Source organism: Bos grunniens, chromosome 12 (genome assembly GCF_055505025.1).
Source record: "Bos grunniens cultivar Pamir isolate PY7600 chromosome 12, Bosgru_T2T1.0, whole genome shotgun sequence".
NCBI classification, from domain to species: Eukaryota; Metazoa; Chordata; class Mammalia; order Artiodactyla; family Bovidae; genus Bos; species Bos grunniens.
This window is the reverse complement of record NC_141176.1, coordinates 2,469,077-3,622,509: the sequence shown is the minus strand read 5'-3', so window position 1 is coordinate 3,622,509 and position 1,153,433 is coordinate 2,469,077. Positions and strand designations below refer to the sequence as shown.

The following is a 1,153,433-nucleotide window of genomic DNA, read 5'->3' as shown; positions in this document are numbered from 1 at the left end:
TCTTGAGGAAAGTGAAAAAGGAGAGTTAAAAAGTTGGCTTAAAGCTCAACATTCAGAAAATGAAGATCATGGCATCTGGTCCCATCACTTCATGGCAAATAGATGGGGAAACAGTGGAAACAGTGGCAGACTTTATTTTTGGGGGCTCCAAAATCACTGCAGATGGTGATTGCAGCCATGAAATTAAAGGACACTTACTCCTTGGAAGGAAAGTTATGACCAACCTAGACAGCATATTGAAAAGCAGAGACATTACTTTGCCAAGAAACGTCTGTCTAGTCAAGGCTATGGTTTTTCCAGTAGTCATGTATGGATGTGAGAGTATGGATGTGAAGAAAGCTGAGCGCCGAAGAATTGATGCTTTTGAACTGTGGTGTTGGAGAAGACTCTCGAGAGTCCCTTGGACTGCAAGGAGATCCAACAAGTCCATTCTGAAGGAGATCAGGCCTGGGTGTTTATTGGAAGGACTGATACTGAAGCTGAAACTCCAGTACTTTGGGCACCTCATGCGAAGAGTTGACTCACTGGAAAAGACTCTGATGCTGGAAGGGATTGGGAGCAGGAGGAGAAGGGGACAACAGAAGATGAGACATCTGGATGGCATCACCAACTCAATGGAAATGAGTTTTAGTAAATTCCGGAAGTTGGTGATGGACAGGAAGGCCTGGTGTGCTGTGATTCATGGGGTCGCAATGAGTCGGACACGACTGAGCAACTGAACTGAACTGAACTGATGCTACTACTCAGAGGCTCCACCCTCAACCTAACTCTACATTCTCAAAATGCCTAGAAGGTGATGTGAAGGTGAGTAGTACATGAATGACTCTTGATCCACTGTGAAAATGTAGGGTCAGTTTTATAAGGTAAGTTTCACTATCTTTATCCTGACCAAAAAGCATAGATTTTATTAGACGTAACAACACAATTTTACAGTTTACAGATTTGCATTCTGGAAGCAAACTTTTGTAATACGATGTGAATTTTATTATGCATGGAGGCAACTCTCCTCCATGTCTAGTAGAAAGAGATGATGGTCCTCAACAGGACTAGTCAAGGTGCTGGGGAGTGTATTCCAACAGGTGAGAGTCTTCGAGGTCCAGGGCCTGACTCATGCACACTGTGAACTGGTGACCGACTCTCACCTAGGAAATGTAGAGGGTTGGAGAAGGGCCCTTTAACTCACTGGGTGGCAGAGTGCTGGAAGTGGACTATCTCCCTGAGGTCTTCAGAACAGGAGAAATGAGCTTTGTCTCAGAATCAGATGTGGGCCATGTGGGAGAAAAGTCTGGCATATGTTCAGTCACCTTCAGTCTTTATTTTTATTTTTAATTTATTTATTTTCAATTGAAGGATAATTGCCCTAAGGTATTGCGTTGGTTTTCACCAAACATCAGCATGAATCAGCCATCGGTTTACCCATGTCCCCTCCCACTTGAATAGTGCTCCCTGAGGATCCATGGAAACTACAGCTGAAAGGTGTAGCAAGAGCAAAAGTCAGAGATCAGGTGAGCTAAAACTGAATCATTAGGCACCACAGGAGTGAGATGCACCCTCCAGATGACTGCAGGAGAGGACACAGCAGTCAGCCTCTTAGCTGAGTACCCATTAAACACACCACAGGAAAAGAAAGACGACATGGACAACCTGCCATGGCCAACGACCTAAATTCACTAAACCAAGCAAGGCTGTCCTATCCTCTGAATCTCTTCCCCACTTAACTGAAGACACTGAAATCGCAGCAAGTGGGCTTAGATGGAGGATCACCTTCCTGTTACAGGCCTCTAGCCCTAAGCAGGCCTAAGCCAGGGGAAAACCAAGCTACAGAAGTGAGGAATTCTGATTATTGTACAGGACTACCCATTTCAATTACTTAAATGAGACAATATTTGTAACTGAAAATCTCTGCAGTTGTGCATTATCCAAGACTCTGACTATTATCATGGCCTGCAGGAGTCTTCTTCCAGGGAAGGAGAAGATAACTGTGGCTGAATGGGCAAGACAGGAAAATAAAATTGCATCTTAATGCAGTTCAATACAGTGGCCACACAAACATGATTTCATTTACTCCTCACAGCCTCTTCAAAAGTCAAGCATGTGAACTTGTACAGCTGGGCAGGGCCGCATGCTCAGAAGGGCTCTGTGCTTGGTTTAGTGCGCTGTTGTTGTCTTGAAATTTTTACTAATTTTGAAACAAGGAGCACCACATTTTGACTTTTTACTGAACCCTACAAATTATGTAGTTTGTTCTGCGAAGAGCTTATGGGAATCTGACCATACTGAATTTTTTGACCTAGATTCGAATTATATGGTGTTAACTTCTCACAACATTTTATGCTGTGCATATTTATGCAATTTTCTCTGTCTGTTTTATATTAAAATAAAATTTTAAAAAATAAATCCTTCCCCAGGAATAGATTTACTCCAGGAAATAAGAAAAAAAATTAACTTCTGGCTTATGTTCTCAATGAAATATAAAGGCATGATTCTATCAAATGGACTTCCCTGGTGGCTCAGACAGTAAAGCGTCTGCCTATAATGTGTGCGACCTGGATTCAATTCCTGTGTTGGGAAGATCCACTGGAGAAGGAAATGGCAACCCACTCCAGTATTCTTGCCTGGAAAATCTCATGGACGGAGGAGCCTGGTAGGCTACAGTCCACGGGGTCACAAACAGTGGGACACGACTGACTGACTTCACTTTCACTTTTTTCTATCAAATAGACAAACGTAAGAGAGTTAATCTAAATTTAAGAACTGAAATAAAATCTCTACTGGAAGTACTAAATAGCAGATTTGACTTACTAGAAAAATAAATTTTGAAGAAGACAAGATAAGCTTGAGATAGAATCATAAAATTCAGAATAAAGACCTAGGAAAGTAAAAGAAGACAACAGAAATGGAAGTAAGATGACAGAGACTCAAATTACAAACTATGATCATCTTTAAAGGAAAAAAGTGGATCAAAATCAACTGTAATAAAAAAAAATAATCTCTCTGTATTATAAAAGGACCTGACACCAATATAAATAAAGAAGTGTCACTGTGTTCATGGCAGATTTAATAGGCAATGTGTTTCCTGTTAACTTTATTCTTTGAATTCCAAGAAAATAAAAGTCATCTTGAAATCTTCTAAACTTAAAAAAGGTAATTTTCCAAGATTTAATGTATAATCAATAGAGTTTCTATTTTTGTTTCTCTGCAGAAAACAGTAGAGAAATGCCTTTGGGTTTTAGTAGTAAAGTTATAGAGAGGTGATGGCACAAAAAATATGGTAACCAGTCAGTTTGCTAGTCATGGTTGAGAGCAAAATGACAAACTCAGATATGTCTATGAAGAAGGTTGCTTAAGATGTTAATTCGTCCACTGGAAAATGAAAATGAATCCAATTTAAAACTCTATCATTGGGAAGTCATAGTAGAATGGTAAAGAACTAGCAATAAGCCCTGAAAATAGCAAGAGAAAAAACTTCAGAAATCACTAAACACTAAAGGAGAAAGACTGATGTCTAAAATAATTTGCATAACTATGGTAACTAACATAGGACACAAATGACACAATATACTTTAATAAAAGCATTTATTTACCCCAGATTAAACTAACAAAAAGTATATAAAGAGGGAAAGGAGCAAAAGAGCATATATTCTTCTTACTTTTCCATAAAATGGAGTTAATTGTAATATTTAGTTTTCATAATAACATCACAAACACAACTTCAATAAATCTATAAAAATTGCTAACCTTACCACTAATAAAATTAAAATCAAGTTCTCCATTTTCAAAATTATTATAAAACATAAGAGCATACAGAATATCTTCTATTCCACCAGAGAAGCCCTATCCAATAGAACACACGCAAAGGAAGAAACAAACAACTTGGCTAAAAGAGGCCTAAAATTAACAAAAGTCAAAACCATAAAACAATTAGAATCAATTACAATAAAGGTAAATTCAGATGAATCATGTGGTTCAAACAAGATTATCCCCCTGGTCTTGGAATAGCTCTAAGTGGCTATTACTTCACAGGAAACACAGTATAAAATACATTGCTATCTACAAAAAATTTTTAAATCAAAAAAATAATACTACAGCCCAGTCTTCTTGATGAACACAGATACTAAAATTGTAAATGAAGTAACAGGGAACAGGAAACACTCCATGGTCCTAGCTTGTTTCCTCTCCGTTTTGATAGTTCAGCGGAGAGCTGGCACAGGAGACCTGAATCCCCTCAAAGAAAGGAAAGGCAGCCTCAACTTTCCAGGGGTCCTCTTTTCTAGAAAGACCCCTTCTAGGCCTGGGAGCATCCATTCTTGCATACTCACATAGATGATCCCTGGCCATCTTCATGAATACATAGGGCAAGACTAAGGCTCCCTCTACAGACAGAGGAGCCTTCATATACCAAGAGCCTGATGTGTGTGTGTGTGTGTATGCTCAGTCATGTTCAACTCTTTGTGACCCCATGGACTAGTCCACCAGGTTCCTCTCTCTGTCCAGGGAATTTTCCAAGCAAGAAAACTGGAGCAGGTGGCCTTTTCCTTGTGCAGGGGATCTTCCCAGCTCAGCGATCAAACCCACATCACTTGCATCTCTTGCACTGGCAGGTAGACTCTTTACTACTGTGCCACCTGGGAAGCACATTTTTGTTCATTTGCTCAGTCGTGTCTGACTCTGCGACCCCATGAACTGCAGCACACCAGGCCTCCCTGTCCTTCACTACCTCCCTTCCCTAAACTGTGGGACAGTGAGATTCTGGGTTATCTGTCTGTGTGACACTGTTCTCTGCTAGGCAATTTCCTCCATATTAAATCTACTCTACATTGTTAATGATATTGTCCAGGTGTTTTTGTACAACAGGAATAGAAGTCAACAATTTATTATGCCAAAGGACATTCACTTGACTAATGAAAAGCAGATTGTTTATAAAATTGATTAACATCCTGTGCTGTGCTTAGTTGCTCAGTCGTGTCTTACTCTTTGCGATCTCGTGGACTGTAGCCTGCCAGGCTCCTCTGTCCACTGGGATTCTCCAGGCAGGAATACTGGAGTGGGTTGCCATGCCCTCCTCCAGGGGATCTTCCCAACCCAGGGATCAAACCCAGGTCTCCTACATTGCAGGTGGGTTCTTTACCATCTGAGCCATCCTATGTAACATAAAAAAGATAAATAACAAAAACTTGTATTACCTCCTTAATGGGATGGCAACAAAGCAAATGGTAAAATATGCTCATTTCTAATTATAACCCTTTAAAAAAGACAAAAAGGTTGGATTTAGAGAGTTTATTTCAAAACAACACAGCATCATGCTCAATGAGGAAAGAACTAACGTCTTTTCCTTTCAAATCACTAGCAAAGGAAAGATTTCTATTAATTCAAAAATAGTGATAATTCAGAAATTCTTATCAATTTCACAATTTATAAACCAAAAAAACCCAAAATCATAATAAAAAAGCAGAAAAAAATTTATGATGATTTGTAGAAATTAACATGCAGAAGCTCTAGAAAACTAATTGAAAAACAGAATTCATAGATGAATTCAGCAAAGTGGAAGAGTAAGAATTAGATATGAAAAACATCAATTCCAATTCTATATACCAAATTCAAGAATTCCCATCAGAGATAGCAAAAATTAAGTAAGAATTATCCAAATGAGAAAAATGAGTGGTCTAGAGACAAAACTTAAAAATATATATATATATATTTATATCTAAGACAAAAAACTATATCAATTTTTTATACCACTCAATAGTGTCAAGATTTTAAATATTCTAAAATTAATCTATAGGTTTAATGTGACTAGAGTAAAATTATAACAGGATCCATTTTCAATACTGAGGAAATAATTTAAGCCCCATCTGTTAGAATATCTGGTAACATCTTTGAAATCTTTCAAAAAAAAAAATAGCAAACCATATATTTAAAACAAATTGTACAATTATGGTAATTAAAACATTGGCTTACTTTAATATATTGATGAGCATACAGATTTTGCAAAAGATAAGGTGACTGAAAAGAAATTATATTTGCATGTATGATAAAAGAAGCATCACAAGCCAAGGAATAATGAAAGGATCATTCAATAAATGGGCCTTGGGGGAGTGGGATTCATGCATTTCTTCAGTTTTTACCATGCAACATAATTCACTTCTGATGAATGAAAAAATTGACTTAGTAAAGAAGATCAGAGAAAACTGATATGAATACTTATCCATTTTTGAAGAGAGACTGATTTTCTAGTTAAACAAACATAAAAAGAGGAAATAATCCTATATTTAACTCAATAAAATAAAAACTCTTTCATGTGAAAAAGTTAATAAGATCTAGAAGGTAAATAAAAGATTGGGCTCAAATTTACAAAGAGGTAATAAACAGAGAGGTGATATCTTTATAAACCTCACTACTGTTTTAATTTCCTTTTATTTAATAACTACTGAGATCAGCACTTTCTTACATGTTTACTTAATAGCTGTAATTCTACCCTCTGTCTCACCTGTTTGTATCACTTTACCATGTGTCTGTTAGAGAGTCTTACTATTTTTCTCATCATTTCACATTTGGGAAAAAGATTTTTAATAAATAAAGCAAAACAGATAATGCTTTTAACACACAGAATCAGACAAACACCAAGCCCCCTAGTTATCAAAGAAATGTAAGCCAAAGCTATAGTGAAATATGTTTACTTGCTAAATTAGCAAACTGTTTTGAAAAGATGACCCCAAAACTGGCTTAGATAAACTGGAATTTTTTCTTATTTGAATTTGGTAACAGTGGAAGTTTGAAATTATGATTTGGAGAGCAACTTATAATTATAGGCACTATTTATAAATTATTATAAAAAATGTTAATGATAGTAAGCTTATGTTCTAAAACAAGTAAACAAACAATTCTAAAACATGGGGAAAGCTATTTAAAATTTTTCTAAATAGCCTGTAGATCCAGCAGCCCAGGAATGAGAAAGCAAATTGCAGCACTCATACAGGGAACTCAGTATTGTCATTAAAATGATGATTATGAAGATTGCATAACAGCATGGAAATACTTATGATGATTTTATCATAGGAAAACACAAAAGCAAAATACAAAATTATGAGAAAAGTAGCAAAAGAGGGGGGGGAAAGGAAAGAAATGCACTAAATCAAAAACTTAGTCATTTTTTTAAATGATCTCTGTTCGTTTCCAAGGCAAACCATTCAATATCACAGTAATCCAAGTCTATGCCCCAACCACTAACACTAAAGAAGCTGAAGTTGAACGGTTCTATGAAGACCTACAAGACCTTTTAGAACTAACATCCAAAAAAGATGTCCTTTTCATTATAGGGGACTGGAATGCAAAAGTAGAAAGTCAAGAAACACCTGGAGTAACAGGCAAATTTGGCCTTGGAATACGGAATGAAGCAGGGCAAAGACTAATAGAGTTTTGCCAAGAAAATGCACTGGTCATAGCAAACACCCTCTTCCAACAACACAAGAAAAGACTCTATACATGGACAATACCAGATGGTCAACACTGAAATCAGATTGATTATATTCTTTGCAGCCAAAGATGGAGAAGTTCTATACAGTCAGCAAAAACAAGACCAGGAGCTAACTGTGGCTCAGACCATGAACCCCTTATTGCCAAAATCAGACTGAAATTGAAGAAAATAGGGAAAACCACTAGACCATTCAGGTATGACCTAAATCAAATCCCTTATGATTATACAGTGGAAGTGAGAAATAGATTTAAGGGCCTAGATCTGATAGAGTGCCTGATGAACTATGGAATGAGGTTTGTGACATTGTACAGGAGACAGGGATCAAGACCATCCCCATGGAAAAGAAATGCAAAAAAGCAAAATAACTGTCTGGGGAGGCCTTACAAATAGCTGTGAAAAGAAGAGAAGCAAAAAGCAAAGGAGAAAAGGAAAGATATAAACATCTGAATGCAGAGTTCCAAAGAATAGCAAGAGATAAGAAAGCCTTCTTCAGCGATCAATGCAAAGAGATAGAGGAAAACAACAGAATGAGAAAGACTAGGGATCTCTTCAAGAAAATCAGAGATACCAAAGGAACATTTCATGCAAAGATGAGCTCGATAAAGGACAGAAATGGTATGGACCTAACAGAAGCAGAAGATATTAAGAAGAGATGGCAAGAATACACAGAAGAACTGTATAAAAAAGATCTTCACGACCCAGATAATCACGATGGTGTGATCACTGACCTAGAGCCAGACATCCTGGAATGTGAAGTCAAGTGGGCCTTAGAAAGCATCACTACGAACAAAGCTAGTGGAGGTGATGGAATTCCAGTTGAGCTATTCCAAATCCTGAAAGATGATGCTGTGAACGTGCTGCACTCAATATGCCAGCAAATTTGGAAAACTCAGCAGTGGCCACAGGACTGGAAAAGGTCAATTTTCATTCCAATCCCAAAGAAAGGCAATGCCAAAGAATGCTCAAACTACCACACAATTGCACTCATCTCACATGCTAGTAAAGTAATGCTCAAAATTCTCCAAGCCAGGCTTCAGCAATATGTGAACTATGAACTTCCTGATGTTCAAGCTGGTTTAAGAAAAGGCAGAGGAACCAGAGATCAAATTGCCAACATCTGCTGGATCATAGATAAAGCAAGAGAGTTTCAGAAAAAATGTATTTCTGCTTTATTGACTATGCCAAAGCCTTTGACTGTGTGGATCACTATAAACTGTGGAAAATTCTGAAAGAGATGGGAATACCAGACCACCTGATCTGCCTCTTGAGAAATTTGTATGTAGGCCAGGAAGCAACAGTTAGAACTGGACATGGAACAACAGACTGGTTCCAAATAGGAAAAGGAGTTCGTCAAGGCTGTATATTGTCACCCTGTTTATTTAACTTCTATGCAGAGTACATCATGAGAAACGCTGGACTGAAAGAAACACAAGCTGGAATCAAGATTGCCAGGAGAAATATCAATAACCTCAGATATGCAGATGACACCACCCTTATGGCAGAAAATGAAGAGGAACTCAAAAGCCTCTTGGTGAAAGTGAAAGTAGAGAGTGAAAAAGTTGGCTTAAAGCTGAACATTCAGAAAACGAAAATCATGGCATCTGGTCTCATCACTTCACGGGAAATAGATGGGGAAACAGTGGAAACAGACTTTATTTTTGTGGGCTCCAAAATCACTACAGATGGTGACTGCCGCCATGAAATTAAAAGACACTCCTTGAAAGGAAAGTTATGACCAACCTAGATAGCATATTCAAAAGCAGAGACATTACTTTGCCAACAAAGGTTCGTCTAGTCAAGGCTATGGTTTTTCCTGTGGTCATGTATGGATGTGAGAGTTGGACTGTGAAGAAGGCTGAGCGCCAAAGAATTGATGTTTTTGAACTGTGGTGTTGGAGAAGACTCTTGAGAGTCCCTTGGACTGCAAGGAGATCCAACCAGTCCATTCTGAAGGAGATTAGCCCTGGGATTTCTTTGGAGGGAATGATGCTAAAGCTGAAAGTCCAATACTTTGGCTACCTCATGCGAAGAGTTGACTCATTGGAAAAGACTCTGATGCTGGGAGGGATTGGGGGCAGGAGGAGAAGGGCACGACAGAGGATGAGATGGCTGGATGGCATCACTGACTCAATGGATGTGAGTCTGGGTGAACTCTGGGAGTTGGTGATGGACAGGGAGGCCTGGCGTGCTGCGATTCATGGGGTCGCAAAGAGTCAGACACGACTGAGCAACTGATCTGATCTGAAAATGAAGTCCAATTCTTTTAAGTTAAAAATTTACAATCACTACTCAGTAATTAAAACTATTCAGTTATAGTGAACTGATTCCACCCCATTCCTCATTCAACAATAAGACACCCCTTACTCCCACCCCAGGTGGGGCTGGAACTTGAGGCCTGGGTAGGAAGGGCTTCTCATCTGTTTCCTTCTCCCCCTCCCTAGATTGGAACCCTAGAATGAGACTCTTTGGCTGTTGGCTTCTCCTCACCCTCTGAAGCAGTCCTCTTAGGCAGAATTTCTTTTTAATAGATTTGATTTCTTAGAGAAGTTTTAGACACATAACACAACTGAACGGAAGACACAGAGATTTCCCACTTACTTCCTGATCCCACATTTGCATAACATCCCCTAGGTCAGCATCCCTCACCAGATGGTGCATTTGTTACAACTGATGGTCTTGCATTGACACGCCATCATCACCCAGAGCCCACAGCTTACTTTTGGTGGTACCCATTCTAAGGGTCTGGGCAAACATATAACCATAAATGTCCATCATTATAGTATCACAGAGTAGTTTCACTGCCCTGAAACTCTTTTGTGCTCCACCTATTCACCCCTGAGTCCTAATTAGATTTTTTTTTCTTCTTCTTCTTCTTTGGCCATGCTGTGCACAAGGCTTGCAGGAACTTAGTTCCCCTACCCGGGATTGAACCTGGACCACAGATGTGAAAGCACAGAGTTGTAATCGTTGGACCCCTGGGGAACTGCCAAATTCGGCAGGATTTCTTCTTTGTGGTCCACAGGAAATGCATCCTCATCAGTCGTCCGTGGAGATTGTAGTAACCAAGAGTGGCCCTCCACTCCCTCTGCCTTGCTCTTGGACTTGAAGCATGAATGGAAGGAACCCACCAAGAGCACCCTGCGCTGCTGGAAGCCCACCCTTCCTGCCTGGAGAAGAGGCAGCAGCATCCCACTCCTTCTGAGGAGGCTGGAGCTACGCACGCAGTGTAGCTCCTCTCTCCAGAGAGACTGTGTTACTTTTCTAACTGGAGTGTTTAATTTGCAGTGTTGTGTTGGTTTCTGCCATACAACACCATGAAGCAGGCATGGATGTGCATATGTTCCTTCCCCCATGAGCTTCCCTCCCTCGCACCCCCATCACATCCCTCTAGGTCATCACAGAGCACCAGGCTGAGCTCCCTGTGTGATACAGCAACTTCCCACTAGCTGTCTGTTTCACACCTGATAGTGTTTATATGTCAATGCTATGCTCTCAATTCGTCCCTTCTTCAAAGACTCTCCATTCTTTTGAATTGAATGAATGGTCAGGGGGTTTGAGAACTGTGGATAGGATTCTAGGACCACCACTCTGAGTATTCCTCTGTAATCGGGTCCTTTAATTTTAACTCAGTCGTGTACAACTCTTTACTACCCCATGGACTGCAGACCTCCAGGCTCCTCTGTCCCTGGGGATTCTCCAGGCAAGAACACTGGAGTGGGTTGCCATGCCCTCCTCCAGGGGATCTTCCCAACCCAGGGTTCAAACCCTGGTCTCCCGCATCGCAGGTGGATTCTTTACCGACTGAGCCACCATGGAAACCCCTTTAATTTATGATTTTAACAAGCTGTCTCAAGTATAAAGAGCACAGAGAAGTTTGATAGGTCCTAAATGTCACTTCAGTTTATTTAGGTGATTAAAAAATAAATATATAAATAATACAATAAAAAGGAAAGATAACTCAACCAGAAATTGAAACTTGGATATCTTCTGGAACCCCTATTTTAATATTTTTATGCCTTGGTCAGTCCTCCCTGAGCTTCTATTCCTTCCTCTGAAATTGGAATAATAAATAATAGCTCTTTTCCTTCTTCAACAGTGTTATCATAAAGAGTTAATTGTTTATACAAACATTATATCAACATAAGCTAGTCTTATTATAACAATTGGATATTTCATAAAGAGAAATATTCTGGTGTATTCTGTTTTCTTAATACGTGTGAATTGCTATGCTCTTCTAAGTGGTGGAATGATCAGTAGGGAAATAATCAGAAGTGAACACCTAAGTCAAAATTTGCCATTACATCTGATGCATTGAGGCTTATCAGAATATCCACCAAACATTAACAAAAATACAAAACCAAACAAATTACCTGTTAGAATCTGAAGGAAAAAAAAAAAGACAATTTGTGAGAGATAGTTTTTTTTTTTCCTTTTTTAAACCAAAATTAGCAAAACTAAGATGTAACGTATCTGGAAACAAAAGCACATCAAAGCTTTTCTTTTAATGAGCACAAAAGACATATTGCTGAGGTTAGATACTTTAAAACGAGTGAAATGAGTTTAGTATTGAAAGAAGCTTTTTGTTGAAGATTACTGCTTTTATTCAGATTCAGATGAAATTGTTTATTTTTGTTAGACAATGAATTTCTTCCTTAAGAGTAATTTCGCTGTAAAGTAATTTTTATCTGTGGCAATTTATATCTAATGTTAGGAGAGAATGATAATCGAGGTAATTCATTCTAGGTTTTTCTGGGGTGGTCACCTCAAATGGGAATCCTTGAAAGCCGGATACAGCACTGGGGTAGCTGAAGGCAGACAGACTAAAAGCTTGGGCCTTCTGCGCGCACCTCCACCCTTCTGTCTCCCTACCTCCTTCTCTCTCCATCTGCTCCCTAATAGAGCTCCTCTATCTAGGTATGGACATAAGCATTGCAGTAAGGTGTGTAACTCTTCCCCAAGGAAGAACTTCCCTTCTAAGGAGTCTTCAATTCATTGGAGAGCAAAGATTTAAGGGGCAAAGTGGCCCCTGGAGCGCCTTTCCTGCCAAAATCTTACTGTCCCCGACCCCCACCTCCCCTTAACACACAGGCCCTCCAGTTCAGCAAACAGACTTGTCTGTCTACAGCATTCACTCACACAGAATTAAGCATTCATGCATACCATTATCAGTTTTAAAATGTGCTTTGCTTGCATTCATGTGAGATCACTTCAGCTGTGTCCTGACTCTGTGGGACTCCATGGACTATAGCCCACCAGAGTCCTCTGTCCGTGGGAGTCTCCAGGCAAGAATACATGGGTTTCCATGCACTCTCCAGGGAATCTTCCCAAACCTGGGATTACCCAAATGTCCTATGGCAGGCAGATTCTTTACCTCTGAGCTGCCAGGGAAGCCCTGATAATGGCATATGCCCCAATACTTCTTAATATTTCCTAATAATGGTAAAATTATATTACATATGTGTAAATATACATAAATACACACATATACATGTATATCTTTGACAGATAAATATATCTTCAGATAAATATTAATATAGTAATTTTGAAGTGAAGTGAAAGTCGCTCACTCGTGTCCGACTCTTGGCGACCCCATGGACTATACAGTCCATGAAATTCTCTGGGCCAGAATACTGGAGTGGGTAACCTTGCCCTTCTGCAGGGGATCTTCCCAACCCAGGGATCGAACCCAGGTCTCCTGCATTACAGGCGGATTCTTTACCAACTGAGCTATCAGGGAAACCCAGTAATTTTGAAATGGGAGTTAAATAACAATAGGGTAATGAAGCATGATAGTTCAACGGAACACGGAAATGTTTACATTGGTGGTTTTGACAGAATTATACAATTTTAATGTAAGAAGCCTTTCAAAACTGTCCTCGTGTCTTGCACATGAGGAAACTGAATGATGAATATCAGAACAAGAGGTAAGGTCTCTTCATTCCTGGCCCTTCACCTGTGTGTGTATGTTTTACACAAGATCCTTCAACTCTTAGGTTTTGTTATGAATCATATTGAGAAATACTTGTTGGAACTGTCAACCTGAGACCTGACTGGGCCGTTGTAACTCCCTTAAGAATCAAGAGAGAGGAAAAAGGGGAGTGAAGCTGCCGGCCCCTTCCCCCTGCTGACTCACTCCCCAGAGCGACACCGCTCACAAGGCCTCCACCTTTCACCGCTGTGGGAGTCAGGGCTCAAACTTCCGCCGTGAATGAGGGGACTCCGTATTCCCGGCAAGGCGTAGCAGTAACTGCTCCTACCGTCGCAGCCACCTCATTGCTGGGAGGGCGTCACTGCCTGCTCCCCGCCCCTCACCCACTGTATGCCACCCGCCTTTTCTACATGTAAGCATGTAGGCCTCGGCCCCGCGCTTGGGAATTGCCCAAACACGGGTATTCAGCTTCTCCACAGAAAAAACAACCTCAGTTTCTCAGTAGTGCTCCCACCGCCATTTCCCACCCCAACGTCGCGATTTCCACCTCACAGAGGATCATGGTGATTGCTATCCTACCCAGGGACTGCGACACTCCTGGTACTTCTGGCCTGAGATACCCGCTAAGCGGCAAACTCTGGGCCCTGAGGGAGATTCTCCTTGGAGAAGGCCACATCTCCAGGGCAATTTGATCTTCCCTCTGGGTGTGGGAAACATGGCCCAGTACAGCACAGAGATCCTATGAAGGATCATTGCACTGAGGTGACTGGAATTCAACTCAGAATTCTATACTTTCTCTTCCCCCCGACACACTCTCCTCCCCTCCCTTTCCCTACCCACCTTCCACTCAGCCCTGGAGCCCAGAGAAGACTCTAATGGATGAATATTTACAAATCTCTTTGCTCAAATAAGTTCTTTAAGAATAAGACCACGGAGGGGATTATCTCAATTACAAAAGAAAAAAAAAAAAACACTATTTCTAAGTAAACAATCCAAATGTCCTTCAATGGGTGAATGATTTAAAAACGTGGCCCACAATACCATGAAATACTACTACTCAGCAATAAAAAAGAATGAACATAGGCACAATAACCTGGTTGATCTCAAAGGAATAATGCTAATTTTAAAAGTCAACCACATAGTCTTATGTACTGTATGATTCCACTTACATAACGTACTTGAAATGACAAAAAATAAAGATGGAGAAAAGCCTAGAGTTTTCCAAGAGTTCAAGGAGGATGGGGAAGTCTAGTGATTTTGGCTATAAAAAGGTAGCCTTGTGATGTGAATATTCTGTATCCTGACAGCGGTGGTGGTTGCCCAAATCTACAAATGTGATAAAAATTGCAGAGAACTAAATACACAGATAGGTACGCACATGAGTGCATGTAAAACTGATGAAATCTGAATTAGTTCTGTAAATTATGTCAATGTCAGTTTCCTGACTGTGATATTGTACTATTATTATACAACAGTTATGTTATGCTTTGGGGGAAACTGAGTGAAAAAGCCATGGAATCCTGTATTTTGCACAACTGCATGTGAATCTACAGTTGTCTCAAAAAGGTTTAAAAAATGAAAAATGCTAAGAGAATTCCCTGAGGCTCCTATAATTAAATTATTCTGCCTTTGGACTTTTCTTATTAAAAAGGACACCTATGAAAAATCTTCAAATTAAAAAAGTGGACTGGTAAAAATACATCTTAAAGTTATTGAAAATTTCTAACGAGGTGGATGAAACTGGAGCCTATTATACAGAGCGAAGTAAGCCAGAAAGAAAAACACCAATATAGTATACTAATGCATATATATGGAAATCAGAAAGATGATAACAATAACCCTGTATACAAGACAGCAAAAGAGACACTGATGCATAGAACAGTCTTTTGGACTCTGTGGGAGAGGGAGGGGGGATGATTTGGGAGAATGGCATTAAAACATGTATAATATTGTATAAGAAATGAATCGCCAGTCCAGGTTCGATGCAGGATACAGGAAGCTTGGGGCTGGTGCACTGGGATGACCCAGAGGGATGATATGGGGAGGGAGGTGGGAGGGGGGTTCAGGATGGGGAACACGTGTACACCCATGGCAGATGCATGTTGATGTATGGCAAAATCAATACAATATTGTAAAGTAAAAATAATAATAGTAATAAAATTAAAAAAACAAATAAAGCTGCTATGAATATTAAAATATATATATATAAGTGTAGAAGTGATAGACAAATAGATGACTTTGTCAACTATATTTTTCTTTTAAAAAGAATGGAGTAAAATCAGGCATTCATTGACAGTACTTGCAATACACAGACTGAGTTTTGTTAGCTATTGTTGACTTTTCTGATTTCCGGTCACCAAATCCAAAAATAGCTTGTCCTAGACTTCTGACATATATCACCCAGGTGTTATCTAAGATCATTTCTGCTTGGGAAGTTCACACACACACACACACACACTAAATAAATAAAGTCAGCCAGAAATTAGGAGGAAATGGGAGCAGGAAACAGATTTTGTTTGTAGATATCTTTCTTGCTCTTCCCACCTGATTTACTTTTAATGCCAGATATTTCTTCTTTGGTCTTCACTTCCCCAAGTTATTTACCAGATTCTAAGCCAGAGTTGTGTAAGTCATCAGGGGAGAAAATGCTGACTACTAAAGTTTACCTGAGCAGCATCAACCAGGCTGAAGCAATGTATACCGTGGTCCTGTGAATATTCTAGAGAGTCTGGCATTTGTCTTAGTGCTGTTTGCTGGATAACTTCTATTCCCTTGCTGCTGTGATGGTCTACATTATTAAACATTCACCCTTTTGTTTACAAGTTTTTCATCGCATCTATGACAGTGGCAAAAAAATCTCTGTATGTCCCTGTCTCCTGCAAGTCCCTCATTCAAGCAGTCATAGACAGGCTGGTGCCGTGAAATCCTCAAAGCCCCTGCTGCCAACATCACATTGACAATAATAAAATGTTTACATCACTGTTGAAAAAGAGGAGGAACTGTGATGTTAGTTTCAAAAAAAAAAAAAAAATCACTGAGCTAATTGATCAACTTTCAATTGGTAGAATTTAAAACGTCTACTCTGGTAAAAACAGGGTTTTCCAAACTGCTGGAGCTGAAGAATCAATTGCAGGCTGATACCGCTTTAAAATTCAATAAAATAAATGATTAGAAAAGCAAAGAGAAAAAAGTTAAAGATGTAAAAATACAGCCTCAGAATATTATTACTAATATTTTTTAATGTGAACCATTCTTAAGTCTTTATTGAATTTGTTACAATATTGCTTCTGTTTTATGTTTTGGTTTTTAGACTGCAAGGCATGTGGGTCTTACCTCCCCAAACAGGTAACCCCTTCATTGTAACTCCCCAACTTGTAACCCCTACATTGAGAGGTGAAGTCTCAACCACAGACCGTCAGTCCCCAGTTATTACTAAATTAGCATAGAATTACTCTATCAAACTGCCATAAAAATTCTAAACACTTAGCTCTCAATTTCTGTACTAATTTCAGTATAAATATTTCATAAGCCAGCATTTTGAGTAACACTGAACTAAAGGACATTCTGTCATCTGGTCACCCTTCATCACCTCTTTAAACCTTTTTGATACTCACATTTAGACCACTCCTCTCCACTTTCTTTCCTCTACTGCTGCTGTTGGCAAAGAAAGACAATTAGAAAAAAGCCCCAAAGTCTACATAATCCTCTACATATGTGTATTGTCTCACTTAATTAAAAAAAAAAATGGCAGGTCTAGCTTAATGTCTGACTTTTATTCTCTCAGTGGCTAAAAGGACCATGCAAAGGAGAAATTATTTCAGGGAACCCAAGTAAGTCCACTTATAAGTTGCAGGAGCAGACATCAAATCTGGAATTTTTTTCAAAAACCTGAATGTTTTCTGCACCGTTTCCATTTTCTTTTATAATGTTCTAAAAAACATTATTGTGCTGCATAAGTCAATGTGATATGCAGTTATCTGCATAGTCTAGCATAAAGAGTTCAGTATTTTATTTTAGAGTTCCTTCCATTACTATTTAACTGTTCATTTATGCATTTCTTTACTCCCCCAAAGAGAACATACTCCTTCGAAGGCAGAGATTTCACCTATTAACTTTTAGTATCTTCCACAGCATCTAACACAAGACATAAATCAACATTCTGCAAATATAAAATAAGGAAACAAGTATTAGTCTCTTATTGTTAATTGAAAACTTATATATGCAAATTTTCAGAGAAAACTGAAATACTTCAAAACAAAAGCAATATTTTAAATATAGAAAGAAAAATAAGACAACATAATTTTAATTCTCTTTGATAATTAAAAAGGCCTTCTAACATCTTAGAAACCAGTTTTTGTTGGCTTGGCAAAGTATATGTACCAGAGTAATTATAGTTATTTGCTTTGTCCTTAATTTGGGCCCTTGTAGTTATTTTACAAAGCATTTTGGAGGACCCTGAAGACAGGGCTGAATTGCCCCTGGTTAATAAGGACACTTAGTTAATAACAAGAATACTCCAGCTGTTAGACTAACCTCAAGAAGCAACTGATGACCCAAGTTGGATCGTTTTCCAATATACACTGTCATCTTGGCCTTGCTTCTAAGTTGACAGAATCTCTACATCTGCTTTAAAAGCTTTCTACTTTTTATTTTACCAAAGCCTCTTTAAACATTGTCTATGCATACTGAGGCTTTTTCAAACAAATCAGAGACTTTTATGTCTCTAAAGCAGCTATGAGGACTTTACGTTTTCACAAAGGGAATAAAAGATGGAGGTGATAAAGAGTGGTATATGGGAGCCTTTGTACTTATAACTAAAATGTCTTAATGAGCTTATTGATGCATACAAAATAAAGGGAAATGGTTAAAAAAAACTACAAAAAATTATTTACCATCTTAACCAGTGAAGTTATGTCAATGAATTTTTCTACTTCTATGGAGAAGAAAATTAAAAATAATTAACATAATTAAAATGATAATAATCCTCTAAAATCTCACACATTATAAAACTATGTATTAGTTTCCTAATTTAGATTCTAGACAAAATGTTAATGGAACAGGTTGATATATATTTAATTATATAATTTTAATTTTTTTTCTAATATTCTAAGCAAGCTTGAAAGTGACAAATAATATCTAAAAGATAATAAATTAGATTGCAAAATTTATAATGAAGCTATTACATCTTATAATAGCTTCTTCATTTATAGTACTGAATAATCACATGGAACATACATTTCTAAGAAAAACATGCTATTTTACTAGGTATTTATTTGCATAGTAGGTATTTAATTACTATTTCCAACATACCAATATTATTATGTATCAGCAATAAATTACCGTTACATTTTATGTTCTCGATAAGCATGAAAAACTCCTCATGATATGACATGCATGTTCAAGAAAAGTAAACATTTAAATTGATAACAAAATATAAGACATTCAAGAAAAGTAAACATTTAAATTGATGTAAGTTCAAGAAAGGGAGAAGGCAATGGCAACCCACTCCAGTACTCTTGCCTGGAAAATCCCATGGACAGAGGAGCCTGGTAGGCTGCAGTCCATGGCATCGTTGCATCGGACACAACTGAGCGACTTCACTTTCACTTTTCACTTTCACGCATGGGGGAAGGAAACGGCAACCCACTCCAGTGTTCTTGCCTGGAGAATCCCAGGGACGGGGGAGCCTGTTGGGCTGACGTCTATGGGGTCACACAGAGTCGGACAAGACTGAAGCGACTTAGCAGCAGCAGCATGTTCAAGAAAAGTAAACATTTAAATTGATAACAAAATATAAGAAATTCTTTAAATGGCCCAAACTGTTCACCGACCATAACATGGTTTGATAGTCCTTTATAGTTCCACATGTACCGTAGCTCTTTCCAGAGATAAATGAAACATTATCCTACTCTATTTCTTATTATATGAAAGGTATATACCCTGTGGCTAAATGATATCAATGAATTCTCATGAGCATTTATCAAATGAATGAATGAGTGAATATGTGAATGAAGGACTGACTAAAAATACAAATACCACTGTGCTTAACTAAGACTGAATAGAGTGTTATGTTGCTTTTTTATGTCTTGAGATGTCATTCTGTATCCAGCATGATGATATCCAAATATTTCCAGCATTAAATAAGAATTTATTATTTTTATTAAGACAACATGATTAACATTCCATCCAAAAAATGTCATAAAGATTTGCCTTTGTTCATTTTGAATTAGTAATGCTTACCAGAAGTCTCCATTTTTCACCTCAAGTGCCTGCTCAATTGAAAGGATTTTCAATTTTTTCCATTGTTGTTCAGTCACTAAGTTGTGTCCAACTCTTTGTGACTCCATGAACTGCAGCATACCAGGCTTCCCTGCCCTTCACTACCTCCCAGAGTCTGCATAAGCTCATGTCTATTGAGTCAGTGATGTTGTCCAACCATCTCATCCTCTGTCACCCCCTTCCCCTCCTGCCTTCAGTCTTTCCCTGCATCAGGGTCTTTTCCAATGAGTCGGGTCTTTGCATTAGGTGGCCAAAATATTGGAGCTTCAGCTTCAGCATCAGTCCTTCCAATGAATGTTCAGAGTTGATTTCTTTTAGGATTGACTGGTTTGATCTCCTTGCTGTCCAAGGGACTCTTACAAGTCTTCTCCAATACCACAGTTGAAAAGCATCAATCCTTTGGTGCTCAGCTTTCTTTATGGTCCAACTCTCACATCTGTACATGACTACTGGAAAAACTGTAACTTTGACTGTACAGACTTTTGTCAGCAAAGTGATGTCTCTGCTTTTTAATATGCTGTCTAAGTTTGTCATACCTTTTCTTTCAAGGAGCATCTTTTAATTTAGTGGCTGCAATCTCCATCTGCAGTGATTTTGAAGCCTTTCTTTCAAGGAGCATCTTTTAATTTAGTGGCTGCAATCACCATCTGCAGTGATTTTGAAGCCCTCAAAATAAAATCTGTCACTGTTTCCATTTTCCCCCATCTATTTGCCATGAAGTGATGGGACAGAATGCCGTGATCTTGATTTTTTGAATGTTGAGTTTTAAGCCAGGTTTTTCACTCTCTCCTTTCATCCTCATCAATAGGCTCTTTAGTTTCTCTTCACTTTCTGCCATTGAAATGATATCATATGCATATCTGAGTTGCTGATATTTCTCCTGGCGATTCTTATTCCAGCTTGTGAGTCATCCAGCCCAGCATTTTGCATGATTTACTCTTCATTATGTGCCATTTCATTGGACATGAGCTTGAGCAAATTCTGGGAGATGGTGAAGGACATGGAAGCCTGGCATGCTGCAGTCCATGGGGTCACAAAGAGTCAGACACAGCTGAGTGACTGAACAACAAATCTGCATATAAGTTAAATAAGCAGGATAATAATATACAGCCTTGACGTACTCATTTCCCAATTTAGAACCAGTCCATTGTTCCAAGTTCAGTTCTTACTGTTGCTTCTTGACCAACATACAGGTTTCTCAGGAGACAGGCTAGGTAGTCTGGTATTCCTAGATCTTTAAGAATTTTCTACAGTTTGTTGTGATCCACACAGTCAACAGCCTTAGCATAGTCAACAAAGCAGAAGTAGATGTTTTTCTGGAATTCCTCAGCTTTTTCTATGATTTCTTCCATAGGCTTTCATAAATATCACCTCTGTTATGCAATGAGTCTATTTTTCCCTCTTCATTTTACACATTATAGTTTGAAAGTCTGTGTTTAATAAACAACAACAAACAGGCAAAACAAAATAGCACAAGCAAATGGATGTACAAGATGGAAGCCTGAATTCCTCCAGGGTCGTAACAGAAAATAAAAACCAGGAAGAGAAGATGGACCTTGTCATCCTTGGTGTGCGCCAGAGGGTAGCATTGAACAGCGTGGCTTCTTCTCTGGGGCTGCCTGAGTCTGGATCCCAGCTTTGTTTCAAAGGACCAATAACCTCTCTGTGCTTCAGTATTTTCCTAAGTGCAAGGTGGACGTTATAGCATCTACCCCGTAAGCTTACCAAGACAAACAAGAACATGCCTACAGTAAGTATTCAGTCAACATTTGCTGTTACTATTATTACAGGAAAACCATATTCTTTCTGGGAAATAGACAACATTTTAAAATTATATGTATTTCTCCAGTATCATTTGCCCTAAAATTGATCCATGAATTAAGTACTTTTTTTCTTTCCTAAATGTAATGTAGATTATAATTTTGAATTTAATCTTTCCCTAGCATTAGTTTCAGCCTGTTTATGCAGGGTGAGGGGGAAGGACTGTCCCTATTGAAGATCTGTTCCTTGACAAACAGGAGTCATTTATTCCAGATGGCAAGAAGCCGGCGAGACCCCCTTTTGTTTGCCCTTGGTTCCCTGCTGCCAGCCTCCCTCCTCTGTCTCCCCTTCATGCAGGCTTTTCCTGTCCTCAAGATGTTACTTCAATATAAAATGTGGTGAAAACTAATTGTCACTAAAGGATTCAAGGTAAGTGACACGTTCCATGACGCTTGCATTTTAAAAGAGGCCTTTCTGTAATAGTCATGCTTAGTATACTGTGTAAGCCTCAACTAGTGAAATTTCAGTCACTGTGCTATCAGCTCTAATACAAAGGTAATCTGAGAGTATATAGGAGCAAGTACACATTTGATGAAAAGCAAGAGAAGTGAACCTAAAAATGATGGCCTGGTAAGTCTAATATCAACAGTAAAATAATAAAACAGCCCCAAAGAGAGAAAATTTATCAAAATCTGGAGGATGATGGAATCATGAGCAATAAGCAGGGTTTTATAAAGAGCAAATCATGCCTGACACAGTCAATAGCTCTTTTCAGCAGAGTGACAAAATTAGAGGATGAAGGGAATCAGGTAAATGTTGCCTATTTGCACTATCACAATGCATTTTAAATGGTCCCTGTGAATTTTAAATTTAACTGTAGATAAAACTGATTCAGTTCTGAATGCCTTCTAAAAAGGCCTGAAAAAAACCCCATAAAATGTCGTAGATAATGACAATGGGGGCCGTTGTGGGATGCTGGAGTTAATAAAGCTCATTCACTGCATTTCCCACACTGATGAAAGGGAAAAGGGTATCAAAATTGTGCATAACATTCTTGATGAATAGCAGATTTCATGGAACACAATTAGACAGATTTTAAAATACAATGGGTAATCTAAAAGGATCCTACGTGACATCCAAGAAACAGCTATGTCTGTTCTGAAATAAAACAGACTAAGCTAATTGGGAAGCCCCCAGGATGAAGAATCAAGAAATCCTGGGTTGTGTCTTTCTACCTTCTCCAAGTGCAGCTTCACTGACTTATTTACTGTCTGGGCTTCCTTCCCCAACCCTGATTTCAGGATTAAATAGAATACAGCAGGAACCCGATGGTGCCCACTGGGCACACTGACTCTTTGTCCAGAACTTGACGAGACAAATTTATAGAGACTTCCTCGAGTCTGACGCCCTTGTTCGCAGTTAAGAACAAACACAGCCTTGGCCCAGAGGTGCTCTCCTGGCCCACAGTCTGAATAGAGAGGAAGAGAGGAGTCATAAATAGCTACAGGGCCATGAAATAATGAGTAATAATGCAGTGTGTACAAAGTTTTAGAGTAACTCAAATAAAATAAAGAGACTAACAGAGGAAACTGGGTGAGCTTTCAAAGAAACAACGTTTGAACTGGGCCTGGAAGGTCAGGCAGAGCAGGGGTGGGACTAAAGTAAATGCCATAAAGGCATAAAGCAAGTGCAGGAATTCTCCTCGTGGATATCAAAAGAAGGATGATTACTCCATCTAGCACAGAACTCTGCTTTGAAGAGCAGACAGAAGGACCCATATGACAGAATTTTGTAAAAAGATTACAAAATACAAAAAAAAGTTTAATTATATTATGAGCAGTTGAAAATTGCTTTGAAATATTACCCAGTAAGAAAAAGTTAGGTGAGGCTTAAGCCCAACACTACCCTAAACATGGCAGCATTAGGGTCTCCCAGCTCTAGCCACCTCTCCAACTGTTTCAAAATCCTGAGTAGGGCAGGGAGAGGCCTCCTGCAGAGGAGAGCTGAGTTTTGTTCCTGGTACGTGTCCTCCAAAACGGAGCATGACTCACATGTGTGGAGTAGGAAACCACCCACAGATCAGCATGGATTCACAGGCGGCAGCTGCCACCATCCTCCTCTGCAGTTATGTTCCCTGTGAAAAAGGGGAATCGGTGCTCCCATCATCTAAGCTTAAAGGCTCCGACCGCTTCTCCATGTGCTGTGAACCCACAGTAACTCATATTGCTTGTACTCATCTTTTCATTTCCTTTCACGCTGACACCAGTAAATCTACCATCTCAGCTGAACCATTGCAAGGTCCCTGACCTGGGGTCTGCAAGCCTCTCTCCCTCCCCAAATGCATCTTCCACATCAACTTGGCATATAAAAAGTGCTTCAATCCTGATACATTCAGATTCAAAATTCAAGCAATTCCCAATAGCTTACATCAGTGATCTTCAAAGTTTATGTGCATAAATACCATGTGTGATATTTGCTTAAAATGAAGATTCCAGTATGTTCCTTCTTTTTCTTATCCAATAGTGATCGGGCCCTAGAACCTTCATTTTTAGTGAACAAAAACTTAATATATGAGGTTTTAATTGCTTATTTTTTAAATTAAATTACAGTTATTGTGTTAGTTTCAGATATGCAGCCAAATGATTCAAGCATATATACAGTCATATGTATATATTCTTTTTTCAATCATTTTTCATTATAGGTTATTGCAAGATATTGAACATAGTTCCCCATGCTATACAATAAGTCCTTGTGGTTCGTCTATTTTGTATATGGTAGTTTGCATCTGCTAATCCCAGACTCCTAATTTATCCCTCCCTCCTCCTTCCTCTTTGGTAACCATAAATGTGCTTTCTACATCTGTGGGTCTGTTGCTGTTTCACAAATAAGTTCACTCACATCTTTTTTTTTTTTTAGATTCCACATAGAAATGATATCATATATTTGTCTTCCTCTGTCTGACTTATAAGTCTCTCACTTAGTATGGTAATATCTAGTCCCACCATGGTGTCAATTTTATTGTTATGTGCTTTAAAGACATACCTACAAGAAATATCAGCTCTTCTTGGTCTCTGGACCTGAACTTTAAATACCTGTTACCAACTGTTATTTACAGTCTTTTAAACATAATCACTTCATTTAGGCATGATTACAAAACTGGGAATATAATATACAATTTATATGTGTTTATAATGCATATCTATCTATCCCTTTATCTATCTAAACACACAGTATGATATGAATAAAGTACAAGCTGAAATGCCTTTCTGCTCCCCAAGGGGCTACTAACCGGTCCAAAGATATCTATTGAAATGGCTCACAGTTAAAAATAAAAGATGCTAAACTCCATATAGTCATGTTCAAAGGAAGCTTGATTCATGGGCTTAAAATCTCACAGTGTAATAAGTCTCCAAAATTAACTCTTCCTGCCAGGAAGGGAGGGCTGTCTTCCTGAGAAGAGTTAAGTCATAAGATAGCTATTTCTTCCCCTTTTTCCACATACTGAGGTTGGCAGTGGCGGAACACTGAACTTATTTCTCCCACAATGATGCCCATGCAGCAATCCCCAAACTGGAGACTTAGCCCTGCCTTCTGTTTGAACGTGACCAGTGGCAAATGTACTCCATTTGGCCGAGTAATATTCAGAAGAAAGAGTGAACTGAGAGACACGTTATATGGAAATAGCTTACATGCCCAGAAATTAGCACTTAGGGGTCATACATGTGACATGGTCAAAAGAATGACATGTTAGGTCATTGGGACCTATCTCAACTTTCCAGGCACAGCTGGAGTGAAAAGAGCCTAAAAGAAAGGTTTTTCAGGGACCATGCCATTCGTGGAAAAAAGGGAGAAGGAGGCTGTATATCACTGGGGTCATCAGACCAAGAAATGAACCAACAAGGTCCCCAAGGAACCACCAATGAACCTCATGAAAGGTCTTGCCTTTGGGGGCGCACAGTCCAGAAAGAACCAAAGGCCACACTGGTTAGACAGTTGTAAGACAATTACAGAAAAGGACTCTCTCCTCCTGAGGTCACTCACAGAGCCTGGGCTGAAAGAGACTTGATACTCTCGTAGACCATAAGCTTTAACAATTTAAAATCAGCTTCTCCACAGTTTATAGAGCCTCTACTTTGTCTCCTGGAGAGAAGTTATTGAACTGAGGAGTTCACAATACTAAATTGACTGACCCAAACTGGAAGTCTCAGAGTGTTATAGGATAAAAGTATCATTTATCAGAAGGGATCAATGTATATGTAAAACTGATTTTTTTTTTACAGCAAAGGTTCACTTTGCTGTAAACCTGAAACTAACACAACATTGTAAATCAATTACACTCCAATAAGAATTAAAAAAAAAAAGAATGCATGGAAATAAAGCCAACTGGCTACTTTAAGTCTGAACATAAATATCAGTTTTTGGTATTCTACTTTGAAAAAAAATGACCACAAACATAATATGAAATTAAAATAAAACAAATATAATTCCAACATATGTATTACTAAGTCTTTTCACTTTTGAATTTCTCTAAGTGCAGCATGGTGCAAAGAAAAAAGCTCTGGATTGCAACCAAAGACTTGAAGTCGAGGACCGACCAAAACATTTTTCAAAACTAGGTGAGTACTATAAGCATCATGAGCTATAGCTATTTATCTGTGAATTAGGCACAGTAATTATTGTAGTACCTACCCAAAACAGGTTTGAAACAAATGAGATATGTAATATTATTATCCATAGTACTTTTCAAATTCACTATTTAAATCTTAATATTTGGTAGATATATTTAAAATGAAAACTCCATCTAACATCAAATCTCATTTTACTCCTTGAAAGTTTTTGCCAAGTTGATCTCTTTCACAATATTTTAGGGTATTTATCTAACGTTTACTTCTAAAATCTCTTATCCAAATGAGAGAATTGAACTATAAGTTTTCTAAGTTTCCATTCAGCTCTTAAGAATTTTGTGATTCTATCTTTTCCTTTTGCTCTTAGAACACATTTTATTAGAACTATTAATAAGTATGAACATAGTCTAATTTCAGTTTTCCATTAGGGTAATGAGGAGCAAAAAAATAAAATGAAAACAGGAATCTAGAAAGGGAAAAAATAAGAGGGCAAAAATTTGAAGAGAAGCCATCTGAAAAATCAGCTAAAGAAGTAACCAAGAGCTACCTTTTTGTTCATCTTAATACAGTGTTCTATAAGACATATCTTACATACTTACTGGTTACTGGGTTTAAAAAAAATTATTATAGTTGAAGGTTAAATGTTCATGAATAATTAGACAGGAGGTAATTGTCATTTCCTGTGTTGCTGCTGCTGCTAAGTCACTTCAGTCAAGTCTGACTCTGTGTGACCCCACAGACGGCAGCCCACCAGGCTCCCCCGTCCCTGGGATTCTCCAGGCAAGAACACTGGAGTGGGTTGCCATTTCCTTCTCCAATGCATTAAAGTGAAAAGGGAAAGTGAAGTCGCTCAGTCGTGACTCTTAGCGACCCCAGGGACTGCAGCCCACCAGGCTCCTCCGTCCATGGGATTTTCCAGGCAAGAGTACTGGAGCAGCAGCAGCAGCATAGGAAGTGACAGTTGCCTCCGGTCTAATTATTCATGAACATTTAAGCTTCAACTATAACCATTGTTTAGATATTATATGAAGGAATTACCAGCCGGAGATAAGAGAGTTAAAGAACTTCACAGTATCTTTGTGAATTTGAACTGTCTAGAGAGAAATGGTTTCTAGGAGTCAGTGCTTTTGCAATGTGGAGTCACGGCATGAGGAATTCTCCATGTTTCCCTTTTCCAGCAGAGTGAGCTGAAGCATCGCTGGAACAAATCCTGACAGCAGTCTGATCCCGCGTTTGCGGTGCTCCATTCCCAAGCTCATGTCCCTTGGTTCAAGGACAGATAATGGGTTATAAGCACCTAGTATTGCAAGGGTCTTGATTCTGCCCACAACTACTAAATTACCTATGTATACAACCCAAATATTGATGGTAAATAACTTGTAAAGTAAACATGGTAATGCAGAGAATTCTAAAGTAATCAGGCAGGAAGCAAGAGAAGCCAAAGAGAGACTTTCATATCAGAAACCTGTTCACTTTTCCTGCTGAGGCTAAAGTAACCACGAATCATTTTAATTAATCTGCCATAAAATGTCACAGCCTAAATGAGTTCAAAGGATTTCAATTCAATCCATAGTGCATCACAAATACCACCATGAACCAGAGTCAATGCTGCAGCCTTAAATCTGAGAGACACGCAGATAAGAAGACAGGTGTATGCATAAAAGAATAAAGTATAGTAGAAACCAATTACAGCAAAGTCGTTTTTCTTCCATAAGAAAAAATTTTTATTATAAAAAGAAAAATTACTACAATGAAGGGAACTGATTTCTCTAATGATTGAAGTATCTACATACTTTCTTGATGAAATGAATTTCACTCAGGGTGAATTATAAATAAATTGTCCAGCTTGCCATGAATATTATAGTTCTAAAAAAATGTACCACCTGCACTGAAAGATATATTCACCACCTCATGTCCTAAACAATGTGATGTAATTAATGGGGCAGTTATAATTAATATGATGCTTTCATACCTAAGATTAAATATACAGATGGTGACAAAAGTCTAGGGTACATCTGGTTCCAAATAAGAGCCTGACAAAGGCTCTCTTGCTTGATTTATTACTTAAATATTTGACAGGGTACAGAGACCTAATATGTAATTTTGCAGGTGAACATCACCACCCAGTTAATCCTACTGTGGATATCTTTATATTTCAGATCTGTGGTATTCTTTCTACTCGAAGCAGATTGCTTTTTGTGGCAGCTGAATACTTAAGAAGAGCAAAGATGTATTATTAGCAAAAATCTGGCTTATTATTCAATTATCAATGGCTGGTTGAACTCTCAAAGTAGACTAAGTATGGCTTTGATAAATATGCAGAAGTTTTCAAAATGTTCTAAAATAGTAATATCACAAAACAAAGCTTTTCAGGACTTTTTTATTATTATTATTTCTAAGGTATCTTTCTGTCTCATTCAAAATAACTAAGACCATATTGTACCAAAGTGAACTTCAGGAGTTTGTTGATATTTTAGGAGTGCTCATGTGTTTAAAAAAAAAAAAAAGATGAGGGGAGGATGAATTTATTCCTTTTAATTAAAGAATTGTGCTAGACAATACACTGGTAGCTACTACTTAACACAACGATGAGGTTTATTATTATTACTATGAACTCAACATTAGCTGCATAACTGGAAAAATTCTAACTTTTCTAACTTCAGATGTGGTCACAATGATAATAATATTTCATAATATTGTAAAATTATTAAATAAATATGCCAAAAACCTAGTATAGTTGTGGAGACTAGGCACGTATTTATTATATTGGGTTTTTTTTTCTGCTTTGAGTAACATTTGCTTCCTTTCTTTCTTCATCCCCTAATCTTTATTTTCTCTCTTCCTTCCTGACAACAATTTTTAGATTTCAGAAGGGCAAGAAAATTTATAGAAATTCAAGTACCTTCCATTTGCCTCATTATATCATTGTCTTTCATCCCTCTGTAATAAGTGTTTTCATAAGCACTAATATTTGTGTTGTATTTGCCCTTACTTGCCTAATTTTTCAACTTGACAATAAACTCTTGAAGAGAAAGAGCATATATTTACATATTCCCATGCTTTGACCCTAGTTCATTTAGAAGACAATAAACTAACAATAAGATTTCTTGAAAAAAAAATCAATATTGGGAATATTCAATGAGATCCCTGTCCATAAATACAGAACACAAAAAATATTACATAATTCTGTACAGATTAAAAAATGCATCCATGTACATACTCCATTCTTTTAATCCATACAACAATGTTGAGGTATATGTTAGCATGGCAAAAAAGTAAAATGTCCTGTGTTCAAAACTCTGTCATTACCAGTCACCTCACCTAAGGCAGTAACTCTGAGCCTGTCTTATCTTCAAACAAGATTAATATCCACCCTGCCTCCCTGGTAGGGTCATAGTTAGAATCAAATGAGAGATTGTACACCTGGATATATATGAACTGTAAACATATACATGTCAGTGAAAGTGTTAGATGCTCAGTCATGTCCTGTCTTTGTGACCTCATGGATTGCAACCCACCAGGCTCCTCTGGCCACGGAATTCTCCAGGCAAGAATACTGGAGTGGGTTGCCATTTCCTTCTCCAGGGGATCTTCCCAACCCAGGGATCGAACCCAGGTAGCCTGCATTGTAGGCAGATTCTGAGCCACCAGGGAAGCCCCAATACATGTACGAAGTATCTACAAATTCTAACCTGAAAGGTAGGTTATAAATTACTAGTTATGAGTTGTCTTCTTCACATAACAATTAAAAAAAGGACCCTGAAGACCAAAAAGCCATATTTTGTACAGAGAAATTTGTAAGTAAGATTGAAATAATGGGAGCAGTTAAATAAGAATGCCTGTCAGAAATCACGAAGCCTCTGAACCTTGAAATCTGGTAGAACCTGGATGGGAAACGAGTGAAAGGGAGGATGTGGCTGGCAAGAACGTTTGACAACAGGCTTGACGTAGAGCACAAGCGGATTACTTGGGGAATTGTAAGCTTGTCCCTGTTGGAACTGAGTACTGGTATAGGGAAATAATAGATGAACCTGGAGAGCTAAGGAGTCAGGGTGTGGATGGTTATTAACATGCATAAACAATGGAAGGAAGGAAGGAAGGAAGGGAAGTTACTGTAGTCTATTCTGTAGTCTATTCAGAAATGAATATCAAAAAAAAAAAAAGCTTAAGGAGTAAGCTCCTAAGGGTGGGAAGGGGGAGAAGTGATGAATTCAATGCCATAAGTAAGGACTATGGAATTAGTAGAAGTTTCAGATTTATACAACATGGTCTTAGAACACACAAGTGAAACATGCTTAATTGACCAGATGCATGGTGGTAAGTCTATGAGTCCCTGGGGTGTTTAGGTCTCAGGAGGAAGCCCATCCTGTCAAACCCTTGTCTGTCATGAATAAGTAAATGTGAGCATAGCATTATAGAAAGGGAATTCAAACAGTATTTGAGAATACAGCTATGGAAAATCAAAGTCTTATTTATAAATAGTATGAACGTCATAAATTTAAATCTGAATATGAGACCCAATATATAATATTTAATCCCTATAAAGTAATTTGCTATAAAGAGTGTGAAGCGGTCCACATAAGAATAATGACCAATAGTAGGATAGCAACATTTTGCATTCTAAAATCATTACTAGAGAATTACTAGATCCTTAATTAAGGGGAGAGGATGCCAAAGAATTCCCCAAAAGCTTTTGAAGGAAGCTGATTAACTGGGATTCTAATACCTAGATGAGAAATAAACACACATAAAGAGAATGTAGTGGTTAACTTTATATGCCAAATTGTCTGGGCCTTGGTGCACAGATATTTGGTAGAACATTATTTTGGGTGTTTATGTGAGAGTGCTTTGGGATGAGATTAACATTTAAATTAGTGGACTTTGACTAAAGCAGACTGCCCTCCGTGATACGGCTAGGCCTCATCTGGTCAGCTGAAGGAGTGAACAGAACAAAAGACTGACCTACACCAAGCAAGAGGAACTTTGAAGTTGAACTGCAGCATTAGCTTTTTCCTGGATCTCCAGGCTGGCAAGCTAATCTCCAGACTTGTAACTTGCTAATCTCCATAACTGCATAAGCCAGTTCCTTAAAATATATCTCTTTCATAGATAGATATAGATATATCCAGCCAATTGATTATGTTTCTCTGGAGAACCCTGACTAACAGAGAGAGCGATGCACACATAAGAGCAACATGACACCTGTATTGAATATGCGGTGAGATATGTGAGCACTCCATAAGGTGGATATATGCAAATACTCAATAATGTTGTCTGTAAATAAAACTGAAATTTTGAGTCGAGATTAATTCTAAGTTCTGAAATGTTTTGTATCAGATCAGATCAGATCAGATCAGTCGTTCAGTCGTGTCCGACTCTTTGCGACTCCATGAATCTCAGCACCCCAGGCCTCCCTGTCCATAACCAACTCCCAGAGTTCACTCAGACTCATGTCCATCGAGTCAGTGATGCCATCCAGCCATCTCATCCTCTGTCGACCCCTTCTCCTCTTGCCCCAAATCCTTCCCAGCATCAGAGTCTTTTCCAATGAGTCAACTCTTCACATGAGGTGGCCAAAGTACTGGAGTTTCAGCTTTAGCATCATTCCTTCCAAAGAAATCCCAGGGCTGATCTCCTTCAGAATGGACTGGTTGGATCTCCTTGCAGTCCAAGGGACTCTCAAGAGTCTTCTCCAGCACCACAGTTCAAAAGCATCAATTCTTCGGTGCTCAGCCTTCTTCACAGTCCAACTCTCACATGCATACATAACCACAGGAAAAACCATAGCCTTGACTAGACAGACCTTTGTTGGCGAAGTAATGTCTCTGTTTTTGAATATGCTATTTAGGTTGGTCATAACTTTCCTTCCAAGGAGTAAGCGTCTTTTAATTTCATGGCTGCAGTCACCATCTGTAGTGATTTTGGAGCCCCTAAAAATAAAGTCTGACACTGTTTCCACTGTTTCCCCATCTATTTCCCATGAAGTGGTGGGACCGGATGCCATGATCTTCATTTTCTGAATGTTGAGCTTTAAGCCAACTTTTTCATTCTCCACTTTCACTTTCACCAAGAGGCTTTTGAGTTCCTCTTCACTTTCTGCCATAAGGGTGGTGTCATCTGCAATCTGAGGTTATTGATATTTCTCCCGGCAATCTTGATTCCGGCTTGTGCTTCTTCCAGTCCAGTATTTCTCATGATGTACTCTGCATATAAGTTAAATAAACAGGGTGACAATATACAGCCTTGACGTACTCCTTTTCCTATTTGGAACCAGTCTGTTGTTCCATGTCCAGTTCTAACTATTGCTTCCTGACCTGCATACAGATTTCTCAAGAGGCAGATCAGGTGGTCTGGTATTCCCATCTCTTTCAGAATTTTCCACAGTTTATTGGAAGTCTGTCAAAGGCTTTGGCATAGTCAATAAAGCAGAAATAGATGCTTTTCTGGAACTCTCTTGCTTTTTCCATGATCCAGCAGATGTTGGCAATTTGATCTCTGGTTCCTCTCCCTTTTCTAAAGCCAGCTTGAACACCAGGAAGTTCACGGTTCACATATTGCTGAAGACTGGCTTGGAAAATTTTGAGCATTACTTTACTAGCATGTGAGATGAGTGCAATTGTGCCGTAGTTTGAGCATTCTTTGGTATTGCCTTTCTTTGGGATGGGAATGAATACTGACCCTTTCCAGTCTTGTGGCCACTGCTGAGTTTTCCAAATTTGCTGGCATATTGAGTGCAGCACTTTCACAGCATCATCTTTCAGGATTTGGAATAGCTCAACTGGAATTCTATCACCTCCACTAGCTTTGTTCATAGTGATGCTTTCTAAGGCCCACTGGACTTCACATTCCAGGATGTCTGGCTCTAGGTCAGTGATCACATCATCGTGATTATATGGGTCGTGAAGATCTTTTTTGTACAGTTCTTCTGTGTATTCTTGCCACCTCTTCTTAATATCTTCTGCTTCTGTTAGGTCCATACCATTTCTGTCCTTTATCAAGCTCATCTTTGCATGAAATGTTCCTTTGGTATCTGTGATTTTCTTGAAGAGATCCCTAGTCTTTCCCATTCTGTTGTTTTCCTCTATTTCTTTGCATTGATCGCTGAAGAAGGCTTTCTTATCTCTTTTTGCTATTCTTTGGAACTCTGCATTCAGATGTTTATATCTTTCCTTTTCTCCTTTGCTTTTCACTTCTCTTCTTTTCACAGCTATTTGTAAGGCCTCCCCAGACAGCCATTTTGCAAGCATTTCTTTTCCATGGGGATGGTCTTCATCCCTGTCTCCTGTACAATGTCACGAACCTCATTCCATAGCTCATCAGGCACTCTATCTATCAGATCTAGGCCCTTAAATCTATTTCTCACTTCCACTGTATAATCATAAGGGATTTGATTTAGATCATACCTGAGAATGGTCTAGTGGTTTTCCCTACTTTCTTCAATTTCAGTCTGAATTTGGCAATAAGGAGTTCATGGTCTGAGCCACAGTCAGCTCCCGGTCTTGTTTTTGCTGACTGTATAGAGCTTCTCCATCTTTGGCTGCAAAGAATATAATCAGTCTGATTTCGGTGTTGACCATCTGGTGATGCCCATGTATGGAGTCTTCTCTTGTGTTGTTGGAAGAGGGTGTTTGTTACGACCAGTGCATTTTCTTGGCAAAACTCTATTAGTCTTTGCCCTGCTTCATTCCGTATTCCAAGGCCAAATTTGCCTGTTACTCCAGGTGTTTCTTGACTTCCTACTTTTACATTCCAGTCCCCTATAATGAAAAGGACATCTTTTTTGGGTGTTAGTTCTAAAAGGTCTTGTAGTTCTTCACAGAACCGTTCAACTTCAGCTTCTTTAGTGTTACTGGTTGGGGCATAGACTTGGATTACTGTGATATTGAATGGTTTGCCTTGGAAACGAACACAGATTATTCTGTCGTTTTTGAGATTGCATCCAAGTACTGCATTTCAGACTCTTTTGTTGACCATGATGGCTACTCCATTTCTTCTGAGGGATTCCTGCCCACAGTAGTAGATATAATGGTCATCGGAGTTAAATTCACCCATTCCAGTCCATTTCAGTTCGCTGATTCCTAGAATGTCGACATTCACTCTTGCCATCTCTTGTTTGACCACTTCCAATTTGCCTTGATTCATGGACCTGACATTCCAGGTTCCTATGCAATATTGTTCTTTACAGCATCAGACCTTGCTTCTATCACCAGTCACATCCACAGCAGGGTATTCTTTTTGCTTTGGCTCCATCCCTTCATTCTTTCTGGAGTTATTTCTCCACTGATCTCCAGTAGCATATTGGGCACCTACTGACCTGGGGAGTTCCTCTTTCAGTATCCTATCATTTTGCCTTTTCATACTGTTCATGGGGTTCTCAAGGCAAGAATACGGAAGTGGTTTGCCATTCCCTTCTCTAGTAGACCACATTCTGTCAGATCTCTCCACCATGACCTGCCCATCTTGGGTTGCCCCATGGGCATGGCTTAGTTTCATTGAGTTAGACAAGGCTGTGGTCCTAGTGTGATTAGATTGACTAGTTTTCTGTGAGTATGGTTTCAGTGTGTCTGCCTTCTGATGCCCTCTTGCAACACCTACCGTCTTACTTGGGTTTCTCTTACCTTGGGCGTGGGGTATCTCTTCACGGCTGCTCCAGCAAAGCGCAGCCATTGCTCCTTACCTTGGACAAGGGGTATCTCCTCACCACCGCCCTTCCTGACCTCCAACGTGGGATAGCTCCTCTAGGCCCTCCTGTGCCCACGCAGCCACAGCTCCTTGGACGTGGGATAGCTCCTCTCACCAGCCGCCCCTGGCCTCGGGACACAGGGTAACTCCTCTCTTCGCGGCCTCTGACCTCGGACGCAGGGTAGCTCCTCTCCGCCGTTCCTGCGCCTTCGCAGTCTGGTACTCTTGGCCACTGCCCCTGACCTCGGACGTGGGGTAACTCCTCTTGGCTGCTGCCCTTCCGGCATGGGGTCCTCCTGGTTTCTGCCCCTGACCCCAGACGTGGGGTGGCTCCTCTCGGCCGCGAGCCGCCTGTGCTTAGCGCGCGGGTCAAACAGTATAAACTCTACAGTATAAAGTCTAGCAAAAATCAGATATTCTCTTATTTTTGTATGTTATAACCTGTCGTAGAACATATTAGGAAGTAAGAAAGGTATTCCAATTCTGGAGTAAATCAAGGTAATTTTTAGATATTTAGGAGCTCTCTCTTACTACTTTTAAGTTAATAGCTCAGGATGGGGAACACATGTATACCTGTGGCGGATTCATTTTGATATTTGGCAAAACTAATACAATTATGTAAAGTTTAAAAATAAAAATTAAAAAAAAAAGAAAACAAATATTTGAAATTTTAAGTAATAGAAGTCTTCATTTTCATAGAGCTTTACAGTTTACAAAACACAAATGATTATTATGTATATTTATTGATATATACTAACAGATGTTTGTGAGACTTTTTCATAAACTGTAAAGCACAGATGCAAATGTAAAATATTGATAGCTATGTTATAGTCATTTTGTTAAACAATTTTAACTTGTTCATGTATGTCCTTTAAATAGCTTTATTTTTCTCCTGTCATTGTGAAATTTAAGGATATCTTATGCTTAAATCTAAGATCCCAAAGATTTGGTGTCACATTCAGCCATAAAAGCATAACCTAGAGTAGTTTAAAACTCCAATCTCATATGTCCCTCTTCCCTCCAAACCAGCCATCAGCCTCTGAGTTGGGGTGAGAATGATCTGCTTTTTGTGCCCTCTGCTGCTCTTTCTTGTCTTAGCTTCTCTCAGGAAGAAGATATATTATAGAAGGATGGAAGGAAAAAGGACTAGAGTTTCTTCATGGGGCTGTAATCCTACTTAGCTGTCACTGTACTGCAGCTAACACTGATCCCAAGGCCCTCACTGCAGAAGTATTCACTGCTAACTCTCCCAGCACCACTTACCTACTGAATACTTTCTTGAAATACATGAGCAAGTTATAGCATGGAGTTTTCTAAACTCCCTCAACTTCTACCAGGGGATCAAACCATAAGCAGTCATCATGGGGACCCCTAGCCTCATGACCAATCAACTCTCTTGATTAGGATAACAGCTCAAATAGGCATGTAGGCAAATTTGGAAGTCCACTCCCTAATTAGAATCCCTGTGATGGAATACATGGTAATTAACAGCAGATGTAGCATTTGTTTCTTGGATGTGACTCTAAAAGCATAGGGTAGCAAAAGAAAATGTAGACAAACTGATTTTATGAAAGTTTAAAATTTTTGTACATCAAAAGACACTATCCACAAGTAAAAAGTCAACACACAGAATGAAAAAAAAACACTTCCAAATCATATATTGATAAAAGATTAATATCCAGAATATATAAAGAACTCCAAAAACTAAATACAACCCAATTCAAAAATGGGTAAAGGACTTCAGTAGACATTTCCCCAAAGAAAATATACAGATAGTCAAAAAGCACATGAAGAGATGCTTTACATCACTAAACATTAGAGTAATGCTAATTAAAACTACGATATATACTATCTCATAACTGTCAGGATAGCTATTATCAAAAAAAAAAAAAAAAGATAAAACAACATGTGTGATGGGAAGAAATTGGAAGCCTTGTGCACTATTGATGGGAATGCAAAATGGCGCAAGCTGTTGTGGAAACAGGTTGGAGTTTCCTCAAAAAGTTAAAAATAGAACTATCATACGACCCAGAAATTTCCATTCTGGGTATATATCTAAGGAACTGAAAGTAGGATCTTAAAGAGATATTTGTGCGTCCATGTTCATAGCAACACTATTCACTGGAGGTAGAACACAGAGGCAATCCAAATATCCATCAACATATTAATGTATACAAAAAAATGTTGTATACACATACAAAGGAATAGTATTCTGCCTTAACAAGGAAGGAAATTCTGCAATTTGCTACAACATGCATAAAACTTGAGGACTTTATGTTAAGTGAAATCAGCCAGTCACACAAAGACACAGATTGTCTGACTTCACTCATATAAGGTAGTTTAGAGTAACCGGAATCAGAAAAGTACCATGATGACTTCCAGGAACTGAAGGGAAGAAAGAATACGAGCAATAATTGTTTAACAGGTGAGTTTGCTTCATAAGATGAAAAGAGTTCTAGGGATGAAGAGCAGTGATCATTGCCCACCAAAGTGAATGTATGTAATACCACTGAACTGTACCTTAAAATGGTTAAGATGGCAAATATTACATTATGTATTTTAACACAATAAAAAAGTAAATAAAAGAGATGGGGGGAGGATTCCACCTGCTATTAGAGAAAACTGAAGTCACACTGAGAGGGATATGGATACAAGAGGTGGGAGGGCCTGAGGGACTCAGTCTATTTTGCAAGCTTTTGGTTAGATGGGGATCACCTCAGGCCAGAAAGGAGAGAAAAGTCCTGGCTGAGGAACAGGGCACACAGACTTTGTTCCCCAGGCCTCTGCTTAAAGAGGTAAAAGTTCAGGAGACACTGTATTGCCAATCCTTGGGACATTCAGAGCTTGTGGAAAGTGGCTTCTATTTTGATGTCTGGTTTTGAAAAATATATTTAATTCATATTTCTTGAGCTCCAACTGTGGAATATAGTTGCTAGTTCTGAGGTCACTTCACATTCTATTATTATAGCATCATTATAACATTTAATCTGATTGGGTAGATAAAGCTATAATTTAACTTTATTTATCAGATTGACCTTTGGAAAGATTAAGGACCAGAACTCCAAGGCACACAGCTGGGAAGGGGCTGAGGTCCCAACCTTACCTAAGTGTTCTGATTCCAAGGCTTCTTATTTTCCATTTTGAGGGGTTTGATATTGCCAATCAGGTTGAGAGGACGAACTAGAAAAATCTTTTTTGAAAGTTACCTGTACGTAGCCCTTAACATAGATTGAAAAATACTCAATTTTCCACTTAAAAAATAGGTGAAGGAGTTGAAGAGAATTATGAAGAGAGCTAATGATGGTCCTCTCTCACAAGCCAGTACTTGGTGATGCCTTTGCTCTGAATCCGATGCTCTTCCCATGACACAGCCCTGCCCTTTGTTGTGGGTAGTACTGTGTCCTCTAAAAAGATGCACTGATTCCTAACCTGCAGTACCTGTGAATGTGACCTTATTTGGAAATAAGATCTTTACAGATGTAATCAAGTTAAGGATAATCTGAATTAATCTGAATATGTGTCTTTAAAAGATGGGGGAATTTTTGGACACAGACACACAGGGAAGAATATCGTTTGACAACCAAGGCAGAGATTGGTGTGGTCTATCTATAAGCCTAGGAAAGCAGAAGATTGACAGCAACCACCAGAAGCTAAAAAGAGGTTTAAATAAAAAAAACAAAAGATCACCTTCTAGAATCTTCAGAGAAAGCATAGCCCACATGATACCTTGACTTCATACTTCTAGCTTCCAGAACTATGAGACAATAAATTCCTGTTGTTTGAAGTTACCCAGCTTGCTGTAATTTGTTATAGCAGCCCCATACACTTTTCAACTTCTTCCAAATTTTTACGAATTTCTTTCATGATAAATATCCTAGTACACACCTTGTATAAGTTAATGAAGAGAAGAAGAATCACAGGCAAGTCAGTATTTAATATTTCTTAGAATGAAGAAGGGAGGAGTGAGAAAGAATGGAGAACTTTTGCTTTAAAATATGTATTTTTCTCTCTAGTTCTCGCAAGGTCAGCCCACTAACCAAAAGAGCCACTTGAAGCTAATCTCAGAGTTCCCAGAATAATTTTATTTGAGCTTTACCTTACCAGGCAATGGACTATTTCATCTCCTTGGACTGTTATGAAAGGCAAGTCTCAAAGTGTTCCTTTCACTGCTCTGCTTGGAAATCTAAAACCTGTTCATCCTAAAAGAAACCAAACTGAGAGTGCCAAGGGATGCGATAGCAAAACATATTTCATACACTGTTGAGAAAAAAATATCCAGAGAAGAAAAATGAATAAAATAAAATAGCTTGTTTATCTGAAAAGCATGTTTTTTCATGCTAAGTACCATGTTTATGGAGCCAATACATCATGTCCACCAGTAAGTGGAAGTGAAGCATGTTTCTTCCACACATTGTTTGACACGGCAAGTGAGTATTTTATTGGCATTGGGTAATTTAAACTCACACAGTGGTGTCTGGAGTCTATTAGCAGTATACCATGCAAAGACTAGATTGTTCAGCAATTTGGGTACTAGAGAGAAACAATCCAATATAATTCAGGAGAGAGGCAAGGGCAAAAATGTGGGAACGCTTCAGTCATGTCCAATTCTGTGAGACCCCATGGACTCTAGCCCCCCAGGATCCTCTGTCCATGGGATTCTCCAGGTAAGAAGACTGGAGTGGGTTGCCATGCCCTCCTCCAGAGGATCTTCCCAACCCAGGGTTAGAACCTCATCTCTTAAATCTCCTGCATTGGCAAGCAGGGTCTTCCCCACTAGCACCACCTGGAAAGCCCCTGGGGAAGTTGTTTTCTATCAGACAAACACAGGTGGATAAAACATAAACAGCCTAGCATCCAGTTTGCTAACTACTAGTTTATATGGCAGAGTTGCAGCCAATGATCTGGAAATGCTGATTGAACCACACATGCAGAGCTGATACCTCCTCACCTCATCTTTTGCATTCATTTTTCTTACTTTTTCCCTCTCTCTCCTATCACAGATAGCATGTAAAGGTACACACACACATACATACATGCCCCCCAGACAAACATCCACATACATATTTATTGCTATGAGAAACAAGCTGAATTGTGGTTTAAAATTGTTGTATCTGTAGTTAGACAACCTAAATTTGTATCCTAGGTTTGCTATTTACTGTTACTGCTGAAGAGATTATATAGTTCAAATCTCATTGTGAACTCTTGTGACAAGCATCAAAAGAGATACTGCACACAAAATGCAGACTGAGGCACAGAGTAGGTGGTCAATAAATGTCAGATATCATCAGCAGCAGCAGCATTATCATCATCACTATTATAAACATGCATACTCTTGGTTATCAGTGTATACCTGTACAATCAAAAGCATGTATAGGTTTGTTTATAAATTTAGAAGCCTGTGAGCTTAGGAAGGTTTCAAGTTTGAGAAAATTACATTAATTTCTCCTTTTAAAATATTGTGAAGATAACATCAAACGCTGGCAAGAACATAGAACAATAGGACTTTCATTCATTGCTCGTGAGAATGAAAAGTGGTACAGCCATTTTGGAAGACACTTTGGCAGTTTCTTATAAAACTAAACATACTCTTACCATACGATCCAGCAATTGCTCTGCTTGGTATTTATTGAAAGAATTGAAAACTTCTGCTCACACAAAACCGTGTACCTGAATGTTTATAGCACCTTTATTCACAAATAAAGGTGAAACTTGGAAGCAGCCAAGTTGCCCTTCAATAGGCAAATGGATAAATAAATTGTGGTCCATCCAGACCATGGACTATTACTCAGCGTTAAAAAGAAATTAGCTATAAGCATAAAAAGACATGAAGGAAACATATGCATATCACCAAGTGAAAGAAGCCAGTCTGAAAAGGCTACATACAACTATGTATGTTGTATGGAGACAGTAAAAAGATATTCATTGTGGGAGGGTGGGGGAAAAGGGGATGGATAAATAGGCAGAGTGCAGAGAATTTTTAGAGCAATGAACTATTCTGTATGGTACTACAATGGTGGATACATGTCATTGTATATTTGTCAAACCCATAGTATGTCCAGCTCCAAAATGAACCCTAAGGTAAGCTATAAACTCCGGGTGATCATAAAGTATCAATGCAGGTTAATCAATTATATATTGAAAATAACCCATTCTGGTGAGGGATGTCAGTAATGATGGAACCTGCGTGTGTGGGTCAGGGAGTATATGGGAAATTTCTATACTTTCCATTCAATTTTCCTCCAAACCTAAAACTTCTCTAAAAAAATAAAATCCTAAAAAATATATTAAGAAATAGAACTGAAAACTCAAAACAACCTGAAACTCAAGCTCAAAACTGTTTAGTTTTTACTCACGGCTTCCCTCAGAAGCCTCTTTTACTGTGGCTCAGACAGTAAAGAATCCACCTGCAATGCAGGAGACCCAGGTTCAACCCCTGGGTCAGGAAGATCCCCTGGAGAAGGAAATGACTACACACTCTTGCATTTTTCCCTGGAGAAGTGCACGGACAGAGGATCCTGGCAGAGTACAATCCATGGGGTCGCAAAGAGCCAGACATGACTGAGTGACTAACACTTTTACTTTTCATGATTTATTAGTGAATGAATAAGAACCAGGATCAGTAAAGAAAATGGGCACATGGGGCCAAGTCTGGGGAAAGCAGGTGTGAACTTCCAGAAATTCTATCCCAATGCTATTGTGTCATACAAGACATGCCTATTCCTTCAGCTACAAACTACAGCAACACATATGAAGTGCTGTATGTCCAGGAAGGTTTATTGGAGTCTAGGACTCAAACAATAAAATGCCCAATTAATTTAATAAATAAAGTCTACTCAATATTGATAGATTTTGTCAGCTAGTCAACCTAGAACAGCTTTGTCTCATCTGTGCATTTACGGACTATCTGAATCACTCTATTAAGGAAGAGATAACATGATCAAAGGCAAAAAGTAACTAAAGCCAAAGATGTTGAGGAAGGGTAACAAATATGTCAATTTTTCTGACTCACCAAGTCATAGCATAAAGCACAATTAGCGAAAGTGAAAGTCGCTCAGTCGTGTCTGACTCTTTGTGACCGGAATTCTCCAGGCTAGGATACTGGAGTGGGTAGCCACTCCCTTCTCCAGGGGATCTTCCCAACCCAAGAATTGAACCCAGGTCTCCCACAATGCAGGCAGATTCTTTACCAGCTGAGCCACAAGGGAAGCCCAAAGCATGAGAGACCTGAGACAAATCTCAACTTCCACTCTCTGACCTGCAGTACAGACATCGGACTCCTCAGAGCCTCAGTGTTGGGTTGAATATTCATTTCTCCTATAAACAAATGTTTAAGTGAGCAACTGTATGTCAAATTGCTTTCTAAGATTCTTCAAATTAGTAAATAATAATAGACTTTTTAATTAAATCCACTATAAGAAATCATCTTAATATGTAGTTTAAAAGTAAATAAATAGCTCCTACTTGTTTATTTTTGTTTCCATATCTCTTACTCTACAAGGTGGGTCATAAATGATCTTTCTGTGATTTATGTCCACAGCGTTCTGCCTGTTTTCCTCTAAGAGTTTTATAGTTTGTGGTCTTAAATTTAGGTCTTTAATCCATTTTATAATGGATTATATAGTGAATAGTGTTAGGAAGTTTTCTAGTTTCTTTTTTTTTTACATGTAGCTTTTCAGTTTTCCCAGCACTACTTATTGAAGAGACTATCTTTGCCCCATTGTATATTTTTGCCTTCTTTGTCAAAGATAAGGCTGCCCATAACTCCGGGTTTATCTCTGGCTTTCTATCTTGTTCCATTGGTCTATATTTCTGTTTTTGTGCCAGTACCATACAGTCTTAATAATTGTGGCTTTGTAGTATACTCTGAGGTCAGGAAGGCTGATTCCTCCAGCTCCATTCTTCTTTCTCAAGATTGCTTCAGTTATTCAGGGTCTTTTGTGTTTCCATATGAATTGTGAAATTTTTTTTGTTAGAGTTCTGTGAAAAATGACGTTGGTAATTTGACAAGGATTGCATTGAATCTGTAGATTACTTTTGGTATTATAGTCATTTTCACAGTATTGATTCTTCCAACCCAAGAACATGGAATATCTCTCCATTTGCTTATATTGTCTTTGATTTCTTCCATCACTATCTTATAATTTTCTGTATACAGTTCCTTTATCTCCTTAGGTAGGCTTATTCCTAGATATTTTTATTCTTTTTGTTGCAATGGTAAATAGGATTAATTTCTCTTTCTGATTTTTCATTGTTAGTCTATAAGAATGCAAGTAATTTCTGTGAAATGATTTTGTGTCCTGCAACTATACTAAATTCACTGACTAGTGCTAATTATTTTCTGGTAGTATCTGTAGGGTTTTCTATGTATAGTATCATGTCATTTGCAAACAGAGTTTTACCTTTTCTTTTTCAATCTGGATTCCACTTATTTCTCTTTCTTCTCTGATTGCCGTAGATAGGACTTTCAAAACTATTTTGCACAGCAGTGTCAAAAGTGGGCAACCTTGCCTTATTCCTGATCTTAAAGGGAATGCTTTCAGTTTTTCACCATTTGAGAATAATATCTGTTGTGGATTTATCACATATAGCCTTTATCATGTTGAGGTAGGTTCCTTCTATGCATCTATGACCATGTTTTAAAGAGTTTTTATCATAAATTGGTGCTGAATTTTTTTTGCTAAGTCGCTTCAGTAGTGTCCAACTCTGTGCGACCCCATAGACGGCAGCCCACTAGGCTCCTCTGTCCCTGGGACTCTCCAGACAAGAATACTGAAGTGGGTTGCCATTTCTTTCTCCAATGCATTAAAGTGAAAAGTGAAAGTGAAGTCGCTCAGTCGTTCCCGACTCTTAGCGACCCCATGGACTGCAGCCTACCAGGCTCCTCCGTCCATGGGATTTTCCAGGCAAGAGTACTGGAGTGGGGTGCCATTGCCTTCTCCAAAAAATTTTACTATGTCTATTGAAATTACCATACAGTTTTCTATCTTTTGATTTGTTAATATGATGAACAACATGGATTGATTTATGTATATTGAAGAATCCTTGCATCACAATAAACTGTGGAAAATTCTGAAAGAGATGGGAATACCAGACCACCTGATCTGCCTCTTGAGAAATTTGTATGCAGGTCAGGAAGCAACAGTTAGAACTGGACATGGAACAACAGACTGGTTCCAAATAGGAAAAGGAGTACATCAAGGCTGTATATTGTCACCCTGTTTATTTAACTTATATGCAGAGTACATCATGAGAAACGCTGGACTGGAAGAAACACAAGCTGGAATCAAGATTGCCGGGATAAATATCAATAACCTCAGATATGCAGATGACACTACTCTTATGGCAGAAAGTGAAGAGGAACTAAAAAGCCTCTTGATGAAAGTGTAAGTAGAGAGTGAAAAAGTTGGCTTAAAGCTCAACATTCAGAAAACGAAGATCATGGCATCCGGTCCCACCACTTCATGGGAAATAGATGGGGAAACAGTGTCAGACTTTATATTTCTGGGCTCCAAAATCACTGCAGATGGTGACTGCAGCCATGAAATTAAAAGACGCTTACTCCTTGGAAGGAAAGTTATGACCAACCTAGACGGCATATTCAAAAGCAGAGACATTACTTTGCCAACAAAGGTTCGTCTAGTCAAGGCTATGGTTTTTCCTGTGGTCATGTATGGATGTGAGAGTTGGACTGTGAAGAAGGCTGAGCACCGAAGAATTGATGCTTTTGAACTGTGGTGTTGGAGAAGACGCTTGAGAGTCCCTTGGACTGCAAGGAGATCCAACCAGTCCATTCTGAAGGAGATCAGCCCTGGGATTTCTTTGGAAGGAATGATGCTAAAGCTGAAACTCCAGTACTTTGGGCACCTCATGCGAAGAGTTGACTCATTGGAAAAGACTCTGATGCTGGGAGGGATTGGGGGCAAGAGGAGAAGAGGATGACAGAGGATGAGATGGCTGGATGGCATCACTGACTCGATGGACATGAGTCTGTGTGAACTCTGGGAGTTGGTGATGGGCAGGGAGGCCTGGCGTGCTGCGATTCATGGTGTCACAAAGAGTCGGACACAACCGAGCAACTGATCTGATCTGATCTGATCTGCATCCCTGGGATAAACCCAACTTGATCATGGTATATGATCTTTTTATGTGTTGTTGTATTCTGTTTGCTAGAATTTTGTTGAGAATTTTTACATTCATGTTAGCCTGTAATTTTCTTTTTTTGTGATGTATTTGTCTGTTTTTGGCATCAAGATGACGGTTGCCTCACAGAATGAGTTTGGAAGTGAACAGAGAAGTTAGGACATGGAAGCAACCTAGATGTCTATTGACAGGTGAGTGGATAAAGGAGCTATGGTTCATATATACAATGGAATTTACTCAGCCATAAAAAAGAAAACACTCGAGTCAGTGCTAATGAAATGGATGAAACTAGAGCCTATTATGCAGAATGAAGTAAGTCAGAAAGAGAAAAACAAGCATTGTATATTAATGCATCTATATGGAATCTAGAAAGATGGTGCTGATGAACTTGTTTGCAGGGCAGCAATGGAGACACACACATGGAGAACAGACTGATGGACACGGGTAGGGTGAATGGAGAGAGTAGGATGCAAATGTACACGACCATAGATGGAACAGACAGCCAACGGGAGTGTGCTGTATGACTCAGGGAACTCAAACAGGGCTCCGTGACAGCTTAGAGGAGTAGGAGGGGTGGGAGGTGGGGGAGAGGCTCAAGGGGAAGGGTACCATATACACACCTACGGTTGATTCATGTTAATGGATGGCAGAGAACAACACCGAACTGTAAAGCAATTATACTTAAATTAAAAATAAATAAACTTTAAAAAATAAATATATACAAGTAGAAATGCCAGTCTAGAGAAGTTGGATTCTCCACTCCAGCCCGTGGAAAACCAGCAAAGAAATTTTAAGAAATGAGATCATCAGAATGTTTCAATGGTTGCTCTTGCAGCTATGTATGCCTTATTTTTATTAGGTCATGTTTTTATTCTTGCAACATAGATGAAATCACAATATATTCTATAGAATATATTTTTGCTCCTTAGAACTTACTATAACAAATATGCATTAAAAAGCAACTTGTGACATTTGTAAACATGATTCCCTGACTATCACCTGGCTTTATATTGCCACAAATGAAAACACTTAAAAGAAGAAGATTCTAAAAACCTATCAGAAATGGATTTTTGTTTCATGTAATCATGTTTGGTTCTGCTTTTAAAGAAACATGACAGGTTTTCTTCTGATATAATTGCACTGGATTTGCTTTCTACCATACTCTGTCAATATGCTGCTGCTGCTAAGTCACTACAGTCATGTCCGACTCGTGCGACCCCATAGATGGCAGCCCACCAGGCTCCTCTGTCCCTGGGATTCTCCAGGCAAGAATACTGGAGTGGATTGCCATTTCTTTCTCCAATGCATGCAAGTGAAAAGTGAAAGTGAAGTCGCTATAGTAGGCCATGTTATTGTTCAAAATACTTGCTGCCTCTCCCAACTCTGTGACTTGATTGAAGATTTGTTGCTCAGTTTATCTCTGTGATTTTCTTTGACCAATAAAATGTGGGTGGAAGTGACACATCACTTCCAAATGGAAACTATAAAACCTTTCACATGGTTTCATACCATTTTCTTATTTCTGAATACCAAGGGAGAATGAAATAATAAAAGTTTTTATACTCTTAAGAAAAAGACTGTCCTGAACCCATGGAATGAGGTAAATACCAAAATTCTTTAAAATTGTTTAATTGATCAATGGCAGTTCTACAGTCATAGTAGCAATCACAACTGCTTAGGAACACCATCAAACAGTGGCAGAATTTTGCTTCTAAAAAAGTCATCCAGTGGGGAATGGACTTACAAAAGAAATATTCTCTGAATGTCAGTTAGTCAACAACAGTTTCACTGTAGTATCCATGCTCCTACAGCTGATGCAGGCAGAATCGCATCCCCAAATTCCATTCTTGCAAAAGTTCTGAAAAAAATCAGTTCTCCACTTTGCTTGAAGAGTACATGCCTGATTGCTCACTCACTTAAGGAACAAATTTAATGTTAAGATTTTTGTTTTAGATGATGGTCTTATCCTTTGATGGCTTCCCTGGTGGCTCAGATGGTGAAGAACCAGCCTGCAATGTGAGAGCTGCTGCTGCTAAGTCACTTCAGTCGTGTCCGACTCTGCAACCCCATAGACAGCAGCCCACCAGGCTCCCCCATCCCTGGGATTCTCCAGGCAAGAACACTGGAGTGGGTTGCCATTTCCTTCTCCAATGCATGAAAGTAAAAAGTGAAAGTGAAGTCATTCAGTCATGTCTGACTCTTAGCGACTGCAGCCTACCAGGCTCCTCTGTCCATGAGATTTTCCAGGCAAGAGTACTGGAGTGGGGTGCCATTGCCTTCTCTGGCAATGTGGGAGACCTGGGTTCAATCCCTGGGTTGGGAAGATCCCCTGGAGGAGAGCATGGCAACCCACTCCAGTATTCTTGCCTGTAGAATTCCCATGGACAGATAAGCCTGGTGGGCTGCAGAGTCAGACGCGGCTGAGCAACTAAACACTTACCCTTTGACACATGAAAAAAAAAAAAAGACTAGATATGGGCTAATCTGTCAGTTTGCATCCTCCAATGAAGAGCAGAGCCATGGTCAACCCATAAAGCACATAAAACATTAGTGAGAACTCTTATCTGTGTAAGCCCCTGAGATTTTCAGGTAGTTTGTAAATATAGAATAACTTAGATTACACTGAATTATATGGTCTGTAAATTTAAGTTATGACCATAAGACATTACACAAAGAAAACAAAGTCATAATTTACATCTCCCCCTCCAGTGAAAGATGAGTTTTCCTCTTTGGAACTAGGTTTCTCTCTTGTAATGTAACCATGATAGTTATGTTAAAAGCTTCATTATGTTATTTCACTTGAAAATTATTTCTTCTGTCAAATATATGATTTTAAAAGATTTCTATTGTGCAGAAAGACTTGGCCAAAACAATAACAACATGAGTAAAAATTATAAAACAATAAAAAATTTAACAAAAGAAATATTATATTTCATTGCACTTTATCCAGCCATAAATATTCAATTATTAGGTAATTCCTCCTACAAGATTCTTTACTCAATTTTAAAATGAAAACAAATACAAAAATTAAAGTTGTCTTTAAAACATGCTTAACTTTACTAGAATATATATTACAAAGGGAATTAGTATGTCTATATTTGTATCTTATTTGATACATAATTTTTAAAAATTTTTATTATTTGGTTGTACCTCATCCCACTCCAGTACTCTTGCCTGGAAAATCCCATGGACAGAGGAGCCTGGTAGGCTGCAGTCGCTAAGAGTCAGACATGACTGAATGACTTCACTTTCACTTTTTACTTTCATGCACTGGAGAAGGAAATGGCAACCCACTCCAGTGTTCTTGCCTGGAGAATCCCAGGGATGGGGGAGCCTGGTGGGCTACCGTCTATGGGGTCGCACAGAGTCGGACACGACTGAAGTGACTTAGCAGCAGCAGCAGCATGTAATTTACTTTGAAAGACAGTTAATCATAAGAATGCGGTTATCATGGAAACCCAGTGAATCATTTAACAAGTATGTGATGAGAACATATTAAATGTAAAGTATAGATTTAAATGCTGTTGGTGTTCAAAATCTAAAAGTAAACAGAATTTACCTTCAGGTCTAGAAATAGAAAAGAGAAAATATAATGTATGATCATAATATAATGTCAGATTGATAAATGGTATCAGAAAGATATAAATGAAATGATATGCAAGGTCTAAAGGATGAGAAACCAGTTGAAGAAAATCAGGGAAGGGTTATGAAACTGGTGCATTTAAACTGGGCCTGAAAATATAGGTGGGAAAGACACAAATGAGCCTGGATCTAACCCATATAAGCAAGAAAGAATCACTTCTCTCTTCAGTGTTGCCCTGATCTAGCAGGACAGAGCTCTTCTTCCAGGATCAGGATTCATCCCCTTCCTGACATGTATGTACCATCAACACCCTCTGAGATCTGGCAGGAGGGAGAGAGGTTATGTTTTAGGCTCTACTCTTGAATTTTCCCCACTCACTTAAGCAGCATAATTTAACCCAACACTTCTTTTAACAAATCTTAGTGAAGCAGAGATTTCAAACCATACAGGTCATTGGAAATTAATTCAGGGTCTGTGCATCTTTCTGAATTGTTGGCCTATGAAGGCCCAGCCTTGTCAATACCTTGAGTCAGAATCTTTCTCAGAGTTGACTACCTTTCTAGATTTTATTTCTTCTATATAGGTCAGAGCTTTAATCTGAAGCACTGAACCTCAGCCCAAGATTAATAGTGGTAAAAATTGTTAGCTAATGAGATTTGATGGAGCAGAGGACTGATAAGGCTTGATTATAGGCCTCATAATTTACAGGGAAAACTTCATTAGTCAACATTTTTTCTGACACTCCCTTTCTACTAATAGTCAAAATATAGTTCTGTAGCCTTTTCCTACAACTGCTTTTCTCACCTGAGAAATTCTGGGACAAAGGGGTTTAAAAAATGTAAATCTTTCACCCCAAATCTTACCTATGAAAGTGGGCAGCAACATGATTTGGGGAAGTTTCCTGAAGTCATGATAAAATTTATAGCAGAACAAAAGCCACCTGGACCTGTTATTTATTTTGCAAAGCAAAGTAAAATGTTTTTTAAAACCTCATATTCAATTTTATTAAGCAATATTAAAAAGCAATAGCACTTCCAGGACACACAAGAATATAGTGCACATATCATTTATATGCAGTTGTGCATAAATCATTCCTCTTTATTTCAGATGAATAGAATCGGAACTTCACGGCACTTGCAGAAAACACCCACTTAACTCTCAAGAATAACCCTATAAAAGAATGCTTATCAAATTCCCCAGAATAAAAATCAGGACTAAATATGAAGACTTTGCCATTTTACAGTCATTCTTCAACCCATGACTTAGTGAAGTTAATATCATTGCTGTCATTATGATTTAAAATAAATGGAATAATGGCCACTTTCTGGGGGTAGGGAGGGACAGTATATTCACTGACAAGCCCATGAAACTTAAGTTTCAATGTTTAAAAAAAAAAAAACGTTCCCTGGCTAAAAACATAGTCATCAGCAGCCACTTTCTAAAAAGAAAATAAAAACAAAACAGCCTTTAAACTCCCCATCTGAATTTCACTAGTGGGCCAAACTAGAGGAAAAAGTACTGGGTAATGATTCAGAGGCCCTTAGCTCCAGACTGAGTTTACTAGCTGACATGAGGTGACTTTCTGTTCCTCGGTTTCTTCACCTGAAAATGAGAATCAAATCTAGGATTTTTCCAACATCAGGTTTAAAAACAGCAAGTAGAATCCTAGAATTTTCCAAACATCAATTTCCAAAAACTCACGCAGAAGTAATCTGTAAACTATAAAAGGTAAGAGATCACTCTTTCCCCACTTACCAAGTCCCTGTGACCTTGAGTTCCTGTACACAGGGCTCATCGGTTGATCCCTTGGGTATTTATGTCCAGACCCTCTTGGCCTTGACTTTCTTGGTACTGCTAGATGGGTCCCTACCCTCTCTTTTCTCATTCTTCCTGCCTGTAAATCTGAGTTGATCTCCACTAGTCACAAATATCTGTGAAACACATAAATGTTTCAAAAGTTCTCTGAGAGACTCAGAGAAAAAACAAAACAGACTGAAAATTCAAAGTTCTAGTAAGATTTTCATGACACTAAAGTATTATCGCATCTCTCTGGAATTTGTAGGTCTTTTCTATCTTTAGGACAAAGTAGAATAAATTGGATGAGGGTTACTGGGTCTTTGAGAGCAGCTCCAGGCAGCCAGGTACGCACACAGACTGTGGCCAAAGCTGAATATAGAGCCTCAGAATTTCATAATGAAACTGTTGGATGAGGCTATTTTTCCTACATACATAATGAATAAATTATCTCAGGCTTCCAGACTCTTTTGAAACTAGACATATGTCACTTCAAATTGAGGTAAGCAATTTCTGGAAAAACTGACAATCTGCACCACCAACAAAAAAAAAAGTTCCGAATGTTTTCTTCTGCAGCCAGGTACATTTAACCATGTGGAGAGAAGGGGAACTAATCTAGGTTTCAATTAGTTCCCAGTGACTCCAGTGAGCTTTGATGGATTAATCAAATTCTGGCTTTTGCGGGGAAAGATTTACTTAAAATCAAATTGATCTGTTGTTCTCATATTATCACTGCTAAATCTATATTTACTCTGCTTTAGGGCTTCTGAAGAGTAATAAATTGTCACCTCTCCTGCAGTCTGCCCAAGTCTCAAGTCACATGTGAAATGAGTTTAATATTTAGAGCCCCTTTCAAAAGTACTGTTGCTTGGAGACACTCCGTCGTAAACTTTCCAACAACAGACAACACCATGGTAGAGGCAAGATTTCACAAAGGCAAAGTCAGGTTGTAATTTTTAATTTTTCTTGACGTTTGAGGACAAGGAAGATGCTTTCACCAAACAAAAGCAAAATTCAAATAAAAGAGCATGAGAGGTGAGTGGGCTGTGCGTGTACAGTGTGTGTGTGTGTGTGTGTGGTGGCTGACAGGGGTGGAAAGAAGAAAAAAGAAAGTTGCTCAGTCATGTCCGACTCTTTGTGACCCCATGGACTATAGCCTACCAGGCTCTTCCGTCCATGGGATTTTCCAGGCAAGAGTACTGGAATGGGTTGCTATTTCCTTCTTCAGGGGATCTTCCCGACCCAGGGATTGAACCCGGGTCTCCCACATTGTAGGCAAATGCTTTACCATCTAAGCCACCAGGGAGGTCCGGTGGGGGTGGGGAGGGCAGCTAATTGCTAGTCCACTATGGCTTCCACTTGGTGAACCATTCTTCCTAGGCTCTGGCATTCTGTTCATTAGATGAACACTGACAACAGGCAAACCATTCAACCTCACAGTAATCCAAGTCTAGCCCCAACCACTAATGCTGAAGAAGCTGAAGTTGAACGGTTCTATCAAGACCTTCTAGAACTAACAAAAGATGCCATTTTCATCATAAGGGACTAGAATGCAAAAGTAGGAACTCAAGAGATAATTGGAGTAACAGGAATGTTTGGCCTTGGAGTACACAATGAAGCAACGCAAAAGCTAATAGAGTTTTGTCAAGAGAACACACTGGTCATAGCAAACACCCTCCTCCAACAACACAGAAGAAGACTCTGCACATGGACATCACCAGATGGTCAATATCAGACTCAGATTGATTATATTCTTTGCAGCCAAAGAAGGAGAAGTTCTACACAGTCAGCAAAAACAAGACTGGAAGCTGACTGTAGCTCAGATCATGAATTCCTTATTGCCAAACTCAGACTTAAATTGAAGAAAGTAGGGAAAACCACAAGAGCATTTAGGTCTGACCTAAATCAAATCCCTTACGATATACAGTGGAAGTGACACATAGATTCACAGGATTAGATCTGAATTACAGAGTGCCTGAAGAACTTTGGACAGAGGTTCATTACATTGTACAGGAGGCAATGATCAAACCCATGCCAAAGAAAAAGAAGGGCAAATGACTGAGAAAAGAAGAGAAATGAAAGGCAAAGAAGAAAAGGAAAGATATAGCCATGTGAATGCAGAGTTCCAAAGAATAGCAAGGAGAGATAAGAAAGGTTTCCAACGTGAACAATGCAAAGAAATAGAGGAAAACAATAGAATGGCAAAGACTGGAGATCTCTTCAGGAAACTGAGAGATACAAAGGGAACATTTCATGCAAAGATGGGCTCAATAAAGGACAGAAATGGTATGGACCTGACAGAAGCAGAAGATATTAAGAAGAGGTGGCAAGAATACACAGGAGAACTATACTAAAAAGATCTTAATGACCCAGATAACCATGATGGTGTGATCACTCACCGAGAGCCAGACATCCTGGAGTATGAAGTCAAGTGGGCCTTACAAAGTATCACTATGAACAAAGCTAGTGGAAGTGATGGAAGTCTAGCTAAGCTATTTTAAATCCTAAGAGATGATGCTGTTAAAGTGTTGCACTCAACATGCCAACAAATTCGGAAAACTTAGCAGTGGCCACAGGACTGGAAAAGATCAGTTTTCATTCCAGTCTCAAAGAAAGGCAATGCCAAAGAATGTTCAAACTGCTGCTGCTGCTAAGTCGCTTCAGTCGTGTCCGACTCTGTGCGACCCCACAGGCAGCAGCCCACCAGGCTCTGCCATCCCTGGGATTCTCCAGGCAAGAACACTGGAGTGGGTTGCCATTTCCTTCTCCAGGGCATGAAAGTCAAAAGTGAAAGTGAAGTCGCTCAGTCGTGTCCGACTCTTCGTGACCCCATGGACTGCAGCCTACCAGGCTCCTCCGTCCATGGGATTCTCCAGGCAAGAGTACTGGAGTGGGGTGCCATTGCCTTCTCCAAATGTTCAAACTACATGCTAGAAAAGTAATGTTCAAACTTCTCCAAGCTAGGCTTCAACAATATGTGAACCTAGAACTTCCAGATGTTCAAGGTGGATTTAAAAAAGGCAGAGGAACCAGAGATGAAATTGCCAATTTCCATTGGATCATAGAAAAAGCAAGAGAGTTCCAGAAAAACATCTGCTTCATTGACTTCACTAAAGCCTTTGATCATGTGGGTCACAACAAACCGTGGAAAATTCTTCAAGAGATGGGAATACCAGACCATATTACCTGCCTTCTATGCAGATCAAGGAGCAACAGTTAGAACCAGACATGAAACAATGGACTGGTTCCAAATTGGGAAAAGAGTGCATTGAGGCTGTATATCATCACCCTGCATATTTCACTTATATGGAAAGTGGTACATCATGTGAAATTCAGGGCTGGATGAATCACAAGCTGGAATCAAGATTGCTGGGAGAAATACCAATAACCTCAGATAAGCAGATGACACCAACCTAAGGCAGAAAGCGAAGAGGAACTAAAGAGCCACTTGAAAGTGAAATAGGAGAGTAAAAAGCTGGCTTAAATCTCAACATTCCAAAAACTAAAATCATGGCATCTGGTCCCAACACATCATCACAAATAGTTGGGAAAAAATGGACAATAGTGACAGACTTTCTTTTCTTGGGCTCCAAAATCACTGGAGACAGTGACTGCAGCCATGAAATGAAAAGACACTTGCTCCTTGGAAGAAAAGCTATGACCAAATTAGACAGCACATTAAAAAGCAATGACAAAAAATAAATAAATAAAAATAAAAAGCAATGACATTACTTTGCCAACAATGGTCTGTCTAGTCAAAGCTATGGTTTTTCCAGTAGTCATGTATGGATGTGAGAGTTGGATTATAAAGAAAGCTGAGCGCCAAAGAACTGATGCTTTGAACTGTGGTATTGGAGAAGACTCTTGACAGTCCCTTGGACAGCAAGGAGATCCAACTAGTTCATCCTAAAGGAAATCAGTCCAAATATTCATTGGAAGGGCTGATGCTGAAACTCCAATATTTTGGCCATCTAATGGGAAAAACTGACTCACTGGAAAAGACCCTGATGATGGGCAAGATTGGAGGCAGGAGGAGAAGGGGATGACAGAGGATGAGATGGTTGGATGGCATCACTGTCTCAATGGACGTGAGCTTGAGCAAGCTCTGGGAGTCGGTGATGGACAAGGAAGCCGGGCATGTTGCAGTCCACAGGGTTGCAAAGAATTGGACTTGAATGAGTGAACTGAACTGAAGTTGACAACAGCCTCCATTTTGGGCATACAGTCTGTGGGTATTAATTAGAAAAGCCTGCACATCACTATTTCCTTATCATCTTCAGGAACTGTTGTTCTTTGTCCTTCATGGGACAGAGATGATAAAAACTTCAAGGCTCTGAAGTTTAAATACATATTCATGCATTCAAAAAGCATCCAGGTGTCACTTCTTGCCAAGAGAGCTAGACTGCTAATTTGACACATCAAATGAGCCTTTTGAACTGCAAAGGGTTAACCCAGCCTGCCAGCCAAGCTGGGAGAGAGGAGCTGACTCCCAGACGCCAGTGCTAGCAAAATTCATCCTGGAGCTTAGCATCTGAATGCTCCACCTGCCAGGCAGGCCCCAGCAGGTCTTTTTTGTCACTGGACTAGATTAAAAGAGAATGATGAGCAGAAGAGGTTCTGCACCACCAGGGACAAAAAGGAAAATGGCAAAAAGCCATCCTCTGCCAACAGCAAGGCTCCCCACCGCCTCCAGGTACTAATGTCCTGGAAACACTGGACAGGAGCGTGTGTTACCTTGTCCAGACACCACCTCAGCTGTCTGGCTGCTGGAGGAAGGCTCGGAAACATCAGAAACCACAGGGTAGGCCAGGCTGAACCAGTCCCAGAACCTTCAGGGTGCCACCTGTCAAGTTTTCACCTGAGCAGACAGGATTTTTAAGTATGTTCTTTGGTTTCAGGCTCCTGGCAACATTTGTCAGGACACCCAGCCCCCATCTCCACCTGGCATTTTTTTTCCTGCTTTGTTTGCTTTGCACTCAACAGAAAATTAAACTTTCTCAAACCCGTATGCCTTCTTGATCTTCTCAATCTTAAGAAATTTTTTTTTTAAACTCCATACTTTTCTTGTCTTCATAGGTATTTGTTTTTTACATTTTCCAAGTCTAGCATTTTTAATGTTGTTTTAAACATTAGAAACACAATTACAGTGTTGGGGAAATGGTCAGTGCCAGAAAAACACTCCTTTCCATGTATCTAGATGAATCTGATGGGACAGCAAAGGGCTCAGAAACACAGGAGGGAGGGCCAGGAGGACAGAGCTGATTTGCAGGGCAAGAACCTCAAAGAAATAATGAGGCCCCAGGAGAGGGCAGCTCTGATGTAGGGGATTGAATCCTTCTCCAAGACTTTTCATAAGATGTGTTTTTCTTTCCGCTGCCAGATAAAGGTCTGTGTGGGGTAGAGGGGAAGAAAGGAGGCGAAGCATTTGATGAAAAATAGAGGATGGTTCAGCGCTTGGCTTACCGGTCAGGTAAAGTCTCCTTCAAAGGTACCACGAGCAACTTAAATAGGAGAAGTGTCTGGGAATTAAAGAATAAAGCAAGATGGAGACGTGCATTTCCAAAGATCATTACGAGGGACAATATTGTTTCTGTTGAGCAGACGCACCTCAAAGTGGATGGAAAGATATCGCTTAAGATGAGTACAGTAGACCTCTGAACATGAAGACTTAGTTCTAAGTTTTTGAGCTACTACTTTTACAAACGAACTATGTCATCTCCCAAGTAAATAGCTTGAATTAGTGTGTGTCCTCTGAAAAAGAATAGTCGGTAAGCCAAATCTCTAATGTTCAATTTGTTCTCATAGCAAGATAAAATAATTATTTCCAAATGTGAACATTAAAATGCTAATGGTTAATTGAATCTAATGGTAATTTGACTTTTCTATAGAGGTGATTTTTTTTTTTTAAATCAACCTGTTTTATAAGGAAATAACACCCTGTGCAACTTCTTCACTCAGCTTCATGAATGTATGTGATTCTCTTACTGTTTTCAAAACTATATCTCTCAGTTTGCCCAGTACAGTCCTGGCTTTTTCTTGTTATCTAGGTGAAATCTTTAACAGCACCCCTTTAATTATGTTTTGGTTTGGATGATAAATTATATTGTCTCCTTAGGACGACAATGTTCTCAGGTAACAGGTTGAGGCCATTGGGTGTGGAGACTGAAGGGTGGCCCGCACAGCGATCCTAGGGTGGGGCGTGGACCTCAGCCCGCAGTGGAGAGCTGACATTGAGCTCAGCTGTAGCTAGGATGCCAGTGCCCACTAGGAACAGCGCATCCCTTCACATGAAGTCAAGTCTGGTCAAAAGCTCAGAGAACTCTGAGCTGAATTAGGCAGAATTAAACAAATGATCAGTGTCCACTTTGGGGCCTGACTGTAAAGAGATGCAAACACCCCAAATCCAGAACTGTGACAACAGAGATCTGTGAGAAGTCATCCATGAGGAAAGGATCCATCCATAAGGGTCGGTAGCTCTTCAGCCAGGAGCACGCTTCCCAAGATGCTGGCCTTAGAACACCTGGCCTTTGTTTCATTAAAGCAATCAGTAAATTTTGTCTTGTGATGTGTTCAGTCACTCAGCACGGTCCAATTCTTTGAGACCCTATGGACTGTAGCCTCCAGGCTCCTCTGTCCATGGGATTTCCCAGGAAAGAATATAGTAGTGGGTAACCAATTCCTTCTCCAGGGGATCTTCCAGACCCAGGGATCTAAACTGCGTCTCCTGCATTGCAGGTGGATTATTTACCACTGAGCCACCCTGGAAGCTCCCCCATTATATTGAAGAATGCCTAGATGTTTAAAACTGCAGTAAAGGAAGGAAAAACAAAACATTCACAATAAATGCCATTTACACTAGTGAGATGAGCAATGTGTAATAAGTGTAAAATAATGCAATAAGTATACACTAATTTAAATAATGCAGATGAGAGAAAGTGATAAATAATCAAAAGCAATTTCAGGGCATTAACACTACTCTATATACAGTTGTAAAAGCCTCAATTTATTTACTTCATGATTCTAAAGAACTTATCTGAAAATCAAGAAGAAAAAATTCTGATTACAGTTGTATGAAAGTAGATATTCACTCAATGTACAAATATGTATTAACATAATACCATCCACAATTCTTTAATCGGGGCTCAAACAAATAACATTGGGGATATTTAAGCCTTGCAGAAAATATAAAACATACATGCATTTGTAAGCAACTAACATTTCAAGGTTGTATAAGGCTTTTCCACACCCTTTATTTCATTTGATCTGCCGGACAGTATATTTTACAGGTAAACCAAACCAAATTCATAGATGTTAAGTGAGTGATTCAAGAAAGTAAGTAAGAAAGTAAAAAACAACAACAAAAAACATAGTTCCTAGCTAAATTTTCTTTGACAATAGTTCTATTTCTTACAGCATCAGCTGCACTCAGGAAAAGAATATGACACAAGATTTCAGTACAGCAGGAGGTAGACAAATAAATGAATAAGGATTCTAGTCACATACCATGATAATTTAGAAGAAGTTCTTGACTTTCTATTTCTTCCTTTGTGAAATAGATTATTGTTGCTTTTTAGTCACTAAGTTATGTTCTATTCTTTTGCAACTCCATGAAGAATATAGCCCGCCAGGCTCCTCTGTCCATGGGATTTCCCAGGCAAGAATAGTGGAGTGGGTTGCCATTTCCTTCTCCAGGGGATCTTCCCAACCCAGAGATCAAGCCATGTCTCCTGCATGATTCTTTACCACTGAGCCACCTGGGAAGTCCATGAAATAGATCAAATAGTTAAAATACTTCATGACTTACACCCTTCATAGTATCTCATAATGAAATACTCTTGAAAGCTCCATAAGGGATGCAAAATTTTATTCCCATTAGAAACTAGAAATAATTAATGACTCCATCAGTTATTTTAACTAAGCAAGGCATTTTTCCAAGGAAGAATTTTAGATTGGGGGCAGGAGTATGTAGGAGATGCCTGTACTGGTATAGTCACATGAGTTGGTAAATTTTGAAATACTTCTCAACTGACTGATTAATTGACATTTTCTCTAGTCCCTTGAGTGCCTTGCCCCTCCCCTGGCAACCTCAAGATCTCCCCATGAATCAGAAAGTAAAGGATTAATTAACAGCAGGAGATTCATATTTCAGTACTAAGGCCAGTACCAGCCTTACGATCCTTGACCTCTGTCCTAACCTCATTGGAGACACTCCTGACCAATAAAGGCAAAACTCCAGCTATGTGTCTGCAGCTTGCTTTCTCATGTGACCAGAGTCATGTTACCAACCTGTGTTCCTGTGATTAATGCTCATGTGAAAATAATATCACTGTTTCTACTCACTACAAGATAATAATTCCCAGAAATATATATTTAAAAATGTGGTTGGGATAGGATGTTTATCAAAATGTGATGCTTGACCTCAAGGTATATTAGTACAGCTATAGAGAAAGTCAAAGCTTGAGAGATCTGGGAGCAGTGTGGGAAGGTTCTTGATTATTTATTCAGCATCTTGGACAAAGGAATAACTAAAGAGTGCTTCAATTATCCAAGACTTTATTCCGCAACACACAGCAATATAATGTGGTTGGACCAGGAAATGATCTCTCCCAAGTCAGGTGATCCATATTACAGAAAGACCATCTAAACACCAGGAATTTCAGAAACTCTTAACATCAAAAACCCTCCCTTCCAGTTTAAAGCCTGAGACAGCTCCAACAGCTGTCAAATGGCTAGTGAGGTTAACCCAGAGAAACCACCAAAACTGTTTGCTGGCAAATATCATGGTAGGATATACTCTGCTGATCTGGGGGGGGAAAAACAATAAAACCAAAGAAAAAATAGGCATAATTCTTATGGAAATAGTCTACACTTTAAAAGTGAAAACATAAGTACTAAAAATACAAAAGAAAAACATAACTTTTGAGAAAAATCTATTATAGGAAATGGTCAAAGAAAAATGGCTTAATGTTTTGCAGAAATCTTATTTTCATTCCAAATGATATTGAAGAAAACATGAACTATGAAATAATATAATGTTAACATTTAGATAGAGAGGGAACTGACTATATCAAGGAGTTAGATTTTTAAAAAAGAAGGACACACTGCAATGATTAAAAAAATGCAATAAAATTAAATCATCCATTTAAAATGTCTTTATGAAGAGCAAGGCAATCTCAGGAAAAAAGATGAGCAAGATATTAGAAGCAATATTATTGAAAACTAAAGCCATTGAACAAGCAACAAACTTAAGAAGCACTTCAAGAATGCAGAAGGTGTTGGTTCATAGACTGGCTCCCATACAGGAAAGGCAAGCAGAGACCAAAGTAAGATGCAGCCACTGCAGATTGGTAGGTGGAAGGTTTAATGAGCAAAGGCACTCACATATGAGGTTCAGACAGCCACGGGGCAAGCAGACCTCCACGCCCCCCACCAAATCTTAAAAGTTTATATAAAGGCTTTAACTGGGTTCAGTGAGGCACACTGTTCAGATGATCTCAACACCACACTGCTCTCTCAAGGCTGGGTCCTTGAAACAGCTCCCAGTGTGGATATGGGGGGTAGAATGTGCATGCCAAGCACCAGGAAGCAGGGAGGAATCTCTGATTGGCCAGGGCCAGCTCAAGGGTCAAAAGGCAAGTCACATGCTTGTCTCAGAAGGACAAGAAAAGAAATTATATGATTAAAGGTGATTAAGGCAGAAGACAGAAAGTAAAGATATAAGAAATGAATAACGGATTTCCTGAAAAGAAACCAACAAATATGACATAATAAATAAATGATACAAAACAATAGGGTTCCCTAATAAAGTAAAACATTCTTATCTTCCTCCCAATAGATTAAAGTGTTCCTATTGTTTTCCTAATTTATATGGTATGTGTGAGTTGCTCAGTCAGGTCTGACTCTTTGTGACCCCATGGACTGTAGCCCAGCAGGCTCCTCTGTCCATGGGATTTTCCCTGGCAAGAATACTGGAATGGGTAGCCACTTCCTTCTCCAGGGGATCTTCCCAACCCAGGGATTGAACCTGAATCTCCCACATTACAAGCGGATTCTTTACCCTCTTAGCCACCAGGGAAGCCCTGAGGGCTTGGATTAAAACTTCTTACCTTTTTCTCACCATACTCTGGTGAAGCTGTGAATTTCAAGGGAAAATAAGAGCAAATCATGCAACTTTGAAGCTGGGGCAGGACACACAGGGGAAAACTCTCTCAGAAGAAAACCTCTCTCGGAAGGAAATATCTGAAGCTGTCCCTAGGCTTCTCTGTAGCATCAAAAGCCAATTTTAAAAAGGCACAAAACAACTTAAGATGTTTTGAGAAAGAAAAGAGTTGCCAGAAAACCTGTACTCAACCAAGTTATCATTCCAGTATGAAAGGAGAAAAATATTCTTAGTAACACACAGGCTCACAAAGGCTGTCTGCCAGAGTGCTCCCACAAAATGTTAATAGTTCAAAAGATCAATCAAAAAGAATGCTGAGCATCTGTTGATGGGCACTTAGATTGCTTCTATATCTTGGCAATTGTAAATAATGCTGCTATGAACATTGTGGTGCATATGTCTTTTTGAATTAATGCTTTCATTTTCTTTGAATATATGCCCAGGAGTGAAATTGCTATATCATATGGTAGTTCTATTTTTAATTTTTGAGGAAACTCCATATTATTGGCTATACCAATTTACATTCCCACCAAACAGCATATTAGGGTTCCCTTTTCTCTACATTGTTATCAACATTTATTATTTGTTGCCTTTTTGGTGATAGCCAGTTTGACAGATATGAGGAGAAATCTCATTGTGTACATGTATACAGTAGAATATTAGCCATAAAAAAGAATGATATTTTGCCATTTGCAACAACATGAATGGAATCAAAGTGTGTTATGCTTTAGTGAGATAAGTCAAAGAGAGAAAGACGAATGCTATATGTTTTCACTTCTTTGTGGAATATAAAAAATAACACAAAATAGAAACAGACTCATAGATACAGAGAACTAACTAGTGGGAGAGGAGTGAGCAGATGGGACAAGATAAAAGTAGGGCAGTAAGAGGTACAAACTACTATACAAGATACAATGCACAGCACAGAAAATATAGTTATATATATATATTACAATAACTTTAAATAGAATATAATCTATAAAAACATCTAATCACTATGCTGCAAACCTGAAACTAATTTAACATTCTAAAACAATTATGTACTGTGCTTAGTTTCTCAGTCATGTCTGACTCTTTGTGACCCTATGGACTGACAGCCCGCCAGGCTCCTCTGCCCATGGGGATTCTCCAGGCAAGAATACTGGAGTGAGTTGCCATGCCCTCCTCCAGAGGATCTAGCAACCTAGTGATTGAACCCAGATCTCCTGCATTGCAGGTGAATTCTTTACTGTCTGAGCCACCAGGGAGCCCAAAATCAATTATATTTCAATTTAAAAGAAGAAAAAAAATGCTAAGAATTCAGCATGTGGCATAGGAAGGCACTAAACTCACTTAAATGTAATAACAATTGTGAAACAAACAAAAAAGAAAATTATTTAGAAAGAATAACTAGGTAATGTCAATATATAGTAAATTAATAATTTATTATAAATGATATTTATATCATCGTCATGGTGGAGAGGTCTGACAAAACATGGTCTGTTGGAGGAGGGAATGGTAAACCACTTCAGTATTCTTGCCTTGAGAACCCCAAAAGCAGTATGAAAAGGCAAAAAGATATAACACTGAAAGATGAAATCCCAGGTCAGTAAGTGACCAATATGCTACTGGAAAAGAGTGGAGAAATATTCCAGACAGAATGAAGAGATGGAACCAAAGGGAAAACAATGCCCAGTTGTGGATGTGACTGGTGATAGAAAAAAAGTCTGATGCTTACAGACAGTAACCTGGAATGTTAGGTCCATGAATCAAGGCAAATTGGAAGTGGTCAAACAGGAGATGGCAAGAGTGAACATCGACATTTTAGGAATCAGTGAACTGAAATGGACTGGAATGGGTGAATTTAATTCAGATGACCATTATATCTACTACTGCAGGCAAGAATCCCTTAGAAGAAATAGAGGAGCCCTCATAGTCAACAAGAGTCCAAAATGCAGTACTTGGGTGCAATTTCAAAAATGACAGAACAATCTCTGTTCGTTTCCAAGTCAAACCGTACAATATCACAGTAATCCAAGTCTATGCCCTGACCAGTAATGCTAAAGACGCTGAAGTTGAACGGTTCTATGAAGAGCTACAAGACCTTCTAGAACTAAAAAACAAAAAAAGATGTCCTTTTCATCATAAGGGGCTGGAATGCAAAAGAACTCAAGAGATACCTGGAGTAACAGGCAAATTTTGCCTTGGAGCACAAAATGAAGCAGGGCAAAGGCTAGCAGAATTTTGCCAAGAGAATGCCCTGGTCATAGCAAACACCTTCTTGCAGCAACACAAGAGATGACTCTACACACAGACATCACCAGATGGTCAACACCAAACTCAAACTGATTATATTCTTTGCAGCCAAAAATGGAGAAGCTCTATACAGTCAGCAAAAACAAGACCCAGAGTTGACTGTGGCTCAGACCATGAACTCCTTATTGCCAAATTCAGGCTTAAATTGAAGAAAGTAGGGGAAACCACTAGACCATTCAGGTATGACCTAAATCAAATCCCTTATGATTATACAGTGGGAGTGAGAAATAGATTCAAGGGATTAGGTCTGACAGAGTGCTTGAAGAACTATGGATGGAAGCTCGTAACATTGTATAGGAGGCAGTGATCAAGACCATCCCCCCAAAAAAGAAAGAAATGCAAAAAGATTGTCTGAGAAGTTCTTACAAATAGCTGAGCAAAGGAGTAAAAGGCAAAGGAGAAAAGGAAAGATATATCCATTAGAATGCAGAGTTCCAAAGAATAGCAAAAAGAGATAAGAAAACCTTCCTTAGTGAACACTGCAAAGAAATAGAGGAAAACAATAGAATGGGAAAACTTTTCAAGAAAATTAGAGATACCAAGGGAACATTTCATGCAAAGATGGGCTCAATAAAAGACAGAGATGGTAGGGGCCTATCAGAAGCAGAAGATATTAATAAGAGATGGCAAGAATACATGGAAGAACTATACAAAAAAGTCTTCATGATCCAGATAACCAGGATGGTGTGATCACTCACCTAGAGCCAGACATCCTGGGGTGCAAAGTCAAGTGGGCCTTAGGAAGCATCACTACGAGCAAAGCTAGTGGAAGTGATGAAATTCTAGCTGAGCTATTTCAAATTGTAAAAGATGATGCTATTAAAGTGCTGCACTCAATGTACTAGCAAATTGGAAAACTCAGCAGTGGCCATAGGACTGGTCAGTTTTCATTCCAATCCCAAAGAAAGGCAATGCCAAAGAATGTTCCAACTACCACACAATTGCACTCATCTCACATGCTAGCAAAGTAACGCTCAAAATTCTTCAAGTGATGCTCCAACAGTATGTGAACCTAGAACTTCCAGATGTTCAAGCTGGATTTAGAAAAGGCAGAGACCAGAGATCTAATTGCCAGCATTCATCAGATCATAGAAAAAGCAAGATAATTCCAGAAAAATATTTACTTCTGCCATATTGACTACACCAAAACCTTTGACTGTGTGGATCACAACAAACTGGAAAATTCTTCAAGAGATGGGAATCGCTGACCACATTACCTGCCTCCTGAGAAGTCTGTATGCAGGTCAAGAAACAACAGTTATAATCAGACATGGAACAACAGACTGGTTCCAAAATGAAAAGGAGTACATCAAGGCTGTATATTGTCACCCTGCTTATTCAACTTATATGCATTGTACATCATGTGAAATCCTGGGCTGGGGAAATCACAAGCTGGAATCAAGATTGCTGGGAGAAATAGCAATAACCTCAGACACATAGATGACACGACCCTTATGGCAGAAAGTGAAAAGGAACAAAAGAGCCTCTTGATGAAACTGAAAGAGAAGAGCAAAAATGCTGGCTCAAAGCTCAACATTAAAAAAACTAAGATCATGGCATCTGATCCCATCCCTTTATGGCATATAGATGGGGAAAAAAATGGAAACAGTGACAGACTTTACTTTTGAGGGCTCCAAAATCACTGCAGATGGTGGCTGCAGCCTCAAAATTAAAATACATTTGCTCCTTGGAAGAAATGCTATGACAAACCTAGACAGCATATTAAAAAGCAGAGACATTACTTTGCCAGCAAAGGTCCATCTAGTCAAAGCTATGGTTTTTCCAGTAGTCACGTATGGACATGAGAGTTGGACCATAAAGAAAGCTGAGCACTGAAAAATTGATGCTTTTGAACTGTGGTGTTGGAAAGGACCCTTGAGAGTCCCTTGGACTGCAAGGAGATCAATCCAGTCAATCCTAAAGGAAATCAGTCTTGAGTATTCTTCGGAAGGACTGATGTTGAAGCTGAAACTCCAATACTTTGACCACCTGATGCAAAGAACTGACTCATTCGAGAAGACCCTGATGCTGGGAAAGATTGAAGGCAGAAGGAGAAGGGGACGACAGAGGATGAGATGGTTGGATGGCACCACCGACTCCATGGATATGAGTTCGAGCAAGCTCTGGGAGTGGATGATGGACAGAGAAGCCTAGCATGCTGCAGTCCATGGGGTCACAAGGAGACATACACAACTGAGTGGCTGAACTGACTGACTGAATGATATCGTTTAGAAATTTCATATCATATGAAAAAAAATATGAAATGGAGTGAATAAAAGGGGGTACTTGGTGGAACATGTGGGTGGCAACAGTTTCTGGTGCATTCATGATATTGATAATCAGCCATTTTTTAATTTTACAGCTACCCTCTAAAATGTTGTTTTCAAAGATATTTTCTTCCCAATTGTCAAGCAACAAAATTTAAAATGAACACATTTCACAAGACAAAAAGAGCAAATGGAAAAATTCTGAGAGGCAAAATATACAAAACAATATAATACAAAATACAGAAATCTCCAAACAAAATGACAAAGTAAAATCAAACAATATTTATAGTAACAAACACTTCTGCTAAAAGATAACTGCTAGATTTATCTTTAAAACAAAAGCTAGGAATAATAGTCCTCTCTAAAGCAAAATAACAGAAATCCTAAAAGTAATTATGTGGCAAAATGCAGCAGTTAAATACAAGGAAATAGAAATAACCAAAGTATATTAATAACAGAAAAAGAGCCTTCAACAAAAATTGAAATATGTATAATCTTATTTTTTATAAAGATACAGTTTATAAGTATTTATAGTTATGATACTGGAGTCATGGAAAAATTATACTTTATAGTATTAAGATCAGCCACTCACTCATGTCTGACACTTTGCGACTCCATGGACTATAGTTCTCCAGACTCCTCTGTCCCTGGGATTCTCCAGCCAAGAATACTGGAATGGGCAACTATTCCCTTCTCCAGGGGCTGTTCCTGATCTAGGAATTGAAACCGGGTCTCCCAATTGCAGGTGAATTTTTTACCATTTGAGCCACCAGGGAATTATACTTTATAATTTAATTTAAAATACATGAAAAAACTGTTAAAATATAAGAAATAAAAAAAAAAAAACACAATATAAGGTAGAGATTTGAGTGCAATATTCATAGTCTTTGGTAAAAAAAAATAAGATGAAAAATAATATGAAAAATCTAAATACTTTTATTTATATTGAACTCCATTTGAAAAATATAAAAACCTAAACTTTTTTCCCAAGTCTAAATAGAACTTTTGCAAAAATTTTTCTCCTATAAGGCCATTTCAAAAAATCTAAATAAATTTAAAACCCCAGAAATTCCATGATACAGTCTTTGATACAAAATTGCTGCTAAGTCACTTCAGTCGTGTCCGACTCTGTGCGACCCCATAGACGGCAGCCCACCAGGCTCCCCCGTCCCTGGGATTCTCCAGGCAAGAACACTGGAGTGGGTTGTCATTTCCTTCTCCAATGCATGAAAGTGATAAGTGAAAGGGAAGTCGCTCAGTCGTGTCCAACCCTTAGCATGGACTGCAGCCTACCAGGCTCCTCTGTCCATGGGATTTTCCAGGCAAGAGTACTGGAGTGGGGTGCCATTGCCTTCTCCTGATACAAAATTTAAAAACCTATAAAATAATATCAAAATATTAAACAAAAAATTCGAGTGTTTGAAAAAATTATTAACTTCATAGATTACTGGTGTTAAAAATAAAAATAACAGAAAATTTTAAAGTAACATTATGATAAAACTGCATACAAATATCTGGGAAGTAGCCAAAGTTATGCAAAAGACGATTCTTCTCATTCCTAAATACTTTTATTATAAAAAAAAAAAAAAAGAAGAAAGGAGAAAAATGCTAACTAAATTGTTAATTCTATAAGCTGGAAAGAAAGCACAACAAAACAACTTTAGGAAAAGCAGAAGAAACAAATTATAAGTGCAGAGAAATTAACATTTTAATGTGAAAGTTAAAAAGTAGGATTATTCTAAGTCTCCCTTTGAAAATAAAAGGATGCAGTCAAAGTAACCATTCTCCAAAAAATAATGATTCTCAAAAAAGAAATCCTAATACATAGGTACAGTATAGAGGTGGTTAAAACTAATGCTGTGTATTTCATGATGTTAAATATAATAACAATAATATATAATTTTATACAATATAACATATTATATAATAATGCTATGTGTTAGCTTATGCTAAAATTTTGTTAACATCAATGAAATATACGTTTTTCTCTAGGAAATTTAATTAGCAAAATTGACCCAGAAGAGGTAGTAATCCTGGAAGGAATTTAAAAGTTACTCAATCACTCAACAAAAATGTGCCAAATTAAAACAAGGTATCATACCATATAAATCCCTCTGGAAAGCAAAAGCAATTAGGTTTCTTTTATAATTTTTTGCATAACCTTAATGCCTAAGTATGAAAATAGGCAAAGAAAGAATTCAGGCCTACTTCACATATACACGCACATTTGAACATTTTAGATAAATCTTGGTATTACATGTTCCATTTTAAAAATTATTCCCCACAAGTGCATGCAAGTCATGCATGCAAGATGTGACAGGCACAGAGAACATAGAACAGCCAGTTCTGCAGATGGGGCCCCAGGAGGGTTTACACAGGAGGGACCATCGAGAGAGGCTTTACAAACGAGCTGATTTTACCAAGATGAGACGATGCAGCTTATCCAGGGTAGGAAAAGCCCTGGATAAAGGCAGCGAGGCTTACAGGCAGGTCAGAGAGGGCTCAGTTTGGAGAGGGGGCCAAGAACAGAGCGCAAGGCTGGAAAAGGAAAGGCGCGAGCACTCTTCCTGGTCAGGGACCGCAGGCCGTGTTGCCTTGGCTGAGGGAAGCCGGGCCTGAGGAGGTCCCACACGAGGCTGCTGCTCCCTCGCCTTCGCAGACACAGCCTCCCCGACCCTGCTCCGTCTTCTCTAGCTTTCTTTCCTTGTGGGGAGGGGCAGAGAGGGAGTCAACAAATCTGCTCCTACAGGTGTGTGTGTGCTCAGTCATTCCTACAGGAAAAGTAAGTAAAAGACACCCTATCTGTGTGAGCCACTGATATCGTTCGTCTTCAGAAAGAAATGACTAAACATTTTGTTATTGTCTTTACTCTGCACACTTGAAACCCGAAAGGTTGGAGGTTAACTTGGATCATTATCCTGCTTGACCAGAAGATATTTGTGCCATCTCGTAATGCCTTTTAATACCGCTTCAGGATTTGTGTTCTTCTCTTCCTCCTCTTCAAAGTCTCCCACGTATTTTTTAAGACAAGACTTGGCCCCTAAAGACTCCCTTCCAACCATTGTTTGGAGTCAAAATAATCGCAATAAATGATATTTCTGTTTGCTGGTAAACTTTCAAAAACAAAAAAATTGCTCACCATGACAGCAAGATTGATTGACTAGCCAGATAGACTTCTTGCAAGAATGCAACAAAAGTTTACTTCACGTTAAGAAATCTCTTAAATATCAAATAATTGCAAAGAAGAAAAATAGTTATCAAGAAATTATCTTAATATATACTAAAAGCAACAAAAGTTTACTTCACGTTAAGAAATCTCTTAAATATCAAATAATTGCAAGGAAGGAAAATAGTTATCAAGAAATTATCTTAATATATACTAAAAGAAATTAAGAAATTATCTTAATATATACTAACTTAATATTACTAAAATTTTGCATGTATACCAATGTACTAACAAAAATTCTCCCCTCCTCCCCAAAAAAGTCCCCAGATCCAGGAAATCTTCAAAAGACCACAGCAAGAAGTTCAGAAGTCTTGAGTATAAATTTGCTATACTGTGTCACTACATATATGGCTGCATTTTGAACTCAGACCCAGTTGACAACTACAGAACCACTCTATGGTGTCTGTGAGGTGAGGCTGCTGTTCACTGTTCAGTCGCTAAGTCGTGTCTGACTCTTTGTGACCCTGTGGACTGCAGCACGCCTGTCTCCTCTTCCTTCACTGTCTCCCGGAACTTGCTCAAACTCATGTCCATTGAGTCGGTGATGCCATCCAATCATCTCATCCTCTGTTGCCCTCTTCTGCCCCTGCCCTCAATCTTTCCCAGCATCAGGGTCTTTTCCAATAAGTCAGCTCTTCGCATTAGGCGGCCAAATTATTGGAGCTTCAACATCAGTCCTTTCAATGAAATTCAGGGTTGATTTCTTTTAGGATTGAGGTTTCTTGACAAACCACAGTCTTCATCCGTGTCCCCAGAGAAACCTATTCTTATGAAAATTTATTGTGATAGTACTGTGGTTTGCTACCTAGATTCTACTTCAGGGAAGAATTCATTACCCAGACAGACGCTAGGAGTCCTAGCAGCAGACAGCCTTCAGCTCTCAGCCTGTTCGGAATTAACTCAAACACAGAGAACTGCCTAACTCCAGGTCACACCTTCTCTAGGTTGGCCCATGTTCACTGCAGGAGTATAAAATGCTGGCCATCTTGACCCAAGTCAGGACAACTCTGAAAGATCACTCTTGCTCTGGAGCTCCTTGGAAGTGTGTTGCAGCTCATCCTCGTCCTCTGCCCAACACTGCTTTCCTCCCTTCCATTTCACAGGTGTTCATCCCAAAGGCACTCCTTCATAAACATCCTGCAAGCTAAACTCCATTTCCGAGCCCACTTCCTAGGAAATGCAACCTACGACTTTATGACTTATAATCACATCATTTTACTTAGTGCCTGGCCCTAGTACTGCATTTCAGACTCTTTTGTTCATTATGAGGGCTATTCTATTTCTTCTAAGGGATTTCCTGCCTACAGTAGTAGATATAATGGTCATTTGAATCAAATTCATCCATTTCATCCATTTTAGTTGAGTTCAGTTCAGTCGTTCAGTCGTGTCCGACTCTGTGATCCCATGGACTGCATTACGCCAGGCTTCTCTGTCCATCACGAACTCCCAGAGCTTACTCAAACTCAAGTCCACTGAGTTGGTGATGCCATCCAACTATCTCATCTTCTGTTGACCCCTTCTCCTGCCTTCAATCTTTCCCAGCATCAGGGTCTTTTTCAATGAGTCAGTTCTTCATATAATTTTAGTTCACTGATTCCTAAAATGTCAATGTTTACTCCTGCCTAACACCTGGGCCAGACATTAAATCTTGAGCCAGGGACTTAGAAATGTGTCTAGAACATCACCCTGGGTTGCTATCTCAGGTTCTATTTCTGAGGCTGTGAGCCTCAGTTTATCATCTGTAAAATACAGAAATCTAAGAGATTTCTAGGCTTTTTTTCAATTCAAATGCCATAAGATGGGATTTTCAAATATGATTTAGGGCTTTCAAATATATGTACCATTATGTCATTCAAATAATTTTCTAAACAACATAATACTATAATCACTTGGTAAAACTAAATTGTCAGACAGTTTGAGGTTGGACCTAGAATAGCTATTTGGAGGCCAAACAAATTAGGAGAGATAATGAACATCATCTTCATTCACTCATTTGCCAACTTATTTCTTCATCAGCCACCTACTATGCTCTAGGCATTGTTCTATGTTGCTGTTCTTGAGAGCTCACAATTTAATGAAGAAAAGGGATACTTAAATAATATAACAATAATCTACTATATTCAGTAATAAAATGCAATGAGTTCTGTAGGACCATAGAGGAACGAATACAACTCAATCCGAAGGGCATAGGAATGGCTCGCCAGAGGGGTTGACAGTCCCTGGCATTAAAAGTCATCCAGAAAAAGGAAGCAGTATCCGTAAAGATGTGTTCTCAACAATCAGCATGGTGTTTGGAGAATGCTGTCAGTAACTAAGTGTCTCAAGGAATGATCAGGGCAAAGTGAGAAAGACTTAGTGAATCAGTTTAAGGATTCTGTAGAACAGGGACCGCTGTGTTTCCTAGCATTACCTTCCCCGCCCCCACGTGCTCAAGATTCAGCTTCTCCAGGTGACCTGAACCAACAAGCCAAGTTGATTGCGTTGATTTGGAGATGGAACCTACAAATTACAAGACAAACAGAGGGTGCCAACGTATAATGGTATCCCTGGGACAGCCTCACTTACACCTGTCATCGCTCACTCGTGTCCGACTCTTTGCAACCCCATGGACTGTAGCCTATCAGGCTCCTCCGTCCATGGGATTTTCCAGGCAAGAGTGCTGGAGTGGATTGCCATTTCCTTCTCCAGGGGATCTTCCCGACCCAGGAATCGAACCCGGGTCTCCCACATTGCAGGCAGATGCTTTACCGTCTGAGCCAGCAGGTAAGCCCGTTATCTCAGCATAGTTCAGTGATAATTTCACCATTCACTCTCAGAAGTGTTCCTGTCTGAGGGATAGATTATTACAGTCACTCTCATTCCACATGGGTATGCTGCAGGTAACCCAGGGACCGCAGAGGACTGTAAGGAGTAAAGAGTGGTCTAAAGGCTGAGGCTCTGGCCCTCCCCCTGACTCAGTTGGATCAAAGTCACACATTGGAGATTTCTTCTACAGAAAAGTTCAGATGCTTGAAAATGAAAAGGGGAAATAATTGAATGGTTTTTAATATGTTTTTAACTTGGTCAGATGGATACATGACCTTGAGAGGAATAGATAGATCATTTGGTAGCTGTGTAAACCATAAAGAAATGGGCAATCCAAATAGGAATCCATTCAGCTGCCCAACAGAGTGAAGGCCCTAAACGAGATAAGGAAACAATGGGAAATAGTCAAGAAATCTTAACTTGTGGCAAGTAACTTTACAAGAATGGAGTGAAAGATGTGGGTAAGTTATGAAGGATTTCCCATGTGTACATAAACCACTAAAGAAGAAACCCTGTGAATGTTCATTATTTAACCTCTTAGGAAAATCTCCAAAGGGCAAAAAGATTGTTCAATGAAAAAGAACAAATCTCTTGCCAACATACACAATAACAACAGCACTTTATTTCACTTATAAAAATGTTATATTTCATTAAACTTTGCCAAGCATTTTTAGATTGTCAAATTAAACCCCCCAAATAAAATTATAACACTGAGATAGAGAATCGTTTAAGTGGCATAGTAGTAAAGAATTCACCTGCCAATGCAGGAGACACAAGAGATGTGGGTTTGATCCCTTGATCAGGAAGATCCCCTGGAGTAGGAAATGGCAATCCATTGCAGTATTCTTGCATGGAGAATCCCATGGACAGAGGAGCCTGGTGGGCTACAGTCCAGGGTCTCAAAGAGTTAGAACGACTGAGCACTCACATACAGTGATGTCAAATTTTACTGGTATATAGAAGTGTTTAATCATAATTCTAAACCATGATTAACTCAGGATTTGGGGAAGTAAAGATAAAATTTTGAGTGGTACCTTAAAAAAAAGAATAGAAAATTGGGTACAAATTTACATTTTTATTAGGAAAAATACAAATTACAAGTTTTAAAAATATGAAAACATCACAAAGCCCAGAAAATATAAAGTATTTATTAATTACTTGTTCAACATCTTTCTCTATATTTTTCCCATATAGTTGGCTATATCCTCTTTGATCATCTCTTCATCATAAGATTTTATATCATTTTCTGTAACAGGGTTTCTCAGATTCGACCATCTTGTCACTGTTGACATTTTGAGCTGGGTAATTCTTGGTTGCGAGCAGGTGGAGGAAAGAGGGGAGACGATATCCTATGCATTGTAGGAATTTTTGCAGCATCTCTGGCCTCTACCCACTAGATGCCAGTAGCATCCCCCAGTTGTGACCATCAAAAATGTTTTCCAGGCATTGTCAAATATTCCCTGGGGGGGACAATCACACCCAGTTAAGAATCACAGTTTTGCAGAAAGAAGAGAAGGATAGTGTCATAGTCCACTCAGGCTGCCATAACAAAATATTATAGACCGAGTGGCTTAAACAACAGGAATTTATTTTCTCCCAATCCCGGAGGTTAGAAAGGCCAAGATTAAGGTTCTGGCAGGTTCAGTGTCTGGTGAGGGCCCTCTATAGTTAGCCATGTTCTCACTGAGTCATCGCATGGCAGAAAGTGAGAGAGAGAGAGAGAGAGGGCAGGAGAAAGAGAGTGATCTCTTCTCATGATGTTACTAACCCATCAACTCATTGTTTTTGCCTTGAAAGTGAAAGTGAAGTCGCTCAGTCATGCCTGACTCTTTGCGACCCCATGGACTGTAGCCTGCCAGGCTCCTCTGTCCATGGGGTTCTGCAGGCAAGAACACTGGAGTGGGCTGCCATTTCCTTCTCCTCTTGCCAACCCAGGGATCAAACCCAGGTCTCCTGGGTTGCAGACAGATGCTTTACCATCTGAGCCGCCTTACTTTATCTTAATTATTTTCTTGTAGACCCCTTCTCCAAATACAGTTACCTTGAAGGTTGGGGCCTTAACACATGGAATTGGGGGAAAACACAATTCAATCCATAGCAGATAAATAATTAAGCCTTTAGTATGGTTAGTCAAAACTGTTTCAGTATTTTGGATAAGTTTCTATACGTTTTATAACTTTATTGGTAATATGTACATTTTTATAATTGCTGTCAAATTTGAGAACATACCAAGTTTCTTTCATAAACGGCCTGTGAGATTCTGGACATTTCAAGTTTTCTGACACTCGTTTGCCAGTTTTTCACAGATGTCCTCATTGCAGTGGTAGTGGTATATTATGGATTTTATTATAATGTTGTCAGTGTTAGAGTTTCATGTCACATTAGCAGGAAATTAATAAGAAATATGCATAGGTTTAGTTGGGCCAAGGTATTTCAGAGAAAGGAAGGAGCATAAACAAAGGTCTCTCCCAGCAATGACAGAGTCTGCACAGCAGAAAGGCAGCAGCCTAGGATGAGAACATGAAAGAAAATACTCCAGAGTCAGGAGGAGAGGCAGAAATATTGTTAGACACTGGCCAGATGACAACAGATGACCATGGCTTGAAGTTTGGGTTAATGAATCAAACATCGGTTGATGTACCACTAAGGACATAAAAACAGTATCATGTGAAAATCATTAGCATCAGAGTCTGCCAGACCTCTATTTAAGCAAAGATCTGACCCAAGCTAGCCTGGGAAATCTTTCATTGCATCAGTTCATGTCTTCTGATGAGATGGAGTTAGGCATGCGAGAGACTGAGGGGAATGTCCTCAGAAGATAAAGAAGAGTGTGACCACAACAAGGCCGTGCTGTAGAGCACAGGGAGCTCTGCTCAGTCTTATGTAGCAGTCCGGATGGGAGGGGAGTTTGGGGGAGAATGGATACATGTATATGTAGGGCTAAATCCCTTTGCTGTTCATCAGAAACTATCACAACATTGTGAATTGGTTATACTCCAATATAAAATAAAAAGTTTTTAAAAGAGAGAGAGAGTGACTGGAAGATAAAGAGAAACTTGCAAACGTGATGAAGATTTGACACCTGTGAGAGGAAAGAGAAAAGGAAGGAGAACTGGGTGGGAGAACCCTAAGACTGCTGTGCTGTCTTAAGAAAATCCATATTCCAGGGCAAACACCACCCATTTTGTGCCAGGCAGGAATGGTCTGCCTCTGGAACTCTGGCCATGCTCAGTCACTGGCTGCATTGGCTGAGAGCAGCCTAGGGTGAGTACGGCCTCGGTGTGAGGTCATGATGGATCTGAGGGTGTGGGGGCTGCAGGAAGCATGCTGAGATACTCTCTCGCTATGGAGGTCTGAGCTGCACACCTACAACCCTGCCCCCCTAACCATGGCTTACTTCTAGAAGTAATTCCTAAACACATAAATCCATTCCAACATACTCAAACTAAGTATATCTTGCATTCTATTTGGCCAAATACAAAAAAAAAAAAAAAAACCCGTCCAGGCCCACCTCAGTGCCACCAGTGATAAGTGGAATTACGACAGAGTAGAAATCGGAGTGAAAAGACACAGTGATCTTCACTGGTTGAAGTCAAACTAACTACTTTTGCAAATCATTTGTCTAGGCAAACTCATTGCAGGAGCCCCAGTCTGGGCGTCAGAAGGAGCCCATGCAAATGAAGACCCAAGAATTTAGGATTCTTTAGCCTCACATAAATTCACTCTGCTTCTAGAGGTGGTGATGATTCTTTGTACTGGACTCGCACAAGCATCAAGGCCCAGTCCCACTCCTAATTCCCCAGAGCTCTCAACTGAGCTAAACTAGCATTGAGTGAGTATGTCTGGACGAGCAGAAGAGCTGCTCCCTCCTGGAATACAAACTCACCAAGTCCAGTGGGGTCAGGCAACTCTCATTTTTCAACTCAGGCCAGAGTCAATATTTACTGGAGTCAATATTCAAGGGAGAAGGGCAGGTACACTTGGGGTGAGGACGTTCAAGGTGGGGGCAGCTCTCATTACAACGTACAGCAAAGGTAAGAGAAGACATATAGGACAATGTAAAACAAAAGCAGACCAAAAGTGGGATCCAAGCCAGGTCAAGGAGCTGGCAGCATCTAAAGAGAGACCCGGAGCCCTCATCAGCAGTCAGGGCTGGCCTCTCGAGTTAGGGGACCAGTACCAGACCTCCTGGTCGGTGGACGGACTAACCAGGTGTGCAGTGAGGGTGGGCGGCTAGACCATCGATCCACTAGCCCCACATATCACTGGCGAGGAGGCAGCTGCTGGAACCTTGCCACAGCTTCCCAATCACCTAAGGGACTGAGCAAGGGGAGACAGGCCCTTATTACCCGCATGTAGCAGAATAGAGCGAGGAGACAGGCAATGAATGGGGAATTACATCCGTGCTGCGCGAGACTCTTTAGAAGGCATCCAAGCCTCAGAGCTCTAAATGTGCTTCTCACCATCGCCAGGCTGTCAGGATACAAAGCTAATAAAAGGAAACCCTGGCCAAGATAAGACCCTCAGAGGCACACAAAAATACTTTCCAAAGGAGAATAGAAGCAGCAATCGTGTGTGCAGGGACACGTGCACTTTATCGGTACAAAATGAGATGCAAGCAAGTCAGAAAACAGTCCTGGTGGGGAAATCAAGGGAAACGGCAAAATAACAAGAAAGACGTGGCAAAGAGTTCCTCAGGAGTGTCACAGACAAGTGGCCCTTTGCAATTCGGCATTTGTATAAAATCCAGGTGTAAACAGCAAAGTTGGCACATCCTTAGGTTTAAAAAATCTCTTTCTTAAACAGAGCTAATTTGTGTCCCAAGTTCCTGGTTATTGGTCTCATGTTTCCCCTAAAAAATAATTTAGAATCTCTGAGTGGGCAGTAGGAACTGGGGATTCTCTCCAGTTATAAATTATTTATCACCTTACTCTGCTCTCTTTAACTTCATTGGGATGCTTCCAGATTGACAAAGAAACCTATTTACTGTTAATTGATCACCACTCTAAATTCATTGAGATTGAAGCAGAAACAGGCATCTCAGGTATTTCAGCTGAGATTAGCTGTATCACATCACAGAAGAGGAGGCAGGATGTGGCTACAGCGGGTTCTCCTAAATGACAGTAGACTTCCAATTTTAAGTGCACATGCTTCAAAATTCAATACGACAGTCTGAGTTTGTCTGAAAGTCAAGCTAAAGTGCAGAGCTTCATCTTTGCAGCACAAATGATGGTCAGTGGGAATTAAGTCGGGAGAAGAAAAAAGAATCCTTACATCTTCCACTACATGTTAAAACCTACTAAAAATAGGTAAAAACTCTTGATACCATATCTGTTGATAGCATAAAAAAAGGTTTTCCTTTTTCACTCAGTTCTAGTTTCCCAAATATAATAAGCATTACATTTTAAAGCAAATAAAATAAATGCAGCAGAATCTAGTGTTATATGGGCACAGAGAAAATTTCTACACAAAGAAATGAGCTCTAAGGAGATGCATTTTATTTCACAATATTTTTGCCAGAAATGATTTGTTTATAATATTATTCATTCAGTTTTAAGGTTCTAATGTATAAATTGCATTCCCCAAAGTTGAGAATATTTCTTATCAAAGCCAGAGTTAATTATACTAAAGCCAGAGGTTAGTGGTACAAAAACAATCAAAGAAAAAGTAGTTAAAATTCTTATACTTAAGAACTTTGAACCCATCTACAAGAATGAAACATTATATCACAAATATTAACATCAATTTATTTGTTCAACAAATGCAAATTGATTTACTAGTTCAAATCAAACATTATTCTAAGCAAATCTGAGAAGTCTCTGGCCTCATAGACAATATATATGGAACATAGGATAGAGAGTATTGTGAAAAGAAAAATGAGCAAAAATATACAATGTTATGGATGATGAATATTGTAGAGAGAACTGAAGAATGGAAAGAGTGTTGCCATTTTATAATGAGTGGTCAAGATAGACTTTCTGACAAGGTGATATTTTAGCAGAAATGTCAAAAAAAGTATGGAATAACAAGATAACCTATGTGCCTATCTAGCAGAAGAGAGTTTCATCCAGAAAGAATGCAAGTGCTTGCAGGTTTGAGGAAATAAAATGTGACCAGGGAGGCTAGAACAAAGGAGGCCTGGGAGATCATGGCCCATCATGCTGACCATCACATCAGAGCTCGGATCAAGCCGGGTGATGGAGGCTGCTATACAGACTTTGGATCCTACATTGTCGATGGACAAACGCGGCTCATCAGCAGATGGTAAGCACAGGCAGATAGAGAAGTGTGGGCAGAAGGACCACATAGGACATGGTTGAAGCACTTCAGGCAAAAGATGTGGAGGGAGGTCACAGTGGAGGGTGTCATTGCTGTTGTTGGTCAGTCATCAGTCGTGTCTGACTCTTTGTGACCCCATGGACTGCCACATGCCAGGCCTCCCTGTCCATCACCACCTCCCAGAGTTTACTCAGACTCATGTCCATTGAGTCGGTGATGCCATCCAACCATCTCATCCTCTGTCATCCCCTTCTCCTCCTGCCTCCAATCTTTCCCAGCATCAGGGACCTTACCACTGAGTCAGCTCTTCACATCAGGTGGCCAAAGTACTGGAGCTTCAACTACAGCATCAGTCCTTCCAATGAATATTCAGGACTGATTTCCTTGAAGATGGACTGGTTTGATCTCCTCACAGTCCAAGGGACTCTCAAGAGTCTTCTCCAACACCACAATTCAAGAGCATCAATTCTTTGGTTCTAAGCTTTCTTTATGGTCCAACTCTCACAACCATACATGACTACTGGAAAAACCATAGCTTTGACTAGATGGGCTTTTGTTACAGAGTAATCTCCTCCCTTTTTAATATGCTGTCGAAGTTTGTCATAGCATTTCTTCCAATGAGCAGTTGTCTTTTAATTTCATGGCTGCAGTCACCATCCTCAGTGACTTGGAGCCCACAGTCACAGAAAACTAACCAAACTGATCACATGGATCACAGCTTTGTCTAACTCAATGAAATTATAAGCCATGCCATATAGGGCCACCCAAGATGGATGAGTCACGGTGGAGAGTTCTGACAAAACGTGGTCCACTGGAGAAGGGCATGGCAAACCACTTCAGCATTCTTGCCTTGAGAACCCCCAAAACAGTATGAAAAGGCAAAAAGATAAGACACTGAAAGATGAACTCCCCAGGTTGGTAGGTGTCCAATACGTTACTGGCGATCAGTGGAGAAGTAGCTCCAGAAAGAATGAAGAGATGGAGCCAAAGCAGAAACAATGCCCAACTGGGGATGAATCTGGTGGTGAAAGTAAAATCTGCTGCATAGGAATCTGGATTCATAGGCCCATGGATCAAGGCAAATTGGAAGTGGTCAAACAGGAGATGCAAGAGTGACCATCAACATTTTAGGAATCAGCAAACTAAAATGGACCGGAATGGGTGAATTTGATTCAGATGGCCATTATATCTATTACTGTGGGCAAGAATCCCTTAGAAGAAGTGGAGCCCTCATAATCAACAGAAGAGTCCTAAATGCAGTACTTGGATGACTTGTGTGCAGTCTCAAAAATGGCATAATGATCTCTGCTTGTTTCCAAGGCAAACCATTCAACATCACAGTAATCCAAGTCTATGCCTCAACAACTAATGCTGAAGAATATGAAGACAAACAGTTCCATGATGACCTACAAGACTTTCTAGAACTAACACCAAAAAAAAAAAAAAAAAAAAGATGTCCTTTTCATCATAAGGGACTGGAATGCAAAAGTAGGAAGTCGAGAAATACCTGGAGTAACAGGTAAATTTCACCTTGGAGTACAAAATGAAGCAGGGCAAAAGCTAAGAGAGTTTTGCCAAGAGAACGCACTGGTTATAGCAAACACCTTCTTCCAGCAACACAAGAGATGACTCTACACACAGATATCACCAGATGGTCAATACTGAAATCAGATTGATTATATTTTTGCAGCCAAAGATGGAGAAGCTCTATACAGTCAGCAAAAACAAGACCAGGAGCTGACTGTGGCTCAGATCATGAACTCCTTATTGCCAAATTCAGACTTAAATTGAAGAAAGTAGTGAAAACCACTAGACCATTCAGGTCTGACCTAATCATATCCTTTATGATTATACAGTGGAAGCGACAAATAGATTCAAGGGATTAGATATGATAGACAGAGTGCCTGAAGAACAATGGACAGAGACTCATAACACTGTATTATGTTATGGCAGTGATCAAAACCATCCCCAAGAAAAAGAAATGCAAAAAGATTGTCAAGGAGCCCTTAAATAGCTGAGAAAAGAGAAGCAGAAGGCAAAGGAGAAAAGGAAAGATATAACCATTTAAATGCAGAGTTCCAGAGAATAGCAAGGAGAGATAAGAAAGCCTTCCTCAGTGAAGAGTGTGAAGAAATAGAGGAAAACAATAGAATGGGAAAGACTAGAGATCGTTTCACAAAAACTGAAAATACCAAGGGAGCATTTCATGCAAAATGGGCACGATAAAGGACAGAAATCATATGGACCAAAGAGAAGCAAAAGATACTAAGAAGAGGTGGCACGAATACACAAAAGAACTATGCAAAAAAGATCGTAATGACCTGGATAACTCAATGGTGTGATCACTCACCTAGAGCCAGACATCCTGAGTGCAAAATCAAGAAAGCCTTAGGAAGCATCACTATGAACAAAACTCATGGAGGTGATGGAATTCCAGTTGAGCTATTTCAAATCCTAAAAGATGATGCTGTTCCAGTGCTGCACTCAGTATGCCAGTGGACGGTGTGACAGTTTATGGAGGGATCAGTTGATGTGCTAATACATCCTGCTGCTGGTTTCCATAGGGAAGGAGGAGTTGAGCATGGCTGAGGTTTATGTATGTTGAAAGGCAGAGGAACCAGAGATCAAATTGCCAACATCTGCTGGATCATAGAAAAATCAAGAGAGTTCCAGAAAAACATCTATGTCTGCTTTATTGACTATGCCAAAGCCTTTGACTGTGTGCATCAGAATAAACTGTGGAAAATTCTGAAAGAGTTGGGAATACCAGACCACCTGACCTGCCTCTTGAGAAATTTGTATGCAGGTCAGGAAGCAACAGTTAGAACTGGACATGGAACAACAGACTGGTTCCAAATAGGAAAAGGAGTACGTCAAGGCTGTATGTTGTCACCCTGTTTATTTAACTTATATGCAGAGTACATCATGAGAAACACTGGACTGGAAGAAACACAAGCTGGAATCAAGATTGCTGGGAGAAATATCAATAACCTCAGATATGCAGATGACACCACCCTTATGGCAGAAAGTGAAGAGGAAATAAAAAGCCTCTTGATGAAAATGAAAGTGGAGAATGAAAAAGTTGGCTTAAAGCTCAGCATTCAGAAAACGAAGATCATGCCATCTGGTCCCATCGCTTCATAGGAAATAGATGGGGAAACAGTGGAAACAGTGTCAGACTTTATATTTCTGGGCTCCAAAATCACTGCAGATGGTGACTGCAGCCATGAAATTAAAAGACACTTACTCCTTGGAAGGAAAGTTATGACCAACCTAGATAGCTTATTCAAAAGCAGAGACATCACTTTGCCAACAAAGGTCTGTCTAGTCAAGACTATGGTTTTTCCAATGGTCGTGTATGGATGTGAGAGTTGGACTGTGAAGAAAGCTAAGTGCCAAAGAATTGATGCTTTTGAACTGTGATGTTGGAGAAGACTCTTGAGAGTCCCTTGGACTGCAAGGAGATCCAACCAGTCCATTCTGAAGGAGATCAGCCCTGGGATTTCTTTGGAAGGAATAATGCTAAAGCTGAAACTCCAATACTTTGGCCACCTCATGCAAAGAGTTGACTCATTGGAAAAGACTCTGATGCTGGGAGGGATTGGGGGCAGGAGGAGAAGAGGATGACAGAGGATGAGATGGCTGGATGGCATCACTGACTTGATGGACGTGAGTCTGGGTGCACTCCGGGAGTTGGTGATGGACAGGGAGGCCTGGCATGCTGCGATCCATGGGGTCACAAAGAGTCGGACACGAATGAGCGACTGAACTGAACTGAACTGAGGTTTATGTCCTGGAGTTTCCACTTATTGAGAAAAAGAAGAACATGGACTGATTTGAGACACTGAAACTGAGTTCTCTTCTGATCATATCAAAACTGAGATGACAGACATCTGAGAGGAGATGTGTGTCTTTCCATAGTCATTCTACTGAGAATAATCAATATTGCCACTAGTAAGGATTGAATCATGGATTTAAAAAGAAAATTCTCAAGAAGAGATACCAGAGACACCAAAAGACTCTTGAACAGAAAAAGCTAAAATGCCATTAGCTGAATGAGCTCAAGGTATCAGACAATCTTTCAGAGACTGGGAGGTCTCTCATCTTTAAGAAAAAGAAATATGACTAAATTCCACAAGTGAATGACTCAGCATTTCCAAATTCAAAGAGGAAACAAATCCTTCCAAACCACTGCTCACAAACAGAGCCCTCATGTCCACACCTGGGGCGGTGGCAGATCATTTTTTTAGATGAGGACAATTTCCTGTTTTGGGACTCAGGACTTGTTTGAAGACTTAGGAGCTAAAACTCAGACTGGCTTGCCTTTTGAAGAGGCTGCAAAATGAAGACAGAGAAATGTACAAGGAACTCCAGCACGTTCCATCTGACTGTTCTGGCCAGAAACTGGTAATGCTGCACAGATCTCCAGAATGCCACACAAACGTCCTCATCTAGAAAAGAAACCAAGTAACACCACTCTCACACAGTGGCTATGAAGACGTAAGAAATAAAGGATTGAACACCACATAATATGGTATAGATTTGCACTACACCATCTGATTCAGAGCCTCCTGGGTGGCTCAGTGGTAAAGAACCTACCTACCAATGTAGGAGACAAAGGAGACCTGAGTTCGACGATCCCTGAGTCAGGAAGATCCCCTGGAGTAAGAAATGGCAACTCACCACAGCTTTCTGGCTTGGAAAATCCCACAGACAGAAAAGTATGGTGGGCTACAATCTATAGGGTCACAAAGAGTCAGACACAACTGAGCACACACATATATGATTTAGAACGTACTGCAATTCCTACGTATTACAATATCTCCACCACTCACTCCACAGCTTGAGGGGAGCCGGACAAGAACCAAGCCCGTTGGTGTCAGGATCTGATTAGTCCTGTAGGCGAATGAGTGAGAGCTCGCAACAACATGAATTAATTTACACAGTGGGGAGGCTGAGAGAACTACACTTTTAGCATCTACTATATGCAAGGCATTTTGTAAACATTGCTCAAATTAATCTCCCTAACAAACATACCAGGTAAATATTTTCATCCTATTTTGTAAATAAGGAATCTGAGGCTCTGAAAGGTTAAGTGATTCAAGCAACACCCACAAGATCATGCAACCAGTAATTGCTTCTCAGACACACTTGGTTCTGCAGCCTCTTTCCCTGCATGACTTCTCTCCCTTGAGGCTGCTTCCCACCCTGCCTCAGTGGCCTGGAGAGGTTTTGAAATATGATGATGGGAACAGGTCTTCAGACTAAGAATAGACTGTGAACGTGACCTGTCTAGACGTATGCCTGCCCATGCCGCTCTCCTCTCTGAATCCCACCTACCACTGTGCTCTGTCTGCACTTCAGTTTTTATGATCAAAGGCCCTCTTTAAATCAATGTTATTTCTGATCAGTCATCTGGCCATGCTTCCAGACAGCACCTTGGTCTGCAAATCTACCTGTAATCCTCTTTGACTACTGTTATTCAACTTTGAAGAAATCTACAAGTTTTCTTCAAGTTTCCCCTCTCAGCCAGTCCTTGGATTTAATCTAGCACCAAGATCTTTTGCTTCTATATCCAAATTATCTCTTGAACCTTCCCACTTTTGGTTATTCCCATAACCATCCTTCTCCTCCAGCTCACCTATCACCTCTCATCTGAATGTCTACAATAGCCCCCAACGATCTTCCCAGCTTCTCTCTTTTCCAAGACCTATCTCTTCTCATAGAAAAGTAAGATTTTTAAAGTAGCCACAGATTCTGTGCTTCCCCTCAACCAAACAGATAACATCTGTAGCTTCTCACTGCACTCTGGGAAGCTGCAGATGTTATTTGGTGGGTTTCCTGGTGGTCCAGTGGTTAAGAATTCACCTGCCAATGCAGGGGACACGGGTTCGATCCCTGGTGGGGAAAGATCCCACATGCCATAGGACAACTAAGCCAGTGTACCTAACTACTGAGCCTGTACTCCAGAGCCCTAGACCACAATGTCTGAGCCCACAAAGTTACAGCCTCGTGCTACACAAGAGAAGTCACTGCATTGAGAAGGCCACGCACCACAGCAGAATATGCCCTAGAAGAAAGTGAAAGTGAAGTCGCTCAGTCATGTCCAATTCTTTGCAACCCCATGGACTGTAGCCTACCAGGCTCCTCCGTCCATGGAATTTTCCAGGCAAGAGTACTGGAGTGGGTTGCCATTTCCTTCTCCAGGGGATCTTCCTGACCCAAGGATCAAACTGGGGTCTTCCACATCGCAGGCAGACGCTTTACCGTCTGAGCCACTTGGGGAGCCCCAAATATCCCCTGCTTACAAAGATCCAACAGGGCCAAAAATTTAAAAAAAAAGTCAACTTTAGGTGGTGCATACTACCCCCAAGTCTGCATACCCCGCCTCTCGCTCTCACCTCTGCTCCCTGCCCAGCACGGCGTCTCCTCTCATTTCCAAGAGAAACAGCTCTTACTCTCTGAGGTGTGGGCAACTTCCTCTCTTCCTCAAGTGCCCACCCCCTGCTCCTCCCTCCGGTTTCAGGATGACTGTGGACTGTCTGTCTCCACACTCCCTTCCGTGGCTTTATAACAATTCACAGTTGGTAACTGCAGGCAAGTGCCTGCCAAGAGAAAAGAAAAGAGCTCTCCAGGCAGAGGTAAGAGCAAAGGCCAGCGTGTGCAAGGGTTCTGATCAGACATGAGAAAGGGTTGCGTGTGTTTAAGGAACTGAAATTAGGGTTTCCCTGGTGGTTCAGAGGTTGAAGTGTCTGCCCGCAATGTGGGAGACCTGGGTTCAATCCCTGGGTCAGGAAGATCCCCTGGAGAAGGAAATGTCAACCCACTCCAGTATTCTTGCCTGGAAAATCCCATGGACAGAGGAGCCTGTCAGGCTATTTAGTAGCCGACTTAGCAACTACATAAATAATAATAAGAAATAACAATGGACTATGTGAAGTACTTTTGAACTGTGGTGTTGGAGAAGACTCGTGAGAGTCCCTTGGACAGCAAGGAGATCAAACCAGTCAATCCTAAAGGAAATCAGCCCTGAATATTCATTGGAAGGACTGATGCTGAAGCTGAAGCTCAAGTACTCTGGCCACCTAATGTGAAGAACTGACTCATTGGAAAAGACCCTGATGCTGGGAAAGATTGAAGGCAGGAGGAGAAGGGACAGCAAAGGATGAAATGGTTGGATGGCATCACCAACTCAATGGACATGAGTTTTAGTAAACTCCGGGAGTTGGTGATGGACAGGGAAACCTGGCGTGCTGCAGTCCATGGAGGCACGAAGAGTCAGACTTGACTGAGCAACTGAACTGAACCGAACTGAATGTGGAGTACTATAAAGTTACATATTAATAGTAAAAGGTTTGAATGTATAAACCCATAATACAGAGTGAAGGATTGAAACCATGATACAGTCTACTACAGAATTCATAAAATTAGTCTCTGAGTTCAAGGAGCAATCTTGGATCTGGTTACTTAAAGACAAAATAAAGAAATTCTTTTAAAATTAATTTAGTGACAAAAACGTTTATTTTGAGATGTAAGTTTACATATAAACTTAAAGATAAATATGAACAACTGTTTTAAGAATATTATTAAATAGAATGTGTCAAAAGTAGAAGCTGGCAGTTCCAAAATTCCTGTATCCAAAGAAAAAATGATTAACAGTGAGTCATTTTTAAACCTGTCAAATCAGTAGTCATTAGCTACTAAAATTTATCGTAAGGTGTTAGTTTACAGATCTCACCAATATAAAGATATAAAAGTCAATGCAAAAATAAGATTCTAGTTAATATATGGGCTCAAAGAATATGTTCAAATTCATGAGGGTAGAAACAAGAAATGTCTTGATAAAGTTGCTCATATTGTAGTGTTGCTGAGAAAATAAGAAAACCACAATTTATAAAACATGGCCAAATACCTTGGGTAAAAATGTTAAATGTTAGAAATAAAGTAGGAAAAAAAAACACATATACAAAATCATTTAAACATTTTCTTTACCTCGGAGATATTATTGCTTTAAATATTAAAAAATTACTTCTAAATAAGAAGTTGGGATCATTATGTCACTTAACAACACTGATTCACTTTATTTTTTTTTATTTTATTTTATTTTTAAACTTTACATAATTGTATTAGTTTTGCCAAATATCAAAATGAATCCACCACAGGTATACATGTGTTCCCCATCCTGAACCCTCCTCCCTCCTCCCTCCCCATACCATCCCTCTGGGTCGTCCCAGTGCACTAGCCCCGAGCATCCAGTATCATGCATCGAACCTGGACTGGCATCTCGTTTCATACATGATATTTTACATGTTTCAATGCCATTCTCCCAAATCTTCCCATCCTCTCCCTCTCCCACAGAGTCCATAAGACTGTTCTATACATCAGTGTCTCTTTTGCTGTCTCGTACACAGGGTTATTGTTACCATCTTTCTAAATTCCATATATATGCATTAGTATACTGTATTGGTGTTTTTCCTTCTGGCTTACTTCACTCTGTATAATAGGCTCCAGTTTCATCCACCTCGTTAGAACTGATTCAAATGTATTCTTTTTAATGGCTGAGTAATACTCCATTGTGTTTTAGAAGTACACAGACCAATGCCAAGATGAAGAAATCAGTCCACTTCCAATTCTTTCCACCTCCTGATTTTTTTTTTGACTATTTCATTGTGGTTTATAACATTTACATTTTCCTACCATCCCACCCACTGGCTCAAACAGCCACGATGACCCTCTTATTATTCCTTGTCCCTGCTCTGATCATCCCTGCCTTGGGTTCCTTCTATTATTACTTATCTCTTCCTCTTCCTGCCACACTCTTTCTCCAAACATTTGCCAGGCTGGCATCTTCTCAGCAGTCAGGTCACACACAGTTCAAATGCCACCCTCTCAGAGAGGCTTCTCTGACCACTGACCCTCCAAATATTCAACATATCACTGTGTTTAATTTTCTTCAGAGCATTTATCACTATCAGAAACTCCCTTGTTCAGCACTTTATTTTCTGTCTTCCCCCACAATTGTGTAAACTCCATGATGACAGGAATGCTGTGTTTACCACTGCTGTTCAGAACTGTGACACTTTTGAGGAAACCTGTTCTCTCTAGATTGGAGAAGACTTGTGTCATATCCCAGCAGATTCTCTTATCTCAAGCTAGGCATGAAGCATCTTAGAGCTTTGTTTAATGTTTTGCAGTTGGAAGTTGTTTCTTTTACTTTTTTTTTATTTTTTAGCAAAATTTGACCTGAAATGCCATGAGACTCTGTATAAACTTCATTTACTCCACTTGCTCTAAATAAATCTTAACACATTTTACTGGGAATTATTAATGTGTTTGAATAGTGGATAATATCCCAGACCCTGCTTAGTTAGCTTCAGTTATTGTTTGGAAGTTGCTTGGAACTTGCTTCTTTAGAAGTTGCTGGATTGGAATTGAATTGGATTGATTTGGAAGTTGCTTCTTTATCCTCATTGAACTGAGGACAGTTTTTAAAGAATTAAACACTATTTTTCTTTTTATTGCTATTCCAGGTATTGATCATTCCAAGAGAGGAAACTTAACTAAAATCCTCCCACACCAATATTACCAGTTTGCATTCTTCAAACACCTTGCTGCAGTCCACAGGGTAAAAAAGAGTCAAACATGACTTAGTGACTGAACAACAACAAAACACTGTAAATATTTTAATTTTCCTCTTAAATCTGTTTGTATGAGACCACATTTAAAAGGAAGAGATGATGATGGAAGCTAAGTAATGGGAACCACTACTGCCATCATGAGCTGCAGGTGCCTTTGGGAGTCTGATAAAAACATATAAAAGATGAACAGGCAGACCTTTATAGTCAGGCTATTAAATGCAGTCCCCAGAAAACCTCTTCATGGACTCCTTTGAGAACCACAGACTACGCATACTGCATGTTAATTTCATGTCAGATTGCTCCACATTAACATTTGAACTTCTCAATATACACATAGTTTTTCAGTAATCTGAAGTACTCAAGCCAAAATAAATCCTGCCACACCCCATCAGGTATCATCCATTTAATTAATAATATGTTAATGTTGACAAGTGTTAAGATTACTGCCTGGAACATACAGGGCACTATATTGTTTGATAAATATATAAGACAAGAAAAATTGTTTTGAAATAACTCCCATTTCCCTCAGTTGTTCAAAATATATTACTGTTGCATGGCATTATTACAGTGAAACAAAATACATGTCTTGGAAATTATATTTCAAATGCGTAACTACCTGTGGTCATGTATGGATGTGAGAGTTGGACTGTGAAGAAGGCTGAGTGCCGAAGAATTGATGCTTTTGAACTGTGGTGTTGGAGAAGACTCTTGAGAGTCCCTTGGACTGCAAGGAGATCCAACCGGTCCATTCTGAAGGAGATCAGCCCTGGGATTTCTTTGGAAGGAATGATGCTACAGCTGAAACTCCAGTACTTTGGCCACCTCATGCAAAGAGCTGACTCATTGGAAAAGACTCTGATGCTGGGAGGGACTGGGGGCAGAAGGAGAAGGGGACGACAGAGGGTGAGATGGCTGGATGGCATCACTGACTCGATGGACGTGAGTCTCAGTGAACTCCGGGAGTTTGCGATGGACAGGGAGGCCTGTCGTGCTGCGATTCATGGGGTCGCAAAGAGTCAGACACGACTGAGTGACTGATCTGATCTGATCTGATGATAAAAAGAGCATGAATATTTTTTATCATAAGCTGACCAAAGCTTTGCTCTTGGAATACAAATGAGGCAGGGCAAAGGCTAACAGAGTTTTGCCAAGAGAACACACTGATCATAGCAAACACCTTCTTCCAACAACACAAGAAACAACCCTACACGTGGACATCACCAGATGGTCAACACCAAAATCAGGTTGATTACATTCTTTGCACCTGAAAATGGAGAAGCTCTATACAGTCAGCAAAACAAGACTGGGAGCTGACTGTGGCCCAGATCATGAACTCTTTATTGCAAAATTCAGGCTTAGATTGAAGAACGTAAGGAAGACTACTAGACCATTCAGGTATGACCTAAATCAAATCCCTTATGATTATACAGTGGAAGGGATTAGATCTGATAGACAGAGTGCCTGATGAACTATGGACGGAGGTTTGTGACATTGTATAGGAGGCAGTGATCAAGCCCATTCCCAAGAAAAAGAAATGCAAAAGGGCAAAATGGTTGTTGGAAGAAGTCTTACAAAGAGCTGAGAAAAGAAGAGAAGCTAAAGGCAAAGGAAAAAGGGAAAGCTATACCAATCTGAATGCAGAGTTCCAAAGAAGAACAAGGAAAGAGAAGAAAGCCTTCCTCAGTGAGCAATGCAAAGAAATAGAGGAAAACGATAGAATGGGAAAGACTAGAGGTCGCTTCAACAAAATTAGAGATACCAAGGGAACATTTCATGCAAAGGTGGACACAATAAAGGACAGAAATGGTATGGATCTAACAGAAGCAGAAGATATTAGAAGCAGAAGAGGTGACAAGAATACAGAGTTCAGTTCAGTTCAGTCGCTCAGTCCTGTCCAACTCTGCAACCCCAAGGACTGCAGCATGCCAGGCTTTCTGGACCATCACCACCTCCCAGAGCCTGCTCAATCTCGTGTCAGTGATGCCATCCAACCATCTCATCCTCTGTTGTCCCCTTCTCCTCCTGCCTTCAATCTTTCCCACCATCAGGGTCTTTTCCAGTGAGTCAGTTCTTCACATCAGGTGGCCAAAGTATTGGAGTTTCAGCTTCAGCATCAGTCCTTCCAATGAATACTCAGGACTGATTTCCTTTAGGATCAACTGGTTTGATCTCCTTGCTGTCCAAGGGACTCTCATGAGTCTTCTCCAACACCACAGTTTAAAAGCATCAATTCTTTGGCTCTCAGCTTTCTTTAGAGTCCAATCTCACACCTATACATGACTACTGGAAAAGAATACACAGAACTATACAAAAAAGATCTTCATGACTCAGATAACCACAATGGTGTGATCACTCACCTAGAGCCAGACATCCTGAACTGTGAAGTCAAGTGGCCTTAGGAAGCATCACTACAAACAGAGTTAGTGGAGGTGTTGGAATTCCAGTTGAGCTATTTCGAATACTAAAAGATGATGCTGTTAAAGTGCTGTACCCAATATGCCAGCAAATTTGGAAAACTCAACAGTGGCCACAGGACTGGAGAAGGTCAGTTTTCATTCCAATCCCAAAGAAAGGCAATGCCAAAGAATGTGCAAACTACTGCACAATTGCACTCATCTCACACGCTAGCAAAGTAATGCTCAAAATTCTCCAAGTGAGGCTTCAACAGTAAGTGAACTGAGAACTTCTAGATGTTCAAGCTGGATTTTGAAAAGGCAGAGGAACCAGAGACCAAATTGCCAACATCCGTTGGATCATAGAAAAAGCAAGAGTTCTACAAAAACATCTACTTCTGCCTTATTGACTACACCAAAGCCTTTGACTGTGTGGGTCACAACAAACTGTGGAAAATTCTTAAAGAGACGGGAATGCCAGGCCACCAGGAAGCAACAGTTAGAAATGGACATGGAACAGCAGACTGGTTCCAAATAAGAAAAGGAGTATGTCAAGTCTGCATGTTGTCACCCTGCTTATTTAACTTGTATGCAGAATACATCATGAGAAACGCTGGACTAAATGAAGCACAAGGTGGAAACAAGTTTGCTGGGACTAATATCAATAACCTCAGAAATGTAGATGAGACCATCCTTATGGCAGAAAGTGAAGAACTAAAGAGCCTGTTGATTAAAATGAAAGAGGAGAGTGAAAAAGCTGGCTTAAAGCTCAACATTCAGAAAACTAAGATCCTGGCACCTGGTCCCATCACTTCATGGCAAATAAATGGGGAAACTATTGAAATAGTGACAAACTTTTATTTTCTTGGGCTCCAAAATCACTGCATATGGTGACTGCAGCCATGAAATTAAAATACACTTGCTCCTTGAAAGAAAAGCTATGACAAGCCTAGACAGCATATTAAAAATCAGAGACATTACTTTGCTGACAAAGGTCCATCTAGTCAAAGCTATGGTTTTTCCAGTGGTCATGTATGGATGTGAGAGTTGGACTATAAAGAAAGCTGAGCACCAAAGAATTGATGCTTTTGAACTGTGGTGTTGGAGAAGACTCTTGAGAGTCCCTTGGACTGCAAGGAGTTCCAACCAGTCCATCCTAAAGGAAATCAGTCCTGAATATTCACTGGAAGGACTGATGCTGAAGCTGAAATTCCAATACTTCGGCCACCTGATGCAAAGAACTGACTCATTGGAAAAGATCCTAATGCTGGGAAAGATTGAAGGCAGGAAGAGAAGGGTATGACAGAGGATGAGATGGTTGGATGGCATCACCAACTTGATGGACATGAGTTTGAGTAAACTCCGGGAGTTGGTGTTGGACAGGAAAACCTGGCGTGCAGCAGTCCATTAGGTGCAAAGATTCGGACACGATTGAGCGATCGAAGTGTCCAAAAGCTGTGGGAGATTTTGTAGCTGTAACAGGAAGAAAGGACACAGGAGAAACTCAAGCAGCAAGTGCCTAAATGTTTCCAAATTGCTTCCAGGACCTCAGGAGTGGGAATTTCTTATTTCTCCTAGTCCAGGATTTTTTATTTCTCAGCTTTTCTCCCAGGCAGTCATGGTGATAGTGAGTTCCAGAAAGGTGAGTTGGATGTAGAATATTGACGTGATAAGAGTTGACAGCCCGGAACCAGCAGTCCCTGGAGGCCCTCTTGTGCACGCAATACCATTCATCTATTTCTCTAAAAGTCATATTCTGTGTATCAATTACATGTTTTGTAGGACCAAACCTCCCAATTACTGCCATACTTGACCCATAGTAAACGTAATGAGGTATCTGCCTCTTTAAAAATGTGTACATCTTGATCCTAATTATAATGTCAGTATCATAAGGTGAATGTCCTATTGCCAAGGCAACCAGGAATGGGATATCTTGCATTAATGGGGCAACTTTGATTAAGAAATTGAACTCCATTTGGTCTGAGTACTTCTTGGTATCGAGGCCCTCACACTTAGTTTAAAGAACTGCAAATCCTTCTGCAGTGGAGCCATTCCCTCCTACTCTTATCTCTCACTCCTCAAGCTTGGATGACCTCCACAGATTTATTCCTCTGACCCACACTGCTTCAACATCTCTCCACTTTTAAGAGAAATTTCTAAAATTTTATCTCCTTACTAAAAAAAAAAAATGAAGCCTATTGTTGAGTTTTATTGTTAAAAAATTGCTTGGTTCACCTTTTTTCACTTTATATAATTGCTATTAGAATATAGTAGTCTTGAAGAATAATAACACTCTTCTTTATTATAATTCTTACACAAAACCATATACAATGCCAAAACTTAAAATTTCTTGTTAATCTAAACAGTGACATTCCCCTAACCTAAAACAATCCCTGAATACAGAAGCACATCTTTTGACCACTGTGGATGTCTTTGTTCTTTTTCTTCATTCAGTTTTTTCCCACAGGCAAAATAAATCCTGAAGTTTCTCCTGAGATGGGCCAGTGTATTCTCAGGTGGCAGCTCAAATGTTGACCATAGCACCAAGCCAAAGGGGCCTTGTCTCTACACATCCCTAGGTCATGGAGCTTCTATGTCTCTATGTGCTTATATTATCCCTTTGACTGTCAGCCACTTGGGGTTACTTTATTAACATGCAGTAGGGATATAAAAGGGATTTTTAACTGCCAGATGCACTAGAACTAGATTGTATCCCAGTCCAATTAACTCCCCCGTGAGCCCAGCTTCATACATAATATTTGACCTGTGTAATCCACGTGGCATTCTGAAATACTGAAAACATCTCTACCAGAGGTGTCCCCACTACTAGCAGAGCACAGAAATAATGCAAAAGAAGCCATTTTTAGCTATACAAAACAGCAGTGACCACACACCTCACCTACCACCTGCAAATGCACTGTCTATATTCAAAAATATCCTATCAGTTCAGTTCAGTTCAGTTCAGTCACTCAGTCGTGTCCAACTCTTTGCGACCCCATGAATCGCAGCATGCCAGACCTCCCTGTCCATCACCGCCTCTATCTATACAATCTGGCAAAACAATAGAGCTAAGGTACTGTCTAAATTTTTAAATGATCCATCCTACTCTTTTTTTTTCCTTCAAATAAATTGTTTGCTATCATATTTATTCAATCATCACAGAAAACTAAGGCAAGTATAAATGCAGCCAGCCCTGACAAATAGGGCTTCCCAGGTGGCTCAGTGGTAAAGAAACTGCCTGCCAATCCAGGAGACGCAGGAGACACAGATTTGATCCCAGGGCCGGGAAGATCCCCTGAGAAGGAAATGGCAGCCCACTCCAGTATTCTTGCCTGGGAAATCTCATGCACACGGGAGTGTGGTGGGCTACAGTCCGTGGGGTCGTAAAGAACTGGACACCACTGAACAACTGAGCACACGGTAAAGAAATACCAACAGCTAATGTAGCTGATGTATTAAGATGTGGGTTATATCAAGGCAGGTTATTTCCGTAGGGACTTCATTCCCACAAATCCTCAAGCACGTAGGGTGGTACATACCAGATTGCTCAGTCAGACATTCTGCCTCTGAATTCCAGGTGTGCTCAGTTTGGCATCTGTTACTTCACAAACGCATCAGACTTGAACAGCAAACCATATGGCTTACCTTACTGGACTGACTTTTTATCACAAATATTCACCGATTACCAATACAGAGGCTCTGCCCTCTGAAAATGCCCTGAGTGAATGGTGCTGGGTTGGGTGTGCAGACATAACTCAATATGAGTTTACAGCAGCCCTGAGTGTACTGTCTGGGGCTTCCCAGCTGACCTTGATCTATGGTATCTGGATAACAAATGTGCACATTTAGAATATTTTGTTCGGTTACAGCTCTGTGCTGGGAATCAAACAAGTTACAAATAGCCCCAAGTCCAAATACTGTAGCGCCATGCAGTAATGGTGTCATTATCAGACAATAATTCTATGCCTATCACTGACTCCCACTAGCAATAAAAATGGTAGCCGGCAGCAAAGCAGCGGCTCACAGACACTAGCAAGGGGGCAGCAAATGACACTTGGGTCCATGATTCTATCCTCAGTTAGCTCTGTGTGTGAATGTGCGTCTGTATCCACGTGTGCCTCCATGTCCGTGTGTGTGCCTGCATGTGTGTGTCTCTGCATGAGTGTGTGTCTTTATGAAAGTCTTAATGACACAACTTGAATGCACGTGTCCAGTCATTAATTCACTGTCAAAGAAAACTTAAGTAAAACAAAAAGGGAATGTTCATTTTTCAGAATTATTTGTGGGCGCTGCTACATGACAAGTTATCATCAAGGGTGCTTTCACTGAACAGCACTTCCTTTTATGACATAGCCATGGACCGCCAAACATTCCCTCAGGAAGAGATGCTTTTGGAGAAGGGAACTCTCTGAAACCTAAAAATATGGAAATGCTTCTGTATAGTTCTTCAACCAAGAGAAAGGTGTCCAGAGTAGAAGATCTACCTGAAATTCCCAAACAAGGAAAAAAACTAAAAATTTTTTGACCCTCACATATTCACAGCACCTTAAGAAAGACCTAACAGTTACGATTGTTATTACATCTCTTTCATCAAGGACTTCTCATAATCACTGCTTGAGGCAGTCTCGGATTATCAGGGCTTTATTATGCAAGGGAAACAAAAGTTCATGCTGCCCTATTGGCATTTTTATCATTCCTTATTTACTTTATGAATCATAGAACGGTGACAGAGCAAACATGTAAAAGATGGCCACAAATCAACACTTTTAACAGCATTCAAAATCAGTCTAATTTTAAAATAATTTTAAAAGGTTACAAACATTAATACAAAGATAAACAACAGATTGAGACTGGCAAATTCAAAACTGGAACAAAAGCTAACACTGCTAAAAAATGTTGAGTCAGTTCAGTTCAGTCGCTCAGTCATGTCCGACTCTGCGACCCCATGTATCACAGCACGCCAGGCCTCCCTGTCCATCACCAACTCCCGGAGTTCATCCAAACTCATGTCCATCGAGTCGGTGATGCCATCCAGCCATCTCATCCTTTGTCGTCCCCTTCTCCTCCTGCCCCTAATCCCTCCCAGCATCAGGGTCTTTTCCAATGAGTCAACTCTTCCCACTAGGTGGCCAAAGTATTGGAGTTTCAGCTTTAACATCAGTCCTTCCAATGAACATCCATGACTGATCTCCTTCAGAATGGACTGGTGGGATCTCCTTGCAGTCCAAGGGACTCTCAAGAGTCTTCTCCAACACCACAATTCAAAAGCATCAATTCTTCAGTGCTCAGCTTTCTTTACAGTCCAACTCACATCCATACATGACCACAGGAAAAACCATAGCCTTGACTAGATGAACCTTTGTTGGCAAAGTAATGTCTCTGCTTTTGAATATGCTATCTAGGTTGGTCATAACTTTCCTTCCAAGGAGTAAGCATCTTTTAATTTCATGGCTGCAGTCACCATCTGCAGTGATTTTGGAGCCCCCAAAATACTCTGACACTGTTTCCACTGTTTCCCCATCTATTTCTCATGAAGTGATGGGACCAGATGCCATGATCTTCGTTTTCTGAATGTTGAGCTTTAAGCCAACTTTTTCACTCTCCTCTTTCACTTTCATCAAGAGGCTTTTTATTTCCTCTTCACTTTCCGCCATAAGGGTGGTGTCATCTGCATATCTGAGGTTATTAGTGTGCTGTTAATCTAAGATTCCAAGGGCTTTGATTGGCATTGCAAGCTTAGTGCTAATCGAAGCAACAGATAACATAGGACCAAAGTTTGCTCAGATTACTTGGCTCTCGCTGCTTCTCTTTACTTCCTAGTGTGAGGCTGGCTGTATTTCAGTGTTATTTACTTACTCGTTACCAACTTAGGCAATGAATTATACAGTCAGGAGCATCACATGCTTTCTTTCTTTTGGCCAATTGTATTGATTTAGTTCTTTCTCATTGGCAGATAAATTCAGCTTACGTAGCAGCAATTATCCAGAGGGAACAGTAATAAGATCCAGAAGATATAAGGAGCTTGCTTAAGCCTCCTGAACCACCCTTAAAACCTGACTTCGAGACTATCTTTTATTTGTGCAAGACAAAAGTCTCACCAGCTTCACCTCATTAATCTTGAATGTAATGTCACAATTTACAGTCTAGAGGTATAACCTTAATAAGCACAGATCCTACCTTTACCCGAGCTTGACTTGAATCTTTTTTTAAAAAATAATAGCCACTTATGTTTGAGGATCAAAGCCTTGACAGAGATTCATGACTCTCACCCAGGTAAAGTTATAAGGAGCAGCAGTGTCTGGACTCCTGAAACTGGAACTCCACCACAGGGAGAACATACAAGATCGCTTTGTGACAAGCTGAGAAGGTCTCAGTTTTAATTGGTTCCATTTCCCTGTACTACCTCCTGCCAAGTTACTAATCATCATAAATTATGCAGGAATAGACTGAAGAGAACAGAACAGACCAGACTTCGGCCATGTAGTAACCAAAATAATGATTAACCAAGTAAAAAAGGGAGGAATGTGTTACTATGTCCTTAATAATATTATTAGCTAGCAGGTCATTAGAATTTAATAAATAAAAATTTATACCATCTTACTATTGCCCCATTCCAAAAGTTCTAAATTTACCATTTATTTACCTGAGCAGACCAATTTTCTATTCACCTGGCATGGTTAAGAATTCTTTCTAGCAAAGAATTGGAGAATCAGCATTCTACTGCTTCCAACACAGTTGACTCTCCTGTTTCCAAATTAGGAGATATTCTCTCACATAGGCATTTGAACTCCATGAAATTGATATAATACCGTACATCTCTGGCATTCTCAATGGATATATACTCAGCACTCCATGATCCTCAAAATTACAAACTGCATTAATTAATTGAGGTACAGCTAAGAAATTGGTTAGGTTTCCTAACTAGTAAATTGAATTTATCCAATTTCAACACTAGCAGCCATGGCCATGTGACTCAAATTCACCTTGCTGTTTTCAAGGGGTATGTTATTTAATGTCTCTAGGAAGTAGGTATGTTTTTCCTTATTTCAACTGTAGACATTTAGATCCTTCAAAGAATGTCAAAAGGATAAATGCTAAATTTACTAATGCCAACAATTGCAAAAGTCCTAAACTAAGTGTTTTTTGCTTTTGATAAGAGTAAATAAATTTTTAATATTAAAGCAATAATAAAGCTGACTTATGCTTAATTAAGTGTTGAGTAAAGTTTTACAGATTTCCATTGAATACTAAAGTGCAACCCTTACTTTTTAACATATTCATGCATGTAAATCCATGTTGTATTTCTCTACAATGCTTTGGGAGCTTTTAAAATAATCTGCAAAGTAAGAAGTAGATAAGTTTCAACTCTAAGTTACAGTGAAGTAGAATGCAATGGCTTATCGGGTAACACTTAATTTTACCTACAGATATGAAGTTAAAGAATACAAAGAGAAAATAAAGTGATGATCTTAAAATACATATATAAAGGAAGCAAGAATTTCCGTACAATATGTGGTAACAAAGTGATCAGAAAATAAAAATGGATTTATCAAAGATAAAAGATAAAGAGTAGGACCCAAAAATTAATGCCCTTAAAATTTCAACCTTTCAAATGATTGAATAACTGGGCTGCTGTTGTTGGGAATCCAGCTCTTCAAATAAGGTGATTCAGTCTTCAACAAGAAATGAGAGCTGAAGCCTTTAGAAACTGCTTAATATTCGCAAAATTCTGAGGTCAACAGTAGATCCCATGTAAGACTGTTAGCTGTACTGTAGTAGCTTTTCTCTTCTTCTTGTTAACATTTCCTTCTTCCAGATTTTTTTCTGGATACCTGCCTGCCCAGAACACTTCCGCCCTCTGGCCTCCCTTACAGGTCGATGTGACCACAGGCCAAAGTTTACACAATGGTAGACAAACAGAAGTCAAATGGCAGTTTCCAAACGCTCTTGTAAAGAGCCATGTAGTCACACTTCTGCCCTGTTTTTCTTTCTCTCTTTTTGATGTTTTCTGGAATGCTATTTTGATCATAAAACCTGGACTACCCCTTCGGGACCATAAGTCACCTTGAGAATGAAAGACACCAATAATAGAACAAGTCAGAAAAATATCTGTATCCTGGTAAAATGCCAGCCTTGAGCCTGTTCCAGTGACTCATTCTGGTTAGAACCTGACTTGCTCTGGCCACATTTATCTGTTGCGTGAAGTTAACAAGGGGAGGCTCTCTGTTCACTCAGGGCCCGGTCTCTTGGCTCTGTTCATCCACAAACAATGGACATTTATTCTCAACCTTCAGGCTCCAAAGAAATAATGAGGCAGGTCAGGCTCCCTCATCCTGCTCCTGCTAGTGGAGAGACTAATGCAAGACAGGGCGGGTGGAACAGAAAGAACCATTTCAGGCTCAGGGCCAAGCCCATTTCTAAAATTTAGCTGAACTGTGCATGAAGAGGGCAATCAGTTTAATCCCTATCCTACCCTGTTGTGACATCAACAGATCAGTTTAGGCCTTGAGGAGAAAAGGGATATTAATGGGGCCACCCCACCAATGACATTCTGTGCTTCTTCTCAGTGTTTAAAGTCAAATCAGGAATGTAAGTGGCCCTTAATTCTCCAGTTCTGTATGTGCGTCCATTTTAAGTAACTGTGGTTATAAAATTTTCATAGAAATCATGTTATTTTTATTTTTAAAAATATATCCAATAAAACAACACACAAAAAGCATCACCACTCTGTATTTTAGTGATCTGAGCTTGAAACATAGCATCACAATATTGTACCAGTTTCACTCCACTGAGCATGTCTTCAGCAATGGCAATAGGGAGGCAGTGCCCAGAGAAACAAGAGTAAACTCCAGGTGTAGCGAAGTTTATTTATGGAATAAATTTGTGGAATCTTAGATATTCCTAAGAAACATGTCAGGAAATAAGTCTTACACAGTTGAGAGCAGTTAGATGTCATCTTATCCCAGTAGATGGCAGATAAGGAGGTTTGTACTTTGCAGCAGTATCATGCCAAGCTATATAGGAGCCTGAGGCAAAAGCAAAAAATCAGTTGTCCTGGGGCTACCTTTATTTTAAATTTTGATATTTTATTCATCATGGATTTTTTGGTACTACTTTTGGTTTAAATATTTTCTTGAAACATTATCTCTATTGTTCCTCCTTACATTTGGCACCCAAAACAAAAGGGTGTGAGGATACATAAAAGGGTCTTGGGGTCTCGCCCTAGTCCTGGCCATGCATTTCAGAGTCCAGCCCTGGCTATCTGCATGAATTCTGCCAAGTTCATCTGCATTTCTGGATCTTAGAGCACCTGAGATGTGTCACCAGATGATGTTTCCTCGCTTCACATTATTATCTGACAGTTGAGAAAGCCAGTGCCATGTACGATGCCTGAAGAGCTGGCATTAAACAACACCAGAGCAGCCTTGCTGTTGTCCTCAAAAATGCAAGCCCCAACCTGCATGGGGCAGGCTCATAACAGAGCTGGTGCCATCATCCTTGAGGTGGGAGCCACTTCGACACGTCAAAGAGCTCCAAATGGGGTAAATAATCAGCTGTGAACCCTTTAGGAGGAGTTTTCTTCTTTTTTAAAAGGACCGTGCACAAAACTATGAAAACCTGCAGATATTTAATAAGAACCAGCATCTGTGCTTTGCCTGCTTCCAATTACACAGCATTATCCTAGTGCCAGACTGGGGCTGCTTACACGCACTGATGCTTAAAGCACAGCCATAGCAAAAGCTGGACTGACATTCTTCTTTGCCTCTAGCAATTGCTCAATGTTCTGTTTTATTTTATTTGGCTTTTGGTTGGCTGCACTACAAGCCCAGCCTGCAGCGACAGCAAATACAGTTCCTTCCAGCCGACTCGCAAGACTTCTCCAGCGGTCCTCACACCCTCTGCCTGGTTGGGGACAAAGATGGGGCAAACTCCTTCCAAGGGGCCACACACAGACACATCCTGAAAGGCACGTTCCTTCTCCCAGGATGAGTGCCATCTGCAATGTTGAGATTGTCAGCAAAGAACAACGGGAATCTTTAGGGATAAAAGCAATACCTAAATGCAAGATTTTGTCAGGTAACGACCTCACGATTTTCAAAGTATCTCACAATTGCTGTCTGGTGGTGATTTTAGGGTAGGGAGCTGTGTGATTCTTGGAAAGGTCCAGATTAGGCTTGGGAGGGAGGTAAGGTGTCTGGCTGGACTGACATGTAATGAAAGATTATAAAAACCCAGTTTCTCCGGTCTGACAATGAGCATGGTTAGAAAGGAACTTAATTGCACCATTTAAGATTAGGAAAGGTACAGGGGGGAACAAAGTTATCAATTCCAAGCTTAAAATGCCATCGCACAATATGAGAATAAGTACTCATATGAATGGCGCAGCAAGAAAATTTAAAAACCAATAAAATGAAATACTTCTGCACACAGTAGAATTCAGTGCTGCAGGAGATCAGAGAGTCAAATGCAGTAGCTGTATTTTAAAAGGAAACTGAATAATTTTATGACCACTATAAAAGAGGAGACAGGCTTAAATTGCTGCAGGAGGTTAGAAATGAGGAAAAACTTCATAACTATAAAAGTAGTAAGACCCAGGTGTGGGCTTAGTCAAAGTATTTTGATTTGCCACATTTTCTTTAGCTTTACCAGAATTTGTCACTCCTGTTAGACCCACAGGAACCTGTTCAGCCTCTAAACCCATGCTCTTCTGTTTTCTTCTGGGTGGCCCACCATCCTCTGTCTTCCCCACTTATAGCATCACCAAGGCATTTATCACAGACTCCCTGGTGATTCTTCCTCAGAAACGCATCCACCAAAGTGGCCGGCCAGATGCTGTTTACTTTGCACACAGATTCCTGAAACCCACTTTATGCCCTCAGTCTCTCCTCCACTTCAAATCACATTATAGCCCCCAGGAGATATTGGGAGCAGACTCCAGACTACACCCAGAAATTCCATTAGATTTCAGATCAGTTGCCTTAACCTCTTACACACCACAGACCACAATAATCTATCAGACCATGCTAGTTTAACCACCTCCTACCTCTCCCCAGGAGCCAAACAATGGGCTTCTAGATGAATTAGGATTTTCATTCTGTTGATTGTCTTTTGCATCATTTCTTGGAGGTTGGCATCCTGACATGATCTTTGTATTGGTGTAGCACTTCATATTTTTGTATCTGTATCACTTAATAATCATAGGAACTCACTGTAAAAGTCAGGGTAGGGCAGATATTAACATAGACCATTGACAAATGAGGAACCAAGTTTCATTTATGCTCAAGAGCTTTTATTTTCTGATTCCTGGTCCTTTTCAGTACAAAAGATAATTTACTGTAGCTAAGCAATTGGTCATTTTACTCACAAATTTCCCTCCTTCCTCTGCCAACTTACTTAAATGTTCTACCACACCTAGAATCATCTAGTGTTTCTTTCTAATAGTTTTAGTTCCTAGAATGCTATTTATTCCATAAAAACAACCTTCACTCACTTAGAATGATCTCATAGCCCAAGCAGTTATTCCTAATACACACATTTCTCAGGATTCTTTCCCTAGTCTGCTGAAAACTCATGTTTGCATCCATAAAATACCAAGATACAGATAAGGTGAATAAAATCTATGATGTTTGTCATTTTATATGCCTCACAAATTCAGACCATCTTCCATTTGAGTGTTCATATTTTCTTTCATTTATTCAATAAATATTTGAGCATCTTCTTTATGCAAAACACTGTGGATATGTAGCAGAGAATAAAACAGAACAGCATTCCTGCCTTTACTGAGTGTAGAGTTTAGTGAGAGAGACAGAAAACAAAGTAACTAAGAAATTTATGGAAGTGTTAGAGTTTAAAAACATGCAAATTTAGTAAAGGAGGAGAAAAGTGTCAGGATGGAGGCAAAGAGATAAAGAGAGTATGTAAGTCCTCGCTGAAAAGATGACTTTTGAGTGAAAATGAGTGAAGCAAAAGAGATACCTATGTGACTGTATGCTGTTGTTCAGTTGCTCAGTCATGTCCACCTCTTTGTGACCCAATGAACTGCAGCATACCAGGCTTCCCTGTCTTTCACCATCTCCAGGATGCTTGCTCAAACTCATGTCCATCGAGTCCATGATGCCATTCAATCATCTTGTTCTCTGTCGTCCCCTTCTCCTCCTGCCTTCAATCTTCCCCAGCATCAGGGTCTTTTCCAATGAATCAGTTCTTCGCATCAGGTGGCCAAAGTATTGGAGTTTCAGCTTCAACATCAGTCTTTCCAGCGAATATTCAGGACTGATTTCCTTTAGGACTGACTGGTTTGATCTTGCAGTCCAAGGGACTCTCAAGAGTCTTCTCCAACACCACAGTTCAAAAGATTCAATCCTTTGGTGCTTAGCCTTATTATGGTCCAACTACCACATCCATGAGTACTGGAAAAACCATAGCTTTGACTAGATGGACTTTTGTCAGCAAAGTAATGTCTCTGCTTTTTAATATGCTGTCTAGGTTGGTCATAGCTTTTCTTCCAAGAAGCAACCATTTTTTAATTTTGTGACTGCAGTCACCATCTGCAGTGATTTTGGAGCCCAAGAAAAGAAAGTCTGTCACTGCTTCCACTGTCTCTGTTTATTTGCCATGAAGTGATGGGACCAGATGCCATGATCTTACTGTTTTGAATGTTGAGTTGAGTTTTAAGCCAGCTTTTCGACTCTCCTCTTTCTCCATCAAGAGGCTCTAGTTCTTCTTCACTTTCTGCCATAAGGGTGGTGTCATCTGCATATCTAAGGTTATTGATATTTCTCCCAGCCATCTTGATTCCAGCTTGTGCTTCATCCAGCCCAATATTTCTCTTGATGTACTCTGTATATAAGTTAAATAAGCAGGGAGACAATATACAGCCTTGATGTACTCCTTTCCCAATTTGAAACCAGTCTGTTGTTCTATGTCCAGTTCTGACTGTTGCTTCTTGACCTGCATACGAGTTTCTCAGGAGGCAGGTAAGGTGGTCTGGTATTCCTGTCTCTTCAAGAATTTTTCATAGTGACTATATGAAGGAAGGGCATTTCATATAAAAGGACAGCAAATGCAACGGCTCTGAGGGACAGCTCTGGCTATGTGCTTCAAGGACCGGCAAAGCAGCTTGTGTGGTCAGAGTGGAGTTAAGGAGGACAACAGTGGTAGAACCTAAGGCCAGAGAGACACCAGGGCTGATAGTGATTCAGGGCCTGGTAGGAGGTGGAGACCATGTCAGAAGAGAATGACACGAACTAAGTTATACTTTACACTGTGTCTATCTGATTCATTGAAAAGAGGCAAGAACAGAAGCAGGAAGATTAGTTAGGAATCTTTTGCATTAATCCAGACACTTGACTCAAGAGTTACAGTGAGAATGATAAGAATGAGACATATTCAGGATATATTTTGAAGGGTAGAATCAGTTTGACTTATGACAAATTATATGTAGAGTGCCAGAGAATGAAGAGGCAAGGATAACATGCAGATTTGGGGCTAGAACAATAGATAGATGAATTTTGTATTATGAAAATATGGACGACAACCGTTAAGACAGATTTGGAGGTAGGGAATATGAGCAGATCTACTTGGAAAATGTTAAGTTGTGGTGCCCACCAGACATTCCTGTGGAACCTCAAGTAAGCCCTGTGTGTGTGAAATATTTGGATGCATTTGGATTTTTAAGTTCAGAGGTGGGGTACATGGGGAGACTTAAACATAGGCATTGATAAGCGTGTAGATAGATGGTGAGGATATACCTAGAAATGAAACAGTATGAGGTCCCCTGGGGAGTGGGAGAGAAGGAATCAAAAAGAGAAAAATCTAAGGAGTGGGACCTGCACATTTCGACATGTAGTAATTGGACAGATGGAGATGGTAAAGACGTAGCTAGAAAAGTAAAAGTAAAGATAGGTAAACGTGCATCTCAGGAGGCAAGTGAGGAAAGTGTTTCAAGGACGGAGTGATAATCTGTGTCAAATGCTTATGAGAGGTTAAGTGAGATGTAAGAAATAATCTTTAGATTCAGCAAGAAGGAAATCATTGGTGACCTTGATGAGAACGGTTTCACTGGTGTAGTGAGGAGTAAAGGGTGATTTAAGTGGGTTCAAAGGAGAGAGGAGAAGAGTAATCGGAAGCAGAAAGCCAGCAAACACAGATAATTCTTTCAAGGAATAATGGGATCATAGTTAAAGATGGAATTAGGGACATGAGAGGTTATTATTTTCTTTAATATTAGAAAAATAAAATTAGAAAAATATTAGAAAAAAAATCCAATTTAACGGAGTTTGGTGAGCTACAGAAGAAGTGTCGTCTCTAAGGAAGGAAGGCAGGTTGGGGTGGAGTCCCTCATGGAGTATTTGCCTTAGCCAGGGATATCAACTTCCCTTACAGGAAAGAAGACAAAGTAGATTTGAGAAAAGGGTGGTGATTGGAGCATGTGGAAATTTCTTCTGATTGCTCTAAAGCAGTATTATTCGGCAAGAGTTAGAATGAGGCAGGAGGATTGAAACCGAGGAAGTACATAGCACAAACCTTGGAGACTGAGAGAATGGATGGATTGGCAGGATAAGCTGTGCCGTGAAAGTAATGATCATGGGTTACAAGTGAAACCAGTCATTGCAAGGGTGCATTTTGTCTCACTTATACTGGCTGCCTGGACTCAATCACAGAAGCACTCAGAAAGCTTTTCTCACCAAGGTTGTTATTTAGCCAAGTATAACAAAGGGAGTGGGGACCAGGGAGTCGAGAGTACAGTAGGTCCTCCACAGGCACGAGCACCACATCCAGGGGGATTCAATCAACTGGAGATTGAATTTTTTTCTTTTTTTAAATTTCAGAAAGTTCCAAAAAGAAAAATTTGAATTTACTACACACTAACAACTATTTACATAGCATTTACATTGTATTAGATATTATAAGCAAACTATACATTATTTAAAGTATCTGGGAGGATGTGTGCAGATTGTATGGAAATACCCTCTTATATATGGGACTTGAGCATCTCCAGATTTTGCTATCTCTGGGGGGAGAGGAAAGAAGGAAGCGTTCCTGTAACCCATCCCCTGTGGATACTGGATTCTTAGGGAAGACTGTATTTGAAAATGACAAGTGAATGAGTATAATTATTGGCCATAGATTTCAAACTAAATAAGAGGTTAGGATAGGAGGTCAGGGATCTAGAGAAAGTGAGAAGGTGGCAGGATCCTGAGGGGTGGGGGCAGTGAAAATACTCGCACTTGAGGTAACTGAAGAAGCAAACTTGGAAGAAGGGATGGGGAAATAATCAGTAATGGGATGTTTGAAATTGTGGTAACATGCATTTGATAAGGAAAAGATCCAGGTTATAGCCACAGGACTCATTGGCTGATGTCCAGTGGAGGCTAAGAAACTGTGAGTGCAGAGGACTAACTGGAAAGATGGTATGTATGCGTGGACTTTGAGTCACTAAGCGTGTGACAAGTGGTACTGGAGTGAGGAGCAGTAAGATAAATCCTCAAAGGATACAGCATACTAGCCAAAGGGATGGATGGATGGGGCAGTGAATGGTGGCAACAAAAGATATAACAGATGGCACTCTAGTCTGATGACAGGAGAGTAACAGTTCATTCTCTTCAAGGAAGAGGAGAATTGAAACAATTATTTGGAAGTGGTCAAAAGTAAATGGTCTAATCCATCTCATTCTTTTCCACAAGGAATGTAAGAGATAAATGTTATATTTGATGGGTCTTCCAGGAAAGTAAGGCAGGTTTTAGTTAAATGATAAAAGTGAAAAGAACTGACAGAACAGGTTAAAAACAGATGTTTTTTCCAGTTGACCCTTTGTTTCAGAAAAGTGAGCATGGCTCAGGAGTGAGGAAATGAGAATGAGTCTGGGATGAGTTCCTGGGCTTCTGCTGGTAACTACCTGAGCAGGACTGAAATGCATGGTAAGGTCAGTCCTCATGGCCCCAAGGCTGTGAGCTATCTTCTCATGTGTTCAGTCACTCAGCCATGTCCAATTCTTTGCAACAATCCCATGGACTGTCATGCACCAGGCTCCGCTGTCCATGGAAATTTCCAGGCAAGAACACTGGAGTGTGTTGCCATTTCTTCCTCCAGGGGATCCTCCTGACCCACCTGTGTGTGTGAGCAAAGTCGTTTCAGTTGTGTCCAACTTGGTGTGACCCTATGGACTGTAGTCTCCAAGGCTGACGAGACTGGAAAGGCCGCAGTCAGCCCTCCTCTCGGCACCTCCCTCCCAGCGCAGCGGTAGCCTAAGTCATCTACAGAGAGTGAAACGGCTCAGTTGGCTTGTGAAGAGTTTTAAAGAAAACCCTAACCATACTTCCATATATATTCATTTTATTAGAGTACATACATATATTTCATTCATTAGAGTATATGAAATATTCACACACAAAAAAAAAGTCTGGAAGGAGGAAATATTGGAAGCCTACAGCTTCAAAAGAAAACTACCTGGTCTCCTTTGGTTATTAATTCCTTTTTCTGAGTGTTAACACATCAAGTTTAGCCTGAAGAAATGCAGAGTTGGTACTAAATTCTATATGTTTTCCAGATAGCATTACTAAAGAAAATACAGGATAGCCAATTAAATAATAGTTCTTCCCAGGTGGCACTAGTGGTTAAAAACCCCTGCCAGGGCAGAAGACATAAGAGACTCTGATTCAGTCCCTGGGTTGGGAAGATCCCCTGGAGGAGGGCATGGCGACCCACTCCAGTATTCTTGCCTGGAGAATCCCATGGACAGAGCCTCGTGGGCTACAGTCCATAGGGTCACACCAAGTTGGACACAACTGAAGCGACTTTGCTCACACACACAATTAAATAGTAACTTTTTAAAGTATAAGTGTGCCCCATGTCGTTTTTCTCTTTATTGTATTTATACTTGCTATATTTGACAACCTTTTCCCTAAGGGAATTTTAGGAAATTAATAGGTATGTTCAGATGGCTAACAGTGGTCTGTCTTAGAGTAACAAGCCCTGAATGCATATGCTTCAGAAATAGTGAAAGGTTTTAAAGCCTCCTTCTCCCAAGTTATCCATTCTAGCTTTTCTGTGTTTGAAAGGATACAGCTGAAGCTGAAATAAGCCAATAGTCACCTAAGGTGTTTTCGCTCTGTTTTCCCAATTCATTACTATTGTTGCTCTTCAGTCAATGAGTCGTGTCTGACTCTCTCTGACCCCATGGACTGCAGTACTCTAGGTGCCTCTGTTTGCCCAATACACCCCATTATTTTCAATGGCCTCACAATTTCAAGGGATGGCTTAGAGAATGAAGACAAAAACAGTACAAGAGATTGGATCTAGTAACCATTAAAAGGTGGTTTCAACGAGATTCCACAGTAATGGGACAAAAAGAAGACACTCTCAGGGATGGTGCCCAAAACAACACCCCCATCCTATCGTAGGCCTTTCACAGCACTAGCCTTCCCTGTGGGGTTTCTGCATAAACCTGGATAAATAAATATTCTACATATTTTCACCCTAACAAATTTTAAAGAAAAAAATAGAAGATGGAAAAAAATCTTTTCCATTGAAATATTTCAAAATTCCCAATTTAAATGTAAAGAATTTAGAATACTACATTGTTTGCCAATTGTGTTCTACTTACTTAGAGCAAAGATGATGTTCCTTAATTACTGAAGGTCAGCAGTCACCAGAGCATACCCTGTGTTATACAACCAAAAGTGAAGCCACATGGATGACTGAAACAAAAGAAATACATTATATTAAAATCTACTATCAATCCAGGAGGCAGGAGCCAGATGGATAAATCAGACAGACTTCAGATAATCACTCTATATGAACCTGCACATTTATCCACATCCCTGTCTCAAAAGCTAACACATTTCATGATCTTTCTCATATTTAAATCTAGATAAGTGAATTTCCAATATCCTTTGAGGATGCAGCTGTTGTTTAACACTGTGATTTCATATTTATACAGCTCCTCTCATCATAGGATCTTAGACCATTTTACCAGCATAATTCAGTATTAATAACCATAAAAAAACAATAATTTCAGCTACAGTATTCTACTGGGCAACTAGTCAGGAACACATTTATTTTCCTGGGCATTTGGAAGTCCCTGTTTTAACCTCAAGGAGAAAATACCACCAAATCTTCTGATCCCCCAGAGGAAAATAAAAAATAATCAAGGCCAGCCAACAGGACAAAAGAGTGATGTTTCAAAACAAACTCCATTTTCAGGAACATCTAGAAAACCCTTTATGTGTTTCAGGAAAGAGGAGATCAGTTTGGTAATGTGGTGAAAATTTTTGACAACATTTATATAGGAAAAGAAACCAAGATTTTTGCACAGATTAGACTAGTTGGATAAATTTATATTTTTTAATTAATGTGACAACTCCCCCAAATAGAAAGAACTACAAGCAAGAGAATAAGCAAGAGTACTTATTCTGTCTTATAACCAAGAATACCATCTTGTGTGTGTGAAAATTAACTGTAAAACTTGGCAGATTCTCACCAGATGCAGAGAATGATTTTTAAGCAGTTCAAATAACTAGGATAACTAGGCCTCATTAAACAACACTGTGCCTGTCACCCCCTTACAGCACAGTTTGTTTTGGTTGATTGGCATATCGAAGTTCTTGGTGCTGAATCTTTTGTCCCATTTTAAAATGAAATCTCCTCTTGAAAGTTTCTTTTTCTTTTCTTTGTTTTGAATCATCCACATCAAACTTGCTCCCCACAAGTGGATGTCATTCACTCAAATTGGGTCATGAACTGAAGAAGTAGCATGCTGGGAAGACAGACTGAACCCTGGACATCATTAGACACTGTGGGATTACTAAGTAGCTCCAGAAAGAAATTGTATTTCCCTGTCACAGTGATCCGAGATGGATTTAGGACAAGACAAGGAAAGCAATAAGGATGTCTGTTGAATGTCATGAATCCTACTAAATCAATTAGTTGCTAAGATATAGAAGATTGTCCCTACCCTCTTCCTCACCCCAGTGCTACAAAGGCCGTGAAGTTAACAAGCGCAAGGGACTGGAGTGCTCTGCCAGTGCTCAGCTGCTGCAGGGGGCTCCCAAATGGAAAATTACTCTGATTGTGGCAGAACAATTTGAGAAGGCAAGTGTCGTCCACAATACTGAACCTCTCCGCTAAAGCTCAGAAAAAGGCCTAAGTGTTTATCCCATTCTAAAGACACAATTAGCTCAAGTTTTTATCTCCACATCTGAAGAGCTTACGTCAGCCTAGTGCTGCAGGAGCATTTCTGGTGGAGAAAGGAAGGATGGAGTCCCACACCGGGTTGGTTCCTTTTTTCTTCCACTAACTGGCTTTTTGAATAAGAAGCAATTAATCACCCTCCTCTGCCTATAAAGACAAAATTAGAGCTTTGTATTCTAACTCTATTTGATGAGTATTTAGGGTGAAGAAATAGCAACGAGGTCAGCACCTTCAGCATCAAAATAATAGCTTATGCAGAGTGTCATGAATAAGCAATTTTTTTATCTCCACAAGAATTTTTTCAGCACAAATTATTTTTAAAAAATGGAAAGCTGTTGAATCATCTTTGGAGGGGTGTAAAGCACAAATTAATACATTGCTAGTGATCTCATCAAACAGGTGCAAAGAACATTCAACCAAAAGGGTGTTGCCCGTTAATGTTACTATAAGAGGCTACACTTGATCTTTCACTACTCTGTATTCTTTCACTGAACTCTCTAAATATTTGTCCTTTGAAGCAAAATCTGATTTTTTCAAATTTGCAAAATTTGTATGGAAACTCATCTCATCTGATGAATAAGAGCCCCTAAACTGACCACATTGAAAAACAATATTCCTTGGTGAGCGTCATGTTTATCACATTCACTCAGACTGAGAAACTGCCCTGTGTAAGACTCCAAGATGGAAAGGTACGAATAAGAATACTTGTGTAACCTAACCACCCTACCCATTAAGGAGCTTAAAGTCTACTGGGGAGAGAAAAGCAGATACCTGGGCAATTGCAGAATACCTCAAAGAATTTACAGAGTGATCTAAGAGCACCTAAAAAGGAATCATTAATGAGAAGATTGGCTGAGAATGTTGAATTTAATCTGGGCCTTGGGAGATGAGTAAATCTGTAACAGAAGAAATCGGTGATGGATGGAAAGGAAGTTCTAGTGAAAAAAAATATGAGAGCAAAGTAACAACAGACAAGAAAGTTTAGAGTGTGTTTATGATGCCACAATTATCCTGTTGTAAGTCAAGGCTTATGTGCAAAATAAGAGGCTCGAAAAGTAGAAAAGTGGTCATCAAAAAATGGACCACTGGATAGGACCTGAGAGAACATATGATTCTGCTCTGTTCTTTCATAGATGAAGAAACAAAAACTATCTAGTCTAAACTGTAAGTTCCCAAGGATCACTAGACCCAGACAAAAGTCAACCCAAATCTGCCAGTTTCCTTTGCACCACTCCACATGTAGGTTGGCATCACCTTGTGGAAGGCTGTGCTTGAAAGCAACAGTGAGTATGAAGTATTTGAGCAGGAGAATGATGTGATCAGATATGTATACAGTATAGGAAACTCTGAAAGCAGGTAGAAGAGACTGGAGAGAGAAATACTGATGAAAAATCTTCTATAGCCATCAAAGTTGGAGAATAATCTGCACCAGATCTGTGATGACCGAAATAGAAAGGAAGCAGGGGATTCAAGTGTCATTTCAAGAATAAAATTGCTGCAACTTGGTGATGAGAGAGAGAAAAGAATTACAGATGATGAGAAAGCTTTAGGACTTGAGTAAAGCATAATATCCTATCACCTGAGAAAGGAAAAGGAGAAAAAAGAAAAGACTTGGAGGGATAAAACATTTAACTCTGTGTTCTCCAATCATGGTGAAACATTCAATTGCTCATTAGAAACTAAGATCTAAGTCTCTGCCCAAGTTTCTGGCCCCTAGAGAATGCATGCAAAGATCAAAGACAGAAGAGGTTAAAACAGCAGCTTTATGAATAACTGGTGAAGAACAACAGCAAAATGTTAAGTTTGGGGACACTGTACACTGGATATGTACAAAAAGAACTTTTATTTTTTACCCAAGTCAATTGTTTGGGATGAAGAGTAATTTGTCTACAGGGCAAACCCTGAGTCAAATTCCCAGACAGCATTAGGAATTCAGTTTAGTTCAGTTGCTCAGTTGTATCCAACTCTTTGCTGCCCCATGGACTGCAGCACACCAGGCTTTCCTGCCCATCACCAACTCCTAGACTTTCCTCAAACTCACGTCCATTGAGTCAGTGATGCCATCCAACCATCTCATCCTCTGTCATCCCCTTTTCCTCCTGCCTTCAATCTTTCCCAGCATCAGTGTTTTTTCAAATGAGTCAGTTCTTCACATCAGGTGGCCAAAGTATTGGAGTTTCAGCTTCAGCATCAGTCCTTCCAATGAATATTCAGGACTGATTTCCTTTAGGGTGGACTGGTTGGATCTCCTTGCAGTCCAAGGGACTCTCAAGAGTCTTCTCCAACACCACAGTTCAAAAGCACCAATTCTTCAGTGGTCAGCTTTCTTTACAGTCCAACTCTCACATCCATACATGACTACTGGAAAAACCATAGCTTTGACTAGACTGTGTAGCACTGGAGCAACTTTGAGGAGATACCCCCTGTCCAAAGGCAAAAGAAAAGCCCCAGAAAGACAGTTTTGAAATTGCTTTTATAATCAAACCCCACATCTGCCTGAGATGCTCAGAAGGCTAAAATAAACCTTGTGCACACCAGGACCCAGAGAGCCCACAGAGACTGAGACAGAACTGTGTTTGAGTGTTTCCTGTGAAGGTACCTGTCAGCAGTGGCCTGCTGCAGGGGCAGGGGCTCTGGGTGTGGCAGACCTGAGTGTGGCATAAGCCTCTTGCAGGAGGTCACCATTAACCCCATCATAGAGCCAGCAGAACTTACACAGGACTGGGGAAACAGACTCTTGGAGGGCACAGACCAAACCTTGTGCGCAACAAGACCCAGGAGAAAGGAGCAGTGACCCCACAAGAGACGACCCAGACTTGCCCATGAGTGTCCAGGAGTCTCTATCAGAGGCATGGGGTGGAGGTGGCCTGCTGCTGGGTTGGGGGCACCGAATGCCTCCTTTTGAAGGAGGTAGCCATTGTCTTCATTACCTCCATCATAGTTTGGTCTCAGGTCAAAGAAGAGGTCAGGTCAAACCCTGCCCATCAACAGAAAATTGGATTAAAGATTTACTGAGCATGGCCCCGCCCATCAGAACAAGACCCAGTTTTCCCCACAGTCAGTCTCTTCCATCAGGAAGTTTCCATAAGCCTTTAATCATTATCCATCAGAGGGCAGTTCAGTTCAGTTCAGGTCAGTCGCGCAGTCATGTCCAAATCTTTGCGAGCCCTTGAATTGCAGCACGCCAGGCCTCCCTGTCCATCACCAACTCCCAGAGTTCATCCAAACTCATGTTCATCGAGTAGGTGATGCCATCCAGCCATCTCATCCTCTGTCATCCCCTTCTCCTCCTGCCTCCAATACCTCCCAGCATCAGAGTCTTTTCCAATGAGTCAACTCTTCGCATCAGGTTGCCAAAGTACTGGAGTTTTAGCTTTAGCATCAGTCCTTCCAATGAACATCCATGACTGATCTCCTTTAGAATGGACTGGTTGGATCTCCTTGCAGTCCAAGGGACTCTCAAGAGTCTTCTCCAACATCACAGTTCAAAAGCATCAATTCTTCGGCGCTCAGCTTTCTTCACAGTCCAACTCTCACATCCATACATGACCACTGGAAAAACCATAGCCTTGACTAGACAGACCTTTGTTGGCAAAGTAATGTCTCTGCTTTTGAATATGCTATCTAGGTTGGTCATAACTTTCCTTCCAAGGAGTAAGCATCTTTTAATTTCATGGCTGCAGTCACCATCTGCAGTGATTTTGGAGCCCCAAAAAATAAAGTCTGACACTTTCCACTGTTTCCCCATCTACTTGCCACAAAGTGATGGGACCAGATGCCATGATCTTCGTTTTCTGAATGTTGAGCTTTAAGCCAACTTTTTCACTCTCCTCTTTCACTTTAATCAAGAGGCTTTTTATTTCCTCTTCACTTTCTGCCATAAGAGTGGTGTCATCTGCATATCTGAAGTTATTCATATTTCTCCTGGAAATCTTGATTCCAGCTTGTGCTTTGTCAGGAGCGTTAGGCATTACTGACAAAATGGAGGCACAGCCCCAGCCCCCTCTCCTCATTCCACAGGCATGGACCTGGGACGAAAGACTTAGCTCTTGTGAGTCTGACTTGTTTCTTCCTTTCTTCGGTTGAGTTGCCTGGAAAGAATGTTAAGGTGCTTATTGTTCTGGAGAGAAGCCTGAGAAAGCACAAAGCCTTCTGCAGTTGTGCCTAGAAAATAATCTATAAAGTAACCATTGACATTTGTTCAAGGATTTTTACAAAGAATGTCCCAGGATGAGCGCGTAGGCCGCAGCTTGAGGCCATGGGAAGGATTTTTATCTGAGACCTGTTTGTGAGGGAAATGTTTAAGACAAAGGAAGTTTGCTGAGTTTAGGGTTTAGGAATAATTAAGAATAGTTAGAAGGCTTTTTAGGAGATAGTGAGCTTAAGATACTAGGGGAAAGCAGGATTTAGAAAGATAAGAAATAAACTGAAGAATGTGGTATGAAGCCCAGACATAAGCATGAGTTACAATGTAATCACAAGTAAACACGATTCTGAGAGAATCGCTCAAGCAGGAACTCTGTTTGAAGAGCAACAATGAGACAATAACCTGGGTGAGGGGGAACTGAAAATGTCAAACCTCTGACCTAATGCTTTTGAAAAAGTATAAAAGAGAACATGATGCTTGAAATAAACATGTAGTCCCGAACCTCGAGTCAGAGGCTACATCATTTCCCCGCCAACACCGCTCATCCCTTCAAGCTGATCCCCTGGCTGCTGGAGCTGGACTCCGGCAGTGCTTCTTCCAGCCCAGAGTTTCTCATGATGTACTCTGCATGTAAGTTAAAAAGGCAGGGTGACAACAGCCTTGACATACTCCTTTTCCTATTTGGAACCAGTCTGTTGTTCCATGTCCAGTTCTAACTGTTGCTTCCTGACCTGAATAGAGGTTTCTCAAGAGGCAGGTCAGGTGGTCTGGTATTCCCAACTCTTTCAGAATTTTCCACAGTTTATTGTGATCCACACAGTCAAAGGCTTTGGCATAGTCAATAAAGAAGAAATAGATGTTTTTCTGGAACTCTCTTGCTTTTTTGATGATCCAGCGGATGTTGGCAATTTGATCTCTGGTTACTCTGCCTTTTCGAAAACCAGCTTGAACATCTGGAAGTTCAGGGTTCATGTATTGCTGAAGCCTGGCTTGGAGAATTTTGAGCATTACTTTACTAGCATGTGAGATGAGTGCAATTGTGCGGTAGTCTGAGCATTCTTTGGCATTGCCTTTTTTTGAGATTGGAATGAAAACTGACCTTTTCCAGTCCTGTGGCCACTGCTGAGTTTTCCAAATTTGCTGGCAGATGGAGTGCAGCACTTTCACAGCATCGTCTTTCAGGATTTGGAATAACTCAACTGGAATTCCATCACCTCCACTAACTTTGTTCATAGTGATGCTTCCTAAGGCCCACTTTGCTTCACATTCCAGAATGTCTGGCTCTAGGTCAGTGATCACACCATCGATATTATCTGGGTTGTGAAGATCTCTTTTATACTGTTCTTCTGTGTATTCTTGCCATCCCTTCTTAATATCTTCTGCTTCTGTTAGGTCCATACCATTTCTGTCCTTTATCAAGACCATCTTTGCATTAAATGTTCCCTTGGTATCTCTAATTTTCTTGAAGAGATCTCTAGTTTTTCCCATTCTGTTGTTTTCTTCTCTTTCTTTGCATTGATCGCTGAGGAAGGCTTTCTTATCTCTTCTTGCTATTCTTTGGAACTCTGCATTCAGATGCTTATATCTTTCCTTTTCTCCTTTGCTTTTCGCTTCTCTTCTTTTCACAGCTATTTGTAAGGCCTCCCCAGACAGCCATTTTGCTTTTTTGCATTTCTTTTCCATGGTGGTGGTCTTGATCCCTGTCTCCTGTACAATGTCACAAACCTCCTTCCATAGTTCCTCAGACACTGTTTATCAGATCTAGTCTCTTAAATCTATTTCTCACTTCCACTGTATAATCATAAGGGATTTGATTTAGGTCATACCTGAATGGTCTAGTGGTTTTCCCTACTTTCTTCAATTTAAGTCTGAATTTGGCAATAAGGAGTTCATGATCTGAGCCACAGTCAGCTCCCAGTCTTGTTTTTGCTGACTGTATAGAGCTTCTCCATCTTTGGCTGCAAAGAATATAATCAGTCTGATTTTAGTGTTGACCATCTGGTGATATCCACGTGTAGAGTTCTCTCTTGTGTTGTTGGAAGAGGGTGTTTGCTATGACCAGTGCGTTCTCTTGGCAAAGCTCTATTAGCCTTTGCCCCGCTTCGTTCCGTACTCCAAGGCCAAATTTGCCTGTTACTCCAGGTGTTTCTTGATTTCCTACTTTTGCATTCCAGTCCCCTATAATGAAGAGAACATCTTTTTTGAGTGTTAGTTCTAAAAGGTCTTGTAGGTCTTCACAGAACCATTCAACTTCAGCTTCTTCAGTGTTACTGGTTGGGGCATGGGCTTGGATTACAGTGATATTGAATGATTTGCCTTGGAAACAAACAGAGATCATTCTGTCATTTTTGAGAATGCATCCAAGTATTGCTTTTTGGACTCTTTTGTTGACCATGATGGTTACTCCATTTCTTCTGAGGGATTCCTGCCCACAGTAGTAGATATAATGGTCATCTGAGTTAAATTCACCCATTCCAGTCCATTTTAGTTTGCTGATTCCTAGAATGTCGACATTCACTCTTGCCATCTCCTGTTTGACCACTTCCAATTTGCCTTGATTCATGGACCTGACATTCCAGGTTCCTATGCAATACTGCTCTTTACAGCATCGGACGTTGTTTCTATCACCAGTCACATCCACAACTAGGTATTGTTTTTGCTTTGGCTCCATCCCTTCATTCTTTCTGGAGTTATTTCTCCACTGATGTCCTGTAGCATATGGGCACCTACTGACCTGGGGAGTTCCTCTTTCAGTATGCTATCATTTTGCCTTTTCATACTGTTCATGGGGTTCTCAAGGCAAGAATACTGAAGTGGTTTGCTATTCCCTTCTCCAGTGGACCACATTCTGTCAGACCTCTCCACCATGACCCACCCATCCTAGGTGGCCCCACAGGGCATGGCTTAGTTTCACTGAGTTAGACAAGGCTGTGGTCCATGTGATCAGATTATGTGATTCTGTGATTATGGTTTCAGTATGTCTGCCCTCTGATGCCCTCTGGCAACACCTACTGTCTTACTTGGGTTTCTCTTACCTTGGATAAGGGGTATCTCCTCATGGCCACCCCTCCTGACCTTGGACGTGCAGTATTTCCTTTCAGCCCTCCTGTGCCTGTGCAGCCACCACTCTTTGGACATGGGGTTGCTCCTCTGGGCAGCCTCCCCTGACCAGAGGAGAGCAGACCGAATGAAAACCACAATCACAGAAACAGTCAAACTCATCACATGGACCACAGCCTTGTCTAACTCAGTGAAACTATGAGCCATGTAGGGCCACCCAAGATGGACTGGTCATGGTGGAGAGTTCTGACAAAACAGGGTCCACTGGAGAAGGAAATGGCAAACCACTTCAGCATTCTTGCCTTGAGAACCCCGTGAACAGTATGGAAAAGTGAAAAGATAGAACACTGAAAGATGAACTCCCATGTCAGTAGGTGCCCAATATGCTACTGGAGAAGAATGGAAAAATAATTCCAGAAAGAATGAAAGGCTGAGCCAAAGTGAAAACAATGTCCAGTTGTGGATGTGACTGGTGACGGAAATAAAGTCCAATGCTGTAAAGAACAGTATTGCATAGAAACCTGGAATGTTAAGTCCATGAATCAAGGTAAATTGGAAGTGGTCAAACAGAGGATGGCAAGAGTGAATGTCGACATTAAGGGATACTTCAGCACTTACATGAAGATAGGCTGCAGACAAGAGTCCCTCCCCTAAGAGTCGACAAAGGAAAAGGAGATCTGCCTGGTTCCTTATTTTGAGGACAGTAGCTTCATCCTCTAAGAAATGATTGTCCAATGAGCACCAAGCTGAATAACTCATCTTCTTCCTCAAAGCAAACTGAGAGAAGCAGAAGCTTCCTGCCAGCATGCCTCTGCAAATGCCAGATTTCGGACAGAGTAGAAAGAACAGAGAACTTCCTTGTTCTATGTCCTAAGGCAGAAACCTCAGAGTCACCTTCAACAATATTCCCTTCTCACAAAACAGTTGGCTGATCCTTAAATCCAATCAGTTGTGTCTCCTGAACACAGCCCAACTCTGCCCTCACCTGCCCATCTACACTGGCACTGCTTTCATATCCCCCTTAGGTCAGCACAGGAGCATCTCCCTAACAATCTCCCCGTCTGTGGCTTCACAACTTTCCATTTCATTCTTTACGATACTGAGAGATACTAAAATGCAATATAGGGACTTCCCTGGTCATCCAATGGTTACGACTCCTCGTTTCAAATGCAGGAGGCCTGTGTTTGATCCCTGGTTGGGGAACTAAGATCCCACAGCACAGCCACAAAAAATAAATAAATAAATAAATGCAATGTAATTCTCTCTCCTCTCACTTAAAGCTCTCCACGTGCTCCAAGTCATTTGGATAATATCCAAATACTTGACAGTATTAAATTTGTTACAGTTATTTGTTGTCAAATTCTTCTATCTTACTAAATTCTGGGTTCTTTTATTGCAGGAACCTTTTCTAATTTATCGCTTCAAAGCCTAGCAATGAGTTGAAGTGTTCAAAAATGTATTTTGACCTGTACAAAATCCTCCAATATTTGAGCCTGCCTATTTCTCTAACCATGTATTCTACCTGTGACAGCTTCATCAGTTCCTGCCTACCTTTCATACAAGTTTTAATCCCAAGTATATCAAACTATTTGCTAGTAACTGAGCACTTTTTTGTGACAGAGGATGAGATGGTTGGATGGCATCTCTGACTGAATGGACATGGGTTTGGGTGGACTCTGGGAGTTGGTGATGGACAGAGAGGCCTGGCATGCGGCGGTTCACAGGGTCACAAAGAGTCAGACACGACTGAGCGACTGAACTGAGCACTTTTTTGCTCTTTCTCCTCACATTTGCATATAGCCTTTGCCTCTTTCCATCTGTTTCTCTTTTTCTCCTAGATATATTCCTGCATATTATCTATATTTAAAAATATCAGCTTATGCCCCTTTCCTCTAAATAGATTTTCCTTTTAATCCTTTCTTCTCATTGCGCCACTGGGCCCAGAGTGAATAGAAAACTCTTCCCATAGCTATCTATGCATGTCTCTCTCTCTTCATTTATCAAACTGTTTTTTAATGGTTATTTATCTTCTTCTTTTCCTATATAGATGAGAAAACAAAAAATACTGCAGGCCATATCAGTAAACAAAGAATGTTGCAGCCATCAAGCCATCACATTACAGCTGCCCAGATGGTGTGCCCTGAGGGGACTCAGGATGAGAAAACACTGGATACAGGCCACAGATAGCTGAGGTGCATATCAAAGGAATGATTTCAATGAGCCCAGACTTCCATCTTCCAGTATACCTAGAAAAGCATTAAATTACTTATCTTGAGCTATTACTTTGCTGTAATTAACATTACTCTTATACTTTGGATGTTCCAACTCCCTGGTCTTTGTTGCAAAAATTCCTACATATCCTGGATGTCCCAACCTTGTCTTTTTGGAGCAGTCTCAAGAGTTATCTGAGATGCTGTGTTCCAGGCTTAAAAGCTGAAAGTGTTAGTCACTCAGTTGTGTCTGATTCTTTGTGACCCCATGGCTTATAGCCCATCAGGCTCCTTTGTCCATGGAATTATCCAGGCAACAATACTGGAATGGATAACCATTCTCCATGGGATCTTCCCAACCCAGGGATCAAACATTCTCCAGGGGATCTTCCCAACCCAGGTCTCCTGCATTGCAGGCAGATTCTTTACCATCTGAGCCACCAGGAGTGTCCCAGGCTTAAGACCTCAGATTTGTCCACTGAATAAAACATAATTCTCAACTTTTTAACTGTGAAATTGTTTTAGTTGACAGACACTGTTTCCTGTAGAGAAGCTGAGTTACAGGCACAGGTCTTCATGTGGATGATACATACAGAGATTTGGTAACTGTAGAATGAAAGGAGGGAGGGATGGAAAGAAGACATGAAAGGATAAAGCAAGGAAAGGAAAAAGAAGTTCAGGATTTTACATATTCAGTTTTTTAATAGAACATTCATCGGGAAGTGTCCAACAGATCGACAGGGTGGAGTGGAGAGAAGGCTGAACATCTATTCCTCTGTCTTCCTGACAAATACTTTGTTTTACCAAACCTTCAGAAACAATTCGGTTACTAAAGAGTTCATTCTAAATTGCATTTCAAGTTGTTAGGAGACAGTAAAAAAAAAATCTTTTAGGAAAAGCCAAGTTTTATTAAATATTTAGCTTTCTCCTAAGGCTTATGCAAGTCAGAAAAGATCTGCTATTCAATTAAATAGTGCAACTATAAAAAGTAAATAAGGTCAAATTTGCCTATATTTATGAATTATTTGACAATTCCTCTGCTGGAAGAGTATCACATCCCTCCAAATACTGTTTGATTGCTGCCTTCTCTCTGGGCTGTTGCATTTCATGGCCATGGTCAGAATCACGGAAAACAACATTCCAAAAATTAAACTATACTCCATTATTTTCCTCTGATGAAAGACAAGTGTCCTTCAAAAAATTCTTACAGGAATAAACAAGAACACATAAAATACTTTAAAAATAAAACCATTACAGCTTAATAAGTTAAACCTGGAGGAAGAGCTTAGGACAATAAAAGATATCTAGATCCATTTAAAGTACTATGCAAGTAAGTTGTAAGGAAACAAGAAACTTTATTCTGCAAAGTTCTGCTTTCAGCACTTCTGCTTCTTTGGAGAAGAAAATAAAACAAAGAAAATTAAGATTCCTCTCGATTGTAAATATATAATGGGGCTGAAACTTCCATTCAACTTGTTTTGTCTTTTCCTTGTCTATTCTCATTTTCTTGACAAACCTATCTGACTAGGGTTCTACATTCAGCCCATAAATGTTTGCTGGTGGTTTAGTCGCTAAGCCATGTCCGATTCTTTCAACCCCATGGACTGTAGCCAGCCAGGCTCCTCTGTCCATGGAATTCTCCAGGCAAGAATACTGAAGTGGGTTGCCATTTCCTTCTCCAGGGCATCTTCCCAACCCAGGGATCAAACCTGGGTTTCCTGCACTGCAGGCAGATTCTTTACCAACTGAGTTATGAAGGAAGCCCCATGGTTCATAAATGTTTATATATGCCTATTATATAAACACAGTTTAATTGCCCTGAAGGTAATTTAAAAGAACCAAAGACAAAATCAAGGTGTGATAAGGGCTAAACTGGGGAAGCAAGTAAAAAGAAAACAATCTTGTCTGGGAGGGGCTAGAGTGAGGACTTCCAGGTGGAGGTAACTGCTAAACTGGCATAATCAAGCAAAGAATAGTGGCTTGGCAATAGGGCAAAGGAATCAGAGGACAGAGTGGAAGTTTCCATTTGAGGGAGCAACATCTGCAAAAGAGAAAAAAAAAACAATACTTGTAAGGGATTTACCAATGTTTTAGAATCTTATAATTTATACTGTAAATGTGTATACTGTAAATTTATATGTAATGGAAGAAAAAACAGGAGATGAGATAAAAAAGACCAAAACAGCAAACTCATGAGAAGTCTGAAAGGATAAGTAAAGGATTGGGATCTTATCCTGAGGACTGTGAGTTATACTGCTGCTGCTGCTAAGTCACTTCAGTCGTGTCCGACTCTGCGCGACCCCATAGACGGCAGCCCACCAGGCTCCCCCGTCCCTGGGAGTCTCCAGGCAAGAACACTGGAGTGGGTTGCCATTTCCTGCTCCAATGCATGAAAGTGAAAAGTGAAAGAGAAGTCACTCAGTTGTGTCTGACTCTTCGAGACCCCACGGACTGCAGCCCACCAGGCTCCTCCATCCATGGGATTTTCCAGGCAAGAGTACTGGAGTGGGGTGCCATTGCCTTCTCTGAGTTATACTAGAGAATTTTAATCACATCATCCGGGTTTTAGAGAGACCATAAGCTGTTAGTGTAGAGAAACACAAGCTTGGAGATAGTTTAAAGATAGTTTAAAGACTGATAACCTAGGTAAGAGGTGATGATGGCCCAACTCATGAGAGCAGTGATGTGTGATAGATGTGGAGACACTGGGATGGTCTTAGGGGCAAGGAGCTATAGCAGAATTTGATATGTAGGCTTGGGAAGTTAAAAAGGAAGAAATTGCTCTTTGGGTTTTTTATATCATGTCTTTTTTTTTTTTTTTTTTTCTTTTTTAACATGATCCATGAAAGTTTTGCCTGGGTCAAAGACCCCTGGAGAAGGGTTAGGCTACTCACTCCAGTATTCTTGGGCTTCCTTGGTGGCTCAGATGGTAAAGAATCCACCTGCTATACAGGAGACCTGGGTTCAGTTCCTGGGTTGGGAAGATCCCCTGGAGGAGGGCATGGCAACCTGCTTCAGTATTCTTGCCTAGAGAATCCCCAAGGACAGAGGATCCTGGCGGGCTACAACCTATGGGGTCACAAAGAATTGGACACAACTGAGCAACTAAACACAGCACATGAAATCTGTGCACTGCACTACTGGTTGTTGAATACCTATGAAATCATGGAAGGCAGCTGTGGGGAATGCATTCAGTTGTTTACACTGATGAGTTAAGGATAGTGATAAAAAGAGATGAAACATCCTGCTCAATTAACAGAAATTTTGTCACTGCCCTAGGAAAATGGGATATTCAACATTATACTTAGGAAGATGAATGAAAATTATTTGAAAAGGTAAGGAGAACAAAGACTGAGGTTTGTGATCATGATTCTCCATAAAATTACTAAACCAGTCATAAATGTTTCCATGAATCTGATGTGTTTCAGAATTTAGTTCTGTTTCAAAACAAAAGAAGTTTCTGTTCATATGATGATTATTTCATATGAGTTCACATCTCATGTTTCTTTTTTTTTGAAGCTACAATTCAAACAAACCTCAAATCTAATCATGAAACTTCAGGGTTTTTTTCCCCTCCAAAATCTGAGAATAGACTGAAATTCTTTTCACATTTGCATGAAATCTATATAGGAAATATAGTTCCATATTAAGAGATTTCTCAACCAAAGATAAACACAAGCAAATTTCAAAATGTTCCAAGGAACTGTCCAGTCTTTTTTTTTTTTTTTTTTTTTTTTACTACTTTAGCCATGAGACAAATAGGAGAAAAGAAAAAGTACTGTGTGCCTTGACCAAACAGAGAGGAATAACAGTGAAAATCTAAACATACCTCCTGATAGTCTCCTTTAAGGAAATAAAAGTAGACTTCTGAAAAGTTAGAAGTGCCATGAGGCACTAAAATGATCAGTTATATTACAAGGAGGGAGAGGAGGGAAGGAAACTATTCATAAGCAAAAATCTTCCCCAAGCTCCACATAACAAACTAACCAACATAATACTCAAGAGAACTTTATTCTTTTACTGCTCCACTCTGAATGGTCAGAAGTACAAATCTAGTAAATGTATGTTGATAGGTTTGAGTCTGTGGAAAACAGTATCTTAGCATTACAACCCTTGGCAATAACCCAGTGAATATAGAACCAAACCAGAAATTTCTCCAACCATTACAACAGAACCACACAGCAGAGATTAGAAATATTTTAAGTTCCTATTTTGGAGAAGGCAATGGCAACCCACTCCAGTACTCTTGCCTGGAAAATCCCATGGACAGAGGAGCCTGGTGGGCTGCCGTCTATGGGGTCACACAGAGTCGGACACAACAGAAGCAACTTAGCAGCAGCAGTGGTAGCTGAGTAGTATTTATTGCCACCACATCCCTAATGAAAGAAAGTCCCTTAAATTTTTGAGATGAAACTTTTTTTTAAAAAAAGTGTTTTTAGAGATTTAAGAAATTAGACAAATTCCTACCTTGATCTAGCACCCCCCCTTGGAAGGATAAAGGCCCCTGTGATGATTACTTTATGTGGAAAAAGTATCTTGGCAAATGTGATTAAATGAAAGGTTTCAGATGGAAAGATGATCCTGGGTTATGGGGTTATCTGGGTAAGTCATAAATGCCATCACAGTGTCTCTGCAGACAGAGGCAGAAGGAGATTGGACTCAGAAGAGAAGGTGATGTAATCACAGAGGCGGAGAATGCAGTAATGCAGCCAGAAGCCAAGGAATCACCGAGTCACCAGGAGCTAGAAGAGGTCAGGAACAAGGCTACCCCAGAGCCTCCAGACCAAACTCCGCCTACATGCTGTTGTTCAGTCACTCAGTTATATCCAACTCTTTGCAACCCCATGGACCACAGCATGCCAGGCTCCCCTGTTCTTCAGCATATCCCAGAGTTTGCTCAAACTCATGTTCATTCAGTCGGTAATGTCATCCAACCATCTGGTCCTCTGTCATCCCCTTCTCCTGCCTTCAATCTTTCCCAGCATCAGGGTCTTTTCCAATGAATCAGCTCTTTGCATCAGGTGGCCTAAGTATTGGAGCTTCAGCATCAGTGTTTCCAATGAGTATTTAGGGTTGATTACCTTTCGGATTGACTGGTTTGATCTCCTTGCAGTCCAAGGGACTCTCAAGAGTCCTCTCCAGCACCACAGTTAGAAAGCATCAATTCTTTGGTGCTCAGCCTTCCTTATGGTCCAGCTCTCACACCCATAGATGACTACTGGAAAAATCATACCTTTGACTATATAGATTGCTATTGGCAGATTGATGTCTCTGTGTTTTAATATGCTGTCTAGGTTTGTCACAGCTTTTCTTCTGAGGAGCAAGCATCTTTTAATTTCAAGGGTGCCGACATGGGTGATCCTGATTTCAGACTTCTGGCTTACAGAATTGTAAGAGAATAAATGTATCTTGTTTTAAGCCACCAGGTTTAATGTGACTTGCTACAGCAGCCATAGGAAGCTGAAACAGACACCTCGACTATAGTGAGGGAGTGAGATGCGTCTCATCTCTCACTTTTCCATTCATCAGTTCTCCTACACACTTCACTTGCAGCCTTGGGCGTGTTACCTCGTAAAAGAGGCAGAGCTTTGACTCGTATAACTGAAGATGGTCCCCAGGGTGTCCTTACACCAGAGGAAGTAGAAACTTCTGTGCCATCAGAACATCCAAGCCCCCCTCAGGAGCAGCGTCAGGCGGTGCATACTCCATCCTTCTCAATGCACTTCCCGCTGCCAGTTATGCCTGGAACCATTCTGGTAACAAGTCAATTTGTATGACTCACTAATAAGGAGAAATCAGAGGCCAAGTGTGGGCTGGTGGGAACACTCCTGGAGAAGGAGGCGCCCATCTCTGGCACAGCATTCACAAGCAGTGTGACTCTGGGCAAGTTGCTAACCTATTTCACAACGGTGTCATAGAGCAGCTTCACAGTGAATTTGGAAATGCCCTTTGGCCCACAGAAAATCCATTCTGCCTGTGAGATTTGTTATCTCCCAGAGCTACTCATTTGCATACCATGCAGCTGTGACAAGGCAACAAGCAACTACCTGCAGTAAGGACCCATGCAGAGTTCTCTTGCAAACTCAGATTCTCTGCAAGATCCACATAAAAGCATAAGAAAGCAGAGGGAGTCTCTTCTATTTGTTTCGGTCCTACTGATGAAATCCTATTTGACAGATTCTGATTCTGTTTAACAAACTGGTATATTGGCAAGCATTTATTTCCTTGAGCCCTGTGAGGCTGTTGGCAAATTATGTTCAGATGCTTTCAGATCCTCAGGAAAAGGGCACTATATAAATCCAGGGAACCATTATGTGAGAGAGACAGAGACTTTATCTTCTAGTCTTAATAAAGAACTAAGCGCAGGGCCTATCAGACTTGTGGTTCCAACACCAAATTGACCCCTCTGGGATCTGGGAAAGTCTCAATCTCTCTCCTGCCTTATATAGCGGCGGTAATAAAAGAGCGTGCACTGAGGATTAACTAAAGTTCACATCCTGCCTTGAAGAGAAAAGTCTTTATTTAAGTGCTGAAAATTTATATTACTGGGAGGGGAAAGACTGGAGAATGACAAAAAGAATGGAAAGCTAAAGAAAGTTATAATGAAAAATATAAATTGAAGCAGGTCTAAGGGGAAAATGAGAGATCAGATGCATCAAGATAGGGTATAGCAAAGATTGTCACCCAAAATAGACTTTTCCTCCATCTGTGTTGGCTTGGGCAGGCTCCTCGAGTCCTAAGGCGAAGTGTATCCTTTAGATAACAAAAGAATAGCAATGCCAAGTGGAGAAAAGAGAGAAAGCAGCAGTGGAGTACCAGGGAATGGGAAAAGGAAGCAGAAGACAAAGGACAGAAAGGTTAAGAGACGGTAAGGGACGTGATAAAACAAAGGGAACGGAATTCATGGGCTCTGTAACAGGATCTAGGAGAGGAGGCCTTCACTCTCCAATCCATTCTAAGCACAAAAGTTGCTCTGATCTTATGAAAGCAGAGTTGGCCCACACTGTCAGCTTCCGGCTTCAGAAACAGTGTGACCAAATCAACCAGAGATATAGTCCAGCCTCTTGGCATATGGCAAAAGGAAATGTTTTACTCACATTTAGAATTCCTAACATAAATACTCTGACCACCGAAGCTGTAAAGCTGTTATTTGCACAGGAAAAAGCAATTTGGCAGAATTTTTTAAGAAGTTGAATACAATGAACTTGGTTTCCAGGCTCCTATAATCGAGAAAATGGTTAGTTTTTTTGTTTATGTTTGTTTTTAACAAAAGTTGCCTAAGCTTTACATACACATAGCCGACAATAGTGCTTACAAAAAGTAACATTTTCAGATTTACCTAAATTGTTAGAGGCAAAGGTATGACACTGCATTTTGATTTTGTAGTGGATAATTCCAAAACCATTTCATGGTTTTATAAAAATCTTGGCCAAATTCCATCAGAAAATAGTCACATCTCTCTTTGTGATATGAAGGGGAGTAGGGAGGGCAGGTGGCAAAATTGGCCTGCGCTGCAGCCCACAGCAAAGTCAGCATTTCCCCAGCTCAGGAATGAGCAGATCTCAGATTATGTGACTGTTCCTCAGGCTCTGTTTTCTTCAACAGTACTCAGGTCTTTTACTCTATTTCAAATGATTAAACCATATCATCTATGTAGCTTTTTAAGGTATAATGATCTTAGTTCCTCAACAGCATCATTCATTTATTGGACAAAAGTATTGAATAGAATTCAGTTAAGGAATAACTAGCAGACTAGTTATTTCAATAAGGGATAATTTGTACAAGGAATGATTTGTACAGGGAATGATTAGGTAGGTGTTAAACACGGTTTTATCACAAGTAGTAACAGCAGAAGGACCTCCCCTGGGCCTGGAAAATGAGGGAAGATGTTGCAAATATTAAACTTTGAGTAGTATTATCCAACATGGCAGCCACTAGCCACATTTGGCTTTTGAGAGCTTGAAATACTGTTAATCTGAATTGAGATGAACTGAAACTAGATTTCAAAGACAAAGTATGAAAAAAAGGGAGGTAAAATATTTCATTAATTATTCTTGCATTGATTATAGACAGAAATGATAATATTTTTCAATATCTTGGTTAAATAGCATACTTGTGTCACCTATTTATATTTACTTTTATGCCATGACTATAAGGAAACAAAATATTACAAATGACTTGCCTTTCCTTTCTACTGGGCAGTGCTGGCTTCCAGGCTGAGAAGTCTCCCTGGAGCTGGAGTCTTTTGAGAAGGGCTCTGCAGGTTGTTGTCAGTGTGTTTGAGGGACAGAGAGGGGCCTGGTTCTGGCAGCATAGAAATCTGCAAATTGGCACCGACTGTAGGCGCCCACAGGAGCAGTAGGAACATGAACAGAGAAGGTCTTTCCCTTCCCAACCTTGTAATTTTCTTCTGTTGCCCCCAGTCGACAGAGCCTAAAAGAAACCCAACTCTAGGAGAGTAATGTGATTTGCAGGTTCCCAGCCTCAGAGACATAAAGCACAGCATAGAAATAGGAGTTTGGTGTGGAGAAGTAAATGGCTTAACAACCAGCATGACAGATATTCCTTGCTGTCAGGCATGGTATTAGGGATGCAGCCATGAACTGAAGCCCCTGACTTCATACAGCTTCCATTCCAGTGAGATTAGCAGACATAATAAAAACATTAAACAGGATGGTTTCAGAGTGATACGTGTTACAGAAAGAAGAAAACAGGGTCATAGGTTGGGCTTCCCTGATGATTCAGACAGTAAAGAATCTGCCTGCAGTTAGAGAGACCCAGGTTCAATCCCTGGGTTGGGAAGATCCCCCTGGAGAAGGAAATGGCAACCCACTCCAGTATTCTTGCCTGGAGAATCCTGTGGACAGGGGAGCCTGGCAGGCTATAGTCCACGGGGTCACAAAGAGTCATAGGTTAGAAGGTGTCAAAATGAAGGAATGAGTTGAGCACTGCTCCAGATAATGAGATCAGTAAAGGCCTCTCTAAGAAGATGACACTGGAACTAATGGAGGGATGGAGATGAAAGAGGAAGCATTCCAAGGCTGAAGGAATAAATTATGCATAATCTCTGAAAAAAGAATGATCTGGGATGGTAGCTGAAGCAAAGCTGCCAGGAGGAAAGATGGTAAGGGATGGTTGTGACTGGATTAGGTAGGGTCCCTGTAAATCGTGGTAAGTAATACAGGTTTTAACTTAATTGCTGTGGGAACCAGTGCAGGATTTTAAGCAGGAAAGTGGTATGATTTGATTTACATTTGTAAAAGGTCATTCTGGCTGCTGTGAAGAGCAATGGACTCTAGAGGAGTCAGCATATGAGGGAGACCAGGAAGCTATGGCAATACCCAGGGAAAAGATGAGAATGAATCCCAAGGCTGCAGGGCAAGCAGTGGAGACTGTGAAAAAGTGCCTGTCTTCAAAATATGGGTTAGAGGTTGAGCCTACAGTGCCCGTTAAGATTGGGGTGATTCATGCAATTCATTTGAGTAAAATTTCCAAAGTGCTAAAACACACTTTAACCACTGAAATTTTTTACAAAAATTCTTGGTTTTCTTTCATGGAAACAATTTAAAATTGTACAAAACACTCCTTGGGCTTGTTCTATAGAAATCCCAACTGAATTTACAAACTGTTATTTTGACTCCAGGTCCTGGCCTCCATTTTTGTCTGCCATCTGACACAATCTCTGTCAATTTCTTGAGTTCCTCAACTCCAATTACTTAGACTCCATATGTTAAAACTCTGCTTGTTTTGAGGCAAGTCTTAATTAGGATGAAAAGATGATTTTCTAGATAATCTAATCCACACATTGACTATGCCATTTAGGTAGAAACTGCACCGCCTGGCTGAGGTCAGCACCTGCCACCCCAGTCTGTCCACAAAGCCTCTGTTCACAGAAGCCCTCATCTAACCAAAATTACCCTAGCTTCTGAGACATCAGTCATAGTTAGCTGTTGTGACCCACCAAGGTCAAAATCAACCTGATCTCTATTTACAAAAGCCGAATAACCAGTCATTCAGAAAACCTTATCTCCATACTATTTTAACTCTCAATTTCCAGTTCTTGTCTATTTTTCAATGTTCCTAGCCAATTCATAAAGTTGCTAGGCTTTTTAAGGGGCCAATAAATGACCTTTTTTCATCTGTCAAGATGTGAGTGGAAGTTTCAACTAAAATTCACATTATCATTTACTGATCAATCTAAACTAGAGACAGTGGCTTGGATTTAAGGCTAAATGTCTTTCTGAATTCAACTTAATTTGCCATACAACAAACTCACCCCCTTCAATGAAATGGTGAAGGTGAAAATCAGATTAGAATTGGATGAAAAGTGAATAGAAGGTAAAGAGGTAGAGATAGAAAATAAAGCTTGATCATTCACAAAGTTGGGCTCCTGAGAGCAATGGAGAAATGGAGCATAGTTGATGGGAATGTCAGGTCCCTGAAAGACTGCATTTTAAGAAGGAAAGTAGTGAGGCATATTTACACGTACGTGGAAATAAGCAAGAGGGAAAGACCAAGGATGTAGGAAAGTGTCCGCGTAGCAGGAAAGGTGACTGAGAGTCCCTCAGAGTGTGTGGGCGAGGCTCAGAGCCATGGTGGAGAGACCGCCCTCCATAGTAACAGGCGGGAGGTAAAGGAGCTTAGGTTTCCAGATTTAGCTGTGGGCAGATTGAGTTTTCATTCTATGTTTTCTATTTTCTGAATGAAAAATAAAGTGATGTATTCAGCAAAGAATGAGAGGGTGGGAAGTGTGAAAGACAGAAGTTTGAAATTAAAATCTTGCTGGGGAGCACAGTTACTTTAGAAACATTTCTGAGTGGTGGTGAAGGTCCATCCATGGCATCAGATCAGATCAGATCAGATCAGTCGCTCAGTTGTGTCCGACTCTTTGCGACCCCGTGAATCCCAGCACGCCAGGCCTCCCTGTCCATCACCAACTCCCGGAGTTCACTCAGACTCACGTCCATCGAGTCAGTGATGCCATCCAGCCATCTCATTCTCTGTCGTCCCCTTCTCCTCTTGCTCCCAATCCCTCCCAGCATCAGAGTCTTTTCCAATGAGTCAACTCTTTTCATGAGGTGGCCAAAGTACTGGAGTTACAGCTTCAGCATCATTCCTTCCAAAGAAATCCCAGGGCTCCTTCAGAATGGACTGGTTGGATCTCCTTGCAGTCCAAGGGACTCTCAAGAGTCTTCTCCAACACCACAGTTCAAAAGCATCAATTCTTCGGCACTCAGCCTTCTCCACAATCCAACTCTCACATCCATACACGACTACAGGAAAAACCATAGCCTTGACTAGACGGACCTTTGTTGGCAAAGTAATGTCTCTGCTTTTGAAAATGCTATCCAGGTTGGTCATAACTTTCCTTCCAAGGAGTAAGTATCTTTTAATTTCATGGCTGCAGTCACCATCTGCAGTGATTTTGGAGCCCCCCAAAATAAAGTCTGACACTGTTTCCACTGTTTCCCTATCTATTTCCCATGAAGTGATGGGACCAGATGCCATGATCTTTGTTTTCTGAATGTTGAGTTTTAAGACAACTTTTTCACTCTCCACTTTCACTTTAATCAAGAGGCTTTTTAGTTCCTCTTCACTTTCTGCCATAAGGGTGGTGTCATCTGCATATCTGAGGTTATTGATATTTCTCCCAGCAATCTTGATTCCAGCTTGTGTTTCTTCCAGTCCAGCGTTTCTCATGATGTACTCTGCATATGAGTTAAATAAGCAGGGTGACAATATACAGCCTTGACGTACTCCTTTTCCTATTTGGAACCAGTCTGTTGTTTCGTGTCCAGTTCTAACTGTTGCTTCCTGACCTGCATACAAATTTCTCAAGAAGCAGATCAGGTGGTCTGGTATTCCCATCTCTTTCAGAATTTTCCACAGTTTATTGTGATCCACACAGTCAAAGGTTTTGGCATAAACAATAAAGCAGAAATAGATGTTTTTCTGTAACTCTCTTGCTTTTTCCATGATCCAGCAGATGTTGGCAATTTGATCTCTGGTTCCTCTTCCTTTTCTAAAACCAGTTTGAACATCAGGAAGATCATGGTTCACATATTGCTGAAGCCTGACTTGGAGAATTTTGAGCATTATGTGATGGTCCAAAGGGAAGCAGTCAGCTCAGACAGGTAACCTTCTCCAGCAATATTCCCCAGCTCGGGGACCCCCAAGGAGAAGATGGGCATGTGAATTCAAGTAAACAGAGTTACCACAAGTCAAGGACAAAGAGAAATGGAGAGTCAGGAAGCTAAGGACATTTGCAAGAGTGTGACTATATTAATTTATTTAGCAATAATCCTTCAACTCCTAATACATGTCAAGGACTAGTCAATACCTGTGGTGGATTCATGTTGATATATGGCAAAACCAATACAATATTGTAAAGTTAAAAAATAAAATTAAATTTAAAAAAATAAACTATTTACCATAAAAAAAAAAAATATCCAACTGACTGACTGGTAAGTGTAGGTACAGGCCACTGCCTGGCTCTCCCAGAAGTGGGTGTGGTCTTCTTCTTTACCCTTTTATTTCTCTTAATGCTTCTTAGGAAAAAAAAGAAGGAAAAGAAAACAACAACAATGAAAAAGATAACATATAATTTAGTACATACTATGCTTCAGGTACTCTGCTGAAGATAATTCAAAACTGATCTTACAGCTCCTTATATCAATATTATCAGAAAATCACTATTACTAGCCCCATTTACAGATGAGGGAAAAGCGTATGAAGATATTAAGCAACCTTTCCAGATAACCACCCTGCATTCTGAAATACTGGCTTTAGGGCCCTTTTCTTGCACAGGTTAAGTTCTCATAACATGGAGGGTAAAAATGAACACTTTTCATTAAATATTTTAAGTTTTCCACTTTTACTTTGATACATAAGAATGGATCATTTACTTGGAGCTCCTTTTAGAAGAAGTAAGAACTTTAAACTCTGTTATGAAATGGAGTAAAATTATTATTCCAAATCTTCTGATTTTAAAAATTGAGTGGTTTTTCCACACTAGTAATTGTTTAAAAACTCTACATAGAGGTAAATAACTACTCTATCTCCTTCCTTCCTAAAGTCCCTTGTGGGTGATATACGCTGAAGAAAATATTTATGCTTTACCTAATATTTTCTGCTTAACAGAAACAATCCGAATTTCTAAATTTGGTCTGGAAAATAAACAGAACAATCCCTCCTTAATTCCTCTTCCTTCCTTCCTTGCTAATCAAACCAAAATAATTGTTCTGTTGTAGATAATGTTCAGTGAGTAAAAGATACTATTTTTTTTTCCTATGCAAAGTCATACTTAAAGAGACTCCCCATCATATTCATCAAGAATCACAAAATTAGAGAGAAATTAAAGGAGTCAGGCTTTAAAACAAATGCTGTGTAGGGGTGAAAGTCACTCACATTTTAATGTGAAACGTTTGACAGGGAAATAGGAAGTGTTCTCATATTATCTAGGAAAAACATAATTTCTACAGCTGAATAATACAAAGTTCTTTTTGACGACTTCTATTTTTTAAGACTATGTCATATTTGAATATATTCTATCATCAGTGTCTGGAAAGACAAATCCAGGTCAGACAAACATATAAAATGAATCATGCTTGCGAACTGCAGAACTGATTGGTCATGCATGACTTTTAACAAAGTTTGCTAATAGCTATCATTTGTTGAGGATGTACTGCATTCTAATCCAGAGATTCTCAATCTTGATTACACGTTAGAATCACAGGAGACTTTTTAAACTTTTGATTTTGAGCTAATTTTAGACTTATGGAAAGTTGCAAAAATAGTACAGTGGGTTCTCATATAGTCCTCACCTGCTCCCTCTGACATTAACCCCTTACTCAGGACAATGATTAGAGCCAAATTAGCATTGGCACAATACTAGTAACTAAATTACAGATATTATTAGAATCTTAGGAGTTATTCCACTCATGTCTTTTTTTATTATTATTCAGGACTGCATTTCCCTGTATTTCTTCTTAGTTCTATCCAACTTGTGATTTTCTGTCCTCCCTTCTCTTTCACAACCTTGATCCTTTTGAAGAGTACTAATCAGTTATTTTGTAGACTTTCTTTCAACTTGGATTTTGCCTGGATCTGTTTTTTCATGATCAGAATAAAGTGATGATTTTTATAAGAATACCCAGAAGTGATGGATCCTTTCAACATGTTGTATTAAAGAGCTCATGATATCCATTGTCTTTTCCTGGTGATGCTAACTTGGATAACTTGGTTAAAGTCATATCTATTGTATTTCCCCACCATAAGGTTGCTGTGTCTCCCTTAGTAGTTAACAAATATATTGACGCTTTGAAACTTCACAAATCCTGTTTCTCCTCAGACATTTATCCATGAATTTTAGCATCCATCAGTAGATCTTTTCTACAACAATTATTACTATAATCTTTATCTAAAACTAAGTTTCTATTTCCCTAGTTCCTTCTGTATTTATTAACTGGAATTCCACCTCATACTGAACCCCCACCCCAAGTCAGTTAAATGAAAATATACAAAGCATATTATTCCTGGTCCTCACAATGTGGCTATAATCAAAAGCTAGTATCTGCATTGGATATGAAGAAATGGATACTCATAAAGACAACATTTATATTTTTCCAGCCGGTAAGTAACTCTGATCTGCTGTCACCAAAATTCGTGCTCTTTCCACTTTCCCATCTTCTTCCCTTTCAAGTTCACCTCAGTGTTTCTAATGTCCACATTTGTGCCATTTAAAGCCTGCTCTCTCTACTAACTCTAATCATCTGTAATTTTTCCTAGATCAGCCCAAGTTTAGACTCTTCTATTTTTTACAAGAACCTTTTGACATTGACCTTCCTAAAGAGTAAGGAAGAGATGCCAACTACATCTTTTGCTTTCATCTAGACAATAGATCATTGCAGAACAATATGTGGGTAAAAAAAGAATATGTCATATACGTATCAAATCCTTTCTGTTTTTAGGCTGATAGGCAACTTTTAAATAAGTATAATCCAAATATTCTCTGAAGGAATTCAACTCAGCAAGTACTTAAATTTGTGTGTGTAATGGTTAAGAGTGAGGTTTTCTCCTACACTGTTGGTGGAAATGTAAATTTGTGCAAGCACTATGGAAAACAGTATGGAAGTGCCACAAAAAACTAAAAATACAGTTGCCATATAATCCAACAATCCTATTCTTTGGCATAACTCCAGACAAAGCTAAAATTCAAAAAGCTACACACACCTCTATGTTCACAGCAGTACTATTTACAATAACCAAGACATATGTTGTTGTTGTTGTTGTTGTTGAGTCACTCAGTCGTGTCCAACTCTTTGGAGCCCCATGGACTGCAACACACCAAGCTTCCCTATCCTTCACCATCTCCCAAAACAACTAATGTCCATTGAGTCAGTGATGCCATCCAACCATCTTGTCCTCTGTCATCCTCTTCTCCTCCTACCTTCAATCTTTCCCAGCTTCAGGGTCTTTTCCAGTGAGTTAGTTCTTCACATCAGTTAGCCAAAGTATCAGAGCTTCAGCTTCAGCAGCAGTCCTTCTAATGAATTTCAGGACCGATTTCCTTTCAGATTGACTGGGTTTATCTCCTTGCAGTCCAAGAGACTCTCAGGAGTTCTCTCCAATACCACAGTTCAGAAGTGTCAATCCTTTGGCCCTCAGCTTTCTTTATAGCCCAACTCTCACATCCATGCATGACTACTGGAAAAACCATAGCCTTGACTAGACAGACCTTTGTTGACAAAGTAATGTCTATGCTTTTTAATATGCTCTCTAGATTGGTTGTAGCTTTTCTTTCAAGCAGCAATTGTCTTTTAATTTTATGACTGCAGTCACCATCTGCAGTGATTTTGGAGCCCAAGCAAAGAAAGTCTGTCACAGTTTCCATTGTTTCCCCATCTATTTGACATGAAGTGATGGGATCAGATAACATGATCTCCTTTTGAATGTTGAGTTTTAAGCCAGCTTTTTCACTCTCTTCTTTCACCTTTATCAAGAAGCCCTTTAGTTCCTCTTCACTTTGTGCCATAAGGGTGGTGTCATCTGCATATCTGAGGTTGATGATATTTCTCCCATCCAACTTTGATTCATCCAGTCCAGCATTTCATATGATGTACTCTGCATAAAAGATAAATAAATAAGGTGACAATATACAGCCTTGTTGTACTCCTTTCCCAGTTTGGAAGCGGTCAGTGGTTTCATGTCCAGTTCTGTTTCTTCTTGACCTACATACAAGTTCCTCAGAAAGCAAGTATGGTGGTGTGGTACCCCCATCTCTTTAAGAATTTTCCACAGTTTGTTGTGTGATCCACAGAGTCAAGAGCTTTGGTGTAGTAAATGAAGCAGAAATAGATGTTCTTCTGGAATCCCCTTGCTTTCTCTATGATTCAACAAACATTGGCAATTTGATCTCTGGCTCCTCTGCCTCTTCAAAATCCAGCTTTTACATCAAGAAGTTCTATGTTCACATACTGCTGGAACCTAGCTTGAAGGATTTGAGTATAACCTTGCTAGTGTGTGTATAACCTTGTACAAGCATACAGTAGTTTGAACATTCTTTGGCAATTTCCTTCCTTTAGATTGAAACAAAAACTAACCTTTTCCAGTCCTGTGGCCACTGCTGAGTTTTCCATATTTGCTGACATATTGAGTGCAGCACTTTAACAGCATTATCTTTTAGGTTTTGAAATCACTCAGCTGGAATTCCATCACCTCCACTAGCTTTGTTTGTAGTAATGCTTTTTAAGGCCCACTTCACTTCACATTCCATGATGTCCAGCTCTAGGTGAGTGCCCACATCATCGTGTTTATTCAAGTCATTAAAATTTTTCTTATATAGTTCTTCTGTGTGTTCTTACCATCTCTTATTAATCTCTTTTGCTTCTGTTGGGTCTTTACTGTTTCTGTCCTTTATTGTGCCCATCCTTGCATGAAATGCTCCCTTGATATATCCAGTTTTCTTGAAGAGATCTCTAGTCTTTCCCATTCTATTGTTTTCCTCTATTTCTTTGCATTGTTCATTTAAGAAGTCTTTCTTATGTCTCCTTGCTATTCTCTGGGACTCTGCATTCAGTTGAGTATATCTTTTCTTTACCCTGTTGTTTCACTTCTCTTCTCTCCTCAGCTATTTGTAAAGCCTCCTCAGACAACTTCTCAGTCTTCTTGCATTTCTTTTTCTTTGGGATGGTTTTGGTCACTGCCTCCTGTACAGTGTTTTGAACTTCCGTCCATAGTTCTCCAGGCACTCTGTTTATCAGATCTAATTCCTTGAATGTATTTGCCATCTCCACTGTATAATCATAAGGGATTTGATTTTGTTCATGCCTGAGTGGCCTAGTGGTTTTCCCTCCTTGCTTCAGTTTAAGCTTGAATTTTGCATAAGGAACTCATAATCTAACCACAGGCAGCTCCAGGTGTTGTTTTGCTGGCTGTTTAGAGCTTCTCCATCTTTGGCTGAAAATAACATCATCAATCTGATTTTTGTATTGATCATATGGTGATGTCTATGTGTAGAGTCATCTCTTGGGTTGTTGGAAAATATGTCTGCTATGATCAGCATGTCCTCTTGACAAAACTCTGTTAGCCTTGGCTCTGCTTCATTCTGTACTCCAGGGCCAACCTTGCCTGTTACTCAACAGTATCTCTCAACATTCTACTTTTCAACCCAATCCCCTGTAATGAAAAGGAAATTCGCTCTAGCCAGTCTTGTAGGTCTTCATAGAACTGGTCAGCTTCAGCATCTTTGGCATCAGTGGTTGGGGCATTGACTTGGATTACTCTGGTGTTGAATGGTCTGCCTTGGAAATGAATCGAGATCACTCGGTTGTTTTAGAGGTTGTACCCAAATACTGCATTTTGGACTCTTTAGTTGTCTATGAGGGCTAGTCCATTTCTTCTAAGGGATTGTTGCCCACACTAGTAGATACAATGGTCATCAGAATTAAATTCACCCTTTCCCAGCCACTTTAGTTCACTGATTCCTAAGGGGTCAATATTCAATCTTACCACATCCAATTTATTTGATTCATGGACCTAACATTCCAGATTCCTATGCAATATTGTTCCTTGAAGCGTCAGGTTTTATTTTCACTACCAAACACATCCACATCTGAGAGTCGTTCGGCCACATTGCAGGCAGATTCTTTACCATCTGAGTCACCAGGGAAGCCCCAGTTATTAGATTACTGGATAAATGAATGAATACCTTGATAAATTCTAAAGACTGATTAGGAAGCTTAGATACTAAAGAAGGGTATGTCACATTACTTACAGGTCTTTTCTGTTAATAAGAGAGTTAAAAAAAAAAATTACAGAGCAGGGCTGATTTTTCTGGTCTATAGAAGAAAACCTAGGTTCACCTACAAGCTGCACTTCTTGTCTCCTCTTCCTTTAGCACTTCCTCCTCCTTTAGCATCTTTTCTAAATACTTGTTGAACACATTAAAAAATAATAAGTTTTAAAAAGATGCCCAGTTATTAACCTGCTCAGGACATGTACAAATCTTTTAGACCTTGGCTACAAGTCACTGAAATCAGTCCTGGATAGTCACTGGAAGGCCTGATGCTGAGGCTGAAGCTCCAATACTTTGGCCACCTCATGCGAAGAACTGTCTCATTGGAAAAGACCCTGCTGCTGGGAAGGATTGAAAGCAGGAGGAGAAGGGGACGACAGAGGATGAGATGGCTGGATGTCATCACTGACTCAATGGACACGAGTTGAGCAAGCTCCAGGAGTTGGTGATGGATAGGGAAGCCTGGTGTGCTGTAGTCCACGGGGTCGCAAAGAGTTGGACACGACTGAGTGATGGAACTGAACTGAAGAAAGAAGAATGCAAGACTGCTACTGCCTTGGTCCTATCACACATACTGCCTGAGGATATAACCTCTCCCTGCACACTGGAGGCCGATGCATGTCTTCAGTGTCCTGCCGCTGAGGATTTGGGCCTCCTGATTTGCACAGGACTCTGGACTTCCCAGGTGCTGCTAGTGGTAACGAACCTGACTCCCAATCAACACAGGATACACAAGAGATCCTGGGTTTGATCCCTAGGTGGAGAAGATCCCCAGAGGAGGGCATGGCAACCCGCTCCAGTATTCTTGCCTGGAGAATCCCATGGACAGAGGCACCTGGTGGCCTATAGTCCGTGAGGGTCACAAAAAGTCAGACACGGTTGAAGCCACTTAGCACGTATGTCACTGAAAATTGTATTTGTACAAAGAAAAAATCATTGCTTGCCCAACTATGAAAATGTGAAATAAGATGCCATTGGCAATTATTTGAAGTTGCTTTTCTCCCTTTCATGTTTAATAAAGAGCCCTGGGAAATGTGCCTAGCTGAAAAATTCTATTTCCCAATCACAGCTGTAAATAGAAGTGGCCATTGAGATGTAAGGGATCTCCAGGGAAACTGCCTTGCCCCTTGCTCCTGTATTCACCCCTGCAATAAAAATATGATGATTGGAGCTCCAAGAGTTATCTTGTGATTTTGAGGATGATGAACAAAGATATAAGGAAACCGGGTCTCTGATAATTTTCTAGAGCTTTCGTAACAGTGTCTATCTCCAGACTTGATTTGTGTAGGAGAAAAACAAATGTCCATCCTGTTTAAGTGACTATAGGGCTTCCCTCATAGCTCAGTCAGTAAAGTAGCTACCTGCAATGCAGGAGACCCAGGTTTGATTATTGGGTCAGGAAGATCCCTTGGAGAAGCAAATGACAACCTGCTCCAGTATTCTTGCCGGGGAAATCCCATGGACAGAGGAGCCTGGTGGGCTACAGTTCATGGGGTTGCAAGAGTCGGACACAACTTAACGACTAAGCCACCGTAAGTGACTATAGTGAGATCAGTAGCCAATACAATTTCACTGTTGCACCCCATCAGATGAAGTGTGTATAGCTGAAATGGCAGAATCTAAATATGTGTACTGTGGAGAAAGAAAGCAGTTAGAAGTTTTAATTGACAGTTTGAGTAATCATTAAGAGAATGGGAAGAAACTATCGTGCGCAATTTAAACAGACGCTTATTACGAGAGCACTGGTATCCAGTGTAGAGATAAATAGCTGAGCTTTGGCATAGCAAGTGTTTTTGTCAGTAATTGGCACATGTAGTATTGAAAAGAATTATAAACCACCTACTCCAATTATTAATACCTATCTGATGCTCAACTCTTATCTAGACATTTAGGTAAGAAGTCATCCGGCTTATGCTCAGCTACATCAAGTGATGAATAACTGCTTCCCACGCTAGCCCATTTTTATCTTTGGACAGTTCTGAAAGTTAGAATGCTGTTTCTTACACTGAGCTGAAAATCTGTTTTCCTTTAGCTCTCGTCCACCCATTCCAGCATTCATCTTTAAAGCCATGTTCAGTATAACCAATCCCTATTCTAAATGATAAGCCTTCAATTATCACACTCTTCTTGAGACAGCTGTCCCTCTGAATTTTCATGCCACAAAATCGTGCTGACCGTGTTTCTGAACATATTGAAATCTACTTTCCCAGAATCCAGGGAATATGCAATGACTACTCTTTCCTTCCCTTGGAATCATATACCTTGAAAGGATATGGCCACGTCCTTGTAGTTATATAACAATTTCAATTTTGCCAAATACTGTCTCTTTGTTACTCAAATACAAAGTAATCATTATTCCCAGTTGCTTTCAATAACTCTGGGAGATACATTTAGAGACAAAAGCAAGTAAAGAAGTTTTACTATTTGCTGAATGAGACTCCCATTATACATCTCCCCAGTTTTGAAATTTTCCTTCTTACTGTGTATTGTATGCATGCAACTTATTTGACTTACATCAGAAATAAGTCACTTTTTTCTTACATGGGGCCATATGACATTTGGTACATCTTCATGGTAATATCACCCGTCATTTCACCCTTTCATACACACTCCAGTGGTCTCCAATACATTTCTGCTCTGTGGATTTTGGATTTCTCAGCAGGCATAAATGATATTGATGTGGAATACTGTTGTGAGTTTCTCCACTAAACAAAGTCTATTTCCACTCAATTGGATCAAACAGACCCCACATGCCAAACTTTGGTAATACCAAGAGGTTTTTACCATCTGTGTGGTAATATTTAATTCAGTTGGTTACCTGTTAAATTCAATTGATTACCTGTTAAAATCAAATATATTGAGCTCACAAAATGTAATAATAGGCAAATTAAGTGTAACCTAAAATTTATTTCTGTTCATTTTAAAAAATGAAACTGAAATTTGACCAACTAGCAATGGCATTGTAAATTTAATCTGGAATTAATCTATGGAACACCTAAGGGCAGACGTCCCATAAGTAATGTCTGCTGCTTTTCTCTGTTTCTACTACTGGTGTTATGTCAAAGAGGCAACATGAAAATAATCAGGAACTGCAGTTACCCTGTACCAGGGGAGCAGAACTCATTTTTCAGGCTAGATTTTTAAGAGTAAAACAGCCAGGTTCACAGTTTAGGAGAAACAGTTTCTCATTCACAATCTGTCTTCTAGTCAACCTATCCTATTACCAATATCAGGAAGGCCCAGAGATAAAATATAGTTAAAACTTTCAAGCCCTCAAACCAGGCTGGCTGTCAGAGAGGGGCAAGGTCAGAGGCTGACCTGCTGGAAGAAGGGAGAACTGCTGACGACCACAGTGGTGATATCAGTTTTTCACCAGATAAGTGTGAGCTGGGATGGGATCAGCAGAAGGTGAGAGTTGGGTTGGTTGAAGTTTATGCTGTGGACTTGAGAGACAGATGTGCCTAGAGAGAGTTAGGTTAAGTAACAGGTGAAGCAATGCATGTTCAATGTGGAGATAAAGCCTCTGCAATCCCTGGGAATCATCCCATTCTCTACGAAATGTAGAAAAGATTTGTTTTTGAATCATATGCATCCAAAAAAATTATTTTCTTCTGGCCCCCGAAATTTCCTGCCCATAGCACAGGAGGGAAAGATGAGCTCTGTCTACAAGCTTATTCATGTCCTTAATTGGCTTCCATTTCAACATGTATCTATTTTTCCTTCTCTTAAAAAATAAAGACATTAAGATATGTTAGTGGGATACCCCTTGGGATTTTCATTCTTATGGCATATTAGAAATAATTATTTAAATTATGCAATTATTATGTGGATGGCAACTTATTATTAGCTTTCTGAGTTGGTATTGACATTTTACAGACAAAAGAGAAAGGATAGGTTTCTTCTGTCTTCACAGATGCCGCAGCCTAGGAGAGAAGGTAAGACACACATAAATACCTAATACATAATCTGTACTGCAGTGTGTACCTTAAGAGAAAGCTAAAGAGTCCTAGAGTTCTAGGGAAAAGAAGGTTAAATCTGAGCTCAAGAACACCACAAGTAAAAAGGCTACTGAGGTTTGAATGTTCATGCTCCACTAAATTTGTATGTTGAAATCCTAATGCCTAGTGGGATGGCTTTAGAAGAAGGGGTCTCTGAGTGCAGAGGGGGTCCTTAGGTCATGGGGGTGGAGCCCTCACTTAAGGGGATTGTTGTTGTTCAGACACTCAGTTGTGTCTGACTCTTCGCAAACCCATGGACTGCAGCATGCCAGGCTTCCCCGTCCTTCATCTCCTGGAGCTTGCTCAAAACATGTCCATTGAGCCAGTGATGCCATCCAACCATCTCGTCCTCTGCCGTCCGCTTCTCCTCCTGCCTTCAATCCTTCCCAGCATCAGGGTCTTTCATAATGAGTAGGCTCCCTAGTGCTTTACAAAAGAGGCTCCAGTAAGATCCTTAGCCCCCTTTCCTATGTGAGAACAGAGCGAGAAGGTAGTCTATGAACCAGGGTGAGAATTCCACCAGAAGGCAACCATGCGGGCAACTTGATTTTGGACTTTCCAGCTCCCAAAACTGTGAAAGATCAATTTTTGTCATTTATAAGCCATTCAGTCTGTGGTAGAGCAGCCCAAGCAGACTGAGACAGTAGCTAACGGCAGAAGGACAGGACTCAAAGGTGAATACGGTGTATGCTGATCTCGGTTTACTGCCCCGAAGTGGCCACTTCATTTCACTGTGCATGAGTTTCTTCAGCCATTACATGAGAAAGGAAAGCGGCTTTCTTGCCCAAAGTACTCATGCCCTCTGGAGACAGCTCAGAGATGAACACATCAATAGACAGATCCCAAACCAAGCAAAAACATCACATTGTTCATGGAAAGCTTCACAGAGCTCAGAATAGAACAAAAATGTCATCGCTGCCCACCACTGCCATCTTCCAAACGTTACAGTCTTTAGGGGAGTCCCACAAACTGAGACTTTATTGTCAGGCTGGAGTAAAACCAGATGTTCGCATCCAGCCAGTCTTAAAAGAAGGTTAATTTGCCTTAGCAAACTGTCAAATAACTTGTCATATCTAATTATTTTTCTTTACAAACATCTTTCCCCACCCTCAGCATAAAATAAATAAACAGAAAAATAAGGTCTTCAGGACTGTGTGATAGCTGATCTTTCAAGGTGAATTTGTGGCTAGATAAATAAAAAGAAAAATAGAAACATTGATATTCCAGGATTTTTTTCTCTCTTTGAAGATCCTGCAGAGCAATAATGATGATGTAAATTCAAGGACAACTGTTTTATTCTGTATAAACTTGAATTAGTAAGTTGATCCTCTTCATCCAGCATGTTATTAATGCACAGAGAGACAACATTTGCTAAGTTCATAAAGAAAAAAATTACATCAGTACAAGTAAGAGGTGTTAACAGAGTATAGGCAGTGAAAATGAATGAAACAAACCAAAATACAAAGAAAGTGATGGAGTCCCTATTGTAGTATGTAAATACACTGTTAAAATGATGATTGATATTATACTTCCTATTTCAAAGACTCCCTTTATATAACAAGTCTATTGTCAAGACTGATAACAAGAAAATACTTTCTCAAGAGCATACCTGCCCATAAATTATTCCTATAAAATTGTAGGCATGAGAGAGTTATCTGAAATAATGGCACATCTGAAAATGAGAGGTAAGGAGATGAATTTAAAGGAAGAAAATGACACTAAAATATATCACTTTAGAATGCTTTTTTACAAAGTATATTGCATAAAGGTGCTGCAAAATATTCAAAAAAGGGCATGCAAGATTATATTATTTAAATCTATATAGCACTCCATGTTTTCCGGTTACATGTTTTCCAGAATTCTGCTTGAATTCCTAGCAGTGTTCTTCTATAGTTATCAGATTATATATTAGATAACTCTCTCCCTTTCTTTTTGTCTCTCTCAGTATTCTTCAATAGTGATCTGATTTAGTTCAGTTCACTTCAGTCACTTAGTCGTGTCTGACTCTTTGCGACCCTATGAACCACAGCACGCCAGGCCTCCCTGTCCATCACCAACTCGCAGAGCTTGCTCAAACTCATGTCCATTGAGTCAGTGATGCCATCCAACCATCTCATCCTCTGTCGTCCCCTTCTCCTCCTGCCCCCAATCCCTCACAGCATCAGAGTCTTCTCCAATGAGTCAGTTTTTCACATCAAGTGGCCAAAGTATTAGAGCTTCAGCTTCATCATCAGTGCTTCCAATGAATATTCAGGACTGATTTCCTTTAGGATTGACTGACTGGATCTCCTTGCAGTCCAAGGAACTCTCAAGAGTCTTCTCAAATGCCACAGTTCGAAGGCATCAATTCTTGGGCACTTAGTTTTCTTTCTGGTCCAACTCTCACAGCCACACATGACTACTGGAAAAACCACAGCTTTGACTAGATGGACCTTTGTCAGCAAAGTAATGTCTCTGCTTTTTAATATGCTGTCTAGATTGGCCATAGCATTTCTTCCAAGGAGCAAGCGTCTTTTAATTTCATAGCTCTAGTCACCATATGCAGTGATTTTGAAGCCCAAGAAAATAAAGTCTCTCACTGTTTTCATTGGTTCTCCATCTTTCCATGTTTCCATGGAGTGATGGGACTGGATGCCATGATCTTAGTTTCCTGAATCTTGAGTTTTAAGCTAGGTTTTTCACTCTCTTCTTTCACTTTCATCAAGAGGCTTTTTAGTTCTTCTTCACTTTCTGTCATAAGGGTAGAGTCATCTGCATATCTGAGGTTATTAATATTTCTCCTGGCAATCTTGATTCCAGCTTGTGCTTCATCCAGCCCAGCATTTTTCATGATGTACTTTGCATATAAATTAAATAAGCAGGGTGACATATATAGCCTTAACATATTACTTTCCCAATTTGAACCAGTCTGTTGTTCCATGTCCAGTTCTAACTGTTGCTTCCTGACCTGCATACAGGTTTCTCAACAGGCAGGTAAGGTGGTCTGGTATTCCCATCTCTTTAAGAATTTTCTGCAGTTTGTTGTGATCCACACAGTCAAAGGCTCTGGTGTAGTCAATACGGCAGAAGTAGATGTTTTTCTGGAACTCTCTTGCTTTTCCTATGATCCAATGGATGTTGATCTCTTGTTCCTCTGCCTTTTCTAAATCTGGCTTAAACAGCTGGAAGTTCACAATTCACGCAATGTTGAAGCCTGACTTGGAGAATTTTGAGCATTGCTTTGCTGGCATGTGAGATGAGTGCAATCGTGCAGTAGGTTGAACATTCTTTGGCATTTCCCTCCTTTGGGATTGGAATGAAAACTGACCTTTTCCAGTCCTGTGGCCACTGCTGAGTTTTCCAGATTTGCTGGCATATTAAGTGCAGCACTTTAATAACATCATCTTTTAAGATTTGAAATATCTCAACTGGAATTCCATCACCTCCACTAGCTTTGTTCATAGTTACGCTTCCTAAAGCCCACTTGACTTCTCACTCCAGGATGTCTGGCTCTAGATGAGTAATCACACCATCATGGTTTTCGGGGTCATGAAGATCTTTTTGTATAGTTCTTTTGTGTATCCTTGTCACCTCTTCTTAATATCTTCTGCTTCTGTTAGGTCCATATCATTTCTGTCCTTTATTCTCCTGATCTTTGCATGAAATATTCCCTTGGTATCTCTAATTTTCTTGAAGAGATCTCTAGTCTTTCCCATTCTATTGTTTTTCTCTTTTTCTTTGCACTGGCCACTGAGGAAGGCTTTCTTATATCTCCTTGCTATTCTTCGGCCTCTGCATTCAAATGGGAGTATGTTTCCTTTGCCTTTCACTTCTCTTCACAGCTATTTGTAAGGTCTCCTCAGACAACTGTTTTGCCTTTTTCCACTTCTTTTCCTTGGGGATGGTGTTAATCACTGGTTCCTATACAATGTCACAAACCTCTGTCCATAGTTCTTCAGGCACTCTATTAGATCTAATCCCTTGAATCTGTTTCTCACTTCCACTGTATAATCATATGGGATTTGATTTAGGTCAGACCTGAATGGTCTAGTGGTTTCCCCTACTTTCTTCAATTTAAGTCTGGATTTTGCACTAAAGAGTTCATGATCTGAGCCACAGTCAGCTCCCAGTCTTGTTTTTTCTGACTGTATAGAGCTTCTCCATCTTCACATGCAAAGTATATAATCAATCTGGTGATGTCCATGTGTAGAGTCTTCTCTTGTGTTGTTGGAAGAGAGTGTTTGCTATGACCAGTGTGTTCTCTTGGCAAAACTCTGTTAGCCTTTGCCCTGCTTCATTCTGTACTCCAAGGCCAAAGTTGCCTGTTACTGCAGGTATCTCTTGACTTCCTACTTCTGCGTTCCAGTCCCCTATAATGAAAAGGACATCTTTTTTTGGTGTTAGTTCTAGAAGGTCTTGTAGGTCTTCATAGAACCATTCAGTTTTAGTTTCTTCAGCATTACTGGTTGGGGCACAGACTTGGATTACTGTGATATTGAATGGTTTGCCTGGGAAACGAACAGAGACCATTCTGTCGTTTTTGAGATTTCACCCAAGTACTGCATTTCAGACTCTTTTCTATGAGGGCTACTCCATTTCTTCTAAGGGATTCTTGCCCACAGTAGCAGATGTAATGGTCATCTGACTTAAATTCACCCATTCCAGTCCATTTTAGTTGACTGATGCCTAAAATGTTGATGTTCACGCTTGCCATCTCCTGTTTGACCACTTCCAATTTACCTTGATTCATGGACCTAACATTCCAGGTTGCTGTGCAATATTGTTCTTTATAGCATTGGACTTTACTTCCATCACCAGTGACATCCACAACTGGGTGTTGTTTTTGCTTTGGCTCCATCTCTTCATTGTTTCTGGAGTAATTTCTCTATTGAATCTCCAGTAGCATATTGGGCACCTACTGAGCTTTTGAGTTCCTCTTTCAGTTCATATCTTTTTGCCTTTTTGTACTGTTCATGGGGTTCTCAAGGCAAGAATACTGAAGTGGTTTGCCATTGCCTTGTCCAGTTTTATCAGAACCCTCCACAATGACCTGTTTGTCTTGGGTGTCCCTACACAGCATGGCTCATAGTTTCACTGAGTTAGACAAGGCTGTGGTCCATGTAATCAGTTTGGTTAGTTTTCTGTGATTTTGGTTTTCATTCTGTCTGCCCTTGGATGGATCAGGATAAGAGGCTTATGGAAGCTTCCTGATGGGAGAGACTGACTGTGGGAGAAACTGGGTCTTGTTCTGATGGGCAGGGCTGTGCTCAGTAAATCTTTAATCTAATTTTCTCCTGATGGGCAGGGCTGTGTTCCCTCCCTGTTGTTTGACCTGGGACCAAACTGTGGTGGAGGTAATGAAGATAATGGCGACCTCCTTCAAAAGGTCCCATGCACAAACTGCCCCACTCAGTGCCCCGGACCCTGCAGCAGGCCACTGCTGACCCACATCTCCACCTGAGACTCCTGGACACTCATGGGCAAGTCTGGGGCAGTCTCTTGTGGGGTCACTGCTCCTTTCTCCTCGGTCCTGGTGCTCACAAGGCTTTGTTTGAGCCCTCTGAACGTCTCTGGCAGGTATGGGGTTTGATTCTAAACACGATTTTGCCCATCCTACTATCTTGCTGAAGCTTCTCCTTTGCCCATGGACATGGGGTATCTTTTTTTGGTGGGATCCAACATTTTCTGGTCAATAATTGTTCGGCAGCAATTTGTAATTTTGGAGTTCTCGCAGGAGAATATGAGCGTATGTCCTTCTACCCCACCATCTTGCCAGAATTACCTGATTATATACTAGGTTACTGTCTCTCTTTCTCTTTCTGTCTCTCCCTCTATCCTTCTAATGAAGAAATTGAGAAAGAAATGAGTCAAGTAAACTGAGTCAAGTCATTTGCCTCAGCTCATTCTGACTAAAGACAAGCTTTTGGACATCAAATAAGAGAATTTTCAAATATGGTAAGAGGAATCATGTCTGATCAACTTATTAAAAATAGAGAAAAAAATAAGGCCCTTAATCAGACCTAACATGATGTTTGTTGATACGTTATAGGTTGCAAAGAAGAGACAGGGAATTTCAAGTTATTTCAAGTAATAGGGATAGCTTCCAGCTTCCAGTTCAACATGTAAAAAACTTGGAAGTTGTCACTCCCCTCTTCACAGCAAGGAAAGAGCTGAACAATCTGAAAACCAGCAACTCTTCTTAGATCCTGCAGAGAAATGAGATGATGGAGTAAACCACAATACCTGAGCCTGGTGAAACAGGCAGATACAGAGAACTACAGCTTACTAGGAGAAGGAACTGCAGCTAGAGCCAGCATCCTTTAGAGATGCTTAAAGGGTAATTAACTGATTTCTGGAGAGTGGGTATGGACAAGGTTGAGAAGTAAAACCTGCTGGAGATCCAACCTTGGTGGTGTCTCCCCAAATTTTCTTGAGCAGCCTCCAGCAGCCCTACCAGGTTCTTACTGAGAAATCAGAGAAAAATCAGGAGTTTCTAGAAGAGGACAAGGAGAGTAGCCATTCTGAAATATTCCTAGAGCATATCTTTTTCTCCTTAACAAAGATTTCCCTTAAGGGAAACTGTTCTACCAGAGCCTAACTGACTTGGGTTTTGACAGAGTTCAACAGATCTGGAGGAAGGGAAACATCTCAATCCAATCCCTCCTAGGCAGGTAAACAAAATAAAACAGATATGCATATAGTCATAGGACCATGGAATGATGCTCTAATTCCCACTTGCACCTCATCAATAGCAGTCCTGAATAATAATGGGGAATTATAGTAAAAGATTACTGCATAGCTCAGACCTTACTTACAAAGGAGACTTTAGGGAAACCTGATTACAACAGAGAAGACAAAAGCTAGGAACTACAAGAAATGGCAACCCACTCCAGTATTCTTGCCTGGAGAATCCCATGGGCAGCGTAGCCTGATAGGCTACAGTTTTTCCAGTAGTCATGTATGGATGTGAAAGTTGGACTATAAAGAAAGCTGAGTGCCAAAGAATTGATGCTTTTGAACTGTGGTGTTGGAGAAGACTCTTGAGAGTCCCTTGGACTGCAAGGAGATCCAACCAGTCCATCCTAAAGGAAATCAGTCCTGAATATTCATTGGAAGAACTGATGCAGAAGCTGAAACTCCAAAACTTTTGCCACCTGTTGGGAAGAACTGATTCATTTGAAAGACCCTGATGCTGGGAAAGATTGAAGGCAGGAGGAGAAGGGGACGACAGAGGATGAGATCGCTAGATGGCATCACCAACTCAATGGACATGAGTTTGAATAAACTCCGGGAGTTGGCGATGGACAGGGAGGCCTGGCGTGCTGCAGTAATGGGGTCGCAAAGAGTCAGACATGACTGTGCGACTGAATTGAACTGAACTGAATAGTTAAAGATTACTGCATAGCTCAGACCTTATGTACAAAGGAGACTTTAGGGAAACCTGAATACAACAGAGAAAATAAAAGCTAGGAACTACAAGAAATGGCAACTCTCTCCAGTATTCTTGCCTGGAGAATCCCATGGACAGCGAAGCCTGGCAGGCTACAGTCCACGGAGTCACAAAAGAGTTGGACATGACTTTGCAACTAAACAACAAACAACAACAAAAAATAATTTTAGCCTCTGACATCTACAGCTACAATAGTGCACAGCTTAAAGTCTAACCAGATAAATATAAAACCTCATACTAGAGAGCTCATTACCTCAGCTCCTAATACCCAATATATCATGTCTGGCTTTCAGTTCAAAATTACGAAAAGACTGCATTATAAAAGACAGAAAAAGCACAGTCTGAACAGACAGCAAACCTTAGAAGAGGACTAAGATCTGGCAGATATTTTGGAATGGTCACACCTAGAACTACCTATATCCTTAGGCTGCTAATGGAAAGGGAACCACGTGCAAGAACAGATGGGCAAAATAAGTAGAGACAAGGAAACTCCAAGAGAGAAGTAAAAGGAAATGCTAGAAATAAAAAATACAGCAACAGAAATTAATGTCTTTGATCTGCTCATCAGTAGACTGCAGCCAAGAAAGAATCAGTGAGCATGAAAATATGCCAATAGAAATGTCTCATATTGAAAAGCAAAGAATTTTTTTAAAACTGTGGGGATGTGGGAGTGAGGAATGGAAAATGCAAGATCTGTGGGACAAATGAAAAGGCATAACATTTACCTAAAAGTGATTCTATAATGAGAAGAAAGAGACAAAAGAATGTAAGGCATGTTTAACATGTTAATGAAATGATGAGGATTGGGAAAATTAGGAAGTGCAGGCAACCATCTTCAGCTGTTTGTTGTTCTAGGAAACAAGTTTCATAGAAAACTTGAATGCCTTCTTTCTCATCATGCCCACTCTCCCAGTCACTACTCACAGATGACTTTTCTGCTGTGAGTGGGTCTGGTCTGTTTTCTAACTGCTTTCCTGCTTCTCTTCCTGTTTTTTTCACATAGCTTCTACCACGGCATGCCTGCTGTGCATCTCTTAGTTTTGTGACTAATTTATTGTCTGTGTTCCTCTCTGGATGTCTCTATTCCACTCACTAAGAGAGAATCTGACTGGGTTAATCACCCTCCAGTGTTAGAATCTCTATGAGACAGGATTCCTTTATCAGATCACCTGGTAGGCTGCTGTGTGTGTGCTCAGTCACGTCCAAGTCCTTGTGACCTCATGGCCTGTAACCCACCAGACTCCTCTGTCCATGGGATTTTCCAGGCAAGAACACTAGAGATGGTTGCCATTTTCTTACTCTAGGGGATCTTTCTGACTCAGGGATTGAACTTCTGTCTCCTTCATCTCCTGCATTAGCAGGTGGATTCTTTACCACTGAGCCACCAGGGAAGCCACAGTCAGGTTTCTGGCCAACCTATAAAATGACTATATGCAGTTCAGGGGCTGATTACTAATCCAATCATCTCTGAGCTAAGCAAATGGATCACGTGATAAGAGGAATTAAGAACCAGAAGCTGCTTCTTAGTTTGTGTTTGGAAAGGACTATTGGCATGTTAGTCTCTGAGTAGAATATGAATTTATTTGAATTACCTGGCACTTTGGCAGCATGTTTCAAAATGCAAACTTAAGCACCCCCTCCCCAAAAAAATGGTAGCTTTGATTCAATATATCCTTTTCTCCTTGAGTTCTGGTTTATACCATGTTACATAGTCCCTACCACCACCAATGGGGGGACAGGGAGTGGGAAAAGTAACACTGCTGCTGACAGGTCCAAGGTAAATGCTGAGATTCAGAACCTGGACCAGGCTGCTTCTATGACCCAAAGCACTCTGGTGACAGACCGAGGCAGACAGCTCCACAGACAGTACCCAGACTAATCCGATGTCCCCAGGAACAGCAGTGCACATCCGTGATGGTCTAATTCTTTGAGTTATTCCACTGTGTCACCTGTTGCTTATATTTTCATCCATCCTCTACTAAACAGGGCTGAAAGACACAGAGGAAATGTATGTGCTGAAACAGAGGGGTGTGTGCATGAAAGTTTCCCCTCAAGAGTGCAGTATGCTTGAAAATTATTTTTCACTTACCTGATTTCAGTTTAGGCTATTAATTTTCTGAAGCAGATGAAATCAATGTAGGAAGAGAGCAGTATTCTATTAGTGTTCACTTTTCACTGAAATTCAAGTTAAATATGAATGTGCTTTCTCTTCACTAGTTTCCACAGGATTGTATTTAGCTGACTTCCCTGAATACATGTGATGCACAGCAGTGAGGGAGAGGCGTCAGCATCATTCTCTTTAGTTCTTGACTGTGTTTGACTTTGAACGGCACTTTTCTTAGGGAGGGAAAGAGTGTTTTGCTCTACCTTCATGGAAGGGATTGTGAGTGAGTAAAGCCTACAAAGAAGAAGATAAGAACCCTATTCCTGTTTAACTCTGGCCTCAGAATCAAAAGAATTGTCCTCCTGCATGACATCCTGTTTATTATCTTTGTCTGCTGTGCATGCTGCTTCTTGGAAAGAACTAGAGTGGCGTCTTATGCTTTCCTAGTACAGACCAGTATTTAAGAAATTGACATAAAATGTGCACAAGTACACTCTTCCCATTTTACCAGTTTTCTTTGATTCAACATACCTTAAAACCTGACTGTTGCATGACTGTAAACAGCATATTTCATCCTAATCTGTTTCTTATGATAGATTTTTAGGGGAGAAAAGATAACTTTTAAACATTATTTCTTCATAAATCCTTTGTCTTTATCAAGAAAAAAATGTTCACCATTGTCCCTATTCAATTTGCAAAAGAAAATATCAAGGTGGTTTATTCAGTCATCAAAGTGTATTAAGTGCCCCCAAGACTCAAACAGCCTTTATTATATCTGTGGGAACTTAAGTTGGTCAGATACTATTCCTATTTTAAAGATGAAGAAACTAACTCACAGGGAGGTTAGATGATTTATCTAAACTAAAAAATGGAGTATAACTGCAAAAATAAGGTTATTTTTAAAGTCTGGATTTATGACTTTCAGCCAAATCATTTCACTTACACTTTCACACAGCTGTTATAAATGTTACCATACATCAGGACCCATATAAGTATCAGATCTGTATTTTCTGTAACATGCATGACATGTATGTTACAGGAATTCTATCTCATGTAGCATTATGCCAATTTTTTGTTTTTACCTGTCACATAAAATTCATGGTGAATTTATACTTAATGTTAATTGAAAAAAAAATGGCCATCGTCAAAAAATCTACAAACAATAAATGCTGGATAGGATTTGAAAAAAAAGGGGAACCATCTTGCACTTGTTGGTAGGAATGTAAATTGAAGCAGCCACTATGGAGAACAGTATGGAGATTTCTTAAAAACCTGGAAATAAAACTACCATATGGCCTAGCAATCCATAACTGAAAAGAACACATGTACCCCAATGTTCACTGAAACACTATTTACCATAGCTAGGACATGGAAGCAACTTGGCTGTGCATCGACAGATGATTGGATATAGAAGTTGTGGTACATATATAAAATAAATATACTCAGGCATAAAAAAGAATGCATCTATGCTTTTGAGTCAGTTGGACTGAGGTGGATGAACCTAGCGCGTTACACAGTGAAGTAAGTCAGAGAAAAACAAATACCATGTATACGAAAAATGGTACTGATGAGCCTATTTTCCGGTGAGAATAGAGACCTAGACATAAAGAAAGGACTTGTGGACACAGAGGGGAGAGTAGAAAGTGAAAGTGAAGTCGCTCGGTCGTGTCCGACTCTTTGCGACCCCATGCACTGCAGCCTACCAGGCTCCTCCATCCGTGGGATTTTCCAGGCCACAGTGCTGGAGGGGGTTGCCATTGCCTTCTCCAGGAGATCTTCCCCACCCAGGGATTGAACCCAGGTCTCCAGCATTGAAGGCTTTACCGTCTGAGCCACCAGGGAAATCTGGGGAAGGCAGAGTATGGGACAAATTGAGAGAGTAGCATTGACATATATACACTGCCACGGGCAAATAGATAGCTAGGAGGAAGTCACCATATCACATGGGGAGCTCAGCCCAGTGCTCTGTGACCGTCTAGAGGGGTGGGGCGGGGATGGGGAGGAAGGTTCAGGAAGGAGGAGATAATATGTATACCTAGGGCTGATTCATGTTGTTGTACAGCAGAAACTAATACAACCTTGTAAAGCATTACCCTCCAATTAAAAATTTTTAATAAAAAGAGAGGAAAAAACATTCATAGTCAACTTTATTTTTCATTAGCAAAAAACAAAAAACAAAAGATGACAATTGGACAGGTTTACTTTGTTCCCTCTCCTAAGGGCCTCTTGTGCATGATTTAGCATTAATGAAGGGAGTGAGAAAAGTGAACTCCCTGTACCTGGACAGCAAGCAAAGCCAGATGTGTACAGAGAGCTTAGTGTCCACAACACATAATAGTATATCTGAAGAGTAGTGAACTCCACATTCAAACAGAGGTCGGCAAATAAATCCAGAGTTCCTGAGAGCTTGATTTTTCCTTTTGAAAGACAAGCTAGTCTGACGGTTGGAAGCTGTCGTTGCCCACCCCAACACAGAACAGTCACATATGCAAATATGGACATGATGCCTGCGGTCTCAGTGCAGATTAATTACTGCTGGCCGCCAGGAGCCACGGGTGAGCTATGTTGTTTCTGTGGTAAACCCAACCCTCCCTCCCTCAGAGACAAAAGAAACACAGGCGTGAAAAGGCCAGAGCCTCAAACCATAGTTATTTCACCTTGAATAGACTTTCAAAATGAAGCCCTTTCATTTCGTTTTCTATATTAAACATTGAAAATGAAAAAGGAATTTCAAATCGTGTTTCTTCATTGGTGTATCACAAACTGCTAATTAGAAAAGATTTCTTTTACTAAATGATTATCTCTTATGTCTTTTTTAACACTTGAAAAGTTACAACTTCAGGAGAAGAGGAAAAAGCTTTAATTAAAGAATGAATTATTGAATATTCAGTTTTAATTGATGTTGCCCTGTGCTATTATTTTGCATGTTTATGGATGTTTTATGTGATTCTGTTATCAGAATGACTAAAGAGAGACACATTGACTATTGAGCCTAAAAAAGGGGGAGGGTTTCTGCCTGATCTCATTCAGTCATTTAAGTTCAAGAATCATCTGAAGCATGGTTTCCATGACAACAAGTCACTAATTGTGAACATAAAATAAAAACTCAACCTTCCCTGAATTTGGCAGTTACATGGATGATGTCTAATTTTTTTTAAGTAGTAAAATGGCACTTTTCTTTAGGGAATTCTTCGAGTCAGTTTCCTGAAATGAAGAAGCCACTTCATTGTGGAGTTAACTCTACTGTGGCAAAGGTGTGGGCTTAAAGCTGTCCAGATCATCAGACAGTGACTCTCAGCACATAGCTCTTGCTAGAGACATGGGAGAAGGTTGTAATGAGTGAGGAATTTTTGCATCTTTGAGCTAAGAGAGTTGCTGAGGTGGATGAATGAACCCAGAAAATGCTATCAAGCACTGGATTTGAACCTTCTTTAGACCGGGGACAGAAAAAAAACAATTGAGGGGAAAAGAGTTAAAACCTAAAATCAGCTGCTTTTCATGGGGTTAGTCATCTACGCTCAATCACTAGCAAAAGCTTCTGGTTTCTCTGTCTGGCATATTAAAAAAAAAAAAGTGAACCCTTCGGGGCTTGAAAACCTATTCATCTGACACAATGGCACCACTGAAAATTCATCGGTTGATGACCTGCGCATATCATTTGTAAAAATTGCTTCAGTCTGAGTTACCTTTCACCAGCTCTGTAAGTCTACTCACTAGGTCACTAGAAGTGAGTAGAACTTTGTGACAAATTCTGTTTCCATGACAATGAATAAACCAGCGAAAATGGGGAGGAGAAGAAAGATCTGTATTCTGTAGAATACTCTCAAATGTTTGCCTGTTTTCTTTTTTAGCCGTTTAGTTCTCGCGGCTCTGTTCCAGGACTCTTTAATTTGCCAGTAGCTGTTTTTCCTACACAGATTACAGGAGTAATTCATCAGTGAATGTTTCACTCCGTGGTCCCATCTAATGCAAGGAAACATAAAAATGATTTTTTTCCAGTTATGTGTTTTTGTTTGTTTAGAAAGAATGTAATAAGCTTTTTTCCTTTCTTTTTTCACAATCTAGCTTTAATGTTCTTATTCGCTCTTATTTATTGACTATTACTTTACACAGACTACAGCTGCAATTTGTAAGTTGTGGGATCTGCTTTTAAATGCCAATAAATCCCAAAAAGGCAATGATTTTTGAATTTATTGGACTAAAACCCAGAGGGGGATGTAAAGAGAAAAGGAACATTAAAATATGTAGACCCAATACACGCTACAATGAAACAAAGTGTTTAGGAAAAATTAAGAGAGCAACAGAGCCTTTCCTTTACTAAATTACCTTAAATTGGCTTACATATTTACATACAGTAGGATGTGTTTATGTTATTTCAGCTCTTATCCACTTCCTGAACTTAGTGATAGCGCTACTATTTCCTGGGGGAGAGAGGGAAAATTGATTCCAATGGTTTTAGTTTTTAAATGATGAAAACAGCAAAAAGAACTCATGTTTGCACCAGGAAAAAAAATAGATATGCAACTATTTCTTTCTGAGGTATGAAATAAGAAAAATATCCCCTGAAACCATGTATTTTCAATTTAGCTTTAGTTTGTATCTCAACAAGTAACTAAGCTCATTTTTAAAGCTAAGTTCAAATAATAGGATTTTCCCCTTGCCTTCCTTTTCAACTAAAACAAAGAAAATTAACCAGTCTTCACTTTTCAAGTGTTTATTCTGCCATTTTGTAGCCACAGACTTAAAGGACAATTATTTCTTTTCCAACTTCATTCGTTTGCTCAGAGCAGGAAGAAATGTTACTCCTAAATGTTGTAGACTGCCAGCAATGAACAAACTAATCAGATTTCATCTTCATCTGAGACTAAATGGGCAAAGGTCCTTGAGATTCACAGAAAGTAAAGCATAAAACTATTTAACATTTATTATGCAAAGCTCTGCCAATCAGAACTATTTTTTTCAAAATTTCAATAAATATTAATGCAATAATATATTTTTCCATGAAGAACTGTTCTTCAGGGTCATATTTGCTCTGAGAGCTTAATTTCTCTACCAAGAACAGAAAGAGCTCTCACGTTGAAAAGAATATGGTAATTTTCTTTTCCTCCCTTTTTAACACATATACACAAAAATATTAATATTAGTGGATCTCAGAGAATGTGCATGATTGAAAATCAAAGTAATTGTCTTAATGAATAAACTCTAGTTGTTTTGCAGCCGATATCTATAAACTATTTAGAAAGAAAGCCATGCCATTCTGAAATCCATGTTGGCAGCCCTGAATTTGTTCTTCTTGATTTGAAGTAGTGAGGGCAACGGTGTCAGTTGACTAGATATGAACAAGGTGAAGTCTAATGACTACTTTTGTTCACCTGCCATATGTAACTCCTTCCACTCTTTACGGGCAATGTGCATGGTTCTGCTGGCAGTGTCATGCGTCCCTTGCTAGACCTAAGATCATAAAGCAGGTAGCTGGCATTCAGTTCACATTGATGTTAATAGTGTGAGACCCCTCAGCCAGCTGCTGTCTGGGAAATAAAGATGGCATGACCCACCCAAGAGACACCTGCCTCCACACCAGCATGACCCAGAGCTGGTACAAACAGTGCAGGAGCCGGCTTGTTAACGCTAATATCTCCAGCAACATAGGAATAAACAGCCACTCTCTCAGTCCTATAGATTGAAAGTGTCACAAAAATACTGTTGGGCTCAGTTGCTGATCATTAAAAATGAATACAAATGAGAGGAATAATGACTTGTTGATCCACCAAGTCAAGTTGACATCCTTATGATACTATTCACAACTGTATAGATATCTTTCAGGTATTAGGAGGAGAGAGGTTGACAAAGAAAATAATCATGAGATTTCCTGACTTTGGGGTTAAAACTGGTTGATAACAAAGATGTAAATAAAGTGTGTGTGTGTGTATATATATATATATATGAATCACTTTGCTATATACCTGAAACTAACACAACATTGCACATCGGCTAAATTTCTACAAAAATAAAACTGGTCAATAACAAAACACACTATATACTCCGATGACTTCTTTTCACAATGCACATTAAATGTTGTGCTCAACAACTATTTCATATGTCACCTATGCTACAGAATATCTATTATTTAAAATTGTTCTTAACAGTGACAGGACACTACATAAATATTCAGGACAATGACATTTTCAAAGGCTTATTACTCTGTGTACGAACATAATACATATATAAATATATAGTGTTTATCATAAATGTGGTCACATTTAAAAAACAATGAAAAAAGATATTGAATGTATATTCATATAGCACTATAAGCATTCATAAGGAAATATATATTTATAAATCTAACAGGTGTTTTCTAATACTTTCAATCCATTCCTGAAAAATTATGTGAAATAGTTTTTTACTCATATAGTTTTTAATCCACTGAGATGTCACTACTTAAATACATTTTGTGGGCAACATGTTAGTAGAGCCAGAAATACATTTGCAGTATGAAGACTATTCTTTTTATCTGTTTTTCAGCTTAATTTTTAATACCTATGATTTTAAAATATGCTTAATAGTAAACATTTAAAGCACATGTACACTTTTATTGTTGGCATTTTTTCCATTCTTTCCCCAGAGGTGATGCTGAGAGGTATTGCTTCAAGGTTATCATGTTGAAGCAAATTAGATCTGACCAAGACTGCTGGCCCAAGATCCAACATCCCGCATGCCCAGAATCCAACCCCAGTGGCCAGCCAAATCTCCCTTTGGTGTTTTGGGAGTGTAAGAGATTTATTCTATACATGTAGTTGACAGCTCAGGATCTCTGACCCAAGCCAAGAAAACATCTATTGAAGGATCTTTAGATAAATGAATGTCATAGTCTTCTGTTTACTGTATAAGCAAGGCTATCTCCCATCAGTAAATCATGCAAAATTTTCAACTGCATTGAAAGATCATTACTTTTAAAAGACCTTCAGTAAAGTAGATTGCTACCAATTTAGTGTGCTGACAGTCATTCACTCAGTAATATTCTTTATTTCTTCTTCCCATAGTAGACAAGGTGTGCACCAAAAATAAATAGAGGTAGAGTTAAAGAATCTAAAGATTATAAAACAGTATGGAAGACTAACCACAGAAAAGCAACCAGAATAATTGCACTGGAGGATTATAGAAGTGGGTTATCGGGGAGAGCACAGTAAGGTTTAACAATGTAATAATTAGGGAAAGGATGTTGCATGCAAAGAAACAGTTGAACAAAGACAGAGAAGTGAAAATCAACCTATTATAGATAGACAACCACAAACAGCTCACTGTTAACTGAAAGAGTGACCGAGCTGCACGGGGCCACATCAAGGAGGTCCCACGGTCGTTAACTCCTTGCATGCTATTTTATCCCAATGACCTTTTGGGAGATGAAGATGGCAGTTCTGATGAAAAATAATGACAATGACAGAAAATATGCAACAAGATGAATTGGGGAATTGTTTTGAAAGTAGAATTGTCAAACCTTGGGGATTATTTGGGAATCTCATGAAGAGATGAGAGACTGCAAAATTCTATATGATGCACAAATTCTACCTGGAGCAACTGGGTGGATGTCGGTGCCACCAAGCAAGGGAAAAGAGCCAGCTTCGGGGGAAAGGGTTGAAACAAATGTGTCTGTGGGACATTCCTGTAAAGATGCCCACCTAGGAACCAGGTAGATGAGTCTGGAGTCCAGAACACAGACCTAGAATTGGGATCCACTGGTAAATAATGTATGCTGAAACGAGGAGACTGAAGGAGACTGCTCAAAGAAAATAAAAAGTGAAATACGTTATGAATTCAGGATCCAAACCTGGGGAAGAATAATTATTTAAGAAATTTCCAAAAGAAAATGAGCCAAGAAAGGAAACAGAAAGGAGTTGACCAAAGGAGGAGGAGAATCCATAACATATTAATATTATGGAAGCCACAAAAGTGAAAAATGCAGCAGAGGGTTCCAGGAAGATAAGATGAAAAATTACAAATTAATCTCCTGTTCTGCCTCTCCCTATCTGAATACAAATCTGCTGCTGCTGCGTCGCTTCAGTCGTGTCCGACTCTGTGCGACCCCATAGACAGAAGCCCACCAGGCTCCCCCATCCCTGGGATTCTTCAGGCAAGAACACTGGAGTGGGTTGCCATTTCCTTTTCCAATGCATGAAAGAGAAAAGTGAAAGTGAAGTCGCTCAGTCACGTCCGACTCTAGCGACCCCATGAACTGCAGCCCACCAGGCTTCTCCGTCTATGGGATTTTCCAGGCAAAAGTACTGGAGTGGGGTGCCATTGCCTTCTCCCGAATACAAATCTACATCATTAGAAATAGAACTCAGATTAAGAAACATCTAGGAAAGGCCATGGTGAGCATACTCACATATTATTTAGAAGTTTGGTAAGTTTGTTTTTTTTTTAATTCCTTTTATACCTTATCCTCAAAGCACCACAAATTCTTTAGATAATATTCCTGAATTCATTCTTCACAACTAAACTTTTAATAAATATTATGCAAAAGTCAGTTCAATGTTATTGTCATTGACAAGGACCAGGAGTGAAGATTCTGTTACCAATTATGGGTGGAAACTTTGGCTTTAATGTCAAGCTGAGAGTACAATGGATATTTTGTGAAAGATGAAGGGCCTCTGCATTAACTGAGTCCTAACAGAAAAGCATAACATTCTTCAATGCGGGCAAGAAGAGCAAGTTTCACAAGGGAAGGAAACTGGGTTGTAAAGCCACACGGAATGAACACAGAATGCCAAAGCCTTTGACTGTGTGGATCACAATAAACTGTGGAAAATTCTGAAAGAGATGAAAATACCAGACCACCTGACCTGCCTCTTGAGAAACCTGTATTCAGGTCAGGAAGCAACAGTTAGAACTGGACATGGAACAACAGACTGGTTCAAATTGGGAAACGAGTACGTCAAGGCTGTGTACTGTCACTCTGCTTATTTAACTCATATGAAGAGTACATCATGAGAAATGCTGGGCTGGAGGAATCACAAGCTGAAATCGAGATTGCCGGGAGAAATATCAATAACCTCAGATATGGAGATGACACCATCCTTGTGGCACAAAGTGAAGAAGAACTAAAGAGCCTTTTGATGACAGTGAAAGAGGAGAGTGAAAAAATTGGCTTAAAGCTCAACATTCAAGAAAACTAAGATCATGGCATCTAGTCCCATTCAGTTCAGTTCAGTTCAGTAACTCAGTTGTGTCCAACTCTTTGCAACCCCATGAATCACAGCACGCCAGGCCTCCCTGTCCATCACCAACTCCCGGAGTTCACCCAGACTCACGTCCATTGAGTCAGTGATGCCATCCAGCCATCTCATACTCTGTCGTCCCCTTCTCCTCCTGCCCCCAATCCCTCCCAGCATCAGAGTCTTTTCCAGTGAGTCAACTCTTTGCATGAGGTGGCCAAAGTACTGGAGTTTCAGCTTTAGCATCATTCCTTCCAAAGAAATCCCAGGGCTGATCTCCGTCAGAATGGACTGGTTGGATCTCCTTACAGTCACACCACAGTTCAAAACCATCAATTCTTCTGCACTAAGCTTTCTTCACAGTCCAACTCTCACATCCATACATGACCACTGGAAAAACCATAGCCTTGACTAGACGAACCTTTGTTGGCAAAGTAATGTCTCTGCTTTTCAATACACTATCTAGGTTGGTCATAACTTTCCTTCCAAGGAGTAAGCGTCTTTTAATTTCATGGCTGCAGTCACCATCTGCAGTGATTCTGGAGCCCAGAAAAATAAAATCTGACACTGTTTCCACTGTTTCCCCATCTATTTCCCATGAAGTAATGGGACCGGATGCCATGATCTTTGTTTTCTGAATGTTGAGTTTTAAGACAACTTTTTCACTCTTCTCTTTCACCTTCAAGAGGCTTTTTAGTTCCTCTTCACTTTCTGCCATAAGGGTGGTGTCATCTGCATATCTGAGGTTATTGATATTTCTCCCAGCAATCTTAATTCCAGCTTGTGTTTCTCCCAGCCCAGCCTTTCTCATGATGTACTCTGCATATAAGTTAAATAAGCAGGGTGACAATATATAGCCTTGACATACTCCTTTTCCTATTTGGAACCAGTCTGTTGTTCCATGTCCAGTTCTAACTGTTGCTTCCTGACCTGCATACAGACTTCTCAAGAGACAGGTCAGGTGGTCTGGTATTCCCATCTCTTTCAGAATTTTCCACAGTTTATTGTGATCCACACAGTCAAAGGCTTTGGCATAGTCAATAAAGCAGAAATAGATGTTTTTCTGGAACTCTCTTGCTTTTTCCATGATCCAGCAGACGTTGACAATTTGGTCTCTGGTTCCTCTGCCTTTTCTAAAACCAGCTTGAACATCAGGAAGTTCATGGTTCACGTATTGCTGAAGCCTGGCTTGGAGAATTTTGAGCATTACTTCACTAGCGTGTGAGATGAGTGCAATTGTGTGGTAGTTTGAGCATTCTTTGGCATTGCCTTTCTTTGGGATTAGAACGAAAACTGACCTTTTCCAGTCCTGTGGCCACTGCTGAGTTTTCCAAATTTGCTGGCATGTTGAGTGCAGCACTTTCACAGCATCATCTTTCAGGATTTGGAATAGCTCAACTGGAATTCTATCACCTCCACTAGCTTTGTTCATAGTGATGCTTTCTAAGACCCACTTGACTTCACATTCCAGTCCCATTACTTCATGGCAAATAGATAGTGAAACAGTGGAAACCGTGACAGATTTTATTTTGGGGGACTCCAAAATCACTGCAGATGGTGATTGCAGCCATGAAATTAAAAGACGCTTACTCCTTGGAAGGAAAGTTATAACCAACATAGACAGCATATTAAAAAGCAGAGACATTACTTTGCCAACAAAGGTCTGTCTAGTCAAGGCTACGGTTTTCCAGTAGTCATGTATGGATGTGAGAGTTGGACTGTAAAGAAAGCTGAGCACCAAAGAATTGATGCTTTTGAACTGTGGTGTTGGAGAAGACTCTTGAGAGTCCCTTAGACTGTAAGGAGATCCAACCAGTCCATCCTAAAGGAAATCAGTCCTGGGTTTTCATTGGAAAGACTGCTGTTGAAGCTAAAACTCCAATACTTGGCCACCTGATGTGAAGAGCTGACTCATTTGAAAAGACCCTGATGCTGGGAAAGATTGAAGGTAGGAGGAGAAGGGGACAACAGAGGATGAGATAGCTAGATGGCATCACCAACTCAATGGACATGAGTTTGGGTAGGCTCCAGGAGTTGGTGATGGACAGGGAGGCCTGGCATGTACAGTTCATGGGGCAAAAAGTCAGACATGACTAAGCAACTGAACTGAATTGAGTGAACATACTGAAGATTCCTGGGTATGGGACAGCAGAAACACAGTGGACTGTTGACATCTCGGCATTGTGCACAGGAACAACTCATCAATTAAAGACAATAACTAACATGCCATCAAAGCTTTGTTGTCAGGCACTGTCAGATGCTAGTAACAGCCCAGCCCTTCCCAGCTATGTGTCTTTGGTAAATACTTACGATCCTAAAGTCTACTTTCCTCATTTGTTCCTACCCTAGAATCTTGTTGTGAAAATACACATGCAAAGCATTAGTCTAGTACAGTAGTTCACAACACAGAGTGATTTTGCCCCACAGGGGACATCTGCAAATGTCTGGAGACATTTTTGGTTATCATGACTCAGGAGGGGTTGGGCGTTCACTGTCATCTAGAAGGTAAAAGTTTGTGGATGCTGTGAACATTCTATAACACACAGGACAGCATCCAAGAACGAAGAATTATCTGATCCAAAAGGCCAACGTGCCAAGAATAGGAAACCCTGATCTAGCCATCATGCGTACATTATAATAGTCCTTACCCCATGCTAGAAACTACTTAAGTGCTTGACATCATCTCAGCTCACCTCATCCAAACACCAGGAGATTAGTCCTAGTATCATCCCCTCTTTACAGATTAGGAAACTGACAGACAAAAAAGAAGCTCAGTAATGTAAACAGGGTCACGTAACTAGTAGTGATAGAACTAGGGTTTCATAGGTGTTAACTCTGACTGTATTTCATAGAAAAGTGACATTCTTTCAGGTATTTTCAAATACTCAACTTTTGGCATCAGATAGCAAAGAGACTGGTATTTCAGCTTCCATGCAAACATTGACATAAACCCAGGCAAAACTGACATGTTGTATGCTTTGGCTTCCTTACTCAAGTTTTTCTTTAAATGAGGACAAAATGAAAATGGAGTAATGTTAAAAAGGAGGAAATTTAGCATTTCTTAAGAGCATCTTAAAAAGACAATTGCCAGACTTCCTTTTAGAGAAATCTTCTTAGTGTTAAAAATCAGTAAAACCTGACTTCAGTAGCTGGCATTAGGGCTCCTCTAATGTCGAAGTCAATAGCTCCTCTTGTAGCGGTGTTATGGTTTAAGCACTGCTTCAGGCCTATGCGGAACTTGAATGTGGGATCAAAGAGATAAAAGTCACCTGACTCTATCACTTCACTTTATAGCCTGAAATTCCTAGGATGGTACATTTATGCAATTTTCAGTGATGTATCATTGATTGTTTTTAACAATTCTTTGCATCAGTGTGTTTTGGAAGGTATTTCTCTCCTTTTTAAACCTCCCTTTAGGGATGCTGAAATGTAAGCTGTTGAGTGTAGATGTGTGTGGACCTAAAACCCTGAAAGGCAACAAATACTGAAATGTTAGCACACATATAAATATTTTGACAATGGTAACAAAATAGTTACAGGATTTTGGCATCCTGAATTTTCAAGATAATTGCAAATGGAGTGAAAACAATACAATATAACAGTACACTATAGTACAGCATAGTGGCTAAAAGTATGAGGTTTATTCTCAGATCAGTATTCAAATCTAATCCTTTAATAATAACATGATCTTAAAAAATGACTTGACTACTCTGAATCTCAGTTACCTTTCCTACTGGAGAAGGAAACAGAAGGTTTGATCATAGAATGTTCTCCAAAAATAAAAACTATCATATGCCAAGGACTGTTTTAGACAGTAAGGGTACTATGATGAACTACCCTCAAGCAGCTTATAATTAAAAAATTAAAATGGAATATCATCTCCGCGATAATTGGTCCAAAGGAAACAATTCTGAATAAGCTGATTGTGATCAGACAAGCATAGAGGCCAATAAGGCCTCTGAGGGGGTGCCATTTGAGCAGAGATCTGGACACTATGAATCAGTGATTCACGTGAATACCTGGGAAGGAGCGTCCTAAGCAAAGGCAAGAGCAAATGGAAGCATCCCCAGTCTGGAATACTCCAGTGAATTTGAGAAAAATCAAGGGGATCTGTGAGGCTGATGCTCATTGACTCATGAGTTGAATTTGAAAAGTAGCCAGGGATTATCTCTTGCAGGAACTGATAAGCTATAGTAGGATTTTGGATTTTATTCTATGATGGGAAATCATTGGACATTTTTTGTAGGGGAGTATCACAATGCAATTTATGTTTTGAGAGGATTGCTATGGGTCCTATGTGAAGAATAGACTCTAGGAACCAGGGGTAGATGCTGGAAACCAAGAAAAAGCAATTGCAACAGTGAAGGCGAGACGTGGTGGTGACTTCAAATAGGAAGATGACACTTGGAAGCAGCCAAAGGGATTAGAATCATCATGTATTTGGAAATAGATGTAACATAACTTCTGATAGATCGAATGTGAATTGTGAGAAAGAAACTAAAAGTGATTTCAAAATTTGGGGTCTAAGTAGCTAGATGAAAAGAGACTGGATAATGAACTGGTAAAAAGAAAGAGGAATTACACAGAGTTTAGTTAGAGATACTAATTCAGCATCCATGTTGGAATATTCAGTTAACCATTGGATGTACAAGTATTCAGGAAAGAGGTCAAGAATGGATCATAAAATTTGCTCATTATTAGAGTATAAGTATATTTGAGCCAGGAGAACTGAGTAAAATCACTATAGGAGTATGCTGAAATTGTAAAGAAAAGAGATTCCAGGTCTAATCTCTATGGGTCTCCAATATTTAGAGGTCAAGAAAATGAGACAAATGAAGGAAAATTATAGAAGGAGAATTTCTTAGATCCAAGCAAATGAAATGCTTCAAGAAAAAGAAAATGACCTACTGTCATATGCTACAAATATAGTGAGTAAGATGAGGGAAGAATTGACCATTGTCAAGATAGAGGCCATCAGTGATCCCAGGAATAAACCATTCAGTGGAGTGATGGGTATAACACCTTATTTCATGGACTGAGATCAAGAAAGAATGTGTGTTGGGGGCGGGGGGAGTGGGGGTTGGTGCCGGGAGGGGTACAAATAGAGAAAGGAAAAATAATTAACGCATGTTTGTGAAAATTAAATAAGAAAATATATGTGAAGCATTTAGGTCCAGGCTTGGTACATTACAAAGTGCCAGTTAATAGTCACCATCACTCTTCGTATAATTTTTATATAGTCATTCCCTATTACTTAAATATTAACAGTATACACAGTCAGAAATATATGTGTGCATTAATACATTAATATTTTCATTAAGGTGTTATATATATATGAATAATTATATTTTTTCTCACAACATTCTGTAGAAAAAATCTATATTGTCATGTGAGTTTTTCCATTTCACAGCTGACAAAGCTTAGGTTCTAATTTATGACTTACCCAAAGTCACATATAAAACTAGAAGTAAAACCAAGAACTAACAATGCTTGACTCTTTTTAACAATAAAGAATAAAAGTTCAGTTTTATCACTGAAGAGGAAAACAAAAATATCAATGAGAATTAGACAACATAAATACAAACATATATCACTTTAGTGAGCTTTACTTTATTGTCCTTATCAAATATTGTTGTTTAAAAATTGAATATTTATAGCAAACTTGTATTAAACAAGTCTATTGACATCATTTTCAAACAGATTTTACTCATGTCATGTATCTGTGCCACATTTTGGTAATTCTTGCAATATTTCAAACTACATTATTATTATATTTGTTATGGTTATTCATGGTCAGTCATCTTTGATGTTACTATTATAAAAAGATTACAGCTGACTGAAGGCTCAGAAGATGGTTAACATTTTCTAGCAATAAAGCATTTTTAAGGTATATACATTAGTTTTTTTTTAACATAATGGTATTACACATTAATTTGCTACAGTATAGCATAAACATAACTTTTACATGCACTGGAAAACCAAAAACTTCATATGACTTTCTTCACTTTGATCTTCACTTCATTGCAGTGGTCTGGAACCAAACTCATAATATCTCAAAGGTAAGTCTGCATCTGTCTTGAATAATGAACATCCAAAAGATATTTGTAATTCATAAATCATTTACACGTGTTCTGTTAACCATCTTATACAATTTGTTCTTTGCAGATATGGTCAGATAATTCCATCAAGTGAGAAAATGTTCTGCCATAATGACAGATTAAAATGTTTTCTTCATAAAAATTACATAAGGGGAGGGTAGATAAAAGGCAAAGCATTTCTTCAAGTATGCATTTAATCAATCAAAAAATACAGTGCAATTACCCATGCTGAGTAGTTGTCTAGGTACTGGGCATACATAGAGAGATATAGCAAGCATGATTCCTGCTCCCTTGATATCTATAGTCTAGTGAAATAAATAATAATCAAAATTAAGAGCCAGAGGAATATGTTCCAAATGAAAGAAATGATGACACCCAGAAAAAGAAATAAACAATGTGGAGAAAAGCAGTCTATCTGATAAGGAGTTCAAAGGAATGATCATAAAGATGCTCAGTAAACTTAGGAGAAGAGTAGATAAATAAAGTACAATTTTAAAAAAAGAATTACAAACAAAGCTGAAGAATATAATTACTAAAATAAAAAAGACACCAGAAGGAATAAACACTAGATTAGATGATGCAGGGTTAGAGATTGACAAACCAGCATACAAAGTGATGGAAAGCATCCAAATTGAACATAATAAGTAAAAGCAAGTTTTAAAAATGAGGATAGTTAAAGAGAACTCTTGGACAATACCAAGCATACTAAACATTTTCATTAAAGACACCCTAGAAAGAGAAGAGAGAGAAGGAGTGGACGGAGAACTTATTTGAAGAAATAATAGCTAAAAATTTCCCTAACATAAGGAAAGAAACAGATGTTCAGGTTCAAGAATCACAAAGAGTCCCAAACAAGATCAATTCAAAGAGATATACAAGACACATAATAATTAAAATGGCAAAACTTAAAAATGGGACAAAGTCTTAAAAGCAGAAAGAGAAAAGCAACTAGTCATGTACAAGGGAATTCCCATAAGACTATGAGCTGACTTTTCAATAGAAATTTATGCCAGAGAGGGTGGCATGATATTTTCAAGGTGATGAAAGAAAAAAGAACCCTATAACTAAGAATATTATATTATCAAGGCTATGATTCAGAGTTGAAGGCTAGATAATGAGTTGTACATACAAACAAAAGCTAAAAGAGTTCAGTATCACAAGGCAGCTTACAAGTAATGTTAAAAAGATACCTCTAAGAAGAAGAGATCACAGCTATAAATATTAAAATTATGAAAAGAAAAATCTCATTCAGTTCAATTCAGTTGCTCAATTGTGTCCGACTCTTTGCGATCCCATGAATCACAGCACGCCAGGCCTCCCTGTCCATCACCAACTCCCGGAGTTCACCCAAACTCATGTCCATCGAGTCAGTGATGCCATCCAGCCATCTCATCCTCTGTCGTCCCCTTCTCCTCCTGCTCCAATCCCTCCCAGCATCAGGGTCTTTTCCAATGAGTCAACTCTTCGCATAAGGTGGCCAAAGTACTGGAGTTTCAGCTTTAGCATCATTCTTCCAAAGAAATCCCAGGGCTGATCTCCTTTAGAATGCACTGGTTGGATCTCCTTGCAGTCCAAGGGACTCTCAAGAGTCTTCTCCAACACCACAGTTCAAAAGCATCAATTCTTTGGCATTAGCAAAGGTAAATATACAGAAAGGTAGTAGATGAATTACTTGTAATACTAGTAGTAATGTTAAAAGACAAAAGTAGCAAAATTAATGATATCTATAACAAGCAATTAAGAGATACATGAAACAAAAAGATGTGAAACATGATTTCAAAAACACTAAACATGAATGGGGATTAAAAATTTCAAGAATATGGGATTTTTATAATGTGTTTCAAACTCTATATTATCAACTTAATATATCAATAATATATGATGTTATATATAAACCACATGATAACATAAACCAACAACCTGTAATATATGCACACAGAAAAAAGGAAGAATCCAAATAGAGCACTAAAAATAGTTATCAAATTACAAAGGAAGAGAAAAAAAAGCAATTACAAAACAACCAGGATATAATCAACAAAATGCATTAAGTACATATCTATCAATAATAGAATTATTTCAAATGTAAATGAACTATATGGTCCAGTCAAAAGGCATAGAATAGCTAAATGGATTCAAAAAAACAAAAGACCATTAATATGTTTAGCTCACAAGAAACTAACTTCAGATGGAAAAACACAAAAATTGAAATTGAGGGGATGAAAAATGGTATTCCATACAAATGGAAAGAAAGAGAAAGCCTAAGTAGGGACTTCCCGGAGGTCCCACAGTTAAGACTTTGCACTTCCACTGCAGGGAGCACAGGATTGAACCCTGGTCTGGAAACTAAGATTACAGATGCCAAGTGACCAAAAACAGACAGACAGACAGAAAGAAAAAGAAAGCCAAGGAAGCAATAATTAAATCAGGCAAAATAGACTTCAAACCAAAGACTGTTGCAAGGACAAAGAAGGACATTACAAACTGATCAAGGAATCAATCAAAGAAGAAAATATAAAGATTGTGACTATGTATGAACCTAACAAAGATCACCTAAATATATAAGGAAAATATTATCACATGTAAAGGGAGAAATTGACAGTAACACAGTAATTGCAGGGGATTTAACACCTGACTTACATGAACAACAGATAATCCAGACAGAAATCAATAAGGAAACACTTAACACATTAAGCCAGATGTACTTGATAGATAGATGTTCCATTCAAAAGCAGCAAAACGCACATTCTTTTCAAGTGTACCTGGAACATTCCAAGGATAAATCACATGAGTGAAAGTCATTCAGTTATCTCCGACTGTTTGCCACCCCAGGGACTATACAGTCTATGGACTTCCCCAGGCCAGAATACTGGAGTGGGTAGCCTTTCCTTTCTCCAGGGTATCATCCCTACCCAGGAATTGAACCAGGGTCTCCTTCATTGCAGGCAGATTCTTTACCAACTGAGCTATTAGAGAAGCATATAAATCACATACTAGGCCACAAAACAAGCCTTGGTAAATTTAAGAAGATTGGAATAATATTAAGCATCTTTTTCCAATGTAATGACACTAGAATTAACTACAAGTAAAAAAAAAATGCAAAAATCATATACACTTTGGAGGATAAACAATATGCTACTAAACAACCAATTGTTAACTGAAAAACTCAAAAAGGATTTTTTTTTTTTAATATATGGAAACAGAAGTAGATGTAGATGGTTTTTCCAGTCGTCATGTAATGGATGTGAGAGTTGGACTATAAAGAAAGCTGAGCACCAAAGAATTGATGTTTTTAAACTGTGAGCATGGAGAAGACACTTGAAAACCCCTTGGACTGCAAGGAGACCCAACCAGTCCATCCTAAAGGAAATCAGTCCTGAGTTCTCATTGGAAGGACTGATACTGAAGCTGAAACTCCAATACTTTGGCCACCTGATGTGAAGAACTGACTCATTGGAAAAGACCCTGATGCTGGGAAAGATCGAAGGCAGGAGGAGAAAGGGATGACAGAGGATGAGATGGTTGGATGGCATCACTGATTCGATGGACATGAGTTTGAGCAGACTCCAGAAGCTGGTGATGGACAGGGAGGCCTGGCACACTGCAGTCCATGGGGTCACAAAGAGTCGGACACGACTGAGCCACCGAACTGAACTGAACTGATATGGAGACAAATGAAAATGATAGCACAGCAATCCCAAATCAATGGGACACAGTGAAAACAATTCTAAGAGGGAAGTTTATAGTAACACAAGTTTACCTTACTTCAGGAAACAGAAAAATCTCGAATAAACAACCTAACCTTACATCTAAAGGAACTAGAAAAATAAGAACAAACAAAACCCAAAGTTAGTAGAATGAAAGAAGTTGGAGAAGAAATAAGTGAAGTAGTCTTAAAAAATAGAAAAAAAGTCAATGAAACTAAAAGTTTGTTCTTTGAAAATAAACAAAATTGATAAAACTTTAGCCAGACTCATCAATAAAAAGAGTGCCCAAAGAAATAAAATCAGATGCAAAAGAGGAACAGTTTCAACCAACATCACAGAAATATAAAGGATTTTAAAAGATTGCTATGAGCAATTTTACATCAATAAAATAAACAACATAAACAAATTGAATAAATTTCTAGAAATGTGCAATCTCCCAAGATTGAATCAGGAAGTAAGAGAAAATATAAACATATTAGAAGTAATGAAATTTAATCAGTATTAATAATAAAAAATAAATGAATTTATTTCCTAACAAATTAAAGTCCAGAACCAGAAGGCATCACAGGTGAATTCTATCAAATATTCAAAGACAAATTAGCAACTTTCTCCAAATGATTCAAAAAAACTGATGAAGAAATATATTCTGTGGCTTTCTGAACTCAGTCTATAAGATCAGCACCACCCTGATACCAAAACCAGATACTGACAACACACACGAAAAAAAGAGTAGTCAATATCATGGATACCAAAAAAAAAGCAAAAATCCTCAACAAAATAGCAAACCAAATTTAATAATATAGATCAGGAATAAAAAAAAGTATACCCACTGTCGCCACTTTCCCCCAGTATAGCTCTGGGAGTGCCAGCCACAGCAATCACACAAGAAGAAGAATTAGAGAAATACACATGGGAAAGGAAGACTGAAACTGTCACTATTTGCAGATTACATGACACTATGTATAGAAAGTCCTAAAGATGCCATCAAAAAGCTATTAGAACTAATGAATGAATTCAGCAAAGTTGAATTCATTCATACATACAAAACGAATATGTTAGAAATCTTTTGCATTTGCATACACTGAAAACAATCTATACATAAAAGAAATTAATAAAATAGTATTATTTACAATTGCCTCAAAAGCATAATATACCTAGGAATAAATATAATCAAAGAAGTAAAAAGTCTGTACTCAAAAAATTATAAGATATTGATAAAAGAAATTGATTGCAGCAAAAATGATTGAAAAGATACATGGTGCTCATGAATTTGGAAGAATTAATATTGTTGAAATGACTATCTTACCAATGTAACCTACATATTCAATGCAATCCCTATCAAAATACCAATGGTAATTCTCACAGAACTAGAACATATAATCCTAAAATGTGTATGAAAATACAAGAGATCCAAAATAGCCAAAACAATCTTGAGAAAGAACAAGCTGGCAATATCATGCTCCCTGATTTCAAACTATATTACAAAGCCAAAGTAATCAAAATAGTATGGTACTGGAACAAAAACAGACAAATAGATCAATGGGACAGACAGAGTCCAGATATGAACCCACACGTACATGGACAATTGTCCTACAACAAAGGAGGCAAGAATATAAAATGAGGAAAAGACAGCCTCTTCGTTACACGGTGCTGGAAAAACCAAACAACTGCATGAAAAAGAATGAAACTCAGCTATTTTCTCACAATATACACAAAAAGAAACTCAAAATGCATTAAAGGCTTAAATGTAAGGCCCAAATCCATAAAAATCCTAGAAGAAAACATAGGCAGTATGCTGTTTGACATCAGTCTTGGAAATATTTTGGAGGATCTGCCTCTTTAGGTAAGGGAACTAAGGCAAAATTAAACAACAGGACTACATCGAACTAAAAAGCTTCTAAAAGCACAGTGAAAGAAACTATCAACAAAATGCAAAGGCAGTCCGCTGAATGGAAAAAGATATCGGCAAACAGTATGTCTGTTAAGAGTGGTCCCCTGTCATTTTGGCAGCAGGAATTGGTTTTGTGGAAGACAATTTTTCCAGGGACTGGGCGGGGCAGGGGGAAGATGGTTTCAGGATGATTCAAGAGCATTACATTTACTAGCACTTCATTTTTATTATTATTACACCAACTCTACCTCAGATCATCAGGCAGATACCACAGGCTGGGGACCCCTCTGTTAAGGGGTTAATGTCCAAAATAAACGAAGAACACATTCAATTCAAAATTAAAAAAAAAAAAATAGGTGATTAAAAAATTGGCAGAAAAACTAAATAGACATTTTTCCAAAGAAGATATAGAGATTGTCAACAGGGACATCTAAAAAGATGCTCAAAATCACTAATCACCAGAGATATGCAGATCAAAAGCACAGTGAGATACAACCTCACACGGCCAGAATGGCTAAGATCAAAAGATAACAAATAAAAAGTGTTGGTGAGGTGGTGTAGAAAAGGGAATCCTTGTGCACCTCTTTAAATCGATGCATCCACTGTGGAAAAAAGTAGGTAGGTTTCTAAAATACTTAAATAGAACTACTATATGATCGAGAAATTTTGCTTTTAGGTATTTGCTGAAGAAAACAAAAACACTAAATCAAAAAGAAATATGCATCTAATGTTCACTCCAGTGTTATGATACCCAATACAAGAGTTCCTTTCATGGATCACAACCTTGCTGTGATGAAGGGACATGCATAACTCAGTGAAGCTATGAGCCATGCCATGTAGGACCACCCAAGACGATTGAGGCATATTGCAGAGTTCTGACAAAATGGATCCACTGGAGGAGGGAATCACAAAACACTCCAGTATTCTTGCCTTGAGAACCCCATGGAAGTATGAAGAGGCAAAAAAAGGTATGACACCAGAAGATGAGTTCCCAGGTCAGAAGGTGTCCAGTATGCTATGGGGGAAGAGCAGAGGGCAATTAATAATAGCTCCAGGAAGAATGAAGTGGCTGGGCCAAAGAAGAAACCACACTCTATTGGGGATGTGTCTGGTGGTGAAAGTAGAGTACAATGCTGTAAGAACAATACTGCATAGGATCCTGGAATGTTAGGTCCATGAATCAGGGTAAATTGTACATAGTCAAGGAGAAGACAGCAAGAGTGAGCTTCGAGGTTTTAGGAATTAGTGAACTAAAATGGACAGGAATGGATGAGTTTAATTCAGATGACCATTATATCTCCTACTGTGGGCAAGAATCCCTTAGAAGAAATGGAGTCCAAAATGCAGTACTTGGGTGCAATTTCAAGCAACAGAACATTTTCAGTTTATTTCCAAGGCAAACCATTCAACATCACAGTAATTCAAGTCTATGCCCCAACCACTAATGCTGAAAAAGTTGAAGCTTAATGGTTCTATGAAGACCTACAAGACATTCTAAAACTGACACCAAAAAAGATATCCTATTCATCATAGGGGATTGAAATGCAAAAGTAGGATGTAAAGAGATACCCAGAATAACAGGCAAATTTGGCCTTGAGTACAAAATGAAGCAGGGCAAAGGTTAACAGAGTTTTGTCAAGAGAACACACTAGTCATAAACAAATACCCTTTTCCAACAACACAAGTGATGACTCTACACATGGACATCACCAGATGGTCAATATCCAAATTAGCTTGATTACATTTTTTGCAACTGAAGATGGAGACGCTCTAACAGTCAGCAAAAGCAAGCTCTGAAGCTGATTGTGGCTCTAATCATGAGTTCCTTATTGCAAATTTCAGTCTTAAATTGAAGAAAGTAGGGGAAACCACTAGGTCATTCAGAGGTGACCTAAATCAAATCCCTTATGATTATACACTGGAGGTGATGAATAGACATGAAGAATTAGATCTGGTATGCAGAGTACCCTAAGAACTATGGACAAAGGTAATCTCACTATATAGGAGGCAGAGACCAAAATCATCCCAAAGGAAAAGAAAGGCAAGAAGACAAAGTGGTTGTCTGAGGAGGCTTTACAAATAGCTGAGGAAAGAAGAGAAGCAAAAGGTAAGGGAGAAAGGGAAAGACATGTTCAATTGAATGCAGAGTTTCAGAGACCAACAAAGAGAGACAAGAATGCCTCCTTAAATGAACAATAAAAGAAATAGAGAAAAGAAAATAAAAATAAAAAAATAAAAAAAAATAAAAAAAATTAAAAAATAAAAAATAAAATAATAAATAAAATAAATAATAATAATAAAAATAATAATAAAAAAATAAAAAAATAAAAAGAAATAGAATGGGAAAGACTAAAGATCTCTTCAAGAAAATCAGAGATATCAAGGTTCACATTTCATGCAAGGATGGCACAATGAAGGACAGAAATGGCAAGGACATAACAGAAGCAGAAGAAATTAAGAAGTGGTGGCAAGAATACACAGAAGAACTATATTAAAAAGGTCTTAATGACCTAGATAATCATGATGATGTGGTCACTGAACTACAGCCAAACATCCCGGAATGTGAAGTCAAGTGCACCTTAGGAAACATTACTATGAACAAATCTAGTGGAGGTGATGGAACTCCAACTGAGCTATTTAAAATCCTAAAAGAAAATGCTGTTCAAGTGCTGCACTCAGTATGTCAGCAAATTTGGAAAATTCAGCAGTGGCCACAGGACTGGAATATGACAGTTTTCATTTACATCCCAAATAAGGGCAATGCCAAAGAATGTTCAAACTTCCGTACAATTGAGTCCACTTCACATACTAGTAAGGTTATGCTTAAAATTCTTCAATCTAAGCTATGGAAGTATGTGAACTGAGAACTTCCAGATATACAACCTAGATTTAGAAAAGGCAGAGGAACCAGAGATCAAATTGCCAATATCCGTTGGATCACAGAAAAAGCAAGGGAATTCCAGAAAAACTGCTTCATTGACTATGCTAAAGCCTTTGACTGTGTGGATCAAACTTGAAAATTCTTAAAGAGATGGAATATCAGACCACCTTACCACTTCCTGAGAAACCTGTATGCAGGTCAATAAGCAACACTTAGAACCGCATATGGAACAATGAACTGGTTCAAAATTGGGAAAGGAATACATCAAAGCTGTATATTGTCACTCTGTTTATTTTACTTCTATGCAGAGTACATCATATGAAATACTAGGCTGGATTATTCCACAAGCTGGAATCAGGAGAAATATCAATAACCTCAGATATGCAGATGATACCACTCTAAAGGCAAAATGTGAAGGGGAACTAAAGAGCCTCTTGATTAAGGTGAAAAAGGAGAGTGAAAAAGTTGGCTTGAAGCTCAGCTTTCAAAATACTAAGACCATGGCATCCAGTCCCATCACTTCCTGGCAAATAGAATGGAGAAAATTGGAAACAGTAACAGATTTTATTTTCTTGGGCTCCAAAATCACTGCAGATGGTGAATGCAGCCATGAAATAAAGACACATGCTCCTTGGAAGGAAGCTATGATAAACCTGGGCAGTGCATTAAAAAGCAGAGACATCACTTTGCTGACAAAGATTCATACAGTCAATGCTATGGTTTTCCAGGAGTCATGTATGAATGCAAGAGCTGGACCATAGAGAATGCTGAGTGCTAAAAAACTGATGCTTTCAAACTATAGTGCTGGAGAAGACTCTTGAGAGTCACTTGGACTGCAAAGAGATCAAACCTATGAATGCTAGAAGAAATCCGCTCTGAGTATTCATTGGAAGGACTGATGCTGAAGCTGAAACTCCAATACTTTGGCACCTGGTGTGAAGATATGACTCACTGGAAAAGACCCTAATACTGGGAAAGATTGAAGGCAAAAGAAGAAGGGTTAGCAGAGGATGTGATGGTTAGATCAGATCAGATCAGATCACTCAGTCGTGTCAGACTCTTTGCGACCCTATGAATCGCAGCACGCCAGGCCTCCCTGTCCAACACCAACTTCTGGAGTTCACTGAGACTCACGTCCATCGAGTCAGTGATGCCATCCAGCCATCTCATCCTTGCAGCCCCAAATCAATGGACATGAATCTGAGCAAACTCCAGGAGACAGTAAAGGACAGGGAAGCCTGACATGCTGCAGTCCATGGGGTGTCAGAGAGTCAGACATGACTTAATGACTGAACAACCACAGCAACAATGTTACAAGTGTCTATTGATGGTGTACTAGATAAAGGTATATATGTAGGTATGTATAATGGAGTTAAATATTTATATATATAATGGAAAAAAGTCATAAAATGAATTAAATCTTGCCATTTGTGACAACATGGATGGATCTACAGGGTATTTATTATTCTAAGAGAAATATTATATACAAAGACAAATGATCTCATTTATATGTGGGATCTAATAAACAATATAAAATGAAAACAGATTTGTAGATACAAAGAACAAATAGTGGTTGCTAGAAGGAGGGAAAATAGAAAGTTGGGTGAATTAGTTGAAGGGGATTAAGAGTGGCAAAGCTCTAGTTATATAATAAATAACAGGTATATAATCTATAGCAGAAGGAATATTGTGAATAATATTGTAATAACTTTGTATGGGCATAGATGGTTACCAGACTTATGGTTATCATGTTATAATGTATGCAAATGCTAAATCATTACTGAGTACACTAACATATCTACCATATATGTTAACATATATATATATGAAAATAACATGTATGTATATATCAGCTGTATTTCAAATTTAAAAAAGAAACACTTATTAAACCAACAGAAAACTTTTTACTAGTAAACAAGTTCCAGAAAACAATAAATAATATGTTCAAAGTTATAAAGGAACATCTCTGTTGATCTATAATTCTATACCCAATTAAACCATTGTACAAAAGGAAAGAAAACAAAGATATTTTGTATGAATGAAAACACAAAGCTAGAAAAAGTTTTCTCTTAAATTTGTAGGCCTTATATTGCATATAAGAATACTGGATTGGAAACACTGGAACACTGCCAAAGCCTTGTCAAGCTGGGAATCAAGATCCATCCTGAACTCCTCAATATCTTTCACTCTTCACCCCATATATATTCTCTTTTCAATACCTATGTATTGAAATCCTTAAAAATCTCTCATACCCATCCACTGCTTTCCATATTCACAGCCATCACTCCAGTCCAAGTAAGGTTATCTATTTCTACAATTACTGCAATCTTGTCTGTGCCTTTGATATTATTTCTCACTGCATTCAATTCTGCACTAAGCCAAGGTGCTTCTTGTATTGGAAGACAAAACAGAAAACAGATACATAACTGTGGCTGTTTTTGATACAGAGACTTTTTGCAAATTCCAGGGGAAATGGATGATGAAGGGAAAACTGTATTGAGGTAGAAAATTTTTAATCATTTTGTTTATGGAATACTAAAGTCCTTGAGGTTAATTTGTACTGTGAGTGTGTGTGTGTGTGTGTGTGTGTGTAAGTCACTTCAGTTGTGTCCAGCTCTTTGCAACGCTATGGACTATAGCCCACCAGGCTCCTCTGTCCATGGGATTCTCCAGGCAAGAATACTGGAGTGGGTTTCCATGCCCTCCTCCAAGGGATCTTTCCCACCCAGGGATAGAATGCATGTCTCTTAAGTCTCCTGCATTGTCAGGCAGTTTCTTTCCCACTCGTGCTACCTGGAAAGGCCCAAGTTGTACCATAATTACAAGTAAATAATATAATGAAATTAGGAAGTGCTTTTTGGGCAATAAGAATTTGTTGACTTGGTTGTTTCATTTTTAGTACAGTTAAGATTTATTTCTATCTCAAAGCTTTCAGCCAAAATTGATTCCTGGGGAAGGAGGGCTCTGCTCTCTAGCTGTGGAGGGCAAGTCTGATAGGAACTCAACCATAATGGTGATATATGACCTGAAGTTCACACCTGTTTCAACTCCCAGTGAAGGAGATGCCATAGCACAAGGAATCCTTACACATTTTTTGTCTGGCTTTGGTCTGGGAGTGATTCATTGATCAGGACTACTTGGGTCTCCCTCCCTAAAAGCAATGGGACTGGGAAACATAGCTTTCTGTGTGCCCAGAATAGAGAACTGGATCATCTCTACAGAGTCAGTCTATTCACTCTACACCCCAGTCACTTTCTTTCCTGTGTAGAGACTTTTCCCACCCACCCACTAAAGAAGACAACCCCGTTGCACACTAAACACAGAGCCAGGCTATTTCTTTTCTTATCCAGGTCACATGTGATCCTTTGATCTCATTCTGAGCAATAAAGGCCAGTTTCTGTCACTTTATCAGATGACTAGCAACGACAGCTCCCTGGCCCCTGGAGTGATCTGGTTAGAGCTGCATTGGGGCTGAACCTGAGTGGGCCGCTTTGTATCTGATGATATGAAAGAGGAACAGCTCCTGTGGGATCTGAAAGCAGAGGTGGTAAAGAATGATGTCTGTGTGGCCTTTACAAAAAAGCTTCCTGCCATTAAGAGAACATATGAAAAAACGGATGTGACTCCCACATCCAGAATCAGTTTCATCCACAAATGTGCACATAATGTGTGGTGATGTATACTGCTTCATGATCCTGGCGTGCTGTGAGAATTGGGTTCAACCTCAAGGAGAGTGTGGATCATGGCAGTGACTTGTTTCTTTTAAGGTGAGGGTATGTTAGATTGCCACCTGCCCAGCCAGACAAAGGAGTTACTCCTCTGTTTACCTTGGGTGGGATTCTTGGGGTAGTTGAGACTCAGAAAAGGGAGGAAGTGGGGAAAGAGGCTGTGGAGTGAGAACAGAGGGCAGATTGCCTCAGTCTGTAAGGGTGGCAACAGCCAAGGGAAGAAGTCAGCAAGCCCCCTCCCCCACGACAGCTAATGACAAATTAGCTGACTTCCAGGTTTTCTTTTTCTCTTCCGTAATCCTCTTATGAAAGCCTCACATATTTAGCAAAGCATGCTAGTATAGCCTCGGGGAAGGAAATAAATAGATTGTATTTATTTCTGTGGTGAGGCAGCATGGGAGAGGCCCACGCTCACAGGGCAGCGATGGAGAGGCCAGTAATGTGTGTGAGGAGCCTCAAGCCGTGCCGAGGAGTGAGCAGCAGTAACGGGAAAAACAGAGCCCTCCTTTCTGGAGGTCCTCAGACAAAATTTTGTACTTGGAGCAGACGGAGGATTTTTCCCACAAATTTACGTTGTCAGTCACTAACACTCTCGTAGGTGCTGGGGGAGAGAGAACAGAACCACCACAGCCTACACCTCGTGGGGCAAGAGTACTCAAGCAAGACAATCGAAAAACACCCTCGTGCTTCCAGGTGGCAAGTAGCAAAGGATCCGCTGCTCACACAGGAGACGCAGCCTGGATCCCTGAGACGGGAAGGATTCCTGGAGGAGGAAATGGCAGCCCACTCAGTATTCTTGCATGGAAAATTCCATGGAGAGAGGAGCCTGGTGGGCTACAGTCCGTGGGGTCCCCAAGAGTCAGACACGACTAAGTCACTGAACACACACACACAAGTTGTGTCCTATGGTGGTAAGAGCTGTGCAGAAAATAGTGTGGTGATGGGATGGCAGGTGCTGGGGGAGGGTTCCGTGCCATTTAAGAGGAGACCGGAGGCCCTCTCCAAGAAGATGACATTTGAGCAGAGAGCTGAAGGAGGTTGTGATTGATCCATACAGATGTCTGCAAAAGAATGTTCTAGGCAAAGGGAACAAGTGAAAAAGACAAGCCTGCAGTGTGCTTGATATTTTTGATAGCTTAGTAAAGAAAGAAGCTCCATATGTCCATGTGACTCACTGCTATCCCTACTGGTATATATTGGCATCAAATCTTATTTTCCACTGAGAAAGTCATTAAATTCATCAGAAACTGAGCATGATTGACTGGTTTTTCTTGAGGATTTAGTCAAGAAATGGAAGAAAAACATGAACATTTTAACTTTTATACCAGAGTTTTCTGATCTTCCATAGGGCAAATCTGGAAGCATTTGATTAACCTCCGGCAAGATATGTCCCTATTCGTTTTGGGGGTTTTGTTTTGTCCTCTTTTGTTTGGGGGATCACTTTGGAGAGTCAGGGGTTTGAGAGGTTTTTTGTTTTGTTCTTGAGAAAGAGCAAAAAGACTAGACAACTCTAATAGTTTTTCAGAACAGAGTCAATTCGTGATTTGCCTTACTTGGAAGCCATGTTTGGCCACATTAATGTGATACATCTTTTTACTCAAGGTCTTCCATCACTGTCAGTGAGGCTACTGCAAGAATATGTGCATTTGGGTCAAGTTGCTCATTTCTGCAGGGAAGATTGAAGGTAAAGAACTATATAAATGTAATGTTAATAAAGTGTTTCCACAGTCTAGAATTAAGAGTGACCAAGCTTTAATGTCTCTGCAAGCAGAAAGCTGCAGATACCTGGAAATAAAAGAAAGAAAGAAAAGGAGAAATGAAAGGAAGAAAGAAAGGGGGAAAATGTAGTGTGCTTTTGATGTAAAAAAAGCCAGTGATTACTTAAACATTTATTTTTATTTTGATGCCAAGAATTATGGAACACCCTGACTTCAAAGGCTGAGGTAGGAAGTGTAATCAACCGTCTCACAGTTCACCCTCAGATAAGAGGGGACTTGTATGGGGAATTTCAGAGATCAGGTTTCCAACCTGAGCAGCTGAATTCATGTAACATCATTTCCTTTGTCTTCAAATCAAAGAAACTCCCTTTAAGAAGAACAATGACACAGATGCTGTCCGTGGCAGGAAAATTACAATAAATTCATGCCTGATTTTTAAAGTCACCTAAATAAAAGTAACCCTTAAAAAACTTAGTTTCTTTCTTTCCCTTTCTTTCTCTTTCCTACTTTCTTTTCCTTTTCTTTCTTCTTTTTATGTTTACAGATATGTGCAGCTAGCTTGATTTCTCCTATCCTCTCTCTTCCTTTCTTTCTCTTTTGTGAATAAGTTTAAAAGCATATTAAAATTTACTTTTAAAATCTACACAAGTTACAATTATGTTAACTTTTTAGGAAATGACCATTTGTTGTTGGTATGAGAGAGCATGACTGAAAGATGCAGTTATTTGTAGAGATTGATTTTACATTCTGTCTCTGAAAAGAAATCAATTTTCCATTCAACAGACTACGTTGTATGCACTTCTTATGTATATGTGTGTTTACATGCAGTTTCCTAGGAACAAATATATAGCTTTCATCAAATTCTCAAATGGCTTTCAAAGGAATACAAATTTAATAAGCCAAGGCCCACTGCCTTAAACCAAACCCTAGCTCTACTCTGGGAACGGTTCTTCTATTCTCTCCAGTAGAGTCTATTAAATTCCTCACATTTCACAAATCTCAGCACCGGAATACGATCCCCACTACCATTTCCAAACCACTCCTCACCAACCATCTTGTATCCTGTTTATCCTCATATTATCACTGTCTTCCACCAACTTCCTTTTCTTTGTCCTTTATCTACTTATAAACCTCATAACCTAATTCTTGGTGTTCCTCTTCTCTACATGTTCTGCCAGCATTAACAGAAAGTTGAGCACATAGGTGAACAATATATCCAAAACTATCCTCAAACATCTGTTTATTTTTATAATTTCAATGACCTTCCCCATCATTCTAAATCTGTCGTCACTTGAAATGTTCATGTCTGATTTTCTATACTTAAACATCACAATCTAATAACCAAAACTCCTAACCTTTCAACTGTCAACTTAAAAGAATGCACAACACAAGAGTTGCAAGTTAAGTTTCATTTGGGGCAAAATGAGGACTGCAGCCCAGGAGACAGCACCTCAGATAGCTCTGAGAAACTGCTCCAAAAGAGGCAAGGGAGAAGGTCAGTACATACGTGATTTCAGTGAAGGGAGAATACAAGAAATCGGTTCAGTTCAGTTTAGCCGCTGTCATGTCCAACTCTGCAGCACGCCAGCCCTCCCTGTCCATCACCAATTCCCAGAGCTTGCTCAAATTCATGTCCATTGAGTCGGTGATGCCATTCAATATATATAACCATCTCATGGTTTTATATATAACCATCTCCTCCTCTGTCGTCCCCTTCTCCTCCTGCCTTCAATCTTTCCCAGCCTCAGGGACTTTTCCAATGAATCAGTTCTTCACATCAGGTGGCCAAAGGATTAGAGTTTCACCTTCAGCATCAGTCCTTCCAAAGAATATTCAGGACTAATTTCCTTTAGGATGGACTTGTTGGATCTCCTTGCAGTCCAAGGGACTCTCAACAGTCTTCTCCAACACCACAGTTCAAAAGCATCAATTCTTTGGCACTCAGCTTTCTTTATAGTACAACTCTCACATCCATACATGACTACTGGAAAAACCATAGCCTTGACTAGACAGACCTTTGTTGGCAAAGTAATGTCTCTGCTTTTTAATATGCTGTCTAGATTGGTCATAGCTTTTCTTCCAAAGAACAAACATCTTTTCATTTCATGGCTGCAGTCACCATCTGCAGTGATTTTGGAGCCCCAAAAAATAAAGCCTGACACTGTTTCCACTGTTTCCCCATCTATTTCCCATGAAGTGACTGAACCAGATGCCGTGATCTTCGTTTTCTGAATGTTGAGCTTTAAGCCAGCTTTTAAACTCTCCTCTTTCATTTTCGTCAAGAGGCTCTTTAGTCCTTTGCCTTCTGCCATAAAGGCGGTGTCATCTGCATTGCTGAGGTTATTGATATTTCTCCCGCCAATCTTGGTTGCCGCTTGTGCTTCACCCAGGCCGGCATTTTGTATGATTTACTCTGCATATAAGTTAAATAAGCAGGGTGACAATATACAGCCTTTTCCAATTTGGAACCAGTCTGTTGCTCCATGTCCAGTTCTAACTGTTGCTTCTTGACCTGCATACAGATTTCTCAGGAGGCATACAAGCAATAAAACACATATTTTTCCAGATTTCTACTAGTCTTGTGACATTTTTGCTAGTCATGAGTAACAGTTGTCACCATGAAGGATTTTAGAGCTTTTCTGGATCAGAGGAGATACAAGAATTGGGCTCATAAAATGGCTCCTGAAAATTTCTAACTATATGAAGAAATGCCCTGCCGGTTCTTCCCTGAGCACAGAGTGCATCATTTCTGCTCCTTGAGAGGTTGTTGAAAATCAGCAGCACATGATTTAATCCTTGTAGAAGTAGAGAGAAGTGCCCATGGCAAGTGCCAGTTTGTAGTTGACAGTGATTCTTTCACTCAGCTAGTTACCTAACACCTGTAGCTGCAAAGCAGCCCAATGGTTACAGCAAGAGCTCTGGAACAGACACTCTGGGCTTAAGAGCAGTTCTACTACTTATAAGATGTATGAACATGAGCAAGTTTTTTAAGTTCTCTAAGCCTTTGTTTTTTCTTTTGGAAATAACAGTTGTTGTTGAGAAGATAATATAACCCATAACATTTAGCATGATGCATGATGCTACTGAGGAAGCAGACAATAAATCACAGTCCTGTTTGTTATTATTTGACCTTAGCAAGGTCTCTAGTGACTTCCTTCCTGAAATCTCTTCTTTGTTAACTCATTTCTAAACTCACTTCCCTCCCTAAACAATGTAGTCTTTCACTTTAGACATTCTCCTGCCAATGTGTGTAATTCTTTTACCCCTCTCTGCCTCCGCTACCCTCACTGAACAAAACCCCAGCCCTAGATTGTTATCAAAAAATAAAAAAATCCTATGATTTGGTATGCTGTATTGGGCCCAGTATAAGTGTTCAATAAATTGTGAGTGAATTAATACTATCGTAAATTCAAAGCCTTCAAAGACCCTCAGAGCTGCTCAGTAGACTTATTTCTTAGTCATCTCTTTCCTTTTTTTCAAAACAGTTTTTTCAAACATTCTCTACCTTTTTCTATCACACTGCCTGATTTCTCAGGAATTGCAATCTATGTATTTTCTTCTCTCTCCTGTGTCCTACTCTTTTGGACTTTCTCCATAAGCCCTGAATTGCATATGAGTCTCTCTCCAGCCCAGATGCAAACAAAACCATACTTCAAAGTCAAATCCATTCTTCTTCTTCATATCCTCTCCAGTGTTCACCCATTTCTCTTTTTTTCCAGTCAAATTTCTTGAAAGTGTTGTCTAAGATTGTCTGTGCTTTCTCACCTCCCATGTACTCCTCAATATGACTTGTACCCTCACCAGACAATTGAAACTGCTCCTGAGAACGTTACTTGCTGCAATAGAAGCTTGACATTTTGGCATCAATTGACATTTTGACCTCTAGATATTTTCCTTTGAATGCTTTCTTCCCCTGAGGTTATATATATGTATACATATATATATATATAGTAGCTTTATTGAGATGTAATTCACATACCGTAAAGTTTACCCCTTTAAAGAAGACAAATCAATGGGTTTTAGTATATTCACAAAGTTGTGCGTTGATCACTATGATCTAATTTCAGAATATTTTATCACCTCCCAAAAGAGACCTTGTACCCAGTAATGGTCACTCCATATTTTCTCCTGCTCTGGCAAACATGAATCTACTTTCTGACTCCCAGATTTGCCTATTCTGTTCATTTCATATAATGAAATCATATAACCTATGGCTTTTTGTATTGGGCTTCTTTCACTTAGCACATTTTGAAGGTTCATCTATATTGTAGCATGTATCAGAGCTTCATTAATTTTTGCGGTTGAATAACATCACATGAAGTTGTGGCATATGTGTTGTCATTATTAATTAGTTAATGTGCATTTAGATTGATTCCATTTTTTGGCTACTATGAACTTTTATGTGCAAATTTTTTGAGTATATACCAAGAAGTGAAACTGTTGAGTTACACGGTCACTGGATATGTAACTCTTTGAGGAAATGTCAAGCAGTTTGTTAGGGTGTCTGCACCAGAAACGTAAGAGGGTTCTAATTTCCTCACATCATTGACAATGTTTGGTATTATCTATAATTTTTAATTATAGCCATTTTAGTTGGTGTGAAATGGTATCTCATTGTAGCTTGAGTTTGCATTTTCCTAATGAATAATGACATTGGACATCAATTTTATTTGCTTCTGAGCCATTTGTTTATCTTCTTTGGAGAAATATCTATTTTCTCTTGGTGTCTATGAAATCATACTTTGCTAGTTTTCCACCCTGTTATGTAGGTTCCTTTTCATTTTGAATATTGGTATCTCATTATTTTGTGCCAGATTTTATCCTGAGGTGACCTCATCCATCCCAAATATTCATTAAAATCTAAATATCAAATATGCTTACATCTCTACCTCTTGTTCAGCTTTTTCCTGAGGTCCCGATTTGGCTATCCAAGTATATTCTGGACATCTTCATCTGCATAATCTAAAAACATCTCAAACTGAGCATGATTAAACTTAATCCATTGCTCTCCACCAACCCAAATCTGTCCTTCCCATGACCCAGCCATTCAACCCAAACCAACATGCTAGCTATCTTCGTCTTCCCCTTTCACTAAACCATGCAAGTAAAATATCCAAATCCACTTTGTTCTATTTCTTCAGTTCTCTGAATAGGGTCTTCCATCATGTCCCTGTAATCAGTGCCTTAGGTCAGACCTCTTCATTAAATATCGAATCACAGATTAGAGTGGAAAATACTACAGGCTGGCTCCCTTAACACCACTCCCTCCTGTCCTGCCAACATGAACAGAGACTAGTATCCTTAAGGGCTCTATTTCCCAAGGTACCTTCAATTGGGGTTTTCCATACTGATTTACCAAGCAGAATTATCTTCCAGGGTAAAAGAGAGATGTAAGTATGATGAGATGGCAGTCACTCACTTCTGAAAGCACTGGCAAGGAAGCAAACTGGTTATCCCGTGGCGCTTTTCCTGGACATCCTGAGATCCTTATGCATGCTTCTTAACCTGTGCTCTGTGCCAACATCATCTGGAGAGGTTTTTTTGTTTAATTTTTAATATGACTGGCCCTGCTCCAGGGCAAGTAAATACAGTCTCTGGAGGTGCAAACCCAGCGTCAGTGGCTTTGTAAAGGTGATGCTAATGTGCAGCCAACTTAGGGAAAACTTACTCGGATGTCCAACTGGTCCCTAACTTCCTGGTTGCCAAGTCCAACCCACAGAGCAGCCATAGCTCCTGATTCAGCAGTTTTCCTGAGAGTGGACAAGGCAGTGTGATTCTTGAATAGGAGTGGTAGCAGCAAACAGCAATTCTTTGGCCACCCAGCATGGGAATGTGAATTGTGCAGTTGTTGTTTTAGGAAGCTCAGACTAGAATCAGCTTTGCCAGTCCTTCCAACACGTCTATAAGTTGCTTGCTAAGTCACTTCAGTTCAGTTCAGTCACTCAGTCGTGTCCGACTCTTTGCAACCCCATGGACTGCAGCACGCCAGGCCTCCCTGTCCATCACCAACTCCCAGATCTTACTCAAACTCATGTCCATTGAGTAGGTGATGCCATCCAACAATCTCACCCTCTGTTGTCCCCTTCTCCTCCCACCTTCAATCTTTCCCAGCATCAGGGTCTTTTCTAATGAGTCACTTCTTCATATCAGGTGGCCAAAGTATTGGAGTTTCAGCTTCAACATTAGTCCTTCCAATGAATGTTCAGGAATGGTTTGATCTTGCAGTCCAAGGGACTCTCAAGAGTTTTCCATTGAGAAAGAAGTTTGAACCACAGTTCCAAAGCACCAATTTTTTGGTGCTCAGCTCTCTTTATAGTCCAACTCAGAAAAGTTATGACCAACCTAGACACATATTAAAAAGCAGAGACATTACTTTGCCATCAAAGGTCCATCTAGTCAAGGCTATGGTTTTCCCAGTAGTCATGTATGGATGTGAGAGTTGGACTATAAAGTCACTTCAGTCTTGTCCAACTCTTTATAACCCCATGGACTAAAGCCTGCCAGGCTCATCTGTCCATGGAATTTTCCAGGCAAGGATACTGGAGTGGGTTGCCATTTCCTCCTCCAGGGGATTTTCCCAACCTAGGGATTGAACCCACATCTCTTATGTCTCCTGCACTGGCAGGAGGATTTTTTACCACCAGCACCATCTGGGAAGCCCAAGTTGCTTAGTACCCTGTAATAAATCCCTTTCTGGTGAAACTGGCAAGGAATTGTTCAGTTGTGTGCTACTGAACCATACCCAATACAGATACCTAAAATTCAAGTCAGACCACATCACATTCATGATTTAAATAATTTACTGTTCCATTCTGTTCTTACAATAAATTTAATAAATTACAAGGTTTTTTGTGACCTGGCATCTGCCTTTTTTAAAGGCTCATTAGAAGTATGTATTAAAAGTAATGTAGAAATGCATATCTTCATTGAGGAGCTTTTTTGTTGACTCAGACATAAAGAATCCACCTGCAATGCAAGAGACCAGGGCTTGATCCCTGGGTCTGGAAGACCCCTGGAGAATAAAATGCCAACCCACTCCACTTTTCTTGCCTGGAGCATCTCATGGACAGAAGAGCCTGGTGGGCTACAGACCATAATGTTTCAAAGAGTTGGACACAACTGAAGCAACTTAGCATGCATAGTTGATTAATAATATTGTGTTAGTTTTAGATATACAGCAAAATGATTCAGTTTTACATATACATATATCTATTCTTTTTTCAAATTCTTTTCCCATTTAAATTGTTACAAAATATTGAACAGAGTTCCCTATAGGTCCTGGTTGATTATCCATTTTAAATATAGCAGTGTGTATATGTCCGTCCCAAATTCCCAATCTATCCCTCCCTCTCACTCTTCCTGCCTGCTAACCATAAGTTCATTCTCTAAGTCTGTGAGTCTGCCTCCATTTTGTAATTAAGTTCATTTGTATCATTTTTTAAAGATTCTGCCTGTAAGTGATGTTATATGATATTTGTCTTTCTCTAACTTAATTCATTTAATATGATAATCACCAGATCCATCCATGTTGCTGCAAATAGTGTTATTTCATTTTTTTGATGGCTGAGTAACATTCCATTATATATTTGTATCAGGTCTTCTTTATCCATCCCCTGGTGAACATTTACTTTATCATGTTTTGGCTATTGTAAACAGTGTTGCAATGAATATTGGGGTGCATGTATACTTTCAAACTAAGTGCTTCTTTGGATATATGTCCAGCAGTGGGATGGCTGTATCATATGGTAGCTCTGCTTTCACTTTAAGGGATACTGTTCTCCATAGTGGCTATACCAATTTACATTTCCACCAACAGTATAAGAGCCTTTATGCCAAACCCTCTCCAGTATTTATTGTTTGTAGATTTTTGATGATGACCATTCTGACTGGCATGAAATGATATTTCACTGTAGTTTTATTTACATTTCTCTAATAATTAATGACACAAATAGTCAGACATGACTTAGCAACTAAATAACAACCGCAATTAGTGATGTTGAACATATTTTCATGTGCCTCTTGACTATCTGTATGTCTTCTTTGGACAAGTGTCTATTTAGATCATCTGACCAATTTTTGATTGTTCGTTTTGATGATATTGAGCTGCATTCATTGTTTGCATATTTTGGAGAATAATCCTTTATCGGTTGCATCATTTGCAAATATTGTCTCCCTTTCTGTGGGTTGTATTTTGTTTTCCTTATGGTTGTTTATACAAAAGCTTTTGAGTTTAATTAGGCTCTATTTGTTTATTTTTGCTTTTATTTCCATTACTCTGGGAGACAAATCAAAAAGGAAATTGCAATTGAAGTCAGAGAGTTTTCTGCCTATGTTTTCTTTTAAAAGTTTTGCAGTATCCAGTCTTACATTCAGTTCCTTAATATGTTTGGTGTTAAAGAGTGTTCTAATTTCATTTTTTACATGTATTATAGCTATCCAATTTTCTCCGCACCATTTATTGAAGAGATTGTCTTCCCTCCATTGTATATTCTTACCTACTTTGTCATAGATTAGTTGACCACAGATGCATAGATTTATCTTTGGGCTTTCTATTCTGTTCCATGGATATATTTTCTGTTTTTGTCCCAGTGCCATCCTGTTTTGACTACCATAGCTTTGTAGTAGAGTCTAAAGTCAGGAAGTCTGATTCCTCCAGCTCTGCTTTTCTTTCTCAAAATTACTTTGGCTATTTGAGGTCTTCCACACAAATAGCCAATTTTTTTCTAGTTCTTGAAAAATTCCATTGGTAATTTGGTAAGGATTGCAGTGAATCTGTAGATTGCCTTGGGTAGTATAGTCATTTTGACAATATTGATTCTTCCTATCAAATACATGGTACATCTTTCTACCGTTTGTGTTGTCTTCAATATCTCACATCACCTACTTATGGTTTTCTAATTAAAGGTCTTTTGTACCCTTTGCTGTTGTGATTCAGCTGCTCAGTCGTGTCTGAGTCTTTGAGACACTATGGACTGCAGCACATCAGGCTTCCCTGCCCTTCATCATCTCCCGGAGTTTGCTCAAACTCATGTCCATTGAGTCAGTGATGCCATCCAACCATCTCATCCTCTGTCATCCCCTTCTGCTCCTGCTTTCAATCTTTCCCAGCATCAGGGTCTTTTCCAATGAGTGAGTTCTTTGCATCAGGTGGCCAGATACTGGAGTTTCAGCTTCAGCATCAGTCCTTCCAATGAATATTCAGGACTGATTTCCTTTAGGATTGACTGGTTGGATCTCTTTGCAGTTCAAGGGACTCTCAAGAGTCTCCTTCAACACCACAGTTCAAAAGCATCAATTCTTCAGTGCTCAGCCTTCTTTATGGTCCAACTCTCACATCCATACATGACTAATGGAAAAACCATAGCACTGACTAGACAGAACTTTGTTGGCAAAGTAATGTCTCTCCTTAACAGACTGTCTAGGTTTGTCATAGCTTTTCTTCCAAGGACCAAGCATCTTTTAATTACATGGCTGCAGTCACCATCTGCAGTGATTTTGGTGCCCAAGAAAATGAAGTCTGTCTCTGTTTCCATTGTTTCCCCATGTATCTGCCATGAAGTGATGGGACCAGATGCCATGATCTTAGTTTTTTGAATATTGAGTTCTAAACCAGCTTTTTCACTCTCCTCTTTAACCTTCATCAAGAGGCTCTTTTGTTCCTCTTCACTTTCTTTCACAAGAATGGTGTCATCTGCATATCTGAGGTTACTGATAGTTTTCCATGCAGTCTTGATTCCAGCTTGTGCTTCATCCAGCCTGGCATTTCACATGATCTACTCTGCATTTAAGTTAAACAAGCAGTCAACAATATTCCTTTCCCAATTTGAAAACAGTCCATTGTTCCATGTCCAGTTCTAAGTGTTGCTTCTTGTCCAGCATACAGATTTTTCAGAAGGCAGGTAAGGTGGCTTGTATTCCCATCTCTTTAAGAATTTTCCACAGTTTACTGTGATCCACACAGTCAAAGGCTTTAGCATAGTCAATGGAGCAGAAGTAGATGTATTACTGGAATTCTATTGCTTTGCCTATGATTCAGCAATGTGGGCAATTTGATTTCTGGTTCTTCTGCCTTTTCTAAATCCAGCTTGAACATCTGAAAGTTCTCAGCTCATGTACTGTTGAAACCTGACTTGGAGAATTTTGAGCGTTACTTTGTTAGCATATGAAATGAGTGCAATTGTGCAATAATTTGAACAGTCTTTGACATCGCCTTTCTTTAGAATTGGAATGAAAACTGACCTTTTCCTGTCCTGTGGCCACTGCTGAGTTTTCCAAATTTTCTGGCATATTGAGTGCAGCACTTTCACAGCATCATCTTTTAGTTTTATAAATAGCTCAGCTGAAATTCTATCACCTCCACTAGTTTCATTGGTAGTGATATCTCCTGAGGCCCACTTGACTTCACATTCCAGAATGTCTGGTTCTAGGTGAGTGATCACACCATTGTGGTTATCTGGGTCATTAAAGTCTTTTTTATACAGTTCTTCTGTGTATTCTTGCCACCTCTTCTTAATGTCTTCTGCTTCTGTTAGGTCCATACCATTTCTGTCCTTTATTGAGCCCATCTTTGCATGGAATGTTCCTTTGGTATCTCTAATTTTCTTGAAGAGATCTCTAGTCTTTCCCATTCTATTGTTTTCTTCTATTTCTTTGCACTGATCACTGAGGAAGGCTTTCTTATCTCTCCTTGTTATTCTTTGGAACTTTGCATTCAGGTGGGTATATCTTTCCTTTTCTCCTTTGCCTTTTGCTTCCCTCCTTTTCTCAGTAGTATGTAAGGCCTCCTCAAACAACTATTTTGCTTTCCTGTATTTTTTTCCCTTGGGGATGGTACAATGTCCATCCTGTACAATGTCACTAACCTCCATCCATAGTTTTTCAAGCACTCTGTCTATCAGATCTAATCCCTTGAATCCGTTTGTCATTTCTACTGTATAATCATAAGCGATTTGATTAAAGTCTTACCCAAAAGGCATAATGGTTTTCCCTACTTTCTTCAATTTCAGTCTGAATTTGGCAATAAGGAGTTCATGATCTGAGCCACAGTCAGCTTCTGGTCTTGGTTTTGCTGACTGTATAGAGCTCTATTTTTCAGTGCAAAGAATATAACAAATCTGATTTCGGTATTGACCATCTGGTGATGTCCATGTGTAGAGTTGTCTCTTGTGTTGTTGGACAAGGGTGTTTGCTATGACCAGTGCATTCTCTTGGCAAAACTCTGTTAGCCTTTGCCCTGCTTCATTTTGTACCCAAGGCCAAACTTTCAGGTTTCTCTTGGAAACCTTCTGTTACTAACCTTCTGTTACTCAGGTTTCCTGCTTTTGCATTCCAGTCCCCTACAATGAAAAGAACATATTTTTTTCATGTTAGTTCTAGAAGATCTTATAGGTCTTCATGGAACCATTTAATATCAGCTCCTTCCACATTAGTAGTTGAGGCATTGACTTGGATTACTGTAATATTATGTTTGTCTTGGAAACAAACAGAGATCATTCTGTTATTTTTGAGACTGCACCCAAATACTGCATTTCAGACTCTTTTGTTGACTATGAGGGCTACTGCATTTCTTTAAGGGACTCTTCCCCACAGTAGTAGTAGTGGTTACAGTGGTCAACTGAACTAAATGTGCCCATTCCAGTCCATTTTAGTTCGCTAATTCCTAAAATGTCAGTGTTCATTCTTGCCATTTCCTGTGTGATCACATCCAGTTTACCTTTTTCATGGACCTGACATTCCAGGTTCCCGTGGAATATTGTTCTTTACAGCATTGGACTTTGCTTTCACAACCAGACACATCCACAGCTGGGCCTTGTTTCTGCTTTGGCTCAGCCTCTTTATTATTTCTGGAGCTATTTCTCTGCTCTTCTCCAGTAGCATATTGGGCCCCTACTGACCTGGAGAGTTCATCTTTCGGTGTCATTTTCTTTTGCCTTTTTATACTGTTCATTTGTATCCTTAGGTAGGTACATTCCACAGTAATTAATTCTTTTGATTTGATGGTAAATGAAATTGTTTCTTTAATTTCTCTTTGTGATATTTTGTTATGGTATATAGAAATGCAATAATTTCTGTGTATTAATCTTGTTTCCTGCAGATTCATTGAATTCTTGGACAATCTCTAGTAGTTTTCTGGTAACAACCTTAAGATTTTCTGTGTATAGTATCATGTTACCTTCAAACAGTGACCGTTTTGCTTCCTCCTTTCCAATTTGGATTCTTTTTCTTCTTCTTCTTCTCTGATTGCTATGGCAAGGGTTCCAAAAACTATGTTAAATAAAAGTGGTGAGAGTGGACACATTGTCTTGTTCCTGATTTTAGAGGAAACATTTTCAGCTTTTCATCGAGTACGATGTTAGCTGTATGTATGTGTGTGCTCAGTTGTGTCCAACTCTTTGCAGTCCCGTTAACTGCAGCTCATCAATCTCCTCTGCCTATAGAATTTCCCAGGCACAAATACTGGAGTGGGTTGCAATTTCCTCCTCCAGATGATGTTAGGTGTAGGTTTGTCATATACGGCCTTTCCTATGTTGAGGTATGCTTCCTCTATGCTCACTTTCTGGAGAGCTTTATTATAAATGGGTGTTGAATTTTGTCAAAAACTTTTTCTCCATCTATTGTGATGATCATGTGGCTTTTATTTTTCAGTTTGTTGATGTGGTGTGTTACATCAATAGATTTGTGGATATTGAAATATATTTGCATTCCTGGGATAAATCCCGCTTGATTATGGTGTATGATTCTTTTAATGTGTTATTGGATTGGATTGCTAGTATATTGTTGAGGATTTTTGAGTGTATGTTCGTCACTGACATTGGCTTGTAGTTTTTCTTTTGGGGGTATTTTTTTCTGGTTTTGGTACCAGAGTCATGGTGGCCTCGATGAACTTGGGAGTGTTGTTTCCTCTGAAATTTTTTGAAGTAACTTGAGAAGAATAGGAGTTAACTCTTCATTAAATGTCTGATAGAATTTGTTTGTGAAGTCATCTAGTTCAGAACTTCTGTCTGTGGGGAGTTTTTAAATCACATTTTCAATTTTAATATTTGTGATTGGCATGCTTGTGTTTTCTATTTCTTCCTTGTTCAGTCTGGGGAGATTGTGCCTTTCTGAGAATTTGTCTGTTTCTTTCAGGTTGCCCATTTTCTTGGCACATAGTTGCTTGTGGTAGTCTCTGTTGATAATTCCAATTTCTGGTTTTAATTTTATATTTGTGTGCAGACAATTTTCTACCTTTATTATATTTTGCCTTTGCTGGTGCACTTTTCCATTTACAATTTTCTTGTTTCTAGTTATAACCTTTTCTTTTCCACATAGAGAAGTTCCTTTAGCATTTGTTGCAAAGCTGGTCTGGTGATGCCGAATTCTATTAGTTTTTGTGTGTCTATAAAGCTTTTAATCTCTCTGCCAAATCTGAATGAGAGCCTTGCTTGGTAGGGTATTCTTTATTAGGTTCTTCCCTTTCATCATTTTAAATATATTATGCCATTCCCTCCTGGCCTGCAGAGTTTCTGCTGAGAAATCAGCTGATAGCCTTATGGCCATTCCCTTGTACGTTATTTGTTGTCTTTCTCTTGTTACCTTTAATATTTTTTCTTTGTCTTTAATTCTTTTCAGTTTGATTACTATGTGTCTTAGTATGTTCCTTCTTGGATTTATACTCCTTGGGACTCTCTGCGCTTCCTACACTTGGGTGACTGTTTCCTTTTCCATGTGAGGAAAGTTTTCAGCTATTAGCTCTTCAAATATTTGCTCAGATCCTTTTGCTCTCTCTTCTCCTTCTGAGACTCTTATAATGTGAATTTTGGTGCTGTAATGATGTTCTAAAAGTCTCATTTCTTTCCATTCTTTTTTCTTTTTTTTGTTCCATATCAATGATTTCCATCATTCTATCTTCCACCTCACTTATCTGTTCTTCTGCCTCAGTTACTCTGTAATTGATTCCGTCTAGTATATCTTTTCAGAGAAGGCAATGGCACCCCACTTCAGTACTCTTGCCTGGAAAATCCCATGGATGAAGGAGCCTGGTAGGCTGTAGCCCATGGGGTCGCTAGGAGTCAGACATGACTGAGCGACTTCACTTTCACTTTTCACTTTCACTCACTGGAGAAGGAAATGGCAACCCACTCCAGTGTTCTTGCCTGGAGAATCCCAGGGACAGGGGAGCCTGGTGGGCTTCCGTCTATGGGGTCGCACTGAGTCAGATACGACTGAAGCGACTTAGCAGCAGCAGCAGCAGTATATCTTTTATTTCAGTTATTGCATTGTTCACCTATGTTTGTTTGTTCTTTAGCACTTCTAGGTCTTTGTTAAGAAGACAATCCCTAGAAGGCAATGGCAACCCACTCCAGTAGTCTTGCCTGGAAAATCCCATGGATGGAGGAGCCTGGTAGGCTGCAGTCCATGGGGTCACTAGGAGTCGGACACGACTGAGCGACTTCACTTTCACTTTTCACTTTCATGCATTGGAGCAGGAAATGGCAACCCACTCCAGTGTTCTTGCCTGGAGAATCCCAGGGATGGACAGTCTGGTGGGCTGCTGTCTATGGGGTCGCACAGAGTCGGATACGACTGAAGCGACTTAGCAGCAGCAGTAGGTTTTTGTTAAAACATTTCTTGCAACTTCTAGGTCCTTTCCTCCATTCTTTTTCTGAGATACTGGATTATCTTCACTTATTTATACTAAATTATTTTTTTCTAGTAAGTTGCCTATCTCCACTTCACTCTGTTTTTCCTCTGGGGTTTTATCTTGTTCTTTCATCTGGAACACATTTTTCTGCCATCTCATTTTATCTAAATTTCTGTGATTGCTGTTTTTGTTCTGCAGGGCGCTAGACTATATTTCTTGTTTGCCCTCTAGTGGATAAAGCTATCTAAGAGCCTTATGCAAGCTTCCTTATGGGAAGGGATGGTTCCTCCCCAGTGGTTGTTGGGGTGGTTCCTGTCCCTCTAGTGGGCAGAGCTGTGCTCAGGGAAAGACTGGAAACCACTTGCTTGCTGATAGGTGGGGCAGCGTTCCCATCCTTTCTGTTGTCTGGCCTGAGGCATCCCAGCACTGGAGCCTACAGGCTGCTGAGTGGGCCTGATGGTGTGCTCCAGGTGGGCTCATGCCAATGAGTGCTATCCAGAACTGCTGCTGCCAGTGTCTTTGACCCCGTCGTGAGCCAGGGCACCCCCCTACCTCTGCAGGAGACCCTCCAATATTAGCAAGTAGGTCTGGCACATTCTCTTATGGGGTCACTTTTTCCCCTGGGTCTTTGTGTGCATGAAACCTTGTGTGTGCCCTCCAAGAGTATAGTTTCCATTTCCCCAAGTCTTGTGAAATTCCTGTGATCACACCTTGCTGGCTTTCAAAGGCAGATTCTCTGGTGTCTCCTCTCCTATTGCTGGATCCCCAGGCTGGAAAGCCTAATGTGGGGCTCATAAATCTCACTCCTTTGGGAGAACTTCTGTGGTATAATTGTTTTCTGGTTTGTGGTTTATTCACCTGGTAGATATGGACCGTGATTTTATCACAGTCTTGCCCCTCCTCTTGTTGTGACTTTGTCTTTGGATATAGTGTACCTTTTTTGGTAGATTTCAGCTTTTTTTTTTTTTTTTTTTTTGCCAATGGTTATTCAGTGGTTAGTCATGACTTTGGTGTTCTCATAAGAAAGGGTAGGCTCATATCCTTTTACTCCACCGTCTTGAGCTAATCTCCCCTCAGTGATTTCTTATACTTTATTCTTATTTCTCAATTTTTTTTTCAAAAAACATGTATTTGTCTATCAGAAAAAAATTAATAAAGAGAGCTTCACTGTAGGAGAAAGAATTTTATGTTTACAAGAGAAAATAGAATCAGATATACCACCCTCCTTAGAGAACAATGCCTTTAAAAGTCAGGATTCTTTCTGGGTGACTTAATGGCCATGTGCTATCCATTAACAATTTCCTTTTGTGTAAGCCACTTTGGTCATTGCTATGGACTTTATAATGGCTAGAAGGTGAAAGGATATATTCCAACGATGTGAAGAAATTCAAATATCTTATGAAGTGTTTATTTGCTTTGCCTGCTGAGTAAAAGTAAAAGAATCCTAAACAAAGAAGAGAGATAAAAGCAGACCTAAGGAAATTAGGAGAAATCATCAATAATTCTGCTACCTTCTTCGGCTTCCTTTGTCTCTTGCATGAATAAGATGTGTCATAGCAAAAGGAAAAGCAATTTGGTATTGACTAATGCACATACTGATAAAAAAAAAATAGTCAAAACATGTTTCCATTTTCTAGCATTCACCAGAAGCCATGGGAGGAGCTTTAGGTAATAGATAAATATCATTATAATCTCTTAGAGTATCTTATCTGGCTCTTTCAATAACCTTGTGTTATGGGAATTCCTGCCTCATCACTTTATAGGTAGGAAAACTGAGGTTCTGGGAAAATCAAGTTATCTTGCTCAGGTCAGCATAATTTATAAGTAGCAAACAAGGTTTCTTAGCCAGACTTTAGTATTCTCTTAAGTTCTTTTTATGAAACATTTAATTTCCTAAATCCTATTTTATTGTGGTATGAACACTTTAGATAACCTTTACCCTCAATGAATTTTAAGTGCACAGTGTGTATCGTTGACCATGGGTACAGTGTTGTACAGCAGAGCTCCAGAGCTTATTTCACTTTGCTTACCTGAAACTTCATGCTCAATGATTAGTAACTTCACATTTTCCCCTCCTCTAGCCCTTGGTACTCACTTTCCATTCTTCAAGTCTGTGAATTTTACTGTTTTGGATACCTCATATAAGTGGAATCATGTCATATTTGTCTTTCTGTGACTGACTGATTTCACTGAGCATAATATCCTTAAGATTCACACAAGTTGTCACATATTGAAAAATATCCTTCTTTTGTAAGACTGAAATATACCACATTTCCTTTATCCATCATATTTCCTTTATCCATTCATCAGTCAATGGACATTTAAATTGTTCCCACATCTTGGCTATTGTGAATAATGCTACAATGAACATGGGAGTGCTAATACCTCTTTAATACCTTTCTTTTGGATAAATACTCAGAAATAGGACTTCTGGATCAGATGGTAGTTCCATTTTTAACTTTTTCAGAAGCTTCAATACTTTTTCCAGAGTACTTACCAGAGGTGAAAGACTTGTGTATTGAAAATGACAAAATATTAACAAAATAATTTAAAGAAGACACAAATAGAAAGATATTTCACTTTCATGAATTGGGAGACTTAATATTGTTATCATGCCAATTCTACCCAAAGAAATCTACAGATTCAATGTAGTCTCTATCAAAATTCCAATGGGACTTTTTATAAAAATAGGGGAAAAAAAATTCTACTATGCATATGAAACCACAAAAGACCACAAGTTGACAAATATATGCTGAGAAAAAACAAAACTGGAAGCATCACACTTTCTGCTTTCTAAATATATTGAAAAGCAACAGTCACGTATGTTTTGAAAAGAAAATTCACAGAAATCATTCAGGTCTTAATGCCAGGTCTGCAAGTGTAAGGAAGAAGGAGAAGAAGGGTGAGGGAAGAAAACAACATTTTCAGGGAGATTTTCAAGGGAGTGAGTAGTAGGAGTGGTCCCCCTCAGAGCTTCTTTACAAAAGCAAATTTGAAGAAACTCTCCCTTTTGGGAAACAAATTTAGTGGTTAGCACAATGTGTGTGTGTGTGTGTGTGTGTGTGCGCGCTCATTCATTCTATGGAGACAGGAAAGAATGCCTTCCCTTCTGTTGGCTCCAGGAAGGACCATCCTAAACCAAGGGGTCCAAGTGTGTCTGTGCCGTCTTCTTCTGCCTTCCAGAGTTTGGGGAGCTCACTACACTGCTCATTTTTAGTTGAGAAACTCAACTTATAGTAAATGTCTACTTTTAAAACATGAAGCAATGCTAAAGTAAATAAGAAACATAAAGAAAAGGAAATTCTCACCTCTAACTTTTTCCCCACTCTACCACCTGCATTTTTTCTCTAAAGGTGACTCTGGGAAACAGTAGCATTTTTCCTACGTGGCTGAAATTCCTGCCCAGAATACAGCCTCCCTTCCTTACTTTCAGCAGTCAGTTTTAAAGACCACTCAGTTTTAAATACACACCATTACATCATACACATGGATGTTCATTGTAGCACTGTTGATGACCATAAAAAATTGAGGGAAAAGATGCCAATCAATAGGAGTGATAAATAAATCATGAAAGAGCCATACCCTGGAACAAAAAACAACAATTAAAATTAAAACTTGGACTTTGAACAGGAATGTTTAGAAACAGCCACCTAACAGCAGAAACCAAAGAGGAATTCAAGAGCCTCTTGATGAAGGTGAAAGAGAGTGAAAAAGCTGACTTAAAACTCAACATTCAAAAAACAAAGGTCATGGCATCCAGTCCCATCACTTCATGGCAAATAGATGGAGAAGCAATGGAAAGAGTGACAGACTTTTATTTCTGGGGCTCCAAAATCACTGCATATGGTGACTGAAATTAAATTTCAGCCAAGAAATTAAAAGGCACTTGTTTCTTGGAAGAAAAGCTATGACCAACCTAGACACCATATTAAAAAGCAGAGACATTACTATGTCAACAAAGGTCCATCTAGTCAAGGCTATGGTTTTTCCAGTAGTCATGTATGGATGTTAGAGTTGGACTATAAAGAAAGCTGAGCACTGAAGGATTGATGTTTTTGAACTGTGGTATTGGAGAAGACTCTTGAGAGTTCCTTGGGCTGCAAGGAGATCCAACCAGTCCATCCTAAAGGAAATCAGTCCTGAATATTCATTGGAAGGACGGATGCTGAAGCTGAAACTCTAATACTTTGGCTACCTAATGGGAAGAACTGACTCTTTAGAAAAGACCCTGATGCTGGGAAAGACTGAAGGCAGAGGAGAAGGGGACGACAGAGGACGAAATGGTTGGATGGCATCACTGACTCAACGGACATGAGTTTGAGCAAGCTCCAGGAGATGGTGAAGGACAGGGAAGCCTGGCGTGCTGCAGACAATGGGGTTTCAAAGAGTCGGACATGACTGAGCAACTGAACAAAGAGCAACAACAACACCCCTCCTCATTAGGGTCCTGATTCCTGTCTAAGAGGGAATTTAGGTTGGGGAGAAAGCTTTTTTAGCCTAAATAGCTAATTACATTGCTCTTCAACCCGAATCCTTACAGGGGACTGACAAAAGTGAGGTGGCAGTGCATCTGGTAATATAAGAAGCAAATGACTCGTGTGAACTGAAGGCGGTCAACACGATTAAACTCTCCTAGTGAGAGATTTAAACTATTGTTGCTACTGCCTTGACTATTTTGCTACTGCTCCATCCAGGCATCCCACATATTCATGTTCTCTCTCTCTTCCTGCTTTCAGCTCAAAGGCTGATCTGAAATCAGTCATTTACAGCTTAGTGGGAATGTGTTTCAGAGCCAATGCAGGCCTGGCTGAATCACTCAGGCACCTATTCCCAGAAGTTCCTGGGCTAGAGTATTTAAAATAATGGTGCACTGGAATTGTTTTTTGCTGTTTCCATCATTTTTTACATTTTCGTTACAAGTGCATTGTTTTATGCTACAGAGAGGCAGTTGTGTTTTTATGGACTGGGCTGACAAGATAAGGATAATTTTCTAATATTGTTCAGTGGGAAGGATGTGACCCAAATTTCAAAATTACTAACATTCATATTAGAAAGGGATCTGCTTCTAAATTTTGAACTACATGGATGCTCCCTCAGAAATTAAAGGTGGTTAACCACCACAGAGCATTCTTGAAGAGACGTTTTTGCCTTTGGAGCAGGGATCTGAGTGTCATTGCTGAAGGCAATGGGAAACCACTGAAGTCGTGAAGAAAAATGACAAAAATAAAAGTGACACTTACAGAAAATCAACTTGTTAGTGGAGAGTGGACTGGAAAGGATGGAGGTAGAGGCAACCAGATTAGAAAGCTCCTGTGTGTAGAGTCACTAAAATGCACACTGTCCATACCTAGCCTCACTCATCACGCCAACAATCTGCCATAGATATTTTGATATTTATTTTACAGATGAGAGAACTGAGGTTCAAGGAAATAAAGTAGCTCTTGCAGTTTCACATTGCTATTAAATATCAGTGCCAATCTGAGAAAAAAGAGAGTATAGAGTAAATGTATAACCTCCTAGGACCTAGGATCAGTTACTTTGATGATTCTCTCCCTAAAGCAATGCTTCTAACTCGACTGGGCACTGGAATCACTTGAACAAGGTTTTAGAATACCAGCCCAGCATTCCACACCAGAAAGATTCTGATTCTCAGTCAGGTTTGTGAAGCTCTGTTGTCATCTTTGTGATCTTCTGGTCATTTTACTAAAAGAGAAACTAGCTAAAGAGATGGTTAATTTAGCATTAGACTTGTTAAATTTGAGATACTGGCAAGGACCCAGTAGACTCTTTGCATAATTTAGCTGGAGACATGAAACCAGAGCTGGGAAGCAATGTCAGGAGGCAGGAGGCAGAGGCCCCACCCCTCCGCCCAGGGTAAAGCAATTGGAGATTTATTCCCTACTGACTGAAACTCCAAGAGGAGAACAGCAGGACAATTAAGAGAGGAGGCAGGCCCTGCCCAGACCACATTTTTCTAGTTCTCAAAGTCAGGAGAACTCCGTGACCACATATGAGCAGAAAAGCTCCTTGTAGGTCTAAGATGAGTGATGCCGACTAAAGCCAGGCTCCCCACAGGCCTCTTCGGTAGAGTCCATCTTGGCCGAGTTGCGTCTGCACACATGGGAGAATCCTGAGATACACCAAACTAGGGACTGTGAACCAGGCAAATCAAAATGATTGGCCAAATAAAACTTGTACGAAATACCCCATAAAGTAATTCAAACTGCAAAGAGGGCGCAACACAGGGACTTTCCTTCTGAGTCCGCCTGTATCTATCCACACATACTGTACTTTTTTCCTCTCACTAAATACTTTCCTTGGTTCACTGCTGTCTCTTTGCGGAAATTCCTTTCTGCAAAGCTGAAGGGCCAGGGCCATCGTCACTGACCTCTGGTTGAGTGGCTGGAGGCTGGGGCTTTCATCCCCATGATCCAGCCCAGGCTCTAGCTGGAAACCCAAGCCCCGCTCCAAGCCATGGCACGCTGAGGCTGCCCGAGAGCATCAGGACTCAGTTCAGTTCAGTTCAGTCGCTCAGTCGTGTCCGACTCTTTGCGACCCCATGAATTGCAGCCCATCAGGCCTCCCTGTCCATCACCAACTCCCAGAGTTCACCCAAACTCATGTCCATCGAGTCAGTGATACCATCCAGCCATCTCATCCTCTGTCGTCCCCTTCTCCTCCCGCCCTCAATCCCTCCCAGCATCAGGGTCTTTTCCAATGAGTCAGCCCTTCGCATGAGGTGGCCAAAGTATTGGAGTTTCAGCTCCAGTATCAGTTCTTCCAATGAACACCCAGGACTGATCTCCTTTAGGATGGACTGGTTGGATCTCCTTGCTGTCCAAGGGACTCTCAAGAGTCTTCTCCAACACCACAGTTCAAAAGCATCAATTCTTCGGTGCTCAGCCTTCTTCACAGTCCAACTCTCACATCCATACATGACCACTGGAAAAACCATAGCCTTGACTAGATGGACCTTTGTTGGCAAAGCTTTTTAATATGCTATCTAGGCTGGTCATCAGGACTAGAAGAATACACTTAGGATTAATTTGCATGGAGGTGGTAACTGGTGTCACAGAAGGTCTCTGGGGAAGAAATGAAGGGGGAGGGATAGATGCTGAGGGCAGATCTCCAATAAACACCCACAGAGATGGAAGAGGAGGAAGAAGGAACAGGGAGACACAACTGAAACATCCTTTTTAAACAGAAGGAGAACCAGGAAGATAAACTGCCTCAGGAGTCAAATAGGGGGAGTCCAATCCTAAATTCATTAAAGGCAATGGGCACTAAGGAAAATTCTGGATTTAATAATTGAAAAGTTACTGATAGACCCTGAGATTATTATTCGGGATAGAAAATAGATGATAGGGAGTTGATGCACTCAGTGAGAAATGGAAGGAAGCAGATATCAGGCTCAGGGAAGTCTGGTTATGAAAGAAGGGAAGAAAAAATTGTAGCATCTGGACCATGAAGCTTAGTGGAGGGTGTTCTAATTGCCATTGTCACTGGAGTATTTGGAGAATGTTGAGTAAGTGCAAATGCATAATATTAAATTTATAAAACAATTTACCCAAAGCCAGAAAAAGTATTCCCAGTACTAAACATGGCTTGGTTATGGTAACAACAAATGTTTATTGAATTTGATCTACTAAATTTGACAAAGAGGCTAAGAACAGGATTCAGTTTAAAGTTCAAAAATTAAGTTTGGGATCATGTTGGGATCAGACCAAAGGAGAGGTGTTCCTGGGGCTCTGGACATCAAGTTTAACGCTTCACAGATGTACACGTGTGACCATCTGCTTCAAAGGAGAGGAAGAAAGACAAGTCTATCATCTCACAAAACTGTTGCAAAAATTAAAGTATGTATGTGAAAAATTAAAGTATGTATGTATGTATGTCTAGGCTACGACAGTCATTATTCATAAATTTATTTTAATCCTATGCGATGTAACACAAGACTAATAAGGGCAGAGGAAGTCTTATATTTGCAGCTTTAACCCCTGTATGTAGAACAGTACCTATTATGTAGCAGATGCTTGCTCATTGCTTATCAATTGAAGAATGGTCATTCCTTATATATAAAATAAGTTAAATCAATAGAAAACTCTGTAGAGTGATTTAGTCCTACTCCTTAAAATGTCAGGCTCTCCTTAGAGGAATTTAATTTAAAGGTTCTGAAAATAATATACAGTCACACATATGAAAGGGTGTTTTAAAATTGAGATGGTAGAATACACAAATCATTCCTTTAAAGATAACTCCAAGACCTATGTCCCTAGTTAATTGCCATTAATACTTGAAAATCAAGTCAAGCATTATCTCCTCCAAAAAGTCTGCCTTGACTACCCAGTCTCGGCTAAATACTCACCACAACCCCACCACCGACCCACCACACCCAGACCTTCTGTAGGACAGTGGGAATATCCCTTTCACAGCACCCTTCCTGTTGCTTTGAAATGTACTGGTGTCATTCCACCAGTCTTTAAGTCCCTTCAGGTCAATTGGGTTGTCTTATTCTTCTAATGGCTGCTATTTACTAACATAGTATCTGGCATGTAGTAGATGCTAAATAAGTTTTCACTGGAGTGAACTGAATTCATGATGACTTTCACAGATGGTATCAATTTTATAACCTAATTCACTCATGCATTAGCTTTCAGCCAGTTTTTCAGCTAATCCCTGTTCATACCTGGAAGGAATGATAACATATCATTTCATAAAGACTTTCAGGACCACTTTCAAGTTACCAAACATCATTTTAAAGGAATTCTGATCAGTACTAGCTTAAATTAGATATCAGAAAATGCAATGCATACATAAGTGTTTGCAGTGTTTATATAAAGCTAAACTCAACAGTTTCGTCCGTCTCCTTTCCTTGAACTGCTGGGTAAAGCAAATGCATTTCTATTAGAGCCAGTTTGTTTTGTGAGATTTTGCCAACAGGTGCTCCAGCTTCTTCATTCTATGTACACTTTCCCTTTACTTGCTTGATTACTAAAACTAGAATTCTGTATTAAAGAATTTACTGTGATCTCTATAAAGACTGATCTTTACAAATAAGGCTTTGTGGGATTACATACAAAGTGAAAATTTAAGGACCAACTGTTCCCCAGCATTGTACAACATGTGGTCAGTTGACAGTGTCCTGACGTTTTCTTACCTACTCCTTTGCTCAGTACTGAAATTCTGGTGGTGGTAAGGGTGGGGAGGGGAACAGGGAGAGATATTCCAGGAACGCATCTTTATATTCACAACTCTCAGCATGCCAAACACATAAAAGTCCCACTCTAAGAAAATACAGTGTAATCTTTCCCTTCCACATATGACATGCCAGCCTATGTCCATATATTCCAGATAACTCTCTCTGATAAATATATACTTTGTGTTACCCATCTGTGCAACCACCATACGGTTTTAAAGCCCCACAGTTCACAGAAAACTGTCTTAGAGAAACAAACAATGGAAAAAAACATATAAATATCTGATTTATTTCTCTGAATAGGGACCTCCCCAGAAGAAAATATACTACAACATCTTCGAAGCATGTGGTTTATTTTTGAGAGAAGAGGGTGAGGGTGAAGGAGGCATCATTTTTCTGCAGTTTTAAGTGGTATCTCTAGTGATATTTGCAAAAATATTTATGATTCTCATGAGTTTTAAAAAGTTGGCTTTGCTCTGTACTAATTAATCTTAAACTCCCCCAATACTGCTTTACTCTTCTTTTCCCCAGAAATTCATAATATAGGCATGCGCACGCACACACACACACAACACACTTTATTTCCCTGGCTAATTACAATTGTATTCATTATCTTTTGTCCTTTTCCCTCCTCCATATCTCTTGCCCCAACAGAGCATTCTTGCACATTTTATTTTGTCTTATCCTGCTGAACATCCCCAACTGTTATTACTCTGCAGCAGCCCCTGCTGGTAAAACGCATCATTCAGTTTATCTGTCCTTAGCTGTCTGTGTCAGGCTGGTGCTAAATCCTCAACAGGCCATGCCATGGTCTAGCCGTGGGCGACCTGCAGGCCCGGTGGGGCCTCAACAGGGCTGCCAACCCTCTGCAGGGGAGCAACTGTGCCTTGTTTCCAGTGTGGAAAGAGCGCCAGAGAAACACATAATTTTCAGGAGGTTTTATTTCCCTTGTTTCTAGAGCACAGAAGGAAAAGGGGGTTTGAAACTGTTTGTGACTAAAATGATAAAAGAAAATCAATGCAGCAAAGCGTAGACTACCAGAAAATCTTTGGTTGAAGCACAAGTTGTGACATGATGTCAAAAAGGCATTCTTTTCACAGAGAAGGCGTATTAAATTATGCGAGTGCTGACTGCTTCTCCAAGGACTGTTGATAGATGCTTAGGAGGGGAAAAATCTTCCTTCCTGGTTGACCTTAAAAACTGTCTTACTCCAGGCCTTAAATGTTTAAATGTGAATATAAAACACTTTTTCATTGATCCTAGAAAAAAAATATTCTCAACCTGTTCTCTTTGGTTGTGGCTCATCATCTGCCCATGCATAAAGATCTATGTATGTGTAGATGGGTAGATAGATGTATAGATATATTAATTCTCAGCTAAAGAGTAAATACATTTATCATTCAGAATGACAGAACTAGAGTGGAAAACACCCAGGTGATTGCAATTTGCTTTGCCATGCACCCATGAAAAGTCCCTGTAGTGGAAAGAAAATAGAGCAAGCAGGTTATGATAACAGAATATATCTATTTTTCCTCACATTTGTCACTATATTTAAGCCAATATTCCCAAACAGGGTAAAATGTATACATTTGTAATATGGATACAATTCCCCCAGGACTTTGATTGTGGCAAAAGCTGTGGAACTAATCTACAAGCAGGTCAATCATGTCACAGAGCAAACAAGGCGTTGATTGGGAAAAACAGAAGAGAACAATGGGGGACAGGAAACAGGACACAGAAGACAAACCAATTTGAGAATCTGGAATATGTGGCTATTTTGGTATCAGGAAACCTATCTTTAAAAGGAAGGATGAATAAGCCTAGAACAGTGGGAGACGCATAATTTTAGTCTGCGATATCAACACGAACAACATCCCTTCAAAGGGTCATCTTGGGGCTACTCTTAATTCAATTATGATGAGTAGGGTAATTTTATTTCATAGCAAATAATACCACCAGGTGTGCCAGCTATCAAGATGCTGTTAACCCAGCCAGGCATCCCAAGCAGATCAGGTTGTGATACTTGCAGGCTTCTCCTGAACACTCTCACACAGGGTACCCAAGGCCAGCAAAGCGTGATGGGTGAGATTAGCATCTCCTTTAATGTAACAGTATCATCCCAGGGCTTTGTTTTTCTATCTGAAAACCAAAGTTGACCCCAAAGAGCCAGCCTTAAGCAACACAATCTAGGCTGATACAATAGGAATCTCTTAGGCAAAGCTGCTAAACAGTTTTACCTTTTAAAGTAAATAGACACTCCCCCCCCAAAAAAAAAAAATCAAAACAAAACACTGTATGTTCCCTCAATGCAAAGGATGAAGTTTCTTTTAAAAAAATTTATTTATTTATTTATTTGGCTCTGCCAATCTTCATTGGGGCATGTGGGATCTAGTCCCCTGACCAGGGATCAAACCCAGGTCCCCTACACTGGGAGTGTGGTGTCTTACCCACTGGGCCACCAGGGAAGTCCCAAAAGGTAAACTTTAAGTTGTGACAAAGGGCTTTTACTTAATATCAAACCTGACCTAAAGAATCAGTGTGTGGGGTCTTCTGTGTTGGCTCAGTGGTAAAGAATCCACCTACCAATACAGAAGACACAGGTTCGATGCCTGGTCTGAGAGGATCCCTCATGCCGTGGAGCGACTAAGCATGTGTGTCACAACTACTGAGCCCGTGCTCGGAGCCGGGAGCCGCACTGATGAGCCCAGCAAACACAGCTACTGAAGCCCGCGAGTTCTCAAGCCCATGCTCTGCAACAAGAGAAGCCCCCATGTGAGAAGCCTGTAAACAAATGGAGAGCAGCCTCTGCTCACTGCAACTCGAGAAAGCCTGCACACAGCAGCGGAGACCCAGCACAGCCAAAAATCAATAAATAAGATTATTAAGGAAAAAAGCAGTGTGTGGATGAGAAGCTGTTAAGTCATCTGACCTTTGTCTACTATTTGGCAGCACCCACAAAAATGTTCCCCAAGCAATATCTCTATGGTAAAGCAACGCAAAAAAGTCACTAACATAATACGATATCTGGTAAAAGGAATGGTCTAGAATTTACTCATTAATGAATCATCAATAGGAGGAGTATATGTATATATACTTTCTGCAAAAAAAAAAAAAAGTAAGGCTTCATTATGCCAATGGGTATATGCTCCTTTGACAACCTTCTTGGCAGTGACTCTAAAAGCAGAAACTTGGGGGGAAATGCCATGAGGACCCAGCTTATTAAATTTTGTAAATCATAAGGCTTGTCTGCAAATGCAAAACACTGTAGCTCATTTAGCCATGGGCCTAGAATCTCTGCTCTTAGGACCATTAAACTGGTCCAGAGTTTAAGTTGCACAGTAAATTACACTCAGAAGAGACAGTCAGAAATTTTGCCTCTTGTTTTCTGTCTGTGAAGAGCAAACCAGCTGCACCACAGTGGCCCTTGAGATGGTATCAGACTTTTACATGAATATGTCACGTACTGCTCCTTGGTTGAGCCTACCTGAGAGGATTGCAGCATTCTCCTGTGAATTTTAATATCAAAAATGGAGAGCCAAATTAAATTAGACTTTTCCTATTTGAAACATTTTCACAGCTGGAATAGATACAACCAATATTCTTTTTAGGCTATGCCAGCTTTTACAGTCACTTTCAACAAATAGCTATCATTAGAAATAGCAAGGATAATACAGTTGATCGTTTAAAAATAAAAGGTTGTCATTTTGATTTTTTTTTCTTACAAGAAATAATGAATTGCCTATAGCCACTCTGACTGAAACACCCCTTTAGCAGCTACAAATAAATGAGGCCATAAAGAAAGCATAGTCATATGTCAAAGAAACCTGATCCAATTAATCACTCTTTGTAGTAATTCTGTCACAAAACTTTCTAATGTTTTGTTTCTATTGAGATGTAAACCGTTAGCTGGTAATTTGCAGCCTACTCAGTTATTTAATATTATATTCATTTTTCAAAATGAAGGTTTCTTCTAAACAAGGCGAAAATTTTCAAAGTTCCTAATGGCCAAGTTATAAATAGCCGATTATTTCATAAGTAGTGGGAAATGATTATTTTCTGAAATAGAGAGACTGTAGAAAAATGCTTTGGAGTATGTAATATAACATGAGTGTGTTTATATTTTGAAAAAGGATTACATTCTTGGGGTAAACATTTAATTGGCTAAAATAAATACCATAATTGATGCCCATTACATGGATATAATCTGGGAGTATGTTTTTCGATCACTGTAGAAAGAAGACTGTGCTCTTCAGCATCACTTCCAGAATGGAGCCCGACACACAGTAGACACTTACAAACGCTGGTTGTTGATAAGCAAGATTCCGCCCACCCATCCTATAGACTTGGTAAGCATAAAATTCTGATTCAGTTTTCCATGTCAAATTAGCGGAAACCAATCGTCCTTGGTGATTTATAGCCACAAAACCATCTTCAGGGCAAAAGAAAATTAGTGTCAATCATTTATTGAGTTCTTCCTACTATCTCCCAAGATTCTGCATACCTTGTACTCCATGATGCAATGCAAAAGAACACTGCTTGCTTAAATCCATTAAAAAAATTTTCCCACTTGGACATTTTTTTATGTTAAGACACAAAAATCTAGTTTGGAAGATGTGATTAAAATGTGGTTTGATCTCAATAGAAGAAGGAAAGGGCAAAAATCAATACTGTGGGAGCTAATAAAGACAAATGTTCTGTGATCCACCAGGGAAGAAATAATGGATGAAAAATTGAATATGATTCAGCAGTGTAACACTGTCACCAAAAGGCAAATGCTATATTGGATTGCATTAATAGACATATCATGTAAAACAAGCTAGGTAATTTTTCAACAGCAGTAGCTCTCAACATTATTGGTTAGGCCAAAATTAGAAGAGTGTCTGTTCTTTGGGGCACAATCACCACATGAAATATTGTATAGAGTTCACAGGAGAACAAAAGACAAACACACACACACACACACAAAATAAATGAATGATACGGATTGATAGGTAGATAGACAGATGAGCTATCAAACACAAAGTTTAGAAAACCAGGCTTGCTTTCAAAGAACAAGAGAATTAAGTCAATGTTCAATTGAAAGCAAAGCTAAAATCAGCTAAGGGAGGACATAATTACCATGAAACCAAATGAATAAAGGGAACAAGATCCAAAAAAAGATAGGTAGTAGCTGCTTTGATTAGGCAGTGATACAACCACTAACAAAAAAATTCCAGTTGTTTCAGACAATGATTCAGATGAAACAGAAAGAAAAATCCCTAGCACATAGACAGGCGTGCAATGACTCAATGGTATGCCTGGGTCCCAGTCACCAGAAGTATTCGAAATAATCCGGATATTCAACCATTCAAAATGATCTGACTAGTAACTGAAGACACCTCTAAACATTTAGAGTTGTTCTGTGGTCTACATAAAGTGGCATCTAGTCAGATTACTTTACCAAAAGAGCAAAATGCAAAGTAACAGCTGAGGAAGTTCAACCTAAAGTACACACTCCAGGGATTACTGAATCCCCACTTTGTCAAAAGTAATCTCAGAATAAAAAGATAAGGAAAATATTTAGCTAATTTTATTGAAAACTTACTATATACCAAGCACTGTCCTTTATTTTACATACTTATAAAATCTCATATAGTCACAAACAGTCTAAGAGCTATTTACTATTATTATCTCCATTTACAAATGAGAAACTGGGGTATAAGGAAATTAGATGACTTTGTCCACAAAGTCCCACAGTCAGAATTTTGATCTTCAGCAGTGTAGCTGCAGGGCCTAGAGGGCTATCTGCCCCTCAGTTAACTCGGAATATACCACAGACTCAAAAGTAATAAGTGTTAATAGAATGGGCTGGGATGACACTATCAATAGGTAATAATGGTTAGAGACCAAAGAAATAACAAGAGGAATACATTTAAATCAGGAATAATAAAAAATTTACACTTAATGGATGACATTAAGATTAGAATGCACATTTTAAAAAGCTAAGGAATATTCTCTCTAGTCTTTCTAAAATTTTCAGTAGTTTAGATTTTCTTTTAGCGATGATTTAGCAAGATTTCTTTTGAATGTAGAATATTACATTAAGTCCTCCCAAACTCTTTTATAGCATACAATTTACATAAATCATAACATTGCTTAGAAACATCACGCTAGAGGACTTCTAAGGGAATATTTAATTTCTGTCTAATATAGATTAATTTAATATTTAATTTCAGTCTAATATAGATTAATCTCATTAATAGAGGCAGCTGGCTACATAATCATATTCCCAAATTTTGCATCTCTTGGGCCCCATTGAAAGAATAGGCAGTTAAAAATGGGAATAGAAAAGCTATCTAGAACATACTTATGATTAGGACAATTACCTAAATTGCATCACTTGTAGTATAAGCAAACCCAATTTAGAAGCATTCTTCAAAAATGTATTCATAACATAAGAAAGAAAATCTAGCTGTACAACAGACATTGTATTAATGTTGTTTTTTATAAAAATCCAATGATTATAACTAGCTTCCTCTTGCCTTGTGTTAATATCTTCCAGGTATTTCAATATACGTTGGTATTATGCTTCTTTTCTTTTTTCTCCCCTTCCCTGAACTGGTCTCATTGAAAGCACACTTCAATTTTGGTCAAAACAATGAGTCTGCAGTTGATGCAAGACTTCTTCCTCCAATGCACATCTCCGTTACCACCTTGAACATGTAGCACCGGTTCTTCTGAGGCTCTCCCCATTGTGCTATTACTTTGTTCTTCACAACTAAGGGTCTTTAAAAGGCATTTAGAACAACATTTTCTTCTTTTGTAATGGGTTCATTCATCTGTCCATTGTGGATAAAATTGCACAACTGAGCATTCTCTTTCTGCTTAAGGAATTTTCTCATTAAAATTCCTATGTTGGTGATTAAAACTTTTTGTCCAATATAAATTTTAATTCTCACATATAGTAGTGGTAAATTTATGAATTGAACACTACAGTCAAAAATAACATGCTTTCTCTCGATCCTAAATCCTGAGACTTGTTTAAAAAAATCAGCAGCGTTCTTCATATAAAATGCTGCTTCTCCACTGTTCTTCATTGAAAATTCACTAAGTGACAAAACATTGTTTATACCTATGTAGGTATAAGACAGATAGGATTGGTTCAAATATTGGTTCTATGACTTACTAGCTGTATAAATTAACAACTCTGCACCAATTTCTGTATGTTTAATAATGGTAATAACTTTGGGCTTCCCTAAAAGCTCAGTTGGTAAAGAATCCTCCTGCAATGCAGGAGACCCAGGTTCGATTCCTGGGTCAGGAAGATCCGCTGGAGCAGGGTAGGCTACCATTCCAGTGTTCTGGGCTTCCCTTGTGGCTCAGCTGGTAAAGAATCCACCTGCAATGTGGGAGATCTGGGTTCGATCCCTGGGTTGGGAAGATCCCCTAGAGAAGGGAAAGGCTACCCACTCCAGTATTCTGGCCTGGAGAATTCCATGGACTGTATAGTCCACGGGATTGCAAGGAGTCACAGACAACCGAACAACTTTCACTTTCATTTTCAATGGAAATAACTTTACTACTTTACTTAGAAATCCAAATCAAATTACCACAATATCTTGCACGTGGCAGATACATAATGAATGGTAGCTTTTAATATTATGTTTATAGCCTAATTACATATAAAAGTGCATTAGAAAGTCAAAGAGTTTTCCCAACGGCAGCAGATTTTTGTACAGAAAATCTGAAAAAGAATTAGAAGGGTGTCTCACAATCTTCCATTTCTGTGGACCTACTTTGTGCCTCCAAGACTTCGAAAATGATCAAGTGGTTTTAAGAAGACAGATCCCCAAATCCCACTCTTCTTTCATCAGATAATCTCAGAATTTGTTTTGTGGACTGGGCTTCCTAATTAAGGTTTTATTTTATTTAAAAAATTTATTTTAGTAGAATAACCTAGGAAGCTATGTGAGATGTTCAGAATTCAAACTTTTTTTTTTTAATTCTTGAGTTGACATACTAAACAATTTTTTAACTATACGAAAAAATCAACAATATTGCCAAATTTGGGGTCTCCAATGTTTGAAGGAAAAACATTTTATGTATTTTAAGAGCCAAAGATAAGCAAAATTCAATCAAGAGGTATAGCCATCTAAAAGAGGATTATAGAGTAATCTGACTTATGGTGTATGATTAGCTGTAGCTTTAAGTTATGAAGTCCCTGTCAAATGAAATATATAAGGATCAATCCACTTTATCCACATCACAGACAAAGAATCTGTTGCTTCCTGATCAGAACTTCTGATTGTTAATTACTGCAGCAAATTGAGAAGGCAACCAAAAACATCCCTCATGAACCACTCTAAACAATGAGGCAATAAAATTACATCCCCCAAAGGAAATGTTGTTCAAGCCATGTATATTTAGAATTAAATATAGAGTCTTCAAGATAATCATGTATGCTCTTTATTTATCCATTCATTCATTCTAAAGTATCTACTGCCTGTGTGCTAGAGCCAGGAACTCTTCTGAGAACTGTGGAAACATTAATGAGCAAAATAGAAAAAGCCTCCCTGTGTAAATCTTGCTTCTCATCAGGGAATAAATATAATAAATGAGCAGCACTGATGATGCCAGTGCCCTGCTTACTTTTTCTCCACACTCATGGGTTGAAGGCTATTAATTGTGAATAAATAACTGCAAGTCTGCCTGAGCAGCAGGCGCACAGTCTTCTGACACTCCAGGAACAGCAGAAATGAGCTTTGAAGTCCTGAAAAGAGCCCTCATCCAAAGACAGAAGTGGTGCTGGGGGATACACACCCCGGCTCCTAACGTCTTGGCGAGAAGCAGTTGAGCCTCAGTGGTCCACCACAATAATCTGCTCGATAACCTGCCTCTCCTTAACCAGCGTCCTTGCACCCCTATCTGTTTTTCTTGGGGGTCACATCCCAAACAAACTACTTACACTCAAATTTTGTCTCAGGATGTGTTCTAGGCAACAATTACCTTGAAAAGTGAAAGTGAAGTCATTCAGTCGTGTCCGACTCTTCGCGACCCTGTGGACTGTAGCCCACCAGGCTCCTCCGTCCATGGGATTCTCCAGGCAAGAATACTGGAGTGGCTTGCCGTTTCCTTCTCCAGGGGACCTTCCTGACCCAGGGATCGAACAGAGGTCTCCCGCATTGCAGGCAGATGCTTTTAACCTCTGAGCCACAAAAAAGGGATACATGCTATAGAAAAGACGGAACATAGTAAGAAGGATCTAGACTAAAAGGCAAGGGGCAAGATGGTGAAAGGTTTTTGGACAAAGACTTGGAGGTGAAAGGGTAAACCATGGGAATATAGGGAAGAAGGTCCGTGCAGAGGCCCTGGAGTAGGAGGACGCGTGCTGCCTTCAGGACTTTGGAGACCACTGTGACTGCCGTGCAGCACGTGGAGGGGGGAGTAGAGTGTGGGCTACGAGTGAGGGAACAGATGTGGGGAGGTATTTCAGATTCTACAAGGTCTTGTAAAGACTTTGGATGTTAGCCCAAGTGATACCATGATATGGAAGATTTGAGGAGGGGAGTGACATAAAGTGACACATTCTAAAAGCTTCTCTTTAGTTACTACGTTGAGAAAAGACTGTAGGAGGTCAAAGACAGAAGCAGAGAGAACAGTTGGACATCTATTACAAAATTACACACAAGATGAATGGATATATAAACTGTGGTATTTACATACAATGAAATATTATTCGGCCATAAAAAGGCATGATACATGCTACAAGGTAGCATGCACCTCAAAACAATTATGTTAAATTTAAAAATGCTAGACACAAAAGGTCACATATTGCATGATTCCATTTATAAGAAATACCTAGATTAGGGAAATTCATAAAGATTCATAGTAGTTTCCAGGGCTTGGGGGGAAGATGACTTAGGAAGTAACTTCTTAATGGATATGCCATTCTACTTTGAGATGATGAACCTATTCTGGAACTAGATAAAGGGGTTGGTGAACAACATTGTGAATATGCCAAATGCCACTAAATTATTCCCTTTAAATGGTTAATTTTATGTTATGTGAATTTTATCTCAATTTTTCAAAAGTAAAAGGGGGGAAATATATGCAAGAAATGATGATGGCTTGGACCAGAAGGCTAGTCTGGTCTAGTGAGGCTAGTGAGAATGGTATGATTCTGGACATATTTTGCAGGTCGAGTCTAGACAATTTCAGGACCAAATGTCAGTGTGAAGAATCAGAGATGACTCCAAATTTGTGGGCTTCAACAACAGTAAGGAGAAAGTTGGCACTTATAGGAAGATTGTCACTGGAGCATGGATTGGATAAAAGATCAAGAGTTCAGTTTTGAATATGTTAAGTTTAAGAGATTTATAGATAGTTTAAGATTTCTAGCATTATGGCAAAGCTCTAGAATCATATTCATTGTATTATTATGTTCACTGAGCAATGAGTCAGTGAACATTTGGTATTTTAAGTATGTGTTGCATTTAAGAGAACTTAGATTATTGAAATAATACATCAGGCTTGTAATTCTGAGTTAAAATGTATAACCAGAATTTAGATACATTGATGTTTCTAAGTGAAAATTTTGGGTTTTATGTATCAGATCATGAAAAAAAAAAACTTTTTTATATTTGTAGTTTTAATTTATTAGATGCATAAGAAATGATAAAATTCTTGAGGCTTGCCAGTCATATCATCAACACAGTTAAAAAGAAAATATTAAATCTACTAATGAAGTTTAAATGATTTAAAGGTGTAGGTGGCTCAGCGGTAAAGAACCCCCCTACAATGCAGGAGAAGAGTGTCCGATCCCTGGGTTGGGAAGATCCCCTGGAGAAGGAATGGCAACCCAGGCCAATATTCTTCCCTGGGAAATCCTATGGACAGAGGAGCCTGGCGGGCTACAGTCCATTGGGTCACAAAAGAGGCAGACACGACTTAGCCAGTAACCAACAGCAACAACACACTTGCAAATAGACCCAACTGTTAATCAAATGCCTTTAAGAGTTACTATAGACTTTTAGAGCAAATTTTGTAAAATAAACCTAAAAGCTTAAGGAACAACTCAATTTTTCAATCTCTAACTTTAATAGATTGACTATTATCCCTTAAAAGCAAGTGAACTACTGAACATTTTTTTCTGTACCTGAAGGCATCAACAAATATACTTGTAATAGCTTGCTCTGATGAAAAATGAAGAAGTTGAGTGTCTACTGTCTAGCCAAGCAAATTTCTGAGGACCAAAGAAATGAAATGTACTACTTAAAATTTCCAAGCCTAGATTTCTGGATATTCCTAATGTTATTCAGGCTTAAGGGAGTTGTGGTTTAATTGTGAGTTATTTTGGAAGCTTTGGCATTCTATGTTCCATGTCATGTTATTCAGGAAAATGTTTGGAAGCTCATCTTGTTAATGTACATGTTGTCTTCTATTACTGCTGTTGATTTAAACATTCAACACAGCATATCCAGAATTTCGATCCAGTGCACTTTGTGACACAATAGTCCTGCCCATAGGAGAGAATGAAGCTGCCCAAAATGTCCCAATATGTCACAGCCAAGGCAATAGCAAGTACTCAGCAAACAAAGGGGAGAAGTTACATACGGGCATGTGAAAGGTGCTGAATGCACTCTTTTCTAGCCCATTAACATATCCACATAGACATCACATCAGAAGCTAAAAATATTAAGAATAATTTGAGGATACATATGAAACTGTGCTGATCAATTTTTTAATTATTATGTATAACTAATACAGAGCTCTATTGGATTACAGCTATTTCTAAGTTTATAACAAGAGTTTCACTGTGTTTATTCTTTATGGACTTAATGACTGAAGGCAGCTGATATTTTGAGTTGCTCTGATAGTAGAATTAATTTAGTTGGCTTTGATAACTGATTATTTATGAGGCTGACTAGAGGTGGAGTAGTAATATGAAAGGAGAAAATTAGTTTAAGCAGCTGAAATTTCTGGCCAAGCTTTCTGTATTAGTTTAACTCATTAGGTAATTCTTCATTCCGCTCCGAGATTTTATCTTTGGGGAACAGACTAGCAGAGAAAATTTAAAGAAAACAATTAAGAGTTAACCACGGAAGAGTGGAACATGGGATTTTGTAGAACTTAACTTTCACTTTCACTTTTCACTTTCATGCATTGGAGAAGGCAATGGCACCCCACTCCAGTACTCTTGCCTGGAAAATCCCATGGACAGAAGAGCCTGGTAGGCTGCAGTCCGTGGGGTTGCTAAGAGTCTGGCATGACTGAGTGACTTCCCTTTCACTTTTCACTTTCATGCATTGGAGAAAGAAATGGCAACCTACTCCAGTATTCCTGCCTGGAGAATCCCAGGACAGAGGAGCATAGTGGGCTGCCATCTATGGGGTCGCACAGAGTCGGACACGACTGAAGCGACTTAGCAGCAGCAGCAGCAAGAGAAAAGCAAAGATAACCTATTGAAGAATAGCAGTCCTGTCATTTTTGTCCAATTCACCTGGCCTTATATTTAAATATTTTATTAGCTTATTTCCAAATCTTCAACTTTAATGTAAAAGTTTAATTTTTTTTTAAAATTCTTGCACATTTTGCAAATTCCTTTTTTGCAAAATTGGGAAAAAAATAAGTATTTCAAAAAGAAAATAAAAACTTCCCATAAATTTACTACTCAGAGTCAATATTTTGTTGTATTTATTTCCAGGGTTTTTTTTTTTTTTGCCTGTATATAATAAGGCTGGATGGCATCACCGACTCGATGGACGTGAGTCTGAGTGAACTCCCAGAGTTGGTGATGGACAGGGAGGCCTGGCATGCTGTGATTCATGTGGTCGAAAAGAGTCAGACACGATTGAGCGACTGAACTGAACTGAACTGAAAAAGTTTACTATTTTAATTTTGGATTATGTTTTTCATGTAGTTTAGTATTCTTTTCTTTCATAGGTAACTTCATTTTGTGGACATTTTTTCAAACCTATAAAGATTCATGAAAAAAAGTTTTTAAATGTTTATATAATATTTCACTGTATAAATATTTCTAACATTTAACCATTATACTGTGCTTGAGTATTTAAGTTTTCTGAGTGTTTATTACTACATAACAACCTAATTAATATTTGAAAACCTTTGTGTACCAATAGAATAAAAGCTGACTAAAATATGTATTATAGGGAAGTTCCTAAAGAGTTAAAATATCATTTCTTATTTTTAAAAATCTGTTCTATCATCCTTCTCCTTAAAGATTTGATTGTATAATTTTAGTACTTAATACCTATTTTGATTTTCCTCTTTTTGCTCATAATTGACTATGCAATTATCTTGATCCTGTGGCTCTAATGTTCCTGAATTGTTGACATGCTAAATTTTCGTTTTTATCTCAGCTATATTCGTTTGAGAGATTTATTTCTGATCACTTGTATCAACACTTTCCTTTTTATGTTTTCTAATATATTTTTTGAAATAGTGAGGACAGTTCAGTGAGATATTCAAATAATTATACAAACATTGCTGTTAAACATGTCAGCACCAAACATGGAAGATAAAATGGTAGCTGACATTTCATCTGAATATACCAGCAGCGATCAACTTCAGCTCCCCCATGTAAGGGGGGGAAATGCTGGAGAAACATGAAGGCTTTCACAGGACCAGAAGGAAGTCAGCACAGGAACAGACAGAAGGCAGATGCACAGGTCCCTGTGACCGGAAAACGCTGGAAGTTTTGCCCTGGGATCGCTGTGACTAGAGTTTTAAAAATCTATTTCTTCTTCCATTCAAGGCACATTCAAGGCTCAATTCTCCTTGGAGAGTGTGTCTGACTGTGCAAGCTGCCCTTGACAGTGCTGGAGGTGAGGAGAAGGATATGGAGTGAGCTAGCGTGTGAACTAACCTTAGGAGAGGGAATTCCTCGACAGGAGTCCTGATACTACTCAAAGATCTTGTTATTGTCCGCTGATGCTACACATGGAGAAGGAAATGGCAGCCCACTCCAGTGTTCTTGCCTGGAGAATCCCACGGACAGAGGAGCATGGCGGGCTGTAGTCTGTGGGGTCACACAGAGTCAGACACGACTGAGCACAGATCCCTCAGGATGCTACACGTTTGTGTGTGTGCTCAGTCGTGTCTGACTCTCTGCGATCCCCTCTGTCCATGGAACTTTCCAGGCAAGAACACTGGAGGGTGTTGCCATTTCCTGTTTCAGAGGGTCTTCCCAACCCAGGGCTGGAACCCGTGTCTCCTGCATCTCCTGCATTGCAGGTGGATTCTTTACATCTGAGCCACCAGAGAAGCCAAATGCTACTTATACTAGGTGCTTAATAAATATTTGTTGAATCCAATAGAACTGAGTAGGCAAGAAAAAAAGAAGAGAGAAGGGAGGGAGGGAGGGAAAAGAAAAAAGAAAGGAAATGAGAACTAAACATAATGCATGGTAAATATTTTCTTAATAAAGTTAAGAGCCAAGCTAGATGACACTTTTTCTTTTTAATATGAATAAGGAGTGACTCTCAGCAATGTGATCAGTTTTCCTAGATGGCTTGCATATGGACTTTGAAGGCAATTTTCAAAGGGAAGTTCTGAAATGATCTTAAACAATGGCAGTAATGCCGATGTAATAGAGAGCTTCCCTATGGGGACGTTTTAAAGGACTCATTTAGATGTACAAGTCCTTCTAGGTAGGCTTTTAAAAAATTCATTTGTGATTACACATTGCATATTTTCCATAAACTAATTGGTTAAGGAAAGCAATATAAGGTAATAAGAAAACTGAGAGAGGCGCAGGAAGAGCACCACTCTAAACATGGTAGGGTTAATAAGATTTGCAAGTCAAATACAGTTTGGGGACCTAAATGATTTTTTAAAACACATTTGCAAGACCTGCTAAAAGCTATACTAATAGTGACTATATATCTAATATTGACTAGGTATAAGGCACTTTACATTAAATTATCTATAATACTCATAACATCCACCAAGCTAAACAGATATCTCTGTTCCAGTTTTACACGTAAGGAAATTGAGGGTCAGAAGAGTTGAGTTGTCCAAAGTCAGGCAATAAAGCAAAACAAAGCTGTGATTTGAACCAGTCTATTCAGTACCTCACCCTGAGTGTGACATAAAGCAACACTCTCCAAAAGCAACCAAGCAAATGAGACAATATCCCTTTGTCCTCCTCAAAGGTACAAACTTATGACCATTTTTACTCCCTACATGTATCTCCAAAACACTCATGCAAACTATTTAATATATTTCCTAAATGATGCTAGGGCTTTCCTCATAGCTCAGTTGGTAAAGAATCTGCCAGCAATCCAAGAGACCCCGGTTCAATTCCTGGGTCAGGAAGATCCCCTGGAGAAGGGACAGGCTACCCACTCCAGTATTCTTGGGGTCCCTTGTGCCTTAGTTGGTAAAGAATCCACCTGCAATGCAGGAGACCTGGGTTCGATCCCTGGGTTGGGAAGATGCCCTGGAGAAGGGAAAGGCTACCCACTCCAGTGTTTTGGCCTGGAGAATGCCATGGACTGTACAGTCCATGGGATCACAAAGAGTTGGACACAACTGAGTGACTTTCACACACAAATGATGCTGAAGTCAAGCAAACATTTAATGTTATCAAACCCATGTTTCCACTTTTGTTCTTTTCAACCCAATTTATGTTACTGGTTTAAAAGTCTAATCATGTATTTAATGCACTTCCCTGGTGGCTCGGACGGTAAAGCATCTGCCTGCAATGTGGGAGACCCGGGTTCGTTTCCTGGGTCGGGAAGATCCCCTGGAGAAGGAAATGGCAATCCACTCCAGCACTCTTGCCTGGAAAATCCAATGGACAGAGGAGCCTGATTGGCTACAGTCCATGAGGTCACAAAGAGTCGGACACGACTGAGCAACTTCACTTTTACTTCCACTAACTTTTAAAATCAAAATACCTGAAACCTTACCAAATAGATGGGTAGTGATGAATGTTCTACTAAATGAATGGAACTTTAGCGCATGATTTGCATTTGGACTAAATTCTTATTTTATGGGGGAAAAAAAAAGTCTTGTTTTTTGTATGACCAAGGAATAGGTCTAGAGATATCCCTTTGTTCAGGAATCTTTGATGCCAGAGCATATCAGCATGAAAAAGTAATAAAAGAGAGCTCACACAGATCTAAAAAGTTTAGGAAAGAACAGCTACTTCATAATGAGTTTCCAGATCACAAAGTAGAAAGAAGAAATCCAACTATAAATCTATATTCAGAGTATGACGGAGGAAATAGGATATGAGGTAATTTTTGCCTTACCTTTTTGAGCAGCACAGATCTTATGAACAGAGGTGGAAGCTATTCAATAACATTTATTGCGAGGCCTCATTCAGTGCCTTCCACGGGTGGGCAGTCAATAAATCTTATCTGGAGATGATATTTATGCAATGATAATCAGTCTAGCTCAGCACAGCAATTTTGACGGGGAATATTGTCTGTGGCGAGGTTAAGCCTTGTGAAGTAAAATGATAAAAGGAAGGGCAAAGACCAGATGTGGAAAGTATTCAAAAAAGAAATTAAGGTTTATGCAATATTTGCATAAGCATTAGCAATTACAATTTAGAAAAGTAAATGCATTTTTAGAAAAATTTGAAGCACATTTTGGTAAATGAAGGGAAAGCATTAAAATTAGACATGATTCTCCCCTCCTCTCCAACTTCACCAACCAACACATATTTATTTGCTCATTCAAACACCAAAGACACAGAAGAAATCTGACTTTGTTTCAAGGCAGGGTGGGATCAATCATATAACAAGCCCTTTTATCTTTGTTCCTTGACTCTGCATATTCTAAACTGACATGTTATAAACATGACCCCTATAGTTTTGCCACAAAATATCAAACTAAGTAATTTCATACGCTAACTAAATGGTTTGGTTTAACTGTAAAAAAATAATTTAAACATAGAAATTAGGTTGGTTTTAAGTTGAAAATATTTATTTTCTTTGAACGAAATAAAATGTATTACCTCATTGCAACACACACACACACACACACATATACACACCAGGGCACTCTCAGTGGACACTCAGGTGCTGACATGTGAGTTGGTCTTGTGTTTAGAAAAAAATATCCCAAGCAGAGCTGACAGTTAAAGTAGAAAAAAGAATCTATATTTTCCTTATGAACCATTTATTTTTACATAATTTTGGTATGGAATTTTAAAATAATATAAATTTCAATTATTTTTTTTTCTATTAGTAAAAAACCCTCAAATTTGAGGAATGAGTTATGGAAATGAATAAAATGGGGAGTAGACTAAGAAAAAGGTTCCATGACAACACTTCTCTAAAGGTAGCATGCAGAGTTACTTCACTCCATTCACCATAAAGTTATCCAACACATATGTTTTAGAAATTGCTAACAACTAAAAAATAATATGTAAAGTAAAAAATATAAATAACCAGAGCTAAATATGTCACCTTAACAGTCTAATTTCTCATTGAATATTTGTATGATCAGTAAGAAGCAGCTACATAGCAGACAGGACTCTCTGTAACGAACCCAAAAAAGAAACAGATAATTGATGGCCAACTTTGGATTACTTGACCACTGAAATCATTTCTGTGTTAGGGTCTAATGTTAATTTTCTTAGACTTGCCTACAGCCTTCTTCTTTTTCCCATTCATAAACCCAGTCTGAAGCTCTATGGCTGGCATAATTCCCTGAGATTTCAGCAGCCAGCTAGAACAGTAACTTTTACCCAATCCTCTCTTATTGAGAAAATGGAGAAGAAAACCCAGGCTGTTCAGTTAGCAGAGACTATCAAATATAAAAAACAAGAGGTTTCTTTTTCATAGTTGGAGGAGATATGTAAACAGGTCAGGAAAGGGAAGTGTAGGAGGCAAACTGGTCCCCAGGAACTGCCATCAGGCAAACAACCAGAAAGATAAACTGAGAATCAGAATGATTTCTTTTCTCCAGGGCTTCTCGTTTTCCACAAACTCCTCACTACATCTGTACTCCAACTTCATCTCTGACTTCTCTCTGTTATCACAATTCAAGTGAGCAAAGTTTACAATCAATCTTTACAAGACAGTTAAAGCCTTGGGAGCAAGTCACTCTGAAAACCTGGAGAAGACAAAACTCCAGAGTACACTGAAACCAAATCAAATAAATTATGGATTTGTGCCAGTACATTTTGGAAACATATTGGACATAACACAGAGACGCATACACTCACACACACAGACACACACACTCAGACGCACAAATTAACAACTTCTGACATAAACACGTGTGCATATCCATGCATGTGTATGTGTGTGTGAGAGACAGAGAGACAGACAGACAGTGAGACAGACAGAGGGAGAGAAACAGAGAGACAGAACTGTAACAAAACCCAAAAGAATGTAAAGATGAAAAAAAGGTTTTGCAATGTTCAAGTACTTAGAAATAATTAAATTAAAATATGCCCTCTTCAGGAGAAAAAGTTTCAGGTTAGAACTGGGGGAAAGTCTTTCGGCACAAGACTCTATATGAGCTTAGTTGAATTAGAGGTGGTCAAATAAATTAAGCACTAGTCAAATTTAGGAACATCAGCTAAGACAAGGTGCAGACAAATAAAGTGTTCAGCAAGAATTTATTAAATATCCACTCTTCATCCATTCAACACTCATAAATATTTATTAAGCACATACAACTTTCCAAATGTAGGCTTTGCTTTCAGTGACTTCACAGACAATCTTGTCCACGTGGCCAATGGTAACACTTCTGGCAATCAGGCAACAGGGATCAGAAATTCAGGCTAAACACAACGAAAAGAAGGATCAGATACCTGACCAGACAAATGAAACCAAGAGAACCTGGAACCCCAGCCTGGTGGATCCGCCTCGCTTAGCAGAGATGTGTGTGTGTGTGTGTGTGTGTTTAGTTGCTTCAGCAGTGTCCAACTCCTTGCAACCTCATGGACGGTAGCCCACCAGGCTCCTCCGTCCATGGGATTCTCCAGGCAAGAATACTGGAGTGGGTTGCCATTTCCTTCTCCAGGGGATCTTCCCAACACAGGGATCAAACCCAAGTCTCTTGTGTCTCCTGTAGTGCAAGCAGATTCTTTACCACTGAGCCTCCTGGGAAGCCCTAGCAGAGAGGTCCTGAGTCTCAATTCAGAAAGGTTCTCATACCACAGATGGGAAAACTAAAGCTGACCCAAATCCTATACAATCCTCTCTCTTTCCCCATCAGTCCCCACAGCACCTACTCTCACCCCTACCATTGCTTCTGTCTTTGTACATTTCTGCTCAAACCCTCTAATTGTTCTAAATTTATTTATTTATTTTCAGGCGTGCTGGGATTTTTGTGGTGCACATGCTCTTCACTGCAGCGAGCAGAAGCTACTCTTTAGTTGCGATATGCGGGCTTCTCCTTACAGTGGGTTCTCTCGTTGCGGAGCACGGGCTCTAGGGTGTGGGCTCAGTAGTTCTGGCCTGGGGGCTTAGTTACCCTGTAGGAAAGGGGATGTGGGTTTCTGGACCAGGGATCGAACCTGTGTCCCCTGCATTGGCAGGCAGATTCTTAACCACTGGACCACCAGGAAAGTCCCCAAACCCCTGCATTTTAATACAAAAAGACCTCTTTTTTCAAAAAGACACACCCTCTTCACACAGTTGAGGAAACCAATTTCAGATTTGCATGTGCAACACACTCTTTCACACTTACATGCTTCTACCAGAGCCTCCATGTGACAAGTGCTCACACATGCTAGGTATCATGCCAAGTGCTCAATGTGAATTGCTTGTATAATTCCCAGGAAGAAGCTACAGTGCTTATTACTGTCTCCCAGACAAGGAAACTGAGACCTGAAGAGTTAACTAACTTACATAATTCACAGCTATGCGTTGAATTGAGCTCCAAAGCCTTGAAACCTGCCTCCAAATCAATATTATCATGAATCAGATCACCTTTGCGTTAACAACTAATTCCTATCCCAGACAAACTCCTGCACTCCATTATTTGACTTGGATGTTGTTTCCTATTTTTTTAATTTATTTATTTTTTATTGAAGGATAATTGCTTTACAGAATTTTGCAGTTTTCTGTCAAACCTCAACATGAATCAGCCATAGGTATACATATATCCCCTCCCTTTTGAACCTCCCTCCCATCTCCCTCCCCATGCCACCCCTCTAGGCTGATACAGAGCCCCTGTTTGGGTTTCCTGAGTTATACAGCAAATTCCCATTGGCTATTTTACATATTGTGATGTAAGTGTCCATGTTACTCTCTCCACACAGCTCAGCCTCTCCTCCCCTCTCCCCATGTCCATAGGTCTGTTCTCTATATCTGTTTCTCCACTGCTGCCCTGCATATGAATTCTTCAGTACCATCTTTCTAGATTCTGTATATATACATTAGCATACAATATTTATCTTTGTCTTTCTGACTTATTTCACTCTGTATAATAGGCTCTAGGTTTATCCACCTCATTAGAACTGACTCAAATGTGTCCCCTCTTATGGCTGAGTAATATTCCATTGTGTATATGTACCACAACTTCTTTATCCATTCATTTGTCCATTGACATCTAGGTTGCTTCCATGTTCTAGCTATTGTAAATAGTGCTGTAATGAATAATGGGATACATGTGTCTTTTTCAATTTTGGTTCCTTCAGTGTATATGCCTAGAAGTGGGATTTCTGGATCACAAGGTAGCTTTATTCCTAATTTTTTAAGGAATATCCATACCGTCTTCCATAGTGGCTGTATCAATTTACATTCCCACCAACAGTGAAAAAGTGTTCCCTTTTGTCCGCACCCTTGCCAGCATTTATTGTTTGTAGACTTTTTGATAATGGCCATTCTGACTGGTGTGAGGTGATGTCTCATTGTAGTTTTGATTTGCATTTCTCTAATAATGAACGATGTTGAGCATCTTTTCATGTGTTTGGTAGCCATCTGTATGTCTTCTTTGGAGAAATGTTTGTTTAGGTCTTTTTCCCACTTTTTAATGGGTTGTTTCTTTTTCTGGTATTGAGTTGTACGAGCTGCTTGTATATTTTGAAAATTAATCCTTTGTCGGTTGTTTCATTATTATTTTCTCCCACTCTGGGGGTTGTCTTTTCACCTTGCTTATAGTTTCCTTTGCTGCGCAAAAGCTTTTAAGTTTAATCAGGTCCCACGTATTTACTTTTGTTTTTATTTCCCTTATTCTAGGAAGTGGATCATAGAGGATCTTGCTTTGATTTATATCATCAAGTGTTCTGCCTATGTTTTCCCCTAAGAGTTTTATAATTTCTGGTCTGACATTTAGGTCTTTAATCTATTTTGAGTTTATCTTTGTGTATGGTGTTAGGAAGTGTTCTAATTTCATTCTTTTACTTGTAGCTGTCCAGTTTCCCCAGCACCACTTATTGAAGAGGCTGTCTTTTCTGCATTGTATATTCTTGCCTCCTGTGTCAAAATAAGGTACCCATAGGTGCATGGGTTTATTTCTGGGCTATCTTGCTCCATTGGTCTATATTTCTGTTTTTGTGCCAGTACCATACTGTCTTGATGACTGTAGCTTTGTAGTATAATCTGAAATCAGGAAGGTTGATTCCTCCAGCTCCATTCTTCTTTCTCAAGACTACTTTGGCTATTTGGGGTCTTTTGTGTTTCCATATAAATTGTGAAATTTTTGTTCTAGTTCTGTGAAAAGTGTCATTGGTATTTTGATAGGGATCGCATTGAATCTGTAGATTGCAGTTGGTAGTATAGTCATTTTCACAATATTGATTCTTCCTACCCAGGAACATGGAATATCTCTCCATCTGTTTTGTCATCTTTGATTTCTTTCATCAGTGTCTGATAATTTTCTATACATTCTTTTCTGATATGGATTCCTTTTATTTCTTTTTCTTCTTTGATTGCTGTAGCTAGGACTTCCAAAACTATGTTGAACAATAGTGGTGAAAGTGGACACCCTTGTCTTGTTCCTGATCTTAGCGGGGATGCTTTCAGTTTTTCACCATTGAGAACAATGTTTGCTGTGTGCTTATCATATATGGCTTTTACTATGTTGAGGTCACTTCCTCTATGTCCATTTTTTGAAGAGTTTTAATTATAAATGGGTGCTAAATTTTGTCAAAGGCTTTTTCTGCATCTATTGAGATTATCATATGGTTTTTATCTTTCAATTTGTTAATGTGGTGTATCACATTGATTGATTTGCATATATGGATGTTTTCTATACCCTCGAAATAGTTCATCACTCCTCTGTCACAACACTTGTCACACTCACCTCATTGCTCCATTTACTTGACTGTCTTTTCTCCAGTGTATAGAATAAGCCCATGGATCCCTGACACTTGCAGAACTTAGCCCAAGGCCTGGTATCTGGAAGGTAAACAATAAAAATTGTTGACTCATTCAAGAATAAATAATTGTTACATGGTTAAGAAATCACCAGAACTGGAAAGATTGAAATACTGGTCCATCTAATTTCCAAATCACTCTTCTTTCAATGTACATACTGGCTCCCAGCTAATTGTGGATAAATTGAAAACAAAATTGTCCATTCTGTCATCCTTGAGTTAGAATAGTGGGAGTCAGTCAGTTCAGTTGCTCAGTCATGTCCAACTCTTTGCAACCCCATGGACTGCAGCACCCTAGGCTTCCCTGTCCATCGTCAACTCCCATACTCAAACTCATGTCCATCGAGTCAGTGACACCTTCCAATCATCTCACCCTCTGTCATCCCTTTTTCCTCCTGCCTTCAATCTTTCCCAGCATCAGGGTCTTTTCCAATGAGTCAGTTATTCACATAAGGCAACCAAAGTATTGGATTTTCAGCTTCAGCATCAGTCCTTCCAATGAATATTCAGTACTGATTTCCTTTAGCATTGACTGGTTTGATCACCTTGCTGTCCAAGTGACTCTCAAGAGTCTACTCCAACACCACAGTTCAAAAGCATCAATTCTTCAGTGCTCAGCTTTTTTTATACTCCAACTCTCACATCTATACATAACTACTGGAAAAACCTAGCTTTGACTAGATGGGCCTTTGTTGGCAAAGTAATGTCTCTGCTTTTTAATATGCTGTCTAGGTTGGTCATAGCATTTCTTCCAAGGAGGAAGCGCCTTTTAATTTCATAGCTGCAGTCACCATCTGCAGTGATTTTGAAGCCCATGAAATAAAGTCTGTCACTGTTTCTGTTGTTTCCCCATCTATTTGCCATGAAGTGGTGAGACCAGATGCCATGATCTTAGTTTCCTGAATGTTGAGTTTTAAGCCAGCTTTTTCACTCTCCTCTTTCACTTTCATCAAGAGGCCCTTTAGTTCTTCTTCGCTTTCTGCCATAAGGGTGGTGTCATCTGTATATCTGAGGTTATTGATATTTCTCCCTGCAATGTTGAGTCCAGCTGGCACTTATCCAGCCCAACATTTCTCATGATGTACTCTGCATATAAGTTAAATAAGCAGAATGACAATATACAGCTTTGACGTACTCCTTTCCCAATTTGGAAACAGTCTGTTGTTCCATGTTCATTTATGACTGCTGCTTCTTGACCTGCATACAGATTTTTCAGGACGCAGGTAAGGTGGCCTGCTATTCCCATCCCTTTAAGAATTTTCCACCATTGGTTGTGATCCACACAGTTAAAATTGTTGGCATAGTCAATAAATCAGATGTTTTTCTGGAACTCTCATGCTTTTTCGATGATCCAACAGATGTTGGCAACTTGATCTCTGATTCCTCTGCCTTTTCTAAATCCAGCTTGAACAACTGGAAGTTCACAATTCACTTACTGTTGAAGCCACACTTGGAGAACTTTGAGCATTACTTTGCTAGCGTGTAAGATGAGTGCAATTGTGCAGCAGTTTAAACATTCTTTGGCATTTCCTTTCCTTACCTTGACATTTTCCAATCCTGTGGCCACTGTTGAGTTTTCCATATTTGCTGGCATATTGAGTGCAGCACTTTCTCAGCATCATCTTTTAGGATTTGAAATACCTCAACTGGAATTCCATCACCTCCACTAGCTTTGTTCATTGTGATGCTTCCTAAGGCCCACTTGACTTTGCATTCCAGAATGTCTGGCTCTAGTCCATTGTTCACACCATCATGGTTATCTGAGTCATAAAGGTCTTTTTTCTTCTGTATGTTCTTGCCACCTCTTCTTAATGTCTTCTGCTTCTGTTAGGTCCATACCATTACTGTCCTTTATTGAGCCCATCTTTGCATGAAATGTTCCCTTGGTATCTCTACTTTGCTGGAAGAGGTCTCTAGTCTTTCCCATTCTATTGTTTTCCTCTATTCCTTTGCACTGATCACTGAGGAAGGCTTTCTTATCTCTCCTGTCCTTTGGAACTCTTCATTCAATGGATATATCTTTCTTTTTCTCCTTTGCCTTTAGCTTCTCTTCTTTTCTCAGCTATTTGTAAGGCTTCATCAGACAACCATTTTACCTTTTTGCATTTCTTTTTCTTGGGGATGGTGTTGATCACTGCCTTCTGTTCAATGTCACAATCCTCCATCCATAGTTCTTCAGGCACTCTATCAGATCTAATCCCTTGAATCTATTTCTCACTTCCACTGTATAACCATAACGGATTTGATTTAGGTCATACCTGAATTGTCTAGCGGTTTTCCCTACTTTCTTCAATTTAAGTCTAAATTTCAAATTCAAATTTTAAATAAGACTTCAAATTAAGTCTCATCCAGCATTAAAATCTACTGTTTCTTAAATCTAGCACACAATAGGAGCTCAGTAAAAGTTTATTGAATAAATAAACCTGGTCCTGGCATATGGGTAGCTGCTGGCTCCTCACATAGGTTGACAGTTAGCAACCTATAAAGTGTGTTTTACTCATATTGTGATTCATAGGCCAGTAGGATTGGTATCAGCAGGAAATGTGTCAGAAACACAGAATCCCAGGCCCCACCCCAGACCTACTAAACCATAATTTGCACTTTATCAAGATACCCAAGTGCCCAGTGTACATGGTAAAGTTTCAGAAACACTACTCTAGAATATACAATGTGTATGGAGAGGTGGATCCCACTCAAGGGATTTGCAATTTAAGTTACAGAGAAAAGTTCTCCCAGTCATAAAATACAGTAGAGTAGCACCATGAAAAAACATTAATGCAAAGGAAGAACAGCATTGTTATAAATCAAAAATCATAAGTGAAGTGAGGTCGCTCAGTCGTGTCCGACTCTTTGTGACCTCATGGACTGTAACCTACAAGGCTCCTCTGTCCATGGGATTTTCCAGGCAAGACTATTGGAGTGGGTTGCCATTTCCTTCTCCAGGGGATCTTCCCAACCCAGGGATCAAACCCTGGTCACCCGCATTGCAGGCAGACACTTTACCATCTTAGCCACTAGGGAAGCCCAAAAATCATAGAGAACATAATGCAGTATTTCAAGGAGGCCTTCTTAGGCAGAGGACACAGAGCCATCCATACAGGTGCTGTGTTTAAAAGACTGGTAGTGAGCTCCCTGCCCGGCATACCTGCCTTTAAATCATAATGAAGACAGGCCTCAGAAAATCCATGTTGCTGGCTTCGTATCACAACTCAAGATGAACATTTGTATAATGGATATGAGTCAGGATCTGGAAGTAAACAGCCTACGGTCAAATCCCACCTCAATCACCGACCAGCTCAGTGATCTTGACATTGGACACATTGTTTAAATCTCCGTTCCTTTTTGGAAAATGAGACAATACAGGTACCTAACTCAGAGAGTTGCAATGAGCATGGATGAAACAATCCCTGAAAAGCACTTAGCAGGACGTCTGGCACAAATAAGCACCCAATGAAAACAATTATGTAGTTACATAAATGTAATCATTATTGAAATATGTAGGCAGCTGGCTTAGTTTGGCATGGCTCCCCTGTCCCGACAGGCTGATAGGTGGCCTGGGCTGTCCCATCGCTGCTTCTATCTTCCCACCCCCAAGTGCGGCTATTCGTCTCCTGGTCAGGGATCAAGAACTAGGGCATAGCTGACCTTCTTAAGCTTATGTGAAAATACTATGTGTAGAAATATTTGTGCATGTTTCTTTGAAAATGTTCATAGCTTTTACGAGATTTTCAAAGGCATTGATGGCCTCAGAAATGAGTATTCTAAATGAGGTGGGATGGCACGTCAAAATTGGGTAGCAACCACAGACTTGAATTTGATCCTGACTTCACTAGCTGGGTGACTTTTTTAAAGGTATCTTCTCATCTTTAAAGTGCAGATAATAACCCCACCTTAATGACATCATTTCCTGTGAGAGACTGTGTCAGAGTCTATTGAGATGCTGTATGAAGTGGTACTCCAGTTGTAAAAGGTGTTAGTGACAGACATTATTATTAGTGATTTTTCCAACATCTTCCACTCCAAGGAAACATGCTCTCAGGGAACATCCCCCTTCAAGAGCCACCAGTCAGGTAAGCTTGGTAGGGAGTTTCAGTGCCCACAACCTGCACCCCTGGGATGTTTACAGGGATGCACATGGCTGAGTGGAGAGAGGTAGAAGCAGCAGCAGAGGAGTGGCTCAAAGAACTGTTGCTTGGGCAGGAAGAGGGGATGTGGGGCATCTGGCTCGGCCGTGGGGGGTTGCGATAGTCACGTCTCCGGACAGGTGTCAGGCAGACAGGCCCAGGCGGGGCTGGGTATTTTCTCTTCAGCAACCACATCTCCAGGCAGCCTTGCTATGACATTTCCATTTATCAACAGCAAAAGTGAGTGGAATAGAGAATCCAGGAGTCAAAAGACTACTTCTTTCATTAGAAGAGGTCCGAACAAAGCAGTATAGAGAAAGGAAGGGAAAACAAGCTCCATGAGTCGATCAGGACGTCAGCCTGGCTTTGAACCTAGACATTTCCACACTGTAATCAAGTGCGTTGTCAGGAAGCCATGAGTGTGTGGCTGAGGTGCAAATGAAAATGAGACTGCAAGGGGTGTGATAACAGCTCTACATCCCAACACTTTCATCTCAGAGGACTCTGGTGCAGCAAATGCATTTGCCAGCAGCTTCCCTGCCTTGCAGGCAGGAATCTAGCTGGAAGACCGCAAAACAGAAACTGTCCAGAAGTTAGATTCTGCATGCATGCCAGAGGGACAAGAGTGGGCCAGCCCTGCACCAAGCACAAAGATGACTGCAGAGTTTTTAAGGACGTGTTATAGTCTTAATCTTGTTCTTAAACAACTCATTCCAATCAACCAGGCTTTCCCAGCTACCATTCCTTCTGAATTTCAAAGAGGGAAATGTAGGCTTTCTGTGTCTTCCCCTGAATGCTCTCAAGTCAGAAATATGGATATTAAATCAGTTCCTGAAGAAATGACATCGGAGAGCTATTTAAAACTTCCGATTCTTGATAATATGGAAAAATAGATGATGTTGGGTGTTTTCTGTCTCTAGGATTGAATCATGTTTATGTCAGCCCATGTCCACGTAGAGCTGATGTCTATGTTCTGGCGTTTTGTTTGCACTTCTTCTCTCTGAGTTTTACTGCTTGAACAGTGGTAGTAATGAGAAAAAACATATTTGTCTCTCGTAACTGTCAGAGATGACACAGAGAAGCAAAAGGAATGTGGGCGGTGCTGTTTTGTTTCTAATTAATAAGGGTTTTCAAGCATTTATGTATAAAAAAGAAGTTGACTTTCAAAAGGTTGAAATCCATTGCCCTGTTCAATGTTTTTCTTTAAGGGGAAAAAAAGGTAAATTTTTATGTAAAAGAAATATTGTGTGTGCAATTCAATGGAATGATAGGGATGGCTAGAAATAAAATATGAAAAAAATTAAATCACCCAAGTACCATAAAGCAATGCACAGCTGAAGGTACCTTATTACTTTATATTATACCTTCTCATTCTGAATAACTACTGTTATATAATATGAATCATTGATGTTTAATAATAGAAATAACCACAGTCAGATACCAAATCAAGGAGAAAAGATCTGCACTTTGAAAAAAGAACTCTCTTAATGTACATGCCACATAAATGTTCAGGGCTTGAGCTCTGAAAGGGATCCTGTGGTGGGAAGCTATTGAGAAAAGCAGTTCTGAGCTACAGAAGTGGGGGTGGGGGCCGATCCAGTTCCAAGTCTGGCTGTTTCTCAGTTGAAGTAAGTGACACTATGAGAGCACATCTAGCCCAGCTGTGTGTGTGTGTGTGAATACCACCACACACTGACACCCTCTCTGGTTGCCTAGTAGCAGCTGGCAGAATTCAATATGCAATGTGTCCATCCATCAGAAATACCTGCTGAAGTGTCTAATGAGAAGAGAGCTCTGTATTACTCATCTTACGGGAATAAAAAATAACTAGACTTTATGACTCAAAGACACAAAGCAAAACATAGGAATATCGCTAAGAACATCTCTCTACAGGATAGCGTAGCAACAAATAGAAGGTATTCATATTGCAAAATATATCACATTAACAGTGCAAAGTCAGGAAGTAAAAGGGATGTCCAATACAGTGTTTAATAATCATCATAAAAAGAAGAGAATATACTCCTGATGCAGTTGTTGGTTCAAACATTTATTATGTTTTCCTGAAAGAGCAGAGGTTTTAGCAGATGAGAAATGGAAATGTATGAGAATTCACAGGTGAATGGAATATGTTGGTCAAAGTTACCATATCCAGAATTTAATCAGTCACCAGTAGTAACAACAACAAAAAAAAGTTATAGACAGCAATTCAAAGCAATGGGATTCTCTTGTTTCATGTAACAAAAAGCCTAGAGGTAGGCAGCTGCTGGTATTAGTCCTGCAATTTCAGAAGATAAAAGCTGGAATTTCTGTGATTTGGGGGATCTTGTCCAGCTATCACAACATGGCTGCTGCGGTTCCAGTCATCATAACTTCATTCAAGGCAACAACAACAACGCCAACAAGAATGAAAGGAAGACAGAGGATGGGAGGGGAGGAAAGAAGGACTGATTAGTACTTACGGTGTATGCAATATATGTCACTTATACTAGGAAGAAGTAAAAGTTTTCCCTGACTCCCTTCTGGACTTCTGTTTGTATTTTATTGGGTAGAATGGTTTCTCAGAACTACAAAGGGATTCTGACAAGGTGAGTCTTGAGTTTTTCCGGTCTCCAGAATGGCTGGCAGAGAGTTGAGGAATATCTTATGATAGTCTACCAAAAGTTGATGCCTGCCATAACTGGACAGACAAATAAGGGAACACACAGGTGATGGAGATTCACTTGAGGGACTGAAACCATCTAGATGGTATTTTGAGAGGTTTTACAAAGCCCTCCAAAAAAGCACAAAAGTAAATTGTGGGTAGAAATAACATCTAGCATATCTTGCTTACAAAAACATTCACACCCTCATAATACACTTTCACACTTTTATGCACTGGAAAATTTCTACCCATGACAGAAGAGTGGCCATCTCTGAAACAGGATATGGCAATAATTTGCCAGGCTGCACACAGGAATTCTACAACACAGGTTAAGCAAGCAAAGAGAAACCACTTTCCCCAGAGCAAAACTACAAAAAGAGTCATAATACTAGAATATATCTACTTAAAGAATCTCCCACAGAAGTTCCACATTTCACCTTCTCTCTCCTCCCATCTGTTATCAGATAGGTGACATCTGTCTTTTGTAATGCCCAAGCACTTTGTTTGGGGATGTTTTATTTGCTTTCAGGCACATCCTGCTGGGAACCTATGTCCTAAACCTGAAATGAGGGGGAATTGTAGGGGGTTTTGCTCTCTGTTTGCTCCATGTCAGTGAAATCTTTGCGTTGGGAATTTTGAGATTCCTCACAACCTGTGATTTAAAGTATTCCTATCCCAGTTTGAAAGGTGGGCAGCCTGAAGATTAGAGGAGTTAGCTGACTGAGAAGGAATATCATGGAGGAGCGGCCTGGGCACCAAACCAAGCCTGTCAGACCATAGACCCCGCTGCAGTTTCTCCTGAGCACCTGTGACTCCAGAAGTCTAAGAGACTAGCCCAGAAATGCAGCAACTAGTAAAACTGCTGGATTATGTTAGATGTTGAATAAGTGGAAGAGACCAGTTCTACTGTGGCCTCAAGATCAGATGAAAGCAGTCACTCAGTGGTGTCCGACTATTTGCAACCCCATGAATTGCAGCACGCCAAGCCTCCCTGTCCATCACCAACTCCCGGAGTTCACTCAGACTCACGTCCATCGAGTCAGTGATGCCATCCAGCCATCTCATCCTCTGTCGTCCCCTTCTCCTCCTGCCCCCAATCCCTCCCAGCATCAGAGTCTTTTCCAATGAGTCTACTCTTCGCATGAGGTGGCCAAACTGCTGGAGTTTCAGCTTTAGCATCATTCCTTCCAAAGAAATCCCAGGGCTGATCTCCTTCAGAATGGACTGGTTGGATTCCTTGCAGTCCAAGGGACTCTCAAGAGTCTTCTCCAACACCACAGTTCAAAAGCATCAATTCTTCGGCGCTCAGCCTTCTTCACAGTCCAACTCTCACATCCATACATGACCACAGGAAAAGCCATAGCCTTGACCAGACGGACCTTTGTTGGCAAACTAATGTCTCTGCTTTTGAATATGCTGTCTAGGTTGGTCATAACTTTCCCTCCAAGGAGTAAGCGTCTTTTAATTCATGGCTGCAGTCACCATCTGTAGTGATTTTGGAGCCCAAAAAAATAAAGTCTGACACTGTTTCCACTGTTTCCCCATCTATTTCCCATGAAGTGATGGGACCAGATGCCATGATCTTCGTTTTCTGAACGTTGAGCTTTAAGCCAACCTTTTCACTCTCCACTTTCACTTTCATCAAGAGGCTTTTGAGTTCCTCTTCACTTTCTGCCATAAGGGTGGTGTCATCTGCATATCTGAGGTTATTGATATTTCTCCCAGCTATCTTGATTCCAGTTTGTGTTTCTTCCAGTCCAGTGTTTCTCATGATGTACTCTGCATATAAGTTAAATAAGCAGGGTGACAATATACAGCCTTGATGTACTCCTTTTCCTGTTTGGAACCAGTCTGTTGTTCCATGTCCAGTTCTAACTGTTGCTTCCTGACCTGCATACAAATTTCTCAAGAGGCAGATCAGGTGGTCTGGTATTCCCATCTCTTTCAGAATTTTCCACAGTTTATTGTGATCCACACAGTCAAAGGCTTTGGCATAGTCAATAAAGCAGAAATAGATGTTTTTCTGAAACTCTCTTGCTTTTTCAGTGATCCAGCGGATGTTAGCAATTTGATCTCTGGTTCCTCTGCCTTTTCTAAAACCAGGTTGAACAACTGGAAGTTCGCGGTTCACATATTACTGAAGCCTGGTTTGGAGAATTTTGAGCATTACTTTACTAGCATGTGAGATGAGTGCAATTGTGTGGTAGCTTGAGCATTCTTTGGCATTGTCTTTCTTTGGGATTGGAATGATAACTGACCTTTTCCAGTCCTGTGGCCACTGCTGAGTTTTCCAAATTTGCTGGCATATTGAATGAAGCACTTTCACAGCATCATCTTTCAGGATTTGGAATAGCTCAACTGGAATTCCATCACCTCCACTAGCTTTGTTCGTAGTGATGCTTTCTAAGGCCCACTTGACTTCACATTCTAGGATGTCTGGCTCTAGGTCAGTGATCACACCATCGTGATTATCTGGGTCGTGGAGATCTTTTTTGTACAGTTCTTCTGTGTATTCTTGCCATCTCTTCTTCATATCTTCTGCTTCTGTTAGGTCCATGCCACTTATGTCCTTTATCGAGCCCATCTTTGCATGAAATGTTCCTTTGGTATCTCTGATTTTCTTGAAGAGATCTCTAGTCTTTCCCATTCTGTTGTTTTCCTCTATTTCTTTGCATTGATCGCTGAGGAAGGTTTCTTATCTCTTCTTGCTATTCTTTGGAACTCTGCATTCAGATGTTTATATCTTTCCTTTTCTCCTTTGCTTTTCACTTCTCTCCTTTTCACAGCTATTTGTAAGGCCTCCCCAGACAGCCATTTTGCCTTTTAGAATTTCTTTTCCATGGGGATGGTCTTGATCCTTGTCTCCTGTACAATGTCATGAACCTCATTCCATAGTTCATCAGGCATTCTACCTATAAGATCTAGGCCCTTAAATCTAGTTCTCACTTCCACTGTATAATCATAAGGGATTTGGTTTAGGTCATACCTGAATGGTATAGTGGTTTTCCCTACTTTCTTCAATTTCAGTCTGAATTTGGCAATAAGGAGTTCATGGTCTGAGCCACAGTCAGCTCCTGGTCTTGTTTTTGCTGACTGTATAGAGCTTCTCCATCTTTGACTGCAAAGAATATAATCAATCTGATTTCAGTGTTGACCATCTGGTGATGTCCATGTGTAGAGTCTTCTCTTGTGTTGTTGGAAGAGGGTGTTTGTTACGACCAGTGCATTTTCTTGGCAAAACTCTATTAGTCTTTGCCCTGCTTCCTTCCGTATTCCAAGGCCAAATTTGCCTGTTACTCCAGGTGTTTCTTGAGTATTCCAGTCCCCTATAATGAAAAGGACATCTTTTTGGGTGTTAGTTCTAAAAGTTCTTGTAGGTCTTCATAGAACCATTCAACTTCAGCTTCTTCAGTGTTACTGGTTGGGGCGTAGACTTGGATTACTGTGATATTGAATGGTTTCCCTTGGGAACGAACAGAGATCATTCTGTCATTTTTGAGATTGCATCCAAGTACTGCATTTCGGACTCTTTTGTTGACCATGATGGCTACTCCATTTCTTCTGAGGGATTCCTGCCCGCAGTAGTAGATATAATGGTCATCTGAGCTAAATTCACCCATTCCAGTCCATTTGAGCTCACTGATTCCTAGAATGTCGACATTCACTCTTGCCATCTCTTGTTTGACCACTTCCAATTTGCCTTGATTCATGGACCTGACATTCCAGGTTCCTATGCTATATTGCTCTTTACAGCATCAGACCTTGCTTCTATCACCAGTCACATCCACAGCAGGGTATTCTTTTTGCTTTGGCTCCATCCCTTCTTTCTTTCTGGAGTTATTTCTCCCCTGATCTCCAGTAGCATATTGGGCACCTACTGACCTGGGGAGTTTCTCTTTCAGTATCCTATCATTTTGCCTTTTCATACTATTCATGGGGTTCTCAAGGCAAGAATACTGAAGTGGTTTGCCATTCCCTTCTCCAGTTGACCACATTCTGTCAGATCTCTCCACCATGACCCACCCATCTTGGGTTGCCCCACGGGCATGGCTTAGTTTCATTGAGTTAGACAAGGCTGTGGTCCTAGTGTGATTAGATTGACTAGTTTTCCATGAGTATGGTTTCAGTGTGTCTGCCCTCTGATGCCCCCTTGCAACACCTACCACCTTACTTGGGTTTCTCTTACCTTGGCCGTGGAGTATCTCTTCACGGCTGCTCCAGCAAAGAGCAGCCATTGCTCTTTACCTTGGACGAGGGGTATCTCCTCACTGCCGCCCTTCCTGACCTTCAACGTGGGATAGCTCCTCTAGGCCCTCCTGCACCTGCGCAGCCACGGCTCCTTGGACGTGGGGTTGGTCCTCCCGGCCACCGCCCCTGGCCTCGGGCATGGGTAGCTCCTCCAGGCCGCCACCCCTGACCTCGGACGCGGGGTAACTCCTCTAGTCGCCGCCCCTGACTTCGATGCTGGGTAGCTCCTCTCGGCTGTTCCTGCGCCGTCGCAGTCTGGTACTCTTGGCCACTGCCCCTGACCTCGGACGTGGGGTAACTCCTCTTGGCTGCCACCCTTCAGGCATAGGGTCCTCCCGGCTTTTAAGGAAAAAGTAAAAATGAATGAAATCTTTTCCGACTTTGAAAACACCAAGCCAGTATGAATCAAGCCATTGTGGTCACCTGAAAACCATTGTGTGCTTCACAGAAAGTAACCAGGCTCTACTATGGACAAACCTAGCCACGCTAGGGAAGTCCCTGACTATTGGCAGGGCATGAGTTAACAGGATCCCATGGAAAGACTGGGGGCTTTAAATAATATGGCCCTGAATGCAGCGCCTCACTCTCTGCATCACCAGTCAACACCCGCAGTTAGTAGCTGAGTTCTCAGTCTTCATCTCCTCTTCTGTGCAGTAGGCTTCCCAGTGTCTACCCAGTTGAGATAATACGTGCAAAGCACCTTCACAGTGCTTGATGCAGACTGCTGATACTCTAGAAGGAGAGCAGGCTTGAATGCTTGAGTCTTCCGGTAGCACAATGGTCTCCACACGGTTTAGCCACAGGCTGAGGACCTTTCAAGGTGAGACCTCAAAGTGGGATGAGGGAAACTGAGTCAGCAAGACAGTTCTCTCCACCTGGCCAGCCCAGGACAGCGCAGTCCAGGGCTCAGTGCTACCTGAACAACACATTACCACGGTGTCAGGAGAGTCTGAGCCCAGAACATGGTAGAAAGAGCAAAAGATTAAGGCTGTTGAGAGGAGGAGAGGTGAAAGGGAGACTCAAGGGAACATGCTGCTGCTGCTACGTTGCTTCAGTCATGTCCGACTCTGTGCGACCCCATAGATGGCAGCCCACCAGGCTCCCCCATCCCTGGGATTCTCCAGGCAAGAACACTGGAGTGGGTTGCCATTTCCTTCTCCAATGCATGAAAGTGAAAAGTGAAAGGGAAGTCGCTCAGTCGTGCCCGACTCCTAGCGACCCCATGGACTGGAGCCTACCAGGCTCCTCTGTCCATGGGATTTTCCAGGCAAGAGTACTGCAGTGGGTTGCCATTGTCTTCTCCAGGAACATAAGTCTTGCTAACTGAATTGACCTTTTCCAAGTTACCTTGGTTTGGCTTCCTCGCCTGTAAAATGGGGTTAATGTTAATAATATCGTCCTCATAGAGATGTTTTGAGCATAAAGTGAGTTAGTAAATGTGAAGAAGCACTTAGAACAGTATGCTAAAAAAGAACAAAATAGATAAGCCAGGAAGATCAAATGGTCCCCAAAGAAGATGAGGTGTTAAGATATTTTTAAAGCCTTAGAATCATACAAAGTTATGTTACTCTCAATAGCGGAGTGGGGTGGAATGGAATTGTTAGTGTGAACTAGGAAATGGGTGAACAAGCCGTGGAAACCTGGCAGTTGAAAGCCAGAGATGCTTTAGGATGGATTTAGGGGTAAAGCCAGCTTTTGGAGGGGGTTATTTGGGGTTTTGTTTGTTTGTTTAATTAATTTATTTATTTTAATTGGAGGCTAATTACTTTACAATATTGTGGTGCTTCTTGCCGTACATTGACATGAGTCAGCTATGGGTGTACATGTGTTCCCCATCCTGAATCCCCCCTCCCCATATCCCATCCCTCAGGGTCATCCCAGTGCACCAACCCCAAGCACCCTGTCTCATGCATCAAACCTGAACTGGTGATTTGTTTCACATATGATAATATATACTTTTCAGTGCTATTCTCTCAAACCATCCCACTCTTGCCTGGAGGGGGTTATTTGGCTAAATAATTCTTTGTTGTTGGCTGTTCTGAGCGTTGCAGAATGTTTGGCAGTACCTCTGGCCTCTACTCACTGGATGCCTGTAGCCCTCCCACCTCCAAGTCTTGGCGATCAAAAATGTCTCCACACTTCACCTGCCCTTGGGGTGTGGGGAACAGAGAAAGGAAGGGGCTGCAAAAATCACTCAGTTGAAAAACACTGCTTTCCAATGCAGAGACCAGGGTATGTTTCAAACCACAAAGAAACAAAACATATAAATAGTTTCAATTTCTTGTCACGTCAAGCTTTTCTTTTTCATATCAATATAGAGGAAAAATGCCAAAATTGCAAATGGTAAACAGGAAAAGGAAACATAGCAATGACTGTCAACTTGAAAGGAGGGGAATCAGCAATTCTTTGTTGCTGTTTTTCTGTGCAGTAGTGCGAGTAAAGACAACTGGGGGGAAACCTTGAACTGTACTTTTATTTAATTTCAGAATATGACCAAACTAATAATAAATAGTAATAATCTCTATTTACAGAATAGAAAAATTCATATTAGCTTGAAAGCAAATTTCCAACCAAGAATTGTGAAAAAACTCAGTTGGCTTACAGTAGTGTGGGCAGCAAGAAGAAATGAATACGACAAGAAGTCCCTGATACCTTCAGCTTATCTTTTGTTTTTTCAGATGTGATGCATTTGAGTCTTTCAATTGTTCTTACCTCCTGGTTTGCTTTCAGTATGAAAACTTTAGAATTCAGTCATGAAATACTGCACCCCAGTTGCTCCTATTTTAAAACAGTTTCTGCAGAGTTGATATTAGTATAGTTTAATGTTTTACGCATAAGTTCAAAAAATAAATAATTCAACCCCATATCTTCACTTAGTCACATATTAAAGAAATATAATTTATAATAAACATCTGCTTTCCAGTAATAGTGTAACAGACGGCAAAGAAAATTGGGTGTGAGAAATGACATACACACATGCATATATGTAATTAAACCTTAAAAGAATAGCTAAGTGATTTTTTTTTAATATCAGTCTAGGGATTAATAACATTCAAGTCAGTGTCAGCTCTTATAAAAGCACCATCTTAACTCTATGGCCTAGCCCAGTGACAGCACCTGTTAAGGTCTCTTTCTAGACAGTGCTCTGAAGTACATGCTGAGGGTGCTACATGCAAACAAAACAACTGGTCAGCTCAGACGGAGGGAAATCAATACAATTGATTATTTGGCATTGTGAGCACACTCTCCAAAAACGGTGATCACGTTTAATTTTCACTTTCCAATTGTTCGCTTTAAATTGCTTTGATAAGAACTTACAGGAAATTACTACAGCAATTGCTGTGTTATCTTTATACCAAAATATATGATGCTTATATTTTCTTCTGTCTCTTATCAAATATGCCCCTGAAGAAATAATGGATATTTGAAAAACTAATTGCTGGACTTTCTGGAAAATTCCCCAAAGATAAGGACTTTAATTTTAAAAATATCCATAGGTTAAAACCAATAAACCCTGGTGTAGAGCATGTTGCAAATGAGGTCAGACTCTTGAGTTAATTCTGAAATAAGCTGTTTATTTTGGTTTTGTTCCATGACTATAGATTGCAGCTTCCACCCACGTCAGCCAAATCAAAACCACAGATGTTAGTCCAAGACTGCTCTCTTGGATTAATGAATTAATTCAAGCCCGTGACCATTACTGGAAAAACAACTCAAAATATACCTACCCTAAAACATGACCCAGTAATGGGGAAAAAACCACCCCACAGGCCTTGTTCTTATGATTAATCAATAATGCTGCTGTTGTTTGTTTGAGTAGGGTGGGGGGGAAGCAATATAGTTGCCATTTTAAATTACAATAAAGGAAGGAAAATTCTACATGTGGCTCTAACTCAGCCTCAGATTACTAGTTACAAAGTATCTTTTTTGGTTCAGTCCTGTGAACCCTGTTGTGATCTATGTCCACCAGTATCCACTGTCCCTGGAATTTTCCCAAGAATTGTCCCAAGAATACTGGAGTGGGTTGCCATGCCCTCCTGAAGGGATCTTTCCCACCCAGGCATCGAACCTGTGTCTCCTGAATCTCCTGCTTTGCAGGCAGATTCATCACCAAGCCACAAAATATCTCTGCCTCCCTATAAATCAGCAAGGCCAATCAGCACACACGGCTTATAGAGTCATAGTTAAGTTATAGCCAGCCTCAGTCAGTTGTTTAAAGCCTTTATTAAACAGGATTTGAAATGCCATTTGTTGAGAGATGACTCAGATTATAGAGTTCCAAATGGTAAAAAAGTTATAACAGTGTAGGGAGGTAGAGCATCCATATTCTATAGAATGAAGCTCCAAATGACCAACAAAACCTTTATTGAAAAACAGTGAAAATCAATATTTCATTCTATACCATAAACATACTATAACCATAGATATCTGGCACCCAAACACGTGAGTCTTAAAGCAAACTGACAATACATAATATTTTGAATGCTGCAAAGAGATGATGATAAAAACAGAAAAGAAGCTTTTAGTGTTGATTAGGAAGTATCTTGGAAATGACTTCATCTGTTGGTAATTTTGCAAAAAAAAAAAAAAAAAAAAAACCAGCCATATTATCTCACCTTAGAGGTCGTGCAAGTTGTTCATTCACCACATTACTTTTATGAAAATGAGACTAAATAACAAGAACATGTGCTGGTATTAGGGATTCCTTTTTAAAAACAATCTTATCATCCATACAGTTTCTACCCACTTTCCCAACTTACTGCATTCACATCTTTAATGTTCACCATAATTGATGTTTAAAATATTTAACTCAAGGCACTGTAAGAGTCTGAAAAGTCAATTTGTGTTTAATATGCCTTGTTTATTAAAGCATAAAATTAGAAAATACATTTTCAAAAACGTGTTCAGAAGGTATGATTGCAGCAAAGAAACAGAAGTTGGGATGATAGAGACATAATCAGATGGCTTATATTCAGCCATGCCAGAAAACTGAACAGTGACCAAATATTTATAGTTCTGTGCAGAGCTCTTTTCAGTCAAGCTGCTTAAATTTGCTCTCCATCAATGATTCTCCACCTCAGTGTGCAGGAGGAGACAGGATGTGGGGGCAGGGTAGGGACTAATGAACAGGACATGTCAAATGCCCAACTGCATGCTGCTGCTGCTGCTGCTAAGTCGCTTCAGTCGTGTCCGACTCTGTGTGACCCCATAGACGGCAGCCCACCAGGTTCCCCTTTCCCTGGATTCTCCAGGCAAGAACACTGGAGTGGGGTGCCATTTGCTTCTCCAGTGCATGAAAGTGAAAAGTGAAAGTGAAGTTGCTCAGTTGTATCTGACTCTTAGTGACCCCTTGGACTGCAGCCCACCAGGATCCTCCGTCCATGGGATTTTCCAGGCAAGAGTATTGGGGTGGGGTGCCATTGCCTTCTCCAGCCCATAGCTCCTCTCAAATATATCTGATTCTAAGGCAGAGGGGATCTTGTGTAGACCTGTGTAATGAGTAACCCAAGTGATTCTGCCCATGAATGAAGCTTACATTAAGAAATGCTGTTTGATTTGCATTTATCTGATAATGAGTGATGTTAAGCATCTTTTCATGTGTTAGCCATCTGTATGTCTTCTTTGGAGAAATGTCTGTTTAGTTCTTTGGCCCATTTTTTGATTGGGACGTTTATTTTTCTGGAATTGAGCTGCAGGAGTTGCTTGTATATTTTTGAGGTTAGTTGTTTGTTAGTTGCTTCATTTGCTATTATTTTCTCCCATTCTGAAGGCTGTCTTTTCACCTTGCTTATAGTTTCTTTTGTTGTGCAGAAGCCAGTCCAGGTTTGATGCAGGATACAGGAAGCTTGGGGCTGGTGCACTGGGATGACCCAGAGGGATGGTATGAGGAGGGAGGCGGGAGGGGGGTTCAGGATGGGGAACCTGTGTACACCCGTGGCGGATGCATGTTGATGTATGGCAAAACCAATACAATATTGTAAAGTAATAAATAAATAAACGAATGAATAAAAAAGAAATGCTGTTTAGACTTCCCTGGTAGTCTAGTGGTTAAGACTCCGAGCTTCCGCTGCAAGGGGGAGGGGTTTTATCAGTGTTTGGGGAATTAAGATGCTGCAGGCTGCACGGCCAAAAGAGACAAAGATACAAAAGAGAAGGAACTGCTGCAGCATTCTGCCTGACACTCAGGAAGCCTTGCTTACATCCTTAATAACTCTCTACCAAACACTCTCAGGAATGCACATTCCCCTTAAAAGATTCCTCCTTATTTCTTATCATTTCCTCAGGGTATCTTTCCAGTCTCTGCTTCTCGAATCTCCTTGAATCTCTCCCTGCCTCATTTCCTTCAGCTGGACTTGATAGTTTGGACTGTCCTTTACTTCCTGAAACTGAGCTTGCCTGATCTGAAGATTCTAGTTCCCCTGAAAATGCAATTTTCTGCAAGGTACAGACAGTTCTGTTCTTCTTCAGTATAGCTGCTAAGACAAATTTATGACATTATTATTCTGAAAAAGGCAGAGTGGTGTAAGACAAACAACCTGGGGCTGGAGTCAAGTGACTTAAGTTTGCATATTGATGCTTCTAATTCTGACTCAGGATATTGGGAAAGTCATTTTATGCTCTGACCTCGTCTCCTCATCTGTAAAATAAGTCAAATAATGCCTACCTCTTAGGACATTAGTTTGGGTTAAATGAAATACAGTCTGTAAAAACTCCTTTGGAGATTATAATTTCCTATATAGGGCTTCCATCATAGTGCAGTTGGTAAAGAATCCACCTGCAATGCAGGAGACCCCAGTTCGATTCCTGGGTTGGGAAGATCCGCTGGAGAAGGGATAGGCTACCCACTCCAGTATTCTGACTCCAGTATTCTGGCCTGGAGAATTCCAGGGACTATACAATCCATGGAGCCACAAAGAGTCGGACATAACTGAGCAACTTTCACTTTCACATATAGATATTGGAGTATTAGATAAAATTTGAGATATTTTTGCAAAGCAAGACAAAAACCAGCCTATGATAATTTTGAAATCTTCATCTCATATGAAACAAAATATAGAACGTCTAGCTTCTTTTTCATGAAGGGTAAAAAGCATAAGTGTTGAGTGTTAGTTGCTCAGTCGTGTCCAACTCTTTGTGACCTCTGGAGTCGCAGCTTGCCCAGCACGTATGTCCTTGGAATACTCCAGGCAAGAATACTGGAGTGGGTTGTATAATAATTTAGTTCTTTAGACATCAATAATGCTAATCCTTTAGCGACTCAGAGATCAACTGTTCTGGATATGCTTCCTTTTTCCCCCCGCCTTTCTTCCTCTGTGCCCAGAATGTGGTCCATGCCCACCACGCTCCTGGGCTCTCTTGCTGGCCGCCTTCTGAGCAAGGCTGGCTAACAGAGAGACACAGGAGATGGTTGGCGGGAGAAGAAGCTGGCATGTTTCTTCCACATGCATTCTGTTTTCTACGGTGGCAACTGTGTCCGTTCATTCTGACAGCAACCCTCTCCCTGCACAGTCTCAAGGCTCACTGGGGTCTGGTTTACATATTTGCTTTCCTCAGCCTCTGAGTCAGGGCGAGGTAATGACTTCCTGCTTCAGTCCTGAGTGGACCACCTGCTCATCCTTCATTTGTTCTCGTTTGATTCCAGCCTGCACATTCCTTTAAGTATTCCCTTTATTAAAGTTTTCTCATTTGAACCATCAGTAATGAATTCTGCAGGGACCCTGATTGATACACCAGTGTAGTCGTAAGCCAACTACATGCTGAAAGTTTTGAAGGACATGGATTTAAGTTCAGTTTTATGATCAGGGTTTTTTGTTATTGTGGATTATTTTCCATCTTATTCTTAGTCATAAACAGACATTACTGTTAATATTGAATTGTTTGCCTGGGGCAACATGATAAAAATGTTATTGCCCTAAAGCTAAATAGAAGCAAATTCTCTCTCCTGAAGAATCTCTCTGAAGTTTCTTGTTACCATGGGGTACTCTGGCTTTGGAGTGTTTTTATTTTCTTTGTTGTGTTTAAAGACACATGGAAGTTTTCCAGTGGAGGGGAGGTATTGTTTCCTATTACTAAGGTGGGGTGAGAGATGCTTTCTTCTTTTTAAATAAATGTTTGTAGGTTTTTTAAATGGATTAAGGTCCTTCAATATTTTTATGAGGAAAAAATTTAATGAAGAAGTTATTAACAGTGGAAAATAGGCTTTCTGAATTACAGAGTAACTTTTTCCCAATGGTTTTCTTAATATTTATATATTAACATTATAATGACTCAATAGAAATTATACAACTTGGAGCCATTATTGTGAAAAAAAAAAGAGCCACTAAAATAATATCTCCATCTTACAGACAGACTCAACACGTGGTAATGGCTCACAGGGAGCCAAATTCAAATTCAGGAGAGGCATGAAGTTGTGTCATGGTCTACCAGGCCGGGTAAGGAATATTCATTTCATAAAGAGCCAAGTAAACAGTTACAGAAACAGGAAAAGTCTCTCTAGACTCAGTGTGTGCACAGGCAATTATTAAAATATGGATTATGGAAGACTCTTTTGTTCCTTTTCTCCAGGTTTCCCCTTTTAATAAGAACAAAAGTAAATCAAACGCGTATGCACAAAGACACAGAATATATTCTAATAACTTTGAGGACTCTGTTTTAATCGACTAAAAGGATCTATTTCAGAGTAGAGAAATGACATCTGGAGACCCCTTCATTCTATCTGGGTGTTACAGCTGAGATGGGCCTGTGTCAAGCAAGCTAAGAACAATACGTGCTGTTCTGATGCCTGAATATTAGAGGTGCAGCAATAACAAGCTTGCAGAGCTTCAAGGAGCAGAAGCGATTTCAACCTTAATAACCCCCGTGGCATTTTTCAATTTTTCAGGCTGCCAGTCAAATGAATGCATGTCTGGGGCAGAGAGGAGACAAGAAAGGGGAAAGATTAACCTCTGAGATCCATGATATAAACTCCATTGGCTAAAACTGGTCATGTGTTCGAAAACAAACACAGATAGCAATAACTCTCTCTATACCCTGAGCTCAGATGTTAGAAGAAAGGTTCTAGGAGAGAAACTGGTATCTTCGGGATTGCCTGGCTGAAATAATCTTGGAATATTAATCATTCTTAGTTTCTTCTTCCTCTAGATTGAAAGCAGCTCAGCAGTCTCCTCCTAATCTTCAAGCTAATTAGTTCAAGAGATAATTCTTTAAAAACCATAAACTGTCTTTTCAAATGAGAAAAGTTTGCAGAAAAGGCAGATCTGCCCCTGCCCAAACTGCTGGATCTCACCAAAGTGAGAAAACAGAACTCTTGGTATGGCACCTTCCCCATACACAGCCCTTCCCCTGGCTTCCTTTCTCCGTAGGGAAATTAGAAACTCCCTCAGGAGGTGAAGATCTTGTAATTACAGGTGCTGTAAGAAAGCTAAGATTGCTTCTTTTGCCAAAAGAGCAAAATACAGATTATCTGCAGAATGAACTTGCTCCAAAGAAGGAGCCATTGTGCAGATGTCTCACCACATCTTGACTTACTTACATTTTCTGGTATCAAACACTTTCAAATCTTTCCAAGTGTATCTTGAAGCTCTGCCTTTACTTTCAGTGCTCCTCCCAGAACCTTTGGGCAAGCACTGAGCATTCCGAAAATAAGACAAGGAACCACCCATTTCTGGAGTAAGGTCCTGGCAAGTAAGAGGGAAAACCCTGAGGAACAGTCTGTTGATTCTGTCAGAAATCACAGGTCCCGGTCCTCAAGCCTGGGACAGTGTCCCACACTCCTGCAAGTCTGAGTTCCCCTTATCTGATCCTTTTTCATTAGTTCATCTATTTGTCTACTAATTTATTCATCTGTGAAATATGTCTGATGAATATGCACATCACCAAAGAGAGTCTGTCCCACCTTCATCTAATTCTTGTCAAGTGATTGTAACAGTGTCCCACCTGGCCTCTTTTGCCCACCCAATTACCCTTCTAATCCATCCACACTGCCCCCATACCAGTGATATTTTCAAACGCAGCTCTGCTGTGTCATCCACTGTCTAAAACCATCACAGCCTTACACTCACTGCAAGATAAAGACCAACACTCTTAAGATGGTGCACAAGGTCCCTGGGACTTTCCATCTTTCTTTCTTCCTTAAATAATCTTTTAATTTGGAATAATCTTAGATATGCAGAGAAGTTGAATAGGTAGTGGAGAGTTTCCATACACAGCCACCTCAGTTTCACTTCCCTCTAATGTCACCATCTTCTGTGACTGTGATGTGTTTCTCAAAACTTAGAAACTGACATTAGTATGTTACTATCAACTAAACTCCATACATTACTTAGATTTCACCAGTTTTTCTACTAACGTCCTTTTTCTGTTCCTGGCTCCAAGCTCCAATCACCCCGCCCTTCCTCTATGTGCTTGCCCCACATACGGCCTTTACTCATGTCACTGCATCACTTAAAACCTTCTCTTACCCTCACTCTCCCCCCAGCCCTCTTCACTATGTGCTTTCTGTCCACTATTCAGATCCCAGTTCAGAAGTCACCTCCTCAGAGGAACCTCTCTGAAGTCTGGGTCTCGGGCTGGTTTCTGTGTATGTATCTTTATACAACCACGTGTCCTCCCTTTATAACACTTTCTCTTTAATGTGATTATTTAATTTTGTCCCTATTTGTCACAAGACTCTAAAGACCATGAAAGCAGAAAGTGGGTCTGTTTTTCTTAATCTTTATATCCCCCTAGATTTAGCATGGTATGTGGCATATCATATGTATTCAAAGGATATGTTGAATTAATAAATGAATAAATGACTGAAAGAGAAAAGTTAAGTGATAATAGGAGGAAACACATTACAGAACATCAAAATGAGTAACCCAGGCAATACAGATGATCACAGAGCTTCAAAAGAGCGAAAGATCTAAGTGAGTTCATTTTAAGCAAGGAAATGGTATGATTGGTGTGACATGTTATAAAAATAATAGAGCAATAGGGGGTATGGGTTGGTTAAGAAGAAGCCAGAAAGTTAAAAAAAAAAAAAAGTTAATAATCTAGCTAAGAAACACTGAGATCTCAAACTAAGACAGAGGTATGCTGCTGCTGCTGCTGCTGCTAAGTCGCTTCAGTCGTGTCCGACTCTGTGTGACCCCATAGACAGCAGCCCACCAGGCTCCCCCGTCCCTGGGATTCTCCAGGCAAGAACACTGGAGTGGGTTGCCATTTCCTTCTCCAAGACAGAGGTATAGAGAAAGGAAATACTGAAGAGGTCAACTCAACAAGCACTTGGCGGTAACATATATTAGAATAAGAAATCCCCAGGGGATTAAACAGCTACAAAAATTAGTTGAGTGAAAAAAAGGCATGGATATCTGGAATACAGTGATAATACTTCCAGGTTGAAATAAAGGGCTCGTGATGGAAGCAATGGAATAAAAACTTGGATAGATAAATTCTGCTTTTGAAAAAGTCAAGGAGATTGGACTTTATTCTATTAGTAATGAGTCATTAAGCAACAGTGACATGATGAAAAGGAGATATAGGATGAAGAGAATTTAGACAAAAGCAGGTTCATTGAGAAACTGATGAAGAAACCTAAGCACGTGCTTTAGAGTGTCAGCATTAGAAATAAAGAGGAAGTGACATACCCACCACATTCTATGAAAGAAGATCGATTTACAGGTGCCTAAATCAGCGTCCAGGTACTATAGGCACAGAGTGTTTTATTCTGAATAGCTTCATTTGACTTACTCTTCTTTCTAGAGAAAGCACCCTGGAAGACTAGTAGGCTTTACATAGCCATAAATATTCATTGAAAACCCTTCATATGACAAGTACATGGAGCATACAAAAAACGTACGTATGTAATTCTCCCTTGGACTTTCAGTTTTAGTCCTGCTTTCAGGAGAAATGCATGCATGTGATATATGTCTGTGGTCATGAACCTCCACGACGACCCCCGCGATCTCCAGTTCACGCTCTCCAGCTCCGCCCAGTTCACACGCTGCGTAGGCCCCTCCCTGTCGCACTGGGGATGGACTGGGAAACCAGTGACCACGGCAGAACTGACGGCTTAGCATTTCCCAGAGGACACATAAAAAACAGCATCTTCCGTTTTGGCTTTCTCTCCTTCCTCAGATGACTCACTCTGGGAGAAACCAGCTGCTGCGTCATGAGTGCGTTCAGGCCACGTGTGAAGAAGTACCTGGGGTAGAAGGGAAGCCTCCGGACAACAGCCAGCGAGGAAATGAGGCCCGCCAACGACCACACCAGTGAGCTTAGAACTGGATTATCTGGTTCCAGACAAGCCCTGCTGCACAGCCGCTGCTGCCAACAGCCTGACTGCAGTTGGAGATTGTGAGCCTGAACCCCCTCCCCGCTTAAGCAGCTCCCTGCTTCCTGCCCCTGAGAAGCTGTGAGAGAGAATAAATGTTCGTTGTTTCAAGCTGCTAAATTTGGGGGTAATTTATTACACAGCAATAGATAACCAAAGCAACTTTATACTACTGAACATTGAAAACTAAGCAGGGGAATCATGTTTCCATTTTTGTCCTAGCTGCTGAGAGATATAAGCTAAATGTTATTTCTGATTGTGGTTGGTTTTCTCAGTCAATACTTGTTGATTTATCTTCTTTTCACCTCCTTTTATTTTTTGTTTCCCATCCACTGTCCACTGGTTTTTATTTTATCCTTCTTACTCATTTATTGTAAAGCTTCTAAAATCTTTTTGGATATAGATGCACAGTAAAACAGCAAAGTAAGAACAGTAGATATTAAGATAGGGTTCCAAGCACTATCAGAGGGATCACAATCTCATTGGAGTGAAAAGTGATCGAGCAATGTGGCACAGTATATTACTAATGTTCAAGCAAAGATTGCTGTTAGAATTCAAAGAAAGGGGATACCAGGAAAGTTATATTTTCAGTCAAGTTCCCCAGGAGCAGACTTTGAGATAGGATGTGCATTATGAAAAAGCTCTCAAAATAAACTGCTAAGGAAATGAGGAAAGTAAGACAGGGAAGAGGAAGAAGCTATTTCAAAGTCTCATGGAAGATAACTCCAACCAGGTCCTGCATGAGAAGGCTGGAACGTGAGAACACTTCAGAAAGAGGCCTGAGCTCCCATGCTTCTCTACTGGTCACCCACCGGCCCAGGGCCTCTAAAGGACAGGGATGCTCCCAGCACACCCCCTCTTAGGGCCCCTTGAACATGCAGGCAAAGGCGCTGCAGCAGCTTGAGGGAAGTCCTCTAGAGACCCAGAAGCTGTCAGTGGTCCGAAGAAAGAGCATGCTGAAACCAAATGAGGACACAGAAACGTTGAAGCGATCTGAGGGCAACTGCCTAGAGGATCGAGGTCTGCTCTGTTAGGGAAAATTCCATTCAAGGAGTGGCTCATGACCTGTAAGGAACCTCATGGAATACACTGAATTGGGATAGACATGAAGGAGAAAGTATTACAGAATCTAAGTGGTAAAATACTTGCTTGGCGACTCAGATGGTAAAGAATCCACTTGCAATGTGCGGCGGGGGGATCAAAGTTCCATCCCTGAGTCGAGATCTCCTGGAGAAGGGAATGGCTACGCACTCCAGTATTCTTGCCTGAGAATTCCATAGACAGAGGAGTTTGGTGGGCTACAGTTCAGTGGGTTGCAAAGAGTTGGATCTAAGTATAACAACTAATCCCAATGACAAAGGAGACAAAAGCTCTCAGGCATTCTAGAATGATTTGGTATTATAACTTAGACTCTTTATTTATTTTTCACCCTATTTTTAATTCCAAGGCGGGATCTTAGGCCTATCTCTTATTTAGGTTATTAAAATACAATCATTTTCTTTAGCAAAAAGGTAGGGAGAGGTTTAAAAAAAAAAATCTCATGCTTCTTCTAAACCTTAGCAATGCTGTATTTTCACCCATTCTGTTTCTAAAATACAAATACAGAACAAAGCTCTAAGCTAAATCTTAAACAAAAAGAAAGCCTGGTGGAAGAGGATGAGACTCCCTAAAGTGTTTTAAGACTCCCTCTTCTATTATTATCATTATCCCTGGGCTGCTGAAATTTGGAAACCATTTCAAATACAAGCTGTTTAATAATATGTCTCTCTCTCTCTCTTTTTTTTTTTCAGAATGTATTACATTTACCAACCAGTAAAGTGCTGCAATAGCTTTTCCTTCTATATACACTCTAGGATATAGTCTAACTTTATCTGGAGTTGGGCATGAAGGCATAAATCATTAAGCCCCTGCTTGCCTGATCAAGAGCTTATCTTTCAGAAAAATCAGGCATCCAGGGGCTGCTGTTCACAGAAGCTCTATTTTCTGGCTCTCCATCAGGATTGCAGACACTTCTCCCCAAGGATTCATCAACTGCCAAACAAAGAGGAAGGCAGGTCAATGATACCAAAATCTGCAGCTTCAGCAGCTTCTAAAGCTCCCAACCAGAAAAAAAAATAAAACAAAGAGAAAGACTGAAAAAAACACAGATGCAAAGGAACTATAACAAATGGTCTTAAAATTCATAGGTTGCATTGTGGAAAGGAGACTCTTAGAACCCTACAACAAGCATCTGGTGCTCTAATGATGGACTACCAACCAGCCTAAGGAGATACTGGCCATGATTGTTTTAGTAGCTAAAGTCCAGTTTTGTATGCCATTCTGTCATTTTGACAAAAGAAATTCTTCATGACACCTTTTGTCATGTTATCATGACTTAAATGTGGATGAGCCGTACTGAAAGCGTCACATCTACAGGATGTAGGCACTGCCTTCTGGTTGAATATTTCTCTTTCAATTTGTTCCCAGATACCCTTGCACTTTTGCAACCCCAATTTTTACCCACAAAATGTTAGGATCCTACCCAAAACAGGAACTACTGCATTGAGAGTTGCTACTTATTTTACAGGTGAGAGAGCTGTGACTGAGAGAGGTCAGACAAGCCTGCTCAAGGCCAGTCAAAGCCTGCAGTCACCTGTGTTTCCATCCAGAGCTCTTCCAGCTACACCACAGTTCAACTAAGAAGGTAATAGACAAATTTAAACTGCAAAGTGGTTCTGTGTAAGATGTAAAGAATCTTTTGAAGGTGAGACATAGGCAATGAAACTTGGATCAGTTCAGTTCAGTTCAGTCACTCAGTAGTATCTGACTCTTTGCAACCCCGTGGACTGCAGCACACCAGGCCTCCCTGTCCATCACCAACCCCCGAAGTTTACCCAAACTCATGTCCATTGAGTCGGTGATGCCATCCAACCATCACAGATGAGAGGAAAAGCAAACCCTATCACTTCAGCTCCAAATGACAGAATGCCATGGTCAAGGCCGGTCAGGGCTGGACTGAAGAACCACAACCAGCTGGGGCTGGAGGCAGAAAGTATGGGGTGTGGGGTGACTGAGTGAGTGGGGTGGCTGAGCTAGGTTTCTCAAGCCTCCTGTGGATCAGAGCGAGTGGGGTGGCTGAGCTAGGTTTCTCAAGCCTCCTGTGGATCAGTGAATTTGAATTAACAGGTTCCAGGACATAGGGGCTGCCCTCGTGCCATCTGGCTCTTGGGAAATTAAGGTGGGTGCCTAATAGCCAGGGAAAGCTACCATTTTTTCAGTGGTCATGTAAAGATGTGAGAGCTGAACCATAAAGGAGGCTGAGTGCCAAAGAACTGATACTTTCATATTGTGATGCTGGAAAAGACTCGTGAGAGTCCCTTGGACTCCAAGGAGATCAAACCAGTCAATCCTAATGGGAATAAATCCTGATTGTTCATTGGAAAGACTGAGGCTGAAACTGAAGCCCCAGTAATTTGGCCACCTGATACGAAGAGCTAACTCACTGGAAAAGATCCTAATGCAGGGAAAGATTGAGGGCAGGAGGAGAAGGGGACGACAGAGGATGAGATGGTTGGATGGCATCACTGACTCGATGGACATGAGTCTGAGCAAGCTCGGGAAAACAGTGAAGGACAGGGAAGGCTAGGTGCTGCAGTTTGTGCAGTTGCAAGGAATCGGACATGACTTAGGAACTGAACAACAGTAATAATCCTGGAGTGTGGGAGCTCCATAAGGGAAGTAGAATGCAGACGTTACCAATTGTTCTGAGAAGGGAAACTCACCAGCCTTTAACCATGGCCTTAAAGTTGGGTGAGCAAACCATCTCTGAAATATTTGCTACAAGTGGTAATGAAAAAAAGTATTATCCTGCGTCAAAACCACAGGTACCCACAGAAGCAGCTGTGAATAAATGAAAACAACAACACCATCAAGAATCAAAAAGCCTAGGGTTGAGTCTCTGTCACTCATTTGTTATGTGGTCTTAGACAATTCATTTAACTTCCTCTGGACCTCAGGCTCTTCATCTGTGCATTGAGAATTCACATAATTCACCTCATAGGACTGTGGTAGAGATTAAATATAATAATGTATATTTAACAAATACACATATTTCATGCTTACATAAAATATATACTTGTAAACAAATTAATTTTCACCCTATTCACAGATATTATGTAAATGGAATGGTATCAAAATATTTTTAAAGAACCATAGTCTTATCGCTACATATACGCACAATCCTTCTAGCTCTCAGGGAGTGTCTTTTTACTACCAAATAGACAGAGCTATAAATTGTAGATTCTTGATATGATAGATCAGGATAACTCCTTCCAATGTGTTGTGTTCTATTGCCTCAAAATAATAAACTGCCAAGACAATATCATGCATCATATTACTGGCAGATTATTCAGTGAAACTCCCAAGGAAAGGAACTTGCAGCTCACAGACAGATGCTAAGTTTCGTCCTTTGTTAACTCATCCTTCTTTGTAAAGTCCTGAGTTTCAGAGAGTAAGAAAAAACTTAAAATAATCAGAAAAAGACATGATTCATGAAAACACTCCAAGTTCTTGGAAACACAAAACTTTAAAGTTATCAGAAGTAAAAGCAAGATAAAAATAAATCAATTTGAACTTAGAAGGACTACGTTGGGGGCAAAGATTTATAAGGGGTATCAAGGAGTGGGAGTCTGACTATAAAACATTCGGAGTTCTTTTCCAGACTTCAGAAGTTCTCAATGATTCTCAGTTCCTTTTTTTCAGGAAGCACCCTGCTTTTGATATCAATAAAAGAGACTCAAATGGGCCCATAACTGAGTCTTTCTCATTAAAATCCCTTCCCTCATCAGAAAGGGCGGTAGAGCAGACCCCCAAGGAAGGAAAAGGTCTGTCAGTTAAAACCCTTGTTCACATTCTCTCAAATGCTGAAAAGGGTTTTCCAGGAAGACCTCAAACGTTTCCAAGAGACAGAGCTTTTCTTTTGTGTCTTTTCTCCACAGAAACAAGACTGGTGAATTCCTCTATTTTTTCAAAGCACCATAGTGTGTACACTTTTTAAATGCTTATAAAGCAGTAGTCTGCATAGCACAGTTCCCGAAGAACTGATACTAATGAAGTCCATCCCAAGCATAAATTTCCACTCCTTACTTACAAATCCCAAATATTTAAGAGTATCCACTTACAAATGCATAAAAGTTGTCATTGTGTGTTTACTTGCCTACTCTGTAACCTTGAAACTCCTGGAAACCTTCCAGTAGCCTAGTCCAAGTGCATATATTCTCTTACCACTCAGCTGGTTACTCCTCCTATATCAGTGGCCAGATAATAGGAAAGAACAAATCTGACTCCATATTACATCCATTTCTTTTACTTTAACCTTTGTACTATATTGCTTTTACTTTAAGAATATTGACTATATCCTAAAATATACAGGATAGCCCATTCTCAAGCTTCTGACCTTTAAGGGTATGACACTTTTGCATTCATACAGAGATAAAAAATTGCAAAATAGAGAATAACTTTTGTCTTAGTGCAGGTTTACAGGAACCTCATGACCTGACCTACTTGGACAGCTGCAAGAACAAAGAATTCTGACACTAAGAAGTTTGCAATAACAAACCAAACAAACAAACACCATCTCTCTTTAGCATAGAAGAAGCCTGAGTTCTGACTTGGGTAAGATGATTCTCTAGGACACTAGGTGGCCATCTTCTCAGACTTCCAGCTTCCCAAATAAAGTCGCTATTCCTTGCCCCAACACCTCATTTCCTGATTTACTGGCCTGTCGTGGGGCCAGCAGAATGAGCTTGAACTGAGTAATAGTCACACATTCACTTCTGGTGACACATCCAGTCACTGGTGAGGGGCATTAGACTAGCGCACTTGGCTTAGACAAGTCGGGACTTTGTGCTGAATCATGTGTGAAGGGGTTGGCAGGGCACACATTAAGTTCTAAAACGGCCATTGGGTAGGAACCCAGCAGGGTCTGTTAGCAGTGTCATGAGTACTGCACTTAGCATGTTAATACAGGTTTTATTTAATCATCAAATATCCATGAGGTATTTACTACTATTCTCATTTTATACATGAGATGACAGTTGTGGGAAGAATTAGTAATATTCCTAAAAGATCAGTGATATGCCCAATGTTACATCATTTTTCATAGTGGAGCCAGAAACTATACCTAAGTTGGTCTGATTCCAAAACCTTTGCAATTACCTGGTGTGCTGAACTTTGCAGTAAAACCTTCAGCAGATATGGTTTTTGTTGGATCATCATCATGAGTTGCTGTTGAATCATTGATTCGATTTCTTTGGAAGCTCTTAGCAAATAACAGGTGAAAGATACTGATCTTGGACAATTTTCAGTGAGTGTGTGTTAGTCACTCAGTTGTGTATGACTCTCTGCGACCCAATGGACTGTAGCTCGCCAGGCTCCTCTGTCCACAAAATTCTCAAGGCAAGAATACTGAAGATTCCCTTCCCCAGAGAATCCTCCTGAATCAGGATCAAACCTGGAGTCTCCTGCATTGCATGTGGTTTCTGTGCCATCTGAGCCACCAGGGGCGCCCCAGACTCTTTTAGTTACTCCCAAACCAATTCAGTCAGATTCACCTATACTGAGACTGTTCAATGAAATGCCTGTATGAAAAAACAAAGAGAACTACAGCCTTGCCATGAGACACTGAGAATAGTAGAGTTATTAGGAGGAAATACCAAAATATCATTGATTCGCGGGAGAAAATGTTCCTGTTCTGATCCTTGCATGCTAATACTACAGATGGACCCAGCTTAGCTGAGGCATGCTCTGTGCTTCAGCTGTTTACTTAAGCAGCACCAGGTTCTCAGAAATAGTTGCTATGCCAACCAGCCCCGGGACTATATATACATTCATGACCAGGGCTTATTCTTTGGGCTTTGTTACCTCTCTTTCAGAAGTTTGAATTGCTTATTGCTAAACTGCTTGCATTCATGCATTACTGCCTCTGATAGTCAGAGAGCTTCCTTTTCTCCAGCAGGAGAAAAGCCCAAGTGGAGGTTTGTAGCCTGTGTAGAGCAACCTTCTGACGTCACAATTTTATAGTCAGGGACCAGACTGCTCTTTTTCCCCAGGTCTCTGAAGATTTGGTATTTAGATGATAAAGGGCAGTGCCTTTGGTCATCTATTATTAACTGTCACATGTATGCATTGCCATGGAGGTTCTCAGAGGGGGAATAAAGTGTGCTTTGAGGTGCCATGATTATCATGCTTTTTTAATTTCTTTGCCACATTTTTAATGGGGCATATTTCAGAACAGCATTAGCCAACAAATTTGTCCAATCAATCCAGCTCAGGTCTCTTGCTACAGCTGTATTTAAATAAACCTGTAATGCTGAAAGCTGAAGAGAGAAAGCTCTTTAATTACCTTTTCTCCTGTTTATGTTACTTTGATGGCTTTTGTTCAAATGCCTCTGAATTTTCAATCTGTTTATTTTCTAATTATTGGATGACTACATGCAGCACTACCATTTCAATTAGATTCTGATGGCTGATAAAGCCATTGTTGACAGGGAGTGCACAAATGAATTTGCTTAAACCAGATTAGTGATGTTTGTGTTGCTGCATTTAAATAAAACCAAATATCCTGGTAGCAATGTGATCAAATGTAGAAAAATTTTTGTAAAGAAAGAAAAAGCAGTTCTGTGAGAAATCTGGTTTTCAACAGAGAAGCTGTTTCCTGTTAAGACATCATTTTAAATCCCCAAGTATGCTGCCAGTTCTTCAAACAGATTACAAACCCAAAAAACAATCATATAATCTCTTCTAACAAGACATTTGCAACTAGATAGATTGCTTTAAAGGAGAAAGAAGTAGAAAGAAAGTCAAGATCTAACTACTGATAATGCATGCTAAATCCATTTGAATTGATAAGGTAGAGAAAGCATGGTGATAAAGCTTAAGGGGTGAAGACTTTATGTTCTGCCCAAGAGATCAATACTTCTGGAAGAAGAAAACTTGGAAACATTTCCATCTCCAGTTTACATCTGAAATATACATGACAGATGAGGCAAAGAAGAAACAGACAGGCTATTTCCCTGGAACCCACCCTGCTCCAGCCCCGCTCAGGCTTGCTTTGTTACTGATGTAACAACTGTGCGAATGACAATCTTGAAGTGTTAAAATATTTGCAAAAAGGAATGAAAATCTGCTGTTTCTCTCAAGTCATTAAAGCAAAGCCAGAGGGCCTAAATAAAACAGAACCATGTGTCAAACTGAACAGAAACTAACATCCGTGCAGAGCGAGTCACCAGCCATCCCAGCGCTCAGCTCCATGTCGTGATACAGCCTCCCAGCTTGGAACTCATCGCCCACCCAGCTGGTCGAGGGCAGAGCTGTGGTAAGGACCCTGGAGTGAGTCCCATGACTGTGCTCTTGCCATCTGGTGATGGCCGGTGATCTAATTTGATTTCATCTTATATTCACTTGCTGAGCTGTGCTGTGCTGAGTCACTCAGTTGTGTCTGATTCCTTGCAACTTATCTGCTATTTTCTTTGCCCTCTTCATTGAGCAGATGCTGAGGTGTTCACCAAGAAAACTCAGCAGAATTGGAAGTGAGCGAGAAGCACTGCCCACCCTGTACATGTTCACAAACAAAGCCTGGTGTTAGATCTTGGGGACAACAAAGCCCAGAGCGGTTGGCTATGCTTCTCACCTTTCAATCATACATTTTGATATAACAGTAAAACCAGCTAACAGGGGCTTCCCTGGTGGCTCAATGGTAAAGAATTGGCTTGCAATCTAGGAAAGGCTGGTTCAGTCTTTCAGTTGGGAAGATCCCCTGGAGAAGGAAACGTCAACCCACTCCAGTATTCTTGGCTGGAAAAACCCATGGATAGAGGAGCCTGGTGGGCTACAGTCCATGGGTTGCAAGAGTTGGACACAACTTAGGGACTAAACCACCACCAGCTAACAACTAGATAGACTTTTCTCTATGTGAGGCACTTTCCTAAGCACTTTACAGACAGCTCATCTAATCATCATCACAAACGTTAGGGGCTCATTTCCACCACCCCCTTCTCACAGATAGGGAACAAGGGACAGAAAGAACTCTCATCTGCTTAGTAAAAGAGCTGGATTCTGACCTAGGCAGTCTTGCTCCAGAGTCCACACTGAGCCCGAGTGGGCAGCACGTGACCCTGCATCATGCACGTGTAAGCGGTACTTACATCTAATTGTGTATCTCTGGCCAGTGGAACACTGAAACAAAATTGCTTTTCTATTACTTGTTTTTCATGACTATTGCTGCTGATAGTTGGCCTGATAAAAATGTGTTTCTAATTGTTATAAAGTATAGAATTTACAACATTTCCCTATGCCAAATTTATAGATAATATATTTATACCCTGTTTCACAAGTAAATTGCCTATATACTTTCACACTAAAGGAAAGAACTCTCTGAAAGTAACATCCGCTTGTAATGTATCCTATACCTACTGTTCAAATGTGTAGAGCATTTCATTTGGTCCTCACAGCAAGTTCATGAAGTAACATAGGTGTTATTTTCTCAGAGTGAAAAGCAAAGAACCACGCATGGGAAAATCAAAGACAATAATCAGTCAGATTAGTTCCAAAAAATACAAGAAGGAAAATGACAGATGTAGTGATTGATGAAGTTGGTTTGCCCATAACAACTGTTGAATAAGTCAGACAAACTGCTTAAGATACTAGGGAGAGGTCTGTAAGCCCATTAAGACTATTGTGTTCTGAATACCATTCCATGGGCTGCGCGGGGGTTACATAAGGAGAAACCAAACTCTTTAACCTTCAAAGACTTATAATTTGAAGAGATACACACTTAAGTCCATGTAAAGAAGAAAAATATTTAACACAGCTCCATCTCTCTCTCTTTCTTTTTTCAATACTTCACAGCTTTTGGGATCTTAGTTCCTCAATCGTGTCCCCAGACCTGGAAGCACAGAGTCCTAACCACTGGACTGCCAGGGAATTTCCAACACAGCTCCATTTTATCTCCTGATAAAATACTTGAAAAAAGTGCCTGTCTGCTAATCAAATATCCAAATTATTTACAGGATTATTGTTAAAGTGTTAAAGCTATTATTGAGGGAAGAATAAATAGTGAAAGCACTGGGTAAGTTTCTCAAAAGGATGCAGAGGATTTAACATTGACGGGTAGAATGAAGCTGCAGCCAGAGGAGCTGTTGTAACTCGCTTGCTGCTAGAAGTCAGGAGTCACTTTAATAAAAGTTTCTATTGTGTGAACTCAGAACTGAGATCTGAAATGCAGGTAATGATGGATCTTGAGGGTAGGTAGCATGTAGGAAGAGTAAGCACTGAACTCTCTTGATTTCTTGTTCGGCAGTAAGGTTGTGTTGCAGAAAAGGAGTTTTATGATGATAAAAATTCTATACTGTATTTCTAGTTTGAAGGTTACTGCCTTTACCTGTTGTGATCTTAGTTGCACGTTTTTGACTGTTGTGCTGTGCTGAGTTGCTCGTTGCTCTGACTCTTTGCAACCCCACGGACTGTAGCCCACCAGGCTTCTCTGTCCATGGGGATTCTCCAGGCAAGAATACTGGAGTGTATTGCTGTGCCTTCCTTCAAGGTATCCTCCCAACCCAGGGATTGAATCCAGGCCTCCCACATTGCAGGTGGATTCTTTACCCTCTGAGACACCAAGGAAGCCCATGAATACTGGGATGGGTAACCTATCTCTTCTCTAGGGGATCTTTCCGACTCAGGAATCAAAGCAGGGTCTTCTGTATTGCAGGCTTGCAGAAGATTCTTTACCAACTGAGCTACCAGGGAAGCCCTTGATAGACATAGCTTATTCATCTCTCTTATTTGACCCCTCCCTCCTACCCTCTTACTCACAATACACTTCAAACATTTATGGTAATGAAGTAAAACAAATTCCAGTGGACTGGGTCAAGGTGTACATGTGAGAGCTGACTGAGGAAAAGAAAGAGCCGATTCTTATCAGCGTGTTATGACAGAACCGGGCAGACATACCACACGTACCCAGGAGCTAGACCCAGGGATTATTTCAGAGGTCACACCAAAACAGCTGCATTTCTGCTTTTAATTCCAATTACATATGACAGTTTACCTCAACATAACCTACAGATAAATTCAGAACCTGAGAAGGTGTAATAGTTACACATCTTGTCAGAATTTTGTTTACTACAAACCTTACAGTCTTACTGTTAAGCAGTGTATGGCCTTAAAACACTATGCCAATTTCTCTGAATTTTCTTTATCTGTAAGGGATGGGATTGAACTGGGAAGAGATGTAAACTCCCAAATCAGCTAAAACTGCGATTCTAGGCACTGTGACATGCAGAAATGATCTTTCAATACATTGTGTTACCTTAGCATGCTTCAGCCAGCTCTTCTCTCATTGTGTGATAAAGAGATGCCCTCCAGAAAGCAATACTATTGTTTAATACTTGAACTCACAAACATTTATTTTTGCTGTATCATTACTAGCATTTTATTTATATTTTAATGTTTTTTTTCCTTGTCATCAAATATAGTTGTTTCTTCACATTGAATTCTCAGAAGGAAGAAAGAAAGCTTATATTCTGTTTCAAGTCAGTTTCATCTTTTAAGGCTTGAAATACATGGCATGTTAAGTCTCACATGGATGTATTGATAATCAAAGTATCTAGGGAAAAATCAAGCCACCCCTCTCTTCTCATCTACCCTTCTGTTAGAGGAAATGTAACAAAGGGAGGGGAGGAGAAACAAGGAAAATAGAAAAAACGCTTTTCAAGATTTTGAACTAATCACAATCAAAATAAAGTGCTTACAAACGTCCTTCCCTGTAAACACAGGATGCTGAGAGTCTAGCCTGTCTTGAGAGCGTGTTTCTTGCCCCTCCTGCTCCATGCCGATTGCTCTGTGCAGCTTCACCCCTGCCCTCCTCACCGTGATTGCCTCCCTCAGCTCTGCCTTCCTGGTGCTCTGCCTGCCCTCCACACCTCTGCTCTGATTGCTCTGTCTCCCCGTGGCTCCCTCTAAGCTGCCCTGCTCCTCCGTTATCTTCTTCTACTTCAGTAACCCTTTCCGTGCGCTCCGTTTCTCCCCCTGCCCTCCAATCACTCTTGTGATCTTTCTGGCCCATGAAGCTTTTGCTGTGATCGCTTTCCTTGATTTTTCTCTGATTTCTTTGCCCTCTCTGGCTTTCTCTGCTTACTTTAGAACTCATAAAACCTTTAAAGGTTCAGAGATTAATTTCAGTTTGGATAAGCACCCAAACTTGTGAGTGCTTATGCCAATTCTTTACTAAAACTCTGGATCTAAAAATCTCACTGGGAAGGTGAGCATTATAAAAGTTCAAGTACTTGGAATTTTATCAAGAGAATAATTTCCCCTCAAATACTAGCCTTTCTGCTTCTAATTCTGGGTACAAAGAAAAGAAGATGGCCATTGTTTACTGTGCATAGTGTATCATCTTTCTTTGCATGTGGGCTCTATATAAGATTAGAAAACCTAGGAGGGTGCTGAGAAGAAGCCCAAGCAAGCACTTTTTAAAATTCATTCAGTATAGGTTTATTAAATGCCTACTACATGCTGCTGCTGCTGCTGCTGCTGCTAAGTCGCTTCAGTTGTGTCCGACTCTGTGCGACCCCATAGACGGCAGCCCACCAGGCTCCCCCATCCCTGGGACTCTCCAGGCAAGAATACTGGAGTGGGTTGCCATTTCCTTCTCCAATGCATGAAAGTGAAAAGTGAAAGTGAAGTCGCTTAGTCGTGTCTGACTCTTAGGGACCTCATGGACTGCAGCCTACCAGGCTCCTCTGTCCATGGGCTTTTCCAGGCAAGAGCACTGGAGTGGGGTGCCATTGCCTTCTCCCTACTACATACTAGAAGTGCACAAAGCTATACTTCAATCTCAATGAAATAATCATAGATTGACCTTCCATAAATACATTTTATAAACTGTGTATATTGTAACCATAAATTATATAGGAAATGTAAAAACTATTATACCATGTCTCCCTACCACTCTTATTTCACTGTCCAGAATTTAAAAATTAGATATTGGTATTTACGGGCTTCCCTGATGACTCAGCGGTAAAGAATCTGCCTGCAATGCAGGAGACCACTTAATGCAGGAGACCCAGTTCGATCCCTGGGTTGGGAAGAAGCCCTAGAGAAGGAAATGGCAACCCACCCCAGTATTCTTGCCAAGGAAATCCCGTGAACAGAGGAACCCTGCAGCGTACAGCCCATGGGGGGCTCAGGAGTCAGACACAACTTAGTGACCAAACCATCACCACCACTGTTATTTACTTTCTGTTGAGGTAGGAATTGCTAGGTAGTCAGAGTAGGACTCTGAGACCTCGGTCTTATTTTCAGTAAACATCCTGCTCCATTAACTTAAAACTATACCCTTTGTCCCAAATTCCTGGAATGTGTCCTTGGTCTGATAAATGATCAGCACTCAGATCCAGGGAAGGGCGGTAATTCACTTCTGTTCCATATGCCTGAGGGAAAAACAACTGGTGATCGTTAATCTTAAACCCATACATCTGGTTGATTGTGAAATGAAAAAGGGTGGTGACTTAATCTGAGGATCAAAAGAAGCCATAAAGATATAAAATTAAGCATCTTGACCTTTAAACTGATGGGTTAAAAATGACATATTTTAAGGATAGGAGCCAACCAAAAATGTACAGATTAATATTAGTAAAGATAAAAAACTGCTGCAATCCCTGACTTTTGGGGGACTCTTTACCCCCTCACAGTGTCTATGCTGAGACTTTTGTACCTTCCTTCTCTCTAGTAAATCCTATTCACTTGCTACCATGAGCCTTTGTGTGTCCATGAAGTTCATTCTTCGGCTCCACAAAGAGGAACTTGGATTCCCATGTCACGGTTACCTTAAAATATGTATTTCCATCATCCCTATCACAGAGCAGCTTAGGTACTTTTAAATCTAAAGTTTTCCCTCATTCTGTTACCAAACAAAGTTTGTGTGCCTGACATACTGCTGCTGCTGCTAAGTCACTTCAGTCGTGTCTGACTCTGTGTGACCCCATAGATGGCAGGCCACCAGGCTCCCCCGTCCCTGGGATTCTCTAGGCAAGAACACTGGAGTGGGTTGCCATTTCCTTCTCCAATGGATGAAAATGAAAATGAAAAGTGAAAGTGAAGTCGCTCAGTTGTGTCTTACTCTTTAGCGACCCCTTGGACTGCAGCCCACCAGACTCCTCCGTCCATGGGATTTTCCAGGCAAGAGTACTGGACATACAATAAGTCCAAATAATCTGAAACATGGGAATTTAGAGCACAGGAAGGCCTGCTGCTGCTGCTGCTGCTGCTAAGTCACTTCAGTCGTGTCCGACTCTGTGCGACCCCATAATCGGCAGCCTACCAGGCTGCCCCATCCCTGGGATTCTCCAGGCAAGAACACTGGAGTGGGTTGCCATTTCCTTCTCCAATGCATGAAAGTGAAAAGTGAAAGTGAAGTCGCTTAGTCGTGTCCGACTCTTAGCGGCCCCATGGACTGTGGCCCACCAGGCTCCTCCGTCCATGGGATTTTCCAGACAAGAGTACTGGAGTGAGGTGCCGTTGCCTTCTCTGCAGGAAGGCTTACTATGGGGCAAAGCACGGAGAACAAGTAGTTAATGCTCAAAAACACCTACCTCTCTGATGCTTTGTGAGGGAGAAGTTTTTACAGGCAAAATGTGGGGTATGGGGTGCAGAGTGTGTGACTTCCTTCTGATTGGCTGGTGGTGAGGTGATAGAGAAGTATCCCAGGAATCCTGTGCTCAGCCTGAGGTTATCATCCTCCACCTGGATGAGGGCCTTGGGTCTACAAAATAACTCAGAAGTGTTATTATATACTCCCCTGGGTATATATTGTATACTCCCCTGGGTATATATTGTATACTCCCCTGGGTATATATTGTATACTCACCTGGGTATATATTATATACTCGCCTGGGTATATATTATATACTCCCCTGGGTATATATTGTATACTCGCCTGGGTATATATTGTATACTCCCCTGGGTATATATTATATACTCCCCTGGGTATATATTGTATACTCCCCTGGGTATATATTGTATACTCGCCTGGGTATATATTATATACTCGCCTGGGTATATATTGTATACTCGCCTGGGTGGCCTCAGAACCCAGCCCAAAGCAGCACTCTTTCTTGACTGCTCCTGCCTTGTCTCTGCATCCCCTCCCTTCCACGATTAATAACTATTTGAACCTGCCCTTTGGAAGTCATGGAAGATCAAGGAAGCCTATTTCCTACAAACAAGAAATGGGACATAGAAAGGATTTGACCCACAAGTTCCACAGGGTCCTGCTTGGTTTCAATTTCTTCCTTTCCTGGTCAAGTCCCTACCACAAAGAATGAGAAATGAATAGGGTGAAATCATAATTCTTTTGCTTGATGCCTCCATCCATTATGTAGTACAATTCTTTGTTTAGCTTTTATTTTTACATTCTGTAGGAAAGTTGGAAAACTGATTTTTTATAGCCAACATTAAGTCAGATTGCATAGTCTGAAAATATCTGAAATGCTAAGCCAAAAAGTAAACTCTATCTTCTGTCCTACTAATATATGGGCATTTGCTCCTGTATCCCTTTGTTATAGGAGTCCCAAACTCATGAGTCACGTCTGTCAAAAGATCTGTTTCACTTGCCTGTAAAATATTTGCAAAATCTGAACGTGAATTCTACAGCAGACTGGTAACTGCCACTTTGCCATTCTCTCCAGTAATATCTAGTCATCTACTGCCCTATTTCACACATAACGCACCTAGTTCCATAGGCATTTGTATTTGTAATTCATAACTGAGTATTAAAAGGGAGGTGAGATGTGGAGGGACATGAACTTTTGATAATAAATAACTCAATACACCCTAACAACAGGTTTGCTTGAAATGTCGTGGGAAAATGTAAACTTTGATTAGGGCTCAGTCTCCCACAACTTCTTCATATGGGTTTCTTGATAAGTCCCAAAAGAGCCTTATGCAGTGTTTGGGATGAGTGGGTGTGCAAAGAATTCTCTTTTAGTTGAAGCTGGCAGGAATAAGAACTTTCTTCCAAACATGGGGATATTGCTTTCCATTGCTAACTTTGGTTTCAGGATCGGGAAAATAATGTTTATAGGAAATCCCTTAAGTAAAATTGCATAGGTTGTCAGGCTCTTTTATGATACGGTGAAGTAATGCCTGAGTATGTAGGGCAGTAAGATTACAATTTGTCCATATCCTTAATTCCAGCAGAATCTTACATAGAAAGTATCACTGACAACTGCAAGTTCCTTCAGAAAATCAAGGGGCCAGAAATAAGTTGAATTTACACTGGCTATGCTGCTTCTGAATTCGCCCTGTGGAGCCACCTTGTTTAATATCAGTATCAAATGGAGAAGGCAATGGCACCCCACTCCAGTACTCTTGCCTGGAAAATCCCATGGACAGAGGAGCCTGGTAGGCTGCAGTCCATGGGGTCACGAAGAGTCAGACACGACTGAGTGACTTCACTTTCACTTTTCACTTTCATGCATTGGAGCAGGAAATGGCAACCCACTCCAGTGTTCTTGCCTGGAGAATCCCAGGGATGGGGCAGCCTGGTGGGCTGCCGTCTACGGGGTCGCACAGAGTTGGACACCACTGAAGCGACTTAGCAGCAGCAGCAACATCAAAAGTATTGTTGCTACTATACTTCCTACTGTTTTGGAAGCAGTCAGAGTGTGGTATACAGGACAGGATTAACTTTGCCCAGATTTAGGTTTGGCCGTTGCCCTCAGCACTGGGAGGTAATTTCTAAACCTTAAGAATGTCCACTGATAAGAGTATCTTTGTTGGGGGTGAGGGCGGGGTGCAGGGCGGTGCTAGATAGTCTACACTAACAAAATGACTTGTGGTGGAGAACCTTGTCCACGTGGCCTCAGCTCAACCCCTGGATGGGCTGGAGACTAAGGTCAGCCACAGGGACGGTCATCTGTCACATAACTGAGCCCCAACAACACTCTGGACGTTAAAGACCGGGTAAGCGTCCCTGTTGGCGAAGCACATGTGTCGAGACACCGTGTTGAGAAAAATAGGCCCTGTCCACATAGCCCCTCTGGGAGAGGACCACTGGACGCCCCAGCTCTTGTGTCCTGGATCCCCCTCTCTGCAGCTCTTCCCTCTGCTGACTGCATCTGCATCCTTCCCTGTGACAAACGCAGACCATGAATATCACAGCTATTCTGACTTCTCCAAGTCTTTCCAGTGAATTGTTGAACCTAAGGACAGTCTTACAGACCCCTGAAATTGCAGGTGGAGAAGGTTGAATGAGAATCTGAGAATCTGAGAAGGTTGAATGAGAATCAGAATGAGAATCTGCAATACTTTAGAAATTCTACAGTGACTTTCTCAGTGGTCCAGCCCTACAACGCCAACTGTTGTCAGAAGACAGAGCCCCTCAGACTTTCAGCCTTTATCTAGCTCACAGAAAAGCATCTAGGCATCCAAGCAGAGTAGCCTAAGCTTTCAAGCAACAATACGTGGATTCTTCCTCTTTCCAACTTAAGGCCCACAAAGAGAAAGGAAAGGCAGCCAACTCATCTTTTCTTCATTTTCAACACCTTATTCAATAAGTTTTCCTAAAGCTGCTTCTCAGTATCATCTCATTAAGGAAAAAGATAATTATGATATTAATGCCTTGCTTCCAGTACTGAGTGAAGCCACAGGCATTTAACTTCACACTTCAAAGAAGTGGGTACCAATATAAACCTGACACCTATTATTCAAATGCAAATCTCAGAGTGAGACTGAAAACTCAGTTTCTTTTCATTTCTGACTACAAAGAGCAGATGGCATTTTCAGTGAACTGATCTCAAACTGCCTGTGGGACTGGAGGGAAAACACAAGGATGTGTATAGCTCCACCTTCGAAAGTAACGTATTATATTTGGAAAAATATACATCCAGACTAATTCCACCCCTGATACTAATAACATGCTGCCAAACACTGGGAAAGCTTTTACCCCTACCTATCACTTTCCTCCTTAGGATGAAGTTTCAAACCCTAGAACAGAAACACAGAAAGCCTGCTGGTACACACCCAGGCTTTCCTCTCTCCGAGTATATCTTCTACAAAATAATCACAGGGCACAGCCAATGTGGAACCTGGTACAGACACCAGGGCGGCTACGGACGCCTACTCCTGCTACTTATTGAAGTAGTTATCGAGTACCTGTCACTGTGCGGAGCACAGTCGTTACCTCCTTCCATCCTCCCTACAGCCCTGGAGGGAGGAGGTGCTATTCTTCTTATTTTATAGAGATGAGGAATCCAAAGTTTAGAGAGAGTCAAGGACCTCCGCAAGATCACAAATCTAGCAACTGGGAAAATCAGCCTTCCAGCCCCACTCTGTCCACCTCAAAACAGTTTTTTAATTGATGCACATTTGGTGCTTTGGTTAATTAAAGATTCTGATTCTAGCAATTTATCTTCTGGATCCTTAATGGATTGCCAGTTTTCAAAGAATTAAAGTACAGTAAAATATCCTCAAGATTAAAACTACTCAAATTATGCAGAATATAATCAAATTGTTCTTGGATGCTTCAGATGATCCTTTACGTACTGGTAACGTCTCAGGTGCATCAACCAGCAGAAGAGTGATTGTGCTAATGAAGTGTAGGTCAGAAGAATAACATATAGATCAGCTTCCACGTACATATAATCATTACCCTAATTCTCACAAATACTTTTGCAGAGTTCATGATGTAGCAATCTACTAACTTTTATTCAACACAAGTTAACAAATCTTCATCCAGTGCTTTCTGTGTGCCAAATCCCAAGGTAAGCTCTAGGCAGCCGTAAGAGTGATATAGTGTCGGTTCTTAAGGAGGACACATTCTGAATTTGGGACAGTGTATTATCCTCCTTGCAACAGAATTACCTTGGGGCTTGCCACAGAATTACCCTGACAATATTTAATTTAATTAACTATGAGGCTTCCCTGGTGGCTCAGACGTAAAGCTTCTGTCTGCAATGCAGGAGACCCGGGTTCTATCCCTGGGTTGGAAAGATCCCCTGGAGAAGGAAATGGCACCCCACTCCAATACTCTTGCCTGGGAAATCCCATGGACATGGAGGAGCCTGGTAGGCTGCAGTCCATGGGGTCGTGAAGAGTCGGACACAACTGAGCGACTTCTCTTTGAGTGGAATAGTAACAGCAGCAGATGTACATTTTTTAAAATGACAATTGGTATGTTCACTGATATTGTAAAGTGACTCCTGTTCTCTTTCTTCTCCTCTCCTTTATGTTATCTTTTTCAATGAGCTATAGTTTTTACCTCACACGTCACCCAAGCTCTTTTTGAAACTTTCTCTCTCTCTTACACACACATACATATCTTAGTAAATAAATCATTGTTGGTTGTGTTTATGGTATTATCTAGTATCTATCAGTGTTGCAAAAATCCCTCTTATGACACTTGGGAGGGAAGAGAAGCAGGGAAAAAAAGCAGAAGGAAGAAAGGAAAGAAGCATAACCTTCCCTTTGGCAGATGTCTGGGAAAAGGAGACCCTTTATGAGATCACTGCATCAAAAGGAAGTAAGAAGTTTCCAGGCTGCCAGTCACGAAGCCACCAAAACTCACTTCTAATGAAAAAAGAAACTGTTAACTCCTGCACTGTTGTGAAATACTTACCAAAGACACCTTCCCTGCTAAGTGTCATTCATTTCAGGAGTGAAATGCTGTAACAGAGAAAAACGCCCAGGGCAACTGGGAACCGGGAAGTGTGTGGTTCAATTGTCCCTGTAGGGGAGGGAAAGCGTCTTTCCTTGACAGCTACCCCTACTTAACTACTGTGCAGTCAGCCCTCCCCTGCATCAGAGAAAATTCAGCCTTCCAGCGGATTCCCTGCCATCTGCCTGATGACTATCAGCCTGCAGTCAACACACCTTGAATGCTTAACATCCTCAGCAATCCCAAGGGCTGCCTCTGGGGGGCAATTAGAAGATCCATGGGAAGAAAATCTTTACTTTGCCACTTGGCTTCTGTTTCCAAATTTAGTTGAAATTCTGGAAGACAACATTCAGCTAATTGTTCTTTCCTCATTTTTTTTTCTTCACCTTGATGCTTTTGGGGTATCCATAGCCAACAGCCACGGAAGCTGAGGGGGTGACAAATGGCCATCAGGAAGACTCGAGTCCCCAGAAAATCAGCAGAGGGTAGTAAATTGACAGTGGGGGGGGAGGAGGGTAGGAAGGAATGAAAACAGAACAGAAGAAGCTCAGGTTTTGGCCCCAGAGCTCCACCAGGTATGTGCCAATTTATTCACCCTGAAATCTAAGCGATTCCAGATGGAAACATTTTCGTTTGTTTTTATTATCTCTTTACTTTATTGGGATTTAAGTAGTTAGTATTTGAAAGTTTCCTTGTATAGGGCTAAGAAAGAAGTTAAGACAATTACTCAGAATGTATGGAGGGAAGTAGGGGAGCTTTAATCACTTAGATCACTAGAGTAATCACTTAGATCACTAGAGTATAAGACTCAGTAAAGTCAAGATCTGCTCTTCCAAAATGTATTCTCATGAGAAAGAAAAAAAAAAAAAGGACAATTTTTTTTTTTTTTTTTTAATACAAAACACATGACTGGTCTTGAGTACAATCGAAACATGTCTCCCTCATCCATTCGGGCCCTAGCAATACCCAAAGCTAAATGACAGTCCACCAGTTCAGTCCAGGGCCTGAAAACTTAGATAATTGCTTGGCACCTTCAAAGTTTGAAAAGTCTTGTGAAAAGTGGTATGGCTGGTAGAAAGAGTTTTTAATTCAGCCAGTATTGTCCTCCCTGCTACATTTTTGTCTCCGGGTAATTTCTGTCTAATTCCCGTTGTTGCATGATTTCTGTACATTTGAACTAATAAACCCTTAAAACTCTTCAATTCAGATCCACGTTAAGATTCATAGCCTACTCGCTTTCCTAAGGCACCCACTTAAGGAGGTCATCAGCTCAAACATATATAATGCCTATGAACAACGGCATTTTTCAATACCGTATTTAAAATTACACTAAAGTTGAAACAAAATCTTCCTAGTTAAAATAGGAAGTGGCCTGGTTTCAACAAAATACGTATTCAACCATTCAACCATACTGTACCTATGTTCCAAGGACAGTTTTTTACCTTCTTAAAGACATTTTAAAATGCAGTGGACATTTCCTGTAACATCTTAACATGGTTTTCAATCACTTTCATGCAGAATTAAACTTAGATTGACTTTACAATCAATACTCAGTATCCTTTTTTCCTAGATTTTTTGGAGACAAGAAGTAGTTCTCTACATTGAAAATAAGAGATTTTTTGCATTCAGTTCAGTTCAGTTCAATTCAGTCACTCAGTCGTGTCCGACTCTTTGTGACCCCATGAATCACAGCACGCCAGGCCTCCCTGTCCATCACCAACTCCCAGAGTTCACTCAGACTCACGTCCATCGAGTCAGTGATGCCATCCAGCCATCTCATCCTCTGTCATCCCCTTCTCCTCCTACCCCCAATCCCTCCCAGCATCAGAGTCTTTTCCAATGAGTCAACTCTTTGCATGAAGTGGCCAAAGTACTGGAGTTTCAGCTTCAGCATCAGTCCTTCCAATGAACACCCAGGGCTGATCTCCTTCAGAATGGACTGGTTGGATCTCCTTACAGTCCAAGGGACTCTCAAGAGTCTTCTCCAACACCACAGTTCAAAAGCATCAATTCTTTCGTCCTCAGCTTTCTTCACAGTCCAGCTCTCACATCCATACATGACCACAGGAAAAACCATAGCCTTGACTAGACGGACCTTTGTTGGCAAAGTAATGTCTCTGCTTTTCAATATGCTGTCTAGGTTGGTCATAACTTTTCTTCCAAGGAGTAAGCGTCTTTTAATTTCATGGCTGCAGTCACCATCTGCAGTGATTTTGGAGCCCCAAAAAATAAAGTCTGACACTGTTTCCACTGTTTCCCCATCTATTTCCCATGAAGTGATGGGACCAGATGCCATGATCTTCATTTTCTGAATGTTGAGTTTTAAGCCAACTTTTTCACTCTCCTCTTTCACCTTCATCAAGAGAAGAATTTCTATTTTGAAGATGCAAATACCTATATATGTGGAATCTAAAATCTGACATAAAAGAACCTATCAACAAAGCAGAAACAGACTCACAGACATAGATAACAGACTTGTAGTTGCCAACTGGCAGAAGGTTGGGAGAAAGATGGACTGGGAGGTTGAGGTTAGCAGATGTTAGCTCTTGTATATGGAATGGATAAACAAGATCCTACTGTATAGCTCAGGGATACGTTCAATATTCCATGATACTGGAAATAGCATAACAAAAAGATTATAAATAAGAATGAATGTATATGTGTGTGTTTATGTTTGTGTATCTCCATATACATGCATAACTGAATCTGTTTGCTGTGCAGCAGAAATTAACATTATAAAACAACTCTACTTCAATTTTTAAAAATTTAAAAACAAAAGAATTTCTACCTGTCAGAATCCGAATCAAAAGGAACAAGCATAGTAACTTTCTTTTAACTGAAAAGTGAGTGAAAGACCTCAAGAGTATGACTTACACATATCAACTCTCAGGTCAGAGTCCTGGAACAGCAAACAGCCTGTTTCCAGCCTCTAGATCCCAGTTGCATTATTTGAGATTCCCTCGTTAGTAGCTCCTAGAAGCTGGAAGTGAGTTCCAGAGATGTGACTGATGCTTTGAACTCAGTAGGTTTCTGCAGGATGAAATTTTACACCAGGGTTCCAATTAGAACCTAAGGCTGATTACTTACATTCATAGACCTCCTGTCTAAATCCCAGCTTTCCTCATCACTTGATCGATGTTTCTTCACTAGATGATTGACTGTGGGAGCATTTTAGTGATTCTTCCTCAGAGATCTTCTTTCTATTGCTTTTGGGGAAGCTCCAACGGCTTTGCTTTAGCAAACAGAGAAGCTGGTAGTTCTGGAGCCTCCCTGCCTCCATTTATAACCCGACAGAACCACTTTCAGCAGTACCATCTTGAGCAAGTTACTAACCTTCTCAAAGTCTCAGTTTCCTTATACATCAATGTAAATACTTAACACACTGATCTTAAGGAGTCCCTTTGAAAATTAACTGTATAAAATATCATAACTGTATAAAATATTCTAAGAGTAACTGTATAAAATATTATATAAAGTTATATATAATATATAACTGTATCAATATTATAACTGCATAAATGTTTATAAAATACTATAAAATATATAGTACATACTATAGTAAGAACTCAAAATATGAGATACTATAAGCTTTTATTATTGTATTATTACATACATTATATATGTGTTTTATATATTATTAGGTTTTTCTGGTTCACTGGAGTCTCACTGGGGTATAACACAAATTACAGCATAACCTAACACACCCTTGAAAATCTCCCTAAGGTAGTATGAGCACTTTTGAGTACAGAGCTTTGAAAAGACACAGCATTTATAGCAAATGTGGTCAGTGCCCTGTTGATATCCTCTTGTGTGTCTTAAATCACTTACTGCGTGCAAACACCTAGAACTCTCTGCCCAAGGAGTTTCCATCAGTCTGTGATCACACTGAAGAGTTGATGTCAGGTTAGCCACTCTGGAGAGTTAATGTCACTCAGAATTTTCAATCAATGACAATCAAGGAAGTAATAGGTTAATGTCACGTTTTCCTTGGCCGTCAGTTGGAATAAATGAAATATGTTCACACTGACCTCCAGATTCCCCTTAAGGAACTGAGCTCCAGACGTCCTCAGAGATGGATGAAACTGCTCAGAAGACAGATTTAATTGTGTTCATCTTCTTCTCTACTATCCCAGTATTTGCTGGGATGACCTCCTAAACACATCACTTACGCCCAAATCCTTGTCTCTAAGTCAGCTCCCAGGAAACCAAGAAGAGCTCTGGATAAAACCATTATAGTCATGTTTTCATTCAATGAGTGTGGAAATATTATGTTGTCTTTTGCTTGGTGGTTTAGTCACTTAGTCTTAGTCAGACTAAGTTGTGTCTGACTCTTGCAACCCCATGGACTGTAGCCCGCCAGGCTCCTCTGTCCATGGGATTCTCCAGGCAAGAATATTGGAGTGGGCTGCCATTTCCTTCTTCAGGGAATCTTCCTGACCCAGGAATCAAACCAGATAAGATCAGTCGCTCAGTCGTGTCCGACTCTTTGCGACCCCATGAATCACAGCACACCAGGCCTCCCTGTCCATCACCAACTCCCAGAGTTCACTCAGACTCACGTCCATCAAGTCAGTGATGTCATCCAGCCATCTCATCCTCTGTCGTCCCTTTCTCCTCCTGCCCCCAATCCCTCCCAGCATCAGAGTCTTTTCCAATGAGTCAACTCTTCTCATGAGGTGGCCAAAGTACTGGAGTTTCAGCTTTAGCATCATTCCTTCCAAAAAATTCCCAGGGCTGATCTCCTTCAGAATGGACTGGTTGGATCTCCATGCAGTCCAAGGTACTCTCAAGAGTCTTCTCCAACACCACAGTTCAAAAGCATCAATTCTTTGGTGCTCAGCTTTCTTCACAGTCCAGCTCTCACATCCATACATGACCACAGGAAAAACCATAGCCTTGACTAGACGAACCTTTGTTGGCAAGGTAATGTCTCTGCTTTTGAATATGCTATCTAGGTTGGTCATAACTTTCCTTCCAAGGAGTAAGCGTCTTTTAATTTCATGGCTGCAATCACCATCTGCAGTGATTTTGAAGCCCAGAAAAATAAAGTCTGACACTGTTTCCACTGTTTCCCCATCTATTGCCCATGAAGTGATGGGACCGGATGCCATGATCTTCGTTTTCTGAATGCTGAGCTTTAAGCCAACTTTTTCACTCTCCACTTTCACCTTAATTAAGAGGCTTTTTAGTTCCTCTTTACTTTCTGCCATAAGGGTGGTGTCATCTGCATCTCTGAGGTTATTAATATTTCTCCCAGCAATCTTGATTCCAGCCTGTGCTTCATCCAGCCCAGCCTTTCTCATGATGTACTCTGCATATAAGTTAAATAAGCAGGGTGACAATATACAGCCTTGATGTACTCCCTTTCCTATTTGGAACCAGTCTGTTGTTCCATGTCCAGTTCTAACTGTTGCTTCCTGACCTGCATACAAATTTCTCAAGAGACAGGTCAGGTGGTCTGGTATTCCCATCTCTTGAAGAATTTTCCACAGTTTATTGTCATCCACACAGTCAAAGGCTTTGGTGTAGACAATAAAGCAGAAATAGATGTTTTTCTGGAACTCTCTTGCTTTTTCCATGATCCAGCGGATGTTGGCAATTTGATCTCTGGTTCCTCTGCCTTTTCTAAAACCAGCTTGAACATCAGGATGTTCACGGTTCACATATTGCTGAAGCCTGGCTTGGAGAATTTTAAGCTTTACTTTACTAGCATGTGAGATGAGTGATATACCCCACACCCAAGGTAAGAGAAACCCAAATAAGACAGTAGGTATTGCAAGAGGGCATCAGAGAGCAGACACACTGAAACCATACTCACAGAAAACTAGTCAATCTAATCACACTAGGACCACAGCCTTGTCTAACTCAATGAAACTAAGCCATGCCCTTGGGGCAACCCAAGATGGGCAGGTCATGGTGGAGAGATCTGACAGAATGTGGTCAACTGGAGAAGAGAATGGCAAACGACTTCAGTATTCTTGCCTTGTGAACCCCATGAACAGTTCAAAAAGGCAAAATGATAGGATACTGAAGGAGAAACTCCCCAGGTCAGTAGGTGCCCAATATGCTACTGGAGATCAGGGGAGAAATAACTCCAGAAAGAATGAAGGGATGGAGCCAAAGCAAAAAGAATACCCAGCTGTGGATGTGACTGGTGATAGAAGCAAGGTCCGATGCTGTAAAGAGCAATATTGCATAGGAACCTGGAATGTCAGGTCCATGAATCAAGGCAAATTGGAAGTGGTCAAACAAGAGATGGCAAGAGTGAATGTCAACATTCTAGGAATCAGCAAACTGAAATGGACTGGAATGGGTGAATTTAACTCAGATGACCATTATATCTACTACTGCAGGCAGGAATCCCTCAGAAGAAATGGAGTAGCCATCATGGTCAACAAAAGAGTCCGAAATGCAGTACTTGGATGCAATCTCAAAAACGACAGAATAATCTGTGTTCATTTCCAAGGCAAACCATTCAATATCACAGTAATCCAAGTCTATGCCCCAACCAGTAATGCTGAGGAAGCTGAAGTTGAATGGTTCTATGAAGACCTACAAGACCTTTGAGAACTAACACCCAAAAAAGATGTCCTTTTCATTATAGGGGACTGGAATGCAAAAGTAGGAAGTCAAGAAACACCTGAAGAAACAGGCAAATTTGGCCTTGGAATACGGAATGAAGCAGGGCAAAGACTAATAGAGTTTTGCCAAGAAATTGCACTGGTCATAACAAACACCCTCTTCCAACAACACAAGAGAAGACTCTATACATGGACATCACCAGATGGTCAACACCGAAATCAGATTGATTATGTTCTTTGCAGCCAAAGATGTAGAAGCTCTATACAGTCAGCAAAAACAAGACCAGGAGCTGACTGTGGCTCAGACCATGAACTCCTTATTGCCAAATTCAGACTGAAATTGAAGAAAGTAGGGAAAACCACTAGACCATTCAGGTATGACCTAAATCAAATCCCTTATGATTATACAGTGGAAGTGAGAAATAGATTTAAGGGCCTAGATCTGATAGATAGAGTGCCTGATGAGCTATGGAATGAGGTTCGTGACATTGTACAGGAGACAGGGTTCAAGACCATCCCCATGGAAAAGAAATGCAAAAAAGCAAAATGGCTGTCTGGGGAGGCCTTACAAATAGCTGTGAAGAGAAGCAAAAAGCAAAGGAGAAAAGGAAAGATATAAACATCTGAATGCAGAGTTCCAAAGATTAGCAAGAAGAGATAAGAAAGCCTTCTTCAGTGATCAATCAAACCCAGGTCCCCTGCATTACAGGCTGACTCTTTACTGACTGAGCTACAAGGGAAGCCCTGCTTCTTGGTTGAGGACCTAGCAAAGTATTATAACTGACTTGGTTTAGAGGCTATACAGTACTTGCATGTACTTATATTACTCACGTGTATGTGTGCATTCTTGAGACTGTAGTGAGGCTCAACCATGTGGCTCTGCCTTCTCACTCCAACTTCTAGAAGTTGCTCCAGTTTTCTGAGAAAGTCATTTAGTATATGGATCTTAATTCTCCCTCTTCTCTTCCTTTCTTGAAAAACTGACCTCAAATAGTAGCTGGGGCCAAACCAGATACATAGCTTTACATTTCTGGGGAAAGAGGGAAGGCAGCCCAAGGGTATGAGAACTAGGCAGGACGAGGAGAGCTGGAAGTCAGGAAGATGGACTGGAGTGCATGTTTGAACCTAAGTGCTGCATATATACCATAGAGATCAGGGTTTCTAAATAGTATTTTCTACTAAAAGAGACTATTAAATCATATCCTGGCTTCTCAATGATCTTGTGGCTGGAGAAAAAGAAGTCCTCCAGGAATGATGGGGCTGCATCAGAACTATACAGTGGTCATCTTAGCTCTTACTGGTCAAGTCCAGGGCATTTTGAGCATCAATAGAAAATAATATCACAACTAATTATAACCATTGAAGAAAATACAAATCTGTGAGTTCATGCTGATCTCAACTAATGAATTAAATTTGATGAAAAACAGGATATTTACAAAAGCTTGAAGCATCTCCCACACAAAACACTTCTTAATTACAAAAGGAAAGAAGTAACATTACTGTGGAGAATCCTGGCAAACACCACCTAACTCAAGTGTTCAAATTTAATATCACTAATAACAGAACAAGTCAAAATTAGGCACCACCCTGTGATAGGTTGCATAAGAAATTTACTGCTGTGATATTCCTGCTGAAGACACATCACATAACACGAAAATAATCAGAAGGAAATATCAGTAAAACACAGAACAGAAGGACATTGCACAAAATATCTGACATTCACAAATGTTAAGGCCAATAAAAGTTGAGGAAGAACTGAAGAACTTTCCTAAACTGAAGGAGACTAAGAGATACAAAATCAACATAGTAGTCTAGCCTAGATTCTTTCCACAATGGACATTATGGGAAAACTTAAATGGGGTCTGAAAGTTAAGTGCTAGCAATGTTAATTTTCTGATTTTGGTGGCTATGATTTGATTTTATAAGGAAACATCCTTATATATAGGAAATACACGCAGAAGTATCATGTAGACCACTTACTCATAAATGATAGAGAAAAAATTATATATATTCACTATTCTTAAAATTTTTTTCTGTAAATTTGAAAATTTTTCTACTTTGGTAGACAGAGAAAATACCTATAGTTACCAATACTTGGAGAAAGTGAAACAAGTGAAAGCAAAAGTCTGTCAGTCGTGTCCAACTCTTTGCAACCCCATGGCCAGAATACTGGAGTGGGTAGCCTTTCCCTTCTCCAGAAGATCTTGCCAACCCAGGGATCAAACCCAGGTCTCCCACATTGCAGGCAGATTCTTCATTAGCTGGTTCCGCCCCAAAATATCAGTTAACCACTAGAAGACTCTAGTCTAGAAGCTCTACCAACAGTATGCAGGTTTTGTCAGTTTTCAGTGCCTCATACCAAAGCATGAATGATCAACCAAAGATCACTAAACTCTTTAGAAAAGCTTACAACATGCCCAAACAAACCAACAAGGGAAAAGTGATCCAGGCAAAAATATACATAGGAAAAGAGCATTGGTTCGTTTTTTTTGAATAATACCTGTGGAGCCCTCACAAAGTCCACACACTAGAGGAGATGTTTTTTGAATGAGTTCCCCCATTTCCAACACAAGTTTTCAATTTCCCCATGTTCTTTTACATACTCTCCCCAGATAGCTGAAATTTACTAAAGCTATCACTGATTGCTATTTTTAAGAGAGTTGATAAAGCTGCAGATTACTCAAGTAGTAATTACCACATAGGTAACTACTAGATAATTTAGAACACCTAGGTAATTCAGAATCAGACAGACTCGGGTTCCAATCATAATGTGCTAGATTTCCTTCCTGTCTCTTCTCTCCTCATCTGCAAAATGGGGATAATATGGTTGTGAAGAGTAAATGAGATTATATCCACAGCTTAGCCTAGCACATAAAAGGTACTCCTGCAATGATGCTATTGATGGGATTTTTATTATTCACCATTAGCTTTTCATAATCTCAAGATAAGTAGGTCTTTTTGGAAGAGGCCTCAAGCTCATCATGTGTCTCAATCATGTTCTGTCAAAGAACATCCGTGACCCGTGTCTACTGACCACTCTACTCGTGACACCCATTCCACCAATCAGTATCGATGACCCAATTTCCTAGTTATTACAGGAAATTGTTGTAATTTCCTGTTGTCTCTCAGCATCAAACCCGACCTTGTGTACTCTGTTTGGCATCACCAGGGCTGAGACTTGAAGACCTTTTCTCCTCCTTTGCCAGCAGCTCCACGTTATGCTCTCCCACAAGGGGATGCTAGAGGGAAGTTGTTCCTTCCTGTTTGCATCCTGCTTCCATTCTGATTTTCTGTTGTCACGTTACTTTTCTCTGCCATCTCACTCTAACAGCCCTTCTTCACCCTGACGGTTGGTTCCAGTAGAGCTGTTGATTCCACTGTGCAACCCTCAAAGGACCAGCCTCAACACATGACTCAGGGGCAGCTATACAGACCCCCTCTCCAAGCCATTCAATGTTAGTAATCCCAACCTCCTCCCTCCTCCTGCAGTCTGGAGTTGCACTTACTGCTCCCTCTGGGCCTTTTGATTTCAGTAGTACCTATTAACAATAGGTGTTGAACAATTCTTTAAATTCTTTTTATTAAAATAGTGGTTGCATTTTTTACCTCCTGTGTGGACTCAGAGTAGTAAACATGGGTTGTGCATCCTTCTTAGAGTTCCCTTTAGACTCCATCCTAAGGTCCCTTCTGGGAGTAATCTTGAGCCATAAGCTTAGTTCCACACCAACCTGTTCAGTGGAAGTGTTTCTCAAGTAACTTTGATCTCAGTGACTGTTCGGGCGAACCACACCTCCCTCAAGGTAACACTTACCACCCCTTCTAATCTTCCATTCAGGTCCACTGGTCCCTTAGACAAGGCGTGTGTGCTTTACCAGGCTGCCAGTCACTTATTTATAGTCTGCCATTCATAGTCTCCCACTGAGATCACCTGTAAAAGGTTCTTGACTCAGACTAATAACATAGCTGACTGCTAAAACCAAAATTAGTAGACAGAGATGGACAAATTCATATGTATCATGTTTTTATTCTGCCTCTCTTCCATTTCTCTATCTCCAGGTCACTCCAAAGATGTCACCAGTGTTTTCCCCAAACATCATTTTCATCTTGGCACTCCCTTCCTCAAGCAGGTATGTATGATGACTCCCTATTGCCTTGCAGATCAAGAGTAAACTCCTAAATTAGACCCTGGGTATCATTAGAATGCTCCAACAAATTAGACTGACTACAGTTTCTAGTCTTGAACTGACGTTTCCAGATTGTAGGTCTGATCATTTTTAAAAGAAAGAACTAGTCACAGTCTATAGATATTCCCACTGGGGGAATAGGGTGCCCAGGAAGTGGGCACAGATCCAGCCAGTCTCAAAGCCAACACTCTGGAATGTGGTGTACGGGGGAGAGGGCAGACAGGATGCCAAGTCTCCACAGTTCAGTTCAGTCACTCAGCCTTGTCCGACTCTTTGCGACCCCATGGACTGCAGCACGCCAGTCCTCCATGTCCATCACCAACTCCTGGATCCTACTCAAACTCATGTCCACTGAGTTGGTGATGCCTCCCAACCATCTCATCCTCTGTCATCCCCTTCTCCTCCTGCCTTCAATCTTTCCCAACATCAGGGTCTTTTCAAATGAGTCAGCTCTTTGCATTGTGGCCAAAGTATTGGAATTTCAGCTTCAACATCAGTCCTTCCACAGAATGTGATAAAGTCTCCACGCTGCTGCTATTGCTAAGTCGCTTCAGTCGTGCCTGACTCTGTGTGACCACATAGATGGCAGCCTACCAGGTTCCCCCATCTCTGGGATTTTCCAGGCAAGAACACTGGAGTGGGTTGCCATTTGCTTCTCCAATAGGTGAAAGTGAAAAGTGAAGTCGCTCAGTCATGTCCAACTGGTAGTGACCCCATGGACTGCAGCCTACGTCCATGGGATTTTCTAGGAAAGAGTACTGGAGTGGCTTGCCATTGCCTTCTCCGAAAGTCTCCATAGAATCTCCATAAAGTCCAAGAGGGAATCCCTCCAGAAATGGTGCAAGCCTCTTGGAAGAGCCTGAAGTTCTTCGGATCTCAGTCACATGCTCTTAGGGGCCAAAGCACATCTTCAGGAGTATTGGTGGCCCAGGAAATCTTTCCCTGACACTGGGAAGGCTGTTATGCCCCTTTATAGAAGGCCATTTGTGTACAGTAAATGAAGTTCTTTACCTACATTAAAAGAACTTGAATATTTTGCCTATCTCAGTGGGCATTTTCATTAGCTAAACATATCTATCAGATAAATTAGTATAAAATGACTTTTTAAAAAATACTTATTAAATATATATATGACGGTCATCTTACATAATAAGCTACAATCTTGAACTGATGAATGGTCACTTTTTAGGTTTTATTGCATTATATGTTACCTACAAGAAATATTATCTGTGCCTAATTCATAAGTCTAAAGATGTTGTTCAAGCTATATCTATATGATGCTAAGTAGCCAGCTAAAACTAGGAAATTCAGTCAAATGTCTGCATTTCTGTTCTACATGATATCAAACACCTAGATATTTAAAGATACCTGGACAATTGACATGTCTTAAAGATCAGCCTAAGGAAGGACATGTAAAATGTATTCACACATTTTTAGTGTTCCTACTGAATTTTTACTTAGCTAATTATAATTTTGCTTTAATGTTAAATATTATGTTTGGGTTTTTCCTTAGAAGTTGACTTTTACTAAATTATCCTTATTTTTGATGTGCCTGTCATGACTTTAAATACATTAGCCATCATTCATTTCAACATTTTTTCTCAGTTACAGTCTTGCCATTTACTCTATTTTAGCTGTTTCATGATTAGGATATGGCATATTTCAACTTTTTCACTCTCTTTATTTCTCAAGGATTTATGTTCTTAGCTTGATTTCTTACTTAATATTACAAACTCCTCTGATTTCGGGAATCTATATAAATACTGAGTGCAAAATGAGGGTTATAATCAAAGGAAAGCTTCTGTTAACCTGATTTCACCAAAAAATGAAGATCTGATGAGCAGGGTGGAGGTGGGCGGTACTGCCTATTTAAATCAGTGGCCCACATTGTAAGCTTCACATGTGCCACACACAAGATACTTTAAAATTTCTACTTCTTTCTGTGAAATAAAATATGTTTACTACACATGTATTACTGAAATGCAGTTTATTCATACTTGAACGTGAAGAATATACTGCTGTTGATGACTTATCTGGAGGTGGTACATGTAAGTAGCAATGTATTTATTTTTGTAAATGTCCTTTAGCCCACACTGCTGGCCAAACTTCAGGTTCAGCTTCATTTTACATGTTTCTTAAAGAAGAATTACTCTTACTTAAAAATAAATAAATTCTTAACAATCAGTAATAATTACTTCTATTTATATTTCCTTGGAACATATCATATATTGTATAACTGAATTTAAATACATTCTCAGATGACTAAAATGCCACTCATTTCAGAAGTCCTCTGGAACATGCCTCCCCCAAGAATATCAAGATGTAATTAAGATAAAATACAAACTCTTTTACCCTTATCGTCAAGGCCCTGCCTGATCTGTCAATTACTCATCAATTACTACTCCCTTGTTCATCAATAATATATCCCAGCCATACCAGTCTTCATTTTACATGCTATTCCCTCTACCGATAAGGGGAACTATAGCTTCCCTGATGGCTTCCCTTCCCTGATAGCTCAGTTGGTAAAGAATCCACCTGCCATGCAGGAGACCCTGGTTCAATTCCTGGGTCAGGAAGAGCTATTGGAGAAGGGATAGGCTACCCACCCAAGTATTCTTGGGCTTCCCTTGTGGCTCAGCTGGTTAAGAATCTGCCTGCAATGCAGAAGACCTGGGTTCGATCCATGAGTTGGGAAGATCCCCTGGAGAAGGGAAAAAGGCTACCCACTCCAGTGTTCTGGCCTGGAGAATTCCATGGACTATATAGTTCACAGAGTCATAAAAAGTCGGACACGACTGAGTGACTTTCACTTTCACTGACAATAAGGCTGTTCCTCCAAGTCTTTGCATGGCCAGTTCCTTCTCTTTTGTCACCTCTTACCTCAAGTGTTACGTCCTTGGAGAGGCTGTCTCTAAAATCCCAGCTGCTCTGGGCTCCATTGCCTTGGGTCCTGACGTTATCTGCATCTGACATCAGGGATATCCTTGCTGCTGCCTTCCGTAGGCTGAGTCCCCGGTTGACCTCACTATTATTATTAGCTTGTGCCTTTTCATCCTTTCTGACCATCCAAGTCTGGTCCTTGGATTCTTTCCAGATTCCTGATTTGTTCTCCCACTCTCTGCTGGGAGAACCTGCCTAAAATTTTGAAACGTTTATCTGTGGCCTTAATGCTTGTCTTCCTCCCACCAACACCTTCTGTCTCAGAACTACATGTGGTTCCCTGTACCCTCTTGCCTTGTTTCCACAAAAAGGCCTTTCTAAAGCTTCTTTTCTTTAAGCTTCACTCACTAGATCAGAATTTTTGGCTTCAACCTAGGAACTGATTGAACACTCACCTCCTTAAGAAACAGGCTGAGCATGAGGACTGTTCTCTTACTTCTCCAACATTCCTTGAGATGGTAAATTCCCTTGACTCTCTAGTTTTCCTTGATATTTTCGGGAACTTCATTTCTAGAAATAAATGGTTTCTTCTGAATTTTATCAGGACACCAAAACATGATTCATGCCACTTAATGCAGGCAAAGCATAGAGTGAAGTGGTCAGTTGCTTGAGTCTGGGTTCAAATCCTGGCTGTGCCACTTGCTAGCCATGTGAACCTGGAGGCATTTGTGATGATCTCTGAGCCTTACTCTCCTAAGCATAAAATGAGGGGAATAAAATAATCTTCCTGAAAATATTGTTGTTAGGATTCCGTAAGATAAAGCAAGTGTTAATATCTATGTCACACATGCTCACACACTACAGAGGTGCAGAATGATACAACCATATGGAGAGGAATTTGCAATATGTAACAAAACCTCATGTGTATTTTACCTTTTAGTACACTGTTACGCCTATAAGTACAGCTCTACAAGTAGAGTACAAGTAAGCACCAGGTTACTTGTCAAGGCTTTGATAGCAAAGTGTTGAAAAAATTTAAATGTGCCACCAGAGAAGGCTGACTAACACAACAGACACCATGCAGTTGTGAACAGAGTAAGAAGTACATCTACGAACTAATATGGAGAGATTTCTATGATATATTAAATGAAAAAGCAGAGGAAAAGGATATTATATATATAAAACCTTTACCATAAGACAGAAAACCAGAAATATATGTATCTACACACACACATGGGTTTCCCTGGTGGCTCAGATGGTAAAGAATCTGCCTGCAATATGGAAGACCTCAGTTTGATCCCTGGGTTGGGAAGATTACCTAGAGGAGGGCATGGCAACCCACTCAGTATTCTTGCCTGGAGAATCCCCGTGGTCAGAGGAGTCTGGCTGGCTACAGCCCATGGGGTCACAAAGAGTCGGACACGACTGAGCAACTAAACACAGCATAGTACAGCATACACACACATATAGAGACACTCGTATATACTCACACATATGTGCTACGTGCGCTGTGTGCTTAGTCACTCAGTCATGTCCAACGCTTTGCAACCCTACGGACAATAGCCCACGAGGTTTCTCTGTTAATGGGAATATCCAGGCGAGAATACTGGAGTGGATTGCCATTCCCTCCTCCAGGACATCTTCCCAACTCAGGGATCAAACCCAGGTCTCCTGAATTGCAGGCATATTTTTACCAGCTAAGCCACCAGGGAAGCCCACGAAAACTGGAGTGGGTAGCCTATCCTTTCTCCAGGGGATCTTCCCAGCCAAGAATGGAACCAGGGTTTCCTGCATTGCAGGCAGATTCTTTACCAGCTGAGCTACCAGGGAAGCCCATATCTGGCAATCCACTCTAGTATTCTTGCCTGGGAAATCCCATGGAGAAGCCTGGTGGGCTACAGTCCATGGGGTCACAAAAAGTCAGACATGCTTAATTACTGAGTATGCACACATATATACATACATATACATGTGTGTATATACATACACACATACACAGTACTGTTGGTGGGGCTTTATCAGGTACATCCAAATTGTGGGACTTTCTACTGGGCATCTGTCTTAGAATCTTCAAAAAATATTGATAGCACAATTAACAAATTAGGCAAGGGGAACTGTACTAAGTGAATGGAGACCAAAGAGACAAGATAATGAAATATAATATGGGATCCTTTTTTGGACTTTGAATTCAACAACAAAAAATAGCCATAAAGGACATTATTGGGACAATTGGCGGAAATTTGCCTATGGACTGTATGTTACAATATACCATCATACCAATGCTAAATTTCTTGGATATGACCATGATAGGGTGTTTTTGTTCTAAGAAAATATATGCTAAAGTAGTTAGAGATGAACTCTCATGATTCTACATGAACCTAACTTTTCAACTTTAGGCCAAAAAAAAGAGAGAGGGAAAGCAAATGTGCAAAATGTTCACATTATGCTTTCAGCTATTCTGCAGGTTTGAAATTTTTCAAAATAAAAATTTGGGAGGTAACCTCCCAAACAAACAAACTAAAAAAGATCTGTGCCTGCCAGCTATTACTATCTCTGATTCTCCCAATCTGGGAGGCTGTGAAAAGGAAACCTGGAATAAATACATATGGCTGATAAATAAAAAAGAAATCGTGTACTGGGATCTATTTTCAGCCTACTGAAGCATGTCATTTGATACTTATTCATTTCCCATAAGATTTGCCCAAACAAATAAAATTGCCTCCAACTTTAAAAAAGGAAGTAAGACTTTCTCCAAGCTTCCCTGGAAAGAAGCAGTTAAATCTTATCCTTATTTTACCTCCCTCTTATTTAGTGATGTGTCTTGGCGGAAACTCAAGGCAAGTATATCTCCAGCCAGCCTCTGGAAAAAACGCAGAAAACGCTGCCTCTCGCTCCCATGAGTTATGCTGGGGAACTTGCTGCTTTCCAGCCTGCCCATCTCAATTGGGCTGACAAAGCACCAGGCCAAGAAGCAGACCCCTAGGTAGCTGGGTCTATATTATTTCAGATTTTAAATACTGAAAGCAAGACAGAAAGCCTTTCTCCCAGGTCAAGGAGTGGGAAGTATAATTTGCAATAGATTAAGCTTGCCGTATCTGGGAAGCATTTAAAGGTCTATAGGCCGTTCCTTTTAAATTCCCGGTACACAGCTGACCTAACAAAACACCTTTGCTATGCTATGCTATGCTAAGTCACTTCAGTCGTGTCCGACTCTGTGCAACCCCATAGATGGAAGCCCACCAGGCTCCCCCGTCCCTGGGATTCTCCAGGCAAGAACACTGGAGTGGGTTGCCATTTCTTTCTCCAATGCATGAAAGTGAAAAGTGAAAGTGAAGTCACTCAGTCGTGTCCGACTCTTAGCGACCCCATGGATTGCAGCTTAACAGGCTCCTCCGTCCATGGGATTTTCCAAAACACCTTTAGACACTCCTAAATTACATACTTTTAAAAAATCTTTTTCCCAGATATATAATATTTGCCCCACAAGATGATGAAATGACAATTTGCAACTGGTCTTCTCTTTTCGTTTCTTTCAAGACTTAAAAGCCTGTGTTATTTCTATTGCAGGACTGTGTCCAGGCTTAGAGAGACACCCTTTGTAACTGGTTAAAAGCTCCAGAAGGTCTCTATTGAAACAAAATGTTGCTCATATCCCAATCTATCCCAGGAGGAATAAATCCCACAAAAGCACCTAAAGAAAACCATTTTAGAGTTACTACTGTGTTACATTAGCTGACAAGGGAGAGATGATTACATTTATAGATTTGTTTTTTCCTTTTACAGAGGCAGTCTCTATGCAGCTGAAGAATTGTGTACTTTCACCACTGGAATTTGAATTCAGCTAATGAGAACTAAGAGTAAAATGAAGATGCCTTGCAAGGCTCCTTGGTCTCGGCCCTGTACACTGGCCATAAAATTAGGCTGCCTCCCTTCCCTTTGGGGCTACAGCCCTGCTCTACAAATGCATTTCAAACCTATAAAAATATTAAACTTCCTTAAAGCATTCATCCTAAGCTAATTATGAAGCTGAAGCTATTAATACAGAGAAAATTATAAAATAATATCTTATATTTACATGGTGTTACATACCTCTGTGTTTGAGAGCACAGTCACAGACATTATCTCTTAATCCTGGAAACTCGTGAGGTAGATTGAGCAGTTCATTTTTCCATTAGGCAGTTAAAGCAATGCAGCAAGACATCATGCTCGATGCTGAAACTTTATGTCTACCATTTATCAGAACTGAACAACTCCGACTTGAGAGAGAAAGCAAGCGGAAGAGAGAAGCACCCGATTCTGTCACTGTCTAGCTGTGTGACCCAAAGGAAATGATCCAGCCTCTCTGAGCTTCAGTTTCCTCAGCTGCAAAGTAAGGGAAATAACTATCTCTTAAAAATGGGTAGGTAAATTTTTATGACAGTTAAATCCATTTTTTTACCCTACACTCACAAATGATAACTATTTGGGACTTCCCTGATGGTCCAGTGGTTAAGAATCTGCATTGCTATGCAAGGGACATGGGTTCAATCCCTTGTCAAGGAACTGAGATCCCACATGTCCTGGGGCAACTAAGCCTGTATGCCACAACTGAGAACCCACTCAACCAAATAAATAAATAAATATATTTTTTAAATGATACCTATTTATGTACTAACTCATTCAATGACTTTTAGTGTTTTCCTGAGGATCGTGTAGTACTGAGGATTGTACAGTAGTGTACTATTTATAACTGAGAAAAAAAAAAGCCACATATAAGTGAACTCACACATGTTCAAACCATGTTACTCAAGAAAGTGTTAGTTGCTGAGTTGGGTCCAACTCTTTGTGACCAAATGGACTGTAGCCCTCCAGGCTCCTCTGTCCATGGAGTTCTCCAGGCAAAAATACTGGACTGGATTGCCATGCCCTTCTCCAGAGGATCTTCCCAACCCAGGGATCAAACCCATGTCTCTTGCATGGCAGGCAGATTCTTTACCAGCTGAGCCACCAGGGGAGTCCTCAAGGGTCAACGGTAATCTGTACTTCAAAACAACAAAATACTTTAGTGTAAATGTGTGACTGCTTCGTTAGCATAGCTTCTTCATTTCCCATCAGCCCCTAGTCTCCATTTGGAGATAGTTCTAGAGATTTTCCAAACAGAATGAGGTCCAAAAGCATTATTGATAATGCTGAGGCATCTGTAAAGGGCACACTGTGGCCAGGAGGGAAGACAGGCTTGGAATAAAACTGACACATGGCACACAGATTGCAGTGAGAGAAAGAATCCAGACTCCTGATGACTGTACTGAACCTGCAGGTCGAGACTTATCTGAAGCCCCCCTACCTTGGGATCTTCAGTAATGAACCAATACATAGAACCAATACAATTCTATTTATTTCTTAAACCAGTTGGAGTTTTGCCATCTATTTCTTTCCATCAAAAGATTTTATCTAACACAAGTGCTAGTGAAAGACTCAAAACAAAGAAGTAACATTTCATTAAAATATTACTGACAGCAACTGGGAAAAGAATGTACAGGAAGAGGCCAGAAGTCAATGGAATAGCCTTTCATCAAATTCTAAGCAAAAAGGGAAGACAAAGAATGAGCTGTATATCTTGTTATACAAAAAAATTATTTGTACTTCCCTGGTGGTCTAGTGGTTAAGAATTCGTCTGCAATGCAGGGGGCATGGGTCTGATCCCCAGTCTGGGATGACTCCACGTGCCTTGGGGCACCTAAGCCCATGCACCTCAACTACCAAATCCAGAGTACCCTAGAGCCTCTGCTTTGCAACAAGAGAACCCACCATAGTGACAAGCCTGAGCATGGCCAAGAAGAGTAGCCGCCACTCACCACAACTAGAGAAGGCCTGCACTCAGCAATGAAGACCTAATGCAGCCAACAATAAAACTAATTAATTAAAAAATGGTCAAGTAATATTTTTCAAGGCAAAAACAAGTTGCAAAACAGTATAATATAATCTTGTTTTAATTATTAAAGCCTTCAGTATTTATATGCTTATGTGTCATTTCATATTTTGCTATTATATTCTGTCTGAATTTTTTAATGAGAATTCTTCTGTACAATTTAAAGAAAGAAAATTTAAGCAATAATGACCAGTGACTCAACAATGTGGTCTTGAATGGAAAGGATGAATTGGAAAGACATCTGGAAGTCAGTCTATTTAAAGCCATCCTTTTAAGAAAAGTTGTAGCCCCACCTCCTACATGATTCTTCTCTGGAATACCCCTGTCCAGGATTATTTTTCTCCTTTAACTCCTAATTCTTTCTTTGGATGTTTATTCAGTCTTTCCCACATTCTGCCTTGTGCTGAAGATTACATTTTCATGAATGTATATCTCCAAATGGATATCATCTACAAGAATCTTGGTTTCTGTCATATTAACAGCTCCACCGTGTCTAGCTCTGTGCTTTGTATATAGTAATTATTCACATATTTCCTGGTTTGCTGAGTGCTCTTTTCAGCGCACTACACCACCCACCTTGTTCCCTGTTCCCCAGTCAAACCCCAACTATTCCTCAACCCAACAGTGAAGCAGGCCTGGAAATCTCCTGAGAATGCTTTAGGAGATGCTGTCCTGCAGTGTTAGAACTCTCTCAGTTTCTATCAACAGTTTTCAAACTGCCTCTGTATCACTTTCACGAGTCTCTTTCTATCTGGAGAGGCCAAGATTAAGAATCAAGGTAACTAAGAACCTGTGAGGCACAGATGGAAAAAGTAGGTTGGTGCAGGAAGATGACATTGAAGAAAATACATGAGTCAACTACAAAGTGGAACTTGCCAAGAGCAGTTGCCAGTGACTGAAAAAGCAGTTGCCAGTGACTGCTGCAGCGGCTGACCTTCAGCACTGCCTGAGAAGAGTCAGGGTGGAGAGAGGCAGTCTGTGCTCCAGGGAAACTGGTGGGAAACGTCTTAAGATAATGAGATAGTTTCAGAAACTGACTTCATAATCCCTATCCTTGCATCTTTTCATATCTAGAAAATCGCTAAATCCCTTCATGTGACATCAGCTGTTCATGACTAGCAGAAAACATTTTGTAAAGGAGACACTGAACTTCCTCTTCCCCTTCAATTGATGGCATTGAACTTCCCTTCACCAAAATCTTACATATTGACCTTCCTCTACTCCTTCTTTGGAGAAGTCTCTCAGACCTATCTTAGGTGATGTCTCCTGGGCTGCAGCCTTCATTTTGCCCCCAAATAAAACTTAACTCACAACCCTCACATTGTGCATATTTTTAGTCAACACATGTCTGAAGGAAGATAGTTAAAGTTCATTCTCAAAAAAGTAGAATTGATAAAGACATCCATTTGAGAAAAGCAATAGGACAGAGGACATGACTAGAGGCTTTGTACCAGAAACCGGGATCCAAGTAAATAAACTGTCCTCAAATGACTAGAATAAACATTACAAACAGATCTGATCTGGTTGTGTTTTGTTGTCAAGGTCATTTACTCAATATATTCATTGAGTTTCTATATCTATGAAGCACTGTGATCAGTACTGAGACAGTAGTAAACAAGACAAGCATGATCTTGCCCTCATGAAGCTTTGGTTCTAGTGAAGGATAAAGACAAGTGAACTATTAATTGCAATACAGTATGAAGGTGCAATATTGGGAGGGCAACACTCACATTGTAGTGGGTGTCCTTGGACACTTAAATTTTGCCCTGAAGGGCATTTCATGAACTGCACCACTGGGAGGTGCTCTGGACAAGAAATATAATGGGCATTATGGACTGAATCTGTGGTGTTGGAGAAGACTCTTGAGAGTCCCTTGGCCTGCAAGGAGATTGAACCATCCATACTAAAGGAAATCAACACTGCATATTCATTGGAAGAACTGATGCTAAAGCTGAAGCTCCAATACTTTGGCCACCTGAGGAGAAGAGCTGACTCATTGAAAAAGACACTGGATGCTGAGAAAGATAGAAGGCAGGAGGAGAAGGGGACAACAGAGGACAAGAAAATTGTAAAACTGGAATCCAAGTTCTTGTTAGCTGAGCCAAAGAATGAACTTCATGAATACTCACTCACTCACATTAGCAACTGATAAGGATTTATTAAAGAGAAGGAAAGTACAAAGCCCTCAGCATAGACACTGAGAGGGGGAAAAGAGTCCCCGAAAAGGTAGGCATTACAGTAGTTTTATATCTTTACCAGTAGTAATCTGTACATTTTTGTTTGGCTCTTGTCCTTAAAGTACATTATTATTATTTTTGCTGGATTTTACTTGGTTTTCTTAATATAAATTTATTTATTTTAATTGGAGGCTAATTACTTAACAATATTGTAGCAGTTTTGCCATATATTGACATGGATCTGCCACGGGTGTACATGTATTCCCCATCCTGAACTTCTCTCCCACCTCCCTCCCCATCCCATCCTTCTGGGTCATTCCAGTGCACCAGCCCCGAGCACCCTGTCTCATGCATTGAACCTGGACTGGCAATTCATTTCACATATGATAACATACGTGTTCCAATGCCATTCTCCCAAATCATCCCACCCTAGCCCTCTCCCACAGAGTCCAAAAGACTGTTCTATACATCTGTGTCTCTTTTGCTGTCTCACATAAAGGGTTATTATTACCACCTTTCTAAATTCCATATATATGCTTTAGTATACTGTATTGGTGTTTTTCTTTCTGGCTTACTTCACTCTGTATAATAGGCTTCAGTTTCATCCACCTCATTAGAACTGATTCAAATGTATTCTTTTTAATGGCTGAGTATATGTGTATATGGCTCCATTGTGTATATGTACCAAAGCTTTGTTATCCATTAGTCTGCTGCTTTGGGGTACATGTGTCTCTTTCAATTCTGGTTTCCTCGGTGTGTATGCCCAGCAGTGGGATTGCTGGGTCATAAGGCAGTTCTATTTCCAGTTTTTAAGGAATCTCCACACTGTTTTCCATAGGGGCTGTACTAGTTTGCATTCCAGAGGGTTCCCTTTTCTCCACACCCTCTCCAGCATTTATTGCTTGTAGACTTTTGGATCGCAGCCATTCTGACTGGCGTGAAATGGTACCTCATTGTGGTTTTGATTTGCATTTCTCTAATAATGAGTGATGTTGAGCATCTTTTCATGTGTTTGTTAGCCATCTGTATGTCTTCTTTGGAGAAATGTCTGTTTAGTTCTTTGGCCCATTTTTTGATTGGGTCATTTATTTTTCTGGAATTGAGCTGCAGGAGTTGCTTGTATATTTTTTAGATTAATTCTTTGTCGGTTGTTTTGTTTGCTATTATTTTCTCCCATTCTGAAGGCTGTCTTTTCACCTTGCTTATAATTTCCTTCATTGTGCAAAAGCGTTTAAGTTTAATTAGGTCCCATTTGTTTATTTTTGTTTTTATTTCCAAATTTCTGGGAGGTGGGTCATAGAGGATCCTGCTGTGATTTATGTCGGAGAGTGTTTTGCCTATGTTTTCCTTTAGGAGTTTTATAGTTTCTGGTCTTACGTTTAGATCTTTAATCCATTTTGAGTTTATTTTTGTGTATGGTGTTAGAAAGTGTTCTAGTTTCATTCTTTTACAAGTGGTTGACCAGTTTTCCCAGCATCACTTGTTAAAAGAGATTGTCTTTTCTCCATTGTATATTCTTGCCTCTTTTGACTTAGATAAGGTGTCCTTAGGTGCATGGGTTTATCTCTGGGCTTTCTATTTTGTTCCATTGATCTATATTTCTGTCTTTGTGCCAGGACCATACTGTCTTGATAACTGTAGCTTTGTAGTAGAGCCTGAAGTCAGGCAGGTTGATTCCTCCAGTTCCATTCTTCTTTCTCAAGATTGCTTTGGCTATTCGAGGTTTTCTGTATTTCCATACAAATTGTGAAATTATTTGTTCTAGCTCTGTGAAAAATACTGTTGGTAGCTTGATAGGGATTGCATTCAATCTATAGATCGCATTGGATAGTATACTCATTTTCACTATATTGATTCTTCCAATCTGTGAACATGGTATATTTCTCCATCTATTTGTGTCATCTTTGATTTCTTTCACCAGTGTTTTATAGTTTTCTATATATAGGTCTTTTGTTTCTTTAGGTAGATATATTCCTAAGTATTTTATTCTTTTTGTTGCAATGGTGAATGGAATTGTTTTTTACTTTCTCTTTCTGTTTTCTCATTGTTAGTGTATAGGAATGCAAGGGACTTCTGTGTGTTAATTTTATATCCTGCAACTTTACTATATTCATTGATTAGCTCTAGTAATTTTCTGGTGGAGTCTTTAGGGTTTTCTATGTAGAGTATCATATTGTCTGCAAACAGTGAGAGTTTTACTTCTTATTTTCCAATCTGAATTCCTTTTATTTCTTTTTCTACTCTGATTGCTGTGGCCAAAACTTCCAAAACTATGTTGAATAGTAGTGGTGAAAGTGGGCACCCTTGTCTTGTTTCTGACTTTAGGAGAAATGCTTTCAATTTTTCACCATTGAGGATAATGTTTGCTGTGGGTTTGTCATATACAGCTTTTATTATGTTGAGGTTGTTCCTTCTATTCCTGCTTTCTGGAGGGTTTTTATCTTAAACGGATGTTGAATTTTGTCAAAGGCTTTCTCTGCATCTATTGAGATAATCATATGGTTTTTATCTTTCAATTTGCTAATGTGGTGTATTACGTTAATTGATTTGTAGATATTGAAGTATCCTTGCATCGCTGAGATAGAGCCCACTTGGTCATGATGTATGATCTTTTTAATATGTTGTTGGATTCTGTCTGCTAGAATTTTGTTAAGGATGTTTACATCTATGTTCATTAGTGATATTGGCCTATAGTTTTCTTTTTTGGTGGCATATCTGTCTTGTTTTGCTATTAGGGTGATGGTGGCCTCATAGAATGAGTTTGGAAGTTTACATTCCTCTGCAATTTTCTGGAAGAGTTTGAGTGGGATAGGTGTTAGCTCTTCTCTAAATTTTTGGTAGAATTCAGCTGTGAAGCCATCTGGTCCTGGGCATTTGTTTGCTGGAAGATTTCTGATTACAGTTTCAATTTCCATGCTTGGGATAGGTCTGTTAAGATTTTCTGTTTCTTCCTGGTTCAGTTTTGGAAAGTTATACTTTGTCCATTTCTTCCAAGTTTTCCATTTTATTGGCATATAGTTGCTGCTGGTAGTCTCTTATGATTCTTTGTATTTCTGTTTTGTCTGTTGTGATTTCTCCACTTTCATTTCTAATTTTGTTGATTTGATTTTTCTCCCTTTGTTTCTTGATGAGTCTGTCTAATGGTTTGTCAATTTTATTTATCTTCTCAAAGAACCACCTTTTAGCTTTGTTGATTTTTGCTATGGTCTCTTTTGTTTCTTTTGCATTTATTTCTGCCCTAATTTTTAAGATTTTTTTCCTTCTACTAACCCTGGGGTTCTTCATTTCTTCCTTTTCTAGTTGCTTTGGGTGTGCTGCTGCTGCTGCTAAGTTGCTTCAGTCGTGTCCGACTCTGTGCGACCCCATAGACGGCAGCCCACCAGGCCCCGCCGTCCCTGGGATTCTCCAGGCAAGAACACTGGAGTGGGTTAGGTTATTTGACTTTTTTCTTGTTTCTTGAGGTATGCCTGTACTGCTATGAACCTTCCCCTTAGCATGGCTTTTACAGTGTCCCATAGGTTTGGGGTTGTTGTGTTTTCATTTTCATTCGTTTCTATGCATTATTTAATTTCTTCTGTGATTTGTTCGTTATTCAGCAGCATGTTGTTCAGCCTCCAGATGTTGGAATTTTTAATAGATTTCCTCCTGTAATTGACATCTAATCTTACTGCATTGTGGTCAGAAAAGATGCTTGGAATGATTTCAATTTTTTTGAATTTACCAAAGCTAGATTTAGGGCCCAGGATGTGATCTATCCTGGAGAAGGTTCCATTTGCACTTGAGAAAAAGGTGAAATTCATTGTTTTGGGGTGAAATGTCTTGTAGATATCAATTAGTTCTAACTGGTCTATTGTATCATTTAAAGTTGTGTTTCCTTGTTAATTTTCTGTTTAGTTGATCTATCCATAGGCATGAGTGGGGTGTTAAAGTCTCCCACTATTATTGTGTTATCGTTAATTTCCCCTTTCATACTTGTTAGCATTTGTCTTACATATTGTGGTTTTCCTATGTTGGGTGCATATATATTTATAATTGTTATATCTTCTTCTTGGATTGATCCTTTGATCATTATGTAGTGTCCTTCTTTGTCTGTTTTCACAGCCTTTATTTTAAAGTCTATTTTATCTGATATGAGTATTGCTGCTTATGCTTTCTTTTGGTCTCTATTTGCATGGATATCTTTTTCCAGCCCTTCACTTTCAGTCTGTATGTGTCTCTTGTTTCCAGGTGGGTCTCTTGTAGACAACATATATAGGGGTCTTGTTTTTGTATCCATTCAGCCAGTCTTTGTCTTTTGGTTGGGGCATTCAAACCATTTACATTGAAGGTTATTATTGATAAGTATGATCCCTTTGCCATTTACTTTGTTGTTTTGGGTTCGAGTTCATACACCTTTCTGTGTTTCCTGTCTAGAGAAGATCCTTTAGCATTTATTGGAGCTTTAGCTTGTCTGTAAAGCTTTTGATTTTTCCTTTCATATTTGAATGAGATCCTTGCTGGGTACGGTAATCTGGGCTGTAGGTTTTTCTCTTTCATCATTTTAAGTATGTACTGCCATTCCCTTCTGGCCTGAAGAGTTTCTATTGAAAGATCAGCTGTCATCCTTATGGGAATCCCCTTGAGTGTTATTTGTTGTTTTTCCCTTGCTGCTTTTAATATTTGTTCTTTGTGTTTGATCTTTGTTAATTTGATTAGTATGGTCTTGGGGTGTTTTGCCTTGGGTTTATCCTATTTGGGACTCTCTGGGTTTCTTGGACTTGGGTGACTATTTCCTTCGCCATTTTAGGGAGGTTTTCAAGTATTATCTCCTCAAGTATTTTCTCATGGCCTTTCTTTTTGTCTTTTTCTTCTGCGACTCCTATGATTCAAATGTTGAGGCATCTAACATTGTCCCAGAGGTCTCTGAGGTTGTCCTCATTAAAATTAAAAGAATTCTTTTAATTAAAAGAATTAAAAGAATTCTTTTTTGTTTTTTCCTCTCTGCTTCATTTATTTCTACCATTCTATCTTCTACCTCATATATTCTACCTTCTGCCTCTGTTATTCTACTATTGGTTCCCTCCAGAGTGTTTTTGATCTCATTTATTGCTTGGTAGGCTGCAGTCCACGGGGTCGCTAGGAGTCAGACACAACTGAGTGACTTCACTTTCACTTTTCACTTTCATGCATTGGAGAAGGAAATGGCAACCCACTCCAGTGTTCTTGCCTGGAGAATCCCAGGGATGGGGGAGCCTGGTGGGCTGCCGTCTATGGGGTCACACAGAGTCGGACACGACTGAAGCGACTTAGCAGCATTGCATTATTCATTATATATTGACTCTTTTCTATTTCTTCTAGGTCCTTGTTAAACCTTTCTTGCATCTTGTCAATCCTTGTCTCCAGGCTATTTATCTGTAACTCCACTTTGATTTCAAGATTTTGGATCATTTTCACTATCATTACTTGGAATTCTTTATCATGTAGATTCCCTATCTCTTCCTCTTTTGTTTGGTTTGGTGGGCATTTATCATGTTCCTTTACCTGCTGAGTAAAGGATTTCTCTGCCTTTTCATCTTGTTTATATTGCTGTGTCTGGGGAGGCCTTTGCATATTCTGACAGTTTGTGGTTCCTCTTTATTGTGGAGGTTCTTCCCTGTGGATGGGGTTGTACTGGTGGCTTGTCAAGGTTTCCTGGTTAGGGAAGCTTGTGTCAGTATTCTGATGGGTGGAGCTGGATTTCTTCTCTCTGGGGTGCAATGAAGTGTCCAGTAGTGAGTTTTGCGATGTCAGTGGGTTTGGTGTGACTTTGAGCAGCCTGTATATTGCAGCTCAGGGCTAAGTTCCTGTGTTGCTGGAGAATTTGCATGGTATGTCTTGCTCTGGAACTTGCTGGCCCATGGGTAGTGCTTGGTTTCAGTGTAGGTATGGAGGCTTTTGATGAGCTCTTATCAATTAATGTTCCCTGGAGTCAGGAGTTCTCTGCTGTTCTCAGGTTTTGGACTTAAGCCTCCTGCCTCTGGTTTTCAGTCTTATTCTTACAGTAGCCTCACGACTTCTCCATCTCCTTTCAAAGACAATGGGCTGCCTTTCTGGGTCCCTAATGTCTTCTGCCAGCATTCAGTAGTTGTTTTGTCAAATTTGCTCACTGTTCAAATGTTCTTTCAATGAATTTGTGGGGGAGAAAGTGATCTCCCCATCCTATCCCTCCATCATCTTAGGACCACCCCCAAAGTACATTATTTTTAACCAATCAGTTTAAAGGTAAAAATGGTTTAACAACATCTTTATGGATCCTCTTGATCCTTGAAATAAGTTGCCACCATTTTTCCTGCCCCCTGGCTGTTTTACAATGGATCAGTTGGATGGGCTTAAGATTAGTGAAGTCACTCAGTCATGTCTGACGTTGTGACCCCATTGACTGTAGCCTACCAGACTCTTTGGTCCATGGGATTTTCCAGGCAAGAGTACAGGAGTGGGTTGCCATTTTCTTCTCCAGATTAATGATCACCAATTGTTTTTCCCTCAAGTATATGGAACAGAAGTTAATTACTGCCCTTTCTTGCTGACTGCTTAGCAATTTCTACCTCAATTGGATGGAATCACTGACTCAATGGACATGAGTTTGAGCAAGCTCCAGGAGATGGTGAGGGATAGGAGACCGGGTGTGCACAGTCCATGCAGTCACAAAGAGTCAACTGACTGACTGTTTGTGTCTATCTGAAATTTAGGTAAAGCCCCAGCCCCCAAGGTACCTACATTTAGAGGCAGAGTTTTTATGAATGTAATTAAGTTATTAAGGTAAAATGTTCAGTTCAGTTCAATTCAGTCACTCAGTCATGTCCAACTCTTGCAACCCCATGAATTGCAGCACTCCAGGCCTCCCTGTCCATCACAAACCCCCAGAGTTCACTCAGACTCACGACCATTGAGTCAGTGATGCCATCCAGCCATCTCATCCTCTGTCATCCCTCTCTCCTCCTGCCCCCAATCCCTCCCAGCATCAGAGTCTTTTCCAATGAGTCAACTCTTCTCATGAGGTGGCCAAAGTACTGGAGTTTCAGCTTTAGCATCATTCCTTCCAAAGAAATCCCAGGGCTGATCTTCTTCAGAATGGATGGATCTCCTTGCAGTCCAAGGGACTACTCAAGAGTCTTCTCCAACACCACAGTTCAAAAGCATCAATTCTTCGGCACTCAGCCTTCTTTACAGTCCAACTCTCACATCCATACATGACCACTGGAAAAACCATAGCCTTGACTAGATGGAACTTTGTTGGCAACGTAATGTCTCTGCTTTTGAAAATGCTATCTAGGTTGGTCATAACTTTCCTTCCAAGGAGTAAGCGTCTTTTAATTTCATGGCTGCAGTCACCATCTGCAGTGATTTTGGAGCCCCCCAAAATAAAGTCTGACACTCTTTCCACTGTTTCCCCATCTATTTCCCATGAAGTGATGGGACCAGATGCCATGATCTTCGTTTTCTGAATGTTGAGCTTTAAGGCAACTTTTTCACTCTCCTCTTTCACTTTCATCAAGAGGCTTTTTAGTTCCTCTTCGCTTTCTGCCATAAGGGTGGTGTCATCTGCTTATCTGAGGCTATTGATATTTCTCCCAGCAATCTTGATTCCAGCTTGTGCTTCTTCTAGCCCAGCCTTTCTCACGAGGTACTCTGCATATAAGTTAAATAAGCAGGGTGACAATATACAGCCTTGACATACTCCTTTTCCTATTTGGAACCAGTCTATTGTTCCATGTCCAGTTCTAACTGTTGCTTCCTGATCTGCATATAGGTTTCTCAAGAGGCAAGATCTGGTATTTTCATCTCTTTCAGAATTTTCCACAGTTTATTGTGATCCACACAGTCAAAGGCTTTGGCATAGTCAATAAAGCAGAAATAGATGTTTTTTTGGAACTCTCTTGCTTTTTTGATGATCCAGCAGATGTTGGCAATTTGATCTCTGGTTCCTCCTCCTTTCGAAAACCAGCTTGAACATCTGGAAGTTCACGGTTCATGTATTGCTGAAGCCTGGCTTGGAGAATTTTGAGCATTACTTTACTAGTGTGTGAGATGAGTGCAATTGTGCGGTAGTTTGAGCATTCTTTGGCATTGCCTTTCTTTGGGATTGGAATGATAACTGACCTTTTCCAGTCCTGTGGCCACTGCTGAGTTTTCCAAATTTGCCGGCATATTGAGTGCAGCACTTTCACAGCATCATAAGGTATAATGAAGTCATTATTATAACCCAGGTGGCACAGTAATAAAGAATCTGCCTGCCAATGCAGGAGACAAAGGAGACAAGGGTTCCATCCTTGGGTCAGGAAGATCCCCTGGAGAAAGAAATAGCAACCCACTCCAATATTCTTGCCTGGAGAATTCCACAGACAAAGGAGCCTTACAGGCTACAGCCTATGGGATCACAAAAGAGTCGGATATGACTGAGCACACACACACACACACACACACACACACACACACACACATGGGTGGAGCCTTCATCTGATGGGATTAGTGTCCTTAGGGAAAGACACTTGAGTGGAGAGAGCTCGTAATCTTGAAAGGGACTATCTACAAGCCAGGAAGAGAGATCCCACCCGAAACCAATCCTGCCAGACTTTTGTCTGGGACTTCCAGCCTCCAGAAAATTTCTGATTTTTAGCCACCTAGCTTGTGGTATTTTGTGATGTCAGCTCTAGCAGAGTAATTCAATGGGGAAATCACAGATCATTATAGGAGCACCAAAGGGTTCATAGAGTCCTCCTAAGAGAAAATGAAATTTAATATTAGATCCCCAGAATGAGTATGAGTTAGCAAGTCAAAAGGAGAGATGGTAGAGGAGCTGAGGGACAGTGTTGTGTGGAAATGCTTCCCAGGCAAACAGAGAAGCACCTGCAGAGAGCAAGACACATTCACAGTCCACCCTAAGTGGGAGAGGTGCAGTTGAGGAAGGACTAGCAGGACACAGTCACACAGGTCTTTTATAAACGTTTGTAAGAAGTTGGATTTTACCCACAGATCATAAAAATGCTATTGCATTCATAATATCATAAAAATTAACAATAACTGGAATCTTTTGTTCTATGTAAAACAATTTGCAATCTGGAAGGAAATTTCACTTTTGCAGTTTTTCAATCATTTGCTCAGTACCACATGGTTGGCCTTCAGTGACATTTGTTTAATAAATGATGGATTTAGGCCTTTTCTGAGGATATCATGATGCTCATCTTACAATTGAATATACCCATGGTTCCAAATCAAAAGGTTTTTTTAATGACCTCTTATCAACATGATAAGGGGGTCTTTCTCTAAAGAGATTCATGTTAAAACTCTGCCCTAAAATTCAGCCTTACAGTTAGTCAGGTTGCCACCTAAAATTCAGCCCTTGCATTATCAGACCAGCCAAACAGTATTGGATTTGTAAAAGTCAGGTTTTAACCATCCACTCTGGCCTCCAGAACAATTCTGTGTATTCTTGCTCCTTCTGTAAGCTGCCGATCCTTGGATAAGTGTGACCATTACAGTTTTACATTTCTCATCCTTCTGGAAAACAATAGCTAAAACATCAGAGTATAAAATAATGTTTTGTTCTGGGGTCTGCCAAGCGTGTCAGGTCAAATTCTCCTTTATTGGCCTTCAAATTGTTTTTTGAACTCCCCTAATAATATTGTACCACATTTGGTCTTCGGGAAAACAGGCTTTGAAGACAAGTGTTGATGGACCCTGACTGCCTGCTCTTTAGCACGGGAGACAGGTACACTCTCATCTTGGGGTCCCTGGTCCTACTCCAGTCCGTCCACAGCACTGTGAACTCACAAATGCTAGAAGTCCACTGCCTGCTAGATACACCTCAGTCTCAGCATTTGGGAAAGATGGCTAGCTCTCAGAAATCTTGAAAATATTTTCTTTCATATTGCCCATTTTTTTAATATGTGTCTGATCCACAGGAAGAAGCTCAATATGATAAAACTAAGAATAAGAGCTATGGGATGAGGAACATCACAACCCAAGCCTCAGGTCAAAAATGTGAGCAAACCCCTAGCCCCACCTGGCACCACTGCTGACCGGACTGGCAGTAAGAAGTTATTTGGAGGAAAGGTGTTTCCGTGATCAATAATCTTTGAACATTCTATTCACAAATACCAGGCTTACATCTCAACAAGAGTCTTCCTGAGAAAGCAAGATGTCCAAATTGCTTCAGAAACAGCTGTCATTCAACCCTGATGAAATGCTAGAGAAAGATTGGTGAGTGCAGCTCTCCTGAATTCTTCAGCATTCTGTGTGAAGATCGCTCTGGCCGAGTCACTGGATCCATTTCACATAGAAATGGTGTTACCTACCTTCCCTCCCTGAGTAAACGGCTCTCACCTCAGCGCAGGGTTCTCTCTGCTGGAATCCTGACGGTGCTCTTTCTTTTGGAGCAGCTACCAGCCTTGCCATGAAATTAAAAGACGCTTACTCCTTGGAAGGAAAGTTATGACCAACCTAGATGGTATATTAAAAAGCAGAGACATTACTGTGCCAACAAAGATCCATCTAGTCAAGGCTATGGTTTTTCCAGTGGTCATGTATGGATGTGAGAGTTGGACTGTGAAGAAAGCTGAGTGCCGAAGAATTGATGCTTTTGAACTGTGGTGTTGGAGAAAACTCTTGAGAGTCCCTTAGACTGCAAGGAGATCCAACCAGTCCATTCTAAAAGAGATCAGTCCTGGGTGTTCTTTGGAAGGAATGATGCTAAAGCTGAAACTCCAGTACTTTGGCCACCTCATGCAAAGAGTTGACTCATTGGAAAAGACTCTGATGCTGGGAGGGATTGGGGGCAGGAGGAGAGAGGGATGACAGAGGATGAGATGGCTGGATGGCATCACCGACTCAATGGACGTGAGTTTGAGTGAACTCCGGGAGTTGGTGATGGACAGGGAGGCCTGGCATGCTGCAATTCATGGGGTCACAAGAGTCGGACATGACTGAGCGACTGAACTGAACTGAACTGAACCAGCCTAGCCACCACCAGTCAAGGACAGAATCCCTACTGGCCACCTTTTCATTTTCACTCATCCTTGTCTGCTTGTCTGTCTTGGGTCAGGCTCTCTGGAAACACACCCTGAGATGAGATTTGCACTCAGGTTTATTTGAGGATGCGGTTAGGACTGACGCGTCCACAGGAGTGAAGGATGGAAGTGATGGGAAAGGATGTATGGTAGAGGAAGGCAATGCATTGGGAGATGGTCACACAGGGGTCCATCCTACAGAGACCACTGAAGCTAGCATGGTCCCTCAGAGTTGTCCCAGTTGAGGCAAGGGGGCCAGGGCTTTGGATTTCTAAATTGGCAGGTTCTTAGAGCAGGAGTGCTCCAGGAAGGGGTCATGGTCTCAGGCAAGGTAGTTCCAGCAGACAAAAGTGATTCCTGGGGAGGCACTCAGCTGTGAGCCTTCAGCAGCAGCACCCCCAGAATCTGGGGCCCTGGTGCTTGAAGGGGCACATGGGTGGGGACCCACAGCATTCACTACACTCTCTCACCTGACAATCTGAAGGGCAGCAAGGGGTGGAGGGGGTCTGGCTTAGGGTGATGAAGTCATGTTTTCTCCCCTCTGCATTTCGATGGGCATCCCCTGTTCATTCTTCCTCCCTCCTAAACTCCGGTGGTACATTAGGGAAATGCCCCAAGGGGGTCTTGTTTCGACTTCTTCAAAGTATCAGACTAAGGCAGGCAGCTTAGGCCAAGGGGCTTGTGGTTTTAAGTTCTGCAGTGCTTAGTGAAGTAAAGTCGCTCAGTCGTGTCTGACTCTTTGCAACCCCATGGACTGTAGCCTACAAGGCTCCTCTGTCCATGGAATTTTCCAGGCAAGAGTACTGGAGTAGGTTGCCATTTCCTTCTCCAGGGGATCTTCCCTACCCAGGGATTGAACCCAGCTATCCCACATTGAAGGCAGACGCTTTACCATCTGAGCTACCAGGGAAATCTCTAAGTACTTAGATAGGTTTAAATATATTATGTAATGTTTTTTACAAAATTCTAATGCTTCTAATTTCTCTTGCTAGCTTTTAACTGCAAAATGCATAGGACTTCAGCTACATTCTGGTCCAATCAATTTTTGTCCACCATCCAAGAAGCCTTACAGACATTGTTTCTATGGGAAAATGTATATTGAGTTCCAGCTACTCAGTTCAAAAGAAGTCTTGGAACATTGCCCAGGTGGAGAATGCCACCCAGGTAGTGGCTGAAATGAGCACGCCACAATTGTCAAACCCTTCAAACACACAGAGGGAGACCAACCAGCCCATTAAAAGCCAGAGCTGCTCAGACTGGGGCTGGAGGGCCCAAGTATTGTTCTCGTCAATTTCTCCCCAACAAATAAATGCAGTAACACGCATTCCAAGACAAGGGAGGCTGACTCAGGAGTTCGCTCACTGTCAAGGAATCGCACTTGATCACTGGGACAAGCACACCTTGTCCAAGCAGCTCAACTGTCATTACCAGTTCGGTCTAGTCCCTGCTCCCTCATCTCCAGCACTCTCCCGGTCCCCTGCGAAGGGGACCAGCTCTGAGACAGGATGCGGGCTGCAGAGGCAGCTGGGGAAGGCGGCAGCCTCCACCTGCAACTCGCTCCCTATGGTCTGGGCGCTTGAAATGTCCCTTAACTCTCCTTGGCTCTTTTACCTGTGAAAAAGACTGCAAACAGCCTTTTCCAGGAAGACTCAATGTTCAGTCACTAATCAGAGAAAAACCCGCCCTCAAAGGAGACACAGAACTCAGCACAGTCTCTGAGGAGTGCCTTTCTTTCTTCCTCAATGTGCGAGTGCCTGCTAAGTCACTTCAGTGGTGTCTGATTCTTTGCGAACCTAGGGACTGTAGCCCACCAGGCTCCCCTGTCCGGGGATTCTCTAGGTGAGAACAGTGAAGTGGGTCGCCATGCCCTCCTCCAGGGGATCTTTCTGGACTCAGGGGTTGAACCTGCATCTCTTATGTCTCCTGCATTGGCAGGTGGGTTCTTTACCACGAGTGCCACCTGGGAAGCCCTTCCTCCTCAAAGAGGGTCAAGATATCTGCGGTTGGAAGCCCTCTGATTCCTTTGAGCAGTGTTCACAATCGCAGGTGCTCAGCAGGCAGGGCAGCACCACGAAGGAAAGCAGAATTGGGAGATGCTCCCAGAGCAAAGATGCAGGCTAAATAAGTACCATTCATCACCTCCCAACAGTCAAGGAGTTTCAGATCCTGTCAATTCATCCCATGTGAGGGAGATGATGTGATTTACAAGTTCAAGTGCCCCAGTGGTTTGATTTGCATAAGCAAAGACTTTGGGGGCATGGAAACAAAGGATCAGTGTGCAGGACACGAGTATATTAGCATAGAGCATTCTGATTTCCAGACAGCCCAGGCCAGGCAGACAACCCCCACCCTCCCCACACGCGCTGAATTTACAGAATTTGACAATTTCTCATCTATGGTAAGGAGAGAGGGTAGGGAGTTGGGGTGTGGAATGAGGTTTGTGGAAAGCCTCTCTTCTTAAGCACAATAATTAGTCTTCCCTCCCTTCTCCCACTCTTTCTCTTCTGACGTTCATTCCAAGGCAGATATACTCCACCTGATAAAACTGGGAGAGGCGGTCATCACCATTTCAAACACTGGAAAGCACAGGTGGGAGCTCTACCCTCTTCAGTACACACAGACACACACCCACACCCACACCCACACCCACACACACGTATTTATTTGTATCCTGTTTTATCATTCATTCATGGAATGTTGATTCTGCTGTGCTGTGTTTAGTCACTCAGTTGTGTCCAACTCTTCAATTCAGTTCAGTTCAGTCACTCAGTCGTGTCCGACTCTTTGCACCCAACTCTTGGAGACCCCATGGAGAGTAGCCCACCAGGCTCCTCTGTCCATGGGGATTCTCCAGGCAAGAATACTGGAGAGAGTCAGTTAGGAAACTTGGAGTCTTGGGTTTAGTCCTGACTTTGCCACATTTGCTCTCTGGGCAGGTCACCTGTGTCCTCTGCATCCCAGTTTTCTCCTCTCTAAAATAGAGACGAAAAATAAATAAATAAATAAAATAGAGATGGACCAGAAAACCTCTAGGCTTCCTTCCATCCTTAACATGAAAGAAATGAGTAAGACAGCCCAGTGCATGGTCATAGCAGATAGGCTCAACCACTGGCCTGTGAGGGCTGAAGACCACGGGGAGTGTCCCAGAAACTCCACCTTAAGCTTGCTGTTACCTGTCACTGTAAGAGTGTGTCACCTACCCTCCCTGAGCGAGTCTCTACTCCTTTGAAAGAAGACTGTCGACAAATGTGTCTTAGGGCTGTTGGGTGAGTTAAATATAGTACTTCTATGTGAAAAGCACTTTGCAAATTATAAATGCAATACACTGTTACTAATGTGTTAACTCAGATGAAATTGAAATACCAAGTACTAACAGCAGGATGTTGTGAAGCAGCCCTTTAATCCATTGGTTTTCAGGGGAGTGGAGTTGGGAGTGATTTAACCCCCCAGGAGACATTTGGAGGGTCGTAGAGACGATTTTTTTTTTTTGGTCACACCCAGGGACAGAGGACAGAGTCTATTGGCATCTGCAGGATAGCGGCCAGAGATACTGTTAAATGAGCGTGGAGCACCAACACTTAGATCCCAAAAGCACCATGACAGTGCTCCAGCCAAAAGCAGTTTCCCTGAGAGATTTCATCACCAAGCTCTTAGCTGTAAGATTTTGGATGAAGCTTGTCTTATAACCAAAACACACCATACTTGGAAGGGCAGAAAAATCATGAGCATGAAAATAACTCTGTAAAGGATGTACTTTTTTACTGGGGTCAGGGGAAGAAAGTCAGATCTCTGAAACACATTTATTACATGTAATTTGGCAACAAGAGTTATAGAAAGAATGTATGCAGATTGTACAAGGCATCAGTTAGACTGTGGGCTGAACTCTTTGAGTCAGAATGTATTCCATCCTGTGCAAAAGAGTCACTCATTCTCTCTGGAAATCTGCCAATCTAAAGGTCTGCTGTGACAGACAATGTAAGAGTTTAAAATATCTGCTTTAATTGATATTTTTTTCAGTTACTGTTTAAAAAAATGTTTGGTCACTCGCCAGGTGTTAAGAATTTGAAGGGAAAGTAGTTCCACTGAATGTCTGTTGAGCATTTGTGCTGGAAACATTGCTTTCAACCCAGGCTGAACAGTGAACGTGATTCTGTTGGATCTTTAGTGGGCTGATAGTTTTAGTCTCCAACTGGTTCAACACCTCAGATGGAGAAAAATAAATTCTGAAACCAGAAACTTTTATTTCACATTTAAATAGCAATGTTTTTGTCCCAAAGGAAAAAAATATAACTTTAAACACATTTGAATTATTTCTCACCATAATGACTTAAGGAGGATGGTACCATAAATGCGGGGGAAAAAACTGTAAGGAATAAAAAAGCTTTGAAAATGAGATTAGAACTCACAACTTTTAAGTTATTGAAGCTAATACCAACAATTCTGAAAATACAATAGTTACCCTCCCTACACCTACTCCTTAAACTTGGCATTTTTGTGTTCCATGTTACTCCAATATGTTCTCTGAAAGGTTTTTTGGGTTTGTTTTTTTTTTTTGAATCACAGTGACTTGGTAGACGAGGGTGTTGCAGTGCTGACCCATTCCCTCTTGACTTGACATGATCAGACCAGATTTGAGGCCTTGGGCCTGGTGTTAAAGTCTCTGACTCCTGACACTCTTGACGGAGCTGAGAGTTCTTTCTTTTCCCTCTTGAAATTGTGTGGGCCCTGGCACGGACCCTGTCCACTGAGATGAAGGGCCTGGCAGTGAAATCGAGTAGTGGAGGTGAAGCCCTTGTGAAACACACTGCAGAAGCTTCATGGCTTTGAGGCGAACAGAGGTCACTGCTCCTGGGAGCTCGGTGAGGAGGCACTGGCCACACCTTAGGAAGCCCTGGTTCCGTAGCGCGCCGGCCACTGTGGGCTCTTCACGAGGAGGCGGCTGATTAACGTATATGCAGGTAACACTCCAGAGTTGTCCTGTGTCTGAATATAAACTTGGCCCTTTTGAAATGGCATGAAATTGTCAAGTCACTGGGGTGCCATTTTTTAAATTCCTTCTACAATGAACTAAGTGGCACCTCCCGAGATTTACCCCATGTTCAAAAAGTGTTCTTATAATTAAAGGATAGACTCTCCTGATAAAACTTTATAATTTAGGTCCCAGAAGAATCCAACTATTGGGGGCTTGCTTTTGTCCCTGTTCTTCCCCTAGGACCTAGGTGAACTCTGAAACTCTCTAATTAACAGTTGATGATAAAAACTTTGTGAAAAAGCATTATTCTACGATTTCCTAACATGCATGCACACATATACATTTTCTTTGTAGAACTCACTTTTGAGGTTTCTGGTTAAAGACAACCCCAGCTTCAAAAAGGCCTTTTGGTTTGAGGCAGCAAGAGAAGAGCTCAGGAGGTGCCTCTCAGAACAGTCAGATTGTTTTCATTCAAGACCGAGATATGGGAACAGCTGAAGGCGGAGGGAAGGAGGTTTATTCTCCACTGACATGCGGATGTTCAAAGTGAAGACCTTCTCAGTGCTGCCTAGGTTGGGAAATAAGTGAAGTGAATGTGTTAGTCACTCAGTTCAGTTCAGTTCAGTCGCTCAGTCGTGTCCAGCTCTTTGCGAACCCATGAATCGCAGCACGCCAGGCCTTCCTGTCCATCACCAACTCCCGGAGTTCACTCAGACTTACATCCATTGAGTCAGTGATGCCATCCAGCCATCTCATCCTCTGTCGTCCCCTTCTCCTCCTGCCCCCAATCCCTCCCAGCATCAGGGTCTTTTCCAATGAGTCAAGTCTTCACATGAGGTGGCCAAAGTACTGGAGTTTCAGCTTCAGCATCATTCCTTCCAAAGAAATCCCAGGGCTGATCTCCTTCAGAATGGACTGGTTGGATCTCCTTGCAGTCCAAGGGACTCTCAAGAGTCTTCTCCAACACCACAGTTCAAAAGCATCAATTCTTTGGTGCTCAGCCTTCTTCATAGTCCAACTCTCACATCCATACATGACCACAGGAAAAACCATAGCCTTGACTAGATGGACCTTTGTTGGCAAAGTAATGTCTCTGCTTTTGAATATGCTATCTAGGTTGGTCATAACTTTCCTTCCAAGGAGTAAGCGTCTTTTAATTTCATGGCTGCAGTCACCATCTGCAGTGATTTTGGAGCCCAAAAATATAAAGTCTGACACTGTTTCCACTGTTTCCCCATCTATTTCCCATGATGTGATGGGACCAGATGCCATGATCTTCGTTTTCTGAATGTTGAGCTTTAAGCCAACTTTTTCCCTCTCCATTTTCACTTTCATCAAGAGGCTTTTGAGTTCCTCTTCACTTTCTGCCATAAGGGTGGTGTCATCTGCATCTCTGAGGTTATTGATATTTCTCCCGGCAATCTTGATTCCAGCTTTTTTCTTGATTCTTCCAACCCAGCCTTTCTCATGATGTGCTCTGCATATAAGTTAAATAAGCAAGATGACAATATACAGCCTTGACATACTCCTTTTCCTATTTGGAACCAGTCTGTTGTTCCATGTCCAGTTCTAACTGTTGCTTCCTGACCTGCATACAGATTTCTCAAGAGGCAGATCAGGTGGTCTGGTATTCCCATCTCTTTCAGAATTTTCCACAGTTTATTGTGATCCACACAGTCAAAGGCTTTGGCATAGTCAATAAAACAGAAATAGATGTTTTTCTGGAACTCTCTTGCTTTTTCAATGATTCAGCAGATGTTGGCAATTTGATCTCTGGTTCCTCTGCCTTTTCTAAAACCAGCTTGAACATCAGGAAGTTCACGGTTCACATATTGCTGAAGCCTGGCTTGGAGAATTTTGAGCATTACTTTACTAGTGTGTGAGATGAGTGCAAGTGTGTGGTAGTTTGAGCATTCTTTGGCATTGCCTTTCTTAGGGATTGGAATGAAAACTGACCTTTTCCAGTCCTGTGGCCACTGCTGAGTTTTCCAAATTTGCTGGCATATTGAGTGCAGCACTTTCACAGCATCATCTTTCAGGATTTGGAATAGCTCAACTGGAATTCCATCACCTCCACTAGCTTTGTTCGTAGTGATGCTTTCTAAGTTAGGGGACCTTAAATAAGCAGGGAGGAACTTTCCCTGAGAAAGCAGTACCATCCCTGGTAGGGCCACCTACACAAGCTGGTTTTGTTAGCACAATTGGCACAGAAGCGCCTCAGAACCAAGCCTCTGGGAGAACAATCACCTAGAACAACAAAGAGATACAGGGAGGAAACTCATCTTAGTGAAAATGATGTTTATTCAAAAATACTTCCAGAGGCTATCACACTTCAAAGAGTAAAGATACTTTTTTCTCTCTGCAACAAGGAAATTGAGCCAGTCACACTGTTAGAGCAGTAGTGGCAAAGGAGGCTTGGCCAGACCTAAGAGGTAGGCAGGAGCGTGTAAGACCCTGAGGTGCCGTTCGCGGTCTCTGCTGAGAGTGAGGGATTCTGGGAAAAGAGGCGCAGCAAGCATCCCTACAGTGTCTGCCTCAGAACAGTAAGACAACGTCCTGAGACCAAAGCATACCGGCTCACCCTCGCCTAGGTTTTATATTGAAAATAATTACCAGTATACATCTGACACAGAAGTGCTTTAAAATAGAACGAAATGAGCTTGATAAATATGAAAGGGCAAGAAGGTATACCTAATTATTTCTATTCCCTTTGCTAATAACTTACCCTTTGTGGCTCCCTCTGTTTCTCAAATCTGAAGTTGTTATATGGATCAAAACAAAGTCAATTTTTAAAAAAGACTTTAAATAAATGACTTTACTTTTTAACTTTATTTAAATAAATAAAAAAGACTTTGAGTAAAGGAAGAAAAAGAGTCTGTTTAAAGAAATATATTCTGAGACACATTTGTTTAGTTTCTTCATTCCCTACCCTGATATTAAGCCAATGTTACACACACTCTCCTAGTGAAATGTTTAAGATAAAACAAGATTTAATAAATGTTTCCAGTTTATCTGAGAACAATCACCCTTCTCCCTCTGTCTCTTCATTCACTACATTTTTGCACATAAGGAACGCCATATCTGAACAATCCATTTTAGAAATAAACAAAGTTCTGTGGGTGGCTGATCTCAGATTGGGTCTGAGATTCATCTTCATATCAACACTAATCTGTGTTGTCTTCCAGTCCTGGTGCTTCCTCAGCCTCCAGTGGAAGGCATTCCCCTAGCAAACAGAAGATCCATCTTTCAGTTGTCCCAGAAGGTTCTTTCTCAACATGAATGTTTTCATGAGTACTTTGTATCCTGTTGACTATAACCCTATTACCTCAATTGGGACCAGATGTTGTATGTTGTGAAAAACTAATATTCATCTCAAAAATTTCATTTAGATCATTGTACGTGAAAACTGAGAGATAAATGCAGGGCTAAGGCAATAGAGTGCAAAAACATGGAAAAATTCTGAAATAGCTTATTCTTGCTATGCACTTTATCTTCTGGAAGTAAAAGCAGCAAACTTTGCCAAGAATTGATTAGGAATTAATTATAAAAGTCTCTGATCTAAATCAAATAATAAATAATATGAAAATAGAATTATTTTCATATAATGAAAACTATACTTTCCTGGGTATATCTGTTTTATTACATAGTATTATATACATTCTTAATAGCACTCTATGCTCATCAACATCATTTACTTTATACACATTTTTAGTTCAACTCTACGTCTAATGACACAGGATTCCAAACATGCACAGTTTTAAGGAAAAATCCATCTTTGGTAAACTGCCCAGTAGACACTAATAATGTCAAATATTTTTAAAAGCTTACCAAATAATGGTAGACTTTTTAGTTATGATTAAAGTTTTGAAACAGAATGCCTAATACATATTGACCAACCCAGAGAAATTGTTACAGGATTCCAGAACAGTGAGGTGCTATTAGGTGGTGCTCTTAGATGTTCACCAAAGGCTGTTCATTACTCAAGATCAGGAAGTAATTGTGAGGCTGCAAAAGAAACGGAGTGTGCCCATTATTCAAAAAGGATATTTGAATTCAGGTGTCAAAAATTTGATTGGCATTAGTTTTAGGATGTCCCACTTTTGCATTCCAATCCCCTATGATGAAAAGGACATCATTTTTTGGTGTTATTTCTTTTTTCAGTGTTAGTTCTTTTTTTAATGTTAGTTCAGATATGCAGATGATACCACTCTAATGGCAGAAAGTGAAGAGGAACTAAAGAGCCTCTTGATGAGGGTGAAAGAGGAGAGTGAAAAACTGGCTTAAAACTCAACATTCAAAAAAGAAAGATAATGGCATCTGGTCCCATCACTTCATGGCAAATAGATGGGGAAACAGTGACAGACTTTATTTTCTTGGGCTGCAAAATCACTGTGGATGATGACTGCAGCCATGAAACTAAAACATGCTTGCTCCTTAGAAGGAAAACTATGACAAACCTAGACAGCATATGAAGAAGGAAATGGCAGCCCACTCCAGTATTCTTGCCTGGAGAATCCTGTGGATGGAGGAGCCTGGTGGGCAGACACACTGAAACCATACTCACAGAAAACCTGTCAATCTAATCATACTAGGACCACAGCCTTGTTTAACTCAATGAAACTAAGCCATGCCCGTGGGGCAACCCAAGATGGGTGGGTCATGGTGGAGAGATCTGGCATAATGTGGTGAACTGGAGAATGGAATGGCAAACCACTTCAGTATTCTTGCCTTGAGAACCCCATGAACAGTATGAAAAGGCAAAATGATAGGATACTGAAAGAGGAACTCCCCAGGTCAATAGGTGCCCAATATGCTATTGAAGATCAGTGGAGAAATAACTCCAGAAAGAATGAAGGGATGGAGCCAAAGCAAAAAGAATACCCAGCTGTGGGTGTGACTGGTAATAGAAGCAGGGTCCGATGCTGTAAAGAGCAATATTACATAGGAATCTGGAATGTCAGGTCCATGAATCAAGGCAAATTGGAAGTGGTCAAACAGGAGATGGCAAGAGTGAATGTCAACATTCACTAGGAATCAGCGAACTGAAATGGACTGGAATGGGTGAATTTAACTCAAATGACCATTATATCTACTACTGCAGGCAGGAATCCCTCAGAAGAAATGGAGTAGCCATCATGGTCAACAAAAGAGTCCGAAATGCAGTACTTGGATGCAATCTCAAAAATGACAGAATGATCTCTGTTTCCAAGGCAAACCATTCAATATCACAGTAATCCAAGTCTATGCCCCAACCAGTAATGCTGAAGAAGCTGAAGTTGAACAGTTCTATGAAGACATACAAGACCTTTTAGAACTAACACCCCAAAAAGATGTCCTTTTCATTATAGGGGACTGGAATGCAAAAGTAGGAAGTCAAGAAACACCTGAAGAAACAGGCAAATTTGGCCTTGGAATACGGAATGAAGCAGGGCAAAGACTAATAGAGTTTTGCCAAGAAAATGCACTGGTCATAAAAAACACCCTCTTCCAACAACACAAGAGAAGACTCTATACATGGACATCACCAGATGGTCAACACCAAAATCAGATTGATTATATTCTTTGCAGCCAAAGATGGAGAAGCTCTATACAGTCAGCAAAAACAAGACCAGGAGCTGACTGTGGCTCAGACCATGAACTCCTTATTGCCAAATTCAGACTGAAATTGAAGAAAGTAGGGAAAACCACTAGACCATTCAGGTATGACCTAAATCAAATCCCTTATGATTATACAGAGGGAGTGAGAAATAGATTTAAGGGCCTAAATCTGATAGAGTGCCTGATGAGCTATGGAATGAGGTTTGTGACATTGTACAGGAGACAGGAATCAAGACCATTCCCATAGAAAAGAAATGCAAAAAAGCAAAATGGCTATCTGGGGAGGCCTTACAAATAGCTGTGAAAAGAAGAGAAGCGAAAAGCAAAGGAGAAAAGGAAAGATATAAACATCTGAATGCAGAGTTCCAAAGAATAGCAAGAAGAGATAAGAAAGCCTTCTTCAGCGATCAATGCGAAGAAATAGAGGAAAACAACAGAATGGGAAAGACTAGAGATCTCTTCAAGAAAATCAGATATAGCAAAGGAACATTTCATGCAAAGATGGGCTCGATAAAGGACAGAAATGGTATGGACCTAACAGAAGCAGAAGATATTAAGAAGAGATGGCAAGAATACACAGAAGAACTATACAAAAAAGAGCTTCACGACCCAGATAATCACGATGGTGTGATCACTGACCTAGAGCCAGACATCCTGGAATGTGAAGTCAAGTGGGCCTTAGAAAGCATCACTACGAACAAAGCTAGTGGGGGTGATGGAATTCCAGTTGAGCTATTCCAAATCTCACATGCTAGTAAAGTAATGCTCAAAATTCTCCAAGCCAGGCTTCAGCAATATGTGAACCATGAATTTCCTGATGTTCAAGCTGGGTTTAGAAAAGGCAGAGGAACCAGAGATCAAATTGCCAACATCCATTGGATCATTGAAAAAGCAAGAGAGTTCCGGAAAAACATCTATTTCTGCTTTATTGACTATGCCAAAGCTTTTGACTGTGTGGATCACAATAAACTGTGGAAAATTCTGGAAGAGATGGGAATACCAGACCACCTGATCTGCCTCTTGAGAAATTTGTATGCAGGTCAGGAAGCAACAGTTAGAACTGGACATGGAACAACAGACTGGTTCCAAACAGGAAAAGGAGTAAGTCAAGGCTGTATATTGTCACCCTGTTTATTTAACTTATATGCAGAGTACATCATGAGAAACGCTGGGCTGGAAGAAACACAAGCTGGAATCAAGATTGCCGGGAGAAATATCAATAACCTCAGATATGCAGATGACACCACCCTTTTGGCAGAAAGTGAAGAGGAACTCAAAAGCCTCTTGATGAAAGTGAAAATGGAGAGTGAAAAAGTTGCCTTAAAGCTCAACATTCAGAAAACAAAGATCATGGCATCTGGTCCCACCACATCATGGGAAATAGATGGGGAAACAGTGGAAACAGTGGCAGACTTTGTATTTTTGGGCTCCAAAATCACTGCAGATGGTGACTGCAGCCATGAAATTAAAAGACGCTTACTTCTTGGAAGGAAAGTTATGACCAACCTAGATAGCATATTCAAAAGCAGAGACATTACTTTGCCAACAAAGTTCCATCTAGTCAAGGCTATGGTTTTTCCAGTGGTCATGTATGGATGTGAGAGTTGGACTGTGAAGAAGGCTGAGTGCCAAAGAATTGATGCTTTTGAACTGTGGTGTTGGAGAAGACTCTTGAGAGTCCTTTGGACTGCAAGGAGATCCAACCAGTCCATTCTGAAGGAGATCAGCCCTGGGATTTCTTTGGAAGGAATGATGCTGAAGCTGAAATTCCAGTACTTTGGCCACCTCATGAGAAGAGTTGACTCATTGGAAAAGACTCTGATGCTGGGAGGGATTGGGGGCAGGAGGAGAAAGGACGACAGAGGATGAGATGGCTGGATGGCATCGCTGACTCAATGGACGTGAGTCTGAGTGAACACTGGGAGTTGGTGATGGACAGGGAGGCCTGGCATGCTGCAATCCATGGGATCTTAAAGAGTCGGACATGACTTAGTGACTGAACAACAGCAACAAAATTTTAGAATATTTGACAAGGGAAATGTCAACTATCTTGATATTTGAGCCCATATAAAAGGAATTTGAAATTTTGGACAGGCATAAAATCATCAAAGAAGACCTCAGCAACTCTTGGTTGGGCTGTCTCAGTTTAGCCACGCTGTTATCTCTATGTGTGCGTGTGTGCTAAGTCATGTTAGTCGTGTCTGACTCTTTGCGACCCTATGGGCCATACGGCCCACAGTCTCCGCTCTCCATGGGATTCTCCAGGCAAGAATACTGGAGTGGGTTGCTCTAGGGGATCTTCCCAACCCAGCAACCGAACCCTCATCTCTTACATCTACCTTCATTGACAGGCAGGTTCTTTACCACTATCACCACACGGGAAGCCCTATTACCACTATGGTATTGTAAAAATTCAAATAAATATTGAAAGTATTTTTCCTCACCTGTTTCTGTCTGGTAAAAGTATTCATGAAGAACTTAAGTATTGGAGCCATGCTTAAGTTGTAGAGAATTATGTGATAGAAGTTAATTATTAGAATTAATAGAACTAAGATATCTGATACAATCCCCTCTATTTAACAGATAAAATATTCAAATCTGGAGAAGCTAAATGCTTTTTCTAAGTACACATGAGGACTCAGTGGGAGACTGTTAAACTTGAGGGTGGGGGTCTTTGAAACTGCACTGCGGTGGGCATCCCACATCCACCACTTGGTGACTGTGGAATCATAGTTTTTCCCTTCATTACTCTTTCTTGGGTTTTATTTCAACTTCTTCCTTTGTAAAACAGACATAATAATAGTAGAGTGGAAGCCCTCTTATTTAGCATTACAAAGACAAATGTATCAAAACGTAAGCAGTGATGTGTTAAGAAATCCACACTAAATTGTTTATTTTTCATCTAAAGCATATTTACCCACCTTTCATATAGGGTCAAGGTCTTTTGAGTTCTCTTAACTGGTCTAATAATTAATTGACCAAGACAGATTAACAAGAGAAAAAGACTAATTTAATTCATAGACACAGAGCTCTCATTGAAATAGGACCCCTGAAGTGAACAAAGTAGGCTGTTTGTATATTATTTTTATACAAAGAAAAAAAGTATCTGTGAAAGAGGCTTGTGCTTGGGGAAGCAGACTAATGAAGAAGTAATAAAGCCTGTTTATAGCTTTCTTAGCCTTGAATTCCCTAACTTTGTTTATAAGAAATCTCTCTATCCCCCTGGTATAGGAAGGACACTTTCACATGGAAGATTTATTTCCTACTTTCAGGGGAAATGTGGAGGGTAAGAGTGTTTTCTGTATCTTTTTTTACCAACTGCTTCTCAAGTAATTTTAATTCTAAATAATCTCTATGGCATTGAGGTATATGTTGGGGCAGCCTGCCCTTGGCCCTAACACAGGAAATCGATAAATCCTTATATGTAGATATCATTCTTTCTTCTCTACATTTTTTTTTCCACATTGATATTCAAAATTGACTTTGGAAGAAAAAAACAAAATTAACTTTGATTCCCTGTTAAGTTATATTAATAAAAATTACTAGTGGATTACATTATATATCCAGTGTTAGTTACAAGAGTAAAGACTGGTGATTAATTCTAGAATCATGCTAAATACAGTCCCTGTAATATAATAAAACTGTTTTTATTTTTTGAGTTAGTCTATAATTTTCTCACAACTAAGATGCATATAGTGTGAGTCAGATACTGTATGCCACTGATTCTAATCTGCACACTTACCCACATTTTAATATCTTGAAGATCTGGATGCTCTCTTACTGCCCATGGCATGTCATAATTACTGTGGACCAGGTGGCAGTCATAACATACAAAGCTGGTGCACATTTACACTCCTTAAACATATCAACATCAAAATTCAGAAGTGACAGTAACTTGAAGAGAATCACAGAATCAATAGATCAGTCATTTGAGGAATCAGTAGCGATCTCAGTGGCCCAGAGCACCATACAACGGTATGGAAAATTACAAGCACCAACAAATCTGACTTGAAGTAATTCAAAAGAATTTGAAGTTTTAGGAAAAATACTCAATTCCTTTCACTTATATTTTTGTTTTTTGCGTATTCACAAGAAGGTCGTATGATCAAAACTACAGTGTAAAGTGTACAGTTCAGTTCAGTTCAGTTCAGCCGCTCAGTCGTGTCCGACTCTTTGCAACCCCATGAATCGCAGCACGCCAGGCCTCCCTGTCCATCACCAACTCAGGCACCAATCATATCCGACTCTGTGCGACCCCACAGACTGTGGCCTGCCAGACTCCTCTGTCTATGGGATTCTCCAGGCAAGGATACTGGAGTGGGTTGCCATTCCCCTCTCCAGAGATCTTCCCGATCCAGGGACTGAACTCGGGTCTCCTGCACTGCAGACAGATTCTTTACTGTCAGAGCCTATATGTTTAACAAATATAAAGAACTGTCATTAATATTATATAAAGATTAAAATGATGCTGACTATAATGCAATAACTAGTACCAGAGTAGCATTCCGATCATAAACAAGTGTAGTAATGGGTCAGATATAGGAGGCATCTGGGTTTCAGCAATGGATCACAAGCAGTTCAAGGCTGTGCTCCCTGAAAAAGGAACTCACAATGTGAGTCTCATTCATGATAACCCAGCTGTCTGACTGGGGACAAGTTAGGGTTTTTGTTGATTTTATTTTGCCCTCACCAGGAAGCATACAGGGGTCTTTGTTCCCCAACCAGGGATCAAACCTGTGCCCCCTGCACTGGGAGCATTGTGTATTAACCACCAGACCACCAGGGAAATCTTGGAACAACTTCTTGACTGCAGTGTGGTGAGCTGGAGTCCAGGTGGCAATCCATCTGTGCTAAGAAGGCAGAGATCAGAGTTGGAACAGCTGGAATCTATAGGACCAGGACCCCAGAAGCAGAAGATATACACAGTAGGGACTTTAAATGGTGGACAGAAGATTCCTCATATACCACATGACCAAAGGCTGTGCTGTGCACGGTCAAACTGATATCACAGAAGGCTTCCAGAAAGCAGCTGCTCCAGGGTTAAACCTAGAAAAGAGATAATAGTGGTCAATCAGTGCTTGTTAAAATTTCACTAGCACTTTGGATATCCTCCAGGACAACAAAACACTGCCTTTTAGAAGTAAGACCTATGCCTTTTTCCATATCTACCCAAATAAAATCTAAAACCAAACCCTGACAAGATCTCCTGGAAGACAAAGTGCAGAAATTGAGTCCCATCAAGTGAGAGGCTGGAAAACCCCTCCAAACATCTTTCCAAACATCTATCCTAACAAAGCAGATTACTAAGGCCAAGACTATAAAGTCAAAGATGACCAGCCAGTAATTGAACTGCCCACCAAAATAAAATCAACATTTTCCAGAATCTCTACAATGTGCTATCAAAGATGACTACTGAATAACCAAATCCATAAAGAAACAAGAAAACATGAGTCATATTCAGCAAAAAAAAAAAAAAACTGCCAAAATAATTCATCCCGCAGATTACTCATGTGTTGGATTTAACAAAGACTTTAAAGCAGCAACTGTAAATATGTTCAAAGAGCTAAAGAAAAGTTGTTTTAAAAGTAAAAGAAAGTATGGTTAGCCATAAGTAAATAAATAGGAAATCTCAGAAGAGAAATAAAAATTGTAAGTATAAATTGTACAACTTCAAGTAAAATGACTAAAATGAGAGAATGGAGGTTAACAGTATCTTAGAGCTGGCATGCGAAAGAATTAGTGATAGTGAAGATATACAAAAAGCAATAATTCAACCTGAAAAGCAGAGAGAAAATATTGAAGAAAAACGTACAGAGCCTCAAGAGGTCTTAATTATTGCAATTGGAAAATGATAGATAGACGATAGATACAGACAGAAGAAAGAAAGGATGCGGGGGAGGGAGTGAGGAAGAGCATGATTTGAAAAGAGAAATGGAGAAACAGACTTATCTCTATTTACAGACCATATAAGTTTCTCTACATAAAATTTCAAAGGAATCTACAAATTTTTTGAAATTGATTAATGAATTTATTAATAGCTAGCAAAAGTTTAACATATAAAAATCAATTACATGTCTATACCCCAGCAAAAAATTGGAAAATTGAATTAATTGAATAAATTTAATTTGAAAAGCACACGATCTCTATACTAAAAACTGCACAGCATTATGGAGAGCCATTGCAGCAGACTAATTGGAGAGAAATATACAGTATTACAAGTCCAAGTTCATAAACTAGAAGGCTTGATATGGTACACATTCTCCTCAAATTTGAATTACAGATGCAAGCAATTTTACTTGAAAGTCATAGTAATAGACATTAGTAAGCTCATTCTAAAATTGATATACAAATAAAAGGACCTAGAATAATGAAAACAATTTCAAAATCAAAGAACAAACTAGAATAATCACACCATCTCATTTTAAGACTTACTAAAAGTCACAATAGTCAAGACAAGATGGTAATGATATAATGGCAGACAAACATCTCATGAAAATAAAATAGAGTCCAAAAACCTATATACATATGTGTGGCCAACTGAATTTTCACAAAAGCCAAAATGTCATCAAATAGAGAAACATATTCACTTCATCAAGAGATGCTGAAACCAATAGATATCTGTATGGAAAAAAAAAAAAAAAACAACAACAAAGAATCTTGACCCCCTAACTCACAACATAAATAAAATTAATTTAATAAAATTCATACTTAAATTTAAAAGTAAAAACAACAAAATTCCTAGAGGAAAATATAGGAGAAAATCTTTGTAAATTTGCTATAGGCAAAGATTTAGTAAACCAAATACAAGTGATGATTGACACGTTGGACTTCACCAAAATTAAAAATTCTGACAGAGGTAGATCAGAGTAAGGCAAGGGCAGCCAAATCATGCATGTTCAGAGTCAGTTTCTGTCTTTTTTAAAAGTTTGATATTTTGCTCATCATGAGCTTTCTATATTGTTTAATTTTTAAAATATTGGATTTTTTTTTTTTTTTTTTTTTTATCTTGAGTACTTAGTTTCCAGCATCCCTTTAACTTCTGTGCCTGAGACAAATGGCTTGTTCTCCTCACCCTTGTCCAGGCCAGATCCCGTCCTTCCTACGTTCTGAACTCTGTATCCTCAAGTCACTGGGACCCACAGGCTGGCCTTTGGTTTTCTCTCCCAGTTATGTAGTCAGAACACCCTTTCCAGTTCATTACCTGGGGCAGTTATAGAAAGCACCTCAGCTCCTTTTCTTCTCCTGGAATCACTCTCCATTTCTCATCTTCCAGTGGGTAAGAATCATTTTTTACATGTTTTATCTAGTTTTCTACTAGCTTAAGAAGGGAAGGTAATTCTGGTCCTCAGCTCCATTATACCTGAAGCAGAAGTACTTACAAGAGTTTTGAAATGTATTTTTATACTTAGTGTTTGTACGTTTAAGTGAATATGGCAAGCTTCTCAATATACCTCAATTTATACTGGTTTAGAAGAGATAGTTATACAAAAAAAATGTTAAGTATTACTAATCTTTAATTTATATTAATATTTTGCAGGTGGCCTAGTGACCATTAATTTTTATAATGTTGCCTTTTATTAAGCCTAAAAATATGTGGTTATTACTTGCAAGAATGCTGTGGAAAGTACACCAAACTTAAGTTATAGACAACGTTGGAGTGTGTGACATATGACTGTTGGAAAGAACCAGAAGTTTCCGGGTTCCTTGAATGACAATGAAGTTATTTCTGTCTCACATGTGAAGATGTAGTCCATCTGTATGAAGCAGGCTAGAGACACAAAAAATTTGTATTCTTGCCTCTATTGCTATGAAACTTTGAAGATGTCTTATCTTTACTTCCCAATTCAGGGATAAAGAAATAAATTCCAGGAAGGTGGACTAGACTTAGAGGGAAAGGTCGGTTGCTCTCAAACTGCTGGTCTCTGGTCTAGAATCAGGAGATGAGGGTGGGAACTGCCAGGAGGACAAGGAAGCTTCAGGTTCCTGCCTATGAAATGAAGATCAGAGACAGCGGGAGGTTAGAGGCATCAGCTCATATAATCCTCAGACCTGAGAGTGGAAAGAATAGCTTGTGACCCAGCAGCTGCTGCCCACCTGCCCATTCAGTTCAGTTCAGTTCAGTCACTCAGTCATGTCCAACTTTTTGCGACCCCATGAATTGCAGCATGCCAGGCCTCCCTGTCCATCACCAACTCCCGGAATTCACTCAAACTCACGTCCATCAAGTCGGTGATGCCATCCAGCCATCTCATCCTCTGTCGTCCCCTTCTCCTCCTGCCCCAATCCCTCCCAGCATCAGAGTCTTTTCCAATGAGTCAACTCTTCGCATGAGATGGCCAAAGTACTGGACTTTCAGCTTTAGCATCATTCCTTCCAAAGAAATCCCAGGGCTGATCTCCTTCAGAATGGACTGGTTGGATCTCTTTGCAGTCCAAGGGACTCTCAAGAGTCTTCTCCAACACCACAGTTCAAAAGCATCAGTTCTTCGGCACTCAGCTTTCTTCACAGTCCAACTCACATCCATACATGACCACTGGAAAAACCATAGCCTTGACTAGACAGACCTTTATTGGCAAAGTAATGTCTCTGCTTTTGAATACACTGTCTAGGTTGGTCATAACTTTCCTTCCAAGGAGTAAGAGTCTTTTAATTTCATGACTGCAGTTACCATCTACAGTGATTTGGGAGCCAAAAAAAATAAAGTCTAACACTGTTTCCACTGTTTCCCCATCTATTTCCCATGAAGTGATGGGACCAGATGCCATGATCTTTGTTTTCTGAATGTTGAGCTTTAAGCCAACTTTTTCACTCTCCACTTTCACTTTCATCAAGAGGCTCTTTAGTTCTTCTTTACTTTCTGCCATAAGGGTGGTGTCATCTGCTTATCTGAGGTTATTGATATTTCTCCCAGCAATCTTGATTCCAGCTTGTGCTTCCTCCAGCCCAGCGTTTCTTGTGATATACTCTGCATATAAGTTAAAAAAGCAGGGTGACAATATACAGCCTTGACTTACTCCTTTTCCTGTTTGGAACCAGTCTGTTGTTCCATGTCCAGTTCTAACTGTTGCTTCCTGACCTGCATATAGGTTTCTCAAGAGGCAGGTCAGGTGGTCTGGTGTTCCCATCTCTTTCAGAATTTTCCACAGTTTATTGTGATCCACACAGTCAAAGGCTTTGGCATAGTCAATAAAGCAGAAATAGATGTTTTTCTGGAATTCTCTTGCTTTTTCAATGATCCAGCAGATGTTGGCAATTTGATCTCTGGTTCCTGTGCCTTTTCTAAAACCAGCTTGAACACTTTGCTGCTGCTGCTAAGTCGCTTCAGTCGTGTCCGACTCTTCACAACCCCATAGACGGCAGCCGGTCAGGCTCCACCGACCCTGGGATTCTCCAGGCAAGAACACTGGAGTGGGTTGCCATTTCCTTCTCCAATGCATGAAAGTAAAAAGTGAAAGTGAAGTCGTTTAGTTGTGTCCGACTCTTCACAACCCCATGGACTGCAGCCTACCAGGCTCCTCCATCCATGGGATTTTCCAGGCAAGAGTACTGGAGTGGGGTGCCATTCCCTTCTCCCAGCAGGCCTTAAATATTTCATCCAGAGGGAGAGGTCATTTCACTCTAGTGTGATCAACAGCATACACTTACTATAGAGAGCAGTAACCATATAACAACAATTAAGAAATTTGTACTCATGAATTTTCTCCCTAAGGAATAAGATATTTAAATTAGTTTAGATTAAGAAAGCTATTTTTTTACTTCCTCTTACTCACCAACCATAGAGCAGGCTTCAGCATCTTCAAGCATTGCAGCAATAGGCTTATCGTAACACAAATATGAAAGAAACTGCCACTCTGCAAGGTGTAAAAGACCCATTCTTTCTTTCTTTCTTTTTTTTTTTTTAGTAAATTTATTTCTTTAGATAATATTGGTTTGCATCAAGTCACATAGTATTTTTGCTTGGAAAAATAAAGTTGTTAATCTAATAGAAAGTTCCTAATTTCACACTGATAGATGAACATTACTCTAATTAGATCTAACTAAATATACTTGGAGCATAATCTCAACTGTAATTTTCTTTTTACTTATTGAAAAATGCAAAATCTAATTATTTTTTAAACAGAATTTACACATCTTATAAAGGCCTTGACATATGGTTTGAGTCTCTGGATTCTCTTTGCTATACAGGAAAAACTAAGACAACATTGTAAAACAACTATACGCCAATAAAAATCAATTTAAAAAATAAAAAAATTTGCCAAATCATGGGTGACTGTGCTAACTGATTAGAAAGTATTTCCAGTGAGGAAATTGGTGGCAGTAAATATGTTCCAATGGTCTTCTGAAAACATGTGATTGTTGAATTAAAGACGCCAATTCATTCCTAAAATGATTCCATGCTCTCCCTGCTGATGCTGCCAGCCTCCTGCCAGTTGTGATGTATTTTATGATATAGACCAAGGGAGCTGGACAAGGATCACAAATTAATTTCCTTCCCAACAAATGACAAAACATACCATGAAAGCAGTGACCACTGGGTCTTGTCTTCTACCCCAGAGAAAACAGTTTCTCCTCTTTGACAACTGCTTTAAACTTGGAACGAACTCAGCAGTTCTTGCCTCTGTGGCCACAACTGTCTAAGCCAGGTCTGTAAACAGAATGCTTGGAGAAGACCGCACAGCACCTCTGATCCAGACCTCCCAACTTAGACAAGCCAATCAATGCCCAGGAAACTGTATGACTTGCACAAAATCAGCATAAATCAAAGACATACAACTCACACACTTATCCAATTATGAGAGTCAGGGGTACCTTTCTTACTTGCCTTATCCTGTCTACACAGCTTAAAGGTAAGTTTGTTGTTGTTCAGTCGGTAAGTTGTGTCCAACTCTTTGCAACCCGTGGACTGTAGCCCACCAGGTTCCTCTGTCCATGGGTTTTCCCAGGGAAGAATGCTGGAGTGGGTCACTATTTCCTCCTCCAGTGCATCTTCCTGGACCAGGGATCAAACCTGTGTCTCCTGCGTTGCAGGCAGATTCTTTACCACTCAGCCACCTGGGAAGCCCCAAAGATAAGTATATTTTTATCCAAATTATGAAACTACCTTGCAAATATGTGATCAGGCTTCTAAGAGAGCCAACTAAAAACTCTAACTTGGTAAACATAAAATTAAATAAATTGAATTTGTAAAAAGATCAAGCCAAGGAAAAAGCAGGTATTAATTCCACCACAAAACACTTGAGTGTTTATAATGGACAAGGGTGGGCTAGGTTGTAAGGAGGCTAAGGGGGAATATGAAAGAAATTTAAGATAACCTTTAGCATCAGCTATATATTGCTGCCAAAACCAAACAAGACAGAAAATGAAGCTGAGCATGTTAAGAACAATTTATCGTTGTTTATTTATCAATTTATCATCAAATATTTCGGGATTTTGGGGGCTAACCACGCAGTTCTTCCAATCTCAACTGGACTCTGTGTCTGCAGCAAGCTGGTGGCTTGACTGGAACAGTGTACCCTGATAACCTGGGCCCTAAGTACGAAAGCCTGAAGTGACAGATGCCTGGGCCTCTCTCCACTTGCTCTTTCATCCTGGGCTTCTTCACTGCGGCCGAGTGCTGCAAAGGAGCAAAAGCTACAGTCTTCTTGAAACCCCCACAGCACTGATTCTATTATGCTCTGTGGGACAATAGGAGGAGAAAAAGTCCAGCTCAGATGTAAGTGAAGAGTATACGTTCTAGTTGGTTATCTATTTTATATACAATAGTGTGTAGGTGTTAGGAGAAGGCAATGGCAACCCACTCCAGTACTCTTGCCTGGAAAATCCCATGGATGGAGGAACCTGGTAGGCTGCAGTCCATGGGGTCACACAGAGTCGGACACGACTGAAGCAACTTAGCAGCAGCAGCAGTGTAAGTGTCAATCCCACACCCCTAATGCGTCTATCCTCCCTTCCCTTTTGGTAACCATAAGTTTGTTTTGTCTATGGGTTTATTTCTGTTTTGTATGTAAGTTCACTCATATTTTCTGAAGGTTCCACATATAAGTGATATCATATGATATTTGTCTTCCTCTGTTTGGCTTGTGTGTGTGTGTGTGTTAGTCGCTCCGTCGTGTCCGACTCTTTGCGACCCCATGGACTGTAGCCCACCAGGCTCTCTGTCCATGGGATTTTCCAGCAAGAATATTAAAGTGGGTTGCCGTTTCCTTCTCCAGGCTGTTCGGCTTACTTCACTTAATATATGATAAGCTCTGAGTCCATTCATGTTACTGCAAATTGCACTATTTCATTCATTTTTATGGCTGAGTAATATTCAGTTGGGTGCTTCCATGTCTTGGCTATTGTAAATAGCATTTCAGTGAACATTGGGATGCATGTATCTTTTCAAATTATGGTTTTCTCTAGATGTATACTTAGAGTGGGATAGCAGGATCATATGACAGCTGCAAGCCAGACTTCAGCAGTATGTGAACCGTGAACTTCCAGATGTTCAAACTGGATTTAGAAAAGGGAGAGGAACCAGAGATCAAATTGCTAACATCCACTGGATCAACGAAAAAGCAAAAGAGTTCCAGAAAAACATCTATTTCTGCTTTATTGACTATGCCAAAGCCTTTGACTGTGTGGATCACAACAAACTGTGGAAAATTCTGAAAGAGATGGGAACACCAGACCACCTGACCTGCCTCTTTGAGAAATCTGTATGCTGGTCAGGAAGCAACAGTTAGAACTGGACATGGAACAACAGACTGGTTCCAAATAGGGAAAGAAATATGTCAAGGCTGTATATTATCACCCTGCTTATTTAACCTATACGCAGAGTACATCATGGGAAATGCTGGGCAGGAGGAAGCACAAGCTGGAATCAAGATTGCTGGAAGAAATATCAATAACGTCAGATATGCAGATGACACCATCCTTATGGCAGAAAGCAAGGAAGAACTAAAGAGCCTCTTGATGAAAGTGAAAGAGAAGAGTGAAAAAGTTGGCTTAAAACTCAACATTCAGAAAACGAAGATCATGGCATCTAGTCCCCATCACTTCATGGCAAATAAATGGAGAAACAGTGGAAACACTGGCAGATTTTGCTTTTTTTGGCTCCAAAATTACAGCAGATGATGATTGCAGCCTTGAAGTTAAAAGACGCTTACTCCTTGGAAGAAAAGTTATGATCAACCTAGACAGCATATTAAAAAGCAGAGACATTACTTTGCTGACAAAGGTCCATGTAGTCAAAGCTATGGTTTTTCCAGTAGTCGTGTATGGATGTGAGAGTTGGACTATAAAGAAAGCTGAGCACCAAAGAATTGAAGCTTTTGAACTGTGGTGTTGGAGAAGACTCTTGAGAGTCCCTTGGACTGCAAGGAGATCCAACCAGTCTATCCTAAAGGAAATCAGTCCTGAATATTCCTTGGAAGGACTGATGCTGAAGCTGAAACTCCAATACTTCGGCCACCTGATGTGAAGAAGTGACTCATTTGAAAATGCCCTGATGCTCAGAAAGATTGAAGGCAGGAGGAGAAGGGGACGACAGAGGATGAGACGGTTGGATGTCATCACCGACTCAATGGACATGAATTTGAGCAAGTTCAGGGAGTTGGTGATGGACAGGGAGGCCTGGCATGCTGCAGTCCGTGGGGTCACAAAGAGTCAGACACGAATGAGCGACTGAACTGACTGATGTTTAGGTCATTAAGGAAGCTCCATACCACTCTCCGTAGGGGCTATACCAATTCACATTCCAAGTAACAGTCTAGGAGGGTTCCCTACTCTCCATACCCTCTCAGCATTTGCTGTTTGTAGTTTTGATTTACATTTCTCTAATAATTAGAGATGTTGTGCATCCTTTCATGTGCCTAATGGCCATCTATATGTCTTCTTTGGAGAAATATCTGTTTAATTCTTCTGCCCATTTTTTGATTGGGTTGATTTTTATTTTCTTGATACTGTACTGTATGAACTATTTGTGTATTCTGGAGATTAACTGCTTGTTGATGGCATCATTTGCAAATATTTTCTCCCATTCTATAGGTTGTCTACAGTCATATAACCCTAAATGTGTCCAATATCATCTCATCTCAGAAGTTAAGGTGGGTCAGGCCTGGTTAGTACTTGGAAATTCAGTTCAGTTGCTCAATCGTGTCCAAGTCTTTGCAACTTTATGGACTGCAGCACACCAGGCTTCCCTGTCCATCACTAACTCCCAGAGCGTGCTCAAACTCATATCCATTGAGTCAGTGATGCTACCCAACCATCTCATCCTCTGTCATCCCCTTCTCCTCCTGCCTTCAGCCTTTCCCAGCATCAGAGTCATTTCAAATAAGTCAGTTCTTCGCATCAGGCGGCCAAAGTATTGGAGTTTCAGCTTCAGCATCAGCCCTTCCAATGAATATTCAGGACTGATTTCCTTGAGGATGGACTGGTTGGATCTGCTTACTGTCCAAGGGACTCTGAGGCGTCTTCTCCAACACCACAGTTCAAAAGCATCAATTCTTTAGCACTCAGCTTTCTTTATGGTCCAATTCTCACTAATACATGACAACTGGAAAAACCATAGCTTTAACTAGATGGACCTTTGTTGGCAAAGTTATTTCACTGCTTTTTAATATTCTGTCTAGGTTGGTTATAACCTTCCTTCCAAGGAGCAAGTGTATTTTAATTTCATGGCTGCAGTCACTGTCCGCAGTGATTTTGGGCCCAAGAAAATAAAGTTTCTCACTGTTTCCATTGTTTCCCCATCTATTTGCCATGAAGTGATGGGACTGGACGCCATGATCTTAGTTTTTTGAATGTTGAGTTTTAAGTGAACTCTTTCACTCTCTTCTTTCACTTTCATCAAGAGGGTCTTTAGTTCTTCTTCACCTTCTGCTGTAAGGGTGGTGTCATCTGCATATCTGAGATTATTGATATTTCTCCCGGCAGTCTTGATTCCAGCTTGTGCTTCATCCATCCTGTCATTTCACATGATGTGCTCTGCATATACATTAAATAAGCAGGGTGACAGTAAACAACTTTGACATACTCCATTGCCAATTTGGAACCAGTCTGTTGGCCCATGTCTGGTTCTAACTGTTGCTTCTTGACCTGCATACAGATTTCTCAGAAGGCAAGTAAGGTGGTCTGATATTCCCATCTCTTGAAGAGTTTTCCACAGTTTATTGTGATCCACACAGTCAAAGGCTTAGGTGGAGTCATAAAGAAGAAATAAATGTTTTTCTGGAACTCTCTTGATTTTTCTATGGTCCAATGGATGTTGGCAATTTGATCTCTGTTTCCTCTGCCTTTTCTAAATCCAGCTTGAACATCTGGAAGTTCATGGTTCACATACTGTTGAAGCCTGGAATGGAGAATTTTGAGCATTACTTTGCTAATGTGTGAGATGAGTGCAATTTTGTGGTAGTTTGAACATTCTTTGGCATTGCCTTTCTTTGGGATTGGAATGAAAACTGGAAGTACTTGGAAGGCTGAACTCTTGTTAATATCTGGAAAGAATCTGCTTCCTATTTCACCTGGGTTTTTGAAGGAATTCAGTTTCTAGCACTTGAAGAATTGAACCTTCATTCTCTTGCTGGCTGTCAACTGAGGGCCACTCAACTCCTAGGAGCCTCTCTCTAGTCCTTCCTGGTGGGTCCCTGTATCTCAAAGTCAGAACAGTGCATGAAGTCTTCATCACACCTAGACCCTCTACCTTTTCCTTCTGCTGCATCTCACTGCCTCCTCTCCTGCCCCATCTCTTTGACTACAGCCAGAGAAGGGTCTAAGGGATCATGTGATAAGACTGAGACCACCTGAGTAATACAGGATTCCTCCCTTATTTTAAAGGTCTGTAACTTTAATTATGGCTTCCCTGGTGGTTCAATGGTAAAGAATTCATCTGTCAATGCAGGAGACACAAGTTCAGCCTCTGGGTCACGAAGATCCCCTGGCAAAGGAAATGGCAACCCACTCCAGTATCCTTGCCTGGAGACTTCGATGGAGAGAGGAGCCTGGCGGGCTACAGTCCATGGGGTTGCAGTAGAGTCAGACACAACTATGTGACTAAGCAACAACAACTTTAATTACACTTGCCAAATTTTTATTGCCCCATAGTTTAACACAACACAGATTCCAGGAATTAGAATATAGATATCTTTGTAGGCTATTCTGCCTACCACAGGTACAGAGGTCCGAGGAAAGTGAGACCATGAGGGTTAGGGCTAGCAAGTGTTCAGAGACAGGAAACAGGAGCTGGCTTTTAAGTGATGCAGGAGAGGTGCTCTTTTTGTTGGGGAGGAGGAAGTAAGTGCTCATGGGGGAGGCTATTCCAGTTAGTAACAAGAATTGCACAAGTAAAGACCCACGGAGAACTATAAGGCTTTTGTGGTAAACGACAATGAGGAGAAGGATGGGCTTGTGGAAGCAATTAGTGGGAAGACATTTTAGAATGCAGGTTAAATTTAGCTGGTGGGAAACCATTAATGCCACATAGAGGAATTTGTATTTTATGTTACAGGCAACAGGAAGTCATTACATTTTTTAGAGAGAAGTGAAAATTAAAATGATCTTCTGGAAAAAAAGAATGCCACCAATGTATAGCAAAGACAGGACTGAGGAGGGCAAGAAGAGGGCAGAGTACATTAGGGGACTATGAAAGTCACCCAACTGTGCTGCAATAAGGGGGGATGGGCTTCCCAGGAGGTGCTGGTGATAAAGACCCTGCCTGCCAATGCAGACGTGGGTTGGATCCCTGGGACGGGAAGATCCCCTGGAGGAGGGCATGGCAACCCACTCCGGTATTCTTGCTGGAGAATCCAGTGGACAAGGAGCCTGGCAGGCTACAGTCCATAGGGTCACAAAGAGTTCAACACCACTGAAGTGACTTGGTAACCACGCACTCAAGGGTAGCTAGAAAGGAAGGGAACTTGGCAAGAAATCTCCGGAAGAAGAAACAGCTGGACTCTCAGATTGATTGAAAGTTGCATGTAAGAGGAAACTATGATCTCAGAAAAATGGTGAGGGGTGGGGGGAACCTACTACAAAGAGGAAACTGAGTGCAGCTAAGCACTAAGCGGGGTCCAGGCTGGGGAGAACACTCTGCCCTCACAGGGAGGGCCTGGGCTCAGCGTCCTGCCCAGCCTTCCGGTCCTGCCATCTTCCTGCAGGTTAAGAAAGGCCCGCCTGAGTCCCCCTGACTTCAAAAGCCACATCTCCAGGTGCAGGAAATCAGAGAGACTTTTCCCCTCGAAAAGTTCCTTTTAATATTTGGAGTTATTTTCCAAACAGTGCTTTAATTAGTGTTTTTAATTTCTGCATGTAATGAAAAATTTACAGCTCCATGGTTGCTTCTGAGAATTCTATGTGTTTGTGGGAGAGCTTTTTTCTTTCTTCCTGTTTTTATAATGCAAGATTTTTATAGACTCAAAATCCTCTGAACTTTAATCTTTGGGGGCATCTCTGCATCTCAGAATTGATGTATATAATAATAATAAAAAATATCCCTGCTGTACTAGAGGATGGATTAAGAGATCACTCTTGAAGGCACTTCTTAATAAACATTCTTTGGCAGGCCTGAGATTTACAGGGGCCATCATCAAAGCAGCCATGTAAATGGGGACATATTGACAACTTTCCCCCATAAAGGCAAAGCAAAAAGGATTTACACGCTTCAACCACAGCTCTCTAGGGAACTCAACAAGGGACTTATTTTGTTTCTCTTTTAATAGCTCCTCTTGGGTACTTTATGGACCAGTTCTCTCATCTCAAGTGTCTGATCCCAAGACATAAATTAATTTTAGGTGCACCTTTTATCCACCTTGTCTGCTAAGGCAATATTCACTATTTGTTTTGGTTGCCATGGAGATAATTGACTTCCTGCTGTGGCAGAAGTCTTGTTTGGGGGTATTAAAGGGGTTCGGGTCCAAGGATTCTTTAATATCCACACAGTGAGGAAAGCCATTTCATCAATGGAGTATTTTTATACATCACCCACTTATAATTGGAATAATTTTTTTATCACCTTATGAAATTTCCTTTTTTATTTTCCATCACTTCCTTTTTTAAGGTTTAACCTCTACTCTCCAAGGTGCTGACTAAAACCACAGCAAAGGGCAAACAGTCCATTTATTACTGTTTTGTAAGATGGTTGGACATAGCCTCCCAGCAGAATATTATCTGAAAAAACAGCTGAAAAATCTGAGAAAATGGTGGATTATAGGACCCCATTCAGGCTACATTTTATTAAGGCAAGAAACACTTTGAATACCAATTCATAAAATCAATCTCCCAGTGACCCACTCAGGCTGCTGCAGATTGGGTCCCTCTAGAGTTTATGTACTAGCTCTGATATTTACAAAGGCAATTGTTGGATTCTCCTGTAAACCATTAGAACAGGCAGCCTGAAAGCCTTTTCAACTACTATGAGAAAAATTAAGAAAGTTTTAAAATACTCTCTTTAAGGTAAACAATAAAATGATAAAATATAACATTTTACACATATTCCCTCTCACCATCCACATTTTAACTGCTACTACAGTCATGAACATTTGCATAACAAATTATAAAAAGATCTTTAAAGGCATTTAAAAACATAAATACTAGAAACATACCATATTTGTTGCATTCCACAAAAATGATGTTTGAAAATCATATGAGTTATGGTATTTCTACACATATATTTACAACACCCAAAAAAGTACCTTAACAATTATCCACAGGACTAATATTTTTGCTAAAATAATTTTTTGTTGTAGATCAAAATGCTATTACTGTAAGAAAAAAATTAAATCAATGATCAGGATGAGAATGCTTAGGAGCAGTAATAGTGAACAAAACTCTAAGAACCCACTTCAGTTGTTTTAAGTGCACAGCACAAAATCAATTTGCTATGACCCTGAGAATCAGCCTTCTTCACCACATGACAACAAAAGAAATGGGGATGAAAATAAATTAAAGTAGGTTCTTAAAAGTCTTTTTTGCCTTCCAAAGGTTTCAGGGTCTCTTTGAGCTATGAAACTTTTAAAGGCAGCTCTCTGAATGTTTATCAATATCGTTATATATTCTTACAGTAATAGCTTTTAGGCTGACCCTAGAAATTCATGATTCACTTTCTGATTCCTCTTTCATTCTTATTATTGGCTTATTCCACAAATGTTTTCTGAGGGAGTATCATGAACATAGCACTGTGCTAGGCAAAGGAGGGGAAGAAAAATAATGGACACAGTCCAGACACGCACTCGGTAAGGATAACACAAGGAGGATAATTGAGTGTACACGCCCAGAAGAAAAATTGTCAACAGCACCCAAAGTGGAGGGGCTGCTCCCCTACAGTGTTCCCATATGTAGACTCGTATAAGGCTGCTGATTCTCGGAAAAGGGAGAACCTAGTAGTTCGTCTGATTTACTGATGACAAAGCTATCCTTTAAAAAGGACTTGATAAAGGACAGAGGCTGGATATGCTACTCCAGATCTTTCTGATCCCTAATGCAAGCACTAAACCATTGACCTATATGCTTCCTTAGTGAAAGTTTTATACTTGACTTTAGTGATGGCATTTGTGGGACCAGGAAGGTATTAGACACGTGTAGGAGAGGAAAAGTTATTTCAAAGGAAAAAGCATGTACGTAGGGAGGCCAGGATGCATTGAGGCAGATAATAACTAAGTCTTCCAAGGCACTCATTTGCTGGCGCAACTCTGTTCTGAGTCCATTCTATAGGTTAACTTGTTCCATCTTCACAGTGACACCCTCATTCTTCAAGGAGAGTAAGTACTATTCTCATTCCTTCTGTCTAAATGAGAAAGCTAGGCTGAGACCTAAGTCCTGTCCACAGTCAAAGCTCCTCCGTGGCGGAGAGGACCAGAGAGTCCCACCCAGAGCCGGGCCCACGCCCCAGGGCGTGCCCCACCACCCCGAGACCGCTGGGGGGACCCGGCGAGAGGGCCGGGAGCACGGGAAAGGGAGCGCCGGCCAGGCCAAGGGCGCCACCCCCGCCGCCCTCTCTAGGCCCCAGGAAGTGACATTTTCCTTCCCTTTTTTCTCTTGAGCAGGGATAAGCTAAACTCAGCTTTGTGCCTCAGAAAGATAACCCTTAAACAAAGAGGAGCTTGGATTGAAGGGCATAAAATTTGGAGGACTTTTCCTTCTACAAAAGCATATTTATAAATAATCCTCCTCACACATACACGCCACACACAAATCTCACATAATCTATTGCACATACACACGCATATTCCACATACACTAAACACATACACCAAACACACACATATACACACAAACACACATGACAGGCACACATACATGTACCACACAAACATTCACACACGTCCCACGTGTGCACATAAGAGCAAACACACACACACCTCATGGAACACATCCACTCGCCCACACGCACGGGCCGCATGTAAACCACACACATACACACACATTCACAACACAAGCACACTGATTGCACGCTCACATCCATCCCCTGGCTTCTATTATGAAGTAAATAAGTTCAAAAGGGCAATGCTAAGATTTCTTTATATCACTTATTTTCTCTTCTCTGAACACAGACTGGACATTGTCAGCAATCCTGAGCCCGCAGCAAAGAGATGTTGCAAACCTCCTTTTCCTTCTATTTCGAATGACCTGCCATTGGTGTTCTCCAGATTAACTTGGATACTTTCTGAGCTCAGTAAGCATGCCGGGGGGGGCTACCCTGAAGGACCCCAAAATGGACCTCGGGCAGCACTGTCCTCAGCTATTGCTTATGTCTTAAATTAAGAAAAAAATATAAAACAGAGGAAGGGGACATGGGTGTACCTATGGCTGATTCTTATTGATGTTTGACGGAAAACAACAAAATTCTGTAAAGCAATTATCCTTCAATTAAAAATATATGTAAATTTTAAAAAAGAAAAAAAAACAGTTCATTTGGTTTCCTGAATTTTATCTGGTTTTCTATTTAAAAATTGTCTTGTCTTAAGCCTGGACAAAATCAGTGTATAGAACAGGACAGTGACTCTAGCCTGCCAAGGGACCCTCCCCCACCCATGAAGATATGTGGACTAATTTTTGCAATTTTCTTAATGTCTAATTTTCTACATTTCTTGTATAATTAATCCACAAGTATAATATTCATCATTTAAAATAATAATATTTCCATATTTAAACAAAATAAAAGCATATTTTTACTCAAAATAACTGCCACCTAGATAGTAAACTATATTCCTATTGTGATTCATGCTTGTACACTTCTTTAAGCCTTCAGGAAATTCTGGAAAGCAAAATATTTTTCAGCGCACACAATTTTGGTTTCACTTAGGGACCCTGAAAAACACATCCTTTAGAACACACAGAAGGCACTTACAGTAAATGTGGTCCAGGAGATACAAAACCCCTGTTTAGTCTGAATGGAAGATCACATTTTCATAGGTTAAGGTCAAATTACATCAGTTTCTTTCCAGTAAAAAAAAACAAAGGATAAAAATACAATGTTAATGTATTTAAAACCTCTGAGACACAATATCATGATATCTCAGGATAATTTACTGAAGTGAGACTGATAAGGTGCAGCAGCTGTAAATACCCAGAGTTGTGCTTAGGAGAAAAGGATTTCCAGAATAAACCATTTGCAGGGAAAATTCAATCTAGCATCCTTTATTTTGAGAACCTACATTAAGGGGGAAGGAAAAAACCTCCAATATATATCAGTGCAGAGTCTTCACCCTCTATTATAAGTACGGATAATTTGAGTTGCTGCAGTAATTTAGGATTTATGACCAATATATAACCCTAGGAAATCATTTCATTGAAATAAACAACCAAAGTGATTTCTTTTTGTTTCTTCTCTCTCCTCCCTTTTTCCTCCTTGTCTGTCAACTGTCCAGTATCCAGTGTCTACAACACTGCAACAAAAATATGTTCAAGAAGCATTTCCTGAGCCCCCAATCTGCTAGGTATGAATGAGACATAAAACTGCAGGAAACTTCATATTTGCCCTCAGTGAGGCTGAAGTCCAGCAGGAGAGTTAAGACACCTATGGGAATACCTGAAAACAAAAGCCCACTTACAAGGATGAGCAGGGTGGTACAAACTGCTTTAGCAGAGCTGAAGTCGAGATTTGCCAGACTACAGGCTAAAGAAGATATACGCCCAATGCCAACGATGGCAGATGAAATTCCCATTTCAGGGACATAAAGTTTAAGTCTGTTGAGGGACGTTTTGGCAGCAGCAGCAGATGTTTGAGGCCCTGTGCTAGAAACAGGGACACTTAATGACTACAGGTGGTTATCATACCGAAATGACAAACAGCAATAACAAAAAAAAATCCAAAACAATCAGAGTGGCTTCTGCTAGATGGGCTGGCATATTTTCAAACACTGAAAAAGGTTGATCATCAATTATCTTTCAAGTTGATTTTCTTTTTTCTGTATGTTGGTGAAGTGCTTTAATGAACATCCACACCGTTTTAGTGGAGTTGGGAGTCTGTGCTTTTCAGAAAAGCAAGTGAGGTTGTTGCTAAAGGCCAGCTAAGTGTTTCTGCCTGAGGGGGCACAGCAGAGGACTCAGAAATCTCCTCTGGGTCTGGGATAATAGCAACAACTATCAAAGCAAGAGGGTTTTGGTTCTTGGGGAGTTTTCCAAGTGGGATTTTATGGAAGACTCTATCAGAGCCCTTGAGGCTCTTTCTGAGTTCACAAACATCCCTCCTGCTCCCCTTCGCATCCGCAACCCGATCTTCCTGCACAGAAGCACATCCAGAGCTATAACATAGAAGAGCCAAATTTGATCAGAGACATCCCTCTCTCCCTGACCAATGAGAAAAGCTCCACTATCAATATTTCTGCTGAAGTCTGAGCAGCCCAGAGCCTGTAGGTTAGGTAAACACATTCAGAATCGCCAGCCTCCAGGAGAAATAGCACCCTGACATTTACAAAACACCTATCACATACCAAAGCCTTACATACATTTTTTTTTCTCTAAACAATAATTCTGTTAGAGAAATTAACAGAATTTCCCTAACAATAATTCTGTAGGGTTAACTACTGTTACTCCTTTTTCATAGGCCTCAAAGGCAAAGTAATCTGCCCAAGACAACATGTAGAGCGAGCGGTGAGACTTTCTGACCCCAGACCATTGCTCCTCTCTGTTCTAGGACTGGAAGGAAAATCCACAGGTGAATTATAAATTTCAGTTTTCAGTTCAGTCCAGTTCAGTCACTCAGTCATGTCCAACTCTTTGTGACCCCATGGACTAATGCATGCCAGGCTTCCCTGTCCTGTCCATCACCAACTCCCGGATGCTCAAACTCACGTCCATCGAGTCGGTGATGCCATCCAACCATCTCATCCTCAGTTGTCCCCTTCTCCTGCCTTCAATCTTTCCCAGCATCAGGGTCTTTTCAAATGAATCAGTTCTTCACATCAGGTGGCAAAGTATTGGAGCTCCAGCTTCAACATCAATCCTTCCAATGAATATTCAGGACTGATTTCCTTTAGCATTGACTGGTTTGATCTCCTTGTAATCCAAGGGACTCTCAAGAATCTTCTCCACCCCACCATTCAAAAGCATCAATTCTTCGATGCTTAGCTTTCTTTATAGTCCAACTCTCACATCCATAAGTGACTATTGGAAAAACCATAGCTTTGACTAGATGGGACCTTTGTTGGCAAAGTAATGTTTTTGCTTTTTAAAATGCTGAACAAAAGGTTGGTCATAGCTTTTCTTCCAAGGAGCACGTGTCTTTTAATTTCATAGCTGCAGTCACCATGTGCAGTGATTTTGGAGCCCAAGAAAATAAAGTTTCTCACTGTTTCCATTGTTTCCCCATCTATTTCCCATGAAGTAGTGAGACTGGATGCCATGATCTTAGTTTTCTGAATGTTGAGTTTTAAGCCAACTTTTTCACTCTCCTCTTTCACTTTCATCAAAAGGCTCTTCTTCGCTTTCTGCATAAGCGTGGTGTCATCTGCATATCTAAGGTTATTGATATTTCTCCCGGCAATCTTGATTCCAGCTTGATTCCGGCTTGCTTCATCCATCCTGGCATTTCACATGATGTACTCTGCATATAAGTTAAATAAGCAGTATGACAATATACAGCCTTGACTTACTCCTTTCCCAATTTGAAACCAGTCTGTTCCATGTCCAGTTCTAACTGTTGCTTCCTGACCTGCAAACAGGTTTCTCAGGAGGCAGGTCAGGTGGTCTGGTATTCCCATCTCTTTCAGAATTTTCCACAGTTTGTTGTGATCCACACATTCAAAGGCTGTGGGGTAACTGACACAAATCCCAGTTTAAGCAATGTAAAACCATGGTGCTCCAGTAAGTACCACTGCATTGCGCCAACCCCGAGATAAATTGAACAAAACCCCTGGGGAGCCCAGACCACATTATTCTAGGTTAGAAGAAGCTGAGGAGACAGCTCAGCCTGGGACATCGTAACCTTAACCAGATTAATGATTCCCTGCCCACAGGGTCAGGGTAATGGAGTCTTGCTTCTCCTTTCACAGGCATGAAGTCCTCTCATAACCTCAAACAAGGGCTTGCTGACTGTCTCATTCACACACAGTGCCTACCAAAATGTACTGGGTGGAAACTTGAACCCAGGCAGGTTACAGCTTGTTGACTTTTCCTTATGAGCAGTTAGTCTAAAAACAGATTTCAAGCAAAATATGGACATTCAAAATTGCTGTGCCATCCTTTATGAAATAAATGCTATTTACCCCAGAATTACTGAAATCTCATTGACTTGAAATGGGCTGACCCCAAGACATAGGGATGAATAGAAATGAAAGATGAAAGAATCTGCCCTGAAGAACGATCATCTTATTCTCCTACCACCTGTGATCTGGAATGGACTAGATCCTGGATTAGGCAAATTTCCCAGTACCTCATAGGGAACGTACTCTCACTTTACCTCTTCTTCTGTGCAGCAGTCGTGTTCCGAGTAAGATGGGTGTTGAGGTGTATATGGAATGCAGGGAGATGACAAAGAAGAGGAGGCGATTAATCCTTTCAATCATTCATTTCACAAGTATCTGAGAACCGCACTTGTACAAGCTGGGGATATTAAGCAAAACAGTCGACACTCCCTGCGCTTACGAAGATCACATTCTAGTGAAGGGAAAGATGACAAAAAAGAACAAATAAATATGCAGCATGTTAGACAGTAAGTGCTAAGGAGGAAAAATAAATAGAGGGTCATAAAAAGTCTGGTGGTGCAATTTTACATGAAGTGACACGCTAACCTGGGATCCCATGTAACCCACATAAAGACTCCCAATTGGTGGAACTATCCTAACCTGGTATGGTAGACTTAACGTCAGTTAGTGCGTGAGTTTCCTAAGGCTGCTTTAACAAAGAATTACAAACTGAGTCAAACAACAGAAATGTACTGCTTCATGGGTCTGGAAGCTAGAAGTCTGGGATCCAAGTATCAGCAGGGTTGCATCCTTCTGAAGACTGTGAGAGAGAATTGTTCCGGACCTCTCTCCTGACCTCCTGGGCTCATCAATGGCGTCCTTCCTGTGGCTCCACACTGTCCTCCCTGTCAGCGTCTCTGTGTGTGTGTCTGTCTCTGTCCAAATTTACCCTTTTTCTGAGGACACCAGTTATACTGGATTCAAGCCCACCCTGATGATTTCACCTTACTTTGATGATCTGAAGATCCTGGGCTTCCCAGGGGTGTTAGTGGTAAAGAATCGCCTGCTGATGCAGGAGACCTGAGGGACATGGGTTGGATCCTGGGGTGCAGAGCTGGACATGACTGGCGTGACTGAGCACACATGCACAGGTCCTGGGGCTTAAAAATGTAACGTCTTCTTAGAGGGACGCAGCTCCACCCAGAAAACTGGGTGAGTATGAAATGTAATGTCTTCTTAGAGGGACACAGTTCCGCCCAGAAAACTGGGGGAGTGTGAAAGGTAACGCCTTCTTAGAGGGACACAGTTCCACCCAGAGAACTTGGTGAGTATGAAATGCTTTAAAAAGGAAATTGTAAAGTCCTGACAATAGCACTTGGAGAGAGGAAGCATATAAGGGGTTGACTATACTCATCAGGGAATGGTAATGATGCCTGCTTCTATATTTAATAAAGGCTAATTTCAGCCTACAAACATTTGTAATGAATTATTTAATGTAACTTGGCAAAAATATACCCATTGAACACAGATGTTGTCTTCTGTTGCTATTGGATTTGGCTATAGAATAAGAAACGAATTAGTGATCTCTTAGGGACTAGAGCAGCAGAAAATTGGACAGACATCGGTCTCCCTAGCCCAATCACAGCAACTGAGCACACACTGGGCTAGTACCTGTGCTAGCAGCAGCTCAGCATTGCCTCCTGGGTTCCCTAATAAGCATATTTTCTTTTCACAAAGTGTATAAAATGTTATCAAGCTAAATTTTTCCCTCTGCCAACAAGTTAGGGATAATGTGCACCATGTGAATCAAGCTGATCACATAAATTAAGCCTTTAAAGCACAATATCTGAGCATTTCCCAACTGAACATTACTTTTCTGTATAAATTAAAAATGTCTAAAAGGGGGTTTATTAGAAGGAAACTATCAAAGCTTTTCATGAACATGCTTTCTCTTTTGATCTATATAATTTTCAAAAAGTGTTAGACATATCATGATTTCTAGAACAACTGGAATTTTAAATATAAGAATCAGAAGGAAAAAATGCAAATAGAAAAGACATTATTTTCGAAGCCATGTGTATTTCGCTGCAATTAGTCATTAAGCAGAGGAAATGAATTTCGGTAAAATGCTTGCATTATCTAACACTTTATCAACCAGAAAGCTCCAGAAAAAAAGCATTTCTAATATCCCCCAACACAAATCTTCAATCTGTTAACCACAGGACTACAAGAAGGTTGTTATTTGCTTTCTTACTGGTTTAGGAGGAGAGAGAAAATTACATCTTTGCATCAGTGAGCTTTTTCAAACAATGGTGATTTACATGTCAGTCTCCTGATTATTAAATATTATCTATGTGATTTCCATCCACATCCAATAGAAAAAATTTTAATCACAGATGATATTTTAGAAATACTATGTACTTTGAATTTACATAGAGCCTTGGAGAAGATCAAAGTCCTTCCAAAGTATGCTTGTGGATCACTGAGCCAGAACAGCTCTGAAGTGGTCATTTATTTCCTAGCCGTCTCCTCAAGCACGTCAATATTAAAATATCAAATATTAGCAGACTTTTCAGATTCTAGTCTTAAAGAACTCAGCCCATGTGAGACAAGTTAACAGTGCCTCTTTGGGCTCAGGAAATTACCAAATAATACACACAGTGTTCTTAATATGTCCAGGTGGGTGACCATGAGCAGCAATGGAGAAACAGCTGCTGTCTGAGTGGAAACCAGGGAAAAATAAAGTTCATCTCCTTTGAAAGTTTAACCCATCAAGTTACTGGACCACAGAATATTCAAACGATACAAAGTCAAGTATGTTACTTTGCAAGGACTTCCATAACAAACCACAGAGTGGGTGGCTGAAACAACAGAAGTCTATTTTCTCATAGTTCTGGAGGCTGAAAGTTCAATGTCACGTTCTGGCAGGGTTGGCTTCCTCTGAAGACCATGAGAGAAGAGTGTGTTCTAAGCCTCTCCCCCGATTTGCAGATGGCCCCCTTCTCGTTGTGTCCTCACGTGTCCCTCCTTGCAGGCACACCCCTAGTGTCTCTCTTTCTCTGCATCCGAGTCTTCTAAGGACATGAGCCAGATTTCAAAGGCCCATCCTAACACCCTCATTTTAATTTAACTACCTCTTTAAAGGTCTTATCTTCAGATAAAGTCATCTTTTGAGATATTGGGTAGTAGGACCTCAATGAATGAATTATGAAGTGAAACGACGCTGCCCATAACAGCAAAAGATGGGCATCATCTATTGAGCTCAGCCATCATGACTCCACTGGGCATAAAGCTTTGCATACTCTTCCCACTTGAAGGACGGATGCAGGCACCATCTTATTCAACTGCACAAGCTACGGCTGTGTGATCTGCCTGGCAAGAGAAGACTGAGCACAATATGGACTGTTAACGTAGCATCCCGCCTGCAGCATGTGAGGCTGCCAGTCTCTCCCTTCTACTCTTGAAATGAAGAGGAAATGCAATGTGGACAATGAGAGTTAAGGCTTTAGAAACCTCAAACTAGAATACAGAGTCCATTGGGAGATTTCAAAACTTTGCCTAGCACAGTGTTTGGTACAATCAAGAGCTCCCTGAATTGTATATCTCTAATAGGTTGTCCTCTATCATTCCCCTTGCTTATATCTTTCAGCAGTGACCCCTATCAAAACAGAGATAAATCACATTCACTAGATTTCCCCAGTTTTAGGCATCCATCATACTATTGACCCTGGAGCAACACAGGCATTAGGGCCATTGACTTTCCACACACTAGAAAATCTGTACGTAACTTATAGTTGGCCCCTCTGTATACACCTTTCCCCATATCCACAGTTCCACACCCGTGTACTCAACCAGCTACAGATCATGTAGTTCTGCAATATTTGCTACTGAAAAAGTCCATGACTAAGCGGACTCGTGTACTTCAAACTGTGTTGTTCAAGTGTCAACTCTCATTAGAGCCTGCTGATGAGTGAATATACCTCCTCCTCTAGAGGCAGCTTCAGAGCTACCCCAGTCACAGGTCAAGCAAGTTGCATGCTTCCTAAATCACCACCTTTGGCTTTTCCGAGTGATCTGATTCAAATTGCCTGCCCATTCTTGCTAGGAGACAGGCAGTTTAAGCTTATCACTCACAGGTTTTCACTTTTCTCCCCACTACTCTGTGTTGTCTTATTAACTAGTTGAAGGAGACAACTCTAAACAGGATGGACTTTCCATTGATCAGCTTTGCTTCTGGTTTGATTCATCTGAATACCAATCAAGGAAGGGCCTTCACAGGAGTGCAGCCAGCTGGCAGTAAGGGCTTACGTGCTTTTTCACTTTCTACAGTACAGGGTAAATCTTGTTTCTTCTAACAAAATACCTGACATTTATTACATTTCTCACAAAATGTCCTAATTAGTAGGTGAACATGTGCTCACTTACAATGTAAGTTACACGATTATGACTGAAAGGCAACCGTGTCCACATGCATTTTTATTGCTACCATTGCCATGGTTCAGGGGCAAGTATCCACCTGCAATGCAGGAGACACAGGAGATGTGGGTTCAATCCCTGGGGGAAGATACCCTGGAAGGGGAAATGGCGACCAACTCCAGTAGTATTGTCTGAGAAATCCCATGGACAGAGGAGCCTGCAGGGCTACAGTCTGTAGTGTTGCAAAAGAGTTGGACGTGACTGAGCACAGCACAGGAACACATGCAGATGTAAAGTCTGTGTGCCTTCTAGGTCCTGTTTCCTGCTCTTAGGACTGCTGAACTCCCTTCATTTGCTGAGATTCCCAGGGAAGAATCATTAGAGACCTCTCCTAACAGTAAGAGGAATCTCAGTACCAGCTCGGCTCCCCTGGCCCTCCTCTCTCCAGCTTCCTGGAAATGAAGGTTATCCCACTTTGTTGAAAGATCTACTGTCCCTGCCTTGCCCTGTGGGTTACAAGGGAGAGAAGAGAGAATAATCAAAATCAAAGGTTGGATGCTGTTTCCAGAAAGGCATTCTCAGATTACAAATTATCTAAAGGGAAAATTTCACTCAACCAGTGATTCGTTCAGCTCTGTGAAGCTGCAGATGTTCTAAAAGGACTCTTTCCTAAAGATCACCAAACCTTGAATTTTTCCTGCCAGAGAGGAGCTGATCGTCATGGATACCCGTGTTATTACCAGACATTAAGAAGGAAGGTGAACTCTGTTCTTTCCTCATAAAACACATTTTGTACCTTCCCTTCTTCTTTTCCACTGAACCCACTATGGTTACAAGTACAAGCTATGACTCTGGAGATGGAAAAATCTGATACCGTCAGCACAAGTGGAACAAAATGAAAAAGGAAAAAAACATACACCCATCTGGACTTCCATATGCTCTGTAGCCAGGAGGCTAATATAATTCCTTGAATGTTGGTTATAAAGCAATGTGCTATGGATAACTGCTATGCACTGAGCTTATTTAGACAAGTGTTCTTTCTACTCAATAAACCTTTGAAAGGATTAAAGTACAATCAGTCCCAATTATCTACCCGTAAGTCCTTCCCTTCTACCCGAGCTTGGACCATACCCTACAACCGGTCCCTGTTTTCATCCTGGTCTGAGTCCCCATCCACTGAACCAGGTGACAGGGTGTAAGGAGAGACATGAATTCAGGGAAGGTTGAGAAGTTGATCATGACAAGGCTGCTGGGCACATGGCCAGGCAGAGAGCTGCTGACAAGATTTCCCTAACAAGATAGCAGCCAGGCTGCGTATGGATTTTAACTCTGAGCAGCAGGAACCCTTCGGAATATGTGATGATTTTTTTAAAGCAATAATCCTGGTGCCAGTGTGGACAGTGTGCACAAGAAGAGAAAAAGGATGAAGGGACAACTCATCTGATGGGATTGCCATGGTCCAGCAGAGAAATTAGGAGGCCTAAATGAAGGCAACTCCAGGAGGCATGGAAGGGAAAAACCAAATTCAGTGTTGTTCTCAGAGTAATACCTTGGGAAAACACACTCCCTTCTCCTCAAAGAAAGAGAGCAAAAGTTAAACCCCTAATCCTTCGGGAATCTTTGCAGCCCCTGTTATAGAAAGAACAATATTAGGGACTCTTTTAGTGCCTGTTGAAAAATCTGAGGAAAAAAGTAGGGAGAACCTTAAAAATATAAAACTTATCTCTTTATATTATATGAGCAACAGTCATTAATGTTCTAATTTCTCATATTAACCTAAAAATTACTTCATTATTATTTCAAAAAAATCATATTTTTTGTAAATTTTATCCTGTTATGCTGAATATAAAATTGCCCTTGGTTTTTCATTCCTTTTCATTTTGTACTGATGACACCTCAGATTTCCACCTACTTCCAAAAGCTCAGTAACAGCCTTCAATATACTTCATAATAAAATTAAAACTAAATGGATTTCAACAATCTAGCTTAAATGTTTTTATGTCCTCTTTTATATACATCCTTTTGCGACCCCATGGGCTGTAACCTACCAGGCTCTTGCGTCCATGGGATTTTCCAGGCAAGAATACTAGAGTGGGTTGCCATTTCCTTCTCCAGGTTTTATATACATCCTTTAAAGTTGGACTCTACACAGTGGGTTTTGTGTCAATCATTCTTTTAAAAAGGAGGGGATTTTTTAAAGATACTTTTCCCCCTTAAAATTTAACCTTCATGCAAAGAAAGTGGAGTCACTCAGTCATGTCCAACTCTTTGCAACGGCATGGACTGTAGCCTACCAGCATCTTCTGTCCATGGGATTTTCCAGGCAAGACTACTGGAGTGGGTTGCCATTTCCTTCTCCAGGGGATCTTCCCAACCCAGGGATTGAACCCAGGTCTCCTGCATTGCAGACAGGCACTTTACCATCTGAGCCACCTCATGCAAAAATCTAGTCAAAACTATTTTTACAGGAAAGAAATGTAAAGACCAACAATGCAGCATGGGTAAATGAATACTATCATAAAATTATTTACAAAGACAGCACTGTTCTAACCAAACTCTCTGTTGTTCTACACTTGGAATAATGGTGGGTTTCAACGATTTTACCTTTAGAAAGGATAGACCAGCTTAGAAAGGATAGGCTGGCTTAGCTGAACACTACTTTGTAGGTCAGCAGGTTCAAGGTCATCCCTTAGAATCAGCTTCCCAAGCACTCTAGAGTGTGATGTGATTTAGATAACCATACCAACCTCATGCCCAGATGCTCAGGGACCCATGTCCAGGATACAGGAGAGTCTAGTCTTAGACATTAGAGGTGGGTGGGAAGACAGAATTGAGGGACGTATTTTAAAACAAATAACAATTTCAAAAGGGGTGGGGGGAATCGCCTTATGTCCTCACTGAAGCTTCTTGGGAAGCCTGGACACAAACTCACTTCATCAGAGAAGCAGATGTTTCTGATTTCTAAGCTTTTTTCTTGTTATGAAAATAAGCACAGGTTTAAAGAGAGCCGTGTTTGTGAGGCCATGACGTGGAACATGCATCCCGCAGGTACAGCAGCAGAAGCCCTCACCTGTTTTCTGATGGGCTGAGCAGAGAGACAAGCTCTCGGGAAGTAAACAACCTTGTCAGTTCACTAAGAAAGCAGCAGACCAGCTGTCACTCTATTGCACAACACTTAGTTTTTAATTTTATCCCGAAGACACAAAAGCAAGCATCCAATATCACCTCTCCTTTCTCCTAAGTAACACAATGGAACTAAGATTCTCTGAATCTGAAGAGAAAAATGTAATCAGAGTAACTAGAATAGGGAGAAAATTTTTAAATATATATATATATATATACACACACACACATAAGGGAGAAGGAGGCAGCAGCCACTCACTCCGAATGGGATTTTCAGTGGATCTTCCCAATCATGCCTGGAGTCTTTCTAGGCAGCTTCCACTTTCACCAGTATAACCCACATTTCAAAAGCAAATTGGATACCTGCATGAACAAGCAGGCAGTTAGGCAGCTAATTACTGTTTGCAATTCAATTACCTAATTACTGTGGGCAAGTGCAGGGTGTCTGTGAAAGCAAACAGTCCCACCCACAAATACTGCTGATTTGATTAAGGAGGCTTAGGGGCAAAGAACTATGTTCACTGCTAGTGCCTAATAGGCTCAATCATTTTCCCCCTGGGCCCAGGAAGGTCCTGGTTAAACACTCCTGGGAATGGAGTGGGGAAAGACCACCCAAGCAGACCTCACGAGCGTCTCCCCATGTCAGGCTGACACTAAGCTGGAACTCTACCTCACCGCTCAAAGAGTGGTTCACGGAGCAGCACCATCAGCATCTTCTGGGAGCTTGTTCGGGAGACAGAACCTCGGGCTCCACCCCAGACCTGCTGAGTTAGAAGCTGCATTATTTTACGATGCCCAGGTGATTCATATGCCCTGTGCATTTAAGAAGCACCACTATAGAGGGCTGCTCAGGAAGCAACGCTGCCCTTGACTCTCATTTTGCAGAGTTAGGTTGGGGAGTGGGGAGCGGTTGAGTGTTGTCCTAAGAAGGCTTCCTTTCAAATGAGATCCAGGATGGTAGAAGGAGGTGACCAGTCATTATTCAGCCACCACGAGCAAGCTTGAAGCTTCAAGAAAAATCCAAAAGTGGCGACTTTTCAGGAACAAAACCTGCAAATGCTAATACTGAAAGTTCTCAGCCCATGCCCTGGGAGGGAGCAAAGGCCATGGAGCCCCTTCCCCCTCCCCAAAGGCTTTCACCCTTCACTCCATGAGCGTCCTCCCCTCGTCTAGGAGCCATTTGATTGGTGACATCTGTCTTCATCTGGGACTACATGTTCAGCTGTAGAATCCTTCTGTGAATGTCCTCAAGCAGGACTTGGAGCCCAGTTAATCAGTGCCATCGGCCTCCCCAGACGGGCACCTAAGAGTGCTCTACCTTGAGGTCTCTGCCATCTCCACAGAGGCGGCCACACTGACGTCTTGACCTGGGTGGTGCTGAGAGCATGGTCGCGCAGCCTCAGGAAGAGGCTTTTCCACTCCCAGATAGACTGCTGCAACCACCTCATCAATCTTGCTCACTCTGCATGGTCCTGGACCCTGAGAGCAAGCCGTTTCAGGTGAAATGGTGCAGTTTGTCTTCATGATCGAAAGGAAAAGCATTGCACAGGAACCAGACACCTGACCCGCCACTTACAGCTGGCAACCTTGGGTTCAGTCTCCTCATCTGGAAAATGAGAGGATGGGACTGGGTGGTCTCCTTAATTCCCTTCCAGCTCCTACAGTAATTTGTCTTCATCCTCCCATACTTGGGCTCACAGCTTCTAAGTCTCCCTCTGGACTCCCCATGGAACGCATGAGACCTTCCATTTCCCAGTGTGGTTTCTCAGCTCTCTCCCAGCTACACTTTCTTGCTATTAATTTCACCCCGTTCAGAGCTTCCTTCACTAACTGTTCCACTGGGCACCTTCCAGGAAGCAGTGCTCTGCAGTACTAGCAGCTAATTTAAACGCGTGAATTTTCCCATGGAGTATTTGGACTTGAAAGGAGACCTCCTGCCTTAGCACAAAGAACTCAGTTTCTAATGATGAAATTTTAAACTTGCTCCCTTGATAAAGAAACTGTGGCGTTTCTACACATAGCCAAGCATTAGGCACGAGGTCACAAAACACAGTCTGGCTCTTTTCATTCCAGCAGCTGAGGCTCTGAGAGATGAGTTCACTTGCCCAAGGAGATACTGCCAGGATTAGAATGAACATTTTCTGAATCCCAACACAGTGAGAAGGTTCATCTTTTTTACTGTTACTGTTATTAAAGCATCTGCAATTCGAGGTATCAGCACTTACCCTGAGATCACTAAATTTGTCTCCCCAAATGTCGATGGAACACCAGATCTCAGGAAGGAAAAGGATGTCATTTTAGGACTTCTTCTGTAAAGGAAACAAGAAAGTAACTTTCACAATAATGCTTTACAGTAGTGATCCAAATGAAAGCTGCGTTTGTGCATCCTCAGTCGCTTCGGTCGTGTCTGACTCTTTGCAACTCCATGGACTGTAACCCACCAGGCTCCTCTGTCCATGGGATTCTCCAGGCAAGAATACTGGAGTGGGTAGTCATTCCCTTCTCCAGGGGATCTTGTCGATCCAGGGATCGAACCCGCATCTCTTATGTGTCCTGCATTGGCAGTTAGGTTCTATACCACTAGCACCACCTGGGAAGCCCAAAGGAAAGCTGCTGCTGCTGCTGCTAAGTCGCTTCAGTCATGTCTGACTCTGTGTGACCCCATAGACGGCAGGCCACCAGGCTCCCCCGTCCCTGGGATTCTCCAGGCAAGAACACTGGAGTGGGTTGCAATTTCCTTCTCCAATGCATGAAAGTGAAAATGAAAAGTGAAGTCCCTCAGTCGTGTCCGACTCTTAGCGACCCCATGGACTGCAGCCCACTAGGCTCCTCCATCCATGGGATTTTCCAGGCAAGAGTACTGGAGTGGGGTGCCATTGCCTTCTCCTAGTGGGCTCTTAAAATCATTCAATAACCCAGTGGGAAAAGGCAATGTTGCTGGAAGTACAGAGATTATCACAAGAGACCAAGACAGAGAAGAGGAGACAGTGAAACCTCAGGGACTCCAACTGTCATCCATTGGAGTTAATGACTTTGCATCTTTGTTTGATGTTGGATTGGATGATCTCAACATTTCTGTCATACTCTGAAAGGTTTTTTGAAGAGTGTAATAGGTAGAAATAATGAAATAATGTAATAGGTAGAAATAATTAATCGACCCCAAAATGAATATTAAAGTAAAAGTAAAGTTAGTTGCTCAGTCGTGTCCAACTCTCTGCGACCCCATGGACTGTAGCCCACCAGGCTCCTCTGTCTATGGAATTTTCCAGGCAAGAATACCATAGTGGGTTGCCATTTCCTTCTCCAGGGGATCTTCCCAACCCAGGGATGGAACCCAGGTCTCCAGCATTGCAGGCAGACTCTTTACTGTCTGAGCCACCAGGGAAGCCCAAAATGAAGATTAGTAGGAATAAATAAATGGTCTGACATGCTGTTGTTGTTCAGTTGCTCAGTCATGTCCTACTCTTTTCAACCCCTTGAACTACAGCACACTGGGCTTCCCTGTCATTCACCATCCCCCAGAGTTTGCTCAAACTCAAGTCCATTGAGTCAATGATGCCATCCAACCATCTCATCCTCTGTCATCCCCTTCTCCTCTTGCTTTCAATCTTTCCCAGCATCAGGGTCTTTTCCAATGAGTCAGTTCTTCATATCAAGTGGCCAAAGTATTGGGGTTTCAGCTTCAGCATCAGTCCTTCCAATGAACATTAGGGTTGATTTCCTTTAAGATTGACTGGTTGGATCTCCTTGCAGTCCAAGGGACTCTCAAGAGTCTTCTCCAGCACCACAGTTTGAAAGCATCAATTCTTTGGTGCTCAGCCTTCCTTATGGTCCAGCTCTCACACCCATAGATGACTACTGGAAAAATCATACCTTTGACTATATAGATTGCTATTGGCAGATTGATGTCTCTGTGTTTTAATATGCTGTCTAGTTTTGTCATAGCTTTTCTTCCAAGGAACAAGCGTTCTTTTAATTTCCTGGCTGTAGTCACCATCTGACATGTGGATCCATATAAATGGCTGTACAAGGACAGGATGAAGTGCAGCCATTGCGTAGAAGCTCTGATTTTTTTTAAATCACTGATTTCAATCAATCTCATATGACTTAGAAAGGATTAATTTGAGTCCAAGCAGAATGAACATGTTTATTTTTACAAAAATTAAGAAAACTTGCAGTCTTATTCTGCATGGTTATGCCACTTCTAGAGTTGCATTTCATTTTGATGCCGTACCTATGTGGATGCAGCATCATCCACATATGGATGTGGACAGGAGAAAGTAGCCAGAATGGTGAAGAGAGTCTGGACTTTGTTTTGTGAGGAATGATAGAAAGATGCAGAATGTTTAGTCTGAGGAAAAAAAGGTTCTGCATGGCTTCATGACTACATGAAGGGCTGTCATTTCAAAGATGGTTGGCACTATTCCGTGCAGCCCCAGCAAGTGGAGTCGGGGCCGGTGCAAAGGAGATGCAGAGCAGGAGGGCTCTGAGCGGTCAGGGGCATCCGAGCACAGAGCGGGCGCTTCAGGGGGTCAATCACCAGAGCAGCCCAAGTGCTTCTGCTTGTTCTCCTTTGGAAAGCATCCAAGCATCAGGTGAGTGAATGAACAAGGTGACCCTTTCCAGCTAAGAGTCTGTGAAATGGAGGGAGGAGCTGGACAAAAAGGGAGCAGGGATGAGCACATACCAGGTGTGTATTACTGCTTTAAATGAAGGGAAGAACAGGAAATCATTCATTTTCACAGAGGAGTGTTTTTAGTCTATTTCGCTAACATACATGGAAGGCACTTCTACAGCATTACAATAATTAAGGCACTCTTGATGTCACTGATACAGCAAGGTTATCACCTATTAGTAAGTTTTATTTTTCACTAATGAGATACAAATGTATCTTGTGTTTATAACTAGAAAACTCATTTTTTTCCATACCTAATGTGTGAATTCACTCCACGTGCCATATTTAAAGTTGTCATATCTCATTAAGCAAACTTTATTTTTACTTGACTGGTTGAAAACTCATCATGTTAATGGCAACTCTCATTACTTTATGAAGAAGTGTCTATTTGCTCTGTATTCATTCTAAGTTTCTTTGTTGCTGCCAGTGTAACTATAATTTATTAAGATATGACTGTATTCAGTGGTGTCACCATCTGTGTTATTAATATGAAAGCAAAACAAAATCTGCTTCTTTTATCTTATAGCTACCGCTGCCCCCACCCCCAAATCTAATGATCCCCTTGTTTTGACTCACCCTAGAGGCATGAATTGTTTCTTGATTTTAAAAGCTTCCATTTGGAGAGTGTTTGAAGTTCACCACTTCTTTATAGACACAGGAGAAATCACTAAAACTCTAACAAAACACATCACAGTCAAATGTGCAGATGTCTACAACTATTAATTAGCACAGATATTGGAATTATCAGAAAATACCATTCCTCTGCAGTTTGTATCACTATAGTCTATTTTGAAATTGTGCTATATTACACCCCAATAAAATCCTGGAGACAGAGAAGAAAGAGATTCATTAAAAAGTGATTCATTAAAAAGAGATTCATTAAAAAGTGATAATTTTTAATAATTAAAAGAATAAACCACTAATTCTTTTTAAGAAAAGGAAAAAAGGAAGCAGTGATTTTTGGACAGCTAAGGGATAAAATAAGGCCCCTGAATGTTACCAAGAAAGAGAAAAGCACCTACCACAATGTTGGAGAAAGGTCAAAGGGGATGTGAAGACATCAGAGGCCATTTTTACCTGCTTTTTAGTTCATCCTGGGTTATAATGAGGCCAGTAGCATATTGGGCACCTACCGACCTGGGGAGTTCATCTTTCAGTGTCCTATCACTTTGCCTTGTTATACTGTTCATGGGGTTCTCAAGGCAAGAATACTGAAGTGGTTTGCCATTCCCTTCTCCAGTGGACCACATTCTGTCAGAACTCTCCACCATGACTGGTCCGTCTTGGGTAGCCCTACATGGCATGGCTCATAGTTTCATTGAGTTAGACAAGGCTGTGGTCCGTGTGATTAGATTGGTTAGTTTCTGTGATTGTGGTTTCAGTCTGTCTGCCCTCTGATGCCCTCTCTCAGTGCCTACCATCTTACTTGGATTTCTCTTACCTTGGACGTGGGGTAGCTCCTCTTGGCCACTTGCCACTCCAGCACCCTGCAGCCACAGCTACTGACCTTGGATGTAGGGTATCTCCAATATGCTACTGGAGATCAGCGGAGAAATAACTCCAGGAAGAATGAAGAGATGGAGCCAAAGCAAAAACAACACCCAGTTGTGGATGTGACTGGTGATGGAAGCAAAGTCTGATGCTGTAAAGAGCAATATTGCATAGGAACCTGGAATGTTAGGTTCATGAATCACGGCAAATTGAAAGTGGTCAAACAGGAGATGGCAAGAGTGAACGTCGACATTCTAGGAATCAGCGAACTAAAATGGACTGGAAAGGATGAATTTAACTCAGATGACCATTATATCTACTACTGTGGGCAGGAATCCCTTAGAAGAAATGGAGGAGCCATCATAGTCAACAAAAGAGTCCAAAATGCAATACTTAGATGCAATCTCAAAAATGACAGAATGATCTCTCTTTGTTTCCAAAGCAAATCATTCAATATCACGGTAATCCAAGTCTATGCCCTGACCAGTAATGCTGAAGAAGCTGAAGTTGAACAGTTCTGTGGAGACCTACAAGACCTTTTAGAGCTAATACCCAAAAAAGATGTCCTTTTCATTATAGGGGAGTGGAATGCAAAAGTAGGAAGTCAAGAAACACCTGGAGTAACAGGCAAATTTGGCCTTGGAGTACAGAATGAAGCAGGGCAAAGGCTAATAGAGTTTTGCCAAGAGAACACACTGGTCATAGCAAACACCCTCTTCCAACAACACAAGAGAAGACTCTACACGTGGACATCACCAGATGGTCAACACTGAAAGCAGATTGATTATATTCTTTGCAGCCAAAGATGTAGAAGCTCTATACAGTCAGCAAAAACAAGACTGGGAGCTGACTGTGGCTCAGATCATGAACTCCTTATTGCCAAATTCAGACTGAAATTGAAGAAAGTAGGGAAAACCACTAGACCATTCAGGTATGACCTAAATCAAGCCCTTATGATTGTACAGTGGAAGTTACAAATAGATTTAAGGGGCTAGATCTGATAGACAGAGTGTCTGATGATCTATGGACATTCATGACATTGTACAGGAGACAGGAATCAAGACCATCCCCAAGAAAAAGAAATGCAAAAAAGCAATATGGTTGTCTGAGGAGGCCTTACAAATAGCTGCGAAAAGAAGAGAAACAAAAAGTAAAGGAAAATAGGAAAGATATTCCCGTTTGAATGCAGAGTCCCAAAGAATAGCAAGGAGAGATAAGAAAGTCTTCCTCAGTGATCAGTGCAAAGAAATAGATGAAAATAATAGAATGGGAAACATTAGAGATCTCTTCAAGAAAATTAGAGACACCAAAGGAACATTTCATGCAAAGATGGGCACAATAAAGTGCAGAAATGGTATGGACCTAACAGAAGCAGACGATATTAAGAAGAGGTGGCAAGAATACACAGAAGAACTGTACAAAAAAGATCTTCATGACCCATTAACCACCATGGTGTGATCACTCACCTAAAGCCAGACATCCTGGAATGTGAAGTCAAGTGGGCCTTAGGAAGCATCACGATGAACAAACCTAGTGGAGGTGATGGAATTCCACTTGAGTGATTTCAAATCCTAAAAGATGATGCTGTGAAAGTGCTGCATTCAATATGCCAGCAAATTTGGAAAACTCAGCAGTGACCACAGGACTGGAAAAGGTCAGTTTTCATTCCAATCCCAAAGAAAGGCAATGCCAAAGAATGCTCAAACTACCGCACAATTGCATTCATCTCACACACTAGAAAAGTAATGCTCAAAATTCTCCAAGCCAGGCTTCAGCAATACGTGAACCCTAAACTTCCAGATGTTCCAGCTTGTTTTAGAAAATGCAGAGGAACCAGAAATCAAATTGCCAACATCCACTGGGTCATCGAAAAAGCAAGACAGTTTCATAAAAACATCTATTTCTGCTTTATTGATTATGTCAAAGCCTTTTGGAGAAGGCAATGGCACCCCACTCCAGTACTCTTGCCTGGAAAATCCCATGGATGGAGGAGCCTGGTAGGCTGCTGTCCATGGGGTCACTAAGAGTTGGACACGACTGAGGGACTTCACTTTTCATTTTCACTTTCATGCATTGGAGAAGGAAAAGGCAACCCACTCCAGTGTTCTTGCCTAGAGAACCCCAGGGACAGGGGAGCCTGGTGGGCTGCCGTCTATGGGGTCACACAGAGTTGGACATGACTGAAGTGACTTAGCAGCAGCATCCAAAGCCTTTGACTGTGTGGATCACAAAAAACTGTGGAAAATTCTGAAAGAGATGGGAATACCAGACCACCTGACCTGCCTCTTGAGAAACCTGTATGCAGGTCAGGAAGCAACAGTTAGAACTGGACATGGAACAACAGACTGGTTCCAAATAGGAAAAGGAGTACGTCAAGGCTGTATATTGTCACCCTGTTTATTTAACTTATATGCAGAGTAAGTACATCATGAGAAATCCTGGACTGGATGAAGCACAAGCTGGAATCAAGATTGCTGGGAGAAATATCAATAACCTCAGATATGCAGATGACACCACCCTTAAGGCAGAAAGTGAAAGAAGAACTAAAGAGCCTCTTGATGAAGGTGAAAGAGGAGAGTGAAAAAGTTGCCTTAAAGCTCAACATTAAAAAAACTAAGATCATGGCATCTGGTTCCATCACTTCATGGCAAATAGATGGGGAAACAATGGAAACAGTGGCTGACTTCATTTTGGGGGCCTCCAAAATCACTTCAGATGGTGACTGCAGCCATGAAATTAAAAGACATTTACTCCTTGGAAGGAAAGTTATGACCAACTTAGACAGCATATTAAACAGCAGAGACATTACTTTGCCAACAAAGGTCCATCTAATCAAGGCTATGGTTTTTCCATAGTCGTGTATGGATGTGAGAGTTGGACTATAAAGAAAGCTGAGCACTGAAGAATTGATGCTTTTGAATTGTGGTGTTGGAGAAGACTCTTGAGAGTCCCTTGGAGTGCAAGGAGATCCAACCAGTCCATCCTAAAGGAAATCAGTCCTGAATATTCATTGGAAGGACTATGCTGAAGCTGAAACTCCAATACTTTCACCACCTGATGTAAAGAGCTGACTCATTTGAAAAGACCCCGATGCTAGGAAAGGTTGAAGGCAGGAGGAGAAGGGGATGACAGAGAATGAGATGGCTGGATGACATCACCGACTCAATGGAGATGGGTTTGGGTAAACTCTGAAAGTTTGTGATGGACAGGGAGGCCTGGCGTGCTGTGGTCCATGGGGTCGTGAAGAGTCAGACACAACTGAACTGAACTGAACTGAATGAAGCCAATTGCCAAAGAAAATCGTCATGTCAGCTCATATCTGGGCAGACTGACAGAAGAGGGGCCCTGGGTCATCCCAGTGCAATCAGACCCTCTCCCTCATAAAGACCTTTATGCTGAAGAGCTACTCTGTCCCTCAGTAACCCTTCAGAGCCTCTCAAGAAACATTCTTCAAGAGATTATTCTCGGGGAGTTCAGTCCATTTAAATAACCTGAATTTTCAAGCTCATGTCTTTCTCTTGATCACTACCATTTTTACCAAGTTTCTGGCACAGGGGAAGGAGCAAGAAAGTCCAAAGTGAAAGTGGAAGTCACCTAGTCGTGTCTGACTCTTTCCTACCCCATGGACTATACAGCCCATGGAATTCTCCAGGCCAGAAGACTGGAGTGGGTAGCCTTTCCCTTCTTCAGGGGATCTTCCCAACCCAGGGATTGAACCCAGGTCTCCCACACTGCAGGCAGATTCTTTACCAGCTGAGCCACAAGGGAAGCCCAAGAATTTGGAGTGGGTAGCCTATCCCTTCTCCAGCAGATCCTTCCGACCCAGGAATCAAACCAGGGTCTCCTGCATTGCAGGTAGATTCTTTACCAACTGAGCTATCAGGGAAGCCCCAAGAAAGCCCAAAGCCCACAACAAATAGGACAGTCATGTTCCTAACCCTTGGAAGCCACTGACCCTCACTGGACCTCCTCCCCATCAATCACAGCTGCCAGAGAAACACAGCCCCAGTCCAGGTCAGCCTGCTTTGACAGCCCCGTGTCAGACAGTTAGTGACCTCTGAGGAAATGAGGAAAGTTACTTGAAACTTTGCTCAGTGCTGTCTAGAGATGGGTAGAGGTGAAGGGGATTATTTTTATATTTTTTATTTCATTTGACTTTCCAGACACAACTGAAAGTTATCAAAGTAAATATCACATTGGTCAATGCACAAAAGAAGAAATCAAGGCAAGAAGAAATTCAGGCTTTTCATAGTTATTGGTGTCACTCAACTCTGGCTAGTAATTCAAAGGTCAGATGGTGATAAACAAAATTAAGATTAGAACCCCGGTGCCCAAATCCCTTATTGAAAGCTCTTCAGCCAAGTCAACTGCTGTCTTTCCAATACTATTTAATTCTCTTCAAAAAAATCTATCAATTCCGCATTAATTCCAGAAACTTCTAAATTCTGATGAATCAGTCAAGTCCACAGAAACTCAATATTTTTAGGTTAGACAGGTCAGTAAATAATTACATGATTTTTTACTGTAGATAATAATAGAAGTTTAAAGAAGATGCTGGAAGAACACAGTAGAAAAAAAAAAAAAAACCTCTTTATTTTGTCTGAGGATGTCAAATGTAGTAATATTTGAACTAGTTCTTAAAATACAAGAGTTCCCAAAGTAGACAAGAGGCAAGAAATGTCCCCGAAGAAAGCACAGGGTAAATAAAGGCAGAAAAATATACAGACCTCAGGTGTTCCGAAGGAATGATCAAGGAATCAGAGCTGCTACGTGGGAGCTGGGCTGTTAAGGTGGCTGTTTGCTGGTTAGTCAGCCCCGAGCGCCGAGAAGGACCCTCTAGAGACAGTGAGTAATGACTGTTATCAGCAGCCTGTTCGGAGCAGAGTGCCAGGTTGCAAATCACACTCTATTGACACGCCAGCATGAACTGAGAACAGCAAGGCCCCTTTTGCTTATATTATTACTAACCCTCTTCTCCCAAGCTGACATCATCACTTCACCTCCCCTTCTACATGATCCTGGAGGTCTCCCATGTGCGTAACTGAACATCCACAGCAAGTTCTCTATTTGCAGTGAATGGAGTCATTCATCCCGTTCCAGGATCTTCATTATAATTGCATGACATTCTCACTGTGGGCTGCCTTAGGACAGCCAGCTCAGGGCTGGCATGAGGCAGCGGCTGGTAGAGCCAGCTGCTAATATGTCCAGCTTTGATGCACAAAGTGAATGGGAGTTTAAAAAAAATTTGATGTCCATTGTCATCGCGATTCATCTTCTTCCATCAGCACAAGGACTTCCCAATGATGCTGTCTGACTTTTGGGGAAAAGCCCTATGGTCAAGCTGGAGGGACAGGGCTGTCACTGACAGTCAGGGCTCCTCTGAGGTCCCTGCTTCGGACACTGTGTTCCAAGCTCAGCCGAGCCAAAGTTGGCCTGCACAGGGCTAAGAAAGCTTCCATAAAACAGAACCTGAGGCCTCCTCCTCCCACTAAGAGAAGAAGGAAGCAGTGTAAATGACTGTCATTTTCTTTTTCTGTGGTACCAGAGCATGGAGAAATATCACAAACATGAGGCAGGGGAAACGGGAGATCTTAATCCTGAGCTGCTGAATTCACAGAAGCTGAAAACCACAATAGGTAAGTTCACACCCAACACCGCTTGGCATTTCACCTGGTGTTTTCAAGAATCTTGGGAGCAAGGACTTTGAAAATACAGCCATTTCATCTGCAGACAGGCACAGACTGCCTGAAACCTTGGGATGGAGCTATGGAGCTCTGAGTGCCTGTATCTGTGAGGATCCAATCAGAAAAGCAATGTATTGCTGGGATTTGACTTACAAAATTGAGGGAGCTGGTAAATAGTCTCTGAAAAGCTATTGTCTCTGCATCTAATGCTGGAGCTTGATGTCCAGAGGGCAGGAGGCCCAGAAGGGAAGGTGGATGTAAAGTGGGCAGAGAAGACGAGCTGGCACCGGGTGGAGACACCGGGTGGCACCTCACTGTCCCCCGCAGGAGAAAAATGAATCCTTCTTACAAGGTCGGACACACTCTTGGCTAGGAGTCAGAGAAACTGCAAAAGGACCAGGGGAAGATGGAGCAATCATAGACCAAGGGGTGGACAAGCAGGCGTGAACCTCTGTGCAGAGTGACAGAAGACCCGGTGACCCTGCTCAGCCTTCTGAGCACAAAAACTATCCGGTCGTTGCAATTACAGTTGTGCCCCCTAAAGCTTGCACAAAAGTGTCTCTTGTGCCACCTTGATTAGATGCACACAAGGAGGAGGATTCTGCAACATGGTAGGCAGCCCGGTCAAGCCGAAATGCTGCACAGCAAGCACATACCTTTAGAACTGACTTTGGGACTCGAACTGAAGGTGGATGACGTATAGGTGTTGTGTTACTTTCTTGGTGCTTATAATAAAGTGTCACAACCTGGGCAGCTTGAAACGACAGAAATGTATTTTTTCGCAGTACTGGAGGCTAGAAATCCAGAATTGCAGTGTCAGCAGTGCCATGTCTCCTCCAGAGGCTTTTCCACAGCCCAGAGAAGAACCCTTTCTTGCTTCTAGTTTCTGTGGTTGTCAGCAGTCCTCTGTGTTCCTTGGCTCATGGCGCATAACTCCAGTTAAGCCTCTGTCTTCACTGAGGTCTTCACTGAGGTCCCAGGTTCTCTGTGTGGCTTCTCCTCTTCTCTCAGGGACACCAGCCATGCTGGGTTTAGGGTGCACCCTAATTCAGTCTGACCCGATCAATTGTAAGGTAGCTAATTACATCTGTAGTTGGGCTTCCCTGGTGGTTCATATGGTAAAGAATCTGCCTGCGGTGTTGAAAACCTCGGTTCAATCCCGGGTCAGGAAGATCCCCTGGAGAAAGGGATGGCTACCCACTCCAGTATTCTTCTTGGAGAATTCCATGAGCAGAGGGCCCACCATAATTCAGTCTGTGGTGCACGCATGCTCAGTCGTGTCTGACTCTCTACAACCCTGTGGACTGTTGCTCGCCAGGGTCCTCTGCCCATGGAATTTTCCAGGCAAGAATGCTGGAGTGGGTTGCCATGCTCTAGGGGCTGTTCCCGACCTAGGGAGTGAACCCACATCTCTTGGCGTCTCCTGCATTGGCAGACGGATTCTCTACTTGGAACCTGATTGTAATGTAACTAATTATATCTGTAGAGACCTTTCTAAACTTTCAAATAAGGTCATACTCTAAGTTTCTGCATCAACATGAATTCTGTGGGGGACACTATTTAACATAGTACAGGTATCATAAGGGAAAATCTAGACCAGGAAATAAATGGAAATTTTAAAACAGAGAATTCAACCCAAGAAGAGCAGCCTCATTCCAAAGGATCATGTGTTCAGAAATGCGTCAGGATCCCAGTGGGACCCTAAATCTGTGGACCTTGGAATTCAAACATATCTAGAAGACTGGGAGGCATGCATTTATTGTTATTTATTTCCTCATAGTATATACCTTAGTCTTATTCAAATAAAAAAATCTAGGCTCAGATAGGTTAAATAATATGACCAAGTCTATACAATCAGAAAGGAGTAGGGTAGAATTTGAACTTAGAACTGCTAGCTTCCATAGGATATCTTCTATTATGGACATCTTATAACAATAAATAATACTGAGTGAATATTAACAAACTTTTCCAGACCATCTCTTACTGATTCTTCAATGTTTATATTAAGTATTGCATCCTTTCTGCAGACTCCCCTGACTGCACTTCTTCCACTGACCTCCCACATTTTGATCACAGTTCCAAGAATGCACTGATTCCATTGTTCTGAAGTTAACTATTTTCATACCTGTTTCCTGTCTCCTGCATGAGTACAATTGTTATCATTGCAGTATTCCTGCACCCAGCCCAGTGCCTGGCATATAATACGAGTTCCAACCCTAATTGATTGAAGTTTTTCAGAGAAGAAGCATCACTTTCTAAAAATTTCTGGGAATGTTGTGTCTATATCCTCCCCCGATATACTATTTTCAGACTTTTAGAGACTCTGAACTTCTCTCATATGCCAAATAAAATACTTCTACTGCAATGCAAATTTTTATTTCTCTTCTTTTTTCTGAAAAGATATAACTAGTCTTGAAAACTTCAGAAAAAGTAGCAGGTAATTTTATGTGTCTATTTTTCTTTCTCTGGTTAATAATCTCACTTCCATAACCTAATTTTATGATTTTTTTGAAAACCTGTTACCTGTACTTATGAACACACATAAATGCTTTTCATTTCACTTTTGTTTTTAGATCGTTTCAGAACCTTTAGAAATCCACATTAATCCCAGCCATGCTTTGGTTCTATTTCTCTCATGTATCTTCTCTACTTCTTGCTACTTTGATCATATCTCTAGGAAAAAGCATCTGTGCAAGCTTTCTAGATCAAAGCAATCCTTCATCAGACTCACTCACTTCCCAGGGAAACACATCACCATGAAAACTGCCCCAAAGTAGAGGAAAAAGGCAAGGCGAGATTTACTCAGGACCACCACCTAATTTTAGACTCACTGATTCCCCTGGGCCTTTCAGCAACTCAATTTTATTTTTATTTATCTAGTAGCCTTCAATTTGCTCTTTGTTATCCACAGTAGAGGCTACAAGTCAGATCCATTTATTGTAGCTCATGACCAACTCTCATTTCATTAAATATTTCAGTCCATACCTGGCCATGTCCTAGATCCTGGCAATCAATGTGTATACCACAGGCCAGCATCTCCCAGGAACTTGTCAGAAATGCAGCATGTCTGGCCCCTCCTCAGATCTACTGTGTCAGAATCTGCACTTTGACAAGCTCTCCAGTTGATTCATACACAAAAATTTGTATTAATTTTTGAGACCTATATCCCTAGATAATTGGAGGTGACTGTGAGTTAGAGGTAATAAATGTAGATGGCATTGAAAAAAAAAAAAAAAAACTATTCTGGAATCTCTGAAACCCTGGTTCTTCTGTATTTCTACCTATGTGATCTTTGGAAAAACACACAGCATTTCTGACCCCCAATTTCCTCAACTGTATATAAACACTGTAAAGTAATCCAAGAGCCAGTTGCATCAGAGTCTTAAGTGCTACTCTATAACTACTAAAGCAGAATTTCTCAGAGATTTACACCTTTAACAAGTTTTGAGGTGACTCTAATTGCATGTTAATTTCAGAGGGTCACTGTTACCAATGCATGCAGAGAACTACCTTTTCAATCTTGACATCAATGCTAATGACATGCGGGCCAGTTCTAGTAATGCAGAGGACGGGGATTTAAATAATTCTGACTAAATTGGTGTCTAGACTGTGTTTCATCTTCCTTCTTTAGTCTCCATCATACAAGAAGTGGTAGTGTTTCCTCAAACTGACTCATCGCAGGAGGACTGCTTTACGGAAGAACTCAAAGACTGACAATCATTTGAAAACATTCTGGCAAGACAAAGGCATGTGGTGCCTAGAGAGTTATTATTATCAGTGGCTATTCACTGCTCTTCTGATTTGTCTAAGAATACCGAAAAGGTTTCCAGGGAGATGTAGCTCCCTACTTTCTCCTTCGCAAGATGTTTCTACACCTGGCGGTTAAATAAGATGCCGAAAACCAAGCACTCCCTTCTCACTGCTGTGCAAGCTTTCTGGATCAAAGCAATCCTTTCAGCAGTCCTATGCAATTAAGCAGTTAGAGAGCAAAAGGATGGAAATCAACAGTTGGTGAGCCTCTCCTACATGCCAGGCACTATCCAGTACTAGTTATCCTATGGTTGCAGATACAGAAAAGAAAAAAAAGTATAACCTTAGTAGCCAGGGGTTTATTTACTGCATTTTACAGATAATGATGAAAATTGGCATTGGACACATTATACTTTATTTTCAGGCATACGTTTGATTCTGAGCTTTATTAGCTCATTCACACATGCTCAGTCACTCCTATCCGGCTCTTTGTGACCACATGGAATGTAGTAGCCTGCCTAGGAATTTTCCTAGGTAAGAATGCTGAAGTGGGTTGCCATTTCCTACTCCAGGGGATCTTCCTGACCCAGGGATTGAACCTGCATCTCCTGCATTGGCAGGCAGATTCTCTACCACTGAGCCACCTGGGAAGCCCCAGTCAGGTCATTAGAAAAACCTAAGAACTAATAGTCCAGCAGTGTTCAACTGACAATTCATTCACCATCTAATCCCATTTATAGTTTTCAATCTCATAGCATCATGCAAATTAATTCATGAGATGCTGTTTAGTGCTGGGTCTGCTCTCTGGGCCTTGACAGGCAGGGTGAAGGAGGGTTAATACCAAATGATGATAACACCTAGGAAGACTGCCTCACATCCTGCTCTAAGATGGGGTTGGTACAAACAAATGAGTTGAGACCACACGAGTAAGGAACATGTACTCGGAGACGGACTCTGGAAACTTCCACTGATAACTGGCTGAGGGGGACAGACAAGCACAGGAAGGATCTTAGCCTCCTGAGGTGGAGAGCTGAGCATCACAGGAGAAAGATCAGATAAGCGCAGGACAGACAGCAGGGCAGGTCAAGGTCTAGTCAAGCGAACAGGAGGGCCCCCATTTGGTGGCAGCATAGCAGATATGCAGGGGAGACCTGGGAAGACGGGATATATTGTGGAAAGCCTTGAATGTCAAGCCAAAGAGTGTGTCATATATTCAGGAGGTTTTGGAGCAGCAGAGCATTTGACAAAAGCTACACTTTAAAAATCACTCTGCTAGCTCTGTGTAGGGTTCCTGGAGGAGAAAGAAAGATAGAGCTAAGAAAGGGGGCTGTGAAAGTGTTAGTAACTCAGTCATGTCCAACTGTTTGTGACCCCATGGACTGTAGCCCACCAGGCTCCTCTGTCCATGGGATTCTCCAGGCAAGAAATACTGGAGTGGGTAGTAATTCCCTTCTCCAGGGGATCTTCCCAACCCAGGGATTGAACCCAGGTCTCCTGCATTGCAGGCAGATTCTTTACAGTCTGAGCCACCAGGGAAGCCCCTAGGAAGGGGCCTGTAGCCAAACCAAAGCCCCTGAGTGGGTGAGAGTAGAAAGCGCAGCTGATGGGAGAAACAGAATGTGTGCACCTCGCCGGGGACTGAGTGTCACCAGGAAGGCAGACAGCACTGAGCAGAGGCCACCTGTGACCCTTGACATCAGCTGGATGGCATTTGTATCCCAACTCACTCAGCTACCACACCTCTTTGAATTTGAAAGCTTATTTGTAATGGGGAAAAATTAATTGTACAGAGCTGTGAGAGGAGGAACAGAGCAAACTTGTGAAATGTCTCGTTCCGAGTGCTCTTGATACCATGGCTTCCTCCTCTCCCCATCCTTTTTACTTAAAACACAGGGTGTGTTGGGTGGGGATGGAGTGGGAGGTTGGGGTTAGCAGATGTAAGCTATTTTATATGGGGTAGATAAACAAGGTCTTACTGTATAGCACAAGGAACTATATTCAATATCCTATGATAAACCATAATAGAAAAGAATATTTAAAAAGAACAACCCAATCAAAAAGTGGGAAAAAGACCTAAACAGACATTTGTCCAAAGAAGACATATAGATGGCTAATAAACACATGAAAAGATGCTCAAATTCACTCATTATTAGAGAAATGCAAACCAAAACCACAATGATGTATCATCTCACACTGGTTCGAATGACCATCATCAAAAAGTCTACAAACAATAAATGCTGGAAAGGGTGTAGAGAAAATGGAGCTTTCTTACACTATTGCATACTGGGAATGCAAACTAATACAGCCACTATGGATAACAGTGTGAAGATTCCCTAAAAAACTGGGAATAGAACTGCAATACGACCCAGTAATCCCACTGCTGGGCATACACACAGAGGAATTGAAACCAGAATTGAAAGAAACATGTACCCCAATGTTCATCACAGCACTGTTTACAATAGCCAGGATGTGGAAGCAACCTAGATGTCCAACAGCAGATGAATGGATAAGAAAGCTGTGGTACATATACACAATGGAGTATTCCTCAACTATAAAAGGGAACGAATTTGAATCAGTTCTAATGAGGTGGATGAACCTGGAACCCATTATACAGAGTGAAATCAGAAAGAGTAAGACAAATACTGTATATTAACACATATATATATGGAACTTAGAAAGGTGGTACCAATGATCCTACATGCAGGGCAGCAAAGGAGACACAGATGTAAAGAACAGACTTTGGGACTCAGCAAGAGAAGGTGAGGGTGGGATGATTTGAGAGAATAGCATTTAAACATGTCCATTACCATATGTAAAATAGATGACCAGTGCAATTTTGATGCATGAAGCAGGGCACCCAAAGCTGGTGCTCTAGGACAACCCAGAGGGATGGGTGGGGAAGGAGGTGGGAGCGGGGGTCATTATGGGGGGGGACACGTGTATACCAGTGGCCGATTCATGTTGATGTATGACAAAACCCATCACAATATTGTAAAGTAATTATTCTCCAATTAAAATAGGTTAATTAATTTTAAAAGAATGTATGTGTATGTATAGCTGTATCACTTTGCTGTACAGCATAAACTAAATCAACTATATTTGAATTACAAAATGTAGACCCTCATAAATCTGCCTTTTGACATGATCCACAAAGATTTCCATTCACAGTTAAGTCTGAGAAGAATTACCCTATGCTCCCAATCCAAGTTCCCCAGCTTTTCTCTGACTCTTTAGCTTTGACTCCCTGCTTCTTTCCTCTGCCTCCCATCCTCCAAGAAGAAATGGAGAAATGAAGGGAAAAAATACTGTAGAGCCTGGAAGAATGTCCTCTGACTCTAATGTTATAACACTAATTTTTCTCTTTTGTTAAAACTGTCACTAGAAGGCATTTTAAAACATTTCTGAGAAGTAAGTTTCAAAAATGTTTGAAGAAAAATGACTTTTAAAGACAGATTTAGTTGACAGTTTTTCTGCTGTGTTTGTAGGAAGTGGGAACTGTCTCGCTATTTTATTGGCACACCTGCAGCAAAATTTTTAGATTGGCTGATAAAAGGAAAAGACAGGGCTCCAGTGACAGCAGTAATCCAATTTTATAAGGTAACAAGCAGGACCTGTGGCTGAGAGAGGAGAACCTTTGATTTTGTGGATTAAGGATCAAGCTTAGTCCTGAACGCCTGTGCATTTGGCTACCATTCAAACCAAAGCTTTTAGGCTCTTGACGTTGTGAAACAACACAGTAAAGGATCAAAGGACAGAGATTTATTCACAAGTGAGGGTTAGTTCAGGCTCTGGCAATGTAGGTATTCCCTGCATAACATCTGCAAGCATGGGGAAACTGCTAAGCTGGTGAGCCAGAGGCTCAAGGCAGCAAAAACAGACATTCTGACACAAAGCGAGACGACAGCACCATGATCTCCAAGCCTCAGGCTTGTAAAACTGTGTTCATGATGAGAACACAAAAGCCACAAAACAAAGAGCCCTGGATCAACACCTCAGAAATTCACCAACATGGATCCAGGACTCTTCACCAGAACAGTCCTCCAAATACTTTTCAGTAGTAATGGGAAAAACTTCTGGAATCTTCTAACCCTGATGAGAATTTGCAACCAATAAAACATCCCCTGATTTTATTTCAGTCTTAATAAGTGAGGACTCCATGGAATACAAAGTATATGCAGTTGAGTGGGTAGTCTATCACATTTAACATAATTTCATATTAGTGACAGCACAATTACGATAGAGAATGAAGAACTAGGAATGTGATAGTCCAAGTAAATTGAAAGCTACGTTTAAGTAATTGTGTGGTTGTCAATATTGATAATGTTAATTTACATTTATTAAGCAATGGACTGTTCTTACAAAATGTTACTGTAAGAGTAGTAGATAATTTCCACTATACAGATATTAAAGGGACTCCCTTGGTGACTCGGACAGTAAAGAATCCACCTGCAATGCCAGAGAGCTAGGTTCAATCCCTGGGTCAGGAAGATTCCCTGGAGAAAGGAATGGCCACCCACTCCAGTATTCTTGCCTGGAGAATTCCATGGACAGGGGAGATTGGCGAGCTATAGTCCATGGGGTCACAAAGAGTCAGACACAACTGAGCAACGAACACTTCCCTTCAATTCAGATGTTAAAACTGAGACAGAGAGAGGTTAATATCTTGTCCAACAATACACACAGCTAACAAAAGATGAATCTGCACATTATATTTATATCTTTCTGGCTCCCAACTTCTATCCACTAATTTATATTGTCTCCACTAAGTCATTTCACCTGTGCCTCACTTTCCTTACCTATAAGGAAGTCTTCATACAAGTCTTCATTTTATATGAAGACTATGCAGTATCCCATGTCCTTTTCTACCCTGACATCTTTGGTTCTCTGTGAGGCTAGGTTAGTCAATTTACATAATGCAAGACATTGTGATGGTTAATTTTATGTGTCAATTTGGCTAGGCTATGATATCCAGCTGGTTGGTCAAAACTAGTCCAGATAATGTAAAGAAGGTATTTTTTAGATGTGATTAACATTTATAACCAGTTGCCTTTAAGTAAAAGAGATGATCCTCAATAAGGTAAATGGGACTTATTCAGTCATTTGAAGGCCTTAAGAGAAAAACTGAGACTTTTCACAGAGAGAAAGTATTATGCCCCAAGACTGTAGCATAGAAACTCTGCCTGAGTTTCTAGTCTTCTAACCTACCTTACAGAGAAGGCAATGGCACCCGACTCCAGTACTCTTGCCTGAAAAACCCCATGGATGGAGGAGCCTGATAGGCTGCAGTCCATGGGATCGCTGAGGGTTGGACATAACTGAGCGACTTCACTTTCACTTTTCACTTTCGTGCATTGGAGAAGGAAATGGCAATCCACTCCAGTGTTCTTGCCTGGAGAACCCCAGGGACAGGGGAGCCTGGTGGGCTGCCGTCTATGGGGTTGCACAGAGTCGGACACAACTGAAGTGACTTAGCAACCTACCTTACTGATTTTAGACTCAAGACTGCAGTTCCTACCTGAGTTTTTAGTACAATAACCTGCCAAACAGATTTAAAACTTCCCCCCACAATCCTGTAAGACAGTTTCTTAAAAGAAAAAAACTATATACATAATTTTTATTATAATTATTTTTTTCTGAAGGTTTTAATTCTCTGAAGAACCTTAACTAATATAAGTGATAGGAAATCATTTGTAAATATTAAATACAGTGTTTTTCAATCATTTGGCCTAAATGAGAGTTCTAAACACAATCAAAAGCAGGTATATAGAAGAGTGACATTATTAATATGGAAGAATTGACCTGCCAGGAGATTGATTTTGAACTTCTCAGGCTTCAGAATTGCAAATAAATTCCTGTTGTGTATAAGCTACCCAGTCTGTGATATATTTTAATAACAGCCTGAGAAGACTAAGAGAAAAGACTAAAGAACTACAAGACAGAAAAAAACTAACAAAATGGCAATAGTAAGTCTTTTTCTATTAATAATTGCTTTAACTGTAAATGGATTATACTCTCCAATCAAAAGACATAGAATGGTTTAATTAATTTAAAAGCAACCAAAAAAAAAAATCTAATTCTGTGCTGTTTACAAATTCTACATTTAAGGACACTCATGGGCTGAAAATGAAAGGATGGAAAACATATTATGTGCAAATGGTAACCAAAAGAAAGCAAGAGTGGGCATAATTATATCAGACAAAATAAACTTTAAGTTGAAAATTGTCTAAAGAGACAAAGATAAAACATCATACAATGATAAAAGATATATTATTATAACATTATACAATGATATATCTTCTTCACAAGACTATATAACAATATATTAACATAACATCAGAGATAACTCAACATCAGAGGTGGATATACATAAATACATAAAACAAACATTGACAGAACTGAAGAGAGACATAGACAGCAGCTCAATAATAGTAGGAGCTGTCCATACCCCACTTTCAATAAGGGATAAAATATCCAAACAGAAGATTAATGAGGAAACAGACTTGAGCAAGGCTAAAGGTCAAATGGGCCTAAAGGAATATACACAATGTTCCAACAAACAGCAACAAAATATATATTCTTCTCAACCACACATGGAGTGCTTCTAGAAGAGATCACATGTTAGGTCACAAAACAAGTCTTAACAAACTTAAGAAGATTGAAATCATAGCAAATATCTTTCCAACCACAATGAAAACCAGTAACAGACAGGAATCTAGAAAATTTATAGTATGTGGAAATTAAGCAACACACTCTTATACATTAGGATAAAGAAGAAATCAAAAGGGAAATTTTTAAATACCTCAAAAAAAATGCAGCATAACAAAATTTATGGGATATGGCAAAAGCAGTACTAAGAAGGAAGTTTATAGGGATAAAGGTATGCAGTAAAAAAGAAACAACAATTTCAAATATATAACCCAATTTTACAACTCAGATAATTATAAGAACAAACTAAGCCTAAAGTTGGCAGAAGGAAAGAAATACCAAAGATTAGAGCAGAAATGGAAAATAGAAAAACAACAGAAGTCAACACAGCTAAGAGTTGTTTAAAAAAAAAACAACAACAAAATTGACAAACTTTTAGCTAAACTGACCCAGAAAAAGAGAAGATTAGAATAAACAAAATCAGAAATGAAAGAAAAGATATAAACTGATGCCACAGAAATAAAAATGATGCTGAGACAACTATAAACAATTACATTCCAACAAATTGGATGACCTTGAAGAAATGGATAAATTTCTAGAAACATGCAATCTACCAAGATTGACTCATGAAGAAATAGAGAATCCAAACACACTCATAACTAGTAAGATTGAATCAGTAATCAAAGAGAAGTCCAAGACCAGATGACTTCACTGCTAAAGTCTACCAAATAAGTAAAGACAAATTAACACCAATTTTTTTCAAATTCTTCAAAATATTGAACAGAGCACACCTAAACTCATTTAACATGAGCAGCTAATGCTGATATTAAGCCAGAAAAGACCCTTTTTGTTGTTATTCAGTCACTAAGTCAAATCCGAATCTTCGCAACCCAATGACCAAATCTTTGCAACCCAATGACCAAATCTTTGCAACCCAATGACCAAATCTTTGCAACCCTATGACCAAATCTTTGCAACCCTATGGACTATAGCATCCCAGGCTTCCCTGTCCTTCACTGTGTCCCAGAGTTTACTCAAACTTATATCCATTGAGTTGGTGATGCTATCTGAGCATCTTATCCTCTGTCATCCCCTTCTCATCCTGCTTTTAATCTTTCCCAGCATCACGATCTTTTCCAGTAAGTCAGCTCTTCACATCAGGTGGCCAAAGTATTGGAGCTTCAGCTTCAGCATCAGTCCTACCAATGAACAGTCAAGGTTGATTTCCTTTAGAATTGACTGGTTTGATCTTCTTGCTGTCCAGAGGACTCTCAAGAGTCTTCTCTAGCACTACAAGTCGAAAGCATCTATTTCTCTATAGAAGAAGCAAGAACTACAATCCCACAGCCTCAAACATGAAAACAATAATCACAGAAAACTAACCAAAATGAACACATGGAATACAGCTGTGTAACTCAAGGACGCTATGAGCCATGTTGTGCAGGGCCACCCAAGATGGATGGGTCATTGTGGAGAGTTCTGACAAAACACAGTTCACTGTAGATGGGAATGGCAAACTACTTCAGTATTCTTGCCTCAAGAACCCCATGAACAACATGAAAAGTCAGAAAGATATGACACCAGAAGATGAGTCCTCCAGGTAGGAGGTGTACAAAATACTACTGGGAAAGAGGAGAGAAATAATTCCAGAAAGAATGAAGAGCCTGGGCCAAAGTGGAAACAATGCTCAGTTGTGGGTTTGACTGGTGGTGAAAGTAAAAATCTGATACTGTAAAGAACAATATTGCATAGGAACCTGGAATGATAGGTCCATGAGTCAAGGTAAATTGGATGTGGCCAAGCAGGAGATGGTAAGAATGAACATCAACATTTTAGGAATCAATGAACTAAAATGGATGAGAATGGGCAAATTTATCTCAGATGACCATTATATCTGCTAGTGTGGGCAACAACCCCTTAGGAGAAATGGAGTAGCTCTCATGGTCAGCAAGAGTCCAAAATGCAGTACTTGGTTACAATCTCAAAAATGACAGAACAATCTCGATTGGTTTCCGAGGAAAACCATTCAACTTCACAGTAATCCAAATCTATGCCCCAACTACTAATGCCAAAGAAAAGATACTTTGAGGCCAATATTCTAATGTATACATATATATTTTTTTAACCCTCAACAAAATACTACCATACCAAATTCAACACACCTTAAAAGGATCATACATTATGACCAAGTAGAATTTATCCCTGGGATGTAAGTATGTTTCAACATATGGAAATGAATCAATGTGAAGGATACATCATATTAACAGAATGAAGACTAAAAATCACATGATTATCTTAATAGATATGGAAAAAACATTTGACAAAATCTGACACTCTTTCATCCTAAAAAGCCTCAACAAACTAAGAATAGAAGGATTAGACCTCAACATTATAAAGGGCATCCATGAAAAATCCGTAACTAACATTATACATAACAGAGAAAACCTCAAAGCTTTTCTTCTAAGATCAGGAGCAAAACAAGGATGCCCACTCTCACTGTTTCTATTCAACATAGTACTAGAAGTCCTAGCCAGATGATTAGTGAAGAAAAACAAATAAAAGGCAGCCATATCGGAAAAGAAGATGTAAAATCATCTCTGTTCACAGATGTTGTTGTTCAGTCACTAAGTCTTGTCTGACTTTTTTTCACAGATGAAATAATGTTACACGTAGAAAATCCTAAAGATTACACACACACACACACAAATTAGGACAAATAAATTAATACAGCAAACTGGTAAGCTACAAAATCACTAATCAATTATGTTTCTATAAACTAGCAATAAATAATCCAAAAAGAAATTAGCAAAACTATTCTATTAACAATAACATCAAAATGAATAAAATACTTAGGATGAAACTTAACTAAGGACATGCAAAACCTGTACACTGAAAGCACAAAACATTGCTGAAAGAAATTAAAGAAGACACAAATAAATTGAAGGGCCTCCCGTATCCAATGATTGGAAGACTTAATATTATTAAAATGTCCATACTAACCTAAGTAGTAGTTGATCTACAGATTCAGTTCAATCTCTATCAAAACCCAAGGGTTTTTCCATGGAAATAGTGGGGGGCGGCAGGGTGGGGCGGGGGGAAGAATCCTAAAATGCATATGGAACCACAAAAGACTCTAAATAGCCAAAACAATATTAAGAAAGAGTAAAGCTGAAGGCCTCAAAATTTTTTATTTCAAAATATGTCACAAAACTACAGTGATTGAAACTGTATGGTACTAGCCTATAGACAGACATAGATGAATGGAACAGAATAGAGAATCTAGAAATAAACCCATACATATATGATCAACTGATCTTCAACACTGGTGCCAAGAATACACAATATACAATTATTGTAGATAATAATATACAATGCATTATTTTTTTCAAAGGGTGCTGAGAAAAATGGATATTTAAACACAAAAGGATGAAAATGGATCTTTATTTCATACCTTACACAAAAACCAACTCAAATGGATTAAAGACTTAAATGTAAGATCTAAAATTGTAAAATTCCTAGAAGAAAACATAAAGGCAAAGCTTCTTGATGTTGGTCTTGGCAATGGATATGACACCAAAAAGCACAGAAAACAAAATAAAATTAAATAAGTGGGACTATATCAAACACAAAACTCTTCAAAGTAAAGAAAATAATCAAAAAGAGTAAAAGGCAATCTGTATAATTGGAGAAAATTTTTGCAAACTCTATGTCTCCGAAAGGATTAATGACCAAAATATTTGAAGAACTCCTATAACTCATTAGAAAAGAGAAAACAAATAATTGGATTTAAAAATGGGCAAAAGGTTTAAATAGACATTTATCCATAAAAAGGCATACATATAACCAAGTGTATGAAAAGATATTCAATATCACTAATCAGAGAAATGCAAATCAAAACCACAATGAGATATCATTTCATACCTGTTAAGATGGCCATTATAAAAATAAATAAATAAGACATAAAATAACAAATGTGGGTCAGTATGTGGAGAATTTCTATTAGCAATTCCTGTTGCTAATAGGAATGTAAAATGGTACAGCCATGGTGGAGAACAGTATGGATATTCTTCAAAGAGTGAAAAAGAGAACTACTATATGATCCAGTAACCACTTCTGGATATTTTATCCCCCACACACAAAAAAACTGAAATCAGAATCTCCAAGAGATGCATTCACTCCCACGTTTATTACAGCATTGTTTATAATGACCAAGAAGTAGAAACAAGCTAGATGTCCACTGATGAATGAATGAAGATTATATGCATACAATGGAAAATTATTCAGCCTTAAAAAGCAAGGACATCCTGTCATGCACTACAACATGAATGAAATTTGAAGACATTATGCTGATGGAAATAAGCAAATTCCAGAAGGGTAAATACTGCATGATTCCATGCAGAAAGTAGAATGGTGGTTTCAGGGCTGGAGAAGAGGGAAACTGGAAGCTGCTGTTCAGTAAGTGTAACGTTTCAGTCAGGCAAGATAGAAAAACTCTAGTGATCTTCTGCACAACATCGTGCTTATAGTTACTGCAATACTGTAGTGTACAATCAAAAATTTAGGACATTAGATCTCGTGTAATTTTTATTACAATTTTTTTAAAGGTAGGTATATGTTAAAATTGAAAGTAAAATCAAATTAGTGACAGGAATTATAAGAAGTGTAATTTTTGCCTCCAACCTATGGTCAGCCAAAGTCAAACCATGTATAGTTTTTTAAAAATAAATTCCATAATTTTGCACAGAAACTCCCTCCACTGTCCTTAGAAATCCATCTTTAAAATCCTTAACTCTGTTCTGAGATATGCCATTTGATTCTTGTCCTAAGTCTAAAAGTTTTATTCCGTACTCGCCCATGCCCTTAGCGTTCTCTTTATACTTTTTCTTTCTTGTACAATAAAAACGTTTGAATGGCTCTGAGACTTTACCATGCTATAAACCACTAACATTCCTTGGTATTGACCAGCAGATTGATGATCCTTAAACTTCATTATGAAACAATCAATTCAGTCAGCAAGATGGATATGTCATCAGATTTTATTCTCTTGGCTGTGCTTTCATTTTGTTACATAGCTCTTGCCTTTCAAAATGCATAAAATTAGTGTGGGTTTACCTGTGCTAGCCACATGTGGCTAGTTATATTTAAATTTAAATTATGTAAAATTATATAAAATTGAAGATTCTGTTTTCTAGTCATACTAGCCACGTTTCAAGTGCTCAGTGGCCACGTGTGGCTAACCATTGCTGTGTTAAGCAATGCAGATATACACAGGACATTTTTATCACTGCAGAAAGTTCTGTTGGACAGTGCTGCTCTAGATCCTTTTTCCACCCTCCAAAACCCCACCCCTAGTTGGCATATTAGCAGAACACTGAGCCTTTAAATAAATTCCACTTGTTTCATCTGAAAAGTGAGAATAACATTTCTCTGACTCAAGAAAGAGAGCTGACCCAGATTACTTTGAGGTTCCTTACTAGTGTGATAGCCTCATTCCTGCAAATCCACTAAGACTTGACCCTTTGTCAAGAAAATAGCTCCATTATAATAATGCTTCTCTGGAAAAAATCAAAATTGAATTACATCATCTCAGCTCACAGTCTCTTTGCCAAGAATGTAACCTACTTAAGTGTCAAAACTGCATTCCAACTTCACAGATTCCTTAATGGGTCCAATGTGGCAGGTGGTACTTAAACTGTATCTTTTCACACCCCAAGAGGCCTTGAAAACACTGTGATAAGAGAACCAGCCTCTCCATGAAGGGTCACAGTATTCCTACAAGAAGGCATCTGGGAAGCAGAACATTCATTTCAAAATGCAAACTACACAGTCCTGTAAGTAATTAATTGGGGAACATAAGTTATACTTGAACTAAAATGGAACCTTTGATTACACTTAATGTCTGGTGGATGATTAATGTTTAAACTGCTTCTGTTTGCTAAACAAGGGATTTGTCTTTTCTTACCATCTGAAAAATCTTGTTTAAAACACTTAGATTCAGAGATGTGATCATTTCTTTGAAACTTAGTGGACTGTTAAATTGAATTCATGTGTCCTTCCATGTTTCCAACCTATGCAAGAAACATGAAAATGGAAACTGATGGGCAAGGCCTGGACATGTTTCCACAACCACGGTGCTGATGCTTATTAATTCAAGTCAGCCCTGTACAAAGATCTACCACCTGGGCCAAGATAAACAGGGAAAGCAGACTTTGCTGCTTGGGCAACTTCCCTTCCACATCCAAAACAGAAGTTTCCTAACTTGGAATATTATTCACTATAACTGCAAGCTTCACTGAGACCATTATTTTAATAAGTCCCAAGTCCCAGTGTCTACGGACTTGGAATGAAATCACGTCACCAACGAAGTTATTCCTTCTACCACTAGAAGAGGCCTGTGGCTGGCCTCAACACAATGACCAGAGCTCTATAAAAAGAAGCAGGACTTTGGATGCTAAAGTCAAGAACCCCTCTCTGGGAATTCCCTTTTTGTCCAGTGGTCAGGACTTGGTGCTCTCACTGCTCAGGACTCAGGTTCAATCCCTGGTCCAGGAAGCAAGGTTTCACAAGCTGGGCAGCACTCCCAAAACCAAACAGCAACAAACAAAGACCGTCTCTCACCCCCAACTTTTAATAGTTGAGATGTGATTAATAAACATGGATGGTGGACTCTAAGTGCTAAAAAAATGGCCAGTGATGTCTGAAATTGATTGCAATAAGACCCACCACTATTTGTTGTGGGGCCAATTTACACACATTCTTCCATTTAATATAAATAATCCTTCCTGTGGGTATGACTTACCCTATCTTGAGATGAGAAAAATGAGGCTCAAATTGGCTAAATATTGCTTGTGTTCAAGATAACAAAGTTAACATGTTACAGTATCAAAAGTAGAGCCCGGGTCACTCTGATTCAAAAAGCTTGTTCATTAATATTGCCCAGCTAGGAATGTCCTCCCATACTCTAGGCAAGGGCCACCAATTCTCCAATCAAGCCCCTGAAAGTGAAAAAGTGACACACCTCATCATTCTTTGGGAAGGACAAAATAAAGCTAATTTTAGAAGTCGATTGAAAAAGGATTAAGGTAATTCCTGTTAGACAGTCAACACAAGCAGCTCTCATTAGTACAAGGAAAAGCCAGTTTGTATGATAGGCAAAGGAAGCAGCCTCAGCTTTCTTTTGTGATTCTCAGCTGGGTTGCCCCTTTAAGAAGCTTAGCCCACGTAGTCACACTCATAGATCCTCCAAATCAAAACCTTTTTCAAAAACCACCCAGGAGAGATTCCTAATTACCGAGGAGTAAGACATATCTTCTCAGGAAAGAACATTGAAGAGGTTTCTCTGAAAGCCAGTGAGTTTCAACTTTTCAAGAGAAACCCATCTAGAGGGGTGATTTCACACAATTTGTGAGCTTTATTCAATTCCAGCAAACTTTTATTGGTACCTGCTCTATGTAGGAATTGTTCAAAATACTGCAGAAGAGGCAGAAATGTGTAGCGTGAGATAGCTGTCCACCAGAGGTTCACAGTTCATAGGGAAGGACAGATACACACCTAATATATATGGTCTGGCAGACAGTAGTAAGTTGCAAAATTGATCTCCGAACAAAATGCAAGAGGAGAGCAGGTCAGGGAAAGAATGATGCTAATGAGTGGGAAGGGTAGAGACAAGCTGAGAAGGGGTTGTAGAGAATGAGAGTTCTTTGGATAAAGAAAGGCAAGTAAGACATGGACGGGGGCTAACATCCCAAAAGCACCAAAGACAGCACATATGCATCCGAGAAATAGGGACAGCCTGGGAAGCTCGAACAGTAGCGTGACTGTGGGGAGCTGGAACGGGAAGGGCAATCAGCCAGGGAAGATACTGGAAGCCTAGTGCACTGCCGTCATCATCAGACTTCTCCTACAGACCCTTGCTGCTCAGGGTGCAGTTGAGGGGATTCCCTGGCGGTCCAGCGGTAGGACTTGGCACTCTCACTGCCCAGGGCCTGGGTTCAATCCATGGATGGGAAACTAAGATCCTGCAAGTCATGTGGTGTTGCCAAAAAAAAAAAAAGAGTGCATTTGAGAGACCAGCAGAAAATTGTTAGATGTTCAGAAGCCCAGGCCCCACCCTAGACAAATCACACCAGGATCTGCAATTTTTTAAGACCCCCCAGGTGAATTTTTGCACATTAAGATTTGAAAAACACTGCCAAGGATTGTGGGGATCCATTGAAAGTTTCTAAAAAAGGGGAGAAGTCTGACCTTAGCTGTGCTTGGTGAATACAACTTTGTGAAGCAACGTGGAGGGCACACAAAATGGCCATTTGATAAGCAGTTATTCAGTGACCACATTCTTCACAAAAATACAACCAGTTGTCTTCTGGAATAATAATTATTAAATGATACCCCAGTAGTCATAGCTCTATCACATTTCACTTTGATGTAACTCGGATATTAATTTTTTAAATGCCATTTATTCATCAAATGGGAAGATGAAGGGAAATCTGCTTGCTGCCAAAAGTAGACGTATTTTTCACTCTAATTAATAGATCTGGAATCTATGTAACCATGCTGTATGATTTTAGATGGTTCAAACCCTTCTAATGCTACCTGAAATCTGACAGCCAAGAACCCTGTAATATGAGATAAAAACTAATCAGGCAAGCCCAAAGCCCTAATTCCAGAATAGTCTGTAGCAACTCACACCCTCCCACATTCCCCAAACACTCATTTTGAGATAGCCAGGATAACCTTCCTCATTTCCTGCCCAGACAGTTGTGGAGTGTTGTAATTCATTGTTAGACAGTTGCAGCCTTCCTCCTTGGAAAAGAATACTTCTTGTCAAGGCTGCAGTCATTCTCAAAGTTTTAGTTTGTTTCTTAAACAGTGATGTACCCACCAGATGTTGAAATAGCCTAGCCCTAGAAACCTCAAAGACAGGCCACAGCTAACATGTGCATCCCTGCTTAGAGGTCAGTACTACAAACACCCTCCCTAGGTTACTTATAATCTCCTCTGCTTCAGCAAACAGTCTAAACCACTCCTGTTGGCAAATCCTGAAAATAACTCCTTACTAGCTGAGCAAACTTTAACCTTCCCCTACAAGCAGATAAGAAAATGCCACACAGCTAGAAGGCGAGGGGTAGCCAATTTTAATCCCCAACTATCTCCTGCCTCCACAAAACAGCCCTGCTATCTTCTGATCTTTACTATGAAACTGCGGAGACGAGAGGAGAGAAAAAGCTGAAAGAAGATAAAATCTCTCCACTCCGCATGTGTGCACGTGCATGCGTGCACACAGTCATGTGGGAGGGGGACAAGGCACAACCACATAAAGACAGAAAATCACCTCAGATGACGACGAGGAGGTGGGACTTGGGAGACTCTGGGGAGCAGAGATGATTAGAGTGAGTGGGCATGTTGGGAGAGGGCTAAGAGGTTAGATTCTGTACTTAGATTATTTGGGAAATGTTGGACTTTGGTCAAGGGAGGTTTGTTACTATGCCATGGTCTGTGATCTAGATATAACAGGTGACAAGTAGGAGGGAAGCATTTATTCTCTAAAACCACTTTTTCTGTGTTCATAATAACCTCTTGTTTGGCACTATTTTCATTTCTTAAGGCACCTTAGTGTTGGCAAAATGGGTCCAGAAGCAATTAGATCCCTCTAATTTCTTCTGTGAAATTGATGTTTAACAGCTATTTGGGGAGTTTCTCCCCAATAAAAATTCCATTTTCCCCCATTTCTATTTCAAGATCTCTGATAGTCATTAAATTTTGTTTGACAAGTAATGCCACAAGTAAAGCCACTTCTTAACTTCTTAAAATCAGTCACAAGCTCTATTCCTTGTGGTAAGAGGAGACAGTCTTTGTTCATTGGCACAGCCCGGAAATCCTCAGAAATCAGACTGCAAACGTCGGCTGGTCTGATGTAGTCAAAACCTCTCTGAATCCCTGTGAGCACCTCCTGCAGAGCAGGGGCTTTGCTAGGGAGAGGCTGCGAGAAGACAAATAAGGCATACAGCCTGTCTCACAAGCTTACATAATGTGAGGGAGACAATCGAAGAAAGGGTCATTTTAATCCAGGTTTATTCTACAAATCAATATAGGGGTGGCTACCCATGAAGGGTCAGAAAAAGCTTCTTGACCTGTTAGGGGGAAATCTGTCCAAAAGTCAGTTCTTAGGAGTTCATTCTGATGGAGAATTTCAGTAGAGCTGGAAATGACCAGGCAGGGTTAATCAGCTCTGAGACCAAAAGACAAATATCATACAATATTAGTTGCATGTGGAATTTTAAAAAAAGAATGATACAAAGGAACTTATTTACAAAACAGAAACAGACAAATAAAAAAAACATGGTTACCAAAACGGATAGCAGGGATGGAGGGGTGTGGGGGGGATAAATTAGGAGTTTGGGGTTAAAACATACACCCTACTATATATAAAATTGGCTTATCTGGTGATTCAGATGATAAAGAATCTACCTGCAATCCTGGAGACCCAGGTTCAATCCCTGGGTCAGGAAGATCCCCTGGAGAAGAGAACGGCAACCCACTCCAGTATTCTTGCCTGGAGAAGCCCATGGACAGAGGCGCCTGGTGGGCTACAGTCGGTGAGGTCGCAAATAGTCAGACACAGCTGAGCAACTAACACTTTCACTAGTTAGTCGGGACGCATCACTGTCTAGTGGTTTAGAATGAGCAAGGCCCACAGAGCTGGATGGACTGTCTGGATCTGAACCTGGCTCCCCATTTACCACATGCTAGACCTTTGACTCAACCTTTCTGTGCCACGGTTTCCTCATCCGGGAAATGGGGATAATCATAACATCTACCTGCCTCCTGAGAAACCTGTATGCAGGTCAGGAAGCAACAGTTAGAACTGGACATAGAACAACAGGCTGGTTCCAAATAGGAAAAGGAGTACATCAAGGCTGTATATTGTCACCCTGCTTATTTAACTTATATGAGGAGTACATCATGAGAAAGGGTGGGCTGGAAGAAGCACAAGCTGGAATCAAGACTGCCCAGAGAAATATCAATAACCTCAGATATGCAGATGACACCACCCTTATGGCAGAAAGTGAAGAGGAACTCAAAAGCCTCTTGATGAAAGTGAAAGAGGAGAGTGAAAAAGTTGGCTTAAAGCTCAACATTCAGAAAACGAAGATCGTGGCATCCGGTCCCGTCACTTCATGGGAAACAAATGGGGAAACAGTGTCAGACTTTATTTTTCTGGGCTCCAAAATCACTGCAGATGGTGATTGCAGCCATGAAATTAAAAGACGCTTACTTCTTGGAAGGAAAGTTATGACCAACCTAGATAGCATATTCAAAAGCAGAGACATTACTTTGCCAACAAAGTCTAGTCAAGGCTATGGCTTTTCCTTTGGTCATGTATGGATGTGAGAATTGGACTGTGAAGAAGGCTGAGCACTGAAGAATTGATGCTTTTGAACTGTGGTGTTGGAGAAGACTCTTGAGAGTCCCTTGGACTGCAAGGAGATCTAAAGGAGATTAGTCCTGGGAGTTCATTGGAAGGACTGATGTTGAAGCTGAAACTCCAGTACTTTGGCCACCTGATGTCAAGAGCTGACTCATTTGAAAAGACCCTGGTGCTGGGAAAGATTGAGAGCAGGAGGAGAAGGGGACGATAGAGGATGAGATGGTTGGATGGCATCACCGACTCAATGGACATGGTTTGGGTGGACTCTGGGAGTTGGTGATGGACAGGGAGGTCTGGCGTGCTATGGTTCATGGGGTCGCAGAGTCAGACACGACTGAGCAACTGAACTGAACTGATAGTTTCTACATCCTAGGATTGTCATGAGGAGTAAGTGAGTTAATATTTGTATGGTCTTTAGAATAGTGCTTAGCCCTTAGTAAATGTTTTAAAAGGTTATAGTAAATAAAAGTCAATATCATGAGCCCCTTCTCCATTCAATATGTATCAAGATAGGGGGTGAACCATAATTTATTCCAGATAATACCTGCTTTTCTATGGATGACATGACCTTTCTCTGGGGGAAAGAGACCATCTGTCTGAAGTAGCCTCGCTCTCTACTAAAAAAGGTCTGCTAGGATTATATTCCAATCAGACAGCTCCATGTTCCCTTCCCATCACTGAGTGAATGGCATTCATTTTCCTAAGATACTGGCCATGGCCATCATCTCCCTCTTGTAGGAAATATATAATCATCCAAAGGTAAGAGGTGGCCTCACTGTATGGGAATAGAGATTCCAGGATAACAAATCCTTAAACTACAGTCCTATATTTTTTTTATCACTCTTCTCTTAAATTCAACACTGAAATTAATGACATTAATTGGTTTTTTTGTCTAATCTCAGGCTATAAAATTGATCATTTTAAATCTTCTGTTTTTTCTATTGGTCTCTACAAAAGTTAGCAAATAACCTTCCTTCTCTAGATGGAAATTCTTGTAAAAAATCTTTCTTAAAAATTTCACTTAGGCATCCCCATTATCCCCAGACTGACAGACTTCTACAAAACTAATTTCCCCGTGGTCTTATCAGAGGTCTGTACTGAAGCAGCAACCACATGGAAACTATTTATAAGCTGTATGAGGCAAGTAAATGCCAGGAAGCAAAATTGGCTGCCTTTAAGATTTTACACAGATATTCCAAGTCCCAGAGCTATTTCTTTTCCAAAATTTTAATAATTAGTCATTCTCTTAAGCTTCGACCCCAGAAAAAAAGGAAAAGAAGAAAGAACAAAAGCTCTCTTCGGAGGACTTTAGGACTGTATTAGCCTCCTTTGTCAGGCGGCTTAATAAGCTTTCCACTGAGAGGGTCAGGAGCCACAGCCACACACCTCCCGGGCCCACTGCAGATAAAAACTCAACTGACACTCACTGGAGTCCCTGACCTGAAAGTTCACACTCCCTGTGTGTCCAGACGGCCATTCTCCTGAGTGCAGGCTGACAATCCTGTCAAACGAGGCTACCACCAGCCTCATTTTCAATTGTGAGTAAAATCAGGATTTGAAGCCAGGTTTCTGAAGATCAGGCACAATGACATGAACTTGGTCCCCTAATAAATCACCGTGGGCAAGAGACCAAGTGCTCTATGATGCTGCTGGCAAGATGAATTCTATTTCAGCCTCATTCATCCCGTTTCGCCTCAGCTTAAAACTTTCCAAGAAGTTTAATCAGAGTTTTCAAAACTCCATGTTTATCCTTTGTTTAATAGCATTTTTTTGTTGTTGTTCCTTTGGGAAATCATCTTACAGATGGCCTCAGGAGGAAAATTATATATTTGATATTTATTCTGAGGGCTGTGGGTTCTCACAGGAGCAGAGTTTAGAGCAAAAATCTTATGTGGATTTAGGAATTCTGAGTGAAGAAAGAACAAAAATTACATATCAAGCCATTTTTGAGAGAGCAAAAATTATATATCAAGTCGTTTTGAAGTATTTTTAACATTTTACATTTTCTGTCCAGAAATGCTGAAAGTAAATAATAATGCCTGAAAATTACAATTTACCTTCTGAATTTGGCTTCATTGGAGCAGGTAATACTTAAGAAAGCATTGCCAGTAAATATTGAAACATCACGGAAATATTGATGTCTTACTCTGTGCTCTTCTTAGCAATTTTTAAATGGACCTAATGGTATAAACTCACCATTAAACCTGTAGAGTACAAATATTTCTTTCTGATCCTTAAAGGAGAGATGTGTGCTCACAAAGAAAAATCAATTTGTCAACCTTGTGTGTACACGACATTTTTCATTTTCCCGCTCGCTGAGAAGAAATGCAGACAACGCACGCTACTGAATGAAGCGACATTCAGAGAATTGTGATTTTTTTCATCACTGCCTTAGTCACTCTTAAAATTTTTATTTTAAATATTACATGATAATCATTTCCTACCTATTTGAAATCCAACCAGCGAAATTCCTTGCAAGGAAGCAAAATTTTCACCTTCTCAAATCACCCTTTTATGCTTATTGTCAAAATGATACATGTAATGGCATCAAAAAGGCTGAACAAGTAGAAAACTCAGGCTCTTTGGGTGATATTTTACAAATTGTATCCAAGTTTTCACTTGCCCTAAAGTCACTTTTTTTAAACCTTGAACTTGTTCTTTCCAGATGTAGCCCATCCTTAATTTCATGACCATATGATTCAAACTGCTGAACTAGAAGAAGCTAATTTACAGTCTCACATGGCTCAGTGGGTAAAGAATCTGCCTGTATTGCAGGAGATGCAGGAGACACAGGTTCGATCCCTGGGTCAGGAAGATCCCTGGAGTGGGGCATAGCGACCCACTCCAGTATTCTTGGCTGGAAAATCCCATGGACAGAGGAGCCTGGCAGGCTACTGTCCATAGGGTCATAAAGAGTCAGACGCAACCGAAGCAACTGAGCACACATGCACACACATCATGAAAGCAACATGTTTACCTCTTGAAAGAGGTAGTTGATTATTGATGGTTATTGCCTTCTATATTTAGAATATTCTTAGTCACATCTTGCAATGTGAAAAATGATTTGGGGAGAACCCTGCTGTTTTGCCCACTGAGCACCTTTTCCTGAAGTACCTTCATTTTTCTGAGTTTCTCAGCTTCCCTGATGTGGGGCAACAACAGACACCCCAGCCATCCGGCTTCAAGCATGTCATACTCTGGGAAATGAAGGTCTTGTTCAAATCAGGCCAGACCCAGATAATTCTTTCCTTTGTTTCTTGAAACAGAGTGCTGCAGGATCTGGCATCTTATTGCATTTCTAGTTGGAAAAACAGACTCAGAAAGGTCAGAGGAGTTAGGTTCCCTTAGCTATCAAGAATTTGAGTCTAAGTTGTGAAATACATGTAAATCAGTGAAGTTAGAATACACTCTCTCTCACCATATACAAAAATAAACTCAAAATGGCTTAAAGACTTAAACATAAGACATGACACCATAAAACTTCTAGAAGAGAACATAGGCAAGACATTGTCTAACATAATCATATCAATGTTTTCTCAGGTCAGTCACCCAAGGCAATAGAAATAAAAACAAAAATAAACAAATGAAACCTGATCAAACTCACAAGTTTTTGCAGAGCAAAAGAAACCATAAATGAAGCAAATAAATAAATAAATAAAATAACCTAAGGAATAGGAGAAGATATTTGCAAACAATGTGATTGGCAACGTTTTAATTTCCAAAATATGCAAATAGCTCATACAACTCAACAACAACAACAACAAAACCAACCCAAAAATGGGAAGAAGACCTAAGTAGATATTCCTCCAAAGAAGAAATACAGATAACCAATTAAATTAAAAGACACTTGCTCCTGGAAGGAAAGCTTTGACAAACCTGGGCAGCGTATTAAAAAGCAAAGATATTACTTTGCTGACAAAGATCCTATTTGTATAGTCAAAGCTATAGTTTTTGCAGTAGTCATGTACAGACTTGAGAGTTGGACCATAAAGAAGGATAAGCACTGATGAACTGATGCTTTTGAACTGTGGTGTTGCAGAAGACTCTTGAAAGTCCCTTAAACTGCAAGGAGATCAAACCAGTCCATCCTAAAGGAAATCCGTCCTGAATATTCATTGGAAGGACGGATGCTGAAGCTGAAACTCCAATATTTTGTCCATCTGATGTGATGAGCTGATTCCTTAGAAAATACCTTGATGCTGGGAAAGGTTGAAGGCAAAAAGAGAAGGGCTGGCAGAGGATGATTTGGTTAAATAGCATCACCAACTCAATGGACATGAGTTTGAGCAAACTCCGGGAGACAGTGAAGGACAGGGAAGCCTGGTGTGCTGCAGTCCACAGGGTCACAAGGATTCGGACATGACTCAGTGACTGAACAAAAACAGCAAGTCACACTGATGACACTGAGAGAAGAATATCATATGATAAACCAAAATGGGAAAGAATATTTCAAAAAGAATGTGTATATATATATATTATACATATATGTGTGTATATTTTATATATACATATATATGTATATACATACATATACACATATATACATATATGTGTGTATATTATATATATACATATATGTGTGTAATATATATGTATATATGTATAATATATATATATATTATATGTATGCGGCTTCCCAGGTGGCACTAGTGGTAAAGAACCCACCTGCCAATGCAGGAGACATAAGAGACCCAGGTTCAATCCCTGGGTTGGCAAGATCCCCTGGAGGAGGGCATGACAACCCACTCCAGCATTCTTGCCTGGAAAATCCCATGGACAGAGGAACCTGGCAGGCTATAGTCCCTAGGGTCACAAAGAGTCAGACACGACTGAAGCAACTTAGCATGCACACGTGCATATATATGTATAACTGAATCACTTTACTATACAGCAGTAGTTAACACAACATTATAAATCAACTATACTTCAATTTGGAAAAAAATAATTTGCATCTAATTGGTCTGCCCTCAAGGCTTGGATTCCATAAGGAGTTACCTTGCTGCTGCTTCAGACAGCAAACAAAATATAACGGTGAGGGTTTGAAGCTTGTATTCAAATCCCACCTCCGCCCCTTCCCAGTTTGGAAAAGTGAAGTAAGGCTAGAGATGGACAAGGCCCAAAAGACCTTTGGTTGTAAATATTGGAGAGTATGTAAAAAGCACTTGGCACAGTGCTTCCTGTGTAGCAAAGTGTTCAATAAGAAAGGGGCTATCAGAGCACGGCAAGTCCCAACCTGATTTAAGATACTCCACATCATACTGCCTTCAAAACATCTGTAGAGTTAAGATGCAATAGTCGCAGCTAGTTTTTTAGTCAACCAGGGCTTTAATAATCTTAATTAATAAAAGCATCTTTCATTAAAAGCTTACTACAGCCAGGCACCTTGATAAGCACTTTCTACCCAACATCTTCATTGATTCTCACAATCATGCAATGAGCTAGAAATTAAACCTGTTTTATAGCTGACAAGCCAAGGACTTGGAGCGGTTCTGTATACAGCCAGCTAGTTATATGGAGGAGTGGAGCTATAAACACAGGCTTTTACTATAGTTCTGTGAACTACCCTTTGATTATCTCCATAGCAGGATACGTAGTCACCTGTCTAAATGTGCCTGATCTATTTTTTCTTTGCTACATTAAAAAGATGGAATGCAAGCATTTCTACTCACTTCCTAGAAAATGTGACAACTGAGACTTCCCTTCCTTCCAAGAAAGGGAAGAGGCACAGAAACAGCAGCCTCAAGCCCAAAAGTCAGCCTCACCAATGACAGGCTGAGGGCCTGGCTGAAAGGCAGAAGCAGAAGTGATGAAGAGCATCACTTGGAAGCCAGCCTGCCTCGGAGCAAACCCCACTTCCACTGCTGACAAGCTTTGTGACCTTTGACAGGGGCCTTAACCTCTATGCTACTCAAAGCTGCCTCAGTTTTCCCTTCTGTAAAATGGAGGTAATATTAGCATCTACCTTATAGGGTTCTGAGGATGAACTGTTAAGCCACTTAAGAGTGTCTGGCCCAGAGTATATGCTTAGTAAGTGTGGGTTATTATTTATAGAATATTTGCAAGCTTTGGAGTGGGCAGAGCTATGTCACCAGGAGACCAAAATAGGCGACACACATACCCTCTGCTTGCACCAGCAGGTTCTCCTGTCGGCGCTCAGAGAAGCTCATTCCTGAAGGAGGAGGACATCACCAGCCGGTTCTCCTGTTGGGGCTCAGAGAAGCTCATTCTTGAAGGAGGACATCACCAGCAGGTTCTCCTGTTGGGGCTCAGAGAAGCTCATTCCTGAAGGAGGACATCACCAGCAGGTTCTCCTGTTGGGGCTCAGAGAAGCTCATTCCTGAAGGAGGAGGACATTTTCCCTCTACTCTTCCAGGTTCTTGGCTGAGAACTCCCGTGACAGAAGATTAGCAGGAGAAATGCAAACACATATTTAATATCATGTATACTTCTTGTACCGGAGAAGGCAATGGCACCCCACCCCAGTACTCCTGCCTGGAAAATCCCATGGATGGAGGAGCCTGGTGGGCTGCAGTCCATGGGGTCACTACGAGTCGGACACGACTGAGCGACTTCACTTTCACTTTTCACTTTCATGCATTGGAGGAGGAAATGGCAACCCACTCCAATGTTCTTGCCTGGAGAATCCCAGGGATGGGGGAGCCTGGTGGGCTGCCGTCTATGGGCTCGCACAAAGTCGGGCACGACTGAAGTGACTTAGCAGCAGCAGCAGCATACTTCTTGTACACTTGGGAGATATTCAGAGAAACTGAGCAACTCTCCAAAATGACCAAAGACACCACCTTAAAGACCATCTCCAGCTAAAGACAAAAGATGCTGGGGAGTAGGGGGATGGCCAGGTATGGGTGTTTACCAGGTAAAGAGCAGTAAACAGTTTATGCCACTTTGATTCCATGCATTCCCCACTGATAAGATTTTCTGGAGATTTGACCATCCTTCTCCTGGTACAAAGAAAACATACTTAGAAATGCCCTTATGCATGTAAATATCTCTTACAAAAGGGTAACGGCTACTTAGTCTTCAGAGTTTCCCCATGGTCTGCTCTTTCTTTAAAATAATCAGCCTTAAATAATCTTTACACCAAAGAGGAGTATTTGGGGGTAAGAAATCCTGCCCCACCTCCAACCCAATAGTACACCTGCAATCTCCGAGCTGGAATAATTCTGCTCTGCCCCTTTCAAGTGCCATGTGGGCCCACTGGAATTCCGGGGTCAGAAAGTCTAGTAAAGTCAGAGCCCACATGACTCAGAACTGGAACTCCAGCTCCTGTCTTTCTCTCCCCTTCCCCCACTTCACTCTATTTTACTTAGTTCTTCATCTGTAAAATAAAACCACCACCCATCCCACAAGGCGTTATAAGATATAAGTATTAACTGAGATAATAAATAAAAAGCAACTAGCGTAGTGCCTAACACATAGTAGGTCATTTATGTGTTATGTGAAACGATTCATTTCCTCCCTTCTTTCCTTAAGCACAGGACAGCACTTACTAGACACGAAGGGGTTAATAAAAGGTAAAATCCTAATGGGAAGCAGCAAACCAGCTCTAGCACTAAAACACTACTGCCCATACCGTGCACACTCACTTATTCCTTCCCCAACTGTTTACTTCTCATGATGTTGAAAGGTCAGAGAGAAAAACTTCAATGTAGGAATAAAATGAGGATGTGATCGTAATGATCATTAATAATATCTAACTTCAGATACATTGGAAAAGTGCCTTCTGTTTCTTTAATAGAAACATCTATGCTTTTCTCTTTATGTCCCTAGAAAACTGAATAATAATTTATGCCTGTGTGTTGGGAGATTAGTCCTGCTGAAGTCATTTTGCATGCTCTCTTGCTAAGTCATGTCTGACTCTTCATGACCCCGAGGCTTATAGACCACCAGGCCACTGTCTATGGCTTTTGCAGGTAAGAATGCTGAAATAGATTGTCATTTCCTTCACCAAGGGATCTTCCTGACCCAGGGATTGAATCTGTGTCTCCTGCGTTGCAGCTGAAGTCACTAAACTCATTTAAGTCCACACAGCAGAAGGAGACTTTATGGAGGTCCTCTTTCATCGTGAAATGAGCATACATGTGGCATTGACAGAAGTGAAGGAGATGAAATCACTGAGGAATAAAAGAGAAAAAGCACCAGCATAAAAAATAATCAGATTTTACATATTAGTGGATAGAGACCAGCCATCTGTTTACCACACCCGCCGTGTGCCAACCCGAGGAAGGTCACGAGGAAAACCGCCAGAAGGGCCCCAGTGCATCAGAAACAGAGGCTCATGAAGGACCAGTTACATTGCAACACCTCACTCCTCAGCAGGACAGGTAATTTCTCACGCCAATCATCCCACTGCTAGAGTGCTGAGGAGGAAAGAATCCCTGCTGCACACTTTCCTGTCTTTCCCCAGATTCTAAATTTTCACACAGAAATCATTTGCAAGCACATTCATCTCTAAGATTCAATGAATTCTCCCTCCCACCTCCCTTTGTTCCTTCAGTCCTGGGGGGATGCTCCAGGTAGACAGGGCCCAGAAGCGTGGCAGCCTGAGTGTGTCCCGTTTCAGGAGGATGAGTGATCCTCAGTCTCCTCCCATTAAACTTACTCGTTCTATCGTAGGATAAAATTTAAAGAGTCCTGGCTTCTTTGGAGTTCACTGCTCTCAGCACAGCCCTCAGGACACAGAGCCTGTAAATGACTTGGTGGTATCCTCTGTGCTCTGAGTATATAATTTCAGCAATCAGGGCTAGCTATTGGTATTTTCATATCATGATTTTTTTAGGCAGGATTCCTTGTTCCCAACCAGTAATATCAATCCCAATCTTGGTTACATTTCAAGAATCTATCTCAACGGTCAAATGCTGGTTAAATAGAGTGGATACAATATATGCATATCACTTTCTAATTAGTTCCCTTTTTTCCTCTTGATTATAAAATGTCATTGAAAGTATCCTTAAAGAAAGAAATGAGAGATATGTGTGTGCTGCTAAGTCGCTTCAGTCATGTCCGACTCTGTGTGACCCCATAGACGGCAGCCCACCAGGCTCCCCCGTTCCTGGGATTCTCCAGGCAAGAACACTGGAGTGGGTTGCCATTTCCTTCTCCAATGCATGAAGGTGAAAAGTGAAAGTGAAGTCGCTCAGTCGTGTCTGACTCTTCGAGACCGCATGGACTGCAGCCTACCAGGTTCCTCCATCCATGGGATTTTCCAGGCAAGAGTACTGGAGTGGGGTGCCATTGCCTTCTCCGCAGATATGTGTGTAGTCCACACAAATATCTCTAGGTAGCTGGGTTTCACCCAAATGAACCCAGACACAGAAAATGTATCTGCATTAACTTATAAGAACAACTACTCTTTTCCTCTCTTATTGAAATGGGATTGCAGGCTAGGGAAGTCAGGGATGATTGATGTAGAGAATTTGGGGTTTAAACTGATACCAAGAGCACAAATGTGCCCAGAACTGCCTCTAACCAATACGATAAATGTGGACACATCCCACTCCCGCCTGACCCTGAGCAGAGGCAGTCCTATGAATTTCAGATCACACAGTGACGTCAGTTAGCGTTGTATGTTCCACAGACAGCACAGTCAGGAGAGCCTCCGTGTGCCCAGGGCACATCCTGCAGCAGAGTGAACCTGTGCTGGTAACAGGAACCATCCCAAAGGTAAGTCTTCAAAAAGGTGGCCTCTCCCCTGTCCTTCTGATTATGTGAGTGGAAGTGAAAGTTTCTCCCATGCATGGCAAAAAATCAAGGAAAAAATTACCACCATATGTCTTGCCAACATCGTCTCATGGATGGGGTGAGATTTTGAAGGCAGAGGGAATGATCACCTGGCTCTTTGTATCTGGGGCAAACCAGTTTCTTCTTCCCTGTTGGATTCATGCTTTGGGATACCCAGTGCTGCCATGAGAAGTACCAGTGCACCAAACAGCCCAACACACAAGCAGCTCATGTGGGAATGGCTTTAGCTTGTAATCAGATGTAAGAATTGAATGATCGTACTCTTTAAATACATGGGATACATTTTACCTTTCCAAATAAAAATTCTAACACATTACCTCTCACAAATGAAATAAACAAAAAAGTCATAATCAAGAAAGAAGTGAGAACCCACCCAAATAATTTCTTCTGAATCATCTATCTGCTCCTTTTCTCTTTTCCCCACCTTCCCAGAGTCTGTTGTTGCCCACGAGGAAATATGAATGCTGAAGCAAGAAGAAAAGGAAAACAGAAACATATATTTATGTAAACTTGTATTGATTCAACTAGGAAGAGACCCCACAGCTTTCAAGGTCTGAGTCACAAATCATTATGATCAGAAATGCTGATGTGCTAGGAATACACAAGGACTTTTGCTTGTTACCACGGCTCAGGCCTGTTGCAGAGCTAAAGTTGAGCTAACAAACACTAAATATAGTTTTGAGCCTCCATCTATCAGGTGATATTTTGGGAAGGGGAGAACACGGTGGCCGGCCATGAGCCCAGGCTTGTATATTCTGCTCCCTCTGTAGTCACAGACAGATCCTCATTCGGGAAAATCAGAGGGAGGTCACATCACCTTTCCAGACATGAGAAAACTTTGTTCTTTCCCAGATGACCCAAAATGTTCTAATTATTGGTTATTCCCTCTGGTTGGTGATGCAGCCAGCAGGCACATAGAGTGCAGTGAACCCGCACGCGCACAGCTGTTATCTTTGACTTGTGGCCAAAGCAAAAACTGGAACTGAATTTACCCAGACAAGTGTAAAGGCTTCTGTTTAAAGCAGCCATTTTCTAAGCTAGATAAACAGCTTTGAAATGGAGAAGAAATGAATTCTTTTCTAGAACGTCTGAATCAAAGTGAGGTCAACATCTTGAAGACGAGATGTTAACATAGATTACCCACACAGGCTGCACAAGTCTCCAGGAGAAGAATCAGGCTGCTTCCATGCCTCCAGGCTGCCTGTGCGTCTACCTGTTTCATCGACTCGCTTTTTGTGTTTGGAAACAACCTTCTGCATTCGGGAATGGGGGCTATGTTGAGTTAGCTAGCACATGACATAAAGCAGCAAAGGACAGCAAACCACTGTGCTGGAAGCTTCCATGAGCTGGCAGGGGCATAAACCAGTGGCCTCTTTTGCCAGTAGCCCAAGAGTCCTTGTCTGGCAGTCAGAGGGCAGGATGAAACACAGTAGTTTCACTCTGGGCTTGAGTCAGTGATTCTGCCCTGTGAATTTTCACCAAGAGATGACATTAACAAATACCTCGCTTTTTACAGTAAGCAAAGGGACTGGTAAGAAATAGCTGCTGGGAGAAGCAGGGAAAAATCACCTTCCCTGTTCCTTAGACAAACTCCTTGTGCCTGTGCTAATCTGGCAATCCATCTTGCAATCACCAAGCAGAGCCGAGCAAGGCAGCAATTCGCACGGCAACAGTGCTCCTCAGAGCTTTTCATAGCGTGATGCCTATCGCGTCTGCTTATATTGGAGCAGCAGGTGGGTATAAAATAGCAGATTCTGATCCTACAGAAGCAGCGTCCCAGGGTAGAAGAGGAGATGATTTTTTTTTTCCAGTAGAGCAAATATGCATATCAATGTACCTGAATGGAGAGCAGGGTCCTGGTGAGCTGTCATCAGCAGCAAATTCATCTGTACTTCCATCTCAAGTGGTCTATTTTGGCAATAACAAGGCTCATGTAGCAAGGGTTTGAAAAGCCTACTTCTCGATCCCAACGGGGTTGCGGACCACGTCTGCAGTGCAGACAGCCCTCCACCTACTCTCAGCTTTTATGCGTTCCCCAGTTCCCTCTCTAAAATGGCACCAGTTTTCAAGGCCTTTCAGCACGATGCGGCCCAATGTAGTAAGGCACAACCAGGCGTCGTGGCCTGTTCTCAAATGCTCTATCATGAAGGCAGTCAGCTACATAATTGGTGTTGACTTCATAGCCAGTGGGCAGGGACAGTTATCAGAAGTCCATTGAACAAATGGATGGGATGTTTCAAACTTATGAGCATCAAACTTCTCCAAAAATAACAAGAAGTGACAGCTGAAGTCATGCTTAACAGAATTGGTTTTAAAATGTGAAATGGGTTTTAGAAGCAGCCCTGCCTTCACATTGGGTGTGAATGAGGCTTAGTGTGAAATATCACAGGAGGGGAAATCCCTGTCAAGGCCAAGGCTCCTGCTTTGTTCCTGCGGTTGACAAGTAGACATCTCTAGATGACACTTGAAAGGACGACAGCATGTGGGCAGCAGATGGGTGGGTGGCCGAGGCTGTGTGAAACTGCTCCAAGAAAGCCTTCCTGCCAACCTCTCCTTGTAACAGTTCCAGACCTGTTGCTTCTCTGGTAATTCGTTCATCAGAAGTCAGCAACAGAAATTGTGCCTTCACCTTCCTTGGACTGCTGGTTGGTTATCTGGTTCTCTCACCCTTCCACTCAACTCATGGTTTTCTCAGAATTCTCCAACAATCAAGTCAGCAAGCATGCTCTGTGAAAGGGCAGGTGGCGAATATGTTAAAAGTTAGCAGGGCGTACAGTGTCTATCCTGGAGAAGGAAATGGCAACCCACTCCAGTATTCTTACCTGGAAAATTCCATGGGCAAAAAGAGCCTGGTGGGCTACAGTTCATGGGGTTGCAAAGAATAGGACACGACTTGGCAACTGAGCACCCACAGTCTCTATCACAGCTACTTACTCAGCCCTTGTAGCAGGAAGCCAGTTACAACACAGACTAGACACAAATGAGTGAGTGTGGTCGGTTTACAATAAAACTTTATTTACAAAAATAATTTGGAATGGGAAGTTTAAGGAGGAGGGGATATGTGTATACATGTAGCTGACTCACACTGCTCTAGAGCAGAGACTAGCACAGCATTGTAAGCAATTATATTCCAATAAAAAAAGATTGAGGGGGCCAGATTTAGCCCCCAGCCATAGTTTGCAGACCACCTTCTCTAAAACACTGTTATCATAAACAAAACTGACCCTGGGAAATACTGTGAGTTTTCTGTTTCTCACCCACATTTCGGTAACCTGTGATAGATTGTTAAGAGTTAATTCCTGTGCCCCCCATCTGTTCAAGCCTCCCACTAGCCTTGTTTCTGAGCAGTCTCCTGCCATATTGACTGTTACAAGTTGAATTGTGTCTTTTCCAAACCTCAATACCTAGAATGTAATCATATTGGGAGATCAGGCCTCTAGAGGTGACTGAGTTAAAATGATTATGTTAAGGTGGTGCCCTGATCCAAACTGATTGGTTTCCTTTTCTGAAGAAAGGACCCCAGGGGAGCACAGGCAGAGAAAAGACCAAGCGAAGAGGCCACCTGCAAGCCAAGGAGAGAGGCCTCAGAAGAGACCAAGCCTGCCAGCACCTTGACCTTGAAGGTGCAGGTTCCCAAACTGTGAGAACACACATTTCTGTCTTGAAAGCACCCAGTCTGTGGTGCTTTGTGGAGGCAGCCTGAGCAGACTAATATGCTGACTCTGGGCCAAGCATGTGACTCCCTCAGGCCAGTGAGACAGGAAAAATACGACATAAGCAGAGCCTGGAAAAGTGGCTCTTGCTGCTCTCAAGACCTCTGCCAGTGACCCTGTGAGCAAGTCTGTGTTAATCTGCTGGATGGTCAGAAACACATGGCCAGTCCCGTCATCACCCCAGCAAGCAAGTCAACCCCAGAGGCAGCCACCTCCCTGACCAGCAACTACCCAGCAGTGCAGGAGGATGCAGCTGACCTGAGCAGGAGGACCAAGGAGCTGACCATGCTAACCACTGACCCACAGGCAACGGCTGGTGTTTGCAGCCACTAGGTTTGGGGGTAGTTTGTTACACAGACTAGATACCTGCTCTGTCATTAGCACCTTCCATTCTTCTCTACCCCAGCACTCAGACTGACCCCCCTGCTTCTGGCTCACCTGGACTGCTGCAAAGTTGCACTTCCCTCTCCCTCCACAAGCCCCAGTGGTTCAGTCCATGCTCATCCAGCCAGGACCCAGCTCTCTACTCACTGGCTGTATTCATTTCCTATTGCTGTGATGACAAAAACAAATGACCACACACTTAGAAGCTCACAGCCACACACTTTTATTATCTCACAGTTCTGTGGGTCAGAAGCTTGACATGGGGCTCCAGATTCAATCGAGGTGTCAGCAGAGCTGTGCTCATTTATTGGCGCCTCCAGGGGAGACTGTTTTCCAGCTCATTCAGACTGTTGGCAGAATTCAGTTCCTCACTGCTATAGGAATGACATCCTTGTGGCCTTGCTGACTGTCAGCTAAGGGCCATTCCCAGCTTCTAGAGGCCACCCACATGTCTTAGCTCCTGGCTCCCTTCCTCCATCGTCAAAGCCAGCAAGATGGGTTGAATCCCTCTCAGAGTTAGACTCCACCCTGCATTTTCATCCATCACATTTCTCTGGAAAATTTCCCACTGGAAATTTTTTCCCAGCTGAAATTTCCCCAGCTGGAAAATTTCCACTCTTTAATGTCCATGGGATGAGATTGGATCCACCCTGATAATCCGAGAAGGACATGGCAACCCACTTCAGTATTCTTGCCTGGAGAATCCCATGGATGGAGGAGGATGGCAGGCTACAGTCCATAGAGTGGCAGTCGGACATGACTGAAGTGATTTAGCACATGTGCACCCAGATCATCCAGGATAATCTCCCATCTCCATAATTTTTATTGCATCTGCAATCACATTTTTATTACATCTGCAATCAATCACATCTGATTGTCCTAATCAAGATGGAGGAGTAGAAGGACATGTGCTCATCTTCTCCTGTGAGAACTCCAAAATTACAATTGGCTGCTGAACAACCATCGACAGGAGAATGTTGGATCCCACCAAAAAAAAAAAAAAAAAAGATACCCCACATACAAGGGCAAAGGAGAATCCCCAGCAAGATGGTAGGAGGGGTGAAATCGCATTTAGAATCAAACCCCATACCTGCCAGAGATGCTCAGAAGGCTCAAACAAAACCTTGTGCACACCAGGAGACCCCAAAGACTGAGCAAGGCCTGCCTTTGAGTGTTTGAGTGTCTCCTGTGGAGGTAAGGGTCAGCAGTGACCTGCGCAGGGACAGGGACACTGGGTGCAGCAGTCATGGGTATGGCATAAGCCTTCTTGGAGGAGGTCATCATTAACCCACCATAGAGCCGCCAGAACTTACACAAGCCAGTGGAAACAGACTCTTGGAGGGCACAAACAGCCTTGTATGCACCAGAACCCAGGAGTAAGGAGCAGTGACCCCACAAGAGACTGACCCAGACTTGCCCGTGTGTGTCCAGAAGTCTCCACTGGAGTTGTGGGTCAGCAGTGGCCTGATGCAGGGTTGGGGGCATTGAGTCAGCAGTGCATGCACAGGACTTTAGAAAGTGAAAGTGAAGTCACTCAGTCGTGTCCGACTCTTTGCAATCGTATGGACTGTAGCCTACCAGGCTCCTCAGTCCATGGAATTTTCCAGGCAAGAGTACTGGAGTGGGTTGCCATTTCCTTCTCCAGGGGATCTTCCCAACCCAGGGATCAAACCCAGGTCTCCTGCACTGCAGGCAGACGCTTTACCATCTGAGCCACCAGGGAAGCCCCAGGACTTTGGAAGAAGGACTTGATCATCTTCATTACCTCCACCATAGTTTGGTCTCAGGTCAAACAACGGGAGGGAACACAGCCCGGCCCATTAACAGAAAATTGGATTAAAGATTTACTGAGCATGACCCTGCCCATCAGAACAAGACCTAATTTCCCCCACAGTCAGTCTCTCCCATCAGGAAGCTTCCATAAGCCTCTTATACCTATCTCTCAGTGTGCAGACAGAATGAAAACCACAATCACAGAAAACTAGTCAAACTGATCCCATGGACCACAGCTTGTCTAACAATGAAACTATGAGCCGTGCCAGGTAGGGCCAACCAAGACGAATGGGTCATGGTGGAGAGTTCTGACAAAATGTGGTCCGCTGAAGAAGGGAATGGCAAACCACTTCAGGATTCTTGCCTTGAGAACCCCATGAACAGTATGAAAAGGCAAAAAGATATGACACTGAAAGATGAACTCCCCTGGTTGGTAGGTGCCCAGTTTGCTACTGGACATCAGTGGAGAAATAACTCCAGAAAGAATGTAGAGACAGAACCAAAGCAAAAACAACTCCTAGTTGTGGATATGACTGGTGATGGAAGTAAAGTCTGATGCTGTACAGAACAATATTGCACAGGAACCTGGAATGTTAGGTCCATGAATCAAGGTAAGCTGGAAGTAATCAAACAGGAGATGGCAAGAGTGAACATCAACATTTTATGAATCAGTGAACTAAAATGAATTGGAATGGATGAATTTAACTTAGATGACCCTTATATTTACTACCGCAGGCAAGAATACCTTTGAAGAAATGGAATAGCCCTTATAGTCAACAGAAGAGTCCAAAATGCAGTACTTGGGTACAGTCTCAAGAATGACAGAATGATCTCTGTTCCTTTCCAAGGCAAACCATTCAATATCACAGTAACCCAAGTCTATGCCCCAACTAGTAATGTTGAAGAAGCTGAAGTTGAATGGTTCTATGAAGACCTACAAGACCTTCTAGAACTAACACCAAAAAAAAAAAAAAAAAAAAAGAAGAAGAAGAAGAAGATGTCCTTTTCATTATAGGGGACTGGAATGCAAAAGTAGGAAGTCAAGAAATACCTGGTGTAATAGGCAAATTTGGCCTTGGAGTAGAAAATGAAGCAGGGAAGGTGTTAACAGAGTTTTGCCAAGAGGAAAACTGGTCATAGCAAATACCCTCTTCCAACAACACAAGAGAAGACTCTACACATGGACGTCACCAGATGGTCAACACTGAAATCAGATTGATTATATTCTTTGCAACTGAAGATGGAGAAGCTCTATACAGTTAACAAAAACAAGACCTAAAGCTGACTGTGGCTCAGATCATAGACTCCTTAGTGCAAAATTCAGACTTAAATTGAAGAAAGTAGGGAAGACCACTAGAGCATTCTGGTACGATCTAAATTAAATTCCTTATGATTATACAATGGAAATGACAAACAGATTCAAGGGATTAGATCTGATAGAGCACCAGAAGAACTATAGATGGAGGTCTGTGACATTGTAGAGGAGGCAGTTATCAAGACCAACCTCAGGGAAAGGAAATGAAAAAAGGCAATATGGTTGTCTGAGGAGGCCTTACAAATAGCTGAGAAAAGAAGAGAGGCTAAAGGCATAGGAGAAAAGGAAAGATATACCCATTTGAATGCAGAGTTCCAAAGAATAGCAAGGAGAGATAAGAAAGATTTCCTCAGTGATCAATGCAAAGAAATAGAGGAAAACAATAGACTGGGAAAGTCTAGAGACCTCTTCAAGAAAATTAGAGATAACAAGGGGACATTTCATGCAAAGATGGGCACAAAAAAGACGGAAATGGTATGGACCTAATAGAAGCAGAAGATATTAAGAAGAGGTGGTACAATTAATGACCCTGGTAGTTTCACTCACCTATAAGCCATGCTGGAATGAAACATGCTAGAATGCGAAGTCAAGTGGGTCTTAGGAAGCATTACTACAAACAAAGCTAATGGAGGTGATGGAATTCCAGTTGAGCCATTTCAAATCCTAAAAGTCTATGCTGTTAAAGTGCTGCACTCAATATGGCAGCAAATTTGGAAAACTCAGCAGTGACCACAGGACTGGAAAAAGATAGTTTTCATTCCAATCCCGAAGAAAGGCAATGCCAAAGAATGCTCAATTGCACTCATCTCACACAGCAACAAAGTAATGCTCAAACTTCTCCAAGCCAGGCTTCCACATGAACCGTGAACTTCTAGACGTTCAAGCTGGATTTAGAAGAGGCAGAGGAACCAGAGATCAAATTGTCGACTTCTGTTGGATCATCAAAAAAGCAAGAGAGTTCCAGAAAAACATCTGCTTCTGCTTTATTGACTATGCCAAAGCCTTTGACTGTGTGGATCACAACAGATTGTGGAAAATTCTGAAAGAGATGGAAATACCAGACCACCTGACCTGCCTCCTGATAAATCTGTATGCAGGTCAGGAAGTAACAGTTCAAACTGGATATGGAACAACAGACTGGTTCCAAGTAGAAAAAGGAGTACGTCAAGGCTGTATATTGTCACCCTGCTTATTTAACTTATATGCAGAGTACATCACGCAAAATGCCAGGCTGGATGAAGCACAAGCTGGAATCAAGATTGCCAGAAGAAATATCAATAACCTCAGATATGTAGATGACACCACTCTTATGGCAGAAAGTGAAGAAGAACTAAAGAGCCTCTTGATGAAGTGAAAGAGTAGAGTGAAAAAGTTGGCTTAAAGCTCAACATTCAGAAAACGAAGATCATGGCATCCGGTCTCATTACTTCATGGGAAATAGATGGGGAAACAATGGAAACAGTGAGAAACTTTATTTTCTTGGGCTCCAAAATCACTACAGATGGTGACTGCAGCCATGAAATTAAAACATGCTTGCTTCTTAGAAGAAAAGCTATGACCAACCTAGACAGCATATTAAAAAGCAGAGACATTACTTAGCCGACAAAGGTCTGTCTAGTCAAAGCTATGGTTTTTCCATAGTCATGTATGGATGTGAGAGTTGGACTATAAACAAAGCTGAGTGCCGAAGGATTGATGCTTTTGAATGTGGTGTTGGAGAAGACTCTTGAGAGTCTCTTGGACTGCAAGGAGATCCAACCTGTCAATCCTAAAGGAAATCAGTCCTGAATATTCATTGGAAGGACAGATGCTGAAGATGAAACTCCAATACTTTGGCCACCTGATGTAAAGAACGGACTCATTGGAAAAGACCCTGATGCTGGGAAAGATTGAAGGCAAGAGGAGAAGGTGACGACAGAGGATGAGATGGTTGGATGGCATCACTGACTTGATAGACATGAGTTTGAGCAAGTTCCATGAGTTGGTGATGGACAGGGAGGCCTGGTGTGCTGCAGTCCATGGGGTCAGAAAGAGTCAGACACGACTGAGCGACTGAACTGACAATCACATCAGCAGAAATTTTTTTTTTGTTCACATAGCATAGATTCTCACAGGTTCCAGGGGTTCAGATGTAGACATCTTGGACAAAAGTAGAGTCTGTTACTCTGCCCACCATGGGCAGCAACTTGTGGCAATGTAATCAGAGACAGTAGTTCTTACCAGCTCTCAGTTACAATGGGAATTTTTGAAAGGCTCACTCCAAACCCTGTGTGGTCACTTTCCCACTTAACCACCATCACTGCTACTCCATCATTCATTTATTCTGGACTAGTCTTCGCCCACATCTATGTACTCCTCCATGTCTGCAGCTCTTATCCGTACTTGGTTGGAAATTAGGGTAGGTGGACTATGATTCCCTGAATATGAGGTTTCCAAGAATGGTGTCTGGATTCCCTCATGCCATTGTCTTGGGCAAGAAAGCTCTAACAGGAAGTCTTTTTTCTAGCCAACTGTTTCAAACTCTACTAAACTTACATCGGAGATTGTGTGCAAGAAAAAATGCCCATGTTATAGGCAATGTCACAATTTCCTACCCCTCTCTACTTAAAATTTTGCAGACTGGTTTATTGCAGTTAATTAGAGCTAGCAGAATCCATTCTGTATCAGTTAGGATGACTTCAACTGCAAGTAAAAGAAACCCTGATTTAAACTGGCATACACAATATGAAAAATTACTACTTCACATTACAAAAAGCACAGACACAGATAAGACTTCAGGGTTAGTTAATTCTGTGGCTCAGAAGAATAATCAAGGTTCGAATTTTGTTCTCTCTCTCTTCACCCTGCCATTCCTGGTATTGTCAAACTGGAACAAGATTTCTGCTGCACTTCCTGGCATCACATCCAATTACAACATCCAGAGGAAGGAGAGAGTGCCTCTTCTTGCGTTTGTTGTGAGGAAACATTTTTCTACAGTTTCCCCAGTAGACTTCCCCTGGTTTTATTAGCAGAACTGACGTTATTTTAAAGCAAGACAAGGGAAGGAGAGTGTAAGACGTCATCAAGCCCTTCCCCAAACACCCTTTCAAATAACAACTACTCCCCAGCACTGTCTTCCTGCACTCCCCTTTGGCCCTGCCGAGGCCCCATTCTCCTTAGTTTTCATCACCAAGTGTTTTGTTCTGTTGTTTGTGCATTTCTTTCCACATATACTATGACATCAACTTCATTGTGTAAGGAATCTGGAACTTTCTTACTCAACTAAAATAAGGCTTGGCCCATAATCAAGGCTTGGCCTCTATATTTGTTAAATAAACATGATACCCCTGGTACCAATCAGGCCCTTGGAACTGGAGATACGATCTGCTACCTCCTTGGGCTGCAGTGGGGAGGACCGGCTTCTGAACAAAAGTGGGCTTATGTTAAGGGTAGATGGGGAGAGGGAATGTTAGATAGGCAATAGACAACCTCACTCCAAACCCCATTGGGTTTCTCACCATCATCGCCTCCTAGTGGCCTGAAGAACCGTGAAAAGAGACTTTGGTCACTGCAGCTCTCAGAGGGATTCTCTGGTTTCAGGCACTCTTCCAAGATGAATCCGACTCACAGAAGCTTCTCTTCACAGATCCATTCATCCTAGCATCACTCAGAGTAGAAGGGAAGGTTACTGAGGCTGTCAAGTCCACTGACCTTTATTTAACCCTTTGCTACTTTAATATTTGTAACACTTTATATAATTTACCCATGTAACTCTGAGGATACACTTGTATTTTGGTACCCATCTCTCTGCTTGTATATATCAAAGTCAAGGAATTTATACTGATGCTGATTTCAGGCCAACACCATGGATTTTGTTTTAGCCTTCCCTCTTCCTCCAATAATGAGAAACCTGGTTTATTGCCTACTTTTGTTGTTGTTCAGTCGCTAAGTTGTTTCTGACTCTCTGCAACCCCATGGACTGCAACACACAGGGCTCCCTTATCGTTCACTGTCTCCTGAAATTTGCTCAAACTCACGTCCATTGAGTCAGTGATGCCATCCAACCATCTCTTCCTCTGTTTCTGCCTTCTCCTCCTGACCTCAGTCTTTCCCAGCATCAGGGTCTTTTCCAGTGACCTGACCCCTCACACCAGGTGGCCAAAGTATTGGAGCTTCAGCCTCAGCATCAGTCCTTCCAATGAATATTCAGGCTTGCTTCCCTTTATGATTGAATGGTTTGATCTCCTTGCTGTCCTAGGGACTCTCAAGAGTCTTCTCCAGCATGATAATTCAAAAGCATCATCTTCAGTGTTCAGCTTTCTTTACAGACCAACTGTCACATCCCTACAAGCATACTGAAAAAAATCATAGCTTTGACTTTACAAACCTGTGGCAGCAAAGTGATGTCTCTGCTTTATAATATGTTGTCTAGGCTTGCCATAGCTTTCTTTCCAAGGAGCAATCATCCTTTGATTTTATGGTTGCAGTCACTGTCTGCAGTGATTCTGGAGCCCAAGAAAATAAAATCTGTCACTGCTTCCACTTTTCCGCATTATATTTGCCATGAAATAATGGAACCAGATGCCCTGACCTAAGTTTTTTGAATGTTGAGTTTTAAGCCAGCCTTTTCACTCTCTTTCATACTCATCAAGAAGTTCTTTAGTCCTCTTCACTTTTTGCCATTAGAGTAGTGTCATCTGCATATCTGAAGTTGTTGATACTTCTCCTAGCAATCTTGATTATAGCTTGGGATTCATCCAACCCAGCATTTAGTGTAGTCAATGAAGCAGATATTTTTCTGGAATTTCCTCACTTTCTCTATGATCCAGTGAATACTGGCAAATATGATCTCTGGTTTCTCTGCCTTTTCTAAATCCAGATTGTACATCTGGAAGTTCTCAGTTCATGTACTGCTGGAGCCTAGCTTGAAGGATTTTGAGGATAACCTTACTAGCATGTGAAATGAGAGCAATTGTACAGTAATTTGAACATCTTTTGGCATTTAGGATTGGAAAGAAAACTGACCTTTTCCAGTCCTTGGCCACTACTGAGTTTTCCACGTTTGCTGGCACACTGAGTACAGCACTTGAACAGCGTCAGTTTTTAGAATTTTAAATAGCTCAGCTGGAATTCCATCAACCTCCACTAGCTTTGTTCATAGTAATGCTTCCTAAGGCCCATTTGACTTCACACTCCAGGATGACTGGCTCTAGGGAAATGACCACACCATCTTGGTTATCTGGGTCATTAAGACGTTTTTAGTATAGCTCTGTGTATTTTTCTTCATCTTTTCTTAATCCCTTCTGTTTTTGTTAGATCCTTACCATTTCTGTCTTTTCTCATGCCCACTCTTGCATGAAATATTCCCTTGATAACTCCAATTTCCCTGAAGAGATCTTTGGTCTTTCCTATTCTGTTGTTTTCTTCTACTTCTTTGTATTGTTTATTTAAGAAGGCCTTTTTATCTCTCCTTGCTATTCTCTGGAACTCTGCATTCAGTTAAATATGTCTTTCCCTTTCTTGCTTGCTTTTCCATTCTTTTCTTTTCTCAGCTGTTTGTAAAGCCTCCTCAGACAACCACTTTGTCTTCTTGTCTTTCTTTTTCTTTGAGGTGATTTTGATCACTGTCTTCTGTACAATGTTATAAACCTCTGTCCGTATTTCTTCAGGCACTCTGTCTATCAGATCTAATCCCTTGAATCTATTCACCTTTACTGTATAATCATAATGGATTTTATTTAGGTTTATACCTGAATGGCCTAGTGATTTCCCTACTTTCTTCAATTTAAGTCTGAATTTTGCAATAAGGAGCTGATGATCTGAGCCACAGTTAGCTCTAGGTCTTGTTTTTGTTGACTGTATAAAGCTTTTCCATCTTCAGTTGCAAAGAATATAATCATCCTGATTTCAATATTGACCATTTGGTGATGTCCATGTGTAGAATGGTCTCTCATGTTGTTGCAAGAGGGTGTTTGCTATGACCAGTGTATTCTCTTGACAAAATTCTGTTAGCATTTGCCCTGCTTCATTCTGTACTCCAAGCCCAAAAATGCCTGTTACTCCAGTTATTGCTTGACTTCCTACTTTTGCATTCTAATCCCCTGTGATGAAACAGACATCTTTTTTTGGTGTTAGTTCTAGAAGGTCTTGTAGGTCTTCATAGAATCTTTCAACTTCAGCTTTTTTGGCATCAGTGTTTGGGGGACAGACTTGGATTACTGTGATGCTGAATGATTTTCCTTGGAAACAAATCAAGATCATTCTTTCATTTTTGAGATTACACCCAAGTACTGCATTTTGGACTCTTTTGTTGACTATGAGGACTACTCCATTTCTATTAAGGGATTCTTGCCCACAGTAGTAAATACAATGGTCATCTGAATTTAATTTGTCCATTCCCGTCCATTTTAGTTCACTGATTCCTAAGATGCCGATGTTCACTCTTGCATCTCCTGCTTGAGCAATTTACAATTTACCTTGATTCATGGACCTAACATTCCAGGTTCCCATGCAATATTGCTCTTTACAGCACTGGACTTTACTTTCATCACCAGATACATCCACAACTGAGTGTCATTTTGTTTTGGCTCAGCTGCTTCTTTCTTTCTGCAGCTATTCATAATTGTCCCCCACTCTTCCTCAGGAGCACAATGGACACCTTGAGACTTGGGGGGCTCATCTTCTGGTGTCATCTTTTTGCCTTTCATACTGCTTATGGGGTTCTCATGGCAAGAATACTGGAGTTGGTGCCATTCCCTCCTCCAGTGAGTCATGTTTTGTCAGAACTTTTTACTATGACTCATCAGCCTTGGGCATGGCTCTTGGCTTCATCAGTTCAGTTCAGTTCAGTTCAGTTCAGTCGCTCAGTCATGTCCAACTCTTTGCAACCCCATGAACTGCAGCACGCCAGGCCTCCCTGTCCATCACCAACTCCCGGAGTCCACTTAAACTCATGTCCATTGAGTCGGTGATGCCATCCAGCCATCTCATCCTCTGTCGTCCCCTTCTCCTCCTGCCCCCAACCCCTCCAAGCATCAGAGTCTTTTCCAGTGAGTCAACTCTTTGCATGAGGTGGCCAAAGTACTGGAGTTTCAGCTTTAGCATCAGTCCTTCCAATGAACCCCCAGGACTGATCTCCTTTAGAATGGACTGGTTGGATCTCCTTGCAGTCCAAGGGACTCTCAAGAGTCTTCTCCAACACCACAGTTCAAAAGCATCAATTCTTTGGTGCTCAGCTTTCTTCATAGTCCAACTCTCACATCCATACATGACCACAGGAAAAACCATAGCCTTGACTAGATGGACCTTTGTTGACAAAGTAATGTCTCTGCTTTTGAATATGCTATCTATGTTGGTCATAGCTTTCCTTCCAAGGAGTAAGTGTCTTTTAATTTCATGGCTGCAATCACCATCTGCAGTGATTTTGGAGCTCAAAAAAATAAAGTCTGACACTGTTTCCACTGTTTCCCCATCTATTTCCCATGATGTGATGGGACCAGATGCCATGATCTTAGTTTTCTGAATGTTGAGCTTTAAGCCAACTTTTTCACTCTCCTCTTTCACTTTCATCAAGAGGCTTTTTAGTTCCTCTTCACTTTCTGCCATAAGGGTGGTGTCATCTGCATATCTGAAGTTATTGATATTTCTCCCTGCAATCTTGATTCCAGCTTGTACTTCTTCCAGCCCAGCATTTCTCATGATGTACTCTGCATAGAAGTTAAATGAACAGGGTGACAATATACAGCCTTGACGTACTCCTTTTCTTATTTGGAACCAGTCTGTTGTTCCATGTCCAGTTCTAACTGTTGCTTCTTGGCCTGCATATAGGTTTCTCAAGAGGCAGGTCAGGTGGTCTGGTATTCCCATCTCTTTCAGAATTTTCCACAGTTTATTGTGATCCACACAGTCAAAAGCTTTGGCATAGTCAATAAAGCAGAAATAGATGTTTTTCTGGAACTCTCTTGCTTTTTCAATGATCCAGAAGATGTTGGCAATTTGATCTCTGGTTCCTCTGCCTTTTATAAAACCATCTTGAACAACTGGAAGTTCACGGTTCACGTATTGCTGAAGCCTGGCTTGGAGAATTTTGAGCATTACTTTACTAGCATGTGAGATGAGTGCAATTGTGCGGTAGTTTGAGCATTCTTTGGCATTGCCTTTCTTTGGATTGGAATGAAAACTGACCTTTTCCAGTCCTGTGGCCACTGCTGAGTCTTCCAAATTTGCTGGCATATTGAGTGCAGCACTTTCACAGCATCATCTTTCAGGATTTGAAATAGTTCATAGAGTTAAGTAAATACCTTCACTGCAGCAAGGCTGTGATCTGTGAAGAGGAGTGTCTACTTTATTATTTACCATGTAAGTGGATATGCAGTCTCATTTGTACAACTGTTGGACACGACTGAGCGACTTCACTTTCACTTTTCACTTTCATGCATTGGGGAAGGAAATGGCAACCCACTCCAGTGTTCGTGCCTGGAGAATCCCAGGGATGGGGGAGCCTGGTGCGCTGCTGTCTATGGGGTCGCACAGAGTCGGACACGACTGAAGCAACTTAGCAGCAGCAGCAGCAGTACATAATCAAATGTTTCAGGATTTCTAACACAAACCCTGTGAGAAGCATATTCACTAACTAGATTACAGCATTTATATAGTGTTACTTTGTCTTTGGTCTTACAATATTCAGTCAAAATACTGTTTTGCTAATTTACTGAGGTTCACTCTTTTCTAGCAGCAGGCCTCTTGACCGAAGGCTTATTCAAGCAATATGTGTCCCTTCTCATAGGCATGGGACTACTTTTTTCATATACAGATGACCTTAGAACAATGGGTTTTAACATCATGACCCCTTTCTTCTAATGGGGAGGCACATTTAAACACACTCTTAAGGTCCTACTTTTAGATCCTCAGCCTAAACAAGTGTCAGGTATATGTTGTTCTAGATCTTTAAATGTCTTCTTTATAAGATTAAACCTCTTAATTAAAGAAGGAGAATGGGCTCGAGTCCTGTGTATATTGCATTTATGCTTTATTATTTTTCTATACAATACTTTGGATGCCTGAGATGATCATTATAAATTTCTTTTTATTATTCTAAATTTGTATTATCCCCTTAAGTGGTATATTGGATTGCTACAGTTCACAACCTCCAGCCATAAAATACAAAGCAATAAAATCTTCTAATTAATGCACACATATGCAAAGTTTGTAATTAAATGCAAAGCTATAATTGGACCCAGTGCCCCATCTAACACGAAATAGCAATAGCAATGAACTAGAGTGGGGGAAAGAGCTGGAATATTCAGCATTGAAGTTGAATGATTATTTACAGTAACTTAAACAAAAAACATTATTCCATATTTTAGAAGAAATAGCCATAAAACCAAGAAGGAGAAAATTTGTCTCAACTTATCATTACATAGGAGGATAAGATCTACTATACTCATGACACACCAAGGTGGGGGAAGACTGTAGCAAATTTATAGATGTGGTAGCTAAGAAAATAAGCTCATCTATAGACTATAATCTGCCCACATATACTCCTACATAAGCACACACACACTTTCTCTCTCTTCCATTGGGAGCCTTAAATTCCCACTTCCTTTTGAGTTTTTGTCCTCCATATTTCTAAACATACATTATGCCTCTTGCTATTAGTGCAGTTGTTCGTCTTTGACTACATGTTAAGGATGTAGTCAATGATAATTTCAAATGACAATTTCAAAAGATCCACAAATACACTTTTCACAAATACCTTGTTTACAAATTTTAAAAAAACTAAAAATAATGATTTAGGAGTTCTGAACTTTATATGAAATGAAAAAAAAAACATTATTGTATTAATCTGGGGCCCTAACAGACCAAAATGGTTTCCCCTTTAGCCTTCTGATTGAACACTAACTGCCACCACCATCGCCACAGTTGCGAAGCAGTGTTCCGGAAATCATCTGTCGCTCCTCACTTTCCCTCTGCCTGAGGCACGTTAATCCATCAGTACGTCCTACTAGTCTGTCTCCAAAATGCAGTGTGAGTTCTCTACTGCCACAGTCCTACTCCAGCCTATTTTTATTGATTAGCTGGGCCACTGAAATTATCCCTTAACTGTTATTACCCAATAATCATTTTTCCCACCTTGGATCTATTCTCTATACTGCAGTGAGTGATCTTTCATAAATATTAACTTATAACTCCTCTCTAAAAGAATGGTAAAGGGTTTTTTTTTTCTTTTTTTTTTCCCTTCTGAGGGCTCATCTTGACCCACACTTCACCACATTCTCTGAATGCAAGCCCACAACCATCCTTTGGTTCCTTTCTGCTCAGGGCCTTAACCCATTCCTCCCACTCTACACCTAGTGAGTTCCTACCCATCAGTCGCATCTCAACTCAGATGTCACTTCCTCTAAGAATCCTCCCTAACCTCACCAAGTGAGAAAAGAACATCTCACCTGTTCTCAAAACATAATACACTTTTTCTCCTTAACACTAATTATAGCTGAAATGCTACATTTACTTCAAAAATTATTTAATTACTGTCTTTCTATCCCTCCCCAACTGTACTAGTCAGAATTGTGTCCATTTGCATTCCATACAGCATCCTTAGCACCAAGGAGAGGACGCGTCTGGCACGTAGTAGGTGGTCAATAAATATTTATTCAGTGAATCCTGGATAGAAAAGGAATAGCCTGAGTATATGGCACTTCCACTTTTGTCTCCTTTATCAACCATCAACAGCAGGTGAAATAAAAATCCTGTCAGTGCATGTGAATCTCCTATTGTGATACCTGAAGTTCCACTGAGCTTCAGACAGATGGAAGGCCTGCAGCCAGCTCACAGAAGGGCTCTCAGGTTTGACCTGCATACCAAGCAGAGAGCAGGAGAACACTCCAGGGCGGAGAGCCAGCAGCCTGTTGACATCCCTAAAATCCAAGACCAGCTCTGGCTTTGACCCTCTCACATCCAGTAAAAACATGGTCAAGATGGAGAGCAGGAACAGGCTGATTTCTTGGAATTATTCCAGAAAAGCTGAATATATGACCAATATTTGAATATATGACCATTTATCAGTCACTCTTCTATGACCTAATCATGTGCAATCATCTTTTCAGTCTCAAAAAGCAGGAAACTAACTGTTTCAATGGTAATTTTTCTTCTTTCTGCCATGTCCAGGTGACATATTTCAATAAGATAAAAATGAGGGTAGTGCTTTCCAAGTCTGTCTTTTCTAGCTCCCAGAAAACATCCTGACCTTGGAACATGGAGGCAGGAGAGTAACCAATCTGGAGAGGAGACACAGCACCTCCTAGAAGGAGCCAGGAGCCAAATACTGGGCCCAAGGTGTGCAATGAAGGCTCGCCTTCTATGGAATGGAGTGGCATGCAGGGATCTGGTCCCAGGGGCCTGGCTGGCAAAACAAGGCATCTCCAGGTGGCAGGATTTCTGGGCATCAGATGGTGCCTGAGGTGGACTGTGAAAGATGCAGTGCAAAGAAAAGGGACACTAGGAACCAGGCAAGTGGAATCAAGGTCCACAGCTGAGCAGATGGTCTGTGAATAGGGGAAGGGAGAGAACTGAAAAACAAAGAGGGTAAAGCTGACCGGGCTGACTCCCTCCCTCAGCACACTCACTTGTCCTTGAATCTTACTGAGACTCTATTTGCAGGCTCTTACTGAGTCATCTTGTGATCTTTGTCTCTTGAACGAACCTGCCAGGAAAACCTCCAACCCTGCATCAATTCGCCTATCTACCCTTCCACTCACATACCTGATCAGATATGATCATAGAACTCAGGAGAGAATTCTCGTGTGTAGAATGGCACAGTTCCTAATGAATGACCCCCTCCCTCATCTGAGCCCCCGCACGCCTAGTCACTTTTCACCAGATCCATCCAAAAATGTTAACACGTGAGCAGGCTCTTTTGCACACTCTCTTCTGCCCTCAAATTCTATTTCTAGCTTGACTCTCAGCCAACTGCACCTTCTATTCTACTGGGGAAACTGAAAGTCATAGAGTAAGAAATACCTCAACCTCCTGACCCTACTTGTTGACCTGAAAAGCTGTCTGGATCTTTGCTCTCTTCCTTTCCACCTCAGAAGAGATGGTTCTTCAGCTGCTGGAACCAAACCCCACCTGTGCACTCGGGATCACATTTTATCCAAGTCCTTATAGAACCTACTCCATCAAATGCATCCTCCTTTCATCTCCTGGGTCTTCAACTTCTGTGCGACTCACTGTTAACAGATAAGTCTCTCCCTGTTTAAAATAATTGTTGTCCTTTTAACCCTTTCCTTCCCTACTTTCACAGGTGGCTTAAAAGGTTTTTTTATACCTAACGATTTCCACTTTGTCACCTCCTATTCACCTGGCAGGTTTCTGAGCTGGCACTAGTGATAAAGAATCTGCCTGCCAATGCGGGAGACATGAGATGAGGGTTCGATCCCTGGATTGGGAAGATCCCCTGGAGGAGGGCACGGCAACCCACCTCATTACTCTTGCCTGGAGAATCCCATGGGCGGAGGAGTCTGGTGGGCTACAGTCCATAGCGTTACACACAACTGAAGCGACTTAGCATGCAGGCATTCACCTGGCACAACTGAAACAGCTCTCACCAAATCAACAACCCCATGAACATTTTTCTGCCTGTATTTCACTCCCTGCATCTGACACCATGGGCCAACTTCTCTTCTCTCGGTTCCTGTGACTCCAGCCCCCTATCTCTCCATTCCTTTGTGGTCTGTCCTGCTGACTTCTCTTCTGCTCCTTTTCTCTTCTCAGCATTGCGTATTACTTCTAAGATCTCATCCACCGGCCATCACCCAACATTTATACACAGACGAATTTCAAATAACAATCCCAACCTCCTTAGTTCCAGATTCCTCCGTCCAACCTGAAGAACACAATTACTACCCCTATTAATGTTATTTGGGTAAACCAGGCCTGCAAGCTGTTTTGTGACCAGTGCCCTCCACTATTTGTGAACAGTGAACTTCTCGAGTGCCAAACTTCTCTCTTTCCAACTGAACAAAGGTGATTCTGTGTATCTGGGTTTGCGGGAAAAAAATAAAGGGCTGGATAAAGGAAACTTCCTTTGTACAACTATTAGATATGATTAAAAACAAACAAAAAGTACTTAATGTTCCCAAACCTTTCATTGGAGCAGGATGCAGCCACAACTTCTGATATGAAGACCACAAACCACTGCCCAAAAATGGAGAAACATATTTCACTTCAGTAATTACAGCCAGAGAAGTTAAAAGAGAAACTAGCTATTATATTTTAGACATTTTTAGCCTTCTCACACTTTACAGTTCTAGAATTCAGAGAGGATCATGTCATACAATTAAAGTCTCTCCATAAATATATGAAGCAATTATAAGATGTTTAATATGGTGCTTCACACAGAGTACATATAATACATGGTCACTGATGTTGTTATTCGCATTAATTTGATCATTATCTACCATAGTCCACTAGGGATATGATCAGAAAACAGAGCCAATCAGAAGTCTATCTTCTATTTAGGTGATAAAAACATAGACAGATATAGATGAAGGGCTTTTGTAGTCATCACATCACATTCACTTAGGAGCCTTGTGAGGTGGAAAGGTAATGTAATTATCCTAACTTTACATATAAGGAAGGTGACCCCAAAAGCAGATCAGTACCCCCACAGCAATCAGTTGTGAGGCTTGAACATGCAGTTCTGCCTTCAGATTCCTCATTTATTTCTTCTCTTTGAGACTGAGAGAAGGGTGCAAAGGAAACTGGGGGACATGGATGCAAAAGACATCAGGGGATGAGAGAGAGTTATAAGGGTGTTGTTTTCCAGGTTTCCTCTGTCCCTCAAACTGTAGAAGGTATCAAGTTGTCAATTTATTAGTGAGTGTGACTCTTGAAATTTATCTCTTTACTTTATCATCCCTGTAAACTGTTTGAAAATAGACGTTAGCCTACATTCATGATTTGTTGCTTCTTGCACCAGCATGAAAAGTCAGGACACAGCACCATATCCTACAAAGGCTCAAACTTCTCTTTGAATTTATAATACTTGTTCTAAAAGGAAAAGTGAGATTCTGACAAGGATGGGTCAATTGCCCATCATGTTCTTGGCTTCCTGGCTGATCAGCTAGACCTTCCACAGTGCCAAGCATACGCTGACTGCCCTGGATCACCCAAGGTATGCTGGAGGCCTTAGGAGACCATATGTTAGGCATCTGACATATGCTTAAAAAGGAGCTGGTCATATTTCCAAAAAGGATTTCCATAATGTATCTTCGGCAATGCTAGAATCAGCCCTGCAGCTCATCATGTTTAATTCATGCTTAATTACATTTGAATTCGTGAACTTTCCCATGAAGCCTTCACAATCACACTCCCACTGTAGTAGTCTTACTTGCTGAATTCTTCTGTGCGTAAGCACAAATGTCAGTACCTTGTGAAGTCTCACAATTATGCTATTCACTGTCATTCCTCATCCAGCCAGGACTCAACATAATTTGATGCTGCTGCTACTGCTGCTAAGTCGCTTCAGTCGTGTCCAACTCTGTGCAACCCCAGAGATGGCAGCCCACCAGGCTCCCCCGTCCCTGGGATTCTCCAGGCAAGAACACTGGAGTGGGTTGCCATTTCCTTCTCCAATGCATGAAAGTGAAAAGAGAAAGTAAAGTCACTCAGATGTGTCCGACTCTTAGCGACCCCATGGACTGCAGCCTACCAGGCTCCTCCGTCCATGGGATTTTCCAGGCAAGCATACTGGAGTGGGGTGCCATTGCCTTCTCCTGATAGCTGCACAATTATGAAAATACTATCAAGTAGACATCACACATGTGAACCTAGTGCTAAGCATTATTGTAATGAAGTCAGGGAAAAGTCATGAAATTCCTAGCCAGCCTGAACTTAACAGAACATGAAGTCATTTAACTTAATTGAAGGTATTCACACTGAGTGTTTCTAGTTCAGCAATGGAAATTCCACACAAATTAGAGCTGCTTAGGGAAGGACTGCCTCCAGAGTTGCTTTTCACAGAGACAACAAAATGACCAAATTTACCCTGGCCTTTCCTAGTCACTCTGTCTCCCTCTCTAAGTAGCATTTAATAATCTCCTACCACCATGTTTAAAGCAAGTCCTACAAAGTTCCATATCAGAAAGTCACGGAATCACAGCTGAAAGGAACTTCGCAGATGACCTCATCCTTGACGTTCATTTCACAGATGAGAAACACAGACCCAGAGTCTCCTAATATCACAGCTGCCGAGCAGTAACCTGGACCTGGGACTCAGATTTCCTGACGTCCAAGCCAGGAAATGATTTTCAACATGTACTAGGGCACATCTCCAAAATGGTAGCTGAATGTTACAAGTGAAGTCTGAAGCTTTGTTCCAACCTGACCAATGGGACACCAAGGTTCAAGTTTTGTCTCCTTCCCCACGCAGATGGACCCACCCCCCTAGTCCATTTTTATGCCTGAAATCCTCACCACTAGAAGTTCTTCTTTGTATTTAAACCATTGGGTTCCTAGGGGAATCTTCCTAAATAGAAAGAATGCATTAGACTGCAGAGGCTGGACCCCGAAATGGCCCAAGAAAGCATGGACTTCAAGTCAAGAATCAGGACCTGAATGAATGGCACAGAAGACAGATGATATTCAGAGGTAACAACTAAGGCCAGGGAGGATAACCTGGGCCTGGTGCACAGCCCTGGCAGGGACCTGGAGTCTGAAGGTCTGGGTAGTAAACACGCCTCTGGAGGGGCAGAGTGGGTGCTTATGATAGATGGGGGATGAAGGGACAGAGACTCTAATGAAGAGCACTGAAGCAGGCGCATGACCCATATCCACATACTAGGGCCCATGAAAAGTGACCAGTGACCAGCAGCTCCTTCTCGAGAGAAGCACCACACCTCCTAGCAGCATTTTACTTTTTCATTCCTTTCTCAGAAAAGGGAAGAAAACTTTTGCCTCTCCCTTAGCTACTTTGGCCTGAGGTTTTCTCTAACCGTCTATTAAATACAGGTGCTCATCCCTTAGCTAGAAAGGCCATGGTTTGAGAAAGTCTTCTGAGTTAAGTTCCCAAGCAAATCATCCTCCTCTCATCCTTTTGGTCCAAAGCTTCCTCAAGACAGCTTTGGTCAGTTTTGAAGTCCATCAAATACAGGAAATAAGCTGTAACTGCCTAGCAGCGCCTCTGTCTCCCGCCCCTTTTCTCTGCCTTCGTACCTTATCCATGGGGGCCACACACAGCGCTTACAGTGACACTTAGGTGTTCTGGGACCAGCCCTGCCCTGCTTTAAAATGGTTGAAGATGGAGTGAGTCAGGCAATTCCCGTAGAGGGGTAACCTCCACTGGGGGTGAGATGCTGTATTATGGGTCACTTTCTGGTGTGTATAAGTGAATCCACTGGGGAGGCCCTGTGCCAATCAATGAGAGTGGAGAGAAAAACCCTGGAACACAGGTCCTATTCTCCAGAGCTTCTGATCCAACATAGGAGAGACAGTATATGTGCAGAGATAGCCCACAAAATACCAAGATAGTGAGAGGAAAGGAGAGGGAAAGGGGGTGCATGAGAGGCGTGAGGGAAAAGGAAAATGAAAATGGGTGAGGGAGAAGGGCTGGGGCATGTGTCTCTAGGTAGAGGGTGGCACCAGTTAGGTGAGCACTGTGTTCCTGGCACAGTGCTGTGATTATATTATCTTATCTGATGGTGTTTGTGATTTAAATATAAAATCTCCAGGAAGAAACTGGAATAGTTAGTCGTCTCCTCAGTCTTACCTCTGGGAAATTAGAGGTAAGTCTTACCTCAAGGGAAAGGAAGTGAGCAAAGGTGCACCAGTTACAGATGACAAAGCAAAGCTGGGGCCTGTGGGTTTTGTTTTTTTCTTTGAACTTTGGCTGTGCTGGGTCTTCATTGTGGCTTGAGGGCTCAGCTGTCCTGTGGCGTGTGGGATCTTAGTTCCCCAACCAGGGATCAAACTGTTAGGTAGTCAGAATAGGGAAAAGGAGTCCAGAAAGGCGGTGGTTAAAAAACAAGGAAGGGAAAAGCCCGCGAAAACAGAACAAAGGAAGGTCTGAGGACTGGAGTAAGGACCTCGGGTAGAACAAACAGCACTCCTTGCTGGCCCAATTTACACAGGGCAGGCCCAGGGGGAGAAAAAAAACATGTAAAAAGGGGAACCAAAAGGCCAGGGGGTCTCTCTCTCCCATGCGTGCGCTCTTTCTCTCTTTCTCTTCTCTCCACGTCGGCACGCCCTCACGCCTTGAGGATGTATTTTCCTTTATTTTCGTATTTTCCTTTATTTTCTAAATAAAACTAATTAATAAATTTTATTTATTTTCTAAATAAAACAATGCTATAACATTGTCTGAGAGCAGTGACACGCCAAGGGCTTTAAAGTCCATCATTTCAAATTTTTGTTGAGATGAGACAGAACCAAGGAGATTACGCTCCCTTGACAAAACCTACTTACCTCCCCTGCTTTGGAAGGCAGATTCTTAGCCAATGGACAGTCAGGGAGTCCCAGGCCTGCAGTTTGATAGCAGTGACTCAGTGGCAGAAACTCTGCCTTACAGCACCTTCCTCTGGGAATATTATCTGTCATTCTGTCAGCCTGGCTGTCAGAGTCCCCTCATATCTGGACGGCACAGTTGCCCAATATCTGTATGTGGGTTTGCCTTGAATTGTAACTTCTCCCCTCCTGAGTGACCCCGCATTGTTGTCATTAGTGAGTGACCAAATCCTTACCCTTCAGCTTGTCAGCAATTCAAGTTTCCAGCATGCCGATGGGACAGACCACTGTGGACCTTTGGCCCATCTCTCCCAATACGCTCAGCCATTACAAGTCTCCCTCCTTTTCCTCCACATGCCCACCTGTTCCTCTGAGCACAAAGTCACTCTCAAGTGCCAAGAGCACAGTGGAATTGAGAGATTAGTGATGCAGAGGTGGTGGGAAAGTGGCCGGGAACAAGGGAGCAGGAACACTTCACGCTGAAGACTTTCTCACCCAGAGTCGGCCAGGCCTTTGTGCGCCAGCTTTGAAAGTGCTGGCCACGACCCACCCTGGGCTTGCCAAGATCAGAGATTCTATTGTGGAATGCTCTCTAGGCTAGGGGGAATAATTATTAACTGTGCCTTCCACAGGCTAGGATTATGCCAGGTGGAGAAAACCCTGGACTTTAATCTGCTCCATCTGAAATGTCAAATTGGGCTTAAACACTTCCTAGGGCTCTAAGTGCTGCTGGGAGAGTCAAGCTCTTGATGGCTGAGACCTTCTGTTCTCAGCTCACCCTTTTCTTTTGCATTTCCCCATTAATTAGAATTCTCGGCAAGGGAGAGGATAATCGTTCTGGTTATTATGTACTATCAACAGGCCATTTTCAAGCTTTTACCCAAAATTTAGTGATTAGACCTCAGTCAGCACACTTTCTGGTTATTCTCAGTTGGCCCTTCACACTTGCTGAGTAGACAATTGTCAGTCCTGTGGTTCTGAGATTGAGAAAATGTTAGGCCTCCTTCCACCCTTTATCTCTTTGCCAACAGAGCTCTGAGAGGGGAGGACCAAAGTGCAGGATAACTCACTTCCCTAAAAGAGACAGAGAAAGGCCTCCGGAGGTAAACAGGAAACGAGCTCAAAACAACATCTGGCCACTGGAGACAGCCAAGCACAACCAGGCTGGGAACACGGACCTTCAGAGAGGTGGATTGGTCCTGGTGCAGTTGTTTAGTCCTGTTTGGCGTTAAAACAAGGCCCGGGCTGAGGGGCCCCTCCAGATGGAGACTCGAGGGGGCGCCCGGCGCTGTCAGGCCGGCCTGCCTCGTCATGGCCATCACCGCCATGGGCGCTGGCCCGGTGCCTGGCAGGTTACCAACCCAACAGGAAATGCAGTTACCGCTCAGTCTGTCTCTAAGCTCCATCCACTGCTGGGAAGTCAGATTATTTTCCCAGTGTGACGAAGGCCTGTGTACCCCAAGTTCTGAGGAACAGTCAACACTGTAAAGAGAAGGCGTGCTCCATGCCCCGTCGCCTGAGCCGGCCCCACCCTGGCAAGCCCCTCTGTCGGCGCTCAGTTCAAACCACGCGAGACACGAGCCGCGGTGGGAGGCCGCCCCACCCCTGCCCGCTGCGGCTCCGGCTCCGTAACCAGCCTGAAACATCCCTTCGCTGCTTTCTTAAACCTCCTCCAGACCAGCTTGGGAGCCTGCTTTATTCTTCTCAGAAAGCCTCATTATGTGAGTAATAAGCATTTTCACACCCTCTTGGTGCTGTGTAACGTCATCAAGACCACTGTTGAGGTAGAGGTCCACCCTGGCTTGGTGGATGGATCACAGTACATTGTTCAAAATGCATACAAGCAAATATTTAAAACCTTGACTTGGGGAAATTCTCAATTTGTATTCTTAAGCGTAGAAAGCAATTTGTAAAACAAGGGTTTTGTGACTCCTTTTATACAAAAATAAGTATTTGTATATATGTTTTATCTATAAACTAAAACCTGTTATGGTTGGATGCTCTTGAGCAGGGAAGTGGAGACCAGAAAGGGATTGAAAGGTTATCTTCTTCGTTTAATCTGTGCTTACATAGGTTTGGATCATTTATCATAGATGGTATAATGTGGTTCATATATAAGGCACTGCTGCTGCTGCTGCTGCTGCTAAGTCTCTTCAGTCATGTCCGTCTCTGTGCGACCCCATAGACAGCAGCCCAGCAGGCTCCCCCATAGACAGCAGCCCACCAGGCTCCCCCGTCCCTGGGATTCTCCAGGCAAGAACACTGGAGTGGGTTGCCATTTCCTTCTCCAATGCATGAAAGGGAAAAGTGCAAGTGAAGTCGCTCAGTCTGGTCGGACTCTTTAGGACCCCAAGGACTGCAGCCAACCAGGCTCCTCAGTCGGTGGGATTTTCCAGGCAAGAGTACTGAAGTGGGTGGCCATTGCCTTCTCCAATATAAGGCACTACTGAAAATTAAAATAAATTAAAATGTTGAACCTAAAATAATTTTTAAACAAATTTTAAAATATAAATATAAATAAAATATAAAAGATAAATATATCTTATCTAGATATATATCTTATCTAGATATATATCTTATCTAGATATATATCTTATCTAGATATATATCTTATCTAGATATATATATATATACAAATAATATATCTAGATATAAACATACAGATGTATAGATATAGATATGGCCTCAAATGATCAAATCCTTTGATCCAGTCATTTCATTTCTAGTGATTGGTCCTAAGGGAAAAATTAAAGCTGTGCATAGTAATTAAGAACCCCTATTGCATTATTTTGAAAGTTAATTTTTGGTTCCATCGATGGAACACATGCACAGTTTAAACATGAAGCAGGTTATAAGACTTAAGCTGAACGTAGCAGCTCCTGCCTTCGTATTTCCCATCTCAGAGTCCATTCCACAGATTCCATCTCTTTCCACGTTTTTGATAGTTTTCTTCTGTATGCGTAACTCCATATTTTAAAGTAATATGTTTATCCTGCTACCTTTTGATTTATTCATTGTAGACATAACATAATCTTATTATGGTGTCTGAGGGGCTTCCCTGGGGGCTCAGAAGGTAAAGAATCCACCTGCAATGCAGGAGACCCAGGAAGATCCCCTAGAGAAAGAAACGGCAACCCACTCCAGTATTCTTCCCTGGAGAATCCCATGGACCCAGGAGCCTGGTGGGCTACAGTCCATGGGGTCCCAAAGAGTTGGGCGTGACTGAGCAAGTAAGCACACGCACACGCACACACAGACACACACACATATACACGGTGGCTGAGACTTCAACATTGCTGCCTCATCCTCAGCCCCATTCATCCTTGCTTCCCATCCCTTCTTCCTGTCAATATTATCTCATAATTGTTATTTTCTGTTATTATAGCTACACAAATACTGTACTGAGTCAACAAGTGTGCTACAGTTACATTTCCTTTCTTGTACATTATCTTTTCCTAAAGTTAATTGTTTCTCCTTTTCTCTGTAATTGTCCCTAATATTCTTCCAGTTTTTAACTAGATGTCAATCTAGATCAAGTTGTCAGCTCCTCCTCCCAAGCACATCTAAGGCTTTGTTTTCTTCCTTCTTGTTTTAGATTGTTGATGTTGTTATTTTCAGTCACTTAGTCATGTCCGACTCTTTGGGACCCCATGGACTTCAGCACACCAGGCTTCCCTGTCCTTACCAATCTCCTGGAGCTTGCTCAAACTCATGTCCATAGAGTCAGTGATGCCATCCAACCATCTCATCCTCTGTTGTCCCCTTCTCCTCCTGCCTTCAGTCTTTCCCACAGGATCTTTTCCAGTGGGTCAGCTCTTCAAATCAGGTGGCCAAAGTATTGGAGCGTCAGCATCAGTCCTACCAATGAATATTCAAGGTTGATTTCCTTGAGGATGGACTGATTTGATCTCCTTGCTGTTTTCCATGGCTACCCACTTTTCGGGGTCTTTCTCTGTTTACTCTCTATTTGCCTGAGCTCATCTTCCAGCTGCCTCCCAAGAAGGAAAACAGGGAAGATCCTTTTTTTTTTTAAGTATTCTCATGACTGGAAAATCTTTTATTATTTTTCTTATAATTTCCTCATCTTTGTTTTTATGTCTCTCTTACTAGTTTGATATTAGACTTTCTGGATTGATTTTCTAATTTTCTTTTCTTTCTTCTATTTTCTGTCCCCTTTGGTTCTATTTTCTGAGATCCTCAATTTCATCCTCTAGTCCTTTTATTGAATTGTGTATTCTGCTACCATATTTCTAATTTTAAGGGCTCTTTCTAATCCACTGTTTTTTTTTTATAGCCTCTTGTGTTTGTTTTATAGATATAGTATCTTTTATTGCTTTAAAGATATTAAATATAGATTTTTGTTTGTTTTCTTCTGCATTGTCTGTGTTTTATGGGAACTTTTTTACTTGTTTGTTTGTTGTTCACTTTAATGGTGGATGCATTCCTCAAATAAATAGTGATCCTTGGCTGAACATTCACATTTAAGGCTGGCAATTCCAAAGTTGCTGGTTAGAAGTTCAGTGTTCCTGAGTATGACTTGTCTATCAGTGGAGCATGGTGCACACTGGCATGACTTCTCCACCCATGAGCTAAACTGGATGATGTTTAGTTCTGAAGAAAACAAGGCTTTTGGTAAAAGAGAAATGTCAGTAGCTGGAGATCTCTTTATCTGGAAGAGTTATTTCTCAAAAAATTCTCTAATCCCTCACTGAGGGCAAGGGAATTTTGTGAAAGGCACCATAAAACTGGCTATTAGTGTTACCCAACCAAATGAGGGTCCACTCACTGGCACACAGTATAGTCCATCTGTTGATCCTGGTTTATGGCAAAGGAAAGTGCAGTGTTTAAGGCTCCACACAAGGAGTCCAAGACAACTAGTACTCAAAAAGCCCAGACTCCAGGATGGGTTTCAGCAAAGCATTTTTAAAGGCAAGATGAGGGGAGGACATCCCAGGCTATGTGATCGGCTCATACACAATTCTCTGACTGTTTGATGATGATGTCACAGGGATTATCATTATCAGTCCTCAGGCACCAGAAGACCTGGGGCCATGTGCTCATGGTCATCAGTAGAGTAGTTAATTTCTTCCATTTGGTGGGGATTTTAGCATTTGTAAAACAGTTCATTGGAAGGACTGATGTTGAAGCTGAAAATCCAATACTTTGGCCACCTGATGCGAAGAGCTGACTCATTTGAAAAGACCCTGATTCTGGAAAAGATTGAGGGCAGGAGGAGAAGGGGACGACAGAGGATGAGATGGTTGAATGGCATCACCAACTCAATGGACGTGGGTTTGGGTGGACTCCGGGAGTTGGTGATGGACAAGGAGGCCTGGTGTGCTGCAGTTCATGGGGTCGCAAAGAGTTGGACACGACTGAGTGACTGAACTGAACTGAACTGAAAACAGTTCAGGATTTGCGCATCAGATACTATTATCTATGTACTTCAGAGAGGAGCTAAAGCAGAGGATATGGGGAAGGGAACTTGGGGGATGCTCCATAGGGTTCTGTTTAGCTGTATTTGCATTCAGAAAAGCAGTGGCAGGGAGGGGGAAGGTGCTGTGAACGTGGACGATTCCCAAAGATTATTGTGTTTTAATGGCCCTGCTTACAGCTCTGGGACCTGCCCCCTGCAAATGCTATGACTCTACTGTTACTAGGAGAGGGATGGACAAATTGACTGAAGAGGCAGGTCGAGTGTAGAGTCGGAAAGAACCAATATGTTACTGGGATGGTGTGCCTTCCTCCTCAGAATGTATGGGGCTGGAGCCTTCAGGAAGGCCAGTATAGTTTATTGACACTCAAGATTTCCTAAAGATGAATCCTACTCTTAGGACTAACTCTGACCAACATAAGGAGATAAAATGTTGTAAGCTGGATAAAAAGTACCAGGCAGCAGCCTCCACAGAGCTATATTGCTAAAATAAATCTTTCTGCTAGCTGGTCTGAAGCTCACTGTTTCTGTGTATTGAATTTCAGCCTATTTTTATAGTCATGCATTCCTATAAAGACGCTTATTACAGAATGCAACGACCTGATTAGGAAGAGTAGCTACAGAAAATGAATTATGCAAAGAAAAGAGCTTGCATTCTTAATAAACACACTTGTTAACAAATATGTAGCAAAGAAACAACAGGCTAAGAGCCACTACCCTAGAAATAAATGCTCGTTATTCTAAGAAGAGTATCATTTAGAAATAAACTGTATCATTTGGCAGACTTAGGTAAATGACATCTTAGGACTCAAGAAGATGAAAAGCAATAGCCCTTGTGCCATCACTGGAGAGAATGAAAAATGTCTTTGCTCTCTTCCTGAACTTTTAGTTCAAGCCATGCTCATGTTAGGATCAAGAAAAAAAATCACTTCCACAGCTTCCTTTCTACCTTGCTCAAAGAGATAAGGAGAAGCTTCCAAAAGAAATGCTCAGAGATGGCTCTGGCATGACCAATGCAAATTTGGGTTCCATAATACTGGTTTCTCCCACCTTGAGGGTAGTGATTTCTTGCTATGGAAAATTGAAATTTTGCTTCACTGAAATTCTCTGTATATGTAAAAAATCCTATATTACTCCAGGGAGGTAGGCTTAGTACAATCTCCAATAGACACTATATAGCAACTCAAATATTTAATAACCATAAAACCACATATCCACCCATGACTGCCAATGCCTATATATTATTAGTCACCATAAGTGATTAAATACCTATGAAATGTTCTCAATTCTCTAGACTATAAATAAGTACCCCTACTGTATGCTGACACGTATACTTGTTCAATCCTAGCACTGCTACAGTCGTCTATTGGTATATCTAGTTCCTTCTAGACCCTTAGTTATGAAGGCATGAGTAGAGGAGCTGCTGCTGCTGCTAAGTCGCTTCACTCGTGTCCAACTCTGTGTGACCCCATGGACAGCAGCCCACCAGGCTCCTCTGTCCACAGGATTCTCCAGGCAAGAATACTGGAGTGGGTTACCATTTCCTTCTCCAATGGATAGAGCATCATCCATCATTATATATCCTGCCCAATGCCTAGCACACTGCTGGGTACATAGCAGATGCTCAGAAAATACCTACTGCATGAAAGAGTAGCTTGCTGCTGCTGCTGCTAAGTCACTTCAGTCGTGTCCGACTCTGTGCGACCCCATGGACTGCAGCCTACCAGGCTTCTCTGTCCATGGGATTCTCCAGGCAAGAACACTGGAGTGGGTTGCCATTTCCTTCTCCAACAGTAAGACAATAGTAAGAGTAGCTTACTATGTCTTTATTTAAAGCTCTTCATAAAGGTTGCCTCACTTCTCATTTCAGCTTCTAAATAACTGAGGGATAAGTGTGGAGGTACAAGGGAAGAAAGCATGGATAAGGATCAAATCATCAAATGAATCCAGCTCTTCACATATCTATACTTACTTTTGGATCTCAAATATTGAAAAAAACTCCAAGTATTTAAATGTTTTGAAAGAATGTAAGTTGATGCAATCCCCTTAGCAAGCAATTCAGCACTAGCTTTTAAAGTTGAACTAGTGTAGCCTACAACCCAGCAATCCCATTCCTACCCTCTTTAAGATCTATTGAATAAGTGCACAAGGGGACATGCACCTGAATATTTACTGCAGCTTTGTTCACACCAGAGAAATGGAAACATTTAAGTGTCAGTTGATAAGAGAATGTGGAAGAATGGTGAGTGAGCTGAAATGAACTAAAACTACACAAAACAAGGGGGAATCTTAGAAACATGTGATGGTTGATTTTATATGTCAACTTGGTCAAGCTATGGTGCCTGGTGGTTTCCTCAAACACTAGCCTAGATTTGCTGTGGAGATACTTTTCAGATGTGAGTTAAGATGTATAATCAGTAGACTTTAAGTAAAGCAGATTATCCACCATGATGTGGGTTGTTGTTCAGCCGCTCAGTGGTGTCTGCCTCTTTGTGACCCCATGGACTGCAGCATGCCGGCCTTCCCTGTCCTTCACCATCTCCTGGAGTTTGCTCAAACTCGTGTCTGTTGAGTTGGTGATGCCATCGAATCATCTCTTCCTGTCATCCTCTTCTCCTCTTGCCCTCAATCTTTCCCAGCATCGGGGTCTTTTCCAATGAGTTGGCTCTTCGCATCAGGTGGCCAAAGTATTGGAGTTTCAGCTTCAGCATCAGTCCTTCCAATGAATATTCAGGACTGATTTCCTTTAGGATTGGCTGGCTTGATCTCCTTGCTATCCAGGGGACTCTCAAGAGTCTTCTACAACACCGTAGAAAGCATCAATCCTTCAGCACTCAACCTTATTTATGGTCCAACTCTTATATCCATACATGACTACTGGAAAAACCATAGCTTTGACTAGATGGACCTTTGTTGACAAAGTAATGGGCCCATGATGTGGGTCCATGAGTGGCCTGTGATGTGGGTGGGCCACATATAATCAGTTGAAGGTCTTAAGAGCAAAGATTGGCATTTTCCTGAAGAAGAATTCTGCCTCAAGTCTGTGATGTAGAAACTCTGCTGGAGTTTACATCTCCAGCCTGCCAGCTTGGTATACAAATTTCATATTTGCCAGTCCCTATTATCATATGAGTCAATGCCTCAAAATAAATAAAATTAAATATATATCTCCCACAGGATCTGCCTCTGTGGAGAACCTTGACTAATACAAGAAATAAACATCAGTGATAAAAGTATTTAAAACTACATCCAGTGGGACCATGTTACCATATTTATAAAGCTCAAAAAGAGAGAAGACTAACCAATGTAACGCTTTGGGATGTACACATATGTGGAAAAAATATTTTTACAAAGGAAAGGATAAGCCCCACATGTATGACTCCACACACGCTCTGTGCAGGGGGTCGGGGATGGGGCCCAGACTTCCATTCTGCGGGGTGTTGGTGATGTGCTAGTTCCAACATAGAGCAGCAGGCTTGTGAGTATTCATTCTATTATTTTTGTCTTATATTTTGTATGTATTTTAAAGGAAGAGTTTTATGAAGCAAATATTTTATGTTTAAAACTTTTAAAATAATGCGTTTTCTAGGCACCTATGTAAAAGAACATTGTGCTGAGTTCTTTTGGTTGGCTTAGCCACTGTTTTAACATAAAATATTTCTTCCTGGAAGCCTCTCTCTGTTCCTTTTTCTTTAGTAAAACTCTTTCCTCTTTTATCCTTGTCCCACTTATACTTTTCACAGCTTCTAATCCATTAACCACTCTGACATATGGATTTAAATGCCCTTCTTATTACACTCTGTTGGATTCCATTTCTCTGGGTCTGACTTCTCCAACTCTGCTTCATAATCAGTAGCTTTCCATTAACCTTGATTTCCAGCTCCTTCCTCTGGTGGCACTGCCAGCTCCCTCATGCTCACAGGGCCCAGGCTCTGAGCCACGTCCCAGGAGAGTGCAGTGTCTCCTGCTGACTCCTTGGGCTTTGGTTCTCTCTCCTTTGACCTTGTTCTTTTGCTTAAATAATTTCTCTTAGCCAAAAGTCCACACCTGTTCCTGTAAATTTCTTTCCTTCAATTCTCTCTTTGACCTTCTCTAATCCAGCTTTTACCCACTCCACTCCACTGAAGCACAGAACTACCAATTACCTCCTCCTGGGGGCTGAGCCTCTGGGCCAGCTGGGCCCCCTTGACCTCACAGCTGCCTTTGATCTTGTGAATCACTCTCCCTGAGTCCATTGATAACTCCCACAAGGACCAGGCAGAATGTGTTCTTTGCCCAGAAAGCAGAAGAGTAGCGAGCAGCTGGTTCAGGGCATTTTGCTTGCTCCACAGTAGTTCCCAGCTCAGGGAGGGGAGCCCGAACAGGAGAATCCTGTTTCATCTGAAAGGGTTGATTGTGCAGGCTGAAGAAACTTGAGGAAAGAAAAGAGCTGCTGATTATCAGAAATGCAAATCTTTCAAGTAATTTTTCATCAATTTATAAGTGGTTGAATAAACTGAAAATTCTGAGGGAATTTGAACTGGGGCCAGTGTTCACTGTAATAACTTGTCTTCTCTCTCACTTTTTTACCATTTTCTGAGCAGCATTATTTGGGATTTTATTTTATAACTAAATATGTGAGCAGCACATAGGGAATTATTTGTTTGCTTAGTGTTTGTTTAGATTTAGAAAGAGCTAGAAATAATCTTTTTTTCTCTGAAATCATACTTTGAAAAATCTTCCCAACATGGATGGACCTAGAGATTGTCATACTAAACGAAGTAAGTCAGACGGAGAAGGAAAAATATCCTGCGACACTCCTTATATGTGGACTCTAAAAAGAAAATATACAAATGAACTTACAAAACAGAAACAGTCTTCAGACTTAGAGAATGAATTGAGGGCTGTAGGGAAGGGAAAGATAAGGAGAAGGGAGAATTAGGGAGTTTGGGAGGGACATGCACACACTGCCATATTTAAAATGGATAACCAACAAGGACCCACTGTATAGCACAGGGAACTCTACTCAATGTTATGTGGCAGCCTGGATGGGAGGGAAATTTGGGGGAGAATGAATACACGTAGATGCATGGCTGAGTCTCTTCACTGTTCCCCTGAAACTATCACATTGTTAATCGGCTATACCCTTAAAACAAAATTAAAAAAAAATTTTAAATCTTCCTTTACGGTCCTTACAGTAATTTATCACATATGAAGACAGGATGTATTACTTATAATATAATTGTTTGGATTTGAGTTGATAATCTGTACTTGGACATTCAAGATAGACTCACAAATGTATATCCAAATTAGTATTACTAATTTACCTCTATAATTTCGTATACCTCAGGACTCTCTTCTCCCTTTGCCTTTACTATCCTCTTCCATATCTCTGCTCCTGTAAAGTTTTTTTGATTATTGTTTTTGTTTGTTTGTTTCCTGACTTAAAGACCTCCTCGCCCTCTCATTTCCTCTGGTCAAAATTCCTCCCGTTATTTGACCAGCAGTAGTGTTCGGCTTATACCCTCTCTGACCTTATTTTGTTTTGTGTATTTGCTATATTATATCTTTAACTTTTTATTTGGAAATAATTTCAAACTCATAGAAAAGATGCCAAAATAATACAAAGCATAATACCTTTTACACAGAGAAACAAATTTTAACATCTGCAATATTTGTTGCATCTTCTCCTTTCTATGCATGTGTTCTGTCTAATATTTCCTGTCTAAACTTGTTTCAAATAGATAGCATCTATCATGTCCCTTTATCCCTTAACATTTCAGTATAGATTTGGTAAGAATAAAGCTATCATTTTATGCATCATTGGTACAACTTCAGAAAATTTAACATAGATATGCTTTTTATCTAAAGCAGTCCATATTCCGATATTGTCAATTGTTCTAATAAAGTCTTTTATCATTTTTTGGAACCTCCAACACAGGATCCAGCTTAAGATCACATATTCCATTTAGATTGTATTTAATCAAAATCATGTCACTGCTTTGAATTTATCGTTACAACTAATAAGTAATCTGGAGGTAATCATATTAAGAATATATACAAATCCTGCTCTTCATCACACTCTTCCCTCTAGATTTAGTATCCAGTAATGATTCGTGCTCCAAACCAATCTTTTTATGGTAATTGAAAACTGGTGAATTTCTAACTCTACTCTTCCATCCACATTTATCTGTCTGAATTATTCTTTAAGGAAGAACTCTCTCTTTTCCCAATTTTTTACCATCTAATTATTATCAGCATAGGTTCATATATTCCTATTTTATTCAGTGGGTTACTACTCTTGATTACTGTGATGCTTAAAATTGTCTCAGATTTGGCCAGCAGAAGCCTCTTCAAGCTGGCTTGTGTGTGCTTTTGTTATGTCCACACATTTTTCTGGGTCTCTTCTTTACTTCTGCCATAACAAGATGGTCCAGGCTCATCTTGTATCTTCCTATCCTAGCCCTAGAATCAGCCATTTATTTATGCGTATCACAAATGTTACTTTAGTACCTGCATGTACCAAGCATTCTTCTGGGCTTCACAGATGAAGTTAATGAGATGAGACCAACATTAGTATTTCCCCCATATCTCACATGCTTCATCCTATCCCTGTGTGGGGAAGTACATGAATTTCTCACAGGTCAGATTGCTTATGATCTGACTGAGTAAAGTTACTTTCTTAAGTAATTTTCTGGTTATCTCAAAATTTCTCTCTTTGCTAAATCAGGAGCAGGGTGATTGTATGGGTCAGTAAGAAGTAACTGAGTCTAAGGCTGTTTTCAGCCAGCAAGGAGGGTTGCTGCAGGGGTTCCACCGTGGGAGGAGAGCACTCCCCAATGTCCCTGCTGTAGTGCCCACCTGCTGGGGACACTGTTGGATGGGAGAGCCACAATGTTGGCTTTCGCGAGCACAGGGTATGGGATCAATGTTTTAGGGAGGAAGTTATATGGCCAAGTCAGAGATCTGGATCAGTTTAAAGCAGCACGGTATAGTCCATATTTCATTTCCTGTGGAATTGGTTACCCATAGTCTACAGTTGTTTGAAAATATTAAATGGAAAATTCTGGAAATAAATACAATTTCCTGTCTTCTGACTAGCATGATGAAATCTCTGGCCAATCCCACCCAGTCCTTTCCGGACCTAAATCGTCCCTTTGCTGGGTGCGTCTGAGCTGTACACACCACCTGCCCATTAGCATAGGAAGAAACAGTATGCACGGGGCACTGTGATAACCTCGGTTTTAGGCATCGTGAAGGGGTTTTGGAACACACCCTTGCAGGTACAGTGGAGGGCTACCATACTGCTGAAGACCATGTGACTCTCCATCCTGCTCCCTGTGCTTCAGCCACAGAGCCTTTCTTGCCATTCATCAAAAAAGCCAAGCTCTGCAGGCTCTCTGTGTTCCCCACAGTTCCCATCTCTCACCTCCAAGACCCTCCCCTGTTCATTTCTTTAACATTACCTTTGCAAACTGATTAAAAGACATTTGCTCCTTAGAAGGAAAGCTATGACTAAGTTAGACAGTGTATTAAAAAGCAGAGACATCACTTTGCCAACAAAGGTCCGTATAGTCAAAGCTATGGTTTTTCCAGTAGTTATTTATGGATGTGAGAGTTGGACCATAAAGAAGGCTGAGTGCTGAAGAACTGATGGTTTTGAACTGTGATGTTGCAGAGTCTCTTCGACTCTCAAGAGCAAGGAGATCAGACCAGTCAATCCTAATGGAAATCCTGGATATTCATTGAAGGACTGAGGCTGAAGCTGAAGTTCCAATACTTTGGCCACCTGATTGGAAGAACTGACTCATTGGAAAAGGCCGTGGTGCTTGGCAAGACTGAAGGCAGGAGGAGAAGGGGACGACAGCGGATGAGATGGTTGAATGGAATCATCAACTCAGTGGGTTGATGAGTTTGAGCAAATTCTGGGAGCTAATGAAGGACAGGAAAACCTGGCATGCTGCAGTGAGTAAGGTCACAAAGAGCTGCACATGACTTAGCAACTGAACAATTATACACTGCACGAGATTCTTAAAGAACATGGCAAGGAGCTTGGGTTTTCATTCAAGGGCAAGAAACTCTTTACAAAAAAAAAGAACCATCATGATGTTTAAGGTAATTGACTATAGATGTACGTACCCTCTCACTCGAGCTAAGAATTTAACAACCTAGATGAAAATGTTAATACTCTCACCTCTGTAATCTAGAAGACTTCCTTGCAATCTGAAAACCTAGAAATGAACAAATCACTGCATAGAGATTCAGAATACATGAAATGTCCCATGGTGAGGCTTTAAGCAGAATCTCCTGCTTTATTTAGGGGTGCAGCTTCCTTCCTTGGTCATGCTGCTTGAAATTATTAGTGGACTGTTAGGTAGACTTAAGGGACTGTTGACAGTGTAATTTACAACATTTAGTATAGATGAAATGGGAATATTTTTCATACCCAGTTGTGCAAAGCTGAATGCAAAAGGCAAATGACTGAAAAGGTGTGTTTGTGTTAGTAATGTTTCATTTTGAACACCTTTCTCTCTAAAACCCCACTCACTTTTTTTATTTATCTGGAAAGTAGTAGAAAGCAGCAAAATATCCCTGAAGAAATGGAATCCTGGAAGCTTAAATATCTAGATTTTTAGAAATTTAGACTTTGAAAAAATATGTAATTAATCAATCTGATAATTGGATGGCAAAATAATCAGATTGTGATTGCTTTATTCACCAACAGGTAAAATTATTCATAGTCAAGATTGGAGAGATTAGCTAAAAAAAATAGATATGAAGAAACATTGTTATATGTTTTTTAAAATTATTTTTTCTGATTATAGAAGTAACATTCAAAAAGTAGGATGTCTTGAAATAAATGAAATAAGTTTGCTACACTCTCCTCATCCATATATACTATTATTACTTTGATATGTCAGTCAAAGAATTGAGGTCATACTGTAAAGAGAATTTTATATTCTGACTTTCATAATCATTTTCTATTATGAGTATTTCTTCTTATTAAATAATCTTCAATACATGATTTTGAGTGCATACATGTTATTTTGGCATGCATGTAACACCTAATATATTCAACAGCTTCCTTGTCTCAGGAAATTTAGATTGTTTCTGATTTCTAGTTAAAATGAATAATATTTTAAAGTTCTGATTTGAAAAGTGGCAGGTAGACTCCAAGCACTTTAGCCCTCTGCTTTCTCAAACCTGGCTAAAATATCAGTAAAAGGACATTAATCCACAAGGAAAAAAGAGCGTGCAAGAAGAGACCTCAGGAGATTAGAGATTTCAGGACAGTTTTTGGAAGCTAGAAAGTGTATAAACGAGAGTGACTGGCTTAGTGAAGAAGACAAAGAGGAGCCAAAAGGCTGCAGAAGAGGTAGCAGAAAGAAGCCAGCCAGTTGACCCAGCAAATGCTGAGAGGTTCTGCTCTTGGGAATATATTGCTATTAATAGTTCTTCCCTATGGGTACCCTTTTTTAAACATCTGTCTTTCTGCAATACCCGGTCAAGAATGACAGTCATTTTTAACCTTGACCAAGTTAAGGGTCAATGACCTCTCAAAGGGCAAGGTCAGAAGACAGAATTTTTGATCACTGGTTATTCAGGGAGAACCTTTACTTTTAATGTGAAGTAAGAAATAGGGAGTAGGCACACCCTATATTTTGATCTTCCCCTCTGCCCCCAGCTCCATCCCCCTATCCCTCTGTCCAGTTTCTCCTAAGTTCTCATTTGTAAGATAAATAAATATAATATACCTTTATAAGGTAACAACTTGCTTTTTCAGAATATTTAAGCAGTGTACAACTCTAACATTTCATTTCAGTAGACCCCACCTCTAAGCTTTTCCTTGCATGCAATGTAGATTTTATATCTATATATATAGATATACATATATATAATTTTATTCACTGTATATGTTGAAAATCTTTAAACATATACAATTTACTGAGTCATGGAAGAAACTATAAATCTATTTACGTGATTTTGAAAGTAGACCAGCTTGTACCAGGAAACTTAACATAAGCTACTGATGGTAAAATAAATGGGTTCTTATTATGTTCAAATCTGAGTGCTTGGTTTTTGACACTTGCCCTTGATGTTGGTAACACCACACTTGAAGATTTTCCACCTCCATGTGATCATAGCTCTTACATTACTGCATTTATTGCATAGCATTGTAACTATTTACTCAAAGACCTGTCTCACACACTAGCCTAGGAGATCACTGAGGCCAGAAACCATATTTCCACTCCTTCAACACATATTTTTTGAGCATCTGTTATGTATCACTGTGTGGCAGGGACAGGAAATACAAGGAGGAATAAGTAAACATGGTTTATTTCACCAAATGCAACATGGTCTGAACCCCAGACTGGTATGTTAATTAGCTATTTCCACTGTGATGCTCTATCACAAATCACCCAAAACATGGAGGCTTACAACCACAAGTTTGTGTTCTGCCCACAGGTCTCCTAGTTCTCTGTAGTTTGCTTAATCTGGGCCAGGCCTCAGCATACATTGTGCTTCAGGCCAAAGGTTGGCTGGAACTGGATCATTGTTGTGAGTTAGGTTCAGGTCTAAGTCATTTGTGTTCATTCTGCGCCTCAGACTTCTCAGAGCATGCTCTCCTCGAGGGGGATCACTGAAGCACAAAATGTCAAATGCATTAACATCCTCTGCTCCTTGACATCCATTAACTTTCCATTGACCAAAACAATGGAAAATGTCAGCGCAACCTCAATGCCAATGCAACGGAATGTGACCTCTGTGGAAGGGCACTGCCAAGTTCCATAGTCTGGTCATTATGGGGTGGATGTCAAGAATTGCAAGTGGTCTTTCAATCTACTCTACTAGATGACTATTTTGTTACACCAAACCATCCTACCTCCATTCATCACACTTTAAACAATTTGCTCAGTATTGTCTCCCTTTTCATCTGTAAGCGCCATAAAGATGGACATCTGGCCTGTTTTAGTATCTAGTCACTAACTTATCCTATACACAAAGAAAAGGCTCAGTAAATTAGTATTTGAATTGAACTGGTGGTGAGTGTCATGCTAGGGAAGTTCAGAGAATAAGAGATCATATGGAACATACGGTATACCGTATCATATGGTAGCATAGCGTTACCTGCTTAGTAGTATCACCTGAGGAACTTTAAAAACTGTGCCTCACTCAGCAAAGCAGAACATTCTAGTTTTAATCTGTGAAAGCAGAATGTTTCAGATGCATCCCAGGTGATTCTAACATGTAGCTAGGGATAAGAATCACTGATCTGGGAGCAGCTATCTTGGATTTGGGCTGTCAAGGACGAGTCTGTGAAGAAAGCATATTTAAACAGAGACTAAGACTGACGGGGCTTGCCGGGTGGAGCTAGTGGTAAAGAACCCACCTGGCCAACGCAGGAGACATGAGAAACCTGGGTTTGAGCTCTGGTTTGGGAAAATCTCCAGGAGGAGGGCACGGCCACCCACTCCAGTAGAACATTCCATGGACAGGATCCTGGCTGGCTACAGTCCGTAGGGTCACCAAGAATGGGACACGATGGGGGCAAATGCGCACGCACTTTCTGCGCATGCTCGTTGGCACCACAGGACTGCCAGAAGTTCGGTTTGACCCCGGTGGCGGAGGAGATGGCCGTGGAGGGAAGGCCTTTAGCAGAGGGGGTTGTATGCGAGAGGCACGGAGGGAAGAGGGCCTCCACTTGGTGTCTGGATCAGGGTGCAGTGAGGGATGTATGTGGAAACTAACAAATGTCACCCTGGGCAGAATTCTTACACAAAACGACCGGAAACGCTTAGGATTGGGGGTGGGGGGGCCTTCCCAGCCAGGAAGCAGGGGTTTCTCAGGAAGGGTTCTGCCCTGTCTGAGCAACTTCACTCAGCTACTTGCCAAGGTGAGGCTTTTGTTTAGTGCAGCTTTTGCCTGAGCGTATTTTTGTTGCTGCTGTTATGATGCTGAACTCTTTCCAACTTTTCTTTGTTTATGTAGCTCCAAGCGGCCATCTAATTTTGAGAATATGAGAATCTTTCCATGCAACGTTTTTGTCCAAGGTGACTGCTGAGCTACATTTTCATAGTAGGCAAGCAGATTTATTTTTGTTCATGTATCTGTATAAGAAATAATCATACCAAGAACATTTCTGCTTTTGAAAAATTCTCTTTAACATAGACTTCACGCAGCTCAGTAGTCTCCCTCTACAGATCCATATGATGAATCTATTTCAGACTATTTTTTAACCAATAAAAGCTTGTCGCTCTTGTCAAAATGATTTACCTTCTTTCATTCAATAATGAAAAATATTTATCCATCATGTTTTATTTCTTGTCTCAAGAAGCTTAGAGCTAAAATTGCAGAATTCAATATTAGCCCAGGCTTGGAGTATAATTCTCTTCCTGCCTATCACATTTGAATTCTTTCCCTTTATCTTTAGCAATTCTACTCTCCGTGTGTTTTTAGTGGTAATCTACCTTCAGTAGTCTTTTGAAGCAAGATTACAAATTACAGAACTCTTACTAGATGTTATGGCCAAAAAAAAAAAAAAAAGGCATGTAAGACTCATTCACTGTCCAGGAATCTTCAACCTACTAAATATTCAGAAAGGAATTTCTCTTCCAATAAGTTTATTAATGCTGCTGCTGATGCTAAGTCGCTTCAGTCGTGTCTGACTCTGTGTGACCCCATAGACGGCAGCCCAGCAGGCTCCCCCATCCCTGGGATTCTCCAGGCAAGAACACTGGAGTGGGGTGCCATTTCCTTCTCCAATGCATGAAACTGAAAAGTGAAAGTGAAGTCACTCAGTAGTGTCCAAATCTTAGTGACCCCATGGACTGCAGCCCACCAGGCTCCTCCATCCATGGGATTTTCCAGGCAAGAGTACTAGAGTGGGTTGCCATTGCCTTCTCTGGTTCATTAATGAAAGGCTTATAATTTTCTAGACCTCAAATTATGTTGACAATAGGCCAAAACTAAAATTGTATTTCCTTGCATTCTATCTGAAAAATCAAAGTTATAGCCACTTTTATTCAAAATTCTTCCAATAGCATATACAGAATATTCTTTTCTGCAAAGACATATATGTGTGGATTACACACACCTATGAAAAGGCAGTAGTAGTTGATAGTGACCAATGTATCATTGTGAAGGTTGGCAAATATGAAATGCTTATTTGCAGCAGTTAAGAGTTGGAAGGTATATGGGCACTAATAATGAAATAAATGCATAAATATTTGCTGCCTGCTGCCTTTTCTGCAGCTTTCCAGAGGAAAAAGGCATCAATTGAAATCAAATAATTTCAAGCCTTGTCATTTGCAACAGAGAATAAAATCTAAGAAAACTGAGTATTCTGTCCCAAGGAAGCAATGAAAATAGGATTCAATAAATCAGCAAATAGAGGCCTTCCAAAGAAAATAGGCCATTCCAGATCCCAACACTAGGGTTGTATTCTAATCTACCTCCTTTGAATAAGAAAAGTAATTTTTTTAAACCCTCTAAAAAATATTCCTTACCACAGTTCTACCTTCCAAATCTAATTAGCAATTTTATTACTTCATTTTATTAACATCTGTTAATCTTGAAAGACATATTAATGGCTTTGTAGTGATCCCTTTCTGTTCTGTATCTTTGAAGAAGAAAACTTATTTCTATTTACCAACGTGAAAGAAAAAGAGATATAAGGCAAGATACTTAGCATAGAAAATGTCATAAACTTCCACCTGAATAAGCAGAAGAGCAGACACGACAAGATTGCTTTGGTAAACAGCACCGTGTCATAGACCAGTCAATACATTTAATGCTAATTGTAATGTACTGTTGTCAAAAACTGTACTTATTCTCAAACTTAATTTCTGATTTATGTCATTTTACATAAAGTAATTCTGAAAAGCTAAAGCTTATTGCATTCAGTTCCTGCTAATGGGAGACTGACATGATGTAAGTATCTTCTATTTTGAGTATTTGAATATCAGGTTTGGTATTCTTTGTGGGTTCAGAGTGGACTGGTGTTTGCTCTGTCAACCTCTACCCACCCCAGACTTCCAGTAACACAGCTCAAAATACCAGTGAATCAAGACTGACAGGTCTTGACCTGAGCCGTATTTATAGAAAGCACTGGTTTGTCTCCAGAGGTAATATCCTTCACAAAGGCCTATAGAAATACTCATAATGCACTGTGGAGTGCCTCGGTCATTTTGTTCAGTAAGAGGTGCATTTCTAAAATAGGAGAATAGAAATTCAGTTTTTTTATTTGATTACAAGTCTCCAGTGAACTGTTGTGTGGTTGTTCCTTACACACCAGTTCCTATTCCTTGGGACAAAGATAGGAACTATAGGATACGGAGCCATAACATGCTGTTCTACAGAAGCTGGAAGGTATCACAGGGCCTTGCTGCTATGGATGTAGAAAAGTCCTGCCTGGTCAGAGAAACTGCATAATGCAAACTTGTGCTGAGCACTGGTTCTTGGTCCAGCCATCCCAATCTCTCTCTCTCTCTCCTCCCTGGCTCCGTTTCTTATTCTATTTAAAACTACCTGGTTCACATTTACCTTTATAGAAATTTCTGACTAGATAATTCACACCCTTTTAAGGGAAAAACATAGCAGAATGCCAGGTTCTATAAGACATTCACAGAAAAGAATCTAATAATTTCCTACAGTTATTCTTCTCAGCATGGTATGGAAATACATTCACTGCGTTAATTTTCTTTTCCTTCTCATTGCCAAAATTATTTGTTGCTGAAAACTGAGGTGTTGTATTATAGTTATTATTTATTTTGATTATTTTAAAAATTCAGTTTGATAGGAATCTTAAGAAGAAAAAAAAATCCCACAAAGTTTAAATGTGGTTACAAAAGGCAGCAGAGGAATTTGAAGAGAACAGATCTGATGAAAAAGAAAAATGGTTTAGCATTTTCAACCAACCTGAGTGGAATCAGTGAAAAGCAGGAAGTCTCAGAAGGAAACAGCAACAAAGTAAAAAGGGTTTATAAAAGAATAAATAGCCACTTCCAGAGTTGTGTTGAAAGGGATAAGGTGATATTTTTTTATCTGAGGCTATAATGAAAAGACCAGAATTACAGATTTGATGCCTCTATGGGAATCAAACTTTTCCAAGACAACAAACAGACTTTCTTCCCTGGCTAAGAATCTTGAAAAGACTTAGAAACATGGGCCTGATAATATAGAGTTGTTGATCACAATCTGTGATGGAAACAACACATAATAAAGGGTCAGGGTGATGATGATAATTGAGAACAGTCCCACAAACTAATCTGAATGGTTTTTAAAGCTGGAGCCTTCTTAGGCGATGACTACCTATAGATTATGAAATGAGTGGATTAGGATGTAGTCTTCACTGTTACTGCTGCTGCTGCTGCTGAGTCACTTCAGTCGTGTCCGACTCTGCTCGACCCCATAGATGGCAGCCCACCAGGCTCCTCTGTCCCTGGGATTCTCCAGGCAAGAACACTGGAGTGGGTTGCCATTTCCTTCTCCAATGCATGAAAGTGAAAAGTGAAAGTGAAGTCGCTCAGTCGTGTCCGACTCTTAGCAACCCCATGGACTTCAGCCTACCAGGCTCCTCCGTCCATGGGATTTTCCAGGCAAGAGTACTGGAGTGGGGTGCCATTGCCTTCTCTGTCACTGTTACTAACTGTGGAGATTGTTCTGCAATCAGTTCTGCCTTGATTATTGTCAGTAGCCCAGGTGGCATGAGCAAATGGTGTGCTGCAGTGGGGAACCCAAGGACTCAAGGTGAGGCCTGAGCCTCTTTTCTCTTCTACTACCCAACCATTTAATGCCCTGTGTGGGGAAGCCCTATACATCCCCTATGTCTTAGTTTCTTCAACTTTCAGATAATAATAATAATACTTGCTAGTATTCACTTATGTATACTCTGCTGGGTTGTTATGAGTATCAAATTATATGAAAGAAGGAAAAAAATCTTAGAAAAGATTTAAACCATTGATAGATTTATTGATCAATGCTACCAGAGGTCATTCGTGCATCTCCTCAAAGCTCAGATTTCATAGCGATTGATAGCATGGATATTAATTTTATCATTTTCTAAACTTTGTCTCTTAACATATTCCTACTTAAAAATAGTAGATGAGATGAATTTTGCAAAGGGGACTTGTCTTTTACTCTTGTTTTATTTTGCTGTAAGTCTGAAAGTCCTATTGTTAGAGACTCGATTTTTAGTACTTGGGAGACTTAGAAAAGAAGTTCAAATTCAGAGACAAGTTTTAAATCCCTTTCACAAGTATTTCTGTGGTGGTGATAACAGTATTAACTGCATTGACAAAGACCTTGACTTCCTCTATGGTTATGTCAAATGCATGCTGTAGTTTGAAAAAGATAGAGCAATACTTTCTGGGAAAAGCCAGCTAGCCTCCGACAGGTTTGCACAGAGCGGGAGATCCTCAGTACAGTCTCCAAGGGTCTGGATCATGGATGCAGGTTGGAAATTCAGTATGTTCCTGAATAACTGGACTCAGGGGCATACTCAAACCAACACAACTCCTGAGTCTGACATAAGACTCCAGACCACCAATCTATTCACTTACAGCAAAACTGTCTCTCTCCATGGGTAAATCTAGGCAGGGCGATGCTCACCAGAAGATTGTCTGATGGGCATGAAATCAAAAGTTTGTGCCTAACCTGAATATCTGCTCTGAGATGCCTGCATGCACAGGCCAGGGCCTTGGGCTCATGGTTCAGGGCACCAGTCTTCTGGACAGGACTGGAGATGGATAGTCCATGCCCTCTTTGACTACCCTATTATTGACCTTTTTGTTGACTTAAGCTTTCAGATTAAGACATTTATTTTTTCCCCTTTGCCATATGAGTACTTTCTATTCCATTTTACCCTAGGAGGCATTCTACCTCTGTGAGGTCATCATATATCTTTGCTCTAATATATTAAGTGTTTGTTTCGTAGAAATACTTGGAAGGTGATTTTTCCAAGTTCCTGGGCCGCGCCTCACTGTGGCCACAGGCAACACTCCAGGTAACTTCTCACATTTCTCCAAACTTGCTCTGGATCTTTGAGCTCAGTTCGATACGGAATATCCACTATATCCTCTGAAATTTCAGTACCACTTTACAAGTTCATTCCTTTGTGCCCACTGGGTAGGGCTAGTGTTCGCTAAGAGAGCTACACCACCCAACTCAGTTAGACTGTAGGGCTTAAGTCATTTTGCTTGCATAGCCCTTCCCTCCAGTGGACAAAAATAGAGAAAGTGAATTATCCTCATTTTGCAAGAGTGACAGTGTTGAAATCAGTCTTCAAGGACTCATTTTGTTTCATGTGCTCCTAGTAGCTATAAGCCTTCCTCTTGACTAGCAAGATTTTATCAAATTAAAAAAAAAAAGTTATCAAAGAAAAATATTGTGTCCTTAATCACTATAATCACTATAAGATTTAAGCAACTACGCCATAACTGAATCACTTTGTTGTGTACCTTAAAATACCACAAATGGTAAAAACCAACTGTACTTAAATTTAGAAAAAACAAGCAACTATTCCAGCCCTAGATTCAATGGATTACATGTGTAATTGCAGCTAATATTTCTTGAGTACTTACTCTGCGCTAGGCTGAGTATTAAGCATTTTCTGTGGATTACTTCATTCAGTTCTTACAATGACCTTATGATATAAACAGTTGTGTGTTTGCATATTAAGTCGATTCAGTCCTGTCCAACTCTTTGCTACCCTATGGACTGTAGCCCACCAGACTCGTCTGTCCATGGAATTCGCCAGGCAAGAATACCATAATGGTTTACCATGCCCTCCTCCTGATCTTCCTGACCCAGGGATCAAACCAACGTCTTCTGCATTGACAGGTGGGTTCTTTACAACTAGTGGCACCTGGGAAGCCCTATAGGTAGTTAAATTATCCCATTTTATGGATGGTGAAATGGAAAGTAAAAACAGACGTAGAAGATGAAGCCAGGACATAAACCTGCTGATGAAATCTGAAGCAGTGTGGTGACAAGAGTGTTCATTTCCAAAAGCCTTTGTTTTTCCCATGGTACTTGTCTCTGAGTTAGCCTGATCCCAATGGCAAAGATAGATCTAGATATTTGCAAGTGCTAATCATCTTGGCAAGACCTGGGTGAATGAAAAGTGAAGTGTAGAAACTTGGGTTTCTTTGTTACAGGAGTTGTGTCAGGCCCTGCTTGGATCAGCTATGGTTCCCAGCAGACAAATTTCTCAGCTGCCACAGAGCCATAAACACAGATCTGGGATCTACCAATCAGTATTCTGAGCTGTTCAGGAGAATGTCATACAACTGAGAAGTACTGAATTAAGATTTGAACTGAGAGGCTTCCCTAATGCTCCAGTGATTGAGACTTCGCCTCCCAAAGCAGGGGGGTACTGGTTTTATCCTTGGTCAGGGAACTAAGATTCCACAAGCCTGGTGGCCAAAAAATCAAAACATGAAACAGACACAATATTGTAACAAATAAAATTACTTTTAAAATGCCCCCCCACACACACACACACAAAAGACTTGAACCAAACAAAGGGGTTTGTGCACTACAAAACCATAACTCAAAAAAATTGTCCAGTGTTTTTGAAGGCTCATAGTTTTCACATAATTTCCAGAACATTAGATATTTGCTGGTTGTGTATATGCACATTTTCTACTTCCAGACCTACGTTACTTGGGGACACAGTTTTCTCCTGAGAGCCCCGTGGAGAGAAACTTATGCCTCACCCAATACTCATAGGATTCAGTTCAGTTCATTTGCTCAGTCGTGTCCAACTCTTTGCGACCCCATGGACTGCAGCACTCCAGGCCTTCCTGTCCATCACCAACTCCCAGAGTTTACTCAAACTCATGTCCATCAAGTCAGTGATGCCATCCAACTGTCTCATCCTCTGACGTCCCCTTCTACTCTAGCATTCAATGTCTCCCAGCATCAGGGTCTTTTCAAATGAGTCAGTTCTTTGCATCACGTGGCCAAAGTATTGGAGTTTCAGCTTCAGCATCAGTCCTTCCAATGAATATTCAGGACTGATCTCCTTTAGGATGGACTGGTTGGATCTCCTTGCAGTCCAAGGGACTCTCAAGAGTCTTCTCCAACACCACAGTTCAAAAACATTAATTCTTTGCTGCTCAGTTTTCTTTATAGTCCAACTCACATCTATATATGACTACTGGAAAAACCATAGCTTTGACTATATAGACCTTTGTTGGCAAAGTATTGTCTCTGCTTTTGAATATACTGTCTAGGTTGGTCATAACTTTTCTTCCAAGGAGTAAGCATCCTTTAATTTCATGGCTACAGTCACCATCTGCAGTGATTTTGGAGCCCAAAAAAATAAAGTTTCTCACTGTTTCCATTGCTTCCCCATCTATATGCCATGAAGTGATGGGACTGGATGCCATCATCTTAGTTTACTGAATGTTGAGTTTTAAGTCAATTTTTTCACTTTCCTCTTTCACTTTCATCAAGAGGCTCTTTAGTTCTTCTTCACTTTCTGCCATAAGGGTGGTGTCATCTGCATATCTGAGGTTATTGATATTTCTCCCAGAAATCTTGATTCCAGCTTGTGCTTCATCCAGCCCAGCATTTCTCATGAAATACTCTGCATATAAGTTAAATAAGCAGGGTGACAAAATACAGCCTTGACGTACTCCTTTTCCTATTTGGAACCAGTCTGTTGTTCCATGTCCAGTTCTAACTGTTGCTTCTTGACCTGCCCTCAGATTTCTCAGCAGCCAGGTCAGGTGGTCTGGTATTCCCACCTCTTGAAGAATTTTCCGCAGTTTATTGTGATCCACACAGTCTAAGGTTTGGCATAAGTCAATAAAGCAGAAGTAGATGTTTTTCTGGTATTTTCTTGCTTCTTCCATGATCCAGCAGATGTTGGCAATTTGATCTCTGGTTCCTCTGCCTTTTCTAAATCCAGCTTGAACATCTGGAAGTTCACAGTTCACTCATAGGGTTAGAGATAGCAATGTATTTTCCTCCTAGAAAACCAGTAAGGACTTCCATCATAAAGGGCCCACAATCCCTGGGTGTACTGCTGCATCTTCAGTCACACTATTTGCTCATCCAGAGGAAGCCATTGTGCAGGCCAATGCCAGCCCCTGTGGGGACTCGGCCAGCAGTGATATCCAAGCACAACTCACCGAGGACTTCTGACCACTCAAACCCGTGAATTTCGCACCCACCATGTGCAGACCACTTTGCTATCAACCTTCAGTGTTTTAAGTTTTATAAAAGTACCCAAATACTGAAAATCATTTAGCCAGTCTGAAAATGTTAGATCCATGCTTCATATGTATATGAAATGTCACTTAGTCAAATAAATTGCGCTCTTGTGTCATTTGGACCAGGAACCATGCCTTTTAGAATCAGAAGGCACTCAACCCTCGAAACCGGTTGTTACAACTCCCTCCCTCATTCATCTTTCCCCCACATCCACATCCATCTCCAAGTCACCTCCTCTCATCCTCTACATACGAACACACACTTCATCAAAACAAACCTGTGGAGCAGCTATTCGCACGGCTACTCCATCATTAAGATCTATCATTTTCCAGCACCTTATGGTTGTAGTAGGATTCCCCCTCCCTTTGATGGATACTTGTTCAACATCTCTCACACTTGCCGACCCAAGAAATTCTTTCCTGGGAGAGGAGACAAAATTATACCTTCTTTTACAGTGAGTCAGCAGAGAAAATGAGATCACCCAACACACTGCAGCTTTTATTCAGTGAAGCCACATGCTCTCTCTTGAGAAACGATGGAAAATGAGCTGCCAGCTAAAAACTCCTAAAGAGTGTCACGATTACAACTTTTCACTGGTGCTCCTAGTGATGGTACTTCTGACCTAAGACAACTGAGACACTCAGACATACTCCTGAGTCTGCTCATTAGCCTAATGAGGATGGAGTCAGGCAAAGAGTTAATTTGACTAATTTAATCAGCATGCCCTTTGGTGTGTCTACTGGGAGAGCACCAAAGTGATGGAGACAAACACAGAAACACAGAGAGGAGAGGGATTTGCTGAACTGTGCTTGTGATTAGGCAAAGCCCTAGTTTGAAAACATAATAGAATCAAAGCTGGAAAAAGTCATAATGATTGCTTAGCCCAGTCATGTCAATTTAATTTTAATGAGGTTAAGAAATCATTATAAAAATAAAACTTATTACAAAATGAGTAATACATGGGAAAGCATTTTCAAAACTGTAAACTGCTATGTGTATGCTTATACAAAATATCATTGAATTGTTTTCCCAAACATTAAAGAAGAACTTAAGCAATGATTACATTATTACATATTTTCATTAAAGAAATACTGTAAATAAATGTCTTCCCTTTACATCCCCAACCTCTAAAAACTTGTTTCTTTAGCTGTGTGAACGCACTTCAGACTCAGTCATCTGATAAGGATATAGTTTGAAATTATTATAAAAAATTTTCTCCAAACTTCCTATTCTTGAAGAGCGCTGATGAATGTTATTTGATGATGAATGTAAATTTTAGTTTTACAAGATTTAGGGATTTTCGGTTAATACCTGGTGTAGGTGATTTATGCTTTTGATTAATGGTTTTTGATTTCTTTAAAGTTCCACCTTAAAATGAGCACTGTAAAATGTCTATTTAATGTTGGCAGTACTCCTGACAATGTGCCTTGATCTTACAATTAGAGATTAAGCCACAATTACTCATCAGATTCAGTAATTCTAAGAGAGTTGATTGAGGGTTTTTTTTTCTGGACAATGGAATGTCATTTGCACTGATTATTTCATTATATTAATTTTCTCATCACTTTTCCTTTTTTGTTTTCATTTGAACACTATTAAGCAAGTTTCTTTTTTTTTTTTTTTTTCCAAGAGGCTCAAGCCTAAGGGGATGAAAAAAGAAAATGAAGGGATTTCTTCAGTTAAAAAAAAAAGAGGAAAAGAAGAAAGGCTTTATAGGGATATTAAGCCATATAGCCTGTAAACTGGTCCTGTTACCTTTTTTCCTTGATAATAGTTTGTAGAATTAAAACAGAATGGGGAAATTTATACTTTGAGGGTGAATCTTTTAAGAAATTAATCTTCTATAATGTCCTTTCATTACAATTGCACTCATCTCACACACTAGCAAAGTAATGCTCAAAATTCTCCAAGTCAGGCTTCAATAGTACATGAACCATGAACTTCCAAATATTCAAGCTGGATTCAGAAAAGGCAAAGGAATCAGAGATCAAATTGCCAATATCCATCAGATCATCAAAAAAGCAAGAGAGTTCCAGCAAAACATATACTTCTGCTTTATTGACTATGCCAAAGATTTTGACAGCATGGATCACAATAAACTGGAAAATTCTTCAAGAGGTGGGAATACCAGACCACCTGACCTACTTCCTGAGAAATCTGTATGTAGGTCAGGAAGCAATAGTTAGAACTGGACATAGAACAAAAGACTGGTTCTAAATTGGGAAAGGAGTACCTCAAGGCTATATATTGTCACCCTGCTTATTTAACTTATATGCAGAGTATATCATGAGAAATGCTGGGCTGGATGAAGCACAAGCTGGAATCAAGACTGCTGGGAGAAATATCAATCACCTCAGATATGCAGATGGCACCACCCTTATGGCAGAAATCGAAGAAGAACTAAAAGCTTGCTTAAAACTCAACATTCAGGAAACTAAGATATGGCATCCAGTCCCATCACTTCATGGCAAATAGATGGGGAAGCAATGGGAACAGTGAGAAACTTTATTTTCTTGGGCTCCAGAATCACTGCAGATGGTGACTGCAGCCACGAAATTAAAGGACACTTGCTCCCTGGAAAGTTATGACCAACCTAGACAGCGTATTAAAAACAGCAGAGACATTACTCCACCAACAAAGATGTGTCTAGTTAAAGCTATGGTTTTTCTAGTATGTATGGATGTGAGAGTTGGACTATGAAGAAAGCTGAACACCAAAGAATTGATGCTTTTGAACTGTGGTGTTGGAGAAGACTCTTGAGAGTCCCTTGGACTGCAAGGAGATCCAACCAGTCCATCCTAAAGGAGATCAGTCCTGAATATTCATTGGAAGGACTGATGCTGAAGCTGAAATACTCCAATATTTTGAAAAGCTCCAATACTTTGGCCACCTGATGTGAAGAACTGACTCATTTGAAAAGACCCTGATGCTGGGAAAGATTGGAAGCAGGAGGAGAAGGGGAAGACAGAGGATCAGATGGTTGGATGGCATCACCAACTTGATGCACATAAGTTTGAGCAAGCCCCAAGGGTTAGTGATGGACAGGGAAGCCTGGCGTGCTGCAGTCCATGGGGTCTCACGGAGTCAGACACGACTGACTGAACTGAACTGAATGTCCTTCTTATTTGAATGATATTTTCACCATCAGGCCAAGTAATATATAATGTTCCTTTTCTGTAATTCTTAAAAATAATTTTTCTTTACTCAAATTATTGAATTTCCCTGGTGGCTCAGATGGTAAAGAATCTGCCTGCAATGCTGGAGACCCAGGTTTGATCCCTGGGTTGGGAAGATCCCCTGAAGAAGGGAAAAGCTACCCACTCCAGTATTCTTGGCTGGAGAATCCCCATGGACAGAGGAGCCTGGTGTGCTACAGTCCATGGGAGTCACAAAGGGTCAAACACAACTGAGCGATTTTCACTTCACTTCATTCAGTTATTGATACAGGTCCTATTATGTATACTAGGTATAAAGTTTATATTCTTGTGAGGGAGATAGATTTTAAAAATAAGCAAATAAATATGACTGTAAAATAGAAATGCAATAAAGGAAAATAATTGTTTTCATGAGAGAAAAAAGGGGATAAACTTTTTATATGTGAGTGTGTCAAGGATGGCCTCTCTGAGAGAGATAAAAAACAGGTGCAAGGTTAGACTCATCAAGGATGAGAAGAGGGACCAAAGTAATAAAGTATGTAAAAGATCCTGAAGCAAGAAAGACTTTGGTGGGTTCAAGAAATATCACAAAGATCAGTGTAAATGGAATAAATGAGAAAATGGTACAAGATGAGGCTGGAGAGCAGGCCGGTGTCCAGATTGGAATGATTGAAGAGTCAATAGAGAAGCTGAGGTCGACTCAGGTAGAGAAGCTGAGATAGTGAATTGAATGCAGGATTGAATTTCTCCACTTCCTCCTGAAATCCATTGTAAAATGACAAACAGAGAATGACTCTTTTATCAAAGACATAAACCCCCAAGAACAAAGAAAGATGCAAAAATTTTAAAGTCTGAAAGCATGTGAGCAAGTTGTATTTGATTTATCAACTCTGAGAAAGTCTGCAGTGGGGGAAGCCGAGAAATTACCCAATTTACCAAGTCACCTCTAGGCATGGAGTAAAGGTGAGGCTAAAAACAGAAGGACTGGTTGCAAGTCCATCAAGAATCACTGAGATTCTGTACCAGTCAGGAAGTGATTCAATACAGAGAATTAGATGCCTCAAAACTGTTGAGAAAATTAGAACAGCGCAGTTCAGAGAAAGCCGCGGCTACTTTTCAGACTTGCAGTCAGTCCTTTAGAAAACCGAGAAGCTTCAGAAACTTCAGAAAACTGCCAAGGATGATCACAGCTGTCTGAATCACAAAGCAGGTGGTTTTCAAGAAAATACTCCGAGGCAACTATAAAATCTCATGTTTGCTGAAGTCCACAAAATTGCCTGCAACTGCTAGAGGTCAATGATGTGGTTTCTACCTTTCTTATACCTCCCAGTCTTGCAGGCATGTCTCTTATTGGAAGACATGAATCCAGAAGTTGGCCAGCAAATAATTCTAGGAATGTAGTTCCTGGGCTTCTAGTTCCTGCAATACAAGCAAGATTTCAAAAGGGTCATAATGGCAGGGGGAACAAAAGAGTACCAAAGCTGAGTTGCTCCATCTCTTCAACATGGAGCCCCTCCCAGACCCCATTCCCCATGTGTGCAACTGAGCAACCACCCTTCTCTCCTGTAGGCAGAAGATGAAGGCTAGGACAAATGGTCTTTTGCAGCTGATGCTCAGTCACATCCAACTCTTTGCAACGCCACAGACTGTAGTCCACCAGGCTCCTCCGACCATGGGATTTCCCAGGCAAGAATACTGAAGTGGGTTGCCATTTTCTCCATCAGAGGATATTCCTGACCCAGGAACTGAACCCATATCTCTTATGTTGCAGGGTATCCTTTATTGCTGTGCACCAAGGAAGCCTGGTGGTCTCTTGACTGGAGCACTAGACTCAGCTGATGGCTGGGAGATCATTCTTAAGCCTGGAAGGTTAGAAAAAATGAACACATTAAATGTTGAGAACCAATCCCCAGACCTTTTCTCCCATTTAACCCCACGTTTAAGCCCCCAGGCCAGATTTTATAAAAGCCTTCCCTAGAAAACCTGACTAGCCCAAAAGATAAGGCCACAGAAAGCTCATATTAAGAATTTCTCCAGAAAAAGTGCCCCACATAAGCAAACAAAACCATGTAAGACAGAAGTTACAAAGGGAAGAGAAAAGTGTCAGAGACAAAAAGTAGCATCAAGTAGCCTTGGAGAGTAAAGAGGATATAGTTTTTATTGAAAAATATGTTAGCAGATCCAAAAAAGTTCTGCTTTTAGAAGTTTCTTGGTAGAAATTTTAGAAGACAGTTTAAAAAATATCTCAGAAGTTACAGTAAAAAGGCAAAGAGGTTTAAAAAAATAAAAGGAGAGAAAATATAGAGGATGATTCAAATAACAGAGAACTGAAGAAATTTTTTTAAAAAGAGAAGAAATTAGAGTGGGGATAGTTGAAGATAACGTACCAGAAATGAAAGACGCTGTACTTAACACAATGACTGAATACGTGCCGGGATACATCAGAACACTGGGGACAAAATCTTACAAATCTTTAAAGAGGAAACCAACACAGGACTTGGATTGCTAAGCTTCTTCTATAAAGAGTCAGGTAAAAAAATGTTTTAAGACACTGCAGGCCATACAATCTCTGTCAAAACTATGCAACTTTGCAGCTACAGTGTAACAGCAGATATAGACGATATGCAAATAAATATGCATGGCTATGTTTCAATAAAACTGTTAAAAACAAGCAGTATGGGGACATTCCTGGGGGCCCAGCTATTAAAAATCCATGTTTCCACTGCAAGAGGCTCTGGTTCTATCCCTGGTCAGGGAAGCAGGATTCTGAATGCTGCCAAAAAAAAAAGAATCAATAATGAATCAAAAATCAAAATGGCATCAGACTTTGCAATCAATAGATGGAAGACTTTGTTCATTCACTTAGCTATGTCTGACTCTTTGCAATCCCGTGGACTGCAACACACTAGGCTTCCCTGTCCTTTGCCATCTCCTGGAACTTACTCAAACTCATGTCCATTGAGTCAGTGATGCCATCCAGCCATCTCATCCTCTGTCATCCCCTTCTCCTCCTGCCTTCAATCTTTCTCAGCCTCAGAGTCTTTTCCAATGAGTCAGCTCTTCACATCAAGTAGCCAAAGGATTGGAGTTTCAGCTTCAGCATCAGTCCTTCCAATGAATGTTCAGGACTGATTTCCTTTGGGATGGACTTGTTAGATCTCCTTGCAGTCCAACAGGTCCAACTTGTAGTCTCGAGTCTTCTTCAACACCACAGTTCAAAAGCAGCAATCCTTCGGCACTCAGCTTTCTTGAGTAAGTTTGACTAGATGGACCTTTTTTGGCAAAGAAATGTGTTTCTGCTTTATAATACACTGACTAGATTTTTCATAGCTTTTGTTCCAAGGAGCAAGCGTCTTTTAATTTCATGGCTGCAGTCACCGTCCACAGTGATTCTGGAGCCTAAGGAAACAAAGTCTTTCACTATTTCCATTGTTTCCCCATCTATATGCCATGAAGTGATGGGACTGGATGCCATGATCTTAGTTTTTTGAATGTTGAGTTTTAAGCCAGCTTTCTTACTCTCTTCTTTCAAGCTCATCAAGAGGCTCTTTAGTCCCTCTTGGCTTTTTGCCATAAGGATGGTGTCCTCTGCATCTGAAGACTGGATAACAATTTTTCAACGTTGGTAAAATTTTGAAGGAAAAGTATTTTTCATGTAGAATTCTATTTGTAGACAAATTATCAAATAAAGTGAGAGGAGAATAAGGTCTCAAAAATGTTATTTCCCACTGACCACTTATCCAGAAGCTAACCAACAGTGGACTTCATCAAAATGAGAAAGAAAGTCAATAAAGAAAAAGACGTAGGATCCTGAATCCAGGAATTAATTTCTTAGATCTCAAATTATGGTAAGGCAAAATACCAAGCCTGCAAGTCATACAGCACAAAGGGAACCCATTCCAGACTGGAGCAGGTCACAGGTTTTGATAGAAGAAGCTTCACAAAGATGTAATTGAGAGAATATCAATTATGGTTATAAGGACACACCTCACCATAAAACTATCCAAATAAACAAAATGACTTATTAACTCCAAAAGGAACAGAAAGCTGTGCAGGAAGAAATGTAATCATTGATCACTGTATGCTCAAATCTGATTCTCAGAATCTCAGACTCATAATAAGCATTGATCCTATCCAATTATGATAGAGGAAATAAAGGCAAAAATTAAAATACAGCCTAATTAAATTAAAAGCTTTAAACAGCAAAAGAAACCATAGACAAAACAAAAAGACAATCTACTGAATGGGAGAAAATATTTGTAAATTATGTGACTGATAAGAGATTAATATCAACATATATAAACAGTGGATGCAACTCAACATCAAAAAAATAAAATAAAATAAAAACCCAATTAAAAAATGCACAGAACTGAATAGGCATTTTTACAAAGAGAGAATGCAGATGGCCAGCATGCACATGAAAAGATGCTCCACATTGCTAATCATCAGGGAAATGCAAATCAAAAGCACAATGAGATATCACCTCACACCTGTGAGAATGGCCATCATCCAAGAACACAAATAACAAATGTCGAGGATCTGGAGAAAAAGGAACTGTTGTACATTGTTGCTGGGAAGGTAAATTGGTGTAGACACTGTGGAAAATGGCATGGTGGTGTCTCATGAAGCTAAAAATAGACCACCATTGTCCATTTGCTAAATCCTGTCCAACTCTTTGCAACCCCATGGACTACAGCATGCCAGTCTCCTCTGTCCTCATCTGTCTCCTGGAGTTTGTTCAAACTCATGTCCATTGAATCAGAGATGCTATCTAACCATCTCATCCTTTCCTATCCCCTTCTTTTTTTCTTCAGTCTTTGCCAGCATCTGGGTCTTTTCCAATGAGTCAGCTCTTTGCATCAGGTATTGGAGCTTCAGCTTTCATACCAATCCTGACAATGAATATTCAGAACTGATTTCCTTTAGGATTGATTGGTTTCATCTCCTTTCTGTCCTAGAGACTCTCAAGAGTCCTCTAGCACCATAATTCTAAAGCATCCGTTTTTTGACACTCAGCTTTCTTTATGGTTCAGTTCTCACATCCATACATAACTACCAGAAAAATCATAGCTTTGACTATTCAGACCTTCGTTGGCAAAGTGCTGTCTCTGCTTTTTAATATGTTATCTAAGTTAGTTATAGCTTTCCTTCCAAGTAGCAAGTGTCTTTTAATTTCATGGCTACAATCACTGTCTGCAGTGATTTTGGAGCCCAAGAAAAGAAAATCTGTCACTGCTTCCACTTTCCCCCTTTTTATTTGCCATGAAGTAATGAGACCAATGGAGAAGGAAATGGCAACCCACTCCAGTGTTCTTGCCTGGAGAATCCCAGGGATGGGGGAGCCTGGTGGGCTGCCGTCTATGGGGTCACACGGAGTCAGACACGACTGAAGTGACTTAGCAGTAGCAGTGGCAGCAATGAGACCAAATGCCATGATCTTAGTTTTTTGAATGTTGAGTTTCAAAACAGCTTTTTCACTCTCTTCTTTCGCCTTCATCAAGAGGCCCTTTGCTTTCTGCTATTAGGGTAGTATCATCTGCATATCTGAAGCTGTTGATATTTCTCCCGGCAATCTTGATTCCAGCTTGTGCTTCATCCAGCCTGGCATTTCCCATGATGTACTGTGCATGTAAGTTAAATAAGCAGAGTGACAATATACAATGATGTGCTCCTTTCCTAGTTTTGAATCAGTCAGTAGTCTGGTTCTGTTGCTTCTTGACTCACATACAGGTTTCCCAGGAGACAGATAAGGTTGTCTGGTATTCATGTCTTTAAGAATTTTGTTGTAATCCACACAGTCAAAGGTTTTAGCATAGTCAGTGAAACAGAAGTGGATATTTTTATGGAATTCCTTTGCTTTCTTCAAGATCCAATGAATGTTGGCAATTTGATCTCTGGTTCCTCTGCCATTTCTATATCTAGTTTGTACCTCTGAAAGTTCTTGGTTCACGTACTACTGAAGCCTAGCTTCAAGGAATTTGAGCATAACCTTGCTAGCATATGAAATGAGTGCAAGTGTACAGTAATTTCAACATTCCTTGGCATTGCCCTTCTTTGGGATTGGAATGAAAACTGATCTTTACGGTCGTGTGGCCACTGCAAATTTTCCAAATTTGCCGATATATCAAGTGCAGCACTTTAACAACATCATCTTTTAGGATTTGAAATAGCTCAACTTAAATTCCATCACCTCCACTAGCTTATATCATAGTAATGGTTCCTAAGGCCCACTTGAATTCACACTCCAGGATCTCTGGCCCTAGTGCATGACCACACCATTGTGTTTATCAAGATCATTAAGACTTTTTTGTCTAACTCTTCTATGTGTTCTTGCCATCTCTTCTTATTCTCTTCTGCTTCTGTAAGATCCTTACCATTTCTGTCCTTTATGTGCCCATCCTTGCATGAAATAGTCCCTTGATGTCTTCAATTTTCTTGGAAATATCTCTAGTCTTTCCTACTTTATTGTCTTCCTCTATTTCTTTGCATTGTTCATTTAAGAAGACCTTCTTATCTGTCCTTTCTATTCTCTAAAATTCTGTATACAGTGAGCTATATGTTTCCCTTTCTGTCTTGATTTTTGTTTCTCTTCTCTTCTCAGATGTTTGTAAAGCCTCCTAAGACAGTCACTTTGCCTTCTTACATTTCTTTTTCTTTGTGATGGTTTTGGTCACTAAATTCTGTACAATTTCACGAACCTCTGTCCATAATTACTCAGGCAGTTTGCCTACCAGATCTAATACCTTGAATCTATTCTTTACCTTCACTCTATAATCATAAGGGATTTTATTTAGGTCACATCTGACTGGCCTAGTGGTTTTACCTGCTTTCTTTAGTTTAAGCCTGAACCTTGCAATGTGGAGATCATGATCTGAGTCAGCCAGCTCTAGGTCTTGCTTTTGCTGACTATATAGAGTATCTCCATCTTTGGCTGCAAAGAGCATAATCAGATTTCAGTATTGACCATTTGGTGATGTCCATGTATAGAGTTGTCTCTCATGTTGTTTTGGAAGAGGGTATTTTCTATGACCAGTGTGTTCTCTTGACAGAATTCTGTTAGCCCTGCTTCATTTTGTACTCCAAGGCCAAACTTGCCTGTTACTCCAGGTATCACTTCTACTTTTGCATTCCAATAGAAGGTCTTATAGGTCTTCATAGAACCAGTCAACTTCAGCTTCTTTGGCATCAATAGTTGGGACATAGATTTGGATTACTGTGATGAGAATCGTTTGCCTTGGAAAAGAACTATTTTCTGTCATTTTTGAAGTTGCAACCAAGTACTACCTGTCAGACTCTTTTGATGACTATGAAGGCTATTCCGTTTCTTCTAAGAGATTCTTGCCCACAGTAGTAGATATAATGGTCATCCGAATTAAATTCACCCATTCCCATCCATTTTTAGCTCACTGATTCCTAAGACTTTGATGTTCAATCTTGCCATCTCCTGCTTGACCATGTCAAATTTGCCCTGATTCATGGACCTAACATTCCAGGTTCCTATGCATTATTGTTCTTTACAAAATTGGACTTTATTTTCACCCCAGGTGGCACAGTGATTAAGAATCCACCTGTCAAAGCATGAGATGCAAGAGACAGGGGTTCAATTCCCTGAGTCGGGAAGATCCTCTGGAGAAGGAAATGGCAAACTGCTCCAGTATTCTTGCCTGGAACGCTCCATGAACAGAGGAAACTCATAGGCTACAGTCCATGGGGTCTCAAAAAGTCGGAGAGGACTGACTGTGTGAGCACACACATGCACACACCCTGTGACCCAGCAATTCCACTCTTAAGTGTTTATCAGGAGGATATCAGAACTTTATCAGCATAAGTTCTGCAAAGACTTTACTCAAATATACCGAGCAGCCTTGCTCACAATAGCACCGAAGGGGAAACAACTCAATGTCAACAGATAAATGGACAAACCATGATTTGTTTGACCAGGGGTTCACTGGAGAAAGAGAACAAATCATCACTTCCTTGACATAAGAGAACTACCATATAATCCAGCAATTCCAGTTCTGGGTATATATCTGAAAAAAGACACTAATTTGAAAAAATAAATGTACCCTGATGTTCATAGCAGAATTATTCACAATTGCCAAGATGTGGAAGCAGCCTAAGTAGACACCATCATCAACAGATGAAGTAGACACCTTCATCAATAGATGAAGGGATAAAGAATATGGAGTATATTTGTACTATTTCAGTCATAAAAAGAATAAAATTTTGCCATTTACAGCATCACATGGATGGATTTATAGTTCATTACTCTAAGGGAAATAATGCAAAGCAAGAGAAATACTGTATGAAATCACATGTGGAGAATCTAAAAAAATACAACAAATGTGAATATAGCAAAAAAAAAAAAAAGCAGACTCATAGGTACAGAGGACAAAACAGTGGGAGACAGGGGCAATATAAGGATGGGGGAGTGGGAGGTACAAACTATTGGGTCTAAGATAGGTTCAAGGATGTATTGTACAACACAAGGGGTCTAGCCAATATTTTGCAATGGCTGTAAATGGAAAGTAACCTTTAAAAATAGTATATTTTTTTAATTTTTGATAAACACTTAAATTTTTTTTAAATTATAATAGAACTATGTGTATAGAAGAGATGGAGGAAAGAGACCACAGTGTGTGGGAGAGGTGGGTATTTGTGCAAAAGAGAACTAAAATTGTCTCTCACACTGTAAAATCAAACAATATGTAAAGCTGCAAAAGTTGTGTCACAGTATTCTGCATTAAGGGTGACAAGAGTCATTTAACAATTCTTTTGTAAGGAAATTTGGAAAACTCAGCAGTGGCCACAGGACTGGAAAATGTCAGTTTTCATTCCAATCCCAAAGAAAAGCAATGCCAAAGAACGTTCAAACTACTGCACAATTGCACTCATCTCACACGCTAGCAAAGTAATGTTCAAAATTCTCCAAGTGAGGTTTTAACAGTATGTGAACCGAGAACTCACAGATGTTCAAGTTGGATTTAGAAAAGGCAGAGGAACTAGAAATTAAATTGGCCAACATCCACTGGATCAGTGAAAAAGCAAGAGAGTGCCAGAAAAACATCTACTTCTGCTTTATTGACTATGCCAAAGCCTTTGACAGTGTGGATCAGAGCAAACTGTGGAAAATTCTTAAAGAGCTGGGAATACCAGACCACCTGATCTGCCTCCTGACAAATCTGTATGCAGGTCAAGAAGCAACAGTTAGAACCAGACATAGAACAATGAACTGGTTCATAATTGGGAAAGGAGTACATTAAGGTTGTATATTGTCACCCTGCTTATTTAACTTATATGCAGAGTATATCATACAAAATGCCAGGCTGGATGAAGCACAAGCTGCAATCAATAACCTCAGATATGCAGATGACACCACCCTTATGGCAGAAAGTGAAGAAGAACTAAAGAGCCTCTTGATGAAAGTGAAAGAGGAGAGTGAAAAAGCTCACTTAAAACTCGACATTCAGAAAACTAAGATCATGGCATTCAATCCCATCACTTCATGGTAAGTAGATGGTGAAACAATGGAAACAGTGAGAAACTGTATTTTCTTGGGCTCCAAAATCAGTGCAGATGGTGACTGCAGCCATGAAATTAAAACATGCTTGCTCCTTGGAAGAAAAGCTATGACCAACCTAGACAGCATATTAAAAAGTAGAGACATTACTTTACCAACAAAGGTTTGTCTAGTCAAAGCTATGGTTTTTCCAGTAGTCATGGATGTGAGAGTTGGACTATAAAGAAAGCTGAGTGTCAAATAATTGATGCTTTTGAGCTGTGGTGTTGGAGAAGACTCTTGAGAGTCTCTTGTACTACAAGGAGATTCAACCAGTCCATCCTAAAGGAAATCAGTCCTGAATATTGATTGGAAGGACAGATGCTGAAGCTGAAACTCCAATACTTTGGCCACCTGATGTGAAGAACTGACTCATTTGAAAAGACCCTGATGCTGGGAAAGATTGAAGGCAGGAGAAGAAGGGGAAGACAGAGGATGCGATGGTTGGATGGAATCACTGACTCAATGGACATGAGTTTGAGCAAGCTCCAGGAGTGGGTGGACCGGGAAGCCTGGCATGCTGCAGTCCATGGGGTTGCAAAGTTGGACACAACTCAGCAACTGAACTGAACTGATGGAACAGTGTGACCCTTTTAAACTCTGAGTGTGTATAAAAATTTGGTTTTCTAAGTTAATGTTGGGGTTTTGCCAGTGGCTCAGACGGTAAAGAATGCACCTGCAGTGCAGGAGACCCAGGTCCAATCCCTGGGTCAGGAAGATCTTCTGGAGATGAGAATGGGAACAGACTCCAGTATTTTTGCCTGGAGAATTGCATGGACAGAAGAGCCTGATGAGCTACAGTTCATGGGGTTGCGAATGATAGAACACAACTGAGCAACTAACACTTTCACTACTTCTTTCAATTTAATTTTTAAGAATAATGGCTGTATTTCATCCATCTTCAGCATTCGCTGGATCAGTCTGAGGAGTGGGTCAGCGCCTTGCAGTGGGGATGCCACAGCCCCAATATCTGCTCGAAGTAAAGAGTTGCTTTATCAAATGCATCTCTTTTATCACAGAGGAAATCTATCTTTACAACCAAAGTAGACATTTCCTTAGGTTGCATTCATCAAGGTGGGGTTACGTGCTCATGACATAAGTACAAATGGTGAAGGAAATGAGAATCTAATCTTTGATGTCTAGAGTGGGAGGCAAATTCTGACACTGGGCAAGTGGGAGTCTGCATAGGCAATCAGCAGCAAGTCTCACTCACTTTGAGTGGCTCAGTACATCCATCCACCACCATACCCCACAGAGGGCACAGCAGTGCCATTGGACATAGCCATACTAGCAGAAGTAGCAGCAATGCCTACCAAAGATTCAGTTCAGCCACTCAGTCACATCCGACTGTTTGTGACCCCATGGACCACAGCACGCCAGGCCTCCCTGTCCATCACCAGCTTCCAGGGTTTACTCAAACTCATGTCTATTGAGTCAGTGATGCCATCCAACCATCTCATCCTCTGTTGACCCCTTCTCCTCCCATCTTCAATCTTTCCCAGCATCAGGGTCTTTTCCAATGAGTCAGCTCTTCGCATCAGGTGGCCAAAGTATTGGAGTTTCAGCTTCAGCATCAGTCCTTCCAATCAATAATCAGGACCAATTTCCAACTTTCACATCCATGTATGACTATTGGAGAAACCATATCCTTGACTAGATGGACCATTTTTGGCAAAGTAATGGCTCTGCTTTTTAATAAGCTGTCTAGGTTGGTCATCAGAGAAAGCAATGGCAACCCACTCCAGTACTCTTGCCTGGAAAATCCCATGGACGGAGGGGTCTGGTGGGCTGCAGTCCATGGGGTCGCTAGGAGTCGGACACGACTGAGTGACTTCACTTTATTTTTTCACTTTCATGCATTGGAGAAGGAAATGGCAACCCACTCCAGTGTTCTTGCCTGGAGAATCCAGGGACGGGGGAGCCTGGTGGGCTGCTGGCTATGGGGTCGCACAGAGTCGGACACAACTGAAGCGACTTAGCAGTAGCAGCAGCAGGTTGGTCATTACTTTTCTTCCTAGGAGCAAGCGTCTTTTAATTTCATGACTACAGTGACCATCTGAAGTGATTTTGGAGCCCCCCCAAAATAAAGTCTGTCACTGTTTCCACTGTTTCCCCATCTATTTGCCATGAAGTAATGAGACCAGATGCTATGATCTTAGTTTTCTGAATGTTGAGTTTTAAGACAACTTTTTCACTCTCCTCCTTCACTTTCATCAAGAGGCTCTTCAGTTCTTCTTTGCTTTCTGCCATAAGCGTGGTGTCATCTGCCTATCTGAAGTTATTGATATTTCTCCTGGCAATCTTGATTCCAGATCATGCTTCATCCAGTCCAGCATTTCCGGTAACAGTACCCATATCAAAGGTGGTACCAAGTGGAAGCCTCAGTGCTGCCAGCAGACACAATAGTGTCTAACAGAGATTGCCGAGTCCAGCACAGAGACAGTCTACAGTTGCACTGTTTGATATGGTCACCAGGATCCACAAATGGATCTTAAACAAAAATTAATTAAAATTTAAAATTTATCCAGTGATTTGTCAATTACAGATAAAGTTTCCATACCCCAGCAGTTGTGCCTATGGAGGATTTCAGCTCCTGAGTTTCTACTCTTGCTATGGAAATATCTAAACCAAAAGTTCTGGGCCCTAAACTGTGACCTGGGGTGACTTACATCATAGATCTGGGAACACCAGTTAGGAAAGGCACAGCAGTGATAATGGGTCACAATACCCTTACTGAGATCAAGCCCAGAGTCTTTGGAGTGGGAGCACTGACTCCAAGACCCTAGACTGCCAGAGAACTAACCCTAGGAAGTATCAAATAGTGAGAACTCACACAAAGGAAACCACTTGAATACAAGACCTGACATCACCCGACCACCAATAGCACCCTGTGCTGGATGCCTCATCTAAGCAACAAACAAAACAAAAATACATACCCAGTCATCAACAGACAGGATTACCACCTCACTCAGCCTTGCCCATCAGAGGAAAAGCAAACAAACAAAAACTCAGCACAAATCTCACCCTATACGAAACTTACACAAACCACTGGACCAACCTCAGGAGGGCAGAAACCAAAAGGGAGAAAGAATCCAACCTTGAAGCCTGGGAAAGGAGAATGCAAACACAAGAAGTTAAAAAAAAATGAAAAGGCAGAAAAATATTACACAAATGAAGGAACAAACTAAAAACACAGACGTCCCAATAATTGAAGAGGAAATAGGCAACCTACCTGAAAAAGAATTCAGAATAATGATAGTAAAGATGATCAAAAACCTTGAAAACAAAATGGAGAAAATGCAAAAATCAATTAACAAAGACCTAGAAGAATTAAAGAATAAACATACAGAGACAAATGACACAATTACTGAAATTAAAAATACTCTAGAAGGAATCAATAGCAGAATATCTGAAGCAGAAGAACGAATCAGTGAGCTGGAAGAGAAAATGGTGGAAATAACTTCTGAAGAGAAGAATAAAGTAAAAAGATTGAAAAGAACTGAGGATAGTCTTAGAGACCTCTGGGACAATATCAAACACACCAACATTCAAATTATAGGGGTCCCAGAAGAAGAAGAGAAAAAGAAAAGGTATGAGAAAAATTTTGAAGAGATTAGAGTTGAAAATTTCCCCAACATGGAAAAGGAAATAGTCAAGTCCAAGAGGCACAAAGAGTCCCATACAGGATAAACACAAGGAGAACACCAAGACACATGCTAATCAAACTAACAAAGACTAAACACAAAGAAAGAATATTAAAAGCAGTAAGGGAGAAGCAACAAGCAACATACAAAGGAAATCCTATATACTTAAAAGCTGATCTTTCAGCAGAAACTTCACAGGCCAGAAGGGAATGGCAGATATATTTGAAATATTGAAAGGGAAAAATCTACAACCAAGATTACTGTACCTAGCAAGGATTTCATTCAAAATTGATGGAGAAATCAAAAGCTTTTCAGATAAGCAAAAGTTAAGAGAATTCAGTATGACCAAACCAGCTTTACAACAAATGTTAAAGGGACTTACATAGTCAAGAAATACAAGAGAAGAAAAAAGATCTACAAAGTCAACCCCAAACAATTAAAAAAATGGCAATAGGAACATATATATCAATAATTGCTTTAAGTGTAAATGGATTAAATGCTCCAACCAAAAGACACAGACTGGCTGAATGGATACAAAAGCAAGACCCATACCTATGCTGTCTACAAGAAACCCACTTCAGACCTAAAGACATCTATAGTCTGAAAGTGAAAAGATGGAAAAATGTATTCCATGTAAATGGGAAGAGAAAGAAAGCTGGAGTAGCAATCCTCATATCAGTCAAAATAGACCTTAAAATAAAGATTACAAGATATAAGGAAGGACACTACATAGGATCAAGCAATCAATCCAAGAGGAAGACATAACAATTGTAAACATCTAGGCACCCAACATAGGAGCACCTCAAATCTAAGAAAAATACTAACAGACATAAAAGGAGAAATTGACAGTAACACAATAATAGTAGTAGACTTTAACACCCACTCACACCAATGGACAGATTACCAAAACAGAAAATTAATAAAGAAACACAAGTCTTAAATGATGCATTTGATGAGATGGATCTCATTGATATCTTCAGGACATTCCATCCAAATGCAGAAGAATATACCTTCTCAAGTGCACATGGAATGTTCTCCAGGATAGACCACATCTTGGGTCACAAATCAAACCTCAGTAAATTTAAGAAAATTAAAATCGTATCAAGCATCTTCTCCAACCACAATACTATGAGACTAGATATCAATTACAAGAAGAAAAAAACCTGTAAGAAACACAAACACAAAATTAGTAGAAGGAAAGAAATTATAAAGATCCGAGCAGAAATACATGAAAAAGAAATGAAAGAAACAACAGTAAAGATTAATAAAAATAAAAGCCGATTCTTTGAGAAGATAAACAAAATTGACAAGTCTTTAGCCAGACTCATCAAGAAAAAAAGAAGAATCAAATCAACAAAAGTAGAGATGAAAAAGGAGAGGTTACAACAAACAATGCAGAAATACAAAGGATTATAAGAGACTATTATGAACAAGTCTATGGAAATAAAATGGGTAACCTGGAAGAAATGGACAGATTCTTAGAAAAGTTCAATCTCCCAAGACTGAACCAGGAAGAATTAGAAATTATGAACAACCCAATTATAAGCACTGAAATTGAAGCTGTGATTAAAAAAAAAAAAATCTCCCCAAAACAAAAGCCCAGGACCAGACGGCTTCACAGGAGAATTCTATCAAACATTTAGAAAAGAGCTAATGCCTATCCTGCTAAAACTCTTTCAAAAAATTAGAGGAAGGAATACTTCCAAACTCATTCTACAAGGCCACCATCACCCTGATACCAGAACCAGACAAAAACAACACACAAAAAAAGAAAACTACAAACCAGTATCACTGATGAACATAGATGCAAAAATCCTCAACAAAATTTAGCAGACAGAATTCAGCAACACATCAAAAATCTCATACACCATGATCAAGTTGGGTTTATTCTAGGAATGCAAGAATTCTTCAATATATACAAATCAATGTGATACACTATATTAACAAATTGAAAGATAAAAAACATATGATCATCTCAATAGATGCAGGAAAAGCCTTTGGAAAAACTCAGCACTCCTTTATGATTAAAGCTCTTCAAAAAAATGGGCCTAGAAGGAAACTAGCTTAACATAGTAAAGCCCATATATGATAAGCCTACAGCAAACATTATTCTCAATGGTGAAAAACTGAAAGCATCCCCCCTAAGATCAGGAACAAGACAAAGGTATCCACTTTCACCACTATTATTCATAGTTCTGGAAGTCCTAGTTAACAGCAATCAGAGAAGAAAAAGAAATAAAAGGAATCCAGATCAGAAAAGAAGAGGTAAAGCTCTCATTATTTGCAGATGACATGATACTCTACATAGAAAACCCTAAAGATAGTATCAGAAAATTACTAGAGCTAATCAGTGAATTTAGCAAAGTTGCAGGATTCAAAATCAATACACAGAAGTCACTTGCATTTCTCTATACTAACAATGAAAAATCAGAAAGAGAAATTAACGAATCAACCTCATTCACCATTGCAAGAAAGATAATTAAATATCTGGGAATAAACTTACCTAAGGAGACAAAAGAACTGTACACAGAAAATTATAAGACACTAATGAAAGAAAGATGACATAAACAGATGGAGAGAGATTCCATGTTCCTGGGTAGGAAGAATCAATATTGTGAAAATGACTATCCTACCAAATGCAATCTATAGATTCAATGCAATCCCTATCAAATTGCCAATGGTATTTTTCACAGAACTAGAACTAAAAATTTCATAGTTTATATGGAAATACAAAAGACCCCAAATAGCCAAAGCAGTCTTGAGAAAGAAAAATGGAACTGGACTCCATTCTTCCTGACTTCAGATTATACTACAAAGCTCCAGTCATCAAGACAGTATGGTACTGCACAAAAACAGAAATATAGACCAATGGAACAAGATACAAAGCCGAGAAATAAGCCCATGCACCTATGGGTAACTTATTTTTGACAAAGGAGGCAAGAATATACAATGTGGCAAAGACAGCCTCTTCAATAAATGGTGCTGGGAAAACTGAACAGTTACATATAAAAGAATGAAATTAGGACACTTCCTAACACCTACACCTACACAAGGATTGACTCAAAATGGATTAAAGACCTAAATGTAAGATCAGAAACTAGAAAACTCTTAGAGGAAAACATAGGCAGAACACTTGATGACATAAATCACAGCAAGATCCTCTATGACCCACCTCCTAGAGTAACAGAAATAAAAACAAAAGTAAACAAGTGGGACCTGATTAAACTTAAAAGCTTTTGCACAGCAAAGGAAACTATAAGCAAGATGAAAAGACAACCCTCGGAATGGGAAAAAATAATAGTAAATGAAACAACTGACAAAGAATTAATTTCCAAAATATACAAGCAGCTCATACAACTCAATACCAGAAATGCAAACAACCCAATCAAAAAGTGGGAAAAAGACCTAAACAGACATTTCTCCAAAGAAGACATACAGATGGCTAATAAACACATGAAAAGATGCTCAACATAACTCATGATTAGAGAAAGGCAAATCAAAACTACAGTGAGATATTACCTCACACCTATCAGAACGGCCGTCCTCAAAAAGTCTACAAACAATAAATGCTGAAGAGGGTGTGGAGAAAATGGAACCCTCTTGCACTGTTTGTGGGAATGTAAATTGATACAGCCACTATAGAAGACAATATGGAAATTCCTTTAAAAACTTGGAATAAAACCACCATATGACCCAGCAAACTAAAATTGAAAAAGACACATGTATCCCATTGTTCACTGCGTCACTATTTACAATAGCTAGAACACGGGAGCAACGTAGATGTCCATCGACAGATGAATGGATAAAGAAGTTGTGCTGTATTACTCAGCCAAAAAAAGGAATGCGTTTGAGTCAGTTCTGATGATGTGGGTGAACCTAGAACCTATTATACAGAGTGAAGAAAGTCAGAAAGAAAGATAAATATTGTATTCTAACACACATATATGGAATCTATAAAAATGGTTCTAAAGAATTTCCTTACAGGGCAACAATGGAGAAACAGACATAAGAGAACAGACCTATGGATATGGGGAGAGGGGAGGAGAGGCTGAGATGTGTGGAGAGAGTAACATGGAAACTTACATTACTGTGTGTGAAATAGATAGCCAACAGGAATTTGCTGTATGGCTCAGGAAACTCAAACAGGGGCTCTGTATCAACCTAGAGGGGTAGGGTGGGGAGGGACGTGGGAGGGAGCTTCAGAAGGGAGGGGATACATATACAGCTATGGCTGATTTGTGTTGAGGTTTGACAGAAAACAGCAAAATTCTTAAAGCAATTATCCTTCAATAAAAAATAAATTTAAAAAAATTAAAAATAAAATTCAGTTCCTTGGTCACACTAGTCATATTTTAAGTGTGGGGTCGTGAAGAGTCAGACATGACTGAGCGACTTCACTTTCACTTTTCACTTTCCTGCATTGGAGAAGGAAATGGCAACCCACTCCAGTGTTCTTGCCTGGAGAATCCCAGGGATGGGGGAGCCTGGTGGCTGCCATCTATGGGGTCACACATAGTTGGACACGACTGAAGTGACTTAGCAGCAGCAGCAGCAGCCACTAGTTGCTACTGTACTGGTCATCATAAATCAAGGAAATTTCCATCTTTATAGAAAGTTTATTGTTTGAGCACTGGGCTAGAGCAAGGGAGAACTTCTTAAGTGATAAATCCACATTTTGTTGCAATGAGATGTATTTGTAGCTCATCTGCAGGCATCTCCAGGGATTCCTGGAGCTATGGTACAGACCCTTGGCCGAGATAGCAAAGAAATGTTCTAGCTAATGATTTATGGTACGCTGTTTAAAGCCCAAAATTGTCCTGGAGATACCCAGTGCCAGCTCGTCTGCCTTGTTTAATGACAGTGTATAGATTGATGGTTCCTCACCTGGTTTACTTGGTCACTCAGACTGATTTTGGCTGTGTCATCAGTGAGGCATGAAAGACCTCCAAGAAGACTTGTGCCTTGTCTTCCTGGAACAGATTACCTCATGTGACATTGGTGGCCCATGATCCTGAGACAGAACATATTCTTCACAACTGAGAAAAGGACTCTGAAAGCTGTGCCTAGGTGTTCCAGGCTCCCATACTGTTGCTTTGTGTTTTCTGGATCTTGGTACCATGGAGCCTTTGCTTGTCATAAATCATTCATGAGCATACCTTATTAGAGTCCTTCGAGTCCTTTCAATTATCTGACCCCAAGTAATTGGTGCAACCCATGGGCGCCAGTCAAATTTGGTCATTAACACATATAAAACATCCTCTGGACACTGCTAGAAATAACTAGACTGAACTTTACAAGGCTCTGGAGCTCGCACTCTAGCAGGTGTGAATAAGAAACGCCATGATACATAAAGATTTTGCTGTTTTCTTCACTCTTACATGTCAAACGGGAGTCATCAATGAAGTAATGTATTTTGACATGAATAATCAAAGAGATTATTTATGTTCAAATTCTTGGAAAGATCATTTTACCCCCTATACCTCAATTTTCTTTTCTGTAAGATGGAAACTTACAGAATTCATATCATAGAACTGTTTGAGGGTTGATTTGTATGACATGTAGTAAGTAAAATGCTGAGCATAAAGTAAAAACTCCAGAAATGTGAGCTTTTGCTATTTCTCTCTCAAACAAAGAGATCTCTTAATAATTAACATTCATAATAAACAGAGTAATACATCTCCTTAAAGATCTTATTGTCTGTCTTGGATCCTTTTTTTTTTTTTTTTAATCCGGTAGCATTGTTTCAATTACCATACATCTGTTTTGTTTTCTTTTAAATATTTCACACAAACACATACTGTATCTGAGTAGAGTGCTACATCATCCAAACCCAAATATCATCATATTTGCGTGTGCTCTGTTGATGAGCTTAGTTTTTATTAAAAAGCTATATTTTTATTCCATGCATGACACTTGCTCAGTGGGAAAATTATGAATGTAATTGTTAGGCCCCTAACTCAAAATTTTTCCCCTGGTGGTTAATCATGGTTTCTAATTCCAGTGGTATAAATGGCTTTCTAGCAATCTGCTGGTGTAATCTTCTCACTTTATAGTGAGATCTCACAGCTAATAAATGATAGAACTGGGACTCAAATCCAATCAGAACCATATAAATGCTGAAGTTATAAGAATATATACATGAAAAGATACATTTTGGGAGAGGGTATCATTAATGACAGAAATAAGAGATTGTGAAGAGATAAAAAATATTTTAGGAAATTGCTTGAACCAACTTATAGGATAAAGTTGCAGGAGAGAAAACAAAGTATAGCGTATTGTTCCTACTATTAAGGAACTCAGACCCCTAATTGGACTTGTCCTCTTCAAGCTTCTTTAAATCACGTGAAAGGGAACTAAAATAAAATTGTGATTCATTGTAAGGCTATCTCAAAGAAGAAAAGGAAATACAGCTGAGCCTCATGTAAAATATGTTGGAAATCAGAACGGTGCTAGGAATTAAGGCAGGTGCTTAATTAAGAGGTGCTCCCTCTCTTGATGATGAGTTCTCTAAACTCTACCTTTCATAAATCCTTCGCTCTGAGTTATTTGCTGTCTTTCCTGGTTTCCACTGCTCACATATCTGAACATGGCCCAATGCAGCCTGACTCTGAGCTCTAGGGTCCATCACCTCATTGAACAGCACTATGGTTGTCATTTCTGCCGGGCAGCATTCTCCTCACCGTTATAGTCACTCTGCATTGCCTGCCCTTAGCTCAGAAGCTCATCTGTTTATCAGTTTGGCTGGAGATTTGTGAGCACCTAGAGCTTTATGGGCCTGTGGAAAGTAAGCACCTCCAAATATATCCTTTATACATATAAATACACACACAATTGTTCAAGAACCACTTGAGGGCAATCGTTTAGGGTTAACCTAGTAGTGCCATATAAGGTATACAACGAATATGTAATGAAAAGGGACGTGCTCCAACATTCGCATGGTAATAGATATCCATGTGGGTGGAAGCTCTGGAAAGCCTGTATAGAGGAGGCGAATAGTAAGGGGTATCTTGAAGAATGAACATATAATGACATGGAAAGATGGTAAAAGGGGTGTTCCATTCAAGTAAAAGGGCATGAATGCATAAAATATTAAGTCTCATTCAAGTAACAGAATATTTGAACTGGAGCAAAGTATTCATATACAAATTTAATCAAAAAATATATTTGTGGGTGGTCCTAAGATGGCAGAGGAATAAGACGGTGAGACCACTTTCTCCCCCACAAATTCATCAAAAGAACATTTGAACGCTGAGAAAATTCCACAAAACAACTTCTGAATGCTGGCAGAGGACATCAGGCACCCAGAAAAGCAGTCCATTGTATTCAAAAGGAGGCAGGAAAAAATATAAAAGATGAGAGACAAAAGAGGTAGGGACAGATATCCTTCCCGGTAAGGGAGTCTTAAAAAAGAGAGAAGTTGGGGGGAGGAGCCAAGATGGCAGAGGAGTAGGACGGGGAGAACACTTTCTCCCCCACAAATTCATCAAAAGAGCATTTAAACGTCGAGTAAATTCCACAAAACAACTTCTGAATGCCGGCAGAGGACATCAGGCACCCAGAAAAGCAATCCAACTCTTCGAAAGGAGGTAGGAAAAAATATAAAAGACAAAAAAAGAGACAAAAGAGGGAGGGACGGAGTTCCGTCCCGGGAAGGGAGTCTTAAAAAGAGAGAAGTTTCCAAACACCAGGAAACCTTCTCACTGCCGAATCTGTGCCGAGCTTTGGAAGCACAGAGGGCAACATAACGGGGAGAAAAAATAAATAAACAATTACAACTCGAAGATTGCGAGTCCTACGGTAACTCCCCCAGCGGAGAAGCAGCGCAGACGCCTGCACTCGCCATTAGAAAGCGGGGACTGGGCAGGGAGGTGCAGCACGGGCTGCATCACTTAGAGTAAGAATCTGGCCTGAATACCCTGAGCACTATCTGAGCGAAATAATTTGGGCTAGCAAACCAGACTGTGGGATATCTACCACGCGAAAAGCCAGCCCCAGCCTAAGACACCGCTAGGCCCGCGCACGGAACAAAGAACTGAACAGAGATAGCTGGCTGCAGACCTTCCCCCTCCGGTGACAGGCAGCCAGAGCCGGAAGGGGGCAATCGCAGCCCCAGAGAGACATTATCTATAAAACTGTGAGCAGGCTTCTTTGCTAACTAAAACTTCTTGGGGGTCTGGACAGTCAACATCTGCCTGAGAAGGTGCGCCAGTTTTACACCCAGATAACCGAGTGGCGGGGAGGCGATAAGTCGCAGCATTGGCGCTCGCCAAACACCTCATCACTTGAGCTGCTCGGACCTGGGAAGAACACAAAACTCAGGCCCAACTGAGTCTGCGCCTCTGAGGACTGCCCGAGTGCCTGAACCTGAGCGGCTTGGACCTGGGAGGTACTTGCAGCCCAGGGCCAGCCTCGGATTGTTCCCGGCGGAACAACCTAGAGCCCGAGCAGTGTGGGCAGGGAGGCTACACGCGCCGTGAGCGGGGGCAGACCCAGTGTGGCTGAGGCACTGTGAGCGCACGCCAGTGTTATTTGTTTGCAGCATCCCTCCCTCCCTCCCCATAGCGCGACTGAACAAAGAGAAGAAATACAGCTCCACCCATCAGAACACCGACACAAGCTTCCCTAACCAGGAAACCTTGACAAGCCACCTGTACAAACCCACACACAGCGAGGAAAAGCCACAATAAAGAGAACTCCACAAACTGCCAGAATACAGAAAGGACACCCCAAACTCAGCAGTTTAAACAAGATGAAGAGACAGAGGAATAGCCAGCAGATAAAGGAACAGGATAAATGCCCACCAAACCAAACAAAAGAGGAAGAGATAGGGAATCTACCTGATAAAGAATTCCGAATAATGATAGTGAAATTGATCCAAAATCTTGAAATTAAAATGGAATCACAGATAAATAGCATGGAGACAAGGATTGAGAAGATGCAAGAAAGGTTTAACAAGGACCTAGAAGAAATAAAAAAGAGTCAATATACAATGCATAATGCAATAAATGAAATTAAAAACACTCTGGAGGCAACAAATAGTAGAATAACAGAGGCAGAAGATAGGATTAGTGAATTAGAAGATAGAATGGTAGAAATAAATGAATCAGAGAGAATAAAAGAAAAACGAATTAAAAGAAATGAGGACAATCTCAGAGACCTCCAGGACAATATTAAACGCTACAACATTCGAATCATAGGGGTTCCAGAAGAAGAAGACAAAAAGAAAGACCATGAGAAAATACTTGAGGAGATAATAGTTGAAAACTTCCCTAAACTGGGGAAGGAAATAATCACCCAAGTCCAAGAAACCCGGAGAATCCCAAACAGGATAAACCCAAGGCGAAACACCCCAAGACACATATTAATCAAATTAACAAAGATCAAACACAAAGAACAAATATTAAAAGCAGCAAGGGAAAAACAACAAATAACACACAAGGGAATTCCCATAAGGATAACAGCTGATCTTTCAATAGAAACTCTTCAAGCCAGGAGGGAATGGCAAGACATACTTAAAATGATGAAAGAAAATAACCTACAGCCCAGATTATTGTACCCAGCAAGGATTTCATTCAAGTATGAAGGAGAAATCAAAAGCTTCTCAAACAAGCAAAAGCTGAGAGAATTATGCACCACCAAACCAGCTCTCCAACAAATACTAAAGGATATTCTCTAGACAGGAAACACAAAAATGGTGTATAAATTCGAACCCAAAACAATAAAGTAAATGGCAACAGGATCATACTTATCAATAATTACCTTAAACGTAAATGGGTTGAATGCCCCAACCAAAAGACAAAGACTGGCTGAATGGATACAAAAACAAGACCCCTACATATGTTGTCTACAGGAGACCCACCTCAAAACAGGGGACACATACAGACTGAAAGTGAAGGGCTGGAAAAAGATTTTCCATGCAAATAGGGACCAAAAGAAAGCAGGAGTAGCAATACTCATATCAGATAAAATAGACTTTAAAACAAAGGCTGTGAAAAGAGACAAAGAAGGTCACTACATAATGATCAAAGGATCAATCCAAGAAGAAGATATAACAATTATAAATATATATGCACCCAACACAGGAGCACCGCAGTATGTAAGACAAATGCTAACAAGTATGAAAGGAGAAATTAACAATAACACAATAATAGTGGGAGACTTTAATACCCCACTCACACCTATGGATAGGTCAACTAAACAGAAAATTAACAAGGAAACACAAACTTTAAACGATACAATAGACCAGTTAGACCTAATTGATATCTATAGGACATTTCATCCCAAAACAACGAATTTCACCTTTTTCTCAAGCGCACATGGAACCTTCTCCAGGATAGATCACATCCTGGGCCATAAAGCTAGCCTTGGTAAATTCAAAAAAATAGAAATCATTCCAAGCATCTTTTCTGACCATAATGCAGTAAGATTAGATCTCAATTACAGGAGAAAAACTATTAAAAATTCCAACATATGGAGGCTGAACAACACGCTGCTGAATAACCAACAAATCACAGAAGAAATCAAAAAAGAAATCAAAATTTGCATAGAAACGAATGAAAATGAAAACACAACAACCCAAAACCTGTGGGACACAGTAAAAGCAGTCCTAAGGGGAAAGTTCATAGCAATACAGGCACACCTCAAGAAACAAGAAAAAAGTCAAATAAATAACCTAACTCTACACCTAAAGCAACTAGAAAAGGAAGAAATGAAGAACCCCAGGGTTAGTAGAAGGAAAGAAATCTTAAAAATTAGAGCAGAAATAAATGCAAAAGAAACAAAAGAGACCATAGCAAAAATCAACAAAGCCAAAAGCTGGTTCTTTGAAAGGATAAATAAAATCGACAAACCATTAGCCAGACTCATCAAGAAACAAAGGGAGAAAAATCAAATCAATAAAATTAGAAACGAAAATGGAGAGATCACAACAGACAACACAGAAATACAAAGGATCATAAGAGACTATTATCAACAATTATATGCTAATAAAATGGACAACGAGGAAGAAATGGACAAATTCTTAGAAAAGTACAACTTTCCAAAACTCGACCAGGAAGAAATAGAAAACCTTAACAGACCCATCACAAGCACGGAAATTGAAACTGTAATCAAAAATCTTCCAGCAAACAAAAGCCCAGGTCCAGACGGCTTCACAGCTGAATTCTACCAAAAATTTAGAGAAGAGCTAACACCTATCCTGCTCAAACTCTTCCAGAAAATTGCAGAGGAAGGTAAACTTCCAAACTCATTCTATGAGGCCACCATCACCCTAATACCAAAACCTGACAAAGATCCCACAAAAAAAGAAAACTACAGGCCAATATCACTGATGAACATAGATGCAAAAATCCTAAACAAAATTCTAGCAATCAGAATCCAAAAACACATTAAAAAGATCATACACCATGACCAAGTGGGCTTTATCCCAGGGATGCAAGGATTCTTCAATATCCGCAAATCAATCAATGTAATACACCACATTAACAAATTGAAAAATAAAAACCATATGATTATCTCAATAGATGCAGAGAAAGCCTTTGACAAAATTCAACACCCATTTATGATAAAAACTCTCCAGAAAGCAGGAATAGAAGGAACATACCTCAACATAATAAAAGCTATATATGACAAACCCACAGCAAACATTATCCTCAATGGTGAAAAATTGAAAGCATTTCCTCTAAAGTCAGGAACAAGACAAGGGTGCCCACTTTCACCATTACTATTCAACATAGTTTTGGAAGTTTTGGCCACAGCAATCAGAGCAGAAAAAGAAATAAAAGGAATCCAAATTGGAAAAGAAGAAGTAAAACTCTCACTATTTGCAGATGACATGATCCTCTACATAGAAAACCCTAAAGACTCCACCAGAAAATTACTAGAACTAATCAATGATTATAGTAAAGTTGCAGGATATAAAATCAACACACAGAAATCCCTTGCATTCCTATACACTAATAATGAGAAAACAGAAAGAGAAATTAAGGAAACAATTCCATTCACCATTGCAACGAAAAGAATAAAATACTTAGGAATATATCTACCTAAAGAAACGAAAGACCTATATATAGAAAATTATAAAACACTGGTGAAAGAAATCAAAGAGGACACTAATAGATGGAGAAATATACCATGTTCATGGATTGGAAGAATCAATATAGTGAAAATGAGTATACTACCCAAAGCAATTTATAGATTCAATGCAATCCCTATCAAGCTACCGACAGTATTCTTTACAGAGCTAGAACAAATAATTTCACAATTTGTATGGAAATACAAAAAACCTCGAATAGCCAAAGCGATCTTGAGAAAGAAAAATGGAACTGGAGGAATCAACCTACCTGACTTCAGGCTCTACTACAAAGCCACAGTTATCAAGACAGTATGGTACTGGCACAAAGACAGAAATATAGATCAATGGAACAAAATAGAAAGCCCAGAGATAAATCCACGCACATATGGACACCTTATCTTTGACAAAGGAGGCAAGAATATACAGTGGATTAAAGACAATCTCTTTAACAAGTGGTGCTGGGAAATCTGGTCAACCACTTGTAAAAGAATGAAACTAGAACACTTTCTAACACCATATACAAAAATAAACTCAAAATGGATTAAAGATCTCAACGTAAGACCAGAAACTATAAAACTCCTAGAGGAGAACATAGGCAAAACACTCTCTGACATACATCACAGCAGGATCCTCTATGACCCACCTCCCAGAATATTGGAAATAAAAGCAAAAATAAACAAATGGGACCTAATTAAACTTAAAAGCTTCTGCACATCAAAGGAAACTATTAGCAAGGTGAAAAGACAGCCTTCAGAATGGGAGAAAATAATAGCAAATGAAGCAACCGACAAACAACTAATCTCAAAAATATACAAGCAACTCCTACAGCTCAACTCCAGAAAAATAAATGACCCAATCAAAAAATGGGCCAAAGATCTAAATAGACATTTCTCCAAAGAAGACATACAGATGGCTAACAAACACATGAAAAGATGCTCAACATCACTCATTATCAGAGAAATGCAAATCAAAACCACTATGAGGTACCATTTCACACCAGTCAGAACGGCTGCAATCCAAAAGTCTACAAATAATAAATGCTGGAGAGGGTGTGGAGAAAAGGGAACCCTCTTACACTGCTGGTGGGAATGCAAACTAGTACAGCCACTATGGAGAACAGTGTGGAGATTCCTTAAAAAACTGGAAATAGAACTGCCTTATGATCCAGCAATCCCACTGCTGGGCATACACACTGAGGAAACCAGAAGGGAAAGAGACACGTGTACCCCAATGTTCATCGCAGCACTGTTTATAATAGCCAGGACATGGAAGCAACCTAGATGTCCATCAGCAGATGAATGGATAAGAAAGCTGTGGTACATATACACAATGGAGTATTACTCAGCCATTAAAAAGAATACATTTGAATCAGTTCTAATGAGGTGGATGAAACTGGAGCCTATTATACAGAGTGAAGTAAGCCAGAAGGAAAAACACCAATACAGTATACTAACGCATATATATGGAATTTAGAAAGATGGTAACGATAACCCTGTATACGAGACAGCAAAAGAGACACTGATGTATAGAACAGTCTTATGGACTCTGTGGGAGAGGGAGAGGGTGGGAAGATTTGGGAGAATGGCATTGAAACATGTAAAATATCATGTATGAAACGAGATGCCAATCCAGGTTCAATGCACGATACTGGATGCTTGGGGCTGGTGCACTGGGACGACCCAGAGGGATGGTATGGGGAGGGAGGAGGGAGGAGGGTTCAGGATGGGGAACACATGTATACCTGTGGTGGATTCATTTTGATATTTGGCAAAACTAATACAATTATGTAAAGTTTAAAAATAAAATAAAATTAATTAAAAAAAAAGAACTTAAAAAAAAAAAAAGAAAACAAAATAAAATATAAAAGTTTAATTACAAAAAAAAAAAAGAGAGAAGTTTCCAAACACCAGGAAACACTCACTGCTGAGTCTGTGGTGAGCCTTGGAACCACAGAGGGCAACATAACCGGGAGGAAAAATAAATAAATAATTAAAACCCACAGATTATGTGCCCAACGGTAACTTCCAGCGGAGAAGCAGCACAGATGCCTGCATCCGCCACTAGCAAGCAGGGGCTGGGCAGGGAGGCACTGGGCTGCATTACTTAGAGTAAGGACCAGGCCTGAATGCCCCAAGGGCAATCTGAGGGAACTAAGGATAGCAAACCAGACTGTGGGATAGCTACCACGTGAAAAGCCCTAACCTAAGACACCGCCAGGCCTGCTCACAGAACAAAGGACTGACTAGAGCTACGCGGAAAGCCCTAACCTAAGACACCATCAGGCCCACACACAGAAAAAGGACTGAGCAGAGCTAGCTGGCTGCAGGCCGGCCTATCCCCCTCCAGTGCAGGCAAGGGCACCCAGAGCCAGAAGAGGGCAATCGTGGCCCCAGAGAGGCATTATCTACCAAACTGCAATCAGGCTTTGTTGCTAAACAGAACTTCTTGGGATTCTGGACAGTCAACATCTGCCTGAGAAGGTGCACTGGTTGTACACCCAGAAAACCAAACAGCAGGGACAGGGGAGGTAATAAGTTGCAGCGACTGCACTCACCAAACACCTGGTCACCTGAGCTGCTCGGACCTGGGAAGGGCACAAAACGCAGGCCCAACCAAGTCTGCATCTCTGAGGAGTACCTGAGTACCTGAACCTGAGCGGCTTAGACCTGGGAAGTGCATACAACCCAGGACTGGCCTCACACAGTTCCTGGCAGAGCAACCTAGAGCCTAAGCAGTGTAGACAGGGAAACCACACACACCATGAGCGGGGCAAACGCAGTGTGGCCGAGACACTGTGAGCACATGCCATTGTTACTTATTTGCACGACTGAGCAACTGAGCCTAAAAAAGTGTCCACCACCGCCCCCTTGTGTCAGGGCGGAAATTAGACACTGAAGAGACCAGCAAACAGAAGAAGCTAAAACAGAGGGAACCGCCTCAAAAGTGACAGGTGCAATAGATTAAAACCCTGTAGTTAGTACCAAATACATAGGAAGGGGCCTATAGATCTTGAGAAATATAAGCCGGATCAAGGAACTATCCAAAAATGAACTGACCCCACACTGCCCACAACAACACCAGAGAAAGTCCTGGATATATTTTTACTGTTTTTACTATCATTTTTTATTTTTTTTTATTTTTAAGTCCTCTATTACTTCTTTAATTTTCATTTTTGTAATCTACTGTTACTTTGCCAAAAAAAGAGACCCCATTTTTTAAACTTTTGTGAGTTTTTTTTTTTTTTTTCTTTAATATTGTATTTTTGAAAATCCAACTCTAGATTTTTAATCTTTGCTTTTCGGTATTTGTTATCAATTTTGTACCTTTAAGAACCCAATCTTCAGTACCTATTTTTACATGGGAATGAGATTACTGGCTTGACTGCTCTCTCCCGCTTTGGACTCTCCTTTTCCCCCACCAGGTCACCTCTATCTCCTCCCTCCCCCTTCTCTTCTCTACCCAACTCTGTGAATCTCTTTGTGTGTTCTGGACGGTGGAGAACACTTAGGGAACTGATTACTGGCTGGATCTGTCTCTCTCCTTTTGATTCCCCTCACCCCCTTATCCTGCTGGCCACCTCTGTCTCCTTCCTCCCTCTTCTCTTCTCTGTATAACTCCGTGAACATCTCTGAGCGGTCCAGACTGTGGAGGGCACATAAGGAAGTGATTACTGGCTAGCTTTCTCTCTCCTCTTTTGATTCCACCTCATCCCATCCTGGTCACCTCTATCTCCCTCCTCCCTCTTCTCTTCTCCATGTAACTCTGTGAACCTCTCCGAGTGTACCTCACTGTGGAGAAACTTTTCCTCTTTAACCTAGATGTTTTATCAATGGTGCTGTATAGATGGAGAAGTCTTGAGCCTACTGTAAAAATAAGACTGAAAACCAGAAGTAGGAGGCTTAAGTCCAAATCCTGAGAACACCAGAGAACTCCTGAATACAGGGAACATTAATCAACAGGAGCTCATCAAATGGCTCCATACCTACACTGAAACCAAGCACCACCCAAGGGCCAACAAGTTCCAGAGAAAGACATACTATGCAAGTTCTCCAGCAACACAGGAACACAGCCCTGAGCTTCAATATACAGGCTGCCCAAAGTCACTCCAAACCCACTGACATCTCATAACTCATTACTGGAAACTTCATTGCACTCCAGAGATAAGAAATCCAGGTCCACCCACCAGAACTCCGACACAAGCTTCCCTAACCAGGAAACCTTGACAAGCACCTGTACAACCCCACCCACAGTGAGGAAACTCCACAATAAAGTGAACTCCACAAACTCCCAGAGTACAGAAAGGCTACCCGAAACACAGCAATATAAACAAGATGAAGAGACAGAGGAATACTCAGCAGGTAAAGGAACAGGATAAATGCCCACCAAACCAAACAAAAGAGGAAGAGATAGGGAATCTACCTGATAAAGAATTCCGAATAATGACACTGAAAATGATCCAAAATATTGAAAAAAAAAAATGGAATTACAGATAAATAGCCTGGAGACAAGGATTGAGAAGATGCAAGAAAGGTTTTAACAAGGACCTAGAAGAAATAAAAATAGAGTCAATATATAATGAATAATGCAATAAATGATTTCAAAAACACTCTGGAGGGAACCAATAGTAGAATAATGGAGGCAGAATATAGGATATGTGAGGTAGAAGATAGAATGGTAGAAATAAATGAATGAGAGAGGAAAAAAGAAAAACTAATTAAAAGAAATGAGGACAATCTCAGAGACCTCTGGGACAATGTTAAATGCCCCCACATTCGAATCATAGGGGTCCCAGAAGAAGAAAACAAAAAGAAAGACCATGAGAAAACACTTAAGGAGATAATAGTTGAAAACTTCCCTAAAATGGGGAAGGAAATAATTACCCAAGTCCAAGAAAACAGAGAATCCCAAACAGGATAAACCCAAGGTGAAACACCCCAAGACACATATTAATCAAATTAACAAAGATCAAGCACAAAGAACAAATATTAAAAGCAGCAAGGGAAAAACAACAAATAACACACAAGGGGATTCCCATAAGGATAACAGCTGATATTTCAATAGAAACTCTTCAGGCCAGGAGGGAATGGCAGGACATACTTAAAGTAATGAAAGAAAATAACCTACAACCCAGATTACTGTACCCAGCAAGGATCTCATTCAAATATGAGGGAGAAATCAAAAGCTTTACAGACAAGCAAAAGCTGAGAGAATTCAGCACCAGCAAACCAGCTCTCCAACAAATGCTACAGGATCTTCTCTAGACGGGAAACACAAAAAGGGTGTATAAACTCGAACCCAAAACAATAAAGTAAATGGCAGTGGAATCATACTTATCAATAATTACCTTAAACGTAAATGGGTTGAATGCCCCAACCAAAAGACAAAGACTGGCTGAATGGATACAAAAACAAGACCCCTACATATGTTGTCTACAAGAGACCCACCTCAAAACAAGGGACACATACAGACTGAAAGTGAAGGGCTGGAAAAAGATATTTCATGCAAATAGAGACCAAAAGAAAGCATGAGTAGCAATACTCATATCAGATAAAATAGACTTTAAAACAAATGCTGTGAAAAGAGACAAAGAAGAACACTACATAATGATCAAAGGATCAATCCAAAAAGGTGATATAACAATTATAAATATATATGCACCCAACATAGGAGCACCGCAATATGTAAGACAAATGCTAACAAGTATGCAAAGGGAAATTAACGGTAACACAATAATAGTGGGGGACTTTAATACCCTACTCACGCCTATGGATAGATCAACTAAACAGAAAATTAACAAGGAAACACGAACTTTAAATGATACAATAGACCAGTTAGACCTAATTGATATCTATAGGACATTTCACCCCAAAACAATGAATTTCACCTTTTTCTCAAGCGCACATGGAACCTTCTCCAGGACAGATGACATTCTGGGCCATAAATCTAGCCTTGATAAATTCAAAAAAATTGAAATCATTCCAAGCATCTTTTCTGACCACAATGCAGTAAGATTAGATATCAATTACAGGAGAAAAACTATTAAAAATTCCAACATATGGAGGCTGAACAACATGCTGCTGAATAACCAACAAATCACAGAAGAAATCAAAAAAGAAATCAAAATATGCATAGAAAGGAATGAAAATGAAAACACAGCAACCCAAAACCTGTGGGACACTGTAAAAGCAGTACTGAGGGGAAGGTTCATAGCAATACAGGCATACCCCAAGAAACAAGAAAAAAGTCAAATAAATAACCTAACTCTACACCTAAAGCAACTAGAAAAGGAAGAAATGAAGAACCCCAGAATTAGTAGAAGGAAAGAAATCTTAAAAATTAGGGCAGAAATAAATGCAAAGGAAACAAAAGAGACCATAGCAAAAATCAACAAAGCCAAAAGCTGGTTCTTTGAGAGGATAAATAAAATTGACAAACCATTAGCCAGACTTATCAAGAAACAAAAGGAGAAAAATCAAATCAATAAAATTAGAAATGAAAATGGAGAGATCACAGCTTTCCAAAACTGAACATGGAAGAAATAGAAAATCTTAACAGACCCATCACAAGCACAGAAATTGAAACTGTAATCAAAAATCTTCCAGCAAACAAAAGCCCAGGTCCAGATGGCTTCACAGCTGAATTCTACCAAAAATTTAGAGAAGAGCTAACACCTATCCTACTCAAACTCTTCCAGAAAATTGCAGAGGAAGATAAACTTCCAAACTCATTCTACGAGGCCACCAGCACCCTAATACCAAAACCTGACAAAGATGCCACAAATAAAGAAAACTACAGGCCTATATCACTGATGAACATAGATGCAAAAATCCTTAACAAAATTCTAGCAATCAGAATCCAACAACACAGTAAAAAGATCATATACCGTGACCAAGTGGGCTTTATCCCAGGGATGCAAGGATTCTTCAATATCCGCAAATCAATCAATGTAATACACCACATTAACAAATTGAAAAATAAAAACCATATGATTATCTCAATAGATGCAAAGAAAGCCTTTGACAAAATTCAACATCCATTTATGATAAAAGCTCTCCAGAAAGCAGGAATAGAAGGAATATATTTCAACATAATAAAAGCTATATATGACAAACCCACAGCAAACATTATCCTCAATGGTGAAAAATTGAAAGCATTTCCCCTAAAGTCAGGAACAAGACAAGGGTGCCCACTCTCACCATTACTATTCAACATAGTTTTGGAAGTTTTGGCCACAGCAATCAGAGCAGAAAAGAAATGAAAGGAATCCACATTGGAAAAGAAGAAGTAAAACTCTCACTGTTTGCAGATGACATGATCCTCTAACATAGAAAACCCTAAAGACTCCACCAGAAAATTACTAGAACTAATCAATGAATATAGTAAAGTTGCAGGATATAAAATCAACACACAGAAATCCTTTGCATTCCTATACACTAATAATGAGAAAATAGAGAAATTAAGGAAACAATTCCATTCATCATTACAATGAAAAGAATAAAATACTTAGGAATATATTTACCTAAAGAAATTAAAGACCTATATATAGAAAACTATAAAAGACTGGTGAAAGAAATCAAAGAGGACACTAATGGAGATGGAAAAATATATCATGTTCATGGATCGGAAGAATCAATATAGTGAAAATGAGTATACTACCCAAAGCAATCTATAGATTCAATGCAATCCCTATGAAGCTACCAACGGTATTTTTCACAGAGCTAGAACAAATAATTTCACAATTTGTATGGAAATACAAAAAACCTTGAATAGCCAAAGCAATCTTGAGAAAGAAGAATGGAACTGGAGGAATCAACCTGCCTGACTTCAGTCTATACTACAAAGCCATAGTCATCAGGACAGTATGGTCCTGGCACAAAGACAGAAATATAGACCAATGGAACAAAAATTGAAAGCCCAGAGATAAACCCACACACCTATGGACACCTTATCTTTGACAAAAGAGGCAAGAATATACAATGGAGAAAAGACAATCTCTTTAACAAGTGGTGCTGGGAAAACTGGTCAACCACTTGTAAAAGAATGAACTAGAACACTTTCTAACACCATACACAAAAATAAACTCAAAATGGATTAAAGATCTAAATGTAAGACCAAAAACTATAAAACTCCTAGAGGAGAACATAGGCAAAACACTCTCTGACATAAATCAGAGCAGGATCCTCTATGACCTGTCTCCCAGAATACTGGATATAAAAGCAAAAATAAACAAATGGGACCTAATTAAAATCAAAAGCTTCTGCACAACAAAGGAAACTATAAGCAAGGTGAAAAGACAGCCTTCAGAATGGGAGAAAATAATAGCAAACAAAACAACTGACAAAGAATTAATCTCAAAAATATACAAGCAACTCCTGCAGCTCATTTCCAGAAAATAAACGACCCAATCAAAAAATGGGCCAAAGAACTAAACAGACATTTCTCCAAAGAAGATGTACAGATGGCTAACAAATACATGAAAAGATGCTCAACATCACTCATTATCAGAGAAATGCAAATCAAAACCACAATGAGGTACCATTTCACGCCAGTCAGAATGGCTGTGATCCAAAAGTCTACAAGCAATAAATGCTGGAGAGGGTGTGGAGAAAAGGGAACCCTCTTACACTGTTGGTGGGAATGCAAACTAGTACAGCCACCATGGAGAACAGTGTGGAGATTCCTTAAAAAACTGGAAATAGAACTGCCATACAACCCAGCAATCCCAGTGCTGTGCATACACACCGAGAAAACCAGAATTGAAAGAGACATGTGTACCCCAATGTTCATCATAGCACTGTTTATAATAGCCAGGATATGGAAGCAACCTAGACGTCCATCAGCAGATGAATGGATAAGAAAGCTGTGGTACATATACACAATGGAGTATTGCTCAGCCATTAAAAAGAACACATCTGAATCAGTTCTAATGAGATGGATGAAACTGGAGCCTATTATACAGAGTGAAGTAAGCCAGGAAGAAAAACACCAATACAGTATACTAACGCATATATATGGAATTTAGAAAGATGGTAACGATAACCCTGTATGCGAGACAGCAAAAGAGACACAGATGCATAGAACAGTCTTTTGGAGTCTGTGGGAGAGGGCGAGGGTGGGATGATTTGGGAGAATGGCACTGAAACATATATGTTACCATATGTGAAACGAATCACCAGTCCAGGTTCAATGCATGATACAGGATTCTAGGGTCTGGTGCACTGGGATGACCCAGAGGGATGGGATAGAGAGGGAGGTGGGAGGGAGGCTCAGGATGGGGAACACGTGTACACCCATGGTGGATTCATGTCAATGTATGGCAAAACCAATACAATATTGTAAAAATAAATAAATAAGAAACAAAATTAAAAAAAAAAGAACGAGAAAAACTAATACCGTGTATTGATGCATATATATGGAATCTAGAAGGATGGTACTGATAAACCTGTTCACAGAGCAGCAATGGAGACGCAGACATAGAGAACAGACTTATGCACAAGGGTGGGGGAGAAGAGGGAGAGGGTGAGATAAACGGAGAGAGTAGTATGGATGCATTTATACTAACATATGTAAATCGATAGCCAATGGGAATTTGCTGCATGACTCAGGGAACTCAAATGGGGGCTCTGTAATAACCTAGAGGGGTGGCAATGAGCAGGAAGTGGGAGAAATTCAAGAGGGCAGCGGCATATGTACACCTATACCTACAGTTAATTCAGGCTGATGTATGACAGAAATCAGACCAATACTGTAAATAATGATCAGTCAATGATAAATATTTTTTAAAAGCTAAAAAAAGGTTATTTAGAAATTATCTAAAACGTCACACTTGAGAGAAAAAATAAAAAACTTAATATGCGGTCAAAATAAATAAATAAATTTGTAAAAGGTAAATCATAATTAAGGAGATTCCAGAACTTTATATTATAGAAAATGAATTTCATTTTAGAAGCAAATTTGGATAAAACATCTTTCAAAATTTTTTTTTTTGGAGATACATAGGGCGAAGGTTTGGTATTAGGACTGTTTGAAGATTGTCTTGGATGGTCCAGGACTGGAAAAAAGAGGAAAATTGATATCTACATCACATATTCTACTTCTAAGACACCAACCTTAGGAAATTATAAAAGAGAAAGACCAAGATTTATGTGCCAAAATATTCATGGCAGCACTACAAATAACCTAAAAGCCTGGAAATGATTTAAATACCTAACAACATGAGGTTCATTAATAAATTATGCATATCCAGATGTCATGTCATTAAAAAGAATGTTTCTGAAGAATATTTGGTGATGTGGGGGGAGGGGAGGTAGAGCTCCTCATTATATATTAAACATAAAATTCAAGGACAAAAATAATGTTTATGCATATGGTATGTTTAAAACTTAAACATCCAATCTTCAGAATTTTTATAATTCACTCTCTACTTCTCAAACAGAGGATGTTAACATTATTGTTTACATGTTTGATAACAGATGCAGCAAGCAAATATTGGTATCTTCTATATATGTTGAAGTAAATGTTAAGTTCCTGTAACAAAAAGTCACTAAAAATAGAAAGGCTTTCATAAGACAGAGGTTTATTTCTCTCCTGTAATTGTGTGGATAGTGTAGCCTTGTTGAGTAGCTTCTTTTTGAAAAGTCACTCAGGAAACCAGATTTCTTCTGTCTTGGTTCTTCAACTTCTTCTGGATTATCTTTTTTCTTGCATGATCAAAGCTGGGTCAATGCCACGTCTCTGTTCTAGCCTAAAGGAAGGAGCAAAGGGAACAGGTCCAATCGACTTTATTTTTAAGGATGTGCAGCAAAGTGGCTTCTGCTCGTTTCTCAGCAGCCAAAATGTGGTCACATGATCACAGCTAACTGTAAGGGAGTCTGGGAAATACAGTGGGAGGTGGTGTACCCTGTCACTTGAAGGAAGGACAGACGCTTGGGGACAATAAACTCTTCCACACCTGCCACTTCCCCAGGGATCCTTGATGAACTGTTCCCTCCAAATCAAAGGATTTTATTTTCTTTATGTCAGTAGTGTGAACCCTCTGTGACTTTCTGTAAACCAGTTATCCACTTTAGTTTACTACTCACCAGGCAAGTAGATAATCAAATAGAGCAAAGAGAACTCTAAGACCACAACTTAGGTGGGAAAAAGCATTTTTACTGTTTTATTTAAATCTCTTTAACTCCAAGATCCATGCCATTTGGCTGACAAGAAATAGCACTCTTTGGTGTCACTGGTCTCTTCTCCCCAGGTTGTGTCAAGGTTCCCCTGAGTTCCTGTGGTCATCAGTTGTCAGTGCACACCAGATGTAGGTTTCCTCCAAGTGCCTCTTTCTCACTGCTCACAGAGCCCAGGAGTATTTCTGTGGCCACATGTGCCTAAGACTCTGGAATCTTTCAGCATCAGTTCCTACCCCCTCCCCCAGCCCTACAGGGATCAGATCCCAGGACTGCTGCAGGCAAGGCCTTCAGTTCTGCTTTGACCTTCCCAGTCTTGTGTAAACCTTTCTCCTCTCTTGCAGTAACATTTGCAGAAATATTGTGAAAGCCTGAAGTCCAGACTGACATCACAAATGACAGAGACAGCTCTAGCTCTTCAGCAGGCTCTGCTTCCCACCCTGCATAATTTCTACCTGCTTAGAAAGGAAGAGGAGGGAAACAGCAAACACACACAAAGAATCACCAATCTGGCCACCAGCTTGCTGGAATTGTGTATATAATCAGAACCAATGAATTGCAGTATGTGGACTATCTGTTTTGATTTGGCAATTTCTTTTCTGCTTGGGTCCTAAGTCAGATTTTGTCAGATTTTGGAGAGTTGGGGAGGTCAGTCAACCTGCACCTAAGTGATGATCCATGTCTGAGTTTCGGGAGGAGAAAAGGAGAGTGATGACAGGACATGTGAAAGAGGAAAGGTTTTTCAATGGCTGCACCTAAAGTTTGCCCCAGTCTAAGATGAAGAGGCTGTCATACAGCTTGGAGGGCATGTATTCATTATCCAAACATAGGCTGGCAGACAGATGTGGACAGTGTAAGGAGCCCTGAGCAGATCAGAGAAAAGGGAAAGATGGAAATACATAAATTTCACCCAAAACACACCTGGGGACAGGTAAATGAGTTCCTTTCTTTAGGCTTGTTTTTTATCTATATCCACCTCCTGAGATAATAGAATTCTTTGGCTTAAATGTTATTCCTCAGTTCTTTGCCTATCTGACTTCCCAAATATCAACATTTCAAATTTTTAGAAATACTTGACATTTTTTCCTGTTGATTTAACAAAAATCAGTGATTTTTTTTTAATTTAAGAAAACTCATTTTAACACAGTGAAAACATGACAAGAAGCAGCATGCAGCCAAGTCCCTGTTAGCGGAGGGGCCACCGTCTCAGCAGACACTTGGGAGGGCCTCAGACACCAATAAAACAAGGAGAGGAGCTCAATATTTTATGTCAGGAAACACTTCCTCTACATCCTCTGTGGGGAGCGAGCTCCGCCCGTGGCAAAGGTCATGAGGAAGGAGGCTTGACATACGCAAAGGCGGGATCAAGCCTCAGGAGTCTCCCTGGAAATTCTCGAGCAATCTACCCCCAAAACCAGAGTCTGCCTACTTTCTGCTTTGTGCTTTCACCTACACCTCTGACTTTATGGGGGGCTGTCCCCCACTACCTCTCTGAAAAAAGAGTTAGCTTACAGCTCCAGTTAATAATTCCTGGGTGTGACAGTGTTTAACCTACAAACTCCTTTGGAAATCCTCTAGCCTGCCTGAATAGGTTTTTCCGGCCACATGTGATTGTTCAGAGCCTCCCAACTGTGAGAGGCAGGAGATGTTCTAAACTGTCTAAATACAGATTCCTTTGAGCAGTTAAAAGATTGATTAGAAATTGTATTGGTGAAGGGATTTTCACTTGTTGGGCCAATGTTTGCTGCTAAGTTTCCATATCCCTTACCTGCTGTGTCCCTGGCAGTGTATTGATTAATATAGTTGGTGTAAATAGTAGCTTTAATGTTTGTAACCTGGGACCCTTGAGTTAATTCTTTTTCTTGTTATAGCCCACCACACCTTTGCTCTGTAGGAATGCAACTTTATCTAATGCTTTTTGGAGGCTGGCGCCTGACTTTAGAATAATCACCTTTAGAGAAAAAGGCCTCTGGGCCAGAAGATGATGCAAATCACCTAAACTTTTGCATATGATAAGTTTGCAGGAAGAAAGCCTGGCTTACTACATGACTCTACCCCTTCCCCCATTATCTTCTATGCATAACTTAAGGTATAAAAACTACTTTGGAAAATAAAGTGCGGGCCTTGTTCACCGAAACTTGGTCTCACCATGTCGTTCTTTCTCTTACCTTCAGGCTGAATTATTCAGCCTCTTTTCTCCACTGAATTTCCTCACTGAGCTATCCTTATTTCAGCCTCTTTTCTCCACTGAATTTCTTCACTGAGCTATCCTCATTCTATTACTCTTTATATCCTTAATTAACGTTTAATTAAGCAGTTGTTTCCTGATCCTCGCCGACGCCGTCCCCGCTTCGAATACCCTGGATCAGCTGGGGCTGGTCCCCGGCAATCCTCCCCTTTTCCTAAAAGTGAAGTTGTAGCAACTTTCCAAGATGCTTATGGCTGACATCTTTATTAATGATCTAGCAGAGACAGCAAATGGTACTTTAATGAAGTTTGCAGATGACACTACATTGAGAGCTGTTGCTAATAACAGTGAAGACAACACAGTAATAAATAAACCTGCAGTGGTTAAAAATACAAAGAAGGAAAAAAGGAAGAGATACAGAATATGTAATACATATATGACAGCAATCATAGAATATGCACATCTTATGATGTTACATGAAAGCTGCCATTTCCCAGCCCAAAAGGAGACCTATCTTGGGTTAAATACAAAACTATTGCCTTATGCAGAGAGGAAATCCCATGTCCCTTCATTCCAACTCTAATGGATCTGAACTTAGAATAGAATGTCTAATTTGGAGCCCTGTATTCAACTTGAGAAGGTTAAACAGCATCACTGGCTCAGTGGACATGAGCAAACTCCAGGTGAAGGACAGGGAAGCTTGGCATGCTGCCGGGCATGGGGTCACAAAGGGTCGAACATGATTTAGTGACTGTACAATAACAACATTCTATTTGAAAAAAAAATCAGAGAATAGAAAACAAAGCTGAACTGAGAATCACCAAGTATGGTGCAAATAAAAAGGTTAATGGGGATAAATATTTATAATTGCAAGACTAAAGAAATGTCTGCAATTATTTGGAAGGTACAAACACTACAAACAGCATTTATTTAGCCTGGAGAAAGTCTTAGAAATAATGAAGTTAAGTATCACATTATTTAAGAAATATCAGGAAACTTTTTTCTAATCCACAAAAGCTATTACATCTAAGCAATAGGTGCAAAGAACAGTTTTCCAGAACTTTCATTCTGTGGGGAAGAGGAGAAGTACTGGAAAGAATAGCAAGGTAGTTTAAGAGAAAAGAGCAAAGACAGGGAAATTAAGAGATCAAAGAGCAGGGAAATCAAGGCCTAAGAGCTCGGTAGCACCAACAAAGGCCCCTGAGGGCTTTGAGGTGGGGAGCTCTGAGCCAGATTACACAGCTAAGGGAATGCATTACAACACAATGAGGAAGATTCCTGATTTCCAGAACGCCTCCTTCCAGTCCTAGAAAGGAAGAGCAGAAAAGCTTCCATTCACATATTATGGGAAATGCTTAGAAGAGATTTCTGAACCATATTCCTGGTGTCCTCTACAATTTCTCCTGTGATGGCAAGTGACTTACTCATCAGAGCAGCAGGTGTACTGAAAACAGACAAAGCTTTCAAGACAATATTGATACTCTCTGACAACAATGAACTCAGAGTGCAGTCGTGACACTCTCAGGTCTGACAATTTCTCCTCCCATCCCGTCCAGATAGTTAAAAGAATCACAGGATAGAGCAACACACTACTGGCAGGCCTCAGACCTGCCACCTATTAAGTTACTTGACTCTTGTGAGCCTCAGTTTTCCCATCTATAAAAATGGATATTGTAATAATATCTAGAAACTGCCATTTGCCTACAAAATCCAAGAATCTTCCTAATCACCTAGATGAATGTTTCATAAACTATTGTGTGTGTGTTAGTCACTCAGTCATGCCCAATTCTTTATGATCCCATGGACTATAGCCTGCCAAGCTCCTCTTGGCCCATGGATTCTCCAGGCAAGAATACTGGAGTGGTTACCATATCCTTCTCAAGGGGATCTTCCCAACCCAGGGATCAAACCAGGGTCTCCTGCATTGCAGGCTGATTTTGTACCATCCAAGCCCCCAGGGAAGCCCCTCATAAACTATTAGTTTTATAAGTATTAGTTTTGTAAGTTAGGAAGTGGGCAATGGATAATATCAGACAGAGCTCTTGATCACATACAACAAAGCCAACTCTGTTGGTGATGAAACAGAGGAGTTTTCAAAAGGGATATTTAACAAGGACAAAGATGCTATGGGAAAATTGAATATTCACCTGCAAAAGAATAAGCCTAAATGCTTCTCTTATACTGCTCACAAAAAGATTAACTCAAAACAGATTTCAGACTTAAATGTAAGGCCTGACACCATAAAACTCTTAGAAGAAAACACAGGGAAAAGCTCCTCCGCATGAGTCCTGGCAATGATTCTTTTAAATAAATTTAATGAAAGAAATGAAAAAATGCAGAAACAAAGAAAGGCAGTCAAACAGGATGAAATAATAACAGTTAACTTATTAAACAAAGTCAAAGACATTTAGTTCCTCCTCAACAGCTATAGATAAATATTCTGTGTCATATCCTCTGAGCTATTCTGCAGACACTGAAACCCCTACCCAGGTGGAAGAAGTTACCAACATGATGACTAGACTATAGCTTTGACATTAGTTGCTCCATCTTATACAATTGCAAGAACTGGCCTCAAAGAAATGGGAACAAATTGATCCTGGAACTGAAGATTAGCTCTACTTATAACAATCAAGATGACACTGACCAGACCACTGCAGAACTAATTTCAAGGTAATCGTCAGAGCTGACTGTGCTGTTTTGCACATAGCTCCCTTGCTCTGCTTATACCCCCATAAAACTCCCCTTTAAAAGGTCTTGCCCCCAGTCGGCAGTGGGGAGTTGACTTTTGGACATTAGTCCACCTTCTCCTCAAGTTGCTGACCTCCTGAATAAAGCAATTCCACTCCTACCAACACTTGTCTCTCAAGTATTGTCTTTGGAGTGGCAAGCACCAGAACTTGAGTTCAGTAACACAAGGATAAATAAAAACTGTTAAGGATATTTGGTGATAATAATGAGATATGCCACACTTCTTTGGTGTCAGGACTCCTGTGTTCTGGCTGTGGAAAAAACAGCACCAGATATTGGTCACTGGCTCAGGTTGAATCCACGTCTTGTAGAATAACATACAGGCTGCAACCCAACCAGAGTGGTAACTGAGTCTTCATGGACCATCCCACTGAGCTACCAAGCCAGCTGTTTCTGGATGTCAGGGTACACAATAGGGCCGGTGAATCCCATGGCATGGGCACATTGGCTCAAGGCTTTTGATTTGAAATAAATTCTCTCTTCTGTAAATTCTGGTCCCAGCTAAGACCTTGTGAAAAGGCAATCTTCTTACACTGCACAAATGCATAACTACTGGGACCTTGCCTCCGAGAAGTTCTCTCCTGATCCTTTACCAGGCAGTGTAGAGGGCCAGGGAACACAATTCTCAAGATTCTTCAGAATCGCACACAGCAATCACAAGTAAGGCATTCCAGCCCAGCAGTCTTGTATCTCCTATCTCCCTATCTCCTCCTCCTTCCTCCTCCGCTCCTCTTTTTTTCCTTCCCGTTTTACTCCCTCCTCTTTCTTTTAGCCTCTTTGTTGTTATTCTTTTTCATTCTTCCTCTACCTTTTCTTATTCCTCCCCATTTTTCCTAATTCTTTCTTCTCCTTCTTCACTTTACACACTCTTTATCATTTTTGGAGTTTCAATCACTTACACTCTTTTCCAAACAGGGAGAAGCCCAATTCTTACCTAAATTTCCCAGGGCAATATTTATTCCATTCAATTCCCAAGCATACTGTAACTTAGAACATACAGGGGAGGAAAAAAAAAAAAACCTTTGAGACTATTACACTAAATTATTCTCTCTAGCATACAAACATTTCTCATTTGTCTTTATTTGAAAAGTTCAAGCTTTAATTCTTTCACTTAAAAAATTAGTTATTTAGATATGAGAGAAAGTGTTTTCAAATTCCTTAATACAATCTTCACAAATTTTCTCAATTTCTATCCAAGATAATCTTTCTTTCAAATAAAATCTTCTTTCACATCCATGGTCTCATTAGATAACTGTGTTTTAAATTGAGCATTTGATAGGCTTTTTTTTGGGGGGGGGGATTCAGTATTTATTTATTTTTTAGCTCTTTTTATTTATTTATTTTTTAATTAATTTCTTTATTTTAATTGGAGGCTAATTACTTTACAATATTGTGGTGGGTTTTGCCATACATTGACATGAATCAGCTATGGGTGTACATGTATTCCCCATCCTGAACCCCCCTCCCACCTCCCTCCCCATCCCATCTCTCAGGGTCATCCCAGTGCACTAGCCCTGAGCATCCTGTCTCATGCATCAAACCTGGACTGGCGATCCGCTTCACATATGATAATATACATGTTTCAATGCTATTCTCTCAAATCATCCCACCCTCACCTTCTCCCTCAGAGTCCAAAAGACTGTTCTTTACATCTGTGTCTCTTTTGCTGTCTTGCACATAGGGTCATCATTACCATTTGATAGGCTTTTAATCTGTCTACATATTTCTGTGTTTGTTTACTGTGTCTGACTTAAGTACATATTTTCAAGAACAATACTTTCCTCTTAAGATATTTTCTTATATCTGTGTTGCTATTGTTATTGTTGTTTTACCTTTTTCTAACTTGTGCCAACAAATTTTACTTTGTGACTTTGATCTTTAGTAATACATCTATGATAAAAGTAATCATTATTTCTGTAATCTGACATCTTTCAAAAGCTTTGAAGCCCAAGTTTAAACATTCTCTGTTGATTGTCAGACATCTGTTTGTACTAATAATATGGTTTTATGCAAAAAGATAAAGAATTGCTTAAAATTTCAGCAAAGATTTTTCAATTGAGGCATAAATGTGAATGTTTGAAAGAAAAGGCAATTTATTACAAATAGAATATGAGTAGAAATGGTCTAAAATGGAAGGAAATTTTCTAAGAATAAGAAAAGGTAGCTGGAATGTGCACACATGCACACACACACACACACAAAGATATACATACACTCTCCTCTTAATCCTTCTGGGTTTTGAATTCCTTTGAGGCTATAAATAAAGCTATAGACTTCATCCCCAGAAAGAAATACACTGATACATGATATCCATGGACCCTAACTTAAAAACCCATCAAACCATCTCTAAGGAGTAATATTAGATAATTAGTCTAAGTCATAATACTCTCTTGCTCTCCTTCTGCCCCAAAGCCCCACTTGGGGCTGGTGCACTGGGATGACCCAGAGGGATGGTGCGGGGAAGGTGGAGGGAGGGGGGTTGAGGATGGGGAACTCATGTATACCTGTGGCGGATTCATGTTGATGTATGGCAAAACCAATACAATATTGTAAAGTAATTAACCTTCAATTAAAATAAATAAATTTATATTTAAAAAAATTTAGCACAATAGTTCCTTGGTACCCATGGGGTTTGGTTCCAAGACCTTTGTGGATACAAAATTTGTGAATACTAAGTCATTTGTATAAACTTCTATAGTATTTGTATATAATCTAAGCACAGCCTCCCATACAGTTTATTTATTCATTTTGTTTGTGTTTGTAATCGACATACAGCACTGTATAATTTTAAGGGGTACAGTACAGTATAATGATTTGAATTACATAACACTATGAAATGATTACCATGATAAATTTAGTGAACATCCATAATCCCATATAGATACAAAACAAAAGAAGTAGAAAAAATTTCTCCCCTTTGATGAGAACTCTTAGGATTTACTCTCTTAACAACTTTCATATATAACATACAGCAGTGTTAATTATATTAATCATGTTAATTATATTAATCATTACATCTCTAGTACTTATTTATCTTATAACTGGAAGATTGTACTTTTTGACTAATTTCATCTAATCTCCCTTCCCCTAATCCCCTAATACAAATCTGACCTGTTTTTCAAGAGTTTTTTTAGTTTTGAAGTACAACAAACCTAGAATATTATTTCAGTTCTTGATGCACAATATAATAATTCAAAATTTCTATACATTTCAAAATAATCACGATAATACATCTAGTATCATTTGTCACTATACAAATACATGACATAATTATTGACTATATTCCTGACATTGTACATTTCATATTCATGACTCATTTATTTTGTAACTGGAAAATAGTACAGCTTAAATCCCCTCTCCTGTTTCTCTCATGTCCTACCCCCACCCCGACAATCACCAGTTTGTTCTCTGTACTTATGACTCTGTTTCTGTTTAGTTAGGTTTTTTGTTGTTTGTTTTTTTAGAATCCACATGGAAAAGAAATCATAGTGTTTGTCTTTCTCTCTCTGACTTATTTCACTTAGCATAAACCCTTTACATCCCTCTTGTTGCAAATGGTAAGATTCTGTTCTTTTTTATGACTCGTAATCTATATATCTATATATACATGATAGAATATATATATATATATGTGTGTGTGTGTATGTATGTATCACATATTCTTTACCCATTCCTCTATTGGTGAGGACTTGGGCTGCTTCCACATCTTGGCTGTTGTAAATAATACTGCAATGAGCATAGCAGTGTGTATATCCTTCCTCTATAGAGTTTAAATCATTTCTAAAATGCCTCATACAATGTAAATGCTATATACAGTTTTAGCTACAATGTAAATGCTATGTAAACAGTTGCTAGTGTGCAGAAAATTCAAGTTTTGCTTCTTAGAATTTTCTGGTGTTTTTTCCCAAATATTTCAATCCAAGGTTGGTTGAATCTAAGGATGCAGAATCTGTAGATACATAGGGCCAACTGTATTCATCCTGACATAAAAGTAAGGTCACTAAAACCTATGGCTTAACCTTCTATCCATGACAACTGAGCAGTAAAATAAAGAAAGAATGAGTAAATGAGTGAATGAAACAAGCACAACTCAATATGGGTGTGACCATGTGAAAATACTGTGGGCTCTGGTTTGGAGAAAGTCATTCCAAGCAGACAGAGGTCCATCTAGTCAAAGTTATGGTGTCTCCAGTAGTCATGTATGGATGTGAGAGTTGGACTATGAAGAAAGCTGAACACCAAAGAATTGATGCTTCTGAACTGTGGTGTTGGAGAAGACTCTTGAGAGTCCCTTGGACTGCAAGGAGGTCAAACCAGTCAATCTAAAGGAAATAAGTCCTAAATATTTATTGTAAAAAGTGATGTTGAAGCTGAAGCTCCAATACTTTGACCACCTGATGTGAAAAGCCAACTCATTGGAAAAGCCCCTGATGCTGGGAAAGATTGAGGGCAGGAGAAGAAGGGGATGACAGAGGATGAGATGGTTGGATGGCATCACAGACTTGATGGACATGAGTTTGAGTAAGCTCTGGGAGATGGTGAAAGACAGGAAAGCCTGTTGTGCTGCAGTCCATGGGGTCACAAAGAGTCGGACATGATTGAGCGACTGAAGAACAAAACTCTAAGCAGAAGAGATCCTTCTGGGCGGAGGAAGAGGTGGTGGCATGAAGTGCCATGCTCTGTGTGGCCGTCACCAGTGTGAGGGGCAGTGGAGGAGATGGGGTCACTCAAGGTGATGGGGACGGAAGCAAAGCATGTAATGATTGCCATCTAGAATTTGCTCTGTGGAGAAAGGGCTTTACACAGTAGATTTTAACTGCTCAGTTTTGAATGCCAGACTGTGGAGAGTGCATTTGAGGAGGATAAGACCAGATATTGGAGGGAAAGACACCATTGGGAGATGGTTGCTGAAGACCAAGACAAAGAAGATGAGAGACTGAACTAAGGCAGTGATGGTAGATATAGCAAGAAGAGGTGAAAACAAATTTTTTAAACATACAGTGAATAAAAAACACAGGACTTGGTAATGAAGTAGAGATTGGAAGTGATGGAAAAGTCAGTATACCTTCCTTCTTAGGGGCACTGGTGTTTCACAGAGGATTTAAATTGTAGAATAAACAGCTTTAGCATCCCAGAACCAGTCCATTGAGGACTTCAGGTGGTCTCATACTGAGTACACAGCCTCATCACATGACATTCTCCTTCTATGATGTGACAGTCAGACTGAAGTTAAGAAGCAGAAAAATTAAGGGGGATGAAATAAAGAAAGGAGGCTCACAAAGAGGTTGATACATCTATAAATGTCCTTGTAGTCTTTCATGTTACACTCACACACACAGACATACACACTGAGCCCCACAAATGCAGAGCGTCCCCATCAAAGTCATATGCCTACAGTTTGTTTGGCCAGGATTTCTGTGCTACATAAAATGCACTGTCATTGAGTGCCTAAAGTATGTTTTCTTTGATTTTCAAAATATGTTCTTTCATATTGACAAATTGCTCCCATAAGTGCTTACCCTAGTAAAATCACAGTTATGATTCATATGCCTGATTCTACTTCACTGAATTTTAACTCTATTTATAACTGATATATTTGGGGGATATTCTCTAATTTCTGGTAAATTCCCTCTTTTTCTCTTCTTTAAGTCACTGGCCAATTGAAAAATAGAGGAACCAGAAAGAAAAAGCAAAGAATGTGTGTATAAGAGTAATCTGAACCTGTATTAACTCTTGATGGTTATCACAGAGCCCTTCACCCAACTGCCTTCTCTCCATCAAGCACAGCACAGAAGGTGGCTACTGAGAGGATTTTGGCCCCCAGTAATATCCATTAGTGCTTCCCTTAAGCAATCCATATATAGAAATATATATAGTTAAAACAATGATTTTGTTTTTATTTGCTAATCCAATTACAAGCCTCCAAAGTTCCCACCTCCAACCAACTTGCTGTTCCTAAGCTCTTTCCATTAGGTTGAACCACACTAAATAACCTTTTTTAACATCAAGAATGATTGCATGTCAGCAATTTCATGTAGCTGAACTTAATGTTGTAGAAATTCTGGAGCCACTGATGTGTTCCTTCCTGAGATTGTAAGGAAGAAAAACATTCTGAGCCGCTCTCTCTATGAATGTACCTGTTGCAACACCTATGTGAATCCCTTGTTCCTCCTACACCACTTGAGGATCTTCCCTTTTGAAAAATTTGTCTGGAGTTGAAGGAGTAATGACAGATAGTCTGAAAAACTTAAGAGTTTGCTTGGAAAAGACCAAAGAAAAGCCCTCTGCAGCCTAACTTGTGACAGAGTCGGTGCAATAGTGCAGAATTCTCCTGCAGCTTCCCAGGACAACCCAGCAAGGCCTACAGCAGTCTTGTGCTGAGGACATGGTGCCCAGAATGCAGCAGTACGAGAATCCATTCCCTTTCACTAGACCCGAAGCACTGCCCTGGCCTCTAAGAAAGATTCTGCCCTCCTGCATGTAAAAAGAAAAAATATAGGTTTTTTAAAGATGTGGCTACCAAGAGAAAAATAAAGAATCCAAACTCTGAAGACCCTGATGGAAAAATTCACATCTGAGTTTAATAATCAATAGCGTAGGCTGCCATGCAGCTATCTTAACACACACTGTATGCTTGCAGGCTGTAATACAATCAACCTTTCATTTATATTTATGTGACCAGGAGGACTTTGTATTTGATGATTTTAAAAGATGCATGGACTCAGCTCTGTTTAATTCTGATGCATTGGTCTATTATCCACAAGAGGCCATTGGCTAAATTGTACTATTCACATGAGGGTCCATGATGGAAATTTATCAGAATGATAGAGAAATATTCAGATTTCAGTTTCCTTCAACAGCAAAATTTGAAAATATAAGCATATTGTGCTTCCAAATCGCTATCAGAACTAGATTTAAGAGAACTTCATTGTACAACAAATGCATTATTAAAACAGTTTGTTATGCTGCATTAAAAGAGAAGCAGCTTGACAACTGATGGAGCAGGAAAGGCCAGATCCACAGAATTGCAGCAGATGAAACCACAGAGTCAGAGAGTCAAATTCAGCAAGCCTGGAGGAGGCCGCTAACAATGAAGGAAGCTGGCATGTCAAAAAAAGAAAGCAGAGTTATTGAAGTTTTTATTTTGCTTCAATAATGCAAGATGTACTTAATTTTCTCAATGCTAATTCCATCTAGACAAGTCACTCCAGTTATCTAGGCCCTTTCATTCATTCAGCATCTACAGGTTGAGTATGTCAGTGAAGTGAAAGTCACTCAGTTGTGTCTGACTGTTTGCAACCCCATGGACTACACAGTCTATGGAATTCTCCAGGTCAGAATACTGGAGTGGGTAGCCTTTCCCTTCTCCAGGGGATCTTCCCAACCCAGGGATCAAACCCAGGTCTGCCGCATTGCAGGGCAGATTCTCTACCAGCTGAGCAACAAGGGAAGCCCAAGAATACTGGAGTGGGTAGCCTATCCCTTCTCCATTGAATCTTCCCAACCCAGGAATCGAACTGGGGTCTCCTTCATTGCAGGCAGATTCTTTACCAACTGAGCTATCAGCATGATAGTTATTATGATGGACAGAAATTTCAAGTGGACTACTCATAGTCACTGTCCTTAGGAATCTGCTAGCCCAGAGAGAAAATAGAACACCCTAGTTTAGTGTTCCTCTTGAAGGAGGTGAAAAGTAGCAGGAAATTCCTGGTTCCCAGTGGGAATTAGCATCAAAGAAAGGCATTTGGGGGCTGTGAGCCCCAGGGAGCATGTTCCCCTCTCAACATCCTTGTTTAGTGGGGCCTTTACGGGGCAAGATATGTATCTGCCATTGCTTTAAGCAGTGGTGATTGGTTTGCATTTAATCATTTTTGTGTGCAATCAATGACATGCATATTCAGGATGCTAGTCTTGATAAGTTAAAATAATCGACATTATACACAACACAGGGGATTAAAAATGCATTAGGCTTGGGGTCAGAAGGCCTGGCACTGAGTTCCATCTCTGCTACTCCGTGCCTATGCTACCTTGAAAAAAATCACTCCAGTTGCAAGGAAATCACAACTATGAAATGTTGATGGAATACTGAACGTCACTAGAGGCCTAAGTTTCTGTGGCTTAGTGGAACTGAGTCTTTGCCCACCAAGCCTAACCAAACAGCTTTAAACGAAGGCCACTTCGTTTAGAGCATTTTGACTTTGTCCCAGAGTCACATGTAGACTCTTTCCTGCCAAAGGCCACATGATCAAAATGGTGAAGCATATTTTGTTGTCTTGGGACAGTATATATTGAGAACTAAAGACTAAAGATCCGTCCATTCAATGGGGATAAAACATAATCCCTTCCCCTGCCTGCATCAGGCCAGATCAGGAGCCCCACAGAGAGCAGCTTTGAAGGGACAGGCGACTGCAGACACTTGAATCTGCAGGCTTCTTGTCAGGGGCGACTAACAGACTTTGCAAAGCAAACAAAAATTCAAGGTCTCTAAATACTTAAAAACTATCTTATGTTCTGCTCCCCTGCTTATCCATTCTCCATTAAAAATATTATAAACTTTCTTGGTGCTTTACATCAAGGCCATTAAAAGATATCTCCATAAACCCTCCATTTAAAGCCCATCACTACTATGGGCTTACTGAAAAAATCTCCAAAATTAAGTTCAAATGTGCAAACTTACTGATTAGAATCAATTTAATTAACCATAACATATGAAAACAAGCACAGTTTCTTCTTCTGGCATAAACTGTAGTTATCCAAAGGAATTTTTCATGAAGAACCAAACAAAATTGTAAATGGAAGACTGGGAATACTCTAAATAAAAGAAGCAAGTACTCCACCATCCACTTCCTGACTCAGAAGGGTTCCTCCAAGGTAGAGAGAAATAGGGCTCCCCAGGTGGTCCTCCTCGACTGGATACAGAGCCAAGCCGGTGAATGGGCGATGGGTAACTTCAGTGAGGACCACCCTAGCTCTTCACTGCGCAGACTTCACTCCGTATAACTTCCTTCTTGCTGCTGCTACTGCTGCTGCTAAGTCGATTCAGTCCTGTCCGACTCTCTGCGACCCCAGAGACGGCAGCCCACCAGGCTCCCCCGTCCCTGGGATTCTCCAGGCAAGAACACTGGAGTGGGTTGCCACCTCCTTCTCCAAAAGTGAAAGTGAACGTGAAGTCACTCAGTCGTGTCCGACTCTTTGCGACCCCGTGGACTGTAGCCCGCCAGGCTCCTCTGTCTATGGGAATCTCCTTCTTACATCTCCTTAAAATGTTTTGATTAGCTTCTCATCAGACTTTGCAAAGATGGGAAGTGACAAGTTACAAACTAACCACACTGGACCTGAATGAAAGGAGTCAAGGAGGACTGGGAAGCTGATAAAATATAAAATTTCTACCCTATCCTTTAGATGCAATGATAATATCAGTTCATTCTTTTCTACTCAGGGATGTTATGCATCATCAGCTCCCAGTCTCTGAGTTTTACAATTTTAATAATCCCTAACCAATAGATCTTCATTCTAAGTATAAAAATCCTAAGGATTTCTCTAACTGCTGGACAAGCAACTTGTGAGGGTTTTTTTTTTTGTCTCCTTTATGCACAAATGCTAATGTTATCAACAAAAATCAGGCTTGTCTCAGGAGAAAGGGAGCATAGGGCAGTATTTTAGCCCTGAGAGAGCTTCATTGTTTGAATACATTAATCCAATTAGTGACCCTTGTACCCTTCCAGCTAATTTTAAACCTCTATCAATAGGTGATTACCCCATATAATTTTAATGAAAAGAGTCAAAATTTGAGAAATAAGCAAGAGTGCACAAAAACGGAATGTGTGATTATTCTAACCAACATGAAAAAAAGCAATTTTAAGTTTTCAAACTCAGCATGTGTCCTCTCACAACTTTTGTGTCAGGGTTATCACTGAGCACACTGATAATTTAGCAGTTCTTTAAAGAGGCATCTTCCGAGGGCTCTGATACCACATCAGCTCTCTTTTTCCCTCTCACATCCCAAGGTCCATACACCAGACCATTGATCTGAGCAGATAGAGTCAAAGCAGACACTGGTAGCCCTGGGAGGGCTTTCCAAGGACTGTGGGAATTCCTATAGATGTTTGGGCATTCTTTTTTTTTTTTTTTAATGAGATAAAATTGACGTAACCTTACATTAGCTTCAGGTGTACAATGTAAATGATTCAATATGTGTATATACTGCGAGATGATCATCACAATCAGTTCACACCCATTGCCACATATAGGTACAAAATTTCTTTTTCTCTGATGAGATATTTCAAGATCCACTCTCCAAGTTCCTTTCAAACATGCGCTGCAGTGTTATTAACCATCACAGCGTGGCAGGGGCGAGGCGTTAGGACTGGACTGTGTCCCAGCCTCTCCTCCCTGCTTCCACTTGGGCTTTCTCTCCTTCGCCTAATGTGTCGCCAGCTTTTAGGTTTTGTCCAGGAGAATTTGTTCTACATGGAGCTGTAGATCTGGAGTTCCTCTATGTCACCATCCTGAACCAGAATCCCCCTGACAGTTTCTCTTTCTCCTTTTCTTTCTTTTTGGTTGCTCTGGGTCTTCGTGGCTCCCCACGGACTTTCTCTGGCTGTGGCGAGCCAGGGCCGCTCTTGGTTGCGGTGCACAGACTTCTCACTGTGCTGGCCTCTCATCTTGGGGAGCACGGGCTCTAGCAGTTGCAGCTCACGGGCCCTAGAGCCCAGGCTCAGTAGCTGTGGGGCCTGGGCTTAGATGCTCTGCATCATGTAGAATCTTCCTGGACCAGGGATCAAGCCTGTGTCCCCTGCATTGGCAGGCAGATTCTTATCCTCTGTACCATCAGGGAAGTACCCCACTATAGTTTCAAGAAAATAAGTTCCAGGTTCTCAGACTGCATTCATACCTTTTCCTGAGAAGGATTTGCCTGAGAATGTACCTGGATTCACCAATGGCCCCTTTCTCACTTTATGGAAAGTAAGCCAAGGCCTCACTCCCCAGCCCCTTTATAAAGATTATCAGGGGAGAGGACCTTCATTCATGACTCTGCAAGACACTCTAAGTTCTTATGACTTCCAGTCCTTTTTTCTTTTTATGTACTTCTGATAAGAATGAAGGTGGGCATTAAAAATGAAGAGCGCTTTGACCTAGCTCCACGGCCTGCAGAGCATTCAGTATTAGTTCCATTTTAAAAGGAAGACAGTGAGCTCTGAGAGGTAGTGTTCTGATGTCCTGCCTAAGAAAAATTTGCCTTTCCCCGTGTCATGAAGAATTCTGGGAAAAAACTAAAACCCTAAGAGATGTGGTGGTTGCCCCCATTCACAGCACAAGGGTGTCACTGAAAGTGGGCATTTCACAAGATGGCAGAGTAGAAGGACGTTTGCTCATCTTCTCCTGAGAGGAGCTAGATGCTGAGCAACCATCAAGAGGAGGACGCAGGAACGCACCGAAAGAAAGATACCCCATGCCCAAGGACAGGGAGACGCTGCAACAAGGTGGAAGCACGGGAGCAATCACATTTAAAGTCAAAGCTTATACCCTTCAGAGACACTTGGAGGGCACAAACAAATCTTGTGCGCCAGATTCTAATGCACATATACAGTAAGGTGGGGCTGATGATAATAAAAGTAAAATGCAATAACAGGGGAGTAAATTGATTATTTTTGCTTAATGACTTTACTTCTTCTATTTCCTGACTGTTATCAAAGGATTCATGAGGGAGGGGGGATTCATGAGGGAGAATCTGTTGACAGCAAGGTAAAAAGAATATCTGTAGGAAATACTGAAGACAAAAAAGCAGTCCCTTCTTTTTATACATTGAAATATAAGCACTTTTTTCAGCTATTCTCGAGGCTCATCCCTAAGACATGTTATAAGCTGGGAAAAACGCAGCTTGCATCAGACAATAAAATGCACTATCAGCCAAAACAGAATGGGTTTGTGACACAGATCTCTTAAACGTTAAGTAGAATGTTTCTTAGGATTCCAAATTTTGCAAGGTGGATTAGATAAAACCCTCACATAAACCCCTATAAGATTTCTTTCAGAAATTGGTGTATATTATTAAATAGTGAAAGGGAAAGTCACTCAGTTGTGTCCAACTCTTTGCGACCCCGTAGACTATACAGTGCATGGAATTCTTCAGGCCAGAATACTGGAGTGGGTAGCCTTTCCCTTCTCCAGGGGATATTTCCAAACCAAGGACCGAACCCAGGTCTCCCACATTGCAGGCAGATTCTTACCAGCTGAGCCACCAGGGAAGTTTAAAACTATTTTATCTAGTCATATTTTAAAATATTTATTCTATCTTCATCTTATGAAAAATTTAATATTGCTACCTGTTAGTAATAAAAAACTATGCTACTGCCGGACTGATTCATTCTCAGAAGTTTATATACCTTTCTCTTTTTTTCATATGTAGAAACTTTGATCATAGTGTTAAACTAAAATGATGGGGTTATTATTTACTTATGTGTGTACCTGAATATAATTTAATTATAGCTAAAACACAGACACCAAAATATGACACATACACACACATACAACATAATGCATGTGCCCACACATTTACCTAAGTAATGCCATGACTATTATAATAATCTCTAATTTTTGTGAAATAATTTTACCTATACATTATACTACAATGTTACAAATTAAGTAATGAGAAACTATATATTGAATTATTTTGTTTGTATATCTTAGTACAAAATAGATAAATTAGACATATTAAATCAAAAAATTTAAATATAGAACTAATATTTTAGTAATCATTTTTATAAGATGAATTTCATACTTTTTCTTCAGAATGTCTGTTATATACTTGAAAAATCTACTTATTGATACATTTATTTAATTTCAAAATAAAGTCAGAGAGATATACAATTCTAGGAAAAGATGGAGTAGACACACTTCTCTATATTCCTCCAACTAAGTACAACTAAAAATTCAAGACATTATATAAAAAGCAAATAAGTAGCCTCTGAAAGGAAGAGAGAAGGCAGACCAGTGAGGGACCTTGCAATCTGTGGAACTGCACAATGATAATTTCCCTAGTTTTTCTGTTTGCCTTCTATATATTCTAGACTGAGCACAAGAGAAACCAGAAACATACAGGTACAGGGTTACAAAACTCCCCCAAACCTGCTTTCTACTCCAGGCAGATACTATGAAAAATGTTGAGCTAGATCCTCACTCCCAAGATGTACCTCCCTGCTGTCAGGGTGGTGTCAGACAAAGCTAAGCAGGAACCCGTGGTGTTTACCATCACCCAGTGGTAAAAAGAGCTCCCACTGGAGGCAAGATGGGAATCTTAAACACCCACCCCGCCCAACAGCGATGAGGCGCCCTACCCCAGAGTGTTCACGGAACATAGACCTCTGCTGCATCTCACAGGGTATCCACCTTTGCCCACCAGCATGGTGTCAGAGGAGGTCTGCTAAAACAAAATATTTAAATGAAATCCAGCATCTCGAGACACAACACTCAAAATGTACAGAATACATAAAATTCAGTCATCATACCACAAACTAGGAAAGTCTTACCTCAGATGAGTTAATAAAAATCAATATACCCCAACACGAAGATGACACAGGTGGTGGAATTATCTGATAGAGATTCTAAAGCAGCCATGATAAAAGGATTTCAATTAGCAATTACAAACATGATTTAAACTAATTTTAAGAAATAGCAAGTTTCAGCAAAGAAATAGAAGATATAAAAAAGAACCAAATGGAAACTTTAGAACTGAAAAAACCAATAGCTGAGATTTTAAAAGCTCAATGTTGAAAACAGCAGCAAATGACTTGGAGAGGACAGGTGAAAAAATCAGTTGACTAAAACACAAAACAGTAGAAATTACCCAATCTAAATGAAAAATTAACTAATAACAGCACAGCCTTAAAGATTTGTGACTATAACAAACAATCTAACATTTCTGGTTTTGATATGTAAACGTAACCACTGGGAGAAACTGGATGAAGTGTGCCTGAGATCTCTCTCTACTGGTTTTGGAACTTTATGTGAGTCTATAATGACCTAAAAATATTTTAATTTTTTTTTAAAAAATGAAGTTAGACATCTTCTGAGATAAAGTAAGTCTGATTAAGTTCATCAGTTTAACAATGTGCATATGCTCTCTAAGTAAGCCCTATGTTGGTCATTAATGAGCTAAATTTTCTACTCCATGATTTATATGAAAAACTATTTAAGCCACAAGCTAAAACGAAAGTATTTTTGGTAACCTATAAGGGAAAAGAATTTGAAAAAATAAATATATAAGTATACCAAAAAAAGTATTTTATCAAATATATAATGTGGCAAAAGTGAAGTAAAATTAACAATATATTTATTTTCCCTATCCTTTCTGAATGTATATTTGATTTGGATAAATAGGATGCCTATACATTTTAAAGTAGTAAGTAAAATTAATTGTCATTTGATAGAATCTTTTTATACTGTACTTCCTAAAATTGAAAACTTAAGTTCAAGGAGACAAGGAAAATTACAACAAAAGTTTCCAAACTTAAGAGCATAATTATATATATTTAAACTAGTGGATATTCAATCATTATGATAATTAGATTCCACTGGATAATTTAAAAGAGTAATATAGTCATTTTATATTCAAATGTCAATGTGTAGAAAATACTAGAAATTGCACCTTTTTGCAATTAATAACATCTTCGAGGTCATTTTAAAAATGTGTAAAATGGAAAATATGCAAATAATATTTGAGGACTGTATATATAAGCCCAGTATCTCTCAGAACTGTCCTTCTTCCTCACTGGTCCTGCACGACTCTGGGTACTAACCATCTATCTCAACCACATGGCTACATAGCCACTCACAAATAGCCTCTCCTATTTACACTTTTTTCATAGTCACTACTGGACCCTTCCTAGAGTCAGTCTTAGAGTCAAGTGTTCTGAGTGTGGAGATAATATAGTAGACTTTCAATGCAATGCTAATCTAAACAAAAAGTGAAAGAGAGGATTAGCCAAGGAGAAATGCACACTTTTGACCTAGGACTGCTTCCAACCCATTTGATCTTTTTATGCTGGCTTTGTCAACTCTTGATCTCCTTTATAATTTAGTTTATTTTAAGAAAAATTTATAAAAATCTTCTATATACCAAATAGCCTACTTCATGCATACATAGAGGGGTAGGTAGATAATTGGATGGATAGCCTATATATCATCACATATATGTGTTTACATATATGATGGTATAGCCTATATATCATCACATATATGTATTTAAATATATGATGTATAATTTTATATATATATATATATAGCATCACTTGGCTTTTAAGAAGCTTACAGCTAACAGATTTCAGTAGATTTGAAACAATCTGGAGGACAGGTGCAATAACAGAATATACAAAAATAGTTTTTTATCTTATCAAATCTAAGATACTATGAAGTGTAAAAATGTACTATTATGTAAAGACTCATTAAGAAAAACTACTACCATTTAAATTATAATAATGCTTTCTTATCACTTTATAAGCAATATAAATGCTTTCTTATTATAAAAGCTTTATTTTATACTTACTGAAAGGACCTTTAAATGTACCATTTTATATTGCATATACATTGAAAGGAAAATATGAGATAAGTTGATTAATATACTCCTGAAATTTCTTCCAATTCAAAATTTGTCTTTTCAATATCATTTTTTGAGTCAGAGCTTTTCAAGTTTACATCTTTCAATGTAAAATAGAATTTTATTTCAAGTTGCTGATACTCTTTCTGCAAGTATCTGATGCTTTTTTCTTGACTTTATGGAGAAGTTGTCAACAAAAGATTTCAAACAAATAAGATTCATGATCCTTCTTTGAAAGTCTTCTTTAAATAGTGTGTTGACAATGAGGGTTTACAGTTGTCAGTCATGTTTCCATATATAATAACCAACTTTAAGCATGTGCATAAAAAATAACTATGTTATGACTGCTGCCTGCCTGGCCACCAGTGATCATAAGATACCAGCAGTGATAAAGTTCTCCTGATTTCAGAAATGATAGGATGTAGGGGGGGAATTGTTTAGATTGATTTAATATGATAGCATGAAGGAAAGAATCATTAATTTTCTCTGGGATTGTCTGGGTTGATTCTCACAGGTCACACCTGAACATGATTCTGATTCATTTGTTATTTTATTGCTGGATAAACCTCCATTGGAGAAGGCAATGGCAACCCACTCCGGTACTCTTGCCTGGAAAATCCCATGGACGGAGGAGCCGGATAGGCTGCAGTCCATGGGGTCGCTAAGAGTTGGACACGACTGAGCGACTTCACTTTCACTTTTCACTTTCATGCATTGGAGAAGGAAATGGCAACCCACTCCAGTGTTCTTGCCTGGAGAATCCCGGGGACGGGGGAGCCTGGTGGGCTGCAGTCTATGGGGTTGCACAGAGTCAGACACGACTGAAGGGACTTAGCAGCAGCAGCAAACCTCCATCAGACAGACAAGGAAGAGGGAGGAGAAATGTGGAAACATGAAGCAACTGGGGTATTAATGAGTTGGAGGAGATCCAACCAGTCCATTCTGAAGGAGATCAGCCCTGGGAGTTCTTTGGAAGGAATGATGCTAAAGATGAAACTCCAGTACTTTGGCCACCTCATGTGAAGAGTTGACTCATTGGAAAAGACTCTGATGCTGGGAGGGATTGGGGGCAGGAGGAGAAGGGGACGACAGAGGATGAGATGGCTGGATGACATCACTGACTCGATGGACATGAGTCTGAGTGAACTCCAGGAGTGGTGATGGACAGGGAGGCCTGGCGTGCTGCAATTCATAGGGTCGCAAAGAGTCGGACACGACTGAGCGACTGAACTGAACTGAACGGAACTGAGAGCTTAAGATGGTCTAAAAGCTAGAAGGAGCCTAGATCTCAAAATAAGAACATTAGACTTTGTTAGGTCAGCTATTATGAGCCACTGAAATTTTAAAATACCATTCCTATTGCCCAGTAAATGGATGGATTGCCAGAGAGTAAAGAAATCTTCTGACAGCAATAGATCAGAGGTGAGTGGGTGCTAAGACAACTGCAACCTCTCATCAATCCTATAAAGAACCAAAGCAGCACCTACAACATCTACACCCATGATGCATGAAACCCAGCTCCACACATTTCTGAGTAGACAAACTCATAAAGAGAATCTGGTGTTGGGGTGGATCTCTAGTGGTGATCCTTTCCTTTTGACCTTTCAGATCTCAATTAAGTCTAGTAGGCAAGAGAAAAATGCTGCTCATGCCAACCCGTCCCCAATTCAACCCAAGATGCATTAAATCTTTACAACTAAGAAAGGGAGTTTTATAGGTACTCTCCAGTAGGAGGCCAGCCATAAGAACTAGATAAAGTTCTTGTTTTCCAGAAAATATATTAATAACTCAACAAACATTTGCTGAAGTGGGAGGCAGAGAGCAGGGGGCAGAGAGAGGAAGGAAGAGGGGAAGAAAAAGAAGCAGGAGGAAGAAGAGGGAGAAAGAACCTTAAAAAGAGTCAGTATTTCAAATAGGAGATGCTATTTTCATTTTGAAAGCTTAGAACAGTTTTAATAGATAGTAGAGGAAGACATCTAAAAAGAATTTTTTCCTAAAGGGTGAGATTCTGATAAACTTCTTCATGCCCCCTTCTTTACCCCAGCTATATTTACTCACATGAGGATCAGAATTAGGATTTATTTCATTTCTCCTCTGTATCTGAGCCTTCAGTTTTACTTATGTTAAATTTTTGCATCATTCCATAGGACCCTGAGACTCCATTCAATTTTTTCAATCTTTTTCTATGATTCAGGTTTGATCATTTTTATTAATCTACCTCAAGTTAACTAACTTCCCTCCATCATCTACATTCTATTGCTAAATGCATTCAGTAACATTTCAAAATTTTCAGGCATTGTATTTCATTTCTACAACATCCAAATGATTTTTCCTTCTGCTGAGATTTTTCTATATTTTCATTCATTGAAGACATATTTTTCTTTATATCCTTAAGCATAGTTAAATATTTACTTTAAAATTTTTGCTAATTCTAACATCTAGTTCATCTCAGAGTTTTCCTTTCTCTTAGAAAGGGTTACATGTTTCCAGTTCTTTAAAAGTCAAAATATTTAGGATTGTATCCTTGATATTGTAAGTATTATGTTTTAGAAACTGAATTTTTTCATATTCCTCTGAAGAGTGCAAAATTTTCTATTTTAGCAAGCAATTATTTTGTTGGAGTTGAAACAGGAATCTGAGTTCTTATTCACGGAGCTGAAGAATGAACTTCACGAACATGCTAACTGTTAAGGTAGCAAGCAAATCGGATTTATTAAAGAGAAGGAAAGTACAAAGCCCTCAGCACAGACACTGAGAGGGGGTAAAGAGTCACCAAAAAGTCAGACATTACTAGTAGTTTTCTATCTTTATCAGTATTAATCTGTACATTTTTGGTTGGCTCCTGTCCTTAAAATACATCATTTTTAACCAATAAGTTTAAAGGTCAGGATGCTTAACTTAGTCTTTATGGCTTATCTTGATCCTCAAATTAAGTCACCACCCTTTTCCATGCCTGGCCATTTTACAATGGACCAGTATGGGCTTAATGATGTATGGGCTTGATGATTAGCAGTTGTTTTTCCCTCAGGCATATGGAACACAAGTTAATTGTGTTAATTCCTGGAGCTGAGTACTGATAATTTATCAGACCAAGGACACATTCCAGGAATCTGGGACAAAGGGTATAGATTTAGGTTAATGGGGCGGGATGTTTACTGAAAACAGACAAGGTTTCAGAGTTCTACACTGACTGCCTAGCAATTTCTACCTCAGAGTCAAACTGAAAATACTGCCTTTTGCACAATACCTTAAAATTCAGTTCAGTTCTTTAATATTTTGACTAGAATCTGTCCCATGCATGGTTTGACAGTGAGTCAGACTTGGGCAGATTTTATTAAAAAAAACAAACTTGGGCATTAACGTCACAAACTCTCCAGAATTTCCTCTTTTTTGTCAATAGCTGTTGTTGCATGAATTTGTCCTCTGTTTCTTTAGGCCAGAGTTTTAGTTACATCTCAATGCCAACTTTGGCCTGCCCTCAGACTAAATACTATTGAAATAAGTAATTTGTCCATGTAGTTCCCTTTTTTAAGGTATCTGCTGCTGCTGCTAAGTCACTTCGGTCATGTCTGACTCTGTGTGATCCCATAGGCAGCAGCCCACCAGGCTCCCCCACCCCTAGGATTCTCCAGGCAAGAACATTGGAGTGGGTTGCCATTTCTTTCTCCAATGCATGAAAGTGAAAAGTGAAAGTGAAGTCGCTCAGTCGTGTCCGCCTCTTCGAGACCCCATGGACTGCAGCCTACCAGGCTCCTCCGTCAATGGGATCTTCCAGGCAAGAGTACTGGAGTGGGGTGCTCTTGCCTTCTCCGTTTTTAAGGTATCTAATCCTGTCCAGACCTGCCTGCTTTTGTTCACTCTCTCATGCCTTTAGGTCATTGGTTTTTCAGTTTTGTCCAGAACTTTCAGTTATTATCAACAGGAGGGTGAGGAATATCTCAAGCCACACTGGAAGGGGAAGACAGATTATGACTAATCCTACTTAGGATTTAGAATCACAACAAACTGGAAAATTCTTAAAGAGATGGGAGTACTAGACCACCTTCCCTTCCCTTGAGAAACCTGTATGCAGGCCAAGAAGCAACTGTTAGAACAAAACATGGGACAACTGACTGATTCGAAATTGGGAAAAGAGGACAGCAAGGCTGTATATTGGCACCCTACTTATTGAACTTGTATGCATGAATCTGAGCAAACCCTGGGAGACAGTGGAGGACAGAGGAGCATGGTATGCTGTAGTCCATGGGGTCACAAAGAGTAAGACACAACTTAGTGACTAAGCAAGAACTGAGACTTTGCTCTGGACGGGAACTGTGATAGGTAGATAGATGATAGAAAAATAATTTCATTTAATCGTACAAGAATCCTGGAAGAGAGGAACTGTTGTTGTTTATAGTTTACAGATAAGTAAATGGAAGTTAAGAAAGGCTGGAGGTCACACTCCAGTAACAGATTCAAACCCAACTGTTTTGGAGTCCAAAGCCCAAACTCTTATTTCTTTAAGGCGGAAAAGTAGTTCTCCCAACCAAAAGGTGCCCTGAGGCACCAAAGACTGCCCCAGGCAGGTTTCTTAATCAGAAGCCGGCTTTAAACCAAATAATTGCAGGTGCTTAGAAATTCATTTCCTTATTCACTTAAAGCAGTGTTCCCCAACTTCGCTTAACAGAAGGATCACCGGAGGGGAATCTCTGGCTACAGGTCAGAGACTTTGAATCAGTCTCCAGGGGCAAGGGTTGAAAATCCAAATATTTAACAGGCTCTCCAGATGAGTCAGTGTTTTTGCCAGTTTGAAAGCCCTCACTTAGAGGAATGAGCATCTGCCTGGTACCCAAACACTGTATCCACAACTGTGCTTCCTGGTGTAAATAATGCTGATGGGAGGAATCGCTAATTATCACCCAGAGCTTACCTCCGGCGTGGCAGGTGCTTTTCTAAATATTTTACATGTATTATCTCCTTTTCTTCTCTATAAAGAATCCTTTGTTGAGAATTCTCCCAACAAACCTGTAAGTCACTACCAATTTTATGAGGAAACTTTCCCACAATCATACCAGTAAGTAGAGGAGCAGGGTTAAAGTAGACTGTTTGAACCTCCCTCCCATCTCCCGTCCCATCCCACTGTTCTAGGTTGATACAGAGCCCCTGTTTGAGTTTCCTGAGCCAGACAGCAAATTCCTGTTGGCTATTTCACAAATGGTAATGTAAGCTTCCATGTTACTCTTTCCATACATCTCACCTTCCCTTCAAAAGGGAGGTGATATTTGTATACCTATGGCTGATTCATGGTGAGGTTTGACAGAAAACAATAAAATTCTGTAAAAGCAATTATCCTTCAATAAAAAATTCATTAAAAGAAAAAAAAAAGTAGACTGATTCTAAGACCAGTCTTTTTATTACTGCACTATTTCATTTCCACTTATCCAATCCGTCACAACCACTCCTAAAAAGAAGTCTGGGTAAATATGTGGCCACAATACATGTTTCCCAAGGGCCCAAGAATAAAATTCATAACTCAGCCTAGAAAGAGTCCCTTTTCCTTGTCTGATCCCACTGAAGCTGTGGGTTGTGCCCTGAATAGCATCAAAAGGTCCTGCTTCTTTGATTACTTTCAGCAAGAAGGTTGGAGAAGAGTAGGAAGGAGCCCTGGAAAGCACAGCCAGCTGATTCACAAGTTAGTTATTCCCACACACGTACCACAGCGGCCCCTGCACTAGGTTCCTGTGTATAAGCCAGATGAGGAGTTCACATTCTAAGGAAATAGGAAGACCATAAACAAGATGCCAACTACTACAAACTGACCCATTGACCATATGACAATTCTTAGGCTCTTTTATAGAAAATGCTGGCCACCAAAGAAGCTTCCCTGGTGGCTCAGACAGTAAAGCGTCTGCCTGCAATGTGGGAGACCCAGGTTCAATCCCTGGGTAGGGAAGATCCTCTGGAGAAGGAAATGGCAGCCCACTCCAGTATTCTTGCCTGGAAAATTCCATGGACTGAGGAGCCTGGTAGGCTACAGTCCATGGGGTCACAAAGAGTCGGACACAACTGAGCAAATTCATTTCACTTCACTTCACTTCACTTCAGAGAAGTTTCAGGTAGAGAGAGTCAGCTATTTCCTGACAGTAGGTTATGCGAAAACCAAGTCAGACCAATAGATGTTTATTAACTAAAATTTTGTTAGAAAAGCAAGTATTAGGATAAAATTCATATGACTTCTGTAGATTGAAAAAGGCATCCACTCTCCTCCCTTTGAAATGCTTTAACCACTAGCTACATGCAAGGCTCATTTTGGACAATGCCAAGTTTCAAGAGGCAAGATTCTGTCACCTGGATACCCTGACAGAGTCTAGAGTTCATGGCTACAAACCAGAACTTTAAAGTGCAGTCCCTGAGGGTGCAGTCACAAGATTGCTGGATTTGTATACCCTATTTATGCTGTTTACTAGACATTCATTGTATATTAAATACCTTAATTTCACAACTGACAGTTCATTTTCTAATATCCCCCACAGTAAGCAACAGGCTACATTTTATGCAAATAGAAATCTATTTCTGAATATCAATATGCTAATTAGAAACAATCTGTTGTTGATGGAGATGTGGATAACTGGAGGGCCTATGACAGTTACATCTGGAGTGTGGTCCTTTCTGATACTGTTATCTGACCCTTCAGCTGTATGTAATTAGCATCCTAGCTGACCATATCATGACCAAGCTTTTGAAATTAATCCCTGTATAAGAGCTTCCCTGGTGGCTCAGTGGTAAAGAACCCACCTGCCAATGCTCTTCCTGGGTCCAGAAGAGCCCCTGGAGAAGGAGATGGCAACCCACTCCAGGATTCTTATCTGGGAAATCCCATGGACAGAGGATCCTGGTGGGCAAAAGTGCAAGGGGTTGCAAAAGAGTCAGATGTGCTGTGTTAGTCAGTCAGTCATGTCAGATATGACTTAGCAACTAACCAACAACAATGGGCTTAACCTAAGTTTTACATCTCACAATATCAGACCGTAATGCTAAAGAACTTTGAAGATAATTGCAGATGCTAACAACAAAAAAGAAACTGTATCATAGAAACTATAATATTATATTATAGAGACTATAGTAAGTGCTATAAAGGAAGCCAAATACAAAGTGTGTGACAGTAAGAAGGGAACTCGTTTCCTCTCCCCAGGGCCCCAAGATGGAAGAGGTGGGGAGACTCAGGAGTCAGGAATCATCTTCCTGCTTTTTTTCTCCCCGTCTTACTGCCTCAATTGTCCAGAAGTACAAGCAGGGCAGAGCAGAGGCTGTTTGGAAAGCATAGGTAGTTGGAACCATGAAAGTTAGCCATCAGACACAGGTAACTTGCATGCCTGGAATCAACAGGAAAGCTTCCTGAAAACATCCCAACTCACACCTTCCCCAGCACCCAGCAGAGCTGAAGCTGTCATCTCAGTGGTCCTTAAGTGCCCAGATTCCTTCTTCTCAGAATGCAAACAGTTCTAGGCTCTCAGAGCCCGCGTCTCCCGCAAACTACCTCTAACCCTGTAGTCACTGCAGCTGCCTCCACCATTTCTCCTTAACTCCTTCCTCTATGCAACCTCATCTAACACTTCTCTACAGAAGCCATCTCTGGTCATTCATACCTTTGCAGCACAGTTTCTCCTCTGCTTCCTATTTCCTAAATCACAACAGTGAGCAGATTCTGTTCATTTTTATATCTCCACTAGTAGAGCTTTTTTTTCCACAACAAAAAAGTTATGTTTCATATGCTCATTATACAAAGAAATCAAGCAGTATGCAAAAGAATAAGGAATAAAGCAATAATCACCTTAAGTCCTACCACCCAAAGAAGTGTCAGTAAACTTTCAAATATCTTGCTACAAATAAATACACATAAAATTGTATAATTTTCCATATACAGGAACATATTATACATGTTAATTTTATCATAGCTGTATTTTCTAAACACATATTTTGGCTTGCTTCCACATTCATACATTTTAATATAATCAAACAAACATACATATATATAGCCAAGTTGTCTTTGTTTTTAATGAAAACATGTTATGAATTCTTCCTTTCATCTTGCTTTTATCACTTAACACTGCATTATGAAAAATCCTCCAAGACAATGGTTTAGATTTCTTTTTTTTATGTCCATGTAATATTTCATGACATCAATTACTAGTGTTTAACCATTCCCTTGATGAAAGGTATTCATTTGTTTCCAGATTCTGTTTGTTTGGCTTTTTTTTTTGGGGGGGGCACTATAAACAATGAATGAATACTTCTTTTACATATAACCTTTATATATGGTCACTTTTATTTCTTTGCCTGTATCAGGAAAATCTGCAAGCAATTAGGGATTGCTTTAAAAAATCTTACTACTAATCAATAAGACTACAACAAACATTCTAGATTATATCGCTGATTGTTTCTTAAACTTACTAAAAGTTAAATTAGCAGATTAGTGAGGTGGAATATTTTTACGATTCTTAAAGTACAGTGCCAAGTTTTGCTCCAGAAAGACTGTGGTGGTAGCCTTTTCGATCTTTCTAGCAACGTGTCAGTGTGCCTATCTCACATCTCCATCGCTAGTACAAGCCAGTCTCACTTCTTCACTAATGCTACCTCATAAAAGCAACCCCAATCACAATATCGTTTTGCATGTCCTCCTCTTTCGCCAAGATACTGACCTTTTAACACTCAGCTAGTGCTGAATGTTGAATTTATTTTTTTTAATGTGGCATTCTCTGTGAAGTACTTTTAGTAACTTTCAGAGCAAAAGGAATTCATTTTCCTCTGGAGCAGTTTTCACTATTGCTGATTACAATCTAATTTATATCCCCAAACAGCCAATAATTTTATCTTCCAAAGTAGATCAGCTTTATCCCTTGAGTGTTATAGCAGTGATGGATATAAACTATCATGATGGGGGTTGTCTTCTTGACAAAATACAGATAATATTATGCTGGGAAAGACTTAATGTCTTCCTTTCTTCAAGACTTTTGTTTCTCAAGAATATCTAGAAACAAAATATCCATGAGAATTTATTTATCCCAATGATTCTCAAAGTGAAAGTGCTATTTAGCTCAGTCATAGCTGACTCTTTGTGACCCCACAGACTGTAGCCCTCCAGGCTCCTCTGTCCATGGGATTCTCCAGGCAAGAATACAGGAGTGGGTTGCCATTCCTTTCTCCAGGGTATCATCCCCACCCAGGGATCAAACCCAGGTCTCCTGCATTGCAGGCAGATTCTTTACCATCTGAGCCACCAGGGAAGTCCATAAGGAAGGTTGAGCACCACAGAATTGATGCTTTTGAACTGTGGTGCTGGAGAAGACTCTTGAGAGTCCCTTGGATAGCAAGGAGATTAAACTAGTCAGTCCTAAAGGAAATCAACCCTGAATATTCACTGGAAGCACTGATGCTGAAGCTCCAATAATTTGGCCACCTGATGCAAAGATTCGACTCATAGGAAAAGACCCTGATGCTGGAAAAGATTGAAGGCAGGAGGAGAAGGGGGTGACAGAGGATGAGATAGCTTGGTGGCATCACTGACTCAGTGGATATGAGTTTGAGCAAACTCTGGGAGATAGTGAAGGACAGGGAAGCCTAGCATGCTTCAGTGTATGGGGTCACAAAGAGTCGGACATGACCGGGCGACTGAACAACAACAACAACAACAAATGATTCTCAAGCCTAAAGTCTATCAGAATCACCCAGAGAGCTTGTTAAATGGGCTGTTGCTGAGTCCCAACCACAGAGCTTCTGATTCAGTAGGGCTGGGACCAGGTTCCAGAATTTGCATGTCTAAAAAGTTTTCAGGTGATGCTAATAATGCTGGTTCATTAGCATTACTTGAGAACCACTGATGTCTCCTACCTTCCCCCATCCCATTTTGGTAACAGAGCCAAGTATTAAATAGGCCTTACCATGACGTCCTATTGAGTCTCTATAAAGTATCCTTCTTTTTCTTAGTTCTGTCCTCTGTGACAGTTAAGAGAAGCTGGCCAGTGCCTTCCTCATTATAACCTTTCATATCCTTGAAGGAGAATATTAAGTTTTCTCATTCTCCTTTCATCTGTCTAAAGTCCTGATTCTCTTGGCGTTTCCTCATAATCATATATCCACCTGCTCATCATTTTTATTGCTCTTCCCTGAAGCCCATTTTCAATTTCCCCCCCTTCCCACTCCTGTCCCCACCTCTGTTCCTAAGAGGATGTGAGGGGAAGGGGATGTGCCCGCAGAAACTTTTTGAATGCATAACTTTGACGGCTACTCTCCTAGGTCTTTTATGTAACTTCACAGGAACTGGTAACTTTTTTTTCTCAGTTTTTATTTTAAAAATTATAGTGTTACATGAAAGGGTAGAAAGTATTGGTCACTTTCTTCATATTTATTCAAACATAGTCAACTGCATCCTTTGGTACCAAAAATATTCATTTATTTAGTCCTCAAATATTGATTGAACACCTAGAAAGTGCCAGGCACTGTGAAGACTGTGTCTGGAGGATGTGGAGTTCCCTTTTGTTCAGCTGATTTTATTTAGGCAGGTCCTAATCACTTGAGAATGTGGAAAATGTTTCCACAACTCTACCAACGGTATGGCTGAAAAGATAAAATTTAGCCACTGACATGTGGTTTCTCTGGTGGCTCAGTGTAAAGAATCTGCCTGCTGAAGCAGGGTTCAACGTGGGTTCAATCCTTGGATTGGAAAGATCCCCTGGAAAAGGAAATGGCAACCCACACCAGTGTTCTTGCCTGGAAAATTCCATGGACAGAGAAGCCTGGCAGGTTACAGTCCATGGGGTTGCAAGAGAGTCAGACACGACTTAGCGAGTAAACAACGTCTACCATATTCATATAGAAATTAACCTAGATTATAATCAACTTTCCAGTATCTGAAAGGAGGTAATAATATTTTCTGTTATTCAAGTTGGAACGTTATCCAAAATAATCATTCTGTTTGTCTTTGATGTGTGTTCTGAAACGTGCACGTCACAGGGAGCACTGACTATGTCAGTCACAGATTGTGTCTGAAACCATCTTAGTCCTCAGACGGTGGAAGGAGAGTGACAAGTCTGTGCGGCTCTTTCATAAAAGCATGAATCCCATTCGTGAGGGCTCCACCTCATAACTTAAGCACTTCAAACAAGTCCCACATCCTAATACCATACAACTGGGCATTAGGATCTCAGCATAGGAACTGGGGGTGTGGGAGACACAAGTGCTCTGTTGATGGCAGAAGCATTTTTTAAAAGTTACTAAGTGATTTTCCCCTGCCCTGTACTTTCTGTACTTTGAGACAGCAAAAATGTGCATGGTGAACTGCATTGTGCATTCGTGCTATGCATTCTTGCATCACGCTTGCAGTGCTGGGACACAGGAGGGGGATGGGTACCGGTTAGCTAAGGAGTGTTCTTCCCACCTTACCCTGCGCGGAGTGCTCTGAATATGAATTGTTTAATCCTCTTACTACCAGTTATTCTGGCTTCTGATAAATGGACTTTGACTCCTAATGCCCAACAAAGTGTATGAAAATTAGGGTTCTGAACCTATCTCAAGGAAACAACAACAATAAAACCATCTCATGAAATGGAACAAAACACAAGTTTTATGGTAGCTTGAGTCTCCTTTAAGGAAAAGAATATGGAAAAGGAAAGAAAAATCTGTAGACAATGAGGGATTGGTGCAAATTCTTTGACCTAACAACAGCTGTGAGACGTCATCGCAGCTGATGCCAGTCTGTGGCTTCCGAGAATTTGAATAAAATGAGGACTGATTTCCAATGTGAAATACCAGTCCTGTTTCCTTAGGGGCTATGCTGATCCTTTCCTTTCTGATGTCAGTTCCATCCCTTCCAGGAATACATGGACCACACCCTGAGGGGAAGTGAGGCAGGAAGTGAGCCCAGAGGCAAGCCTCTCAACTTCACACCCTTCAAACTAATTGTGAAACTTTATATGAAAGTTCCAAATACAGTACTAGTGAATTAAGTTCAAGAAAACCTTATAATAATATTTTCATAGTCACCAAGCATAACTTGTTAAGAGTAAATTTGTTAATATATCTTTTCAAAAGTCAAAATCATTAGGAAATGTTATAATAGTACATTCTGAAGACACATTTGATAAAAATTTACTCCCATTCTTAATTTTAAGACTTCTAAAAATTAGGAATAGAAAACTATTTTCCTACAATAAATATCCTTTTCAAACCAAATAAAATACTGTAAGCCTTTCCACTGAAAATTTAGTGAAGCAAGAATGCCTACTATGATAATTGTACCCATATATGCTAAGTCACTTCAGTCATGTCTGCAACCCTATGGACTGTAGCTCACCAGGCTCCTCTGTCCACAGGATTCTCCAGGCAAGAATACTGGAGTGGGTTGCCAAGCCCTCCTCCCGGGGATCTTCCCAAGCCACGGATCAAACCCATGTCTCTTACATCTCCTGCACTGGCAGGCGGATTCTGCCCACCTGGGAAGCCCACTATAATAATTACTACACGAAAATCCCTCTTCTTTATTCAAAAATATATATTAAGCACATTTTTTCTAGGCATTGGGAGTATAACAATGAACAAAAAGAAGTCTGCTGTCTTGAAAGTTCTCACCCAACAAAAAGATATAAAGCTATAGCTATTGGAAAAGCTACACTTTTCACTTTATTGGAAAAGAGAAAGATAATTATTGTTACCTACAAATTATGTAAGTTTATGTACAGCAGTTTATATAGAAAATAGATAATAAACTGAAAATGAACTAGAATTAATAAGTGAAATTAACAACATAAACGCCCCCAAATTAATATTAGGAGGAAATGTTATGCACAAAGTAATAAGATAAAATAACTAGGTACCTTACCAAGGAATATGGAGACACCAGAATGAATGTGAAGAGTACTCCAAAATCATTGCAAACAACAACTGTAGCCATGAAAGTATAAGACATTTGCTGCTTGGAAGAAAAGCTATGACAAACCTAGACAGAATATTAAAAAACAGAGACATCACTTTGCCAACAAAGATTCGTATAGTCAAAGCTGTTTTTCCAGTAGTCATGTATGGATGTGAGAGTTGGACCATAAGAAGGCTGAGTGCCAAAGAACTGATGCTTTCAAACTGTGATGCTGGAGAAAACTCATGAGAGTCCCTTGAACAGCAAGCAGATCAAACCAATCAATCCTAATGGAAATCAACCCTGAATATTCATTGGAAGGACTGATGCTGAAGCTGAAACGCCAATCCTTTGGCCACCTGATGTGAAGAGGCAACTCATTTGAAAAGACCCTGATGCTGGGATAGATTGAAGGCAGGAGGAGAAGGGGGCGACAGAGAAAGAGATGGTTGGATGGCATCATTGAGTCAATGGACATGAGTCTGAGCAAGCTCCAGGAGATGGTGAAGGACAGGGAAGCCTGGTGTTGTGCAGTCCATGGGGTCACAAAGAGTTGGACATGACTGACTGAACAACAGCAATGCATGGTAGAGACCCCAAATGAATAACTCTCCCAAATGGCCAAAACCTTCATCTTAAATGCTATCTTAAAGTGTGTAGGGCTTCCCAGGTGGCACAGCTGGTAAAAAATTCACCTACCAATACAGGCGATACAAGAGATGTGGGTTCAATCCCTGGGTTGGAAAGATCCCTTGGAGTAGGAAATTGTAACCTTTAACTAAAAGCAAAAGTGGGTGTTGTGGGGTAGGGATCTGGGACTTCCAAGGGGAGGAAAACAATTCATGTGGAGAAGGAAAACCAAATGTTTGGTAAACAAATGTCTGCTGTTCCATGCAGAGATGGTGGGGCACAGAGAGGAAATTTAACAAAGAAGCCTTGCTGGGTTCCTCGCTGCCTACCACACCTGGTTAGTTCATAAAATATTTATCTACGTTGATAGCGCCCTTCCTGGAGCAAGTCCTCAATCTACATTCTTTTGGGCAGTTATAGGGAAGCCTGGAGTAAGAAATGGCAACCCATTCCGGTATTCTTGCCTGGAAAATCCCATGGATAGAGGAGTCTGGTGGGCTACAACCTGTGGGGTCATAAAGAGTTGGACTCAACTGAGCACATGTATGCAGACAAGGAAGGTCAAAAGTTCTTCTTTTGGGTCTTAAAAATAATCAGCCTAAATTAATCCTCATGCCTAAAGAATACATTTCAGAGTGGCAAATTTTGCTCTGTACATGTTATACTAAGTCACATATTTTATAAATTAAATGGTTATTTATATACAAAAATATATATAATACATTAAAAATATATAATAAAATATATGTATAAATAGTTTTGTGAATTTCACCTCAATAAAAATGTAAGTATACAAAATTACAGAAAAAAATACGGGTGTATAGCTCAGTTGATAGAGAATCTGCCTGCAATGGAGGAGACCCCAGGTCGATTCCTGGATTGGGAAGATACCCTGGAGAAGGGTTAGGCTACCCACTCCAGTACTCTTGGGTTTCCCTTGGGGCTCAGCTGGTAAAGAATCCACCTATAATGCAGGAGACCTGGGTTCAATCCCTGGGTTGAGAAGATGCCCTGGAGAAGGGAAAGGCTACCCACTCCAGTATTCTGGAGAATTCCATGGACAGAGGATCCTGGCAGGGTACAGTCCATGGGGTTGCAAAGAGTCAGACACAACTGAGAGATTTGCACACACACAACTTCCACTTCTATACATGAAATCATGAAAGAAGTCAAAGGAAAGGATGAACACACTTGAGCAGTGAAAATATGTATAACTTTGTGTGTCAGACTAAATAACAAAACCATACTATATGGATGGGATTCTGGAAGAATTTGAGTCATTATGTCACCAAACTTGTCCTTTTCCATTTGCAACTCTTCTCTGCCTTTCTAACAATTGCTAGAAAAAAGAAAAAAATATCAACTCCACTTGTTAATCTGACCTAGAAGAATATAAGACATATACATAACATTTGTTTCATAGCTTGCAACAGCATGAAATAGGCCTTTAGTATAGGGTTTATAAAGACACTATTTATGCCCACAAAGCATTGAATTTAAAAAGAAACAGTCTATAACAAGATTTGTCATAAGTCTTAGTTTGTTTCACCTATAAACAGATTTTATTAGATATTTATTTAGATACTGTGGCCAGATTGCTTTAGCTTTGAAATTAAGTTTCCAGGTTGGCAGTGGAGTTTTAAATACTTCAATTCTAGAAAGGCAGCAGCTTTTAACCTTTGTATTTCTCTTTTAAAAGCTAATTAGAAAATCAAATCCAAAAGGACTGAATCCATAAAACGTTGGCTTTGTAATACTGATGGAACAATTTAAGTCACCTGCTATTTTGGTGTCATCTCCTGATTAGTCACTGGAATGAGGTATTCAAAAAAATCTTAAAAGATTTTTAAAAATAATTTAGGAGCTCCACCACTTTTGTTAATGTTAGAAGCTTTTATTACTTGGAAAATTAAATCAGAACAGAGAAGTATTTTAGACTTTTTATCACCCCTGCTAAAGGTTTCCTTCATTTATTATGCACTTGATCAGTCGGTAAACTCTGGGGAGAGCTCCTGGCCGTGGTGTCAGCTGGAGCTGCAGAGCCTGCCCATTATCTCTGTGGGCGCCCTGATGCCCCGTGGGCACTCACCACAAACAGCTGGAGTCCACTGAGGGAAGAAAGCAGCACTAAAGCTCTTTTTTTTACCTCCAAAGGTGTTTCCAGCCCGTGAGCACTTGAAATGCTCAGCGACATTCAAAATTCCCCTTTCCTTCAGCAAAATGTCTGTTTACAGCTAGGACCTTCGACCTCCTCCAATGAGTCTAAAGTATCTCCTTTTATCTTAAATATGGCCAGGATCCTATGAAATTCCGGTGTGCAGGGAGACCCAGGCGTGCATGCCTCGGCGATGAGCTTCCCCAGTCAGCATCTCCATTTGAACTTTCCTCCCTTAAATACCAATCGTGTGGAGCATCTTTCTGGTTAATTTAATCCTCAAGAACAAACAGGTCTTTTTTTCTGTTGGACAAATGAAACTCCTGAAAGGGAGTGGGACCCTGTGGGGCCCTCCCAAGGACAAATCCTTTCCATGTCCCTGTTTCTTGTTTGTAAGAAATAGGCTTCCTTCCGGGTCCTTGATTTTCCCTGAGCTCCAAAGGGAAGGTTCAGACAGTTGCTGTGCAGGGATGAGAGGGGGTGCAGAAACAGGGGAGGAGGGAACAGAAAAATACAGTACAGCAACCCGAAACGTGTCCTGGAACCTCCTCAAGGGATGAAACAGTCGATGTGGAGCTGTGAGTCCTTCCACAGGAGCGAGGCCCTCCCCTCCCCGGCTGAGGGTGACTACCTCAGGCTGAGCACGGTGAGCCCCAGACCATTGGAACCAGAAGGCTGATGGTTGAGATTCCTGGAATCCCACCACTACCTCGGCACCAACCAATCAGAAGAAAGTCACACACTCCCAACATTTTGCCCATAAAGCTCTTCCCTGAAAACCAAAGGGAAGTTTAGAACTTTAGATGAGCTTAGGAGAGGTGGATGTGCCAGTGTGTAATTTAAACAGTGTGTGCAGATGGCCAATGAGAGGAGGGGAAAGCAGGCTTACTCCTGAAGATGGGCCAGTCTTGGATCTAAATTCCCAGACCTTGAATACGTGCTGATCCTAGTGTGCAGGGCCAGGTTCAGGATATGGGTGGTCGCTGACGCCATGCCCAGAGGGGCCCTCTGTTCTGTGGGCAACAGGGAAGCCACTGAAGCTGGGAGGTTAGTGTGACTGGATCTGAGCCAGACCTTCTAGCAGTGGTGCGCAGAAGTTCTGGGACTGTTCCATTCACCCCAGTAGGGAGGGTGGGAGCCCCGAACTGAGGCCAGACAGGACAGAGAGCAGATTCAAATGTGCTAGGGAAGATAATCTACAGGATTTGGAGCCTGTTTGGACTTGAGGTTGAGAGGCGGAGACATTAAAGAAAACTTGTTCATTCATTCAATTCTGATTTACAGCCTACTAAGTACCAAGCTGAGGACTTCTGAGCCCTGAGGATAAAGCAGTGAATTAGACATTTGGGCCCTCATGAACTTATATTCTAATGAGGAAAAAAAGCAAATGGGTTTAAATGAATTTAGGATTCAATTTGTAGTTAATGCCCTTTCTATTAAATCCGTCTTCTCATATATCAGGCAGCATACAGGAGAAATGGACAAATTTCCAGAAAGTAAAACGAGCTCCTTAATTTAACATTCTGATGGTGATCCATAGACAGAGTATCTGAGTGCTGGAGAGAATTCAGGACTTGTTCTTCAATGCAGTTGGACCCTGTAAGGAAATCAGACATACGGGGGTCAAAGGAGTAACCAGGGCTGTCTCTCATGATCTTTGTGCCACGTGGCCAGCAGGGAGCACGAGGAACATGCTCGAGCCAGAGATGCAGTGACTCGTTCATTGTTCTACAGTTAGCTACACATTTGTTAGTTCAACAAATATCCATCATCTGACTGCTGGGCATATCGCACTGAAAAAGAGAAGGCAGACCCTCAATTCGTGGGACTTGCATTGCCTTAGGGAAGACAGATAGTAAACAGGTAAAGAAACTACATAAGATCAGTATAGAGCTACCTATTGCTGCTGTAATAAAATATCATAGACATAGTGGCTTAAAATGCCACAGATTCATGACCTTACGATTCTGGAGTTCAGAAGTCTGAAAATGGATCTTACCAGCTGAAATCAAGGTGCCAACAAGACTGCATTCGGAGACTCCATTTTCTCGGTGTCTCTAACTCTCAAGGCCCCTGCACGGCTGGCTCACGGCCCCCATCCTGCCCCAGCCTCACTCTGACCTCCGCCTTCTTTGTCTGTGGTCCTCCCTGACCCTGATCCCCCTGCCTCCCTCGTGTAAGGGCTCCTGCCCCACCCAGATAATCCAGCATCATCTCCTCAACTCAACTTGACTTGATCACATCTGCAAAGTCCCTTCTGCTATGCAAAGGGACAAACATATTGACAGGATCTGAGGATAGGATGGGATATCTTTGGGGACTGTTATTCATCCAACCAGGGTTTCCCAGGTGGCGCTAGTCTTAAAAAAAAAAAAAAAGCCTGCCTGCCAACGTAGGAGGTGTAAATGACATGGGTTCGATCCTTGGGTGGGGGAAGATCCCCTGGAGGAAGAAATTGCAACCCACTCCAGTATTCTTGCCTGGCGAGTCACAATTCATGGGGTCACAAAGAGTCAGACACGACTGCAGTGACTTAGTACACAGGCACATTCATCCAGCCACAGTCAAGTTCTGACTTCTATGAAAACGATAAAGCAGGGTAAGCAGACAGAGAGTACGACTGTGGAGAAAAGGAATAAGAGGAGAGGTCAGGTTGGGGGTCTGATTATATAAGGTTTTTAAAGTGTGGTTAGCACTTGGGAATTTATTTTCAGTGTGTGGGGAAAACTCTGGAGGACTGACCGGCTAAGTGTGGCATAATTTGATTTGCAGTTTTGAAGGTTTTCGTTGATGCTGTGTAGAGAAATTCTTAAGGAATTTTCTTCCAAAGAGGAACAGAAAAAAGGGACTGAAGGGCAATGTGTGGTCAAGGGAGGTGTTTTGTTGCTTTTGTTTTGATTCAGCTTTTCACATTGGAGATACACCGGCAAGTGTATGTGCCTGTGGGAATAGTCTAGAAAAGAGGAGAAGTGGGTAACGGGGAAGAGAAGGGGTTAAAAGTAGAGGGAACGTCCTGGGCTGGGCAGAAGGCCGTGGGGTCCAGGGCACAGGTGGTGGGTTAGCGCGCTGTGGGGGCAGAGACCGTTCTTCAAGTGGGGAAGGTGAAGCCTCAGGGAAGAGAGAGGTAGGGAGCCCAGTGCCCCACAACTCTTTCGCTGCTGTGATAAGAATCAAAGGCATCGCTGAGTGTGTGTGGGGGAGGGAGGGTTGGAAGGGGGGTGTTACAGGAGAAAAGTAAGTGTGAAATATTTGAGAGTTAGAGGGTGCACTGACTATGGAACTGTTGTGGGTTCCCTGTGCGATGCTGAGAGCCCCTTGAGGACATTCATTTAAAGCCAGCAGCATTCTGTGCATGCTTTTTTTTTTTCTAACCATTATCAGCTTCTTGGGAATAGTAAAGAAGAATGTGAAAAGTTGGATTTGATCAAGATTAGAGTTTTGAATGTGATCACAATGGAGAGAGAAAGTAAGAAGGGATTTGAGGGTGATGTAAGGGAACAACTATAAATACGGAGTCTGGCATCTAAGTTGTATAACGGAGAGAAGTGAGGATGTAGGACAGTGATGGGCAGCAGAAAGGGGTAGAGTCCAAGGGTGAAGGTCTGTGCTGAGTCACTTCAGTCGTGTCCAGCTCTCTGTGACTGAATGGACAAGAGCCCACCAGGCTCCTCTGTCCATGGGATTCTCCAGGCAAGAATAGTGGAGTGAGTTGCCATGCCCTCCTCCAGGGGATCTTCCCGACCCAGGGATCAAACCTGTCTCCTGTGGCTACTGCATTACAGGTGGACTCTTTACCGCTGAGCCACTGGAGAAGCCCCAGATAGAAGGTCTAAGGGGGTAAAAAAATTATTGATATGGAGGTATTAGAGTGAGATGAAAAAATAGGAGGTAATGATCAGAGAGGGATGCCTCAAATTGAAATTTTGAAAGCGATATATGTAACGGGTAACAAAGCACACCATGGGTTTGGATAACTAAGGTGCAATGGAAGGTAAGCTCATGAGAAGTAAAGACAAACTGTTGGACAAATTATCCCTAGATGTCTATATACATAAAAACACAAAGGATAATGTAATAGTGATAGGGATGCTTCCAGTAATTCTGGGCCTAAATCCTTCAACTAATTAGGCAAAAGATTAGAAAATGGTAAGTCATTATTAAAAAGAGGGTATCAAATAGTATAACTGAAGACATTGTGTGGAATCAGGGAGGCAGGAAGAATGATGGTCTGGATGGTAATGAAAAGTGTCTCCGCTCTAGGTCCCATGGTCCATGGGGTGGTGGAAGGAAGACAGCCATTATTTGAGAGGGCCTCAGCGACCGAAGTGACTTAGCAGCAGCAGCAGCAGTGAAAGCTGGGGTTTCCCAGGTGCCACTCGTGGAAAAGAATCGCCTGCCAGTGCAAGAGATGCAAGAGACCTGGGTTCGCTCCCTGGGTTGGGAAGATCCCCTGGAGGAGGGCATGGCAACCCACTCTAGCACTCTTTGCCGGAGAATCCCATGGATGGAGGAGCCTGGCAGGCTACAGTCCATGAGGTCGCAAAGAGTCAGACATGACTGAGCGATTGCGCAGTCACAAGGGAAAAGGCTGGCCTCAAGGAACAGCTAGGTATCCACAGGAACAAGAAAACGCAAGGCACTTTGAGGCTTAGGATTTAGGGGATTTTGCTGATGACACTGAGTTCTAGAGAACACAGACACCAAGTGTGGAGGCTCAGAGACTAGGAGCTGGGCTTGGAGAGACCTTCATAGACCTGGGCAGGGGTTGATGCTCTGGGCATCCATGGGATCCATCTGATGTTCTGTCCAGGCAGAGGCCAGCATCTTTCTGTAAAGATCCAGATAGCCTTTGTGGAACATAAGCTCTCTGTCAGGATGACCACTCAGCTCTGGCCTTGCGGGCTTAGATTCACAAACATGTGTGGGTGGCCGTTCCAGTAAAACTTCATCAGAAAAAGCAGGCATTCAGCCGACCCCTGCCTGAAGTGGCATTGGCTGAGTGCTGGGGACTGTTATCTGGGTGGCTTCAGGGATAAAGCAGGTGGAGGTCAGAGAGGGATCCTGGGAATAGTATTGTCAAGAGCAGTCCGTGTTATTCTAGGGCCCTGCACCCCACCAGTGGGGTGAGGGCTGGGGTTCTCTGGGGAACCTAACCTCTGTGTGGCCCACCCAGACCCTCTGAGGTCTCCTGGGTCTCGGCTAGACTAACAGCAGGTAAACAGTGTGCCCATCCTACAGGGCACAAGAAATGAGGGACAGCCATTTTTGAGGGAATGTTGAGTACCACTTGCGATGTTGACTTTGAAGTGTCTGTGAGACATCAAAGTAGAAACGACCCAGCAGACTAGGATCTGGAGCTCACAAGATTTCTGCACAGGATGTACAAATGAAGGCGTCCTCCTTGGGTAAAGGATAAATTGAAGTCTCACCCAGGCTCCAATTGAAGGCCATCTCCTTGGGAACATTTAGGGCAGGCAGAGATAGTCAGATTCAGAAATCTCCTCTGAGTCCTGAGGTTTGCAGTTTTATATACTGATAAAATCAAACCCGTGTTTTCTAAATCCCATCCTCATTTTGCGCTGGATGGGCACCAAGATTCTGAAGAATATAAGATGGGAAGTGTCCACTGATCAGATAAATGCACTCCTTGCTTGAGGTTGTGTAACCAAGGAATGAGTGCATGAAAAAAGTCTTGAAACTCCTGCAATTTTTCATAGAGCAGCACTGATTAATGAGTTAAGGGTTGAAATTCCCTCTCTCCTTTGGATGGCTCATTTTTCTGCCCATCATCATCACCTCTAGAAGACGACAAAGAAATGAAATTGTTTAACATTACTACCAATTAACATCTTCTGTGGAGAAGCTAATGGAAACTCTTGCATAAGTGGACGTTTTTAGGTTGTTTCTTTTTGGGCCCTGAGAACCCAGAAAATCAGTATGAGGTCATGGAAATGTGGTTTGTGCAGAGAATCTGAAGACCTGAATTTGAGATGGTTTAGGTACAAACACGGAGAAGGCAATAGCACCCCACTCCAGTACTTTTGCCTGGAGAATCCCATGGACGGAGGAGCCTGGTGGGCTGCAGTTCATGGGGTCGCTGGAGTCGGACACGACTGAGCGACTTCACTTTCACTTTTCACTTTCATGCATTGGAGAACGAAATGGCAACCCACTCCAGTGTTCTTGCCTGGAGAATCCCAGGGACGGGAAGCCGGGTTGGCTGCCGTCTATGGGGTCGCACAGAGTCGGACACGACTGAAGTGACGCAGCAGCAGCAGCAGCAGGTACAAACAAAAGATGTGACCTTGGGATCCTCACTTAACCTCTCTGCCTGCTAGTATTCTGACTTTGCAAGTGCCAACTGCATGCTAAGCATATGCCAGACACTTTGCATACCCCTTGCTTCATTTAATAATTCCTACCTAAAACAAGGTTTCTGTGAGAGCCATGGGAAATGGATACAAAAGCACTTTGTAAACCATAAAGCAATATTCTGGGCTTCCCTGGTGGCTCAGATGGTAAAGGATTGTCCTGCAATGCAGGAGACCTGAGATCAATCCCTGGGTCGGGAAGATCCCCTGGAGAAGGGAATGGCAACCCACTCCAGTATTCTTGCCCGGAGAATTCCATGGACAGAGGAGCCTGGAGGGCTGCAGTCCATGGGCTTGCAAAGAGTCGGACACAACTGAGTGACTAACATAGGCACACACACACACACACACACACAAAGCAGCATACCAGTGTAAGGCATTCTGTAACACTAATCGCTTGTTTTCAGTGGCCCTAATTGCCATAAAAATAACAGTCAATTTGCCCATGCCTGAAAGCCTCATTTTTTGGTTCAGTTTTCTTTGGTGTTGCTGTTTTCCCTCATTGTTCTCAGGTTAAGGAAACATCCCGTTTACTGCTTATGTTTTATACTAAAGTCACCAAATTCAGAAAAAGGGAAGGTGAAGTTCCAGAATTTTTCGGTGATCTGAGCTCCAGTCCTCTTACTAAACGTGCTGTGCCTTCTATAAAGCTCCAGTCTGCCGCCCTTTCTAAAGCTCCCCTTAGCAAAGTAAAGGGTTTGGAAAAGGCATCCACAGGGGTGCTCTTTTCTGGGCGGAGGAGGCACTGCCGTTAGAATATGACGGCATTCTCGCCTTATAATTTACACCTGCATTTCATGCATTTTATTCACTGCCAATAATTATTGAATAATTACTGTGTTCTCCCACTGCGGCCTCTCTTTGTACTCCCAAGTCTTCCTAGGGTTTCAGCTAGATTGTTGCCTTTTGAAAGTTTCTTTCCTTCTGAAAAGGAGGCAGGTGGCTTGTAATTCTTATTTTTGAGCCAAGCATTTAAATAGGCAAGCTACCCAGTAGCCTGTCCTGTCTCCCAGGTTTCTGTGTGTACTGATTACTGGAAGGATAACAGGAAGCAGTTAGTCCTAGGAAGTCACTTCTGCTTAAAGACCTTAAAATTCATGTGTTTGCGACTCCCATGTTACCTATTTTCATGTAGTATCTTCCAAATCTGCTAAGCTGATTTGAATTGAGATAAATTAGATCATTTGCAGCTCAACTTGCCTGCCAAATTCAAACTGGCACTTGAAGCGCTTTATCTGTGTTTGGGGGTTTGTTGGAAGACAAAACCATCAAGACATACACAGTGAAGGAGTTTGTTTGTTTTCCTGTATGGAAAACAAGTAAACTCCTGCTTCTTTTTGTTATTCAGTCCCTCTGCTGAAAAAAAAAGGTCCCAGTCACTTGGTTAGCCTGTTTTCATATACATCCTATAACTCAGAGCTTCCTGTCCTTTTGCCAGGAAAAAAAAAAAAAAAAAAAACAACTTCAGAAATAATAGATGAATCTAAAGTACTAGCTGTAATCTGATGGCTTTATCCACGTGATCTTTTAGCTGTCACTTCTCCTGAGGAAATTTTTGTTAAGACCGGAATCTTTACTCATCACTCCTTTCTGTTAAAAACATATAATTACTCTTGGAAGGAACTTAAACTTTTGTTAGTCCCCTTAGAGTGCTTTCTCTGCATCCTAGTGTTCATTGGGGTTTTGCCGTGTACTTTATCACCACAGTGGATCTCAATAGGTGATGGTTTAATAAACAAGCCTCTCTTGAACCTTATTATTGAAAGCTAGTCTAGACTCCAAACCTTTGACTTAGTATTGGGCTGCTTTGTGTATTTATTCAACCTTTGAACTTGTAACCAAAATGACCCGAGCCCTGGTATTACAAGATAATTGAATACTTATTATTAGAAGGCAGCTTTCATTGGATAAATACAGATATTGCTCAAATGGGTGGTATAATGTAACACCCAGCACTTACTAAGGCAAAGCTGTTCACACTCATCTCTCAGTTAATCCTCACATCAAGGTCTCCCTAAAGAAGGCAGGTGGGAAGTAGGAAATAATCTGATGCTCTGTTTTGTATCACAGGAGACGAGCTACTTGAAATCAGTTTGGAAATCTAAGCTTGGGACACTCAGAATATCACCCTGTTCCCAGGAGCCTCCTCAGTATGAAGAGTTTCCAAGTGACTTTCCCATAGGAAAAGAGACAATAGAGTCATAGGCATGTCTGAAACTTCATTTTATGTTGTTGTAAATAGAGCCCTCCTTTAAACCATGTCCCTCTGTAAGCAATTTTGTCATGTCACCCAACCGTCTCTATCATAAAAATCTCAGATTTGGGAGATAACCAATCAGCAACCCAAGGCCCAGATTGCTATAAAATGTTTGATAAAGCTGAACCCTGTGTTCATTGGTCAACTTATTAATAGATACTGCACTAGGGGCTTATTATTAATAGATACTTATTAACTTATTATTAATAGATACTGCACTAGGGGCTGGTAGTAAAACAAATAAAGCTTGGCTCCTGCCCTCCCCAGGACCCTCAGGACTGCTAAAGTAAAACCAGAAACAAAATCTAGGAGATGAGTTAGATGAAGAAATGATAGATTTCAAGAAATAACCTGCACATGGCTAAGATTTTACAACACGAATACACAATCACACTTGCCTTGAGTCAGAGATATTATCTAATCCAAATACAGTAAATGGAAGAAGTTGGAGTAATTCACTGAGTTCACTTACTCATATATCATATATTTATTGTTCACGTACCTTTCTGTGCCCTCATAGAGATTACAGCATTTATTTACCAGTGTCTCTCAGCTTTCCCAGCTGTAAATACATCATCACATCCATTCATTTGCCTTCATCAAATTGTAGAGATCATCCTCAATTCATCTCTTTCCTTCAACCACAAACCTCCCCTGACCTCTCACTCCCAAAACAATTCAGAAACAAACTTGGCCAGCTCCAAAATACTCTGAATGTACCTCTGCCTCACAATCTCCACTCTCCCTGCTCTTGTCCAGCTCCATCGTCTCTTCTCTGGACTTTGGTGGAGTCCTAACTAATCGCCCTTCCTGTATGCTTTCCTCCCAAACCCAACACACACACCTTCCAGTTGTAGCACAGCAGCCAAATTTTTTAAAACAGAAATTGGTTATATATCAATTATATCTCAAATTTTTTTTAAAAGGAAACCAGATTATACTACTTATCAGTGTAAAGTCGCTTCCCTTTAATGGAATAGAATTCAAACTCCTTTTGGGGGGGTGATAAAATCCAATACACTCTAGCCCCTGTTTTTCTCTCCAGGCTAAGCGTCTACTGTTGTGGCCCACTCCAGGCCATTGTGGACTTTCTGTGCCCCAGAGTCACCCACTTCCTTCCCAACTTTGAGCCTGTGTATAGGCTGGTCCTCCTAAATGTGACATGGCTGCTTGGTCCCCTTATCACCCAGATCACACCACAGAGTCACAGCCCCAGTTGTTTTCCTTGAGCTCTTCCTTGACCACCATACCACCTCCAGTTTAATTCTCCACATAGCACTTATCATACTTGGAGGGTCCCCTTATTATTGGCTTTCATGATCTTGTTTGTCTTCTACCATTAAAATTATAGCTCCTGTTTTTCTATCATGTTTCACCGTTGTGCCTAAAACAGTGCCTGAAAATGTATCCAGTGCAATAAATGTTTGTGGAATAAAAGGATGAATGATGTCAGCTGGAAAAGGAGGGAAGAATGAGGAACTGGAGGAAGAGGGGCAGGGAGGAGAGACTGAGAGATGGAAAGATGTGGAGAGAGGCCGACAAAGCAGGAAGAAGAGTGAGAGCTAGAGACAGTGAGAGAAAGTAACTGAGACTCCAAGGACAGAAAGCAGTTTAAATACAGCAGGAGAAAAAAGTGGGGTGTGGAAGAGGCGGGGGGGAGGTGAAGAAGGGGCAATGAGCAGTGGGCAGATCATCAAGACGCCTGAAATCCAGGCAAAGGCATTTGTGTTTGATTCTATGGAACCCAATTAAGGTTGGAGCAGGGGAAGTGACAGGATCAGATTTGTGCTTTAGAAAGATCACTGTGGCTGCCGACAGAATGCATGAATTAGAAGAGAGGAGACAGAAGAAAAATTATGTTAACAGCAAGGAATGGTCAATGTGGCAGTTTAAACAAAGGGGAGTTAGAAAGCAAGGGTTTGGCAGTGTTTTTCTAGCACTGTCAGGGAAGGAGCAGTCAATCTGCGGTTGGAACACTGCGGCGAGTGCAGAGGAAGTATATAATGGTGGCTACGGGCCTGGGTCTGGAGGCAGACAGACCTGGCTTTAACCTCAGATCCATCACTCTGTAGCTCATGAGATCTAGTACAAGTTACCAATTCTAACTGGACAAGTTCCTTTCCTGTAAAGTAGGAATAAAACCTGTGAGCATGTGAACTGTTTAGGTCTCTGCCTATTAGGTCTGGATGCTAAATAAGTATTAGTTTTAACGTGACATAATTAGGTGTGCCATGTTATAGCCGTGAACCCTTCTAGCAAGTTACCCCATGACTGGGATGCACTACCTACACCCCATAGTCTGCACCTCTTTTAATGTGATTCTCTGCAAGTCAGCAGCTTGTTCGTTACTAACTCGACTTCCTACATACCTGACTCATTAGTATCCTGGCTGCCAGTAAAAGCATATTTCCCGATGAATATTAATAAGATAATACCCTGTCTACATTTAGACTCTTGAGTTTGGTTAGCTGGAGTCCTCGCTGGGAAACACCTGACTCAGAGGGGCGCGGCCTCTAAGGCTGTGCTGAGCCGCCCGGGGGGAGTGGCCTCCGGCTGCCCTGGACGCGCCCCCGCTGTGCACGTGGACTCCCCGCTGCTGTGACCAACCACTCTTGCACAGGGTAACTTCCATTGCTGCAAAAGTCTTATTTATCTTCCCCCTCCCTCCCTCCCACCTCCCGTTGAAGATGGATATCCACATGGAATAAGAAATCACCAGGGCTGTTTCACAGTTCCGCGCTTCAAATGGGTCAGGAGTGATGCCCGCCGAGGCATTTGATGTGTTTTTCTTTTCATCTGTCTTTGGGGGAAAGGTCTGTATGTTATAGATTGAACATTTTTAGAAATTTAATAGGCTCATTTAGAGATAAATATTTTAAACGGGCCCACCCATGAGTTGCTTTAACTATACCTTATTGCGGCATTATCACAGAGGCTTCAAACCTCAGGGGCCCAGAAACCTTTTAACACTCTGTTTAGTAAACGATAAACTTGGTTGATGATCTGAGTTCAGTCTCCCTTAGTGCAGATCAGGCTGCCGAGGCGAGTGATACTTGAGTCATTTGAATGTCAGTCTAAAAGCACGAAGGTCTCTGCCACACACCATCAGCGCCCCAGCTCATTTACACTTGTGATTGGCTTACTTCACAGCCCAGGGCCTTCCCCGAGCTGCTGTCATTCTGACCCCGAGGCCGCCCTTCACAGCCTCCTGACTCCAATCCCCACATCCTCTTTCAAGCGGACGCAGAGCAGAAGCTGACCTTGTTCCATCAACCACTTACCCACACAGACCCAGTTAATCTCTGGTTGCCAGTCAGTCTACCTCACTCCCCTCCTTGAATACTGTAGAATCTCCAGAAGGGATGCTTGGGCTGCGTTTGCCTCCACATGGGACGAGCTGTGGCTGAAACAGATGCTGTCTATGGAAGGATTTGAGGGCCCTGGAGACCAAACGCCTCTTCTTGTGGAGTGTTAGGGTGTGGGAACCTCCCTGACTCCTTTCCTTTGCTCCGCAGGGTTGCTTTCCAAGGATAAGAAATTCCTGAGTAATTAATCAATTGCTTCTAACCCAGGAGTCTGCCCTCAGACAAATTCCGCCAAAAATAAGGGGATATGGATGATAATGGGCACCAAGAAGGCACTGTGCATGTCTCAAGAGGGATGAGGGTGCTGGGTGCCTATGCATAGTGAGTGTCCCGGTGAGTTCAACCACGGCCGGATTTGGCTTCAGTCGGGGACACGAAAACATAAACCAGTTGGTGTTTCAACAAATGGAGGACAGAGTTTATAATGAGGACTGAGTTTAGCGGTCAGTGTTGAGAATGTTCAAAATGTATGCAGATCACTCGTAAGATGATAACAATTGTCTCCATGAGAGGCCTGTGTCGGCCCTGACCTGGACTTGATGAACTGCTCACCAATGGGCAGAGTGACACTTGGACTTGGGGAACAAGGTCTGAAAAGAAAGATGGCCTTGCTCATGGAAGGAGAGCCTCGAGCAGGGAGGAAGCTCAGTGGTCCCACACCCCTTCTGACCCCAGGAACAGCATGCCAGGGCGCCATCCCTGGAGTCTGTGAGGCCCACCCATTGTAACAACAGCTGGGAAGATACTTGGATCCTGTGGTAGGCAGAAGAAGGCTCCCACCACTCAATGCATCCATGTCCTATTCCCCGGAAACTTTGAATATGTTAAATCACATGGTAAAGGAGAATTAAAGTTACAGATGGAAAGTTAGGGTCCCAATCAGCTGACTGGGAGATGGGCAAGATTATTCTGGAATATCTGGGTAGCCAAATGCAGTCATAAAAGTCTTCAGAATTAGAAGAGGGACACAGAAGAGGAGGTCAGAGTGATGACTGCAGAAGGACATGGGCTTCCCTGGTGGCTCAGTGGTGAAGAATCTGCCCACCAATGCAGGAGACACAGTTTCAATCCCTGGACCAGGAAGATGCCCCATCGCAAGGAGCAAGTAAGCCCGTGGGCCACAACTATTGAGCCTGTGCTCTAGAGCCCGACCACAACTACTGAGCCGCGAGCCACAGCTTCTGAAGCCTGGACGCCTAGAGACCGTGCTCAGCGGCAAGAAAAGCCCCCTTGGTGAGAAGCCCACACACTGCAAGCAGAGAAAAGCTCACACACCAACGAAAACCCAGCACGGCCAACAACAACAAAAAAGACTGACTTTATTCCTACGGCTGCTTTTGCAGATGGAAGGAGGAGACCACAGAGGCAGGAAGAGTCTGCACTGGATTCTCCCCTGGAGCCACAAGAAGGAACACAGTCCTGTGGATGCCTTGACTGTGACCCATGAGACCCACACTGAACTTAAAACCCATAGAACGTGTAAAATAGTACACGTGTGTTGTTTTCAGCTGCTCAGTTTGTGACCACCTGTTACAGCAGCCACAGAAGACTAGTGCACATCCCTCCCAAGAGGGAGATCCAGATGCCCTCTCACCAGGGATAATTTGTCCAAAGCAGTGAATCAGTTTTCAGTCTCTGAGGCAAGCACCTGCTCATCTTTAACCAAAAGCTAAAAGCTTCCCAATCCCACTCTCTCTTTTGGCATGTGGTGTGTAAACCAGCTCCTCCGCGGCTGCAGGCATTCAGCAGCCCTGCGTGGGCAGCTAAGGGAAGAGCATCCTTTATTGGAAGTCAATGTGAAACTTACCTTAGAACTTTTCAGCCTGCTACTTCAAAAGAAGAGCTAAACGCGAAGGGTGTTGTTAGCTATCCAACTGCTCAGCTTTAGGAAAACAAATTCAGAGACAAAACGTGTCCCATATCTCAAGTTTACCTTTATTGTTCCAAAGAATGGCAGGGATCTTAGAAGACTGTCATCTTAAAGCGCCATGTGTGGAGTTAGAGACGGAGTGGCAGTGTTAATGGAATTGCCTTGCTTTAGTAGGGTTAGGGAAAATCCTCAACATTATTTTCCTGCCGTTTTCTAAATTAAATTTATAAGAAATATTATGTATCCTGCTGTGCAGTGTGAAAGCTGTATTCTTGTAAAGGGCTTATAATCATATTAAAAAGCTGGAGGGTGAAGTTTGTTCATGCCATCAAAGTCACAAAGTAAAAAATAGAGTCTCACATTGTGCATTTTTATAATGGTAATACCTTTTGGCGTATAAAACACCACAAAGTGCTTTCCTGATACTGTTCCGTTAATCCTCAGAACATCCCCACTGGGGAGGTATATTTTTATCTCCTCTTTGCATATGGGAAAACTGAGGCACAGCGAGTGTCGGCAGTTTGCCTGGGCCTGCCGGTGGGTTGGCAGCACAGCTGGCATCGAAACTTCAGGCTCTTAGCCCGAAGATGACTCACGCCGTTCGTCAGAAGACAGTCCTCTCGCTAATCTGCCTTTCTGCAGGTACAGATGCAGCTCCAGGAGGACTTCGGCATCGCTCAAATTTTATCTTCAGGTTCCTCAAAGGAAAAAGTCCTAGAGATAGATATTTTTGTTAATTCCAATATATCTGCTTAAAATATTCATGAACAGTCAGTAGCTTGGGGTGGAAGGGTTCAGAGCAGGGGCATTTTGCAAAGTGAGTGGGAACGTGGATGCTTGAGGAAACGCTGATGAGGACAGGGTCTGGAGAGCTGGAGCAGGACCGGCGGGGCTGGATGCTCCCACGGCGGCCCTCTAGCCGGGAGCACTGGTTTCCCGCAGACCAGGAGACAGCACTTTCAGGGAGTCACGGGCGGTCAGGAAGCTCCAGGCACAGAGGTCACTCCTCTTTTTCTGCAGACTTAGATTTCAGTCTGGCTCATGACAGCTTGGCATGCTGTCAACTAACTCTCAAGATCCCCAGTCTTGAGCATCTCGAGAGAACACTACAGTAACTTAAAATCTCTAGCTCTGCCCTGTGCCCTTGAAGAAGTGGGAGGGCCCAAATCCCCTTCTTCCTGCTCATTCCCATGGCCATGTGTCCCTGAGAGACAGAAACAAAGGCTTGAGCATCTTACGAACAACAGACTGAGTAAATGACGTTTTAAGCCCTGTCGTGCTGGACTTAGTCACTCAGTCATGTCCGACTCTTTGTGACCCCATGGACTGTAGCCCACCAGGCTCCTCTGTCCATGGGATTCTCCGGGCAAGAATACTGGAGTGGGTTGCCGTGCCCTCCTCCAGGGATCTCCCCAACCCAGGGATGGAACCCAGGTCTTTTGAATTGCAGGCAGATTCTTTACCAGCTGAGTTATGAGGGAAGCCCTTAAGCCATGTGCAGGCATGCATCTCATCATGTCACTCCTTCAGCCTCACTAGAACTAGACTAACCCTGCTGTTACACAAGAGAAGAGTTGTCCACTTAGGTCAAACTACTAGTGAGTGGTGGAGCTCGGATTCCATTCAGGGCTGACAGGACTTTCCTACCTGCTTTGAACCACCACACAGCTCCTTCACTGCTAACGAAGTTGTGTATAGTCAAAGCTACGGTCTTTCCAGTAGTCATGTATGGATGTGAGAGTTGGACCATAAAAAACGCTGAGCACCAAAGAATTGATGCTTGTGAACTGCGGTGTTGGAGAAGACTCTTGAGGGTCCCTTGGACAGCAAGGAGATCCAAACAGTCAATCTTAAAAGAAATCAACTCTGAATATTCATTGGAAGGACTGATGCTGAAGCTAAAGCTCTAATACTTTGGCCACCTGATGTGATGAGCTGACTCATCGGAAATGACCCTGATGCTGGGAAAGATTGAGGTCAGGAGGAGAAGGGGACAACAGAGGATGAGATGGTTGGATGGCATCAACAACACAATGGACATGCTGCTGCTGCTGCTGCTGCTGCTAAGTCGCTTCAGTCGTGTCCAACTCTGTGTGACCCCACAGATGGCAGGCCACCAGGCTCCCCTGTCCCTGGGATTCTCCAGGCAAAAACACTGGCGTGGGTTGCCATTTCCTTTTCCAATGCATGCAAGTGAAAAGTGAAAATGAAGTCGCTAGTCGTCTCCAACTCTTCACAACCCCATGGACTGCAGCTTACCAGGCTCCTCCATCCGCGGGATTTTCCAGGCAAGAGTACTGGAGTGTGTTGCCACTGCTTTTTCCACAATGGACATGAGTTTGAGCAAACTCTGGGAGATGGTGAGGGACAGGGAAGCCTGGAGTGCTGCAGTCCATGGGGTCTCGAAGAGTTGGACACGACTTGGTAAGTGAACAATAGCAACAGCAATTGCTCCCTCTGATATCCTGTGACTCTGCCAACCACAAATAGTGATGTACTCAGCATCATTTGCTATTTGTGTCTTTCTTTGGTGTTCCACCAACAAACCTGGTACACCTGCCGAATCTTGTTAGTTTAAGGACGTTTAATCCTCAACACCCTTTAATAAAAATATCAGGACATTGTCCCTAGGCCTTCTTTCTGAGAACTTATTTAAGACAGAGAGTCAATTCATTTGGACAATTGACACTTTCTATTCCTCTTCTTCCTTTGCCCACATGCTCTATGTGCCACTATCTAGGTTGCAAATGCTCAATTGTTCTGTGAGTTATTTATACAAAGAGTTGATTGACTAGCTGCACAAGAGCACATTTTATTTTATTTTTTTGATTTTTATTGGAGTATAGTTGATTTACGATGTGTTGGTTTCAACTGCGCAGCAAAGTGAATGAGTTATACATCTACGTTTATCCACTCTTAGGTTCTTTTCAGAAGCTAATTTTGGAGCACAGTTTCCATCCCAGGATTAGGATTACCCACAGGGAGATGAGCAGCTTGTTCGCTGGTTCCCTGCTGGAGCGGACTGTCTCCCAGCCCTGCCGGCCGAGCCTGCCATCTCCTCTCATTTGCACCATCCCAGTCTGTGCCAGTGGCTCCATGACGCCAGCACTGGGGCTCTGTCCAAGAGTTCCTGCTGGCCACATGCATGCTCAGCGGGAGAAGGGAATGGGTCAGAGGTGTTGGGGAGTGACATCCCTGGCATAGCCCTAACCAGCTGCGAACTGAGTGGAGCGGATCAGAGTTCCACCTTCGGAGCCTCTCAGGGAGAATGTACCACCTTCCAGAAGCGCTTACAGGATACAACCCAGCTGCCAACAGAAGTGACCTGCCCTCTAACGTACCCTTCAGTTTCCCATCTCCTTTCCCCACTCCTTGTTGGGGGGGCCCCTGGAATAACCTCCCCAATAACCTCAAGGCTGGCTTCTGGGCATCCCCAACCTAACTCACCCATGTTTCCTAGACTTCTGTCTTCCTTTGTCATCTAAAATATCAGCCTATTGAGTTGCACAGGGCCTTGCAAATCATCTAGCTGCTGACAGACCTCTGGAGAGTGGAGGAATGGCAAGCAGGCAGGATTCTGGCCATTTTCTTCAGTTACAGCAGGGGAATTTCTATATGTTTACCACTTACTTGCTTTCCCAGTAATGCCCCAGCTGAACTGAAGGATCTAAACCTTGAAAAAGTTGCTTGAAAACCATGGACCTAGGGAAATAGATTTCACCATAGGGGAACCCCATCAGTATTAGTTTCCTATTGCTGCTGTAACAAATTTCCAGGAACTTAAGACCACAGAAATTCATTCTCTCAGTTCTGGAGACAGAAGTTTGAAATAAAGATGTCAGCTGGGCCACACTGCCTCCAGAGGCTCTGTGGGAGGATCTGTTCTGCCTCCTCCAGTGTCTGATGGCTTCAGACACTCCTTGCTTTGTGACAGCGTCACTCCAGTCTTGGCCTCCATCTCCACACGGCCTTGTCCGCTGGGTTTTCATCTTCTTACTTTTTGATGTCGAAGCTGAAACTCCAATACTTTGGACACCTGATGCGAAGAACTGACTCACTGGAAAAGACCCTGATGCTGGGAAAGATTGAAGGCAGGAAGAGAAGGAGATGACACAGGATGAGACAGTTGGATGGCATCGCCGACTCAATGGTCTTGAGTTTGAGCAAACTCTGGGAGTGTTGGACAGGGAAGCCTGGCGTGCTGCAGTCCATGGGGTTGCAACTGAGCAACTGAACTGACCTGAACTGAACTTTTTGTATTATACAAGGACAGTTCTCATTGGCTTTAAGGCACACCTAGATAATCCAGGATGATCTCAATTTGTTTATATCTGCAGAGACCCTTTTCCAAGTAAGATGTTATTTCCCATAGGTTCTTGATATTAGGATGTGGACAGATCTCCTGGGAGCCGCCATTCAACCCATGACATCATCCACAGTGTCTTTGCCCATCATGGCACAAACCAGGAATGATTAGCCATTCCTTTCATCACAAGGGAGCTGATTCCATCCTTGCTAACCTCATAAAGATAGCCCTTTATGGGCTATCTATTACAAGATAGCCCTTGTAACATGCCAATACCGTGCCCAAATCTGCTCTATATAACTCCCTCCTCTTGTCCTGCTTCTGGAGATACCCAAGGGAAATTCAGTTCCTTTCCAATGAGATTAATATATAAAGTGAAAGTGAAGTCACTCAGTCATGTCTGACTCTTTGGGACCCTGTGGACTGTAGCCTACCAGCCTCCTCCATCCATGGGATTCTCCAGGCAAGAATACTGGAGTGGGTTGCCATTTCCTTCTCTAGGGGATCTTCCCAACCCAGGGATTGAGCCCAGGTCTCCCGCATTGGAGGCAGATGCTTTAACCTCTGAGCCACCAGGGAAGATTGAATGAATAAAGCTGAGCCTAGAAATGTTGGGTCAGAGAAATATGGAAGTTTGTAACTTCAGGGCAATCTGGATAACTAATTCAACTTAATTCATCAGTTATTATGTGTCTATGCATTGCACAGTGGTGGATGGTACAGAAGATTCAAAGGTGGATGAAAGAATCCAGGATCCGCAGAATGTGAGCATCTAGGGGTCTCACAGAAGCAATGACTAGACAAGGGGAAGGGTGATGGAGGTCATAAAGGAGAGTTAACAAAGTGTGCTAGAAGTTAGAGGACAGAGAGGGTACATTTCCATCCTCTCCAAACTATTCTCCACACAGAAGCCAAAACAAGGCTTTTTGTTTGTTTGTTTTGTTCTGTTTTAATCAGAGCATATTCTCTCAGGCTCAAAACTATACAAGTGATTTTTCATGAAAAAAACTTCAAACTCCTATGGGCTCCAAAGCTCCTCCAGACTGGGCTCTGCCTGCCTCTCAGCCTTGCAGTCTGCACATTCTCCCTTGCTCTCTGAGAAGGCACCAGTCACTTGAGTCTGCATCAGTCCCTCAACCTTGTCAAGCTCTGTTCTGCCCCAGGGTCACCTCCCCGGGACTCCTGGAGCCTGGAACCCTTTTAACCCCTGTTTTTTCACCATGTAGTTCTCAGCCTCTCTTGACTCTTTCATTGAAGTTGGGTTTCCTGTCATATTCTCTTCTAGCACCTTGATGTTTCTTTATACCACTTATGAATATGCCATCACATGCCTAGATGTGTGGTTGTTCGATGTGATTCTTCTATTCAGTAGTGAGTTTATCAGGGCCTTTATTTCCACAAGGCCCACATGGCCTATCACAGAACCCGGATGATAGATGCTCAGTAAAGACATTTGCCAAACAAGTGATTCAATGGTCAAGCGATTCAAGAGCAACTGGATAAAAGGTTTATTCCATTGGTGACATTTGAGGAAAATTTTGAAGGGATGGTAGTATTGGGGCAGGAAAAACCTTCCAGGAGAGCGAGGAATATATAAGTGGGAAGTACAGGGCTTAGTGTTTGGAAAGTGGCAAATTACAAAGTTTGGTTTTAATATAAGGATATGTCTAGGACAGGAATCAGCCAAATTTCCTAAGTGGCCAAAAGGCAAGGATGTTAAGCTTTGTGAGCTGAGGTGTCTCTGTGGCAACAATTCAACTCCGCCACCACAGTGTGAAAAGTGACACGGATGGCATGTGAACAGGTGGGTATGCTTGTGTTCTAATACAGCTTCGTTTACAAAACAGGTGATGGACGGAATTTGGCTAATGGGTTGCAGCCTGCTGGGCCAGGGAGTAATGAGAGGGCTAACTTTCTCTTGAGGTGGTGCAGCAGCCCAAAGCCTAAACTGTGATTCAGTGAGTTACTAGACAGGTAATAGGCCCACATACGGCCCACAGAGCCATAGCAAGCTTTTGGATTAAAACAAAGGTACGTGACTAGAGTGATTTTTCAATATGATTAATCTGGCAGCATCCTCCAATGAACTGAACCAGAGAGATTAGAGACACAGAGAGAGGTAGTTGGGTGTCTATTGTAATAACAACAATCTCGGCAAGAGAAGGTAAGAGTCTTACCTAAAAAGATTGAACATGAGGTGATAAGGGAAACTGAGACATTGAGTCTGATGTCTTTATCCTGGGTTAGAAAATGGTGCAAGGAAGTGGCCAGCTGGGTCCCTACGTGTGCAGTCTAAGGTGTGAGAGCACATCAGTGGGGGATCCAGCAGACAGAGAAAGTTTAGCGTTCAAGCGAGGGGTCTGAGCTGTGGCTGAGACCCTACAGGGAGGGAGGGCGTGATGCCCGACACACTGGCCACGCCCTTCCCTGAGGAGGAGGAAGGCGTTGGGAGGTGATCCTGCTGCAGAGGCCCAGGAGGCTGGCGGGGAGGGTTCACAGGAAAGGCAAAATCAGGCCCCAACAAATCTGCCTCCAGAAGCAAACAAAAAGCAAACCTGTCTCTGGAATTATTTTTAAAACTATATTCACAACATGGTGCATTAACCAGAAATGATGCACAAAAATTAGCGGTGTGAGCCTGGCCTTAAGGTTGGCCCTGCCCTAATCCATTCTAGAACGTGCATGGCAAAGAACGTGACACAGAAAAGCGACAGACCTATTTGCTTTCTTTGTCCTAGGCAGCATCGCATACTGCAAATGACCTGAAAACATCCAATAATCTGTTCATTTGCTAGAGTCTCTCTCTGAGACTGCATTGATGGGTGATTTATCAGGGCTGCGGGGGCAGCACAGGGGCGTTCTCTGCGTTTGCTCCGATGCTCTGATGCCAAAGCACATCATCAGGACTGAAGGAAGTGTTTCCATGGAAAACAATGACTCATGGTTAACACCACCCTGTTGGCACATAACGGGGGAGATGACTGGCGCTAATGCGAGAGCTGAGCGTTCACCGCCGCTCCCGTCTGTCCCTCAGTGGAAGCCTGTCCGCTCCGCACGCTCTGGCTGCCGTGCATTCCCAGGAGGAGCGCCGTGTCTGTTCTTACAACAAAGACTTGGCTGAAGGTAAAATCAGGAGGGACAATGTCCGCTGGCAGAGGGCTGACAAAGGCTGATTTCACTGGGTTTTTCACTTCCCACTAAGTGAAAGGCATTTGACCGCAGATTCGTGTGGTTAGGCAGCAGAGAAATTAGTGGTAGGAGAGCAATGATCTCAAATAACCTTTCCTAGAAAGGCCCCAATTTATCCTCACCTGCTGATCCCTGCACACTTTCCAGGTACTCTTGGATGTACACTATTGTTTCTTAGTTTCTCTGGATTCTCTTTGTGAAAAAATGTACCATTCTGCATTTTTGGGGGGAGAAAAATAAACATCTTCGGCGGCATTTCCGGGGCTTTTACAATCAAGAAGTAGAAATCGTTTTTCGAAGTCGAAGCTGATGAGAGCCTGTCCTGTACTAGATGAGATGTGAGGTTCCGTGTCTGCAGAGGGAACAGATGGAGACAGCGCTCTCTGCTCACTGCTGCTCTCCGTCACCAGAAAATTCTCACTCCACCACCTGACAGGAGAGGCTGGCCGCTGGAACGAGCTGTGCTGCAAGTGAAAAACAACTGTTACCAATTCAGGTAACAGTGCATGGAATTTTCACAGTGTCACCCGGCTACAGAATAACGAGTCAGGCACTTCTCTAGAATGACTTTCCACGGAGTCTCTCCGTGAATATCTTTCAAATTTTAACAACACTACAGTGCTGCAAGTGTAAAAGCTACCAGGCCATAAACTGAGCTGTGCTGTCTTTCACCTTTGCCCCTATGCATCCATTTTCCCACCGCCTCTGTGCTGCAGGAGAAGCTTTCCCCGAAGCTCCTCTTTCTCTGGCTTCTGATTACTGCTGCTAAGTCGCTTCAGTCATGTCCGACTCTGTGCGACCCCATAGACGGCAGCCCACCAGGCTCCTCTGTCTCTGGGATTCTCCAGGCAAGAACACTGGAGTGGGTTGCCATTGCCTTCTCCAATGCATGAAAGTGAAAAGTGAAAGTGAAGTCGCTCAGTTGTGTCTGACTCAGCGACCCCATGGACTGCAGCCTACCAGGCTCCTCCGTCCATGGGATTTTCCAGGCAAGAGTACTGGAGTGGGGTGCCGTTGCCTTCTCTGGCCTGTCCAGTGGAAGGCACAATAGGAAACAGAGAAGGGAAGAGGGAGCAGGGTACAGGCCCCTTCCTCTCGGGGGCTGGGGCTCCTGCCCCATCCCCTGCTGGCTTCTTCATGCCTGCCCACACCTCTGGAAGCAGTCCCTTCACTAACTTCTCTTCCGTGAAGCCCTTTAAAGACACGATTACTTTCGTGATTGCTCCCTGAAGGAAACCACAGCAATATTTTAATGATACTCATTGTAAAATATGTAAAGGGGAGTATGGAAATAACTGCATATTTCCTAGTCACAACTTTAACAAGACTATCAGGAAACCTGATAGAATAACTTAATAGAAACTTGATAGACTCATTCTTAACTTCATCTGGAAGAAAAAATATTCAAGAACATGGTTAAAAATTTTCTGAAAAAATATTTAAAAAGCAAAAGTGATGACTGATGTCTCAATTTAGCTGACACTTCAGTTGATTTTAAAACTTCATTAATTGAAACAAATTAACTCTTGTGCAAGAAGACAGATGAGTTAAAGAAAATAGAGCCTAGAAATTCACACAAGAAAATACAGGAATACTATTAATATTCAGGAATATATTTTATGAAAATGGAAGTATTTCCAATCCTTAAGGAAAATAATGATTCCTTAATAAAAGGTGTTAGGGCAACTGGCCACCATTTGTAAAAAATAAAAAGCTGGATTCCCAACTTCATTTCTTATATCACAACTAATTGAAAAGGAATCAATCATTTTAATGAGAAAAAACAACCAATAAAAATACTAGAAGAACACACATTTATAATCTTGAAGCAAATGTGAATAGGTGTTTCTAATTATGTCAAGAAAATATGAAATAATAGTTTTCAGTCTTAATTGTTATGTAAAATACAAAATTCTGTATACTTAAAAAAACCTAATAGGACATATACAAAGAAAAAATATTGACAGAACTTATGGCACTATTGTAGAATACAAAGCCTGAAATTGTTTTCCCCTGAAAAAAATTAACAGTTTTTAAGCTCTTTAAAATGTATTACTGAGCTGGGAAAGGCATAGTAGTTTGCAGAGGTCAAAAGTGGAATTGTAGAACCCTGTGAGATACTTGAGGGCTGAAACAGTTTTCGCTCTGAAGGTGTCTGCCAACCCTAGTGACCCAGATGTCTTTTTTTGTTGCTTGTACCATGAGAAGGGGACAAGGTAACTCAAGGCCCTGCCTGGGACCACTATACCTTTATTGTAAGAGTGAATGAGAACTAAGGCCTGTTGTGTGCCAGGAGAGAGCAAAGAAACTTGCCTGTCACTGCCTTGGCACTGCATGGACAAATCTATTTCCAATGAATGGAAAAATCCTACCCCGAGGATTGGCCAGACCTCCTAGGGTTCTGCAGTCAGAATTCTCATTATCTGGTGCAGTTAGTCCGAAAACACTTCCAGCTGGCAGTAGCCTCAGGCAACTGGCAGAAGCAAGTACAGATCCTCTCTGTAGGCATAAAAATTCAGCCTAAACCTCAAAGAACTCTAGGGAGAAGATTCCAAAGAAAATAAGCTCACATTCAAAAATAAAGGAAATAAAACACCAAAAGGAAGAGCCAGCAGATACAAACTGGCAAGATGTTTAGACAAGAATGATCAGATGCTAACTCTAAAATACTGTGTTTAATGTGTGTAGATAAATAAAGGAGAAGCCTGAAAATATGAGGAAGGAATAAGAGGCTACTAGATGCAACAAAGCAGACCTGAAAAAGAAGTGAACAGCTTTATACAATGAACCATGTAACAGTACATGTTAAAAACAGTGGATGGATTAAACAGAAGATTAGACACAGCTGGAGAGAAATTACTGTTCTGGAAGACAGACTGGAAGAAATTATACAAAGCACAGTTAAGAGACAAAGAAAACTGACAACATCTTGGACATATCTGGGCTTCCCTTGTAGCTCAGTAAAGAGTCTGCCTGCAATGCAGGAGACCTGGGTTCAATTCCTGGGTCAGGAAAATCCCCTGGAGAAGGAAATGGCAACTCACTCCAGTACTCTTGCCTGCAGAATCCCATGGAGAGAGGAGCCTGGCGGGCTGCAGTCTATGGGATATATCTAATAAGAGTTCCCAAAGATGATAGATAGAAGAGAAACAATACTCAATGAGAAAACAGCCATAAATTTTTAGAATTGTGGAGTGACAGCAAAACTCATATTCAGGAAATTAAATGAATCTTGGGGAGACTAAATAAAAACAAAGCCACACCTATATAAGTCATAGTGAAACTGCCTAACCTCAAAGACAAATCTAAAAAGTATTCAGCAAGAAAAGCATTAGATCTAAAAAATTTAGCTCTAAAAGATTAGCTCTAAAGAACAGCAGTTAGACTGACAACCCTCAATAGCAACAATGCAATTTGTGGAATAATATCATCATTGTACTAAAAGAAACTATACAAATGTAAAATCTTTCAGGAATGAGAACAGTATAAAGAGAACTTCTCAAAAACTGAGTTTACTACTGATAAAACTACTTATTTTACTACTTACTTCTCACTGAATGAAATTCTGAAGGCACATGCAAAATGATTCCAGATGAGTTTGAAATAAAACAGAAATGACACTGGTAAATATAAGATAAATTTAAAAATTATGTGAAACATTAATTTATGAAATTAAAGAAAGATTACATGTACTTTTGAAGAGTTTAGCAGATGTTAAAGTACTTAAGGAGTTGTATTATTTGGAAGAAGAGTGAAATACTAGAATATAGATATGTGTGTGTATATATATATATATATAAACACACACACTTCTATGTGGCGCTAGTGGTAAAGAACCAGCCTGCCACTGCAGGATATGTAAGAGACACTGGTTTGATCCCTGGGTTGGGAAGATCCCCTACAGGAGGAAATGGCAACCCCCTCCAGTATTCTTGCCTGGAGAATCCCATGGACAGAGGAGCCTGGCAGGCTAGAGTCCATAGAGTCGCACAGAGTTGGACACGAGTGAAGGGACTTAGCATGAGCACGTTATCTGCACGTGGTGCCTGGCACAGAGCCTTGTGATTTTCTGGGTGAGAAGACCACAAAGAACATCCCTTGTTCTAACGTTTAGTCTTTGACCCCATCCCTGATACAAGGCTTGGAAACCCTTGTAAATTCTTAAGTGACAAGAGCACTTGGTATGTTTTGTTCTAATGAGGTGACTCCATGTGTGTTCTTGGATGGAGGCTGTTCACCATAAAGACCGAGCCATGAAGAGAAGCGTGGAATTTGCAGCCTTACCCTACTTTCTTCAGAGAAGGGAGAGAGGCCGGATCCCAGTAGTCGGGAGTTTGGGGAGTTTTCCAGGTTGCTGAACTCATTCACCCTGGGAAGATACCCCAACTCCAGGGCGAGAGAAGGTCCTGTGCTTGGGACCCTCCCAGACCTTGCCTTAGGTACCTTGTCATCTATCATGGAGACTCTGATCTCCAGCTGGTGCACACAAAATTCAGGAAACTCATGGAGATTGGACTCCAAGCGTGGCTACTAGTCTGGGTTCAGTGGAGTCACCAGCAGGATGGACTTGCAAGGACTCCTCAACTGTCTAGAGCAGGACTTGGGGGAGGTGTGTGTAGACTGCTTCTCAGCAACACTTTCAGGAGCTGAAGGAACAATGGTGCAGATGAAAAAGATGCAGATTAAGAGCCCAGAGCCCCGCCCAGTTCGCCTTGCATGTTTCAGCCTGGGGACCTGTGTGACCCCACGGAGGACTGAGAGGGAGCCCTCAGAGCGTCTGTGAGAGAGGCTCCACTGGCTCTACTCATAACATCTGATAGAAAAGTCAAGGAACCAGGTTTTTTTTTTGTCTGAAAACAATATGTAAGAAAAATCATTTCATCCCAAAATGTTAGTGGTGATGATTTTCAGTGAAATTTAAGGTATTTGCCAGTTTCTTCATAATTGCATTTATAATATTTGCATAAAGCCAAGGTATGTATAAAACGAAACTGTTCTGACTATAGGACATTTAAAAGAGAATTTTCTGTGTTTTGCAAAGGCCAGTGTTTGTAATTCCCTAGAGGTTTGTCCTGAGACCTTTTTTTTTTTTTTGCAGTTTCTAATGTTTTAACTGAGTTTCCTAAGGTGGACTGTGTTTATGAACAATCAAGCAAACCCCATCTGTGTTGCTGTTGTCCCTGTCTTTCCTCCATAGTGAGTATTTAGCAATCACTCTTCCCTCAGGAGATCATTTTCACATCACAAATGTGTCATCTTATAATGTTTTACAACTGTGTCATCTTTCAACAAAAGACCCTCATATTGTGGGCCCTTCTCTAATGATTAATACATGGAAATGGGGCTTCCCTGGTGGCTCAGTGGTAAATGATCCACCTGTTAATGCAGGGGCCACCTGTTCAATCCCTGGTCCAGAAGATCCCACGTGCCACGGAGCAAGTGAGCTTGTGCACCGCAGCTACTGAGCCCGAGTGCCAGAGCCAGCAGGCCGCAGCTGCTGAAACCTGTGGGCCTAAAGCCCGTACTCGGCAACGAGAGAAGCCATGGCAGGGAGAAGGTCTCACTGTGACTGGGGAACAGCCCCTTTTGCTGCAACAGGAGAAAAGCCCATGCAGCAGCTAAGACTTGGTACAGCCAACATGAAAATAATAATAATACATGAACTTTAAAAATACGTGTAAATAACATTTCTATTATTTTCCCTCTTCTGCTCTGTCCTGTTTATTATTTTCCCCTCATTGCCAGAACTCCTCCACCTTCCACACTTCTCATTCCTCCCCTCAAGCAAACATGCACACCCACACTCGCACACTTCCCAATTCTTTCACTTTTTATCAATGGCACCATCATTGTTTTGATTTCTTGGACCAGGAGCAATGATTTTGCCCCTTTCTTTATACATATTAACTCGTGTGTGTGTGTGTGTGTGTGTGTGTGCTTAGTCATGTCTGACTCTTTGTGACCCCGTGGACTGTGGTCCACCAGGCTCCTCTGTCCATGGGTTTTTTCCCAGGCAAGAATAGCAGAGTGGATTGCCATTTCCTTCTCCAGGGGATTTTCCTGACTCAGGGATTGAGCCTGCATCTCCTACATTGGCAGGCAGATTCTTTACCACTGAGCCACTTGGGAAGCCCAAGATTACTGTTAATTAAAGAGAACTAGACATTTCATGGAGAAGGCAATGGCAACCCACTCCAGTACTCTTGCCTGGAGAATCCCAGGGATGGGAGAGCCTGGAGGGCTGCCGTCTATGGGGTCGCACAGAGTCAGACACGACTGAAGTGACTTAGCAGCAGCAGCAGCAGACATCTCAAGCTAAGGGATTTAGCATTTTTCTATGTATGGGAAGATGCAGGAATCTGGGCTTACTGAAATCAGGGAAGCCCTAGCTGATCAATATTAAATACAAGTACATTTCTCCAGTAAATAATATTCCTAAAGGCAGAAAATAAGATTACGGAGGTGGCTGTGGCAGACAGCGTTCACTTCCCCTCTGTCCTCCCCTCCTTCGGGTTTGCAGCTGCGGTTCAGTCCTCAGCTTCTTCGCAGCAAGGTGATTCACCTCCTGTCCCAGGAACTAGAGACAAATGGTGCCTGCTCCCCCTAAGTCTGGCCAGAATCCACCCCCCATGCCCCCTCCTCTGTGGTCTTTTTCTTTAAGTTGCCTGCTCCCCCCTTTTCCCTCCTCCCCACTGAGAGCCACCCCAAAGCCAGTGCTAAGAAGCACAGTCATCCCCAGCCTGGCTCTGAATGGTTTGTGGGGTATTCTGCCCCCTCTTTGGATGGTCAGCTGAGCAGGAAATTAACTGCCACAGGCTTGAGCCCCAAGTCTGGGTCTCTTTATCTCCAGTGTCTCGCTTGCCCTAGCTCAAATAGTGGCAAATTCTCAAGAGTTGTTCATAATACCCTGAAAAATAACATTTTTTCTTCTAACGACTTTCCGTAAAGTCCTTTTCAGACGAATCCTTAAACACTGTGTGGTTTCACCCATGAATGTCAAATCTACCTCATTAGTTAATTTGATCTCCTGGGTGCACAACTGTTCTCTCTTCACTCAGTGTGACACAGAGGCTTGCTCTGTGGGGTACATCTCAGATGCCGAAAGTGGAGCAGAGAAGTATTCTCCACTAGAACCGTTTGGTTTGTTACAATTACGGATGGAAATGTGAGCTGGAAGCTGAAACTGCACTTCTGGAAGTGCAAAAATAGCAGCAAAAAGTTATATGTTTAGAGGAAACAAAGGTTTAAAATGACAGTTATAACAAAAACCAGACGACATGGGCAGTTCTGGAGTAGGCTGCAAGCATTCACATGAGTTGTCTCCTGTTTGGATAGCTGGGTGTTGCCCAAGTACAGCCCAGCCGTTTATATACATCCCACAAATTTGACTCCGGTTGCCTTAGAAATCATCTGGGTGTTTTTTAAAAGGCCTCAGGAAGGAGAGCTGCAGGGCTGTGTGGTCCACACAGGAAACCGCCTCCGGGGCCTCAGCACCGTCTCACCGGGGGCGTCTCTACTGTCTTCTACCCACTCCTGCTGTCTGCTCTGTTCTTTTCAGTGTAAATCCTGCTACCCTTTTCTACAAATTCCCCAAATAGTCCACTCCTCACTCATCACTCTGACCTCCACAGAGAGATCCAAGCAAGAGCATGTGGGTTGGCAGGAAAAAGGATGTGAATTCCTCCACGTTGATTTCTTTTTGTCCCTATCATAATGACATGTGAGTTGTATGGGATTATACTGATCGGATGATTCTTTTCTGTGCTCTTCCCACTCTGGAGGAAGAAGCTCTTGGCACTCCCAGCCCACAGCCCTTAGCTGAATGCAATGGGAGGGCGTTAGGGAAGTGCAAGGCTCGGTGTATGCTGGAATGCTCCGCTGCCAGCTGGGGAGGCTAGTGCTCCAGGTCACCGACAAGTGGTTGGGAACTATTCCGTTTATTCCTATTTCCCCCAGAACTCTCAGTCTAGGGAGGTCCTAAAGTCACAGTTGTGTTAGGATTGTGTGTCCTTATACAATCTTCAAGAACAGGCTGTTTATCTGAAGACTTGGAGAAATAAAGGAACAGGGTCCTTCCTTGTCTGAAAACACAGAGCAAACTGGCAGGTGCGCCTGTCCTGGCCCTCTGCTGGCCATGGTTCAATTCAGATTCTTGTTCTGCAATAGGGAATGGTGGGGTTACCAACACCACCAGTTCCAGCTCCCACAGACCCCGAGGGTTGTGACAGGCTGATTTCCACCAGCCGGTGAGCCCAGACGCACAGGAGACACCTGCCTTTTCTCTGGTCCCAGTCTAATGACAGTCGTGTTCTCAGCGAGGAGTGCCCAGGGCACTTGCCTGGTCTGTAGGACTGAGGGGAGCCCCCGGGGACGCGCCCTCCCATCGCAGGGGCAGGGGGTGGCCCGCGGCCCCTGCGGGTCTCAGGCTCACACGACGCCGTCTGGTGAACGGTCATCCGGGGACCTGAGGAGGAAGCGTCATCGCTCACAGGTGCTGGCAGGATACAGGGCACAGTGTGGGTGAGGTCGCCAGACAGGGAGGGAGCGTCAACCTGGGACCAGCCTTTACTAGGGTCCAAAGGTGGGGTTCAAGGGCTTTACTCTACTGGCAAACTGAAAGCTTCGAGGCACTGGAAGAGAGAGACAGGGTCCCCTAAGTGGTCAGTCATCCAGTTACACGGGGCTTTCTCGACGGGGAACGTCACGGGAGGGGCGGCCTGGCCCCTCACCTGCTCGTGTAGCTGGCAGTGTGCTAACTTGAGGTGAGTGTCTGTGACACGCACACCCCAGCGAGCAAAAGCTTCCCGTCAGGCCCTCAGACGATGCCGACCCCGGTGAAGCCCTTGGAGCTGGGAATCCTGGCGTCAGACGACTCTCTTCATTTTACTGACGGGGTTAAGAGGGTCCCACACTAGAACTCGGGGTCCTAGGAGGTTCAGGTTTCATTTGTCTCACACCCTCCGTGGCTGGTGGTCAGCCGGCACCTCACTCCTGCAGCTTCTGCCTCAAGCTCTGAGCGCAGGGTCCCCGCCTCCCTGACAGACTCACGTTTCCCGCCATCATTACCTTTGTGACCTTTACAGTTGTCAAACGAGCTTATGGTCTTTTTTCCCTCTGGTGCTTCACCCCGAAGTGAAATAAAGCTACACATTAATCAACTTGGGCCCCCAGACACTTTGCTTTGAGTGCCCTCTGTAGTTGTCTGCTGGCCAGGGGAACATGCGTGTAGCAGCAGCGAGGTCGCTCTGCCCTTTCAGCATACACCATGTTCTCTGAGGCAGCGTGACAGAAGCTTCTTCAGATGAAAACGTCAGGCCTGTTTTGGTCGCTTCTGTTTGGCTTATTTGCCTTCTTTGAGATCATGTGGAAGTTTCATGCTTTCTGGGTATGTGACATTAATGAAGCATAAATTAGTTGGCTGATCTATGGATTTTTTGCTCTATTGTGTGAAAATGACTGTCTTTGGGAAGCTCCCTAGTGGATACAACCTTGCCTGCATGGGTCTTTGAGAAAACATCACTGTTAGCATTTGTTAGAAAAGTATGCATCTGTGGAGGAAAAAAAAAATAAGAGTTCTCTGAAAAAGCAAGCAAAACGCTTATTTCTGCATACTCTTATTTTTTCCTCCCTATCATTTCTAAAGAATGTATGTCCCACAGTGGTGTGGGTGATCTAATGGCATGTACCAGTAGTGTTAAAAGTTAGAGAGACATACTGAATCTTAAACCCTATGGCTGTTTTCTAAAATAAACACACGAAAGCATATACTGAAAATGTATTAGTAGGAAGGTGATATGCTTGCCTTAAATACCGAGATAATTTAGTGCAGACTAATTTTTTTACCATAATTAATATAGTAACAGGTGTTCACCTTCAAATACCTTAAATATAAATCTCGATGCATGTAAAATTAATAAAAATTTGAAGTTTCCTAATTTGGTTACATTTTGCTTTTATAAAGATGAAACAAAACTTAAGGATGTTCGATACCATGAGTTAGTTGTTTTCCTTGTGTAGGTGGCTCAGTGAAATTTATTCAACCTCCTGTCAAGTTAAAACAAAGTTTCGGCGGTTCAAGAAAAACATGTCTGTGTGTTATAGAGGAAGCAGGATGCTGGCTTGATTAGCTTCCACTCAACCTCATACCTATTTTGTGCCCCTAAATGAAAATTTCATGCAGTTTAAATCTGCAAAACCTCTGTGGATGTTGTTCCCTCTATCTGGAGCTCTCTCTCTCTGGAGAGGTTTGCCATCCTCTCCACTTGAAGTCACCACCCAGGAGAGCTTCCCCAACCCCTCCATTAGCCCAGTTAGCCTCCCATTATATTCTCCTAAAGCCTGTTTCTTAGCCCAAGCACATCTATCCTGTTCGTCTTCCTTGGTGAATTATACACATCTTAATGGCAGGGGTTCTCCTCCTTAAGCCTTATGTCCCCAGTTCTCAGCAGAGTCCCTGGCATTATTGACTGAGTGGACTTACAGAAGGATTCATATCTGAACAGCTTATGATGGGCCCTTGAAACTAATTGATATTTTATAAACATACAAATCATTAATTATTTTCAACACAGTAGAAGTACATTTTAATGAGCTTTATGGTATCATGCAGGACACTGGAGATACGGTAGTTAACAAAGTATAGAGCTTGTTTTCTATAAGCAAGTAAAAAAAAAAAGACAAAAAATATAAGCAAGTCAGATAATGGATTTGTAAGCCATGAGATTTGTGTGTAAGAATAATGTCAGTAACTTTTAACTTTAGAAGAATTACATTTGAGGACAAAAAAGATAGACAAATAGAAACCTTATATGTTTTAGTAATAACAGGCAAATTTGATTTTCATTAAATTGTCTTTTAAAAATTCAGTTATTTATTTGTTAGTATTGCTAGATACAGAATAGAAAAAAAGCATATATAGGGAGGACAATACTGGTTCAGTTCATCTACAATAAATCTCTTTATCTGCTGTATGAGTGGAACATAAATTGCTGCTCAAATAATGGAATTCAGAAATCTCTCAAAGTATGTTATTCCAAAGTGCACTGCTCAGTACTAATCAAAGATACGAGAAATATCTTGATGAGTGGACCACCTTCTAAAAAATTTACACATTATGAATTTATTTTTAAAACAACCTCAAACTCAAATGTACTCAATTTTCTAGATGTTATTAAAAGGCCTATTTTAAGCAAAAGTGATTGTTTTGGCAAAAAAATGTCTTGTCAAAATTATGACTTACGTATTGTACTTCCACTTCCCCCCATATTCAGAAAGAAAAAAGGAAGCCAAGGGAAAACCAAAAATGATGTACATTGTTATTTTGCTGAGAGGCTAATGGTTTGGGAAGAACTCATCTTTTGTATGTACCATACGAACAGAAATCTCACAAGTCTTCAAAACACAGAGGGCTTGACAAGCTGTTCATCTGTGCAGGAGAAGCATTCCTTGTGGGAGTGGTGTCTGCAAAGTTGACCAACCTCAGAGGACCTGATGTTCCTGTCATTTTGACCAGCAATGGCAACAGATGTTCATGTTTAAACTTAGTTGCCTTATATTTATGTGTGTGATTATTTGACAATACTGTACTCAAAGAGACACATTGATGACAGGAATTCAAATGAGAAAATATTTTATAAAATTATCTCTTTTCATCTTTGGTATATAAGTATAGGAGATTCTGGGAAATCGTAGCATTTCCAAACAAGATAATGAAGCTGAGTGGTGAGTCATCTCTAATGGCAACTATAAAACTGCAAAACAAGGAGCAGGCAGGGTGTTTGAATCTTACCTCTGGTGTTTTTCTAAAAGATATTTTACAATCGCAAAAGGAGACAGGATGGCTTAAGATTTCAGGGTCTGAAGTTTTGGAATGCTTAGATTTTAATTCTGAATTCAGTCTGTATTGACTGGTGACCATGGATAAATTCCTTAACTTCCTTCTCTACTTGTTCACTGGTAAAACGAGCTCTGAGAACAACTCTTCTTCATTAGGCTGTTACACACATAAGTGAGGTAAGACACATGGCACCCCTGGACAGTGTGGAGCCCACATCAGTGTTTTCCACGTGCCAGGGGTGAGCTGCCGTGTGGCTCAGAACAAGGCAGCCTCGTGGCCAAGGTCCTCAGCAGCTCTTTCCCACTAAGCTCTCTGCCTTTCCAGATCGCTTCTTTCCAGGGTTCAGTTCAGTCGCTACTTCTTTCCAGGGTTCAGTTCAGTCGCTCAGTCATGTCTGACTCTTTCTAGGGGTGGAAAGATTTATTTCAGTTGCAAGACCTGGATCAGGTACATGAATAAACCAAGACAGTTACTATGTTCCTCAAAGAGATAAGCAGAGTGTGTGACAGCACAGAGGTGATAAGCCCCAGGCTGGGGGGCCCATTTATGACTCCATACAATCACTGAACCCAGATTCTGAGGGCAATCAAGTCCTGCAGGGCTTGTACATGCCCACCCTCTCCCTGAGTCATAGGCTCCTCTACTCTCTCCCGGTCAGAGGCCAGCCTTCGCTCGCTCTGGTGGCTTGGTGAGGGTGGCTGTGTGAGGAGGGCGGGAGCTCACAGACCAGGAGACGGTCTCCTGGGGTGGGGGGTGGGGGGCCGGCAAGTCCGTTCACCTCAGGTGCGGAACAGGGGTTTGAAGATGACTCAAAGTCCCTCACAAGGTCGTGCCTGAATTCTAAGGCTCGATGACATCCTAACTGTGATGGACAGCCTCTCATCTCTGGGGGCTCTGTGGTTGAAATACTTTTCCAGCTAGGCTGCTGGCACCAGCGCTGTCCTCTGGAGACACACAGGGTAAGCTCGCTATTTTTTCCACACTAATCGTGGAGAGACCAGCAGGCTGCGAGCCTGTCCCGAGTCCTCCCATGCTCTGAACACAGGCGCACTGTTACTGCGTCTGCATTGCTTCCAGCCCTTGCCTTGGAGAACACCCCGCTTGCACCCTCAGTGAACCTCCTCTGACCTTGGTGGCCTGTTTGGCCCTCCTCCTAACACCCCACACATGTGCAGGCTTCTGACCCAACCACATCCTGCAGTCAGTACACCACCCCAAACACAAATCAACAAAGATGTCAAACCCGGGGTCTGTACAGTGTCAACACGATACAATACAGTTCAAGCAAGGCCTGGCGTCTTATTTCTGAGCTTTAGGCAAGGCTAAAATACCCATGGGTTTCCATAAGGGCTCAGACAGTAAAGATTCTGCCTGTAACACAGGAGACTTGGATTTGATCCCTGGGTTGGGAAGGTCTGGAGAAGGGAATGGCAACCCACTCCAGTGTTCTTGCCTTGGGAATTCCATGGGCAGAGAAGCCTGGCAGGCTATAGTTCACAGGGTTGCAAAGAAGAACACCCCTCATATACCGTGCCCAGACAACCCTGATGAGTGTGTGGGCTGGGACCCTGGAACTGAATCAGTGGCTGCCATTCTGGAGGACACCCGAAGCTGCCACAGGGTGGGTGGCACCTCAGGAATGGGTCACTAGACCCCTCCTACTAGAGGACTGCAGGCCCCAGCTTCTCCTCAAAGTAAGGGGGGACTGCTTGCTATGGAGGATGAGAACTCTTGTTTATTAGCCTGAATGTCCTGATACTTCCTCCTACCTCTATCTGTCCCTCTGCTTTTCTACTCAGAGCTTTGTTAAATGTTTTCAAAATCTCATCTTTGCAGGAGGATGGAGGAAAGGGACTTCTGTCCATGCTTTGACCTCAGTAGTGAAGGGGAAGTGGCTCCCTTGAAGACAAGATGGCAGCGGTGTGAGACGGAAAGAATTAAGGGTAGGGTGGGACGCAGGGTTCCGTTCAGTGCGTGGGGGTGGACTCCCTCACCGTGTCTCTTCTGAGTTCTCCTTTAGTAGACCTTCAACTCTTACAGGTCATATGTAAAATGCACGTGCCCTCAGTGAAGGGTAACACTGCTGTTGTTCTTTGTTGTTCAGTTGCTAAGTCATATCCATCGCTCTGTGACCCCACAGAATGCAGCATATCAGGCCTCCCTGTCCTTCACTGTCCCCTGGAGCTTGCTCAAATTCATGTCCATGGAGTCGGTGATGCCATCCAACCATCTCATCCTCTGTCGTCCCCTTCTTCACCTGCCCTCAGTCTTTCCCAGCATCAGGGTCTTTTCCAATGAGTCAACTCTTCACATGAGGTGGTCAAAGTATTGGAGCTTCAGGTTTAGCATCAGTCCTTCCAATGAACACTCAGGACTGATCTCCTTTAGGATGGACTGGTTGGATCTCCTTGCAGTCCAAGGGACTCTCAAGAGTCTTCTTCAACACCACAGTTCAAAAGCATCAGTTCTTCAGTGCTCAGCTTTCTTTATGGTCCAGCTCTCACACCCATACATGACCACTGGAAAAACCATAGCCTTGACTTAGACGGACCTTTGTTGGCAGTGGTGTCTCTCCTTTTTAATACGCTGTTTAGGTTGGGCATAGCTTTTCTTCCAAGGAGCAAATGCTGTTGTCATCCACATAAAGAACTCAAAGGAGGTTCAAGTATAGACGAGGAGAAGCCATAAGGATGGAGAAGCTCAACTTATGAGGCGCACTTAGCATCAAACGTTACCTTCCCCATGCTCTGCCTGGGTCAGGCCCAGGGAACACTCATCCTAACCATGGTCGCCCTCCTGAACTGGGTCTGTGGTCTCTATAGGCAGGGATGCTGTCCCCATGAGCCACAAACATCGTTATGCTTAACAGTGTCCTTGAAGTGTGCCTGTTCTTACGTAAGTGTGCTCTCCAGCACATCAGACAGAAGTTGTTAAGCTTCTCTGGAGAGCATAAGGAAAGCCATTAGAACATATCAAAAAAACTCCCTTTGTAAGTGGAATCAGAGAAAGTGCCTGAGAGGCAACTCTCCCAAGTGACTGTCAGGATAAAGGAACTAATCATTGAAGAAGTGGGTGGAAGATTGGTGAACTGGGTGAATACATCATGTTTCTCATAACATCCTGAGACCCCAGAAGTGATTAAGGTGCGAAGCTGGACACCTCTCTCTGAGGTCCTTTAACCTCTAAGAGATCTTCAGGATTCATTTCATAATGTGAGATATACATTTAATCTAATGGAGGCAGTAAATGTTCGGCAGAAAACATATGGAGCGAGTTCCAGGACACTTTAACTGACTTTCTTATAAACTTGAAAAAAACCCAGATTTGTTTTCCTCAGGTCAGCACTCCTTTATTTGGAGGAGAGGCTGCGGAAGGAGGGGAGGGTAACGGATACAAGCTATAATTCAGGAGGGTGATACAAGGAAGGTCAGGCGGGACAGAATGATGTGTGAGATCACGTTAGAAATATCACCAGATTCCTTGGGGACTTATAAAAGCGCCTTAATTCTTGTCCTTGCCAAACATCCTATAAGAGTACGACAAGATTTTATTTATCGTCAGTCAGATTGGACTCGCATGCTCAGACTAGGCTGCAGGCGTGGGATGTCAGTCAGTGCTCTCGCAGGCATCAGAACGGCCCTTGTTAGGTCATGAAGCAAAGGAAGGGAGTCAGGACGCAGCCCTCCAAAAAACGCCATTATTTTCAGGCTAGAGAGGCACCTGTTTGCTTTTATTAGGCACCTGCTTGGTTTTGTATGGAAAAGGTCAAGTATTTGTGCCTGACAGAAGGGAAGGGGAAGAAATGCCTCACCTTAAAATTGAGCTTCCCTCAGAAGTCAGGTACTTTAATTATGAGTTCTAAATTTTGTTGCCAGATTTTGGTATATTTTAAGAGAATGCTTTACACATACCAAATTTTGAAATTATGACAAAGCATGTAAATAATAATGTACATATTGTTAATGTATCTACACCATCTATAACTTTCCTTTATATGTATTATTAAATATATTGTTAAATATGTATGCTACTAAACATTTCTGGTTAATATACTTTTTTTTTTTTTACATAAACATAGACCTGTTCTGTCAGCATCAGCCATGCTCCTGAAAACAGACACTTCAGGGAAAATTAACTGGACACACTCACCTGAGAACTTGGTCCTCTTCTTAAGAAGTAATTCACCGGATGCTTGATTCAATGTTTATTTTGTTATAGCTTCTTTGTATTTGACCACCAATTACACCCAAACTATATATAAAATATTTAGATTGTCATTGGAGATGCACTTTAAAATAAAGTTTTAGTAACCCATAGTTAGAAAACAAGGGAAAAGAAATTAATAGGTTTTTAATCCAAACATAACATGGAATAAAAAATACCAAGAGAAAATGAAAAGTCTCAAACTTTACATACAATTAAAAAAAAAAAACACTAAATACATAATAGACTTACATAACAGGGCTTCCCCAGTGGTAGATGGTAAAGAACCTGCCTGCAATGTAGGAGACACAGGTTCAATCCCTGGGAAGATTCCCCATTGAAGGGAATGGCAACTGACTCTAGCATTCTTGATTAGAGAATCCCTATGGACAGGAAACTAAGATCATGGCATCTGGTCCCATCAGTTCACTTCAGTTCAGTCGCTCAGTCATGTTCAACTCTTTGTGATCCCATGAACCGCAGCACGCCAGGCAAGATCCTTGTCCATACCGACTCCCCGAGTCCACCTAAACTCTTGTTCATTGAGGCAGTGATGCCATCCAACCATCTCATCCTCTCTTGTCCCCTTCTCCTCCTGCCCTCAATCTTTCCCAGCATCAGGGTCTTTTCCAATGATCAGCTCTTCGCATCAGGTGGCCAAAGTACTGGAGTTGCAGCTTCAACATCAGTGCTTCCAATGAACACCCAGTACTGATCTCCTTTAGGATGGACTGGTTGGATCTCCTTGCAGTCCAAGGGACTCTCAAGAGCCTTCTCCAACACCACAGTTAAAAAGAATCAATTATTCGTCGCTCAGCTTTCTTTATTGTCCAACTCTCATGTCCATACATGACTACTGGAAAAACCATAGCCTTGACTAAACGGACCTTTGTTGACAAAGTAATGTCTCTGCTTTTTAATATGCTGTTTAGGTTGTTCGTAACTTTCCTTCCAAAGAATAAGTGTCTTTTAATTTCACGGCTGCAATCACCATCTTCAGTGATTCTGGAGCCCCCCAAAATAAAGTCAGCCACTGTTTCCACTATTTCCCCATCTATTTGCCATGAAGTGATGGGACCGGATGCCATGATCTTAGTTTTCTGAATGTTGAGCTTTAAGCCAACTTTTTCACTCTCTTCTTTCACTTTCATCAAGAGACTCTGTGGAAAAAAAAAAAAAGAGACTCTGTGGTTCTTCTTTGCTTTCTGCCATAAGGGTGGTGTCATCTGCATATCTGAGGTTATTGATATTTCTCCCGGCAATCTTGATTCCAGCTTGTGCTTCCTCCAGCCCAGCATTTCTCATGATGCACTCTGCATATAAGTTAAATAAGCAGAGTGACAATATACAGCCTTGACGCTTGTTCGATGATCCAGCAGATGTTGGCAATTTGACCTTTTGTTCCTCTGCCTTTTCTAAAACCAGCTTGAACATCTGGAAGTTCACAGTTCATGTATTGCTGAAGCCTGGCTTGGAGAATTTTGAGCATTACTTTACTAGTGTGTGAGATGAGTGCAAATGTGCGGTAGTTTGAGCATTCTTTGGCATTGCCTTTCTTTGGGATTGGAATGAAAACTGACCTTTTCCAGGCCTGTGGCCACTGCTCAGTTTCCCAAATTTGCTGGCCTTTTGAGTGCAGCACTTTCTCAGCATCATCTTCCAGGATTTGAAATAGCTCAACTGGAATTCCATCACCTCCACGAGCTTTGTTCACAGTGATGCTTCCTAAGGCCCACTTGACTTCACATTCCAGGATGTCTGGCTCTAGGTCAGTGATCACACCATCGTAATTATCTGGGTCGTGAAGATCTTTTTTGTACAGTTCTTCTGTGTATTCTTGCCACCTCTTCTTAATATCATGTGCTTCTGTTAGGTCCCTACCATTTCTGTCCTTTATTGAGCCCATCTTTGCATGAAATGTTCCCTTGGTATCTCTAATTTTCTTGAAGAGCTCTCTTATCTTTCCCATTGTATTCTTTTCTTCTATTTCTTTGCATTGATCACTGAGGTGGCTTTCTTATCTTTCCTTGCTATTCTTTGGAACTCTGCATTCAAATGGGTGTATCTTTCCTTTTCTCCTTTGCTTTTTGCTTCCCTTCTTTTCACAGCTATTTGTAAGGTCTCCTCAGACAGCCATTTTTCTTTTTTTGCATTCTTTTCCTTAGGGATGGTCTTGATTCCTGTCTCCTGTACAATGTCACAAACCTCCGTTCACAGTTCCTCAGGTACTCTGTCTTTCAGATCTAGTCCCCTAAATCTATTTCTCACTTCCACTGTATAGTCATAAGGGATTTGATTTAGGTCATACCTGAATGGTCTAGTGGTTTTCTCCACTTTCTTCAATTTCAGTCTGAATTTGGCAATAAGGAGTTCATGATCTGAGCCACAGTCAGCTCTCAGTCTTGTTTTTGCTGACTGTATGCTACTGCTGCTGCTAAGTCGCTTCAGTCGTATCCGACTCTGTGCGACCCCATAGATGGCAGCCCACCAGGCTCTCCATCCCTGGGATTCTCCAGGCAAGAACACTGGAGTGGGTTGCCATTTCCTTCTCCAATGCATGAAAGTGAAAAGTAAAAGTGAAGTCGCTCAGTCGTGTCCGACTCCTAGCGACCCCATGGACTGCAGCCTACCAGGCCTTTCCGTCCATGGGATTTTCCAGGCAAGAGTACTGGAGTGGGTTGCCATTGCCTTCTCCTGCTGACTGTATAGAGCTTCTCCATCTTCGGCTGCAATCTGATTTCGGCGTTGACCATCTGGGGATGTCCATGTGTAGAGTCTTCTCTTGTGTTGTTGGAAGAGGGTGTTTGCTATGACCAGTATGTTCTCTTGGCAGAATTCTATTAGCCTTTGCCCTGCTTCATTCTGTACTCCAAGGCCAAATTTGCCTGTTACTCCAGGTGTTTCTTGATTTCCTACTTTTGCATTCCAGTCCCCTATAATGAAAAGGACATCTTTTGGGTGTTAGTTCTAGAAGGTCTTGTAGGTCTTCATAGAAATGTTCAACTTCAGCTTTTTCAGCATTACTGGTAGGGGCATAGACTTGGATTACTGTGATATTGAATGGTTTGCCTTGGAAACGAACAGAGATCATTCTGTCGTTTTTGAAATTGCATGCAAGTACTGCATTTCAGACTCTTTTGTTGACTATGATGGCTTCTCCATTTCTTCTAAGGGATTCCTGCCCGCAGTAGTAGATATAATGGTCATCTGAGTTAAATTCACCCATTCTAGTCCATCTTAGTTTGCTGATTCCTAGAATGTCGATGTTCACTCTTGCCATCTCCTGTTTGACCACTTCTAATTTGCCTTGATTCATGGACCTAACATTCCAGGTTCCTACGCAATATTGCTCTTTACAGCATCGAACCTTGCTCCTATCACCAGTCCCATTTGCAACTGGGTGTTGTTTTTGCTTTGGCTGCATTCCTTCATTCTTTCTGGAGTTATTTTTCCACTCATCACCAGTAGCATATTGGGCACCTACTGACCTGGGGAGTTCATCTTTCAGTGTCCTATTATTTTGCCTTTTCTTGCTGTTCATGGGGTTCCCAAGGCAAGAATACGAAGTGGTTTGCCATTCCCTTCTCCAGTGGGCCACATTCTGTCAGACCCACCTGGTCCCATCACTTCATGGCAAATAAATGGGGAAAGAGTGGAAACAGTGGCTGACTTTATTTCCTTTGGGCTCCAAGATCACTGCAGATGGTGGTTGCAGCCATGAAAGTAGAAGACGCTTGCTCCCTGGAAGAAAAGTTATGAGCAACCTAGATAGCATATTAAAAAGAGAGACATTACTTTGCCGACAAAGGTCCGTCTAGTCAAAGCTATGGTTTTTCCAGTAGTTGTGTATGGATGTGAGAGTTGGACTATAAGGAAAGCTGAGTGCTGAAGAATTGATGCTTTTGAGCTGTGGTGTTGGAGAAAACTCTTGAGAGTCCCTTGGACTGCAAGGAGATCAAACCAGTTCATCCTAAAGAAAATCAGTCCTGAATGTTCATTGGAAGGACTGACGCTGAAGCTGAAACTCCAATACTTTGGCCACCTGATGTGAAGAGATGACTCAACCAAAATGACCCTGATGTTGGAAAGGATTGAGGGCAGGAGAAGGATGAGATAGTTGGATGGCATCACCAACTCGATGGACATGAGTCTGAGTAAACTCAAGGAGTTGGTGATGGACAAGGAGGCCTGGCGTACTGCAGTCCATGGGGTTGCAAAGAGTTGGACATGACTGAGCAACTGAACTGAATTGAACCGATAGACAGAGGAGCCTGGCGAGCTACTGTCATGGGGTCAAAAAGAGTCAGATATGACTGAGAGACTAATGCTTTCACTTTGAACCTTAAATAATGCATAATATGTTAAAAGGCTGTTGTAAAGGAAAATGAATAGGCAGTCCTGAAATGATAATCTAATAATTTGGCTTCCAATTTCATCATCAGAATCCCTTTAAAAAATTTAGGTATCAATTAGCATAACATGTATAACAACATAGATCTGTAGGAACCTGGATTTATGTTAATGATATTCACTGGAAGAAGACAATTTCTGGAATTTTCAAAGCATTTTTATACAATGGCTAGAATTTCAAAAGGGATAGTAAAGGGGAAAAAATATCATTTTACGGTTTCCGGAAATAAATTAAGATTCCTTTTAAGCTCCTGTCGTCTTGGAGATGCTGAAAAGAGAGTATGAAGCCAAATGTGACGCTCAAAATCTAACAAGGTGAGTAGCAGGCAAAGAGACCCTCACAGTCAAACTCTAATTAGGGGCATGGCTCACTTTCATTCTACCTCAAACTCCATTCCCACCTTAGCTGTAACCTATTCCCTTACACCCACTTTAAAAGGCAATTGCCTACTTAGGAATAATGAAGTTTTATGGTTTAAGGTTCCATTATTTTCTTTTTATGGGGAGATTTGGATTCAATTCTGAAATGTCATCCAGTTGCTGTGGCTCTTTGGCAGCTCCACGTGTTTTGCTAAACAGTAGCTCTTGAGCATAATGATTGAACAGTTTGGCCCTAGAACCTATTTTAAGAATAGTCATGCCTGGCAAGGGTGTGTAATAGCTACCACTGACCAATTCACCAGACAAAAATAAAGAGTGGGTCACTGATAGCTACAATTCCTGGATCTCAAAATTTTTAATAATTAACATGAAGAAAAAGACAATGAATGCCAGTTTAAAAAATTTTCATTCACATTAGCCGTTTATATATTAAGACCTACAGACAGTAAAGCGTCTGTCTACAATGTGGGAGACCTGGGTTTGATCCCTGGGTCGGGAAGATTCCTGGAGAAGGAAATGGCAACCTACTCCAGTAGTCTTGCCTAGAAAATCCCATGGATGGAGTCAGGCTACTCCGTCCATGGGATCGCAAAGAGTTGGACACGACTGAGCGACTTCACCTCACAACTTTCCAAAAGTTACACTCTGTACAAAAGGTTGCCCCAAAACTTACTACCAAAATCCACTGATGCTTATCTATAAAGGAGAGTTTAATAAGATGAAAGATTTGTACATTATAGATTTAGTTTCTAACTAGTAAACTCAGATCTACACTGAATTACATTTTAGGGGGTTCCCTGGTGGCTCAGCAGTAAAGAATCCACCTGCAATGCAGGAGATGCAGAAGACTCAGGTTTGATCCCTGGGTGGGGAAGATCCCCTGGAGAAAGAAATGGCAACTCTCTCCAGTGTTCTTGCCTGGACAATCCCATGGACAGAGGAGCCTGGTGGGCTCAACTGAAGTGGCTGATCATGATATTTTAAAATGAGAATGAATAACCTAAGAAACAATCATTTGTGGCTAAACTAACATTTTGAAATCATTAATAACTCTTGTTTTTGAATAAACACTATTGTAACAACTAAGAATTTTAGATTTACTTAATATAAATAATTGCATTTTTTAGCTTTAGTAGAAGTTTTTTCAGATAAGTTACTGAAATGTTTACTTGCTAACATAAACATTAGCTGTTTGGCATATTTTAACTATTCAAATACATGTTAAGAAAAGGATATATATGTGTATATAGTTAGATTAGATTGCTTTTCTTATTTTTAAATTACTTTAAATATTTTATTGGGAAACTTATGGCTTCCCACAAGCAGGTCTTTGCTTTTGGACCCCTTGATGATCACTTAGTTGTCTGTGTTCTTGCTAAATTCTCTCCTTGACCTGAGAGAAAGGGGAGGGGAATCTATTTTGGGGTGTGTCACTAGCTTGGATGGAGCATCCTTGTCAAGGTACTGACTTTTTATTCACTAATTCAAATAAGCAAAATCTCCTTGCTCAGAAACACAACTGTATCTCAAGGTCTGCCTCCCTATAGTTTTCATCCACAGTTGACTAAAGGAATATTATGACTTTAAAAATCCTAATTATACCTCCTTGCTTATTGTTGGAAGAAACACTTGCATCAGAAACCAGTGTTTCTTGGTTGCCTCTTACCTCTGTCAACTGTCCTGTGCTTCCCCTCATAGCTGCAGCCTCCTGTCCAGGCCTGAGCATGTCCTTCAGCCTCTGCAGACAGATGCCCTGGGGCAGACTGCTCAGTTTCGGGGTTTCCCTGCCTTCCTCCACCCCTGGGAGACTGTGTCAACTTCACTCTCCTTTACTGGCCAGACGGCCTCTCCCCTGTGTCTGCTCCCCAGTCCTACATTGACACTTACCTGCCATCTGGTGTGTCCAAACTTTTAGGTTGAATTTTAGTTTTGTTTCTGAAAATCTCAAGTCTTCGCAAAATCATGTGAAGACCAGATAATCAGGATTCCTGCATTTAGCTTCCTTCCTTGCTGTTAAGGGCTCCTGTCTGCTTAAATGAGTAAATATCCTTCATCTTTCCTGATTTTTAAGATGTGTTCTCAGGAAAATACGTATTGCAACTGGAGGGTAAAACACACATTTCAGCAACACAGATGAGAACAATTTATTCCCACCTTGACTATGGATCACACTCTGTTCCCCAGTGTCTATAAACAGGGCCTGGTTCATTGTTCTAATTAATTAACTTTATTAACCTGGAGCTGAAAGGAGGTGGCAACTTAAACAAGGAAATAAAAAGCAGTGGACCTCGCCAGACTAGTTCCATATAACTGCTTTTTAACTGAAGGTAAAAGAGCAGTCACTTGCTTACTGCATGTCATAAAGCAAAAGAGATGCTTAGATAGACCGCAGAGCACAGTCTCTTTCCCCCTAATCCACAGAATATGCTAATTACAAAACAAAAAGGTGCAACTTTTTTTATTTAGTGCAAATAACAAAGTTTATTTTCTTTGATATAGAATTAATAGAATTAATGATGCCCCCAATGGGATAAAATTGCAACCTTTACATAGGAAGACTTTCCTTGAAACACTTCAGATTTTTGTTAAAGTTATTGATTGTCAGATCAAAGGAACTGCAATTTCAAGTCTGTTCACAGAAATTAAAAATTCTTAATGTGGAAAGTTTCAAAATGGCAATTTGATCCCAGAATCATCATTATTAGGGGGAAAAAAAATGCTCTCTCCCCTAAGAGTTTCGGCAGCACTATAACATGGCATCCATTTACACAAAGGTATGTGTGTTCTGCAAAGAGAGGACATCTATTCCTATTACATCAGTTTTGGAAATGTGTTCAGTTGCCATATAGTCTCCAACAGGGTCTAATTAACATGAATTCAACAATGATCATAATGAGCTTACCAATCATCTCCTCACAGCTTTATTATATCCAGTTTTATGTTTTCTGTGCTATGTTAATAGCATACAGATCCCAATTAAGGAGGAACCTGGCCCTTTATAAATAACATACACGGACTATACATGGATAAGTAGCAAGACTGGAGGCTGATGATTTGATGTTCACTAATGCTGAAAATAGTAAAGTAAAAATCACAGTGACTTGAAAAGATGGTATTTTCTTAAGGACACACTGTTGAACACCTGGCCACCTACCTGCTCTCTGAAGCATTATGTATAATTCAACCACCAAATATAGAACACACGAACACCAGGAGACAAGAAAAGCATTTAAAGCCCATTACAATCTTGAATAAGCCAAAACTTCAAGTACATAGGAAAAGCACTGCAATCATGTATTTAGCTTTATTTTTCTAATATATATCCTAATTTAAAACTATATAAAGTCACTGATATAAAAAGCACTTTTTTCAAGTGTTACAGCTTACAGCATGGCTTTATATTTGGCTTAATCATTTTTTACCAGTTTAATTTATAAAGCTCGTAATCTTGCCAGCAGGGCTTCAACTTCAGGAATGGGTTCGTTTTTAGAAACAGAGCCAATAAGTCCCATTTCCTTTTCTCTGTTGCTTTCTGCATCACAGGCCTCCTTCTTCTCAACTGCCTTGGTCCTCCCTGTAGACGTGTGAGTGTCTAGATTATAATTAAGCTCCTTGGCGACTGCAGTCCTTGTTGAGCTGCAGTTGATATTGTAGTGTGAATGTGGCCCTTCTGTCAACTGCAACTTCTGATTTTCTACAGTAAGGAAGAAAGAAACATTAAACTTATTACTGTGATAAGCAAGGATTGTGCACATTATGAAACACCAAAATAATTATTCTCAACAAACAAGTCCTTTTTGACAGACTAAACTAAAAAATATTCAAGAGTAAGGAAGATTTAAAATAAACACACAGAGGTTAAGAATAAGCTAAAAAATATAAACAGGCAACTATCTCATTAGTATTAATGCTTACTTCCTGCTTCCTTTGTGCCTGAAACGCCCATCACTCAGTTATTAGCAAGGTTGGTCCTGCATTTCATTCAGGTCTCTGCTCAAGTGCTATTGGGAGAGGCCATCTCTGATCATCCATCTAAAACAGCACTCACCTTTTCAGCACTCTGTCTTTTCCTTCACAGAACCTATGACCACGGGACAGATCGTATACTTGCTTACTTGTCTGTTGTCTATGTCTTCACTAGAACATAAGCTCCGCTGAGAGCAAGGACATTGTTCTAAACACTGCTTGTAACACTGGTGCCTAGGATGGCTGTGGAGCAAAGTAGGTGCTCAATAAATACGCAGTGGGCAAATTATTTCTACACCTAAGACAGGCATTAGTTTGAATAATAATGAGATTAATTTCCTTTTGAAAATAAAAAGAAAAAACTAACAGGAAATTAAAAATCAAATTGTCAAAATTTCCTAGCAAATCAAAATAATGTCATAATTTGCCAAATGCATACACATGTATCAATACAGACCTGTAAACTATACACACATGTATGTTCTTTGGTAAGTGACAGCAATCCCAACTTCTCCAGGCTGTGAGGGAAGAGGTATAATAGCTAACAGCTAAATGACTCTAGCCAATTGACTTTCCCAAAGAGCAACAGATTTTCTCCTAATTAATTCTCACATCGTACAACTTTATGAGTAATCTCATGTAGATCTCAAACTCAAAAAAAAACCAAACACAGAACCCTCAATATTCTCATAACCTTGAACGTGGCCTGAAATGGCTTCAACAAACTTGACATGACATTTAAAGTTTTTTGGTTATTCGCTGAGAGATGTTCCATTATCCCAACAGCGATGACTTTGGAGCAGAAGCAGTCACTCATGACAGTGTGTTTTATGTGAGTGCTGAAAATTCCAACTGAAAACAGCTTGTACATTAAAAGGCAGCTGCTGAAGGTATTTACTGCACTGTCATTTCCTGTCCGGGGCTCCCGGTGATGGATGAGTGTTTTACTCACTTTTCTGGACAATCTCAACAAATTTTAGAAGTCTGATCACCTTTTAGCTGTTGGAAGAAAATAAATACACTCTTCCTGTCACCTTCTTTATCAGGTGGGCAATTGTTACTCAAAAGTAAAAATCTACAGAGCAGTGACTTTCTCTTAGAATGTTTATCTCTCTAGTTTATAACATGCGTATCATGTTTGCAGTAAAAAGCACAGCTAACACTGTATTCCTACAGTTCCCAAGACCACACACAAAAGTTTTTTTTTCTAGGATCAACTCTCCTGCCCCAAAGTGTTTGAAAACTGCATTGTAGCTAAGTGCAAATTTTTAGTCTGCTTACTGCTCCTTCCCAAACGTTCCTACCTTTTCTTGTCATTTGAGTTCTTGTAAACAACTCCATCATGATGATATCTCCAACAAACTATAATTTATTTTGCTGCTGGGCAACTCTCATTACATTTTTGATGACAGAGAAGAGATTCGATTGGCTAAAATACAGGTCTATACTGTACACAGGTAAAGTCTTCCATGCCTTTCCCGGCTATGACGTGTCAAGCCCAATCCCACATGTGGCAAAGTGAAAACAGCATGGGATTCTAAGGTACATTGGGGTTGAAGTCCAAGTCCCACCCCTTGGCTTTACAGGTTAGCTCACCTCTGTGAGTCTCAGGTTTCAATAGTCAGACTCCGAGAGCAGGTGTGAGACCTAAAGGGAAGGATGAGGGTGACAGTTCCTTCGAGGTACCTGGCTGTGCCTTCCTCTGCCCAAGCCTTCCAAGTGAGGCTTCTGCCACCCAAGGCTTGTTGTTCAGATGCTCTGACCTTTCTGACTTTCTGGTGACCGTACTCATGAGGGTTGAAATACCATTTTATTAATAGCTTGTATTTATGTAGCACTTTTATTTTTAAAGCATTTGTTGTACTTGAAACATTGCCACTGTCATTTTACAGATTGAGAGGTAAAAGCAAAAAGAGGTTAAATCATTTGCTTAGACTTAGTTACTGAGTAAATCAGTGGCAGGAGCCAAATGCTGTCTCTGGAGATACTAAGGCTGTCTTAAAGAAATTTAAAAAGCTTTTTGCCAAGAAAAAGTGCTAAGTAATTCAAAGCTAAGTTTCATAATAGTAATGTCCTGTACTCATGCTTCAAAATGCTTTCTGACAGACTTCCTGCCCGCATAACTCTGTGGATGGTGTACCTATGTCAGCTACCTCAGTATCTCCAAGGTCACACGCAGACTCCTTTTCTCTCCTGGTACTACCTCAACTCCTGACTCTGAACTTCAGGTACAACCTTTACCCCGACAGGGCCCTGGCACTCCTTGTCCATTCTCCTAGCCCATCCTCTCTCCTTTTGCTCAGCAAACACCCAGCCTGCTCCCCTTCACCTTCACCTCACTCACCACAGAGGGATCAGAAGAGACCCTCCATCAGCTGCTCACTGCAGAATCCACACTCCTTCCCCCCCGTGCTCCCTCTGAGGAACACTCCTCAGGGTGGGCACCTGCCTTCCATCCTGTGGCAGCTGTGCCTTCTTCTCTCCTGCATTTTCAAGGTTTCCTTCTTCAGGCAACCATTTCCCTCAGCATACAGGTACTCTGCAGTAACAACCCCAATCTTTAAAGAAGAAATGTCTCCGTCTCCATATCCTGCTCTATTCCCTTTTCCACTGTTGGCTGCCTTGGTAACAAAACATCTCAGAAGAACTGCTGATACTGCTGCCTCATTTCCTTTCTTCCCTTTTTTTTCTTGAACCCGCTCCAATCATGCCTTTGACCCTTTATGCTCAGACACTCAGTTGTGTCTGACTGTTTGGGACCCTGTGGATTGTAGCCCACCAAGCTCTCTGTCCATGCAATTCTCTAGGCAGGAATGCTGGAGTGGGCTGCCATTCTCTTCTCTGGGGGTCTTCCCTTCTGACCCTTCACTCTTCTGAGACAGCTCTCGTCAAGGCCACTAATAAACTAGTGTTGCTAAAAACAAGGTTGGCTACCCCTTGGATACTTCTGTTCTCCTTTACTTGACCTATATCAGATCCAAGGATGAAACGCCCAGCAGAGGATGGGCTTTTCTTTTACCATCTGCTTCTGCAGAGAATTAGGTGGATAACACTGGGCAGCCAATGCAGGCAAAAGCGTTTCCACCCTATTGAGAAAACTTTAGATAGTTTTGGGCTAGCTTTAGGCACAAAGTGATAAGAAGAAAAACCAAGCTGGCATGTAACTCTTCTGTGGTTTTAGACGGAGAATCTTTCTTGAGAAGCAATAGACAAGACAGAATAACATAAAAAGAGGTCATTCCTGAGACCACTGAAGAAATAAAAAAGAAAGTAGAGAGCTCCTTTTAGAGGCACTTCCCTCCAGCCTGCACCTTTATCTCTCAGCATCCCAACAGCCTCCATCCTGGTTCTCAGCCTTGGGAGGCCCAAGCTGTAGCACTGAGGAAGTCACATCCCAAACTGCAAAGTACGAATGAAGTTAGGTAGGTGAAGGATCCCCTGTCCCACTGCAAACTAGAGAAAATGTTTATGAGTAAAGAAAGCTCCCAAGTTGGAAGTACTCTTTTATACAGACATTTTATTACAATGTTGGTTCAGGTGTCTTTTGCCATTATTATTGACACTATTTTAAAAGTCTGCTATTGGTGGTTTCCTGTGGGCTGAACTGGAGACCCAAATTCCACACAAAAAACATGCACTTAATTTCTAAATGGTTCACTTCAAACATCAGGGCGATACTGCAACTCTGCAAGTTGGCGAAAACTCTATACAGGTGCTCAGAGTTACGAAATAAATCGCAATTTGACGCCGGTAGGCTTGTATCTTTTTTTATGTGAAATTAGTTCCAAATACAAGGTGACACACTTGGACACATGGGCTCTTTAAATGGAGATGAAAGCATCAAGGCAAAGTAGAATGCTTCCTCGGAGAGGGCAGTGGCACCCCACTCCAGCACTCTTGCCTGGAAAATCCATGGACGGAGGAGCCTGGTGGGCTGCAGTCCATGGGGTCCCCAAGAGTCGGACACGACTGAGCGACTTCTTCACTCTTCACTTTCATGCACTGGAGGAGGAAATGGCAACCCACTCCAGTGTTCTTGGCTGGAGAATCCCAGGGACAGGGGAGCCTGGTGGGCTGCTGTCTATGGGGTCGCACAGAGTCGGACACGACTGAAGTGACTTAGCAGCATCAGAATGCTTCCTTAGTTCTCCAAAGACAGGAAACTTCTGCTATTATTTTATGAATCAAATCCAAGGTTTTTTTTTTCACCTTTAAGATATTGTAATTGATGTCTGTGAAAAGAAGTATGATCTATCTAGGACTACTGCTAATATCCAGGCCATTGGTGATTCAAGTACAGATGGGCCAGGGCCAGCTGCTATTTTTAGTGCTAGGCCAGTAAGGAAATCCAATCTACACATCTTGTATTTATGTTTCTGTAGCAATAAACAGGGTGAGAATACATGTCATTATCCTTTAAGATAGGGAAACTCACTTATTTCCATTTAATTCCTTATGTGATTCTTACTGTAGACTTGGTTCTACAGTCCTACACAGTTGTTATTGTTGTTGTTGTTTTCTGAAACTAAATGAAAAGTTGGAAATTGTTGAAAAGTTGAATGGGTCTCAAATACAGAGAATCTGCTAGACCTGAGAGAGAGAGACAGAGACAGAGAGAGAGAGAGAGAGAGAAAGAGAGAGAGAGAGAGAGAGAATAAAAGCCTTAAACCACAAACTGGGCTGGATCCAACATGACCTTGGCAGAATACATATTTGGATGACAAAGAAAGTTAGAAACAAAAAACCATGCCCAACCCACCCTCCTGAGTTAACTTTTCCATCATTTCTTGAGTAACATAAAAGACGCAAGAACCGGGAAAGTCGCTGAGAAAAAAGAAAATATAAATGTATGTAATCCAGCATCTAAATGAGGAAGTATTTCAGCCAACAGCTGTTATGTTTCCTGAGCTAAGAAGGCAAGGCTAAGGCTCTGGCTGACAGCCCTTGGGGAAAACCCTCTCTGCTACAGGAAATATCAGTTATGGTTCAGAAAGAGGCATTATTTCCTTTAAGTCAGTATTGATCCTCCATCACATTGTGGTTCTAATGGGCACTGGGTTCTTAGAAGTGCCAATTCTCAGATGAAATATGAAATAGAGCTCCTGCCTTTTGTGGTCAATGGTGAGCCTGTGGTAGTTTGACAGGAGGAAGAATAGAGAACTCTGGTGTCCTAAATTGACTGCATCTCTTCAGTCTTCCTGAAATTTGATCTCTCCTTACAGTTCTTTACCTTTTGCTCTTAACTATTACTTTGACCTATTAAGCAGCTGTTTGGTTTACTCAGTAATACCATTTCTTTGGCAGGAGAAAAAATGACCCATAAATATAATTTTAAAGCACTACTGGGCCTACATGATAGTAAAGTGTGTGACAAATATATGTTTTTAATCTATACAATAACTGAAGTTACTGCTGGCCACCTGCAGCCTTTACCCCTGTGGTTTTCCTTACTATTGATTTACTGGTGCTATAAATAATTGTCTTTTCTTTGCTTCATTTTGCTGTTTATTTTACTTTTTGTATTGAAAACATATAAAAAATGATCAAAAAGATAAAAAAAGATAAAAAAGATCAAAAGGGCATTTTGTATATATCTAAAAATCTTTTAGGAGTGTCAAGAAATTCTTATAGAAACCAATTAAGTAGAAACAAAAATGATAAAAAAAGATTACTCCCCCAATTTAAACAAAAGAAAGCAGAGATGACAGATAAAAGCCATTTTGAATAAAGGAGATAACTGACAATTAAATTAGGATTTTTGCATTAACTAGATATATACACTTCTATTCACTGGTCATATCAAACACTCTCTTCCAATAACAGAAGAGATGACTCTACACATGGACATCAGCAGATGGACAATACCAAAATCAAATTGATTATGTTCTTTGCAGTCAAAGACGGAGAAGCTCTATACAGTCAGCAAAAACAAGACTGGGAGCTGACTGTGGCTTAGATCGTGAACTCCTTGGTGCAAAATTCAGACTGAAATTGAAGAAAGTAGGGAAAACCACTAGACCATTCAGGTATGACCTAAATCAAGTCTCTTATGATTATACAGTGGAAGTGACAAATAGATTCAAGGGATTAGATTTGATAGACAGAGTGCCTGAAGAAATATGGACGGAGGTTCGTAACACAGTACAGGAAGTGGTGATAACCATGTTCATGGATTGAAAGAATCAATATAGTGAAAATGAATATACTACCCAAAGCAATTTATAGATTCAATGCAATCCCTATCAAGCTACCAACGGTATTCTTCACAGAGCTAGAACAAATAATTTCACAATTTGTATGGAAATACAAAAAACATTGAATAGCCAAAGCTATCTTGAGGAAGAAGAATAGAACTGGAGGAATCAACCTACCTGACTTCAGGCTCTACTACAAAGCCACAGTTATCAAGACAGTATGGTACTGGCACAAAGACAGAAATATAGATCAATGGAACAAAATAGAAAGCCCAGAGATAAATCCACGCACATATGGACACCTTATCTTTGACAAAGGAGGCAAGAATATACAATGGATTAAAGACAATCTCTTTAACAAGTGGTGCTGGGAAAACTGGTCAACCACTTGTAAAAGAATGAAACTAGAACACTTTCTAACACCATACACAAAAATAAACTCAAAATGGATTAAAGATCTCAACGTAAGACCAGAAACTATAAAACTCCTAGAGGAGAACATAGGCAAAACACTCTCTGACATATATCACAGCAGGATCCTCTATGACCCACCTCCCAGAATATTGGAAATAAAAGCAAAAATAAACAAATGGGACCTAATTAAACTTAAAAGCTTCTGCACAACAAAGGAAACTATTAGCAAGGTGAAAAGGCAGCCTTCAGAATGGGAGAAAATAATAGCAAATGAAGCAACGGACAAACAACTAATCTCAAAAATATACAAGCAACTCCTACAGCTCAACTCCAGAAAAATAAATGACCCAATCAAAAAATGGGCCAAAGAACTAAACAGACATTTCTCCAAAGAAAACATACAAATGGCTAACAAACACATGAAAAGATGCTCAATATCACTCATTATCAGAGAAATGCAAATCAAAACCACTATGAGGTACCATTTCACGCCAGTCAGAATGGCTGCAATCCAAAAGTCTACAAGCAATAAATGCTGGAGAGGGTGTGGAGAAAAGGGAACTCTCTTACACTGTTGGTGGGAATGCAAACTAGTACAGCCACTATGGAGAAGAGTGTGGAGATTCCTTAAAAAACTGGAAATAGAACTGCCATACAACCCAGCAATCCCACTGCTGGGCATACACACTGAGGAAACCAGAATAGAAAGAGACACATGTATCCCAATATTCATTGCAGCACTGTTTATAATAGCCAGGATATGGAAGCAACCTAGATGTCCATCAGCAGATGAATGGATAAGAAAGCTGTGGTACATATACACAATGGAGTATTACTCAGCCATTAAAAAGAATACATTTGAATCAGTTCTAATGAGGTGATGAAACTGGAGCCTATTATACAGAGTGAAGTAAGCCAGAAAGAAAAACACCAATACAGTATACTAACGCATATATATGGAATTTAGAAAGATGGTAACAATAACCATGTTATTGAGACACTGATGTATAGAACAGTCTTACGGACTCTGTGGGAGAGGGAGAGGGTGGGAAGATTTGGGAGAATGGCATTGAAGCATATATAATATCATGTATGAAACGAGTTGCCAGTCCAGGTTCGATGCACGATACTGGATGCTTGGGGCTGGTGCACTGGGACGACCCAGAGGGATGGTATGGGGAGGGAAGAGGGGGGAGGGTTCAGGATGGGGAACACATGTATACCTGTGGCGGATTCATTTCGATATTTGGCAAAACTAACACAATATTGTAAAGTTTAAAAATAAAATAAAATTAAAAAAAAATTAAAAAACCCCCCAAAAACCAGCTTGAACATCTGGAAGTTCATGGTTCACGTATTGCTGAAGCTTGGCTTGGAGAATTTTAAACATTACTAGCATGTGAGATGAGTGCAATTGTGTGGTAGTTTGAGCATTCTTTGGCATTGCCTTTCTTTGGGACTGGAATGAAAACTGACCTTTTCCAGTCCTGTGGCCACTGCTGAGTTTTCCATATTTGCTGGCATATTGAGTGCAGCACTTTCACAGCGTCATCATCATCAGGAAAATGCAAATCAAAACCACAGTGAAATATCACTTCATACTTGCTAAAATGGTTATTATCAAAAGACAAGTAATAACTGTTGGAGAGGAGGTGCAGCAAAGCGAATCCTTGTGCACTGTTGGTGGGAATGTAAATTTGTGCAGCTACTATGGAAAGCAGCATGGAGGTTCCTCAAAAATTTAAAATAGAGCTGTCATATCATCTAGCAATTCCATTTCTGACTATTTATTTGAGGAAAGTGAAAACACTAATTTGAAAAAAATATGCACACCCATGTTCATTGCAGCCTTATTTACAATAACCAAGATATGGAAACAGCCTAAATGTCCATCAGTGGATGAATGGATAAAGGAGATATAGACGAGAGTCAAAATTTACAGTCTTCCAGTTATAAAATAATTTGTAGGATGTAATGTACAGCATGGAGACTACTGTTAATAATACTATACTGCACATTTGAAAGTTGCTAAAAGACTAGATCTTAAAAATTCTTACACTGAAAAAAATTATGTAACTGTATATGGTGATGAATGTTAACTAGACTTATTGTGGTGAACATTTCACAATATATACAAATATCAAATCATGTTGTACACCTGAAACTAATATAATGTTGTGTGTCAATTATACTTCAATAAAAAATTTTAAATGTCAAAAAAAAAAAAAAAAGGAAGTGGTGATAAAAACCATTTTCAAGAAAAAAGAAATGCAAAAAGGCAAAATGGTTATCTGAGGAGGTCTTACAAATGGCTGAGAAAAGAAAAGAAGCTAAAGGCAAGGGAGAAAAGGAAAGATACATTCATCTGAATGTAGAATTCCAAAGAATAGCACAGAGAAAAAAGAAAGCCTTCCTAAGTGACCAATGCAAAGAAATAGAGGAAAACAGTAGAATGGGAAAGACTAGAGATCTCTTCCAGATGATTAGAGCTACCAAAGGAACATTTCATGCAAAGACGGGCACAATAAAGGACAGAAACTGTATGGACCTAACAGAAGCAGATGATATTAAGAAGAGGCGGCAAGAATACACAGAAGAACTGTACAAAAAAGATCTTCATGACCCAGATAACCACGATGGTGTGATCACTCACCTAGAGCCAGACATCCTGGGCCTTAGGAAGCATATCTAGAAACAAAGCTAGTGGAGGTGATGGAATTCCAGTTGAGCTATTTCCAGTCCTAAAAGATGATGCTGTGAAAGTGCTGCCCTCAATATGTCAGCAAATTTGGAAAACTCAGCAGTGGCCAAAGGACTGGAAAAGATCAGTTTTCATTCCATTTCCAAAGAAGGGTAATGCCAAAGAACATTCAAACTATCACACAATTGCACTCAGTTCACATGCTAGTAAAGTAATGTTCAAAATTTTCCAGGTGAGGCTTCAATAGTACATGAACCGAGAACTTCCAGATGTTCAAGTTGGATTTAGAAAAGGCAGAGGAACCTGAGATGGAATTGACAACATCCGCTGAATCACTGAAAAAGGAAAAGAGTTCCAGAAAAACATCTACTTCTGCTTCATTGACTAAGCTAAAGCCTTTGACTATGTGGACCACAAGAAACTGTGCAAAATTCTTCAAGAGATGGGAATAACATATCACCTTCCCTGCTTCCTGAGAAACCTGTATGTGGGGCAAGAAGTAACAGTTAGGATTGGACACAGAACAACTGACTGGTTCCAAATTGGGAAAGGAGTACATCAAGGCTGTATATTGTCACCTTGCTTATTTAACTTATATGCAGAGCACATCATGAGAAACGCCAGGGTGGATAAAGCACAAGCTGGAATTAAGATTGCTGGGAGAAATATCAATTGCCTCAGATATGCAGATGACACCACCCTTATGGCAGAAAGTGAAGAAGAACTAAAAGCCTTTTGATGATGGTGAAAGAGGAGAGTGAAACGCTGGCTTAAAGCTCAACATTCAAAAAACAAAGGTCATGGCATCTGGTCCCATCAGTTCAGTTCAGTTGCTCAGTTGTGTCTTTGCAACCCCATGAATCGCAGCACGCCAGGCCTCCCTGTCCATCACCATTTCCCGGAGTTCACTCAGACTCACGTCCATCGAGTCGGTGATGCCATCCAGCCATCTCATCCTCTATCGTCCCCTTTTCCTCCTGGCCCCAATCCCTCCCAGTATCAGGGTCTTTTCCAATGAATCAACTCTTCGCATGAGGTGGCCAAAGTATTGGAGTTTCAGCTGTAGCATCATTCCTTCCAAAGAAATCGCAGGGCTGATCTCCTTTAGGATGGACTGGTTGGATCTCCTTGCAGTCCAAGGGACTCTCAAGAGTCTTCTCCAACACCACAGTTCAAAAGCGTCAATTCTTCGGCGCTCAGCTTTCTTCATAGTTCAACTCTCCCATCCACACACGACCACTGGAAAAACCATAGCTTTGACTAGACGGACCTTTGTTGGCAAAGTAATATCTCTGCTTTTCAATATGCTATCTAGTCCCATCACGTCATGGCAAATAGATGGGGAAACAGTGACAGACTTTATTTTCTTGGGCTCCAAAATCACTGCACATGGTGACTGCAGCCATGAAATTACAAGATGCAAAAAAAAAAAATAAATAAATAAATAAATAAAAGATGCTTGCTCCTTGGAAGACAAGTTATGACCAACCTAGACAGCATATTAAAAAGCAGAGACATTACTTTGCCGATGAAGGTCCACCTAGTTAAAACTATGGTTTTTCCAGTAGTCATGTATGGATGTGAGAGCTGGACCACAAAGAAGGCTCAATGCCAAAGAATTGATGCTTTTGAACTGTGGTGTTGGAGAAGACTCTTGAGAGTCCCTTGGACAGCAAGGAGATCCAGCCAGTCAATCCTAAAGGACATCTGTCCTGAATATTCATTGGAAGGACTGACACTGAAGCTGAAGCTCCAATACTTTGTCCACCTGATGAGAAGAACGGACTCATTGGAAAAGACCCTGATGCTGGGCAAGATTGAAGGCAGGAGGACAAGGGGATGACAGAGGATAAAATGGTTGGATGGAATCACCAACTCATCAATGGACATGAGTTTGAGCAAGCCCTGGGAGATGCTGAAGAACAGGGAAGCCTGGCATGCTGCAGTCCTTTGGGTCTCAAGGAATCTGACATGACTGATGAACTGAACAATAATAACAATAATTCAGTCTTGGTCTATTTCACTGTCCTTTGAATAAAAATTTAAAGACAGCACTGCTGTTTTGCACAATCACAGAACACATTTTCAATTCAAATTTTCATGTGCAAAGCAACTCCCTCTTAACTTTTACATACCAAAACCAACCAAAGCGTCTGTTTACTATTACTAGTCTTGCTATCTGTCACTGACAGCTGTCTCAAGCTACCAGGCACTAGTGGTCACCAGTGTGTGGCTTAGCAGCCATTAAGTAAATGGTTTTTAAAGTATGCAATTGCCTGTCAACTGATGGATACCAGATAGTAAATAAATTCATGGGTTGGTCTGGTGGTTTATGAGGAAGAATGTAGGCAAATTATACAGGTATATAGCTTGATATTACAGTTAGTGGATACATAATATATGTTAAGCCTTTTGCTATGCTATGCTAAGTCACTTCAGTTGTGTCTGACTCTGTGTGACCTCATAGATGGTAGCCTACCAGGCTCCCCTGTCCCTGGGATTCTCCAGGCAAGCACACTGGAGTGGGTTGCCATTTCCTTCTCCAATGCATGAAAGTGAAAAGTGAAAGTGAAGTCACTCAGTTGTGTCCAACTCTTAGCAACCCCATGGACTGCAGCCTACCAGGCTCCTCCGTCCATGGGATTTTCCAGGCAAGAGTACTGGAGTGGGGTGCCATTGCCTTCTCCGTGTTAAACCTTTTATGTGTTATTTAAAAATGTTTCCAACAACTCTAAGATAAAAGTATTAACAACTTCTCTGGTCACTCAGACGGTAAAGAATCTGCCTGCAATGTGGTAGACCTGGGTTTGATCCCTGGATTGGGATGATCCCCTGGAGAAGGGAATGGTTACCCACTCTAGTAGTCTTGCCTGGAAAAATCCCATGGACCGAGGAGCCTGGTGGGCTACAGTCCATGGGGTTGCAAAGAGTCGGACATGACTGAGCAACTAACACTTCGACTAACACTTAATAAATGAGGAAACTGAGGTTTAGATAAGTCCATGAACCTCAAGGTCACAGAGACTTCGATATTTGCCTCCAGCAAACATAATTCACATCTTACTCCCCCACAGCTCTGGGGGCAGAGGATGAGGCCATGGCAAAAGACATATTGTGAAAGGAAAAGAGCACTTTACACTTGAGATTTGAGGAGAAGCCTATACCCCATGCTAATGACCAGGAAGCGGTACTGGAAAATAACCAGATGAATACTGTAGGAACTAAATATTTTCCTTAGGCCATTTCTAAGTGGGATCTTATAGTGTGCTTATGTATTTATATTTTGTATATTTCCTAGGTCAACATTTACTAGATACCACAAACGCAGTTTTTTTTTTTTTTTTTCCCCTAAATGAGTAAGGTATGCTATTTCAATTCCATTTCACTTTCACAGAATCATATAATATCGAGGCCAACCTCAGGTTTGGAAAGACCCTTAGTGAGTTGCCAGAACCATCTATCCAAAGCCTGAATTCCCTTTACTCAGAATCCCATCCAATGGTTGTCCAGTCTAAATCTGAAGACCTCTAGTCATAGTCTCACCATCTCACAAGGCAATATATTCCTCTAATAATTAAATGTTTTAACTTATATTTATCTAGTGTTTGTTCCCCTAAAATCTTAGTCACTAGTCCTACTGATTTTTCCCACTATGGCCGTATTAAGAGAGTCTCAAAAATATACAAGCAACTCCTGCAGCTCAATTCTAGAAATATAAACGACCCAAACAAAAAGTGGGCCAAAGAACTAAACAGACATTTCTCCAAAGAAGACATACAAATGGCTAACAAACACATGGAAAGATGCTCAACATCACTCATTATCAGAGAAATGCAAATCAAAACCACAATGAGGTACCATTTCACGCCAGTCAGAATGGCTGCGATCCAAAAGTCTACAAGTCATAAATGCTGGAGAGGGTGTGGAGAAAAGGGAACTCTCTTACACTGTTGGTGGGAATGCAAACTAGTACAGCCACTATGGAGAACAGTGTGGAGATTCCTTAAAAAACTGGAAATAGAACTGCCTTATGACCCAGCAATCCCACTGCTGGGCATACACACTGAGGAAACCAGAATTGAAAGAGACACGTGTACCCCAATGTTCTTTGCAGCACTGTTTATAACAGCCAGGATATGGAAGCAACCTAGATGTCCATCAGCAGACGGATGGATAAGAAAGCTGTGGTACATATACACAATGGAGTATTACTCAGCCATTAAAAAGAAAACATTTGAATCAGTTCTAATGAGGTGATGAAACTGGAGCCTATTATACAGAGTGAAGTAAGCCAGAAAGAAAAACACCAATACAATATACTAACGCATATATATGGAATTTAGAAAGATGGTAACAATAACCCTGTATGTGAGACAGCAAAAGAGACACAGATGCATAGAACAGTCTTTTGGACTCTGTGGGAGAGGGCGAGGGTGGGATGCTTTGGGAAAATGGCATTGAAACATGTATGTTATCATATGTGAAACAAATCGCCAGTCCAGGTTTGATACATGATACAGGACGCTCGGGGCTGGTGCACTGGGATGACCCAGAGGGATGGGATGGGGAGGGAGATCGGAGAGGGGTTCAGGATGGGGAACCCATGTACACCCATGGCGGATCCATGTCAATGTATGGCAAAACCAATACAATATTGTAAAGTAATTAGCCTCCAATTAAAATAAATAAATTTATATTACAAAAAAGAGAGAGTCTAATTCCTCTTCCATTCACCAGTTCTTCAACTATTTAAAGACAGATATCGCAATCCCCAAATCTTTGCCAAGCCAAACAATTTCTTCAACTATTCTTCCAGAGATCATAAGCTGAAGTCATTGTTAAGTTAACTCATTAGTTAACCCGCTGAATACTTATCCACCATGCTAGGTGCTCAGGCCTTGAGACATTCTGGGTCCTGTCATTTCTATTATGAACATGCAAAACCATTATTTAGTTAGTCCAAAATTCTGCAGAAAAAACAAACCCAACTAGTGTACCAGTACCAAAACACACGAGAACTGATGCTCATAGAATCTTTTTGAATATAACCTTATAAACTTGAAGTTGATTTTCAGCCTAATAAAAATCTGCTTAAAACTACCTGTGTTTATTCATTGGAGAATTCAGTCCTGCAATGCATGTAATGAAGATGATTTTAAATGAAATAACTTTAGGTATGACTTTATACATAAAAATGTTCCTTTAGGTCTCCCCAGCCTGTCACCACATATAGAGTCACATTCACTAGCCATATCGAAACAAAAGCAGCATGTTCAAGGAGCAAGAAAAACAAACTCGTATCATCTAATTCTGATCTAACTTGCTAGAATGTAAGCTCCACAAAGGCAACAATCTTTGTTTCATTCACAAAGAATAAATAAAATAGTTCTTAGAATAGTGCCTGCTTTATAACAGGTGTTTAAAACATTATTTCTTGAGTGACAAAACCTAAGCGTGCCATAGTTTTACCACCTGACTTCATATTAATCCTTCCCAAAGAAAACACTTCAGAAGAACACTCTGAGAAACTGATGACATGTCAACTTTTATTTCATGTACACATTTGTGCTTTCTGGCCTCCTGAGGACCTAGCTTCGAGTCTAGAATGGCACTGTCCAATGGAGATACAACAAGCATCATGAAAGTGAGCTACACATGCTACTTAACACTGTCCAGTGGTCACCCTAAAAACTGGGGAAGGAAACCAGGTGTAACTAGTCTGAACAAGGCAGTTTACTTAACCAATGTTAACTTTATCATTTCAACATGTAAGCAAAATAAAAAATATACTAGCGAAATCCTTAATTTTTCTTTTGTACTAAGTCTTCAAAATCAAATATGTATTTTATAGTTATAGTACATATTTTTTCCATATATTTTATTCACATATAAGGACAACAAGGCTTTGTTATATCTAATCTTTTCAGGCTGATATAGAAAACTGGTAATTCCCCCTAAATTCATTAATACAGGTGCAGATTATACTTCCTGTTATTCCTTGAAGCCCCATATGACCAGAAACTAGATGGGGCCACTGAAAGTAAATGAAAGCAACACGTTGAATTTCCCATCTATGTCCTTAAAAGAAAAAAATTTTATTTATTTCTCCTCCACAAAGACTTAGTGTGAGAGGCAGAGTAGCTGTTTCAGAACCCAAGAAGGAGGTTCCATGTCGAGGACGGCAGCACACAGGACACAATGAAGCAGCAGCCCGCGAGCCTGTGGGAAGCGTTTTGTGCTGTGTATTTTCATAATGCAAAATATTTTTGTATTTTATAATCAATGTTACACTTCGATCTTTGTAATAACATTCTAAGTCCACAATTTAAATTATAATATACATATTTTAGGGCTTCCCTGGTGGCTCAGATGGTAAAGAATCTGCCTGCAATGCAGGAGACCTGGGTACAATCCCTGGGTTGGGAAGATCCCCTGGAGGAGGGCATGGCAACTCACTCCAGTGTTCTTGCCTGGAGAATCCCATGGACAGAGGAGCCTGGCGGGTCACAGTCCATGGAGTCACAGAGTTGGACATGACTGAGCAACTAACATATACACACATACATGTAATAATTCAAAGACAGAGTTAATTCAGAATTCTGTTCTATATGTTATAAATTTGTACTGTATAAGCACACAATTAAATATATATTTTTATAAAAATAAATATATATTTTCAGATAGATAATTTAATGAATAAATAACTGAAAATAGTTTTCTATTCAATAGAGAAATGGTATCTTTTCTGGTATCAGTTTGAATGTTTCCAGGCTTCTTTGTAGCATTTGAGAAAAAGGGAAATAGTCTCAATTTGGAGAAGCCTAAATGTACCATAGCTCTTGAGCCAAACTAGTTACATGGAAGATTGGCAAAGCTCAAATTAATTTAAGTTAAATAAAACATGTCTTAGTTTGCTATTGAATTGGAATTAGCTGTTGTCTTTTTCCACATTATTAAATGTTGAAATGACCAATGGTTCTATGCTCCTAGTTCTTCTATTCAGTAGCTATTCTCTTTTATTTTCTATCTATATATACATGTCTCAAATACATATGCACAGCCAAAACTTACTTCCTTCACTCAAAATTCATAGACCCTATTGCAAGCACATCTTAATTCAGACTAGTCACAGTCTGAGAGCTCAAGAGCCACACACAGCTATTGGCTACTGTCCTGACAGCACAGGCCTAGAACCTGGGGTTTCTACCAGTGCTAACACCTGTAAGAGTTTTGAATCAGGTGTCTTTATAGAAAACTCTAGTGATGTTGTGGGAATGCAAACTTAGTACAGCCACCATGGAGAACAGTGTGGAGATTCCTTAAAAAACTGGAAATAGAACTGCCATACGACCCAGCAATCCCAGTGCTGGGCATACACACTGAGGAAACCAGAATTGAAAGAGACACGTGTACCCCAATGTTCATCGCAGCACTGTTTATAATAGCCAGGACATGGAAGCAACCTAGATGTTCATCAGCAGATGAATGGATAAGAAAGCTGTGGTACATACAAACAATGGAATATTACTCAGCCACTAAAAAGAAAACATTTGAATCAGTTCTAATGAGGTGGATGAAACTGGAGCCTATTATACAGAGTGAAGTAAGCCAGGAAGAAAAACACCAATACAGTATACTAATGCATATATATTGAATTTAGAAAGATGGTAACAATAACCCTGTATGTGAGACAGCAAAAGAGACACAGATGCATAGAACAGTCTTTTGGACTCTGTGGGAGAATGTGAGGGTGGGATGATTTGGGAGAATGGCATTGAAACACGTATGTTATCATATGTGAAACGAATCGCTGGTCCAGGTTCGATACACGATATAGGATGCTTGGGGCTGGTGCACTGGGATGACATCTCATCCTCTGCCGTCCCTTTCTCCTCCTGCCCTCAATCTTTCCCAGCATCAGGGTCTTCCCGATGAGTCAGCTCTTCGCATCAGGTGGCCAAAGTGTTGGAGGTTCAGCTCCAACATCAGTCCTTCCAATGAACACCCAGGACTGATCTCCTTTAGGATGGACTGGTTGGATCTCCTTGCAGTCCAAGGGACTCTCAAGAGTCTTCTCCTACACCACAGTTCAAAAGCATCAATTCTTCGGCGCTCAGCTTTCTTCACAGTCCAACACTCACATCCATACATGACCACTGGAAAAACCATAGCCTTGACTAGATGGACCTTTGTTGGCAAAGTAATGTCTCTGCTTTTGAATATGTTATCTAGGTTGGTCATAACTTTCCTTCCAAGGAGTAAGTGTCTTTTAATTTCATGGCTGCAATCACCATCTGCAGTGATTTTGGAGCCCCCAAAAATGTGTACTATTAGAAAGCTAATAATTAGTATTAACAAAATTTAGGGATTATACCAAAAATAATTTTTAAGCTTTAGTTAAAAGTTCTAATTGATATCCTAGTAGAAATTAATATTGTCCATTTCCCCATATTTGCTAAAAATACTTCTAAATTTATTATGTCACCATATAGGGGGATGTACAGTTCAAAGGGCTGAAGTAAAAGTTATAAAATCAAGATCAGAAGCCCCAGCTTTGTATGGATATGCAGTTTGGAATTTTCCTCCTCAGTATCAGGAATGCATTTAAATCAGCAAGTTATTTCCCTATGTAACTCAGATTAGAAATCTTAGTTTTGTTCTATGGTCACAGATTGTATGACAATAATAATTAGATATCAGGTAAATATGTGCTGTTTGAATTATATAGGGAAATAAATTGCAGATAAAAATACAACCCTAAAACTGAGGGGAAAAAAATGTCCCAAATACATACCTTATTGAGATTAGGTCCATAAGTGAAAGATAAGGTATTAAAGGAATCAGTTACTACAGAAGGAAAACGCTTTTCAAACATTATTTTTTTTAGCTACATGAAAAACATCCAAGTGAAAGAATATAATGTTCCAAAATTTAGCATTTCATTGTGATTTTGTTTTATAAGGAAAGGAAGCCACAGTTGTACATTCCCAGGTAATTTGGATTTATGTAACTTCTGTGAACGGGAAAATAGGCAATGACTAAAGATTCAAAGTGCAGTCGTGAAACTGAATGCTATAATGACATACCTATTGTTTCCACTGTCTCTGCTTTGACGTATGTTTATCCAGCCACCAAGGCACAGGGAGACCAAGTTACCATTCAGATTCTTTTACTTTGCAGTTCTGTAGACGTTTTAGTAAATCAGTGAAAATTAGAAGGATCTAACATACTAAATGTGACTCTCCTTCTTTCCAAAATGAGATTGACCTTTATTTCTTGCCATTCTCCTATTCAAACTGGAACAGGACCTACACTGGGCCAAGGTGCAGAGGCACCTGTTAAAGCTGACAGACCTGCCTTTTCTGATTGTTCTGCTCATAGCCCAGCAGCATTACCGTGTACTGGATTGATGGTACCAAGTTTCACTATAAAATCCGAAATGACTAAGATTTTGGTTTCTTGTATTTCTAGAAAATGAGTAAAAAAGATTTTGGCATGACTCACAGTCATTACCTTAGAGAGCAGCTCAGGCTATTATATGACTGCCTCCTGCTGTTGTCTGAGCTAAGTAGGAGGATCTTATTCAACCATATTCTTTTTACAGATTTATAGCTCACTGGCCTTCTTCCTCCAAAGTACAATTCTGCATACTATGCCCTTGGACCAGTAATCTAGGAAGATATGTTGATGGTGTCTCAACATATCTGAGTTCCGTCCCTGTTTAGGCTACGAAATACCTGACAAAAATCCAGGAAACACCCCTAGTATGGATCTTATCTATTGAAAAAGAGGCTGCCTTCAGCAGTAATTCCCATGCACATATCCGAAGGAAAAGGCATGAAAAAATATGTTATTTTGAAATCTTTTAGCAGATTTCTCCTAAAGAAAAATATTAACAAGTATGAGTTAAAATAATATGGTAGGAAACAGAAATGTTTAAAGGCTTTAGATTCTGTTTCTAAAATATGGAAGGCGTACAGGACAATTTAGGGTAAAAACTACTTATTTTTAGAACTAGCATATTTGGATCAATGATTTGGGTGCTGGTTGTAGAGTCCCTTGTGCTCAGCCTGCAATCTGACTTCTGATAGCTTCGGCTGAGTCAAAGAATATCGATCTGCATTTTAAAGGTGAAATTTTTGATCGGCAAAATAAGTCAGGCAAAGAGGATCTTTCTTAGAAGCTGCTCCCTTTTAATGAGGAAACATAAGTCAATGTCACTTCAGTTATTTTCTTGCAATAAAAATCTAAGCTTGGTTCCTATGAAAGCCCAGGGTGCATCGAGATCTTGGAAAAATTGGTTTCTGTAAACAACTAATTCTGAATGCAGCATCGGCTGGGCCTGTGCTTCCTAAGATGCTCTGGACACACAGTCAGGTCTGACTACGTAATTCCCTCTTTCCATTTACTGCTAGATTCCTGCCTCAGGCTTCTCTAGCCAGCAGGGACAGTTTCCTCAAAGACCCGCATCCACCCATCTTCCCAGGGCTTTGGAGCACCTCCTGTCTCCATGGTAACACAAAACACAAGGCGGGAGAAATGTATCACAGAGCAGGCAGAAAAGAAAGATATTATGGTGCAGTACTCTTGGTAAGCTAAAGAAGGTGCTGACTGTAAGAAAGTGGTCACAGGACAAGATGGGGCAATTGTTGGCTGTCCCATTTCTTGTATATTCTCCTAAAAGAGCTACAAGTGTTAGCACAGAAGAAACCTTAAAGTATGTGGAACTTTATAATCCACATTGTACCTGAAATTTAAAAAAAATTACCAGAGACCCACATTAATAATAATCTAGCAATTTATAGTTGATTAAGCTATTGAGATGAAAGGACTCAGTTAGTTGAGATACCAAGTATGAAAAGAAAAAGTTAAATAAATAATCCAGAATGGTTTATGTTAAAGACAAAGGAAAGCGTGTTAATATCACATGGCAGAATGTTCCTCTTTGAATTATTCAGCCTTAGTATTAGTGGCTCAGCTGTGTCTGACTCTTTGCAACCCCATGGACTGTCATGCCCTCCTCCAGGGGATCTTCCTGACCCAGGGATCGAACCCAGGTCTCTTGCATTGCAGGAAGATTCTTTACCGTCTGAGCCACCAGGGAAGATAATGTAAATTTTCCTAGTCTTTTTCAGTTTGGGGCACCAATCTAAATGGAGTATATAAGTCTATTTAGTACAGTGGTTTAGTATTTTCAAATTGTTGGTCAGTTCCAGCCTCTTGCTTGTTTACAAGCAGCATCTATAACTCATGGTGCAGCATATGAGGAATGGTAATGCTTCAATTTGAAGCAGAAGACATTCACACAAACACGTAACATCTACACATTATGAAACACACATTCATGTGGATATTTACCAGATACCGACTCTAAAAATACTTCATGCAAGCCTCTAAAATAATGCTGAACATCAACGCTAGAAGCTTGCTGTGAACTTCAGGACGTCTGTTAGAAACGCTGCACAGAACAGCTGGCTGCGAGGCCTTAGTGCGGCACCTGTGGACGCATTTCAGGCACCGGGACTGAGAGGTCCACAAAGTTGGCTCTGGACTCTGCTCTCTGAGGCAGCACACCCACAGTCAGACCGGCAGAGATTCAGGGAAGCTAAGCATACACCTGTAGAACTCGTAAGAGCTGAGATTTCATCAGTCAGTTACGAGCTACTGCCACCAGAGGTCAGACAGTCACACCGTCACTGGTCATCAAATGAGCACTAGAGCACCGAGAATAATTTATCTTTAGTGACTTAAAAATATGGAACGTAATACATTCTTTTATAACCGCTACAATACAGTAATAATATGTTTGCTAATTAACTATTCTATTTCTAATGACCTTAGATTTCGTCATGGTACCAGCTTTCCATACAGGCTCTCACTTGACTGGAACAGGAAAAAGATCATTTCAAGTAATGGAATCCTGTAACATAAAACAGCCTCTTCTGCAGTAGATCAAAGAAGTTCTGTGTTCTGCAGTTCTACCAAATCCATTTGGTGATCCTAATATTCAGGGCCTTTCCAACACCAATGATTTTATGTTTCTAATGTAATATCTTGTGTCTGTTTTCTTCCGGAATAGGCAAGCCATATCATCTTACATCTTATCCAAGGAAAGAAGTAATCAGTGCTGGAAGCTTGCTGTGAACTTCAGAATGTCTAATTATAATGAGGTGAGTCATTCCTCATTTGTCCAATGAGCTTTATTTACTATGTGTCAAACCAAGAATACTTGGTTAAAAAACAACAAAAATTTCAACTACAACACAATTTGCAAACATGAAATTCAGATTTAGTTCTAACAAAATATAGTCACTTTATCACCATCTGATTATAATGAATAAAATTACAATTAATAAAATACAGCAAGTCCCCTAAACATGAACAAGTTGCAAACTTGCGAAGCTGTGAACGCGTGTGCCATCAGCGTCAGGCGTGGCCACCACGGCAGCCTGTCCCCCGTCTCTCATCTCATCTCTCGGTCCTTGGCTCTCCCGTCCCCAACCCCTCCCTCCTGCATCAGTAACTCCTTTCCTGTCCACTGGATGCCAGTCCCATATGCCAGCTGCTGTATTTGTTGTTCTACTATACTTTTCAAGGTACTATACGGTAAGATTTTAATGATTTCACTTCTTGCATTTGTTTTTTCTGTATTATTTGTGTGACAAACTCTGTAAATCTATTAGAGTACAACACTATAGAGCCACCTGTGCTAGGACTGCACCTAGGCTAGCTTTGTTGGACTAACAAGCTGGACTCACAAACGCATTTTCCTAATGGAATATGTTCACATGCAGGGCACTCAGTGCAACTGTATGTTCTCCTCCCAACTTCAGGTTTTGTTTTATAAAAGACTAATAAAAAAACAATATTAATGTGTTTGATACCAAGGAAACATTTCATGCAAAGATGGGCTCAATAAAGGACAGAAATGGTAGGGACCTAACAGAAGCAGATGATATTAAGAAGAGGTGGGAAGAATACACAGAAGAACCGTACAAAAAAGGTCTTCATGACCCAGATAATCATGATGGTGTGATCACTCACCTAGAGCCAGACATCCTGGAATGTGAAGTCAAGTGGGCCTTAGAAAGCATCACTACGAACAAAGCTAGTGGAGGTGACGGAATTCCAGTTGAGCTATTTCAAATCCTGGAAGATGATTCTGAAAAAGTGCTGCACTCAAAAGGCCAGCAAATTTGGAAAACTCAGCAGTGGCCACAGGACTGGAAAAGGTCAGTTTTCATTCCAATCCCAAAGAAAGGCAATGCCAAAAAATGCTCAAACTACCGCACGTTTGCACTCATCTCACATGCCAGTAAAGTAATGCTCAAAATTCTCCAAGCCAGGCTTCAGCAATACATGAACCATGAACTTCCTGATGTTCAAGCTGGTTTTAGAAAAGGCAGAGGAACCAGAGATCAAATTGCCAACATCCGCTGGATCATCAAAAAATCGAGAGACTTTCAGAAAAACATCTAGTTCTATTGACTATGCCAAAGCCTTTGACTGTATGAATCACAACAAACTGTGGAAAATTCTGAAAGAGATGCCTGACCTGCCTCTTGAGAAATCTGTATGCAGGTCAGGAAGCAACAGTTAGAACTGGACATGGAACAACAGACTGGTTCCAAATAGGAAAAGGAGTACGTCAAGGCTGTATATTGTCACCCTGCTTATTTAACTTATATGCAGAGTACATCATGTGAAACGCTGGGCTGGAGGAAGCACAAGCTGGAATCAAGACTGCAGGGAGAAATATTAATAACCTCAGATATGCAGATGACACCACCCTTATGGCAGAAAGTGAAGAGGAACTAAAAAGCCTCTTGATGAAAGTGAAAGAGGAGAGTGAAAAAGTTGGCTTAAAGATGAACATTCAGAAAACTAAGATCATGGCATCTAGTCGCATTACTTCATGGCAAATGGATGGGTAAACAGTTAGAAACAGTGGCTGACTTTATTTTGGGGGCTCCAAAATCACTGCAGATGGTGCCTGCAGCCATGAAATTAAAAGACGCTTGGTCCTTGGAAGGAAAGTTATGACCAACCTAGACAGCGTATTAAAAAGCAGAGACATTACTTTGCCAACAAAGGTCTGTCTGGTCAAGGCTATGGTTTTTCCAGTGGTCATGTATGGGTGTGAGAGTTGATACTATAAAGAAAGTCAGCACTGAAGAACTGAAGCTCTTGAACTGTGGTGCTGGAGAAGACTCTTCAGAGTCCCTTGGACTGCAAGTAGATCCAACCAGTCCATCCTAAAGGAGATCAGTTCTGGGTGTTCATTGGAAGAACTGATGGTAAAGCTGAAACTCCAGTACTTTGGCCACCTGATGCGAAGAGCTGACTCATTGGAAAAGACCCTGATGCTGGGAAAGATTGAGGGCAGGAGAAGGGGACGACAGAGGATGAGATGGCTGGATGGCATCATTGACTCAATGGACATGAATTTGGGTAAACTCCGGGAGCTGGTGATGGACAGGGAGGCCTGGTGTCTGCAGTGCATGGGGTTGCAAACAGTCAGACACGACTGCGAGACTGAACTGAACTGACTGAACTGAACGTGTGTGAGCACTTACTAAGTGCCCGTCTGCATGAGGTGTTTTAAATGAGTCATCCTACAATCTAATCGAGTGAGATGTTGATTCTCTCCATTTCACAGAGGAGGAAGGGATGAGCTGAGAGGTTAAGAAACTTGCCCAAGGTCAGGAGCAACTTGAGGGTAGAGCTCAAATTCATGCACAATTGGAACCAGATTCAGCTCCAGGCTTCAAACTATAGCACTGTTATTTAACTGGAAAAAAAAAAAAGCTATAAATGCTGAAGGAGAAGTAGACAGTATTCCTGTGTTAGCAGAAGGAACCAAGAGGAACTATGAGACACTTCACTTTTACCGATATTATCTCTGACAAATAATTTAAAAATTTATTGAGCTCTCTAGTTAGACAGAACCAGGAATCTATTTTTCCAGGGTTTTTGCTTGTGTAGTATGAAGTACTGTCTATATTTAAAATTGCAATATAACTAGTTATTCATAGAAGAAGAAAAATTTATGGCCCAGATTCACTAATATGTTAGGAAATACGTAAAGCTAGTTATTTTGACAAATAAACCAGAATCGAGTGGCGAAACCATACACTACTGGGAGCAGGACCTGTGCTTTGCTCACCCCTCGTGGTGTTGAGAGCAGTGCTCTGCATGCAGTACGTTGTACTCCCTGAGCGTTACGCTCAAGGGGGCAGAGGCTATGTTCCATCAATTTCTGGCATGCTGTAGGATCCAAGAGGGACAACATGTGTTCATTCATTGAGTCCAAAAGTATGAACAGTGGGTGCATTATGCTAGGTGTCAGGAGTACAGCAAGAATGAGCAGACACATCTCCTGCCTTCAGGAAGCCTACAACCTAACCACCTTGATATATCTATATTTACCTACATATATCTATATTTCCCTATCATCTATATATGTTGTATCTCTATATCTATATAACAAGGAGAAACAGCAAGAACTGCTTAAAAAGTGTTCTGAGCTGTCAATTATGCCTCTCATTTTGTAAATGCATTATTGAATTTGGTATCTGTTATGATATCTTTTAGCAAAATTAGGATCTGTGCCTCTTAAATAATACACACAAACACTTACGTCCTGTGGGCGTGTTAGATTTCAGAAGAGAATGCTTAGAGGGGAGGGGATGTCCCTTTTGGTAGATGACAAATGAAGGGAACGCAAGCAGAAGGTAACAGGCTCTGGTTAGAGAACGTCTTCTAAGGAGAGCCAATGAATGAGGCCATTTGGGGGACGGATGGAAAGGCAGGAGATGGGAGAGAAGAAAGAGCCTACACAGGAATGCAGGAAAGGACCCAATCAAATCGGGGAGAGCTCATAGCTGGTGAACTGGGCAGGATCTGAGGAGCAACACATGAAGGAGATGGATTTGGACTCAGAATTTCTGAGTCCCAGGCACTTTGGCTCCAGACGCAGATGAGAGCGGTGCTGCCTCCCCCGTTCTTCCCTGCAGTTAAAGCTCTGTTAGTCTCCTTGCAGGCAAGGCTGTGCTCACAGGGCGCAGAGCGACCTGGATCCACTGCTCTACACGGGCCTCTTTTGAGAGACTGGTGTTCCGGTTTCCACTCTCTGTGGTCAGTGTGGAATCAGTCACAGTGTTCCAGCAGGGAGGCCACTCCCCAGGAAGTGCCCCGGCCCGCCTTGTTCATGCTCATTGCATCCTCTTCTTTTCCTCCTGCATTTACCAGAAGCATGATGGGCTTGGGTAACTGACTTTTAATGTATGCCTTCTCCACTGCGTTCTACCAGACATCTCTCACTGGGTCTCAGTCAAATGGAGACGCTGATGCTGCTACCATGCACTGTGCCTCTGTGTGCTGGACACAATGAGCGGGCGGCTTCAGTGACTGTCCCACGCCATTGTCTGGGAAGCTGCTGCCGACAGCCCCGTTACACAAGAAAACCAAGGCCCTGAGGTCGGCCACTCCCTGTTAGACCAGGACAACACTCCTGGCTCTGCAACTGTGTCTCCCCCACTAGAGAGGCTGTGACGATTGCCTCAGACGGATTAAAGGCCCTTATGTTGGGGGCAAGGTTAGCTTTACTACCTCTGCTGCCATCTCTACAGATTTGATTTTAGCTGAGCTTACTGCCACAGAACAACCTTTCCATTTACCAAGCTGTAGGCTCACTGATTTGTTTGTTCTTTAGAGTTACATGAAAAAGAACCATCAGCAATTTCCCTGGCTCATCTGGTTAGCTGCAAACTCCACACCTGTGGTGAGTTGGGTCAGAGGGTGTTCACTTACGGGGCTGTGGGTGGTGGTGATGAAGTCGCTCAGTTGTGCCCGACTGTTGTGACCCCGTGGACTGCAGCCCACAGGCTCCTCCGTCCATGGGGTTCTCCAGGCAAGAGTACTGGAATGGGTTGCCATGTCTTCCTCCATGGGTCTTCAAACCCAGGAAAGACATATCTTGCTTGATCTCTCCTGTGCTGCAGGCAGTCTCTTGCATTGCAGGGGATCCTTTACTGACTGAGCCACCAGGGAATTACACTTATGGGTTAGTTTATATCTAAAAGGGCCTCCCAGGTGGCGTTAGTGGTTAAAGAATCCAGGAGATGCAAGAGACACGGGTTCAATCCCTGGTTTAGGAAAATATCCTGGAGGAGGGCATGGCAACCCAGTCCAGTATCCTTGCCTGGAGAATCCCACGGCCAGAAGAGCCTGACAGGCTACAGTCCACGGGGTCGCACAGAGTCGGACACAACTGAGCACAGCACAGCAAAAGGAAAAACTGTAAGGGATTCTTCTCAGCACTCTCATTCACTTTTTATACCCTAGAATGATTCTCTTCATCTCTATTTCAGCACCTTTCTTTTTTTACTTGCAAAGATTAAATAAGCCAAACCTTCACAGGATGTTTATGACAAAAACCTGTACGAAAGCTCTCAGATGTGGAGAGACCACCACATTGTATGCCATTATTGGGGTCTACTCATCACAAATCTTGATGTGTTTTGCCCTCTTCTCTGATGGTTACAGCAGGAAGATTAGTAACATGTACTCCTGAGGTCATGTAACTCTGAGTAAAAGCTGAGCCGTAGATGCTTTAACAGAATAATTGATCAAGCAAGATATGTCTTTCAATGTAAAAAACACAAACTCACTTCTAATATTTTCAGTATAACCTATTTCATCAGTGAACTGGCTTATGCTTACATGTAGTATCATTAAATTCATGGTTAAAGTGATAAACCAGTCATGCATATTTATGTGTTAACTTTCTGGGAATAGGTGGGTAGATATCCAAATTTTGACTATTATCTGATGAGAATGGCAGCAATACTACTTATGAATTATAGCTCTTTGTCATTTAAAATAATCTCCTTAAAGCATGATAACAGCAATACATTTAAGAATCAAATTTAAGGATCTCAGGGCCTCTATTAATAAATTATGAAAAGCTTTTTTTTAAAGTGGTGTGAGGGAGACACGCTTGGGGTAGAAAGGAGATTTTTCTTCCTTAGAGCCAGAGAAATATTTCACATTTTTGTAAAATGCTGGCACTTTTCTTAGTGACGTCCTTCGACTATCCTGAAAAAGACGTATCTATGGCTTTTTTTTTGAGTAGTAACTAACACATTATGTTCACGAATAAACTGAGAACGAGCAAACAGGCTACGAAGAACCACTGAAACCGCTAATTAAACACAAGCACTCTTGCTCTTGTATTCTTGCCTTTCCCAAGTGTCTTCCTGATTCTCCTTGGCTGTCAAATACAGGTCTCAAAGAAGCAGGTGTGCGCACACATTAGCACACACGGCATTCATTTAATCCCCCTGTGAGGTGGTTACTGCTTATTTCCATTTACCAACAAGGAGACTGAGCCCAGACAGTGAGTGGGTTGCTCCGTGGCCCGGCGAGGAAAGGCAGAGGCAGCACGAACACGCAAGTCCCCGTGCGCCACGCGGCGCCCTGCCACTGTCTTCGGGGTCACAGTCGAGCCGATCTGCTGAAGGCGGTGCTCTGTATTGTAGATGTGGCTGGCTACTATGAAGAGAGATGGCAAAGTGGTGCTGGTGTTTGCGTAGGAAAAAAATACAGTGGAGCTGCAGGAGAGCAAAGCAGCTAGGAGCTTAAAGACTTTGTAGGAAAAGAGTCTGAGGGAGAAAAAGGCAAAGTTTTGCTGATCATAACTTTGGCTTTTATGGGGAATATATGTGGGGTCTGATACATTTATTCTGAAATTACCTTGTTTCTCTTTTATTTGCTTTAATCCGAGATGAATGAAAATCTATATTCAAAGTTAACATTTCAGTGACTTAGAACTGAAAATCCCCAAATAAAATGTGCCACTACCTGTGGCTTTCTGTCACCTAGACTCAGCTTTGTCATTCACACGAGGAACACTTTTCTAAGATCCTTTTCCATTCTAAAGTCCTTTGATACAATGAAGAAAATAAAATTACACAAAAAATAATGTGATAGATATTTGTTAGTAGAATCTTCTATAGGAGAAAGAAGTAGATAAACCACAGAAAATGTGACGCTCAGCCTTTCACCCTTTCTTCTGAAACGAAGGAACATGCAGGAGCCTCACTTCAGACACTATGACGACAGAGCATTTCTAAGCTGTCAATCTGCCCATTGCTGCTGGTTGGACTTAGCGCCTTGGAGATGCCGTGTACGCTTCTTATCTTATACAGTAAGAACGACATCACAAAGGCTGTCTAGTCACATTGATGTTCTACTTGACAAAGAAAGACAGTCACAGGTGGTTGCCAGCAGGCGTCCTCACAGGTTCTAACAGAATAAACAGGAAAATGATGAAGCACTTTGGGCTCTTCAGAGAAAAGTTGCTGATATTTAATAAATTCAAGGATCTTTTTTCCCATTGGAATAATGTAAAGAATGCTTTCATTGACAAAACAGGGCATTCACTTTTAACATATTTTTAGACATTTCCTTTGTTGTGCCAAATACAGTGTCCAATAAACCTAGGGCTAGAGGTACAGAAAGTTTTGTAGACCAGGAAGGCTTTTGCCTGCTTGGTGCCAGAGGTTTATCACAGTTAATACACCAGGTGAGCACATTCTAAAGCAGATCCCATCACACACCCTCAGGCAAAACCATGTGCACCAAAGCATTGCAGAAACAGCCTTCAGAAGTAGAACAGAGCGTGGCACAACAATGGAAACACTGCAAAGACCAGAACCTTTCATGATCTTTGACAAGTGATGGTATATAAAACGGAAACAACTTCAGAGCCATGCGGGTGCTGGGGGTTCATGTAAAAGCAGCATCCCTTTCTCTTTGTCTGCTCTTAGTGGAGCCTCTGCATAAAGAGAGTCTAGACCAAAAGGCAATATTAAAAACAAAAGGTTAGAGATCATCATGGGACATTAATTATGCAAAAGAAGGCAAACTGAATTTAATCAGAAGCAGCAGACTCAGGGCAGGAAGAATTTTCTCTTTTTGACAGAAGCAGTTAGGGAAACATTTATGGTAATACCACAGCATCTGCTGATTACAGTCAAAGCTGCAGGACACCAACGTTAAATCACTGAGCCATCCTGACAGCTCCTGGGTACTCAAGTCACATCGAACAGAAATTTACAGTGAAATTCATCCAAGTCTAAAAATCAGCCAACATGTTTAAACCAGAGAGAAGTAACTTAGTTTGGATTAAAAAAAAAAAAATTTTAAAAGGAAATTACAGCTGATAAAACTTTTCATCTAATATATGTCCTCAATAAGTATATATTTTAAAAGAACACATGAATTTTCAGATCTGTTAATATACTTTGAGATAATAAGGTTTTGAAATTTGGAGAAAGAATTTTATAAGGTCAAAAATATAAGAAGTAGAGTTTTAACTCTTTTTACAAAAAGGACAAAATCTGACATCTCAGTGCTTTGAAATGATATATCTAAAGGATTCAGCATAATTAATTAGAATAATAACTTTTGAACAATTAACTTGGTTGCTAAGCAAATGTAAGTAAAACTAAAAGCTCACAGAAATAATGAACTACAATGCAGTGTAACATTAGGATGATTATTCTATAAAACGCCTATAGAAAAACAGACATTACCATTACCCATCTGGGAGTTACTAAAATGATAATTAAAAGACTAATGAGCTTCTATAGATATTATTAACTAAAACTGTCATACTTAGGTGTTTCAGTGGTCTTTCTAGTGGTCAAAACCACAAAGATTTAAATTTAAATCTTTGAATGACCCAGAAGCCCAGAGAACAAAACACTGTGTTCAAATCTTCGAGATTAAAATTCACAAAAGTAAATGTCTCATATTTTATCCAAAATCAACAGCAAAGATTTTCTTTCCCCAGTTGCTTTGGGAGTTCATCTAAATATTATTCATAATATGAGAGACTAAGGGAAAAGGAAACAAAATACTTTAAAATGACTATTTTTGAAGGAAGTGATTGAAACCCAAGTCACAAGGGATGCCTCTATTGTTGTTTTTTCCCTCAGCCAGATAAACTGCTTAAAAATATGTTTGCTTCAGTTAATCACTACCACAACATTCATTTGCAATTTCAAAAGCTGAACTTCTTCCTAAATACATTAGAAATGTCTCTAGACCTCTATTTATAGACCTAACCTATTGATGGTAAAAATGCAACTGAGTAGTTGAAAACAGACCAAAAAACCACTAATAACTGAAAAGGTCAAAATATGGAGCCACTGAAAATTTCAGCTTCACAAATAAGCCAATACATAATTGAATAATGAATTAATGAATCTTTTTTGTGCACCTATATGTATGAGCTATAGAGTTACATACCACCAAGAAGTTGGAGGTACTGTTAATGGTCTGAAAGGGATCACGGACAAAAGAAGTGCTTATTTGGCTCACTTTTAGTCTCAGGGAAGTACCAGGTGAGTTGTGCACACAACAAATGCACTAGGATTTCAGAGGAGTGAGATCTTCCTGAAGATAGTTTAAGTGAAGGCAGGCTTCACACTGGCAGGGACTCAGTTGAGCTTTGCAGTAATAATGGGACTAAGACACTTCAGAAACAATTTGCAGGGTATCCCTCTTAAGGGGAAATCTACTAAAAACTATTACAAAGGTCCCATCTAGTAGATCTTAAGGTTCAGGACAAGTGACACTCATGTAGATGAACATATGAAGACAATCAAGACAACGTAACATGGGTCATCGAATACTAACTTTTTTAACATCAAATTGTGTCAGGGAAGACACACAGAAAACATTCTTCTAATGGTGCCTAACCCAATAACAGCTGTCTCCCTAGAAGGGGTTACAGACTAGTTGACTCTGAGGCATGGAAGGAAAGCAATGATTGTGCGGGAGGCAAATTTGAATCTCTTGTTACGGATTAAAAGATTTCAAGAATTTAGCAACTTATTTCTTTTGTTCCAGCAAAGTCTCTTCAAAGGACACAAATATTCTGGGAAGTTTAAATATAGGGCAGCAAATTAAGAGGGTTTGAATAGACTGAGGAAAGAGGCATTCAGCCGGTCGGAGAGAAGGGGGTGAGCCTCCAGCATCTTGTCTGGAGGACAGCAGACCCCGCTGATCCACCGCACTCTGTCCCCTCCAGCACCCACACAAGGAAGGAATGAATGAGCTGGGGAAGCGGGAGGCACAGGTGGCATGGTAAAAACAGACGAAGGCGCTAAAAGGGGTTGCACTAAAATAAAAAACAAACGGAGCAGTCATCACAGACAGATGGCTGCTGATAGAGAAGAAAGCTGATCAGACAGCTAGCAGCATACTATCTGGTGCTCCAGAATCAATGGAGAAACCTCCCTCTTCCTGGGAAGGAATACAATCCAGGGGAAGGAACGAGAAGAGAGCTCTTCTCTAAGTTTGGGTGGAGACTGCCATGTGACAGAAGTTCACTCCTATGTAGATTTTGACAGCCGAAGTTGGGGAACACGTTGATTTTTAAGGTAGGCATGCTCAGCAGACTAAGGAAACAACTGTATAAAGCAGTAAAGATATAAAGCATGCAAGTGGGGCTTGTGTGAGTCGCTTAGTCGCGTCCAATACTTTGCGGCCCCGTAGACTGTAGCCCACCAGGCTCCTCTGTCCATGGGATTCTCCAGGCAAGAGTAGTGGAGAGGGTTGCCATTTCCTTCTGCAAGTGGGGCTTGGAGCAAACTCATCACAGAAGAGAAAACTGAAGAAACTCAGACCATATTGATTAGCCCCCAGGACATTTTTAATCCCACCAAAGTAACCACTCTTTCCAGATAGTATTAAGTATAGACATTGAGAACTGGAACGTCATCAACTCCAAAGGCATTTTGCCCAAGAGGAAACTAAGGCCCAGGGAGATTGACTCACGGGTCCTAGAACCCATTATGAAAGAAGGGTAACATGATGGTTAAGCAGCTCCCAGCTTTGGGGGCAGGCCAAATGAGGTTTAAACCCTAGATCTTACTCCATTAAATGTTTATAATTCAGTTTAATTTCATTTGTCTGTAGGTACTTTATTCCATGATACACATCCCAGTGTTCTCCCTGTATGTTTCAATGTGTACTTATACTCTGCTCTTTCTTCAGGGAGCAGGCAAGAAATACCAAGTTTGGAGGACACAGATGTACAAAGTTGGGCCAAACGACTTACTAGGCAAGCTAGTGAAAGAAGCTTGGCCTATGTGCAGTTCTTGTTGCTGGGACACAGTACATTTGCCCATTGACGCAATTTCCCCAGTATTGCAATTCTACATAGAAGAGGAATTTATTTACTTAATGGAATGAAAATATGGCACATTTGTACCAGTGTTGGTTTCTGCTATTTTTCATTACAACTGCATGGCGTTTCAGCTACATTATGGGTTATACAGACTCTTGAGGGCTAGCCTGGGAAGGTACCCATCATTTGTAACATTTATAACATTGTTTCTGTGGGAAATTGCTTTGCGAATTTCAAAACAACTGATTTAAAAATTAACTTTGGGAATACAACTGGTTTCAAAGTAGAAGACTGTACCTCCACATTTCATATAATTGGTTACTTAATTCATGCATTGAAGAAACAGTAACAGATTGCCTACTATACACTTACCAGTCATGGTGCTGGGGCTGGGAACGCAAAGGCAAAAAAGGTCCTAAACCTTGAGGCACTCAAGGCACTCAGGAGGAGGACTGCTGGGTCCTAGTAGCTCTAGTTTTAGTTTTGTAAGGAACCTTCATACCGCTGTTCTCTATAGTGGCTGTATCAATTACATTACAGTGTAGGAGGATTCCCTTTTCTCCACTTCCTCTCCAGCATTTACTGTTTGTAGATTTTCTGATGATGGCCATTCTGACTGGTGCAAGGTAATATCTCATTGCAATTTTGATTTGCATTTCTCTAATAATTAGCAATATTGAGTGGCATTCTTTTCACATGCCTCTTGACCATCTGTATGTCTTCTCTGGAGAAATGTCTATTTAGGTATTCTGTCTATGTGTGTGTGTGTTTTATATTGAGTTGCATGAGTTATTTGTAAATTTGGGAGACTAATTCTGCATCATTTGCAAATATTTTCTCCCAGTCTGTGAGCTGTCTTTTTGTTTTGTTTATGGTTTCCTTTGGTGTACAAAAGCTTGTAAGTTTGACTAGGTCCTGTCTATTTTTGTTTTTATTTCCATTACTCTAGTAGATGGCTTGAAAAACATATTGCTGTGATTTATGTCAGAGAGTGTTCTGCCTATCTTTTCTTCTAAGAGTTTTATCGTATTTAGTCTTACATTTAGATATTTAATCTATTCTGAGTTTATTTTTGTGTATGGTATTAAAGAATGTTCTAATTTCATTTTTCTTACATGTAGCTGTCCAGTTTTTCCAGCACCATTTATTGAAGAGACTGTCTTTCCTCCATTGTTTAGTCTTTCCTTCTTTGTTGTAGATTAATTGACTAAAGGTACATGGATGTATTTATGGGCTTTCTCTCCTGTTCCATTGAACTATATTTCTGTTTTTGTGCCAGTACACACTATTTTGATGACTGTAGCTTTGTAGTATAGTTTGAAGTCAGGGAATCTAATTCCTCCAGCTCCACTTTTCTTTCTCAAGATTTCTTTGGCTATTTGTGGTCAGTCTTTTGTGTTCCATACACATTTTAGGATATTTTGTTCTAGTTCTGTGAAAAATGCCACTGGTAATTCAAAAGGGATTGTATTGAATCTGTAGATTGCCTTGCTAGTATAGCCATTTTGACAATATTGATTCTTCTAATCCAAGAACATGGTGTATCTTTTCACCTCTTTGTATCATCTTTGAGTTCTTTTAGCATCTTACAATACAGGTTTTTTGTCTTCTTAGGTAGGTTTACTCTGATGTATTTTATTCTTTATGATGTGATGGTAAAGGGGATTGATTCTTTAATTTCTCTTTCTGATTTTTCATTGTTAGTGTATAGAAATGCAACAGATTTCTGGGTATTAATTTTGTATCCCACAACTTTACCAAATTCATTGTTAAGTTCTAGTAGCTTTCTGATAGCATGGTTAGGAGTTTCTATGTACAGAATCATGTCATCTACATCTTATTTACTTATTTTAGTTTTGGCTGCACTGGGTCTTCATTGCTGTGTGCAGGCTTTCTCCAGCTGCAGAGACTGGGGGTGACTCTCTGCTGTGGCGGCAGGCTTCTCACTGCAGTGGTTTTCTCTTGTTGCAGAACATGGTGTGTGGGCTTTAGGCATGTGGCAGTCAGGCTCAGTCGTTGTGGCACATGGGCTTAGCTGTCCCATGGCATATGGGATCCTCCAGGACCAGGAATCAAACCCATGTCTCCTGCATCGGAAGGCAGATTCTTAACCACTGGACCACCAGAGAAGTGCAACAGTGACAGCTGTACTTCTCCTCTTCCAGCTGCATCCCTTTCACTTCTTTTTCTTCTATGACTGCTGTAGCTGGGACTTTCAAAACGATGCTGAATAAAAGTGATGACACTGGAATCCTTGCCTTGCTCCTGACCTCAGAGGAAACGCTTTCATCTTTTCACCACTGAGTATGATACTAGCTGTAGGTTTGTCATATCTGGCATTACTACATGGAGGTATGTTCCCTCTCTGCCTACTTTCTGAAGTTTTTCTTGTTTTTAATCATAAATGGAGGTTGAATTTTGTCAAAAGCTTTTTCTGCATCTATTGAGATGATGATATAGTTTTATTCTTTAGTTTGTTGATGTGGTTGATTGATTTGCAGATGTTGAAAAATCTTTGCAACAAAAGCTAAAGGAACTTTTCTAAGCAGTAAAGAAAAGGCCATAACTAGAAACAAGAAAATTATAAATGGAAAAGCTCAGTGGTAAAGGTAAATATGGAACAACAGACTGGTTCCAAATAGGAAAAGGAGTACGTCAAGGCTGTATACTGTCACCCTGCTTATTTAACTTCTATGCAGAGTACATCAGGAGGAACGCTGGGCTGGAAGAAGCACAAGCTGGAATCAAGATTGCCAGGAGAAATATCAATAACCTCAGATATGCAGATGACACCACCCTTACGGCAGAAAGTGAAGAGGAACTAAAAAGCCTCTTGATGAAAGTGAAAGAGGAGAGTGAAAAAGTTGGCTTAAAGCTCAACATTCAGAAAACTCAGATCATGGCATCCGGTCCCATCACTTCATGGGAAATAGGTGGGGAAACAGAAACAGTGTCAGACTTTATTTTTGGGGGCTCCCAAATCACTGCAGATGGTGATTGCAGCCATGAAATTAAAAGATGCTTACTCCTTGGAAGGAAAGTTATGACCAACCTAGATAGCATATTCAAAAGCAGAGACATTACTTTGCCAACAAAGGTCCATCTAGTCAAGGCTATGGTTTTTCCTGTGGTCATGTATGGATGTGAGAGTTGGACTGTGAAGAAGGCTGAGCACCGAAGAATTGATGCTTTTGAACTGTGGTGTTGGAGAAGACTCTTGAGAGTCCCTTGGACTGCAAGGAGATCCAATCAGTCCATTCTGAAGGAGATCAGCCCTGGGATTTCTTTGGAAGGAGTGAAGCTGAAACTCCAGTACTTTGGCCACCTCATGCGAAGAGTTGACTCATTGGAAAAGACTCTGATGCTGGGAGGGATTGGGGCAGGAGGAGAAGGGGACGACAGAGGATGAGATGGCTGGATGGCATCACCAACTTGATGGATGTGAGTTTGAGTGAACTCTGGGAGTTGGTGATGGGCAGGGAGGCCTGGTGTGCTGCAATTCATGTGGTCGCAAAGAGTTGGACACGACTGAGTGACTGAACTGAACTGAAGTGAAAGGTAAATATACAGCGCGAGCTCAGTTGCTTCAGTCTTGTCCAGTTCTCTGCAAAACCGTGGACTATAGTGCACCAGGCTCCTCTGTCCATGGGATTCCCTGGGCAAGAACACTGGAGTGGGTTGCCATGCCCTCTTTCAAGGAATCTTCCCAACCCAGGGATCATGCCCATGTCTCCTGTGTCTCTTGCATTGCAGGCAGATTTTTTTCACCACTGAACCACTGGGGAAGCCCAAACATACAGTAAAGGTAGGAAACCATCTCCACACAAACACGATATCAAAACAGCAATTGTAAGAAGAGGAGAACACAAGTGCAGGATATTGGAAGTGTGTTTGAAATTAAAAGACAGCAACTTAACCAATCTTGTTTATATATAGACTGCTATATCAAAATCTTATAATAACTGTAAACCAAAAATCTACAACAGGTATGCACATAAGAAAGGAAAAGGAAAAACACAACACCGAAGTTAGTTATCAAATCACAAGAGAAGAGAACAAAAGTGGAACAGAAGAAAAACGACCTATAAAAACAAATCCAAAACAATTAACAAAATGGCACTAAGAACAAATATTTCAATCATTACTTAAATGTAAGTAGATTAAGGGTTCCAACCAAAAGACACAGACTGGCTGAATGGATACAAAAACAAGACCCATATATGTTGTCTACAAGAGATCTACTTCAGATCTAGGGACACATACAGACAGAAAGTGAGGGGATGGAAAAATGTATTCTAAGCAAATGGAAATCAAAAGGAATATGGAGTATCAATAACATAGAAGGCAAAATATAGAGTTTAAAGCAGAGACTCTTACGAGGACAAATAAAGACAGCATATAATGAATAAGGGATCAATCTAAGAAGAAGATATAACAGTTGTAAATATATATGCACACACGTAAGAGCACTTTAATATACAGGGCAAATACTAACAGCCATAAACGGAGAACTTGACAGTAACAAAATAATGTTTTGGAAGACTTTAAACCTCACTTACACCAATGGACAGATCGTCCAGATAGAAAATCAATAAGGAAACTCAGGCTTTAAATGAACCATTAGACCCGATGAACTTAATTGACATTTACAGAACACTCCATCCAAAAGCAGCGGAATACACATTCTTCTCAAGCGCACATGGGACATTCTCAGGACTGATCACACGCTGTACCACAAGGTGAACCTTGGCAGATTTAAGAAAACTGAAATCATATCAAACATCTTTTTCCCACCACAAAGCTCTGAGCCTAGAAATCAACTACAAGAAAAAAAAAAAACACAAAAACTGTCAACAACACAAACACATGGAGGCTAGACAATACGCTACTAAACAGCTAATGGGTCACCAAAGAAATCAGAGAGGAAATAAAAGATATTAGAGACAAATGACAATGAAAGCGTAAGGATCCGAAACCCATGCGTGCTAGGTCGCTTCAGTTGTGTCTGAATCTCTGCAACCCTAAGAACTCCTCTCTCCACGTGATTCTCCAGGCAGGAATATTGAAGTGGGTTGCCATTTCCATCTCCAGGGAATCTTCCCAACTCAGGGATTGAACCCAAGTCTCTTACGTCTCCTACACTGGTGCAATGCAGCAAAAGCAGTTCTAAGAGGGAAGTTGACAGTAATAGAATCTTACCTCAGGAAAACAAGAAAAATCACAAATAACCAACCTTACAACTAAAGAAAGAGAGACAAACAATCCCAAAGAAGGAAAGAAATTAGAAAGATCAGAACAGAAATACATGAAAAAAAAAAAAAATGAAGAAATCAATAGAAAAGATCAATGAAAGTAAAAACTAGTTCTTTGAAAAGATAATCAACATTGTCAAAACTGACAAACCTTTAGCCAGACTCATCAAGAAAACAAGGGAGAGAGTTGTTTTTTTTTAATATTGTGTTGTGTGAGCTGTTTGCATATTCTGGAGATCAGTCCCTTGTTGGTTGCATTGCTTGCAAATTTTTCTTATTTTGAAGGTTGTACATTTATAGAATGGAACATTACTCAGACATAATAAAGATGAAACAATGCCATTTGAAGTAACATAGATGAACCTAGAGATTATCATGGAGAAGGAAATGGCACCCCACTCCAGTACTCTTGCCTGGAGAATCCCAGGGATGGGAGAGCCTGGTAGGCTGCAGTCAGTCCATGGGGTCGTGAAGAGTCGGACACGACTGAGCAACTTCACCTTCACTTTTCACTTTAATGCACTGGAGAAGGAAATGGCAACCCACTCCAGTGTTCTTGCCTGGAGAATCCCAGGGACGGGGGAGCCTGGTGGGCTGCTGTCTATGGGGTTGCACAGAGTTGGACACGACTGAAGGGACTTAGCAGCAGCAGCAGCAGAGATTATCATACTGAGTGAAGTAAGCCAAACAGAAAGACAAACATATGATATCACTTATAATATGGATTCTAAAAAAAATGATACAAATGAACTTATATACAAAACTGAAATAGACCCACAGACATAGAAAACAAACTCATGGTTACCAAAGTGGGGAGGGGTGAAGGGGATAAATTAGGAGTTCAGGATTAAAATATGCACATTATATATAAAATAGATGACCAACAAGATCTTTTTCTTGATACCAAGGGGAAAAAAAATATGATAACCTGTGAAATGCAGATTGTAAAATGTACTTAAGGTATACAGGGAATAAGAAAGAAGCTCAAGGAACTATACCTGATATTTTATAATAACCTGTAAGGGAAAATAATCTGAAAAGAAGATTGTATATCTGCATAATGAATCACTTTGTTGTACATATGAAATTAACACAACATTGTAAATCAACTGTGTTGTTGCTCAGTCGCCCGGTCATGTCTGACTCTTTGTGACCCCATGGACTGCAGCACGCCAGGCCTCCCTGTCCCTCACCATCTCCCAAAGTTTGCCCAAGTTCATGTCCATCAACTATACTTCAATATACTTCAACAGAAAAAGAGAAAAAACTTCTTCAGCAAAAGTGAACCCTATCCCACCCCACCCCCCAAAAGGACCACAATTAGTGTATAAGCAAAGTTGGTCCCTTTTGGGGCCTCTGGACTATCTTATCTTCTTGTCTTTTCCAAAGGAAAGAAGATGACTAGATCCAGAAAGTTACAGAGATTCCTGCCCTGCACGGAGAATGGAGATTTCTGCCTCCTTATCTCATTTCATTAGTATTGTTTTTAACTCTGTGTGTTGTATTATTAACCTTCACAAATCTTTTGCTAAATTATATGAAATCAAAGATGATAAGAGCTTGCCCAATGATATTTAGTGTTTTAGGAAATATGATAAAGGATCAGCATGTAAAATAAAAGTTGGCTTATCTTAACAATTTTCTTATGCTTACTTCTGTTAAACTAATGTGCTTTTACATTAGCAAAATTATGATTTTTTTTCACTATAAGAAACCATTTCACTGTAAACACATGCTTCAGGAAATTAAAAATAAAAGTTCATCTGATACTTCAGTGTGTACACAGATCAATTTTAGTTAATGCATGTAGAACTAATAACTAAAAGAGAGGAAACAAAGCTAGAGAAACGGAAAGGAGACAAAAAGGGAAGTGTTTCTGCTCAAGTACATTTTATGTTTACCAGGAATTTTTTTAATATTCAAGTACATATCCATGTGCAGATGGCTGAAGGAGAGTGTTTAGGACTAAGTAAACTATGCTTCTTTCATGTGTAATATAAATAAAAGGACATAGTCCACTGATCCATTATAAGCACTAGTTAAAAATAATCCCGACCCTTCAGCATGAAGCTTATGCAATGTACTCATTAGGACTTCATTCAGCCTAAGGCAAGTCAAAAAGGGTTTTAAAAATCCACACATAAAATTCAGAATATAGGATACCCCAGCTATAGTTGTTAGTATTCTGTTCTATGCTTTTGGTGAATAAAAATGGAATTAAATTTTATGTTTTTCCTATCTTACTTGGTTCAGATTCCTTACAGCTTTGAGAAAAGTGGTTCCCCACCCCCCAAGAAAAGAATGTCAGTTTTCATAGCTATTTTCCTGAATCCTGAGAATTTGTCAATAAAATTTTGGTGAGCAAAAGGAGGGCTGAGGTTTAGGAGTGGGATGCTAAAAAGGGGTGTAAATGATAAATATTGGTAACATGGTAAATTTGGAGCCAAAGAGATTATCAGTTTCTAATTGTGTCCCTCCTCCAGCCCTTCTATACTGCACACCATCCCTCCAAAGCAAGAAGTTCTATACTCTTGGTTGTCTGGAATCCTCAACATGGTTCCCACCTATAACCCACGTTCTAGAAAACAAAGAATGTTAGAGCCCCAGTCTCACTCTATTCTGTTTGAGGCTGACAATATTATAACCACAGAACTTCAGGTTTTCTTTCACAGGAAACTGAAGCTCAGAGTGGTCAAGAGACATGCCTCAAATGAACAGTTAGTGCACACACTTTCCATATAAAAACCACCCACCACCAGCGCCCCTCCTCTATGAGGCCTCTGAAAACTAGTCTACGCACCTCCTCTGCGACACAAAGAGCCTCTCCTGGATTTTATGGTTGGTGGGCTCTGTGTTGCTCCTTGGGAATTATTTTGTTCGAATTTACCTGTCAAAAGTGTGAAATACTGAATATAATAAAGTCTTTCCTCTGACTCCAACTCTTTCTTTAATCATACAGCTTATGTTCTATTGGGAGAGGCAGGCATTAAACAAATAATCCAACAAATATGTAATTATAACTTGTAAATGCAATGAAGGAAAAGTAAAGGATGCAATTATGAAGTGTAACAGGGGACCTGACTTAAGTTTCAGAGACAAGGCAGTTATAGGAATGCTTCAGTGAGAAAATAATATTTGAGACCAGAAAGATAATTAAAGACTTAGTGATGCAGGTTTAATGGGAGAACATCATTCCAGGCAGAAAACTCTGCATAAAGCCTGTGTGTGGAAGACTCCTGTGGTTAGAAAACGTGACCTAAGGCAAGTGATTCAGTCACTCAGCTGAGACCTGGAGAGGCCTGGGATCTTACTCCAAGAACCACCGGGGGCCACTGACAGATATTAAGCGGGAATGTGACCTGCCGAGATGTGTATCTCTCTGATGGTCCTTGTCATAAAACTCAGTTTTAACTTTTTATTTTATATTGGAGTAAGGCAATGGCACCCCACTCCAGTACTCTTGCCTGGAAAATCCCATGGATGGAGGAGCCTGGTAGGCTGCGGTCCATGGGGTCGCTAAGAGAGCAACTTCACTTTCAGTTTTCACTTTTATACATTGGAGAAGGAAATGGCAACCCACTCCACTGTTCTTGCCTGGAGAATCTCAGCGGCGGAGGTCTGATGGGCTGATGTCTATGGGATCGCACAGAGTGGGACACGACTGAAGCGACTTAGCAGCATAGATGATTAACAATGCTGCGTAAATTTTAAGTGTACAGCAAAGTGATTTAGTAATATATATACACGTATCTCTTCTTTTTCAAATTCTTTTCCCAATTTAAGTTGTTACTTAATATAGAGCAAAATTTCCTGTGCTATACAGTAGGTCCTTGTTAGTCTATACTACTATATTTAAAATGGATAACCTACCTGAACTCAGCTTTTATAGTATATGTCCTGAGTTCAAAGAATGAAGAGAGTTATCAGTGCAAAGTCTTCTCTCTTAGTTGTAAAAACAATTGAAGGCAAGAGCTCTTTTGATAGTCCTTAAGTAGCATCATACAATATTTAGTATCTTAGTACTGTAATCTAAGATGAAAACAAATTGCAGAGCAAAAATAGCATACTTTCCAATCTTAGAGAAAAGTAACAAAGTTCATGCAAAATTCAAAAAGTATGTGCTACCTACAAAATAGTGAAAACTATATAGTGTTTTTTAAATAAAAAGACAAAGGAAATTGTTACAAAATTATATGACAAATTTGAGTACCTCATGCACAAAATTAAAAGATGCTTACTCCTTGGAAGGAAAGTTATGACCAACCTAGACAGCATATTAAAAAGCACAGACATCACTTTGTCAACAAAGGTCAGTCTAGTCAAGACGATGATTTTCCCAGTGGTCATGTATGGATGTGAGAGTTGGACTGTAAAGAAAGCTGAGCATAGAAGAATTGATGCTTTTGAACTGCGGTGTTGGAGAAGACTCTTGAGAGTCCTTTGGACTGCAAGGAGATCCACCCAGTCCATCCTAAAGGAGATCAGTCCTAGGTGTTCATTGGAAGGACTGATGTTGAAGTTGAACCTCCAACACTTTGGCCACCTGATGTGAAGAGCTGACTCATTGGAAAAGACTCTGATGCTGGGAAAGATTGAGGCCAGGAGGAGAAGGGGATGACAGAGGATGAGATGGTTGGTCACCAACTCGATGGACATGGGTTTGGGTGAACTCCGGGAATTGGTGATGGACAGGGAGGCCTGGCGTGCTGCAGTTCATGGGGTCGCAAAGAGTCAGACACAACTGAGTGACTGAACTGAACTGACTGGACTATAGCTGATTTACAATGCTGTGTCAGTTTCACGTGTACAGCAAAGTGATTCAGTTATACATATATCCATTCTTTTTCAGATTTTCCCCCCTATAAGTTATTACAGAATATCGAGTACAATTCCCTGTGCTATATGACAGGTCCTTTTGATTATCTATTTTATATATATTAATAGTGTGTATATGTTAATTCCAATACTTAATTTATCCCTGCCCCAAACTCTTACCCTTTGGTAACCCAAGTTTGTTTTTGAAATCTGAGACTCAAAAATCCCACTCCTGGGCATATATCTAGAGAAAACCATAATTTGCAAGATTACGTGCATCCTTATGTTCATTGCAGCACTATTTACAATAGCCAAGACATGGAAGCTACCTAAAGACCCACTGACAGAGGAATGGATAAAGAAGATGTGGTACATATGTACAGTGGAATACTACTCAGTCATAAAAAAGAATGACACAATGCCATTTGCAGCCATATGCATGGACCTAGAGATTATCATACTGAGTGAGGTAAGTCAGAGATGGACACACGTACGATATCACTTATATGTGGGACCTAAAAAATGATACAAATGAACTTATTTACAAAACAGACTCACAGGCTTTTTTAATCTGAATTTTAAAGGATATTTATAATCCTCTTTTTTAAAAGGCCAAAAGTAAATTTTCAATGAAATACTTTCTGAAATAAACATGAAATGATAATCCTTTTAGCATACAACATTCTAAATTCACCACAAAGAAAAATCCTTTTAGCAATATCCTGAAAAATGTGATTGTTCAAATAAGTTTTATTTTAGTGATTCTGGATTATTCTTGTGGTGCTATTTATAAACCATAGTTGCTAAATACTCCACCTTCATTTGCCTACCATGATATGAGACACTTCTAAATTTCTTGGCCTTGAAATTAATGACCAATAATCAACCTCAATAATACCAAGAAAAATAAGTCTTTGACTAGATCTGATCAAAGTAAAACAAAATCAGAGACTGGCAAAACACTCAGAGAACTGTGCATGACTACCAACCTCTAGAGGACACTGAAGATTTATTTGGTGTAAGAATTAAGAATCTCTTCTTGGGTCAGAGTTTTTATTCCAGGAATAAGTTTATGAGGTTGATACATTTTTATTTTGGTCTAGCTTACTAGAAAGGAAGACATGTCATTTTTCATTTGTAGCACAATTCCTAACTGAAAAATGTAAAGCTCTATATCAACAAGTTACATAATTCATTGGAGGAAAGCATATTTTCATAGTTTCTAAGGTTAAATTTGTTTCTTAGTTGGGTACTTTAACAACCTAAGAGCTGAAAACATTATAAACATTATAAACCAACTAATTTTGATAGCTTCTAAAATATCAGATTGTTACAATAAATAATGCTCTTGGGATGCCACATTTCTACTTAATAAAGGAAATTAGCTTTAACATAGCTTCTTGGTGAACAGAAGACTTTAGTATATATTTGCTTTGCTCCCAATTCTTAGGGAAATGTTATTAAAAACAAAAAAAGAGAATAAAAAAAATACAGTTACAGAATAAAACAAAGTTGTTTAGTCATCTGAAACATCTGGTACTGAATGAGGATTTCTTAATTATTGAGAGGGCCCTGAAATATAAATATTCACAGGTTCAAAAGAGTGCTGCCAGATAGGTTATCAAGCAAAAAAACACGCAACCACCTGGAGAACAAAATCCATCTGTCTGACTGAATTTAGTTGAAAATAATTTTTTAGACTTGTTAGTAAAACCTTCATGTAAAATTTATTTGATTGAATAATTTACCAAGAATATTTCCATAAGCATCATAAAGTGCTGCAGTTGATAAAAATGAACATACCGATCATCTTTCTAACATTGAATCACTGCCACAGCTTCTAATGAATATATTTTGTAGGTTTCTAGTTAGGCTTCATCGTGCCTTATGTCTCAACTTGAAGAACAGGATTGCTGTAGCTATAATGTAGCCTCCCAGGTGGCACAGTGGTAAAGAATCTGGCTGCCAATGCAGGAGATGCAAGAGCCATGGGTTCTATCCCTGGGTTGGGAAGATCCCCTGGAGTAGGAAAGGATAACCCACTGCAGTATTCTTGCCTGGAAAATCCCATGGACAGATGAGCCTGGTAGGGTACAGTCCACGGGGTCACAAGAGTCGGACATGTCTGAGTATGCACACACACATAATGTGGCCAGCTCCATTTACAGGGAAAGGGGGTTAGCAGTAAATACTGCTGGGTGCTGATATTTACTTGAAGCAAGCAAGGATGTCTCTCCCTTAGAGATGAGCACAGTGGGACTTTCCTCATCTTTCTTGGCTCTAGAACTCAGGTGATGGCTAGAGTTAGGATGAAAAAGGCCAGGGGGAGTAATATTAACCTTCTATTATCTCTTGGGACTTGCATTTGCAAATAAACTATGTATTTGGAAATAACCCACTCTTCAATATATTCAAATAATTTCCACTTCAAATATTTACCAGTTAAAAGGAGAATTGTTAAATGAGATAATAGAAGGTATGTAAAGCATTAAATATGGTACTTCTCACGTGAAAGTCGTGACACAAATAGCTCTATCAGCGCCCACTGCCCGTCCTCCTAAGCATCAGAAAAGTGAGCAGCAAAGCTCCTAACAAAGAGAGGTCAGCAATCAGGTAAAAAGGATCTTCTATTAAGTGAACTGTCAAAACCCATTTGGATTCAAGGTTCTGATACTAAAACATGCATTGACTCTTTCCGAAGACTAAAAGATGTACTTAAGAAGTAAGTATTAAACTTTTACAAAAGTAAGAGTATGCTAACAAAAGGACATTAAGTAGTAGGATAAAATGACCCTTATCTAAAAAAAGAATGACAATTCAAGCTGAATCAGGCAATTAAAAAGATATGCACTGGTACACTTTCTTCTAATCTAACAGTAAGGAAAAAAATGACTTAAAACAATTCCTTGTTCCACCACCAAAACCTTTCAGCGTGGTTATCTTTAGAACCAAAATAAAAGTCAGAGACTGAGGTACATTCTCACATCTTTCAAATGGAAGGAAGCGGCAGCTTACTAAATAAATCCTCACTGAAGCCTGAAAGGTAAGGGTGTGGCAACTTTTCTCTTTCATTCAAAAGAAATTCTGTGTAGTCGTATCCAGTCCCATTCATCAGTGTCGGTTCAGATGAAATGGTTACTTGATCTTAGGCTTTTAGCCAGAGATCAACCAAGATAATCCACTAAAATCAAAATGGCACACTATTTAATTAATGATCACTTTTTAGAAATAGCTCATTGGATTTCATATCAGATGAACTGACTTTTAAACATTAAACAACAGATGGTTATTAATGGTATAATATTAGAATATAAAATTTGGGGCGCTCTGAAAACCTGTCAGTTGACATGACTACCATTTGAGAACATGTGGAGTCATTTCTTAGAGACAGTGCCATGTTCCCTGATGTCATAAACTTGTTCCCATGACAGGAAGGACAAACGCCCGCCATGCTGTGCTATGCATCCTGTTACATTGGGTTCATTCATATTTATAATACAATCTGTGATGTAGATGCAGTCACTTTAGATCTCACTGTTATTTCAAACAAATCCATAACTGAGTAAAAAAAGCGGATGTTGACAGGAGTTAATGTGGGTTTTACACTGTTTACAATTGCTTTCTAATCTACCAAATGGCTGTGAAAACTGACGCCCTGCTAGGGGTGCCTTCATACACTAGTACAGATAAAGAGCTGTTGGGCTGCAGCAATCTCTGTAATGCTAAACTGAATTTTCTACAGTGCTTTCTTTATGTTTTCTCTATTTGTATGCGATGAGTAGGCGCCTGATTTTATGCAAACCCTTAATGAAGAAACCAAAAAATCTTCTCATTTTATTAGTTGAGATGTATTAATTGAGATGTATGGGCTTGTAATTCTATCCTGCTGCTGCTGCTAAGTCACTTCAGCCGTGTCCAACTCTGGCGACTCCATAGACGGCAACCCACCAGGCTCCCCTGTCCCTGGGATTCTCCAGGCAAGAACACTGGAGTGGGTTGCCATTTCCTTCTCCAATGCATGGAAGTGAAAAGTGAGTAATTCTACCCTAGTTACTTGTAAAGTACAACTTGAATTGTATTTCAAATAGATTAAGGAATTACATCCCAAGAAATTTGGATTATTTTAAGTCTAAATTTCCAAATGATTTACTTTGACTAGTATGTGGTATATTGAGGGTTACATAACCCAATGATAGCTGTAAAAATTTAGACACATTAATATGAAATATTATTAGTAATACATCCTCAAAGTACTCTACATTTTGACAGTAACAAGCAAGAGGGCAGAAATGCTTTTCAAAGAAGGAATTGAGATTCATGTACCGATATCTATAATTATGTGTGTGTGTTTATATATACATTACAGTGTTTATTTAACTATCACCACAAACAGGCAATGAGTGAATGCACATTAATCATTATAGATACCAGGAGACTGTACTGCCACTTTGGCTGAGACAGACATACTGTAACACGTGACAGACCTAAGAATCACTCCTCCCGTCAGTGACTGAGACTCCTGTTTCAGGCTCACCACTGGAACTATCTGGAATCTGAGGTTCCACTTCCATACAAGCTATGAACAAAGATTACCTTTTGATAAAAGCAATGACAAGTGTTCACAGTATTTAAAAACAACTTTAAATCACCTAGCCATTTGTTTATTACACTAATCTTTTTATATTTAAAGAAAGGGGTTAGGAATAATGAATGATTAGGCTTTCCCTGTCAGATGTTAATTGTGCTTGTAAAATGGTTGCTTCTATATAACATTTTATTTAGAAATAAATAATGCTTCCGGCTGTTTTTTTAACTAATATTTTAAGTACTGGTGGTCAAAGAAAGAAAAATTCTGTTATGTGTTGGTAAGAATTAAACACCTAGGAAAGTTCAATAAAATACCTTTGCCCAAACATGCATAAACTGAAGCATGCTTATTTTATGAGTACTGAAACAGGGGCCTGTCTTTCTTTTTATAGGTATCAATACATTTCATACTCTTACTATTTTTCTCTCTACAAGTTACTGCATTGACATTTAGTAAGTGCATCGTTAAGAAAATTAAATAATTGGTTGTCTGATTACAATTTCATTCTGAGCTTAATATGGGTTTTAAAACCTTTTCCCATCCGCTGCTCCAATTCCCTGTGGTAAAGTGGTCTTTTCAAAGACTTAAAATAACTTAAAATGATGTCTTTCTAATGAAGGAACACAAAACTGTTTTACTGCCTCAAAACAACTAAAAAAAAAAAGGAGAAAAAACCAAAAATACTAACAATGAACCTTCTATGAAAACGTGCTACATCTGGAAATCAGAAACTTAGAACTTAGCAGTTATTGAAGCAACTTGACTGTGAAATTAAATTTAATGATACTAAAGATAACAAAGCACCAGCAAATATTCCTTTCATCTTAAAAATCTGTTTTAAAAATATTATGGAATGAATATGCGAAAAACAGGTGATGTCAAAATGGTGCATAAAAAAGTACTGTAATTGTATATTTTGACAAAAAGAAGCACATAAGCTATATTCCTGTTTCCTTTAAAAATAGGAAGTAAGCAAATATTCTTATTTCCTTAAATCAGCTTGAAGCAATTTATTTCCTATGAACAACACAAATAATACCCAGCAAGGATTAACAGAGCTAAGAGAATTGGGATGGCATGGTGAAGCGGTCCCCAACAGTGCTCCCAAGTGTTCACTGAGACAGAATGACAAAAATGATGACTCCTGAAACTAAATTTATATACATTGAGAATTACCATATGTCCTTTTCTTGGGGGTGTTAAAATATTCTCATTAAAAATGAAATATACATGTAATAAAGACAAATATTACATGATGTCACTTATATGTGAAATCTAAAAAATAATACAAATGAATCTATAGGATATAGAAACAGACACAGACATAGAAAATAAGTTTATGGTTACCAGAGGGGAAGGTAGGGGAGAAGGCTAAATTAGGAATTTGGGATTAACAGATCCAAACTACTATACATAAAACAGATAAGCAACAAGGATTCACTGTATGGCAAATGGAACTATATTCAATATCTTACTATAACCTATAAGGGGAAATAATCTGAAAAATTATATATACATATATATATATATACACATACATATACAACTGAATGACTTTGTTGTAACACATGAAACTAACACAATACTAGAACTCAACTGTATTTCAATAAAAAAAGGAAAAAATAGAATATAGGTGACCACAAAGGACCATTTTTCTATCCACTCATTCATTCAACAGTTACTGAACCCCCATTATCAATCTGGCTTTTTTCTAGAAAGAGCAAACAGAAAAACTGAAAACGTTCCTGCCCTCGTGAGCCTGTGGTCTGGGGGTGAGGCAGGGGAGAGTCACAAGAGACAAATAAAACAAGTAAAGACATCAGACGTTAGAGGGTGGTCAGCGTGGTGGAGAAAAAGGGCAGAGTAAACACGCTGAGGGCTGGAGTCATTACTTTACAAAGGATGGTAAGAGTGAGCCTCTCGGGTCAGGAGAAAACAGAGCAGTGATTGGCAGGAAGACAGGGTCAACATGCATATATTCTGGAAGGAACAGTTTCAGGCAAAAGCAACAGCAGGTGCAGATGAGGGCGTTCTAGGGGTAGCAGGGGGCTGGGGCCGCTGACAAGCCAGCCAAGGCAAAAGCAGCAGAAACGAGGTCAGAAACACGAGCGGGTGGACGATTCAGCCTTGTGGGTCCCTTATCCCACCGGAAGGTTTTCAGATGAAGAGCGCCCAGTCCGACCCACACCTGGGTTTTCTCATCTCCAAACTGGGTGGAAAGACCTACGCTCTATCTTCCTTTTCCTTCCAAACCTCTCGGGATATCCTTGCTGCCCCTACAGTCATATAGCTCCTTCACTTCTACCCTATGATCCTCTGAGCTCCAACCTCACTCCCTCTATATGTCAACCTTAATTGTTGGCACTTTCTTCCAGAGAGCTCACCTGTGCCCATGGTTTCAAGTGTAGGCTTCTGGCTCCAAACTTGACACTTGATGCGAAGCACTTCTCTGAGCTGCAGACCCCAGTTTCTATCTGTGTGCAGGACGCCGTCTTCTCTTTCTTCAAATCCCTCATGTCTAAATTCGACTTCTCTTCCCCCTGGGAGAAACCCCTGCTCTTCTTCCTCCTTACCTTCCCATTTTGTTAGTGGTACCAACAGTGTGCTACTCAGCCCATCACGCTAGTTCTATCCTGGGGAAGGACAAAGAGGCAGGAACAGGAATTCTAACAGCACATTTCTGTACAACAAACCGTCTGCTTCCCTTTTATCCAGCAATCGCTCAGACAGAACTCGATTTCGTTGGTGGGAGTTTCTTGTTTTGGCAAACCCTGGAAAAGAGGGAGGCATGTACGTGTGTGCAGGGGTGCACACACAACTTCCTTAGGCCACCACATGGTTTTGCTGACACTTGTCCACAAAGAATGCAGTACAGAAAGGTGTAGCAGAGATGGCGCTCACCAAGTAGTTCAGGTACCTTCCGATACTCCCTGGCCTGCTCTGCGGTTACGGTGGGGCCTTGTGACTAGTTATGGTCTCTGACTGAGCTGAAGTGACGTGTGTCACATTAAGGATAAGGCAGTTAGCCAAAGTGTCTCCTTCCCTCCAGCAGAGACTGTAGTCTTCTAGAGGGTGTAGATACATGATGGAAGGGGGTCTTCTAACCTATCCTGGACCTCGTGTGAGAGAGAAATTAACCTGCACTGCGTTAAGTCAGTGAGATTCCAGGATTTGTTTGCTATGACAGTTAAGTCATCGTTGTGTGTGTGTGCTAAGTCGCTTCAGTTGTGTCCTATTCTTTGAGACCCTATGGACTGCAGCCTGTCAGACTCCCCTGTCCATGGGATTCTCCAGACAAGAATACTGGAGTGGGCTGCCATGCCCGCCTCCACAGAATCTTCCTGACCCAGGGATCAAAGCCAAGTCTCTTATGTCTCCTACATTGGCAAGTGGTTCTTTACCATTAGTGCCACCTGGGAAGCCCCGACTAATAAAGACTAGCTACCTTTGGTAGTGCTGTGCTCAGTCGCTGAGTTGTGTTTGACTCTTTGCAAGCCCATGAATTGTAGCCCACCAGACTTCTCTGTCCATGGAATTTTTCAAGCAAGAATACTAGAGTGGGTTGCCATTTCCTCCTCCAGGGATCTTCCTGACCCAGGGATGGAACCCGTATCTCTTGCATCTCCTGCAGTGCAGGTGGATTCTTTACTACTAGTGTCACCTGGGAGCCTTAGACGTGAAATAGATTATTTTGGTACTCTTTCTAAAATCTTAATTTCCATTAATACTTGCTTCTAGCATCATCTTTAGGATAATGAGTCCTGAAGTTTATTTACTTAGTAAAGGAAGTTACCCAGGTCAAGCTTCAAGGACAATCTCTTTTATTCTAGTATTGAGGGATTTGGTGAGTAAGTCTTTGCCAACATTACATTGACTCTCACTTAGTTTCTGCCTTCTAGTCCAAAATATCACACACTTAAAAATTGCTCTTGTCCTTCTGTTCATATTACTTGCTTTATTCCACTGCACCTATTATGAGGTATATCAGACCTACAGATATACATATTTGCAATATAGCTATAATAAAGATATCTTTCTAGACTTTTTTGGGTGAAATTTCGATTGAAGGTAACCACTGGATGTCAATTAGATGCTCCCTCATAACCATCTCTGAAATCCCCATTTCACCCCTCAAATATGAATTAGATGCCTCGTGAGGCACTCTCACGGCATTTTAGCAAGGGGGTGGGAACAGTTATCACATTACAGCACAAATGCTTGGTGATCTATCTCCTGCCCAAATTGTAACTTACACAAGGTTACATACCAAGTTTGTCTTTCCAGTACTTTATACAGGGCCAAGATTATAACTGAAGTTCAGTAAATATTTGTTCCCTCAAGGAAAATTATTTTGGACTTTTAAGTTAGTTCAAGACCATCTTGAAACATAACTTCTTGTTATGAGGATTATGAACTTTTCCTTAGGAAAAAGTTTGTAACTTTAATCAGATTTTCAGAGTACTCTTCAAAAAGGAAAACAGCCACTGCTTTTAAGTTGTGCGCACACACACACGACTCTGACCAGCCCTGGGCTGCTGCATTTGCCCATCTCAGCACTCAACCACACTGACCCCCACACCCATGCAGAGAACTGCCTAAGCCTCCCTAAGGACCCTCACCAGTGTACTGACTCTTTTCTACTGCAAAGTTTTGCGTTCTCTAAAACCTCTGATATTTGGCCAAGTACTGCCTTTCTTCAGATTATTTGTAAAAGTGTTAAGTAAGCCTAGAGCTAATATCAGTTCCTGAAGAGCCCTAGCCTTTTGTCTCTTTTGTCTGTTCCTTCACCATAATTAGTCCTCTCTTCAACTTCAGCAAGTGAATTTTCATATTTATTTTTCCATCTTGGCTATAGGAATTACATTTTTAAACACTTTTGAGTAGTAAAACAATATATAATACTCATGCACCCTTTGTTTTAATATCTTCATTTCTCAGGTGAAGAAATGCCTTATCTTTTTAACCAGATGATCTTCCTGTCCCCTAATACACAATATACTGAAGAATAAGCTATTTATAATTTTAAAAATGCATGCTTAACTAATTGAATGTGGCTATTTTTAATCTTTAAAATAGAAAAAAAATGTAAGAAATTTGAAATTGAATAACTATTGATTTTCTTGATAAGCTATTACATTCACAGTGTGGAAAAGTTGTTATTTAAAAAAAAAAAACAACTATGCTAATAGAGGGCTTCCCAGGTGGCTCAGTGATAAGGGATTCGCCAATCAAGCAGGAGACATTAATTCAATCCCTAGGTCAGGAAAATCTGGAGAATGGCAGCCCACTCCAATATTCTTGTCAGGGAAATTCCATGAACAGAGAAGTCTGATGGACTACAGTTCACGGGGTCACAAAGAGTCAGACATGAATTAGTAACTAAACAACAACATGTAATCATATCCCAGAGACTAGGGGAAAGGGACTTCTGAAAGTCAATCTCCAAACAAACACACAGCCACCCAGACTCTTCATACTGCATGCTTAGGGGCACACTTCTGATGGCATTGCATGAATTTACTAATCACTCTTAGGAAGTATTCTTTCAATTAACAACAGAAGAAAAACCAAAGCCAATTTTTAAGCCTTAAGATCCCCACTCTTAATACTGTAAAAATGAATAAAGAGAAATCTCAATCAAACTAGAGTTAGGAGGCCAAAGGGGGAGTTCTCACACCATAACAATATCAGCACTCAATAGGAAGAAGACAGACTACCTTTCCTGGAACGTCCCTGGTAGTCCAGAGGTTAAGACGGCTTCCCTGATGGTTCAGTGGGTAAAGAACCTGCTGCAATGCAGGAGACACAGGGGATGCAGCTTCGATCCCTGGGTTAGGAAGATCCCAAGAGGAGGAAACGGCAACCCATAGTATTCTTGCCTGAAAAATCCCATGGACAGCAGAGCCTACTGGGCTACAGCCCAAAGGGTTGCAAAGAGCCGGACAGGAGAGCACACGCACACGCTGTGGCCAGTGGTTAAGAATCTGCTTGCCAGTGCAGGGCACATGGGTTTGATCCCTGGTCCAGGAACTAAGCTCCCAAAGGCCATAGTGCAACTACGCCTGTGTGCCACCAGTACTGAGCCCGAGTACCCAGAGCCTGTACTCTGCGATGTGACCACCCATGGCAATGAAGAGCCTGTGCACCGCAACCAGAGCAGTGCCTGCTGGCCGGAACCAGAGAATGCCAGTGTGGCAGTGAAGAATCTGCATGCCACAGCAGAGACCCAGCACAGCCAGAGAGAGACCGCATTTCTTGCCTGGCAAGGACTCATAATAAGAGACTATCACAAATGAGCCAATGAAAAGCCACTGTTACTTCCAACTCCCAGTTCCTCCCAGAAAATCTTCGCTTACTACAGCCCTCTCAGCGTCCCTTCCCCACTTTGGAAGAGGCTTCTCTCCCTCCTGTGTGGGAACTTGCACCTAGCTTGCCATAGTTGCAAACCCTGAATTACAATTCTTTACTGATTCTGAACAAACTCATTTTTGGTGGAGAAATAACTGGCATTGTTTATTGTAGTTCAATAATATGAAGAGAATAAACAGAACATGAAAAGGCAGAGATAAAGGCATGTGTCGGAAATAGTACGGGTTTGCTTCCAGACTACTGCAGTAAAGCAATAAAGGCTGTCACACAAATTTTTTGGTTTCTCAGTGCATATAAAAATTATGTTTATACTATCCTGTAGTCTATTAAGTGTTTGCAGCATTATGTCTTAAAAATGTACACACTTTAATTTAAAAATACTTCATTGCTAAGAAACTATCATCTGAGCCTTCAGCGAGTGGCAGTAACATCAAAGACCACGGATCACCATAACAAATATAATAATAATGAAGAGTCTGAAATACTGAGAAAACCAGCAAAATGTGACACAGAGACACGACATGAGAAAATACTACTGAAAAAACGGTGCCAAGAGATTTGTTCTATGCACGGTTGGCACAACTTTCATTCGGGTTAAAGCCACCAAAGAGTCTTTGAAGCATAATAAAATGAGGTATGCCTATGTATTCTTTATCTCTAAATAAACTTTAAGAAGTCTATCAAGGCTTTATGTGATCTGGCTCCCCTTTGCTTCTCTGACCTGCTGCTACTGCTAAGTCACTTCAGTCGTGTCTGACTCTGTGCGACCCCATAGACGGCAGCCCACCAGGCTCCCCCGTCCCTGGGATTCTCCGGGCAAGAACACTGGAGTGGGTTGCCATTTCCTTCTCCATGAAAGTGAAAAGTGAAAGTGAAGTTGCTCAGTCATGTCCGATTCCTTGCGACCCCATGGACTGTGGCCTACCAGGCTCCTCCGTCAATCTTCTCATTTCTCTGTTAATCCCTCCATCACATACCACCCCCCTTGATGTTTTTAAAAAAATGCCAGCATATTACTACCTCCGGACACTGCCTTCAATCTTCTTGTCTCCTCCACAGCCAAAGCCACCTATACCTTCATCTCCATGTCTAGCCCTCAGTATTGCCCTTAGAGAGGCCTTCTCTCATTTCTTCCTTTAACGTCATATACTTCATGTTCCAGCTACCAATACTTAGCTGTATTCATCCCCTTTCCTACCTAATCTTCTAAAAAATATTCCTTCTAACTACTTTCTCTCTTCCTTCTGGGGTCCCAACCACATACACGTAGACCTGACCTGCCAAGACGGCAGCCACAGCACATGGAGAGTCTAGACTGAGATGTGGCCAAGTGTAAAACATACTTTGTGTGAGTAAAGGAAAGCAAAGTATCCATAAGAACATTTTCACGTTATTACATGTTGAAATAATATTTTATTTAATACTGGATCAAATAAAATATATAGTTAATTTCAACTCTTTGAGTTACATATGTATCCTACCATCTTACGTCTTTTGGTCAGTGCTAGTGAACATACTCGGGTGTCTCACGTTCATTACATTTTTTTCTTTTTACCCCTCTGTGTTTCTGATTGGATATTTTCTAATGACCTGTCTTCCAGGTCATTAGGAAGTTCATCAGTTTGGTTTTACCTATACTGACATTTTAACATTCATTTTACCCATCAATTTGTTTTCATATGTTGTATTTTTCAACTCTAGAATTTCCATTTACTTCTTTTCACTGCAGATTATGACTGTAGCCATGAAATTAAAAGATGCTTGCTCCTTGGAAGAAAAGTTATGACCAATCTAGACAGCACACTAAAAAGCAGAGATATTACTTTGTCGACAAAGCCCTATCCAGTCAAAGCTATGGTTTTTCCAGTAGTCATTATGGATGTGAGAGTTGGACTATAAAGAAAACTGAGCGCCAAAGAATTGATGCTTTTGAATTGTGGTGTTGGAGAAGACTCTTGAGAGTCCTTTGGACAGCAAGGAGAGCCAAACAGTCTATCCTAAAGGAAAGCAATCCTGAATGTTCATTGGAAGGACTGATGCTGAAGCTGAAACTCCAATACTTTGGCCACCTGATGTGACAAACTTATTCATTTGAAAAGACCCTGATGCTGGGAAAGACTGAAGGCAGAAGGGGACGACAGAGGACGAGATGGTTGGATAGCATCACCGACTCGATGGACATGAGTTTGAGTAAACTCCAGGAGTTGGTGATGGACAGGGAGGCCCGGCATGCTGCAGTCCGTGAGGCTGCAAATAGTCAGATACGACTGAGCAACTGAACTGAACTGCATTCTCCAGTAAAACACTCTTATCTTTTTATCTATTTTATTTTTTAAATTTTATTGAATATTTATTGAGATTGAATATTTCAATCTCATTTAAAGTCCTTGTCCAACATCTAACAAGTTTGATGTCTGGATCATCTGCATATGTATTTCTTGTGTATGTGTGTTCATATGTCCTATCTCTTGACATATATAGAAATGTTTTATTACAATCTAGACATTAAGTATATACTTATTTGTTGTTCAACCACTCAGTCTTTGCGACCCCATGGTGACTGCAACACACCAGGCTTCCCCGTCCTTCACCATCTCCTGGAGTTTGCTCAAACTCCTGTATATACTTGTGCCCGGATAATGGTTCTCCCTAAGGGTTCATACTTTCATCTCCTAGTAAGGGTGAGTGAGTGACTATCTTAGGATTCACTCAATCAGGGACTGAGCTAACCCCAGTCTAAGCTATAGTTTTAGTAAGACTCAGTCTACTCCGATTTGCCCGTTTCCAGGGCATTGCCCTCAAGAGTTTCTAAATGCTTGCCTGACAGGGTGTGATTTCCTCAAAAAGACATTTTCTACTTAGACTTTGAGTCTACTGCCATTCCTGACTCCCCACACCTTTGGAATACAGTAGTAAGCGTCACAGAGGGAAACTGAGTCTGTGTTGAGGCCCCACCAGGCTCGTTTCTGCCAGCCCAGCCCTACACGACTGTCGGAGCTTGGCTGGTTCCGCTGCTCTGAAGCAGCCACCCTCTTCCTGGGGCCACAGCGAGAGCCCCAGCCTTGAGCCTTAGCAGTGCAGGTCTCATCCCACAGGAGCAGGCATTAGTGATAAGCCAGCTCCTCTCCAGGGTTCGTTCCTCTGAACTCACTGCTTCTGTATCTCTTGGATGATCTGTATGTTTTATGTGGCATTCTATTTTTTCCAGCAGGGATGATGACCGGCGGCCAGCTCCACCCTCACCCGGAAGCAAAAGTTTGCTATATTGTTTTTTTCGTAGCAAACTTCACCATCTAACACACTAGGTATTTTATTCATTTAGTTTATCATCTTCTCTCTTCTATAGAATGTATCCTCCAAGAGAAGTTGAGTTTTGTCTATTGTTTTTACACCTGCACCTTCAGGTCTCAAAAACGGTGGAAAGAATAAAAGGATGAATGTGTGATCAATGTATTGGTAAGATAAGAGAAGCCTGAATAATAATTATTCTTAAATAAGATAATTTGTCTTTCCAAGAAATACTTAAAAATTCTACCACCATTTAGTGGGTCCTTATCATGTGCCAAACAGGGTTGTGCATTCAAAAATGAGCAACAGCACAGAGAGTAACTATACACAATGTATATACAAATGTTGAGTCATTATGCTGTACATCTGGAACTAATATAATATTGAATGTCAATTACACTTCAATAAAAAAATAAAACAGCACATTTTGTACACCAAAGACACAGACTGGCAAAAAATTTTTATTATAAAAAAAGTCCTTTCTTGGCATGACAAGAGAGCAACAATGAATTTTTAAACCTATAAGGACCCTAATTAACAATAAGCCCTTCAAAAGTTTCTTTGAAAACTCATATTCTCAGTCCCTGATAGCCCTCAGATTCTGGTCAGAACAATCTGTCATTTTTCTATTTCAGGGCCTGCAGCGTCTTTGTTTTCAATAGTGGCTGGAAAAGTTTCCCCTGGAAAGTAGATATGGCCTTAGGGAAAAAAAAAACAGAATCCCTTTGGAGCGAGGTTTGATAAAAAAGGCAACTCGTAAAATTTCTGATCAATGAGGGAAGACTATGAGGTAAATGGGATTTCTTGTGGGGTTTGTAAATTGGCTCTGAAGGCAATTTCAAGAAACTGGAAAATTACTAAGAGTGAAATATGGCTGAAGTGAGTATTTCAGGATTTCGTTTATAGTCCGACGGTTAACCGTATAATTTTCAAAGTATACAATGTGCACTGGAAAGTGAGAAGTAAGAATACATGGAAGAAGAGTACGTGGAAGTACATGGAAGGTTATGGCAGATGAAATTACTCAGATTTCACAAAGTCTTTTCTAGATTTATCATGGTGATCATTCCACAATGCATGCAAATGTCAAATCACGATGTAGTACACCTGAAACTAACATAATATTGCATATCAACTTTATTTCAACTAAAAAAAGAATTGATTGAGAAAAACAAACAAAACATCCGACAAAAAACCCAAACAAAGCCTGTATCTCTAGGCTTAGAATATAACACTTCTCTGTGCCAATGTCACTAAGCAGGTCTCTAACAATTCTATTCTGTTTCACGGAACTGAACAGTGTCCATACAGTTTATAGGCTTCCTCACTCTTGACTTGCCTGGTGGCTCAGAGGTAAAGTGTCTGCCTACAATGCAGAAGACTCATGTTCGATCCCTGGGTTGGGAAGATCCTCTGGAGAAGGAAATGGCACCCCACTCCAGTACTCTTGCCTGGAAAACCCCATGGATGGAGGAGCATGGTAGGCTACAGTGCATAGGGTTGCAAAGAGTCGGACACGACTGAGTGACTTCACTTCACTTCACTCTTGATACTGCTGTTATCACTTAAGATACATGTATGCATGTAGTTCTTATATCTTATAATTCTTAGACACATTTAAACTTAAACTTAATAATACATAAAATGAAAAAAATAGTAAAGAAATGAAGCCACCTCTTCCTGGCTTCAGTTGAGGACTTACTAGATCAAACAGAGAAGAAGAAATGAGAGTCATTAAGAACATGAGTAGAATACAAACTGTGGAACTGAAAGCTGGCTGCAAATAATGGTGCTTAAGTTACGTCAGTATATTTTCTTAATATACTTTGAAGAATGTTCTGATATTTTGATTTGTAAAGTAAGAGAAGACCTCAAATGAAGAGACACTCAAAGCTGGCCAAAGCCACACATCATCAGTTTAAGAGGTTATTTCTTTTGTTATCTAGATTCTTAAACAAGAATTCTTAAAACAAGCTTTAGCTGTGAAAGATCTCTGTTTACTAACATCAGTAAACAGAGTGGCCCCCAAGAGATAACCTCTCTTCCTTCTCTGTCTTCTCTCTCCTATTAGTCATTCTCAGATGTTGTGGATAATTTAGTTATATGAGCACTTTTGGACAGTAAGAGAATTACATTGCTTTCTTCAAATTGAAACTACCAACAAAAATGTTAATATTTTATATTAATAACATATTTTCTATGGGAATATTTTGATTGAGTAGAATTGACACATACATATAAATGAAGTAATTATGAATTTATTATTAGCAGTTATTGTGGAAATAATTTCAGAAAATGGTTATATCCATCTGTCTGAGAAAACAGACTGTAACACAAAGTGAAATCATATTCATTACATGAAAAAAGTGATTAGAACCTACTAGTAGAGCCAGCTGAATGTGTTTCTCCCAAGCTCCGAGTGTAGGTTTTAATGCATTTTAAAATGTCTCTGGTCTCAAAACATTGAACAGCTGACAATTTCCCCCAAGAGAACAATACCTTGAGGAGAAAGGCAATTAGAATACGGATTGACCAGCAATCAGTAATCATTACTTGGTACATTAAATGTAGTATGTTGGCACCTGGTTAAGTAATTTAGAAACCAGTTAAATATCTGGAAAACAGGGCTTTCTCAAGTTAACTGTGAAAGCTCAGAGAAATAAAATGGACTTTCTCACAGTTACAACATATCAGGAAGAAAAGTGCTGAGTAAGGTTTGAGAAGGTTAAAATTGGGTGAACATATTAGAGGTAATTGGAATCAAAGGGACTGAAGGAGAAAATCTGGTATTTATAGAAAGTTTAAATCCCCCACAGTTTATAAGTTACAAGAGGAGAAGATATATTTCATACCAAGGTTGAATATTTCTGTGAAAGTAGTTTAAATAAACTGTACAATACAGAAAAAGCTTCCCATAAAATTCTTAAAGTAGAAGACAAGAAATGAAGATTACTTACAAACTGGTGAGGCAAGAACTACAAAATCCCTTCACTGTGCCATCCTTCCCCTGCTTCCCTCCCCACAACACCCTGCCTTCCCTCCATCTCCACCATGAACCGGTCCAGCTCTAAGGAGGCCACCCCGTCCTCTGACCCAGACCACACAGCCTCCCATTCAAGGACAAGACTCCTGCGACCCACTCACCATCTTCTTACAGCATCAACTTCTATCTGTGTCCCTGGGTTCTTCTCTTTAGCAAACAAATGCACTTTCATCTTAAAACAAACAAATACCCTTTCCTGAACCTAAATTTTTCCTCAGACTACCAATTCATTCTTCTCCTTCCTCTTATATCAAATTTCCTTGAAAGAATTATCTATAATCTCAGTTTCCAATTCCTCTTATTCCCTTTTGAACCCGTTTCAATCAGGTATTTGTCCTTCCCTTTGCAGAGTCTCCTCCACAATAAGAAAACCAATGGTCCCGTCTCAGTTCTCACCTAACTTGACTCCCTCCGTGGTAGTGAGCCTTGGTGTCACTCACTCGACCTGAGATCGCCCTGCTTGGCTTCCAGGACATCAGAACGCTTGGTCTTCCTCTCAGTGTTCTGTGTGTCTCCTCGCCGTCCTGAGCCCTTAAGTGTTATCACAGCAAGTCCCAGGGCTCAGGCCCTGAGCATTACCTTTCTGCCCACACTTATTTTTGAGGTCAGCCACTCGTCTAACTGTTTAAGTGACATGTGTCTATTGAGAATTCCCAAATTTGTACCCCACAAGCCTAACCTATATCTGGAATACATTTTCTGAATATTTTAAAGCTGTATTGCTTTTATAATCTCCCCCCACCCCATATACTGTCTTTCTTCTGGACTTAAAAAAAGGGGGGGACTCTCCTTATTGTGGATAGTCAAAAACTAAAAGTTTATTGTTTCAAAAAATCTATATTGACATGTATGATTTTCTTAACTGCTAAGTATGATGGCTATAAAAATGAATAAATCACCTCTTTCCATAAACTACAGATAACTATGTGAGACATATATAAACTTATTAAAATCTATAAAAAATACACAGGATCTATGTCCATTTGAAACAAAATAGCAATTAAAAATGTTTTTAAATGGGCATATATCTTTTTAAACTATTTATTTTAATTGGAGGATACCTTGGGCTGCAAGGAGATCAAACCAGTCAATCATAAAGGAAATCAGTCCTGAATATTCACTGGAAGGACTGATGCTGAAGCTGAAACTCCAATACTTCGGCCACCTGATATGAAGAACTGACTCACTGGAAAAGACCCTGATGCTGGGAGAGACTGAAGGTCAGAGGAGAGGGGGACGATAGAGGATGAGATGGTTGGATGGCATCACCGACTCAATGGACATGAGTTTGAGTAAACTCCAGGAGCTGGTGATGGACAGGGAGGCCTGGCATGCTGCAGTCCATGGGGTCACTAAGAGCCAGACACGACTGAGTGGCTGAACTGAACTGACTTATGGTGTTTGCCATACATCAACATGAATCAGCCATAGGCATGCATGTGTCCCCTCCATCCTGAACCCCGCTCTCACCAGCCTCCCCACCCCATTCCTCCGGCTGTCACAGAGAACCAGCTTTGGGTGCTGAGTCATACATCAAACTCACACTGGCTATCTATTTTACATACGGTAATGTATATGTTTCAGTGCTATTCTCTTGCCCTCTTCTTTTCCCATAGAGTCCAAAACTCTGTTCTTTATAACTGTGTCTCGTTTGCTGCCCTGCATGTAGGACTGTCAATACCATCTTTCTAGATTCCATATATATGCATTATTATATGATATTTGTCTTTCTGAGTTACTTCACTGTATAATAGTCTCTAGATTCATCCACCTCATTAGAACTGACTCAAATGCATTCCTTTTTATGGCTGAGTAATATTCCATTGTGCATATGTACCACAGCTTCCTTATCCATTCATTTGACATCTAGGTTGTTTCCATTTTCTAGCTATTGTAAACAGTGCTGCAGTGAACACTGGGGTACATGTGTCTTTTTCAATTTTGGTTTCCTCCGGGTATAAGCCCAGTAGTGGGATTGTAGTTTTATTCCTAGCTTTTTAAAGGAATCTCTACACTGTTCTCCATAGTGGTTTTATCAGTTTGCATTCCCACCAACAGTGTAAGAGGGTTCCCTTTCCTTCACACTCTCTCCAGCATTTATTGTTTGTAGATTTTTTGATGATGGTCATTCTGACCAGTGTGAGATGATACCTCATTGTGGTTCTGATTTGCATTTCTCTAATAATGACTGATGTTGAGCATCTTTTCATGTATTTATTAGCCATCTCTCTGTCTTCTTTGGATAGAGAAGAAGTTTCTATTTAGTTCTTCTGCTCACTTTTTGACTGGGTTTTTATTTTTCAGGTATTGAGCTGTGTTTTAGCTGCTTGTGTATTTTGGAGATTAATTCTTTGGCAGTTGTTTCATTTGCTATTGTTTTCTCCCATTCTGAGGCTTGTTTTTTCACCTAGCTTATCGTTTCCTTCACTGTGAAAAAGATTTTAAATATAATTAGGTCCCATTTATTTTTGTTTTTATTTTCATTACTCTAAATGTGGGTCATGGAGGATCTTGCTGTGATTTATGTCAGAGAGTGTTCTGCCTATGTTTTCCTCTAAGAGTTTTATAGTTTCTGGTCTTATGTTTAGGTCTTTAATGCCTTTTAAGTTTATTTTTGTGAACAGTGTTAGTGTTCTAGTTTCATTCTTACACACACAGCTGACCAGTTTTGCCAGCACCACTTGTTGAAGAGACTGTCTTTTTTCTACTGTATATTTTTGCCTCCTCTGTCAAAGACAAGGTATCTGAATGAGAACATATCTTTTGTGTTTTTCATATTTTTAATGAATAACTTTTATTTCAGAGTGAGCCTGTAATTTTATAGAATCATTGGTTTTAACATATTTACGTTTATTAAGTTGGTCTTTTTGAAAAATAGCAGATGGATGACAGTTAAGGTAGAAAATTTGGGCTTAGAAAATTACAATATCTGCAAACACTTTTATTTCAAAAATAGTCATTATTTTTATTTCAAATGTACTCTCTACATTTAAAGTTAGTTAAAAAATGACGTAACACACGATAATCAAAACTGCAATTTGAAAAAGGCATGAAATTTACAAGGAAGTAGATTAGGATATATTAATAAAATGATAAAGGACAGAAATGGTATGGACCTAACAGAAGCAGAAGATATTAAGAAGAGGTGGCAGGAATACACAGAACAAGTGACAAAAAAGATCTTCACAACCAAGATAATCACGATGGTGTGATCACTCCCCTAGAGCCAGACATCCTGGAATGTGAAGTCAAATGGGCCTTAGAAAGCATCACTACGAACAAAGCTAGTGGAGGTGATGGAATTCCAGTTGAGCTATTTCAAATCCTGAAAGATGATGCTGTGAAAGTGCTGCACTCAACATGCCAGCAAATTTGGAAAACTCAGCAGTGGCCACGGGACTGGCAAAGGTCAGTTTTCATTCCAATCCAAAGAAAGCTCAACTACCGCACAATTGCACTCATCTCACATGCTAGTAAAGAAATGCTCAAAATTCTTCAAGCCAGGCTTCAGCAATACGTGAACTGTGAACTTCCAGATGTTCAAGCTGGTTTTCGAAAAGGCAGAGGAACCAGAGATCAAATTGCCAACATCCGCCGGATCATGGAAAAAGCAAGAGAGTTCCAGAAAAACATCTATGTCTGCTTTATTGACTATGTCAAAGCCTTTGACTGTGTGGATCACAATAAACTGTGGAAAATTCTGAAAGAGATGGGAATACCAGACCACCTGACCTGCCTCTTGAGAAACCTATATGCAGGTCAGGAAGCAACAGTTAGAACTGGACATGGAACAACAGACTGGTTCCAAATAGGAAAAGGAGTATGTCAAGGCTGTATATTGTCACCCTGCTTATTTAACTTATATGCAGAGTACATCATGAGAAACGCTGGGCTGGAAGAAGCACATGCTGGAATCAAGACTGCCAGGAGAAATATCAATAACCTCAGATATGCAGATGACACCACCCTTATGGCAGAAAGTGAAGAGGAACTAAAAAGCCTGTTGATGAAAGTGAAAGAGGAGAGTGAAAAAGTTGGCTTAAAACTCAACATTCAGAAAACGAAGATCATGGCATCTGGTCCCATCACTTCATGAGAAATAGATGGGGATACAGTGGAAACAATGTCAGACTATTTTTCTGGGCTCCCAAATTACTGCAGATGGTGACTGCAGCCATGAAATTAAAAGACGCTTACTCCTTGGAAGAAGAGTTATGACCAACCTAGATAATATATTGAAAAGCAGAGACATTACTTTGCCAACAAAGGTCCATCTAGTCAAGACTATGGTTTTTCCTGTGGTCATGTATGGATGTGAGAGTTGGACTGTGAAGAAAGCTGAGCGCTGAAGAACTGAAGCTCTTGAACTGTGGTGTTGGAGAAGACTCTTGAGAGTCCCTTGGACTGCAAGGAGATCCAACCAGTCCATTCTGAAGGAGATCAGCCCTGGGATTTCTTTGGAAGGAATGATGCTAAAGCTGAAACTCCAGTACTTTGGCCACCTCATGCGAAGAGTTGACTCATTGGAAAAGACTCTGATGCTGGAAGGGATTGGGGCAGGAGGAGAAGGGGACGACAGAGGATGAGATGGCTGGATGGCATCACTGATTCAATGGACGTGAGTCTGAGTGAACTCCAGGAGTTGGTGATGGACAGGGTGGCCTGGCGTGCTGCGATTCATGGGGTTGCAAAGAGTTGGACACGACTGAGCGACTGAACTGAACTGAACTGAATAAAATGGTGATTCAATGCTCAAAAAAGTATGGAATTCAACTTTCACTGAATTTGAACTCAATCCTTATCCAAACATTGCTAAAGAAACAAAGATAAAGGAATAATAAAGAACTTGTTCAACTAACAACACGGCTAGAAACATGGGACGTGAATGCTGGCTCTTTCTCTTCTGAGTTGTGTGAGTGTGGGACAGTCTAAGTTTTAGTTTCTTTATCTGCAAAACGAAGAGAAGGCTGGCTCTCATCATCTCACGATAGTGATTACTAAATGAGATAACGCATCTTAGCACAGTGCCTGATCTATAAACTAAGAACTTAATAAGTGTTAGCTATTATTATCATTATATTTAATTTCTTAAACTTGTTTACTACATCTTTTTTTGAAGAAATTTTCCTCCACAAAAACTATTCAAAAGAACAAATTAACAAAAATAATTAAAATAAAGAGAGTATTCACACTGAGCTCTGAAGTTTGCCTGAAAGTTTTTAAGCAACACAGTTAACAGAGAACAAAGCTCTACTTCGAAATCAGTTTGTTCTGTCAAAAAGACAAAACGCTCAGAGGATGTAATTGAACAACTATAAGGCACCCTGGCCAAGAAGCAGGGCTTTAACGTGCTCTTTAAAATACATGCAAGTGAGCACTGTTCTTTCCATTTTAATACAGATTTTCCACCCCTAAATTGACTTTCTGCAATAGTTAGATAATTGTACACTTTTAAGTCACTTTTTCAGTGTTCTTGAACTGTGAAAGTAATTCAGCATTGAACTCATAAAATACACTCTCCAAGGTCCAAGTTTAAGTGAGCACAGTGATTTGTTTCTTAACAATAGAGCCCAACTAAATTTAAGAACTCCTTTGTACTGGACAGTCCTTGAAGCTTTGAGTGTCTTCTTATTCACAGCCCTTCTGAGGAAAGCAGCCAAGGGTGGTTTGGTTGCCATGGTCAACTACCAGCACGCCTCACCTCATGATCCACCGTCCGCTCTTCCCTCCCTCCGCATCACACTGCCCACAGCCTCAAAGACTTCTTTTCCTGCTCTAACGACATCGCCCTTACCCCTATATTATTTCTCATGATAGATTACTAAGCCCTTGACTTATGCCATGGAATCCTCAGGACAACTCATGAAACGTATTAGAAATAGGGAAGTCAAAGCACAGAGACTGTTAGAATAGTTTTTGGCCTGTGTTCACAGACTTGGTGAATGGGAAAGTCAGAATTTTACATTTTAATAATTGCAAAACACAAGTTCTTTCCATGGTCCAGTGTATCACTGGCATGAATCTAATGCTAAAAAAAATATTTGTTGCATAAACAGATAAATACAAGTCACCACATTTTGGGTCATAAAGCAGTGGTGATGGCTCCCTGGACAACTGGCAGGAGACTCTGACCTACAGGATATTGCAGACTTGCTAAGTATCTAGCTCATCCTGTAAATTCCTCTTGTGGGACAATGAAACCCACAGAAAGTACAGGAACACTGAACTCGAGGGCCAGAGCGAAGGGAGACGGTTAAAGGCGTAGTGAAGACAGCAGTGTAAACATAAGCCACACAGCTCAGAGGTGTTCCATCTGCGGGTGCTGACCACAGAGCAGACGGAGGGAGAGACAGGGACACGTTAACTGGAGGGCCTGGTGCCTCGGGCTGTGCTGTCCGAACAGCATTCTGTCCGGCAACAGCAGTGGCTGACTGATGCAGTAGCTGGCACCACGCTCTCTCAAGTCTTTCTTTCTTCTCTAACCAAGCCCTGATCCGTTTCTCAGGGAACAACAGTCGAATCCACGTGCTCACGTCACAGGTTCATTCCCCACATACGGTTCCTGACTGTGTTCCATGTTCTTTCTGTCCTCTCTGCTTCACTTCTGGTTCCCCTCACCACCATCTCCTGTCTGGGTCCCGACATGTCAGTCAGTCTCCATCTCTTTCCCACACGCCTGGCCTCCGTCCTTACCATCTGCACCTGGCAAGGACCCACTCAGCTCTCATTTAAACACCTTCTTTGGGGAAGCTCACCTGCAGAGTAGGGTTTGTCCTTCTGTTAGTAAGTCTCCTGTCACTCTCTACCTTTCTAACGTTTGTCACACTGACTTACAAATACTTGTTCAATTTAACGTCCTTATTCCTAGATCATAGGCTCCTTGACAGCATTACAGTGTTCGTTTTGTTCAATCCTATACTCCAAGTACAGTGTCTGACCCATAAGAAGTATACCATAAATATTTGCTTAACAAATACTCATGACTATCTTCACATAATACATCATCTGCCGTATCCCGAAGGTCCCTGCTTTTAGAAATCTAAAAAACACATTCAGTGTATGGTCTTAAAGCATTCACCAGTAGGACTAAGACCCAGCCTGACTCCATGCAGGACTGGCGTCATGGATGTGCTGTGCAGGCTGATCTGGGATGGGGAGGGCAGGGAGTAGGTGACTCCCTTCAGTGTCTCAAGGGGAGCCACCAACAATCACTGAGTGTAGAATGACCTGATCAAATCTCTGTTTTCAGTAGAAACATTCTGCCGCAGGGGATGGGATAAAGAAAGTAAAGACGTGAAGAAGGGAGGGCACCGGGCTGCAGCTAGAAGGCTACAGTGAGGGCTCTTCAGTGGCAGAGACGGCCTCTCCACTGGCCATGGTTTAGTCCTGGCAGAGAAGGCAGCTAAACTGCTGGCAAAGAGCTTTCCTTCCTGAAAGCAGAGACTCAAAAGAACAGAGCTGTTCCCTAGACCCATCTGTCTTTGGATGTGGGTGTTTGCTGCTGTGATGTCAGTTACCTTGCAAGCATGAATTGATGAGCCCAGGAAAAAATAGCCACAGAGAGCAAAGAAGAAGTCCAAATCCTTGATGACACTGTTGAAGCCTTTACAAAAGTTAAACTAAAAGTAAAAAAGTTTTACTTAAAAGAAAGATGTCAAAATCTTAAACCTCTTTACCTTTTCTCCTGTCCCTCTTCCTTTAATAAGATGTCATATCCCCAGCTTCACCTTCACAGGGCTCCTTCTCTCAGCCCATTCAAATCAAGATGCTCCAACTTCAAGAGACACATTACTTATTAAAGTGACTTAAACAGGAGGTATATTTATTACCTTATGTATCAAGAAATCTAAGCTTTCTTAGCTTCATGGGATGGCTGACAAGGGCTCTCAGGGAGCTGGCTGGTATATGCAGAGTATGTAGTCCCATTTTCTAGCATACAATATACAGTTCAATTTTATACTAAAAGTGTTTCTGGTATTCTACCCATCTCGCCCGCCCCCACCCCCCAAAAAACTTCCCCATTTTAAATACAATAAGAAATCAGGGAGACAAATGAGGAGGGGCAGCATGAAATAATTTTCTTTTAACCAAAACTTCTTATAAGTTGAGATGTTTATATGCCAGAAGCAGGTCCTATTTCCCCACTTATCTATCTATATGAGGCACATGGTTGTCTTCTTTCCTTTCAGGCATCCATTATTTGTTACTGCTTACCATATAACCATCTATTATCTAGATGTCAATGGTGGTGGTGGTTTAGTCGCTAAGTCGTGTCCAACTCTTGCGACCCCATGGTTCCTCTGTCCATAGGATTCTCCAGGCAAGAATACTGGAGTGGGTTGCCATGCCCTTCTCCAAGATGTTAATGAGCACACATGAATTTATCTGTCCTCAAAAAATTATTCAGAATTCACCTCCAGAAGACGTCACAAATTATCTGCTTAGCAAAGTTCCCAATAACAAGGTAGGCAATCCAATATTTGTTTAACACACCCGTCCTCTAGCATTACCTTTGTGAGGGTCTGAAGCTCTGTGACAGCACTGATAAAGCCTCTGTGACGCGGCGTCTGATTAGAGGGGGGAGGACACGGATCTCCAGAGGGCACGGTCTTGCGTCTCGGGGAGACCTTCACTAGATACAAACCCAGTCGCTCACAGAGACCTGAACTTTTCATAGCATTCCTGTCAAACAACAGTTCCGCCTGAGCTTGAATCTTAAAACTAGGAAAGAGGTCGGCCCGTCCTAAGGGAGTCAGCCTGTCATTGTACCGTCCCAACTGTGAGCATGTTCTTTAGATTGAGACAAAATCTGTTCCCCAGTTAACAGAGGAGAGGAAGTTCCCACAGACTGTCCCAATTATAGCACTTCTGGGCTTCCCTGGTGGCTCAGATGGCAAAGCAATGCAGGAGATCTGGGTTAGATCTCTGGGTTGGGAAGATCCCCTGGAGAAGGGCATGGCAACCCACTCCAGTATTGCCTGGAGAATCCCATGGACAGAGAAGCCTGGTGAGCTACAGTCCATGGGGTCTCAAGGAGTCGGACACGACTGAGTGACTAAACACGGCACGGCACAGCACTTTGAGAAAAACAGTGGCAGTTTAATGGAATTAAGAGTGACCTGGGGATACAGGATCAGGTATTACTTTGAACAAATCCTATAGACTCTCTAAGACTGATGTTTTCTTTATCTAATATGAGAATGATAATCTTCACCTGCACACTTACTGTAAAAAGTAAATAAGATACCTTAAGTGAGCATATACAGTGCTTGCTTCCACGTAAGCATTTTTTAAAGTGTGCATGAAGATAATGACACCACTGAGCACCTCTAAAGATTTGCAAAAGGATGAGAGTGTTTAAAACCTACACTGTAAAGTGGACCAGCCATATTAATATCAATTAGATTTAAAATCTCAATGCACAGATATGTAATTCAACAGATAACCCACAAGCAGTGGGTTACAATGGGTAGAGCCATATTATTCTCTTGATGAAAATTTTTATATTGAAATGCATAAATATTCATGATTTCACTTTTCTTAAATTCATGGCAATAATGCTGGACTTGGACATCCAAGAAACGTTAATTCAAAACTGACGATAATGAAAACGATGTCGGCAACAAAAATACAGGTTCCTCTCAAGGGCAAATGCTCTTTGCCAGGCAACATGCAGACCAAACTCTTGACATCTGAATAGCTTCAAGTACTCATAGAGACCTTTTGAAGTAGATATTATTATCTCCATTTTATAAATATGATACTGAACATAAGATAGCTTAAACAAGTCAAAGAAGGTTTCACTATAAGTGGCTGATGGAAAATGTGAAACCTGATCTTGGAAGTTACATTCCCTCTACTAGCTCCTAAACACATAAAATAAGTGGGTCTAACAGAATCATTATAAAACACATTCACTCATTGAACTCTGTTTTAAAAGAGATGAACTATCTAACCACTAGTGGGATGTACTGTGCTGAGTCGCTCAGTCGTGTCCAGCTCTTTGGAACCCCTTGGACTGTAGCCCACCAGGCTCCTCTGTCCATGGAGAGTCTCCAGGCCAGAATACTGGAGTGGGCTGCCATGCCCTCTTCCAGAGGATCTTCCCAACCCAGGGATTGAACCCAGGTATCCCACATTGTAAGTGGATTCTTTATTGTCTGAGCCACTAGGGAAGCCCAAGAATATTGGAGTGTGTAGCCTATCCCTTCTCAAGGGCATCTTCCCAACCCAGGAATCAAATTGGGGTCTCCTGCATCGCAGGCAGATTTTTTAGCAGCTGAGCTACCAGGGAAGCCCAACAGGGGGATACCTGACTCAAATTATTACCTCATCTCTCCTTTGTGATGATTGTAACTACAGTGACATGGGTGTCTATTAAAAAAATAAAGGTAATAATAATAAATTCTAATTTAATTTAAAAAATTGCACACTGGAGTAACTCTCACAAAATGCACCCAGAAACACAGAACAAATATATTAAAAGACCAACAAGGGCTGGGATAATTTAAGAAAAAAATACTTAGAACTACTCTGAGTTTGTGAAACAATTAAAAACTCTTATGATCATTAAAATGTTAAAAATGCATAATATATTGGTACAATTTTTAAAATGTCAGTTTTTAACCTATATGCATTGATTTAAGCTGTAAGCACTTAGAGCGTCTGTAAGTGCTTCTCAGGGGCTTACTCGACAGTCTGCCCAGAGGGAGCCGTCTGTCGGCCATCCACCTTCAGCGCCACCCAGTGATTCACTGGGACAGAACTTGTGGTCTCTGTTGCTTCGTCTAGTTCCAAGTTCTGCATTAATCTGTCGTCCAAGAGCCCAACGTTCCTGGTCCAGCCAAGGCTTTGGGAGAAGTCTTACTTTTTGGCTATGTATTTACTATTAGGTAATGAATGACCATTATATACTGAAAATACTGCATTTATAGAAAAGCCCCCACAAAGCCCATAACGAGGGACGTCCCTGGTGGTTCAGGGTTAAGGATTCCTGTAAATGCAGAGGCCGTGGATCCAGTCCCTGGTCGAGGAAGATGCCATACGCTGCGGGGCAACTAAGCCCGTGAGCCTGTGCGTCGCAGCCACTAAGCCCATGTGCTCAGAGCTCCCCCCACCCCCGCAACCGGAGAGAGCCCGCACGCATCACAGAACATCCAGAACGGCCAAGATAAACAAATAAGGAAGATCTGTAACGACTACATTACGCTTCCAGTTACCCATGCAACAGAAACAGTGGTGACTTTTCTCTATAGCCATAACCCACCTCAAAATTACTACCATTGAGTTTACAGCAACCAAGAGAATTATGTATAGGAGGATATATCTTCCAAAGTGCTAGCCTCTGAATTCCAAATGTTTAAAAAAAAGACAGTTATTAAATTGGGCAATCCTATATGTCACTAATCATAATGAACTTTTTATCTCTAATCATCGCTGCAGAAATCACTAAACCACAACAGGGAAATTTACCAACAGAAAGAAAGAAAAATCAGTAATTACTGAACTAGCATGAATCAGGTACTAGCCAGATCCTTTATATATTCATTTTTAGACTCATAACAATCTTTTATTGTTGGAGTTACTATTTCAGTGTTACAGTGAGGAAACAGGCTTAAAGGTCAAGGTTATGCTGTTGGCTGCCTTCCTGACATTATGTCACCTGTGGTGAGGAAAAACTCACACTCAACTTTCCTCCCTTTAAAAAGAATAACACTGAACATAAACCACTAAAGATCCTAAACCTTTAGAGAAGGTACTGTGATAAGTCTTGTAATTACAAAGCTAAATTCCTCTTGTTCTAAAGTCTACCTTTGAATAGCTCAAAATCAAATCTGTCTAGCACTTGACAAATCATCCAAATTTTCAAAAATATTGATAGTGTTTTATTTAAGGAAAAACATTATAAATTATAAATACCAGAGTGTTCCTGGCCTAAATAAAACACCCTATCTAATCCTATTCGTAGCTACTGAATGGGAAATGCTCAATGAATTAGCTTAATGTGATAAGCCTGTTAAAATGATACCAGGAAGGAAGGAGATCACCATAAGCAAGTTTGCAAAAGTCAGATGGTACTGTCTGCTAATAATATCTCTTTAAAACAAACTCTTCCACTAAATGCATGTACTATATAGTATGTGTAACTGAGAATTTTTGATAGGGAAATGTTGAGAAAGGTGGGAAAAAGTAGTATCTTTTTTTAAAAAAGTAATTATTTGTGAAATACTTTTGGTAGGCTCTAAGCCAGTACAGTAACCCTTTGAGCTGGTTTTTACTTTTCAGAAAGATTAGAAAGGAAATGAAACTATTATCTCAAGGAGATATTTATACTCTTATGTTCATTACAGGATTATTCATAATAGCCAAGGTATGGAAATAACCTAAGTGTCCATCAAAGAATGAATGGATAAAGAAAATGTGGCATGTGTGTATATATATACACACACACACACATACATATATGTGTATACAATACGTAATGTAGTATTATTCAGTCGAAAAGGAAGGAAGTGCTTCCATTTCATCCTGACATCATGGATGAATCTGGAGGGCCGTTATGCTAAGCAGAATAAACTAGACAGAAAGTACTGCATGGAGTCACTTCTCTGTGGATCCAAAAAAGAAAAAAACAAAAATGAAACCCAGAAACAGAGATTAGAAAAGTGGTTCCAGTAGTGGGAGGTATGGGTAGGGAAACAGGGAAAGGTAAAAGGGCGCAAACTTTCAGTAATAAAAGGAGTAAGGTCAGAGGATCTAACGTATAATAGGGTGACTACAGTTGATAACACTGTACTGTATAACTATAACCTGCTAAGAAAGCAAACCTTAAATGTTCTTGCCAAAAGAAAGAAAAAAAGAAAAAAAACAGGTTGCTCCTGAACAAAAAGGTGAAATACTATCAGTGAAGCCTGCCTCTGGCTGCTGCTGCCCCTGCTGATGTCCATCCAGGGCACACTTTCGCACCAGCTGCTCATGCCCTATCCACGACAGGCATTTCTTTCACAGGAGTCCCCTGTAATCCGCACTTTTCTCTGCATCTCCTCTTCTTGATGTTGGGGAAAGCTCTATAAAGAGCTAGGACCTTCCGCTCTTATTGACTTCTTTCTCCTCCCTGGAGTAACAGAAATGACACCTAGCACTCCAGGAGCCAAACTGGATGAGGAAGCAGCCTTGAGACTAGAAGCTAAAGGATAAAGACAGTAAGCATAAAGACCGTTAGAGCCAATTCCTCACCTGCATTTCTTCCAACCTGGACCTGGAAGAATGGCTCCTGCAAAGCAGAATGGTGAGAAGGCTTGCCATGAATGAAGGGTGACCGGAGAGCACACCATCAACATTCACAAGCACTTGCACGGACTGGGATTCCAGACGCACGTGCCTGTGAAGGAGGTGGGCACCCCAGACGTGCACAGACACCGGACTCAACAAAGCGGAGCCAAAGGGACAGTGATGGCCCATCCTGGACCCCCGTGCGGTCCTCCAGAAGATGGAAAGAGGATGAAGACTCACCAAACAGACTCTACATGTTGGTTACCGATGTTCTTGTCACCACCTTCAAAAATCTACAGTCAATGTGGATGAGAGCTAACCAATGACGGTCAAAGTTATACAACTGCAAACAAAAAAGACAGGAGTCCAAGTCCCTGATGACACTGTGGAACTTCAGTATAAGCATCAGACCTTTAAATATCTCTCAGTGAAGTATTTAAGTCAATGATATTTGAGTCTTCTCTTATATGCACTTGAATCTAATCTTAACGAATATGCATTTTTGCTGGGAAGGGGGAAACTGGCTGGTTGAAGGACAAGGGGAAGAGGGACTACTCACTGTATTTTCTTTAGAAATTCTCAATTTGAACCATGGGAATGATTTACTTAGTCAAAATTAAGTTAAAACACAGTCTAAAAATTAATAAATAATATCTGAAATATTAGAAACTATTACCATTTAATGAAACCATTTAGGCTTATTATTTGAAAAAATAATATTTTTTTTCATAAAAATCTGGAAATAACTTATTTAATAAAAGTGGAAAATGTGATGTAATGTCAGTAGTTTCTTCTGTAAAACATGGAAGTACAATCAGGTCAGGTAACACTGTGCCACTTTTGTCAGAAAGGTTCTACACGTGGTTGCTCAAAGATGCTGGCTGAATGGATGAAATACCATCAAATACATCACCACTGCAAGTATTCTTCTCTGTACGTGCCTGACTGTTATCTATAAAACTGAATGTATGAGAAAGACCTTAGGCAAACAGAGGAAAATGACTAGAATTTTCAAAGCTTAGCAGAATACACTTATAGACAGTTATTTAAGCTAGTAAGCAAATATTGTAAGGCCATTTATTTATCTGCCCCAATAACTCATTTTCATTGACAGACTAGCATAAACCAAGTGAAAATTTAAGAAGAATTTATGTGGGGTGGGATATACGGTTGCTATTAAAGAAGTATTGTAGGAACTTAGCTTTAATTCCCAAAATTTTTATCCTATTAAAGCAATCCAAAAGAATGCAACTTACTAACTGTATACTTGGCTGAATTTTCATACTGAAAAATTCCATAAATAACTCTTTAACCATCTATATAAGTTGAGAATTTTGATTTATATTTTACATTCTTACTATGATACATCTTTTTTGGTTCTATTTTTAAAAAAGCACCTTTTTCCCAAAAGGATGTATAACAGTTACAACCAATTTATATGAAAATTTGATTAGAAAAGCTCAAATGGAATTTGTAATTAAGGCCTTTTTACTGAATAAATACATGAAATTTGCAAAAGATTGATAGGAATGTATAACTTACTTTGTCAGTTTCATTTTTCATGTCTTGGTAATAAATATTATTTTGATAAATAAAGATGATTTTTATTGCATTTACTGCTCTGTGATTTTCATACAACAATGGTTCCTCAAGTTACATAAAAGGAGGAACCGTACTTTAGTACTCAAACTGTAAACTCGTGGTTCTTTAAAGTTATTGTCAACATACCCACAACTGTGTAAGAATGAAGTGAATTAATGATGTGGGTTTGTCTATTTCCTACAAAATAAAAGTCCTGAGGGAAAAACAGCCCTAAGTGTTTCTGGACCATCACTAATTCTATCCTATTTGCCTCTCAGCATTGCCTTTTCAATTTGGGTCCATTTGAAAAATAATGGCAAAGAGAGAAAAGAAGGTTGTGCTATAAACAGAAGAACCTCTGGGCGGGTCTGAGTATGCCCACTGTCATCAACCCAGCCATAATAGTAGGTGAAAAGGGAAGGAATGCCAGTCCCATCAGGCTACCTGCTCGTGTCTGGAGGAACCAAAGCAGAATCAGTCAAGGCAGATTAGTTCTGAAAAACAGTTTCTGAGCACCATCAAAGTAACAGCTAGAAAGGCACTGGCAGCTTCTGTCCTTTCAGGAGTCAGATTTCACTTGACAACAAAAGCAAGGCAAATGTTTCTGAATAAAGATACAATCACATAAAGAAGGTTTTACATTTGATATAGAACTGTGGTCAAAACATTGTCCGTAAGACATCTCATTATCCCTGTTGGAGAGTTGGTGTTCAAAGTCCTTCGTGTTCAAAGCCCTTAGGAATTTAAAGCGGGGTGGGGGTGGGGTGGGGGGGGGGACGGGGGACTGTTCAAGAATTGTATATTACCTTATAGATGAAAATACTAATGATGTAAGTTACAGAAGGTCCTCAGAAACATTTTCTAAAAAGCATGTGAGAGCCTTGTAACATGGCCTTTATTGATTTTTCCCTTCTGTAGGAGGCAGATTAATTACTAAGATATGCCGATTACTTGTAAACAAGGTTATGTATCCTGGTCATGGAGAACTGACACTCAACATCCATTTTAACCACTTACTGCATTGCCTTCCTGTGTTATACTGGCTGGAAAACTAAGAACCATTTCAAAAATCACATCCAGCTTGGATGTGATTTGGTCTGGCCAGTCTCCGAACTGCTCAAGGTTAGGAAGGTAGAAGTAAAGTAGAGGCCACAGTTTTGCTAATTTTGCTCACAAATGTGACTTTGGACACATTGGTGAGTTCCAAGGATCTGGTCACTAACTTGGTGGGTGCTGAAAGGCATAAAAATCGGGTATCTGCTATGCTGGCATAGACCACGAGGGCACTGGACAGTTCTGAAGCTGAGAGTAACTATGGGGGCCTCCAGATCGTGGGGACTTTATGTCAGGACTGGCAGTGAGGTTCCAGAGCAGCAGCTCCCCAGCTTGGCAGGCAGTTTCGTCTCACAGAGGAGTGAGTGACTGCATTGGTGGCCTGTGGTCTGGTTTTGATGTTATTCAGAAATCTTGATCTAGATTGTCTCTTCATTTCTCCCAATGATACTGTAATGCGTTTAACGTGCCATTATACTTTTCTGCTTAAACTGGATTCTGGTTTCTGCACCCTCTAAACACATGCCAGAACATAAATAATCCCTTCCAAGAAATGGACTTCCAGTTTGTGTGCAGAGAAAGAGCAAGGCAGAGTTTAAAGTCTATAGTGAAAGGACCACTCCAACATAATATTCAGGGACTAATGGATGCTACTCTGTTCTTGGGCACTCAGAATGAAGGTGTGTTCTTAGTGACACTGACATGTGTTCAAGGATGAGGAGAGGCCAATGCTTAAACAGTCCCTTGATGCGAAGTGTTCAGATTGTTAGTCTAAGTACTTTCAGAATAATATCCAGAATTTAAAACCCCAGTATATACAGTGAGACCCTTCTTTCCAGGAGTGTGTTCTGGAAACTGCGGATTTCCACTAGTTCCTGGATGTAAAGGAGCTAAGATAACGCCGCGTCCAGTCCTGCCATGCAGCCATCCAACTTCCCAGAAGACACAATCTCTCTGGCAATTTTATTAATACCTGGAAACTTAATTTAACCATACTCTGGGTACGTGTATAAGTTTGTGTTCTTTCATAGCTCACTTGAAATAACCAGGTCTCTTGATAAAAGTTTCCTTTTTGGTTTGGTTATCATGTAGGATCTAAAGATCCTTTTTAAGCCTCTCTTTGTTAGCAAACAATGGTCTTTCTATTAATGGCCATCAACGTCTCAACCAAAGTTTAAAAAAAAGGAAAAAAAGGATGCTTACTATATAACACAAGGAATTCTACTCAGTAGTCTGTAATGGCCTATATGACAAAAGAATCTAAAAGAGTAGATATATGTACATGTATAACTGAGTTACTTTGCTGTGTACCTGAAGGTAATACAACACTGTAAATCAACTCTTCTTCAATAAAAATTTAAAAAAGAAAGTTTTGGTGATAAAGGAACAATCCCTTATTATAGTTTGTGAGGCTTACTTGCAGGTTGTGGGTAGGGTTGCCAGACTTACCAAAGCAAGAATTTGAATTTCAGATTAACAATTGTTTCAGATAAACCATGAATAATATAAGGGGTATATTTATATTTTTAAAGTATTTATGGGACATACTGATATTAAAAAAAGGATTCATTGTTTACTAGAATTTAAATTTAACTGACCATCTGTGTTTTATCTGTCAATCCTAGACAAAACAGGGGGAAAAGCCCTTGCATGCACTACCACTTCTTATTTTATACCAGCTTAGGAGCTGGTATAAATGGATGTTTAAAAGATTGTCTAAAAGATTTAAGACATTTTCAGATGGAAGGAAAGGGCTCAGTATGGCTAATTCATGGCATTTTAACTAAAGGGGAATACAGAGTAAATTAAACTCTCAACTTGCCCCGGACTCTTGGAATTTCCTGGGTTTTGTTTCCTTGAACCTAGATTCAAACATGCTCTTGCCCAGAGAATTCAGCTCAAGTTTTGTTAGTCTAGAACCCACTCTGCTTCCTTTCTTACATATGGCTGTTAGGAAGCTCAGAAATAAATCACAGTACTGACTTTGCAGTTACTTCTTCATACTTTAAATAGAAAAGTTACCTTAAAATCTTTTAAAAAAAGAGAGGGACCATGAAATGCTGACCAATGAGCTGGCTTTCCTTTATGGTAGTCATGGAGAATCAGTGAAAGAATTAGGTCTAAAAATGACACAGAAAAGTAGTCACCTTCCTAATTTTTCCAACTGTGGGGAATAAAACTTTTTTTTCTAAATAGTTATATGTTAGTATTGAAAGAATATTCTATACTACTGTTGCTGTGATGAAAATACAACCCATGACAGAAAAACTATTCTAGGGTTTCAACTTTTCTTTATATACTAAGGGATGTACTGGATAGCACAAAGAGAGCAGTGTATCAAGCAATTTTCATTTTTATTTGTTAAAAGTGCCCTGCTGCTAAAGTATGAGAAGTGAAAATGTGGTTAAACTTTGAAATGTAATACATATCTGGAAAATAAAATAATCTGTAGCATAGTTAAGTTCTGCTCAAGTCTGGAGAGAGAACATGAAAAATTCTCATACTAGCAATTTGCTGACTAGAAAACCGCTGTATTTTCAATCAGCCTAATATGGCAGCTGTTTCTCATAGACAAAGAAAAGCTAAAGGAGACTTACAGCCTGCAGATATTTGGTCTAGCTTGGCAAAATTTAGCTGCTAGTTTCATCTTATCCTTGTTATACGTTTTCCATATGGGACTTATTATTATAAACGAGAAGAAATAATAGAAGCAAACAGGAGCAAGAGGAAAGGTTCAGACTGGCATGCATTAACTGCTTGTCAACTACGGTTTTCCTAATGAAGTGCCCTGTTGCTCTGTATGTCACTGATTACAGTACAACAGCTTTCATTAGTCACTGCAAATAAGACTTGGTGCCATCTTATTTACATCCTATTGCAAATAATTAGCATTTCATATTAGAATCGTCCAAGGCACTTCTGAACCTACAGCAAGACTATTTGACATCATCTGATACTTTTTTTTCCATCCTGAACAAGTGAAAACAGATTCTGTGCTTTTTAGTTACAACGGTGTCACCAATGAATTCTACCATGGCTTAAATTCCTGCCAATATTGTGGCTGGGGATATCAAAACGCTGCAGTAATTAGACCTTGCAAGCCTGACTTCCCTAGTGGTAGAACTGTCACGGAAGGGGAGGAATTGATATTCAAGGTTTATAATAATTCAAACCTCTACAATTATTGCTAGAACACGAACACTATCATTTTAAACGCAGAAAATGACTTAAGAAAATGCCTCATTACCACGGTAAGAGATGGAAAAGAAAATATCACCATACACTTTGTTGACCAATGCCTTTTCTCTGCTAAAAATTTACAATCACTTATTAAAACTCAAACCTGATTATTAACTTGGGGAGGAAGTACTTGTTTTGAAAACATAGTTGCCATATTTGATAGATTGCAAGGTCCATTCTATCACATATTTTAGAACTTCAGTTTAGAAGTGCAAGAATTAAATATATAGGTTTACATATGTTATTTCATATAACCAAATTCACAGAAAGAACTTTGTACAAAACCAATTATTTCTACCCCAATATTAATAATATTTTATGTATGTGTATCAACCTCCGTATGTATTTACGTATGTAATTCTTTATATGTAACTGATGTTTTTTCCAGCACACACATACAGTATGACAGGAATCAATGAATCAATTCTGAATTTGTTTGAATATGCTGTTCACAGATACAGCTAGCTAACCTAAACATTAACACCTGGGGAGAGGGTAGCCATCAGCCGCAGGCAGTGAAGGTTCTCATCTCCCGGACCTTTCCCTCGCTGGGCTCTGCACTGTGTGCACAGATCCTGGTATCATGAGATACCTGTAGGCCTCAGGAGATAATTGAGCCCCCTGGTCCAGTTAACCAGCCAAGGAATCCTCAACCCCTTAAGCATTTCTTCCTGTTCCACTGAGGCACAGATCCAGAGGCACAGTCTCCAGATGGCTGATCTTGCAGCCCCTCACTCTTAAGAGGGTTGATCTTTTAGACTCTTCCTGTCTTAGGATTTCAGTTTACAACTGATTGTTAACTATCCTCACTAGATATTTGATGATAATAATAATTTTAAAAATTAGCCTTAGGCACAAAGAAGTAAATATAAACACATTAAAAATGATAATGTATGACTGCTGGCTAACAGCTCTCAGTGAATATATTAAAGATTAGAGGCTAGAAATCAAAGATGATAATAAAATGTACTTAGTTGATAAAGGGGTCTCATACAAACTATCTTTTCTATAAAAAGACTGAAAATTTTCAGAGGGTCTCTTTTTCACATGAAGTGTTTTACTGCTTACTATGCTTCTCAGTGGAGGCAGTGAATTAATTCTGAGAAGCCTCTTCAAAAACAAAGCCAGTCTCTGCGGATGTCCTGCAGGGTCAGTGTGACCTGAAGGAACAAAGGGGTGTTACTTTCCCTCTGGCAACAGCTAGGTGGTCAGATGCCTAGGGGCACTGCGTGTTGTTTAGGAGACTGGGGTAATAATTAGGTCTTAAATCCTTTAGGTCACATAAAACAGAGCAACCATTACTTGATATTCGGAGAAGAGGCCTATTCTAACTTGTCTGGGCTGATACACAGTCACCTCTTTCCCAAATGTCTGCCTGAAATAAACTGGAATTTGGAAATCCTGTCCCATAGGTGTATTTATCCTCACTCATCCATTTCTCTCAAACAAAGGATATGTACAAATGCATGGGTTTGAATCCCACCTGGGACATTTACTAGTTGTTTAACCTTGAGCAAGTTATTTAGCAACTTTCTGTGAAGTTCCTCTTTTAGACACACACACACACATTCACACATAAATACCTATGCCTTATGGGACTTTTGTGACGATGGAATGAGTTACTTATATGTAAGGGCAAAACACTGCCTAGCTACATAGAAGGAGGCAGTGGAGGCAACATCATGCAGTTCCAAGCTATAGTAGGAGCTACATAAATGTTGGCTGCTATTTCTATTATTAGGAAGATGTGATGTAGAGAAAATAAACCATCATGAATTATGGAACTTAAAAAAGGAATTTCTTGTCTGGTCTATTATTAAAGTGGCCTAGTTATGGTCTTATACAGCCAGCCTACAACTATATACAATCATCCCTTAGTATCCATGGGGGATTGGCTGCAGGAATCACAAGGATACCAAAATCCATGGATGCCCATCTCATGCATTAGGTTGGTGCAAAAGTAATTGCAGTTTTGCATTGTTGAACTTTGCCACTTGATATTGGAATGCATTTTTGAATAAATGTTATGTTGTACATAATTTAATGAGCATTTCTTGATTTATATCTTTGCTAATTACTTATTAATTGCTGTTTATTTTATATTTATTTTAGACTACGGGAATGAGGTTAGACAAAACGCAAATTTGAGAAATTTTCTTATTTGAGCTCAAAATGGGTCGTAAAGCAACAGAGACAATTGCAACATCAACAGTGCATTTGGCCCAGGAACTGCAAATGAACTTACTGCGCAGTGGTGATTCAAGAAGTTTTGCAAATGAGATGAGAGTCTTGAAGATGAGGAGGATAGTGGCTGGCCATCAGAAGCTGACAATTACCAATTGAGAGGGTCACTGAACTACATGAGAAGTTGCCAATGAACTCAACGTCAATGATTCTATGGTCATTCAGCATTTGAACCAAACTGGAAATGTGAAAAAGTTTGATAAGTGGGTACCTCAGGAGCTGACTGAAAGTCAAAAACATTCTTTTTGAAGTGTTGTTTTCTCTTATTCTACTCAATAACAAGGAACCATTTCTTGATCAGGTTGTGAAATGCGATTAAAAGTGGATTTTACATGACAACCAGTGTTGACCAGCTCAGTCGCTGGACTGAGAAGAAGCTCCAGAGCACTTTTCACGCCAAACTTTACCAAAAGAAGGTCATGATCACTGTTTGGTGGTCTGCTGCCTGTCTGAGCCACTATACCATTCGGAATCCCAGTGAAATCATTACATCTGAGAAGTATGCTCAGCAAATTGATGAGATGCACCGAAAACTGCAATGCCTGCGGCTGGCACTGGTCAACAGAAAGGGCCCAATTCTTCACAACACCTGACTGCACGCTGTACAACCAACACTTCAAAAGCTGAATGAATTGGGATATGAAGTTTTGCCTTATAAAGTCTGTGCTATGTCCTTTTAACACTACCCTGGACTTTTGTTAATGTGTTCCTACATTTTGGCAACAAGATTGGACGTGAAGTTTTGCCTCATCTGACCTCTTGCCAACTGACTACTGTTTCTTCAAACATCTCAACAACTTTTTCTATGGAAAATGTTTCCATAACCAGCAGGAGGCGGAAAATGCTTTCCAAGAGTTCATGGAATCCTAAAGCACAGACTTTTACACTACAGGAATAAACACACTTATTTCTCATTGGCAAAAATATATTGATTCCTATTGGAATCAATCAAACATATTGGTTCCTATTTTGATTAATAAAAATGTGTTTGAGCCTCGTTATAATGATTTAAAATTCACAGTCTGAAACCACAATTACTTTTGTACCAACCTAATAAAATGGCATAGTATTTGCATAACATTTATGTAATCCTAGAACACCCTCCAACACCCTCCTTATATTTATTTTAACTCATCTCTAGATTGCTTAAAACGCCTAACCAATGTAAATGCTATGTAAGCAGTTGTAAATACAATGTAAACACTACATAAATAAATGCCAGTGTGCTGCAAATTCAAGTTTCTGGAATTTTTAAAATATTTTCTTTCTGAAATTTGGTTGAATCTGTGAATATGGAGGGCCAACTGTGCATAAACTGATATGCAGCCATAATGCCCACATTTTGGTTTCTAACAGCCTTTTCTGTTAAAGAAAGTGAGTGCTGTGGAGAGTAGCTGATTCCAAATTTTGCAGCAGGGAAAGTCAATAGTCAAAATGAGCCTGGAACATCTTGTTGCCAAAATGTAGGGACACATTAAGAAAAATCTGGGGTAAGAAACTTGAAGAGGGTTCTTACTGGACAACAAGTCTGACAATTTCGGCATTAAAAACAAAATAGAGAAATTAATTTTTCGTGAGTTGAAATACGTTGTCCAAATATCCTGTTTGTTGCTTTGTGCTATAACATATCTGGTAAGGCTAGAACCCCACTAGCCAGTTTCTCTCTCTTTTTAAAATATTTTTTCTAGTTTTCGCTTCTTTGTTTTTCCATTTGAATTTTATAATTAGCTTATCTATTTCTAAAAAAAATCTGTAGATAATTTTATTGTAAATGACTTAACATTGATATTTTATATGACATGCAGTAATATAAAAACAGGTGAATATCATAAGATATTTAATTTTTTACTAATTTAAAAGAAAATGAAGTCTGTTGTGGTGATGGTTATTGTTGACTCGTGTCTTCAATATCATCACAACTATATCCCAAGGATGGAGGTATGATCTCGATTTGTATGGATGCACAGTTTTTTCATCTGAGATCGTCATTAGTAGGTTGTACACACTTTGTTGAAATGACAAATTTAATGCTCTTAACTAGAAAACATCAATTGTTACAGAAGGGACAAGACTCAGTCAGAATCACCTACACAGTCAAATGGCCTGACTTTCGGTGGTCATGACCAGAGATTCTAAATTCTGCCCCTGATCAAGAATAATACAACAGACTCTCTTCTGAACATTACTGTCAAAGCCAGGACCAGCCACAACAGCACTGACAACAAAAGACCATGTGTCTGAGGTGGGGTGTTGGGGTCATCTTAAATTTCCTGTATATATGATTTATAAACTGGATTTGATCCTTGTTCCATAGAGAAGCAGTGATACTTAGTGAAAAAAGTCAATACACTTATGTAGATGAATTTTTCTCTATCTGTATAAAGAGATATAGGACTTTCCTGGTGGCTCAGACAGTAAAGAATCTGCCTGCAATGGAGATCTAGGTTCCATCCCTGGAGAAGGGAACAGCTACCCGCTCCAGTATTCCTGCCTGGAGAATTCTATGGACAGGGAGCCTGGCGTGTGACAGTCCACGGGGTCATTAGGAATAGATGATGTCACTCTGGATGACATCACTAATCATGACACTCAGAAGGCAAAATAATGCACTTGTCAGAGTAAGTTGGAACCACTTGTGACCAAAACATTCTCGAGGTAAAGAAAACAAGCACCAGATTTCCTGACAAGGTGTCGACTCTAAAAGTCCCATGAATGCAGAATGCTGCTGGAAGAGAAGGTAAACTTCGTAAGGTCTGTCAATAGTAAAACCAGCTAGAGTTCCAGAATCTCTGACAGGTGTTACAGAAGCTATACAATGAACATCTTTCTATTGAGTGAATTCTCAGCTTCAACTCCAAAACACTGATGAAGAAACTCTAGATTCTGTCCAAAAGCGAATCACATTTCAAGCTTAAGTTTTTAACTATGATTAATGTTTCATAAAATTCAAAAGAAAATCCAATCATGTAATTATATTAAAAAGAACACTTGGAACGCTGAGACAAGCAAAGCACAACAACAAAAACGAGTGCCATTTTGATAAATATTAAGCAATCTAATTAGACAGCCACCATACCTTCTTCTGCATAACATTTTTGACCTGCAAATTGCAACTTCACACAATATAGGCAGCCCTGTAATTATACTGATCACCACAGTTAAAAAGCTTAGAAACAGAATGAGCTAGTAAATCAACGTAAAAGACATAATTGCCATATTTGAAGATCGTATAAGGCTGCTTGTTATCTATAGTTCAGTATAATTATTTTTTCTTAAAAAAAGGAAAACAGCCAGAACCAAAAAGTCAGGTTGCTTGGATTTTCACAGCTGAAGTGAAAATGCTTGTACTCAAATTTAGAAAGATATCTAGCTAATTTTCTGCTGGTTTTATTTGAATTTGAAGACTTTTAACATCTAGAGGGTCTTTACTGATCATCTGTCAGAACCCTGGTGTCTATGTCACTGAAAATATTTAAAGCTTATTATTATGAGAACTGATCATTGTGCTAAACTATGCTGAATTTTTGTAGGATATTAGAGTAATTCAGAACCACAACAGTGAGTTAACAATCTCCAACCTTGAGCTTCACTGTTCTGTAAAATTTGATCTGTCATGTTTTGTTTATCTGTATAGAATGCTATTAAAACACCTTCCCTAAACAGTCCTTTTCTGGAGAAAAATAAATTTATCTTTGTCTACTCCTTCAAAATTTAGCTCAAAACCATTTTGTTTATAAAGTTTTTTTAGTCTATCCATATTCTTCTCATTAGTATGATCCAAATATTTATTTGTAATTCTATTTGTTATAAGGTTAAAAAGGTTGGCTGTTAATGATAGAACATATACAGTTATATTTACATTTCAGTCTATAAATTCTGTGATGGCCAGGAGCTCAATTTCTCTCACATCTTAATAGGAGACTGTGAGGTTTGCATTAATTTACAACTAATATTTTTTTCTGTTTCCACAAAGGGTACCTCTCAGTTTTGGTTTTAGTGACTTAATGAATAAACTGAGAAAATAAGTTCAGAATAGTATTTTCTAAAATATCAGGTCTCGATTGTTATTATATTATTTTTAATGAAATACAGTAGATTAGAAAAGAAAATAGACTACATCACAATGAAGTAAAGGTAAAAACTGAACTTACTATTTTCTGACTTTAAGTAGGTGTGTGTGCATGTATGTGCAATGTGTATGCGGGCATACTCAGTCGCTTCAGTCGTGTCCGACTCTCTGTGACCCTGTGGACTGCAGCCCACCAGGCTCCTCCATCCATGGCATTCTCAAGGGAAGAATACTGGAGTGGGTTGCCATTTCCTCCTCCAGGGAATCTTTCCAACCCAGGGATTGAACCCGTATGTCCTGCATCTCCTGCATTGGCAGGCAGCCTCTTTACAACGGAGCCACCTGGGAAGCCTCTAACTAGTGTGTTCTATCATCTAAGTTAAAAAATAAAATATCCTGAAAGATTTCTGGATGAACTATCACCATTGATGAATTCATTACAGATAAAATTTGAAGAATGATATCCAAGATACCAGGGTTTAGGTATATTCAAGTCTTCTGTGCCTGCAGTATCTATGATGTCTTAAATTTCTGATATATATTAATATTTGCTTAGGAAGAGAAAACCCCAAACAAATGTGGATTCTTCCCTTGAGAATGCCATGGACGTGGGCTACAGTCCATAGGGTCAGAGAGCGTTGGACATGACTGAAGTGACTGAGTATGCCCGCATGCACATTGCACATACATGCACACACACCTACTTAAAGTCAGAAAATGTAGTACAAAAGGTGTCATTTTCATAAAGATGTCATAATCAGCATTGAACACAGACATCACTAGATGAGCACGATGTTTTTTCCAACTGAGCCTTTCCCTATGCAATGCTTCGGGAAGCGACTACCAGTCAACAGGCTGTTGAGAGGAAACATTTTCCACATCTGGTCTAAATCAGAATCCACGCATGTGAGAAAACTATGGCAGAGAAAGCAGGTTGTCAACACACATACGCATAAAACACACACATACACACACGCCTGTATGTTTGCTCAACTGACTAATACTTATACACCTAATGAAATGCTTTTATTTAGATGATGAGGCAGATATAGTCAATAATTCAAGCCTTCTACTGTGTTTAGTTCTTGAAGGTGCTTCATTCGAGGAAATTCAATGTATTCATATTCTCCAAAATCAGGAATCAAGGTCATATACGAAGGTAGATATCTGGTCCATATGGTCTCCCTTTCTTTGCTCTCCAGTAAAACTCACATTCCCATCAAATGGCTTAGTAATGGGAGTGACATATAATACATGATGTTCTGCATTAAAGCAAATATAATAAGTGTAATTTATAGACAACAGAGTCATGGGGGGTAAAAAGGAAAATATAAAAGGCTAGTATAACCCAACAAAAAGCACCATAAAGTCTAACTTAAAAACTAGTCATTTTTGTTCATCAACATCATTTCATATCAAAAGTAGAGTTTATGAGTTATTGAATTGGTAGGTAAATTTGCCCCTCTAAATCATCTGACTGCCTCTGAGGGCTCACATCACCTCCTCTTTATGTCAATGTCTTGCATGGTTCAGTGGCCACGATCGGCTCTGGCCACTAAAGCTCAAGTCATTCAGAGCAATCAAATCAATTATAAGAGACCGTTGCTGTCTGACACCGACGACCAGCGATTGATAACAAAACCTGTCTGTTTTCAGTTCTCATCTGACAGCAACAAACCAGTCCTGGCCTGCTCCTACTGGCACTTGTCATAAATCAGTAGCAATTCCACCACGGTGAAAGGCGCTGGAGACTCTCTTTAGTCCACCTGGCCTCATTTTCTTTTCAAGTTTTAAAAATATAACTATTTTTTTTAATTTTAAACTTTACATAATTGTATTAGTTTTGCCAAATATCAAAATGAATCCACCACAGGTATCCACGTGTTCCCCATCCTGAACTATTAAGGTAGATTAATGCCAAAATTTATTTCTTACAGTGTCTAATAGTACAAGCAAGTAATCTCATAATTTAATACCACACAATGTTCCTATTCTTTGATTTTTAAAGTGAATGACTAAAATACTGCTAAAACTTTGAAAGTGGAAATTTTATATTCAAATTCTATGATTTTAGACATAATAGAGAAAAATGACATTTCCTTTTATATTACAGATCTGACATCATGTTTTTAATTGATTATTTAAGAAATATTTTAACAAAATTTCCCTAAATGAGACTTTTTTTTTTTACTATTTCGCACTGTCATTACAAAATGAACTAAACATTTAAATATAATGTAATAAGCAAGTATTAGTCAACAAGCATTGAATATTAACCAAATGTAAAGATTATATTTCACAGATATGAAAATATAATTTTTTCTGAACAAGTTATTACTTATGAAGTAAGGCCAGTACACTTTAAATATTTTGTGGAGTTAAATAACACTAAATCATTTGAAGGAAAAGAAAACAGCCCTGATTAAATTTGCAGAATTCGGAGAACACTTTGAGAATTAGTAACACCTCACTATTCAATTTTCAGCATCAAAAAATAATATAAAATCTGGATACATTTGGCATCATATTAGGTAGAAAACTACTTTAAGTGAGAATGAATAATTCTCACAGGAATCTTACACAATAAAAATAAAATAAAGATCATTCATAATAACACAAAGCATTTCTTTAAGGGGAGAGGAGAAAGGGAAGAAATATTAAGGACCTATTTCACATGCGGCAAAGACAGGGCCTTTACATGTGTGATATCACTGCCTCCTCAAACACCAAGGGTAGACATGTTTATTTCACTTTATAAAGAAGGACACAGGGGCATGTCAAACTGAACTCGAAGTCAGTTCAACTTGATTTCAATGCCTATATTTTTTCTATGTTCATTTATCATTTCCTTACCACTTAGCAAAAACCTGTTATGTGTTTTATGCTAAGCAAAGCATTAGATATAGAAAAACGAATAAAACATAAAACACAGGCAGGTAAACAAGACCGAAACCAACCAAGGAGGCTGAGGAGGTCGTGGATGTAGAGTGCTGCAGTGAGTAAGGCAGTAAGTCCTACCAGCTCCAAACCCCAGCACACACGTATTCACACAGCTTGATTCAAATCTCAGCTCAGCTACTAATAACTGGATGTACGATGCAAGTTGCTCTCTCTTAGTTTGCCTTTTTCTCACCTATAAAAATGGACTTACCTCAAAAAGGTTGATTTGAGTTTGAAATGAATTAACCTGTTCAAGAAAAGGCTGAATTTTCAGTGGACATTTGGTAGTTGCTCATTAAATATTATTTTCACTGCTCCCCTTATACACAAACCCTCACCTTCAAACACCTGATGTTTAGTTGCCAAGCCTCAGAAATGTATGATACCTATCTTCTTCATTTAAAATGTAAAATTACCCATTTTATAGAATTCCCTGACCACAGCTGGTACCCCTGTTAACAATGGTTTGAGGCCAAAAAAGACCTTCGGTAAGAAGACGGCCTGAGAATGGGTGCGGACCACAGCAGTAGGGGCTGATGAACACGATCCTGGCACCTGAAGTGGTTGCTGAAGCCGGGAGGGCTCAGCAGAGCTCTCCCAGAGCGACTGCACTCCAAGCGCTGGCCAGACCCAAAGACACCGGCATGCCAAGCAGTACCTACTGCTGAACACCGGTCAGATTTCCTACGGAGCGCTTCCTCTCCTTCTGCTGGGAAGGGAACGCCCTGTTAGGGCGCCTCCAACTGGAAGAGATTTGCTGGACTGTCAGATACTAAGATTACCAAGGAGAAAACATGCACGAGAGACTATATTCCTCAACATTATACAATTAAAACCTGTAATTCCACTAATCCATGAAGACAGGTATAAGTGGCACCACTTTGAAAAACTTACTCCATATAACAGCATATTGTAGCACCCATAAGGGAATTCTATAAATCAAATCAGTTCTGTCTCTTTTCCAGTAACAGTGACAGATTGACCTAAATGTCTCTTCCTAAATTTAAGGCAGTCAGTTGACCCCTGAACATTATTCCTTGTCTCTCCTTTATACTGAAATATTTTCACCAATATATCGTCTGTTCACAGAAACTTGACTGGGTTTACAATCAATGGCTTTCCCAGTTTTGGAAGGTGTGTGTGTGTGTGTGTGTGTGTGTTGGTCAAACAGCAATGAAGTAATTCAATTTCACATATTAATAACATTTCAGGGGTGAAGTTTAAACCAATGGCTTTCCCAGTTTTGGAAGGTGTGTGTGTGTGTGTGTGTTGGTCGAACAGCAATGAAGTAATTCAATTTCACATATTAAGAACATTTCAGGGATGAAGTTTAAATTCTCTCTTTACTTTCTGTTTCTTTTGACTATGCTGTAAGGATTTATCCCTCATGTTTAGGCCCAAGTTTTGAATTTGCAGTTTATTAAGGTGATCCTCTAGAATAACGTGCTGCATGAAACTAAACTAATGACATTTCATCTGTACTGTGCTTAGTCGCTCAGTTGTGTTCAACTCTTTGCAACCCTATGGACTGTAGCCCGCCAGGTTTCTCTGTCCATGGGATTCTCCAGGCAAGAATACTGGAGTGGGTTGCCATGCACTCCTCCAGGGCATCTTCCCAACTCAAGGACTGGACCCAGGTCTCCCGCACTGCAGGTGGATTGTTTACCATCTGAGCCCCCAGGGAAGCCCAAGAATACCGGAGTGGGTAGCCTACCCCTTCTGCAGGGTATCTTCCCGACCGAGGAATAGCACTGGGGTCTCTTGCACTGCAGGAGGATTCTTTACCAGCTGTGCTGCCAGGGGAACCTGACATTCCATCTACTGATCTATATTTTGAATCTTGAATGCATTTGACATTCTAATATTGAACTACTGGAAGCTACAAGGTATACTAGAAAACCCACATTAGATGTCGCTTCAGTCGTGTCTGACCCTGTGCAACCCTATGGGCTGTAGTCTACCAGGCTCCTCTGTCCATGGGATTCTCCAGGCAAGAATACTGGAATGGATTGCCATTCCCTTCTCCAGGGAATCTTCCTGACCCAGGGATCAAACCGGTGTCTTTTATGTATAAACTGGACTGGCAGGCGGGTTCTTTACCAGCAGTGCCACCCGGGAAGCCCCACATTAGATCCAAGAATCAGAAACTCTTTATTCTGTATTTAGCCACGTGAGATAGTCAGTTAACTACTCTGAGTATGCATTTTCTCATCTGTTAACTGGGAATACTAATATCAACACGTGTGGCTCACAGTGTTATTCAGAGAACTGATGACAATACCACCAGTACGAGTAACATTAGAAATATAACACAATCTATGGTTTTTCATGTCCGTTAAGTATTATTTCACACTAGGCATTCTGTGAAAACCCTTGACACAGAACAATTAAGTTCTAAAATAATTAATTAAGATTAATTAATATACCTACAGCAATCTACAAAATACATTTATTTTATGGACTGTAAAGAAGAGGTATATAAAGAGTAAACATTAAGTAAATATCAAACCAGGTATTTGAACCCTGGTCTGCTTATCACAATGCATATCCTCTTACCACAGTGCTACATTGACTACTGTTAATTTAAGCGCTACAAAAATGCAACTGAAGGCACTGGAAAATACACACGAGTGTACATACTTACATGTCAATCATGAAGGGTTAACAGACATGCACCATTCATGGGGATACTGTGTCTGCACCCTTCTCACCTACCTCTTCAAGGGTAGGTTGCAGAATCATTTCTTAAGATTCTTCCCTTGTATCTTTGGAAAATACCCTCTTGTCTAAGAACAATTAAAGACAGATCTAAAGAGGTAACTATTTTGGAGTCAGAAAGATCCAAGTTCCAATCCCTCCTTACCATACTCCACATATGAGGTCATATGTTAATGATGTCACCTCTCTCTACTGTGGAAATAGAACAGTCTGACTTGCTTCACAGCATCATTACAAGAGTTAAGATAAGTACACAGTACCTGTCACATAGAGAACGCTCAGTAAATGCTATTTTCTAATATTAATTACAAAGATAGTACTAATGACATTTAATTAGCCTGTGTACTGGGATTTCCCACATGCTACGTCTAACACCATGGACCGAGGCCTTCTAGAAACTACAAAATTAGCACACAATGAACATCTAAGAAGGAAATAAAAATGCCATGGAAGAAAGTAAAAGCAAGCAAATTCTAGCTTTGGTATCTTGAGAAAAACTTCATCAAGTAGTATGTAAAGGTTCAAGAAACTTTTAACAACTTTGAATTAGATAACTTGTCTGCCTTTTTAAAATAACTTATATCCATTTGATCTATATTAGAGAAACACTATACTTATTCCTCCCTCATACTCTACACTACAGTAAGGTGGTGAGGAGCAGGGGGTGGCAGAGCAGGAAAATGAGTTGACAAGGTACAGCCTGGAAGCGTGGAGGGCATTTTCTCAGGGCTGGTGAGCAGAGGGGAGCTCTAAGTATCCACACCCAAGGCCAGTGGGGATGGTGAGCACACTGGGGTGAGGTGAAGTGGTGACCGGGAATTACAGGGAAACCAGGGGGCAGGTGTTTCCTGTGGCCCACTCGTATCATTAACAGGTCATTTTTAGTTTAACCAGCCGTCATCCCTGGTAAGACACATATGATCATCTTGAAGAAAAACTTAAAATCAAGCAGGTGTTATTTAAAAGAAAGGGATGGAAAGAAGACACAGGGAAGGTTATTTTCCCCTTGAATTTCTTCCTGTTACAGGGATATTTTAGGAGTTCATGCATGGAAAACAAAAACACAAAGAGAAAATGTCAGTAAATATAAAGGAATAGAAAAAAGTTCCAATACTCCTTATGCTATTGTACTAGTTATTTGAGTTTCTCATTTCTACATAATACTATACATTTACTATTAGAGATGTAAGTGTACTTTAGAAAGAATACCAGTGGAAGGCACTGTGAGTGTAAGAGGACTGTGAAGACTGCTGGCCACAAGAGAAAGGGTTGCAAAAAGAGTTTGGCAATATATTCTACTCTGTAATACTAAATTACTTACATAATCTTAAACAGGTTAAAAATAATTAGGTAGACTGATAAAGATTTCATGTAAGAATAAAATCTATAGCTCAGTTCAAATATAGTTAATATGCCTAAAGTAAAAGCCTAGAAAATAAAATCTTTTACATTTCAAACTTTGACCTATTTGAATATTATTCATTGTAATATGATTTATAAATACAAAAAGAAGTCTGTGGAAATTATTCATAGTTTCTTAATTGATTTTTTGTCAGGAGCATTGCCTTAAATTGACATAAGAATACTTCTCAGCCTCCTTAATGTAATTTCAATAATGCTAAATCATTTAACACAATTTTTAAAAAATGAACAATAAAAAATTTTCAAAATATTTAAGTTTTGCTCTTTTTTGATAGTGTACTTTAAAGTTATGAATTAGGATTTGTAAAAATTTGGGATTAAGAGCTTACAGTATCTTTTTGTACACAGGTCTGGTGCTAACACTGTTACAAGAAAAGTGGAAAGTATTAAAAATATTATTGTATAAAATATATAAATAAGACATGGAGCTAGTGTTTACTGAGTACACAGTTGAGTTAGGGAAGACTGAAAAGTTCTGAAGATCGAGAGTGGGGATAGTTGAACAATAATATGAATGTATTTGATGCCACAGAACTGTACACTTAAAAATGGATAAAATGATAAATTTTGCATCACATATATTTTACCACAGTAAAGTACATGAATATACATATGAAAAAGGATGAAAAATACAAGAGAAAGATATAAATAAAAAGAAACATTAAAGAATTCATATTCTGAACAGTAGCATTAAATATAGAATCTTTTATTTTCAAAAAAGCTTTTAGAAGAAAATAAGAACATATTTATGATGTTGAGAAAGGCAAAGATTTCTTAACCAGGACACTAAAATTGTTAACCATAAAGAAAAGCTCAATTAACTGGACTACGTTAAAAGTAAGATCTTTTTGTTTTAAAAATAAAAAACATCACTGAAAAAGTGAAAAAGCAAGCTACAGAGTGGAAGACAGCTCCATTACATATATCCACCAGAGGACCTGGGTCCAGAGTATACACAGAACTCCTCAAACTAACAGCAAAGAGACAACCTAGCAGAATACTGGACAAGGACTTAATCAAGCACTTCATAAAAGAGGTTACAAATTTAAGGAAATACAAGCTAAAGCCCTAGTGTAATACCAGTGCACACCAACAGAATGGTTAAAATTAAAAAGAACTTTTAAAAAACTGGCAATATTAAACATTGTTGAGCATGTGAAGCAATTGTAATTTAATCACTGCTGACTGAAGGATAAATTAGTAAATTTTCTTTGAAAAATCTACGGGTAGTACTTGTGAAAGGTAAACATTAGCATACACTGTGATCTAGCAACTCTCCTCCTAGGTGCTTACTTGATAGGAATGTCCACATCTGTGCACCAAAATGTATGTTTGAGGATGTTCGTAGTAGCACTATTCAGAACAGCTCCAAGCTGGGAGCCGATCAAAGGTACTTCAACAGCAGAATGGACAAATTATAGGCTAATCAAATAATGGAATATTAGCAATAAGAAATAGGAAACAGTTGCTCTGCGTAATATCACAATTGACTCTAACAGACATGTTGAGGGAAAGAAGGCGAATTCCAAAGAGAACTGACTGTGATACTCTATTTACATGATGTTAAAAACAAGCAACAGTACCCAGCGGTCTTAGCAGCACAGAGTGGTTATCCTTGAGAAGCGGCGGTAGGGCAGGGGTGGCAAGGACTGGGGGGAATGGCAATGGCACTCCTGGGGGTACTGGGGTTGCTCTGTTCCTTGCAGTGAGTGGAGTTACAGGGTATGTTTATCTTGAGAAAATATATTGAGCTATTTACTTGTACAATTTGTACCTTTTTCTGCACATATGTAACATTTCAGTAAAAAGTTCAAAAATGAAATAACACATATATATCAAAACTTAAAGCAGAAAAAGGTTAAATGACAATGTAAAAAACCCCTCAATCTTCAATGACAAAATGGGAAGAATCATAATGCGCTAAAGGCTTGTCTGTGAAACACTGAATCGGAGGATGGATACTGCTGACACATCCCTGCGGATTTTCACCAAACACAAATTCTCTAGGTTTAGGTTTCAGAGTCCTGAACAGCATTTGATTTAACAGCCAAATGAAGAAATGGCTGGGGCAAGGTAGAGACAAGTCAGAAACTACAGCATAGTACAGACTGTGGGCATGAAGGAGAAACAACGGCAACAGGGCACTCTCCCAGCCAAGGGAGTCGGCTCCAGGCAGAGCAGTGATGATACTGGGTTCTGATACAAAAAGCCTGGGACCTAAGAAGCATCACTATGAGCCACAATTATGTGGACACTGACAGGCAAAAGATGACCCAGGGCAATAAGAGAATATTTGAAGAAATTTGAATCTCAGCTTGAAATTACAGGAACTCACTGTCACCACCTACACATTGCAAGCCATCCCTACAGTATTTCCAGCAGTCCACAAATGAGTAGTAATCGAAAAAGACCAGTGGGAGAACCCAATCGCATGTTCAAAGCCATGGAATGGACTTGGAGACATGAAGCATAGCGAAAGTGAGACATTTAATGTCGGTCTTGCAAGATCAGGTGTCTGGCATGCAGGCATACCCACAGCGGTTACAACAAGCAAATTATTCCCAAACACGCAGGTCCCTTCTCACCAGTTCCTCGTTGGCTAAGTACTATGGGCTGTACTGGGAAACTCAGCAGTGGCCACAGGTCTGGAAAAGGTCAGTTTTCATTCCACTCTCAAAGAAAAGCAATGCCAAAGAATGCACAAACTACCACACAATTGCACTCATCTCACATGCTAGCAAAGTAATGCTCAAAATTCTCCAAGCCAGGCTTCAGTAGTACGTGAACTGGAAACTTCCAGATGTACAAGCTGGATTCAGAAAAGGCAGAAGAACAAGAGATCAAACTGCCAATAGCCATTGGATCATCAAAAAAGCAAGAAAACACCAAAAAACATCTACTTTTGCTTTATTGACTCTGCCAAAGCCTTTGACTGTGTGGATCACAATAAACTGTGGAAAATTCTGAAAGAGATGGGAATACCAGACCACCTGATCTGCCTCCTGAGAAATCTGTATGCAGGTCAGGAAGCAACAGTTAGAACTGGACATGGAACAACATACTGGTTCCAAATCGGGAAAGGAGTACATCAAGGCTGTATATTGTCACCCCGCTTATTTAACTTATGTGCAGAGTACATCATGCAAAATGTTGGGTTAGATGAAGCACAAGCTGGAATCAAGATTGCCAGGAGAAATATCAATAACCTCAGATATGCAGATGACACCACCCTTATGGCAAAAAGCGAAGACGAACTAAAGAGCCTCTTGATGAAAGTGAAAGAGGAGTGAAAACGTTGGCTTAAAGCTCAACATTCAGAAAACGAAGATCATGGCATCCGGTCCCATCACTTCATGGGAAATAGATGGGGAAACAGTGTCAGACTTTATTTTTTGGGGCTCCAAAATCACTGCAGACGGTGATTGCAGCCATGAAATTAAGACGTTTGCTCTTTGGAAGAAAAGTAATGACCAACCTAGATAGAATATTGAAAAGCAGACATTACTTTCCCAACAAAGGTTCGTCTAGTCAAAGCTATGGTTTTTCCAGTAATCGTGTATGGATGTGAGAGTTGGACTATAAAGAAATCTGAGTGCCGAAGAGTTGATGCTTTTGAACTGTGGTGTTGGAGAAGACTCTTGGGAGTTCTTTGGACTGCAAGGAGATCCAATCAGTCCATCCTAAAGGAAATCAGTCCTGAATATTCATTGGAAGGACTGATGCTGAAGCTGAAGCTCCAGTACTTTGGCCACCTGATGTGAAGAGCTGACTCCTTTGAAAAGACCCTGATGCTGGGAAAGACTGAGGGCAGGAGGAGAAGGGGACAACAAAGGATGAGATGGTTGGATGGCATCACCGACTCGATGGACATGAGTTTGAGTAAGCTCCAGGAGTTGGTGAAGGACAGGGAGGCCTGGTGTGCTGCAGTCCATGGGGTGGCAAAGAATTGGACACAACTGAGCGACTGAACTGAACTGATGGGGTGTACAATCCTCCCGGACGTCACCTAAGCTTCATTATTTCCTTATAGGGTATCCTTCTTTCTCCCTTTCCAACTTATATCTACATTTCTTAACAAAGACTTTCTTGCTAGTTTATCCCGTCTGCTAACATCATATTTGCTTAGATAACCCTCCAGGTGCATGAACTGTCAAGTCTGCAAGCCTTTAGACAAGTTTAGAGCCAGGGCCCAGGCAATGGGTGGGGCCCTATCTTCATTAGGATCCAGTCTGATCTCCCTCCCCCATCCCTAACTTTATCTAAAGAGTTCAGGTCTCAATTTTATCATGTTTGCATGTTTAGCTGTTAGTAATTTTCCACTCAAGAGTTTTTCTCTTGAAAATGGACCACTTCAAGTTTCTATTTCTTACAACCAGCATGTGATCTGAATACAGATACTACTAAAAGGAGAGGAAAAAAAGGGAAAAAGAACAGATGAAGACATGTCTACTCTACACTAGGTCATGTTTCATACTTTACTTCATCACATTTTATGTTTATATTGAAGCAGCTTTGATAGTTCACCCTTCACACATGATGACAAGACTCCTCAGAATTGAAGAGATGATGGACTTTAAGGGTGAGAGTTCTCAGAGTGCGAGTTCACATTTTTAATCTTAATAAAAATTTGAATGTGAAATACCAGAGAATACCAGAGAAACCATTCCTAGAAGACGAAGGAATTAAACAAGTTGAAATGTTTGAGCCATACTGGGAACGGCAAATGGTTTAAGCATAGCCAATGGTAGCGTCTGGTGACAGAGCACAGAAAAGTGCGTCTGGGGTACAGGCAGGGTCACTGTGTGTGTGGGGGGGAGTTACATTCTGAACGGCTGGCATTTGCACGGAGCACGAAAATGTCTGTAATTTTAGATGGTCTCTTCAGTAGCAGGCAACCCACTCCAGTGTTCTTGCCTGGAGAATCCCAGGGACGGGGGAGCCTTGGTGGGCTGCTGTCTATGGAGTCGCACAGAGTCTGACACGACTGGAGCGAATCAGCAGCAGCAGCAGCAGCAGTGCATAGGAGTGAAGTGGAAGGGAGGAAACCTGGAAGGAAGGAGAGTGAAGGGAACCCCACTGATATAATAAAACCAACTGTCTAGGAACCGGGAGGGCAGGGAAGGCAGTGGCACTGAGGGAAGGCCAGCTGTGGCAGCCTCTCAGAGCGGGGAGAAGTCTACTCAGGACCCTGGCCTGTGGTGGTGCTCAGGGCACGGCAGGGGCTTCGGTCGTGGGGATGGTGATAAGGGCGGGGGCGGGGGGCCCGAGTGGCTCCCGAGGCCTGTGTCTGGCTGGGGCTGGGGTGCTGAGGGAGGCCTCCAGGGACGGCGTGCTCTGTCTTCATCTCACCCTCACAGGTCCCTATGACAGCCCGCACTGAGGGCTCTCCAGAGAGAGTGCGGAGTTTCCTGTGCTGAGCATTTTAAGAGAAAGTGGCCAGTTATTTCTCTGTAAGGCTACTCATAGATCCACTGAAGAGTCTCTTCCAGCCTTATGATTCTAAGACAACTGCCCTTTTCAGAGTCATATAGGGATGCTTGGGGAATTAATGGGATATTTGTAAATCATCTTCATTTCCTTTAAAGTTTTTATTTACAATCCATTTACATACATTTAAATGCTGCTAGAAAAGCATATTTAAATTCAATTTCCTTTGAAATTGTCAAGGGAATGCAAAAAGGAGAATTTAAAAAGCACTTTAACAGAGGGAAAAAGTCTACTTGCCACAGGCATCACTGTCACTTCCTTGTCTAAACACACACACACACACACACACACACACACACAGAATCAAGTAAAATGGTGGCAAATCATTTCCAACACTAACTTCATATCAAGATCAGTCCTGTCCAACTCTTTGCGACCCCATGGACTACAGTCTGCCAGGCTCCTCAGTCCATGAGATTTTCCAGGCAAGAATACTGGAGTGGGGTGCATTTTCTTCTCCATCGGAACTTCCCAACCCAGGCATCGAAGTCAGGTCTCCTGCATTGTGGGCAGACTCTTTACCCTTGGAGCCACAAGGGAATCCCACATACGAAGACCAATTCTTTATTATTCCTGGTAAGCTTCTATATCATTGAAAAACCATATAGATGTTGGTTATATGGCAAGTTCATTTTGAGAACACTGAACTCATGATGTGTACATCAGTCATGCACAAAAACTCAGTCTTCTGCAGTATGTAAAATTTAAAAAAGACTGTAGCAAATAAAAATAAAACCTAATTTTTTTTTTAAACCTAAGTTTTAAAGATGATTAAAAGTGTGATACCACATGAAGATGTAATATCCAATATTTGGATTGTGATACCAGTCAATTACCTGAAAAAATATGATCTAGAGACAAATGAGACAGTTGCAGGGAAGAAGTCAATTCTGATTCCATGTTGAAATTTTTGTTTGACTTGCTTTTCCTTGCTCTTATTATTATAATCGTACTTACTGGCTTGCCTTGAGGACCCTGCCTTCTGCTTGACTATAAACTAAAGTCCCTTCAATAAGCTCCTAGAGAGATAATATGTCGCTACCCACCTGTGAATAGAAGAGATTAACACAGCACTTCCAAAGGCTGGACGTTCCCTTGGAGATGTTTTGCAAGACTGAAGACCCTTTCACTTAACTTCCCCACTGCCTCTCCCTCTCTCCTTTCAATTTTAGTTCCTCATTGCTTCTTTCTCTCTGATCTATAAAAGAACCTGGCATCCAGACCCTGTTAAGATGGTTATTTCGAGGCACTAGCTTGCCATCTTCTCAGTCAGCTGGCTCCCCGATTAAAGTCTCTTCCTGGCCTCAACTCCTTGAGCAGCAAGTAGAGCAAGCTTGGAACCAGTAACAACATTATGGGTAGAAATAATAATAACCACTAAGGTTAGATAGCATCAATAACTCAGTTCAGTTTAGTCGCTCAGTTGTGACCGACCTTTTGTGACCCCAAAAATCGTAGCACGCCAGGCCTCCCTGTCCATCACCAACTCCTGGAGTTCACTCAGACTCACGTCCATCGAGTCAGTGATGCCATCCAGCCATCTCATCCTCTGTCGTCCCCTTCTCCTCCCGCCCCCAATGCCTCCCAGCATCAGAGTCTTTTCCAATGAGTCAACTCTTCGCATGAGGTGGACAAAGTACTGGAGTTTCAGCCTCAGCATCATTCCTTCCAAAGAAATCCTAGGGCTGATCTCCTTCAGAATGGACTGGTTGGATCTCCTTGCAGTCCAAGGGACTCTCAAGAGTCTTCTGCAACACCACAGTTCAAAAGCATCAATTCTTCGGCGCTCAGCTTTCTTCACAGTCCAACTCTCACATCCATACATGACCACAGGAAAAACCATAGCCTTGACTAGATGGACCTTTGATGGCACAGTAATGTCTCTGCTTTTCGATATGCTATCTAGGTTGGTCATAACTTTTCTTCCAAGGAGGAAGCGTCTTTTCATTTCATGGCTGCAGTCACCATCTGCAGTGATTTTGGAGCCCCCAGAAATAAAGTCTGACACTGTTTCCACTGTTTCCTCACCTATTTGCCACGAAGTGATGGGACCAGATGCAATGATCTTCGTTTTCTGAATGTTGAGTTTTAAGACAACTTTTTCACTCTCCTCTTTCACCTTCATCAAGAGGCTTTTTAGTTCCTCTTCACTTTCTGCCATAAGGGTGGTATCATCTACATCTCTGAGGTTATTGATATTTCTCTTGGCAATCTTGATTCCAGTATGTGCTTCTTCCAGCCCAGCGTTTCTCATGATGTACTCTGCATATAAGTTAAAGAAGCAGGGTGACAATATACAGCTTTGACGTACTCCTTTTCCTATTTGGAACCAGTCTGTTGTTCCATGTCCAGTTCTAACTGTTGCTTCCTGACCTGCATACAGGTTTCTCAAGAGGCAGGTCAGGTGGTCTGGTATTCCCATCTCTTTCAGAATTTTCCACAGTTTATTGTGATCCACACAGTCAAAGGTTTTGGCATAGTCAATAAAGAAGAAATAGATGGTTTTCTGGAACTCTCTTGCTTTTTCCATGATCCGGCGGATGTTGGCAATTTGGTCTCCGGTTCCTCTGCCTTTTCGAAAACCAGCTTGAACATCTGGAAGTTCACGGTTCACGTATTGCTGAAGCCTGGCTTGGAGAATTCTGAGCATTACTTTACTGGCGTGTGAGATGAGTGCAATTGTGTGGTAGCTTGAGCATTCTTTGGCATTGCTTTTCTTTGGGACTGGAATGAAAACTGACCTTTTCCAGTCCTGTGGCCACTGCTGAGTTTTCCAAATTTGCTAGCATATTGAGTGCAGCATTTTCACAGCATCATCTTTCAGGATTTGAAAGAGCTCAACCGGAATTCCATCACCTCCACTAGCTTTGTTCATAGTGATGCTTTGTAAGGCCCACTTGCCTTCACATTCCAGGATGTCTGGCTCTAGGTGAGCGATCACACCATTGTGATTATCTGGGTCGTGAAGATCTTTTTTGTACAGTTCTTCTGTGTATTCTTGCCACCTCTTCTTAATATATTCTGCTTCTGTTAGGTCCATACCATTTCTGTCCTTTATCGAGCCCATCTTTGCATGAAATGTTCCCTTGGTATCTCTAATTTTCTTGAAGAGATCTCTAGTCTTTCCCATTCTGTTGTTTTCCTCAATTTCTTTGCATTGATTGCTGAGGAAGGCTTTCTTATCTCTTCTTGCTATTCTTTGGAACTCTGCATTCAGATGCTTATATCTTTCCTTTTCTCCTTTGCTTTTTGCTTCTCTTCTTTTCACAGCTGGATATGAATCTAAGCAAACTCTGGGAGACAGTGCAGGACAGGGAAGCCCTGCATGCTGCAGTCCATGGGGTCGCAAACAGTCATACACAAACTAGCAACTGACCACGACCACCACCAGGACCACTTATACACATTTGCTGGGCACTCTACTAGGTATTAGGGAGTCGGAGATGGAGACAATGACCCCCGCCATCTAGGAGTTCATATTCCAGTAAGAATGACAGTAAGCTTACCAGGTGGAAGGCGGGCAGAATGCACTACAGCAGCACAGAGCCGCAGGGACTTTTTCTTTGACCAGGACTGGGAAGGAATGTAGGCCTGGAAGCTGACATCAAAGGGAGCTTTGAAACCTGCCTGGTGAGGGAGAAGACTCTCAGGGAGTAAGATGTGGAGCCACTAAAGCACTTTACTTCGGGACGGAGAGTCAGTCTAAGGACAACTTACAAAACTCGGGCCTTTTTGGTCCAGAAAGGTTTCTTGTTGTAGTTGCTTTCATAAGACCTAACAACTTTAGCCTGCCTGGAAGGAAGTTATTTTAAAACTTAAGGTACTTTTTTGTCTTTCCTTTTCCTCTGGTTTTAACACACAGCCTGAGGTTTGTCAGCATGTTTAACAAGAACGAAGCAAGAGAATCAAAAAAGCAAGTGAAACAGAAAGAGACAGGACCAAAACCCAACATGGCAGGGCCAGTGCCATCTCAAGTGTGATTACTGTTTAACCTAAGGGTTAGCTATTTATAAGAACAGAATGCCAGAGGTTTTAGGAATTTTTCTGGTATATCTGAAAAGTGATCCTTCCAATACTAGGGGAGAACTTGGAAAAGGTATTTCAGACAAGCAGTTCAAGGGTGTTGAGTTCTCTTAAAATTTGAGTGGGAAAAGAGAAGAAACAGACTCACTAATGGCTGGCATGGCAGGAAACTCAGCATGGGGCTGGTACCGCTAAGTGAGCTCTCTAAGACGGAGGCCAGAGCCACTGAGGAAGTGGAGGTCACACATGTCCCAGCCTGGATGGAACCTGACCTTCTGTTATCATCCCAACTCAGAACACTAGCCAGAAAGTGAAAATACTTATCAAACTCTTACCAAAATCAACTTGGGACAGACATTCCTCAAGGATAAACATTTCCTTTCTTGTGTCAGAATACAGCCTCATGGTTTTGCTTTATAAATTAAATTCTTTCTCTTCCCTGAATTTGTATCTCCCAAATTATAATTCTTAAAACTCTTCTTTTATTTGCTGCCTTACATGTTTTCTTTTCTTTTCTTTTTTTGATGACACTAGTGTGTGCAACAGACAATTTTTGCTCAACTGAGAAATGCCTGCAAGCCAGTGGTTACCAGTTCCCAAGTGTGTGTAATATTATAAGGCAAACTGAGGTTGTACCTACACATAAACATAGGTTAAGTTGTCCCTCATTATAATTCCATGCCCCAGAAGCCCAGACTTTGTTGAAACAGTGACTTGCCATAAGCCAGAGAACTGGAGGCTAGACCTAGAGCTATCCTTCTCAGCTCTAGGTGAACTGTCACCAGCAAACTGACTAAAAATGAATGCATACAATCAATGTACACTTCAGGGTTTCCTAAAAATTATTTTTTAAACAAAGACATTTTCTAATTAAATTTCAGCCAATTATGTCTGCTCTGTTTGTTTGGCAATTTCGCTAATGCTGAAAGTATGTTTCAAACTAGTCTAAGTAAATAGTCTGGAAGGATATGGATTAAAAATGAATCTTTCCAATCTACTGGTTCATGCAGTCCCAATTATTATTATTTTTTTTTTGCACTCTGGGGTGTTCTTTTATAACAACATTTTACACCTTTAAACCAGCAATTGTGTCCATGTTCTATATATTGCTTACATTTTATTTCTAGTTAATAAGATTTACATTAAGAATCCTCCTGCAATGCAGGAGACCCAGGTTCAATCTCTAGGTGGGGAAGATCTGCTTGAGAAGGAAACGGCAACCCACTCCAGGATTCTTACCTGGGAAATCCCATAGACAGAGGAGTCTGGTGGGCTACAGTCCATGGGGTCACAAAGAGTCGGATAGAACTTAATGACTAAACCACACCACCACCTGTGTTTTTTTTTTTTTTTAAATCCACTACGTATTTAACACCATTTTTATGTACATATCTTTAACAGTCAAATATTTGAAATACTTTCATTTTAGAGAAAAAGAAACAGCAAAAAAGAACAAAAAATAAAAATATGAGCCAGTTAGTTGTATTCCTGGAACCTTGTTTTCACATTGAAACCAGACATCAAAAAGTGAAGAATATCACCCTCAGATCACTGTTTCCAAAATGTTCTTTCTCCCACTAGGGATATCTTAGGGACACAATAATCATCTTAGAACTCTGTTTAAAAACAGTTCCTGAGAACCTACCCCAGAAGCTCTACTTCAGTAGTTCTGGAATGAGGCTTCCCAGTGTTTCTGACACATAGCAAGAAGGTTTGGAATTACCAACAGAGTTGTTCATTATGTATAATTTATAATTTAGAGAGTGATAGTTCCTGGCTTTTGACTAATAATTTTCATGTAATGACAAGGAGAAAAATGAATCGAAGTTTTAAAAATTAAAAACTTGAACTATCATCCAAAGTTATAAACATTAATTCTTAACTAGTTTTCTTAGGAGCAAATTGTTTAATGCTGGGCACAATGAAAAAGAAGGCTAAACTATGAATAAGACATGGTTGACTAAAAATAATTGAGAAATAACTGCAAAAATGAACTAAACTGCAAACCTCAAAACTGCTAAAAAATATCTAACAGGTTGCCAAGGTGACCCACGTTACCAACTACCACTACATGGAAAAAAAACCACCACTGTTATTCAGGACTATCAGTGAGCTGTATGTACTTAGGAAGGGCTTGAGTGTGGCACAGATCACAAGGAACTGAATCTTCTAATAAAGAGCCATATGAGGTACAGATTTTACAGTCAGATTTCTAAGGCAGGCTTCCTCCATCTACGTATTGCGAGAATGGCTCATCAATCTTCCACGGAGAATCATAGTGGGACATAAGCTTCTTCAAGCTTCCTTGACTTAAAAGGAGGGACAAGGAGAGAGTGTTTGAATGGGGGTTAACAAAGAATTTTAAAATTTAGGTCGCTCACTCCCTCATTTTCCCACCAGAGTGGTTCTTCTAAGCCATCAGGTCCCGCCTTCATTGCTGATGGAGTGGAGGGCACCTAATGGGGCGTGCTCATGTGCCTCTCCTAGGTTTCCTGACACACGCCCCAGGAGGTGTCTCTTCTCGAGAGGACAACTGTCTCGGATGTGAATGATCCATCATGTCAGGAAGAGAGTATCCCACCACCCACACCGGACTGAGGCAGGAGAAGCAGCTCGGGCCCCGGACTCCTCCTTCCACGGTCAACTCCTGCTTCCCAGACGGAGCTTGTTGTAAGACTCACTCCTACCAAGCAACCTGATTCTAAATGCCTGCGGGCTGTCACCTTCCCTGGAAGTTGTTTGGGAATGCTTCAGTTTGTTTGGCCCAAGTGAGCCAGGTGCTGGCATGTTACATCATTCAGAGCAAAGTCCTACATATCACCCAACAGGACAAGCTGGGCTGTGGGTTTCCCCAGTGGTTGGCTCTGGACACAAGCAGCAATGGTCTATTTCTGCCCCTGGAAGAAAGCTGTAGGTACCTCAAAGAGCTGGCTTTTTGGATGAGGCTTAATTTCTATGATGTGAGAGCATTACTCATCCCATAATCAGATTTTAGTCTTTTCATCTCTAGCTATTAAGGAAAAGACCCTTGGTTGACTGAGGATGGATGGTCTACTCTGATTTCTCCAGAGGGCTACTGAGGACTGATCATGATGGAAATCTATCTGGCCAGTTATCATCCAGTCCACTGCTAAATGGTGTGTTGACAAAAATTCTCTCTGTGCAGGCTGGTGGTAAGGTTAGACTTCAATCATTCTTGGAACTCTATGGGAGACCTAATCATTTAAGGGGGGCCAGAAGCCATGCTCGGAGAAGGCAATGGCAACCCATTCCAGTACTCTTGCCTGGAAAATCCCATGGACGGAGGAACCTGATAGATAGGCTATAGACCATGGGGTTGTGAAGAGTCGGACACGACTGAACGACTTCACTTTCACTTTTCACTTTCACGCATTGGAGAAGGAAATGGCAACCCACTCCAGTGTTCTTGCCTGGAGAATCCCAGGGACGGCGGAGTCTAGTGGGCTGCCGTCTATGGGGTCACACAGAGTTGGACATGATTGAAGCGACTTAGCAGCAGCAGCAGCAGAAGTCATGCTTGGTGGTAAATTTAACAATAACTTGATTTTTGTAGGCTGAGGAATTAAAGGCATTAATAAATAAATAAGCTCTTTTTTTCATTTATTATACTGAGAACACAGTGTTTTAGAAGTACAACCAAATATTTTAATGTTGAAGATTTAGTAAAAATAATCTTCAAAATAACTCCAAAAAAGTTTATTAAGGAATATTTGTAATATCTTGTATATGAAGTTCACAAGTAAGGTATAGATAATACTCAAAAATACTGTTTATTATATAGTTTACAGATATTTTCTTCTCTTAATTAAAAATTATGAAAAGAAGAAAACTGTGTATTTTAGAAAATTTCAACAAATTTCAAACCTTCTCTCCTTGGAATTTATGGGCTGAATATCTATTTTAAACAATGGAATATGACTAATTTGTTTAGTGTCTGAAGCACACAAATGACTTATTATGATCACTATCATCAGAAACCAATTTCTTTCAGTACACTGAATGATATTCTGGTAGTTGCCTCCCTGTAAAGAGCAAGAAAAGCGATAAAAATATTAAATATACATGCAGTTCTTTTAAGAAAAAAAAAAAAAAAACACACTGACTTGAAAGACTTCTTTCCCTACGTCCCAGTAAAAAGAGGAATCTGTGGTTATGATGCACTATCCTTATAGCTAATTTGACCATCTCAATACAAACAAAAAAACTATGATGAATAGTTTTGTATAACAAGCCTATGATATCAGTTTCTCTACATTTTAAGGACATTTCAGCCAGGATGTACCTTCAGTCTATTAATACAGAGGCACATATATTAAGAGGCAGATACATTAAATTTATACCTTATAAAAACTACCTTGAAATTTATTAGTATGCTTACACAGAAGCTAGTTTTTAAAAGTCTCATGAACTTGACCAATCTTTATGGGTCAGTACACTTCTAGAGGGAAAATATAATGTAATAGTATAATTGTGCCTCACATGTTTTCTCTTACCATTATAATATTTTTTTTCTTACCCAAGTACCTATAGCAATTAGACCTTACAATGAATTATGAGCTAGGTTAATAGTATTTTCTTGAATTAAAGTAGCATGATAGACCACATAATTGGTAGATATTACTTGGTCATTTATTTTTCAAAAGGAGTCTGTTCTCATTTATGTTGAGATGATTTTCAGTTTCAACTCATTTCTGGCAGCTAAATCATGAGTCTCTAAAAATAAGGGAATATAAAGAGAGGGGGGAGTTACCAATATTAACTGAATCTAATACCTATGTGAATTACAATTGGTTGGTTCCAACCAAATGAATCATTTTACCTTAGGCCACAGTAATGCAGTTTCGGATGGAAATGAAAGGAAGAACCACTGATCTGTCTCCCACAGCCTCTGGGCATTCCAGTACTGCTTTTAGCCTGGATAAACAGTTGTTATGATATGCCTACCTACCTCCGAGGGACTGATGTCAAATTAATCTCCATGTCATCAGCAACTTCTCAACAGGTTTCAAACAGCCTTCTCTTTCCCTCCCAGGCCCAGCTCAACAGTTGTCAGGCCGGAGCCACGCTGTGCTTCTGCCCACACAGCGGCACTGCCTGCACCGGCGGCTGCTCCAGTGATTTTTTAAGCAGAGCAGCCGGTTGCCTTCAGCAGTAATGCTTTTGGGGGCACTCCGTGCTGTTCACCCAGAATCTCTGGCTGCTCTACAACTGTGCTAGTTAAGGGATCGACAGAAGGAACAACAAATGGCTACAATTAGCATTCGCCCTGCTCCCGCAAAAGAATTTCATTGCTATGGCAACGGGAGTTGCCCAGACAACACAGGGCTTTGGCTGAGAACAGTGCACCACATTACACCAAGTACAGATCCAAACAGCCAGAGATCAGGCTCTCGCTTCACAGCACAAAGATCTCTGCCGCCGTCATATTTAAGTGTAATTCATAAGAGCTCATTTCTTAATTTTGGAAGCCAAGGTTCTGGATGCAAATAGCCTGAAACAAAAACCCATTATTGATACATTCTTTTAAAACTCCGGTAAAATAATTAGTGATCACATTAGATGCCTCTTAACTTGGTTTTTCTATTTCCTATTTTAAGAGGCAGCTGTTACTTATATTGCTGCAACAATATACAAACCCATTTTTTCCGCAATCAGTTGCTATATCAGAAATATATACAACCTTTGAAAAATTAACATTGAGCTTCCGTACACCTGGATATTCAACCAAGCTCTAGGTGTTTGCAATTTTATGGAGGAAGGAGCAACAACATCTAAGCAATTTTTATGTGGAGCTAAAATTGTGTAGCTATAGAAAACCATTTAAAATCAAACAGAAGCCTATTTATCACTGCTTTTAAAAGTAAATTTTGAAAGCAGAAAACTGGAAATATCTTGCAATGGGTTTGGTAGTAATACAAGTTAAATGGAAAAATTAATCTAAATGACATAGAAATAAGCTACCTTGGCTACCACTAAATGGCTCTGCAGGCGAGCTACATAATTGGATCAGTGCCACTCACAGTCATGTAAACCACTCTGCGGATCTGATCCAAGAGCACTTAACGAGCCAGGAAGGGCAGGATGTGCAGGCAGCATGGGACAGTGAGGCCTAGTTGCTAGAATTTGGCAGAGGACAATCTTCCTTTCATCTTTGCTAAAATTTTCAAAACTCAAATATTTCCCCTTCTCAACCAACACTCTTGTCAGCATGGAACCAGCTATTATCATCAATAATAACAGTTAACTTTTAATGAGTACACAGTGTTGTGCATGGCTTGTTAAATTCAGTTTTCACAGTCATCCTATAAGGTGGGCATAAATTCTCCTCACTGGCATTAGATGAAACCAAGGTGCAAAGACACTCAGTAACTGCCAGCATATAAGCAGTAAAGCTGAAATTCAAAACCAAGTCTATAACATTCTCTTTACCTCAACTGTGTTGTGCTATACAACTATTATTAGTAATTCAGTAATTCTAAAACTTCAGTTTCCTTTTCCCACAACAACAGTAAGCACAAATTCTAAAATGGAAAAAGTCTAACTGAAAACAAAATTAGTGGTACGTACAGTAAGCATAATGATATTCAATTTACTCAGACTGCTTAAATTATTATCTGGGGATGTGGTGAAGTTGGCGTAGAGAGAGAGAAATGAACTCTCACTGAGCACACTGGCTATGGGTTTTGGTATAAGATGTCTGAACACATACATAATAAACAAGCTGATCAGAAATTATATCCCTTTACTAAAGCACACATTTATTTTCATTTTATAAAGGATTTAAAAAAGTAAACTCTTTATTAGTAGTGAAAGTGAAAGTGTTGGTGACACTATGGACTTTACCTTCTGTACGTGGGATTCTCCAGGCAAGAATACTAGAGTGGATCGCAATTCCTGCTCCAGGGGATCTTCACAATACAGGGATCGAACCTAGGTCTCCTGCACTGTGAGCAGATTATTTACTGTCTGAACCACCATGGAAGTCCTTATTAGTAGTAAGAAGCTGTTATTCGTTATTAGTAGTAAGTATGAAAAGTAAGAATATTTTATTGTCTGCTAGAAATAATCCTATCAGCTTCAAAATGGTATCTCCAGAGTTCAGACTGTACTGTAATACTATTGTATTACTTAGATTTTCAGTTAAGGACAACCAAACCAGGTCAAGAACAAGAACAAATAATCTTAGAGTTAAAAAAATTATTTATATATGCACATAAATAAACCTAACTCACTCTAATTTCAGTTGAGTTCAGTTGTTCAGTTGTGTCCGACTCTTTGCGACCCCATGAATCACAGCACGAGAGGCCTCCCTGTCCATCACCAACTCCCGGAGTTCACTCAAATTCATATCTATCGAGTCAGTGATGCCATCCAGCCATCTCATTCTCTGTCATCCCTTTCTCCTCCTGCCCCTAATCCCTCCCAGCATCAGGGTCTTTTCCAATGAGTCAACCCTTCGCACGAGGTGGCCAAAGTATTGGAGTTTCAGCTTTAGCATCAGTCCTTCCAATGAACACCCAGGACTGATCTCCTTTAAAATGGATTCGTTGGATCTTCTTGCAGTCCAAGAGACTCCCAAGAGTTTTCTCCAAAACCACAGTTTTGGAGAAACTTTTGAACTACAGTTCAAAAGCATCAATTCTTCAGTGCTCAGCTTTCTTCACAGTCCAACTCTCACATCCATAAATGACCACTGAAAAAACCATAGCCTTGACTAGACGGACCTTTGTTGGCAAATGTATCGGCCTTTTACTATGCTATCTAGATTGGTCATAACTTTCCTTCCAAGGTGTATGCATCTTTTATTTTCAGGGAGGCAATCACCATCTGCAGTATTTGGGAGCCCCCAAAAATAAAGTCTCACACTGTTTCCACTGTTTCCCCATCTATTTGCCATAAAGTGATGGGACCAGATGGCATGATCTTAGTTTTCTGAATGTTGAGCTTTAAGCCAACTTTTCACTCTCCTCTTTCACCTTCATCAACAGGCTTTTTAGTTCCTCTTCACTTTCTGCCATAAGGGTGGTGTCATCTGCATATCTGAGGTTATTGATATTTCTCCCAGAAATTTTGATTCCAGCTTGTGTTTCTTCCAGCCCAGCGTTTCTCATGATGTACTCTGCATATAGTTAAATAAGCAGGGTGACAATATACAGCCTTGACGTACTCCTTTTGCTATTTGGAACCAGTCTATTGTTCCATGTCCAGTTCTAACTGTTGCTTCCTGACCTGCATACAAATTTCTCAAGAGGCAGATCAGGTGGTCTGGTATGCCCATCTCTTTCAGAATTGTCCACAGTTTATTGTGATCCACCCAGTCAAAGGTTTGGCATAGTCAATAAAGCAGAAATAGATGGTTTTCTAGAACTCTCCTTGCATTTTCGATGATCCAGCAGATACTGGCAATTTGATCTCTGGCTCCTCTGCCTTTTCTAAAACCAGCTTGAACAACAGGAAGTTCACGGTTCACATATTGTTGAAACCTGGCTTGGAGAATTTTGAGCATTTCTTTACTAGCATGTGAGATGAGTGCAATTGTGCGGTAGTTTGAGCATGCTTTGGCATTGCCTTTCTTTGGGATTGGAAAGCAAACTGACAGTTTCCAGTCCTGTGGCCACTGCTGAGTTTTCCAAATTTGCTGGCATATTGAGTGCAGCACTTTAACAGCATCATCTTCCAGGATTTGAAATAGCTCAACTGGAATTCCGTCACCTCCACTAGCTTTGTTTGTAGTGATGCTTCCTAAGGCCAACTTGACTTCACATTCCAGGATGTCTGGCTCTAGGTGAGTGATGACACCATCATGATTATCCTGGTTGTGAAGATCTTTTTGGTATACATCTCCTGTGTATTCTTGCCACCTCTTCTTAATATCTTCTGCTTCTGTTAGGTCCATACCATTTTTGTCCTTTATCGAGCCTATCTTTGCATGAAACGTTCCCTTGGCATCTCTGATTTTCTTGAAGAGATCTCTAGTCTTTCCCATTCTGTTGTTTTCCTGGATTTCTTTGCATTGATTGCTGAGGAAGGCTTTCTTATGGCTCCCTGCTATTCTTTGGAACTGTGCATTCAGATGCTTATATCTTTCCTTTTCTCCTTTGCTTTTGGCTTCTCTTCTTTTCACAGCTATTTGTAAGGCCTCCCCAGACAGCCATTTTGCTTTTTTGCATTTCTTTTCCATGGGGATGGTCTTGATCCCTGTCTCCTGTACAATGTCACGAACCTCCATCCATAGTTCATCAGGCACTCTATCTATCAGATCTAGTCCCTTAAATCTATTTCTCACTTCCACTGTATAATCATAAGGGATTTGATTTAGGTCATACCTGAATGGTCTAGTGGTTTTTCCTACTTTCTTCAATTTAAGTCTGAATTTGGCAGTAAGGAGTTCATGATCTGAGCCACAGTCAGCTCCTGGTCTTGTTTTTGTTGACTGTATAGAGCTTCTCCATCTTTGGCTGCAAAGAATATAATCAATCTGATTTTGGTGTTGACCATCTGGTGATGTCCATGTTTAGAGTCTTCTCTTGTGTTGTTGGAAGAGGGTGTTTGCTATGACCAGTATGTTCTCTTGGCAAAACTCTATTAGCCTTTGCCCTGCTTCATTCTATATTCCAAGGCCAAATTTGCCTGTTATTCCAGGTGTTTCTTGACTTCCTACTTTTGCATTCCAGTCCCCTATAATAAAAAGGACATTTTTTGGGGGGTGTTAGTTCTAAAAGGTCTTGTAGGTCTGCATAAAATTGTTTAGGTTCAGCTTCTTCAGTGTTACTGGTTGGGGCATAGGCTTGGATTACCGTGATATTGAATGGTTTGCCTTGGAAACGAACAGAGATCTTTCTGTTGTTTTTGAGATTGCCTCCAAGTACTGCATTTTGTTGACCATGATGGCTCCTCCATTTCTTCTAAGGGATTCCTACCCACAATAGTAGATATAATGGTCATCTGAGTTAAATTCACCCATTCCAGTTCATTTTAGTTTGCTGATTCCTAGAGTGTCGACGTTCACTCTTGCCATCTTTTGTTTGACCACTTCCAATTTGCCTTGATTCATGGACCTAACATTCCAGGTTCCTATGCAATACTGCTCTTCACAGCATCGACCCTTGCTTCTATTACCAGTCACATCCACAACTGCACATTGTTTCTGCTTTGGCTCCATCCCTTTAATTTCTTCACCAATCTCCAGTAGCATATTGGGCACCTACCGACCTGGGGAGTTCCTCTTTCAATATCCTATCAATTTGCCTTTTCATACTGTTCATGGGGTTCTCAAGGCAAGAATACTGAAATGGTTTGCCATTCCCTTCTCCCGTGGACCACATTCTGTCAGACCTCTCCGCCATGACCCGCCCGTCTTGGGTGGCCACACACGGCATGGCTTAGTTTCACTGAGTTAGACGAGGCTGTGGTCCGTGAGATCAGATTGACTAGTTTTCTGTGATTATGGTTTCAATGTGTCTGCCCTCTGATTCCCTCTCGCAACACCTACCGTCTTACTTGGGTTTCTCTTACCTTGGATGTGGGGTATCTCTTCACGGCTGCTCCAGTAAAGCACAGCTGCTGCTCCTTATCTTGGACAAGGGGTATCTCCTCACGGCCACCCCTCCTGATCTTGAACGTGGATCTAATTTCAGTCTAATTTAGTCCAACCTAACTGTAAAGGACCACGACCTACGTGCCAGGACCAGGAGAAAGGAGCAAAGACCGCACACAAATCTGACCCAGACTTCCTATGAGTGTCCAGGAGTCTCCGGAGGAGGCGTGGGTTGACAGTGGCCTGCTGCAGGGTTGGGGTACTAAATACAACAGTGCACACACAAGACCTTCTGAAGGAGGTCCCCATTATCTTCCTTACACCCACCATAGTTTGGTCACAGGTCAAAGATCAGGGAGGGAACACACCCTCTCCACCAGCAGAAAATTGGATTAAAAATTTACTGAGCATGGCCCCGCCCACCAGAACAAGACCTAGTTTCCCTCTCAGTCAGTCACTCCCATCAGGAAGCTTCCACATCCTTTTCCATCAGAGGGCACAGGAAAAGAAAACCACAATCACAGAAAACTAATCAAACTGACCAACCGATCACAGCCTTATCTAACTCAATGAAACTATAAGCCACAGCCACCCAAAACGGACTGGATATGGAGAAGAGGTCTGACAAAATGTGGTCCCCTGGAGAAGGGAAGGGCAAAACACTTCAGTATTCTTGCCTTGAGAACCCCATGAACAGTATGAAAATGCAAAATGATATGACACTGAAAGATGAACTCCCCAGGTGGATAGGTGCCCAATATGCTGCTGGAGAAGAGTATAGAAATAACTTCAGAAAGAATGAAGAGACAGAGCCAAAGCAGAAACAACGTGCAGTTGTGGATATAAAAGGTCATGGAAGTAAAGTCAGATGCTGTAATAACAATATTGCATAGGAACCTGGAATGTTAGGTCCGTGCTGCTGCTATTGCTAAGTCGCTTCAGTCGTGTCCAACTCTGTGCAACCCCATAGACGGCAGCCCACCAGGCTCCCCCATCCCTGAGATTCTCCAGGCAAGAACACTGGAGTGGGTTGCCATTTCCTTCTCCAATGCAGGAAAGTGAAAAGTGAAAGTGAAGTCGCTCAGTCGTGTCCGACTTAACGACCCCATGGACTGCAGTCTATCAGGCTCCTCCGTCCATGGGATTTTCCAGGCAAGAGTAGAGTGGGGTGCCATTGCCTTCTACGTTAGGTTCATGAATCAAGGCAAATTGGAAGTGATCAAACAGGAGATGGCAAGAGTGAACACTGACATATTAGGAATCAGTGAACTAAAATGGACTAGAATGGGTGAATTTAACTCAGATGACCATTATATCTATTAGTGTGGGCAGGAATCCCTAAGAAGAAATGGAGGAGCCCTCATAGTCAACAAAAGAGTCCAAAATGCAGTACTTGGGTGCAGTCTCAAAAATGACAGAATGATCTCTGTTCATTTTCAAAGCAAATCATTCAATATCACGGTAATCCAAGTCTATGCCCCAAACACTAAGGACAAAGAAGCTGAAGTTGAACGGTTCTATGAAGATCGACAAGACCTAGAACTAAGTCCCCCAAAAGATGTCCTTTTCTTCACAATGGACTAGAATGTAAAAGTAGGAAGTCAAGAAATACCTGGAGTAACAGGCAAATTTGGCCTTGGAGTACAGAATGAAACAGCAAAGGCTAATAAAGAGTTTTGTGAAGAGAACGCACTGGTGGTAGAAAACACCCGCTTCCAACAACACAAGAGACAACTGTACACACAGACATCACCAGATGGTCAATATCAAATCAGACTGATTGTATTCTCTGCAGCCAAAGATGGAGAAGCTCTATACAGTCAGCAAAAACAAGATTGGGAGCTGACTGTGGCTCAGATCATGAACTCCTTATTGCCAAATTCAGACTTAAATTGAAGAAAGTAGTGAAAATCACTAGACCATTCAGTCCAGTTCACTTCAGCTGAGTTCAGTTTAGTCGCTCAGCTATGTCCAACTCTTTGCGACTCCATGTGGAGAGTTCTGACAAAATGTGGCCCACCGGAGAAGGGAATGGCAAACCACTTCAGTATTCTTGCCTTAAGAACCCTAACAGTATGAAAAGGCAAAAAGACAGATCATTCAGGTATGACCTAAATCAAATCCCTTACAATTATACAGTGGAAGTGACAAATAAGATTCAAGGGATGAGATCTGATAGACAGAGTGCCTGCAAACTATGGATGGAGGTTCATGATACTATACTGGAGGCACTGATCAAGACCATCCCCAAGAGAAAGAAATGCAAAAAAGAAAAATGGTTGTCTGAGGAGGCCTTACAAATAGCTGAGAAAGGAAAAGAAGCTAAAGCAAAGGAGAAAAGAAAGATATACCCATCTGAATGCAGAGTTCCAAAGAATAGGAAGGAGAGATACAAAAGCCTTCCTTAGTGATCAATGCAAAGAAATAGAAGATAACATTAGATTAGGAAAGACTAGAGATTGCTTCAAGAAAACCAGTGATACCAAGCGAACATTTCATGCAAAGGTGGGCATAGTAAAGGAAAGAAACGGTATGGACCAAACAGAAATAGAAGATATTAAGAAGAGGTGGCAAGAATACACAGGAGAACCGTACAAAAAAGAGCTTCACAACCCAGATAACCACGATGGTGTGATCACTCACCTAGAGCTAGACATTCTGGAATGTGAAGTCAAGTGGGCCTTAGGAAGAATCACTATGAACAAAGCTAGTGGAGGTGATGGAATTCCAGTTGAGCTATTTCAATCCTAAAGGATGATGCTATGAAAGTGTTGCACTCAATATGCCAGCAAATTTGGAGAACTCAGCAGCGGCCACGGGACTGGAAAAGGTCAGTTTTCATTCCAACCCCAAGAAAGGCAATGCCAAAGAATGCTCAAACTACCGCACAACTGCACTCATTGCACAGGTTAGTAAAATAATGTTCAAAATTCTCCAAGCCAGGCTTCAGCAATACGTAAACCTTGAACTTCCAGATGTTCAAGCTGGTTTTAGAAAAGGCAGAGGACCAGAGATTAAATATCCAACATCCGCTGGATCATGGAAAGAGCAAGAGAGACCCAGAAAAACATCTACTGCTCCTTCACTGACTATGCCTCAGCCACTGACTGTGTGGATCACAATAAACTGTGGAAAATTCTGAAAGAGATGGGAATACCAGACCACCTGACCTGCCTCTTGAGAAACCTGCATGCAGGTCAGGAAGCAACAGTTAGAACTGGACATGAACAACAGACTGGTTCCAAATAGGAAAAGGAGTACGTCAAGGCTGTATATTGTCACCCTACTTATTTAACTTGTATGCAGAGTATATCATATGAACACTGGGCTGGAAGAAGCACAAGCTGGAATCAAGATTGCCAAGAAAGATCAATAACTTCAGATGTGCAGATGACACCACACTTAAGGCAGAAAGTGAAGAAGAACTAAAGAGCTTCTTGATGAAAGTAAAAGAGGAGAGTGAAAAAAGGTGGCTTACAGCTCAACATTCAGAAAACTAAGATCATGGCTTCTGGTCCCATCACTTCATGGGAAATAGATGGGGAAACAGTGGAAACAGTGTCAAACTTTATTTTTTTTGGGCTCCAAAATCACTGCAGATGGTGATTGCAGCCATGAAATTAAAATTCACTTCGTCCTTGGAAGAAAAGTTATGACCAACCTATAAAGGATATTAAAAAGCAGAGACATTACTTTTTAGACAACAAAGGTCAGTGTAGTTAAGGCTATGGTTTTTTTCCAGTAGTCATGTATGGATGTGAGAATTGGACAATAAAGACAGCTGAGCGCTGAAGAACTGATGCTTTTGAACTGTGTTGTTAGAGAAGACTCTTGAAATCCCTTAGACTGAAAGGAGATCCAACCAGTCCATCCTAAAGGAAATCAGTCCTGAATATTCATTGGAGGGACTGATGCTGAAGCTGAAACTCCAATACTTTGGCCACCAGATGCAAAGAACTGACTCATTTGAAAAGACCCTGATGCTGGTAAAAGTTGAAGGCAGGAGGAGAAGTGGACGACAGAGGATGAGATGGCTGGATGGTAGCACTGACTCAATGGACATGAGTTTGGGTAGACTCCGGGAGTTGGTGATGGACTGGGAGGCCTGGCGTGCTGCAGTCCATGGGGTTGCAAAGAGTTGGACACAAATGAGCGACTGAATTGAACTGAAACTCAAGAGAAAATCCGTCAGTTGCTTTTTCCAATTTACTCTGTCACAAAACAGGAAGTAGACAGTACCTCTGTCTGCACCTTATCTGTCTGCACTCTAAATCATTTCTGAGTGCATCTTCTACTCCAGAAAAAGCAATCTGACTCCATTCAAGGGCAGGCAGTTTATAGAAGTGACTTAGAGAATGGACTGTGCTGCCAACAGATCTGGGTTGAATTCCTAGCTCTGCCGTTTATCCACTTTATGATTTGGGGCAAGGATTACTTAACCTTTTTGAGACTTTGAATGGGACAATATAAACAATGCACTCAAGAATGTTTAACACATAGTATATGGTCAAATATTGGCTTCTTTATTCTTTATGGAATCTTATTCTTTCTAAAAAGATTCTCGCTCACCTTACCCCTCATGTCTGGGGCAATCTCTTCTCTCTGTTGCTACCATTCAGCAATTAGCATCTTGCAGACAGAAGTCCTGAGTTTGAATCCTGGCTCTGCCACTCAGTAGTTACAATTAACTGCATAGAACACTTTCCATGTTAAACAGAACACACTGCAAATGAAAATCTAAACTATCTGCTTACAGAAAAACATGCTTAAACTTGTACGAATGAAAAGTTCCAGAGTAGGACAGGTCCCAGATATCTTAGTGTCAATTATTAATGATCAGTCTTGTCAAACCAAATCTTAAATATTTTCTACTATCAATTGCCCAATTAATTGACTTAATCGTTACTATTTATTTGTACTGTTGCTATGTACTAGGCTCTGTTGAGAATCCTTCATGCACTATCTGATATAAATTTTTACAACAAATCAAGGCAAGAACGATCAAAATCAAATTTTATAGATGAGAAAACTGAGGAACAAGGAGCAAATAACTTGCTGAAGGTTACACAGCTAGTAAAAGGCAGCTGGCACTCTCAGTCTCCGCTCTATGCAGCCACAGTGTGCGTCAGGACATCCACTGACCAGTGAACTAGAGACAGTGCGCAACTTCTGTGTTTATATGCTTATACATCCTGTGCTGTTCACACAGCTCATGCTACAAACATATTCTCCGTAGACTTAAAACCACTAAGAGTCAGATTCAGCACTTACTTTCAACTATTTACAAGTCATGAACTTGACTCAATAACACACAACATTTAAGCACTAAATAAATGTTCACTGATAATGAAGAAAATGTGCATGGCCAGAGCAAAGTCAAGGTAGCATCACATGCATGCTAGGAATAATTTGCAATAAAATTTTAAAACATTAAAACTTAATGAGCACAGTCTCAATTAGGAAATTGAAAATCTGCTCATTAAACTTGCAGATGATACTTATTTGGGCAGGAGTTAAACACTTTAGAAGAAAGAAAGAATTTAAAATGACCTTGATAGATTAGAGAAATAGTTCATCAAAAACAGATGAACTTCAATAAAGAGAAGAACAAAACAGCATATTTAAGAACCAAAAGCATACCACACAGATAAAAATGGGAGTGAGTAGCTGGGCACATTGATGGGGGGCAGGGGGCAAGGCACAGAGGGAACCAGCTGACTATTTGCAGGCGATACAGACTATTCTTCCATCTAAGTATTACAACCCTGGCTGAGCACTCGAACCACCAGGAAAGGTTTCAAAACTATTGTTTCAGGCTCCATCAGGGACCAATTAAATCAGAATCTGTGGAGATAAGCTTCCATATTGGTTACATTTAAAAACTCTCTAGGTGTGTTTAATGTGGCCAGGTTCAAAATAACCAGAAATTATAACCAATCATATCCTTTATATTTATATGAAGAAACTGATGAAAATGATAACACAGCTACTATGTGTGATCAGATAATGAGCTATAAAGAGAAACCATTTAATTAAAAAATCTAATATTAATCAGTGATGGTTCCCAAAACTCAAGAAACAAAAAACAGCCTAACATCTGTGTTTCTCCAAGTATGGTTCCTTGGATGAGCAGCCTCTGGGGATTCATGAGAAATGCAAATTCTCATGCCTACCACAAACCTGAATCCATAACTCTGTGGTGGTCCTAGCAACCTGGGTTTGGGTAAGCCCCTCAAGGGTTTCTGATGGATTCTGAAGTTAAGAATTATAGCTCTAAGCTAAGAGGCCAACTTGTTTCTCTTTTCTTACAGCATCTGTTTTCTGTTATAATTACAGGATTGGTCTGTGCTTTCTTTTCTAAGTCACCTCAAAGTCTTCCTAGAAGTAAGGTATATAAATTATAAATTAAAAAATTAACGTTTTAGCAAAGTAATCATATTCAGAATTGTCTTCATTATTGAAATATCTTTTATTAACTGGATTCATGTAATAAACTCAGTGAAAAATAATCTGTTAAAATTGTGGCCAAAGTTGTCCAGAGGAAAAGTTTGCTGGTTGGCTCAGTTTCTTTACTTTTCAGCAGGCTCTGCTGATATCAAGTAGACCCAGATTAGTCAGAAGAATCTACAGAGATCTATTAGCTGCTGCCTAGTAACCCAAATCCCCCAGGGTAGGATGGGTGAGTATGCCTGAGATCCTAGCTTTCCTTTCACAAGTCACTGCCACTGGGGTTTAGGTTTGTCTGTGATTTCCATCTGTCTCTCTCTACCTCATTGCTCCAATAAAACAGGAGTTGGTTATATGTATTGTTATTAATAACCAAAATGTAAAAATAAAACCTAATCCTGGACTAGCAGCATTGAAAAATCATCACAAACAGTAATAATAATTGCTCCTAGTTGAGAAAAAAAGACAGAAGAGATAACATTAAATTTTATAGTTTTTCCTTAATGGATAACATATTTTGATAAGAAATACTGAGGAAGTTTCTATCCTTCCCCACTGTTTCTGATCTCCCTGTCCCTAATATTTTCTCAAATATAATAAGAAAAAAGAAGAAATAATTTCATTGCTAATTAAATATGCAAAATAATGAGACAGCATTTTGTCTAACTGATGAAAAAATTTTAAATGCATCTAGTGCTGGTGAGGGTTTGAAGAGTGGACAAGTCACTAGATGCTGGTAGGAGTATATATTCATATAATCCCTTCATCCACCCCACATCACTGCGGCAATATGTATACCAAAGCCTTAAAGTTGTGAATGTCTATTAACTTATCCTGAATAAACTGCTATTTATTATAATGATCAGAATTTTGTTAAAGGCAAAACTCTAAAGAAGCTGCTCAAGTATGTATGGCCCATCCTTACTATAGGGGTAGTCCACTATGACATTTCAAGAATAAGGAAGCAGGCTAAGTGATGAACTTAGCAATGCATATTTACTGAACTACATATTTTTCCCCCTTCCATGGATTTGGAAAACGCAGAGGAACCAGAGATCAAGTTGCCAACATCTGCTTGATCATCGAAAAAGCAAGAGAGTTTCAGAAAACCATCTATTTCTACTTTATTGACTATGCCAAAGCCTTTGACTGTGTGGATCACAATAAACTGTGGAAAATTCTGAAAGAGATGGGAATACCAGACCACCTGACCTGCCTCTTGAAAAATATGTATGCAGGTCAAGAAGCAATAGTTAGAACTGGACATGGAACAACAGACTGGTTCCAAATAGGGAAAGGAGTACGTCAAGGCTGTATATTGTCACCCTACTTATTTAACTTATATGCAGAGTACATCATGAGAAATACTGGGCTGGATGAAGCACAAGCTGGAGTCAGGACTACCAGGAGAAATATCAATAACCTCAGATATACAGATGACACCACACTTATGGCAGAAAGTGAAGAAGAACTAAAGACCCTCTTGATGAAAGTGAAAGAGGAGAGTGAAAAGTTGGCTTAACGCTCAACATTCAGAAAACTAAGATCATGACATCTGGTCCCATCACTTCATGGCAAACAGATGGAGAAACAGTAGAACAGTGTCAGACTTTATTTTTTGGGCTCCAAAATCACTGCAGATGGTGACTGCAGCCATGAAATTAAAAGACGCTTGCTCCTTGGAAAGAAAGTTATGACCAAACTAGACAGCATATTAAAAAGCAGAGACATTTTTGCCAACAAAGGTCAGTCTAGTCAAAGCTGTGGTTTTTCCAGTAGTCGTGTATGGATGTGAGAGTTGGACTATAAAGAAAGCTGAGCACTGAAGAACTGATGCTTTTGAACTGTGGTGCTGGAGAAGATTCTTGGAGAGTCCTTTGGAGTGCTAGGAATTCCAACCAGTCCATCCTAAAGGAAATCAGTCCTGGGTGTTCATTGGAAGGACTGATGCTGAAGCTGAAACTCCAATACTTTGACCACCTGATGTGAAGAACTGACTCACTGGAAAAGACCCTGATGCTGGGAAAGATTGAGGGAAGGAGGAGAAGGGGAAGACAGAGGATGAGATGGTTGGATGGCATCACCGACTCAATGGACATGGGTTTGAGTAAACTCCGGGAGTTGGTGATGGACTAGGAGGCCTGGCGTGCTGCAGTCCATGGGGTCACAAAGAGTTGGACACAACCGAGCAACTGAACTGAAAGGTTAGAATCAGCATTCAAAAAATAAGAGTATACATATGTATACCTATGGCTGATTCATACTGATGTTTGGCAGAAACCAACACAATACTGAAAAGCAATTATCTTTCAATTGAAAATAAATAATGTAAAAAAAAAGTAGCTTCTATTTAATATTAAGTTTATTAATTTAAAACTATCTTAATTAATGTGTTGAAATTTGACCTTGCAAGATATACTTTTTTGTGACAAATAAATGAAAATAATGTTCTAGAAGAAATGTATACATTTATTCACTTAATCTGGTTCTAACTCATCAATAATAGAGTCATGTGCATTGCACTGAATTTTTTCTTTGGTAATAGACTATTCAAAAGTATTTTATAAAAAAAGTTACTCAAATTTTATAAAATTAAATCTAAGTGCATTGTAAGTTTGTTACTTTGAGAGTTCACCTCTGATACAGGTTTGTGAGTTACAAGTTGAGGATAATGTTTTATAGCAACAGTTTATACACTTGGCAAGATGCTGCTCTTTTAACATATACTGACCAGACCTGTCATATAAGGTCTCTCATTCAAAGATCTGAGTGATGTGGAATATTATAGTACTATAAAGTAACATAGTCTTGCCTTTAAAGGGCAGTTTGACATAAGTATTATGATGGAGTTCTAAGCTGTATCAAAATCTATTTATTCTCAATATGAAAAACACCTACAAGCCAATAGAAAAATATGCAAAAGACTCAGGTAGACACTTCACACAATGAGATAGTATGTGAAAAATATTATGTAAAAAGCCAAAGGAACATGGAATAGTATTTATGTTACTCATGAGAGAAATGCAAAATGAAACCACAATGAGATATCTCAATTCAACCAGAATTATTGAAATGAATTCTCATACACTGTTGATGAAAGTATAAACTGGCACAATTATTTTGGAAATCTGTTGGGCAGTATTCACTAAAGCTGAACATAGGCTTATTCAGTGAACTACACGCCTACATATATTTCTGACAGATCCAGAAGACACCTACAAGGATGTTCTTAGCAGTACTATTTATAATACCCCAATTCTAGAAACAGTATAAATATCTACCAATAAAAGAACTAACATTCATATATTCAGGGTGGAATACTAAATAATCATTAGAATAAACAAATTATAACCACATACAACAATATGGATACAAAATGTAAGACTGTATTCATAAAAAAAGAGACAGAGTAAGCCTGGTTACTGCTGTCACAGTCAGGACAAGGGTGGGATGTGAGGTTAGGAACTGGAGGAAGGAGCTGGAAGGGGCTCCTTTCCTGATCGAGGTATTGGTTACACAGGTAAGTTCACTTTATGAGCATTCATCAAGCCAGATGCTCAGAAGTGTGTAGTTGTAGTTTTATACACGTTATTCTTCTATATAAAGTATGTATCTAAAATGAGGCAAGAACTCTAAGGCTTACTGGTGAGTCAGCAGGAAAGAATCCAGTTGCAGTGCAGGAGATGTGGGTTCAGTTCCTGGGTTACGGAAGATGCCCTGGAGAAGAAAATGGCAACCCACTCTAGCATTCTTGCCTCAGAAATTCCATGGGCAGAGGAGCCTTCGGGGCTACAGTCCATGGGGTTGCAAAAGTCAGACACAACTAAACCACCAGCACTACCACACCATCACCAAGAGTGTTGCAAGTGTTAGTTGCTCAGTCATATCCAACTCTTTGCAGCCCCATGGACTGTAACCCACCAGGCTCCTCTGTCGATGGGATTCTCCAGGCAAGAATACTGGAGTGGGTTGCCATGCCCTCCAGGGGATCTTCCTGACCCAGGCAGGTCTCCTGCATTGCAGGCAGGTTCTTTACCATTGTGAGCCAGCAGGGAAGCCTACCACCATCAAGAAGTGTAAGAGAATAAGAAAGGTTTAAATAAAACAAAATACTACTTCCCAGTGCAGTGCAATGCACAGTGCCAAGTGCCTTAGTGACACTGAGAGAGGGTTTTGCTGAAGCAACAGTCTGTATATTTACAGTCTTTAATGCCCGATTTGGACGTAAGATCAGATACTATACTTGATCTTAGCAAAAAGGCACAGAAATAATAACTGAATCACTTTACTGTACATCTGAAACCAACACAACATGGTAAACCAACTCTACTCCAATAAAATTGTTAAAATTTTTTTTAAATAATAAAAATAATTTTATTAAAAAAAAAAGAATGTAGAAATAGTACATGGTATTTCTTGAAAGAGGACATGGACAGAGTTAAAGAAGATCTCTACAAAGAGATTCTAGATAGGACTACAGATCTGTCTAGAAGAGGAAGACATGAGGGACCCTGTGGGTCTACAACATGGAAACTAACAAATCACACTTCTCAAAACAGACAGGCACGGACGCAGGAGTACAGAGACCACCACAGCGAGGGTTAGCAGCAGGGCAGGAGAACTCACCACAAATGCTGAAAAACAGCGCCTTCCAAACCTTCCCTTTTCCTGGCTTTAAAATAAAAGAATATGTGGAAGACTGTTACTTTCTAGGAAAATCCCAAGTTTCTACAACATAGTACCCAGTTACTGACTCTGTCTGCTTCATTCTGTTACTGCATATATGTCTCTCTCACCCTGAGCAGATCATGTCTTTTTGTATTTATGTGAGCAAAGGAAATGCGGATCAGTGAACAAAGAGGTAAGAGGTTAACATCAGTAGAGTGGAGAGTAACAGGCCTTGTCCAGTTTCCAGCAAGTGAGTAGCAAACAGGGAGAGCAGTGTTTAGGACATGATGAGAACCCTGAGACGTATTAGAGAGGACAATACTGCCAATGGTGCAAGTGTGGCATGGACCTGGGGCGCTCTCAGGAGAAGGTGCTTTTCTCTGCTTGGAGACTCCACTGGTTACCTCTTCACGCACCATGCCCTTCACTGACTTGTGCCTGCATGTTCAAAAATAGATGATCATCATCATTTGAGAAGTTGCCTCATGACAGGTCATCATGAATTTTAAAAGATCCTTTTCTCTTTTTTCTCCTCCTCTGAGACATGAGAAAGACCAAGAAAAAGGGATGAAATTATACTTTTCATCCAATGATAAAATATACTTTGGATTAAATAAAACTCTGCTCATGGTTTATCAAGCATCAGCTTAAGGACCCCTTAGCCTAACTATATTAACAAGAATAATAAAAGGACTAATAATAAAAGTCTCCTGGTTGTATCTTATATTTGTAGCCTTGATATTCGACACATCTTGAGTTATTAACTTGTCAGAATCAAAGTATAAAATGTTACTAACATTTTAAATGCTCAATCTAAACAGTGTTTATTGGTTTATCTTTCAATGTGGATATATTGGTAAATAAGAATTTTGTTTTTATTTGCATATCATATTAGGACTTTTCTGCTGCATATGTGCTTTAATGGAAAAATATATGCATATCATTTAATAGGCCCAATCATATTTCAAAATAAAAAAAATTGCCAGAATCTTTTAACCTTGATGCTACTATAATGGACTGAGTGAGGGTAAATGAAGCCAATATATAAGGTAAATGGTGATGCACTAACACTTCCTTTAGCATACTTCAGTCTTCCTTTATTTCATTATTCCTCTAGAAATCGGGATTAGGCAGCTCCTCTGACTAATTAACCCAAAGAGGTTTGACTAATACAAGGAGATTGCAAGCATGATTAGTTAAATGATAATGTACATAGCACTTAATGATCATTATCATTTATTCTAATATCAGAGCTAATAAATGGTGAAACTGCTTAAGCCAAATGCTGTCATATTATAATAACTTACATCATGGCTAGCACTAATAATTTCTAATTTACTTGGGAATCGATGGGACATGTAGCTTTCTCAATGCATGTCAATGCTTTCTTAAATAAATTTATAGATGCTTTTAAAGTAGAAAAATATTTATCTCCTTACCTAGACTATGTAACAAGTAGTCATACCACCATTCCCCTCCAAAACACAAACAGTTCTTATAGCTACACTAATGCATCCTTGGCTTTCATGAAGCCAGTATAATGTATTAAGACAACTTATTTACAAACAGTCAATAATAGTAACTAGTATGAATTCCAAATGCAAATCTCATCCCATTCCCTTGCTTTCTGAGGATTCAGTGACTAAAGATTAGACAACAAGTTCTTATGTAGCACTGGAAGGCTACTTTGCTCTGAAAGCCAAACCCACCCACACACACACACACACAGAGTAGAGGGACCTGATTTTGTCTCATGCATTTCAATCATTTTCTCTCACATTAAGAATTGCAAAGGACAAAAATAGTCAGATACATGCTGCAAAATCACTGGTCAGTGTTGTCTACAGGACACAAAAGAAGCAGGAAGATGGCCTGACTCGCATGGAGAAGCACAGTCACTATCCTGAGCCAGAGGGACCCCCGTCACTGACTCATCACTCTGAAAGAACACACAGTGAAAAGTACTTCAGTCTCTGGATCACATAAAAATGAAAAGCTGAGAGCTAGAAGAGAGAGAAGTCCCTTTTATACATAGTATTAGAAGAGAGAAAATGAAAAATAAAAATAAAATCAGTGTATTTTAGTAAAAGAGATAGATAACCAATGACTGTAAGGAGAATTTTGCGCTTCCGGTTATTCTTAACAGAGATAAACTGAGTCACCAGGCATTTGCCCATCCTGACTGCCCATGTTGCCCATTTAGAACTTTAATATTTCTAACCTTAACTTCTAAGAAAGTTAATGGCTACTTTATAAAGAAATCCAAAAGGTCTCCAATAAAATATAAAAGTCCATTGTCCTTGACTCTCTTGCCTTATTGACGCTTTTCCTGTTATTTCTTGATTCATTGACTATAGACATTGATTTCCTGTTGTGAGATTGAAGCTTAATATCCTCACAACTTGGGTCTCTCCATAGGGCTTCTTACAACATAGCTTCCCCCAGAACCGAGAAAGGGGGAGACACAGCACCCCAGAGGAAAACCACAGTATCTTCTGCAACCTAATCTCAGATGTGTGTGTGTGATTCATCTCTCAGTTGTGTCCGACTCTTTGCGACCCTATGGACTGTAGCTCACCAGGCTCCTTTGTCTGTGGGACTTTTCAGGCAAGAATACTGGAGTGGGCTGCCATTTCCCCCTCCAGAGGACCTTCCTGACCCAGGGATCGAAGCCGCATCACCTGTGACACCTGCATTGCAGGCGGATTCTTTGTCCACTGAACCATTGGAGAAGCCCCAATCTCAGAAGAGATATACTATCATTTCTGCCCTATTCAACTAGTTGCAGACTAATCCTAGAAAATGTTGCTGAGGTGAGCTACATAATAAAGAACATTAGGAGGCAAGGATCACTGAGGGCCACCTTGGAATCTGTCTACCAGAGTGTTTATTACTATTATGACTATAAAATAGCATATGAGGCCATGTTAAATTCAAGTAGAGTATCCTACCCCTGTACAATATGGGGTTAGGGGATCTGACCTCTGAGCATATGAAAATCTACATATGATTTATAGTCATATGTGAGGTTCCTCCATACATGAGGTTCCTGCCAACTGTGGTTCCACATCCATGGACTCAACCAACAGATGGTGTAGTATTATAATGTTTAATATTTAAAAATTGCACATAGAAGTGGATCCATGTAGTTCAAACCCATGGTGTTTAAGGGTCAACTGTATATCATTTTTTTCTAGAATAACTGTCTCATTTTCCAAGTGCCTATCACTCTTTCCATACTTGTCCTCAAAGCTTTGCAATACAATTATACAATTGTACATCACTTCAATTCAGTTCAGGCGCTCAGTCATGTCCGACTCTTTGCGCCCTAATGAATTGCAGCACGCCAAGCCTCCCTGTCCATCACCAACTCCCGGAGTTCACCCAGACTCATGTCCATCGAGTCAGTGATGCCATCCAGCCATCTCACCTTCTGTCGTCCCCTTCTCCTCCTGCCCCCCAATCCCTCCCAGGATCAGAGTCTTTTCCAATGAGTCAACTCTTTGCATGAGGTGGCCAAAGTACTGGAGTTTCAGCCTTAGCATCATTCCTTCCAAAGAAATCCCAGGGCTGATCTCCTTCAGAATGGACTGGTTGGATCTCCTTGCAGTCCAAGGGACTCTCAAGAGTCTTCTCCAACACCACAGTTCGAAAGCATCAATTCTTCGGCGCTCAGCCTTCTTCACAGTCCAACTCTCACATCCATACATGACCACAGGAAAAACCATAGCCTTGACTAGACGAACCTTTGTTGGCAAAGTAATGTCTCTGCTCTTGAATATGCTATCTAGGTTGGTCATAACTTTCCTTATATACAATTATACAAATATTAATATAACAAAAATTATAAAGTTAGATACATCATATTATTTGTAAATTCTGTCTCTTATCTGTAAATTCTACATTTCCCCCCTTATCTTCCCTATAACCAACTCTGCTTATGCTTTTCCAAATACTGTACTATTTTTTTCTGCTACCATATTTTTCATCCAACAGATTTGTTTCTAATCCTTTCATATATATACTGCATATATTATAAATATGACATATCACTGAGATACTTGACATCTTTGCAATTTTTAATTATGGTGCTTTCCTCCACATTTTCTCTGTTCATTAAGAGCTCCTCTGGTTTGTTTTCCCTTGTTGTTTTAGGTTGAATGTTTTCCTCAAGTGTCAGCTAATGAATCCTTGACCCCAGTGAATAGTTCAAAGAAAAAAACTTGTGTGAGTAGGTTTGTTAACCAGTGGGCTTCTCTGTGGAGTACTCTTGTAATAAGCTAGCAGTTTTTGAGGGAAGAGGGTCCAAAACACCAGTATCTGACAGCCTTCTCTCTAGACTGTCGGTTGTCCCCAGGAGAACCCTCTGTCCTGTGCCTGGAGTGTGAGCTGGCTCACACTGAGCGGTGGCTGGGCCCGAACAGGACTGTCCCACTGACATCCCCTCCTCTCCTGGGACCCGCCTCTGTGTTCGGGTAACTCCTGTCTTCACGCACTACCTTGCCTCCGACCGGCACCCCAGCTCTAGAGTCTCCGCCTGAGTTTTCTGGACGCCGTCTGTACTCTTACCTGCTCAGAGAGGAAGAAATGCAGTGCAGCCAGGGGGTCGCAGGTCTGGCTGTGGCGCCTGCTACCTGCGTGGGGCCACTCTGCCCCCCGGCACCCTGCTTCCTGCTGGACGCCCTGCCCCTCCTGTTGGCGCCTCCGGGCACCCGTGGCTGCTGAGCCGTTGGGTGCTCCTGTGAGGGCACATGAGTGCTTCTCACTGGGGTCCCTGTTGCTGCGGACTGAACTGTACCACCTGAGACTCATGTCAAAGCCCTAGCACCTGGTGTCTATGAAGGGTACCTGATTTGGAAACAGGGCTTTTGCAGATGCAATCAAGCTAAGGTGGGGGGTGTGTACTCGCAGTCGCTTCAGTCATGTCCAGCTCTTTGTGACCCCATGGACTGTAGCCCACCAGGCTCCTCTGTCCATGGGAGTCTCTAGGCGAGAACACTGGAGCGGGCTGCCATGCCCTTCTCCAGGTTAAGGTGGGGAGCCCTAACCAAAAGATTCAGGTCCATATAAGAAGGTCATGTAAGGCCCTTCCCTGGTGGTCCAGCGGTTAAGACTCTGCGCTTCCACTGCAGGGCGCGTGGGTCTGATCCCTGGTTGGGGAACTAAGATTCCGTATGCCATGCGGTACGGCCAAAAGCAAGAGCACATGAAGACACAGAGACACACTGCGGGGCTACGTGCAGAGTCTGGGATGAGTGTGACGCGGTGCAAGCCGAGGAACCTGGAGAACAGTCACTTCCAGAAGAGAGACGGGGGGACAGGGCCTCCCTCAGAGCCTGCGGGAGGAACCCGCCCTGCCCACACCTTGAGTTTGGACACCCACCTCCAGGATCCCCACAGAGCACTCCCAGGCCCTCAGTTTGGGGAATCTGCTTGGAAGCCGTCAAGCCCCCGGATCCCAGCTTCCTCCTCCCACAGTATTCTCTTTCCTATCTTCACATCTTGCTGTTCCAGGCTGACCATGTCTTGACTTCACAGAATTTGATGCTGGTTTTTGCTGCTCTTTCTCCTTGTGGCTTTGCGGTAACACCCAAGGGGAAAAGGAGGTAAAAACACCTTTATTATTTTATTTTAAAACCAAAGTCTCTATAGACTTTTAATTTTTTTTCTTTTTCTCTTCGAAACTAGTTCATGCCACATCTTAAGTACACTATAGAGACTACCGTATGTAAAAGAATTAATTTCCATCTCTCTAATTAGTACACCATTCTGCATACTACTGCCACTGCACAAGAATTTATACTAACTTTCTACTGACAAATGCATCATGCAGGGTAAGCAGAAAAGGAGAAAAAATGCAGAGGAACTACCAAACACTGCACTTATGGCATATCTACTCAATTGTAGGTACATGCATCATGCAGGGTAGGCAGAAAAGGAGAAAAAATGCAGAGCAACTACCAAACACTGAACTTACGGCATATCTACTCAATTGTAGGTACTCTGACTTCCCAGGTGGCAACAGTGGTAAAGAAAGAACTTGCCCGCCAACGCAGGAGATGAAAGAGGTGAGGTTTCGATCTCAGTCAGGAAGATCCCCTGGAGAAGGGCATGGCAACCCACTCCAGCATTCTTGCCTGGAGAATCCCATGGACGGAGGAGCCTGGCGGGCTACAGTCCATGGGGTCGGAAAAAGTTGGACACGACTGAAGCAACTTAGCACGTCACACAGGTACTTTAGTAGAGTCCTTTCACATGTTTTCACTTAATGTTCTAAACAGTCTAAGAAGCACATAGTATAATTTCTTTTTTTTTACAGCTGAGGAAAAATAAATCCCAAGGTTAAATAAGCGGCTAGGGTCTCCTTTCATTAGATCAAGAAGTCACAGCAAGGCCTAACTGCCCCTGAAGCCAGTGCCTGATTCCACGCTGTTTTCAAGGTCAGACTATTTGGCCAGATCACCCAAGGCTTTTAGAAACGGGATTTAAAAATACGAATACTTTTACAGATAGTGAGTACAAACAGCTATTGCTTTAGTAACTACTATGCCCGACAGGCATTTGGCAAAACGTTTATTTCTGATACTGACCACACTTGGAAAGTGGTTTCTATCTGTGACTACTCCAAACTGACCTTTATTTTTAATGAGGACAAATAAAATAAAATATAAAAACAAATCTAGCAGTCCCTTAGAAACCAGTGTTTAGCACCAAGTGTTGTTGTAGGAAAAGACCTCAGACACATGATGTAGCTGGCACCTGCCTGGAGGAAAACCAGCAGCATGAGGTCACTGCCATCCCTGATAGAATGCCTTCCTCAAATGTAATAGGACACCCAAACCATGCTGAAACATACATGGTACAGCCGTTCCAACAGAGGTACCTCGACTTAATCAGTTAACTGCTACACTGTTGTAACTACTACTACATGGAACACCTTATCCTCTCAAAACCAGGATGACTCTGCCTGGCTGGTACGCTGAAGCTCACTCAGCTGGCCCACTGCCAAACTGATCCCTACGGTTACACTTGGAGATTAACCCTTAGAGTTTTCAGGAAACTGGAGAACCAACTTTGTCACAGGGCCTGGGGAGCACCTCGGCTACTTTTCTTTCCCTCAGGTTTTACAGTCAGTTACTTATACACAAGTAATCTCTCTTTTCAGCTGGACCATTGATGCAAACATTTTCCTGCATCTCCTGAGCAGTAACGTTTCACAATCCATCTAGGAGATGTGCTATTTTCTGCTGCCCTTGCCCCCCTTCCCCACACAGCCTGCCACTTGCAGGAGAAGCCCTTGCATTCCAGTTCTCAAAGAAAAAGGATATCATCAGGTGAGACCCCCAAGCTTCTGACTTAATATTCACGTCTACTTCTCTCCACACACCCTTCCTTTTCACCATCCAGGTGCTCAAACCTGTACTCTCGCATCCCATCCCCAGGAACCTCACCCTCACTACCGCCCCAGCAAACACACATCTTTCCCCACCAGAGTGCCTTCCCTTTAGAATGGGTGGTGAAGCCAATGCCACACAGAAGACAAAGAGTCACGACCCTCTCAATGAACTACAACCTGTTTTTGTTCCAGCTATCTCCCTTCTGTTTCATTCTTTCATACCCAGACTTTTAGAAAGGACAGCCCCCATGATGCCTGCACTCAGCACTGTCTGCTTCAGTTTCTACTGTTCTACCACAAACGCTCTGCCAGAGGTTAGAGGTGTTGTCTGTGCCCTTGGGTCCGCTCTGTGCCCGGTGAGCCTCCATCCGTGATGGACCTGGCTGTTCTCAAGCCTATGGCTTTGCGTACCGCTCTGTCTCTTGGCCCCTCAAGAGACTGTTCCTTCCCAGCTGCAGTCTAGCGAGTCCTGCACATCTTCCTGCCCGGGAGGTCAGCATGACTAATAACCGTCCTCAGTACATGTGATATCGTTCGCTCCCTGCATCCTGAGTGAACCTCCACAGCGGCGCGGGTTCACTGGACCTTAACTGCTTATCCTAAACAGCTAGTCACTAGGATTACAGACTCATCAACCATTTGATATGTTCCTCACATTTGTGACTATGTCAATTAAAGATTAGTTTTCAAATGACAAAAAAATTACATTAAACATCATGAGACTCTTACTGATGCAGTCACAAATGTGGAAAATGCATCATGCATACATGTATAAAAATATAACATGTAGAAACAGAAAATTTGTAACAAACCAATAATCAAACAAGAAAAAAATTATTTTTTTATTCTTTGGGGAATTTGATAAAATCAACAGATCCTTTTAGCAGGGGGTTGTCGGGGCGGGGGTGGGGGAGGGCGTGGAAAAAAAGCCCCAGCACAAAATCTAGAACAAAAACAGAGTTCAAGGAGTTTCTAAAGTCCATCTACTGCTGCTGCTAAGTCACCTCAGTTGTGTCCGACTCTGTGTGACCCCATAGATGGCAGCCCACCAGGCTCCCCTGTCCCTGGGATTCTCCAGGCAAGAACACTGGAGTGGGTTGCCATTGCCTTCTCCAATGCATGAAAGTGAAAAGTGAAAGTGAAGTCGCTCAGTCGTGTCCGACTCTTAGCAGCCCCATGGACTGCAGCCTACCAGGCTCCTCCGTCCATGGGATTTTCCAGGCAAGAGTACTGGAGTGGGGTGCCATTGTCCATCTACTGACTCCTTATAAATCCAGATTCTGACCCTATGCTTTAAGAAAAGGATTCATTTTGATATTTGGCAAAACTAATACAATTATGTAAAGTTTAAAAATAAAATAAAATTAAAAAAAAAAAGAAAGAAAAGGATAGATTTAGAATGGACCAAAAACATTTAAAAGTAACAATTATAGTCCACTAAGTAACACAAACAGATACATACTAACCATAACAACTATTTCAGGGGAAGTCAAGGACATCCCTTTCTTCATACAATGGTCCTTTATCTCCTTTTCACTCAATTTAGTCTCAGCCTTCAGCCTACAACTGTGAATGCTTATTAAATGAAAGGCATTTGTTATTTCTTGCTTAAATGTCCTTTTCAAACAACTTGAGGTCCTCACTACTTGAGAATTTTCTAACCTGTTCACGCTTAAGAGTCTGTCTCATAAGGACTGACCAAAAGGTTGTCCTGCCCTGACTACAAATGGGAAAGGCCTTTCTGTCCACCCACAGGGCATCGGGCCCTGGGCAGGAGCCTAGAGTCTGTTCTCCTGTGCTTGACTGCACAGGAAAGAGGAGAGCCATCAGGCTTGAATAAAATGTAGAATCACCCAAACTGTTTTACATTCCTGGCCTAGAAAAGTCTCTTTAAAAAATATTTAAGTCTTTTGACAGTTAAAGGTAGTATTTAATTCCGCTTGAAAGCCCAAGTGTAAGGGTGTCAAAAACAATTAGTATTTTAATAGTTCCCTTCCTTAGACAGGCACAAATTCATCAGAAAGAGAACAAAAAATAAACTCAAGAAAATAAGCCATATTATTCGTTATGCTTTTCTACTTTAAAATAGGACATTATTATTATTTTGTTTAATGAAAATGGTAGCCCATATTCTACTTTGATAGATAAGGTTTTCTAGACAGAGATTGGTTTGGTATTGTCCTCCCTATTTTCAGAAAAGCCTGAAGGCAGCTCATGCTCAGTAGACACCACTGAAAATCTTACAAATTTCATAATTCTGCCTCAAGACAAATTCTTGCTGCTCATGGAAAAGGTAGGTCAAGAAATAAAGGGACTGAAGGCTGAGTGCAGAAGGGAGGGGGGATGGTTGTGTGTGAAGTTTTAATACATCGACAACAAACCTGTCCTGTGAGCTTCCTTTAGAGTTATTTTGTGAGAAATATGCTAATTCAAAGATACCTAACTAGCTTCACATTTAATTCTGACTTCCAATCCTAGAGTGGCAGAGCAGCTGTGCCTGGAGGCAATACAATCTTGTTTCTATAAAAATCTCTCAAAGCTCCATATATAAGTGGAAGACTAAAAACAGATAATCAAATCCAAATTAAGGCTATTAAGAACTGATTTAGTGTAAAGATAATACAGCAAGGTTTTGTTTAGGTTACGGATGTTCACTAAAAATGTGTAATACTTGTTTGCCTAAAATTTTGATTATGTTTTATCTTATTTTGTCACAGTTAAATAGTTTTATCATTAGGGATTTTAATTGCATATAGTTTATAGAATTCTTTCTGATTACTCTATATCCATTTAACTGAAAAAAAAAATTCCACAGTACCACTTAATGAAAAGAGAACCATCTAATGAGATGCAATCAAACTGCTAGCAGATGCTCCATAAGATGTGGTTGAACAATTCCTGTTTGTGAAACCTTTGTCACAAACGTTTTAGAGTCTACAGGGGAAAAGAAGTCCCTGAAGAGAGTAGAAATTACTGTACCCTGAAAAACACTGGTTCCTCAGTTGTAATACCACTAAGTTTTATAAAGATAAAAGGAAAGCAACAACTAAAGAAAAAAAATGGGGTAAACCACATCCTTGAAAATCTTCTTCCAACCTACACTGAAGGTTCCTCTATCATGTGATCTTCCTTTTCATCCATTATCTGCTTCCATCACTGCCTGTGTCCATCTCTAAGGCTCAGTCCTTGTACTCTCTAAGTTAGAGGATTTCCTGCAGATAACTCATCTGCGTATGCAGTTGTGAGCATTTCTCTGTGAGGATCTCAACACAGAGCTCTAGACCTGGCTTCGCTCCTCACACCCTGATAAGCTCTCTGACTTTCTCCATTCCTTGAAGCCAATCTATGGAAATTTCAAAGTGGCTATTAGGTCCTTTCCATTCTTTGTTCTAATATGCGTCATACAAATTGCTCAGACTTGTCATTTTCCTGCTCAAAAGCCTCAAGAGTCCAAGTTCTTGGCCTGGCATCAGACTCTCAATATACTTCTTCCCTATCTGGGCCTTTATTTTTAACCAGGTCAGTTTATTCACTAATACCCAAATATGGTATGATTTTATTAAAATGCATTAATAAATATTTTGATTATCTTGAGTTACTATTTTCTATCAACTGTAGAAAATCTTTAGATTTCAAATGCACTGTGTTGAGTAAAGAAATGAGACAATGTCCTGTACTTATTAGTAGATGCTTTCATTTATTTACTGTTGTTAAACTTTGCTTGATTAAGCAAGGGAAAGAAATCAAATTAATAAGTTACTCCACACTGCTAAGGAGTGAATAATCTAATCAAGATTGAACCTCACCCTTCACATCTGATGCAATAATCTTCAAACCTGTGATGATCAAATATCTCCTTCTGATGACAGATAATATTCTAGGAAGAAGATGAGAAGGAGTTACTTGGTCACAGTTGGGGCTTTAGCAAGTGACATACTAAGGCCTACATATTTGGGTAACAACTGCAGATGTGATTTTGCTCAATGTACATTAATTGTTCTATTCAAGTCTAAGCATAGACATGTCTATATTCATTCAACACATTCTTACTAAAAACATCCATGTGTCAGGCATGAACCCAGCGAACAACTGGGGCTTTAGCAGTTAACAAGGCAGAGACCCTCCTTGCCTGCACCGATAGGACTGAGGAGTGATGAGGCAGACACTGTATGAGAACTCTTTAAGGGAAATGCATGGTGCAAAACGGGAAAAACCAGGGTGCTAGAAAGAGCATACAGGTACTAGTAAGAGCAAATAGTTTTTTTTTTTTTTTCAGTTTATTTTTAATTGGAGGATAATTGCTTTATAGTATTGTATTTGTTTCTACCATACAACAATGTGAATTGGCCCTAAGTACACATGTCCACTCCCTCTTCAAATTCCTTCTATCATACCCCACCCATTCCACCCTTCTAGCTTGAGCCCGCTGTGTTATGCAGCGACTTCCAATTAGCTATCTATTCTACATATGGTAATGGAATATTAATCAGCCATAAAAGGGAATGAATTTGAGTCAGTTCCAGTGAGGTGGATGAACCTGTGTGTGCTCAGCTAGGTCTGAATCTTTGTGACCTCATGGACTGTACTGCTCTGTCCGTGGGTTGAACCTGGAGCCTGTTACACAGAGTGAAGTGAGTCAGAAAGAGAGAAACAAATGCTGTCTATTAGCACATGTACATGGAATCTACAAGAATGGGACCGCTGAGCCTACTTGCAAGGCAGGAACAGACACAGACGGGAGCACAGACTGTGGACACAGAGAGGGGAGGAGAGTGGACGAAGGGAGAGAGGAGCACTGCAGGGCACACAGCCTTTCAGGGCTCAGACTGGGAGGGCGCGCACATGCTGCTTCTGCTTTTTGCCTCACTCTTGCCATCAGGGTTTTGCCTCATTTCTGTTTATCCTTCAAAACTCAGCTTTGATTTCAGGTCCCTCTAGAGGCCAAATCTGAACTGTCTCATAAAGTCTGGATTGGTCTTTACTGTATTCCAAAAGCTCTGTGCATTACTGCCATCTTGGCATTAACCAGACACATGAGATCTGTTACTCAGCTGTCTCCTAACTGGCTGGTGGATTCTTAGACGGTATCTCTGCATCTAAAATGTCCAGCAATGCTTAATACATTTTGCTAAACAACTGAGTAAGTGAAGGCTTAACAAAGAAAAACACCACACACCATTTCTTACTAGGTCTTAACAGACAAAGCAAAAGATAAAACAGCTAAAGGTTTTAACCAAAGTATTTTGAGTAGAGGTTTAGCCCAGCACAAGGGCTGGATTATTCAGTGTGTACAACTTCTCTGTTTGTGAGGTTTATAGGAGTTAGAGTGCTTCAGGTCATCTTTTGCCAAAATATATCTTGTGAAACTTTAGCTCCAAGGTCTCAGAGGATACATTATCAGGATTTTCTCATTCTGAAATAAAAAGACTCTTTCTAGTCTACACACACACACAAAGTCTATATTTATAATCTAAAACTTTCATGATCTTTCTAACAGTATAAGTTTATTAAATTAATATAGATATTTTAATAGAGTTTATTAAAAGAAATAAACAATGGTCCTAATTCCAGAAGGTGATTTATTCTTGCGATCCAAGACTCAGATAAAAGTGCTATCTAGTGTTTCTACCTGGGAACAAGGGAGGAGACAGACCAGAGGCTAGAAAATGTCTGAGTGCGTGTGAGAGTGTATCTCAACAGCATGAACTTATGTCACAAGACAAAGAACATGGACATACGTGGCTCATCAGGATGATGAGAAGAGGAAAAAAGTGATTCAAGCTGCTGTGTTCAGACACGACATAGCACAGAGAGGAAGAAGCTGGACTCGGAAGTCAGGCAGACCTCTGTCTGAAACTTGGCCACAGGACCAGAGGCAAACTATGAGAACAATCTTTGGTTATATTTTACTATAAAATAGAGATAAAAACAATGACTATCTGATAGGATTATTAAGAAGATTAAAAAGGATATATATAAAGCATTTCAACATACTGCCTGGCTTCTAACTCAAATAACTCAATAAACAAAGTAATGTAGTAAAAATTAGCCTATTAATACTATTATTACTATTAAGATGCAAAGATAATTAAAATATTGTAGAAAATCTCATAGATCTTTGAAAAATAATAAGATATCAACTACTATATATTTTTAGAAAATGCAAGTGTCAGTTGTTAGTTTTAAGTACATGAAGTGAACTTGCTTCAGTCGTGTCCGACTCCTTGCGACCCCTGTGGACTATAGCGTGCCAGGCTCCTCTGTCCATGGGATTTTCGAGGCAAGAATCCTGGAGTGGGTTGCCATTTCCTTCTCCAAGTACATGAAAGTAAATAAAAAAACAAAAGGGGTTTACATTACATTTCAATCACATAGTTCAGTTGTAAGGTTAATATTTTTAGTGAAAACAAAGTAATTTTTCAAAATAGATTTAAAAATGAATTCTAAAATGTATCTTTTCAAAAAACACTCATGATCCTTGTTGCAATGTTCTTAACCAAATTCTGCATTTTTCAAGGTCTAGTCTAATAAATCTGCCATTATACATGTATCTTTAAAAATCAGTCTGTTCATTTGAATTTTGTTTTTTACTTGGTGAGAAACATAAAGGGAAAACATAAATATCAATGGAAATAAGTTTTTAAAATACCTTAACCCATTACATGTATATTAGAACAGAGAATTTGATCTTTAAGATATATCTCCTTTGACTTGCTATATAATTTACTTGCTTAATTATCACAAAAGCTTTAGACTTAAGATAGTATATCAGCCTTGATAGAAATAGAAGTGCAATTCTTACCTGCTTTTTTCCTCTGGACCAAAAATATCACAATTCATAATTATAGACAAACCTTTGTAGCCTGGACACGTTACTAACATTATAGTCACAAAAGGACTGTTCTTCTCAAGGCCCGTATACAAATTTATCTTAAAAAGTTTTCCCCTTCATAGCAGCCAGAATACTTAATCACAGCATGGGTATCTGTATGCCATTATAATCATATCATATCATGACTGGGTCTTTTCTTTAATAACTTACAGTGGGGGCTGAGTTATTTCACATACTGCATTAATAATAATAATTAAAAAATCTAAGTACACATATGCAATCAAATAAGAAACATGATGGGAATCAACACTAATATTACAGTTGTGTCACTAACTAGCTCTGTACTCTTAAAGTTCTCAGACTGTCTGAGTTTCTCTATTCTCTACACTTTTTGCCAATATTTAGTAAATAATTACCCAAAGCTAGGAATTAATTATCCACAGTGAATTTTTCTGACTTAGTACAATTTTTTCTTCCTATTTCTAGAATAGATAAAAGCAAAACAATAAAAACAAACTGTTGAAAACAGTCAAAAGATCTATTTAAAATTTTGGTGTACATTTTTTTACCTTTTCTTTCATTTATTAAGCATCTATTATGTATACTTCATCTTGATCGGTAAGCATCTACACATCTATTAGAAGATCATTACATTCATGCCCCTTTCTATTTACGTCATATTCTTTTTAGGTTATTCTAGAAATCCGACATAAGTTTTTCTATTCAGTCACACCTTAATACTTCTAGAACGTTAACTCATCTGTACACAAAACAACCCAAATAAAGTCTGTCAAGTATCTTTTCATTTATAAATCTAGTAAACTTTGCTAACACCTCACTGGATAAATGTCAATCACGATGGATGAATTTGATTTTGACTAGGAAAGGGAAGCAGAAACCATAATACACAACAGTGAGAGAAAGGAAGCCAAAGTAAACAAAGCCCAATACACACGAAATGGCGTCTTGAAGACAGAAAGAGGGCTCCATGCACCGGGGGTTCAGGAGCCAGCTGGGGATGTACGAAAGGAGCCAGTCTCAGATAAACATGGGAGACGAAGGCAGCTCGCCTTTCTTAGTGATTCTAGCACACCCTTCCACAGTAATACCACATGAAGCTCATCTGTGTTAAACATGTGGCCGCAGAGCTAGTCACAGTGTCTCACACTGTACTGGCAAACATGGTAGAGTAAGACAGGTAACAATTCAATATTTCAAACTGTATCTTAATGTAAAGCAAATACACTGCTCAAAATAGGATTAAGAGAAAACAATGTTTTTGAAAGGAGACATTGGACAACAATGATTATAAATGTGTGAGGTAACTTCAAATAATAATAATAAAAGCAAACTGTGTACTTGAGACCTGAAAGAAGAATCTTTGACACTACCTCAAGGCACTAATGGAGGGATGGAAAAACATGAGTGTACAATCTCATCACAAATATGTACATCCACACATTTTTACTATTTTAGTCACACTGAAACTCAAGAACATCACAGCAGCCTACTAAAATCTCAGATCAACAGGATAAAAGTAGATGAGAAGAATGTGCAATTTATGAATACGGTTTATTACCATGGTTACAAACTTTCAGAACAGGCCTCCGAGACGCTGGACTGAGACTCTGCCGAATATCTGTTAAAAATACATATATATAAAAGAAACTTAATATAGAGCTCTGTTCACCTCAGGAAGTATAACAATGTTAGACATTTTTCCAAGGTTAAGTATTTCTGGAAGCGATGCAATGCTTCAATACCCTGATATACTTGAAGCAATAATGTTATGACTTTTACTTCTCATTTAATTATGCTACTGTGAACTCCACTGGGATAAGGTACATATGGTCCCTTAGATGAGACCTGTCCCACTAATCAGGCTTTCCCAGGTTCAGCGCATTGATTTGTTAATATGCTAGTGACACTGGCCAACTGGAACGCTTCTCTCTCTGACACCTGTCATTGCAAAGGAAGGATTAAGCGCATTTATAAAACTCCTGAGGAGTTGTTGCCCACAGCACTACATTCTTGACACGCGACTTTAAAAGAATTATAAAAAAGGGGAGTGTTGTTCTTTGTTACAGTTCCCTAGAAAGTAACATGAAAGAAGCATAATGTTCACCTTTTGGCTTCGGTGTCCTTTTCCTTCGGTCGCGGAAGGCAGCCCCCGACTGCAAGGCCTCCAGCAGACTATCCATCACTCCTGTCTCATCACCCTCTGTGAAAAGAGAAGCCGGGAATTCCATCATCCCTCTGGGTTACCATAGCAATGTCAAAGCATGCGCAGGAACTGGTGATGGTATGGTAGGGGGAAGAAGATCAGATGCCAGGACTAAGCCACAATTTCAAAATATGAAAGGACTTTAACTCCCCCAGAAATCAAATGTCTTTTAATGCAATCTGTCTCATTAATGCCTCGGCCACTGTCCACTAAAGAGAACCAAATTCCACTGATTCACTTTAGAGCACTGTTTTTATAGTCTGGTGGCACAATAACTGTAAATGGAATGTGGGTCTAGTCGTATCTGTGTCTCGGGTTATCATAAATCACATTTCCCTTGTAGAAATGGGTTATTTTCAAGGCATCAGAGCTCCTATTCTAAAATCGACCAGGTGTGGGAGAATGTTTCTGTTGTTATAGAGATTCTGCTGTCTAAATTTATTGTACAAAATTATATTTCCAGGCCAACTTCTGTGAACATGCTCCCAACAGCTGATTCTTCATATCAGAGGGTAATTGTCCTCAAACTTTCAGTGACACAGAACAATCACTGCAAACTTTTACAGAAAGTATGAAAAGTTTGTCTTTTTAATGAAAGATAAACCAAAAGAGGCTCTGAAAAACCTGAAGGATAGAAACACATTATGATTAGTTTAAACTGACATTCTACATATAATTGATGAGATTCTGGATATAGAGCCAGCTCTCTGTATTCAGTTATTTTGTAATCTACAGTTACATATGCCCATGCTAAATGTTTTTTAAAGGAAGCTGTTAAAAAAAAAAAAAAAAAAGGTTCAAAGAAACTACTGGTTCAAACTAAATCTACGGAAATGACAAAGATTTTTTTCTTGGTCCCTGAGAGAGTAGTGGCATTCTCTATGAAGTTGTGTGACTGGTATACAGTCATATCTAAAATACTACATAACTATTTTCCTCTGGATTTTTTACTTCTTTTTTTGAAATGCAATCCTATTCTAGAGAACATATGACAAATGAATGCAGTAGAGTACAAACAACATACTCATTTATGGTTTATAAACAGATATATAAATATGTATCGGCCGTTTGCAACCTGGTTCTGTTTCATTTTTAGAAAAGTACTAAACTTCATAGGTATAATGTGAAAAAAGGTGGGTGAGCAATAGAGTATTTGGAGGTTGTTAACTTACATGTAAATTTAGTTCTAAAGTGGCTTGATGGCTATTTTAATTAAAATACATTAAATATTTCAGATATTTTAATTAGTATCTAGCAATCTTGGAAATTTACACTCAAACTCAAGTACATTTTTCCTAAAAAGAACTGCAGGTAAAGCTAAATATATATCTCATTAGGGTGATATTATCATTAGTGTGACATTAGTTGTGAATATATCTCATTAGTAAAAGGAAACCTTGAACTTTCCACAGTAAGTTTGCTGTTGACAGTAGTATTGATGAAGTGACTGTGAAACTATTACATGAGTATTGTAAGCCTGAGCAGATGGGTAGACACGTTGATGCAGAACATGGAATGCTTGCTGGGAAATACAAATACTGAGTGGGAGAAGGAGAGGAAGAACCATGAAGTGCTGGATTAGACAGAAAGGTATCAGATAAGCTCAAGCTTTGAAAAAAGTACTTTTTCTAGCTTTGTGGTCCCACAGAGCCGAGAAGTAATGACACCACAGGAGCAATGAGCACACTTGGCCCTCAAATCTTGGCTTCTAAATACTATTACTCACTAGTAGGAACTGGAATACGTAGAAAAAGGGCTGATTCTAGGGCTGAGATCAAGGAAGAAAGAAATGAGTCAGGAACATACAGAAAATGTCTGTGCCAGAAAATAAGAAAGTGCTCAAAGACAGATGGGTGGAGGGGCCAGAATGAAGAATGAAAGCGAATGTGAAAGTGTGAGTAGCTCAGTCATGTCCAGCTCTTTATGACTCCGTGGTTTGTCCATGGAATTCTCCAGGCAAGAATACTGGAGTGGGCTGCCATTGTCTTCTCCAGTAGATCTTCCCGACCTAGGGATCAAACCTGGGTCTTCTGTACTGCAGGCAGATTCTTTACCATCTGAGCTAACAGGGAAGCCTTAGCCAACAGGGAAGGAAGAACAGCCTTAGCCAAATTTAGGACAGTCTGACCACTGAATCGGAGAAGGCAATGGTGACCCACTCCAATACTCTTGCCTGGAAAATCCCATGGATGGAGAAGCCTGGTAGGCTGCAGTCCACGGGGTCACTGAGTCGGACACGACTGAGCAACTTCACTTTCACGTGCTGGAGAAGGAAATGGCAACCCACTCCAGTGTTCTTGCCTGGAGAATCCCAGGGACAGGGGAGCCTTGGTGGGCTGCCGTCTATGGGGTCCCGCAGAGTCGGACACGACTGAAGCGACTCAGCAGCAGCAGTAGAACACTGAATAGGTAATGATGAGAATGCATTATTATACATTGGAAAAAAAGAATCATGAATCCATACTGACACTAAACATTTTAAATTTTATTTAAAAAGGGGAAGAAAAAGCTGTATTGAAAAAAAAAATTCACCATATTACAACTCACACAGTAAGAATTAAGCAGAAATCATCAATGGTTACAAAAACTATTGTATGTGAGGTTATGGAGCAACATGGCATGGAGAAATCTCACAGGTAACACCTTATCCAAATAATCAAATTTGACATCACCAGTAGTGATGGACAACAACTGTCTCCTGAGGTCATGCGCTGAAATGGACACAGTATAACCTGTGAAGAAATATTTAACCTGAATCTAAATGTAAGGAAACAATATTTTGTGAAGCAACTAGTCTAGGTTCTTAAAAGTCATCAATATTGACCAAGAAAGAAAAAAAGAGAAGAAAAGGTTAGAGAAACAGCATTTTATGTTAGAGGAGATTAAAGAGACACGACAACAAAATGCAACACACAATTTCTGATTAGTTCTTGTACTGCAAAAAAGCTACATATGACATTATTGGGATAGCCCAATTTTAAAATGTGTTGGGTATTAAATAATTATATTATACCAATGTTAGTCACTTGAGTGTGATGATTATATTATGGTCAGGTAGGATAATGCCATTGTTCTTAGGAGACAGATGCTGACATGGTCAGGCTCACTAAACAACTACCTACAGTTTCACATCCTCAATTTCATGCCTTTGATCATGCTGTTCTGTCTGCATAGAACATCCTTCCTGCTTTCTTCACCAAGCCATCTCCTTCTCCTTCCAGACAGACAACTAAATATCCTTTCCTGACCTATATATGCTGAACTAGGTGCCTTTCTGTGTCCTAATGGCTTGAAGTACATATTTCAATAAATCCTCTATAATATTGTTTATGTGATCATTTCTACCACGAGACTATGAGTTCACTGAGGGCAAGGATTATGGCTTTCATTTAACATTTAGCAAAGAAGGTGTTTATCAGCGTATGTTGACTCTATCAGCAAATGAAGCAGGGGCGTGGTCAGCTGGAAGGAGTCCCCCCACAGAAGAACAGAAGTCGTGATGGGGGTGGTGAGTGGGAGCACACCCCCGTCACCAGTGTCAACAATGCTGACTGGCTCCCTCCTTCCTCTGGCCACACGTGTCTGTTCAGCACATGCCAGTATCCCAGGAAGTGATCCACTGTTTCCTTTTCTGACTAAACTTAATGTCGGTGGTCTAGAACTGAACTATTTTTCACTTGAAATACTGTATGTGTTGCCTGAAATGATACTGCTTCTCGTTTCTCCCTAATTCAATTCATTCCATACAGCGCTGAAGCAGAATTATGATCCCCTAGTCACAAATTTTCAAAATCACTCACTTGCCACAATATAAAGTCCCAACTCGTTCTCTTGGCCCTGACACTGACACCAATTGCTCTTTAAATCATATCTCTGATTTCCAACATCACAACCTGTTCCTCCACTAAAGGCAACTACCTGTGTTTCTGCACAAACATTTTCTCCCATCCATCAGTCTCTACCTGGAACTTCTGTCCCTGGACTAATTCTCCAGTGTTAACATTTTGCTTGGCTTCCATTCCCCACTCTTATAGTGAAAATTGTATAGCATCAGATTAAGAAGCCCTGCATTCTACTCTGAGCTGTCAACTGGCTACGTAATCATTCCTGACATGTCTAATAGCGATAATACATGTCCATGGTTCAGGAGACGATCAAATGAGATCATACAAATGAAAGCACTTGGTAAATTGCTAAGTGATACAAAAATGTATGGAAATAAATTCATAAATGAACACCATGGTACACTATAGGAAGTTTATGTACTGTTCAATTATGTTCTCAGCATTGTTTCAGATACATTATAAATTAAATAACTCTTTTATAGCATATTTGATTATGCCTTTGAATAACATCATTTCTAAGGGAAGTTCAGATCAGAAATACAAGAAGACTCTTAAAATAGTCCAAAGGGTAAGATGGAGACACAGAATAAAGATGTTTTTCCAAATGCTGAAAATGCATTTGAAATTTTCACTTAACACACGTTTACTGAGGGCTATGATGCACCAGAATATTACTAGGCATTCAAGAATTAACTAGGTCCCAAGAATTAACCAGAGGTGTTTTCAGCTCTCCAGAAGCAGAAAAGTGAGCTCAGTACGGAGGGTTATATTGGATACGTAAGTTTTCCCAGTGAATTAGAACCTGTTAGCAACATGAATGGACATGGCAGGGACTGGGGAGGGAACAACACATCTGGCAGAAGAAAGGCAGATACAAAGGCAAAAGTTAAAAATAAAAACAGAAGTGAGGTATAACAAAGGATTTTGTTGCTGTTGTTTAGTTGTTCAGTGGTGTCCGACTCTCTGCGACCCCACTGACTATAGCCTGCCAGGCTCCTCTGTCCATGGGATTTCTCAGGCAAGAATACTGAGGTGGATTGCCATTTCCTTCTTAAGGGATCTTCCAGACTCAGAAGAAGTATTTAAAAGACTCATGTTTACATTATTCTAATATAAACCAGAGAAATAAAAATTAGCCATTTTTATTATAGACTAGAATTCAATTTCTTTAACTACAAGTCAATTGATATTCAAAATATTTATAGCCTCTCTCCTGTTGTGAAAACTCTTTTAAATAAATAGACTAACTGCAATAGTCAAAGCTGTGCTTTGTCTGAATAACATATCACCTTGCTTAATTTGTAAATTGTATTTTTAAAAGTCACTTGGCTTCAAGGGAAACAGAGGGAGGGTTAGGGATGAGATACTTCTAAAGAAGAGTCAAGAGGGTATGGGGACAGGCAGAGAGGAGATCTGTTAAGGAGATCACAAGGGGGACAACTAGGTTACAGGAGAGAAAGGGGGCCAAGAAACTAGAAGCAAGTCTGCTGGGGTGGGCCATTTACAAAAATATTCTTTCTTATTTCACAGACCTGTCAGAAAGTTGAAGAGAACAGTGATAGGTATACACAAATACCAAGCAATTTTTGTTAATTACTAGTTAATTACCTAGAAATAATATTGCTGTCCTAGAGGAAGCAATCATGCAATACTAACTAGAGGGGTGAGGAGTATTGAGATCATTGCACTATTATGTATGTATGTCTGCAAACTCAGTTGTGTCCGACTCTTCACAATCCTTTGGACTGTAGCCTGCCAGGCTCCTCCGTCCGTGGGATTCTCCAGGCAGGAATACTGGAGTATCCCCTCCTCCAGGGGATCTTTTCAGCCCCAGGGATCAAACCCAGGTCTTCTGTGTTTCCTGCATTCACTGGCTCTTCTCTGACCATCAAGTATGAAATAGTTACAATGTGGTGACAGTGGAGGTAAAGGAGAAAGGGTGTAATGAGGACAGTGTAAGTGGGGAGAGGGCACAAAGGAACTAAACTTTTTGCCACTTAGGAACTCAAGGTCTAAAATGAAAAACTGACAATGATAGCCTGTGTTACTAGAAATAAAGAGGAGGCAAATATCAGAAAAAAAAGAGGGACCTAAGAATTAAAAGCGGTTACCTCTGGGAAGTGGGAGTTGAGAGGGTGAAGGGAAGGATCATTTACCATGCTGTAAGCATGCTGTATTCCATTTAAAAATCTGTAGAAATCACATCGTGGATCCCCTCGTGGCTCAGACGGTAAAGTCTGCCTGCAGTGCAGGAGACTCAAGTTTGATCCCTGGGCCAGGAAGATCTCATGGAGAAGGAAATAGCAACCCACTTCAGTAATCTTGCCTAGGAAATTCCCATGGATAGAGAAGCCTGGCAGACTACAAGTCCACAGTGATGGTAAGTACGAAAAATCTAAAAAATTCCCAACAGGATGAAAAAACCAAAAAAGAGAAAGGGAAGAGAAAGAGGTTGCTTCTTGACCTAAATGTACTTTCCTATGACAAGGGAAAGAAGACAGGTAACAAAAGGTCTAATACACAATGGAGAATAAGGCAATGGAGATCACCACCGAGGAAGGACCTCTGGCAGAGGGCAAAGAGAGAGGGGACAACGTTCATAGAAGGCATCCTGGAGACCTAAGACTTAAAGAAGTCATTTGCCAGAGGGCAGGCCCTGCAGAGGGCCCAGGACAGCTGTACAGGGGACATGAAACACAGGGGAGAGCTCCCACGTCCGCAGGAATGGAGGGCAGGGTACCAGTAAGGCTGCTGAGAGGTGATGCTGAGGTAGGGGCCAATTCACAAAACACTGAACATGCCAGACTGTGGAGTTTGAGGTTTGCCTTTAAGGGAGCCATTAACTTGTTCTAAGTGAAGAACTAATGAGGTCAAAGTTTTATTTTAAAAAGATCACTCGGAGAAGAGACAAGACAAAGAGCAAGGAAAATAAAGAGAAGGTAGCTTTACTGACTTTAGTTCAGTCATGTCTGACTCTTTGTGAACCCATGGACTGCAGTACGCCAGGCATCCCTGTCCATCACCAACTCCCGGAGCTGCTCAAACCCATGTCCATTAGTCAGTGATGCCATCGAACCATCTCATCTCTGTCATCCCCTTCTCCTCCTGCCTTCATTCTTGCCCAGAATCAGGGTCTTTTCCAATGAGTCAGTTCTTTGCATTAGGTGGCCAAAGTATTGGAGTTTCAGCTTCAGCATCAGTCCTTCCAGTGAATATTCAGGACTGATCTCCTTTAGGATGGACTGGTTGGATCTCCTTGCAGTCCAAGGGACTCAAGAGTCTTCTCCAACACCACAGTTCAAAAGCATCAATTCTGTGCTCAGCTCTCTTTATGGTCTAACTCTCATATCCATATATGACTACTAGAAAAATCACAGCTTTGACTAGACGGACATTTGTTGGCAAAGTAATGTCTCTCTTTTTAATATGCTGTCTAGGTTGGTCATAGCTCTTCTTCGAAGGAGCAAGCGTCTTTATTTTCATGGCTGCAGTTACCATCTGCAGTGATTTTAGAGCCACCCCCCCCCCCCAAAATAAAGTCTGTCACTGTTTCCATTGTTTCCCTATCTATTTGCCCTGAAGTAATGGGACTGAATGCCATGATCTTGGTTTCCTGAATGTTGAGTTTTAAGCCAGCTTTTAACCTCTCCTCTTACACTTTCATTAAGAGGCTCTTTAGTTCTTCACTTTCTGCCATAGAGGTGGTGTCATCTGCATATCTGAGGTTTTTTATATTTCTCCCGGCAATCTTGATTCCAGCTTGTGCTTCATCCAGCCCAGCATTTTGCATGATACACTCTGCATATAAGTTAAATAAGCAGGGTGATAGTATACAGCCTTGACATACTCCTTTCTTGATTTGGAACCAGTCTGTTGTTCGATGTCCAGTTCTAACTGTTGCGTCTTGACCTGCATCCAGTTTTCCCAGGAAGCAGGTAAGGCAGTCTGGTATTCCCATCTCTTTAAGAATTTTCCGCAGTTTGCTGTGATCCACAGTCAAAGGCTTTGGTGTAGTCAATAAAGCAGAAGTAGATGGTTTTCTGGAACTCTCTTGCTTTTTCGATGATCCAACGGACGTTGGCAATTTGATCTCCGGTTCCCCTGCCTTTTGTGACTTAAATCCAAGCAAAATGCAATTGCAGGAACCAGATAAAGAGCAAAAGTGTTGAAAAAGGAAAAGAAAAAGGACAAAGAACAGAAAAACCTTGGTTTTTGTGGATGTGTGCATTACAAAGTGAAGTTGAGGCTAATATGCAAGTTTCTGATTCAGCCAATTGAATATAAGTTGGTATTATTCATGAAGTACTGAATTATTTTTGCTTCATGGTACAATGCTCCTGAGCCAAGAGAAGAATTCAGTTTGTATATGTTGAGATGATCATGAGATATCCAACTACAGGTGATTAATAGTGTCTAGAAGGCTTACAGGTTTAAAACTCGGGGCAGAAGAATTGGTTATAGTATTAATAATAGATTGAACTGTAGAAGCATACTGGTCATACTCAAAGACACAGAACAATACATAAACATAGTGAAATGGCAGTGAATACAAGTTTTGAATTTAGACAACTTGAATTTAAATTCTGGCTTTCCAATTAGAAAACTGGTGTGACTGGGAAAAGTACTTAACCTTACTAACCCCCATTCTTTTTTCCTCAACATGTGTGACTAATAATAGCACCTATTTCATAAGATTATTGGGAGGATTAAAGAAGCTAAATCATGTGTAACACTCAACAGAGTTCCTGGCACATTGTAAGAACTTAACAGTTAATCTTTGCCATGGTCATCATTGGTATTACGACAGAGCATGAGCTCTGTTAGGAAGGGTGTGTGTAGATATAAGAAAAGAGAGCCGAGGGTGAAGCCACAAGGCAAACTAATACACAACTAGTATGTAATGTAAACAGTTCACAACTGTTCGCAACTTGTGAACATCTTTCATTGTGTTCACTTTGAATGTGCATCCAGAGCTTCCACCATCTCTGGCACACCTTGTTTAAGTCTCACCACATATGATATGACTTCAGTAATAATAAAAGATATATTAACCGCCTAGAGTTTGGCATAGGATAGGGAAGAAAAGCTCAGTTTCTGCAAAGAAGTGTTGAAAGTGTGCAACTGAAGTCCAAAATTCAGAGGCTCAGAGTTAAACTTAACTCTTTTTAAAAGAAACACAAGACAGTGGATACAACAAAATTACATTAATTTATTGTTCATGCTGCTAGTTAAGACTGTCTGGGTCACCAAATTCAGTCTTCAGCCTTCTAAAACAAAGCTCAAAATATGACTTAACCCAGATAGCAAAAAGACAGGAATAACTTAAAGTGATGTCTTTAAATGTGTCTTTTTTGCGGGGGGCTGGTGGGGGTATGGAATAGTGGTACTGTACAAGACTCAAAAGTTCCGTGGACAGGAAGGAGATCAAACCAGTCAATCTTAAAGGAAATCAACCCTGAATATTCATTGGAAGGATTAATGCTGAAGCTGAAGCTCCAATACTTTGGCCACCTTATGTTAAACACCAGCTTATTGGAACAGACTCTCATATTGGTAAGGCTTGGGGGCAGGAGGAGAAGGGGGCGACAGAGGATGATGGTTGGGTGGTATCACCGACTCAAAAGACATGTGTTTAAGCAAACTTCAGGAGATAGTGATGGACAGGGAAGCCTGGCTTACTGCAGTTCATGGGGTCACAAAGACACGACTTAATGACCCCAAAACAACAGCATAGTAGGAAAAAATAGCTTTGCTATTATTATATGTATTTTGCTGTTGTTCAGTGTATACAATACTATTATCACAATTAGCATTATTATTGTTTTGCCAAGCAAAGGGGGACACAGTATGGTAATGCCCTGAAAACTACGTGCCCTCCAAATGTGTCTTAATCTAGATGTGAAACTGAAAATTTGACTCAGAAGAATTAAAAAGTCAATTTTCGTTGGAATTTAAGGAATAAAACAATAACTAGAACAGTTCTCTCTTATACTATAATTAAATGAGTGGCTTAACCATGAAAGTGGAATTTTATATTTAAAAACCCAATACTTTAGTATTTCTGGTTTTATGCACTATTCTTCATTATTTGCATATCTTAAATATATTTCCTATTACAAGTTAGAAGGAAATGTTTTGTTCTAGTTCTGTGAAAAAATGCTGTTGGTAATTTGATAGGGATTGCACTGAATCTGTAGACTACTTTTGGAAGTATTTCTTCCAACCCAGGAACATGGAATATCCCTCCATCTGCTTATGTCATCTTTGACTTCTTTCATCAGTGTCTTACAGTTTTCTGTATACAGCTCTTTTGTCTCCTTAGGTAGGTTTATTCCTAAGTATTTTATTCTTTCAGTTGCAATGGTAAATGGGATTGATTCGTTAATTTCTCTTTCTGACTTTTCATAATTGATACATAGGAATGTTACAGATGAAGCAGTTTGCAGAGCAGCAGTGGAGATGCAGACATAGAGAACAGACTGATGGACACAGCTAGGGGAGCAGAGGGAGAGGGTGCGATGAATGGGGAGCAGCGTGGAAGCCTACGCACTAACACATGTAAATAGACGGCCAGGGGGAATTTGCCCTGTGACTCAGGGAACTCCAACGGGGGCTCTACAATAACCTAGGGGGTGGGAATGGGTTGGGGGTTAGAGAGAGATTCAAGAGGGCGGGAACATACGTACTCCCACGGCTAATTCATGCTGATAACAGAAATCAAACCAATATTGTAAAGCAATCAATTAAAAATACATAAATATTTAAAAAACAAACAAAAAACAAGTTAGAAGGAAAAAATTAGAATCTTTTACAAAGAAGAAAGTTTCTCTTTTTTCCCAAAACAAAAATGAAGTCAAGGAGCCAAACTGCTGCACTTAACTCGTGGCTCTCACCAGCTGTGTGCCTGCCTGAGAGACCGCCTGCGCCTCCCCGTTTCATCTGTTAGACGGGGGTAATAACAGCAACCGCCTCAAAAGGCTGCTGTGAGGATCAGTGGGCTAGTCCATGTAAAGAGCTCAGGATACTGCCTCACACAGCAGGGTTTCAGTCCATATTACTGTTAGTTTTAATATTATGATGACTACTCTTACTCACTAACATGGCACACACTGCTGACCGGCCAACACAACATAGCCATTCCCTATCCTCTCTTGGTCTGCTTCCACTACAGAGGCAGGAAAAGCTAAAACCTCATTTTCCAAAGCTCCCGTGTAGTAAACCTGAGGGTGGCCCTCTGAGGTATAATATATACATCTGATACATATAATATCTGACTGATAAAGCTAAGTGATCACCTGCACAGGGCTGCTAGAAGCAGAAGAGGCAGATGTGATAACCACCCCCCCACCCCCCTGCTCCTCCTGTGTGGAAGGTCCACTGGCACCGTGACAGCTGTGGTTGCCGTGGCATGAGGCTACCCTTTCCTACTGCGTGGATAAGCCTGGCGCCATGACAGTCATCGTAACTCTGAGCACAGACCACAGGGCCATTCTTTAAGGTGCTCTGGATAAAATATAAGACTATATTTTCAAAGCTTGAGTGAAAAATATTTTGCAGATACATTTGACTGTATAAACTATAATTATTATACTATTTGTTACATTATATTCGATTGGAATCTAAATTTTCATGCCATATTAAAGTTATAGAGGCATTTGTAAAAGAAAGAATTTGTCTTATATGAACTTTCCAGTCTCAAAAAAAAAAAAAAAAAAAAAGAAATCCATTACTGGATGTCATGTTTAAAGCATGGTTCTATTTTAATTATATAAACAACCAGGAAAAAGTGGTAATATAAATTTACTGTTATAAATCAAAATGTATTGTTATAAACTTTTAATTTCTAAATTTCTTACGATTTAGATAGTTGTAAGAAAATGACTTTGGCATCATAGTCTTTTAGTTTAATTCATGAAGCTATCTGATTTACCTTCTTCTGGAATTTTTTATGAAAGGTCTTTCATTTCAAAAACTATTAATAATATAAACAACTGATAGGATTTCAGAAAAATCAGTTATCGTCTGCTCATTTAATTCTCCTCTCAAATAAAAAGGGCACAACCACTTTTGGAATATAAACACACATAAGGCACAGGATTTAAAGAAACCATACAATCTATGAATGAGTTTGTTATTACAAAATATTATCAAAAAACTTATTTGTGTTGTATTAAATAGAAAACCAATATATTAAAAAAAAAAAACCACCAAACACAACTTCAGTAGGTCAGACAGAATGTGTGCCACAGAATATGAGCCTCTGAGAAGTTCTGTGTGTTCATGCATGTTGTGGGGGTGTGGAGGGGTGTGGTGGCTCTGTGGTCATACAGATGTGGAAAATAATACACAGTACATATGGCTCTTGGTAATTCATGCTGAATAAATGAAATTCATGACTGAAGTTTACATTGAATATGAAAACTCAATTCATGATAAATGTGGCATTTCAAATCAGTAGAGAATAAGAGAAGACTCAATAGCCACTGCGATGGTAGTTTACTTGGATCCTACCCTCCTACTAACAGCAAAATAAATCCCAAGTGGATGAGATGTTTCAACACTAAAAAAAAAAAATTGCAACGAATAGTAGATAATATGGAAAAGTGTATTTTTCATTAGGGCTGAAATGGGAAGATCATCCTAGGAAAAATCTGAATACCCAGATGTCATATGGTCTGTACTATAATACACATCTACAAATCACAAGAATAGTAGAACAAAGTCTGCACTAACATAAACAACAAAAGGAGAAACTAGGGAAAATATTTGAAAACAGGCATTCCCTAAAACTGATTTTCTTGAAATAAAGAACTTTATGACTCAGAAAAAAAAAGCAACAGTTCAATAAAAACAAAAAGCAAAAAATCAGACAAATGATGTATTCAGGAAATGCATCATGAAGACAAACAAACGGGGCTTTTATACAGAGGATAGAATCCTCAGCCTCATTCATAATTAAGGTTTCTCAAGTATGTCAATAAGAGACCATTTTTCACCTATGGGCATGGCAATAACAACTGAGGATAACTGGTGAAGATTCGAAGACAGATCATTTCACACACTGTTAGGGGAAATACAGAACTAATGCAACATCTTTGCAATGCAATTTGTATCAGAAATAAATCGCACATACTACTTGATGAAATAATTTCTTCCTAAGAAAATTATCTTAACTCATACGTGCACAAGGATGTTGTTTATAAATAATAAAAGGAGACTGAAAACAACTTAAATGTCAATTTGCAGGAGACAAACTTAGTAAACTATGACATTCCTACACCAAAGCATACTGAGACAAGAAAAAATAATGAAACATATTTAAATTGTTGATATAGACAAAATCCAAAACATAGTAACTGGAAAAAGCCAATCACTTATTAATCAGTGAAGACACTGAGTAGACCTTTCCATGATCACTCACAAATATTACTTACAAAGCAGAGGATAAATTTCCTGACTTTCTGCTTAGCAATTACTCCACAAGTGACCCACTCTGATTAGCTTGTTCATGGTGACCTATTCTAACAGTTACTAAAGAAAACACATTTAAAATCAGTATTGACTCCCTGACAAAATAATGTTGACAAAGATGTCCTTGTGTGTTATATAGGGTTAAGGGTGCTGAATAGAGGACCTCAGATACAAAAAGCACAGAAAGTCATGGGAAAATAATCTATCTATTGAAATACATATGTCAATGTGAAATGATGATGACATTTAACAAGATGAGACTCTCACACACAATGAACACCCATGACCCTATAATCACACAGTAACCCAGAGAGCAAAAGGTTAATTACATGGCACAACATCACTATTCTAAGTAGAAGCTCACCCACAAGAGCTTCATTGTACTCTGAGAAATAAGTCTGACCGTGTAACTGCTTACTTCCTATTGAAAACATATTATCATATATTTTAAACTTGTTTTTTAATATTTTCATATATTAGAAAATTTGGAAGAAGACTTTTCAATGGTTTTGTTCCTCACAGAGTTTTGGAACAAAAAATGAAATGACTTCAGATAGAGGAAATAAAAATGATTAATTCAATACCAAGAATCCAGGGAAGACTAAGCTAGGGAATAGAAGTGATTTCACAGGAATTTTCCTTCAGAAGAAGCTGGGACAAATGGGCTCGAGGCCGTGGGGGCCCCTCTTCACCAGCAGTGGCTGAGCCAGTGACCAGGGCCCAGAGGGACCCAGCAGTCAGGCTCTGACAGCAGCATATGGTGCCGAGAGGGGTTGAGGGGAGCCGGGCTCAGGCTGGAGAGCTGCCACGGAGGGCTGCTGACAGGTGTGAAAGAATCAAAGTTGGACTTCACTATGATTAAAGCTGGCATAGTGTGAAAATGTCAAGCCTGGGTGACGAGGCAAATGGTGGTATCATTAACCCACAGTGAGAACATAAAAACCAGGTTTTATGTGGAACATGATATGGTAGGTTTTCAATGAACTGATTTTGAGTCAAACTGCTTTGTCCAAGAAGCAGTTGGAAATATAAAACTATAAAGTCTGTAGTTCAATTCAATCCTACAAATATGAAACTAAGGAATATGGGGCAGGCACTGGAACCAGCCCCTGCCCTGTTGTCACGGGACCTAAGAGTCTAAGGGCAATTTCAACACGTAATCCTGACTATCTAAATGAAGAATGCTCCGAGAGAGAAAGCAAAGTGGTATGAAACTGTTTACTACAGAGGCAGTAGGCCAGAGAAACAACCACCGCTGCTCAGTGGTCACTTCAGAGATTGCTCTTTGGTATCTGTACTAACCAAGTGGCTCAACGGTAAACAGTCCGCCTGCCAGTGCAGGTGATCCATGGGTCGGGAAGATTCCCTGGAGAAGGATATGGCAACCCACTGTAGTATTCTTCCCCAGGAAATCCCATGGAAAGAGGAGCCGAGTGGGCTACAGTCTATGGGGTTGCAGGGAGTTGGGCAAGACTTAGCGACTAAACAACAAAAACAATCTGTACTTGTATTTGCACTTACATTTCTGAAGACGGTTTTACTTGTACTGTAAAACACACAACCCTATAGATAGCATGTAAACAGTGAAAATTTGTGTATTAATCTTGTGTGTGCCAAGAAAACTCCTAGTTAAATGCCACCTCACTTCTGCAAATCTTGCCAACACAAAGTAATTTTTACTAGATTCAAGTTTTAGGTTCATTTTAAGTATGAATTTGTGTTTCAAAGTACTAAGTATTCTTTATTTTTTCAGTACATTTCAAATGACAAATACAGATTTATTCTGCACGAGTATTTCTTCTTCAATCAGATGTGGAAATTGTGGCATTAATATTACAAACTAAAGATTTTTAAAAATCTTAATCAGGGTGACAGCACCATATTTTTGAAAGAAAAGAGGTCAGCAAAGACAGTAAGGCCAGTCTGAATGAGTGGAAAGTGAGGAGGAAAAGGAACTGACATATGCTTTGAGAAAGCAAGTAGCACAGAAAAGAAATGAAAATGGGAGACGATGAACTTCTGATGAACTCATTAACAACTGCGAAGAGACTGGAGGCAAAACTGTGCTCAACTCTCAAGGGAACAAAGGAAGATTCTGCCCTGACTACAAAAAGCTGACAAAGGAATACAGAAACCCCCAGATAAAAACTGGTATTACATAAGTTTGAGAACAACTTTATTTAGAAAAGAAAGAATGCATATCAAAATGAACATAAACTAAATGTGAGCTAGGTATATGAGGAGCCATCACTGAGTTCCCATGTACTAGGATCTGTGTGGAGCATTTTACCTAGATTCTCTGCTTTAAGTCTCACTCCAGCCCTGCAGGGCAGCTATTACCAGATGCATTTTAAAGCCAGGGAACCTGAAGCTCTAGGAGGTGAGTAATGCACCAAAAGCGCTGTAACAGGCAGGCAGCAAAGGAGAGGTCTGAACCACTGTCTTTGACCCTAAAGCTGACATGCTTTCCACGACACTGACTTTTCCTGACCCTCTGCATTGTGACCCTCTGACACTATGAGCCTCTTGATACTCTGTCTCTGTGTTGTGTGATAACTGAAAAGTACTCAGATCCTCAGCTTTGCTGAGCTGTACTCAGAGTTGTTTCAGGAAATGCCTCAAGGCAGAAAGAAACAGTGGCTTTCATAGCTGAGAACTCAACAAACAATCACAGATTCGGTTTCCCCAAATTCACTGGAAGCCAGATGCCTTTCTCCAGAACCAGGTGATGAATGAGATACACGTCACTGATGACTACTTCCTCATAGGAAAAGAGCAGAGACATCTTCCTTCTCCGAGGACCAGGAGTATCCAGAAATACCAGAATCAGGCCAGTCTGCAGTGGCCTCCTGGTCCCTCCTACAAGCCACCTACTGGACAATGGCTACAGTTAGATTAAAGTGTTGAGGCCAGTCACACTACTATCACTATCATTCACAGTCACCACATCTAAGAGGCAAGTCCTTTCTGACCCCTCCTTCTTGCAATATTTATTAACATAAGCAACTCTCTACTACCTTGGTGTCTTCAATGAAGACTCCATTGACCGCTACTGTTAAACTGGAGAGATGGTCTCCCTGCCCCTTCTAGAGATGTTGCTCATCCTCTCATATGTCTTTACCATCTGACTTTGTCATCTGATTCAGCCTTCCTCTTCTAGCCAAGTCTTGCCATCATCCTGCATGAATTCAACTCCATATGAACTACCAGTCTAACAGCAAATTAGTTCCTTGACCTCCTGAATCTTCAGGTTATCAATCCTACATTACCCACTCTCACAGCCATAATCTGAGCTTTGCTACCACCCACAACTCTTTTACTTTTATTAACCTGCATTCATACAAGCCATCTGTCCTTTTCCCTCCCTTTGTTCATCTCCCTCCCCCTCCTCTCCGCATCCTGTCCTTTCTCCAGGAATATGTTCTGCACCCCGGCCCCACTGTCATCTCCTTGCCTATCTGAGGTTCATCACTTTGACCATGGTTCACAAGCCATTATTTTACTTTCCTTCTCCCGTAGGGTCTTTTTGCAGACTCTTAGTAAAACTTAAATGAACTGAAAATTCTATCTTCTTGGCACTACACACTAGCTGCTGAATAACTGTGGTGAGAAACAGCGCTGCAGAATCAGGGCTGGTACATAATCACAGCTGCCAACCTCAACTGCATTCTTCGTGTCATCCAGCACTCCATCTATGTTTACCTGGAGGCTCTCACACCCACTCCCTATACAGGTTGTTTCAGTGCTTCTTTCAAGCCCTTCAACCAGCTACCCTTCCTCAGCAAAGGACTTGCTCTGTATCAGATATAAAATGCAATGACTTGATAAAAAAACCCTTAATCTCCTACCATTAAATCTACAAATGTATCTGCACTGGGTCCAGCTTTTCTGCCTTCTCACCCATTACATTAGCAGAGGTCGTCGCGCCCAAGACAATTTCCTCTGCCTATACCGACACCACATTCTCCTCACTCTGTCCCACTGCCCTCAGGATCTTGCTCTGTTTGAGGATCAGTCTTTCCCCGCCTCCTCTCCCTTCTCATTTCCCTCGATCTACATTTAAACAAATGCAGCACATGCTTCGTGCTCTGTTGATCCTGAACCCCTCTGGTGCCTACCCGACTTAGATCTCAGTCTCCCTTACTCATTCATCAACCCTCTTCCCTGCCCCTCGAGCTGATGTCAATAGGATATTGTCAGTCGGTTTACTCTATGTATCTGGGCAGCATTTGACAATACTGACTAACTCTTCTTTGAAACAGAGTCTCTCCCCTTGGGCTTCATGATATGAGGATTTCTTCATTCCCTTCCCTCCTCCATGTGACTGCTTCCAAAACTCTCTTCCCACCTCCTCTTCCTCTGTCCACATTTACACCATCCGTCACATGCTCCATCAGCATTTTATTAACTGCTATAGCTCTGCAAACTAAGAACTCTAAGTTTCCACCACCAGCAAAACTTCTACTCCTGAGCTCTGATTACACTGACCGAAGATTAAGGGGTTTCCTGGAATACAGGGATGGGAAAGCCTCAGGCCAACTGGGAGGAGTTGGCTACCATAGACCATAGGCAATCATTCACCAGACATGGGAACTCAGGTGTCCTACAGATACTGCGTCCCCACTTCCCCCAAACTTCATCTCTTCCTGGTGTTCCTTATCTCAGAGAACAGCACTACCTGTTAAAGTCAGATGGCAACTATTGAAGGATACATAAAAGGATCTGTCAAAGCACACAGTTCCCAGTCACTTTTCATACTGGGGAAATATCCAATAAGAGTCTTACAGAACCTGTTGTTGTTGTGTGTTGTGCTTAGTCACTCAGTCGTGTCCGACTCTTTGAGACCCCACAGACCATAGCCCTACAGGCTCCTCTGTCCATGGGATTCTCCAGACAAGAGTACTGGGAATGGGTGGCATGCCCTCCTCCAGGGGATCTTCCCTACCCAGGGATCAATCTCAGGTCTCCTGCATTGCAGGCAGATTGTTTATCGTCTGAGCCACCAGGGAAGCCCAATCAGCACTTACAAACTCTTTCAATGAAACAACAACAAAACTACAGCATCCTTTATGTGAAGAGTTACAGATCTGTTGGATAGCTCCAGTGGTGCAACAGTTCTTTACTCTTCTACATTCTTCTACAATTCATGTTCTACAATTTATAATTTTGACCACCATTTAATCCATTATAAAATTTCTTCTTTAAACATTTTTGGATATTTATAACATGCTGTTGTGGAATGATTAATTTTCCTCTTCAGTAAGATAAAGCACTGTTTCTCGAGTAAGGAAACTCTGGGAAACAACTGATACTAACTTATGAATGCCTCAGCCTAAAGAAATGGTACACATTCTGCAGGTCACTAGGAAGCAAAATGTTTGCCCTTCACATCTCATTCTGTAAATAAACGGTCTGTGGACCTCAACTATCTCCACATGACTCCTGGCTCTGGGTACACTTAAACAATGCCTTTAAACTTTCTGGGACAAGTAAAATACAGTTCATTGCACAAAAGAGAGAATTTCCCAGGTGTCCCTAGTGGTAAAGAACCCACCTGCCAATGCAGGAGACTTAAGAGACTCCTGTTGATCCCTGGGTCTGGAAGAACCCCTGGAGGAGGGCAAGGCAACCCACTCCAGTATTCTTGCCTGAAAATCCCATGGACAGAGGAGCCTGGCAGTCTATACTCCACAGGGTCACAGAGTCGGACATGACTGAAGTGCCTTGGCATGGCATAGCATGGCAGGCATATAGGAGGATGAAAGTTTCAGATTAAAAACCTAGAAGATAAGAGCCAAATCTAAGACTCGTCGAAAGTGAAAGTGAAGTCGTTCAGTGGTGTCCGACTCTTTGCGACCCCACGGACTGCAGCCTATCAGGCTCCTCCATCCAGGGATTTTCCAGGCAAGAACACTGGAGTGGGTTGCCATTTCCTTCTCCAGAAGATCTTCCCAACCCAGGGATTGAACCCAGGTCTCCTGAATTGTAGGCAGACACTTTATTGTCTGAGCCACCAGGGAAGATGAGCCAAAGGAAGATCAGCTTAAAGGAAGACTCTTCAGGCTGAAGAAAATAAGGGAAGTAAATAACTTCATGTGCTCAGGTTATCACACTGACATCTCATCTTCATTCAGCATCAGACAGTGAACAGACTAATACTACAATGAAAACCTGAGATCAAATTACAGAAGGAGTTATTGGAAAAGAAACAATTAACACAGGACCAGACTGCCTACGATACTCTCTTCTATTCCTGGGAGTTTAGGTATAACACTGTTGACGTGGGAGGCTTGCTGTGCTTTCACAAACTGAAACCTCTTCCTAGACACACGGCTACCAACATGTAGCAATGATTCGCCATGGCTCCATGTACTCGTCTAAGCCTGAGGTCCCTGTTTTCATCCTCTTGCCAGCCATCTTGTGACCATATTTGTACATATTAGTGCTTTCACCAGGGGGTATATGCATCAATAAGAGGAGAAGTTGAAATTAGATTAGTTAATTTGCTACTTCATTAACAGCTGTGGTAAAAAGTCCAAAGAGAAAGGAGCTTGAAACTAGCTAAAATGAGGGGTTTGTATTGTAAGCAAATCTAAATTATCTATGTCCCCTACTCCTGCGGATAACTGGGAGTCAGCTGTGCACACATCTGTGGGTGTTTATAAACATCCACCATCTGTGAGAAGCTTATGGGTTGTAAATGGTGAGCTAATTAGTGAAATGCTAGTCATTCCTAATGACAGTTGTTATGGATAAAGGTTTTATCCAGGTTATATTGATCTCAGATCTTGTTGCTCATGGGAGGCCACTCTACATTTTATTACAAGACTAAGGACCCACACTACGCTGCATAAGTCAGACATTAAAGATACATTATAACTAGATCAGGCTGCTAGTTTATGCATGTTAATGAGCTCTGCTGTTAACAGACCGAAGTGCTGACTGAGTATTGTCAAGGAAAATAAGAAGTTGTCAATCTGTGAAAGGGTCAACCAATTCTATAATCAATGACATTTTCATTTCTGTTCTACACACATACTAAACATATTCCACTCAGAAAATTAAGTTAATATAGAAGCAGACTAGTAATTCACATGAGACAATTCATTACTGAAAAGATCTGTTCATATATACACACACATCTGCATACATACATATATTCCCAAGTTCCTCTTATCAGTAACTTTGTCTAAACACATATCTTTCTTTCACTGATCAAAGCATGGGGAAAACATATTAAACAAGTTAACTTTAACATTTGTCCTACAGCCAAATGGAAAGAAAAATAAAACAACACACTGCACATGGGGAGACACTGCTAGTCACTGCCAAATGCAAAAGAGTTTTATCATAAAAGACTTTGTATTTTAATAGAGGACAATGTTACAAAATGAGTTGGAGAGCTAAACACATTTGATTGTTTGCGCTCTAACAGTACATATTTTACTTAAAAATTAATTCGTAGAATATCAATGAGATTTCAGAGTCAAAAGAAACCTTGCTTTATGGATGAGAAGACTTTGTTCTGGGAAGGTAACTGATCTGCTCACTGTCGTGGCCGGGAGAGCTGGGGTTGGAAACCCGGGCATGTGGACCCCGAGGCTGGGGCACTCAGCACTACAGCATGATGCTCACAGTCTGCACAGGGCGAACCTGGGCAAGTTAAAAACATGTCACTCCTTCCCTACTTCCTATCCCCACGACCCTGCTTTATTTTATTCTCTTCAGAACTTACTGACTTCTAACACTACAGTAAATTCATCTTAAACACTGTCTTCTCTGCCAGGATGTAAGCCCGCAAGGGCAGGGATGTTTGCTCGTTTTACAGTGCCATGGCATACTATGTGTTCCATAAGTATCTGTTAGATGAAGGCAACATTTTCACCATGACAGTAATAATCTAATAATTCTATTAAAGAAGGAAGGCACTCCAATGCCAATTTGTGCATTTTTTGGTCAGAAATTTAAAACCACAAGAGTAAATCACACAGAAACCTTAGGGCTGTCTTTTGTTCTGCTGGATAAGGTGTGATTAATGCTTTAAAAAAATCACAAAATGTTAAATCACATCATATATGCCAGATAAATAAATATGAAAACAAATTTCTACACTGAGAATCCCAGAGCGTTGGCACTGAAATCTGAGCTGATATCAGCTAAGGTGGGAGGAGGAGGAGTGACCCAGTTCCCTTCAAAGAGGATGACGGGACACGCAGTCTGTGTTACTTGACCCACGTCCCAAGCCTCAGTCAGACTCCAGCGGGGAGCTGCCCCGAGCTTATATTCTCATGAGCTAACAGGATTTGCTCTTAAGTGGCCTTGGTTACTGTACTTACTAAAATGCCTAAGACAACTAAACTGTCTTTGTTAACAAAGAAATTTATTTCCTTCCCCTAAGAAAAAAGCTAACATCTATGTGCAGTTGTTGTGCCATAACCTTATGCCAGGTCCGTTCAGGCCTTAGCGTGCCTGCTCAGTCACAGACATACCGGACTCTTTGCAACACCATAGGGTATAGCCCACCAGGCTCCTGTGTCCATGAGATTCTCCAGAAAAAAATAATGAATTGGGTTGCTGTCTCCTCCTCCAGGGTTCTTCCCGACCCAAGGATGGGACCTTGTCTCTTGTATCTCTTGACCCTTGACCACTAGCACCACCTGGGAAGCTCAATTGCCATCCAAATAAAAAGGCTTGAAAGTAGAGATCCAAACTCAATGTGTCCTAAAGCTATATAGACATCATCCACCCTGTCATGTAAGTTTCTCCAGGCTCTGAAAACCCAATCAACAACAAAAGCCTATTGCTACTACCTCTAACTGCCTTTCCAATCCATCCAGTCTTCCTGTTTTGAGTACATCCTAGTTCAGGCATTTGCAATTTAACTCTTGCAAAATTACAAGTCTCCTAATTTCTCTCAGTCTTTCTACTGCCCACCATTTTCTAATCGATATGCTTTTTTGCTATCAGAACCCTCTCTCTATGAAGACGCTACCACTGGTCTGCACAATGCCCTTGAAGTGTGCCTACAGGATGAAGGAAAAATCCAAAACACAGCAGCATACTCTCCCATCTTCCAATTTAGCTTCCTCTTTTATTACAGCTAAGTCACTTCAGTCATGTCCGACTCTATGTGACCCCATAGATGGCAGCCCACCAGGCTCCCACGTCCCTGGGATTCTCCGGGCAAGAACACTGGAGTGGGTTGCCATTTACAGCTGTACTAAACACTCACCTGCTACTTTGGTTTTTGCTATGAAAATACGGATTTCATGCCTCTGTGACTTAACTCACTCAGGCCAGTAGATTCCCAGGCATGGAAGCCCTGACTTACATCACTATGCGTTCATTCAGTATCCACCTACTTCAGGATTCTGGAATTCTACAGAACAGCAGAGGCGTCAGGACAGCTGCTCAGACGGCAGCCCAACCTCCCTTCTTCCATAAAGTGGAAGCGTAAAGAACCATTCGAATACAGGAGCTCTCCACATAGGAGAGAACACACACCACATACCTGGGTTATAGACGGAAAAACCTCCATCTGGTGGGACACTAGAAAACACGGAGAGTCCACACAGGGTGGGACCCCGGCACACTGCCCCTCATTCCAGAGGAAATGGGACCACACGCAGAATCCCCCATGGAGTCATGGAGAGTGGGATAAAGAGTGGAAGCGCCTTGTGCCCAACAAGCAGATCCAGGAAGCATCAGGCACGTGCACTGTGTGCCTAGATCTGGCCCAGGAGCAAGCGGGTTGCAGAACACCCCTTACCCCAGGACCTGAGAGCTGCAGGAGGAGCAAGAAACCCCCATGGACCCTGGCTGGGGAGACAAGCAGGCTAGAAAGCCCCATCAAAGAACTCAGATACACGTCTCAGCATCGCAAACCTAGACGGCAAGATAAAAACCAGAAACATCACTTAGCAAACAAAGGTCCGTCTAGTCAAAGCTATGGTTTCTCCACTAGTCACGTAAGGATGTGAGAGTTGGACCATAAAAAAGGCTGAGTGCTGGAGAATTGATGTTTTTGAACTGTGGTGTTGAGAAGACTCTTGAGAGTCCCTTGGACTGCAAGGAGAATGAACCATTCAATCTTAAAGGAAATCAACCCTAAGTATTCACTGGTAGGACTGATGTTGAAGCTGAAGCTCCCATATTTGGGCCACCTGATGAGAAGAGTCAACTCATTGGAAAAGACCCTGATGTTGGGAAAGACTGAGGGCAGGAGGAGCAGGGATTGATACAGAATGAGATGGTTGAATGGCATGATCAAATCAATGGACATTAGTCTGAGCAAACTCCGGGAGATACTGAAGGACAGAGAAACCTCGTGTGCTGCAATTCATGGGGTCGCAAAGAGTCATCCACGAATTAGCAACTGAACAACAAGAACAAATGTCAGGGAGCAAAGGAGGTATCTAAGAGCAACCCATCAGATCTCATGGGTCATGATTCAAGAGCAAAGCAGACATCATTTTTACCAAAAGCAGGCAGAAGAAATTATATCTAAGCAGGGAGGGTGTTTGGTGTCCAGACAGAACTCAGTCAAGAAGAATACACAACCTTAGAAGTGTACCCCAAGCTGACTTTCAAGCTTGGAGTTCCTTTAGGGAGAGACCTTGGCAGGGAATTTCAAACATCAATAACTGGATTCTTAACTAGAATTACTGAGCTAAAACACACAGAGAATTACCTAAGTTCTTTACCAATAGGCAGGCTGGTGGTTCAGAGTTACAAATTAAACTCTATTTATAGAAATACTGTATCTTTGCAGACCTGAATTTGTTCTCTTGACTGAAATACCTATTCGATATCAATGCTATAGGAGCAACAAACTTGACAGATGTCATATCTTGTAATGGGATTGGGTCAGTTTAAGTCAGTCAGACAGTTCAGTCACTCACTCGTGTCCGACTCTTTGAGACCCCGTGGACTGCAGCATGCCAGGCCTCCCTGTGCATCACCAACTCCCAGAGTTTACCCAAACTCATCTCCATTGAGTCAGTGATGCCATCCAACCATCTCATCCTCTGTCGTTCCCTTCTCCTCCTGCCCCCAATCCCTCCCAGCATCAGGGTCTTTCCAATGAGTCAGCTCTTCGCATCAGGTGGCCAAAGTACTGGAGTTTCAGCTTCAGCATCATTCCTTCCAAAGAAATCCCAGGGCTGATCTCCTTCAGAATGGACTGGTTGGATCTCCTTGCAGTCCAAGGGACTCTCAAGAGTCTTCTCCAACACCACAGTTTAAAAGCATCAATTCTTCGGTGCTCAGCTCTCTTTATAGTCCAACTCTCACATCCATACATGACGACTGGAAAAATCATAGCTTTGACTAGACAAATCTTTGTTGGCAAAGTAATGTCTCTGCTTTTTAATATGCTGTCTGGGTTGGTCATAGCTTTTCTTCCAAGGAGCAAGCGTCTTTTAATTTCATGGCTGCAGTCACCATCTGCAGTGATTTTGAAGTGAGTCTACTCAAATAGAATGTGCACAATTGAGGGATTTTTGTCCTACAGACATGAATTTCATTAATATTTTAAAAGTGCTTATTGAACACCTGCTATGGAAAGATACTGTATTAAAACAGAACTCACTTTGAAAGGTTTATTTTTTTAAAATGTGACTATTTTTGTATGAAAGAATTTTAGTTTGTAAATTTCTTAAGAAATTTGAGTATGTTTAATTTTCACGTATAAAGCAGCTAAATCAGAACATTAATTGAAGTGTCAAAGTAACTGTAGTAAATGTTTTGTGTCATTTTCTTCTTTTTTCATATTTTATAGAAGAGACATATCATCTAACTAATGAAATGAGAGAAACTTTTTACTCCAAAGAGGGCTCTGATAAGTTTTTAGGGACAGTACACCAAATTCTTGAAACATTTGCTTTTTATTTTCATAATTAGTTGACCTCTAATTGAAGCAGGGTAAAAGCAATCACACACACACACACACACACACGCCTCCCTTAGCTAAGCTGTACCACTGGGTAATTTCTCTACCTGATTCTAACAATGCTAAACACTGTTGTGGATACGTCTCCCTTCTCTTCTTGGTGTTCCCTTTTTATAGTCGATAGATGGCAATGAGTTTGTATTCTATTTCTAGTCCATCAAGGTGCACTGCTTTAGGAATAGGATGGTGCAAAACATAAAATTGAAATTTCCTCTTGGGGAGGAGGAAAATTGGAACACCAACTCTCCTTCCCAAGTTTTCCCCCATGATGTGAGTGCAGTAGTTCTGAACAAAGCTTGCCATCATTTGGGCTCTTCTAACTTTCCAGGCACAGAAGAGACAGTTCATAAATTCTCCACTATGCCTCTAAGTGTATCATGAGGCCATTCTATGTTCAATCTCAGCAGATACCCCCATGATTCAGGAAACATCACTGTCTCAGATTGCAACACTGGGCACAGCAAAGTGCTGAAACAGGAGAATCAGTTAGAACACCAAGTTCCTTGAGCATCCCATGGAACAGTTCTCCAAAGGCTGCAGTCTGTGGGGAAGGTGAGCAAACAGTAGGGCCTTTCTGCAAGGATCAAAGGTGCTTCCCATGATCACAGTGATACTTTCATCTACCAAAGCTGAAATCAGAGGATAACAGACAGAGAGACACACTTAACAGATTTATTTACTTACTGATTTAACCTCAATCTAATAAAAATACTCCATGCAATGAAGAAATAGTGACTAACTACTATCAACAATTACTATGCTTTTTTGAGACCTCAACATTGCTCCATATTAAAATAAATAATGGAGGGCAAAGAAAGAGAAAAGTAAGTACTTTTATTTACCTGTGAAAACATAATCTAATTAGCATGGAGAATATCTATTGGAAACAAGTGATCATAATTTCAATTCAATCAATACTTACACATTTTAAGTGCAATAGAAAACCTGCCTTTTTCTTAATTCTTGGCTTTTAAATAAAGAATTCCTTTTGTTCACCAATCTTCTTGACTTTATGACATTTGAAGAATATTCTGCAGTTGAGCTAAAAGGAGGAAATGTTGCACACGGGAAGCCTGGAACTAACGGCAGTGGAGAGGGAATGGTTTTGGAGGGCACTGCAGGCTCCTCCTGCAATGATCCTTTACACAACTCTCCTGAAAGCTGGTGATGGAGCCTCTAACTCAACACTAATTTTGACAGAAATGTTTCTGCTTTGCAAGAGTTCCTTCATGAATACCACTAATAGTTTAAAAATGAACATTCAAAGGATTCTATTAAACTAAAATTACTGTCACTTTTACCCATTAATGATAATTATTGGTGAAAGTTCGATGGTGACATAATTCACTCTAGCTGGCAATGTCTCTCGAGAATTGCTTGTTCCAAAAACAGTCAGTCATCTATTTTCTGTATTACAGCAGTCTGTCAAATTCTTCCTGCCTTAGGGCATCCTCGCCTGTGTAAAGGCTGTCCTCAGTGTTAACTTCATTAATATTACACTGCTTCTAATTTTCTAGAAGAACACTGGCTATCTCAGGAAGGAAGCTATCCAGGAAACAATATTTTAAAATCCTATTACAAAATAATGTCTAATTTCATCTAAGCACTAATGCCTATTTATACCTTTTTCAAGTAACACATAAATATTCAATTTCTCTGGTTAATTTTCCCAGTCTGCCTAAGGGTATACTTAGTCATCATCAAAGGCCAAACACTACTGAGTTTCTTTTTACTCAGCAAGATAATCACTTCAGACTTGGAGCAACTTTCTTGACCAAGTTCAATACCACTGAATGCATTTTCTTCAATTTTAGGGATTTAATGTCAAAATGACCAAAAATCGGAAGAGAAGAGAGACGGCCTATTAATAAGGAAATAAACACCTGGCTCCCCCATACCTTTTTGACACATTGATATTTTCATATCAAAAGACACACAAACAATAGCACAGAAACGCTGTGGACAAAGCGAGGATGAAAGGTAGGAGGACAGTGGCCGTGCTGGCTGGATCGGGACCAACTGGCAGTCCCGGCTTTCGCTGGCACGTCAGAAGTTCAACTGCACAACTCTCCGTTCCAAATGAACAGAACCTAAAAAAGTCAGGTAATCTGCTGCTGGAAATGCATATCAATATTTTTTACTGATTTAACCACCAGATCCTCAGTTTGCAATGCAGATGAGCCAGTCTGCAAATGCACGCTTTGGCCACAGGAAGATTAAAAAAAAAGTTAATAGAACAGTTTTCATTTTAACTCAGTGTTACCCAACTGAAAGAACAGTATCTATAGATTACTGACATATATTAGGAGTTGGAGATTTTTTCTCAAAAAACCAGTAGCAAATACGAGACAAACGGTGTGTGTCCTACTCACTCAGTTCTGCACTTGTACCACAGAGGCAGCCATAGACAATATGTAAAGATATGAGTGTGGCTATCTTCCAGCAAATATTATTTACAAAAATAAGTGCAGGCTGACTTGGCTCAAGAGCTGTAGCTTGATCTACATTTTTACTTTCCATGTAAATAACAATATGCTCAACTGAACACAAAAGGAAAGAGATGTCTTTCAACCAGCTAACTATGTATCAATTTTTTGGCAAATCTTCTAAGTGTCTTTCTGGGTATTTACTATGTGCACACAGTGTGCTAGGTCCTATAAAAAGAAGAATGCATAAGGCCATGCTCTTGAAAAATGCACAACCTATTAGAAGCATAAGACTAAAGCAAATAAAATGAGCATAACCAAATATTCAATACATAATTAATATGGCAAGATTATATTAGTTTATAAAAAAGAGACTGTCTACAATCAAGGGCAAATTTTCAGAGAAGACTTTTTGGAGAATACAAGAATTGTTAAATCACATTTTGTAAGATTCAGTCAGTTAAGAATTAGGAAAAAAGTACTGATGGCAGAAAGAACATCTGACATAAACTCAGAGAAGTAGTCATGACTAGGCCAGAGGTGGAGTGGATGGTATAACCAGTTCAACACAGAGGAGGAGAGTCACTGAGAAGTTCAAGGTTACAGTCTCTTATCTGTAAGCTCTGCAGTCAGCTATTTCAGAACTGAAGTCTTGCAGACTGTGGAAAGGTTAAAAGGTGTACACATTGTAAAATCACAACAAACCCGGAGCAACTTAGAGCTGCATCCTCTAATTAAAAATCGTATTATTTCTGCAGCACGAATATTCACATTGGATGGAGCCGCCTATCAATTCAAGTCAGGTTTGGCATCAAATCAGTTTGGACACAAAAGTTTTTGATTTTCAGAGCACCATACATTTTTGAGTTGTAAAAGGGGTTGTAGATATATTTACTGTTCAAATGACCTAAACAATTCTGTGTTGGTTGAAATTTTCTCTGATTGGCTGCCCTGCACAAATATATATATATATATATATATGTATATACATACACACACACACACATATATATAATAGTTGAAAAAAAGGTGAAATTTATATCATCCCTGATATGTGTGTATACATATGTATAAATAGTGTAAAGTGATAGATTGGATAAAGTAACAGTCGGGTTCAAAAGTCTATACCCTCTGGATCTAAAGCAACTGAAGGTTTATGGAGGCCTCTGTTTCTCAGGGTAAATGCTAAAAAAAGAGATTTATGTAACGTTTAAAGAGAATGCATTAGACTATGGAAATGAGATAAGTTTTTTAAAAGACAGAGGTTTGTGATCATGACTGAAAACAAGACAATATTCAACATCTATCTCTGAAATTAAGGATAACAACTTTCCATCAAATACAAATAATAATTCCACTCAGAACTGGCAATCTGACATGGAAGGGCTCATGGTGACAATAACGCACTGTTTGGAAAGTGTACAGTGTATTAATAACTACTGATTAGGGAGACGTTATCTAAGGAGTACTCAAGATTATACATAAGGATGATGCTATTGTGATCGAGTCCTCAACTACATACAATAAACACAGCTGATGTTATTAAAGTTATAGCATCTTTGCACTGTAATAAGATCAAAATTATTGACTCAGCGACTGAACTGAACTGAACTGAATATTATATAATTCTCAGAAGAAGGGCAATGCAAGTGATTTTTAAATACTGGATAAGCCATAAACCAATTAGTGTGAAGATGTACCATAATGATGTTTAACAAAGAAGGACACATTTAAAGTAAAAAAAAAAAAAAAGAATCAAGGTTTCAAGGTTCATGGTGCTAGAGAAGTTTGCGAGCCTCCTCTTCTAATTTCTCTTTTCTGGGCCTTTTTCAAGGAGACAAAATGGCACGTGAGCACTGCGCAGCCACACAGAGAAGACATCTGTGAGGCACACAAAAGCTGCTCTCTGACTGAGTTTCCACAATTGAAGCTGTGCTTTCCAGTGAGAGACTTCTGCACACAAATGAAAACCTGCATTGTACTGGTGAGACTCTAGGAAAAGTCTCCCACCAGACAACCCTTGATTCTACTTCATGGGGTCTCAGTCTCAATACACTCAGGAAAAACAAAAGGTCACAGGGTAGAGCTGGGGGTGGGGTGTCTCAGGTCACTTGAGCTCCAGTAAAGCACACAAAGGTATCTGTGCCCTTCCAAAAACACGGCACAGTGAGTCCCTGGGTCCCTAACCTCCAACCTGGGTCAAGCAGTGAAAATCCTGGTGACATTTTTGCTCCCTTCAGAGCTACTGAGCCATGGGCTCAGAACTATCCAGACCACTGAAAAATCCCTCCTCCAAATCTTCGAACGAGCAGAAGACTCAAAGAAGCATCAGGGAAGCACTCCTAATTTGGCAGTCCTCTCAGAACTTCCGAGGACAAAGGGAAGCGCCTCTCAAAGGTTTTCAGAGAGGACAATTCTCCACATAGGTATAGTCCAGTGCCTGTCACCAATTACTAAGGTTGTTTTGGTCCCGTTTTTCTCTATAATGGTTAAGTCGTCACCAGTAAAGGAATAACAAAATATGCAACCTTTGGGTTATTAACCTTATATCATACTAAATGAAGTAAGTCAGACAGAGAGAGACAAATACTATGTGATATTACTTATATGTGAAATCTAAAGAAATAATACAGATCTCCTTATTTACAAAACAGAAACAGACTCACAGACATAGAAAACAAACATCATTACCAAAGAGGACAGGAGGAGGGGAGGGATAAATTAGGAGCATGGAATTAACAGATACACACCACTATATATAACATAAACAACAAGGATTTACTGTACAGCACAAGGAACTATATTCAATATCCTGTAATAACCTATGTGCGCATGCTGAGTCACTTCAGTCACGTCTGACTCTTTGTGACCCTATCGACTGTAGCCCACCAGGCTACTCTGCCCATGGGATTCTCCAGCCAAATACTGGAGAGGGTTGTCATTTTCTCCTCCAGGGAATCTTCCCAACCCCAGGATCGAATCTGCATCTCTTAAAGGGTAATAACCTATAATGGAAAATAATCTAAAGCTGTAAACTTGAAATAATACAGTACTGTAAATCAACTATAGGCCAATTTAAAAATTTTTAAGAAATAAAAATAGAAATATGAACTCTGGTCAGAAAACATGAGTGCTGGCTTGCTAAATTTGTGACTGTGTACAAAAGGAATTAATTGACTCTGATAAAAACAGTCTCCCAAGATCATTGCAACTATTACATGCAGTAATGAACATATTCAGAGCCTGGAAAACAATATGTGATCTATAAAATGGTTGTGGGTAGTAGTAATAATAACAGTAATATTGGATGTTATTGCTTTTATTACTAGTATCATTAGTATTATTTCATAAAATCTGAAGGTAAGAAAAAAAGCAATACCAATTTATTATATTCTTCTAAGTAGAGAAATAAATTACTGTCTCTCATGCATCATCAATAGCCAAAAGATGCTACAAAACTGACAGCACCAGGAAAGAGAAAGTCTATAAAACTAGGCTATATGCAATTATGGAAAATAATCTAAGTTTTATATATATGTAGAGGAAAGGGTAAATGTCAGTCCTTTGTAAAAGCAAGTACACACATTAACTGCATCTCTGTTAAGACTGGCAGAGACATTCCCAAGCAGTATTTCTGTAATATGCATTTCCTCTAAAATGGAGGCCTAATTGCTTAGTTATTCTAAATTGCAAAATAGAAAACAAAGGAGCAGTTTTGGCCATGTGGGTAAACAACAGATTTCTAAAAGCTAATTATCTCTTTATTTAATAGACTGAAGTTGTACCAAATGAGACATTTAAGTCTAATAAATAATAAACAAATTGCAACCTAAAGACTAAAATGTAGAAACTGCTCATATAGTTTTTATTGCTCCATTAAATAAGCTCTTATTTACTTCCTCCACAAAACATAATTATATAACACTGGGTCCATTTCAAGACCATTCTGATGCACAATTTAAAAATTAAGTGAATCAACTTACATACTTGGGAAATCTTAAAGCATAATACTTGAATTCTATTATCAAACACCCTATTCTTTCCCATGATTAAGAAATCGAAGTGCAGTTTTGAAAAAGTCATACATAATCACATAAATTCACTATTGGTCTCACTAGAAATGATCACATATAATGATAGCTATGCACTTTAAATAAATTTTAGTGTCTATACTTACAAATTTCTACATCAGATATTTAATACTTTCAGTATCTTGCAAATTAAAATAACTCAAATTTAAACATCAACCTTAGAAAATGTATTCAAAATTCAACCAATTAAACAAAGACATCTTGAAAATGCAGTTGTTTGTTTGTTTTATGTAATATCAAACCATTCAACAGAAATAACCACAAACTGCACATGTGAATATTTAAGAGACCTCCAGGCTCATCATTTTCAAAGAGAACGAAAATGAGACAAACAGCCTTTTAATCCCATCACATGATAACACGAGATGTGGTGCTGCTTAGTCTTGCTGCTCTAAAGGGTTTTTAATGCTGCATTTTTCTTCTCAGTAAAACTTAGCGCACTATTCAGTGTTTATTTTCATTCTACTAACAAAAATAACATTCTGAAATGATAGTGATAATAAATAGTAGACTTGAAAATAGTTGTTTGCTCTCTTGCCAAGGGCAATAGTGATTTACGATGGATAAGAAAGAGCAGGAATTAAATTTACTCCACTACCTCAGGTGGTGATGCAAGAATTTGTACCTCTGTGAAAATATAGTTGTTATTTGCATGATGAAAATACTACAGTCATAAAAATAGGTGGAAGGTAGCTCCCTGTGTATTTAGGGCAGGGCTGGGTTGAAGATTTTTCTCCCCTCTATCATTCAGGGGTATGTGTTCTACACACAAAAAGAAGACAAAACAAACAGTTCCTGATCCAGAGAGGTGACAAACACAACTGTAAATTAAACAATGTGCCCTTCTATTTTCTTTAGATAAAAGGAAAGTCAGGCTGGTAACTTCTACAAAAATTACAGTAATAGTATGTTCTCTATGAAAACAAGAACACCCAGAAAGAAATACATGAAATTTTAGATGATCTTCACAATAAGATGTTTAAAAAGTTCACAATATTAGCATATATAGGATAGTAAATCTCATGAGCCTATTTATCCTAACAGTTTATAAGGAGTTTTGTAACCAATACTTTAAATTAGTAAGTCTGCTATCTTAATATTCTCCTTTCTGAGTTCTGAGGACCAAAATTCATCAAGTGCACTCACCAACACGGCCAGTCTCCATTTCTATCTCATTATCTTGTCTTACTTTACTTCACATAACCTTTTTATAATCTGAAATTATCTTATATATGTGGTTATGTATAAGAGGTATAAGATAATTACAAATATAAGATAATGACCCTCCTATTAGAATTTTAAACTTCATTACAACAGAAATCTTATTTGTCCTTATTTATCACTGCAATTCTAGCACACTGAGGAGGGAAAAAAACTGTCTGAATAAAAGAAACAAAAGTGGCATAGCTATTACTTTTTTCTGTACCAGTAAAATAATAATGGAAGACCTCAGCCCTTATATTTTTCATAACAATATAATATCCAATGACAAAAAGCATGTTCTACGTCTAATATGGAAAGAATAAGGTTTCTTCATATTTGTACTGTTTTTAAATATGAAGAAAGGTATCAACAAATCAGTAATAATATATTTGATACTTAAATGACTTACTTGGTTATAACAGCTACAATAATATTGAGACTGAATACCTTGTTTTTCTATGCTAATAATCATGGTATGTTTAAAGCAAAATTAAAGACCATTCAGAATAATCATTATTTACTGGGATTTCAGAAGAGGTCTTTTACTTTAGTGAGAAAATTATATGTTTATGTACCATAAAATTTGGGATATAGCCCTAGATTCTAGATTCTTTAAAATCCTATAGTCTATAAGAAAAAACTTGAGTTCCAAAATTTTCAAATGTTTACAAAAGAACTACATCAAAGCTTTCTGTTGTACCAAAAGTTGTATCATCTTTTATCAAAAGGCTTTGATTAAACCTTTTAAAAGTCACACATAATACATAATATTTTTAAGATGTATTAAAGTATTTATTTAATAGTTTATGTAAGTCAATGTCAGCCAGAATATCCTTTAAAGAATTCTCTCCTGGAAAATGACGAATGTATGGCATAAATGGGCCTCAGCATCTAAAGGTTTTGGAAATTCCTATCAAGTGAGATGGAGAAGGAAATGGCAACCCACTCCAGTGTTTTTGCCTGGAGAATCCCAGGGATGGGGGAGCCTGGTGGGCTGCCGTCTATGGGGTCGCACAGAGTCGGACACGACTGAAGCGACTTAGCAGCAGCAGCAGCAGCATCAAGTGAGAGCCTTACATTTATTTGAGACTCATCCATGATACTTTTCACACCATGATGGGGGAAGAATAGTATGAAAAATGTTCTATAAAATAATCCAGTAGGTCATAATTAGCAAAGGATGCAACAGAAAACTTTAATTTATTTTAAAATAAAAATATTCAATTTATTTTAATAATTAAGAATAGAAAAGTAACAACCTTAACACAATATAAACAAACTATTGGCCATAAATGATGGTTAAAAATAGAACAGTTTTGACAGAACTCAGAAACAGATTCTAGCATATTAAAAATTACATGTCAAATATATAATAACCAAGAAAGAATTACAAATAAATGGAGAAAATAGTATTACAAATAACTTAAACTGAAAAAAAAATTGAAGTAGAATAAGAAATTATCAAAGGAACGATTTTCTAAACTTAGCTATGATAGGAAAAAATCACAAAAGCAAAGATTACAATAAAATATTACATAAAAAGGAAGCAATTTACATGTGGAATCTAGAAAGATGGTACTGATGAACCTATCTGCAAGGCACATGGAGACGAAGGCAGAGACTGATGGGCACAGAGGGGAAAAGAGAGGGTTGGAAGAACTGAGAGAGTAGCACTGAAACATATGCATTACGGTATGTAAAATGATTAGGTTGGTGCAAAAGTAATTTTGGTTTTGCATTGTTGGGCTTTGCCATTTGATACAGTAATACATGGTTATGTTATCTAAAAAAAAAGTAATAAAAAATTTTAAATGTAAATATTGATACATAATGAATACATAAATCTATGAGAAAAATAAGACAACGCCACTCACAAAGGAAGAAATACAAATGCACTGTAGACATTTGGAAAAAAGTTCAGTTTCAGTAGTATTCACAGAAATGCAAGTTAAGATAATAAAATACAACTTTTTAATCTATTAGGTTAACAAAAACCTTACAAAATGAGAAATATCAAACCAAGGCACATTCATAAACTAAATATTAAAAGTTGGTGAAAGTAGAAAAATATTTCTGGAAATCAGTTTGGTAGCATGCACCAAGAATCTTAACACTATTTAACCTTTTTTCTTTCATATTCTAATAATTACAAACACTTTTCAATTACTTATGCATTAGGTATGCATAAATAACTATCACACAGAAAAGTTGAAAATAAATATTGCTCTATGACCTCATACTGACAAATATAAAATTAACTGCAAGTTAAATGAGACATGATACTTCCAATGGATGCAATAACATAGATATTAAAAGTTACAAATTAAAAATCACAATTTACATAAAATGAAGCATTCTGGAAATTCAGGAAGTAATGTGAGACACTAAACTGTCTGTTGGCTAGAATCATGTAACTACTGTTAAAAGATAGAAGCTTTTAGAATTGAAAGAAAAACGGGTCAAGATACTAACAGTGATTCTTTGGATTATGGTCTTTTGATTCAAATACTTTTTAGGTATCTTCTATAACATGAAATTACTGTTTTCAAATTGGAAAATAAAATAAACTTAGGGCTTCTCTGGTGGCTCATAAAGTAAAGAATCCACCTGCAATTCAGGAGACCCAGGTTCGGTCCCTGGGTCAGGAAGATCCCCTGGAGACGGGAATGGCCACCCATTTGTCTTCTACAACATGAAAATATTATTTTCAAATTGAAAAATAAAATAAACATAGTTATCTTTAAAAATGGAAGCTTCCTTCAAAAGAAAAAGAAATTTAAATGAAAATATTATTAAGATTACATTGGATACGAGGTTCATTAAAATTTTTGCTTCCTATCAGGTTTCAACTTTCCAGGTTGATTGCTAAGAGGCTTTGTATGACAGACCCTTAGGTAAAATCCCCATACAATACACAGTCAATCTGCCATCAAGCAACCCATCCAGATGACTTGTTAACCAAAACTCAATGAACTAATAATGTACAAACACCTGAATGTCTGGTAAACTAGACAGTAATATATTATTTTAAAAGGTTTCCAGAAGCATCTTTTAAAAATCAATGCTAAATTGTCCTGATCTACATTATGTTAACACTTTAAGATATTTCTGAGAAGACTTTATGAATTTCAAGTGTACTCTTATAAAAAGAAATTGTGCTTGGACGATTTTTTAACCCCTGGGAAAAACTTGTGCAATATATTATGGTACTCAGCTTGCTTTATTAAAGACAAAATACGTCTCTAAAAATGGAAGTGAAGAAGGAAAAAAAGGCATCTTGGTCTTTACCCCCAGGGAAACTTCAGCTGAATTTGCAGCCCTAAGTTGTAAACTATGGTAATTTAGCAGCGAGGCTGATAGATTTTAATTAGTCTTCCAGTCCTCGGTGGCTTGAAGGTGGAAGAGCCAGGATTTTGAGGGGGCAAAAATATAACTATATTTTACCTCTTTTGCTTCTAAGTTAATGATACCTTTTAAATTTAGAAAATACACATATATGTTTCTGCAAAACAATAATTTTTATACTTTTCAATTTTTTCTAAAAACTTTTTATTAAAGAAAATTTCAAAATAGAGAATTTCAAAATTTCAAAGTAGAGAAAATGGTATCGTGAACATAGCCTACCCTCCAAGTACCCATCACTCAACTTTACTATTATTTGTAGTCAATCTTGTGTCATCTATACACATGCCTATTCCAGTCATGTAAGGCTATTTTGACTGAAATCTAAGACATTACATCTCTTCATCTTTAAAACTTCACCATGAGTCTCTAAAAGACACTTTAAAACATATTCACAACAATGTTCTAATAATGTCTACAAGAAAAACTAAAGCATTCAAATTTTTCAGACTACGTTTTTCTACATTTGTTTGGACTGCAGTATACATGAGTTCCATTTATAACAGCTGGTTGATACGTCTCTTCATCATTAAGTGTCCCTTCCATCATTTTCTCCCCCTTCTTTAAGAGTATTTTGTTAAAGAAAATAGGTTACCTGTCCTGTAGAGGTTCTCACAGTTTCCTATAGTTGTTAATTTATTCACTGAAATAAATTACTGCAGACTAGTTATTTAAGTAGTAGCCAAAGAAATGCTCATATAATGGAACTACAGCAAAACTACTCATGACCAATGTCAGAATGAAAACACTACTTGTTATTAATCTGAAGTGGGGAAAGCCCATAAAAGAAAGAATTGCTCTACTGTTTAACTACAGACATAAGTGAACACGTCTTCTTTTTTCACAGAAGGATATTAAACTGCCGATTAATCTTGGTACACAATATAAATAGCAAATTTGATAGTACTCACCAGTCTTCATCTCTAATAAGCGCTTTTTCTTTTGTTGGCGTTCAAATCTTTCCTTCTCTGCCAATTCTTTGGCTATCCTGGCACGTTTTTCTTTTTCCTCTTCTTCTCTTTTTTTGACATTCTCCTTCATTGCTTGCTGTTATAAACAAATTTTGGAAAATGATCAATTTTAAATACAATGATTAAACAAAGAAAATGTAAAATTATTCACCTGTAAAACTGTAGTTAAATATCTTTTAGGTAATGGTTACTTCTTTAATTAGTAACACAGTCTTTTAAAAGATTAGCACATGAACCCTTGTTAAATGTATTATGTATCTAAAAATACAACTGTTACGTTTAAAGCACCTGCATCTTAGTGAAATCAACTAAGAGAAGGAAGACAGAAACTAAAAATAAAAAAGGACTTAATTTACAAATCAAAACTGTTTTCCTATATGTACTTCCAAAAGAGTGCCTAGCAAATGTATTACTCTCCCATACCTCCTTTAGTAAGTAAACCACTGAGTACAAGAAAAATAACTGATGAAAAAATGATGAAGAGCAGAAATATTGTAATGGTTACCTTATATGATAATCTATGTTTAACAATTTCTTTCATACAGATAGAAGTATCACAAGGATGACTAAAGAAATACATGGCATTTCAAAGTCAGGGCCTCTGACTGTTCATCAAAACCAATAATGACAAGTGAAACATAAGATCTCAATAGATATGAGATTAGTTATTTTTGTACTTTTTATAAGCTTTATGCAAATCAAGAAATGCCATTCCTGTGGCATTTGTAGGAATCAGCAGGTAAACATGAATTTTTCAAAGTGCCAACAAACAGCATGTCATCATATTACCATCTCCTGTGGAGACTCAGGCTTCTCAGTACCGATGAAGCCAAAGAGGTTACTAACTGCTAATTTATCACTAATAGAATTAAGTAGAAAAGTGTATAATTAAACAAGTATGTGCCATGTTATTTTGGTGAGGCTTTAATCTTCTTGACTATAATATTTTTTTTTTAAACCCAAGAGATGGGGCAAGTCCTTCATTAGAAATCAAATAATAAAGTTTGGTATTACTGATCAAAACAATTAAAAGGAAAACTACAAGGGAAAAAAGGAGAAACAAAAAGAATAGAATAGAGGGAGTATTAACTCATCCATGCAAAGAACATTTACTGAGAGACTGAGTTGTAAATGCATACATGCGAGCATGCTCAGTCTCTCAGTTGTGTCCAGCTCTTTCCAAGCCCCTAGACGGTAGCCCTCTAGGCTCCTCTGTCTCTGGGATTTTCTAGGCAAGAATACTAGAATGGGTTGCCCAGCTCTCCTCCAGGGGATCTTCCTGACCCAGGGATTGAGTCTGAGTATCCTGCGTCTGCAGCACTGCACGCAGATTCTTGACCACTGTGTTACCTGGGAAGCCCTAACAGTAAGTGGTACTGTGTTAAAGACTTGAGATACATATTAATAGATCTAAAACAAGTTTACATTCTGTGTGATAGGCTGGGTCCGGAGGCAAAGACAGATTATAAACAATTAAAATCTCTAACAAGTATAGTACTACAAAAAAAGGAGGGATGTGATAGAATTCCTAGAGAGTTATTTTATCTTAGTTGGTCAGATAAGGCTTCCCACTTAGTATTAGTAAAGTGACGTGAAGTTGCTCAGTCGTGTCCGACTCTTTGCAACCCCATGGACAGTAGCCTACTGGGCTCCTCTGTCCATGGGATTTTCCAGGCAAGAATACTGGAGTGGGCTGCCATTTCCTTCTCCAGGGGAACTTCCCGACCCAGGGATCGAACCTGGGTCTCCTGCATTGTAGACAGACGCTTTACCGTCTGAGCCACAAAAAAGTCAAGGAGCTATCTAGGTAATGATCTGCTGCTGCTGCTGCTAAGTCATTTCAGTCCGACTCTGTGCGACCCCAGAGACGGCAGCCCACCAGGCTCCACCATCCCTGGGATTCTCCAGGTAAAAACACTGGAGTGGGTTGCCATTTCCTTTTCCAGTGCATGAAAGTGAAAAGTGAAAGTGAAGTTGCTCAGTCATGTCCGACTCTTAGCGACCCCATGGACTGCAGCCTACCAGGCTCCTCCATCCATGGGATTTTCCAGGCAAGAGTACTGGAGTGGGGTGCCATTGCCTTCTTCAGGTAATGATCTAGGGAGAGCCAAATGCAAACGCTTTTGGTGGGCTGTCAAGAGAAGAGGCCAGTACGGTGGTATTAAATGAGGTCAGGAGGTATGCAGGGACCCGATCATTTAGGATATTCAAGAACAAGATGAGGAGTTACAGTTTCCTTCAAGGGAACTAGGAAACAACAAAAGATTTTCAAGTAAGAGAGTAAAACTAAGATGCAAGCCTAATGAAGCATTTTTGTTCCAAACTACCTTTTCAAAGATATGAACAGTCTTAGAAAACAGAGGCAGTTTTCCCCTCTTAAGTGGATTTGTTTCCTGTCCAGAATGATAAACTGGGGCAACGGTCAAATAGTCTTAATTCTGAAAGAAGACTGGGTTTTCAGGATTTCCCTCCAGTGATACAAAGCCCTGTGAGTGCAGGTATTAAACCCAGCCCTTTTCACATCGCTTTGTGGGAATTCTGAGCTCAGAAATCCACAAATCTGTTTACTTTGGCGACTATTTTTGCTATAATAAGCTATTCTTCGTTTCTGACCCATGGTCTTTTGGCTTCTACCAACATTGATGAAATTATGGAAATCAAGAAACTTTGGTAAATTCTCAGAAACTTCACAGATCATGACATATATTAACATTAAATGCTATTGGTAAGCTATGAAATTCCAGCTCCAAAAATACACATTTTAATATGCAATTAATTGTTTCCTCAAAATGGAATCTGCATCCTCTATTCTGGCTCAGAATAATTCTGTTCTAGTTCACTACAATGAAAGCACTAAGAGGCAGGCGCAATACCTGAAAGCTGCTTACAGTTTCTGTTTTCTCTGCTCTGTGCCTTCATATTGATGTAGTATACGTTAAGCACCAGGTATAGGACGACAACTGCTATAAAAGCCAACGTAGGCTAGGAAAGCAGAAGGCAACCCCAAAGTAGAAAATAAGTGTGCTCTTAAAGGCAAGTGTGTATGCCTCTGTGTGTGTGTGCACCCATGTAGGTATATGCAAGATGGGAAAGGAAACCTGAACAGTGGTAGAGAAAAGGACAGGCAAATACATGGGGATCAAACTTGTTTCTTGTTTGAGGGAGGAGTAAGAGGACCAGGTAATAGGTAAAAATATCGTGTAGCTTTTCTTTGAAACTTATTAAAGTATACAATTTCCAGATGTGAATTTTCTACTTTAATGACTAGATACATTTCAATGAGAACATCAAATAGGTAACCTATTACTAGATATAATTGTCACACCTTTTTAGTACTCTTTGGGTAATAAAAAGTCAAAATTACTTCTCGGGATCTATAGAAATAATGTTTACCTTGAGAAATAAGGTCTGAAGGAGTCCTTAAAGCTATATTGTTCTATGGAAAATGCACTATCGATTTCCATTTAAAAGACTATTTCATTTAAAAATACCTTATTCTGACATTAGAAGAATTATAGCTGGAAAAATACCAACAGACAGCACAGAAATAGGCATTTAGTCTGAAAATACTATCTCAGTTCAAGTGGTAATTTGGGGTTTTTTTTAATGCTAAATTTTGAGAAGTAAAAGTAGCCTAAAACAGAAAAGTTGGTCCTAAAACCACATTATTCTAGATATAATTGCCTATTAGTTTCTTCAATTCCAAAATTTGAAGCCAGAAAGGAAGTTGAGGGTGAGTCATATATGAAGGTAAGAGCTTCTCAGGTGTTACAGAGGTAAAGAATCTGCCTGCCAATGCAGGAGACACAAGAAAGGTGGGTTTGATCCCTGGGTTGGGAAGATCCCTAGAGTAGGAAATGTCAACCCACTCCAATGTTCTTAACTGAAAAATTCCATGGACAGAGGAGCCTGGCAGGCTACAGTCAGTGGGGTCGCAGAGTTGGGCATGACTGAGGGACTGAGCACACACATGCACATACATGAAGACAGTTAGCTATCAATTTCTCTAAATCATCCTATGCTTTACCTGGTTTACTACATAGTCAGTTGGCAAATAAAGTGCACTGCCCCCAGCTGTCATCTATGTAATAGCAAAAGAAATCCTGCGTGCTTGCAGAACTTGCAGATACAACCTGGTGCGTGCTTTTGTCTGAAAGATCCATGGACTTACCAGTCTAGAGCAACAACAGAGGGCTTTCAACCTTCAGACACATCTGGACTATTCATGGTGAAGGCATAACCAATAATCCACCTCCGTTCCTAAGGCTCATGTACTTTTAATAATAACAAAAGACTCTAAAATATCTATAAAAATACAGTAATAAAAATATACACGAATACTAATGAATGTATGTATGCTGCTAAGTCGCTTCAGTCGTGTCCGACTCTGTGCGACCCCATGGACTGCAGCCCACCAGGCTTCTCTGTCCATGGGATTCTCCAGGCAAGAACACTGGAGTGGGTTGCCATTTTCTTCTCCAATGCATGAAAGTGGAAAGTGAAAGTGAAGTCGCTCAGTCGTGTCCAACTCTTAGCGACCCCATGGACTGCAGCCTACCGGGCTCCTCCGTCCATAGGATTTTCCAGGCAAGCATACTGGAGTGGGGTGCCATTGCCTATACATGTATGTTAACAAACAGATCCACTGGAGGAGGGCATGGCAACCCACTCTAGTATTCTCGCCTAGAGAATCCCATGGACAAAGGAGCCTGGCGGGCTACAGCCCATGGGGTCACAAAGAGCTGGACGCGACTGAAGAACTATACATACACACATGCCATGTACGCACATGTATGGGTGCATGTGTGTGTACTCTGGAAGGAAATAAAATACACCAGTTCACAATTGGTTTACTATAATATATGCTTTCTACATAACTAAATGCAATAACAAGAACTTCATCACAACTACTTTAAATATACGTTACAGCATTATACAACATATTTTCTCTCAGAGAAACCAAAATAACCTAAAGCCAGTAAAATTAAATGGATGTGTAGGAATGTAAAATTTAGAAGTCTGGCGCTGTAATCTTTTATAAGATGTGCCTACTGTAATCATTTTTTTTTCTTTAGTTTTTTTTGATATTTGCTGTATCCTAATAAGTAAACTACTATGATTTGTTTTCTTCACTCAACATTATATTTCTAAGATTCATCCATATGTTTATGTATAAATTGTGCTTGCTTGTCACTGTTATAAAATTAAATTGGGTATTATTGTTTACTCTTCTGTCAGTGGGATGTGGGTTGTTTCCAATTCTTGACCTATGATGAATCATGCAGTTACAGACATTCTTGTACATTTCCCTGTGTATATATGTAAGAGCTTTCTTTTTTTTTTTTTTGTAAATGGCAGGTCTCATTGATTCTTAGATTTGTTTAAAAACTGCTGACAGATATTCTTTAAGTGAAAGAGCACACTCCTTCATTAGAGAACATAACATTTTAGAACATAAGGACTGATATTAATGTTTGTCTCAATTCTAAAAAACACATAATACAAAAGTTTTAGGTTCCACTGTGGGTGAGGACAAAACAGTTTGAAATTCACTGCTTTCTAGGATAGGAGCACAACTGATGAACAAAAGAAGAGGTTCATCTTCCGTTTTTCTACTAAATGAGGTCAAAATGCTTTCAAAGTGACCGAGTATACTCCCACCATCAATACATAATCATAGCCAACATACTCACTAATACTGTTATCAGTCTCCTATCTATACAGCAGGTATATAGTAGTATTACATCATGTTTTTAACCTGTGTATCTATGGTTACTAATTCAAATACAAATTCAAATTTTCTCACCCGTTTACAAAACATTTGCATTTCCTATTCTAATGAAATGCCTCTTCATATCTCTTATCCACTGTTTTATTATATTATCATTTTCTTAATGATTTACAGCTCTTTAAATATTCTGGATACTATGTTTTGTTAACTTTATGCTTTTTAAAGCATAAATATCCAGCATGTAATTTCCTGGCTTTTACATATCATTGTGCATTATTTATGTTGCCTTTTTGTAAACAGAAGTTCTCAAATTTACATAGTAGCCAAAAACCTCTTTTCCTTCATTGTTCATACCTTTAATACATTATTTAAGAAATCCTTCTGTACATGAAAGACAACGATATTCTTCCATGTTTTCTCCTCAAATTCTTAAATGATGTTGTTCATATTTCAGCACCTATGTTATTTAACTGGGATCAACATTTATGAATACATTTATGAATAAAATGAGGTATGATTCCTCATATTATTTAATTTTTTCACATGAAAAATGAGTTGATCCATAATGATTTCACAAATAGCCTATCCTTTCCATCACTGACTTAACAAAGCCACTTATCTGGATTTTAAGTGTTGATGCTTTGGAGCTGTTTCAGTCCATTTGATCATTGTATCCATGTCTGCACCAATACCACGCATGTGTGCATGGTAAGTTGCTTCAGTATGTCCAACTCTTTGCGACCCTGAGGACTGTAGCCTGCCAGGCTCACTGAGCATGGGATTCTCCAGGTATAAATACTAGAGTGGGTTTCCACGCCCTCCTCCATGGGATCTTGCTGACACGGAATCAAACCCACGTCTCTTTTGTCTCCTACAAAGGCAGGCGGGTTCTTTACCAGTAGTGCCATCCATTCTGTTTTAATTATTATAGTGTATTAAGGTGAGCCCTCTTCACCAAATGATGGAAATTTAACTCTTAACTAATACAGTACAGTACTCAAGAATGAAAAATATAAAAACTGGAGAAGAAGCTAATTACTTCTTATGTTATCTATGAATAATTCAAAAAGGAACCAACAGGAAAATTATTAATAAGAGACTTTATCAATGGAATATATAGAATGAACTACTTTATACACTAGTTATAAAATATTGGAAATTGTAATTTTTTAGAAAGTAATCATTTGTAATGAAATAATAAATGATAAAAAGAGAAGACACAGATAACAAAATATTTTTTTTCTTCTTCTTTAGAAATGACTTCACTATTCTCAGGCCTTTGCTTTGTCATCTATAGTTCAAAACAGACTTATTAAAGTTGTTGAAAATGCCTATTACGATTCTGAACAGAACTACTGATTCTGTAGTTAATACAGAATTTATATCTCTATATTAGTGTTTAATCTCTACACGTATGAACATGATATGGCTCTCCATTCAGTTCTGTCTTTTAAGAAAGTGAAGGTGAAAGTCACTCAGTCATGTCTGATTCTTTGTGACCCCATGGACTATACAGTCCATGGAATTCTCCAGGCCAGAATACTGGAGTGGGTAGCCTTTCCCTTCTCCACAGGAACTTCTCAACCAGGAATCAAACCCAGGTCTCCCACATTGTAGGCAGATTCTTTACCAGCTGAGCTACAAGGGAAGCCCAAGAATACTGGAGTGGGAAGCCTATCCCTTCCCCAACAGATCTTCCCAGTACAGGAATCAAACCGCAGTCTCCTGCATTGCAGGCAGATTCTTACCAACAGAGCTACTGTCTTTTTAAAGTCTACTGAAAAAAACTTAGAATTTACACCATTCAGGTCTTTTGTTATTTGTATCTTCTTTTTGTTGCCATTTATTATTCCATTGTAAGTGATATCTTTCTAAAAAAATATAATTTCTAATATTTTGTAACTAATGTATAAAATGTAGTTCATTCCATATATTTCATTTATAAAGTCTCTTATATTTAACAATTTTCCTGTAGGTTCCTTTTTGAACTATTTATAGATAACATAAGAAGTAATGGGCTGCTTCTTTTCCAGTTTTTATATTTTTCTTTCTTGACTACGTACTGTATTAGCTAAGAGTTAAAATTTCATTAGGTGATGGAAATTCACATTGCAAGATAGAAGTTTCAACTGGATTATTTCCTTTGTTTTAAAAACTGAAAAAGGGTTGGATTTTATTAAGCGTTTTCTCAATGTATTGAAACTATTAATGTAGTGATGTAAATAGTCTAACAAAACACACACTTCCATTTCTGAGATAAACTCAACTTGGACATGGAGAATGTATCCTTTTGAACATTTGGTCATAATTTTTTTTACACTCTATTAGTTTAGAATAATCATTTAAAAATTGAGAAACCTCATCTATAAAACTTTTCAGGCCAAGTATTTAATTTTTTGGCAGATTTGAAAAGTCATTAAATTAAAATTATTTTGGAGAAAACTCTTGAGAGTCCCTTGCACTGCAAGGAGATCCAACCAGTCCATCCTAAGGGAGAACAGTCCTGGGTATTCATTGGAAGGACTGATGTTGAAGCTGAAACTCCAATACTTTGGCCACCTGGTGTGAAGAGCTGACTTATTGGAAAAGACCCCAATGCTGGGAAAGATTGAGGGCAGGAGGAGAAGGGGATGAGAGAGGATGGGATGGTTGGATGGCATCACCAACTCGATGGACATAGGTTTGGGTGGACTCTGGGAGTTGGTGATGGACAGGGAGGGCTGGCGTGCTACGGTTCATGGGGTCGCAAAGAGTTGGACACAACTGAGCGACTGAACTGAACAGACCTATTCAAGCTTTCTATTTCCTTTAAAGTCAGTTTCAATATGAAATCTTTTTCCTTATGAACTTATCTATCTCATCAATCTTTCCAATTCTGGCCTGCAAATTTCTTATACTATGCTTCTCTTTTTAGTATCTTTTACATCTAGAGTTATATTCCTTCTTATAGTCTCATTACTTTTTTTTTTTTCTTTAATCAGTCTCTTCAGAAGTTTAACTTGTCTTTCCAAAATAACCACATTTTGGTTTTTCAAAATTCTCTAAAGTCACTTTTCTCCCTTCATTTCCTTCTGTTTTTTTTTTCTGGATTGTATAACTGTTTATAAATTTCTCAAGTCAGATGCTTAGTTTATTAACTTTGCCTTTCTGGTATTTTATTTTTTTTTAATTTACTCATTTTTTAATTGAAGGATAATTGCTTTACAGGATAATGTTTTCTGTCAAACTTCAACATGAATCAGCCATAGGTATACATACATCCCCTCCCTTCTGAACCTCCCTCTCATCTCCCTCCCCACCCCTCCCCTCTAGGTTGATACAGAGCCCCTGTTTGAGTTTCCTGAGACATACAGCAAATTCCCATTGGCTATCTATTTTACATATGGTAATGTAAGTTTTGCTGAGGCTGAAACTCCAATACTTTGGCCACCTCATGTGAAGAGGTGACTCATTGGAAAAGACCCTGGTGCTGGGAGGGATTGGGGGCAGGAGGTAAAGGGGACAACACAGGATGAGATGGCTGGATGGCATCACTGACTTAAATGCACATGAGTTTGGGTGAACTCCGGGAGTTGGTGATGGACAGGGAGGCCTGGCGTGCTGCAATTCATGGGGTTGCAAAGAGTAGGACACAACTGAGTGACTGAACTGAATTGAACTGAATGTAAGTTTCCATGTTACTCTCTCCATTTAATACAAAGAATAGCATATAAATTTCTTTATATCACTATTTCTGTGCCCCACAAATTCTGATTTATTTTAAATATTGTTCTGGTCTATTTTTTTCTATGATTTCTTCCTTGATACATGAGCTACCTAGTATGTTTTTAGATTTTTTTCTAAGCGGTTTTAAAACATCACCCTTTTAAATTTTATTTCACATTTCATATTATTGTGGTCAATGAATAAAGCTGAAATTTGAAAATTTATTAAAATTTATTTCAAATCTATTGGATAAGGAAATGGCAACCCACTCCAGTATTCTTGCTGGAGAATTCCATGGACAGAGGAGCCTGGTTGGCTGCAGTCCATAGGGTCAGAGACAGTCAGATCCAACTAAAACGACTCAGCACACACACATTTCAGATCTCTAGTATATGATAAACTTGATAAAAGATCCACCTGTGATTGAGAAGAATAAGTGTTCTTTAATTGCTGGGTGGGGTTCCATATACATGTATAATTGAATTGTTTAAAGCTCCCATGTCTTTAGTAATATGTTTATGCTCGACTCATCTGTAAGTCTATGGGGTCACACAGAGTCAGACACGACTGAAGCAACTTAGCACCAGCAGCAGCATCTGTAAGTTAGAGAATTTTGTTGTTGTCCAACATAATGCTATATCTGTCAACTTATTCCTATAGTTTATCATATTTTACATGTCTGCCTTGGTATGTTATAATGCACATTCAAGGTTTTGAACTGTATCATTCTGGTGAATTAAGCTTTTTATCATCATGAAGTAATATTCCCTTAAGTCTATTTTATGTTTTTCAGATCTTACACTATTCCTTCTATTTGTCCTCCTTTATCTATGCTCCTTTTAGACATTTTTGTGTGCTTGTTTTACTTCATATATCTTTCTTAATCCATTTCTCCTCTTCCAGTTTGGAACTTACACTATTTTTTACTGGCTATACATGTAATTTTATCACACAAATTAACAAAGTTTCAAGTTAATTGATATTTTGACCTCCCTTCTTCCTCTTTGAACAATACAGGGAATATAAATAGCTGAACTCCAAACAACATCTCTTTCAAATTACTTAACAATTTGTCCAGTAGTTAAGCTCTATCCCATTCACTGCAAAAGGAACTACACATTGTTTTATTGTATACTTTATTGCTAATTTTTTTCTTAAAAAGAAAACTGCTTCTTGAAATGTCTCCTTCAGAGCAGGGGTAAGCAAACTACAATTCTTGGATTAGTTACATATTTTTATGAATACAGTCTTACTGGAACATAGTCACACACATTCATTTATCTACTGCCCATGGCTGTGTTTGTAAGCTATAGCAGAGCTGAGTAGTTGCAACAGAGACTCTAAGACCTGCATGTATTTACTATCGGATCATCAAAAAGGCTGCCAAACTCTCCTCTAGAAAGTCTTCTAACAAAGGGGTATTCACAGGAAACACCTTTATTATTAGTTAATTTGTAATTGGTTTAGTTTTGTCCTTGTTCTATAAAGAGCTTATGCTGAATATCCCATTTTAAAAGAACTTTTTTTTCTTAACACTTGAAAATACCTCAGTTGTCTATTTGTTCCCATTTTTGCTAACAGAAAGTTATTTGCATTTAATTGTTGATGCACACCGATCATGTGTTTTCTTTCTGTCTACATTTAAGATCTTGTATTTTACTATTCTAAAGTTTCACTACAATATTTTCTTCAAGTGAATTTCATTTTATTCATCTGGCTTGGCATAGGTTGTGCTTCCTATTCTGTAGATATTTGATATGGAAAACTCACAGCCATCATTTTGAATGTTGTCTTTCATTCATTCCTTTGAGTATCTATTTGAGACGTTTCATTGTAAAGGATGAAGGCCTTCTACACACTGTCTTCCATGTTTCTTAACTGTCTTATACACTTCTAATCTTAGTCTCTCCTTGGATTGTATTCTGGACAATTTCCTTAGAGCTAGTGTCTAATTCAGCATTTCTTTCTTCAGCAGAGTATAGTTTGCTGTCTTGGTGTTGTAGTTCAGTCACTCAGTCGTATCAGACTCTGCGACCCCATGAACTTCAGCCCGCCAGGTTTCTCTGACCTTCACTATTTCTTGGACATTGCTCAAATTCATGTCCACTGAGTCGGTGATGCCATCCAATCATCTCATCCTCTGTTGACTCCTTCTCCTCTTGTCCTCAATCTTTCCCAGCACCAGGGTCTTTTCCATTGAGCCAGCTCTTGGTATCAGGTGGCCAAACTATTGGAGCTTCAGCTTCAGCATCAGTTCTTCCAATGAATTTTCAGGGTTGATTGCTAATGAATATTCAGGTTGACTTCCAATGAATATTCAGGTGGACAGTGACTGTAGTCATCATCCACAGTGATTTTGGAGCCCAAGAAAAGAACGTTTGCCACAGTTTTCATTGTTCCCCCACCTATTTGCCATGAAGTGATGGGACCGGATGCCTTGATCTTGGTTTTGTGAACACTGAGTTTTCAGCCAGCTTTTTCACTCTAATATTTCACCTTCATCAAGAGGCTCTTCAGTTCCTCTTCACTTTCTGCCATAAGGCTCGTGACATCTGCATATCTGAGGTTATTGATATTTCTCCCCGCAATCTTGATTTCAGCCTGTGCTTCATCCAGCCTGGCGTTTCTCATGATGTACTCTGCATATAAGTTAAATAAGCAGGATGACAGTATACAGCCTTGACGTACTCCTTTCCCAATTTGGAACACCATGTCTGGTTCTGTTGTTTCTTAAGAATTCAGCATACAGATTTCTCAGGAGGCAGCTAAGGAGGTCTGGTATTCCCATTTCTTTAAGAATTTTCCAGTTTGTGGTGATCCACACAGTCAAAGGCTTTAGCGTAGTCAGTGAAGCAGAAGCAGATGTTTTTCTGGAACTCTCTTGCTTTTTCTATGATCCACCTGATGTTTGCAATTTGATCTTTGGTTCCTTTGCCTTTTCTAAATCCAGCTTGTATATGTTGAACTTCTCGTCTCATGTACTACTGAAGCCTAGGTTGAAGGATTTTGAGCATAAACTTGATAGTATGTGAAACGTGTGTCTGCTGTTTAATGCATGTTTAATTTCAACCATCATACTTAGATTTTCTTAAATTATATTTGGTTCTTTTGAAAACCTACTTGGTCATCTTTGGTAATCTTCAGTTTCTCTCTTTAATTTCATCTGCTATTTCCTTTAACATTTCACAAATTGTAATTCAATATGTAGAGTCTCAGGGTTCTTACAGATCATTTTACCATACAACCCCTTGTTTCTCTGTGTGTTTGTTGATTGTGATTAAGTGTTCTTATTTGATTAAATTTAATTTGTGAGAATTTTAAGGATCTAAATTATAACTGCCGCCTGCACAGACCTTTTAATTTGCTTCTATAAATAATCAGGTATCATTTGTAACCTGTACAAGTTTAATTTCCTTTTGTCCTTTGACCATAAAGAAAGCTGAGTGCCAAAGAATTGATGCTTTTTAACTGTGGTGTTGGAGAAGACTCTTGACAGTCCCTTGGACTGCAAGGAGATCCAACCAGTCCATTCTGAAGGAGATCAGCCCTGGGATTTCTTTGGAAGGAGTGATGCTAAAACTGAAACTGCAGTCCTTTGGCCACCTCATGCGAAGAGTTGACTCACTGGAAAAGACTCTGATGCTGGGAGGGGTTGGGGGCAGGAGGAGAAGGGGACGACAGAGGATGAGATGGCTGGATGGCATCACTGACTCGATGGACGTGAGTCTCAGTGAACTCCGGGAGTTGGTGATGGACAGGGAGGCCTAGCGTGCTGCGATTCATGGGGTCGCAAAGAGTCGGACACGACTGAGCAACTGATCTGATAGAGAGCATACTGGTTAGAAGGAACAAATCTTAAGTCATACTGTCTTTGTTTTAAACTCCACCTGGCACTAAATAGCTGGGTGACTTGTAGATCAGTTTCCTCTTCAGTAAAATGGGCAAAATAATACTTACTTTATCAGGATATTGTAAGAATTACATAAATTAGTACATGAAAATGGCTCACAGAAGTGCCTGACACACAGTAGCCCTTATATAAATGTTAGTGCCTATTCCTACTATTATTAGTAATATTATATTACTACAAACTTATAAAATTATTTTCATTATTACTATATCATTAACCAAATACCTCAAATACACATTTATCCAGCAACAAATCAAGGAAGAGCCACTTTCCAGCTTACGTCGTTTATGTATTTCTATCAAAAAATGGGCTAATGCCAGTTTTCACAGATCTTATGAGAATTATAAATTCCTTCCATCCAGAGACGTTGGAATATGATTGGACATGGAGTTGATAGGAAGCACTATTAAAGCATGCATACAACACAGTTGGATTACTTGGCAGGGAAAATAAAGAGTTGAATTAAACATGGAAGTTAGATGTATTCCTGACTTCAAGTCTAGCTATTTAGCACTAAAGACTTAATTCTTATATATATGAATTGCACTTACACATATACTTTATGGGGATACTGTAATAATTAAATGAATTAATACATTTAAAGGGCTTACAGAAGTGCCCAGCATACACACACACAGACGCTCACATTGTTTTTAAAAATCTAATATACTTTATGAGACTTTTTTTTTCTTCCTGGAAGAGTTTAGTTTTCTGTGCTTTCCCAAAAAATTCCTCACTTGAAATTTGGCATTTTTGATAAATTAACTTAAAACATTGCCCAATGATACAATTAATAATTGCTTTATTTTCCCCTCAAAGTAAAATTTTTTAAATTTATTTTTAGTTGGAGAGTAATTGCTTTACAATATTATGTTGGTTTCTACCTTACATCAACATAATCAGCCATAGGTATACATATGTGCCGTCCGTTTTGAACTTCCCTCCCACCTCTCACCTCAGTCCACCCCTCTAGGTTGTCACAGAGCTCCGGTTTGAGTTTCCTGTATAAATTTTAAAAAATCAATGTGCCTATCACCCTCTCCTCAAAAAGCCTAAGAAATAGTGTATATTTCAGGAAAAAAAAAAAGAAAAAAATCAATGTGCCTATCACCCTCTCCTCAAAAAGCCTAAGAAATAGTATATATTTCAGGAAAAAAAAAAAGAAAAAGAAATAGTGTATATTCCAAATAGGCCTTTACTTGACAAACATATGTCGTATTTATAAGATAAAATTGTACTAAAATATAAAATTTTGAGTACACAAGTAGACTTGCACAGATCCTGACTTTCTGATTTTATTTCTCTATTTGATTGTTGCCTATTTAAATAGTTTAATCTGCCCACCTCAACACTGTTCAACACAAGATAATTTCTTGTATATTTCTATAACAGAAAATTCATGGCAATTTTATTAAATAAAAAAAGTTATAAATATCTCCTTGTCCAGAGTTACATGCTTGTCAACATTAACGGATATTTAAGCTATGTAAGCCAAGAAATTCTTAGTACAGTTTTTACTAAACTCAAAAATCTTCTCTTCTTGCCTAAGTGGTCAATTTTGTCTCAAGTCCTTGAAATGAGATAAGACAAAGTGAATTTAAATCTGCATGCTTTTCAGAGAGATGGGTATTAGGACTATGAAGACACAGGCTAATTTTCTCAAAGTAAACAATCATAGAGGAGTCTAGCACATTCCCACTAAATGCTTATTAGGACTTTACTGCTACTGATGCTGCTAAGTCACTTTAGTCGTGTCTGACTCTGTGCGACCCCATAGACGGCAGCCCACCAGGCTCCCCCATCCCTGGGATTCTCCAGGCAAGAACACTGGAGTGGGTTGCCATTTCCTTCTCCAGTGCATGAAAGTGAAAAGTGAAAGTGAAGTCGCTCAGTCGTGTCCGACTCTTAGCGACCCCATGGACTGCAGCCTACCAGGCTCCTCCGTCCATGGGATTTTCCAGGCAAGAGTACTGGGGTGGGGTGCCATTGCCTTCTCCAGTTAGGACTTTACTTAACCTTAAAAAGAGGCAATACTCAGCTTTATTGCATGACTGCTTCCTAGAAATTCTTCACAACTACCTTAAAAATGCATTCCTGTACTCCTACTTATATGGAACATGAAAGAAAAAAATTAGATAATTACTACCAGTCAAAAAGCCTCTAAGGATATAAAAGGTAGATCTGATCTATGTATCAGCTTTCCATCAAAATTATTTTTTAACTAAATATAACTACTTCATGAAAAACAAATTTATTCTTAGAAACCTCTATTTGCAATAATTACAAGGTAGATGCTTTAGAAAGGCATCTAGAATGACAGTAAAAATTAATCAAGTTATGTCCTCTGGTATTACCAAATCCAATTTAAAAATGCTATCAATGAGAACTGCGAAGCATGATATCCTGGCACCAAAATTTCATCACCTTAACATTCACGACAAGGTGTTATTAGTTGAACTCTCCACGACCTGTGAAACTTATGAAAACAGAAAACTATCCTTTGAGAATGTCCCAAAGGATGCACAGGTGCTTATGATTAAACAGTTTTAGCTTCAAGTTGCTCTTTACCAAATTACATATTAACTCATTAGGGACTTAATGTTACTGGCCTTTCATGATCATGTTATGAGTTTGTTTGCAATTCCTTCAAGAACTTTCTAAAATTTTCAAATAAATGAGACTTTTCAAACTATTCAACAACGTATTTAACAAATACAGTATGAAATGTTCATAACTAAGATTTTCCCGAAGTAGAACTTGATTTTTCCATTAAATATGTTTTCTTCACTTGTATTTGGAAGTGATATACTATAAATATTTTCTTTTTATATCCCAATCCAAAGGGTAAATAAAGGCACGACTAGAGACAAGACAGCAACCATGAGGAAGAGTGCTTAGAGACAGGCCTGTTGACAGGACAGCCTTTTTATTTTAACTATTGTTAATCAGTTCTTCAGGGAAATTATCCAGTCAAAACCCAGCAACCTTCATGTAAACCTGGTAATGTTTAAACATAACACAAAAAGTAGCCTTAACTCAGGTGTTTTTTTTCCCTCCTTCTCTCTCTTTGCTCAGAACATGGAAGACCAGTATATTTAATGTACAAAGAATATGCCATTTTATTCACTTTCATTTGTGGTATGCTATTTAAGTGCTATCTTTTCAATTATGTGAATTAATATACTTACTATGATCTATCAGCTACTTCGTTGAGTTCTTTTTTCTCCATTATCAATTGCCATGCTTATTACTGTATTAAATTAATCTAGTCTTTCCAGATAAAGAAGATGCAGTACATATATAAAAAGGAATATTACTCAGCCCTTAAAAAGAAGGAAATAATGCCATTTATAGAAACATGGATGGACCTAGACTGTGGCACAAAGTAAGTCAGAAGGAGGAGAAATATCATATGACATCCCTTATATGTGGAATCAGGAATGATATAAATCAACTTACTTACAAAACAGAGACACACAGACGTAGAAAACAACTTATGGTTTCAATGGGAAAGGGAGAGTTAAGAGGTCTGGGAAGGTCATGTACACATTGCTATATTCATAATGGATGAACAAGGCCCTATTGTATAGCACATGGAACTCTATTCAGTGTTATTGCCAGCCTGGATGGGAGGGGTCTGGTGGGAGAATGGATGCACATATATGTATGACTGAGATCCTTCGCTCTTTACCTGAAACTACAATAACACTGTTAATCGGCTATATCCCAATATAAAATATTAGGTTGGTGCAAAAGCAATTTCAGTTTTGCATTGTTGTACTTTGCTGTTTGATATTAGAATACATTCTTAAATAAATGTGATTACATTATTTTAAAAAATTATCTAGTCTTTACTTTGTGAGATATTATTTCAGTAAACAAAATATTTAAAATGTAAGAGATACATTAATACAAATCACCAGTAATTTATTCATGCAAAATCTGTCAGTCAAATGCATTTATTATCCCACTGAGCAATGCATAGTAAGAAGAAATCTTTTAGGAAAAGAGAAAAGTTAAGCCAATTAATCTAGGTGTAATCGAGAAAAAACATTAGAAGAACCTAACAGAATTCATTTTCAAGTTGCAAACCCAAATTTATTCAGCACCTGGAACCGATGTAATTCTTTAAATAAACAGACACTAAAGGATAAAAATTAAAGAAGATCCAATAGAATATTTATTTTGTTCTAGGTTTGGAGCTTTATACTTCTAAGTATGATCTCGGAATAACAATAGTTCCAGTGAAGGTAATTTTCAAATTGTATCCCCAACAAAATCAGGATAGAAGACACTCCCCATTAGAAATATATAAGCTGGCTTGACAACCAATCCCAGGAACTTTACATGATTTTCTTCTCTCTGATAAACTACAGTAAGCCCATCTTCAAAATTTCAGGAACACATAGAAGATGCTTAGTGCCCTTGGAGTTCCTGCTGGTCACCTACTTGGTCTATACAGTAATCATCACAAATGTTGACAAAAATCAATTTTGGGTAATTTAAATGACTTGGCAAATGAGATTTGTGCTAGCTGCCCTATATACAAAAATTTTACACTAAAAATATCTTCTCATTGGATGATTTCATTTTTATTCAGCAAATCACTAGTTTTAGTATTCATTGGAAAGATAAGTTGTATTTAATCGACAAAAGCAGCAGGACAAAATGAGTTACAACTGATTTTATATTTGCTTACTACACAGTATCTTTCAATCACATGAAACAAAATTCAACTTAAAGTCCGCAAACATAAAAGATAAATCTTTAACTAGATGAAACATAACTTTTACAAAACTGTAGACATAATTTAAAGAAGAGCTATTGATTGAAAATAGGTAGCTATTTATTTCCAAGTATTGTATAAAGAAGCATAAACGAGATAAAGTATTTAAACTATCAAGCTTACTATAATGAAATGGAAAAGTTGAAAATTACTTGTATTCTCCATAAAGAACTCACTTATTTTGAGGGTAAACGAACATTATGTCATCTGATCTTCAAACTGTAAAATCCCTAAGAAACGCAAGCTGTTATTAACAGGGAGCTGGGGCTCAGTAAATTAGGTAACCTGCCAAAGTCACACCACCCAAGGCACTCGAAAGACAGAGCCTGCACTGCCAGCCAGGAGTGTCTCCCTGCTGTCTCACCAGTCGTGACAAGGAGAGCAAAACGTCACTATTACAAACAAACAAAGCTGAGGCTTATCACAGCGAGAATTCAGCAATCAGTTAAAATGTGAAGAAATCGAAGGGGATTCTTTTTCTTGATTGTAATCAAACGTAATTCAGATGGGAGGTATATATGTGAGAAACAAAATTGAGGGAGTAACAAACTGGACTTTATGGACTGGAAAATAATAATTGGAATGTTCAGCACATACATCGAAACCCAAAGCACACACACACAAGAAAATGACAGTGCTCCTCCAACTTTTGTGTATCCAACAGTAATCCCTTTTAAAAGGCAGGGATTGCTTTCTGCTGACCTCAAAACCCTAACCCTAAACTGAGGTGTCCAGATATATACGGTCTTTGAACTTCTTTATAAAGCAGGATGCCTAGTGATTTTTCCCAGTACCTCAACATCCCAACAGACAATGTGCATGTGACCAGGATAAAAGCTACATGAACCAAAAAGTCTGGCTTCTTTAAGTGTAAGCACATCAGTTCTATACATGAATATATAATACGGTAAACGTAAAAAGTCTACATAGTTCAGTTGACTTCAGTCACTCAGTCGTGTCAGACTCTTTGTGACCCCACGGACTGCAGCTAGCCAGGCCTCCCTGTCCATCACCAAATCCCAGAGCATACTAAAACTCATGTCCAGCGTATCAATAATGCCATCCAACCATCTCATCCTCTGTCATCCCCTTCTCCTCCTGCCTTCAATCTTTCCCAGGATCAGGGTCTTTTCAAATGAGTCAGTTTTTCACATCACGTGGTCAAAATATTGGCTATTCAACTTCAGCATCAGTCCTTCCAATGAATATTCAGGACTGATTTCCTTTAGGATGGACTGGATGTATCTCCTTGCAGTCCAAAGGATCTCAAGAGTCTTCTCCAACACCAGAGTTCAAAACCATCAATTCTTTGGTGCTCAGCTTTCTTTATGGTCCAATTCTCAGATCCATACATGACTACTGGAAAAACCATAGCTTTGACTAGACAAACCTTTGTTGGCAACGTAATGTCTCTGCTTTTTAACAGACTGCCTAGGTTTGTCATAGCTTTTCTTCCAAGGAGCAAGTGTCCTTTAATTTAACGGTTGCAGCCATTATTTTCTTGGAGCCCAAGAAAATAAAGTCTGTCGCTGTTTCCATTGTTTCTCCATCTATTAGCCAAGAAGTGATGGGACTGGATGCCATGATCTTCGTTTTCTGGATGTTGAGTTTTAAGCCAACTTTTTCACTCTCCTCTCTCACTTTCATCAAGAGGCTTTTTAGTTCCTCTTCACTTTCTGCCATAAGGGTGGTGTCATCTGCGTATCTGAGGTTATTGTTATTTCTCCTGGCAATCTTGATTCCAGCTTGTGCTTCTTCCAGCCCAGCGTTTCTCATGATGTACTCTGCATATAAGTTAAATAAGCAGGGTGACCATATACATTCTCGGCGTAATCCTTTTCCAATTTGGAAGCAGTCTGTTCATGTCTGGTTCTAAATGTTTGTTCTTAACCATATAGATTTCTCAGGAGTCAGGTAAGGTGGTCTAGTAGTCCCATCATGTAAAGAATGTTCCACAGCTTGTTGTGATCCACACAGTCAAAGGCTTTAGCATAGTCAATAAAGAAAAAGTAGATGCTTTCCTGGAATTCTCTTGCTTTTTCTATAATACAACCCATGTTGGCAATTTGATCTCTGCTTCCTCTGCCTTTTCTAAATCGAGCTTGAACATCTGGAAGTTCTCAGTTCATGTACTGTTGAAGCATAGCTTGGAAAATTTTCAGCATTACTTTGCTAGTACGTTCAGATCAGATCAGATCAGTCACTCAGTCATGTCCGACTCTTTGTAATCCCATGAATCCCAGCACGCTAGGCCTCCCTGTCCATCACCAACTCCTGGAGTTCACTCAGACTCACGTCCATCGAGTCAGTGATGCCATCCAGCCATCTCATCCTCTGTCATCCCCTTCTCCTCCTGCCCCCAATCCCTTCCAGCATCAGAGTCTTTTCCAATGAGTCAACTCTTCACATGAGGTGGCCAAAGGACTGCAGTTTCAGCTTTAGCATCATTCCTTCCAAAGAAATCCCAGAGCTGATCTCCTTCAGAATGGACTGGTTGTATCTCCTTGCAGTCCAAGGGACTCTCAAGAGTCTTCTCCAACACCACAGTTCAAAAGCATCAATTCTTCGGCACTCAGCCTTCTTCACAGTCCAACTCTCACATCCATACATGACCACAGGAAAAACCATAGCCTTGACTAGACAAACCTTTGTTGGCAAAGTAATGTCTCTGCGATGAGTGCAATTGTAAGGTAGTTTGAACATTCTTTGGCATTGCCTTTCTTTGAGATTGGGATGAAAACTTTCCTTTTCCAGTGTGGCCACTGCTGACTTTTCCAAATTTGTTGGCATATTGAGTGAAGCGCTTTCATGCCATCATCTTTTAGGATTTGAAATAGCTCAGCTGGAATTCCATCACCTCCACTAGCTTTGTTTGTAGTGATGCTTCCTAAGGCCCACTTGACTTAGCACTCAGATGTCTGGCTCTAGCTGAGTGATCACACCACTGTGGTTATCTGGGTCATGAAGATCTTTTTTGTATAGTTCTCCTGTGTATTCTTGCCACCTCCTCTTACTATCTTTTGCTTCTGTTAGGTCCATATCATTTCTGTCCTTTACTGTGCCCAGCTTTGCATGAAAAGTCCCCTTGGTGTCTCTAATTTTCTTGAAGAGATCTCTAGACTTTCCCATTCCATTGTCCTCTAATTTTTTGCACTGATCACTGAGGAAGGGTTTCATATCTCTACTTTGCTATTCTTTGGAATTCTGCATTCAGATGGGTATATCTTTCCTTTTCTCCTTTGCCTTCAGCTCCTCTTCCTTTCTCAGCTATCTGGTAGGCCTCCTCAGACAACCATTTTGCCTTTTTGCATTTCTTTATTCTTGGGGATGGTTTTAATCATCGCCTCCTATACAATGTCACAAACCACTGTCCATAGTTCTTCAGGCGCTCTGTCTATCAGATCTAATCCCTTGAATCTGTTTGTCATTTCCACTGTATAATCATAAGGGATTTGATCAGGTCATATCTGAATGGACTAGTGGTTTTCCCTACTTTCTCAATTTAAGTCTGAATTTTGCAATAAGGAGTTCATGATCTGAGCCACAGTCAGCTTGTGTTCTTGTTTTTGCTGACTGTATAGAGCTTCTCCATCTTCTGCTGAGAAAAATTTAATCAATCTGAATTCAGTATTGCCCATCTGATGATGTTCACGTGTAGAGTCGTCTCTTGGGTTGTTGGAAGAGTGTGTTGGCTATGACCAGTGTGTTGTCTTGGCAAATTTCTGTTAGTACTTCATTCTGTACTCCAAGGCCAAAATTGACTGTTAGTCCAGGTATCTCTTGACTTCCTACTTTTGCATTCCAGTCCCCTATCATGAAAAGGACATCTTTTTTGGTGTTGTTTCTAGAGGTCATCATAGAACCGTTCGACTTCAGCTTCTTTTGCATTATTGGTTGGTGCATAAACTTGGATTACTGTGTATTGAATGGTTTGCCTCGGATATAGAGAAGATTCTGTCATTTTTGAGATCGCACCCAAGTACTGCATTTCAGACTCTTGTTCACTATGAGGGCTACTCCATTTTTTCTATGGGATTCATCACCTACAACAGTAGATATAATGGTCACCTGAATTCTGTTCACCATTCTGGTCCATTATAGTTCTCTGATTTCTAAAATGTCGATGTTCACTCTTGCCATTTCCTGTTTGACCACTTCCAATTTGCCTTGATTCATGGACCTAGCACTCCAGGTTCCTGTGCAATATTGTTCTTACAGCATCGGACTTTACTTCCATCACCAGTCACATCCACAACTGGGCACTGTTTTCGGTTTGGCTCCAGCTCTTCATTCTTTCTGTACCTATTTCTCCACTCTTCTGCGGTTGCATATTGGGCACCTACCGACCTGGGGAGTTCATTTTTCAGTGGCCTTTCTTTTTGCCTTTTCATACTGTTCATGGGGTTCTCAAGGCAAGAATGTTGAAGTGGTTTGCATTCCCTTCTCCAGTGGACCACGTTTTGTGAGAACTCTCCACCATGACCCATCCATCTTGGGTGGCCCTACACGGCATGGTTCATATCATTGAGTTAGACAAGGCTGTGGTTCATGTCATCAGTTTGGTTAGTTTTCCCTAAGTGTGGTTTTCTTTCTGTCTGTTGTCTGATGGACAAGGATAAGAGGCTTGTGGAAGTTTCCTGATGGAAGGGAATGTTTGTTGGGGAATATCTACATAGTTAGATATGTCTAATTAAAACAGAAAAATATTATATTCTTCAAAATAAAATTTATTAGAAATTTTGTTTTTAAACATGCTACTTATAAGACGGCAAATAACAAAGGAATTCTAAGAAGTAAAAGCACTTAGATGTATCTGTCAAAGATGCAATGTTTAGCAATATAAATGAGGTATACGGTGAAATTCGCTCAAGGAGTTAAGAGTGTTGTTTCAATGTGCTACTAATTCTGGTTAAAGAAAGAAAGTAGCAAAAGACCTTTCAATGATAAAGAACCTAAGCATTATCAGGATAAGAGGTGAGAGTCTTGACAAAGAAACCATGTAATTTGAGCCTAAGGATGTAAAAGCAGTTTGAACAAAATTCTGTAACGTGAAGATGAGTGGGAAGTGGGACCAGGACAAACATATTCTTCAAAGTCACAGTGACCAATGAGAGAAACTAAGATTAGTCTTAACCTCTAACAACAAACACAAGCATGCTACAGCTGTTGGATAAAATAAAGACGGACAAAAGGGTTCTTTTAAGATCCGACAAAAATTCATCAGTTCATCCTGGAGAAGCATTTTATCCCTATTCATAACAGGTCCATTGGTAATGGCATATAACAATGAGTTTAAAACCAGACCAAAGTGGAAAGCAATCATTGTTATGGAATAGTACGTGACTGAAGGCACAAATTTTGGTGAAGTCTCATGCCTGGTGGGCCACCAATTCCCTCAGCCTACAGTGTGAGGTCTGACATTCCACCTAGTGCCTCCAATTTGAACTTTATTCCCCACATCAGTCTTACAGGAAATAAAAATCCATTACAGAGAGGTACTGACTCTCTACCCCTCCCCTTAACCCTCACCTCACCACAAGGGTTTGTATTAATAGGCCTCTAATTTTAAAAGTGAACATTTTAGGCTTTGAAACAGAACCAGACCTGCAAACATTTTTCTATCATGCACTCGTCAATGTAAACAGAAAATTATTCTATGAAGGGGTGAGGAAATGAAGAATGCTTTGTGATGATTCCCTCTAGTAAGTTATCAAAAATACCCTTAGAAATTACATTTGGACTTTTCTTACAAACTCTCTGACGAACAATGTAGTTAGAAATGGTATTAAAAATGAGAAAAATACAGGGTGTGGAGTAAGGCAGCCCTCCGTCTGACCCCGTGCATGGCAATTCTGAAGCAGCTCTGCTAAGGCATGGACTGTTATCCTCCGGCCCATAGTTTCCTCCAGGTAACATTCTGTACCTCACTAAAATGCTGTGCAGAAAGTGGGATGACACATGAAGAGCATCTAGGACAGGGTCCTAGCAACTCCATCAGTGGCAACTGTATTTGGCTGAAGATAATAAGAAAAATAAAGCTAAAACATTACAATGGAAGCTTACTCCCTAATTCTTGGTAGCTGATCAATAGTTCTAAACAGATACCATTCCCAATGAGCACACCGCCCACAACAGATTGCTAAAACAACAATAATAAATTGATTCCTAGTTGAGAATCCCCAACTAGAAAAGATTGGGGCAAAACTGCTGTCACAATGAACAGCTGTTTCTCAGAGGAAGCCACAAGATCATGAAAGCCTCCCTGTTAAAACAGACGAGAATACACGTTCCTTTGTTAACTAATGCAAAAAGGGTCTGAGAGAGGAAAAAGGAAGGAAGGAAGGAAGGAAGAGGCGAGGGAGAGAAGAAGGGAAGGACAGAGGGAGAGAGAAAGAAAAGAAGCTGAACAGCTCTTCCTATACACATTAGATGGGAGATTCTAGTAACACTGGGAAGACTCCCTGGACTAGCATCTCCATTTGGTCACCTGTTAGCTGTGTAACAATGGGCAAGTCACTATCTCTCTAAGCCTCAGTTTCCTCATCTGTAAAATGGGAATAATCACAGTACACATACCACATCTATTTGTTGTTATAAGGATTAAATGATAGAATAGCACCTGGCATTTGACTGACAGTAGATGTGTTAGCTATGAGAGAATGTCACCCACTGTAGTTGGGGGCATCTGATACTAGATGAAGAAAAGTCTCAGCAGAGATCAGAAAGGTGAGCACAATAAACAAGCCAGGCAAAATATGGAGGGAGTGCACCGGGCACTGGGAAAAATAAGCAGAATGGCCTGAACTCCAGAGCAAACACTCCACAGAAAGCTGCTGTAGTAGAGGGCAGGTGTAGAATGAGTGCTCCAACTTCTTATGTGCAATACCAGACAGATCTCTACTTTCTGGAGAATTTCCTGCTCATTCATGACCTGGGTCACTAATGCCTGTGAATGATGTAACAATGTGAACATATTTTAACATATTCAGCATTTTAACAATGTAAACATATCTTAATAGAAACTTAAAGAGAAAATATGTCTTTGTCTAGTGTATTTTTAAAAAATTTTATATTGCAAGATATTTGCTTCCTAATATTGTACTGGTTTCTGCCATACATCAACATGAATCAGCCTTCCCTCCCGAACCCCCTCCGCCACCTCCCACCCCAGACCGCCCCGCTAGTCGCCACCGAGCACTGGGCTGAGCTCTCCGTGTCACACGGCAAATTCCCACTGGGTATTTCTTTTACATATGGTAGTGTACGTGTTTCCATGCTCCTCTCTGAATTCGTCCCACCCTCTCCTTCCCCCACTGGGTCCACAAGACTGTTCTTTGTGTCTGTGTCTCCACTGCGGCCCAGAACATAGGCTCATCAGGATCATCTTTCTAGATTCTATACACATCCATTAATATACAAGCAGCTCAATACCAGAAAAACAAACAACCCGATAAAAAAATGGGCAGAAGACCTAAACAGACATTTCTCCAAAGACATATGGCCACAAAACACAAGAAATGATGCTCAACATTGCTTATTATTAGAGAAATGCAAATCAAAGTTACAATGAAGTATCACCTCACACTAGTCAGAATTGCCATCATTTAAAATTCTATGAACAATAAATGCTGGAGAGGATATGGAGAAAAGGGAACCCTCTTGCACTGTTGGTGAGAATGTAAATTTACACAGCCACTATGGAGAACAGTATGTATATTCCTTAAAAAACAAGGACTATGACCCAGGAACCCCATTACCATATGACCCAGCAATCCCACTGCTAAGTCACTTCAGTCGTGTCTGACTCTGTGGGACCCCATAGACCTAAGCACCCCACCAGGCTCCCCCGTCCCTGGGATTCTCCAGGCAAGAACACTGGAGTGGGTTGTCATTTCCTTCTCCAATGCATGAAAGTGAAAAGTGAAAGCGAAGTCGCTCAGTTGTGTCCGATCTTTAGCATGGACTGCAGCCTACCAAGCTCCTCCGTCCATGAGTTTTCCAGGCAAAAGTACTGGAGTGGGGTGCCATTGCCTTCTCCAAGCAATCCCACTACTGGGCATATACTCTGAGAAAACCACACCTGAAGGAGACACATGTACTTCAATACTCCAATGTTCACTGCAGCACTTTTTACAACAGCTAGGAAATGGAAGCAGCCTAGATGTCTATTGTATTAATGTGACTTTCCAGAACAACCTTCAACATATGAAAGTTCCACATCTATCCCTAATATTTTCATACTAACTCACTGAAATTAGCATAGTTTCTGAAGTTGAATAGTATGGAATTAAACAGCAACCTAAGAGATCAGAAGACAATGACAAACAGACATTTATTTCTCAGTAATTTCTATTAGTCTTGACACTGTGGTCTTTCTAAACGTCTACTGTACAGCACTTTTCTCCCAATTAAAAAAAAAAGGACACAATCTCTAAAATTCAAGGACTATAACCATAAAAAAAGGAAGAAAAAATCTGTCTGCAAAATTGTACTTCCCTTATAGTCTTCTTTATGCTTAATTTTATTCTAAAGAAAATTCCCTCTCCAAATTATTTATTCAAATACAGTATTTTATACTTAGCTCTAATGATTTTAATTTAGTACAACATGAATATGAGCGAGTGTGTGCATGTCTGTGTATGTAGGAAGTGTGTGGTAGCAGGTACTTCCAGGAGCCATGTGAACTCTGAAACAAACTATAGCTCTCACCTTATCACCCTCCACCTTGAACCTTTCTCCACTCAAACACTTTTCCCTCTGCCCACCGCCTACTAAGGATGCTAAGTTACCCACAGAAATCCTACCAGATCTAAGGCAGATGTGGAATTAGATGTGATTCAAAACCATACAATATGGACTTGGTCTCTTTCTTCATTTGCTCAAGTGGGGAACAGAAACAGCAAAAGGATGCAGAGTTATCAGGAAGACTGGCTGATACGTGTAAGGCATTTGGAAAACTATCTTGTTCATAGAAAATATTCAGTATCTGATGGGTATTATTATTTTGTAATTTTATGTCATGGATCCTCAAGACCACCCTTAGGTTTGATAATTTGTTGGAAGGAGCCACAGAACTCAGAAACTTTGTTATACTCGCTGTTACAGCTTCTTACAGGGAAAAGATACAGAGTAAAATCAGAGTTGTCTTCTCCCAGTAGAGTTTCATTATTCCAGCAAGGACACGTCACAACACATGTGATATGATGTACTGCCAAGAAGGGAAGTTCAACCAAGCCTTGATACCAAGAGTTATTGAGGAGGTCAGTCATGCAGACCAGAATGTAGACCACCACCACCATGAATGACCTTGGCCCCTCAGTCTTCAACACCACACAAAGGATGAGGCGACACAGTGTGGCCCCAGGCCCCAGGTGAACAAAAACAAGTGTTCATAATAAACCACATTTTTTTGCATAACTATCTAGCTTGGCCCAAGGTCCCGGGTATACAAAAACTACTTTATTGGGCAGGATATTCCAAGAGTTTACAGTTGTTCTCCCCAGAGCCAGCCAAGGACCAGCAATTTCTTTGAAATGTGCAGGGTTTGAGTACCTCAAGTTTACTGAGTTAACCCGTCACGGCATAATAATTAAGCAACTACCATGTACCAAGAGCTGTGATACTTAATACTTATCTCATTTAGTATTTAAATACTACCCTCAGAGAAGAATTAACATTTCCTTTTACAAATATGGAAACTGAGGCTCAAAAATGTTATAAGTATTTATAGTCATATAACTAGTGTGGAATCCAAACCCTGTTCTCTCAAACTGTAAAGCCTTTGCTATTTCTACTAAACCATGTTGACTCATAAAACATAAAAATTAAAGTAGCATATTATGCAGTACATCACACATATGGGCACATAAGTATATCTAATAGTCAAAGTTTTTTCTGCTAGTGAAAAAATAATTTTGAAAAACACTGTGAATTTATGGAGGAAGTAAACTAGACTTGTGAACCAATTTTCATTTAAAATATTGACTTTTTATTGAAAGGCTATCTAGTCATAATCAGGTGATTATAACTAAGTCCAATAAATTCAGCAATAAAGCTTTCCTGAAATTAAAAATAAATTCAACCTTCTTTAAATTCAATCTTTTTTTTTCTTTATACCTCAAAAGTTTTTAATCCCCAAAAACATTTGCTGAAACACAAAAGTGACTCACCCATCTATTACGAACAATGTAATTTTTCATCGTAGAAATGAAAATGTATCACCAGTTTCCCTAGGGAGACAACAATGCTTGCTCACTTTAATATGTGTGTGGGTTTTTTCCCCCATTTAATCAGCTAATACTTTTCAAAAGATCTTTTTAATGCCTAAATGAAAGGATTCCACATCAGAGACCTGACCTCCCTATTAAAGCATCTAAAGGAAACCCTAGGAACTTAAAATCCATTCAAAGGCAAATCGCAGGTAGCTTATTGTACAATGCATTAAGAAAAGAAAAGGGAAAAAAAAGCTTCATAAAAACCGTACAGAATTTGGTGAAATTATACCACAAAAATAAAAATTTATCTTAAGCATAAAGAAACAAATTCAGAGCCAAAAACTTATTATAAAAGTGCTTTGTAACCAGCCAGGAGGGGAGTCTTTATGAAAAACTTCAGAATTTGTCACTTTTTCAATCAAAATTTCTGATTACAACTTAATGTTGGGAAGGCCCAAAAAAGAACAAAACACACATTTTTCAATAGATTTAAAAATCTAAAATTTTTACAGCTAAATTTCAACATCTGAAAACGTAAGTTTTACTACAGACAACAGGAGTAGAATGAATTACTAAACAGTAAATGAAGTAATATAGATATGAATACTTTTTAAAAACAAATTAAGATTTTTAACATACCATAAACATGTTTCTGAAGTTATTCAAATCAGTCAAGAAGTCTTCTACGGACACCTTCTTCACGTCGATGGCATAGTACGCCATTATATTCTGGTATAACTTGTCCATGTTTCCATGTAATTTTGAAAGTTTCTCATATTGTTCTTTTGCACTGATAACAAAGCTGTATATTATAGTTAAGGTACTCTGAAATTTACAAACAAATGTTTTAGGGAAAAAGAAATCCTTAAGTAATATGTTTTAATTGTTAGCCATTATTACACATCTCCAAAATGCCAAAACTATTAGAGTTAACCATTCTTACAATTCAATCCATACTGTACAGTGATGAAATCTTCACTGTGATTCCTAATTAACAGTGGTAAAACAATCAGAAAAGTTAAGTATTTAACATTTTGCTTTTACGATTGGGTTCAAGGATATTTTTCTTCTAATTTGCCTATCTTATCAGATCCCATAATATGATTTAAAATCATAGTTCAGTAGTTTCAATAATATTCAAATGTCTCTTTATACTTTCTAAAAATCTAGATCAAAATAGTACTAGCGGGCAATGCATTTATATCTAGTATCATTTTTAATCCTTGAATGAACAAGATTCTGTACCTAAAATCAAAAAATCGTAAGCAATTCTAATAATACATACATGTATCTCCATATACTGTCTTGTGAAACAACCATATTTGTGAAATGCTATAGGTGAAGTGAATTTATGTAAATAGAAATCACATTTCAAATGCATTCAGAAATTATCATTACATGGAACTTTTGCTGATTCATTTGTAATGTACAGTAAGCATCCCTTTATTTACCTACCAAGTTCAGAAATCAATGTTGGTTCATTTATTCAATCTATGAACTAAAATTTATGTCCCAAATACATCCACACAGATCATTTATATAGCCTTAGTGAAGTCACTCAGTCATGTCCGACTCTTTGTGACCCCATGGACTGTAGCCTATCAGGCTCTTCCATCCATGGGATTTTCCAGGCAAGAGTACTGGAGTGAGTTGCCATTTCCTTCTCCAGGAGATCTTCCCTGACCCAGGAACTGAACCCGGGTCTCCCACATTGTGGGCAGATGCTTTACCATCTGAGCTGCCTTAACTCTCATTTAAAAGAGGAATCATTTTCTGCCTTTGCTTGTCCAAACCTATCATTCTAAGCTTAGTTCAATTCTTCCTCTTCCATGAAGCCCCCTTGTCTAATCTCTGCGGCTAAGAGTGATTACTTGTTCCACTGAGTACACAGCACTTGCAGTCCACTCTACTCTGTGCAATGAAGTTCTTTGTCCTTCTAGTTCAATCCCTTAGACGTGCTTTGTTCTTGCTTCCCTGGTGGCTCAGATGGTAAAGCGTCTGCCTGCAATGTGGGAGACCCAGTTCAATCCCTGTGTTAGGAAGATCCCCTCAAGAAGGACATGGCAACCCGTTCCAGTATTCTTGCCTGGAAAATCCTATAGACGGAGGAGCCTGGCGGGCTACAGTCCATGGGGTCACAAAGACTCAGACACGACTAAGCAACTTGCCACATTTGGGGGGCTAATCACCTGTGACTGTCTGCCCTTTCTCTAGATGTTGTATTAAGTCAAATCATTTGCAACTGTATTGGTGGCGATGACTAATTTCACTCTACTGTCATCACTCTTAAATTGTGGTAGGAAAAATAAGAAGTCTCAAAAGTCTGATGTGAGAGGATATATAGATATATATATATGACTAATTCAAAGCTGTATGGAAGAAATCAACGCAACATTGTAAAGCAATTTTCCTCCAATTACAAAATAAATTTTTTAAAAGCCTAATATAAATCATGGAACTCTCTTCATAAAATCGTGCATATATACATTCATACACAAACACATACAATTTGGATGTAATGTTATGAGCTAACAGAGTTCCTAAAAAGTAGTTGCCCTGGACAACAGGTTGTACTACATGGTGGGTATTCCTAATTGTATGTTCTACAGGTACTCATATTTTGCCTCAACATGACTTATAAGGCTTTCAGGTTTTTGTTTATTTATTTGTAATTGTAGGATAACTGTTTTATAATATTGAGTTTGTTTCTGCCATACACCAACATGAATCACTCCACAAATACTAATAATTTTTTTCTAATACCTAGGAATATGCCCATTCACAGGAATCAGATCAGATCAGATCAGTCACTCCGTCGTGTCCGACTCTTTGCGATCTCATGAACTGCAACACGCCAGGCCTCCCTGTCCATCACCAACTCCCGGAGTTCACTGAGACTCACGTCCATCGAGTCAGTGATGCCATCCAGCCATCTCATCCTCTGTCGTCCCCTTCTCCTCCTGCCCCCAATCCCTCCCAGTATCAGACTCTTTTCCAATAAGTCAACTCTTCGCATGAGGTGGCCAAAGGACTGCAGTTTCAGCTTTAGCATCATTCCTTCCAAAGAAATCCCAGGGCTGATCTCCAGAATGGACTGGTTGGATCTCCTTGCAGTCCAAGGGACTCTCAAGAGTCTTCTCCAACACCACAGTTCAAAAGCATCAATTCTTCGGTGCTCAGCCTTCTTTCACAGGAATAGGCTTGGTAAATAAGTTAAAATAAAGCCCTATTATTCAATAACACTTCTTAGATTTTCAGGTAAGAATCAAGAGTTAATAAAATGTCAGAAATATGCCTGGACATACTTAATAAAAATAGCAAAATTCCATTAAATGATATGATGTGAAAGAGGATCAAGAGCCAAAACCATGGAAATTACATGGTCTTTTTCAAACAGCTAGAGTTTTAAATATTCTTATCGTTGTTATCTGACGGAGGAGCCTGGTGGGCTGCAGTCCTTGGGGTTGCTAAGAGTCAGACATGACTGAGCGATTTCACTTTCACTTTTTACTTTAATGCATTGGAGAAGGAAATGGCAACCCACTCCAGTGTTCTTGCCTGGACAATCCCAGGGACAGGGGAGCCTGGTGGGCTGCTGTCTATGGGGTCACACAGAGTCCGACACGACTGAAGTGACTTAGCAGCAGCGGCGGCGGCAGCATCATTGTTATCTGTATAACAATTTGCTCCCAAAGGAAATGAAGTACAACTTTAAATAGTGGAATTACTGACAAAAAATGCTAAGATTGTGATTGAATTGCAATGATGTTGGAAATAGCCAAATAAATTCTCAGAAGTATAAATGACTATCTGATAGAATGGAATAAAGGGCCACTTTAATGAGGCTAGTGATGGGTACTATCTCATTAAGAGATAGCAGAACCTTCAGATTAAAAAAAAAAAATCATCATCATTTGAAAGAAAAAGCAAACACAGGTGTTCTCATGCCAATTGTTGAACTTCAGTTAGAAATTAATGCCCATAATTGTAGTAGTAACAAGGCTTTATTTTTTCCCCAGCACAAGTCCTATATTTATAAAAAGCTTTACAGAAAGGCAGGCTATTCAACAAAAGTTTGATAAAATTCATTACAGAAACATTGATATATATCCAATTACATGACACTTTTGTGAAATCTATTTTCTTTTCCTTTATCAAGACTAAGGCAATATTCTGATGAACTTCTACTTGACCCAGTGGAATTTCCCCATTTGAAAGGTACAAGAGAACCAGATCTGTGTTCACACACGCTGGACAACATATGTTTAGTTTTGGCCAACTGAGTAGTCAGACTGAGATTTGGGATTTAAACAAATTCTGTTCATTCGCAAGCAATACAGCACAAATAGATTCTACTGTTATTGGCATATCATTGCACCTCCCCACCTAAGACACCTTTTACTTCCATTAATCACGTTACAAGGATCAGCTTCAACCGGTGCTACACATCTAACACCTTTAAAAGATCTTCTCAATGACCCGGGACCCAGACGGCCAGGCAGTCAGCTAATCTACAAGTATTCACGAAGCCCCACTGAGAACATCTCTTCTAGACACAATGGAAAACCCTGGCTAACAAGGTAGCAAAGTCCCCATTTCCATGAAACATGCATTCTAGAGAGTGGTGACAGACAGTAAATAGATGAATGAGATATTCAGACAAGAATAGGGTGATAAAAACAAACGTTTGTTCGTGATATTGTACAGGGCGACAGAGCCTAACTTATGCAGAGTAGTGAGGGAACTCCTGGCTGAGAAAGTGACAGTGACCGGTGCATGCCTGTCAAGCCCAACACGGTGAATGTACCAAGACCTCTGCGAAGGAAGAGATCACTGTAGACCTGAGGCTGTACAGAGGATGAAGAGCAGCGTATTTTAACCCAAGTCTTTAAAGTTTGTTGACAATGTGTTAAATGGAAAACAAGTGAGGGAAAGCAAGGGGAAAAAAAGGAGGAAAGACTAATTTAAGAGAAAAAATCTGCTCTTACAAGTCACTCGATTACCTAACTCCCCACTCTTGCAAGTGGACCGTGTATTGTGCAAGTTTACATTTCCCTCAGTCCACTCTTCCATTTTACTTCCTAATCACACTTAAATTAAATTAAAATGTACCAAGTTGCGTTACCAGAAAACTTCTGTGCTTCATGCAGTGTGAAATATAGATACAAGTAATACGCAAGTCTTCCTCTCAAGGAATTTATTGGGACAGTTTTAGCATCTACCTAGTAATTTCTGGAGTGTCCAAAATATTGTTATACAGCGGGATAGCAAAAAGGAAAATGTGAAAATAAACTGTGATCACAAAGAAGAAATTTGAGGACTAAAAAATTGAAAAGTGACAAATAACTTGTCATGTAAGTTCTATGGCAAATACAAAAATATCAAGTAAAATGATTTTTTCTACGAGACTTGGGAGACAGTGGGACATGGAGAAAAGAGAAATGCAAAGGCCTGTGTAAGGAGAATTCTGAGGGTGATGTGCTAGGATCTATTTGTTATTTTTCCTCAAGATATATTCCAGAATGTAAAGGTCAAAAGAAAGGAATAAGCATCGCATGACACTAATCCTGGCATTTTCCCAGTTTCTCATGGACAAAGAATTTTAAAAGTATGTACACCTAACAATATTGGTGACCCTACCACAAATCACATAACAAATATTTCAGGCAAATACTTACAGTGAAATTACTCTAATTACACTTCTCACCAGACTTATTAGCAACTGAAAAGTAGGGTAATTATTACTAAAAAGTTAATGTGATAATGAAATAACTGTGTATGCCTTTTAAAGAATATAATTTTGTATTTTTTAATATTAAGATGTGCATGTAAAGAAAACAAGTACTGCTAGAATAAAAATACAATATACTATAATTGAGTGCTACTCATGAAATTTCATGAAATTACAATAAAATTGTATCACTATAATATAAAACAATTAACAAATTATTTAATAGTTCAGTAAATCATGATTGTTCAATCTAGATATCTATTTGCATAAATGAACCATTAATAACTTTGATAACACACATATTCTTTCAGAATTAACTGATGAACCAAACGTTTGATATGTCTTTCAACTAATAAGCACTAATACCTAAAACATAAACAAACTGCCAGAGTTAACAACCCCAACTTTAGTTAAACACAGGTTTATTTATTGTGCATTTAGTCCCCAAATTCTTCCATTTTCTAAGATGTAAGAAGCTCACAATTTTCCATTTTAATAAAATCTGTATAAATGTATTTAATATTCAAAATCTGACTTGTTGTCAGTCCTAATTAAAGTAAACAAAGCTTTGCAATGAATGAATTTAATTACTTAGAAACTAGTATGTTTAAAATGAAAAGCAAACGAGTGCAATCTAATCTCAGCAAAGAATATTTATGATTACAAGCTTTGTCAATAGCAAAGTGCACCAACTGTTCATATATCTGACTTCCAAGAGATACATGAATGCTAATCAGTTCATTAGAGGCATCTAGGTTGTGATATTTAGCGACAGGATGTAGGAGCTTTCTTGTCCATGGAGTATAATTGTACTCAGAATGAAAAATTGTTTCCAACAAAGCTTCATCCTTCCTGTTTCTGATTTCCTGCTGGCTGCTTTTTATGAGCTGCATACCTTTCAATAAGCCAACATCATTCAGCTTCTGTGTCATATGAACACAAATATGGATAGGTCCTGAATTGTCTGCTGAGCAGGATTCTACTAACCTTATTCTAATCTCAAGAATTTATTTCAGGTCCTATGTTCCAGATAACTGAGATTCATAATTAGTACATGCACAACGTATTACTGGAAATTGTATGCAAGCAAAACCTTTTCAAAAATGCTTCCTATCTATAGGGAACAATAAAAAGTGCCTCAATGAACAGTTCTTAATGATCACAATATTGTCACATATGAATATTGTAACATCATAAAATGGTGGGTGGGGGGAGTTAAGAATGATGCAACATGTAATTCTAGAATAATAAATAAGGCTTAACCATACTTTGCCAAAGGAGAAGGTGTGGCAAACACCTTGGATAAACACAGATTTCATCTTCAGTTTTCAAAACATAACCTTCTCAAATGTAGTGATAAAGATATCCTGCCTAATAAAAGAAGAAACTGTGTCGATAGGAAACATATGAAAGGAAACAAACACATTAGCCTGAATTGATTATTGCTCGAGTGAATTTTTATGATATTTCCCAAAAGAGATGGTGCAGAAAGCTAAAACTGAACTAATTCACAATTAAGCTGAAAGTATACAGGACAATAAAGTCTATGACAAGCCAAATAATAATTTTGTGATTTGCCAAATCTCAGGGAAGAAGAAATGAAAAGAGGAAAAGTAGTTATTTTAAGTATCTCAGTTTAACATAAAATATTAGGAGTATCTACTTATAAGTGCTTGTTTAGAAGTGGGTTATCCTTTCACATGGAATTCTGAAGCCCATATGGGATTTTAAAAATGTACAGTTGTAATATTTTATTATAAGACAAAAGATATGTCTCTAATTTCACAGAATGGTTTGGAAAGCAACTCAACATTAGTTTCTGGAAATAAAAAAAAAAAGTTTATTACTTCAATTACTCATTACAGATGAGTTCACTGACAAAGTGGGGCTTCCCTGATAGCTCAGTTGGTAAAGAATCTGTCTGCAATGCAGGAGACCCAGGTTTGATTCCTGGGTCGGGAAGATGCCCTGGAGAAGGGATAGGCTACCCACTCCAGTATTCTTGGGCTTCCCTTGTGGCTCAAGTGGTAAAGAATCCGCCTACAATGCGGGAGACCTGGGTTTGATTCCTGGGTTTGAAAGAACCCCTGGAGAAGGGAAAGGCTGCCCACTCCAGTGTATAGTCCATGGGGTAGCAAAGAGTCAGACATGACTGAGCGACTTTCACTTCCCACTGACAAAGTTAGTGCAACCAAAGATAATGAAATTCAAAGAACCTTAAATTAAGCAGGACACTCCTAATGTTATTAGTTTTTATGTATATATGCATATCTACAGACATACATACACACATGTATTGGTCCATTTAACTTGGGTCAGGAAAATACCTATACCAGTAAGACTGTGTAAGTTCAGTTTTGCTTTTTGGAACAGTGTAGTATTTCTAAAGGAAATTTTAAAGTTTCTCGAATATGCGTTAATTTTTGATATGTAAAAATTCATTGTTGAAATTAAGCTGACAGGCACACCAGTTTATAAAGTCTTCTTCTGCTTCAAAAGTATTGGTCCATTTCAAAAGTATCTATATCACAGCATGATATTAAATTCAAACTTCCTCAAATTGAGTCTTTCTATCCTTTCAATTTACCATGAACATCAGAAGGAAATAGGGCATATGGAAGAAAAATGAGGAGAGAATGTATTAGATTAATAAAAAGGAAAAAAAGGAATAAAATTAACAGAATAAATCTCTGTATTATTCACTACAGGCAAAACCCTTGATAAATTTCCTTGCAAGAAGGTAAAGGATAAATTTTCTGTAATTGGGCATTATACAGTGATTTCTGGTTATGCAAGTACACTTAAAAGGTTAAGTAAATTGTATTCCTAATTGACTAGTCATTTAAAGTTATTTAGATATCAAAGGATATGGACATCTTTGTCACAAACTTATCATGCAAGTCTTCAGGAGGGGGAAAGATTTTCAAATCTTTCTCAAGCTGTTGAAGTTGTCTTCCCATCTGCTTCAAGTTCTTTTCCAGGGTTTCTACAGAAACTAAAAGAGAGAATATTATATGCCTTAAAAGGACAAAATCATAATATAAAAAAGTAAAATATTCTAGAAACAAAACACATGAAAAACCTTACAATAACAATGAAAAATCCACAAAAATAAAGGAAAGGCGAATTTCAGTTAAAGTTTTAAAAACCTTTTAAATTTTAAATCCAGAAATGAAGAAAACAAAAGATTTTTAAAAACAGGAAAATTTTGGTAAAGCTCACATACACAAACCACATTTAAGAAATATCTTTTGTTGAAAATCAAAGTCCTTGACCTGCATAAACAATACAAAATAATCAGTCAATTAAGAAAAAGACGGCATAGATCAGTCTTATGGACTTCTGTGGGAGAGGGAGAGGGTGGGGGGATTTGGGATAACGGCATTGAAACATGTATAATATCATGTATGAAACGAGTCGCCAGTCCAGGTTTGATGCAGGATACTGGATGCTTGGGGCTGGTGCACTGGGACAACCCAGAAGGAGGGTATGGGGAGGGAGGAGGGAGGAGGGTTCAGGAGGGGAACACAGGTATACCTGTGGTGGATTCATTTTGATATTTGGCAAAACTAATACAATATTGTAAAGTTTAAAAATAAAATAAAATTAAAAAAAAAAGAAAAAGATGGCAAAGAAAGAGTATGTTTTTAAAATTAAATCTATTTCAACACAATTTGAGCACTTTTCAAAATGATGGTCTTTTGAGAGGGGAAAAATGTACAAAGAAAAGATGGGGAAACTCTGCTCTCTTGTCCAAGGTCACCTACATCAAGAATGAAAAGATATCAGGGGTTCTTTGAGTACATGGGAAACAAATTTCAAACTTTCTTTACTGTTACTCTGAGAACAAGTAAACTCAGTTTATTAAATAATAAAGTGTTTTTGTGTATACATCCTTGCCTAGTAAAAGTCACAAGTAATCCACATAAAGCTAAACCCAGGGGAATATACTTAAGTATTCTGTGGATAGATGGATGGTTGGAAGACAAATAAACTGTATTTTTAATTAACATTTAAATTAAATGTATTAACACATTATTGAACAAAATCACATACTTAAAATATTATGATTAAATCACTGATCACATTTTACTACACACAGACAAACATCAAATCTGGCAGATAGATATCTAGAGAAAAGACAAATAAGTCTGAGGGACTTCCATGTAACAAAAAGCACAAGGCAAACACTGGGAAGGAACATAAGTGGATTATTTGTTTTTATCTGATGTCTAATACATCATTCTAACACCATCCACTTCTCCAGTACCTACTGGTGTCTCCCAATTCACTGACACTCATTGCCTGGAGTTAGCCCAGAACCCACATGTTTAAGGACTCAGTCCCATAAAGACTGCCCTTATTTGAGAGGGCAAGTTATGGGGATCACCTGTACTTCTAACCAATGATAAATTCAGGGGTTCTCATGCACTCCCCGCACCCCTTTTATTTTCTATAATTTACTGGGATGCCTCACAGAACTTGCAGAAGTACTGTACCTGCTACTACAGCTTTTATTGTAAAGGATCGAACTTAGGAATAGCCAAATGAAGACATGTACAGGGCAAGAACACGGAAGGAGGGCTGCACGAGGCCCCACGTTCTCTGGGTGCAGTGCATGCATGGCCTCCCGGAGCACCCACGTGTTCACTGTAACATAAGGCCTCTGTGCCTCTTCATCTCAGCGTCTCAGCAAAGCCTCACAGCACAGCTGCGATTAACCTGATCGTGGGCTCTCTTGCCTGACCTGGAGGCGAGAGGGAGGGCTGAAACGTGTGTCCCTCTGACCTCCTGGTTGGTACTTCTGTCAACCAGTGCCCCATCCTGAAGTTCCCCAAGCTGGCCCTGCTCCCACCTGCCCTGAGTCATCTCGTTGGCATACAAAGACACTCATCATGTAACAAGGATATTAGGAACCAGGACATAAGTCAAATGCATAGTTTTTCCTCTGTCCCATGGACACGGCAGTGTGTGTCTGGTCAGCAGGCGGGACCCCAGTGCCTGCAGGCAGGCTGAGAGGGGCGCACTTCTGATCCACGAGCTGTCCTCAGAGCTGCCTGGCGGCCAGGCCTGTGCTCAGCGGGGGCCGGCGGCTCGTGACTGGAGACAGAGCGCAAGCTCCTCAAGGGGTGGGAGAAGGGCTTCAGGCAAAGGCTTCCAGGGGATCCTGGGAGCCCTTCCCAACTCATGGGCAGCCAGCTGGGTCAGGGATGATGTTCTATCACCACATGAGCAAAAGAGGAAGAATGTCACCTCATATTTTACCTCACTGATATTTCATAAATATCAACTGCTGTAATATAGGATGAAGAATTGTAAAGTTTAAAAATAAAATAAAATTTAAAAAAAAAAATAAAAAATAAAAATAAAATGGATTATGAGATGTTAATCTTATTCGGAGAACTCAGTAAGACTCAGTGAATGCCTTAAAGACTAAAGCAATACTAAAATCAAAGGAAACAAACAAAGAAACAAAATCACCACAACCATCATCATTGCCAGGAAAAGTGCTGTAGAAAGAAAAGTTGCTAATTTTAACAGTAAAATGTTTGGGATGTTAGGAAACTCTAGGGCATATTCAAACATCTAAGGTTGGTATCATAAGGAGAAAAAAGTTGTCTCACAAAATGGTTCTGTGGCTACTTAACAGATAAGCTAAGCAAAGTCGCTTCAGTCGTGTCCGACTCTGTGTGACCCCATAGACGGCAGCCCACCAGGCTCCCCGGTCCCTGGGATTCTCCAGGCAAGAACACTGGAGTGGGTTGCCATTTCCTTCTCCAATGCATGAAAGTGAAAAAGTGAAAGTGAAGTCGTTCAGTCGTGTACGACTCTTCACAACCCCATGGACTGCAGCCTACCAGGCTCCTCCGTCCATGGGAGTTTCCAGGCAAGAGTACTGGAGTGGGGTGCCATTGCCTTCTCCACTTAACAGATAGAAACCCCATTAAGCCGTTATCTAAGCTTCATCAGTTCTACTTGATTACATTATTTGTGCATTATAGTTAAGGTAATTTAACTGTAATTGATCAACTTTTCACTGCTGGTTTTTAAATAAAGACGAAACCACAGTCAGAAGAAAGAAAGGTGCATGCAAGTTCTATGTGAATAAAATACAACTGAATGCTCAGGGCCATCTGATGTATAAACTAAAGAGCATCTAAGAATGTCCTTGGTGCTCTTCAGTAATTATATATATGAAGACAGTACCCACATACATCTTTGGACACAGTTTAACCACATAGCTTAACTTGAACGTGTCTCAAGTTCTTTGAGGTCAGTGATGATAATTTTTGCTATTAGAAGTCCCAACGGGAACAGAGAATTTTAAACTGCACTCCTTGAAAGTGTTAATTTATTGGTATCTCTGTATGTGATGTGTATGGATTTTATCTTTCAATTATGTCACATTTCTTGACCAATAAGTTAATCTTATCTTTTTATTCCTTTTCATTATTTAGAAGTAACAAAATAGTCATCATAAAACAGAGTTGACTAGATATTTTTAAGGCACTTTCAACTTCTGCATTATACTGTTTTCAGTCAGATGGGATATCCCTGAGTCACCTCAGACACTGTGTGTTTCTGCTCCCAGCCAACCGCCCATCTGCAATATCCATATGACTGTGGGCAGTAAAACCATAATGCTGTCTTCTGTGCTGGAGACCTGCTAGTCTTGACCCTTCCTCCCTTGAACTCTCAGATCCAAAGGATTGTGACATCCCTCACATGGTACTTGACAAATAAAACCTACTTGCTTGCTAAGTTGAAAACCACTCAAGGGATCTGGAACACTAATCTCTTTTTTGACCTCTGGTCTCCTACTGTTTCTCTCAGAGCCATATCCAAACTGTACATGGAAGTTTTCAGACAAACATTAGTTTCAAGATACTCTGCTGCTGTTGCTGCCAAGTTGCTTCAGTCATGTCCAACTCTGTGTGGCCCCATAGATGGCAGCCCACCAGGCTCCCCTGTCCCTGGGATTCTCCAGGCAAGAACACTGGAGTGGGTTGCCATTGCCTTCTCCAATGCATGAAAGTGAAAAGTGAGAGGGAAGTCTCTCAGTCGTGTCCGACTCTTAGCGACTCCATGGACCGCAGCCTACCAGGCTCCTCCGTCCATGGGATTTTCCAGCCAAGAGTACTAGAGTGGGGTGCCACTGCCCTCTCCGAAAGATACTCTACCTCTGCTTAAAAACCAGACAAGAAACTCCTTACACAGCAACATCAGAGTTCCACCAACAGCGCAGTCCTATTTCCTAACCTGCCACACTTCATACCCCAATCAACTCCTAGTTTGATTCCACCCAATGCCCTTCATCTATTCCGTACCTGATGCCGGAAACAGTGTTGTCTATCTGCTTTGCCCACTCCAACCAAGTCACTCCTGTTCATACTTTTAGAGTAAGAGGCCAAAACGCCAATCTGGTCCTGGTGATGCCCCCTCCCACCTGTCAGGCCTAGCAATCATATCTATCTTTGCAAGGATGACACCCATTATTTTTAGCATGTGTCTTCCTCTCCGAACTGCCCAGGGATTCCTGAGGAGAGAGACCTATATTTTATGCATCTTTGCACCTTGGTTTACATAACACAGGGCAGATACTCAAATATTTGTTCAAAGAATGAATTTTGGGTTTAACTTTAACCTCTCAAGAGGTTAAAACACTAAAAAGGGAAAACATAATAGATTAAATATCTAAAACTTTAAAAGCTAAGACACAGACTTTTCTCCAAGTGGCTAGTCATTATGATAATTATACACTAGAGGTGTTAGAAAAGCTCTGAATAAAAGTTAAAATCACAACTATAAATATTTAGATTCAGAAATCATGATACAGAAATCATGTATATAGGTTCTCTGCAATATGATGTCCTCTATGATTTACCACATTAAGATTTCAAATAAAAATGGAGAAATTGCATACATTTATGTAATCTCTGTAATTAAATACTAATCATCTATGAATATCTCCTGGAGGTGTTGGTCCTTATTTCATAACAAGCTTACTAAGAAATGTCACACTCATTTTTACATACCATGATACACTACTGAGGAGTTGATGTCATTGAAGAATGCTTTAAAAGCAACATATTACCAAAAAACAATGTAAACACGCAAACTAAATTACCCTTCCTATTCTAAACACAATTGTTCTATGAGACAAACTAAAGCCTATAGCATTTAAAGCTCCAAACATATGATTTTTCCTAGACAACTGTAATAATAAAGCTTTAAGAGTATTTCACAATACGCACGTCAAAAATAATACACTGGATGGACATGATGGACAAAAACCTCAGTAGCATTAAAAAAATCTTTAATATTAAGTAGGCTGAAGACAAAATCTAAGTTCTAGAGTATCATTATAAAATGCATTATGTTGACAGAAAGTATAAAACTAAAATAAGATGGTACAACAGCACAAACTCAAAATAAATTGCAGTTTGGTTCATAACAAGCAAACGTGTAAACTTAAAAATGCAATGCTTCTTTTAGCATTATCGGCCGATAACGACTATCGGCCATGACTGGCCGATAATCCTCAGCTTGCCTCCTTCTGCTCAGTTTTTCCTTTTTTTCATTGTCTTGATTCTTGCATGCATAGGAGCGTGCTCAGTCGCTCAGTCCTGTCCAACTCTGTGGGACCCCATGGATTGTCGTCTGCCGGGCTGCTCTGTCCATGGGATTTTCCAGGCAAGAATACTGGAGTGGGGTGTCATTTCCTCTCCCAGGAGATCTTCTCAAGCCAGGGAGCAAATGTGCATCCCTGGTGTCTCCTGCCTTAGCAGGTGGATTCTTTACCACTGGGCCACCTGGGAAGCCCTGTTCTGATTCTTGTTGTTGTTCTCGTTCAGTCGCTCAGTCCTGTCTGAGTCTTTGTGACCCCATGGACTGCAGCACGCCAGGCTTCCCTGTCCATCACCCTGTCTGATTCTTGAGGGGATCCCATATAATAATACATTTTATAATTTGCATTAGGTATTAATTTGCTTATGTTCCACTTAGGATTTTTCAACTTTATGATGGTGAGGAAAGCGATATGCTTTCAACAGAAAGCATACTTTAGACCTTGAATGTTGCTCTTTCTCTGGGCTAGCAATGTTTGGGACATGCTCTCATGATGATGGAGAGCAAGCTGCAGCTCCCAGTCATCCCATGTGGGTGAAGAATTAATATACTTACGATCTGTACCCATACAACTACTCTGGTTTTCACTTTCAGGACAGTAATCAATAAACAGTATAAGACATTCAACACCTTCTTATAAATTAGGCTGTTAGATGATTTTGCCCAACTAGAGGTGAATATGAGTGTTCTAAACATGGTTAGGCTAGGGTAAGCTGTGATCTTTGGTTAGGAAGATGTATTCAATGAGTTTTCAACTTAGTTTCAACTTGTGAGGGTTTATCTGAGTGTAACATCATCATAAGTCAAGGAAGATCTGTTCAGACAATGAGGGTTTTGTTACATTTTTCTACACATCACACTGCAAGGGAACCACCTCTCTCTCTGGTGGAGTCTGGAGGAAGGGAAGGCAGAGGAGAGGAGGCGCACAGCGGTGGTGGGCTCTGGTCGGCCCTGCGGAGCCGCGTCACCCACGCCAGGGCGAGAGCAACAGCCCTGCCCTCCCCCACCAGGAGGAGGGCGTGAAAGACACAAGACTGTTAGAAGAGAAAGCAGTACTGATGGGAGAAATCTATCTAATGGAAAACCATATTTACCTAAGAAGCTGAAAACTACTTTCTACCAATAAGATGTTCAAGACTATGGTAAATACTATACAAAACAGACCAATAATAGAGATGTTTGTAACATTATTCAAAATGTTACCTCAAGATAATGATTTTGTGCACGTGTGTGTGGGAGGGAGGCTCAGATGGTAAAGAACCCATGTGCAGTGCAGGAGACCCAGGTTCCATCCCTGGTTCGGGAAGATCTCATGGAGAAGGGAATGCAACCCACTCCAGTATTCTTGCCTGGAGAATTCCATGGACACAGGAGCCTGGCAGGCTACTTTATGGGGTTGCAGAGTTGGACATGACTGACTAAAAACACACGCACATGGTAAATATTAAGAATAGACTGATTTGCAAATTGTGCAATGAGTTTTCATGTATGGCTACAGGAGACCATGCAGGCTTACAAGTCCTGGACTGTGTATCTCTCAACTTGATACATGACAATTATTTTTGTGCTGCTTAGATCTTTGCCCCGAACTCCAATTTGCTGGTTGAATATCTTTCCTTAATGTTTAACAGGCATCTTAAACTCACATTTTCAAACTGGAACTTATCTTCCTCCTGGACTATGCTCCTGCATCTCAGTAAATGATTGGTGTTATGACTCCCCTCTTTCCCTCATACCCCACACATCCAGTCCCAGGATAAATCCAGTTGGTTCTACCTTCAACGTAGATGCTTTGCTTAAACACTCTCACCTCCCTTGCTACCTCTTCCTGGTCCCAGCCAACATTCTTTCTCCCTGGGATTATTATTACAGCATCAAGTGGTTTCACTGCTTCCGTCACTGTTCCCCATGTTTTCCTAACAGAGCAGCCAAAGCAATCCTTTGAAAATGCAAGTCAGCTGTCACTCTTTTGCTCAAAACCCTTCCGATGGCTCCCCATCTCAGAGCAAAATTAAAGTCCTTACAATGACCAGCAAGTCCCATGGGATGTCACCTCTCTGATCGTATCACCTGATACACCCTTCTCCACCCCCAATCCCGGGTCACACCTGTATCTAGGGCTTAGGCTCCTGTGCGCCCCTCTTGTTATGTGCTTCTCTCACAGACCTTGTCTTACCTCCTCACACTTTATCAGGTTTTCATGCAAAGGTCTTCTCTGATCTCTTAAATTCCAAAAAAAATAGTATGTGGCCTAGAATTCCACAGCTAACCACCCAACATGATATACACTGACTTCTCTCTGGTCTGTATAAATTTCCAGAGACCAGAGACTTCTTTTGTGTTCATGTACTCTATCCAGTGGGCTTCCCTGGTGGCTTACGGTAAAGAATTCACCAGCCAATGCAGGAGCAGTGGGTTCAGTCCCTGGGTCGGGAAGATCCCCTGGAGAAGGAGATGGCAGTGCACTCAGTGTTCTTTTCTGAAGATCCCATGGACAGCGGAGCCTGTGGGCTATATAGTCCATGGGGTCACAGAAGAGGGGAACATGCCTTACAAGTTAAACAACAACAACAACTCTCTCCAGTACCCCGAATGGCACCTGAGATACAAGATATATTCAAAAAACAATTCATCAAACACTGACTGAGTGAATGCATCATATATGAGCCGCTGTCACCTTTTTTTCTGTCACTCAACGTCAGTCTAAGACTTATTCTTTTTTGTTTGGTTGATTTTGTTTTCTGTTAGTCTAATCCTTATTAGTATAAGTGCCTAGGACAGTGTTTCCTAGGCAGTGAGAGTTCAATAAACATTTTGAAAAGAATCCTTTCAAAACACATCAAAAACTATTAATGAACACTATTTCTTTTTTTCAGAGAATATGTAGTTTGATAGACAGCTGCTGAGAAGCTGACATGATGGTGACAGACATTTATATGCCACATGGGTCTACCAACTGATCAATTTTAAATCTCTGCTTCTGAGAAGAGAGGGGAAGGTTATCTAAGAAGACATTTTCTTCAGGTTTTCCTATGAATGTGAATAAAATCTTTTTGAATGTTTCTATTATTTTTATCATTTATGATCAGTATTAGTTCATATTTCCATATGGCATTTCTCAATAATCCTGGGCTAATAAACTTAATCTCACATAACATGCAAACATCTGCAGGAAAAAAGAACTGTAAGTCATTGAAGACCTGCTGGAGACTACTTGGTTTCAAAGGCTATTTAGTAGTAGAAACCTTTTTTTTTCAAAAGAAATCTTCTACCAAACTTCAAAATACGAAATAAAACTCTAGTGTCAGGCTGCAGCACAGAGGGTAAAGAGAATCCATTTTCCAAATTCCACTCCCTATGCTGATGTATCCAACTGGTGAAAATGCACTGGGCTATACATTTATGATTTGTGCAAATTCTTTTATGTATGTTATTCTATAATTTTTAGAAAAGTACAAAAGTCTTTTAACAACATAAATCTACAAAATTCTTGGTCCTGTACGCTAAAGCTTCCATATATTTCAGGCAAGATGCAGCTGGAAACCGTTCAAACAACTTTGAGAATATACATTAAAATTAATAATACATATTTACAGAGATCCATGTTTACTGCATCATTAATAACAGCATAGGAAGATATGTGTAAATAAGAAATTATTACTGAAAAGCAACAGCAACTACAACTACTACAAAAGCAGAGAATATTACACAGTGCTTACTAGGTCCTATATACAATTTTATAAATATTTACACACAGAAACCTATGGAGTCCTCACATCAAAGCTCTAAATTAAATACTAGTATCATCCCCAGTTTCAATGTAAGAAAACAGGGCCCAGCGAGGATGAGAAATGGGCAGTCGGGAGTTTAAACCCCATCTGTCTAGTCTCAGAGTCTATGATGGTAACAACAGCCTCTCCCTTAATATAAGGTAGAACTATTCTGAAAGAGATGGGAATACCAGATCACCTGACCTGCCTCGAGAAACCTATATGCAGGTCAGGAAGCAACAGTTAGAACTGGACATGGAACAACAGACTGGTTCCAAATAGGAAAAGGAATATGTCAAGGCTGTATATTGTCACCCTGCTTATTTAACTTATATTCAGAGTACATCATGAGAAACGCTGGGCTGGAAGTAGCACAAGCTGGAATCAAGATTGCCGGGAGAAATATCAATAACTTCAGATATGCAGATGACACCACCCTTATGGCAGAAAGTGAAGAGGAACTAAAAAGCCTCTTGATGAAAGTGAAAGAGGAGAGTGAAAAAGTTGGCTTAAAGCTCAACATTCAGAAAACGAAGATCATGGCATTCGGTCCCATCACTTCATGGGAAACAGAGGGGGAAACAGTGGAAACAGTGTCAGACTTTATATTTTTGGGCTCCAAAATCACTGCAGATGGTGACTGCAGCCATGAAATTAAAAGACGCTTACTCCCTGGAAGGAAAGTTATGACCAACCTAGACAGCATATTAAAAAGCAGAGACATCACTTTGCCAACAAAGGTCCATCTAGTTAAGGCTATGGTTTTCCAGTGGTCATGTATGGATGTGAGAGTTGGACTGTGAAGAAAGCTGAGTGCCGAAGAATTGATGCTTTTGAACTGTGGTGTTGGAGAAGACTCTTGAGAGTCCCTTGGACTGCAAGGAGATCTAACCAGTCCATTCTAAAGGAGATCAGTCCTGGGTGTTCATTGGAAGGACTGATGCTAAAGCTGAAACTCCAATACTTTGGCCACCTCATGCGAAGAGTTGACTCATTGGAAAAGACTCTGATGCTGGGAGGGATGAGGGGCAGGAGGATTAGGAGACGACAGAGGATGAGATGTCTGGATGGCATCACCAACTCGATGGACATGAGTTTGAGTGAACTCCGGGAGTTGGTGATGGACAGGGAGGCCTGGCGTGCTGCGATTCATGAGGTTGCAAAAAGTCGGACACGACTGAGCGACTGAACTGAACTGATCACGTTTTTATTTCACTCACTGAAGTCATTTATTAGAACTATTGAAATCATCACTACCTGTCAATAAAACCTCCTTAAATTCAGAGGCATGTTAATAAATTTCAGTTTTAATTGCTTCACAAGCTCATCAACAATAACCCTTAAATGCCCAAACATTTCACAACATAATATAAATGTGTTCCATATATAAACCTAACAGTGTACTCTTATTTTATAATTAGTTTTTATAATTAATTTTAGTATTATTTTATAATACTCAGAGATGATGGTGCTGCCTCCATGCACTTATGGGAGTTATAACAAGGATGGCAGGATTCGGTTGAGTAGTGTCTCCCAAGCTCCACATCCGCCCAGCTCAGAATGTGACTTATTTTCAAACAGGATCTTTGTAAAGAGTTAAGGATCTCAAGATGAAATCATCCTGGTGGGACCTAAATCAAATGACTGATGTCTTTGTAGTGAGAAGTGAGAACACAGGGGCACAGAGAAGAAAGCACTATGAAAACAGGGCAGACCAATGCAAGACTTGGTGACAGCCACCAGGAGCTGAGAGACAGGCACTGGATGGCCCCTCCCCAGAGGCTCCAGAAGAACCCAATCCTACCAACACCTGGATTTCTGTATTCTAAACAGCTAGGTACTAAATTTATGCTATTTAAAGCGACCGGAGTGTAGTGATAGCTCATGGCAGCCCTAGGAAACTAATACAACTACTAATTCAAGACTCTGTAAGCTGTATGAACAGTCTGGTTCTGGGAAGCAGTTAGCAGTTCTACCTTCAGCATCTTTTCAGCTCCACGACTCTTCACCCAGTTGGTTACATGTCAACCTTGTGAGTAATGAAATTTAGCAGCCAGCCAGAACTGTGTTTGCTCCATCCACTGCATAGGCGTCTTTATAGTACATAGATTTGTTATATTTAAGCTATCCTTCAGAACACCCCGGAGTTTTATCTACCTGGTTTGTAATTTCCCACTTCATGTTGCAAAACTGAAGTGCAGTAAATACTGCTTTCTACCCAGAAGCCTAAGAGAGCTCCAAGACCTTGGCTGTCCCTGTTGCCCCTGGCCTGTTACTTGACGCTAGCTCTGGCTCATAGGTGATGCTGACAGAACTGTTCAAGTAGCTATTGCAAATCTGCAGGAGGACAAAAATCTGCAAACACTGTAAACTGCTAGTTTCTCAAAAAGATTAACACTGTATTGATGCCACTTTCAGTCTGCTAACCTCCAAAAAGATATAGAGGTCTTCCTGATGCAGTTTTCTTCTTCATCATCATCTATCAGCCCGAGCAGCAGCCAATTCAGGAAATGTTCCCAGCTCCATATCTCAGAAAGCAATCTTTAACTGCAAGTAGTTCCTTCATGCCAGTGTATTTCAATGTCAGTCTACAGAGTCCTTAATCCTTCTAGAGATTTTGGCCATAATCTTTCTGTATTCCTTTCTGCTGCCTTCCAAAACAGTTTACATTTGTATTATAAAATAGTGTAATATTTACAACCTCATATGCAAGTCGCCAATTTCAACTTTAGATGCCAAATTTACATAGACAGTCCGTGGAAATAAACTGGCAAGATTTAAGTAAAATCCTGCTCACCAAACAACTTGAACCTATTGGTTCTTTACCAGTACACCACATTCCCAGTGCACTATAAATATTTTTCATAAATGCTGCAATTACCTTGTGAATGGTTCATTTGTATTTCATCATACCCTTTTATGTTAAAAGTGTTAACTTGTTGAATGTAAAATTTTACATAAACGGCTCTTTTAGTAAGTATATGCAAACCTACATGTGACTTGCCTTTTTAAAATAAATTTATTTTAAATTATATTTAGTTTGTAGTAATATTAAAATTGTTTTACAATTCCTGAGTATACGTATTAGATGGCTAGAGATGGTCAAAATAGATCATTGAGACATAACTAAACAGGAGTCACAGACTAGCTTTTTGACATAGCTTCTTACTCTCCATCCATATGTAGAATAATATTTTCACTATTTCCACATGCTAATAAAAAAAAGGGTAAAACCATCTATTCATATCTCAATTTTGGAAAAGTGTCAATAGATAATTCAGAGTTCAACTAGTCTTTGTTGGCTACTTGCTTACCAGAAAAATTCAAATATTATATAGTAGCAAAACAGAGAGAGTGGTAAAGAAATATATGCAGATGTAGTGAGCAAAGACATGATGAAACGAAACTAAAATTTGTAAATTTAGCTCAATGTAAATGAATGCATTCAAAAATAAAATCCAGGAGATGTAAGAATGCATTCTGAAAATTAAATGTAAACACTCATGAATATATTTATTTAGAATGCCTCAATATTTCCTCATACATATACTAATTTATGTGTCATACCTATAGTCAAGAAAGAATTGATGCATACTTGTAATAATTATTTAAAATCATGTGATAATTCATGGTTTGTATAAGAACCTTTGCTATTCCTAAACTGATTACTAGTGAACACCCAACACTGCAGGTCTATAACTGTTTCTTCAAATTATCTGATAAAGTAAAAATCATGCAGTATAGGCCACTCTGGGTTTCCTAGGGGACTTAGTGGTAAAGAATCCACCTGCCAAGCAAGAGATGCAGGTTCAGTCCCTGGATCTGAAAGATCCCTTGGAGAAGGAAATGGCAACCCATTCCAGTATTCTTGTTTGGGAAATTCCATGCACAGAGAAGCCTGGCGGGCTACAGTTCATGGGGGTCACAAGAGAGTCGGACACAACTTAGCAACAACAACAAAAAATAGGCCATTCTAATGCCAAAAAACTAAGCAAGAAAAATGTTTCAAGTTATTATATTAATTCGTAAGCTTGATTTCTTCTGAAGCACCTCTCCTTGGCTCTTACTCTCTCTTGTGCACTCACAGGGCTGGTCTTTGTATGCTCAGCCATGATGTCTCCTCTGTGTATTCAAATTGCCTTTTCTTATAAGGACACAAGTCAGACTGTATTAGCGCCCACCCTAAGGGTCCCATTTTAACTTAATCACCAGTTTAAGGGCCCTATCTCCATATACAGTCACATTCTGAGGTACTAGGTTCAACATAGGAAGAGGTTCAACATATGAAGGGCTCCAACATACGGGGACAGAATTCAGCCCACAACAATATAGTTTTTGCTCTTTATTGACAATTCAGTTAAAGTGATATCCTACATGGTTGTTTTTTCTTTTAAGTAAATTATATTATAAATGCCACCCCCCCCCCACTAATGTGTCCTGTCAAATTATTTCATTGTATTGGCGGACATACACACAAATGTGTATATTCCTAAAACTCTAGTATTTTACAGTTGATCTGAAATACCAAAATAATTATTTATCCTGCAAAACTATGAGACTCCAACGTTAGTCTTCATGACACAATGGTTCCAAAAATTATGTTAGCTGTGCTGTTAATTTTGTTGTACAATAAATACTTTTATATATTTACAATATACACTTAAAATATAAAATGAAGCTGAAATAATAAATAATACTGAATATCTAAAATACATATCCAACTTGCTAATACATTTTTAATTGTCATTTTTGGAAGTCTATAACATAAAGAGGTTAATGGAAGACTTTGAAAATGCTTTCTGCTTGTTACAGCAGATGAATTGGAAATTTTCATACACTGTGCATTTCCAGGTGGCAGCCACCTGGAAATTAAGCGCTCTAAGTGCTCACAGTAGGTGAACAAAAGACAAACATTTGGTATTTAGTAAGGCATTTATCATAAAATGTTGGAAAGTCATGAGGAATTGAAAACCAGGAGATGTATTTGACTGACAAATATTTGGGTCAGACCAAGGAATTACTAGCTGAAAGCAAACAAACAGTCTTAAAAGCAGAGAGGTCTATAAAATGGAGCAAACAAAAACTCAAATATAAAACATCAAATAATGCTCCTGAAAGCTGAAAATGTAGAAATGGAAAAAGTTAAAAAAAAAAATAAGAAACAGGCAATCATTAAACCCACTCTGAAAACACACTTATTATTGCCCTCTCTCTGGAAGCTACTTCCTTTCTCAGCACTTCCAGGAATAGTGTCTAACACAGAGTAGTAGTCCTTAAATAGTGGTCTAAGACCTTCTGGAAAATCTAAAAATTTACTCTTAAATACAGACTGGAATACACAGACACTTAGGTGAGGCTCCCAGCAAGCACCAGGAAGAAGCACCAAAGGAAAGGACATTTCCTGTCAGGTTCCTGACACAGGAGAGAGTGAGAGGCCCTTCCAGCACAGCAGCCACTCCCCATGGAAACTACCACACATTCTCAGTTGAGGTGCTAAGGGCTGCAAAGGGTCACGGAAATGAGAAAAAGGAAATCAGAAGAAAGTGGACAAAGAAGGATTTTTTCAAGTAAATCAAATTTGGAGAAGAGACAGTAAGGGAGTTGTAATCAAGAGCCACATTTACAGCAAAGGGTGATCTATACATTGCAACATAGCTAGAGATTGAAAAGTAAGCTGTTAGATATACAAGTGTGGGGCTTAGAAGGAAGTCTAGAAAAAAATTTGTAAGTCATTAATTTAATGATTCTATTTAAGCCCTTGGGGACTAAAGAGATCACCTAAGGAGAAGCTACAGGGAGAAAAAAAGGGAAGGACTCAGTATCAGACCAGCAATAACAGCACTACTGAAAAGATGTATAGAAGAAGGAGAAGAAGTCAAATATGTGAGAGGAAAAGGGAGGAGTCAGTTGGGACAGAAGTCAGATGAGAGTAAAGTAACTGGGGCTACGCCAAGACACAGAAACCACACCTTGGACCAGCAGCAAGACAGTCCACAGTAGTCACACAGCATGCGCTTGTTAAATGAATGAATAAGTGAGTTACAAAGCACGTTAGCATGGCACCTCGAGAATTCAGGGTTAACTATCTAGAGAAAAATGGAAATATCTGGAAGAGCTATAGTAGTAGTAGTAATAGTAGTGTTAGTCACTCAGTCGTGTCCAACTCTGGGACCCCATGGACTGTAGCCCGTCAGGCTCCTCTGTCCATGGAATGCTCCAGTCAGTATTGGAGTGGGTTGCCTTTCCCTTCTCCAGAAGATCTTCCTACCCAGGGATCGAACCCAGGTCTCCTGCATTGCAGGCAGATTCTTTACCATCTGAGCCACCAGGGAAGAGCTATAATACCCTAAAAAGACATGGGTTCAACAAGGTGAAATTGTAAATTTACCTTGGTATTATTTTAATACATTCCAAAATCCCCAAAGTTTGGTCATATTTTCTAATCATTAGTAAAATACCATTCCAATTTAATGATGAAATTATTGTGAAATAATCAGTAACACCATCATGGATTAGAGTTCATTAATTTCAACTGTTTAGACCAGGGGAAAATGTATCCAACCCTTCAAAATCCATAAAGGAAAGAAATATTACAATGGTATACAGAAATATAATAATGACCCAAAATATTTTCACTGAAATACAACAGAAAAGCTGTAAGCCATTATCTTTTAGCAGAGAAGCAGCCCTAATGAAGTAGATTCTTGAAAATTGTCATACGGGTAAGCTCATTAGTTGTAATGAAAGTTCTCCCTGCTGATCCAGGAGTACCTAATGGCCAGGATTTGTTGTGTCTCAAAAACAAAGACACTTTTTAATTCATGTGATAGCTCATTGAGGAGACTTCAAATCTGGAAACTTTCAAATGATGATATAAAATACAAAAGCACTAAAACTTTCCAAAGCAAACATAGACTTATTTTATCTAAAACATTAAATTTGTTCCTCTAAAATCTCATCCATCAATAAGGTAATACAATCATAAAAAGAAATTAGGTTCAACAATCACCTACACTATAAAAAAAATTCTCTCAGTGATGGCTTTTCTATTTCAAATATGAAGTCGGCTGCTCCCTGTGAAACTTGTTCACGGTATCTGCTGACCCATACACACATGCACGCCTCTACTGTAACAGATGGAAACTAAAGCCTCCAAGGCCCCAGAATGCCCCCACAGAAACACCGAAAGAGAAAGCAGAAGAATCTCATTACCGAGTTACAACTCTGCAAGCAAGCCCTTATGAAAGTTAAACATTTCTCAAAAGCAAAATACAATGTTTATACTGGATTTTTAGCACAATCAAATGAGTCAAAATAGATAAATGATATTTTGAAAACTTAATTCATAGCAAAAACTGTTAGAAAATAAGTTTTACCATAAAAAAATGCATCTGAGAACTCACATGGTGGCACAATGGATAAGTATCAGCCTGTCAATGCAGGGGACACAGGCTAGATTCTGTTCTGGGAAAGTTCCGCAGGCCTCAGGGGCAATGAAGCCTGCACACCTAGAGCCTGTGTTCCACAACAAGAGAAGGCAGCTCAGGGAGAGGCCCGCACACTGCGACCAGGAGCAGTCCCGGCCTGCCACAGCTAGAGAAAGCCCAGGTGCAGCAAAGGAGACCCAGCGCAACCCCAATAAAGACGTTAAGTAAAAACTTTATTTTTAAAAAAGGACATCTGAAAAAGAAGCATATTCCAGCTTACTGTTCGGTTTTAGAACTAGTAGAAAAGATGGTGAAATGATCAGAAATCCAAGCTGCTATTATCAGAAAAGGCCCACACTCATTTAATTCTTTTTAAAGACATAATGCTGGTATAAGCTGTTATAATAACTACTCAACAATCTTTTCCACAGGAAAAGAAATTCCTCCATATTTCAAGGCACTCGGTAACACTTTTTCCTCTGTTACTTATCAAGCTTAACGTTCATCAAGAAAACCCACTTTCAATTCTTTTTCATCCTGTATAGTCAAATTTTATTCCAAAATGTAAGAAAATTCGTTTTAAGAATGTTATCATCCTTGTATTAATGAACTTAATCACTGAAAAGCTATTTTGAGTATCGGTGAGTCATTTTTAATGTTTTTCTTTTCTTCTCTGTGCTCTTTTGCTCAATCTCACATTGCTAATTATGAGAAAATTATTTGGATTATTTTCCCTTTTTAAATTCCCTTAAAACATTTACACTTAGACATACAGACATTATCTTCTTATGCTAAGAACATTTTATGGAAGCACAAGTGCAAACTAAGGAGTAATCCAATGTCATTAGAACATTAGACTGCAAGAGAGAATGTTTAAAAGTTTAGTTTATGTCTTAAAAAAACATTGTTTCCAACTTTTTTTTTTTTGCAACAGCTGTACAAGATATACACTTGAAAGAAACATATATCTCAGGAAAAAATGTGAAAGAATTTCTCATGCAGTCACATGTCTCTCTGCAAAATACGTGCTATAAACCCCACTTTATAGAAGAAATAAGTTTCATAGGAGTATAAAATGATACAAGTGATTTTTAAAAGAAATATTCAGTATAATGCAGGAAAAAAGTATTCTTCTTTAAGTTGATAAATAACCAGTGGCCTACACATAAAGGATACAGATATTCTCCTGGTCCAAATGAAGTATCATCCAAAATATATATCCATACATTTGTATATATTCATACACAAGTGTACTCATAAATTCATTTTTTGAGTCAAGTTTTTTCCCACAGAACTGATTTGATATACAACCTAGATTCTTCAGATGATCAAAAAATTGCCTAAGTCATATTCAAGGCGAATATAAATAATATCAATAAGGCCTATCCTGTCTCTAATCCTTTGTATAACCAGACATAAATCCACAGTGGGGATAAGAAGGTTAGAACCTGGGGCTTTAGGGAGGAGTGACTGGAATCTCTGGCAGTTTGGTACCTGCTGAGGCAAAGGAAGCACACTCTACGTGCAAGGCGGGTGGATGGAGATTCGGAATTCAGGCCAAGGGGATGCTGCCTACGGCGCTTGGCTCAGACTCACACTCGTCCCAGGTGTTCGGAAGTGACCCCCGTGCAGGGAGCACCGTGCAGGCCACAGCGCGGGGCTTGGCAGAGCTGGGCTGCAGGGGTCCACGGGGCCGAGACTGCAGAGCTCCCAGCTTCTGAACGGAGGGTCTCATTACCCAGTCAAACAAACTAAACTCACAGCTGCAGAAATGACAATTCATAAAGCAAATTTCCAGTGACTTTCTAATTTTAAAATGATGCATTCAGTATGAAAACACTGTGACAAAGAGGCAAGTACGTTCAAATAAAAGGCATTATTTTCTATACCAACTTAAGACCCAGAATATGAAAATGTTTTCTATAAAAGCACAAACCTTTACTAGCTTTGTCCAAATGTCCCAAATCATGCACAAAATTCAGGATATCAGGATGCTTTTCTTCACATGTTTCCACAAGAAAATGAAGAAGTGTTGTTTTCTGATCTGCTGATTTTGTGTCCTTTAGCTAAACAGAAGGAGAGGGAGAAAAAATTACAGAGAATCAAAAATATTTTGATAATCTTTTTATTTAAATAACGTTAATCCTGTTTTTTTACAGATAAGAAATAAATCAGTTCTAAAACTAGTTAATGCTGTATTTGAAAAGCCAATGTTTAAACACTTGAAAAGCTACTTATCATATACTGTTCTTTGGTCTAAATCATTAATATTTCCCATAAAGAAAGAATAAGCTTAATTCAATCTAGTATGCAATATTTCATGGGGGGAAAATATATGGTAAAATGCTCAGGAAAACAGGACACCCTAAGAATCTATACAATATTAGCACTTAAAGCAGCCTCACACACTTGTTCATTTTTTCATTTGGCACATATTTATAGAATGCCTGCTAGATACTACAGGATTTGGAGATTCAGCAACAAATAAGCTGTTCCTCAGGAAGCCGTTTAGTGTAAAAAAAGGAAAATATACATTTCTTCCTATGTGACGAAGAGTATGGTAAAAATAATCACACAGTGTGCCTAGGAGGACAGGGTACCTGAACTGAACAGCAGTAGACAGGAAGTGGTATGTGGCTGCAGAAGCAAAGCAAAAACCTCAAAGGCACAGTAGCAGAGCATTTGAATAAGACCGAAGATGACGAAGAAAGTGGCACTTGAGAGGAGTCTAAGTGACTCCAGAATAAAAGTGTATGTTGGGGGGAGGGGGAAGTAGAGAGAGTAGAAAGAAATCTGAGAAGGAAAAAGCCAGAAAATTAAAATAAAGGCAGACCATTCTGCGGATAAAAAATTCTGATCCCTAAGAACCGGGAGGTTTTTAACTAGATGAGAGATAATCAGGCGTACATTTTAGAAAGATCCTTCTAGCACAATGTGGATAAAAGATTAGAACAAGGGTAAGCACAGACCAGGAAGAATGATTTTTAAAGCTGCAGTAATAATCCAGGCAGTGGAAGAAAACAGACTGCACTGCGGTAAGGCCTCTGGCATGAGATAAGGGGACGAGGTGGGCACGGACCGGCACGTGACGCCATTCACAGAAGCTGAACAGGGAGGGCGAGGAGAAAGGCCTGGCAGGGCAGAGGGAAAGGATTGCTTCAGTTTCGGACAAGGGAGCTTGAAGCTTCTACTCAACATCTAAATGCAGACATTGGGAAAGGATGGAGATGTATGTAAGTGTATATTATATTTCATTTCTTAACTTATTTTTCATTATTGCTGACTAAGTTTTTCAGGCGTGTTTTTCCTACTCATTTGTAAATATGAAATTTAAAAATGATACATACACTGTATATCTGTTTCTGTACTGCATGGACATCTATGCTTTACACAAAAAGACTGTAAGACAGGAAAGACAATTTTGCTCCCTAAGAACCAACTTTTTATCCCTTGAGGGTGATAAACTGTAGAGAGAATACTTAGAATTTAGGATTATGGCATCTGGTTCTATCACTTCATGGCAAAAAGATGGCGAAAATGTGGTAACAGTGTCAGATTTCCTTTTCTTGGGTTCCAAAATAAATGCAGACAGTGATTGCAGCCATAAAATTAAAGGATGCCTGCTCCTTGGACGAATAGCTATTACAAACCTAGACAGAGTATTAAAAAGCAAAGACATTTTTAATACCTTTGCCGACAAAGGTCCATATAGTCAAAGCTATGGTTTTTCCAGTAGTCATGTACAGATGTGAGAGTTGGACTATAAACAAAGCTGAGTGCCAAAAAATTGATGTTTTTGAATTGTGTGTTGGAGAAGACTCTTGAGATCCCTTGGACAGCAAGGAGATTAAAACAGTCAGTCCTACATGAAATCCGTCCTGAATATTTATTGGAAGGACTGATGCTGAAGCTGAACCTCCAATACTTTGCCCACCTGGTGTGAAGAAACTCATTGGAAAAGACCCTGATGCTTGGGAAGACTGAAGGCAGGAGGAGAAGGGGACGACAGAGGATGAGGTGGTTGGATGGCATCACCAACTTGATGGACATGAGTGTGAGCAAACTCAGGAAGATAGTGATAGACAAAGAAGCCTGTCATGTGATGGGGTCACAAAGAGTGGAACACGACTTAGCAACTGAACAACAACAACAATACTGAATTCTTCTATTCCCCACCTCCCTCTTTAAAGCGATGGCTGGAGAACACTCCTCCTCCTATGAACTTCCGGCTCTTGACTGTCACCAGTGTACTGCCTTCCTCATGCTCCATTCACGTGAGTCCAGACACATGGTCTGTGTGGAATGCTGATTAAAACAAGTGCCTGCAAGAGCTTCTAGCTCTGTTTGTGATGTAACTAAATGGCCAGCTATTTCAAGGATTGAAATATATCAAGAAATGTCTATGATCCAACAATAAGCAACTGGATCATTTTGATCTTTCCTCAAGAGTGATAAGATTTCAGAATTAGAATTCTGGTACATACTATAGGTTATGGCATCTACAAATTTAATAAATGTTAAGGATGTAGGCCAAATAGAGATTCAAATATATAGAGACAATCATAAAGACAACACACTGAGGGAGGAGGGTTCTATCCTGGCTGTACGGTTGACATCAGCAGGTTAGCAACTCCCATACAGGTCACCATCTATCATTTGAAAATATACTCACTGAATAATAAATAAGTAAAAGTCTCCCATTCCTCCAAAATCTGTATTTAACAATTATGAGCTTAAAAAAATACTCAAATTCCAAATTAGATTTGAAAATATACCTAATAAAAGATAAGAAGTTAAGAAACACAGATAAGTGACAATTTGTTCATAATGGATGAACTTAATAAACTACTAGTTGCTCGAAATTCCAGGACAGAGATTGTTCATTCAGTTCCTAACATTCTCAGGAAAAAGTGCACAATGCTGAGAAGGTATTCTTACTGCCTCAATTACTCTATTCCCTTCCTTCCTTCCCCCAAATCACGTAAAGAAAAAAAAAAAAGAAATCAAAAAACAAAAATATCCTTCCAGAAAGCATGTGAAAATGTATGAAAGCACAACAAAATACATGTATCACAGTCTTCACTTATGTGATCAATATTTTTTTTTACCTTTTGATAAACATTAAAAACAAAAAGGGCACACTCTATTTCTACTAATTATCCATCATACATGATCAGCAATTGAGCTAGAACAAGGAAAGCTTGAGAGACGATGCTAATTTTGTTAAAGAGAAAAACACAACTTGAACATAGTCTTTCCCTTGTAAAGAAAACGAAGCTAAAATATCTGCTTTAAAACGTTATTCTTAAGTTTAAGAAATATGCTTTATTTAAATTGTCACTAACATTGCTTGACAGGATTCCTTTGGTATCACTGTCAAGAAATTATCTTACTGATGAGTAATCATTACTGTTAAGGAGAATTTCTTATTTATATATTGCTTCTTAAAGGTACATTTAATGTGCTGTAGATGTCAAATAAACAAAAAGATGGATGGAGTTTCTTTAACCACTCTGTTCATTCCAAACAAAATAATGTTAAAAAGAGATCCTGTAATAAATCATGGCCTGGTTGTCAGTTGGGATAGAACACCTTTGTAGCTACAATGAAAGGTTTTGGAATATTTTTAAGGTATTCAGCACATATTTGGATGACATTTAAAAAACATTTCATTGTTTTAGTCACAAGGAAGAAAATACTCCAAATTAAAACTAAGCATCTTCTCGGTAATTTTCAGAATCCAAAGAACTACAACCCCTTATAATCCGAATAATGAAACTTTTATCTTAAGAATACTGTCAGATTTGTAACTGTTTCTCATTATATATGTTCCTGTACTCTAATTACATTATCAAGCTGGCACTGACTCTTGAGATGTTGTAGACATTGCTGAACACCAGGAAAATGAAAAAATTATGAGGGTCTGTAATGACTCCGCAAACATTCTAGAAGACCCTACCTTGTGAATAATGCAAACACTGAGGACAACAGCGGCCACTCTTGTTTGTGTGGCACTTACTAGGAGACAGGACTAGCCAAATACTGTAACACCAGTTAAGTGCTTACAACACACAACATCCCTATGAGGAAGCAGCTGGTATTATACTCATTATTAAGAGAGTACGAGAGACTGGAAAGATCACGCAGCACATCCCAGAACACACAGCTAATATGCAATAGAACCAAGATTTATTTGAACCCAATTCTATGTGAACCCAAAGCTCTTAGCCACTATAAAATACAGCTCTTCTACAAAATATTTAATCTAGATTACAGTCCATGGGGTTGCAAAGAGTTGGACACAAATGAACAACTAAGCACACACACACATACACAAACACGCACACAAACAATGCATCAAAAGAATCAAAATTCTCAGAAACACAGTGGTTAAAAATAGTAAGACAATAAAAGAACGCTAATGAATGCGACTTAAAATACGGAAACTCTGTAATATGTTAATTCTAGCCTGGAAAGCCTCTATACCTCTACCTTGAAATCTCTTCTAGTTCTGAAAGCATGGAATTCTTTCTACTGATCCATCTATAAAATTAATAAAATGCTACCTGAATTTTACCTCAAATGCAGAAGTGAAAAAAGTGAAAGTGTTAGTCACTCAGTTATGTCCAACTTGTTGAGACCATATGGATTTTACCCTGCCAGGCTCCTCTGTCCATGGAATTCTTCAGGCAAGATTACTGGAGTGGGTAGCCATTCCCTTCTCCATGGGATCTTTCCAACTCAGGGACTGAACTAGTGCGTCCTGCACTGCAGGCAGATTCTTTGCCATCTGAGCCACCAGGAAAGCTCAAAGTCTTTCCATATTGCTAACAGGATCAGTGCTATCAAAACACGATACCAACATGTGTGAATGAAACTATGAAGTTTCATATTTGAGAGACCTAGCCAAGTATATTTACTAACATCACATTCCGTCTTAAATCACCTGCAGAATAAAGTCCTTAGTATATCTTTGAAACAACACCTCTATACGTAAGTTCCATGTACCCACAAGTAAATGGATGTCTGAATATGAACTGCCAATGAATAGATCATAACTGCTCAGATATGAAGTTAAAAAAGTCAATGTCTAGGCCCACAATTACTAGGGAAACCAACTACAACTACAGAATGAACTATTCCCTGACATGTTTAAATGCACATTTAAAGAACAATCACTGTGTTGATTACACTTTTCAAAAATACTGTGTATCTCTCCAAAATAAATGGATATTTAAAATCTTAACATAAACAAGATGCTTTGGATCTTCTATGCCACTGCCACAACCATTAACACATGTAACAAAACTTTCATAATGATTTTAAAGAAGGTAAAGATAAACTATATTAGGTAAAACAGTTATTAAATTTATGGGCATTCACATATAAAAATAACTTATACCAATGATTGGTTTTCATTTTTAAATGACAAGAATTAAAACATTAAATAAGGAAGAAAATGCTTTCAATAATGTCAACTTCTATAATTAAACTAAATTTTTGCCATACCCTCACAGACACACTATCTCTTAATTATGTTTTAAACATACTTCTATTGGATTTTAGTGAGCATGAAAACCATTTTTGCATTTTAGTAAAATTTTATCTTGTTGGACTATTATATTGTTCGATCTTCTATTTACACTATCCCCTTATTCCACAATGAGATTCTAAAGAGATCAGTGTTCTTTAGTTAACATAAATGGATCAAATACATTAATTTTAAATGGGTTTTATCATGATTAATTTATTAACAGACTTTATATTTTAGAGCAGTTTCAGCTTTAAGACAAATTGAGGAAAACATACAGATTTTCCATATACTCTCTCCTCTACACATACAAATTCCTTTATCAATAACATTTTCCAGTAGTGATACATTTGTTAAATTGTATGTACCAATACTGATATTATTGATACATTATTATTAAGAATCAAACTTTATTTTGGACTCATTCTGTCTGTCAAAGTTGTATGGGTTTTGCCAAATGTATAATGTCACATATCTACCATTACAGAGTCACAGGGAATACTTTTACCACCCTGAAAAATTTCCTGTCCTCCACCTATTCATCCCTTCCTTCTTTCTCCTCCCACACAGCCCCTAGGAAATGCTGACCTTTTTACTATCTCCATAATTTTGTCTTTTCCAGAATGTCAGAGTTGGGGATAAGAGTATATAGGCTATTCAGATTAAGTTCTTTTATTTAATATTATACATTTATCCATGTTTTTTCTTGGATTAAGAGAATACTTTCTTTCAGATTTATTTATTTAATTTTCATTTTTTGGAAATAAAGCCTGTCACTGTTTCCACTTTTTCCATATCTTTTTGCCATGAAGTGATGGGACTGGATGCCATGATCTTAGTTTTCTGAATGCTGAGTTTTTAAGCCAGCTTTTTCACTCTTCTCTATTACCCTCCAAGAGGCTCTTTAGTTCTTCTTCACTTTCTGCCATAAGGGTGGTGTTATCTGCATATGTGAGGTTATTAATACTCAAGCCAGCAATCTTGATTCTAGCTTGTGCTTCCTCCAGCCCAGCGTTTCTCATGATGTACTCTGCATGTAAGTTAAATAAGCAGAGTGACAAATATACAGCCTTGACATACTCCTTTTCCTATTTGGAACCAGTCTGTTGTTCCATGTCCAGTTCTAACTGTTGCTTCCTGACTTGCATACAGATTTCTCAAGCGGCAGGTCAGGTGGTCTGGTATTCCCACTTCTTGAAGAATTTTCCACAGTTTGTTGGGATCCACACAGTCAAAGGCTTTGGTATAGTCAATAAAACAGAAGTAGATGTTTTTTTGGAACTCTCTTGCTTTTTGGATGATCCAGCAGATGTTGGCAATTTGATCTCTGGTTTCTTTGCCTTTTCTAAATCCAGGTTGAACATCTGGAAGTTCACGGTTCACGTGCTGTTGAAACCTGGCTTGGAGTATTTTGAGCATTATTTTACTAGTGTGTGAGATGAGTGCAATTGTGCACTACTTTGAGCATTCTTTGGCATTGCCTTTCTTTGGCATATGAATGAAAACTGATGTTTTCCAGTCCTGTGGCCACTGCTGAGTTTTCCAAATTTGCTGGCATATTGAGTGCAACACTTTCACAGCATCATCATTTAGGATCTGAAATAGCTCAACTGGAATTCCATCACCTCCACTAGCTTTGTTCACAGTGATGCTTCCTAAGGCCCACTTGACTTCGCATTCCAGAATGTCTGGCTCTAGCTGAGTGATCACACCATCGTGATTATCTGGGTCATTAAGATCTTTTCTTTTTTTTTTTTTTTTTTTATCTCTAAGCACAGTGGAGGAATCTGAGGCTGTCAGCTTCAGAGACAGGGAGTTTGACAGAACAGGAATTCTGGTTTTGAAAGCGGGGAGAGGACAGCACATGAGCAGCACATTGACTCTTCATGAACAAAGCCACCTGGGTTTTATAATTCTAATAAAGGGAATATTCTAATTTTAAGAGCAACTGAGAAAACAAAGGTAATATGAATAATTTATCAGAAACACTATTTAGTAAAGCTAATTAATTATTTCTTGGAAAATGCTATAGATTAAATATGTTAATGAGTAACTCCGATAGAGTTAAGCAGTCTAAGGAATTTCACACTGCTTTGGAAGTCAGATTTTTCACAGACTTAATTGGCTGGATGTGTGGCATTTGTTATCTTCAAGTCTTTGGCCAGAAACTGCTTTATTTTCAAAGGATGCCAAAACTTACTGGGGTGGCTTTCCAATCCGATAGCAAATAAATATTCTTCTAAAATCCTTCTGAAAAACCAAATGCCGTTGGAACAATGGGTTTGTTTGACAAAGGTCTTTCTTAAAAATAACTTCAGATAGTAAAGGAAAAGGTGATATATACAAGAATTAAGATTTCACAAAAAAAGATGGTGAGTGGTAACCTGTGTGACTATGACAAGCTTGCAGAATATAAACCACATGTAACAGGTAGAGGGATTTGCTTCCTGCTCTTCATAATCATTGAAACTCTGCTTTCTAAGATCAAGTCCTGAAAAATAACTCAGGATACTGACCATCAACTTATTTCAGTTGCACCGTGTCACTGAGCTTCATACTCCTTTCACTCATTTTCTTCACTTTCAGAAGAGTGTTCAGCGTGGCACCAAAGAAAAGCATCAGTTTTGGGGAATATTTTCACCACTCATCCTTAAGTGAGGAAATAGAGTTGTTTCGTTTTTGTTTTGCTCTCATATTGGTTAGGTTTAGCTTTTGCATGTTTGTTGGATGGTTGGTTCCAGGCCACCTATAAGGGATTGTTCATTCTGGGGTAAGTCGGGCAGAAGACAGATAAAATGATTCTCGGTTCAGTCTGAACATTAAAGATCACCTGTGGGATCTTTTTGAAGATGCCACTCATCAGGATCCGCATCCACGCCTGCTGAAGTACCTGATCTGACGCGAGGCTGACACATTGCTAATTGTAAAGGGCGCTGTGGGGTGAGAACTGAAGCCCTGAAGGAGCTGTGCACAGAGATCACTTCAAGAGATCACTCACAACAGCTGGCAAAGGCACCAAAGAATGAAGAGACTAAACACATTTCTAAAAACTCTCCCCATCACAGCTTTGGTGAAATTATCCGACTTTTGGTTAGTCTATGCTTATAAAAGAAACATACAGACCAAATAAGAATTTCACGCACTTGAAAAGGTAACAGACAAAATTCAAACTGGCCTGCCACCATTGCATTTAATATCTAACTCCCGATACCAACCATCCCATTATTACATATGCTTTGATAGCTTCACCTCTGAAATGAATTAATTGAACATTCTACTGCCACTGATAATAGGAAATTTCCTATAAGTGACAATATGGATAAATTTATAGATAAATCAACAGTGATGTTTTTCTGTAATCCCTCCCCTCCAACTAACAACACTACATAAACTGATATAACTTCTTATAACCGGTAAACTCTTCCAAAACTTATATTTACTATCCCAGTACAGGTAGTCAGTTTAGCTACCTAGAACAACAGCTCCATCATTCAATTGTACTGATTAGGATGATTCATTATTTAGAAATCAAACATTTTAGCAGACATCAGTAATATATACAAGCATGTTATAATCATTGTTTCTGAATTGACAACATCTTTTCAAAAACAAGTTAAAATCATCTCATATATTTGATATGGTGTTGAGTTTGATGGTTGAGTCAACCCCCTTTTTCTAGAATACTGACTTACCTGGCTCCACACAGATTCTCTAAAATTACTAATTTTAGCACCAACAACATATACATATTTCTAGGTGGGCATTTTGGTCAGACAAGCACCTACCTGATTGCTGATTGGATTTCTAAGGATACAAATTTGCATTTAGTCAAGAGCAGGTCCGGATAAAAGAATGTAATCTCAAACTGCTTATTAACAGATGATACATCTGTACTTTTCAGTTATAGTAATGCTATCCCTAGTTTAAGCAAAATGGTATAAGTGCCTTGCTTTCTGATGGCTTGGCTTTTTAAAAGGATAAACATCAGACTATATAGAAGAATGGAGAGAGTGCTTGTCATTCGTAAAATCCTCCAAAGATATTACTTAAATTTGGATAATAAGCAGTTTGAGATTATTATATTTTATTCAGGACCTGCAGTACTCTTGCTTCGGAAATTCCATGGACAGAAGCGCATGGCAGGCTACAGTCCACAGGGTCTCAAAGAGTCGAACATGACTGTAACTAAATAGCAGCAGAAGCAGCATCTCACTATCAGGGCTCTCTTAGAGTGTTACCCTGTAACACGCTCTGAGTACATATTTGCAAGGGAAGGGGGTGGCTGATGGGGGGGAGATGTTTCTAAAAGAAAGATCTTCATGACATTGATTTTTTTCATTTGCTATTTAAAAGAACACTGCTCGACATCCTATGTTCCATTTATAATGAAATTCAGGCAAAATTTCGCATGAAGTGCAGCCTTGGCTAATAAGAGAAATTAAAATATTTAGTTCACAAAGTCTCATGACCATGTTCTGCACTTCACTTTTTCCATCAGAAAGCCTCAAGCCTACCACCTACTTTAATTTACACTTACATCTTAATACATTCTAGTCTATGGTTACTTTATGTCTCAAATTTTATCTTTATATTTATCACAGACCCTATCAAATCTTTGGGTAAAAGAAAGTAAAATCTTTTCTTTCTGAACTCATTTATTATGGTTCAGTTCAGTTGCTCAGTTGTGTCCAAATCTCTGTGACCCATGAACTGTAGCACTCCAGGCTTCCCTGTCCATTACCATCTTCCAGAGACTGCTCAAACCCATGTCCATTGAGTCACTGATGTTATAGTTTTATTGTAATATAGTTTATCATAATATAAATTATAATATAGTTCATTAGTCATCTCAATCAAAGATATAAAAGAAGATAATATAGTCCCTAAAACCAAATTACAATGCATATAGAATTCACTATTCATGTATTTATCTCTGAACAATGCAAAGTTAACAATTTAACTTTCCACACACTTAAGCTAAATTTATAAAGCACACTTAAAAGTAAAGACTTTGGATATAGAATATTAAATGGCATATAATTACCCAGCATGTTTGAACAGATTAAAATATTACCCTGTCTTTCTACTGTCAAATAAATATGGAATTCCTTGTATGGGGCTTATCATCAAAGCAAATGCTTCATGCTCAGTGTGAAAATTCAATCACAATTGTCAAAGATCAAGCTGCTACTTCTGATAACAAACATGATGAGATACCATCTTGTTCAATATATGCTTTCAACTTGACATGTAGGCTAATAAAAAATATGAAGTTGTAGTATTTATTTTGTTTCTTGTACAACAGAAGGCTCCTAACAGGGAAGATCAAAATATCCAGTAACACTGACTGAAAATATAGTCAACCCTATTATCTGGAGACAGATTAACAGGTTTATAGCTTGACTACAGTAAAATATTAGCAGCAGGCACTGTATTTGCAAAGGGTTTTAAATCATTATGCATCAGCAACTGTGTATCAATATGAGAGGATATCTGTTTTCAACCACATAACAACACTGTCTTTACATAACACTGAATGTACTGCTTTGTGCACTGCTATCCATTCAACAGCTATTTATTCAGCATTTACTACGGACCAAGCACTACACGAGGCACTTCCTCTTCGTTAATCAGACCTAACCTCTTGTCTCCACCTCTCTTTGAAGGAAGGCATGAGGGAAGGCATGTGGTCAGCTTCTTGTGAGCTGGTCATTGTTCCGAGATACACAATCTGAAGCCAGAACAGACGCTCAGCAGTTTGAAGCAAACTCCAGTAGTTTCCACGTGTGGACTCAACTTCTCTGCCATCTCACCCCCAGCCCTATTTTACTTCCTTTCTTCTCAGGGGAAGCTTGAACTGGCAATCTTGCTTGCCTCCTTGCCCTTCAGACTCCAAACTCATAATCACCATGCCTTCCCAATTCCTAGATGTTCCTTAAACATGGACACTTCCCGCCATCCCCTCTACCCCTTTGCAACTACCTTAGTCAGACCTCCATCATCTCAGAGCACAGTGACCATTTCATAGTGGACCCTCAAATATATGTAAAATATATAAAGAAGGCAGCTTCAAGCAGATGCCTTTTAAGACACTGAGGTAACAGAGACTGTTGTTTGTGGTTTAGTCACTGAGTCGTATCTGATTTTTGCAACCCCAAGAACTGTAGCCCACCAAGCTCCTCTCTCCATGGGATCTCCCAGCCAGGAATACAGGAGTGGGTCACCATCGCCTACTCTAGAAACTAGAGATAGGAAACACCAAAATCAGCCTGAACTCATCTCTCTTTTGAGCAACAGTTTCAAACACGTCAGTAGCAAGGAATTATCTTTGAATCCTCCCTTTTTCCTCTTCCATCCCCAGCTATCCTCTCAGCTCCATTTCCCCTGGTGCCCTCATAGGTTATGTGACACAGGTCAGCCAATCACTGAGTCTCTCCCCACTATAATCCCCTAACCCAACGCTGTCCAATACAATAGTGATGGAAACGTGCTATACTTACGCTGTCTGCATGTATGGACACTGACTCACTTGAAACATGCTAAGTGTGACTGAGGAACTAAAAATTTTTAAGTTTACTTAAATAGTAATTGACTGAAATTTGAAAAGTCATATATGGCTAATGGTGACAGTACTGGAAGGTGCAGCTTGCCTTTCTTCCATCCTGCTGCTACAATTATCTTCCTGGAAGACAGATGATAACATCACTTGATCTACAGAACATGCCTTCATAAAGCCTTTACCATACGGCATGACACCTAAGCTCTTCATCATTGAGACCAGCTTATTATTTCATTTCTATTTTCTCCACTCCTCCTCCATCCAAAAGGGAAAGTGTGAGTCGCTCAGTCATGTCTGACTCTTAGCAACCCCATGGACTGTAGTCCACCAGGCTCCTCTGTCCATGGAATTCTCCAGGCAAGTATACTGGAGTGGGTTGCCATTTCGCTCTTCAGGGGATCTTCCTGATCCAGGGATCGACCCCAAATCCCCAGCATTGCAGGCAGATTCTTTACCATCTGAGCTACCAGTGAAGCCCCTTCAACAATAACTGATCACTTGGTATACTCACACATGCCATGATATAACCCTTTATATGAACTGTTGATGCTTTTTTAGAATGCTTTTTCCTCTCAGGGAACACCCACTCATCCTTCCAGATCCAGCTCAAATTCCTGCTCCTTTCCGACTGAGTAACTGCCCTCCCTTAGTCTAGCTAGCCGTTCTCTCTTAACTCTGCTACCATAACTTTAGTATACAGGTCCACTGAAATATTTAAGTATGCTTAATGGCTTACATATGAAAAATATGAATTCCATGTATCCCAGGTAAATATTAATCATATACACAAAATGAAATGATGAGGACAAGTGTTTTACACAGGAGTAAGCACTCTATAAATATGCAGTCTTTAACACATGTCTTATGAATCCCATCTTAATTCTTGCTAGGGATCTTCACTGAACATAGCAGGCTAAGAAAACACGGAGAGAAGAGTGAAAAGATGGATATGGGAGAGGAGAAAAGTTCACAAGGCACTGCTACCAAAAGGAGGCATAAGCCAGGGGAATCGTGCAAGAAAAGCCAGGAAAGCACCAAGAGACTAACCATTCAGTAACCCACAGCTAAAGCTGAGCGTGTTTCTCACCTCCCCTATCAAACTGGCAATAACAATAATCAAATTCCTTAATCAGGGAGTGTAGATGTGACCAGGTCAAGAATAAGAGAAAGCTTTTCTTGTGCTGTGTAACTGAGAAGAATTTGGTGTAAGCAGATCAATAAAGCACTATTACTATGGCCCGCTTCTTAGAGCTCTGCTATATAAAACACTGAATGGATTTGCTCTAAGAAAATTTAACCTACAGAAAAAACTGAAGGGAAAAAAACCTCTAAACTTACTAAATTTTCATCTCCTCCAACATTATATTTAAATAGAAATATCTCAAAATCATTAATGACTTCTGAGTTATGTTTATTCCTAATATGACTTTCCTTTTATATAAAGCAGTCTCAATTTACTTTCCCTTTCGTCAGCTTTCAAAAAAGAAAAATGCAAAGAAATATTTAAATAGCCAAAGGTAAAAATTTTAGTGGCAATCACAAGCAATTCTCAATATATATACTGTTATATGCAGGTATTTATATTGAATGAATATTAGGCTTAAATAATATTTTGATGTTCCATTTCATTCAGTTTGAGAAGCCATAGATTTACAACACAATCTTGCTATTAAACAAAAATCCTTCATTTGAATTTGCAGATCAGAGATAAGTAATATTTGGATTTAGTTCAGAGGTTGAGTAAATTAGCTCAGTTCACTCTGGGTTTGGGTTGATGGTTCAGTTTAAGTTATTGACAATGAGCATATCAAATTAAAGAATAAATAATGCAGTCAGGGCTGACATTTAAGAATAAGTGTTCAGAGGGAGGTGATATATATGTATAATTATGGCTGATTTGAGCTGTTGTATTGCAGAAACCAATACCACATTGTAAAGCAATTTTCCTCCAATTAAGAAATAAATTGGAAAAACAAATAACAAACTCACTTTACAGAGAGAGCTAAGGTTAAATCCAAAGGTTTGTGCATTCCGGGAGCCAGCATTCATGTAGTTTCCCATTAGCAACACCAGTTCCAGCAACTTGCTGAAGCCCCTGCTCTTCTTGATCTCTTCACAGGCAGCACTGACAGCCATGATGTCAGGTTTGATGTTGTTCACCTGCTCTTCAAACTGAAGCTTAAAGAGAATAGCACTGAGCCGTGGCCGTAGTCTCTTCACATTGCTCATCTGATTAAAGAGAAAATAGCAGATTTCCTTTAAAATGCATGGTATACTTTAGTACTGTGTGGCTGCAAGTAATCTGGGATGATTTATTGGTATGACAGTACGGAAGAAGCAATATGTCCCCTAAAACTGATAGCGGGAAGAGAGAAAAACCCTGCATGTTTTTGTGAAGAATCCAGAGTCATCCCTCAAAGAAAAAATTAACAATTTAAATGCTTGTTGAAAAGAAAGCTTCAGTTAAGTGACAAAGTTTAACTGAGAAATAAAGTACACATAATTTTTTAAAAAACAATTTTTAAAAGGTAACAGGATACAGATGCAACAAATTACAGAGCATTCATACATAGCACTGCTTTAATTTTTGTTCAATACTGAAAATGCTGGGTATGACCAGCATTTATTTAACAGATTAATTTAACAGATTCAGACAGGTCTAAAGAGGGTTTGTTTTCTTCAAAGAGCAACTGTTGTCTGCAAGAACCGTGCTGACTAACAGTGTGTGTTAGATCGAGGGACAGTAAATAGGTCTCAATTTGTGCTAAACTGACTTCCTTCAGAAACACAGGGCTGCAGAGTGACACCCACCACGGGCTTGGGGCAGTTAGAGCTGGGAAGCGCGCAGAGCAGGAGCCCAACGGCGGCCACAGTCGGCCACGCACACGAGAGGCGCAGTCGGACTCGGGCTCCTGTCCTGGGTGTGAGAGAGGCTGAGAGCATCGCAAAGAACAAGGGGCTAGAGGGCCAGCAAGCTCCGGCCTTCAATCTACCCCCAAACCACATCCAAGCAACACACGAGGAAGGAGCCGGAGGACTTGGGATGTACATTGTTTAAGTTACATGTGAATTCTTTGACCAAACATATTAGAAATTTGAGACAAAGCAGATTGATGGTGCAGCAGTACCAAAACCAGTGAACTTCAATAACAATCATAAACATCAGTATTTTGAGGCAAGGTCAAGGAAAAAACAGTGACAGAATATAAGATTAAAATAGGAAAGAGTTGTGTTTGTCACAGACCCTAAAGGAAAAGCTAAAAAAAAAAAAAAAAAAAAAAGTCATGTGAAGCTTATAGGATTTCATTAAGGAGACAGAAAGCTATCTGCTCATAATATAATGACTGTTATTTAAAATAAAATATACCGTACAAAAGCCTGAACTTATTAGACTCCAACAGGACACTACAGATACCACCTTACTAACACAGAAAGATAACCCAGTTAACTCATCTAACAAAACTGGAGCAATAAAGAGTTCTCAGGAGATACCTCTGAGAGAGTATCTTCAGATGAACCGAACTCTCAGAGTTACTACTTTCTCAGCAAATAATTTAAATATCTAATGTACATATAGTATTCTCCCACCCATTTGACCTGTTAAATGTTTACGTGTATACAATCAAGATTCTAAAACCTAAACTAATACAGTTATTAAGAAGTCCCTCTACAAAGTACTCTAAGGAATGTCTTAAAATTCCTTGATTCCAAGCAATGTCTTCAAGTTCCCATATAGAGAAAATATTTTCTCCTAGAAGGATAGAAATTGTAAGCTCAAAAGGGACATTTTTTTAAAGTATGGGAAATATTACTAATTATAGAATGACTCTAGTAATAAAAATAAATTTTAGAAAGACAAAGTGAGGCCTTCTTAGGATACTCATTCTTAGTGGGCACAAATCATTGTTTGGATGTTGTATGCCTTAGCACAGAAAGTAGATATAAGCTGTGATTACTTCTCATAAAGTCATTTCATTTGTTATACAATGTTTCCAAATGGACTTACTTACCTGGAATTTGTATCCTTATTTAAATATTACAAATTTACTATTTGTACATAACTATATTGTACTGGACCATTCTGTATGATACTCTATTCAGTCAGTTCAGAACACTTCAGTCACTCAGTCGTGTCCGACTCTTTGAGACCCATGAATCGCAGCACTCCCTGTCCATCACCAACTCCCGGAATTCACTCAGACTCACATCCATCGAGTCAGTGATGCCATCCAGCCATATCATCCTCTGTCGTCCCCTTCTCCTCCTGCCTCCAATCCCTCCCAGCATTAGAGTCTTTTCCAGTGAGTCAACTCTTCGCATGAGGTGGCCAAAGTATTGGAGTTTCAGCTTTAGCATCATTCCTTCCAAAGAAATCCCAGGGCTGATCTCCTTCAGAATGGACTGGTTGGATCTCCCTGCAGTCCAAAGGACTCTCAAGAATCTTCTCCAACACCACAGTTCAAAAGCATCAATTCTTTGGCCCTCAGCCTTCTTCACAGTCCAACTCTCACATCCATACGTGACCACTGGAAAAACCTTAGCCTTGACTACATGGACCTTTGTTGGCAAAGTAATGTCTCTGCTTTTGAATATGCTGTCTAGGTTGGTCATAACTTTCCTTCCAAGGAGTAAGCGTCTTTTAATTTCATGGCTGCAGTCACCATCTGCAGTGATTTTGGAGCCCAAAAAAATAAAGTCTGACACTGTTTCCCCATCTATTTCCCATGAAGTGATGGGACCAGATGCCATGATCTTCGTTTTCTGAATGTTGAGTTTTAAGCCAACTTTTTCACTCTCCTCTTTCACCTTCATCAACAGGCTTTTTAGTTCCTCTTCACCTTCTGCCATAAGGGTGGTGTCATCTGCATATCTGGGGTTATTGATATTTCTCCCGGCAATCTTGATTCCAGATTGTGCTACTTTTAATTTAGTCTTCAGAACAATAAGACATACAAGGGAGCAGTCACACGCACACATATGGTTATAGCCATTCAGAAGGGGTATTATGGACCCACAGCCATCTCTGCTTTCAGCCTATGCCCTCAGTAATGATTATAAAGTCAGGTATTTGGTACTTTGCTGTAAATAAGAACCATGAAACTAAAAGACACTTGCTCCATGGAGGAAAAGCTATGACCAACCTAGAAAACGTATTAAAAAGCAGAGAAATCGCTTTTCCAACAAAGGTCCATCTAGTCAAACTATGGTTTCTCCAGTAGTCATGTACAGACATAAGAGTTGGACTTTAAAGAAAGCTGAGATCTGAAGAACTGATGCTTTTGAACTGTGGTATTGGAGAAGACTCTTAATGCTGAAGCTCCAATACTTTGGCCACCTGATGTGAAGAACTGACTCACTGGAAAAGACCCAGAGGTGGGAAAGATTGAGGGCGGGAGAAAAAGGGGACGACAGAGGATGAGAGATGGTTAGATGCAATCACTGAGCTGCTGTTTATGGGGTTACAAAGAGTAGGACATGACTTAAGAGACTGAACATGAACAAAAACAACAATAAACAAGGAAAGAATTCTTTAATACCTGATGCAAAATATTATTTTTGCAAAATTTTATATATATATTAATTTTAACATATATTAATATACTACCTCATGTGCAAATAGAAAAAAGACTACCTAAAAGCCTATATTAAACTACCCCAAAGTTTGTTAAAGCTTTCCTGCTGACAAGCTCACCATATGTAGCCAGTACAAAGTAATTAATTTTCCTAGAAAAATATAACCTAGATTTATATGAGTAATGAGTCTACCTGGCACTAGGGACAGGTTCCTTGAAAAAATAAAGTCTGTGATGCAATGCAGGGAAAAGTGCTATGAGTTTATGGAAAGTCCCAACAAAGCAAAGTCAGGAAGAATAATGTAAACAGATCTTTTAACACTTTTTGTAATTAGATGTCTTTTTCATATTGTTTTTTTCCTCCCAAATTTGAAAAGTTAGTATCTTGACTGAAAATAAACAAATGCATTTTAGTGAACAAAATTACCATATTGGAAAGGCACTTGAGAAATCACCAGAACTTGAGCCTGTTTATAGTCTACCGTTCAGCCTACACTGATGCCCCAGACCAAATGGCTTTCCCTTTTATTTAAAAGAAAGAAAAGACCTCAATGAAACCTAATGTTGTAAGACCTAAATCTTGTGATCTACAAAGATAACAGCAGTTATTTTTCTTATTGGTCAAATCAAAGTCTAGTTCTTCAGATGGGATCAAAGAAAAAGGTTAAAAATTTAAAAATAAATTTTTTTTAAATCCTGAGGGTTTCTTCAGCCCTTCAAACTGGACATCTGCACTCTGGTTTTCTTCCTCAAAAATTTATCTGCCAAAGACTAGACTGGATGGAGAAATGGAGAGCTATGATGCTCAAAAAATATTCTCAAAGCTAACAGAAAGTCATTAAAAAAAAGGAAAGACTATTATAAAACTTAACTATAAGACAGCAAATAATTAGAAGGTTAGAACAAATTAGAATTCATTTTTTCCAGAGGCATCCTTTACATTTTTTACTACAGGGTCTTAGCAATGTAAACTCACAGCACCAAAATCTGATAACACTGAGTTATACTTTGGAGATCAAACTAAAGGCATAAAAAAGAAAGTAAAAATGTTTTGACTTTACTACTATTTTTTGAAGGCAGGGAGCAGTGCTCTGGCAACCACCCCATCACATGACCATAGACGTCACATACCAGAATGAAAACACCTAAGAACAGAGACTGGATAAAATCGAAAGCAATATCCAGAAAACAAAGAGTAATTTTTATTTCAAGATTTTGTTCACTGCAACATTTGTATGGTTGGAGCAGGTACAAAGTAAGACAAAAAGACCTTTAGAAAATCAATGAACCAACAAGCATTGACTGGGTGCCCACTCAGTGCTGTGAGCGGCACAGAAGTCGTGGTTGCTGCCCTTGTGTCATCAAATTCTTGCCATCTGTCTGAAAGGGCAAAAAGGAGGAAAAGTCTTCCAGGAGATATAATCTCCCATAATCTCATTATGGTTATGTTTTTCACATATAATTTTAATTTTATCTATTATTTCATGGGGGAGAAAAACAGAATCTATTTGACATTTTTATACCAACTACATTTAACACCATATCTGGTCCTCTTTATTCAGTTTCTTTTACAAACATGGTATTTCAGGAGCAAACTTTTTCAAAACTTGTTGGGTTTTCCCACTTCTTGCCTGCAGCCTTGCACAGGCACACCTCACAAGAAGTTTGAGAACACACTCCATATCTTGTTGTAAGTTGTTGTAAGACTAATTAATCATTCATTTAACTTTCTAACATAAGCAACGTGCTGACTGAAAAGCTACTAGCTTGAGTCTGAATTAATTTATCAATACTGCTTTAAACCTTTACTTTAGACACTTTCTAAATACATAATTATAAGGAACAATGGGACAGTGTTTCTGGAAAGTTAAATGACTCCTGCAAGGTCACAGGGCCAGAGGGCATGAGTCTAGAGCTAACTTGCTGTCAACTAACTGTGCAAGACACTCAGAGCATCATAACATGAAAGTTAACAACTGCAACTTAAAAGCCATCTGATACTCAAACTACTTCTACCGTATTTTCCTACGGACAAGAACACACTTTAATTTCCCCATAGCAGTTATTAGATAAAACACTATGGAGACGAGATACCCTGTTGTGAGCTCTGCCTGCTACTCTTCACATTCCATTCTTTCCTTCTGGGTATACCCAACTACCCTATATATTTTCAGATCCACTTTTACTGTCCCGATACTGCACTGGCCACTCACATTTTCACACTAGCTAAGTCTTCCACTCCCTGTAAGACAGGTGTGAGAAGTAAGGAGAAGGTGAAAAAAACAAGTGGATCTTTGCGAAAGACAAGACTATAAAAAACGACACAGGGATGGGAGGAAAGTGCCATCTGAGAAGGAAGAAGGTCTAACAAGAGACTAAGATCCTTCAGAAGGGGTTTAGAACTTGATTTTCCTAAGCAAACTATATGAAAAATATCTACCTTTTACTGTTTAGCTGGCCAATATTTTCATGATCTCCAGAATCCTCAGAATAAAAAAAAAAAAAAAAGTTCATTGCACTTCAGGAAAGGCATCAAAAACATAGCTATTCAAGTGCCTTATTCCTGGATAGTGCTCAGACTATCAAGACTGTTCTTTTTTTTTTTTTTTTTTCCTTCTCTAATTTTATTTTATTTTTAAACTTTACATAATTGTATTAGTTTTGCCAAATATCAAAATGAATCTGCCACAGGTATACATGTGTTCCCCATCCCGAACCCTCCTCCCTCCTCCCTCCCCATACCATCCCTCTGGGCCGTCCCAGTGCACCAGCCCCAAGCATCCAGCATCATGCATCGAACCTGGACTGGCAACTCGTTTCCTACATGATATTTTACATGTTTCATTGCCATTCTCCCAAATCTTCCCACCCTCTCCCTCTCCCACAGAGTCCATAAATATTGGAAATAAAAGCAAAAATAAACAAATGGGACCTAATTAACCTTAAAAGCTTCTGCACATCAAAGGAAACTATTAGCAAGGTGAAAAGACAGCCTTCAGAATGGGAGAAAATAATAGCAAATGAAGCAACGGACAAACAACTAATCTCAAAAATATACAAGCAACTCCTACAGCTCAACTCCAGAAAAATAAATGACCCAATCAAAAAATGGGCCAAAGAACTAAATAGACATTTCTCCAAAAAAGACATACAGATGGCTAACAAACACATGAAAAGATGCTCAACATCACTCATTATCAGAGAAATGCAAATCAAAACCACTATGAGGTACCATTTCACACCAGTCAGAATGGCTGCGATCCAAAAGTCTACAACTAATAAATGCTGGAGAGGGTGTGGAGAAAAGGGAACCCTTTTACACTGTTGGTGGGAATGCAAACTAGTACAGCCACTATGGAGAACAGTGTGGAGATTCCTTAAAAAACTGGAAATAGAACTGCCTTATGATCCAGCAATCCCACTGCTGGGCATACACACTGAGGAAACCAGAAGGGAAAGAGACACGTGTACCCCAATGTTCATCACAGCACTGTTTATAATAGCCAAGACATGGAAGCAACCTAGATGTCCATCAGCAGATGAATGGATAAGAAAGCTGTGGTACATATACACAATGGAGTATTACTCAGCCATTAAAAAGAATACATTTGAATCAGTTCTAATGAGGTGGATGAAACTGGAGCCTATTATACAGAGTGAAGTAAGCCAGAAGGAAAAACATAAATACAGTATACTAACGCATATATATGGAATTTAGAAAGATGGTAACAAGACTGTTCTTTTAAATAAATGTGCCCTTATGGTAATAAAACTGATAAGCTAAAGTTATTTTTTAAACTATACAACAGCAAAGTACACATGGCATTTTTTTTTACATTTTGCCATAGGAACAAGATAAAGCCAAGAATTATACAAAAAATATTAAAAGGATAAAACGTATATTCCTTCAGCTCATCAAGAAATAGACAATTGCTATAGACATCAGATATGCTTTCTCTTTTTGTACAAATGCTTATCAATTCTGGACCACTAAGGATTTCACAGCAGGTCCAAACGAGTTCTGCAGATACTCAGGATCTGCAAGTTGTGAAGTTAGAGAGCGAGAGGTTTCTTATTTAATTTGGCAGTCTTAGCAAAACCCTCTTCACACATAAGTTTCATATCTGATGAATTAAAAAGCTGGCATAACACCCAGAACCATTCTGGTATCTTAAATTCATTCACGTCTGCTTCCAGACAATTCGCACGCTAACACAAAAACCAATGTTTTCACTGCTATCATTATAACTAAGTTTTGCCTGTTCTTGAAATTTATATAAAGGAAACTTTCAGTAAGCACTTTTGTATCTGATTTCTTTCACTCAATAAAATGGCTTCGAGATTTGCATACACGTAGTATGACTGAGTATTAAAGACCTCCAGGTGAGACCATGCAGGATTTAGGGTGATCCCTGAATCTAATGCCACGCCATTTTAAGGGAAAGGAGAGAGAGACACACACACAGGAGAAGGAAACGTGAAGAATGGGAAGGAGCAAAGAATGGCATGTTGTTCCAAGTCAAGAAATACCAAAGGCTACCAGGTGCTAGGAGAGAGGCAGAATACAGATTCTTCCTCAGAGTCTCCAGAAGGCACCAACCCTGCCAAGAGTGCCATGCGGGACCAAAGGTCTCCACAAGTGTGACAGAATAAATGACTGCTGTTTCAAGCCCCTGACACTGTGGACCTCTGCTGTGGCAGCCCAGGGACACTCACACAGGATACTATGAAAACTCTTGTCTGAGTCTTCATTTCTATTAAATATCTAAAAGGGAGAGTGTAAATGTATACTTAACCGAACAAAAATTGTCAACCTTTTTACAAAGTGGTTTATACCACTTACTCCTGTCTGCCAATGTTAGGCTTTATTCTGGAAGCCTTATCTTTTCATGTGTAGGTCTGTAGTCCCCCCTTCATTGACTAGTCTGTATGGTATGATGAGGGCTTCCCAGGTGGCGCTGGTGGTGGTTTACTCTTGCAACCCCATGGACCATAGCCCCACCAGGCTCCTCTGTCCATGGGATTCTCCAGGCAAGAATACTGGAGTAGGTTGCCATTTCCTTCTAATGCAGGAAATGTTAAGAGACGCAGGTTCTAGCTCTGGGCCATGAAGATCCCCTGGAGGAGGGCATGGCAACCCACTCCAGTATTCATGCCTGGAGAATCCCATGGAAAGAGGAGCCTGGTGGGCTACAGTCCACAGGGCTGCAGAGTCGGTCACGACTGAAGTGACTTAGCATGCACACATGGTATGATGAAGGACTTTTCACAGCACCATTTGGTACAAAGAAGTTCCTTTCTCTACTCGCTAGCCTTCAAGTCTTTGTTGAAAATCAACTGATGGTATCTTTGTGAGTCTTTAAACTCTAAACTTTTAAGAAAAAAGTTTATATATCTTTAAGAGAAAACATTACTGTCTTGATAACAAATCAGTACTCTAGGTCCTTCAAATTTGTCTTTCTCAAAATTGATTTTGTCCATTCCAAGTCCTTTGCATGACATATGAATTTTTGTACAATCTTGTCAGTTACTATTGTAAGACCTGCTGGGACTGATTGAGACTGAATATATTAGGAATCTATAGATCATTTGAGGGAAAAATGTAATTTTAACAAATTTAGTCTTCCACTCTAGAAGCATGGTATATATATCACCATTTATTTACAACTTCTATAAGTTCTCTCAGCAATAACTTGGTAGTTGTAGTATAGAAAATTTGCACATGTTTAGTGAAATGTGTCCTTATATACTTTACATTTTTGATGCTACTGTAAATAGTACTATTTTTAATTTGTTTTCCAATATATCATTGCTTATATAGAAAAATACAACTGATTTTCATATAGCAACTATTTTGTGACCTTCTAAGTTTCCTATAGATTCCTTATCTATTCACATAGATAATAAGTTCACTTACATCATTTCCAAAATACAGGCCTTTTATCTCATTTTCTTATTACACAAGTTAGAATATATATTATAATGCATAAAGGTGATAAGAATAGATTTCCTTGTCTGGTTTCCAAATTATAAATGACAAAGAATTTAATCTTTTGCAACTAAGCATGAGGACAGTCCCATGTTTTCCACAGATGTCCTTTATCAGGTTGAAAAAGTTTTCTTCTATTTTTACTTGCTAGGAGTTCTTACATATCATAAACAAGATAGAATTCTGTCAAATGCTTTTATTTTGTATATAGATAATTGTATGATTTTTCTCCTTATTGTTTTATAATATGGTCAACTACATTAATTAATTTTCAAGTGTTAAACTAACCTTGTACAAATTGGTAACAATACACTCTCCTTTTTATGCACTACTTGATACAAAAATATCTTATTGACAATTTTTACATGTATGTTTATATATGATATGGGTCTGTAGTAGATTATTTTGGCCCTTCTTTGATTACTGATTGAAATTTGAGAATTGTTTTATTTTTTCAGTGCTTTCATTTTCATGAATTTCAAAATAATTTCTTCTTTGACCCACAAACAATTTAATACTATGTTATCCAATTTTCAAACAGTGAGAGATGTTCTATTATTGTTTTTGTCCAATTTAATTCCAATTTAGACAGAAAGCATACTCTAAAAGATTTCAATCTTTGGAAAATTACTGAGACTTATTTTATGTTTCCATATGGTCTACCTTGGTGAATGTTCCATGTGTATTTGAAAAGAATGTATATTTTGCAGTTACATGGGAAATTTTCTATAAATACCAATTAGAACAATCTGGTTGATAGAACAGTTTTGTTTCTCAAATATTTACTGTCTTCTTTTTTGATATACTTTTACTAGAATTAAATGAAAGAGGGGCATTAAAATCTCATTATGATTGGGAAGCTATCTATTTCTCCATTTAATTCTACAGGTTTTGTTTCATGAATTTTAATGCTCTTTATTAGGTACATACACATTTAAGATGATTGTTTCTTGTAAATTAGTCCTTGTATCCTTGTGTAATGCCACTATCTCTTAAAAGATGATTTGTCTTGAAATATGCATTCTCTGAAATATACATAGCTATGCTACTTTTCTTACTGCTTATTATGTGTTTTGTATTTGTCCTGTCTGCCCTTTACATCTCTGTTCTCCTTTCCCGCTTTTGTGTTTATCAAGCAATTTTTAGTACTCCATTTTTTTTCTTCTGATTTTTCCTGGTTCCTGTAGGACGAACAGTATGCATCTTTATGTAGTCTATTTAGAGTGACTGTTAAGTCAATATTATGCTTTTTTACGGTTTTCATTTCCTGACTCCCCCCTTTAGCATTTCAGTCACACTTCACACTCTGATTCATTTCATGTGTGTCATAATGTTACAACAGTGCAATTCCATCCATCCTACCCAACCATTTGTGCAACTACCATCACAGCTTTTGCTTCTACACAAACACTACCCTGCAATGTCATTATTTAATTATTAGGTTTCTGTTAAGTAAATTATGAGAAGAAAAAAAGCACAGTTCATTTATTATTTCACATGGTACTGATTCCTTTTTGTGGATACCAGTTTTCATCTAGTATCACTTTCATTTGGCCTGCAAGGCAACTTTAGCTTTTCTGGTAGGACAGCTGTGATGGGCACAAACTCTTTGCTTTCACATAATTAAAAGTGTATTCACTTTACCCTATTTTGGAAGGGTATCTACTAAATAGAGAATTTTGAGTTTACAGAGTTTGTTTACTTCAGCATTTTAAATACACCATTCTGTTGACTCCTGCTTTTGATTATTTCTAGAAAATCAGCTATATCCATCTCCTTAATTTTTCATGTTTCCTTTAGCCTCAAATTACTTTCTCGTCTTTGTCTATAAGCAGTTTCACTAGAATGTGCCAAAGTGTCTTTTTCTTTATATTTATCCTGAATGTAGTTTACTGAGATTCTTGAACCATAAGTTTATTTTTTCCACTCAATTTGACATTTCTTTGCCCTTATTTCTTCAAATATTTTGCCAGCCACAATCTCACTCTCTTGTCCTGTTGGGACTACAATTACAGGTGTTTTAGATTGTCTATTTCCAATATACTTAACCTACAAATTGAATATTTTAATTCAGTTACTGAACTTTTCAGTTTTGCTTTCCTTTAATTCTCAAAGATAATTTCCTTTAGTTCGTTAAACATATTTATAATATCCACATTAAAGTCTTTACATTTGAAATCTAAAATCAGGCCCCTCTTGTTGATTTGACTGCTTTTTCCTTTGACTATACATTCTATTTTATTAACTGTGAAAGTGAAAGTTGGTCAGTTCTGTCCAACTCTTTGCGACCCCATGGACTATACAGTCCACGGAATTCTCTAGGCTAGAATACTGGAGTGGGTATATTTTCCCTTCTCCAGGGGATCTTCCCAACCCAGGGATCAAACCCAGGTCTCCTGCTTTGTAGGCAGATTCTTTACCAGCTGAGCCACAAGGGAAGCCCGAGAATGAGTGGGTAGACTTTCCCTTCTCCAGTGGATCTTCCTGACCCAGAAATTTAATTAGGGTCTCCTGCATTGCAAGCAGATTCTTTACCAGCTGAGCTACAACTTCTTAAATAATAAAATGCCATAATAACTACTGAGGTATAATACTACTTTGAAGAATGTTCCTTCTTGATTTAGCAGGCAAATCAATCATTGGGTAATCACCTTTAAGTTTCTCCATAGGCTTATTTATAGTCTTAAAAGGCTTAGTCTCACATTCTGTGGAAAGCGGGAGGTGTTTCCCTGGCCCCTCTAACTTGTTAGGACTCATTCTTCCCAGAGAAGACTGTAGATTTAATTTTGCTAGGGTCAGTTTAGTGTAGGTACTCCTTTAGGATGTTGGTCATGTTTCCTGAGGTGCAACCTTACTAGTTGTTTGAGTGAATGCCAAGTATGTTAGTGAGAGTTACCTCTACTCTGGTAGGGCCAGAACTCCAATGACTCCTAGGAATGATGGACCCCTGGTATCTCTGTCCTACTCTCACTGTGCAACAGGTGCCATATGGCAAATCTTGCTCCACATATGCACAGCCCAGCCTCCAGGGAGACCCCCACAGATTTTTAAAAATTTGTTCCTAAGTATTTTATGGTTTTATTACTGTAAATGGAATGTTAAAATGCTTTTATTACAAGTTTAGTTTCAAAAATACAAAAAACTCTTTACCTAGATTAACCAAATATTTCCATTTTGTATCATTTGCTTCATCATATTTTCTCTCTTCCTCTTCATATATATGTATACTAAAGGAAAAATATATGTGTACATATATTATAATAATACGTAATATTTAGCTAAGGTGATGTCCATCAGTTTTTCCAATGTAAAGTTACAATACTTTCTTATATAATGTTATTTATAGCAAGATGATTTAAGACTATATAAATAGTATGGATACAAACTATTTTCATCCAATGTTCACCTTTGTGTTAAAGGGGACAGCCATTAAATATAGAATATTGGTTATAGTATTCACTCAACTTCACTAAAAATGTACGTTTATAGAGCTTTCCAGATGGCTTCAAGAATAAGATATAAAATAAACAAGTCAATATCTATTGTAATTACACCTTAAGCCACCAGCACAATAAAATTGTCTAACTCTATACTAACTTAGTTCCATAAGTCCAGTCTCCCATTTTCCATTATGTTTCCAAAACAGTCTTAGAAGACAGAATCTAGACCTATATAATGAGATTTGCAGAATACAGGAAATGATTCTCAGGCACTAGATAATACTCAAATCTAAAAATCAACCTTAAAACAATGTTGTCTGCAAAGTGAGGACCCATAAGAGACCTTTTTGCTTATAACTACAAAATCCTTTAGACTTGTTTTCAAATGAATGATTCATGGCTAATAATTAGTATGTGACTATAATGTTTTGTTTTGTTTTTGCAAACGAAACACATTAAGTGGACTGTGCCATAAAATTTCAATACTACATAGATGGTCTAACAAGAAACAATCGTGTTTCTATACCAAAAAAAACAACCATTAATTCTTATTATGGACTCAAATGCCCCACTTCTTAGTTGTCTATTTAGAAGATTTAAAATACCAAAGTATAAAAAGTAGCAACTTGACAAAATTCCCCGAAATTAATTTTAAATTCAACAGCTCAATAATTTAAACTCCTCCATAAACATACTAAGTAATTTGTATTTATCATTAACTCAAGTCAATCTTTAAATATTAAAAATAAATTTGCTCCAGTGATGAAGCATACAGAAACCAGGGCTAAAAGCAAATTCAAGTACAGGGGGAACCTACAGCAAACACATAAGAGTGACTGCCACCATAAAAAAAAGGAGGCTGTCCTTCAGCATCATAAAAGTATGGTTCACAGCTGAGCTGTACTAGTTACTAGATGGATGAACAAGCTGCCTCAGCAATGAAAAGTTAATGACTACTTCTGGAGTTATATGACAGACAGATAAAATTACTCACTCATTTATATATCGAATTATTTACTGCATATATATTATGTGCCAAAGAATCCTATTGAATATAAGATGACAGGGACCTGGTCCAAATGGATGTACTAAAGTAAACAGATAAAGAAAGGGAAAGAAAAGGAGAAACAATAATATAAATAGGTAAGATCATTTTAGATAAGGATAATTGCTCTTGAATATGCAGGATAACACAGAGAATGGTGGGAGGCATCAAGATGATGAGTCCTGCCACAGGGAAGGGGTATCTGGGCCAAGGCAGAGCGAGTGGCAGGCGTACAGTAAACCTGAGCAGGGAACAGAAAATGAATGCAGCTGAAACCAGTGGACAAAGAAGGGAGTGGTGACATCTGAAAGTTGCTCAGTTGTGTCGGACTCTTCATGACCCCATGGACCTCGAGCCTGCAGGGATCCTCTGACGGTGGGATTCTCCAGGCAAGAACACTTGAGTGGGTACATTCCTTTCTCCAGAGGATCTTCCCAACCCAGGGATGGAACCTGGGTCTCCTGCACTGGCTAAAAAACAGATACTAGATCATTTTACAAATTGAAATGGATTTAGAAATCATTAGAACAATCAGAGAGAAATTCCCCTTCGGGCCAAAAATGGAAAAACAGGGACTGCATTTATCTCCCTTCGCCTCCACACCCAGAGGTAACAGCTTTCAGACAATGAGACATCGAGAAACGGGAAAGAGGTGCATTCCATGACTGCTCCAGCTTGCTGTCTGAAAAGGAGCCCAGGGGGAGCCAGGAGGTGTCACAACCCAGACAGAGGTAAGAGCTGGGAATGCCAACCCAGCTGAGTTCTCAGGACAGAGTACCAGACAGGAAACAGTAATGCAGACAGAAAGCTCCAGCATTCTCAAGAGGTTCCGCTTATGTCTTTAACTGTAGTATACACCACACGCATGTGAGAAACTACTGAAGACTGAGGAAAGAATCAGTCAGAAGCACTGGAGGGAACCGCACCCAACTCTCAGTAAAGATGGGGACAGTACTTGCTCTCAGGAGGCAAAATGGAAAACTCGTAATTCATGGGATATTGAATGAGACAGGAAACTTTAAAGTTACCATAACTCATGTGCTTAACAAGGCTGAGAAAAGATTAAGGATTTTAAGCAGAGACATGAAAGATGTTTTTTCAAAAATACCTGCACTGAATTTCAACAATAGAAAGCTTTGCTATCTGAGCTGACTGAATAGAAAAACATCAAATAGCATAAAAGAAAAGATTAGTGAACTGAAATACATGTCCAAAATGAAAAAAAGAGGGAAAAAAATAAAAAGGGCACCAATGAGCTGTGTAACAACTTTGAGAAACCTTACATGTATGTAATAATATAATATATATGCAACTTAAGTTTCAGAAATAGAGGAGAGGAGATGCAGAAAGATATCTGACAAACACAATGGCTATAAAACTTTCAACTTTAAAGGGAACTACAAACCCAGTATCCACAGATTCAATTCAGTGAAACCCAAGGACAAAACATGAAGAAAACTATACACCCAAACTACATTACAATCAAATTAATCAAGCGAAGGAGAAATCTTCAAAACAACCAGAGAAAAAGAGAAACATGTACAGAGAAACAAAGTTATGAGTTATGGCAAATTTCCTGCCCCAATAATTCAAAAAAGAAGACAGTGTAGTAACATGTTTAAAACTATGAAAGGAAAAATGATCACCTTGGAATTCCATACCGATGGAAATACTTCAAAATGAGGTAGAAAAGACTTCTACATATATAGAAAAACTGAAAGAATTCATTAGCGCTGAAAGAAATGTTATGGCAGTTTTTCATGTGGAAGAAAGCTGATTCCAGATGGAAGTCAAGATTTACACAACAGAGTTAAGAATGCTGGAGTGTGTAGATAAAAAAGACAACTGCTTTGTTGAAAGTAAAAATCACAACATGGTAAGAGTTTTAAACATAACCCAAGGTATGTTACATGTGATAACAAATGCACAAAGCCCCAACAGGAGCATATTATAGTGAGGCTTCTATACCACATGTAGAGTGACATCATATCATGTGAAGGAACTTAAAAATGTATCCTGTAAACCCTAATGCAATGACACACAAAACATAATAACAAACCAAGCAAGAGAAAGATAAAGTCATTAAAATACTCAACCCAATAGTAAAATAATACCAAAGAATAGATGAAGAAAATAGAAAATAAATAACAAGATGTGAGATTCAAATCCCACTAGATTAACAACCACATTAAAAGAAAATGACCACTCTACTTAAAAAGGCAAAATCATTACACTAGACTTGAAACAAAAATGCAATATTCAACAAATACGCTGCCTATAACAACAATAGGTTAAAAGGAAAAGGACAAAAAATGGCTTCATTAATATAACAAGGTAAATTTGAGACCATTAGTGTATTCTAAGCTTAGAAGTGACATAATCACAATTATTTTTACACTAAAAGATCTCCAGCTGCTATGTGCAAAAGGACAGAATGTTCCACATGTGAGCTATAGGACCTGAAATACAACAGGTTATCAACAAATGGAAAATACAAAATATATACAGTTGTGACAGGCTGACCCACCATTATCACCCTTTAGAGTTTCTTATATCTCAAGCACATTATTCTAAAATGAATACCCATAATTTATTCCTCTTTATATTTGTCTTGCTATTGTTATTCATTCAAAGTTCAGTTCAGTCGCTCCATCGTGTCGGACTCTTTGCGACCCCATGGAGCGCAGCACGCCAGGCCTCCCTGTATATCACCAACTCCCAGAGTTTACTCAAACTCATCTCCATTGAGTTGGTGATGCCATTCAACCACCTCATTCTCTGCCATCCCATTCTCTGCCTGCCCGCAATCTTTCCCAGCATCAGGGTCTTTGGAAATGAGTCAGTTCTTCACATCAGGTGGCCAAATTATTGGAGTTTCAGCTTCAGCATGAGTCCTTCCAATGAAGACCCTGGACTGATCTCCTTTAGAATGGACTGGTGGGATCCCCTTGCAGTCCAAGGGATTCTCAAGACACTTCTCCAATACCACAGTTCCAAAGCATCAATTCTTTGGTGCTCAGCTTTCTTTATAGTCCAAATCTCATATCCATTCATGACCCATGACCACTGGAAAAACCATAGCCTTGACTAGATGCACCTCTGTTGCTGAAGTAATGCCTCTGCTTTCTAATATGCTATCTAGGTTGGTCATAACTTTTCTTCTAAGGAGCAAGCGTCTTTTAATTTCATGGCCACAGTCACCATCTGCAGTAATTTTGGAGCCCCCAAAATTAAAGTCTGCCACAGCAGCCATGAAATTAAAAGACCAATATAATATTGTAAAGTAAAAAAAATAAAATAAAATAAAAAAACTTGCTACTCGAGAAAAAAATTAAATAAAAGACGCTTACTCCTTGGAAGGAAAGTTATGACCAACCTAAATAGCATATTGAAAAGTAGAGACATTACTTTGCCAACAAAGGTCCGTCTAGTCAAGGCTATGGTTTTTCCAGGGTTATGGGTCATGAACGGATGTTGAGAGTTGGACTGTAAAGAAAGCTGAGCACCAAATAATTGATACTTTTGAACTTTGGTGTTGGAGAAGGCTCTAGAGAGTCCCTCAGACTGCAAGGAGATCCAACCAGTCCATTCTAAACGAGATCAGCCCTGGGTGTTCTTTGGAAGGAATGATGCTAAAGCTGAAATTCCAGTACTCTGGCCACCTCATGCGAAGAGTTGACTCACTGGAAAAGATTCTGATACTAGGACAGATTGGGGGCAGGAGGAAAAGGGGAAGACAGAGGATGAGATGGCTGGATGTCATCACTGACTTGATGGACGTGAGTTTGAGTGAACTCCAGGAGATGGTGATGGACAGGGAGGCCGGGCATACTGCAATTAATGGGGTCACAAAGAGTCGGACACAACTGAGCGACTGAACTGAACTGAACTGTTTCCCCATCTATTTGATATGAAGGGATGGGGCCAGATGCCATGATCTTAGTTTTCTGAATGTTGAGATTTAAGCCAACTTAATCACTTTCCAGTGTACATCATGAGAAACGCTGGGCTGGAAGAAGAACAAGCTGGAATCATAACCTCAGATATGCAGATGACACTGCCCCTATGTTAGAAAGTGAAGAGGAACTAAAAAGCCTCTTGATGAAAGTGAGAGAGGAGAGTGAAAAAGTTGGTTTAAAACTCAACATTCAGAAAATGAAGATCATGGCATCTGGTCCCATCACTTCATGGCAAATAGATGGGGAACAGGGGAAACAGTGTGGGGAAACAGTGGAAACAGTGTCAGACTTTATTTTTTGGGGCTCCAAACTCAATGTAGATGGTGACTGCAGCCATGAAATTAAAAGACACTTACTCCTTAGAAGAAAAGTTATGACCAACCTAGATAGCATATCGAAAAGCAGAGACATTACTTCGCCAACAAAGGTCCGTCTAGTCAAGGCTATGGTTTTTCCTGTGGTCATGTATGGATGTGAGAGTTGGACTGTGAAGAAGGCTGAGCGCCGAAGAATTGATGCTTTTAACTGTGGTGTTGGAGAAGACTCTTGAAAGTCCCTTGGACTGCAAAGAGATACAACCAGTCCATTCTAAAGGAGATCAGTCCTGGGTGTTCTTTGGAAGGACCGATGCTAAAGCTCAAACTCCAATACTTTGGCCACCTCATGCGAAGAGTTGACTTAATGGAAAAGACACTGATGCTGGGAGGGACTGGGGGCAGGAGGAGAAGGGGACCATAGAGGATGAGATGGCTGGATGGCATCACTGACTCTATGGACATGAGTTTGAGTGAACTCCGGGAGCTGGTAATGGACAGGGAGGCCTGGCATGCTGCGATTCATGGGGTCACGAAGATTCGGACACAACTGAGCGACTGAACTGAACTGAATCACTCGCCTCTATCACTTTCATCAAGAGGCTCCTTAGTTCCTCTTCACTTTCTGCCATAAGGGTGGTGTCATCTGCATATCTGAGGTTATTGATATTTCTCTCAGCAATCTTGTTGCCAGCTTGTGCTTCATCAAGCACAGCAGTTCTCAAGATGTACTCTACATGTAAGTTAAATAAACAGGGTGACAATAGACAGCCTTGACGTACACCTTTCCCGATCTGGAGCCAGTCTGTTGTTTCATGTCCAGTTCTAATAGTTGATTCCTGACCTGCATACAGATTTCTCAGGAGGCAGGTCAGGACGTCTGATATACCCATCTCTTGAAGAATTTTCCAGAGTTTGTTGTGGTCCACAGATGGTGACTGCAGCCATGAAATTAAAAGATGCTTACTCCTTGGAAGGGAAGTTATGACCAATTTAGATAGCATATTCAAAAGAGACATTACTTCGCCAACAAAGGTCCGTCTAATCAAGGCTATGGTTTTTCCAGTGGTCATGTATGGATGTGAGAGTTGGACTGTGAAGAAAGCTGAGTGCCAAAGAATTGATGCTTTTGAACTGTGGTGTTGGAGAAGACTCTTGAGAGTCCCTTGGACTGCAAGGAGATCCAACCAGGCCATTCTGAAGGAGATCAGCCCTGGGATTTCTTTGGAAAGAATGATGCTAAAGCTGAAACTCCAGTACATTGGCCACCTCATGCAAAGAGTTGACTCATGGAAAAGACTCTGATGCTGGGAGGGATTGGGGTCAGGAGGAGAAGGGGATGACAGAGGATAAGATGGCTGGATGGCATCACTGACTCAATGGATGTGAGTTTGAGTAAACTCCGGGAGTTGGTGATGGACAGGGAGGCCTGGTGTGCTGTAATTCATGGGGTCACAAAGAGTCGGACACAACTGAGCGACTGAACTGAACTGACACTGTCAAAGGCTTTGGCATAGTCAAAAGCAGTTGTAGATGTTTATCGGAAACTCTCTAGCTTTTTCGATGATCCAACTGATGTTGGCAATTTGATCTCTGGTTCCTCTGCCTTTTCTAAATCCAGCGGGAACATCAGAACTCACAGTTCACGTGGTATGGAAGACTGGCTGGAGTGTTTTGAGCATTATTTTACTAGTGTGTGAGATGAGTACAATTGTGTGGTACTTTCAGTATTCTTTGGCATTGCCTTTCTTTGGGATTGGAATGAAAACTGACCTTTTCCAGTCCAGTGGCCACTGCTGAGTTTTCCAAATTTGCTGGCAGATTGAGTGCAGCATTTTCACAGCATCATCGTTCAGGATTTGAAATAGCTCAACTGGAATTCCATCACCTCCACTAACTTTGCTCGAAGTGATGCTTCCTAAGGCCCACTTGACTTCACATTTCAGGATGTCTGGCTCTAGGCAAGTGATCACACCATCGTGATTATCTAGATTGTGAAGATCTTTTTTGTGCAGTTCTTCTGTGTATTCTTACTACCTCTTCTTAATATCTTCTGCTTCTGTTAGGTCCATACCATTTCTGCCCTTGATTGTGCCCATCTTTGCATGAAATGGTCCCTTGGTATCTCCAATTTTCTTGAAGAGATCTCTAGTCTTTCCCCTTCTATTGTTTTCCTCTATTTCTTTGTATTGATCACTGAGGAAGGCTTTCTTATGTCTCCTTGCTGTTCTTTGGAACTCTGCATTCAAATGGGTATATCTTTCCTTTTCCTCTTTGCCTTTCACTTCTCTTCTATTTACAGCTATTTCTAAGGCCTCATTTGACAACCATTTTGCCTTCTTGGACTTCCCTGGTAGCTCAAATGGTAAAAGCGTCTGCCTACAATGCGGGAGACCCAGGTTAGATTTCTGGGCAGGAAGATCCCCTGGAGAAGGAATTGGCAACCCACTCCGGTACTCTTGCCTGGAAAATCCTGTGAATGGATGGAGGAGCCAGCCAGGCTACAGTCCATGGGGTCGCAAAGAGTCAGACATGACTGAGTGACTTCACTTTCTTTCTTTTTCTTTTTTGCCTTTTTGCCTTTCTTCTCCTTGGGGATGGCCTTGATTACCGCCTTCTGTACAGTGTCACGAACTTCCATCCATAGTTCTTCAGGCACGCTATCAGATTTAATCATTTGAATCTCTTTGTCACTTCCACTGTAAATTATAAGGGATTTGATTTAGGTCATACCTGAATGGTCTAGTCCTTTTCCCTACTTTCTCAATTTAAGTCTGAATTTGGCAATAAGGAGTTCATGATCTGAACCACAGTCAGCTCCCGGTCTTGTTTTTGCTGACTGTATAGAGCTTCTCCATCTTTGGCTGCAAAGAATATAATCAATCTGATTTCAGTACTGACCATCTGGTGATGTCCATGTGTAGAGTCTTCTCTTGATTTGTTGGAAGAGGGTTGCTATGACCAGTGCATAAAGCACCTTAGGTATGGCAATCTTAGGTATGCCTCACTTTCAGAATTTCACTTAACAAAAGAGGGATTCTCAGAAGTCTTTAAAATATCATAATCAATATGCTAACATTCAAGAGCCACTTTACCTAAATCCTATAGATTCACAATTGGTTAACTTATTACATATTCAAGATTAATCAGTGGTCCAGGTAAAGGTCAGTCATAGAGTAAAAAGGCAAATTGGAGCTGGATATCAAAAAACAGAACTCAGACTCTTGGACATAATGGTAGCCAGCTGACCCTTTCTTCGCTTCCTCCAGCAGCTGACCTCACTGACAGACACTGAAGTTTGGGGTGCACTTCAGGGAGGCAGGGTCAGGGTGGTGGGCATAAGAGAAAGTGACACAGGAGAAACTGTGCTGTAGATTAGTTTATTCAGAAGTAATAAAAGAAGTTTCTCACTCCCTGGCTATCTTGACGGCTGCTCGTTCTTGGGGGCATCCCACACCTAAGGCAGGAAGATGGTGGCCACATAAAAGATGAAAAACTCACTGTAGTTGATCAAATCTAGGCTCCAACTGGTTATGAAAAGTACAAGTGGCCTCTGAAAATGATCAGACAAAGGCCAGCCTTGAGGAAATCTGAAGCAGAGCTCTGTGCCATGCTGGCCGAGACTGGTGTCCATCGCTCCAGTGACAGCAGTGCTGACCTGGGCACAGTGCATGTAGAACACGACCGAGCATGCGCATGGCCCCACAGATCCAGGTGATTCCCCTACCATCAGACACACGCCAGAACAGACGGGTGAGAAGTAAATCATGTACAATTTTTCTTTAAAAAACTGGCCAGATTTTGGTTTTTTAAAAGAGTAATATAGAGGACCTTTTCCTATAACATTTGCTGAGTCATATTTTAAAATAATAACTCTCCCTAAAATACTCTTAAATGGCTGATTTCTTTATCTATTTTTCCTATGCCATTTTATAAATATTTGCTCTTTTTCTAATGCCAGAATATTAATGGCAAAGGTGTTTCTGCATTTATTCCAAGCAGAAACCCATTAAAAATGACACCTTGCTGCGTTTCTTAGTATTGATTGTTCACAGTTTTTATTCTGTTTCTACATTAGGACAAATAAAATTAATTCAAGGGCTTCTAAAAATAAATCAATGGCATTTCAGAAATTCATTCAGTATTTGGGATCATGTTTCAGCTCAAGCCATTGACTTGGTAGGTGTGTTTTGGGAGCATTCAAATTAAACCGCTGTGATACCTTTTTCAGGTGATTCCTCCGCCCTTCAGTAATAAAGGATGTCTATTGCTTTGTCTGCAGATGCCAGAGGCCGAGTCTGATGTGCTTTCCGGCAGCACGGGAGAACTGCATGGCTCTCACTAAGGTGCACCAAGACACAGCGAAGGCTGACGGCAGGGTTTAGACAAGGGGCATAACTAATTAAGGATTAGGCTATAGTTAAGACCCATGATTAGGAAAAAATAGGTAGAACCTGAATTTTGGGGTGGTTAAAGTTGGTTGAGGGAGTAGTCTTCAACTGGCAAGAGAGGTTATTACTAAAATTAACAGTAGATAGGAATACAGACAGTTTCAGAGGAGGTTATAAAAATCCACTAAGAAATTAAAGGCTAAGAAGAAGAAAAGCAAAACTAGGCAAAAAAAAAAAAATGTGTAAAGTAATAGAATCAGAACTGAATAGCAAACAGACAACTAAGCAATAAAGGAAAGGCCTGTCGTGAAGCTAACCAAACTAGCTTCCTCTTAATTACATTCAAAATATAGAATGCCTCAAAAAATTCTGGCTCAGAAATTAAGAAAACCATAAATAAAGACAGTGTCATGGAAAGTCACAATACAAAGCCAGTAGAACCTGAAATCCTTTCAGAGTACACTGGCGTTCAACTGATCAGAACGACTGAGGTGCTGCCTTGTGGCTAGCAGTTCCGGGGGAGGCACTTACAAAATAAACATTGATAAACAGGACCGAAGACACTGCTTGCCCACAGCATAAAATTTCAGTGCTGTCACATAGTTTTCTACAGGAAGAAACACACAATGTGACCCCAATGACCAAAACATCAACAGAATACTAGTCCAGTCAGTTTCAAAATAAAACTCCAAACCATGAGAACTCAAACATACTAAAATTTAGACTAAAGTGAATAATAACTTTAATGTCAGCCAATGGTGATCAATAATGGAAGTCAATAAGTGATACACACACACACACACATACACACAGAGAATTAGATTTTTCTAGCAGATGGAGAAGGCAATGGCTCCCCACTCCAGTACTCTTGCCTGGCAAATCCCATGGACAGAGGAGCCTGGTAGGCTGCAGTCCATGGGGTCGCAAAGAGTCAGACACGACTGAGCGACTTCACTTTCACTTTTCACTTTCATGCATTGGAGAAGGGAATGGCAACCCACTCCAGTGTTCTTGCCTGGAGAATCACATGGACGGCGGAGCCTGGTGGGCTGCCGTCTATGGGGTCGCACAGAGTCGGACACGACTAAAGCGACTTACCAGCAGCAGCAGATGGGAATTTGGACAAAAATAAAAGTCAAATGATTTGGCACTAGTGATACTGGTGTAATAAAGTTAATGTTAGCTTTTCACTAAAGAGGAGAAAAGCTACTTTGTTCCCTATCAGTCCTTAAATAAATATGTCACCTTGGATATAAAATTGGCATTCTTGGTAAAGAATGAAAAATAGCACTAATAATGGATAATAGCTGAGTTGCAGGACAGGAAACTTGACCCAATGTTAGAGAAAAGAAAACAGTTGCATTTATTCTTTCAAAAAAGCCAAGCCTGGTGTGGAAGATAAGGATGTCTAATGAAACATACAATAACAAAATAAAAATATAAGCAAAGAAGGAAAAGAACAAATAAACAACAACAAAAAATTTTTTTAACCAGATAAGTACCATAAAGAACCAACGGACTGAAACTTCCCCACAAACACTCCGTGCCAGGAGCCACAGTGCAAACTAGGTTGAGTAAAACGTAAGCAATTGAGATTCTGAGCATCTAAAGGAGTTTCCAAAGGCTCTTACTCTGGGCCTCAAAGCACCAGTTCCCTGTCAACCCAGGGACAGAAAATGAGGGGAAGGCTTCTCAAGCGAAGCGAGTAGTCAGAGAGTAATAAGCCGGACAAGGCAGTTGACATGCCAGCTCCTTAAGGAAGAAGAGCATTTATTTCCCTCCCATATGGGCTCTGAGTTTCTAAAGAAAAAAAACAGTTAGCTTTTAGTTTCTGCAAAGAAAAGCAGAGGCGGGACTAGTTCAAGCAGAATTGCAATGCAGGCTAAAGACTACCTTGAAAAACTTTCCCTTTGCATTCATTTGCCTTTTCCTACCTCTTGTATACATACAAGACTGTGCCAATAGATCGAGAGTCTTGTTTCTAGAACCAAAGAAGTAGAAACTCTATATGGTATAGAAATGTGGAGTCAGAAATCTCGAGTTTGAATCCTTCTCTTCTGTTTGTGAGGTGTGGGATTTCTTGGTTAAATTACATATTCTAAATGAGTTTCAGTTCTTATAAGCCTAAGGGACTGTTGTCTCAGAAGGATATATGCATCAGATACATGTATATAAATATACCTTGTGAACTGTACCTCACTTGCCTGGTGGCTCAGATGGTTAAGAATCTGCCTACAATGTGGGAGACCTGCGTTCTGTCTGTAGACTGGGAATATCCCCTGGAGAAGGGGATACCCACTGCAGTATTCTTGCCTGGAGAATTCCATGGACAGAAAAGCCTGGTGGGCTATAATCCATGGGTTGCAAAGAGTCAGACACGAGTGAGCAACTATACCTTGCACTTTCAAATTCAAGTACTATAACTGTCATGCACTTACCTGAGTGTCCTATAATTGCTAATTTGATACAATACATATGTCATTGACCTGAAACTCCAAAATTAATCTCCCTCTTTGTTCCTATTATCCACACTCTCATCTTCTAAGTGTTAACAAGTCTCAGATGCTATATAAAAAAAAATTATCAGACTAAACTAATGTAGAGTAAGGTTTTAATCTCCTCCAGCTTTCCTACTGCATGACACGATTTACAGCAAAGGCTAACTTGCTGCTTTATAATATCTGAGACAGTCAAAATGAATTTGGAGTATTTTTTGTTCTTAGCACACTTTCTATAATAACTATGAAGCTATTATTGTATGCAACTGGATGATTTTTATTTCAGGAGATTCCTAAGGCTAAGATCCTCAGTTGGATATACCTAGTCAGAGAGCTAGAGGTAGAAAGCTTTTAGCTCATATTTCTGGCTCCAACACATGCAACTAATATGAGATGTTCATTCTAATCAGTTTCTCGGTAATTTCAATTGTTCCCCTGAAAACTGTTCCCATGAATAGAATATAAATACTCTACCACCATAACTTATCATGAGACCTGGAAGTCATGGCAGCTGATCAGAACTGAGATGGCTCATGAGTCAGTACTGGCCTTTATGTTATACTCCTAACTGATGCCCTTTGCCACTTTGTGACATTAAATTGTGTATGTTTAAAAGTTAAAGTACAAAAAGACTGGGAGCTCTAAAAAAAATAGTCAAGAGTTATTAGAAAACAATTGTGGAGTGAATAAAACCCTTGAGAAAGAGGAAGGTACGAAAAGAGAGCAGAGGGAAGACTCTGAGCAACATGCTCACTGACGTGTAAGAAGAGGTAGAAAAGAGCCAGGATGGCGTCAGAAAGGCAGCACCAGGGAGGGAGAGGAGAGGACAGAACAAGAGAGCAGACTCGGCCGATAGGGTGAGATGCTGATCACAGGTCAAGCGCACACACGACGAGAGACAAAGGGTGCGTGCTGGACCTGAAACTATGTGGCTGTGCATACCCTAGGAGAGTATTCTTAAGACAGTGATGAGGCAAAAGTACAAACATAAAACATGCTAGAAAATAACAGGGTGAGAGAGAAAATTCTAAATGTAAAGTAAAAACCAGCTTTAAAGAAAGAAAGTAGGTCCTGAACTGGATCATTACAGATGAAAAGAAAAACATTCAAAATAAACTTATAATGAGGACAACAGCAGCTAACAGAATTGAGCACTCACTATTCACTATTGACTCCAAACATGCACTCTCTCCTTTAATCACTACAATCTAGAGAGATAGGCCCTAAATTCACGCACATTTTATAAAGAGAATTACACCGAGGGGTATTAATAAACTTACCCAATATTTCAAAGCTAGTAAATGGTAAACTAAGAATTCAAACCCAGGTCTGTCTAATTAGACTAGAAATGCAATGAGGGATATTTGCAGGAATCTCAAATACCAAGGTGAAGTTGTTTTAACCCAGATTTTGTGTTCCAGTGCTACGAACATGCTGCATTCAAGCCTCAGTAAGATAAGACTAAATAGTTGTAGTTTTTCAGTATCTAAAATTAACTATCAAGCATCATAGGGATAGTTATTTATTCATCTATCAGATACCTATTATGCTTATTACATGCCAGATATTGTTCAAGATACTAGAAATTCACTAACATATGTCTAAGAGAATGATTCGTGTTGTGACCATGACCATTCTTATCATAAACTAATAGACAGGTTAATGGACAGAATACCATATAGTAAATGAGAAGGTGATGAGAGCTTGGGAGAAAAATAAAGTAGGGAAAAGAACAAGAAGTGATATGAGCAACTGGGCATGCAATTTCAAACGGGGTGCTCAGAGAAGACCTCCAAAAGTTGACTGAGGAAGAAATATCAAAAGGATATGAGGCAGCAAGCCTCATATATATAGAAAATAAGTCCAAGGAGACCATACACCCAATAGGACAGTATGGAGGCCACATGGTTAAAGCTGAGTTAGCCAGAGGAGAGTGGTGGAAAATGAGGCACAAAACATTGGGGCCGTGTTACATATGCAGAAACTTGTCACCTATAGCAAAGACTTGGCTCCTCCTCCAAGGTGGAAGCCAGAATAAGGTTACAGGGAGAGACAAAGCATTCTCCACCTTATGTCACTGCCTGCTTACACGTGTGCTCAGTCGTGCCTGACTCTTTGCAACCCCGTGGACTGTGGCCCACCAGCTCCTCTGTCCACCGCATTTCCCAGACAGGAACACTAGAGTGGGTTGCCATTTCCTTATGTCACTAGCTGCTATGTTAAGAACAGACTGCAGTGAAGATGAGTTGACATAGATATCACTTCTTAGTATTATCAAATTATTTCACAACATTTTACATTTTTACATGCCTGTAAGATAGAACATAAACAATACAATGTACCTTTTGCTAACACATGAAAAAGTGGTTAGACCAATATACATCACACTTGAAAATTCAAACTTTTTGAGAAACTCACGAGAGTTAGCAACTCAATGAAATAGCATATTGTTCTGATCATGCTGTGTTTTTATTAGTTTTCATAAATTAAAGAATTGCAGAGTTATTTAACATAGCTGACATTCTACTAATTCCAGGGGAATATGGGTAACAAATGCTTCTAAGAGAATTCACTCAGAGTTCAATTCCACTTACCTTCCCACTCTACAGAGAACACAATCGGTAGTAGAAGAGTGATTTTTCCCATTAATGACAGGATTTGGTATTACTATTTTGATGTAGATTTGAACTAAATGAACTCTATCCCTTGAATAAACGAGAGTTACTGTATCACAGAATATGTCCGCACACTTCTGGCATTTTAACATTATCTTAGTTCATAACATAGGCACTATACATTTTTTACTATATCAGAAATGATTCCATTTTCCTTCACAAGAGCAAGATCTGCAGGCAAAAGTAGTTTTTTCTTTCTTTTCACAGATACATATTCCATGACCACTGTTCTCATGACCACCAGCTTCTTTCCAAAAGTCCCTGATGAATTTTATCCCACAAATGCCAAACAGCCCTCTCACCCTGCCTCATGCCTAGCTTTTGAAACAAACTGCAATAGTGTCATATCAAAAAATCACCTTGTACAATTCCCTAGACCCGGGATTGCAGTTTTCCTCAGAGAGGTGGTAACCAGCAGCAAAAACAAATAAACCCTTGCAGATGGTGAGTCCCTCTCCAGGGAGAAGACTGAGATAAACAGTCAGGTTTGCATATTTTGTTGTGCCCTCATGGCCTCCTGTGTTACATTTCTGATTCACACCCTGGGTGATCTCATCTAGTGCCAGAGCTTTAAATTCCACAAGTATGTGACTAGCTCCCGAATTTATGCCTTCAGCCCTGACTTCCAGCTTACATCCCAGCTGCTTTCTGTATAGGTCCACTCACACAGATGTTTCAAGTGATCTTCCCTCCCTGAGTCTGCTTCTCTCTCTTAAGTCTTCTCCTATTCTCTGGAAATAGGATCTCCTATCTATCTAATTGTACAGGGCAAGCACCTTGGGGTCATCCTGGACTTTTCTTATTCCCTAAATCCAACCTATTGGATACCCTGGCTTCCTTTATTTTGAAATATTATATGGCCCTTCGTACCATGGACACTGCCATCAAGCCACCACCCTTTCTCACCTTCATCATTGTTATAGCATGTTAAGTGGCCATTGGCTTCAATTTATGCCCCTACCCCACCACCTGTTCCTCACACAGCTGACAGAATCATCAACCTGACCTAAACCTAAAGCACAGACCAGATAACTTCACTTCTCCATATAAAGATCTCCAGTGATTTCCTAGCATGACGGCCATGGGCCCCACACCCTGCAGGCACGGTCCTGGGGCCTCCCTCTCCTTTCTCCTGCTGCCCGCCCCTCCACTCGCTCTGCATCAGCCAGGCTTCCCTGTGCCAAGCCCCACTGTCCCCAAAGCCCGGTGCTCCGCGGCCTCTGTCTGTGGGCAGTCCCCCGAGCCAGTCACTCTGGTGCTTGCTCAGAGGGCAGAGGCCCTCCCCAGGCATTTGATCACACACATGTACCCGCCTCGTACCACCATGGGCTGAGAAGTACTGAGGGTCACCTGACCCAGAGCTTTCATTTCTTATCTATTGTCACTATATGCGACTACAATGTAAAACCAAGGAGGAGTAAGAGACGTATTCCCTGCAACAAATTCAGAATCCAGAAAAAGGCCAAGCACAGAGGAGGTGTCCAATAAATATTTGTCAAATAAATGTACAAATGAGTGAATCACTGCTGAACCAAGAGGACAGGTACTGAAATGAAACACATGAGATAGTGGTTTCGTTACCAATATAATCTCAAGGTCTAAATTCATCCATACAAGTCTGGTAATTCAGACCCACTAACCAAAGGCTAGTGGACATGGAGCCACTTTCTCAGAATCATCTAAATGAGAACTCAAATTAATATCAGAAATGAAAAAAAAAAAAAGAAAAAAAAATATCAGAAATGTTCTTAAATATACTCAATCTACCAACAGTGAAGCCATGTTAAGTTCAACCATAAAAAAAAGTCTCTAATTTTCTGTATATTTCAGTATATTTGCCTAAATCAATAAATCTGTTATACATTATTTTATACTACCAAAAATCATGTAAAGAAAAGGTGTAAATGGCCTTTTAAGAGTTTTGTCAACATGTACCTCCACCATGTCATATGTAGGCAGAATTAAGATGAAATCTGTGAGAGAAAAAAAATCTTCAGAGAAAATACTAGGATGGGTGAAACAGAAATTTCTCTTACCTGACAACTGATGTTTAACTACTTAAACCTACAAAATTTCTGTAAGTTTTGCTAAAAATTCAAACGGCATTGTGATCATTTTGACTTGGACCACTGACTGAGATGAAAAGCAGAAATCAGATTATAAGGAAAATGACAGCAGCATGACATGTCTCAAGAATTTCAGGCTACAGACCAATGACAACTGAAAGCAAGCTAAATTAATAAGCTTTAAACTAGGTGGAAGAAAAGCCATCTGTGCTAGAGAGCCTATATTAAGTACTGGATCCTGGTAGAAACATGTCAAGAAGGTTGCAAAGCAAAGAGACAAGAATAACTGAACAACAGCTGAATGTTTATGATCTTAAGAGAAGCAGACCTTTAAGATTTAAATAGCTATGGACAGAGTTATAACAGTTTACTATTCTAAACAAACATCCTCCTGGATGGTGAAAGATCTGCAAATGAGGTTGCCAAAGTGCTGTCTAGAGCATACTGAAATGTGAAGGACCTGGGACAAAGGCCGTAACTGAAGACAAACAGGGCTCCTGTCTTCCAGGAGGAGAGACTGGAGAGATTTATGTCACTGACAGACAAGACTGAAGAAGAATACTAAGGAGAAAAGGAAACAGTAATTACAAGAAGCCAAAATGGATTCTGAAAAGAAGAAACCGATAATTCCGTGAAACATGAACGATTTTGAATCTGGACATTTGCAAAGCACTCCAAATAATCAACACCTGAATGAAAGAGACGTGGATATGTTAAGTCTGGGAAAGCGATGACTCAGTGGACATATTCTTTCAGGTTCCACACCAACTCTGGTCAGTCTCTTCTGAAGCTGTTTCAATAAGCCATGATTCTTAAACCAAACCAGAATTTCCTCAATACCTTTGAAAATATTCAACTTCTTTTGAGTACCCAAAGCAGCACTGTATAAGGCAGGTACCCGAGGGTTTCAGTCCCCCAGACTGAAACAGCATGGCCTCAGGAGTAAAAGGATCAGGGAAAGCCCAGCATAGGTGTGGCGCCACGAGCAAAGTGGAGTAAGGCTACAAACGGACTGATCTACAAAGTGACAAGTTTACAAAGTAGGTGGCAGAATCATATAGGGTGGTTATCTTCCGTTTTGAATACAAGTATAAATTGAGACTTTTACGCTCAAAATTGTTGGCTACTTGATATACTTTTAAATTAACCCCTTCTTACCAAAGAAATAATTGGCCAGAGACTCATTTTAACAAAACTTAAAATCACTATCTCAAAAGTACACAACATTTTCATTTCAAAATGTAATTTTTAAAAACAACTATCTGTATCGTACCATAATGATGGACACACATCATTATCAGTTCAGTTCAGTCGCTCAGTCGAGTCCAACTCTTTGAGACCCCATGAAACGCAGTACACCAGGCCTCCCTGTCCATCACCAACTCCTGGAATTCACCCAAACTCATGTGCATCGACCCGGTCATGCCATCCAGCCATCTCATCCTGTCGTCCCCTTCTCCTCCTGCCCCCAATCCCTCCCAGCATCAGTGTCTTTTCCAATGAGTCAACTCTTTGCATGAGGTAGCCAAAGTACTGGAGTTTCAGCATCACCATCAGTCCTTCCAATGAACACCCAGGAGTGATACATATTTGTCCTAATCCACTGAACATACAACACCAAGAATGAACCCTAAGGTAATCGATGGACATTGAGCAATTATGATGTGTTTGTGTAGGTTCATGAAGTATGATAAATGTATCATTCTACTGGAAGATATTGATAAAGGGGGAGGCTATGCATGTGCATACAGAAAATCTCTGTAACTTGCCCCCAATTTTTCTGTGAACCTTTTTTCTAATAATTGTTGATAATTTCAAAGTATTACAAATTATTATAGTCAGAAAACAAATTAAAAAGTAAAATATCAAAAACAATTCTTAACTTCATTTTTATTTTACTATCCTTGCTATATATACTTTCCCTCCTTTCTCTTCCTCTCTTTCGTTTTCACATATTCACTTAGCCTGTATGGGGTAGCCACCGTGTAGCTCAAGATGGACCATGGGTCAGGAATATAAAGATGAGTTCGTATACTTCAGCTTGTTCAAAAGTGCCAAGCATAAATGAAATCTGTGGCATACTTCAGGGAAATAAGAACCATCTACAGAAAGTACCCAGCATTATGATAACAAAGAGGAAGGATCCTGAATTGTGCAAGGAATAACAGAAGTGCTAGAGAAAGAATTCCAGAGAGCGTTTCCCAAAGCAGAGAATAGGGACAGCAGGCTTTGGACGGGCCTGGGCACGGGCCCTGAGAACAGGGTAAGTGGTCTGGGAGATAAAGCACAGGGCAGGCGAGACAAGGGGCGGAAGGAGTGGCTGTGGCTGCTCCTCAGAGACCTAACGCTGGTGCCTGAGCGGGCAGGAAGGAGAGGCTCATGGAGAAGTCTGAGAAAGCACTCGGGGTTGATGAGCATGTTCATTATCTTGATTATGATGATGGTTTCACAAGTGCACTTATATCAAAATGAATCAAATTCTACAAGTTTTAAATATATGCATTTTTACTGTGTACCATTTATACTTCAATGAAGATTTTTTGTTACTTTGTTTTTAAGGGATATTATTTTAAGAATTTTAGACATCCATGTAAAAGTTATAGGAAGCAAGCGAAGTAGCTTAGGGAGACAGTGAGGGACAGTAAGTGGCATTTCACTCATTCTATAACTTTACAGGATGTTCCACACCATCCAAAGAAGACTTAATCAACTGCTATTTACACGTACTTATAAAACCACTAGACCATTCAGGTAAGACACAAATCAAATCCCTTATAATTATACAGTGGAAGTGAGAAATAGATTTAAGGGACTAGATGTGATAGACAGAGTGTCTGATGAAATATGGATGGAGGTTAATGACATTGTACAGGAGACACAAATCAAGACCATCCCCAGAAAAAAAGAAATACAAAAGACCAAAATGCTTGTCTGAGGAGGTTTTACAAATAGCTGTGAAAAGAGAAGCAAAAAGCAAAGGAGAAAAGGAAAGATATTCCCATTTGAATGCAGAGTTCTAAAGAATAGCAAGGAGAGATGAAAAGCCTTTCTCAGCGATCAATGCAAAGAAATAGTGGAAAACAACAGAATAGAAAGACTAGAGATCTCGTCAAGATTATTAGAGATACCAAGGAAACATTTCATGCAAAGATGGGCTCGATAAAGGACAGAAACGGCATGGACCTAACAGTAGCAGAAGATATTAAGATGAGGTGGCAAGAATACACAGAAGACATGTACAAAAAAGATCTTCACAACCCAGATAATCATGATGGAGTGATCACTCACCTAGAGGCAGACATCCTGGAATGTGAAATCAAGTGGCCCTTAGAAAGCATCACTACAAACAAAGCCAGTGGAGGTGCTGGAATTCCAGTTGAGCTCTTTCAAATCCTGAAAGATGATGCTGTGAAAGTGCTGCACTCAATATGCTAGCAAATTTGGAAAACTCAGCAGTGGCCACAGGGCTGGAAAACATCAGTTTTCATTCCAATCTCAAAGAAAGGCAATGGCAAAGAATGCTCAAACTACCGCACAATTGCACTCATCTCACACACTAGTAAAGTGATGATCAAAATTCTCCAAGCCAGGCTTCGGCAATACATGAACAGTGAACTTCCAGATGTTCAAGCTGGTTTTCGAAAAGGCAGAGGAACCAGAGATCAAATTGCCAACATCCACTGGACCATCGAAAGAGCAAGAGAGTTCCAGAAAAACATCTATTTCTGCTTTATTGACTATGCCAAAGTCTTTGACTGTGTGGATCACAATAAACTGTGGAAAATTCTGAAGGAGATGGGAGTACGAGATCACCTGATCTGCCTCTTGAGAAATCTGTATGCAGGTCAGGAAGCAACAGTTAGAACTGGACATGGAACAACAGATTGGTTCCAAATAGGAAAAGGAGTACATCAAGGCTGTATATTGTCACCATGCTTATTTAACTTATATGCACAGTACATCATGAGAAACGCTGGGCTGGAGGAATCACAAGCTGGAATCGAGATTGCTGGGAGAAATATCAATAGCCTCAGATATGCAGATGACACTGCCCTTATGGAAGAAAGTGAAGAGGAACTAAAAAGCCTCTTGATGAAAGTGAAAGAGGAGACTGAAAAAGCTGGCTTAAAGCTCAACATTCAGAAAACTAAGATCATGGCATCTGGTCCCATCACTTCACGGGAAATAGATGGAGAAACAGTGGAAATAGTGTCAGACTTTATTTCTGGGGGCTCGAAAATCACTGCAGATGGTGATTGTAGCCATGAAATTAAAAGATGCTTACTCTTTGGAAGTAAAGTTATGACCAATCTATACAGCATATTAAAAATCAGAGACATTACTTTGCCAATGAAGGTCCATCTAGTCAAGGCTTTGGTTTTTTCAGTGGTCATGTATGGATGTGAGAATTGGACTGTGAAGAAAGCTGAGTGCCGAAGAATTGATGCTTTTGAACTGTGGTGTTGGAGAAGACTCTTGAGAGTCCCTTGGACTGCAAGAAGATCCAACCAGTTCATTCTAAAGGAGATCAGTCCTGGGTGTTCATTGGAAGGACTGATGCTGAGGCTGAAACTCCAATACTTTGGCCACCTCATGTGAAGAGTTGACTCATTGGAAAAGACTCTGATGCTGGAAAGAATTGGGGGCAGGAGGAAAAGGGGACAACAGAGGATGAGATGGCTGGATGGCATCACCAACTCGATGCACACGAGTCTGGGTGAACTCCAGGAGTTGGTGATGGACAGGGAGCCCTGGCGTGCTTCGATTCATGGGGTCGCAAAGAGTTAACATGACTGAGCGACTGATATGGATTATGTGCAAAGGACTGAGCTTGTCCTAAAACACAGAATACGCCTTGAGTGAGGAACATGACTCTTCAATTCATTTTCATAATCAAACTTCGAAAACGTAGGATACAGAAGACATCATAAATAAACATGGAAGGACAAGTGAGAGGCGATAGGAAAATCTGTAAATATTTACAAAGGAATAACACATAGGTTATATAAGGAGCTTCTACAAACTATAAGGAAAGAAAGATAATATAGTAAGAAAGTGAATCCAGGAAGAAGTATAAATAACCAATAAATATATAATAAACTGTGTCAATCTCATTCGGTAGCCTGGAAATATAGAGTGAAGAATAAAATCACAAGTGGAATAAAAAGGTCATATTAAGTACTAGTGATGGTGCAAGACAAAAATCCTCATGTATATTGTTCGTAAAAATATAAATTGACATAATTTCTAGAAGGTTAACTTGGCGGGAATGACCAAGATTAACAGAAGTTTTCACCTAGGAATTCAAATTCTGCAACTTTTACAAAGAAATAATAATATTAATCACAAAAGCTAACCCTTAGAAGAGTTTGGATTACAAGCTGATTTACACGTATCAGTTCAGTTCAGTTCAGTCGCTCAGTCGTGCCCGACTCTTTGCGGCCCCATGAATCGCAGTACGCCAGGCCTCCCTGTCCATCACCAACTCTCGGAGTTCACTCAAACTCGCGGCCATCTAGTCGGTGATGCCATCCAGCCATCTTATCCTCTGCCATCCCCTTCTCCTTCTGCCCCCAATCCCTCCCAGCATCAGAAGTATTAAATAGACATGACCACTGGCCTGTAGTAGTGGAGGCAGACACGACCACTGGCCTGAGGCTGGCAGAATCGTGATTCCCCCAAATCGGGTCACAGACTAATCCCCAAAACTTCTGAATATGTTAACTTACATGGCAGAAGGGACATTGTGGATGTGATTAAATTAAGACTCTTGATTATTCTAGATTAGCGAATATAAACACAATGTCCTTATGAAAGCTGAGGAGACAGCCAAGGAAGGAGATGACAAAAGGAGAAGGGAGTGGGATGGCAGACGGTAAGCCAGGAGTGTGGCAGCCGCCAAATGCAGGGAGGGCCAGGAGGAAATCCTTTCCAGAGCTCTCAGAGGAACACAGTATTAACGACCCATTCCAGACTTCTGACCTCCAGGATTCTAAGACAATAAATGTATTTCGTTTCAAGCCACTAAGTCTGTGGTACTTTGTTATAGTAGCAACAGGAAACTAATGTAAGTTTCACAAATACGGAAAGTGAGGTACAGGAAAATGAACAACTACCCAAGATCACAAAGCTTGTAAGGTTGATATAGGATTTAAACCCAGAGTTCATGCACATAACCTCTATAAAACACTCCCTCCCAACACATACACAAACAAGGCATGCAGAATTTTTTTTTTAAAACCTGGGGGAATACAAAAACTAACCATCCTTCATTGAGGAAATAGTTATAGAAAAAGTCAAAATATCAGTAGGTGGCACAGTGGTAAAGAATCCGCCAACCAGTGCAGGAGACTTAGGAAACAAGGGTTCAGCCCTCGGGTCAGGAAGGCCCCCTGAAGTGAAAAATGGCAACCTCCTCCAGTATTTTTGCCTGGAAAATTTCATGGAAAAAGAGGCTGGCAGGCTATAGTCCATGAGGCTACAAAGAGTCAGACAAGACTGAGCACAGCATGAAATACCATATAGGAATTTCAAAATATCACATCATAAAAACAAAGTCTCCAAAACATTTCACGGTGAAGTTTTAGAACAATGTGCAAATGAGTATGCACACATTTGTAAATACAAAGAAATAGGATTGGAAAGCCAGCAAAACATTTAAAAAGATCATTTATATGGAATGCAGTGGGTAGTGAGATACAAGGAAACTTCTACATTGTATTCAATATTTTTATACGTTATTTAAATGTTTTATAACAAGAATATTTAGGTATATTTTAAAATGAGGCATTTTTAATGGAAGAAAATTTGCATGAACTTCTTGCAACATGTTTTGGTTAAAAATAAAAAAGTCTCTACTGCACAAAGTTTAAAAGCCCTGCCCTACAGTGACACCAAATGGTGATAGATCAAAATACAGTACACAAACAAAACATTTGTTCAATTCAATTTCCTAAAAACACTACAATTGCTTTGAAGAATTGGCAGCTTAAAAGAACTAAATAATGTGGATACAAATACTCAAAAGCTTAGAATTTTTAATCAAAGAAATTCTAGTATACCGAGTTTCAAATGCAAATTTTAGGCCTCTTTCTAAGCTTCAGCTAAATCTTGTGATCCCATTGAATATTTACGTATCTTACTTCTCACACAGTTAACCAACCGTACCACTGTGAGCACAGTGATTTTGCCTAATGGCTTATTGATCAAAAGATGACTGCAAATATAAAAAAATACAGTCATACAACTAAAATCAGGTTCTTTCAACAGAAACCAGCCTTTGATGAGCAGGCAGTATTTGAGGGAAATAAACAAGGAGATAGTAAGGCTGAGAGGAAAAATAAGGAATCCAAGAAAAAAGACAGCTAACTGATCCAATGAGAGTTTCTAAGCAGTATATTTTCCTTTTGTAATATTACTGATAGAAAATTAAGCTGAATAAAGCATGAGACTAGGGCATTCCAAATATGAAACAATTTCTCAACAAAGAGTTTTATACTGGACTGTCTAGGGAAAACAATGTTTCAAATTTAGCACATTGGTTAGTATTCAATGTCTTCTGCCCAAAACCTAGAAAGTAAAACTAGCTCAGTCGTGACTGGACTCTTTGCGACCCCATGGACTATAAACAGTCCACGAAATTCTCTAGGCCAGAATACTGGAGTGGGTAGCCTTCCCCTTTTCCAGGGGATCTTCCCAAACCAGGGATCGAACCCAAGTCTCCAGCATTGCAAGTGGATTCCTTACCAACTGAGCTATCAGGGGAGCCCAAAACCTAAATCAACAAATAAAACTCACTGTAAATTGTCTCATTCATTTCACAGTACACAAAACGATATAAAGATGGACCACTTCTCAGAACCCATCTCTAAAATAACAAAATATCATTTGAATAGAACACTTGGTCTGAGAATTAAATGACAGCTTGTTCAGACTATTTGACGTGTTCTTTTTTCCTTATGCCAAAATTTCCTGGAAAGCATAGCTATCAGCCACAAAACAAGTCAATAATATCAATAAACTCCTAGGTCCTGAATTCGTAGCACTGGGTTATCAGTTCTAAAAGGTACCAGCTATCACCATGTCAACAGCACTACTAGACTACAAGCATCAGCAGGGCCACCTCCCACACCTGGGGACTGTCCTGCTCAAACTTGCCAAGGCTTCAGCTAGAAGGGCTGCAAGAATAAGTTCAGGGACGCAACTTAAGATTCTGAATTACTGGGAAAAAACATAAATAAGATGAGCAATTAAACGTTTAGTACCATAAAAGTACCGAGATACAGCTCGCCTGCATTAAGACTATTTTTTAAAGAATAGAGATAATATCAGGATTAAAGAACTTTGCTTCAACTTCAAGGGAGAAATAAATAAAAGTGGATATGTAAACTGTATTATAGGAAATGTGGAGAGAATATAGACATAGTAAACGGTTTAGTGTTTCAAAGAAAACATACTGCTACTGCTAAGGCGCCTCAGTCGTGTCCAACTCTGTGTGACCCCACAGACGGCAGCCCACCAGGCTCCACCATCCCTGGGATTCTCCAGGCAAGGATACTGGAGTGGGTTGCCATTTCCTTCTCCAAAAGTGAAAAGTGAAAGTGAAGTCCCTCAGTCATGTCCGACTCTTAGCAATCCCATGGACTGCAGCCTACCAGGCTCCTCCATCCATGGGATTTTCCAGGCAAGAGTATTGGAGTGGGGTGCCATTGCCTTCTCCAAGAAAACATAAGGGACATACAATTTAATGGATATTCACACATTTCTGAATAGTATATATGAATATCATACTCGATAGACCACTCAGTTCAGTTCAGTTCAGTCATTCAGTCGTGTCTGACTCTTTACGACCCCATGAATCACAGCACGCCAGGTCTCCCTGCCCATCACCAACTCTCAGAGCTCACTCACACTCATGTCCATCAAGTCGGTGATGCCATCCAGCCATCTCATCCTCTGTCATCCCCTTTTCCTCCTGTCTCCAATCCCTCCCAGCATCAGAGTCTTTTCCAATGAGTCAACTCTTCGCATGAGGTGTGCAAAGTACTGGAGTATCAGCTTTAGCATCAGTCCTTGCAAAGAACACCCAGGACTGATCTCCTTTAGAATGGACTGGTTGTATCTCCTTGCAGTCCAAGGGACTCTCAGGAGTCTTCTCCAACACCACAATTCAAAAGCATCAATTCTTTGGCACTCAGCTTTCTTCACAGTCCAGCTCTCACATCCATACATGACCACTGAAAAAACCATAGCCTTGACTAGACGGACCTTTGTTGGCAAAGTAATGTCTCTGCTTTTTAATATACTGTCTAGGCCGGTCATAACTTTCCTTCCAAGGAGTAAGCATCTTTTAATTTCATGGCTGCAATCACCATCTACGGTGATTGTGGAGCCCAAAAAACTAAAGTCTGACACTGTTTCTACTGTTTCCCCATCTACTTCCCATGAAGTGATGGGATAAGATGCCATGATCTTCGTTTTCTGTTAAGCCAACTTTTTCACTCTCCTCTTTCAACTTCATCAACAGGCTTTTTAGATCCTCTTCACTTTCTGCCATAAGGGTGGTGTCATCTGCATATCTGAGGTTATTGGTATTTCTCCTGGCAATCTTGATTCCAGCTTGGGATTCTTCCAGCCCAGCATTTCTCATGATGTACTCTGCATATAAGTTAAATAAGCATGGTGACAATATACAGCCTTGACGTACTCCTTTTCCTATTTGGAACCAGTCTGTTGTTCCATGTCCAGTTCTAACTGCTGCTTCCTAACCTGCATATAGGTTTCTGAAGAGGCTGGTCAGGTGGTCTGGTATTCCGATCTCTTTCAGAATTTTCCACAGTTTATTGTGATCCATACAGTCAAAGGCTTTGGCATAGTCAAGAAAGCAGAAATAGATGTTTTTCTGGAACTCTCTTGCTTTTTCCATGACCCAGATACTTGTATGTAAGTAATATATGACAAAAGTAGAACATACTTCTAATTTACATGTTGTGTTTTATATATTTGGTATTTTGGGACACACCACAGAACATGTAGGACCTTAGTTACCTGAGAGGGGATCAAATCCACGCCCCCTGTATTGGAAGGTTGGAGTCTTAACCACTAGATGGCCAAGGAAGTAGCTTCTATTTGGCCTTTAATTGACATTGATTACCAGCAGTTTGGATGTGTTACTTTCACAAACCACCTTTCTATGAAACAGAAATAATAGAGACAAACACTGACTTCCAGGTAAGCTGGATTTTGTTTGTTTGCTGTTTTACATAATTCTTGTGTGGAATTAAAGCAGATTATATAATGCAAACAACTTTAGTAACTTTATCCACTGTATCAAATTTGAGTGTTTATTTAAATAGACTACATCTGTAATTCATATGAATCAAATTAATGAATTTACATAATGGGATAAAACAAAAATGTAAACTGGCAACGAAAATAACTGCAGGGTTTTAACTGATTTCTATAAAAATGAAAACAATGTTAGAAATGACAGTATCAGTGCACAGAACCTGAAGATGAAACAGTTAACACCAGTCTATCTACGATAAAAACAAGTAAAAAGGCAAGTTTCGATCCTATTTGGGGTGGAATGACCACCTCTGACTCTTTCTTGTTTGTGACTCTGAAGATTTTTCAGCCAGAAATGATTAGCACTTTAAATATAGGTTTAGTCAATAAGTAAGGGTTTTTCTATGAGAGCAAAGTCTTGTAGGAATCTGCAGTTTAGTTTACCTCTAGTTAACAGCCCATCTTCAATATATATACAAGTATACTAAGCTTATTACTTTAAAAATGAAACAGCATTATGAGAATCTTTAAAAAATACACGTGGTAATTATAATCAATTTCTTAAAACCAAATTATGGTATAATTTATATAATGTTGATAAGCTGAAAAGACATCACTCTTTAATCAATTAGTGAACTCACTGAGTTTTTAAATTAGAAAGAATAGAAAACATCAGGCATCACATGTGGTTCATCATTTTGGGGGTAACTCTCAACTGTATAGAACTTTACGAAAGTTTTCCTGTCTTTTGGGTGATGCGTGGGGGTTTGAGAAGTAGAGAGCCAGACTGAAAATGGTGAAAAACTGGAATGGAAAAAAAGATGAAGTGAAGAATATTACTATTTGCTACCCACTTCCCCCAAAAAACTTCATATAAAACTTCACATTTTTCTTCAACTGTCTTTCTTTCTTCATCAAAACAAATATATTCTAAGATATTCAGTTTAGTTCAGTCGCTCAGTTGTGTCTGACTCTTTGTGACCCCATGAATCGCAGCACGCCAGGCCTCCCTGTCCATCACCAATTTCCGGAATTCACTCAGACTCACGTCCATAGAGTCAGTGATGCCATCCAGCCATCTCATCCTCTGGCGTCCCCTTCTCCCCTGCCCCCAATCCCTCCCAGCGTCAGAGTTTTTTCCCAATGAATCAACTCTTTGCATGAGGTGGCCAAAGTACTGCAGTTTCAGCTTTAGCATCATTCCTTCCAAAGAAATCCCAGTGCTGATCTACTTCAGAATGGACTGGTTGGATCTCCTTGCAGTCCAAGGGACTCTAAAGAGTCTTCTCTAACACCACAGTTCAAAAGCATCAATTCTTCGGCACTCAGCCTTCTTCACAGTCTAACTCTCACATCCATACATGACCACAGGAAAAACCATAGCCTTGACTAGACGGACCTTTGTTGGCAAAGTAATGTCTCTGCTTTTCAATATGCTGTCTAGGTCGGTCATAACTTTCCTTCCAAGGAGTAAGCGTCTTTTAATTTCATGGCTATAGTCACCATCTGCAGTGATTTTGGAGCCCAAAAAGGTAAAGTCTGACACTGCTTCCTCTGTTTCCCTATCTATCTGCCCTGAAGTGATGGGACCGAATGCCATGATCTTCCTTTTCTGAATGTTGAGCTTTAAGCCAACTTTTTCACTTTCCACTTTCACTTTCATCAAGAGGCTTTTGAGTTCCTCTTCACTTTCTGCCATAAGGGTGGTGTCATCTGCATATCTGAGGTTATTGATATTTCTCCCGGCAATCTTGATTCCAGCTTGTGTTTCCTCCAGTCCAGCGTTTCTCATGATGTACTCTGCATATAAGTTAAATAAGCATGGTGACAATATACAGCCTTGACATACTCCTTTTCCTATTTCGAACCAGTCTGTTGTTCCATGTCCAGTTCTAAGATGTTAGTGTAACACAAACCAGAACTTGAAATAGTATTTTTAGAAATGTTCATAATCAACAGATAATAGCAGATGGTTTTCAACAGTATCACTCTTGTTCTCTTTATATTCCATTTGTAGTCAGTTATGATCAGCACAGAATGTGTAGAGTCAAGGTCAAGTTTGCATTGACATGTGCTGAAACTATTTCTGTCTTAAAATCAAAATTACCATGTCTAAAGCCCTGGTATCTGGGAATATACTTATTTTAACTTTCTGACCCCTCTAAGTACAACACTTGTAAGTCATGCCTCTTTGACGGGAATCCTCGTTTTTCAAAGGCAGCCATAACCTGGCTATTTAAATAAACCTAAAACATCTCCAAGTTAGAGTTCATTCTTCTGTGACAATCACCAGGAAAAACATGAGAATAGTTTTAAATCTCTGTGATGATATGCAACATAAAGAGTTTCTTGGTAAGCAGATATTTTCATATAAGTTTGTGTTTCATATTTAACATGGATAGGAATATTTTAAAATTGTAATTTTACATGCTATGATTTTCATTCAAGAGTCAAAAAGGACGAACAAACATCAAAAATCTAAGCAGCTTGTGGTTAAAAATGTAACGCAAATTCTCTCTTGTCTTATATGGAAGATATTGTGTCACAGGGATCAAGAGAAAGACTGATCAGGTGACAGAAAATAAACAAGAAAATAAAGAAAGAGAGAGAGAGAGACAAGAGGATAAAAGAGCTCTCTGGAGAGACTCGGGTTAAAAAAATAGCATTTGTTTAAAAGTTTTATAATAAAAATTACAGGGCTATGAAGAGGAAAAACCTGCCTTTTTTTTCTTTCTAATCTGAGTCTGTGAACTTTGGGGGCAGGAGAGTCACTGCAGAGAGAGCTGAGTAGATTGGATTTATGAAGAGACAGGAAGAAGTTTAAAATCAAGTGTCAATAACATGACAAATAATAGTATGTAAACACAGTCCTTTAGTAATCCAATCCAAGCTTTCAGAATTATAGAAATATAATACTACCACGTCCCTGGAGGTTGGTAATAATATAGCTGAAGACTCTAGGGAAAAAAAATCTTATATATTAGAAAAAAATGAAATAGTACTTTAAACATCATCATGATGGCTGAGGTACCCAATGTCAACATGATAATTTAATGGTAGAAGGTAAGAGCAGGAGAAAAGAAAACTTGATAAAAATCTTAAATTCATGTTGCAATAGAGCTAACATATAACATTGGAAAGTCTTTTTTCATCTCTTTAGATCCCAACTTCTATAAAATTGGAGGCTGGAAGTCTTGAAGATTTTATAAAATGCATTCATTTTTTCATCCTCATTGCCAAAAAGAAATTGTATTTCTAATTTTAGAGTTTAAAACATGAGAGGAACTGAAGTGATTGAGTAGAATGAGAAAGTGAAGCTACTCTTGCGATATGTTAGAACACACTGCTCAAGAATAAAGCACAATCCACTCTAGTCGTAGGAGTGCAGGTTTCATTTTACATTTTCACATTAAATAGAAAAGATAAAAAATCACGTTTGTACTTTTGAAAGAACTCCTTAGATTTCATTTATGGTTAGAATTTCAACATGCATTTTAAAATCAAGATAATTTTCCATAAATATCCTCAGGTTAAGAAGAAAAGCAAGGTGGACGTTGAATGCTTGTGAATAGTACTCACGTGAAAAGCCTCACATTCTGTTTCCTCTGTGCACAGCACAGACGTCCCCTCCAGAGAGCTGACAGGGTACTCACCACGACAGCAAACTGCTCGGGTTCACATAGGTTGCTATATTCACTCTGGTACTGAGACAGTGAATTCAACTGTTCTTGATCGGGAAGATGCTTTATTAAGTTCTAAAAGTAAAACCAAAAGAAAATATCTTCATTAATGTGCTTCTTAAATTCTAGGAAAATTTATTAATAAACTGTGAGAAGGAAATCATTGACCAAGTTAATCTTCAGTTTTATTTCTAGTTAAATTCCCAAATATTAAGCCTTAAGCTTTCGTCTCTGTATCTTGAAAGCAACTAATTTTCCTCTTCTCTATCCAGGATTATTACATATTCAAATCAAGCACTACTCAATGTTTATTTGATTAGCTATATAATTGAGAAAGGAGAATTCAATCTATACCAAAGGAACAGCTTTCTCACCTGGATAAATGTGATCAATTACATTTCAGCTATTGGCAATTAAATGTCAGAAAATTTCAGGCAAAACCAAACATTTTTTAGCACTTCACTCAGGGGGACAAAAGATATCATATTGCTTCTAACAGGCAAGAGAAAGAATAGAAACGAAATCAAGGGAATTCTAATGACAGCACTTGCAAGATTTAACTAATATGATTACAGTTTTAATAATAAAAATGAAGATATCTAAACAAGACAACCTAACTTTTCTGATGTGAAAGAAAACTTGAAAAGGCATTGAAGACACAGGATGATGAACCTTGCAGATAAAAGAATACAGAGAGAACTTAAGTGCCATGGCTGTCAATGGTCCTTTGCCTCAATCATCTTCAGCTCAGAAAGGGAATACATATAATTATGCTTCCTTGTTAGAACTTAAATGATTAAACCATCCCTTTGACAAAGTCTATATAGATCCTCTGTATCAAAATATGATTGACAATAATAGTATTATAGCAAATTAGTATACTGACATTAAAATTAAGAAAAAAATAATGGTTGGTGCTCACAATTCCAAATTACAGCATAAGCAAACTCTGTACAAGCCCAAAGTCAAATTCAAATTATAATTAAGCCTATACCATGCGAGGCTTTAATATATATATTTTAGGAAATATATTTAAGGAAAAAAAAATATATAAGGAAATATATTTAAGGAAAAAAAAAATCCCCAATGGTGTTATTAGTTAAAAAATAATGTTAGAGAATGTTATGTATCAAAGAGTTAGATCAAAGAACAAGTTTTTCACTCACTATGTACCTTTGGACAAAAACTTGATTGACTAGCCAAAAACAAAAAAGTGGCAATTTAAGATTATCTCTAAAAAAATATTCAACATTAATACTACCAAACTGAATAAAAACAATAAAAAAATATGATTTTCCCTTATAAATAGAAGTTTCTCTCAGAAAAACTGCCTAAGACCAGAAGACTCGGTTATTAATAAAAGACTCGGTTTTTTTTAATCTTTCTAGTTGACAGCTGACCTATTTATTACACTGAATTTCTTCAGCATCTTTTTAGATAACCATAAAATCATCTTAGTTAATATTTTTAGTGAATATTTTTAGTTAATACATACTTAAATTTTAATCTTTCATCACAAATTCATTACTTTTTTTACTTCATTATTTTTGTTTTCTAAAGTAATAAAACTATTAGATTTGTAAAATTACAGGCCCAACATTTCTTTGTGTTCCCCTTATCATATTTCCCATCCTAAGTTCCTTTCAAAATAAAGTCTTCAAAGTTGCCCCACACAGCTTTTCTCTCACAGGATCCTTCTGCTGGAAGGACTAATGCTGAAGCTGAGACTCCAATACTTTGGCCACCTGATGTGAAGAGCTGACGCATTTGAAAAGACCCTGATGCTGGGAAAGACTGAGGGCAGGAGGAGAAGGGGATGACAGAGGATGAGATGGTTGGATGGCATCACCGATTCGTTGGACATGAGTTTGAGTAAGCTCCGGGAGTTGGTGATGGACAGGGAGGCCTGGCGTGCTACAGTCCCTGGGGTTGCAAAGAGTCAGACACGACTGAGTGACTGAACTGAACTGAACTAATTTCAACCTTTAGGGACCTTTACACACACATTCAGGCTTCCCTGGTGGCTCAGACAATAAAGAACCTGTCTGCAATGCGGGAGACCTGAGTTTGATCCCTGGGTCAGGAAAATCCCCTGGAGAAGAGAACAGCAACCCACTCTGTATTCTTGCCTGGAGAATCCCATGAACAGAGGAGCCTGGCGGGCTACTATCCATGGGGTCGCAGACTTGGACATGACTGAGCAACTAACACATACACACACTCACACACATTCACATACCTCACATATTATCTAGGTCTAACAATCTCAATACAGCCAGGTTTACCTTGTATTATAATCATATATATGCATATATATGTGTGTGTGTGTGTGTGTATATATATATATATATATATAAATGCCATCTCCCTTGCCACACTATAAACTCTACAAAGGTAAAGTTTGTGTCTGATCAAGCCTATACCTGAGTGAGCCTAACACCATTCCTTTATATGGTAGACACTATAAAATATGTGCTAAATTAATTAATGATTATTAACAAAGTACTGCTTTTTCTATGCTCTGTTCAAAATAGGCAAGTTCTTCACTGTACAATTAGAAAGTATTTTTAAAATTAAAAATAAGACTTCAAACAGCATGAAATTCTTATTTTTTAATGAATATATAAAGATTTTGCATATGTCCACAGTAAATTTTTAGATTTTCAATTCATAAGACTGGATTTATATTTACCAAGTGTGGTAAGCAGAATGATGACCCAACCCCACTAAGAGCTCTTCATTTAATTCCCTGAACTTATTAAATATTAACTTACACAACAAAGGGAACCAAGGTTTAAAATGGAATTAAGTTGCTATCAGCTCACCCTAAACCAGAGAGATTATCCTGGATTATCCGGATGTGCCCAATATAACCACAAAGGTCATAAAAAGTGGAAGAGGGAGAGCACAATAGTAAGAGGAAGATGTGAACAGAGGCCACCTCTACAAGGTTTCTGTGAACAGAGGAACAGAGCTTCAAAGACACTGGCTGAGAAAAAATGAAGGAGTGTGTCCACCAGCCAAGGAATGCGGGCAGTCACAGGGGCTGGAAAACAAAAACAGCTTGAAGCCTCCAGAGAGGAATGCAAGTCGGCTAACACCTGGACTCTGGCACAGTAAGGCCACACCAGACTTCTGTGCTACAAAAATGCAATATATTTGTTTTATAGTAAGCCACTAAATTTGTGGTAAATTGTTAAAACAGTAATAAAGAAGTAATATGTTAATAAATTATGTGGAACTGAATATTCTTCGGACATGAATTTTAAAATCCAAACGTTTTTCCACTCAAACAAGAAGACATGATCGTGCAAAATATTTATATAATCAAGTTAAAAGCTACTGTCTAAATATAAATATTTATATATTTATAATACTTACAAATGCATTATAAAAACTACATATGCATTAAGTAGAAACATTTTAGTGGAAGAACTTGGAAATCTAATCCCAGGAATAAAGCACATACACAATCAAAAGGAATAAAGACAAAAACTATGAGAAACTGCTGGAAGAAAAACAAGCTTGAACAAAGGTTGTTGAGTTAAGTAGTTTAAAGAGTCTGAGACTTAGCAAAAGTCACTGATGGGATTATATATTTACACCACATTTAGAAGACAGGACGGAAAAAACCAAGAAGTTCCAGCCTTCTGAATGACTGAGAATACTATGCAAACAATTTCTAGTATTCATGGAAACACAAATGACTCAAGTAAGGGTTGTTAGTAACAGTAATTCTAAATAAAGAGAAAACTCCCTCAATCTTCTTTACCAAACAAAAATACAACTTTATAAGTCATACAAGCCCAAGTCATGTATGACTTTATAAGTCATACAAACAAATTTAAATTAGCATATTATTAGACTTAACTGTAAAAAAAAAATACATATATGTAAAAGTAAACAATCTGCCTTTCAGAAACAGTCATTTAAAATAACTGAAATGTAATCATTTGATAGCATTATATTTAGTTTGCAGTTACAAGAACATGCAAAGCTCTATCTCCTGGCAACGCAGAACTTATGCTAAAAGTAATTATGCAGCGAAGATTTTCCAGTTGAATGATTTGGTTTAATAATTTTGCTTCACTTACAGATTTCTGCTTAATGAGAAGCCTGCAATGAAATATAGGAATTTAAGCTGTCTGTTTGTTTACCTGAATCATAGACTCTGCCAACTGTGTTTCATCCACTTCCAATATCATCATTTTGATTTCCTCGTATGGCACCCGGAAAGAGCTCAGGAAGATTGCTAAGAGGAGGGGAAAAAAAAGAGCCATAGTAAAGAAGGTAAGAAAAGAATATTTTTTTAATTTATTTATTTTTAATTGAAGGATAACTGCTTTACAGATGTAAGAAAAGAATCTGAGATGTACTTCTAAATATAAAATAAAAAATGATTCATAAAAAGAGAAATTTTAAATACTCAATATAACTACTGTGGAGGAATCTTTCAGTAACACATTTCTTACTCTTCCTCAGTTTTAGAACTACATTTAAACAACAGTTCTATATTATTATGTTGGTTCTGAGGATGATTTTTAATCCTTAGTTACTAGCCTAATATAGGAATGTGCCAATTTTGATATGATTTTTTAAAAACTGAAATGGATTAGTACACTATAGAGGTATCATATTGTAATGAAAAGAACCATAAAACCCCAATATGTACACATAATATTTATCTAGACGTGTGTGTTATTAGTCTACATAATATCTTCTGCCCTTACTAAATAGTTTAAAAAAGTTTTGTTTTTTTTTTTTCCAGAAAATTGCTTAACATATGACCCAGCAACCCCACTACTGGGGATATACCCTCATGGAACCATAATGGAAAAAGACACATGTACCCCAATGTTCACCACAGCACTATTTACAGTAGCCAGGACATGGAAGCAACTTACATGTCCACTGACAGATGAATGTATAAAGAAGTTGTGGTACATATGCACAATGGAATATTCCTCAGCTATAAAAAGAAATGCATTTCAGTCAGTTCTAATTAGACGGCTGAACCTATAGCCTATTATACAGAGTGAAGTAAGTCAGATGGAGAATGACAAATATTAATGCATATCTATGGAATCTAGAAAGCTGGTACTGATGATCCTATTTTCAGGGAAACAAAGGAGATGCAGGCATAAAGGACAGACTTTTGTACACAGTGGGGCAAGGAAAGGGTGAGACGATTTGAGAGAGTAACATTGAAACAAACATTTTCAGATATAATAAATAGCCAGTGGGAATCTGCTGTATGATTCAGGGAGCCCAAAGTCAGTGCTCCGTGAGAACCTAGAGGGGTGGGGTGGGAGGGAGGCAGAGGGAGGTTCAGGAGGGAGGGGACACATGTACACAAATGGCTGATTCATGCTGACGTATGGCGGAAACAATCACGATATTGTAAAGCAATCATCCTCCAATTAAAACAAAAAAACTGCTAAGCAGTGCACAACACTTTTACAAGTCATAAGAGCACCCTCATGTTCAGACAATATGCCAGAGAAATACATTCTGCATAGAACTAAAGCTTAAATATGCAATATTAGAACACAAATTTTAATGGAAACTATCCAAATGGACTAGAAGGGATAAAATGGTATTATTGAGAATTCAACACTATTTACATTTTTTATACCTCACATGGGCTTCCCTGTGGCTCAGATGATAATCTGACTGCAATGCAGGAGACCCGGGTTTGATCTCTAGGTGGAGAAGATCTCCTGGAAAAGGGATCTGGCGCCTCTGTCCGTGGAATTCTCCAGGCAAGAATACCAGCAGCTAGCCACTATTCTTCCACTATCCACTGCCATATACATCCACTAATTCCATGGACAGAGGAGCCTGGTGGGTTACAGTCCATGGGGTCAGAAAGAATCAGACACACTGATCAACTAACTCACGCCTACCTCATACATCGTACATACATACATGTTCAAACCCAATGATCTTCTCAAAAGTTACTGAAGTGTATAAGAATATTTTCAGAGCATTAGATTTAATGTTTTACTGGTTCCCCCTTATTCTACTACTATTGTTTCTTTTCTCCAGTGATAGATGTTACTTCTTGAACACACTCAGACCTCATTACCACTACCCACTACTTTTATATACCAAACTTGTTATCATTTATTTGTAGGTATTTTCATATAAAAACACTATTTTTCATGAAATTGAGAAAACATGATGCTTCTTTCTTGGAGTAAGACTATATTCCTGAGGATTCCATGGATCAACTAGAGATGAATAATAAGAACATCATTTGTGTTCTTATCATCAGCTTCATTCACACATATTGAACTCAACAGTTATAAATGTGGGATATGCTGCCAGAAATAATAATATGTATAATCTTCAATAATGCAAGAACAAGAAGGAACAAATGAGCTAAATGATACTGCAAAAGAGATTTCTGGAATTACTAAAGGATAACCCATTAGTAGACACCAGAAAGCACAAAAATATTATATGATCTTAAAGAGATAATTAATGAATAACCGAGAGGGAATAAAATCTAAATCTATACATCATGAATAAAGCAAGTTGCATATGATCCTAGGATTAAATGTAAACATTAATATGAAATGAAGTGAAGGTCGCCCAGTTGTGTCCGACTCTTTGTGACCCAGGCCAGAATTCTCCAGGCCAGAATACTAGAGTGGGTAGCCGTTCCCTTATCCAGGGGATGTTCCCAACCCAGGGATCAAACCCAGGTCTGCCACATTGCAGGAGGATGGATTCTTTACCAGCTGAGCCACAAGAGAAGTCCAAACATTAACATACGAATACTAAAAGAAATTGAACATGGAAAATTAGCTCATTTATGATTATAGAATTTACTCATAATAATCAATGAAAAAACATATGAAAAGACTTATATCTGACAAAATAAAAAGAAAACACTCATGTCAAATCACCTAAAACAATGGGATGAATGTGCCTCAAAATTCAGAAGGCTTTTCCCCAGTTCATTCAGAATACAGTGAGGTCCAAATGAGAAAAATGTATGATAACTCAAAACAGCAAGAAAAAATGACCAACGAATAATATGTAGTTTGTTAAACATCAGAAATAAGCAAACTGAGAAGGTAAATTGCTAAGATATTATCTGGATTGCAAGTTTAGAAGGATTAGTAAGATTAATCACAATCCTTAAAACTCCCTTTGAGAAACAATAAATTCTATTTGAAACCTAACTATGGACACAATAACAAATTGTAGAAAAGGTTTTAATATTAAATAAAAAGATTAAAAGGATCAACAGATAAACAGATAAGGAAGTTGTGGTTCAGTTCAGTTCAGCTCAGTTGCTCAGTTGTGTGACTCTGTGACCCCACGAACTGCAGCACGCCAGGCCTCCCTGTCTATCACCAACTCCCAGAGTCCACCCAAACCCATGTCCATGGAGGGATGAATCTGAGTCAGTTGCAGGGAGGTAGATAAACCTAGAGCCTGTTATACAGAGTGAAATAAGTCAGAAAAGGAAAAACAAATATTGTATATTAATGCATAATATGGAATCTAGAAAAACACTACTATTTACAGAGAAGAAATGGAGAAGCATTCATAGAGAATGGTCTGGTGGCTACAGTGGGGAAAAGGGCGGGTAGAAAAACTAAGAAAGTAGCATTACCATATATACACTCCTATCTAGTAAAATGGATAACTAGAAGGAAGCTGCTATATAACAGAGGGAGCTCAGCCTGGCGCTCTATGATGACCTAGAGGCGTGGAATTGAGAGAGGCTCAAGAGGGAGTTTTTTATTTTATATGTGTCTGATTCTTTCTGACCCCATGGACTATAGCCTGCTAGGCTCCTCTGTCCATGGAATTCTCCAGAAAAGAATACTGAGGCTTGCCTGGAGAATCCCATGGAGAATTCCATGGACAGAGCAGACAGATCCCTTCTCCAGGGGATATTCTGAACGCAGAGATCGAATCTGGGTCTCCTGCACTGAAAGCAGAGTCTTTACCATCTGAGTCACCAGGGAAGCCCATACCAGGTATAAAAAATGTAAAAAATGTTGAATTCTCAATAATACTTTTAAATTTCATAATAAAAAACTCTGTATTTTATATATATATAAAATTGTGACTGACTTGTGATGATGTACAGCAGAGACTACCACAAAATTGTAAAGCAATTATCCTCCAATAAAAAATAAAGAGTATCTTTAAAAAAAGATTAAAAGGAAAGAATTACATGGAAGCATAACATAATAATTGAGGGAGAAATAAATCATAGTTTTTATTTCAGGCGGCATGGCAAAGTGGAGAGAACTTTGAAATGTTTTTTAAAAGTTATTTTTACTTTAATCTTTAAATCCTTTTCTGATCTATCCCAAAAGAAAGGAAATTAGAAAACCTGGAGAAAATGAAAAAAATACTTAAAGAAATGAAACAAAAGTTTGAAACATTGAGTAGGAAACAAAAGAACTGTATTATAAAGAAACAAGTATTTGAGGGAGAAAAAAAAATCTTTAAAAATATGCATATCTAGCTACTGAAGTAGAAAATTCATATGGATTAGACATCAGATAAAGAGAAAACAGGTAACATAAGCAGAGATGTTCTCCAAACCACAAAGACAAGGAGATGGAAAAATACTAAGTTAAGAGACATGGAATATGAGTATGGACACCTACAAATGTCGTCTTGGAGTTCTGGAAGGAACACACACACACACACCAGGGACGAAGCGTATTTAAAAAGAAAATGTCACTTTCCAAAATTTTAGAGACAGACAAATCATCAGAACAATGAAGCTAAACAAGTCCTAAACACGGTATTTTTTTTTCTTTAAAGCTACACTAGCTTCTTGTAAAACTCCAAGTATTAGAGGGGTGGTAGAATGGGAACATTGAAAAGCTCTGATATTGGAAGAGAAAACTGGTACAAATGCAGAACCGGTATATACTTATAGTAGCAGTTGTTGTTGTTCAGTTGCTAGGTCATGTCCAATAGACTACAGCCTGCCAGGCTCCTGTGCCCATGAGATTTCCCAGGCAAATTTCCTTCTCCAGGGGATCTTCCCAACCCAGGGATGGAACCCATGTCTCCTGTATTAGCAAGCAAATTCTTTACCACTCCAGGGAAGCGCTATACTCAAAGTAGAGGTTACCAAACTTTTTCTATAAATGACCACATTGGTAAATATTTTAGGTTTTATGAGCCTACACAATCTGTCACAGCTACTCAATTCTACTACTGCAGCCCCAAAGCGGCCATGCTGCTGCTGCTGCTACGTCGCTTCAGTCGTGTCCGACTCTGTGCGACCCCCCAGAGGGCAGCCTACCAGGCTCCCATAGTAGTAATGAAAGTGTTAGCAGCTCAGTCACGTCCAACCCTTTGCAATCTCATGAACTGTAGCCCACCATGCCCCTCTATCCGTGGAATTCTCCAGGCCAGAATACGGGAGTGGGTTGCTATTCCCTTCTCCAGGGGATCTTCCCAACCCAGGAATCTAACCCAGGTCTCCTGTAGGCAGATTCTTACTGTGTGGCAAACGATTAAGTTTACCCAAGTGAGGTCTGGCTCCTATGAGGTACTCTGTAAGCCCTTGGAATGTCCTACTTAGTAAGAGTGTCTGTTTACTAGGAGCTTTGGGCCACAGAGTATTAGCCTGAACTGTGGAGGGTCTGGAAACTAAGGTCAAACATATGGGGGAATCAGCTATATCAAGACCCAGTGCAAACTAAATACCAAGGCTTGGGTCCCTGCTGGCAATAACCTGTGAGAAGTGTCCCCCATCACTGCTGGGAGAAGCCAGTGCTGTCCTTGTCACCAGTGGGAGAGGACAACTGCAACACCATGCTTACAGCTCTCCTGGACTCGGCCCCACGGGCCTCTTCCCTCTTGCCGTTTGCCCCACGGGCCTTTCCCTCTGTATCACTTTGCTGTAATAACCATGAGTAAAACAGCGGTCAGTCAATTCTATGAGTCCTTCAAACAAATCATCAACCTTAAGAGTGGTCCTGGGGACCCCTGAACTTGCCACTGGTTTCAGTAGCGACAGCAGCCCTGGGAAGCCCCTAACTTTGCGGATGAAACACCTCTATGATCTCACTTACACAGTTATCTAATCATATAAATATAAGCAACATTAGTTACCCATGCTATTTATAACTAATAATACATGTTTAACAATAATATATGAAAGACAAGTTAAATTTGAATAGAAAAATCAACTTTGCAGATAGATATAACTTACTTAACTTTCTTCTATATTTGTAATTCATCCACTACTTTCAGGTATTATTCCATGATTAAAATAACATATATTTATAAAGACTGAAATATGGGGGGGGTTTTGCTTATGAATAACCTTTTGGGAAAACATTTGCCATAACTAAGGGCAAGAATGGTAGAATGGATATGAGTTTGGGTAAACTCCAGTAGTTGGTGATAGACAGGGAGGCCTGCCCTGTTGCAGTTCATGGGATCGCAAAGAGTCGGACACGACTGAGCGACTGAACTGAACTGAACAGCAAGTAAATTACACAAGAGTTGAAAATGAACTAATGCATAACACACAAATCAAAAGAGAAGCACAGATCTTTAAAACACTGTATTTAAAAGTTATGGAGAATAATATAAGATGTTTATTTAAAGCATCCAAAATACACATTAAACTGAATATTTTTACTAACATGCATCTTATCCCTTAAAATGTGATTATATTGATCCCAGTCGGAAGTTCTGAGTGCAGTAAAGGAGTGTAGAATGTGCAGATATTAGAACCAGTCATACATGTTTTCTGCAAGGGAACTTATAAATATTTAAACCTTTATACTAATTTCTAGGTTCCAGGTTTCCCCCCTTAACAGCTCTAATATCCACTCCAAAAAAAATCTAGTAAAGCATAGAAACTTGTAAAACTCCCAAGCCATCTCTTCATCCTCGAATGGCTAGAATTCTTTTACCCTGAACCCAGACTCGGACAAACTTCAGAAACCCAAAATATACCCACTCCAGTACTCTTGCTGGAGAATTCCATTGACAGAGGAGCCTGGCAGACTGCAGTCCACGGGTCCCAAAGAGTTGGACATAACTGAGAGACTAACACACACAACCCATTTTTAAACAAATAGGTAAATAAATCAATAGATTTTAGATCCTTCCCCAAAACTCTGTGAAATGTTTCAGTTACGAGAAATTTAAGAGAAAGTACCTTAGGCTTCTAAGTGATAAGACAGAGTCTTGTCACCATCATGTGACTCTTCTCAGAATTCAGTATCTCAGAAGACTGAATTTCATAGACAAAAACCAGCTGTGAATCAGACTATAATTACAGTAAAGATTATAGGCTGCTAAAGCCTCTTAAAGCTTAAATCATAACACTTGCTACACTCAGAGAGGGTAAGAATGATTCGAGATGGATTCCATCATAATATGATGACCTGGTATAAATTCTGACCTTTTGATCTTATACTTTAAAACGTGTCTAATAATTAAATGAATGGATTCACATGCTCAGCTACAGCAACCCAAACAGTATCCATCTTTATTTTGTATTCTCTAAACAGCCATTTTCAAAATCAGCAATCTTTTTCAAGTCACTCGACTGCCATGCTACCAACAACATACATACACTGTCAACAGAACTACCGACAAGGAGACTCTGCAGTAAAGACTAAACAGGCACATCCTGAACCAGCACATCAACTACTGCACTTGAACCTGGAATCCTGTTTAGTATATGTGTGTAATGCATAACTAATACTAAAGAACACTGCTCAAAAGACCAATCATTCAACTTTCAGACGGCTATTTAGGCTATCTTACCACAGCTAACCCACCTAAAAAGAATCATATTCAAGATAATATTTCTTTAGGACCCCGAACAAGACAATTTGTAATGGAGGCCATTAACAGTTTTCAAGACAAAAAACATTCTTAAAATCACAAAGTACAGAACGTTTTGACATTATTTAAGTTACTAATTATAGGGGACTGGAATGCAAAAGTAGGAAGTCAAGAAACATCTGGAGTAACAGGCAAATTTGGCCCTGTAGTACGGAATGAAGCAGGGCAAAGACTAATAGAGTTTTGCCAAGAAAATGCAATGGTCATAGCAAACACCCTCTTCCAACAACACAAGAGAAGACTCTACACATGGACATCACCAGATGGTCAACACCGAAATCAGATTGATTATACTCTTTGCAGCCAAAGATGGAGCAGCTCTATACAGTCAGTAAAAACAAGACCAAGAGCTGACTGTGGCTCAGACCATGAACTCCTTATTGCCAAATTCAGACTGAAATTGAAGAAAGTAGGGAAAACCACTAGACCATTCAGGTATGACCTAAATCAAATCCCTTATGATTATACAGTGGAAGTGAGAAATAGGTTTAAGGGCCTAGATCTGATAGATAGAGTGCCTGATGAACTATGGAATGAGGTTCATGACATTGTACAGGAGACAGGGATCAAGACCATCGCCATGGAAAAGAAATGCAAAAAAGCAAAATGGCTGTCTGGGGAGGCCTTACAAATAGCTGTGAAAAGAAGAGAAGTGTAAACCAAAGGAGAAAAGGAAAGATATAAACATCTGAATGAAGAGTTCCAAAAAATAGCAAGAAGAGATAAGAAAGGCTTCCTCAGCAATTAATGCAAAGAAATAGAGGGAAACAACAGAATGGGAAAGACTAGAGATCTCTTCAAGAAAATTAGAGATACCAAGGGAACATTTCATGCAAAGATGGGCTCGATAAAGGACAGAAACGGCATGGACCTAACAGAAGCAGAAGATATTAAGAAGATGTGGCAAGAATACACAGAAGAACTGTACAAAAAAGATCTACACGACCCAGATAATCATGATGGTGTGATCACTCATCTACAGCCAGACACCCAGGAATGTGAAGACAAGTGGGTCTTAGAAAGCATCACTACGAACAAAGCTAGTGGAGGTGATGGAATTCCAGTTGAGCTATTCCAAATCCTGAAAGATGATGCTGTGAAAGTGCTGTACTAAATATGCCAGCAAATTTGGAAAACTCAGCAGTGGATACAGGACTGGAAAATGTCAGTTTTCATGCCAATCCCAAAGAAAGGCAATGCCAAAGATTGCTCAAACTACCGCACAATTGCACTCATCTCAGACGCTAGTAAAGTAATGCTCAAAATTCTCCAAGCCAGGCTTCAGCAATACGTGAACCGTGAACTTCCTGATGTTCAAGCTGGTTTAAGAAAAGGCAGAGGAACCAGAGATCAAATTGCCAACATCCGCTGGATCATGGAAAAAGCAAGAGAGTTCCAGGAAAACATCTATTTCTGCTTTATTGACTATGTCAAAGCCTTTGACTTTGTGGATCACAATAAACTGTGGAAAATTCTGAAAGAGATGGGAATACCAGACCACCTGATCTGCCTCTTGAGAAATTTGTATGCAGGTCAGGAAGCAACAGTTAGAACTGGACATGGAACAACAGACTGGTTCCAAATAGGAAAAGGGGTATATATATATATATATCAATAACCTCAGATATGCAGATGACATCACCCTTATGGCAGACAGTGAAGAGGAACTAAAAAGCCTCTTGATGAAAGTGAAAGTGGAGAGTGAAAAAGTTGGCTTAAAGCTCAACATTCAGAAAAGGAAGATCATGGCATCCAGTCCCATCACTTCATGGGAAATAGATGGGGAAACAGTGGAAACAGTGTCAGACTTTATTTTTTGGCCTCAAAATCACTGCAGATTGTGAATGCAGCCATGAAATTAAAAGACTCTTACTCCTTGGAAGGAAAGTTATGACCAACCTAGATAGCATATTCAAAAGCAGAGACATTAGTTTGCCAACAAAGGTTCATCTAGTCAAGGCTATGGTTTTTCCTGTGGTCATGTATGGATGTGGGAGTTGGACTGTGAAGAAGGCTGAGCACTGAAGAATTGATGCTTTTGAACTGTGGTGTTAGAGAAGACTCTTGAGAGTCCCTTGGACTGCAAGGAGATCCAACCAGTCCATTCTGAAAGAGATCAGCCCTGGGTGTTCTTTGGAAGGAATGATGCTAAAGCTGAAACTCCAGTACTTTGGCCACCTCATGCGAAGAGTTGACTCATTGGAAAAGAGTCTGATGCTGGGAGGGATTGAGGGCAGGAGGAGAAGGGGACGGCAGAGGATGAGATGGCTGGATGGCATCACTGACTCGATGGACATGAGTCTGAATGAACTCTGGGAGTTGGTGATGGACAGGGAGACCTGGCGTGCTGCGATTCATGGGGTCGCAAAGAGTAGGACACGACTGAGCGACTGATCTGAACTGAACTGACTGAAGTTAGTAATGCTTTTCCTTTCCTTTAAGAGGGAAGTTTCCTGAAACAACAAATACCAAAATTTCACTGGTCTAACCTCCCAGCCCCAGTACCTTTCTACTTTAGACCACATGTTCAGCAGACAACAGGAACACAGGCCCCCTGCCTTACAGTTCTCACGTTGGGAGGACAATGCCCTGAGTGCAGGCAGAGCGCCCTGGAGCTGCTCCCACAGCAGGCAAGTCCTCCACGCCGCATCCCTGCTGGCACCTTCCTGGGCCCAACCAAGCCACATGGCTCCACTGCAAAGCGGCAGCTATGCACAATCAGCAGGTGCCCAGAAACGAAAACACTGCTTTTGCCAGAACACTAATTTCTTCACACTGTCCATAGGACCTTGTCAAGCTTATATCCTGTCAGGCGTACACTGCAGAAAAAGAGACAGCTCTCTGCCAAAAGTGAGCAGGGTAAGAAGAGGCTTCCAGAGCTTTCACAAAGGAGTGTCAACCCCGCCTTCTCCGGACACTGCTCTAACTCCCTCCTGCATCAACAGCATGGAGGCTCATCCTCTCGCCAAGGACTGTTTTGTCCAAGTGATTGCGAAAAGCTCACTTGAAGCACTTAATAACTGAATGGCAGACTACGTTAGCTCTTCTTGCCTCTAAATTCTCCACATTTTATCCATCTTGTAGCATCAAAAAGTAATATATCCAGATTACATTATCTCAGTTCCAAACAGAAGTGTCTTTGACGCATTTAAGATGCAGCTGAAATGAGTCAGAAGCAAACCCATTTGCCCTCTTCTCCCACAGCAATTCAGCCAGGAAGACAATTCAATACTAAGTATTTAGCTCCTGTAACAGTAATTAAATCTAAAATATTTCAAGGCAGTACTTTTGAGGAAAGGCTTTGAACTGCTCAGATGGGATAACAGAATTCATTTTAATCACCATCCTTATTCCCATTAATATTCCAAACTCCTCTGTGTCTGATCAAGTATCACAAATAACAGTTTCAGAGGTACAAAAGAAAAAATCCACTACCAATTTTTTTTCCCAAAATATGATGTCATCACCTAAATTCCGTAATTCTTTATTGTTATATTTAAAAGAAAGACTTTAAAGGGTAGGTCTATTTTCAGTAATGGGAAATATATTTTTATTTTAAATCCCTTTCCTAGCTTTATTTTCTAATATGCATTAATCTTTTGAAGAACTTAACTTATAATTCCTTCAGGAATTATGAGTCAAAGGAAAGCAAAGTTAACTCTTAATCTAAGTGGTAATAATAAAATTAACAGAAAATGAAAAAAGTCAAAAAGAAAATGACATAATTTAAAGGAACCAGTGTGTTCAATGGTGTGTTTTTCTAATTTAATTATATTGAAATCTGATACTTACAAAGGTTCTGGGCAGTTTTGGAATCTAGAAATTTAAGTTCCTTAATTCGTTTCTTAATAGCTTTCTTCTCTTCAAAATCTTCCTCTTCTCTTTTCTCTGTAAAACCAAGGATAGATCCATGTTAGGCACTGAACTGTCAGAAGATATAAACTTTGTCATGAAATAATCCTAAAAAACACATAAACAGTTTAAATCAGTTAGAAAAAGAATAGTAGACATCCCAAGACCCAAACTATTTCATATAGGGTCTGGCAGTTCTTTCCCTAAAAAACAACTAAGAGTAAATATTTAAAAGTCTAACAGAAAAAACATAAACAAAGTTGTTGTTCACTATGGAAACCAAAGCCATCAGGTGAAGAATAAGCACAGTGAGTTCATCTCAACAATATACAGTACACGATCATAAAAATAAATGTACTGACACTTGGGATAGGTTAAGGAGCTAGCTCTAAGAGTGTTAAGCAAACACTCAGAGGTTTTGTGTTTGAAATACCTTATTTATTTAAAAAGACATATAAAACTGGACAGTAGAATGTTTATAATTTGTTTTCCAAATACTTGAAAAATACTCAAATTTTAATATTCAGCCTACTTTATCTGAGCTTTTAAAAATCAGCAAATGGATTTAACCTCTCTGTCCTTGCTAAAAAATAAGTAAGAGAATAAATACATCCTGCTGAACAATATATGGACTGTGATTACAGCACAGTACATGACAGTCAAGGTTAACAGCTGTTAACCAGTAAAGTGATCCTGTCCTGGTTCCTCTCCTTTGTACACATGGACAGCACTTCTGACGAAAGTCATTCATCTAGACAAAATCAGGATCTCGAAAACAAAAAACGGACCAAATCGTTTAGCTAGATGTGTATAAATAAATCACTAATGTTGAAGAAACTTCAAAAACAATCTTCATATATAAGATAGCACATTATAATTAGATTTTTGTATATCAGAAAAGCATTATAATTACATGTTTGGGTCCATAGTGTGAAACAGGGATCAAATTTTATGTTTTTCAAAATGTTTATTAACTAATTATCTCTATCATTTTATGAATAATCAACCATCTTTCTCAACTGATTTTACATTACACTTTTAGTCTATATTTGCTTTCCTGGACGTCTAATTCTGCTCCACGGTTCCACATACTACTCTTGGGCTACTATCATCCCGCCTTCAGCACTGTAGGATTTATGATATATCTTACTAATTGGCTGTTCAAATTATTTTTCTTTTTAAACATTCTTCACTTTTTTCATTTATTTTCCACATGAACCTAAGAGCAATCCAAAGTTCTAAAAATAAAATCCATTTGAATTGTATTTGAATTGTAAGGCATTCGTGAACAGATTGAGGTAAATCTGATATGTTGACAATTTCCAAACTTCCTAATCATGAACATGACATCTGTCTATAATTTTTCAACTTAACACAGCATTCTGCATAGGCATCCTGCATACTTATTGTTAATGTCAGGTGCCCTAAGTATTACACTCCTAGGTCTCTGGACATACTGATTAACTCAAACTTTCCCCACTATACTTTGTTACTAGTTACTGGTAGAATATAGAAATTTTGTTGAATTTTGCATGTATGTTTTATAGTCATTCACTTTACTTATTTATTCTTTCATTCAAATAAGTATCTACTAAGCACCAACTAAAAAAGAACATGCTAGACAAAATGGACATGTCTTGGCCCCAAAAAATTTAAGAACCAATCCAATTAAAGTACATACGTAGATATATCTACAGTGTTTGGGTAAGAACCACAGGAGACTAAAGAAGATTAACTCATACTTTTAAGGGGTAGTCTCTATGGAATGAATGATATCTAAACAAAAGCTAGAAAGAGAAAAGGAATTAGGCAAGTGAGAAATGTTTGGGGTGGGAGAAGGAAGGACACAGATTATGGAAGGATAGTGATTCAGGTTCTGCGAGGGCACAGAAACAAGTAAGATAATAAGAACAAAGAAATAAATGGGTGGAAATAAATGGCACCAGAATATGTGAGACCTTTTAAGCATTACTTTGTCAACAAAGGTCCGTCTAGTCAAAGCTACTGTTTTTCCAGTAGTCATGTATGGATGTGAGAGTTGGACTATAAAGAAAGCTGAGAGCAGAATTGATGCTTTTGAACTGTGGTGTTGGAGAAGACTCTTGAGAGTCCCTTGGACTGCAAGGAGATCCAACCAGTCCATCGTAAAAGAGATCAGTCGTGGGTGTTCACTGGAAGGACTGATGCTGAAACTCTAATACTTTGGCCACCTGATGCAAAGAGCTGACTCATTGGAAAAGACCCTGATGCTGGGAAACATTGAAGGCAGGAGGAGAAGGGGATGACAGAGGATGAGATGGTTGGATGGCATCACCAACTCAATGGACATGAGTCTGGGTAAACTCTTGGAGTTGGTGATGGACAGGGAGGCCTGGCATGCTGCAGTCCATGGGGTCTCAAAGAGTCGGATACGACTGATCAACTGACACGACTGAGCGACTAAACTGACTGACTGAAGAATTCTGGCTTTTCTTAGAGCAACGTGAAGCCACTGAAGTCTTAAGCATGAGAGAGACATCAAAAGAACTATATTTTAGAAAACAACGCAGCCCACTGCCGGTGAATTGAAAGCCTGGCACAAAGTAACGGTAGAAGGGCAAGACAGAGGGGAGTGGTAGCAATCCACGAGAAATGGGAACACTCTTATTGCGACTGCTCAAGTCACAAAGCTTAAAGTCACCCTTCTTTTCACCAACCCCTAACTACATCTAGACCAAGAGTGAATCCTGTCAATTCTAACTCAAAATATTCACTAAAATAAGCACCCCTTACTGGATCCCTGGCTACTACATTCCCCCACACTGCTTGTAGCTACTATCCTTTCTCACCTGTATCACAACTGCTTTCTAACTAGTCTCCCCACTTCCAAGTCTGACCAGCTGCAGTCTCTTCAGGACACAGAGCGAAAGACTCCTGTTAAACCCCAGCAGCACAGGTGTGCTCCCTCACACAGACCAGCACGTGTTCCCGCCTGCTGTGCCCCATCACCAGCGCTCTGCCTGGTTCCTCCTCTGAAGCCCTTACTCCCACATAACATGAATTTGATATCGTCTCTCTCCCTGCATGAGAAAGCAAGCTGTTAGAGGCAGTTACTTTGTTCACCAGTGTATACTTAACCCCAAGCCTGGAACTCAGCAGGACCTCAGTAAAGCTCTGTTGTATGTATATGCGCATGTACCTGTGTACCTGCAGACTAATGGAGAAAGAAAGGGACCCTCAGGTTTAAGCAATCAGGCAGATGATGACTGAGCAACAAATGAGGAACATTTTTGACCCAGTCCAGTTTTAAACATGTGCAGTTTGAGGAGCTCTTGTACTTCCACATGTCAAGAGGTAAAATGTATCCATCCTAGTAATTATTTTACTGGTTGTCATAGGTTATCCAGGTATCAGCAAATAACCGCACATTCATCTCCTTATTCCTAGTATAGAAGTCTTTTCCTTGTCTTTTTGTATTGGTTAACATTTTCAGATGAAGGATAGTAAAAATTTTATTAGTGGAGTGCCTTTCCTTAACCTCAACCAATGATAATCCTTTACTTTTTAGAAAATGTATACATTTTATCTTCCTACCTTGATCCTCAACTAAAAGGCTTGTCTCTACATTTTTAAAAATCAATTTATTTCTCAACAGCAGTAACCTATCACATTCTGAAATATCTTCTGGTCTACATAAAGAAAAAAGTCAAATAACCTTAAATTTTAAATAATATTGACTGAATATCTGCTAGGCATTACACTGAACAATTCCTGATGCACTTGCTTATATAACTTACATAAGAGTAATACTACTTCTGTGACTATTGTCATCATCATCATAATCATTGTGAGAAAAATAATGCTTGAGGTAAGTATCTTTAAGCAACAGACCTAATGAAAGAATGAAGGTCACTACACTTTGACTCAACCTTTCTACTAGTTGCAAAATATGTTAGATGTCACATTAAAAAAAGTTTATCTAGCACTCTTCACTACTTCAACCTGCAAATCAGAAACCAAGGCCACTTCAATTTTTTTTTTTTAATAAAAACAATAAATTAAACTCTTGTGGAGTTTAATGTATCAGCATACGCCATGCAATGGACACCATGGCTTTCTCCTCTCTTCTCTGCTACCAGATAGTTAAAGGACGGCTGGGGAAAGATGGAATGGAAACAGAGTAAAGAGACAGGAAGAAAATGAGTTTCTAAACTAAAAAGAAATTCATAAAAAAAAAAAAAATAGGATTAAAAAAAAGATACAAACCCACTTACATAGTTATGAAACCAGATAATCAAGTCTATTATCCAAACAGACTGATTTGGTTAAAATCTTTCATGCTGAGAAATAATGAGAAGTACTGCTGTGGGGGAAAAAAAAACACACACAGCCATATCATGAACTGCCTCAAATGAGAGTAAAACCAGTGAAAATGTTTATGCAAAGGTCACTGATAAAGCAGGATATACATGTTGCCAACAATAAGGATGTGTTAAAGAGAAATATGGGATCACAAAGAGTCAGGCACGACTGAGCGACTAACATACAAAGACAAATAAGAATAAAGGAGGCTATTAGTAAGAATGAAAATTTTCACAAAATCCAGTTACCCATGCTGATGGTAACTCTGTCGAATACTAGCCAGGAGAGTGCAGGGTTCTGCAGGGAACTTGAGCTAGGGATCCCAGTGCCAGAATCTGAAACCTGGCCCCTGAGGGCCAGACAAGAAGCCCACTGTGGCTTACATCCCTGCCCCACGGGCACTGTCCTCTAAGGACTTGTGAGAATGAAGGGAAATAATCATTACCTTCCCGAAACCATCCCCTAACCCCTGCAGTGACAGAGAAATGAGGGGCAAGAAACAGAGTGCCTGACCACAGCTCAGGAGCCCAGAGGAGAGCACCTTTAGACACTCCCCGCCCACTGCTGGCGCGCCTTCTGAAGCCAGGACCAACACCCTTTCTCTAAAAGACTGGCTTTCCTCAAGCATGAGTCAGGATGTCAGATTATTAGTGCCATCTATATTTGTGATGTCGCTTTTTTGCCATTACAAGTCTGTGTTTGATCTCATTTCCTAGAGATGTCGAGTAAAGCTGCATTTTTCCGAGAAGATTAATCCTGTTCACGAATGGTTCTGATCACTAACACAACCTACGCCACCTTTCATAAGGGTTTATGTCAGAATTAAGTCAAAGACGACAAAGCTTTCTTTGTTGCCGAGAGCCATGAACTGAAAAAGTCTTTTTTAATTATATTTTCTCTTTATTCTTTTTTTATTTTCAAAGTTTCAAAAATAGCTGCAAAATTATATAAAGAATCTCCTTTCAAAATCTCTTCTTTCATACTACATTTTCCGTTAAAAATCATAGTTCCATGGTACATGGTTATACAATTTATTCTAGTTCATTTTACATTATGTTCTAATCAGATTGATTAAAAATGTGACCTTTTTCTTTATGTGAAGTAAGATTCCACATAAATTTTAAGGTTCATTTATTTAAGGTATAATTTAAGGACTGCAGAAAATTCTAGAATATGCAGTTATAAATGTGTAAGTAGCTAGTAGAGGCACAAAATGTAACAGTTTTCTACTTCTATAATTGAATATTTTAAACAATAAATGCTACTAATAATGTTTTATTCTATATATACATATAATTTTTTTATTTGTTAGTGCTTTCTGGTTATTGTATCTTATGACAATATGTCTTTAAAGTACTAAGCATTTTAATTTTTTTCTAGTTTTCATTTGCTGCTAAGTCACTTCAGTCGTGTCCAACTCTGTGCGACCTCAGAGACGGCAGCCCACCAGGCTCCCCTGTCCCTGGGATTCTCCAGGCAAGAATACTGGAGTGGGTTGCCATTGCCTTCTCCAATGCATGAAAGTGAAAAGTGAAAGTGAAGTCGCTCAGTTGTGTCTGACTCCTAGCGACCCCATGGACTGCAGCCTACCAGGCTCCTCCATCCATGGGATTTTCCAGGCAAGCGTACTGGAGTGGGGTGCCATTGCCTTCTCCGAGTTTTCACTTAGCACAACTGCTATTAAAGTTTACGTTATATGTTTAAATTACCTTTTTTTTGTTCATTAGATTATCATAACATTAGCCTTCAGAGGATAAAAGGAAGTGCACCCGATTGAATAACCATTCTCGGTGACACTGAGAGAAGCCAGTAAGAATCATCTCAACTACAGAAATAAAGTGAACGTAAAGTATATGACCACTGAAGCCGACCACAGCCTTCAGGCGGGGTGGAAGGTGGGGGCAGACAGCTATAAACTAGACATCATCTGCATAACTGTGGTTGCTTTTCTTTCCAGCTTCGCTAACTACTGGCGTTCTAAGACTCCAATAAAGAGTATCAAAAATTTACAGCATCCACATTTATAGGCTTTTGAATATGAAGTTTAACCATCTCATTATATGAGGAAACATGTATCAAGCCCAGGTTTTTCTGTGTCAAGTACAGAAAATATGAGTTACTTGCCCGAGGTCACAAAAAGGCCTCAGTTGTCACCAGATCCCAGACAAGAACCCTGGTCCCACACCACAGGCCCAGATCAGCTCTGGGGCAGGGGACCTGAAGCCGGAGAATAGTCTGCACCGGCTGAGCATGGGGTCCCCTCCAGGCTTCACGGTTCCAGGTGATGGGAGACATGCAGTGGAAGTGGACCGGGGAAGGAGGAGAAATGCTTGGTCTCTTGAAAACAATGAGCAGGATTAGGGCCATGGGAAAAACTATATAGTTCCAAAGGGAGAATCAAGAGTTCACTCATCACTACTCTCACATGGCGGCTCCCTTAGGGGGAGGCTCAGTTATTCAGCCAAAAGGGGGGAATGGAATGGATCAGTGAGACTCAGGGGTGTGAACTGAGAACAGATGAAAAGCTGAGAAAAGAAAGCAGATTTCTGAAAGTTACTAACATTGGAGACTGTGATAAGACGATATGGTTTCAAAGAAGACAGGCAGCTCAGAGGCAGAAGATACAGAATACATAGAAAAAAGTGAAAACCTGGAATAAATTAGTTATTTTTTCATTGGCAATATCCCCTTGGCAAAATATCAAAGTAAACACTTTGGTACTGAAAACTATAATTGTATAAATAGCTTCAGTCACACCTGATCTGTCAAACCCAGTTTTAATATTTCTAGGCACAAAGATAAATGGCTATGTATCTAAATACAAAGAAAATAAATAGGGGAGAAACAGGTTATTTTTCTATTCAAATATTAATATGACTGCCATAACTAATAAGAGCATTTTACTAGCAAAAAGCTGTCTATCTGGTAATTCAAGGCTAAGAATTATATAAGAGAGTAGCTTAAGCACTAAATAAAACCTTATAGAATGAATGATTCAACAACAGCAACCATCAAAAGTATAGCGAGTAAATACATTTCTCTTTATGTGATTAGAAGACAAGGACATAAAACAAATTTTCTTGAAGGACTTCTCTCTGCAACTCAAGTCCTATATGGATACGGAGAAAGATTTCACTATTTATCAAGCCTTTAACTAGAGTCATAGCTAGACTTTTTTTTAAACCATGTACAAAAGGATTATTAAGGCACTGGGAATACACTTTATAAGGAATTTAATGCCTATACTTCAAAATACTTATGATTTCTACCCACTTAACTAAAAGCACTTGTCTTCCCCATCTCTTTTTCCTATATGAAAATACAAACTTTTCAAAATAAATGTTACAGAAGTGCTTGATCCTGAGGACCTCTGCAATCACAGAAATGAGCTATTTTGCTCATCTGAAAAGTATTGCCATTGTAAACTAAAAGAACCACTTCCTGTAAGTTCCCTTGTTGTAAACACCCCTTCATGACCAAAGTCTTAGCAGAAAAACAAGAGTTCAAACCAAATAAAACATCAAGTCCTTCTAAATCACATATTCAACAGCTTTTTTAAATTAAATAAGCTGTGCTACGGAGAAAAATAACCCTCTTCCCTCATAGTTCAGTTGATAAAGAATCCACCTGCAATGTAGGAGACCCTGGTTCAATTCCTGGGTCAGGAAGATCCACTGAAGAAGGGATAGGCTACCCACTCAAATATTCTTGGGCTTCCTTTGTAGCTCAACTGGTAAAGAATCTGCCTGCAATGCAGGAGACCTGGGTTTGACCCCTGGGTTGGGAAGATCCCTTGGCGAAAAGAAAGGTTACCCACTCCAGTATTCTGGCCTGGAGAATTCCATGGACTGTATAGTCCACAGGGTAGCAAAGAGTCAGACACAACTGAGCGACTTTCACTTTCAAGACAGTCCAGCCTATGTATCAGGTTATGTCTTAATGTTAACTGTTTTAATTAAATTAATTACAAATTGAGATGACTTCTGACTGAATAAACCATAGGTTATGAGGGAAAAAAATAAAAAGAATCATGAAAAAGTCAAACACTCAGCTACAAGACAACCGAAGTTCATCCTCACACAATCTTTCTTGGCTCCATCACGACTTCTCATAAAAACATCCCTAAATTGTATCCTCAAAATCTCCCCACTACAAGGAATCTTTCTAGTCCTTACCCCTATGAATTCCTTCTGAATTTTGTTGTTTCCCAGTCATGGATTATTACATGTATTCATGAAAAATATTTTTTCTAACTATTGTTTTTGCCAGTACAAGCTACTCCCATATATCCTCTGATGATATTAGAAAGTAGAAATATATTTCTGCTAAAGAAATCACACAACAAAGACTAAAAGTTAATGCTTGACATGCTAGTGCATAAGAAGAAAATCTACTGAAGGGGAAAAAAAACAACCTATTATGAAAAGAATGAGAACTTGGTGTACATTCCTAATTTAAAAGAAGGATTAAATCCAAATGAGGACAGAGGTAATTCTGGATATCTAGCGTGGTGTAGAATGGAGAGACTTAATAAGCCAACTTATTAGTATTTGTTTACACAATGCTAAGCAACCTGGGAATAGAAAAAGTAATGATAAATTATATTAACTAAAGATAAAAAGCAATGCCATATTAAATAGAGAACAGGTCATCCCTGATGTATCAGTGTGCAGGGAAAACATGACACAGAGTTTCATCAAAATGGTCTGCAAGACTACAAAACTCAGTAGAAATGTGATCAGACATAAAAGCGATTACTCCAAAATACTGAGAAAGAATTTCAGGTTTAAGAAGCAGAATTTTACAATGAACATAATTCTATTCAGTAACAGCATGCTTACATTCTTTAGGATCTAGCAATTTTGCAAAAACACTAATCAGAGTATAGAGCATCAACATGAATTTCACATTTCAGTGTTAGAAAAATGAAGCTCTGGTACTTTATCACAAAAACCTTGGACTTGTCTCCAACTATGGACTTGGCATTGTCCTAGGAAAGGGGTATAGGTGTCATCCCTGATCAGAAAAATGCGTGTGTGTGTGTGTCTGTGTACATGTGCATACACAGAGGCCAGTTATGGGGAAGAAGAGATGGAGATAGTACCTGGATGTTGATTCGGTTCAATTCAACCTTAATTACACAGCCTTTCTGATAGGTAATTACGCTGTCCTAATTGTATATACCCATCTCTGATAGCTCAGTTGAAAATTCAAGTTATTTCCTTGATTTCTCAGTTACTGCATTTTATTCCTCTATGTTCCAGGATGCTGCCAAGGTTCCAGATCATACTGGCCTCCAGTTACCCTATCTAAATGGAACTCCATTATTTGTCCTGTTTTCTAGAATCAACTATTATGTGCTAATTGCCTTCCCATAACCACCCGAACTTTGGACTATTATTTTTTAATCTGGACTTTAGATAGTTGTGTACCTATGATATTGTCCTTTCAGGCTCGATCTCACACTGTGTAAATCCAACACAGCCATGTAAACCTCTAGCGCGTGTACACATCACTGCCCTAGTTGCAGCTCAAAGGTCCCACACGCACCGTCCCACTAAACGGAAGTGTTTAACGGAGCCCCAGGAAGGAACATGCTATACTGTGACTGCGGGAACATTTCAAAACATGATTTCTACTTAGAGAGACAAGAAAATGGGGGGTTAGTGCTTAATGGGTACAGAGTGTCAGATGAGGAAGATGAAAAAGTTCTAGAGCTGCATGGCAGTAATGGCCATGAAACAATGTGAATGTATTTAATACCACAGAACTATACACTTTGAAATAAGTTTCATTGTAAAATTCTGTTATGTAAATTAACCACAATTTTTTAAAATAGGAAAAATTATTCAGGCTGGATTTCAAATCCTTGTTTTTCTTAAAATGTTAATTTGACCACTTCTTGATTTGAAGATGTATGTAGGAATGATTACAGTCTAAACATTTTTTTTTTTTTTTGCTATTTTAATGAAGGGACAGAAATCTAAGTGATTTCCAAACTCTTGAACTAGATAGATCAGGCTGGGACCACTTATAACACAGATTGTTCCTCCCCGTTTCCCAAGAACTGGTGAGGCCACGATCGCGCTCCTGCCTGCACAGTGCCCCACAGGTGTGATGGTGTAACTCCTGTCCTCCCGCACAGTGCCCCACAGGCATGACGGCCCACCTCGTCTCCAGCTGACACAGAAAAACTGCTACCAAACAGTCCTTCCCCTCTCACCCCCACTCTGTATTCTCTCTCCTAATTGGACAAGGAACTTAATTCTTGGGTGTTTTAAGTACCTAATCACATTTCTGTTTTCTTCAACGTCACAACCCAGCTCTCAGATATCTAAAAATATGGTAGCCTGTTATCAACTACTTTGTAATCAGAGATAATAGGTAAAAAAGCACGGGCAGCTTTTTATACAAAAGGAGATCTAATGGCTCTCCTTCCTTCCTTCTATCCCTCCACTCTAAGAGATGAGGCACAGACTGTAATCTTCTCACTTGTTAACCCCTCCCTTGCTAAAGAGCCTACAGCAGGTAGGAGGGTCGGGTACTTCCTAGAAAAAGTATCAACCCTCTCATCTGCTTGGTCACTGCTCCATCTAGACAGCTGCTGTGTGGGTCTTCAGCCTCAGACCACTACCTGAGATTCACAGTCCTGTTCATGCACTCAGACAGAAGTCACTATAAAAAAATGGTCTCATCCTTCTGTGCTGTGTGTCCCTATGCGGGTATCGTATCAAGGAAAAAGGAGAGCTGAGTCAAAACTGAATTCGGAACCCCTTATGCTTTATAATTGCCAATGTCCAACAAAAATTTCTTAGAATTTGTCTTCCAGCCTGCCTCCCAAAAAAACATCTTACCTTTAGCAGACTAACCAAATGTGCTATTAAAACGAAAAAAAGAAGACAGTACTTAACAGAACCATTCTGTGAAGGGGAAGGGAAGAAACCTTTCATTAACGGAAATGCAGTGGCTTAAATCTATTAGAGAATCTCGCTATAAACTCAATTACTTCACAATTATGTTGGGCCACCTGACAATTCAGAAGAGAAGCATTAACATCTTAGTTGAGAAGAATCTTTACAGGGACTGAAATATAACTTACTATAAACTATCTAACCTTACTAATTAGAAACTATTTCCAGATTAAATGCTTCATGAAAATGTCACAGTAAAAGTTACTGATCAAAGGACATATACCAGCAAGGCAATGCAGAACAGGAAATGAAATACTAAACAGAACAACACTTCTGACACCTAGGAACACCTACTAATTGTGACTCTCTGGTGCATGTCAAATTTCCTAATCTTTAAAATGTTTAAATAAATCGTATTTCTATTCTTAAGACAACTTAACTTCATGCTCAAAACATCAAATCCATATATCAAATGATTACTTGAATTTCTGAAAGTTTCAAACCCTTTTTCTCCCAATTAAAATGGATAGTAAAAAGCCATGTAATAGAAAATCTCAATTAATAACAAAAAACTAAGGCAGAGGAAGTTAAGAATCTGGTGAGTACACATCAGGCTTCTGAACTCCTGTTCTTGTGCATATTCCACTCAGGAAATTTTTCTGTCCTGGCCACTTCGAGCCTATCTAGTCTGCCCATCAGTGGAAACTGCAAATGTGATGATAATTAAACAGAATTAAAGGTGGAGAGTCATTCTACTCTGCAGAGAAAGTACAGTCCGATAGTAATTGGAGATGATTACTGAAGATTAATTTCTTTCTTTCCTGAGATTTTTCCCAGAGACTTGTCATTTCAGGATCAATGGCATTTATTTCCTCTGGGGGGAAAGATAACACTTAGAATAGGAGGCCATCCTTCAACTCTGAGCATAAAATTAGATTACTGTTAATACCAACAGTGAGACAAAAGTCTTAAAAGCTTTGTGGTTCAACTGCAAGAACTGAGTACTTAGAAAAAAATTTAATGGATTTATAGAATTTTCTTTAGCTGTGTAAAACTAAGGACAAGATCCCACTATCAGCAGCTGAAAAGAAAGATGCAGAATTTAAGGGAAGCACAAAGTCTTATTGTGTTGTGGTTGTTCAGTCACTCAATTGTGTCCAACTCTTTGTGACCCATTAGGCTCCTCTATCCATGGGATTTCCCAGTCAAGAATACTGGAGTGGGTTGCCATCCTTCTCCAGGGGATCTTCCTGGCGTGATCGAACCTGGGTTTCCTGCTCTGCAGGCAGATTATTTACCACTGAGCGACAATACAATATGAAATACAATGTGAAAGTGAAAGAAAGTGAAGTCACTCAGTGGTGTCCGACTCTTTGCGACCCCATGGACTGCAGCCTACCAGGCTCCTCCGTCCATGGGATTTTCCAGGTAAGAACACTGGAGTGGGGTGCCATTGCCTTCTCCAGGAGATCTTCCCGACCCAGGGACTGAACCCAAGTCTTCTGCTTTGTAGGCAGATGCTTTACCATCTGAGCCACCAGGGAAATACAATACTAGACCTCAAAATTCTCAAATTTAAAATCTTATCTCAATACATAGTCCTCCTAGTTTACTTGAATATACACAATTCTTTCACAGGTTTTCACAAGCTGCTCCTTCCAAGCCTGAGAAGTGAAGTGAATTCTCTCAGTTGTGTCCAACTCTTTGCGACCCCGTGGACTGTGGCCTACGAGGCTACTCAGTCCATGGAATTTTTCAGGTGAGAGTACTGGAGTAGGTTGCCATTTCCTTCTTCAGGGGATCTTCCTGACCCAAGGATCAAACCCAGGTCTCCCACATTGCAGGCAGACCCTTTACCGTCTGAGCCACCAAGGAAGCCAAGCCTGAGAAAGATACATGCAACTTTTCACTTCATCAATTACGGCTGTCCTCACACTTGAGCAAACATTCTTCAGGAACAACCATTACACAGATCCCCTCTATTACAAATGAGTGTCCCTTTTGATCACTGGCACCATTTGGAATAATTAACTATCAAATATATTGCTTTCTTAATGCAGTTTACTGAATTAATGGAACCTTGCTTATGTTATATATTTGACAAAAATTTCTTTCACTTCAGAAAGCTAAGGTGATTCCTGTTTAAAAATAAAACAAATGACCTATATATATCTTGTTACAATTTGGGGGATTCATTTATGTTGAGTAAGATAAGTCACTGTTTTACTTTCCAGTTAAACAACACACATATAAAATATATAAGAACTAAAAAAAAAGAAAAGAAAAGAAAAACTAAACATACTATTCCAGCTAATTGCCCATTTATTCTGGAATTCTTCTCTAGGAAAAATAAATTTTAAAAATTCATTATAAGGCAATTCAAACAGTATAAAAGTACAAAAAGTGAAGGCTGCTTTACCTTACTACATGTTACTACAAACATTCCCCAAAGAAAACCAGTACTGGTGATAATAACTAGTAACAAAAAACTGCCACTAGTTGTCTTCTAAAAGGCTACATATAAAATGTGTCTGAGTATAAACACAGACAGATGTATACACATACATACAAAAATATACTTTAGAATTCTTTTTTCCTTTTTAACTGAATTAGATTTTACCCCATGTTTTACATTTCACTTATTTCACAAAGCAATAATCCTTTAATACTTTTTAATATTGGTATTTATGGATTGACCACATTCTTTTTAAAAGCTTCATAGTATACTCCTAGGTACAGTAATTCAACAATATCCTAATTTAACTATTTTCCTTACTGGTGAGTCTTTAAGTTGTTTATAAACTTCTACTATCGAAAATCTCATTACAATGAACATCCTTATACATATATAAGATTTGTTGTGTCTACTTTTAATTGTGCCAAGTGATCATCTATTCCCTTACGAGGAAAAAAAAAAAATGTTTGATCAGTTTACCACTATTAGCACAGTTCTAGTTCTAGTAACTAGAACTAGATAAAATTCTAATTCCAGATAAAATTATAATCTGATTATTATTATTATTTAAAACCAGATGATTTTAAAAATTTATTTTGGTAATTTATGAATGTTAAACTAAAATGAACTCTGGTTTTGTTGATATGTAACTATGGTTAGGAGAACTGACCTCTTCAAGGCCAACAACTACTAATGGCAGATTCAGGACAGGAATCCAGCTTGACCCCAGGCCATTCTCACTGTTACCACCCTCCACTTCCTGCAGGAGGACACCCAGGGAAGAGAGCCCGTTAGAGCAGTGCCAACAATGAGACCTGTGACAGACGTCAGGGTGCAGCTCCCCAGGGACACCTGTCACTAGAAAGAAAATCTGAAGTCTCACTCACTCACTCACTCAGAAGGCACTGAGGCTATCCACAGGACACAGAAAATAAAACACTCCCTCTCCTTAAAGAATTTTAAAGTTTTGGCAGTAAGATGCACAGAGATAAAATATAGAATGATATAATCATTTATATCAAGTGAAAAGTTTTAGAGAAGCACCATTTGATACATGTCCAATAAAAAGCCTAGTAAAAGAGTTTATTAAAAAATGAGTAAAATTTTGAATGACTAAAGGAAATGAGGTCTATCAAGAAAAAGATGCATGAAGGTTCACATGAGCAAAACAAACAAACAAAAATAACATATGGCTAGACTGATAACGGAAGTCTTCATAAAGGGTATCACAGACATGGGCCTTAAAAAATGGACAGACAACACAAGACTTGAATGCATTCTGTTTCTCTCATCTCCATGAAAAGTCACTTTCTGTATATATATAAATATATATATTTGTATACACACACATTATAGTAAAATAATAGTTCTCACTAAGTTTTCTATAGAATGCAGAAGGAAAGCTGAGTAAAAACCAAATCCAAAGGGCAAGAGCTTCAATCATTTCATCTTATTCCACTTAAGGCAGCTGAAGAACAGGAGGGTTTAATTTACGAATAATCATCACACATGAATTCACTGTGAATCTCAGGAGAGAAACCAACCCTTAAAGGGAAGCTGAATTAAATGATGGACACCCATGATTTGGATTCAGTGGGATTTTTGATTATTTATTTATTCAAATATATTCATTTCTTAATGCATAGTTGAGTAAAAGAACTAGTTTATTTCAAAAAAGCTTTTCTGTGTGTTAGAAATAAAGGGGCTATAGACTCTTTTACCTCTTTTTTAGAGAAGCAAGTTCTTTAAAAAGAATTTTCCATTGGCATCAGTCTTTCTAGGCTGGAAGCAGGTCACACCCTAGCTCTGTAACACCACCCACCCCCTCACCTGGCCATCAGCGCCATCATCACCATCATGGATCTTCCTACGCCCTAAGGCAGAAGGCAGCTCAACAGTGTGTCAGCTTTTCCTCTGCCCCCACCATTCCTTCTTCAGGATTAGTCTCATGCTTCCTCCTTGCTTTCAAAAAGCACAGCCACCCTCCAGAACAGCTCAGATTTTCCAGAGAAGGCTTCAGACTTCATATTCTGCCATTTTCCCCTTCACATAATACGCTCAAGCCACACTGAACTTGACAGATCCTGGGTACCAGACTCTTTCCAACCTGAGCAGTTCTGAACATGCAGCTTCCTTTACCTGGAGACCTTGCACCTCGATCCCTTGGCGGGCAAATTTCTACTTCTTTTTGAGTCTCCCTTTAAACGTCACGACCTCAGAGCCTTTCCATGACCATCCTCTCCAATCCAACACCATCACAACTTGCTCATTACTTTCAGAGCACATTCCAACACCACAGTTATTTTTCCTTATCTACCTATTCATTTTCTATCTTCTCCATTTGAAAATATATTATGTCAAAGCACAATTTATATCTGTCTTGCTCAGCACCACATCCCAGGACATAGGACACTACCTTTCATAGGGGAGGCATCCAGTATTATTTGTTGTTTGGCTGACTGGCTGGTCAGCTAAGTTCCATGATGTGCCGTGATTTATTCAATAACCAAAACCAGAGCCTCTGCTGCTGATGGCAGATAACTGCAATCCTAGGCATAGTATTAAGAAGTAGCTAGCCTTGAGGGAGTATGATTTGTATATCCAGTTTCACTCACTGACAGAAAAAAAGCCACAGGAGCATGAAAACTTCAGCACTTAATACAATAGGGATTACAGAGCTCTGAGGAGAAATAGTCCTTAAGCACAAAGCTGCTGGGCTAGGAGATAAGGCCCTCTTCTTCAGAGGAGGATCGATCCACAGAATAGATGTGGGAACCATTGCCAAAGGTGTGGGTGGGTGTTCCAGTCCTATTTCCTTCAGAACTCAGGGTGCATGCATAAGTGTTTTCTATAATAATCATGAATTAACTTTACTGAAAAAAACTTTAAACTATAAATTAAATTTTTAAAAGCAAGCTTCACTTATTAAAATGTATCTATATAAAAATTAAGAATAACACTATGGGTTATTATTAAAAACTCTTACATTAAATAGACAATGAATTACAGGGTATTGTCTCTATAAGGCACATAAAAAGGAAAGAAAACATTTCTCAATGGTCAGCAAATAACCCAAATGCATTCAATGATGGTTCATTTGACAAACAGTTTAAGTCAACTCTGCTTAGCTATCAAATTTTCACCTATCAAATGATAAAATGATCACTATAGACCCTATTAACTTTCTAATTTAAAGTTCCCTTAACAAACATTCCCACTTTTTCTATTTGTTACAAGATGCAAAGCACTGTGATCCTTATGGATTGTCCTTTCAACTAAAAAGGTTAAAAACAAATATCTGTGTAACATTTTACACTTTACAAAGCATAAAAGCTGAAAACCAAGTTCTGGTTTATTAATTATGAAGAAAATAAGAAAGCCTTATCAACACCACTTAATACTGTTCCATGCAGTCATTTCTTTAAAAAAAAAAAGGCTGTATTTTAAGTTTTTGGTCAATATATAGCATGTGAAACGCAATGTTCACAAAAATCAACTCAAAGGATTCCTAGGGAATATATACACAGCTAATTTTAATTAGCATACAAATAACAAATGCTAAAAATTATTTCAGTCATCATTTCAAAATATGTGCAAACTGACACAAAGAGAAAGAACATGTGCTGATGAATACTGGCCCATGCTTATCAACATGAACAGCTACTGGATACAATAATTTGATCATACTTAAAATTGCAGCTATTAGTCTAAAAAACATAAGTACCTAATGCTGCTGCTGGTAAGTCGCTTCAGTCGTGTCTGATTCTGTGTGACCCCATAGACAGCAGCCCACTAGGCTCCCCTGTCCCTAGAATTCTCCAGGCAAGAACACTGGAGTGGGTTGCCATTTCCTTCTCCAATGCATGAAAGTGAAAAGTCAAAGAGAAGTCGCTCAGTCGTGTCTGACTCTTCGTGACCCCATGGACTGCAGCCTACCAGGCTCCTCCGTCCAGTACTGGAGTGGGGTGCCATCGTCTTCTCCGAATACACATATTAAAAAAAAAAATTTAAATGACACCACCACTGCCAGGCACATCTTTCAAATAATGTGTAATATAAAATGAGAGAATGTGAAAATCTCATACAATAGAAAAAAATGAAAACTGTAAAACAAAACTGATGCTGAAGTGTGGTGCTGCACTGGGGGTCAACAACACTGTGTCTATTGTTGAGCTGAAACACAGAATCTGCCTTTAGATACCATTTTAATGTTCAATCAAAAACTGTCAATCAGCACCATTTGTTTGTAATCCCTCATCAGAACCCATTGCCTCAGTCTGATCATTCACAGGAAAGCATGCAGAGAGCGTATCTGCAACCACTTAACCTTCATCAACCAACATTCATGCACACTCATTAACATTTTTTTTATCCCACTTTCGAGCATGACACAGCTCATACCGGAATAATAACTTGCTGATAATTGTTCAAGACAACAGCTGGACAGGCAGAGTGCAGAGGTGAACACTCTCATAGATTATGGGGTACAGTAATGCATTACAATTAGTATAAAGACTCATGCTCATTTTCAATAGTTTTCAAAAAAAGTTAAGAAAATGTCATTAGCAAAAGCAGCAAGTCTAGCTTTAACTCTGCATAGCTCACTCCCTGATTCTTTTAACACTTTACGGTTTTGAAATAAACTGATGGCAAGCATTGACCCTAGTTACTGTGCCACTTCATCAATAGAAGCAATAATTCTGATGCAGCAACATCAGACACTGGAGAAGGAAATGGCAACCCACTCCAGTGTTCTTGCCTGGAGAATCCCAGGGACGGGGGACCCTGGTGGGCTGCCATCTATGGGGTTGCACAGAGTCGGACACGACTGAAGCGACTTAGCAGCAGCAGCAGCAGCAGTAGCAGCAGTGATCTAATTTAAAGACTACCAAGAGAAAGGGACAGTTTCACAACATTCTAATAACATTTTTTATAATAAATCTCATAAGATTGTAATTATTCAAAAGAGTGGGACTAAATCCTATGCTTTAAATATGGGAAGTCAGAGAAATAAACTAGTTATCACTGAAGAAACGTGGAATTATATTAATAAAAAAGGACTCTTAGATATAGAAGAGAATGTCATTGGAATATCCAGTCCAATTCCCAGTCATTAAAGCTTCGACAGCTATTCTACTTCTTTGCCATGATGCAATACAAATAAAATGAAACTAATATGATAATGATAAAAACGTTGCCATTTTTGAAGTAATGGGAATCAGGTTTCATGCTAGGCATTCAATAGACACAATCTCATAATAATCCTTTCAGTAGCTATTAACTCTGTTTTTCAAACAAGAAAATTAAAGTTAATCTGAAAAATATTGTGAAAATTTATCCAAAGTCGAGAAAAATCTGGGAGACGGAATTCCTTCCAACCAGGCAATCTGATTCCAAAGCTGAAGCTTTTCACTGTTAATTTCTACCTCAGAATCTTGCTTCTGTTTCCCCTATTTCATTCTAACATTCTGGTTGCACAATTGTTAGAATAAGAACTATCTCTGCAAGGTTATTATTCCAAGATGTAGTACTTCAAATTCCACAGTTTTCTACTCTTCTCATGTTCAAGAAACTTGCTCTTAACATTCATAAACTCTCAGGACACCCCTGGCAGTCCAGTGGTTAGGACTCCGTGCGTGCACTGCAGGGGGCACACGCTTGATCCCTGATCAGGGAACTAAGATCCTGCAAGATGCATGACACAGCCAAAAAAGAAAAAAATGATAAAATCTCTACACCTGTACTTCTACCGAGTTTCCTGCTGACACCCAACCAATCTTTATTTCTCTCACCACCCAGCTTAGATTTTCTGATCCAACTTCTTAAGGTAGCTCCTATCATATTGTTTCTCTGTCTTACTTATTCGACATTTAATCACAAATGTCTGGGAGGTGGATTTATTTCACATTTAAATACAATGTCCATTTCGCTAGTCCTATTTCCAGTTAGTGATCACTGCTGAAGGATATCACATAACCTGCACTGGGATCCACTATGCATTAATGATACAATCTGAAATAAAACCTCAATAACATAACCCAGGGGTCAGAAAACTACAGCCCCATGGGCTAAGGCCTATCTGCCACCTGTTTTGTACACAAAGAACTAACTGGAACAGAGCCATCCATGACTACTAGTAAATACAGAGTCTGTGGCTACTTTTGTACTATAATAGCACAGCTGCATAACTATGACAGTTGCTCTACAGCCCATAAAGACTAAATAATTATTCTTGCCTTTTACAGAAAAGCTTTCCCATACTATGCTGGAGATCCATAATAGCATCCCAAGCCAACTGGATAAAAACGAGTTTGTCTTCAGCCAAAAAATCTATAAACATCAACCTAACTCATGCTATAAACCTAAATCACCTCATGGCTCTGCACTTCTTTCAAAAGTCCATCAGCCAATAATTACCTAAACCTGGTTTACTATAATCCACAAATCTCTCCCATCTATGCATTCCCATGGAAGTATTATAGATTCAGAACTTCATCACTAATCCCCCATTAATTATATTAGTGTCTTAACTGATATCCCAGCCTATGGACTTTCTACTATGACACAGACCAGCACAACACTAAATTTTCATGCTAAAGCATAGATTATATCATGCTATACTTCTATTCAAAACATTCCAACCTTTGTGACAGAATTTAATATGTTTAATATTTTAAATTAACTTATATATAAACAAGAGACAGACCAAAATTTAAATCCTTAAATTTGCACATAAAGGCCTCCATAATATAAACACAACTCTCTGTACATTCATCTTCCAATGACACTGTCCCATCCCTCTCCCCATCTCCAGAGACTAAAGTTCACTCCATCAGCACGTGAACCTCCAAGCCCACATATTTGCCAAACATGCCCAGCAAACATGTTCACAGTCTCAGCTCCACCACCCTCTGTATTCATTTGCTCATCCATCCAACTGGCTTATTAAGCTCAATTAATATAAGACACTGACCTGAGTAAAGGGAAAACAGAGGGGAGAAGACATAATTCTGCCCTACGTGTAAAGATTACAATCAAATATGAAAAGCAAATATTAAAAAAAAAATACAAATTTTGTTTGAATCACAAGCCAGTGTTATGAATGAAAAACAACGAGCAATATGAGATTGAATTACAAACCTAATTTGGAAAGTCATAGAAAGCATTTCTCTAAGAAAATGACACTAAAGCCAAAAGACGAATTATGTATGGGGTCAGTAAGGTGAAGCTACCTCCTTTATAAAGTCTTTTCTAATTACTCCGGTGTAAACCAACAGATTTTAAAATGTCTAATAGTTGTGATATAATGATTTGATGTAATATGGTCAATCAAGATATGATAAAAGCTACTTAGCAGAGAAACCATGTGTGAAAGCAACAAAAAATTATACTACATATACAAATATTAAAAGGATAAAAGGAAATATACTCAAGTCTTATGATTAATTCAAGAAGGGTAGTGGTATTTAGGATGGTATTCTTTTCTTCCATTCACTTCTAAATTTTCCGTAACTTAGTTGTTTTATAATGAATAAATGTTAGCAGTTTAAATAGTCAAGAGTAATTATCTTTATACAGTTTTAATAAAGACATAAGTAATATTTTGTTACTTATTAACACATATGTACTACTTCATAGTTATAATACAAAATAACCCACAAAACATTTATCTTTCATGTAAAATCTCAAGCTTCCCAGTTATAACCATTTGAATCTTATACTACACTTCACTCAATAAATTTGTTATAACTAAATTTTATTTGTATCCTGAGGTTTCTCTATGTAATTAAAGCTTTCATTAGCCTCTATAAAAAAAGAAGTTAACATCCTTGACTTTCTTTTCTGTGCCCGAATCTTTATAAAAGGACAGTTCTCAGTAAACTCTTAATATTTTTACAACTCAAAATCAATCAGATCAGATCAGATCAGTTGCTCAGTCATGTCCGACTCTTTGCAACCCCATGAATCGCAGCACGCCAGGCCTCCCTGTCCATCATACTTATCAATAAAAAATGAAAATAAATGTTGGAAGGATATGGATAAACTGGAATCCATGTACATTATTGGTATGAATGTAAAGCAATTCAGCTGCTTTGGAAAGCTGTTGGATGTTATTCAAAAATGCCAAAATGAGCCGAAAACCTAAACTCAAACAAATATATGTACACAAATGTTCATAGTAGCACTATTCACAATAGCCAAAAGGAGGAAAGAGCACAAATCAAGTAAAGAACAGGTAAACAAATCATAACACGTTTTTGCTGTTCAGTTGCTAAATCGTGTCCGACTCTTCACAATCTCATGGCCTGCAGCGCACCAGGCTTCCTTCCCTGTCCTTCACTTATCTCCTGGAGTTTGCTCAAACTCACATCTGTGGAGTCAGTGATGCTATTCAAGCAACCCATCCTCTCTGTCAGCCCTTTCTCCTCGTACACTCAATCTTTCCCAGCATCAGGCTCTTTTCCAATGAGTTGGCTCTTTTCCAATGAGTTAGCTCTTCACATAAAATGGCCAAAGTATTGGAGCTTCAGCTTCAGCACGAGTCCTTCCAATGCATATTCAGGGATGATTTCCTTTAAGATTGTCTGGTTAGATCTCTTTGCAGACCAGGGGGCTCTTAAGAGTCTTCTCCAGCACCACAATTCAAAGGCATCAATTCTTCGGTGCTCAACCTTCTTTATCCATACATAACTACTGGAAAAACCATAGCTTTAACTATATGGACTTTTGTTGGCAAAGTGAAGTCTCTGCTTTTTAATATGCTGTCTAGGTTTGCCACAGCTTTCCTTGGAGGAAAGGAGGACATTATTCAGCCACTAAAAGAAATCTATTTCTCTCAGTGGTGCAGTCGGTTAGTGCATCTGGCCGTCACAAAAGGCTGCTGGTTTGAGCCCACCCCGGGGCGGAAACTCAACGTTCTGGGTTTCCTTGATGGCTCAGTAGTAAAGAATCCACCTGCCAATTCAGGAGACACTAGTTCGATCCTGAGTTGGGAAGATGCCCTGGAGAAGGAAATAGCAATCCACTCCAGTATTGCTGCCAGGGAAATCCCAACGACAGAGGAGCCCGGTGGGCTACAGCTCCAGGGGTCACAAAAGAGAAGGATACAACTTAGCAACCAAGCAACGACAAAAGGAATTTAATATTGATACACCCTACAATGTGGATGATCCTCAAAACTATCATGCTGGAGGACGCCAGATTAAAAAAGTCACACATTGCATAACCCCATTTAAATGAAACATCCAGCTAAGATCACTTGAGACACAGAAAACAGACTGGTGGTTGCCAGGATGAAGAGGAAGAGACAACGGGGAGAAACTGCTGAGTGAGACAGGGTTTGACTTGATGGAAGTCATCTGTAACTAGACAGAGGCGGTGATTGCACAACACTGTAAGTGTACTGTAAATGTACTAAATGCTGCTGAAAAGCATACTTTAAATCGGTTTATTTCACACGACGTGAATTGTACCCCAATTAACAACAACTAAAAAATCAACATCCAACAAAGGAGCAATTTTCAGGAAAAATAAATGAAAAAATAAATAAATGAATTGTTACAATCTGCTTGCTAACAGTTGTTCTTGGGGCTGTTGATTCAAATCAAGGTTCATCCAACAATAACAGCATTTACCTAAACTCTTTCAACCACCTTCTATTCTCCTAATTTTTTACCTGATTTACAAAAGAGTCTATCACTCAGCAGAGCTAAAGTCATCAGTGGTAGAGTTAACTGGAATCTAGATCATTTAACCAACTCTACTCTCTTTGCAAAATTCCCCATGGTTCACTAGGTAAAGAATCTGCCTACAATGCAGGAGACCTGGATCGATCCCCAGGTTCGATTCAACCTGGGTCTGGAAGATCCCCTGGAAAAGGAAATGGCAACACACTCCAATGTTCCTGCCTGGAGAATCCCATGGACAGAGGAGCCTGGCAGGCTACAGTCCATGGGGTTGTAAGAGTCGGACACGACTTAGAAATCTATTGATCCAAAATTCCTATTTATTTAAAATTTAAAAAGACAATTTGCTTGAGGAAGTTGAAATTATTATATGTCTTCTTTAAAGGAATGAAAAACCGTTCATTTCAGCCAAAATTAATCTGGTGCCCACTAGGTGCCAGGTGGCAGAGGATGAGATGATTAGATAGCACCACTGACTCAGTGGACATGAACTTGAGAGAGTTTCAGGAGACAGTGAAGGACAGGGGAGCCTGGCATGATGTAGTCCATGGGGTCACAGAGTCAGACACAACTTAGCGACTGAACAGGTGCCAGGCAAGTCTCCTAGGTGCTTAAGACACATTAGTAAATGAAACAAAGCGCTCTCCTAAAGGATTTAATTTCCAGTGAGGGCACAGAGAGAAAATGATAAATATATACCTCATAAATAAGTAATAATTAAGATGTTAAAAGGTGATGAGTGGGGAAAAAAATGAAAAATAAAAGGGAGAATTGGATTGAGGAGGTCACGGAGGAACACACAGGCTGACAGTACTAAACTGGGAGGTAAGCATAAGAAACTCACTGAGAAGGTGACATTTGAGTCAAGACATGGAGGCAGTGGGGGCTGACCCAAGCAGTTACCTGAAATAAGAGCATTCCAAGTAGGAAAGAGCCCATGCAGGAGTGCCCCCGGCATTTCTGAGGTGTACCCCAGAGGCTCTGCAGTGCGGCTGAAGTGGAAGAACTGAGACGAAGGTGGGAGCAGAGGGAGTGAGAAAGCTAGGGGGCAGGAGCGAGGCCTCCAGAGCTCTGGTGCATTCCGAGTAGAAAGGGCTGGCTGGTCCCTGTGATGGCAGGCGCAGCACTGCACGGAGGAGGCCAGGAGGGCTCTCCAGTGCTAACCTGTCAATGACACGCTGGCAAGAAGGCGGCAGCAGCTCCCATGGGGAATTTTCCTAGAAGCCAAAGAATGGGTAGGGACTGCAAATTAAAAAGTGCAGAGTAAGTGATGAGGACCCAGAGAGGGGCAATGAAACGCACAGCCAAATTTAATGGAAAAGTAGATCAAATGTACTGGAGTGTGGTGCACAGAGCAGAAAAACAGGGAGAAGTATACAGCTAGAAGTAAGTTTAAACCTGAATGCAGAAAGCTACAAATGTGAGACAGGGAAGGCCGTTTTCTTTGAATCCCTTAGAATGTGTACACACATGGGAGATGATTAATGTGACATCTCTGCTGCTGCTAAGTCGCTTCAGTAATGTCCGACTCTGTGCGACCCCACAGACGGCAGCCCACCGGGCTCCCCCGTCCCTGGGATTCTCCAGGCAAGAACACTGGAGTGGGTTGCCATTTCCTTCTCCAATGCGTGAAAGTGAAAAGTCAAAGTGAAGTCGCTCAGTTGTGTCCAACTCTTAGCGACCCCATGGACTGCAGCCTACCAGGCTCCTCCGCCCATGGGATTTGCCAGGCAAGGGTACTGGAGTGGGGTGCCATTGCTTTCCCCAGTGATATCTCTAGAGATGATAAATCTGAAGATAGTTTACATTACTGTGTTGAGAATAGAAAGACTATGAGAAAACAATATGAAAAAAAAAAAAAACACTGTAAGAAGGTGACTAATGAATGAAACAGCTACCACGGCTTCTAAGGCTGACAGGACTGAATTACACTATTATGTGCCATTATGCCGCACTGCAGTCAGGGAATGGGTCTCGGGTCACCGCGACGCCTGTGTGCAGGAACTGCCAGCCAGGCCCTCAGCGTGCTCACTTCCAAGCCCATGTGCAGGGACTGCCAGCCAGGCCCCCAGCATGCTCACTTCCACGTCCGTGTGCAGGGACTGCCAGCCAGGCCCCCAGCATGCTCACTTCCACGTCCATGTGCAGGGACTGCCAGCCAGGCCCCCAGCATGCTCACTTCCACGTCCGTGTGCAGGGACTGCCAGCCAGGCCCCCAGCATGCTCCCTCACCTTCCTCTCCCACCTTTCCTTCAGAGTCAGCAGGAGAGAGAGGCGTGAGCTCCAGGCATGAAGTCAAGAAGAAATGAACCCCTGACTTTCAACGCCTTTCTAAAGATGCAACCTGGAGACTTAGATTTCTAACTGCTCAGGGCCTAAGCCTCTCACATGAACAGACAAAGGCCGGACTCTCACGATGTGAGGCCTGGGCCCACTCAGGAGCTGAGCAAGCACCTATTTCCCCTTTTCTTGTAAGTCAGCTCCTTTCTCTCACTTCTTTCTGATTCTAGCAGCTGTGAGGCCTTCTTACATTCCTAGTATAATGAAGAATAATGAGAAATTGTGATTTATTGAGGTTGTAGGTTATGCCTATTCATCATGAACACATTCACGAAAATAGCTCTTTTGATAAAGCACACCTCAGAGGTACAAAAGTGGGCTTGGGACCATGATATCCATTGCCTAATCTGCACTCAACAATCTAGCTGAGGAAAAAAGATGGTTCAAAAAAACAAAAACTAATCCACTGATTAGTCATTTTTGGACTGACTAGTCTATGGAACAATATACTTTCAGATATATACACACGTGTGTATATATACATATACATGCATATACGGTAAATCTATCACAAAAGTACTATTACCACATTGAACCTGACACAGACTGCTGTTTTCCTTCCTATTGGTATTGAAAACACTGCTAAATCTGCTTAAGTCTAATGGAAATACAAATGAGTGGTCAATTTTTAAAGTTCACATTCACTTTTATATAGCTAGATAAGATTTTAAGTGAAGCTAAATAAAACTCAGGAAAGTTAAAAAGTATTCAAAACATGAATAATTGTTAAACAGAAAAAAACATGAATAATTGTTAAACAGAAAAACACAAAAGCTCTAAAAACAAATGTCCCTTATTCAAAAACAAACACAATGATCCCACTGGCTATTTCAACTCTTCTGGATTGAATCTTACAGTAACAGGACCAAGAGCGCCAAGCTCTCCCACTGAGACCTGAGAAACCCTGAAAAATAATTGGCTCTCTAATTGAAGAAGAAAAGAAGATTAAAGAAGGGAGAAGAGCCCTACTTCAGGAGGAATGAGTCTAAGGCAATATGATGACAGAAGAGGACACTGGCAAGTAACTAAGAGACAACAATTAAATTAAAATAAATTGCTTTTTCTGTGTGAAATGCAGCTGTATTAGATCTTTTGATAAATGTGATTTCTCTCAGTGATGAAATTTCCCCAATTAAACTTTTTTTATATATTATATTTTAAATTATCTAGTGAAATATGCAATTATAATCATTTATATGTTCATATCCATTTGTAGATGCATATTAGGTTTGAACATTATATAAATATTCTTCAGATAAAAATACTGTTGTGAAATGTCATAAAACAAACTGTACTTTAAAATATAACTAAACTTCAAAGTGAGAGAATTAAGTTTTTCAAGAAGGCAATACAGAAAGTTATCTCCCAACAAAAGTTTATAAGTTAAACAATATAACACATTTCTTTTTCTAAATTAGAAAATAATTAAATAATAATAATTAAATGATAACAACTGAAAGTCAAGAACCAATTTGCTTATAGATATCAGTGGCTCTTTACTGCAGCTTTCTGAAGGGTATTTCTGAATTGGGAAAAAAGTAAATATATATATATGCAGAATTTATTAATATCTTAGAAAAAAATGAAATTAATTGTATATATTACAAACTGGAAAATATACAGTAGGATATGGTATCTGTTGCACATTAATTAAATATAGTATATTTAAATAAAGAAGAGGCAAATTAATGCCTGGCTCTTAGACACGATATGACGATTTTGCCTAAGGCTTTGGAAAGGCACTTAACTATGGTAACAAAACCATGTTAGTGTGATTAGTAAAGATCCACAGATCAATAAATATTTAGTGAACAGAACAAATGATTTAAATAATTAAGTCAAAATGCCCCTGGACCCAAAAATAGCATTCCTATTAAGGGAACGCAGGGCTAAAAGGAAACATATAATTTTAATGAGCAGAATCAACAGGGTCAAGTATCTTGTGAAATGTTGTAATTTACGGCCTCCTCAGCCCTGTTCCTATGGTTGCGTATGGATGTGAGAGTTGGACTGTGAAGAAGGCTGAGCGCCGAAGAATTGATGCTTTTGAACTGTGGTGTTGGAGAAGACTCTTGAGAGTCCCTTGGACTGCAAGGACATCCAACCAGTCCATTCTGAAGGAGATCAGCCTGGGATTTCTTTGGAAGGAATGATGTTGAAGGTGAAACTCCGGTACTTTGGCCACCTCATGCGAAGAGCTGACTCAGTGGAAAAAACTCTGATGCTGGGAGGGACTGGGGGCAGGAGGGGAAGGGGACGACAGAGGATGAGATGGCTGGATGGCATCACTGACTCGATGGATGTGAGTCTGAGTGAACTCCAGGAGTTGGTGATGGACAGGGAGGCCTGGCATGCTGCGATTCATGGGGTCGCAAAGAGTCGGACACGACTGAGCGACTGAACTGAACTGAACTGAAGCCCTGTTCTTCTCTGTCAAAGATTTCCAAATCCTAATTCTTGGAGCCTGTTTTATACGTCACCTTACAAAGAAAAGAGAACTTTGATGATGTGGTTAAGGTTAAAAACCTTAAGATTAGGAGAGTCTCCCTGATTATCCAGATGGGCCCAATTTAATCACTAGTCTTTAAAGAAACTTTCCTGATTTAGGTCAGAGTCTGAGAAATATGTACTCAAGGATATCAGGTGAGGGAGGCTCAGCTCACTGCTACTGGCTTTGAGGAACTGAAGAGGAAGCCACAAACTGAAGAATGTGGGAAGCCTCTGGAAGCTGGAAAGCAGGGGACAGACTCTCCCTAAGAGCCTCCAGAATGCAGCCCTTGATTTTAGCCCAATGAGACCCACACAGGACTCTAACCTACAGAACCACAAGACAGTAAATTTACGTGGTTTAACCTACTAAATTTGGAGAAATTTGTTAGAGCATCAATAAAAAACTAATACAAAGCCCCATCTGTGAGCATGAGCATAATGATTTCCTCCCGCTTTGCCAGCTGGGCTATGCTGAAACTGGGGTGAAAGACAGGAAACAGAGGAGAAGTTAATCTAATGTCACTGGATACTGAATTTACCACCCCTGGGACAAACCCCCAGGCTTCTTTTAGTTAAAATCACTTTTAACTGAGTACTATTTCCTGCAGGCAAACTTTCTTTTCTGTATTCATCAGAAAAGACTAATTTACATACACTAATGCAGCATGTAAATTTCCAAGTTCATCTGCCAGTCTCATGTTTCCAGGCTGTAAATCATTCAGAGATAAACACTTTTCAGAGTTTTGCCTCCCCTATTATTACTAGACAGGCTATTGGAGAAGAAGAAATACAATAGCCATTTTCAATTACATTCTAAAGACATTTCTTTATGTATTTCTTCAATTTGTCACCTGTTTAGGAAATAAGAGTTAGGCTAAATGATATGTATAAAAGACAGTGTTATACAATTGACCTAAATAATTTCTTTAGGTTACATCACAGAGCTGGAAAAGAAGAAGAGGAGGAGCCTGTTCTTGAGAAATGATCACTCCTCTGGACCTTCTGCTAGCGCTCTATGAAACTAAGAAAATGAACAGTTCTCATCTTTCCTGCAAACCCTGCAGGGATTTAGGCCAAAAGCTCTACTTGGCACTCTGATTTGCCTATCAACTAAAGGCTCCTTTTGCCTTAAAGAGGGGTCTCCAACCTCCGGGCTGTAGACGAGTACCTCCTGTCAGATCAGTGGTGGCATTAGGTCAGAAATAAAGTGCACAATAAATCTAATAAATCTGGTCCACGGAAAAACTGTTTTCCACAAAATTGATCCCTGGTGCCAACAAGGTTGGGGACTGGGACCTTAACGCATCCCAGTTCCATAAAGACATTAAGCCATTCATATCACCCTCATTAGGCTGAAACTATAAATAACCATCAAGCATAATGAATTACTAACAAGATCCAGTAAGGTTTTATAAAGAACTGAATGAGCTTTCCAAGATCATTTTCATCAGCTCAATAATCTAAAACAGAACCACACCAAGAAAACCAAAGTTAAAATTTTCAGTTATTAAAATTATACATCGTCGGGCACCAGCTCCATTAATCACTCAAAAACTGAAAGAAAAAAAATACAGAAAAATTTTTAAAAATAGGGAAATAAAGGTCTTTACATTGATTCAACAGATCCTTCTCCACAGAATCTTAATAAAGTATTTGACAGTTGAAGATGTATACAAAAATGAAAGAAACAAGATATACCGACTGGTATTCTAGAAGTCTTCATACGTAACTACTACCAGAGGTCCATTAACAGAGCAGTTTAGAAAGCTTCACTGGAAAGTGAGGTCAAGGTGAAGGGAGGTCATTTAACTTGTTACTATTGTAGAAGATTCAGAGATGATACACAAAACAAGGCAAGTAAAGATGAGCCTGCGTTCTCAGAATTTAAGTTCAGCTAATATTTCTTGAGCAACTACAATGAACTGGGCATTGCAAAAGATGTCCGAAAATATTCATTATACAATCCTCAAAATAACCTTATGAGCTGGATCTTATCTCCTACATTTTAGAGAGGAAAGACCTACAGCTGTAACGGCTGGGGTCACACACTTGTAGCTGAACTCCAGTCTCTCACTTCTTCCACACACTCCACAGCGTGATGTTAGTATTTACAGCTCAAATACTTACAGAAGTGAAAAAAGGTACTGAATGATGAAAGATGGTCTTAATAAAAAACGGCAGGTTTTTAAAGCCTTTAATATAAATCGTGGGATGAGGATGAACTGCTGTGGGGCAGTGGTAAGGTGGCAGGAGATGAGAGGAAAATTATTTTAAATCAAAGAAGAGCACTTTAAATAAAACATAATAGGATTTCTTTTAATCAGAGAAGCAGCATGGCATAGAAGAAGGAGCAATGACTTTACACTCAGATCTGTATTCCATTCAGAGTGGCAGCTCCTTTTAGCTGAACTTCACTTGAAGAGCACAACTTTTTCTTAAAGATAAAATGTATGGAACATTTACCTGGGGTGCTTCACAGGATTGCTTTGGGGAGCAAATAAAATGACATAAATGAAATAAACATTACTTTTAAAAAGGACACATTATTAATATTGTTGCTTTCTTATTGTCTAATTAGGGAGTAAGTTTTATATTTGTTCCACATTTGATACATGTTTGTATTAACAAATGCATTATTTAATAAATGGATGTCCAGATGTTGGAACCATCATAAAAATTACTCTAAGTTGGATGAAATATCTCATTACAAATAACACACTGGGCCCTTCAATTACAAAACAAGCAAGCCCAAAAGCCACGTACATGTGAAGAGGTGGCAGGTGAGGGCAGGCCCGACCTCAGTCTCACCTGTACAGTAGGGCCTGCAACATCTGCGGGCACGGACCCGTACTGCGATCAGAGAGGTAGACCCCTTCTCTTGATTTTAAATGCATAAAAAGTACATACTAGTTCTAAGGGAGTAAACTGTTCTCAAATGCAGTTATTAAAACACACTGAATGCCAGTTTGTGGACCAGTCACACATCTGACAACCATGGAGATGGGATGCTCAGATCTCCCTTCAGAAAAGAACTTTCCAGTCAGCTACAGAAAGAGCACCCTGAGCTCACAGGCTACGAGCCACGAGCCCTCCCGGCCCCTCCACAGCTGGAGCCCCAGCCAAGGCCCGAGTGTGGCAGGAGTGCCCAGGCCGGCCAGCAGGCTCCAATCCGGGACCACCCCCCCGTCCCGCCCCAACACGCATCCTGGGCTCCAGGGCTGAGAACTTCTCAGATTTGCAGGACAGTCCTGGTTCTTCCTGCCCAGTCCTGCTCTCACCATCTTTTACCCTTCACATCCATTACCCACTGCTTAACTCTTAAAAATCCCTCCTGTACTTCAACATCTCAGCATTTGTTTCCAGGAGAACCCAACTGACAAAATAATATTTTTTATTCAAGTCTTAAGTAACAAAGTCTAGCTGACAGTCTAAAAATTTATATGCTAATGTTGAAGTAGTGATGAGTTTCAGTGATATTTCAATGTACCTGAAACAATTCTCACGTGATATAAAAGTACACGGACTTCCCCGATGGCTTGGCAGTAGAGAATCTGCCTACAATGCAGGAGGTACAGGAAACACAGGTTCGATATCAGGATTAGGAAATGCCCTGGAGGAGGAAATGGCTACCCACTGCAGTATTCTTCTCAGGAGAATCCCATGGACAGAGGAGCCTCACAGGCTTCAATCCATGGGGTCACAAAGAGTCGGATGTGACAGAGTGAATGCACCCACGCAAGATGCAAAGTACACACAAATACATTACATAATGTAATGTATTCCATTACAGATAGAAATGGAATAGCTTCTGCTCTGTTTATTGTTTATAACTGAAGGAAAAACTAAATATTGATTAGAGGTTAGTGAAAGTAATGATGTTACTTTTATTTTTCTTATCAAAGTTCATAGACTCCAAGTTAAGAACTCCTGGGATACAGCATGTCTAACTTTGAAATATCCACTCTTTTAAGGCACAGACATGCACTTGGACAAGTCAGACCTGTGATAAACAAAGGTCTCTAAACTAGCATTCTCCTCAGATGCCATGACATTCATGAAAGCTTATTCTATACATAGAATATGTTCAAAGTTTGAAAGTATATGCCCAAATGACCTGAAGTATATGCCCAAATGAAGGGCAGCGGGGGGAACACCCAGCTTAACTAAACACACAAATACATAATCCAAATCTAACTTAGAAAATTCAAGGTTACATAATTATAATAAAGTTATCTCCATGAGAAATTTTCTTTTTTTTTTTTTCCTCTTACAAATAAACTTAATACACTGTTTCTTATCGAATTCCTATAGCTTGGAATTCAGCAAGGAGCACCCATCTCCTATGACTCTCCTACCACGAGCCCACTCCCTGCCTGTGCTCCAGAGATGGATCAGGTACAGTGCTAACTCCACATGAGTCTCGGTCTTCAAAGCCTGGCAAGTGGTGTGTGTGGAGGTGGGCCCAGGGATGAGAAGGGGCAGGAAAGAGCAGAGAAGAGGGGAAGTGGTGAATGGCCAGATTTACAAAATATTGCTTTAGATTAAAATAACACACTCAGAAGGAAGAGCCTCGTTTTTATTTTCTGGAGAATAATACTGTGCACTAATTATGTGGGAATCCTGAGCAATAGAACATACTGCAGACAAGGCAATTGCAAAGTGTACATTGAGTAATCAGACGGTAACAAGAGATGCCAGTGTAAATGAGGAAGAAGGCAGAAGATGCAGGAAATGGACGAGAAATCCTAAGAGAAAAAATCCTAACAGATGATGACAGAATGTAACAAATTTACAATTCTGTTAAGGTGCACCACAGAAAACTGCTACCAGAAATAAAATACCAAGATGAATTACTTGTAAAACAGGAGACGGCACTGCCCAATCTACTGCTAGTCAAATGACTCTAGTCGAATCCAATGCCCTGATACCATTCCGTTCTCTGATGGAAGAAGAAACAAAACAGAGAAAAAAGGAAAGGGGGGAAAAAGCCGCGTTTATGGGCACACACTCCCCAATACTATATAAGCAAATCCAACCCTCCTCCCTTTCTGTTTACAGCATCACCACAGTATATAAGAAAACATGTCTACTTACAGGGACTTTTAAAGCTTCTATCACAACATGCCAAAGGTATGCTGGGTAACTAAGCACGTGACTGACGCATTCTGTGGACCTGAAAATTGCCTGTAGCTCTAACCTAAACAACCCCTTTCTATACCCTCTCTCTCTAGGTTTACCTCACTAAAGCTTTCAGAATAAATTCTGGTTTCTTTTGCAATACAACAGAGAATACAATTGGTAACAATGAGATACTCCCTAATGGTGAAACAAGCATGACATTCCTGACCTACCTCATAATTTCCTTAAAGTTGTTTTCAGATTCAGTCACACAGACAAAAACCAAAATAGATCCCTAGAAAAATATTTAATTCTCCACAAACTTCCTCCCCAATCTTCCTAAATTAGTGTTTGTCAAATGTCTTCAGAAATCTGCAAGATATTGAAGATATGTTCATTTTGGCATCATTTCTATATTAACATGCCCTCAAGAACCATATTTCTCTGTTAGAAATTATATTGTTCATCTTAATGCAGGCTTCGGAGGTAGTTCAGGATTTTTATACACTTTGGCTTGTACAGAGTAATAAACTGTGTTTCAAACACAAAGACACATCCTGAACACAGCCAAGTCACTGGGATAATCCATGGTTTATCACTCTCTACCTCAATACTTTGTCCACTGAACTATGATGTCAGAAATCTAAGCTTGATTTGTTTTTAAGTACATAATCCATTAACTGTTTCCATATGCCATAACTGTTCAGTTGAGAAATTATTTATAAACCAGTTTATTGACTCTATCTGGCAAAGAGGACACACCTGTTATAAAATGTGATTACTTCAGAAAGCTAACAATTGTGGAATCACATTTTCATAATTAATCAGTCTAAACGAATTAGACTATTCATATACTTTCAGAAAGCCCTTTAATCCCTATTAAGTTAACAGTTTGTGAATAATGAACGTAATTAATATTAATTTTACTTGATAAATCCAACACCAATAACCTGTTAGTATACGTTAATCCATTTGCCAACAGCCTGTAAAAATTAACCACCAGATGCTTCCAATCTGGTAAAAAATACACAGGTCATTAGCATTATTTTGATGATGCCAAATGTTCAGTATATGAATATTGTGATTAAATTTCTGAGAGATATATAAACAATGCTCTTTCATAACCTTGTTAAGTCTTAGCAGAAGCCTGAAACAGTAAAACATAGTCGTCTTTTCTATAATCAAGATGAGCACTGGTTATCTCACTCCTGGTTGTTACACTTCAGCTGCGAACTTGAGTGCACAGCACCGAGGCCACAAGGCCGTGTGATCCTAGGGCCAAGTCTACCTCCTCACCACAGTGTCCCCCGTGCCAAACACAAGTCTTCACATACGATATGTCCCCTGTAAATACTTGAGGTGAACAACTGTAGATAAACAGGATAGAGAAAAAGCAGGAGAAATTAATGAGGCAGATGAAAAAAAAAAAATATATGATTAGGAAAAATGCCAACATGTTATTTTCAAAAGAATCTAAACTATAGAAAACTAAGATTCATCTCAAAAGTTTAGGATGGAGAGAACCAAGAAAACTAAAGTGAGATACTTACAAGGGAAATAAAGTATAAAAAAGAAAATGATATAACTGAATCAGAAAAAAATATTGATTTCATAGGAAAGGACTTAGGAGTTTCTGTACTCCTTATGACACAAAACACGTTCCTATTGAAGCAATGGTATAAAAGTCATAGGAAGGAGATTAGTTTAAAAAGCAAAATAAGTAAAATCTAACTGGAAAAAAGAGAAGAAAAATAATAAAGAGCAACATGAGTTAAGAGGAAAGGCTCAACTCTCTCAAGAACATCTTGCTCCATCTGTGAGTTGATGGGGCAGGGTGGTACTGTGTGGTTACAATTGTTTCAATCAGCAGACCAAGAGAAAAACCTCAGAAGAGATGCAGTAAAGATTAAACAAGGTCACATGAAGAAGACCCAGTTCAGGGCTGGTATAGCACAAGTGCTCAACAGGAATGATTAGTTCCTCTTCCTTTTCTGGGTATGAGCCCTCTGAAACCCAGTTATCTTAACCTAAATGCCTCATAAACCTAAAGCATTATAAGACAAAGAACCATACTTGGTAACAAAAAAAAAATAAAGAACATGAGGGAGAATTCCAAGGTTCTTTTTAAATTACTGGCTTCAGTTCTGTTTTGTTTTTGTTTTTGTTTTTTTTCTTTTTCCTTTCTGCCAATTTCAAATGCACAAAGACTGGTGTCTACCATTTAAAATGCCTGGAATGGAACATTCACCTTTGTAATCAGAGAAAGAGCCTTGGTTCTTAGTCCAAAGAGGTACTACAAGTTTAAAAAAAAAAAACAAGCAAAACACACCTTTTCTCTAAAAATCCGTTAATTTTTCAGTAATCTGAATCCTGTGTCCTTCCTGCCAAACTGTGATGCAAGCTAACAATCAATCAACCCATGTTCATGCCTCTATCGCCCCCTGCCTGCTAGAGAGGGGAGAGCAACTGCATTTCCATTCTGAATTCTGCAGAAATGACAAAACTGATTCAAAGAAAAGTTTGGCATCATGGGAAACAGGCAAAAGTTGCAGCCAGGCCATGAATAAAGGAACAAGGAGCAACCTATCCAACACCCCTGTGTCTTGTCTAAGTTCTCCAGGCACCTTGGTCTTGCCTTCCTTTCTTGTCTTTCCTATATCTACACAAAGTCCTGTCCTGAAAGCAGTAACAAATGATCTTTTCTAATAAAATACTAATCAGGCCAAAAAGCACACTTAAGGCTCCTCAACTAATGCTTTCTAGGAATTATTCTTTAAAATCCTGACCAAAAAAACAGTCGCCCTCACAGCTTGCCTCCTGTTGGCATTGTAAGATGTTGGCATTGCCCAGCATTATGACCGTGGGCTTCCTCATTTTTCCAATGATCATTTATATAATGTCACAGAAAAGAGGAAGCTGCATTTGAGTTGAAAGAAAAGATGTCGTAGACCTCTGCCAGCCTCTAAGTCAAACTGAAGAGAGATTTGGGGCACTGGGGATACACACAGAGTCAGAAAGATACTGAAATATGGAATATTCAAAAAAGGATCATCATTTCCTCACCTTAACCTTTACAACTGATATTAGATTGAGCTAATGTCTATTTTTTTCAACCTTAAATCATAAGGCTAAAGTTAGATGACTTAAGAATTTTTTAAAGGTCCAATTATTTCATTTAAGGCTACACTACAGCTAAATTGAAGGCATGCTAACAAGTTTCCCTTTTGAGCCTCATTAATTAAGAAAGTAATCAGAGTACAGAGAGGAAAAAAAAGAGTAGCTGGATGGCAGTATTACTTAAACAGCTTTTAGATATCACCCTTTCCACCTACAAGAAAAGCAAAGGGAAAACTAATCAATTCCAGATTATGAAATCTGAAATTCTGAAGTGTTTTACATGCAAATACACATTTTAACTGCCATACATTTTCCTTGATTGCCTGAAGAGTGCACTAATCTTTTTTAAAGAAAATTTTGATTCTCCATAATCAAAAGGTAAAATTAAGATCTGCTTACTTCACAAGTTTTACTAGGGTTAGCTTACTAAGAAATTCCCCTGCTTTTCAAAGATCAAAATATATTATTTTTACTATTTTAGTCAGGAAAAATGGTGTTTCAAAATATCTGATAAAGGCTTTGGATTTAAAACAAATTCTAGAAATCTAATTTACAATTAACCTGTTAGAGTTTCTAACATATTATTTTTTAGAAACAGTTTCCAATTTTAATTTAGAAAGCATTTCAAAGGAATGCAAATGATGTTTTTGGTATCTGCCAGCACCCCTTGGTTGCTGTGATGATCAAGTTAAATCAGATACATAAAGCCTCTGGCATGGTACCTAGCGTGCAGCAGGCACTTTAAGAAGTCAGCACTTCAGTCTACACAAGGCATTCCCAGCTCTGTCCAATGCAATCTCTCCCTACCACCTCTCTGTTTGATGAGCTCAGGGATATAAGTGGCATAAGTCTGTTAAAAGGTTCCTTTCTGAAAAATAAAAGATAATGCCTGATGTGAAGGGTTTGTACTACAAATCTAGAAGGTATTACTCAAAAATGAAATAAACAGTATATGTGAGTATCAACCCTGAAACATAAATGGTAGGCCCATAACAAAATCAAATTTCAGACAAGAGTAATTCCTAAATATAATTGTTAAAAAGAGAAAATTCACAGTGCATAGGTAAAAGCTATCTGTGGGTAGCTCTTGAAAATGAATTTCATTGTTCATAATGAAAAGATGATATAATCTACTCACAGACTCTATTTCAAGCTACCTTTCAAGATAATCTATAAATCTGATAATTTCTATCCCATATGAGCCATACTAATTAATTACATGGTAGTCACTGCAACATTAAAGAGTGGGAAAATTATGACTAGAGGAAGACTCACACTTTGATTTTGTTTTTCTATTTCTCATTGACTAGAGGGAATTTTCGGGAGAAGGCAATGGCACCCCACTCCAGTACTGTTGCCCAGAAAATCCCATGGATGGAGGAGCCTGGTAGGCTGCAGTCCATGGGGTCGCGAAGAGTCAGACACGACTGAGCGACTTCACTTTCACTTTCCACTTTCATGCACTGGAGAAGGAAATGGCAACCCACTCCAGTGTTCTTGCCTGGAGAATCCCATGGATGGAGAAGCCTGGTAGGCAGCAGTCCATGGGGTAGCGAAGAGTTAGACACGACTGAAGCGACTTAGCAGCAGAGGGAATTTTCATATCAAAATTTTCTCTGAAAATATCCTCCTTTATGAAAGTCTAACTGAGAATATCTTCAAAGAAGGTATCGTGTAGAAATTTTTTAACTCTGGTATTAATCATTTGCATTTTAAAAATTGCTTGGTTGATCCTCTACATAAAAAAACTAACTTCATTTATCCATTATTAATGTAAAAACATCATTTATAGGATACAAATAATACTATTGAAAGCATCTAAAGAGTTGCAATATTAAAATACTAAAAGTAACAAATAAGCAAGGTATTAAACTTACCTTTTGGTTGGCAACAAAACGTATTCTCAAGTTTACAAAGCAAATCCACACTTTCATACTTATTTTCATTTGCTTTTACCCAGAAACAGTCTTCAGTCATTTCCTGAGGTCTGATCTGCAGTCAGAGAGAAGACAGATTCACAAACGGTTGAGTGTATCATCTGTTTCCTACCCAGTCACCATCTACACACCCAGTATCCCAGAGCTGCCAGCAGATATTTATGGAGTAATCTCCATAATATTTTTTACAAAGTGTATTCAATGAAATACAAGTTCTGTAGAAAGTTAAGGTGTTATTAGGGAAAATGATTAAAAAAAAAAAGGTTCCACTCTCAAATAGTTGGGGACTGAAGCTGAATGCAATGAAGTTTGTTCTTTCTCAGTTATACTTCTCCTAATCTTTAACAATGCTCAGTTTATGTGATCCGTGAAACCATCTTTCTGCAGGATTCTGAATTCCTGTGTCTCTACTAAATATCCACCTTAGCCAGCAAGTAATAATTTTTGCAATAGCTACCAACATAAAAAAGTTCCTAAGAATACTAACTTTTCTGTATTTTTTAAAACATTTCAAAATACATGGTATAATCATGATAATATTAAATTATGTAATGTATGTATTTAAATGTTATGTATGCATTTGATTATAAACCAAATCCCAGTCAATTATCATAGACTCCTACACAATTTATAAACTAGAAAGCTTCAGTCAACAGTAAAGGGCTTTAAACTCAACACTTTTCTTAAAAGAATTCCTGTTTATTTAATACCATTTTGCATAAGGTTCCCATAGGAAATTATATACCAGTAAATACAAATTTAAGCTTTAATCTAAGAAATAGTATTATTTCTCTACTTGTTTCTGTTATACCTTTAACCAATTTAATCTTCTCATGCTGGTTTCCAGTTTAAATTCTTTCTTTGGTTTTAACCCAAAAGGCAGGATCTGTGGAGGTGGAGCGGTCTGTCCAGTGAGAAGTCCAAGCGGAGGGGGCGGGGGCACAGGCCCTCCGCCAAGCGGTAAGGGCAGCCCCGGGAGCGGGGGTGGGAGCGGCGGTGGGGGCGGCGGGGGCGGCGGGGGCGGCGGTGGGGGCAGGGCTGGAGGGCCGGTTCCGTTTCCATCTGAAGGAGGCAAACAGGTACCGGGTGGCAAGGCACCAAACTACAGGGGAAAAACAATAAGAACCATGACAAAGAGCTCTCTACAAGGCAGGTTCAAGCATACGTTTCTCAAAAATTTTGTTTGAAACCAAAAGTTTCTCAAAAATTTTGTTTGAAACCAAAAACAACTGAATTTCAGTAATGCCATGTGGTTTAACCTACAAACAAAATTTCAACAAATTTTTTTCCCAATTTAAGAGTATTATTATAGCTTTTGTTTTCTTAAAAATGTAACTGCCAGAAAGATTACTCCCCATTTTAAGGTAGTTATGGTCATGTGGGTGGAAATGTCCAAGAGGCGAATAGTGACCCGGGTCTAAAAGATCTGCAAGTCAGCAGTCTCAAGAGGACAACTGAAGAAGCCATTTGTGCAGGTAAGTTCACCCAGAGGACGGAGCATGAGGAAAGGTTTATATACAGAATTCTGTGGGACACCAGCATTTAAGTTAGTAAAAATTAAAAAAAAAAAATAAGATCCAGAAAAAGAGAGGGAAATAATATTGCCACATTGCCCTTGAGGAAAAATTAACTAAGATTCTTAGTAAGACCTGCAAAAGCAAGACACGACCTGGTTACCAGGCACTTCTATCCTTATGCTTCTGTTGCTTAATAAAAATAGATGCATTTTTACTACCATGAAGGTGATAGGAGTTGATAAATAATTTTTGTGATGATGATTTCCTGAAACTAACTTCAACTCTAAGCCATATAGCTATATAAGTATTAATAAATCATTTAAAAATTTTATGGTAAAATTATGGAAAGTAGATTATGCACAAAGGCCTGAAATCAACATCCAAAATCAGCAAAAAAAAAAAAAAAAAAAGAAAAAGTATTTAAGAGAAATTGAGACCACAATCAAAAAACATGCCTTATCAAAAACATTACATATAAAGAAAGAATCACTTTAGTGTTGGGCTGGGTTGCTGTGATAATGGATACCACAGCCCTTTGAACGTTAAGGATGTATGTACATCGTACTCACATTCAATAGGCATTTATAGTTAACAATTAATGTCTTAAAACAAAGGTATAGCTGCCTTTCTGCTCTAGACTTTGATGAGTGTGATTGAGAATGTCACTGCTGAGGCCAGACACTATTATCACCGTGCCCCCAGTCTGTGCCCAGCGTCTAACAGTGCTTGGCTGTTAAGTGACACAAGGAATGAAATCATGGATAACAGAACACATTTTATTCATAACCTTTATAATCAGCACAGCTTTGATCAAAGAGAAATATATTAAGACAAATGCAAATATTCCATGAGAAATACAAACTAATCCAAAGAAAGGATTTGTCATTTGTTCTTCAAAACTGAGTATGTGGTCAATGTCAAGTCTCTAATAACAGGCTTTCTTCTGATAGACATAAACAGAGGTTATCACTGTACACAATCTAAAACAACATAGGAGACCGCTTGATTTAATCTGTTTCAAAATGTAAATATATTCCCATTTTATATAAAATCATATGCAGCAACAACATATTCAAACACAGTGAATATGTTTTCTATAAACTAAAATTTTCTAGCATAGATTTACAAGAAATGCTTCAATTAGGAAAAATTAAAGGAAAGTCTAAATTTATACTAGCCTGGACCAGGAAAAAATTGTCATGAATATTTCAGTGTCTAAAGCTCAATGTGAAATATAGAAAACACAGCCGAATGTTTCTTTAATATGAGGGAGAGGGAACCACATAAGAAAGATGAAAACTTTCAACAAACTGTGGTACCTTCTCTTGCAGCACTAGAGAAAGACGATCACTGAGAATTTTCTTATAGAAAGATTCTATTTTTTCCCCCCAAATTGAACACTAACAGATAATTCCTAGAGTATCTTCAGACAGACTCTGCAACAAAACTATACACTAGGTAAAAAAGAGAACAAAATTGCAAATAACATAGGGAAAAGTATGCCTAACATTATTTCAACATAACCATAAATTAGGATGAAAGGAAGATAGCAAAACTATACTTACTGCTCATCATCTTGCATGTAAATCTACATGAAGGTATTTAGCTATGAATTTTCTACTTCCTTACTTTCATCCATGTAAAACATGTAGATAATGTATTTCTTGCTACCTAACTGTTTTGTGTGCAGAGAGTATATGTGAGCTATCTACTTCATAATCCAGACTTGCTCCCTTTTTTGTTGTGTTTTAAATGTTTACTTTTGGAAATTGAAAAATTATCAGAAAATGTTCTCATTCAGCTAGAGGTTATCTTTCACTGCAAGGTACCCATAGGTTGAAGGTTTTGAAAAATAAATAGCTTGAGCAACAATTTTCTGTAGTGGGATAAAGATCAGTGATGAATGACAAATCTAATAATAAAAGACTTTCTTACCCTTAGTGCTTAATTATCTAGCAAACACATGACATCAGGAACAAAACCCAAATGAAACACAAGGAAGAGATTAAACATTTTAAAAAATGCAAATTAAAAAAACAAAAAAGGCAAAATAACTTAAAAAATTTAAACACAGCAGAATAGAAATATATATAAACAAAAATATGAAAACATACAAGAAAAATTAAAGTTTCAAAATTTTGATGCTGTGAAGACATGATACAACCTTTGTTACCCTGTAAGTTTTCAATACCCAAATTCACTCCAGGTAGATAGTATTTTACCTGTGATTTAAAAGCTTGTAACTCTGCTTGAAGCTCATTAATCTCTGCCTCTTTTTTCTGCAGTTGAGCCTGAGTTTCTTGGTGGTCGGTAAACTCTTTTTCAAACTGGAAAAAAAAAAAAAAGAAAGAAACATACAAGACACAGAGAAAGATGAAAATAAAAAGCACTATTCTTCATAAAGAAATTTGACTCTAATGCTCTGTTAGTGGCACATAACTTTTCTGAAAGGAGTGGTGGTAGCTTTCTGCTAAGTCGCCCACAGCTTTTCTCTAGGTCTCTCAGGGTCCCACCAAAATCATTCATTTGCAAAGGAGCAGACAAAGCCAGAAATGAAATCTGTGACCTTCTCCTCTCTTCAGAACAAACTGGGCTTACAGTTTTACAGAACGCTGGCATTTTTCTTAAGGGTCCCCAAGTATCATTGCAACTTTGTGTAAAATAATAGAGAGCAAGGCACTGTACTGAATTCCCTGACCCTTACCTGTGAAAACGTATACTTGAAACTTCCCAACTTTATCAACATGATTTAAAAGAATTCCATTTCAATATTTTTTTATTAATAAATAACTCCACTTTGCAAATGCATCAATTATTTCCTATTTTTGTAAAATAACATCAGAAACTTAAGAACCCAATATAGGTTCTAACCTTCATAAAAGTTTAAGAGGATAAACTCCATCTTCTTCATCATTAATCTTTAGAAAATTAATGATAAATTAATCTTTCAAAGACCTTAGTGCCACACTTTGAAGGAAGAAGGCAAATGATAAAATTTGGTAAATCCAATGAGTCTTCTAATTGATATAGGCACTTGTCACAAGTCACCATCCTGCACTGAAAACAGTTTCACCTGGCCATCATCTTCACTAAAATCCCACTACTAGCAGAGATGAACATGAGTTCTGTCTCATGATCAAGAACACGTACTTGACTCCCTTTTAAAAAGGAAGAAAGTAATCACTAAAAAATACAAATAGTTCACAAATGTAGCCTTGAGACTTTAAAATACAGTCAAATGAGGGTTAGGCTTTGGATTAGGAATAGGGTCTCCATACACTGGTGGCTTCCAAGTTCCCATCACCAGCTCCAGATTCACAACTGCATTCCAGACTGCAAACCAGTCTATAAATATATTTCCAACCTAAGGAAGGTTTTTCAAGAGTAAGGAAGCATTCCAGTATTTTCAAAACCAATACTGTCTTTCTCTCTACAAACTTTGTTTTTTTAATACTGCTGTTCCATCCAAAAGATAGCTCACATATCATGACTCCTTTGTCTTAAATCTTTAGTGGCTTCATTATAAAAACCACACTTATTAACCTAATACCTAAGAACCACCTGATATCTGGTCCCATTCCACCTCTTTCCTTTATTCAACAAATATCCAACAGCGTGACTATTACGTGTTTCTCAGAGTGGCAGGGACTAGGGGTACAGAGTTTAAAAGAATATGATCATTGTGTTTAGTAAGCATAGTGTCTGGTGGCAAAATCAAAACAAACTAACCATCCAAAATCTATGAAAATTATTCACAATAGAGAAAGGACAGGAGGCATGTGTGTCATTCCTGGAGCAATGATGCTTGATCTAAGGTTTGAAGAACTTAAGTCATTAGCTGAGAAGCGTAGCTTGCATTTCAGATAGTGACTAGTACAGTGCATACATGAATGACAAGCCATCCCTTGTAAGGGCCACAAAATGAAGTCTGAGAACAAACTGCAGAGGATGAAGCTAGAGATACACCAGAGCGAAACTATGGAAAGGAAGTTTACAATAAACCAAAAAGCTTTTTTCTTTTCCCTAATAACTACAGACAATTTTTAGAGTATTTATCACAGGAAAGCAATGTAATCAGATCTGCACTTTGGAAAACCCAACGAGCAGCAGCACGGACAATGGACTGAAGATAGACTAGAGTCACAGAAACGAGGCGCTGCAGCTATCCAAGCAAGGATGCAAGCCCTGCTGGAGCACATCAGAGAACAGGACAAGAAAACAGGGAAAGAAAGGGGGGGGAATATATACATAACAGAATCGAAAATTAGCATCTGACTGAACAGAGGAAATGAGCGAAGGGACTATAACTAAGATAACTACGTTGTTCTGTTGCTTTGCAAGCTGGCAAAAAAACGATTATAATTTGAGGGAATGACATTTTTAGAGACAAGAATAAAGAATTTGGTTTTGAAGATGTTAAGCTTGATATAAGAAATTCAAAATAAATGTACTTATGCCTCCTCCTCAGATAGTCACTTTGCTGCCTCCCACTATCCAGCAGGGCTCACATTAGCCATCACTTCCTAGGGCAAGTGTTCCCTGGCCACCTGAGATCCTTCCTACAGGCTTACACACCACACAGGGTTTTCCTAAAACATCAATTATCATCCTGCATTATAAAACTATCAAAATGTAGTATCATACACCTCAGTAATGCTCACCAACCTGGAAGCTCACTAATAATGAGATTTTTCTGCTTTATTCATCACCTTTCCAAAAGCTTTATATTTATAAATTAAACTCATTTGTTGAGTGAAATCATCAGCCAATTCCTGTCAAACTTTCCTTTATATGTTGAATAACCATGTCAATATCATAAAGGTCCTCAATCTCCCAGTCTCAAAAATCTCTATGAGGTCATTTTCGCTATTCTCCTCTTTATGACTGCTCAGTCGATGTTTACTGCTGCTTAGCAAGAAATAGAAAACTAAATTCTTATGAGAGTAAGAATGAAGCCGCCTTTCTCATAATATCAATATGTACACTGTCCTGTCTTAGGTCTTAGAATAAGATGCAGAAGGAAAAAGAATTATTTATCAGAACAAAAATAAAACTATCAAAACAACCAGAATCATAGTTACTATACTCAAAGAAAGCTTACTAAATTAACTTTATCATACTGAGAGTATCTGTATTACTTACAAGAGAGAGAAATTTCTACATCCTCCCCTATAAAAGGATCAGACAAAATGTAAACTTTGCTTTAGCATTTTTATAATATCCATAGTCAAATCACAGTAGCCTTGAGGATAAAATGAATCTCCATTAAAGATGCACTTTACAAAAACTGAAATGATAGGCTTCCTCTCCGAAAGGAGTCAGTAGAGCAATATTACGCTTACAAAATTACATGCAAAAATGTCAAGAAACGCAGTTAAGGTTCAGGCTCTACTTAATTTCATTCCCTCAGGTAAGTGAATTAGTGCATCTATACAAGAAGGTTGATAACTCAATACTCTCTATGTACTTTCTGACATTTCTAGTCTTCATTTTTCAAATTTATGCATTAAAATAAAGAATGTGTCTAGCAACCATGATAGCTTCCTGCCTAAAGCAAAGTATTTACATGTGTCCTTATAAAGCTATCAGAAAAAATTCTTGCTGACACATACAAAATGGTATGGCAATAGAAATCTTTTATGGAATGAACAATATTTTCTGAGTATACCTAAGACACATAACTGCTGACTAAAAGAAGACAACTAACCTTGAACAAGGTCTTTCTTCTATTTACATTAAAAGCTTACAATTTTAAAACAGTGTTTTGAGAAAGTTATCATATTCAAATACTGTAAACCAAAAAAAAAAATGATTATAAAAGCCAATTTAAACTATCTGAGATTCATTCAAACCAAATAACTTGAAAGCGTGCTACTCCCTTCCTACAGTGAGTGGAAGTATTATTTACTGAGCTTGGAACACAGAGTCAGTGGGTGAGAGGTCACCATACAACACAAACATCTATCAACTAGAACATTTATGACACGTAATTTAAAGTATCTATTACTTTGTTTCCCCCATTAACTAAGTCACTTTGCAAAAACAGCGATCTTAATATCCTCAGCTGTAATCTGAGCCTGCAGCCAAAGGCCTGGGAGATAATATTCTCTAAGTATTTGGCGAAACTTAGGATGTCTTAGGGCACTTACAAAGTTCTCCATGTGAAAGTGAAAGTCAGTCAGTCATGTACAACTCTTTGCAATCCCGTGGACTATACAGTCCATGGAATTCTTTTTTTTTTTTTTCCATGGAATTCTCTAGACCAGAATACTGGAGTGGGTAGCCTTTTGCTTCTCCAGGAAATCTTCCCAACCCAGGGATGGAACTCAGGTCTCACACAATAGGCAGATTCTTTACCGGCTAAGCCACAAGGGGAAGCCCAAGAATACTGGAGTGGGTAGCTTATCCCTTCTCCAGTGGATCTTCCTGACCCAGGAATTGAACTGGCCTCTCCTGCATTGCAGGTGGATTCTTTACCAACTGAACTGTTAGGGAAGCCCTAACATGTTCTAAAGTGTCTTCCTGCAATGAGGGAGACCTGGGTTCGATCCCTGGCTCGGGAAGATCCCCTGGAGAAGGAAATGGCAACCCACTCCAGTATTCTTGCCTGGAGAATCCCATGGACAGAGGAGCCCGGTGGGCTACAGTCCACGGGGTCACAAAGAGTCGGACACGACTGAGTGACTTCACTCACTCTTTCACTCAAGATGTTCTATCTTAAAAGTCTATTAAAAATGTACAATTCTCTCAAGGTTCATTTAGGGCTTGACACATCAAAAATGTAGACTCACTAGCATGGTGCCTAACTCAGTCTAAATGTTCCTTGAGTACAATGTTCATTGAAGCAGTGGTAGCAGTTACTGCCATGATTCCTCCAATGAAAGGAACCAGCCCCAAGAATTCAAAATCAGAATAAACTACTTAAAATGTGAAGAATCCAACAACAAAAGATAATAAAATTTAAAAATAAAATTTTAAGATCAAAGAACAAGTGTAATAGGTACCCACTAAGTAGAGACAAAAGCATAATACACTAACTTAAAGAAAAGGGGGGATGCCTGGATGGTCAACAACACTCCTGGGACAGAAACACATGAAACTGCTAACATCCAATACTTATGACTTATGAAAAAGACAACTTTAAATGGTTCTGCTTAGTCTTATGAAGCAACTTTAATCGAAACCAAAACCAAGTTAAACTTTCTCTTAAAATTTTTAGATATAATTTCAATCTTAAGGACCTAAATTATCTGAGGCCTTGAGAAATACTCCAACCTTAAAATTCTGATTCTATATACTGTCAATCATTTATTTATTCACTCATTCAAAAAATATGTTTAGTTTTCAGTCCAGGAATTGTTTTAGGTGCCATGATAATGAATAAAGCTAACAAAAATCCTTCATAAATTTTATTACAGAGGGAGAAACAGACAAGACATTTGCATATACTCACACAGATACATAAATGGTGTAGCACATCAAATGGTGATAAATACAACAGTAGAAAAACAAGGACAGAAGCATAGGGAAGGTCAGAGTTGGGAGTAAGGAGTTTAAATGTTTAAATAGGAAGTCCTCAGAGGATGGCATTTGTGCAAACACCCAAAGGAAGTAAAGAAGGAAACTGGAAGAACACAGAGTCCCCGAGGCAGAAATACAGCTGCAGGAGCCCCTGTAGTCTTGCAAAGTTAGTCAAACTACTTACTTTCTTGTTAAGTTCTGATGCTTTCTCTTCAAACCCTTCTAGTTTTGCTTCATCTATGCAAATATCTAAAATTGCAATGACAAAATTTTTCTTAAATTCACTGTTACTTTAAAAGTTTACAGAGAAAAAAAATTACAGAGAAAAATTAGAAATAATGTCAGTAATAAACAAAATGGAGAAATATATAATGTTGGAATGGAGAATGATTTTCTAAGCATGATACCAAGGTCATAAAACATAAGAGGAAAGATAAACCCAACTACAATTTTAACCTTGTGTTAAGCAAAAGGAAGAGAGAGTTCAACTGTATATAGAACACCCAAAGGTTGCTATCCTCAGTTCATATTTTGAAGGAAAAGGAGAAGATGATAACCAATACAAATGGGGAAAATGTAAAATAGCAATAAGCATAAAATTAGGAATAAAAATCTAAAAATTGATAAGTCATAAGAACAGATAACTGAATTTTCCTAATAATATGAAAACATAAAAATATTTAATTAGAAATAAACAAAGATTAAATAATCCCTAATGCCAAGTACTGGAGATAGCATGGGGAACCCAACTCTCCTAAAAGCAGCTGGAAGTATAATTAAGGAACTTTGCTAATAAGAAACTACGCAATATGTACAAAAACTTAAATACTTTCTTTCACCCAGTAATCCTATTTTTAGGACTCTGCTTTTAAGTAAGAATATTCATTAAAATACTGTTAGCAAAAAACTGTAAATAACTTAAATATCCACTAATAATAGATTAAAAGGCTCTGATAGGAATCCACCTGACGGGATACTTCACAGGAGAAGTAATTCATACGGATGTCTCATGATTTACTATATCCCTTCTTTCTTTTTTAATGAAAGTAATAATGAACATTGTTTAATAAAACATACTACAAAACAACTTATGAGAAACAAGAATCAACCAAATCACTACATCCAAAACTAGTCCCGCTTCCTAAGTGGGACCACTCACAGCTCTTTCTATATTAGATTACTTTGGTGGTTAGCTTCTTAACTCTAAATACAGTATGTACACAATTATTTCTTGATTTAACTATGTAGGGCATTATGGATAACTTCCTAAGAAAACACTTTCCTGTATAATCCCAATTCTCTATAATTTTTTGTTCATTTGGCTGGCTCTGTAGCACTAAATTAATACTTAATCCTCTGATTCTTGTTACACAGAGAGCATCTCTTGAATCCCCCTTAGTATGTTATCTGTGCCCTATACTTTCCAACATCTGTCTCCCATCTGAACATGTTAACACAGTGACACTCATTGTGTCTATAAGTTTATTTGAAACTTTTATAATCAATAAACAATAAATTTCTTTAACTATGTAACTAATTTCACTTATATAGCCAATAAGTATTCAAAGATTTTATTTCCTTCTCAAGAATTCAATGTCAAAACCTCTCACCTACTCAAGAAAAATATTCCTAATGTCCAGGTAGAAAAACTTTCTCTTCAGACACTATTCAAAATCATTCCATATTTTAGTTTGCTACCTATTTAGAGAATATTTCCCTTTATTTCTATGTCCCTCCCACCCCCAGGAACTTCTAATGTCTTCTCTCTTAGGGAGAGAAACAAGTATTTGCTTTTTCAGTATCATTAGTATTATCTACTACTTTCTCATTCTATACATCCCACACTTCTTCCTGAACTCAAATATTTTATGAGGAAAAAATCAACTTCATGCAAATAATACTCTTTGAATATTAAATCAAGATTTGACATATGGTAACTTCTTAAACATTAGTTACCATGTGGAATCACATATCATTTCAAAGACTGTTTTGCACTCTGTTACTTTTAAATCATTTAGACACATCAAGCCCTGGTCATATGGGAAAGAGTGGTTTACAGAGTCATACAGATCCTTCAGATGGTGATACATCTCATGATACAATGTCAAAATAATCATATAGGGTAATATCACCACTAATCTCATCAGAAAAAAAATTTAGCACTGCAAAGCTGACAAGATGACAGTAGCAAATCTAAGTTTTCCAAACGCAAATTTTTATATAAATGCTTGGATTTTATATAGTCTATATATTTTATAGACTATATATATATATATATATATATATTTTATATATATATAGACTATATTTTATATAGTCTATCTTCATTTGATTTTTAGGAAAGTGTGTGCCAAACACTCACATCTAAGTAGCCACAATTTGTATAACAATCATTTTTTCAAAGATTAAAAGAAAAAAAAAAAAAAGGCAGGCATCTCAGCTGGCAACTCAGACAATTATACAAGTACTTCCTTGTGGTCTCCGGTTTGCAGCACAAGTGACTCACAAATACAATATATTGAATTTTGAATATATTCACACAGAATATATTCACACAGTATACACAAAAGTAAATGTCTAATAAAATTATTATTTTTTAATTCTTTATCAAGGACATTCTTAAGTAAAAAATAGCAGTTTCGTTTCATTTCTTTTGTTTTACCAAAGAACCCCAGGGCTACTGGGGTTTGGTGCCACTGCCTTGCTTCACAACAACGTGCCAGCAGTTTTCTCAACATTACTCTGCAAATATCAAGACAGTGAAAAAGGCAAATAAGGTTTCAGTACTATTGTGAAAATAGATTTGACTAGTAGGACCTTCTGAAAGGGTATCCAGGACCCTCCAGAGTCCACATTGCAAGAAACAACGCTCTAGCGCTAACCCATGGGTAAGGGACAGAAGGTATTTCCATTTTAATAACAGAGACACACTCACCAACAAACTGACTTAAATCTAAATCTAGTCTTTTTCGATATGTGAAGTCTGGATCCATCCCATCTCTATGCAGTACAATCTGAGATACACACTCATCAATTAATTTGAAGTACTGTTGCCTAGAACCAAGGAAAAGAATAAAGGTACACTCAATTTATCAGTGTAACTTTACATCAAAACAAAGCTATTTCATTCAGTAGCTTGATTTCCAGTTCAATAATATACTACTGCACAGTTTTAACAGTTGATATAACAGACTTAACATGGGAGTGAGAGTAAATACAAATGTCACTTTCCTTCTAATTATTTTAACACATTAATGTTTTCATAATCTTTTAGTTACAAATACAGTGTGTTAAAGATCATCTTCTTATGAAAGTCAGAACCTTGACTTAATTAGTAGGCAGTGAAAAAGAGAATATTCAAATGAAGTGATACTGATACATGCTTAAACACAGTCCTCTGCAGAGATCATCAGCCTATCACTATACTGTACTAAAAGGGTTACCATTAACTCATTTTATTTTACAAATCAGAAGACATATTTTCTAAAAAATTATCTGGAAGTTTCTTAAAACCATACAGTTCACTGTGTTTCTACATTTTTGGAATACTGTGTATTATAAATAGTATCAAAAGAATATTTTTTACTTAAAAGAAAGCTAGAAAAATTCAGTTTAACAATTTTTCTCCAATGTTTAAATTTAATTAAAATCCTCAAGCAGGCTTCATTTGTAGCTACAATTAAGTTCAGTCCACCTGTATGAGTAACAAGTTAAAGAACATCCTTTGAAACAACTCAAGCCAACAAATGCAAAAAAAGTCTCCAGAAGATTCTACAAACAAAACCAAACTACAGTTATGGGCAGGGGCAGGGGGCACAGGCCTCCATCCCAACCACCCAGGAAGACTTACTTCTTCTCAATGACATTTTGCACAGTTTTTCCTCTCCACCTCCTTCTCACTATGTGATGGCACCTCAGCAACTTCAGCTTTCCATCCATATAACCTATGATCTGCTGCTCTGGACCTACTTACTTACACCCAATAAACCATTTATTACACTGAATAAAATAAACTACAGTTCAACATTAGCAAATAAGAAAATGTTCATTAACTGTCATAGAGTAACAGTATTCAAGAGAGTATCCTTAAGTACAGATCAAGGCAAGAAGGCCTAATCATTGCTTTCCTCAATTTTCTCAACTTCTTTCAAAGAAATAATCTCCTAGCTAATATCTTAGCTATAACAACCACATTTACACTTGAGGTATTAATATATAAATTGCACACATTTCTATCACATTTAAAAATTGAGATGACACATTCTGTCCCTTTTTTACTCTTATTTAATGTCATCTTGATGCTATTTTAATAAAACATTTCTTATATTAACACAAGTTATTTTGTGTCATTTTTTTAAAACCATAATTTCATTAAATGCTTTCTCAGTTCCACCATTCTAAATTATGAGCTCATTTATAATGCAGATGAAAACTGATACAGAAACTCTTTCAGCAAGGCAGTACAAGTAAAGAACAATATACTTATGGATTCCATAAACGTAAATCTAGAAAATAATCTCGATGTGAGATATTAGTAAGGTAGTGAATATGTCAGAGGAATATGTAAACAACCTAATTAAGGAATAAATATAAAATGTCATTTTTGTTGGAGAATATTTTGAAGTCACCTTCACTTTCTCTGCAGTTTTTTTACCAAAATCAGAAATTATCTCCATGCACATTCAATTCACACGCTATTTTGCACACAATAAGCCATCAATAATTTGCTACAGAATTGAATTTGATCTTCTATTCACCTTCCAATTATCTTGCTGCATTTGATTTTTCGTGGGGCCTTTGCTGTTTACTTTCCAACTGAGTTCCATTTCAGTAAAATTTCCTTTTGTCCCAAAAGCAAAATTGAGCAAAGATTTAAATTCATAGATTGGATTCTTTTAAGTGAGAATATTTTGCAGTCTACAATGAAAAATAACTTATTAAAAGCTTTAAAAATTTTATTAATTATCAATATTAATTCTAAATGTTCAAGTGAAAATGTCCAGAAAACTGAAGACCTATGAAAGGTAAAATCCAGGTCCATTTGAGATAGCAAAACCAAAAAAATGAAGAGGTAAACCCAAAAGAACAAGGTACATAGGACTGCACAACAAAAAGTAAAATTTACTGTATGTGAACTAAAAGGTAAATAACAAAAAAAAATTTTAAAGAATATATAGCAAAAGTATTATGTAAATGACCATAATTCTGACTCTATCCTGTAATAAGTATATTCCCACTATAAGAATAAACAACCTAGGGGGTAAGATGAGGAGGGAGATGGGAGGGAAATTCAAAAGGCAGGGGGTATATGTACACCTATGGCTGATTCTTGTTGAGGTTTAATGGAAAACAACAAAATTCTGTAAAGCCCATGGGGAGGGAGGAGGGAGGAGGGTTCAGGATGGGGAACACATGTATAATTTTTTTTAATTAAAATTGAATAAAAAAAATAATAATAAAAAAATAAAATAAAATAAATAATTTTTAAAAGAAGAATAAACAACAACAAATAGTAATAAATAAGTGAGAATTTTGGTCCATGGGAAAGAACCAATGGGATCTTTACTAAACAGTCACAAGAAGAACTCTGCCTTCATAGCAACCACATCTGGAATGAATACCAAGGGCCTTGGGCTGAAAGAGCCAAGGAAGAAGGGAACACAGATGATTATCCAACTTCAAAGGTGATACTGAAAAACTGAGGAAAGGAGGGGAACTTCTATGGCTCACTAATATAACTTTGATAATGGTACTATGACAGAGAACAGTGAGGGCAGCCCTTAGCATGGAGCTGTTGCTGGGCAACAGTACTCTGCCCGTTACTTGGCAACAGGTCCCACTCAGTCATTGGTTGGTGCTACAGTGGGCCCCGCCCACAGGCGACCACCTGTCAGGAAGCCACGGTGGGTGGAGTGGTCAACCAAGAGTGGGGCGCGGCCATGACGGGGAGTCAGGGAGAGCAGACCCTGGCCTCCGCCAGGGCCCTCCCACCCGTTCCCTGGCCTGGGACCAGAGGGTGAGCTGGGCACCCAGGGAGGAGGCCGGAGGTGCGTCACGGAGGCTCCGGAGACCTCCCCACGGCCACCCACGAGCCGGGGCCTTGAGGCCCTGGGGAACCGCTCTGCAACCTCTGTCTCTGTGAGCGGAGAGCGGCGGCCGTCCGGCTGGGCCGCAGACTATGGGCCCTGCCTCCTGCCCCCTTTTGGGGGCCTGAGGAATGGAGGGCCAGCTGGATCCTGGGCACCGGGCTCCTCAGCGATGACGTCTGGATTGAGTCTGGGAACCTGACCCTGAGGGAGCTGCCAACCGAGGTGGGCCTCCTCTTGGCCAGGACCTGGGCTTTGGAGGGTGAGAGCTGTGCCCTAGGACTTGGTGCTTGTTTTCAGGACAGAGAAGAACATTTGTTTGGTAGAGATTTACAGGAACATCGTCACCTGAATGTGACCTGACTTCAAGAACAAGGATTTCACACCAGGAAGTCTGTACCAACTAACCACGTCCCTACCCACCTTTCCTATAAAAGGGCTTTGTTGAAAGCTTTGGGGGAATTTGGGATTTTTAAAGCATGAACTACCCATCTTCTTGGCTGGCTCTGCAGTAAACTTTTCTCTGTTCCAAACTCCATGTCTTAGTGTTATTTGGCCTCACTGTGAGTCAGACACACAGACTTGTATTTTCAGTAACACTACAATGTAATATTTCTCTAGACAGTTGATTCTACTAAAGTGATAGGCTTGCCTGAGCATTCCCCACAAGAGTTGTGCTTTTTAATCTGTTCTGAGGTTTAAAAACCACATGTCCCCTAGAGCACAGATATAAGGGACTAGGATCCTAAGTAAGAAATAACCTCCTTCGCAGCACTATGCGTGTGTGCTAAGTCGCTTCAGGGATAGTCCAACTCTTTGCGACCCTGTGGACTGTAGTCTGCCAGGCTCCCATGCATGGAATTCTCCAGCCAAGAATATTGAGGTGGGTTGCCAAGCCCTCCTCCAAGGGATCTTCCCGACCCAGGGATCAAACCCACATCTTGTGAGGCTCCTGCATTGCTGGCAGATTCTTTACCACTAAGCCACCAGAGAAGCCCTTTTCCACACTATAGACACATTCAAACCTTCAAAAGCAATGAACAGTCTTAAATTCTTGGAAAATACAGAGATCAAGAAAAGGATGGGGTTACTTTAGAATGAGTAAAACTTTCAAGTTTACTTTTAAATTTTCAGAAGAGTACAATGAAATGGCAACCCACTCCAGTACTCTTGCCTAGAGAATCCCATGGACAGAGGAGCCTGGTGGGCTGCTGTCCATGGGGTCGCACAGAGTCAGACACGACTGAAGCGACTTAGCATGCATGCATGCATTGGAGAAGGAAATGGCAACCCACTCCAGTATTCTTGCCTGCAGAATCCCAGGGACAGGGGAACCTAGTGGGCTGCCATCTATGGGGTCACACAGAGTCGGACACGACTGAAGCGACTTAGCAGCAGCAGCAGCATGATTCTCAAAAATCTTATTTAATCAAGTATTAGTATTTTTTATCTAGCATTTATAGAGTGGTTCAATAAACTGTCTTATTTTAATAAAGTATGAGAAACAAGCAAATGAAGCCTCAAACAGGTTCCTGACTCATATTTTAAAAGACCTTGGGATTTACCGATTCTACAAAGGAATGAGGTAGGGCAGGTGGTCATACTCATCTCAACCTAAAGTTTTACCTTGTTTAGATTTCTGTTCACTTGTTAGGTACATCAAAAACCTAAATTACTCCCTCTGACATCACCCAGAGGACACAGCCTGAATGAAACTAACAACTCCTACTTGAAATCAGAGTAAGACAAGACATACTATCCACTGTATTTGAGAAAAAAATTTCAGCAAAGTTAAAGGTGGCCAAAATGGCTTCATACTCAAAAGATCTTAGCTTCCTTCATAAAACAGTAATAAAAAAGGAAAGAGGGTATAGAGAATATTTATTGAGCATACACCATATCTGGCTAGGAGTCTCACTCATATTACCATTTCAATCTTCTTAACAATAGAGCAGCTTCAGTGCTGCTATCCATATATAACTACAGATGGTGGTGCTCAGTCACTCAGTCGTGTCTGACTCTGTGACCCCATGGACATGCATGTAGCCAGCTAAGCTCCTCTGACCATGGAGTTTTCCAAGCAAGATACTGGAGTGGGTTGCCATTTCCTATGCCAGGATCAAACCATGGATCAAACCTACATCTCTTGAGTCTCCTGCATTGACAGGTGGATTCTTTACCACTGATCCAACTGGGAAACCCATACAACTACAGGCAGATATGGATAACAGTTAATTTCTTTAAACAATTTGTTGAGCTTAAGATGTCTAAGGTATAATCAAATGACTTCAAAAGTTATTGGTCTAGCTTTCTGATACATTAGCAACATTAAACTTAACTGTACTATTAAGGAACTTTCTAGCTACTTGAAAGTGAAGTCGCTCAGTCGTGTCCGACTCTTTGTGACCCCATGGACTGTAGCCTATGAGGCTTCTCCATCCATGGGATTCTCCAGGCAAGAATACTGGAGTGGGTTACCATTTCCTTTTCCAGGGGATCTTCCCGACCCAGGGATCGAACCCAGGTCTCCCACATTGGAGGCAGAAGCTTTAACCTCTGAGCCACCAGGGAAGCCCTACTTAAACACTAATAAAAGTGATGTTTTAATATCTTTTTTATAACTTATGAAAAGAAACTTATCAACACCATTCCTACTGCCTAAGGACTAACCAGAAAATATTATCCATCATGCAATAAATTAGTAATAAGTAAATTTGTTGCCAGTTCTTATTTTTATTCAGATGAAAAGTTGTAACCAAGAATCTGCTAGAGCTTAAAAAGTAATAGTAGTATCATTTTATACCATCATCTATCTAAATATATGCCCATAGGAAACACTGCATACTATGAATTAATACTATGAAAGAAAGAAATCTTAAAAATATGTGCATGCTCAAATCAAACAGCTGGTGAATTTCACAATATAATTTTATTAGTGAAAGAAAATATTAGAATATAGCTTCCTCTTACCTTATAAAATAATCATTTCGAATCAGCAAAAGATGCTGCAGAATTGAAATGAAATATCCCTCTGCTCTGGTTTCCTTAACTGTGTTCCACACCATGTTGTAAAGATCATTCACTTCAGTAAATTGATTAAGGAATATGTGGATTTATTTATTCTCTACACCAAATAACTACAGTAATGTGACACGGAATCTGCTGTGTAAGGCCTCAAAAGATTACTGTCTTACTCTAAAATAGGTATCGTATAGACTAAGCATATAATAAAATACAGAGGGAAACTGTGCAAATGATAACTTCACCTGATACTTTCTGGCTTCTCCTCCACAGTCGACTCTAACCAATCTTACTCTCTTGAGCCAAGACGCTCTGGCAGAAAGTGGCGGAGAGCTGGTCACAAAGGCTGCACTGGGTTCTGGGGCAGCCATGACCGAGAGAGCTGGTGCCAGGCATTACCTACCGTGGCGCTCCCCCGTGGAGGACAGATATGTGGCTCATTTCTGGACAAACACAGACATCTGCAGATGCACACAGCCAGCAAAGGCCCCTAAGAAAATACACGCAAGGTACAGGGCAGAAATAACCAGCAGGCTAAGGGGCCTCCTCCTAAGGCGGGAAAGCAATGGGCAAGGGGGCTCCAAACAGAAAGAACAGACTGTGCAGGTACACATTAAGAGGCCTACAGCATCCAGATTTCAGGTGCCACATTCAGTTATATAAGCATGTTTTCATAAAAACACATAGAAACTAATAAAAAGGTTTACACAAACATCCCTCTGATTCAATAAAGTTTTGATTTTATAGCGTTTACCTAGAAATGGCTTCTGAAGTTTAATATTTTAGGGCTAGGGGCTGACTGTTTAAGATTTAGCAGTAATTATTAGTAATTAATACATATTTGATTGGACATCACACAAAAGGATATTCAAATTCAGCTCTAATATCTTCGAGGCGATGGGAGAACTCCATCAAATCTTCTTCCTTATGCTCATCAAAGACTTTAAGTTGGATATCCAAGCCATCATTCTTAATATGTTTTAAATTCTACAGATATTAAATAGAAATTATAAGGAACTGTTGGTTTTAATAATACACAAAATTAATGAAAAATATAAACAATAAATGAACCACTCAACTTGATTTATAGCATTCAAAGACTTAAAGTGTTAACTAATACTCAAAACTTATCGTCTGTATTTCAAAAACAGATTTTATACTCAAGCCTTTTTTCCCATAGATAAATTATTCTTGAAAGTAATTTATCTAAATTTCCCCCTACTCAAGTACTTCTCTAATTTAAATATTAATAAGGAGACTGCAGGGCACTTACTGGCAATATCTCTTTCAATCCACAACGCATAAATTCATTTCTGATGTGAAGCCTGAAGTCCAAGTCATCAGGAGATGTAACGAGGGCATTGATGAGCTGCATACACGCTACCTGTAATAAATTACACAGCAAGACTTAGACTTGGATCAGACATTGAAAAAGGAGTACTAGAACTGAGACATCAAGGCTGTGTTCCAAGTATTTTCAAATATCTTCCTTCACAGGTGAGTCTATTAAAACGATAATTTGAATGTAAAATACTTTAGTCAATTATAAATTATGCAAGAAATATATTTTCAGAGGAGTTTTTAATTCACTCCAACCAAAAGTTAAGTTCTTGTCCAAAAATATCATTCCATGCACACAAGACATAAACTGAACACACATTAGTTGAAAAACTATAAATATCCTTAGATAACACTTACCTAAACTAGGATAATAAAATAACTTCCTATTCATCAAGAGAAACTCAAAGACTTTAAGTCAATAAGAATTAACTAAGGCATAAATTTAGTTAATGTGGTTGCTATAACCAAAAACTGTATTATGAACATTGTAAGGCTAATTACTGGTTTGATCCCTGGGTTGGGAAGATCCCCTGGAGAAGGAAATGGCAACCCACTCCAGTATCCTTGCCTGGAAAATCATATGGACAGAGGAGCCTGGTGGGCTGTAGTCCATGGGGTCGCAAAGAGTAGAGCACGACTGAGTGACTAACACTTACTTACTTCCTTAACTGACCAGGCACTGGTCCCTGCACTTTGACAAAAATTCAGACCTACTGTATGTTATGTTTATTAAGAAGACATAAAGAAATAACATGGCCAACTGAGCTAAAATATTAAAAACTCATTTTTTTCTCAACTTTTACCCTGGAACTCCAACTTTCAACTTGGATATCGTTTTTTGTTTTTGTTTTTTTAAATCACTGGTTGAATTGTATCTTTCATTATCAAAAATCTATATAATGAAAACAAAGGAGGTAGTTTCTAGGGAAGCAAAGAATTCTTCGTTGTTGTTGATGGTTATTTTTCTAAGTCTGCATTCTACCAAAAGCCAACAAGAAAGACTAGCCTACTGATCAATATGTTTAACCTCATGCTGTTCTCTAAATTGTCCTTTCTCCATCCCTTAAGGCAAGGTTTATATGAATTTAAAATGCCATTTTGGGATTAAGACACCAACAGGGGTCTGAGTTCCAGCTGGTTGAAATATATTGTAATTGTTCTGTTTGATATCTAAACACTAAAATCTAGCCAGCATGCCTCTACTGTCAAAACCTGAAAGAGAGGGAAAAGAAAAACATATTTAGAAAAAAAAGAAAAGAAAAACTTAAAACAGAGTCTATCTTTCAGTACATGTTCACTCAGCTGTAAACAGTTCATGTCAAAAAGTCAAGTTTAAAAAGCTTTCTTTGCACTTCCTTGCCAGTCATTACCTAGTAACCACAAATTTTTTTCAGCATTATAAAAGATCTCAAACAGCGTACGAATCATGTTTCTCTACGTACAGAGAAATTAAATTAGCATTAGTCACCAGGTTTCCAGAAAAGATGCAAATTATAGACAACCCAAAGAAAGCAGCAAAAATAAACCTAAAAATTAGCAGCAAATATCACCTAAATGGAAAGTCAATATGTATAGAACAATATTAGCACAAAATTGAGGAGAAAGAAAGGGAAAGGATCATCCAAATTGCTTCCAGGAAACACTTCAAAGGCAATTTCCCGTAAAAGGAAAAATAGGAAATTGACAAACTGAAATAATGAATTTAATTCTTTAAGATCCCTTCCCAATTCTAATGGTAATTTACCATTATCATGACCTATACCCACTCTTTGATTAATTTATATCCTGTAAATATATGTCTACATACAGTAAAATGTATTGATTTATTTTCTTACAGATGAAAAACTCTATAATCAAGGTAAAGACCAAAGAGTTTCTTCTAGGTTTTTAATACATACATTGAGGTATTTGGACCTGTTTTACCACATGATTTCACACTGATACAGCATACCAGCATATAAATAAATTTCTATAGACAGCAGAAAAGGCTCAGGAACTCAAAAGGCACATGTTGGCTACCCTAGTGAAGATAAGTAGGTACAATAACATAAATTCACTCTAACAGATTTATGAGAATATACCATGTGAGCATATGGAGACAGTAACAAAAACAAGGACAGCTGAGGAACAGAACTGACTCTCAAGGATTAATCGGAAGACAAGCAGCCAGATGAAGAGGAAGACCAAGGTGTTCAAATATAAGAGTTAACATATTCAAAGCCCTGGGGCGTTCTGTTGAATCACAAGGAATTCAGATTTTCTGAGCAGTCTGTAAAGGTAGGAAGTGGGAGTGCAGGGGAAGGACTCATTAAAGATGAGGCCAGACAGATGAAGCACAGCCTCCTAGGCCAAATCAGAGAGTGCTGGTTCAGCTGGAAATAGGGAGAATCATAAAGGATTTCATGCAGAGGAGAGGAAATAACAGAGGTAACAGAGTAAGTGAAGAAGTGATCTTAGAATTCCCCTAACGGTCCAATGGTTGAGATACAGAGCTTCCAAGACAAGGGCCACAGGTTCAATCCCTGGTCATGGAACTAAGATCCCACATGCCACATAGCATGGCAGGGAAATAAAGCTATCATAGTGGTAACCTCAGTGAGCAATGAGGAGGTCTTGAACAACCTTTCTAAAACATGTGATGGCTGGGTGAACATGTGGTTGAGACCAAAGAAAAGAATTCGCAAGTTCTCCCACCTTTCTTTCTCAACAAGATAGGAGGTAGGAGTATTAAGACACATGAAATGCAAGGAGAGAAAGAAATTTCACAGGACTCTAGAATAAATTCTGCTTTTAAAAATGAAATGTACATTAAGAATCACACATTCATTTAAAAAATTAGTTATTGAATGCTAGGATATTAACAGAAACTCCAGGAAATAATGAAATTGTGATATTCATCATAAGGAATTAATCATCATGTTCTGATCGATGTTCCAATTACATAGCATATATGATCTCCATTAATTTGCATTAACTATGCCATACTAACAGTTTCAAAGGCAGACAAAAGCTACCTCACCCCAGAACTGATAACTGAAGAGGGTAAGAAAACAGGAGTTTCTGCCCTCCTCCTAGGAGCATCCTAAGTTAAATAAAGGCTCTATCTTTGGGCATCAGACCCTCTCTGTTCATTAGGTTATGCATTTCATTCCTTCCAAGCCTGTTAGTGATGTCTACTAAGGACTTGCTGGTACTGGGGACACAACTATGAAAAGACAAGACAGAAATCACTACTAAAGAAAGGGAGGAGGCGAGACTGACTCCATGACTTCTGACCAGGCAATTGAAAAGCTGACAGTCATTTATTAAGATGGAAAATAAATAAGGATAAACAGAGGAAAAAGGTTTGGGAAGAAAGATCAGGAGTTCAGTTTTAGAGATGTTAAGTTGGAAATATCTATTATTGGTCCTTATCCAAAGAAGTAGAAAAGGAAATTGGATATAGGAGACCCTAGATCAAGAAAGAGATTACCATAGCAATTGCATGTAAAAAACAAATCTCAGATGATCATCAAGAGAAAAGAAGAGAGAAAGAGAGAAGCGGTCCAAGAACTGGCTGTGACATTTCAGTTTCATCAATTTCAACTTTAGGTTTTGATTTGCAGGTTGGGGAAATGAGTTAAAGAAAAGTAGAAAGCTATAATGTGGTACAAAACAAACAAGGAGAAGTCTGAAAAGTATGGGAGGAAAGTGTGTCAACAGAGAGAGTGATCAACTGTGTCAAATAAGATCATTACCACTGCATTTGGCAAACTGGTGACAACGAGCAGTTTCTACAAAGGGACAGAACTGCTCTTCCACATGGAAAACTCTCTCTCTTATGTCCCATCAACAACCAGTACATGAAAGCATACGATTAAACTGACCCTCAAATACTCTCCTCCTTACTGCAAACACGTGTTTAGAAACACTTTATTAACACTTTATAACACTTTAGAAACACTGCTTATTGACCTTTGGTTCAAACAAGGTTTCTAACTAAGACATCTTTTAGGTGTTAGATCATGGACTCCATTTTAATGATTTAGAAAGTAAATGCTATAAACTTAATTGTTACTCTTGCCCCAATTATGAAAAAGGAACCTTACATGAGAAAAGCTACTTTTAACACAACTTCTAGCTATAAAGACATGTCTGCACACATGCGCACAGGCCTGCCAGCTAGAATTCAGGATAGCTCAGGATTTCCTCAAGAGTAGCAACAAACTGAAAATGCACTGCAAAAACTGAGACCAGCAAAACCCACACAGCCAAGGATGAGGAAAATAAGTAGCCAAAACCGTAATCACAAATAGTGGGGAAAGTATCAGCAAGGCCATAAACTAGAAAGGGGGACAAATAAACTGTAAGCAAAACTCGCAAGGATATTTAATAAGAGGGACAGAGATTGTCAAAGGCAATCTTAGAACAAGGTAAATGATCAAAGGAAACTCACTGGAAGTAGAAAGAAGTTAAACAGCAAGACAAAGACACACACAGGAATTAACATCACTTAATCAGCAAAGTAATTTTCCACCCTTGAAAATGAAGTGAGGAGGTTTCTTCATATGTAAATACATATTACCTAAATTTCCTCTACCACATAATTTAATGTAATGCTATCTATCACTATGTGCAAAACAAAAGGAAAAAAACATTAACATTTTATGTATCTTTAACTTTCGGTTCCCAACCCTTTTTGGACTAACAAATTTGAGCACAAAATTCCAGGCGCACTAAGAGAGAGCTGTGATGCTTAAGACCAACCACGGGATTGTTCGGGTTATGCCGAGGCCAACAACACAGATGCTTTCTCCAAGATTATGCCAAAGGAACTGAAAAGGTATCCAACAAACAGCGAAAGAAAGTGTTCTTTAGAAAGCTCACAATTGGGCAACAGGTTCATCCTGAATATGAGGAGATGTTTCCATATGTAAAATGATGGCGATACTACACTGAACACATATCAGCTTCACAAGCTGAATGCAGACTGCAAACCAGCACCAGTAAAGTACTTAAGTAACAATTCTATCAGAATCTGTGAATACCTGCTATCTGTGCCTGGAAGAAACAGGTTATACAGCTATTCATCTTCTTAGCTCCACAGCAGAAATCATCTGTCTCTCTTTGCACAATCAAATTCCACATTTATCAAGCTAAAATGAGTAAATGATGCTTATAGACAAATATCTTGCCTCCAGTGCAACAAAAGAAATACCCAGGAATTTTAAAATCTCAAGCATTAATCGAGAAGATAAACAACCTGACTACTACATTACGAAGACAAACTCAAAAAAGGTTGGATTATGTCAGCAAATGTAAAGTCCTATACTTTACTTATATTTCTAATAAAATTGCTATAAATGATAGACAAAGTAAGAGGACAAGTCAGAGCTTGTGGTAACTGCATATATCTCATACAAATTCAGGCAAATAAATTACAGGATCAAGAGGCTCTAATTTACATGAATATGGACAGTTGAATTCAAGACAGAACAAGATTTTTAAGGATTTATTCTGACACTCCCCCTGAGATATCCATGAATTCTTTCTGTGTTCTTCCATTTTGTTGAGATTCTAGTATCGCAATATTCATATGAAATATTAGCAAGCTCTGAATTCCTGAGTATCAGTTTCTTAAGAACTTAAGGAGTGTATTTCATTCATCTTTATTGTTCTAATATCTAGCAGAACCCAGCACAGCAATCACTGAATAATTAATTGACTGGTTAATTATGAAACTTTGCAGTTACCTTGAGTCATGAGTTACCTTCATCTTTCTGGTGGTCTCTTATAGCATAAGTGATAAAACGCATTACATAGATTCAGAAAATTGGCAGTATACTCTAGGATAAAAATGTTACCCACTAGTTTACTATACTGAGGTGTGTACTCCAAATGACAATGAGTTTACATTAGAATATTATTTTACTCTTGCTTCTTTAATGTTTATTAGCTTAATGGCATATTATTTACTTGTTCATTTAATATATTAACCTTTTGATTCATACAGATACAGTAACCATACTGTTGTAAGCTTCAATAAAAGTAGTAATCAAAAACAGAGAGGAATTAAAATAATTTGATCTCTGCATCCTTTTGGAAGGCCCCAACAGTGGTCTTAAAAAATAAAATGTCCACGACAGCAAAAGAGACACTGATGTATAGAACAGGCTTATGGACTCTGTAAAAAAAAAAATAAATAAATAAAATAAAATATGAAAAAAATAAAAAATAAAAAAAATAAAAAAATAAAATAAAATAAAATAAAATGTCCAACTATACCCTGTAGTCTTCATTTGGGCCTTCAATAAATGTGAGAATGACTTACTTGATGTTAAAAGTAACTTTACTTATCATTTACTTTTTTGAGGGGGTAGGAGATACTTGAAACAAAAAGAAACAGTCAATCAAGTTATAGGAAGTTATATGACGATTCCTTATAGGAAGACCTTTGGTTGTGGGCAAAATTAAACTCGGGTACATTTTGAGCCTAAGGGCCTTAAGAGTCTTAACCATGAGGGAAATAAACAAAAGCTAATAAATTTGGCTAAATTCAAACCGGCATTGTAACATTTTCTTCAATGTCATATCTGTCAATTATTGCCCAATGCTGGAAGAAATATCATTAACCTCAGATATGCAGATGACACCACCCTTATGGCAGAAAGTGAAGAGGAACTAAAAAGCCTCTTGCTAAAAGTGAAAGAGGAGAGTGAAAAAGTTGGCTTAAAGTTAAACATTCAGAAAACTAAGATCATGACATCTGGTCCCATCACTTCATGGGAAATAGATGGGGAAACAGTGTCAGACTTTGTTTTTCTGGGCTCCAAAATCACTGCAGATGGTGATTGCAGCCATGAAATTAAAAGACGCTTACTCCTTGGAAGGAAAGTTATGACCAACCTAGATAGCATATCCAAAAGCAGAGACATTACTTTGCCAACAAAGGTCCGTCTAGTCAAGGCTATGGTTTTTCCAGTGGTCAGGTATGGATTTGAGAGTTGGACTGTAAAGAAAGCTAAGCACTGAAGAATTGATGCTTTTGAACTGTGGTGTTGGAGAAGACTCTTGAGAGTCCCTTGGACTGCAAGGAGATCCAACCAGTCCATTCTAAAGGAGATCAGTCCTGGGTGTTCACCGGAAGGACTGATGCTAAAGCTGAAACTCCAGTACTTTGGCCACCTCATGCGAAGAGTCGACTCATTTGAAAACCCTGATGCTGGGAGGGATTGAGGGCAGGAGGAGAAGGGGACGACAGAGGATGAGATGGCTGGATGGCATCACCGACTTGATCGACATGAGTTTGAGTAAACTCCGGGAGTTGGTGATGGACAGGGAGGCCTGGCTTGCTGTGATTCATGGGGTCGCAAAGAGTTAGACACGACTGAACTGAACATATTTCAAAGCACAGTGATAGCTGAATGGAAGGTCACTTTTCCTGCTCTGGTTCTAACACTTTAGTGAACGGAAACCAGTTATCCAACAGGTAAGCATCTTTCTAGGGGGCTGGCTGTGCTGTGCAGTCTGTGGGGTCTTAGTCTCCTGACCGCGGACTGAACCTGCACTCCCTGCACTGGAAGCGTGGCATCTTCACCAACGGGCCACTAGGGAAGCCCCTCAATTTTTTACATTAAAAAAAAGGAAAAACTTCCTTTTTTTTTTTTTAGTATAATGGAAAAATTTGATCCAATCAAATTTGCAAAGACCTATTCTGTAATTGAACTCAATGAAATCCATAGAGACTGATAAACCTTTTATTTTCCCTTTTTTTTTTTTTTTAAGTTAAGAAACCTCTGTCACAGACCTATTCTGTAATTGAAGTCAACAAAATCCACAGAGACTGAAGAAGCTTCCCCCCTCCTTTTTTTTTAAGTTAAGAAACCTCTGTCTTTATAGCAGCCGTGAACATGTACTTTTAATCTTTGACTGCAGTGAGTATAAACAACCAACAGCCCCGGCTGCAGCCCTGGGACACCCATCACAACAGGTGTGACAGAGCTGCATTTCCCATGGGCTCCACCAGCCAACCCAGATGAACAGTCTTGGTTCCACAAGGCAAGCTGCAGCAAGAGTATTATTTTCAAATTATCTAATTTAATGTTATGTATATTTTACCACAATTAAAAAAAGAGAAAGAAGTAGAATAATGGCTATGTGCTTCAATAATGGGTGAAGAGAAATTATAAGATTTGGGTTATTAGTAAAAACTATGTAGTCCAGACTTCCCTGGTGGCCTAATGGTTAAGAATCAGCCTTGCAATGCAGGGGACACGGGTTCAGTTCCTGGCCAGGGAACTAGGATGCCATGTGCCATGAGTACGGAGCCTGTACACTCCAGAGCCCGAGCGCCAGACTACAGAGTTCCTGCCCTGTGTCAAAGGACCCCGCAACAGAGCGCAGATCCATGCACCGCAACCAACACCCAAAACAGCCAAATGAACAAAAAAACAGTAAAAAATAAGAGTGGTCCACAGAAATACAGCAAAGATCCAGCTAACTGTAAGTATCTAAGAATACTAAGTCAAATTTTGAGAAACCTGGAGGCAATTACGGATTTAAGTTTATTTAAAGTATGTATGCACGTGTGCATGTGTTAGTTGCTCAGTTGTATCTGACTCTTTGAACCCGCCAGGCTCCTCTGTCCATGGGATTCTCCAGGCAAGAAGAGTAGAGTGAGTTGCCATTCCCTTCTCCAGGGGATCTTCCTGACCTAGGGATCGAATCTGATCCCTTGCATTGCAGGTGGATTCTTCACCATCTGAGCTACCAGGGAAGCCCATATTTAAAGTATGTTTATATTTAAATATATTCTGATCAAGCTCAGAAACTAAAGCTGCTACAGGTTGGCATCAGCACATCGAAGACCAGAGAACCAGAACTTTACCCCTCTGAGCCGTGCGGCCCCACAGGCCCTCACTCACATCTGCTTTCTGATGGGGCTCGTTCTCCTCCTCTCTGATGAGAAACTCTAGAAAACACATTTCCCTTTAAACAGCAGTTAGTGTACTGTCACACGAACCAAAATGAGTGAAGGCTTTGTTCCATGCACGTGACATCAAGGCACAGCAAGTGTACAGAAACACCACCAAGAGCATCAGACTGAGGGAAAAGAAGCCACGCAGGAGACGGGCAGAGGGGCAGGGCTGTGCTCGCCGCCGCCAGGAAACGCTGCGTGGGGCTCTCAGGGGTCTGAAAGCACTGCAAGTAGAGGTGGAGACCACTTTTCTTCTGCAAGACTTTTACCAGGCTGTCTTTACAACAAACCACCTTGGAAGACAGAGACTGCATCCACCCTCCAGCAAAAGGGCAGGCAGACCCAAGCCCATTCTGAAAGATCTGTGCTCCCCAAGCTGAAAATTCCTCTCCTGTGACTCAGCTGCCGTCTCTGCCAGGCCATCACACAGCCCCTTCAAAAACAAAGACTGGACTCAATGTTCTGACCAGCCAGCTGGGAGGCCTCACTGAAAGCACTGTCACCCAGCAGCTTTCCAACTGACAGAGATCCCAACTGGGGGATCCCGAGAACTACAGACAACATGTCCCACCCAGGAGCACCTGCACCTTCAAAAGCCAGGTGTTTACTTGCCTCTCAGTGCAAAACACGGACGTGCACCTCAGAGGCACGCATAAGAGGTGTTTATCTGTCTGAGGAATCAGGACCTGTACACGTACAGCCTTAGATAGCTGTGGTCATCTTTCTACCCTGAGGCAACTCTGGTTCCTCTGGAAAGTTTCCTGGAGAGAAAGTACATACGTGCCCCAGCAGACAGATCCCTACCATGAGACACTAAGGGAACAGGCCCTGAGAAACATGGCCCTGGCTTTGCCTGGAGTGGTCAATGACATGGCGTCAGCCCCAGAAGGCACTCATCAGCTTCAACTCACCTTCAGGGCTGTCATGGATGAAAGAGTTGCCCCGATGTCCACCTTGCTGAACAAAATCTGTGCAATCATTCAAACCTAAGCTTCAGTGAAACTGCAACAGAAGAAACTAAGAAAGCTTTCTGAAGTCCTAACATAAGACTCTGAAGAAGGCAATGGCATCTCACTCCAGCACTCTTGCCCGGAAAATCCCATGGATGGAGGAGCCTGGTAGGCTGCAGTCCGTGGGGTTGCTAAGAGTCAGACACGACTGAGCGACTTCACTCTCACTTTTCACTTTCCTGCATTGGAGAAGGAAATGGCAACCCACTCCAGTGTTCTTGCCTGGAGAATCCCATGGACGGAGAAGCCTGGTAGGCTGCAGTCCATGGGGTTGCACGGAGTCGGACATGACTGAAGCGACTTAGCAACAGCAGCAGCAGCAGCAACATAGACTCTAGTGGTTTATGTCTGGCTGGCAGGATCTGCGATCTGAGAGGCAGGGCTAAGGTCAGTAGCGCAGAGCAGCCTCAACCTGCTGCTTGAAGCACTGCTGACCAGCAGGCTTCATCGAATACTCAAGAAGACAAACTGAACGAATCTCATCACAGCCTGTACTGGTCAGAGTAACTGCTGCCCAGAGTGTCTTTGCTCTAACGTGACCCCTCCATTTGGAATCTGGGGCTCGAGCTACTGCTATACCTGTGAGTAAAGGGAGTCCTTTGTTTTAGACCTAGGAGTCCGTGTCTTTGGACAGCAGCACCCCTACAAGGGTGGCAGACAAACACAGCAGGTTATGAGTGGCAAGAAATCACAGATCCTTTGTGCTCTTGACCCTCCCAGCCACAAGTCCAGGAACACTGGATCAGGAAGACACCGTAGGAAGGGAAGGTGCAGCATGCTATCACTGAGGACACAGGCGCAGAGGAAAAGTAAAACAGCCCCCCAAAAACACTCCAGGATTCCCACACTTTGATTCCATTCCTTACAAAAATATACCACAATTCCATCAACCCTGTGCCCCAAAACACAGGTTTGAACAAGAGAAGAGAGAAAACACACATAGAAAAATTAACTACAGGAGAGAAATGAAAATCAAACTGTGACAGACACTACAGACTGGCCCATCCACCTTATTCCAACCCGCGTCTCCAGAAGACACAGGGACCACAAGAGGCTAATCACACAAAGGAAGGCTGAACTCTGTGAGAGAAGCTGTGGGGTGTAGCTGAAGCTCTCCCAGCAGCGTGGCAGAGCCCCCCAGTGCCACCCAGGGCAGGGATTATGAGTGCTGTTTCTCCTGGGACACTCCTGGATATGGTCTGCTCTTTCCTCTTCTGCATTCCTGCTGCTACATATATCCACACATGGGCCACAGCCTACTAGAAATTCTGTAAGGTACTCAGCCCCATTTCCTGCTTAAATTAACCAGAGAGAATTACTTTCCTTGAAGATGAAAATCTCTGTATGACACAATTGAGAAAAGAAAGTAATGTACATTTAAGTGCATATTTACATTTATACTTTCTTTTCTGATATAAGACTATAAGGTCTGAAATGGAAAAGTAGGAAGTCCAGAAACACCTGGAACAACAGGCAAATTTGGCCTTGAAGTACAGAATGAAGCAGGGCAAAGGCTAATAGAGTTCTGCCAAGAGAACGCACCGGTCATAGCAAACACCCTCTTCCAACAACACAAGAGAAGACTCTACACACAGACATCACCAGATGGTCAACACTGAAATATGACTGATTATATTCTTTGCAGCCAAAGATGGAGAAGCTCTATACAGTCAGCAAAAACAAGACCAAGAGCTGACTGTGGCTCAGATCATGGACTCCTTATTGCCAAATTCAGACTGAAATTGAAGAAAGTGGAGAAAACCACTAGATCATTCAGGTATGACTAAATCAAATCCCTTAAGACTATACAGTGGAAGTGAGAAATAGCTTTAAGGGACTAGATCTGATAGACAGAGTGCCTGATGAACTATGGACAGAGGTTCCTGACATTGTATAGGAGACAGGAATCAAGACCATCCCCAAGAAAACAAATCCAAAAAAGCAAAATGGCTGTCTGAGGAGGCATTACAAATAACTTTGAAAAGAAGGGAAGTGAAAAGCAAAGGAGAAAAGGAAAGATATAAGCATTTGAATACACAGTTCCAACAAACAGCAAGGAGAGATAAGAAAGCCTTCCTCAGCGATCAATGGAAAAAAAAAATAGAGGAAAAACAACAGAATGGGAAAGACTAGAGATCTCTTCAAGAAAATTAGAGATACCAAGGGAATATTTCATGCAAAGATCGGTACAATCAAGGCCAGAAATGGTATGGACCTAACAGAAGCAGAAGATATTAAAAAGAGGTGGCAAGAATACACAGAAGAACTGTACAAAAAAGAGCTTCATGACCCAGATAATCACGATGGTGTGATCACTCACCTAGAGCCAGATATCTTGGAATGTGAAGTCAAGTGGGCCTTAGGAACCATCACTACGAACAAAGCTAGTGGAGGTGATGGAATTCCAGCTGAGCTATCTCAAATCCTGAAAGATGATGCTGTGAAAGTGCTGCACTCAGTATGTCAGCAAATTTAGAAAACTCAGCAGTGGCCACAGGACTGGAAAAGGTCAGTTTTCATTCCAATCCCAAAGAAACGCAATGCCAAAGAATGCTCAAACTACCACACACTTGCACTGATCTCACACTCTAGTAAAGTAATGCTTAAAATTCTCCAAGCCAGGCTTCAGCAATACATGAACCATGAACTTCCAGATGTTCAAGCTAGTTTTAGAGAAGGCAGAGGAACCAGAGATCAAATTACCAACATCTGCTGGATCATCAAAAAAAGCAAGAGAGTTCCAGAAAAACATCTATTTCTGCTTTACTGACTATGCCAAAGACTTCGACTGTGTGGATCACAGTAAACCGTGGAAAATTCTTAAAAAGATGGGAATACCAGGCCACCTGACCTACCCCTTGAGAAACCTGTATGCAGGTCAGAAACAACAGTTAGAAGTGGATATGGAACAACAGACTGGTTACAAATAGGAAAAGGAGTACGTCAAGGCTGTATATTGTCACCCTGCTTACTTAACTTATGTGCAAAGCACATCATGAGAAACGCTAGGCTAGATGAAGCATAAGCTGGAATCAAGATTGCCGGGAGAAATATCAATAACCTGAGATATGCAGATGACACCACCCTTCTGGCAGAAAGTGAAGAGGAACTAAAAAACCTCTTGAAGAATATGAAAGAGGCAAGTGAAAATTTTGGCTTTAAAGCTCAACATTCAGAAAACTAAGATCATGGCATCCGGTTCCATCACTTCATGGCAAATAGATGTGGAAACAGTGGCTGACTTTATTTTTCTGGGCTCCAAAGTAACTGAAATTAAAAGACGCTTAATCCTTGGAAGGAAAGTTATGACCAATCTAGATAGCATATTAAAAAGCAAAGACATTACTTTGTTAACAAATGTCTGTCTAGTCAGGGCTATGGTTTTTCCAGTAGTCATGTATGGATGTGAGAGTTGGACTATAAAGAAAGCTGAGCGCCAACGAACTGATGCTTTTGAACTGTGGTGTTGGAGAAGACTCTTGAGAGTCCCTTGGACTGCAAGGAAATCCAACCAGTCCATCCTAAAGGAAATCAGTCCTGAATATTCACTGGAAGGACTGATGTTGAAGTTGAACTCCAATATTTTGCCCACCTGATGCAAAGAGCTGACTCCTTTGAAAAGACCCTGATGCTGAGAAAGATTGAGGGCAGGAGGAGAAGCGGATGACAGAGGATGAGAAGGTTGGATGGCATCATCGACTCAATGGACATGGGTTTCGGTGGATTCCGGGTGTTGATGATGGACAGGGAGGCCTGGAGTAGTGCGGTTCATGGAATTGCAAAGAGTCGGACACAACTGCGTGACTGAACTGAACTGAACTGAAATCCTGAAATAATTTTAAGTTATTGATGGTACTCAATTTGGCACTTTCTTACTATACTATTTGGAGAAAGGGGTGGAAGTCTGCTCAATTCTATCAAAATCAGAAGCAGTCACATTATCTTCATAATTACTATTACCAGACTCAAGAAAATGTAACAATCGTCCTTTAAAAAGTACTTTGGAATAAATATATTTTGCAATAAAAAAGCAATGAGGATTTTTTTAAATGTTACCATCTCCCATTTTCTCCAATTTAAAGGCAAACAACTGGTTTCTACCTCATTCAGAGACAAAGTTTATTTTTTATTTGATTTGCTAGTATCACTCCTGTCTAGTACATTTTAATAAGTGCAACTTATATAGCTAATGGAATAAAATGGGTGCTTAGAGCCTTATTGGAAAACTGATAACTGGCCAGTGCTAAAATATTTTTTATTTGTATTTAATTGAGAAACACCCAAAAAGAAAAGATATTTAGCTATTACTACTACAGTATTGTTTGACGATTTCAAAGGAAATAGAGCACAAGCAATCCCAGAAAAAGAATTTAGTTATCTCCCCCTAAGTTAGCCATCTGGAAAATAATATCTTTACTTTTAACTTCTTACCTGTGAGCTATTTCATATATTTGGCTTTATAAGAAGAAACGTCCATTAGTGTAAAAACTCTCAACCAAACTATTCAGTAGGGATATTAGAATTTAGCAAAATTCTTCCCATTGTCTGTTCTTAATCAAGACCACACAAACTTAACCTGAACTTATCAGAAAAACAACAAAGAAATTTAAATGATGCTAATGACCTTTACTTCTCAATGAAAATTAAACTTTAAAAATTTTATCAAGAAACTTCAGTGTTTATAGGACTTAAAAAAAAATATTACTAAGCATAACAGAAAATATAATTAATAAGGCAATTGGTTTCATAAAAGCAAATATAATCAGCCACCTGCATCCTGGTAACAATTTCTCAAGAAGTGAATTGACTGCATGGTTTCACAGCTGTCCAGGAAGTGGCTGCTGCAGGCCCCTCCTCTCCACCCTTAACGCCCCAACACTAAGGCAAATTATCAGCTGTTTAAAAATATCATCTCCACAAATATTCACAGTAGCATTATAATAACCAAAAAGTATAAACCACCTAGGGCTTCTCAGGTGGCTCAGTGGTAAAGAGTCTGCCTGCCAAGCAGGAGACCCAGGTCCGGTCCCTGGGCAGGGAAGAGTCCCTGCAGGAGGAAACAGCAGTCTGCTCCACTGACCCTCCTGGGAAGTCCCATGACAGAGGAGCCTGGCGGGCTACAGTCCACGGGGTCACAAAGAGTTGGACACAATTTAGTGACTAAACAACAGCAAAGGTCAAACTTCCCATTTAATGAGCCAACGCTGTAACGTGCCTAGGCAGAACTTGGCTTAGGTCTTAGCAAGCCCTTCATAGCTTTTCCCTCACACCTTTCAAATATCAAATGATGTAATAATGATGCAAAAAAAAAAGTTGGAAGCTCAATTTTATCAAGATTTAAACCTTTTATTTTGACATAATTACAGGTTCATGGCAAGTTTGGGAAAAAAAATACATATTAGTCCTCAGTACTCCTCACACAATTCCTCCCATTGGTAACATCCTGCATCAGTATAGTACAATACTGAAACCAAGAAGCTGAAATTGCTACTATCCACAGAGATTTTTCAGATTTTACCAGCTTTACACTCAACTGTGGATGCATGTACAGTTCTACACAATTTCATCACATGTACAGATTTCTATAACCATATGCACAATTAAGATACAGAACAGCTTTAATCACACAACATTCCTCCCTGCTATTGTTTGTAGACGTGTCCAGCACTTTTCCAGACCCCATGACAGCTTTTGAAAACCAGTAAAGCAGTAACTTGTTCTTAGAGAACTGCTCTCTATAATTTAGTTTGATTCCAGGAATGGAATCACATTCCATTTGATTTCAAGAATGGAATCACACAGCGTGTAACCTTTTAGGACTAGCATTTTTCAATCTGGATAATTCTCTCAAGATCCATGCAAGTTATATAAATCAGTAGTTCATCCTTTCTAATGTCGAAGGGTATTCTAAGTACAGGTGTACCACAGTGTAACCACCCACCTGTTGAGGGACATCAGGGTTGTTCACAGTGTGGAGCTATGACAAATAAAACCACTATAAAAATTTGTGCATGCATTCATGTGTGAATATAAATTTTTTTAATAAATTTTCATTAAATGTTGCATAGTTAAGTACCAATTTTAATATCAGCACTGGTAATGTTTGCTTAAAAAATGGAAGATCACATTTAATCTCCACGGACTTTGTCTTTTCAATTTACTAAAATACTTTTCAAAACCAGCATTTAGTGAATGCTTCTGTTAATGAACGAAGCAGTGTACTAAGCATTTGAATTCATATCCTATGTAATCCTTGCATCAACAATGAGCTAGGTACTGAGATTATCGCATCTTGAAACTGAGAAAACTGAGGTATAGAAAAGATTGAGGAAGAGATCTAGAATCTCATAAAGGTAGGATGTGAAAAGCTGGATTCAGATTCAAGTCTGGCTGATTCAAAATTCTATTCATTTTATCATTCCTGTATATGTGTGTCATTAAATATGAAAAGCATGTATTAGAACAAAATGATGTTTACTTAAACTTTACATGTAACTATCACATTTTATACTGAGATTTTTTTAAATTAGAGATAATTTCTAATATGCTGCAGAAATTACCAAAATTAATCTAATAACCTACTAGGATTTGCACAAATACTATACAAGTTAAAGGTACAAGAGTCTTAGAGGAAAATTCAGATGAAGTGATTGCTCAGCTTTTCTCTACACAGGTTCTTTCAGGTTCACTCTTCATTAGAACTGTGGTGAACAAGAAATCCGGGGCCAATGAGAAAGGAGGGAAGGGGAAAAAAGGGTAAAGGTATATGAATGAACAGGCCCCAGCCCACAAGCAAACAAGGATCAGGACTGAAGTCAGGAGCAGACATACAGCCCAGCCTCCACTCCCACATGAGGAAGGACGGGCTCATTTCCAGAAGCTCCAGGGACTGGACTCATGTAAGAGTGACCACACTGGACTCAGACCTTCAAAGCTGCCTACTTCCCAGAGACACCAATCACACAGGGCTCATCACTGCCATCAGCAAATGCTGCCATCAGAAGGAGATTCACAAACACCATCCTCAGAAAGGTTATAAAAAATCATTAATTAGGCAATACCTTACTTTCTGGCCTTGGAGTACAAAATGAAGCCGGACAAAGGGTACTAGTTTTGCCAAGAGAAGGCACTGGTCATAGCAAACACCTTCCAACAACACAGGAGAACACTCTACACATGGACATCACCAGATGGTCAATACCTAAGTCAGACTGATTATATTCTTTGCAGCCAAACATGGAGCAGCTCTATACAGTCAACAAAAACAAGACCGGGAGCTGCCTGTGGCTCAGATCATGAACTCCTTACTGCCAAATTCAGACTGAAATTGAAGAAAGTAGGGAAAAGCACGAGACCATTCAGGAATGACCTAAATCAAAGCCCTTACAATTATACAGTAGAAGTGACAAATAGATTCAAGGGATTAGATCTGATAGACAGTGAAGAACTATAGATGGAGGTTCATGACATTGTATAGGAGACAGTGATCAAGACCATCCCCATGAAAAAGAAATGCAAAGAGTAAAAATGGTTGTCTGAGGAGACCTTACAAATAGCTGAAAAAAAGAAGAGAAGAGAAAGGCAAAGGAGAAAGGAAAGATATACCCATTTGAATGCAGAGCTCCAAAGAATAACATAGAGAGATAAGAAAGCCTTCCTCAGTGATCAATGCAAAGAAACAGAGGAAAACAACAGAATGGGAAAGACTAGAGATCTCTTCAAAAAAATTAGAGATACCAAGGGAACATTCATGGAAAGACGGGCTCAATAAAGGACAGAAAGAGTATGAACCTAATAGAAGCAGAAGATATTAAAAAGAGATGGCAAGAATACACAGAGGAACTATACAAAAAAAGACCTTAATGATCCAGATAACCACGATGCTGTGATCACTCACCTAGAGCCAGACGTCCTGGAATGTGAAGTCAAGTGGGCCTTAGGAACCACCACTACGAACAAAGCTCGTGGAGGTGATGGGACTCCAGGCGAGTCAGTTCAAATCCTAAAAGATAATGCTGTGAAAGTGCTGCATTCAATATATCAGCAAATTTAGAAAATTCAGCAGTGGCCACAGGACTGGAAAAGGTCAGTTTTCATTCAAATTCCAAAGAAAGGAAATGTCAAAGTATGTTCAAACTACCGCACGATTGCACTCATCTCACACGCTAGCAAAGTAATGCTCAAAATTCTCCAAGCAAGGCTTCAACAGTATGTGAACCGAGAACTCCCAGATGTTCAAGCTGGATTTAGAAAAGGCAGAGGAACCAGAGACCAAATGAAAAACATCACTGGATCACAGAAAAAGCAACAGTTACAGAAAAACATCTAATTCTGCTTTATTAACTTCACCAAACCTTTCACTGTGTGGATCACTAAAAACCGTGGAAAATTCTTAAAGAGACGGGAACAGCAGACCACCTGACCTGCCTCCTGAGAAATCTGTATTGCAGGTCAAGAAGCAACAGTTAGAACCAGAGATGGAACAACAGGCTGGTTTCAAATTGGGAAAGGAGTACATTAAGGCTGTATATTATCACCCTGCTTATTTAACTTCTATACAGAGCACATCATGTGAAATGCTGGGCTGGATGAAGCACAAGCTAGAATCAAGATTGCTGGGAGAAATATCAATAACCTCAGATACACAGATGACACCACATTTATGGCAGAAAGTGAAGAGGAACTAAAAAGCCTCTTGATGAAAGTGAAAGAGGAGAGTGAAAAGGCTGGCTTAAAACTCAACATTCAAAAAAGGAAGATCATGGCATCTGACTGCATCACGTCATTGCAAATAGATGGGGAAACAATGGAAATAGTGACAGACTTTCCTTTCCTGAGCTCCAAAGTGACTGCCGATGGTGACCGCAGCCATGAAATCAAGACACTTGCTCCTTGGAAGAAAAGCTATGACCAACCTAGATAGCATATTAAAAGGCAGAGACATTACTTTGCCAACAAAGGTCTATCTAGTCAAAGCTAAGGTTTTCCAGTAGTCATGTATGGATGTGAGAGTTGGACTATAAAGAAAGCTGAGAGCCAAAGAATTGATGCTTTTGAACTGTAGTGTTGGAGAAGACTCTTGGAGAAGAAGAGTCCCCTGGACTGCAAGGAGATCCAACCAGTCCATCCTAAAGGAAATCAGTCCTGAATATTCATTGGAAGGACTGATGCTGAAGCTGAAGCTCCAATACTTTGGCCACCTGATACAAACAGCAGGTCCTCTGAAAAGACCCTGATGCTGGGAAACATTGAAGGTAGTCAGAAAAGGAGGTGACAGAGGATGAGATGGTTGGATGGCATCACCAACTCGATGGACATGAGTTTGAGGAAGCTCAGTGAGTTGGTGATGGACAGGGAAACCTGGCAAGCTGGCAAGAGTCACACACAACTGAGCGATTGAACTAACTGAACGTTTCTGATTTGTCATCAAATATCGTGCTCATTTTTATTAATTTAACACTAAGATCTGGCTATTCTACTCCTACCAAGTTGAGAACAATTAAATGGCTAAGGTATACAGTTTTAAAATAAAATTTAAAACTATAATGTCTAAGTGTAAAACAGATTTACTTCATATCTATTAGCAACCTCAGTTTCCAAATTTTATTATGCATTAAAATCATCTGAGGATCTTTAAAAATTCTCTATAGCCAGGTCCCAACCACACCAATTAGATTTTTTAAAACTTGAAGATAGAAATCAGGCTACAATAATTCTTTAAAGATACTCATGTTTGATTAGCAATGGCTATAACAAAAATTATAGCAATAAAATTATTGTGTCAAGAAAGAAAAATTAAATGAATATTAGATAGGTAACTTGGGTACTATAATGTTTCAATCTAACATGATGTTTTGGGAGCACTTAAAATATCTGAACATCTCTACGTATACCTCAGTCTCTTTACTCATGAAAACTCTCAATTTTTCAGATAGGAGGACTGATACTGAAGCTGAAACTCCAATACTTTGGCCACCTCATGCAAAGAGTCGACTCACTGGAAAAGACCCTGATGCTGGGAGGGATTGGGGGCAGGAGGAGAAGGGGATGACAGAGGATGAGATGGCTCGATGGCATCACCAACTCGATGGACATGAGTTTGAGTGAACTCTGTGAGTTGGTGATGGACAGGGAGGCCTGGCATGCTGCAATTCATGGGGTCGCAAAGAGTTGGACATGACTGAGTGACTGAACTGAACTGATCTGAACAGTTTTACATGTTATTATTAAATATAAGTCAGTCAGTAAACATTTACAAAATATATTAATGATAAACATGAAACCTACTTGCAACTGAACTGAATTGTGCCGAAGACCTTCCACGATAGAAGAAAATCTGTCAATTCTTCTTTCTTCTCCAGCTGATGTTAAAGCTTCTAAGACTTCTTCAAGGCTATTGGAAAATTACAAATTAAACTGCAAACAGCAAATAACCCAAGTAACTCAAAATTAGTAGCTTAACCTACTACGCTCCAGAGTCACTACTTCTAGGCAAGCAGTAACATTTTATAAGTGTCTTACTGATTACATAGCACATATCAAGCACAAACCATGTTACATATTCATTTATTCCTCATAATAACCCTATGATCATATTTATTTGTCAAACATTTATATAGTGCTTACTACACATCAGGTACTATATAAACTGTTATAAATATTAATATTAGCTAGTTTTAATGTACGTCATTCTATAAAGTAGGTATTATTCCTATTCTATTCTGTAAGTTAGGAAACTGAAGCAGAAAAGGGTTAAGCAATTTGTCTAAGGTCTCACATCTACTAAATGGTAGAGTGCTAGAGCAAGGATGAGGATCCAGACTGCTTTTAATCACTACAACTCTACTCTGCCTTGAGTGTAAGTAAATGAACTTCTGGTGGCCAAACACATACAGCAGTAAGTAATTATAGTCAAATATAAAGCATGGGGGTTATGTAAGAAATATACTTGCTATTTCTTTAAAGAATACTTATGCTAACAGTACCCGGTATACTGTAAAATCTCAGTTTGTGGACATAGACACTTTAGTCCTAACAGTTCTTTACATCATTTAAACAATCTATCTGAAGTCAAGAAATAATAAAAGTAATATGGAAGTGAAGGAAAAAGAGTAGAAGAGGAAGGAGGAAAAGGAGAAAGAGGATAAAGGAAGAGAAGGACAAGAAGGGAAGAAGGAAGAGAAAAGAGAAGGCACAGGACGCAGGGGAGGAGGGGGAAGAGGAAGAAGACACAGGGAGCAGAGAGAAAGAGAGGCGAGGGGAGCACAGAGGAGGCACACCGTGCTTCTACATTAAATTCACCCTTGGGTGGCCTTCTTAAAACGGGAGAGTGCTAAAGCTGCACGCATGGCTTTGCAGCTGGGACTGCAGCAGACTTGGCCTCATCCAGGGAGGGGCACCGGCCACGTGGTGCCTGCTGCCTCCCCAGCAAAGTCCAGCTGAGCAGGGCTCCAGTCAGCGGACCCACAGGCCCCCCATGGACAAGTTTCCAATGTGTGCTGGGGGTTTCACTCACAGGGCTCTGCCCACACTTAGGAGGTCAGAAGGCCATTTCTGTTTGCTCTGTTGGTTGTTCAGTTTGAATATCTTTACCGTATATAAAAGGCATTTTAAGTAATTTTTAAATGCTCTCTTGTAATAAGAACACTAATCTTCCTTAAAAAGACAAAAGGTTTATCTTTATCTTTCAATACATGTAATGGCTTTTTAGTTACAGCTTTAGAAATTGTAGATAACGTCTTTAAAGTTTAAACTTTACGATACACTTTATGATCAACACATTCTACCCTCAACCATTACAGTATCAATTATTCACTAATACTTCTATCTGAAAAAAATCATAAGAAACAGAACCAATCTGTATATTTTTCAAAGTCTTCATTTAGACTGTTTATTCAGGGTCTGAGTTCAAAACAGTTTAAAAATAATAAAGAAATCCATTTTTCATAGAAACATGTCAGTCCTTAACTACTGTATCAATTAAGAGAAAAAAATTTTTCATTTCTGTTCAGCCAATATGAATCTAAATAAGCTGCTTAAGTATACTTCATTTATTTAAAATAAATTCTAGACTAAAATAGAATAATGAAAACATTATTGAATCACACTGTATTAAATTACTGTGTAACGAGAGAAACAAGTTGAGACTTACATGCTTTCCTCCCCTACGATGCACACTGCAGAAAGGAGCTTAACCACATCCATCATCGTGCCAGGCTGCTCAGGATCAATGGCTCTGGCTAGCAAAGAAAGACTCCTCTCTTCACTCATAATTCTTTCCAAGCCATACTACAGCATTTGGAGAAAAAGGGGTAAATTTTAGTGGTAAGAAAATGCAGTTATTAAAAGAATGTTTATAAGAAACTATACTCGTACATGTAGTAAAGTGAGAAAATATAAAGAATGTATAACATTCTAAAAAAAATTCATATAACTATTCCCTTTACATTAAAAACTAAAAAAATCAATCAAATACAGATGACCGCTCACAGGTAATTTTCAGCAACATAACTGACAATTATTAGATAGGCAGGTGGCCAACTAGAGAAAGGGAAAAGCAGTGAGGAATACTGAGATCCCCAACAGGCACACACAAAATGCACAGGAGGAACTCTCCTGTGGGAAGGAAGGCTGGTAGGAGGTACAGGACCACAGAGCACTGTCCGAGAATTACAGTGTGAACCCCTGGCACTACGTAAAATGCCAAGCAAAAAGTAAAACTCAATTTAATAGAAGCGTTTCAATACATCCAAAAGGTCACCATTTCAACATGTAATCACTACAAAGCATTTACTGATGAGATATTTTCACTTTTTCTTTTCTCCTAAGTATTCAAAATCCAATGTGTATTCCACACTCAGAGCACATCTCAGTTCAGAGTGGTCACATCTCAAGGGCTCAGGAGCCGCACGTGATAACCGCATTCCACACTGCAGGCCTAGACAGTAACACTTGGTTCATAAATGGGCAGAAGCTGAAGGGTGATTTGGGCTGATACCATGTAGAAACTACTGCAGAATATATGTATTCTGATCAGAATGATATTTTGTCATCAGAAAGACAACACATAATATTAATATAAATGGGATGATTTTGAATGTAAACAAGGTTTGTTTGCTACTGCTAGGATGTCACATCCTACTGGAAGATAAGGAATTATATTAACGACTCAGTATTTTGATTTAAAGATGTATACCTCTCTTAGGGCCCACTTACAATCTATGGGAGATAAGTATCAAATAACAGAGGATGAATGAAAGCAATACAACAGTACTATTTATTCACGCTACATCCCAGAGGATCCTTTTAAAGAGTGAGAAATTAGTTAAATAGAATTACTATTAATACCAAGCTCTAAAAAGGACCTTAATCCCAATTAAACTCAAAATTAGCATTAGATATCAGTATCACCAGGCTTCCCTGGTGGCTCAGAGGTTAAAGCTTCTGCCTCCAATGCAGGAGACCTGGGTTCGATCCCTGGGTCGGGAAGATCCCCTGGAGAAGGAAATGGTAACCCACTCCAGTATTCATGCCTGGAGAATCCCATGGACAGAGAAGCCTGGTAGGCTACAGTCCACGGGGTCGCAAAGAGTCGGACACAACTGAGCGACTTCACTCACTCATTCACTCATCAGTATCAAAGTTAAATCTGTAACAATCTTAGATCCAAATGCTTTGAGTGCTATGAAATCTTATTTATCTTTCCTATCTTATAAATGGCATTTATTTAAAGAAGCTTCACATTGTAGTGAAATATTGCACTCACTTCAAACCACTGTCTAAGGAACACAGGTAAAAAGAAGGAAGTACAAACAGAAGGGCCAAGGGCCCCAGGGTATGATTTCTGAAGTGACTTCTCTATCCTGTTGGCCACAAGGAAATGTTTACAAAGAAGCAGCCAAGAAATGCTCACTTTTGTGATATCCGAAGCTGTTTCATACCTGGAAACAAAGAAAAGCAGGCATGGAGCCAGAGACTATAACATGCCTTGACAATCATTCCAGGGAATTGTCAGAGGTTTGTAAATTATCACTGAGACCCAATTCAAAAAGTCAATCAGCCACTGATTACCAAGTACCAAAAGGCTGGCTCTGTCCTAATAACCTGAGGCTAGCACTTCCCTGCCCTTCCCACACACTGGGCTGGCCTGGGCCAGCACCTGCCCTTCCCGCATCAGAATGGGAGCATTCCCTGATCTCTTGGTTCCCACCAGCGTCCTGTGAACTCAAAGCTTCTTCACAGGCAATATTCTCTTGACTTTGCCAATAGAATATTGGACGGTGCTTGTTTTGAGACTGGAAGGAGGCCAGATTACCACAAATGAGTATCTAAAGCTAAAGACTGAACTGCTTCATACTTCTATAGAATTTTTCTCATTCGATTATTTAAAAAAATAATAATAATAAAACAAAACCCACGGACTGTGAGAGAAACAGTCAACTTACCAGCACTGGCATTCAAAGTGCATTAAATAAAGGCTACTATAAGGTTAGAGAGATGATGGCAAATTGCGGAAGGTCTGAGAATGTCTCTCCACTTAATGTCAAGGATCCACTTCAGATTATAGGAAAACACACGCGTTCTAAACTGAGAACCAGTGCCAGGTTCCATTTGCATTCTACTTGAGGCCTATTATTACTTAAGAGATGGAATTTCGGGCCACTGAAGTTGTGTTCGATGGGGGAAGGTGAATCCCCTAAATCCTGTGTAGCATGCCTAACACACGAACACTAGTGCTGAATAACTATCCACAATGAGTTAATCCCAGCAGCAAAGAGGAAGAAACTGGCTTCAGGAACAAGGCGAGCTAGCTGAGTGCCATAAGAAACACACCAAAAGCTATCTTGGTTTTTATTTTCTCATAAATAATCAAAATTTTCTTCTAGTTAAAAACTACTATAAACTTCTATTTAGTATTCTATTGCATGCAATGCTATTAGATTTGCTCATAATAGGTATCATACTTGTTTTTTCTCTTAAAGACTATATTTTTCATCATTCAATTAACTTTTATACAGATTTGACAGTAGGTACGGGAAAAAAAATTAACCAAAAAATCCCACATACAATTAACTTTACAATTCAGACATTAAAATACTAATTCCAAGTACCAGTAAAGTTTTTTAGTAATTTTTTATTTGTATCAGCATGAGTGGTAGCAATAAATGCAAATGATAATATATTTAATGTATATACATAAACTATATATAAACTCCATATACATAAACTAGAAACAAAATGATCCACTACTATAACAATTAAATCACATTATATTAATTAGAATATAAACACATAAAGTTTACTCTCTTTCCAATTTGATCTCAAACCAAGTAAGAATATTACCTCCTATATAACCCCTCACTTTAACCATGACATTCTTCTCAAATTCAAATTATGATTCAAATACTCCTTTGGTTTTTAAAAAACATTCCTGAGTTTTTTTTACTCAGCTTTCACCACTGATATTCCCAATTCATATTCCTACTTTAGGCGGTCCCACCCCCCACCCCAACTGCCGCCACAGCAAGTATTACAGGCTCAGTTGGGAAACCCCTTATTAACAGTCTGATTCCTTTATTCACTAAGTTACATAACATATCTAAAATCAAACTGTCACAGAACAATCAGTTCAACATAGAATGGGGTTGTGATTTCTATAACAGAAATTTTCCCTGAAATTATATCTGATTAGAGAAAGCATGGAGGTTAAAAATATTTCATTGGCTAAAAACAGAAATTTAGGCTTCAGAAAATGATGAAAAATTCATAAATAGTCCAGTAAGAAAAATAATTAGAAAATGTAACTTTTTGCTGCATTTAATCAATAGAAAAGTAAATGTTAATAATTTAACAAGTACTTAAGTATGAAGTTCTCTAAGGATTTATTTTTTAAATGAATTTTTAAAAATTATCAGAACTATACAGTTTTGCCATAAAACACACATCATCTACCATAGGTAAAATTTCCTCTCCCACTGTCTAATGAAAGAAAACACTTATCATTTTTGCACACGATCAGGAGGTAGATGCATTTATATGTTAGAGCTAGAGACACATCCTGGAACAGAGCTAACTTCTGCAGTTAACAGTATGAAAGAAAAGAAACACTGTTAGAGAAACCGAACTTCAGTACAGGGCAAAACCATTTCTCTCTTCTAATGTATGCTCCTTAAATATTCAAACTGCAGATTCGCCATATTATATTTGGTTTCAATATTACAGCTGACTCTTGCACATCACAGGCACTACGGGCACCAACTCCTCAGGCAGTCAAAAATCTGAGTATAATACTTGATTCCCCAAAAACTTACTTACTTAGCCTACTCTTGACTCCTTACCAATAACAAAAACAGTTGATTAATATATTTTATATGTCAAATGCATTATATACTATATTTTTAAAATAAGGTAGAGAAAAGAAAATGCTATTGAAAAAAACCATAAGGAAGACAAAATACTTTTACAGTACAAATATGTATTTATTTAAAAAATCCTCAAGTACGTGGATCAGTGAAGTTCAAACATGCATTGTTTAAGCATTAGCTGCACTTGCATTAAGTATCATTGCTCCACCTCTGGGATCTGTTCATATCTGTTCACATTAATTTCATTAAAGATTTAAATTCCTAGATTATAAAAACTAAGTTTTTCCAACTTAATTCTTTGGTAATAAGTATTACTGAAGATCATATTTAATAATCATGTATGACTTCCAAGCTGATTCATGCTATACTTTTGAAAATTAAAAAGGAAGGAAGGGAAGAAGAAAGAGGAGCCAAAACGCAGACAGACAGGGAGGTACTGAGGTAGGGAGGAAGGACAGGAGGAAAAGAGAATTAATCTGTGTACAAAGAATGAAACAGCAGAAGAGGGTCTATTTATCCCCAAGTATCTCCTGTTGATACACAGTTCATTTGACACAAAACCAGAACAACACAATTCAATATTTTTCCATTATAAACTGAAGAGCTTACCAAAGCAATACATTACTTTGGTGCAAATTCTGTATTACATAACTCCACTTCATAAAAATTTCTGTAAGAACTAATAAAGAACAATACAGCTACCTATGTGCATACCTGGGTATTCATCAAGGCCTTCAGACACTGTATGACTTTGTGCTGATTCTTCTTCACAATTGTTTCTTGTCTGCATGAAAGATATCAGTGTTGGAATCATCCATGGACATGCAAATGTAGCTTAACTGGAAATAATGATTAGCAATACTTACATTTTGCCACTAATCAGCTTTTCCAAGATGTCCAGTAATAATCCAAGCCCCTCATGTCCAAAGCTTTCCACCCAACTGAAAAACAGAAAAACCGACAGTCTTATATTAAGTCAGTATTGGAGTTTTATCATGATAATGACATATACTCACAAATATTCTGCACTTGTGATAATCTAGTCATAACTACAACAAAAGAATAACACTATAATATAAAGGTATTCATGATTCACAATCTTAGTTGTGAAAGCAGCAGCAATGATGGGACAGCCAATGGGATGCGGACCCCAGCTTGCACTCAGCTTTGTGAGAGCTTCGCATGCCCAGAGCGCCCCTACCCCATGTCCACTGACATCACATGAGCAGTTAAAACCTGCCATGTTGGAAGTACTGACACGACAGAAGCAGCTGACACTGCTGGTCAGAGCACCACCTCACCCAGAGAGCTGGCGGTTAAACATTCACCAGCTCACCACTGGGCAAGCCCCAGTCTAGACTGTTCCGAAGAGCAGACACTGGGCAAGGTAGCAACATTTGAAGAGACAGGACTCTGGTCTACATAAAGAAAAAGATTACTGAAAAATGTAGTCAAAATACTGTAAAAAGCATGTTCTATGAGAATTTTCCAAATCACTAAAATACATCCTTATACATGTTAACAATTTCTTAAAATTTCAAACTTCATCTGTATTTTTCAAAAAAGCTTCATTATTATTTTTAAATGAGTATTTCCATCTTGACACAACCACCTCCATTCTGTAAACCCATTAATATAATCAGAGTATGTATGTAACTGGGATTTCCACTGGTGGCTCAGTGGTAAAGAATCCACTTGGCAATGAAGGAGGTATGGGTTCGATCCCTGGGTCAGGAGGATTCCCTGGAGAATGAAACGGCCACCTACTACAGTATTCTTGTCTAGAAAATCCCTCAGACAGAGGAGCCTATGGTCCATGGGGTTGCAAAGAGTCAGACACGAATGAGCGACTTCACTTTCACCTTCCCTTAGCAACTAAAGAACAACATGTAAGTAATTAGGATAACTCTGCCAACAGACAACAGCTCACACCTATTATAGTAAAACTACCCTAGGAGAATCAGCAGTGATCTGAAAAACCTAGCACAATAAATAAAATAATGGTAACAATTTATCTTATAAAAAGTGGGGGAAAGGCAGGTAAGGTAGTCTGGTATTCCCATATCTTTCAGAATTTTCCACAGTTTGTTGTGATCCACACAGTCAAAGGCTTTAGCATGGTCAATAATGCAGAAATAGATGTTTTTCTGGAACTCTCTTGCTTTTTCGATGATCCATCGGATATTGGCAATTTGATCTCTGGTTCCTCTGCCTTTTCTAAAACCAGCTTGATTTTAACCTCCACCCAAAAAAGAATCTGCCATTTAGATTGACAGACTCTTCTCAAACCATTTTACTCATCTCTTATCCATAAGAATAATTCAAGAATGCACTTAACAAATTACCTGTAGTCATTTCAAATCTACTTTCACGTTTCATGAAAACACCTATAACATCCCACTTAACTCCTTGATGACATCCTATTCTGTACTTACTCTAATTTCACTTGCAGCAGGGAAGCTTGAAATCAAACACACAAGAAGTAATTAGAGGGTTTTTTGAGAGCTGGCACTAAGATATGTGGACAGACTCTGCTCATCAGGCCCTCCTGTCTTAGTACTTCACAGTAAAAGTTAGTGAATTTCAACAATCTCTGTTTTCAAAAGTATACCCATAAAAAATATTCTAAAGCTAATATAAAGATCATTCATACTTACATCACTTTCAATCGTTATGCAAAACAAACTTGCTACTCCTAAAACTGCCTTATAACAAAATACACAGATACTTTAAAATTATACTAATGGAAAAAGAAGATGCTACTGCACATAATTCCCAGGTGCTGCCAGTGGTAGAGAACCCAGCTGCCAATGCAGGAGATTTGAGACACGGGCTTGATCCCTGAGTCGAGAAGATCCTCTGGAGGAGGGTATGGCAACCCACTTCAGTATGCTTGCCTAGAGAATCCCACGGACAGAGAAGCCTGGCGGGCTACAGTCCGTAAGGTCACACAGAGTCGGACACAACTGAAGCAACTTAGCACACACACACGCATGCACATAGTATGTTCATGTTGGAGCCCACTATAAAATTTAGGAAGCATATCAATCCAGGTAAATCAAGTCTGACTAATAAATAATATTAATAGAACAGAGCTATTTCAAAAATTTATCATTACTAATATAACAACTAATAATAGAATACTGGGATCCACAGAAGTTCTCAAATCAACTATTTCTGGACAAACTAAATAACTGTTTTCTACAAAGCAGAATATGAATCATTACAGTAAAAATCACACCCAGTCATGCATATTCAGTTCAGTTCAGTCACTCAGTCGTGTCCAGCTCTTTGCAACCCCATGGACTGGAGCACACCAGGCTTCCCTGTCCATCACCAACTCCTGGAGTTTACTCAAACTCATGCCCATTGCATCGGTGATGCCATCCAACCTTCTCATCCTCTGTCATCCCCTTCTCTTCCCACCTTCCATCTTTCCCACCATCAGGGTCTTTTCAAATGAGTCGGTTCCTCGCATCAGGTGGCCAAAGTATTACGCATGAACTAATTCTCTATAAAAGCTGAATGTAAAGAAGCACTATACCCTGTTACTTTACACGATAAGCCTTTAACTCATGGTGGGAATTGATTTATCAACAACAATAAAATCAGAGAGGCTGGCAACAGCCTTCTGAAAGCCAGACTACACTTTACATTTTGTAAAACATACCAAAAACAGGGCAAGTCAGACAGGATGCAGGAAGAGGAAGCTAAGATGCTTGATAACAAAAGAAGCACTAATATTTAAACATAAAATGAAAGCTGGTGAATGCAATTACTGAATATGTAATGGTTTAAAACAAAATAAATGCATAAAAAGGTTTCTTGTTTTTCTTAAAAATTTGCAAGACCAACATATTGTATTAAGAAGTTATCACTCACAAACTCATTGTCCCAAAAGCTTTGCCCTCAGCCCTACAATTTTCAGCAGTTATTTTTAAGAGTAGGGGCAAATATCATCTCCTATCTTTCCTGGAAAAGATGTTCAAGATAAAAAAGTGATATTGAGTAGGTAGGTTTGCAGTCCTGACAGAGGTTTATTAAAATCCATAGCTTTCTACAGAAGTGAATAATTTCTCATCATCAATGTAAGAAGCAACCTGGAAAAAAAAATTATCAACTGATCTATAGACAATGAATCTTCAGGAAACAAAATCTGTGCTATGTATTCTGTGCCTGTCAGCACAGCGTCATAGGGCACCACGGGTTTAACTAAAATTTGCACTCATGAATGAAGAAGCTCTGTGCAACTGTTTTTTATTCATGAATAGAAATGACAGAGATTAGTATGACATTTGTAATGGAAAAAAAATTGCTTTAAAACAGCAAAAAGTAACATGCTAAGTACTAATTTAACACAAAAGCTACCTCTTAAAATTATACGACAGGAAATACCAAACTCTTCTCTTTTAATTGCTTCAAGATTCTAAGTGTATTACCATTTAGCACTTCCTAGAAGGGTCTCAATGCAGAAGAAAAAAAAGAGGTGAAATACTAACAGAAGAAGAAAGGAAAAAAAAAAAAGAGGAGGCAGAGGGGCAGCTGGTCTTGGATTAAATGTTCAAACCACCTTTAAATGTTCAAAGAAGCTTAGGCTTTGAAAACTGTTACTTCTTGCAGACACAGGATGACATCAAAAGTGCAAAGTGGTTTCTGGTGTATTTTTGGCTTTATGAAACAAATACAGTCACCTCAAAAAGCAAAAATGGTAATCGGGTCTCAAATTTACTTCCTGGCCAAAGAAAAGCACTATCTGTTTCCTACAGACAAAAGTTATTACCTCTCTTCCCAAGTGTGCTCTAAAGAAGAAAAAGACAAACGCATCACAGATTGTCAGAGGTGGAATAAACCTACCAGATAGGGACCATTGCTTATTTGTGTTTAAATCACCTGGCACAGACTAAGTCTGGCACAGACTCAAATGGTTTTAGAACGAAGCTGAAGAACCTCCCACGCTGATCCTTGAACAACACAGCTTAAGGTCACTGACCCCCCACTTGGTCAAAAATCAGTGTATGACTATAGTCAGCTCTCCATATCCATATCTGGGGTTCCTCCATATCTGCAGATTTAAGCAAGCTCAGATTGTGCAGTATAATAGTATTCACAACCGAAAAAAATCCACTTAGAAGTGGACTCATGTGGTTCAAATCCATCCTGTTCAAGGGTCAACTGTATAGGTAACAGGTCACCTTAAGAGAAGCTAAGGTCGCTTGAAACAGCATCTAGGTCTGCCAATGCCCAGGCTCCTGCCCGGAACTTTATACATGTAGCAAAAGGCACCAAGTGATGACATGCTCCATGCAGCATCACCGAGCCTGTCTCAGCCTTCGAAACAGAAACATCGATCGTGATCCCAGAACTAGTTCTTGTCCATCCTGAACCAAGGATGATGAACCTGAGTCCCTGTCCTACATCACACTTTAGGACTTGACTGCTGCTCGAAGGTTGACGTTTCACCACTACTAAAACAACCATTCATTAATCAAGTCAGTCAGCCGTTAGTAGGGGTTCACTGTGTGCTTCATACTGCACTCAGTTCAGTTCAGTTCAGTCGCTCAGTCCTGCCCGACTCTTTGCGACCCCATGGACTCCAGAACAGGCCTCCCTGTCCATCACGAACTCCCGGAGTCCACCCAAACCCATGCCCATTGAGTCGGTGATGCCTTCCAACCATCTCATCCGCTGTTGTCCCCTTCTCCTCCTGCCCTCAATCTTTCCTACCATCAGGGTCTTTTCAAATGAGTCAGCTCTTCGCATCAGGTAGCCAGAGTTTCAGCTTCAACATCAGTCCTGCCAATGAACACCCAGGACTGATCTCTCCTTGGATCTCCTTGCAGTCCAAGGGACTCTCAAGAATCTTCTCCAACACCACAGTTCAAAAGCATCAATTCTTCGGTGTTTAGCTTTCTTCACAGTCCAACTCTCACATCTATACGTGACCACTGTAAAAACCATAGCCTTGACTAGACAGACCCTTGTTGACAAAATAACGTCTCTTGCTTTTTAATATGCTGTCTAGGTTCCTTCCAAAGAGTAAGCGTCTTTTAATTTTATGGATGCAATCACCATCTGCAGTTATTTTGGAGCCCAAAAAACTAAAGTCAGCCACTCTTTCCACTGTTTCCCCATCTATTTGCCATGAAGAGATGGGACCAGATGAATGAGAAATACAAAGCTGAAAAAACACGTTCTCTGCCCTTAAAGAAAATGCACAGACTATCAGTTAAAAGAAATGTCAAGCAAAATTATTTCCATAATGTAAGTAGCACTATAATCATGGCAACAAAGGAACTGAAGGTGCAGCAGCATCGACCCCTCCAGGGGCCAAACAGGCTGATGTCTGCCTTGAGTCTTAACAGATCAGTGGCAGAAAGAAATAGAAGTCGCTAAGCCAGAGGGAACACGTGCAAAACCATTAAATACGAAAGGTAAGGCCTATGCCAAGCACAAGTAGCTGGATCAGGACCTTGTAATAAACACATAACAAGGACCTTGTGTAAAACCTATGCACAGTCAGCACTTCATATCCACCAGTTCAACAAACTGCAGAACGAGAACATTTGAAAAAACAAAAATTCCAAAAAGTTCCAAAAGGCAAAGGATGAACTTGCCACATACCAGCAACTATTTACATAGCCTTTCTGTTGTATTAACACCAATTTGCCTAGCCTAATTTACATTGTATTGTGTATTATAAGCAATCTAGAGATGATTTAAGGTATACATGAGAACGCATATAGATTATATGCAAACACTACTTTATGTAAGAGACTTACACATCACCTGATTTTGGTGCTGACCACGCAAATGAAGGAATGACTGAACAATGCCACGGGCACTGACAGGCCACGGCAGGGGAGGCAGCCACCACTGGGTGCACATGTGCCAGGCAGAGCAACCCCACTCCCGTCCCACTAAGACGGTCACGTCCTAACAGCAGAAGCTAGGAAGGCATTGCCTTGCACGAGAAATGGGAAATTAATTACAGAGTTATGACTACTATCATATGACTTTAAAATAGAGAAACTAGATTATCCAGAAGAGCCAAATATAATTACATAATTCACTAAAGCTGAGACCCTTCCCCAGCTGGGTTAGAGAGATGATACGGAAAAGAGATTCACAGCTTGAGATGGACACAACGTGCCGTCAGAGGCTGTAAAGATGGAGGAAGGGGCTATGAGCCCCAAGGAATGCCCAGGGAATCTAAAAGGTTGAGACAAGTATAAACTGACAGCAAGCAAGGAAACCCGGATGCCAGTCCCAGGACTGTGGGAACTGAATTCTGCTAATAACCCAAAAAATCAAGCAAACAGGGCTGGGTCTTCTCATTCTTGAACACAGGATATCTCTTCATTTATTTAGACCTTCTCTGATTTCCTTCATCATAATTTTGTAGGTTTCAGCATATAAATCCTATAGATAATTTGTTAAATTTACAATAGAGTTTTTTTGGAGGAGTGAAAAAGTGTCGTTTTCCAAAAGTAATTCCTAGCATACAGAAATACAATGTATCACTTTGTTCAGGTGAAAAAAAAAAAAAAACAGAAAATAAAAATATACCCTCTGAGGAAGCTCTATACAGTCAGCAAATACATGACAGGGAGCTGACTGTGGCAGAGTCAGACTTAAATTGAAGAAAGTAAGGAAAACAACTAGACCATTCAGGAATGACCTAACTCAAATCACTTACAATTATATAGTGGAAGTGACCGATCCAAGGGATTAGATCTGACAGCCAGAGTGCCTGATGAACTATGGATAGAGGTTCGTGACATGTACAGGAGGCAGTGATCAGGACCATCCCCAAGAAAAAGAAATGCAAAAAAGCAAAATAGCTGTCTGAGGAGGCCTTACAAATACCTGTGAAAAGAAGAGAAAGAAAAAGCAAAGGAGAAAGGGCAAGATATGCCCATCTGAATGCAGAGTGCCAAAGAATACCAAGGAGATATAAGAAAGCCTTCCTCAGTGATCAATGCAAAGAAGTAGAGGAAAACAAAAGAATGGGAAAGATGAGAAATCTCTTCAAGAAAATCAGAGATACCAAGGGAACATTTCATGCAAAGATGGGATCAATAAAGGACAGAAACAGTATGGACCTAACACAAGCAGAAAATATTAAGAAGAGGCGTAAAGAATATACAGAAGAACTGCACAAAAAAGATCTTCATGACCCAGATAACCACGATGGTGTGATCATTCACCTAAAGCCAGACACCCTGGAATGTGAAGTCAAGTGGGCCTTAGGAAGCATCACTACGAACAAAGCTAGTGGTAGAGATGGAATTCCAGCTCAGCTACTTAAAATCCTAGAAGATGATGCTGTTAAAGTGCTGCATTCAATATGCCAGCAAACTTGGACAACTCAAAAGTGGCAACAGGACTGGAAAAGTCAGTTTTCATTCCAAATCCAAACAAGGGTAATGCAAAAGAATGTTCAAACTACCGCAAAACTGCACTCATTTCACATGCTAGCAAGGAAATGCTCAAATCGTTCAGCTAGGCTTTAACAGTGCGTGAACCAAGAACTTTCAGATGTTCAGTTCAGTTCTCTCACTCAGTTGTGTCCAACTCTTTGCAAACCCATGAACTGCAGCACTCCAGGCCTCCCTGTCCATCACCAACTGCTGGAGTTCACTCATGTCCATCGAGTCGGCAATGCCATCCAGCCATCTCATCCTCTCTTGTCCCCTTCTCCTCCTGCCCCCAATCCCTCCCAGCATCAGAGTCTTTTCCAATGAGTCAACTCTTCGCATGAGGTGGCCAAAGTACTGGAGTTTCAGCTTAACATCAGTCCTTCCAAACAACACCCAGGACTGATCTCCCTTAGAATGAACTGGTTGGATCTCCTTGCAGTCCAAGGGACTCTCAAGAGTCTTCTCCAACACCACAGTTCAAAAGTATCAATTCTTCAGCGCTCAGCCTTCTTCACAGTCCAACTCTCACATCCATACATGACCACAGGAAAAACCATAGCCTTGACTAGATGAACCTTTGTTGGCAAAGTAATGTCTCTGCTTTTGAATATGCTATCTAGGTTGGTCATAACTTTCCTTCCAAGGAGTAAGCGTCTTTTAATTTCATGGCTGCAGTCACCATCTGCAATGATTTTGGAGACCCAAAAAACAACGTCTGACACTGTTTCCACTGTTTCCCCATCTATTTCCCATGAAGTGGTGGGACCGGATGCCATGATCTTAGTTTTCTGAATGTTGAGCTTTAAGCCAACTTTTTCACTCTCCTCTTTCACTTTCATCAAGAGGCTCTTTAGTTCCTCTTCACTTTCTGCCATAAGGGTGGTGTCATCTGCATATCTAAGGTTACTGATATTTCTCCCGGCAATCTTTATTCCAGCTTATGCTTCTTCCAATCCAGCGTTTCTCATGATGTACTCTGCATAGAAGTTAAATAAGCAGGGTGACAATATACAGCCTTGACGTACTCCTTTTCCTATTTGGAACCAGTCTGTTGTTCCATGTCCAGTTCTAACTGTTGCTTCCTGACCTGCATACAAATTTCTCAAGAGGCAGGTGGTCTGGTATTCCCATCTCTTTCAGAATTTTCCACAGTTTGTTGTGATCCACACAGTCAAAGGCTTTGGCATAGTCAAGAAAGCAGAAATAGATGTTTTTCTGGAACTCTCTTGCTTTTTTGATGATCCAGCAGATGTGGGCAATTTGATCTCTGGTTCCTCTGCCTTTTCTAAAACCAGCTTGAACATCAGGAATTTCATGGTTCACATGTTGCTGAAGCCTGGCTTGGAGAATTTTGAGCGTTATTTTACTAGCGTGTGAGATGAATGCAATTGTGTGGTAGTTTGAGTATTCTTTGGCATTGCCTTTCTTTGGGATTGGAATGAAAACTGACCTTTTCCAGTCCTGTATCCACTGCTGAGTTTTCCAAATTTGCTGGCACATTGAGTGCAGCACTTTCACAGCATCAACTTTCAGGATTGAAATAGCTCAACTGGAATTCTATCACCTCCACTAGCTTTGTTTGTAGTGATGCTTTCTAAGGCCCACTTGACTTCCAATTCCAGGATGTGTGGCTCTAGGTGAATGATCACACCATCATGATTATCTGGGTCGTACAAGCTGGATTTAGGAAAGGCAGAGGGACCAGTGATCAAATTGCCAACATCCTTTGGATCACAGAAAAAGCAAGAGAATTCCAGAAAAACATCTTCTGCTTCATTAACTATGCTAAAGCCTCTGACTTTGTGGCTCACAATAAACTGTGGGAAATTCTTAGAATAGAATACCAGACTACCTTGCCTGCCTCCTGAGAAAACTGTATGCAGGTCAAGAAGCAACAGTTAGAACCAGACATGGAACAATGGACTGGTTCAAAGCTGGGAAAGGAGTACATCAAGGCTGTATATTGTCACCCTGCTTATTTAACTTAGATGCAGAATACATCATGCCAAACGCTGGGCTGGATGAAGGACAAGCTGGAATCAAGACTGCCGGGAGAAATATCAATAACCTGAGATAGGCAGATGACAATAGCCTTATGGCAGAAAGTGAAGAAGAACTAAAGAGCCTCTTGATGAAGATCTAAGAGGTGAAAAAGCTGGCTTAAAACTCAACGTTCAAAAAATAAGATCAAGGCATCTATCTTATGCCATCGGTTCAGTTCAGTTCAGTTCAGTCGCTCAGTCATGTCCGACTCTTTGCAACCCCATGAATCGCAGCATGCCAGGCCTCCCTGTCCATCACCATCTCCCGAAGTTCGCTCAAACTCACGTCCATCGAGTCAGTGATGCCATCCAGCCATCTCATCCTCTGTCGTGCCCTTCTCCTCCTGCCCCCAATCCCTCCCAGCATCAGAGTCTTTTCCAATGAGTCAACTCTTTGCATGAGATAGCCAAAGTACTGGAGTTTCAGCTTTAGCATCATTCCTTCCAAAGAACACCCAGGGCTGATCTCCTTTCACTTTATGGCAAATAGATGGGGAAATAGTGAAAGACTTTCTTTTCTTGGGCTCCAAAATCACTGCATATGGTAACCGCAGTCATGAAATTAAAAAAAAATTTGTCCTTGGAAGAAAAGCTATGACATACCTAGAGATTGTATTAAAAAGCAGACGCATTACTTTGCTTACAAAGTTCCACATAGTCACAGTGACGGTCTTTCCAGTAGTCACATATGGATCGGAGAGTTGAACCATAAAAGAAGCTAAGCACCGAAGATTGATCCTTTTGAACTGTCGTGTTGGAGAAGACCGTTCAGAGTCCCTTGGACTGCAAGGAGATCAAAGCAGTCAATCGTAAAGGAAATCAGTCCTGGATATTCATTGGAAGGGCAGATGCTGAAGCTGAAGCTCCAATACTTTGGTCACCTGACGAGAAGAGCCAACTCATTGGAAAAGATCCCTGATTTGGGGAAAGACTGAAGGCAGGACGAGAAGGGGGCGATGGAGGATGAGATAGTTTGATGGCATCACTGACTCAATGGACATAAGTTGAGCAAACTTCAGGAGATGGTGAAGGACAGGGAAGCCTGGCATGCCGAAGTCCATGGGGTTGAACAGAGTTGGACACAACTGAGTGACTGAACAACAACTCTCAGAATGTTTAGGTGCCTAGTACTCTACTGTCAACTGCACGCCCACAGTTGTACAGCAGAGCTCTAAAACTTTCCTCTTGCAAAACACACTGATTTTTATCTTGAATCCTGTAATCTTGCTGAACTCAGTTCAAATTAGTTCTTGAACTTTGTGTAAATAATTATGTCATCTCCAAAATGGACAATTTTATTTCTTCTTTTCTGATTCATATGTATTCTATTTCATTTGTGGCCTCACTGCTCTGGCTAGAACTTCTAGTTGATTAAGAGTGTAAGAGGGAATGTCCCTACTTTGCACCAAATCACAGGGAAAATCATTCAGTTTTTCACCATTAAATACGACAGTATTGATAGCTCTAAGCCTTTTTTGTAGACTCATGTTATCAAGTTAAAGTACCCCTATGCACTAGTTTCCTACGATTGCTATAACAAAGTGCCACACAGTGGGTGACTTAAAATAACAAATTATTCTCATAGTTCTGGAGGATGGACGCTCAAAATTAAACTGTCAGAGAAGAATCAGACTCCCTCTGAGGCTATGGCGAGAATTCTCCCTGCCTCCTCTTAGCTTCTGGTGTAACTGTTAATCTAGGCCCATCCTGTCATCACATTGTGTGCTCTCTGTGTCTCTTGTTTTCTTATAAGGACACCACTTATATGGGATTAAAAAGTAGAAGTGCTAGTCGCTCAGTCGTGTCTAACTCTTTGTGACCCCATGGACACCCACCAGGCTCCTCTGTCCATGGGATTTCACAGGAACGAACGCTGGGGTGGGTGGCCATTCCCTTCTCCAGGAGATGCTCCCAACTCAGGGATCAAACCCACATCTCCTACATTGCAGGCGGATTCTTTACTGTCTTAGCTGATTACCAGGGAAGCCAATAAAAGACTACATCTGCAATAAAGTCACATTCTAAGGCGTCAATTAGAATTTAAACACATCTTTCTGGGAAACACAATCCAATCCATAACACCTGTTCTTATTTTACTGAGAGTTTTTATCATGAAATAGGTGTTGGGTTTTGTCAAATGGCTTTGTCAGCATTGATTGATATGATCATGTGACTCTTTTTCTCTAACTTTATATAGTATATTACAAAAAGGATTTGTGTGTCTCTATTCATGATGGACACTGCTATGTAAAAGTAGGGGGTTTCTTTTTGTTTTGTCTTATTGTCTTTTTCTTTTTGCTATCTGTGCAAACTTTATAAAACAAATTGCAAACTGTTTCCTGCTTTTGTATTTTCTGCAAGAAACTGTAGAAATAATACTATTTTCTTCAAATGTTTGGTAGAATTCTCCAGCGAAATCATCTGTACTTGCTCTTTCAAGGAATTTTAAATTAGTAATTCAGTTTCCTTAATAGAGGTCTATTCAGATTTTCTGTCTCATCTTGGGTATGCTGTAGTACTTCATGCTTTTCAAAGAATCAGTCTTTTTCATCTTAACTAGTCAAATTTGTGTGTTTACAGTTGTTTGTAGCATTCCCCTATTACCTTCTTGATGTACGGCCTGTAGTGATACTCTGCTTCACTGCTGGTATTAGTAATTTGTCTTCTCTTTGTTCCCTCATTAATATTAATAAAGGCTTGTCAATTTTATCAATCTCTCCAAAAATCTAGCTCCTTCTTTCACTGACTTACTCTATTGTTTTTCTGTTTTCAATTTAATTGATTTCTACTATTTATTATTTCCCTCCTTTTGCTTACTTTGAGCTTATGTGGTCCTTTATTTATTTATTTATTTATTTGGCCTTGCGGCAAAGTTTATGGGATTTTAGTTCCCCAACTAGGAATTAAATTCACACTCTCAGCAGATTCCTAACCAGTGCACCACCAGGGAATTTTCATTTTGTTGGGGTTTTTTTTGATTCTTAAGGTGTTACCTAAAATTACTGATTTGAGGCTTCTCCTTGTTTCTAATGTATGTGTTCAGTGCTATAAATTTCTGTCTCAGTACTACTTTAGATGTGTCCCACAAAATTTTTAATGTTGCATTTTCATGTTGTATGCAGATCAGATCAGTCGCTCAGTCGTGTCCGACTCTTTGCGACCCCATGAATCGCAGCACGCCACGCCTCCCTGTCCATCACCAACTCTGAGTTCACTCAGACCCACATCCATCGAGTCAGTGATGCCATCCAGCCATCTCATCCTCTGTCGTCCCCTTCTCCTCCTGCCCCCAATCCCTCCCAGCATCAGAGTCTTTTCCAATGAGTCAACTCTTCGCATGAGGTGGCCAAAGTACTGGAGTTTCAGCTTTAGCATCATTCCTTCCAAAGAAATCCCAGGGCTGATCTCCTTCAGAATGGACTGGTTAGATCTCCTTGCAGTCCAAGGGACTCTCAAGAGTCTTCTCCAACACCACAGTTCAAAAGCGTCAATTCTTCAGTGCTCAGCCTTCTTCAGAGTCCAACTCTCACATCCATACATGACCACAGGAAAAACCATAGCCTTGACTAGACGAACCTTTGTTGGCAAAGTAATGTCTCTGCTTTTGGATATGCTATCTAGGTTGGTCATAACTTTGCTTCCAAGGAGTAAGCGTCTTTTAATTTCATGGCTGCAGTCACCATCTGTAGTGATTTTGGAGCCCAGAAAAATAAAGTCTGACACTGTTTCCACTGTTTCCCCATCTATTTCCCATGAAGTGGTGGGACCGGATGCCATGATCTTAGTTTTCTGAATGTTGAGCTTTAAGCCAATTTTTTCACTCTCTACTTTCACTTTCATCAAGAGGCTTTTTAGTTCCTTTTCACTTTCTGCCATAAGGGTAGTGTCATCTGCATATCTGAGGTTATTGATATTTCTCCCGGCAATCTTGATTCCAGCTTGTGTTTCTTCCAGTCCAGCGTTTCTCATGATGTACTCTGCATATAAGTTAAATAAACAGGGTGACAATATACAGCCTTGACGTACTCCTTTTCGTATTTGGAACCAGTCTGTTGTTCCATGTATGCAGATAACACCACTCTAATGGCAGAAAGTGAAGAGGAACTAAGGAGCCTCTTGATGAAGGTAAAAGAAGAGAATGAAAAAGCTAGTTTAAAACTCAATATTCAAAAAACTAAGATTATGGCACCTGCCCCCATCACTTCCTGGCAAATAGAAGGGGGAAAATTGGAAGCAGTGTCAGATTTTATTTTCTTGGGCTCCAGAACCACTGAGGATGCAAAATTTAAAAGATGCTTGCTCCTCAGAAGGAAAGACATAACAAACCTAGCTCTAAGTATACTCAGTTGGTCAGTCATGTCTGACTCTGTGACGCAATGGACCGTAGCCCATCAGGCTCCAGTCCACGGGGTTTTCTAGGCAAGAATACTACAGTGGGTTACTATTTCCCTCTCCAGGGGATCTTTCCAACCCAGAGATCAAATTCATGTCTCCTGCATCTCCTGCACTGGCAGGCAGATTCTTTACCACTGAGGCACCTTTAAAGCCCACATGATAAATGTAGACAGTGTATTAAAAAGCAGAGACATCACCTTGCTGACAAAGGTCTGTTTAGTCAAAGCTATGGTTTTTCCAGAAGTCATGTACAGATATGAGAATTGGATCATAAAGAAGGCTAAAGTAATAAAGAATCCGATGATTTCAAATTATAATGCTGGAGAAGATCCTTGAGAGTCCCCTGGACTACAAGATCAAACCAGTCCATCCTAAAGGAAATCAACCCTGAATATTCATTGGAAGGACTCCTGCTGAAGCTGAAGTTCCAATATTTTGGCCACCTGATGCCAACAGCCAACTCACTGGAAAAGACCCTGATGCTGGACTGAATGCAAAAGGAGAAAGGGGTAGCAGAGGATGAGATGGCTAGATGGCATCACTGACTGAACAGACACAAATTGGAGCAAACTCTGGGAGATAGTGAAGGACAGAGGAGCCTGGCATGCTACAGTCCATGGGGTCACAAAGAGTCGGACACAACTTAGTGATCAAACAACAACAACAATTCTCATTTTCATTAAGTTTGGTATATATTTTTAATTTCCTTTAAGACATCTTCTTTGACCCAAGAACTATATGGAAGTGTATTACTTGCTATTGTTGTTTACTTTCCAGATGTTCAGAGATCTTCGTGTTATCTTTCTAATTTGAGACCATTTTGGTGAGAAAACACATTTGATATGATTTCACTTTTTTTTAAATGTGATGAGGTTTGTTTGCTCTCTAGCCCAAGACATGGTCTGTCTTGGTATATGTTCAGTGATAATAAGAAGGAATTCTGCTACCATTGGATGGATCCTATAAATGGATCCTATAAATGGATGGATCCTATAAATATATACTTTTGCTTGATGGCGGTGTTGAGTTTCTTATATACCCTCAGTGGTTTTCTGTTCATGTGTTGTATCAATTGTTAACTGAATTGTGAAGTCTCCAAATCTAATTGTGGATTTATCCATTTTTCCTTTCAGTTCTTCCTTTTTCTTCTTGCTTCTTGTGTTTTACACATCTGTGATTTGACACATACATGTTTAGGATTGCGCTTTTGGTGGTATGACTCATTATATACAATCAATCTCTTTTATTTCTTTACTCTGAGGTCTAAATTATATTAAAATAGCCACAAGTGCTTTTTTATTAATATTTATATATATATATATGTATAATATTTTTTACTTTCCATTTGCCTATATAAATATATTTGTAGTAAATTTCTGATAGAAAATATATAACTAGTGATATTTTTAATCAACTCTGCAAATCTCCTTTAATTAGCATATAACCATTTACACATAATATAATTGTTGATGTGTTAGTGCTTCATTCTACCATTTCTTGGCTTTTGTTTGTTCACTTTATCTTCCTTTTCCTGCTTTCCCACAGTTTATTTGCATGTGTTCACATTCCATTTTGATTTACCTACTGTGTTTTTATGTATATCTCTTTGTATTGCCCTTTGAAGTGACTGCTCTAGATGTTACGTCATAATGTAATCACATTTTTTCTTGGTGTCATCACTTCACAAGTCTGAATGAATTATAGAAATCTTCCCTACTGTTACGGATGGAAAAGTGAAAGTGAAGTCCCTCAGTTGTGTCCGACTCTTTGCAACCCCATGGACGGTAATCTACCAGGCTCCACCCTCCATGGGATTCTCCAGGCAAGAGTACTGGAGTGGGTTGCCATTTCCTTCTCCAGGGGATCTTCCTGACCCAGGGTTTGAGCCCAGGTTTCCTGCATTGCAGGCAGACGCTTTATCTGAGCCACCAGGGAAGACCACCAGAGATGGAAAAGTGTCCCTCAAAACTCATACGCTGAAGCCCAAAACCACAATGTGATTCCATTTGGAGATACAGTCTTTTAAGGAGTAATTAAACAAGGTCATAAGGGGAGGGCCCTAATCCAGTATGACTAGTGTCCTTCTAAGAGGAGGAGACACCAAGGATGCAGAGGAAGGGCCAAGTACAGACGCGGTAAGACAGCAGGCATCCACAGGTCAAGGAAAGGGGCCTCAGGAGAAACCAACCCTGTTGGCTGCTAGCCCCCAGAACTGTGAGAAAATAAATGTGTTGTTTAAGCCACCCAGTCTGCAGTTTCCTCCCTTTACTTTTCCCATTATAGATTATAGATTTTTTAAGTATTTCTTCCTCACAAATTTAGAATGGCAGACAGTGTTATAAATTTGGCTTCTACTATCAACTTTATAAACATCAAGAGAAGGAAAGTATATTGTATTGACTGTTACCTTTACTTACAGTTTTCTTTTCTTCTACCTAATATCCCAAGGCTCCTTCTTCTAGTTTTTCCTTTCTATGTAGAAAACATACTTTGCTCATTTTCTTAGGCTAAGTTTGCTGGCTAAAGATTCTCTTGGTTTTCTTCCCTTTGAATATGTCTTGATTTTCCTTCACTACTGAAGGATATTTTCACAGCATGTAAGATTCTGAGCTGATTGTTATTTCCTTTCTTCACACAAAACTTTCACCACTTGTTTTTGGCCTTCACAGTTTAATGAGAAATCCAAAGTCATTGAAGTTGTTTTTTCCCATAACTAAAGTGTAATTTCTTGCTGCTTTCAAGACTTTTTTCTCTGCCCTTAGTTTTCAGAAGTTTCACTATGATGTGTCTTAGTGTGAATTTCTTTGGGTTTATCCCACTTCTGGCTCATTCAATTTCTTTAATCTTTAAGTTGATGTCTTTTGCCAGATTTGAGGAGTATACAGTCACCGTTTCTTCAAGCAATTTTTTTTATCCTGCTCTCTTTCTCAAATCCTTCCAGGACTCTGAAGACAGAAAATTTAGACCTTTGATAATAGTACCATAGGCCCCTACGACTCTGTTCTTTTCATCTATTTATTTATTTTTCTCTTTATTATTTAGATTAGGTAATTTTTAATTTTAAGTATTCTACACTGCAGTTCACCAATTCTTTCCCCTCATCCCTAAATTTTGCTATTGAGCCCCCTCCAGTAAACTATTTTTTCTTTAATTTCAATCACTGTATTTTTCACTTACACAGTTTCCATTTGGATCTTCAAAGAAGAATAAAGTTTCTATTTCTTTGCTGAGACTTTTCATTTTTTTCGTTTGTTTCAGCATGTGTATAATTGCTAACTAGAATAGTTTTATGATGGCTGCTTTAAAAATCCTTGTCAGATAATTCCAGTATTTATGTCACCTCAGTGCTGGTATCTACAAACTGTCTTTTTTCATTCAGTCTGAGATCTTACTTCTTGGGATGACGATTTTATACTGAATCTGAGAAACTTGGGTATCAAGCTAGGAGATTTTGACCTCTTTAATCCTCTTGTTTCCAGGCTGGCTCCCTGTGACACTGCTCCAGTAGAGGACGGAGAGGCGGCACACCAACTCTGCCGGCTGGGAACTGAGCCCAGGCTCCGCGCCTGGCCTCCACTCAGGGGAGAGGTGCTTGACCAGGTGGGAGCGTGGGTTCCCCACCTGCCCTCCGTGGCACCTCTCTGGCAGGGAGAGACAGGACTGCCTCTTCATGCTCTGCACGTAACTTCCACCGGCACCAACATGGGAGGTGGAGAGAAGAGCGAGCTTGTGACTACTGGACTGTGGAGACAGTTCTGACTCTCCGTGACATCCTATGGCGCCCCCACAGTGGGGAGAGACGAGCTCCGCGTTCCTGCGGCCTGGGGCTCTGAGTCCAGGGCTCTAGCAGGCTCTGATGGAGGGCTGGGTGAGGCAAGGGTTGTCCTCTGTGGTCCTCAGAAGGCCTGCACCGGTTAGTATCATAGCTTTCTATCTTGCCGGCTGCCTTTTCATGGCCCTTTGGCTTAAGAGTAAACAGCAGCCTTTTATCGGAATTCTGTCTGTGCTTACTGGTCTTTCTAGCTTGCTGACTTCTTTAGGTCCAAAGTTGCGGTAGAAGAGGCAAAAGAAAATCCAGAGAGCTCACCTTCATGTTATCTCTTGGGTCCCAAGATTCCTAGCCTATATGTCACTAGGGATTTATTTCACATACAATGTCTTATTCTTTTAGTTATGCCTAGTGGGAGGAATAGGTAAAAGTGTACCTACTCTGTCTTCTTAGAAACACAAGTCTGAAGCATCTACAGTTAACATGTGAGAATACAAAGAAACTCTCCACCAAGGCACCTGAGAAAAGACAGTGAAGATGACCTAATAAATCCTAAGGAACACACCAGAAACTAACACAACATTGTAAAGCAACTATACTTCAATAAAAAATATTTTTAAAAAATACAAATCATGTGGAAAGAGAAAATAGATAAGAGGCAGGGATCAACTGCTCAAGTGAGCTCAAATAAAAACCGAAAAGAACCATTAAAAAGCTCAATTCAAGACCAGTTTATAAATAACTCTGAACAGTAAAACAGTGATTGCAGAAGAATTAAAAAAGAAAAAGGGTGATAAGAGTAGACAAAATAAACATAACAGGGGACAAAGATTTGATGGCAGAAATTTGAAGGAAAAACAATTAAAATAAGCTTTAGGACAAACATAAAAAAAAGGATGCTAAAGCAGCAGGTAAGATAACTACTGAACATGGCATGGGCTAGGAAAAAATCCTTAATCAAAGAAACTTTTATGCCTACAAACTTGCTATGGAAATATGCTAACATATGTGAAGTTTAAAAAGTAGATATGGTAATATGGTATTTTACCATATGGTAATATGATATTTTCTACTTTTTTTTTCAAAAGTACATGTTCTTGTTCATATTTTGGAAATGAGTCATGTATGCAGAGCCACACAAACACATTGTTAATTATCTCCTACCCAATCAGCTCACTTACTTACCTACTGGCTTCCTCTTCATGTCTGAAATACAGGCTAACATCCATGGCAAAATGAACACTCCCTACATCCACAGACTTCTGCTCCCACTAAGAATCAGTTGGATTTGTTTCCAAACCCATTTTTGCAAGTTGCACTTCTTATTATATAATCTAAATTACACAGACAACAAATCATTGGGACGAGTTGCTGTTTCTATGAAAACTAAGTCTAATGCTTTGCAAACACTTTTTAAAAGATGACATTTAAAAAGTGCCATAGAAGTAGGTGTAGACACAAGTGTAAACTTACTGGGAGAGATCAAAGAGAAGTTTTCTTTAAGAGTAAGGACTGTATACTCAGGTTGCTCTGCAGAGCCCTCACAGTTCTGCTCCACAGACAACACCGCCACAAGGACAACGACACAGCTGTGGCTCGGGCAGGCAGCCTGTGTCCCCGCAAGAAGAGCTCTGGGCTCCACGCCTCATGTCCAGGAGCAAAATGCAGGCTGATGTTGTGAATCAAAAAAAACCCCACTAAGGGTATACATGAATCGTTCAGTTTATGGTTCCCTACTTTACCAACACTTTTAAATGAGCCCCACGGCAGTAAACAAGGGCGCTTCCTTACCCACCCCCACTTCCACCCAGCAGTTACAGTGTCTTTGCACACAGGTGATGCTGTTCATTTCTCTTTCATTTTGCTTTCGTGTACTGTTTATTTTCCAGGCAAGAATTTATACTTTTTGCTGTAAGACACTATGTTTTACTTACCAAAAATAATAATTTTCCACTAATGCCTAGGGAAATACAAAATTATTTTGCTAAAAATCAATATAAGGAGTTCTTGAGAGAGGAAAAAATATATTACTGGCCACATGTAACAAAGAAACAAATTTCAGATCTTAAACTTAGAAGGTCAATTTTAATACGTATAATATCCAGATCCAATTTATATTCCTCTGTCAGAGCACTATATCACCAATGCTGAATATAATTATAGCTTATTTTAAGCTTTCATTCTCACCCACTCTTAGCAAGGTGACTAAATATTAACACTTAAGATGAAGAGTTCTAGGGGAGAGTACAAGGCAATTAACATGCCCAGCAGGGCAAAACAAACACACCCACATCCCATTCAATAGTCTATCCACAAAATTTACACTATATTATACAGGCAGACAGGGAATTCAGGAACTAAATAATGCTCTGACTGTAAAACATACCAAACTTCAAAATACAAACAATTAATATGCATATTTTCTAGGAATTAACTTTTAAAGAAATTATGTACTTAAAACTATTCACCCCCCTCTAATATTAGATGAGATAATGAAGAAACAAAGTGAATAACCCATTCTCATAGTTATTTTAGCTACAATATATTAAAGGGGATAAAATGCTCAGAGAAAGTATTACAGATAAACTTAAAAGAAAAGCAGACTAACTGCAATGATGAAAAAATGAACCACCTTATACAAGAAACATGAGTTCTTTATCTTTAGATGAAACCGCAGGAAGAGAACTATGGATTTAAAATAATATATACCATTGGGTGAGCTTCCCAGGTGGTGCAGTGGCAAAGAATCCACCCGCTAATGCAGGAGACATAAAAGACACTTCCATCTCTGGATCAGGAAGATCCCTTGGAGTAGGAAATGGCAACCCACTCTAGTAGTCTTCCCTGGAAAATCCTATGGACAGAGTAACTGGTGGGCTACAGCTCAGGGGGTCACAAAGAGTTGGACGTGACTGAGCGACTGAACACATACACACATACCACTATGCGCTCCATTCAAAACTTGTCAACCATTAAAAGAAACAGACTGCAGAAAATGAAATAGCTTAAAACTATCAGATAGTTTAAGTGTTAGTAAGTAAATTTCTTAGTATCAAACGTATTTTTCTTTAGGAAAGCATTAACTAAATTATTCATTTCAAGTACAAACTAATTTGACAGCCAACATACATGGAAAGAAAAACTGTTACCACATTTCAGACCTTCCATTATTTGCTCCCATTCTAAATACTCGCCACTACTGCTCAATACTTCTCCACTACATCAGATCAATTCATAAACTTAATTATTAAGTTCATAATCTGCCCTTGATTCTATCAAGGTCATTCCTAGCTTCACTCACAAGGCTCCCCTCTACAGAATTGCCTCTTCTGTAACAAATGGAATGATCTCATCTTTCAAGGATCAATTCAAGTTTCCTTCTTGGTTCAGTTCAGTTTAGTTCAGTCGCTCAGTCGTGTCCGACTCTTTGTGACCCCATGAATTGCAGCACGCCAGGCCTCCCTGTCCATCACCAACTCCCGGAGTTCACCCAAACTCATGTGCATCGAGTCAGTGATGCCATCGGTGATGCCATCCAGCTGTCTCATCCTCTGTCATCCCCTTATTCTTCTGCCCCCAATCCCTCCCAGTAGCATCCTTCTTGTTTGAACTCTGGCTAATTTAAGTTTCTCCATTGGCTCAAAGAAGCAACAGTTAGACCCAGACAAGGGACTGGTTCAAAACTGGGAAAGGAGTATGACAAGGCTGTATATTGTTATGCTTCTTATTTAACTTATATGCAGAGTACATCATGCAAAATGCTGGGCTAGAGGAATCATAAGCTGGAATCAAGATTGTCAGGAGAAGTATCAACAATCTCAGATATGCAGATGATATCACCCTAATGGCAGAAAACGAAGAAGAACTAAAGAGCTTCTTGATAAAGGTGAAAGAGGACATCATGGCACCCTCATGATCATGAAGATCATGGCATCCAGTCCCATTACTTCATGGCAAATAGATGGGGAAAAAATGGATATAGTGATGGACTTTATTTTCTTGGGCTGCAAAATCACTGCAGACAGTGACTGCAGCCATGAAATTAAAAGATGCTTGTTCCTTAGAAGATGGGTATGACAAACCTAGACAGCATATTAAAAAGGAGAGACATCACGTTGCCAAGAAAGGTCTGTACAGTCAAAGCTATGGTTTTTTCAGCAGTCATGTTCAGATGTGAGAGTTGGACCATAAAGAAGTCTGAGCACTGAAGAACTGATGCTTTTGAACTGTGGTGTTGGAGAAGACTCCTGAGAGTCCCTTGGACTGCAAGGAGATCAAACCAGTCAATCCTTAAGGAGATCAGTCCTGAATATTCATTGGAAGGACAAATGCTAAGGCTGAAACTCCAATACTTTGGCCACCTAACATGAAGAGTCAACTCATTGGAAAAGACCCTGATGCTGAGAAAGGTTGAAGGCAGGAGGCGAAGGGGATGACAGATGAGATGGTTGGATGGCATCACAGACTATAGAGTCTGACCAGCTTTCACCTAAAAGTTTCACTGTGGGTCCCTTATTTTTTCTGGACTGATGACCTCTTTTGTTTCATTAACTTCTATTCTCTACGTCCTTCCCCAGTATGCCTCTTGGTACTGTGGGACCTCACCCAGGTAGATTAATACACCCTCTGCTGTACTCTAGGGGCATGTTATCCATACCACATACCTAAGAACTTACTGAGATCACACCTGATGGTACCATTTACTCTTTAATGTTTGTTAAGACATTCCTCTCCAGACGGACTCTCAGCAGTGTGAGAACCAGGAGAAGCACCTGCATCTCTTCTAGCTTTGTAACAGGAAGGTCCACAGAAACACGCAAATACCTGCCCTCGATCCTGAAGAACGAGCAAGCCAGGCTCATGTCACTTCCTTTCACGCTTGAATTTCCCTATTCTTTCATCACTATGCAGGTTTATTTAAGCTGCCTCTGATCTTCTCCTCTGAGCCGCACATTAAGGCTCTACAACAGTGGAACAGTTTGCCCACCTCGGAACTTCACAGCATGACAAAGGGAGCGCCATATCCACACGTAAGAGTGCAAAGGCTCAAAACAAGAGCAGCGGTAAAATTATATGAGTTTCGGATCTCTACAAGAGTGCTGTCCAACAGGGTAACCACAAGTAACAAGTGGATATTTAAATTTAAATTAATCAAAATTCAATGTTTCTTTTCTAAATTTTAACAAAATATTTTTCTTTTGTAATTATACATCTTTATAATTTTATAATTTTCTTTTATAAATTTTAACACACAAAGGATGTTTAACATATGAAAAGTATACCTGTTTCTTTCTGATGTACATTACCCTTTGTAATAAAAAAACTAGAAATATGCAGCAATATAAAACTGCATTTACTCTATATGGTTTTCTGAATCATGAAAATTGAAACTTCTTTCTCTTGCCTTTCTTTATGTACAATTACATATTTCTTTATGTACAGATATGTCAGGGAATACCAACACAAGGATCATCATACTTTAAATCCTTTACTTAATGCACACAGCAATATATTTTAACACATAGTAACAAGGCCAAAAAATTAGTCTCAGAACTAAACTATTTAATTTTCTTGTATGTAGGATACTAAGTAACTAGAAGCTTTAGTGCCTACAATACAATAATTTCCCACTAAAAATATTTATCTTTACCAAAGAAACCAAAGTATTCAGTAAATAACATCATACTGATAGCTGTTACAGATTTGAGACAGAAGGTTTACATTCTCTGAAAATGGAGACAGTTATCATTGGAAAGAAGTAATTTTCTTATATTTTGTCTCTAGATACATGAGAAATTGTTTCAGATTAATAGCAGTATTTTTCCCAAATTGTTATGGCATAAAACTTTTTGTAGTCTTCTAAACAGTAACCTGGAGAAGGCAATGGCACCCCACTCCAGTACTCTTGCCTGGAAAATCCCATGGATGGAGGAGCCTGGTGGGCTGCAGTCCATGGGGTCGTGAAGAGTCGGACAGGACTGAGCGACTTCACTTTCACTTTTCACTTTCCTGCATTGGAGAAAGAAATGGCAACCCACTCCAGTGTTCTTGCCTGGAGAATCCCAGGGACAGGAAGCCTGGTGGGCTGCTGTCTATGGGGTCGCACAGAGTCGGACACGACTGAAGTGACTTAGCAAAGAGCAACCTGATTTTACAAATAATTAGTTTTCATTCATACATTATTCCTTTTATGCCTAAATATCAAATTACTCTATTTTAAAAGCAAAATTTGAGACCCTATGTTATACTGTAACTGACTTAATATTTGAATAGGATTTTTTAAATTAATCTTGGCAATTCAAACAGCAATTTATATTTTATTTTAAAAAGACTGGGAGACATATTTTAAAATACATTGGCAGCACTTTATAATTCTAGGACTTTTCAGCTCATGTATAAATTGAGCTATATATGCTCTATTCACCTTGTGCAGAAAATACGTATTTCTCTGTTAAAAGCAATTACTCTATTTTCAACGTACTCTACTTTTATTGTTAACCTTGCCTTCAAAGTCAAAGCTTTAAGTACAGGCAAAGTTAACTTCACAACCAAATAATTATAATACATTTTAATATATCAATAAGCCAAAATCAAGCTACAGTATGAATGACAATACACAAAGGAGAAAGTCTCCCAACCACGGGGGCACACTGAGTCTTCCAGAGAGGCTCTCAGAAAAATGACACCAGCTTTGGACGGGCTGTGAATGCACTGGGAAGTAACAGCTTGCCCTTCAAAAATATCAAGTTAGTATGCACCTGAAAACATTAATAGCTATTTTCTTCCAGGGCATTTTTCATTAATATTTCATTCATTTCAACCACTTCAGAAAGAACAGCAAAATGGCCTAAAATTAGAGGTCATTTTCAACAAATATTTCTTTAATAAGCAATATTATCATAAAAGTTATGAATCCTGAATGATCATTTACACATAAATAATAAAAGACATATCCTAACATATATGGCAGTACCTAAAGAGGTAAAGAACAGTAACATCCTACCTTTCACTTTGACTTCTTATTGGAAAACAACCTGGAAAAATTGCTTCTAAGAGGTAAAAGTATGCACATCTGTGAGGAAAATTCCGTTTAAAAGAAACATGCACCTCACTAATATGTTCAACCTACCAAAGAGGATGTTTCCATGACTTCCAGGATGTGCCGTATTGGTGATTCCCTCATCCTGACTACAGGCAGCCCCAGTAAAGCTACCACAGACCACAGCTACAGCACGGCCTGTCACCCCAGCCTCTCCCTTCCTTTCTGGCTCTGGACATTGCTATGAAGCCCACTCCCTTAGCCATATACTGCTAAGGCAGCAGTCCCTGTGTAGGCAGCCTCCCTTAGGTCAGGGTCCCCAGCCAGCACCAGCAGAAGGTAAGCAGTGGGAGAGCCAGCAAGGCTTCATCTGTCTTTACAGCCACTCCCCAGGGCTCGAGTTACCACCTGAGCTCAGGGCTCCCACTGACTCTGTATTACAGTGAGCTGTTTAATCTTCTCACTACATACCACAATATAAGACTAATAGAAATAAACTGCACAACACATGTAATCATGTGAATCATGAATCATCCCCAAACCACTGCCTTCCCTCCATCCGTGGAAAAACTGTCTTCCATGACCAGTCCCTGGTGCCAAAAACGTTGAAGACCGCTGCCTTATATCACTCTTTGATTCTCTTTACATGAATATTCATTCATCCTTGGAGGTTTTAAAAAATACCCTTTAATCTTTCAGACTTTAATTCCTTATGTATTTTCACAGTCCTGAACATAACTTTGAGAACATAGCAACCATGTAATAAACATATCAAAGAAATGTTTGATATCTTTATGTATATATACAAAAACTCAGAAAAACCAAAGCATTTAAGCAGCACTATCTAGTAAAATACAACAGAAGCAGTACATACGTGTTGTCCAACATGGGAGTCATTAGCCACATGTGCCTCCTCAGCACTTGAAATGTTGCCTTTTTTCATTAAATTTTAATTAATAGCCATAAGATAGCTACTGTAGTGAACAGCATAGGAAAGAAAACACAGAGTCACCTGCATTGCATATCTTCCTGACGTAACTATGGAAGAGAAAGAGAGAAAAGGCAGGAAAAGGCAAGACAGGAAGACTACAAGAATGTACATCTCCAAGGAAAACGTTTACTTCTCTTGCCCATTTCAGAAATTATCACTGTGACTATCACTGTAAATCTGCACATATTGCTGATTTTTCTAAGGCTGGTTTTTTTCTTAAGAAACTTTATATTTCACGTCTTAATTTAAAATTCTGAAACATCATGAGAATGAAAACAAACTAGAGCATGTTATTAATAAGAATATTATCCACCCTCCCTCACTTCTACAGGGGGAGAGGTCTTCTTCTATATTTCCCAGAAAACAACATTAAGGCTTACTTCTGGCCACTCCTTTCATCTCCTTATTAGAATATTCCCCAAGAAGAACTGATTTATCAACCTGATGAAGTACACAAAACACACACGCACAGGACTCTGGCCGGCAGCTTCCTGGTCTTTCTAGCTACGGCAACACGGTAAATGATTCAGTGGAAAGAAGTTAAGAAGTACATTTCACCTTCAAGTCCCAGTTTTGTTTTTCACTCTATTTTCCAGCAGTACAGCTGATTTTGTTCCTTGCTCTTTTTCTGTATCTATTTTTTTTAACATAGTTCAGAAAACAAAAGTAAAAATGAAGTGTAATTAGTATTGCCGTAAAACCCAGTATTTTGCACATGTCAAAGAGGACAGCAGCTGCATTACAGGAAATTGAATAAATGGTAAAAGGTCTCTTTTTTGTGGGATTTAGGGATGAGTCATAAAGAAGGTTCTTGAGAGGCCAAACAAAAGAAAGATACTAAAAAAGGACTAAAGTAAATGCAGGACCTGAGAGAATGAAAAAAATTTTGACAGGAAAGCCTGCCTCAAACTTCATTTGCTCTGGGGCCAACATAAAGCCCTGGAAACCCAACATCTCCTTTGTGGGAGCTGAGCAGAGCGAATGAGACAAGAATTACAGCCTCAAGCCACCATCAAGCCTGAGACACACAAGGCTCTCAGAAGGCCACACCTTCAGTAGGAAAGAGACCAGCAATAGACAATCCAATAAAGAGGGACATCAAGGCAAATGTCTTCTGATAATTCATAACCCAACCTTGCATATGTATGTGGAGGGAAAAAGAAATCAATTTATTTTAAGGCAGCCCTCGGTCACTATGCACTCAGTAATAGAAAAACAAAAATTTCATTAGACTAATCATTTAGATTAATTCAAAATATCTTCAAAATAAATCTCAAAGAAGAAGCTCCAAGGAATAGGAGGACACATTCTAAACTTAAAAACACACAGACAATCGAGAAACAAGTAAAGCAGGAAAAAAAAAACCTCCAGGAGTAGGCCTAGGAAACCTTTATTTGCTGGAATTACAGTCAAAGAATATAAAATATGTAATATATTTAGAGAAATAATAAATAGGACAAAAGTAACAAAGCAAAAATTATGAATAAAGATACAGTTTACAGTTCAGTTCAGCTGCGCAGTCATGTCCGATTCTTTGTGACCCCCATGGACTGCAGCATGCCAGGCCTCCCTGTCCATCACCAACTCCCAGAGTTTACTCAAACTCATGTCCATTGAGTCAGAGAGGCCATCCAACCATCTATCTCATCCTCTGTCGTCACCTTTTCCACCCTCCTTCAATCTTTCCCAGCATCAGGGTCTTTTCCAATGAGTCAGTTATTCGCATCAGGTGGCCAAAGTATTAGGCATTTTAGCTTCAGTATCAGTCCTTCCAGTGAATATTCAGGACTGATCTCCTTTAGAAAGGACTGGTTGGATCTCCTTACAGTCCAAAGGATTCTCAAGAGTCTTCTCCAACATCACAGTTCAAAAGCAACAATTCTTCGGCACTTAGCTTTCTTTACAGTCCAACTCTCACATCCATAGATGACTACTGGAAACACCATAGCTTTGACTAGACGGACCTTTGTTGGCCAAGTAAAGTCTCTGCTTTTTAATATGCTGTCTAGGTTGGTCATTGCTTTTCTGCCAAGGAGCAAGCGTCTAGGGATGAAATTATAATGGAGTGGAAATTTAATATACAACATACAAATTAAACAGCAGATTAGACAATGGAAAAGAAAATAATTAGGAAACTAGAATATATTAACAGTACAGAGAAACAAACAGACAAAACTTCAAAGAGGTTAGGAAATAACACTACATGGAGTAAGAACGTAGAAAACATACAAAATGGGGAGGGCAGTCAATACTCAAAGAGTCAATGACTGATATTTTCACAGAATTTATTAAAGACACCATTCAACCCAGGAAACCAAAAAAAATCCCTAGTAAAAATAAAGAAGAAAAAAATCCACCTTGACACACAGGACAAACTAGAGAACATCAAAAACAAGATATAATAAAGCCAGAGAGAAAAGGCAGATTACCTAGAACAGAACGAGTTTTAGAGAAAGAACCTGCCTCTCAAAAAAGCAATGTAACAAAGAAGAAAAACGGTATCAATATCTTCAATTGACTAAGAAAAGATCAAATAATTTCATGCCCTTAGGAAAACTATTGTTCAAACAAGTAAAGGCAAAGAAATTCACTTTCAAACAAAAGAAAGCTTTACCACTGAAGTACTCTCACTAGGGAAATATAATGATATATTTGAAACAAAAATAAAGTTAGAAAAAAAGAATGATGAACCAAAACCAAATGATAAGTATGTGTATATAAACACATATAAATATTTATCTGCAGCATATATTAGTGGTGCGTGTGTGCATGCTACGTCTCTTCAGTTGTGTACAACTCTGTGGGATCCCTCGGACTGTAGCCCGCTAGGCTCCTCTGCCTGTAGGATTCTCCAGGCAAGAATACTGGAGTGGGTTGCCATGCCCTCATCCAGGGGACGTTCCAGAAGCAGGGATCGAACCCGTGTCTCTTGCACTGGCAGGCAGGTTCTTTACCAGTAGCATCACCTGGGAAGTATCTCAGTAGAAAAGACAGCTAATTTACAATATGAAAAAAGAAAAAATTAAAACATCACACAGAACTAGCATACAAATTAAGAGAAGATGATTGGTGTTGATGTATTTTAGGTTCAGAAGAAAAGATATTGCTTTCTTCTGTTCCTTAAAGTACATGCAAGCAGTTTCCTTTCTAAGTATGTGGATGTTAAACTTCTCTTCTATTTAAGATCAAAAAGAAAGTCTTCCAAATTAGTAAAAGAAGAAAAATAAAACGAGAAATTTTAAATCTATTAAAAGAATCTGAGCAAGAAGAAGAAAAAAAATACAGAGAAGAATAGGGGAATTACGAACAGAAGGAGGAAGAAGAGGACCACGGAAAAAGCAGCATAAGCTGAAATTCTGAAGGGAAACATCATATAAATTCCAATATATTTCTAAACTGACATGAATTACAAAGTCAACACAGGATTATCAGACAAGATTTTTTTTAAAAAAGTATTCATATACTACTTAAAGGAATGCTTTAAATAGGAATAGTAAAGGAAAGATTATACCCATTTGAAATCAGAGTTCCAAAGAACAGCAAGGAGAGATAAGAAAGCCTTCCTCAGCTATCAGTGAAAGAAACACAGGAAAACAACAGACTGGGGAAGACCAGAGATTTCTTCAAGGAAATCAGAGATACCAAGGGAACTTTCCATGCAAAGATGGGCTCGATAAAGGACAGAAATGGTATGGACCTGACAGAAGCAGAAGATATTAAGAAGAGGTGGCAAGAACACACAGAAGAACTATACAAAAAAGATCTTTATGACCCAGATAATCATGGTGTGATCACTCACCTAGAGCCGGAAATCCTGGAATGAGAAGCCAAGTGGGCCTTAGGAAGCATCATTACAAACAAAGCTAGTGGATATGAAATTCTAGTTGAGCTGTTTCAAATCCTAAAAGATAATGCTGTGAAAGTGCATTAATGCTGTGAACTTCCAGAAGTTCAAGCTGGATTTAGAAAAGGCAGACGAATCAAAGATGAAATTGCCAGCATCCACTGGATCATCAAAAAAGCAACAGAGTTCCAGAAAAACATCTACTTCTGCTTTACGGACTATGCCAACGCCTTTGACTGTGTGGATCACAACATACTGTGGAAAATTCTTCAAGAGATGAGACTAACAGACCACCTGATCTGTCTCCTCAGAAATGTGCATGCAGGTCAAGAACCAACAGTTAGAACTGGACTGGTTCTAACAGACTAGAACAGGCTGGTTCCAAATCCGGAAAGGAGTATTGTCAAGGCTGTATATTGTCACCCTGCTTATTTAATTTATATGCATCATGAGAAAAACTGGGCTGGATGAAGCACAAGCTGGAATTAAGATTGCTGGGAGAAAAATGTCAATAACCTCAGATATGCCGATGATACCACCCTTATGGCATAAAGTGAAGAACTAGAGAGCCTCTTGCTGAAAGTGAAAGAGGAGAGTGAAAAAGTTGGCTTAAAGCTCAACATTCAGAAAACTAAGGTCAAGGCATCTGGTCCCAACACTTCATGGCAAATAGATGGGGAAACACTAGAAACAGTGACAGACTTTATTTGGGGAGGCTCCAAAATCAATGCAGATGCTGGCTGCAGCCATGAAATAAAAGATGCTTGCTCTTTGGAAGAAAACTTATGACCAACCTAGACAGCATATTAAAAAGCAGAGACATTACTTTGCCAACAAAGGTCCATCTAATTAAAGCTATGGTTTTTCCAGCAGTTATGTATGGATGTGAGAGTTGGACTATAAAGAAAGCTGAGCACCAAAGAATTGATGCTTTTGAACTGTGGTGTTGGGAAGACCTGGTCTGAGGGAGATCCAACCAATCCATCCTAAAGGAGATCAGTCCTGCGTGTTCATTGGAAGGACTGAAACTCCAATACTTTGGCCACCTGACGCGAAGAACTGAGTCATTGGAAAAGGCCCTGAAGGTGGGAAAGATTGAAGGTGGGAGAAGGGGACGACCAAGGATGAGACGATTGGATGGCATCACCGACTCAATGGACATGGGTTTGGGTAGACTCTGGGAGTTGGCAATGGACAGGGAGGCCTGGTGTGCTGTGGTCCACAGGGTCACAAAGAGTCAGACACGATAGAGCAACTGAACTGAACTGATAGCATTTAAAATATAAGAAAAAGGTATGAAAAATGCTTGTTATGAAATGTGAGTAGCTGTACACAACAGCTATAAATACATAAAAACTGAGAGGAAAATGAAAGTCTTCAAAGAAAACACAGAAGATGATGCCATTTAAGTACTTAATTTTAGATCATTTTAGATCAAAAGATCTAAAAACCAAGAAGAATATCAGGGACACATACATGATTATCTACAATGCAAAGAAAGAAATGATAAATCCAAAATTCAAGTGATCTGAATTGAGGAGGGGGGCATGGAAGCTTCAAAGTCATAGGCAACATTCTGCAGGTTAGCCTCATCAGTAGCCTCATCAGTGAAAAGTGGGTATTTGTGTCACTGTAGCCTTTCTAATGTTAAACATTTTATACAAATAATTTTTATAATAAGTCAAGCTATCAGTAACTTCAAATTTGGGTCTTGACTTCTTTTCTTCAGATCAGGCTGACAAGAAGGAATATAGTGATCTCATCACTCACCACAAGCTCTTCCATCTCTGTTCTCACACATGCGGCGCACGGCACAAAACATTCAGCAATTCCAAAAGTGAGTTCTCCTACCAGTTTTGTGTTTTCAAGCCCAGAAATGCAGAAAACCTACATTCCAAACATACTGATTAAATGGAATAATGACACACACAGACTGCTTACCTGCTTTTCAGTAAACATGTGCTTACTCACTCAGTCATCTGACTCTTTGCAACCCCATGGACTGCAGCCCGCCAGGCTCCTCTGTCCATGGGATTCTCCAGGCAAGAACACTGGAGTGGGTTGCCATGCCCTCCTCCAGGGGATCTTCCCAACCCAGGGATCAAACCAGGTCTCCCTCATTGCTGGCAGATTCTTTACCAGCTGAGCTACCAACTTACATCTTATGAAAAAATTTCCTAAAGTGATTTTCTCAAAGTTTCAGTTATTAACTTAATCAAACCTAGTTCCAAAATCTTGTTACCAATCTTCTAACCAAATGGTATCTTGTAAAATAGTAACAGTAAACTTCAAAATGTACACATTAACTGTGAATAAAAGAAACTAACTGAAACTAACTGAAACTGAAATTAAAAAATTTAAAAAAAAAAGAAAAAAAAAAAAAAGAAACTAATGCCTAAAAGTCACAAAACACAAAGATCCAAGAAGACTGCTGTTCCTGAGACAGAAGTCTTTTTCTTGACAGCCACGTCAAACTGGGCAAATGAAGATGCATTCTATAATTTGCTACTTGCAAAGATGAGTACGGACTAAAATGCACATCAATCATAATGATACTAGTATCTACTTTTTACATCTTTACATCCATATATTTGAAAGTGTAAAGATAGTTGTTGACTCATCTTTTAGTGGACATCAACTAAAACGTTATAAAGGAACTGTCTTTAAGCTCAAAATTGTACTTAAGAATGTTGAATAATCAATAAAACTTCAAACAGAAGAACTATGTGATCTTCAAATCAACTCTTCATAAAACAAAGCAAATAATTTGGTATTTTAAACACTAGTTTACACTTAATTCCCTATCCAGATAGTCAAAGGATAACATATTTCATAATCACTAGGCAGAGTTTCAGAGGTTGATGAATGGCTCTAAAATATTGCATATCAGGGATGGGGCGCCAGGGTGGGGCGGGGGGTTTGCTCCTAATTTTTCCTTGATTTCTGATTTAAATAAATCTTGATCCAAAACCATTATTAATCAGTTCACTTGCTTACTTTACTTTTCAACTGTATTCACAGACATTAAAAAATTTAACTCTGATTTTCTCAGTAATACTACAGATCTAATAATAATCTCAAAAGCTTACAAAAAGTTAGAATTCCTTCTCTCTTGAAATTTAATCACATAATGTATTAAAAAGAAAATATGAAAAATTGATTTTATCGGCTAACTGCATCATAACTGCAAAGTCCAAAGATTTGATCAGAGACACAGATTCACATTGCACATGTTCAGCTCAGTTTCTCCTCTCATTGGAGCACTGGGCACAGAAATGTTCCTGAGTACCTCAGTTTCCTTCTACATGAAGCACCATGATTTCAGAAACATTTCCCTAATAATATGGTTTTCTATTCTTTCCAGTCAAAAATACTATTTCATAGGAAACAAATACTTGTGACTTCCTGATAATATATTCTAGAACTGGCCAGTCTCAAGGAAATAATTCCACAAACTTTTATTTTTGAAACAAGATTCAAATGAAACATACAGCATCATCTCCCAGTGCCTTTAGGTAGAATCACAGGAAATACTAAATCCATTGTAATATGCTTGAATTCACACAGACAGTCCTCTCACAGCTTTTTTCTCTAACATGTTCAAATACTTAAAATAAGAAGATGAGGTAATGGCAGAGTCTACTTCTAATTACATTGAAATTCTGTGATTATCTCCAGTGTCAGGTGGCTGGAGATAAACTGAAAATGAGTATAGCTCCTCAGTTGACCCCAACATATCCTTTTCCTACATTTAAACTCTACAGGAACAGGGCCTGGACCTACTCTGCTGTTTATTCAAGCCACGCGTCTAAGATGGTACTTAGAAAACAGCAGGTGCTCATCAACATTTTTTAAATGAAAACATTTAACAGTACAGATTAAACTGGAAACCAGAACTCTTCATATATGACTACACCTGTCAAATAAATATTAAGACATGAAGTCCCTGGTCTCACGCCCACCATTAATTTACACCCTAGCTGCTGCTGCTGCTGCTAAGTCACTTCAGTCATGTCCGACCCTGTGTGACCCCATAGAGGGCAGCCCCCCAGGCTCCTCTGTCCACAGGATTCCCCAGGCAAGAGTACTGGAGTGGGTTGCCATTTCCTTCTCCTTATACCCTAGAGAATAGACTAAAATGGTAAAATATGGAAAAATAAAGATAAAGTTGAAATAATAGAGATTCTTTGCTCACTCTTCATACTCCTTAGTTAAACCTCACTCTCATGTCTCTCAGCAGGTAGGGTCTTTTTATTTTAAAAATTATACTGTCAAGGATTTTTATCTTACTGTAGCCAAAATTAAGAAATATCCAGAATATCAGAATATCAAAAAAATTATTTTACATATCATTAACCTCCAAATATAGTTTGTCATTCTGGCCCTCTGGCCCTTTATCTACATTTTATACACACATACACATATATATGCATATAGAGAGAAGACTAGAATATATTTTTATATATATATATATATATTTACATAGAAATAAGCATTCATTTATTATACAAATAAGAAATCAAAACTAACCTACCTTCAACTCTTACAGCTTGGAAATTCTATGACTGCTCATTTTATAAGAACCCCTATTTAAAATTTTTCAAGACTATGCTGGGCTAAAAAATCTAAAAATTGGTTTATCAAGGAACCTACTGTAGTATGGCTAGATACAGGGCACCTAGTGAAATCTGGATTTCTGAAAATAACAAATAATTTCTTAGTGTAAGTATGTCTAAAATCCAGATATTGCCAGGCATCCTATATATTTATTTGCTAAACTTCACAACACTAACCTATGGGCTCCTATAAAGATACCCCTTCCAATAAAAGAAAAAAAACAGTTATTGGCATTTCTTGCTATGTCAAACAGGAATGAGCCAGTATATACACAATGCCAAAATTCAGAGTGAAACTCAACCACATTAAATCAATAGTTTCTGATCATGATTAATTCTCTTTTGAAAAATAGCTTAAGTTTTTTAAAATTCTAAGGGAAAAAAGGCATGATTTTTTTAAAGCTATATATTACTCAGTAATAAACACAATAAGTATATTGAGACTATATTTCCACACGCATATAAATATTATGTATTCAATTGTTGCCTTGAGAAATTGTTGAGATAGACCAGCTATTTATTCACAGGCACCATGAAGTATAAAAGTGACAAATCATAGCATCTGTTTAATTCAGTAACATGCCCTCATGTTCAGATAGACAAATTACCTCACAGGATTACTTGTCAAAGACACGCGGAGGGACTCCAGGTATGTGAAGAGTCTCTCATCCGCAGACCCCATCTTCAGTTCATAGATGAATTCCTGAGGTGAGATCTGTCGATTACTCTTAAGACTTCCCTGAAAAATAAGTTAAAAAAACTGAATTCATGCTGTGTGAAGATTATTAAAATAGTTACAACTGCATTAATCGCACCTTTCACATTAACAGCAATATTTCGAGAGAATGATTTCCTTACTTCTGCCCATAAATCTATAAATTCATAATCCATGGTATCCATGAAACATAGCAACATATCATCAACAGGTTTTCAAATTATAAAATAATGGCCTTGTCAAATCCAGACTATCACAGAAAACAAAGGAAATATCCAAAAATATACCAATGTGTTTTAGGAACATGCAAAATAAAATCAAACCTCAATATAAGAATAACTCCATTAAAATAAATATTCTAAGCAATACAGAAAAAGTTGTAAATCATTAAGCACCTAGTTCAAGGCATTACAGACACAGAGATTATCAATACCTAAGTCTGGAAGGAGAAACCCAAGCAAAAAAAAAAAACAGTACTTTTCAGTGCAGTCTAATTCCTCTAGCGCTAATTCACGTCTAACTCTGCAACCCCATGGACTCCTCCCACCAGTCTCCTCTGTCCATGGAAATCTCCAGGCAAGAACACTGGACTGAGTAGCCATTCCCTTCTCCAGGGGATTCTTCCTGACCCAGGAATCAAACCTGGATCTCCTGCATTGCAGGTAGATTCTTTACCATCTGAGCCACAAGGGAAGCTCCTAATTTCTCTAACATGACACCAAAGGCTCAAAGGAAGAAGAGCCAACTTGGCAGAGAGAAAAGGGAAGAAGCAAAGGGAAAAGTAAAGAAGAGTTAAGGAGGCAAAAACTTAGTCAAGAATACCTTTCAGACAAAAATATAACACATGAGCACACCCCCAAAAAATATACGAAAGCACATACAATTGAAAATGAGAGGCCAGGTCGTAGAGCAGTAGAGCACGACTCCACAAACAGCTCATCACACCAGCAGCAGTATGAAACTCAGATGAGAAGAGCTGGTGTTCACTCATTATTCAACACACGTTAATTCCCTAGTAAGTGCCAGTCAATGTCCTAAGTGCTGAAAAAAGACCAGTGAACAAGAGACAAAAATCGCTACCTGCACAGAACTTTACTCTCCACAGGGAAGGGTAAAGAAAGACAGACAGTAACTGAAAAGTAATTATAATACATCCAAATGTAGATAGTGTTAAGTGCTACAGAGGAAAAAAAAAGTAATAGGAGGAATAAGCAGCATAGGAAGTGGGGTGAATTTCAAACAGGGTGGTCAAAGAAGTCTCCCAGAGAAGACTCTTAAGGACTCAAACTTGAATGTTAGAATCAAAGTCTGAAGGATGTGAGAGCTTGAACCTTGTAGAAGTCTGGAAAGAGATCTGTGATGGAGAGGACTGGAGGCCTTATAGGCCACCAAAGAACTTGGACTTCCACTCTGAGATCCGAAGCATCAGAAGCAGAAAGACCTGTTGAACAGGTGTACGTGTATGGTCCAGATGGACCACATGAGAATGTCCATCTAACAGATGGACGTCTAAACATGAGGATGTCCAACCAACAATAAACTTCAGAATTCTATTTAAATTACAGATTATAAATCCAAGGGGAAGGAAAGGTTCTGTACATGTCCAAAAGTAGATTCGTTGGGATGGTAGGAAATTAGATGTATTTTTCCCATTTCTTTTTCATTTTTTTGCTACACTGTTGCACAAGGAAACATTCCCATAAAGCAAAACAAATTAGCCCTGGTAAACAGGTGATATTCATAGTCAGCAAGTCCTAATTTACTAAAGAAAATTTCAGGGCAAAATCTCAAAGAACAAATGATAAAATAAAAATGAAATGGTGAGAAAACTTAAAATATCAGATTTTTAAATTAGTGACTATGCTATCTCTCATTAAAAAGAGAATATATTCAACTTGTACCAGTATATCATTTATCCATCTCTTTGCTTTAAATTATGAATCTGCTTCTTATTCAACACAGAAAATTTGGAAAACAGAAAAACAAAGAAAAAGTGTCTAAAAATAACTATTAGTTTGATATTTCTATGTCTTAAGTATTTTTTATCCTACATTATATATAATATATAAACTTTCATACTTATAAAAATATATGATATTTTATCAGTGAGTAATATTTAAAGAACATAGTCCAGTATTAACACTTAATTCCCAAAGAAAATTATTTTCTTTCTGCCTACAGACTGTTATTAACACACTGTGCTGTGTGCTGTGCTTAGCTGCTCAGTTGCATCCGACTCTTTGTGACCCCACGGACTGTCATCTGTCAGGCTCCTCTGTCCACGGGGATTCTCCAGGCAAGAATACTGGAGTGGACTGCCATGCCTTTTTCCATGATTAACATACTACCACTTACCTAATTTACACCATTATTAATGAGCATTTAGTTTGATTGTATCGTAAATTTTTTCAAGGTTCTGATGTAGGCTGCCAGGCCAATAATTTTATCCAAATATATATCAACAGAGGTTAAACTAGATAATCTTTTGTAGTCCTTTCTGAATTTATTATTGAAAAGAATTACAACTTTGGTAGAATCAAAATAAACCAAGACTGAATAGATGAATGGTTTCCTTCAACAATACTTAGGTAAACTCCAGTATTTAAAGAAAATACTTCTAAAATATAAGAATAACAGCAATAAGTGCATTTGGATTAAAAGTGATATAAAGGTATTTTTTAAAATAAGTAAAAAGCCACCTGCCCACCTCTTAATCCTATCTCACAAAGACAGCCACTTTTAAGTCCCTGAACAGTTTCTTCTGAGAGCTACTTAATATATGTAAATTATGTGCTTATTCTGATATATTTAAACTTGTAATCTTTCAATATTACCTTGGACTTCTGTTATAAAATATATAAAATATAAAGACTTAAAAATATAAAGACTTATAAAAACATTAGAATTTCTACTCTCCCTCCCTCTGGCTGGAGAAAGCAATGGCACCCCACTCCAGTACTCTTGCCTGGAAAATCCCATGGACAGAGGAGCCTGGTAGGCTGCAGTCCATGGGGTCACAAAGAGTCGGACACGACTGAGCGACTTCACTTTCACTTTTCACTTTCATGCACTGGAGAAGGAAATGGCAACCCACTCCAGTGTTCTTGCCTGGAGAATCCCAGGGACAGGGGAGCCTGGTGGGCTGCCATCTATGGGGTCGCACAGAGTCGGACGCGACTGAAGCGACTTAGCAGCAGCTCCCTCTGGCTACAGTTATAAGTAAATTAAATTGAACCAAATGATGCCAATCCATGAAATGAGAGCTAGCTGAATTCACATTCTATGGGATCCTCACAACAAAGTTCCTAGAGAGATGAGCACAGGCATCCAAAAACCTTAACAATGCTTTAATTTGCTTTAGGGACACAGAATAGGGCACTCAATGAACAGAATGTCTCCATTCATAAAGTCTTCCAACTACTATAATTTCCTGTTAGCCAAATCAACATGTTGGCTGCCCCTAAAACTGGGAATATGAGAAGCAATGTCAGCTCCCATCATTCTATTCAGGAACATAGCAAGGTCAATAATAACAACAGCACACACACAGATTAGAAAGGAAGAGTAGACCTGTCTATAAGCAAACAAGATGATTATCTACAGGAATTTACCAAAGTCATAGAACAAAACTCAACATAGAAAAATAATTCTTATTTCTAAATACTATCAGCAATTGGAAAACAAAACTTTTAAATAAACCATTTCTAATAACATCAAAAAATACAAAATCATTAAGAAAAATTTTAACAGAAGAAGAGAACTATCTATACATTAAAAACTATAACACTGTGGAGACAAGATGACCTAAATAAATGAAAATGTTATACCATGTTCATGGATCAGATGACTCAATCTCCAGAAATCCATTAAGAAAAACAGCTTTTGAAAAATAATCTACAAAGTCAATATAATAACCATCAACATCCCAGCAAGCTTTTTTGAAGAAATTGAGAAGCAGTTTCTAAAATTAATATGGACATGCAGGGAACCTACAACAGAGTAATTTTGAAAAAAATAAAATTGGGGACATTTCATCTGATTTCAAGATTTACTGAAATGCTACAGTAATCAAAGTAGAATTAACAGAACGAAGTATAGAAATATACTTGAATCTATGTAATGAATGATTCTCACAAAGATCTCAATGCAATTCAATCGGGTATTAACAATCTTTTCAATAATTGGTGCTGGAATAACCAAACATCCATATGAAAGAATGTGAGCCTAAAAAAGCTAAAATTAAAAAATGTCTAGAAGAAAACATAGTGAAAACCTTCACTATCCTGGGGAAAGCAAAGATTCCTTAGCATACAAAAGGCACTAACTATAAAATTGGATTTCATCAAAATGTAAATCTTCCACTTCTCAAAAGACTCTTTTATTAAGACAGTTTCATTAAAAGGAAATGTAAGCCACAGATTGAGAAAACACTGCAATACATGGCAAGAACTATGCAGAGTCTAATATTCTACTCTATATACGAGCTAAATTAGCCTGTTACTGCTTCACGAGTACTGAGAGAAAACTTAAGACTTCTGAGTTAGTGACAAAAGGACTCTGTCACACATGTTGGTTCCCCAACCCAAACAAAGTCCCAAACGGATGATGCAGGGATCGCTGATGATGGATGTCTACACATACAAGGGATCGTATTCAATATCACAAGAGAAGAACCCTGAGCTTAGGGTAATCACCACTTCTACAGTGAACAAGCCCATTAATTATCCACAGAGATATAACTTCATCTCTAAGGTTGTAAAAGTGAAAGTTGCTCAGGCCGACTCTTTGAGACCCAGTGGATTATACAGTCCATGGAATTCTCCAGGCCAGAATACTGAAGTGGGTAGACTTTCCCTTCTCCAGGGTATCCTCCCAACCCAGAGATCAAACCCAGGTCTCCCACATTGCAGGCAGATTCTTTACCAGATGAGCCACAAGGGAAATCCTCTCTAAGGTGATCTCTAAGGTTGATTCACTGTAAACACAATCCTGAAAAATGATCTGGATAAACAATCCTCAGGCCTTGCACTGCTGGCATAACCAGAAAGAATATACAGGAATATCTAGGGTCCACAGGAGACTTCATCTCCTAATATAAATATATCTCATAAAAGATTTCTATTCAGACCATTTAATAAACTCCTACAACTCAACAGTAATAAGAAAAGCAGTCCAATTAAAAACATGAATAAAAGACTTCACAAGAGACGATATATGAATGGGCAATAAGCACAAGAAATAGTATTCAGGATCATTTGTAATCGGAATTGCAAAACAAAACAAGAAGCAAAATAATCCTACACCCCTCCTAGAATGGTGAGGGTGTGAAGCACCTGGAATGCTTCCACACAACTAGTGGGGACGTGAAATGGCACCAGCACTTTACAAAACAGTTAGAGATTTCTTTTAAAGTTAAATACATACTGACTCAGCAAGTAGACAGTGAGTTATTAAGCAGGAGAGGAAAAAATTCCCTGTGACATTCAGAACAGCTTTATTCACAAAAGCCAAAGACTGGGAACAATGCAAATACTCATCAGCAAGGTGTTGTATAGCCATACAGTGGAGTGTGTGCAAGCATGCTCAGTATCGGACTCTGCGACCCCACGGACTGTATCCCACCCGGGTCCTCTGTGCATGGGATTCTCCAGGCAAAAATACTGGAGTGGGTTGCTATGCCCTCCTCCAGGGAATCTTCTTGACCCCGGGATTGAACCCGCATCGCCTGCGTCTCCTGCACTGAGGCAGATTTTCTGTGGGTACAGAGCCACCTGGGAAGCCCATACACTGGAATACTATGAAACAGTAAAAAAAAAGTTCACTACATAGTGCAACAAGATAGATGAACACAAAAACTATGCTGAGTTAAAGAAGTCAAACAAACAAATAGAACACAGTGTATGTTTCCCTTTATAGGAAAGACCAAGAGCAACCTGTCAGTGTTTCCTCTGGGGCCACGGTGACTGAAGACAAGAAAGCAGAGCTGTTCACTATCACCAGTGCGCCTGGGTAGAGAACGAGGGGTTACAGACAGCATCTGAAACGGAGCAGTACACAGGCTTTTCCAACAGACGCTGGCCCAAAGAGAATAAACTTACTGGCAAAAGAGAATTCTCTATTTGAACCACATCCAGTCTGTCCAGTCTGAACCCTCCGCTTCCGCACTGTCGTAAGGCACTCCCCGCCTCAGCGCGCTCACCTCGACACCACACTGCACGCCTGCACGGGCTCCCCCGGCATCAGTAGCACCTCGCCGAAACTACCGTACCAGGACCCGGCTTCTCTAAGCCACGCAAACTGAGTCCTTGCCCTTATCTATGGATTTCTTTTTCAAAACACTCACCACTCTGTACTAAACTAACTTTCAGTTCAGTTCAGTTCAGTCACTCAGTTGCGTCCGACTCTTTGCGACCCCATGAATCACAGCACGCCAGGCCTCCCTGTCCATCACCATCTCCAGGAGTTCACTCAAACTCACGTCCATCATGTCGGTGATGCCATCCAGCCATCTCATCCTCTGTCGTCCCCTTTTCCTCCTGCCCCCAGTCAATCCCTCCCAGCATCAGAGTCTTTTCCAATGAGTCAACTCTTCGCATGAGGTAGACAAAGTACTGGGGTTTCCAGCTTTAGCATCATTCCTTCCAAAGAACACCCAGGGCTGATCTCCTTCAGAATGGACTGGCTGGATCTCCTTGCAGTCCAAGGAACTCTCAAGAGTCTTCTCCAACACCACAGTTCAAAAGCATCAATTTTTCGGAGCTCAGCTTTCTTCACAGTCCAACTCTCACATCCATATATGACCACTGGGAAAACCATAGCCATGACTAGACGGACTTTAGGGGCTTCCAACTGCCCCCAGGCACCAAGGCACCAGACACCAGCCAGCAGACAACCCTGAGCTCCCCAGGGTAGGTGCGTCCTACGCCAGCCAAGCCCAGCAGGTCACCCTCTGCTGCCACGCCATTCAGCACACTGCACGCAGCACACCACCAGGTGCCACAGGGTTTTAGTGGGTGTCACTCCTGCCTTTCTCTGCACAAGCCTTCCTGGACCAGAAGATGCCCCAGGCAAAAAAAAGAACCAGCGGCCTTGGCGTGGGAAGAGGGGAGACTGAATTCCTTAAGATTTGCCAATTCTGTGACCTTGGGTACGTCATCTATTTTCTTAGACTATTCCCTCCTTTCTTTAAAAAACACTGTAGAGACTTCTAGACAGGGGGTTGCAAAGATGAAGAGCCAAGTGGAGTGTGTTACAGGCGAGAGAAAGCCGCCTGAGAGCTATGATTTCCGTTTTTCGAGCGTGAGTGCAGAGACTGTGGCCCTCTACAAAGCTCACTCAGAAGCCCTGGAGAGCCCAGAGCAGAATCTGGTCGTCCTGACTCTGCCACACTGCACCTCCACTCTGGCCGAGCTGTGAGCTCAGTGACGCAGAATGGCATCTGTCTGCGTAGAAGCTCTCATGAGATTTCAGAGGAGAACATGCCTGAGGTTGGAAATCTATCTCAGAATGCCACTGTATCAGATCAGAATAAAGGTTTTCCCAAATCTGTTTTACCAAGAAGGAAACAGCAGCCCACTGCAGTATTCCTGCCTGGAGAATCGCATGGACAGAGGAGCCTGGTGGGCTGCAGTCCAGGGGGCTGCAAAGACTCAGACACAACTGCAACTAGGATGCGCATACAAGCCCATTCGCCCTAATTCTGTGGAACATCCGCTCTCCCTTTTGCAGATCCCATCCCTGCCCTCTGCTCTGCTCTGTCCTGTCCCTGCACGACACAGCTTCCCAGGCTTCCAGAGCATCTGCCTTCAGGTGTGGGTTTGGCCAACGGGAGTCAAAGGCAGGAGACTGGAGGTAGAAGGGAGGGAAAAGCTGGGTGCTTTCTCTTTCCCTGTCCTGTGTGAGCTCTGGCACGTCTCCAGAAGCACACAGGCTCCCCTGCAGCCCCAGCTCCTATAGGATATGCTGCACGGTTCCAGCTCCCACAGGATGCTGCTTCCCCAGGCTCCATTAACGTCACCTCCTCCATCTGTCCCTCCAGATTAGGAGTGTGGGCAGCTCCTTGTTTCTGCTAACCTCTAGGTTGTCTCATTGTCCTCTCTTGGGTTTCCCAGTCCTTTCATCACCTCTGTCACAGTGTCACCAACACCCAGCATTAAATTCTGTGCTTTACATACTTGGAGAGGTTCTTCTTTGCCTGGCTGGACCCCAAGTGATGCACTAGAATTATATATAATACACCAGTATTACACCAGGCAGTTTGTAGACATTATTTCTTACACCTCAGAAGTCTTAGGTGATAGGCTGCATTGTTTCCATTTTCAAGAGCAGGAAGTTGAGCCTTAAGTCTAAGGTAATACAGCATGGATCCTATTTCATCAAATCTAGCATGAGCACTTTCCCCTATATTTTAATATCTTTGAAGCAGAGGTGCTTTTTTTTTCTAATAGACATCAATGTGAAGTTTTAGGACTATCAAGAAAGTATAAGATGGCCCTTCTGATACTCAGATAGTGATGATACTAGCAGAACATAAACCATTGCTGGTTTTTTTAAAAAAAAACAGGAGAAGAAACAGACCCAAAATGGAGTCTCTGCCCCCAGGACAGCAAACCAAGACTTGATTGCAGTTTCAATCTTTCCAGGGATGTGACCTATAAACAGGCAAATCTGAAATTTTCTGATAAGCACTAGTGAGGCAATCTGCCCAGAAGACCTGCTTCTGTCCCCTTTCCCCTGAAAAGAAGAGATGACTGGGACTGAAAAAGTTCTTTCTTTTGCTGAAAACTTCCCTACACACCACTCCTTCCTTCTGTAAACACCTTCCATTTTGTACAGTTCCTCGGAGTGCTTTTCTATTTATTAGATGGGATGCTGAATTAATGAATAAAGCCAAATAAATCTTTTTAAAAACTAACTTTAACTACTATTTATTACTTAAACGATATATTGAGTACCTACTATGTACCAGACATTGTTTGTATCATGTGGATACAGTGGTGAAATAAAAGTCAACAATGACTCCCAGATACTAGGCATGAGCCAACTGTAGTGCTAACTACCTAGATGGGGAAGACAGAAGAAAAAGAATGAGTAGTAGGGGAAACAGCTATTTAAGAATCATAGGTCTGAGCAAATGACATTTTTTTCTTTCTAAGAAAATAAAACCTAGGGACTCCCTTGGTAGTCCAGTGGTTAAGAGTCTACCTTGCAACTCAGGGGACGCGGATTCAATCCCTGGTCAGAGAACTAAGCTTCCACACGCCACAGAGCAACGAAGCCTGTATGCCGCAACTAGAGAAACCTAGTGGTGCAACAAAAATCCAAAGTGCCACAGCTGAGATTCAATGCAGCCAAATAACTAAATAAATATTTTTTTTAAAAGAAGAAGAAAAGAAAATCTGAGAAGAGAGCAAAATGAAGAAAGGAAAGGAGCACAGGCATTCTGGGAGAAGGGTCCTTCAAACAAACAGAAGAGCAAATTAAAGCACTAAGGCAGGAGGGAACTTGGCATATCTAAAGGACAGCAAGGAAATTCATCTGAATCCCAGTCAGGGTGGCAAAGACTTATAGATGACAGGGACAGATAAAACAGGCACGGGATTGACAAAACACACCCCACAGCCAAATGTTTTCATATGATTTCAACGAAGAATGGTTTTCACGTTTCTAAAAGCTTGCAATACAGAAGAGGAAGAGGAAGATAAGACAGAAGAAGAGCAGCAGCAGAAGCCACTGGAGACCATACATAACACACAAGCCTGAACTGTTTCAGATCTGGCCTCTTAAGAAAGCTTCCTGGTCCCAGACAGTCTTATAAACCATGGTAGAGACTTTAGGTTTTATTCAGAATAGACGGAAAAACATTTGAGAGTACCAGGAATAGAAATTGTGAGACGTAATAAACATTTTTAGAAGATTATTCTAGCTACAGTGTGGCACACAGAGGCAAAACATGAAACAAGGAAACGAATTAGAATCTGTCTTTTCCATCCTCTGGTCAAGAGTTGAAAGCAGACTAATATCCAGTGCCAGTGATGGAAGGCATAGATTTGCTCAGTATGAAGGAAGATCAGATTAGAATTACAGGCAGTCTGAATGGGAGGGGTGAGGTGTGAAAGAATGAAAACACAAAGATGATGAGAAAGCTATAGGTGTCAACAACTAAGTGAATGGTGTCACCACCTACTGATAACTATCACCTTGATAAGAGCAGCTTCGGTGGTGGACTAGAGATAAGCCAGATCAGAAGTTCAAGGGACAAAGCAAGAAGAATGGGAAACTTTTCTGAGAAGATTCTGTAAATTAGAGCAAAGAATCAGGAAAACTAGCTAGAAGGGAACCCCTGTGGCGTGATACCGGGGATGAGGGGAAAACCACATCCTGTTTGCATACTGATGGGAATAACCCAAGCAGACAGGAAGAAACTGGTAGATGCAAAGGATAGGTACTGATGCAGGAAGACAAAAAAGTAAACAATAACAACCAAAATCCTTAAGAAGGTTTTTCAAGATGTGACCTACCTACAAGAGGAAGGATTGACCTTACGCAGTAGCAAGGAAACTGCACTCTAAAAAGAGCAAAAGCAAAACCAAAGGGAACACATTGAGGTAGATTGTCAGATCTGCTGATTAGGAAGTAAGGTAGGGCAGTTCTATTCTGATTACATCGACAGTCTCAGTGACAGAAGCAGCAATACAATCAGCTAAAAGTCAGGGTGCAGAGCTGCAGGTATGAGAGAAGATAAGAGACCGTTTTGAGAAAGCAAAACAGGACACTGACAAGGGTCGTGTGGTAGAATACCTGTTAAAGGCTCGCTCTGTCATCTGTGGTCGTTAGAAAACACTAGTCGGGGTGGCTGCATGCTTCCTCCCAGACGCATGCTTCAAATGGGTGTATCGTTCCTTTTCTCCTTTGCTTTTTGGTTCTCTTTTATTCCCAGCTATTTGTAAGGCCTACTCAGACAACCATTTTGCCTTTTTGCATTTCTTTTTCTTCGAGATTGTCTTGATCACTGCTTCCTGTACAATATCACAAACCTCTGTCCAGAGCTCATTAGACACTCTATCAGATCTAATCCCTTGAATCTATTTGTCACTTCCACTGTATAATGCTAAGGGATTTGGTTTAGGTCATATCAGAATGGTCTAGTGGTTTTCCGTACTTTCTTGAATTTAAGTCTGAATTTGGCAATAAGGAGTTCATGATCTGAGCCACCGTAGGCTCTGGGTCTTGCTTTTGATAACTACAGCACTTCTCCATCTTTGGCTGCAAAGAATATAACCAATTTGATTTTGGTATTGACCATCTAGTGATATCCATGTGCAGAGTCTTCTGTGTTGTTGGAAGAAGGTGTTTGCTATGACCAGTGCGTTCTCTTGGCAAAACTCTATTAGCCTTTGCCCTGCTTCATTCTGTACTCCAACACCAAATTTGTCTGTTACCCCAGGTATCCCTTGATTTCCTACTTTTGCATTCCAGTCCCCTATAATGAAAAGGGCATCTTTTGGGGGAGTTAGTTCTAGAAGGTCTTGTAGTCTTCAAAGAAACATTAAACTTCAGCTTCTTCAGCATTACTGGTCGGGGCATAAACTTGGATTACTGTGATATGAATGGCTTGCCTTGGAAAGAAACAGAGATCATTCTGTCGTTTTTGAAACTGCATGCAAGTACTGCATTTCGGACTCTTTTGGTGACTATGATGGCTACTCCATTTGTTTTAAGGGATTCCTGCCCACAGTAGTAGATATAATGGTCACCTGAGTTAAATTCACCCATTCAAGTCCATGTTAGTTCACTGATTCCTAAAATGTCAATGTTCAGTCTTGCCATCTCCTGTTTGAGCACTTCCAATTTTCCTTGATTCATGGACCTAACATTCCAGGTTTCTATGTAATATTGCTCTTTGTAGCATCAGACTTTACTTCCATCACTGGTCACATCCGCAACTGGGTGTTCTTTTTGCTTTGGCTCCATCTCTTCATTCTATCTAGAGTTATTTCTCCACTCTTCTCCAGTAACATATTGAGCACCTACGGACCTGGGAGTTCATCTATCACTGTCCTATCTTTTTGCCTTTTCAAACTGTTCATGCGGTTCTCAAGGCAAGAGTACTGAAGTGGTTTGCCATTCCCTTCTCCACTGGACCACATTTTGTAACAACTCTCCACCGTGACCCATCCATCTTGGGTGGTCCTATCTGGCATGGCTCATAGTTCCATTGAGTCAGACAAGGCTGTGGTCCATGTGATCACATTTGAATGCCCAGCTGCAAAGAATAGCAAGGAGAGATAAGAAAGCCTTCCTCAGTGATCAATGCAAAGAAACAGAGGAAAACAATAGAAGGGGAAAGACTAGAGATCTCTTCAAGAAAATCAGAGGTACCAAGGGAATATCTCATGCAAAGACGGGCACAATAAAGGACTGAAATGGTATGGACCTAACAGAAGCAGAACATATTAAGAAAGGGTGACAAGAATATACAGAAGAACTATCCAAAAAAATCTTTATGACCCAGACAATAATGATGCTGTGATCACTCACCTAGAGCCAGACATCCTGGAATATGAAGTCAAGTGGGCCTTAGGAAGCATCACTATGAACAAAGCTAGTGGAGGTGATGGAATTCCAGTTGAGCTCTTTCAAATCCTAAAAGACAATGCTGTGAAAGTGCTGCACTCAATATGCCAGCAAATTTGGAAAACTCAGCAATGGCTACAGGAATGGAAAACATCAGTTTTCATTGCAATCCCAAAGAAAGGCAATGCCAAAGGATGTTCAAACTACTGCACAATTGTACTCATCTCACACTAGTAAAGTAATGCTCAAAATTCTCCAAGCCAGGCTTCAACAGTATGTGAACCGTAAACTTCCAGATGTTCAAGCTGGTTTTAGAAAAGGCAGAGGAACAAGAGATAAAATTGCCAACATCTGCTGGATCACTGAAAAAGCAAGAGCATTCCAGAAAAACATCTACTTCTTCTTTATTGACTATGCCAAAGCCTTTGACTGTGTGGACCACAACAAACTCTGGAAAATTCTTAAAGAGATGGGAATACCAGAACATCTGACCTGCCTCTTGAGAAATCTGTATGCACATCAGGAAGCAACAGTTAGAGCTGGACATGGAACAACAGACTGGTTCCAAATTGGGAAAGGAGTACGTCAAGGCTGTATATTGTCACTCTGCTTATTTAATTCATATGCAGAGTACATTATGAGAAACGCTGGACTGGGTGAAGCACAAGCTGGAATCAAGACTGCCACAGGAGAAACATCAATAACTTCATATATGCAGATGACACCACCCTTATGGCAGAAAGTGAAGAACTAAAGAGCCTCTTGATGAAAGTGAAAGAGGAGAGTGAAAAAGTTGGCCTAAAACTCAAACTTCAGAAAACTAAGATCATGGCATCTGGTCCCATCACTTCATGGCAAATACATGAGGAAACAGTGGAAACAGTGACAGAATTTATTTTGGGGGGCTCCAAAATCACTGCAGATGGTGACTGCAGCAATGAAATTTAAAGACGCTTGTTCGTTGAAAGAAAAGTTATGACCAATCTAGAAGGCATATTAAAAAGCAGATATGTTACTTTGCCAACAAAGGTCCATCTAGTCAAAGCTATGGTTTTTCCAGTAGTCATGTATGGATGTGAGAGCACCAAAGAACTGATGCTTTTGAACTGTGGTGTTGGAGAAGACCCTTGAGAGTCCCTTGGACTGCAAGGAAATCTAACCAGTACATCCTAAAGGAGATCAGTCCTGGGTATTCATTAAGGGCTGATGTTGAAGCTGAAACTCCAATAATTTGGCCACATGATGCAAAGAACTGACTCATTTGAAAAGACCCTGATGCTGGGAAAGATTGAAGGCATGGGGAGAAGGGGTCAACAGAGGATGAGATGGTTGGATGGCATCAGTGACTCAATGGACATGAGTTTGAGTAAATTCTGGGAGTTGGCAATGGACAGGGAGGCCTGGCGTGCTGCCGTCCGTGGGGTAGCGAAGCGTCGGACAGAACTGAGCAACTGAACTGAACTGAGATGTATGCTAGGCTGACATGAAAACACAGAGCAAGCAGGTAGTTCCATTAACCAACGGCAGAGTGTATGTGAACAGAGAGGCAAACGCACTGAATATTTATGAAAGAGAACAAAGGACTGTGCATCTACGGTCAAAAAGATAAGAACAGGATGAAAATGACAAGGTGATGGACATGAAAAAACTGTAGAGTCAGTAGATTGTGGTTGTTATTGTTTAGTTGCTAAGTCGTGTCCTAAGGATTTCCCTGGCAAGAATATTGAAGCGGGCTGACATTTCTTTTGCCAGTGAATCTTCCTGACCCAGGGACTGAACCCAAATCTCCTGCATTGGCAGGCAGGTTCTTTTCCACTGAGCAACCAAGGAAGTCCAGTTCTTAAAGGGTGACAGAATTCTTAGAGTGGGAATATTAAGTAAGTATGAGGTTAGATAATGCTCAGGAAAGGAAGTTTGCAACCATATTTAGAGGTGGTATATTACTATCCAAGGTAATGGGAGGTTGAGACTGGGTAGAAAAACAGAGATTTTTGGAAGTGATAAAGTCAAGGAAATGACAGCATGAGATGTTAAACTGACCATCTACAAGAACGATCAATGCAGGAAGGATGACGACAGTGGTGGAGCAGAAGAAAAGCAATGAGCTCGGTGGGCAAAACTTCTAGGAACATCACAACCTCTGTGTGCTGCCATCTCCTCCACTAGAACACAGGTATTAGGGCAGCATCTGCCTCATGGGAACTGAATTCAATACTGCGTCACCAGTGCCTTGAAAAGTACCTAGTGTTCAGTGAATGAATGAGGTTGTTAAACGGAAGCCATACAGAGACTACGGATAACAAGAATGGACAAACAGGTAAGTCACACACAAAAAACACTCTTACGAATGAATGCTTAGTTTGATAGGAATATTTCAATTTAAATAGGAAATAGGAGATTGGTTCAAGATGGCAGAGTAGAAGATCCTGCATTCACCTCCTCCTTTGACAGCACCAAAATCACAACTAGCTGTTCAACAACCATCGAAAAGAGGACTCTGGAACCCATCAAAAAAAGACAGCCCACATCCAAAGGCAAAGGAGAAGCCACAATTAAGACAGTAGGAGGGGCGCAAGCCGAGTGGGCAACCCACAGACTGGAGAACAACAGTATCAATGAAGCAGTCCCACTGTTATAAAGGTTCTGAGCCCCACGTCAGGCATCCCAGCCTGGGATCCAGGAAAGAGACTAGGAGGCCCCAGGGAATCTGAGGAACAGAGACTCCATTCTTGGAGGGCACAAACAAAATCGTGTGCATACCAGGACCCAGGGGAATGCAGCAGTGAGCCCATAGGAGACTGAACCAGAACTACATGCTAGTGTTGGAGGTCTCCTGTGGAGGATGGGTAGGCAGTGGATTCACTACAGGGACAGGGCACTGGCAGCAGCAATCCTGGGAGACGCCCATTGGCATGTGCCTACAATAGAGCCTGCAGACTCCAAGGCTGGGAATCCTCAGGTCAAACACTACCTGGAAGGGAATGCAGCTCCACCCATCAGCAGACAACTGGCATGAGGCATGGCCCTGCCCAGCGTTTCTCATGATGTACTCTGCATATAAGTTAAATAAGCAGGGTAACAATATACAGCCTTGACATACTCCTTTTCCTATTTGGAACCAGTCGGTTGTTCCATGTCCAGTTCTCACTGTTGCTTCCTGACCTGCATATAGGTTTCTCAAGAGGCAGGTCAGGTGGTTTGGTATTCCCATCTCTTGCAGAATTTTCCACAGTTCATTGTGATCCACACAGTCAAAGGCTTTGGCATAGTCAAGAAAGCAGAAATAGATGTTTTTCTGGAACTCTCTTGCTTTTTCCATGATCCAGAGAGTGTTGGAAATTTGATCTCTGGTTCTTCTGCCTTTTCTAAAACCAGCTTGAACATCAGGAAGTTCACGGTTCACGTATTGCTGAAGCCTGGCTTGGAGAATTTTGAGCATTACTTTACTAGCGTGTGGGATGAGTGCAATTGTGCGGTAGTTTGAGCATTCTTTGGCATTGCCTTTCTTTGGGATTGGAATGAAAACTGACGTTTTCCAGTCCTGTAGCCACTGCTGAGTATTCTAAGTTTGCTGACATATTGAGTGCAGCACTTTCACAGCATCATCTTTCAGGATTTGAAAGAGCTCTACTGGAATTCCATCACCTCCACTAGGTTTATTTGTAGTGATGCTTTCTAAGGCCCACTTGACTTCACATTCAAGGATGTCTGGCTCTAGGTGAGTGATCACACCATCATGATTATCTGGGTCATGAAGATCTTTTTTGTACAGTTCTTCTGTGTATTCTTGCTACATCTTCTTAATATGTTCTGCTTCTGTTAGGTTCATACCATTTCTGTCCTTTATCGAGCCCATCTTTGCATGAAATGTTCCCTTGGTATCTCTAATTTTCTTGAAGAGATCTCTAGTCTTTCCCATTCTGTTGTTTTCCTCTATTTCTTTGCACTGATCGCTGAGGAAGGCTTTCTTATCTCTCCTTGCTATTTTTTGGAATTCTGCATTCAGACGCTTATACCTTTCCTGTTCTCCTTTGCTTTTCATTTCTCTTCTTTTCACAGCTATTTGTAAGATCTCTTCAGACAGCCATTTTGCTTTTTTGCATTTCTTTTCCATGGGGATGGTCTTGATCCCTGTCTCCTGTACAATGTCACGAACCTCCATCCATAGTTCATCAGGCACTCTATCAGATCTAGTCCCTTAAATCTATTTCTCACTTCCACTGTATAATCATAAGGGATTTGATTTAGGTCATACCTGAATGGTCTCATGCTTTTCCCTACTTTCTTCAATTTCAGTCTGAATTTGGCAATAAGGAGTTCATGATCTGAGCCACAGTCAGCTCCTGGTCTTGTTTTTGCTGACTGTATAGAGCTTCTCCATCTTTGGCTGCAAAGAATATGATCTGATTTCAGTGTTGACCATCTGGTGATGTTCATGTGTAGAGTCTTATATCCAGAGTACATCATGAGAAACGCTGGGCTGGAAGAAGCACAAGCTGGAAACAAGATTGCTGGGAGAAATATCAATAACCTCAGAGATGCAGATGACACTATCCTAATGGCAGAAAGTGAAGAGGAACTAAAAAGCCTCTTGATGAAAGTGAAAGAGGAGAGTGAAAAAGTTGGCTTAAAGCTCAACATTCAGAAAACGAAGATCATGGCATCTGGTTCCATCACTTCATGGGAAATAGATGAGGAAACAGTGGAAACAGCAGCTGACTTTATTTTGGGGGGCTCCAAAAATCCCTGCAGATGGTGATTGCAGCCATGAAATTAAAAGACGCTTACTTCTTGGAAGGAAAGCTATGACCAACCTAGATAGCATATTCAAAAGCAGAGACATTACTTTGCCAACAAAGGTCCATCTAGTCAAGGCTACAGGTTTTCCAGTGGTCATGTATGGATGTGAGAGTTGGACTGTGAAGAAAGCTGAGCACCGAAGAATTGCTGCTTTTGAACTGTGGTGTTGGAAAAGACTTGAGATTCCCTTGGACTGCAAGGAGATCCAATCAATCCATTCTAAAGGAGAATGGGTGTTCAATGGTAGGACTGATGCTGAAGCTGAAACTCCAATACTTTGGCCACCTCATGTGAAGAGTTGACTCATTGGAAAAGACCCTGATGCTGGGAGGGATTGGGTGCAGGAGGAGAAGGGGATGAGAGAGGATGAGATGGCTGGATGGCATCACCGACTTGACAGACATGAGTTTGGGTAAACTCCGGCAGATGGTGATGGACAGGGAGGCCTGGCATGCTGTGATTCATGGGGTTGCAAAGAGTCAGACACAACTGAGCAACTGAATTAACTAAACAATGGCCCTGCCCGTCAGAGCAAGACTCAATTTTTTTCCACTGCTAGTCCCTCCCATCCACTTGGACACATCCACTAGAGGGCAGACAGAAGAAGCAAGAACGAGCAAGAACGACAGTCTTTCTTCAACCAGAAGGAAAATTCACATTATAGGAAGTTAATCAAAATGAAAATGTAGAGGATTATATCCCAGATGAAAGGATAAAATAAAATCCCAGAAAAACAACTAAATAAAGTGCAGATAGGGCAACTTCTAGAAAAAGAATTCAGAATAGCGATAGTGAAGCTGATCCAAGATCTCAGCAAAAGAATGGAAAAGATGCAAGAAATGCTTACTAAAGACCTAGAACTAAAAAACAAACAAACAGAAATGAACCATACACTAGAAGGAATCAAAACCAGAATAACTGAGGCAAAAGAAAAGATAAATGACCTGGAAGAAAGAATGGCGGAAATCACTGAGGCAAAACCAAATAAAGAAAAAAATAATTGAATAAAAAAGAAGAAGACAGCCTAGGAGACCGCTGGGACATTAAATGCACCAATGTTTGATTATAGGGGTGCCAAAAGGAGAAGAGGGAAAGGACCCAAGAAAATATCTGAAGAGCTAGTAGCTTTAAACTTCTCAAATATGGAAAAAGAAACAGTCAACCAAATCCAGGAAGCACAGAAAGTCCCAGTCAGGATAAACCCAAGAAGGAACGCACCAAGACACACAGTAATCAAACTGACAAAAATTAATCAAAGATAAAATATTTAAAGCAAAAAGAGAAAAATGAAAAATAACATACAAAGGAACTCTCATACGGTTATCAATTAACTTCTAAACAGAAACTCTAAAAGTCAGAAGGGAATGGCATGATATATTTAAAGTAATGAAAGGAAACAACCTACAACCAGCCAGATTCTCATTCAAATTTGACAAATCAAAAGCTTTCCAGACAAGCAAAAGTAAGGAGAATTCAGCACCACCAAACCAACTTTACAACAAATCCTAAAGGAACTTCTTTAGGGAGGAAATGCAAGAGAAGGAAAAGACCTACAAAAAATAAATCCAAAACAAGAAAATGGTAATAGGATCATAATGTCAATAATCACCTTCAATGTAAATGGATTAAATGAGCCAAGCAAAGGACACAGACTGGCTGGGTGGATGAAAACATGTGAATGCATGCACTTTCATTTACCACATCACTCTATTTAATCCCTCAAATAGTATGCAACTATTTTATATTAGGTTAATCATGTTTCCATTATGGCTTGCAATTGTAATTATCTTTTATTTTTTGACTGGCTATTGATTGTGAAAACTGAAATATCTTTACAAAGTGATTATTAACTGCTATTCCTTTTATTATCATTGTATCATGATTGATCAACAGAAAATAATAGAACTCTCTATCACTAAAATTACCTTTTAAAGGAAAAACCTATAATCACTTTTTAAAATTCAGATGCACATTAGAATTATCTTGGAAATTTTTGAAAAATATAAATGCCCAGGTATTGTTTTTTCCTCCAAAGCTCTACATATGATTCTAGTGAACCTATGTGCTCAGTTGTGTCCAACACTTTGCAACCCCATAGAAATATGGCCTGCCAGTCTCCTCTGTACATGGAATTTTTGAGGCAGGAATACTGGAATGGGTTGCCATTTCTTACTCCAGGGGATCTTTCCAACCTAGGGATTGAACCCATGTCTCTTGTGTCTCCTGCTTGATTCTTTACCACTGAGCCACCTGGGAAACCTATGTGTATACACACCTACATATATATATATACACACATATATATATGTGTATATATATGTATATATATAGCATGTATATAAAATAAATAGCATGTATAATAAAATATAGATATTTTAGAAAACTTACAAATTTTATGAAAAATCTATAACATTTTTGCTCCCAGTTGTTTGACTAAGTATGAACAGAGTGCTAGATTTCTAATTTATATTCAATAAAAACTTTGATATAGTTCCATTTACTCTGGCAACTAATATTACTCCTAAAGTCTAGAAAGCTTATTATTTTAGTTATTTTTTTAATTTGAATGAGGCTTGAAACTTCTAATCCAATTCTGAGAATATTAAGAAACACCATGTATCCAAACAAAATAAAACCTAGGAAATTAATATGTGATATAGTATTACCAACTAAAGCACAGATTTTGTTCAAATTTCACAAAATTTATGCTAGTGTCCATTATTTTTGTTTTCATACCTTATTCACGATTCCACATTGTATTTAGTTGCATTGAGTAGCTTCAGCTGCATGCAACATATTCTGAAAATTTCTCTTTTCATTTTTATTCTGTTACAAATATTTTCTAATTTTCCTTCTTAGATAAATCCATCATTTAAAAGTAAACACTTAACTTCCAATACATGGGTTTTTTTTTTAAGTATCTTTGATATTAATTCCTTACCTTGAAATTAATTTCTGACGTAAATGCTTTCTGCTCTGCAATTACCCTCCATGCTTTATCAGTCTTTTAACTTTATTGAGGCCTTCAACCACTAAGTCAAAGGTCTCTCTTGGTAAATGTCACATTGCACTTGAAAATATGTGGGTTATTTTATCTTGTGATATTTATTTCTTACTTAATTCCACAGTGATAAGAAGACTGTATGATTTCAATACCTTCAGATCATAAAATTTTTGCACCTTGTTTTATGTCCCTGGATATGCTCCAGTATCTCTCGGTTTACAGTGTCTGGGAAGTTGAACAGAATCTGTATTATGCTGTTGTGTGAAAATTGTATAAATCTTAATTATGTTAAATTGGTCCATAGTGTTTTTTGGATCTACTATACCCATCTACCTTTCTGTCTATTCATTCTAGTAATTTTTCAGAGCTTGATACTGAAACTCCAACTAAAAATCTTAATTTATCTACTTAAAAAATAATTTCAATGTATACTGGATCTATATTTAACTTTGCTCTGTATTTTCCCAGTCTTCTATAAATGTGTTATCACACTTTTATAATTTAAAAAATAGAAAACTTTAAAAATAAAGACATAGGAAATAAAGATAAACAAAAGATTAGTTTTCAGCACCACTTCTCCCCTATTATATTACTATCAAAATACATGTACAAAAGAAAAGAAATTCAGGGGAGAACATACTATGTTACATGAATAATCAGAACTATGCCTTTTACACACGGCCCTTCTTGTGTTTCTTTCATTTCACATAACTTCAAAGGAAGCAGGCAGCCAGGGAGGGAGGAGGATACTCATGCCTGCATGTTTCTAAGTCCATTAGCCACAAAGATGAAAATACTTAGAAAGCTTTATCCCCTGTGGTATCGAAACACATTAGTGAGATAAGGCTGTCTGCCTGACATCACAAAAATTAGAAGGGTATTTATCCAACACAGTTTTTAAATCTTTTTTAATCCCTTAGTAAATTCTATTCTAAAATACCACATGCAGGATAGACAGAAAAGTACATACATTATTCTTGTCATATTTTTTTATTAAAAGTATTCTAAAGTACAAAAAGTAATATATTTTCAGTACTTATTTCCCTTACCATTTCTATTTTTCTAAAATCAACATTCTTTCTTTTGCTATTGAATTTTAAAGAAAATAGCAACCACTTCCTTTGACCTCTTAGAACAGATTCATCTGTACCTGCCTCAATGCCTGCATTTCATCTCAGTTCAGGTGTAAGATTTATCAGCATATGTTTTTTCATTATTCTGTCTCATTTGTTTATTAGCAGTCATTTGGAATACCATTTCTATGACAAATTAAAAATATGTTATATTTCCAAGGTACTAGTGAAAAGTCGGAGAAGGCAACGGCACCCCACTCCAGTACTGGAGAATCCCATGGACAGAGGAGCCTGGTGGGCTGCAGTCCATGGGGTCGCTAAGAGTCAGACACGACTGAGCGACTTCACTTTCACTTTTCACTTTCATGCATTGGAGAAGGAAATGGCAACCCACTCCAGTACTCTTGCCTGGAGAATCCCAGGGATGGGGGAGCCTGGTGGGCTGCCGTCTATGAGGTCGCACAGAGTCGGACACGACTGAAGCCACTTAGCAGCAGCAGCAGCCGCTGTTAACGGGAGAAGGCAATGGCACCCCACTCCAGTACTCTTGCCTGGAAAATCCCATGGACCGAGGGCCTGGTGGGCTGTAGTCCATGGGGTCGCTAAGAGTGAGACATGACTGAGCGACTTCACTTTCACTTTCCTTTCAGAGTGTCTAATTGCAGTAGAAAATGGCAACCCACTCCAGGATTCTTGCCTGGAAAATTCCATGCACAGAGGAGTCTGGTGGGCCACAGTCCATGGGGTCACAAAGAGTGGATCACAACTGAGCACACGCATACACACACAGTGTCTAAAACATGGTAGTTGCTTTAAGCAAAACTCTGCCCACTTTATCTGAGATATCACAGAAGGCAGACACTACATTCTTAACACATTACTCCAATCACTGTAAAATATCACTCCGCTTGCTAAATCGGAAGTAATTCCTCTCAGAAAGTAGGTACTCGACACCAAAATTCACCATGCAGCATCCCCAACTGCAGGCAATTTGTTAGTTTTGTAATTACACATAAATCCATCAAGAAAAATCAGCATTTTTTAACATGAAGATCCAAAGTACAGCCTCTAGAGATTACAAACTTAAAATATTGGGGGACTGTAAAAATAGATTGGAATTTTAAGTGCTTTTTTGTATGAAAAGTTACTCGACGCAGGACCATTCTCCATGGCATTCACTTTGTAATTTTCAGCAGGTTAACTGCAGAAAATAGAAAAATTTCATCAATATAAAGCCAAAATAGTCAAAACACCTAAGCTCACAGAGTAAAGAGAGGGTGTGTACTCTTGCATGAGTGTGTATATGTCTCTATGCTTGTCTATTTATGTCAGTAACTATTAAATTAACTGTCTCATTTCACTAGCATTGCCAATTCCCCAATTCTTGATACTTATTCAGGTGATGAGACTTGAGAAGATAAATAAAATGATAAAAAATGTGAAGACTATTTAAAGAAATAGTTTGCATTGATAATAACAACATTTTTAAAAAACAACAGAGTCAGCACTGTACAAAAAGGGGTAAGCACAGTTGGTGCCAAGAAGGTCATTATAACCTAAATTACTATCATGGATATTGCTATTAAAATGCACTGGGACAATTTCCTTGCATTTTTCAAATGATTTTTAGCATCTCTAATGTTACTTATCAAAAGAAATACTAAGCTGTCACTGCAGTATGAATTACTTGTTTCCAGAACATTTACAACCCCAATAGATCTCCATTGCCAATAAAATCTGCTATTCAGAGATGATATCATGCAAACTCGCAGTAGAAACAATGAGTGATGAAAAGCACTACAGAAAGGAGCATTCACTAACAAAACTAAGTTTAGCACAGAGCTCTCATAAAGAGTTAAGGTTATTTTTCTTCACAAGCATTTGAAGAACACGATTATGTGCCAAGAATTCTTCCTATAACTTTAGAAGTTGCCTTAGCATACAGTAAAAATAGCATATGTTAAAAGGTTAGAATTACTACCAAGTACATTTTACAAAGAAACATGATAAAATACAGAAAATCTGCTGCTCTTCTCCCACTGTTTGTAAAACATCTTTACAAAGAAAAAAAAAAAATTTGATCCCACATTAATTTTAGTCTCTAAGATATTAGCTTGAATAAATTATAGAAGACATTCAACATGCTATGTTTCTTGTATTATCTACCTATACCTAACTAGCATCAATTACCCTTCCATTCACAAGAAAGCTTTCCTTTGCTGGCCCACTTGAATATTTAGACTATTTTTACTTAAGAAGTGTTGCTCCAACCATTGAATGCATAATAACTTTTCCACCTACTTAACCATGATTAGAATTGAGGTGTTCTTTAGCTTTTAAGCCTCAAAAGGGGACTGCGATAGCAGTTAACAGTCAGTTGCTTCTACCAAAGGCTAGAGGATAGTTACTGAATAAACCCCAGTGAGCCACAACCCACAAACACACTGCACCACACACACAAAGAACCAAGTAGAGATGAGAGAATGGGACAGCAAGTGACAATTCTCTGAATATACCTTTTTGTATAATTCAGATTTTTAGTACTATGTTGATGTTTCATATACTCAGAAAGAAAAAATAATTAAGAACAATGGAAAGACAATCTTAAAATTAACTCAAATCAAATAAACCTAATTGCATTTTAAGTGATCAATAACGTCAGAAAAATAAGCTAGAGTATAAAATTTGAAGGTGTGGTTTTGACAGAGAGAGAGGTGCATTTGAATGGATAAATACATAAAGATAGGAAAAGAAACACATGCAAAGATGGTAAAAAATATATTTAAGATGGGTGTCTGTATACATGTGATTTTCACATATGGATGTACATATATTTTATATGTATTCATTATACATATACATATGTAATATCCAAATATGAACACATGTATATAAATGTGTCATATACCTTCATGCACAGCATATATATATGTCTGTGAACATACACATACATATACATATTCGTGTCCTAAATTTGTCTACAGGGCGTAGAAGTTTAAGACATCCTATTAGAAGACCTAGCACTCATGATTTTTAAATTGCATTCTCCACAAAAAGGACAGGCTAGGACAGCACAAGATGACCCTGGAAGATTTCATGCTGGATGGAGAAGGACGAAGTGCTCAAAGAAGGAAGGGGGTGTGCTGAAGGATAGACGAACCAGTTTTGAAGAGGCTTCTACGGGTCAAATATACAGGAAGTAGGGGGCGGGGAGTGGCTGCTGAAAGGGCACGCAGTCTCCCCTGGTGTTAATGAAAATGTTCTAGAACTAGATGGTGGCAATGGGTGCACAACACTGCAAAGATAATAAATGCCAATAAGTTGTATACTTTATGATGGCTAAAATGATGAATTGTATGCCACCACAATAAACTTTTTAAAAAATATTTATAAAACAGAAAAAAAAAATCTGTAGTGTGAGATGTCACAGGAGAGGAATTATCTGAGGAGGAGGGTGGGCAGGGACCAGGACACTGGGGCTGCCAGTGCTGCCAAGTCCCCAGTGAAGCCGTGGTCATGTGGGCGCACTTATTCTGACGTAGTTTGCCCAACACACACTAAAGATAGGCGGACTCAATGCCTGTAAAGTGCTAGAATGCCATTTCCAAATATACTGGTTTTGATGCTTTATGCTATTTCTAAGGTTAGATAGGTACATGCAAATTGAATTCCTTTTAAATGTTTAATTTACATTTTAAAACATGGCATTTAAAGTATTTTATATAAAATTTTGTATATTTTCTTGCTAAAAAGTTACACTATGTCAAATAAGGACACTTCTTTTTATTCGGCACCCTCAAGTTTTATTTTTTGGAATTGGGGAGGTGGAGTCCAAAGTCAGGGTGGAGAGAACTGATTAAATAAACATGGATATTCTAATTTGCCAGTCTCTATTTGATGGTTCAGTGAAGGATAAAGATCTGGCACATCTGAAGAAAAAAATGTGCTGATGCTCTTAGTCATTGGTTCATTTTCTTCTTTATTGTGTTGATTATGTTTATGTAGAAAGAAAAACACAACAAAACTTCATTGGGAATTTACCAAAAAATGTTGGGGGAGTGCTGTCAAAACCACCAGCTGTTCCAGCCTTTAAAATGAAGCAATTTGTTTTTCTATCCCTCCAGCTAATTACACAATTATTTGCCTCCACAATTCTGAGTAGTACTTTCAAGTGTCACTGTTAACATTTATAGTGAAAGCCCGTCTTCCTTTGTTTCTTCTTTTCCTTGATTTACAGAAGAAAATCACCCTGCCTCTTCACATACACAAGGTACCCTACAGATGTAATCTGTTCGTGTTAGTAAAAAGCTCAAAAACATATAACAGCATAAAAGCTAATCTGTTTCTCAGATTATTCTTCTTATAAACGACAGGGCTTCCCTGATAGCTCAGTTGGTAAAGAATCCACCTGCAATGCAGGAGACCCCCGGTTTGATTCCTGGGTCGGGAAGATGCCCTGGAGAAGGGATAGGCTACCCACTCCAGTATTCTTGGGCTTCCCTTGTGGCTCAGCTGGTAAAGAATCCGCCTGCAATGTGAGAGACCTGGATTCGATCCCTTAGAGAAGGGAAAGGCTACCCACTCCAGTATTCTGGCCTGGAGAATTCCACGTTGCAAAGAGTCAGACATGACTGAGTGACTTTCACTTTCACAGCTAAATATGGGACAAAATAATTAGCAGAGAGGAAGAAACAAGATCTTTGCATCAGAATTACATCCCACTCTGATCTCTGGTTTCCTCGGTGTAAAATATTTACAGTGTTAATGGAGTGGATGAAGCTGTAAAAACTGAAATATGCTTGAAACATACCTTATCTGATTTGTTATAACAAGCATATATTCCCTTCTTTTAAATTAGATTGTAAGGGACTTCCCTGGCAGTGCAGTTGCTAAGATTCCACCTTCCAAAGGAGGGGACACAAGTTCGATCCCTGGTTGGAGAGCTAAGATTCCAACATGCTGCAGAGCAACTGAGCCCAGACACCATACTAGTGAGCCCGAGTACTCAGGAGCCCGTGCACCACCACTGGAGCTCTGGCGTGCCACCACTGGAGAAGCCCACGTGCTGCACAAAAGGCACACAGCACCCGTGTCCCTGCGTCGGCAGGTGGGTTCTTGTCCACTGTACCTCCAGAAGTCCTGATGTTTGCTCCTACAGTTTCAAGGTTCCCCTTTCTGGAAGAAGCTGATCTGTAGTCAGAAGACATCAGTGTTCAGAGGCCAAAGGACAAGGGGAGAGATGGTCCTGGTATGAGCTCTTCATCCTAGCCACACCCTTCTCTTCCAGGGAAGAATCAATCAACTGCCTTTATTGCTCTAGTTAGTTTAAGTTGGGCTTCTATAACTGACAACTAAAAGAGATTTGGTTAGTATGCAATGCTGTTTCCCACATGAATTGCTAAGTTTGATACACTACGGCTTTGACGCTAGTACTAGAAAATCGGTACTGTACAAATCATTTCCTATTCTCACTACCCATGTCAATGTTTCTAAGTCTCCACATGTTTATACAGAGAAAATATCACTACATGGTTTAAGAAAAATGAATCTAATTATTTCTTAATGCACAATAGCTAAAGCTTTTGAAATTTAAGTATAATTGACAGTATTATTTAAATTACCCCTAAGAACGATGGTAATAATACACTTAGAGTTTCCATTTGACAAATGTGTCTTTTGCTCAGCATACAATTTCACAGAATTTTTATCCTTTGAATTTTCTATCTTTTTATACCATAAGTGATGTAAGCTTCATTTCCAGATACTGGGCTAGAAAGTTATGGATATAATAGCTAATCCTTAATTTTAGAAAGTACTTACAATTTTACATTTTAAAACCCAGATTCCTGAAGGCTTTGTTTCTGTATATATAATTCTACCATTCTTTTTCTTAACAATTAGAGAAGATGAGTTCGTCTACATAATAACCATTTGATAACAACCACAGACGGCAAAATTTCTGGCCATATTTTCTGCCCCAAAACCTGGTGCTGAGCTCCTCTCATGCTGGCAGGAAAGGAATGAGGATTCAGACCCACAGGCTCAGCACCCAGGGGAGCAAAAGCAGCTCTGACTCAGGAGGGACAGGAGCTCTCAATCAGGCAAAAACAGCCCCCAGAATGCCTCTCTAAGAAGTTTTACTAAAGCTCATTCTGGATTTACCCAACGCGACAGGCTGCCACAGTGCCTTCCCGGAGCTTTGGAAGACTGTATGGAGGTGGCAGCGGCGCGGACTCAGGGAAGCATCGCACGCTGTTTATAGCACTCACATGATGGGATCCCAAAGAAGGTTCCTGACACTCACTCCCAGCAGCAACCATGAGTCAATCCAGGAGCAAAACACTTCTCTTTAGTCCCACACTTCATTCCCAACACACACACCACATCATCTAACCACTCCCAGAGGGCCAGTCACGTGATATTAACCTCATCTGTTACACTGCTTCTGTACATCTCTTGACTTCCAGACTCCAAGGAAGCACATGCTTAACATGAAGTTCTCAGATCCACATGTTGCTTCTTCCTTTGGCTGATTTCCTAGAATATATTCTAGCTCCTTATCTGACCTTCTGCTATTCACTTGCTCCTCAACCTGGCCTTAATCCCCGAGTCACTTAAACTGGTGCTATTTGTCCAATCTAGACTGTCCTGGTCTATTCGTAGTTAAACAGAAGATGACATCATAGTTCCAATTTATCACCTTCTTTTTCTGTGCCTCCTACTTGTCCCCATCAGGACAGGCCATGTGAATCTCTACTACATACCCTTCCAGGCTTCGGTAGACACGGCTAGAGTTGACCACAAGGGCATTAACCACAGGCTCTCCAGAGACGTGACGGGGGAGTGGGGAGGGAGCTACGTAAGACTATATTTTCACAAACGCTTCATATCACACTAAAAAGAATTTTCATTAGTATTTGTTCATATCTTCCAACCTCAAATGGGCTTTCCAGAGAATTTTCAGATGTTTTTACTCATATTCCATTCCTTCAACACCGGTTTAACACCCATCAGCTCAGTTCTATCCCTACCTTTGCCTGACTATTAGAACAAAGACTCAGAACAGTGAACAGTTATCTTTCATCTTCCATCAAGGAAACCAGTTTCTTCCATCTTTACAAGACTCCCTACACAGAGAAACATGTGTGCTCCTTTATTTTTATGACTTTTAACATTAAACAGTCAGTCTAATCCTAGCCCCTACTTCCCTTTCTCTGTATAGTGATTCCATTTCTACAAACCTTTCAACCAGACACACCCTCACTCAAACCTCCCTCAATTATTCTGCTTCCCCTCAGGTTACTAATTCATTTCTTTCTTTTCTATCACCACTAAAAACTGACAAGTACGCTGTGTATTCACTGTCCCTCCTTCTTCAATATACTCACTGCTTAAGCCTTCACAGACATGCCCTCACCAGCTCTCTCCCAGAGTTTCTCTTACAAATGACCAACAGAAAACTCCTAATCCATGTCTCTTCTCAGTGCCCCTCTGCCAATCTTCCTGAGGCGAAACATTTTTTTTTCCACCTGAGCCCTCCTCTCCCTAGAATATACCATTTAATTCTTCTCGAACTCTCTGTATCATATCTACAGTTGAAGAGAAAGCTGCAGTACCGCCTCAGAATTTTTTATTGGTGTTCTCTCCCTCTATTCCTTTAACAGAGGTTTTCCAAAATGGCTCCATCATTTCCCTGTTCTTGCTAAGTTAACTTCATTAAGAAGTTTTCAATCATGTCCTTATACCAGTGAACATGAAAACTAATCTCTGGCATGCCACGACTGATTTCTGACATACTGTGACCAACTTCATGAATTTCAGGGAAAAAAATATACTCATTGATACTCTCCAAAGACAAGTATTTGATCAGACTGAATTTTTATATATACAAACACTAAAGTTTTGTTTGAAATGGAGCATTGTGAAAGTCAATCAGTCGTGTCCGAATCTTTGCAACCCCATGGACTATACAGTCCCTGGAATTCTCCAGGACAGAATACTGGAGTGGGTAGCTAGCTGTTCCCTTCTCCAGGGGATCTTCCCAACCCAGGGATCAAATCCAGGTCTCCGCATTGCAGGCAGATTCTTTACCATCTGAGCTTGGATAATATCAAAATACATTTACATGACAAATGTACTTTTTACAAACAGTATCCTATACTACTTATAAGGTTACAGTCACTAAGGGTCTCTAATAAGTATCAGAATAAGAAGAGTTAGAACATAATGAAGACACTGCTAAAACAAAAAAGGAAAAACAAAAATCAGAAATAAGGCTGAAACTGTAAAAATAATGTTCCTTTCATTAGTACTATGAGATGCTTTACCTAACATATGTGCCAGACACCATACGTGCAGTCATAATACACAGTATTTCATACTACCTCTTGAGCTGATAGTCTCAGCCTCATTTTCCATACTGAATAAAAGTAACCAAAAATGTTTAAAAACAGTTATCTCTGGTGAAGAAATTGTGGATGGCTACTTTTTTTTCTTTTTGGTTTATATGTTGTCGGCAATGTGTTATCTGCAATGATATACATTCAGATCAAATCAGATCAGTTGCTCAGTTGTGTCCGACTCTTTGCAACCCCATGAATCGCAGCACGCCAGGCCACCCTGTCCATCACCAACTCCTGGAGTTCACTCAGACTCACGTCCATCGAGTCGGTGATGTCATCCAGCCATCTCATCCTCTGTCGTCCCCTTCTCCTCCTGCCCCCAATCCCTCTCAGCATCAGGGTCTTTTCCAATGAGTCAACTCTTCGCATGAGGTGGCCAAAGTACTGGAGTTTCAGCTTTAGCATCATTCCTTCCAAAGAAATCCCAGGGCTGATCTCCTTCAGAATGGATTGGTTGGATCTCCTTGCAGTCCAAGGGAATCTCAAGAGTCTTCTCCAACACCACAGTTCAAAAGCATCAATTCTTCGGCGCTCAGCCTTCTTCACAGTCCAACTCTCACATCCATACATGACCACAGGAAAAACCATAGCCTTGACTAGACGGACCTTTGTTGGCAAAGTAATGTCTCTGCTTTTGAATATGCTGTCTAGGTTGGTCATAACTTTCCTTCCAAGGAGTAAGCGTCTTTTAATTTCATGGCTGCAGTCACCATCTGTAGTGATTTTGGAGCCCAGAAAAATAAAGTCTGACACTGTTTCCACTGTTTCCCCATCTATTTCCCATGAAGATGCCATGATCTTTGTTTTCTGAATGTTGAGCTTTAAGCCAACTTTTTCACTCTCCACTTTCACTTTCATCAAGAGGCTTTTGAGTTCCTCTTCACTTTCTGCCATAAGGGTGGTATCATCTGCATATCTGAGGTTATTGATAAAATGATATACATTACTTTTTGAAAATATATTAAGATAAAAACATCAAGTTTTTGAAAGCAGGGAATAATACATGAGAAGCATTTCCTGGTAAAGGGAGGAAACAAAGAATTTTCAAAAATGAAAAGTAATTTAGATGTTATCAGATCTAGCGCCCTAATTATTTCATATTGATTACAGTAATACTAAATAAATTCTAAGGCAAACAGAAAAAAAATCACAAGAAATACTTCAAATATAAATAATTCTTTTCATACATTTTTAATGTGCTAATACAACTCTTATGAGTCAAGTCTCCAAGGTTTCCTATATTTTTCATTTATTATGGTTTTTACATCATCCAGCATTGTCACGCATAGGTAAATGCTTAATAAACACTATTTGGCAATGATCACAAACTAAACATTTAAATTAGCCATAGATTTATCCAGATGTTTCCAAAACTTAAGTTCTAGTAAATAAAAGTGATTATTAAATGAGTGCCAATTTACTACAAAAATGTAAAATGAATTTGTGTGCTATTCCAAGTTGTATTTAAAAGCTTTGCAAACAGCATACTATTAACTCTGCTGATTTGTTTTTATTTTCCTAATTGAAATGTGGTCCGTGTTATCAGGCCATCTGCACTATGGCAAAATGACTTGGTAAACAAGACAAAAATGGTATTTTATATTAGCAACAACATCAGATTTTGATTCTGCTAAGAAAATATTATTCTAAAAAGACAGTTTCTGGTACCAATACTGAAAACTTGTATAAAGGAAGCTGCAGTAGGAGCGGCCCACTGACCTGCTTAGGGCACCAGCCAGGTGACTGGGGAGAGTCCAGGGTCTCCCCATGAGCCCCCCCCAAGAAAGAACATGAGGCATTCTCAACACAGCTGCAGGCAACAATCCAGCACCTTACTATCCACTTAGGGCCCACGGATCCCATTGTACTGATTCCATCTGCTGACACATGTTGTCTCTACCAAACTGTGAGCTCCTTGACATACTTGAGACCTTGTCTTACATTAGCTTCCCAAAGTTTCTTGCATGTGGTAGAAGCAAGACCGGCTTACTGCAGCCTGAAATAAAGAAGCAGGCACCTAGCCGCACGCAAAAGTCTGATGTAATCTGGTCAGTGACCATTCTGCTCTTCACTCCACATCATCCTCTTTGCTCTTTGTCAAAAAAAAAAAAAAACACTCTTTACATCTTGAGAAATACACAAAAACATCAAAAAGTAGATCATACATAATCCCAGGACTCCTTTTATTTAAGGATGAGACAAAAATTGAAATTCTTGCCTCAATTTCTCCAATTCTAGCCCCAAATGACAGACATCTGCAAGTGCTTTTAACTAGTTTGGTTAGAGTATATCAATAGTTTTCCTTAAAATTGATAAATATACACAGGCACCAACTCATTCACATATACATGTATGTCTTCACAAAACAACTTTCTTTAAACAAAATTTGGTTTGTGCTATACACATGCTTCTCTATCATTTTCTGTATCAGCTAACTTTCCAAATCATAAATTCATTCATTTTAATAGCTGTATTACTGATCACAGCATGAATGTGCTGTAAATTACTTAACCATTTCTCCACTGATGGATACTTTAGTTATTTTAAATTCCTTTGCTATTTTACCAGTACTACAATGAACAATCTCTTACATCTTTTATCTTCAAGGTATTGTGATAAAAATAGATTTAAAGTAGTGGGATTGTTAGATAAGCAAGCTATGCAAGTTTTTTATTTTGAAAAATACTGCCAATTGGACTCCAAAAAGGCTGCACTACTTCATATTCCTACACTCTCACCAAACACGCACTGTCGGCACTCTTTGAGCTTTCTATTGTGACAGATGAAAAATGCTCTCTATATCTATTTTAATTTACATATTGAGATTGAACATCTTTTCAAGTGGCTGTTTGCCATTTGTATTTTTCTTAGGTAAATTGCTTACTCATATTAAGTAAAGAATTTCCTATTGGGTCATTCATCTTTTTCCTAATGATTTGTAGGTGTTCTTTACACATTAGTAACATGCAGCAACTATTTCTTCCATTTTTTTATTTCTTCTAATTTGGTTTACTCCCTCCCTCTCCCTGTCACTGCCCATACAGAAACCTTAAGTTGTTACATTAACAAATGTACAGACTTCCCTGGTGGCCCAATGGTTAAGAATCCACCTTGAAATGCAGTAGGCTTGAGTTTGATCCCTGGTAGGGGAACTAATAGAGAAGGAAATGGCAACCCACTCCAGTGTTCTTGCCTGGAGGATCCCAGGGACAGGGGAGCCTGGTGGGCTGCCATCCATGGGGTCACACAGAGTCGGACACGACTGAAGCGACTTAGCAGCAGCAGCAGCAGGGGAACTAAGATCCCACATGCCACAAAACAAGTAAGCCTGCGCGTGGTATCTCCTGAGCCCACACCCCACAACTAGAGAGTTTGTGCATCAGAACCAAAGATCCCGCGTGATACAACGAAGATCTCAAGAGCTGCAACTGAGACCCAAAGCAGCCAAATAAAAGTTTTTTTTAATGTACCTACCTTTTCCTTTACATTTTCTGGATTTAAACTTCCTTAAGAACACTCTCACTCCAAGATTATTTTTAGTCATATCACCCCTGAGTAATACTCTATACATCATATAACATACCCAGCCTAGCAAGGCTGTGTTTTCCTTACTGAACAGATAGGCCTAATATTAAAACCTCAAGCTTCACTAACTTAAAGTTCCTCCCATTCCTCAGCGTGGCCTCACTGAGATTAGGAAATCTATAATGTTGAACATGGCTGAGAAGCTTCACTGTTTTCCCACCTTGTCCTTCAATTCCATCATCCCTACTCATCGGATTTCCTCCAACACCTTTGGGGCTAAAGAGAATAGGGAGGAAAGAAAGCTAAGGCATGGAAACTACTATAATCAGGTGTCACTGCCACACCGTCCTCTGTCCTGGCTGGCAGGCAGATGCTGCAAATGTGGGTGACTCAGAGCCTCCCTCGCTGAGATCTGGCAGTCCAGCCCATACAGGCCTTCTCTGTGGGGTCACTGCATGTGCAGGTGGGCCCCTTGGACAAAATTCCTTCCAAGACAACTCAAAGTCAACTCCCTTCTAAGAGGCCATATCTAGTCACTGTTCTGATAAAAGCCCAAGTTGTTCCAACACCAGGTCTAATCCTGTCTCCTTGCTTTGACACCAAAGCAGCTCACATAGCCGCTTGCCTCAGAAATATCATTCACAGACAAGAGTCAGTTTCCAGTTCCTATGTCCTTAAACTGAAAAGAATACAGTCAGCTCCTGAGTGGGTCTCTCGATTGTCTACTCATCTGGTTCCCATTCCCTCAAAAGGTGCTAGAGATAATGTCATAGCTGACACCTGTACCTCCAGAGAAAGCCTCTCTTTCAATTTTCTATTTTTTAATATTTGTAAGCTATTGTTAGCTTAAAATATTGAGCTAATGTTAGGTCATTCACAACCCACTTCAGTCTCTTTTCAAGGCCACACTGTTCCGGTATCTTCTTAGGCAGAAGCCCAAAGGCTAAGGATAGCAAGTGGGCTAAGGATTCAGTTCAGTTCAGTCGCTCAGTCGTGTGCGACTCTTTGCGACCCCATGAACGGCAGCACACCAGGCCTCCCTGCCCATCACCAACTCCCGGAGTTTACTCAAACTCATCTCTATTGAGTCGGTGATGCCATCCAACCATCTCATCCTCTTTCATCCCCTTCTCCTCCAGCCTTCAATCTTTCCCAGCATAAGGATCTTTTCCAATGAGTTAGATCTTTGCATCAGGTGGCCAAAGTATTGGAGTTTCAGCTTCAGCATTACAGTCCAGAAGGACTCAATGGACATGAGTTTGGGTGGACTCCAGGAGTTGGTGATGGGCAGGGAGGCCTGGCTTGCTGCCGTTCATGGGGTGGCAAAGAGTCGGACACGACTGAGCGACTGAACTGAACTGAATCTTTAGCCCATTTGCTATCCTTAGCCGTTGGACTTCTGCCGAATTGCTGACACAGAAGGAAATGTCACATTTAATATTTCTACTATTGAAACCTTAGTTTTATTGTTATAATAATTCCTCTTTAAATTCTTTTATTCTTTTTTAGACTGTATCTTGGGTTGATAGATTTTCTTTCCTTCTTTATGATGTCATATTTTCTAAACTTTCTGTAACAATGGAAGTATTTTTGAAATAAGAAAAAAAATGTTAAAATTGTTAGTTTTAGTACCTTTATTCAGTGCATTCCCCATTAGTCACATTAAAGCTTTATACAAAACTAAATAATTACTTACAGCCATTTATTTATTTTTAATTTTCATATTAAGATGATATTTGAATTCTGATCATATCTCATAAAAAAACATACCTCTACAGAACTTTTAATGTGAAAAGTATTGAAAAATCATATTCCTTTCTCAGTAAGGAATAACAGACAAAAGCAGTAGAATAGTTAAGAAATTATTCCACATTGGTTGAAGACCACCTCATTAAGTAATACTCTTATCTTTTTAAGATGTATCTTTGATTTTAATAATTTAAAATTTGAGTATCTGAATAAATGAATGACACTAGAATGTTACTTGATTACAAAATAAGTTGATCTCAGAATTTCTAATCATTTTGATCATTTAAACAGCCTTCGTGTCTTAAGGAAATTTATTTTAAATGACAGGGGGAAATGTATAAAGATCACAAGCTATAAAAATAAAAATACTTAGTGAAAGAGTAAATGAGGACAACAGCTCCTGTCACATCCTCCTCTAGAAGGACTTAACAAGTGAACCTCAAGGGAGGTGCATTTTGCCAACTGTTACAATGCCCTCATCCCTTAAATTACAGTTGACTTCAGATGATGAATTAGTAAAAATCAAAATATAACAGATAATAAGGCTCCTATTAAAATGACCCAAGAATTTACACATGTGCACCAAGACCAAGTGTAACCTCAAGATAAAATGAATTTATTTTAATTACAGTATAAAGTATGACCTCAGGAATTCGGGGGTACTCTAACAGTAGGGAGTATATGCTACATGAGGAGGCAGTCTGCGGGGCTACTTGCACACATATCCAGAGACCCAAAGTTCTTCAGAGTTCCACGGACACTCCCCCGGAAAAGGGGCGCCAACGATCTCATTTCTGCTGCATTAGGAATTCCCTGTCCACATGGAGCTTCTCAATTAACTCAAGGAATTAACTCATTAACTTTTCATTAACTCAATTAAGGTAATTCATACATGAAGTATGATGACAGTGAAGACAGGGAAAGCACATGATGCTATAGCACACACCCCAATATCTTCACAGTGACTCATCCAACAAACCAAGTAAGCAACTTCCTGTCATGTGACATTTTATATACACCAGCTGACAAAGAGAGAAGACAATACAAGAATTTTCTCCTCAATAATAGTATTTCTGATTGTGTAATGTTAAAATAATATTTGGATTTTAATACATTAGATTAGATTGTATACCTGCCCACAAAATACATACATACATCTTAGAATGTTGAACATCCAAGTTTGTCAGGCTTCAAAATCTGTCACATGTAGACAGTCATAAGTTCACAAAGATAATACTGTCACAAAGGAATCTATGTTGTCCAGATGACACATGACCTTGACGCATGTCTTTCTTTTTCCTCCAGGTACTATACAAAAAGGCCCGGGTACACGTACCTCCTCAGGACCCTCAAACACTAACCAATGAGCAAAGAGAAAGCTCATTCATGCTTGTGCTCAGTCGTGCCCCATGCTCTGGGGCCCCACGGACTAAAGCCTGCCAGGCTCCTCTGCCATGGGACGTCCGAGGCAAGAATACTGCAGTGGGTGGCCACTTCCTCCTCAAGGAGATCTTCTCAATCCAGGGATCAAATTCACTTCTCCTGCATCGCCTGCACCAGCAGAAAGACTACCACCAAGCCACCTGGGAAGTTTAACACCTAACTAAATTAGCAAGGAGAGTGGCAGTGCTGAGATCAAAACAGCACAAATTAGATCTTTAATAAATGTGGCTAAGTGGAGCTATTTCAAATCCTAAAAGAGGATGCTGTGAAAGTGCTGTACTCAATATGCCAGCAAATTTGGAAAACTGAGCAGTGGCCACAGGACTGTAAAACGTCAGTTTTCATTCCAATCCCAAAGAAAGGCAATGCCAAAGAATGCTCAAACTACTGCACAATTGCACTCATCTCACACGTTAGTAAAGTCATGCTGAAAATTCTCCAAGCAAGGCTTCAGCAATACGTGAACCGTGAACTTCCTGATGTTCAAGCTGGTCTTAGGAAAGGCAGAGGAACCAGAGACCAATTGCCAACATCCGCTGGATCATCGAAAAAGCAAGAGAGTTCCAGAAAAACATCTACTTCTGCTTTACTGACTATGCCAAACCTTTGACTGTGTGGATCACAATCAACTGTGGAAAATTCTGAAAGAGATAGGAACACCAGACCACCTGATCTGCCTCGTGAGAAACCTGTATGCAGGTCAGGAAGCAGCAGTTAGAACTGGACATGGAACAACAGACTGGTTCCAAATACGAAAAGGAGTACGTCAAGGTTGCATATTGTCACCCTGCTTATTTAACTTATATGCAGAGTACATCATGAGAAACGCTGGACTGGAAGAAACACAAGCTGGAATCAAGACTGCCGGGAGAAATATCAATAACCTCAGAGATGCAGCTGACAACACCCTTATGGCAGAAAGTGAAGAGGAACTAAAAAGCCTCTTGATGAAAGTGAAAGTGGAGAGTGAAAAAGTTGGCTTAAAGCTCAACATTCAGAAAACGAAGATCATGGCATCGGGTCCCATCACTTCATGGGAAATAGATGGGGAAGCAGTGGAAACAGTGTCAGACTTTATTTTTGGGGGCTCCAAAATCACTGCAGACGGTGACTGCAGCCATGAAATTAAAAGACGCTTACTCCTTGGAAGAAAAGTTATGACCAACCTAAATAGCATATTGAAAACCAGAGACATTACCTTGTCAACAAAGGTCCGTCTAGTCCAGGCTATGGTTTTTCCAGTGGTCATGTATGGATGTGAGAGTTGGACTGTGAAGAAAGCTGAATGCTGAAGAACTGATGCTTTTGAACTGTGGTGTTGGAGAAGACTCTTGAGAGTCCCTTGGACTGCAAGGAGATCCAACCAGTCCATTCTGAAGGAGATCAGCCCTGGGTGTTCTTTGGAAGGAATGATGCTAAAGCTGAAACTCCAGTACTTTGGCCACCTCATGCAAAGAGTTGATTCATTGGAAAAAACTCTTATGCTGGGAGGGATTGGGGGCAGGAGGAAAAGGGGATGACAGAGCATGAGATGGCTGGATGGCATCACCAACTCGATGTACGTGAGTTTGAGTGAACTCCGGGAGGTGGTGATAGACAGGGAGGCCTGGCGTACTGCGATTCATGACGTTGCAAAGAGTCGGACATGACTGAGCGATTGAACTGAACTGAACTGAACTGAAGTGGAGGATGGGAGCTAATTACTGGTACAAAGACAGAGGAACCAGAAAGGGTTGATGTGGACAAGATGGAAGTCAACAGCAACTTCAAGGAACAAAATTCTCCCCCATTAACAAAGGTTACAGCACGCTTGTGTGTGCTCCCAGAACATTCCTGAATGGGTATGACAGATTCTGTCCTAAGAAGATAAAAATAATGGGTAATTAAAGTTAAAAGGGGATTTAAAATTGAGGGTTAGAGTACAATTTTTAGAAGAAAACTAGTAAAAAATAAGTTAAAAATTTACTTTTAAAAAGGTATCAAGCCCATAAAACTGTATAGTTCTTAAAAATAACAGATCAGATCACATCAGTCGCTCAGTCATGTCTGACTCTTTGCGACCCCATGAATCGCAGCACGCCAGGCCACCCTGTCCATCACCAACTCCCGGAGTTCACTCAGACTCACATCCATCGAGTCGGTGACGCCATCCAGCCATCTCATCCTCTGTCGTCCCCTTCTCCTCCTGCCCCCAATCCCTCCTAGCATCAGAGTCTTTACCAATGAGTCAACTCTTCACATGAGATGGCCAAAGTACTGGAGTTTCAGCTTCCGCATCATTCCTTCCAAAGAAATCCCAGGGCTGATCTCCTTCAGAATGGATTGGTTGGATCTCCTTGCAGTCCAAGGGAATCTCAAGAGTCTTCTCCAACACCACAGTTCAAAAGCGTCAATTCTTTGGCGCTCAGCCTTCTTCACAGTCCAACTCTCACATCCATACATGACTACTGGAAAAACCATAGCCTTGACTAGATGAACCTTTGTTGGCAAAGTAATGTCTCTGCTTTTGAATATGCTACCTAGGTTGGTCATAACTTTCCTTCCAAGGAGTAAGCGTCTTTTAATTTCATGGCTGCAGTCACCGTCTGCAGTGATTTTGGAGCCCCCAAAAATAAAGTCTGACACTGTTTCCACTGCTTCCCCATCTATTTCCCATGAAGTGATGGGACCCGATGCCTTGATCTTCGTTTTCTGAATGTTGAGCTTTAAGCCAACTTTTTCACTCTCCACTTTCACTTTCATCAAGAGGCTTTTTAGTTCCTCTTCACTTTCTGCCATAAGGGTGTTGTCAGCTGCATCTCTGAGGTTATTGATATTTCTCCCAGCAATCTTGATTACAGCTTGTGTTTCTTCCAGTCCAGCATTTCTCATGATGTACTCTGCATATAAGTTAAATAAACAGGGTGACAATATGCAACCTTGACGTACTCCTTTTCGTATTTGGAACCAGTCTGTTGTTCCATGTCCAGTTCTAACTGTTGCTTCCTGACCTGCATACAAATTGCTCAAATTTGGCCTCGGAATACAGAATGAAGCAGGGCAAAGACTAATAGAGTTTTGCCAAGCAAATACACTGGTCATAACAAACACCCTCTTCCAACAACACAAGAGACGACTCTATACATGGACATCACCAGATGGTCAACACCGAAATCAGACTTATTATATTCTTTGCAGCCGAAGATGGACAAGCTCTATACAGTCAGCAAAAACAAGACCAGGAGCTGACTGTGGCTCAGACCATGAACTCCTTATTGCCAAATTCAGACTGAAATTGAAGAAAGTAGGGAAAACCACTAGACCATTCATGTATGACCTAAATCAAATCCCTTATGATTATACAGTGGAAGTGAGAAATAGATTTAAGGGCCTAGATCTGATTAGAGTGCCTGATGAACTATGGAATGAGGTTCATGACATTGTACAGGAGACAGGGATCAAGACCATCCCCATGGAAAAGAAATGCAAAAAAGCAAAATGCCTTTCTGGGAAGGCCTTACAAATAGCTGTGAAAAGAAGAGAAGCGAAAAGCAAAGGAGAAAAGGAAAGACATAAACATCTGAATGCAGAGTTCCAAAGAACAGCAAGAAGAGATAAGAAAGCCTTCTTCAGCGATCAATGCAAAGAAATAGAGGAAAACAACAGACTGGGAAAGACTAGGGATCTCTTCAAGAAAATCAGAGATACCAAAGGAACATTTCATGCAAAGATGGGCTCGATAAAGGACAGAAATGGTATGGACCTACATAAGCAGAAGATATTAAGAAGAGATGGCAAGAATACACAGAAGAACTGTACAAAAAAGATCTTCACGACCCAGATAATCATGATGGTGTGATCACTGACCTAGAGCCAGACATCCTGGAATGTGAAGTCAAGTGGGCCTTAGAAAGCATCACTATGAACAAAGCTAGTGGAGGTAAAGGAATTCCAGTTGAGCTATTCCAAATCCTGAAAGACGATGCTGTGAAAGTGCTGCACTCAAAAAGCCAGCAAGTTTGGAAAACTCAGCAGTGGCCACGGGACTGTAAAACGTCAGTTTTCATTCCAATCCCAAAGAAAGGCAATGCCAAAGAATGCTCAAACTACAGCACAATTGCACTCATCTCACACGCTAGTAAAGTAATGCTCAAAATTCTCCAAGCCAGGCTTCAGCAATATGTGAACCGTGAATTTCCTGATGTTCAAGCTGGTTTTAGACAAGGCAGAGGAACCAGAGATCAAATTTCCAACATCCGCTGGATTATGGAAAAAGCAAGCAAGTTCTAGAAAAGCATCTATTTCTGCTTTATTGACTATGCCAAAGCCTTTGATGGTGTGGATCACAATCAACTGTGGAAAATTCTGAAAGAGATGGGAATACCAGACCACCTGACCTGCCTCTTGAGAAACTTGTATGCAGGTCAGGAAGCAACAGTTAGAACTGAAAATAACAAGTCATCAGTAATTTGTACGTTGTATAAAAATATATGAGTAGGGGAAAAAGAGATATTTATCTGTTTGTCATGAATCTAACATACCTAAAGTGTGATGAAAAACTACAAAAAAAAAAAAAGAATTTGTGAATAAGACAAAAATATTGTCTAATTAATTATTAGTACTTTGATTTATATTTTAATATCCTTAATTCATTTATATATTACAGATAAAACATTAATATATTAATTTATATATGAAGTATTAATATAATGGATATGTTTATAATAAACATTTATTGGCTTATTAGCATAAGAGCTTCCCATGTGGCTCAGTGGTATACAGAGATGCAAGAGTCATGGGTTCAGTCCCCGGGTTGGGAAGATTCCCTGGAGAAGGGAATGTCAACCCACTCCAGTATTCTTGCCTAGAGAATCCCATGGACAGAGGAGCCTGGTGGGCTGCTGTCCATAGGGTCGCACAGGGTCAGGCACAACTGAAGCGACTTAGCATGCATGCATGGGGAAAGGAAATGGTAACCCACTCCCACTCCAGTACTCTTTCCTAGAGAATCCCAGGGATGGAGGAGCCTGGTGGGCTTCCACCTATGGCGTCGCACACAGTCGGACACAACTGAAGTGACGCAGCAGCAGCAGCAGCAGCAGCAGCAGCAGCCAGTATCCATGCCTAGGAAATCCCATGGACAGAGAGGCAGGCTACAGTCCAGGGGGTCACAAACAGTTAGACACGACTGAGCAACTAACACTTTCTTCTTTCCAGTACTCTTGCCTACAGAGTCCCATGGACAGAGGAGCCTGAAAGGCTACAGTCCACAAGGTCACAAAGAGTCGGACACAACTGAGAGACTGAGCATAGTACACAGCACTGCACACACATATGATCAGTTGTTTTTCTTTTAATTGATAGGGTAAGTGATCAAAAATTTTGAGTCTGCTAACCTAAAATACAGAAACTTAAGCTTCTATAAACCATCTAGATACAGCATGGAAAGAACCTACATGAATAAAGACAAGACATGGCAAAATAGTACTAAGAGATACAAAAGACACAGTCCTTATGTCACTTGAGAATCCAGATCCAGGCCTCTCTGAAGCCAGCATAGCTCAAGGCTTCTCAGATGCAGGAGCCAGTATCTTCCTGTTTTTCTGACCCCATTGGAGAAAGGAAAGAAAAAAATAAAGTTCACCAGTGTGTGACTTCTTTAACATGCTAGAGACAGACATCCAGTATCGGGCTTTCCACCAAACTGTGTAACACAGAGTGATCAAAGCCCAAAGTATGCTGTAGGCCATACTCCTAGGAATCGAAATCTGTAAACACCAAGAGCTGATTTTTTAAAATAAACCCCAGACTGTTTATGAAGTATGATAATTTTGTTCTTGTTAATGTAATAATATATGAAAATGAAAATGGTTGCTTCTGTGACAAATTAATGCTTAGAAAAATCAAGATTAGGATGACCTGCTTTTGAAAAAAATTAATTTTATATTAGGATGATCAAGATAACTGAAAAGATCTCACTATAAAAATCATACAAATCTTGTAAAGCTGACCTTAGACTGTTTTTACAAGTATAAATTCTTGGTTGAATTAAAATACACAAGTGGTGATCATGGATGATGCTTCATGCTTTATGTAGAAAAAAGTAGGAGAAACTCCTACTCAAAGCAAAGGGCTTGGCTCTAGATTCAGTACTAGCAGATGAATATATAATTTTATCTTCTATGTAAAAAAAAAGACTATGTATTTTTAACAATGACCAGTTTTAATAATTTGTATTCAATTTTTTATTCCAGTATAATCAGATTTAAGAATGCTTCATCTACAGCATTCACCCAGTCCCATTTTATACTTTACTGTAAACTTCAGTAAGATGACTTAGCAAGAGACTTAAAGATAACATGAGACTTTAATCATTGCCCTATGTCTCATCCCATCATTCTCATACAAACACTCCTAAATTTTATTGTTCAGTAAACTAAGTCTTTAAGAGGTATAATGAATGTTCTGGAATCACAAAGCTAGAAATAACAAAGTAATTCTCAACCTCTGAAGACAAAGTACATTCTGTGTGATGAGTAAAATAAGCTTTTATAAAATATTATAGAACAGAGCTTTAATCCACACCATCCAGAAAAAGTATAAGGTATTCTTTGTTCCTATTTCAAATCACTAGTGTTACTATACTATTTCAGTAATTTTCTTAGTATTTAAAAATAGTTTCTAAATATAATTACTCACCATTTTTGTAATTTATTTTACTACAGTATACATAATAAAGTCCTAATGTCCATAACATTTTACAATGTGTTGCAAAAACTGATGAGTTTAATTACTTAATGTGTACAAATCAATCTGAAATAAATTGAAAATGAGCACACTGTACACTCTAATCTTGTTAAGACAGTCATTCAGAATTCACTTTCTAATTTGCAAGTCAGTATGTTATATTTTAAAATAATAAATAGAAAATTTTCTTTTACATCTCAGCAGTTTAAAGCCAAAGCAATTAAAGGAGAGGGAATTCCCTGGCAGTTGAGTGGTTAGGACTTAAGGGTGCGAGTTCAATCCTCGGTTTGGTTCAGCAACTAAGATCCCACAAGCCACTGGGCTCTACCTATAGACTAATTTTCAAATGAATTATAGGCACAAAAGTAGACTAATTAGTAGGCAAATGAAATAACGAGGGAAAATATTCATTCAAAGTCAATTCTAGTTGGTTAGAGATATACAGAACCACATCCTTAAGATGAGTAACACATTTTCATTTAAGTAATACAGGTATACGCGTAAGGGGTCACACATCACTTTTTACGGTGCTGAACCATCTTAAAGCACAAGGTGACAGAAACTCTCAGATACCTATGAACTCCATTTACATGGAGTACATCTCTATAATTTTTAAAATATATTCATATTCAAATCTGAGAAACATGATTCTGAGCTCATCAGGCCTGCTTAATTGCACCAACATCTGCAATCAATTTAAATTCTTTAAGATAGTCTTTCAGCACTTGAAGTGATTTCATGCTGAGATAGATTTAACACACTCACTAATTTATAGACACACACAAGCAGATGAGACCTGTTTTTCCAGGGTGGGGTAGAGTATTGAAGGGCAGTCTGAATTTCCCAATGATCAATGGGATATAAATCACAATGCATTCTGCATAACTTATTTAAATTATATTACATGATAGCACTGCACAAATATAATATAGAAATTAAGACTGAAGTTAGTGCTTTATTTAATTATACTTGTAGGTCATGAACCATTAAAAGGTTTGATGACAGTTTATGAATGAAACAAGCAGCAAAACCTTGTGCTATCAGTTGACATTACATAGGAAAATGTTATGCATTAATATACCATTTTCTCCCCTGAAAGTCAAGACTGGGTGGGGCAAGCAAGAGGAAGAATACTAACAATTCAGAAACAGTTTTTAACCAAAGACATAAACTGACCAAAAATAAGGAAAAGAACACGAGACTCAAAAATCAGAAGACTAGAGGATCTGGGTAGGTGACAGCAACAGTATAGTTTTTGGATCTCCACAGAAAAACAAACAAAACAACTAAACAGCAAAACCTAACAATACTGAGCAATAAGGTATCTCTATGATCCTCAAAATCCAATCATTTGGAGAGAAACCACTTAACAGTCACAAAATCTTCACAGCATCATGGTCTGATGTAAAGAAGCAGAGAAAGCAACAAGACATCTGAAGATGTGAAAACATATCAGAAACAGCCCAGAGCTATTCTTAAACAGCGTGAGAACAGCAGCTGGAACCAGGAGGGGTGTGGCCCACCCCAGCTCTGGGTGCAGGTCAGAGGTAGGAAGATCTGCAGATCCTGGAGTCGCCGGTGTCCCCGTGAGGACACTGTCCCAGCACTGCGGTCAGGGCTCCCTCCAGGATCCCCGCTGTGGAGAGAGTGCTGAGAGGGAGACCAACACGGGGCTGAGCAACCCTACTGACAACAAAACACAACCGGAAACGTGGCAAACTGCAACTCACCATTTCAAAATGAACTAAGAGAGATGAATATATACATGTTAAAAATAAATGAGACAAACACAGAAAGCAGAATTATTAGGTGGATGCAAAACTAAGTGTGGTTTTGCACTGTTGAACTTTGTCATTTGATATTAGAATACATTCTTAAATAAATGTATGTATACATCATTTTAATGCACATTTCTCACTCTATGTTTTTTTGCTAATGACTTATTATTTGCTATATAGTTTATATTTATTTTCAATTCAGTTCAGTCACTCAGTCGTGTCCAACTCTTTGTAATTCCATGGACTGCATCATGCCAGGCTTCCCTGACCATCACCAACTGCCGGAGCTTGCTCAAACTCATTTCCATCAACTTGGTGATGCATCCAACCATCTCATCTCTGTTGTCCCCTTCTCCTTCCACCTTTAATCTTTCCCAGCTCCAGGGTCTTTTCAAATGAGTCAGTTCTTCGCATCAGGTGGCCAAAGAATTGGAGTTTCAGCTTCAGTATCAGTCCTTCCAATGAATATTCAGGACTGATTTCCTTTAGGATGGACTGGTCGGATTTCCTTGCAGTCCAAGGGACTCTCGAGAGTCTTCTCCAACACCACAGTTCAAAAGCATCAATTCTTCGGTGATCAGAAACTCTTACATCCATACATAACTACTGGAAAAACCATAGCTTTGAGTAGATGGAGCTTTGTTGGCCAAGTAATGTCTCTGCTTTTTAATATGCTGTCTAGGTTGGTCATAACTTTCCTTCCAAGGAGTAAGCGTCTTTTAATTTAATGGCTGCAATCACCGTCTGCAGTGATTTTGGAGCCCAGAAAAATAAAGTCAGCCACTGTTTCCACTGTTTCCCCATCTATTTGCCATAAAATGATGGGACTGGATGCCATGATCTTAGTTTTCTGAATGTTGAGCTTTAAGCCAACTTTTTCACTCTCCTCTTTCACTTTCATCAAAAGGCTCTTTAGTTCTTCTTCATGTATTTATTTTAGACTATGGAAATTATATGACTTCCCTGGTAGCTCAGACGGTAAAGTGTCTGTCTACAATGCGGGAAACCTGGGTTCGATCCCTGGGTCGGGAAAAGCGAATTCAGCAATTTTCTTATTCAATTTCAAAATGGGTCATAAAACAGCAGAGACAGTTCACAATAATCAACAACACATCTGGCCTAGATATTACTAATGAATGTACATTGTGGGCGGTGGTTCAAGAAGTTTTGTGAAGGAGATGATAGCCTTGACGATGAGGGGCAGAGTAGTCAGCCACTGGAATTGACAACAACCAACTGAGAGAAATCACTGAAGTTGATCCTCTACAGTCACACAAGAAGTTGCCACAGAACTCAATGCTGACCAATGGTCATTCGGCCTTTGAAGCCAATTGAAAGGTGAAAAAGCTTGATAAGTGGATTTCTCAAGAGCTGAGCAAATATCAAAAAAAAAAAAAAACTGTTGTTCTGAAGTGTCATGTTCTCTTATTCTATGCAACAACAAAACATTTCTCAATGAGATTGTGACATGCAACAAAAGGTGGATTTTATACGACAACCGGAGACAACCAGCTCAGTGGCTGGACTGAAAAGAAGCTCCAAAGCACTTCCCAAAGCCAAATTTGAACCAAAAAAGGTCACGGTCACTGTTTGGTGGTCTGCTGCCAGTCTGACCCACTACAGCTTTCTGAATTCCAGCGCAACCATCACATCTGAGAAGTATGCTCAGCAAATCAAAGAGACGCACTGAAAACTGCAACACCTGCAGCCAACACTGGTCACCAGAGAGGGCCCAGTTCTCTTCCACGACAACGTGTGCCCGCATGTGACACAACCAACCAGCGCTCGGGTTACGAGGTTCTGCCTCATCCACTGTACTCACCTGACCTCTCGCCCGTCGGCTACCTCTTCAAGCATCGCAACAACTGTTTGCAGGGAAAACGCTTCCACAAGCAGCAGAAGCAGAAAATGGTTTCCAGGAGGTCACTGAATTCCACAACATGGATTTTTTTTTGCTAGAACTAAACACTTATTCCTTTTTGGCAAAAAATGTGTTGATTGTAATGGTTCCTATTTTGATTAATAGAGATGTGTTTGAGCCTAGTTATAATGATTTAAAATTCAGGGTCCAAAACCACTGTTCCTTTTGTACCAATCTAATAGTAAAGGCTAAAAGAATATAAAATGTAATGGCTATACACTCCATGTAAATATAGTATAACAACAAAAACAGTTGGAGATGTGGACAGTAAATGTAAAAGAAAAAACTTTTAAACACATACACATTTATTTTTTTCCTTTGCTATCTCTCCACTGAAAAGGCCTACAAACCGTAATTAACCCACTAGCAATAAGTATCATTGACAACCAGACTGTTCTTGAAGTATTATTTCCCACCAAAAGAAATGACCGATTCCAGGTCTAGTGTGGGAAAAGAGGGGAGTGCAGGTCATCTTATCCCACCAGATAGAAATGAAACTATGTAGAACAGCAGGGTCACCTCAAAATGACTAGAGGCCAGCTAGACAAGATCCCACTGGTTGAAGATGGGAAAATTTGAGCTTCATTAATAATACCAAAAATAAAGGATCACCTTTTTTATAGGATGATAGGGAACCAATTCAGTATCTTGAAAACTGGCAAAAAGAATCAAGGATTTATCCTAAATTTCCTATATCACACGGTAATCAGTATTTGAGAGAAAATGCCTCTTTATAAATATATTCCAACTAATAAATGAAATCAAAATTACAGAAATCAAAATTACAGAACTATAAAGTATATATAAAGTAACCTCTGATACAGAACATACTCCTATGGTCCTACCAAAGGGATCAAACCTGAGTCTGATCTAGCCTCTGAACTAGCTGCCATTTTGCAGGAAATAAAAAAGAAAGAGAAAGAGAAACATTAATGTCATCACAAGGATGCAATCAGTAAAATCCAGACTGCCTCAGATAAAATAAAGGGAAGGAGAGGAACTTGAATATTTAAAATATTTTAAAATATCTTTAAGATATTCCAAATATCAAAACATAAGCAACAACAAATGGTATCTGGTAATACAATTTTCAGTGATAAAATTAAAGAAAATCAAGGAAATAATTCCCATAAAATTCAAGGTAGTGATTTAAGGATAAAAAAGCAAAGTTTGACAGGGTTTATGATGGAGTTTCTAAGATGGCTGCCAAGGTTCTGTTTATTGATATCATGATATTCTTATAAATCATTAAGCTACATATTTATTAGTATTTTCTATAACTGTGTTTTACTTTACAATAAAAAGGTTTAGAAAATCAGAAACCCTAGTTTCTGGTCCTAGTTACTATCTGGAGGTTCTCACATACTTCATTTGAAAAATGTTGAAATGCTCTAAGATAATTTCAGACCTAATATAAGTAAAAGACCACCTGAGTAAATTAAAAGATCTCCACCATATGAAAGAGAATAACAAAACTATCCTTAACAAAAACAAACAAAAACAGCAAAATTATTTTTAACTCACTGATCAATGCAATACAGCTTTCCCAAAGGCTACCAAAAAAAAAAAAGACTAGTTTAACAGCAATTGTATACAAGGAATAGACAAAACCTTCCCTGGTGGTTCTAGTGGTAAAGAACTTGCCTGCCAATACAGGAGGCATAAGAGATGTGGATTCAACCCCTGGGTGAGGAAGATCCCCTGGAAGAGGAAATGACAACCCACTCCAGTATTCGTGCCTGGACCACCCCATGGACAGAGGAGCCTGGCAGTCTATAGACCATGAGGTCGCAAAGAGTCAGACACAACTGAAGCAACTTAGCACACATGCATGCAGACAAAAAGATTGTCTGAATTTACTTTTGGACAATTTCATACCTCACAGAAACCCAGGGACAGAATACTGTACCAGTGAGGAAATGGTAGTGTATCAGGGAAGCACGAAATTGGGAAGGAATGCCTTCTGTACACAAGATGGTCAACCCACTTTTAAGCATGGATAGGATTTACTCTCTTTAGGAGTAAGTAAGAACTGAAAGTATGTCTATTAAGTATTAATACAAACCAAAATTAAGAGGAGTTTAAATTTATTGGCACCACTGAAACTTGAAAACCAGGTACACCCTCTCCCTCCTTGCTGGGCATCCTTTTCCAAAAAAAGACCAAGTTCTTCCATCTGTTATAGTAGATAACCTTCCCCTACTTTGATGATTTTTCACAAGAGGCCAAGTGTCAGAGAATTTCTTTGTAGTTACAGCATGCCTTTGAACATTCATTTTCACTTACACACAGGCAAACTAGCCCAGAACCCACAGTTGCTTAATAACAGCTTCATGAGTAAATGTTCACCATGCTCAGCCTTTCAATCCTATTAACTTCTAGTCTTTGGCTGAACTAAGGTTACATGAAGGCACCTAGTGACAAGGTTCACCCTGTCCAGTCCAGTAGTTCTCACCCTTGACTGTACTCTGGAATCACCAGGAGAGCATTACTAAACACTGATCCCTGGGTCCCACCTGACTTAATTGAAAATGACAGAACCCAGACATCAAGATTTTTAAAGCTCCCCAAATGACTCTAATGGATATATCAAGGTTGAACACCACTGTTCCTCAAATAAAATTCTTTTCTATTCTTTATTATAGATTGTTTGTTATTTCCACTGACATACTTTTCCCTTTCATTCACTGAAAAACAATCATACATACACAGCATTTTTCTCAATTTTTCACTTATTCTTTAGAACCGTTCCTGCTTTCAGAAGGTCCATTCCATACAAATACCTGCTCTTCCCTTTCATCTACATCATAATCACAGGCCTCTTCTTTCTGGCACTTGCAAAGTTTTCACTCCTTTTGCAGTTATCAGACATAAGATTAATTATATTCATAAAATCTAAAAAGTAATCACAAACACAGCAAAATATCATAGATCAAACAACAACTCAATAAGCAAGATGAAAACAATCTCAGATGACCTCTAATGCCACAACTGTTTACCGGTAAAAGCACCACTGACCCTGTCAGGCTCTAAAATTCTAGTCAATTTTACCAATAACTAACAGTGTTTCTGTATCTGATGAATCTTTTTTAAAGCGCTATAATAAAAGAAAAAATGTCTTAACTAACAGTAAGATTTTAAAAAAACCAAAAATATACGATTCTAGTTTGAATCCAATATAATTTCTTCCTATTAAAAAAGAAAAGATCACCGTCACCTTTATATTCATCTCCTGCCTAAACAAAAACGCAATACGGTAACAACAGAGAATACAATATACCACTGGTGCTGCTCAGAACAACTCATAAGAAAGCTGGATGAATTTGAGCTGTTGAAAGATAATTTTAGTTGTACATAAATAAAACCTGCCCTGCTGCTAAGTCGTTTCAGTCGTGTCCAACTCTGTGCAACCCCATAGACGGCAGCCCACCAGGCTTCCCCATCCCTGAGATTCTCCAGGCAAGAACACTGGAGTGGGTTGCCATTTCCTTCTCCAGTGCATGAAAGTGAAAGGTGAAAGTGAAGTCGCTCAGTCGTGTCCGACTCTTCGAAACCCCATGGACTGCAGCCCACTAGGCTCCTCCGTCCGTGGAATTTTCTAGGCAAAAGTACTGGAGTGGGGTGCCATTGCCTTCTCCAAAAACCTGCCCTATAAAGGCACAAATGAAAATGAAAATGCCAGATAGATTAGGAAATACTCTCAACAAGAAATTGGTCCATTGCTCTGAGGCTCTGAAATTTTCTCTCTTCAAGACCTGGAGACAAACAGGCAAAGTATCCCAAGAGCACTGACGATAAGTGTCTAACACCAAGTACCAGCACACCCTTAACCAAGCTTTTATGTTACAGGGGTGCTTTGATCAAATCCAAAACCTGAAATATAAGCCAGAAAAACCCATGCTAACTCTACCAAGAATGTGTAACTAATTATGATTCATCTAAGTTTCTATGTTTAAATAACCATAATGACAAAAAGTGAGGAAATAAAACAGAGACAACAACTTGATTGACCTATATCTGACTATGTTTCCAAAATTAACATATGAAACTGAACTCTAAAAAATAAAATGCATATTAAAAGGTATGAAAATACCATCACTGATATTAAATATTAACAAATCAAGTCTAAGATTTTCTACCTAGAGAAAAAGCACACATACAAATGAGCATACAACTAATATTTCCTCAAAGTGGTTCTTTCCTGGTCAAAATATGCCTAGAAGGCTGATAATGCAGAAAACCACGTCCTCCGTGTTTGAGAATACCACGTCCTACTGAGCTATAACAAGTGCTAATACCTTTCAAAAAGACTTTTGAACACTACATATACTCACCTATATACATACATACATGTATGTATATATATATACATATATGAAAGTCTATAATCCTACATTTAAGAACTCAATATACGCTCAGTCATTTCATCACACTTTTTGAAAAAATTTTGTTTGAGTCTTCTATGTATCTTTTAAAATTATGTTCTTAATAGTTGCCATTTATATTTCTTACTAAAGAAGACTAAAGAAGAAATAATATTTAAGAAAGAATTCAAAGAGTAAAGTTAAATGCCATCCAAACTTCTCTAACAGAGGAACACTTGAAGCCACTTGATTCCACTCGACCTGATAACCTAGGAAAGAAAAAAACTAGAAACAAAGTCAAAGGAAGCTAGTAAACTTCCAGGCGCATTTATAAAAGAGGGTTTATGCTTCATTCCTTGGATAAAGAAATCAAATAGGAAAAATCAAGACACAAACAGGGAATGAAGGATGGATGCTTTCATTAGGCACTTTAGAAATGTGAGGTTGGGTCTTTTCATGAAGCCCACCTAAAATGAGCTTGTTACCTGTAGCAGGGACAGATTCCAAAGACATATGGATGGGAGGGCAGGGGGAGGGAGGCACGGGCTGGGGAGCCTGTAAAAACTTTTGATTCCAAGCTAGCACAATCCTCAGGAACTAGAAGTATACATTTTGAAGAAAGATCTTTAAAGCATTATATCTACAACCAAAAAAGACTATATGCTGACAGGTGTCTGGCTGTAGTCTGTATAGAAGTGAACTTGCCTGGACAGTGTCATCATCTCAGTATATAAAAATAAATTAGGGAAAAAGAAAAAGAAGATGAATGGTCCTTCTTAGAGACACAGTGGTTCTTAAAGACATAATAAAGGTGTTTCACTATATAGGGTAAAACACAATGTCTTTCCAAACCCTTCAAATGTCTCTCCCTCTCTCCCCTGAAACCCCACGTCCCCAGGGCACCAGAAGCCCCTCCACCCTGTCCCTTCTCTCCAGACCCCCAATTTCCCCCTCATCCCCACACCAGATGCCCCTCTGCCCCATCCCTTCTCTCCAGACCCCCGATTCCCCCCTCTTCCCCACACCAGACGCCCCTCCGGCCCGTCCCTTCTCTCCTGGCCAGGCTGACTCCTCTCCTCACTCCCTCTCACAGCTCTGACCGTCTTCTTCTTCCAGAGGGTTTGCTTTCACTTTCTAAGATACAGGTTTTGGCCTCTCAGGTTGTCTCCATTTTGAATCACCACAAATTACCCTGAAAAAGCCTAAAAGTCGAACAGCAAATTCTTTCTTCTCAACAGATGGGAAAGAGATTTTTACTAATCCTCTGCAACAGGCTGGGCTTCCCCAGTGGCTCAGCAGTAAAAAATCCATCTGCAACGCAGAAGACAAACAAACAGGAGATGCCAGTTCGATCCCCGAGTCAGGAAGATTCCATGGAGTAGGAAATGGCAAGTGATGTGTGCTCAGTCGTGTCCAACACTTTTTTTATATATAAATTTATTTATTTTAATTACTCTTTGAGACTTATGGATTGTAGCCAACCAGGCTCCTCTGTCCATGGAATTTTCCAGGCAAGAGTACTGGAGCGGGTTGCCATTTCCTACACCAAGGGATCTTCCTGACCCAGGGATTGAACCCGCATCTCTTCCATCTCCTGTATTGGCAGGCGGATTCTTTACCACTAGTGCCACTGTCTTTTTGAAAGAAGTGTTCTCCAGTAATTCCCAGATGGTGCGAGTGGTAAAGAACTTTCCTGCCCATGAGGGAGACATAAGAGACATGGGTTCAATCCCTGAGTCAGGAAGATCCCTTGGAGAATATGGCAACCCACTCCAGTATTCTTGCTTGGAGAATCCCATGGACATAGGAGCCTGGAGGGCTACAGTCCATAGTGTTGCAAAGAGTTGGATATGACTGAAGCAACTAAGGATGCATGCATGCATTTTCCAATAGGTTTAGTCACTAAGTCATGTCCGACTCTTGTGACCCATGGACTGTAGCCTGCCAGGCTCCTCTGTCTATGGGATTCTCCAGGCAAGAATACTGGAGTAGGTTGCCATTTCCTTCTCCAATTTTCCAACAAACTTGCTGCTAATCATCTAAAGCAAGTCATTTACCAAGAAATGGCCACCAAGCCTTGCAGTGACTCCAAAGATCTTTTAGATACTTCTTTGGATAGCAAGGCAATCAGTCCTGGGTGTTCTTTGGAAGGAATGATGCTAAAGCTGAAATTCCAATACTTTGACCGCCTCATGAGAAGAGTTGACTCATTGGAAAAGACTCTGAAGCTGGGAGGGATTGGGGGCAGGAGGAAAAGGGGACGACAGAGGATGAGATGGCTGGATGGCATCACTGACTCGATGGACTTGAGTGTGAGTGAACTCCGGGAGATGGTAATGGACAGGGAGGCCTGGTGTGCTGCAGTTCATGGGGCCGCAAGGAGTCGGACACGACTGAGCAACTGAACTGAACTGACTTGGTTAGAAAGAGAAATTTCCAGAGGGAATTAAAGAGACACTCCACATACCCAAAAGGACACCTGGATGGCCTACAGGATGTTTACAGCAGCAAAGCAAAACCCAGCTCCAGGCAGCTTAAATAACAGCAGACACCACCTCACGTCACAGCACAGTCTGGCACAGGCCTGCACCGAGGCAGAGCAGCAGCTCCAGGGCGTCAGTTGCCGAGCACCGCATACCCAGCCCAACCACGACCAGCAGGAAAGGCAGCCTGCCCACTCTGGTCCAGGGAGAGCATTCTCGGAAGCCTCACCAGAGCCAGCCATCAGACTGCACAGGCCAAAAGGCCCTAGGAAGTTAGAAACATGTGAGTATGGCATTTTTAGCTTCTAAATATGACATTTGCTTAGTACATTTTAATAATATTTCCTAAATGAAGAAATTCAGTTGTAGTATTCAGCCACCTAAACCAAAACTTGTAAGATTTTGAAAACAATCTAGTTTGATTGATGGCTTTTTTAGTGTTCCCCTCCCCCCTATTTTAAAGTCAAGCTGATCTACTTCAGGGCTAATTTAAGGGTTAACATTGCTAAAGTGTTATCAAATCATCAATATACTATCTTCCAAAAAAGAATATTAATGCTTACCCACAAAAGAGAATCTCAAAGCAGATTCTAAGGCTAAAATGGTAACATCTGACACAAACTTGCCACATTCTCCCTAGAACAACCTATCTATGAACTCATTGCCTTTCTCAGAGAAATTTTTTCAGTACTCATTAACCTAAATATACTGGCATAACAAAGTCCACATCCTATACTTAATGAATGTGTTTTTACTTCCACAGCAAAAGTAGATGACTGGTCAGCTTGAACTCTCTACAATGTTAACCATTTGCCAAATTATTCAGAACCCTTCTAGAAGAGTCATGACCCTTCACACACCAATTAAAAGCTTTACTCATACTTCAGATAGTTAATCTATTTCAATTCTGATAATCTAATTATCTAATTCGGGGAGTCCAAAATAATTAGAGGATTAAAGTTTAAAATCAGTGAATGTGAACTGAAACAGATCCACTGTGTAGAAGTTCAGAATGTTCTGTTCTATTAAAAAGTTTATCTGAAATCCCAGAATTAAACTGCACTACTATGCCAAGGTTTTCTAAACCAGTTCTAACTAATGTATTATCTCCTGTAATTATATTAAGTGAATTCATGCTTGTTGGATTTAAAATTCTCTAACAGGAGACTCTGGAGAAGGTAATGGCACCCCACTCCAGTACTCCTGCCCGGAAAATCCCATGGACAGAGCCTGGTAGGCTGCACTCCCTGGGGTCGCTAGGACTCGGACACGACTGAGCGACTTCACTTTCACTTTTCACTTTCATGCATTGGAGAAAGAAATGGCAACCCACTCCAGTGTTCTTGCCTGGAGAATCCCAGGGTCGGGGGAGCCTGGTGGGCTGCCATCTCTGGGGTAGCACAGGGTCGGACACGACTGAAGCAACTTAGCAGCAGCAAAAGCAGCAACAGGAGACTCTGCCCGATGACTCTACAGAAACCAGTTACACCATCCCCACTCCCCCTGCTTTCCCCCCACGTCACATTTGACCTCCCATGACATGCTTGTGTGTTTCTGTCATGTGTGTCCCATGTTGCTCCATACAACACAATGACACACTATTCTGGCGCTCAATCACTAGGCCCTTAAGTAGTGCCTTACGTACAGACACTTTATGTTTAGTGAATGTCTTAGAAATGCAGACTAATGAGAAACTTGTATTTTACTAAGATACATTTACTTATATTTTTAATTGTGTTTTGCAGTATAATGATTTCAACAGTAAGAATAATAAATCACAAAGAAAAATAAAAAGTAAACAACTGCTACTACAACCTCTGCTACCACAAGAGGCAACCAACCAGTTAAAAATCTGTTATGTTCTAATCACAGTTAATTTAATTCTGACAACAAGCATATGGTGAAGTTAGTATTAGCTCCATCTTATGTAGAAGGAGACTGAGGATCAAAAAGACAAAATTAGATGTCCAAGATCAAACAGAAGATAGTCAGTCTAAAACACAGTCTAAAGCCCCACTGCTAATTTCAGTGGCAGGATGCAGGGCCCATCTATAGAAAGAGCTGGGAAAAACATAGTACTCAGTGAATTCCACATCTGAACATCAGGCTGCCAAAAAATGAGACATGCTTAAAAATTAAACATCACTTGAGTCTTTCTTCCAAAAGAAATACCTGAGTCACTGACTGGCCTAAGTAGATAAATGGAGTCACAGTATAAATAACTCATATTCTTGTAAACTGGCCATAGGTTAAAGTATCCCGTGAAAACAACAGTGTGTTTAGTTATTTTTCTCCAGTTCAGTTCTATTTTATGTTCAGCCAAAAGCATTCTCTATTGTCTTTTTACTGAGCCTTGCTTCCTCATTAGCTTCCACTGTATATTTTTCATCCAATCCATTTAGTCACAATTCTATGACTGGTCAAGCTCATTTGTAGTTCCATGAAATAAATTCTATGTGCCAGTCGTGTTTCTCAGACATTTAGTCATTACTTCCACCCACATACTTCATGTTTCCCTAGAAAAGCAGCAGCCATGTGGAGACGTAAGGCTCATCTCAGTGTCTACATTTACAATTTGTTACAAGCTAATTTTATCCACAGGGAAACTCACATTAAACATATGCCTCTAAGCCACGATTATGCATTCTGAGTTAGGTAGTTAGAGTCAAATCAGTCTCACTTTTCTAAAATACAAATATTATCCTAATTTATAAGTGACATGAGAGATCAATACCCATCTTAATTCACTAACAAGGAGAGATGACCTAAAGTGAGCAGATCAAGCAACCACAGTGTTTCTTAACACTGTGAATGGCTAAAAAATAAAAGTTTAAAAGCCACAAGGTAAGAAATACTTGTAAATTAAACAAACTTACTATAATACTTGTACCTTTAATTATACATTTAAAAGCTCTCTGACTACAGCTGCCCGCAAACTTAGGTGCTCCATTAGACACATGCATTGTTCGCTGTACTACGACATGTTTCAGCAGTATTTCTCAACTTGACAGCTTTACTTACTGTCTTGGAAGCAGTATTAATGTACTGCATCACCATTTCTTTTTTGATACTGAAGTCCTTTTCCCGCAATGGTGCCTTTTTATCTTCATTTAAATTCATATCTTCCTGGAAAACACAATTAAAAAGCCTTGTTTTAGAATCTAAGTAGAGCAGCAATTCTACATACACAATGAACAGAAAATCAATAATTTGTGACTAAAGCAGCAGTAATTGTTTTGGAATGATTTCCATGTAGCTCTGCCTGGAGGAAAAAAGAAAGAAAGAAACTTTGAGATACAGAGAAGAGTATTCTAGATCATTTCAGCAGGTAAAATACTTACCAGAAAAACTTAAAATTCACAACAGGCTAGTAAAATTACACTGACATCATTATAGATAATTAGACAGTTGAAGATTTCTGCCTCCCATAAATATATTAGGAGTCACAATTTATACATATTTGTGAAATATATATTATATAAAAATATATAAGCTTTTTTTTTTACAACAGTTGCACCTAAAGCCATCTTGCACCATTCTGAAAGCACCGTTTCACATATCGTAAAAAGTAAAAAATAAGCCAATCCCTTTCCAGGTTCTGATAAGCTGCAAGCATATCAATTCAGTTCATTTCAGTTCAGTCACTCAGTTGTGTCTGACTCTTTGCGACCCCATGAATCGCAGCACACCAGGCCTCCCTGTCCATCACCAACTCCCAGAGTTCACTCAGACTCACGTCCATCAAGTCAGTGATGCCATCCAGCCATCTCATCCTCTGTTGTCCCCTTCTCCTCCTGCCCCCAATCCCTCTCAGCATCAGAGTCTTTTCCAATGAGTCAACTCTTCGCATGAGGTGGACAAAGTACTGGAGTTTCAGCTTTAGCATCATTCCTTCCAAAGAAATCCCAGGGCTGATCGCCTTCAGAATGGACCAGTTGGATCTCCTTGCAGTCCAAGGGACTCTCAAGAGTCTTCTCCAACGCCACAGTTAAAAGCATCAATTCTTCGGCGCTCAGCCTTCTTCACAGTCCAACTCTCACATCCATACATGACCACAGGAAAAACCATAGCCTTGACCAGACGGGCCTTTGTTGGCAAAGTAATGTCTCTGCTTTTGAATATGCTATCTAGGTTGGTCATAACTTTCCTTCCAAGGAGTAAGCGTCTTTTAATTTCATGGCTGCAGTCACCATCTGCAGTGATTTTGGAGCCCCCAAAAAACAAAGTCTGACACTGTTTCCCCATCTGTTTCCCACATGTACCAAATACCTAATACTGATCCCAACAAAAGGCAAAGAATTTTACAGTTTGAACTGTCACTTCTTTACCCAGCAAAGAAATGAAGTGTTAAGTGCTCACTTGTGCCCAACTCTGCAGCCCTATGGACTGTAGCCTACCAGGCTCCTCTGTCCATGGAATTCTCCAGGGAAGAATACTGCAGTGGGTTGCCATTCCCTTCTCCAAAGGATCTTCCTGACTCAGTGATCAAACCCAGGTCTCCCACATTGCTGACAGATTATTTATTTACTGTTTGAGCTATCCAGGAAACCTATCCCTATCAAAAACATACATTAATTAATTTATTGAATATTCTAAATCACATAAAAGTTGCTCTCATGAAAAGAGGTACCACCTAAAAACCTAACATTTCTTAACAGCACCATTCAAAATAAGGGTTTATGTAACCTAGATCCAGCTATAGGTCTAACTGTGACTAAAAAATACAAGTCATGAATATCCAGATAAAGATATGAAATGCAACCAGAATCTATCAATTAATCTGCTTAAGGAAAAGGTTATTCTGACAAAGGAAGGGAGGCTGAGGTAAGACAAAAGTGGCTGAAGGAAAGAGCAGTTCAAATGGACTTCCTTCTGATCTTAGCCTTGGGTCATTTGTGTGCAATGCTAAGACATTTGAATGTATATAAACTCCATATACACTCAGAACTGGGCCCATAAAAATCAGGGCTTTGGATCACCTAGGGAGGCTGAAAGCTAAATTTTTTTCTAAGTTTTATAAGGGTGCTACAATTCAGACGCTACAGTTTATGCCTTTAGCTGACTCAGGTTTTGGCTACCAAACCTCTGAAGCACTTAAAAGTCAAAATTCCCTTCATTTCACCTTGACATAAAATTTCAGATCTTAGAAGTTGTTGCATTTGAAATTCCAATAAAAGGTAGTAATTAGTAATGTCACTCTTGGCTGTTCAGGTTAGAAACATCCTATTATGTGAATAATTATTTATTTTCTTATTTTCTCTCTAAGCCAGTGATTTTCAACAGGCCTTAACACTACTTAGGAAGCGTTTTGGAAATGTCTCAGGGCATTTCAGTTGTCATGGTGACTGAGGTGATGCTACCAGTATTTACAGGGGAAAGGTATGCTAGACATCCTGCGACACATGGACTAGTCCTGCACAAGGAATTATCCTGTCTCCCACTGAGAGATGCACAAACAGAGAGGGAAAATCATAATTACCTAAGCCTAAACTCCAATTCCATGAAATTAGACATACAATGGAATTAATAGGTAAGTTGTTACCTATTTAATACTTTATATTATATATCTTTAATATATATTGAATTTTCCAAAAATCCAACTACTGTGTAAATTATAGTTCCAGTTTTCGTTTTAAGCTGCACCATCATTTGTGCTTCATTTCTGAAATTCAGGTATCCCAGAACAATACTGCTTATGATATCTGAATCAACAGAACAGAACAATACCTATATCAACCTACATTGTAGCTGTTGTATTCACAGTGGCATGAGGCAAAGATTCCAGGATGTGACTTTATTGCACCTTTTTGAGTAGTCAATGGCCAATTGTTTATATTATTCCCCGGTGGCTCTGCTACTAAAGAATCCTCCTGCTCAAGCAGGATACACAGGAGATGCAGGTTTGATACCTTGGTCAGGAAGATCCCCTGGAGAAGGAAATGGCAACGCACTCCAATATTGCATGGAAAATTCCATGGACAGAGGAGCCTGGCAGGCTACAGTTCATGGGGATCACAGAGTTGGATACAATTGAACACACATACACACACACACACACACACACACACACACGCAGGATTTCTTTGGAAGGAATGATGCTAAAGCTGAAACTCTAGTACTTTGGCCACCTCGTGCGAAGAGTTGTCTCATTGGAAAAGACTCTGATGCTAAGAGGGATTGGGGGCAGGAGGAGAAGGGGACGACAGAGGATGAGATGGCTGGATGGCATCACTGACTCGATGGACGTGAGTCTGAGTGAACTCCGGGAGTTGGTGATGGACAGGGAGGCCTGGCGTGCTGCGATTCATGGGGTCGCAAAGAGTCGGAGACCACTGAGCGACTGAACTGAACTGAACAGTAAAGTAATAAATTGATTTTTTAATTATGAGTGAAGACCGCTTATATGATCTATAAACAATATTTAAGGAAAAGTGGTGAGGAAGTTAAGAAACAATTGTTACAAAAGGTAGGACTGGGTACATAAGAACATGTGTTTTAAATTATTCACTATGTTTTTTAGTTTCCATCTAATGGCCAAACATGATACAGCCTCTTTAACCTGCAAATTAAAATACTTAATAGATACAGAAAACTAAAAAACAGAAAGCCCATTACTGTGACTGAAATCAAAACAAAATTGTAAGACGGAGACTTGTAAGAAAGAAAAGACTACTGCTTTCTTTCGTGAAATGCCTTTTCAAGATGACATGAGCTTATGCATAAACGTTGTACATGTGGACTTAAGGAAGAAACCCAGAACTGCCATAAATAAATTAAATTATATATATATTAAAAAGCAGCTGCATCTGGATTCTCACTTGAGCCTGCAATGCAGTGGGTAGTAGTAGTCCCTAGATGGAGAGACAAGCTTGACACCACCCGAGTCAGTCAGCCACTGTCTGCAGGAACACAGCTCCCTGAAGCCACGGCTCTGGATTAAGACGGCAGCTGTGAGCCACCAGGAGTCAACACGCACACCCAGGTGTGGCTGTACCAGCCATGCAAAGGGGGTCTTAGAGGGGCAGCAACGGCATCCAGGACACCATTTGAGTACAACGTACTTAGTGTTATAGCAAGGTTACTTTCTAAGCAGAACTGAATAATACAGAGGGCCTCGAGTATGGCTGATACAAGCAACATAAACTTATGCATGTTTACCAATTCTTCCATTCAAGCATAGGTCAATCAATACGTCTACATATTGTATGGACAGAGAAGGACACCGTAGTTACGGATTTTATAAAAGCCCTAAAAAACAGTTCATTTCCATATATGCAAACATTGATATATAATTCATTAAATACCTATAATAAATAAAATAATGAACAAATGATGCATAGAATACATAACTGTACAAGGTCTGAGGAATACTCTGAATGAGACTAATACTTCCATGGATATAAGATAAATATCGATTTCCTTAATTGGAAAAACCTTATCAGTTGGCTATTTAACAGAATATATCTCATTCAAAAATATTTTTTGAGCAGTCATCAATCAAAACTTCAGTTTTGATCAGTCTAAAGAGTAATTATCAGTTTTGTTGCTAAAGTACTACTAATGCCTTAGTAACATACATTATAAATTAATTCATTTATAGCACTACCTTCATATACATGTTTAAACACAACCTTTTTGCCTGGGGAAATTGGGAGTTGCAACACCAAAAAGTAATTTTCCTCTAGTTAATTACTTTCTAATTAAAAGCTACACCTAAATTGAATCACTGTGCTGTTTTACTATGTGAGTCTGACTAGCACTAGGGACAGATTTCAAAAATACAGGGAAGAAATACTGAAGGAAAAAATACTGAGGGGCATGATACAAAATAAGCAGGATTGTTGGAAAGTGTCAAGATCATCAGAGATGAAGAAGTACCACTGATGAGGAGACGAAAGAGACATGGCAAACCAAACACAAGATGGGATGCTGGGCTGGATCTCAGAAAAGGAAAAGCACTTCAGTGGGAAAACTGCCAACATCTAAATCAAGTCCGTGGTTTAGTAAGAACCAATGATGGTTGGTTAGAAACTAATTAATTAGAAACTAATTAATTTCTTAGTATTAATAACAGCACTAAAGTTATATAAGACGTTGGCATTCTAGGAAGTTGGGTGCAGGGTATAAAAGAATCCTCCATACCGTTTTTGCAACTCTTCTAAGATTATTTCAAAATAAAGTTCTTAAGAACTAAATTAAAATACTCATAAAAATTCTGCTATATAAAATAACTTGAAAAGAACAAGAAAAATTGAACATCCCACATTTTTTAAAAATACAGTAATTTGGGGGGAATTCCCTGGCAACCCAGGGGTTAGGACTGTGCACTCTCACTGCCAAGGGCTGGGCTTCAACCCCTGGTCAGGGAACTAAGATCCCACAAGCTGCACAGTGAGGCTAAAAACAAACAAAAAATATATATAGCAATTTTTTAAAAGTCCATTAAATGAAAGGAGTACATTTGTAGTGTATTTGGTTACAGTAAATACACACAAACTTGATAGAGGAGAGGGAAGTAAAGGAACCACTATCGATAAATCTGAATCAGACACACGTTAACAGAAGTCCATTAGAAACCTAAAGGTCAGGTATCTTTTGGAATTTTCCAAAACACAAAGTTCAAGTTGTTCACATGTCCTCCCATACCCATTCCAAAGGTGCTCTGTGAACCACCCTTCTCACTCACTCTCCTAGCATCCCTTGCTACATCTTTTCACAAGGACCATGTTTCTAATCTTAAACAATGGTTAAATTCAAGCCAGGCACTGTGCTACAACACTCAGAAGCACCATTTGTTTAATACTCAGTAAAAACCGTTTGGGTTATGTACTGTCTCTTCTTTACTGATTAGAGAAGTGAGACGGAAGGAAGTTCTGTAAGCTGACCGTAAGCCTTGCAGCTCAGCTTTGTGCGTCCATTCTTATCTCCATATTATGTATCTCTACTATCTGCAGCCCCCTTCCTTTGGGGCTAAGGCCATCTCACACCCTTGGGAGCGGATTCCCCCTACTGCCCATGCTGTGACACCCCTCCTGCCTTCCCCACAACCAGCAACCCTCATTTCCACTTTCCTCACCCGTGGTCTTCATGACCACACCTGGGCCTTTTATCTAAAAACAGTCCTACCTCGAGTACCATCATCATGTCCAAGATCCTCCTCTCTGATCACAATCTTCCATCTTTTCACTTCTCCCACTTCCAAGCCACCTATTTCTCGACCTCAGTGAAACCTCAGTGTTATGACCTACTCCATTATCTCCCAAGCAGGCTAACTTTGTGATCTACTGTTCCTCTAACATTGATGGGAAATCACAGGAATCTCTCCTCACATTTCCTAAAGTACTTATTTCAAACTGGCCATTCGCCAGAAGCTACGAAACCATCATGTCTACCTATTATTTTCAGTAAGCACATTTTAATTTTCTCCAGGAAAAGGAACACACCATCAATTTCCTGTTTGCTCTATTACCAATTTATCTGCACACTCATTCTCCTGTACCAACTCCTGTATCGATTCAAAGATAATCCCACTCATTTATCCTCTGGATCCTCTTTCCTCTCCCCTCCTAAAAGGGCACTGCACATCAATTACCTTGCTTCCATCCCATTTCACTAAATTCTTCTAGCTTGTTGGGTCTCATTACATAAAGATGATAATCCCTAATGGGTTAAAAATTCAAAGAAAAAAGCCTCCCCTCAACCCTAGTTCTCCTTTATATATGCTTTTGTTTTTCCTCCATCACAGATAATTTTTAAAAGATTTTTTTTCTACACTTGCTGTGTCATTCACAATGCATATACTCTTTAGATATCTATCAAATGAGACATCAAAAAAACTCCCAAATAGAATTTGCTGAACTTCTTTGGGACAAACATGAAACGTAGGTAGTTTTCTGGGAGATGGAGCTGGAGCCAGAGCCAGAGATAATAATCAGAGTCTGAGACTAGAACAATGACGGAAACCAGGTCCAGCTCCAGAGGCAGGGTCTCCAGGCGGTGGTGCCAGCACTGGCCACGCTAAAAGTCTGTCACGTCTTCAGGGAGCACGAGCAGAACCACACGCAGCCACTCACCTAGATCAGCCTACGCCTACACAGCAGCCCCTGCTTGAGATGCGAATAAGGCTGAGATACCGCCAAGACAGAGGGGGTGACTCTGTGCGGTGCTGCATCCTCTTAGAGGAAAGAAGGGGCACACATTTTCCTAACCTGCACAAGAACACCAAATGGGGAGCTGTGGTCCTCACCTGGAAGCCAGGTCAATGACATGGAGTCAAGCCAGCAGCTTTTAAGATGCTCCAGAGAACTCTTCCTGTGTGTCAGATGGGGCTGGAAGTTCCCACAAACCAGGATAATTCAAGTTTGCTATTATCTTTACATACCTTGACTTCATCCTAGGCTGATAAAACACTGACACAAAATATATACCTCCCACATTTTCTTTGGCAAAACTGAGAAAGGGAAAAAGATGTAATCTTAATTATCACGCGCATACACGCAACTAGTGAGCACCGAGGAGTAATCAAGCAGAGAATGGCAAACAGAGAGTGGACACTTTTTCAACTGAACTACAAACATTAGACTATTTTCATTCATGAATGTGGATTTTACAGGACAGCATGCTCATTAAATTTACATACATCAAGTTGAGTGGGATAGTTAATGCCATGGAGAGAATAAATTTAAAATGATTGACTATTTGGAGAATTAAGCAAATATACAAGTAGCAAGTTGAAGATGGTCAGGTGCAAGGAAATTCACCCACAGTGGAAAAACACTACAGACAAGCAGAAGCATGACTAGAGTTATAAAATAGGTGCTAGAAAAACAGCACAACAGTGGATCAAAACATCCATATGGATGAATAAGCAAAATACTAAAATGTAAAAACCGGAAGCAGAGCAATACCAAAATCAAGCATTCTTACTAAGTCAACAGTTATCATCTGATTTCAATAGTGTTCAATGCTTTATTCCATGGGTTAAAGCCAAAATAATTGTTCTTGGTAGCAGTTTTGCTAAATTTTTTTCCAGTACAGCCACAAATTGGTTAAGCATTTTAAGAAGTCCACCCTGATCCCCTAATTACTTCTGAGACCTCAGAGCTCAACATACTATAAGCACAATTTTACCCATATTTCTTCTAGAAGTGTGATTCTATGCTTCCCCTCACTGGAATTCAGCTTCCCCATCACACAGTGTCAAAGGTCTTACCGATGCTTAGCCCTACTGAGCTGTGTTCTCACCACCAGGAACAGTGTAGTGCCAAATGCAAAATCGAAGGCTTCATGATCTCATTCCAGGTAATCACATACTCTCAAACAGTACACGATAACTGAATCTCACATAGCTCAGCAATTTAATAAACTCCATTCTTAGATTAAGCCTAAGTAAAATCAGGAAACCTGTAAAAGATAAGTACAACCAAAACCCTGGAACTTGGAATTAACTTTATATTACTACTTTATATTCAAGATGCCCATAAATGTGCTAAAGCTATAACACAGCTTTTCTTTCTTTGTCCATCACGTTTACTATGTCCTTAAATAAGTGTTAGTTGCTCAGTCGTGTCCAACTCTTTGCAACCCCATGGACCACAGCCTTCCAGGCTCCTCTGTCCATGGGATTCTTCAGGCAAGAATACTGGAGTGGGTTACATTTCCTTCTCCAGAAGATCTTCCCAACCCAGGGATCAAACCTGGGTCTCCAGCATTGTAGGCAGACTCTACCGTCTGAGCCACCAGGGAAGCTCATGTTCTTATATAAACCTTTATAATAATCCTTTCATTTTTATACAGAACTATGATTATGAAGTGGAGAAGGCAATGGCACCCCACTCCAGTACTCTTGCCTGGAAAATCCCATGGATGGAGGAGCCTGGTGGGCTGCAGTCCATGAGGTCTCTAAGAGTCGGACACGACTGAGTGACTTCACTTTCACTTTTTCACTTTCATGCACTGGAGAAGGAAATGGCAAACCACTCCAGTGTTCTTGCCTGGAGAATCCCAGGGGCAGGAGAGCCTGGTGGGCTGACGTCTATGGGGTCACGCAGAGTCGGACACGACTGAAGTGACTTAGCAGCATGATTATGAAGAGTCAGTTTTTTGGTTTCACCAATAGTGGGGTTAGATTCACTATTCTATTCTCAATGTCCTTACTCAATCCAATTAAAATTAATGGGAAATCAGATGGCTAGCTCAGTAACAGGACTGCAGCCAGAAAACAGCACTTATCCAGAGGTTGACAGTGAACTCATAAAATTCTTATTCAACCAAATATTCTAATTGGAGCTTGCACAAAGAGTTCAAACTATCTCCATTTGAAACCAAATTTCAATTTAATCTAAAGCCAGTATCAGAGACTAAACAAACACACAAGAAACTTAAGTATCATTTTTCACATACTATAAATTTCAGCAGAACAGACAAGAAATGAGAGTAACACTCAGCAAGCTGCTCAACTCTAATTTATTTTGGAATAATCTGGTTGGAACTGTTCAAGCTTATGCATAAGCACCTACAATCACAGCTGTTACATAGTCCAGCAGAAAAGAACAGTGCTACTTATAAAAGGGGTTTAACTCACTTATTTGCTCTCCACAAATGGCCAATTCTTCATAAATTACATAAAGGATAATAAAATGGTCATCTGACAAAACACAAAGGCCGACTTCCCTAGAGAAGAAAATCAGACTGAAAAAAAAAAACCTTCACCATTGGAAAAGGCTCTACTTACACACTTCCTAATTAGCGACAGCAGAATCTTAAACATTAGCATAACCTTTATCCTTTGAAAACTCCCCTTTCTAATCATTTGACTGGGTCAACAAACTCCCATCAGGCAAAATCCAATGCTCCTAAATCATTTATTTTCTCATTTATCTGGATCTAGAAGAAACAACGCAGCACTGACATCACTCCCCTGACAAACACAGCCCATGAATCAACTTGACAATCGCCTTACACTTCCACCCTCTCTTTCTCCTCCTCCTCCTTTTTGGATTATTATTTGGATTGCTTTTAAACAACCTTTCCCCAAATTTTTCAATTTCTACCTAAAGGAGAGGGAGAAACGTGACAACTAATAGATCAGAACAAAGCATTACCATAGGACCTCTCTCATTTTATCTCGCCAGCCCAAAATATACTTTTATAGTTTTTAAGAAATAAAAAAACCCACAATACAGAAAAAGTAGATTTGTAAAAACTGCTAATGCTTGAAATCAACAAAGTGCTAGTAGGAATCTACAGCAGCCAATAAGCACTTAGGGAACTAACACAAAGGAGTCCTCCTTGGCTTCTGTTCCTTCAGACTCCTGGTGGCCCTTAAGACACCACTTACACATCAAACACAACAGGGATTCATTCATTTGTCTGACTGAAGAAATAGCTAAGCATAAATCCTTAACACCAACTATGAAAAAGGAAAAGAAAAGATTAAAAAAGAAAAATTATCTTTAGCATGTGCCCAAAGAGTGACAACAATGAATACAGACAGTGAGATGAACTCTGCTCCCAGCAACCGTACCAAAAAGTATCAATTCGATTTCACTAGTTCACCTGAGCTCTTCTTTTTTTCCTCTGGACCCTACATTTCAAAGATATCTGAACTGACTACAAAGCTGAGAACACAAAGCTACTTCACTATTTAACTCTATATGTACTTATCTCTTCTTGCTTAGACATGGTATTCACCAGAGCAGAAGAAACAAAGCAACTCATTCAACAATTCATGCAGTATACTCGTGAAAGCATAAAGGGAACAAAGGGAAACAGTTCAATGTTCAAAGCCCATTAAAATACAGTTCTTATGAAAGTACTAGAAAACTGATCTAATGAAATAATGAATAAAAACAGTCACTCATTTGATCAGTAACAGATGATATACTCAACTCAAAGGATAAAAATTAGCAGAGCCATGCGTCTACCCTATCAGAAGAAGATTCTAGTGAAGGGCTGGCCAACTTTATTCACATAACTGAAATGGAAAATGAAGAAAAACAAAATTCTTTACTAAATACTTTAGGAACAGAGGGAAAAAAAACATATGAACTCTTTTCTGGGGTTTTCTACTCAGTGCAACAAAAGGAAAAAGAAAGGAATAAGAACAGAAAAAGATGTAAAAGTTAGCCACAGATATCCTGATTATATACATAGAAAAATATGAGGAACTCTACAAATAATAAAAACTGAGAATTCAGTAAGATTACTGAATGTTAAAAGGCAATACACAAATTAATAATCTTACTAAAAATTTTAAGTTTTTAAAAATATTAGTTACATTTTAGAAACAAACCAAGGTATAAATCTTATAAAAGATACACACAACCTCTAAGGGGAAATTATAAATGTTACAGTTTAGGAACAGAAAAATCTCTAAATAAATAGATAGATATAATGTATCCAATGTTCACAGGAAAATTTAATATCACAAAGGTATTTATTCTATCTAAATCAATAAATTTATTGCAATTCCAATCAAGATCCAAACAAGATTTATAATTAAACTTAATTGACTGTAAAATTAATACAAAATCACAAAGTGGCCAAGAACAGTCAGGATAATTTTGAAGAGAGGAAGTCCTAGATATCAAGGCTTATTATAAAGTAATTAAGACAATGGATATAACTGCAGAGCCAGACAAATAGAACAATGAATCAAATCAGACCTCAAAAACAAACACAGATACGAGTAATAACTTGATATATAACAGTGGAGATATTACAAATGATGGACAAGAATGCTTATTTAATATAATATTCTATTATTTAATAATGATATTAATATAATAGAAAAACTAGTTACCCATGTAGGAAAAATACTGTCTCATATCAGATTTTAGGAATATAGTAAGAACAGACCTATGATGTCAGGATAGAGAATTTCTTGAAAAATATACTGATGATATATTTAAGACTATTTAAAAATCAAAATGGAGTAACTATGGTTCAGGCATCCAAAGGGAGCCAGACCATTATAGATGTGGTTTTAGACACATTCCTGCTTCACTGAGAATGTGAATTTTCTCTCAACTTTAACAAACTCAAGAACACAACCAACCACTTCAAAATAGTATCTGCTAGCTGCACCCTTGTAGTTTTCTAACAAAGAACAAACCTGACTGCATTCTGGATCGATTCCTTTAGCTCTAACCTTTGTGCTCTGTTGCCTTGCTTAGTCATGCTGGCTCTGTATCTTTGTAAAAAATGTTGCCTATAGCCTGAAATATACTTGGTAGCCTATTCTTAAGGCTCTACCTTCCAGGTTTAACCCTTAAATGTATAGCACTTTACTCACTGGGCTTTCCTGGTGGCTCAGCCGGTAAAGAATCTGCCTGCAGCCCAGGAGACCTGGGTTCAGTCCCCGTGTTGGGAAGACTCCCTGAAGAAGGGAATTGCTCCTCACTCCAGTATTCTTGCCTGGAGAATTCCACGGACAGAGGGATTAAATATTTAGTCCTTAAATGTATAACATTTTCATTTATATAGAGAAAAAATGTTGAGGAGCAGAAATAATATTTGTGTTGTTGAAGACTTACAGGAACCATGTGGACAATGGCAAGAACAAAGAATTTCTGCACCAAGAAGTCTGCAACAACCTCCACCTGTATAAAAGCAGCCTGAACTCTAACTCAGATAGGATGGTTCTCTGGGGAACCTAGTCCACCATCTTCTAGACCTGCTGGCTTTCTGAAAAAATTATCCCCTGCCCCAACAGCTTGTCTCTCCACTTATTGAGAAGCAAGAAGCAAGTACCAGCTTGGACTGGGTTAACAGGTTCAAAGTCCGTCCCCTTCACAGCTGTGGAATCATTTCAGACCCCAGCCTATCCCTGCTCAACAAGTACCCTTACTTCTTTCCAACTGCAGTTCTACTAACCTTGCAGGGCTTTTTGTCTTCCTAAGCCTCCCCCAATTTGTAGGCCAAAGGAACACAACTCAAGTGCTCCTTGAATCTGTATCTCCTGGGCTACAGTCCTAACAAACCCCAATCTTTATTCAGTCAGGTCCCTGTTTCTCTGAAATTTTGGTTAACAACACAAAAAGAAAGATGGAATTGAAAGGAGTACACCAGGTATTTCAATTAATTACATGTGTTCTATTCTTTTTTGTATACCTCAAAAAGGAGGCTGGGATTGCAAAAGCCCACCAAGTAGTCCAATTAATTATATAGCTTCTACTGTTTTTGTGTACCTCAAATACCCTATTTAAAAACAACGCCATTGAACAAAGTAGATTCAACTTTATAATACATCTGAAAATTGTTTCAAAATTAAATTTTGAATGGCTTCAGTATTATCTGTACTATGTTTCCTCACACTAAAGCTAAAATATGTATTAAACAGCAGGTCATCTAAGCTCTTAATGCCAATGGACACTTCAAACACACGCTGAAGAGACAATACTAATGGCAATCGATAAATGCACTCTCTCCTACATTACAACAGAGCCTGGGAAACATATTCTCAAGAAAAGATTAGACCATTACTATTCATACTTAAGTACTCTGTGCAATTTTATTAGATCATTTCTTCCATGCTTACAAGTGATGACAGGAAGTCCAGAATTTAAATAATTTTTTTCAAAGTAATTCTGTCATCACTGGCACTCATTTAACGCCTGTTGATGATCACAGCTTGATAGATGACCTTGCAGCTTTTGTTCTCTCAACATACAGTGAAAGTGAAAAGACAAAAAAGGTATGAATATATGAAACTTCTCTTCCTATTCATTATTTTAACATTTTTAAGTTATCCAGCAAACCAAAATTTGATAAAGTTCAGTTCAGTTCAGTTCATTTGCTCAGTCGTGTCCGACTCTTTGCGACCCCATGAATTGCAGCACGCTAGGCCTCCCTGTCCATCTGTCCATCGAGTCGGTGATGCCATCCAGCCATCTCATCCTGTCATCCCCTTCTCCTCTTGCCCCCAATCCCTCCCAGCATCAGAGTCTTTTCCAATGAGTCAACTCTTCACATGAGGTGGCCGAAGTACTGGAGTTTCAGCTTTAGCATCATTCCTTCCAAAGAACACACAGGACTGATTTCCTTCAGAATGGACCGGTTGGATCTCCTTGCAGTCCAAGGGACTCTCAAGAGTCTTCTCCAACACCACAGTTCAAAAGCATCAATTCTTCAGCTCTCAGTCTTTACAGTCCAACTCTCACCTCCATACATGACCACTGGAAAAACCTTAGCCTTGACTAGACAGACCTTTGTTGGCAAAGTAATGTCTCTGCTTTTCAATATGCTATCTAGGTTAGTCATAACTTTCCTTCCAAGGAGAAAGCGTCTTTTAATTTCATGGCTGCAATCACCATCTGCCATGATTTTGGAGCCCAAAAAAATAAAGTCTGACAGTTTCCACTCTTTCCCCATCTATTTCCCATGAAGTGATGGGACCAGATACCGTGATCTTAAAGTTCACCACCACCAAAACATAGAGTTGAAGGTGAAAATAAACATCAAATCTTAAACATCTTAAAAGTTAGAAAGATACACTTAATTCAACAGGCAGTTGAGATGATAAACCAGCTGGATAATGTTGCATGGACTTAATCTAGCATAGAGTCATATCAAAACTATAAATAAAGGATAAAATTACACAAGGAACTTACACACAAGCTCTGAGGAGCGAACAATCTGGACACTCATCACTGTTAGTCACTGATGAAGAAAACTACAAAAAACACAAATAAATAGAAAAATATCCTGTGTTCATGGGTTGGAAGAATTAGCATAATTAAAATGTCCATCCTATTCAGAGCCATCGATATATTCAATGCAATGCTATCAAGATTCCAATGGTATTCTTTATAGAAAAAAAGAAACAGAACCACCAAAGACTATGAATAACCAAAACAATCTTGAAACAGAACAAAGTTGAAGACATGACACATCTCAATTTTGAACTATATTACAAAGTTACAGAAATTAAAACAATACGGCACTGGTATGAAAACAAACCCAGAGAACAACAGAACAGAATCAAGAGTACAGAAATAAACCTACACTATATGATTGACTAATATTTAAAATGGGAGCCAACTATACTCAATGGGGAGAAATAGTCTCCTTAATAAAGAAGGAAAAACTGGATAATCACATGCAAATAAAAAAGAAAGAAAAGAAAAAACTGGACCCCACCTTATAGCACTCACAAAAATTAACTCAAAATGTATTAAAGACTTAAATGTAAGACATGAAACTCTAAAACTCCTAGAAGAAAACATAAAGGAAAAGCTTTTCCATGTTGGTTTTGGCAATGAGCTTTTTGAACATGACACCAAAAGCACAAGCTACAAAAACAAAAATAAATGTGAAGGATTTTATCAAATTAAATAGCTTCTTCACAGCAAAAAAAAAAAAAAAATTAATCAACAAAATTAAATAGCAACTTGTGAAATAGAGAAAATATTTGCAAGCTACATATCTGATAAGAGGTTACTATCCAAAATACATAAAGAACTCATACAACTCAAAAGCAAAGAAATATTATCTGATTAAAATTGGAAAGAACTAAAAAAACATTTTTCAAAAAAAGTTAAACAAATGGCCAACAGGTACATGAAAAGAGACACAACATCACTAATTATTAGGGAAATGCAAATCAGAATCACAACGATATATCACCTCACACAGTTAGTGAAGTGAAGTCGCTCAGTCGTGTCCAACTCTTTGCAACCCCGTGGACTGTAGCCTACCAGGCTCTTCCGTCCATGGGATTCTCCAGGCAAGAATACTGGAGTGGTCACATAGTTAGAATGGTGTAAAAAAGAAGTATCTAGTGCTGGGGAGAATGTGAAAAAAACAATGCACTCCTGGTGGAATGAAAATTGTTACAATCACTATGGAAAGTAGTATGGATGTTCCTCAAAAAATTAAAAATAGAAGTATATGATCCAACAATTCCACTTCTGGGTATTTATCCGAAGAAAGTAAAAACACTTGAAAAGATATCTTCATGCCCCTATTCAATGCAGCATTACTTACAATAGCCAATATAAAGAAACAAATATCTGTTGAGAAATAAATGGATAAAGAAACTGGTGTGGGTGTGGGTGTGGGGGGGTAGACGGGGTACAATGGAGTACTATTCAGCCATTAAAAAGGAAATCTAGCCACCTGTGGCAACACAGATGGGCCCTGAGAACACTATGCCAAGTGAAATAAATCAGGTAGAGAAAGACAAATGTGTATGCTATCACTGAAATGTGGAATCTAAAAATACCAAACTCATAGAAACAGCATTGACTGGTGGTTGCCAGGGGCTGAGGGGTGGAGAAATGATCAATAGGTACAAATTTACAGTTATAAAATGAATCAAATCTTAGGATGTAATGAACAGTATGGTAACACTAGTTAAAAAAAAATCATACTTGAAAGATTTGAAGAGAGTAAATCTTAACGTTCTCACCACAGGGGAAAAAATGATAATTATGTGAGGTGATGGATGTGTTAACTGACCTTATTGTGGCAATCATTTTAAAAAATATACATCTATCAAATCATCACATTGTGTACTTTAAGTTTACACAATATTAAATGTCAATTGTAACTCAGTAACACTGGGAAAAAATAAAAAAATGAATTGAGGTTTAACATCTTTTAAAGAGCTCTCAATTATAGCTGCTCTTTGTAAAAGGCACAGCAGAGTGTCAGAATATATGGGATATTCTACAAAATGAAAGGGCTCCAATTCCCCAGAAGGGGTGTATAGTGAACCAAGGTAGACAAAGACGAAACAAAAGCAACAGACGCAACACTCAGAGGAAATAAAAGGACAGACAGAGGAAGAAACATGGAAAGTAAACCAGTATGAACTGGCCAGAGGAGGAAACTCAGGAGAAGGAAGAAGTGTCCTGACACCCAAAGGAAACGAGAAACATAAGAGGCCAGCTATGCAGTGTGACACAGTGCAAGCAGGGGCTGACAGCTGGGCAGCCACCTGCAGCTAGAGGGGCACACATCTGCAACAAAACAATCCCCAAAGGAAAAGCTGTGAGCAGAAAGCGCCAGAGTCAACTATGCTTTGTGGAGGCCAGGCTCTGAATGGAACAAGACAGGGGCTGGGGCACAGCACACACTAGCTTCCCACGGAGGATATGGATCCTGGAGAGGAGCAGGCCTGGCCGGCTCAGAGGCACTGCACCCCAAGGGGACCCACGAGAGGAACGGGCTCGTGGGAGGCAGGGGGAGAAGGTTCCTCTGATGTTCAAAGGAGACGCCACCAGCACAAAGGTTACACCGTGATCAGGAGAGCCACAGAGATCCACAGGAGAAAGGTGTTTGTAATCACGTCTGTAATCTCTCATACTGCTAGCAGGGGCTTCCCAGGTGGCTCAGTGGGAAAGAATCTGCCTGTCAAGGCAGGAGACACAGGTTTGATCCCTGGGTCAGGAAGATCCCCTGGAGAAGGAAACGGCGACCCACTCCAGTATCCGTGCCTGGGAAATCCCATGGAGAGAGGAGCCTGGTGGGCTACAGTCCTTGGGGTTGCAAAAGTCAGACACGACTTAGTGACTAAACGACAACAATACCTGTGGCAGGCAAAATGGTCCCCCAGAGGTATCCATGCCCTAAACCCTGGCTTCTGCAAATATGTTAAATCACATGGCAAAAGGGGCTTTTTCATTGTACTTAAGGTTACAAACTTTAAATCAGTGGAAGTATTTTGGATTTTCTGGGTGAGCCCAATCTAATACACAAACCCTTAAAAGCAGAGAACTTTCTCCACATGAAGGCAAGAGATGCCACAGAAGGGGGATTCAGAGAAATTCTAAGCGTGAGATGGATTTGATGTGTCTGAGACGTGAGGACCCATGTGAAGGAGAGGAAAGGGGCCTCTCAAGGCTAAGGCAGCCCCAGATGACAGTCGGCGAGGAAACTGGGACCTTAGACCTGCAACACCTGGGCACTGCATTTTGTCAACAACATGAACTCGGAAGAAAGACTGTTCCCCAAAATCTCTGTAGAAGAGTCCACCCATCCAACACTGACTTAAGCTTTGTCACCCTAGAGAAACCAGCTGAGTCATCCTGGGCTTCAGCCTACAGAACTACAAGGCGCTGATACACTGGTGTGGTTTCAAGCCATCAAACCTGGGGCAATAAGCTACAAGCAGCAGTAAAACACCAACACGACACTCCATGACACCAGGGCCAGACTATAAACCCCCCTGGCCGGCAGAGTACCCTTGCTCTCCTCCCTTCACCTCCAAGCTCACCCTGCAGGAGACAGACTGGGTCTGAAGAGCAGGGGGAGGAGAAACACAGGGCGGGGAACGGAGCAGGGCCCCCCACAGCCCCACCGAGAGCGCGGCAGGCTCTGAGCGGAGAAGCCCTGAACGGGCAAGGGAGAGGCTTTCTCCGGATAGAGGTTAACTTATTTAAATTAAACTAGGGTTGCGTTATCTTAAAAGCAAATGGATACCTCCTGGGCCTGTGGTGAAAGCTATCTGGCAGCAGGCAGGAATAAGTTGAAAGGGCTGGTTGAAAGAGGCACTGAGTGGAACAACGGGTCACTTCCAATCTGTACCTGCCATGTTCACCTTGGTCAAAAAGCCAGCTACACAGACCCACCGTGAGTTCAAGAGCAACCACTGAAATCTGACATCCAGAAATCAAAGTTGTGTATATAGCGATGCTCATACAACTATTTCATGTATCTAAGATCCACAGAGGAAGCAAAATGAGCTTTCAGATCAAAATTCTCCTTTCACTAGATGACAACAGGGGGGAAAAGCCTTTAAGTAGCAGAACTAAAAACTCATCATTACTTTTTAAAAATTCACTAAAACTGTTACCAAGAGACCAACTAAATCATTTTCTAAGTAAAAGTGAAATAAGTACGAATGTTGAAGGATGACACAGTACTTCGCACTAAGCAATCAAGTCAGCACACTGTCTCTCAAAGGACCATCGTGAGGAGGAAAAAGAGAGGAAAGGAAATGGAAAAACCTTTCTCTGTTTCGTTCTTTAAAACAAAGTTTTTACTTCAATGCAAAAAAAATCAGATATCTAAGTACCTCTGAGAACGTAAGTTTTTTAAACTGTACAATGCCAAGACAAAGAATCTAGACACTACTTTTAAATGAAATCTCATTTTAGCAAATGCCAAAAAACAAAAACGGGAGAGTATTCAACATTGCCTCCTCTGAAGGATTTTAATTAATAAAAATGGTACAGATAGGCAAAGCCAAAAATAAACCCCAACTTAAATCTAGCATTCTCCCCAGACCTAGAAATAGCTTTAAATGTGTCAGAGATGTGGCACTCTGCTTGACAAGCCTGAGAAACACCAGTTGAGTCCATATTTATAGGAGGAGAAAGGCCCTTCTCAGCTTCAGCTTGGAGAACTTTTCTCCAAGTTCTCCCTGCAATGTATTGTGATACGGTCAAGGTATCAGAAAGGAAAAGAAGAACCCAGTCCTTATTTCTTTTAAAGCCTTTAGTTGTGACAAACTCACCATTAGCAAACTGGCAGTCCTAAGAAAGCAATAATTCACTTTACTTCTGCTGAGTAAAGTGAGTTGACTGCAAAAGATCTTCTGCCAACAGGGAGACTTGTTTAAGATTTAAAAAGTGATCTGGTCCAGTTATTAAACATATAAACACTTCAAAGATGCCAATATCCATCTGCCTTGTTCATATAAATAAAACTAATACTCTTAGCTAGGAGAAGGGTAAGACTAACAGAAAAATACTTCTAAAGTCATCATATTCAGAACAGAAAACCATCGACTGTGTTCTGTACTTCCTATGTGGTTATACTTTAACAGCTGGTGGTATGCCTTCGCAAATGCCTATCACTGGCCTACTTGCTCTACTTACTCAGATGACACCAGCAACTATGACACAAGGGAGAAAACTGTCTTAATAGGTGAACCAAAACAGTACCATTCCAGAATATCACAGACAATTTAGGCAGTGGTTCAAACACACGATGCATGAAGAAGGGGGCAGTTTACTATTTTGAGTCCTCAAAGGCAGTGTTGAATAAATCTGCCTTATACAAGTCTCATAAACAGATGCAAAGGCTAGCAAAAAAAAAAAAAGGGTTATATTCTTTTTCTTCTAGACTGAAATTATATTAACTCATGGTTAATGAATCAAGGCAAATTGGAAGTGGTCAAACAAGAGATGGCAGGAGTGAATGTCGACATTCTAGGAATCCGCCAACTAAAATGGACTGGAATGGGTGAATTTAACTCAGATGACCATTATATCTACTACTGCAGGCAGGAATTCCTCAGAAGAAATGGAGTAGCCATCATGGTCAACAAAACAGTCTGAAATGCAGTACTTGGATGCAATCTCAAAAACGACAGAATGATCTCTGTTCGTTTCCAAGGCAAACCATTCAATATCACAGTAATCAAAGTCTATGCCCCAACCAGTAATGCTGAAGAAGGTGAAGTTGAACGGTTCTATGAAGACCTACAAGACCTTTTAGAACTAACATCCAAAAAAGATGTCCTTTTCATTATAGGGGACTGGAATGCAAAAGTAGGAAGTCAAGAAACACCTGAAGTAACAGGCAAATTTGGCCTTGGAATACACAATGAAGCAGGGCAAAGGCTAATAGAGTTTTGCCAAGCAAATGCACTGGTCATAACAAACACCCTCTTCCAACAACACAAGAGAAGACTCTATACATGGACATCACCAGATGGTCAACACCGAAATCAGATTGATTATATTCTTTGCAGCCAAAGATGGAGAAGCTCTATACAGTCAGCAAAAATAAGACCAAGAGCTGACTGTGGCTCAGACCATGAACTCCTTATTGCCAAATTCAGACTGAAATTGAAGAAAGTAGGGAAAACCACTAGACCATTCAGGTATGACCTAAATCAAATCCCTTATGATTATACAGTGGAAGTGAGAAATAGATTTAAGGGCCTAGATCTGATAGATAGAGTGCCTGATGAGCTATGGAATGAGGTTCGTGACATTATACAGGAAACAGGGATCAAGACCATTCCCGTGGGAAAGAAATGCAAAAAAGCAAAATGGCTGTCTGGGGAGGCCTTACAAATAGCTGTGAAAAGAAGAGAAGTGAAAAGCAAAGGAGAAAAGGAAAGATATAAACATGTGAATGAAGAGTTCCAAAGAATAGCAAGAAGAGATAAGAAAGCCTTCTTCAGCAATCAATGCAAAGAAATAGAGGAAAACAACAGACTGGGAAAGACTAGAGATCTCTTCAAGAAAATCAGAGATACCAAAGGAACATTTCATGCAAAGATGGGCTCGATAAAGGACAGAAGTGGTATGGACCTAACAGAAGCAGAAGATATTAAGAAGAGATGGCAAGAATACACAGAAGAACTGTACAAAAAAGATCTTCATGACCCAGATAATCATGATGGTGTGATCACTGACCTAGAGCCAGACATCCTGGAATGTGAAGTCAAGTGGGCCTTAGAAAGCATCACTACGAACAAAGCTAGTGAAGGTGATAGAATTCCAGTTGAGCTATCCACATCCTGAAAGATGATGCTGTGAAAGTGCTGCACTCAGTATGCCAGCAAATTTGGAAAACTCAGCAGTGGCCACAGGACTGGAAAAGGTCAGTTTTCATTCCAATCCCAAAGAAAGGCAATGCCAAAGAATGCTCAAACTACCGCACAATTGCACTCATCCCACACGCTAGTAAAGTAATGCTCAAAATTCTCCAAGCCAGGCTTCAGCAATATGTGAACCATGAACTTCCTGATGTTCAAGCTGGTTTTAGAAGAGGCAGAGGAACCAGAGATCAAATTGCCAACATCTGCTGGATTATGGAAAAAGCAAGCGAGTTCCAGAAAAGCAGCTATTTCTGCTTTATTGACTATGTCAAAGCCTTTGACAGTGTGGATCACAATAAACTGTGGAAAATTCTGAAAGAGATGGGAATACCAGACCACCTGATCTGCCTCTTGAGAAATCTGTATGCAGGTCAGGAAGCAACAGTTAGAACTGGACACGGAACAACAGACTGGTTCCAAATAGGAAAAGGAGTACGTCAAGGCTTTATATTATCACCCTGTTTATTTAACTTATATGCAGAGTACATCATGAGAAACGCTGGACTGGAAGAAACACAAGCTGGAATCAAGATTGCTGGGAGAAATATCAATAACCTCAGATATGCAGATGACACCACCCTTATGGCAAAAAGTGAAGAGGAACTAAAAAGCCTCTTGATGAAAGTGAAAGTGGAGAGTGAAAAAGTTGGCTTAAAGCTCAACATTCAGAAAACGAAGATCATGGCATCCGGTCCCACCACTTCATGGGAAATAGTTGGGGAAACAGTGGAAACAGTGTTAGACTTTATTTTTCTGGGCTCCAAAATCACTACAGATGGTGACTGCAGCCATGAAATTAAAAGACGCTTACTCCTTGGAAGGAAAGTTATGACCAACCTAGGAGGCATATTCAAAAGCAGAGACATTACTTTGCCAACAAAGGTTCGTCTAGTCAAGGCTATGGTTTTTCCTGTGGTCATGTATGGATGTGAAATTTGGACTGTGAAGAACGCTGAGCACCGAAGAATTGATGCTTTTGAACTGTCGTGTTGGAGAAGACTCTTGAGAGTCCCTTGGACTGCAAGGAGATCCAACCAGTCCATTCTAAAGGAGATCAGCCCTGGGATTTCTTTGGAAGGAAAGATGCTAAAGCTGAAACTCCAGTACTTTGGCCACCTCATGTGAAGAGCTGACTCATTGGAAAAGACTCTGATGCTGGGAGGGATTGGGGGCAAGAGGAGAAGGGGACGACAGAGGATGAGATGGCTGGATGGCATCACTGACTCGATGGACGGCATCACTGACTCGATGGACATGAGTCTGAGTGAACTCTGGGAGTTGGTGATGGACAGGGAGGCCTGGCGTGCTGCGATTCATGGGGTTGCAAAGAGTCGGACACGACTGAGCGACTGATCTGATCTGATCTGATCTGATCGAAGAGTTATGGAGAAGGCAATGGCACCCCACTCCAGTACTCTTGCCTGGAAAATCCCATGGACGGAGGAGCCTGGTAGGCTGCAGTCCATGGGGTCGCTAAGAGCCGGACACAACTGAGTGACTTCACTTTCCCTTTTCACTGTCATGCATTGGAGAAGGAAATGCCAACCCACTCCAGTGTTATTGCCTGGAGAATCCCAGGGACGGGGGAGCCTGGTGGGCTGCCGTCTATGGGGTCGCACAGAGTCGGACATGAATCACTGAGGTGACTTAGCATAGAAGAGTTATAAATGTACACCCCAAAGCAAGTGAGTTCAAGTGTCTGCAGACTTAACTGTTGCAGGACTATGCAAACATGGTTATTGTGAGAACTAAGAGCTTAAACAAGGTCCAAAAATCAGCATACTTAACAACACACACAGCAAAGCACTATGACTGTCATTCTCAAATGCAACTGAGCCAGACATAGCACTTAGATAATCTATTCAAGATAAAAGTATATCTGATACTTTAGAGGGTTTATGTTTTATGTACTTCTGTGTAAAACAACTGGTATGACACTTTTCTTCAGATTCTTATTTTTGTAATCCTAAACCTCTCTATGCCTTGAGTGCTAGCTATCTCAATGATATCAGAAATCACCTATGGAACCTAAGTTTCATACACATTTAGTTCCATGAACATAAGCCAAAGCTAAGGCTTTTACATCAAAAATTTTATAATGAATCAAAATTCTTACCATCATCTTTTCAAAAAGCTCTAAGATTTCCTTCTCTGACAGTGGTTTTGGAATGTTTTCATTCATTTCTGAAGAGCAATCATTGTTTGAAAATGCAGTCCTCAGGTTGGAAAGTGGAGGCCTCTCTTTTTTGCTCCCTGGAATTCTTATGCTGGCAAATCTATCCATCTATGAAGAAAGATAAAATAAAAAGCACACATGTAAGTAATCCCTTCTCAACAATACTTATTTAATTTCCAAAATGAAAAAACAGGGTCAGTTGTATCATCATTGTGATTTCATCAGGAGGCATTCAATTTAGCATGTAAATTTTAAGATTAAAAGAAATAATAAATATAAGTGAAGAGTCTTCATAATTATCCTGTCTGAAGGCAGGAGAGAGAAAAACTCAAAAGATTCCTTCCAATCTTAAGATTATAGAATGAAGACTCTAATGATAAATGACCTTTGCTACAGAGTAACAAATTAAGCATTTTTACAAAGGTAATTTAGCTAATTTGGTGGTTTAGTCACTAAATCCTGTCTGACTCTTAACAACCCCATGGACTGTAGCCCGCCAGGCCCCCTCTATCCCTGGGGTTCTCCAGGCAAGAACACTGGAGTGAGTTGCCATGCCCTACTCCAGGGATCCTCCCATCCCAGGAATTGAACCCTGATCTCCTGCACTGCAAGTAGACTCTTTACCAACTGAGCCACGAAGGAAGCCCAGCTAATTTGGTGGCTGGCAATCACACTGGTACTCAGAGTTCACCCTCGAGCCCTCTCCTCCAGCGTCCTTTTCATAGCACATACTACACTAGGACTGGGAGGGGATGGGAAGATGTGATTTAGGCACTTTGAGAACTAAATTTTACTTATATCTCCATAGCTTGGCCTGAGAGACATCACATTTCTCTTTACTCAGATCAGTCTGTATTTGAACTTTATGAATAACTACAGAGTAGACTTGGAGAAGGAAATGGCAACCCACTCCAGTATTCTTGCCTGGAGAATCCCATGGACAGAGGAACCTGGTGGGCTCACAAGTCCACGGGGTTGCAAAAGTCAGATAAGACTTAGCGACTAAACCACCACCACCACCACCACCACAGAGTAGACTGAAGCCTCAAGAAATAAAACTGGATTTTTATTGCAATGAGATTTCTTCTACAATTGTATCAACAAATAGTCCACGGATATTTGAAAATGCATAGATTATTTTACAAAGCTAATTGTTCATTCATTGAAAATAGCGTGTACTTATCAAGTTCTATTCCTCACAGAGAATCCAGACACACACAGTGTTTCAAGTGGTAACCATCAAAAAGGGAAAGAAGGGTACTTAAAAAACACTATGATTCTGGAACTGTTCAGCATAACTGTGCACACATTAAGCTACTGTTTTCACCATATATATGTGTAGTACATAAACCTGTACTATTCACTGTGGTAGCCATTAATTACATGTGGTTATTCAAATATAAATTAAATTTTAAAACTCAGTTCCTTTGCTGCCCTAGTCACATACCAAGTGTTCAAGAACCACAAGAGACTAGTGGTGCCCATATTGGGCAAAACATAAAGTATACTTCTATCATGACAGAGGTTCTACTGACTAGAGCTACTAGGGCCCATTAAAGAAATATAACACTTAAATTCTCTATTTAAAAAGATAGTAAGTCACAGTATTGATTATTCACTTCACTAAAGAAATAGGATTTTTTGCAAATAATAATGTTCTGTGCTTGGTTGCCAAGCCATGCCCAACTCTTTGCGACCCCCATGGACTGCAGCAAGCCAGGCTCCTCTGTCCATGGAGATTCTCCAAGCAAGAATGTCCAAGTGGGTTGCCATGCCCTCCTCCCCCGGATCTTCCCAACCCAGGGATTGAACCCAGAGCTCACACACTGTAGGATTCTTTACCAGCTGAGCCACAAAGGAAGCCTTCAAATAATAATATGCAAAGATAATAAGACTTGTCTTTCAAAACAGGCCTTTAAATTCACTTTGAAGATAATCCTAAGGAAAAATACCATGTAATACATATACTCACACATGGCCCATCTAACACAAACTAAATGTTAAAGTACTAACAACACAACAGCTTCTGGCAGGATTACAGAGTAGTCCACAACACCACTGCTCTCATCCTAACAACCAAAAGAAGCCAGACACCCTACAGAATTCTTCTCGCTGTTGTTTTCAACCCATCAGGAAGCTGAGGACACAAGGAAACCGGTACTGACTAAATACTGGGAGGAAACAGACTGCTCTTATCCCTGACAGCAGCTGAAGAAGAAAAATAAATTCAGTACAGGTAAAGAAAAACCAGCCAAGTTTTTTAACGAACTACTGACAGCCACATGAGCGCTGGCATGACTTCCAGGCCCTGGGTCATGAAGTCCCAGCCATGGAGCGAGTCTGCACCCTCCGATCAACTCTTTCCCTCAATCTTCACACACTGCATGGGGTAGATGCCTGTGGCCAGGGTTAGAGAAGGAAAGCCGAATATGGGGATGCTCCGAGGCAGGAGAGGCCTCTCCCAGTGCAAAGCAGCTGCCTGCCAAAGCCTCTGGACCAGCCAGGAGACCTGAGAGAAACCCAGACCTTCAGAGCACACACGCCAGCTGCTATCTGAAGGCTGGGGGCAGGATACCAAGTCTCTGAAGAAAGAGAGTCAGCAATGGAACTGAAAACAAAAAAAGAACACTACAGAAATCCTAAAAATGGGCATCAAGACTTTAAAGCAGAAAGAGATATTCCATGGTTTCCAAAGCCAAAGTTCAAGTGTTAATGCCAAAAAGCAAATTGCCAGAATCTCATTAGCAGTCAGATCCCAAGTCCACAAAGCATTGAGGCCACAGACAAGCTGAATAAAACTCTAGCAGCAGGAAGACCAAACCCAGCTCAACTAGCAATCACAGAGACACAGCCCCCATTTCAAGAGTCTGAAAGAAGGGCATGCCCTCCCTTGGAAGCAAATATTATTTAACTTCTACTGTAATTAAATAAAATGTCCACCATACAATCAAATGTTGCAAGACACAAAGGAGCAAGAAATGTGGCTCATGGTCAAAAGAAGTGACCGAGAGATGGCCTAGACGGCAGAATTACTAGACAGACTATTTAAAAGAAGATTCATAAAAATAATGCTAAAGGGTATAATGAAACTACGACCATCATTTGGGGACTTTCAGTAGCAAATCATGGACACTATTTTTTTAATCTATTAGAATGAAAAGTGTATCAGAAACGAAGAATTCATTAGATGGGCTTAAAAAGAACCTGAACACTGCTGAGGAAAGAACTGGTGAACCTAAACACAGATCAATAGAAAGTACTCAAACTGAAACAAACAAACAAACAAACTAGAATAACCAATATTCATGATACACTATGAAATGTTGTGACACAAGTGTGGCTAGGGTCCCCAGCAGAAGAGAAAAGAGTATTATAAATACAGATATAGACATATGCGTCTATCAATTCACAGATCCAAGAAGCTCAGCAATCCCCAGAAAAAATACAAAACAAGCAAACAAAACACCCATACGTAGGAACCTCACAGTCAAACTACTGAAAATTAAAAATAAAGAGCAAACCATAAAAAGAAGACATTAAATACCGAACAAAAATGATACAAATTTCTCACCAGAAACAATGCCAGCAAAAGACAACCGAATGGCATCCTTGAGAAACTGAAAGAAAAATACCTTCATCCTAGAATTCAATGTCTAGTAAAACTACTTTTCATAAACAGAAGCAAAATAAAGACATTTCCAGACAAGCAAAAGCTGAGAGAATCTGTCTACAGCAGACCTCCACTACAAAAAGTGTCAAAAGAGGTTTTTCATGCAGAATTGATGGAAACGGAATACCAAATACACAAAAAGAAATAAAGAGCAAGTCAGTGATACAAAAATAAATGAGCTATGTGAATGTAAATAACTAACAATCAGGTGGAGGAGACAAGCACATAAACAGGTAATTACATGGCTATGTAGAAAATGTAATAGGAAGTATATACAATGTAGCAAAAGAAAAAGGGCAGCTAAGTCACCAACATAAAACCTCCCTGCTGTGAAACAGCTCAGAAATATGAAATTATTTCACATGAATATATGTCCACAAGTTATCTCTATGGACATCAGTACTTCAATTCTTGATACTTGTTTTAAAACACTAGGGACATTGAACAGTTAAGAAACGGGGTTGGTTCCTCAGTCTTTTGAATCACTACTTCATTGCCATTGAGTCTATACATGTAACATCAACCCTTGAGTGTAGAAACTATACTGACTCCTCTTCACACCACACACACAAAGTGCATTAATAACTTATAAGGAAGCGAAATTAAGCAAAACACTATTAATGCAACATCAATATTATAAACGTAAACATGTCAATAAATGGGAGGAGTAAGCTTAAGCAATTCACAAGCTAATTTATGAATACTTAGCTTCCAACAGTGGTAGAAGAAATCAAAATTTTAGTTTTCACCAAAAATCAAAATGCTTTAAAATAAAAATCTCTAAAAGTCATAAAAATAACAATAATTATTAGTTGAGCCCCTTCTATATCTACACACTGTACTAAGAGACTGAAATGAACCATCAAATTCAATGCATTTGTTTAATTCTTCAATGAGGAAACTACTTGTTTAAATAACAACAAACAAGCTCCAACACACTTTTATACATAAAAATGTCATGCTATTTAGACTACAGTGACAGACTTTATTTTCTTGTGCTCCAAAATCACTGTGGACAGTGACTGCAGCCATGAAACGAAAAGACACTTGCTCCTTGGAAGAAAAGCTATTACAAACCTAGACAGTATATTAAAAAGCAGAGACGTCACTTTGTCAAGAAAGGTCCATAGAGACAAAACTATGGTTTTTGCAGTAGTCATGTATGGATGTGAGAGTTGGACCCTAAAGAAGGCTGACCCTAAAGAAGCATCAGAACTGATGCTTTCAAACTGTGGTGCTGGAGAAGACTCTATAGAGATTCCCTTGAACAGCAAGGAGATCAAACTAGTCAATATGAAAGGAAATCAACCGTGAATATTCACTGGAAGGACTGAAGCTGAACCTCCATTACTTTGGCCACTGAGGTGAAGAGCCAATTCATTGAAAAAGACCCTGATGCTGGGAAAGATTGAAGGCAGGAGGAGAAGGGGACAACAGAGGGTGAGATGGTTGGATGGCATCATCAGCTCAATGGACATGAGTTTGAGCAAGCTCTGGGAGTTGGTGATGGACAGGGAGGACTGGCGTGCTGCAGTCGATGGGGTCGCAAAGAGTTGGACACAACTGAACAACAAATTTAGAGTACAAAATAGCACAAAGAAAATTTTAAAACTCAATGCATTATGATTTTAGACATAGAACTGCATTAGTATCAATAAATAATACTACAATTTGTACAATAATAATACAGAATTAGCACATCTCCACCATATGCTTAGCACCTGAACTCTAGGCGAGGGTTGGCTTTTATCCAAGTGTTGAAAAAAATGTGCACCAGATCTCTAGCCTAGCTAGCTAATGACAAGATAGGAAAAATTAGCACATCCCCCTTCTGACTCCTAAATCTATAAAGATGCAAAAAAAAAAAATCAGTGTTTCATAATTTCAATGCTTTCATTTTCCTAGATCAGAAAGGAATGAAAGACAAAATAAGGAAGGAGCCACAGGAGAAAAATAAATCCAACCCTTCCTCCTATACTAGAACAAACAGTAAACTGAATTTGTTGAAGACCTGAGGGTTAAAGTGAAAACATTTCCAGGTATGTGATGCTCTATCGAGGGCTACAAGAAGATTCCAAATACTGTGAGCATGATTACAAAGCCAGGTACAGAGTGAACATTATTATCAAATCAGTGTAAATGTTCTAAGGAAGTTTTATCTTTTTTAAAGGGATGATTCTATGACTTTACTCATAAATAGGGGGGGAAAATCACTCCTAATTCATCTTTCATGGAATTACACACACAATTTGCTTAAAGCAAGGCACAAGAGAACATAAAAGCAAACTTTTAAAACAGTTTTGTATATAAAAACATGACAGAAATCACCATCGTACTGTGTTCATCACTTGTTGTTTACATTTGGCAATTTGACTGCAACTGTATGTATTTTACAATGTGCACTTGGATGGCTACTCTTAATTTCATGTGAAATTCTCTTAAAGTTGAGATAGAAACACAACCCAAGTAGGCAAAGTATACAGTTTGCCTTTGTTGACGAGCTGGTTAAATATACAGAACACTGAGGGAATCCCATTATAATGCTATTTGGAGGTGGTACACACACTTAATTAATATGGCTTCAGCTGTGTCTGGGGTGTACTGGATTTTATAAATTAATATCACTTATCTTCAGGGGAAGTTAAATGAGCACCCTACTGAGTATTATCTAACAGTGATAATCAGTAATGACAGTTTAAAAAATTAATTAAACCAAAAACAGGCTCTAAAAAACTATCTGGATGCTTAGCTATTTTATAACACTGTAAGAGTGGAAACACACTTTTTACTGTTACAATGTTTTTCAATACTAACAGAGTAGTGATTTTTTTACATTTAAAACAAAAGGAAGATATGTAATTATTAGTCATTTTAAAACCTGAAAAGATGGAAAAACTATGTGTGATCATAAACACACATTCTTAGAATCCAGAAGGGAGAAGATATTTTCATGCAATCCAGGAGAATATTAAACAAATAAAGGTTTATTTTAATTATTGAATTAATTCTATTTCAACACATACCTGAAATAAAAAAAAAAAAACACTCAAAATTATCAATCGCAATCTTGCACTACATTGAAGAGGAGGAAAAAAACCTAACAGTTAAAATAACCTGGCTTTTTAATTTATTACTAACCAAGCAACTTGCTGATTAAAAATAGAACTCCAGAGTCTGACTCCTGAATCCTGCCCAGCCCCTCACTTACTGGGTTACCCTAAGCAAACCCCTCAAATTTCCACAATAGCATCTTTGTTGAAGAACTGGTTACATTCACAGAAGACTTGAGGGAGTGCCATTATAATGCTATCTGGAGGAGGGACGCCATGCTTAATTAATATGGCTGCTGCTGCTGCTAAGTCACTTCAGTCGTGTCTGACTCTGTGTGACCCCATAAACGGCAGCCCACTAGGCTCCCCCGTCCCTGGGATTCTCCAGGCAAGAACACTGGAGTGGGTTGCCATTTCCTTCTCCAAAGCATGAAAGTGAAAAGTGAAAGTGAAAGTGAAGTCGTGTCTGACTCCCAGCGACCCCATGGACTGCAGCCTACCAGGCTCCTCCGTCCATGGGATTTTCGAGGCAAGAGTACTGGAGTGGGGTGCCATCGCCTTCTCCGAATTAATATGGCAGTGAGCCATATTAATTAATAGAAATAGTTAATAGAAATAAAAGTACCTCTCACCTCTCAGCGTCAGGTTAAAAGGCAGACCACTCCATCTAAAGTAGTATATGAGCCCACTCACGTTCCCGTCTATCACAGCACACGGTTAATTTCCTTCATCTGTGCTGAGTATGACTTAAGAAAGCTTGTCATTTTCTTCTGTGTTGAACTCTGCCTCTCTCCCACTAAAATGTAAGTGCCGCGCTAGACAAATCTTCAGCTGTCTCAGCTGTGCTGGCCATTCTCAAGGACAGTCCTCAGGGATCTCCTGACTTGTATAAGCAACAGCACACTATGAAAATTATGGAGTGTCATTTCCAAGACTAGGTCACAAAAGACATTACAGCTTTTGTCTTGCTCCTTCTTGGATGACTCACTCTAGGATATGCCTGCTGCCAGATCACGACACTCAAGAAGACCTAGGGGAAGGCCCATGTGGCAAAGAACTGAGCTAACGAAGCTAGAGAAGCAGGGAGACATCCTGCCGACAGCCACGTGTGTGAGCCATCCCAGAAGCCCCAAACGTTCAGCTGATGAGAGCTCTAGCCAACATCTTCACTGCAACCTCATGAGACACGAAGCCACAACCACCCAGCCAAGCAACTTCCAAACTCCTGACCCGCAGAAACAATATGACATAATAAATGTTTGCTGATTTGGCTTAATTTGTTACACAGCAGCAGACAACTGATAGGCACCATTGTGTGTTTAGCCTACAAAATAGTAGCTGGCAGTCATACCTGAAGGTATGACTAAGCAATTACTGGATGATAAAATATACAAAAAATAGTGCCATCCCACAGATGATTACCACTTGGGGAAAAAAATAATACAGTAACAAATTACAAATAAAGGTAAAAAATACTGTAAACGTCCTCGAGTAAATTAGCAACAGATAGAGACCAGTGATTAATTCTGGGGTGGAGAAGGAACCTCAAAAGAGTCTTTGGAAAGGGATGCAAAGAACATCAGGTGAGGCTAAATCAGAATTACAGGAGATGGTGCATGTGAACAGCTAACGAGTCCCATGCTCTTTAAAATGCTAGTGACATCACTGTCACAGAGACATCTTTCTGGGGAGGAAAACTGGCCATTCACTGTTTCAAGTGGATAAGCTAAGCATCTCAGTCATAGGTACAATCTTATCACCTGGTAACAATTCCCACCAACCTACCAACTACTACACCCTACCTTCAATGCTCCTAAAATGGCCATTTCCCACTCTTAAATTGTATTACTGAAATTTATAAAAAGTTCTTTAACCAGAGGATCCTTTGAAAAGATGAAAATGTATCACCACCTCCCCAAAATTACTTACTTACAATGATTTGTTCACATTTAGATTTTATACAGTGTTTTAATATCATTAAGTGAGAAATACGCTTAACAGTTATAATCTTGAAATTCCTTTAAATTGCTTGAAAATAAGTTATGCCATGAAATTAAAAGACACTTGCTCCTTGGAAGAAAAGCCATGACAAAACTAGACAGGATATTCAAAAGCAGAGACATTACTTGGCCAACAAAAGTCCGTCTAGTCAAAGCTATGGTTTTTCCAGTAGTCATGTACAGATGTGAGAGTTGGACCATAAAGAAGGCTGAGCGTTGAAGAACTGATGCTTTTGAACTGTGGTGTTGAAGAAGACTCTTTGAGAGTTTCCTGGACTGCAAGGAAATACAAACAGTCCATCTTAAAGGAAATCAGTCCTGAATATTCATTGGAAGGACTGATGCTGAAGCTGAAGCTCCAATACTTTGACCACCTGATGCGAAGAGTCAACTCACTGGAAAGGACCCTGATGCTGGGAAAGACTGAAGGCAGGAGGATAAGGGGACAACAGAGGATGAGATGGTTGGATGGCATCACCAACTCGATGGACATGAGTTTGAGCAAACTCCGGGAGTTGGTGATGGACAGCCTGGCATGCTGCAGTCCATGGGTTCAAAGAGTCGGACAAGACTGAGCAACTGAACTGAACTGAATATGCAATATGTATTCCACAGCCAAGTGCCATATGCAGACTAGCCAGTGGAAATGCCCACATAGGAAAGAGGCTTTCTTTATCTGTGATAAAGTCACAGGCCCAAACCTACTGTTCCTATGTTTAGCTGGTCATTTGGTTTTTTGCCTTGCTTATGTGTATAATTTTTTTAAATACTAAATTTTACTTAAAGCTTAATTTAAAAGATTTAATCCTTTTCCCATTAAGTTCAATTATACCATGAATTCTACCACAGACCCCTTGGGGGACCATAGACCCCAGAGTAAGTGTCCCTGGTAGGTACGAATGGAAAAATAACATAAATAGTGGTGTAAAAGAGAGGAACTTAAGTTCTAATGCTTGCAATGAATCAATGGGAGGGATGAGATGACCCACAGTTGAGACTAACATGGAGAAATGCAATAGAAATGCTCAAGAAGAGCTGGAAGCCTTTGAAGGAAAAAGCTAACAGGAAAATAAAGTCTTCAAATAACCCCTAGGTTTCAAGTACTGCAACAAGGAAAGCAAACATTCAAAGATGACAGACTTTGAGTTCCAAAGGGCAAAGTAGGAGGGTTTTTGAAGGCTTCAGAAGTTGGGCGATACTGTCAGATTAGAAAAATACACGGCCCTGGACTGGGGGAGAAGCATACAGACGCATACTGAAGATGTGGACTCCTGAGGTTGTCTCCAGTCAGCAGAAAAGTGATTTGAACTATAATAACTTTAATGAAAATTAACTAGGAAACATAAATCAAACCAAGTGGACCGTATCTTAAGTCATCTTGCCTCTGCCCTCTGCCGCTACCACTGCTGCCCTATTTCAGGCCACCTGGACAACTGGTATAGCCTCCTAACTTGCTCCAGTGTCTCCACTGGCCCCTGCCCCTACCACTCCCCAAACTAATCTCTGCGCAGATCTTACTGAAATCCAAACCAAATCATGTCCCTCACTGCTGTACTTCAAACCTTTCAGCATCTGTAATCCCGCGGCTCAGAGGATGACACTCAAATATCTTACCATGGCTCAAAGGCCCACTTTGACCTTAATCTTACTTCCTCTTAAGAAAATCTCTTCGTGACCCCACCACCATTAGACTATATCATCTAGACATAATGAATAACCTAGAAACTTCTACACATGCACAAGATATTTCTTGTGCCTAGAACCTATCCATTTATCTGGATAATTTCAATTCAGGCTTCAGTTTGCACAACGTCTCATGCAGTAGCCTTTCTGACACCTCAAGACTGGATTAGATGCCCATACACCTAGCGCTTCCCCATTATATAGTATACCACATGTTAGTATATGTGTACCACTCTAAGTCAAAAAGACAGGACACTGAAAGTTGAACTCCTCAGGTCGGAAGATGCCCAATATGCTACTGGAGATCAGTGGAGAAATAACTCCAGAAAGAATGAAGTCAAAGCAAAAGCAACACCCAGTTGTTGATGTGACAGGTGATGGAAGTCAAGTCCGATGCTGTAAAGAGCAACATTGCATAGGAACCTGGAATGTTAGGTCCATGAATCAAGGCAAATTGGAAGTGGTCAAACAGGAGATGGCAAGAGTGAACGTCAACATTCTAGGACTCAACGAACTAAAATGGCCTGGAATGGGTGAATTTAACTCAGATGACCATTATATCTACTTCCATGGGCAAGAATCCCTTAGAAGAAATAGAGGAGCCATCATAGTCAACAAAAGAGTCCAAAATGCAGTACTTGGATGCCATCTCAAAAACGACAGAATTATCTCTGTTCGTTTCTAAGGCAAACCATTCAATATGATAGTACTCCAAGTCTATGCCCCGACCAGTAATGCTGAAGAAGCTGAAGGTGAACAGTTCAATGAAGACCTACAAGACCTTCTAGAACTAACACACAAAGAAGATGCCCTTTTCATTATAGGGGACTGGAATGCAAAAGTAGGAAGTCAGGAAATACCTGAAGTAATCAGCAAATTTGGCCTTGGAAACAGAATGAAACAGGGCAAAGGCTAATAGAGTTCTGCCAAGAGAATACACTGGTCATAGCAAACACCCTCTTCCAACAACACAAGACAAGACTCTACACGTGGACAACACCAGATGGTCAATGCCGAAATCAGATTGATGATATTCTTTGCAGCCAAAGATAGAGAAGCCCTATACAGTCAGCAAAAATAAGATCAGGAGCTGACTGTGGCTCAGATCATAAACTGCTTATTGCCAAATTCCGGTTCAAACTGAAGAAAGTAGGGAAAACCACTAGACTATTCAGGTATGATCTAAACCAAATCACTTATGATTATACAGTGGAAGTGACAAATAGATTCAAAGGATTAGATCCAAAAGAGTGTCTGAAGAACTATGGACAGAGATTTGTGACACTGTACAGGAGGCGGTGATCAAGACCATCCCAAACAAAAGAAATGGAAAAAGGCAAAATGGTTGTCTGAGAAGGCCTTACAAATAGCTGAGAAAAGAGAAGAGAAAGGCAAAGGAGAAAAGGAAAGATACATTCATCTGAATGCAGAGTTCCAAAGAACAGCAAGGAAAGATAAGAAAGCCTTCCTCAGAGATCAATGCAAAGAAATAGAGGAAAATAATAGAATGCAAAAGACTAGAGATCTCCTCAAGAAAATCAGAGATACCAAGGGAACATTTCATGCAAAGATCGGCACAATACAAGACAGAAATGGTATGGACCCAACAGAAGTGGAAGATACCAAGAACAGGTGGCAAGAATAAACAGAAAAATTATACAAAAAAGGCCATCAAGACCCAGATAACCACGATCGTGTGATCACTCACCTAGAGCCAGACATCCTGAAAAGCAAAGTCACGTGGCTCTTAGGAAGCATCGCTACAAACAAAGCTAGTGGAGGTGATGGAATTCCAGTGGAGCTCTTTCAAATCCTGAAAGATGATGCTGTGCAAGTGCTGCACTCAATATGCTAGCAAATTTGGAAAATTCAGCAGTGGCCACAGGACTGGAAAACATCAGTTTTCATTCCAATCCCAAAGAAAGGCAATGCCAAAGAATGCTCAAACTACTGCACAATTGTACTCATCTCACATGCTAGTAAAGTAATGCTCAAAATTCTCCAAGGCAGGCTTCAACAGTATGTGAACCGTGAACTTCCAGATGTTCAAGCTGGATTTAGAAAAGCCAGACGAACCAGAGATCAAATTGCCAACATCTGCTGCATCATTGAAAAAGCAAGAGAGTTCCAGAAAAACATGTATTTCTGCTTTCTTGACTATGCCAAAGCCTTTGACTGTGTGGATCACAAGAAACTGTGGAAAATTCTGAAAGAGATGGGAATACCAGACCACCTGATCTGCCTGCTGAGAAATCTGCATGCAGGTCAGGAAGCAACAATTAGAACTGGACACGGAACAACAGACTGGTTCCAAATCGGTAAAGGAATACGTCAAGTCTGTATACTGTCACCCTGCTTATTTAACTTATATGCAGAGTACATCATGAGAAATGCTGGACTGGAGGAAGCACAAGCTGGAATCAAGACTGCCAGGAGAAATATTAATAACCTCAGATATGCAGATGACACCACACTTATGGCAGAAAGCAAAGAGAAACTAACGAGCCTCTTGATGAAAGTGAAAGAGGAGAGTGAAAAAGCTGGCTTAAAACTCAAGATTCAAAAAAGAAAGATCATGGCATCTGGTCCCATCACTTCATGGCAAATAGATGAGGAAACAATGGAAACAGTGACAGACTTTATTTTCTTGGGCTCCAAAGTCACTGCAGATGGTTGACTGCAGCCATGACATTCAAAGACGCTTGCCCCTTGGAAGAAAAGTTATAACAACCTAGACAGCATATTACAAAGCAAAGACATTATTTGGCCAACAAAGGTCCGTCTAGCCAAAGCTATGGTTTTTCCAGTAGTCATGTATGGATGTGAGAGTTGGACTATAAAGAAAGTTTTTCGCTGAAGAATTGCTGCTTTTGAACTTTGGTGTTGGAGAAGATTCTTGAGAGTCCCTTAGACAGCAAGGAGATCCAACCAGTCCATTCTAAAAGAAATCAATCCTGAATATTCATTGGAAGGACTTATGCTGAAGCTCCAACATTTTGGCCACCTGATGTGAAGAACTGACTCATTTGAAAAGACCCTGATGCTGGGAAAGACTGAAGGCAAGAGGAGAAGGGGACAACAGAGGATGAGATTGTTGGATGGCATTACTGACTCAATGGACATGAGTTTTGTAAACTCCTGTTGTTGGTGATGGACAGGGAGGCCTGGCGTGCTGCAGTCCAAGAGGTCGCAAAGAGTTGGACATGACTGAGCGACTGAACTGAGTTGAACTGAATATTCCAAATATCTCAAAGTTATATTTATCCACATCTACTTAAAGTACAATTTCTAATTACATATATTCAAATATTATACTACTATATGCTTGAAAGGAAATATAAATTAGTTCTATAAATGTTACATTTTTTTCAAGACCTAGACCAATCATACCCAAAAATTACCTGAAGATATCAACAATTGCTTTCTACCTGCCAACCTGACATAGGCACTGTAATCCATTCCACTGATATCCATGAGTAAAATCATTAGAAAGAAAAAAAAAAATTACTACCACTCCTGCCAGTCTGTATTCCAACCTGTCCTTTGAAACAGCTGAAAAGTCACCTTCTCTATGAAGTTTTCTCCAAGACCAAAATTGACCTTACCATTCACCATTCCAGCCCACTTCAACTGCATACTGGTTTTGTACACAAGTTTTTTTCCTCACTGTTCCCAGAGGGCAGAGACATATTATTCATCTTTGCCATGTCTATAACAGTACCAAGCCCTCAATAAAGGCTCCATGAATTAATGGATAAAAGGATGAATAAACAAGTCTGCATACCTTACTGCATCTTAGCATACTCAGCTCTGAGAACTCTTGATCTTATTTCCAAGTTCCTACTGATTTGAGGAGGAGCTCTCTAAACCAGCCCATAAATATTTAAAAATCCAAGATAGCACTGAAGTGTTAACTACTGAAAATCTAAATACAGGAAGTGCTAATTAACTCATATTAATGTGCTCTGAAAGGCCCACCAAACTGAGTGAATAGCTGAAGTTTTTTACGACTTATTTTCAGGTATATTCAGTTGTCCCGCTGGTGCACCTCCTTTATTCCCTTATTGGTTGATTCTTGGCTGCGCTGGGCCTTCGCTGCTGTGTGCCAGCTTCTCAGTGCGGGGACTTCCCCTGCTGCAGAGCGCAGGCTCGAGGCCCGCAGGCTGCCCCTGGGACCTGGAATCCTCCCGGACGAAGGCTCAAACCCACTCCACTGCACTGGTAGAAGGATTCTTAACCACTGCACCACCGGGTAAGTTCCTGGTATATTGAATTTCCACAGACTATTTTGAATATATAATTTTGCAGGACAGCTGTGGAATATATTATGATACATTTTGCTTTATCATTTGTTTTTAACTTTAAAAGGAAAAATAAATTAATAAAAATGCAAAATAAACTTAAATTCAATACAGAAAGCTTTAAATCTTACTAGGCCCAATGGCAGCCCACTCCAATACTCTGGCCTGGAGAATCCCATGGATAGAGGAGCCTGGTGGGCTGCAGTCCATGGGGTCAAGAAGAGTTGGACACGACTAAGCGACTTCACTTTCACTTTTCACTTTCATGCACTGGAGAAGGAAATGGCAACCCACTCCAGTGTTCTTGCCTGGAGAATCCCAGGGACGGGGGGAGCCTGGTGGGCTGCCATCTATGGGGTCGCACAGAGTCGGACACGACTGAAGCGACTTAGCAACAGTAGCAGCAGGCCCATATGATAAAATTATTTTAAATTATTCTTTTCCATTGAACTTTAAAAAGAAAAAGTTAATGATTTAGGTTCCATGACCAGACTTCGGAGTTAGGCACAAATTCAGATAATCAAAATCATTTTATTTTCTTTCATAACTGTGATGTTTAATTTATATATATTCCACAAGACACCACACATCCAGGTAGGTACAGGCACAGCATGCTGCTACTGCTGCTAAGTCGCTTCAGTCGTGTCCGACTCTGTGCGACCCATAGACGGCAGCCCACCAGGCTCCCCCGTCCCTGGGACTCTCCAGGCAAGAACACTGGAGAGTTGCCATTTCCTTCTCCAATGCATGGAAGTGAAAAGGGAAAGTGAAGTCGCTCAGTTGTGTCCAACTCCTAGCGACTCCATGGACTGCAGGCTACCAGGCTCCTCCATCCATGGGATTTGCCAGGCAAGAGTACTGGAGTGGGTTGCCATTGCCTTCTCCACAGGCACAGCATGCAGGTAGACAAATCGGAGGCTGGGCAGGCACACTCGCCTGAGCTCTCAGCCTGCGGTGCCCAGCAGCAGAAGGAAAAACACCCGGGAACGCAGCAGAGTCAAGTACACCGAGCGGGTCTGCAGGCCCACGGAGCACAGGGGGAGCTTCTCACAGATCCCCCTGCATGCACGCCCAGACCACAAAACCACACGCAGTCTGGAGTCCCTTCCAGGAGGACCTGGGAGGGGCACCTAGAAAGCCTACCTGTACACCTGGGGGCAAGCTGCCACTGCTGCAAGATTGTGGTTTCCAGACAGAAGTTTTTCTATGTTCTTTGCAATTAAGAAAACATATCCTTTACCTGTTGCTATTTCTCAGTCACACACATCACTACTCCTTTGAGACGACTTTTCCAGTTTTGTTTACTTACTAGAAATACTCAAAACAGTTCATTTCTTATCACAGAAAACTCCTTAAATACAATATGTCTTTACTATTATAATTTCTTAGGATTAAGATCAATGGCTAGAATACAACTTTTCCTGGTCAGTTTCAAGGTCAGAAGACTCATTCCAATGACTGCAGGAGAAAAGCAGAAAATAAGGAAACACTTTCAGATTTTACACTGAGACAGGGACAGAGCTTAAGTGGCAGTGTAAGTCTCGTGGCAAAGATCATGCTCCCTGGGGCCAATCTGTCAGTTTTCCTGGCTGCTTCACATGACTTTACACAAGTTACTCGTACTCTCTCTTGCCTCAGTTTCTTCATCTTTGAAAAATGGAATAGTAACAAGGCCTACTCAGAGGCTTGTTGTGGAAACTAAATGTGTTCATAAAGCTAATATTTGGAATGCTACTTGGCACACAGCTAATAAACAGTCCTCATTATCACTTAACACACCTTTTTCCAAGCAGCAGCTGTTTTTTCACATTCCCTGAGTAAATTCTCCAGCAACTTACTTGACTCCTGCTTGCTGACTGAGAGACGTATATCAAGTTAGAGAAGCGGGGTCCTACCACGGAGGCCTATGTGCCACAGCAAAAAGCTTTAGGCTTGACCTATAGGTAAAGGTGCAACTACGCAGTTACAAACAGGGCAAAGTACTGTCAGGCATGCAATTCAGATAGGTCATTCTGGTTGCGGTGCACGAGGCTGGCTTTTTTTTTTTTCAGTTTTTTTTTTTTTCCCCGACATGGTGGACCTTAGTTCCCTGAACCAGGGATCAAACCCATGTGCTCTGCATGGCAAGTGCAGAGTCTTAACCACTGTACCACCAGGGAAGTACCCCCAAGAAGCTGGCTTCTTAGGAAGCAACAGAAAGTTGTGAGTCCTAACGAAACATTAGAAGGGTGAAGTTACCTTCTATGAAAATACAGGACAGAAATATGCTTAAGAGGGAAGTGACAAATTTAATTCAGGACACAAAGAGTTTCACATAAAAATGAGACATCGATCTGAAGGTATTCAATAGGCCAACGCATGGATGCCTCAGCTTGAGGAAAAGTCAAGACAGATACACACAGAGGTGATCACCCAAGCCAAGCACCAGAGACAAAGAAGAGAAGAGTGGCTGCAGGAGAGCAGGCTGAGAGATGACAACAGTCTACAAGATGTGTAAGGTTAAAGGCAGAGGAGACACACACACAGCAGAGACAGAGAAGGAACAGTCCAAGGGGTATGAAACCTATAAAGTGTGGGCCACAGAAGCCAACTCTTTGTTCTTCAAAAGGGAAGGAGATAACTGTATCAGGCAGAGCAGAGAAATCCATTAAATGTGCAAAGACTAAAAAGTAATGAATATTACTGAGATAAAAAGGATCATTTCATAATGATAAATTGAAACAATACAAAATGTATATGCACTTAATTGCAGAGCTTCATAAAACATGAAGCAAAAGTTGAAAGAACTAAGAAGAAAAATTTAAGAATCCAAAATTACAGTTGGAGACTTCAACACTCCTCAGTAATTGTTAGAAAAAGCAACAGAAAATCAGAACATAGAAGACGTGAACAAAACTATCAACCACCTTGGCATATTTACTACTTATAGACCAATTCTAACACAAACAGAATACACATGGAGTATCCACCAAGACCGCCCACATTCTGGGGCAGAAAGCAAGCCTCAAACTGAAAAGACTGAAATCACACAAAGTACGAAACCACTGGTCACAAGGGACTTAAATTACAAATCAGCAACATAAAGATACCGGGAAATCCTCAAATATTTGAAACTTAAACAAGATATATCTAAATAATCAATGGGGAAAAGAAGAAATCAATAGGAAACTTAAAACTATTTCAAATATTCAGAAGATTAACAGCTAAAGTAGTTCTCAGAAGGAAATTTACAGCATAAAATTCTCATTGGAAAACTAAAGTTCTCAAATAAATTATTTAAGCTTCCACCCAAAGAAGCTGTTAAAAGAATAAAGCAAAAGTATAGAAATAATAAAGATAAAACAATTAAATGAAAATAAAAGAACAATAAAGAAAATGAGTGAGACCAAAAGCCAGTCCTCTGAAATAATCAATAAAACTGTAGACTATTCGGCGTCATGAAGCCCACTTAGTGGACTGGATCACCTTTCTTTTTTTTCATGGGATGGATAGGAGTAAAAGGAGTAGAAAGGAAGGGAAAGAAAAAGATCAGAGTTCATTAGGCTTTGTTGTTGTTGTTCCGTCGCTAAGTCGTGTCCGACTCTTTGCGACCCCATGGACTGCAGCATGCAGGCTTCCCTGTCCTTCACCATCTCCTGGAGTTTGCTCAAATTCATGTCTATTGAGCCAGTGATGCCATCTAACCTTCTCACCCCCTGTCATCCCCTTCTCCTCTCGCCTTCAATCTTTCCCAGCATCAGGGTCTTTTACAAAGAGTCGGCTCTTCGCATCAGGTGGCTAAAGTACTGGCGCTTCAGCGTCAGCGTCAGTCCTTCCAATGAATGTTTGGGGTTGATTTCCTTTAGGATGGGCTGGTTTGATCTGGTTTAACCATTACGCTTAGAAACATTAAATATAGGTTCCTAAAAACTTTTGTTTCAACAGAGAGAATCTGTGTTTGTTGTGCTGGGCTACAAACTAAAGTGTACTTCTTACTGTGGATCCTAGTCAAAGAAGCTTGAAAACCATTGCTGCAGGCCACACAAGGGATTACAATAGTAATGCTGGCTATAGTGAGATAAAAGGAGAGAGGAAGATCAGCAGGAGGACTGCACTTTAGACAAATGGTTCTGAAGGACAAGGGAGAAAAAAGCAGGTCAAAAATAACCCCTTCCCCACAAAAACACCCAGGGGACACTTTGATGGAAAACTTAGCATGGTGACACGCACATTCAATTTCATCCAGCTTACCTTTCACACTTGGCCCTGACTGTCCTCCTCCCAACCTTTTTGTCTCTACAAGGAAACCTTTCTTTTCAACCCAGGTATAAACGAAAGAGTGTTTTAAGCTAAATTACTTTTTTCACCTTTATATTACCCTAGCACCTTGAACAGCATTTTACACACAGCAGATGCCCAGATATTCATAGGACGAACACTGTTTAAAGTATATTAATTCTGCCTATGGACCTCAAGGCTACAGTAATACTCCGTTCTCTTAATCCAACAGTGTCCTATGAAATTTAATTCTGACAGTAATTTAAGAAACTACCTTGAAATGTGAAGTGCTTTTGCAGGCCTTTAACAAAAAGCAACCTAAGATTAGTTTCTAACATTAGTGTTTCCCAAGATGTCTCGACTAATGTTTTTAAAATATTGTTATTCAAACACATGACTACAGCAGACATCATTCCTATATGCCTTGTCCCAAGTCCTGCCCCAAAAAAGTCTATTCACATCAGGAAGTTCTATATTAAAGGCATACATGCAGCACATGTTGCAGTGGTGGGAAAGTTTAATTAGAAAACACATTGCTGCTACTGCTGCTGCTAAGTCGTTTCAGTCGTGTCTGACTCTGTGAGACCCCACAGACAGAAGCCCACCAGGCTCCCCGTCTCTGGGATTCTCCAGGCAAGAACACTGGAGTGGGTTGCCATTTCCTTCTCCGATGCATGAAAGTGAAAGGTGAAAGTGAAGTCGCTCAGTCATGTCCGACTCTTCACGACCCCATGGACTGCAGCCTACCAGGCTCCTCCATCCATGGGATTCTCCAGGCAAGAGTACTGGAGTGGGGTGCCACTGCCTTCTCCAAAACACACTGCTAGCACACATCAAACATCAGTGGCAAATGCTTCCATGTGCTGCAACTCATCAGAAACAGTTTAAAGAGCCCTCAAAGTATCCAGCTTTCCTTTCTCTCCTCAAATCTGTACACGATCTATCACACACACACCCCCTGTAAGACTCAACTGCAGATGAATCGGTCACACCACCCCTCTGTCCACACCGGGAAGTATCTTTTAAAGCTTGTAAATAGGGACAGAACTGAATGCAGCAGCTCAACGTACTTGAGCTTAAATGAGATTCACCAAAACCCTAAGAGGAAAGCAGAAAAGGTATAAGATTAGTCCTGCTTTATGTGTAAGTGAACCATCTAAGAGATCTACCACGGTCACAGAGCAGAGAAGTGGTGAAGTTCTGTCTCCCAACGAGAAACTCCTGATTCCGCGTCCACTGCTCTTTCCACAGGGCAGCGTCAGCAGTGGCCAAGAAGGGGCTGACTCAGGGTCTCCTGCTCAAGACAGCCATGCTTATTCTCTGGCCTCCAGAACCCTGGGCCAGCTGCCCAGACTAGCCTGCCTGCTCAAGCCTCCCCTGGGAGAGAAGGGGAACATGGAACCATCTAAGCTGAAGGCAGGCAACAGTCAGTGACCCAGGCAGGTGGTCGGAAAGGCTGAGAGCAGGTCCTTGTCAAAGCTGCTCCACCCTGTGGAGAGCCAAGATCCATCTCTGGAAAGCCTGTCAGGGCTATGCCAGGACCAGATGCAAGACAAACACAATACCAGGTTAGCAAAACCGAGACTCACTCTTTCATTTGTTCAACAAACTGATGAAAATGCTTAACATGTGCCAGACAACTTGTCTGGAAGTATTAATAACAACATACTGTCTCAGTCTTCAAAAGATTTAAACTAGTGAGAAAGACGGATCATAAATCATATACTGCTTTGACAAAAATATGCACAGGGTGTGGTAGAGCCCAAAAGTTCTGACCAAGGGACAAGGAGAAGGAGAAAGGTGAGGAAAAGAGGCGGGAGGGAGAAAGTCTTCCCTGAGAAGGAGCCCATTAACTAACAGAAAATCAAAGCACACTGGTTTCCAGCGCAGTAGGCTGCAGCCACTCTAGAACGTGGGGTAGACTGAGGGGTGGCAAAGCAAAAAAAATAAAAGAGTAACAAAACAAAGATAAGGGTGGGATCTGAATGAAAAGAGGGAAAAAAACATAGAGTGCCCATAAAATACGAACAAGCCTCAAGAATATCATCACACAGAAAGCACTCAGCAACAGAAGGAAGCAATGACACAGGCCACGACATGGATGCACCTTGAAAACACGATGTCCAGTGAAAGAACTCAGTCACGAAAGAGCAACCGATTCCATTTACATGCAATGTCCAGAAAATGCAAATTTACAGACAGAAAATAGACTGGCCATTGCCTAGGGCTAGGTGAGTTGGGAATAAATTGGGAGTGACTGTTTATAGGTATGAGGTTTCTTTTTAGGTGATGAAAATGTTCTAAAATTGATTGTGGTGATGGTTTTACAGTTCTGCAAATATATTAATACTAAAAAACCACTGAACTGTCCATTTTAAATAGGTGAACTACATGCTATATGAATTATATCTCAATGAGGCTTTACAAATATACCACTGTAAATTCTCATAAAAGATCACACATAATAATCGCACATGGTTTTACTATCGGCCTTAAGAAATCATCTGAAAGCTAAGTCAGCACAGCAAGCGTGTGGGTTTGGAGCAAGGAGGAACAGGACTTCAGCCACAGCTACACCACTGCCAGCCGTGCACATGCGGGCGAGCCACCTACTTCAGTTGCCTGAGCCCCGCTGCGCTCAGCACTAAATAAGGACATCACCCACCTGGCAGGGTGAGAAGCTATACCCAAAATCTGCATTACTGCTCAATATTACCACCGTTTCTGAATATTATCCTATTAAAAAAATGTTATCCAGAGAAGCTTATATAAATATCCTTTCCTTAGATTCTACCAGAGAAGTAAAATGTAGAATTCTAATTCAGTTTTTTAAATCGTGCATGTCCAGATCTATGTCTCATTCATCTTTGTATGCCCCCTGAACCACGTGCCTAAGATGGTACTTTGGATAGCGAGGTGCTGAAGTTTTTGAGTGCTCACTGTATTTTAGGTACTGTTTCACATTTGACATAAAGTGAAGCTGAATTCAAATCCTCGTTATCAGAGTGCTGTGTTTGGCCCTTTATCATGCTTCTGTATTATTTATGTTATTGTTTATCTGGGTCTTGTCATCCTTTACCAATAACCTAGTGTTACATTCAAAAATATATTTCTCAGAAAAATTTATTTGAATATATAAAAATCTATAATGGTTCTATGAAGTTTTAAGTACTTATAAGAGCTTATTATTTTCAGCATGCACAATACAGGGTAAGGCATATCTAGTTCTCTCGTTTTTAAACAAACCTTTAAGAATATATCAGTGATGTTTTAGTCTGGCTTACTTTAATTAGTAACTACGTATTTTTGAAAAGCTGACATGTCTTTAACTATTTTTTGTACCTCTTTTTGCAGTGTGCAATTCATCCCCAAAGAAAGAGAAATGATTTGAATGATTCCAAGTTGACTAACAACTTGTGATTAAACAAAAATTTTAAATGAACATATTGACTAGTCCCTTTTATTTTCAAAAGCAACAATATATTTCACCAGTTCAATCTTTACTTTAGCACAATAAGGAGTCCATTTTCAAAACATGCAGTTTGTAGCAATCTTAAAGGTGTTAGTGGAGCACACCATCAACATAAGAGGGTTAGTTAAGATTTATAACAAAGGAAACCTCAAGGATCATCTTACCATATCATCTGTCAGTGTCCTGATATTCAAATGCTGCAAATGAAAGAAATCAATCATATCAGTAATTTATAACAGCTTTTTTTAATTTTAGTTAATAGAGTACATTTAAAATTCTACTAAATTAGTTAACTAAATTAGAATTTAGTAAATCACTACAAACTGGAAACTACAAAGTTGAATATAATTAAATTCCTGAGAGTCTAATAAAAATGCATTATATATTGTTTTAATCACTTTCTCAAAAAGATGGACAAAAGTTACCTTGAATGTGATTAGTCTCCTAAAATTTCTTGGCTTTGTAAACCTCACAAACTAGAAACCTCACTGTGGTACAATAAATATATTCTCCCAAATAACAGTATTAGTTACCATTAAGTATACAGACTTAGATGGCAATGGATGTAGGAATTTAGATAAGATTTTCAGAAAATTTTTCAAATGATAAAAGTGAAACTTTAAATCTGCCATTAGCATGCAGCATAATAGATAATGAAGTACTTTGCTAGCTTAATTAACTTAAACAATTCCAATAGCAGAGAAGAGAGTACTGGAATGACTATTTGCATCTTTAACATCAGTTTGATTTATCACCAGTGGTGACAGTAGACACTTTTCAATTTCATTGCTACTTCTTTGAGAACCCTTTTGCTGATTTCCTTGCTAGACAAACACTAGGCCACTTTAGAAAGTGAATAAATTGGTTTCCTGCAAAGTAGAGTTCAAGAGCAAAATTAAGCATTTGGGGGAAAAACAATCCAAGTTTTTATAAATTCTGGAGTTGGGGGAGATTTGTACTCAAGTAGCTGAAGTCAGTTTTCACTTCTCCTTATTATTCATTGTAGCGTTAGACCTTTAAAATGGTAGAGAAAGGATCGAGCACCATTTCCTAAGGAGGAAATGAGGTCAAGTCTACGATTAGTATAAAAGGACATAGGTTAGCAGTGAACATCTAATCCTGGAGCTAGAAATGGCAACCCACTCCAGTATTCTCGCCTGGAAAATCCCATGGACAGAGGAGCCTGGTCGGTTACAGTCCATGAGGTAGCAAAGAGTTGGACACGACTGACCAACTAACACTTCATCATCTAATGGAATAAGTGGCACGTAGGTAAACTCAACATTTATCGACAGAATGAAATTTATCATTCACACTTGTACATAGTGGAATTCACTGTTACACTCATGAATCTATTCTCAATGACAATCCAGATTGAAAATCTGTACAGCATAAATCACTACCCTAGACTCTTCTCCCTTTCAGAGATGCTCTTCCTCATAGAGCAGGAGAAACGGGGATGGAAGGGGCCCAGCATGAGCTGAGTGTACACCAGAGAGAACGTAGCAGGACAGGTGAGCACGCCACTAGGCTCCAGACTGAACTGCCGGATCAGCAGACTACATACTCTCAACTAGGAGCAAACTAGCAGTAATACTGGATTAATGAAAGAGTAATGTTGAAGCCTGGGCTGTAGAATTTAGTTAATCACTACAAACTTCAGCACTGAAATTAACAAGTACACACAGGGGCCCGTGAGAGCGGGAGTGGCCCTGAGGCGCGAAGAGGCCAGTCTCGGCCCAGAGACCGGGACTAGAATTAAACCTAGGTCCACCTTGCTCCTGAGTTTGCAGAGAAAGGAGCAGAGGCAAGCCTGTGTGGGGTCCCCTCCTCTAACTGCCAGCTGTGTGTGTGCCCTCCCGCCAGCAGAGGCTTCCAGCACTTGGTTAACCACGTGTGTGTGTCATCAGTAGCTTCAGTTGTGTCCGACTCTTTGCGATCCTATGGACCACAGCCCGCCGGGCTTCTCTGTGCATTAGATTCTCCAGGCAAGAACGCTGGAGTGGGCTGCCATGCTCTCCTGCAGGGGATCTTCCCATAGGAGGAATCCAACCCATGTCTTTTATGTCTCCTGCATTGGCAGCAGGGTTCTTTACAACTAGCGCCACCTGGTTAAACACACAGCTCTCTTATTCTCCAACTAGAAGTATCAGCCCAATCGCAACTCACATCACACCTGAAATGGATCATTTCAAGTTCATCTGAGAAGAAAAAAGGAATAGAGCCAACTTCTGATACACAGCATTCTAAGCGGCCTAAGGCTTGAAAAGGGAGACTAATGAAAAAGCATCATGCTGAAGTCCTACTTGGGAGAGTATGTCTTAAGACAGTGAAAAACTGTTACTGACACAAATGAATAATCCCAAAATGCCAGTTTGAGTTGTCTGAGGAAAATGCCATAAAGTGATGTTAAAGGAGAGAGAAAAAACAACAGAAGCATACAAACAATTTTAAGAGAAACGAGACTAGAACCTATGCAAGATTTATGAACTAAAAACAGCACAGAAAATGTAGAGAATATAGGTTACACGATGTAAAATTCAGAACATGTAAATAAACAAGAGGAATATTTTTATCTACCTTCAAAGACCTAAAAATAGGACAGCCTTTTAAACTAGAGTTGGACTCATAACTTTCAGAAAAATAGTCGCTCTTGAGTAGAAACAAGACACATAAGGATTCATTTTTGGGTAATAGTTTTTTTTAATGTCGTTAAACTACTTCATTGAGGGTCTAGCAACTCAATCAATTTGTTAAATGCTTGGCCTGTTCTTCAGAAACTATACAAGCATGCATGTTAAGTCCAATTACAAACTACATTATTATAGACAATCTTTCACAAAAAAGAACATGTGATGTATTACAACAGAATTGTAAGGCTTACACAGAAAAGTGAGAAAAGTCAAAGCATGGGAAGGGGTAGCTTAACAGTCTGAGAGACGAGCAAGAAGTTCAGGTCGGGTTCACAATTCCGTCTCTCCTGGAACACACTGATCTATCCGTTCTCCCTCCAGCAGAAGCCAATAGGCACAACGGCAGCAAGTTCCAGGGCCCATGGCAGGACGAGAGATGCTGACTTAAAGAAAACGCATCTGAAAGTGTTGGTTGCTACATCAAAACAGTAAAGATAGAATAAGCTCTACTTCAAGATTCAGCTTACAGCAAACAGAGATTATATAGCTATTTGTTCAGCCAACACGCAATCTAAAACAAACCACTAAAGACAAACTAGCTCTAAAAAAATCTGAGTAGATAGAAAGGTGAGTAATTTCTCCTAAAAACTTAATTGTCTAATCACAGTCCATTTCAAACATGATAGGGGGTGGGGGAGGAGAAATACTAAATATTTAGTGAAAAAAAGTACAGGTTAGATCAAGCGGCATCTTTTGTAGGATCTCTGAAAATCAATTATTAATTCAAATTTATTATAAAATTTAGGTTATGTCAAAGTCCTACCTGTTTAGATTACAGACTTCTAAAAAAAGTTGAGACAGAATGACATAGAAGCCTCAGATAACTGTGGAGTTCTGGCCTTGCTTCTGTAGATACAAAACTATAAGGGTGACACCCTTAATTTAAAAAAAAAAAAAACTTTACTATATTATTGGTCTTATACTAGTACATAAAATACTGTTTAAATGTCTGGTTAACCAAGACACTTAAAGAAATGAAGAAGTATTTCTGTTTCATAGCTACCAGCATGCCCCTGACTACGTTGTCTGGTGGCGAAAACAGGAATGGCCCCATCAATCCAGTTTATGAGCAGAATTTGCTGACATCCACACCAGAAAGGAAACAGAAACATAAAACCACTAGTAAATGAAATCAAATAGGAACACTTTTAAAAATAACAACCTGATAGCAACATTAGGGTTGTATCTGCGGCAGTGGGGGAATAAAGTTAAAAGCACAGAATGTTAGACCTATTAAAGCATTTACACCTAGATGTGGCTTTATGACCCTTAGTTCCATTATCTGGCCTATGATTCTATAAGTGTCAATGCTTTATAACCATGGGATAAAAACAAAAGTGGTGATAATATCAAAATACCAATAACTCTGAAACCAGGACCACTGGTAACTGGTTAAGGTGTGGTACTTGCACACTGGGAGTCTCTTCCTCAGCAAAACCTCACCCATCTTTCTGCGGTCTGATGTATCTCAAATTGCTAATTCTATTTCTCCCTAAAAAGCAAGCAGCTCTGCATATAGACAGGCCTTCTACTAACGACAGCTCCTAGGATGAATGGTCAACAGGATCACTCTGAAATTGAAAGACAAAACAAGTCTTTAAATATTTTTCTTCAAAAGAACATAAGAATCAAAAAGCTGGGGCGGGGCGGGGTGAGGACACAGAAACACAGAACACAGGCTTCTATATTCCCATTTAAGCAAGGCATCAAAACCTTTATTGAAGACAGCACATGCTGTCAAAAACCAGATCTACAGCTTTCAGAGTACTGTGCAAAACGCTGTCAATATCAAGAGGTATGAAGAACAGTCCTTCTCCCACCAACTTAGTTAACAAGTAACAAAGACCAAATAAATTATATAATACAAAGCAACATACAAACCTCTGAGGTTCATATGCAATGAGAAAAAGATTCTAAACTGTAGCCCAAGCCTCTTAGCAAATTTTACCTTTTCTTTCATTGGTTGGCACTTGTGGGTTAGCAGGGAGCAAGGGATCTGTCTACTGATGTCCTCAGACACATGAAGGCCCACCAGGCATCAAGCTAGCAGGCTCGGATCACTGTCAGCAGAGTCAGAGCGTGGAAATATTTCAGAACAATTGCAACAAGCTGTTGCAATTAGTTCTATTAAGTTTATACCGCTTACTTGGCTCATTATGAGAAATTACCAACAAGAGGAAAACTGTAAGACTGAAGTCTTCAAACACAAGTGACTCAGACCCAATTCTGATCAACTCGACCGTCCAGACCAGCTGGTTTTCAGCTTGTTAGTGTGCACAAGAAACACACCAAGACTTGCTTTGTAAAAGCAGGTGACAGGCCTCAGCTTCTGAAGGTCCTGGTACAGCAGGTCTAGGGTGGGGCCTGGGATCCTGCACACTTTGGGGCCCAAGAGAACTCTGCTGCAGTGAGCCCAGGACCCCACTCCACCACCATCAGCATTAAACATCCCCGGGACGGCATCCAGACCAACACCGGTCCCACGGCCCATTTAAAACCCATGTCCCTGAAACAAACAAACAGAAGGCTGCAGAGAAGAAGCAGATGATTTCAGAGAAGTGAGAGACAGGGAGTCAGTAGTTGGGGACAGTCCCTGAAGGCACCCATTAGCACTGATTTAAGGGAATTCAACAATCTCTGGGTGCAGGATGAACTGCCAATTGCATTGTTTATTCAAATGTTTAATCTCTTTCTAAGGTAATATTCAGTCTCATAAGCATATATTTAGTACCTAAGTATCAAAGATTGTTTATTATATCAAACCACAACATGACACTATTTGCTTGATAAAATGAGTGACAGGTTCTGACCAACACAACAAAGTTACACCTTGAGGGCAAAGGGCCCGACTCAACCCTCTCTTAATCACAATCTGCTCAAATTTTTTTTTTTAAGTCCAGATTATTCCCTTCCACTAAAGCAGTAATGAATATGTATTTTAACCTAGTAACATTTCTGGCCCACACACACACCTGTCTTTATTTTGATATCAATGCTAATTATAAAGAGTATAGAAATGGGAAACGCTACCACTAGCAACCGTGACACTAGACACACCTGTGGATAAATCTAAGGGTCATCTCCCAGGAACCACACGATACACCTGGAAAATACTGTTCTTCAAGGGCTCCAATATCTCAGAAGGGTTCAAAAATAACACTGACGCTTCCCCAGCCCTGAGGACTAGAGCAGAGCTGGCTCTTCGATACTACAAAGTAAAGCTTTTTTCAGTCGCCTCACTGTTCATGTGGTCATTTTTGTAGTTTGAGGTAGAAGAAAGTGAGTGAGGTGATGTTAGAACAAGTGAGAAGCAGAAAAAGCTCACCAGCACCTTCATCTGTTCCTTTACTCAAAACTGTAATCCTGCCTATTTCAGGACAATAAACACCTGTCCATTGTCCATTATCTATGGCTTCAGCACTCCTACCCTCTAGGAAGCCAGACCTGCCTTCTCCATAACTCCTTCTTTATAAAAGACCATCTTTCAGGAGGAGGCATCATTCAACCATTTACACATGTGAAAAGAAAAGATTCATTTCTAAGAGGGCACAAGGTTTTCAAAAGGATCAAAAGTCTGCCACGTAACTGCGAGAAAACAACTACCTCTCCAGAAAAAGCAATTCTCAAATCGCTGCTTGGCACTCTCACCTGGATTACACATCACAGGGGCTGAACACCTTACAAGTCATGTTTTATTCTAGCAGAATTCTAGTGTTCCTCTTCCTTCAAAGGGAAAACCTAATGACTAATCCTAGGAACACAGGTTTCGTATCTATTTTAAGATATTCTCTTCAGCTGTTCCAATTTCTTTCACCTAAACTGCCCAATCAGAAACTCTTCTCTAATGGGTCCAGGAAAAGACAATTCACACCCCTGAGCCCCTTTACAAGTAAGTCGTGTTCCAGGTCATGAGAACCGAAAACCTTTTTCATCACCCGAAGAAGGCTGGGTATTGGCTGTAGGAAGATTTTAAATGGTCCCAGAGATTCCAGCATCAGCCTGAAGCTTATCCAACTACTAGGTTATTTTTGAGACTGCCTCATCTCTTAGATGTCACGCATAAGACACAAAGTTAGACTGGATATTCCTGAGGCTCATATGGTACCAAGCATCAGTGCATCTATTATTTGAGAAGGATTTTGTTTGTTTACATTCTAGCATCACCATAAAGAAAATAAATTTGGTTAAACCTTAGAGAACAATTTTGGTGAAATAAATCCAATGTTCAAACTAAGAATTCTACTAGTAATTATTCTTTAACCTAGTAATTCTATTTCTAGAATCTACAGAAAGAATAAGAAATACAATCAAGTATTCTTATATACAAACATATATATATATCACTACACTGTTATTTTAGATAACCAGAATTGCAATCAACCTAAAACTCAGAATATGGGAAACAGTAAATAGATTACAGTTCTGCCATAGGGAAAATGCTTATAATATAATGTTATATGAAACAAAGTTGAAGTAAAATTGCATTTGCAATATAATTCTAACTTTGTTAATATATACACTTATAGGAAAAAATCAGACAGGAACCATTGTTAATTTTATCTATCTGAATTGTGGGATTTGGAACTTTTTTTATTTTTACATTTTTTTTCTGTATTTCTTCAGTTGTCTAGAATGAGCATATTTATTTTTTAATGAGGAAAGGTTTTTAATTACTATGGATAATACTTTTCACACCAAGCAGAAAATACAGATTAGTTCCTTTTTAAATAAAAATGTTATATATGAGACAGTAAAAGAAGTAAGAATAAAAATCTAATAAATACTGTGAACAGCCTTTTTAATAGGCTGAGTTTCTTGGTGCATATTTTCAAATATGTCAGAATACATTAAGCACATTATTCATTTGTTTCCTAATCCACATATATAAATTAACCTATCTCAAAAGGCTCCTTGGTTTTGTGAATTATTGATGCTGTCACCTGCTAGAGACTTAATTTCAAGAAAAATATACGAATCACTACATCACAAGCACAAATCCTTTTGACATAAATTCAATTTCTGTGGCAACAATAATATATTGACTTAGCTTTATTTTTCTACTTTATGACACTTATTAATGTCAGAAATAAAAGAAATCTATCTTTGTTCCTTATTGTAAATGTAAGTGATCCCATGCCATCCTGAGAAAGCTAAGGTAAATACCACTCACTTGATAACCCCTTAATGCAAATGAAGACAAGATAACAAAGTATAAGAAATAAGACATGATTTTTCAATTTAGTCCCGTAATCCTTATTTTGGCTACTACACAATACAATTAGGCTCCCAAAATGTGCAAGACACTCGGTAAATATAAAGAGGACCCAAGCCCTGCCCTTACAAGTTTACAACCAAAGGATGAGCATGACAAGTGAATGAATAACCAAATGCAAGGCAGTGGGACAAGCACCATAACAGAAGTGTTTAACGCTGACAGGGAGAAAAGGCAGAGTCTCTGCTGTATGCTAATTATATTTGCTAATTATATACTAATTACATTTGCGTAAATACTTGCTAATTAACATGCAAATATTTAATAATGATCTAAAACTAAAGCAGAAATAAGTTTTAGCCATGATTTAGGGAAAACTAGTAGGGCAAAATTTACCCTCACAGAATGAGATTCCTAAAACATTCATTCATTCAACATTATTTATTAAATATTACTACATTACTGGCAAGGGATCCATCAGTAAAACAAAAATTTCTGTCCTAGAGAAGCTCACCTTCCACTGGGGAAACAGACAACAAACACAGTAAGCTACAGAAGATGTTAGAAGGTGATGAGAGCTCTGTTAAAAATGAAAAGTTCTTCAAAGGAAGGCAGGCCCGGAAAGCAGAGTGGGAGGGTTTGCAGGATGCAGTTTTAAAAGGAGGAACTGGGGTGAGCATAAGACTGACTGAGAAGGCAGCAACTGAGCAGACTGAAGTGGACTAAGGAGGTAGCTACGTGGACAAGCGGGGAAAGTACTGTAGATAAAAGAGCAGCCAGAACAAAGGCGATTAGGAGAGAGCCCATCTAGTGTTCAAAGGAGAGAGCCAGCGCAGCTGCAGTGACAGGAATCAAATCAGAGAAGAGGAAGAGGGGCAGATCCGAACCAGGCCATCTAGAGAATGAGGGCCTTCATTCTCCGAACGCAACAGTTACAAATGCTTACGTATAACAACACGCTAAAAGTATCAACATAAACGCTAAGTGACAGTTGACTCCACTTTATCAGCAACTCTGCTTCTGTTGTTGTCAGTCCCTCAGGTGTGTCCAACTACTTGTGACCCCATGGACTGCAGCATGCCAGGCTCCCCTGTCCTTCACCACCTCCTGGAGCTAGCTCACACTCATGTCCACTGAGTCGATGAAGACATCCAACCATCTCTTCCTCTGTGGTCCCCTTCTCCTCCTTTCCAACGAATCAGCTCTTCGCATCAGGTGGCCAAGGAGTGGACCTTCAACTTCAGCATCAGTCCTTCCAATGAATATTCAGGACTGATTTCCTTTAGGACAGACTGGTTGGATCTCCTTGCAGGCCAAGGAACTCTCAGGAGTCTTCTCCAACACCACAGTTCAAAAGCATCAATTCTTTGGTGCTCAGCTTTCTTTATAGTCCAACTCTCACATCCATACATGACTATGGAAAAACCATAGCTTTGACTAGATGTACGTCTGTTGGCAAAGTGATGTCTCTGCTTTTTAACATGCTGTCTAGGTTGGTCATAGCTTTTCTTCCAGGGAGCAAGTGTCTTTTAATTTCATGAGTGCAGTCACCATCCGCAGTGATTTTGGAGCCCAGGAAAATAAAGTCTGTCACTGCTTCCATTGTTTCCCCATCAATTTGCCATGAAGTGATGGGAACAGATGCCATGATCTTCATCTTCTGAATGTTGAGTTTTAAGCCAGCTTTTTCATCCTCCTCTTTCACCTACATCAAAAGGCTCTTCAGTTCCTCTTCGCTTTCTACCATAAGGGTGGTGTCATCTGCATATCTGAGGTTATTGATATTTCTCCCAGCAATCTTGATTCCAGCTTGTGCTTCATCCAGCCTGGCATTTCGCATGATGTACTCTGCATATGAGTTAAATAAGCAGGGTGACAATATACAGCCTTGACACACTCTTTTCCCAATGTGGAACCAGTCCACTGTTCCATGTCTGGTCCTAACTGTTGCTTCTTGACCTGCACAAAGGTTTCTCAGGTTTTGCTGAGTGTCAGTGGTATTCAACCACCCTCCTTTCAGCTGCTGGCATCTCTCACATGCTGCCATTTTTCTTTGGGGCTGAGAATTCCAATCAGCAGCAGTTTCTCAGCACCATCCCTAAAGCCAGCATGCTGCCTGGGCCTCAGGACATCGACAGCTTCAGGGGAGAATAAGATGTGAGGGAAGCAAACAGACCGAGTAGGTAATGCACATATACATTTACAGTACGCGTGGGTGAACCGTCAGTATTGTCAGGAAATGGTGACTCTACCTCTGTTGTCCATGGCTCTTTCATTTACAATCACTATCTGGCAGATCACGTGTATATCTTTTTTCTCTTTTCTTAAACATATCAGGAACCTTGTTTCCCTTATCTTTGAACTAGACATACCACAGTGAGAGGAACATATTAAGCCAATGGTTTAGAATTTTTGTTTTCTTTTCCTAATACAAATGCCTGAGTAATATCCCAAAGCAACTGAATCAAAATACCCAAAGATAGGGCCTGTCATAAGTACTTGAGCTCCTCCTGGTGACTCTAGTATATAACCATTGCCCACTAAATTGGGCAAACTATTACGAACTCTGTCTTTCAGTGCCTAGCATCAGGGAATCTGCAAAGTCCCACAGGTGCAGCTAAAGCAGACATCTATTGCTTTATGTGTCTCAAGCACACAATCCCTTCTTGCTATCAGAGGGGGGACTGGCAGTCCTCCTGTTCTTTGAAAGCCAGCCCTGCCACAGCTGAGTAAGCAGAGCTCAAGCAAAGCCAATCAAACCCTCAGTCTCCCAGAAATCAGGACTTGGGATTCAGATATGAGAATTAGGACCGAGAGCGTTACATACACCTAGGACTGTGAGGCTCTGGGATTAGCTGTGTGAAAATCAAAGCAGTAGAAGCAACACAATGCAGACATACAAGAGTGGAGCAGATGCCTCTTAGGAGGCAACAGGAGACAGTGTGATCCCAGCAAAGGGAAGCTGCCAGCTTTCAGCTCTCAGCTCCAGACCAAGAGAGGAACAGCTAAACTTGCTGTTCTTGATGCCAGGGACAGCCCCATGCCTCTTTACAATTGCTCTTTCTAAGCTTAAACTACATCATGTATGTGCCTTTAAGCCCAAAAAAGGCCTTGACTGAGACAGAAACCAAGACTGAAAAATGAAGGCCATATGATATAGCCCACTGCACATCACCATTCCTAGCAACACTTAGTGAGCCTTATTGTAACTACTAACACACCCAACAATCTTACAAATTAGCCATTATCCCACCTTGGTTTAGTCACTAAGTCGTGTCTGATTCTTTGTGACCCCATGGACTGTAGCCCGCCAGGCTCCTCTGTCCATGGGATTTCCCAAGCAAGAAAATTGGAGTGGGTTGCCATTTCCTACCCCACAGGATCTTCCCAATCAAGGCATCGAACCTGTGTCTCCTGCATTGCAGGCAGATTCTTTTACCACTGAGTCACCAGGGAATCCCCATCTCACTGATCAGGAAACTGACTGTCACACAAGTGATCTACCAGAGTGGCCAGTCTGAGAACGGAGTCTTGGTCAATGAGACTCAAACCCAGGCTCAGACCCCTCCCTTTCCCTTCCCTCAGTCTTCGCCGTCCCAAACCTAGGGAGGAAGACCCACAGCAGAAATAAAGCAGTTTCTGAGTTGTTTATGAGGCAAAGAAATTGAAGATAAAATCTTAGCAAGAAACACAAGCGTAATTCCAACTGGACTGTTATTAAGTGTTATAATACTGACTAAAAAGTTTTATCTTGAAAGTTGAGGTGAGTGAATATAAGAAGCCAGGAGGATTGTAACTTCTGAAAATTGACTAAATTTTATGTTTAGTCAATTTTATATGTTTATAACATATATATGCAAAAATATATGTTTTGCTAGGGAGTTTCCCTTTTATTTTTTAAAGTTGCTTAAGTGTAAAATAGAAATGTAATGAATATTTTTTGTTATTCACAGAATTTACAGTTTAGTACATGCCTTATATACCACGTGCTTCCAAATAAGACTAAACATAAGCCACAAAAATATCCACATTTCAAAATATCATTAAAATACATACATACACAAGTCTAATTAAAGAAAATTTCTTTTAAATTATTGATAAGTTTGAACTTTTTTAAATAACATTTTAAATCACCACTAAGTTTTCTTGCATAATTTGATTACTACTTTTTATTACTACTTCTAAATTGGTTTGTTACTTAAAATGAGTTAAAAAGATTATTGTATATTTACAAATTTGACGTCTGAAGAAGGGAGAAAAAGAGCACAATTCCAGCTCTTACATACAGTCCCAGTACTATACATAAAATGTGGTTACACTTGACACTTCTTTTAGAAATGCTAACCAAGCAAGATATCATTATTGAGCATCTAAGATAGCAAGGGGTTTCCCACACAGCACTAGTGGTAAAGAACCTGCCTGCCAATGCTGGAGATCTAAGAGATGCAGGTTCAGAAGACCTCCTGAAGGAAGACATGGCAGCCCCTCCAGTACTCTTGTCTGGAGAATCCCATGGACAGAGGAGCCTGGCGGGCCATGGTCCACAGGGTCGCAAAGAGTCAGACATGACTGAAGTGACTCAGCATGAATGCAAGCTAGCAAGACATCATGTCTGGTCTGGTATATAAATACCTATAAAACAGAGCATCTGCCCTCAAAGGAGTTTACAATTCAATAGGTTTCAGAGGAAAAAATAAATAACCTAGGTCACTTATTTCCCTTTTCCACTATTCAAAAAATAATATAAGTAACTATCTTTCCAGTGCTACACGTGCTGAAACACATGGGTTCCTCACCTTAATATTCTTCATTGCACTTCTTATCCAAAGACATTTGAGATACTTGGAGACAGAAATGCATGAATGAGATTAGATACAGAGCAGTCCAATACTGTATCAAACTTACACTGTGTTACATGATGACACAGCCACATTCCAACACATAACATTCTATGTCACAATTTGGGTTTTGAACACAACAATTTCTATAGTCAAGCTGCAAGATCAAGCAACTGCAGCCTAAACTGCCCTTGGCAATCCTCCAACAAAGCCAAGGAGACTTTAGTGATGACTCTCTAGTAATAACCCAAGTATATTTGTAAAGACTTCTGAAAGCACATAGTTTTATATTGATTACCACACCATTCAAGCACACTAACAAGTCAGCAAGGGTTATGGGGGAGTCAGCAGCTGACAGCCACAGGCACGGAAGTCTCTCAGTGATCATAATAACCTAGAGCAAATGACTGATTACTGTCGCTCCTGTGAGGATATGAAGATAAATCTACTGTACCTGCTTTTTTTTTTATATTATGGAGATATAATTTACATATAATATTGTGTAACTTTAAGGTATACAACATGTTGACTGATACATTTATGTTTTGCAATATGACTGCCACAGTAGTTTTAGCTAACACTTTTATCACATCACATAATTATCATCTTTTTAATGCTGAGAACATTAAGATCTAATCTCTGAGCAACTCTGATTTTATGATACACCGTTGTTGACTATAATCACTGTGCTGTACGTTAGATTTCCAGAACTTATCTTCTAATTATAAGTTTATACCCTTTAATTCATCTCTCCAAAGTTGATCTCCTTTAACACATTCCCCTACCCTGCTTTTTCAGATTCTACATATAGGTAATATCATACAGTATTTGTCTTTCTCCCTCAGGCTTTTCTCACTTAGCATAATGCCCTCAAGGTCCAACCACGTTGTCACAAACAGCAGCATGTCTTTCTCCCGGATGAATTTAATCCCACTGTATATATTCAGTGTGTACCGTATCTTCTTTATCCGTTCACCTGGGGATGGGCACTGAGGTTGCTTCCGTATCTTGGCTCCTGTGAATAATGCTGCAATAAACATGGGAATCCAGGTAGCTTCACTTTTGGCTGCACCAGGTTTTGTTGCTCCATGCGGGTTTTTCACTAACTGAGGCAAGTGGGGGCTACTCCCTAGTTGCAGTGCATGGATTTCTCACTCCAGTGGGCTTCTCTTGGGGAGCGTGGGTTCTAGGCACACAGGTTTATTAGCTGTACTTCACAAGTTTGAGAGCAAGGGTGCAGTAGTTGTGGCCCCGGGCTCAGCTGATCCGTGGCATGTAGAACCTTCCCAGGTCAGGGATCGAATCCATGTCCCCTGCATTGGCAAGCAGATTCTTGACCAATCTAGACCAGGGAAGCATCACAGATACCTTTTCGAGGTTCAGTTTTCATTTATTTTAGATATATACCCACAGCTGGGATTGATGAGTCATATAATAGTTCTATTTTTACCTTCTGAAAAACCTCCATACTGTTTTCCTTAGAGGCTGAAGCAGCTTACATTCCCTGCAACAGTGCGCAAGGGCTCCCTTTCCTCCACATCCTCACCAACACTTGCTCTCTCTCCCCTTGATGACAGCCGTTCTAACAGATGTGATCCCAAGCCTGTTTCTGTTATCACTGATGGCGTTTCACTAAAAACCCATAGCTGAGGGTAGCTTCAGAGGCTGTGAAAGTGCATCATCTTTGCCTGAACAAGATGTGCAAGTTATCCAGTAGGAACAAACCATCACATTGCTGAAAGGCAGTCTGACCTACAAATTAAGACTCTGAGGCCACAGGCAGTCCCTGAATGTGGGTCAAAGTATGGCATTAGCCATTAGTCACATATGGCTATTTCAAAAGTTAATTCCAACTAAATCAAATTAAAAATCAGCCCTCTAATAGCATTAGCCACATATGACTGGTGAATATCAAACTGGACACAGCAGAACAGAAAGCTCCATCATCACTGAAAGCTGTACGGAACAGCACTGACACAGGTAGACTCCTGTATCACTAGGTAGCTAGTGAAATGAATGAATCCATGCTGGAAGGACATCTTAAGTCAAAAAAAGTAAAAGGTCAAAAAGATAGTACTTAGAACACCAAGAGGGCAGGAAGATAGATAAGCAAACATTAGAAGAGAAGAACAAGTTAGAGCAAACATGTGAAGAAATGATGGGTCATACTCTGAAGTCTAGTAAGATGAAGCTCCAATACTTCGGCCACCTGATGCAAGGAACTGACTCATTTGAAAAGACCCTGATGCTGGGAAAGATTGAAGGCAGAAGAAGAAGGGGACAACAGAGGATGAGATGGTTGGATGGCATCACTGACTCCATGGACATGAGTTTGGGTAAACTCCGGGAGTTGGTGAAGGACAGGGAGGCCTGGTGTGCTGCAGTCCATGGGGCTGCAAAGGGTCGAACATGACTAAGCAACTGAACTGAACTGAACTGAAGATGAAGACCAGCCACTGGGTTGGCAGTTGTTGACCTGTCAAATTTTAGTGGAAAGACAGAAGCAAAAGTTGAGAAGCCTGTGGGAGGTGTCTGAATCCTCCCTTTATGAGCGCTCTCTACCCTTGGCTAATGCCATCATGACAGGAGCAATGAGCTGAGAGCTGTTAGTACTTACGTGTTAACCCCCAATGTAACATTGAAACACCATGTCTAACTGTAATTCAGGTACTACTGTTTCCACCTCATAGATGAATAAACAAACAACAACAGTTACAAAAGTAATTTCCCAAGGTCACAGAACTACCAATTTCAGAGCCAGGACTTAAACCCAGGTTAACTTCAGAGTCTGAGTTCTTAAAAATGACACAACATGGGTTCCCTGGTAATACTGCCCACCGTCTCCCAGACTGAGCGCAAGCCTCCTGAAGTCAGGGACCAAACTGTACCCAACTGTGCCCTTCAAACATTTATAGAATAAATGAAAACAATGAATTCACAGAATTCGGCTATCAGGGAAGGAAACAGAGCATGGTACAGAGAGGTGTCTGGGTCATGGGAAAGTTGGGAGAGGAAGGCTGTTTGGTTTTGCTCCTGCTTTTTCTTTCAGGGTAGAAGATATCTGAGCATTTTAATAAGACGGGACCTGTGGAGAGTGAAACAACCTCTTGCAATGGAACTGGATCAAGATCAGGGGCCAAAGGGTTAACCTGACACTTCTACAGATACTGGAGGAGAAAGGAGGAAGAGCTACAGATATAGATTGTTGGTGCAACAGCAGGAAATTAAGCCGGTTCAAGCAATATGGCCTTTATCTTCTCTCTGAAGAAGGTGTCAAGGCTGAGTGTGGAGAGGCAGGAGAAACGATCTCTACGACAGTTTCAACGAATGCTATCCCGGGGCAGCTCCAAGAGGGAGCTACACATACACACGGAGTATCAGTAAAGCATCCAAGTGAAAATAATGAAAGTCATCACTGTTTCTGTGTGGGGAAATCTCAACTGGGATGTAAGGGAGTCAGTGAATTTCACTCTGAACTCTTATACTGTTGGGCTTTTTAAGAGGTTCATACGTTACCTTTTCAATTTAAAAAACTGTTAACAACAAAAAGGAATCAGACCCATAGAGAAGGTAAAAAGAGTGAATAGTCTCAACACAAACGCTGAGAGAAGTAAAAAAGGATGTAACCAGAAAGTGGGGCTTTCCAGTGGCTCGGCAGTCAAATCCTGCTGATGCAGGCGTGCGATGCAGGAGACATAGGCAGGAGATGTGGGTTCGATCCCTGGGTCAGGAAGATCCCCTGGAGAAAGGAAATGGCAACCCACACCAGTATTCTTGCCTGGAAAAATCTCAATCCATGGGGTCGAAAAAGAATCAGACACAATGGGGCAACTAAGCAACAGGAGCAGCCAGAAAGCTAGCTCAAAGCCCGGGCCCTGGCCCATCTGGCTGCGTGCCACCCACAGGCTCCGTCCCCAGCCACACCTTGGGACGGCCCACACCTCTCTCCTCACCTCAGTCCCATCAAGCGTAACACCAGGGTCGTGAGAGTCCTGCTTCAAAGCACTGTGGTAAGTGATTAAAGGAGTGTACAGTCCACCAGAGAGCAGAGTAAGTGCAGTGCCAGTGATAATGCCTGTGACCGACAGGCTGAAGGCCCTGCCAGTCAGTAGGTCCACAGAGTCCCGATGTCTAAGGTGCAGTCTGCAGGGCTGGCGGGGTCTCCCCCCAGGCCACAGAGCATGGGTCCATCACGAGCCTGTCAGGTCGCTCCAGGCTTGGAGACAGGAAGCAAGTGGACATAGAGGCCAGTGCTCTTTTATTTATTGATATTCCATGTTCTATCAGGTTTGAAGAGGCAAAGAATGTGAAGGCATCCTAATTCAAAAAGAGTCCTGGGTTACTTCTGTACGGTGTGGAGCAAATGCTGTCAGCAGGAGGCTGACAGAAAGAAAGAGAGGCAAGGGCAGAAGATGAAGGTCTAGATGAAACAGAAAGGAGCGGAATGCATCCAGGGACCAAGCTCTTTATGTGTACCCACTGGAATTGAGGTCGGGTCCCTGGACACAAGAACAGGGCCCTGGACACCAGGAATGGGGGAAGGAGGGTGGAGGGAGGTGAGCAGCGGAAGGAGAAAGGTCAAGACGCCGTCAGTAACTGAGATCTGGTCACCTGCCCTTCAGGATGTCCGACACTGCAGAGGCAGATATCTCCCCCACTCTGGGGTCTGGGAAAGACTCAAAGGAATACAACTACAGTCTCCCATCTAGAAAGGGGTGACTTTACGATGACGCAAAACCTATACTTACTCACTAGACACTGTACTCCAGATGTTAAATTCTGGCCCTTCCTAGGCTAGCAACACGTACAGGGTCCTCTCCTGATGCTGGGCAGGGAGGCGCCTATAGCCCCGTCAGCCACGTGGTCACGGCGGAAGCAACCGCTCCAGACAGGACGACCAGCCTGTCTACCACCTTCAGAACAGTGTTCAATTCATGACAAGAGACATTCAACACTTCATCACAGAACAGGCTTTCTGCTAGAAGAGTTTGCTTGACTATAAGCCAAAGTAATGTTCCAAGCACGTTTAAAGTAGCCTAAGCTAAGCTATGTTTTTCAGCAGGTAAGGCATGGTCCATGCACTTTTGACTTATGATATTTTTAACTTTCAACTAGTTTCACTTCAGTTCAGTTCAGTCGCTCAGTCATGTCCAACTCTTTGTGACCCCATGAATCACAGCACGCCAGGCCTCCCTGTCCATCACCAACTCCCGGAGTTCACTCAGACTCACGTCCATCGAGTCAGTGATGCCATCCAGCCATCTCATCCTCTGTCGTCCCCTTCTCCTCTTGCCCCCAATCCCTCCCAGCATCAGAGTCTTTTCCAATGAGTCAACTCTTCACATGAGGTGGCCAAAGTACTGGAGTTTCAGCTTTAGCATCATTCCTTCCAAAGAAATCCCAGGGCTGATCTCCTTCAGAATGGACTGGTTGGATCTCCCTGCAGTCCAAGGGACTCTCAAGAGTCTTCTCCAACACCACAGTTCAAAAGCATCAATTCTTCAGCACTCAGCCTTCCTCACAGTCCAACTCTCACATCCATACATGACCACAGGAAAAACCATAGCCTTGACTAGATGAACCTTTGTTGGCAAAGTAACGTCTCTGCTTTTGAATGTGCTATCTAGGTTGGTCATAACTTTCCTTCCAAGGAGTAAGCGTCTTTTAATTTCATGGCTGCAGTCACCATCTGCAGTGATTTTGGAGCCCAAAAAAATAAAGTCTGACACTGTTTCCCCATCTATTTCCCATGAAGTGATGGGACCAGATGCCATGATCTTCGTTTTCTGAATGTTGAGCTTTAAGCCAACTTTTTCACTCTCCACTTTCACTTTCATCAAGAGGCTTTTGAGTTCCTTTTCACTTTCTGCCATAAGGGTGGTGTAATATGCCTATCTGAGGTTATTGATATTTCTCCCGGCAATCTTGATTCCAGCTTGTGTTTCTTCCAGTCCAGTGTTTCTCATGATGTACTCTGCATATAAGTTAAATAAGCAGGGTGACAATATACAGCCTTGATGTACTCCTTTTCCTATTTGGAACCAGTCTGTTGTTCCATGTCCAGTTCTAACTGTTGCTTCCTGATCTGCATACAAATTTCTCAAGAGGCAGATCAGGTGGTCTGGTATTCCCATCTCTTTCAGAATTTTCCACTATTTTTCAATGAGTTTATCGGACCCTAATCCCATGGCAATTCCAGAAAGAGCTATAATAACAGCTGTCATGTATTAACTGCTAGTTTTGTGCCCAAGCTATTATCATAACAAGCATTACCTCGACTAATCCTCACAATACTATGACTATCTATTCCATTTTACAGACAGGGTAACTGAGGCACAGAAGCTAATTCACCCAAGGACATATAACCCTAGCCTCTCTAGCACAGCGGTTAGGGGAGGGAGGTAGGTTCTAAGCCACGCTGCCAGGCCTCTGGAGGACCTGAGTCAGCAGGCTCAGTCCTCCAATGACCCAGATGTGTCTCTGCATGCCCTCCCAGGTGGTGTTAGCGGTAATGAATCCACCTGCAAAGGGGACATGGATTCAATCCCTGGTCAAGAAGATCCTCTCGTGTAGGAAATGGCAATCCACTCTGGAACTCCTGCCTGGAAAATCTCATGGACAGAGGGGCCTGGTGGGCTATAATCCATGAGGTCGCAAAGAATCAGACACAACCAAGCGACTAAGCACACACTTACATGCCCTCACTGCCCCCCAACTGCAATCTTTTAGAGAAAAGAAAATAGACATTAAAGGTATATTGATAACATTTAAATGTAAATTAATCATGAATAGATTAGTGAATCAGGTGGTGTAAGATTACAAGAACAGTTTTGCATAGATTTTCAATTAACCAAGTGTTCACATTGTAAGCTTAAGCCTATATCAGGCACCACCAAGAGAAAATGACTTTCAAAGCTTACAAACATATGCACATAGCAACTAGAGCAGGCTGGAGATAACATATCAATAAGAGCAAAATAATACCCTCAGAAGAGAGGTGAGTGCAGTGAGAACATGGTTTTAATGGAAACCATCACTTTTTATAAAGAAATGAAACTGTCACATTGGATTTCTGAATATAGATTATGTGCATTCTATTTTTCATGTTCATTTCTCAGGCTGTCAAATTTTTCATTAGAAATGAATTGTAATTGTCATTTGAATTGCATTCCATCCAAAGTTTTGGTAAACAGCAACAGTTTAATACCATAGCACAATCCATAATTAATGCCACCAATTTGCAAATCCTGTTTAAAGACTGAATGTTAACAAAGTTTCATTTTTATGACACCCAAATAAACAGCCTACCTCAGCAAAATGCAGTGACTACAGGAAAAATCCCCCACATCCTGTAAAGATACCTCACAATAAATTGGAAAAATAAATGTAACATTATGTATCTTACAATTAGATCAATCCACATATCAATATCTTACTGAGAGTTTTAAGAAATTCTACACCAGAAAATTATCTCCAAAAAAAGCATATACTTTTTTTTTTTTTTAACATCTATAATAGCCTAGAATTAGCAATAATTTCTTTGATGAGTTTTGGACAGGTTACTTAGCTATCTTTTCCTTGAAGGTCTGACACAGACCACAGCTATCTGGGAATATCCCAAGGCCCTTAGCACACAGGGAAGTCTATTTCCCATTAAGTGATGGGATAAGATGCCATGATCTTCGTTTTCTGAATGTTGAGCTTTAAGCCAACTTTTTCACTCTCCACTTTCACTTTCATCAAGAGGCTTTTTAGTTCCTCTTCACTTTCTGCCATAAGGGTGGTGTGATCTGCATATCTGAGGTTATTGATATTTCTCCCGGCAATCTTGATTCCAGCTTGTGTTTCCTCCAGTCCAGCGTTTCTCATGATGTACTCTGCATATAAGTTAAACAAGCGGGGTGACAATATACAGTCTTGACGTACTCCTTTTCCTATTTGGAACCAGTCTGTTGTTCCATGTCCAGTTCTAACTGTTGCTTCCTGACCTGCATATAGGTTTCTCAAGAGGCAGGTCAGGTGCTCTGGTGGGTCTATTTTTAGGGAAAAAGAGATATATATAAATTGGAAACCCCCTCACCAAAAAAAATTAAAATGGAAAAAAAGTTTAAATCACATAAGCCCTTATTTCAAAGAAATGAAAAGCAAAGATAATAAGGAGACACAGACAGAAGGGGAAGAAATGAACATTTCAGTAGGATTTATGATGTTTCACTTCTGAAGCTCACTGGTGAGCAGTACATGGTGTTCTGTACCACTTTTGTAAGATAAAATGTATTTTTTAAAGACTGCAAGGGAAATGCTGACCCTCAGAAAACCATTTAGAGGTAGACTGTTTTAAAGCACATTATATACAATCCTTGGAGAAGGAAATGGCAACCCACTCCAGTACTCTTGCCTGGAAAATTCCATGAACTGAGGAGCCTGATAGGCTACAGTCCATGGGGTCGCAAAGAGTCAGGACATGACTGAGCGACTTTACTTTCACTACTGATAAATACTAATCACTTCTGGTCCGCTACTGATAAATACTTACTAATCACTTTTAGTTCATCACAAAATGAAACACTAAACAAAGGGACAAACTTTTGCTTGTTCGGGGACTCTCCTAACTTCTTAAGTCATCTCCAAGTTCCTCAAACTGAGGTCTGCAGGGCCCTTCTACAGACTCTCCAATTCTATCAGAATTTTAAAACTTTCTATTTTTTTAAGATTATATTAAACATTAGAAATAAAGCAAGCCCATTCTGGTGAAGAAGGAAATGGCAACCCACTCCAATATTCTCACCCGGGAGATCCCAGGGACAGAGGAGTCTGGCAGGCTACAGTCCACGGGGTCACAAGAGTCGGACACAACTTAGTGACTAAACCATCACCACCAAGCACGTCCTGGACAATCTGAAAGTGAAAGCTGCTACAGTCCATGGAATTCTCCAGGCCAGGATACTGGAATGGGTAGCCGTTCCCTTCTGCAGGGGATCTTCCCAGCCCAGGGCTCTAACCCAGGTCTCCCACATTGCAGGTGGATTCTTTACCAGCTGAGCCACCAGGGAAGCTCTCTCAACCACATTCCCTCAGGCACTTTCGGTGAACACGCCTGCATTTATGTGCACTACCAACATGGTGTCAGCAGGCCCAACAACATGGACAGCATACCAAGGTTTCACAACTCCTACACTTTGGAAGAATTCAGGTCCAAAAAGCGGTATAATTCGAAAATGACACTATTCAAGGAACAATAAACCTACAGCTACAGAAAGTTAAGAAAAAATGAATACAGGGTCTGGTGGCCTTGGCTCCAATTCTGTCTGCTCTTTTTCAACAGTTTCATATAATTTACTTAAAAAAAATTACATATGGCTCTTTTTTATCATAAACACATTACAAGAGTTCACTACTTCAGCCAGAAGAGCCAGTGAGACTGTTCACTTTAGACCCTCAAGCCCAGGCCTCATGAGAAGGACAAAGGTGTTCGGTGACAGGACTCCACCCACCATGTGGAGCTGGACCTTTGGATGTTCCGGTCTGTGCTGAGCCTCCTCAGCTCTGGAATTCCACTTCTGCCCCAAGAGCAAAGGTGACAAAAGGAACCCAGCAAACCACACACATCTTTCCACTATTAAATCTAATAATGAGGATGCAGTTTCAACAAAAATCATCAATTACATTAAATCAGTGTTACCAACTTAAACTTTATTGGTTTTTTATAGTTTTCTTTTGGATTTTATATATAAATCTGTTTTGTAAAAGAGCCAAAAGCATAAAGATTTATACTTAACTTTTTATATATACATATGTAAGTAACATTATTTTTACTATCATTCAATTCACAATGGAGTGTCACAAGAATTTTTTCCCTAAATTTGAGGTTGTTTCCTTTGCAAGTTCCTTTTTGTAAGCTTCATTGGTACTCAAGTTTCATAGTTGCATGAAACTCGTTTTACAAATAAAAACATTCCCCTCCCAAGGATTCAGAAACTTGCTCTGACCTTTCAGTGGTAAGAATCAGAAGTCTCCATCACTGTGCATGTCAGCTAATGTCAGGGTAAAACTAGGGAACAGAATGCTTCCATCTCATCTGAGGAAAAAGTATGGCCCAATTAAGATTTCCCAATATAAGTTATTCAAATATGCACTGTAATGTTCCCAATGCCCTAAAGCCTACACAAAAATTGTACTACCACTACTACTATTACTACCAATGATGACAACAACAAAACTATAAATCGTAAATATTTAGATAGAGGCTAAAGGCTGTTACAGGTACCTCACAACCCATCACATTTAATTTCTAATCTTCCCAACAGCTTCCTTTTACACATGAGGAAACGGGCACAGAGTGAGGTTAAACAACTCGCCTGAGTTCACACAGCTAATAAGTGACTCAGCGGGAACCCAAGCCCTAAAAGTGATACAAGTCACTGCCCAGAAAAATTATTCATAATGTCTCTTCTACAGAAAATTTGTGAGAAAGGATGGCAGTGGATCGTTTGAAGAACAAAATCTACGGCAAGCATTTCCAAGTAGTTTTCATTAGACGGTACTCTGAATACTCCAGCATCAAAACTTAACTTACTGAATCTCTTAAATTCTCCCCTAAGTTAACAGTCATTATGTGATTTGCTATTTGCGAAAATTACTCTCAGCGCTAAGGGGTTTCAATGCCACCCTGCTGCTATTGAGAGAGAGTTACCTTTGTAGATCCTGTTCAAAGAAAGCTCATGCTTTGATCCTTAATATCCCATGAAGTAAAAGGTTATGCTTAATCTATATTTTATAGATCTAAAAGTCAAATTAGTTTCTGCGATAAACAAGCAGAGTGTGATGGTAAGCACATTCTGCAGCATTCATTTCATTCCAAGTTTGGAGACAGTATACTATGTGCTGAGTTAAAGACAACTGCATTAGTGTAAGACAAAGCAGTTTTGTCTTGTATTATTCTGTAAGCATAAACAAGTTATACACATGTTAATTTACATTCCATATAAAAAGCCAATTTTAAATCCAATTTATAAGGCAATAAATATATAAAGATTCTAGGACACAGCAATAAAGTTATGCCATAAAGCAGAGTTAATTTAAGACAACAATAATAAAAGCATGACAAATTTTAGCATTCTACCAACTGCACAAAGGTGTTTCAGGTAACATCTGTTCAGAAGCAATTGCTGCAAGACAGACTAGATGAGATGCAAGGTTTCACAGTGCAATAAATGTATGTCAGTTTGCTGCTTCATAATTAAAGACATGAGTCTTTGAAAAAAGCAATTAAGCCCTTCTCTAAAACAATCATCCCTGCTCCCACCCCTTCTTACTCACAAAGATCCATATGATCCAGAAGTGTATGTACCATCTATCATCTATTTTCAGCAGCTAATATACTCCCCAAAAGCCACTGGATATATTTTGTTTCTTTTAATAAGTCATATTAACAAACAAAAGTAAACATTTTTTTCTATTGGAAGGATAGAAAGAAAAGAAAGCCTGAGATGATTCAGAGCAATTTACATTCAACCTTCTATTATCTGCAGGTTCCAAGTCCGAGTAGTCAACCAACCACACATCAAAAATATTTGGGGAAAAAAGCTTCAGAAAGTTCCAAAAAGCAAAACTTGAATTTGCCACAGGATAATCCATGGGGTCTCAAAGAGTCGGACACAACTAAGCGACTAACACACTGTGCATAGGTTATATGCAAATGCTATGCCATTTTATGCAGGGGACTTGAGCATCCATGGATTTTAGCATCTAAGGAGGGTCCTGGAGCCAATCCCCTGTGGATACCGAAAGACAACTCTGCTTAGAAGACTGGGCTGAATAAAGCGATTTTACTTTAAATAGGTTTCTGTGCCTGCTGGGTTAGGTGGAGTTTTGATATGAATAAAATCCAGATGCCTAAAGCCTTCAGCTAAGAACATAATCTCCAATTCTTGACAGTACAAATCTAGGACAACTGAAAGCATCACTTTTCTGAGGACTCAATGAAGAAATTAATTCAAAAAAAAGCACACAGAAATCGCCTGTACCATTATCATAGTCGCTTTATGAGAAAGATACAGCACAGCAAGATGAATGAAGGTTCTAGTCTTTCCAGGAAACCAAACTGTGGTCATCTTTTCACTCAGATCACAAATCTAAAATAAATGATAGCACAAGAAGAGATTTAAATGATCTGATGGTTCTCCTAAAGCATACACTTACAAGTTGTGAAGCCAGCTTTCAATGTGGTCAACCTCATAACCACACCTGCCGTTAGTTTCCTGTGGTGGCAGTAACAAATTATTAATACCACAACCTGATGGCTTAAAACAACAGAAATGTTTTCAACTGGGCTAAAATCAAGGTGTCAGGAGGGCCGATCTCCCAGGAAGCTCTATGAGGAGCAGCCCCTTGCCTCTCCCAGCCTCTGATGACTGCAGCATTCTTTAGTGTGTCACTGGATCTCCCTTGCAGTCACCTCACCTTCTTCCTTTCTGTAGTCAAATCTCCCTTTACCTCCTCTCCTAAGTAAATGTGTTTGCATGTAGGGCCCACCCAGATAACGCAGAATATCTCCATTTTTTTAAACTTAATTATGCATGCAATGTCGTTTTTTGTCATAAGGTAACCAGGCTCCAGAAATTAAGATGTGATGTTTTTGAACTGTGGTGTTGGAAAAGACCCTTGAGAGTCCCTTGGACAGCAAGGAGATCAAACCAGTCCATCCTAAAGGAAATCAGTCCTGAATATTCATTGGAAGGACTGACGCTAAACCTGAAGCTCCAATACTTTGGCCACCTGATGTGAAGAAGTGACTCATTGGAAAAGACCCTGATGCTGGGAAAGATTGAATGCAGGAAGAGAAGGGGACGACAGAGGATGAGATGGTTGGATGGCATCACGGACTCGATGAACATGAGTTTGAGTAAGCTTTGGGAGTTGATGGACAGGAAGGCCTGGTGTGCTGCAGTCTATGGGGTCGCAAAAAGTTGGACACAACTGAGGGACAGAATTGAGCTGAATCTTTGGGGGGGGATCATTATTCAGCCAACCACTTCTACCTCCAAAGAAGCCCAAGGAAATGAGGTGGGCAGACAGGATTCTCACCAAGCCCACCCCAATTCCAGTTCTCAAGTTCCCAGTACAATAAGCAAAAGTCCTCCAACCTAACACCTCTTCCCATCTCACAACATGCTTACAATCAGGAAATCACTAAATCTATATCGCTTAAAGACATTACTAACTAGTGTTAATGGTTCCTGAATGAAAAACACAGCTGCTGCTGCTGCTGCCAAGTCACTTCAGTCATGTCCGACTCTGTGAGACCCCACAGACGGCAGCCCACCAGGCTCCCCCGTCCCTGGGATTCTCCAGGCAAGAACACTGGAGTGGGTTGCCATTTCCTTCTCCAATGCAGGAAAGTGAAAAGTGAAAGTGAAGTCGCTCAGTCCTGTCTGACTCCTAGCGACCCCACGGACTGCAGCCCACCAGGCTCCTCCATCCATGGGATTTGCCAGGCAAGAGTACTGGAGTGGGGTGCCATTGTCTTCTCTGAAAAACGCAGCAGTAACGAGTAAAACTCCCACTAGCATGGGAGAGTAACACAGGACAGGGACTAAGGATGTGTCCTCTGGAGCCAGCCTCCCTGGAGTCAAATCCCAGCTTCGCCCCCAGGCAACAATGCAAGCAAAGGCAGTTTAACCTCTGTACCTCAGTTTCCCCTTCTAGCAAACAAGGCTAATTCATAGTATCTACCTCACTGGGTTGTTAAACAGATTACAGGAGCTGAAATCTATGACACACCTAAAACAGTGCTTGGCTCATTATGGTTAACTATTATCACTAACAATGATCAACCACAGTAGACATACAGATGTTAATGGATCTGGTGAAAAAGCTCTCATTTCAAAACTGAGGATACTGTAATGACAGAACTAGATACTGTAATAACAATCTATACAATGGAAACCATAAGATGAGATATGAAATTTACACTGAAGTCTTTGAGAACTCTTAAAGGATATCCTAACTGAAAAAGATGAGCTACTTTGCCAGCTTGGATCACAGAATTTACAGGCCCCCTTTCAAAGGGGGACCCACATCCTGGAGATGGAGACCACCTGAAGCCACACGTCCTGCTCTCGCTTTGGATCTGGGAGCGTCCCCATCTCTACTGTGCATTTCTAGTAATGGGAGGTAAGAATTAAACACCTAGTGTCACTGAAGAATTTTCACAATGAGTAGGAAACCGTTTTGTTTTGTTCTAGAAGGGAAATAGAACTTGGGTCCAGGTACGAATGGTGTGACCTAGGGCAAGTACCAGTTTAATGATCCTACTGAATTCTCTTCACCTTCACGAAGTCTTCACCCAGGCTCCTGCCTTGTCCTTCCAGCCTCCACTGGTGGCACGCTGTCCCCAGTAACTATCCCCAGGACCTTCTCACACTCACACACACACACACACACACACACGCTGCTTGCCACATCCCTTGCTGAAACCAAGTGGGTGAGTTCACAAGCAGCCCAAAAGAAGCTGATTTATTGTGCAGCCAAACTATCCTATGTTTACAACAGACAAATCTCTAGTATTTTCATACATCTATGGGGAGAAGGTCTATGGTACAGACATGTATACACAATTCAAAACTAACTAGAGGCCCACAACTATACAAGTAACAGAAAACAAGGACTCGTCTGCTTTATCTAGGTTCAAAGTACAAGAGAAATTCAGTGGGGACCAGAGCTCCTACCTTCTTACACTAAGGAGCCAGTGGCCAGTTTACCCGCAGTTCCACACAAGCTTGCAGCTCTGCGGCTTGCAAACACCAGTCACGCACATTATCACCAACCTGCATGACTTGTTACAGTCAAAAGCAACCAGGTGACCTAATGACTATGTGACCCGGAGGGATTCAGACTAGCTAGCATCTTCATTCCAAATCAAGAGAAAGCCAAAAACGGACTTGAGGTCCAGCAGTACAGCAGACTGAACGACAGAACAATCACTATTTGGGGCACTGCTGAGATCTCATGAGGAAGGAGTAGTGTCCAAAATCACCCTTCAACCGATTAGCAAGTGTCACTGAAGTGGGACTGAGAACAGTGAGAAGCAGGCGGGCTGGGAACGCCTGCTCAGAAGGTAACCTTGATACTGGGATACTGAGCCTAGGCTAGAGAGTTAGAGTTGACCCTGGAACTCCAGGCCCTCTAAGAGTCCAATCCAACGGAGAGATGGCTCTTTCAGGCTCCTGGTAGACATAGACTCAGATCATGCCCAAAGAAAACTCTCCCCAGTTAGGCCTCCTAGAAGACAGGTTAAGACTAAGCATTGAAATTATCAATACAAAATTTAACAAGCACAGAGGGAGAGACCACTCTACCACGGGTGCAAGTCAGTGTACGTAGTCCAAAGGTGCACATACCATAAATGCCAAATATAGAAGAAAAAGAGTAAGTAAGCAGTGTCAATGGCAAGCCACTCCAGTACTCTTGCCTAGAAAATCCCATGGATGGAGGAGCCTGGTAGGCTGCAGTCCATGGGGTCGCAAAGAGTCGGACACGACTGAGCGACTGAACTGAACTAACTGAACTGATGGCCAACTTTATACTTAATTTTGCATCATTAATCCATGTTGTCCTTCATTTTCAATATTCTGATACATCTCAGGCTCTGCTCTGTTTTATTCATGTATCATTTTTGACTGTTATATGTAGCTACTCACTCCTCCTCCACAAGCCTTCATCCCTTAATTTGTGTATCTTGACTCATATTTCTAACAATGTTCACAGAAGGAACAAGCTGTACTCTAAAATTTCACCTACGACTAAAATGTTTTTCTGTATTCCTAAGTAAAATGGAGGGGTATTAAATTTTCAATTCTGTCTCACTCCAAATGTATCAACCCTCTATGTAATTTGCTTGTGGTTTATTTACACAGACAACAAAACAATCTTCTCTGTCTGTTCTTTCACTAGTTAGTGCCAATACAAAGATTTACAAGGCGCTAATCACGACACTTCTTTGACCGTTAAAGTGAGTAAGAGAAGCAACCGGAATAGCAGGTTTCAAATACTCAGACTTCTTTCCAAGCTAAACATAACATTCTTTAGCGGTGACTGCATGACCCGCCAAGTTTTAAAAAAAAAGCCGTTTCAATTCGTAAAGTTATAAAGAGTTGACTCATTGGAAAAGACTCTGATGCTGGGACGGATTGGTGGCAGGAGGAAAAGGGGACGACAGAGGATGAGATGGCTGGATGGCATCACCGACTCGATGGATGTTTGAGTGAACTCCAGGAGTTGGTGATGGACAGGGAGCCCTGGCGTGCTGCAATTCATGGGGTCGCAAAGAGTCGGACACGAATGAGCGACTGAACTGAAAGGAACTGAATCTACTTTTAAAAACTTCTTCTTGGGAATTAAAACATGAAGCAGAAAAAGCAATCCTATCAAGTAAAGATCACTTCCATATATCTCATACTCTAAGATGCTATGGGAAAAAGGAAAAGTTTAACTTAAAAATGCAAAGTGCACGAGAGACATCAGGACTTATACTTGAAGCTGCTTCTCACGACAGCCTTAGGAAGTTGGGGCAGTGATCAGGTGTTTGTCAAAGGATCCAAATAGAACTGGGCCTGCCGTCGTAACCCGTTTAGAGACCGCAACTCTTGACGATCTAGAATAAAGCGTAGCTCACGGCTACGCCCAGGGAACCCGCCCACGCTGTCGGCCACGCTGGAGCTGAGGAAAGGAGCTGAGGAAAACCGAGGGACCTATCACCGGGTCGCAGCCCGCCCGGACCAAGGCCCAACTTACAAACTTGGGGCGCTTCTCCGCAGGCGCCGCGGGGCCGCGGGGGGCCGGAGGGCGCTGCAGGCCCTTCCGGCGCGGCGCCTCGCTGTCCCGGCGGCTGCGGCCCAGGGAGGACGCAGGGTAGGCGGCCCCGACAGCCGAGCGCTGCGCCTGGGCACGCAGACGCGGCCGGTGCCGGTCCATGCTTCCGCGGCTCCGGGAAGGCGAGGGGGGAGAAGGCCGCAGCTCTGCAAGCCACTGGCGGGAGCCCGGCGTCCGCGGCGCGCGCGTCCCTAGTCCCGCCGCCGACGGCGCCTGCCCGGATCAGTCCAACCGCTGCCTCCGGGACGCCACCAACACATCCGAAAAGTCCCGCCGCCGACGAGTACCTGGGCCCAGCCAATCCGGGGCCGCCGCCGAGCCAGGGCCCAGCCAATCCGAAGCTGCGCTCGGAGTGAAGCGCCCTGGGCACCGCCCCTTCCGGGCAAGAAGAAGCGTGATTGGCGGGCCCGCCGTTCTCTGCGGCGCTTGAGCCTCTGGGGTCCCAGGCGGCCCAAGTTGAAGGTGCGGCCTTGGAAATGTGGGAAGCGTACCGGGAAGTGACTAGTCTGGGTGTGTTCGGAATTCGGAGAATGGGTTCCGGCTGTCCTGGGAACCAGGCGGAACCCGCCCAGCGCAGCCACTTGAGCAGAGCTTGGAGGCGAAGTCATCTGCTTCCCGTTTCCGCACGTCTCAGGAGGCCCCGGGGTGACGGCCACTGGGAAAAGTAGTTCCTCTGGGATCTGTAGTTGAAGGGCCGCTAAGCAGGAGAGGACCGCAGCTCCCAGGACGCCCCGGAGGACGCTTTCTCCACAGACTGAGCACCTGTTGAGAGCTGGGAGCCCGCTCAAGGGTGGCAGAGGCAGCCACCAAAAACCAGACAGCGCTTCCTAGAGGAGCTCACAGTCTAATAATATGCTTCACAAATCCTTCCTCAGATGAAATAACATAAATGTTATAGCAGTTAATTTAAAAGTTCTTGAGAATAAAAAAAATGTATTAAATCTGAAGGAGAGGATTTGGAAAGAAGAAAGGAAGGATGCAAAGACTTTCTTAGGACAGAAAAGAGTGGCGTGACTTTCAGCAAAAAGACGTTCCAGGCGGGGGCAAGGTCTAGAGGAGTCATAGTCAGAACATCAGAACAACCTAGATGTCCATCTACTGATGAATGGATAAAGAAAATGTAGTACATAGGTACAATGGGATATTACTCAGCCTTAAAAAGGAATGAAATTGGGTTATTCGTAGGGATGTGGATAGATTTAGAGTCTGTCAAACAGTGATGTAAGTCAGGAAAAGAAAAACAAACATTGTATATAAATGCATATAAGTGGAATCTAGAAAAATGGTACAGTTCAATTCACTTTAGTCACTCAGTCACTCTTTGTGAGCCATAGACCACAGCACGCCAGGCCTCCCTGTCCATCAGCAACTCCCAGTTTACCCAAACTCCTGTCCGTTGAGTCCATGATGCCATCCAACCGTCTCATCCTTTCTCGTCCCCTTCTCCTCCTGCCTTCAATCTTTCCCAGCATCAGGGTCTTTTCCAATGAGTCAGCTCTTCACATTAGGTGGCCAAAGTATTGGAGTTTCAGCTTCAACATCAGTCCTTCCAGTGAACACTCAGGACTGCTTTCCTTTAGGATGGACTGGTTTGATCTTGCTGTCCAAGGGACTCAAGGGTCTTCAGCACCACAGTTCAAAAGCATCAATTCTTCGGTGCTCAGCTTTCTTTATAGTCCAACTCTCACATCCATACGCGACTACTGGAAAAACCATAGCCTTGACTAGACGGACCTTTGTTGGCAAAGTAATGTCTGTTTTTTAATATGCTGTCTAGGTTGGTCATAACTTTCCTTCCAAGGAGTATGCGTCTTTTAATTTCATGGCTGCAGTCACCATCTGCACGGATTTTGGAGCCCCCAGAAGTAAAGTCAACCCCTGTTACCACTGTTTCCCCATCTATTTGCCATGAAGTGATGGACCAGATGCCATAGATCTTAGTTTTCTGAATGTTGAGCTTTAAGCCAAATTTTTCACTCTCCTCTTTAACTTTCATCAAAAGCTTCTTTAGTTCTTCTTCACTTACTGCTGTAAGGGTGGTGTCACCTGCATGAGTGAAATTGCTCAGTCATGTCCGACTCTTTGCGATCCCATGGACTGTTGCCTACCAGGCTCCACCATCCATGGAATTTTCCAGGCAAGAGTACTGGGGTGGGTTGCCATTTTCTTCTCCAGGGGATCTTCCCAACCCAGGATATAACCTAGGTCTCCCACATTGGAGGCAGACGCTTTACCATCTGAGCTACCAGGGAAGCCCGTCATCTGCATTTCTGAGGTTATTGATTTCAGTCCAGCTTGTGCTTCATCCAGAGAAGTGGTACAGATGAACCTATTTCCATAACGGGAATAGAGACATAGAGAGAGAGAACAGACATATGGACACTGTGAGGAAGAGAAGGGTGGGACAAACTGGGAGATGAGGACTAACGTATATACACTACCTTGTGTAAAATAGATAGCCAGTGGGAACCTGCTGATTAGCACAGGTTCCTCTGTGATGTCCTAACTGGATGGGATGTGGGCTAGCACAGAGGTTGAGAAAATGGGCCTTGTTCAAGTAAAGTCTTCACACTACAGTTGGGCAGGGGAGGGAGGGAGGATTGTTTATTTGTTTTATTTGTATTTGTTATTATGTTTATTTATTTGTAGGAAGCTTCTGTGCCAGTCTCTATACTCAGAAAGTACCTAATCTTTAGGGGAAAGTTCAGGAGAACAGAAAGGTCAGGAGAACTGCAAGTATGTAGTAACTACCTATGCGTGATCATTGGACCCATATGCACATTTTACTCCTGTTATTTACTAGCTATGTGATGTTGAAGGTGATGTTAAAATTTCTTTCCTTTGCTTTTTCAAATGCAGTAGGGGGTAATAACAATACCTAACAATCAGAATTGTCAGCCTTAAATGAGACAGCATATGTAAAGTTCTTAGAAATGTCTGTGAAAGCCCCTCCCAGCAAAGACTACCAGGAAGGAGTAACGCATGTAGTTGAACCACTGGAATTTTATTACTCATAAAGAATGAGAACATGCACTTTGGGATGGGGTTGCTCAGTAAGAGGTGCTAGAAAGGCCTGAAAGGATTTGGACTTTGGTTAGGTGATTTTGGAAGGCTCTTCAGAAGCAGAATGAGAAGGGTTACTCTGAATTTCAGTGCTGTCCGGGATTGGGGACTGTTTGAAGATTCGGTAACAGTAAATCTTATCTGGTTGGATGGCAGGCTAAAGAATGAGGCTAAAGCCATAATTGACAAAGGAGGACAGTCACTGATAGTCTCGGAAAGTTTAGTAGTGACTTCCCACCAACCGTATTCTGTAAAACTGGTTGTGTCCTTGAGAAGAACAATAAGGCCTATCTGTGAATGTCAGGCCAGCTTCCAAAAACACCAAGGCCCACCTCACGTCCTGGGCATAGAGAAGGTACTAAATATAAATAAGCAGGAACTATTATTATAATTGATTTTCAAGCTTTATATAGAGCACCTTTACATTTTTCTCATGGAAATTCTTTGTAACTATAATGCACCTATGAAAATATCTTTGTCTATTAATAAACTTCACATTTTTAAAGTACATTTTATATATGTTTATTACTGAAACACCACAGCAGCATGCACTGCCCCTCATTCTGATGCCCCAACAAGAAGTATATGATGAACCCCCGAGTCAGCAATTTTGGAAGCGCTACCTTGTGCCGGCCTCCATGCCCAGGACTGGAACAAAGTTGAATGAAGCAAAAAGCAGACCTGGAGAAGATTGGAATCTAGGAATGTGTTTCTTGGCTTTATCATTTCTGTTCAGTCTAAACGTCCAAACAATTAGTAATGCAATCCTTATGAGGGTTCACTCTTAATGATTGTATAAGCAAGTTGTGAAAAGTTGCGGGAAGGGATGGATCATTTCCATTCAATATTTTTTTTAATGACAATTCTATGAGATACCATTTTACCCTCATCAGACTGGCAAAATGACAAAGTTCCATGTCACCGAGTTTTCACCTATGTGTAGGGATTTCTGCATAGATGATAGGAGTGCAAAACTGGTAAAGCCAGTGTAGGCAGCAACTTGGAAATGGTAAAGGTGCATGTACTTATGACCCAGCAATTCCATGTCTCATGTCTCCCTGGAGAAGCTCAAAGATGTTGTGCAAATATATTTCCTGAACATTTATAAGAACTGAAAAGGGTAAAGCATTTAAATATCCTGCAGTCAGGGAGAGAATAAAATACAGAGAGGCTTGTTATGCAGTAGACTTCTACACTGCATTTAAAACAAATAACTAGACCTACATATGGATAAATCTCAAAAATAGAGAAATTAAGCGTCTACATACATTTATATATAGCATAATATATATAAATGTAATGTGTATGTGTGATAGCACTGCAAAAACATGAGGGAAATAAACACAATGATGTCGTCTAGTTCCAAAGAAGAAAGGAAGAATAAGGAAGGAACTAAGCTGAAATGTTATCGCTAAAGTTTCTGTAAATGTTTTTATCTATTAAAAGGAAAAGATCCTGGAATAAACAAACCTTGTCCAGCATATTGAATTCTGCACTCTGCTATTCCTTGATACATAGAAGACACACCAAGACCATTTCCCTGATGGTGGTATAAAAACCTGATTGTCTGCACCATCTACTGCAAATCTGTGGCAGCTAGTGGTTTTATAAACCATACATTCAAATGTCTTTTTGCAGATATTAAAGTTTTATTGTAGGGTCAATTTAATATCCACATGTATGTTAACTCTTTGCATACTGTAATTAAATTAATTTCTTGTGATGGTGGTGGTGACTAATGCTCACTTAAAATCCACCCAAGCACTTATTTCCCTCTTCTTAACTGAAACTCATACTTCGGAGGTATGGTACCCATGATCCACAGTGTAGTCATGAGTCAAATTCATATTTTGTGTATCTGGCTATAAATTTTACACAGTATTTAGTTTGATACTATAAATCTATTTGATTTTAATATAGTGGTGTGTGTGTATGTGGTGTGCACGCACTTTAGTTTCATGAGCCTTGGGAAACTGATTCCACAAATATCAGAAATAGATATAAATCTATAAGGCTTATTTTTCTGGCAAAGCAATCAGTACATTCCTCTTATTTATTGAATCACTGACTTTGGTGTTATGTAGAGATATTTGTAAACCAATTTCAGAACAGAATTAAAATATTATGAGAATTACAGCTTTAAAAAAAGGGAAAGATCCACAGTAAATCTGGCAGAATGGTAGCACATATTTAATCTCAGTAAGTGGGAATATTTGTGTCTATTTTTTGGTAATTTTCTATTTATTGGAAATGTTTCATATTAAGGGGTTTTTTGGTGTGAAAATAAGTTTTTTTAATATCAAATCTTTAACAAAATACATAAACTGACAGAAATAAAGGAACTTTAGATATAGCTCCCTTAACTCTTCCAATTTCTTCAGAAAATTTTAATTTGTTGGCATTGAGCTAACATGTAAGGAAGTTCATTTTAATTAAAGTAATTATTAATTAAAATAATTAAAGTAATTATTTCATTTTTCCTTAAGTTCATGTAAAGAAAAGTGAAGTAATTAATTCCCTTTTAGGATGACGTTGATTTTTTTTAATTTTGAGTAATCAAACAGATATCCTTCTCCACCTGCCTTCCCATTTTTTTCTATTCTCTCCTCTCAAATGCATTCTCTCACTTAAATTAGTACAGAGCAAACAAGGAAAATCACTATATTTTCCTCTTTCAGTTAAATTACAAATTCTACTCTTTGCCAGGAATACTTTCCAAGTGGTCAGTGTATTAAAATACAAACCATTAAGAAATGGCAACCACTCCAGTATTCTTGCCTGGAGAATTCCACGGACAGAGGAGCCTGGCAAGATTCATGGGATCACAGATACGACTTTAACCACACTCACTAATTCAAACCTAGTGAAATTTAATATTACCATTTTCACCATTGCTTTAACACCTGACTCCAGTGGAGGAATGCCTCACTATCCATAAATTCTGTAGCATTTTGTGCTTAATGACAGGGTATTCAAATAATTGTCCGGCCATTAGTAATGACTTTGTACTTTCCTTCCAAATCCTTGATGGCAAGATAAAGCAGTGCTGCCTCCAGGACTGGATATGAGTCATGGCTTCTACCACTCTTTCTACATGTTTATCTGTCTTGGTTAAAATCGCTGCTGTTTTACAATAGAATGTTAGGTTAGAAAAGTCAAATCACATTCACAGAATTATCACTGACACATCATGCATGGGTCTATACAAGGTTTCTCAACTCAGCACTATTAATTTCTGGAGCTGGATGTTACAGGAGGGACCATCCTATACAGTGTAGTAGCATTCCTGACTTTAACTACTCGCTTTCCCCAAACATTGCCAAGAATCCCTGAAGGACTGAGATACAATGGGTTGGCCGAAATGTTCATTCGGTTTTTTCCATAAAATGGCTGTAGCAGCGCTTAGTTGTCTTTAACTTAATTAGAAACAATTTTTTAGATTGTGTGTGACAGCTGTCTTCTCAGTTGCATTTCAAAGAAAAACAAACAAACATTAAAATTGGTGAATTTTTGTATAGCCATTTTAACAGCGAAAATGGAGGAAAGCAATCAACATTGTCAGTGTACTGTGCTTTATTATTTCAAGAAAGGTATAAACATAGCCAAAACACACAAAAAGAATTGTGCAGTGTATCGAGAAAGTGCTATTACTGATCCAACATGTCAAAAGTGGTTTGCAAAGTTTCATGCTGGAGATTTCTCACTTGATGATGTTCCACAGTTGGGTAGACCAATTGAAATTGATAACAATCAAATCGAGATATTAATTGAGAACAATCAATGCTATACCATGCAGGAGATAACCAACATACTCAAGATATACAAATCAAGTGTTGAAAATTATTTGCACCAGCTTGATTATGTTATTAATAATCACTTTAATATTTGGGTTTCACATAAGTTAAGCAAAAATCACCTTCTTGATCACAATTCCTCATGTGATTCTCTATTGAAACATAATGAAAATGTTCCATTTTTATAACAAATAGTGACAAGCAATGAAAAGTGGATACTGTACAATAATGTGAAAGGGAAGAGATCATGGGGCAAAGTGAAATGAACCACCACCAACCATACCAAAGGCTGGTCTTCATCCAAAGAAGGTGATTGTTGTAGGTATGGTTGGATTGGAAGGGAGTCCTCTCTTATGAGCTCCTTCGAGAAACCCAGACGATTAATTCTAACAAGTATTGCTCCCAATTAGACCAGCTGAAAGTATCACTCAATGAAAACTATCTCACTGACTGAAAACTCATAATCTTCCATCCAGGTTACACAAGCCCACATGTTTCTTTGATGACCGGCCAAAAACTGTGACAGCTTGCCTGGGAATTTCTGGTTCATCTGCCATATTCGCCAGACAATGGAACTTCAGATTTCCATTTATTTCAGTCTTCACAAAATTCTTTTAATGGAAAAAATTTCAATTCCCTGGAAGACTTTTAAAGGCACCTGGAAGAATTCTTTGCTCAAAAAGATAAAAAGTTTTGGGGAAAAAAAGTTTTAAAGAAGATGGAATTATGAAGTTGCTTGAAAAATGGGAGAAGATAGTAGAACAAAACGATGAGTATATTGTTCAATAAAATTTTTGATGAAAGTGAAAAATGTCTTTTTACTTAAAAAACCAAGGGAAGGTTTTGGCCAACACAATATTTCGCTGTATGGGTATAGCACATAACACATTTTGTTTATCCACTCATCAATTAATGGTCATTTGGATTTTTTTCTTTCTTTTCACTATTATGAATAATGCTACTATAAATATTCATGTATGACTTTTTGTGTGGCTTTAAGTGTCTCTTTCTCTTGGATACATGCACAGAAGGGGTATTACTGGCTCATATGCTAACTGTTTAAAGGAACTGTCATATCTTTCCAAAGTGGCTGCACCATCGTCCATTCCCATCAGCAGAGATGGTTCCAATTTCTGCACATCCTTGCCAAAAAAATTTTTTTTCCCTGACTTTTTAAATTTAGCCATGGTAGTGTGTGTCAAGAGGCACCTCACTGTAATTTTTATATGCTGCTTATTTTTTGTAAAGAAAATGTAATTGCAATAGAGCTATGCCTATTCTTTTATGTATTGTCTATAGCTGCTTTTGCTCTGTAACTGTAGCATACTTGGGATAGATACACTGGCCTGAAAAATCTAAAATGTTTGCTATCTGACCCTTTATAGAAAAATATTTTCTGACTCCTGATAAATTCTTTTCCCCCTTGGTGTATCACAATTAGTTTTATCTGGTTTTTTCCTCAATGAGAGCAATATTCTAGTAAGAAGAAAATATTAACTTTGAACAAATGTTCATGATAGAACCAAGCTCTTCCCTTTGCTATATTATACAATCACAGAGGCTTTAACATTTAAAAAAATAATCTATTTAACAAGGTCAAGAAGATCATGCTACCATAATGAATCATTGTGGAGAACAGTTGATTTAAGGTATGAAAAACAAAATTATTATATAGTATGCTATTCTTCTTAAAACATATTTAAGTAATTTGTGCTCTGCTAAGTTTTCTCCAGGGTCTTATGCTGTAAGTTCAAATAGAAATTTTTCATAGGGAATGTAATTAGTATAGCATAGTTTAATGTCATGCTTAATAGTTTCCTATGATGCTGTTATTAGAAAAATAATCTGCCCAAGTTTGTAGATGATAGAGCTGTTTAAAAGGAAACAGGAGCATTCCTTAAATATTAATTAACTTACATTAGCTAATATTAACACTTAGCTAAGTTTCAGTTGGAGTTTCCCTGGTGGCTCAGACAGTAAAGACTCTGCCTTCAATGCAGGACACCTGTGTTCAATCCCTGGGTTGGGAAGATGCCTTGGAGAAAGGAATGGCAACCCACTCCAGTATTCTTGTCTGGAGAATTCCATGGACAGAGGAGCCTGGCGGGCCACAGTCCACAAGGTCGCAAAGAGTTGGACACGACTGAGGGAAGGCAATGGCACCCCACTCCAGTACTCTTGCCTGGAAAATCCCACGGACAGAGGAGCCTGGTAGGCTGCAGTCCATGGGGTCGCTAGAATCGGACACGACTGAGCGACTTCACTTTCACTTTTCACTTTCATGCATTGGAGAAGGAAATGGCAACCCACTCCAGTGTTCTTGCCTGGAGAATCCCAGGGATGGGGGATCCTGGTGGGCTGCCATCTATGGGGTCCCACAGAGTCGGACACGGCTGAAGCAACTTAGCAGCAGCAGCAGAGGGACTAACACTTTCAAGGTTCAGCTGAAACTGTTAAATGTTACTACTAGATCACACTCCCAATATTTGAAATAAATAGCAAAAAGAAATTAAGAAATCATTAAGACTATGATAAGATTGCAGTTTAATTCCTTCATATTAAAACACAATTACTAACACATAGATATAATTTGTTGAGTCACTTGGATGATAATTAGTCTAACAATAACAAATAGTAACTATATCACTCAAAGCTAAAAAATACATGTAAAATTAGCTAGAATTCTGTGGTACCCTACAGAGATTTTCATATATTCTTTTACTTTCATTAATATCTCTTTCTCATCACCATATATGTTTCTCTTTTTTTTAATCTTAGATGAATTGTTGTATTCTGGGCATTCTATAAAATCTAATATAAATCTAATAAAGCCTTTCTTTACTGAGGTCTCTTCTAAAGGCATTCTTTTGTATGCACAATTTGCATTGGTTCTAATTCTTTAGCTGAGCTCATCCTAATACAGTAGACTGACAATGATTTTGTTAATTTGCTGTGACTAACCTATTGATGTCTCTATCTTGTCATGAAAGCGTATTGTATAATTAGTTGCGATGCCTAGCAAAGTTAGCATCCCTAGGTTTTTTGCCTACATGTCTGAAATATTTACAATTTCCAATGAAATCAGGATCTGGCTGCACATTACTCTGAAACTGCAGCCACATGTGATCAGATAATTTTATGTCAGATCTCAATCCTTGATCACCTCTCCATTTGCTGCCATTGATAAAGTATCGTTCTTTTTTTTTTAGTTGACATGTAACATTGTATTACTTTTAGGTATACAACAAAATAATTTTATATTTGTACACATATAGGTATATATGACCTTATCTACCAGACGGCAGACAGAATGGAAATCAAAATTACAAAAACTAACCAAACTGATCACTTGGATCACACCTTTGTCTAATTCAATGAAACTAAGAGCCATGCCATGTAGGGCCAACCAACACAGAAGGGTCATGGTGGAGAGTTCTAACAAAACGTGGTCCACTGGAGAAGGAATGGCAAACCACCTCAGCATTCTTGCCTTGAGAACCCCATGAACAGTATGAAACGACAAAAAGATAGGACAATGAAAGATGAACTCCTCAGGTTGGTAGATGCCCAATATGCTATTAGAGATCAGTGGAGAGATAACTCCAGAAAGAATGAAGTGATGGAGCCAAAGCAAAAAGAACACACAGTTGTGGATGTGACCAGTGATGGAAATAAAGTCTGATGCTACAAAGAGCAATATTAAACAGGAACCTGGAATGTTAGGTCCATGAATCAAGGCAAATTGGAAGTGGTCAAACAGGAGATGGCAAGAGTGAACGTCGACATTTTAGGAATCAGTGAAATAAAAGAGACCAGAATGGGTGAATTTAGATCAGATGACCATTATATCTACTTCTGTGGGCAAGAATCCCTTAGAAGAAATGGAGTAGCCATCGTAGTCAACAGAAGAGTCTGAAATGCAGTTCTTGGGTTCAATCTCAAAAATGACAGAATGATTTCTGTTCATTTCCAAGGCAAACCATTCAATATCACAATAATCCCAGTCTATGCCCCAACCAGTAATGCTGAAGAAGCTGAAGTTGAACAGTTCTATGATGACCTACAAAACCTTCTTTAACTAACACCAAAAAAAAATGTCCTTTTCATCATAGGGAACTGGAATTCCCTAGGAAGTCAAGAGATACCTGGAGTAACAGGAAAGTTTAGCCTAGGAGTACAACATGAAGCAGGGCAAAGGCTAACAGAGTTTTTCCAAGAGAACATACTAGTGATAGCAAACAACCTCTTCCAACAACATGAGAGAAGACCCTACACATGGGCATGACCAGGTGGTCAATACTGAAATCAGATTGATTATATTCTTTGCAGTCGAAGATGGAGAAGCTCTATACAAACAGCAAAATCAAGAACTAGGGCTGACTGTGGCTCAGACCATGAACTCCTAATTGCAAAATTCAGACTTAAATTGAAGAAAGTAGGAAAAACCACTAGACCATTCAGGCATGACCTAAATCAAATTCTTTATGATTACACAGTGGAAGTGACAAATAGATTCAAGGGATTATATCTGATAGACAGTGTGCCTGAAGAACTATGGACAGAAGTTCATAACATTGTACAGGAGGTGATGATCAAATCCATCCCTAAGAAAAAGAAATGGAAAAAGGCAAAATGGTTGTCTGGGGAGGCCTTACAGATAGCTGAGAAAAGAAGAGAAGCAAAAGGCAAAGGAGAAAGAAAAGATATATCCATCTGAATGCAGAGCTCCAAAGAATAGCAAGGAGAGTTAAGAAAGCCTTCCTAAGTGATGGATGCCAAGAAATAGAGAAAAACAATAGAATGGGAAAGACTAGAGATCTTGTCAAGAAAATTAGAGATACCAAGGGAACATTTCATGCAAAGATGGGCACAATGCAGGACAGAAATGGTATGGATCTAACAGAAGCAGGAGATATTAAGAAGAGATGGCAAGAATACATAGAAGAACTATACAAAAAAGATCTTAATGACCCAGATAACCACCATGGTGTGATCACTCACCTAGAGCCAGACATCCTGGAGTGTGAAGTCAAGTTGAACTTACAAAGCATCAATACAAACAAAGCTAGTGTAGGTGATGGAATTCCAGTTGAGCTATTTCAAATCCTAAAAGATGATGCTGTGAAAGTGCTGCACTCAATATGCTAGCAAATTAGGAAAACTCAGCAGTGGCCACAGGACTGGAAAAGGTAAGTTTTTATTCCCATCTCAAAGAAAGGCAATGCCAAAAAATGTTTAAACTATGGCACAATTACACTCATCTCACATGCTAGAAAGGTAATGCTTAGAATTCTCCAAGCTAGGTTTCCACAGTATGCAAAATGAGAACTTCCAGATGTTCAAGCTGGTTTTAGAAAAGGCAGAGGAACCAGAGATCAAATTGCCAACATCCAGTGGACATAGAAAATGCAAGAGAATTCCAGAAAAATAGTTACTTCTGCTTAATTGACTACCTCAAAGCCTTTGACTGTGTGGATCACAAGAAACTGTGGAAAATTCTGAAAGAGATGGGAATACCAGACCATCTTACCTGCCTCCTGAGCAATCTGTATGCAGGTCAAGAAGCAACAGTTAGAACCAGACATAGAACAATGGATTGGTTCCAATTTGGGAAAGTACTAGGTCAGGGCTGTATATTGTTACCATGCTTATTTAACTTCTATGCAGAGTACATTATGTGAAGTGCCAGACTGGATGAAATACAAGTTGAAATCAAGATTGCCAAGAGACATATCAATAACTTCAGATACGGAGATGACATTACCCTTATGGCAGAAAACAAAGAGGAACTGAAGAGCCTCTTGATAGGTGAAAGAGGAGAGTGAAAAAGCTGATCAAAACTCAACATTCAAACAGTGAAGACCATGGCATCTGGTCCCATCACTTCGTGCCAAATAGATGGGGAAACAATGGAAACAGTGGCTGATTTTATTTTGGGGGGCTCTAAAATCTCTGCAGATGGTGACTGCAGCCATGAAATGAAAAGATGCTTACTCCTTGGAGGAAAGCTATGACCAACCTAGACAGCATATTGAAAAGCAGTGACGTTACTTTGCCGACAAAGGTCGGTATAGTCAAAGCCATGGTTTTTCCAGTAGTCATGTTTGGATGTGAGAGTTGGACTATAAAGAAAGCTGAGCGGCGAAGAATTGATGCTTTTGAACTGTGGTGTTGGAGAAGACTCTTGAGAGTCCCTTGGACTGCAAGGAGGTCAAATCAGTCAGCCCTAAAGGAAATCAACCCTGAATATTCATTGGAAGAACTGATGCTGAATCTGAAGCTCCAATTCTTTGGCCACCTGATGCAAATAACTGACTCCTTAGAAAAGACCCTGATGCTGGGAAAGATTGAAGGCAGAAGGAGAAGGGGATGACAGAGGATGAGTTGGTTGGATGGCATCACCGACTCGATGGACAAGAGTTTGAGTAAACTCTGGGAGCTGATGATGGGCAGGGAGGCCTGGCATGCTGCAGTCCATGGAGTCACAAAGAGTTGGACATGGCTGAGCAACTGAACTGAACTGATGTTCGTATGTGTGTGTGTATATATATATATATTTTTTTTTTTTCTTGGCTGTGCCTCTCGGCTTGTGGGATCATAATTCTCCAACCAAGGATAGAGCCTGGGCCCTTGGCAGTGAGAATATAGAGTCCTAACCACTGACTGCCAGGGAATACCTTGTACATATTTTGAAATGATTCCACAATAATTCTACTTAACACATGTCACCTTATATAATTACAAAAAAAATTTTTTTTCTTGTGACAAGTATCCTCTCAAACATCTCTACTTGCTTATTTCTCTTGATGTCTCTCTAAACGGTCTTTCCCTGACCTTTGCTGGGTATAACATCTCACCCTGCAGTATGCCTCAAGGTAGAAAATCTGGTTCAGTTCCACTTTTTACATGGCTTTCAAGTAACAAAATGACTAGAGGAGTTCATGATTCTATGATACAAGAACGTATCAGTTTTCTTATCTGCAAAATTAAGAGGTTAAATTGTTCTTCAGATATTCCAGCTAAGATGCTCAGAGCTCTAATCTTTCATATCAGTCCTTCCAAGGCCACTACAGACAGGGAGGGAAAAGGAAATGGAATGATTCTGGGCCCTCTTCCAAGGGATATTTAACACTGCTTTTACTTATAGTACATATAATTCTTCAACACAAGGTTTCATGTGAAACAAAAAAGGATTTGGAAAAATAGAGTAAAAAAATTATTAAATAAAATGAGATCTAAATCAGCTTTTCTCAATTTTGTTTTTTATACTATCACACCCTTAAAGAGTCTTCATAGACGTTTCTCCTAATTGCCCCCTTGTACATTTTTAATAGTTTGGATACACTGTCTATTGTACTTATTTATCAGTGCTTCATACATAAAAAGAGAACTTTTTTTGCCACCTAAGAACCAGCTTTCATACTTTTGGCATGAGATTAAAAAAAGTGAAAGTTGCTCAGTCCTGTCTGACTCTTTGCAACAGACAGGCTCCTCTACCCATGGAATTCTCCAGACCAGAATACCGGAATGTATAACTGTTTCCTTCTCCAGGGGATCTTCCCAACCCAGGGATGGAACACGGGTATCATGTACTGCAGATACCCGTGCAATACACGGGTGTCTTTACCATCTGAGCCACCAGGCGTGAGATACCAGCAGTGATATCAGCTCACTTCTCATCCTCTAAATGCTGTAAAATATTCACTATATAACTAACTAACTGGGTGACTTGAGCTACTTACTCATCCTCTGAGAATCTCTATTTCCATTTACAAAACAGGAGAAATAATTTACAAGCATATTTTCAAGATTAACTGAAGTAACATATACAAAATGGTTCTGGGCTTCCCCAGTGGTGTTAGTGGTAAGTCCAGCCTGCCAATGCAGGAAATATAAGAGATGATGATCCCTGAGTCAGGAAGATTCCCTGGAGGAAGGCGTGGTAACCTATTCCAGGATTCTTCCCTGTAGTCTCCCATGGACAGAGGAGCCTGGAGGTCTCCAGTCCATAGGGTCGCAAAGGGTCAGACATTACTGAAGCGACTTAGCACACATACGAAAGGGTTCCAGCAAAGTGCTGGGTACACATCAGGTGTTCAGTGTTATTCTTCCTTCTCCTTGAAAGTCCCATCCAGGCTGACATTTTATGATATCACAATTCTAGTATTTTCCCAATTTAAACATTTAACAAAACTGAACCTCTCACAATCTCCATCCCAATTGCTAAGAGGAGTACGTCAAGGCTGTATATTGTCACCCTGTTTATTTAACTTATATGCAGAGTACATCATGAGAAACACTGGACTGGAAGAAACACAAGCTGGAATCGAGATTGCCGGGAGAAATATCAATAACCTCAGAGATGCAGCTGACAACACCCTTATGGCAGAAAGTGAAGAGGAACTAAAAAGCCTCTTGATGAAAGTGAAAGTGAGAGTGAAAAAGTTGGCTTAAAGCTCAACTTTCAGAAAACAAAGATCAAGGCATCCGGTCCCATCACTTCATGGGAAATAGATGGGAAACAGTGTCAGACTTTATTTTTCTGGGCTCCAAAATCACTGCAGATGGTGACTGCAGCCATGAAATTAAAAGACACTTACTCCTTGGAAGGAAAGTTATGACCAACCTAGGTAGCATATTCAAAAGCAAAGACATTACTTTGCCAACAAAGGTTCATCTAGTCAAGGCTATGGTTTTTCCTGTGGTCATGTATGGATGTGAGAGTTGGACCGTGAGGAAGGCTGAGCGCCGAAGAATTGATGCTTTTGAACTGTGGTGTTGGAGAAGACTCTTGAGAGTACCTTGGACTGCAAGGAGATCCAACCAGTCCATTCTGAAGGAGATCAGCCCTGGGATTTCTTTGGAAGGCATGATGCTAAAGCTGAAACTCCAGTACTTTGGCCACCTCATGCGAAGAGTTGACTCACTGGAAAAGACCCTCATGCTGGGAGGGATTGGGGGCAGGAGGAGAAGGGGACAACAGAGGATGAGATGGCTGGATGGCATCACTGACTCGATGGACGTAAGTCTGGGTGAACTCCGGGAGTTGGTGATGGACAGGGAGGCCTGGCGTGCTGCGATTCATGGGGTCACAAAGAGTCAGACACGACTGAGAGACTGATCTGATCTGACCACCATAGTTCTTCAGCATTCCAGGCAGAAATCCTGAAAGTTATTTTTGACATTTCTTGCCTTTGACAACTTATACCCACGTCAAGGTGGTACAGGGTGAACAGTGAGCACCAGCCCAAAGTATGAAAAGGAGGAATGTTTGCCCCTCTGAGAATCAGATAATTAAAGCTGTTGGGTTTTTTCCTAGGTTAAAGGGCTGATAACTTTGACATCAAGAGTACATTAATCTTTGTTAAGAAAAATATTCATCAGAAGGCTGGCAGTCAGAACTGGAGAGGAGAAAAAAAAAGATCATCCCGCAGACACCTAAATCCAACACACACAAAAGTGAGATCAACATCTTTCTGCCTCTCACTCAGTCACCTCAGCAGACAGCAACATGGCCGACCCAGTTACCTATGCAGAAACCTGCACCGTTTCACATTCAGCCTCTAAATCCTGTCAATCCTCAATACACCTCAAATCCGTTCTCTCCACACCACTGCCCTGCCCCAGGCCCTGTTCTCCTGCAAGGCTGAACCGACCTCCCACCCAGCGCACTGTACAGACAGGGGCCATAGAGCACTCTGAAAGGTTATCGATTGCCTACTTTCTCCTCAGGTTTAAAATCCAGCTCCTCCAGCTACCACAACTCCCTGATCCCTCTCAAGAAGAAGAGGGGAAACCTCTCAGGCAGAAACTGCCATAAACCAACGTGTCCTGCAGGTTGCCTTAACTGGAGAATAGGCAGCCGAAAAGCATTCAGACTAGTTCCCTGAAGTCAGGAAATATATACCTTTTGTTGACTTAAAAGAAAACGGCCTAACCTGGAGAATGGAATGATTTTAGCAAGGCGTTTAGCAAGCTCTTAATATGTTTAGGTGGTCACCACACTGCGGAGACTTCTCTCTACACTGTCTCTGCTTTTCCTCCTGGACATGAAGAAGAGATCTGCATTTTAATAAGCAGAGAATTCACTAAGTTTATCTTCAGTGTCAAATGGTTTGGGTTAGTTTTATAAATAATTTCTTTGGGATCTCTCTTCAATTTCTCAGTACTATTCTATTCTTTCTATCGTTAGGAAGCCTGATTCATAGTGTTGTTTAAATGACTGTTTTTCCTTTTTTCATCTTTCTAGTTTCAATTTTACTGTAAAATGTCTTCAAGAGTCTGCAATTTAGACCCTAATGTCATCTCTCTTTCTTCTATTTTCCAGTAAATCCTTTCCTTGACCTCAGGTTACATCTTCATAAATAAGTTTCCAAGATTTTCCTTTTCTTAAAGGCAAATGCTGGAGCCTAATTACTATCTCACCATATGGTTTCTCCTCTCTTCTTTATTCCTCAAAACAATCACGCAGTTCTCCTGCGATTGCTATCGAAATTCATCTGACCTCTTCCCATTATATTTGTACACCTCTAAACTTACCATCTGTTGTTGTCTTTCAGATGGTTACTAAATCCTGAATTCATTTTAAGGTCCTGCCATTGCTCTAACTCTATTTTCCCCTCTCTCAGTTATGTGATTCCCTAAACCTAATTTTCATTTCTTACTACCAGGAGGCAGTGAACTGTTGTAAACAAAATAAAACATCCTCTCTTCATTTACACCATGACAAGGAAAAGCTGCACTTCACCCGTTTCCTGAAAAGTGGTGCTGACCAAGGACAAACTAGTCTGGCCAAGGAAGAAATGAGCATTCAGGAGGAGGCTGAACAGACAGCCGGGTACATGAGGCCCTGTTCAAGTCTTCAGGGGGACGGACACCCAGGACACTCAGGCCCAGATTTTTTTTCCTAATTCTTGTATTTTTGACAGACAGAACCACAAGGCGATGAAAACACGTGTTAGCCCTCCACCAAAACTTTGTTAAACCTTAGTGTTCAGTCTTAATCTATTTATTGATACTTTTAGTAGCCACATGTTCCTCTGTCCTTAATAAATTTGCTCAAATGCTTTTAGAAATTAAGTACTACATTTAGTTTAACCTAACTTTCTAAAGAAAGCTGAGTGCCAAAGAATTAATGCTTTTGCACTGTGGTGTTGGAGAAGACTCTAGAGAGTCCCTTGGACTGCAAGGGGATCCAACCAGTCCATTCTGAAGGAGATCAGTCCTGAATATTCATTGGAAGGACTGATGCTAAAGCTGAAACTCCAATACTTTGGCCACCTGATGTGAAGAACTGACTCATTGGAAAAGACCCTGATGCTAGGAAATATTGAAGGCGGGAGAAGAAGGGGACGACAGAGGATGAGATGGTTGGATGGCATCACTGACTCAATGGACATGAGTTTAAGTAAACTCTGGGAGTTTGTGATGGACAGGGAGGTCTGGCATGCTGCAGTCTATGGGGTCACAAAGAGTTGGACACGAGTGAGCGACTGAACTGAACTTTCTAAACAGATTTTAGTGCTGCTTATAGCAATATGTTTGGAGAAGACAATGGCACCCCTACTCGAGTACTCTTGCCTGGAAAATCCCATGGATGGAGGGGCCTGGAAGGCTGCAGTCTATGGGTCGCTGAGGGTCGGACACGACTGAGCGACTTCACTTTCACTTTTCACTTTCATGCATTGGAGAAGGAAATGGCAACCCACTCCAGTGTTCTTGCCTGGAGAATCCCAGGGACGGGGGCGCCTGGTGGGCTGCCGCCTATGGGGTCGCACAGAGTCAGACCCGACTGAAGTGACTTAGCAGCTTAGCAGCATAGCAATATGTTGTATATATAAACATTTTATAAACTGAAAATCATTCTAAAGTATGTATATAATTTTCCCTGGCATGCATTTGCTGCCTGCTATATAGGTATCATATATGCTTTTTTTAAATTTATATTTTATTTTAAGTATTTACATTTTATTTAAATGCAACATACATATTTTTTGGAGTTGTTAACATTAGTTTTCATTCCATGGACGATCTAACTGATGTTGTGAAGTTGGCTGAAAGCATGACAGATGGCAGGAAAACAGCATTTAGTGTTAAAACTGTGGCATAAATCATTCATAAGTGAATAACTTATCCTTCCATATGATCAAGGGTTGATGTTTTCACCTGAAGACTGAAGACTGATAGAAAGTGCAGGTTTGAAGATATGCTTGTCACAAGTGTTTCCATTGCAAGTCACAAATTCTCAACTCAAACTAGCTTAAGCAGAAAAGGGCATGTCTTTTTAAATAACAGAAAAATATAATAATAAAAAGAACTAGATCTCAGAAGCTGGACCCAGGGTTTGGGATTGGTTATATAATTTGCATAATGAAAAAACAAGATGCCTTGTTTAAAATTTAATAAGGTATTCATGATGGCTACAGCAGAGCATTGAACTTTCTGTGTGAGGCCCTTCCAAGTTCAAACTCCTGTGCGACGTGCACGTTGCATGGCCGTGAGAATGGTGCGCTAGATCAAGTCAACCGGGACCTTTCCTCTCTTTCTCCCTGACATCTCTCACATCCACTTTTTCTCTCCTACTGAAATGGTTTAGCTGGTCTTCACTAATTCAAGCAAATAAAGTTTAAGGAGGGCTCTGATTGATCACATCTGAGTGAAATGCCTAGGTTTGTTGAGGGGAAGCAATGGGGCAGAGGAGAAGTCACACAAGGGAGAGAATGAGGTGGGCAGGTGCATTCAAATCATGAGGAATTGCTGTGGAATTCCTAAAAGGAGACTGGGATGCTTGCATCAATCAAGGTGAGATGGAACAGTATCCTTACCAGGCAAAACTGAGATATCCACACAAAACCCGTGGGGTTTGACTGGTCATCTTTATTGTTTGCAGTTTTTTAATCTTTCTGATCCACAGTGTAAAGATTAAATGAGATGAATAATATTACAGTATGAACATTCAATAAAGATTAGTTTCTTATACATTCTCTAATGCTAGTGTGCATCCAAGGTTATAAAAAATGTCATCATTAAATTGGGATTATGGTAAAGTTTTTGGATTTTTATATAAAAGATAAACTGGAGAAGGCAATGGCACCCCACTCCAGTACTCTTGCCTGGAAAATCCCATGGACGGAGGAGCCTGGTAGGCTGCAGTCCATGGGGTCGCTAAGAGTCGGACAGGACTGAGCGACTTCACTTTCACTTTTCACTTTCATGCATTGGAGAAGGAAATGGCAACCCACTCCAGTGTTCTTGCCTGGAGAATCCCAGGGATGGCAGAGCCTGGTGGGCTGCCATCTACGGGGTCGCACAGAGTTGGACACAACTGAAGCGATTTAGCAGCAGCATAGCATAAAAGATAAACAGCACAGTTAGTCTTGCTGGCCCTAACCCTTTTCTGCAAAACTCACACATGATGTGACTGAGAGGACCAATGGACGGACAGTGACAGGAAACGTGTGTTTACAGTGTGAAGACCAGGGCTCTTCTCCAGGGCAGGTTTTCATAAGCAGAGCCAGTGCACATTATCTATAAGGATTTGACCTCTCTCACAATTCCCCTCAGTGTATATGGGCAGTCTGCCATGATATACAAGGCTCGTCTGAAGATTCAGAAATAACAAGAGGGAATTTTAAACATTTACCAGGTGTAACTTTCCTAACAATCCTAAGAATCCCTTTTATACATTCCTTACCTGCCATTACCTATTCAGGTATCCAGACTATTTTATTTCTTTGCTTTTCTCATTCAACTTTTGAACTATATTCTAGAGTTTCCTTTCTTCTATATGTGGGTTTACTGACTACGCCTTGGCCCATGCATTATTGAAAGTTTATTGAAGAGTAGAAAGAGGCTCTTCATACTCTCAGAGAGAAAGGAATTAAGTTTAATTTTTAGGAAGAGCTCAATTGGGAATGTATTGCAGACTGAATTGGTTAAAAAAAAAAGCATAAAGATAGAATCAACATTTTGCTTTTGTTACCCGGAGTAACAAGGAGAATTGCCCAATCACTAATGTGAATTGCCAGTCATCTTAAATGCTAAACATTTTGAAAGTTATTGGTTTGATTACTCAATTCTTTTCACAGCTTTATTTTTGTTAATATGGACTATATCTTGAGGACTAAATTGAGAAGTAAAAAGAAATTTTAATCATGGTAGGTGATTAGTAGGTTTGAGTGTGTGGTTACAAAATAAAGCACGTAAATTGAAAATACAGAGATTTTGTATACACTGATTCATGGAAACTCCTCTGTACATTTTCATGAAGAAATCATGCTAATGTTAATAAATGACTATCTTACCCTCTCTTTGTCTCTCTCTCTCTTAAACTCTGAAGAGTCAATGCTTTTGTAAAAGTCCTGGAAATGGCTTCAAGAGGAGTTTTCATATGGATTTGGAGATAGCTGGGATCAAGCAAATAGTCTACTTGCCTTAAATGCCATGTATAAGACTGAACAACAGATATTTTCTTACATGTGGCTTGCTAATTTATTTCATTCTTTCTGTCTCTTTACATGATCCATTCTGAAAATTTGAATTGAGAAAGTGTAATTGAATCTTCTGCTCCTCCTGAAAAACAAAATCTAATTTCTCCCATTAATATGTTATCTTTCAATGCCAAAACTTCGAGAGAAGAATGCCTGTTACCAACCACAGCTTTACATTATGTGCAAATAAAAAGTCCACACCTTCCTTTAGCTTTATCCAAAAATACCAACACACTCTTCTAAGAACAGCAGCAGGAGAGCAAACACAGCTATCACACTATCATGCTTTCCAAGGTATTTAACATCTATAAAAGGTTATCATTGTTACTTATAAATTCTGGCAATTCAATCACTCTCCTCCTGCCATATTTATGCACATTCACACATTCTCTGGAAGTCACAAATTTGCCCACAATTATTTTTAAAGCCATAATTTAGATGTGACTGGTTTTAAAGGAAATGAATGACTTCTAAAATTACTCAACATCAAGCATGTTTTAGAAAACTTCTTAGATCAAGATCCATTTTTCTATTATGTCTGCCTAATAGTAATCCTAAAGTGCCTTGATTCACTTAAGGAGGAAACTGACATGGTTTTTCATTATATAGTAGAGCTGACCATAGAATATTTAAATTGGTTTCAAATTTTAGGTTAATGTTCTCACTGCTGTCCTGTTACTTACCTTCATTCATCTTAGTATTTTACGGTGTTAGACACTACCTTCTGCATAATGATCACAGAAGTTTTAGTGCAGGCCTCCTCTCTCCTCATTAATGCTACTACTAAACTTCACTTCTTAAGGAAAAATGATTATATTATATGCATATTTCAAAACAGATAATTATGCTGTAGAATGATTACTGCCCTATGTAGTACTTTAATTCTTATGTGGTGTGAAACTTGATTGTAAGCACCCAGAGAATATGTACTAAGTTTACCATTTTTCAAGTTATAAAAATAAAATAAATATGGTAATAAAAAATCCAATTTATAGAAGATTATAAAACACAAAGCAAAAATCTCCCATTCTTTACTCCTAGTACTATTTAGCAGAGATAACTACATTTACCTGTTTTTATTTCAAGTTCCTTTGGTTATTACTTGTGTAATACTGAATATTATACTTATGTCCTGTTTTCTCAGTTTAATAGTATTCAACAGTATCAACTGACTGTATTATGAAAGATGAGAAAATTAGCTTACCCCTACCTCTTCTGCTATCTTTCCCTTTCAAAGTTTGCTAATTGAACTTTTATTTCTGTTTAATGTTACCTTTATTTTTATTTACATATATACACAAATATTTGCACACGCTTATCATAAATACATAAATTTGATAATACGGTATATGTTTTTATCTTAATGCAGTTCTTTCTTTCTTTCTTTCCTTTTTGCCTAATTTTCCCTCTGTTAATTCCCATTTCAAAAATGTTTGTTGCTGTTGTTCAGTCACCAAATTGTGTCAGACTCTTCATAGCCCTACGGACTGCTGCATCATGCCAGGCTTCCCTGTTCCTCACTGTCTCCCGAAGTTTGCCCAAGTTCATGTCCATTAAATTCATGATGCCATCCATCCATCTCACTCTTTGTCGCTCTCTTCTCCTTCTGCCTTCAAGCTTTCCCAGCATCAGGGTCTTTTCCTATGAGTTGCCTCTTCATATCAGTTGGCCAAAGTATTGTAGCTTCAGCTTCAGGATCAGTCCTTGTAATGAATATTCAGGGCTGATTTCCTTTAGGTTTGACTGGTTTGCTCTCCTTTCTGTCCAAGGGACTCTCAGGAGTCTTCTCCAGCACCACAGTTTGAAAACATCAACTCTTCAGTGCTCTGCCATCTCTATGGTCCAGCTCTCACATCCATACATGACTACTGGAAAGACCATAGCCTTGACTATGCAGACCTTTGTTGGCAAAGAGATACGTTTACTTTTTGACACACTGTCTAGGTTTGTCATAGCTTTCCTGCCTATTAAACAGCCAATTAAACCTTTTGATGTTTCTTCATGTGGTGCTAGAGAAGACTCTTGAGAGTTCCTTGGACAACAAGGATATCAAACCAGTCCATCCTAAAGGAAATCAACCTTGAATCTGCATGGGAAAGACTGATGCTGAAACTGAAGCTCCAATACTTTGGCCACCTGATCCAAAGAGCCGACTCATTGGAAAAGATGCTCATGCTAGGAAAGGTTGAAGGCAGGAGTAGAAGGGTGTGACAGAGGGTGAGATGGTTGGATGGCATCATCAATTTAGTGAACATGAACTTGAGCAAATGCTGGGAGATAGTTAAAGACAGGGAAGCCTGGCGTGCTGCAGACATGAGGTCGCATGATTAAAACATACACATCGCTCAATGGATGAAGAGCTTCAGTTTTGCAAGATGAAAATTTTATGGAGATCTATTGTACAACAATGTGGACATACTTAACATTACTGAACTACATACTTAAAATGGTTAAAATGAGTAAATCTATAGCAAATTTTCACTTTGCGCAGTTACTACGTAAACAGATTTTTCTGACCACAGCTCAGTGAAGTAACACCAGTCTTCTAAGAACGTGGTTTGAATTTCAGTTGCCACAATATATTAACTGTGAATGCACGTATAAAGTACAAACTTCACTGCCAACTTGTTAGTCTACAAGTCACCTTGTAAATAACAAATATACATTATGATCATGACCAATCATGACACTTTTTTCAAAATCTGTTAGTGACTGATCACTGCCTATTTTTTTATTCAGTGTGTTGACAGCAAAGCATGTAGTATATTGTTTCCTTGTCTCCCAATGGTAAAACTATGTAACATTTTGCGAAATGAATAATCAAAACTGAAAGTATACAACAAAGAGGAAAGTGCAGGAAAAAAATGGAAAGTCACAATGCTGAAGTGAAACTCCAACTGAACATGAAAATACTGGCCATGGGGATGCTGACACTACTGCCCTTTGAGAGACTCCAGCTACGCAGCCAGAGGGACCGAGTGATGGTGAACTTACCAACATCAGTAAAGAACGTGATTGTGATGGGAGAACGGGTCCCTGAGGAAGTGACGCAAATAAAAAAGAAAACTTCACATTAAGTTGTTTCTAGAGATATTTTGCAATATTAAAAGGATAAAACATCAGAAGCTGAGTCAGTCTTTAAAAGAAGAATGACGGGAGTCCCTGGTGGCCTAGCCGTTAGGATCCTGGGCTTTCACTGCCACAGCCAGCATTCAAACTCTGGCTGGGAGCTGAGACTGGCCCAGAAGCATGGCATGGCCAAACACAGAGAAGGAGAGCAACGTTTGCCAAGGCACAGAAAAGAGACTTGGTCCGCTATAGTGAGTTACCCAGTGGAGAAGGCAGTACTCTTCCAATCATCCTTGGTAAGTTTGTTTTAATAGGTTTTTTACAGTGAAATAAAATCATTTAATTCTTAATGATCCCAACATTTGAACTTAAAGTGTACTAAATATATCATTTTACATTTGATAATTTCTCTATACTTTTATACCTAATTCTATATAATTGGGGCTTCCCAGGTGGCCCTAGTGGTAAAGAACCAGCCTGCCAGTATAAGAGACTTGAGACACGAGTTCAGTCCCTGGGTTGGGAATATCCCCTGGAGGAGGGCATGTCAACCCACACCAGTATTCTTGCCTGGAGAATCCTATGGACAGGGGAGCCTGGCGGGCTATAGTCTGTAGTGTCACACAGAGCTGGACACTACTGAAGCGACTTAGCATGTATATGTAGCATGTATATGTGTAATTGACACTAAGAGAACTAAAGTATTGACTAAATTTGTTAAGGGTTTCAGAACAATCATAGTTTTCTCTACTGATTTAATAAAAATCAATGTGCAAGGTTTCAGTTGACACAGTCATTTTTTATGATCTTATTCTACATGCAAAGAGATGATACTCATAGTTTTTTTGCTCATTAGTTATTTTACAAAATTGAGATCGTGTTACCAACACTTTACTGCATTTTCCTCTTCTTGCTCATTTAGTATAGTTATGAGACACCTTTTAAACAGTTGAAGATTTCATAATATACATGTACTATGATTTCTTGAATATACTTTTATTAATGGCATGAAAAATGTTTTTGGCTTTGTGCCACAATGATCACTGCTACAATAAACATTCTATAGTGTATTCTTAGGTGCTATTTATCCCTGGTGGCTGACCAATATAGAATTTACCTGCAATGCAGTAGACACGGGAAATGTGAGTTTGATACCTGGATTGGGAAGATCCCCTGGAGGAGAAACTGCCACCCGCTCCAACATTCTTGTCAGGAATACCCATGGACAGAGGAGCCTGGTGGATTGCAGTCCATAGGGTTGCAAAGAGTCAGATACGTCTCACTGACTGAGACAAATGAGTATTCTTCAGTTCAGTTCAGTTCAGTTGCTCATTCGTGTCCAACTCTTTGCGACCCATGAATCGTAGCACGCCAGGCCTCCCTGTCCATCACCAGCTCCCGGAGTTCATTCAGACTCACGTCCATCGAGTTGGTGATGCCATCCAGCCATCTCATCCTCTGTCATCCCCTTCTCCTCCTGCCCCAATCCCTCCCAGCATCAGTCTTTTCCAGTGAGTCAATTCTTCACATGAGGTGGCCAAAGTACTGGAGTTTCAGCTTTAGCATCATTCCTTCCAAGGAACACCCAAGGCTGATCTCCTTCAGAATGGACAGGTTGGATCTCCTTGCAGTCCAAGGGACTCTCAAGAGTTTTCTCCAACACCACAGTTCAAAAGCATCAATTCTTTGGCACTCAGCTTTCTTCACAGTCCAACTCTCACATCCATACATGACCACTGGAAAAACCATAGCTTTGACTAGATGGACCTTTGTTGGCAAAGTAATGTCTCTGCTTTTCAATATGCTATCTAGGTTGGTCATAATTTTTCTTCCAAGGAGTAAGTGTCTTTTAATTTCACAGCTGCAGTCACCATCTGCAGTGATTTTGGAGACCAAAAAATAAAGTGTGACACTGTTTCCACTGTTTCCCCATCTATTTCCCATGAAGTGATGGGAACAGATGCCATGATCTGGTGTCATGTTCAAGCTCGTTTTAGAAAAGGCAGAGGAACCAGAGATCAAATTGCCAACATCCACTGAATCATCGAAAAAGCAGGAGAGTTCCAGAAAAACATCTTTTCCTGCCTTATTGACTATGCCAAAGCCTTTGACTGTGTGGATCACAATAAACTGTGGAAAATTCTTCAAGAAATGGGAATACCAGACCACCTGACCTGCCTCTTGAGAAACCTATATGCAGGTCAGAAAGCAACAGTTAGAACTGGACATGGAACAACAGACTGGTTCCAAATAGGAAAAGGAGTACATCAAGGCTGTATATTGTCACCCTGCTTATTTACCTTATATGCAGAGTACATCATGAGAAACGCTGGGCTGGAAGAAGCACAAGCTGGAATCAAGATTTGCTGGGAGAAATATCAATAACCTGAGATATGCAGATGACACCACCCTTATGGCAGAAAGTGAAGAGGAACTAAAAAGCCTTTTGATGAAAGTGAAAGAGGAGAGTGAAAAAGTTGGCTTAAAGCTCAACATTCGGAAAATGAAGATCATGAGTATTCTTCAGTGCTATTTATTTCTATGGTACAGATTCCCATGAGTGGAACTCCTAGGTGTGACCTATGACTCATTTTTCCAATGAGTCAGTTCTTCATATCAGGTGGCCAAAGTATTGGAGCTTCAGTGCCAGCATCAGTCCTTCCAATGAATATTCAGGACTGATTTCCTTTAGGATCAACTGGTTTGATCTCCTTGTAGTCCAAGGGACTTCTCAAGAGTCTTTTCCAACACCACAGTTCAAAAGCATCAATTCTTTGGTGCTCAGCTTTCTTTATGGTCCAACTCTCATAACCATACGTGACTACTGGAAAAACCATAGCTTTGACTATATGGACCTTTGTTGGCAAAGTAATATCTCTGTTTTTTAACATGCTGTACAGGTTGGTCATAGCTTTTCTTCCAAGGAGCAAGTGTCTTTTAATGTCATGGCTGTAGTCACCATCTTCAGTGATTTTGGAGCCCAAGAAAATAAAGTCTGTCACTGTTTCCATTGTTTCTCCACCTATTTGCCATGAAGTGATGAGACCAGATGCCATGATCTTCATTTTTTAAATGTTGTTTTAAGGCAGTTTTTTCACTCTCTTCTTTCATTTTCATTAAGAGGCTCTTCAGTTCTTCTTCACTTTCTGCCCTGAGGGCGGTGTCATCTGCATATCTGAGGTTATTGATATTTCTCCCAACATCTTGATTCCAGCTTGTGCTTCATCTAGCCTGGCATTTCGCATGATATACTTTGCATATAAGTTAAATAAGCAGGGTGACAATATACTGGTTCCCAATTTGGAACCAGTCTGTTGTTCCATGTCCAGTTATAACTGTTGCTTCTTGATCTGGATACAGATTTATCAGGAAGCAGGTAAGGTGGTCTGGTATTCCCATCTCTTGAAGAATTTTCCACAGTTTCTTGTGATCCACACAGTCAAAGGCTTTAGAATAATCAATGAAGCAGAAGTAGATGTCCTCCTGGAATTCTCTTGCTTTTTCTATGATCCAGTGGATGTTGGCAATATGATCTCTGGTTCCTCTGCCTTTTCTAAATCCAGCTTTAACATCTGGAAGTTCTCAGTTCATGTACTATAGAAGCCTAGCTTGGAGAATATTGAGCATTATTTGTTAGTGTGTGAGATGAGTGCAATTGTGCAGTAGTTTGAGCATTCTTTGGCCTTGCCTTTCTTTGGGATTGGAATGAAAACTGATCTTTTCCAGTCCTTAGACCACTGTTGAGTTTTCCAAATTTGCTGGCATATTGAGTGCAGCACTCTCAAAGCATCATCTTTTCGAATTTGAACTAGTTCAGCTGGAATTTCATCACCTACACTAGCTTTGTTTGTAGTGATGCTTCCTAAGGCCTACTTGACTTCACACTCCAGGATGTCTGGCTCTAGGTGAGTGATCACACCATCATGGTTATTTGGGTCATTAAGATCTTTTTTGTACAGTTCTTTTGTGTATTCTTGCCACCTCTTCTTAATATCTTCTTTTTCTATTAGGTTTATACAGCACAATGCAAATTTCACTCCCTTGCCATTAAGGTAAGTATTCTTTTACTTTGCATTCTCACTGGAAATAGAAACTTGAACTCTCAAATTTTTGCCAGTTAGATAGGGTAAGGTTATATATCTTGTTGTTAATTTGTGTGTGCTGAGTCACTTCAGTCGTGCTTGACTCTTTGCAACCCCATGGACTGTAGCCCCCAGGCTCCACTGTTCATGGGATTCTCTAGGCCAGAATACTGCAGTGGGTAGCCATTCCCTTCTCCAGGGAATCTTCTCAATGCAGGGATCAAACCCATGTATCTGGCGCTGCAGGCAGATTCTTTACTGTCTGAGCCACTAGGGAAGCCATTGTTAATTTAATAGATTGTTACTGCATATTGGAGAGTTTTATGTTTGTCAGTCATTTGAATTTGCTTTTTTTGGGCAAATAACATTTTTTTGGTCAATTAAAAAATTGATGTGTCTTTTTCTTATTCATCTTGAGCTCTTTGTACATTGTAGTTTAAGTAGCCAGTAAAAGTAGAAATGAAAAGCTATTCGGATGGGGTCACAGCTTTTGTTAGTAAGCAGCTAGAGCATGCATCAGCACATCCATAAGCTGTTGGTATAGGAAGAGGCAAGTGGGTCTGTAGAACAGAATAGCCTTCAGAGACAAATCCACTTACATATGACAATTCATTAAATTTATTTTATTTGTTTACAAAAGTAGGAAAATGATGGATTATTTAATAAATTTTTTGGTAAAATTGACTAGGCATACAGGAAAAGTCTAATTGGACCCTCTTCTGGCCAGAAAGTAAACGTCACATGAATTAAAATTATAGCTGTAAAATTTTAAAAAACATCCTTACACAAAACAGACATTGATAACAGACACGTGGACACAGTGGGGGAAGTAAAGGGTGGGACAAATTGGGAGCACAGCCCAGAAACATATATATTATCATATGCAAAAAAGATAATGGGAATTTGCTGTGTGACACAGGGAGTTCAACCTGATGCTCTGCGACAACCTAGAGGGATGGGAGGGGGGTTCAGGAGGGAGGGGACATAGGTATAACCTGTGGCTGATTCATGTTGATGTATGGCAGAAACCAACACAATATTGTAAAGCAATTATCCTTCAAAAAAAATCTAGCATACTCTATGTATAATTTATAGATAGGAAAATGTTAATTTATGGAAAAATGATGAGATACATTTGAATAAAAAATGTTTAATTTTATACAGCAAAATCTATTTACAAAATCAATAAAAATGATGTGTGGATTATATGTAAAAATGTATACAAATTTGTATATTCATTACTGCTGCATAAAAACTACCCATGTAATAGGTGTATAATAATAAATAATATAACAATAGCAGTTACTCTCTCACAGTTTCCTTGGTGAGGAATCTGGTGTGACTTAGCTCAGTGCCTCTGACTTAAGATTTCTCCTGAGATTGCAGTCGAATTACCAACCAGGATTTTGGTCTCATCTGAAGGCTCACCGATAGGGAAAGGATCACTTGCTGGCCTTCCTGGTTCACAATGCAAGGAAGCACTCAGGCTTAAAGTCTCAGTCTTCTCTTAATCACCTAATCTCAAATTGATAGCCCCTCATTTCTGCTGTGTTCTGTTTCCTAGAAGTTAATCAATAACCCGAGCCCACACTCAAGGTGAGGTGATGGCACAAAGACATGAATGCTGGAAGTAGGGATAACTGTGGGCTACTTAGAGACTGCCCACCACGATAAGTTACCTCACAGTGGTTTTAAATAATATGCATACTTGAATCTTCTTTCTTAGATCTCAATCGGGCTAAAACTACGGTGTAATAGCCCATTCCTTTCAGCATCTTTAGATGAAATCTCTCAACTAGCATAAAAGGAGGAAATTAATTCCTTCCACTTCTCTCAGCAGTTCCCCCTGCCATGTCTATCATTCACATTGTCAGTGTTTATAACATTTGCCTGGCAAATATAATGAAATCTATTGATTATCTTCACCTGAAGGGAAGGACTAGACAGGACATCCTCTTCTCTCCCATCTTGCAGTCTGAAGGAGGCTCATTCTGGTAGATAATCCCCACTCTAGATCCTTAGCCTTCTCTGGCAGTTTACCTCGTTTGTTTTTAATCTAGAGATGCTGATGAGGAAAATTGCACAGCTGATCTTTAGACTTTGCTTCACATAATCACCTTGATTTCCATCTCATTCTATTTTAAAACCATCCAATACAGATTCTGAAGTCTCCCAGGGCTTGGCAGGAAATAACTGTACTTCTAACAATTCTTTGGCCACCTGATGCAAAGAGCTTTCTCATTAGAAAAGACCCTGATGCTGGGAATGATTGAAGGTGGGAGGAGAAGGGGACAACAGAGGTTGGATGGCATCATTGACTCAATGAACATGAGTTTGAGCAAACTCCGGGACTTGGTGATGGACAGGGAGGCCTGGTGTGCTGCAGTCCATGAGGTTGCAAAGAGTCAGACACGACTGAGTGACTGAACTGAACTGACTCTCCCTGTTAACTTTCTTGTGTAGGTTTTGATCTGTACGTTCTTCCAATCCGGGTTACTCACAAATATGCTGCCAACTACTCTGTATCTTCCCAGGTGGCACTAGTGGTAAAGAACTTGCCTGCCAATGCAGGAGACATGAGAGACAAGGGTTCGCTCCCTGGGTGAGGAAGATCCCCTGGAGGAGGGCAAGGCAACCCACTCTGGGATTCTTGCCTGGAGAATCCATGGACAGAGGAACTTGGGCTACAGTCCATAGGTTTGCAAAGAGTCGGACACGACTGAAGTGACTTAGCATGCACACATTCTCTGTCTTCCACAAATTCATTAAAATCTCTTGTTTGTTGATGTTTCCACTCTTGTTTTTGACTCTTTAGTCAATGTATTCTCCTATTTGCTTCTATGCTAATAATATAATTCTGAGAAGAACGGGAGCTGAATCCCTTCACTCAGTTGGTCACAGTGGAACAGAACCAACCCTATATATCTATAAGAGAGTTAATGGATGATAGAATAAATTAATTAGTATATTAACAGTTGGAGGTGAATGTGATTGTATTAGTTTTCTATTGTTGTCATACAAATTACCAAAAACTAAGCTTAAAACAGGGCTTCCCAGGTGATAAAGAACTTGCCTGTCAATGCAGGAGATGTGGATTCAGTCCCTGGGTTGTGAAGATCCTCTAGGGGAGGGAATGACAACCCACTCCAGTATTCTTGCCTGAAGAATCCCATGGACAGAGGAGCCTGGCAGGCTACAGTTTATAGGGCTGCAAAGAGTCAGACACCACTGAAGAAACTTAGCACGCACTTAGAAGCTTAAAACAACAGAAACATTTTGTTATCTTATAATTCTGGAAGTCAGTTCAAAATAGGTCTCAACCAGGCTAAAACTAAGGTGTAATAGGGCCGATTCTTTTCTGGAGGCTCTAGGGGAGAATGCATGTTTAGACTCATGCAAGATTTTGGCAGAATCCACATCGTACTGTTGTAGACTGAGATTCCCATTTATTGCTGACTGTCAGCTGAAGGCTCATTCCAGCTTCTACAGACCACTCACATGCATCAGCTGATGGTCCTCTCCTTCCATATTAAAGTAACTTCAGAGCAAGTCCTACTCAAGCTTCAAATCTCACCTGCCTCTTCATGTTATCATCACACCTCTACTGACTCTTTAGGCTTCTCCTCTGTTTTTAAGGCTCCACCCAAGTGATTAAGTATAATCTCATTATTTTAAGATTAGCAACTTTAATTCCATCTGCACCCTGACTTTTCTTTTGCTTTGTAAGGTAACGTATTTACAGATTCCAGAGATTAGAACACAGACTTCTTTGTGGGGCCATTATTCCGCCTTCCACAGTGGTCAATGCATGAGTGCTAAGTAGATTCAGTCTTGTCTGACTCTTTGTGACTGATGGACTGTAGCCCACCAGGCTCCTCTGTCCATGGGATTCTCCAGGCAAGAATTTTGGAGTGGGCTGCCATTCCCACCTCCAGGGGATCTTCCCAACCCAGGAATTGAACCTGCATCTCTGCGTTGGCATTCTGGTTCTTGACCACTAGCACCACTTGGGAAGCCCACAGTGGTCAATGTCTATTGCCATTTACTATGAAGGCAATTGCACAATTCTATGGTTTTGGAAAAAGTTTAAGGAACAGTGATAGGACTTCGGTAAGGCTGGGAAGAAGGTAAGGAATATACTTGACCAAGAAGAGCAAGCTATTATGTAGGTGGCAGTGAAAAAGAAAGCATGAAACATTAATTCTTGAGCATACAGGTAGAATAAATAATTGTGGACAGGGTGTCCTATGTCTCAGTGTATTCTACTTATAAGTAACTAAAATATTCTTATAGCAGAACTTATATATTTGCTTCATTTACAAATTAAGGCAAAGGGGTGGTTACTTCAAACAAATGTATACTACTAGGGCTAAAAGTTGGATGAAGTGGTTGGATGCCATCACCAACTCAACAGACATAAGTTTGAGCAAGCTCTGGGAGTTGGTGATGGACAGGGAAGCCTGGCATGCTGCAGTTCATCAGGTTGCAGAGAATCGGACATAACTGAGTGACTGAACTGAATTGAGGACTAAAAACAGGAATGGAAAAATTAATTTGCTAAGATTTGCAGAGATATTTCTGGGTAAACTGAATATATGAACCCTGAGATTTCAAATAGGTTCCCTTAGAGAGACAACATATGTATGAAGATAGTGAAAATAACAGTTTGCTGGAATATATTGAAAATGATAATTTTGTTATACAAAATTTAATCTTCCCCTAAAATCATAAAATCCTTATTCCCATATTTGCAGTATAATAAAGCCAAGTGTCACATTCTGGGAAGTAGTAAATATCATTTTCTCCATTATAAAGAAAAAAGACTTTTTTTTTCACAGAAAAATACCTCTATTAACAAATTTTGAGAATTTAATTGCTAATGCATACAGCCTAGAAAGGAAAGAACCTTGACAAATGAAAAAAGTTAATTTTTCATAATGATGAATTTTTCTATTTTACATGGTATAAGAAAAAATATACTTTTAAAATGTCCATTTATTGTTGTTATACTATCATTTATATTAGTAAGTTTGCAGTTATATTACATATTTCCAAATTTGTCTCAATTGTTTTACTCAATTCTTGCTTCTAATGCCAGATAAAGTAAATCTAAAAGATGGGTTCAGACTTTCATTTAGAAATTGATTATACTACTGTACTATGAAGGCAAAAACAAATAAATAAAAATGTTCTATATTTTACTGATGAATATATTGGTGAATTCACATATTGGTAGTGCTAAGTTCAAGAAGGCAATGGCACCCCACTCCAGTACTCTTGCCTGGAAAATCCCATGGGTGGAGGAGCCGGGTAGCCTGCAGTCCATGGGGTCGCTAAGAGTTGGACACAACTGAACGACTTCACTTTCACTTTTCACTTTCATGCATTGGAGAAGGAAATGGCAACACTCCAGTGTTCTTGCCTGGAGAATCCCAGGGACGGGAAGCCTGGTTGGCTGGCGTCTACGGGGTCGCACAGAGTCAGACACGACTGAAGCGACGCAGCAGCAGCAGCAGCAGCAGCAGTGCTAAGTTCACTATCCTTAGTGCCTATTGAGTTGTCATGTTGCTAAGAAATGTATCTTTACCATGTTTAAATATTCATATAAACATGTTATATTCATATAAACATTGAAAGCTGATCTGAATATACATTTGCTAGTATTTCCTACAAATTGCAGAACTCAATATGTGATCAAAATAAAAAGTGATTGTACATCACCAGGTTGAAATATGTACTTAATGTTCTTATTTGTAGTTCACAATCACAAAAGTTACAAAGTAGATTGCAAATATCTTTAGGAATGTTAATTTTATTTAATAAAATTCCTCTACATAATTTCTTTGTTCAGATGGAATTTCTAGGTAATATTATTTTTTAATGACTATAATATCATCCTGACATCAAGTGATGGTTGTGGGTTTATGAGCATTTTTATAATGCCAGAATTTTAATATTTTAATTGTGAA

General features: G+C 39.9%; 1 protein-coding gene and 3 long non-coding RNA genes across 18 annotated transcripts; 2 read left to right on the top strand and 2 right to left on the bottom strand.

Annotated features, from left to right (window-relative positions):
• The first annotated feature begins 248,119 nt into the window (after nucleotides 1–248,119).
• On the top strand, nucleotides 248,120–286,401 carry LOC147361334 (uncharacterized). The gene is made up of 4 exons (XR_015137575.1): nucleotides 248,120–248,451; nucleotides 250,995–251,111; nucleotides 278,756–278,826; nucleotides 285,547–286,401. It is a non-coding gene; the product is annotated as an uncharacterized LOC147361334 (long non-coding RNA).
• A 28,029-nt stretch (nucleotides 286,402–314,430) lies between these two features.
• LOC147361333 (uncharacterized) lies at nucleotides 314,431–354,678 on the bottom strand. Of its 2 annotated transcripts, XR_015137573.1 has the most exons (4): nucleotides 354,477–354,678; nucleotides 345,809–345,892; nucleotides 336,320–336,516; nucleotides 314,431–316,488 (listed from the first exon to the last, which is right to left on the bottom strand). It is a non-coding gene; the product is annotated as an uncharacterized LOC147361333 (long non-coding RNA). The 2 variants fall into 2 exon arrangements; XR_015137574.1 differs by lacking the exons at nucleotides 345,809–345,892; nucleotides 354,477–354,678 and adding an exon at nucleotides 343,843–343,946.
• Nucleotides 354,679–558,591: 203,913 nt separating this feature from the next.
• DIAPH3 (diaphanous related formin 3) lies at nucleotides 558,592–1,119,254 on the bottom strand. Of its 14 annotated transcripts, XM_086328453.1 has the most exons (29): nucleotides 1,095,694–1,095,814; nucleotides 1,093,994–1,094,105; nucleotides 1,089,517–1,089,549; nucleotides 1,066,860–1,067,027; nucleotides 1,043,203–1,043,307; nucleotides 986,231–986,361; nucleotides 951,373–951,447; nucleotides 951,221–951,290; nucleotides 946,294–946,430; nucleotides 944,430–944,535; nucleotides 924,109–924,219; nucleotides 923,704–923,822; nucleotides 922,785–922,901; nucleotides 916,664–916,782; nucleotides 913,913–913,977; nucleotides 908,430–908,534; nucleotides 905,502–905,792; nucleotides 904,631–904,745; nucleotides 866,236–866,331; nucleotides 854,739–854,833; nucleotides 850,555–850,656; nucleotides 806,654–806,893; nucleotides 792,511–792,640; nucleotides 773,621–773,744; nucleotides 765,658–765,823; nucleotides 736,613–736,748; nucleotides 699,215–699,310; nucleotides 698,669–698,728; nucleotides 558,592–559,000 (listed from the first exon to the last, which is right to left on the bottom strand). In XM_086328453.1, the coding sequence occupies exons 2-29, from the start codon at nucleotides 1,094,003–1,094,005 to the stop codon at nucleotides 558,738–558,740; spliced, it is 3,387 nt and encodes a 1,128-aa protein (XP_086184579.1). In that variant the 5' UTR covers nucleotides 1,094,006–1,094,105; nucleotides 1,095,694–1,095,814; the 3' UTR covers nucleotides 558,592–558,737. The 14 variants fall into 14 exon arrangements, with proteins under 14 accessions (XP_086184579.1, XP_086184575.1, XP_086184586.1 ...); XM_086328449.1 differs by lacking the exons at nucleotides 1,093,994–1,094,105; nucleotides 1,095,694–1,095,814 and adding an exon at nucleotides 1,118,890–1,119,254; XM_086328460.1 differs by lacking the exons at nucleotides 1,093,994–1,094,105; nucleotides 1,095,694–1,095,814 and adding an exon at nucleotides 1,097,772–1,098,052.
• Nucleotides 854,755–855,420, top strand: LOC147361332 (uncharacterized). The gene is made up of 2 exons (XR_015137572.1): nucleotides 854,755–854,871; nucleotides 855,350–855,420. It is a non-coding gene; the product is annotated as an uncharacterized LOC147361332 (long non-coding RNA).
• Nucleotides 1,119,255–1,153,433: the final 34,179 nt, after the last annotated feature.

What these genes read in the sequence shown, in the direction of transcription:
- DIAPH3 (XM_086328449.1), bottom strand. Translation starts at nt 1,119,069, where the DNA reads ATGGACCGGCACCGGCCGCGTCTGCGTGCCCAGGCGCAGCGCTCGGCT. An exon ending in CGAAATGATTATTTTATAAG is followed by an intron (nt 916,783 to 922,784) that starts GTAAGAGGAAGC and finishes CCTTGGTTCTAG; the next exon opens with GCAACAGTACTTCAAATTAA. An exon ending in CTTATTAGAGATGAAGACTG is followed by an intron (nt 699,311 to 736,612) that starts GTGAGTACTATC and finishes CTCTTTTCACAG; the next exon opens with AGGGTGATGAGACAGGAGTG.